Below are 938,689 nucleotides of genomic sequence, written 5' to 3'. Positions count from 1 at the left end.
CACCGATGTCATTCTTTTCTTCAATTCATGGTTATCAAAGCCAGAGTGAAAATATTGTAAAATGCCGAGACGTGGATAATTAAACAATACAGATTTTGAGAAGGAGAACACCTTGATGGAATGAATCATTATGAATCAGCAGATTGAAGTATAGAATTATTTGAACTATTGAATGTAACGATTGAGTTAAAATGGGAGAAATATATTGTAGGAAGTGGTTCTCAAGATGGGGTGCCTGGACCGGAAGCCTATCAGCTGCACCTGGGAACTTGTTAGAAATGCAAATTCTTGGGTGTCACCCCAGACTTGCTGACTCAGACCCTCAGGGGAGCCCAGCCTGCTCTTTTCTAACAAGCCTTCCTGGGGGGCCCATGCCACCCTCTGCTAATATGTGGCTAGAACGGAGTCATTTACCCTTCTATCTCTGCAAGCAGTGCTCCAGAGAATACGACCATGGTAGAAAAACAACAGGACATTGCCCCTTAAGAGAAGCAAACATATAACCTTCAAACGGTTTATTAAAGAGACTGGCAATTTGGAAATCTGCCTTTTGTTCTGAATCCTTAGTCACACAGATGAAGCATGTACTTGAAAGGCTGGCAGAGCAATCTGGCCGCTGATAATTTAATTGGGCTGCTACCTGGTAGAGAGCAGTTTGCTGCATGAGGGTCCCCAGGGTGATGGCTGCCTGGAGGGCGGGCGGGGGGAGGGAACCGGGAATCAGCGGTGATGGTCTCCCAGCCAGAAGCACATGGGAGCAGAGTTGCCTCTATTAGGCTGCTTATCCCCTGACCTCCAGGAAAAGTCATTAGTGGCCCCAGAGGAGCAGACCAGCTTGTTTCCAGAGCCACGTCCTGGGAGCTGCGCCTGCCCAGCAAATATCTGGATGACTAGAGGGGGATAGACAATTCCAGAGAGACGATGAAAAGCGTATTACCCGTTCTCTCCACAGGAAAGAGTGATATCTATCAGTGGGTTCCATGTCCCAGTTTCACAATCTTATTTAGGTTTCAAAAGTGCTTCGCAGACCCAGCTGTGTGGGTTACATAAAACCTGCTGGGCTTCTTACCGGTGACAGGCATAGCACATGTCAAAAAGCATGCACGTGAAATTAAATTATCTCTTTGATAATGACAGGATTGCAAGCAGAGAACGAAACTTGTTTTCTCATTCGGTTATGCCAGAAAGGCTCCATTCCACTGAGCTGTCTCTCCCCCTTTCTCATGTGGAAATCATACGGAATATTTGCATGTGTGTGTGTAGGGAGTGCTTTGAACGGTCATATAACAGCAAGCAAATGGAAGTTACATTGACTTCTCCGAGTGTGAGAGAGAACTGAAGATAGGCAAGAAGCTGCTGGGTCAATTCCAGGTAACTGAAATTCAAAAGTGAATTCTTTCCTTTGACTTAATTATGATACAGGACAAAGTGAGGAGAAGCTTGGAAATCTTGAATATTGACATTCAGTTTAAAAACTAATGAAATTATGTGTTTCACAAATCTATAAACAACATAGATATAGCATCTCTCTTTCTCTGTCTCTCTCTCTCACACACACACCTTACGTCCTTAATTTATATACATACAGATGACCGATACTAGGGCTCTGAGTATGGTATTTATAATGTAATACATGTGATTTTGACTATTCTCGACATTCTTTTTCGGAAAAGGGACATAAATTGGAAATACATTACATTTATACATCCATATACACTCTTCAAATATGCAATCAAAATGAGACTATTTCCTGTGAGACTAAAAATAATAAAACTGTATGTAATTCGAGAGGTGGGGAAGAATCTTAAAATGAACATTAAAACATAATAAAAATACAGATAGAGTCTATCCCAGAACGCCCGCATTGCTCTCCCAGAATACGGTTTCAAAGAACGATGAGAGAAGATGCTTTAGAGAGAGAGTATAATGATTTTAGAAACGAAAGCAATTCCCAGGATAGGTCTTTCAGGGGAAGGAGCTGGAATTGTACCTTAAGCAAAGTTTCACTGTCCTGTTGGTCTCTGGGGCATCCCTGGGGTGGACTAGACCTGCCCTACCTGGTTAGAAGGAGCTCATACAGAATCTGTCTAAGACCTACGTCAACTGATGGAGGAAACGCAAAACATGTACACAGTGGGATCTTTGTACTTTCTCCATAGATTAGGTGTCACTTCTTGTAGTTGATGGCTCTTTCTACCTTTTGAATTCTGGGTGCATTTTTTAAGCACCAAGAGAATGTTTAATCTATTCTTAGAATTCAATGGCCACAACAAAAACCGTATATCAAAACACCACAGCTACCATCATATTCAGCAATGAAAAAGTGAAAGCTTTTCCTCTAAGATGCAGTACAAAGCAAGGAGGCCAACTCTCACCACTTCTCTTCAACAGAGCACTGGAAATCCAAGCCAGAGCCATGATGCAAGGAAAAGAAATAAAGGGCATCCAAATTGGAAAGGAAGAAGTAAAATTATCACTTATTGCAGATGACGTGATCGTATAAGTAGAAAACCCTAAAGACTCAACCAAAAAACTCTAATAAACAAATTCAGTCAATTTGCAGGATACAAAATCAACACACAGAAATCAGAGGCATTTCTATATGCAAATAATAAACTACACAAAAAGAGAATTAAAAATAGCCACAAAAACAATAAAATACTTAGGAACAAATGAACCAAAGAGATGAAAGATGTGTACACTGGAAATTATAAAATAATGATTGAAGGAAATGAAAGAAGATACAGATAAATGGAAAGATATTTACGTTCATGAGTTGGAAGACAGAATATTATTAAAATGTCCATACCACCCATTGTGATCTACTGATTCAACGCCATCTCTATCAAAATCCCAGTGGCATTCTTTGTAGAAATTGAAAAAAAAAACCCAACACTCCTAAAATTCATATGGAACCACAAAGACCCTGAGTGAACAGAGCAATCTTTCTCTAAGGAAACTGTGAAGAGAGAGTATATACAAATTAGGAGGCCAGTGATGAGAAGCCCCCCCCCCCCATCATTCTGGATACACTCTGAAAATTGGTACAACTGACATTCTCCCAGCAAGCCTCTTCATGGAATATGCTTCACGTTCTGATAGCCTGAAATGACCCTTTAAAAGCCAGGATTTCAAACTTGATGTAGCTATGTTATTTTAGGTAACATCTAACAGTAAATATTCATGACCAATAGAAATGATTTCCTTAAAGGAGAAAAGAAACAAATGGAAGATTTCATTGAAAATAGAAATTGGTTCTAATCCCAGAACAAAAGGGATTACTCGTAGGAATATTGAATTATAATAAATTTTGGCTTCCAAGAATACTGATGGTTTGCGGATAGAAATATTTCAGATGCTTAGGTTTTTAGTTTTTGCCTGACATTTTCAAATGAATGGATCTGAATATTTTGTAAAATTTCAATAAAGTATCAACACGAGTCTATTATTTCTTCAGATTCATTTGTAATAATTAATGAGGTTGGCACATAAAGCTCCATTAATTCAAAACAGACTCGATGAGTACAGGGGGGAGGGAGTAACTTTTTTTTTTATTTTCTTTTGCGGTACGCGGGCCTCTCACTGCTGTGGCCTCTCCCGTCGCGGAGCACAGGCTCCGGACGCGCAGGCTCAGCGGCCACGGTTCACGGACCCAGCTGCTCCACGGCACGTGGGATCTTCCCGGACCGGGGCACGAACCCGTGTCCCCTGCATCGGCAGGCGGACTCTCAAGCGCTGCGCCACCAGGGAAGCCGAGGATTAACATTTTGAGACCATTTTTTTTTCTCATCCCACAAATGGGTAATAAATAATGAGGATTCTGGAATTCCATTAGGCAGATTTACATTAATCCCACTTTTTAGTTTGAAAATATGTGTTGAATTAGCACATTGCATTTATCACCAAGGAACTTACATAGAAACCTTTCAATGTCAATTATTTCTCTTTTCATATACATATATATATATGAGAGAAAGAGAGAGATTTTGCTATGTTTCTTGAGCACTTCTGAAGTTGTCGCTAACTAGAAGGATAAGCAAAGAACACAGCAGTGTGACTGCATAAATCATACTATTGCCAAAGAAGAAATCACATAGTCTGGCATCTCCACACCCTATAACCATAAATATTGATATGTGTACATAGATGACATCATACATTCCTCCACAAACTATATATGTATGATGTCATATCTATATATCTACATACCTCTCTATATATGCATAGACAGAAAGATAGGGAGAGAGATAAGATAGATTAGATAGATAGATCTGTCTATATACTTATATATACATATTTATATAATGTAAATATATAGAAATCTAGCTATCTGGGGATAGCTGGATCTCTATATGTCCTATTGTCTCTGTTCCTCTGGAAAACCCAGATTAATACGACAACCTTTGCTTTTTATTCCTGAACTAATTTGAAATGTTTACGTATAGTTTCGTCATCTCTTAGTAGAGATGGGACAAGACTCCAGCATTTCTTTCCTTTTCCCTGTTGCTGACTTTCTATTAATGAGAAGCCCTAAGTAGCTCTGAGCAGGTAATTAATCATGAACCACCAAGTCAAGAGTGGTAAGCTTGTGAGTGGTGACTGCAGACAAAACTACGTTGTGGTTGCCCGTTAGAAATGCCTTTCATTCCAAGGAGACCGAATTTGGCTTTCAGACTGTTCATTTGAGTCAAGTTCAAACCTGTGATTGTAGTAGAAAGCAGACGGGATCCAGGCCCGAGAAGGATTACTGGATATAAGGCAGGAGAGACTTGTCCATGGTGGGCTGTGCTCAGAGAGGAAAGAGCACCTGACCGGCTTCCGTCCACAGCTCTTAACCCCACAGCACACTCTTTGACGACGTGCGCCCTGTTCTGCATCTGCACCAAGTGCGGCCCCTTGGGCTGCAAGTGCCTCTGTTTAACTCTCTTTCTTTCTCTCTCCTCCTTAGAGGAGAAAGGTGAACTTTATCTGGCTTCAACAATGTCCAACAAATAAACCGCACCTACTTGAATCTTTCCATGATAGATGCCGTTTTTCCTTTTGAAATGGTCCCCTTCAGGTACTCTTTAAAAAACAACAACAAGAAAGGAAAACAAAATATAGGGAACGCCAATGATTGTCAGCCTTGGGGTGAGTTTGTCTGTCCCCCCAGGGAGCGCTTGGCAACATCTGGAGGCATTTTTGGGTGTCACAACCAGGGGGAGGTGTAGTACTACTGGCATCTGATGTGTACAGACCAGGGGTGCAGCTTTCCATCCTACAATGCATACGATGGCTCCACAACCAAGAATATATATTAAAAAAATAAAGTTAGCGAGATAGTAGAAAGAATAAAAAAGGACATAGAATTCTGCCAAAAAATTTTTTTTCAGTCCAAGGTTGAGAACCTGTTGGGCTCCAATCTCCCTAAATCTAACTCACAGTGGAAGAAACATCAGAACAGAATTGATAGAGTCACATAACCCTTGACGAACACAGTCACTTGTAATAAACCTAACATGTAGAGGAGATTTTTGCAGTGCCTAGAATGTTTAAAACATTTTTGTACACATTCATTCAGTTGCTTTGTTTTAATGAACCTTTAAAAAACCCCAATCATGTGCCAGGACCTGAGTGCACAAAGGTAAACACAATAAATAAAATAAAATAGAATCTCAGACGATGCTTGAAGCCTGGTACAGGAAGTAACCCTACATACTACAAATCTGTCTGACTTAACAACTGGGTGACCCCAGGCTCTGTGCAGCCAGGAGAAGGAACTAACTACCCTCCAGAAGCTTAAGCATCTTCAGAAAGTTGGTGCCTTGGATGTGGGCCCTGAGGGATTGGAGGTACCAGATGAAAGAGGTTAAAAGAGGGAAGCAAACGCAAACTCAGTGAGTCAAAAAAAAAAAAAAAGGAGCAGCATCTTTTGAGACGTGAGAAGGTAGTGAGGCTGAGATCTAACTCAGCGGGACGGGGAAATGAAACACAGGCTATATTGTCGTGGTTTTAAATGTGATTGGCAGCCTGGGAAGTGCACACACTGACCTCGGACACCACTTTCCGAATGTGTGTCAGGCACAAAAGCAAGGGCCTAAACAAATATTTTTTTTCTCCTATTATTCTGCAATAAAAGAGTTGGTTTCTGTCAATCTTTGGATGTCTGGCAATCTCTTTCATTCACATTTAATTTTCTTTATTTTTTAACTTCAAGAAGCGTAAGATGTAAACAGCTTTCAGGAGATGTTATACAAGCCGGGTGATGCTTTTCGGAAGCTGCATGTGGCCGTGCAGACACCCTGTTGGGTTGCAGGGGCGGTGTACTGTGGAGAGGGGTTAAATTAAGAGACAGATTTCAGCCGAGCAAGCCAGGCAACGTGGTGTATTCTCACGCGGGTATTCAGGCTACCCCCTAAGACTCCAGTCTTGCCTTTGTGTCTGGGTTAAAGATCTCCGGGTTTCCTGGGAGAATGTTTTATTCCTTTCATGAATTTCTACAAGTTACTGCTCCTGGACGAACAGCCCTCCCTTCTGTCTCAGAAAGAGCTTTGCAGCTGAAACCTGTCCATCAGTCTGTCTCCCTACTGCTCTGTCCTACGACCAGAGGATGTTCCTAAAAAACAGCTCTTGGTTACTTTGCAAAGTCCCAGAAGGACAAACAAGTGATAAGGACAAAAATGAGCAAGCAGGTAGGAAAGAGAGAAAGAGAGAGAGAAAGAGAGAGAGAGAGAGAGAGAGAGAAGGAAGGAAGGGAGGGAGGGAGGGAGGAAGGAAGGAAGGAAGCAGGGAGGGAGGGAGGGAAGGAAGGAAGAAAGGAAGGAAGGAAGGAAGGAGGGAGGGAGGGAGGGAGGAAGGAGGGAGGGAAGGATGGAAGGGCGGAAGGAGGGAGGGAGGGAGGGAGGGAAGGATGGAAGGGGGGAAGGAGGGAGAGAGGGAGGGAGGGAGGAAGGGAGGGGGGAGGGAGGGAGGGAGGGAGGAAGAGAAGCCCAGCTCCTCAGCCCTACTCTCCCCTGCAGTCTGGGACCTACCGCCCTCCTCCATCTATAGCTGTGATGCCCTTGCCTGCTTACTCTCTCCAGCTCTGAGAGCCAGGCCACCTACTCCGCCCTCACCAAAGATTTGTCCAGATCCGTTTCTGCACCCTCCAAGTCCAGCCAGGCCTGGATGAGCTGACCGTCTGTCATCTAAACAAACACAGGGAAACGCATGTCCTGATCTCTGCTTGTGACAAGTGACCTAAATCCAGTGGAGCCTGGTCCCATCCTAGCCCCTCCTCGACCGCGTTCTTAGTCTCCCGTTGGCCACTGACTTAGCAGAATCAACAGAGGCCACTGAGCTCTGAGAACCACTCCAAGGGGAACCACTGTCGCCGAAGAGGCCGCCCGCACGTGGACTGCAACGGATGCTCCTGCCCTGAGATGCCGGGCAGCTTAATGCTTTAGCCGCTCATTCAGCAGACAGGCTACGGAGCCACACACATTTAATGCTCTGTCGTCAAGCTCTGTATTCAGAGGAGAGAGTAGGCAGGAAGCAATGTTTCCAAGCGACAGGCTGGTAAAGGTGCGCGAGTGGACGTACCTGGTGGACAAGTTGGGCTGTAGTAACAGTCACGTCATGCCGTGTGTCTCCACATCACTCTTCACAGAACTCAGAGCAGTCAGATGTCATCTCTTTATGGCTTGGAAAATTCCTGCAAACCAGCACAGAATTGTATTATGAGATTTGGGGAACCATTATTACCAAGAATGTGGTTTTAAAAACATTAGGTAGTAGGCTATTAACTATTACACGTCCAAGTATTGCATGGTATAGATTTAGTTAGATATAGATACATAGATACAAGATAGATGATAAGATAGAAAGAAAATGGACAGACGGATGGATAGATAGATATGATTGGTAGATAGATAACGGATGATTTATATAGACAGGTAGATAGATGACAGATGATAGATACATAGAGACATAGAATAGATGGTAGGTAGATAGGTGATGGATTATAGATAGAATATAGACAATAGATAGACAGACAGATAGATAGATGATAGATATATGATAGAACAGATGACGGAGTCGTATCCTTAATGGAATGGTAATGTGATGGGTAAGTGATTGTAAAGCAAAAATGTAATATCAGTGGAACTATAAAAAGCTATAGAATAATATTATGAAGTGATGCTTGCATGAGCATTCTCTCAAAAGACGCTCTTTTTACATGTTCAACCTAGACTTACGTGCGTCTAAGGCACCACAATAATTGACAGCAATGACAGCAAATTCCTAATACATCTCCTGCCTTGTCAAGGAAATATTAAATTATGAATTCACTCTGGACGAAAGCGAGATTAATTGTAGCTTATAGCTGGGTAACTAATCGGTATTTATTTGGGAAAAGATCCCAGGGGCTGTCGGCTTTCATTTGGCTCTAAAAAGAGAACGGTATTGGGTCACACTGTGAGGAAAAGAACATTTCAGGAAGTAAGGTGATGGGGATGGCTCTTATTTCACCTTTCTACCTTCATTTGTTTTTCATTTTAACTTGCTTTTAAACTTAAAATAAAAGTAATGCATACCCATGTTAGAAAAAAATCTCAGAAGAAAAAAGGGATGTGCAAAGAATAGAACATGGTCAAAACCCAGACCAACAATCAGTGTACATTATATACCTACGTATGCATATATATGTATATATATATTATTTTTCCACAAGTGGAAGGTATTATACACATTCTTCTGCACTTCATTTTCTCTTTAAACAGTTTATCTGGGAAAACTTTCCATTTCATCATCCATGTATCATTGCATCAAAGTCATCTTTTTTGCGGAGGTATCATACTTTATTTTACTAATCTTCAATTATGTCCACCTAGGTGGTTTCAAGTCCTTTGTTTTATACATCATGCCAAAATGAGCCTTTTTATCTGTTGAGCTGTGCACATATTTGAATAGATGGGTAGCATAAATATCTAGATTTGGAATTGCTAGATCACATTTCTTTCCAAAGAGATCACGCCATTTTATGTTCCTACCAATAGCTTCCGTTTCCCCACATCTTTGCCAATACTATATGTGTTTTCAAACACTTTGAGCTTTCTCAAAACAACAGGGTAAAAAAATATATCTGTATATCTATATCTAATTGTTTTAATTCTCCTGTTAGTATTATGAACGTGGTTGGACAGTTTTTCTTACGTTTATAAGCAAATAGTATTTATTCTTCCATGAAATATCTGTTCCCGTCCTTGGTCTACTCTTTCTGCTGGGATCTTGGTCTTTCATTAAATTGTAAAAGCTATCAACGGCAGGCAAACGTGGCTTTGTACATAATATTTTGCATGATTTTATACTTTTGATGTTTCTACCTATTTATGCAGGAATTGTTGGGTTTTGTTTTTCAGTTTATATTATATATATATATATAATATATTTATATTTTCAGTTTATATTACCAAATTTATCAATTTCTTTGTTATAGTGTCTGGATTTTTGCTTTCCTTAGAAATGCCTCTGATACTCTAACATTATTTTTTTAATATTAAAATATTTCAATAAAATATTAAAAATATTAAAAATATTAAAAATATTAAAAAAGGGGTACCCCTTTTTATGTTTAAATCTTTGGTTTGTGTACTATTTCCTTTGTTGGAAGGGGTAAACGTACATCCCCCCACCCTCACAAATTTTTAGCTATTTACACAATGTATTGATACATAAGGGGTGGGTGATTGTTTTAGGTGTCCTGGCTTGGTCTGAATTGCCATCTGTATTAAAAATAAAATTTTAGTATGTACTGGGGGCAATGTTAGGATTCTCTATTCTTCTATTGATCTGTCTAATCACACATCTCTACTGAACTTTTATTAATATTGTTTAACACCATGCTTTGATATGGACTATTACGGTCTACAAGTTCATATGTATTAAGTTCCCATGGAAAAACTGTGAGGAATGTAAAACAATTTCTTAAAAAGCAAGAGCATATATTATGTGTTATAGATCATATATACAGTACTGAATAAAATTACTGAATTTATTTCTTGTTTCCAACAGCTTTTTAGATTACATCAATGTTTTCCACATATACACTCCCATCTGCAAATTACTGCATTTCCTCCTTCCTAATTTGCATTCCCGATTTCTCTCTTTTGTCTAACTGAACTGTGCAGTAATTTCACAACGTTAAATCATAACAAATTGGGCATCCTTATCTTACACCAACTTTAATAGGGATCTCTTTAATGTTTCCATATGAATTAAAGTGCTGGTTCACAGCTGAGAATACTATTTGTTCATCATAAAATTATCAGTCCTTTTTCATTACGCATTTTACCCGGAGGAGACACTGAATTTTATCAGATTGGTTTTGGCACATACCGATCCCATGGCTTACGTCCTCTGTGATTTAATATCATGGTGCATGGCATTCACAGATATGGAGCCATTCTTGCATTTTATGGAATGAGTTTTGAGACTCATTATAATTTTGAAATTCAACAGTACTACAAGGCATTTATTCTTCTGCCTAAAGAATATGGGTGTCAGGGCTGCGGGGAGACCCTGATGTGAGGGCCCTGGGATTCAGGATGGAATCGTGTTGAGTGATCTCTACTGTGTTGGGTGAGTTGATTTAACATCCAGCCATTTGCTCACCTGAATGGCGGACACTGGGCACTAGAAAAAGAACAAGACAAAACCCATTTCTCACCTCTCGGAGCCCAGAGATTACCTTTAATCTCACTTTGCTCATTAATAAAGTCATTTGGGCTTGTTCTTCTTCCTGGTTCTCTAAGACTATTTTTATTTTTATTGAGGGCTTTTAAACACATAAAATTAATTATACTTCATCTGAATGAAAAGGGTGGGAAACCCCCAAACATGTTTTGACCAAATTTATTTCAGCACTTTGGAAATGTGGAGACAAAAGCCTAACTTTTATTTATTTTTTTATTTTGTTTTTTTTTGGCGGTACGCGGGCCTCTCCCGTTGCGGAGCACAGGCTCCGGACGCGCAAGCTCAGCGGCCATGGCTCACGGGCCCAGCCGCTCCGCGGCAAGTGGGATCTTCCCGGACCGGGACACGAACCCGTGTCCCCTGCATCGGCAGGCGGACTCTCAACCACTGCGCCACCGGGGAAGCCCAAGAGAGTAGACATTTTATTTGCACATTCCTGCCACTCCCCCTTTCCCTCCCCCCACGATGTTTGATCACATTTTCCTTTAAATGTTTCTGGTGAAGCAGACTCTGAAATAATAAACTGAGCTCCTCCTTCACAAAATGACAAAGAATACTAATTATTCCCAATGATGACCCCATTTAAACACACCATAAGAAAAATGTTGAAAAAATATAAAGAACGAATCAACTATAATTCATTGGAAAAGCACAGTATTTATAATCACTTCTGAGTGACCAGTAGTAGCGCTACCATTGTCCCACATTTTCACTTTTCAACAAGGAACATACTAAATTCAGAATTTTTGCTTTTAGAATTATTTTTAACTTTGAGAATTAAAAAAAAAATAAGCTCTATGGACTTTTCTAATACAAAATATAAATTAATCATAGTGGTCCCACGTTCCACATGCTGTATTACATCCTGGGGATAGAGGAGGAGCGTGCCTGAAACACCCACTGAACTTATACCCCAGTGGAGAGACACCAGTCATTAAAGACACAGCCACACACCAATAAAAAATAATAATGTGGGAAAATATGGTTCAGAAGAATATTTATAGGGATCACTGCAATTCAGACCCAGAGATCATTCTTCCTTAGCAATAGTATGAAGAGTGAAATTTCAATGAATAGTCTTAGGATAGCCTTAGTTTAGTGGACTAGACAACAAGCAACTGAAAATACGTGCAATAAAGCAGATGCGTGTATTCTTCTCCCCAAAACTCTATACTTTTGGCACCATATTCTTATGAAACGTACAGGGTTTATTCATCCTTTCTGCTCATTCGATCATGCGGTAATTTGTCATGCAATCCTTCATCTGTTCACTCACCAGGTGCTTATGGAGTGAGAGGAACATTATCAAATTCCAGGAGTACAGGAATGAGGTCAGCATTTCCTCTGAGTGCCTAGTCCGAGAACTGGGGCGATAGATTAAAATAGTCTAGTTCTACGTAGTGGATGCAGAACGAGGGTGTGTAGAAAAATGCTATGAGAGCAAGAGGGTCCAATAAATGGTGAAGCCAGTGAGGTGTGCAGAAAGTGTCCCAGTGCACCCAGCATGCTCACACGTTGCTGCTTTATTTAACTGCAACATCTCCCCAAGGACTTAGCACCAGTTCACAACTGTGGAGGCGATGTCTGGAGAAGTTGAAGGACTGGGCTCAACGCACACATCCAGCAAGTGGCTATTCTCCCCTATCAGAGCCATCTACCTGTCATTACATGACACCACACCGATTGTGTTCATCTACAATAAGCATTACCTGCGCAAGCCATTAAGGCAAAGTCCACAGTGTCTCCTGCAGGTGCATTTTCTCCTTGATCTATTACGTGATGGAGGTCACCACGGGGCATTCTTTGCTCCAATATTTAATGGTCGGGGTTAAAAAGGATCTGATAACACAGGGCAGTGGCATGGAGTCAAACTCCGGTTGGCACATGGAGTTGTTTCGTGCAAAAACAGAAGTCTAGATGACTGCTTTCATCACCGTCAAGTAACTCCTGACTGTCTTAACGGACCTCCTTCTGAAAACGCAACAGAAAAAAGCAAACGGATGATGGTCCTGAACTGGCAGATACACGTTTCTTTGGATTCCAACTCCGCTTATGGTAACTGATTCCTATATAAGGCAGTGGTGAGAATCGCACAGTGATAACAGGTAGAGGACATGGAAAGCTTGGACTTATAACGTGGATTCTGCGTCCAGCACTGAATAGGTCTGACTATCATGATCTAGCTTCGCCCTTGACACACTAGAGAAAGTCTTCAATTAAAAATTAAAATGCTCTTTACATTCCTGTGGAAACACAGAAATAAGAGTTGGGATACATCCCTAAAGGGTACTATTATGCATTATTCAAGTTTACCAGGCAATCGTTTGCTTTATGTAACTCTGGCTTTAGCTTTTAAAGGTAATTCTGGAAAAGAAACTGTGCTGTATTTTTACCTACAAAAGTTTACTTTCATGAGAGTAAACTAGTTTCTGGCATAAAAATTTCATTTGAAAACAGCTGAAAGAAGATCAAGGAGGAAACGGAAAAACAATGATCCCACGCTCTGTACCAACACTGCTAGATACTTTTTTCCTCTATTATTTGAAAAAATATTTTTGAGACAAGCTATATTTTTTTGGATGGATTCCTCCAAGCTTCTCTCTGTGGTTATGGTTCTTATTTACCACCAAATTGAGTGATAACGTTCTAGGTACAGGAGCAAGATGGGTGGGTCTTTGGAAATGACCCTTCCATTGAACCCCTGAACTTTGGGGTTCTAACCTTGGAAAGTACCACCTGCTGTTTCCTCCAGCAGACCCACAAGAAATGCCCAATCTAGAAATCAAGAGCATCTTCTCAGAAATACAAATCAAAACTACAATAAGGTATCACCTCACACCAGTCAGAATGGCCATCATTAAAGAGTCTACAAATAACAAATGCTGGAGAGGGTGTGGAGAAAAGGGAACCCTCCTACACTGTTGGTAGGCATGTAAATTGGTGCAGCCGCTATGGAGAACAGTATGGGGGTCCCTGAAAAAACTAAAGATAGAACTACCATATGATCCAGCAATCCCACACCTGGGCATGTATCCAGAGAAAACTCTTAGTTCGAAAAGACACATGCACCCCAATATTCATAGCAGCACTCTTTACAATAGCTAGGACATGGAAGCAACCTAAGTGTCCATTGACAGAGGAATGGATAAAGAAGATATAGTACATATATACAATGGAATATTACTCAGCCTTACAAAAGAAGGAAGTAATGCCATTTGCATTTGGGATTAGCAGATGCAAAGTATTACATAGAGAATTCTATATAGAATGGATAAAGAACAAGGTCCTACTGTACAGCACAGAAAACTATATTCAATATCCTGTGATAAACCATAATGGAAAAGAACATGAAAAGAATGTATGCATATGTATAACTGAGGCACTTTGCTGTACAGCAGAAATTAACATGACATTGTAAATCAACTATGCTTCAATAAAATAATTTTTTTTAAAAAGAGCATCTTCTCGGCTGTTACTGGGGTTTTCTTAAAACACGGAACTTTATTAAATCTGCTTGCCTTTGCAACTAGATGGGTACAATTGAAATCTTTCCTCCTGAGATGTATCCAAGCACATTTTAATTGGATTAAGTGACAAATCGAATAAAGAGAAATAATGTTCTGCTAATGAGTATTATTATTACTGGGATTCTTCATAAGCCTCTAGGGGATCAGACCAAACAGATGTTTCTAATGATCACTTTCAACATATACAGAAATACTTCTGTCTGTATTCTGAGGTGTTCTCTGCTTTCAGCGATTCAAAGAACATGGCCAGCTTCCCTGGGGTTATTTATTGTTTCTTTTTACAGTTTCATGTCCCATGGAGTAAGTCCTAACACAGTGATCAAGGCAACATGACTAGTATTATTTATCTAAATAGGGAACTTTTATCCTCAAAATTGGCAAAATCTTTGAAATACAAGTAACTACTCAAAAATGCACTGAAGCAGGTTTTTGACTTCTTACTTTACTCTGTTAACCAGACTTTAATTAAAGAAACCCCAGATATGAGTCCAGCCTGTAGTTAAAGAAACTCATATATGAGTGCAGGTAGCTGGGGATAAGATGTAATATCACCTCGACATCTGTGAGATTGTAATAAGTAAGTAAATACACAAATTATGAGAAATACAGACTCTGCTTCATTCAATCCTCGAGTAACTGATTGGATCATTTTATTGGTAAGGAAAACAAGGTGTGGAGAGTTTGAACAACATGCCCAGAGTCGCACTGTATAATAAGTAAAGCCAAGACAGGACCTTCATTTCCAAAACTGGACTGTATTGCAAGTCACGGCGGTCACATACAATTCTCTCCCCATTCAAAGTCACAGGTTCATGCAGGTCTGTGTGGTGTACTGGCAGGGGGAAAACTCCAAGAGGAAACAGTTTTCTCTGCTAAACCTCTTTTTCAATCTTATTTGTAAAATTATTTTATTTATAAATACTTGGGGTAAAAAGCATGCATGGAATAAGGGGAGAAGAAAAAAGAAGGCATTTATTTGATACCTTGGGATTTTTATGGATTAAAAATCTAAGACAGATACCAGAAAAAAAAAGGAAATGATACCTAAATGGCCAAATACACACACACACACACACACACACACACACACACACACAATATTTTAAATATAAATGTTTATATATTACAAATGTTGATTTATGTTTTTATATATTATATATGATGTCTAAGATACAAATGTTCATATTATATATATATATCTTTTTTTGCTCACTGTGACTTTCATGTTGTATGTTTCTCAAATATATATTTATATACACACACATATATATATATTTTTAAAGGGTACTCAACTTGGTTAGTCTTAGGGAAATTAAAATGAAAACCACTACATAGCAAAATGACTAAATTACTGCAATTTGGAAAGACTGGAAATAACAAATGTGGAGAAAATGTGGATTAGCTGGACATTCACCAATGTTTGCTGACCCCAAACCATGTTTTAAAGAGAAATTCTCAAAATGGAGCGAGTGTTCCCTGCCACCAAGGCCATGAAAGAATCCAGTCCCCTACCTCTTTATGGAACCAACTAAGAGAAGCGTCTAAGCAGATATTACATTTGCTGTTTCACAACAGAAATGACAGAGCTCAGACCCAGAAGTGCGTTCAGATTTAATCATCCCTAGCTAAAACCAATCACTGGCTGCAATTTAAATCAATTTTCTCTGCATTAAAACTTCATGGGAAAGAGAATTTCCCTCCTGATAACCTGCATCAACAGATAGTAAGTGAAGCTCACATAGAAAAAACATACAGGGTTCATGCCATGTAGTTTCTATCACACATACACGGGCTCTATTTTATGATATCTCTCAGCTGAAGAGGAAATAATCCTTCAGTGTATCTTGCAAATGACAGTGTACAAGTTTTAAATAAAAATAAAAAAAAAAACCAAGATGTTAGATCTGATTTCTTTCCTGCTGGCTCTTCAGACTTCTATGCGCCCTTTGCTGTCATTCTGTAATGAGCTGTTGGGAAACATTGTGACACTTTCCATCTCCAAGAGTTACCCATCACCTTAGAGCCAAGAGGGAGGTCTGTTATTTGTCTAGGATTTAACTATCCCCATATTTCCATTGTGTGTTTCTTTTCCTTTCTATATGCGTCAGGTAAGACTTACTTTATTATAAATGACCCATAGTAAATTTAACTTTAGCACTGGATATTGTAAAGCAAATATTTAGCTGACCGATGCATGTACCGTGATATTCTCACCTTTTTCATTTTCGGTTAGTAATGACCTAGAAAAGTTATTGGGGGAGAGACAGTTACCTCTATGGGTCTCTGAAGCAGTAGCACACACCGTATGTCATTGGTCCTTTCTATCTGTACAAAGAGAAACCTATATTCTTAACAAAAATTTACCCCAGGTGGTATTCGCAGCTCCTCTGAAGCTTGTATACTGGGATAGAATCTCCTTTCTCTTTTCTTCTTTTTAGTAAGAGTCTTTGCCTAATGAACAAATGGTTGTGATTTATTTATTTTCAATGTTTTGTTCATTTATTTGTTTTCCTAGATTCTGAAACACCTTTTATATCAGCTAATATTGTATTAGCCTGCCTTCCAGAGGAAAGCCAAACTAAAGTGATTTAACTGGAAAACACTTATTTTTGCCAAATAACAAAAAATAGGTAGGTAGGCAGTCTTAAGGTTCAACATAGATGTTAAGGACCCAGGTTAATTCTATCTTCCTGCCACTCCAACCGTAGAGTTTGGTTTTCTTCTTCATGATCATACAATGGCTGCTTCACCTCCAGGATTGCATCTGCATTCCAGGCAGACATCCTCATGAAGTTTTATCAGATAATTCAGGAAAGAAGCTCTTTCCAGCTGATACATCTTCACATGCCCTGCTACTAGCTCTTCTCAAGAAAACCCTGGGCTTCCCTGCTGGTCTTAGAGAGCCTCCCAGAGAGGAGGGGGTGGGGAGAAATTATTTTGCAAGCATCACATCTTGGACTCAATTCAGAATCCTAGTGTCTCCCTAGACATATCACGTTTGTTTATTCCCCCATGCCCCTCTGCTTTCACATCTGATGGTCGGTTTGCCTAGAGGAGTGATTCTCAAACTTGAATGAGATAGGACCACTTAGAAGACTTCTCCAAACAGATAAATGGATCCGTTCTCTGATGGATGGATCCTGAGAAACTGGATCTCTAATAAGTAGTAGGAGGTGCTGATGCAATGGGTAGAGGTCAACCCTTTGAGTAAAAGCACCCTCCCTCTCAATCAGCTATAGTTCAATAAAACAAAACAAAATAAACAATAAGAGCCACCTTCCTTCTACCTTCCCTTCTCTACCCAGATTCTACTTATCTTTTAAAATAAGGTCAGATTTCCCGCCCTCTATGCTCCTTTCCCCAAAGCTTAGAAGGATGGCCTTGCATTTCCCCCATGCTTGCATCACGGTCCTTAGACTTGATTTTGCTACACTCGTGATTCATTTCCACATCAGACCTCCACCCACAGGGTCTTACATCTTGGTCTGCTCGCTGTGACTTTCCTTCATGTTGTCTGTGTCTCCCAGTGGTCAGGGCATCTCTACGGTTGAGGGTGTTGATGGATCAACGGTGGCTGGACTGTATCCGTCAGGCCAAGAGAAAACCCTTGTAGTGCAGGCAGAAGTCTGAATCCCACTACAAGATCCAGTGACTCTCCCCAAAAAAGTGGGAGCCGGAGGTTGAGAGAACTGTTGGCAGCCTGGCGCACATCCTTTCTGCACTGGATGCACAGAGGGGGTGGATGGCTTCTCTCCATGGAGTGGGGACCAGAAGATGCACTCTGGTCCCAGCACTAAGGGTCTCCCGCAACAACTTCAGATACATCTCCTCCCCCTCCTGTTCTTTCCTCTTCTTCCCTCCTCTCCCTCCTATCTCCCGCCTTTCTTTTTCTTCTTTCTCTTAAAATTCTTGCTTTTCCTCCATCTCTTTCGCCTCCTCTTTCTTCTTCATACGATTGATCTCTGATTTTTTTTTAATTGACTGATCTCTGATTTTAGCTTGTGGGGGGGCGGAAATGCAGGAGCCTAGCCACCTGGGAAATGAGACAAAAAACCCCAGCAGGTGAAGGTACCTGCACAGCAGGTTTACTGGTCAATAGGTTCACCGACAGGGTAGCCTCTCCCCTGTGGGTTTGTGGCAGGCTGGCTGAAAACTCCTGGATAACTGATGCTAGGAATCTGACCCTGGAGAGGGCAGATCTGAAGCCTCCACGCTGCTCCGGTCCACTTCTAACACAGACGGCACCCCGTCTTCATTGATGGATGTGGTCTTAGGGCTTCAGCCTGTGGACTAACGCTGCAGCTGGCTGTTCCAAGAAGCGGAGGAAGAAGGGTTGCAGGGCTGGGCCAGTTTTTCTGTGGACCGTCTTGCTCTATTGTTTGGTTTTTGCTCCGTTCCTTTTCCCTGCAAGCGCTGGCGTGGTCTCCTGTCCGCTCCCTTCTGCCCTGAGCCAATCTGGTGTTCTTTTCTGCTTTCCTTTCCCTCTGGTGCCTGAGTGTCTGCACCTTCCTCAAATTCTTCGGTGCTACCAATTCACTTTTTCCTCTTTTCCATAGTATAATGGACTTATTATCCTCTTCCTATCACTTTTTTTAATTTAGAGACATTTTCCCAGGAAAGTGAGGTAGATATAGATGCCCATTCAATCAGAGTGAAAAATAGGCCTGCTTTTCTTTGAGATAAACCAGTGGGCTTGGAATCGCTGATTCAGTGAGGATGCACATTTTATGAAATGTGGGCACATATTTCCACAATGCCATCCAGGAAGGAGTGTGTTTATAGGACCTTGGGCAGGGACCCAGAGTCTATCAACACTCACTCATCCTTTGGATTAATATTGCCTAAGTCCTATTGTGTTTCAGGAATATACAGTAGAAAAAATATGAATCTCACCTTCCTGATACTGATCTTTTAGTGAGAGAAACTTAAATTTTAAAAACAAATCCATTATGAACTGCCAGTATATACCTCTCCTGGGTATATATCTGAAAAGAAATGAAAACACTAATTAGAAAAGATACATGCACCCCTATGCTCATAGCAGCACTATTTACAACAGCCAAGACATGGAAACAACCTAAATGTCCATCGACAGATGAATGGATACAGAAGATGTGGTACATGTATACAATGGAATATTACTCAGCCCTAAAAAAGAAAGAAATAATGCCATTTGCAGCAACATGGATGGACCTAAAGATGATCATACTGAGTGAAACAAGTCAGGCAGAGAAAGATGAAGACTGTATGATCTCACTTATATGTGGAATCTAAAAAATACAACAATCTAGTGAATATAACAACAACAACAAGAAAAGAAGCAGACTCCCAGATATAGAGAGCAAACTAGTGGACCAGTGGGGAGAGTGCGGGAGGGGTAGTTTGGGGTGAGGGACTGGGTGGTACAAACTATTGGGCATAAGACAGGCTACAAGGATGTATTGTACAACACGGGCAATAGAGCCAATACTTTGTAATCACTGTAAATAGAGTGTAACTTATAAAAACTGTACAGAAAGTTTTTAAACTTAAAAAGACAAACCAACCAACCAAATAAACAAAAAAACCCCACCGAATCTGGTATGTAACTATGTTATTGCAAATTATGATAAAGGTCATGAGATAGAAGTATTGGATATTATATGTCAAAAACGAGACCCACTCACAAATATTGGCCATTATATATTTTAAATGTTTAACAATTTTATAGGCAAAAATTACTTAGAATTATAGTTCTAGTTTATCTACCTTTGACTTCTAATGACATTAAATATTTTGTCTTATTTATTTAATTTCCTTTCTGAACAGGCTGCAAATATTTAATCTTCTTTTTAAAGGCTTTATTTATTTTGAACATTTATTTATTTATTTATTTTGGCTGCGCTGGGTCTTAGCTGTGGCGTGTGGGATCTTTAGTTGCAGCACGCATACTTCTTAGTTGCAGCAGGTGGGATCTAGTTCCCCGACCAGGGATCGAACCCCAGCCCCCTGCATTGGGAGCACGGAGTCTCACCCACTGGACCACCAGGGAAGTCCTTAATCTTTCTTTTATGTGAGCATCTTTGTTTACTGATTTACAGGAGCAATCGATAGATTAAGAATTTTAACCTTTTCTCTCGGATAAATGTTGTGATAATCACATTTCTTTGCTTTTTATCTACTTAGTTTTATACTCAAAATTCTTTCAAGCACACACTAACTTTACCGTTAGTGTAAAAGCTTTCTCTAACACAGATCAAAATAAACCTTCATTTATGTTTTCTTATCATTCTTTTACACCTTCCTAAATAAGATCCGTGTCCTCCCTGGATCCTTTTGGCGTGTGGTGTAAAGTGGGGATCTATCTTTTGCTCCCTTCCTTCCCTCAGCGGTTGGAGATACTGCCTTTCTATTTTCAATATCCACAAACATGGGCACACACCTACACCCCCTGCCCCGACTCCACGGGCTTATTTCTCGGTGTGTTATTTTCATAACTGAAGCTATGCTATGTTCTTGTCAACATTATTCTGATCCTTTTGTCTAGTTTTTCTAACATTTGCCCCCATCTGTAAGCACATTCACAGCAATTCTGATCCACGCCGTTGTCTTCAGCCCTTTTCCACCCCAATTTCCTTTCCTGAGTTCCTTTTTAAGTTAATGTCTTGGTTGTTGGCATTACATGTCTAAGCACATTATTTTCGGGAGAGCACGGTCTTTCCCTGGGCTTGTGCTGCCGCCTCTCTCTGGCTGTGGGGAGCGCTCCAGCTTCTGGGAGACGTCTCCCCTTCGGTCAGAGGTCTGGGGTGCCCAGCACGGCTTACACTCTTCATACGGTGGGAGGTGTTTGCAGGATTTTACTTGGCCCTGGGGGCCATCTGGAGCTTAAGATTCCTTCTTTGGTCAAGTCTTCTTCCTGTGCTTCTGTGGCTTCTGGTTTGCAGGGTGTCCTTAGACCTAGGTAGGAATTCTGAGTCGGCCATCTATCTAGTTTTTACTTATCTTTCTGTCCATTGTTCTCTCCAGTTTTCCGCCTTCTGGGTTTGGTGTTACTTCCTCATAATTGTTTTTTATTTTGACAGTTTGGTTTTCTTTAGTACCTGTCTGCTGCTGTTCACTGTCTCCAACACTTTCTTTTTTTTTTTTTTTGTCTCCCTTCTTTAATCTCTGATTTCGATTTGCTTCTCCATGACTTTCATTTCTAATTTATATAGATACTTCCTCTTGAAGTGTGTGTGTGTGTGTGTGTGTGTGTGTGTGTGTGTGTGTGTGTAAGTTGATGAGAAATTTTCAAATAGTTACTCCTGCTTCTTTCAATCAGTTCTGGTATATAGATAATCCCTTTGAGTGAGGCAAGTTTTTCAATTTTTAGCTATTTATGTAGAGAAAATCCGAGTGGGTTCATGGAGCTGAGATGTCCAAACTCATATTGATACTCTAGCCTGAAATCTCCAAATATATTTTTAACATAACGGGGACCAAATGTATATATTGTTTTATATCCTGCTTTTTTCACATAACATCAAACCATAAGCATTGTTTCCTTCTGTGGCTACACTGCATATATCCAAATACGATTATGTTCTTCAGTCAATTTACATTTTGCTTCCAATTTTTTTGGTATAATAAACAATATGATGATGACCATTCATGCACAGAAATCTCTTAAGTGCACGCTGACAGTTCCTTTAGGAAATATTCCTAAAACTGAAATTACGTGTTCAAAAGTTATGAGCATTGTAAAGACTCAATGTCAGCGCTCAAGCAGCTTTCCAGGAACATTCGAAAATGTTTGCAATCCTACTAAGAGTATATCAGCTGTCAGCTTGTTAGCTAAAACGCTTTTCATGTTTTCCTGCTATAACGCAGGAAGTTGTTTTTCATGCTAACAGCCACCCGCTTTTTTTCCTTCCCTTTTCATTTATAATTTGTGTCACTTGTCCATTGTTTTGTTCTGGTATTAGGTAATTTCTACTTCTAAGTGCTCGTATAGGATGATAAACTCTTACAATATCTATTTTTTATATCTAACCATGGATTTTCATTTTGTGGAAAGGTTTTCCTGATAAATTTGGTTTAAAAAAAATTTCATCATCTGGGATTAGTCAAATCAGCTATGTTTGAACTATCATGACCTGGGACGGTCATATTAGTGTCTGTCTTTATTACTCTTTGTTGTTTTGGAAATAACTGTCTGTGGGGATGCAGATATGATTCTTATAACTGTCACAGCTATATTTTTGACAATAAAAAATTTCCTAAGTTTCTACTTCTATCATTTATTGCAGCTGTTTTTCTAGAGTTAAAAAGAATAAAAAAGAAAAGGACGGAAGGCTGGTTAGCTCAGTATATGACTTCATTACACTTTTTGAGCCACTGAATCTACAATGATGTGAATCTTAGGAGGTCAATCATGGCCCTTTCACTCACTTTGACTGTTTGTTTATAATTAGCAAGGAATGTCTGCTTTGGTATTATTTTCTCAAAGCCTTCAACTTGTTGGGCTTACATTGAGTTAAATTAAGTATACTTTTTATACTTTATACAGAGCATTTTTGCTGTGCTCTGTATTTTGCGTTCTGTGCAGGATTGGTTACAAGAACTTAACCAACAGACACGTGAAAATGGAACCATCAGTAGTGTAAAACAGTGTTTCCCAAGGTACGCTTCTTGGACTAATTTTCTGCAGATGAAATAAGTGTGGGAAACACCCATCTTGGAAGTCCTCACATACAGACAGTCATACTGACCATGAGTATATGCAACAGCCTGGCACCTCTTGGTGAAGACGGCTGTTTTAACTTTTTAACCCAGCACTGCCCAAACGTATTTGTCCACAAAGCTCTCCTTGCCTTGTATATGTTGTGTATGTGAATATATGTGTGTAAAACACCTACCAGTATCGTGAAGGATTATCAGCATACAGGCAGCATTTGGGGAAATGATTCTCTACATTGCAGCCCACCAATAACCTCAAAATTCCCCTCCTACTTTACTGAAATATACCCGCCCCAAGCAAGATACGTTAAAAATATATATTGCAAAAGATTTTTGTTGCAATGGCAAAAGCACATCTCAACCAGTTCACACCAGACTGCTTAGGTATTTTTTTTTAATGCGTGTTGGTTCCCTAACACAGCCTGGCTCCGACGTTGTCATCTTCCCCAGATCCTTCGTGACTTGCAAGAGACCAGCAAAGAAGATTTTTCTAGGAACTCTTGGGTCGTCTTCACTGGGAACCAACAGTCTGAGGAGACACCAGACTAAGCTTTCTATGGGCTTTTTAGGGGTGGGTCAGTTTGGTCCACATCCTAATGCTTCAGGGGAATTTGGAGCATTTCTGGGAATGTACCTGAAGTCAGGGAAGGAGAAATCGGCATTTTGTTCTCCATGTAGAAGTGCATTATCTCCAAACCCGCCTGCAGCCAAGTACTCTGTCGTTACATGATGCTTGCTGGAAGTTTCTTGTACAAAAAGTAATTTTCCCTATTTGACATGGTTTTGTATTCATTAATTTTCCCCCTGTACGCTTTGCTGTGATCGCATTATTTTCCTCTTCCAATGTTCATATGATATTTTAATAGATTACCTAATATTGAACCATCGTCGCATTGCTGGAATAATTGCCGTTTGGAAACAGTGTGTCTTTTCCGACCGGTGCATTAAGATTGCTAATGTTTTATTTTTTATTGTCGCCTTTGTACGCTTGACGGAAGTTTAATTATTCTGTTTTTCGTTTTGCTTCGCATTTAAAAATATCCGTGTTACAGCAGCCTGACATTGTGGAGGAAACATTCTTTAAACTACACTCACAGAGAATTCACAACGTGGGAGTCGGGTGTAACTGGAACTTGAAATTGAACTTGTAACTTGAAATTTTCATAGAACTCGCCCTTCAAATAAATCAGATGTCATGAAATTTGGGGGATATATTTCTTCACTACCTTGTGATTGGCATTGTGAAACCGATGAGTTTTTCTCTCTTTTATTGAGTTAATATTAGTAACATATTTTTTCTAGGAAATAAGCAGCTTATCCTATATAAATAATTTGTGGTAGTAAAGTTTATCAGTATTTCCTTTTGTGATTTATCAGTAGTACCTGATCTAACGCTTAGGTATCTTAACAAGGAATGATTTCATCAAAAACCCTCCAATTCCTGATGGAACAGAATGACTTCAATGAGGAGAATATCTTCTTCCTTCTGTAAGGATGCCATTTCTTTGCACCTGAAAATTAACTAATAATCTAACACTATCATGATTATTTTCAAGGGCTTCCCTGGTGGCGCAGTGGTTGAGAGTCCGTCTGCCGATGCAGGGGACACGGGTTCGTGCCCCGGTCCGGGAAGATCCCACATGCCGCGGAGCGGCTGGGCCCGTGAGCCATGGCCGCTGAGCCTGCGCGTCCAGAGCCTGTGCTCCGCAGCTGGAGAGGCCACAACAGTGAGAGGCCCGCGTGCCGGAAAAAAAAAAAAGGTGGATAGGAAAAATAAGATGGAAGGCTTTTAACTCATCCAGTTGCTATTCATTACTTACTGTTTTCACCTCAAGGCAATTTTCTTAGCAGTTTCATTTCCAGGCTGTCATTAAGGAAACGATCTCATCAGAGACCCCTTTCCATTATGTTCTAGTGACAGATAAGTGCCGGCAGGTGTGTCTGGACAGCAGTGGTGCAGATGAGCCCCGACTATTAAACAGAAACCTACAGGAAGACCCAAGCATTAACAAGAAACTCATTCCATGCTAACAAGGAGAGTTTGACTCTTGACAAATGCATGAAGGAAGATCTTTTATATGTGTTTACGTATAACTGAATCACTTTGCTGTACACTGAAACTAACACAACATTGTAAATCAACTACACTCCAATATAAAATACGATTTTTTTTTTTTTTTAAAAGGAAGATCTTTTAGATGAGGTCGCAGTAGCTCACGCTTTTGGGCAGCCACAACCCTCTGACCCAACGGAGTTGGGAGCAAAACTCAACTACCAACACGACATTGGAAATCAGCTATACTCCAATAAACATTAAAAAAAACAACAACAACTCAACAAGAACAGTGTTCCTCCACTTGAGCAAGCATTGCAAACACCTGCAAAGCCCCACCTGCAGAGGTTTGGATGCTGTAGGTGGAAGGCAGGACCCTAGGAGCTGCATCTCTAACCAGTTCCCAGGTGACGCTGATCTGAGAACCACAGTCCGAGAACCATTGAACTAGGCGACTTCTCAAGGCTCCTTGAAGAGGTAGGACTTTTTCCAGATGTGTTCAATGTCCTTCCCCTCTGAAATCATCAAGTCATGGTTAGAGTGGGGCAGAAACCTTCCATGGACACGCAGAGCTATGGACTGGAACTACCCCGTAGTTCTTTCGCTCATGAATTCTTGATTACTCCCTCTGTGAATAACCCAGCGGCCCTAATCATTGCTCTTACAATGCTGACATTTCATCTTGCAGAAGGGATACTGTATTGTACTTTTAGATACGTCTCTGTGTTCCAATAACCTTCTGGCACTCAGACTTGCTAGGTTACCTTTGCTGTAGAACTACACAAAATGCTCACGAGGGTGTCAGAGAAACCTCTTGTCCACAGATACCTTCCTTCCTAGCACTTTCCGCATGCTACCCTGACCCTAGCCAAATGTCACGCTGTCTCCATTCTGATCGGGGACTCACTGTCATCTTTACCAATTCCATAGTTGTGGGCTGGACGTCCTTCTATGAACCTGTCTCTTTACTCAGGATAGTTACGTTTGGAGATTCCCAGGCAGAGATTCTTACGGATGGTTTACACGTGGGGGCTTTGTTTTTATTTCTTCTCTATCGTGTATCTACACCTTCCAAGAGAGAAGATCTCATGAACAGCATTGAATCTGAGGCAGTTCAGAACCCTCATAACTCAGCTGATTCATTCCCCCTCCAAGAGGCAGTAAAACACAGGCTTCTTCACGACAAGTCCCTACAAACATTCACAGAACAGGGTAAATCCTTTCATTAACACGGAAGTTAATCTTTTTGAAGTGCTCTTAAGTATTCTTACCTTATAACAAGGCCAAGGAGTCTAGACTGGTTCATAATTGACCTTCCTTTTGAATACAAAGCTGATGCAGGACTATTCTTCTCATCTATCAACACTTCATCGCTGTTACGTGGGGCTTTATTATCCCGAGCCTGTTTAGGTCAAATAATTTTGAATCAAAACTAGTGACTGGGCTTCCCTGGTGGCGCAGTGGCTGAGAGTCCACCTGCGGATGCAGGGGACGCGGGTTCGTGCCCCGGCCCGGGAAGATCCCACGTGCCGCGGAGCGGCTGGGCCCGTGAGCCATGGCCGCAGAGCCTGCGCGTCCGGAGCCTGTGCTCCGCAACGGGAGAGGCCACAGCAGTGCGAGGCCCCCGTACCGCAAAAACAAAACAAAACAAAACAAAACAAAAACTAATGACTATTCAACTAGAAGATGTCCAGATAAAGAGATCACTTCGTTCATTTTCTTGAGAAACCCCACATACAACATTACTTCACTATCTTTCCTTGGAATTGCTGGTACTTTTGGTATTTATATCCTGATTTGTCTTTTCTTTCTTTAGCACTCTCAGTTTTGCCTTGTTTTCCTTTAGACTCCAGATTCCATGAAGTCACTCTACGGTGTATATCAGAAAGCCCTGCATATTGGAGAGTGAGTACGCTTATTTAGGGTTCCAATGACCTAGGATAACTTTTAGTAAACTTCCCTGCTCTACACGATGGGGAGGAAACTAGATTGCAGACGATTGTGTGGCACACAGTCCTGAATTCTGATCATGGCCTTGGTGTTTACTGTCCATAGAAACTTGGGACAAATTACCAATCTGACTCATTTCCAGTTTCTTCTGCTACCAAATGGTGACAGTAAGATTATTTTCTCTGTGTGCCTAGCAATTTATTTTTTCTGTAAAAACAAAATAAGACTATAACTCTACAAGAACTCAGTGGATACTAAAATGTCATATTATCACAAGCTGGGTTTTGTAGTTGGCCTGAGGCATATTCTTATCTATCATGGCTAACACCACGTTTCTAACCAGGTCTGAAGAATGACAGAACAATGAGAATACCCACTCATGGAGCTCTTTGATGTGAAAATTTTTCATTTTGGTCTCTGTCAGTACTACGAAATGTTTCTGCTTTTTCCTTATGCCTCCACAAAATTTTTTTTAAAAGCACTGGCTTGTTTTGCCTTGTATGATGAGCTCCAAGAGTTGGGACAAACAAACGTTCATGCAAACATCCAAATGGATTCATTTATTTATTGGGTCAGGGATGCTCAAGGTTATCCTTATATCCAAGAACAACTGTTTGGGGAAAGATCATGAAACACTTTAGTACAATCTCAAAATGCCCTCCTTGTTTTTCTAAGGTCGATGTGTAGACACGGAGTATGCAGCACAAGATGGTCAACAAGTGATGGGACGGGGGTTCGGATCACAGAGAACTTCTGATATGAACCACTGCTAACCTTGCATTTAGCAAGAGACAGTAGGAATGCAAACATCCCAGTGTGCTTACACGTGATAGAGCTTTGAAGCACTCAGGTGTGTAGACTCAATTATTCTGAAGCTTTGTGATTAATTAGAGATTTATAAGGAAGACATGAAAGACCTTATATCTATCTAGGCTGCTTACATGCTGTATGAACATACTCACCTGCTTGGTGCTATTAAGGATTTTTGTGAAAAATCTTATGTTTTCCTCCTAGAGCAATTTCACAATCTTGAATTCTCAGACAGTCAAACACCTCATTCCTCTTGACGGGCTCATTAAGCCCCCCTAACAGACCTTGATAGAACAGGGTATCTCCTTACAGTTTTCTATCATAATGAGTCATTAGGGAAAACTTGAGGAGCTCTACATTTTCAAAGGCAATACTGTATCCACGAACTGTATTTTCAAGAAAACCAGAATGTATGTAGGAAATAAAAGGAATATATAAAACTCTCCAATGCAAATCACTCTCTTAGTGGTGTATGTAAGCTCAATTTTTAATTAGATCAAAATCTGGGATTCAAAGCCATGATTCCGTGAACGATGGCCATGTTAGAAATATGTACGTGTTGCTTTGTTTTTGGTCCCTGTTCACATTCTGATGAGAAGTCCCTATATTTAGATTTGTTTTGTCAGTTCACTTGCACTGTTGATTATTATTATTACTTTAACCCGGCAGTAGAGTGAGTCATGATTAACTGCAGAATGCTGGGAGTAAAAACGTAATCGTCCGTTGATGTAGGTGAGTGGCATACGATGGATCCTGCTGGGAGTAAGTTTTACTCTAATGTAAAAAAATCACTCAAGTAACTTGTGCTTTTCAATTAGACTCCGTAGCACCATAAAAGGAGCAAAATATGGCTGCTGGCATTGCATTAATATTACGAATATACCCTTCAATGAAAATTGCCCATGTAAGCACAACGGGTATGGGAAATCTGAGTGCAGGATGCAATCCTGAAAATTGTACTAGACACTCTGTTACCAAATAGAGACAGATTTCAATGTTGTCATAGTTCGTGCCAGCACGTATTAGGTTTAGAGAAAGAAGTTCGCAGTGGAACCCAAGAATTGAAATAATCTATGTGTTATGGGACGTTTAACCTGGTAAAACTATCTTCTAATAGGGCACAGGTCAGAAACGTAGGAATCAGTCCACAATGGCCCACTTGTGATCACAGCAGAAAACCACATCAGTTTTTCCTTAGATCGTCCATGGAGAGAATGGATTCATACAATGACGTAGTGATAAGTAATACATATGAACTACAGACCTCAACCTGAATAAATTTAGCAACACAACATTATAAATCAACTATACTCCAATTCAAAAAATAAAATAAAATAAAATAAAATAGTAAAAAAAATAAATTGTACATGTAAATTGTTAAAAAAAAATTTACCAGCCATAACACTGAATTAAAAAAAAAAAAAAGCAAGTCTGGGATTTCCCTGGCGGTTCAATAGGTAAGAGTTCGCCTTCTTATGCAGGGGCTGTGGGTTCCATCCCTGGTCGGGGAGCTAAGATCCCACATGCCTCGCGGCCAAAACACCAAAACGTAAAACAGAAGCAAGATTATAACAATTTCAATAAAGTCTTTAAAAAAGGTCCGCATCAAAAAACATATTAAAAAAAAAAGCAAGTCAAAGAAATTGTCCAGTGTGGTCACCTTTATATAAATATCAAAAGCATGAAAAGCCGAATAACGTATTTATCTTACTAGTCTATGTACCTATAAATGCCTATATACCATATGTAAACATATTTGAAGTATCTGATACTTCAAGCATATTTGAAGTTCATACAGATGAACATGTACACGAGGCGATGTGAGAAAACAAGAGAAGCACGCCTCCTTCAGCTTTGGCTGCTCGGTGAAACCTTCCGGCAGAAATGCGAAGCTGGGGCTCTGAGTCTTCAGAGAAAAGTGCCACGTGGAGGAGTAGTCTGGGACGAAGGCGTGGAAATGGGAGGGAGACCACAGAGCCCTGGGAGGTATAAGAAAGTTGATGTGTAGGGCTGGGGCGGGCGGGGAGATGATGAAAGGGGATGGTGAGAGATGAAGGATGGAATGAACACGCGGGTGAGATTTCATTCCACGTTTCCTGAGTATCCAGTGTGTCCCGGGCACCATTTAGGCGCAGGTTGGGGCATGGCGGCTGTTCAGATCCAAGGGCAAAGGGTCCGACCTTACGGACTTGGAAGTTACATCCTTGAATCATTTTGCTTTATCTTATTTCATTTCGGACCCTCCCCATCCTCAGCCAGGCATGCTGGCGACAACCGAGGGAAGATTCAGAGGAAGGCGGAGGCCAACGGCGGGGAGGCTGCGTGCTGTGCAGACGCGATGCACACCTGAAAAGAGCAGGCGCCCAGCTAATAACCAGGTAGCAAGGACTCTGATCCTTGGTTAAGACGAACCCAAGGGAAACAGGTGTGGTGAGAGGAACCCCTGGAAGTGGGAGTGTGCCTCATATTATGGTGAGAAGAATTTCACTGGACACCGAATAGGATATAACGGGGGCGAAACTTCTGATCTAATTTTGGCACTCAGCAGATCTCAGCCAAATTTGCTGTCTTTTTTTTAATGATAAGGAAGCATAAGAAAGAGAACACACCGTGCCTTGGCTAAAAAGATACTGTGGCCTTTTAAGACAATAGCATATCCACGTACACACACCACTGTATTTAAAACAGGTAATCAACAAGGACCTACTGGAGAGCACAGGGAACTGTACTCACTATTCTCTGATAACCTACATGGGAAAAGAATCTGAAAAGGAACAGATACATGTATATGTATGACTGAATCACTTTGCTGCACACCTGAAACTCATACAACATTGTAAATCAACTATACTCGAATATAAAATAAAAACTGAATTAAAGGAAAGACAATAGCATGCAATGAGACACTGACAAAAGAGGAGAGAAAAACACCCCATGCTGAGTTGTTTCCATTTGGTGTCAGGGAAAGGTTTAGCCCGTAAGAAGGACAAGGTCAATTATAGATTTGGTTGAAGATTTGACCCAACTACAAGAAGTGGTCAGGAGAAGGGCAGCCTCAAGTGGGTTCTCTGTTAAAATTGGACTGTGTATTATATTTTAGATGGAAAAGGACATGCCTATTCAAATTACTCTGCAGCATTCCTAATCAGAGGTGTTAGGACCAGAAAGTACCATCCATGTCCAGGGGCCTGGAATGGAAGAGGTGATGTCTACCTGAATGAATTCAAGCCACACGTGTGGCCATGGGGAGGAACGGAAATGTAGCCCAGGGAAAGCGCTGGAGAAAATAAAAAGATTGATTTCTCATAGTGGACACAGATGAGAAGCAAAGGAACATGGTAAGGATGAGGGGGAGGCATAGCAGAAAGAGAACAAGAGGCGAAACAGACTTCCTTCAGAAAGAACAATGGCCCCATTGGATACCATACTACAGAACTCATCCAAGGGAGGGAACACAAGCCTGGGTTATTTTGCTTACATTTCTAAAAGACCGTGGCTCAAAATATGGACGTTCATAACTATGAAGAATGAATTAAAGCATCCCCAGTATGTGACTGTGCTTGAATCATCCATGGTGTGGACATATGCAATTGTGAGAAAAGGAAACAGGACCAACCCTTTCCAATCATTATTGTAAGAAACTAAAGGTATAAAACCACTACGAGAAGAGCACAGCCCGGAAGGTTGCATGTTAGAATGCACACGCCGGTTGAACGTACTTATAAACTACAGTTACAGGAAAAGTAAGTAAGCCTACGGGAGCATCTCTGCCAAAGAATGGAGTCAGGCACGTAACGCTCAGAAAGCTAAACACAGAATTACCCAGTGATCCAGCAATCCCACTCCTAAGGACATGCCCCAGGGAAATGAAAACACCTCCATGCAAAAACGTGTACATGCATGTTCATAGCGGCATTATTCACAAGAGTCAAAAGGTGAAAACACCCCACATCTCTATTAACAGATGAATTGATAAACAAGTCACGGTATATCCATACAATGAAATATTATTCAGTCTTAAAAAGGAATGTGACACTGATACATGCTACAGTATCCATGGTTCTTGAAAACAGGATGCTCAGGGAAAGAAGCCAGTCACAAAAGGACACAGATTGTCTGATCCCATTTACATGAGGAATGTGCAGATTTACATGTTAAATCCACAGAGAGGGAAAGCGGATTAGTGGTTGCCCAGGGCTGGTGGGGAAGAACACAGAAACGAGGCTTGACTGCTGTATGGGTAGAAGGTGTCCTTTTGGGGCGATGAAAATATTTTGGAACCAGACACTGGGGATGGTTGCACAACACTGCGAACCTATTAAATGTCACTGAATTGTACACTTTAAAATGGTTCATTTTATGTTATGTAAAGTTTATCTCTTCTTTCTTTTTTTTTTTTTTTTTTTTGCGGTACGCGGGCCTCTCACTGTTGCGGCCCCTCCCGCCGCGGAGCACAGGCTCCGGACGCGCAGGCTCAGCGGCCATCGGCTCACGGGGCCCAGCCGCTCCGCGGCATGTGGGATCCTCCCAGACCGGGGCACGAACCTGTGTCCCCTGCATCGGCAGGCGGACTCTCAACCACTGCGCCACCAGGGAAGCCCCATCTCATTTTTTTTTTCCAAATGAAGCTCTCCTGTGTGCCACAGAAATAATATGAAATAATATGAAACAAAACCCAATAATCTAGTAGCATCTAAGGAATATAGATAAAAGCTTAGAGAGCATTTTTTTAACAGTTTAAGACAAACAAAGGAAAAAGAATACAAGTCCTACTTTTTTTTTTTTTTTTTTGGTGAGTCCTACTTTTAAAATGCCAGAGAGTGAGTTGCAGGATGTTTTTTCCTGTTAATTTCAGCCTTATTTACTTTGTAACTCTTTATTGTAAGATAATTATAGGCTTCTTGAAAATTGCCAAAGTTTTAGTCAGGAGAGTTCTGTATACCCTCCACACCACTTTTTCCAATGTTAACATTACATCAGCAAAGGACAACGATAATACCAGGAAATTATTGATAGGACACTATTAATTAAATCAGAGATCTTAGTAAGATTTCTCTAGTTTTACTGCTACCGTTCACTTATGGACCGGGATTCCACATTATGTTTAGGGTCTCCTGCAACCTTTGACAGTTCCTCGGTCTTTCTTCGTATTTCATGACCATGGGTGACCCCCTTTGGAAAAACAATAGTCACTTATTTTGTATCCTGCCTATGGGGTGTGTTCACAAGCTATAAAGATCTCCAAAGAAGACCTCAAGTGTTTTAACATCCAGGGACTCATCTGAGAAATGGCTGTCCAGGAAACAGGCAGAAAGAAACAGCAAAAAATCAGATTCAGGGGGCTTCCCTGGTGGCGCAGTGGTTGAGAGTCCGCCTGCCGATGCAGGGGACACAGGTTCATGCCCCGGTCCGGGAAGATCCCACATGCCGCGGAGCGGCTGGGCCCGTGAGCCATGGCCGCTGAGCCTGCGCGTCCGGAGGAATATAAGATTTGACCCAACTACAAGAAGTGGTCAGGAGGAGGGCAGATACTAATGGAGATACTAACGTGTCTATGACTGGTCTGGACAAATTCTGCCAAGAAAAACCATTTCCAAACAGTTCACAGGGATGAGACTCCACTCCGATGCACTTTTCTGTTCCTTCACATCTCCTTCTGTGCTTTGTTCCCACAGTCAAGGGTGGTCGATGATGACACTTGGAGCCCAACAGAAGATGGGCTCAGCCTCGCCAAAGACAGAAGAAATAGTTCTTTAAAAAGCCTTGTGTGGGAACTTCCCTGGCGGTCCAGTGGTTAAGACTCCACGCTTCCATTGCAGGGGGCACAGGTTCGATCCCTGGTCGGGGAACTAAGATCATGCCACATGACACGGCCAGAAAAATAAAACTATAATAAAATAAAATAAAATGAGCTATACTAGGGTCTGGGTTTAAAAAAATAATGTGTATTTAAAAGTAAAGTAAAAAAATAAAAAGCCTTGTGTGTGTGTGTGTGTGTGTCTGTGTGTGTGTATGTTTGTAAGAAACATGGCTCCAAAGATGTAGGGCAAAATTCACTGTGTGTTCATCGTAAGAATGTATGATATGAAGAACTTACTCTTCACTTGAACTTGCTTTATCTTCAGATGTTAATAGTGGGTTGGCCAAAAAATTTGTTCAGGTTTTTCTGTAAGCTATGAAAAACCCAAACGAATTTTTGGGCCAACCCAATACTTGACCCATAAAGAACTTATCAGGCAGAGGCGCAACTCTTTTCCCCTTCTCTCCTATACACACCTGAGATTATGTGGACAATAAGAGAAATTTCAATACATAAAATAAAATCTTTGGGACTTCCCTGGTGGCGCAGTGGTTGAGAGTCCGCCTGCCGATGCAGGGGACACGGGTTCGTGCCCCGGTCCGGGAGGATCCCACATGGCGCGGAGCAGCTGGGCCCGTGAGCTATGGCCGCTGAGCCTGCGCGTCCGGAGCTTGTGCTCCGCAACGGGAGAGGCCCCAACAGTGAGAGGCCCGCGTACCACAAAAAAAAATAATAAAATAAAATAAAATAAAATCTTTCTTCTTCTCCTCCTACTTGGAAAAGAAATTCTTTATATCTTAAGGAAAGCCCTTATGTTCAAATGATTAATAATAGTTTAGTTGCCCAATGCTCATTTTTTCCCATCTAAGATAGCCTTTTAGCCCAGAACATTTAAAACATTCACACCTGAAACACTAATACCTCATCCACTTAAAGGGAAAGAGACAACCTTTGGGAGAATATTATAATCTTCCAAGTGTTTGTATGGAGACGAAAACTCTGTCTGTGAAATTGCCCATCATTTACAGAAATACGATTGAAAATATTGGTCTAGAAATGGAATTCAAGAGCACGCAGTTTTGTGGAGTGGGATGATGGAAAATATAAGAATACTGAGGTAGAAACGAGCTTTGCCACTTCAGCTCTAAGCACTGAAATATCACTTGTACTCTAGTAATACTGGGTTGGCCAAAAAGTTCGTCTGGGTTTTTGTAAGAGGTTACAGAAAACCCGAACGAACTTTTTGGCCAACCCTATGAGATGTATTACAAAAAGCAATTTAGGTGGAAGATAGCTGGCAAATGAAGGAATCAAACATTCCCAGCTTCCTGTGGAATATATGCCAGAGGCGTAACCACTGAGTAGATTCTCAACTGAGTAGAACTCTCAAAGACATATTTCAGTCTACAAACCTGAACCTGCCCAATTTTATAATCTCCGGTGAATATTTTCATATCCCTGAGATCTGTTGAGCTTTGGAAGGGTTGATTATTTTTTCCATCCCATCACAGCTTTGGGGGAAAATACTGTTACTTTAGAGTTGACACCTTATTTATCTGGCACTGAGAAAGAAGTATTTACATGTATTATGATGCTTTGAAATGATTCATTAGAACTGTTACAGAAAAATGGAGTGCCTGGGTTCCAGCCATGAAGCAGACAGATTACCATTGTGCCGTTTAAGTAATACTTTATAAACCCATTTGTCACCCAGAAGAGCTGTCACATGTCATCTGATTCGTTGGAGGTAATGGATTAGGTGAAATGTACTTACATTTTCAGTAACACGAGCGAAATAACTAACTTAACCCATCGGAAAACCGCATTTTTATCTCTTAAATCTTATTACACTCCCCGGGGCCAACAGAAGAATAGGTATTTGTATTTCAACTGACATCAGCAGGGGCTAACGTCACGATTAGCTCCCACAAATTTTAGTCAAACCAGCCCCATTCAGGCAGTTTGCTTGACATAAGAGGACTTGTATGGCCATGTCCACAGTATATAGTTATCCACATAGGCACCTGTGGCCTTGTGTCAAGGAAGTGTTTCCTTACTTGAGGCAGATATTATAACTAGGAAAGCAACTACATCAAAGGCTCTGAAGGTCTGATTAACCAACAGTTCTTAACAATCTTGAATGGGCAAAGCAACATGCAGTGGACAGTTGCCATATTTTGGCCTAAGATCTACCACTTCTGGAGGCCGGGGAGACCAAGATCAGGGAGTTACCATGGTTACGCTCTAGGGTCTGATAAGCCCCTCTTCCTGCTTCATTGAGTGCATCCTCACATGGCAGAGAGAGACAGGGAAAGGAAGCCAGCTGTCTCCTCTGATGTCTCCTGTTGGAAGGCAGCTAATCCCTTCATGACGGCTCCACCCTCATGACCTCATTACCTCCTAAAGGTCCAATCTCCAAAACCTATCACACTGGGGATCAGGGTTTCAACGGATGAATCTGGGGCGGGGGCACACAAACATTCAGTCCATAGCAGCATCTAAATGTCCTTTGTGGGGAACTGTCTTGCTCCCATTGCATGTAAACTGAGTGCAAAGGTAGATCGAGTTGGGACTTCCCTGGTGGTCCAGTGGTAGAGAATCTGCCTTCCAATGCAGGGGACGTGGGTTCGATCCCTGGTCAGGGAACTAAGATCCCACATGCCACGGGGCAACTAAGCCCACATGCCACAGCTACTGAGCCCGCGCACCTCAAAGAGAGAGCCCGTGTGTCACAAACTACAGAGCTCATGCACCCTGGACCCTGCGTGCCACAACTAGAGAGAGATAACCCGCGTGCCACAACTAGAGAGAAACCCAAGCAGACCGCACGTCAGCACAAGAGGATCCCGCATGCCTCAACAAAGATCCCGTGTGCTGCAGCTAAGACCCGACGCAGCCAAAAAAAAAAAAAAAAAAAAGGAAAATAAATAAATAAATATTTGTAAAAGATCTATTTAAAAAAAAACAAAAGGCTGATCAAGTTGACCATCTCCCTTTTAGGAAACCAAATGGGACAGATGTACCCTCTTCCTGAGAGGTGGGCATCTGACCTAAGCCCCTCCAGTCAGGGCATCACCTCTTGAGCACATGGCGAGGATGAGATGGACGGTCGAAGCACAGTCACTGCAGACCAGTCTGCTGGAGGGAAGGCTTCCAGAGACCGCTAGAGACCTCTTGGTTACCCCTGATCCAAGGTGTTGACCTCCAACCTCACATGGATCTCATGAACCTTCTTGATAATCTTTCTACCAAATTGCAGAATGAGCTTCATTCACTTTCAGCCAAAACCCAAAGTGATGCAGACATGTCCAGTTGGAAAAGATAAAAATCTGGAACACTTGCATATAACTCATCTCACGGATATAAATTTCATTCATAAAGCATGACTGGAAAGGCAAACTTTACAAGGAATTAAGTCTCATTTTAAAAAATTGATCACGTTCAACAGAACACTGGATGAAACGCTAACTCGTGTCACTTTTAAAAAGGTAAACTTTTATGTTGATTCCATGTAAATTTCAACGTGAAGATGGCTGTTGCTGATTTGGATTAAAATTCACAATTGTGGCGTTGCCTCTGGCGGGTCAACGTGAATGCCGGTTCTGGCCATCCGATGGAGGGCAGCTTCTTGGTTTTTTTTTTTTTTAATAAGCAGGTTCTTATATTTTTAAAATTTTTTATTTATTTATATTTATTTTTGGCTGTGTTGGGTTTTCATTTCTGTGTGAGGGCTTTCTCTAGTTGCGGCAAGCGGGGGCCCCTCTTCATCGCGGTGTGCGGGCCTCTCACTGTCGCGGCCTGTCTTGTTGCGGAGCACAGGCTCCAGACGCGCAGGTTCAGTAGTTGTGGCTCACGGGCCCAGTCGCTCCGCGGCACGTGGGATCCTCCCAGACCAGGGCTCGAACCCATGTCCCCTGCATCGGCAGGTGGACTCGCAACCACTGCGCCACCAGGGAAGCCCTAGCTTCTTGTTTTGATTGCAACTGAGGATTAAAACCATGTCAGAAGATGGTACTTGTGGAATAGAATCAGAATCTCATGGCTCCCTTTGCCAGGTGACAACAGTATGTGTCAAATAACAACAGGGTTCTCCAGTGAACCTTTACTTGAGGCTGTCATTCCTACTTAGTTTCCTGTATCTCCAATCTTAACCTTTTCCCCTGTGTTCTCCAAAATAAATAAATAAATAAACTAGTCAGAGAAATATTTACAAAGAGAAATCTGATCATGACCATGACTTTGACATCTTCCCATATCTTTTAGGATGAGCTCTGAAGCCCATACCATGACTTTGAGAATATGGTCCCTGCTACCGCCAAGCCTCCCCTCCTGGCGCCTCTCCCTCCCGTGGTCTCTGCCCACTTCACCCCCGCCAGCCACGCGGCATTTATTTCTGTGCCTCTCACATCATGGGGCTCCTGCCACGAGGCTCCTCTAGCCTGAAGTACCCTCAACCTCACCCCCATGCCTCCCAATCTCACTCCCACCTCCAACACCCACATTTGCAAATTTCCACTCATTCTTCCTGCCTCAGCATAGCCTGTCTTTTCCCATTTTCCTTCCACGTCACTGAACACCCTGCCGTTTCAGTTTCCCTACTTCTCTTCTGAACTGTAGAGCTCACTTGGCTGTATCCTGTAGTGGAAAGTAACAGGGGTCTCTCATTCACTGTTATATTCCTAAGACCTAGTGTCACTCCCAGCTCCTAGCAGGTACCAAGAAACGTATTTGTTAATGGCATATGACTCAGCCATAAAGAAGGATGAAATACTGCCGTTTGCAGCAACATGGATGGACCTAGAGATTGTCATACTAAGTGAAGTCAGTCAGGCAGAGAAAGACAAATATCATTTGACATTGCTTATATGTGGAATCTAAAATATGATACAAATGAACGTATCTACGAAACAGAAATAGAGTCACAGATGTAGAAAACAAACTTATAGTTACCGGGGCTGAGGTGGGGAGGGATAAATTGGGAGACTGGAATTGACATATACACACTACTACATATAAAATAGATAACCAATAAGGACCTGCTGTAGAGCACAGGGAACTCTACTCGATACTCTGTAATGACCTGTATGGGAAAAGAATCTGAAAAAGAGTGGATATATGTGTATGCATAACTGATTCACTTTGCTGTACATCTGAAACTCACACAACGTCGTAAATCAACTCTACTCCAATAAAAATTTTAAGAAAGAACTGTTTGCTGTCAGCGTCCTGTGGCAGGAACAGCAAACCCCGATCCCCCGATGAGCTGACAGATGGTGGGACCACCGCTATGGCCTCCGTCCATATCCTCAACCCTAACCGACTTCTGAGAGCACCACCTCTGTCACACTTGGGGACAGAAGTCCGCCTGTTCACCAGGTATTGGAGGGTAGTTACTCAAGCAAGATGGGCTCTTTGTCATCCTCGTAGGAACGTTATCATTACCCTGCCTTAAACTAGTGAGCACTCCCCGTCACCGCACTGTACACACATCCTACCACAGAGCTGTGAAAATGAAAAGGCTACCTCTACGTAAGTCAGCCTAGCACAGGACCCTGAGAACGTACACACACGTAGCTGTAACAGGAGAGAGCCATCGAGGCCCGTGGCACACGAGAGGAGCTCTCTCAGTCACTGAGAGATGGATCAGTGTTCCACAGGGACGCTGCTACCTTGAAATGTTCCGTGATTACATTCTGGGAAGCATGCTCCTTTCTGCACAGTTTTGCTACGAAAACATTTAAAATCTCTGCTTAAAAAATGGGGCCAGACTGACATGTTTTATGTGAAATAATTAGGAGAATTTGAGAAGTGGTAATTTTGGTAATTACCAAATAGTGTGATTCTTTCCCAATAAAGCATATGTCAAATTACATTAAAAAAAAATCACTAGGTTGTTCTCCCTTTAAAAGATTTTACATATGCAGAATACAAGTTTAAATACGCTAATGCTTTCTCCCAGTACTGTATTTAAGTAATTGTTTTTAAAAACAAATGAGGGCTTCCCTGATGGCGCAGTGGTTGAGAGTCCGCCTGCCGATGCAGGGGACACAGGTTCGTGCCCCGGTCCGGGAAGATCCCACATGCTGCGGAGCGGCTGGGCCCGTGAGCCATGGCCGCTAAGCCTGCGCGTCTGGAGCCTGTGCTCCGCAATGGGAGGGGCCACAACAGTGAGAGGCCCGCGTACTGCAAAAAAAACAAAACAAAACAAAACAAAACAAAAAAACACAAATGAGCTTGACTGCTTCTCAGTTTCACTTCTTCCTGTGAAATTTCAAGCTCTGAAAGTTTCTTCTGATCTCTCCCCAGTGATTGTTTCAGACAAAAATCACATTTTTTTTTGCAAAGAAGTAGCATGGGAGAGGGTATGGGAAGTGACGCCGGGGAGTTTTGCTCTCGTATGAAAGAAAAGATTTCTGTGCATCTGATTCCCGTAGGTGACGTTTTCCATTATAGGTCTTCTAGAAAGAGGGCTATTTGTTCTGGTAAGTCATCCTCATTCATCCCTGTGAACTCTGTAAGTATTTATCAGCCTTCTCATGCTTATTCGTATGTTGTTGGTAGCATGCTATTCTTTCAATACAAAAAATACCAATACGGAGCTGATGTCACAAAGCTTACGGTTTCATGTTCTGTTTTGTTTATCCTTCTGAGTGACAGGGATCATTACTGATTTGGGCCAATATAAATAAATGCACTCCACAGCCGTGGACAAATGAAGAGAAACTGGCTGAGGCAGGGTGAGAATTTAGGCTTTCTTCATAAATGATCCCAAGTGTCTACCTGAGCTAACTGGGAATGAGCTTCCCAGGGTAATCGAAACAACGAAAGAGACGATAAAAGTTACTTTCCTGCTATTCCAGAATGGGAATGTCCGCTGGCTCAGAGTCACAGAAACAAGAAAAGGTAGAAATAGTCTCTGTTTGTGTGAAATACAGACCATAGTCTCCACACACCTAGCTCTCAGAGAACAGCAGAGGGCTGAAGACAACATCAGAGGCTGAATAAACACTCCGTGTCAAGGGACTGCAGTAGCCTCGTCAAAGGCTTGCTGTACACAAGTCAACGTTGGGGATCAAAATTATGACACTGATATTAAGACAAAGAAACGCTTATATTTATAAATCACTTGAGTGATAAAGTGGTACTTCCCAGGAGAAGTAGCATGCCTACTGCTAAGGACTGAACTGTGTCTCCCCAAGTCCGTATGTTGAAGTCCTAACCCCCAATGTGATGGTATTTGGAGGTGGAGTCTTTGGGGAGTAATTAGGTTTAGATGAGGTCATGAGGGTGGAGACCCAGGATGGGATGAGTAAAGAAGAAGGAGGAGGGGCAGGAGAAGGGTGAGGAAGCGGGGAGGAGAGAGAAGAGGAGGAGGGGGAGAAGGGGAAGGAGAAGGAGAAGAAGGGGAAGGGGAAGGGGAGGGGGAGGCGAAGGGAAGGGGAAGGGAAGGGGAAAGGGAAGGGAAGGGGAAGAAGAAGGGGAAGAAGAAGGGGAAGGGGAAGGGGAAGGGAAGGGGAAGGGGAAGAAGAAGGGGAAGGGGAAGGGAAGGGGAGGGGAAGGGAAGGGGAAGGGGAAGAAGAAGGGGAAAGGGAAGGGAAGGGGAAGGGGAAGGGGAAGGAGAAGAGGAAGGAGGAGAAGAAGAATTCTTTCTGCACCATGTGAGGACACAGCAAGAAGGTGGTCATGTGTGAGCAGGAAGAAGGTCCTCACCAGAACTCAACCATGCTGGTACCCTGATCTCAGGCTTCCAGCCTCCAGAACTGTGAGCAATAAATGTTTGTTGTGAAGCCGCCCAGTCTGTGGTGTTTTGTTATGGCAGCCCACGCTGACTGAGACAAAACAATCCCACAGTGAATTGAACACACCCACCCTCAGGTGCCCTCAGCTTCATAAATGCAGGGCTATCGGTGTTCCAGGGAGCCAGACCACATCCTGAGTTCAGCGCCCAGGTTAACTGTCTTAATAGATCCATAAACATACTGACGGTAAGGGCTGGGAGTGATCAGGGGTACTAGTCACCTAATTATGCAGAAGAAGAAACTGGAAGCCAGAGTGGTTGAGTGACATGGGTACCATCACACAACTAGTTAATGGCAGAGATTCAAACAGGACCCGCCCTCCTGACTCCCAGCCAGTATGGTTTCAACTATACTACAGCACATTAGTCCTGGGCTTTCCCTCTGTAGATGAGGATGTAGAGAAGGTTTCAATAATTCCACTCCCCCTGTATATGAGCAGCAGCCTATGGGGCCTTCCCAGTACAGACCACTCCATCCCCTGCCTCTTGTTTGTAGAAAAACTTTCGCCTCCTAGGCCTTCCCCAAGTTTCAAAGAACAAATTTAATCATAGAAGTGAGAAATGAAGAAATAAAGGAAAATGGTCAAGCAAAATAAATTAATAATAGTTTAGTCATTAAAGAAAGCCAAGGACTCCATTCCTCCAAGGACTATAGATCATATTCCGAGCCACGTCCTTTGAGCTGTTTTGCAGATACCGAAACCTCCACCAGGGAAGAAGTCAACTGCATGCTGCCCACCAGCACGGAGACCCCAGACCGGCTGGAGCCGGAAGGCTGAGGATGTCAACTCCCGATGACCTCACCACCAACCAATCAGAACAGTGTCCACCAGCTGATCACACAGCCCACAGCCCCACTCCCTCACCCTGTCTTTTAAGCCCTTTCCCTGAAATCCATCGGAGACTTTGGACCTTTTGAGCATGGGCTGCTTGCTCCCCTTGCTTGGCCCCTGCAACCAACACTGCATTTTCCTTCACCACAACGTGCCGTCAGGAGACTGGCTTTGCTGTGCCTGGGGGAGTGGCGCCAAGTTTGGTTCAGTAACAACCTTACAAATAATTCAATATGTACATATGTGTATGCACGCAGGACTCTGTGGATATAAGCACATCCGTAGAAGTATGCACATGTGAAAGGCATGAATAGGCCCGTTTGATAATAAATTGCCAGGAGGTAATGTTAAAAAAAAAGTCAATCCTAAAATAAGAGGAAGGTCACATCTGGATGCCTAGATCCACTGGACTCTTGTCCCTTTCGGTGTTTTCTACCTCTAAATGGATCATCAGAAACAGAGAAACTCGACAGAACGCGTATGACAGATTTCACTCCTTCTGTCGTCAGTCTCCCTTTTGAGTTTTGGGAGACCAGACTCAGCGAACGACCCGAGAGTGCTGAATACATACCCTGTGCCGTGTTCTTTAAAGCTCCCACCGCACCTAAAGCTCACGACAGCCGCACAAAGGAAATACCAACCACGTTCTGTAAAAGTTAGCAGACTAATAGGTCCCTCCCTCGTGGGGGCATAGAGCCCAGTAGTTTGAATTCAACTCCTTTTAATCTTCACAAGACTGACTGCCCCTAAAGCCAGAAAGTGCAGGATTTATCCCTGTGTCTCCCGAAATCACTGGTAAGCTAAACCCTCTATGCCTTGGATTGAGGAGTTAAAGAGTCTCTTTCTATTCTTTGCTGCTTAAAATAATGCTCTCCAAAATCGTTTCCAATATATGGGGGGCAACACGGTATGGCGGGTAAGACTCTGGGCTGTGACCTTGGCGCCATTTGCAGCACCCACCCATCACCCCACCCTGCTAGGTCTCTCCATGCCGGAACCTGCTCACACTGTTTCATGTCTTTGTCGTCTTTGGTCTCAGCTCCTGGGGCAGAGCTGTCCAGGGATCCATCTGCCTGCTCTTGACCTTCTTTGTGAGGAAGGACTTTCTCTCATGTTGAGTCAGCTCTTTAGAAGGTAGGTCCAGGTGCTTCTGTCCTACTCAGAAAGCCCAAGGGGACAGTTTCTCCCCTCCCTCCTCTCCCAAGTCAGGGGACAGGTGTCTAACCTGAGCTACACCCATCCAGACACCCTCCCCAGGAGCCATTTTCTCATCCTGGCCTCATCTTCCCATCCTACCCCGAAACAAGGATTCCTACCCATAAAACACTCATGGGGTATATGTGAGGACACCTCCCGGGAGATATAATCTTACGTATGATCTCAGGGTGGAACGAAACGTTCTTTCTACTGAATTTTCAAAGGCGCTGTCATTCTTTTTCGAAAGGATGAAGGCGTTCAAAGGTCTGAGAGTTCTGGCAATCGTTGGGCATCACCCCTCGGCAGAGGGTTTCATGAACTGGCACCGTGAAGGTACACAGGCCGGCAGGAGAGAACAGAAGAAAGAGACCCGACGCAGGTTTGGCCAGAGGCCGCTTCAAGGGCCCCCTGTCTGAGACACGCTGGCTCTTAATAGCTGGGGAGTAACGTGGTGACCAGGACAGAAATCAAAGTCAAGGTGGTTCCATGGGGGACAGAGGTCAAAATGTCCATTGAGCAAAGAGACCGGGGAAAAAAGGCCAATATTCTGGGGTGGCACCTAGAGCAATAGGCAAATGATACCCAGGAAAAATGGGGGGAGATGGATTATCACGCATTTTGTTTAAAACCCACTCTTAATAAGGCAGGCAGTGAATCCAGTGAAGATTCGAGCATTCATGTCGTGTCAGGAAGGGCGCCCAGCCAACTGGTAAGACTCTGAAGAAGACGCCCTCCATGTTCAAACCCTAACCACTCAGTTCACCAGAGGGGGGACCAGCTGTGGCTTCGTGGAGAGCCTTGCAAAGGTTTCCGAAATCTGGGTACGTGACAGGGAGCACGAGACTCCACGGAGCACCCTCATATAGAGTTTCCTTTTTGAAGATAAAGGATGTGGTTCATCTAGAGAGAGACAAAGCGAGAAACAGAGATCAGTAAACAGGAAGGGAGACATAGAAACAGAAAAAGACAGAGAGAGACAGACAGACAGGCAGAAGCTGCACACATGGGAGGTCCAGAAGACGTTTCAGGCACCAGGCACCATCTCCCATGCTTCATATTTCCACACAGGTCATGTTTTGTCTCAGAATTAAACCGTCAAGCTCTGCGCAAAGCATTTTTTTTCCCCATGAGAATTCACACCATAAGTTTCCAACATGCGTTTCCGCTCCTCCAGCCGTGTCATCAAGCAGCCCATCTAACTGGTTACATCGATTGCAAACCATTGGTGGAAAAGAACGGCCATGGGGGTCTCCAGAGGAGTTCTGGACTGAAGGAGTGTGTCCTAAATCCCATGGCCCTTGTCTAGACCAACAGTCAGAAAACATTTTTAGTTTCTTAAGGAACCTCCATACAGTTTTCCATAGTGGCTGTAACACTGTAAAGCAACTATACTCTAATAAAAATTAAAAAAAAAACAAAACATCAGAAACCACATTGCCAGGTGATCGTGATAGAGCTTTTGTAACCCGGCGGTAAATCAACTCCGTGTGTTCGGGCCGGTACAGACGGGGCTGCCAGCTTCACACGGGAGTCCCTCTGCATAGGACTATCTCTGCCAGAAGGGTAGGGCTGCGCGCTACACCGGGGGCTGGTGTGGTCTGCACACTCAGGGGAGTGGACACCCTAGGCACGACCCTCACTGGCTGAGAACATTCAGTGTAGCTTCTTCTCCCCAGAGCAGGGTGGCTCTCAGGTAGCTACTACCAGTCTCCCAGGGAATCTGCAGTTCCACTGAGACCCAGTGGCCCACTGGGGTAGCCCTCGTGAACGCACTTATTGGTGTGGGAGGTTGAAGTCTAAGATGTACCCCGAGATCCCTTTCTGCTGGTGTAGAGTGGGCTCCTCTTGAGAATGCGTGGGACCTGTGAATATGGTGAATGTCACTCTCTCTCTCTCTTTTTTAAAAATAACCTATTATTATTATTATTAGTTTTAAGTTGTGGTACAAAACACGCATAACATAAGTTGGACCATCTTAACCATTTTTCAGTGTGCGTTTCAGTGGCGTTAAGTATATTCACATCGCTGTGCTATCATCACCACTGTCCCTCTCCAGAAGCTTTCCATTTCCCGAAACTGAAAATCCATACCCATTAAACACTAATACCACGTTCCCCCTGCACACAGCCCTGGCAACCACCACGCCACTTTCTGTGTCTCTGAATGTGATCCTCTGCATACGGCACTGAGGTCGAATCACACCATGTTTGTCTTTGTGTGTCTGGCTTATTTTACTGAGCATGATATCCTCCAGCTTCACCCATGCTGTAGCCTGGGTCAGGATTTCCTTCCCAGGGTTGAATTTTATAAATACTGCATTTTGCTTATCCACTCTTCTGTCAGTGGACACCTGGATTGCTTCCACCGTGTGGCTACTGCGGACAAACATTATTTTTATAATACTGTGGTTTGATTTCTACCCCCATGCAAAGGAATACCGAGGCTGAGGGGGTGGCGTAACCTGTGCACACAAGCTGAGAAGTAGGCTGCAAACCCAGGACTGTCTGCCTGCACCCACTACCCCTTTTCTCTCCATCTTTCTGTACTTTTTATTCCTACAGAAGGGCGTTGTTTTTGTTTTGCTGTTGTTTGTTTGTTTCAGCGTGGGGATCAACAATGTGAATGTCACTCTGTGGGCTAGGTTCCTCGCTGGTTGACTTTTGAGTCCATCAACTACCCTGGGTGGGCCTGACCTAATCAGAAGAAAGGTAGAGTCAAAAAGATAGGATCCTACAGGCCTGAAGAAAGGAAATAGCCATGATGAGAAACGACCAGGGGCTCATATGGCAGGGACTGCAGGAGCTGAGTGTGGTCCCTGGGCCACCCTGAGCAAGTTTTTGTTTTTTGTTTTTAACCTTGGTTTGTACCATTAACATTCACACTTTGCAGAAACTTGTTGCCCTGAATGGTAGGGAACTTCTCAGGCTCCTAGATGTCTCCACTTTATGTCTATATTGTTATGGGCAGTGTGACTCTGAATGTCCCATAGGAGAGGTCGTAATCCCCCTCCCCGCTTTCCTGCCGTGATCACTGACTCACCCCAGAGGAATCTGGCGTGGCAAAGGCTCCTACTTAGAATCACGGTCTCCCTAGTCAGCACACTCTGCACTAAGCTTTAGCGGGTCCCCGGCATGGACAAGTGTCCATAAAAAGAACCTCGATAACCTCAGATCCTAAGAGCATTGATGGACCTTTGTAAAAACCACGGTGCCTGTCCAGGGTGGGCGGCACGGCAGGACCTAGATTTTCTCTTTTCTCAAAGTAATCACATACCTTGAGGTGCAAGGTGTGAAGTAATTAAACTTGGTTTTGTCGCAACATGGTTCTGTGACAAAAAATAAAAAAAAAAAAAAAGCAAGAGGGTGGTGTGAAAAACAAGCCTATTTTCAGCTCTGTGTTGTTAATCATCGGCGCTCACCCCGGGGGCCTGCATGGGATCATCTGATTTCTTTCCCAAGCAAAGAAAACAAATGAGAAGCAGTTCAAGCCTCCTGGTTTGCCAGCCCCTCATTCTATTTCCGCGTCTTTGTGCCAATGGTTGAAGGATTTCAAGGGCCTCTGGCAGCACCCCAGTGATGGGGGGTACGGGCCATATTTGGGATTTTCAAGGAAAATCAAGTTCAACAGAAAGGAAACAGCCTCTGTGGCTCTTGCAATCCTTTAGTTTGGAAGGCAGCCTATCGCCAGGACCCGGGAAAGAAGTGTTGGTGTCATCAGGATGCCAGCATTGGGGTCTGTGTGTGCTTCCCGTGACCACCACCTGGATGTCTGTAAACAAGGGAAGTGCATCCTCTCCCGGCTCTGGAGGCCAGAAGTGCAAAGTCAAGGTGTCCGGAGGCCGGCACTCCCTGTGAGGCTCGAGGGAAGGGTCCTTCCTGGTTTCTGGTGGCTGCTACAATCCTTGGTGCTGACTAGCTTGTGGCCACCTCACTTCAATCTCTGCCTCTGTCTTTGCTTGCTCTTTTCTGTGAATACTTCTGTCCAAACCTCCCTTTCCTTCCTCTTATAAGGACACCAGTCACTGAACTGAGGGCACGAGGATGATTTCCAACCAAGACCCTTAATGAATGACACCTGCAAAGACCCTCTTTCCAACTGAGGTCCCATTCTGAGATTCCCAGGGACGTAAATTTGGGAGAGGACCCTCTGCAATCCACTATGTGACGTCCCTCTCCATCTCTCTGTCACCTTTCTGTGGCTCTCACCTTGTCCTGACCCTCAAGGAGCTGAGAGGTCGTCTCTGGCAGGAGGAATGAAGAACTGTGCTATTCCCAGCACAGCGTGTTATTTATAGAGTGACACTGCCCGGGGATCACACGCCTGCCCCGAGAGTCCTGGGATCACACGTCAGCCTCAGACATCAGGACAAAAGTTAAAACCCGCAGCAATGGGTTGGGGAACTGGCATCACCATGGCCGGGCTGGTCCTTCTCTGATTAATGAGGCCGACGGCGAAATATCAGGTCTTGCGTCCCCGTAACCGGGTATTGTTCTCCCACGAAAACGTATCAGCTCTGTCAGAAGCTTTGCCCCAGTTCCTTCTCTTCTCATTTGTGTTTTTTACCTTCAGGTTGGAAGGATACTTAGCAGTCCCCCTTCCCTGCTGAGTTCCTTTCTGGGAGCTGGGTCCCGGGAATCCGCAGCGCCTGTCCATCAAAGGGACGCAGATACAAAAGGTCTGCTCGGGGGCTGCCAGCCAAACCCAGGGGGGCCGTTCCGGTGCTGAGTGAACATTCAGGCTGGATTATCTCCGCTTTGGGGGACGCTGGTAGACACCAAAGGAATGTGTCTAGGACGTCACGAGCTCTCGCGGCTGGTGGGCAGAAAGCAGCGGTGCTGGCAGCGACGTGCCAGCCACAGCACAAAAGCAAAGAGAGACCCAGTGTATATTTTGGCTGAGGGCGAGAAACCAAGGGTGATCTCTGCGGACCCGCGGGTGACACAATTGCTGGTTTCATCTTCAGCGGGTATTGATTCAAGCCCACTGAATGACACTCAGGCATGCACGGGGGTATCACGGTGATGGAGGAAAGTGTCAGAAACGCGGGGCATTTTCCTGCCTTTCTGGTAACAGATACCTAAGAAAACCTGACAATCATAGTGACTGTGGTAAAGCTGTGTGCCTATGTAGTGATTTTCTTTATAGGACCCTGCCCTTGCCTTAGAGGGAATGCATCCTTTTATTTCTCCTCACTTGGGCCTCCATCTTCAGAAGCCCATCCCTCCAAAGGCCTACCCGTGCTCTTGTCCTCCCAGGCTGCCTGAAGATCAGCGGCCGTCATGAACGACACAGTAACTATCCAGGACCAGGAAGTTCAGGACCGACCGACTACTTCAGCGGAAACAAACGGGCATCAATGTCCTTCACCCTGGGAAGGCAACAGGACCTAAGGCAGAAATTTGGGGGAAAAAAACTAGCCGAAATGCATATACAAGACCACACCAGATGTCATCTTTGTATCTGGATTCACAACCCATTTTGATGGTGGCAAGACAACTGGCTTTGACATGGTTTACGATGCCTTGGATTACCTGGAGAAGAATGAGCCCAAACCCAGGCTGCAAGACACGGCCTGTATGAGAAGAAAAAGACGTCCAGAAAACAGCGAAAGGAACTCAAGAACAGAATGAAGAAAGTCTGGGGGACTGCAAAGGCCAGTGTTGGTGCTGGCAACAAGAGGAGTAAAGATTCTGCCGTGACTGTATCGGTGGAGATGTGAGCAGCCTTTTATGAGAGGATTAATAAACTAAGATCTTTTACATGCCCCCCCCCCCAAAAAAAAAGGTCTACCTGTAATCAAGTTGGACGGCTTTTGTGGCCTTGAAAGTGCTGACTTGACTTAAAGGTGCAAACTCTGATCTCCCCACTCAGATCCGAGCAGATGTGTGGTTAGATCACAGAATCACCATGTTCTATTCCCTCATTCTTCCTGCATCCACCCATTCAGTATTTCCTGAGCACACGCTACTAAGAAGTTGAACATTTATGGAGGGTCAAGCAAGTGTAGGCAATGAGCTAGGAGCTGGGAGGACAGAGTGCAGTAAGATACATGGTTACAAGAGAGAAGGCATCCCGCAAGGTGCAGGCGTTGGGGAAGTAAAGCAGGGTGGCCTGAGAAAGGCTGGGAGGACAGAGGAAAAAACCTAGAGAATGTGACTTTAGACTGAAACGATAACTGAGAGGAGAAGAAGCGAAGGACATTCTGGGTGGAGGCGTCAGCATGCCAACGGCCTTGAGACATGTATTAGTCAGGATAAGCTAGGTTATGCTGCTAGAAAAAAAGAATCCATAAAATATCAGGGGCAAATTGCTACAAAGCTCCATTTCTTTTATATATATATATATATATATATCTTTATTGGAGTATAATTGCTTTGCAATGTTGTGTTAGTTTCTGCTGTACCACAAAGTGCATCAGCTATATGTATACATATACCCCCATATCCACTCCCTCTTGAGCCTCCCTCCCTCCCTCCCTATCCCACCCCTTAGGTCGTCCCAAAGCAGAGCTCCATTTCTTACATCACAGTCTGATGGGAGTCATGCGGTCTCCCTGTGCCCTGGAGCTACGTTATCTGGAACACGTGGCCTCCAGAAACACCTTGCAGGGAAGACAGAGAAGGAGGACGTGTACTGGCTACTTGCCATCTGTACCTGGACATGACATGTGTGGCTCTGCTCACAGCTCAGCAGGCAAAACTAGTCCCCTGGTGCTATCTCCTTACACGGTGGTCTAGGAAATACAGCTGAGCACATATTTGGTGAGCTGACTGTCTAGGCTACATGCTATGAATGACTTGTACCCCACCAAATTCATACGGGACTGTATAGCGCTGTCATGTGACTGTATTTGTTTGTTTTTCACGTTGTTCACAGCTACACTGCAAGTTTGCAATTCATATTTTCAAGCAGCCGTACAAAAGTATTCATGAAGAATGCATCATCTCTGAAAATTGTGAAAACATCCCTGCTACCAATACACTTCCAAATACAAAACTGACTACCATATGGTTACTTCTGTGTAGCAGGAGAAGTTCATGCTCAAAACAGATAAAATTCTTTAGGTGTGAAGAGTATGAATGACAGTCTTCTTTTTTTTTTAAATTTCTTAGTCGTTTGGGATCCTTAAGCATGCAAGCCTCAAAGAGGAGGGTCCACGAAGGAACAAGGGTTGTCTTACGGCAGCCAGTACAAGTATGGAACGCTTCACGAATTTTGCAAATTTGCGAGTCATCCTCGCACAGGGGCCATGCTCATCTTCTCTGTATCGTTGCAATTTTAGTATACGTGCTGCCGAGGTGAGCACACTCATGTGGCTGTATCTGGACACGGGGTTTTGCGGGAGGTAATTAAAGTTAAATGAAGTCACGGTTTGATGGGATCAATGTCTCCCAGAGTCGTCTCCTTCTCTCCCTCCACTGTGTGAGGACACAGCGAGAAGGTGGCCCTCTGCAAGTAGGAAGAGGGTCCTCACCAGGAACCAAGTCATCTGGCACGTTGATCTTGGACTTCCAACCTGCAGAGCGGTGGGAAAATCACCTTCTATTGTTGAAGCCGCTCAACCTATGGTGTTTTGTTATGGTGCCCGAGCTGACCAGTTATCTCTCACACCAGGCAGGAAGAGGCTGGCTACTTTGGGAGCTGAGAGCCAGACTGAAGGCCTGGGGGCCAAGGGGGTGAGGGAGAGTATTCCATCAAATGAAGCTGGAACAGGAGTGGAAGCCCATGTCATGCAGTGTCACAGGGCCATTGTGACAAGTGCTTCAAGCGTAACAGGAAGAGAGCAGAGGGGTGGCTTTTGCGGGTTTCAGAATCTCTCCCATAAGCCAGAGTGGATCTAGGGACCGTCTTCCTGAGGATGAACAAGGTGGTTTAGGTGGGGGTCATGGTCATAGAGGGAGATGGGTGGGTTGAAGAGCTTTCAGGAGATGGAGGAATGGTACCAAGAGATCGACTCTACGCTGCTGTCGAGCAAGAGAGAGTGAAGGAAGTACCCCACCTTCCTAGCCAGAGCACTTGTGGCGGTGCCCTTGACCGACATGGGGACCAGCGGTGCGGGACAAGTCTGCTACTGGACACCAGTCTAAGGTAGGGAGGGTTTCCAGTCAGAGAATCCACAACGCACACCACTGCGGGTCTCTCACTGTCACTCTGCCAACACTTGTTGTTGAACAAATGGATGAAAGCAAACAGGGACGTTAATAAAGCACACGCCTTCCCCATGGGTTGCGTTCCTGGTGAGGGTGAGAAGCAAGGAGAGAAGTGCATTTGTAAATTAATTGATGAGGAAATTCCCGTATGGTGCAGTGCTTAGGACTTGGTGCTTTCACTGCAGGGGCCCAGGGTTCGATCCCTGGTTGGGGAACTAAGATCCCGCAAGCCATGCGGCACGGCCAAAAAAAAAAAAAAAAAATGCAAACCATAAATTAACGATGATTTCAAGGATTTAGTCTTTAGTAGCATGTTGTTTCGTCTTAGTCTCATTTCTTCTTCTGTGGTTGACTTCTAGTTTCATGCCGTTCTGTCACAGATTTAGTCTTTGCACAGACATGTAAGTAACCTCTTACGTGCCAGCCAGGCACTGTGTGAGGCTCCAGGGCTTTCAAAAAAAAAAAAAAAAAGTCAAATAATATGCCCGCCTTCCCCTGAGTAACTTCACAGTCTAGAAGTGGAAAGGGCCAAATAAATAACAAATCATAAGGTGGTATAATGACAACTAGCGTGGTGTGCTCAGGCTGCTGGGAAGAGCTGCAAAGGGGCAGCTAAATAATTAGGGTTCGGTAAGGTTTAGTGAAGACAGACAATATTGAAGGGAGTTTTGTTGAAAGAGGAGGAGTTGGATAAAGAATGCGGGAAGGGTGGTCCAGACAGAAGAAAGGGCAGAAGCAAAGACAGAGAAGTGTGTGGGCTTCCCTGGTGGCGCAGTGGTTGAGAGTCCGCCTGCAGATGCAGGGGACATGGGTTCGTGCCCCAGTCCGGGAAGATCCCACATGCCGCGGAGCGGCTGGGCCCGTGAGCCATGGCCGCTGAGCCTGCGCGTCCGGAGCCTGTGCTCCGCAACAGGAGAGGCCACAGCAGTGACAGGCGCGCGTACCGCAAAAAAAAAAAAAAAAAAAAAAGAGAGAGAGAGAAGTGTGAGCCAGCAAAACTCAGCAGAGACTCATGGGTGTGGCTGCAGGTGGGCTGGAAGCTGCCAACCTTCAGCGTGCAGATGAAGAGTTAGGACGTAGAAGCCAAGGGCATCACTTGGGAGAACTTCCCTCCGCAGAGTGATGCAAGTTAGAGTGATGAGAGTGACTGGAATGTTAGAGAAACACACTGAAAGCCAGATGGAAAGTACACTGGAGAAAGACGACCAGTGAGGAAGCTACAGTGGCAATCCAGGTGGGAGGAGCTGAGACTGTGGATGAAGCCCAGGGCTGTAGACATAAAAGCAGAGAGAAGAGAGCAGACTCGAGGGATATTAGAGATAAGCACAATCTAGGATTAATACCGGGCTTGGGAAGTGTGGCGAGTGAGATAAAAATGTCCAAGTCCTAATTTCTGGAACCTGTGAATATGTCACTTTACATGGTAAAAGGGGCTTTGCAGATGGCATCAGGGCAAAGACCCTGAGATGAGGAGATGGTCCTGGATTATCCAGGTGCCCCGAAGTCATCCCAGGGGTCTTTAGGATTGAAAAAATGAGGCAGGAGCATCAGAATCGGGGAGAGATGCAGATGGTATGGTGCTGGCTTTGCAGGAGGAGAAGGGGGCCATGAGGTGAGGGATGAGGGCATCCCCTAGAAACTGCAAAAGGTAAACTGTTGGATCCTTCCCTTGGCCCTTCCTTAGGGAAGCAGTGCCAGGGACAACGACAAACTGTCTTTGACACACATGGAGTTGGACGGGGACATGCGTGGTGGGCAGCTGGATATTGGTCCAGAGTCCTGAAGCCAGATCTGGGCTGAGGAGAGAGATGGGAGCCGGGCTGAAGCTCAGGCTGTTGGAGCCTGCCTCTGAATGCCTGCACGACTGTCCGCTGGCTGCAGAAAACCAAAACTAGCTGCATCTGTGCGAGGCTACTGATCAACCGTGTGTGGGCGCCCTTCTCACGCTGGCTGACACGGATGCCATGTTGTTGACGGTTCGGAGGAAAACAGAAGTGAGAACGTTTGGGGAAGCATCAGTATGTACGTGCCGACCAGTGGTTGCTTCAAGTATTTGAATCCAACAGTCATTCTTTTTCCACCCAGACAAAATGTTCCTAGCCTCCTATAAACGCGTCGGCAAGTCCTTGGCAGCCTGAACACCAGGAGAAGTCCCTGTACGTTAGGGACGGTGGCCGCAGAGGAAGACAGGCAGAAGCGGAATCAACAGAGCAGTGGGTGCAGAGGGAACAGAGCAGAGCTACGGGAAGGAGGTGGAGAAGGAGAAGAGGCCCACCTCGGCATTGCTCTATGGTCGCAACATCAACGGGTGCGTTGCCTTCTCCAATTTCAGGTTTGTGCTACATGGCTGACTTGAGGTTTGCTGGATACTGGACTCCTGCAGGCACCCTAGCGCGCCCCTGTGTTTATTCATTTCCAGGTAGATCCTAGCGCAGGGGCGGAGGGTGGCACATGCACACACACACTTGTTCACCCCCCATGCCATCTACACGGGCAACACGACTTTGTATATTCTCAGAGTCCTTTCAACTTGGGCAGCCACTCACGCTTGCAGTAGCCGCAGTCACCAGGAAGCCCTACTGTCCAACAGCCAACTCAATCTGATCATTCATGCTCCTTGCCTCAGCCTTCTACACCTATGACTTTACAGGCCCTGAAACAAAAGACAATCTGTAGGTTCTAACATGGTCTATATGTCCTCATCCAAAAAAAAAAAAACAAGATGAGGGCAAAGGGAAGGGAGGGCTGTGCTTCTCTCTAGGGCAGGGCTCCTGAACTCTGGCATGAGTCCGAACGCAGCCTGCCGCTGTTTTTGTAAATAAAGTTGTATTGGCATAAAACCAAGCCCGGTTGTTTCTGTGCTGCCTGTGGCTGCTTCCATCCTGCAATGGTAGATCTGAGAAATTATGAAGAGGCTCTGCAGCCCTCAAAGCCTAAAATATTCACTAACCGGCCCTTTACAGACACTGTCTGCTGATGGCCCCTATAGGGAATCGAGTCTTGGAGAGCAAAGAGGGTAGCCAGTTTCCTCCTCTGTGATATGCTTTCGATACGGCTGTCTAGTATTTGCACGATTGTTACGATATTGATTACATAACCAAAGAATAGAGAACAAACTTCAAGGCATCCACAGGTGCTGAGTGGAAAGAAACAAAAAGGCCAAGCCAAGAGCAATGAAAAGAGGCAGAAAGAATGAGTTCTACCCTAAAGAACAATAAAACACTGAGAAAAAATATTCACTTCCATAAGATAAATCTCTTCCCTACCTATAAAACGTCTGCCTGGACAGCTAGATAGAAGCTTCTGCTTATGTTCAGGTATGCCCAATGTGCTCAGAATCTATGTCAGGAGTCTGACTCCGATTTCCTTCTCCAGCACTTTTCTCTGTGATGTGAAACTAATTAAGTCCGGCGTCTTTGCAGTTCTTGGAAAAGATTATTGTTTTAACCATATCTAATAACACCTTACGGGCCTTTTGCACTGAAAACAAAAATATATCCTCGCCTGAAAACATCGATATATATTCCACTACAGTGTCGGTATTAATTCTCTGCGTATACAGCAGCAATTTAAAAATGATTTCACTTCCCCTAAAATTTGATTATGTATTTGAACCCAGCCCACTCCAGCCTGGCTATGAAAATGGTGTGCTATGGTGCCCACACGTCTTTCCGGGGCATACACAGCATGAGAAAATGTCTGTATTGATGCTGGGTCAGACCTACAAATTTGGGTGATTTAATATGCCTCTAATTAGTTACGATCTAGTGAATACACTTTCGCAGTGGTTTCTAACTGATGTCCACCTTTGAGTGTATGTTATGTCAGTCCTGAGAGGTGGATGGCAGCTCAGAAACTTCGATAATATCTTTTTTTTTTTCTATTCTTTACCTCCTGCTTTGTGCATGACAATACCCTTTAAGAATACAAAACAGTACAGTAGCTCTTCTTCAGTGCCAGACCTTAACAACAATAATCTTCAGCAAGGAATTCAGGGAGAATTACACTTTCAACATTTTACAAGGTCATGGAGTTACCAGTCACGTCCATTTTTCTTCATTTGTCGTGAACGTTCTAACTGTTGTACATTACCAGGCCGTCCCCATTTCCCTATTAAAATGCATATCAGGATATTGAATATTCAAGTATTATGGGGTAAATTTTTTTTTTCTATTTCTGGAAAATGGACCATTGGGATTCGTTATTCAATGCTAATATAAGAAAAAAAATCTCATTTACTCAATGAAAAGAAGAAAGTGGTCATAGACAAACGTGCATGGGGCCTGGGACTGGAGTGAGGAGGTAGAAAGCAAAGCAGAAGTGTCCATGGTACCATAAGGTTAAACAGGGGAGAGGAAGCAGTTAACACAGCTAAGACGGGAGACTAGGTCTTTTTCACCAAGGCTGCCTCAGGCATATAGATGTGTCCAACTGACTCCTCACGTAATATATTTCTCTGTGCTCTACTGTTCTTTTTTTCAAAACTAAATTCTTCATGAAGAAAAATACAAAGTGTACTGGAGGGTGTAGAGAAAGAGGCCAAAATAAATGAAGAAATGCAGTATGTTTCTGGATGAGATTATTCAATAGTGTTTACATGTTATTTTTTTAAATTAATTCTTATTGGAGTATAGTTGCTTTACAATGTTGCGTTAGTTTCTGCTGTACAGCAAAGTGAATCAGCTGTATGTATACATACATCCCCTCTTTTTTGGATGTCCTTCCCATGTAGGTCACCACAGAGCACTGAGTAGAGTTCCCTGTGCTGTACGCTAGGTTCTCATTAGTGATCTATTTTATACCTAGTATCAATAGTGTACACATGTCCATCCCAATCTCCCAGTTCGTCCCACACCCCCTTTCCCCCTTGGCACGTGTTTTTTTTTTTTTTTTCCCCAAAATGAATGTACGTTTGACACAAAGCTAATGAACGTCACCATGGAATTTTTGGGTTTGTTTTTCGGGTCACAAAATTATTCTTCTGATCATCTGGAAGAATAAACGCACAAAAGCATCCTGGCAATTTCGGGAAGAAGGGCAGTGGAGGATGGGAGAGGGAGAACGAATTGTCCCGCGTGTAAATCTGCAATTATTTAAACAGTGTGATATGAGAACAGGCACGGAGAGACTGATTGATAAAAGTAAGAGGCACAAGAAGAAACACACAAAAAGGCACGCGTGTTTTAGACAACCTGGTGCAAAGTAATGACTATCTGGGTTGGCTACTTAGGGAACAATAAAATTCATTTCCCCCTAATTAAACACCAGAATTAAATATAATTGTTAGGATGCCTACTTCCACTTCAGGACAGAACAGCGCTCTCATCCTCATAATCAAACCTATGTTTGAAACATACTTTTCAAAAAAATCATCATTTTTTATTATAAAAAAAGATTCGCGAAAAGCTCAGGGCACAGAGGAACACAAGAAACTAAATTCCAAAAAGTTGCAAACTCCTTCCAGGAAAGACAAGACTCCTGTCGGCTTTGATCTTTGTGGAAGTGGTCAGGGTGGGAGGACCCCGTCGTAGGTGCGGGTAAGGAGCAAAGAGGGGTACAGTTTTAAAGCGTGTGGGCTGACGTGTTCGATGGGAAACATGGGGGAGTCCTAGTCTCAGTACATACTTCGACCACCTGCTAAGTGTTGCCCAAGAATCTCTGCAGAGGAAAGAGATAGTCTGCCCGATGTGGGTGAGGTGGGAAGAGAGAGGGGATAAATACCATGAGTTCTCGCCCAGGTTCAAGGCAGCCTCTTTCAGAAGGTAGGGATCAGGGCAGTGGATCTGATGCAAAGTGTACTCGGGCACGCCTGGGCTTCACAGGGTATTAGACCGCAGCCCTCCAAAGACAAAGGCAGTGTCACAGGGTGGGGGGACTTCTCCAATGTGAGAGACAGAGCAAACAGACACCCCGAATAGCATCCGGGTGGTAAGTGGAGAGACCGATCTCACGGTTAAGAGAACTGGGCACTTCACGGAAAAGCACAGAGATATCTCTGGCGCCCTACCAGTGTCAGATCCCAAGCCTGACTCGAGATGAAGTTCCCACACTGTCCTGAAAACTTCTGAGGTCACCAGTGACGGGAGTCACAGGGAAGCTAGTGTATTGTCCCACAGGCCTCAGAAGGTCTCTTCTCCGCTTCCCCAGTCTCTCTTCTCTTTGCATTTCAGTTTTCAGACTTTCTATCGGAGTTGGGAGTGAAAGAACAAGAATGGCGGCAGAAGGAGGATTCGGAGAGATAATAACTGGGAACTTTCCAGAATCGATGAATGATGTTGACGCATAGATGGATGGTGTTCAGCAAACCACAAACAGGAGAAACACAAAGGAAATGACACCTGACAATTTCCTAGACAACCCTGAACACCAAAGACGCAGAGTGAATCTCGAAAGCAGCTAGGGAACAAAAAGACGCATCATACATGAGCGCGTGACATTCTGAATTACGGCTGACTTTTCGCCAGAAGAAACAAAGAGGCCAGAAGCAATGGAAAGGTATCTTCAAGGCGATGAAAGAATAGTGTCAACTTAGAATGACGGATCCTGTGAAAATATCCTTCAAAACTGAAAGTGGAATAAAGGCATTTTCAGGTACAATGAAAATGTAGACCCACTCCACAAGACAGGCTAAAAAATACAAAAATAAAACGTCTGCAGAAAGAAGGGAAAAATACCAAATAAGAGCCCAGTTATGCAAAAGAGAAGAATAGAAAGCAAAAGTGTAAATGTCTGGATAAATATAAAATAGCTTTCTTTAAAGCATCCATGTTGTTCAAGTGTCTTTTAGGAAGCATTCACTGTTTAAAACAAAAATGACAAGAATGTTTTGTTAGATGTACAGGCTATGTAGAAGTGGATTGCAAAATAATGAGAATGCAACGGGCAGGGAGGTATTCCGTGCGATTATTCTCCGGTAAGGTCCTTATGGAGTTTGTGCATATTTCTGAAAGTAGTATTATTTTTTAAGGTGGACTTTGCTACATTAAAGATAAGCATTGGGGTGTCTAGAGAAGTGCTTTTCCAGAGCTAGAGGGTAACGAGCCCCCCAGAAGCTTCCTTTGTGTCTTTCCAAGTAGGGTATTTTTGTTTGCTTTTTCATATTTTTCAATTTTCCAGATTTTCTACAACAAATGTAAACATTTTCAAATAAATATTTTCAGTAAGTTCATTGTCTTCTTGAAGGGCTTTTTGTACCTTTTTTTCCCAGAATTGTGATCCTTTACCAGCTTGTATATACAATGTGCTCTTCTAAATGATTATTCCAGCATTGGCCACGAAAGCAGTTCAGAATAAAATTAAATATTGTATTAGAGTCCCATAAAGCAATTCTAATTGGGCATGTGCTGGAACAAACAGATTGTGAAAATTATTAACACGTTAGTATTTTTTCTTACCACAGTGCCCCCCCCCCGCCATCCACGCGAATCACCTCTCCGTCCTGCCTGTTAGTCACTTAGTTGCCAACTCAGTTATCAGATCAATGTCGCTGTATCCCAGTGCTTGTGTTCAAGACACCCTTATTTTACTTAATCATGGCTCCAAAGCACAAGACTAGTGATGCTGGCAATTTGAATATTCTCTGATTGTGTCTGATTTATAAACTTAACTTTATTGTAGATAGGTACATATAGGAAAAAAACATAATACGTATAGGGTTTGGTACTACCCGTGGTTTCAGGCATCCACTGGGGGTCTTGGAACGTGTTCCCCGTGGATAAGGGGTGACAATTGTGTATGTAAATATACAATATATATACTGTAGTCAATGCAATATACTGTATTCCTAATATATATACAATATATATACTGTATTCCGTATATCTATATCTACCTATATATCTATATCTATCTATATATCTATATCTATCTATATATCTCTATATCTCTACAGTATTCCCAATTATTTTCTAGATTGACCCAATCCGTCTTGACTTTTGCACTTCTGCAAAGCACACTGATAAGAATGGACTTTTCTGATATTTCATCAAAGGCTTCCATCTTCCAGGGACACACTAGAAAATCTATTATACTCTAAGTTACCCAGGACGATAACTGGTAAAAAAGAAATCTCTCTGTACCCCACACCTTCACTCCATCAAAAACCAAAATAGTGCTATGATTGCTCTTACCTGACCTACTTTAGTGTCGAACCTATAATGACCTAAATTCTTAAAGTCCTAGGCTTGGAAGGAACTTTGGAGGGTTTTCCCAATCCATCCTCATAACTTTACGCAGAATCACACCTCCGCTGTGCTGGATTCATCGAGGCTACGCAAGGATGTCCCACCACTAACTTGGGGTTGTCTATCACATTTGAGGAAGGTGTATGGCTTTTTATTTTCTAGTCTGAAAAGTAATATGACAATTTTATCTAATAACGCTATTTGGTTATGTAGTTATAGAGACAAAGAAGGATAAAGCACAGGCCACTTGGAATTGTCATTTTATCCGTCACACACAATAACTCTGTAGGTACTTTATGGTACCCATTTCTAAGCATCATGATTATACTGAAAGCTATTAAAGAAGTACAAACATCCTTAAAAGGCTACCAGCTGATCTGGTTGCGTGCCAGCCTGGTAGATACCCAGGTCCCCAAGTTTTACTTCCTTTCCTCGGACACGAGATGTTCACGCAATTCTTTCCAGTACTTATAAACCTGACCCCTTCCTTCATCTCAGCCACATCCTGTTCTCAGCCTTCCCTCTCTCCCCAACTCAGACCCGTGATTATCACCTAACTGGCAGGTTCCAACCATTTGCCTTCAACTCAGAATTCAGAGAAGCAGCCCTGACAACCGAACACGTGGCACATGTGTCTCGTAGGCACCGAAAACCCCGTCGTGTTCAGGATGGAAGTGATTGCTCTCCTCGCCAGCGTTCCTCCCCTCCTGCATCACTTCTCATGCAGAATCAGCAGGCTCCTTGGATTCAAATATCCGAATACTGTGTGCGTACATAGGTTTATGTGTGTGTACTTTTTTTCAACTTCGTTCATGTTCTTAATTTCTACTGCAGACCCCCAACTTCAATCCACTGTCTCCTGCCTGTACTGTTGCAGAAAACCCTTATCTTGGTAGGTCTAATCCCCCTTTGCTTGTCCCTAATCCACTGTTTTCAAGAAAGTCTGAGGGACATTTTTAAAACAAAACTTGGATTGTGTCACCATGCTGCTCAAAATCCTTTCAGTATGTCTTTTTTTAACATTAGGATGGAGTCTAAAAATGTTCAGAATGGGCTATAGGCCCCACGGGATCATTCATGCCCCCACCCATGTCCTCCAAGACATCACACCGGAATAATATAATGTTCTTGAAGAGACAACACAGCTTATACATGGAGTCAACTTTAAATATTTTTCAGCATCTAAGCAGAGCTCCTGGTGTCCTTTTTCGTAGCTGATAATTGAACTTCCACGTGGTCTTTGCTGAGACAAGGGTAGGATGGCCTGCTGCCGATTTCCCAAGAGAAGGCAGTCAGATTATGAGTTCAGATCACAAGCGCGCTGCAGAAGACAACTGGAACACCTTGGCACGAATTCTAGAGGCTGAAGATTCGTCATGGAATCAGAAAGACTTCCTCTAACCTGCCCTGCCCTCTCCTCGCACCATTCCACTAACCCTCTGGCCACAACGTGGGACATCACCACTTTTCACCATATAAAATACCCACATACGGGACGGAGAAAAGCAAACAAAAAGAGTCTTATGGAGATCATGCCCCCAAAACAATACTGTACGTGTTTGCTGGGGCTGCCGTAACAAAGCACCACAGACGAGGCAGCTTAAACCCAGCACATGTGTATTCCTCCCAGTCCTGGAGGCTGGAATCTGACATCCGGGTGTGGGCGGGGCTGGTTCCTCCTGAGGCCTCTCTCCTGGGCATGCAGACGCCGTCTCCTCCCTGTGTCCTCACGTGGTCGTCCCTCTGTGTGTATCTGTGTCCTGATCTCCTCTTCTTATAAGGCCACTTTTCCTGTGGGATCAGGACCCACCCTAGTGACCTCATTGTACCTTTAGTTCCCTCTTTAAAGACCCCATCTCCAAATCAGTCACATTCGGAGGTCCTGGGGGCTAGGACTTCAACATACGAATTGCGAGGGGGGCAGGACACAATTTAGCCCCTAAAAACCGCTGTAAATGTTGCTGGAATTCCCTATGCTTTGTCCGACAGCCTGCCACTCAGCATTATGAAAGCGATGAAAGCGTTCTGATAAATGAGTGTGGCCCTGTGTTGATCTTTTGACTCACAGGGCAAGCTTGGAGACGTAACTGATTGACCCGAATTCCTATGAATGTGACGTGATGACTGATCTTGGCTTCTGAGGGTTCCGAGTGAGCGTATTAAGCTGTGTTGGATGCATGTGACTGTGTGTGTGTTGTATAGAATGTCAGTGACCATCGGTGACACCGGCTCACCATCTTATCACCTGGATTCACTTCTTCAGAACGCTGAAGGAGAATGTGTCTCGAAACTCTGGACATGGGAAAATTTGTTTTCCCAAATCCAAGTCTCTGGTCAACACATTAAATAAAACCAAAAAAAAAAAATCTAACCACTTTTCAGAACAAAACTTTTATTAGAAGGAAGAGTCTGAAAACATAGACTCACCGTTTGATATCTGTGCTTTCTATTGCCCGTCTAATACCTGCCGTGGGGGTGCTGGAGGGAAACTTAGCGCAGACTCACGAGACAGAAATGAAAATCAGGGCCATGTTATTTCCAAGCAGATGACTTTGGGGAAGAGGCACTTACCAGTTGACTGTGATTAGAAAATGAGCTAAATATAGATTCAAATAATCTCTAACCTTCAGAGAAGTCTAGAGACCATCCCCTTTTGTAAGCTTACAACAGCCTGACAGAGAAATGCCAGTTTGGGGAAACATAAAGACTCACTGCCACCACTTATTAATTTTTATGAGCAAAATCGTGACAAGTCAAAGTGGCAGCTCTTACCTGTCTCGGTAGGTTAGTGAGTGCCATTCAGGTTAGCCCCCCTCTGTGAGCCCAGTGAGCACCCAGCTTACGGTTGATGAGAACCTTGATGAAATGGGTATTTTCAGAAGGATATCTTTATAGTTTAAAGTAAGTTCTGAAATTTTAAAAAAACCTTTATTTTTGGAAAGTTTATCTCCTCCACCTGTACCACCTGTTTGTTCTCACTTGATCCCCATCATAATTCTCAATTTGTTGAATCAGTTGGTTGCCGTGGAGATGACCGCGATGTCACAAACACGATTATAACTTCAAGTGCGGAATAAACAGCAGGCACACTGAACTCTTAACAAACAAAATCCTGTTATTATGCAAATAACCTTCAAATAATCAAGTGTAACCCAAAATGCATAATTTTCGTTTGTGGGATTTTCTGTCCCCCTTGGTGTCGCAAAACGCATCATCATCTGCTAAATCCAATTCTAAAATGAAAAATGTCATAGGACTTCAAAACTGTATTTGAGAGTGGAAGACCCTACTGTGTGACAACAACAAAACTAAAAATTATCGATAGGTTGCTAAGAACATTTCAGCAAAGATAATGATGTGTCCAAGTTTAACCAGAGAAGCTTTTCAGGATCAGAAGAGTAATTACAATCATGCTGAACAATTGTCTAATTAGACGTATAAAGGTAAAGAACTTGCAGTAGATATTGCTACACCCAACGTGGCTTCTGAGATTTGAATAGCTGCTGCTCACTAACGCTGACCTCCAACAGAGACGGATAGATAGGATGGTTTCTAGGACACCATGAAAGGCTCCCCTGACCAGAAATATCATTCTAGTGAATTTAGAACAACACCTAAATCAGCCATGTGAGTCAACATGTATAATAAACAGAAGAAGAATGGAAGTAATGTTCACCGAGCATCTATCAGCAGGTATGGTGGCAGTAATTGTATGTAAGGTCATTGACGGCTCACAGTCATCTGGACACACACACACACACACACAGCCACTCATTGTCTGCATTTTTATGTGAGTTTAAGGTTTAAAGAGATTAAGGATCACATTGTGTCTGTGGTTAACCAGTTTTGGAGCCAGGATTTAAACCCACACTCAACAACTCCACTGCCTAACTCAAGCTACACCCCAAGGCTCAAAATCTTTGTGAAAAGCCACAATCATCAGTCATTATCACCTGGACTCCACATACTTACGACTGTCTGGTTTTGGCTAAGGAGAACATCAAACTCCTCAAAGTAAGAGAAGGAGGGATCAGTAAGTATTGGGCTGGACCAGGGACACAAACCAAACGGAGTATGGGGCTGGGAGACAAGCTGTCTGTAGGATCTGCAGCCCTGGGCAATTTTGCTGCAAGCTCCCTGAGGTAAAGTGCTATAACTAATTATTTCAGGGTCACAAGTAGTCTTTTCACGCCTCTCTGAATCTCGGAGGCTGACGCAGTGGAACAGAGGCAGGTGGATTTTGCACCGAGGGTAACTCCTCTGCCATCTTGATGCGGTATCCGTGGGCCCATCTTCCCGTACGGAAAGGACTAGTAAAACATAACCTAGAGGACAGGCATTACTTCCTAGTTCGTTTAAAATAGAGCATGAAGTGGCTTCCATTACAGTCTCGTGGAGATTTCCATTGTTGTTCATACTGAGAGATAAACGAGTTTGTAAAGGAAGGAAAGTCGGGGATTCTACTAGTGTTTCAGGAGTGAAGTCTAAAATTTTTTTTGAAAGCACCATTTAGAGTAGTTGAGAAATTGGAACAGTGGCCAAGAATTCATACCTCTACTAAGAAATTCCCATTCTTTGTTTAAAAATACTTATTTATGGTTTATTGAAGTGTAGTTGATTTACAATGTTGTATTAGTTTCAGGTGTACAGCACAGCGATTTAGTTACACATACGCATATGTCAGTATTCTCTTCAGGGTCTTTTCTACTATAGGTTATTACAAAATATTGATTACAGTTCCCTGTGCTATATGGTAGGTCCTTAGTGTTTGTCTATTTTTTATAAATAGTAGTGTGTATCTGTTAATCCCCAAATTCTAATTTATCCCTCCCACACACACCTTTCCCCTCTGGTAACCATGAGTTTGATTTCGAGATCTGTGAGTCTGTTTCTGTTTTGTAAATGAGTTCATTTTTTCCATTTTTTATTAGATTCCACATAGAAGTGATATCATATGGTATTTGTCTTTCTCTGTCTAACTTACTTCACTGAGTATGATCATCTCTAGGTCCATGCATGTTGCTGCAAATGGCATGATTTTGTTCTTTTCATGGCTGAGTAATATTCCATTGTATATATGCACCACATCTTCTTTATCCATTCCTCTGTTGATGGACACTTAGGTTGCTTCCATGTCTTGGCTATTGTAACTAGTGCTGCTATGAACATAGGGGTGCATGTGTGCTTTTGAATTTGAGTTTTCTCCAGATCTAAGCCCAGGAGTGGGATTGCTGGATCACACGGTGGCTCTATTTGAAAAACTCCCCTTCTTGAGCTACAGATGATTGCTCCCGGCACTAATGAGGATTCCACTTTCAGCGCAGGGTCCCAAACTCACCATGGTGGCCTCTACACTTTAGGAGTTTTCCTGAGTGTTCTGCCTCTAGATTGGCACGGCACCCAGCCCTGGATTACGTCCATCATCAAAGGAACGAATGATCAGGACAAGTCTGCACAGCTGGTGGGAGCCCCTCCCCATGTTTCTTCAGACACCTGGTCTGTCCAGGGAACAGATCCCCTGGCCCCCTCGCTGAGAGGACGGCAGGACTCCTGGCAGGCCAGCCGGCAGGGAACACGGCCAGCGTTGGCTTTTCCTGACCACTCTGATGTGTTTGTGTAGAAAAGAATGTTTTCTGTGAAAGGTTTCAGTCTGCACTGCAGGGACCTCTGCCCCTCGGCTGCCATCGTGGGGAAGCAGGGCCTGCCCCCTCTACGCGCCCCGTGGTGCCCAGAGGACAAGGAAGGTCAGCGGATGAGCTGGAAGGGGCTGGTGTACTGGGATGATGTGAACCTGAAGCCGTCCTCGAGGATGTGCGTGAGGATGATGTATAATTTGGAAATCAGCAGATTCGCCTCAGGTAATTGAGACAGGGTGTGCACCTTCAGGTCTCTTGTATTCCTTTTTTGTGCTTTTGTTTTGTTTTGTTTTGTTTTAGGTGCCTGTTGCCCTGGCCCTAAGTAAACTCACGTGGCCTTTCAGCCCCTTGAACATTTCACAACCTGGCCCATACCCATTGCGTTTTCCATCACTGGTCCAGCCCCATATCCTGACCATGCTTCTTCTTCCTTTCCCTCACAGTGGTGGTGCTACAGGCTCTCCTTGCCAGTTAGGAACTACCAAGCCCACATGATAATGACTGATAATTACGGCTTAATCCATACAGAGAGCACCGTGCCTCCTTAACAGCCTTATTGGGCTGATAACCTCCACACGCTTTATTTCGCCAATTTTAAGTGTACATTTACAGCGGCTTTTAGGGTATTTACAGGGTGGTGCAACTATCACCACAATCTGATTTCAGAAGGTTTCCATCACTGCAAAAATATTCCTCATTCCCGCCGCCTCATCCTGCCCTCAGTCCCAGCCAACCACCAGACTACCTTCTGTCTATAGATGTGTCTTTTCTGGGTACTTCATATAAACGGAATCACACTATATATATTTTTTAATTGTGATACAATCCACATAATATAGAATTTACCACGTTGACCATTTTTAAGTGAACAGCTAATTGACATTAGGGACATTTACACTGTTGTGCAACTATCCCCCCACCCGTCTCCAGAACTTTTGCAACTGGCAAAGCTGAAACTCTGTACGTACAGAACAATAACTCCCCTTGTTCCCCTCGTCATATATGTTTTTCAGTGACTGGGATTTTTGTCAGAATTCACCCGTGGTGTAGCGCGTATCAGTACTTCATTCCCTTTTATAGCTGAACGATATTCCATTGTGTGGATAAACCCTATTTGTCTATGCACTCGTAAGTTGGTGGGTATCTGGATTCTTTCCACTTCGATTTGGCCATTGTGAATAATGGCTGCTACGAAAACTTCACAATTCATGTGCAAGCTTTTATGTGGATAAGTGTTTTCATGTCTCCTACTTAGATACCTAAGAGTGGAACCACTGGATCAGAGATTAACTCTAGGTTTAACCTGAAAAACTGCCAGTCTGTTTTATCAAAACAGCTGCACCATCTTACATTCCCAACTGAAACATGAGGGTTTTAATTTCTCCACATCATCATTTGTTATTGTCTTTGGTTTTCATTGTAGCCATCCTGGTGGATGTGATGTGGGATCTCATTATGGTTTTGATTTGCATCTGTGGGAAGGCTGATAAAGTCAAACATTTTTTTTTTTTTTTTTTTTTTTTTTGTGGTACGCGGGCCTCTCACTGTTGTGGCCTCTCCCGCTGCGGAGCACAGGCTCCGGATGCGCAGGCTCAGCGGCCATGGTTCACGGGCCCAGTCGCTCCGCGGCATGTGGGATCTTCCCGGACCGGGGCACGAACCCGTGTCCCCTGCATCGGCAGGCGGACTCTCAACCACTGTGCCACCAGGGAAGCCCCACAAACATTTTTTTTTTTAATGTGCATATTAGCCCTTCAAATATCTTTTTTGGAGGAATACCTGTTAAGTTCCTTTGCACTTTTAACTTGGTTATTTACTCTTTTGTTATGGAGTTATTTATATGCCCTGGATAAAGTCCCTTATTGGATACATGACTTTGCAATATTTTCCTCTGAGTTCTTAAGTTGTCTTTTCACTTTCTTGATGGTGTCTCTTTTTATTTATTTATTTGTTTGTTTGTTTATTTATTTTTGGCTGCACTGAGTCTTCGTTGCTGCGCGCAGGCTTTCTCTAGTTGCGGCAAGCGGGGGCTACTTTTCATTGTGATGCATGGGTTTCTCATTGCGGTGGCTTCTCCTGTTGCAGACCACGGGCTCTAGAGTGCAGGTTCAGTAGTTGTGGCGCACCGGCGTAGCTGCTCCGCGGCATGTGGGATCTTCCCGGACCAGGGTTCGAATCTGTGTCCCCTGCATTGGCAGGCAGATTCTTAACCACTGTGCAACCAGGGAAGCCCCATGATGGTGTCTCTTAAAGAGCAAACGTTTTAAATTTTGATGAATTCCAATTCTTCTCTTTATTCTTTTGTCACTTGTGCTTTTAGTGTCTCATCTAAGACATCATTGCCAAATCCAAAGTCATGAAGAAATAGTCATGCTGTCTTCTGAGAGTTTTATAATTTAGCTCTCCCATTAGGTTTATGACCCATTTTGAGTTAAGGTTGTGTCTGGAACATCCAACATAGGCACCACGTATATTTATACGGGGAATTTACCTGCAGCAGCGAACCCACTGCTAATTAAACAGCACACACAAAATACACATTTTTGGACAAGTGGATATTTTATATATGCAGGTTCCATAACCCTGACTCCCCACGTGAAACTTCATTCTTTACTTGTAATGAAAACGCAAGAGGAAGGTAGAATAAGATAGAGGTAAGAACTAAACGTATATCTCCGTATCTCCTCTTCTCAGCATGCTGTACGAAGTGCAATTCATTTTCCTCTCTTAAACCTCTTCTATCATTTGAGAAGGCGCGTATTCAAACAACAAACTCTCGAGGGTGAAAAAAATACCTACTCAAACACTTGGTTTGAATGGAATCAAAACAAGAGCTAGCCTCTTCAAACAACACTGAACATGTGCGGAATTAATAAGAATGTCTTGTACCATGAGTCCTACCACCGATTCTACCCCAGCCGAGTGTGGAAATGCAGCACGGTTTGGAAAGCAGGAAGAAGCAGCCACGGCGAAGCTGCGCAAACCACTTAGGGAATCGTAAACGATGCGAAATTGATGTCTAGTCCAGAAATTAGGCAATCGTGAGCGGATTGGGCCGACAGGAAAGGCAGGCGTGTGCATCTCACACCATCAGACCCCTCCTTCACACCACTGATCACTGGACTATCCACACGATTTCAAGGGTAAATTGCCAAGAATTCTCACTTAGTTACATTACTTCAAACAGCCTACACCTAGTTTTATGATTACGATCTTGACTTGAAAAACAGAAATAGAACGGGAATGAACGCCCTAGGAAAGTTGTCCTGAAGTGCATGATTATTCCACTTTTCAAACCTGAATGCATCCCTTATTCCAGCCTTCCTACCTGATAAGAATTCCTTTCGTACACCTGATTCAACAACACTGTGGAAAGTCTCCACTGCAAACCCTCAAATGCATAACCGCATAAGGGAAGGTGCTTCTCCCACCAGACACGTCTGAATCTCAATGTTGCTCAACCAGAATCCACTTAGCTACGTGCCACAGATCCCCCCAGATGCAGACATGGCACGTTGACGTGCTAATTGGAACCACTGACATAATTCTTCTAAGAGGGAATCCACCTGGGATTAACATAAACACACTACTATATGTAAAACAGATAACCAACAAGGACCTACTGTCTAGCACAGGGAACTCTACTCAATATGCTTTAATAATCTGTATGGGAAGAGAATCTCAAAAAGAATAGATGCATGTGTATGTGTAACCAAGTCACTTTGCTGTACACCTGAAACCAACACAACATTGTAAATCAACTGTACTCCAATCGAAAATAAAAATTCAATTAAAAAAAGAGGTAATCCACTGGCCAACAATATTCCAAGTTATGTGGCTGCTAATAAAACTGCATCAGCTGGAGGTGAACGGCTTCATTTGGATGGCAAAGGTGTGGTCTGAGAATCAACACGGTTGACATGTTAGGATCAATGTTTCGAATCACCTCCGTTCTCCTGCTTCTCCCTTCTCTCCCATCTTTACAACTTTTTCCTGGACAGGTCTATTTCCCAGGTCTTTCTCTGGATCTTGATTTTTAATCCTGAGTTAGAATTCACGGCACTGCCCTCCACCCTGTCACGTGATGGACGGCAACAGCTCTCCTGGTGAGAATGAAGGACGCGTGTAAAAATTCTACTTCATCTGCTCTCCTGAAGCCACATATTAAAGAGAAGCAAATCACCACCCCCGCTGAATGCAAAACACCAACCCCGCTGAACCCTGGAGGACATTTTCCACACCTGACATTTTTCCGCACTTTTACGATAACGTGCCTTCAGAGTCAGGAATGCTCATTTCCAAGAGATTTTTCTTAGTTCTATTATGACCAGCGACAGAGGGCTTTCGTCAGGGGTGTCCATAACTCACTGTTACTTGCTTCCAAATGAACATTTCAGCTCCATATCTGATCAACTAGCATCTCTTCTTCTCTTACTGAGAGTTATTCAGAAAGAAAGCCATCAACTTCGACAAGTAAAGGTGGAAACATAGTTATTCTGTCATTTTTTTTTTTCTATTTCTTGCCCGAAGATGTTTTGCAGACTGTCTACATTGGGCTTATGTATACCAGCTTTCTGACACTCTCTGGCCCCACTTAGGGTCTTGTATGTAGGAACTGATGTTTCAAATTGAAGAGTTCATAATACTGTGTTAAACAATATTCCTTCCTCTTTAGAGAATTACTTTAGCTTTACACCCACGTCCTCCTTCAAGAAATAATATAGTAGATGTGGTCCAGGTATACAATGGAATATTACTCGGCCATAAAAAGGAATGAAATAAAGCCATTTGCAGCAACATGGATGGACCTAGAGATGACCATACTGAGTGAAGTAGGTCAGACAGAGAAAGACAAATATCATATGATATCGCTTTCATGTAGAATCTAATTTTTTTAATGATATAAATAAGCTTATTTACAAAACAGAAACAGACTCACAGATTTCCAAAACAAACTTATGGTTACCAGAGGGGATACGGGGGTGGGGAGGGATAAATTAGGAGACTGGGATCAACATAGACACACTACTATATATAAAATAGATAACCAACAAGGACCTACTGTACCGCACAGGGAACTCTACTGAATACTCTGTGATGACCTATATGGGAAAAGAATCTGGAAAAGAATGAATATATGTATATGTATAACTGAATCACTAAGCTGTGCACCTGAAACTAACACAACATTGTACATCAACTACACTCCAATAAAATTAAAAAAAACGAATAATATAGTAAAATCTTGAGACAAAGGAGGCAAGGGAGAAAGCAGGATCTTGGAACCTGCTGCTTTTCCAGTCTTTTATAGCCTGGGATTCTCTAGAGCAGTGCTATTGACCTCTGGGGCCAGCTAACTCTGATGAGGGGCATCCCGGCCACTGTATGATCCTGAGCTGCATCCCTGGTCTCCACCCACCAGATGCCAGAAGTACACATCCTCCACTTCTGACAATTAAAAATGTCTTCAGACATTGTCCTACAGAGGGGAAAATCAAGATTGGCTGAGAAACTTGCAGCAGTGCCTACGATGTACGGACCCAGAGGATATGTAACTCCACAGCTATCTCAAAGTTCTCCCTTCCGATATAAAACTCTTTTCCTGTGTAACGCCTTCATAAAAACCCTACTGATACGTACTTCCGAACTGCTTGCCTCAAAAAGGCGTGATCTTGTTCTGTCGACTTCACACTTGGGAGACATTCAGGTGGTATAGTGGCCGAAAATGTTAGAGTCACCTTTTTAACTAGAAGACCCTCATCCTTCCTTTCTAAAGGATAACAGCTGCTTATGTTTTTTAAAGTTCTGCTGGGAATTACTGCGTCTCCGTTCAGGACGCATCCATGGTGAAGGTTCTGGAATCCCTCTGCTGTGTTTTTGGTGGTGGTGTTCCTCTCCACTATTAAGCGTTGGACTGAATTTACAAGATTGCAATTTAAGGAGATTTGTGATTGTGCGGTGTTTCCCGACACGACTTCCGGCATGCAAAACGTGTTGCCTCACCAAACCAATTCTCTGATTCGCTCACACTATCCCTGGGCCCAGCAATTCAGTTCAATTCTGACAGTAACCCTCAGAGCTGGCTTAGAGCCCACACATGAAGGGCTCAGTCTCACAAGCCTACCCCCATCTCAGACACCAGCTGCAAATGGGGTGCCCCAAGGCTACCCAGACTTCTGCCCAGACAGCCATACATGTGGGGAATCCCTACATCCCCCATCTCAGGTTCAATGATTTGCTAGAACAGCTCAAAGAACCCAGGAAAACACTTTATTTACTTTTACCAGTTTATTATACAGGATACAACTCTGGAAGTGGAAGCCAAGTGGAAGAGATGCACAGGGAAAGTTATGGGTCCCTGGGGGCATGCAGCTTCCGTGGTACCCCTCTGCCAGCCCATCAAAGTGTTCAGCACCCTGAAAGCCCCCCAAATCACACCGTTCTAGAGTCTGTAGAGAACCCAACCTCCAGCCTGCCTCTCCTCTCCAGAGGTCACGTGTGGGGCTGCAAGTGCCAACCCTCTAATCATTTGGTCCTTCGGATGACCAGCCCCCATCCCGAAGCCATCCAGGGACTCCACCTTGAGCCCCCTCATTAGCACAGACTCAGGTGTGCTCCAAAGGGGCTTCTTATATATAAATCACAAAAGACGTTCTTATCACTTGGGAAATTGCAAAGGTTTTAGTAGCTCTGTGCCAGCAGGCAAAGAGCAAATTTTTAATTAGTTAATTTATTTCTGTATTTACCACAGTGATAGAAACAATTGCCTGATCCAGGGACAGTATGTGGACCCTGGACCCTGTCGACAGAAAGGACAGAAGCCTCCGCATCTGCTGATTACTGCTCCTACCACTGAGCTGAAAGCAACCAGATACTGGGTCTCTCTTGTCCTAACCCTTCATCATCTAAATTTATCGTCCTGCAGAGAACAGACGGCTGGCTGCCAAGGGGGACAGGGGTTGGGGAGGGAAGGACTGGGAGGTTGGGATTAGCGGATGCAAACTATTACATCGAGTACGGATAAACAACAAGGCCCTACGGTACTACTGTAGAGCACCGGAAACAATATTCAACACCCTGTGATAAATCATAATGGAAAAGAATACAAAAAAAAAAAAAAAACAGTGTCTATATATGTATAACTGAGTCACTTTGCTGTACAGCAGAAATTAACGGAACATTGTAAATCAACTATACTTCAGTCAAAAAAAAATAAATTTATTGTCCAGCTCCTTTTGCGTTAGAATGAATCTTAGCCTTTGGGAAAGAACTACAGTCCTTTGGACAATCATTTCCAGACTTCAAGGCTTTAATGAAGTAACACACTGAGTCATTTGGTTGGTTGTACTTTCTCCAAAGGTTCCTTCCTTATCATAATGGCTGGTTTCAAATGAGTATCACAGACCACCATCTCCTCCTCGGCACACTCTTTTAAACGACGTAACATAGAACCCGACATACCATTTTTCATGTAAAATAACAGAATTACGAACAAACCAAAAAATCCCATTTGGTGAAACAACATTCACATAAAAGATGTATGGAAAGGAAGTCACAGAAGGTGCGGCAAGTCCAGCTTCCAGGTGCTCCATCTACTCAAATAACTGTCATCAACGCCCAGAGCTCTTTGTATTTACCACGCTCTGAGGAAATCAAAGCAGGGGAAGCACTCTTCTCCAGGGATCATGATCTTATCTTCATCCAAATGTATCTGAGTGTCAGCAATTTCATCTGCTGAAGCTAATTTTAACTATTTGTTGCCCATTTCCCTTAAAAAGAAAGAAATCATCCAATCCCACTTCTGGATGTAGATCCTGCCAACTTCCAAGCAGGATCTTGAAGAGCTACCTGTACTCCCATGTTCCCTGTAGCATTATTCACAGTAGCTGAGAGGTGTAAAGAACCCAAATGTCCATTAATGGATGAATGGATAAGCTGGTATATATTGTATGTGGTATATATTGTACGTAAAGCAGAATAGTACTCATCCTTAAAAAGTAAGGAGACCCCACAGGTGCTACAACGTGGATGAACTTTGAGGCTACCATGCTCAGTGCAATCAGTCACTCAGTGAAAGACAAATACTGTATGATTCCACTCATAAGAAGTAGTTGGAATAGCCAAAATCATAAAAAGGGAAAGCAGACTCGTGTCTACAAGGGCTGCGGAGGAGAAGAAAATGGGGGCACGGTCAACAGGCATAGATTTTCAGTTTTATAAGATGAAAACGTTTCAGAGAAGTAATAGGGACTCCCGTTCATCGCTGGTGGGAAGACAAAAATGGTAGAGCCACTCTGGAAGACAGTTTGGTGGTTTCTTATAAAACTAAACATAACTTTCGCCATACGATCCAGCCATCACGTTCCTCGGTATTTATCCAAAGAGTTGAAAACTTATATCCACAGTAAAACCTGCATGTGAATGTTCATAGTAGCTTTGTCCACAACTGCCCAAATTTGGAAGCAACCAAGACGTCCTTCAGTACAGGAATGGATACGTAAACTGTGGTTCATCCCGACAATGGAATATTATTCAGCAATAAAAAGAAATGAGCTAGAAACTTAAATGCATACGACTAAATGAAAGAAGCCAATCTGAAAAGGCTGCATACTATCTGATTCCAATTCTATGACATTCTGGAAAAGGCACAGTGATGGTGACAGTAAACAGATCAGTGGTTGACAGGAGTGCAAGGGAGGCATGAACAGACACAGGATTTTTATGGCAGTGAAAACATTCTGTATGATGTTATAATGATGGATACATGTCATACACTTCTTCACACCCATAGAATGTACACCACCAGGACGGAACCCTAACGTAAACTGGGGGCTTTGGGTGATGATGCTGTGTCAGTGTGGGTTCACCAGTTGTAACAAATGTACCCTGTGCTGGGGATGTTGATAATGGGGCAGGCTGCGTATATGTGCAGACATGGGTACATGAGAAATCTCTGTACATACTCCTCAAATTTTATTGTAAAGCTAAAAGTGCTCTAAAAATGGTCTTAAAAACACATATATATTTAGTAGATTCGCTGTTAAAACGTTCCAGAGTTCCGTTGCACAACAATGTGAATATACAGTACTGAGCTGTACACTTAAAAATGGTTTAGAGAATACATTTTATGTTGTGTGCCCTACTACAATCAAAGATTTTAAAAAATGAACAGGAATACAATGAATTGTACTTTAAATGAGTGAGCTTTATGGGATGTAAACGGTATCGTAAAAACATGGTAAAAACTCACTGGGAAAAAACTGTGAATTCTAGAAGGTTTTCTTATCGACTTACATGACTCTCATGTTTTTCCTGTATATGTATATATATCACGCACATATACATATAGTTTTCAATCACTGTCATTATTCCTTTAAAAAGACATACGGCACTTATTAGTTTTAAAAACACATCAGTATTCTAAGCCTCATTTCCATGCCCTGAATTGGAATTGTGCCTTACGTCAGGGAGGAGAACACTTTTCCTATATCCTCTTAAGCTCTGTTCTAGAGACCTGTGAATTAAGCTGACCATCAACAGACCAGCAAGAGGAAAGACAGGTTTTTACATAAAGGCGTCCAGCAAAACATGGGAGTCAAGGAGACAGTTAGAATTGGGGGCTTATACAGCATCTTAACGGGGTGGGGCGGTGTGCGGAGGGCCAGCTATGGGAAAACCAAGGACTGTTCGAGAAGATAAATGGGCCCTAAGGAGAAGAGATTGGAGGCATGATAGCTAAGCAACAATGTTCTTTCGGATGTGGGGCCCACCTCTAGTCTTTGGAGATAAGAGTCCATCTTCCCTAGTGGTTCCTAGAGAGGGCATTTATGACCATGCAGTTCTTTGGAGTTCTTTGTGGAGGTTTTGATTTTAGACAGATCAAAGAGTTCGGGGGAAAAAAAAACCCAGCTTATTCTCAAATGCCTTCAACTCATCTTTTTCACGTCTCAGCGGTGTTTCTGGACCCTTTCTCCCTAGTGGGGATCAAAGCCCCCTTGCATAGCAATCAAGCCTTTGCATTTACTGGTGGTCACCGTCTAACCTCACCACGGCCACGGCGTGCCAACACTGGGCCCCTTGTATCGACGGCACACAGTGGGGAGTTGGACATGGAAAGACAGGGTCACGGTATCGAACCCGGAGTCATGGGATCGGGGCTTTCGAACAGCATCTAGATGGGAGTCTCAGGGGAAGGGTTTTGAGGCAGAGGGAAGCTTGCACACAGGACGCAGGGCTCACGTCTACAAAGTCGCTGCCAGGTGCAGAGATGATGCTGCATCCGAAGCGACGCATGGGATTTTAAGCTTCCATTCACGGCACTCAGGAGTCCGGGAAGCATCTGAGCGCGGCTGCGGTGACGCGAGTACGCTTGAACGTTCGTGATGGCACGCGGGCGGCACGCTCTCACCGCCCATCCTACGCTAAGATCCCCAGGTGCTGAAACCCCATCTCCCGTCAGCTACGTCTGCCCCCAGCTTTCGCACAGAGGAGAGACTCGGCTGTTGCCTTCTCAGCCTGTGGCCAGCATTAGAACGTCTAGTTCCCTCGGTGAAAGACAAAAAAAAAAAAAAAAAAAAAAAAATGTGCCGGAAAACGAACGAGCTGATTGTAGGTGAGCTATTACAAGACAGGGAACGTTCATTTAAGGAGGGACATCTCAGAGAAAAGGACTGGAGCCTGGGCGTTCGCAAAAGCAAGCAGACAGGGGCATCGTCCTCGGCGTGTGCCAGTGATAGGGGGGAGTGAGGCGACTGTTCCCTGGGGCTATTCAAGGGAGGGGGGCCTTGACCGTAAGCCCCGTGCTGGAATAGAAAGCGTGGGCGGGATGCGTTGACCCGGGCTATTCCGAGAGCTCAGGGCTCAGGCAAAGCTACACCTGGCCACCTTGGTAGCCAGTCTCCAGGGTGCGCACGGAGCGCCACCTTCAAGCTTCCAGAGAGATGGAAGCCCGGCTGCCCCCAGAGGCGATTACCGTAATTGCTGGAGGAGCCTCAGCTGTCCACACGCGATTACCGTAATTGCTGGAGGAGCCTCAGCTGTCCACACGCTACACGAACTCTTCGCGTTTGAGGCTCTCGTTGAATTTAAAAATCACACTTCGAAAAACTTCTTAAAATTCCTAGCTCATGACTGATATTCGTGAGATCTTACTAAGCAGATTTGTAAGGCAGGACCAAACGTGTTAACTTCCATCCAGATTTTCGTATAGATGAGCTGTAAGGGGTGTCTTTATTGTTTTCCGTCCGCCTTTGGTGGGCTTTTGATCTACAAACGTAGGAATTCACCCCGTTCCATTCTCTTAAAAGCCAAAAAGACAACTACTATGAGTTCATACCTTAATACCCTATATGACGTAGTATATCCCTGACTGCATAGAACTACCATTTTCCCCAGGCATTGATGAGAGTTGAATGTTTTCTTACAAGATTACACATCTGTATTTGGGGTGAAAGTCCACAGAATGGCTTCTGTTTCTGTCCACACAAAGGCTTCTTCCTCCCCCGTACCCATCCGCTCGTAGAGCTGGACACTGGGGATATTTTCATACCCCCCCGCAGGACCTGTGGTGTCATCCCTTTTTGTCACAACGCCAGGCGAATTAGGATCCAAGACAGCAGCATATTTCCGAAAGCCAAACCGCTACACCCCAGGAGAGCCAGTCAGATTTAACGTGTGACCACGGACACACACGCATCCAAATGAAATGTATTCCCAACTGCCTTCTCCTTTTCTGGGTCCCCCAAATGCTCTGTCCACCGTGACATCAGCTGGCACTCGGTCTAGTGTGAAGGAGGGACAGCTGGAGTGCAAAGAGACAGCTGTCCTAACCAGGTTTGATAAAATATCTCACTGGGACAGCATTTCTTGCCGGTCACAAGCTTGGATCATCTTGACCCCTTCCCCCAGCTGATAAGCTAAGAGGGGGATGTGTAATTCTTCCCAAGAGGCAGGAGGCACTACACTTATCTCAAAACATCAGCCACAGAGGACCTAAGTTTTAAGGCGGAAACAATTCAGAGGGAAACGTGATCCACGAGAGAAGCAGTTCCAAGGGGAAAGGAAAGTTCACAAGAAACAGAAAGGAAAAAGGAAAATATCAACTCTCCATGCCACCTGCGGAAGATTCCCTTTCGGCCCAAGAAGGGGACCTCATGCTGTATTCTCAACATGTTTCAGAATTCCTGGACGCTGGGCAATTTTGTGTGCATGGGTGCTTACTTGGTTGCTGAAGAGATGACACCTAGGAAAAAAAAGTTCCCTCTGGAGGACAGTGGAGAGTCGGCAGCTCCAAATCCACGTCAGGGCCAATATCAACTATGATCTTAATAAGCACTGATGCTTCGTCCTTTTCCACAACCCAATAACACAACTGCACTTGAAGTGGCTAAGCTCACAGAAGGGTGAAGTCATTACACTCGTAATAAGATATAAAAAAAATGAACACATTTTAACAGTTTTATTTAACTAGACAACTGAGGAATGCAAAAGTCAATGGTATCACTGGTTCCGAGGAAAAGTTTTTTTAAAGGATAAAATTATAGGCTGGGAATGTTGATGTAAAGGTGTATATGGAAAGTCAAGTGGCTTTTCCCCAGGGTGTGGGACACAGCTAATTAAACCTGTTTATGCCCAAAGGGAACAGGAAAGAATTTTTGGGTCTCTAAGAAGTATTTTGCATTGCTATCTGTCACCCACAATTTAGGGAGTTGTAAAATAGTTCAGGTAACTCAGGAAACTGCTGTGCGTAGGCAATACATAGTCTTCTTTGAAGCACTTTTCCCCCCCACCATTCTGTATCCCTAAATTCACATCCCAGGGAACCTCATTCTTTCAGATTTGATTTGTGTTAAATCCCACACCATTTTCCTTCTGAATACCATGTGACTCTCAAGTTAAACTCGTGTATTTTTAGTAAATGACACAGAACGTAAACACACAAGCGTGCACTGTCCCTTCCAAGAAAACAATCAGACTTTGGAACTCTTAAGTGCATTGTGAATACCCAAGATATGTTTTGAAGTCTCTGCTCAGGATTCTCCTTAGAACCCACCACAGGTTACTTCGAACAACCTCATTGGCGGCAAAATTATTTTCCTCATGTTCTGGTTCATTTTCTGGAGCAATCAAAAGCCATTTATGAGTAAGTTTAAAAAAACAGGTGGGATGGATGGACCTAGAAATTATTATACTAAGTGAAGTAAGTCAGACCAAGAAAGACAAATACCATAGGATAACTTTTATACGTGAAATCTAAAAACTGACACAAATGAACGTATTTCCTAAATAGAAATAGACTTGCAAACACAGAAGACAAACTAATGGCTACCAAAGGGGGAGCGGGGAGAGGGATAAATTAGGCGTTTGGGATTAAAATATACACACTGCTGTATATAAAATAGATAAACAACAAGGACCTACTGAATAGCACAGGGGACTATACTCAATATCTTGTATATATCACATCATTTATATGTATGTATGTATAACTGATCACTTTGCCATACACCTGAAACACGGTAAATCAACTATACTATACTTCAGTTCAACTATATCAACTATACTTCAGTTAAAACACACACACACACACACACACACACACACACACACACACACACACACACGAGGACTCCAAGCTGAAGAATAACATTCTGAATTTAAAAGCAAGGAAAACTGTCAGTGTAGCCTAGACTGGGTCGTCCCCTTTTGAACCAGTAGCATTTTCCCCCAATCTGAAGGCTTAGACAGGATTGTCAGTAAAATAAAAAAGTAAACACTATGCGGTCCGACCACTGTAATCTGTAAATAAAGTATGTATAGGGCAACCTTTATGCTTCCACAGGAGACGATGCTCTGTTTAGACCACATTCTTCCTGCTAAATGATTCCGATTCTCTTCATAGCCTTGCCTCGCCTCTGAGTGACTTCACAACTCAGAAGGTTCCAAATGACCGAGAGCACTGCAAAATAATTCTTGTCAACAGACACGAAAATTCTGCCTTTGGAAATTCAATTGACTTCTCTGCCCCACAAAAACGGAAGTCCGTTGGCTTCCATTTGTCCGTTCACGTCCATGTTTTTGACCTAGAGATGGGACTCTTCTTTGGATCGTTCTAGGACGGAGTTTAACAACCTACCACTGGTTCACTCAGCAATAATGCGTTAAATGCCATCTTGAACATCTGTTCATTTTATATCTATCTGAGAGTCGAGGTTTTACCTTTTCTTTGAAAATTATCCTTTCAAAGACCTTTTTTTCATAGAATGGACTTGCCTTTTGGAAAAGAAGCATAGCAAAAACTTCCCAAGGAAGATTTATTGACAAAGTTCCACCTAGAGATGTATTTCAAATTTCCATTGAGAAAACAATCACAAGATAGAACTCTATTTTATGATGCTGAGCTCCTGTCTTGGAAAAGTTTGTCAGTTTCCTGACCTTTTTTGTTTCCTTACAGTGCAAACTCCAAACAGAGCTTGAATGTCAAGCTTGTGATAAATCTTTTTTAAACAATTGATAATGCTTGTCAGCAAAACCGTTTCTGGTTTGCTTTGGGCTGTTAGTCCTGTCTCACTGTTGGGGTTCAGGACGTGCTACCCCAAAACATGACACGTTGGCATATGGAGTATTTTAAACTGAAGGAGTTTGAGAAAAGGACTGAAGCAGGAAGGTCACACTGATGTCTTCCTCCCACCCCACCCCCCAAGCTTACTCTTCTTCCCTAAAACAGGTCATTAAACTCCCATGTGAGAGGCGCCCTCGCTGCACCAGGAGGAGAGAAGACGTTCTCAACACCAGAGATGGGGATTTGGGGGCTGAGAAATCTGTACAGAATAAACCTTGTTAAACTAACCCTCACCTTCCTAGTTACTTCATCATCCTTTACTACCCCAAGCCCAAACCCCTTTGTCTTGTCAATTCTGCACAAATTTATTGTTTGTCTGAAAGGTATACAAGCTTCCTGCCCAGCTCACTTTCTTGGGTTTTCATTCTCTTGTGAAGGCTCCCAGGTAAACATTTAATAAAATGTGTCTGCCTTTCTCCTGATGATCTCTCTGTGTCTGCTTCATTTTCAGACCCAGCTCGAGACCCAAAAAGGGCGGAGGAGAATTCTTCCTCCTTTATACTGTCATAGAAAGATTCTCAGAAGTCAGACCTGTTGCCATCATGTGGTCCTTCTCTTGCTTTTTCCTTCAAGCAGTCGGTAAGAAATCTGGCCACGACTGGCCAGGGGCAACAGGGCACGGGGTTTCTGGGTGGAGACCCAGACCGTTAAAAGGGGACCAGCTGGGAACTGACCTGAAGCTTGCAGAGGACATCTCAGCTGCTAACGCCCGCTTGTGTCCCAGCTCTCAGAAGCCATCGCCTTGGTCTCCTAAAATTTCCTGGAGGAAAAGCTACGGGCTGTGTACTCATCTGGAGAAGCAGATTTTCTTCCGAACTGTCTGGTTGCTGACAGAATTCATTTCTTGGTGGCTGTCGAACTCAGAATCGTTGGCTTCAGAGAGACTCTGCTGTATCACGTGTCTTGCCCCTAAAGCTTCTCTGAAAAGGCTGAGTGAAGTGGTCAGGTCCCTCCAGGGCAATCTGACTACTGATTTACTCAGCATCTATGTTTGGGTTAGGGACCTTAATCAGCTCTAAAATACGGCATCTACTAAAAACCCTTCACCTCTGCTATACACAACCTAATCACTGGACTGACCTCCATCACATGCAAAGACCATGCCCACACTCAAAGGCAGGGACTATACAGGATGTACAGACCAGGGGGTGGAACTCTTGGGAGGGTCTGTATCATTCTGTCCCTTGCAGTTGTCAAAAAATCAGATATTCTCCTAGAGATTCTGTGCAGTGCTCTAACAGGACTGAGGAAATCAGTTTTGTCTATGACTTGAGCAATGTCAATTTGATTTTAAAGGTCATCTTTCTTTTTACCTTCACCCAAAAGACTTAATTAAGCTGCGGATACCTCTAATGAGAGATCTTGCTGGTGGCTGAGAAATGAGCAGCATGGAATAAACGTGCTCCTCTATTTTTAACAAAATTCTTCTGCTAGCTGCTGATTTGCTTTATTCTCAGTAGAGTTAACTCAGGCATTCAGTGCAATAGACTGAATGTTTGTGTCCAACCCCCCCAAAAAATTCATATATGGGATTCTGACCCACATGGGATGGTATTAGCGCTGGGGTCTTTTGGAGGTGATCAGGTCGTGAGTTCCCATGAATGGGATTAGTGCCCTTATAAACGGGACCCCAGACAGTGCCCTCACCCCTCCCACCATGTGAGGACACAGCAAGAAGACGGCCATCTATGAACCAGAAAGTGTGACCTAACAAGACAATAAATTTGCTGATGCCTCGATCTTGAACTTCCCAGCCTCCAGAACTATGAGAAGTAAATGTCTGTTGTTTAAGCCTCCCAGTCTATGGCATTTTATTTTGAATTTTATATTCTTTTAATACAGCAGGTTCTTATCAGTTATCTATTTTGTACATATTAGTGTATATATGTCAATCCCAATGTCCCAATTCATTTTTGTTATAGCAGCCTAAACTAAGATATTCAGATTCAGGAGAGAGCTCGTAACTCTTGGAGGATGAGATAGTGTACTTGTCCAAAATAGCAAAATAAAAGAACATCATGCATTGTTTGTATTTATAGCTGAGTCTCTTTACCATCATTTAAGATTTCTGAGTGAAGCTCTTTGGTACTAGGTATGACTCAGGAACGGAAGCCAAGAGTACAGGTGGTGGGATTTGAGATGGGCAAAGGACTATATACATTTCCACTCAAGTACCTTCATTCAGCGATGAAGCACTCAAGGCCCTGACATGGCCGGGCTTCCCACTGGTCACAGGGGGAGTGGGTTTGGGATGCAACAAGACCCCGATTCTCAGAATTCCAGCCCCCTGAGTACTCCATTCTGCTTCTGTCCTCTGTTGCTGAGGGATGATGACCTCATACACTGGGAGGTCTGCACAGCCAGGAAATGCTAAACGTCTATGCTGGAAAGTAACAGAATCCAATCTCTCTACGAAACTATAGCATATTTGTACTTGGAATTCTCTGAGTGCAGTTCTAGCCTTTGGACCTCAAGAGAGACAGGATAACACCTGAACACCAACCCCAAGTCAACAAAGGCAACAAGGTCATAGGAAGACTCAGTTCAAGCAATCAACATCAAGAGGGTGGAAGCAGCAGGAAGGTGGGCAGGGGTAAAACATACGGATACACGAAAAAGGTGAGGGTCCCTGTGGTCTAGAAGGAGGGAAAATGAAGAGCTGGGACCACACGGTTCCCTCCTATACATTCAGTCTCGCCCGAGCACAGGTTCTAGGTACATCAGGTTCTTCACCTGGATTCAGCTTCAGACCCATCTTCATCCTAATTCTGCCAGACTCGTGTTTCAGTGCCCGTCACAGGACTACTGCCCGGTTTGTGAACCCAGTTCTCTGCTCTGCACCACCTCACACACCTGGGATAACAACGCAAGCCCTGTCTGGCTCCTCACGCCTCAAAACTTTTCTTGCCAACTTGCCTAGTCCCCCAGTTTCTCCAAAATGGGGGCTTTGCTTTCTTCTTGCTAATTTTTTTTTTTTTTTTTTTTTTTTTTCCAGAAAAGTCCTCCTCCTAAGCCGTGATCAAACTGGACTATGTATATGAACCCCATTGGAGTGCTTGTCAATTAAAACACTCACTGCTTTGCAGCAACACGGATGGACTTGGAGGGTATCATGCTAAGTGAAGTAAGTCACACAGAGAAAGACAAATACTGTACATATCACTTACACGTGGAATCTAAAAAAATGCAACAAACTAGTGAATATAACTGAAAAGAAGCAGACTCACAGATACAGAGAACAAACTAGAGATTACCACTGGGGAGAGGGAAGGGGGAGGGGCCAACGTAGGGGTAGGGGGTTAGGAGGCACAAACTGTTAGGTATAAAATAAGCTACAAGGATATACTGTCCAACATGGGGAATATGGCCAGTATTTTATAATAACTACAAATGGAACATAACCTATAAAAATTGTGAGTCAATATAGTGTACACCTGTAACTTATACAATATTGTATGGCAACTATACTTAAAACATTTTTTAATTAAAAGACTAATTAAAACACTCCTTGCTGAATCCACTCCCTCCTCCCCACCTGCCCCATCCCGAGTACCTGACTGACGAGGTGCGGCTTGGGGTGAGAGTCTGCATTTCTAAGGGGCTCCCAGGAGCTGGTGAGGCAGCTGGTCTGGAACCACACCTCGGAGCCACGACGCTACGAGGCAACATGGCGTCACCGATCATGAGTTCCGCTGTCCGGTCTCCCTGGTTTTGTCAGCATCCCCTTTTGTCAGCATCCACCTAGGGAGCTAACGTTCTCCAGGTGATCGTAGCGGGTAACCCTATGCCTTCCCCACCTCCAATCTCCAATGCTGTAAGGCAGGCAGCATTAGCTCCATCCTATCAATGAGGAAATCAGGCGTGGAGCTACTGAAGAACTTTCTCTCTGCACAGAGTTTACAAAAGGCCAAATCAGGATGCCAGCTGAGTCTCTCCCACTGTACTGTCACGCCAAAGGTCAACTCTCTTCTTTTAGAATCCGGCTTCTGACAAATGTCCGTTCCCTTTCCTCTTTCCATCTCTTTCCCACGCTCCTGAAAGCAGTGGCTCACAGGCAGTCCACCAGGAGCCAGAACAGGACCCCAGAGATCAGTCGTTTTGGAAGCCCCAAGTTCAGGTTCAGCCTGTCCTCACCCATCAGAGACCACGTCGCAGTGGCTCTTGGACTACCTTCTAGACGTCAGCCAGCGTCTGTCTGCCCTTGTGAGGTGGAGAGGCACGGTTTGGAGAAGGATCCAGTTTCACAGCTTTCCCTGATTGGCAGGTAGAGCTACCCAAAGGTTAATTACGCCTCGTATCTCCAGGTGGCCACAGTTTAGAAATTAGCAGCGCAGGGTGAGAAACGGGCAGTTTAGCACTGCAGTAGCTGCCCAGGTGTCCTTTATGGAAGTTGTCATAATTGATATTTTCTGGGTGACTCTTCAACTCACGGCCATTGTACATTAAAATGGACCCTAGGGGCTTCCCTGGTGGCGCAGAGGTTGAGAGTCCGCCTGCCGATGCAGGGGACAGGGGTTTGTGCCCCGGTCCGGGAAGATCCCACATGCCGCGGAGCAGCTGGGCCCGTGAGCCATGGCCGCTGGGCCTGGGCGTCCGGAGTTTGTGCTCCTCAACGGGAGAGGCCGCAACAGTGAGAGGCCCGCGTACAGCAAAAAAAAAAAAAAAAAAAAAGATGGACCTTAAGCACTTTTCAACGTTGATAAATGTAATTACTCACAGAAATTCAACAACTGAACCATCTCAAGTTAATTAGGTCAACGGCAGTTTAGAACTTTGGGTCGACAGCAGCGTTCGCTGTTTGCAGGAGCGCAGAGAAACGCCCATCTTGAAAGGAGGATATGGCAGGGAGAAAGGATGCTTCCCGCGTGGAAAAGGCATTCCGTGACTCTGCGAATGAGGGAATGTGCGGGCTGGCGTCTCAACTCCCATCCGAGCCCCCTCTCCACCCAAACAGGACAGACATTCAGACTGGATGGCTCACCGAAAATGACACGAGGAGAAATGACCAAAGAGAGAGAACTGGAGGAGGTTCCTTTTTATCCTAATTTTGTCCCTCTGGAAACTGGACGTAGCCATTAAAGGTCACACAGACTCCCTCTCTCATTCAGCAACATGTAGCACTTTGCCATTTCCCAATGCCCTGCTGTGGGGATTTTCTTCCCCCTGAATGAACTCAATAAGTTGTCAGAGCAAAACGTCCTGTTTAAGTACGGGAGCACATCTGGTTCAATTTCCTACTTTCGATCTATTTTCGTTGTACCCTCATTGTGTTACAAGAGCCCACGGAGCTATCCAAGACAATAAAAATGTTACCCAATGACCTTGTGTTAAAAAAAAAAAAAGAGTCTCTTTTTAAAAAGTTTATAAGTTCTCTCTCTCTGTATGTGTATATATATATATATATATATATATACACACACACACATAGATACACGTTATTTATGTTAATTACATATATATATTATTTCCAATAGATAATGTATTTCTTGAGAGTAGCCTGTATCACAATTTTTTATCCTAAACACCTTAAAGCAAGATTAAACTGCCACAGATAGTTAACACACTTTTTTATTTTTTCTTGCGGTATGTGGGCCTCTCACTGCTGTGGTCTCTCTCGTTGCGGAGCACAGGCTCCGGACACACAGGCTCAGCGGCCATGGCTCACGGGCCCAGCCGCTCCGTGGCATGAGGGATCTTCCCGGACCGGGGCACGAACCCGCGTCCCCTGCATCGGCAGGCGGACTCTCAACCACTGCGCCACCAGGGAAGCCCCAACACACTTTCTGAACAAATGAATAGTTAAAAAAAACTTTTATTGAAGTATAGTTGATTTACAGTGTTGTGTTAATTCCTGCCACATGGCAACGTGATTCAGTTATACATACGTATACATTCTTTTTCATATTTTCCATTATGGTTTATCACAGGATATTGAATTTAGTGCCCTGTGCTCTACAGTAGGACCTTGTTGTCTATCCATCCTATATATACTAGTTTGCATCTGCTAATCCCAAACTCCCAATCCTTCCCTCCCCCCCCCCCTTGGCAACCAGAAGTCTGTTCTCTGTGTCTGTGAGTCTATTTCTGTTTTGTAGATAAATCCATTTGTGTCATACTTTAGATTCCACATACAAGTGATATGGTATTCGACCTTCTCTGTCTGACTTACGTCACTCAGTATGATAATCTCTAGGTTCACCCATGTTGCTGCAAATGGCCTTATTTCATTCCTTTTCATGGCTGAGTAATATTCCATTGTGTATATGTACCACATCTTCTTTATCCATTCATCTGTCAAAGGACACTTAGGTTGCTTCCATGTCCTGATTATTGCAAATAGTGCTGCTATGGGCATAGGGGTGCACGTATCTTTCTGAATTAGAGTTTTCTTTTCTTTTTTGGATACACACCCAGGAGTGGGATTGCAGGGTCATATGGCAACTCTATTTTCACTGAACAAAAGAATATTTTAATTGCTCTGTTGGGTTGTTAATTTCAATGTTTTCCCCCCTCTTCCATGAACTAAGTTATCTTTATTTGGAAATAGGGTGACTATGCATCCTGGTTTGCTGAGGACTTTTGGGGGGCTTAGCATGGAAAGTCCTACGTCCAGAGACCCAGATGGTTGGTGAGGCTATTTGGAAAGATTACGCCTTCAGCTTTTTACATTCCTTTTCCCAGATTCTTGTGAGTTGTTGCCCCTACACAAACTCTTCCAATTCCTGTATCTCCAATTTGTCCTAGCTATAGAAAGGAACCATGCATTTCTCTCACTGAACAAAAGCCCCCACTAGTGGTCTAGGGATCTACATCCTTTGGAGAAAAATGTGTCAGAGGAACCGAAGGAGGAGGAGATAGACTATCCCTGTTATAAACGAGACCTAAAGTTCAAGTATTAAACAGATGCATATTTACTGGGTTTGCTGTTGACAAATAGAGTAGTAGGAGTACACCATCTTCCTCAGGTTCCTTTTTTAAAAAAATTATTTATTTATTTATTTATTTTTGGCTGCGTTGGGTCTTCGTTGCTGTGCACAGGCTTTCTCTAGTTGCGGCGAGCGGGGGCTACTCTTTCTTGTGGTGCGCGGGCTTCTCACTGCGGTGGCTTCTCTTGTTGTGGAGCACGGGCTCTAGGCGCGCGGGATTCAGTAGTCGTGGCTCGCGGGCTCTAGAGCGCAGGCTCAGCAGTTGTGGCGCACGGGCTTAGTTGCTCTGCGGCATGTGGGATCTTCCCGGACCAGGGCTTGAACCCATGTCCCCTGCATTGGCAGGCGGATTCTTAACCACTGAGCCACCAGGGAAGCCCTCTCAGGTTCCATTTTTAAATCTGAGGCTAAATAGTGTCACTGTCAAAAATCCTCTCCAAAGATGTATGTGCCTAGTGACAGAGGCCCTGAGGAAGAGTCTATGTGTGTCCTAACCATGCTGTAACAAATTCCCGCAAATGCAATGGCTTAAGACAACACCAGTGTACTTTTGTACAGTTCTGGAGGTCAGAAGTCAGATGTAGGCTTTGATATATAAGATGGATAAAAAACAAGGTCCTACTGTAGAGCACAGGGAACTGTGTTCAATATCCTGTGATAAACCATCATGGAAAAGAATCTAAAATAAGGAATGTATAACTGAATCACTCTGCTGTCCAGCATAATGAACACAACATTGTAAAGCAACTATAGTTCGATTTTAAAACAAAGTCGGAAATGCATCTCGCTGGGCGGACATCAAGGTGCGGGGAAGGCTGTGCTCTGGAGGCCGCGGGCAGAATTTGCTCCCTTGCCTGTTCCAGCTTCTAGAGGCCGCCTGCATCCTCTGGTTCGTGATCCCTTCACAGGCAACAGCGTAGCGTCTTCCAACGACCCCATGCTTCCCGTGTCACAGCTTCTTCTCTGACTCTGCTGCCTTGTGCCTATAAGGACCCATGTGAGCACATCGGCAACCCCAGATAACCTCCACCTCTCAAGATCCTCCACTTAACCTCATCAGCAAAGTCCCTTTTGCCTTGTAAGGTTGCCCACTGGCTGACTGGGGGTGAGGACCGGCATCTTTGGGGGGCATCATTCGGAGTCGCCTAGGTTTTGCTCAGCGTTTTGCTGACCCCAGAAGGCAAGATTATGTCAGGTCTGAAAGCATCATCTGAACGGGGAAGCGGGACACACTTCCATTTTTATCACAGACCCATGTCCTTTGGGCTCTGCCAAAGCTGACACTCATTCTTTTTCTGAAAACTGAGATAAAACGGACATTTAATATTGTATCTGTTTTAGGTGCATGACATAATAGTTTGATATAGGTATATATTCTGAAATGACTCCCACAGTGAGTTTAGTTAACATATATCACCTCATATACGTACAATTTTTTAAAAGATGTTTTTGATGTGGACCCTTTTTTAAAGTCTGGATTGAATTTGTTACAATACTGCTTCTGTTTTATGTTTTCGTTTTGTGGCCACGAGGCATGTGGGATCTTAGCTCCCCAACCAGGGATCGGACCCACACCCCCTGCGTTGGAAGGCGAAGTCTTAACCACCAGACCGCCAGGGAAGTCCCTCGTTACAATCTGTTTTTTTAAGTTGGAATGAGAGCTTTTAAGATCTACTCTCTTAGCCACTTTCAAATATACTGTGAAATATTGTTAACTATAGCCACCATGCTACATCTCAAGGACTTATCACTGGAATTCTGCGACCTTTGACCCCCTTCACCCATTTCACCCAGGCCCCCCCCACCACCACTGGCAACCACCAATCTGTTCTCTTGTTTCTATGAGTGTTGTTTTTTTTTTTAACATTCCACATGTAAGTGAGGTCATACAGTATTTGTCTTTCTCCGTTTGACTTATTTCATTCAGCTTAATGCTCTCAAGGTCCAGCCATGGTGTTGCACATGGCAGGATTTCCATCTTCCTCATGGCTGAATAATATTCCGTTTTATATATGTACCACATCTCTTTGTCCATTCATCTGTGGATGGACCGAGCCCACCACGTGCCACAACTACTGAAGCCCGCGCACCTAGAGCCTGTGTTCCGTAAAAAGAGAAGCCACCGCAGTGAGAAGCCCGTGCGCCGCAACGAAGAGTAGCTCCCACTCGCCCCAACTAGAGAAAGCCCACGCGCAGCAACGAAGACCCAACGCAGCCGAAAATAAATAAATTAAAAAATAAATGAATAGATTGTGAATAGATATGAGAAAAAAGTTTAGGTTGTTTCCATGTCTTGGCTATTATAAACAGTGCTGCTGTGAACATCGGGGTGCAGGTATCTTTTCAGGATAGTGATTTTATTTCCTTTGGATAAATACCCAGAAGTGGAATTGCTGGATTATCTGGTAATTCTATTTTTAATTTTTTGAGGAACCTCCATCGTGTTTCCACAGTGGCTGCAACAATTTACATTCCCACCAACAGTGCACAAGGGTTCCCCTTTCTCCACACCCTCTCCAGCATTTATTATCTCTTGTCTTTTGGATAAAAGCCATTCTAACAGGTATGACGTCATATCGTACTACGGTTTTGATTTGCATTTCCTGGGCGACTAGTGACGTTGAGCACCTTTTCATGTACCTGTTGGCCATCTGTAAGTCTTCTTTGGAAAAAATGTCTATTCAGATTCTCCTCTGACACTCATTTTTAACTGATTCATTAGCTCCTGAAGCTAAGTCACGAGAAGATGGAACTCATCGCTTTACGGGTCTAAATGCCGCATCTTGATGAACAAACATTAAGAGAAGCATCCACCAGTGACCAAAATTTTATCCCTTCATGAAAAGAGTGCATTCCCAAACTGAATATTTTAGCTTTTCATCCGACCTTCACTTAGCTATTTTCTCAAGGTGAGATGCTACTTATAGATCTGCAACTCATCTTAAACTACTTTTTCTGATGTCGCTAAAGAAAAGAAAAAAGTCCCAAGTATCAGCAGAAGAATGCAAATATTAGCACGCTGCTCATATTCAACCGTTTCTGACCTACAAAAAAATCTCAATTTCATGTAGCTCAACCTGGAAGTAATTCATTAAATGAGAACTTGCCATTTACACCGTCCTTCAGTATGAGAACGTGAATTGAGAGAGATGAATGATGGATATTTTGGTCTCATTGTCTGAAATGGTTTGTACTGAATTCAAGAAGTATTGATTCATTGATTTACTCATTCTTTCAAGGAAGATTTATGAATATTCATTGCGTGTCCATAAATAGGCTGTATTGTGTGGGTACAAAAGAAGGATGAAACACAATCTCTACCGTAAAGAAAAGATTCAGTGTGGCCTGATTCTGGCATGTTCTAGAAAAGGTGGTGATCTCAGGAAAATGAGCACCTTTCTGTACTTCTTTGCCACAGTCTTGGAGTATTTTAAGAGCCCTAGAAGATATTACCCAGCTTCTTTCTAATTTCCAGTTAAAGATACAAAAATTAGTACAGTATGAAGAAGTCGGGCTGGACATAAAAAAGAGCTTCCTAATAATAAAGCAAGTTCTTCTCTGAAAACACACAAGACGTCTGTTTCCAGGAGAGGGTTAATCTCTGTGTGGCTCCTTTTTGAGCACAGACAGGAGATAATAACATCTCAAGGTTCCTTGGCTGTGTTCTGTGATTCTCCAATGCATAACATTTTTACCCCCCATCCCCGTGGGGAAAAATAACGATATAGAATAAAGCACTTTTACAACTTTGATTAACTTTACACAGAAGGACGAGATCATGTACTTGGAAGGTGAACCTGGGATTTGTAAAACGATGAGTAAATTTAGTAGCACCATAAAGAATAATGACCCTGCTTCGGAAAACGGTAAAGGGACGACATAACGTCTGCAGCTCTTCATTTTCTGGGGGAAAGAAGAAGGCTTAATAATGATTATTATAGTTTATAAGGGGATTTAGTGGCTGCCTAACTGTGTTTTGATTTTCCAGGATTAGCGCTCGGTGTCATAATTGTAATCCCTCCTGATTGCAGACTGCACTGCGGTTACCCAGCCACTTGACTCCTTCTGAGTGCCAACCTCTGCATTCTTTTCGGGCTGATTTGACGGTAATGAAACAATCTATATTTAGGTGTTTTGCAGAGGGTTTTTTATTTTTGGCTCAATGTTAACGATACATTTTTCCTGTAGTAAATGCTGCTAACAGCAAAGGAGGAGCATGGATTTTCAGGAGAAAGTATTTGAAACCTGACTTGACTGTAATCAGTTTCATCTCATCTCCAATCCCCAACTCACTTTAGAGGCTGACGAAGGATAAATGGAGAGATAGACTGTATTTGTCAATGTCTAGTCAAAGGCCATCAACTAGTTGATGGAGAGTACAGTAAACACCTTAGGCGATTCCCCCATTTATTCTGCAAGGAAATAGAGATTTCTGTACAAATAGAGGCCACCTTGGGAGCACAAGCAACACAGCGTCTTAAGATGCCAACTGTGGGACCCTCATATGGCAGGTGTAAAGGTTCCTAGGGATGCACACTTGTATAAACTGAATCCCTGCTTCTACTCTAGGTCCCTATATGAGTTCTCTCCTTTTCATTCTCACCTGATTTCTGTTTGGTTTGTTCATCATTCTGTTGGTTTATTTATTTATTTTCTACATATATTCTATGTCTCTTTCTAAGCCACCTTAAAACCTTTGTGGAAAAAGAGAGATAATGAATGGACGTATGGATGGGTGGATAAGTGGGTGGATGGATAGGAGAGGACGGGAGAATGGATAAATAAATGGATGGGTGGATGGAGGAATGGATGGATGGAAGGATAACAGGATGGGGTGGATGAATGGATGGTATATTTATGAATGGATGGATGGATGAGTGGAAAGGTGTATTTGTGGAAGGATGGATGGATGGATGGAAAGATACACAGGTGAATGGGTAAATGGATGGATGGATGGATAGCTGGAAAGATGGATGGGTCAATAGGTAAGTGGATGGATGGGTGAGTAGGTAAATGAATGGATGAGTAGATGGAGAGATGGATGGGTCAACAGGTAAGTGGGTAGACGGGTGAGTAGGTAAATGGATAGATGGGTGTATCTGTGGATGGATGAATAGAAGGATGGGATGGATGGATGAATGGAAGGAAAGGTGGATTTTTGGATGGATGGATGGATGAATGTATGGAAGGATGGATAGACAGGTGGATGGGTGGACAAATGAATAGATAGATGGAAGGAAAAAACTTAGATGGATATATAGATCAATATATGGAAAGACGGATTGATAGTGGGTGGATAAATGGGTAGATGAATGAATGGATGAATGGACAAAAAGAACCCTGAAAGAATACACACTTAGGTCAGCAAACCTCTTGGCTAAACGTCATTTTCTACCACATGACCATTTGTCCCGTCCTTTTCTTCCTCTCCACCATTAACAGTGCCATTGCTTTAGTTTAGTTTTTCATTCATCAGCTCTCAAATCAATTCTCATTCTTCACCTCTCTTTCCTCTGAGAAACTCCTGTTTCTCATGCTCTCCTCGCTTTTACCAGAATTTAGGCACCCTCTTTTTTCTATGCCCAAATCATCTTGAATATAACTTTCTTATAGCGCATACCATACCCTTTGTCTTCCTTCTGTCTCCTCTGGCAAGCAGTGGGGCCTCTTCGAGGCTCTTGTTTTTGTCTTATCTTGGTTTCCCCACTGCTGCACATATGGTTCTGCATGTCGCAATAACAGAAGGCAGCATGTATTAGGTTTCTCCCGTCTACGAAGTGTCATTCCATCCCCACAACAATTGTAAGCGGTAGGTATTGATGTGATTCTTATTTATAATTAAGAAAGTTCGTTAAGGTTCAGAGGGGTTTGGTGACTTGCCTAAGATCACAGAGCTGAGAAGTGGTGCAGTGGAGGCAGAAATCTAGGCTATCTGACTCTAGAACACACATTCTTCATGCACAATAGCGTCCCAAGTGGGTGAAAACTGGTTCCGGGGAGGCGAAAACAATGATACTCATTTTACGTGCAGAGGTCAGAAATACAGAACAGAGAAGCAGCATATCTGTTCAAACTTCATGGGGGGTGGATTGGGAACAAATGTGTGAAAAAGCGCTGTAGTGTGCAATCATGAGAACACACTGAGAACTGTTCACAAGAGCCAAGACATGGAAGCAACCTAAGTGTCCATCAACAGATGAATGGATAAAGAAGATGTGGTACATATATAAGTGGAATATTACTCAGCCGTAAAAGAACAAAATAATGCCATTTGCAGCAAACATGGATGGACAGAGAGATTGTCATACTAAAGGAAGCAAGTCAGACAGAGAAAGACAAACACCATATGACATCACTTATATGTGGAACCTGAAATATGACACAAATAAACATATACACAAAACAGAAACAGACTCACAGACATAGAGAACAGACTTGTGGTTTCCAATGGCGGGGGGAGGGATTGGGAGTTTGGGGTTAGCAGATGCAAACCAGTATATATAGGATGGATAGACAACAAGGTCCTACTGTAGAGCACAGGGAACTATACTCAATATCCTGTGATAAACCATAATGGAAAAGAATATTAAAAAGAACCTATATATATATATATATGTATAACTGAATCACTTTGCTATACAGCAGAATTAACAACATTGTAAATCAAATGTACTTCAATTAAAAAAAAAAAAAGAAAAAAGGCTGAGAAACGCTGAGTTACACCATTCACATCCATCTGTGCTAGCATGTCGCCTCTCGTGAGGGGATGGATGAATGGGCTTGCCAGCGCAAGGAATGTAGCTTCGGAGATTCCTTCCTGGACCTCGGGAGTGTGGTGAGGAGACTCCCAAATGAACCCAGCTCCTGATTTATGCCCCTGTTTAATCCCTTCCTTTGAGTGTGGGCTGCCTGCTGACTTGCTTCTCTCCAACAGAATCCAGCAAAGACAATGGATGCACTTTCATGATTCGGTTGCATACGAGAGTGACTTCTGTCTTTCTAGCAGACTCCTTCTCTCTTGCTGGCTTGTGATGAAGTAAGCGACCACAGGAGAGGTCAAGACAAGACATGGACGGACAGCTCCAGGTAACAGCCAGCAAGGACTCTCTCTCTCTGTCTCCCCAGTCATCTGCAAAGAACTGAATCCTGCCAAGAGCCACATGAGTTTGGAAGCAAACCCTTCTCCAGTCAAGCCTTCGGGTGAAACCCCAGTCCTGGCTGACACCCTGGCTGCATCCTTGTGAGACCCAGCTGAGCCGCACCTGGAGTCCTGACCCTGACGTACAGAACCTACGTGATGATAAAAGTGTGTTGTTTGAAGCCGACGATTTTCTGGTAACGGGTTACACAGCAAGAGAGCACTAAGACAAGGAGTTTAAACTCCTTGGCTTGAAACTTCGAGAAAGCGAGACCCAAGATATCAACATAAATGAAAAGCAGATTCTGTGAGTTTGTTTTCACATCACTTGACAACATCTCCATGGATCTGAAGCAGACTTGAAAGTTATGTTTGCAAGTGGTTATGTTTGACTAAAGGTGTAGGGAGACCAGAGTTTACTTGCTGGGAAGCTGCAGCTGAGTCCTCCAGAATCATCCTCCACAACAGTGCTTGAGATGTTATGTGTGTGCGCAGATCTATATACAACTGAGTGTTAGACTTCTTTATGTAATGGTGGTTACTTAGTCAGCTAGCTAGGATAGTGTTTTATTTGGGAGACCAGCATCCCCTGATAGATGCCAGTCAGCTACCAGCCCAGAGATTGATGGATGGAAGGACACACAGGCACCCATGGGTATGAAATAGTTTGTTACACATGTAGAAAACAGCAAGAGCATTTCCCAAGGAGAAGGGCTGAGGTCTGAGCCAGAGGGAAATGACAGCAAGGCGGGAGGGAAGTTCTGGGTTTCATTGTGTTAGGGGATCCGACCATGGTGAGGGTTTCTGTGTGCACAAGACTTAGGATTTTCCTGTCTTGAATTTCCCCACCACCTTCTAGGCAAGTAGATCCTGATCTTTGTTTATTGGCTTGTCCAGCTGTAGGACAAAAGGGAACGAGGGAAGGGTTTAGTTTGAAAGCTGTCAGTAGTCAAACATCAAAAATGGAGTCTCATATCTTTTCCTGGAAAACTCCTACTCACCCTTCAAAACCCAGCTCATATGTTCCCTTCTCTGATGAATCAGGTGGAACCTGAACTCATGGGAGTCATTCTCTCCCCCACCCCCGAAATCTTCATAAGAGTATTTACCTTGTTCTGTGTTTTAATGGAGTCAGACCCTTGATTACAGTGGCCACCTAGTGACAGGACATATTAAAATAATAAGTGAAACATTATACATGGTATGACTGGTCAGGAATGGGTGAGATTATCAAGTGTTGATCTAGACTCAATAGAGGAAGGTGGGCGTCACCCACATGCAAGCATTCATAGGATCACTGTCGAGACAAGAAAACAAGCACAGGAACAGAACTGAGAGCAGAGTCAGGACGCAGAATCCTTGACGTGAATCTAGAAGGTGCTGTTGTCACACTGTCCGTTTTCAAGTTCTATCCTTATAGATAAGGTGACCACACGCCCTGATTCGCCTGGGGAAGTCTTGACTTACCCCTGTTTCTCCAGCAGGTTTACGGACGAGTGTTGCCTTTCGCTCCCCAAAATGTCCCAGTTTGGTTGAGAGGTTGACTGCGTTTCCTCTCATCTTGCACATGCCTAGAAACCACTGTAATCAACCACAGAATCGTAAGGGATTTGGAAAAAGCTGGTTTCTACCCACCTTGATGGACCTCATCATCGAAAGCAAAGCAGTTCAACGTCCGTTGTGATTAATATCAACGGATGATTTAGGTGCCACGAGCATGAAGAAGTGTTTTATTTGTTAGACTACCTGGACGCGAAATCTCGGGGGTCTTCTAACAATAACAGCTGACAGGTGTACAGAGCTCTGTGGTCCACGAAGGACTTTCACCTATTTGTCTCCACTACTCCGTGGTACATAGAGCACTTGTATTTGTCTCCATTAATCCAGAAAAACTCTGTGTGTGAGGCACAGAGTTTTACGATCCCCACTTTAGAGGTAAGGAAGTTGGGCTTCAGAAAGGTGGGCAGAAGGGCAATTTACCAAATCTGAAGGATGCAGAGTTGATCCTGGGGGGGGGGGGGGGTGTTCCTATCACACGGACTTCCCTGGCTCACGCTTCTCAGATCCACCTGCACTTCTAACGCGTGTCTCTGACCTGTCTTGACAGGAGAAAGATGGATGTTACACACTGGATGCAGGACACGTGTGCCACACTTTGGTGGAGAAATAGCATTTTCATCATTTAGAGGATTCCTGTGAGGATTCATTACAAGAAGTTCTAATAACAGAACATTTGCAAATGTAACTTCCCTCATCCCAGAGATACTCAAGGAAGAAGAAATGCTTTTGTATTTGTTTGACTGTCCTCATTCCGTTGCCCTAAATAGTTGCTCTGCGATGCCCCTATTATTTCCTGAACCTCCACGAGCACAGCAAGGTCTGATGATGGGCCTACGGTGCTTTGAACTTGCTTTTCGAATCTCAAAGCTCAGCCATTAGAAAGGTGGCCACCACTGAACTATCAAAGAAGACGGCCCCCGCCAGGAGCAGATCAGACATTCCTCTTACCCCAGGTGTGTGGCTTTGCACGGAAAGGGCAAGGTGAAGGGAGATAAAAGGGGTAGACCCTTCAGGGGTTACTTGTAACTTGTGGACTTATTTGGTTTACAGGAGATCTCCGAAATGTTCTCTCTCCTGGTTGCACTTCAAAAAGGACGTGGCCTGTTTCCCGCTGCATGCTGGCCCCCCTGGGTCCAACAAAGTCATCTCAGATTTTGCCAGCCAAATCGTCTTTCTAGCCACTTTATTTCTCTGTCATTACTGTGCCACCCAGATCCTGGAGAGGCCCGTGAGCGCTGAAACAGGGAGAGACGCACAGATTTTGGGTCAAATGACTCAGAGCCACTGTGTTGTTGACTCAGAGGGTCATTTACTCTGACCTCGTCTGACATGGACTGTGTATAACATACTTTTTGCACAAATATACTCCCAGTTGTCCCAGGGACGTAAACTCCCAGGAAAACCCAGGAGGCAACAGAAAGGAGAGAAGGAGCTTAGTACATTTATTGGAAGCTAATTGCTTGATTCACTCGAGGGCTGCCCAGCTGCGGAAGTCAGTGGAGCAGTGTCGATAGCATTTGCTGAATTTTCATCTTGACTTAGGGAAACCCCAGGATGCCCTGGGAATTTGGCCTCTGTAAAGACTGTACCATATGGTCCATTTGCATAGACATAAGTTTGAGTTCTGAGCCCTTGGGCAAAACTTTCCTAAATTCCTCTCTTGCTCTTCTTTCCGTTTCCAGCAAACAGAGGTACAGGGGAAAGCCGGTCCCCTTTTCTCCCAGGCCCCTCATGGTAGGATCTGCACAGTATGGTCAAGACCTTTCTCTCTGATGATCCGTTCCCACCAGAAACAGGAAGGAAAGACACACAGTCAAGGGGCTTCGCTCATACAGACGAGGGCATTTTTTTAAAATCTGTAAAGTAAATGAACAACTTCCTTTAGTGCCTTTGGCCCTAGAAGATCAGCCATCTGTTCTAGAAGGTCACAGGCATAAACGTGAGTCAGTGAGCTTCAGGCCGAACCGTGAGCAGATGTGGGCTTTGGCGTGAAAGCGACACGGCCTCAGACGGCCAACTGGAACATCTGGCCCCCAACTGGCCCCTTGCCTCTTCTGTCAAAGCAGAGTAATGAATGAAAATGCCGCTGCCCGTTACAGATGGAAGAGTCCCTCTAGCTCTCTATTAGTGAGCAGTCAAGGCATTTTTGTTATCTCCGTTGACCCCCAAACCCCCAAGAAACAGAGGCTTCCCAGTAGTCACCAAGACAACCCAGAGAAGACGGGTGTCTTGAGCTTGTGGGCTGAAAGCAGGTGGTTTTTTTTTTTGCGGTACACGGGCCTCTCACTGTTGCGGCCTCTCCCGCTGCGGAGCACAGGCTCTGGACGCGCAGGCTCAGCGGCCATGGCTCATGGGCCCAGCCGCTCCGCGGCATGTGGGATCTTCCCGGACCGGGGCACGAACCCGTGTCCCCTGCATCGGCAGGCGGACTCTCAACCACTGCACCACCAGGGAAGCCCTGAAAGCAGGTGTTTTGAACCAAGAGGTGAAGTGCGAGAGAAGGCCATGGAGGGTACGGAAGCCACCCAAGTCAACTGGCAGTGGGAGAGAAGGCAAGCATCCTATACGGCCCAGGATGCGCCCACACTCCATGGCATCTTCTGCAGGGCAGGGCGTCTTGACGCCTGCTGGATTCTAATTTGAGGATGTCACCCCCCAAGATGAGCCACTGATACCATTAAAACACAATAGCTATCCTAGGGTTGATTTCTCTCTTGAAACCAAAAACATCTATGTAGTAATCTCCCCGTGTGTTAGACGCTACAGAAATCACAGCCCACAGGACAGATGTGGTTCCAACCATCAGGGAATGAAAACGCAAACGGGTTGTATACAAAATAAGGAGCCTCACCAAAGGAAAACTAGGGGATTGTAGGGGGACATACAGAAAGGGAATCTTACCGAGACCACAGAAACGGGAATGGCTTTCAGGAGAAACGGGCGTTCGTAGGCCTTGCGCCAGCCCCGCACACATGTGACCCTTTTAACCCAATTTCAGGCAGTTTAGTGCGTTGAACTAACGTGTACACGAAACCTTAGGCCTGAAAGTGATTTTGTCCACCAGGCACAGCTACCAGGAAGACAGCCCTGAAGTTCTGTTTTGTTTTGCTTTGGGGTGGAGTGGGCAGCAGAAGGTAGGAGAAGGACACAGGCACATTTAAGGCAGTGGGGCAGGGAATCGCAGAGCATGACAGAGAGCCCTGGGGGACTCAAAGAAGGGCCGGGGGCAGCACCGCTGACCACAGACTGAACCTTCCTATTCTGCCCGGGCCGGGGGCTTGGCTCCTGAGTGTCTGCAAGCTTGCCTTCTGCAAAAATCCCAGCTGGGAACTTGCACAAGCCCTTCTCCTGGCTTTATCCTCTCCGCGGAATCAGAGCTTCTAGGTTCTAACACAGTAAACAGAACCTTATTAAGACATCTGTCTAATGTCAACAGCTTATCTTTACGGGAACACTACTGCAAATCCACCCAGCGACAAAACGAGTGTGTACAAAGAGCGAGCGGACGGCCCCTTGGAAAGACATTCCAAAAAATATGGGTCACGGAGAATGGCAGTGAGGGACTGGAAATGATTTTTGATCTAGACCTGGAAATGGTGAGATGACCACTGGAGGCTGGTGGATGGGTCGTAGTCTACCAGAGACCTCCGTGTTTATCATGGAAAGACAGCGCCCCGGGGTGGTTCTTAAGCAGCGGCATCTGCACATTTTCTGCATTGTCTTTGTCATTTTTGTGGCCTGGGAGCCTCATTTTCTAGAGCAAGGTTCCTCCCCTCTACTGCAACTCCCTGAGTGCCACACCTGAGTTTTTTTTCTTCTTTTTTTACTTCTGAAATGCTCTGTTTGGGCAACTTCCTTGCTTTATCCCTGCAATGCCAGTCCCAAGCAATAGCCACCTATGCCTCTCACAACCCCCTTGGGAGAATCGCAGATCACACTCAGCCTGGAAGTGCTGTTGGCACAGCTCTTGTCTGCTCCCTTTCCTGTTTGCCCAGACTGTCACGTGGTGTATAGAGAAGTGTTCGCTGCTGGCGATGAGGATGCTGCCTTGTTATGTTGGGTAAGTGACTCAGGCAGTTACATGAGGTGACACACCACCACTGCTGTGGGCAGCCCACCTGTTTGGAGTGAAAGGGGAAAGGTGTGATGATTCTCTCGAAGCAAACCTGCCCTGGCGGATGGCGAAGACCCATCGCCTCCAAGTTACTGGCTGCAGGGGCGTATTGAGAAAATGGTGTTCTCTCTCTCTCTCTCTCTCTCCCCATATGCATTTAGAGTGAAGCATCTCTGAGGGTCCATGGTCACCCGTAGGATGGTCCAGATCGATGATGAGGCCAAGCTGTACCTCCCAGTGGTGCACAGCTACGGACACTCACAAGGGGCTGTAACCGAGTGTAAGCCCAGCTTGGACTCTCCCTTCCAAATCCTCTCTTCTTCCATGGCCTCCGGATTCCAGGGGAGGACAGAGGGGAACACAGACGGATGATCGTAGGACCAGATCTACCGCTTTGACTTCTCCCAAAAAGGAGGTGGGGATTTGCATGTGCAAGATTGAAAGAGGAAATGCTCTTCCAAGAGACATGAATCTAAGGATGGGAGAAACATTACGGGCTGGTGTTTTCCCCTTGCAATTTAAGGACAATCATAGGAAGTCTATGGCTTTAAAACATTCTCCCCTTGTTATCTGTTTCCTTGCACCTCCCCATCGTACGTAACAGCCTACACATTACTGATAAGAACTAATGCCACAGTACCTATGGCAACAACTCAATAAATTCGGTTCATTGTCACCTGACAGGTGGTAGGTAAGTTGCTTACACAGCTGGGCAGCCCTACACACAACCGTAATTCTTGGCACGTACCGGCTCAGGCTTGGCAGTGGAGGGTAGGGGATTAGGGTTAGACGTGTCCTTTCACAGTCTACCTGCTTCTGTTGATCACATGGAAGGACAACATTCTGCCCAGGGCTCGTAGGGACCCGGAGCTTCAGGTGAGGGTCAGCAGCGGGGAAGGTAGTCAGTGATGCATGTAAGAGCGAGAGGTTGCAGGACCAGCCCTGTATTTAGGGGGCAGTGGTGGCGGAGAAGCCAAGACAGCGGTAGGCCTAGAGGACACCCCTGTCTTTCCCTAACCGTTGGAGAAAGGTAAGCCCCTCGAATGATGAGGACGATGTTTTCATTCACGTGTATCAATTAATTTCCATCACGGTCTTATGGATGCAAGTATGGTAACCCTTATTTTAAAGACAAGGAAACTGAGCCCCCAAAGGATATGTGACTTTCTCCAGGATATGCAGTCACCTGTGTTTTTATATGTAACTTAAGTCAGAAGAGGGGTGTTATTTCCTACAGATGATTGAGTTTTGCCGGTTTAAAATGCTGACCCATTTTCTTTCTTATCGGATGATTCTTAGCACTTGTATTTAACAAAAGCTTAACTGAGAAACCAGTGTCCAGAGCTTGTACGAAATACAATCATTCAGCGGCCAGCAAATTGCCAATTTCTCTAGCATCCGTCGCAATGTAGTTTAAGAAAAACCTTCATCGCCCAAACCTTTGCTGGCTACTTCTAATGAAATGGCTCTTTCAGAGGTAATCTCTCACTATCTTTTACAATACTGCTTCTAATACCTTCCCCCCCACCGGAGTGGAAACTATAAATGCTCACTATTGATCTTCTTATTGAAAAATGGCAGGTCGCGTTAGAAGCTTGAATCCATCAGAGAAAAGCACGGACAGAATTTAAATTATAGAAAACTGAAGGTAGCTGATTGGATTTTTAGTCTATTAAAAAAATAATAAACTTATTCATACGGACAGTTTTTCAAAGTCTTTCATCCTGTGTGGTCTCGAATCCATGGTGAAACGTGGGGTTAATTCTAACGTCTGTTGGGGAAGGAATAAAGAGAATGGGGCACGTGGAGGGGGGAGTCTCATGAAAACTATTTCAATAAGAAATAATCTGATAAGTGAGAAGTGTAAATGTCTGGAAGGTGGCCTCACAAAGTCCTGAGTGAGTCCATTTAATGATAAACCAGGACTCTCCAGAGGGAGGTAACTGCATTAGTCACTCTGCAAATAGACATAAAAGACTAGTCTTTCTTGGGTTTTTTGTTTGTTTGTTGTTTCTTTAGCGTTCATACCAAGAAGACAGTTAATGAGTTTCACGGACCCTATTCGTTAAGAGTAAAAAAAAAAAAAAAAAAGTAGCAAATTACAAAGAAACATCTCCATTATGGAAATCAGCCTAGGGAGAACAGTGTGTGTACACACTGCCTCATTCTCATGCACACGTTCGTTCGTTGGAAATCACTCCGCACACCAAGTGTCACACGTTTTTATGGGGACAGGAATGAGCTGAAAATCAGGCAACATGGAAAACTGTACATTGTACCCTTTTCATGCTGGCTAAAGCTAAAAGGGAAGAGAAAACTCCAGTGGGCAAAAAAAAAAAAAAAAAGAAAGAGATGGAAAAAAAATGAAGATAATATAAATCTCACAAAGATTTTGGTTTACCTTTGTCTTGCGATGAAAATGAGTTTCATTCAAATCCAATCCTTCAGTCCAGGATGTGGGTGTCTTGGATCAAGTGGCATCAAAAAGTCAATAAACTTTTGGTTGATGTATGACGTACCGAAGAAAAGTGCACAAATCATACCTGTATGGGAAAATGAATGATGGCACAGTGAACACAGACACGTCACCACCATCCAGGTCAAAAAGTCAAGCATTACCTGCATCTGAGAAGCATCTTCAAGTGACCTCCCAATAATTACCACTCCCCATGCCAAAAAATAACTGTTTCCTAAATTCTAATACCATAGATTCAATTTGCCTGTTTTTAAACTCTATATACATGGAATCCTACAGTATTCATTACTCTGTCTAGCTTCTTTCATGTAACATTACAAGATGTATCTATGTTGTTGCATGGGGCGGTTCATTGAGTTTTTAGTTCTATGCACTATTCTTTTGTATGAATACACCTCAGTTTATTCATTCATCCTACTCTTGATCAACATTTAGGTTCTTTCCTTTTCTTGGCTTTAATGAATAGTGATGCTGTGAAGATCCTTGGACATAACTTTTGGTGCAGGTATGTATACATGTATGTCAAGAATGGAACCAGGCATCTCTATGGTCAGTTTTCACAGATACTGCCAAACAATTTTCCAAAGGGTTGCCCTAATTTATACGTCCTCCCACCAGCATTGTGAGTGAGTTCCAGTTGCTCTATATCTTTGCCAACACTTCCTGATATCAGTCTGTCTATGGTAGCCGTTTTGGTGGTGGGGCAGAGGTCTCTCATTCTGGTTTTAATGTAAATTTTCCTGACATTCAATGAGGTGGAGTATCATTTTCATGGGTGCATCAGGCATTTGGATGCCCAAAGTATGAGGTGCTAGTTCATACCTTTTGCTCACTTTTGAACTGGGCTGTTAGTTGGTTATTTTTTGTTTTTTTTTAACTTATTAATTTGTAGGAACACTTTCTATCTTGAGGATAGGACAATTTTGCTCGTTTAAAATGCTGTTGGGACTTCGCTGGTGGTCCAGTGGTTAAGACTTTGCCTTCCAACATAGTGGATGCGTGTTCAATCCCTGGTTGGGGAGCTAAGACCCCACATGCCTGGTGGCCAAAAGACCAAAACATAAAACAGAAGCAATACTGTAACAAATTCAATAAAGACTTTAAAATTGGTCCACGTCAAAAAAAAAAAAACTTAAAAAAAGTAAATAACTAACTAAATAAAATGCTGTAAATATCATGTCATAAACCGTGGCTTTTCTTTTTACTGTTTTAATGGTGTCTTTTGCGATCAGAACACCTTGCCAGTTTATCGGTCTCTTCCTTTATCAGGAGTGTTTTGTGCCCTGTTAAGATAGCTTTGACAATTGTGACGTGTCTGATGGCAGTCTGATTACTTGATCTCTTTGTTTGTTTGTTTCTCTTTGTGGTCAGCAGGATGGACTGTCTGAGAGAACCAGGCAGATGTTGCTGGAAGTGTAACTTCCAACAAGCAGTATTTTGATTAAACTACAATGGTCCTCAATGCTTTACTTTTTTAATCAAATGAATCTTGCTTTCCCTTTGCCTTTAAACTAACCAAACTGAATTCCTTTCTCTTAAGGCTCTGTCCTGTAATGAAATTAAAATATATTTTACAAATAATTTACTCACTGATAATTTAGTACAGTCGAGTTATGAAATGCATGTCATTTTTCATTGTATTAGGAATATAAAGTCAATGAAACAAAAATTTACTATGTTAAGGTAGAAAATAAGGTATCAAAAGGAGAAGCTGGAGAAAATGAATGACAATTTTAGCCGACTTTAATAATGGGCAAATTGCAAAATCCTGCAACAGATTGCTCGGGGGAAAGGATGAAATGACTCATTCTATAGCAGAGCCTGGATAGTATAAGTAAGAGCTATTAGAATAGTGAACACACTGAACACAGCAACCATCCAATAACTACTGGTCATTGTTAACGCTGGCAGGTGAGTTCTCGCCTTCTGCCTCCTGGTGATTGCTGGGAAACTCTGCCTCTACAGGTGGACAAGTCCCTGATAAAGAGTCTGACACCAGCATACATTGTTCACACAAATAAAATCAGACAGGCATTTTGAAGAATGACGTTATTAACTTTAAAACACTTGGATTTGGAGAATATTTCTTCTTCCTAGGTTTGTATCACTCATATGGAAAGTGAATCATGATTCTACATATATTCTATATATTTAATTTGGGCATCTCTTATACCACTTTTTTTCATAGAGTGATTATTTTCGTGTTTTTTTTTAATTGAAATACAATACGGCTCTTTAATGAAGGAAAGATGAAGAGAAGTATTACATTCTTTATGTAATCAAAATATTTTAAACCAGGCCAAAGAAAACATAAATTATTCAAGGTTATGACTACCTTTCGACAGCAGCCCTGGGTTCCATCCATGAAAGCATTAAATCTTCCAAAATGTGTGTGTGTGTGTGTGTGTGTGTGTGTGTGTGTGTTTTAATTGTACTGCAAAAAATCTTAGGTTTTTGAAATAGTTTTCAGGTCAGATAAAAACTGACCAGTCCTCGCTCTGGCCAATAATAAAATCTGTAGCAAGACTAAAGAAATGATTTGTGGTGAAAGACAAAATAAATGTAGACATTGGATAAGAGGCATTTCTTCCTTCATCTATACTCAAACCTACCATTTATGTGAGAGTTTAATAAGGTTGGTGAGTGTTATGTTCATAGATGTGCTGAACCATATAGGAGTGATACATGCCTCCCATTTAAGGCTTCATTTGCACCTGGAAACTTTACTCTTCAGGACTAAAATGAACTTTATTCTCAACCTCACCGATGTTATTTTTTTTTTTTAAAAAAAAGGAGGCAGGGGATACTGGCAGAGTAGGAATAGCAGAGGTGACAGAGATGAATTCTAGCGTCAGAATGGGTTTTAAATAAACAGAAAAGAGTGATGTGAGAGAGGAATGCAGGAGTGTATCTTCTCTACGGCATCCTACTCTGGAGAAATTCCTTTGGTGTCGATATGTTTAGCTTTCAAAGAATCACACAGACCTAAATGTCAAGGGGTTTGTGTGTATCTACCCAATTCAAAATCTCTTTCAAGGTTGCTGACAGACAGAGGCAATTTTCCAGGCGATCAGCTGGAATTTCCCGCTTTTATCTGAAGGAGAGGATAAAAATTCTTGGAATCTGGGATGTCCTGATCCAGTGGGTGCTCAAGTCTTCTCTCTGGAAACTCTGGTTTTCCAGTTTATTTCTTTTCACTTTGGGAATTTCTAAGCCAATGGATTGGAAATAAATAGAGAAAGAAGCATATGCTTCTTTCAGGAAGTAAAGCCACTGGGAAGAAGTGAATAAAAATCCTTGCACTTTGAGAAAGGGTCATGGCAGTGAGGCAAAGCCCAGTCTATGGGAGGGAACTGGCCCCTGTGGGCGGGAGGGAGCTGGATCCCTGCAGAGCTGGCCGCTGCCTCTCATGAGACACGGCATACGTGATCACCATGGAGACACGTCACCCTGGGCATCAGGCAGGGACAGCCAATAATATGGCTTTATAAGAGCTGGGCTGCTTAATTAGGAAAAGCTATCCAATATCTTCATCTTCAACCAACCAAGTAGTGTCCTTTGGAGGAACAGTGTTTAATCCTCGTTATAAAATAAGAAGATATTAAGCATGACAATGGAAGACCAGGTTAATAAAACAGTGGATCTTGCAAGAGAGAAGCAACAATGGAAACCAGACATACTGCTCACTCAATAAATAGTGACTAAATACCTACTTGAAACAGGTGTCTTGTTTTTTTTTTTTTTTTTTATTATTTTTGTAATTTTTATTTATTTATTTATTCATTCATGACTGCATTGGGTCCCTGTCTCTGCACGAGGGCTTTCTCCAGTTGTGGCGAGCGGGGGCCACTCTTCATCGCGGTGCACGGGCTTCTCACTATCATGGCCTCTCTTGTTGCGGAGCACAGGCTCCAGACACGCAGGCTCAGTAATCGTGGCTCACGGGGCTAAGTTGCTCCGCGGCATGTGGGATCTTCCCAGACCAGGGCTCGAACCCATGTCCCCTGCATTGGCAGGCAGACTCTCAACCACTGCGCCACCAGGGAAGCCCCAGGTGTCTTGTTTGATAGACATAGTGATAAGCGCTTTCACTTACATCCTGGATCTCTAAAACCTAATTGTACTTGAGTCCTGTTTATAAGAGTTTTAAAGAAAATTAATGTTGGGAGCTGAAAAGTGAATATGGCATTTTTCTCCATGCCCCAATACTTTTCTCTTTTTTAAAAAATTTATTCATTTTATTTATTTATTTTTGGCTGCATAGGGTCTTCGTCATTGCATGCAGGCTTTCTCTAGTTGCGGCGAGCGGGGGCTACTCTTTGTTGTGGTGAGTGGGCTTCTCACTGCGGTGGCTTCTCTTGTTGCGAGCACGGGCTCTAGACACACGGGCTTCAGTAGTTGTGGCAGGCGGGCTCTGTAGTTGTGGCGCATGGGCTCAGTTGCTCAGTGGCATATGGGATCTTCCCGGACCAGGGCTCGAACCCGTGTTCCCTGCATTGGCAGGTGGATTCTTAACCACTGTGCCACCAGGGAAGCCCCCCCCCGCAATACTTTTCTAAATAAACAACACCATGTGCATATGTTTTTCAGGCCCTGACACAGTTCCTGGTATCTTACTCTCTCCTGGAAATCTCTTCAGAGTGAAAACAATCTTTTAAAACTCAAAGGATAATTCTGTTTCTAAAACACCTACTTTGTGCCAGGAAATTGGTTATGCACTTCGTCTCGTTTATTGATTATAGTTTCAGCATGATCTTGCATGGTGTGGATTGCTTATTGTGCTTTACAGAAGAGGAATCCAAAGAGGAGATGATTTAAGGTTTCTAAGCTTCCAGGGAAGGACCTGAGAAGCTGAAGTCCGTGGCTTATTCCAAAAGCTCTTTCTTACTTATCTACCTGAAACAGATTCACAAACGGGTGCTCAGTGAGCACAGAGTAACTGCCGCAGGAGTTGCTTCCCTTCCCCTTGTTGACACAAACATAGGATTACGTTTCACGACTGTCACTAAACATCACAGCTCTCAAATGTGAACATGCACCAGAATCAGCTGCGGCCGGGTCCACAAGGTTTCTCTCTAAACAGCCACAGAATAAGTATTTCAGATCCTGCGGTCCATACAGTCTCTCTTGTAACTGTTCAGCTGTTGTAATGTTAAAGCAGCCACACATCGTAAGACGTGACAGGGCGTGACTGTGTCCCCCTAAAAGCATACTCATGGACACAGAATTTCATATGCTTTCCATACGTTGCAAAATATGATTCTTCCATGTGACATTAACATTTGAGATAAACATAAGGTTATTTTTTTCTTACCATTTTTTTAAAAAATAAAGAGATGGGGGCTTCCCTGGTGGCGCAGTGGTTGAGAGTCCGCCTGCCAATGCAGGGGACAAGGGTTCGTGCCCCAGTCTGGGAAGATCCCACATGCCGCGGAGCGGCTGGGCCTGTGAGCCATGGCCGCTGAGACTGCGCGTCCAGAGCCTGTGCTATGCAAACAGGAGAGGCCACACAGTGAGAGGCCCACGTACAGCAAAAATAAATAAATAAATAAAATAAAGAGATGGCTGATATAAATATAAGCTTATGAGTATCAAGTAGATCATAAAAAATTCTGGGAGGGAGCAGAGAACTTAGAACTTTCTCTTATGGAAAACTGTCTTTCACAGTACAATTTATAGTTTTTCCGTTACCAGTTTTGTTGTTGTTTCTTGGCATAATTCAGTACTTCAATGTAATTTTGTTATAATTACCAAAAAAAACATGATTCTTCTTTTGATTTTGTTTGTTTCCCCAACCATTTAAAAACAGAAAGGCCAGTCTTAGTTTATGGCTGGAAAAAGGCAGATGGTGGTTCAGATCTGGACTTCTGGGCTTCGTTTGCAGACCCTGACCTAGAGGGGTTATTAAAACTAAGATGCTGGGCTCCACCCCAGAGGTTCCCGTTCCTTAGGACAGGAGGTGTCCTGAGAACTCCATTTCTAACAACTCTGTGGTGGGTTCCACCCTCAACCGAATGGTGCAGGGAGATTAAGAAATCAAGAATGAGTCGCTTGTAGGTCAACTCTTGTTCAAAGCAGTGATGTTTCTGGATAATTTTCCCATGTGCCTGTGTCCCACACCTGTTTTCTTTCATCAAATCAGCTGCCTACATTTGAAAAGTGGGATATTTACAGAAAAACACGAGCTTCTGACCACTCTTGAAAAATGCAGAAAACATTGTAGTGTTTTCTACATCGACGGCAGTGTTGACCCTCGATTTCTACAAGGCAAACCTTGCGGTCAAGATGGCCCCATGAAACAATGCTTACAGCTCTCCATGGTCTTTACGTAGTCTGTCACCACGTCCTTACCTTTTCTGGCCCTGGGACCATTTGCCTTCACAATCCCTAAACTCCATGGATGGAGAGAGATTACTGTACCTTACATCAGAGGACTTAAATTTAAATAACACCTACTGGGACGAAGTGAGAGAGTGGCATGGACATATATACACTACCAAATGTAAAATAGATAGCTAGTGGGAAGCAGCTGCATAGCACAGGGAGATCAGCTCCGTGCTTTGTGTCCACCTAGAGGGGTGGGATAGGGAGTGTGGGAGGGAGACGCAACAGGAAGGAGATATGGGGATAGATGTATACGTGCAGCTGATTCACTTTGTTATACAGCAGGAACTAACACCCCATTGTAAAGCAATTATACTCCAATAAAGATGTTAAAAAAATAAATAAATAACACCTAATTTGTGCTGGGCACCTAGCCATACATTCTCTCTCTATATATAGTATATTACACACACACACACACACACACAGACCCATGTATGTATACATACACACACATATATATGTATAAGCATATATATGGTTGATGCATATATAATTCTACATATAAAATTATGTACCGGTAATTTCCCTAATATATACACCGACCAGGGAGGTGGGCATGGCTACCTCCATTTTCTAGGTACACAAAGGGAATCACAAAGATCATACAGATTGCCTAAACGTACCCAGAAGGACAACTGAGTACCAAATCTGTCTGCCCCTAAACGGTATGGCCTCTTCTATATATACTAACCCTCCCTCTCCAAGCGCAGAGCAAAAGAAATATTTCCTGCGGCACCTGCTCCCTACACACATGAGGTGTGCCTGCCACCTGTTAATCGTGGTGAAGGAAAAACAGAGCAGCGGATTATTTACCAGAAATAAATGTCAAATTTTAAAAATTTTGTATCATTATAGGCTCGTGGTTTTTTAAAACATAGCAATAACTTGTCTAAAGAATGCTGTGCTTTGCAAATCTACTGTAATATATTTTATTCCCTGACACGTAATTGCACACCAATCAGTTCTGATTCTCTGCTCTTCATCAGGCGGTATTTATTTGAAATATCTCCGAAGTGGTTCTCCAGAGAACAAGCTGTGCGCCGCCTAGGAGGATCAGACGGCTGTTTTGCGGGTGATCGGCCATGCTATTCTGAATCGCCATGGGACACAGGTTCAAAGGTTAGACGTCAAAATCTTTTCAGAGATTCGTTAGTTTCCGCATAGCTAGCAAAAAAGCGGCAGAAAGCAGGCATTTAAAAGAGAGCTATAAACGTAGAGAAAAATGACCATGATGAGCGATTGTTTTCATCCACGGGGATGCCGTAAAACTGTACCTAACATACGCTGCTTTATAGTACACGTATAGCGTACAAACTAGTATGTTAGGTGTACTTTGGGTACGTGTGCACGTACTTTGTATACACACATACAAATTCACATATAACAGTTATACGCATATATGTTATATATACATATATGACAAAGAGTATATTTTAGATGCACTTATTTATAACATGTGGATTAAAAGAGTTGTGATATACGGCTTCCCTGGTGGCGCAGTGGTTGAGAGTCTGCCTGCTAATGCGGGGGACACAGGTTCGAGCCCTGGTCTGGGAGGATCCCACGTGCCGCGGAGCGGCTGGGCCCGTGAGCCACAACTACTGAGCCTGCGCGTCTGGAGCCTGTGCTCCGCAACGGGAGAGGCCGCGACAGTGAGAGGCCTGTGCACCGCGATGAAGAGTGGCCCCCGCTCGCCACAACTAGAGAAAGCCCTCGCACAGAAACGAAGACCCAACACAGCAAAAATAAATTAATTAATTAATAAACTCCTACCGCCAACATCTTAAAAAAAAAAAAAGAGTTGTGATATAGATATTAATGCAAATGTAATATACACCACCTATAACATATATAATATACATCACAATTGTTTTAATCTATATAAGTTATAAAAGTGCATCAAAAATATCCTCTTTGTAATACATATAAAACAGAGTATATGTATTATAAATGTTATGTATTTTTCATATGTATAATGCAGTATAACATATATTCTTATATTCTTATTCATATACAATAGTTAAACGGTTTTATATATATGTTCATGCATATTACAAAGAGGATATTTTAATATTTAATAACATATAGATTAAATAATTACGATGCGTATCATGTTATATATATTGTGTAAATTACATATGCATTGATATATATATTGCAATTGGTTTAATTCTCATGTTATCAAAGTGCATCTGCAATGTACTCTCTGTAATATATGTAAGTATATGTAACAGAGTATAACTGTTATGTCTGAACACACACACAGAGTTCACCTAACATATACTGTTTTGTAATCTGCATATATTACAAAGCAGCATATGTTAGGTGCACTTGGCTGAGCTCTGTAAGCACGCAGTAAATGAACAGTCACGCCGCCCCCAGAAGGTGCTCCTCCAAGTTACGCACTTGCAGTGTGCAGCAAACACACGAAAACTTGCACCAAAGTGTCTTCACCCCCCACTTCCGTCACTTTGATTTGAAATAAAAGGAGAAATTCTTTTATGTAAATATTTGCAATCTTTAACGTGAAGAGATCATCAGCTGGAAGAAAAGCAAAGATGTGAATTGAAACGTAGTAACTTTCCCAGCAGGATCCGTGCGTCTATTTACCATGAACATTTTAATTTGTACAACACTTCTGCTGCCTTTGAGGAGAGAGCTTACTTAGCCCCCATAGTTGGAGCTCAATTTCTTTCTGGACGTCACAGATCAAAAGGCGTGGTAGTTTTTCCCAGGAATCCTGGCATCTTGTACTGTTCACGCCATTCCAGCCTATCATGTTTGTCAGTGAAAGAACAGGAAACTGCTTTGAGGCGATGCGGAAGGAGGTATATGTCACTGACGGTGTTCACACTTAGAATCAAGGGAATGGCCATATTTTAGATTCCACATACAAGTCATATCATGTGGTATTTGTCTTTGCCTTTCTGACTTACCTCACTTAGTATGATCATCTACTTCAATTTAAAAGAAGGACCTCCTGTGTGTATAGCACAGGGAACTCTACTCAATACTCTGTAATAACCTATATGGGAAAAGAAACTGAAAAGGAATGGATATATGTGTATGTATGTATAATGGAATCACTTTACTGTACACCTGAAACTAAGACAACACTGTAAATCAACTTTACTCCAATATAAAATAAAAATTAAAAAAAAAAGAATAAAGGGATGGCAGGAGACAGTGGAGGCTGGGGATGCATCCCGTTTCTCTGCTGCTTCCATTAAGAACATCGTGAAAAGTGCTTCCACGATTTAATGCAGTTTCTTTTATCTACTATTGGAGGAGTTTGTGTTTGTCTATATATGGAAAGTATACATTCTCTTTTTAGTTTTCAAGGTAGTAGAGGTACTTAGGTGCAGCGACAAATGACTGCGAGTGGATTCTTTGAAGGTAAATATTATTAGAGTGATGGCCCAGAAGTGGTGAAAACAAAGATTTTGAAAATTCAAATAGGCTGACGTGGAGAAAACCACACATAATCAAATTCACAATGTCTAAGTAATGTATAATTAGGCTATATTTTCCCAGGACAAAAGCACTGAGTTTTGAAAAGGAAATCTTAAACTTTTGCTTTAAACACATAATAAATACTGAAAATAACTACGTTTTCATCTAAACCGTGGTAAGCTTTTAATGACAGACATTTTTGTGCATTACAAGCCCGAAGGCCTTCGCGGAAAGTGATTTTTTTTTTTCTCTTGGTGCTTTTAAACATGCTTGACAGTTTGCACTTTGCTTGCAGACCTACCCTCCAGAATTCCACCAGCTCACTCCGTCTAAGTGTTGCCGGTTTGGATAAGTATTATGAGAAACTGAGCAAAAGGCTCAATTTAGCATGCAAATCATCGCCTTGGTTACTTGACCCTGAGATGCCAAGAACAGAGCCAGTTGCTCCGCTGAATTTATTACATTTAAACTTATTATACAGTCCTAGCTTTTAATTTTCTTTCACCAAGATGAGCAACTTATTCCCTCTGGCAAAGTCCACAGAGCCTCTATGCTTTCCCATCCCCTGGTCAGGTTTCCTGGTCTGTATTTTAAGGTATAAACAAAGTTCTCTTCATATGAATACGTAAAAGTTTTTTCACATTCATTATTTTATTTACAAGGTCACTGAGCTAACCTTGATTTTACTGCTGACGAAAGGTGAGCTGCAGAGACCAGGGCACCAGGACCTTGTCAGGCAGGTACAGCGTGTCAGGGCTGGACCCCAGGCCTATATCTTTTGACCCCCGATCCTACACCCCACGGCTGGTTCTCCTACACCTCACGCCTCTGACACGATCAAAGGCCACGATGTTCGCATTCCATTGTCCATTGAATGAGTTTATCCCACTCTCTCCTGACATCAAATTCTGTCTCCATTCTGGAGCAGACCTCAGCTCTACTCTTCATGGACCGATTTAGTACATATTCACCCAAAAGAACAACTAGCAGAGACACAGACGTACCATGTTTAGAAAAATCTCTAGTTACGTAACCGCTATGGTTGCAGAGGTGAACGATGCGCATAGATAGCTACAGACGCCCTTGCGTTTCTTCAGGGTCCTTCTAAGACTACATGCCTGGCTCTGATATCCATAAGGGAATGAACAATCTGGAACAACCCCACAGAAACACTGGGGCCCCAAGCAAGGTGAGATGGGTGCATACCATTTGAGATCTGTCCCCCAAAACAGGTGGGGTGACTAGGGAAGATGAGGAAGGGTTAAACACTTGGTGGCTCCTCTGAACACCTGGGGTCCACACATTTCGGTGGGGGGTAGATATTCTCAAGTTCATCACCGTGCGCAGGAATTTGGGGAATTCATTAGGGGGACACGTTACGTTCCATGCTTCTCAAACTTTCCTGTTCCTTGAGTCTCCTGGAGATTTTACCACAAGGAACATTTGGATTCAGTAGGTCTTGGGCAGAGCCTGAGAGCATCTCTGATGATCTCTCTTCTCGACGCCAGGATCCTTGACCTTTGGACCATACTTTCTGTGGAAGACTGTTCTACAGGGTCCTCAACAGTGGTGTCTGGAGGGCAATGCAAATAGACTGACATCCAAAATGGGAAGATGCCCGAGGACTTTCCAATGATCCAGCATCAAGTGTTAATAACATCAGCGAATGTGGTTGTGAATTACGGCAAAATGCTTTCATAGTCAATGCTCGTTTCAAGCTCAAAAGGTCTTTGTGAAATCAATAAGACAAACATTATTTCTTCTTATTATTTTCAAAAAAAAAAAACCAAACGAACACCTAAGGAATAGTTAAGTAGATGGAGAAACATCATACCACAGGTTAGTGTCTCCTGTACTCTTAGCATTAATTTTGGGATTTTTCCTTAGATGGTATTCTGTCCCCATAAGCCTAGTCACAATTTCTCTCCATCTACAGAAGTAAGTGTGATGGACCCTGAAGAAGCAGACTTACTTGTTAACTCAAAACCAAAAATAGGGGTTTAGCTAGAAATTCCCCTCAGGAAAAAAAAAAATAAGTTTTTCCAGCAAAGGGCGACTATTATATTTGTTTCAGGACAACAGCAACTCACGCACACCACAAAAGCAGCATCGAAATCCCCTGTCACTGAGAGAGCAGTTATGTGCTAGAGCTGTAAAGTATGAACTTGTTATTTCGCTTGTGTTACCCAGGACTTCACTGCTGGATGGACAGAGAAAGAAGTAGAAAGTTCCCCTTATTGCATAAGCATGGTCCCCTTCTGAGGACTACCTAGCACTCCTTTCTTCTGCATCAAAGAGGCATAGCTATTTTCAACTTCAGGAGGGAGGAATGGGTCAAGAAAAGGGAAGCTAAGAAGAAAAAGCCGGAATAATGAGCCCCTGTGCCCTTGTGACTTACATAATCTACCAAAGGGAGCTCAGTGCGAACCACAGAAATGGAGTGGAGGCAAAGCTGGCGAAAGTAGGTTTCCAAGAATCAGGAGTTTTAAACACACGGGCACTCGACGGCTCTTCTTTGAGCTCTGTGCTATTTCTAAACGGCATGGCTGAGCGCCTCTGTGCTTTCTTTGGTCCGCAGAGTGGCAGAATATATATAACACGCTGTGCAGTCTTTCTCAGCATCTCTGGGCCCCTCTCTCTTTGGGAGAGGGGAGATGCTGGCCTAGGAGCAAATTAAAGATGAGAAGTTGATACTGAGGCTTTAATGGCGCTGAAGCCTGAGGAAGGAAATCTTTCTTAACTGAAAAAATTCAAAATAGCAGGGAAAACTGGTGTAGTGGAAACACATTGCACTGGAAGTCAGGAAACGAAAGTTATTTTTCAGGTTCTTTTACTTAATCACTATTGGGTAAGGTCTTAGCTTTGCAGACACTCATGATAGAAATAAGTCATCCATTGAGAGTCAGGGCCCAAGCAGTCCCATAATCATTTTACATATATAAGCATGTAAGTATATTGTGGGGAACCCAAGCTTTGGAACTGATAGATAGATGGATAGATGGACAGATAGATATGATAGATAGCTAGGTAGGTAGACATGATAGATGGATGGACGGATGGATGGATTGATAGATAGGTACAAAGACATCAGAATATGCACCCCCAAATATGCCACTTTGGCATAAGAATTATTTTAAGATGAAAGCAACTGAGAAGTAACAGATGCAGGAAGAACTCTCTGCCCTTCCCCTTTCTGCCTAAAAGAAGGGCATAAATTTCCCTTTGAGAAGGTGACATAAATTTCCATCTGTAAAGGTGTCCTCTCCCATACCCGGAAGAGGTGAACGACTCTTCTCTGCATAACAAGCCTTACTAAAGAACCCTTAACTACCTTAACTAGCAAGAGCTACCAAGAACTACCACGCCTGGTCTTCTTCCCACAGTTCCCCACCCCTAGGAGCCCAACCACCTTTTCCTTTGTCTGCTCACTTCTCTGTAATTTATCACCTTCCGTTAAAATGGTACACGAAGCCCACCCCACACCTGTGTAATCACCTCTTTGGGTTTTAATTTCTTTCTGTGCAGCCCCTGTCGACTACAAATTGGCACTTGCCCTCTCCCTCTACAAGGATTAAATCTGGGGCCGCTGCAGCTGGTGGCCTTCAACACCCCCTGAAAGGAGCTCAGGGTGGAGACCAGGAATGAGGCCCGCTGTGCTCTGGGAAAAACTGGCAGAACACGTCCTCAGATAGTTAGATATTTTCAGGAGCTGATTTTATGAGCCCGATTCCTGCATCTCCTCGTGTCTAGAAAAGCACTAAAATCCTTCCTGGTACGTCTGCTCCTCGGGACTAGCAGAAACATTCTCCAAAAAAATATGTGCTTGGGGACTTCCCTGGTGGCGCAGTGGTTAAGAATCTGCCTGCCAAGTCAGGAGACACGGGTTCAAGCCCTGGTCCGGGAAGATCCCACATGCTGCGGAGCAACTAAGCCCGTGCGCCACAACTACTGAGCCTGCGCTCTAGAGCCCGCGAGCCACAACTACTGAGCCCGCGTGCCGCAACTACTGAAGCCCACACGCCTAGAGCCCATGCTCTGCAACGAGAGAAGCGACCGCAGTGAGAAGCCCGCGCACCGCAATGAAGAGTAGCCCCCGCTCACCGCAACTAGAGAAAGCCTGTGCACAGCAACGAAGACCCAGCACAGCCAAAAATAAATAAATTAATTAATTAAAGAAAAATATGTGCTTGATTGCATGTACTCCCCTTCACCAAAATCACATATATACTGACCTTCCCCCCCTCCCCTCGCCTCTTTGGAGCAGTTGCTCAGAGCTAGCTGAGATGCTGTCTCCTGGGCTATAGTTCTCATTTTGCCCCAAATCAAACGTAACTCACAACTCTCACGTTGTGCATTTAAGTCGGCACCCCCATGCACATGAAAACATTAACATCGATAAAGAAATATGTCTTTCTCCTGTTAATCTGTCTTTTGTCAGTTTAATTCAAAAGCCTCAATAAACAGATTGTAAGAGAGCAGAGGAAAAAGTTTTTTCCCTCCCACAGTTGGGGGTCGGGGGAGAGAGAGAGAGAGAGAGAAAGAGAGCGAGAGAAACACGGATGGATGGATGGATGGATGGATGATACTTAGAGAGGCAGACAGATATAGACAGAGGGGTGATAAACAGAAAGAGTCCAAGTTCTGTTTTCTGCAAAGGGTTATTTTAAGGACTAAGGTAATCTATATCCATTATTATCTACCATATAAAATTTATTACTATTTTTAACGGTATTTACATTATTAATCCTGAATAAAAATCTTCACTTATGAAAACGCTTTTTCTTAGGCAAAAACTTTTGAGTAGTGAATACCACGACAAAGCACTGGGAAGTGAAGGCATTGTTCGCTTGTTTTTAATACTCAGCTAGAAATGTAACTATGGAGGAGGAACTGTTAACTGTTAACTGTTAACTGTTAACTGTTATAAATGAAGGCTCCCTTTCGGGACTTCAACCCCAAATTCTGCTTCCTGCGTGGTTTAGATGCCGGTGCCGGTCATCTTTAAGAAGAGTCTCTGTTCAATCAACTTGGCATCTCCAAGACTCCACATTTCAAGCACAAGACCAGGCACTAAGCTTGTCTGTAATGACACTCAACGAGGATGAATCTCTGGACCAGACATTAAAAGTATCTGGCGCTAGTTCTCTCTCAGGGCCACCATGAACCAACAATCACTTTTGGAATATGTCTCTACATTCTTTGTATCTCAGACTTCTCCACACCCAACATGTTGCATTACCACTGCCCCACATTGAGACATTATGAATGTAACAAGATTGTTACTGTATGTTTTCTTCTTCTACAACAAAGAGAGAGCCGAGTCAGCCTGGGGGCATGTACTTGCACCTCTGTTCCAACCCAGACTATCATGCCATCCCAGAGCACCAGTTCTGGTCATTTCATATCCCTTGCTCCAAGGATGATGGGTCCATATTGGGCCAATGAGTCACAGAAAGAGATTTGCTGGATAGGGTTCCTGGGAAACAGAGGCCAGTCACTCTTTCTTCATCAGGATGTAGATGGGGAAACTCTGGTTGCTATTGGCAACTGCCTACTGCCATGATGAAGCTGATGCTCTAAAAGAAGTAATGGAGGGACTTCCCTGGCGGTCCAGTGGCTAAGACTCTGTGCTTCCACAGCAGAAGGCACAGGTTCGAGCCCGGGTTGGGGAACTAAGATCCCGTGTGCCCCTTGGCATGGCCAAACAACAAAACAAATAAATTAAATAAAAAATAAAATAAAAGAAGTAATGGAAGGGCCTGGACCCTGATGACACAGTCGAGCTGTGGAAGCAAACTTTTCTGAGGCCTGCTCTTCCCTGGACTTGTGCCGGACGAGACAGTGGCCCTGGCTGTTTAAAGCAGGTTGAGTAGATGTGTCTGTTCTTTGCAGCTTGTAGCCTCCCCGTGGGTATTTATTATTAAAGTGTCTCCACTTACTGAGTTAAACTTTACTGAGCATCTACTATACGATTGGAACTTTAGGGTAGTAAGATGCACAGTGCACAGCTGCTCCTAAGACCTTACTATGTTATTCATCCCAAGCTCATTTTTGTTGGAACTGCAAATGGTTCATTAGAAAAGTTGCTCCTTTGCAAGTTAAACACCTTCCCAAAGAGGCAAAATATTTTTCTCTGTAATTTAGCTGAAAATGTATCAATGCATGTTATTTTATGCCCAACAGAGTTAATTAGTTAATTTTTAGAGTCCAATAAAGTTATCCAAGGTAGTTTTCTAAGTATCTTTTCTTCAGTGAGTTTTCATGGGTGCCTTTATTTTTTCTTTCATCTCAGGATGGACTCAGAAACAACAGGCGCTAAAAGGATCAATATGTATAAATATCTATGCTGAATTCTTAATGAAATAAGCTATAATAACCACAGGATAATCCCACCTTTTTAATACATGTAACATGGATAGAAAGATAAATTTATGTATGTATACATACACAGCTGTGTGCTTTTGCATTTACTCTTATCTTCGCAGTAACAGATCGTTTGCAGAATAAATCTGTTAATCGAATCTGGGGGCTTTAAACGAACCTTTATTATTTGATTTTTTTTTTTCCACAGAAGCATATTTAACATGTGAAATAGCTTCCCCAAATTCTTAGGTAGTATCCAAAAAATACTTAAAATGTATTCAAAGAATACAATTAATTTTATTGGACAAACAAAACATAATTAACCAGATATCTATGATGCCAAATTAATGGGTCCCAATGAGTTTTCATTTTTGTCTGCTTCTGTAGAGAAGCATCCCTTCCATGCCTCTCCAACATACTGGAAATAAGCTACGGTTACATAATTCTCTCTTGCCCTGTGTATTTATTTTTTTGCCTTGCCAATCTCTCAGTTATCCTTTAAAGTCATCCATGTATCAAGAACCTTCAACAGACAAGTTGAGGACTCACTGTCCTTGCTTAGCTCCGATCATGACGCCTTCCCATCTACAGATTTTCCAAGTTCCATATAGTTGCTATTACAGATTAGAGGAAAGAGGTATGCCATTTTTATCGATAAACGTAATTTTTACCACTAATTTAATTTGAGAACATTTCTGGAGCAAGCATGCCAAATGAAGCAAATTCCATAATTAACTGATTTAGGTCAAGAAGTAGAAACTGTTGTTCCCACTGTTTTTTTTTTCACCTTAAGAAATATGTTATAAAACTGATCCTTTATACATCACTGAGGCAGTCTCTATGAATGCTTAACTATCGGTCATATTTGCTAACAAATTCTTCATTTTGTTTGGATTCACAGGTTTCCCTTTGTTTTTGCTAGCATTCATCTTTCTCTTTGGGGATACTGAGACTACTTAAATAGTTCTTTACCTTTTCTATGACTAGAGTTCAGAACACCTGTGTTTATAGCCTTGCTTTAGCCAGACTCTCAAACTAGGGCACATCAGAGTCACCTGGGAGCTTTTAAAACTATAACCTGGATCATTCACACCATTTTTGAATGTTAACAGTGGTGTTACTGTATGGTGTGTTTGTTCTCCAGTTTATTTCCCCCCTCTCAATAACCTAGATGTTCTCCCCCAAAATTCAAGACATGGGCTGTGTCTGCTTGTTCACTCAGCAAGGATAAACTTCAGTGTTCTTATTCCTAATCATGAAGAGACAGCTCTCTTACTTAACCAGCCACCCGATAATTTCATTTCCTCCTTCATTTTTTGGAAGGATACTTCACGGAGCAATGTGTACTGAGCTACTGGAAAATTGTTGACAAATACCACATGGGGATCTGCAGAAACTCCCCCCCCGGACCTTTCAAAGGGGAAAGGTTTGACCATGTGGAGAGAGGTTTGCTCTAAGCCGCCTCGTGCCCACAGTAGCACATGGGTATGTGAGGATCTTTCAAACCAGAAACATGTGCAACAGGTGAGTTATAATATTCTGAAGGTAAAAATGGATGGGTTTGGCTATTTTTGTAATTCCCTTAAATTCCGTTAAATAAACTTCTGCCCTGGCAAAAGAAACAAATGAAAGTAGAAATCACTAATTACATACTATCCCCAGGGTGACTCTATCTTCATACACATTGGTAAGATAGGATGTGTGCCTTTGTCAACCCATTACTTTGTTGGAGGAACAAAATATTGGCATCGAAAGTTTAAAACCATAAAATGGTTCAAGATTCCTTAAGTAATCAACAAGATGTGGTTTATCCATGCAATGGGATGTTATTCTGCCTTAAAAAGAAATGAAATTCTGACCCATGCCACAGATGAATCTTGAGGACAGTGTAGGGAAGGGAAAATAATTTTCCCTCTATCCCTCTGAGCTCTTGGCTAAGACCCCTGTAATAAAAGACAGATGAACAAGAGACAAACAAGTTTACTAACATGTATGCCTCATGTGTCCATGGGAGAGACCCAGGGAAAATGAATAACTCCAAGAGGTGGCTTAGAACTCTGGCTTATAGAGCATCTTCAACAAAGAATAGCAATTTATCAAGAAAGAGCAGAACAAAGGAAAGCAATTGGAGGTTTCCAAGGACAAACGATCAGAAGTTAACTAATGGTATACAGAGTCCAGTTGGAGAAGTTTATATGGGTTCCTTTGGTGCCACCTCCTGGCTGATAGGGTCTAAAATTATCTCTGGTGATTAACTTTTGTCTTTCCTGGTATCTTTTGCAAATCTATGTACTGCTTTTAGGCAAATCGGGGAGTACAGGGAGCTTTCCTTCTACCTGCTTCTTCTCAACTGCCTTCATCTCAAAGTAACTGAGCTGGCATACTTTTTGGGGTGGCATATTCGGCTACCCTTCAATGTTGTGCTAAGTGAAATAAGACAGACACCAAAGGATAGACATCGCATGAGTCTATTTATATGTGGTAGCTAAAACAGTGAAATCCATATTGACAGAAAGTAGCGTAGTGGTTCCCAGGGACTGGGGGTGGGGAGGGGCTAGGAAGAAGGAGGAATGAGGAGTCATCGTTTAATAAGTTTAGTGTTTCCACAGACATAGAGAACAGACTGTGGTTGCCAAGGGGGAAGGCGATGGGAGAGGGAAGGACTGGGAGTTTGGGATTAGCGGATGCAAACTATTATATATAGAATGGATAGACAACAAGGTCCTACTGCAGAGCACAGGGTGCTATAGTCAACCTCCTGTGATAAACCATCAGGGAACAGAATACGAAAAAGAATGTATGTATGTGTATAACTGAATCACTTTGCTGTACCAGAGAAATTAACACAACGTTGTAAATCAACTATACTTCAATAAAATAAATTTAAAAAAATAAGTATGGAGTTTCAGATTGGGAAGATGAAAGAAGTTCTAGACATGGATAATGGTGATGGTTGCAAAGCCATGTGAATGTACTTAATACCACTGATCTATTAGATCTATTAGACCTATTAGATCTATCTACTGATCTATTACACATTACCTATGTATGCATATGTATACATATCAATACATATATATGTATTACTGAACCACTTTGCTGTACACCTGAAACTAACACAACAGCATAAGCAGCGTAAGTCAACTATACCCCAATATAAAATAAAAACTAAATTTAAAAAATGACACTGATCTATACACTTAAAAAAAAAGATTAAAATGGTAACGTTTATGTTGTGTGTATTTTACCATAACTTTAAGAAGATAACCTCAATAAGCATCAGCAGTCGTGTACAACGGATTCTTCAAGGAGGGCTGGAATCCAATGAGAAAGGGTGAATGAGGAGGCGGAAATGGTTCTAGCGGGTTCCATGCCATGCATGCTCTAGAACCACGATGGGTGGAGTCTTTGTCAACCACAGGACGGACTGTGACGGAGTAACAAGAACCATGGTTATCGATGTCAGCCTGCAGAGTTGGTACCGTATTTTATAACCTTGTAGTGACTCTGGAGAAACACTACCACCATTTTCATAATCTGTATCATCTTCGACATTTGAGTCCAACTTCACCATTCCCCTGCTCATTTTTGGCCGTGTCTACCCTAAAGCAAGAAACTCCCACGGGATTTCCAGCAGTCATGCCTGGATGACCCAGAATATACCGCTCCCCCCCACCCCCGCCACCCCCCAAACAAAAACAAGTTGAATTCCTCAAATAGTTTAGCATCTCAAACAATTGCCAACCATGGAAAGATGCCTTAAGCAAAGAATGGCCTGTTTCCACATTCCTGAATTGAATCATCTTTTTTTTTTTTTTTTTCTTTTGTCAGCCTCACGGAAAGAATTCTTCTGAAATGCCAGCTGCCTACAGTAGCCTTCCGGGAGCCACTGTGCCCCAAGCAGTGTGAGAACGGCTGTGTGGAGAGAATTTCCTAAAATAAGACTTGACTGTCTGCCAGGGTGGAAATAGACTCTGCAGCCTGAGGCAGGACCCTCCCTGTCTCCATCTTGCCTCCCTCATCTGTAAACCGTGGCCCCAAGGCTGTCACGCGGCTCCTGAAAGTGCTGAGGAGATGAACAGGGTCACATGCGGGGGAGTCCTCGGGGCGCTGGGAAAATGTACCGCACAGATAAATGAGGTGCATTCTGATAGCAACCTGTGTCGTACTAGTGTTCATATTAACTAGACAATTTAACCCATGGCAGTAATGATAAGTCCTTCTCAGAATGTTTATCCTTTCATCAAATGATCTTTGCAAATAAACCCATTATCGGTTCTTTAACTGTCATTATTCTGATCACGGTCAGTTCATAGCCATCGCCTCTGTGACCAGGGTCCCCATAGGAGCCTCGGACGGTAAAGAACGGCACGAAGCAGCAGGCTGGGGCCAGGGACCCAGGGGCCGCCTAACCTCTCTAAAGGTATCACCTGATGACGCTGACTTCCTGCCCGACCCCTAAACTGCTCAGGAGGGAGGGGTCAGGGACAATTACTTCCGTTCAAAAGGCAGCAGAGATCCAGAGGCAAAGAGAGCTCCCAGTGCAGCCAGTCCTCTCCTCCGTGCTCTGCACAGGTATCTGTATGGAAAACTCTTGCAGACGTGGCCCTGGACGTGGAGTGCACTCTCCCAAAGCCCCGAAAGATGAGCGTAGCTCCGGGGATCTGGAGATCTGAAGAGGAGCGCATCCTCCGAAGCTTTCTGCCGAGCCTGCTAGGATCGTCCTCTTAAGAGATTAGGATTAGGGGATGTCACGCCCCTCCTCACATCCCCCGAGGGACTCGGCAGAGGCTATGAAACAAAACCCAGTTGCTCAGCACAACACTCGGCATCTTCCAGGCTCTGCCTCTAACACGACGCCCCACCTCGCCTCCCGGCAAAGTGCACCCAAGGGCACCTGCAGTCCGGTCGGGATCCCCCTGAGATATCACACACCGTCAGGCCCTCCAGCACAAGGTGCTACTGCAGATGTCCAATCTCTCCATGCCCCTGTCTCTGCGAGTCCTACGCATCCATCAAGACCAGCATGTGAGCCATCTCCTTTGGAAAGTCTCTTGATGCCCCGGACAAAAGGAATCCTCCGCTGCACTGTGCTTGCGTTACCCAAAGCGTGGCATGACGCTTTCACCCCCGGTCCAGTAGGAGAGCTACTGGCAGCCTTTCAAATCTTAGCGACCTTAGCCAGAGGCATCAGCAACCCCTTCCTGGGCACAGCACAGCGCCTTACTCACGGGCAGCACTCAACAGAAGGTTGCTTGGGCGGAGTGGATAATCACTGACTGGAGTCCTTAAAATGATGGAACCCTGGGCTCGGATCATGGGGCAACACATTCCTGTCAGCTGCTGATCGCTTAACTATTACGGCGGGGACGTGCATACACATCGCTGGAAAATTTCCCTTATTTCCCTCAAACCTGAGGCACAAGCAGAGAAACCGGACATTTTCCAAGGCTGAAGCTGAGACCTGGCCACACACCATATACAAAATCTGGCTAAGCAACCCCAGGCTTAGTGCACACAGGAGGACATAACCATCAATATCACTGGACCCAGTCAGATGAACGCAGCTCCAGCTGGAAGCAAATAAAAGCTGGAAACGAGAGCCATTGGCTTTGACCCACATGTTAAACCACTGTTCACACGTGTGTTGTAAAGGACGTAAAATGAGAGCTGAGTTAACGACCTCTGGTGCCCCTGGGAAAAAGCATGAGTCTTTAAAGCAGGCCTCATCTGCTCATCGTGGAATGCCTTCCCGTTACCTCTGAGGTCTTGCAAACTCTAGATCGGCCCGTGTTCCCCTTGGTCTAGACCCAGGAGGAGCTGTCGGTGTCAAATGTTCAAGGGGAAGGCTCGGCGATGTCATCACTATAAAGTGCAGATCAACCCATCAACCCATCTCTCCATGGCCCTATGGCCCCATGAACCCATCTCTCCATGGCCCCATGAACCCACCAAACCATCTCTCCATGGCCCCATGGCCCCATCAACCCATTGCCCCATCTCTCCATGGCCCCATGGCCCCCCATCAACCCATCGCCCCATCTCTCCATGGCCCCATCAGCCCACCAAACCATCTCTCCATGGCCCCATCAACCCGTTGCCCCATCTCTCCATGGCCCCATGGCCCCATCAACCCATCGCCCCATCTCTCCATGGCCCCATCAACCCATCGCCCCATGACACCATCACCCCATGGCCCCATGACTCCATTGCCCCATGGCCCCATCATCCCATCGCCCCATTGTCCCATCAGAGACCAGGAGCTCATGACTGTGCACAAAAGGTCCTGCTTCTTTGTTTGGCTTACAATTATTTTAGTTATCCCATTTCCTCTGAAGCCAATAAGAGGCAAGGTGTGTGTCCAACCTTTTCCCCATCGCTGAGGGTCGTCGCTGTGTGTTGCTTACACACCCAAGGCCGTATTGCTCCAAAGCCCTTGGAAGCAAGCATAGAGTTTGTCATTTATATGCCAAGTCCAGTTAAGAGGGAACAAGTATGCCATGTGTGGGGTTGCCCAGATGAGAGGAAGAGATTGTCTTGTTTTTTTAATGCTTCTGCTGGATGGAAATATCACTTGCAGGGCTGAGGAAAAGACTCAAGGTTTCTCTATGCATTAAATGCTGGGTCTGTTTGGGATTGCACAAAAATATTTGTCTGTCCAATCTTCTCTTCCCTCCCCCAATCCCTTGATGTTCTCTCCCAAGGCCAGGAAATACCCCTCCAGTGTGTGCCATGCTCATGGGGTCTGGTTGACTCAGGTGTATTCTGCTTTCCCATCTGACTACCTGCTGTCACAGCCCCAGACTTAACCTACAGCGTGTGCAGCCCTGAGTCAGCACTCTGCCCCTCTCGCTCGTCTGTAAGCTGCCCTACAGACTCATAAAATAACTGTGCCCTGCCCACCTCTGCAGGGCTGGGCAGAGGAACTCAGGATGCTATCAAGCTGGTGAGCCAGGACTTCGTGCTGATGACATTAGAAACAGTTCTTTGGGATTCGCAAGTCATTACAGTTTACATTGAGCAACTCTCTCTGCCACAGGCAGGGGGATGGAGCAGCGACATGATTTTCGCTAGAGGAACAGGGCATGATGACTTTCAACTCCACCACGCCATTCAAGGAGTCCAGGGAGATGTTGAGAGTAGCCCCAGAGCTTGGGGGTTGGAGCCCCCAAGCTTCAAGAGAGGCAGATGCCCCAAACTGGAAAGTCTTTATCGGGTCTTTGCGAGAAACACCAAGGAGAGGCTGGTCCTTCTGAGCATGCAAGCTCCTCTAAGCCAGGAATCGTGTCTTTTCAGCTCTATGCCCCTGGCAATTAGCACAATGGTGGCCGTTGAGATTCCAAAGGGAATAAAAGATCATGACTTGTGTAGCTTTGTCTTTTCCACTGGAGCAGAGTATCTGGAAACAGGACACGGTTTCAAAAAGCTTACACTGAAGTATGTCTTCCAGGAGAGACCAAATGAGTCTGACTCTATCGGGATTAGAGCCTTCCCTCTAAGTGGGCACTGCCAGCCCGGGGCTGGTGGGGTGGGGAGATTGCTGGGGTGGGTGCGGCGGGAGGCAGGTTGTGGACTGGTAGCTGGATGGGGGAAGGCCTGTGTGTCGGGCACATTGGGTCCAAGGAAATATGCAGTAAAGGAGCCTTCCAGATGAGAAAGGGAAGGGCAAGTTTCCATAGGGATAAAGTCATCACCTCAAACTGAGATGACAGAGTATCGAACAGCTTATAGTTTAATAGGAACCTTACCGTATGCTTATTACAGGAAATGCAAAAACCTAGATCGTCAGTAATTCAACAGGTCAGCAATAACCATGGAAAAATTTATAGATAGAGAGACAGGTGTACAGTAAACAGATAGATACATAGAGATAGTGACAAAGACACAGACATAGATATTTAGATGGATAGGTAGATTGATAGAGATAGAAAGATAGGTACAGCTATAGATAGGTAGATGGATGATAGCTATAGGTATATATAGATACAACCCATGTAAATATATAAATATAACCTCTATATAATATAGATTGTATATTTATAAGCATGCAAATATATAACTATAGATGTAGGTATATATAGACATATAGATATAACCTATCTAAATATATAAATATAACCTATTTAAATATCACTTATATTTTGCATATATGTTGCTCACCCACGCGTTGCAAACTATATAAAAGTAAAGCTGAGAATCTCCAAGAATAAAATATAAGCACATCTTCAACAGAAACTTCATTCATTCTTCTTTTAACATATCACTGTTACCCCTCAGATCTCATATGTCCTAAATTGGCTATCTGTTCCAGCTACATACATAATATATTCAACAATGGTGTGTGTGTGTGTGTGTGTGTGTGTGTGTGTGTGTGTGTGTGTATCTTAATATAAATATATATGTATTATATTTATGTACATATTATAATATGCATATTATATTATAAATGCATACACACGTTTATTTACTTTCCAAAAAGGAGTTCTTACTGATCATTTTATTCTAATTTAACAATTCTAATTTAACAATCATTTTCCCATCTCAACAAATACTTTTACATCAATTTTATCAACCACACAACATTCCATTGTGTGGCTATTAGAAGAAAAGAAAAGTTCCATCCTTGTAGGTCCTGCGACGGGGCACATTTTATTTAATATCCTGCATGCACACAGGAGCTTTCGTAGGAAAAATGAAGACCCAAAGAAGGGATTCGGCCTGAGAGCTCACATTTTCCTTAACAAAGGAGGATGAATTTGTGGAGAATTGACAAGACGGAGGAAGACAGTGTAAGTGTCTAGGGGCCGTGAATCACGCGGCTACAAAGTATGTGGGGAAACTAATGCAAGATAAGGGCTGTTTCAGGACGTCTGTCTGTGCAGGTCCATTTCGGCACCGCTTTCCAGTCTCTGGTGGAGAATATTCTCTTCCTGATGCAAGGAGGGCACCTTTCTCGTGGGAAATCTTAGGCCCTGAGTTTCAGTGGAAAGGAGGGGGTCAGGGAGCCCTTCGTGCACCTGCTGTGTCTCAGGTACCTTCAGCTCAAAATCATCAATACCCCAAAGCGGCATAATGGGGGTGGCCTGTTCTGAGCCCCTTCGCTATACTTCTATCTACTCAGATATGTATGCTACATATTTCTCGGTTTTGCTAAATGTCCTTAATTTTATTTATTTATTTATTTATTTATTTTTGCGATACTTGGGCCTCTCACTGTTTTGGCCTTTCCCGTTGCGGAGCACAGGCTCCGGATGTGCAGGCTCAGCGGCCATGGCTCACGGGCCCAGCCGCTCCGCGGCGTGTGGGATCCTCCCGGACCGGGGCAGGAACCCGCGTCCCCTGCATCAGCAGGCAGACTCTCAACCACTGCGCCACCAGGGAAGCCCTAAATGTCCTTAATGTAATGAGATTCTGCCACTGGCTCTGCCCCAGAAATCGTTTCAAGGTACACATGAAGATCTTCTCCATTAGAGGGAAGTAGGTATAAACAGATTTGCAACATTCGCCGTTAGACTCTGCTGGTACGTGTTTGAGTTGGGGCTGACTGTAAGTCCCTGTAAACCGCCTTTGCTCGTGGAATGCATCCCATGAGCGGCTCTTGATACGCGAGGTGATGTCACTGCAGACAAGCAGGGTTCTCAGGGCCGGACCCCACAGGGAGGCGGGAAGATGCACGCCGCCGTGAGGGACACAGAGCTCCCGGCATCCCTCTGCCCATGGCTTAGGGAAGATTCCAGAGTAGACTGAGGGGGGCACCAGGCTGCACCACCCACAGCAGAGGACCCAGGGAGAGGCCAGGAGTGCCAGGGTCAGGGAAACGTCTCCTTACGAAACCCCAGGAACGAAGGAGGCTTCGTGTTCACAGTCATCACATTTGTGGCTCTCTGCTCGTCACTTCTCACCCAACGAAATGAAGGCTCACTTGCTCCTCCAAGAGTACCTCTGTACCAGGTAGCGTAAATCATTATGTCCGCGGGTATACACGGCTTAACCAAGTTTCTAGTCTGCCTCAATAGCTGTCTCCCCTACTGCTGAGGAAATCAGGGTTATTTGGGCGGAGAGGTGGAGTCACACACGAGCCCGGGAAATGACTACCTGCTGAACTAACTTATCCAGAACGGCCTCATGTACAAAGACGGGGCGTCAGCAGCATTTAGATCTGGGCCACTTATTTACTTTAATGGGATAAAAGGTAAAATGAGCATACTGAAAGAATGCAGATGGGAGGGAGCAAGCCCGCAGAGGCCAGAACCCACGGTCCCGGTGGAGGGCTTAGCAGGCCCTCCTCGTAACGCCAGGAACGTGCGACCCTCTCTATGTACTTTGGAAAGAAGCATATGTGTGCACAGGAAAACATCTGGGTACTGAGAACCCTAACCGCAAATCCTGTGATGGTACTGCACGAGGTCCTGGCTTCCTCCTTGATAAGTCTCTGAATGTCTGAGTTTGCTTTTCCTTTCAACGTATTTCACTTTATAATCAGAGAAAGGAGACGTCATTTCCAGAAGAGGGAAGACTGGCTGACCCTCACCTTCTGTAGGAGAAGCGTCAGTGACGCACAGCCTTGGGTCACTGGATGAGAAGAGCCATGTTGCCATGTTGTGTGGGGTGAGGGCTGCAGAGAGCACCACGTGGCAAAGAACTGCCGGCGCTTTTAGGAGCTGAGAGCAGCCCCTGACTGGAAGCCAATGAGGAAATGGGGTCTTCTGTCCTCCAACTGCAGGAGGTGGGCTCTGCCAACAACCTGAGGAGTTTGGAAGTGGCTCTTCCCCAGTTAAGGTCCCCGTGAGAACCTGGCCCTGTGAACACCTGGGCTGCAGCCTACGGAGACCCAGAAGCAGGGAACCCAGCTGCCTTACTCAGCTCTGGGCTATCATAGCTAAACACCAGGTGCTGGAGGCTTAAACAACAGACATTTACTTCTCCCAGTCCCGGAGGCTGCAATCTGAGATCCAGGTGTGGGCAGGGCTGGTTCCTCCCGAGGCCTCTCCCCTGGGCGTGTAGACGGCCGTCTCCTCCCTGTGTCCTCACGTGGTTGTCCCTCTGTGTGTGTCTGTGTCCTGATCTCCTCTTCTTGTAAGGACACCAGTCATATGGGATCAGGGCCCACCCTAGTGACCTGATTTACCTTCATCACCTCCCATCTCCAAATACAGCCACACTCTGAGGTCCTGGGGGTTAGGGCTTCAGCATATGTTTTTGTAGGAGTTGGGGGGCACACAATTCAGGCCATAACACCATCTAAATTCTGCCCGGATTACTGACCCACAGAAACTGGGAGATAATAGAGGTGTGTTGCTTTCCCTTGCTGAGTTTGCAGTAATATTTTACACGGGGACAGAAGCCTAATGCAACCTACCTCAAATGGGGTGAAAGTGTTATCATCTGAGAATATGCCCGTCCATCCTTTCTGCCCCAGAAGAGGTTATAAAACAGCCCAGGGTACCTCCCTCCACTCTGGAGCTGGCTTCTGAGCCCACCCCTCCAAAAGGACAGATTTGGTGAGAAAGACAAATGGGCTTAGGAAAATCCCTTACACACGACTGGGTCATGGACTTGGTGCCTGTCAAATCCAAGGGCGAAAATTTACTCCTTGTTTTGAGATGAACGGTGAAGTGAACGTTCCAGAACGTGAGAGCCTTCAGAGAAGTCAGGCTGCGCTTCTACAGCCCTCTATGCTCTCATCTCGCTCTCGGCCTGCTCCTGGGAGCCAGTCGAAGAACCTTTAGCCATTAGAAGAAGAACACGCCAGGGAGAGTGGTCTGAGAATGCACTTGTTAAGCCTCCCCAAATATGGCATGCTGAGTATTTTGAATTAAACTTAAGAAACAGCTGATGCAAGAGGGACACTCTGACCCTCCTCTCTGTCCCCCTGAAGCAGGAAACACATCTCCATGTGGCATGTGCTCTCCCTGTGTCTGGAGGTTGAAGGTCACCCTTATGGCTAGAGGCAGGGAATTTGGGGCCAAGAAACCTATATAAACAAACCTCACGACTTCTTTAACTGACCACCCCAAGCGCAAACTCTGTTTAGATTCCTCACTAACCAAGCACCCAAAGCCTAAGTTTCTTTTTCTTTTTTTTTGTGGTATGCGGGCCTCTCACTGTTGTGGCCTCTCCCATTGCGGAGCACAGGCTCCGGACGCGCAGGCTCAGCAGCCATGGCTCACGGGCCCAGCCGCTCCGCGGCATGTGGGATCCTCCCGGACCGGGGCACGAACCCGTGTCCCCTGCATCGGCAGGCGGACTCTCAACCACTGCGCCACCAGGGAAGCCCTAAGTTTCTTTGTCCTGTCACTTTCTCACAAATTTATTGTCTCTTTGTCTAAAAAGCATAAAAGCTGCCTGCTTTGGCTACATCTTAAGTCCCATTTCTAGGAGACCTCCACGTGCATAGATTAAAATGTGTTTCTTAAGGGAGCCCTCGTACGTTGTTGGTGGGAATGTAAATTGGTACAGGCACTATGGAAAACAGTGTGGAGATTCCTCAGAAAACTAAAAAGAGTTACCATAGGATCCAGTAATCCCACTCCTGGCCATATATCCAGAGAAAACCATAATTTAAAAAGATACCTGCACCCCAATGTTCATAGCAGCACTATTTACAATAGCCAAGACATGGAAGCAACCCAAGTGTCCATCGACAGATGAATGGATAAAGAAGATGTGACACATCTATACAATGGAATACTACTCAGCCATATAAAAGAATGAAATCATGCCATTTGCGGCAACATGAATGGACCTAGAGATGGTCATACTAAGTGACGTTGAGTCGAAGACAAATATGATATCACTTATATGTGGAATCTAAAAAAATGAGACAAATGAACTTATTTACAAAACAGAACTATAGTCACAGACCTAGAAAACTTATGGTTACCAAAGGGGAAAGGGGGGGTGGGGAGGGATAAATTAGGAATTTGGGATTAACAGACACGCACTACTCTATATAAAATAGATAAACAACAAGGATCTACTGTATAGCACAGGGAACTATATTTAATATCTTGTAATAACCTATAATGGAAAAGAATATGAAAAATAATATATATGTACACATACATATATGTATATATAAAACTGAATCACTTTGCTGTACCCCTGAAACTACTACAACACTGTAAATCAACTATACTTCAATTTAAAAAATGTGTTTCTTTTTCTCCTGTTAATCTGTTGTGTGTCAACAGCCGTAAGACCTCAAGAGGGGTAGAGAGGAAAACTCCCCGCTCCCGGACATATATATGTCACGGTGTGATACTTTAACATCAAATTCCTTTATACTGGCTTACCTCCTACATTCTTTCTCTCTTTTTTGAAAAAAAAAAGCCGATGCACATAGCCAATCATGACTTGAATTATGGTTCCCAGCAAGACCTGAGAGACTTTCTTCAGGAAGATCAATTACACATGATTGGAAGAGAAAAGAAAAGCCACAGGCTTGGCAAGCCCCTGTGCAAAGTCCTCCTTTAGAAACCCCGCCGGCTTATTACTGAACGCGACGACCTGGCGGCAAGCATCCTGCCCACGGAAGCCGCCTTAAATGAGGCGAAGATAGGATCTGTGAACGTCCCGCCCATCAGTTCTGCCCCGAAGAGCATCTCCTTTAACTTTTCAGTTGACCTCTGCATCCACCTCTCCCTTTGTTGAGAAAAATGAAAAAGAAAAACGTCTCACAAAAGCGGAAGGTGGAAAACCGTGGTGGTAACATCTGAACATCGCATGACTTGGTTCTGAATCAATAAGAAAGGGCAGGAGAACAAGAAGGACACGGCAGGGGAGGTTCCTGTGTTCAAAAACAGCCAGCTACATATTCATCTTTTTAAAAACAATGAAAGATTCAACCCTGCCTTGGGCAGGCACCCAACACGGCCACACTCGCATTTGTTTATTTACGAAAGAAATGTTCACCGAGCACCGACTGTGTGAATGTGTAGGCACTGCTCTAGGTGTGGTGGGTACATGAATAAGAGGATGGACCCTCCTCTCCGGGAGCTTCAATTCTGGAAGACAAAGCAGCCCATATCACATAAACGATCATTGTCCCAAATCCATCCAGCCTGCCATGTATTCTCCTAAAGGCCCACTTATCTTTGCTAATGTAAAGAAACATTTTTTTAATTTTATCTTGGAGTATAGTTGATTAACAATGTTGTGCTAGTTTCAGGGGTACAGCATAGTGACTCAGTTATACACAGACATGTATCTATTCTTTTTCAGATTCTTTTCCTATATGCGTTATTACAGGACACTGAGTAGAGTTCCTTGTGCTCTACAGTAGGTCCTTGTGGGTTAAGCGTTTTAGATATGGTAGTGTGTCCATGTCAATCCCAATCTCCCAGTTCATCTCTCCCTGCGGGCGTCTTTCCTAAATTTTATTTGCATTTCCACAGGTGCCTTTCTCCTCCTCTCCTTCTCCTACAAAGATGGTATATAAGTGCTAAAGTCTAGCCACTTCCCCAAGCCACTTGCTGCGTGAGTTCCCATGTGTGTATGTACACCAATACATTTTGTCTTTTCTCCTCTTAATCTGTCTTTTGTCAGTTACCTTTGTACTGCCTTAGTTATAGAACCTATATGGGTGGAGGAAAAGTTTTTCCTCCCGGACGTGATTGACCACATAACACTTTAAAGCAGAATTTTTAATACGTGAATGACTTGAACCAAAAGCCACATTCAACACAAGATACCATGTGATACAACTGAAGACACACCATCCACTCAGATTTCTATGGGAAGGGCTAGCCAGGCAATTAGGCAAAAATGTTCAAAGCAATGGGAAGAGTGTAGAGAAGGTGAAAAAATTATCATGATGCACAGACAACATGATCGTCTACAAAGAAAATCCAACAGAATCTTTAGGGAATCTATTAAGAAGAGTGTTCCACAAAGCTGCGGAAGACAAGAGCAATATAAAAAAAAGCAATTTGCATCCCTTTATGCCAGCAACACATAATTAGAAAACAGCACTTAAAGAGCATTATATTAAAAATATAAACAGATTCAATTATAAAATACCTAAAATGCACCTATCGTAAAACATGAGATCCCATTATGGAGAGAAACGAACAACTTTATGAAGAGCATAAAACGAGATGTAACAAATGAAAAGGTAGACTTTGTTCACTAAAGGGAATATGCGAGATCTTTAAAGATGTTTATCATCTGCAAAGTAAGCCATCAATTCAATGCAAAGCGCCTATCATAATCCCAATAGAGTATTTCCTTCCACTGGAAAGGATGGTGATTATTTCACATGGAAGGTAAGTGTACAAGAATTGCCAGCACTATTTGGAAGGATGATAAAGCTAAGGCAATTCTCCCACTAAATAGCATGAAAACAGGATACATTACAGTAGAAGGTTTATAGTAATTAAAACAGTGTGACACTAGATAGTCAGACCGACTAAAGGAACAGAGTAGAGGAACAGGCAATAGGTGAAGGTATAAATAGAAACCCATAACATGGCAAAAATTCAGAGCAAAAGGATGGGGGTGGGGTATGGACAGGCCATTCAGTAAATGGTGCGGGAAAACTTTTGTGTACAGATGGGGCAGAAAGGGATGATAGATCCCTGCACCGCACTGCTAAAAACATCTGCTGAATAAAAAAATCTACTTGAAAAAGAAAATGTCCAAACAATTAGAAGAAAGTATATAAAAATATTTTTAAGACCTTGGACTAAGAAAATTTCCCAAAGACACCAAACATACAAACCCTATTTAAGGGAAATATTGGCATACCAAATCACATTAAAGCCAACGTTTCTGCATGACAGAAGACACAGTAAACCACTTTAAAAGATAAGCCACAGGGCTTCCCTGGTGGCGCAGTGGTTGAGAGTCCGCCTACCGATGCAGGGGACACGGGTTCATGCCCCGGTAGGGGAAGATCCCACATGCCGCGGGGCGGCTGGGCCCGTGAGCCATGGCCGCTGAGCCTGTGCGTCCGGAGCCTATGCTACACAGCGGGAGGGGCCGCGGCGGTGAGAGGCCCGCGTACCAAAAAAAAAAAAAAAAAGATAAGCCACAGACAGAGGGAAAGACTTACAAGGGATAAAACCCCAAATGGATTACTTCCTGTCTCAGCAAAGATGTCCTACATGTCAATAAGAAAGGAGAACACTTGAGGAGAAAATGATCAAATAGTATAGGAAGGTAATTTATAGTGAAAAGGATTGAATAACTAAAAGCGTTAGGAAAATTTGTTCAAACTCTGAAAATTAGGAAAGTATGCCTTTAAACAACAGGGAGCTAGCATGTGATACCAATTAGATTGGTTTAAAAATTACAAGAAAATGGGCTTCCCTGGTGGCGCAGTGGTTAAGAATCTGCCTGCCAATGCAGAGGACACGGGTTCGAGCCTTGGTCCGGGAAAATCCACATGCCGCGGAGCAACTAAGCCCATGTGCCACAACTACTGAGCCCACGTGCCACAGCTACTGAAGCCCGTGTGCTTAGAGCCCGGCTCCGCAACAAGAGAAGCCACCGCAGTGAGAAGCCCGAGCACCGCAATGAAGAGTAGCTCCCCCTAGCCACAACTAGGGAAAAGCCTACGCACAGCAACGAAGACCCAATGCAGCCCAAATAAATAAAAAAAATAAATTTATATATTAAAAAAATTACAAGACAAGGCAACACCAAGCGTTTTCAAGGTTGCAGAAAATGGAATCTTTCATACTCCCCTAAGGCTGAAATATTTCACTTTTTTTAAACGTAATAAGCTAGGATGACTGGATATAACAAAACATGTTGACGACAGATTTCATCCAAAACTGGAAAGAAATCTGTTGCTTTCTCCCCCTCCTCCACCAAGAATAGCCTTTTTTTTTTCTTGGATTTTAATCCTTTTCCCTTAGATTTTTATTTTCATGAAGCCACACGACCTAAAACATAACAGCCTCAAATAAAAGCAGCTTCACATGTAATTTAATGTGCAGTAATGTCAAAAGTCACATCCCAGGGCGAAGACTAGAAAAAGTACCATTTTAGCATTCTCTCCAAAAAGACACTTCCTGAGTTACAATATCTTATAGAACGAAGTGGCTATATTCAAACCTTGCAAGGTCAAGGAATAATAAAACCATCTCATTATGCACTTACTAAAATGAAACAAATGAACACTGCACAAAACTGACGAATATCTGCTGTTTGCAAACGTATGCTCCACAATTTTCTTTCCCTTTTCTATTTTTCATAACATTTTCATGATATTTGAAAAGAAAAAGACACGCGTAAGAAACCATCCAGCCGCCAAAAAATAAGCATAATTAAAATAAAATAACTAAAGTCTTAGACAAGAAAAATCCTGCCAGAAGGCGCTCATTGCAAGGTGAAGTAAACCTGTGATTTCAGGACTTAAATGAACTCAGTTTGATCATTTAGTTGTTATACTTTAATAATTCATCGATTAAATACGGTTCAAAATGCGACAAAGTGTCACTCTTTTATGCAGAACTGCTTGACCGGATGTCGGTTGGTTAAATCTTGGGGAAATATTTGTGATGGTAACGATCCGCTCCCCACGCAGCACCCCGAACACTGCTCACCTACATGGATCCGCGGAACTTCAAAAAGTCTATTTTAACCGACCCAGCTCTGTGATCTGACAAAGTGGAGCATTCTGAACACACACCAGGCGCTCAAAATGGGAAAATACTTATTTTTAAATACATGGACAACGGAAGGAATGGCAGAGCCTGTCCCGTCCCCTGTGAAGATCACTGCTCGCCCATGGTCTGCAGACGTTTCTTCTTGGGGTCAGTGTGGCTGGTCCGCAACGACATGGCCATGGGCTGTGAGGGACCCCACAGCACAGGTGTATCCTCTTACTAAGGGTGCCTTCGGGACAGCTAAGAAAATGGGGATCTTGGGCTTCCCTGGTGGCACAGTGGTTGAGAGTCCGCCTGCCGATGCAGGAGACACGGGTTCATGCCCCGGTCCGGGAAGATCCCACATGCCGCGGAGCGGCTGGGCCCGTGAGCCATGGCCGCTGAGCCTGTGCGTCCGGAGCCTGTGCTCCGCAACGGGAGAGGCCACAACAGTGAGAGGCCTGCGTACCGCAAAAAAAAGAAGAAAAGAAGATGGGGATCTTTCCCTAAATGGGTGGGATGTGCCCTAAGTTCTGATGCCACCCAGGTATTTTCAATCCTCCTCCTAGCTTCTGAACAAAATAAGCAGGGAAGTGTCCCTTTTTCTCATTTTCTCCACTGCAGCTGAGGGTTCCTCCCACCCTGGCTGATTTCTCCATCCTACTTCAGAGAGGTAGGAGGCGTGAACATCATTGGTCCTTCTTCTTGATCATACTTAAGAGGACACATTTTAACAACACTTAGGAATTAAGATATTTATGGCCCCGTGTCACAACATCATCTCTGGTACATATGTTAAAAAAATATATTCTAACGCAAATCCTAACATGATTTACATCCCTTTCTTCTCAAGTGGAGACAGTCGTAAAACACACACACTTCAGGAAATGTCACCCACATACAAAACCAGCTGAAAGAGATTTGTTTTAATGTGTAAAGACACTGAAAATACATCACTCATAAGTCTTCCTGGAAATAAATAAACTTTTGGAGATGTACTCCAATAAAAGGAGACACCAATCAAAAACAGAAGTTAAAACTAACCATTAAAGGCACAATAAGAGAGGCGGCTAACTACAGGGGAGCTAACGATAGAATTAAATCTAAGTAATGGTGATAAATACCACTGCAAACCCAGTGTAAATGTTAAAATTCTTGAAAGAACTTATACTCATGGGATAAATGATGATGAAATAATTTTTTAAAGGTAGGAACATAATCATTTGGAAAGGAGAAGAAACAAAGTGAAAGCATGGATCAAATTTAATGCATTACAAAATGAAACAGTAGTTGAACTGATGGATAAATTCAAAACAGAAATCTGTGACTCCCCCTAAGAAACTTCAGGAAGGAAAAGATAAAGTTAGAGATGGGGTGGTATAATGGATAAGGAGGGAGGGAGGGAGAGAGAGAGAGAGAGAGAGAGAGTTAAAATGTAGAACCTTGGAATTGGGAAATGGGCTACAACCATAGATAAGGAAGAAATTAGTCTTAAAATTACTTAATAGAGGGGCTTCCCTGGTGGCGCAGCGGTTGGGAGTCCGCCTGCCGATGCAGGGGACACGGGTTCGTGCCCCGGTCCGGGAAGGTCCCACATGCCGCAGAGCGGCTGGGCCCGTGAGCCATGGCCGCTGAGCCTGCGCGTCCGGAGCCTGTGCTCCGCAACAGGAGAGGCCACAACAGTGACAGGCCTGCGTGCCGCAAAAAAAAAAAAAAAAAAAAAAAAGTACTTAATAGAACATCATTCTGTGAAGTTTGCAAATCTGTACGAAATCCATGCTTAAAATATACATTCATATATTAAGAAAATTTAGAGAAACCAAAAGGACCAATTATCATAGAAGAAAGTTAACATATATAGTCAAGGAACGGGGCTTCAAAGAAGGCAAGTTTTCCCTTCCACAAATGACCTGTTCATTTCTTTGCACCTTTTCTATGGGATGTGCTTTCTTTTCATGTTGTATCCAGGTGGCTTAGTGGGTCGGTTGATGGTGCTTGAGAAAGATGAAAATAGTCAAGGTGGAGAAGAAATCATTTAAAAGCCAGATGCCTTAGACGTCTGCTCTTTGTTTTAAAACCACTGTGGTTTCAGCATGGGGATTAGCTAAAGAATTACGTGGAGCTACCTATCTCAAAAAGAAGCAGGTACCCCTCAGAGAGGGTGGTCCAAGGATACAGATGACCCAGGATTCAACAGGTAGTTTGCAGCTGAACAAACAGATATAGAATTTGAGCTATTGATGTGGGCATGAAACCCAAAATTTAACACCTGTAGGTAAGTCAGAGTAAGCATATATGGTTTCTCAATGGATCAGATAACGATTTTTAAGTTGTAAAAATAAGCAGAGAATGTTCTACAACTCCTCCAGTTTGGCTTCCTATTTTAATGGTGTGAAAGTGTTTTGGGGATCTTCCAGAAAGTTTCCATGTGTGCACGACAAGCTACCAAAAATTAGAAGATGCCTCCACAGATAATTGCTCCTGCGATCTCAAAGTTGTCAGAAAAAAATATTTATTAGTATTTGAGGATAAAAGTCATTACTTCTGGCAGATGCCATGAAAAATTTAATTGACTCATTTTTGATAACCTGTGGCCACAAGCTAATTCATTTACTTGCTGGGGAATGCAGTCAGCCAATAATTTATTCTGGGAAGTTTACAGAGAAAATTTACTGCTTGGAAATCATGCTACTATAATAGCTTTACAGAGATTTCTCCTAGAGCCAGGTTTGTCACTGATAAACCCTGCCATAAATGTTCCAAATTATCTTGATCGTGCTCTGCGATGAAGAAACTTTGTAGCAAAATCACTTTTTTCCCCCTATAAGCTGGAGGGGGCGTTTTGGGTTTGTTTTCTGGGTCTGTTTGTATGTTTGTTTGTTTTTATAATGATGAAACATCTAGCATTCCTGCAATCTCCATCCCTGAAGATATTGATGTATTCTTTATCTATCCATTTATTCATTAAAAGACATTACTAAACCTTTACTATAAATGAGTTAGCATCTAGTAAAGCTGACATTAAGCTCTTTAATTCCTGATACCAGTACTATCTGTTTTACAGATGAGAAAACTGGGGCACAGAGAGGTTAAGTAACTTGCCCAAGGTCACACAGCTGGTGAGAGGCAGAGCTTGAACTTTTAATTTTAGAGTGCTTTTGCCTTTACAGAAAATTTGAAAAGCTAGTACAAAGCATTCCCATGTACCCCACATCCAGTTTCCTCTAATGTTTACATCTTACACTTCCAAATGGGATAACAGTAGTCACTCACCAAATTGGCAAAGATTAAGACATTAAAAATATCGTTGGAAACATCGTGCCTGGTTGTTCCTGATCAACATTCAAGATGCGTATGTCCTTTGAAATAATAATGCCATTTTCATAGCATAGCTTATGAAATAAGCCACATACACACTCACCCAAATACGCAAATAGGTTTATACAAGGATTTTTTATAGTCATTGTTTCCAGTAGCGAAAAACTGGAAACAACGTAAATGCCCATCAGTAGCATTATATGTTAAAGCCTCAGGTCCTTGATACTCTTTGAGTTTCTGGGTATCTCAGTGTGATGACAATGAAAAATGCCCAAGACAGATTGTTAAGTAAAGGAGAAGTTTCTTAATAACACCGGGAGATCCCATTTGTGTCACAAGAGATTTTGTAAATTTTAAAAAGAGCAAAAGCACAGAATATGTATGGAAAGATACACTACTAATTATTAGAAGATGGTACTTCTAGAAAGGAAGATGTAGCAGGTGAGTTACTTTATAGGAAGGAAGGGAGGGAGGGAGGGAGACAAGATGGGAGGAGGAAGAAAACTTTCTAAATAAGATGACTGGGAATATAACTGAATAAATGAATTAATAAAGTTGTAATTTGAGTACTCTGATAAATTTGTCCCACATTATTTTCATTAATCATATTTTTTTTTATGAAACCAGTCTAGCCGTTGAGCACCATTTTTCTTTCTTGCACTGTAGCTTGACTTCAAAGATGCATTAGTGGTCCACCGCCAGGAAAGGATGCTAATAGCAGCGGCCGGCACTGACCATAAATACACATTTCAAAGAGAGTGATGGCATCGGTCTCTCCGACTGCATCCCAGGAGGTGGTGCAGAGCACAAACTGGGGAGAGATGGCAGGGCAGTGAGAAGTGACAGGGATTGAACTGTCTGTTGAGCGCTGGACCTTGGTGGATTCAAGCCTGTCATCTGACCTTGGAAAAGGGCTCCCCCGATCACGCGTGAGGGCTCATGCACTGCAGGGAAAGGGGACTCGGGATTCTGGGCTCGGGAAGCAGGAACCAGGAGGATCTGGAGGCTATGCAAGCAGAGCAGGAGGAATTGAGACCAGAGAGGCGAGCAGATATGGAAGACACCCAGAGGTGCGGCGCCTCGGACATCGCGGGGACTCGGACCCTGACTCCGGAGATATGGTGGCCATTGCACGGTTCTGAGCAGAAGGTGGTTGAAAGCACCCCCGGCTACTGTGCTGGGAGGTGACACAAGTCAGGAGGTTCCTGACATCATCCTGGGAGATGGGGTCTCTGCAGTTCAGACCAGAGGCTCCGCGGAGAGGCTGCATTCTGGGTCTATGTTTTTTTTTTTTTTTTTTTTTTTGCGGTACGCGGGCCTCTCACTGTTGTGGCCTCTCCTGTTGTGGAGCACAGGCTCCGGACGCGCAGGCTCAGCGGCCATGGCTCACGGACCCAGCCGCTCCGCGGCATGTGGGACCCTCCCGGACCGGGGCACGAACCCGTGTCCCCTGCATCGGCAGGCGGACTCTCAACCACTGCGCCACCAGGGAAGCCCTGGGTCTACTTTGAAGACTGACATTCAGAGAGACACTATGTCCCACCAAATTCATGTAGGGAGGTGGGGGGAATCACAGTGTAAACTGGGATCTGACTTAGAGCAAAGCCTTCAAGTAAGTCAGACAGAGAAAGACAAATATCATATGACACGATTCTATCCACACGGCATTGTTTCAGATGCTTTCAGTGACCAACTGACCCAGACATTGCAAAGTGAAGGGAAGAGGTTTGTTTCAGATTTTTAGAAAATGATGGGAGTGATTTAAAAATTTTAAAGAAGGTGGAAAAAGTAAAACCTCCGTAAAAACAAAATATTTATTTTTGCCCACCTCTTTTCTTTGTATGTTTATTTATTCTACACAGATATCGCATGTAAATAAATTCAGACATAAAAACTGGAAAAAGAAGATGTGGCACATATATACAATGGAATATTACTCAGCCATTAAAATGAATGAAAGAATGCCATTTGCAGCAATATGGATGGACCTGGAGATGATCATACAAAGTGAAGTCGAACAAACACAAGTGTCAATTGATATCACTTATATATGGAATCTTAAAAAAAAAATGACACAAATGGACTTATTTACAAAACAGAAACAGACTTAGAAAGCAAACTTATGGTTACCAAAGGGGAAAGGTGCAGGGGGAGGGAAAGAGTGGGAGTTTGGGATTAGCAGATGCAAACTATTATAAAGAGAATGGATAAACAACAAGGTCTTACTGCATCGCACTGGGGACTTTGCTCAGTATTCTGTAACAACCTAAATGGGAAAAGAATTTGAAAAAGAATAGATACATGTGTATGTATAACTGAGTCACTTTGCTGTACACCTGAAACTAACACACTGTTAATCAACTATACTCCAATATAAAATAAAAATTTTTTAAAAAGCCCACCATGGTTAACATCATCATCTATCTACCTGATGAAGAAAGAAAATACGGCCAATACAGGGGAAGGCTCCTGTGTCTGCGTGTGCAGTCAATCAGTGGCCGCTGTTCTCCATGTAGCAATGAGCCCCTCTCTTGACCTAGCTTTTCAGTCTGCTGCTTATACTGATTTATACATTTACGATAAAGGATGATTCACATTCCACTCACATGTCTCAGGCATACAGCCCGTATGTCCACGCGCCTACAGACTCTCTTCTAGGTTCCCAAATGTTATGCTGTCTGTATTCTATCCTGCGCATTCCAGAATGCTTCTGTCCTTGGTATTTTGGGGAGGCTCCTCCGTGTGAATAGTTCAGCTCTTGTTCATTCACTTTTCACTGCTGTGTTATAATCTGTGCGTGGCTCGACCACAATTTATTTACACGCTTCAGATTGGATATTTAATTTAATTGGCAATAAACGTTCCCCCATAGGTATCCCTGTGCAAACAGGTGAAAAGGAAGACCGCCGAGGAAACTTTACTGGGCGTCCCCCAACTGCTCAACAGCAGTTAAAACTCCTACTTTCTTGTTTGCCTTTTGGAGTGATTGAGATTGCTTTTCTTCAAGTGCTTCCCTTAACTGGTTGGAAATTATTGCTTTTCTTCAAGTGTTTCCCTTAACTGGTTCGATTTCTCTTCTTTTTGCCTTTTTTCTCTTCTTTGCCTTTGGCGTCTCTGCAGCATGAACGCATCCGAGAGATGTAGACTTCTTTGCAGCAATCTATGCGGGAGTTGTGTCTCTGCTCTTTTCTAAATTTACTACAAAATTCTCAGCTGTTCTCTCTTTCTCCTTTTTTGATTTTTTCTTCTGCATCTCCAATGAGTCCTATAGAAGGCATTATTTTATCCTCTATGGGTCTTCATCTCTGTTTCGTATTTGACAAGACTTTTTGTCCTGGTGCTACATTCTGGAAAAATCTCATAGGAAGCATCATCCAATGCTCACTGATATCTAATTCATGGAGGTTTCCTTTTATTAACATCTACTCCATGAAGGTACTTTGAAGCCAATAATAATATATTTCACTTGCAGAGATTTATTTATCCCTTCCTTCAAAAAAAACTTTCAAAAACTTATTTGAGTTTCTATGGTATTCCAGATGGGGAACAAAATGGGATTATTACAATACAATGTGATACAATACACAATGGAATAAGAAATTTTAAGAAAAGACTTTTGCCCCAATGGATTTTAGACCATAGTGGAGGAATTATAATAAACAAACAAATATGAAAAATAAATAGATGGTGTAGTAGGCAGAATAATTCCCATCCCTTCAAGAAATCAGGTCCAACGAATAAGAACCTACTGTGTAGCACAGAGAACTCTACTCAATACTCTGTAATTACCTATATGGGAAAAGAATCTAAAAAACAGTGCATAGTCGTATATGTATGGCTGAGTTGCTTTGCTGTGCACCTGAAACTATCACAACATTGTTAATTGGCTATACTCCAATATAAAATAAAAAGTGAAAAAAAAGAACCCAGTAGATATGTGTGTATGTATACCTGATTCACTTTGCTGTACAGCAGAAACACAACATCGTAAATCAACTGTACTCCTATAAAATTAATTTAAAAAAAAGAAATCAGTTCCTTATCCCCGGAACCTGTAAACTCTATATGCAAACAGGGCCTTTGGAAATGTGATTAAGGGTCTTGACATGGCAAGATTATCCTGGATTCACCAGGTGGGCTCTAAATGTGTCACCTGTATCCTTATAAGAAGGTAGAGAGATTTACACACACAGGGAGCGAGACAGTGTGAAGGCAGAGGGGAGAGAGATTTGAAGATGTTGATTTTGAAGACGGGAGGGACGTGGCCACAAGCCCAGGGACGCCTGGAGCCCCCAGAAGCTGGAAGAGGGAAGAAGGACCTCCCCTGGAGCCTTTGGAGGGAGCACGGCCCTGCCCACACCTGGATCTCAGACTTCTGGTCTCCAGGATTGAGAGAATGAGTGCCTGTTGCTTTAAGTCCCCGGTTTAGGGTGATGTGTTACAGTGGTCCTGGGAAACAAGAAAAACAGGTGGCAAAAAATACTATGAAGAAAACTAGAGGGGAGACAAGGGGTGCTTGGGGTTGCGATTTTTTTTGGGGGGGGGGGTTGCGATTTTATGTAAACTGGTGAGGGAAGCCATCTCTGAGGAGGTAATGTTTGAGCAAAGACCTCAGAGAGGAGGGGGAGAGCCAAGCGAACAGCTGGCAAGAGCCGCCCCGGGAGGGCAAGCAGCAGGTGTCGGGGCCCCGAGTGAGGACCTGCCTGGAGAGCTGGAGAAGCATCTCCGAGTCCAGTGTGGCTGCGGATGAGTGAGTTAGGTGGAGTAGTCGGACATGGGCCACAGGGGTGACGGTGGGGACCCATCGTGCGGGTCCTTGCACGGGACTGGGACGGCCTCAGATTTCACACTGAGACAGGAGTCTACTGTGGGGTTGACACATGGATCCTCTACTGTAAAAGCATGAGTCTGCAGGCCAGGTTTAGAACAGCCTGTGGAGTGCGGTAGTGACGCCAGTGCTGACAATATAATAAGAAGAAGGAGAAAAAGAAGTAATTGTGTAAATATAAACTAGTATAAATAATGTATTAATATAATAATAAATATAATAATGAATAACAATCACTGTTGTTATCCTGAAGGAGATAATGGTGGAAGTTTCTAGAAGGGCAGTGGTGGGCGTCAGGAGAAGAGGTCATATTCTGGGTAAATTCTGAAAGTTTAACAGATGGAACATGAGGTGGAGAGTGGATGAAGGTTCCATCATGACGGCCAGGAAAACCTGGGCAAACTCTAGAAAATGGACGTGCAGAGAGGGGCTGATGCATTCTGATCTGCCAGCCCACATCCTCTGCTTCAGCCCGTGGACAAAAGAGTGTTTAGACACGAGAACCGATATCTGGCCCCAAACTAACAAGGGTTCTGCAGATTATCAAACCATGATGGAAGACTGTCAACCATCCAATGGGATCGCCTGGTGCCCTGTGTACTGATTTCTGAGAAAGTTTGTGAAGTTCCCTTTGAACTCAGGTCATGATTATTTTTTTCTAGATCAGTAGGCTCGCAACCTCGTCTGTGGATTAGAATCACCTGGGAAGCTTTTAAAACTCCTATACTCATGCTGAAACCCATCCAATTACTCCCCAAACTCCAAGGGTGGGGCTCAGGCATATGTATTTTTTACAGTTCCCTTTAGACGCTTTCCCAAACATTTCAGGTCAGTGTCCTTCCTTTTCTGTTAGTCTTTATGCCCTACACCATTGGTCCTCAACTGGGGGGATTCCACTCCCCAGGGACACTTGGCAATGTCAGGAGACATTAAGGGCTGCAATAACCCAATTAGCAACTATATCGTGGAGTCCAGGGACGCTGGTCAATATCCCACAATGCAGAGGACACTCCCCGCAACACAGAACTATCCAACCCCAAACGTCAGCAGTGCCAAGGTGGACAAACCCTGTCCCAAACCCCGGGAATTTTGTTATCGCATGAATGAGTCCATGAGTAATAGCCAGATTCTTAAACATCCTTTTTTTACCACTTTTGATGATAACTGACAATCTGAAGGGAGGGCACCGTGGAAGCAGGGAAGACAGGGATACAGAGTGGAAACACCTGGCTTGAATCATCTCCCGCATGCCTAAGTGGCTCTAGGAAGTAGTCAGGTGGACAGTTAGTGGTTTTTGAGAGCAAGGAGAACAACTCTTGGCATGCTCTTTTCCTTCCTGAATTATGTTTGTGAGAGGTGAGTTAATTATCTGTGAAGTCTTATGGAGACGCCAGGTGTTGAGGTCGAGGGCACTGATGTCTTTGCTCCTTCAGGTTTGGAACACGGCGCATCAGCACCGAAGGGCCTGCTCTTCACTGACATCATGCACTTGGGCAGAGGGTGCACCTCCACGTGCAAAGACGGCCCGGCCTCCTTCTGCAAGTTGCAAATGACTGGGTGGGACTCCAGGACGACGTCCTCATGGGGATTTGCGTTTCTGAGGATGGACCTCCTGACTCTGCTTTTCTGTGTGTGGGCAGTCGACTCTTTGGAGTGGCCCCAGTGGGTTATCAGCTGGAGGCGACTGAGCCCCTTGGAGCGGGGCGGGGTGGGTGGGGGGCGCTTTTTGGTCTTTAAAAACTGGGGGTGGGAGTACTACTGACATCTAGTGGGGGGAGGCCAGGGATGCTGCCCAATGTCCCACAATGCATAGTACGGTCCCCCATGACCAAGAATGATCCTGCCCAGAAACTGGATATTAGATCGTATAATGGAATTATTATATAATTATCTTAGGTATAATAATGGTACTGTGATGATGCAGGAGCGGGTCCTTATTTATAAGAGGTGCATATTAAAGTATTTGATGTCTAAAACTTAATTTCAAATGGCACAGCAAAAAACAAAGAGCACAGATGATAAATACACCAAAGTAAGACAAATATTAACAATTTTGAATTTAAGTGGTGTGTATATGGTGTTCCTTTCCGTATTCTTCCAAGTTTTCTGTATTTTGCTTTTTTTCCATAATAAAAAAGTTGTAAAATATAAAAGAGAAAGAATAATCCAGCCCAAATGTCAATGGTGCTGAGGTTGAGAAGCCCTAGATAAAGAAAAAGATGAACAGCCCTACTAATAACCTCTACGATGCTCCTTATCTGCTGTCCTTAAAATCACGCACTTCCAGTGGGTTCTACAATAAAATGCTGAGTCAACTTGGGATGGAACTGAACACCTAGCCACCCTCTGAGTGGTATTTTAGCTTCCAGTACTTGGTAGCATGGAGTGCCCGATAAATGTTCATCTCATTTCTTAACTGGCCTATTAAGACTGTGAATGGTTGCCATGAAAACAATGGTTGGGCTTGATTTGTGCCAGAATTTCTAGGGCACATTTGGGCATTGAAACCTGTGCCAGGGTAACCCCCACTATTCCCAGTTCCATTGCTGTGGTCACCTCATCCTGCTTGGCCCAGTCCTTTTTCAGTTTTAGGGCTGAAAGTCCCAGGTGGGACTCTCCCAATCCTGGGGTCATCCCGCATTCCTTGCAACCGGTTTTTCAGGTAATGTTTTTTCTGGAGGGGGAGGTGGGGATGTTGCATTTGCAAATCCTCCCAAAGCCTAATCCGGCGATTAGCATGCTCCCACCCCGAAAAGAAATGATTAAATATCTCCTGTCATGTGATAGGCACTTTTTATATACACAGTTGGTCTTTTTACTGGGGAAAGGATCATATCCTGAACAATTACAGATACTTGTTTTAAAAATATTGCAGCCTTCTCATTGTAAGATTACAGTTTATTTTTATACAATTTGATAAAGCTCCAGGACTACCAGAGATGCCCCTAAGGGTAAGACTGTTAACAGTTTAAAGCATCTCTTTTGCATCCCTGTTACTACTGTAATTCACTTTGCATCCTCAAATGGAAGGTCACGCACCACATTTCATTAATAGCCCTGTTAATAGCCGAAATCCACCACAGAAATCCCTGGGAAGTCCTCCAGTGCCCACAGTGGCTCCAAATGAGTTCATCCAGTGAAATGTCATCTCGGCGGTACCAAGAGGGTGGATAATAGTCCAGCCAGAGTGCCCACATCTTACGCTTTAAAAACATCTTCTCAAGGCGTTCTAATACAATGCACTATGCACTTGACAGAGGGGTTGCCATTTTAATTAAAAAACTCAGCGGTGTGCCTTTTCAAACACCCTAGTCAGTGCTACCTCCAGCCAGGTACCTGTTTGCCTCTGCAGCTAAGGCAGCGAAAACCTGATAAATTCCAACGCACCTTTGGAGAATGATCTGTGTGACATCAAATATGTTATGTTAGATACCCAAAATATACTCCTACATCCGTATGTATAGAAATGGTGACGTATGTAACTAAATGTGTGTTATGAATTCAGTAAGAATTCAATATATGTACATGTACACATGTGCCTGTGTGTATATACACAAACATATGTGTGGGATATATATACACACAGGTATGCAGATACGCATAAATAGATGAGATAGATATACATATATAACGGAGATAGATACATACACACATATGTAGACAGATAGGTAGATACATACATATATATATATAAACATTCCATGACATAGTCTGAAGTTTTTAAGTAGAAGTAAATTCCTGATGTCAACTTGCTTTCATGCCCTTTTTTTTTCCTCCTCAAAATAGAATTCTTTATGCTAGTAGAAATACTTCTCCCTTTTATTTTTATTTATTTATTTATCTATTTATTTATTTAGCGGTATGTGGGCCTCTCGCTGTTGCGGCCTCTCCCGTTTGCGGAGCACAGGCTCCAGACGCGCAGGCTCAGCGGCCATGGCTCATGGGCCCAGCCGCTCCGCGGCATGTGGGAGCCTCCCGGACCGGGGCACGAACCCGTGTCCCCCGCATCGGCAGGCGGACTCTCAACCGCTGTGCCACCAGGGAAGCCCTCTCTTTTATTTTTAAGGCGGATGTCTGAGAGATACTGGATAAGTAATAGGGAGATGACATAAGTGGATTTACTGAATTAACTCGCAAGCGTCTCTTGGATTTGGCTATGAGGCAGGTTAGTTTAGGGCAGGGTCAGGGCCCTGCAGTCCCCAGCCCAACCTGGCGCACTGCCTGTTGTTTATCAATAAAGCTTTACTGGTACACGGTCACACCCATGTAGGTGCTGTCTGGGCACAGCTGGGTATCTGTGACACGGACTTTGCGGCTCAAAAAGTTTTATTACCTGGCCCTGTACAGAAAAACTTTGCCTACCCCTAAGTCTGACTAAAGAGAACCAAGTTCTATTATTTTTAACAATAAGTAATAAGGAAACCAAAACACATAGCTTCCACTCAGAAGCAAAGCCACACACCCTCAAACAGGCTGTTTTAGAAAATTAAGAAAAGACAAGACCCTTCTTTAAATCCTGTGGCTTTTTTGCTTGAAAAATGTAAGCTCTGTGGTTTTGATATTACAGCATAGTAATTCAAGGTGTTTCCACTGGGGGACACTGGATGAAGGATATAGAACTTTCCTGTACATCATTTTGCAACTTCCTATGAATCTGTAAATTTTTTTAATAGGAGAAGTTTTAAAAAAGTGAACTCAGTTCCATTTTTCTCTCTTGTTACTGGGATGACCGTCTCCTTCATCACTAACATGGTTCCTACATGACATGGTCAGCTAATGGCAGGCCCATCAAAAAGGCATTATGAACAAAATTCCTCACTTGGATGTTACACAAACCACTATAGCCGCAACACCACAGGCGAACCTTTACACATTATCTCCTGTTTACCAGCGTTGTACCAGGTGCTGTAAAGCTTTCTTCCACAAGTCTTCCTCCCAAGAACTCCGTGAGGACTCACGCATTCCATACCATCCTTGCTTCATCTTCACACCCAGATTTTCACTGCTTTTGTTTTCCACATCTTACTTATTTTGTTCCAGTACGTTAAGTCCATACATGAAGCCAAAGTCAATCCACTTTGCAACAAGAGAGCGTACGTGTTTATAAACAGTTCAACATCCGAATAAGCAACAGTTTGCCGCTACAACAACAAGCACAAGAGTCCAAATTAGCAGGTCTGATTTTCAGCGTCAGCTCCACCGTGCACTAGCCATGTGACTTCAACCATCCAACAGCAACCACAGTTTCCTCAAGTGTGAAAGGAGAGGGGTCCAACTCAGCAGGATGGGCTCTGAGCTCTACAAAGCAAATCCATGGCTTCTGCAAACAGGGGAGGTCATTATGACAGGAAGTAGAACAGCACAGAATCAGGAATCCATCTTTCTTGCCCCATTTTTTTTATTGTTGGTCAGTTGAAATGGGCACGTCTGTGTGGTCATGGGGAGGAACCCCTGTATACTTCAGGAGAATGGTCACCCAGGGCATCGTGGTGAACCTAACCCTCTGACGTCTTTGAGCTACCTCACAGAGGTCAAAGGTTGCTGCCTCCCACCCCCAGCACCTGAAAGGCTTGAGAGAAATGGAATCTAGATATTTGGCTGTAATGCCTCCTGGAAAATTTAATATCCTACAAGATCTAGAGGAGAACAATTCCATCAGTTATATGAACACCCTCGTCCCCTTAAATTTCCTAAAAAATGTTATCTACTCTTTATCATTCCTTAAAAAGCCAATTGGCAAGACTGAACAGGGACCTTAAACATGTTGGATGCTCTACAGGTAATTCTGTTCCTTGGATTTTATGCTCAAGGGAAGAATCTGCCATGTGCAAAATGCTTTACACACAAAGATGTTCATAACTGAACAATATGCAGTAGCATAAAACTGGACGCAATCCAATGTTCAAAAATAGAAAAGAGGGATACTTCCCTGGCGGTCCAGTGGTTAGGACTCAGTGCTTTCACTGCCAGGGCCGGGTTTGATCCCTGGTCAGGGAACTAGATCCCGTAAGCCTTGTGGTGACCAAAAAAAAAAAAAAAAAAATTAGAAAGGGGGTTACATATACAGTGACATACATGCTTGATGGAACCTTTTGCAACTATTAAAAATAGTGCAGAACAACGTGGAAAAATACTTCTTTGCTTCTGACAGTCACCGAGTCTACATTTTAGATCAGGCTGAAAAACATACAGGATGACTGGAATATTGAAGATTGCCTTAGCACTCAGCGCAGAGCATGAGCTGACGAGCCCATAGGTGAAACGCCACTGTGTTTGGGTTCTTCGTGTCTGGGGTCTTGTGTCTGCTGCCTCCATGCAGGAAACCATGAATCCACTGAGCGATAGCCCCATTCCAGCACCTTCTTTGAGGTGAACTGTTTGGGAGCCTTGGTCCCTGTGGCCAGCGTGCTCAGTGCAAGTGAATCAAGGTGCAAAGAGAAAGCTCTGGGTAGACAGCAAAGGTCAGGCCACAGAACTCATTAGTAGGCAATTTTCAGGACAAGTCCTGCACCTCCGTGGAAATCACTTTGATCTCTTTCTGAAAGCAGCCAGTGGGTTTTTTTGAGATGTGTCATCGACAGTTTCCTGGGTGTCATGTGCTGCTTCTTTCATGGGCCCCTAAGACTGGAACAGAATCATGGCATCTTAGCCTTTATCACCGAGACGAGACAAATCAACAGCTGGTCAGGGCGGCAGTTTTGTTTTCATGTAACCATTGTCCAAGCTGTGTGTGTGTGTGTGTGTGTGTGTGTGTGTGTGTGTGTGTGTGAGTGTGTGTGTGTGTGTGTGTGTGTGTGTGTGTGTGTGTGTAACTCCTTCAGCAGCATGAAGAGGTACAGTTCCACACTACACACGACTTAGAAATGTGATTCTTATGGCTTAGCCTTTCTACATCTTGGGGACGTATAGGATTTTTGATGCTAAAATATCATTCAGTGTTAAGAAGAAGCCCAAGTCTTTCAGTTCACCAAGGAGAGGACATGAAGAGCTGTGGGAGTTGGACGGGGTACCTCTGATGCACACAGCCCTCTGGATCCCACTGCGCACCAGCTTGGAACGCACACCTGTAGACATCCTCTAGATGTGAGTGATACACTCTTTTCTTAGGAGGGAGCAAGGAACATCGTAAGAGAAGATGTAAATGGAGTCAGTTTGTTACTGATCAACACGGAGTATCTCCTGGGGACAGATCTTATCACGAGTCACCTCCTTACACCAAATCTTGGACTTCCTCTTGCCAGTCAATGCCCTCTGGCCAAAGACCACCAGGAACAGAGCAGCAGTTGAACAAGTGCTTCCTAAAATGCACACATTTTCTACAATGGACTTACTTCAATGCTGGGACTCTTTCTGTGACTTTCAATCAGTATAGAATAAAACTCAAATTCCTGGTATGGCATGCCAGGTTCCCCATCACCTGGAGCTCACCTTTCTGGCTCACCTCTGCCCACTCCCACGTATGTCTCTGATGCGCTAGCCCAGGAATCAGCAAACTTTTTCTGTCAAGGGACAGAAGGGAGCTATTTTAGGCTTTGGGGGCCATATGGTCACTGTCACTACAACTCAGCTCTGCTGCTGGAGCGTGAAAGTACCCATCGACCTAACAAATGATACTTAACAACCGGTGTGGCTGTCTTCTAATAAAATGTTGATGGACAGTGAAATTTGAATTTTGTATAATTTTCATGTGTCACAAAATGATAGTCTTCTTTTGACCTTTTCACCCACGTATAAAGGGGAGAACCATTCTTAGCTCAATGGTCCATAGTTTGATGAGTCCTTTCTAGCCAAACACAATGATACTAAGTGGCTCCCTCAGGACCCCATGCTTGGCACTCCTGGTCAGTCTGCCAGGGACAAACTTTCCAATCTCATTCATCAGGAGGGCTTCTTACTCATCCTTCAAGAACCTGCTCAGATACTCAGGGCATTGGATCTTAATGGCTCTGAGGTATCTCAAAAGAACAGGATTATACTACAACCCTTTAAACTGTATCATAAATGGAGTGCCTTGACCTCAGACAACAAATTCAATACTTGTGCCCACACTTACTTCTCTGTTTCCTTCCTTAGGATGGGAAGTGGCTTGAGACTAGAATGTTTCATTTCTCATTCCTTAGTACCGCACCTTTGTCAACACAAACTTTTTCGTAATGCATGAATGAATAAATGAATGAAGGATGCCCCATGCTGGGGGTCAGGTTTCCCCCTGGATCCAGGACGGATGGAAGCAGTGTCTATGCCTGAGTTTGTCCGTTTGACCCATGGACTGGACAAGTGCGTTACACATATTTTTTCAACCATATTCTCAAGAAGTAAGGTGCCACATTCTGAGTCATCTTGACCCTTTTGGGTACATACATATGCATGAGACCTTTGTCAATATTTAAATACTCTTTAGATACAAATAGACATTAGCCAGTTGTTGCCCAATTAACTACATGCAACATTTTGGAGGATTTTCCAATTAGTGATGAGTATATTGGTCATTGGCTAATGTTAATGAGACAACCATAATCGTTTTAAAATATATAGGAAAAAATACCCACTTTAGAAAGGTATATTCAAGCATCAGTTTAATCTTTGAGGTACTTAGGAAAGTGCCCTGATGGGAATAATTTAACAGGATCATAATACTCAGTAAAAATCCTAACTATTCTCTGACTCATTATTAAAATTCAAGATTGCAAAGCACCGTATACCAAATGATGTATTTTACATAATGACTTTCTTATTCAATTTTTCTAATCTCTACTTTTCATCCCCTGGGTTTTTTTTTTTTTTTCTCAGTAATTGTCCAGAGCTTTAAATAAAAGAATAGTGGTGATTGAATCTTCAGGCATCTTTATTTTTAGACTCACATCATGAAGTCTGCAGAACGAGAGGCAGAGAACATAAGAGAAAAGTATGTGTGAAGATGGTATATGAAAATCGCCCTAAGTTATTATGTGTCCTTCAGTTCACCAGGCTGAAGAAGAAGGGGAAAACCTTGGAAGGGAAAAAAAAGCTCTCTCCTCTGTTCTGTGAGGCGCTACGTTTAGATATTAGGATTTGTCCCTTTGACACCTGGGGGCCTCATCTCTAACAGGCTGCACACACACATGCATTCAGTCATGTTAATTGCATGACCAGTTCTAGGGTCAAGACCTAGTAGAAACCCTTTGAGTTTGTGATGGATTGGGGGACCCCAATCACCACCCCCTTACCACATTCATATTTAGTCATCTCTAAACACAGAACCCTCAAGCCCTTCTGAATAATTCTCAGGCTTCCCGCAAGCTTCTTTTATGTTCACCCCTAAAGGTTTAGTACAGAGCCTTCTTGCACAACCGTGGCTATATTACTGTTGACAGGGTAATTCCTCAGACCCAACCATACCCCACGCGCCCACTCTTCACAAACAGTGCAGGCAGGACTGTGCTGAACACCACTGGATCGACTCACTGCTCTGCACGTCTCAGAGCCCCGAGGTGCCTCTGCAGGCAGAGCCTGAACAAATGCAAAAGATTCTAGGAGAGCCCGTTGTGTGAACACGTAAGGATCAGCTTAAAAGCGTCAACTCCCTTCCAGAAGAGAAAGACACTTTTATACAGAAAAACAAGTGCCCATTGTGTGACAATGTATGCACTCACACCAGGTAGAAATCTGCCCTCAGAGAGGTCATTATGGTTGTGTCTAGAAGGTCACTGATGACTAACCTTGACAATGGCTGTAACTGAACAGTAACAACAGATGGAAGTGGGCTAAGGGATAAGCAGGAAGTGAAAACACTGTGGCTGTGAGTGTAGACGATTTTGTGCACGCGCTGAAACTGGAACAATACTGATCGACGATATGCGGCGAGCGTGTTGGAAAGCACAGAGAACGCGTTCATTTATAGATGCTCCGTTCTTAAAAAGGTTGGCGATAAGAGAGACGAAGAAGATGAAGGACGGGGACCATCCTGCAACGTGATGGAAATTACAGAGCAGACGGGGAGACTCTTATCTCTGGTCCAGAGTTCTCCAGAGACCAGAAAGAAGAAAGGACATGGGTATAGATTGTTCTGCAGGAGACATGCAAAACCAAGGAAGGTTATTCCTTGATAATGATGATTTTCTCCTTCCATGAGAAGTCTGCCCCAGGACTGGGGAGTGCTGGGATGAAGCCGACCTGATGAAAGAACAAGGGGACGAGAGAGAAGCGGGCGGGGATTAGACCGTGATGGTCTAGACAGGTGAGAATAGCAACTGAAGTTACATCGCAGGGGAGATGGAAAAGGAGTGGTGGGAAAGAACTTAGGACTCATTCCGGGCGAACAATTAATAAATGATGATTGAGGGTCCTGAAGCAGTAAATGAACCTTGATGAGTTTCACATGAATGCTGAGTGTTAGGTGCACGTTCGATATTGTTTCCACGATGTCTTTGCTTATGACGCGGGAAGCGAGACTTTTATGAGATATTTCTGCAACCACACAACTCCTCTGTCTAACAAGCCACTTGAGAATCAGCTTCCTGCATCCTGGAACGTAATGAACGTGTCAAGTCACTAGCATCATCTCTTACGCTGGAACCCTCTCACCACACTGTGAAAATTGCCCTTAAAAACTGGCCACAGGGCTTCCCTGGTGGCGCAGTGGTAGAGAGTCCGCCTGCCGATGCAGGGGACACGGGTTCGTGCCCCAGTCTGGGAAGATCCCACATGCCGCGGAGCGGCTGGGCCCGTGAGCCATGGCCGCTGAGCCTGCGCGTCCGGAGCCTGTGCTCCGCAACGGAAGAGGCCGCAGCAGTGAGAGGCCCACGTAACACACACACACACACACACACACACACACACACACAACTGGCCACAGGCCACAGAGATGTCATGCATTACTTTTCTTCTTCCCTTTTCTTCCAGCTATGATTTTTGCCCTGAGGCATGGGATTCGATTAGGAAACAGCTATTGACTAAAGCATGGGCAGACGGCAGAAGCCTGAGTCCGGTATAAAATGAGTAGTGACGTTAAAAGGGCGTACTTGGCACGGTGAGAATATGTGAAGGTGATGGATGGTGTCCTTCTTGGATGTCTGCAGCCAGCTCGTCCCATCAGGGGCTTGACAAGGTCAAGGCTACATGCAGGGAATTAGTGCAAGTATCCTGTTGGAGCACAGAGCCATTCATGTGCAAAAGGCTCGGTCTGCGTTCACCAAATGTAAAATGTATAAAAGGGAAGCAGCCCTGGAAAGAACGTTTTCATCACGTTGAATGTGTCTGGGTAATTGCATCTCATGGGGGGACTTTGGGTCACATAGACGCTGCTATTCCTGATCAAAGACAGCACACACGTGAGGTCCCTATTCTCTGCTTCCCTGACAGGTTCCCACACCCGAGTGTGACATCTTCCACACGTCAGGTGCCTGATGAGGGTTGCTGACTTAGATCTGAGTTCAAGCAGCTGTATTTCTCTGTTGGAATCCTTGACGGCTGGTTGCCTTGCTGGAAATGGTGGGGTTTTGTGTTTCCGTCAAAGAAACAATTACATTAGAAGTGTCATGGAAATCATGGGAGGTTTCCATCCCAACGATAAGATGCACTGTAGGCACCCCAGGCACAATTGTTTAAATCAGTTGTGGTTTGGTAATTAACCCAGGAACCACTTGAACCGAGAGACTGGAAGGGGACGCAGAGATCGTGTCTGAACAGTTGCCACAGTCAGCGACGCCCTGTGGAGCTTCTAGGTGAGTGACACAATTGCAACGGTGCCAAGATAGCGTAAAGACCTCAAGGAGGCGTGCGGTGTCCTTCACACGCTGAAAGAAAAGGAAGAAATCAGAACCCGTGTCTGGTGTTCTTCATCATTTCTGTTCGTGACTCACTCTGCCAAGCCCTTTGCAAAGTCTCTGGTATCCAATAAAGAAACCATGGTAGCTGTCGATGGAGGAATATTCTGGTCCCTAGTCATGTTTTCATAATTATCTCCTCCAGCTCTCCATTCTATGAATTTATTTAGTAAACAGCCTGTTCATCAATGCTTTAGCAATGAAAACACTGAATACGTCCTTAAAAAAAAAAAAAAAGAAAAGAAAATAGCATGAAGCCAAAATTCTCATTAGCTAAGGAGAATCTTTTGCAGGGCCTATCATTTTTCAAGATAGAAGGGCAACCTTTCATCTCCCTTTAAGAGATGCCAGATGTATAAAGCCCATTATCAGCCATCCTTAGATGGGCATTTCCTCTTGCTTTTATCTCAGAAATCCCCATGTTTGTACAAGTGATATTTTAAGTGTGAAAAACCTATAAATTATGCAAGATATTTTTACGGCAGGAAGAATTTAGCTGAGCACTTAAGCAGAAGTGTGACTGCTGTTTCTGCAGCCTCATGAGAGGTTTAGAAAATGAGAATTATGGTCAAGCATCAACTGTATATCTTATACCCTGTCTAGCTGCTACATTCTTTCTTTTCTGTCCAGAGTCCCAGTAGGGTAATCTATACTTCATCTTCCCATTTCCTAACCTCCCCTTCTTCACAACCTCGCATGCAGGTTTTTCTTTATCCCTCTACTTAAACTACTTCACCAAAGGAGATTCATCCATGAGAGCAGAGGGAAGAAGTTAACGTGGGAACAGTTGCAGGTTGTAGGATAAAGACAAGGACAAGGGATAGCAGCAAACCACAGGGCAAGGTCATCCCAACACATCCTACGTTCTCTCGGAAGTAGGGAGTACATTCTACTCAGAGGAAGGTAGAGGGACGACGAGGGCCTGAGTCCCCGGAGCAAAGAGAGGCGGATTTGGAACCACTACTTGGCAAGACACCGAAAAGGTCATAGATCTGTGAGGATTGCTGATGGCATGGGGGTCCTTATGAGTTAGAGGTAAATAGAGTGGTACGATACCAAGTCCCCAGAACGCTCTGCAGTTAGAGGTAGAGAAGCAAGATGGTGATTTTAGCCAGGGCTGAAGAAATTATGGGGCAGAGGAAACAGACAAATGTGGATTACAGGAACTGACAGGCTTGGGAGCAGAACCTAACAGAAGGGAATACACTTTCCATGGTAAGTGGGAGGGCGGGTTGGGCAGCAAGGCTAACCTGGACCAGTCAGAGAGTAGATATACAAATGAGCCCAAAATTCCTCAGCAAGGGAGATGAACTATTTTTCCTGGAAGAAAACTCGAGGAGAAATGATGAGTGTGATAAGTGCCTGTGCAAGAGATGCAATGGGTTATAGCTCTTTTATTTTATTTTATTTATTTTTATTTTCTTGGTACGCGGGCCTCTCACTGCTGTGGCCTCTCCCGTTGCGGAGCACAGGCTCCAGACGCGCAGGCTCAGTGGCCATGGCTCACGGGCCCAGCCGCTCCGCGGCATGTGGGATCTTCCCGGACCGGGGCACGAACCCGCGTCCCCTGCATCAGCAGACGGACTCTCAACCACTGCGCCACCAGGGTAGTCCAGCTATTTTATTTTGATGTATGAGTTCCAAAGGCTGAACAAGGTTATACAGGAAATGGCAGACCTTCAAAATGAGACACATCCATTTGAATGAACAATGGGGATTCATGTCATTCGGCAGGAAAACAATGTCAGCTGATGCACGTATGCCTATTAATCCCCAAATTATAAATTTTAAATTTCAGTAAGCAGTAAGTTCTGACCTGATGAAAGGCAGGACCTGTTTTTTTGTTTGTTTTTTTACTTTCTTTTTTTTTTTTTTAACATCTTTATTGGAGTATAATTGCTCTACAATGGTGGGTTAGTTTCTGCTGTACAACAAAGTGAATCAGCTATACGTATACATATATCCCCACATCTCCTCCCTCTTGCGTCTCCCTCCCACCCTCCCTATCCCACCCCTCTAGGTGGTCACAAAGCACCAAGCTGACCTCCCTGTGCTATGCGGCTGCTTCCCACGAGCTATCTATTTTACATTTGGTAGCGTATATATGTCCATGACACTCTCTCACTTCGACAGGACCTGTCTGGAACAAGTGAGGTCATATGACTTTCTTTTCTGAGTTCCATGTACCAGCCTTTGACCCAATTTAATCCCTCTCCCATGACATCCAACACTTCCACCATTGAGTTGTCTCAGTTAGATAAGAAGCTGTCAATTCCCAAGATGGATACCTTTTTTACGTTCTAGGAGAGACTCTCTGTGGATAATTAAGAGCTGTTTTCTCTGGTGCTGAGACGGATTTACTGAGAGGCACGTTTTCACAGGAACGGCTTTAGTAAATAATTGTGTCAATTTAAAGATGGCCAAGACCACACACTAAGCTCTCAGAGAAACACCTGTCTTGAAAAAACTCAGTGTCAAGCCACCTCGGTTAGTCATGAGACAACAGCAAACACTGCAAACGAGCTCATCGTTTGCTTGGCTAGCAGCCATGGCGGACATTTCGGAACGCATCCTTCAAACAGTCGAGGTGAAATGACATGATGTGCCGCGGGAGAGTGAGACAAAGACCTGCCATGGATTTTCTACCACGTTGTGAATCAACTCCCACAGAGCGAAGGGAGACTCACGACCAAAATTCTAGAGGCGTGTCCGTCTCCGTGGATGGAAGCTGAGCCTTCAGGAAGCCACTGGCTCTGGGTCAGACCAAGGCTGGATGAGACGGTAGCCAGATGATGACAGCGGCTCTGGGCAAAGTTGCTGGGAAGCTGCACCACGCAGGTACCTGTGGGGCGCGTGGCAGAGGCATGATGAAATGCTGCATCCGGCAGTATGACACGGACGCGAACTGCAGTGAGGAAAGAGCTACGGATGAGTGAAGCCGCAGGGTTGTTGCAATCGTAGCTCAAGCGGCCGGCCTCAAAGGGAAGCGTCACACAGCGATTCCAAGCAGCGGGCTCTGTCCTGAAAAAGGCGTTCGCAACTGCTACTCCGAGGACAGATGACATGGGATGTGAGCCTTGCTCTTGTCTGCGAGTGTCCTACTCAGACAGAAGTTCTGACACACACGTCCTCCCTGACTCTGGAGGGTAATTTTACAGACACACATATCAACTGACTGGAGCCAAAGATCCGCTCGTTCTCTCGTGAGCTGTGTCATTGGGTTGATTCCAGATTTGGGGGTTTCCCATGTCATGAGTCTAACGATATGTTTCAGAAGCCCTATGTACGTACTGGGAGTTAACATCAATGCAATGTTTTCTTTTCTTTTTTCTTTTCTATTTTATATTTAATAAAAAAATATTTTTTATTTATTTTTTATTTTATTTTTTATTATTTATTTCTTTTATTTTTTATTTATTTCCTTACATTTTTTTCCCCCAGCCCAAACTCTTTTGTTTTCACCATCATGCCATGAATTCATAGGGAATAGATTCTAACAGATCAGACTTATTATATAGTTGGTTCTCACAAAATGCTCTCCTCTGCATAGAACATGGGTTTTCAACTTCGGCACTGTTGACGTTTGGGACCAGATAATTCTTTTTTTGTAGGGAGGTGTCCTGTATAAGAGGGCTAGCAACACTTACCCACCGGTAACAGCTGCTAGCACCTCCTCTGCCCTCTCTCCAGGTGTGATGACCAAAAATGACTCCAGATATTGCCAGATGTCCCCTGAGGATACAACTGTGCCCAGCTGAGACCCACCAGCATGGAGTGTGTTGACATTTAAGTCCCTAGGTGATTCTGTCTTTTGCTTTTCTCTTTTTTTTCTGATCAATTCCTTTCATACGCTTCCAGACACTCCCCTCAGCTCCAAGAGAGCTTAATATGCAAAATGCACACACACGACTACCGTTGGCGTACCAAGTGGCCTTCACTGCTTTGTTGACAACGGTGCTGCCCGCAAGTTCCGTGGCGTCGTGGATGATTCCCGTGTTGCCATGGCAACGTGGGGCACTTCTTGCCGAGCGGCCTGCATGCCCTTGGCGTCCACAATAGCACCCTGGTCGTCCATTCAGAAGGAAGTGGCCAGAAACACAGTGTGGTGTTGGCAGAAGCTCCCGTCTCCTTGATCCTTTTGTGTTGCTCCATACTCTTTACTGATATTCATTTACGTGTTTTAGGGGAATTACTGGAGGTTGGTGCATCTAACTGCCAGGCCATGTGACATTCCTACGAAGTGTTTTCAGAGCACCAGCCAGACGGGTTCCATGTCAAGGAACTTTTCTATCTTGGCAGAGAGAACAGTCAAACTTGCTCATCTGTGCTTCCTGCTACCCACTGGAAGTAAGTGTATTCCACTCCCGTCTGTCAGCCAATCCCTGGGTCGAATGTGACGAAGCGACTGTTTCTTCTGAGTCCTGGAGGTTCTCCCCAACATCATCCTCCTGTGGTTTTAATCGTCCTGAAGACCCATAAGCGCTAGGAAGGAAGGTAAGAAAGGTGGTGTCTCGTGGGTTCACGCTGACTTGAAGAGGAACCCTCAGCCCTTGAATAAGGTAGATCTGACATGACCAGTTTGCCAAGACTCCAGCAGACACATCCTTCCTGTTAAACTGTAGACCTTGCTAAATCCTGAGCATGGGAGTCCCAAGAATCTACTTTGGCAGAGACAAAGCCCATCCCACTTGCAGCCTGGGGGAAGTTCTACATTCAGATGACCGTGGGTTCCATGTTGACTCCTGGATCACTCTAAACTTATACCGAGGCAAAGTCAGGAAAGACCCTTTCTGCAAAGCCGTGGGTTGGAAACCAGTCCCTGTTTTCAAAGTCATGTAAGCTTTTCCCTTGCGGCAGGCGCACTTCATGGGCAAAATGATGTTCTTACTCTGCTTTTCTTACAGTTGTTCTCCCTTATTTTTAGCACAGAGATTCTACTACCTGTGGGGCATTCCTTTTTAAAAAGGACATTTCAGCATCGCAAAAAGAGGCATGAGTACAGTTCCCACTGGGCACAGAGTAATGACGGAAGATCATTAACCGATGGGACTTAAATATATCTGAAAGGAGCCATGGGGTTGAGGAAGGGTTTGACGCACACTGTAAAGTCGTGGAGTATCAAGTTCTTATATGGCGTGGATGACAAAAGCCACAGTAGAACTGGGTCCTGGTCCCACTGCCAACCAGCTGTGTGACCGAGGGTAAGTTAGTCTTTCTTTCCAGGACTTGGCGCTTTCATTTCAAGAACGGTGTTCATTTTATGTATCACCTTGACTGGGCTAAGGGATTCCAGAGGGCTGGTGAGACATTGCTTTCGGGCGTGCCTGTGAGGGTGTTTAGAAGAGATTAGACTGATTAAAGCAGATGGCCCTCCCCAACGTGGGTGGGCCTCATCCAATCCACTGAGGACACGAATAGGACAAAAAGGCAGAGGGAGGGCAACTTCCCTCCCTCTGCTTGAGCCCGGACATCCTCTTACTCTTGCCCTCAGGAACTCTCACGTCTGTTTCTCAGGCCTTGGGACTCGGACTGAATGACGACACTGGCTTTCCTGGTGTCTCAGTTAGTTCAGGCTGCTGCAACGGATTGCCACAAACTGGGTGGCTTACGAACAAGAAGAACTTCTCTCTCACAGCTCTGGGAAGTTCAAGATCAAGACCATGCCGGCATGGGTGAGCTGTGGTGAGGGGCCTCTTCCTAGTTTATAGTCTGTGTGTCCTTGCTGTGCCCTGCCTGGTGGAAGGGGTGAGGGAAATCTCTGGGGTCACTTTTATAAGGATGCTAATCCCATTCCTGGGGGATCCACCCTCATTACCTCAGCACTGCCCAAAGGCCGCACCTCCTAATACCATCACACCGGGGATTAGGATTTCAGCATAGGAATTTGGGGAGGACACAAACACTCATGCCATGGCACCTGGTTCTCCAGCTTGCAGAGATTATGGGACTTCTTGGTTACCATAACTGCATGAGCCAATTGCTATAACAAATGTCTCTCTCCCCGAACCGTGATTAATACAGATGGTGTAAAATCAGTGCTGACACCCCATGCTTCTTTCGACAGTTCAGTGAGATAGTTCTTGTAAAGTTCATAGGAAGTCCAAGCATGTGATAGGGGTTGAACTCGTGCATTATTCCTGCAGGGCCCTATCCCTTCCTTCTTCGCGCCCTCTCCCCTACCATGGCGTAAAAGACAAGGGGCTGAGCCCCTCTGTGGGGACCTACAATGCATGGTTTTCTTAACAAGCAACACGCAAACTGTGTAGCCATTATCTGGCTCCACCAAAAGCCTGGACTCCCAGCATCCCTCCTCATTTGCAACCTTCTTGACATGGTTTTCTGGCACCATCATGAACATACCCTATTTCCTTCGTTTATGGCCGCACCTCAACTCTTAATGCTGACAGTGCAATGAAGCCTGAGCTGCTCTTGATTATAGGTCCCTGGAGGTTGTAGCAGAGGGTGTGATTGCACAGGGCAGCTGCCTTGTCCATCTCCCCCATCCCTGCATTTCTTTCTTTCTTTTCTTTTTAATTGAAGATTAAAAAGAAGATAGATAGATTTAGAAGATAGACAGATATAGATTTCATTTGTATCATATTTTAATTGAGGTATAGTTCATTTATGATGTTGTGTTTAATTTCTGTTGTACAGAAAGTGCTTCAGTTATACACATATACATTCTTTTTAAAAATATATTCTTGTCCATGACGGTTTATCACAGGATATTGAGTATACTCCCTGTGCTCTACAGTAGGGCCTTGCTGTTTACCCATCTTATAGATAAAAGCTTACATCTAATTGATACAGCCACTGTGGAGAACAGTATGGAGGTTCCTTAAAAAACTACAAACAGAACTACCATATGACCCAGCAATCCCACTACTGGGCATATACCCTGAGAAAACCAGAATTCAAAAAGAGTCATGTACCACAATGTTCATTGCAGCTCTATTTACAGTAGCCCGGAGATGAAAACAACCTAAGTGCCCATCATCGGATGAATGGATAAAGAAGATGTGGCACATATATACAATGGAATATTACTCAGCCATAAAAAGAAACGAAATTGAGCTATTTGTAATGAGGTGGATGGACCTAGAGTCTGTCATACAGAGTGAAGTAAGTCAGAAAGAGAGAGACAAATACCGTATGCTAACACATATATATAGAATTTAAGAAAAAAAAATGTCATGAAGAACCTAGGGGTAAGACAGGAATAAAGACACAGACCTACTAGATAATGGACTTGAGGATATGGGGAGGGGGAAGGGTAAGCTGTGACAAAGCGAGAGAGAGGCATGGACATATATATACTACCAAACGTAAGGTAGATAGCTAGTGGGAAGCAGCCGCATAGCACAGGGAGATCAGCTCGGTGCTTTGTGACCGCCTGGAGGGGTGGGATAGGGATGGTGGGAGGGAGGGAGATGCAAGAGGGAAGAGATATGGGAATATATGTATATATATAACTGATTCATTTTGTTGTAAAGCAGAAACTAACACACCATTGTAAAGCAATTATACTCCAATAAAGGTGTTAAAAAAAAAAAAAAAGCTTACATTTGCTGACCCCAATCTCCCACTCCATCCCTCTCCCAAGCCCCTCCCCCTTGGCAACCACAAGTCTCTTTTCTATGTCCATGAGTCTGTTTCTGTTTCATAGATAGATTCATTTGTATCATATTTTAAATTCCACATATATGTGACATCACATGGTATTTGTCTTGCTGACTTCCTTCGCTCAGTATGACAATCTCTAGGTCCACCCGTGTTGCTGCAAATGGCATTATTTCATTCTTTTTTATGGCTAAGTAATATTCCATTGTGTATATGTACCACATCTTCTTTATCCATTCATCTGTTGACAGACATTTAGGTTGCATGCATGTCTTGGCTATTGTAAACAGTGCTGCTATGAACACAGGGATGCATGTATCTTTTTGAATTAGAGTTTTGTCCAGATATATGCCCAGGAGTGCATCCCTGCATTTCCAGTCCTTGGAACAGTGTCTGCTGCAAAGCAGGTCCTCAGGAAACATTTGCCATGGAAACAACTAGCTATGCCACTTGACTAGATAACTTCTGAATGTCCCAGGTACACCTGCCTGGACTGTGAGTCTATATTCTTTTCTTTTTTTTTTTGTGGTACGCGGGCCTCTCACTGTCGTGGCCTCTCCCGTTGCAGAGCACAGGCTCCGGATGCGCAGGCTCAGCGGCCATGGGTCACGGGCCCAGCCGCTCCACGGCATGTGGGATCTTCCCAGACCGGGGCACGAACCCGCGTCCCCTGCATCGGCAGGCGGACTCTCAACCACTGCACCGCCAGGGAAGCCCTGTGGGTCTATATTCTGATTGGATGTTAAAAATATTCTAAGAGGACTTCCCCTAGGGGAGCAGGATTGAGATGCAGATGGATTTGGAATAGAGGAAGGCCACACAGCAAAGAAGGGAAGCTACTTAAAGCCATTCTTCCTCCCCCTCGGATAAGGGAATCGTGGCCCAACGAACTTTACAGGGGTCAGTGCACGTTAAGCAGAAATGTATTTTTAACCATATTTGACATGGTTAAATTTTCTGTTGAAAACATCATGGTCACAACATTGAGGAATCTCTTGGTCCCTAAAATGTTAAAATTAAATCAGTGGTGTTGGAAAGCATAGTTCCAATATAATGAATATGTTTAATATTTTTCCCCATTGGGCTCAGAATAGAACTTTGAAAAATGTCATACCTGAGAAAGATTGTTGGGAGAGAGAGGGGAAAACAGGAAAAGAATGAGTAAGGAAATGAATGAAGGATGTCCTCAAAATAGATGACAAACATCCCTGATAGAAGAAAACAAATGATGGAGAAAGGAAATAAATTTCAAAATATGGAAAATGAATCCTTAAAATGCCAGGAGAAAGAACCAGCTTGAGAATAATTTTTAGAAGAACATTTTTCAAAGTAACGTTACTTATTACAAGAATAATGCTCACTCATTGTAAAGCATTTAGCAAAAACAGAAAAGCGTACAAAGGGAATAAAAATCATTCAAAGGCCACCCTACAGAGAAAAGCATTTTAATATTTTTGGGTATTTCTTTCAAGTCCTTTTTATTATTCTAAAAATGGTTTTAGATCCTACCTGTTTTCCAATTGATATTATGTTGTGAGTGTTTTCTCATGTAAAATTGCATTTGAAAACATGATTTTATTTAAGGGGAGAACAAACTGAAACCCAAGGGAATATTGACCAGCATGTTTTTTGTGCAGTTCACAAGCTAAGAGTGGTTTTTACCTTGAAATGAAAGAGCTGAAAAAATAAAAATGATATTTCACAACACATGAAAAGGATATGAAATTCAGATTTCAGTGTCTATAAATGAAATTTTATTGGAACACGGCCTGCCCATCCCTTTCCACCTTGACTATGATGGCTTTTGACCCATAAGGGCAGTTGAGTAACTGTGATGGAGACTGTATGATCCTTAAAGCCTGAAGTATTTACTATTTGGCTTCTTACAGAAAAGGTTCACTGACCCCTGAGCTACATAATTACATAACCTCTGCATATATCGTAATTCATATGTTTTATCATATTTACATCTTTTGTAATGAAATGTTCCTTATTATTGAGCACTGTGGAATTTTTCCTTGCTATTTCAGGGAACACTGTTGTGAATTTTCTTGACTTAAATTATGGTGGACGCCTCTGAATATTTTTCTGGGTAATTAATTATGGATCAAAGGTCATGGATATTTTTATACCTCTTGATGTACTGTCCTCCAGAAAGGCAGAGAGAGTACATCCTGTTTCATGCCAAGGATGCTTACAAGAAACGGCAGCTCTGAACTGGCACCATGGTGTTTCCTTACGTGGAGGTTTATCATCTCCAACCACTGCAGAACTAGGAAATTATTGGCTGGTGTCTTCCTCTCTCTAGAATCCTTTCAACGCTTTCTCCTGTTGCTGGTAGTTGGTAGCTAGAAAATGATCCCCATCCACCTGTTGCACGCACACGGAGTGCAGCAAAACTTTCATCTTTACACACAACAGACACTTTGGCCAGTAAAACAGGCAGTCAAACGACGCAGGCATCAGAAAGTAGGGCAGTAACCACAGAGAGATCCCTGCTACGGCAACGGAACAGACAGACTGATGAGGCGAACTGCTCACGGAGCAGAATGCAAGGCAGATGGTTCCCCATCGTGGGCTGGGCGGCTAGAATTATAAGCAATTATAAAGAATTCAAATTTCAGTGCACAGCAGACATTTCCACTCTATCCACAGAGCGTCTGAAACAAAGGCAAGGCTGGATACCATCATGGTTTGGGTTGTTAATTTCACGGGGGGGAATAGTGTATCAGCCATTGGTCTTATTCCCGTTAGTTGCCCATTTTTCTAACGGGGAGTTCACTGTTTTTGTATGGATTTGAGAGACCTTTCTATATTTTAAGATAATAGATGCTTCTCTTCTAAATTCAATTTATGCAGGATTTCTATGCATTTTCAATGGGTTTTTGATGTGTGTGACTTGTAAATGGAAATCATCGGATTAAGCAGGGTTAAACAAGGCTGTTTAAAGCAAGACTTCTCAAAGCCTTTAATATGATATGGTGAATTGTGAATCAGCAAGTGAGGAATTAAAATGAGGCTTTTGCCAAAATTATTGACTATGGGCAACTGTGTTTATCACCCGTCTTTCAGAATATGCTTTAATCTGTTTTGTGCTGAAAATTTGGAATCTGTGGCAGGAAGCAGGAAATGTACGAGAAATATTCTAAAAGAGACTAAATACTATTGAAAAACAACTAGCATTAATTACAGATTCCATAAAATGGCTAAATACAATATAAATAACAATAAAACAAGTTTTCCTATGTATTAAAAAAAACAAACTAATTTTAAGATATTACCTGAAAAGGCCCCACCCCAACAGCAAAACACACAAACAAAATCTAGAAATAAACTTAATAAGAAATATGTAAAAGCTATCTAGAAAATCATAAAACTTTACTAAGGATGAAATGAGACTTGTAGAAACAGACCAAAGAGCACGTTCCAGGATTTCAAATATAAACATTTTAATTATGCCCATTTTCCCCAAATATATTGCAGATTTATATGACAATAAAAATCCTTAATGGATATTTTTAGGACCTTGTAAGTTTTTTGCCCAAAAGTGATCTGAAATAATTAGTAAGTGATCCAATCTGTGAAAGCTTTAAAGAATTAGTAAGAGAAAACTAAGGTCAGATAGCAAAATATTTTATGTATAAGGAACATAGAAGATTCACACAGATGTAGCCAAGAGATACCAGAATCCCTCTTTGTGCATACTCTGTGAGCTGTATCTCCCAATTAGAGACACCATAATGGACACAGTCCCTGAAGGACAAGAGACAGAGGGTGAGGCTGAAAAAACCTTGAAGAAATAACGGCCGAAAGCTTCTCTAGTTTGACAAGAGATGTAAACCTACAAATTCAAGAAGCTGAATGAATACCAAAGAGGATAACCCCCCCAAAATCCATGCCAAGATACATCTTAATAAACTCCTGAAAGCCAAACACAGAGAAAAATCTTGAAAGCAGCCACAAAAAACAACACCTTACCTACAGGGGGAAAAATTCAAAGACAGCAGATCTCTCATCAGAAGCCACGGAGACCACTTGGAAGTGGCACAATATCTTTTGGATGCTGAAAAATCCTTCAGGAATGAAAGGGAAATTAAGACATTCTCAGATGAAGAATATCTAAGAGAATACATCCACAGCAAACCTACACTAAAGTGCTACAGAAATTTTCTAAATAGAAGGGAAATGATAAAAGAAGAAATACTGGAACATCACGGAGGAAAAACAACAATATGCAAAAATTTGGATGCTTATTTTCCCCTTTTGAGTTTTCTAAATTACACTTGAGGGTTGAAGCAAAAATTAGAACATTGTCTCATGTGGTTCTAAGTGTTTGATGAAAAAATGCACAATATAATTATAATATAAATGGGTGAAGGGAAAGAGAGATAAGACTTCTACAGTTCACTAAAACTGGTAAATGGTGACATCAGTATACTGTGATAGTTATGAATTTGTAATATAATACCTGGAAAAACCACTGAAAAATTATATAGAGAGATACTCTAAAAACGCTACAGATAAACCAAAATGGGATTCCAAATAACATTCAAGCAATCCACGGGAAGGCAGAAAAAATAATATAGAAAAATGAAAAACAGAGGTAACAAAAAGGTAGCATAATTTAGCCCTAACATATAAAAAATTATATTAAATGTAAATGGTCTAAATATTCCCATTAAAAGGCAAAGATTGATATCCATTCATGTTAAATACTCTGAAAAGGCTGAGATTCTTTGGGGGCTGGGTGGCCGGGGCTAAGAGGAGGAACCCGAGCCCTGCGGAGCTCCCGGCGGCCCGGCCCCAAGGCACTGCGGCCGCACCGCGCGGCCCTGCCTGCGCACGCCATGAACACCATCATCTTCAACAAGCTCAGCAGCGCCGTGCTTTTTGAGGACCACGGGGCTCCGGAGCGGGAGTGGGGCGGCAGGCCCTACGGTGGCATTCTGGACAGTACGCATGCTCTCCCCGAGGTGGGCATTACGGACGGCACGCCCCTCAAGGACAACCTGGGCCTGAGACACCGGAGGACCGGGGCCCGCCAGAATGGCGGGAAGGTGAGGCACAAGCGGCAGGCCCTGCAGGACATGGTGCGGCCCCTCAAGCTGTGGCTGCACAAGCACCGCGACAATCCGTACCCCACGAAGACGGAGAAGATTCTCCTGGCGCTCGGCTCGCAGATGACGCTAGTGCAGGTGTCAAATTGGTTTGCTAATGCAAGACGTCAGCTTAAGAATACTGTTCGACAGCCAGATTTAAGCTGGGTCTTAAGAATAAAGTTGTACAATAAGTAGGTTCAAGGAAACGCTGAGCGGCTGAGTGTAAGCAGTGATGACTCATGTTCTGAAGATGGAGAAAATCCTCCACGAAACCCCATGAATGAAGAAGGCTATAATAGTCCAGTCCACCATCCTGTGATTAAAAGTGAGAGCTCAGTCATAAAAGCTGGAGTGAGGCCAGAGTCATGGGCCAATGAGGATTACGTATCGCCCCCAAAATACAAGAGCAGCTTGTTGAATCGTTACCTTAACGACTCTTTGAGACATGTCATGGTCACAAATGCTGCCATGATGGGAAAGACAAGGCAGAGAAACCATTCAGAATCTTTTAGTTCCAATGAATTTGAGGAGGAATTGGTATCACCCTCATCGTCAGAAACCAAAGGCAATTTCGTCTATCGCACAGACAGCTCTCAGAGGACCCAGGTATTAAGGTGGTAAAGTTACTTTTTCAAGCTGCAGCAGCCTTCTTCACCTGGTTTGCTGGCACACCTGTGGCTTTGGAGATGCCTCTGGCTTTGTCACGTGGCTGGGTTTCGGAAGAGAGCTTCGTACTCCCTCATTTTCCTGGATTCCCTTCTCTGACTACATGTTGAATTTGAGGAACCTGCCCTTTCTAGAATGATTGTGGATTTAGTTTTGCATTAAAAGCTAATGAGGCCTTAAAAAAAAAATACTCGGAAAAAAGTAGAAATAGAGGGAAACATTCTCAACTGTATAAAGAGAAGCCATAACTACTTTCCGCTAACAGTATACATAAAGGTGAAAAGCTGACTGTTTTCACCTAAAACAGGGAAGAAGGCAAAGATGCCCAGGTTCACAACTTTTGTTCAACAAAGTGCTGGAAGTTCAAGTCAGCGCAGTAAGAAAATAAAAGACATATAGATCAGAAAGGAAGAAATAAAACTGTTCTAAGACCTGACACCAAAAGCATAATTCATATAATAAATAATTGATCTTCATCAAAATTTAAAACATTGGCTCTGTTAGGAGGATGAAAAAACAAACTATAGAGTGGGAGAAAATACTTGCAAACCATATACCTGACAAAAAACTTGTGTCTAGAATATACAAAGAACCTTCAAAACACAACAGTGAAAAAGCACAGTCCAGTTAGAATATGGACAAAAGACATAAAGAGACATTTCACTGAAGAAGACATACAGGTGGCAAATAAGAATATGAAAAGATGTTCAACGTTATTAGCTATTAGAGAAATTGCAAATTAAAACTACAGTGAGCTATCACTCTACGCCTATCAAAATGGGTAAAATAAAAAAATATTGACTAGAGCAAATGCTGGCAATGATGCAGAGAAAATGAATCCCTCATACATTGCTGGTGTGGATATAAAATTGTAAAGGCACTCTGGAAAACAGTGTGACAGTTTCTTAAATAATTGACCATGGAACTAACATAGAACCTAGCAATTTCACTCCTGGGCACTTATCCCAGAGAAATGAAGACTCATGTTCGCATAAAAATCTATACACAAATGTTTAAAGCAGCTCTATCTGTCATAATCAAAAAGAGAAACAAGTTAGATTTACTTCAGTGGGTGAATGGATACAAATTTGGAATAGTATTCAGAACTAAAAAGACAGCAAATTACTGATACACAGGACAACCTGACGAATATCCAGAGAATTATATGCTGAATGAAAAAAAGCCAATTCCAAAGGTCATGATTCTATCTACATAATATTCCTTAAATGACAGTACTGAAGAAATGGAGACTAAATTAGTGGTTTCCAGGGGTTAAGGAGAGGGTGGGGGCAGGAGGGGAGTAGGTGTGGGTATCAAAGGATAACATGAGGCAGCCCTGTGGTGATGGAAATATCGAACATCTTGATTCTATCAACTGCCCGGTGTACCACAGGTTTGCAAAATTATACTATTGCAGGAAACTGGGTCCATCGTACATGTGATGTCTCTTTCATTTCTTACAATGCTAGGTCTATAACTGTGTCAAAATAAAATGTTTATAATTAAAATAAAAAGAATAAAGCTACTGTCAACTTAGCAACAAAAGAGCCTTTAATGAGATGGAAGAACGTGCAAGTTATGTTCACTTAGATGGTATATATTGCTTTAAAAACGGTAACAATACATCAAACCTTTATCAGGAGTGTGAGACTTTTCCTTCACTGACTTTATTTTCCATAACGAGGTTACATTTAAAACTAGGAAACCGTACTCACACGGCCCAGCATCGCAAGGCTGTGGGGTCGTTATTTAGCGTAGCCAGGCTAATGTCACATAAAGAATCCGGTCAACAGGGACACGTGTGGGTTCATTGTTAACAAGCGCGAATCAGTACCATTACTGTGTGACATGCATCTGCCGGCGAAAGCGCTGCTCCAGAGGCACGCTGACATTTGTCCATATCTTCGCTTTATTATGGAATGAGCTCATTAACGAGGCCCCGCATTGTCCTGAAGGAAGACCTCACAGAAACAGAAAGGGGAACCGCTTTCCGTTTTATTTTCCTCATTAGTCGGTGCTGAATGTGGACTGCACGGCTGGATGGGAATAACGATGCATTTTAATGGGCTCACCTTGGTCCTAATGAGGACTTAGGACAATGCCCCTTCACCCTTAGTCACAGGTGCCCTTTGTCCACATTGGAACACAACCCACGGTCATTTCACGCTCGGCCACGAAGCACAGATGGACTCGGAACCAGCGCCCACAGCCCAACCCAGAGGTGCATCAGGAATGAGAGAGTCACATGTGCTTGAAGATCTCTTTCATGATGGAGTGGACATCGTGGTGGGGAGGGGAAAAGGCGGTTCAAGTTCTGTCGGTTTAAGCCTTTAAGAAACTGCTTTGAGGCCCCATCAAGGTCCACCTTCATGCCTCTCTGTGGACGGTTCTTCTGTACATGTGCTTCGAAACCCCGTGATGTCAAAGTCCATAAACCAGGTGGTTCTCGTTTTAGTCTGGCCAGAATCAGGGTTGCCTTGGAGAGCGCTGCACTCACCGGAGTTTCTGGGTTTGAACAGGTTTCCCACGTGTCCACTTCCCCTTATATGTGACCTGTCCCCGCTCCATCCCACCTGAGAAACTAACCTATCAGGCAAGCTTAGGGCACTGCTGAGAGTATGAGATGGGACCACATGAAATCTGCACTTCTGCACATCAGAAATAACTAAGTGTTGGCCGTTTCATGTGGTTCATCCCAGGGGGTTCTCCGTCCGGGCAATTTTGTCCTCTCTGGGGACACTGGGCAGGGTTTGGACCTGTTTTGTGTTGTCAGAACTGTGAGGGGGTGGTACTGGAATCTGGGGGGTTGAGACCACGGCTGCAGCTAAACATTCTACAGTACACAGAACAGCTGCCCCGCCCACCCACCCAGGCCAACACAAAGACCCACCCGGTCCCAAATTTCAGTAGTGCCAAGGTGAAGAAACCCTGCTTTAGTTCCTGGAATCACAAAACGGCAACCCATGGGCCAAAGATAACCCCTGCAGGCAGTGTTGTTCGCACTCTCTCTTTCTCCGTGCTGCATGGTAACTAGGCAGAACTGACATTCTCGTTACAATGAGCCTGGTCCCTTCTGTATGGGATGTGCCTGGCCCCTGGACGCATCTCGGTTTATAACCCTCTGATTTCAAAGAAGCATATCCTAAATTAGTGGTTCGAAAATGGGCCATGCTGCACTCCTGTTTCCCCCTCCCACTCCAGGAAGATAACTGGCTGTGTCTGGAGACATTGATGGTTGTCACGACTGGGGGGACAAGTGCTCCTGGCGTGTGGGGGGTGGAGACCAGGGATGCTGTTCGACACCACACAGTGCAAAGGACGCCCCACATCAGAGGGTCATCGGGCCCCAAATGTCAGTTGTGCCGAGGTGGAGAAACCTAGGTTCTATGCAACGTGATACGGGGTTTAAGAACAGGGCCTTGAAGCCACTCTGCCTGGTTCCAAAGGTCTCTCCACTTACTGATTGTGTTGTCTTGAGTACCTTCCCAAAAATGGTAGTAACGATGATTTCTGCCTTAAGGCTGCAGGGCAAATTAAGTAAATATAGATAACTTCCTAGTGTTGAGAACATTGATACTGGCTATTATGACCTGTGAGAATTATTTTTGAAATGAAAATGGTTAAGATCCAGAAATCACAGAAAATTCATCACGTATCCAGATTGCTGGAGTTGATCTGAAATCCTGGTTTTTCTTCAGGTTTTTTTTTTTTTTTTCCGTCCCAATAGACAGCATTCCCTTTAACCAACACGCATGCATATTCGAAAAGTAAATAATTTTTCAACAGGAAGTTCACAAGGGCAGATCATTATTATACAAGTTTTATGTACAGAAAACTAGCTCATCACGGGAAAGCAGTGGGTTTTATTTGCAATGTTTATTCTTGCTCCAGATAAATGGCCACCCTGTAGAAATCAGCACAGGCTGCACTGCACTATGAGCAAAACACAGAAGCCTGAAGTACTACGTTTGTGCGTGCAGGGGGAAGGGGCGCGGTTGGCCAGCACAGAGCGTGGGGTGCCGGGTGAATCATGTGCCCCGTCCTCAGGACGGGTCTTGAAGCCGGTGCGTGGAAGCTCACTGGTCTTCCCAACAAGCCTGTCCCTCCTCCAACCCGATTCCGTGTCGTCTGCCCAAGATACGCCATCCTTGAGGGCTTCTGCTTGGTTTCAACATGTAAGGAGGGGGCAGTTTTGCAGAAATTACTAGGATTAGACACACAGAAGACAGCTGGAGAGTAAGTAGGTCAATTTTTCTCATTAAGGTGTGGAAGAAACAGTCGGCCGCATGCTGACGGCCCTCCTCACCTTCGGCAGGGAAGGCAGGACAAGCTTAACAGGTAAGGTCACACCACGTGGCGGTTCTGCAATTCCTGTCTGGCCCCTCATGAATCCACGGGGGTGGGCGGGAGGGAGCCCGTGACTGTTCATCACTGAGACACCCACGGCAACAGGGCAGGGTGTCAGGGGCCTCCATTTCAATTCCGTGATTCAAACAGACAAACAAAAATCAGGATGATTTTCTTCCCCCTTTCTTGCTTGCTTCTTGTTTATGCTGTCAGGAAGGCTTCATCTGATAGCTTGTGTTTTGAGTCTGTCTTTTGCACTGTCTACGTTTTCCCGTATTTGAGGGAACTGCAGAGGTGTGTAATCACTGCAGCATCTTCTCGCTGCTCAGAGAGCTGCTTTATAGAAAAATCACAGGCTCGTTGAGTCTGTCGGACAGGATTCCAGGGAAGCCCGGCAGCTGGGTTCTCAGTCCTTCTTAAATAAATAGCAATTTTGGTGGCAAGAAAACAGTGATGGGAAGCAACAGTCTCCAGTCACTTGCTGGGATCCATGTGCCCCCATGGAGCCCAGGCGATCCAAAAGGAAGACATGTTGGAAGCACAGCCTGTTCTGCAAATGATCTCCAAAGCCTTTCCAAAGTCTGCCTTGGGAATGACAAGCTTAAAGCACAGGTGAATGGGGTGACTGATTCCGATTCCTTCCCATTGTATGGGTTCTCTTTTAATTTTGTATGTTTCCCCCATGCCAAATTTTTACCTTGACCAAAGGGAGCTCTCTCCCATGAGAAATGAAAAGCTCAGGAAAATTCTGAATTTCTCCTTGCCTTCCCATCACAAGATATTCATTCATTTTGTAAATTATATTGAAGTATAGTTGATTAACAATGTTGTGTTAATTTCTGCTGTTCAGCAAAGTGATTCAGTTATACATATATACACATTCTTTTCTTATATTCCTTTCCATTATGGTTTATCACAGGATATTGAATATAGTTCCCTGTGCTATATAGTAGGACCTTGTTGGGTATCCATTCTATATGTAACAGTTTGCATCTGCTCATCCCAAACTCCCAGTACACCCCTCCCCCACCCCCTCCCCCTTGGCAACAAGTCTGTTCTCTATGTCTGTGAGTCTGTTCCTGTTTTGTAGATAAGTTCATCTGCCATCACAAGATGTTAATAAGGGCTGGGAGAGATCTAGTCCAGAGATCTAGTCCAAATCTGGCCACACCTATCCACTGACCTGTGGTCTCCACAAAGGCAGAGCTGAGTTGATGCAGCAGAGACTGTATGGCCCGAAAAGCCAAACACATTTACCATCTGGCCTATTATAGAAAAAGTCTGCTGTCCCCTTGTTTTGGAGTTTAGAAACCAGAGGCCCAGAGTGGTGAGGTGACTTGCCAAGACCACACAGGTAGGTAAGGATGGAGGCAGGTGCGCCACGTTTGTTTTCAGGGCTTCGCGATGGACCCACGTCTTACCTCTCGGTACCTATTGGGATTGATACGTATCACACACTGGCACGGTCCACCACATAAGTTAACTTAAGTCTATAAGAAACGCCTCTGTCCTATGATAGGCAAAGAAGAAAGAAGAAGATGGACAGGTTGCCAACTTTTAGGTGGGGCTGCATCCCTCCAGCGGTATTTCATGCCACCACTGATGCACGCTGTGTCCATCTGCATCAAGAACAGAATGTCGGGCTTCCCTGGTGGCGCAGTGGTTGAGAGTCTGCCTGCCAATGCAGGGGACACGGGTTCGAGCCCTGGTCTGGGAAGATCCCACATGCCGCGGAGCAACTAGGCCCGTGAGCCACAACTACTGAGCCTGCGCGTCTGGAGCCTGTGCTCCACAACAAGAGAGGCCGCAATAGTGAGAGGCCCGTGCACCACGATGAAGAGTGGCCCCTGCTTGCTGCAACTAGAGAAAGCCCTGGCACAGAAACGAAGACCCAACACAGCCATAAATAAAAAATTAAATAAATAAATAAAAAAAAAGAACAGACTGTCAACTCCTAAATCATTCAGAACCTGGTCAAACGACACACAGTGTCAGGCTGCTTGGTGGGTATGAACAGAAGACCTATACCTGAAAGCAAATTTCTCCCATTAGGTGTCACATGATGAGAAAAAGATGGTGACACCCCATTGTCTGATGACAAAAATCGTCAAGGGATGGAAGATTTCCCCAACAGAGTAGTAAGGCTTTGCCTCTTCCAATCCAGCCCACTAACACATGCAAGAGTTAAATCACTCTACATAGTTTGTTCCTTTGCCGTCCGAAATTGTTCCTTTGCCGTCCGAAATTGTTCCACCCAGGAAGTCGCACCTGCCCCCATCCCAGCTCAGTCCCATCTGCCTTATTTCCCACTCCTCTCTTCTGTGTATCCCAGGCTCAGAGCCTTGGGGCACTGAACCGTCACAGAGGACACCTGAGGAGGTCCCCCTTGGAAACGTGCCACTCAGAAGTGGTACACTTTTGCTCTGCTCCAGAAACCCATTTGTCTGGGATACTTCGACACCACCTGCACTGGCCACCTTCAGTCCTGCACCCTGGAATGCCCTTTCCTTTTCACACATTGCATTTCTGAAGACTACCAGAAAGACATCTTCTTGATGAAACTTGTGCAACCCTACTCTGTTATGGGTTTTATACCTTTTTTGATCCATCATCCAAAGTAGACACTTTGTGAATACCTCTCTCAAGGCACGTCTGACCCTCCACTTAAGTTCACAGTCTTTTGCATCTCACCCATTACACCATCTTAAGGGCAAGAGTTGTTTCCTTTGTCTTTCTAATATTCACCCCACCATCCACAGAGTTGGTCCTCAATGAAAGTTTGTAGAACTGGGCAACAAGAGTTAAGAAAACTTAATGGATTCCTGTTTGTATTAGCCAGGGTGCTCCACAGAAAGAAACAAAACCAATGGGAGATATGTATCTATGTGTAGATCTATCTTTCTATCTATTTATCTGAAGACCATTTATATAAGGAATTGGCTGACACAGTTACGGAGGTTGAGACGTCCCAACACCTGCCCTCTGCAAGCCAGAGGCCCAGGAAGGGCCTCAGTCTGAGTGTGAAGGCCTGAGAACCAGGGTAGCAATGGTGTCCATCTCCGCCCAAGGACAGGACACCAGTGTCCCAGCTCAGCAGTCAGCCAGAGAGACTGAGAGGGAATTCAACAATCCTCCATTTTTTGTTCTTTTCAGGTCCGCGGCAGATAGGTTGATGCCCACCCACCCTGAGGAGGACCACCTGCTTTGTCCCGTGTACCGATTCAATGCTGGTCTCATCTGGATGTACCTTCACAGACACATCCAGAAATAATGTTTATCCATCATAGGTGGATATAGGCTTTTGTCTTTTCTTTTTAAGTGTTGATATTTTAACTCTCCCTATCATGAGGTGCATGCAGAAATAACTTCATATGCAGAAGTGTTCTGTTAAGGGCCAGAACTGCACAACTGCTGTGCCGTGTGAAAGCAGCCGTAGACAGTATGGAAATGAACGAGCATGGCCGTGTTCCGAAAGAAGTTTTCAAAATCAGATGGGGCCTGCATTTGGCCCACAGGTTAGAGTTTGCAGCTCCCTGCGAAAGCTCAACAGAGAAATTGTGCATGTGCCTAGGAACACAGAACCAAAGGCATGTTGAACAGAAGATGCCTTCACATATGTCCTCTATCCAGGAAATAAATAAATAAGCAGATGTTAATTTTCTCACTAGAAAGCCTTTTTTTAAAAGACATTTTCCTCAATGCCTGCAGCCTAATAGCAATGAGCATCATTTCACCTCATTTTATTTGCTTCTGCTCACTCGTTGCTTCAAACTGTTTGCGAATCACTTGTTTTATGGAACCGTTAAATCTCTGGAAACTAACTGAGCTCAGAAATGTGGGCCTGGGCTGGATATTCTTCTTCTTCTTTTTTTTTTTTGCGGTACGCGGGCCTCTCACTGTTGTGGCCTCTCCCGTTGCGGAGCACAGGCTCCGGACGCACAGGCTCAGCGGCCATGGCTCACGGGCCCAGCCGCTCCGCGGCATGTGGGATCTTCCCGGACCGGGCACGAACCCGTGTCCCCTGCATCGGCAGGCGGACTCTCAACCACTGCGCCACCAGGGAAGCCCAGGATATTCTTTTGACTATATTAAAATGGAAAAAACACTGTCCTCATTTTTCTACAATGGTTATTGTCATCGATTCATGAAATCTTGAGCAGAAGTGAAAGCTAAGGGGCAGCTTGGGTTTAAAGGGCTACAGATAGAGTCATCATCCCATCTATAAACTAATATTAAAAGATTGACACGCAGCACAGGAAAATCATTTTCCATCACTTCAATATTGGAACCAATCTCATCTTTGCCCTCTGAGGTCCGCATCCACACACCTTCTTGAATGCATTGCATCAGGTTAAAAAGTGCATTGCTCTTTCCAGCCATTGCCAGAAAAACAAATTTGAGTATGATTTATCAGATATTCAGAGAACTACAGAGAGGAAAATGGTCTGTCGATAGGACAAAGGGGGCTGTTGACGTTTTTGTCCACAAGTTCATGAGCTTTCTTTCCTGTCTGGGTAGATTTATTATCTTGTAGAAACTGAGTCATCTCAGCATGGATTTGAAAGACACATATCAAACTTTTCCTTAGGCATTAGTTGGGCCAATTGTAACCTGGGGATATTTGATAGACAAGTCCATGGTGCTGGAGATGAGTGGAAGGCGGAGAATTTTGCAGGCACATGCCCAGTGTGTCTAGACAATCTCACCTTTCCGGTTTAGCTTGACTGTGGGCTGAAATTTCACAGGAGTCTTCCTGGCTTAGGATGAGAAAAGCCATGGTGTAGAGGAATCCTGCCGCTCCCCCCCCCCCCCAACTTCCACATCCCCTCTTGTCTTAAAGCGGCACATTTCGGTGAAGTCTGTGGTCATTTCTATCTACCGCTTCTCGCTCAGTGTCTTTGGATACTGAAAGATAGGGTCCCTCTGGGAGTTCTACAACATTCAAGGTGGTTTCTGAAGTTCTACTGGATGGAGCAGGTCCAAAAGATTCAAAATTGTCCTGAAGCAGCAATTCTGCCATTATCCTTATAGAAAAGGACGAGCATCCGTCAGCGTCGGAAAGTGGTCCTCAAAAGGAGTCCCACTTTCCAAATAGTTTGGGACAGGAATACATACCAAACCGTGCAACGCTCACGGAGAGTAGTCAGATGCGGGAGGTTCTCGAAGACTCAGAGATACCCGAGGATATGAATTTCATCCACTTTCTTACAAGCAGCGTTTCTAAAACCCCTAGGACGATAGAAACCCCGTGTCTCGGGAGAAGGAATCGTAACTCTTGGCATGAAACGCGCCATTGGAGAGGCCGTGCAATCGCTCCCGTGCTCCTGGAGCGTCAGCGGTGGTAAACCATGCGATCTTGCCAGAAGTCAGACCGTGACTCGGGAGGTCTGGGGAGGCGCCGGCGGGTCTACATTTCTGACAAGCTCCCAGGCGGGGGGATACTGCTGGGATACAGACATTGGGTAGCAAAGGGACAGAGTCTACCTGCTGAAGCTGCCCCTTCATCTTCTGAAGCTCCATTCACCCCCTTCCAGGCTACCTGAGTTACTGCTGTTGGAATCCCCACCCGGCCAGTGGTTTTCAGTCAATCCCAGCTGCACCTTGGCATCAACTGGGAAGCTTTCAAAAAAGGCTCATCCCAGAACTGTGAAATCAGAAGCTCTACGCTGCTGCCTGGACATTCTTTTAAAAGTGAGATAAAATTCACATAACATACAATTAACCACGTTCGAACGTACTATCCAGTAGCTTCCAGTACATTCACAAGGCAGTACAATCACCACCACTAAGACGTTTCTGAACATTTTCATCACCCCAGAGAAATCCTGTAAGATTAAGCAGTCCCTCTCCATTCCCCCTGCCCTCAGCCGCTAGCATCCGCTTTCTGTCTCGAAGGACTTGCCTATTCTGAACATTTCCTGTAAGGAGAATGATACACAATATGGTCTTCTGTGTCTAGCTTCTTTCCCTTAGCCTAATATTCTCACGGTTTGTCCACGCTGTAGCCTGTGTCACCCCTTTACAGTGAGTACTGTTCCACTGGACACACAGACCACATTTTCCTGATCTCTTAAACTGTTGATAGACATCGGGCTGTTTTCACCTTTGCTGACTCTGAGTTGCCCTGTTTGTGTACATCTGTTTGAGCACCTGTTTTCAGTTCTTCTGGATACGTGACTAGGGGAGGAACTGTAGGGTCGTGCGCTAATTCCATTTTTCATCGAGGAAACGCCAAACTGTTTTTGACAGTGGCTGGACCACTTCGTGCGCCCACCGGACACTGATATTTTTTAAAAGTTCCCCATGGAGTCCGAACGCCAGCCAGTGTTGACAAGCTCTGCCCCATAAGCAAAGATGTCCTTGTCAGCCCTCTAAACACATAATTGTTTAATTCAGTGGAGCCCCTGGACCAGTGGCAAGAGCATCAGCTTGGAACTTGACAGAAGTGCACATTCTGGGTTCCCACCGCAGACCTACTGAATCAGGAGCTCTGGACGCAGGCTGAGTCACCCCCTCTTCACGCAAGTCCCCAGGGCAACTCTATGGTTTCACAACTGATGCCCTACATACAATTTCATAACTTGCAATATTTTCACCTAACTCTGCATCTTGTCCATTTTCCCACATCATGGATCATTATGTGAAAATATAACTTCCCACTTTTATCTATGATATCCTAACACAAAACAAGCCTATGATTCACTTAACCATTCCTTCTGGGGGGGCCTTTTGGCCTTTCCCAGTTTTTCCCCAATATAAATTGCGCTCAGTGAATATTCTTGACAATAACTCTTTGCCGACCTCTCTGTATATTTCCTTTGGTTCCATTTAGAATTATAATGAGCAGATCGTAGAGTCTGCACATTTTCCTCCTTACCCTGTGCTGAGTACTTCTTCGGGTATGAGCTCTTCCCGTGGATGGAAATCCTACACGTCACGAATGAGGAAGAAGAAATGAATTACTGGTTACGTTGAGTATATAGGAAATATTGGCTTGATTGTCCTACCAAACCAGGGGGGAAATAAATACAGAGGCACATTTATTCTCTAAGACTTTTCCAGTCTCCCTCTGTTTCTTCGGTATGTATGATGCTTGAGCCAGGCATTTAAATTCTCCTCTTATTTCTTTATCCACATTGGAAGCGGGGAAACACACTCTGTCTCCTTCCCGGGAGCTGCTCAGAATCAGCAGAGGAGAGGTGCTCCGTGTGGGGAAAGCACTTTGTAAGCGCAGAGCACAGCGCAACGTGTGAGGTGTTTTTATAAGTACATTCACTGCTTTGAACAGTTCCCTCCCAGAGGTGCCCCAATGGAAATATCCTCATTTGCTTTGAGCTGACACTTTCATAAGCCTGACCTATGTGGTTTTATTTGCTCTGAATTCGTAAGTGGCCGGCTCTTTACATGTGCCTATTTGAACACACTCCTTAAATAGCTGGGTGTCAGTTCACCTCAGTTAGATTTTGTAAATAGCGCATTTCTGGCTTTATTTTCCATTTCTCAAAAAAAAAAAAAAAAATAAAAAGGCCACGGATAAGGACATGCCTCATTTTTCTATGACTGTATTTGGTTTGGAGTCCCCCCGAAAGTGTGTATGTTGCCTGTATTCTCATTTTTATACAATTTTACTCTCTTATTGGTTTATATGATCAACAGGCACAAATAAGAAAAAGGATGGGGAAAAAACAGCCAAGTAATAAGCCCTACAAACCTGGGGAGCCTACTATCGGGATATGTGAACTCTGCAGAGTTGAGTCAATGTGGAAAGCTCTTCTTTTCTTGACGGTGTGACATAAAATGTAGAAATATCTTAAGTGTAAATACCCTTCCCACTTTGTTAAATCAAAAGCCCAAATCAAGCTCTTGGCACAAGGAACATTAAAAAATATCCCAGGTATGAGAAGTAACTCACAGTTCTGCTGCAAACTTCTCTGATAACAAAAATATGAATAATTTCTTCCCCTCCCTCTTTTTGCCCCCTGACCTAGGGCGTTAAGAGGAAAAGCTGACGTTCTTGGTTAAACCTTCGTGTGTTTGGTGTCCGCTCCTGTCTATGCCCTGACACACTGTTTCCACTGTATGCATCTTGATGGACGTTTCCTTTGGGGGGAGAGGTAGCAGAGAAACACACAAAGAAAACAGCACCAAGATACAGTGATGTGCTGGGTAACATACTTGATACTGCAGTTTCCTTTCTAAACCTTCAGAGCAGGTTCCCTACTTAATGGAAACTCTCAGACCAAAGCGAAAATAGGTAACAGTGTCCATTTTCACCCGCGGCTGTAAAAAGCCTCGGCTTTCCTTCTAAACGAGGAACATTTCTAGACCCGGAGAGGGGCAGTAAGCAATAATGGACTGCAGCTCCGGAAGATACCCATCCCCCATGCCACGAATAACACTTCTCCCAGTAAAGAGGCGTTTTGAAAAGACTATTCTGAAGCACAGAAGAGAAGCTTTCAGGGTGCTGTAATGAGCCAAAACGAAAAGGCACGGGGCTGCGAGAAACAGAGCTGCTTATCGGAGCAGGGGGCTCATCTGTCGTTTCGCTCCCTTTTCTCGCTGAAATTCTGGCTCTCCCCAAAGTGTGGAAGCTGCGACTTGCTAAGTGGGCAGCCTTGAAAGGTAAGGCTGAAAACGCCCTTTATCGGCCACAGAACGCCTGCTTCGCGACTAGGATGAAGGTCAGCCACCAGGAGAAAGGGATGCAGATCTACCTGGGACCTTGGTCCAGGACTCAAGGCTCAGCCCGCTGCCTCGATTTCAGTAGGCGAACCCTGTCCGCGTTCCCCTGTGCGTCTCCGGGGGACTCAGGGCTCGCCCGGAGGGACGTGATGTTTGATTCAGCCCCTCGGAAGCGTCTGCTCGCCTAAGTGTCAGGAGCCGGGAGCAGAGAATCATGTGCATCCGTCCTGCTGGAGGCAGCCCTCCCAGAGCGAGCAGCCCTCGGCTCGGGAGGCTTCCGAGGCGGCGAGGGAGTCCCCGCTTGGTTTTAAACTCAGAGGGGTGGGGGGAGAGGACTGAAAAAGAAAATGAAGCCAATTTCCAACAGACCTGACAAAGGCAGGATCAGATGAAAACGGTGGTGTTTGTTTAAAAGCGGGGAGAGAGTGCCGGCTACAGCCTTGATCTCACGTTAGTTACTTGGTACCGCTGCAGCCTGAGAAAGCCGCATCTGTTACGCAGACGGCGGGGGTCGCCAGCGCTGATGGAGGGCGTAGGAGCGCCAGGCAGAAAATGAATTAGGTCTTGGAATGCCAAACTGGAAAACCCACTGGAACCAGAGCGCGGCACGCCGGCTCCGGCAGGATGCAGACACACTAGGCGCCCGTAGAGCGTGCTTCGTGGCCGCCGCTCATTACTCGCTATTTTTAGGCACAGCGCTGAGAAGGCACAGAGCAGGGCCGGGGGAGCGCGGCCGCCCAACAACAGGCTCATTTAGGACCAGCCCCCTTCCCATGCTCTGCAGCGGCCTCTCTGTGGGACTCGGGAATTGATTATCCACCCTCCTTGTGAATGTTGGGAATGTCGGCCATTGCGAGCACACTACACAGGGCGACCTGTGCTCTTCGCGGGCAGAAAAGCAGAGGCTCAACTGTGCTCGGAGAGCAAAGGCCCAGGCGGACTCCGGCGGAGGCAAAGGGCTCTCAGGACGTTCCCGCCCGCCCTGCCCTAGGGGTCGGCCTGGAAAAGACTCAAGGGGCCCCCGGGCATGGAGTGCACTGCTGAGAACGGGGTGCATGCAGGAGGCGCCAGGAGCTAGGAAGGGCTACTGGGGTCCTACACACAGGGATGGCGGGGAGTGGGGGGCACAGGTCTGCATCACATCTTGCAGCCCCCGGCGTCTGCCGGGCAGGTGGCCTCCAGCACCCTCCACTGCGGCTCACTCGCGTCCCCATTCTCACACTGCCCACCAGCACATCGGCTCAGATCCCAAGCATTTCAGCTGCCCCTGGACCAGTCTGGGCGCCACGTGGATGACATTCGCTTCCCCACCCAAGGCAAGGAAGGCGTCATCACAGTGCCGCCCTGACATTAAGGGAAAGAAAACTCGCCACCCTAATATTCTGCGGCACGTTCTCGTATTTGTGGAACTCACTTGATTAATGATGACAAATGAATCCAGCCAAGTGTCTCATCTTAGAAGGATGGGCTAGATGGCTAAATGTGTGGGTGTACACACACACACACACACACACACACACACACACACACACACACGGCACCAAGAACTACAGCAACAAGGAAAACCCAACCAGGAGAGAGGGAACACGTAAAACATGATCCATTGGGAGGAAATATCCATTCATCAAGCTTCAAACACACAAATCCCACGAGCAGGGAAGGAAGCATTATCACAGGACCTACTGGGGAAGGAGCACCGATTCATCGAACTTTCACGGGCCCGCATGGCAACAGGTCCAGATGATACCCATCTGGCTTTGAGACACGCATCTCTACCCAAGAGGCTGATCGCAGGGCCCTGTTTTATGCTCATCCTGACGCGACCTGGTGCCGCGTGGTGGTTTCCTGGGGTGACCCCGAATGCAACATTCCCCACACGCTCTTGTTTCCAATTTGGACAGAGGAAGGTATTGACACATGAGCAAAGAAGGGAAGGTTCCTGCCGTTCCGAGCCTTCTCGAGGTTAAAAGTTAGGTGACTGAGCTGCCTGCCCGATTCCTGAGAAGGCCTCTGTATTTGTTGCAGGAATAGAAACTACATGTCTTCAACTGTCCAGATGTCTTTCTCTAGGGTGTGAGTTTCATAATCCTCTCTATGTCCTTTGCCTCCATTATAAAGTCCCAGGGGAGTTAATTCCTCTAGGGAACTGGTTCTTAAGTGGGGGGTATTTAGTAAGTATGGGGGTATTTGGGGTTTTCAACATGGCTGGAGGTTTGGGGGATTGCTACTGGTACCTAGTGCAGAGGCCAGGGCTGCTGCTAAACATCTTACGGTGCAAAGGACAGCATGTCTGAAGCAAAGAATCACCTGGCCCCAAACGTTACCATGTCAGAGTCTATTCTAGGGTGGTTACAGATGGATACCAGGACAGGTTGAGCCCTACCTGAAATAAAAGTACCTGGACCTGGCAAACCACTAAGCAGCATGTGGGATCTTAGTTCCCTGACTAGGGATCAAACCTGTGCCCCCTGCAGTGGAAGCACGGAGTCCTAACCACTGGACGGCCAGGGAAGTCCCAGGAAAAGTCCTTTCTGCAAGTGGCTTATTTGTTCTTATGTGCCGTACAAGCTTTGTGGAGCCCATAACCACACCAGGTCTGCACCACCTACGAGAAAACTTGGGCTCTACAGAGTGTTACAGATGTGCAAGTAAGTCCTGGGAACACAGGTGTATTAGCTGTTGCCAGGTCCATGCCTTTCCGGTGCCCGACCCCTTCCCCCTTTTCCTCTGTGCAACCCTGCCTGGAATACTGCAACTCCATCCCTGGGCACCAGGCACACTTTTAAACACATGGTAGATTTCTGAGCGTATGTGGTAATGGTCTCTGGCCTAGGACTGGCCTTTCCCTGGTGTCCCGTCTTCTAAAACACAAGAGCTGGTCTAGGAGCCCATGAACAGCAGCCTGGTCATCTTTAAAAGTGTCACTGGAAAGAACCATAATTAATAAATGTTCTCGGTATTATTGTAACTGAGCAGGACCCTATGGGGACTTCCCGAGACAGACTCCCACCCCCCATGTCGTCCACCTGCCTCTTGTCTACAGAAAAACTTTCATCAAACAATAAATTTAATCAGAGAAGCGAGAAAATGCAGAAGCAAAGGAAAACAGTCAAAGAGGACAAAATAATAATAGTTTAGTCATTAAACAAAGTCGAAGACCCTTAGTTCCTCCTCAAGGCCTGTAGATCATATTCTCAGCCACGTCCTGTGAGCTGTTTTGTAGATACTGAAGCCCCCGCCAGGTGGGAGAAGTTAGCTACAGGATGACCAGACTGTAGCCATGACATAGGCTGCCACAACTCTGAGAACTGGTGTCAAGGAAATGGGGACAAACTGATCCTGGAGCTGAAGACTAACTGTATGTAAAACAATCAAGATGACACCGGTCAGACCACCGCAGGACCAATTTCAAGATGATGGTCAGAGCTGACTGTACCACTTCTGCATGGGGCCCCCTGCCTCCCCCTGAGCACCCCTGAAACTCCCCTTTAAAAGCTCTTGCCCACTGATCAGCAGGGGGGAGTTGGCTTTTGGACATGAGTCTGCCTTCTCCCCACGTTGCCGGTCTCCAGAGTGAAGCCGACTTTCCTTGCCCCCCAACACTTGTCTCTCGAGTACGGGCTTTGGAGCAGCAGCAAGCGGCCGGACCTGAGTTTAGTAACGTTTTGTGGAATGAGGTCCTCCAGTGTTTTCAAAATACGAGATCCGGTTGGCTCACCAGGAAATGTGCGCTCACCTTATCCGAATTAGATGACCTCTCATGATGTCTCGCCTGCCATAAAGCATATGTGCATCTCTTCCAAAAAGAGCCGACCCGGGCCCCAGAGAGATCACTAGCCCATCCCCACACTCAGCAGGTCGGGAGAAGAGGGATTCAGTGAGTTCTGGGTTCCCCAAGCCCGGGAATTAGTGCAGGCTTCCGAGCCGCCAGGCAGGCATTTGGCGATGGAGGTGGGTGGTGATAGTTTCCATTAGTGAACACTTAAGTCATGAATGGGATTCTTATTTATGGAACATTAGAGATAACTGCAGTTTTCTTTAGGATTCAGGAGCGGATTGTGTCTACTTTTAGGCAATTCAGGTGCCCTCGGGCAGAGGTTTTGCAAATGCATTCACATAATCACCTTCGAGCAACTAGATCCTGTGTACTTAGGGCCCTTCCAATCACGGCTTTCTATATACTTCTTATCTTCAGGCGAGGGGTGCATATGCCATTTGTGTATTATGCTGCTTCTGCCCAAGGCTGCAAGTATTGGATTATACAAACAGACGTCGGTCCCCAAAGGCAGGGCTGACATCCTGGAATTAGATTCTGTTCCGGGGCCACTCAGGAAAACCATGTACTAGACCTGAGACGATGAAGCTTCTAAGGAAAGGGGACCACTTCCACACCATCAGTACCATTAGCTGTCTGACCCACAGGGGAAGGAACCACCTGTGCTCTTTAGTTGTCCTACAAATTCCGCCTGATCCATCTTTAGTTGGAGTCTGACTGCAGGCCGTTATTTCCTCATCGACAATAATACAGACTTGCCTCCTGGTGGGCTGTCAAAGTCCTACTCGGTGCATTTTCTGTCCCCACACTGTCCCAGTTACCCTGACTTCCGGGAACAACGTGTATGTCAGGTCAGTGCTTCGTGTCTGCAAAGCGCAGAGTGAAAACAAGCTGAGTGTGCCACCTGGGTGCACATGCCTCTCGTGTCTGACAATACCAAGAGTATCAGAGAACATCTCTGTGAGCCCACACCACACAGAGATGCAAGGATGGGTGAGATGCACAGACACAGAGTCAGGGAAAGAACTGAAGGCAAGACTCAGAGGCACAACTGTAACCCAGGGCGATGGTTTCACCGAGTCTTCCGCAGACACTCACCAGGGCCCCAGGTCTCTTAAATGTCATTGTTGGTGGCAATCATGCAAAATAGAATGCACGACATTATATCTTACATGATCGCCACCAGCTACAACATGGAAACCCCTCTCAGAGACGCATGCGATGGCGACGAGCATCCTTTCTTCCACCAATTTGCACGTTTTATCAGAGAGTAATTCATTACTTCTGGTTTGATCTGAGTCAACTGGTGATAACTCAGAAGGGTTTTTCCTCTTACACTCACTATTACCTAATTTTAGAGACAGCCTTTTCCCCATAGGCACCTGCTTAAATTAGTAAATCAAACAATGCTGCGTTACCTGTGGTTTTATTTTGCTTTTCAGATTCCTCCATTCTGCAAATGCTTTACATATGGGTAAGAAAATTCATTAGCTAATTTCCTTCCTACCCAGAGATGCTTTTCCAAGGGATTTTCCATTTCGATATTTGAACCTTCCTCTTCAAATCATAGTTTCTTTTCTAATGTTTTTCATTTTCATAGAAATCGACATGCCTTGCACCTTCATTGCATTATCGCCCAGGATGGTGTTCCCATCTTACACACAGCTCGTAGGTCGGATACGTCTTCCCATGGAACCGTAATCATTAGGTAACTTGATTGTCAAAAAAAGTTCGCTTTCATTCCTTAATGTTGCCAACCTGAGTTTTAAGTTAGTTTTCCCTCAATTTATTAACTTGGAACAAGAAATGATTAATATGTCAAATGCTTGCATCTCAGTATGGTTCCATCACTCCTTCCTGTTCCTGCCCCTACCAGCAAAGAAAAGATCCCAGCAACTTTGTAAGGAAGATGTTTTCTATGTAGCGACAAAACGGCAGCAGCATCTGTGATAAACAGACGCGGGTCTACGGCCAGGTGTCCGTATAGCTCTGCTTTCTTACCCACCGTACACGTCTCTCTTTCAAGTTAATGGGACTCTTTCTCTTTCACTCCCATCACATGGAACCGGACATGCCTGGTTCACTGTCCTCTGGGGATGTCCAGATTCTTTCTCTAGAAATCTCATCCCTCCTTTCAGGTCTCAACCAGATCCAACCACCTCCATGAACACGCACTGCCCTGCCCCCTGCTTTTCTAAAACCCTGTAACATTTATGGCGCAGGCGACTAGTTGAGTCAACTCAAGGCTGTTTCACTTTTCACTGCCTTCTTCAATAACTATTTATTAATCATCTACTATGTGCCCAACAAAACGCTTGGCCCCTGGGACATGACAGTAGAAGAGACGTGCTCAGGGCCTCAGTCTTGGAGTTTTAAGAAACTTGATGCAGAAACAGACATTCAGCAGAGAAACATACAAGGCATTTATTTATTAATAGGGTGATTCCCACGTCGAGAATAGTACATCTGTACAAGACACACTATAAGAAACTGTATGGCTTCTCTGAGTGAAATTCCCAGCAGGTGCTCGAAAGAAAGAAAAGAGAAAGAAACAAGGGAAGAACTAATGAAAGAAACAAAAGGAAAGAAAAGAATAAGACACGGTCTGGGTGAATACTTCCTGTTACTGTGTACAGACTCTGGTTCCTTTTGTCTGAAACAGCACCCACCTTCCTGGGGAGTCCTGCTGTCAGAAGACCTAGCTCTGATTTTAAATATTTCAAACATTCTTTGCCACTTCGAGCACCTGCACCTTATAGCCTTCCAAGCAGGACAGGAGTGTGCAGTCTTCTGGACACCAGGTTAGAGCATCCAATCCACTAAACGCTGGGCATCCCTCACCTGCCCACCTGTGCACCTTTACTGCTGCTTTCTTCTGGAGCCTGCATTCACTCACATCCATCTTACTGCTGGGACTCGTTCCTAAGCATCTTAGAAAACATTCTACCACCACCTCCTACATCTCGTTAAGTCAGCGGAAACCTGTTATATTCCTTTTAAAACCCATGTTTTTCTCAACTTCCTCCTCTGTCCTGTGTCCTGCACTTCCAACAGACTCTCTGTTTCCATCCCATCCCATCTCTCTCTCTCTGTCACAGATTCACACTGGAAGATGACGACAATGGTCCATCGCCATGTCACTGGTTAATTTTTGTACAGCTTACCTGGTTTATATGACTTCCTCTCAGTAGACAGAGCTCAGAAATGATGTGGTGGGCGCTCGACTACCCATGAATCCGCCAACATGTCGTCAGAATCCTGAATAGCCTAAAACAAAATGCAACGTGAATTATGACAAGAGAACGTACAACTCCTTGCTCTGGCCTCAAATGAACATGTGGCCTTTCGACCTTGGGCTGGTGTCTAGATATAAACTGAAGCACCTCCGTGTCTCGTACTAGCTGTGAGCATTGGCACAGATCACCTAGCAAAATGTATTGCGGGGCAAACTGTTTAGTTAGAGAGCTGGGGAAGAAACAAAGTATGTCTCATGGTTGCAGAGAATGTCCCCATTTCGTGATCTGTTACTGTCATATTCGGTTTTGCTTTTTGTGCTGTGGAATGTTATTATTTTCTAAGATGCTGTGGAACTAGCGCTGAATCCAATCCAAATGATGCAACCGAAGGGGAGCAGAACGTGCCACCCCAAGATGTGAGTGTAGGGGTTCAGGATGTGCTGCCCGCAAATGTACCAGCAGGGGTTCAGGACGTACCATCCCAAAATACGCCACTTTGGTATATTGATGATTTTAGGCTACAAGCACTTGGAAAGTAGCAAATGCAGGGAGAAGCTTTCTCTAAACCCCACTTTATCTCCTAAAGACAGATCCTCCCAAAGGAACCCAGGTGTCATCAGTCCCCTATGGGAGTGTCATCAACCTGGCAGACTTGACTCCCAGCACAGGACAGGAGTCTAGAGACATAGTTATGTACGCCTGCAGCATAGAGAGGAGAGATGCAGACACTGAGGTGTGGTCCACACCACACCCAGACACACTTCATCACAAACAGTCCCCCCTCCCATCCATCCTTCCAACGCCCCATCATCTCTCCTAAAACACACTGACTCTCCCCAAAGAGGCTCATGTCCCACCTCGCCTTCCCCAAAAGCTGCCTGGGGGAGCTGCCCATTTGCCCCTGCGTATCCCCCATGTGGACATGAGCCAGGCAGGAAACGAACTTCTGTGTGTTTCTCTCTCATTAAGCTGTCTTTTGTTACAGGGGTCTCAGAAAAGAACTCAGAAGGGTGGAGGGAAAATTATTTGTCCTCTGCTACGCAATCCTTCATGTAACTGTAGGCGATTATTTTTCCCTGAAACTCTTTTACACAATTTTCTCATGTTTATAGCATAATAACCTGAGAGTAAGACTTGGAACATCATTATTTCTTATTTGCCGAGAACGGAACAGTATGGTCATCAATGACTTTCTTCTCACGACTAATTTTCCTTGATACTTGAACTTATTATATACTTACTGGTCAGTTGTTTGCTTTCATTTTAATCATTGGACTCAAGCAGATTTTCTGTAGTTATTGCCAAAAGCTTGGGAAAAGTTACATTTATAAATCTTGAAGCAGACTAATGTTTTCTACACTTTGGCCACTCTGGTTTTGTTCCTAAAGCTTGTGCTTATGAGAGAAAAAGAAACAAACAAAACTAATTTATATGTAGCCTCAAATGTTTACTTATCCTACTTCATAGGCAAAGAATTAAACCTTCATTCTACAAATACTCAGTGAGCACCAACTCTGTGTTCTAAGCGCTGGGGAGGGGGCAGGACAGATAAAGTTGCTCTTAGGAAGCCTAGTCACTATAGCAGGAGCGAGCAACCAACAAACCAACAGGTACATGAACAAAATAATTTACGTTACATGTGTTTAGTGTGAGAGGGAGTGTGAAACATAGAAATGGAATGAGTCATACGGGTGAGGAGACTAAGAATGACGCTAAGTTGGCAGATAGAGAAACACTTCTGGACAAGCGGTCAGGGAAGGTTTGCCTGGAGAGAGGACACCTAAGCTGTCTTCATGAGGAGAGGCACCAGGTGGAAGCAGAGCCTGGGGAAGGCAGTCGTGTTTGTCAACAGAAGAGAAGAAAGGATGGTAAGGTCGGAGGCTACTGAGCCAGGGAGGTAGAAAGGCAGCCGGCTCAAGAGGTGGGCAGGGTAGGGGGGGCCACGCGGAGCCCTGGGGTCTTGAGAACGAGTTTGCCTTGTGTACGGGGTGGAATGAGAGGCTGCTGGAGGGTTCGCCCAGATCACTCAGTCTGCAGTGTGAGCACGTTGTGGCAGGGAAAGCACAGCTGGAAGCGAGACACAGATGAGCCCAGCAAGGCTGAGCGATGAAGGATGTAGTTTTATATCCATGTCACCCTACCTGTTCTTCTCGTCTGCATCGCTGCTGTGAAGGACCACCCCCTAGAGAAAGGGCCACTTGCTGCTTAGATGCCCACTTGGACCGTGGCCAGGCTGGACAGCAGAGATTGTTAGGAGTAATATCAGACTAATTAGCAGAGAATGATGGACTTGGGAAGCCTTAAACCCCAGACACATCAGTACTGGTTAGAAAGAAAGCGAAATTGGCCGGACCTTAAAAATACTGTTGGATACCATGTGACCCCAGAGTGTAGGTAGCTTCTCTCCTTCCCCTGACCTACTTGTATCTACTGCACTCGCTGTTAGCATCCCTACCGTCCACCGCCTCACCAGGAACTTGGGGGCTTGACCAGCACCGAAAGAAAAAAGTATGAAATATGAGGTTATGAGTCCCAGCAGGGAAGAACCTAGCTGCTAGAGGTTCTACAGAAGCTGTGGCTTAAAGGGCATATTTATATTCATATAGGATTCACATCATTGTATTTCTCCCTGTTCTTCAGCTGGAGTCCTTTGTTAAGAATGGTGAAGGACCTCAGATGTTAGTGTGGTTCCATTCCAACTAGCCAGCCTACCAGAGCTTCACAGATGATGGCAGAAGACAAGAGACTCCTGGGTCAGAGGCAAAAGATTGTCTGTTCTCACAGTGACAGCAGGAAGCAGAGTAGCAGCGTTCCTGCTGGTCCCCACAGGAAACATGAAGAGGGCTGGGTGATGCCTGCACATACAGTGGATTGTGTGACGGGAGAGGGACCCTGTGCTTAGGGAATGTGATAATAGGCCAGAACACTGATAATAGGCCGTATACCTGTCTGATTGTAAGAACAGAGGAAGACATTGTCTTTATTAAATGGGGATTGTAATAAGCAATAAATAAAGCAAACCTGACATTTGCTTTAGAGGAAGACCCTGTCTATCTTCCAAAGCTGTTAGCTATACAAACATCTGAGCAGGACCCTGTGGGGCTCCTGGGCACAAAACCCTTTTCCTGTCCCCCATTTCTTATTTTCAGGATAAAGGTTTCAGCCTCCTAGATCTCCCTGAGTTCCAAAGGGCAGGTTCAAACAGTTACTAATCAGGGGAGAGAGGGGATGCAGAAACAAGAGAGGAGCAGTCAAGACACAACAGCACAGCCTTGGGACAGGTCCTGGTTCCTCCTCAAGGAATATACATAACAATATCTTTGAGTTCTTCTGCAAGAACTAAAGCTCCCACCCAGGTGGAGGATGGCAACTTTAGGTTGAGAACAAGATTCCTGGAACACTGCCCTGTTACCTCACCACCAACCAATCAGAGGAAGGTCACATGCCCTGCAGCCCTCACCCCAAATTTTGCAGATAAAAACTTTTCCCCCAAAACCATCATGGAGTTGGGGGTTTTGAGCACGAGCTACCCGTTCTCCTTGCTTGGCCCTGCAATAAACCTTTCTCTGCTCCAAACTGCAACATTTCGGTTTGTTTGGCCTCACTGTGCGTGTGGCACACAAACTTGTGTTTGGTAACACATCCTTGAAAAGACAGCTCAGAATAAAGGCCGTCAGTACCTCTGCTTGCAGTTGATGCAGAAATGCAAGAGAGCCCAAATGAATTGTCTCCCCACACCTTTTTAATGTGACTTATTGAATAAGAAAATTATGTAAAGGTATAATAGAGCCTAGAATATGTCAAAAACTGAGACATAATGACTCTTCAGTCCCCATGAAAAATGGGGTGAGAAACTCCCCATGGGTCGGTCTCCTTCCTCAACATTAGAGCTTTACTATTCCCAACAGCAGGTTTCACTGCTGCTTTAGAGCTTTCCAGTACAGTCCTAAAAGAAAATTGATGTTCAGACATCTTAGGGGCTTTCAACAGTGAGTCGTCTTGACCACCTGAATTATGAAGTTAATTGCTACTATAACCTCTCTGAAAAGAAGTGAAGCTCAGTGGTTCAACATCATTAGCAATCCCAAGTCAATGTCTTATTCATTGTGTGAGTGCCAGCTTTGTAGACCGTAAGAAGCCCTGAATGGGAGGCTATTATTGTCTATCAACTGTGACACTTTTTATATCATTAGAGATGCCTAAGGGATGGAAATTGATGGTAGTTTGCTTTAATTAGGTTCAGAGAGCGTGTGTGCGCGCATGCACGTATGTGTGTTGATGAGCAGTAATTTTCAGCGAGTCCCTTTGTTATGACTGATATTTTGGACTAAAGTTATTACTTAAGAGCGATCAAGTTATGGATGGAAAAGAACGAATAAAAAGAAAGATCCAAAGTTTCCTGGACAAAATGGTAAAACACACTCAAGTGCTTCCTCCACCAAATTGTTTTTAATTTTTCTACCCAGTTAGTTCCCACCAATCTATTAGCTCAACTCTCCTACTTCGGGCATACAGAATTGAGTAAAGAATTCACTTCAAAACACGTTATATTTTGTAGTTTACATCTGGCAGAATCACTGGAGCACCCAAGTCTTTCTAGATTCTGTACTGATATGTGTATGTTTGTAATCAAAGACCAAATAAGACAGAGAGAGAGAGAGAGAGAAATTAAAGAGGACAGGAAGCCATATCACTCAATCATTCCAAAGTTATTCACCTCATCTGAGCTTTCTGGAACAAAGCAGAGATCTTATAAATGGGTGAGATGTGACTAGTGTAAAGGACGTATTCCTCCAGATTGTTGCAAATGTCCACCGTGTAGCTCTGTCAGGTACATAGCAGATGGTATAATCTCTGGTGCTTTTGAGAGAAACAGTTTGAACTCTGTTGGTTTAGGGAAATAATTTTCAACCTAAATGAGGAATTAACTATGGAGGAGGAAAAAAATTAAATTGTTGAAATGTTAAAAGCATTATGCTAAAAATAAAGGAAAAAGAACTTGATAAATTAAGAGACTGCAGTTAGAGTCTCCCTAAAGGTTATCTGAGTGACCACCTTCTTAATGGTGGTCATCATACACAATAAATTCAACATATTGCTGATGAGACCAAATTATAAAAGGAATTCACTAGACTGTATGCAACTGAAAATTTGATTAAAACTCATCTGTCTTTGGCTCCTGAGTGAGAACTCAAAGTGTCAGTTCTTCAAGCGGCTGTTAGCTGCTCTGCACAGCCCGCAATGATCTCTGCCCCTGCTTTTCACACCCTTATATACATCTTCCCTGCACTGTTTCACAGTGGGCTTGTTTGACCAATAGGACACTACTGTTCACACAGTGATGGTGCCTGATTCCCAAGGTCATAAAGTGCATTATGGTTTCTGTCTTGCTCTCTGGCTTGGTTCACTCATGCTGAAGAAAGCCAGCAGCTGCTATGTAAGGACACTCAGGCAGCCCCATGGGGAAGGCAGCATGTCAAGGATCTGAAACCTTCTCCTAGCAGACAGTAAGGAACTGTGACCTCCAGCCAACAGCCATGCAAATCAGTGTATTCCCAGTTGACATCATCAGATACCCTGATCTAGAAACACCGAGCTCAGCCACTCCAAGGTTACTGAGCCACAGAGACTGTGAGAAAATGAACACGTGTGACTGTAAGCCACTCCACTTTGCGTTGCTTTGTGACACTGCGGTAGATAACTAAGTGATATGATCACCAACACCATCCTCTACGTTAGGAACACGATAAAAATATTGAGACTGAAACCAAGCAGGACCCTTTGGGGCCTTCTTGGGGACAGACAACCCCTTGTGTCTCCCAACCCTTGTTTGTAGAAAAGCTTTAGTCTCTGAGGCCTTCTCTGAGTTCCAAAGAGCAAATTTAATCAGAGAAGTGAGAAAATGAAGAAGCAAAGGAAAACAGTCAAGCTAGAGAAAATAATAATAGTTTAGCCACTAAACAAAGTCAAGGACCTTTAGTTCTTCCTCAGGGTTACAGATCATATTCTGAGCCCCGTCCTTTGAGCTGTTTTGCAGATACTGAAAGCCCCACCAGGTGGAAGAAGTTACCTGCGTGCTGCCCACCAGGACACAGATCCCAGACCAGCTGGAACCCAAAGGTTGATGATGCTGACTCCCGATGACCTCACCACCAACCAATCAGAAGAGTGCCCACCAGCTGATCACACAGCCCGCAACCCCCCTCCCTCACCCTGCCTTTAAAAACCTTTTCCTGAAAGCCATCAGGAGAGCTTGGGCCTTTTAAACACCAACTACCTGACTCCTTGGCTGGCGCCTGCAATAAACACGGCACTTGCCTTCACCACGACCTGGTGTCAGGAGATTGGCTTTACTGCACGTGGGCGAGCGGACACAAGTCTGGTTCAGTAACGAGACGATGGCTTAGATGAGAAGTATTCAGTACTTCACACATTAGTTGACGTTGGTGGTCAGTGAAACTGGTGTCAATGACATTGACGGTGAGACTACTGTACTCGTCATGTGTGCACAATTCATCAGTTGGTGTAACGCCACGCTTGCAGATATTAGAGCCAATGTATTACAATGCAGAATCTTTCCAAATGGCAGTAACAGTGGATACTTTATTTTTTCATTATTCTCACATGCCCACATTCACACTTGAGAAAAAGATAATCAAATTTTGTCTGAATTAGACAAGCTGATTCTAAGATTCACAGGAGGGGGGTGGGGAAACATGCGAAAAAGCAAGTAAGATTCAGGAAAAGAAAGTTAATTAAGGGGGAAAATGAAATGGAAGATATGAAAATCATATTTTATGATTTTCCTCGCAGATATGAAATCATATTTTAAAGCAATAGTTATTAAACAGTTTGTTTCTGGTCCATGGGATACAACAAGAATATTTATTGCATGATTATTCATAGCAATACAAGTTTGAAAGTAATTTAAAATGTCCATCAATAGAATAATGGTGAAGAAAATTATGGTATACCCATTCAATAAAATGCCATGCAAGCATTTAAAAAATAAAGCATGTCAGTATGATTATGGAGCAATCTCCAAGTGACCAGTTTATGTGGCTAAAATAAGATGTAAAACAGATGACCCGGAGACGTGCTATGTGGTTAACTGTAAAACTTTACTCTTGTTCCTATAACAGATTTTCAGTTCACCATGATGATTCTTTACTATGACATTTCATTCTTATTTACCTAAGGGACTTAGAGGAAGTGTAGACTCATGAGGTGATAGTTTTAGTGGTTCAAATAGACCTAAGTCTTTTAGAAAAAATTCATAACACACTTGGCTGAACTTGCAAAATAAATAAGGTATTTTAAGATCAATGACCTCTTGATATTCAAGACACCGTTGAAGATTTTTTAAGGTCTTTATTTCTTTATGTTCAAACACATTACTAAACCAAAAGATGAATAATATATTTTGCTATCAAAGAAGCCTTGGAATAAACAGGGTAAGACGCTATGTATTTCATTTCTCAAAATGTCTTGGGAAGACAGAAATAGAAATTGAACATATGTTGATTTTTTTAAAAAATCGTTATTTTTATTCCATCAAAGATTTTTAAGAATTGGGCTTTAAAACTATGATCCACAAATTATTTATAGTCCATTCATTAATATGATTTTAGGAATAACTATTTCTTAATTAGTTTCTCAAGAAAGATGAAATGGATACCTATTTGAAGAGTGCTATACAGAAGACTAGGGGTTTTTTGGGGGGTTTTTTGGGGTTTTTTTTTGGTAAAGTCTCTGAAATCCTAACAGAGGGGAGCTACTTAACTAAAAAGTTGCTCCACTGAAAAACTGGAATTCAGTAAGAGGTAGTATATTCTATACATATTGCAGATGCAAAAACACGTCTGGCATCTGTAACAGCCAGACAGTTGATTAAACTCTCTTCTCCCTGATTCTAGTCTAAGTCAGAACTTCGAAACAATCCTCCCCACTCTGCCTCTCAAAGGGTTAAATGACAAACTTCCATTTATTAGATTTCCTGATGCTAGCAAATCATGGTAAATCTGTATTCCCTACTATCTTTATCTAATGGGAGAAAAGTCTTAATCCTCATTAGAGGAAAAATAAAAGAAAACAGCCACCATAACTAACAGTCCCTAACATTAGCTCTTTCAGGTAAATTTGGTTAATATATGTAAAAACTGGCTCTGAGCCGTAATTAGAAACAGAAAGTATTTGTTTGTCGGCCTCTCCCCTGCAAACTTTAAAAAGTTTCCTTCTTTTCTCCTCTGAAATGTTTCCGCTCTCAATGGGAGTGCTGTTTCCTACCACTTCAACTTGATTTTCCACTATTAGGTGAAGGATGCTCAGACAGCATCACATTAATTTCGGTGGCACTAAATTCTACCTAATTCAGCAAGCAGGCCTCTGCTAATGAGGCCGCACATGACAGTGACGGCAAGCCCGCCTCTAAGTGTGGCTGATCGATGCTCATCGCTCAGGCGGCTCTGGTGGTCAATTACGCGGGCTTCTGAGCAAGGCCCTGGGTTCCTTTCCATTAACGACCCAGACCTGCCTAAAGTCACAAGGCGCGCTTGCCCTGGCATCTCTCCCTCTGTGCCCTGTCGGTCTTTGCCAGGAACCCCCGTGGGGCGTGGCAGGGGAAGCATGCTCCCGGCAGCCACTTCCACATGGCCCCTGCCTTCCGGCTGGGAGCTGACGGAGGGGGAGGTCGAGAGGCAGACAGAGCCAGCGCAGACCTGCTGTTTGACCTCAGGACGCAAGCCTTGTTTGCTGAGGCCCCAGGGAATGAGTACAAGGAGCTGAATTTCACATAATCCCTCTCTGCACTTGCTGAGAAAGGAAAGTGTGTGAGATGCCCACACGATGTCCTTTCCTTCCTGGCCACCGTCCTCCACAAAAAGCCCTACACGTACACACTGCCTTTGGGCCCAGATACCACCTAGGCCAAGGGCTTCAAAAGTCAGCCCTCTGTTACGTGGTCGAAACTGGTGTCTCCCAGAAGACTGTCACGATGTCCCAGCCCACACTCCTCTACGGGAACCAATGCAAAGAAACGTCGTCATTAACCAAAGGAAATATGTTGCTGCCTTCACAGATACAGAAGTAATTACTGCTGGTCGGGACAAGGCGGGGTCTTGGGAAGGACGGGGTGGGGGGGGGAGAAGGAAAAAAAGGACATGCTGATGGGTGGGAAGTGTCATTGTTTATTTAAGTTGTTTATTTACTTTGCCAAGAAAGAAGAGAGATGTGGTGGCCCGTCCAGTGCCTTGCGCATTATGACAGGCGACTTTCTCCATAAGAACTAATTCATTCTCTTCTGGGCATTGGCATCCTGAGTCCCCCCAGAGGGTCTCTTTTCGACAACAGAAGACACCCTGGTCTGAATCACCTCCCGCTGTAGGTTGGCGTGCACCTCTTCGTAAGTAATTTCAAATACGCAGAAGCTCTTTTCTGCGGCCGCAATTAATTACACCCGTTAGTAGCTGGTGCTGTGTGTTTCCTGGTGGTGATCTGATTTCAAAGTGAGGGGAAAGCAGCGATTTGGTGGCCACTGGGGAGAGGGCATGGCATAAGAAGGAAAAAGACATGGGAGCAAGTGGAGCGTGTTAAGGGGGGGTGAGGGCAACACTGGGTGGCACGGATGCACTACTTCCTTGTCCTCAGACTCTGACGACGAACAGATCAGGAATGAGCGGCTCAAGCAGGACTGTCCGCAGGCGTGTTTGCGTATGTTTACTTCCCTGGTAGTACTGCGCTCGACAAGCACAGCCATTGGTCTGTGCTTCACGTCTTCCCTTTACTATACAAAAGCCCTCCGGCCCCCACTGTGATCACAGGACGGAGGCCAACGACGGTACACGCTGTACAGGCAGGAGACTGCACCTCAGAGAGCGCGAGCGGATAGACCACCCTCCTCCAGCCTCCGAGCTGACGTGAGACACTCCAGCCTCACGGCACCTGACTTCCCTCCTGTGTAAAAGGGGCCTCAGAATGCCAGCTGGACAAAGGACTATGCTCCCCACTTCACTCGTGGGGAAACCGAGACTGGAGGAGGGGACAGGCGGCGAGACATCTGTTATGTCCTCTTGCAGGGGGGATCCTTACAGAAACGAAGTGGAAAATGGAGGCAAAGACAAAACAAAGATGAAACGCATTTTTCGGTTTTTAGGCAAAAAGGACAGCACGCCGCCCACCTCATCATCCCTTCACGTCAGCCAAGGGGAGCATGGGAAGAAAGGCAGGTGAGGGACCACAGGAGGACAAAGTGGTGGCCCTCTTTGGAAGACTGCCTTAGGGGAATCCAACCTCATGCCGAATTTCTCTCTTAGCAACAGGATAATTCCTAAAATTCTGATACAAGATTTACATTTGTCCGAGTTTGACGCATGTCTTCACTGGCCAAGGAGACGGTACGATCCTGGTTTACGCTGCTGAGGGATTTACATGCTAGGAGATAAGACAAATAGGCTGGGGCGTCTGAGATCCATAGATGAACAGTCTCCACCGATCAATCGACCAGATAATTGCACAACCCTTCACACCTCCTCGCGGAGCCATGGCTTAGAGGGAGACAAGACTGACTTTCTTTCTTTTGGGCCATCTTAATGATATCTGCGAGAATTAATGCGGGGGAATGCGTTCATTATTTCAATATTGTAATTCGTATTTCTTCATTGATTATTTTGATGTTAGAGAATTGTCTGAAACGACGTGATCCCAAAGGCTCCAGAATTAATGACACCCAGAGGAGTGTCAAGAAAGCTGTGAGCTGCAGGAAATGGTCACATGCACACACCAGGGAGGCTGCACACACGTGTGTATACAGACCACGGCTGGTAATCAGGGCAAATTCAGACAATCTGATGCTTCCTCACAGTATGGGGGCCCTTTTCGCTTGGAGTTTATCCATCTGACTGAAGTTCTCTCCCCGCTGGAAGGCTCCAGGGAAGGGAGTGCAAATCTGGAATCGGCAGACATGGTTGTGTGCTGTGTTTTTCGTTGAGGTCTTAGAAAAGACATTTAACTTCACAGCGGCTGAATTTTCCCACCTTTCAAGACGGGATCATTGTTTCCGTCTGTCTAACCTCATGGTGTCTGTTAAATGGGGAAAAAACGGTGCCCAGATAAGTCTTTAGTATGTGGGGCTGTCCTGGGCATTGTGGGATGTTTGTTTTATTTTATTTTTCATTCTGTTTTACCTGGGTAAACATGCACAGGCATCTTTTTATTTAGTTGGTGTATTGTTGCTGTACAATATTACGTAAGTTACAAGTGTACCATATAGCGATTCACAATTTTTAAAGATTATACTCCATTTATAGTTATTATAGAACATTGGCTACATTCCCCTTGTTGTACAATATGTCCTTGTAGCTCATTTATTTTATACATAATATCCAGTTTGTACCTCTTAATCTCCTACCCCTATGTTGCCCCTCCTCCCCTGCCCACGGGTAACGACTACTTTGTTCTGTGTATCTACGAGTCTGTTTCTTTATGATATTCACTAGTTCGTTGTATTTTTTAGATTCCATAAATGCCCTCTGGGGGATAAAACTGTCCCCAGTTGAGAACCACTGCTTTAATTCAACCAGCGTTTCCTGTGCATTTACCACGCGGAACAGGCAGAGCGGAAGCAAAAGCGGATTTTCTTCCTGCCCTCACTGTGCAACGAGGTGCTGGGGAGAGAGAGGCATGACCCTGAATCATCACCACAGTTTTTGTGGTTCTTTTCTCGAATGTGTGTCTCCCTCCCCAAGCTTCCAGCAGCCACACCCTCTTCCCCGAACTGGGGGCATCTCGAGAGTCACCTAGGCAGGAATTTACGGTAGATTTCAGGTCGGGAGGGGAGCAGCGAGAGAGAGAAACACGTGCTGGCTGAAGGCCAGGTAGCACGAATCCTGGATCTATGAGTGTGTGGTCAGGCTGGAGCAATGGCCAGGGAGAAGGGAGAGGCCCAAGAATCCAGTGCGGGCGGGGGTGGGGGCGGGGTGGGGCGGGGCCGGGGGTGGGGTGGGGCGGGGCCTTCTTCAGGCTGAAATTCCCCTGAGGCATCTCAGTGGATTATGCTGATTAGGCAGGAGAGTGTACAGTCTTGGGAGTTCTCCAGAGAGACGGGCTGGGACACACGGACATAGGATTCTGTTGGGAGGCAAAGGGTATGAGGACGTGCTCCACAAACCAGGAGACACAGCGCCGGGCTCTGAGAACGCCGAGAGTTACTGGCCACGAGGACGACGACCACTAGGCGATGAAGGGTGAGATGGAGCCGCTGGAAAGGTGGCCCATGGCAGGTTTCCGTATTTGTTTTTTTCTTGAACAGCCTAGATCATCTTTGTATAGCTATGCTCAAGTGCTGTTTTCACTCAAGAATCCCTAAAGGACATTGTCATTGTGTGTGTTTGTTTCTGGTTTGCTTTCACGTGTTTTGCTGTCCATCTAATTCCTCAGAGAGGTCATTCCATCAATGGTTAACGGTGTGCGGGCAGAATAACCCTTAGGACCCAGCTCCGTGACCCCTACGTTGGCGCTCTGTGCCTGCTTTCTTAGGTGTGGGGTAATTGCAACGTAATAAGACCATGCATGGATGCCACTGTCTTACTCTTTTCCCTGATAATCAAAGCACCCACCTCAATGACATGGCTCACTGAATTACCTGTAAGTCAAAATTTAGTTTTCAGTGTCTCACCATCGGTGCTGTGTCTGAGTTTCTCACTTGCATTTGCAAGAGAAATTGTGTCCCTGTTTCTGTGGATTTTGAAATTGAAAGAAGAGGATTTGGGGCATAGTGGATTTTTTTTTTTTTTTTTTTTTAATGCTGGGATAAAGCATTTTATTCAGGCTACGTTGAGAGATTCCTCACCTGGCTCTCTGAGAGGTATTTCTTTTTGTGGCTGTGTTCCAATAAAACTTTATTTACAAGACGGGACTACGGTGGATTTGGCACATGGGCAGTAGTTTGCTGGGCCCTGGTCCAGGTGAGTGGTTGTCAGACATTATCACGCATGGGAGTCATTCAGGGGACTTGTGGAAACCCTCCCTGCTGGCCCCCCGCCAGAGGCTCTGATTCAGTAGGCTGGGGGTCGGGTGGAATAACGTGTGTTTCTAACAACCTCCCAGGAGATGCTGATGCTGCTGGACCCAGGACCCCACTTGGGAACGAGCCACATTTACAGAGGCGGATAGTAAGACCAGATAGAAGGAAAAACCGCATATGCAGTCACACAGCTGGTGAAGGGCAACGCTCGGAACCTGGCTGTCCTGGCTCCCGGCATTGCTACATGGGGGTTTTTAGTGTGTGGATACAGGTAGCGAAGGTGTGGTGGGTAAGGGCTTGTTTTGGGGGCAGACATGTGACATCTCCCTCCAGGACGACAAGCACACGGGAGCCCCACCCTGGAGGAATGGCGGCGGCCGGCTCGAAGGTCAGAGGGGACTCCCCGGGGCACGCCATCGCAGGACGGTGCTCAGCATCTGTCCTCATCTCTATGCAAGAGGACAGATTACTCCAAGCGATCTCCCGATGGGATGGAGTTTCCTATCGCCGTATGCAGATAGATGGAAATATATGCGTCTCTATTATAGATGCCGGGAAGCATTTGTTCGCCACGAGAGACAAGTAAAAGTGACTAAACTGGACTATGGAAAAACATGTTCATGGAGCGTATTAGCCAAAAAGATGGTACCCGTTACATTTACAAAAAGGATATCTGGTTAAAAAAAGAAAAAAAAAAGACAAGACAAAAGACGGACATCCCGTAAATGAGGAGCAGAGTCTAGCAGAGGTGTTTTTAGAGGCAGGATAATCTGTCCCTGACATCCCCTCACTTATTAGCACTGGGACCATGGATCTGGGTCCCAGCCCCCTCATGTTGCAAAGATGAAGAGTTCTACCTTAGCAGGCTTTATAAGCATTAAATGGATAATATGTATCAGGGTGTCTAACAGTATATGGCAAGCATGTGATTCATGCCCAGGGGAGTCTAGGCTTTCATCAGAAAATGTTTCAACTATTCATGTTTCTACTCTCACGTCTGAGAATAGTGGGGGATACACCCACGTGCTATAAAATATTGTTCACACCTTGGCAAAACTTTAGGCATCGTCTCTATTAGAGAACCTATAAAAAGTTCATAAACATGAAACTGGAGCCTGCAGGAGTGTATATTTTATTCTGTGCTTTTGATGTGTGCCTGCAGGAAATGACCCTTTATATGCAGAAGGCGGCACCACATTTATGCTCTGATTCTGATGCCTGGATGGGGGAAACAGAGCTACCGTTTGCCTGACGTAATTCCTTCCCCGTTCCCCTTCTCTTTCATCCAAAATTGTCAAAAAAGGGAGCATTATAGTAACTACTGTGGTATCCAAGCAGGTTTATGTTCATTATTTTAGTTAGGCATTGACGATGGTTCTCCTGGCTGATAGAAATTGGTCCAGTTAAAGTCATTGAAAACATGCATGGAAACTTTTGTACCCTTGGGATAAACTTACAATTTAAATAGTGCACTGAGTCTGCAAGCATGTTTGAAGTGCCTTGTAGTTTTCAGTGCTCAAGTCCAAGGTCACGAAGATGAACAAGAAAAATTCCCTATCCCCGAAGAGAATATGGCTGTGGAGCTATACCTGGAAACAAATCACAGCAAAGCAGGGTGAAAAGAACTATCCGCCCCAGAGGCGGCCGCATGAGAACAACTCCTCGGCGGTTGAGTGGACAGTCACCTGCTGGACATGTGTGTTTGGCATTAGGGACGTGAAGAGACTTGAGACTAGAAGCTGTGTGCATGACCCCATGACCTGTGGCCAAGCCGGACGCAACAGTGGCCACTGCGCCTTCCCCATTCCCAGGCTGGACTCCCCTTTGAACCAGGGTGTTGGCCCATTTGCCTGACGCCACTGTGAAACGTCTCTTCCGGCAAAACTATGAACCCCTGTCTCTTACTCTCTCACCAGGTCAAATCATCACGTTTTGATTCTGAAAACTATGAGTTTAGCCTACGTATGGTTGAGATAACGTTTGCGTGGATGCAGCTCTTATTTCTCTCCACATATTTAACATTTGGGGAAGAGCAGCTGACCCACGTAAGCAGAGACGCGTTGGACCTGAAAACAGGGAGCTTCCCCTACCGGAACCATCCTGTGTGTCATTTTCCAGTGTCAACACTTCCGGCTCAGGTACGCGAGGAGGAAGAAGCTGTAAGTCAGAGGGTCCATCCGCACCCTCAGCGTGAACGTGAACGGAGCGCGGCCAGGCGCCCCTGAGCTGCCCTGACTGACTACAGTCAGAAGTGAAACACAGGAAGGGGCTCCAGGAAAAGAGGTCCTGGGGAGAGAGCGTGGGAGGGGGACAGCGGTGACCAACAGAACGTGAGGAAATGACATGGAGATGTTCCCGTGGTGGGCACCGTGCCAGGAGACAGCACCACGGTGGCCCTGTGACTTCCTGGGGCTTATCCGGGAGAAGGATTTGCAGCTCCGGGTGAGCACCACGGCTGTAAATGATGGTGAGAAAGGCGTGCACAGACTTTAATCTCCCATCCTGAGACTCAAAGCACACGGAGGGGGAGGCGGCGCGGAGACACACCATGCAGGGCTGTGGATGATGTCACACGTGTCACTTTGAACAGCTCATCTTGCCAAGCTGACGCCTCGGAGTTTTGACAATTCTGTCAAACCCTTCGAGTCTTAAGTGAAAGTCCCCATAATCCCTTCTTTAAAACAAGGGGAACTGCATTCTTCCACCAGCATGCAAATGACCTTCCCCAAGACATCCATTTGAAAGTTCTGGGGCAGCAGGCTTGGGCACTGGGGGTGGGGGTGAACACAGAGCTTAAGAATGATCCCTTCATTGGGAATATTTAGAGTGATGTCCCTTGAAGGCATGATTTTAATGGAATATTTTATGCCTTTCTGTACATGTGGGAACCACGCAAGGATGAGAGGACTTGCAGTCTGCACGGCAATCAACAACTATAGCCCATACTTTTGTACTTTATCAGGGCACCAAGCGACTTCGGATTTCAAAGAGAGCTCAATCGAGGCACAAATTGCAAACTGTGCAAAACAGGAGGTTAAAGGCGCTGACTCTCCAAGTGGGGAGATGGTTAGTAAAGCGGTTGGAATGGCGAACCCGAGCACCAGGAGAGGAAAAATGAGGAGTTGCCGGGCTGCCACCTGCTAAACAAGAGGATGTGTCACCCATGCCTGCCGCTGGAATTTCTCCCCAGGCAGAGGCTCTTGGTGCTGCAGCCAGGAGTCAGTGCTGTGCCTCTGAGGTGGGAGAGCCAACTTCAGGACACAAGAGACCTCCCAGCTCCACATAATATCAAACGGCGAAAATCTCCCAGAGATCTCCATCTCAACACCAGCACCCAGCTTCACTCAACGACCAGCAAGCTACAGTGCTGGACACCCTATGCCAAACAACTAGCAAGACAGGAACACAACCCCACCCATTAGCAGAGAGGCTGCCTAAAATCATAATAAGTCCACAGACACCCAAAAACAAACCACCAGACGTGGACCTGCCCACCAGAAAGACAAGATCCAGCCTCATCCACCACAACACAGGCACTAGTCCCCTCCACCAGGAAGCCTATACAACCCACTGAACCAACTTTAGCCACTGGGGACAGACACCAAAAACAACGGGAACTACGAACCTGCAGCCTGCAAAAAGGAGACCCCAAACACAGTAAGATAAGCAAAATGAGAAGACAGAAAAACACACAGCAGATGAAGGAGCAAGATAAAAACCCACCAGACCTAACAAATGAAGAGGAAATAGGCAGTCTACCTGAAAAAGAATTCAGAATAATGATAGTAAAGATGATCCAAAATCTTGGAAATAGAATAGACAAAATGCAAGAAACATTTAACAAGGACCTAGAAGAACTAAAGAGGAAACAAGCAACGATGAACAACACAATAAATGAAATTAAAAGTACTCTAGATGGGATCAATAGCAGAATAACTGAGGCAGAAGAACAGATAAGTGATCTGGAAGATAAAATAGTGGAAATAAGTACTGCAGAGCACAATAAAGAAAAAAGAATGAAAAGAACAGTCTCAGAGGACAGTCTCAGAGACTTCTGGGACAACATTAAATGCACCAACATTCAAATTATAGGGGTCCCAGAAGAAGAAGAGAAGAAGAAAGGGACTGAGAAAATATTTGAAGAGATTATAGTTGAAAACTTCCCTAATATGGGAAAGGAAATAGTTAATCAAGTCCAGGAAGCACAAAGAGTCCCATCAGGATAAATCCAAGGAGAAATACGCCAAGACACATGTTAATCAAACTGTCAAAAACGAAATACAAAGAAAACATATTAAAAGCAGCAAGGGAAAAACAACAAATAACACACAAGGGAATCCCCGTAAGGTTAACAGCTGATCTCTCAGCAGAAACCCTACAAGCCAGAAGGGAGTGGCAGGACATATTCAAAGTGATGAAGGAGAAAAACCTGCAGCCAAGACTACTCTACCCAGCAAGGATCTCATTCAGATTTGATGGAAAATTAAAACCTTTACAGACAAGCAAAAGCTGAGAGAGTTCAGCACCACCAAACCAGCTTTACAACAAATGCTAAAGGAACTTCTCTAGGCAAGAAACACAAGAGAAAAAAAAGACCTACAATAATGGACCCAAAACAATTAAGAAAATGGGAATAGGAACATACATATCGATAATTACCTTAAATGTAAATGGACTAAATGCTCCCACCAAAAGACACAGACTGGCTGAATGGATACAAAAACAAGACCCGGGCTTCCCTGGTGGTGCAGTGGTTGAGAGTCTGCCTGCCGACGCAGGGGACACGGGTTCGTGCCCCGGTCTCGGAGGATGCCACATGCCGTGGAGTGGCTGGGCCCGTGGGCCATGGCCGCTGGGCCTGCGCATCCGGAGCCTGTGCTCCGCAGCGGGAGAGGCTGCAGCAGTGAGAGGCCCGCGTACCACAAAAAAAACAAAAAAAAACCAAGACCTATATATATGCTGTCTACGAGAGACCCACTTCAGACATAGAGACACATACAGACTGAAAGTAAGGGGATGGAAAAAGATATTCCATGCAAATGGAAACCAAAAGAAAGCTGGAGTAGCAATTCTCATATCAGACAAATCAGACTTTAAAATAAAGACTATTACAAGAGACAAAGAAGGACACTACATAATGATCAAGAGATCTATCCAAGAAGAAGATATAACAATTGTAAATATTTATGTACCCAACATAGGAGCACCTCAATACACAAGGCAAATACTAACAGCCATAAAAGGGCAAATCGACAGTAACACGTTCATAGTAGGGGACCTTAACACCCCACTTTCACCAATGGACAGAACATCCAAAATGAAAATAAATAAGGAAACACAAGCTTTAAATGATACATTAAACAAGATGGACTTAATTGATATTTATAGGACATTGCATCCAAAAACAACAGAATACACATTTTGCTCAAGTGCTCATGGAACATACTCCAGGATAGATCATATCTTGGGTCACAAATCAAGCCTTGGTAAATTTAAGAAAACTGAAACTGTATCAAGGAGCTTTTCCAACCACAACGCTATGAGACTAGATATCAATTAGAGGAAAAGATCTGTAAAAAATACAAACACATGGAGACTAAACAATACACTACTTAATAACGAAGTGATCACTGAAGAAATCAAAGAGGAAATCAAAAAATACCTAGAAACAAATGACAGTGGAGACACGATGACCCAAAACCTATGGGATGCAGCAAAAGCAGTTCTAAGAGGGAAGTTTATAGCAATACAATCCTACCTTAAGAAACAGGAAACATCTCGAATAAACAACCTATCCTTGCACCTCAAGCAATTAGAGAAAGAAGAACAAAAATACCCCAAAGCTAGCAGAAGGAAAGAAATCATAAAAATCAGATCAGAAATAAATGAAAAAGAAATGAAGGAAACAATAGCAAAGATCAATAAAACTAAAAGCTGATTCTTTGAGAAGATAAACAAAATAGATAAACCACTAGCCAGACTCATCAAGAAAAAAAGGGAGAAGACTCAAATCAATAGAATTAGAAATGAAAAAGGAGAGGTAACAACTGACACTGCAGAAATAAAAAAGATCATGAGAGATTACTACAAGCAACTCTATGCCAATAAAATGGACAATCTGGAAGAAATGGACAAATTCTTAGAAATGCACAACCTGCCAAGAGTGAATCAGGAAGAAATAGAAAATATGAACAGACCAATCACAAGCACTGAAATTGAAACTGCGATTAAAAATCTTCCAACAAACAAAAGCCCAGGACCAGATGGCTTCACAGGCGAATTCTATCAAACATTTAGAGAAGAGCTAACACCTATCCTTCTCAAACTCTTCCAAAATATAGCAGAGGGAGGAACACTCCCAAACTCATTCTATGAGGCCACCATCACCCTGATACCAAAACCAGACAAGGATGTCACAAAGAAAGAAAACTACAGGCCAGTATCACTGATTAGCATAGATGCAAATATCCTCAACAAAATACTAGCAAACAGAATCCAACAGCACATTAAAAGGATCATACACCATGATCAAGTGGGGTTTATTCCAGGAATGCAAGGATTCTTCAATATACGCAAATCAATCAATGTGATAAACCATATTAACAAATTGAAGGAGAAAAACCATATGATCATTTCAATAGATGCAGAGAAAAGTTTCAACAAAATTCAACACCCATTTATGATAAAAACCCCGCAAAAAGTAGGCATAGAGGGAACTTTCCTCAACAAAATAAAGGCCATATATGACAAACCCACAGCCAACATTGTCCTCCATGGTGAAAAACTGAAAGCATTTCCACTAAGATCAGGAACAAGACAAGGTTGCCCACTCTCACCACTCTTATTCAACATAGTTTTGGAAGTTTTAGCCACAGCAGTCAGAGAAGAAAAGGAAATAAAAGGAATCCAAATTGGAAAAGAAGAAGTAAAGCTGTCACTGTTTGCAGATGACATGATACTATACATTGAGAATCCTAATGATGCTACCAGAAAACTACTAGAGCTAATCAATGAATTTGGTAAAGTAGCAGGATACAAAATTAATGCACAGAAATCTCTGGCATGCCTATACATTAATGATGAAAAATATGAAAGAGAAATTAAGGAAACACTCCCATTTACCACTGCAACAAAAAGAATAAAATATCTAGGAATAAACCAACCTAAGGAGACGAAAGACCTGTATGCAGAAAATTATAAGACACTGATGAAAGAAATTAAAGATGATACAAATAGTTGGAGAGATATATACCATGTTCTTGGATTGGAAGACTCAACATTGTGAAAATGACTCTACTACCCAAAGCAATCTACAGAATCAATGCAATCCCTATCGAACTACCACTGGCATTTTTCACAGAACTAGAACAAAAAATTTCACAATTTGTATGGAAACACAAAAGACCGTGAATAGCCAAAGCAATCTTGAGAATGAAAAACGGAGCTGGAGGAATCAGGCTCCCTGACTTCAGACTATACTACAAAGCTACAGTAATCAAGATAGTATGGTACTGGCACAAAAACAGAAAGATAGATCAATGGAACAGGATAGAAAGCCCAGAGATAAACCCACACACATATAGTCACATTATCTTTGATAAAGGAGGCAGGAAAGTACAGTGGAGAAAGGACAGCCTCTTCAATAAGTGGTTCTGGGAAACTGGACAGGTACGTGTAAAAGTATGAGATTAGATCACTCCCTAACACCATACACAAAAATAAGCCCAAAATGGATTAAAGACCTAAATGTAAGGCCTGAAACTATCAAACTCTTAGAGGAAAACATAGGCAGAACACTCTATGACATAAATCACAGCAAGATCCTTTTTGACTCACCTCCTAGAGAAATGGAAATAAAAACAAAAAATAAAGAAATGGGACCTAATGAAACTCCAAAGCTTTTGCATAGCAAAGGAAACAATAAACAAGACCAAAAGACAACCCGCAGAATGGGAGAAAATATTTGCAAATAAAGCAACTGACAAAGGATTAATCTCCAAAATTTATAAGCAGCTCAATAACAAAAAAAAAAAAACAAGTCAATACAAAAATGGGCAGAAGACCTAAATACACATTTCTCCAAAGAAGATATACAGAGTGCCAACAAACACATGAAAGAATGCTCAACATCATTAATCATTAGAGAAATGCAAATCAAAACTACAATGAGATATCATCTCACACCAGTCAGAATGGCCATCATCAAAAAATCTAGAAACAATAAATGCTGGAGAGGGTGTGGAGAAAAGGGAACACTCTTGCACTGCTGGTGGGAATGTGAATTGGTACAGCCACTATGGAGAACAGTATGGAGGTTCCTTAAAAAACTACAAATAGAACTACCATATGACCCAGCAATCGCACTACTGGGCATATACCCTGAGAAAACCAGAATTCAAAAAGTGTCATGTACCAAAATGTTCATTGCAGCTCTATTTACAATAGCCTGGAGATGGAAACAACCTAAGTGTCCATCATCGGATGAATGGATAAAGAAGATGTGGCACATATATACAATGGAATATTACTCAGCCATAAAAAGAAACGAAATTGAGTTATTTGTAGTGAGGTGGATAGACCTAGAGTCTGTCATACAGAGTGAAGTAAGTCAGAAAGAGAAAGACAAATACAGTATGCTCACACATATATATATATATGGAATTTAAGAAAAAAAAATGTCATGAAGAACCTAGGGGTAAGACAGGAATAAAGACACAGACCTACTAGAAAATGGACTTGAGGATATGGGGAGGGGGAAGGGTAATCTGTGACAAAGTGAGAGAGTGGCATGGACATATATACACTACCAAACGTAAAATAGATAGCTAGTTGGAAGCAGCCGCATAGCACAGGGAGATCAACTTGGTGCTTTGTGACCACCTAGAGGGGTGGGATAGGGAGGGTGGGAGGGAGGGAGATGCAAGGGGGAAGAGATATGGGAACATATGTATATGTATAACTGATTCACTTTGTTTTAAAGCAGAAAGTAACACACCAGTGTAAAGCAATTATTCTCCAATAAAGATGTAAAAAAAAAAGAGAGAGCTCAATCGACATCAATGCAGCATCTTGTCTTGGTAAAGAACTGTTCACAGGCTTTAAAAATGAGTAAGGATCGGTCCAAAACAAATGAAGAAATGACTCTTGCATGGAAAGAAAGCAGGAAACAGAGGGATGTTGGCCGGGGGCTGGGGAAGAGGAGAAATGGGCAGTTTTGTTCAGTGGGTGTAGACTTTTGATGATACAAGATGGATACGTTCTAGGGACTTCCGTGGCGATCCGGTGGTTGAGGCTCCACGCTTCCACTGCAGGGGGCGCAGGTTCGATCCCTGGTCAGGGAATTAAGATCCCGCGTGCTGCACGAGGCAGCCAAAAGATAAATTAATTAATTAATTTTTAAAAAACAGACGGATACGTTCTAGAATTATTCAGAAAACTGTTCCAGCAGTTAACACCCCCATTACCACCACCACTAAATAGCATCAGATCTTGAAGTGAGAGACAGTGGGTCTATGGACGTTTGTGGTTTTATTTTGGTGATTGCTTTCAAATCATTTTAATGCTAACAGAGAAGAGCTACCTCTAAACAAACAACAGAATAAACACCTTCCTCTAAATTCCAGAAGGAATAGTAAGAGTGTGGATGGCCTCTGGGGAAGCAGTTGAAAATGGGAGAGGTCATGGAGTAGGACACTTCAGTGTTTTTTGTGTTATAAGCCTTTTTAAACAACAGCTGACCTTTTTATTGAAGTATAGTTGATTTACAATATTATATTAACTGCCGGTACACAGCATAGTGATTCAATTTTTTATACATTATACTGCATTTAAAGTAATTATAAAGTATTGTCCATCTTCCCTGTGCTGTACAATATAACCTTGTAGCTTGTTTATTTCATACCTAACAGTTTGTACCTCTTAACCTCCTCCCCCTAACTTGCCCCTCCCCCTTCCCCACTGGGAACCACTAGTTTGTTCTCTGTATCTGTGAGGCTGCTTCTTTTTTGTTATATTCACTAGTGTGTTGTATTGTTTACACTCCACATGTAAGTGAAATCACACAGGATTTGTCTTTGTCTAACTTAGTTCACTTTGCAGAATGCCCTCCAAGTCCATCCACGTTGTTGTAAATGACAGGATTTCATTCTTTTTTATGGCAGAGTAATATTTTATTGTATATATATTCAAATTATTTGTGTGTAAGTCTTCAAATACAATGAAATGCAACATCCTTTTCTGATGGTTTCCGCACCAAGACCTAACATGATCTTCTGAACTGTGATTATGTCACTCTCTTATTTAAGACTCTTCAGCACAGCTCGAAATGCCCTAAAAGTCTTAAGGCTCTAATGTGGCCTAAGGGATGCTTCCATCTCTCCTCGAGATATCTCCCCTTTTTCCCTCAAGTCTGGGTTTCCTGTTTCATAGCATGTCAGGCTTCTGCTTTCATATCTGAAGTTCTCTGTGCCTTTCTGAAGATGCAGCCTTTCTCTTTTGTTCACAGCTATTTCAGTGCCAACACCACTGCTGAATATTTACAAGGTGAATGGACACACGTGCTTATCTCATCTCCCTGACCGATGAGTTGCAAAAAATTCAGGTTGTCAGAAAAGACACCTCGATGAGGGTTGACTGAAAATGGAAGTAACTCAAGAGTTTCTGTTTGCTGACTTGATAAAAATTACATGCTTCCCAAATATGGGAATGTTACCACATTCTTCTCAGGGAAGAGATTCTCCATCCAACATTTCCCCATGCCCACTTTATCCTAACTGGGGGGAAAGATATACTTGGCAAAAAAAAAAAAAAAAAAAAGTAAGTCTAGGAAAAAAACCTGGAATTAACAGAGCATTCACTACATTGGTTACAGTCATTTAAGTTGGGAACTGAAATCCAAAGTGTGAGCATTTAGAGGTCTTGCCAGTGTGGTAAGTTCCAACATCAGTCCTTGGACGTGCTGTATCAAGGAGAGATGAAGGACTTGTCAAATCTATGCGACTTGCAGTCTCACTGCCAACTTGCTGGATCAGAATCTCTGGTGGAAAGGCTTACAACTGGGCATTTTCTAAAATTTCCCCGTGTAATTCCAACGGGTATCCAGGTTTGAGAATGGGATCTGGTCCAGCCTCGATGCAAGACTTGGAGAGATGGGTCATTTGGTCTTTGCCTGAAATCCTTAGAGGAGAAACTGGTCACTGAAATAAAAACACACAACGTGAGAGCTGTGAGTTTCAGTTTTATTGGGGGACCTTACTGAGGACCGTAGCCTGGGAGACATCTCACACAGCTCTGAGGAACTGTTCCTGAGAGGTACGGGAGGAGCCTGGATATATATGATTTTTTTTTTTTTTGGCTGGGAAATACATGTAGTCAAGCATACATCTTAGTAAAAGATTATTGCTAATCACACACACACACACACACACACACACACACACACACACACAAAAACAAAAACAGAAAAACCCCAGACATTTCAAGTTAATGTGTTTAGTGCTTATCCATATATGGGAAGATGCAAGAACCTGGGGTCACTGAAATCCTTCCTTAGATAGGCATCTTAACTATCTAGGGGTCATGTATCTAAAACACTGAATACTTCATCCTGTTTTCCCCCTGAATTCCTTTCAGGGTTTACTGAAGGTCAGTGACTGCAGTGGCTAATGATTTGATCCTTGTAGAACTGGATGGTGGGCAGCAGTCTTTGTTTTACAAAACTCACTGCTTTACATGGAAGTTTACTCTATTTTCAGAAATCTCAAATGGTTAGAAAGTATTCATGTCATATTACCTATACATACACCCGTATAACTTTTATTCATGGGCACTTATTTGCTCTTGCAGAATCAACAGAACAAATCTAAACCTTTCTCATCATCGGAAGCCCTTGAAATATTTGAAAAGGACTACCATGTTGTATTGATTATCTATTGCTGTGTATCCAAGTATCACATGATCTCAAATTTGTGTATTGAATCATCCAATTAGTGACCTGAAACAACAACATTTATTGCAGTTTCTACAGATCAAGGCTCTCCTTGGTCCTCTACCTTGAGAGGGTCTCTCACAGGCTAAAACTCAAACTTCCAGTCAGGGCTATGGTCTCCTCTCCAGAATCCACCCGGGAAGGATTTACGCCCAAGCTCCCTGATGTTGCTGAAAGGATTCAGCTCCTCATGAATTGATGGACAGAGAGCCTGTCAGTTCCATCTTCTGTTGGCTGAAGGTTGCACTTGGTTCCTTGCCATGTGGGCCTCTCCAGTATGGCAGCTTGCCTCATCAGCACTAAGCATAGATGGCAACAGAGAGAGCTGAGGGTCTCTTAGCAAGAAAGAGTCCTGGTCTTTAATAACTGTTATGGACTGAATGTTTGTGTCCCCTCCCCCTCCCCCCAAATCCATACGTTGAAGCCCTAACTCCTAATGGGATGGTATTAGGAGGTAAAGCCTTTGGGAGGAGATTAGGGTTAGATGGGTAAGGTCATGAAGGTGGGACCCCCATGATGGGATTAGTGCCCTTTAGAAGAGGAAGAGACACCATAGTCCATTTTCCCTTTGCCATGTCAGGACACAGCAAGAAGGCGGCCGCCTGCAAGCCAAAAGGAGAGCCCTCGTCTGCCATTACTTTGGTCTAGGACTTCCCAGACTCCAGAACCGTGAGAAATGTGTCTGTCGATAAGCCACCCGGTGCACTGGTACTTTGTTACGTCAGCCTGAGCTAAGACAACAACCTCGTCTCTGATCACTTTTTCCTGTACTGTGTCCATTGAAAAGCAGCCCCCCAGGAGTCCTGCACACACAGAAGTGGAGGGATTTACACAAGGGTGTGAATAGCAGGAGGCAAGGCTCATTGGGGCCATTTCAGAAGGTCTTCCATCACACATATGGTCCTGAGTTTTCTTTTTATTTATTTATTTATTTATTTATTTTTGTGGTACACAGGCCTCTCACTGTTGTGGCCTCTCCCGCTGCAGAGCACAGGCTCCGGACGCGCAGGATCAGCGGCCATGGCTCACGGGCCCAGCCGCTCTGCGGCACGTGGGATCTTCCCGGACCGGGGCACGAACCCACATCCCCTGCATCGGCAGGCGGACTCTCAACCACTGCGCCACCAGGGAAGCCCCGGTCCTGAGTTTTCTTTTCTGCAGATCCTCATTTCACTTAATCACCTCTCATAAAAGCCATGTTTGCATCTCTTCATTCCCTGCACTGGTCTTTGCTTGCACTGTGATCTTTGGCCGTGGATGTTCTAACATCTCATTCAAAAATGAAAACAAGAGAGGATCTCTCTCTTCTTTCCCCCAGGTCCCAGTTATTTTATTTTAGGAAAGTGTATTTCAATCTGCCCAAAACCATCAAGATATTTTCTGCATAAGTCTAAAAGCAGCTCCTAAGAAGAGATGAGTAGATGTGTGAAAGTGTGTTCTGACACCCACTGTCCCAGGATCCTTCTCGGTCTTCTGCCTTCCGCTTGATGTCTCAAAACCCACCTTATATGTGAAATCTCATCGCTCAAGCTGAGAAAGCTTTGTTCTCCAATAGCCCTGAAGTTTCACATGCACACAGAAGCTCCCTAGTGCCACATAGACACCCTCGGTGGCATCCTTTAGGTTATTCTGAACTCTTCCAAATCCCAGCAGTTTGAAATGCACATGCTGAGTAAACCTCAGCAGAACTGAGAAAGGTCTATAAAGATGATCTTACAGTTAGCATCGGCTAGAGGATTTTATTTTTAGTTTCCTTTGGTCTGTTTCAAGTCACAGACAGACTACCATTGTAAGGACCCAGCAAAACATTAAAGATTCAATAGATCTGTTTATCTGCCAGCCATAGATTCCCAACTGAAAGTGAACAAATTTATAAATATGCTGGGCGCATAGGACAAACAGAAGCAACCCTCTGCTTTTCCAATTTCTTCCCTACAAGAGTTCGTGTATTAAAAATGTACTGAATTCGTCAATGTCCACTCCTTCCCTTCCCCACCCAATAGGAATAGAAACCACTGTCATTAACATACTTATTGTTAAATCTATGCAGGACTTACCTTGCGTGTCTACACTATGAATGTGCCTTGGGAATAAACCCAGAACACAGCTAGCATATATGAGCAGCTAAACGTCTGCTTGCTCTCTTCCCTTGGCGTGCATCACACGCCACAGGTAAAACAGAGCACCCAGGTAGTACGGTGAAAAAAACTCACGTGCTTTTGAGCTCTACAGTTTTGGGTGTGCAGGTGAATTTCATTAAAGCACTGGAGAAGCGTGTGCAAACAATTCATCCTTCCTAACTCTCCTTTGTTTTCATTTAAGAAAATATGAATAATACATTTTATGATGATGGTGGTGACAGTTCAAAAGGTCAATGAAACAAAGAACAAAATGTATGCAAGTGTTGTCTGTTGTCTTTCTCTCTGCTGTTTCTAGAGTTAGCTGTGAAATTCCTTCCAAACAACAAGGAACTAGCGTATAGCCCAGGGAACTATACTCAATATTTTGTACTAACCTATAATGGAAAAGAATCTGAAAAAGTATATGCATAACTGAATCACTTTGCTGTACATTGAAACTAACAAAACATTGTAAATTAACTATACAATTAAAAAAAAAGATATTCCTTCTGGAAAGACATTCCTGTTACTGGAGATATTTGGTACAATGTGCTCAGATCCCCAAAAGTTTAACACTCAAGGGGCATTACTTAAGTATAAACAGAGAATGAAAATCTTAGCAATATACTGAAGAAAGGAAGGATTTTGATAAGACTCTAAGGTAAGTCGAGAACGTGAAGATGGGTCTTCTGTCCAAGAGGAAAATGGGATTCCGAAAATTACTCATTGCTTTCCATGAAAGCCCTGTTCCCACAATTATTATTTATCCCCTCAAGCTGAATCTTACTAACACTTCTCTCTGCACCCACTGCCCCCGCCCCGCACAAGGGTGGTCCATGTAGAGGCTGCCTGGACTCATTTCGGGCACCTCTAGTGCAAAGATGTGTGTTGCTAACTGACATGTGTCATTTCTCTTTGGTGTCTCCATAGAATGAACGAAGCGACGGAAGAGTGGATTCACTTAAAACCATATTTGAAAAAAAGTCTTCTTGGATTCATGCTACTGTTTTCTAAAACCAAGCCTGCAGGGGCAATAGTTTGTCTCACTTCACAGCTACGGGGTCCGGGCAGGGAATTCTGCGGTCTCCTCGCTTTTATAGGAGAATTTGTTTTTCAGCCTATATTCGTGTTTAGCCCCAGACTAGGTGTAGTTGGCCGCGTTTGGTGCCTTTGTCGTCTGCATCATCTTTTGAGAGGGGGAGACAGAACACACAGGAAATAGTTTTTTAAAACAACGAGTATCGGCTGCCATGGGTGAAAACAGCCCTGAAGCAGCAACACAGGGGTCGGTGCCACGTGTTTGTACCATGATGAGGTGTGGGTCGGCATCATCACAGAGTGTGGGGCGATGTGAGCAAAGACGGGAACGGGGCGATACCCAGAGGGCTGGAGGTGGGGTTCAAGACAGAGGTGAACGACCTTCCTAGGATGGAGCAGGGAGGGGGCCAAGGGGGAGTCACCCTCTTTCAAACAGGAAGAAAGAAACGATGGTGCGGAAAGCCTGTGTGCAATTACATCTGTACTCTTTCCAATAAAATTGTGCATGTCGTGGGCATACGCATTACAAAATTAAATTTTAACATGTGAAATTCTTAAAATCTCTAAATAAACATGTTTGGGAAACCAACATTTCTGTAGGTTCAAGGAACATTGCAAGGGTGGCTACTTGAAGGAAAGGGAGTCCTGGGAAGGAGATCTTGGGTGGCGGTCTTGGGGATTCAGAGAGCGACCCGGTTAGAGGATGTGGGAGTGACTAACCACTGCTACTGCACACCATGTCTCAGGACCACATTCGGTGAAAGAAAAAGACCTGTTGGGCGATGTCTTTCACCAGATGCCTCTGCGCTGCTCTTCAGAGCGCCCTAGGAAACTCTCGTCAGGCTTTGCTGATCCCGGAGAAATAAACATCACACCTCACCTTGGGGGACAGTGGTTTCTAAGTGAACGGGGAGAATCAGGGCAGAAAGAGACAGCCGTGAGGGAGTCATTCCCAGCCCACCCGCGTGGTCCCGCCACGTGGATCGCTCAGGCCCTGGGCACCAGCAGGCGGGCAGTGGATTAAGTGCTGAGCAGGAAAGGAAGGGCCTGCAGGTGGTGTGACACCAAAGACCACGTGTTCTTCTCCCTTGAGACACTGTGGATGGGGGTGGATGTACTTCCGGCTCCTGCTGGATCATGACGTGAGGGCCTTAACCCCCACCAAGCCTCCTGTAGGGGAGAGGAGCAGTGGGGGGCAGAGTGCCGGGTCCCCCGCATCATCCACTCAGGAGGAGTCTAGGCGAGGAGCCCCAGCAGCACACCTCGGATGAGGGTGCAGGTGTCCTGGAACCGCCTACCGAGTCCGCCCGTTCTGGCCCCAACTGAGTCCTGCCCCGGCTGCTGGGAATGAGAGAGATCCTCTCATCACCCGAGACCTCCGCATCACACACAGGACGGATTTGTGAGTTGTGTGCTTAAACCTAGGCCTCCTTCAAAGGAGTAGGTGGTAGCTGGGCTGGGCGGTGGGCGGGCCCATGACTAGTATCAGCTTACTGACTTGACCTGACTTATGAAAACAAAGTGCAATTCATACTAAGAATTAAAAAACAAACACACCTTGTAGAGTCAATTCTCATTGTCATGGCGAAAATGTCCCTGATCTAATAGATCTGTCTAGATCTAATCTAATACATTGCTACTGCTTCTACATATTCTCTTGAGCTCATCAGGAACACTATTCAGTATTTTGAAGATTCTCCCATATGTAGACTTGCACCTACTCTTCTTCCTTCCCAAGGGAAGATGATCTTAGCTGGAGCTTTAAGAAATTTCTTATGTACTTTTGAATGGGGAGTCTGTTTTACTTCCTTTTATAACATACCTTAAAAGTATGTCTTTATTGCAAAGTTTGACACTGGAGAAAATACCTATACGCAACTTGATGCACGGCTGTAATGAATGTGCCATCTACAGCAGAGAGTAAGGATGCTAACTTCATTTTTGTCTTTACTCGGGAGCTTAACTGAACCCTTAGAGAGGGATCTGTCTTATTAGAGAAGATGGTTCTTAACTTGGTCATTCTCCACACTCCCTTCTCCGCACCCAGACCACCAGTTAGGGCCAACTGGAATGCAAGGAGGTATAAGAAAGACTCTTACTGAACAGCAGCTGAAAACGCACATGGATATTATGTGCATATATATATGCATAAACTTTATGGATATACAAAGTAGTATAACCTCAAGTGTATATATGCATGGCAGTGTAAACTTATACAGATACACATAGTAGCACAAGCTTACATATGTACGTATGCATGGATATAGAGTAGCAAACAAGAAAAACAATTCAAGAAACCTTGATCTTGATGTCAATTTAGCAACAAACTAGTTACGTGTCCTAGGTTTGAATATCTAGAAATAAATACTCAGTCTTCCCACTAAACCAGAAACACAGGCACAGGGCTGGCTCTTGATCTTTCTGCTGTTTGATCAGATCACCTGTAAGGTTTCCCCTGTCTCCCCAGAATTTTCCATATAAAGGAAAGCCAGAGACGCACCATCATCTCCAGGAGAAACTGGGGTCAAGCTCCCCTCAGTGGTCTGGGGGCTCCAGAACCATTCCCCTCTGGTACCATGAAATGTCCTGGACGTGGTACAGAGGCCAGTACCCAACAGGTGTCTGGGAGAGCAGGGGTGTCCGGGAGCAGGGAAGGATGGGATTCTCCGGGACAGCAAGAACCTGGAGCTGAAAACGTTTCCAGGGACTCCCGCCCAGTGGTTCTGTCTCCTGCCTTCAGACAAGAACATGGCCTGGCTGAGGATGAGCTGGGCTCAGTCATCGAGAGAATCCCGTGTCGCGCAACCTTACCCTCCATAAGCCTCAACGTTAGTGGAAATTTTTTCGCATCGGTGACCTAAGTCCATCACTTTCATGTAAGGGCAAGACTTTCACCTCTTTCTTAATTAGAAAAAAAATGCCCACGTGAGCAGGAATGCCATACACACACGAGCCCCCCTAAGGGAGACAGCGCAGTCAAAAGATTCTCCAAGAGGCACTGTACCCGCCCCCGCTTTCCCAAGCTCACCCCCTTTCCACCAAGCTCCACATCCTCACGAAGTACATTGAACACACAGAACAGGCGGGATATCACCAGTGTGGGGCCCACCTGTAACCTGATTCAAGCTCCCAGGAAGGTGCACTTGCTGAGTGGTGCTGCAGTGTTAGTGCTGGATTTTTCTCAGGGCCAAACACACGGCTCTGATTTTTACTGTGATTCTGCACGCATTTGTGTCCGGTGGCAGCGTGGGGACGCAGACACTGTTTGAAGACGTGGAGAAGAATGCTGCTGCTCTCAGCCCCGTGCTTTAAAAAGTTATCTATTAACGAGATTGTCTATCAATAGACTATACACATGTACTACTTTTCTACTGCTGTGGTAACAAAGTGCCGTTCGGTGGCTTAAAATAATACACATTTATTTTATAGCTTTTTAGGTTACAAGTCTGGCATGGGTCCCGCTGGGTGAAAGTCGAGGTGCCTGCAGGGCTGCATTCCTTCTACAGGGGGACTCTATTTCCTCTCCTTTTCCAGCTTCTAGAAGCCACCCCAATTCCTCGGCTCAGGGCCCCCTTCTCCATCTTAAACACAGCGAAGTTGCGTCTCTGGGTCCATTCTTCCATAATCACAGCTCCTTCTCACTGACTCACTCATCTTCCACTTTTAAGGACCCTTGGAATAACATTGGGCCCACCTGGATAAACCCCGATAATCTCCTTAGCTTAAGGTCAGCAGATGGGGCATCTTAATTCCATATTCAACCTTAATTCCCCTTTGCCAGGTAATGTAACACAGACAGTTCCAGGGATTAGGGTGTGGACATCTTTGGGGAGCTATGATTCTGCGTACCATAATACATCGATTCATGTATATCTGGGATGAGACCATGTTACAACACCTTTCTGTAATCTGTACAGCCTACAACACCTGTTTCATAACACCTAGTTTTACAAGGTATACTGGAGCAAGCAGGCCAGCTAAAAGAAGTGGGATTGGATGCACACACCAGTTCAGGCTGTAAATGGAGCAGAAGACAGAACCCCCCAACAATACACACACACATTATATTCTTGCTTTTTAAGGAAGAATGATGGTCCTTCCTCCTTTTCTCAGCTCCTCTGCCCTCAGAGATGGCAACTCTCAGGAAAAAAAAAAAAAACAGGGGAAAAAGCACAGAAGGCTGTCAGCAGCACAGAGGGTCGCAGGAAGGACGAGTCCAGGATACAGGATGCTGGATGACTGGGGGTAGGCAGTGCTCTGACATCAATGCACTTGGGGAGCTGGGACATGAACCAAATTAATCCAGAATGGAGAATAAAAAATAATCTATCTGTGGGGTAAGAGTAATGTTCGCAGAAAACAGCATCACTTTGTGAGATAATGCCTGTGGGTGGCAGGAAATACAGCTCTGTCGTGTGAACCTGAAATAGTATTCAGCCTCCCCCGGAAGAAGGGATCAGAGAGAAAGCAAAGAAGCAGCCACAAACCCAGTCTGTTGGCACAAATCAGGCCTACATAAATCTCTCTTCATTCAAAGACGTAAGAAGTGAAAATCAACATGGATCTATGAAAAAAAAAAAAAGAGTAGGCACAAGGAAACACAGTATCAACCTGAAGATTAAGAAGGACCTACTGGGGCCAAGACGTAATCTGGAATTTTTCTTTTTCTGAACTATGAGGATAAAGCAGAAATGTTCTTCAAGAATTCAGGCAGAAGAAGAATAAAAAGAGGCTATCTACAAGGAGCCCAAATCATGGGGCGCTCAGATATTTCATACGGAAGCCTGGATTCAAAACATCTTTTTCCTAGTAAAGTAGAAAAATTGGTACCCAAAGAAGTTATATCCAACCAGGAAGTCTGTCACATAGAAAAGCAAAGAAGAAAATACTTTTCAAAATTAAAGAATTTTTTAATAACCCAAGTGCTTTTCTCAAACATAAAATATATGTTAACTCACTAGAGAAGAAACACAAATGTGAACTCAGGAATGGATAAATTACGGAATCCAAAGTGACTGTTAATACCAGATAATCACAGTGTTTTATACCAAAAAAGTGTCAAATACAGTTACCCAAATGAATTAAATGCTACAAGTTGTTGCAAATGGGTATATTTCTTGTAACATAATTAGTAAAAACAATTTGGGTTTAAAATCCCGTATTCTGTTAGAAAAGAATATGAAAGTATGAGTCAATAAAATATAAATTGCCCTCACTGGATACAGTAGGAGTTAAAAGACAACCATTTCATTCATGATCTTGAACAATGTAAGTATTAATAAGAATGAAAATAACTAATATTTCTGAGACATTTGTTAAGTGCCAGGCCTTACTTGCAGCATTTTTCATGTAGATTTGTAATATGGGTTCAATTACTGTCTTAGTCCATTTGGGCTGGTATAACAAAAGGCCATAGACTGGGGGTCTTATAAACAACAGACATCTATTTCTCACAGTTCCAGAGGCTGGCAAGTCCAAGATCAAGGTGCTGGCGGATTCAGTGTCTGGTGAGGACAAGCTTCACGGTTCATACATGGATGTCTCCTTGCTGTGTCCTCACATGGTGAAAGGGGTGAGGGAGCTCTCTGGGATGTCATTTATAAAGGCACTAATCCCATTCATGAGGACTCCACCCTCATGACCCATCACCTCCCAAATGCCCCACTTCCTAATACCATCACATGGCAGGTTAGGATTTCAAAATATGAATTTGGGGGGGCAGACAGCATCAGTCTATAGCAATTATATTGTTGAAAAACTAAAACAGAACCACAAGCATATTTATAAAAGGAAGACCTGCTTTCCAATCTTTGGAAAAGACACAAACAAGTGAGACATAATCATATGACAAAAGACAGAAAACAAAGGCAACAGCAAGACATCCTTACAATCCCTCACTAGCAAGGAGACAGAAGTGAAGCCAATCATACAACTTATTGTGTTGGAATGGAGAGAAGGCTCACTTCTCACCTCAACAGGTAAAGTCTCTCAAATTGGGCTAAAAAAAAAAGGGAAACATTTGGGGGGAAATTAAAGCTTCAGAAGAGATCTCTTAACCCCTCTGCTCCTAGTTTTAACAAAACCCACAGAACCTGACAAGAATTACCAAAGGAAACAGAAGACAGAGAAGAAAAACAGTTGTGATGCTCAAACTAGCAAAGGGCACCAAGGAATGCCACCTACTTCAAGGAAATTCTGCCCTGTTTAGAGCAAACTGGCCCAAATTCAAGAGCCCACCAGGAGCAGCTCAACACTCTTCCTGTTACAAACAGTTATAATTTGGTAATAAATAAATGGGAAATAATCTGGAAAACTGAAACGGCATCACCTATGCTGGACTTACAAAGGGCAGGGTTGTGGCCAGTTCACAAGAGGTGAACAAAGCTCCCCATGACTGGGACGTCAGGCCAACGTGTTAAATAGGGAATGGAAAATCAGTGACGAGTTGTCATTTTCCTCTAAACTGGCTAGTAACAGCAGTCTCAGACTCCCCCAACTGGGGTAAAAAGGAGGATGAAGAGGCTGGGAATCCTGGATCTTGAAGCAAGAGCTCACTGCTCAAGATGAGAACCCATCTATCTGAAGCCACTTCCGGAGCTACAGAATGACAGCAGCAGAGACAACCCAGCAAGAAGCCAGCAAGAAGCTAAGTCCATAGATGAGTGTCTGTCCCAGAAGCCAGGAGCCACCCCAACTTCTTCTCTAGGCTGGAATCCACGGAGCTCCTATGCTGGGGTGCAGTCCCCAACCTTCTGCCCTCAGTGGCTGGACCTGGACCACTCAGGTGCTGCCCGCATTCTGAGTCTGCCGTGAAGGTCAGCACTTTGCAGGTGCCTGATGCCCATTCCTCATTGTTAACTGGCCTGGGTATGAACCAGGGCTGGGCCAAGATCTGCCTTCGAACAGATCTGAGGTTATCTGGGTCCTCCTAAGCTCCCTCTCTCTCACACGCACACGCACACACACGCACAGGTGTCTGTAGATAACAAACTATCAAAAGTGACCATTTACAACCACGTAAAGATGGGATGATGGGAAGGTAGGGTGAAAAGAAATGCAAAACTACATTTTCACAATACCAATGTTGTTTAAGAAGCATATCTGTAATATACACATATAACTATAATGTAGATGGATGGCTAGATAAAGGATAGATACCTACCTACCTACATACATACATACTTGTATAGATACATACATACATTCCTAGATGGCTGGATAGATAGATAGAGATACTGAGATAGAGAGAGAGAGGGAGGGAGAAATAGATGTATATATAGACAGATATTCAGATAACTGTCTATGTCTCTTTGGAGTCACGCATGAACATAATTCTAACAATTACAGCCCAGTGCCCTAGAGAAAATGATCTAACTCTCTGAACTAACGTTTCCTCATCTGTAAAGCAGAAATATTAATTGTATATTCAGCCCATTTCTTGTAAAGATCAGATGCTATCATCTGTCACACACCTGACCCATCTGAGTTTTTCAATAAATAATAGTTTCTGCCTCTTGCAATTTAGAATTATATGTACCCATAAAGACATTTAAAATAAAAACAAGCAGCATTAAATCCTGGACCATTCTGGAGCCCATGAAAATCAAATCCCAAACTGTAAGTATAGCCATCCTATAATTGTGCATTATATTTTAAGAACGTTGTCTGAGATAACCAGAAGTATTACATAACTGTATTTCTTCACGGAAAAGAAAAACTGGAATACACAGAAGATTAGACCATAAACAGATCTACATTATCTTTTTATCTTTATAAGACAGGGCAGGAAGGGAAAGGAGAGAAAACTGGAGGGCTCATTTTTCATCCGTCGCAATGACCCAACACAATAAGGAATAGGTGCTCCCTTCTCAGTGGGGGGGTGCAACCACCCTGCTGCATGAGATGCTTCAAGCACCACCTCATCTAGTGCTGACTTGACAGCTTTCTGCTCGTTCTGCCATCCATCAGACCCTTTTACTAACAGCCCCGAGGACCTGGTTTCTAAAGTAGCCGGCAGGAAAAGGTTTAGGAGGAAGTTGCCCTTGTAACTTCTGGTTTGGCTCACGGGTCCCCATACTGTATTTCATGATATCCATTCATATATAACCTTCATGTGGTCCCCAAGAAGATTCCACGTCTTGACACCCTGGAGTGAGAGCATGTGACTTCACATGGCAAGGGGGACTTTGCAGATAGCATGAACCTTAAGACGGCACTGACCCGAAGACAGGAAGATCACCCTGGATTATCTGGGTGCACTCATGTGGTTAACAGCAGAGGATGAAGCGGTAGGAAGATGCAGTAGATTGGGAGCCAGGGCAACATGAAGCATGAGAGAGAGTCTACCTGTGTTTGCCAACTTTGAAGGCGAGAAAGGGTGACCTGAGGCCAAGAATTCTGGGGTCTCTAGAAACTGGGAACAAGCCCAGCTTGCAGCCCGCATGGACACGGAGACCTCTCTCCCACGGTTACCCAGAACTAAACTCTGACATAACCTGAATGAGTGTGGAAGCTGATTGTCGCCCAGAATCTTTATACGAGAGCCCAGCCTGGGCGCCCAATACCTTGAGTTAGCCTCATGACACTGTGATGAGAGAGCCCAGCCATGTCACTGCTGACCTACAGAACTCGAAATACTAAACTTGCACTGTTTCGAGCTGTGAAGTTGATGGTTATCTGTTAAGGCAGCAATGAAAAATTAATAATGTAACACATTACAGCATGGAATATTTATAAGCAAAGATGTATGAAAAAAATCTAGTTAAAATGTAATAGACAACAATGAAGTGGCTATTTCCTGAGAAATCTGACTCTTGCCTACGAGAAAAAAGTGTGTCGACTATCCCCAGGTGGCAAGAAAGATTCCCTTGTCTTTCCCCAATGTATAGACTAACTTCACCAGTTATGAATTCTAGTACTAACTAGGTTACAATAATATTAAAAATAATTCTAGAGTATATGTAACATAATATATATATCATAAGTTCTACGTTCTAATAATACAATTTTAAATGTTGCTTTTTATGTACATAACATTTTGCATTTGTTTGCATTTATATTGAACATGCATATTTATATATAATATCCAATAACTTGTAAATGTTATGTTACAGATTTCTAACTTGCTGTTTCACCTCTCCCTCAACTCACCGCCCCCTGCCTTTGTTGCCTGTATTAATTTTCTATTGCTGCTGTAACAAATTACCACAAACTTGGTGGCTTAAAAACCCCAAATGTATTATTTTATAGTTCTGTAAGTCAGAATGCTGATGTGGGTCTTGCTGGGCTAAAATTAAGACGTTAGCAGGGCTGCCTTCCTTCTGGGGGCTCTAGGAAAAGATCTGTTCTAGAGGCCGCCCACATTCCTTGGCTCGTCACCCCCTTCCTCCATCGCCAAAGCCAGCAATATTTTATCTCTCGACCATTCTTCCATAATCTCCTCTCCCTCTGCCCACAGCCAGGAAGGGTTCTCCAATCTGAGGACTCACGTGATTAGTTTGGACCCACTTGGATAATCCAGTATAATACCCCCACCTCAATATTCGTAATTTACTCACATCTACAAAGTGCTGTTTTCTAGATAGGGGAGCATGGTCACAAGTTCTGGGCATTAGGTCATGGCCATCTGCACTGTGGTCTACAATGAACAGAAAGTCGGCACCGAGCAATGACTTGCTTATAAATTTATCCACAATTGGTCCTGATCAAAAACTCATACAAGGCAGTGTCCCAAATTCCTATTTTCTGTCCTTGCCACCTGTGACCAGATCGAGGCAAAGGAGGACCCCCAAAGATGGGGTCGGAAGAAGTCCTACACGTTGGCCAAACATCCAAACACAGCTGTTACATGTGTATTTTGGTACCACTAAGCTCACTTAATGTTATAAATGTAGTTTCCATGTCCTTATTTCAACAAGAATGTGGATGGTGAGAGGAGAATTGAGTTAAACAATTAGTCTGTGACACATAGAACGTGAGTGTACACTTTTAAATGTTGCCCAGAGCATAGATTATCAACCTGGAGATCCTCCAGATCTTTGGGTACATCTTTCACCTCTAGTCAAGAACAAATAATAACCCTGTGGATGGCGGGGAAAGACATCTCTGCCACCCCATCAGGCTTGCTTGTGCCCAGTGAGAGGGGAACTGTCAAGGCAGTTGCCTGAGTTTTGACTTAGGGACGCTCTGGTGGAGGGAAGAAGGCAGCCGCCACAGTGGAGACACGTGAGTGTGTATCTATCTTTTATGGCAGCAGAACCACAGCTCCAGGGTGAAGCTTTTCCTCCTCACGTCAGGCTAGCTTTGTCACACTCGAAAAAACTCTACTTTCAGCAAATTGTGCTCTTGTGCACACACACACACACACACACACACACACACACACACACACACACACAATTGGAAAGGGAGTTAGAACTCCTGTATCCCACTCCTGGCTCAACCATCCACCCTCTGGATGCCTCAGTATTTATTTCATCCTTTTTACTTCAAATCCCAAATTTTTAAATGGAAAGTCATGGTGGTTAAGATCCTTGACACTTGCAGCTCTAGAATCTGGAATTCTATAAACGTACGGTATGTTGACCAGCTGGTGAAAGCAATGCTAAACCCATCTGTGGCTCACAATGGAAAACAGTCCTGATCTTTATCACTCTATGTAGCCCATGTAACCTCCCCACTCCGGAGGGAGGATACATGGGCTACCCTCTCCCCAGCAAGGGGACCTGTCATCACAGGAGACTCACTCTGCTTCGTAAGATGACAGATATGGTGTAACATCTATCTATCTATCTATCTATCCATCCATCAATCCATCTATCCATCTATCAGAGATGATGTAGTATCTATGTATCTATCAATCTATCTATGTATCTATGTATCTACGTATCTATGTATCTATGTATCTATGTATGTATGTATGCATCTATCTATCTATCATCTCTATATGTAAGAATGATCTCTCCTAATAGATTTTTCTTTCAAGGTCAAGCACAGAAAGACTGTTTAAATATATCAACCTCTGACCCAGACAGACAGAACAATCTTAGAGGTCTGAATGGGGATGGTTGAAGAACTTTTGGATATTTCTTTGCTAAGACTATATATACATACATACATACATATATATATATATATATGTATATATATAAAATCTCATATATATATATGTGCTACGTTTTATAATTATCTCAACACAATAGAAATTTAAATGTATAATCGAAATTTAAACACATGCATACATGCTCAGGTTCTTATTCAATCATGCTTTTCTATAATAATAAAGACAAAACCATTTCATCCACCACTCTGTCGCCAGAGTTACCTGTGAATCCAGGATGCCAGGACAGAAATGACTTATGAGGATAGTTCTTTACCCCTCGTCAGTGAGGAATCATTCACTAAGATAGTCTTTCCAGACCCTTTTTAATTATTTGGAAAGAAAATAAAATGGAATGTAGTGAAGGAGAAAATCCTCCGAGAATGTTTATCCTCCATCTTTAGAATAAGATTTCAAGATCCAGGCGACTTAACCCATTTGCCTCTGCGATTTCAAGCTTGGCCAAGTGCTCAAAATTAGGCAAGTGGATGGAAGCATCCAGTCCCTGCCATCTGTCTCCCAGAATTAAAACAGTCACACGAATAACTCAGACCAAAAATCTCTGAGAAACTTCAGCGAGAACGAGCTAGAAGGACTTTGTGTTGATGACATCTCTCGTTGCCCATAATGGATGGGCGTAGGTATGATATATATATTTAAATAGTTTCCAAATGCTTCTGACACATTCGACTCCCCCATCTAAACGTCCTGGTTTCTCTTAACCCTCATTGTGGTCCATCTGGTAACTGACTCAGACCATCACAAAATCAGCACAGTACCTCCAACCAGATAAATAACGTGAGCTGGCTGGAGAAGGGTGAAATTTTGTAATAGATAGAGCATGAAAATGGGGATTTCGCTGTTTGGGGATTGTGTGTTGGTTGGTTGTTATTTTGCCAGCAAAATGCCCTTGTCAAATCTTCTACCCTTTCTGGGCCTCAGTGTTTCTCGACTGGTAGGATGAAGAAGCTGAACTGCAAGCCATCCACGCTGCGTCAAGCTGTGCCTCTTGGCAACCTCAATTAGGAGAGTTTCTTCCCAAGGGTCTAGTTCCCTTTCTGTCAGCAATATCCAGGCTACGTGCTTCAAGTCGTCCTGACAGGTGAAGGCCGAGAATGCACATGTGGCTGCCTGAGCCTGTCTGGAGCACCACGGCAGGTCCCATGCACATGTGAAAATGTCCCTCTCATCATGATGAAACCCCAAGCCCGGGCTTCCTTCAACTCTTCAGTGTTCATGGTACATTTTCTTCATTGCCTCTTTCTCAATGGTGCCTGTTCTAGCTTCTGCATACTAAGTAACATGTTCCATTTCCCAAGCTCTCTCCCACCAGAGGACACCCACCAGGGATTCTGCTTCAGTTCCCACAGGCTGTGCTGATGAATTCAACCCCCAGCGCAACACTGGCCATCTTTCTTATTTCCAAGCAACACAGGTTAAGGGCGATGTTGAGAGCTAACACAGCCTCCTGCCCACCATGGACAGGATGGGAAGAGGGAGGAAAACTGTGCCACTGGAGGGAGTAGGAAAAGCTGGGCGTGCTAACCCTGGCCACTGTATCGAAAAGGATTTGAAGTATGCATGTAAATATAAATACATGTATATTCATATATATGTTGAAACATAAAATATCTCAGGGTCAATCTCATTTATCAACCTTTCAAAACCCTCAAGTTCGTATTTTTTCACTGAAGCAAATATCTATTGTAAGTTGACTGCTGACACTCCTGCAGGTGTAAGCTTAACAAAGCCACTTTAGAGTACTGAATTGTGTCTATCCGAATCACTGACTACATGATTCAGAACACAAACAGTGGTGCTGTCTTAGGCGCGTTTAGCTAATAGAATTGCTATAAGTGCACACCACATTAAAACAATAAAAATGTTAAACAGATGAATATTAACAACTGAAACAGTTGCATCGGTGGCACTGTCTCCAAAACACAGAACTTGGGCAGGAAAAAGACATTCAGAACTCGTGTATGGATTATGACCTATGTTGTGAAAATATATCCGTTAAGTAGTATGCACTAACGAAGCTGAAAATGGAGGAAGATTTTCAAACACCACATTTCTTAATAGCTAGTGTTTGGTCTAAGCAACATCAAAGGACTTCAGGATGAGCAGCTCACAGCTTTCATAAGAACCTTTCTTCCAACGGCTTTTAGTGTCGTGTGTTTCGTTCCATCGGTTAAAGGTCACATCACCATTGCTAACTTATTTGAGTAGTCTTACAGTGGGTCTACACACTTAAAAAAAAAATCACTGATTATTAGAGAAATGCAAATCTAAACCACAATTAGGTATTACCTCACACCTGTCAGAATGGCCATCATCGAAAAGTCTACAAACAATAAGTGCTGGAGAGCGTGTGGAGAAAAGGGAACCCTCCTACACTGTTGGTGGGAATGTAAACTGGTGCAGCCAAGATGGAGAACAGCATGGAGGTTCCTCAAAAGCTAAAAACAGAACTACCATACGACCCAGCAATCCCACTCCTGGACATATATCCAGAGAAAACCATAATAAGAAATTATACTTGTAGCACTATTTACAATAGCCAGGACATGGAAGCAACCTAAATATCCATCAACAGATGGATGGATAAAGAAGATGTGGTACATATATATTGTACAATGGAATATTACTCAGCCATAAAAAAGAACGAAATAATGTCATTTGCAGCAACATGGATGGACCTAGAGATTATCATACTAAGTGAAGTAAATCAGACAGGGAAAGACAAATACCATATGATATCACTTATAGGTGGAATCTAAAAAGTGATACAAATTATTTACAAAACAGAAACAGACTCACAGACATAGAAAACAAACTTATGGTTACCAAAGGAGAACGGGAGGGGAAGGGATAAATTTAAGAGATTGGGACTAACATATACACACTACCATACAGAAAACAGATAATCAACAAGGACCTACTGTATAGCACGGGGAACTCTACTCAATATTCTAAATAGAACAACCTATATGGGAAAAGAATCTGAAAAATCATGGAGACATATATACATATAAAATTCACGTTGCTATACACCTGAAACTAACAAAACATTGTAAATCGACTATACTCCAATAAAAAATAAAAAAAAATGTGCTCTACTTTTAGTCACATGTCAAATGACTTAAAAATCTCATGAGAGAGCCCAAATTAGAATCATCCATTTAATTTGCTCCAGAACTTCTGACCCTCTGGAAATCCTAAGGCCAAAAATGCTCTTTTATTTTGCCATTTCAGACTGCTGAGTTTTCAGACGATTTATTATGAAGGGATAGGTAACGAATACAACCATCTTCTTTCACCTGGGGTGTCCGGAAGCTCCCAGAGCCCAGAGGCAGAACATGACATGATTAAGCACGCCCTCCATCAAGGAAGCCTGGACTCGAGCGCAGGACTGTATTGTCCTGGAGCCTCCTGGAGTGTAAGGATACTGGGGGGTGTCCCTCCCTGGGCCCACAACCTTGCAATGGTAACCCTTCCATAAATTCAACACTCCTTTGTGTTCCAAGTAGCCAAGATAACATATAAATTCAGCCTCAGGCCTATTAAGAGACTCTTAAATTGGCTCGGGGCCCCTGGTTGGAGGGTTTTTAAGGAGAAAAACAAGAGATGAACACCCCATAAAAGAGAAAGGGAGTGCCGTGAATGCTATCCTAGGTCCTGCTATCAAATTAATGGAATTAATAATAAGAGAGGGGGCTTCCCTGGTGGCGCAGTGGTTGAGAGTCTGCCTGCCGATGCAGGGGACACGGGTTTGAGCCCTGGTCTGGGAGGATCCCTCATGCCACGGAGCAACTGGGCCCGTGAGCCACAACTACTGAGCCTGCGCACCTGGAGCCTGTGCTCAGCAACAACAGAGGCCGCGATAGTGAGAGGCCCGCGCACCGCGATGAAGAGTGGCCCCCGCTCGCTGCAACTGGAGAAAAGCCGTCGCACAGAAACGAGGACCCAACACAGCCCAAAATTAATTAATTAATTAAATTTTTAAAAATATGTATTAATAATAAGAGAACCTAGTGGACAAAAAACAAGAACAAACAAAGAGTGTTTTGTCTATACCCAAAAAAAGTCACGATAGCTTGAGAAATCAGAGGTTCAGTAACAGAAAGTCAAAGACATGGAAAAAAATAGTCCAAGAAAGATGGGTTTGCCCTCTGACCCGATGCAAACGTCTCCCTCCAGATTCAACACTCTCTTAATTAAGCTCAATCCTGTCCACAAAGGGAATTCTGGACCTAAACTTCACTCACTAGCCATCAAAGCAGTTTTGCTGTTCTCCTGCAGGTGAATTTTGCATTCATCTGTCCAAACAAATATATAATAGCATCAAATATTTATAAAAACTGTCTTCATTTCCTATTGCAGCTGTAATGAATTACAACAAAACAGCATAAATTTTCACCTTACGGTTCTGGAGGCCCTATGTCCACAAAAGACCTCAGTGGAGTATAATCAAGGTTTCGTGGGCCTGTGTTCCTTCCTGGAAGCCCAGGGAAGAACTCACTGACGGCCACGCCCAGGTTCCAGAGGCTTCCTGCCTTCCTACAATCCTGGCTGCCCTCCCACCTTCAATGACAGAAATGGCTGGGTTGGTCTTGTTACCCTGCAGTCTCTCAGGTTCTCTCACCTGTCTTCACTTTCATCATTTATAAGAACCACTGTGGTTCCATTGGGTCCATCGGGATAATCTAAACACTCTCCTATTTTAGGGTCAGTTGATTTGCAACCTTGCTTCCATCTGCAGCCTTTACTCTCCTCTGCCAGGTAACACAATATATTCACAGGTTCTGGAAATCAGGGCATGGACATCTGTGCATGGCTACTGTTCTGACACTACTGACACATTACTTTGCCCAAGGATGATACAACAGGAAATACAACCTAGACTCTGCATCTAGGGCTTCCCAGTAGAAAGGGAAAGGAGATAGGATGTAACAAAATAGTGCAGCTACAGGATCCCACCGGACCACAGAAGAGGAGATGCTGGGGGCTGGAAAAGTCTCCTTGGGTTGGTGACGTTCAAGGTAAGTCTGAAAGAACAAGAGGACTGTTAGCAAACAAACGGAGACGTGATACTGAGTTCCAAGGAAAGGGCAGAGTATGGACCAGTCATGGAGGCAAGATGTGATGAGCTGAGGTGCAAGTGGGTTTTTATGGCATTTTCTTACTGAAAAATAGAGTGAAATTAAGAAACTGAGGATTTGTCATGCTAGAAACTCTGGGGCTTGTCCTGTAAGATTATAAACAAGGGAATCTCTTTACTTTTTCCAAACACAGTCTAATGGGGAAGCTTCGAATAAAATAAAGTACAGTCTATGTTTGGGAAGAGGCATGGAAGGAGGATGGGCGGTGGTTTCTCACACCTACCCCTAAGAAGCGGGAAGTATATGGACAATTCCACACAGAAGGAGTCTTAAATAGAGTTCTCGTTTATAAAAGAGTAGGGATGTTGAGAAGCTGGGGGATGAGATGATCAGACTTGCATGTTGACTAACTACTCTAAGTACAGGATGGAGAATCGACCACAGGAGGAAGGGGCTGGAGGAAGCAGATCAGTTACCCTACTACACTCTGACTGCAGTAAACACGCTCTTATTCTGTCTTCTGATTACAAACAACCTTCCTTTCATTCCCATCCAAAAGCGGGGCCCTTTCTATCCCTAAATGCATGCTTTAATTTGCAAACCAACATTCTAAGGTCCTTCCAGGGCCTGGTAAATAATGTCCTTCAATCCTGGTCTCCTGGTACGTGAAGAAATCATCCTGATTCATCTACTTCGATTTGCGTAGGTTCCCTTTTGGAGCATCCTAGCAGGAAGGATTGTGTTCTGTCATCCACCCACTGGCCCCCGTCTTTTCCAAATCCTTACTGAGATCTTGGAAAGAGAAGCTGAAGCTTTCTAGAAACGGAAGAAACCACCTCGTGAAATTACAAGTGGTCCTTCCCTAGAAATATTCACAACCATGATGATGGTCGTGAGGAATACCGCCCAGGGAAGGACTGCATGGTGAGGAAGGTTCACTCAGCGACCTTTTAGGACAATGCCTCCCAGCGTGTGGTCTGCGGCTGGCTGCCCCCCGCAATGAGTCAAGTACGAAGGAAGAGTAAGCATTCCAAAGCCTGTATAGCCACTGAATACAGTAATTGTCTGGTGACTCTCAATGAAAAGGCGAGCTTATGTTTTGTAGGTCTTTTTATTTCATCTTTCTCATAACTCACATAATTGGTTTGCAAGCCTTGGTCCATGAAACATTGGAAACTATTTCTTTGAAATGTTGCTGTAGCATTGTCTCCACCTCCCCAAGGCTGTGTGTCAGGGAGCCTCGGGTCCACGGCTGTGAGATCCCTCTGCGACCTGCCACTTTTCCTCCCTTTCAGTGAACCCTCCCAATCTTCCATTGCTATTGTAGTCACTCTTTGACCTTAGCCTTGGTATCGTAAATGATGCTCCTAAACCCCAGAACCAAACAAAAGCACGTCCTCAAGGTTCTAATTTGTATTCATAGAAAGTTACTACCTATTGAACGTCTAAGATGTTCCAGGCACTCCGGACCACCTTATATACATTATTCTTTATCCTTTAATAACCACCAGGGAAGTGAGCCACCTTATGGAGGAGGAAATGAAGTCCAAGGAGATTAACTGTCCCAGCTGGTTTGGGGACCAGTGCACAACATTTCCATGCTGCCACCCTTAATTTATACCGAAGTATCGTGTCTGATTTCACCAAATAATTATAATTTAATCTTTTCCTAGTTCAGGGGCATCATCAATCTTAAGTCCAGTCGTGCTGACCTAAAACTATAAAAATGTTCTACAGGAAGTTCAGTGGCCACTTTTCACGAAACCCTTTGAAGATCTGAATTCTAAGTAGCTAATTGCAAAGGCTCTTTGCTAAACAGTAAAATTAATGATTTCAGTGGCATCATTTAAATAGGATATAAGGGGCTTCCCTGGTGGCGCAGTGGTTGAGAGTCCGCCTGTCTATGCAGGGGACACGGGTTCATGCCCCGGTCTGGGAAGATCCCACATGCCACGGAGCGGCTAGTCCCGTAAGCCATGGCCGCTGAGCCTGCGCGTCCGGAGCCTGTGCTCAGCAACGGGAGAGGCCACAACAGTCAGAGGCCCGCGTACCGCAAAAAAAAAAAAAAAAAAAAAAAAAAACAAAAAACCCCACAAACAAACAAACAAAAATAGGATATAAATTTTGATAAAAGCTGACTGAATGTCTTTTGCAGAAATCATGAAAATGTCACTTAAATACCTTCACTTTCTCAAAGGCAGGTTGTCAGGAATTGACATTTGATGATGGAAATCTATTTTTCAAAACCAAGGAATAATAATGGACAGATCTGAAACAGAAACGATTTTCAAGCTGTGCCCTGCCACACCCCAAAAAAAGAAAAAGAAAAAGAAAAAAACCATTTTGCTTAAATCCAAAGTCTTTTAAAAGAATTACCATAGTATCTAAAATTCAGATACAATATGGCCAAGGAGAAGATAAGAATTCTTGTCTCACATTAAAAATCTGTTCTGTTTTCAGACTTGTGGTTGCCAAGGGGGACGGAGAGGTGCTGGGGGGAGAGGGGGAGGGAAGGATTGGGAGTTTGGGGTGAGCAGATGCAAACTATTATATATGGAATGGGTGAACAACAAGGTCCTACTGTAGAGCACAGGGAAATATACGCAATATCCTGTGATAAACCATAATGGAAAAGAAGATGAAAAAGAATGTACATATATGTACAACTTGCTTTGCTGTACAGTTAACACAACACTGTAAATCAACTATACTTCAATAACTTCTTTTAAAATATGTAGAAATCTGTTCTGTTTTCATCAGAATCTCACTTCTGAGTGACACAAAAAGATCTCAGTCTTATACATTATCATCCTTAAATTCATAGTCACCAGTTGGATATCTTGTATGTCCAGATAATTACAAAGATCTTTACATATGTTTATTTCTCACAATATCCATATGCAATAGGTATTGTAACCCCCATTTCACAAATGAAGAAATCACGTGCATCAGTCAGCTACTGCTATGTAACAAACTGCTCCAAAACTCTGTGGCTTTAAATCAACAGCCACTTATTTCTCACGTATCTGTGAGTCAGCTGGGAAGTACTTCTGATCTAGAATGAGATGTCTGATCTTGGGGGGATTCCATCCTGCATTTGTGATCAGGTGGTGGTCTAGCCAGTGGGCTGGCTAGTCTAGGGGTACCTCTCTTGGGATCTTCCCCTAGACTAGCTTGGGCTTGTTCCCTTGGCAGTGATTGAAGTCAAAGAAAGGAAAGAGATGTTCAGAAGTGCTTTCTGAAACCTTGGATTATATCACATTGGCCGAAGCAAGTCAGAAGAGCAACTCCAAGGTCAGAAGCAAGAGGGGACTACAAGGTGAGTTCTGAGCTGGTTTCTGGATCTGGTCTAAACCTACAACATTTTTTTCCATTTTGCCACACTTAATTTATACCAAGGGATCATGTGCATTCCCCTCAGACCATTATCATTAATGCCCATGAATTTCAGAGTCATAAAACAACTAACACCCAGCCCTGGTGACCCAACTGATAAAAACACATTACAGGAAGCAGAGCAGAGCTTTTTACAGAGCACTTTAAAGTTCTGAATTGTAAGTAGCTAATTGCAATGGACACAGATTTAGAGAGACTATTATGCAATCAATCTGCTACATTAAGGCTCAGAAAATTTAACAAGTTGTCCATGGTCAGGCAACTAGTAACATGAAACCAGGTCTGTCGGACTCCAACATCTACATTTGCTTCCAAAAAGCCACATTGTCTCTGGTATCCTGTGGTACTAACAGGATGGACTTCATCATCTGGTTTACTTGCTGAAAACTGTGACTACATTATACATGTGAAGGATGAGAGCACTGCAGCTTTGACTGGGGCACTGGGATGTCATGGATGCTGCGTACCAACCCAAGGTGAGAGACAGGATGCTGAGTTTAGAAAGGAACCGTTCCCCGACTCTGAGCCCCTCTGCAGATCAATGACACACCAGCAGATCCTAACGTGGAAGGAACGTTCCTTTGGGGAAGTGACAGAAAGAGGAAAGAGCACGGGTTTATCGGAAGCTCTCAGAGACTTTGATGTCGTTCCCTGAACGTACGACATACTGAGAACCGCCTCACGGACTGAGTCTCACCTGTGAATAGAAAGTGGATCTGGGCGTGGGAGCCGGTGGCTATGTCAGTGCTGGCCTGCACCCCTGTGTGTCCACGTGTGCTACCTGCAGGCCAGGTGCTGGATGCCCGGGGAAACAGAGCCATCTAGATTTTGCCCAAGAGGATGGCTGAGAAGGCAAGAGCTCTCCAGCAGTAAGAATCTCCACGGAGCAGAATGAGATAAAGTTAGAGAAGGAAGCAGAAAAGCAAGGAGATGCATCGCATGCATCCAAGTTGCTGTAGGAGAGACTCTCAATGCAGGAGGGTCTCCAAGGAGCCTGCTCATGTCATGAGAAAGATTTCCTTAAGCTTCTGCTAAGCCCAGTGTGCCAGGCGAAATCATGCCGCCAGAGATGTCCACATCATAATCCTTGGAACCTGTGACTATGTTACCCTGGGTGGCAAAAGGCACTTTGCAGATGGGATGACGTCAAGAATCTTGAGATGGGGAGATGATCCTGGATTATCCGAGTGGGTAGTTACGGGGTCCTTATAGGAGAGAGGCAGGGAATCAGAGTGGGTAGGAGGCTTTGTGCAGACGGAGCAGGAGATCAGAGTAAAGGGGCTATAGATGAGGAGTGTAGGATTCCTCCCTGGAGCCCCCAGAAGGAATGCAGCCCTGCATTCCTTGGTTTTACCTTGGTTTTACTCCCATGAGACTGATTTTTGCATGTATAACTGTAAGATAGTAACTTTGTGTTGCTTTAAGTTTGTGGTAATTTGTTATAGTAGCAAGAGCGAACTAATCCCCTCAAAGAACATGCTGTGGAGCCTTTCCAATAAGTCAGAACTACTCGAAGTCCTTCACGTTTCCAGCCTCCATACCTGATCCCCGGAGATTCTGAAACATGTAGATAGTAACTGGGGGAAGAGAATTCCACCACGACCTCTTCCCAGAGGGCTGGCGGTCTACTAACTACAGTCCTTAGCTGTGGAGGCACAGAGGATGCCTTAGCTTTGAGTGAAACGGAAATGGTGATTAATATCTTGGACTAGACCTTCTCATAGATGAATCAAGATGTGATACACACACACACACACACACACACACACACACACACACACACACACAATGGAATACTACTCAGCCATAAAAAAGAACGAAATAATGCCATTTGCAGCAACAAGGATGGACCTAGAGATTGTCATACTGAGTGAAGTCAAAGACAAATGTCATATGATGCCACTTATATGTGGAATCTAGAAAAATGATACAAATGAACTTATTTACAAAAGACAGACTCACAGACATAGAAAACAAACTTACAGTTACCAAAGGGGAAAGGGAGGGGGAGGGATAAATTAGGAGTTTGGGATTAACAGATATACACTAGTATACACAAAATAGATAAACAACAAGGACCTACTGTATAGCACAGGGAAGTATACTCAATATCTTGTAATAACCTATAATGGAAAAGAATCTGGAAAAGAATATATATGTATGTGTGTGTGTGTGTGTATATATATATATATATAAATCGCTTTGCTGTACACCTGAAACTAACACAGCATTGTCCATTAACTGGATTTCAATTTTTAAAAAATGGTTAAAATGTCAATAAAAAAGATTGCATTTTTGGACCTAACTTGTCTGTAGCCTACTTGTTACCCTAGAAGTGAGCGTAAAGCATGGTAACTGAGGGCCATGTTTCCCCATTAAATAACAGCTGAAGAGGAACCAGAGATTCCATTAATTTGCATCTTGAATTCCATCATAACTGTTGTGCATTTTCATCTGATTGGGTAAATATGAGAAATGGGAGCCAATAAATGAATCACGTCAGCTCTTTCCATCCCCTCCCGGCACCTTAAAGGCTACCTGCACTGCTCTCTCCTTTTCGAATTGAACCAAGGGGAAGGGAAGCAAGCTTCACAGATGCCTCTTGTGCATTTCACATGGAATGTGTACTGAACCCCCCGGTCCTGTTAGGAGGTGGCCATTATCCCCGTGTGACTGGTGAGGATGCTGAAGCTCAGAGGGGCAGCAATGGTTCAGTTTGTCCCTTTCCAGAGCCAACCTTGACCCCTACCAGCCTCTCTTCACATCTCTATACATGAATGGTACATGGATCTGCTTAAAGCCCACCAACTCTGCAGTTTTCTGTCATCTGGGTTCCCCCCTTTCCTTCCGTTCTGCCCAATTCACTTATTCAATGCCTCACGTTTATAACCACTGATTCACTGAACTCGGGTCTCACATGACCGCCCTCAGTACGGAGGACCATCTACACCTCCACGTGACTCCTCATGTATTTTATCAGAAAACCACACAGGTGGCCCTGAGTATCTTTCTAAGCTAGTGTTGGCCCCTCCATCTCCCTCTGGGCAAGGTTACACCTCTCGGGGTTCCCCAACATTCACTGCCCCACAACGTGCAGCTGCATCTTGGCATGAATACCCTCCAATGAACGGGCACCATTTAATTTCTCTCTTCCCATAGGTTGATGTTTTGGTCCACTTTGGTCCATCTTAGAAGAACCTCAAGTTGTGACAATCCGGCACAAGACAAAGAGTAGGAAGCCCTTCGTGGGAACACAGTGTATTCTTCAGTCTTGAGCTGTGTGACCCTGGGCAAGTCACTCAGCCTTTCCATGTCCTCTTAAGTAACCCAGACAATATTGATCTGGCCAAATTCACAAGTTTTGTTGGAAGCTTAAACATAGTCACGATTGGGCATGTCTCATAAAGAGCAAAAGGGTTACACAAATACACTTAGTCACCCCTTCAATGGAGTCTCGCCATGTGTCTTGCAAAAGTGGCTTATAATTTTTTAGGTCCTAAGTGCTTCGGAAGCAAGCACCGTATCTGGGATGTGATCTGGATAAACTCTGTCATGAATCTACCGTGAAAATGAGTGTGCGGATACATAAACACAATGGGATTTCTGTACGTTGACTACGGGACGGGCTTTAAAATGCTAAGTTGTTGTCTTCGTAGCACAGGGGGGAAAAAAACCAACCCAACGGCCTGGCTTTGTGCCTACATCACGCCATACAGTATTACGTATTCCTGGACCGCTTCTGTTCCAGACATGTGAGATATCATGTGTCTCACAACACAGACCAAAGCAGAGGTTTTAAGTGGCTTTTGATTTGCCTGCGTTAGGACACATGTGAGCTTCTCTAACTCCTGCTTTGAACCAAGACTTGACATTGTGCAGGCACATTGCTGTGGCCCTAGAAGAGGTGAAACATAGGCAAAACAGGTGAAAGTTGGGGCTCTAAACGAACAACAGCTTCAAAGGCCCCAGCTGATTTAAATGTAGTCTACAACGCGTGTTTCAGCACACGCCCTTTCTATATACTCGGTGATCATGATGCTCTGCACAGAGTCTCCGGACAGAAAAGTGAAGCACAAGTCCACTGTTAAGGAACTTAACATCCGGGTGGCCAAGGCCCTTTGCTACGGCTGCATACATTTTAAAAAACGGGATTCATGTGGCAACATAGATGCACCTAGAGATGATTATACTAAGTGAAGTAAGCCAGAGAAAGACAAGTACCATATGATATCACCTGTGTGGGGAATCTAAAATAGGACACAAATGAACTTATCTATGAAACAGAGTCACATGGAGAACAGACTTGTGGTTGCCAAGGGGAGAAGGAGAGGCATGGAGTGGGAGTTCAGGGTCAGCAGATGCAAACGATTATATATATACAGGATGGATCAACAACAAGGTCCTACTGGAGAGCACAGGGAACTCTATTCGATATCCTGTCCATCATGGCAAAGAACATGAAAAAAATGCATATATATCTATAACTGAATCACTTTACTGTACAACAGAAATTAAACACATTGTAAATCAACTATAGTTCAATAACATTTTTAAAAAAGGGGAAAAAAACGGGACTGATAACATACAAGGTTGGAGTCGGTGGTGGTGGTTATTATGGACAATGTCCCAGGGTAAAGGATTACTGTCTTTAAACTGAAAACTGAAATTCAGGCCAACGCCAATTTGTCACAGATCCTAAAGGAAACCACAGAATCGAAGTATTTAATTAATCTAGATGACAAATTACCTGTGATCTCAAACCAGGCAGGCAGCACCCACGAGCAGGAGGCCCATGTGAGAAACAGAAATAAATGAGAATACTGGTTTCGGGAATTCACCTTATAAACAACATTCTTCTAAATTTACAGCCTAATACTTTGGAGTCTCTTAATGTATTTCCTCATGATCCCTGAAGGAGAGAAAAATTAGGAGTATTCTTTAGGGCCTCTCCCAAGATGTATTGCCCTGCATGTTTGCTATTACCAAATACACCCATTAAAATGAAGTAGCTGACACCACAGTCACCCTCTGGAGATGTAGATAAAAAAAATTACTCTGAGGTTAACCCAACAACCCCATACATACATGAATGTATCATACAGAAAACTAAACAACCATGTGATTATTCATCTGACAGAAACCCTGTAGCCTCTTTAGGGAAAAAGATAAAGGGAAAAAAAAAAGGACTATTCTGAAACATTCTTTTAAACATCTTTATTGGAGTATAATTGCTTTACAATGGTGTGTTAGTTTCTGCTCTATAACAAAGTGAATCAGCTATACATATACATATATCCCCATATCCCCTCCCTCTTGCGTGTCCCTCCCTCCCACCCTATCCCACCCCTCTAGGTGGTCACAAAGCACCGAGCTGATCTCCCTGTGCTATGCGGCTGCTTCCCACTAGCTATCTATTTTACGTTTGGTAGTGTATCTATGTCCATGCCACTCTCTCACTTTGTCCCAGCTTACCCTTCCCCCTCCCCGTGTCCTCAAGTCCATTGTCTATGTCTGCGTCTTTGTTCCTGTCCTGCCCCTAGGTTCTTCAGAACCTTTTTTCTTAGATTACATATATATGTGTTAGCATACAGTATTTGTTTTTCTCTTACTGACTTACTTCACTCTGTATGACAGACTCTAGGTCCATCCACCTCACTACAAATAATTTCGTTTCTTTTTAGGGCTGAGTAATATTCCATTGTATATATGTGCCACATCTTCTTTATCCATTCGTCTGATGATGGACACTTAGGTTGCTTCCATGTCCTGGCTATTGTAAACAGAGCTGCAATGAACATTGTGGTACATGACTCTTGTTGAATTATGGTTTTCTCAGGGTATATGCCCAGTAGTGGGATTGCTGGGTCATATGGTAATTCTATTTTCAGTGAAACATTCATTTTTAATAAAATCTTACAGGCATCTAACTTATATGTAGGCTTTGTAATCATACAGACACATATGTGTGTGTGTGTGTGTGTATTTGAAACGTCTTCCCCTGGAAAATCACCATTCTTTAAGGAAAGATACTTCCTAGAATATATTACCCCCTCCCCACCTGCCAAAAAATCATGTTCAAGTGGAAAGATGATCATTTCCTTTCTTGCATTGTGAAGCACCTCTGAAGAGCGTGGAGAATTTGCAAAAACGGGAAAGAGCTGCTCTCAGAAAACCCAATCGCCTTTAAAGCAATGATACAATGCCAGATGTTAAAATTTCTCTGAGCATCTCCAGAGAAGCGAAAGCAATTAGGCGTTATCCTTGATTTTTTTCTGTTCAGAATCTCATTACCAAAGACAGCAGACGTGTTGGTGATGATGTACATAGAGCAGGTGGCATTTTGCCCCTGCGAAAATAAAGTGTGGGCCGAATTTTACTATAAGTTTCCTTGAGGGAGGGAGGGAGGGAGGGAGGGAGGGAGGGAAGGGGAGGGGGGAGAGAGGTAGAGGATGCTAAGTATATAAAGTAAACCTCATTAATTACATTATTTTGAAATGTTATTTCTCAGTCACTAGAACAATGGAGCATTTGTAAGCCTGTTCCAGGTAAAATGATAAACACTGCTGTACTGACCTCCTATGGTGTGGCCACAAGACAGTACAGCAAGAACATCCAATGTCAACTGTCCCCCTGGCACTGGGGAATGTGAAATAGCATGGGCACTGCCCATGACATACATCCTCAAGCCCAAACTTGGACTCAGGGACAGCAGTTCAGCTGCTTCCTAAATAGCAAAAGACCTCGGCCGTGCCGTGAGTTCCTTAGACTTAGACAAGAACTACGCCACTGGTCCTCCTGGGTATCCACCTTGCAGACAACAGATCACGGGGCTTAGCCTCCGTAATCACGTGAGCCAATTATAATAAATCTTTTGTCTATATCTCTTATTGGTTTAGTTTCTCTGCAGAGCCCTTTCTGACACTCCACCCTTTCCCATACAACACCTCCTTAACCATCTCTAACCCCAGACTCCCCCGAAGGGTCTCTGAACATTACTGATGATCCCTGACCACTTCCAGCTCTGAAATCCAGACACTAAGGAAACACACGTGCAAAAGAGTAATGGTCAATGCACAGCACTTCACACAAGCCTGTCCTGTTGACCGATTAGATGCGACTGGTCTTGAATTAATATTGCAACTGACCACCCTCCTTCTCACCTGCCTTTGTAAATGAACTAATGGCAGACACTGGCCATGCCAACCAAGCACATTTGAAATTTCACCCTTAAGTCTGCTCACTTAGAGGGAGGGACCCTCTAAAATAATCCCACTATCGTGTCTAAAGACAGAACATAACATCTCTCTGGAATCGATGGATCATAGACCTCTCTGGAAAATGGTGTAACTCAGAGGAGATGGTTCAGTGGTGTCATGAAACAGAGCAGAGGTAATTTGTATCCACATGGGCCCCATTTTCTTGCTGTAGCTTTGATTTTCTACCTGATTCCTGACACCTTTTGCTTTTCTTTTTTCTTTTTTTTAAATTTTTTGTTCTCACTGAGCGACACGCAGGATCTTCGCTCCCTGACCAGGGATGGAACCCGTGGCCCTTGCGGTGGAAGTGCGGAGTCTGAACTGCTGGACCACCAGGGAAGTCCCCTGACACTTTGATTTAAATAAGCCGAGATATGGGAACATATGTGTATGTAAAACTGATTCACTTTGTTATAAAGAGAAACTAACACACCATTGTAAAGTAATTATACTCCAATAAAGATGTTAAAAAAAAAAAGTCAGATGTTCCGACACCGACACATATTCAAATTAAATTAAAATTTGTTTGCACCTCGTAATAAACAGTTTTAGGAAGGAAACCACGGCTAGTCACTCTGAAATTGAGAAGATGTTCATCTAGCTGCTATTACAGATAAGGACATATGAAACAATAAAGCATGCACGTTCATTCCATACAGATCTGCTTAGAACAAAAGCAAAAGGTTAAACTCTGCGGAAACTCAGCAAACATTGATTCACTTGTTCAAAAAAAAAAAAAAAAATCACCGAGCACTTACTGTGGAACACAGAAAATATTCTTGAGCAGGCAGAGTGAAGAATAAAAATGTCTGCCAAAGAACGGGGGGGACAGAACAAAGAGAAAACAATGTGGTGAACTGGAGAAATCTAACAGAAGCACGTGTTTGGAGGAGCACAGAAAGGGCTGATTAAACTGCTCTCCTGGAATTTCTTCTGAGGAGAGAGAACAGTGGGAACGCAGAAACTTAAAGGCACCTGAACACCTTTCAAATTAAGGAGACTTAAAAATGAGATGCAAAGTGTCACTTGATACCTGTCCCCTTTCTCCTCTAACCTGGTTGCCATATAATCAGCACAGACCCTGTGCCGGCCTTTGCTGTAGATTCTTCACACACACACAGGATATAAATAATTTGTTTGGCCTTTGTCCCAGGTTCCTGACAAAGAAAACCCTTGGAATTTCCCACGTGAGAGGAGTGTCTTTGTCATGCTGATGAATGCCTCTTGCTGGGGCCCCCAGTGGCTTCAGGAAGGAGGCTGCTCACCAGAAAGACCAACTTTGTGATTAGATGCTGGGACTTGAAACCTCTCTAACCGCAGGGACAAAAGGTGGGTGGAGACTGAGTTCAGTCATGTGGCCAATCATTGAATGGTGCCCACCAGATAAAACCTCGGTAAGGGTTCCGGACACTGGTGCTCAGAGGAGCCTCCCGGCTTGTGAACACTTTGCCGTGCTGGGAGGGTGAGGGCTCTGATTCCATGGGGAGAGGCTCAGAAGCTCGGGGCTCCTGCCCAGACCGCAGCCTGTGTGCATTCTTTATAATAAGACTGTAATTGAAGTATGGTACTCTCCTGAGTGCTGTGAGTCATTCTAGTGAATATCAGAACCAGGGAGCCCCTGAATTTATAGCGAATTGGTCCAAAGCGCAGGTGGCCTGGGGACCCACAGAGTGTGGCTGGCGTCTGAAGTAAGGACAGTCTCTTTGGGGGTCTTATATGGGGTCTGCACTGATGCCGGTGGTCACAGCCGGAGTTGAACTGCAGTACACACAGCTGGGACTGGAACACAATAACGCATACTAACACATTACTCTCTTCACCTTGGCAGGTGGACTCTGCTACGAATCCCATTTTGCAGATCAGGAAACTGAGGCACAGGGTTAATTCTTCAGCTCAAGGTCGAGCCTGGAATTGGAACCCAGGCAGTCCATTTCAAGCCCACATTCTTACTGTTCTCCTGGTCTGCCTCCTAATCATATGCTTCTGCTTCAGCCAAGCCCTAGGGACGTATTAGGTTATCCCCGTAACTTCTGATAGAACAATATTATTATTCCAATGGCGTGCGGTCTATTGCCACACTGTTCAACCCTCAAGAGAGAAAGCCAAGGAAACAAAAATACAAAGGACACTAAAGTAAAAGGAATAGGCACAAGCACACGGACATCCGTATTGCTGTAAATCGAAGTTATTTTCTTGGAATCTTATAGAGAGAGAAATATAGCTGATTTGAACCCTGCAGCCGTATTTGCACATGCAGACATTTTCCAATGGGATAAAAGCCCCGACAATCCCATCTCTATTGACTTTAGTAGAGAGACATCGGATGAAAGTTTCATCGTTACGCCCTCCACTTCTCCTGCAGCTGGCGCATAACTGACATCTCTGTGGAGGAGCCCAGTTTTTGATCTGCCCACAGGGGGTTTTAGGGTCCAAGTCTCCCAGGCTGTCCCTGCCCTGGTGACTTAACTAGTCCCTGATATATTCACGTGCCACAAAAAGCAAGGCATGTGCGTAAAATCTGAAATGCTGCAAGAATGGAGAGTTTCTAATTAGTTTATTAAAGTGGGAGTTTTACCTGTGTATGGGGCTCATTTTTCTCACCATTACCATTTTCCCCAAAATGCCTTGTAAAGAAATTCCATGATGTTCCATAGCAACACCTTACATTACACAATCCTGTATGTCACGGAGGTTATCTACTGTTAAAAATCAAAATCATGATATTTGAAATGCTCACCTATGACAATTTCAGGAAACACTCATGGTTTGAAATTCTGCCACTAATGGGTTGAGAGTCTTGCCTTAGAAAGTCATTCCCTGGGGAGGACTTCCCTGGTGTTCCAGCGGCTAAGACTCTGCGGGTTCGATCCCTGGTCAGGGAACTAGACCCCACATGCCGCAACTAAGACCCGGCACAGCCAAATAAATAAATAAATATTTAGAGGAAAACCAAAATATTTAGGGGGGGAGAAAGAAAGAAAGAAAGAAAAAGAAAAGAAACTCGTTCTTTGGGATGTCTTGGTTTGAGTTCCACCCAGGGATCAGACCCCAAGGCAAGAGTGGGGTGCACAGAGTTTATTCACAAGATGATTCCAGGAAGTACACGTGAGGAAGCAGAAAGTGAGGTGGAACAGACGAGCAAAGAGGAGGGATTAATAGGTACTGACTGTGGCCGGCGAGTGGGGCTGAGTCATTCTGGGACAAGTCCACCAGAGGAAAGGTTATGATTTTTGGAAACATCACCCCCACACCAGGAGCGGAGACTGAAGTATTTGCCCTCCGAGTCCGTCCACCCAGCCCCCAGTTGTCAGCCTGCTGAGAACCACCCACTACACCCGCCTCTGAACTCAGGGAGGCCCAGGACACGAGGGCAGGGCATCCGCAGCACCTGCCCGGTGGGCTTCAGGCACCACGCTGGAAGTGATCGCTGGCCCGTCGATTTGGGGTCCCGATTTTCAGACGCTCAGAATGCTAAAGAAAAGTCTGTCCTTCTGAGGGTGCTTCTGCAGCACCGTCCAGATGAGGAGGACCCCAAGTTTATGCTCCTGTCCCTGCCCCCAGCGTTCTCCCTGCTCATCTCTCCTGCTACGATGGGAAGGCCAGGAGGTGGGCACCATGTTGCCTGGCAGGCAACACGCCTCATCCACAGGAAGCACACAGTTGTTATTTTGTAAAACAAATGTGTAAATGAATGAATGAATGGTCTCCTAAGTATCTAACTCAAGGGAACAGTAGAACAGGTGCTGAAATTCCAAAAGATTCTCCGTTTATATGCAAGAGTCTGAAAGGAGAGACGAATGAGTTTTCCAACCACTTTTTTTCCATGTCACTTTAGAATTGGACAGCACGTAAAATGAGTCATTCAAGTGGTTCATGCAAAGAACCACTAAAAGATACTGAGTGTTTCCCATGATTCCTTACTAACTTCTTAATTCCTTTTGAATAATTTGCTGTACATTCTCTCTACAAAAAGGACCACGCATCAAAATTTCTTGAGGGTCAATTTTGAGGGTATATAGGCAAGAAGCACAGCCATCCTATATTTTAGACACATTGGGGTGATTTTCAGAGGGTTTGTCCCCTGATGAGATTTAGAGTTTGGAATTTCAAATATTTATAATCTGTATTGCCAAGTCCACTTGCAAAGGTCAGAAGATGGCATGATGGTCACTTACAATATTAGTTCAAGACTATTGCTGTCCAAGAAAATATAATGAAAGCTACAAATATAAGCCCCATAGTGATAGTACCTTTTCCAGGAGATCCATGTAAAAAAATAGAAAGAAAACAGGTGAAGCTACATTTATTAACACATTTTCTAGGAACCAATATATCCCATATATGATCCTGTCAATATGTAAATATTTTGGAAATTATTGAGATACTTTACATTCTCTTCTTTTGTACTGAGTCATTGAAATCTTCTGTGTGTGTTTGGCGCTTAGAGCACATCTCCATTCGGACTGGACACACTGCAAGTACAATAGCCATGTGTTGTGAGTGCCTCCCGCACTGGATTAGAGTGCAAAGCTAGCTCATCTCGTGGTGGGCCGTGATGGATGGTGGAGTGGACACTGGTCGATAGGGTTCAGGACAGAGAAGGGAATACCTTCCACAGATGGTCCTTAGGTTGTAAATTCCTCTTTGTGTGTGCCACACACCTTGCCCGCTCCCAGTGCCATGTAGGCGTTCTCCATCGGCATTCGTATTTGTGTCACATGGTGAAGAAACTGTGCTCTGGAACATTCTGGAAACCTGAGCTTAGATGAAGTGAAATGACTAAGAGAGGAAGCTTTGGGAACAGAAGATATGGAATCCTTGGAAGAAGAACAAGTTGGTCTGTGTCCAGCCCTGCCTTTGGGGAACCACCTACCCCCAGCACAATATAGCCCCGGCCAAGAAATGTTCCAATTTCCCACGTATGAGATGTTTGTCCTCTGTTCCCCTAATGGAAGAAGGAGGCTGTATTGCCTTCCTATGCCTGCTCTAACAAATGACCACGAATTCAGTAGCATACATTTACTGTCTTCCGGGTCTGGAGGACGGACGTTCAAAATGGGCTGAAATCCAAGTGTCAGCAAGGACTCGTGTTTTCTGGAGGCTCTCGGAGGGGATGCTATTTCCTGGTCTTTTCCAGCTACTTGAGTCTGCCTGCCTTCCCTGGCTTACGGCCCCCTTTCCTCTCCAAAGACAGGAACGCTGGTGGCGTCTTTCTCAAATCAACTGACTCTCACGCTTCTGCCTCCCTCTTCCTCCTTTATAAGAACGCTTGAGATTCCATTGGGCCCACCTGGATAATCCAAGACACTCTCCCTATCTAAGGTCAGCTGACTAGCAACCTTCATTCTGTCTGGGACTTTAATTCGCTCTCTGCCAGGTGAGGTAACATAGCCACAGGTTCTGGGGATTAAGCCACAGGTGTTCGGGGAAGGGGCATTATTTTGCCTTTCTCAGCTTCCTTCTAGCATAATTCTCTTTTGTTGTGAATGTTGCTGTGTTTCAAGACCATAAGTTCTGAAACAAAATGTCCAACTAAAGCAGTAGATGTTTTCTTCCAGAGCACAGGTTACGTTTAATCTATTGCGAACTAATACTATTTATTCTTCATTCTCATCATAGTTTTATAACTATTGTCACAAACTACTATGATCTCTTATAAGTCTATCAAAATTTTTGTTTTCAAATAAGTAGCTGATTTTCTGTTGAGACAACCATCTACATACTATCATCTTCAACCTCCCCATTAAAGTCCTTTCCAGCATATCTTCATAAAACTCATTCAGAGACTGGCAAATGTTGCGTGAGAGCACAGGATGATTTTTCCCACAAGACATGGAAGAAGAGATGACAAGAAACATTGAAACACTTTTATTCACTTGGTAATGTGTCAATTTGGGGAACAGAGCAGTACACGCAACACTTAATGTTCTTACCATTAACAACCTCTTCTCCAAAGCTTCCACTATCAGAAAGGTGCATTATTTTTTAAGACTACATGAATGGGTCATTGAATTTTAACTAAGAGTGTAACTTTTCTTCTAGACAAAAGAATTAATTGCTATTCGATTGGGAATTCCCTCAGATACCTCTATCATGGTAGATATGCAAAGAATGGAGCAAATTTACACATACTTCACAAGTAAAACTAGATATACATCTAAGCAATTAAGTTGATTTAGCAAAAAAAAAAAAAAAAAACCCACAATTTTTTTCCCTTGAGGGGTTAGAGGTAAATTAGTAACTAGAAGTCAAATAGAAAATGAAATCTGCTTTCAAAACAAGTATCCACGGTGATGGGAAGAAAAGTTGATTTTTCTTATTTAACATTTACATTTTTGCTTTTTCAGGCTAGTTACGCTGTACCACAGAATATGAAGTATTACATGATTAATAAATTTTTTAAATTTTTAAGTAGAAAACTAAATTCAAATATTCCTAAAAGTTGTGTGTGTTTTTTTTTTTTTTAATTCAATGTGCTGTAAGGACAGCACACTTGCAAAAGTGTATTTTAAATACTAAAGAAGGAAAATTCATTCCCCACAGATACTTATTTAGCTCCAGGGGTGCTCACAGAGCTGGGGAAGCTATTTCCTACAAAAGAGCTTAAAAGTACAGATTGCAAAGGTGCAGAGGGCAGGGTGGAATGGAACCCACGTTGGCTTGCAGGGTCGCAAGGAAGGGGCACCATCTTGCGATGTGTGTTCCGAGGATGGAGCCCCCTTGTAACTCTCAGCAAGGATGCACGTGTCCAAGGACTGCATGCGCTAGTTGTGCCTCCCCCTGCTAGGCAAGCAGACAGACCGCTACAAAGAAGATGAGGACCAGGGAAGGTGCAGTCCAAGGAGAAGAGCATGTCACAGACTCCTTCAATTCTTTTGGCAAGTATATGTGTGATAGTGTTCTCTACAGTGGGCACCATTCTGAGAACGGGGGACATAGCTGTGAACAGAGTGGACCAGACCCTCAGCGATATGGAACTCACATTAGGGTGAAGAGGAATGAGGTGTCATAGAACGAGAGAGAGAGAGAAAGAGAGAGAGAGAGAGACAGAGAGATAGAGACAGAGACAGAGAGAGAGAGAGACAGAGAGAGAGAGAGACAGAGACAGAGAGAGAGAGAGGGAGAGAGAGGGAGAGAGTGGGAGAGAGAGAGACAGAGAGAGAGACAGAGACAGAGAGAGAGACAGAGAGACAGAGAGAGAGAGAGAGAGGGAGAGAGAGAGAGGGAGAGAGAGAGGGAGAGAGAGAGAGACAGAGAGAGAGAGAGAGAAAGAGAGAGACAGAGAGACAGAGAGACAGAGAGAGAGAGAGAGAGAGGGAGAGAGAGACAGAGAGAGAGAGAGAGAGAGAGAGAGAGAAAGAGAGAGAGACAGAGAGACAGAGAGAGAGAGAGAGAGAGGGAGAGAGAGAGACAGAGAGAGAGAGAAAGAGAGAGAAAGAGAGAGAGAAAGAGAGAGAAAGAGAGAGAGAGAGAAAGAGAGGGAGAGAGACAGAGAGAGAGAGAGAGAGAGAGAGACAGAGAGAGAGAGAGACAGAGAGAGAGAGAGAGAGAGAGAGAGAAGAGAGAGAGGGAGAGGGAGAGAGAGAGAGAGAGAGATCACCAAATTTGCTCTACAAATGAAACTTGACCTGGATGAGGAAAATAAGTCCTTTGGGCCTCAGCAGGTGGGTCTGAGGTCTCGTTAGAGGATGGACATGGATTTCAGTCAGAGGTAGGAGTGTGGGTATCCACAGTCTGGGTGTTTCCAGATTCTTTTCACTGATCTCGGGAGGGCACTGGTAATATTCCAAATTCTTTCCTGTACTGAATATTCCCACCAGGTTTTACCTTTTCTGATTGCTGAGAGACCTAAGAAGTCCTCTGAGGATGAGATCTAGGTCATTGTACCAAACTTCCCTGGAAAACACTCTACCCCTACTCTTCAAAGATGTTAGCAATGCTGCAAGATCCCCACTGTTTTCTTGTTCAACAACAAAAACATATTTCCCCAATGCTTTCTTTAAGCTTGGTAACACTCCAGGCACTGAAAGTTCAGCAGTGATGAAGGAAAACAGTGACCTCAACTTCACAAAGGTTACACTGAAGCCAGAAGGGGAAAGATGGTGTTGGCTGAGGTGGAGGTGTTGGTGGTAGACATGGAGGTGGAGGTGGTGGTGATGGTCATTGTGATGGTTTTGGTGGTAGAGGTGGAGGTGGTGTTGAACGTGGTGGAGATGAAGGTGGAGGTGTTGCTGGTGGGATGGAGGTGTTGGTAGTAGAGCTGGTGGGATGAAGATGGAGGTGCTGGTGGTGGAGGTGGTGGGATGAAGGTGGAGGTGTTGGTAGTGGAGCTGGTGGGATGAAGGTGGAGGTGTTGATGGTGGAATGGAGGTGTTGATAGTGGAGATGGTGGGATGAAGGTGGAGGTGTTGGTAGTGGAGCTGGTGGGATGAAGGTGGAGGTGTTGGTGGTGGGGATGGAGGTGGTGGTGAGAGTCATTGCAGTGGTATTGGTGGTGGAGTTGAAGGTGGGCCAAAAATAAATAAATTAATGTACAAGAAAAGTAACAGAGAGCAGTAAATGCTAAATAGTACGTGGAATATGGACACCTTGATGCAGTGGACCTGGGTAAGTACTCTGGACGGATGGTCAGGAAAGACCTCTTAGAAGCAGTGACCTGTATCAAGGTCTCCAAAGCACAGGGGCCTGACAAAGGGCACCCTATGCCCCATGTTCATGAGTGAGGTTTATTGAACAGGTGTAAAGGCTCAGGTATGTTAGAAATGGAGCAGAGACTTTCAGAGAGAACGTTTATGGTCAGAATACAAACAGGCTGTCTCCCCTATCCTCTTATTCTGACACGCTACAAACATTAGGGATTTATTGTGACAATTTTTCCATCACATCATCTAAACTCCATGGAGGGGAAACGATCCAGATTAGCCTTTAGATTTGTTTTGAAGTTTGCTTGTGTCTCTCTACTCAGAAGTCTTTCCGTAGGCCTCTAGAAAGTGTTTTTGTTCCTATTAACTGGCTCTAAACAGGAAGCCTACTTCTTCTGGCATCTTTATATTCTTAAGAATATCTCTGCAAAAGTCTATGTCATCTAAAAAAATAGCCTTTTTCTAGCAATTTTCTAACTACTGATTTAGCTCTCCTCATATGTGTTTAAATGAGGAACCAGTAACCTAGTCCTGGGGAAAACTGAGAAATGCAAAGAAAACATAGACTTAGCTTCTCACTCACGCTTCCCTTTTTCCCTTTGTCTTACAGTCCTCGCTCACTTTCCCAATCTGTTTTCAACTTCACACTACTATTGCCTGGCAAAATGCTAATTCCTAACCTAGTAAAGATAATTACTAAGGTGTTCCACAGTAGACACTATTGGTGACCCATCCAGGTATACTGTTTGCCACTTCACCCTTTGGGGTCCCCACTCCTCAGCTGAGAAGAAAATTGGATGCTGGCAGCTCAGAGCTACACCAACTGCTCTCCACCAAATGGGATATACCTGGCAGGTTACATGCCTCCCCAGGGTTGGCTCAGAGGAATGAGGGATGTGAGTGAGTTCCAGTTATGTGTTACCACATGGCAAACCACCCAAGAGTCAGAGCCATCATATTAGCCTCATGAATCACAGGCTGGGAATCTGGACTTGGCATAGTGAACATAGCTGTCCTGTTCCTTGATGTCTGGGGTCTCAGCTGGAAGCCTCAAATGCCTGGCAGCGGCCTGAAGAACTGGGGACTGGAATACCGAGAGGGTTCTTCATTCACACGCTGGTGCCTGGGCTGGGAAGACTCCCAAGACTGGGCTCAGGTGGGACTCGATAGGAACACCTGTATGTGGCCTCTTCATTAAGCTGGGGCTTCCTCACAGCATGGTGGCCTCAGGGCAGTTGGACTTCTTAGGCAGTGAATTAAGACTTCAAGAGTGAGGATGCTGGCAAACCAGGAAGGGGTGCTTTGGACTTTTATGATCTAGCCTCAAAAATCACATAGTATCCAATGAGTACACAAAAAGATGTTCAACATCACTGATTCCCTGGGGAAATGCAAATCAAACCCACAGTGAGATGCCATCTCACATCCAGTAGGATGGCTATTAGAAAAAGAAAGAAACGAGACAAACAAAAAACAGAAAATAACAAGTGCTGTTGAGGACATAGAAATATCGGAACCCAAGTGCATTATTGGTGGGAATGTAAAATGGTGCACGTGCTAAGGAAAACAGTAGGGAGGTTCCTCAAAAAATTAAGAAAAGAACTACCATATGATCCAACAACCCCACTTCTTGGTATATACCGAAGAGAAATAAAAGCAGAGTCTTGAAGAGAGATTTGCACATCCATGTTCACAGCAGCCAAAAGGTGGAAGCAACCCAAGTATTCATTGATGGACAAGCAAAATGCAGTCTATCCATGCCATAGCATGCTGACACCTGCCACAACATCATGAGCCTTGAGGACATTGCACGAAGTGAAATAAGCCAGGGACAGAAATTAAAAACACCGTATGACTGCACTTATATAAGGCACTTAGAGCAATTAGATGCATAGAGTCAGAAAGCAGAATGGTGGGGCCAGGGACTTGGGGAGGGGGGTGCTGATTTATTGTTCAATGGGTATAGAGTTTCAGTTTTGCAAGATGAAAAGAAGTCTGTAGGTGGACAGTGGTGATGGCTACAGCAATATGAATGCACTTAATGCCACCAAAGTGCACACTTAAGAATTATTAAGATGGTAAATGTTCTGTTATGTGTATTTGACTACAAATAAATTTTTTTTAAGTCCTATACTGTCACTTTCACTATATTCTGCTGGTTGAAGCAATCACGGTTCTGCAGATATTCAAGGGGAGGAGATGCAGACCCACTTCTTGATGGGAAGGGTGTCACAATAGCACAGCTATGTTTTAAAACCGCCATGACTATACAATGGAATATTACTCAGCCATAAAAAAGAATGAAATAAGGCCATTTGCAGCAACATGGATGGACCCAGAGATTCTCATACTAAGTGAAGTAAGTCAGAAAGAGAAAGACAAGTGATATGATATCGCTTATATGTGGAATCTAAAAAAAAAGGGTGCAAATGAACTTATCTACAGAACAGAAATAGAGTCACAGATGTAGAAAACAAACTTATGGTTACCAGGGGGGAAAGAGAGGGAGGGATAAATTGGGAGACTGGGATTGACATATACACACTACTATATATAAAATAGATAACTAATAAGGACCTGCTGTAGAGCACAGGGAACCCTACTCAATACTCTGTAATGACCTATGCGGGAAAAGAATCTAAAAAAGAGTGGGTATAGGTATATGTATAACTGATTCACTTTGCTGTACACCTGAAACTAACACAACATTGTAAATCAACTATACTCCAATAAAAATTTAAAAATTAAAAAATAAAACCGGCAGGAGGCCCGAGGGGCCGGCCCCATGGAGCAAGGTGGGCGAATCCGTAGAAACACGTATGCTCCAGAGCTCCCCAAGGGATCAAGCTGAGGCGGCTTCAGCTGCTATCAGACCCCCTCCACTTTTTCGCCCTGTCCCTCCCGCTTCCCTCATTTCCTGGGAAGTCTCTCCTTAGAGACGTCCATCAGTAAATGACTTGCCCATGACTCTGTAACTCAGGCTATGCTTCTAGGGAATCTGACCTAAAGCAGACTCCGAGATGGAAACTCTATTAAAAAAATCAAAAGATCAGTGGAACTTTAGAGTTCTGCGGGGCTACTGGGAATATGTTTTGAAATACGAAGTCTTTTCATCACCTCTTTTGAGTAAGCCCTGAAGGATGCCAGCGAGTCACAGGACCTGTGCTAATCAAAAGCCGCATCGGCCACTCTTCCTTTTGACGGGCTGCTCTGAGAACTTAGCAACTCACTCAGGGACACGGCTGGTGAACCCCAGAAGGAAGCACTGTTGGACGTTCAGGTGTCCGCTCAGAGTGACCGACTGTCCTTGTTTGCTCAGGACTAAGAGGTTTCCCCAGATACGAGCTTTGCAACAGGAAATCCCAGGAAATTTCCACACAAACCAGGCCGCCTTAGGTGACCGAGCGCCAGCTTGCACTCAGCCCTCAGGATGTCTAGGATTTTGTAACCCTCACGTTAACATGGCTCTGCATGCGTGGACTCGTTCCCTACGGCTGCCTTAACAAAGAGCCACCAACTGGGTGCCTTAAAACAACCTAAATGTATGGGTCTCCGTTCCGCAGGCTACAAGTGTGGAATCAAAGTATCGGCAGGATTGATTCCTTCTGGGGTCTTCCTCCTCTGTTTCCACACAGTCTTCCTTCTGTGTCCAAGTTTCCCGTTTTTATTTATTTATTTATTTTTAAAGATTTTTTTGATGTGGACCACTTTTTTAAAAGTCTTTACTGAATTTGTTACAATGTCGCTTCTGTTTTATGTTTTTTGGTTTTTTTGGCCACGAGGCATGTGGGATCTTAGCTCCCCAACCAGGGATGGAATCCGCACTCCCTGCATTGGAAGGCAAAGTCTTAACCACTGGACCACCAGGGAAGTCCTTAAGTTTCCCCTTTTTATAAGGACACCAGTCCTATCAGACTAGAACCCACCCTAATGACCTCATTTTTTTTTTTTTTTTTTTTTTTTTTTTTTTTTGTGGTACGCGGGCCCCTCACTGTTGTGGTCTCTCCCGTTGTGGAGCACAGGCTCCAGACGCGCAGACTCAGCGGCCATGGCTCACGGCCCCAGCCGCTCTGCGGCACGTGGGATCTTCCCGGACCGGGGAACGAACCCGTGTCCCCTGCATCGGCAGGTGGACTCTCAACCACTGCCCCACCAGGGAAGCCCTAATGACCTCATTTTAACTTGATTACCTCTGTAAAGACCCTTTCTCCAAATAAGGTCACATTCTGAGGTACTGGGGGGTTAGAACTTCCACATATGAACTTTGGGGGTGGATGAGAGACACAATTCAGCCCTTAAAAATGCATAAAGCCAAAGGCCAACAAGCACAAAATCAATATGCTCACATATCTCCCTCCCACGAGCTTCAATAATCTTCTTGGACAAAACACGCTCAACAGAAAGATAAAGGGTGAGTTCTACTGCACCACTCACACCAGTGACTGGAGTACACCCCATCTGGGACATCAAGAAGGGCAGCCACTTAGCGTGTCAGCTGAATCAGGTTTTGGGAATTCAGAGGGAGACCTGGCAGCCCTCAGTACCTGCTGGAACTCCCCACACCCTGGAACGTATGGCTGCATTAAAAATTAGCTCAGGGCTTCCCTGGTGACGCAGTGGTTGAGAGTCCGCCAGCTGATGCAGGGGACACGGGTTCGTGTCCCGGTCCGGGAAGATCCAACATGCAGCGGAGCAGCTGGGCCCGTGGGCCATGGCCGCTAAGTCTGTGCGTCCGGAGCCTGTGCTCCGCAACAGGAGAGGCCACAGCAGTGAGAGGCCCGCGTACCGCAAAAAAAAAAAAAAAAATTAGCTCAACCCAATCAATAAAGTGCATTACTTCCGGAGTTATCTACACCAAAGCAGGCTCAGTTACATCTGGAAGGAACAAACATCCTAAGCTCACTAGAAAGGCAATAAGTCAAGAGTCCACAAAGTACAAAGGAAAGCACACATGGACTTCCAACAGTGGAACACTGGTTATCAACTTTTTGCATGGAAGTACTTTGAATTACAATTTAGGAGACCTTGGATTCATTCCTGACTTTGATATTTAATATTAAGTAGCTTTTTTAAAACCATTTTTAAAATTGAAGTATAGTTAATTTACAATGCTGTATTAGTTTCAGGCATACAGCAAAATGACTCAGAGATATATACATATGTGTGTGTGTATGTGTATGTGTGTGTGTGTGTGTATTCTTTTTCATACTCTTTTCCATTATGGTTTATTACAGGATATAAAAAATAGTTCCCTGTGCTACGCAGTAGGTCCTTGTTGTTTACCTGTTTTATATATAGTAGTGTGTATGATATTAAATAACATTAATCATGCCATCTTCTTTCTGGTGTCTGAGTTTTCCTCATTTGCAAAATAGACAGCAAGGAATCTATGTTCATCTTTAGTTCTAGGATACTGTGAAAAGAAGGCAAATGTCAATAATATACATTTTTAAGGAAATTAATCCTTTCAGCTTAGTACCTCGCCATTGAGTAAACATTTGCTACAGTAAATGTTGACACGGTGATGGCCTAAAACCATGCATCCATCATCAAAAAACGAGTAGTTCACCCCCAATTCATGAACAGGATTTCATTAAGTCTACATTCAAATGGCTTATGTTTTTTTTTTTTTTTTTTTTTTTTTACAAAGTAAGTCTATTAAATGAATCAGTACTATGACCAAGTAATGAATTGGCAATTACATAATGCCATATCCTATGGACGTTAAAAGTGCGCTCGGAGCAGAAAACTCCAGCATCTATCACACTCACCCTGTGTTAGCCATCCATCAACATCCACGGGCAGCAGGTAATTACGTACTTCTTACTGGCACTACAGAAACTGGTTGTCATTCAGATGGATGGAGTGACCAGTTGGTTCTAGTACCTTGCCATTACATCAAATTCCATTATACCCTGACATAACCTAAGAATATAGAGCCATTTTTCCATTAAGCAAAACACTAATCAGAAAAATCGACGTTTAAACACCTAGAGGAGAATTCAAGCAAATGCCACGGCTAGGCTTTTCCCCCACACGTACGGAGCATTTACTGACTCACAAATGCTGGCTATGTACCACCCGCTTTTGCCCCAATTCTAATTTTTGGCCCCATTCTACGACAGATGTTAAAAATATCTCATGCACTTGATACGGAGGCTGTTGTGTTAACTACCTGATGTGTATCCAGCACAAACAGAAACCAAGAACCTTATCTGATGTTATTAATAGGGGTCACCAATCGTTGGTTGTTAAATTCCCCATAAATTGTTTCAGACCGAGTAGAGAGGAAACGGACCACCAAGAGAAAGGTAAGTATTTTGAGAAGAAAAGTTGTCTAGCCAGACAATTCCATTATCAAGTATAGATGTCAGTCAAATGAACGTACAGGGTAACAGCCAGCTGCCCAGGAAAACGCTCAAAGTAGGAAACTATAGGCCGTGTTTCCACGCAGCCAATGAAGGGTGAAGTTGTACCACCCTGGTGAGGCACGCAGATGCCAATCAGATATTCTAAATGGAAAGAGATGTGCACCCTTTCTTCCTATCAGGTCAATTGCCTTTTACGCGGCTATGTTCCCCACTGCGTTTCCTCACTTGTTTTGCTGGTACCAGTGACTAAATTCCTTCTGGAAGTCTAAAGTAATAATCATGTTTCCCTCCAGAAGACTCTGTAATATCCTTTCTTCTGAGAAACGACACTTGTTTGGGTACTGAAACTAAAATTTCCAAATCTAAGAACTCCCTCTCTTTTCAATGCCTGTTATGACTCAAAGACTTGGAGAAAGATAAGAAATATACATGTTGGTAATTTTTTTTTTTTTTTTACTTCCCAGCAATTACTGTTCGTTTAACTAGTGTTTGAGCACTGCAAATTCAAATTCAAAATAAAAGTGAGGTAAGAAATGATTTTCATCAATTGTACCTCCCACCTCCATCCCACATACACCACATTCATGCAACCTTGATTTTGAATAAGTGTGTCTGCTGGATTCAGTTGCAGATAACAGGCACCACTCTCTCTCTCTCTCTCTCTCTCTCTTCTGCAGCAAACAATTAATATAGAACACGTGCTTACAAATCACTAGTCAGGTCTCTACAAAGGACTCTGAGACCAAAATTACAAAAACAACCCTTCTCTTGGGATCTGATGGCTTGGCCACAGCTGGGGACCAGATGTCTGCCTCTATAACCAGGTGTCTGCCACTGCACCTGCCAGACCACCCCTGGCATGACCGTTTTTCTCCCCACCTGCCTCAGTTCCTAATGCAGGTCTTAAGAGAATGCCTCTGATGGATGGACCTGAGTCATAGCCCAAAACCAAGCTGCAAGGGAGTCTGGGAAATGTAGTTTTTGGCCTTCCAGCCTGTGCTTTACAGGATGACATACTTGAAGGATATATGGAATAGATGCTGAATCCATCAATTATCCTTAGCTTCCCACGTACCTATGTGTGCAGGCTTTCTCTCTACAAAAATGTTTGTTATCTTCTCAACAGCATCGAGTCTAAGGGAGCCATTTGTTCTGGAATTTGGGATAATTTTAATCAGTTTGCCCTTTAAATTGTGTTGTGTTTAACCGGGCAGAGCTGTACAGTGAAGGCCTGACACAATTCTATATTTATTTGAACTCCTGTCCCTTTGGGTACACTTTCAGAGGACATGACTCTAAATGATTCACCCTCACAGAAGAAAGAGTATGAAGCAATTTTTTTTAAAAAGCCTACAGTACCAAAAATGTTCTCTGAACCACATCTTAGGCTTCCGGGATTTCAACATGGGAGGGAAGTCTGCAGTGCTGGGGTAGAGGAGGGTCCACGACCCGAAAAGCCTTCCTTTGGGGCTACTGAGGAAGGATTACATTGCCCTGCAAGCACCGCGTAGCAGGGTCCGAGGCGGGTACGGGGAGGAGGTCTCAGCAGGCAGCTGACGAGGGCCACTGACGTGGCCAGTTCAATAAGCCCTACCCACAGGCATCCATCGGGGAGCTCAGAAAGCCCCTCATAGACAGGCCCAAGGGCTGAAAGGCGGTGCCTGAGCTTGTGAAGGAATTCCTCAGTCCAGCCTTCAGGGTGCGGCCAAACCTCCTGGATAAAAGCCGCTTGTTAGATTAAGGGTTCTCAAGCGCCGCCTCCCCAGATCCTGGGCTGCGGCTGAAGGACCTGCCCCCCTACTGCCAAGTGATGCTGAGGAAGGTGGTCCAAACATCTACGGTAGAGAAATTGGACAACAACATGGGGAAGGATGGAGGAAAGTAATTAAGGTTAATGGAAGGGAAGAACAGAACCTGCTCCAGTTTCAGATTTTTCTCTAAGAGAGAAACTGGAGTTGAGTTGACTGTGGTGCAAAAGGCATTTTTCTGCCACTGGCCTACTAGTGATTGTTTTGCATGGATTCTGCCACTATCCTTTCCTAGGCATCTGTGTTGCATAGTTCAAGTGTAAATAAAAGAGCAGTGTTGTTGTGTAAATGACAGAACCCATTAGGCTTCTCTCTGAATCTGCCCATCTTCCATTACCATAAAGAAGATGAAATCTCCGCCACTGCAGGACCATCTAAGGCATCTGATTCAGAAGGTTTACCCACGTTTCTCGGCTTGTCTGGATGGTGTATGTTACAAACCTTTCAGCAGAAGGCACTGCCCAGGCTTTACTTAAGATTCCGTCAGATATCATTTAAATCAGCAATCACACGCAGGAACGCAGGCCTGCTTCCAACAGTGGTAAGAGCTGGCTGGCTATAGACAACAGTGTCTATTTTCCTTCCAGGGCATCGAGGCTTATGTCTCACAACGAAGATCAAGAGACCCTTTGTGTTAAACCGCTGGAAGCTACGTGCACATGTTCAGAGCTGTTGCTCAAAGTCCTGATTCTTGGTTCAATCACAGCTTTTTCTTTTCTCAGGGCATCTCAAGAATCGGGATCGAAAGTAATGAAGGGTGGGAGGGTCTTGAAAATAATTTTCTACGGTCAGTGTCACAGTGCAAAGTGTGTATTGAATACCTTACTAGGTGGAAAAGGAATATTCTACATGAAAACCTAAGGGCATGTAACATTTATCCTCAATCACTGGAGACGGTCTAAATCCATTCCACACGGCCCGGGATCATGAAACCCCCCCGGGCCCCCGTTCTGCATGTAATAAAGTAAGAAAGCAACGGGCAGAGAGGATGCAGCTCACAGAGAACTCTGGGTTGCAGCATTTTGGGAGAAAGAGCTGTGACCCACCTCATTGTGCCAAGATGAGGTGACGGTCCTATCACAGGACACTATCCTATGTGTTGGTTTGAGAAGATGACACTGAATTTTGCTGTTGAAGTTCCTCTCTCTGCCATTCAGCATGTGTTCTGGAACTAAGTATGAGACAGAAAATGTAACTATACACACACATGTGTATCATGTGTGCTCAGTCCAATGCAAGAGCAACTGTATGGGGTTCAGAAGATGAGTTTCAGTTTAACTCTGCTTCTCACAGTGTCATTTCAGGCCCTGGGTCTCAGTTTTCTCATGGGAAAGAGATGGATTAGAATTTATTTAGAACAACTGGGGAATCTTCAAGGTTTTTTTTTGTTTTGTTTTGTTTTGTTTAATGTCTTCACCATTTAAAATACTGTCCAGCCCAGAATTCAAGATTGCCGGAATGGCTTCCCTTCAAATCTTATTGCCTTAGTTTTGTTTTTTTTTTTCTTTGATGAAACAGTGAAATATATTTCCACGTGACTATTTCTTGTTTGCTTGTCATTTCCCAAGCAGCTTGGCACCATTAACCTACCTTATCCTAAGGCTGTTACAGAGCGTTCTGCAAGTCTACAAACTGTGATAAGAGGTTTCTATATGAACATGAACCTTTAAGAAGTGATGTAAAAACAGAAGCTTATTTTAAATAATAAACATACAGAGAGAATCTGCAGATCACACAGGACTGCAGCTAATGTCAGATGACTAGAATTACAGTTTTGTTTCTGTCACTTACTGTATGTATTAGTCAACTCATTCATTCATTCATGTAGCAGATATAAACTGACTGGTCCTAGGGATTTATACTGTAAGCTTCTTTGCCATAAACATCTTTGCCGCAAAAGCATCTTTGCTGCAAACATCTTCACCACATAACTAATTGGCCGTTAAGGCAATTCTGCCGTAAAAGATAAAATAACTGGTTGACAGTTTGGTTTTGACAATTCGGTTTCATTTCTCCATTGACACAGCACTCCCATGTTTATATCACATAATCTGAAAGACGCCAAGGGGCCTCAAAGGCCCAGAGTTGAACCCACATTTCCCACAGAACGTAGGAACGTCTGTTGAGGGACATGACGATATAACAAGAACACACAGAAGTGCAGACGCGTTCACAGCTCAATACGGACCTCAGGTACAAATCTGTATCCTAGTGTTTGGAAACTGACACCTCTCTTAATGAAGCAAGAGATTTTAGCGCACACACACACACACACACACACACAAGTGTGATGCCCAACGCGGACACAATCAATAGGCAAAAAAACTATAATACTATGAATGCAGGACGTGGAAGACCAGACCTTCACTCCAGGGTCAGTGGGCTCCTTTAGATCTGATCTAACCCAAGTCCACGTCCTGTTACAAACACTCCACAACTCAAGACAGCAAATGCAATTTTCTGTAAGGAGCAGCTTCCAAGCTGAAGTTGGTTAAAGGACGACAAGGCTCATGTCTGCTCACCAGGAATCTGGGAAAAGCATCTCATAAGTAGATGGGAATGTGCTTGGTTCAGTCCTGACGCTTTGCTCCCACAAGACTCTGTTTATGATACTTCTGCCGTCACCTGAATTATAAATAAATATGCTCTGATCCAGGAGCTCTTAAATTGGGTGTTCCCAGCTGAGGGTGTCTGCAAAGCCATCCTTTGGTGAATGGGAAGAGATGTTAGGATTTCCATTTCATATCTAATGAGTAGGCTCAAAGTGGAGGTTAGTGTTGGTTTAAATCCACATTAGTGCACCTGCCGTCATGCAGTTCTGTAGCTGGTCCAGGAGGTCCTATGTCAGGGACAGAGGTGCCACGCTTGTTCTCCTTTATTTTTATTTTCAGCAACTTGCGACCCTTTGCCATTTTACAAGTGCCCGGGTGAGAGAATTTAGTGACGATGCTACCCAGGGTTAATGAGATCAGCCCTCAAGAAATGCATGAGGGCTCCTGCAGAGACACCACGATTACGTAAAAGTCACGCAAGCACAAGCCAACAACGGGAAATGCTGCAGCGAACACGTCTCTTAGCTCTTGTCAGCACACGATCAAAGCAACGGATTTCATCAAGCCTGACAAAATCTTAGCTCTCCGTCCAAATGAAATTCTGAATTTTCAAGGCTACTGAAAAGCATTATTTGCCTCCACTGTTGTGAATGAGGAATCCTGACGCTAAGGTACACCGCACGCAGAGGCTAGAGCATGGTCTGATGTGTATATGATTTATTAAAAACAGATAAGCTCATGGGGACTTTCCTGTTTATCCATGGGGGCATGTGGCCACAAAAGTTTGGAGAACATTGTGCTAACCACTCCCCGTGATCTTTATGAGGAATGTGATGATGAGCTGTCATCTTTGAATTTCACAGCTGTCTTTGATTTTAGGTTGAACCCTAGGAAAGTAACGCTATGCAAGCACTTTTGGTCTGCAAAAACAGCAGTTTCCTGAGTTCAACTTAATAAATACAACACCCGGAGTCAAGGTCGATGAATATTTGAGGGTCTTGTTTATAGAGTCCCTGAGCTTGGTGCTAGGTACACGATGGCTAACAGAACATCTCGTCGCCATCCCCATAAAGCCTTGACTCTCCTCGGGAAGTCACACAATAAATGTTATGACTTTTTACATCACAACCTGTCTTAATGCATAAGGAAGAAGTGGTTCAAAAATGTCTACTCTGGTGGTTCAGAGTTTTACATACAACGAGAAACAGTTTGAGGCAGGTGCACACTTCAGTGTGTTCAGTGCCCACTAGAGCAGAACTAGTTTCAAGGTTATCTGTAAGGGGTTGTTATGAAAACAAATGTAGTCCTTCACCAGCCCTCCTCTCCACCCACCCAACAAACACTGGAGAGGGATTATGCAGACGATCGATGTTTATATCAGCCCAGAGGCCAATTCCAGCCCATCATCTGTTTTTATAAATCAAGTTTTATTAGAATATAGCCATGCCCACTTGATCTGTCGGTGAAGAATAATCTTTCCTCTGCCCTTGTAGGTTCTGTCACTGAGGGCTGTGAATTAAACTGATAAAAGACAGATGAACAGTAGAAAGGGTTTATTTAGGCATAGAGAGGCCTTCACAGAAAAGAAATGAATTCTCAAAGAAGCAGTTAGACTTTGGGACTTATATACCATTTTGACAAAGGGTGATAAATTATGGAAAGTGACTAGGAAATATATGAAGGAAACTAACAGAATATGATGGTTATTTTAGCAAGGTCTGTCTGTGCAGACTTATCTTGGTATCTTGTCTCCAGTGATGAGAGTCACTCTTCTCTTTCTGGAACAAGAAGGCACGTTTCTTGCAAGAACTTTATGCCCGGCTTTCAGGCAGTTAGGAAGTGGGCAGTGGACCCTTCCTATGCCTGCTGTTTCTCAACTGCTTTCAGCTCAAAGGAATCCATGTGCCAAAGGGGCATATTTTGGGGTGACATAATCTGGTCCCCTTCAGTTTACATATTCTCTGTATTGTTTTCATGCTTCACCACAAGTAGTTAAGACAGAGACCAGATAGCCCACAAAACCCAAAATATCAATTCTCTGGTCCTTTCCTGAAAAACGTTTGCTAGCCCCTATTTATATAATGACAGAGTACATTGCAAGAGGAAAGAAAAAAAAAAAAAAGGCAGGTGGATTACAGGTAAGGTGCTAATCCAAAACAGAACAACTGCAGCTCAATAAAACATATGTTTACACTTTTCTTAACGTTTTCTATCATCCTTCTAGGAACGTATGAAATGACTTTTGATAATGTATAAATGATCAGTTAAGATTTTCCAAGATTTGAAGTTCCAAATGTTTTTCTGTTATTTAAAAAAAAAAAAAAAAAAAAAAAAAAAGTGTGTTTTGGCCTTCCCATAAAGCAGAGAAACAGAGAAACAGGCATGCGGTCCATGTTATGTTTTCTATCAGGGCTCTCTGGCCATCAGCATCTAACTGTAAAATAAACAGCTATTCCAAAATACCTATGCAAGTATGAACTCATTCTTCTGATGTAATTTGCATTAAGCTGAATCATTTCCCAGAATAAATTCAAAAGGTATTTCATTTTAAACCCTCATTACTGCAGTTGTTCTAGAAATAGGTCTTTACATAAAAAGGCAGGTCCTTTATTAATTTATACGAAGTTCTTCACGAGGCTGATAATTGAAGTTCTGAAGGCAGTAAGTTCCATTCTTGTGTCGCCTGCCTTGATAACGGATGAACTGTTTACTTTGAAAGGAACAGTAAGAAAATGTTAACTTTGTTCCAAAGAAATTCTCAAAAGCATAATGGAGTACAGATTAACACCATTTTCCTCCGGGCTCTACTAGGTACTCGTGGTCCAAGAAATGCTTATAACTGACGGGCTTTCTCCCTGAGTAAGCTTTATTCCTTACTTTTATTTTTGAATGGATGGGGTCCTAGTTTCTTAACTCATTAAAAAGACTTTTCTCATGCGTGAGCAAGGACTAAATCTAAGACACAAAGAGCTGAACAGGACTAGGGAATCCCTAGGTCTCTTATTAAATGACTGGAGGTTGTGAATTTCAAATCCAATCATTTGGCTATTCTCTGATGAAGCCGCATGTGTTTTATGACATAGCCTTATTCTGCAGAAAATGAAGCTGATGACATTTTGTTGACGTTAGAAATAGACATTTTTCTGCATCAAGGTGGAACCTCCCTCCAAGGAGGATCTTAATTTCTTAAAAGTGGCAAGGGGTTCGCTCCAAATATAAAAACTATTGCTAAGTGCACTTTCCGTTCTTGTTGGTATATGTTTCAGAGACTGCTTGGATTGATGTCTTGAAAGAAATTGTCCTGTTTTGTTCTTTCAATGGCAGAAAAATCTAGATGGCTTCATGGCACAGCAGGAAGGATAAATGAAGACCTTAGGAAAGCAGAAGTCCTTGACGCTGGCCACACATAAGAAACTCCTGAGAAGTTTTTAAAATCCCGTTGCCCTGGCCACAGCCTGAAATCTCTGTGGGTAGGACCCAGGCATCAGTATTTTTACATTCCCCAGGTGATTCCAACGTACAGTCAAGTTCCAGTTCCCCAGGGGAAAGGAAATCACACCATCAAACTTCAAGGTCATGGAAAGAACATGAACAGATACATGAGAAAGGACCTCCTCCTTGTGTGTTTTAGTCACTTGAAAACAGTGGTTTGTCAAAATACATCTTCAAAAACATTGGTCTGAAACACACATCTTTACCCTTACTTGGGGTCTACCATGGCCAAGAGTGCTGAGGGTCTGACCATGAGCCAGACTCGTCAAATTTGGGAACTGCAATGTGGTAGAGCTGGGATGGGCTTGCCTTTGGGGAAAGAGGCTGCAGGATTCTACAGCCACGGGTTCGAAATAGTCAAAAAGATGGAGGTCGGGACTTGAACTCAGTGACATGACAGAATCTTTGCCCAAACTGCAAGAGCCGTACGCGGGCCTCTCACCGCTGTGGCCTCTCCCGCTGCGGAGCGCAGGCTCTGGACGCGCAGGCTCAGCGGCCATGGCCCACGGGCCCAGCCGCTCCCCGGCATATGGGATCTTCCCGGACCGGGGCACGAACCCGCGTCCCCTGCATCGGCAGGCGGACTCTCAACCACTGCGCCACCAGGGAAGCCCCAGACCCGTGTTTCTTACCGGCAGTTCCCCAGGAAATACATCCACGGCAACATTAAACCCAAACTGTTCTTTTTGAGAGACAACACAATTCCAAAATGTTAATTGCTGTTATTTGACAAAAGTTTGAAAATCGAGACAGTGCAGTGAGCTAGCATGAGATGTTAAAATTCATCTCTGAAGGAATAATTTCTCCTCGGAGCAAGCACGCCGCTAATGAGGAACACAGTGTGCAAACCACCGGCCGTGCCTCTCTGGTTCCATGTGGGAAGGAAGATGGCATTAAATTTCGCTTAAATGGCCCCCGAAAAGGCAATGTACCACGTGTGGGTGAGCATTTTATTATCCAGAGGAAATTCATCTCACAGGCACAGACCCCACAACAAGACATATCATGGTCGATAGTATCTGGCGTCCTCATTAACAACTCCAGGAGAGCTGCCAGCGCCTGAGCGTGACAAAGGAGACCGACATCGCAGTCTCTGGCTGAACGCGAAGCGGCAAGGCCCTTCCCAACACCGTTTCAAGATGCCCTGCCTCTTCCCAGCCAGAGCCCTGCCAACGAGAGCCGGCATCACCCGCAGGAGAACGCCACGTAACGCGCTCTGGACAGAAGACGGGTTTGAGAGTTCATACTGATTCCGCTGAGGGGAGAGCCCAATGTGCCCATAGTCTCAGAAAACAGAGTTTTGGAAACACAAGACGAAATTAAGCATGACTCACCGAGCTGATTACCCAGGACACACACTGCTAATCATTACACAAGATGCATTCACAGTACAATGAAAAAGCCTGAGACTTGCCAAATGCAAATGTGACTCCAGCTTCTTATGTTCACATCTCCTGAGTCAGGGAGACTGCGTGCATCCTTTTCTTTTTTATAAATTTATTTATTTACTTATTTATTTTTCCTTTTTTTGTGGTACGCGGGCCTCTCACTGCTGTGGCCTCTCCCGTTGCAGAGCACAGGCTCCGGACGCGCAGGCTCAGCGGCCATGGCTCACGGGCCCAGCCGCTCTGCAGCATGTGGGATCTTCCTGGACCGGAAGATCGGCAGGCGGACTCTCAACCACTCTCAACCACTGCGCCACCAGGGAAGCCCTATAAATTTATTTATTTATTTTTGGCTGTGTTGCGTCTTCGTTGCTGCACGTGAGCTTTCTCTAGTTGTGGTGAGCGGGGGCTACTCTTCATTGCGGTGCGTGGGCTTCTCATCGTGGTGGCTTCTCTTGTTGTGGAGCACAGGCTCTAGGAGCGTGAGCTTCAGTAGTTGTGGCTCATGGGCTCTAGAGCACAGGCTCAGTAGTTGTGGTGCACGGGCTTAGTTCCTCCGCGGCATGTGGGATCTTCCCAGACCAGGGCTCAAACCCATGTCCCCTGCACTGGCAGGTGGATTCTTAACCTCTGTGCCAGAAAGAGGCGCAGAAAGTTTCTCCTTTCTGTATGAATGTGACAGGAGATACAAGTGTGTCCCTAGTTCTTGGACGTCTGTGATGTTCTCTGGCTCTCTTGGTCTCTCCCCCACTTCCTATGACCTTCCTCTTGAGTGTGATAGGACTGATCACTGTGTCTGTGATCTCTCTGGCTTGGCATGAGTCATCTCTTTCCCCTAGACTTTAACTTGGTACCCTGCACACTCAACAAATATTTGTTGGATGGATGCATGAATAAAGCAGTTAAGTATCCTTTTTTCTTCTCAATCTATGTTTCCAATCTGTTTTGCCCTTACTGACTTAATGACCTTTATGTTATTTCTGGACCTTCCTCAAGATTCATGGCTCAGCTCTCTCCCATCTGTGGAGACCTCATCAGTTCTCATGCATGAAGTTATGAGCAGGAGAATGTGTGGGTGCAAAGACTTACTAGAGGCAACAGAGACAGGAGGAGGGAAGGAACCACCTACATGGGGGGATGTGATTATACAGGTGTAATAGGGAAGAGCAAACCTCACTCCATATTAGATCTGTTCCTTTATATTCTAACCTTTGTGCTCTGTTGCCTGTCCTTAGTCACACTGGCTCTGCACCTTCTGTAAAAGAACATTGCCTGTAGCCTGAAATATATAGGAGAGCCCTTTCTCAAGGCTCTGACCTTTAAGAGTATAACACTTTCCCATTCACACAGAGATAAAAATTTGCAGAATAGAGAATACCATGTGTCTTGTTGGAGGTTTATGGGAACAGCGTGACCTGACCTACCTGCACAGATGCAAGAGCAAAGGATTCCAGCACCAAGAAGTTTGCATCACCTATGCACGCTTGCCTTTAAAAGTGCTTTGCTGAAACTCTTAGAGTTCAGGGTTCTTGGGGCACAAGCCACCCGTCTCCTTGCATGGCCCTGCAATAAACCTTTCTCTGCTCCAAGCTACGATGTGTCAGTCTGTTTGCCCTAATTGTGTGTGGAGCACATGAACTTGCTTTCAGTAACACAGGCAGTACTGGGGACGTGTGAGCAGAGAGGACCTGAGACGGATGTCCCTGAGCTGGGAAGTGACTTCCTGGCAGCGCAGGAAGCCTGGATGTGAACTGCAGGTGAGCGCAGCTTGCAGGGAGAAGCAACACCCGTGGAGGCAGCCAGGCAAGGCTGGGGTTTGGCTAACCAAGGCTGGAGACGGAGAAACAGTGTGCCATCTGGTTCACGGCTAGGGTTACCGTGCGCCCGATTCCACAGGCCTTGCTCGGCCCGGTGCTGACTCTGTATCCCACTGGGGCAGACCAGGACTGCGTTGTGCCTAAAGAAACGCACAGGCCAAAGCGTACGCTACGATCTTCCAGCCCGTGACTACACGTACATGTGCAGCCATCACTGCCCTTTGACTAGCCAGGGCTTCTGGAATTTAATCTCCTTCCAGCGCCTCACGTGAGCCGTGTCTACAGCAAAGCCAGCTGGTCCTCACTGTTTGTGGAGTCGGCATTGGCACACTCTCCTATTCGCTGACATTTATATGTAACCCCGACAGCAAGACTGTGTCACTGTCATAGTCACGTACAGACGTGAGCAGAGCAGTGAAAAGTTCGGGTCCCCCAACATACACATTTCTAGCTGAGGTCCAGTGACGCAAGGCTCCACCCTTTTGTTTCAGCTCTCACACTATAAACAACTCTTTTTTTAAAATATCTTTATTGGCGTATAATTGTTTTACAATGGTGTGTTAGTGTCTGCTGTATAACAAAGTGAATCAGCTATACGTATACATATATTCCCATATCCCCTCCCTCTTGCGTCTCCCTCCCACCCTCCCTATCCCACCCCTCCAGGTGGTCACAAAGCACCGAGCTGATCTCCCTGTGCTATGCGGCTGCTTCCCACTAGCTATCTACCTTACGTTTGGTAGAGTATATGTGTCCATGCCTCTCTCTCGCTTTGTCACAGCTCACCCTTCCCCCTCCCTGTGTCCTCAGGTCCATTCTCTACGTCTGTGTCTTTATTCCTGTCCTGCCCCTAGGTTCTTCAGAACCATTTTTTTAAAACAACTGTCTTTTCTGCAGTATATTCAGAGCCATGTTTTGTTGCAATTCTGTGCTTTGTGTTGGTGATTTCACTAAGACGGCCCCCAAGTGTAGTGTTAAGGTGTTGTCTGATGTTTCTAAGCATAAGGTGGTTGTCTTGTGCCTTATGGCAAAAATACGTGAGTTAGAAAAGCATCATTCAGGCACGAGTTAGAGTGCTGTTGCCCGTGATTTCAATGTTAATGAATAGAGTGTATATTAAATAAGGTGCCTTTACACGGAAATACAGATAAAACGAGGTTATGCATTGATTGGGTGATGACGATTTTGGGACCACAGGGTCCAGGGGCCCAGCCCTGCATTTCCCCAGGGAGTATGTTTAGTACTCAATTTATAGAACATCACAACCATGAATAACGGTAATCACCTTCGCTTCATTTTCCCAATTGTTCTTGGGAAACTTCCCCCCCTCAGTCAGGCAAAACCCACATTTCATCATTATGCCTCCTTAGGCATCCCAACAGCTGCCCATTTTCCACAAGTCTCACTTCAAGGGGTCTCTCCCCACCTTCTCTTTCCATTCTCAAAGCTCTCCCCTCGGGACTTCCCTGGTGGTCCAGTGGTTAAGACTTTGCCTTCCAGTGCAGGGGGTACGGGTTCGACCCCTAGTCGAGGAGCTAAGATCCCATATGCCTCACAGCCAAAAAACCAAAACATAAAACAGAAGCAATATTGTAACAAATTCAATAAAGACTTTAAAAATGGTCCACAGCAGAACAACCTTAAAAAAAAAACTCTCCCCTTTTGCGGGCACTTATTTCACAGCTGAATTCTCTCTATCATGTATTAGCTGTTCTCCCCAATCCCTAACTCCCGCTCTCTGTAGCCTGGACAAGCTATGGCCCCTGCCTTCAATGTCCTCACCTTTCCTCCTTCCCAGGGAGGTGTGACCCCATTTGCAAAGTCCAGCTGAAGGGCCACCTCCTCCGTGAAGCCCTCTGTGATGCTTACATTCCATGATGAGCCCTTCTCGCCATAATCCCAGAGCTCCTGCAGCCCCAGGCACTGGTCTGATGAACAGTGGAGCCAACTTCCTTGTTAATTTCCACAGCTCACACGGCCAAACCCTCCTTAAGGGCAAAACAGTAAACTCCTAACGCTTCTTGAGATCATCCGTAGCACTTTGCATGGTTACTGATTAAACTTTTCTCCAGGTCTAATCGCATCAAGACTTCTAACAACTAGGGCTGCCTTCTGAATAAAATACAGAATGCTCCGTTAAATCTCAATTACAGATAAACGACAATTTTTTTAGTATAACTCTGTCCTGAATATTTCATGAGATGTACTAAAAAAAATGACTCCTTGTTTAACTACAACTCAAAGTGGGCATTCTGCACTTTATTTAGGTAACCCACCCACTACAGATTTAATCCCCAATACATTCTTGGAGTGAGCTACTTTCTAAGGAACTACAAAAGTAGCAGACTCTTGCCTTCTAGGTGTGAAGAGGGGGCATAGGGAATAAAGAGACTTAAGCCATAGGGAGGAAGCCATACTCAAAGGCAAATGTATGCAAACAATTCTGTGAAGCTAAGAGCTGAGGAAGCACAAGATATAATTCAACTCAGGCTGCATGTCTGATGTAGGTTTCAAGGCCATGGCCTTAATGCTGACTTTTGAGAAGACATGGATTTTCAGAGAAATGGGGAAGCCAGGTGTATCAGTCACTTGCACCTGCTGTAACAAGTACCACAGGTGGGGCGGCTGAAAGAACAGACATTTATCTTTCCACTCCTGGAAGCTGGAAGTCTGAGATCAAGGTGTCAGAAACACTGCTTCCTCCTGAGGCCTCTCCCCTTGGTGTGCAGACAGCCGTCTCCTCCCTGTGTCCTCACATGGTCGTCCATGCGTATCTGCGTCCTAATCTCCTCTCCATACGAGGACACCAGCCCTATTGGATTAGGGCCCACCCTCCTGACCCCATTTTACCTTAATTACATCCTTAAAGGCCCTACGTCCTCCAAATACAATCACATTCTGAGGTCCTGGGGGTTAGGACTTCAACCCATATGAATGGCGGGTGGGAGTGTAATTTAGTCCATAACACCAGGTGGATGTCCTCAGAGAAGACAATATTGTAAGAATAATCATTCATGTCTCACTTTTCCACTTCAGTGCCATCTATTCATTTATTTTTACCCATTATTCCAAAACTATATTCCCAGGTTGTCAACGACAGAGCCTGACCTAGTCACAAAGAACTATTAAAATGTCCTGCTCCAAGGGCTGGGGGGATTAAAAAGAACCCTACTTCTCAGAGAAAGGTGTGAACAGAATTACTTCATCATGGTTATTTAAGGCAGTATTCATGCAGGTTATGATGACAATTCCTTACAATGGAAACTTCTATCAGTAACACCATTCTACACAATCAGTATAAACTTAGAAAAACAAATGTAAACAATGTTGGAGCCGTAAGACTAACTCTAAATTCCCAGTAAGGGAACGTAGGTACTGTCACATACTTGGAATATTGATGGTTTTTAAAAAACGTTTTGCTAACTTTATTCACAACAAGCACGCCACCGCCCACCCCCGCCCAAGTAGGACATAGAAACTGTTCTTTTTTTTTGGCCGTGCTGTGCGACTTGCAGGACCTTAGTCCCCAACAGGGACTGGAATTGGGCCCCAGCAGTGAAAGCGCAGAGTCCTAACCACTGGCCCGCCAGGGAAGTCCCCATAGAAATTGTTGTAATGCGGTGTTTTATGTGTTTCATGACCAGAGCTTCCAAGCCTTCAATTACTTAAATTAATCTGCCTTGGCCCTCATTAGAGTAAGATTTGTGAAACAATGCTTATTTCCTGAAAACAAACCTAAATGATTTGTGGAAATCCTTCTCTGGAAAGGCTCGCCTTCTCTTGATGGTGCCTGGAGGAACTCATTCTTCTCCAAACCAAATCCTCAGTTACTGCATCAAAGAATGCGTTGGTTTGCTTCTTTGTTTCTAAATCTGTTTACATACAAAGTCTTGAGATAGCATGAAAAAGTGAATGACGTGTTTAGAAGTTCCTTTTCCAAAGGCCGCCTTGGAAAAGAGGATCTGCTTGGTTCGCAGAAGGACACGGATCCTGTAGCACATTTTCCAGATGGGACTTCTTGTTTATGAGATGCCGGCCACAAGAAGAGGGTGTGACGAGAGGGTAGGGATTCCACGATAGGATGTTTGTCTGTCCCAAGGATTTACGCTCTGTTAGTTGTGAAAGTGACTAAAAATATTTCATGTTTGTAAGAGAAGACAAGACAAAAAACGCAGACCATTTAATGCCTTACCACTCCAACCAAATATTGCGTATTACTGCGCATTATATATATAGACACATATGTCATTTATACACGATTTCTCTGGAGAAGTAAAGCCAATTGCCAATGTAAACCTTATTTTTAATTTTAAGGTCCAGAATCCCCGCTGCCTGGCATGGAAACTATAAGGAAACAACACCCATTACTGGTCCCCAAGGAGTGAGTAAAGTCTCCAAATTCCTCAGTGTGGTGAAGGATAGTGCTGGGAGGTGGGCTCTTCGTACCTGCCATCAGAAAGTTTGCCCTAAGAGGGAACTCTTGCCTTTCCTTATCAGGTGTGGTAGATGGAGGCCGCTGTCACAGCAAACACTTGTGTTGAATTCCACGCCTGTTTATATTCTAGATTTTTTTTCTTTAGAAGCAGATTATCAGACAGGTTCTCACGCATGGAGCTGTCACCATTGATTTACACCTCCATCCCCCTCCTCCCTCTAAACTGTCAGTCATCACAGAGAGAAGACACTTCCGGGTGCCTTGACAGTCTGGAGGAGTCTTGTGTCCGGAAACAGAATAGTCGACGTGAACAACGGCTGAAGTAAAACAGTACTGTGGCAAGTTCTGGATTTAACATCGTTCAATTAGAAGAGGAAGTGTTTTCCTTTGTCTGAACGGAGACCTTTTCACCTGTGCATCTTGCGTTAACACACGGCAGAGCGAACAACGTAACGTGTCTATTCGGCAAACCTGCATCTGGCTGATGCCCGAGCTCTAGTGCAGGGGTCCTGGGATTAGAGCCATTTGAGAAGCTGGATGTGTAATTTCACCCTGGGATGGGGTTAATCGGCTTTCTCCTCAAAACATGACATGGCTGCAGGCTCCTTTCCCCATGTAAACCATTTTCACTCCTGCAGTTAAGTTGCAGTTGGTTTTTTATTTTCTGCTTCACAGAAGATGCCTCGAGAGCCCTGGACTTGGAGTTAAATTTTTATTGTGACCCTGGTGTCTGCAGATGTAGAATTTTCTAGCTCTCAGCTTTGCTGGCCTTTGTCTCTACAGAATTCCAGGAATGGCAGACGTGACAGGACAGGGAACATCTAACAAATTAGGTTCTTTTGTGGACTTCTGCAAAGTACAATGACTGAAAGTCCGTTGTTCGCAAAATTCTGCTAAATGTTTTAGGAGCTGTTTTTTTAAAAATATATATTTTATTTTATTTATTACTTTAAAGTTTTTTTGGCTGCACTGGGTCTTTGTTGCTGTATATGGGCTTTCTCCAGTTGTGGCGAGCGGGGGCTACTCTTCGTTGCGGTGTGCGGGCTTCTCATTGCGGTGGCTTCTCTTGTTGCAGAGCATGGGCTCTAGGCATGAGGGCTTCAGTAGTTGTGGCACGCGGGCTCAGTAGTTGTGGCTCACGGGCTCTAGAGCGCAGGCTCAGTAGTTGTGGTGCACGAGCTTAGTTGCTCCGCGGCATGTGGGATCTTCCCAGACCAGGGATGGAACCCGTGTCCCCGGCCCTGGCAGGCAGATTCTTCACCACTGCGCCACCACGGAAGTCCCTTACGAGCTGTTTTTTAAAGCCAGGTTTAAATCCCGTACTTCACCAGGTTTACTAGTTTGCTGATATAAAAGTTTCCATTTTAGATGGGGGTGGTGGTTGTCTACACTCAGAAGGCAGTGAAAATCGAGAAGGATGGGCCCACTTCCTGTCCTAATCCTCAGGTGGTACCTGCACTCCTGGACCATCCTGAGGACACGTGGACAAGCCAGGAGGAAGGGAAATAATACATCTTAGAGAGAGAACGTCACCCAACTGCTAAGTAATTTAAACACCATTTGGATATGAAACCCAACACAGGTTGTGAAGGAGACTTCTGGATTCTGGGTCACATAATTTAGCATCGCTTGATTTCCTGAATGCACGTATGATTCTTAAAATTAAAATACGTGTGTGTGTGTGTGTGTGTGTGTGTGTGTAATCTGACAGACACTGGAGCAGGCTGCAAATACCTCTGTATTATTTAATATGAGAGAGAATGGGGCATGGGGATTAAATGTTCACTTTCCTCTCATGAGAGGTAGCCTGTCTTAGTTCTACAAACAGTGTCTCAGGTCGGATGCTTGAGTTCAAGTCCAATAAGAATGGAGTCCATGATCTTGGGCAGGTCATTTTACCTCCCACTACCTCAGTTTCCTCTCCTGTACAAAAAGGATCCCACAGGGGCTTCCCTGGTGGCGCAGTGGTTGAGAGTCCGCCTGCCGATGCAGGGGACACGGGTTCGTGCCCGGGTCCGGGAAGATCCCACATGCCGCGGAGCGGGTGGGCCTGTGAGCCATGGCCGCTGGGCCTGCGCGTCCGGAGCCTGTGCTCCGCAACGGGAGAGGCCACAACAGTGAGAGGCCCGCGTACCGCAAAAAAAAAAAAAAAAAAAGATCCCACATCTACCTGGGAAACTGTAAGCTTTTCATAAGTATGTTTATATAGAAGATGACATGGATAAATCCCACAAGGGGAAATGAATTCCATCAATAGTAGGTGCACCAAGGCTTCCCTGGGGGCGCAGTGGTTAAGAATCCGCCCACCAAGGCAGGGAACACGGGTTCAAGCCCTGGTCCAGGAAGATCTCACATGCCATGGAGCAACTAAGCCCTTGCGCCACAACTACTGAGCCTGGGCTCTAGAGCCCACTAGCCACAACTACTGAGCCTGCGTGCCACAGCTACTGAGCCCACGAGCCACAGTTACTAAGCCCACACACCTAGAGCCCGTGCTCCGAAACAAGAGAAGTCACTGCAATGAGAAGACCACGCACTGCAATGAAAAGTAGCCCCTGCTCGCCACAACTAGAGAAAACCCACGTGCAGCAATGAAGACCCAACACAGCCAAAAATAAAAACAAATAAATAAATTAAAAAAAAAATAGTAGGTGCTCCTATTTACAATAGACAAGATATGGAAACAACCTAAGTGTCCATTGACAGATGAATGGATAAAGAGGATGTGGTGCATATATACAATGGAATATGACTCAGCCATAAAAAGAATGAAATAATGCCATTTGCAGCAACATGGATGGACCTAGGGATGATCACACTAAGTGAAGTAAGTCAGACAGAGAAAGACAAATACCATATGATATCACTTCTATGTGGAATCTAAAATATGACACAAATGAACCTATCTATGAAACAGAAACAGACTCACAGAAATAGAAAACAAACTGATTGTTACCAAAAAGGAAAAGGGAGAAGAGGAATAAATTAGCAGTTTGGGATTAACAGATACAAAACAGTAAACATAAAACAGATAAGCAACCATGATTTACTGTATAACACAGGGAATAATATTTAATATCTTACAATAACCTATAATGGAAAAGAGTCTCAAAAAATGTATGTACATAACTGAGTCACTGTGCTGTATACCTGAAACTAACACAATACTGTAAATCAACTATACTTCAATTTTTTAAAAAAGAGCTCAAGAAAGGCCAAAAAAAAGTAGGTGTTCACTCTGTTAGTTAATACGCTGAGATTACATATTAAGGGTATTCTTGCAGGAGATTCTGAGACAGCCTTCTGGCATCCTTCCCCTATTATGGCCACCCGTAATGGGGCTGGATCCAGGAGATAAAGAGCCGCTGGGAACCCCTGGACACAGGAGCCCACAGCTGTTCAGGGGCCCTGTGAGCTCTGGGCGTCTTCAGCTACAATCCAGGGGACCACGTCCTTTGGAGGCACCTGCATGAATGCGGAAATAGCACGTGGCTATCTTTCCACTCACCACACCCTTTTTCTTGCCAAAATGCATGTCAATATCGACCAAATTCAGCAGTTTTTTCAAACATCAGAAGTTCTAAAACACATTGAAAAGCCAAACCCGCTCACTGGTTTTCTGGCCTTGCGTTAAACAACCTCTATTACTGCTGAAAAGGCTACATTTGATGGGATAAAGGATAAAGGGTTCATCTTCCCGCTCATCAAATGACACAACCCTGGTTGCCTTTTAAAAGCTAAAGCAGGGTTGGCAACTGTTTTCTGCCAAGGGCCAGACAGGAATTATTTTTGACGTCACGGGTCACATGGTTTCTGTTCCAATTACTCAGCTCTGTGGCTGTAGCGTGGAAACTGCCGTAGGCAGTTTAGGCGATGCCTACACACCTGGGGGTGGCAGGACGCCAGTAAAGCTTTATTTTGTGGACACTGAAATTTTAATTTCATGAACTGTTTATGTGTCATGCAGTATTCTTCTTTTGATTTTTGGAAGGCAGCTATGCTCACCACTATACCACCCATGCACATGGTTCTTCTGATTTTTTTTTTTTCCAATCATTTAAATACAGAGATAACAACCAATCTTAGTTCATGGGAAAGAATGCTGAAAACAGGCGGCTGGCTGGATTGATTGTGGGCCACGACTATCTAAATGACAGAACTCATGTTCCTTAGCATGAGATTCCAGGGCCTCTGAGGTCTCTCTCTCCCACTTTCCCAAGGATGGCAGTCTTCCCTACCCTTTCATCTTCACTCAGTTTAACCCTGTTCTTCCAGGGCTGGCTGAAGACCCACATATTCTGTGAAGCCTGTCCAGCTCCCCCTCTAGCCCCTCTAACCACATTTATAAACATGCGTAAGAGCGTTCAGTGTCACACCCCTTATAAGGACACGGAAAAAGACCAATCATGGTCCATTGCCCTCTCTAAGTCTCTGTTTCCTTGCTTATGAAAGTGACATCATAATGCATATCTGATAAAATTGTTGTCATAGGGATTAAAAACAGACAATACACTTAAAACACCCAATACAGTTTTACTATGGCATAGAAACTCATAAAATGGAGCTGCGATATAGATAAGAATGATGGTGCTGGTGACGGTGATGGTGATGGTGATGATGATGATGAATGGTGATGGTGATGATGGTGATGGTGGTGATGATGATGATGAACGGTGATGGTGATGATGGTGATGGTGGTGATGATGATAGTGTTAATGATGGTGATAGTGGTGATGGTGGTGGTGGTGTTGATGGTGGTGATGGTGGTGATGATGGTGATGATGATGATGATGATAGTGGTGATGATGATGATAGTGATAATGATGGTGATGATGGTGATGGTGGTGGTAGTGGTGATGGTGGTGATGATGATGGTGATGGTGATAGTGGTGATGGTGATGGTGATGATGACGGTGATGGTGATGGTGATGGTGATGATGATGATGAGTTGTAACCTTACACAATGACTGCAGTTGATCATGGAGCTTTGTAAACTTGAACTATTGATACCCTTGCATGCTAAAGCTGACTGTGCTTATATCAGATGTAAAACCCTTTTCAGATTAAAAATGTTCGAAGTCCCAAAACATGTCTCCCTCTCAAACTGCTACTTCAGGCTTATATGGGGGAGAATTAAGATATTAAAATCTATGTTTAAGATACTAAAATCTAGAACTTCCCTGGTGGCACAGTGGTTGAGAATCTGCCTGCCAGTGCAGGGGTCATGGGTTCAAGTCCTGGTCTGGGAGGATCCCACATGCCGCGGAGCAACTAGGCCCGTGAGCCACAACTACTGAGCCTGCGTGTCTGGAGACGCAACAAGAGAGGCCGCGACAGTGAAAGGCCCGCGCACCGCGATGAAGAGTGGCCCCTGCTCGCTGCAACTAGAGAAAGCCCTCGCACAGAAACGAAGACCCAACACAGCCAAAAATAAATAAATAAATAAATTTATTAAAAAAAAAAAGATATTAAAATCTATGTCTCTAGTCATTTAGCAATGACTAGAGACATCTTGGTTGTCACACCTGGAGGAGGGGAGTGCTACTGGCATCTAGTCAGTAGAAGCCAGAGATGCTATGAAACATCCTACAATACACAAGACAGACTCCAACAGTAAAGAATTATCTGACTCCAAATTACAATATTAATGAGGTTGAGAAATCCTGTCCTAGAAGAGCGGGAGAAATGGGGAGAGAGAGAGAGACAGAGAGAGACAGAAAGAAAGAGAGACAGAGAGAGAGATAAACTCCTAAGTGCATACTCTTCTCTTTAAGTAGATTTCTTGGACAATCCAGTCACTTTCTGTTCTTAATTGCTATGGTCTAGAAGGGACCCTTTTTTAAAAAAAGAGGGGACTAAACACTAATGATGCAAGGGTATACCAGATGACCAAGAATTTTAAAATTGTCCCATGAGGGTGGAAATAGGAATTGTGCCAAATCAAAGGATGATGTCTTGGCAGCTGGACAACTTTCTACTAGGGATACAGCAGTCTATCTCTCATGGGAAGAGATGACATAAGATTAGAACAGATGTCAACCCATTCCTAGACATAATTGGGAATAGGAAACCAAGACAAGTTTTCTCTTAACATGACTGTAAAAACATTCAAGGAAACACTCTGTACAAGGGAAAGCCGAATAACTGAGCCCTGGTGCATCTAGGAGCCCAAGAGGAAGAGCAGAGTTCCTTATAAGCACGCCATCCACGGTCGAGCTGACGATTATCGACTCAGTACCACCATAGGTACTCAGTACCTATGCTGCCATCTTGTCTGTGTGGTTATTTAAACCTGTGTCGCTACTTCACTTTCCATATGCCTGTTTTCTCTCTCTCACTGGATGACAGACAAATTGAAGGAAAAACGCAGGCTTTACACTTATTTGTACGCCTCAAGGGGCACAGCGTGACCTGCCTTACCATTGAATCTGCTTAATAACACACTTGGCAATAATGATTCTCCACTCCTCTGGAAAGCAACCAGGACAATTTTCCTGATAGTCACACCATCATTACAACTTCAAAGTCACTGGACGTGAAGCGTCACTCTAAATAACTCTACCTGAACGTAAGAGGCAACCACGTCACCACAAAGACCCTGGGCTGGTCAGGGAAGGGGGTGCAATAGACAAACACTTGATCCAGCATTTTAAACATTGCTGGGAAGGGGAGCTGGTATCTTGGAGAGCGAGAGCTGCACAGATGCTGAGAAATACTCTTTTCTGACCCTGAGGTTTTATACTTGGGAAACTGAAATCTCAAAAGTTAAATTAGATGCTTAAAGCTGCACAGCTCGTATGAGCCAAGTAACACCAGGGGCCAGTGCACAGGTCCCCAGTTCAGCCCTCCTTCCTCAGAGCAGGGTTTGTCAACCCAAGCACTATGGATACACGGACCTGGATCATTCTCCGCGGTGGAACTGTCCTGTGCACTGCAGGGTGCTGAACAGCATCCCTGGTCTCCGCCCACCAGATGCCAGTAACAAACCCCTCCTCCCAGCTGAGGCGACCAAAACTGCCCCCAGACATTGCCAAGTGTACCCTGGGGGGCAGAATTGCCACTGGTTGACAATCACTGTCCTAGACCTATCTTACCTTGACTTTAATAGCTAAAAAATGCTTCTAAACTAAGTGACACATATTTTAACACTGTTACGTTTCTATGATCCAAAGGCTTTAGCAAAAGAGCACAGTCTTCTTACAGGGAAGTCCTGCCATGTTAGCTTCTTTTGAAATCCCTTACGTACCTTTTTCGGTAATACCTATACGTATATAAAGCCTTCGTATCACCCTTTCACTTCCTAAAGAATAACTGGTCTCACTTTCTCTCTCCTCATTGAAGAAAGCAGGGGTCTCAATGGCGTACAGACAATGAGAGAAGGATCGAGAAGGAAAGGGTCTATTTATCCAAGCGTGGGTACAGAGCAGCAGTACGCAACAGGGAGCGCATCTGCCGCCCAGGAACCAGTTGGCCAGTTGGCAATGTCTGGGCACATTTTTGGTTGCCACACTGGGAGAGGGTGGGCAGGGGTGCTGCTGGCATCTGGTGTGGAGAGACTAGGCATGTTGCTAAACATCCTATGATGCACCAGACAACCTTCAACACATGCAGAAAAGCATTATCCACCCTCAAATGTCAGTATTGCGGAGGTGCAGAAACCATGGTCTAGGGTAACTGCAATAACCAACGCCAGTGGCATTCCAGGCGGTTTCACCCTCTGGGCCTAAGTTGGGGTGAGGACTTACACTGGAACGGTAGAGACTCTGTAGGCTCAGCCATCTGGAGAGCAGCAGGGGCGCTTGGTTGAGGGGCTCAGCCAGCATGAGGTGCCCAGGGAGGAAGGCAACCAAGGGGATGATCTCCCTTCCCCCTTCTCCCTGCTGCCCTGTCCGGCTGGGGCTCCCAAACGACCAAACCCCCCAGGAAGCCAGAGCGACAGAAGCCTTGTTGATGGTGTTCATGCAGGTCAGCCTACCAGGGGCAGAGAGCAGGCCAGGGACGAGGGAGAGCTTGCCTGGAGGGAAAGTGCAAGCCCTTTGAGACGCTCAGATTTCTAAAGATCCACTCACCTCCTTGCTGCTGGAGGCCCACTTGTGATCCCTGTATGCCAGCCTTCCCCGTCCATGGCCTTGGGGTCCTCTTGGTCGAGCTCGTCCTTGAGTCCATCCACCCAGAGCCCCCTTCCTCACTCCACCACCTTTGCAGAGATCCTTCTACCCGCTGCTCCCATGTTTCTGAAATCGGTCTTTGATGTGCACGGAGGAGCCAAGTCCAGCAGTCGTGAAAGGGACACCCTGGATATCACACCGTGCAAGGGTCTTTCTTTGAGAAAATACGGGACTTGACGTGAGGGGTCTTGGATGTGAGTTACAGCTCTGACACTCTGCGTCCTGGCTGAGTGACCACAGGCTGCCTAGTTCCGAAGTGTACTCATTGGTGCAGTCAGGATAATACTGCTAGCTGGGCTGAAGGATCACAAAGTGCCTAATTCTCACGGGTGCACTCAGGACGACACCGCTAACTAGCAATGGTAAAGATCAGGCAGTGACATCTGCACAGCAATCAGCCCAGAGACGGAAACAAAGAAAACAGCAAACCGTAATGACTATTTTCATGGTTATGATCAAGAAACGATGTCCAGAAACGTTCTTAAATACAAAAGCACAGTAATGATACTTACTATTTTTAATAGCGTTAGACCCCAAATCTAAGGTATACTGGACTAATTTGAAACTAGTCATCAATACTATTGGTAATTTCCCCTCCAATTATATTGAATTGACAATTTTTCCCTCTGATTATACTGAATTGGGCACTTATTCCCTCTGGTAATATATTTTTAATAAATTTATTTATTTTCTTTTGGCTGCCTTGGGTTTACGTTGCTGCACACAGCCCTTCTCTAGTTGCGGCGAGCGGGGGCTACTCTTCGTTGCGGTACGCGGGCTTCTTATTGTGGTGGCTTCTCTTGTTGCAGAGCACGGGCTCCAGGTGCACGGGCTTCAGTAGTTGCGGCTCGCGGGCTCTAGAGCGCAGGCTCAGTAGTTGTGGCACATGGGCTTAGTGGCCTGTGGGATCTTCCCAGACCAGGGCTCGAACCCATGTCCCCTGCATTGGCAGGTGATTCTCAACCAGTGCGCCCCCAGGGAAGCCCCTCCCTCTAGTCACATTGAACTGTTTTCTTCACTACAACCCTTAGGAAGCCATCTTTGTGTTTTCCCGGTTAGGGCATTTTATCCGTGAAGGCTGCTAATCATATCCTGTCCATTATCTTCCAATGGCCCCACGGTCCAGGACACACTTCAAACAGCTCAATGTGAGATCTTTCACCATCCAAGGGCTTGGGGGTGAGATGCTGCTTCTGTAAAGATAAGCCAGTCTGGAAACGCCTGGTTGACCACCACAGCTGGGCATCCGGCAAGCTGCTGGATGCTGACTCTCCTGCTTCCTCTCGGCTTCCTACCATAGGACATGAGATCACTGACGTCAGCAGACACAACTTCCCAATAACTCAGTGAAAAATTTTAAGCACAGCTCTTGGGGACAGTAGTCCTCTCGGCTTCCTACCATAGGACATGAGATCACTGACGTCAGCAGACACAACTTTCCAATAACTCAGTGAAAAATTTTAAGCACAGCTCTTGGGGACAGTAAAGCCAGAAATTAGATGCAGACAAGAAAAGGAGATAACGACGTGATTATGGATTCCCTCTGGGGCTGCACTGAAAAGTGCGTTGAGCTTAGAGAGATGGTGAGGTTCTACATAGGTGTTCGGGGCAGGAAGCCCCAAGGAAAGGTCATTCTTGTCAGTGCCGCCTCCTGCTAGAGTTACGACATACTGTTGGGTGCACGGGAAGCGGATGCGTGGGGCGTGGTGGAGAAGCTGGAGTGAGCAGAAGTGAAGGCTGAAGAGGACCTGAAACTGCTGGGGAAGAGCCTGAAGCCGCAGACGGGCTGGCAGCGTAAATCAAGGGCAGAGCAGGGTCTGAGTATCCCGTCCAGCTCCAGATGGGAAAAACGAGAGCCTGTGCCCGAAGACTTGGATGAGCCCATGTGAGGACGTGTGGGACCCTCAGATGGAGCACACACACCTCCAGGGGCTTCTACTGTGCGGAAAAGGATGAAACCTTATGCGAAGGCAAGTCTGCAAATGCACCAGCCCCTTCCTGCTCTCTGTGTCCCTGGCTCACCAGGTTTGTCTCCGTCTTTTTTTTTTTTTCTTTCTTGTATTTGGCATAGAATTTCTTTTTTCCCAGCTTTATTAAGATATAAGTGAGATATAACTGACACATAACACTGTGTAAGTTTAAGGTGTACAGTGTGTTGACTGGATACCTTTGTATATCACAAAATGATTCCCAAGATGGATTTGGACCCCTGTCTTAACCACTCACCAAAATGAAGTCAGAATGGAATTAGGATTTAAACATAAGACTTGAAAGCATGAAACTCCCGTCAGAAAACACAGGGGAAAATCCCCTTGACATTGGTCTTGGCAATGATTTCCTGCTTTTGACACCAAAAAGGCATAAGCAACAAAAGAAAAAAATAAAGTGGGACTACATCCACCCAAAGAGCCTCTGCACAGCAAAAGAAGCAGTCAACAAAATGAACACACAACCTACAGAATGGGAAAAAATATTTGCAAATCATACATCTGATAAGGAGTTAATATCTAAGACAGACAAAGAATTCAAACCACTCAATAGCAAAAAAGCCCAAAGCAGCCTGATGAAAAAATGAGCAGAGGACCCAAAAGGACGTTTTTCTAAAGAAGACATGCCAACGGCCAATAGACACATGAGAAGTTGCTCAACGTCACTCATCACCAGGGAAACGCAAATGAAAACTACCAGGAGATGTCACCTCCCACCTGCTGGAATGGCTGTCCTCATCAGGCTTGTCTTTGCATCTCTGTGAATGGGCTAAGCAATCTCTGCTTCCTTGCTCCCTAGACAGGAATCCTCTCCTCTGAGCTGTTCACAAGGCTCATGCCCTGACTTCACTGGTCTCAAACTTCACTTCCTTGTTGGTCCCCTTGCAACTCCCATTCTCACCTCTGTGCATCACTCCCCGTCCTTTACGCTTTGTATCCTTTTCACAGCACTTTGCAGGACCAGCTATGCTATGGATGGATTTTGTGGCAATTTTCATGGAAACTTCACGAAGGCCAGAGTTGTTTTGTTTATGGTTACAACCCCAGAAGAGAGTATTCCCTCAAACCTAGCAAGGACCCCATAAAGAGTCATTAAATGAACAAATCAGACCAGGAGCAAGGTTAAATCCCGGATAATCTCACCAATGGAAAGAGAGACAAACTGGAAACACAGGTCTAGCCATGGCAAAACGGGCTGACATAGGTGAGGCAGGATAATTTCTCTCCAGCTTCACCACAAGACCAGGGATGGATGAGAGGGTGCAGAATGCCAGCTCCTGAAGGGAACAGGGCATAACAGGGAAGACAGGCAGAGAAGTGGGAAGCGAGGGCAGTGTTTGGTGAGCTGTAGGTGCCTGTCCTGTGTCCACATTCCACGGGAGCAGGGGCCCTGCCCCGTTTGTTCGCTGCCCCCTCCCCGGAGGCTGGCTTGGGGTTTACCCCTATCAGATACCGGCCAGTGTGTTGCATGGATGAACGGATGAAAGCGTAGCTGAGGACCCTAGTGGCCTGTGGTCTCCGGCACTATGGCAGGCAACCTCTACATCAGGGCCAGGTGGGATAATTCAGTCACAGATAGGGGCGCATGCCCAGATGGGCCTCTTCTTTTTTTTTTTTTTTTTTTTGCGGTACGCGGGCCTCTCACTGCTGTGGCCTCTCCTATTGCGGAGCACAGGCTCCGGACGCGCAGGCTCTGTGGCCATTGCTCACGGGCCCAGCCGCTCCACGGCATGTGGGATCTTCCCAGACCGGGGCACGAACCCGCGTCCCCTGCATCGGCAGGCGGATTCTCAACCGCTGCACCACCAGGGAAGCCCTGGGCCTCTTCTCTGATTCCAGGGAAGGGAGGTTCTGTGGGGTGTGAAGGAGCTGGTGTCCTGCAAACAGCTGGAGTGGCATTTCAACGGGGCAGAGACTGACAAGACCTGAGTGCTCATAGCACATGCTAGTCTACGTTCTGGTCTCCACAGTTCTGATTACTGAAACAATAGATGCAACCTTTGAGGGTACAGTCCACGAGACCACCCTCTCTTCTGATGCCCACCTCAAGTTCAGAGGGCCTCAAGACCAGCCTTACGGTTAGTAATCTGCCAGGAAGACACACAGAACTTACTGAAAGCTGTCGTACTCGTGTTCTCACAGCTAAAGGACACAGATTAAAATCATCCACAGTCACGAGAGCAGGGGGCAGAGTCCCAGAAAGTTCCACATGAGAACTTCTAGCTGTCCTCCCCCGAGGAGTCTCGGACAGCATCAACTCCTCCCGGAAATGGTGACTGACAACCGGATACGCGTGGAGCGCGGCCAGCCGGGGAAGCACACCCCAGCCTGCGTGCCCATCTTGACTGGGGCTCCATCAGGTAAGCGTGGTCGACTGCCCACGTGGCTGGGCTCAGCCTCCAGCCCCTCCAAGGATCCCGCATGACCCACACGCACAGTCCCCTCTCCCAGAAAAAATTCCTGTCCGCAATTTTATGTAAATCATTCCAAATCATTTTCTCTGCTTATACTTGCAAACATAGTTTACAAGACATGTTTCAAACCCTCCCTTTTCCTCTTCATATCATAAACACCTTCCCTCGTCCAAAAATCATTTCTGTGTCATAACTTATAACATGAATGTATCAGAATTAATTTTGTCAGCCCACTAAGGTTGGGCGTATAAACTGTTCCTTTGTTTCACTTCTATAAGGGTTACTTTGACAAATATCCTGGGGCCTATATGTTTTAGACAAACCATGAAAAATTGCTTAAAGTTGAATTTCTAGAAATGGAATTACTGGGTCAAAGTGATCGATATATTTATGTACTGTTTAGATTATTAGTGACTCACGCCTTTTACCCCTGGATTCACCCCTGGATTTCACCCCTATACACTGATGTGTGTATGATTTGAATTGGAGAAACTAGCATTTATCTGTATGAGGTAACATATATTTAATACCTACTACATTCTGGATCTACAGAGCTTACCAAGTTATGGAAAACTCACTGTGGGGAACCTTAGAAATTGTCATCCAGGAAACATCGCTTAAAGTGTTTTAAATGTCCAAGAGCCTTTTTTGGGGAAACACCTTCCCAGTCCTCGTTTTACCATAGTCTAGGCATGTTAATAATAATCTTTTTACAAATATATCAAGATTATTGAGACAGTCGTATAAAAGTTCTCTTGCATAAAAGATTGATTTTCTAATTTTCAAAAGTGCATTCTTTTCCATCTCACAGACTCCAATCCTCCATCGGAAACTTTCTTGAAAACACATTGCCTAAAAAGTACTGGCTACCTCTGTTCTCCTGGGCTGTACACAGTCTCCGAGCTTGAGACCTTTTCACGGATGGTGAAATTCCAAATATGTGGTATGTCACTCTACATTTAAAGAGAAAATATTTCAAGAAGCAATGACTACGTTTCATTCCAAATTCTCTCACCTGGGAGCCTAAAAGTGTTCCTAAATGGTATTCGTTTTATTCCCTCCCCCAATATCCAAATCATATAAAAGTCACACGAGTGAAGTGTTTTAAAATACACGTCAAGATTCTTCCCCCAGCAGCATAGTTCTAAATAGGGGAAAAATAAGGTGAGATACACACAGGACATAGTAGAGGACCAAGAAGCTAAAACAGTCTAAAAAGAAAGAAGGACAACACATTTTTGTTTACCTGCTTCAGCAATTAACGTCTGTAACCTGCACACAGAACCGTGGACCTAAAACACTGCCAGTGACAAAAGAGATGCGCTCAGGGAAATAGTTCATTTCCTTTTGCGGATGCAGCCACCTGCAGAAATCTGTTTGTTCTTTTTTTTAAAATATATTTATTTATTTATTTTTGGCTGTGTCGGGTCTTTGTTGTTGTGCACGGGCTTTCTCTAGTTGTGGCGAGCGAGGGCTACTCTTCGTTGCAGTGTGTGGACTTCTCGTTGCGGTGGCTTCTCTTGCTGCAGAGCACAGGCTCTAGGTGTGCGGGCTTCAGTAGCTGTGGCACGCGGGCTCAGGAGTTGTGGCTTGTGGGCTCTAGAGCACAGGCTCAGTAGTTGTGGTGCACGGGCTTAGTTGCTCCGTGGCATGTGGGATCTTCCCACGGTTCGAACCCGTGTTCCCTGCATGGGCAGGTGGATTCTTAACCACTGCACCACCAGGGAAGTCCCCCAGAAATCTGTTTTGACACGGACTCTCAACAGCATCTCTTTAGCCTTGTAGAGTGTCATGCACATTTTATTTTTAGTGCACTCAAAAAAAAAAAAAAAAACAGTTTGGGTGCATCGTTGAATATATTTAAGTTGCATGCAATGGCCAGACAGGAACAATGGTCACCATCTGAGACGCACACACTGCACCAGGAGAAAGCTTAGACAAGCTTTTAGGCAAAACTGTTTGCTTACATGTCTCCAACATTGAATATAACATGTATTTAATATGTAGTACATTTTGCATCTATAAAGCTTCCCACGTTATGAAAAAAGCACTACGGAAAAGCCGAGAAAGATACCTCTCCCTTCATTTCCTCGGCACAGTGAGTTTTCACAGACCAAACACGTGCATGTTCTGTGTCCACATTACAAGGACGCTCAAAGAGTTCACACTTGAATTGAAAGAACTCACAGCGATCCGCCTGGATTCTCTACTCTGTGACCTCACCTGGATATGAAAAGAATTGTCTCAAAATGTGTCGACAGTCTTACCAGGGATATTTTTTTTCTCGTCGTAATACAAAAGTAACTCTGTATTTAAAAAAATTGTAAACATACAACTAAAGGCACAGAAGATAAATGCATAAATCTCAATCGTGTTCCATTCCTATATAGAGTAACAAAAGCTCCCAGTGTCACGTGTTTTCAGAAATGTGTCGTTTACATGAAGTCCCCTGAACTGTGTTGAGACTGTTTTCAGCTAAGACAGAGAACTAGCCCTTACATTTCTCCACTGCCATTCCTAAGTAGTTCGTTTTGAAGGGATGCTGTGAATAGTTACTCACTTTCCCATAGGTGTTTTTCTGAAATCTGCCTTTATGTGTCCAAGTCATAAGGGCATCATTTGCTTTCAGTCATTATTTAAAAAATTTAAAAAAAAACAGTAATGATACCGTTTGCTGCTATCTTGCTTCAAAGGTTTCAGCATTTTAAACGAATGGAAGGCAGCTACGCTCACCACTATACCACCAATGCAGACATACTAAACAAACCTATGGTTACCAAAGGGGAAAGGGCGGGGGGAGGGATAAATTAGGAGTTTGGGAGTAACATATACACACTACTATATATAAAATAGATAATCAACAAGCACAGTATTTTGTAATAACCTATAATGGAAAATAATCTGAAAAAGGATGGATATATGTATAACTGATCCACTTTGCTATGCAGCAGAAACTAACCCAATACTGTAAACTGTAAATCAACTATACTTCAATTAAAAAAAATTAAAAATGGAAGAAAAGAGTAAACATGTAGGAGAATACAAAATGTATGAGTTTTTCACAGCAAATATAATCTTTAAAAAAGAAGGAATGGATAGGCATCTCTCCTCAGTGAGATATGTTTCCCTTCATATTTGTAAAACATTTCAGCTGTAAGCCCTTTCAAATGAGTTAATGAATGCACCCTGCCCCCCACTTCTGCACACATACACCAGCTTCAAGGGATGCTTCAGTGACCTCTGGTTGCACTTGTCTACCTTAGAGAAAGGAGAGACGGAGAAATGGCAGGATGGAAGGAGGCAGAGGGGGAGGAAAGAAGAGGAAAGAAATGAAGGATGTGACTATATAAGAAAATATAATTATCTGGACCGCACACTGGAGCCTTGGTAATATTCTGTATCACAGCCTCTTATCCATGTGTATCAGTCTAGTCTCCTGAACATATGTTAAGACCCTTGAAAGCTGAGACCATCTCTTGTCTATTTTGCTAACCCCACCTCACAACAAAAGAGGCGTTCGATTAAGTATCTGATTAAATGAACCTCTTTTAAGTGGAAAACATTCAAAAGTTTCTCATAGGGATAATTCTGACTCTGATACACTGTTCATAATAGCATCTCTCTGTTAAATGATCACTGCCCTGGGTTTTCATCTGTGATTTTACTTAATATTCCTAATCTCTGCAGCAGGATTATTATTGCCATCTTTCAGAAAAGGAAACCGTAGCTCCATTTAAGAGACCTTCGGGAGCTCAGCCAAGGTCATCCAGCAAGAGGCCGCCCGGGCGAGGATTTTCACTCATGTTAACTTGAAACCGAAGCACTGTACTGCTGTATCCCTCACGGACATGCTGTGCTTCTTCAGGTCACTCCTCCCGTGTACACATACAATGGGATCCCTTCGTTGTAGTCGTCACTCCAAACAGAATCAACACGATATGTATATATATGTGTCTGTACATCATTTATATATATATATATCATTTACATATATCCTTTATATATATTTCATATATCCATATACATATCTTTCTATGTATCCTTTCAATATATATATCCTTTATATGCATGTATCCTTCATATTTATGGGTATCATTTTTATATATATATCCTTTCTGTTGTTATATCTTATATATATCTTTATATATATATTCTTTATATATCCTTCTCTATATATCTTTATATATATATCCTTTACATACATATATCCTTCTTATTTATATGTATCCTATATATATCTATATCCTTTATATATATATTCTTTAGTTATCCTTTATGTATACATATACACCCCTTTATATATATCCTTTAAATACATATATCTCCTTTATATATTTATATCCTTCATATTTATGTGTACGCTTTATATATCTATATCCCTTATGTTTATATATCTTATATATATCCTTTATATATATGTGTATATATCCTTTATATTTGTACACATAGCTACATTCTTTATATATACATATAAAGGTGATTTGTTATGAGCAACTATGGAAGCTGAAAAGTCCCACCACCTGCCCTCTGGAAGCTAGAGGCCCAGGACAGCCAGTGGTGTAATTCAGTGTGAGTCTGAAGGCCAGAGACCCAGGACAGGCAGTCGGACAAGTGCGAGTCCGAGTGCAGGTGCAGGCCAATGTCCCAGCTCCGCCAGGCAGACAGAGAAGGGCACATGCCCCCTTCCTCCACCTTTGTGTTCTATGCGGGCCCTCAGCAGACTGCATGAGGCCCACCCACACCGAGGAGGGCCATGTGCTTTACTCTGTCTACTGAGTCAGCGCTAACCTCTTCTGGAAACACCCTCCCAGACACATCCAGAAACAGCGTTCAGCTGAAGATCTGGGTACGCCATGATCCGGTTAAGCTGACAAGCAAAATTAATCATCATACCTATGCCTACGCACTTCTACCCAGTCATCAATCTGGTGTGCACTTCACTGGCTTACACATGTGCATACACACACACGCATGCACACACGCATGCAGACACACACGCAGAATTATCCTGGAAAACTGCACCAACAAGTCTGGGACTCAGGCCTTGCCTGTTGAACTGTGGTTATTATGATGTGTAAGCGGTGCTGAGCCTGACCACGGTAAACTCTATGTCCTGCTTCCCGAAACCATTCACTCCACCTTATTCTGTTCCCTTCTTCTCACACATCCCCAGATTTCTTTGCAGCTAAGAGTAGTCACAAGAACCAATCTACATGATGAGATAAAAAAATAAATAAATAACAATGGGATGATTCTCCATCTTATTAAGTTTAGCAAGAGGCTCAGACTCAGCGCATTTCTCTCAGCTCTTTATACTTTACCCCTTTCTTCCTTCTTGGAATGTGGATGTGATGTCTGGAAGTGCAGCAGCCACCATGTGGTCGATAAGGCCAAGAGCCACATGATAAAGATGGCAGAGCAGGAAAACAGACGAAGCTTGGGCTGCTGATGCCATGGGCGGGGCTGCTGAACTAATCTTGCAAATCCATAACTTTGTTCACTGATGCAGCTAGTGTTCTGATTTGATTTTGACATCTTTTACTCAAAAGCTTGTCTACTTTGAAGAAACTTTAATGTGTGATTTAGTATTAATATTGTCCATTGCTTTCATTCAATGCTGACTGAAAAACATTTATAAAACAAGGTTGCAATTAATAAAATTACTATTTCTATGTCTATGCAGAGTTTCTCCAGGAAAATGAAACAAAAAACATTCAGGATCCACCAAAAAAAAACAAAAAAAAAACCCTTAACATTTTGTTCATTCTATGTTTATGGAAAATATGCATTAAAATATCTTAAAAACATGCAAGAGGCAAACAAAAATGCCAGCTTTTTTCTCCTTACATTTTATTCATAGCACTTTGGTTCTAAATTAAAGACTTTCTACATTGTGCTGACAAGTTAGCAAGTTTGAAAACACCATGTTAGTAAACAAATAGCAAAAATCCAAAAAGAAAAAAAAAAAAGCACACACACATACACACAAAAACAAGAGAAATCATTGAAAAAAATTCTCTAAAAATAAACTAGGGATGGTATAAGAGGCACCAAGCTGTGGATTCAGACTTATAATTTGTGTTCGTTCAAAACGAACACAGTGTTGCTTCAGACTTCAATGTGCAATGCCTCTGTAATGATTTGAGTGGTAAAATGTTAATTACCTCGAAATAGAACTTAATGATCTGGCTCTTAAAGAACTCTTGGGTGAGGTGATCACTGCAACTGTACAAAGTCACCTGAGCCCTCGTTTTGTGACCACTCTAATGAACTGCCAAATCACCCCAAGCAAGGAAAGGCTCATGGGGTGATGGGTAGTTTGGGGACAAGCAGGGAAGACAAACAGAATTCTGTCCCCTGGGTCAGTGCATGCATTCGTACCAAATCACCGCTGAGGAGTAAACCAGAGCCCTTTGGCTAAGATTTGCGCCCTCTCACCTCTAACCTGTGCCAATCCTTAACCTTCCCTCTGTAACATTTTCTGTTTCCTAATAAGCCTGAAAAGGATGTGTTAATTATGGAAGATGCCAGAGATACCGGCCCTTATCAATCTGCTCTTGACTTGGCTTTGATTTTCCACTGCGCCTCACTCAGCTTTTTTGCACCTAAGCAGTTGACAAATGCATACTGAAGGAGGAAATCTCAACATCTAAAATCAGAGTGCTAGAAGTACTGTGATCCCGTAATTTTCAGTAAAAGCGATGAACCTCCCAGTGACACGGGCATTTGTAAGCCAGTCTCAAAAACCAAATCCCGTTCTGTCCAATTGGTGGACATTCGGGTCCTACTGTGTGTCAGCCAAAAGGCAGTGCGGCCCCCCAGTGCAGATCATCGTTTATCTGAAATGCTGAAGCACACGTGACATGCCATCATGACCTGCAGACAATCTCCTTCCTCTTCTCCCTGCTCAACGTAAGCAGAAAATCTTGATGCAAGGGTACAGTTCTCGTTCAAATTCAGAAGTGAAATGACGCTTCTCCTAAGTTCTGCTGCATTGCCACCTGTTTGGTTTATCTTGTTGCCTTCGTGAATTCGGTGATAGAATTAGAAGAGATGAACTTTTAAACCCAAATGAAAATTTAAAAGAGAAGACTCATGAAAACGGAGGCTTCTATCTGCATCCTTTGAATCTTCTCAGACGTCTTTAGCTTACACCGGTCTTCATGCCAACTCTGGGGCTCTGAGTGGGTCCCCAAAGTTCCTTCCCTGCCCCCACTGGTCTTGTCCTACACACACGTCTCAGCCACTCCCTTCTATGGCTGAACGCTTTACTTTGCAATCAGCAACGGTGCCTCTTCTACAAAATATAAATTGCATACATCCCATCCTGGACCACATCCTCCTATTTTCCTACTGTTTCTCTGGAGCCCGAAAGTCTACAATCATTGCACCCAAGGAGAACCTTCCAACCACTGATCCTACCATCTTTCGTTTTTCCTCACAGCCTTCAGCAACTCTTTTTCCTCTTTCTATTCTAACTCAGGGCCAAACGTTACAACGTCCTCTCCGCATACGCTCCACTCTCTTGCCCCGACCTCCTCACTTCCTTGAGTTTATCTGTCACGCCAAGCACTTCAATCCCACCACCCACCTCCTCTGTGTTGGAACGGGAATGTGGTTAGAACAAACAAACCAAGATTGTGCTGCAGGGTTTCACGTCAACTGGGATCCCAGATCCCACAGGAGTCTTTAAGGCAGGCTGGTGGGCGCCTTACCTTGATCTGCACCTTTGGTTGTCCCCATCCCCTCAGGGACTTTCCCACTGGACCCTTACAGTTCCAGCCCCGCCTCCATCCCCATCTGGGTTCACAGTACCGCTTCCTCCTTCCCCGAGAAACACGGAAGGAGGCGGGAGAGGATGCGCACAGGTTCCCAGCACCCCGACACCCCGCTCCCTGCCCCTGCCCCCCAAAGTGCCCCTCTGCCCCGTGCAGTATCACCGTCTCTCCCCCCACTGGACCAGGCCCGTCGGCAGGCAGACGTGCTACCATTTCTCTCATCCTAAACCAAAGAAATAAAGCGCTCCCTGAGCCCTCTTCAACTTCCAGCTACTGGCACGTTCTCCTTCGGTCCTTCATTCCTCAGCACGAAATGCCTGGAACGAATCATCTTCAATCATGTGTCCAGTTTCTTTTTACTCCTTTCTCCTGAATCCTCCCCAGGCCCTTCACCACGACCGTCACGCCCAAAGCCACCACAGATCTCCCCGCCATCGTGAGATCCAACAGCCTTTTCTCACGCCCCAACGGAGCTGACCTCTGAGAGGCATCGGACACCTGGACTGGCCCTCCGCCCTGCACTGTGTTTTTCGTCCTCCCCCTCTGTGTCCCCTGGATGTCTGGGTGGCCCTGCTCTGCCTGCTTTCGCGGTTCCTCCTGTCCCTCCAACCCTGCACCTCTTCTCTGTCTGCACTGATCCCCTGATTCAGCCTCGTGGTTTCAAGACCTCCTGTACACAGATGGCACCCCCATTCGGGTCTCCAGATAGACCCCCGCCCCTGAATTCCAGGCATACACACTCATCCCTGTGAGGTCCTCACTGAGACACCTGACGGCTGAGCTGAGACGTATGCCAAGCTGAGATCCTGCTCTCCCCCCACAAAGCTGCAACTCTCGCTCCTTCTGCGAATGTCCGTGCTGTTCTTTCCTGCCGGCTGCTTGGCCGCACACCTGCCTGTTACCCTGACTGCCCTCTGTGTCCCACGGCCACACCACGTGCGTCAGGACATCCATGCAGACGTATCCAGACTGGACCGCCTTCTCACCAACGCCCTGACGCCCGTGTCTCTCCCACGGCGGGGGGAGCGGCGGGGGGCACCACAAGCATCTCCTGTGTGGTCCCTCTGTGCCCTCCTCCGCCATCGGCTGCGCCGTCTCGTCGCGTCAGCCCACTGAAACACGAGGACTTGCTGTGAGCCGTCTCAGTCACACCTGCCCCACCCGGCTCCGTCTGCTCAGCTTAACTCGGACTCTCAGGGCCCTGCACCGTCTGGTCCGCAGTCACTTCCAGGGATGCTTGTCTTGAGACCCACGCACTCCTCTGATGCTTCGGCCACCCCCCTTTTCTGCTCCGCTGGCCCCAAAGTCACCCCGTCCCCGCAGAGCCTTTCCACCTGCTCCTGCTACGGCCAGAGCGGCTCTCATCCGCAACAAACATGTGACCTGCTTCTGCTCTTCATCCAGGACCCTGAAAATCCTCCACCTCGGGGTTCCTCGCAGACAGCTTGTGTAAACGGTCACCCAGAGCCCCGACACTGTGCCCCCCGCCCCTGCCGATCTGCCCTCCTTGGCACTCAATTCCATCTAACACACTGTAAGGTTCACGGATTTAGCAGGGCTCTGACCTGGCGCCCACATTAGCAGGTAAGCCGCAGGCTGGCAGCACGTCTGCCTGCTTTGTTCACTGCCCCATCCGTCACACCAGTGACTATTGTTGAACGAATGGTGGGTACCTGTGGAAAGAGCTGCAAGAGTGGAGGGCGGTGGCATAGGAGGAATACAACTGGGGAGCCCAGAGATCACAGTCTGCATTACTGGATTTCAGAGCTACTTGCATTTTCCTTTAAAACGTATAATTTAGATATAAACTACAGCCATCAAATGGGCTCGAATAGATTTGTCCTACTCTACCAGCATTTGGGTATTATAACCGTCTGCCCCCATGACGGGATTTGGGTGTGCACTTCTCAGATGCCAGAATGTTCCAGGAAAGAGCAGCTCTGTTGTGTTTGAGATTGAAATATCTTGGCAAATATTATGATCCCCAAGTCGAAATATGATGCAGGACATGTCTTAGAAAAACAAAATGAAGGGGACCTTCAAAGTGTCAGAGGAGTAAGATGTGAAGATCACCTTCCTCCCCACAAATACATCAAAACTACATCTACATGTGGAACAGCTCCTACAGAACACCTACTGAACGCTGGCAGAAGACCTCAGACCTCCCAAAAGGCAAGAAACTCCCCACGTACCTGGGTAGGACAAAAGAAAAAAGAATAAACAGAGGCAAAGGAATAGAGATGGGACCTGCCCCTCTGAGAGGGAGCTGGGAAGGAGGAAGTTTCCACACACTAGAAGCCCCTTCACTGGCGGAGACAGGGGTGGGCAGTGGGGTGAAGCTTTAGAGCCACAGAGGAGAGCGCAGCAACAGGGGTGCAGAGGGCAAAGTGGAGAGATTCCCACGCAGAGGATCGACGCCGACCAGCACTCACCAGCCCGAGAGGCTTGTCTGCTCACCCGCCGGGGTGGGCGGGGCTAGGAGCTGAGGTTCAGGCTTCGGAGGTCGGATCCCAGGGAGAGGACTGGGGTTGGCTGTGTGAACACAGCCTGAAGGGGGCTAGTGTGCCACAGCTAGCAGGGAGGGAATCCGGGAAAATCTCTGGACCTGCCTAAGAGGCAAAAGACCATTGTTTCGGGGTGTGCGAGGAGAGGGAATTCAGAGCACCGCCTAAACGAGCCCCAGAGATGGGCGCGAGCCGCGGCTATCAGCACAGACACCAGAGATGGGCATGAGACGCTAAGGCTGCTGCTGCAGCCACCAAGGAGCCAGTGTGCAAGCACAGGTCACTATCCACACCTCCCCTCCCGGGAGCCTGTGCAGCCCGCCACTGCCAGGGTCCCGTGACCCAGGTCCAAGGTTGCCCACTCTCACCACAATTATTCAACATAGTTTTGGAAGTACTAGCCAGAGCAATCAGAGAAGAAAAAGAAATAAAAGGAATCCAAATCGGAAAAGAAGAAGTAAAACTGTCACTCTTTGCACATGACATGACACTTTACATAGAGAATCCTAAAGATGCTACCAGAAAACTACAAGAGCTAATCAGTGAATTTGGTAAAGTAGCAGGATACAAAATTAATGCACAGAAATCTCTTGCATGCCTATATACTAATGATGAAAAATATGAAAGAGAAATTAAGGAAACACTCCCATTTACCACTGCAACAAAAAGAATAAAATACCTAGGAATAAACCTACCTAAGGAGACAAAAGACCTGTATGCAGAAAACCATAAGACACTGATGAAAGAAATTAAAGATGATACAAACAGATGGAGAGATATACCATGTTCTTGGACTAGAAGAATCAACATTATGAAAATGACTATACTACCCAAAGCAATCTACAGATTCAATGCAATCCCTATCAAACTACCAACAGCATTTTTCACAGAACAGAACAAAAAATTTCACTATTTGTATGGAAACACAAAAAACCCCGAATAGCCAAAGCAATCTTGAGAAAGAAAAACGGGGCTGGAGGAATCAGGCTCCCAGACTTCAGACTATACTACAAAGCTACAGTAATCAAGACAGTGTGGTACCAGCACAAAAACAGAAACAGAGATCACTGGAACAGGATAGAAAGCCCAGAGATAAACCCACGCACATATGGTCACCTTATCGTTGATAAAGGAGGAAAGAATATACAATGGAGAAAAGACAGTCCCTTCAATAAGTGGTGCTGGGGGCTTCCCTGGTGGCGCAGTGGTTGACAGTCCGCCTGCCGATGTGGGGGACACGGGTTTGTGCCCTGGTCCGGGAGGATCCCACGTGCCGCGGAGCGGCGGGGCCCGTGAGCCATGGCCGCTGGGCCTGCGCGTCCAGAGCCTGTGCTCCGCAACGGGAGAGGCCACAGCGGTGAGAGGCCTGTGTACCCCCCCAAAAAAACAAAAAAAAAAGTGGTGCTGGGAAAATTGGACAGCTACATGTAAAAGAATGAAATTAGAACACTCCCTAACACCATACACAAAATAAACTGAAAATGGATTAAAGACCTAAATGGAAGGCCAGCCACTGTAAAACTCTCAGAGGAAAACATAGGCAGAACACTCCATGACATAAATCACAGCAAGATCCTTTTTGACCCACCTCCTAGAGAAATGGAAATAAAAATAAACAAATGGGATCTAATGAAACTTAAAAGCTTTTGCACAGCAAAGGAAACCATAAACAAGACGAAAAGGCAACCCTCACAATGGAAGAAAATATTTGCAAATGAAGCAACTGACAAAGGATTAATCTCCAAAATATACAAGCAGTTCATGCAGCTCAATATCAAAAGAACAAACAACCCAGTCCAAAAATGGGCAGAAGAAGACCTAAATAGACATTTCTCCAAGGAAGATATACAGATGGCCAACAAACACATGAAAGGATGCTCAACATCATTAATCATCAGAGAAATGCAAATCAAAACTACAATGAGGTATCACCTCACACCAGTCAGAATGGCCATCATCAAAAAATCTACAAAGAATAAATGCTGGAGAGGGTGTGGAGAAAAGGGGTGGGAAAAGAGGTGCACTGTTGGTGGCAATGTAAACTGATAAGCCACTGTGGAGAACAGTATGGAGGTTCCTTAAAAAACTAAAAACAGACCTACCATATGGCCCAGCAATCCCACTACTGGGCATATACACTGAGAAAACCATAATTCAAAAAGCGTCATGTACTACAATGTTCACTGCAGCTCTATTTACAACAGCCAAGACATGGAAGCAACCTAAGTGTCCATCGACAGATGAATGGATAAAGAAGATGTGGCACATATATACAATGGAATATTACTCAGCCATAAAAAGAAATGAAATTGAGTTATTTGTAGTGAGGTAGATGGACCTAGAATCTGTCATACAGAGTGAAGTAACTCAGAAAGAGAAAAGCAAATACCGTATGCTAACACATATATATGGAATAAAAAAAAAAAAAGGCTCTGAAGAACCTAGGGGGCAGGATAGGAATAAAGATGCAGACGTAGCGAATGGACTTGAGGACATGGGGAGGGGGAAGGGTAAGCTGGGACGAAGTGAGAGAGTGGCATAGACATAGATACACTACCAAATGTAAAACAGATAGCTAGTGGGAAGCAGCCACATAGCACAGAGAGATCAGCTCAGTGCTTTGTGACCACTCAGAGGTGTGGGATTGGGAGGGTGGGAGGGAGACGCAGGAGGGAGGGGGTATGGGGATATATGCATACATATAGCTGATTCATTTGGTTATATAGCAGACACTAACACAACATTGTAAACCAATTATACTCCAATAAAGGTGTTTTAAAAAAATGAACAAATACTGAGGAAACCTGTTTTACCTTCTATTTCAATGTCCTTTATATTCTGCTTTAAAGTGAGACATTTCTGCCTGTGATTAGATGATTAAACGTTACCCTTTTCATAAGGAGAAATTGAGTCACTCCTCTAGATTCGATATCTAAACAATGCGACCCAAACACTTGGTTGTAAATATGCTGGTACACTAAGTCCCCTGCATATGAACAAATGCTGTTCCTAGAGCGCGTTCATAAGTCCAGTTTGTTCGTAAGTCCAACAAAGTTAGCCTAGGTACCCAACTAACACAGTCGGCTATATAGTACTGTACAGTAATAGGTTTATAACACTTTTCACACAAATAATACATAAAAAACAAACAACACAAAAAATAAAACATTTTTAATCTTACAGTATAGTACCTGGAAAAGTACAGTAGCCAGTACAACAGCTGGCACACAGGGGCTGGCATCGAGGGAACAGGCCAGAAGAGTTACTGACTGGAGGAGGGAGAGGAGGTAGGAGATGGTAGGGCTGAAGGATCGTCAGCAGTACGAGGCGGAGGGCGAGCTGCAATTTCACTCGTGCCTGACGTTGATGGAGCGCACGTCCACATCTTTGAAACTTCTCAACTTGAAGGTTCGTGTATAAGGGAGTTAGCTGTAGCCTGGTGATTAATTTCTCTCATCTTTCCTCCGTTTTTTTTTTTTTTTTTTTCTCTTCATCTCATATGTTGATATGCCAGAAGGCAAGGGTTACATTTCTTAATTTGTGCTTCTCTTCTTCAAACTCTGAGCCTCAGGTAAATTCCAGTGCCCCATGCAGCCCTATGTCTCATAAACAAGTGGCGTGAAAGGGTTTGATCTTTGAGTAAAAGGTCTGAGTGGCGGAATTTGGAAGGGCAAAGCAGCGAGAAGAGTGGATTCTCATGCTTCCTTGGGTAGGTTCCATTGTGGCCGCCATGCTCCTTTCCAAGATGGCGCTACATTTTAAGATGGAGTAAATGCCCCTTCCTTGCCAGACGAATCCTTCAAACCAATTCTGTGCCTGTGTCTGCTCTCAGCCTTCTGGTAACAGAAGCGAGCTACTACGGAGTTAGTGTGTCTAAAAATATAACTGAGTAAACACACAATCTGAAACACAAAGGAAGCGAGAATTACGGGCACATTTAAATGGGAACAGCAAAACTTAAATTACAGGTCTGAAAAGCGTGATTTTTTTCTTTGAAGCCTTTGTTCTCCTTTTCGTCTTTTAAAATGATGCGAATTCCACGAAAACGGAATGCAACACAAAGCCTTTTAAAGGGAAAAAGGAGGAAGCCCAGCACTAATTCAGTTTAATTAATGCCATCCTGTTCTTTACTCTACAAACAGTTATTGAAAGTGCAAGATGGCTATATACGACTTTCCTAACTATTCTCTGTTCTTTTACAAAACCATTTTATCACGCGTCTGTTGCTACCAAGAATGGAATTCTAAATTATGCCAACGGCATTTCTGTGCGTTCTATAGAATGACCTCATTTTTACAACTAGTCTGGAGAAAGTGGGGCGTTCTGTTGTGCCCTTTGGCTTGGCTTGCCCAGGACGAGTCTGATAAACTCTCCACCAACATCTCTAAAATCATGCTTTTATTATTTTTTTTAAAGTAACCGGCACCATTTCTTCCAACAAATGGTTTTAGCCATGGCCACCAATGGATACTAAGAAAATGATTCTTTATAGTGCCTCTAACTCTACAAAGAATTAAAATTACTATGTTCTGGGCAGTAGGATGGCAGGATCACAAAAAGCTCCTTTGTTTTTTTCTATGAGGTGTTTGATAAGTGACTTTGAGAACTCTGGGAAGTAATTGCCTCCGCTTTAAGGAAAAGAAAGTCCCCATGTTCCTCAGCAGATAAAGCTCTCACTGACAGGGTGACTCTTAGAGCTGGGACCCTCAGTTGGTCCTGGTGCTTAGAATCCTCTGATGCCATCAATTTGATTCAAATACACTCTCTCTTCATCTCACTCTGTGGGCAACTCCAGACCGAAACAGTTCTCTTCAACCTTTCCAACTTAGATGCCCTCACTACAGCACAAAGTGATTCTTGGGGTGTGTAGAACAACACGTGACATCTCGTTGAGATCTTACATTTTGACTGAAAAATTCAAGTAACTTTGTCATTCCATCCCATAAGAATATCCCAATATGAAGTGTAATATAAAATTAAAATTGTAAATTACAAAAAAAAAAAAAAATAATTGACACCTCCAAGAGGCAGTGTCAAAAATTACTTCCCACTTATCATGCAATAAAATTGATCCCTCCCCAAAAACATGTGATAAATTTCTTCCCACTTCCCATACTTGACACCTCCAAAAATGGAACCATGATTATCCTATAACTTTGTGTACTCCAAATCGCTCATGCCTCAGGGATACGTGGACCCGATTTGAAAACCCTGGTCGTACAGAAACACTATTGTATTTAAATATTTATTTCTGGCCAGTGGTGTCAATCATGTATTGCACAGACCAGAAACCAGAGGCCAACATCACGTTACACAGGAATTACCCTGTATGAGGGTTGCCATATTTATTTAGCAAATATATAAAATGCAGGAAACTCAAATTGTAAAGTTAGATAAACAACCAATTGTTTCCGTGTAAGTATGTTCCACATTTATGTGAAATTCAAATGTAACTGGGCACAGTGTGTTTTATCTAGCAACCCTGTTTTGTACTGACCTACCCCCAGAATGACACTTCGCCAAACGCACACTCCTTAGGGCTCTTCCGGTCCCAAGCCCTACATAAATCTTCTCTCGTATGACGTGATGATGCATCCTTCCCTAGGACGGGGCTGTGTGTCCCACAGTGCACTGGTTACCGAGCATTTCCTTCTACCGCAGGGGACTGTTAACAACGGAACTTTTTAGTTTCCGAGGGGTGTAGGAAGGAGCAAAGGGACGTGGTGGAAGGGGCACCGGGTGAAGAGTAGAACCTTCCAGTTCTTCCTCAGGGCAACGATGACCACAGCCCACCTGTGACCCTCCAATGAGATCAAGGCAAGGAGGGTGGTCCCCTTGATGAGGTGAAATGGAAACTAGGAGGCTGGGGGCTGTTTTCTCAAGCTTGCACGCGTCAAGGTCCCCGCACTAAATCTCTTGACCTTGCTGTTTCCTTCCTTTTTTCTCCTGGAACCTCAGTGCGAGGCTCAGCTCCAGTGGCATCCCGATACCTGGCGGATGGGCGCCACGGTCTGCACTGGGTGGTAGCTCCCTGAACGCTGGGTGGAGCTCTGCACACATGGCGCCCGGGCCTCTGAGCTGACTCGGCCACGCCCACCGCGGCTGGGTGTCATCGTTCGCTGATCCGAATGACTCTTAGAACGAGCGACTGTCAAGAGTCTTCGGTTTCTGGCTTATACAGCTGGAGGGCTGGTGGTCCCGTTCACAGAGACGGAGCAGGCTGGAAAAGGACCAGCTTAGTTTTAGACTCACTGAGCTTGAAAAGATGTTGAGGAATCTGGGCAAATGGGTCCAGAGCTCAGGAGATGGCACGGCAAGCGTCATGTTGAAGGGCACAGAGAGAATGGGTGACATCCTGACTCTGCCGCATCCTAGGTATGGACCTTGCCAAGTTACTTCATTTTTACTTGCTTCTGTTTCCACATCTGTCGAAGGGGAATCACAGTATCAGGCCCTCCCTTCTCGGGATCCTATGAGGAGCAGGTACGCTGAACGTCTGGAGTAAACACTCTGTTACCTTTCGGGTGGATCACCCACAGCTGCTTTCCCAGTGGAGCTGTGGGACTGGGTAAGATGGCCTGGGCACAGGCCACAGAGCCAGAGGAGGGGAGGGCCCAGGACAAAGACATCTGCAGCACATAAAGGTCTGGCAGGCGGATGAGCCTCCAAGAGGGACAGAGAAGGACCTGTCGGTAAGGAAGGATGGGAGAGGAGAGTGGTGTGCCACCGGGGACGTGGCCAGCTTGCTGAGCAGTCCCATAAGAACCAAGCTCTGAAATACAGGTCTGCGTCAAGGAGCAATTCAGGATTACTGGTTTCCCTTGTTGAGAACTGTTTGGGTGGCGTGGAGGGGCCAGAAACCGGCCCGGGAGCGAATGGGAGTCAGCAAACGCAGAGAGCAAGCGCGGGCCACTATCTTGAGAAGCTTCCTCCCGAAATGAGGAGAGAGAAACACTAAGGACATGAAGGTGTGAGCTCGTGTTATATTTAAAAGCAAAAATATCTAACCGTAAGGGAATAGTTAGGTAGATTTGTTATACACTCTGGGATGAAAGTGTACGGAGCCAGGAAACCCAGGGCTTTTGCCGTTTCTGCTTCTGTTCCTAATTGCTACCGAGAAAGTCATTGTAAATCAGAAGATTTAAGGGAGGCAGCTCTCATGTGCGGGGATCTTGACATGTGGAGAAACTCAGCTGGAGGGGAAGCTCTACTGGACTTTTTTTTTTTTTTTTTCTTTTTGCAGTACGCGGGCCTCTCACTGTTGTGGCCTCTCCCGTTGAGGAGCACAGGCTCCGGACGCGCAGGCTCAGCGGCCATGGCTCACGGGCCCAGCCGCTCCGCAGCATGTGGGATCCTCCCGGACCGGGGCACGAACCCGTGTCCCCTGCATCGGCAGGCGGACTCTCAACCACTGCGCCACCAGGGAAGCCCTCTGCTGGACTTTTGCAGCTGTGGGCAGGACCCAACCTGGGGTGCCCGGAAGACTCGGCCCGAGATAAACAAGATAAATCATTTTGCTCTGCACTTCTTTTCTTCTCAGCTGCGGTAAGGAGATTCAAAATCTCCCTTGCTATTCAAATAACATTTTTACTGATTAAAGTGTGAGCTTAAAGATATTTAACTCTTATGCGGCTTCATGCCCAAAAGCTCTTAAATTAGTAAAAATTAATTCCGTGAACACCTCATGTAAGCTTTAATTAAATACGTGTTCATAAATAACGGTATTTGTGTGTGTGTGTGTTCATGTGTGCACCGTGCAGAAGAACTTCGTAAAGCCAACTTCCAAAGCCCCGCCTGTCTTTTGTCCTCTGTGTGGCAACTTCGTATGAACTCTGCATTGCAGTCAGAGAGCGGGGCCGTCCAGGCAGGCTGATGACTTCATATTGAACAGGAGAAGGCAGCTCACCTGCGCTCCATCACGCGTTACGATAAAGCGCCTGAGCGGTGATGGATGGTTCTTGCCCGGAGGCCCTGTCCCCCACAATTACACACACGAGGCACGAGTTTCTGCAGGTCCTAACCGTGCAGGCTGGTGTGCAAGGATTTTTCTCTTCTGCCACTTTCTTGGAAGAGCACATCTCATACGTCGTACTTGCTAAAGGCCATCCTTTCATCTTTGCAGAGTCGGCGTTTGTTCTGCCAGAAGGATTAGAGGTGGGATCCAACCTCGCCAAGGGGAGGGACCCTTTCAGGTCAAGGGTCACATGAATTATGTCATTTAAGAACGACCTTCATAAAACAACTTTTTTTCTTGCACACCAACCCCGCCAAAGCTAAGAGGTGCAAAGGTGAACACTAAACTTTTATGCAACTGTCATATTTTACTTTCAAATTCCTAAGCGCAATTATCCATTATGTCCCAGAAAATTGGTAATAACTAAAAAAAGCAGATAATGGATAAGTACTCTGGCAGACCAATTATAACGTATGCTTAAAATTATCTTTTTGCAAACTTGTTCTCAACTTTTGGGTTCTTATGAGTTATTCAAACCATGACTTTTTGTCTCTCTAAGTTCTGTCCCTCGTTTTAAGCAATCTGGTGAAATCTTCACAGTTAAGGAAGGGGAAGAAATGCAATTTCTCTTCCACTGAGATGACAGAGATTTTTATCCTTATCAACAGTCTTGCCAAAGTTGGGAGGAAATGTGTTGCCATCTATGACAGGCTACCTTAGAGGTGTCACAAAAGCCTTAGGATTAAAGAATCTTTTATTCTAGCATGAATTTCCTAGTTCTTAAAAGACATATTTATTGTTACAACTTGGAGATGCAATTTCATGAAAAAAACATAAATAAAACTCAAGGGTTCTAGATATCTGTTAAAGAAGGTATCCCACAAAGATCTTTCCAGGGCTTCCCTGGTGGAGCAGTGGTTAAGAATCCGCCCGCCAATGCAGGGGGCATGGGTTCGAGCCCTGGTCCGGGAAGATCCCACATGCCGCGGAGCAACCAAGCCCGTGCGCCACAACTACAGAGACTGCGCTCTAGAGCCCGCGAGCCACAACTACTGAGCCCTGGCACTATAATGACTGAAGCCCACATGCTTAGAGCCCACGCTCTGCAACAAGGGAAGCCACCGCAATGAAAAGCCCCTGCACTGCAACTAAGAGTAGCCCCTGCTCGCCGCAACTAGAGAGAGCCCGCGTGCAGCCACGAAGACCCAGCAAACACAACCAAAAATAAATAATAGTAAATAAAAGAAATATTAAAGAAATCTGAAAAAAGAAAAAAGATCTTTGCAAAACACAAAGATTTGTAAACCATCATTTCTAGTATGGCATCACTGACATTGAATTAGCTCTTCCTGGTACATGGTTGTGTTCACTGAGCTCAAGAAATAAAGGACATTCTGCTGAAGAGGTCTGAAAGCATGGAGATGGAATCTTGGGCCTCTAACATTTAGCCTCTTTTAATTTCAAAAATAAAGGTTTGAAAGCTCTGCTGGGGGCTCAGCTTGATTCATGGTTTGCAGCAGGGGCTGCACACGACAGCCCAGGGGCCAAACGCGGGCCCCCTACCCTGGGTTTTGAATAAAGTTTTACTGGCTCAGGGCCACACGCAATGCCCTGCATACTGTCTGCGGCTGATTTTCTGACTACAGTGGCAGAGTTATTAGACACTGATGGGTGCCGGTGAGAATCAACGAGGTCAGGCCAAAGTGCCACATTTACAAGAACCAAATTACAGGAAATAAGAGATTGTCCATCAGCCACAAGCTGGGGACAGACCGGTGCAACTCTAGCTTCCTGAAACTTTAAAATGACAAACCGTATTTCATACAACCTAAGCCCCATCAGGGAATTACCTTGTGGGTAGCAGGGGAGGGGAAAGTGGTCTGCTTGTCATAAGGGAGCTCACTTGAAGACGTTTATGAGAAACGATCCAACAGTTTGTTAAATATTTTCTTCTCCAGTTTCCGACGTGCAGTGCTTGTCAAATCACAGAAGAACGGTTTCCTCTTTGGTTTTTGTTGGGAGGGTTCTCATAAGAGCGAGTACCCCTCCCTCAGCTTCTCCTTCCACAAGGCTGGTGTGCTCCGGGGTCTGGCTCTTTTCGATTCTTTCTCTCTCCCTGGGCTGCGCTGGTGATCAAAGCCTGCGTGGCACCGTGCCCTAGCCCCACTGCACCATGAGCTGTCTGCACCAGCCCCCAGGGAAGAAGCTCTCAGCCTGACTGTCCTAGACTCTGGGGCCAGTTCTTCTCTGCATGGGAGAAGGTCGTCCTTTTCCATTAGGGGGAACTATCCCAGTCTTAGGTGTGGGCCTGGAGGCAAGGAAACCTGGGCCACTTTCTTTGGTCCCAACTCAAGGTCTCCTCTGGGCTGGGCTACAAGAGTGGCACGCAGAACTTTGGTTGTGGTCCATTAGGGCTCCCTGTTGGGGTTTGGGGCGAATGAGAGTCGAGTACTCACTTCCAGCCACTGTGTTCCCAGCTTCTGTTTGGTGGGGAAAAGCTGAGGAGACAACTTAGCATCCCTGGATAGATACGGGAGGAAAAGATTTCCCTCTACCCTCTTAAGTACAGTATGTGAAGGCTGTAAATTAAACTGATAAAACACAGGTTAACACTAGAAAGGGTTTATTTATGCATATGGAGGCCTTCATAGAGAAGAAGTGAAGACCTTAAAGAAGCAGTTAGACTCAGGAGCTTATACGCCATTTTAAGAAAGGGAAAGAACTTGTAGGTGAGTGACAAGAGAAGGAAAAGGGGTTCGGCCTTTTCGGGGTGGTAAGCTGTGGGAAGGAGATGAATGGAAGACAAGGGTTATTATAGTGAGGGTTGTCCGTGCAGGGTCCACCTCGGTGCTGACCTTCTGGGTCCAGTGATGAGGGCTGTTCTCTTCCTGGTACTGGAGAGGGCAGGAGGGGGAACACCTTCCTGAAGGGTAAGTCACGCCCTGCTTTGGGGCGGGCAGTGCGAGGGCACAGGGCTCTCTCTGCATTTGCTCCTGCTTAACTGCCCTCAGATCAAATCAATCCTTATGCCACAGTGATACATTATTTTGGGGTGGCATACTCTGACCCCCAACTCAGCTACCCTAAGGATGAATCGTGTTTCCTGAAAACTGATGTCCACATGGCATCTCAGAATATGACCTTATTTGGAAGCAAGTTGTCTTCGCAGTTGTAATTAGTGAGGGATCTGGAGATGAATTCATCCTGAACTTCGGGTGGGCCTCAAATCCAGTGACTGGTGTCCTTACCAGAAGAAGAGAGGAGACAGAGAGACACACAGGGAAGACGGCCATGTGAAGATGTGGGCCGAGATTGGAGGGATGCTGCCACGGGCCAAGGAGCCAAGGATGGGGCCATCTGAAGCTGGAAGAGGCAAGGAAGGATTATTTCCTAGAGCCTTCAGAGAGAGCAGGACCCTGCGGACACCTTGGTTGTGCGACTCTCGGCCCCTGAACTGCGAGAATAAATCTCGGTCGCTGAAGCCACCCCACGTGGATCACTTTGTTTTAGCAGCCAGAGGAAAACTAGTACACAAAGGGGCGTCTCATCAAGATGCTGTAGTAAGTGCGTGCCCACATGCCCATCTAGGGGCCCGAAATCCCAACGCAGGGCTTCATAGTGAATTCTTGCACTTTTCACATGTGCTGGGAGTAGGAGGGCTTTTATATAGGACGTACATTTTAAGACTTTCATACATATTCCCAGATTCTGCTGCCACCTACGCATCTGCAGATAGTCAATCACCAGGACTTCTAAAAACTGTGATACAATAATAGAACATTTCCTCCTTTGCCAATTAGCTTGTCAGCAGTTACTTTAATATCTAAAATATTTTAACGGTTTCTTTCATCTCAGCAGAAAGTCTTTTCACCCAGGGGGCTGTGACTCAAACATGTACTTCAGCCCAGAGGCGAAACTATTTCACCTATTATCCCATATTTTTGTGATTTGGGTCTTTGTGACTGTGGATCACAGGCCTGGAACTGAATGAAAATTCTAACCAAACGCTTGAATGTAAAGTGTTGAGGAAGCAGGCAACATTCACCCCAAATGTTAGACATTCAGCCAGAGAGGCGACGAATCAAACCCTGACATTCTGGGAGACCGTGTTTTTATTACGAGCGGAAATATTCAGTGGGTAGTTGTTATCTCTACTCACAATACCTAAAACGCAGGAGTTTGAGGTTGGCATTTCAGCAGTATAGAGCAATCGCCTTTGAGCACAAGTTTTCAGCTCTCGTAAACGGTACCACATTTTCAACACTTCACAAAGCATCCCACACACCAGCCCCTGGAGGCAGACATGGGTATTCAATAGAACGCTTAAACACATCCACTCCCTTCCATTCCAGGCTTTATGACCTAAGGCCATGCCTACGTCATTTAACATGAACATGAACAGAGACGGGGAAAAATAAAGAAGCAAGAAGTCCAGATTCACTTCCTTCGATTTGGTCATTTTTTTGGTACAGGCTTGTCTATTCCAGGCTCCTGCTACTGTCCTGAACGTTTCACAGATCTTCCTCCACTTACAATGGGGCCATGTCCTTATGAAGCATCATAAATTGAAAATACTGTAAGTAGAAAATGCATTGAATACACTTGACCTAGCAAACATCACAGACTAGCCCAGCCGACCCTATCTGTAGTCAGAACACTGGCAATAGCCTAGAGCGGGGCAAAATCGTCTAACACAGAGCCTATTTTATAGGAAAGCGCTGAAGGCCTCATGTGATTTATTGAACAAACACTGTAGTGGAAGTGAGAAGCAGAACGGTTCTGAGTGTTAGGGACGTTCCCCCTGTGATCCCAGGCCGACGGGGAGCGGCCGCTGCCCAGCATCACGACGGAGGATGGGCTGCCTCTCACTAGCCCGGGAAAACACCAACGTTCTCAGTCTGAAGCACGGTTTCTACTGAGTGAGTATCGCTTCCCGCCACCGTAAAGTCCAAACCCTGTACGTCGGGGAGCGTCTGTACTTGTTTCTGTTGACTAAGTTGATCCAACGCTGACACGGAGCCCAACGCGTCTTGGGCCAAGAGCTGCCCCTGGAGAAGTGTGGGCTTCAAGTTCTGTGCCCGGGCATCTTCCTCAGTGTCTCCACCCCCGAGGCTCTTCGGGGACCCACCCGCATCCCGTTTACCATCCCAATCGTCGCCCAGGAGCCCGGCAGGCTGATCCTATTGTCTCTCCTTGTCAGGCAAGTGGAACGATTGGATCTGAAGAGTCTCGGGAGACGAGCGCCCACCCACGAATGGCCACTGCCTTTAACGTGAAAGGAAACGATAAACTCGGTGCTCGGCTCCAACCTCGCAGACCCGGTCTGTTCAAAGAGGAACGCATTTGGTGGTACTTCGGTTCCGGCATTAGGCCAGACAAGCAGCACTAACGCCCAGACACACATCCGCCTGCTTGTATGCAGGTGGACGCATACACTCTGCATGCACGTGAAGCCACTGATGGTGAGGGACACGGACGGTAAGCACTTCCCGAGAGCGGGGAGGATGCGGCCAAGAGAGTGATGCACACAGGTGTGTACTGATATGGGTCCGAGGGCATCAGTGCCCAAGGGCGGTTAAGAAAAGGCCATATTATATCCCCATATACCCTAGTATATTATATTAGAAAGACCTCTAAGCTATATGCACAACAGAATATTTGGGATGACTCCACATTATGAGAAAAATTCACTATATGTTCTGACAGTGTATTGTATGTTCATACTAAAGGGTCTGGAAGAACACAGACCCGATATGGTTATTACTCCAGAAAGGTGAAATTTTTTTTTTTTTTTTTTTTTTTTTTCGGTACGTGGTCCTCTCACTGTTGTGGCCTCTCCCGTTGCGGAGCACAGGCTCCAGATGCACAGGCTCAGTGGCCATGGCTCATGGGCCCAGCCGCTCCGCGGCTTGTGGGATCTTCCCTGACCGGGACACGAACCCGTGTCCTCTGCATCGGCAGGCGGACTCTCAACCACTGCGCCACCAGGGAAGCCTGAAAGGTGAAAATTTGAAAGAAGGACTGGGACGAAGGCTGAGGATGAGGAGACAGTGATTTCCGATGTATATTTGCATTTCTGTATTTTTTGCACTTTTTGTCATTAAAAACAAATATTTAAACACGTGTCTTAAAACCTATTTGTATTTTACCTGTTTTTAAACTATAACTACTAGGAAACACTAATTGAAAAAGTGGGCAAAGAAGATGAAGCAACAATTGATGAAGGAACTGTGGTCGATAACACCCGAAAAATCAAAGAAATGCATATTTAAACGATGAAAATGTAAAAAGTAAAATCTATGAAGATTACAAGAGTGGGTTTTTTTTAGTTTGAATATTTTATTCTATTGAAGTATAGTTGATTTACAATATTTTATTAGTTTCAGGTATACAACATAGTGATTTGATATTTTTGTAGATTATATTCCATATAAAGTTATTATAAAATATTGGCTCTATTCCCTGTGCTGTGCAATATATCCTTGTAGCTTATTTATTTTATACATAGTAGTTTACACCACTTAATCCCCTACCCTTATTTTGTCCCTCCCCCTTCCCTCTAAGCGTGTTTTTGATTGGGGTCCCAAAGGTTGTCAGGGTGTCAGGCATGGCTACAGGGATTTCTATACCTTACTGGGAAAAGCATAAATTGGCAAAACTGAAAGAGAAATACTGCAGCAAAGAAATCATACAGTTATGTACACCCCTGAACTCAGAAACTCAACCTCTAGAAATTTATCGGAATGAGATAAACACAGATATAAAGAATCATGTGACTACAAGGTGATTGTAGCAGAATTGCCAACACCTTAAATGTCCAATGAAGTGAAAGAGGTACGAAAAACTTTGCAATATTCACATGTGGAGGGACGTCTGGCCAATGACAGCGACAGTAGAGGGTATTAGAAGTGTACAGAAAGATGGGAATGATATATAAAAGACTCAAAAAACCCAAAACCCACAAAGCAGTTTTACATAATGATGCCATTTTGTGGGGAAAAGAAAAAAAAATTCTCCAGGTCTTGCTACATTGAAGCGAGTATGGGAAATGTGTACGTCGATCATTCCAGGGGCAGGATCACAGCTCATCTCCACTGTGTTCTTTAGCCTTGCAGTTGTCTTCTAGCTTTAAAAAGAACATGTACTAATCTGATGCTTTGAAACGGAGATGATATTTTAAGAGTTGCATCACACAGACTTGGTCTAAAGTCAGCACACCCAACAGGGCAGAGTTGAGAGCAGGGTGGCCTCGGATGGGAACGGACATACACCACACAGAGTTATCCCACTTTGTCTCTAAGGTGGACCCCAAATCTACTAGTCTAAGCAGTAACCACTTTACTGGGCTTTCAAAAACGTTAGCTCATTCTAATTGAATGTAACCCAGTGAAAATTGTAGACCGTACCATTCTTTTTTTTTCCCTTTTTTTTTTATACAGCAGGTTCTTATTAGTCATCCATTTTATACACATCAGTGTATACATGTCAATCCCAATCCCCCAATTCATCACACCACCACTCCCATCCCCGCTGCCACTTTCCCCCCTTGGTGTCCATATGTTTGTTCTCTACATCTGTGTCTCTATTTCTACCCTGCAAACTGGTTCATCTGTACCATTTTTCTGGGTTCCACATATATGCATTAATATACGATATTTGTTTTTCTCTTTCTGACTTGCTTCACTCTGTATGACAGTCTCTAGGTCCATCCATGTCTCAGCAAATGACCCCATTTCGTCCCTTCTTATGGCTGAGTAATATTCCACTGTATATATGTACTATGTCTTCTTTATCCATTCGTCTGTCAATGGGCATATAGGTTGCTTCCATGACCTGGCTATTGTAAATAATGCTGCAATGAACATTGGGGTGCATGTGTCTTTTCGAATTATGGTTTTCTCTGGGTATAGGCCCAGTAGTGGGATTGCTGGGTCATATGGTAATTCTATTTTTAGTTTTTTAAGGAACCTCCATACTGTTCTCCATAGTGGCTGTATCAATTTACATTCCCACCCACAGTGCAAGAGGGTTCCCTTTTCTTGACACCCTCTCCAGCATTTGTTGTTTGTACATTTTCTGATGAAGCCCATTCTAGCTGGTGTGAGGTGATACCTCATTGTAGTTTTGATTTGCATTTCTCTAATAATTAGTGATGTTGAGCATCTTTTCATGTATTTGTTGGCAATCTGTATATCTGCTTTGGAGAAATGTCTACTTAGGTCTTCTGCCCATTTTTCAATTGGGTTGTTTTCTTTTTTTTGATATTGAGCTGCATGAGCTGCCTGTATATTTTGGAGATTAATCCTTTGTCCGTTGATCCGTTTGCAAATATTTTCTCCCATTCTGAGGGTTGTCTTTTCGTCTTGTTTATGGTTTCCTTTGCTGTGCAAAAGCTTTGAAGTTTCATTAGGTCCCATTTGTTTATTTTTGTTTTTATTTCCATTACTCTAGGAGGTGGATCAAAAAAGATCTTGCTGTGATTTATGTCAAACAGTGCTCTTCCTCTGTTTTCCTCTAAGAGTTTTATAGTGTCCCGTCTTATATTTAGGTCTCTAATCCATTTTGAGTTTATTTTTGTGTACAGTGTTAGGGAGTGTTCTAATTTCATTCTTTTACATGTAGCTGTCCAGTTTTCCCAGCACCACTTATTGAAGAGACTGTCTTTCTCCATTGTATATCCTTGCCTCCTTTGTCATAGATTAGTTGACCATAGGTGCATGGGTTTACCTCTGGGCTTTCTATCTTGTTCCACTGATCTATGTTTCTGTTTTTGTGCCAGTACCATATTGTCTTGATTACTGTAGCTTTGTAGTATATTCTGAAGTCAGGGAGTCTGATTCCTCCAGCTCCATTTTTTTCTCTCAAGACTGCTTTGGCTATTCGGGGTCTTTTGTGTTTCCATACAAATTGTAATATTTTTTGTTCTAGTTCTTTGAAAAATACCAGTGGTAGTTTGATAGGGATTGCATTGAATCTGTAGATTGCTTTGGGTAGTATAGTCATTTTTACAATGTTGATTCTTCCAATCCAAGAACATGGCATATCTATCTGTTTGTATCATCTTTAATTCTTTCATCAATGTCTTGCAGTTTTCTGCATACAGGTCTTTTGTCTCCTTAGGTAGGTTTATTCCTAGGTATCTTATTCTTTTGGTTGCAGTGGTAAATGGGAGTGTTTCCTTAATATCTCTTTCAGATTTTTCATCATTAGTTATAGGAATGGAAGAGATTTCTGTGCATTAATTTTGTATCCTGCAACTTTACCAAATTCATTGATTAGCTCTAGTAGTTTTCTGGTGGCATCTTTAGGATTCTCTATGTATAGTATCATGTCATCTGCAAACAGTGACAGTTTTACTTCTTCTTTTCCAATTTGTATCCCTTTTATTTCTTTCTCTTCTCTGATTGCCGAGGCTAGGACTTCCAAAACTATGTTGAATAATAGTGGCGAGAGTGGACATCCTTGTCTTGTTCCTGATGTTAGAGGAAATGCTTTCAATTTTTCACCATTGAGAATGATGTTTGCTGTGGGTTTGTCGTATATGGCCTTTATTATGTTGAGTAGGTTCCCTCTATGCCCACTTTCTGGAGAGTTTTCATCATAAATGGGTGTTGAATTTTGTCAAAAGCTTTCTCTGCATCTATTGAGATTTTCATATGGTTTTTATTCTTCAGTTTGTTAATATGGTGTATCACATTGATTGATTTGCATATATTGAAGAATCCTTTCATCCCTGGGATAAATTCCACTTGATCGTGGTGTATGATCCTTTTAATGTGTTGCTGGATTCTGTTTGCTAGTATTTTGTTGAGGATTTTTGCATCTATATTCATCAGTGAAATTGTAGACCGTAACATTCTTAATGGGACAGTGGTTAAGGTTACAGAAAAGTGCTAAGATGTGGGCGATCCTATTTGTCCTTCAAATAGAACAAGACCCGAAGCACAATACTCTCCTTTAGACTTTCACATGATGCTGGCTTTCATGGCTGGCCTCTTCGAAGGAAAAGGAGGAAAATTAGAGCATGCATGACTCCCTGCCCTCCACACTTCTGTGACTCCCAGTCGCAGGGAAAACAAAGGAAGGGGTCCCAGATGGAGCAACACCCTTTCTCCCAGCACACAAAAGACTATTTTTACATTGACTCAGGAGAGAACGTGCATAAAAATTTAGCCTTTGGATCTGCTAGCTATCTGCAGGCTTCAGGAAAGGGGAGTAAAGGACTGCATTTCTCCATTAGTGTTTGAATGAGGGTCCTGATGTTATGTCAATATCTTGGTCTTAGAACAAACCTCCTCGGAGGCTCTGAGATGATGAAGAAGCCAGGGGTGGGAAAACTGGTCTTCCCACCCCAGGGTCACACTCCCAAGGACCCACCCTGGTCTGCTTTGCTCCCTCCTCATTTCATGGGTGGAGGTGGCCGACATGCCATCTTTCATATTTCGGAGCGAAGCTTCTCAAACTTTAATGCGCCCACAAACCCACCAGGGGTCTTCTTAAAATGACAGATTCTGCAGGTCTGGGGTGGGACCCGAGACTAGGTTTCCTACCAGCTTCCACGTAAACCAATGCTGCTGGTCCCAGACCACGCCCAAATGGGAAGGTGTACAACAACGTAAGAGGAAAAAGTAATATTTTCTTGCCTATGAGAATTTTCCGTAGTTTCATATGTTCAATTCATGCACTATTTCTGCATGTACTCACTTTTTTCTCCCAGAATGTAGACTGGGTGATTCCAACAGAATGAAATGTCCCTGAAATCAGTAAAACAGTAAAGAAATAGATGTTCCAGGGCGGTGGAAGCCATCAGTCTGGAAGCTGAGGAACCTGTCTAATTTCATGGAAACTGAAACAACTAGGCTGTCATCATGCCCCCTGAGGACACAGGACAAAAATATGATTTAAGACCACAGTTATGATGAGCCAGCTTGGCGTTAGGAATGGGGGCACATAACGTTGGCATTTCCTGGGTCAATCCTTTATCATTGCATAGAAGCAAAACACTGAGACATTAAGTCAACGTATAACACCAAGATATAACAGGAAAGTGTAAAACAAAAGCCATTCTTTCTATATATATGCATACATCAACAGCCCAGCAAAGAGGTCCCTTCATCCGACTCACTCAACGTAATGGGCATTCAGAATTGTCCTGCTCGTCAATTTCCATGAGACCTCCACTCACACAAACTATTTGGTGAATTTTTTTCTGCAGACTTTATTGAAGATACAATAAGGGATGTGGAGGGGGTTACAGTTCACACGTGTCACAGCTTATAATCCTCCAGAACTTTACTGCCTTGTGTGTCTTTTAAAGTTTGCTCTCTCCTGTCCACGCTCCTTTGATGATCTGCACCCTCTCAACGAAGCAAGGCCACCAAACACATATGCCCTAGCAAACTCCATGCTCCGTAAAACCAAAGGGTGCTGCTCCCCTTCATGTGGCTATTTATCAAACACGAACCGTTTTTCTTGTGTGTACGTGTAACGGTTAATGTTACGTGTCAACTTGACCGGGCCAAGGGATGCCCCGAGAGCTGGTGAAACATTATTTCTGAGTGTGTCTGTGAGGCTGTTCTGGAGGAGATGAAGCATTCGAGTGAGAAGACTGGGTAAAGAAGATCCACTATCACCGGCGTGGGTGGGCATCATCTAACCCATTGAGGGCCTGAACAGAACAAAAAGGCCGAGGAAGGGTAAATTCCCTCGCCACCTCTTCCTGTGCTGGCATGTCCATCTTTCCCTGCCCTCAGATTTTGAAGCTCCTGACTCTTGGGCCGTTGGGCTGTGGGACTTACACCAATAGCTTTCCAGATATCAGACCTTTGGCCTCAGGTTGAGAGTTAAACCACTGGCTGTTCTGGTTCTCAGGCCTGAACTACACCACCAGCTTTCCTGGTTCTCCAACTCGCAGACAGCAGCTAGTAGGACTTCTCGGCCGCCTTAACAATGCGAGCCAATTCCTATAACAAATCTCCTCTGACATCTATCTATCCATATACCTTATTGGTTATGTTTCTTTGGAGAACCCTGGCTAATATGGTCGGTAAGGTCTCATCTCCCACCCCAAGTTGCTAATAGCTTGCAGGAGTCTCCCTACAAGAATCCTATAAAGCAAAATTTTCTTTCATGTATTTTTTGTTTACAGAAATTGCTTTCTGTTCCCCTTAGGGTAATGTCAAACTCCATGAATTAGTTGTCTACATACCAATGATCTGCAAACTTTAACAGTCTAACACAGCGCATACTTATTACCTTATATTTTCTCTGGGACAGAGCTCTGGTCGTGGGGTAGCTAGATCTTCTGCTTCAGAATCTTTCATGAGGCTGCAGTCAGGGTGCTGGCCAGGGCTGGGATCTTATCTGAAGGCTCCAGTGGGGAAGGATCCACTTCTAAGCTCACTCACATGCTGTTGGGAGGATTTAGTTCCTCACGGCCTGCTGGCCAGAGTTAGACCTGCCATTTGGAACCTTGCCGTGTCTCAACGCAGACACTTTTTTCCAAGAGAGAGAGTCTGCTGCAGGATGGAGTCCCACTTTTATACCCTAATCACAAAAGTGATTTCGCATCCTTTGCCATATTTATTTGTCAGACATTATTCTGAGTGTTTCTGGGAGGATGTTTTTGGATGAGATTAACAGTTAAACAGGCAGATTGAGTGAAGCTGATTGCCCTCCCTAATGTGGGTGGGCCTCGTCTCATCAGGTGAAGGCCTGAATAGCTCCAAAAGGCTGACTTCCCCCCTGTAAGAAGGGAAGTCATGCCTAACTTCAATCATACCTTCTGTATTAACACTCACTAAAAATGCCAGGACATTCCGGTTGCCCTTGATTTACTAGAGAAGAAAAGGTTTGAAGCACCAGTAACTGGGAAGTATTTGGATTCCCTGTGGGAGAGGATACATCTCAAAACAGAAACCTGAACATACTTTCACTCTTAGTGAGTATGATATACAGGAGGTATGGCTGGAGTCATCCTGGAATAATACTGCTAGATCGGGGTTTTATTCACGCACCCGGCGGCCTCATCTCTTCTTCTGTTGGGTGTGGCCATGGAAATGCCCATTGTTGAGAACTTAGAATCTCAAGGGGAGTAGAGTGGTGTACTCAGCTGTACAGTTATTTGTACAGCCCCCGCTGAATTAGGAACAATTTTGCTTTCCTGAATACTTTTCTCCTTGGCTTGTATTTTTAAGTCAATGTTTTGTTTTGGAATGATTTTAGATTTACGGAAAAGTTGTAAAGATAGCAGGGAGATTTCCCATACATCCTTCACCCGTTTACCCTATGGTTAACATTTCACATAACCATGGCACGCTGGTCAAACCAGGAAACCGACCACAGGACATCACTGTTCACTGTACTTCAGACTTTACGAGGGTTTTCCCAGTTTTTTCCAACAGTGATGTGTTTCTGTTCGAGGACACCACACTGCACTTTGTTATCGTGCCTTAGTCTCCTTTACACTGTGACAGAGTCTCAGAGTTTCCTTGTTCTTCATGATATTGACAGATATTTTTTAGAATGTCCCTCAATCTGAGCGTGTCTGATGCTCTTCTGAATATTAAACAGGGGCTATGGGTTTTGGGGAATAAATCCTCAGAGTTGAGGCACCCCTTCCCATTGCGTCATATCATGATTTCCACATGACTCACCAGGGACGACATAAACCATGATCAGCTGGTAAAGATAATTAGCGTCTGTCGAGTTTCTCCACTGTTAATCACTCCATGTTTAGTGCAATCACGGGATTTTAAAAAAATGCATTCGTTTTCAAAATGCCTAAAGTCATGGCTACTTCTTACTTCTATGGAGTTTCTTTTTTCTATTTTCAATTTATTTCTAATTCAATTGCATCTTTGTTGTTTGCTTTCAGAAAAAAAAAAAGTTCTTAAACACCATATTCCTCATAGAATTCTGCTGAAACCTGGAGGCTATTCTTGGTTGGGATGAAAGGAGATCTGTCTTCTGAGCATCTCTAAGGTATGAGGGAATGCCATAAATATTTTATATACGTTTCCTACTTACATTTCACGAGAGCCCTCTACATTAAATATTAACAGACATTTTTTTTTCAAATGAAGGAACCAATTTTCCCAAGGCCCCAATTAAAGACAGAAAGTAATAAAACGGGTAGGAGAGAACCCAAATGCTTAAGCCAGAAGGTCTACGATCACCCACAAGCTGCTCAAATTTGACTCTTGCCCTTGTACTACATAGACTCCTCGCCCCCCCAAAAAAGAACAGGTCTATGCCCTACAGCATAAGCATTTCCTAAACATGAGTGCCTTGAATATTTTCTCCTGCAGACCCCATGCTCCAAGTGGTCTCCCCAGATACCACTTGTCCTGCAAGCTTAGCTGAAGCCCAGCTCCTCCGCTGAGCTCTCCCTGACTATGACACCCACAACAAAGTTTCCTCCTTGTGCTCAGTGTGCCCCCTCTAGCACTCAGTGGCCCTGGATGACGTCTGCCCTCCCCTGCTGCCAGCTTGTCAAACAGGGTCAGCTAACCCTGCACCATGCCTTGGGCAGGATACGTGTGCCAGCCCTGACGAGCAGTGCCTGTGTGCTAACAACCTCCTGGGAGAGCCCTCCAGCTTCCTGGCTGGAGCCCAGGATTGCACGCTGCTCAGCACACCCCAGCTCCCCTCCTGGGGCCTCCCCTTGCATTTGCCTATGTGCTCATGAAAAAGTTCGCCATCCGCAAAGTTAGAGGGGGCTTTCTTCAAGACTGCCGTCACGTCTGATGCCAACCGCAAGCCCTGGTGGGTGCATGTCCCAACACCACTATCAGTTCAATAGTTCGCAAGAAGGACTCACAGGACTCAAGGAAGCTGTTGTGCTCATGGTTATGGCTGACTACCAGCTAAGTGAGACAGATGGAAGTCAGCCAAGGGGAAAGGCTTATAGGGAGGTGTCCAGGAATGCTGCGAACATGGTCCATCCAGAGTCACAGATGGGTTACATTCCCAGCCAACACGTATGGAGGACTGCCAACCAGGAAAGCCCACCTCAGACTGTGTCCAACTTTTTTTTTTTTTTTTTTTTTTTTTGCGGTACGTGGGCCTCTCACTGTTGTGGCCTCTCCCGTTGCGGAGCACAGGCTCCGGACGCGCAGGCTCAGCGGCCATGGCTCACGGGCCTAGCTGCTCCGCGGCATGTGGGATCTTCCTGGACCGGGGCACGAACCCGCGTCCCCTGCATCGGCAGGCGGACTCTCAACCACTGCGCCACCAGGGAAGCCCTCCAACTTTTAACTGTGGCTCCATCCCATAAGAGTGATTGACGGACCCCATGACTGAGCTCACAGTCCAGCCACTCAGGATGTCAGGCTGATACTTACAACAAAGGCCCCCGCCCTATGTCACATGGTTAGGTGTTCTGGCATGGCTGGTCCCCCCTACCCTAAATCAGTTACACTATCCAGTGACCCAAGCCCCCCAGGCAGGCAAAGACGCCCTGTCAGGCAGGACATTCCAAGGGCTTAGAGCTCACCTCCCAGGAGCTGAGGGGCAAAGGCCAGATCTGTTTCTGACCAAGATTAAATTCTTGACTACACAGTCTTGGAGACCTTCATCCTCCTTTTTGACTTTTAGCTCTGCAAGCGTTTCTCACCATAACCAGAATATGTGGGCACACATACACCCAAATGTTGACAAGGATGTTTCCCCTGGTCCATGCTGGGATCGTAAGCAATTTTTCTAGTTTCTCATTTATACTTTTCTACTACATCCATATTCTCTTCAAGAATGGTTGCTTCTATCATTAGGTTTGGAAAACAAATTTTAATGAGGCTTTTTTCCACATGTTGCTCACCCAATTAGCTCACTATGTGCTCCATGATTTATCCCATCAGTGAGTCATTTATATAAAATAATATTTTCAGGGATGTATGCTTTTTTCCTTCTCTGAATGATGCGGAAAATAACTAAACAAAGATATGTTAAGGATAATTTAAAGTCTCCTCATTAATTAGAACAATGTATCTTTTAAAGTACAATCCCGTATATGGGAAACAGTAGAGGTTTCTCAAAAAACTAAAAATAGAACTATTATATGACCCAGGAATGCCACTCAGGGGTATTTATCTGAAAATAAATACCTAACACGAATGAAAAATGGAATCACTAACTTGAAAAAAAAACCATGTACACCAATGTTCATAGCAGCACTATTTACAGTAACAATGAAGTGGAAGCAACCTAAATGTCCATCACAGATGAATGGATAAAGAAGATGTGTTATACACACACAATGGAATACTACTCAGCCATATAAAGGAACAAAATTCTGCCATTTGCAGCAACATGGATAGATTTGGAACACATTACACTAAGTGAAGTAAGTCAGACAGAGATAGAGAAATACCATATGATATCACTCATATGGGGAATCTAAAAAATACAACAAACTAGTGAATATAACAACAACAACAAAAGCAGACTCACAAATATAGAGAACAAAACTAGTGATTACCAATGGGGACAGGGAAGGGGGGCGCAAAATAGCACTTTCCAAAGTGACACAAAGCAGTCACTTTGGAAAGTTCTTCTTTAGTTAAATGTGTCCCAGAGTGTACATCTAAGTGAGGACAGTCGTTCAAAGATGCAAACTTCTACGCCATGAATTTCTGCCAGTGATAAAGTTTCCTTCAATTTTGCCATGGCCGTTGCAAAGGGCTGTCTTGGTTTTAGTTTTTCCTTTTTCTAGTTCCATACAAGGTTGATATTTAGTGTTTAAAGTTTGCTTTATATGGTTATTGTTGGTCTCATTCTATGTTTTCTGAAAACTCCATCCCTAGTCCAACTCTATGTAAATAGTTTCGTCTCTGACTGACAGGCAATGATGTCTCACCTCTGTCTTAATTCTTCATTCTAAGAATAAATGTTTGCACACCGATTGAGTTAGGAAGCATTTGACGTGCATTAAGCTACCCCCGGCAGGACACTGACAGACCAGAGCTGGTGCTTCCGAGGAGGTTGAGCTGCAGGTACAGGCAGAGCGGACGTGGCCAGCTCAGACGTGGTCAGTGTCACCTGCAATGGAGAGCATGTGCCGCAGGGCAGCGGAGCCTCTGTTCCACACGGTCACTCGGGGATCCAAGTAGTCACACTCCCTGCGGCTTCAAGGCACAGCCCGCAGGGTCCCCAAGGGTGTCAGTGCTGCCGCCGGCTGGGAGGTACAGGAGGGAATTCTCCTGTTGGGTCTGGCACCCTTCACTTCTGTCAGCTCGGCTTCTGCCTGGGAGGACGGGGTCCCACGGGCACACATCCTGCCAAGGAGGCTGGAAATGGGTGTACAGGACCGAACCGAGGCATCATGGAGGACTGACTATCGATGCTGATTGCTGCTGCCTGAATGCCCTTGGATAGATTTAACTGCAATGGATTTAACTAAATGGATCAAACGGACCATTTCCTCACTGCAAACATTTCTTTTCTTTTTTTTTTGGCCACACAGCATGCAGGATCTTAGTTCCCCGACCAGGGATGGAACCCGGCCTGGCAGTGAAAGTGCTGAGTCCTAACCACTGGGCCGCCAGGGAATTCCTGCAAGCATTTCTTGAGAGAGGACAGGGCCGTCGCCGTGTTCAGGCCAATACTCTACCTGCCAGTGTTTGCTTTCCTCCAGCACGATCAGGCTCTTTGTCTCTTGAGAACAGAAGCGATCCCAAAGGGCTGAGCTGTTCAGTGAGAGGCTACGGTATAGGGCACGTGGACAGAATGAGCCACGTCAGGGGTGTACGGAGTTGGGGGAGAGGATGTTCATTTGCTTTTGCACAGGGTTCCCAGCACCAGAATCCTGGCGGCACTGCACCAGCCTAGGGACCCGCGCCTTGCAGTTACTTGTAAGTAGGTACCTACTGGGCCCCACCCAGTAAGAGTGGCGGCCCCTGTAGGTCATGAGAGACATTTAGAAGCGATAACCATCTGTCCACACACACACTCCCACACGAATGTTCACAGCAGCATGATGCACAACAGCCCAAACACAGAAACTAACCAAGTTCCATCAACTCATGAATGAATGAACAGGACGTGCTCCATCCCTGCAAGGCGGGGGCACTATCTGATCACAAAAAGGAATGAAGTTGTGACACCAGCTGCAACGGGGATGAGCCTCAAAAACAGGATGCCGAGTGAAAGAAGTCAGGCACGAAAGGTCACAGACTGTAGGAAATGCCCAGCAGTGGCAAATCCAGAGACACGGAGAGGAGACTGGTTATGCGTCGGGGGTGGGAGTGAGTGCTGACGGGGACCGGGTTGCTCTGGGGGAGAATGAAAACGTCCTAAAATCGACTGTGGTGATGGACGCACAGCTCTGTGAATCTGCTCAAAACTACCGCGTTGTAGAGTTTACGTGTGTGAACTGCGTGCTGTGGGGATTGCATGCCAATGAAGCCGTTATAAAGGCAAGCCACGAGAGGGAAGACATATGGGAACATAAGTTTATGTATGACTGATTCACTTTGTTATAAAGCAGAAACTAACACACCATTGTAAAGCAATTATACCCCAATAAAGATGTTAAAAAAAAAAAAAAAAAAGGCAAGCCACGAAGTGCCTGATGGGGGCGTGCAGTGAGCTTGTCCCGGCGGGGCACTTCCTCCTGGAGACCCCTGGATGCCCTGGGACTCCCACAGCAGCCTCCACCAGCAGAGTGGCCGTCTCCTGACCGTGACACAATGGCATTCCCTGAGACAGGATTACACACAACATTCCCCTGTACATCCTCAGCTGCTTCCTTCACATGCCAAGTGCGCAGATCCAGCACGCCCAAGGGGCAGAGAATTTCTATCGATGTTCCCACCAAGATCCCTACACAGGGTTCACCCAAGACAGTGTTTGTTTTAGAGAGCAAAACCTTTTATTTGTTTGTTTTTGCTTCTGCTGAGGTTTAGTACCTTTTGTTGTTGTTGTTGAAGTATAGTTGATTTACAACCTTGTGTTAGTTTCAGGTGTACAGCACAGTGATTCACTTATACATATCTATATCTGTATAGATATAGATATTCTTTTTCATATTCTTTTCCATTATGGTTTATCTCAAAATACTGAATATAGTTCCCGGTGCTATATAGTAGGACCTTGTTGTTTATCCATTCTCTATATAAGAGTTTGCATCTGTTAACCCCAAACTCTCAATCTATCCCTCCCCTTCCCCCTCCCCCTTGGCAAGCACAAGCCTGTTCTCTACATCTGTGAGTCTGTTTCTGTTTCATAGATAAGTTCACTTGTGTCATATTTTAGATTCCACATATAAGTGACATCATATGGTATTTGTCTTTCTCTTTCTGACTCACTTCACTTAGTATAATAACCTTACTCTAGGTCCATCCATGTTGCTGTAAATGGCATTATTTCATTCCTTTTTTATGGCTGAGTGGTATTCCATTGTGTGTGTGTGTGTGTGTGTGTATATCACATCTTCTTCATCCACTCATCGGTCGATGGACACTCGGGTTGTTTCCATGTACCCAAGACAATGTTGAACTTTACCCAAACCCTGTGCTCCTGGAAAACAGGGAAGGTTAAGGAATTGCCCCATCCTCTGTGTCCTGGAAAACTGCTGACTGCAAAGAACCTTCCTTCCCCACCTGAGTTAGACAGAACTCACAGATATTCCCTTTGGGCACCCAGGACAAGGCCCGACACAGACCCTCCAGATTCCCATCCTCTGTCTCATAAATGATGTCCTGAGTGGTTTGTCCCCACAGATGAACTGGAACGAAATGCTTGTGAACCAAACTTGGGTTCAGCCTCTCCTTTTGCCCCCCAGGACCTTGAACTTTGGCCCACCCTCAGTCTGAGCCAGCAGCCTCCCACCCCAGCACAGGGTGCTCTTAGGAAAATATTCTGTGGTCTACATTGGATCATGCCACCCTTTCACCCCACTTCCCTTTGCCTAGTTCCTTCTAGACTACAGGTCAAGGGGATCAACTTTGCTCCTCCTATAAAAAAAGAGGATCCCCTTCTGCTAACTGTTGCTTGCTGACCTTATAGATAGAATGTTGTCCCAAATGCAATAGCCCTGCTGCCCCTAGTGCCACAGTCTCTTTCCCTCCTTCCAAGAATCCTTTTTGAATAAAAGTCTCTCCTTACTAAGTCCGGATGTGTTTCCTTTTTTTGTTCTGACAAGCACAACCCGTGTGGGACTTTTAGGGTTAAATTCACAAAGGGTTCCTCCCAACGTCATTGCAAGTTCCGACCCTGGCATGCTTTTTCTCAACCCTGATGGAATCGATTTGTCAATATGTCTCCTTGCTTCATCTGCTGGCATCCCCTCAACCTTTCTGCTTTCTTTTAACGAGCTGAATGACCCCCCGATAAACAGATTCTCAAAACATAGTGATGATTGCACAAGCTGTTTAACGTGGAGCTTTTGGAAGAAGGCAAGTGTGCTTTCTGGTAGTGACGGGGCTGACAGTGTGTAATGAGCACTGTGGCCACCTGTAACCACAGTGGATCACAGAGGACACATCCTGGGCTCTCGCATCCCCGCTGAGCAGGGCGTGTAGGGAACCCTGTTCCCTCGGAGTTGGATTCTTCTCTTGGGCCTTTCTTCTCCTTCACCAGCTGATCCGTGCCCAGAACTCCTCCTTGTTGGCTGAGTTACTTTTTATTTGGCACTTCCGTGAAACAGTGAGTGTCTATCAGTGCATTTGTAGCCAGTGGCACCCTGGCCACTGCTGAGAGATGTAGCAGGAATCTGTTTCATCACACGGACCGCTGGAAGGGGAGATGGGGTGGCTGGGAGGTGAGGACGAATTCCTTGGGCAGGGCACAGCCCCTCCCTGCTCAGAGCTGGAGGTGAGGAGTGATTTTCCACCACACAGGGGTGAGGAGGGGCCAGGAGCCCCCGTATGGTGCGTGGAAATGTTCCCTCAGGGAAGTCATCTGGGCTGTTGGTTTTGACCCCTTCACGCTGGACATTTTGTGGGCTGTTCTGAAGAAAGAAACAGGTTCTACAGCCATCACTTCAGTCTCCTGGAAGCTGATTCCATGCATGAGGGAGGAATGGAGTATTTGGTGATGGTTGGCCAGGTTCTTCATCCGTCCTGTTTTCCTCCAAAGAAAACGCAATTGTTCCCACCATGCAGGGATACGTGACTGGCATCAGCACGCCTGCTCTGGTACTTTCCCGAGAACTGTGCTCCAGGACGCGGACGGGGGACCTACATCTATATTACAGGCAATGGACAGCTTTATTGACTAGGCAGGTGCTTTCAGACAAAGTCTTCTGCATAACGTAAAGAGCAAGTTCCTCTTTTCAGATGACCGTAATACTCTTAGTCAAAACCTTTCAATTGAAATGGCATTAGCATACATCTTACTTTCTGGAAAATGTACTGGAAACTGCATGAGAAAGGCACATTCTGTATGTTTTCTGGAGAACTAAGCTATTGGATAAAGAGGAAAACCAACTTGTTATGCAACGACCTGATTCCCCACTTTGGGGGATTCAATGACTCAATTGAAGAAATGGGTCTGGGGTTCCTCTGTGTTTAGAATGAGGCACTCACTGTTCAAGTAGCCGGGGATACAATGTTGAATAAGACATGGTCCCATCCCCCAAGACGTTTCTAACCCGCTTTTACAAATATTCCAGTCAAGAATTCCCAACTGCCATGCAAGTTTTTGTTTTTGTTTTTCCTCATAATACCATGCAATGTTAGGGTCTGGATCTGAAAACACTGACAAGAAACAATGAAGAGAAAACAGTGACGTCTACTTGGACCCAGACAGTAGTCCAAAGAATCATAAGCTAAATAACTTTGTCCTCTGTGTGATGTTTTCTTGATTATTGATAAAACCAGAAGTCGATGCATGTTTTTTGCACTAAATGGTCACAACCCAAGACTCTCTTCTTTGATTTAAGGCTCTTTGGGGTCACTGAAGTGTCATTTGGAAAACTGCTTCCTGACGCATAATGTTATGGTAATGATACCCTAAAGCCCGTGTAAGGGCTCTGCCAGGAGAGCTATTGATTTATCTCCTTCCCAGTATTGTTTTAAAACAAGAGGCAGCTGAGGGTCAAGAGAGAGACTCTGGGTTATAAGAGGCTTAATGCAACCCTAGGAATTTTTTTCTTGTTTTTTACACACTCGAGAGGAGAAAGGTTGTTCATAAATACTCATTTACAGAAACAATTTGAGAGATGCAGAAAAGACACATTTGTCTTCCATCTGAGCATAGGATTATACCCTATGTAACAATGTAGGTGAGGGAAGAGTAGAAAGTGCTGGAATATCGGGGTTATAGCGAGAATCCAAGAGACCTGGATCAAAGCCCAACTGTGCCACTCACTGATTATATCCATTTGGGTTATAAATTGGAATTTTCTGAACTTAGTCACCTCACATAAAGCAAAATTACCTGCCTCAAAGATAGCTGTGAGGATTCAATATAATATTGCACGCAAAGGCCAAGGAACAAAGCCTGGTACGTAGTATAAACTCAGTAAGCTGTACAGATCATTGCTACTGTTATCGTTATATAGGAGTCAGACACAAAGTATTTACACATAAGGTGCTGGGTAAGGTGCTTGCTCTCAGTACTTGAGATGGGTGGTGTGATGTGATCATTAATTTTATGTATCAATTGACGAGGCTACGGGGCCCAGTCATTTAAATGTTAGTCCACATGTGGTTTTTTTAAGATGTGATTACATTGAAATTAGAAGACTCTGAGTAAAGCAGATTACCCTCCCATAATGTGGTTGGGCAGGGGATGGTGGGATGGTGGGTGGGTCGTATCTAATCAGGCGAGGGCCTTAAAAGCAAAGATGAAAAGTTTCCCAAAGAAGAAGCAATTCTCTCTCAAGGCTGCCACATAGAATCTCTGCCTGAATTTCCAGCTTTCCGGCCCACCCTGCAGATACCAGACCTGCCAGCTGCCACCATCACATGAGCCAACTCCTTAAAAATAAACCTCCTGATGGATACATAGATACAAATACATCTATCTATAGCTACAGATGTAACTACAGACAGATAGGTATCTCTGCCCCTACTACCCATCGATAGCTACATCTACACCTATCTATCTACAGAGACAAAGATGCAGATAGATAGATAGATGACTACAATAGATCTTTATCTATACAACAGCTAATTGCAATTCTATTGAATCTGTCCATCTATCAAAATCTGCCTCCATCTCTCTCTATAGCAATAGACAGATTTAGCTATAGCTAGATAGACACAAATTCCCTGATCTCTACATCTGTATCTATAGAGATCCTCTTGGCTCTGTTTCCCTGGAGAACTTGACTAATTCAGGCTGGGAGACTGACAAGTAAATAGACAATGTGAATGCTCTGTGGCAGGTCTCAGCACAGCACAAGGTGCTATGGGAATGCACAGAAGAAGATTGCTCTTTTTGAAGCCCGGATTGAATAAGCTGCCCGAGAAGACAGTTGAAAATGAGAACAACCTTTAGTGGGTGGACACAAGGGTCGGAACCCCCAAGGACACAGATGAGGGACAACTAGAGGATTAAGAAGACAAAACAGCGTGATGTGAAGAGGGCATGGAAGCCCAGGGGGAGAGCTCTCCGAAGGGCAGTTTTCATCCTATGGGAATACCACAGGGAGTGTAAGTTAGAGACTGGGAGGTTTGCATCTGGGATTTCAGGAGGGTCTTGGCGCTGCATAAAACTTAGATGCAAGGCATGGCCATGGAGGTGGCTGGAGGGAAATGATGGAGAAGGTCCTGTGGGTGAGAAGGGCAAGAGCTCAGTGAGTGCCGTTCCCCAGAGATGCTCAGGGCAAAGATAAGCGGCCACCCAGCGGGGAGCAGTGCAGGGTAGCGGCAGCCTCAGGGAAGGGCGGATGGTGGAAGAGACGGCGGGTGAACAGGCTGAGAGAGTGGAGGTCCTCAGTGTAAAGGTAAATGTCCTGGAGGTGGGAGAGCAGCGAGAGGCTGGGTCAGGAGCCAGGGCGGAGGGGCCGGAGCTCAGGAGACACAGGCGGGTGCAATGACCAGATGGGCCCAGCTGTCCGGGGCTTCTCAGGAAGTCCTGGTCCACTGGTCTCAGCCTCAGATGCGTGCTGGAACCACCCGGGGAGCTTTTCAGATATTGCTGCCAGGGCCCCACCCCAAAAATGCTCCTGTTGCTAGCCTGTCTCCCTCCTTGATGATTTATGTGCCAAAGACTATCTTTCATCATCACCACAATTGTGCCCACGCAGCCCCGCACTGGCTGACGCTGTTGGCTCACTCCCAGGGTCTACTGAGACCAGCAGCTCCACGGGTACATTGCCCTGTACACTGACTATGCTTCTTCGACCCCTGGCAGGGCTCCAATAGACAGCCTGGTCCCCAAAGCATCTGTGAAAAACCCCCTCCATGTGGACGTGGAGGGTGTGGACGCCTCCAAAATCACAGAAAGGTGAGATACCCGATTACCAACCAGCCAGCCACCCACAGAAACTCCCCTGAAGGCACTCGCTCCTGAGGTGGGCATGGGCGTTGCACCTCATTTGTCCACAGATGGCCTGGTGTTCCACCTCCCCAAGCCCACAGGGGTCACTGTCTCCTGAGGTGGGCATGGGCGTTGCACCTCATTTGTCCACAGATGGCCTGGTGTTCCACCCCCCCAAGCCCACAGGGGTCACTGTCTCTTGGCAGCTGTATCAAGGGCGACTCTATCACGGTGAGAAACCAAGGGGGTATGAAAGAATGTCCCCACGGGAGGGAGGCCCATTCTAGGAACAAAGGCAGATCTCCCAGCTCTTTGGAACAGATATCTTTGCAAAAGCTAATTAGCCTCTAAACCCTACTCACAACTAAGGCACACAATCTATTGCATCTGATAACATGAAAGGTATAATCATACTTTCCAAGCACAGAGTACTTCCACCTGTTTAAGCAAATCTGAATGGAAAAAAATTATATCGTTTCACAAGTTTTTTACTAAACACCGTAGCTCTAGACAACAGATTTTGACTTAAGTCAGCGATGAGCTCCGTTCATCCAACGTTTAGCCATGTTGTCATATCAGGTTTTGGAAGGTATGCTGCTATTTAAAACTGAAGGTGGATACAGCACTTACTTAGTGTTGTGGAACTCTGCAGAATGCAAGAAGGGACCTGCAAAGGGCCTCTTAAAATAAGTATGTCCTTTTTGGCAGAAAATATCATTGTAGGGTCCCCCATGGGTAGGGGAGTGGGCAGTGTACAGAAGATGGGCTGACACTGCATTTGAGAGTGGAAAGAATACATCCAGCATGCAGAGTAGACTGGGCTTCCCCTACTGGGCCATACGTGCTGGGCCTCTTTGCATTCACCTTCTAAAATGAAACTTCCCCAGCCAATAATTATTCATGTTTTCAAAGAAGAGAATAACCATTGCTCTCCTGGTGTCTCCAAACTCAGAATTCCAGGGTCTAATTCAGACGTACTCACTTAACAAGCCAAGCTTTTATCCATAATATAAGACTAGAGGAAAAGCGAGAATGATTTTTATGATGGGTGGGGTCAATGGATGTCACAGAAACTTTTGGATGCAGCCCCAGTCTTGCACCCCTAGGGTCAAGGCTGCACCACCAACGAGATGGCGGTCCAAGTTCATGGGGCCACTTGGTGGATCCATTTACATAGGTGCTGCTCCTGGAGCTTTACACAGCAGCTCCTATATAATTCTGGACATTAATATGCTCAAGGAGACTTGAGAATAGCCCTTTTGAAGTAAGGTTCAGCATCACTGTCTCAGCTACTTCCTTGGGGAATTCTGAACGTGGGTTCCATTAAAAAAACAATACAGCAGCAAAGGGGCCTCCTACCACTGCTTCTTTGGAGATACCTCCTGGATGAGAATCAAAGCTTTTCGTGTACCTACCATTCTAGGAGGCAAAATACCAAGGTGAAAACCCGCCCATGTGATTGTTTGAGCACAGAATATAAACAAAATAATTAGCAACTCAAAGGGCATTTCAAACACGCGCCAACACGGAACCATGCGAAACAGGGAAGGTTCCTGTTTGTGAATTCCGGCTACGCAGACAGACTTTAAGGATTCATATCCTAGGCAACAGAAACGTGCTCCGTAAAAGAAATCTTCCCAGAGGCTTTTCCATATTTGCCGCAGTTAAGCTTACATTTAAATAAACGCGGAGTTTCTTACCTGTCTACCAAGCGGTCCTTCTGCAAATCAGCTCCCTGCTCTCCACGTCACTTCACGAATGAGCAGAAAGAAGCAGATCTCACTGTGGGGACCACAGGCTGTCCTCCTCGTGGAAGGGCAGTAGAAACTTCAGCATCAAGCCTTCAGAACGTAGATGCCAAAGTGTAAATGCAATTATCTAAGGAGAGAGGGCTTGGTGCAAAACGTCGATGGCCCGCAAAGAGGAAAATGGCATCTTTGATTGAGAGTCAATAGTACACACATTCATGGAGTTTCCTCCCCAGAATAGAGACTGTTTCTATGTTGACACACGTCTTTTGTACCTTAAAGAATGATCGATGAAATACATCTGAGACACTGGAGTGCATTTATGGCAGTCATAGGATAAGTCATTATTTCCATGTGCTGTGGTTTGAGTTTGTGACTTTGGACACATTGATCATTAAGGCAGAGGGGAGATACAAGTATTGACAAACTCTCAGCAGCACCTAAGCTAGGACATCCCAGAGGTGGCTACCCGGGGCCTCTGCTTGGGGCCCCACGTGATGGGGCTCCCAGGTCAGTGATTCGAGGAACCAAAGGCAGGCAGTCTCTCCATCACCTGCGGCTAGAACGCTGAGGCCCTTACCCTACCAGGCCATAAAAAGCCCCACCATGGCAAAGAGAGTCAGCACAATGAAAAAGGCACGGGATCCTTATCGAGAACATGAACCTGGGCTCTGCCATTCTGTGGTGTGGTGGCCACGGACTTGGCAGGAACATGGTGAAGGACCTCCTGGAAATTCTTGGATTCCAGGCCCTCAAGACCTCCTGTCCTGGCAAAACAAACTCTCCACATGGCCCAGCCCCACTAGCCTGGACACCGAAGTTTAGGGCCAGGGTCCTAGGTTGTCGTGAAATGGTCCTTTCCCCTGATGAGCCCTCATGCAACAGGTGGCCATTAAACATTGCTTAAAGGATGTGAGGCATTCGGGAATACCCCATGGCTATGGTTTCCAGAAGATTCCAGTAAGAGAGGAAACTCTGTCTGCCTTCTTTACTTTTCAAGCCCAATTCTGTAGAGTGCACTGCGCCCTCTGTACATCATGAGGTATGACATCCTAGAGGCCCTTTGGCTTTTCAGTGATCTCTGTTTTTGTTTTTGTTTTTTTTGCGGTACGTGAGCCTCTCACTGATGTAACCTCTCCCGTTGCGGAGCACAGGCTCCGGACGCGCAGGCCTAGCAGCGATGGCTCACGGGCCCAGCCGCTCCACGGCATGTGGGATCTTCCTGGACCGGGACACGAACCCATGTCCCCTGCATCGGCAGGTGGACTCTCAACCACTGTGCCACCAGGGAAGCCCTCAGTGATCTCTTTGATGGAGCCCAAGATGGCCTTCATGCTGAATTCCATCTTCAGTGGGCAATATCGTATAAAGTTCTTGCTGAAAGAAAAGGGAAAAGAACCAGAATCAACAATGGAAATGTATCTGTTTTACTCTGTGCTGTTTAAATTACTGGAATAAAGAAAGTAACCTTAAGTTTAATTTTAGTTTTAATTTGCTTTTTTTTTTTTTTTTTTTTTTTTGCTGTACGCGGGCCTCTCACTGTTGTGGCCTCCCTCGTTGTGGAGCACAGGCTCCGGACGCGCAGGCTCAGCGGCCATGGCTCACGGGCCCAGCCGCTCCGCGGCATGTGGGATCTTCCCGGACCGGGGCACGAACCCGCGTCCCCTGCATCGGCAGGCGGACTCTCAACCACTGCGCCACCAGGGAAGCCCTAATTTGCTTTTAATAAACTTGTCCAGATTGAATTTACCACTAAAGCATGAGAAAATAGCAATAATTGACTCCATTTAGGTCAAATGTTGGTAATGATGTTTGATCAAAGGCAGATTATCTAACAAAGGAACAAATGACAGTGATCCTCCCAGATTAAAAACAACAACAAAGGAGACATAACAAAACCAAAGGGGAAAAAAAAAAAACTTTCAAGAATCAATTCTGGGCCATCTGAGCCACGGAATATTTTTACAGGTTGGGATGGTAAGTCATGACAGTACTATGAAGAGACCGAAAGCAAAAAGGTAAGGCTTTTGATACAGCTGAAAATGTGAACCGTATTCCACAAAGTTTGTTTCCTGTCTCTTGATAAAGAGGCCTGCATTCAATCCTTTCCCAAGTCCATCTGCCAGCCTCATGACCCCTGAACTTTAGATGTCCCGAATTGCACCTCAAAGTAATGCTAAACAGGAGTGCTTGCTGAAGCTCTGGACCAGCTCATTGCAGACAGTGCCAGGATCACATATCAAGGAACAGGCAGAGGATAAGTATCGTTAGACATGAAACAAAGACTCAAGACTCACGGCTGAGAGTTGCTTCTAGCTTAATACTAAGTTATTTAATATTTACTGTTATAAAATGTTATAACAATGTTATAATATATAAAATATAATGTAATAATTTAATGTTATATTATATAACACTGTTATCTTCCAAAGTATGTCTTCTTGCAGCTAAATCAGCAGACAATTGGTACAATTTGACCGCACCAATCAACACACTGTGATTAAAATATTTCAAAATAAATACAACGCAGGAGTTTTGGAAAGTACCATTTTTTATTTTGTTTAGTTCTTCAGTCACAGTTGGTCACTGCCCTCCCCCGCCCTGATCTAGATAACACTAACAAAAATATGTTCTCCACGACTCAGCCTGTCCTAGACATATTGATGAAGAGATCAGAGGGAATTGTTACTTACAGAGTTCTAGACTGTAAGTTTGCTCCACAAACTCCTTGCAGATATAAATGAAAGTAATAAATTAGCTGTCACCACTTTGGAGATAAAGACAGTGGCATCTCACTGTCATGGGCATTGCTTTATAGGCATAAATGGCATATTTAAGGAATGAAATACGAAAAGGGGAGATATGCACAAACGAAAAATAAAGTTGCTGAATTCATCATGGGTGAGATATTCCTTGGTGTAAAAAAATTGGTTGTGCAGCTGTGATCCTGCAGCAGTGCCTGCATAGAAATGTTTAAAATGTGTTTTTAAATGCACGTGCTCCTAGAAGCATTTTACTGAAAGATGAAACACAGCATCTGGTCTCCTGCTCTGTCACCCTTCTCAGAGACAGATTCAAGCATCTCCAGGTGAGTAATATCCATGAATTCTGAGGTTAGTGATGGAAATTGATGCTCCATCCCTGCTGAGAACGAGGAGTGACTGCAAGTCCAGGACCAAGTAAAGGTTGGACCCCAACAGTTCAGGCTGGTCCTCAGTAATGGTTCCAGGGTGAAAGGCACATCTTTAACCTTGGTATCACTGTTATAACTCTTCATTTATTTTTATCTTGTTTATTATTTTTCAATATACTTTTAAAATTTCCCCATAAAGTCTTTTCACCAATTTTTTTTCTATTCATTACTAATCCTTTATATTTTGGGGACTTGTGCGAAAGATATTTTCTAAAAGCGTGGTGTGATCTAACAATTGCCGGCATATAGATATACAAGTGATGTGAATATTTATGTTGTATCCAGCAACCTTGATAAACCCTCATCGATTCTAACAATTCATCTAAATATTCTTTGAGATCTGAGGTTTTCAGGGTAGACAATGAATAAGCTCTGGAGGATAACAGCCTCTTTCTTTATAATATTCATACGTCTCATTTTATTTTTTCTTATATCATTGAGCTGGCCTTTAGTACTGCCAACACAAAGCTGAATGGGGGTTGTAATAGAAAGCATTCTTACTCCTGGTCTTAAACAGGAATACTTTTACCTTTTCACTATCAAATATAATACTGAGTTTCAACTCGTTTTTTTTTTTTTGATAGATATTATTTATCAGTGTAGGAAAGTTATTTTCTATCCCTAACTGCTAAGGATCTTTTTTTTTTTAATAAGTCAGGAATAGATATCGACTTGATCAAATGATTTTTCTTCATCAGTTAAGATAATCATACAGGTTTTTCACTGGTAATTAATAGACTGATCTTTCTAATGTTGATCCAGGTTTGTATTACTAGCATAAATCCATTTTTTTCATGATTATTATTCTTTATAGCTTGCTAGATTGTTTTGTTAATATTCTGTTTAAGATGTCTGTCTCTATATTTAATAGGATTTATTCTCCTTGGATAATTTAGTTATTAAAGTTAGGCAGTCTCAAAAAACTGAGTTAAGTTTGTTTTCTTTGTTCTCTGGAAGAGTTGTAATAGTTTGAAATTACTCGTTGATTGTTAGATTTAACATATAAAACCATCAGGGCACAGGCTTTTCTTTGGGGAAAGTTTTCATTTTTTGTTTGTTTTTGTTGTTGTTGTTTTTACAACTAACTCAGTTTTTATAGTTTATTTCTGCTTGAGTCAGTTACATTTTTCTAGAATTTTGAACATTTTTCAACTTTATTGCTATACAGCTGAAAATGCTATCATTTTATTATCGTCTTGACCTCAGAAGCATCTATACTTTAAAAAAATAGTTTATATTTGTTCTCTCCCCCACCACCTTCTCTTTTCCTCTCCTCCCCTCCCCTCGCCCACTCTTCCCTTCTCTTCCCTTTCCTTCCCTGTCCCCTGTCTCTCTTCTCTCCTATTCAGTCTTGCCAGAAGTCTTCCAGTCTTACTAATTTATTCTTTCTGACTTGTGGAAGTTTTAATCTGTTGTTCTTTTCCTAACTCCCTGTGCTAGATGTCCAGCTCATTGATTTCCATCCTATTCCTGTCCTCATATAAACATTTAAGGCTTTAAATTTCCCTCTCAATACTGCTTTATTGCATTCCCCTTTAAAAAGTATATAGTGCTATTGTTGTTTATCTATATTTTCAATTTCCTTTATGACTTCTTTTTTGACCCACACAGTTGTTCTTTTCTTAAGGGTGTGCTTTAAAATTTCTATATGGAGATTTTCTATTTATCTCTTTGTTCCTGATTTCTAACTTAATGCATTATGGGGAGAGAATGTGACATATCCTATGAGCGTGATGAGATTTACCTGATAATCTGCTTAATGAACTGTGTTCAATTGTCAAAATTATTCCTTATATTGTATTGAGATACGTATCTTTCGTTTGCAGGCTGCAATGTCCTTTCGCTAACATGAAACGCATGATTTCTTTTCATTGTATTTTCTGTTTTAAAAATTTCCACAATATAGGGCAGTTATTGAATTGCTGAGCAATGTTAAAAAAAATTCATTCAAGTATGTTGATAGAGTGCTTAGTACATGCTCATTATGTCTGTACACTAGGCATTAAGAATACAGGGATGACAGAGACTAACAGTGTTTGTTCCCATGGACTTAACTTAGCATCTAGATGGGCAGAGAGATAAGTGCTCACATAGTTATTTAGTTATTGTTGTGTTAAATGCCACAGAGGGAAAGTACAGTGTGCTATGATGCAGGTTCTTTCTGAGATCAAGTACAGTGGCTATAGCATGCGAGTCATCACTAGCTGTACTCAGAAGTCTTGGCACAGAAACAACAGAGTCACCCAGGAATATGACTCATCAAGTACAGGTGTATCCCTCTAGCCTGCTGTGTCTCTCCTCCTCTCCCCACTCCTTATCTCCATCAGTTCCTAGTGATTTGTCCTCTTTTCCTTTCCTCCCACTTACCCGTTCATTTTTTGGTTCCTAACCACCATAGTGGTCTTTCTCTGAAAACATGTTACGTACTGGATGCTGGGGACAAACCTCCACAACTCTGCAGGTGTGATCTGTTCAGCAGAGTTTCTGATGTCACTCACACTCCATCAATTGGTTTTTTCCAAACCAAAAGTTACATGGTTTACCAAATTTTGCTCTTAACTGAGGATGTGCATATATAAATATGAAAGAATATTTTAAGTAGTTACCGTGCTCTCTGTTATTATAATGAATGCAATCACAAAATGAGGTCCAAAGTAAGGTCATTTCCATTTCTGTCATGTTCAACGTAAACATTCATTTGTATTGTAATTGTGTGAGATTATGTGATGCTTTTTGTGTGTGTTTTTGTTTGTTTGTTTGGTTTTGGTGTCTGGTTATTTTTGTTTTTACCATCGATCAGACCTGTCCCCACAAGCTGGTACTTGAGTGGCTGGTGTATCTGAGCAGAAAGTGGCACTTTGCTGCTATCGGTCTCCATCTTGTGAGATTCATTCCACTGATCCAGGCCAGCAAGTCTCCTCTGGACCTTGTTCCTTCTTTTCTCTTTTTCATTCCTGTTTCTTTTGGTCTCAGTTGTGTCATTCAATGTATTCGCTAATCACTACTGTGCCCCCTGATCAGCAGGCTATCCCTTGCCTTGTCCAAGTCTCCCCAGCTGAGATGGCCAACAGGAGGGCCAGAGGGAGACTATGAGAAACATACTCCAGCTGCACATCCGTCCCTTAGTCATCAGTTTCAATAATGTTAAGTTGATCTTGGTTGATCGCAGTCCTCAAGGCTAGGACTGAAAACACTGTCAAAACTCTGCTCAGATGGAGATCGTGTCCTTCAAGCCAACTGCATTTCTTGTATTTATTAGTCCAGTGAAATGAGTCTCGGCTGGCAGGACCTGTTAATGATGAGCCCACCCTAACTCACAGTGACCTCCACTTCCGTAGTTAAGGGCTCACCAACCGCCTTTTTAAAGACTCCGTCTCCAGATGACGCTCAGGGAGGACACTAAGCTCATGTTCCCTCAGAGCTTTGGCTTCCACAGCGATCTCAAGCGAGTTCTAACCACCAGTTCCAGCCTCCTCTTCTCAGCTGTCCCCGCTTGACCTCTTACTGGCATTTTATATTGTCAACCACCCCATCTTTCCTGGTCACACATTTGTGCAATTCATCTTCTCCTTGGTCTTTGAAAAATCAGAACATGTGTTCACTTTCAGTCTTGGGGATGGAAATCTCTGCTGTCTTATAATGATTTCTCAACATTGCCAGTGATGATTAGTCCGGACAATGCATAAGTTCTTTTGAGAAGCAGCTTATCCAGGCTAGAAAATCTCTCCTCCATAACTAGGTTTCCCTTATAACCTCCTTGTGGTCTTAGGATTTTAAGGTTCTTCTAAATGTTAATTTCACAATTACCTGTAATTGTCTGACTTCTCAAAGTCAGAGAAGAGGAAGCAAAAATGAAAGTCCAAGAGATACTCCCCCTTGTGAAAAAACTAGGCAATGGTTCTTAGCACTATTTAGGTGATGGTACACCTGGAATTTAAAATACTGTCTGTTTGTACAGCACAAGCTAGCACAGCATTGTGAAGCAATTATACTCCAATAAAGATGTTAAAAAAGTAAAAACTAAAAAATAAATAAAATACTGTCTGTGAAACGCCTCGATATAATGAAAGACCATGATCATTGGTAGCTATTTTCATCTTACAATCAATTTGGCCAGCCAAAGGTATTATATATGACAAGTACTCTAAAGCAGGGGTCCACAACCCCAGGCTGCGGACTGGTAGTGGTCCATGGCCTGTTAGGAACCGGGTCGCACAGCAGGAGGTGAGCAGTGGGCGAGCGAGTGAAGCTTCATCTGCTGCTCCCCATGGCTCCCCATCACTCCCATTACTGCCTGAACCATCTCCCCTCACCCCTGGTCTGTCGAAAAACTGTCTTCTATGAAACCGGGCCCTGGTGCCAAAAAGGTTGGGGACCGTTGCCCTAAAGAACATATAAAAACTACAGCTATGAACAAATACATATACCTTCCCAGCACAAGGTATCAAAGTCATCCCATTCTGGGGTTTTCTGCTAACACAGACATACCTCAGAGATATTACAGGCTCAATTCCAAACCACCATAATAAAATAAATATTGCATTAAGAAACTAAGACAGATTTTTTGTTTCCCAGTGCATGTAAAAGTTATGTTTACACTACACTGTAGTCTATTAAGTGTGCAATAGCATTATGTCTAAAAAAACAACGTATATACGCCAATTTAAAAGTACTTTATTGGGACTTCTCTGGTGGTCCAGTGTTAAAGAATCCACCTTCCAATGCAGGGGATGTGGTTTGATCCCTGGCCGGGGAACTAAGATCCCACATGCCACGGGGAAACTAAGCCCAGGTGCCACAACTACTGAGCCTGCATGCCTCAACTAGAGAGCCCAAGTGCCACTAACTACATAGCCCACGCACTCTGGAGCCCACGCACCACAATTAGAGAAGAGAAAACCCGCACGCCACAGCTAGAGAGAAGCCCACGCACTGCAATGAAAGATCCCACATGCCACGGTGAAGACCCTGCGTGCCACAACTAAGACCCGATGCAGCCAAATAAATAAATAAATATATATTTAAAAATGAAATGAAATGAAATGAAACAAAAATACTTTATTACTAGAAAATGCTAACCATCATTTGAGTCTTTAGCGAGTTGTATTCTTTTTGCTGGTGGAGAGTTTAACATGTTGCAAGAATTACCAAAATGGAACACAGAGAGTCGAAGTGAGCAAATTCTGACGGAAAAATGGTGCCAATAGACTTGCTCAATGCAGCGTTGACACAAACCTTCAAACTTTGTAAAAAGCGCAATATCTGTGAAGTGCAATAACATGAGGTCTGCCTGTAATTGCTTGCTTCCTATTTATTTATTGAACAGAGGAGGTTAGTACTTAAAAATAAGAGAAGGCGGGGACTTCCCTGGTGGTCCAGTGGTTAAGAATCCACCTTCCAAGGCAGGGAATGCAGGTTCGAGCCCTGGTCGGGGAACTAAGATCCCACATGCCATGGGGCAACTAAGCCCACGCGCTGCTACTACTGAGCCCATGCCCCCTGGAGCCCGTGCACCACAACCAGAGAGAAGGCCGCGTGCCACAACTAAAGCTCGACACAGCCAAATAAATATTTTTTTTAAAGAAGAGTGAGAGAAGGCAGAGGATGCCAAACAATTAGGAAAAAGAATTATGAGAGGAAATATTTTAAATTGAGACTATTTTGTTATTCAAGTTAATTCTGGTGAGTTGTGAAAAGACTATGGCCATCACATAATTTTAGAAGCAAGGATCCAAGGCAAACTTGGTGTGCACAGGACACCTACTAAGCTAGGTGGGTCCCCAAAGCTTCCATTACCTACTTGAGATAAGCAGTTACCTGAGTGGAGCTAGTTCTCACCTACTGTTCTACTTTGGGAATTAGGGGCTTTTCTGAGGGAAAAAGTCAGTAAAATCCATTATTTATTTCTCATACCCCTCGATCTCTATTTCATAGAAGGAATAAAGACAACGTCAGATTCACCTAAAGAAAGACAAATGTTTGCAGAAGGCAGACAGATGTGAAGTGCTCCAAAGCAAAGGAGAAGTAGTTAGATGCCATGGGATGGAGAGATTTTTGATTTCTCAAGTTTGTTATCGCCTATATATTTCCCCCTTACAGATTACCATTTAAGCCCTTAAATAACTAATGAGTGTATATTCCTTTTTTCCAGGAGTATCATGGAATTGGCACTCAGGAATGACTGTCAAACCATAGCTTAGTTTTGGGGACAAAAAAGCAAGAGAAACATCAAGAGATGGAAAGGACACCGGCAGCTATAAAGAATAAATAAGAACTCGAATCTCCTGAGCCCTGGGGGGTGCGGGGGGAATGGCTAGAGAGTAACACTCAGCCAGCCCTGAGAAGTACCTGTGAAGGCCTCCCACATTTGGCTAGCAAATCCAGAAGGACACAGGTAAGGTCTTCTCTCTGAGTTCTGGCTATAATATTAACTGAAAGGCCCTTTTGTTACTTTTCATATTTTGAGATGCCTTACCTCATTCTTGGCTTAAGACTTCCTAATACTTCTCTTGAAAATTTCTGCAAAAATGTTATATTCCTTAGTTGCTTATATGCCCCTCCTGTCATATTAAGTCCATGTTCTCCTGATGTCTAAGTTCATTTAGAGGGCTTCTTCCTGATTTCTTTTGAAATGCCAGCCTACTTGTATTCACTACGATTATTTGCCATTGTACTGTCATGTTCTCATTTTTGAGAAATGCCTGTCCATTCTCTGTTCTTGCTCCACACAGAAATAAATGAGTTCTCTTTGATTGTCATCTTTTTTTTTTTTTTTTTTAAAGAAAGCCACACCTGTCTCCGAAACTCAGACTTCCCCATAACATCCCTGTGAGCCCATGAAAAGACTGTGGATTCCTCCCTGGTTAGGTGATCTTCATGTTATTCCTGTCAACTCTTCTTTTGCATTATCTTCATGTTTTCCTGCTGTATCTCCCCTTCTGTTTGTGAGAGGACCAATTATACCTACCTTGCACACTCTGTGCCAGTGTCTGCTGTCTCCTAGCATTTTTTCCTGTCAGCACTTTGCATTGTAATACGTCCCTGCTCACAGTTAGCAGGGGTCTCCCTGCCTCAAGAATCCAGCATTGTTTTTTGGAAGGGTGAAAACAATCACCAAGATCAGCATTGCAGGGTCGTTGCCAGCGGTAAATTCTCCTCCATCATGACGTGTCTGTAGCCTGCACCTCACAAAGGTGCTGCCTCTGAACGTTTCCCTGACTGATCCTGCTTCTTTTCTGCATCCTGCCCTTTGGTCCCCACTTTGCCTTTTCAAGCAAGGTTTTGCCTTTGGGGCTTTACCACCTATGCTGAAGACTATATTGGAGGTGTTCCCTTTCCTTCAGTATGTCCCCTTCACCCTGCCCAAGTTTTACTTTAATTGGCAGCATTTCATCATATACTGTGGTTCAGCATCTGTGTGGTTATTCACCTCATCAAAGATGGGATTTAATTTTAATCTTTTCTTTCTCTTCATTGTTTTCCATTCCTTTAGTCAGGAAAGGAGAAATATCAATAACTAGGCTTATCAATGGAAAACTTATTTTTGTTTGTTTCTAAAATTATGAACGATAAAATGAATATAACATGCTTGTTCTCCCTATTGTAACTGCTGTACAATTTCATTTGGATTTCTTATATGTTTTTAATATTTTATTTTATTTTATGTATTTATTTTGGCTGCATTGGGTCTTCGACACTGCGCATGGGCTTTTCTCTAGTTGTGGCGAGCAGGGGCTACTCTTCGTTCCGGTGCACGGGCTTCTCATTGCACTGTCTTCTTTTGTTGCAGAGCACGGGGCTTCAGGCACCTGGGCTTCAGCAGTTGTGGCATGTGGGCTCTAGAGTGCAGGCTCAGTAGTTGTGACGCACGGGCTTAGTTGCTCCGCGGCATGTGGGATCTTCCCAGATCAGGGATTGAACCTGTGTCCCCTGCACTGGCAGGCAGATTCTTAACCGCTGCACCACCAGGGAAGTTCTATGTTTTTAATATTTTACTGTGTGGTCCATTTCCCCTACTAGACTGCCAACTCCATCAGTATTGGTCCATCTTGCATATGTTGGTTGAGCGAGTTGAATCAGCCCAATTAGAGAAAAGGTCTTGTGATCTGCTGATTTCATACAAGTCCTTGGGGTGGAAGGAGCAATATAAATTTGGTCACATTTACTTTTGTATACAAGACTGACACTATTAGGATGATTGATATCATTCTATATCGCTGTTATTCCCCTCCATTTTCAAAATGAGCTGCTATCATATCTACTTTAAACTGACTCCATCTGAATATGAACAAGTGCATTTGACATAATGAGTGTAGTTTGGTCAGGTTCTAGGAAGGACTTTTAATTTCCTTTGTTTCACTTTCCATGGAAGCCTTTCTTTCATGTCCTCCTGTTTATTTTTACAAACCCAGAGATACCTGCTGGGCCACGAATAGACTCAGCTTGGTTATACCTTGCTTCATATTTTCGGCATTCTTTTCCATCGTCCTGTAGATAAATTAACATCAGAGAATTTGGGAACAGGAAGTAATCCTAGAATCTGTCAACTCCCGCTCCTTTACTTTACAGGCTGAGGAACAGAGGCCAAGATGCTGCGAGACGCATGTAAGTTCTCACAGCTGGTGAGCAGTAGAGCTCATTTTCCTGAGATCCAGTCTCATGTTCTTTCTACTACACCCCCCGCCTCTATTCTGAACTTGAGCATCAGCTGAGTAGAAAAGTACGTCTGATGTAATTGCAATTGTGTCCTTGGAAATATACAGCATCACCCTCACACTCAACAACTTGTTGGCAGGGATCCAAACTTCTGTCTTACCTCCAAGTAAAAGTAAAATATGATGTATGCCATTAGCACAAATATGACATTTAGGTAAATTCAGGGCACGCTGAAGACTTCATGTTTATGGTGATGAACATCTTTTCATTTCTTTCACGTAGATGTCCTTTCTTTATGTTTACCACGGTTTCAAATTCCTTTCTTTGCAGAAGATGATATACTATAGCAGAATATTTTTACTTTGTCACTCACTTTTGTTTTTCTATTTTAAATGATTTCTTAAAAATATATCAAATAAATGGTGAAGATAATGGTTTGAGGAAGGTTATTTAAGCAGCTGACTTTGGCGGTCACAAAAAAGACACTTAACTGCAGGGTAGGCAAGAAAATAAAGACAGACCAAAATTCAAGTGCAAGTGATTTGGGTTTGGGTGGCCAGCTGGATAATAATAGCCAAAATGCAACTCCATCTATGGCAATCGGAGAGGAAAATACTTTCCTTGAGCACAAGCACACCGGCAAGCCGTGTACTGCAGAAGCATGATGTCGAAAGGGTAAGGGACTCATGATACTGTAGGCACTCCCACATGTCGAAAGGGTAAGGGACTCACGATATTGGAGGCACTCCCACATGTCGAAAGGGTAAGGGACTCACGATATTGGAGGCACTCCCACAAACCTAAGCCCGATGGCTTTGGCAGCAGAGAGAAGAGAGAAAAGCCAAGCAGAGGCAAATGGGAACAAAACAAGCGACAGCCATCCACACCACCCTTATAAGCACAGAGAGGCAATAAACCTGTCAGCGGGCTTTCCACGCAGAGTCTCCCCAGGCTAAGATGTAGTAACAATCAAAGGAGGTTTCCAGGCTTACATTCTTTATGCTTGGTGCTAAGTAAGCATCCTGGGACAGCCGCACATCCCACGTCTCCTATCTGATGGTCTCTGCCCATTTTGGGGGCACACCAGTCCTGATGTTCTAACCTGACGTCTTCAGTAGGACAGGCTGTCCCTGCAATTGCCTGCCCCTGTGGCACTGCCATTTCTAGCGACGCGAGGTCTCCCTCTGCTTCCTCCCCACCTCCCCTCGGCTGCTAAGAAGAGACCCAGCTGCTACCCTCTCCCTCTCTGGAGCTTGGAAAACCCTTCCCTTGTTCTGATGGACATGTTGGAAACAGTTAGCAGGGGGTGGGGGTTAAGAGTCAAACCTCACAGAGTGCTTTTGGATAGGAGAGGGAGATTAGGAAACTGGAACTTAGTTTTCTACCGATGCCTCTTTTTAGAATTTTCTACTATTTGGCTAGAGACTGCCAAGGTTGGTTCTAAGGAGTGATTTTTCTCTTAACTAGAGACTGAGCTGGGCACTTCATGCTAAGAAAAGACATGGTGCTTGTTCTTGAAGTGTCCCCAGGCCATTGGGACAGATGGACAATAGACAGTGCTCAGGAATGTTAAGTAACAAATGGTGGAATGCCACCAGAGCCCAGAGGGGAGCAGCCGGTTCAACCTGGGGTTAGGGAGGGGCGCTTGAAGGAGCGACCCCTTGAAGGGGCTCAGGATTTAGACCTCTGTCTAAGCATTTCTCAGGAAGGAGAAAGAACAAAGTTGGGAAATAACACCACGTGCATGTGTGTATATATGTGAACCCTGGTAGGACATTTGGTCCTATCCAGAACATCCATAAGACATTTGGTCCATGCCAAAAGGTCCTTGATATTTGGTCTCTCCAAAACATCCTTCAGCATATTTGGTCCATGCCAAATGGCTCTGGACAGGACCAAATATCAAGGACCTTTGGGCTTGAATCAAACGTCTCCATGGATGTTTCAGACAGAACCAAATATGACGAAACATCAAGGACCTTTTAGTGTGGTGCAAACGTGGATGTTTTGGACGGGACCAAATATGACCAGATATCAAAGACATTTTGGTGTGGAGCAAACGTCTTATGGAGCAAATGTTTTATGGATCCAATGTCTTTTTTAAAAAATATTTATTTATTTACTTTTTTGGCTGCATTGGGTGTTAGTTGCTGCACGCGGGATCTTTCATTGCAGCGTGGGCTCTTCATTGTGGCACACGGGCTTCTCTCTAGCTGTGGCGTGTGGGTTTTCTCTGTCTAGTTGTGGTGTGTGGGCTCCAGGGCGCGTGGGCTCTGCAGTTGTGGTGTGTGGGTTCCAGAGCGCGTGGGCTCTGTAGTTTGCGGCATGCGGGCTCTCTCATTGAGGCGTGCGAGCTCAGCAGTTGTGGCGTGTGGGCTTAGCTGCCCCACGGCACGTGGGATCTTAGTTCCCCAACCAGGGACTGAACCCGTGTCCCCTGCACTGGAAGGCGGATTTTTTACCACTGGACCACCAGGGAAGTCCCTATGGATCCAGTATCTTAAGGACATTGTGAAGAGGACCAAATGTCTGCTAAGTCAGTGAACGTAGGGTGTGAGTTGATAGGAGAGTGCCCTTTTGCTGGGAGTCAGTAGATTCTGCAGTGCAAGTTTGGGTGGGTTTGCAAGGAGGACTAAGACAGCAGAAGTCCTCCTTCGCCTGCTGCCCCACGTCCCAGAGGAAACGGGAGCTCTGCCCCGCTTTCTGCCGCCCTGAGGACAACCACCACGGAGGGCCGGCTGCTTCCCTGGGTCCGTGCTCTACCTTCCACCAACCGGCTGGACTATCTCCATTTTCACCTAGGACTTGGTTTTTCCTCCTCCTGCATCATATCCTTTTTTTTTTTTTTTGCGGTACGTGGGCCTCTCACTGCTGTGGCCTCTCCCGCTGCGGAGCACTGGCTCCGGACGCGCAGGCTCAGCGGTCATGGCTCACGGGCCCAGCCGCTCCGCGGCACGTGGGATCTTCCCGGACCGGGGAACGAACCCGCGTGCCCTGCATCGGCAGGCGGACTCTCAACCACTGCGCCACCAGGGAAGCCCTATGCTTTTTTATTTATGTATTTAATGAAAACAGCTGTGAAGAACGATGTAGAACTGACGCTGAAGTCAGGATTTTGGCTCCCGAATTTCCATTGTGTGACTTTGAGGAAATGACTCAACACCTGGGGGCCTCCGTCTGCCCCAAAATGAAGTGGCGATTACAATACATCTCCTGGGATGAAATGAAGTCATCTATGACCAGACATAACAGGTGACCAGCGAGAAGAAGTTTATTGCTGCTCCCAAGTGAATGGTGATAAACGGAAGCGCTAGACCCGCGGTCAGTGAGATTTTCCCATAAAGGGCCAGAGAGCAAATATAAGGACCTTGGGACTCCATTTCAGCTATTTCTGCAGCTCTCGCACGAACACAACCATGGACAGTAATAACTAAGGAATGCGTAGGATTGTGTTCCCACGAAACTTTATTTACCAACACAGACAGTGGGCCGCAGTTTGCTCACTCCTGTTCGATCGCTAGAACGTTTCCTTGGGGTCATGAGATCCGATTTATGTTACTAGGCAGTTCGTCTTAGTTGCTATCACATATATAACATCAATCCAGCAACCCTGTGGGGTGCGTATTAACTGTCTTTCCTTTTGCAACAAAAGCCTCGTGATGCTAAGTAATGGACTGAAACTCGCATGACCAAGCTGGCTGGAAAATGAAACCCCCTTGTGGTTAATCTCCATGCCCGGGAGCTGGTTCCCTTACGGTGTTTCCTTCCTAACTTGGTGCTCAGTGTTTCTTGATGACGCTGATGTTCTCTGAGGAAGACAGATGTCCATTCTTCCTGTGGCTCTGATATTTCTAACCTAGCCTCTTTCTTCAGGCCACCTCTAGGAGGCTGGATTTTGCATTTTTCTTTGCAGGCTCGTTCAGTGCACACCTTCTGGGCTTTCTCTCCTCTGTTCTCTGTGGATCCATCATGCCCTACCTGCATGGCACTCACAAGTTTTATCCTCTTTGTTGGTGACTTTCAGTTTTTCAAGTTTCCACATTAAGTGGTGACTGCCCCAGAGTAGACTTCTCAGCCCTTAATTTAATTTTGCCTGGAGAGGAGATGTAAGGTGGGGTCTTGGCAGCTGGAGGAGAAGGTGGTATTCAAACTCTCTGATTCGTAGGGGCTCAACGGCCCATCTCTGCCTCGGGTCTGAGGCTGCAAATAGAATTCCGCTTTCGGGACATTCGAAGGCAGAAGAAAATACAATGTGAACCCAATTTGCTGTCTTCTGACGCCTCTAAATCTATAGTTCGTATTTGGTAGCGTCTTCACCACCCTCGAGGGCTGGCAGCGCCCAGGACGCTCGTGTTGCTGGAAAGCCCAAGAGAGAGAGAACTCTAAATTCAGAGCCAGACGTCACCACACAAACAGCAAAAAGCAAAAGTGAAGTTCAGACCACAGCCCTTGGCAACTTCCCAAGTTTTCTACTTCCTGGTGCGGTTACGCCTTTAACATGCTCTCAAGGGCGTCCCTTCTTCAGGGGACAATTTATTATATCTTTATGAAAGTACAAGCCCACTTCTTTCTGTCTTCTCGGGCCCAAGGGGGCGGTCGTAATCCGCCGGAGGTTTTGCTGTGATAAAAGCCTAACTGGGAGAGTGTGTGGGTCCCCTGCGCCGTCTGGGGTTGGAGCCGGCAGGTGCGCTCTGAATGCAAGAGCTGAGTGACAAGGGACACACAAACCCAGGCCAGCTGGTGGGGCAGCTGGGTTGCTGCTGCCGGGGGGCGGGGGGGCTCCCAGCATCTCTACAGGGACGAGGCTGCCTCCAGAGTGGCCAGCCTGGGGACAACTTCCTGAAGGCTTTTGACACACCAAAAGCACTCTTAAAATAGAACTTGGAGAGGTACCAAGCACATTCATTTTAAAAAACACTAGCCCTTTAATAGCCAGAAAGCGATGACATGTAATAAGGATGTAAGGGCCAGAAAGGCACTGATTTCTCCATTCTGTGGATCAGTGGGCCCGTTGCTATTAAACCACCCAACTTTTGTTCCAGTGTTTCTGGGATTATGCTGCCGAAGCAGAGCCCTTGGGTAAGCAAACCGTGGAACTCAGCGAGTCCTTAGAATTCTGGTCCTTGAGGCAGGGTTTTCCATGGATTTACAGGCAGTATTCTCCTGGTCAAACCCTGGGTTTCCTGGAGGACAAAAGAATTTGGCTGTTTTTCAAGCCTGCGGTGAAACAATTCAATGAATGTAGCAGGAGAGGGGTGGGTATCTCCCTGCATGTTACTAGTTGAGTCTGATTCAGGGACACTTTTACTTATTTATAGGAATTTAGAGAATGGTAGGAAAACCCTGAACTAAAATTTAACCCAAGTAAAACTCCTTAACACATCTCCCATTTAATTTTTCTGCATAGCACTTAGAGCACTATATATTTTACTTTTCTTTAAAAAAATACTTAACAGCTTTATTGAGATGTAATTCACATAAAATTCACCCATTTCAAGTATACAAGTCAATGGCTTCTGGGAGATTCACAGAGTTTTGCAACCATCACCACAGCCAGTTTCACATCATTTTCATCACCCCACAAAGAAACCCTGTTCCCTGTAGCCATCACCCCTACCCATCTGTGCCTCCAGTCCTAGATAACCATTCATCTAATTTCTCTCTCTGTGGATTTGCTATTCTGCACACTGCAAACAAACAGACTCACACAATATGTGTTCTTTTTGTGCCTGGCTTCTTTCGCTGAACATGTTTTCTTGGTTCATCCACACTGAAGCATGTCAGAGCTTCATTCTTTTTTATGGCTGAATAATATTCCATTGTATGGACAGATCACATTTTATTTATCCAGTCATCCACTGATAGACATTTGGGTTGTTTCCACCTTTTGGCTCTTGTGAATAATGCCGCAATGAACATTTGTATCCAAGTTTTTTTTTTGTGTGTAGATGTCTTCATTTCTCTTGGGCATATACCTAGGAGTGGAATCGCTGAGTCATGTGGTTATGCAATTTTCCCCACAATAACAAAAATCAGGGAGACTTAATGGTGAGAGGTAGACGGAACAGGGTGGAATTCAGGAGGTGCTGGCAACCTTGCATTTTGAGATGGTGGCTGAAGTGTTGTTATTCCCAATTCATTAACCACCTACTTTGCAAAGATTCAATATTTAAGTAAAACCATACCTAATGGGAAACCATAAAAAACTAGAAGACAACATATGAGCCTATTTTCACAATCCAGAATTTTTTTTTTTTTGTCTGTGTTGGGTCTTCGTTGCTGCACGTGGGCTTTCTCTAGTTGTGGAGAGCAGGGGCTACTCTTTTGCAGTGTTCAGCCTTTTCACTGCAGTGGCTTCTCTTATTGTGGAGCACAGGCTCTAGGACACGCGGGCTTCAGTAGTTGTGGTGCGAATGCTTCAGCAATTGTGGCCGCAAGCTCAGTAGTTGTAGCGCATGGGCTTAGCTGCTCCACGGCATGTGGCATCTTCCGGGATCAGGGCTCGAACCCATTCCCTGGAATTGGCAGGCGGATTCTTAACCACTGCGCCACCAGGGAAGTCCTAACCAAGATACATATATATATATATATATATATATATATATATATATATTTTTTTTTTTTTTTTTTTTTTTTTTTTTTTATTCTCAAGTCGCCTCGTATGATGCCATTGGTGGTCCAGGTCCCTGATGTTTTTTTAGGCTTCTAAAAAGCAAAGGAAGGAATGTTTTCGGTACATGCCATTCTTTTATATTTCTCTACCTAGGCAATGAGCACATACCTGCTGGGTTTTTTGAAAGGGGGATTGGGGTAGATAGGGAAGAGATTTGTGGAGAGATTGAAAACTTCAGCAAGACTTCAAGATAGCAACAATGTTAACAGGGATGATCTACAGATGGTAGAGTTATTGGTGATTTATAGTTTTACATGATGTCCTATTGGTTCCAAGCTTTTTACGATGAGAATGGATGACCTGTGTTACAAACAATAAATGAATAGAAATTATCTTCTTTGCATGCTTCTCCTCTCACGTGGATGGAGATTGTGCAGAGAGCAGGAACTCAGCCTCCCGTTTTGTGTCTCAGCCTGCTGTGCGGGGCATCTGGAGATGCCCTAACATAGCTGTTGATCCAACAGGGTAAGTCAAATTTCAGTCCTCCTCTTCCATCCATCTAAAAGTGTAAACTTGTAATAATGATGCACAGTCCCTCTCCATAGCTCTGCTCTCGCGTATTCTCAGTCAGCAACAATTCTGAGAGCAAAGACGACTAAAAAATATCCTTCCTCACACTTCTCCTGCAGACTTGGATATGCTACTTATTAAGCGTAAGTAATAAGTAGCTTTTCTTTGTTTAGTGAGTGCTTCTGTAGCACACTATATAATTCTCAAGGAAGCCTAAGATATAGGCATTATAAGTGGGACTGTCCCCCTTTACAGATGTGGGTAATATAAATAGATTAAGTAATTTGCCCGTGATGATATACGTGATAAAGTACACTACCAAATTTTCAACTGTTTAAACTCTCTCCCTCTCTCTCTCTCAGAAATATATATATTTCCGAAGTCTCCCTTAAGGCCCAAGTCACTATTATGTATCCACCCTGGAGGAATTATGCCGTAGGGAGGCCGTTGTGTTGACGTAAATTGTTTCTTAATCTCTGTCTGTCCATCCTCCTCACCGAGCTCAGTTAAAGCCTTTACATTTGTGACTTCAGTGGGTGCCGTGGCCTCCTAACTCACTTTGCAGCCTTAATCTCAGCCCTCTCCACTCTGCCTTGGGCAGAGGTCTGTGCTGGGTCGCCCTGGAATTCCTGACTATTCCTGTCTGGCCCATCTCTATGTTGTTCACCAAAGTGCAGATCCTGGGAAGCTTTCATCAACCTGTATTAGTTTCCTCCTGCTGCTGTAACAAATCCCCACAAATGCTGGCTTAAAAAACACACAGCCCTTGGGCTTCCCTGGTGGCGCAGTGGTTAAGAATCCGCCTGCCAGTGCAGGGGACACGGGTTTGAGCCCTGGTCCGGGAAGATCCCACATGCCGCGGAGGAACTAAGCCCGTGAGCCACGACTATTGAGCCTGCACTCTAGAGCCCGTGAGCCATGACTACTGAGCCCGTGAGCCACGACTACTGAGCCCGTGAGCCACAACTACTGAAGCCTGCCCGTCTAGAGCCCGTGCTCCACAACAAGAGAAGCCACCACAATGAAAAGCCCACACACCACAAAGAAGAGTCGTCCCCACTCGCTGCAACTAGAGAAAGCCCGCGCGCAGCAACAAAGACCCAATGCAGCCAAAAATAAAAATAAATAAATCTATTATTAAAAGAACCCAACACAGCCCTCATCGCAGGATACTATAACTGCTGGCTTATCTTTCTCCGTCTCTTGAGTGGGAACTCCTAGCAGACAGGGGTAGGTTGGCATATTTGCAGAGGAATGAATGAATGAATTACTGCGCTTATTTTTGTGTTGACTCGCATTTTTTCCACCAGTTGAAACTGGGTTCAACTAACTTTGTAGGATGTGAAGAGCTCACCAAAATTTTCTTTTCAGGCAGTTTTTGGCATGCATCCCCACAGAGATAAAGTCACTACAACCAAGATTTATAGCTTCTTTTCTCCGTAAAGCTTTATGACTTTTTTAGCTACTTCAGTTAGAGTATCTAGAAATTGGTCTCCGGGCAGCTGAGTTAGGCCATAGCTAAGGAAACTGTCTGGACGGGTTTGCCAGGGAGTCCACTGGTTTATCCTTGCTGTCCTGCTAACTATTACTGAAGCCCCCTTTCACTCCCAATTTTGATGATAAATTACAGTCGGTCTACAAATATTAATATTTTTAACATCAAATACATCAATTTGCTTGGGGGTAAAAAGAAAAGGAGGAGTAAGTCAATGAAGCATCTGCAACAACCCTAACTACACACGTGTCACTTCCTTCAAAGCTTTGAACAATCTCCATGATTAGTGAAAAAGTTAAGGACAAGAAGAAAATTATTACCGATTTTCTTCTAAGAAGTGACAGGTGTTCAAGTCAGCCTCCTATGTCAGCGTTTCCACTGCACATTTTGCGTTGAAGGACTGAGATTATTTCTTATACTCTTGTTGGCTAAAGACTGCCAAGAAGGGAACTCAGTTTCATTGACACGTGGCTGCAGAACTCTCTTACTTCCCAGGAAGTATAGAAAATGTTAGCTTTGGACAGGGTCCAAATGGACGAGCAACACAGGTGCAGGAAGACCGAGGTGAAAGGAAAACCAACTGCATCCTTGAAGGGAGAGACGGGAGGGGAGGAAAGCCAGTCTCAGAACTTAGAAAGAGAACACATCTGCCAACGACCCAATTTAGCAACGCAGATCTCGCGCTGAATCCGGGACCAGACTATGCAACGCTAGAGAATAAAGGAAAGGAAATGGAAAGAACACGTTGAAATATGAGACCGGGTATGGCGGGTCCATGCAGAAAGATGCTCCTTGGGTTCACATGAAAATGAATAAATGCAGCTTAAAATATCTGGAAACTGTGGGAGGGGGTGGTGTAGGAGATCTGGAATAATCCATCGCAAGAACTGGACCAATTTTCTTAAAAAATGACGACAGTGGGGGAAAAAAGTAAGACAGAAAGACATTTTTCAACGATTCTAAAAATCACTTGTTCAAACACCAAAAAAATGGCATGATGAATGTCTATTGTGAGTCAGATCCATCACGTTGGAGCTGGGCAGCATTGCCGAGAAGGCTGCTTGTGCCTTCCGAACAATTAATAAACACAGACTTATAAACAAAGACTGAGATGAAATCGTTCATCCAACCCTAACGTTTAGCCCATTTGTCACACTTGCCTATACAACGTATACAACCTACCACAACGTAAGGATCATAAATAAAGGCTTGTCTTTTGTTTCCTTAAACAAACCATGTATCTATATCTGGTCTCCTGACAGAGCTATGACTCTACATTAAACAGAAGCCTAATAATGTTTGAAAAACACTGAGTTTATATTTTGATGGTACCCAGGTCTTCTGCTACATATGTGGAAAATGGAATTATTGCTAGAAACATTATTTAAGGATTAGGCTATGAAAGAAGTATTAAGGGGTCAGAAAGTTCCTTCTTCAGAAAGGAGCTTATCTCGATTCATTCAAACAGCTTCATGCCAGTTTGAGGTCCTTCCACCAAATTTAAATTGCTAAATGAGAGACCCTATGTGGCCCGACACGGAAAGAAGGCAAAATCTCGTAAGCACGGGAGATAATTCCAATATCTTCCTCAAAGTTCTGGCAAAAAGAAAAAAAGGAAGGGAGCCGTCAAATTATTCAGTCCGAGTGCTTATGATGTGTGTCCCAGTGCTAGATACAAAGTGGAAGAAATCATGACTCTTATCCCCATGGAGATGACAGTCTTGCTGGGGCCAGTAGGGGGCGGTCAGCGTGACCTGCTGGGGCCAGGACTCACTAATAAGACACAGACTTCTGTGTCCAGGGCTATGACTGAAACCTACATGAGCTGACGGCCATTCAGAGAAAGTACTGTTCAATTCAGCTCTTTGCAAAAAGGACTATTTCGGGCTCTCCCCTGGTGGTCCAGTGGTTAAGACTCCGCCCTTCAAATGCAGGGGGTGCGGGTTCGATCCCTGGTCGGGGAGCTAAGAGCCCATGTGCCATGCAGCGCGGCCAAAAAAAAAAAAAAAAAAAAAAAAAAACTGACACACAGTAAACTGCATGTATTTTTTTTTTTAAAAAGGACTACTTCTTGGAGAGGATCACGTTTGAGGGTCACGTTCGAAATAGACCTTTAGGAGTTGGAAAGATTCTACAAGGAAGGACATGGAAAGAAGAAAGGTCATAATGAGCAGAGGCACTGAAGTGAGGAGAGGGGGAACTCTTTAAAAACTTTTAAATTTTGCTAAAGTATACAAATCATAAGATTTACTCTCTTCACCATTTTCTTCCGTTGCGGAGCACAGACTCCGGACGCGCAGGCCCAGCGGCCCTGGCCCACGGGCCCAGCTGCTCTGCAGCATGTGGGATCCTCCCGGACTGGGGCACGAACCCGCGTCCCCTGCATCGGCAGGCAGACTCTCAACTACTGCGCCACCAGGGAAGCCCTCTTCACCATTTTCAAGTGTACACTTCAGAAGTATCAAGAACGCTCACACTGTTGCAAAACCATCCCCAGAATATCTTTCATCTCGTGCAAAATGGAAACTCCGTGCCCGTTACACAACATCACCCCCATTTCCCCCCACCCAGCCCCTGGCACCCACCCTTCTACTTCCCGTGTCTGTGAATTTGAATGACTCCAGGTGCCTCAAACTGTATAGGCGGAATCACGCAGCATTCCTTGGCTTATTTCACGTGGCATCATGTCCTCAACATGTCTGCCCATGTTGTAGCATGTGTCATAATTTCCTTCCTCTCTAAGGCTAAATAATATTCTATTGTGTGTATATATCACAGTTTGCTTATTCGTTCATCCACTGATGGACACTTGGGTTGCTTCCACCTTTTGCATATTGTGAAGAAGGCTGCTATGAACATGAGTGTGCAAATATCTCATGGGGCCCTTGCTTTCATTTCTTTTGGAAAATACTCAGAAGTGGAATTGCTGGATCGTGTGGTTACTCTCTTTTAATTTTTTGAGGAACTGCCAAGTTGTTTTCCACAGCACCTGCACCACTACCCATTCCCACCAACAGCGCACAAGGGTCCCAACTTCTCCACATCCCTGGCGACGCTTACTAGTATTTTTTTTAATAACAGCTAATATCGCAGCGAGTGTGGGATGGTACCGCACTGTGGCTGGGATTTCCATCGCCCTGATGATTAGTGATGTGGAGCACCTTTTCATGTGCTTTCTGGCCATCTGCATATTTTCTTTGGAGAAATGTCTATTCAAGCCCTTTGCCCATTTTTTAATCAGGTTGTTTGTTTTCTGGTTGTTGAGTTGGGGGGGGGGTGTATCTTTCAATACTAGTTCAGTAAGGCTGGGTCCCTGAGTCCACGAGAAGCTGCACCAGACGTTAAATCTGGAAATGTGAGTCTGAGTCAGACCACGGATGGGATGAGTTTGAATGTCTGGCCCAAGACAGACTTTCGATTTCATCGGAAGCCACAGGGAGTCCGAGGGCAGGAGCGTGTCCAGACTGCTCTCTGACTCGGGAATTTTACTCTGACTCTTCATGGAGGAGGCTGGAAGAAGGGAGCTGAAATAGACGACAGTGCCTTAAATTGGGGAAAGGTATTTCGAACATGCCATGGTCACCCTCGAAGAGCTGGCTGGCAGAAGGCAGAGAAGGGCATACCGGCCAAGACAGAGGGCTCCAAAGCCCGAGGGTCAAATCCCAGCTCCGTCATGTAAGGGCATGCCTCAGTCTCCCCACAGGATCACCGTGAGGGTCAGTGACATCATACACAGAGTACACAGCAGTGCAGACACACACCACCTCACCTATCACAACACCAGCCACAGACTGGGGTCAACGCCTGAGGCTGCGAAGGTAAACGCCTGCTTGGCAAACTCCCTCTCGTCACTGAATGGTCTTCCCAACGATGAGGCATCGCAGAAGACACCTGTGCTACCCACCGCACCCTGCTCGTTTCACGAGGTTCAGACATAGGAGCACAGCAAGCAGGGGACTTAGCTTCAACCACTCCCCATTTCCCCCTGCAGGCAAATCATCTGGCAGAGAAGCAGGCACAGAGGTCCAAGACCTGATGCCAGCCTTGGGACTGACTCTGCAGACAGGCTTCAGGGTTAGTTCTTTAATCTCCATTCTGGACTAAGTGAGGGTCGTCTCGGAGCTGCTAGATGTAAAAGCACTGAGGGGATTTTTATCATTAATGAATGATTATCTTTGAAGCCCCAGAAAGACATCTAAAAGCCAAAGTCTGATAGGTACACAAGGGCTACAGACGTACAATGAAATTTTAAATTATGATAAGACTCAATGGGGAAAAAAAGCGATCGCTTTCAAATAGAATCCCAAGGCAGTGAATCACTTCTAAATCGAGACTTCCTATCTTATCTGATGTTGCCTTAATGTTGGCACAGCTTAAATCTAGTTCAAGGAACATTTACACGATCCTGGCAAGACTCGGAAACCCTCAGAAATAGGTTGTCCTCTGTGTCAACACCAGGCGGCTACGCTAACAGCACATCCTCCCTCTACAATCCATTAAAAGCGATTTTCCATCTCTGTTTTTTTCACTGGAGGTAAAAGAAAATGCTTACATAACTGCTTTATTTGTACTGCTGTTTCTTGCAAATCCTGGGCCTAAAGTAACAAAAAGGGAGATGAACATTAAAATGGTGTTCTTTCTTCACCATGACCCAAGATTTAAAATGAAATAAAATAAAACCATGCCTTAAAATGACAATCAAGAAATGAATCAAGCCTAAAGACAAGTCCTGCATTCCAAGGTTATCACCCAAATAACCTGACACTGTGGTCCTGAAACACTGAAATTAACACTTGGGGCAGTGGGTATAAATAATTTAGGAGGGAGAAAACAATTCGTCTTTCACTGAGGAGTTTGCAATGTAGCCTAATACCAGTCAGGTGAAGAAAAAACTCGTTGTTTAACTATTAACATTTTTTAATACGTGGTTCCATGAATTTGTTGAGAGGGAGAAGCAGAAAGAGGCATCCTTGAAAATAATGAAACAGATTTTTTAAATAAAATCACATATGATCCTATTAAGAAAAACAGAATTCCCCTCCATCACATGTGAAATAACTTCAGAAAGGTGCGAAGCAAGGTAAAAAGGCCTTAGAGTGTTCACACAAACTCTGATACAGGCAGAAATAAAAAACATTTACAGCATGTAAATGTTGGGTATTGTGTGTCTCTGAAGTTGGGATTTGGAGAACTTTCCTTAGTGAAAGGGGTTTGGAATAGTCTTCCTGTGATTCAAAAGAATACAGGGTCATGATCCTAAGTTATGAAGGAAACGAGAAAATTTTGATAGTTTGAGGAAAGCTGTGAGGGAGTACCTTCGGGGGTGGGGTAGATACTTAGAATGGTGAAGAATTTTTTTTATTCTCTCTGTAAAAAAGCAAAGCAAAGGCAGTTTGAAGAAAAGACATGCATCACCTACCACTTAAAAGGAAGTACACTAACGACGGTATTTGTTTAGCTGTAAGGGGTAGACCGTTAATTCTGTGGCCATACAGACAGAATGGGAAAAATGCAGGCAACAGACTCTAAAAAATATGAATTACTCCAGCAAGTGGCTGTAGACGGAGAACCAAAGTGAGTGTATAACTAACCTTGTTGCTAGGAATATCCCTGGCTTGGCGACATTACCCACTTTGGAGGGGACTTAGGAGAAGGCTCCATCTTCTTTGACATTTATTTGGACTGGGTGAGAACAATAACCAAATTTTTAAAAAAGAAGAAGACATTCCAGTTGTGTAGAATTCAAGCTGGAAGAGTTTCGTCCCCTGGACGTCCCAAGGTCGAATGTTAACGTGTCTCTGTAGGGAGGCTCAAACGTTTGGGATAATGGAAAAAACCATCATGTTGAATTTCGCCCTTCCCTTCCCCTCCCCTCCCCTGGGTCCACCAAGGCAGTGAGGTAGAGAGCAAACAGCAAGTGAGGATGCAATGTGGGTTGACGCGTTCTGAGGGACCCGGGCAAACTCATGAGCAGGGACCGTGCCCTTCCTCACATCTGCGCACTGAACGTGATTGACAAGGAATTTAAAGTTCGCCCCAGTCGCGTGCTGGCGCTCCCGTTCTCACGGCCGCCATGCTCCCCAGTAGCCTCTCCTCCGGAACAGTCCCCGAGGACATATTTGTTGAGGACCCACTGGCATGCTTAGAGCAATTGGAAAACAACTCAAGATGCTCAAGGTCTAGCGTGAAAGAAGACAAGTCACCTCCCGTTCCATGGGGTACCCCTTCTAGGTCTCAGGACGCCTTCTCACCCAAATCTGCTGTCCCCCAAGCCCCACGTTCTCCACTCCTTCATTCACTCTTCATAGGCCCTGAGGGCCAAGGCTCTGCACCATCTTGATCACACGCCATGCTGTGCCTGCTGCCACCAACCCACCGTGTGGACGCTGCGCCCTGCAGTTGGAACCCAACTGCAACGCGCTACGTCCAACCGCATTACAAGCCTTAAATCTGACCCACTGCTCTGTCAACAAGGTGTAGAGCCTCACACCGTCACACGAGGAACAGCTGTTGTCTCAAGGGATTCCATGGGGATGGCCCTAAGTCTTCAACCAAAGATGCTGCTGACGGAAACAAAGAGCACGGCAGTCTTGCGGGAGTTTCTCAAACCTGCTGGAGAGCTTTAAACGAGACGGATGCTGGATCCCACCTACAGAGATTCTGAGTTGGTGCTGTGCAGTGGGGCCTGGACATCAGGATTGTTTAAAACCTCCCCAGGCCCGTCTGACATTCACCCAAGCCTGAAGCGCACGGCTCCGCCAACGGGTGACCAGCCTCTGCTCCCCGCCCCCTCTCAGGGATGCAGGAGGTCGGGTCGCTAACTCAACGCTCAGTAGAGCTCAAGGGCAATCCAAGAGGGTGGGTGCTGTTGCCATAGAGAACCTGGAATCGGGATCTGATTAAATGTTTTAAACAATGCCAGTGGCGAATTAGCAACGCAACCATCATCAGTGCTTCCGTCCCTGGTTATGAAGACTCCGCACTAAAAACTGCTCACTAGGTGGATAACGGTACAGTGAAAAGAGCCCTTTGGATCCCATTGTTAACACGGTCATTCATTAACCTAACAGTCCAGGCAGTTCAGGACACTTCTCCCCTGTGTTTGGAAGCCCCCTGGAGACCATGCCAAATGCACACAGATGCTGAGGAAGCACTCACGAGAGGGGGGCGGAAATGTCTAGTTTTCTTCCAAGGTCTTTACTTCCCTCCAGTTGTGTTGCCTGTGCAACGACAGAACGTTCTCTTAATGAAATCATGAGTTTGGTTTTGAGATTCTGTTTTTATTTTTTAAAGATTTTTTAAATGTGGACCCTTTTTAAAGTCTTTATTGAATTTGTTACAATACTGCTTCTGTTTTATGTTTCTTGGTTTTTTGGCCACGAGGCATGTGGGATCTTAGCTCCCCGACCAGGGATCGAACCCGCACTCCCTGCACTGGAAGGCGAAGTCTTAACCACTGGACCGCCAAGGAAGTCCTGAGATTTTGTTTTACAAATTCAAACACTGACTGAGGATGGTAAGTGAGAAAGAGCTTTTCAGCTACTGTGTCTGGCAGTGGGAACACCCAACAGCTTATGGATGCTGACAATATTGTTACCATTTTGCTGCCTGTCTCCCTCCTTCCCTCCTTTCCTCTCTCTCTCTCTCTCTCTCTCTCTCTCGTTCTATAGCACCTCATTCCTCTTTTCAATGTTCATTCCTCTTTTCAATCAGGTAATTTGTGTCTTGAGAGTGAATACTACAACATCAAGCATATTCTGCCAGCTGGGGAATAGAAGTGTGTGTGTGTGTGTGTGTGTGTGTGTGTGTGTGTGTGAGAGACAGAGAGATGGATTTATGTGTACAAATATACCTATCAAAGCATTTATTTATTTCACGAAGTTGTCTAATATAACACAGTCTAAATTGAGCAATTCTCTTCTATTTCTGATGCTACTTCTAATTCTTCTCTGTCCCTCTGGGCAAAACCACTTAAACCTTTAATCTCGGTTTCCTTTGTGGGAAAATGGGGATAATAGATACCCCTTGGCCATCTGAGAGCAATGTTTGGATGCCAGCCGTTACTCGATTATATGAAAAGAAAGCTTTGGGCTTCTGGCAGTTAGGTGCTCCATAAATATTATTAGCAAGGTCCGGAGATTTTAGCTTTTGAAACTGACATGTATTTCTCTTCTAAAACTTCCTGTCTTTAGCCCCCTGGACACATGTTCCCGATAGCTCTCTTTCCAGAGATGCACTTCGCTCCGCGAGAGCAGCAAAGGTTCTCCGCTCAGAGAGCTGCTGCTGAGTCTGAGGACAGGCGTTTTGTTCCTTGGAGTCAGGGGCAGACAAGCTGCTGGTCCCGAAGGAAGACCTCCCGCTCACGGCTGCTGGGAAGGGTTAGGAAGTAAGGAGATGGTCCTGCGGAGGTGGCTGTCCACCTGGAGGGACACATGGTGCAGAGAGTACAGAAAGTGTGCAAAGTCGGTGGCGCGCAGGTGATGTATGGAAGGGGGCAGAGGACAGCAATTCAGACCTGCACACTCAGGGGAGCTCTTGTTGATGCCACGGCCCTGTATGTGGAGATTATTCCACAGAAGTAGCCAAGCTCCTAACCTTCTTTACATGTAACAACCTTTTCTACAAATAGCAAACATTGGCGAGGATGTGGAGAAAAGGAGCCCTCCGACACTGTTGATGGGAATGTAAATTGGTGCAGCCCCTATGGAGAACAGGATGGAGGTTCCTTAAAAAACTAAACACAGAGCTACCATATCATCCTGCAATTCCACTCCTGGGCATGTATCAGGAGAAAGCTCTAATTTGAAAACATACATGCACCCCTACGTTCACTGCAGCACTATTTACAATAGCCAAGACATGGAAGCAACCCAAGTGCCCATCAACAGAGAATTGAATTAAGAAGATGTGGTGTGTGTGTGTGTGTGTGTGTGTGTGTGTGTGTGTATAATGGAATAGTACTCAGCCATAAAAAAAGAATGAAATAATGCCATTTGCAGCAACGTGGATACACTTAGTGAATATTAAGTTTGGTGAAATAAGTCAGACAGAAAGAAAAATGCTGTATGATATCACTTACGTGTGGAATCTAAAAAATAATACAAATGAATGTACATGCATAACAGAAACAGACTCACAGATATAGAAAACAAACTAGTGGTTACCAAATTGGGGGGGGCACGGGAATTACGGATATGGGATTAACAGATATAAACTACTATGTATAAAATAGATAAGCAATGAGGATTTACTGTATAGCACAGGGAATTATACCTAGTATCTTGTAATAACCTATAATGGAATACAGTCTGCAAAAAACCAAAACCCTGAATCACTATGTTGTACACCTGAAACTAACACAATCTGTAAATCAACTATATTTCAATTAAAAAATGTAATGACCTCTGTTGATCTCAAAGGCATCTTCTTCTGCTAGAAGTGTTGTGCATTCAACAACATGGAGAAACATCATTTGTGAAGACAGACGTGTGTGTGTGAGAGAGAGAGAGAGAGAGAGAGAGAGAGAGGACAGAGGGAGGGACAGATTTCCTTGCTCTGTGAGTAGCGTTCACTCTTACTTTTCCTCCTCAGTTCTGTAAATGAGGACTGAATTATCAAGGGGGCATAGAATTAAATGGTTGATGCTGTGAAGTGCTCAAAGATTAAAATAAAAGTACAATTCACAAGACTTGTTCTTGATTAGTTTTCAGGATGTGGCTGGGAACCGGGAAGTAAAAAGACGCCAGTAAATTCTTGACCCCGTGATAACAGGGGCTCCCTCTGCATCAACAGAATTGGCGTAGAGAATCCCACAGGTCATGCAGCAGTCCTGCAAAATGATGACGGACACTTGGACTGATTTTCCAAATGACAGAATGAAGTGATTTAAAAAAAAAAATGATATTCCTAGAATATGGAATGCAGTGAATCTGATATAAATGTCAAGGGAATAGGCCAACAGCCAGAAATGAAATTAGAGGAACAAAGTTAGGATAGCAAGTAGGTGCTGGTTTCCTTTGCTGCCTTTAGAGCAAAGACAGTAATTTGGTAATACTGGATTTTGGAATTTTTTTCATGGGAGTAATTTCTGTTTCCTCAGCTTTGTGGTGTATCGCCACCAAGCTAAGCTGATTAAAACAGAGTGCTGGCTGTGGTCTCTTCCAGGATATTTAAGCTCTAATCCATGCCCACAACGAGTCATTTCATGACTGTCTGGTCACAACATGAATCAGGAATTTGTAAAATTGGAAAGCAGGAGTGACTCTATTCAAATCTACTGGAGTGTCTGTTCAAAGCATCTAACTTGGTAATGATGGGTTACATCATAATCTTTGGTGGGGAACAGACTCTGAGAATCTTAAAATTGCAAAGGATCTTTAAGCTAATCAAACACTAGTCTCAACTAGTATGACTGCCCTCCTGCAACCTCACAGGTCCCATTTCCATTCAAGGATTTTTTTTTTTTCAGTAACTCTGATGTACCCCAAAGTTGTGTTGGATGCTAGGAATACAAAGGTGAGTAAGACATGATTAATCTCTGTCCTTAAAAAACTGACAAACTAGTGTGGAAGACAGCCAAAATACAAATATCTAGAACATTCTAGAAACAGGATGGAGTACAAAGGAGAGGCATTTAAAGCAACGCTATGGCATTTTACCCATCTTGGTGTATCCGGAAGGTTATCGTATGTCCAGGGACGGGAAGTCAAGATTTAACAAATTCCGACATTCCAGTGGTAATTAACAGCATTTTTTAAAACCTGTTTTCTAATAATAAATCAAAATCTGCCTTTGTATTACTTTTACCCCCTTGGTCCCATGTCTATCCTCAGGGGTGACACAGAACATGATTAAATCATCACCTCCCTTTTCTTAGTATTCAGAAGGCAAAGATTAGAGAAGGTATTCCAAATTCTTGACTGGAATCGACCTTAAGCTCACTGCTCTGCAGTGACCAATCTCAAGGGAAGTACACGTGGGAAACGTAAAACTTCCCGTCATGAAGATGCTCGCGTAGCTCCCAAGCCACCACTAGTGGGCGCTCCCGCCCACAAGCCGTAAGTCGTATACCTTTGGAGGGTTGGGACAGGAAAAGAGATTGAGTTACAGAGAAAACATACAAACGGCTAACAGGTACATGAAAATCATCAAGGAAATGGAAATCAAAACCACAGCGAGACACGACCTCACACCTGTTCGGATAGCTCTCATCAAAAAGACAAGAAATAACAAGTGTTGGTGAGGGTGTGGAGAAAAAGGAGCCCTTGCACACTGTTGGTAGAGATGTAAATTGGTGCAGCCACTGTGGAGAACAGCATGGGGGTTCCTCAAACTATTAAAACTAGAACTACCATACGGTCCAGCAATTCCACTTCTGGGTATACATTCAAAGGAAATGAAAACAAGGTCTCAAAGAAATATCTGCACTCGTGTTCAATACAGCCTTATTCACAATAGCCAAGATGTGGAAACAACCTAAGGGTCCATCTAGGGATAAAGGGATAAAGGTACGATACACACACACGCACACACACCACACACACACACACACACACAAATATTATTCAGCTATAAAAGAAAAAAAAATGAAATCTTGCCATTCGCAACACCATAGATAGATCTTGAGGGCATTATGCTAAGTGAAATAAGTGAGACAGAGAAAGACAAATACTGTATGATCTCACTCCTATGTGGAATCGAAAAAGAAAATCCTAAGTGATTGAGACAGAATAGAGCGGTGGGTGCCAGGAGCTGGGGGTTATGGGACATGTGGTGATGTTGGTCAATGGGTAGAAACTTCCAGTTATGAGATGAAGACGTTCCAGGGATGTACTGTACAGCACGGGGATGGTCGTTCACAACGCTGTCTCATGGACTGCCAAGTTCCTGAGGAAGCCAGTCTTCTCAGCACAGGAAGAGATGACAAGTATGTGAGGCGACAGAGCTGTTGGCTAGCCGTACTGCGGTGGGCATCTCACAACATACATACATGGGCATCTCACAACATATACACATCAGGCATCTCACAACATACACACATCGGGCATCTCACAACATACATCCATCGGGCATCTCACAACACACATACACGGGCATCTCACAACATACATACATCAGGCATCTCAAAACATACATACATCAGGCATCTCACAACATACATACATGGGCATCTCACAACATACACACATCAGGCATCTCACAACATACATACACGGGCAACTCACAACATACGTACATCGGGCAACTCACAACATACGTACATCAGGCATCTCACAACATACATACATCGGGCATCTCACAACATACATACACGGGCATCTCACAACATACATACACAGGCATCTCACAACATACATACATCAGACATCTCACAACATACATACATCAGGCATCTCACAAAATACATACACGGGCATTAGACCGTAACATCGTATGCCTTCAACTTACACAATGTTACACGTCAATTATATTTCAATACAGCTGCAAAACATACACTGGGAAGCACAACCTATATGAGTCCTCCTCGTCTTCCATCCCCCCGTTTCAATAATCAGATCAACAGGAACTAGATTCCGCCGTGAGACATTTACTGAATTCACAGTCAATACAACACTACAGAGGACGGTCCTGCAGCCTCGCCCCTGTGCTACTCCCACACTTGGCTTGGTAACCCAGAGGCTCCTGGTACAAGGTTTCCATGCCTGCGGATGAGGACGTGACGGCGCATCTGTCCTCTGTCCCAGGAGCATCCTGTCGGGTGCTGGATGGTGGCGATGTCCGCACTGGGGCCATGGGCTGAGTATCCTTTCTATTGGCTGTGTGGGCAGAGGGACGCTGGAGAAAATGTTGGAAACAATTATCACGCATCAAGGACTGGCCAAACCCTGGCCATCGGGACTCCGACCACAGGGCAGTCCAGGATATTGTATCTATGTTCAAGATATATCCAACAGAATCCAATAATGTCCACCCCCTGTAGTGGTGGTGCTCTGGTCCCATCCACCATCCACCATAACCTCTGGCTGTGAGTGCTGCCCAGACCCCCAGCTGACAACCTAGCTTCAGCGCTGACCTCACATGTCCTCTGGATATAAGTCACATGGCTTTGGTCTCCTGCCCCAAACCCTCTGTATCAGGCCCACTTCACCCAGTCAAAGACTGGGACACCAGGCGTTTCCATTTCATATTATTTTAGATGCATTATTATTTTTGAGGATCCAGAAGAGTTTAAACTAACAGAGCACACCAAGTACTTGAGGTCTGTTTGAAGAGCTCTGCTCACGCTACTTCAGGAAGGGCCAGGAATAATTAGTAAGCAAAGGTTCCTGGTTTGAAGGTTGTTAAGACCATCACAAACCACGGCACAGGTCCCCTGAGAGTTATTGTCAAACCTCCCTTCTCAGGCCCCTGCATCCCCTCGCGGAGGGGACCACGGACCCGAGAAGATTGCAAGCCCTCTGTTCTACATCTCAGTTGCTATCATACGTTGAGTTTGCCCTCCACTAAAACAGCTTTTGCCATCAGGGCTGCAGGAAACGAGCACAGATTTCATTTTACCTACTGTGCAATTGCAGAAAAAGCAAGTCTTTACTTTGCCTGGGAGGCTGAGATTTCCTAAGAGTTCTTCCCCAAATTGGATGCTACATAGGACCGATTTTATACACGCCCACCTGTACACACACCAAGGCCTGATGTACGCTCAGGGTACAAACCCACCCATTTCCTTTTCCCCGAAAGAAAAGTAACAGGAGTAAATGTGGAATATTCGTTTTACTTTGTGGTCTTCAGTTTAAACGTAGATAATTATCAATAAGGAAAAGAATATGCAATTGTGCTTATACTCCTAATCTCCAATGTGTCTCGTGACGAGTGCACTTTTGGTGTACTAGGCTAAACATCTTTCAGGTATTACACATCAAAGGTAATTCGAGAAACTGAACACATGCTTTTTTGATATCTCAGCACCCTGGAGAAAACCCAAGCGCTGCCGGGTGACTGAAGAAAACAAAAATGTATCTTTTACAGACCAGACCACATACATACTCATTTCTGCCCTGGTGATGTGGCCAATTAACCCTGGAACACAACAGGCATGTGGTTTTCTTCTACCTTGAGACTGTCTTTACTATAAAAGGACAAAACTGATGCTTAATGCTAAGTTTCAAGAGCCCACATCCTTTCGCTATGAGTTTGCGCCAATAACAGCAAAACTAACAGAAAGCTGCAACTGAAATAAAAGGCAGTGCCTTATTTGTATATTAAAAAAAAGGATGCTTATTTGACCAGAATACCACTTGCAGGTAGAAAAGACTAAAATTCTGGCCGTGGTGGAAGCAATAGAGCCTCAGAGCCTCATCAAGCACCCTCAGGTTCTCGTGGCCTCTCTAGGGAGGCTGGTGGTCAGAAGCGGAGCCAGGAAGCCCCTGCCCTGGCCACTCACCAGACACAGCATGTGGGATGCCCGCGTGGCTTCTCAGAAACCATCAGGCCGCGGCGCAAAACGGCTGCAGGCCGCCGTCCCCTGGCCAGGCCACGCTGGGGGTACAGCACCACGTCCAGTTGCTAACACACACAGAGAGGTGCGTGCGTTCCAGCTCGTGACTGGATGGCAGGCACTGGGTGGCCCACTCACTTTGGTCCACTGGCTGCCACCTGGGGATGGCCATCACCAGCCGAGAAGGCGATGGCCAGCTTTCCCACAGCAGACGGGCCCAGAGGACAGGCACACGCCCCTAACTGCAGTTCACCTTTGTGGAGCATCTTCTTACTATCACTTTGGGTGAGGAACTGTGTCCTGATGGCAAAGAGCAGTTTAATGTGAAAACTGGTGGGGAGATGAACGTGTTGTCTTAAGCCCTCGTAAAGGTAGTACCGTGTGTGTGTGTGTGTGTGTGTGTGTGTGTGTGTGTGTGTGTGTGTGTGTGTGTGTGTGTGTGTGTGTGTGTGTGTGTTATGGTCACGCTGTCACATTTAAATGCGCCTTGCCGATCGCCACCGTGGTGCTGAAACCACAGGAGATGTTCTTCACCTTTTGGTCTCAGTGGTAACGGGGGACGTGGTCAATCAAACTGTCTCACGTGGGAGACCGAGGGAGGAAGGTGGGGCGCTGAGCACAGCGAAGGGCTTACGATGACAAATCACTGCCGTTCTGCAGAGAAAGACCCCAAGGCTTTCATTGAACGCAGACTCAGTGTGTGTCAGCTGACTGGCACATTTATGGAGAACGCTGATGAACTCGTAGGCTAATCTAAGTGAAGATGTGCAGCCTTTATTTCGTATCTCAGCTCAGCATCACATTCAAACAGAAACCAACGCCGACATCCAGAGAAGTCTGAGAAATAATTTAATACTTTTTTTCTCCAGGTCCATCAAAAAGGCCAATATTTTCGTCTTTTCTAGCTGCAGGTGGTATTCTGCTCAAATAAGCATCCTTCTGTTATAAAGGTGGTGCACTACCTTTTATTTCAACAGCAAATGTATGGGAATGTTAATTTTGCTATTATTGGTGTAAACTCATAAAGGAGAAAAGTTAACCCAATGGGCCACCTGGATTGGGATCTAATTCCTTAGCAACCTAGAAATAAGTAGATGGAAGGGCTTGTGCTCCAGATCAAAGACCCTCGGAGACCAAAAACAAATAGAGTCCCCACACAAATGCCTTTAAACCCCCTCTGCCTCTTTCTGTTTGATCAACTTGCCATCCCAGTTACTTAACAGGGCCAGGGAAGATGTGTTCTGCATAACCTGTCATGAACCACTGCTTAACCCTTGATGTTCGGAATGTCTAAGGTAAACAGTTTGGGGTTGCAAATTTGCTTAAAATTATACACAACCCCACAGGTATCTGTTTAATCATGTCTCCATGATTTATTACTGTGGAAAGCAAATTTTATACTCATATTGTCAAAATCACAGCTATAGATGCAGATGTGCAGATTGGCTTTGAGGGCGGAACCAGCAATGGCTGGGTATAATTTTGGAGACCTTTGCTGGAGCATCACATGCGCAAAATGCCTGTAATGCCTCGTTTTTTGCTACTTGCTGAAAACTCATAGAAGCAAGTGAAGGATGGGCTACTGCCTAATTTTCAAGACAATATAATATTGCTGATTTTATGCAAAATTAATTACAGAATTAAAGACTGAAGCATTCTTTGCAGGTGGCTTTATCATTCACCTGCAAAATCATTGTCTCTCCTGTCATTGTCAGCATCCTCAGAAGATGATGTCAGCATCCTCAGTTTATCCTCATCATTCCAAACACTTCAGCCACAGTTAACAAACTGGACTGTAGACATCATCTCATCAACTTTAGTGCATTCTTCTCCCTTCCTTCTGCTGTGATAAAGGAGAAATCTCCCCTGTTACGTCATCCATCTGTGGTTAATCATACTTGCAAGGGCATGGTCCAAAATCTACAAATGTTAGATCCATAACTAGAGGAGTTCTGAGGGCAAAGGTGACACAGGACATGGTTGTTTCAGAGCTTTCCTTAATACTTCTGAGGAGACTGAGATGTCTGTTATTTTGGTGCTTCCTCTTCGCAATGAATATATTCATGGTATACTATTGTATACCATGGGGATCAGACAGGAGTAATGGAAAGACTTCCACTTCTGGCCAAGAAGGAATAACAGGGACTGGATTAACTCTCCCACCTGAAAAAACCATTAAAACAAACAAAATATTGGAAATGGTGATTTTCAGGGTGAACCAGGACATCTGACAATGAAGAACCCTGAGAGACAGGAAACAAGATGAATGCTGTGACTGCCGAAGACTCTGGAGAGTTTCCAGGAGGCAGTGCAGAGATGGGGAACTGAGGCAGAGCCTCTCAGAGTGCAAGAGATCGACTGAAACTCCGGGGAGACCAATGTGACTGGAGTCAGTGGAAGAGAGTACCAGACAGGGGAAATCTGTGCAGAGAGGGAGCGTCCCAGAGACCTTCCCAGGGCCTGCCTGAGGACCAGCACGCGAGGGTGAGGAAACTCCATGAGGCCAAGGAAAGAATCACCTGAAATAATTAGAGGGATCAGTGTGCAGTGCTCACCCAGGGCTGGCAAGAGCGCCTGTTTCCACCAGCCAGACTGTGACGCGTGGGGCACTGAGTATTCAGAAAGGTCTTGCCTTAGTAACGGGGAATAATTAACCCTAGACTGAGCATTGCTCTGAACCTTCCTGTCAAGTCATAAAAGTAAGACCCCAAAGTGGCGAACTGTTTCCAAGTAACCTAACGGAAAACAGTATTACCTCAAGAATATTTACAGGAATGCAAAGATATCTAGTATCTAAACACATAAAAACAGAATGTCTAGCATCCGATCGAAAATTTCCTGGCATGCGAAGAAGCAAGAAAAAATAATGCATGACTGAAAAAAAAAATCAATTGAAGCTGACCCAGAACTGATGCAGAGATTAGATGTGCTTTTAAATCTCAAAGATTTAACTCTCTATTTCCTTCCCAAAGTGTTGTGGTTTTAAGTGTATATATAAGTCTCTGATCCACTTTGACTTAATATCAGCATGTATGCTTATTTGTATGTATTGTTCGTAGGCATGGATCAAAGTTCATTTTTTTAATATGAATATCCAGTTGTTCCAGTATCATTGGTTGAAGAGACTACCGTTTTGTTACTGAACTGTCTTTGTATCTTTGCCAAAGTCAGTTATCCACACATATGTGGGTCTATTCCAATCTACTGATTAACTATCTTAATGCCGATATCACACTCTCTTGATTACTGCAGCTTTGTAACACATCTTGAAATCAGGTAGTGTCGGTCCTCCAACTTTGTTCCTTTTTTCAAAGCAGTTTGGCTATTCTGAGTGTTTTGAATTTCACCGTGAGTTCAGAATCAGCTGGAAAATTTTAAAGAAGAAGGCTTTTAGGATTTGAATGGGATTGTGTTGAATCTATAGATCAACTCGGGGACGGCTGACATGTTAACTATATTGAGTCTTCCAACCTATGAGCAATGCATAGCTCTCCATTGATTTCGTTCTTTTATTTCTCTCAAGAATGTTTTTTAGTTTGTTTGTTGTTTTTTGTGTTTTGTTTTAGTTTTTGGTTTACTGGTTTTGCACATTTTTTCTCAGATTTATCCCTGAATATGTGATACATCTTTTACTGAAGACTAGTTGATTTACAAAGTGTGCCAATCTCTGCTGCACCGCAAAGTGACTCAGTTATACACATATAGACGTTCTTTTTTATATATTCTTTTCCATTATGCTTTATCAGTGGATATTGAATAGAGTTCCCTGTGCTCTACATTAGGACCTTGTCTTTTATCCATTCTAAATGTAATAGTTTGCATCTACCAACCCCAAACTCCCACTCCATCCCTCTCCCTCCCCCTGCCCCTTGGCAACCACAAGTTTGTTCTCTATGTCTCTGAGTCTGTTTCTGTTTTGTAGATAGGTTCATTTGTGCCATATTTTAGATTCCACATATAAGTAATATCATATGGTGTTTGTCTTTCCCTTTCTGACTTACTTCACTTAGTATGATCTTCTCAAGTTGCATCCATGTTGCTGCATATTTTGTTCTTTTTTATGGCTGAATAGTATTCCATTGCGTATATGTACCACATCTTCTTTATCCATTCCTCTGTCAGTGGACATTTAAGCTGTTTCCATGTTTTGGCTATTGTGAACAGTGCTGCTGTGAACACAGGGGTGCATGTATCTTTTCTAATTAGAGTTTTGTCTCGGTATATTCCCAGGAATGGGATTGCTGGTTCATATGGTAGCTCTATTTTTAGTTTTCTGAGGAACCTCCATACTGTTTTCCACAGTGGCTGCACCTACTTATATTCCCACCAACAGTGCAGGAGTGTTCCCTTTTCTCCACAACCTCTCCAGCATTAATTGTTTGTAGATTTTTTGATGATGGCCATTCTGACCAGTGGTACCTCATTGTAGTTTTGATTTGCATTTCTCTAATGATTAGTGATGTTGAGCATCTTTTCATGTGCCTACTGGCCATGTGTATGTCTTGTTTGGAGACATGTCTATTAAGGTCTTCTGCCCACTTTTCGAGTGGGTTCTTGTTTTTTCTTGTTGTTGTTGTTGAGTCGTATGAGCTGTTTGTGTATTTTGGAGATTAAGCCCTTGTCTGTTGTATCATTTGCAAATATTTTCTCCCATTCCATAGGCTGTCTTTTCATGTTTTTTGTTTGTTTGTTTGTTTATAGTTTCCTTTGCTGTGAAAGAGCTTCTAAGTTTGATTAGGTCCCATTTGTTTATTTTGAATATGTCTTTTTTTTTTTTTTTTTTTGTGGTACGTGGGCCTCTCAGTGTTGTGGCCTTTCCGGTTGTGGAGCACAGGCTCCGGACGTGCAGGCTCAGCGGCCATGGTTCACGGGCCTAGCCGCTCCGCGGCATGTGGGATATTCCCAGACCGGGGCATGAACCCGTGTCCCCTGCATCGGCAGGTGGACTCAACCACTGTGCCACCAGGGAAGCCCCGAATATGTCATATTTTTGATGCTACTGTAAATGGTATTGATTTTTATACACATTTTTGATTGTTCATTGCTAATACATAGAGATAGCAGTTAACTTTTTTGGATAATGAACTCTGCTAAACTCAACAAATAGTTCTCGCAGCTATTTTGTATATCGCACTGGAGTTTTGATCATGTGTCTATGCTTAAAGATGGTTTCACTTCTTCCTAATCTGGGTGCCTTTTGTCTTCTTTTCTTATGGCACTGGTTCAAATCTTTAGTACAATGTTGAACGGAAGTGGTGAGAGTAGACATATTCATTTTGTTCCTGAACTTGTTCAGTTTCACCATTAACAATGATGTCAGCTTTAGGTTTTCAGTGCACATCCTTTATTAGATTGAGGTAGTTCCTTTCTACTCCTAGTTAGCTGCAGGGTTTTCATCCACACTGGACGTTGGATTTTTTTTAAAATCACTTTGTACATTTATTGAGATGGTCATTGTGTGTGTATGTAGTCTGACAATATTGTAAATTATGTTGATTGGTTTTCAACTGTTTCTAAACAATCTTACATTGTGGCTTAGTACTGTGACGTAACCTAGCCTGCTCTAGCTGTGTGTGCGTTGTTAAACAATGACAATATTCTGTTCTACTGTGACTCACGTGACTGCATGATAGTTCTTTACTACCAGGGTCACACCTGTGTCTGAGCACTGCCTTCAGAGGTGACTGAATGGAACAGGAGTAAATCTGCTCAGTTATGGAGGGCTCCCCTTCATGGCTGTGTGATTCTGGTTTGTATCCTAGGGTGGTAACCACTGGCATGATTTCTTCATTGCCTCCCTGGGGGAGGAGGGCAATCTTCCCCAGTGCCCAGCTGACTGTTATGGTTGTTTTTCTTTCTGTGTTTGTCTTGGCAGCCACGGTCAGCCCACGAGAGCTCCCCCTCTTCTCTGGGGTGTGTTCAGGGCCCACGTGCTCTCTGCTGTGTGCACCCTGCTAGGTGTTAGCCTTCTCTCAGTCCGCTCTATACATTTCTGCCACTCACTGGAACTTTCATTTTCCAAAATTCCACTTCCATGTGAAGCCGTCTCTAAGCAAGGCTTCTCTCTACATTTTTCACGCAATCTTCCGTGACTGTAAAGATACTCCAAAATGCTGAGCGTGACGTCATAAAATTCAGATGCACAAAAAGCGACCGTGGAAGGTGGCAAAGGGTTACCATCGTGCGGACGTTAATGAAAACTCCCCGCTGGGAAGCCTTGGACACTTCACTTCATCCATCTGGTCCTGACTTTTCTGATCCTTAACTGCTTGGCAAATGGGGTATCTTGCAGTTGGGACGAACCTTGAGCTTTCAGAGGTCTCCCAAGTTTCAAACGCCCTATTTCAAGAGAAACCTGCATCTTTGAACCCCAGGGGAGACAAGCTTGTCATTTCAGCCTTCCCTTTATTTAAAAAGGTAATCTAATCTGTGCTAATTCTCCAGTGCACAGCACTTAAGTCAATGCATCATAGGAAGACCATTAGGTGTAAAGTGATAAATATACTATGTCAACTTTGAAAATTGATTTAGCACTTTTCGCTATAAAAACTTCAGATTTCTCAGGTAAGCAAATAGATGCTTTCGCTTAATTGTTTTACATCATCAGGTATCAGTCCTCACGATGGGGGCCATGCCATCTACTTAAATGTGAAAGGGAAGGGAGATCAGAAACCCCTCTCTGAATGGTGATTTCTGTTGAGGTTCTGAATTAGCGTGTCAGCCTCCCACATAAATCCTCAGGGTCGTAGACAACAGACACCGTCTATTCTTACATTGGATTGGGAGGTCTGTATTATGTAAGCTCTCAAAACTATAAATGTGTATTTGTTCTGTCCACCTAGACCTTCCAACAGCACCACCAGCCTGCCCAGGCCGTCGAAGTCCCTATATCCATCACGGCAGCATATAAAGGGGGAAAAACCCAGCAGGTATAGTGTCCCCTGTTTACAGAAAACGTGGTAAGTCCTGTTGGAAAACAGACTCATCATCTGAGGCCCACAGACTCACAACAACCTTGCTTACTCTCCTGAGGTCCTGATCATTCATTTCTTCCCCCGAATCTTGGTTCCAAACCCTTCTTACACAATGTGTCAGATATCCAGCCCCATAATTACATTTTGGAAATTGGGCACAGCACAAACTCAGTTCACCTTACTTGGACTTGTCCACTGTACTAAGATTCTGCACGGCACCCACTCCTTCAGTCTCCGCCAGTGTTTTTCTAACACAAGTGATGTGCACCCCACCTCCCAGCCCAGGGGACATTTGGCAATGTCTAGAGACACCTTTGGTCGCCACAATTAGGGGTGGGTGCACGTGGCATCTAGTGGGCGGAGGCCAGGGAGGCTGCTCAGTACCCTACAGTGCACAGATGGTCTCCCACAACAAGGGATAATCTGGTCCAGATATCAGTCATGCCGAGCTTGGGAAACTCTAATCTATCTGACTTGGAAACCAGAGAGTCTCCTCCAGGATTGAGCTCTGACCCGTAACTCTATCTACACAACTGGGATGCAGATACCTAAATCTTTCCAGCCTTTCCGCAAGAAACCTGATTACCCTGCCAATGCTCACCAGCTGGAGACTGATTTCATGTTTCTCCTGGTTTTCTGGAAACCCCTTGGTGCCTTCCCTCAGATATCCACGTTGCCCAAAACTATGCGCGAGCGTGACATGCTGTGTTAGGATGCCCAGCTTCTCATGCCAGAACCATTCCCAGCAGACTGGCTTCACCTCATCCTCCCACGCCAGCGCTGCTGCCCTCTCCCCAGTTCCCAGCAGGTCCCCCACCTGAGCTTGCTTCCCTGGGATACAGCAGTGGCCAGGGGCCAATACCTTACAAAGGCAGTTTCAGACGTCCTTTCAAAGGCTGCCTGCCATCAAGTGAATAAGTAAACCTTTGCTGAAGAACCCGTGCATGTAGGTGTCATCTAATATTTTCACTGATTTCTTTGAACCTGTGCTAAGAGAACTTTTTCACACTTCATTTGCAAAGTGAGAGAATGAGTATCTTCCGAAGGAGGAAAATATATAGCTCCCTTCTTATCCAAGGTGAAATCCATAAACATGAATAACTGAGCAAAGACACCTCAACAGAGACAAGAAGATTCAAATGACTGGCAAGGTACCCCACGTAACTGTAACAGAAAGATCTGGCTTTCTTGCCCTTTCATCAAATTATTCTGACTAATCACAAGATCCTACAGACATGTGAGTCCTACAGGCTGGAATGAGGTCTCAACTTTTCTAAGGGGTAAGACAGCCACATCAGGACAGAGGAGGCTGGAGCAGCTGATCTTTGCAAAGAAGGAAGGGGAGAGAGCTGGGTCAGGCCAGGCGGACAGGGAGAGTGGAACTAGAGAAATAAGCTTCACCAGAGGAAGACAGCAACAGGGTGGTTACTGGTCTTAGCTCTACAGTCATAGTCATGCAGCTGCTGTCAGCCACAAAAGGAAATGAGAAAGAAGGGACACTTGAAATTCGCACACCTGCCAGGCTGGGAAGACCCACAAGCATTGTATTAGTTTGCTCTGGCTGCTGTAACAAAGTAGCACAGACTTGGGGGGTTAAATAATAGATATTTACTGTCTCCAGTCCTGGAGGCTGGAAGTCTGAGACCAAGGTATCAGCAGGGCTGGTTTCTCCTGAGGCTTCTAACCTTGGCGTGTAGACGGCTGTCTTCTCCCTGTGTCTCCTCACAGGGTCGTCCCTCTGTGTGTGTCTGCGCCCTAATCTCCTCTTCTTATAAGGACACCAGTCCTGTGGGATTAGGGCCCACTCTGATGACCTCATTTTAGCTTCATCCCTTCTTTAAAGACCCCATCTCCAAACACAGTCATATTCTGAGGTTCTGGGGGTTAAGTCTTCAATGTACAGACTGTGCAGGGAGAGTACAAAGTTCAGTCTGTGTCAACATACTTCTCGTGGTGGTTCCATGGTTTGTTTTGAGGCAAGGGGACACCTGAACAATGACGAATAGACAAGACACGATGTAAGTAGTGGGATCCTCCCAGGCTAGAGGGTGCCCCCCAGGTACACCCTACGAGGGTGGGGAGCTGAATCTGTCAATGCCTCTCACTGAGCACAGGGTGATGCGGGTGGTGGACGCTCACTTCCTAGTGTGGTCGGTGTCAACGTCCCATTCATTTTCTGCACAAAAAATTCAAGGTTCTATTTGGAGGTTTTTTCTCCATGGTAACCCAAAGAGGTCAGAGTCATGCAACTGTTTAGAGGAGAGGTATCCAAAAGAGAAGAGAATGTCATTTCTACCTTTGCTACCTTCTGTACAAACTTCTAGCTTTAAAATAAGTAAGTCATAGGCACGTAATGCACAGGAAAAAGAGAGAGACAGAGAACGTCATCGCCACCTTTGGTACCTTTTGTACTAACTCTTAGTTATACAATAAATAAGTCATGGGGATGTAATGTACAGAAAAGAGAGAGAGAGTCACTTCTAGCCCATAATGTGAAGACATACATCTCTTAGAGATTTGGGGTCTAATTACTGTTGTAGGGTCATGGGGGTACTTCTCATAGATAGTTTCAATTTATGCAAATATACACAGACATACATACATGCGGAATTGTAAAAATTACAGCACTGGCCATGTCCTCACCCCCTTTTTTTAATCTTCAAAATCACATTTCTGGACCCAGGCTGTGAAACACAAAATGAAACAGCTCCTGTCCGATGGGTTGGCACTCTGCTGCTCATGAAAACGTGTAATGTCCAGCTGGGATGTTCATTTTTTACATCAGCAGGGCTAATTCTCTATTACCAGAGACAGGGTTTTACTTTTGTTAGGGAGTAAATTTATCCTTTCTCTGATTAGGAAGCTACTAGATGTTAAAATACGGTGCTCTCTTGATGGATTCAAGTAGGTTATGTTTATGGGGGCAAGTATGTCCAACTGAGAGACAACAGCAATTTCGTGCTTGGCACGTTACTTTGAAAGTCTGAAATAAGGGAGGTGAACTTCCTTAGGACAAGGTGAACTCACAGTTGAAAAACCACTCTGAGAAATGTTATGATTAAATATACTGAGAACAAAAACCTCTTTAAACACGAACGCCCATAAAACGCACAAAGCCTCCCAAGACATCCTAGTTTTTGGATTCTGTTCAGAGTTCACCGGTGTGCAAATTTCTTCACTTCTTTCGATAAAAACTTACACGTATATGAGCAACTGTTTGTAATGACATTTGTAATAAAAACAGTTGTAAGCTCCTGTTTGTAATGACATTTGTAATAAAAATAATTGTAAGCTCCTTTCAAGCAAGGGCTTTATGAATACATTAAGTGTGGAATGAATGCATAAAAATGCAAATAATGCATGTGTGAAACGAGGCTGGCATGAAATGTCAAGTATAACCACATTCGTGCATACCGGTTAAAGAACTAGTGCTTTAATGTTAAATGTTAGAAGAATCAAGTGAGTCCATTTTAAAGTTAGGGAAGACACATAGGATTCCTGAATTGTTCTCGGTTTAAACCTAATATTTATTTTGTTTTAAAAATCCTTAGAACCTTAAAATGCATATGGCTGAGTGAAAGAAGCCGGTGTGGAAAGGCACCACACGGTATGATTCAACTAGATGACCTTCTAGAAAAGCCAAAACTATGGAAAGAGTAAAACAAAAATCAGTGATTGCCAGGGGTTAAATGGGGAGGAGGAGTGAGTAGGCAGAGCACAGAGGACTTTTACGGCAGTGAAGCGATTCTGTCGATACTGTAATGATGGACACATGCCACTGTACGTTTGCCCAAACCCACAGAACATACCACACCAAGAGTGAGCCCTGATGTAAACTGGGGGCTTTAGTGAATTATAAGGTAATGATATTGGTTCACCAATTGTAACAAACACACCACACTAAAGCCAGATGTTAATGACAGGGAAAACTGGGAGGGGGACATCTGGGAACTTTCTGGACTTTCACTCAAGTCTTCTATAAACCTAAAACTCTCCAAAAAAGTCTATTAATTTTTAAAAAATCCTCTCCCATTTTTGGCTTTCGTGCTCAGCAGCCTGTGCCCCTGCATCCTCAGCGGGCTGCACTGAGCTAATGCTTGGAAGTGCCCTATTCCCACTCTCACAAATGACACTGGGCATCCTGCCCCAGACACCCCCGGGTCTGTCCAAGGGCAATTATGTCACTTGACCAGAACTTTAAAATGAGGTTCAAGTGGTCAGATGGAGAATGGTGCCAAAATTATTGGGTGACCAGCATCCTACAAGCAGGTCAATCTTCCTAATAATTGGAACTTATCCACCAGCCGCTGAAAACACATTCCCAGGTTCTTCCTCACCTGGCACGTAAGAGCTGAGCTCTGTGCCATGACGACTGGCCGCAGCCAGCTCGTCCATTCTCACGCTTCCTCAGTGCCCTGTTCTCACAGACGACCGCCCTTACGGGCTCTGACACGGTCCTGTCCCTTCCCACCTGCGTGTTGCCCTTCACCCCGGCTCCGGCAGCACGTGACCTGTCCTCACTGCCTCTCCATGCCCCGTGTCTCCGGAGACCCCGCTCAGATCCTGCTTCTTCAAGGAGCCTTCCACGCCCACCCAAGTTCATCCCTCTGACCCCACCCTGTTCTGCAGAAGGCCCTGCACTTCCTTTGGGGTTTGCACACACCTCGCCATCGCACCCTGCCTCTTCCTTATGGGACTTTGGCTTATATCCTACGGAGCTGCTTAATGCTCCCTGTTCGTGCCTTGGACCAAGAAGAAGGTAGGTTCCTGACTCAGGGACCTTTTCTGAGCTGTTACTGAGAATTCCTGAATGTCCACCCTTCGTACAGGAGTTGCCTAAGTAACACTGGTGATTTTTAGTGTACTGAAATACGGTCTACCGAAACGTTCTACAGGATATATATTTGGTCAAGAATGGATAAAAATTATTCTTATTTTGAAGTAATACACATAGTCTGCAAAAAATTAGGTTGACTGTTGTCATCAGCCGTTTATGCAGTTATTTTATGAGATGAACAAGCATGGGATATCGTTTGAATTACTGGGTTTTCCTTAAAATGAAAGAATGTGAGTCTACTTTTAGTTCTTCTGGTGGTTACCTGCCCCCACTTAAATGTATTTGTCGCTCTTTTACTTGTTATGAATTTAAAAACGGTGTCTATTGAACGCCTGGAATTAAACATGAGAAAAATCAGCATGCTCTTCCTCGCACTTCCACGTTCCACTGCATTTCCTCGGATGATGTTTTTATTAGTTACGTCATCATCTCTACATTGTCATGGTTGATAGCATTTATTTTCTTCTCTGTGACCCTGATTTCCACAGGTTTCACCTTAGTTTTACACTTAAACACATCTTTTAAGTTTACAATGAATCTCTCAGACACGGCTTCTCTTGGTTGGTAAGAATTCAACCTCTTTCTGTTTGTTTTCTTCATGAACCTATATTCCCTGCAGTGGTGTCTGTTTGGACATATCTACTTGTATCTTTTAAAAGGTATGGACAGTTTTGGTTGCATTCTGGGACATACAGTCTTTCCTTCAGGTCCTTTTATATATTGTTCCACGTTCTTCAAGCATTTCCTGTCTGACATGGAGAAATCTTAGCTTCCCAGATTTTATTTTTTTTCTGAATATCTGTAGAATTTTTTCCGTAACTTAAAATTGCAGTAATTTGCTAGACTATTTCTTTGTGAATTAATCTATGTAAACAGTGCCTTCGGTTTCACTGGGCTATTTCTGTCTCCAGGTTCAAATTTCCCTGTATTTCAGAACGTTCACCGTGAATGCACCTTTGACTATTTTGTTCCTGTTCGATCGTTGTTAATGTTGGCCGGGCACCGGTTTAAAGGTGGTCCATCTCTTCTCTCTGCCTCTCCTACTCACTTTTCACTCTCGTTTCTTTCCGAGGCTGCCCGCCTACTTCTCACTCCCATCTAATGTATTATCAGCTCCTCCTTCAACCCTTGTATCTCTTCTTTAAACTCTCATCTCAGAGGAACACTATTTGCCTTAACTGCTGACTTCTCGGATGTCTCTTTGTTCACGGGCTTTGTGGCTGTGGTATGTGCCTCCATCCATCATGTCCTGTTCTTTGTTTTTTCCTTGCAGCATCTCTTCAAAGGCCTCTGGCCAGCCACCAGCTTTTAAAATCGTATTATTTCTCATGTTTGAAGGAGACATCTATGAGGACCAGGAACTAGATTGAGCAAAATCTGAGGGAATGGGCAGAAGGGTGAGCTAGGTAGGGTGATGGGCCGCTTGAGTTTCCGGCTGTGGCTCCAGGGGTTTTCCTAACTGCACCGGGCCAGTGGGGGAGTGCTGACAGCAAGCTGTCTGGGCTCAGCCTGAGGCTGTGCATTGCGCAGAACGTGTCACAGTGCTTATCTCACCTTGACCTTTCTATCTTCACCAGGTAAGGGTGAGGAGTTGCTCGGCTAGGTGACCTCGTGACTTCTCCACTTCGCCAAACCCATGGTCTGCTTCGAGCAAAGGTGGCCTGTTGGCTTTTTTCTTACTAATTCTTTCTCCGCCCCCATCCTATGCCAGGATGGAAGCATGATGTAGGGAGGCTTCCAAAACCGGCCCGCGCACCTTGACCCTACTCTTCTAAGCAAGGGGTCATTGCTTTTCCTCTTAATGTGCGTTGCCCACTTTGGGTAACTCTTGAGTTCTGCCGTTTCTGCCCGAGTCACGCAGAAAAAGACAGCTTGTCTTGGTGTCCCCATCACCTTCATCCAATTCTCATGCATTTGGCCATCTTTCTGCATGTACTGTGATCCCGGAGATGCCTAGTTTCATCAAAGATAACATTTTTTTTGTTTCTTATTCTCTTGGTTGTGTTGGGTTGGTTCCATAGAAGAAATGGGATGGAAATATGTTTGTGCAACCATTTGAAATTGAAAGAGTAATTCCTTCCTTTAGAGCCACCTCTTATTTTTCTCCCCAGTGAATCTGATACCATAAGGGAGGGGGGGACTTGAATGTCTAACATACATATATTCAAACTGTCACATCTCTTCTGCACAGGTCTGCCTGTCTCTGTCTCTCACACACAGAACATTCTATGAGGATACAATGGTACTTTTCAATGCTATATGTGGACAGTCTGTGTAAAAATACTACTTACTAAATGAGGATGAATGGAGAATTTAATTCCTTATGGAGAATTTAAATTCTATCAGAGGAATGGTATGTAGCCATAGTAATTTTTTTCTTTAATTCAAAACAATTAGGTTGCATAGGTAGATACCCACATTCAATTTTCTCTAAACTATTTTGATTGAAATGTACCAAAGGAAAGATAGACAGAAAGATTAGGTAGATGATGGAAACATAGGTAGATGACAGATCGATCGATCGATCGATCGATCTCGGTATGTAGATGTATGTAAAATAGTTATTCCTGTTCCTACGATCATTTCTATTTTCTCCTTTTCCTTCCAATTTCCTCCGCAGAAGGCATCTTCTCTGTCTGAGCTCAACATGCTCTTGCGCAAAAGTCTGTAGGCCCAGATTAGCACAGCAGGTATTTACATGAACAGCAGGGAAGGATCATCTGGGGCGTGTGACTTAAGTTGGCAACAGGAAAAGGTTCCGATTTGTTGTATAAATCATCCTCAGAGCCCCCAAGAGTGCCACACGCAGACCCTTCTTTTCATTTCCAGGGTTTAAGATCACCTTTTAAACACAGTTAAAACGAGGCAAAGTGTGTAGATTTCTGAAAAGAGGTTAAAGAGAGATGGTTTTGATGCCTCTTGCTTGTAGTAGCTGTGACTTATTTCAACAAAATAAAAGGTTTAGAAGGAGAGAGGGTTACTCTCGCTCAGTGGGTAGGGAAAACATTCAACACTGAAAAATACACCAGTATAAATCTCAAAATTCATACCACTATGGTTGGGTGGAAATTAATAGATATCATTTAGTAACTTCATATTATCATGGATTTGTAGTGAACTAAAACAGGGCAACTTTAGGGGAAAAAGTCATACACTTAAGGGAGAAATAAACCCTATGTTTAACTCTGAGCTCCACATACCCCCTAAGGATGGATATTGCTTTCTCCCCTGACTGCCCTTCCTTTCTTAATGCAGAAAGGTTTCTTTTGAATATTTCACAACAGACATTTTTTTTAAGGATGGCATATTTGAGTCAGCCGTCACCACGGCTTATTTGAGAATTAATCTGATACTTCTAAGTTTATTTTGGAACTTTCTTAAAATAGTGTGTAACAATGTTAGTTTGGAAACGACTCTCCAGTGGTGAGTTCAAACAGTTTACGAGTGCTGTTGTGGGTAAGTGTATACATTGGGGGTATAATATTGGCATTCTCCTGGGAAAACTCTGAGTCTGGTAAGTGGAGAAAATGGTGCAGAATGATGTTTGTTTTCTAAAGTTTCTGCAAGCCACCATCCAATTTGGATTATGATTTGGAAGACTAGACATTCCAATCCTGAAAGGTATATGTCAATTTCTTTCTGTGCGCTCACCCACTCCGAACCTCAAGGTAAGGAGAGCGGGTGAGACACAGCAAAGAACATCACACAGACATCTACCATTTTAATATTTTATCCAAAAAAGCCCGAGCACTCAGCACGGAGGAAATCTCAGGACACTGAACTGTCCGCCCTCTGGGTTGCATTCCCACCGAAGACATCAGTCTGGAGACAGAGTCTTTTATGAAGTAGGGCTGCAGAACCAGCCCCATCTCTACTGCCCCAGGAAAAGTGGTCCAGCATGGCGTCATCCTCATCTTCAGACCCCAGACATGAGCATCTGTGCCATCCTGGAGCTTGGAGCATGCCCTAGGAGGTGGCTTAGGGCAGGATGCCCCAGCCCAACCTTCGCCCACCGCTGAGAAGAGCCAGCTGAATGCTGCTACTGTAGGGGTGGACAGAGAAGAACACGCTGCCATGGAGAAGGATCCCCACAAAAGGGTTAAAAAAAAAGATGAGGGTGATGTGCTTCCCTGCACTCTCCTGGAGAGCCCAGGGCACCTCATTTTACAACCTGATCTTGCTGCCTTTGTGCTGCCCACGGTGGCGGCGGCTCGCTTCCAGCACCCGATAACTAAATAAAAGGAGCTGGCACTCGGGGAGGCCATGAATGCCCACGGTCAGCCGCCAACCTCTCCAAGGTCCCACGAAGTCCCCACTCAGACCTCCTTCCTCTGCTGCCGTGCCTCCTATTCAAAAGCCTTCACTGTCATTAACCCGCCTTTTCTTTCCTTGCATCGACAAGTGATTCCCGCTGATGAGCGGTTCTCAGCTAAAAATGAGCAGGAAGTGCTCTGGTTAAAGAGGTTAGGAGCGGAAGTCGCGTTCCCCAGGGCATTTGCGTTTTCACAAGGGGGATTCATGGACATATGTGGCAACATCACCATGGAGTTCTGTGCAGAGAGACAGGGCAGGAATGAGCCGGGTTCAGTGCAGTGAGTGAGATTTGGGGTCAGAAGTATTTGTCGGGGGCTTAAAGCATATACGCACGTGGCTGCTTCCTCGGCTGTAAAAAGACGTCTGTTTGGATGAGCACGATGTGGAGAGCTAGGGAGGACGGAGGTCCGAGAGACCTTTAGCTACTTGGCTGTGCTGGATTCACAGGATTAAATACACTTTCGGGGTAAATGCCAAAACACTTCATGAATTCTTTCCTCTGTGCTTGCCCTCCAGCCGGCCGGACTCAGCCTGTTCTGTCCTTCCCCTTCTCTCTGGGGTCTCAAGTTTTGAAAGAGAAATTTCAACTCTGTCCACCAACCAGGATTCCTCGTTCCCTTTAGGATCAAGATAAAATTACTTCACAGAACTCTACCATCTGGAGTTCTGAAGCATGTCCTTCTCTTTCTAACCATTTTGAATTGTTCAGTCCACAGAAAACTCCAACAAAGACAAGAGACTCCCTCCTGGATCCTTTTTGCCCTGGAGAGACCACCCTGTCTTTGCTCTCCTGATCAGTAAAACTTCTCGGGAATCTTCTCCACTCATGGTGCCAAGCCCTTCACATTCACCTTCTCCAGTCTGTCCTTGGTCCCCAGAACTGATCCTGTCCAACCTCAGGTAACTAGACCTTATGTCCACTTCTCTGCCCCGATCGTCCTTGGTCTCTTGGCAGCATGTGAAGGTGGACTTTCAACTTTTATGATGTTCCAATCACTTCCCTGTGACCTGTTTTCATTGGACACCTTCTTGTGTTAGGACCCAGATTCTCCTAAAGCTATGCATTTTCCTCGAAGCCGAGCTTTGGCTTATCTTGACAAACTATCACCAGAAATAGACTATAAACCATGAAGTGATTTGAACTCCTTCTCTTTTACTTTGCCTCTTCTGTTGATCCTTCTCACCAACATCACTTACTGCTATGCAGGCGAATGCTATCAATATTTTATTTTTAAAGATTTTTTTGATGTGTAACATTGTTAAAGTCTTTATTGAAATTGTTACACTATTGCTTCTGTTTTGTGATCTGATCCCCTGCTTCTTAGGTCCCGTGGTTCTGGGGATTTGTGACTTCTAGTGTACTTGATTCCAGGGGGTCGATCTCCCCGTGGATGATATCAATGTGCCTAGCTTCCAGTCTAACGGAGAAATCTTAATCCTTTATAGGTGCATGTACCCTGCCTCCAAGTCATTCCTGTGGCCCAGCCAGCACTGGCTTCTCGCCTGTCCTGACGACAACGCAAGCTCCCCAGGTCCTGAGCCCTCGCTTCTGGTGGTGCAGCTCCCGCCTGGGTATGACTCACTGATTACAGGGACTGCTAAGCCTTCTCCTTTTTGTTGGATTAGATGGAGAGGACCCAAAGAGGTGAGCCTGGGAATATGGGAAGAGATAATAGCCGAGGAGTTCAGGGAAACATAAAGCACAGACTCAGGGAGAGATACAAAGTCCAAACAAGATCAAAACAAAGGAAGCCATTCCTCAGAAGACCAAAGACCAAGGACAAACCCTTAACAGCAGCTAGAGAAAAGAGACAGATCACCTTCAAGAGTAGGAACAATAGCTGGTTGTTTAGTCAAAGCTATGAAACTCAGGTAACAAGGAAATCATATCTTTAAAGGGTGAAACAAAATTAATCTCAAACCAGAATTCAGGATCCAGTGAAGACATCCTTAAAAAGAGTGGTGAAATAGACATGTTCAGAGAAACAGTTGAGAGAGTTTGACATCATGAGACTCATATGTAAACATTAAATGGCATTAATCATTGACTAGAATTTCTAGGATGATATGAAAGCTTATTGATAGTAGGAATCCTTTTGGTTCCTGACTTTTAAACAGAATGCCGATTTTACCACCAATTAGAGCACTGACTTGGCTTACAGAGAAATAGGTATTCTTTATAATAAATATCTATCCTCATCTGATTAAGACCTTGAATATGGAATGTATGCCAATTCTTTCCTAAAGTGGATTTTGAAAACATAGCATTTTAAGTGACTCTGCACAATATATGAATACCCATCCCTCTGACGAGGTTTTCAATAAGCAAATGTATACTACGGCATGTTTCCCAAGGTCTCATGTTTATTAAAAGAGATGTAAAATGACGTCATTTGCAGCAACACGGATGAACCTAGAGATTATCATACTAAGTAAAGTAAGTCAGACAGAGAAAGACAAATACAGTATGATATCACTTATGTGTGGAATCTAAAAAAATGATATTGTACAAATGAACTTATTTACAAAACAAATATACTCACAGACACAGAAAACAAACTTATGGTTACCAAAGGGGAAAGGCAGTGGGAGGGATAAAATTAGGAGTCTGGAATTAACATATACACACTACCATATATAAAATAGATAACCAACAAGGACCTACTGTCTAGCACAGGGAGCTATACTCAATATTTTGTAACAACCTATAAGGGAAAAGAATCTGCAAAAAGTACCTATATACATATAACTGAATCCCTTTGCTGTACACCTGAAACTAACACATCACTGTAAATCAACTATACTTCAATTTAAAAAAAGAGAGATGAGAAACTATTACGATTCTTAAATACTTCTTTGTACAGTAATTTTCATCCCCTAGAGAAACACATGGTTAACATATTGGTAAAACTTGAAAACATTTTAATGTAAAAATACTCATTTTCATATACAGTGTTGTAGAAAGCCATGTGGAACTTGGGAAGCATTGGCATTTGCAGTCAACAAAAGCAACACTGTAATACCATGCCTTAACACCAAGCGGGCAGCTTCAGAGTCTCTAAGCAGCTCTGTGACAGGCACCCACCACGGTGCGGGGGCCTGTCCTGCCCCTTGTCAAACAGGCTTGATGCTAACCTGGTACTGAAAAAAGATCTGGAAGCAACTCAAATATTTTTATGACTGAAGTGCAACAAGATAAACACCCTGAGATGTGTTCCTATTCAGTTTTCTACGACTATGGAGCCTGGCATATAGTAAGGAAATAACAATCCTGAATTAGTTCAATCCGGATGACAGTTTTTCTGATGAAGCTAGTTACAAGCAAGAGAAATATCCAATGACTAACGAAGGTGACAGAAAGCAAGTACTCCACTGTACAAGATACGATCTGTTAAAGAGAATCACGAGAAACCAGAACATTTTGAGGCATCCTGAAAATCTGCTTTCAGCGTGAGCTGCTCAGACAACAAATACCCTTGGTAAACCAAGTATCTCCAACCAACAAAAACTAGTGGAGAATGCCACATGGACTCTGACATAGGAGTAACTGTAGCTGCCGTTTTATAAATCTTTCATGATGTGCTAAGGATTCTCATCCCATGTGTGACCTCAATCAACTCTTTACACCAACACTGCAAAGTATTCAGTAACCTCATTTCACAGCTAAGGCATCTGAGGTGGAAAGGGGCAAAATAAAGTGACACCACTAGTCAGTAGCAGGGCTTCGATCTGAACTGAAGTTGGCCTAATTTGAAACCCCTTGCTCTTTAATTCTCATTTTCCCTTTACAGAAGATGATGATGGTGATGATAATAATAAGAATAATAGAAATAATTCTAAAGACTGTTGGTGCTAGACTTAGGTCAGAAAGCCTTTCTATAAGGCCAGGGAAGTTTCAGCTTTATCCTGTGGAATAGTAGAGCGTAGGCAGTACACGATGTTAAGCAGAGGAATTAACACCAATAGGCAAAAACTCATTATTCTTTGTTATAGAACTTGCTATCGTGTGCAAATTTGTTTTTAAAATGTGGAAACAGCATTCAAAGCATGCCGAATTCAGCATCAAACTGTCGATGATATTCAAAGGTATGTGCACTGAGGTTTCTAAACACTGACTACCATGGCAGAGCAGAAGTAATTCCTATTTCTTAGTAAGTCAATTGTCTTAAGTGTTATGTGGGTGTCTTCCAGACCTTTTCTCTTTTCTATAAATCACTGAGCTCTAACTGAAGACTTATTAGGTGGAAAAACTCTAATAAGTAGTAAGTAGTACGTTCTTAAAAGTGTTCACATGTTTCATTTAAGTGGGATGAAGAAGAGAATGACCGTGTCATCTCTCGGTGGCTGTCATCAGTACCGAAAATCCTTCTGAAGGACAGGTAACATATGAGCCAACAGGTGCAACTTAGGGCACAAAACGGTGTAACTTCTATTAATCCCTGAGGGTCCTAATGGAACACACTTTAAATGAGCTAAGAAAGTAAGACAACTACTCTTTAAGCTTTCTTGGCAGCAGTCATTCTGGTCTAACTTTTCATTATTATACCTCTATGAAATTGATGGATTATTCCGTGGAAAAACACCACTGAAATGTTGTATTGCTTCAACTGCTTCCATCAGACTCACGTAGAAAAATAAGAAAGAATATGTGGGCTTTGACCACACATCCGTATTCCTCTTTTATACAAAAAAGTACAAAGTGTTTGGCTAAAACCACAAAAACACCACCACCACATTTAAGACCACATTCACCCTAGAGAAAAACTGACCCTGATCTACATCATTAAGAGGCATTAAACCTGTTTGTCTTATTCATGCAAAATGGCTTAATGATTAGAAAACAGCAACACAAATATTTTGGAAGAATGAGATACCAAATCACGTACGTGACCATTTCACTGAGAGCCTTTCTTTGCTGTACGCAAAGACAGCATGGTCCACCTAAAATATGTAAATGCCTACTATATATAAAATAGATAACCAACAAGGACCTACTGTACAGCACAGGGAACTATACTCAATAATCTGTAATGACCTATAATGGAAAAGAATCTGAAAAGGAATATATATATATAATCAAATCACTTTGCTGTACATCTGAAACCAATGCAACATTGTAAATCAACTACATTTCAATAAAATTTTTTTTTAATATGTAAATGCCACTTTACCATGTGAGCACTGTTTGGGTTAAGAGAAAAGAAAGTCAATCATGTATGTTTTGCATTTATGTTTTACATTTGTTAGACGATAATTTTTTTTAAAAAAAAGGTAAAATCATACTCCCATACAAATAAAACATGAACAAGTAAGTGTCAAAACTTTTATTCAATTAAACACACTGGTGAGGGAACAGTAAGATGTTACAACTGATTCCAAGGAGAATTCAAAGAACAGACACGTATACAGCACTCAAGAATGTTGAAATGAATTTGCTGAAATGATGTAAAATTGGTCAACAGCCAGAGACAACCATGCACAGATAATCATTCCCCCTGACAATCACATACATCACTATCACCTTTCTAAGACTCACAGAATTGAAAATTAGCTCAAGGACAATCAATAACAGAGACCAGGGCGGGACAGAGGTGGGGTGTCCACCAGTGGAAACACCCTGTGATTGTATTGTTCCCATTTTCAATGCCTCTCACTATATTCCCATCACAAAAGGCTGAGTAAATCTACTAAAAGCAGTTAATCACCAAAGTGTAATGTCCAATAAATTGTTCCAAAAATGGGCTACGGCTCTCGGTGGTACCAAGGATGCACTCTGAAATCCAATACTATCTGCATCAAAGAATGTATTAAAAAATAAATGTTCTTAAAGGAAATGATTTCTGAGGCAGAAAACATTCTGAAACGTGGATATGCACCTCGATATAAGATGTAGGCTACCATTATATTCACACTGAAAGGGAACAACGGAAGATACGGTTCACAGTCAGTCTCTCAGTAGAGGTCCACAGAGATTTAAGGGCACATAAGGAATGTCAACATTTGCTGATAAAGAGAAATGATTTATGAAAACCTCATCCTTCATGCGGATTTCCCACTCAGATTACAAACCAAACAGAACTACCATTACCACCTCACTTTTATTAGTTGCTAGCGCATGTTAAGATGAAACACTGAGGAGACTGACACAGTACACAATGTATGTAACTAAAATAAATATGTACATACACATATACACATAAAAGCATATACTTATATGTATATATATTTTACATTTTCCAGCCAGGGTTGAGAACAACGAAGAAGAAAAAGAAATGAACCCAAATTATTCAAATACTAAACATGACTATTCAAGCGACAATTTCCATCTGTGTTCTGGGCTGTCTCTCTTTTGCTTTCTGTCTGTCACGTTACAGTTCATTGACCCTTTAGAGAGTGTGGGCCAGACCCTCGTGGGATGAGAAGGCTTCACAGGCTGAAGGACTGTTCACGTGGAGGTCTGGGAGCTGGGCTTTCCTCTGCCCTTCTCCTGGGCAGCGTGGGCCACACGTGTGGGCGCAGGAGCCTCTCACTCATAGGGCGGCAGACCGAACAGCTCGGGCTGGAAGTCCTGCAGGGAATCCAGCACGAGGGTGGCCTTTGTGGTCAGGTCTCGGTTTAAGTTTCCGTCGGGAACCATGACCACCTGCATCCCAGCTGCAAGGGCGGCCTCCACCCCATTGGGAGCATCTTCAAAGACCAGGCACTGTGGGGTGAGGAAGAAAGAGAGGGTTGAGACGGCCTTCTCTGTAACCACACGTCTAGACTGGGCTTTCATTGCCCGCACCACCGTCAGCTGAGTCAGCTCGGTGTTCTGCGTGACACAGAAACGGAGTGGAGGCTGTCCGGTTTATGGTTTGTGGGGAGAAGAGGGCGCTGGCCCTTCTGCAGCCCGAGTGCGTCCCACCACGTCACTTTACAGGGAAGAGGTCCATCTTGGCCCCAAAGTGCTACCGAAATGTGGCACAGCTGAGTGGAAAGACTGGATTCTCGGTTTACAAATTTATTTTAATTGAATCATAAGAATCTGTTCAATTGATAATTGACCATGCTGAGCATGAGAGGAAGTTGTGAAAAGTAAGAAAAAATACGCTTTTTAGGTGTAAAGTGACTTCAGAGCTGGCAATGTTTCAAGTACTGCAGTTTGGAAATTAAACCGTTAGGATGTTTTAGTGAAAAACTTAGCCCCTGGGGGTACCCGTCACGCACCAAAAATCTCCCGAACACAAAGACTGAGTACCAGGTGCGGTACCTGTTTCAGCTTATTCAGACACCACCACTAAACGGGAGTGTCTGTGCCCCCGCTCGCGTCAGGAAGCTCCTCAACGTGCCATCCTGTGACCATCGCTACTGCGAGTTTCACGTCAGGACTCGCTCCAAATGCGAGGCAGAAGTCTACCCAGCGGTGAACGGGTGTGTCACCTTTTTATCACCTTCCTTCCGAGGAGAGCACCCACTGAGAAAGTTTCCCTTGGCTCCTGGAATCCCACACTGAATGTGAAAGCAGCTTTAGTCTTTTCCATTAAGATTCTGTAGGGGCTGGACATGTATAAAGAGGGCTCTTCCCGGCACCTCTGAGATGCTCTCCTGTGCCCCTTCTTCTCCACAAGTGCCCGAGGACGCCCGGGGGTGGCCCATGTTGGACCTGACAGTCTCCCCCTCACGTCCTCCCAGCCCCCGGCCCCCCTGCCACTGATCACAACGACTGCCCCCAACCCCACTTCATAGGTCGCTGCGGTCCCAGCCGCATGTGCTGGTGACCTGGAAACGGCTCCTGGGCACCAGCTGCCAGGTGCAGCCTGACACTAGAAGGTCTGCATCCTCTGATGTCTTTAAGTCAGTGGAAAACGCACAACACACACAAACACATACACATGCTCTCACACTCTTACTGCTGGTCTGCTCTGGAACAGGTTCACTGACTTCTTTTCTTTCCCTCCCTCCTTCCCTTTCTCCTGGAGGCTGAGCCGTTTATGAGCTGACTCCCCCCAGGGCCGAGGTGAGGACCGAGCGAATTACTACTCGTCACGACAACAGCCAGCACTAGGCACCTCAGAGAGCGGGCTGATGCCCGCGACACAGCGCTGAACTGGACGGTCCTGGGCACACGGAACACCCAGTCCCACTGCCTTCCTGTCAGGCTTCCTGTGGCCCCCTGTCTTGTTTCAAGCTCTCTGCCTCTACCGAGAGAAGACGGTTTCCCTCTCAGGGGGGAATGACTCCGCTTAGGCCGCCGAGGTGCCGTTTCTTAGTTATCTCATTCAGAGAGTCCCTGCTGGTGACGTTTCCATCCCTGACTTTTTAAAGTTATGACCTGACCATATTCTAAACGTCCCTGTTGTTTTACCTGGGACCATGGACAAGCACTTAAATGTCACCTGCTGACATGTTGTTCTTTGAATACGTGAGATTTTTAGGCTTTGTGCAGGCCGCCTGTGAGCTTTCAGCGGGGCGGAGGAAGAGATTTTGTTGATTCCTTGGCGTAACGGTGCTTGGCTCCAGTCGTGAAAACAGCTTTTTGTATTTGTGGGAGGCTCCTTCCAAGGAGCATGTGGGCAGGTGTGAGGAAAAGGTGGTGGCTCAGAAACCGTGGCACTGAGCAGAACAGGGGCGCAAGACACCTGTCCTCATCTGAGAACAGTGGTCAGCCCATTCACACCTGACAGCTCACCCGCATGCCCTTTAAGCTCCAGGAAATACAGATGAATGTCCACATGCTCTGTCCACATGCCGTTTAAGCTCCAGGAAATAAAAGGAGGAATGGTGGCATGATCGGGAAAAGCTCCGTAGGTACTTACGGCTAATACAGGCGGCGTAACTGACATACCCTGTTTCTGAAGGTTTCACTCTCTCTGCAGGCGCGCACCGTTTATTGGTTTCTGTTTCCAATTTATCCTTTGTCCCCACCTAATTCTGGAATGAATCACCCCAACGCAGCACGGAGATGTGAAACGCGATGTTTAGGACGCATGCGGCAGAGTGAAGGGTGGCAGGCAGGCATCAGGGAGGCCAGCCTGAAGGACGACAGGGAGGAGGGATGTGTGAGGCTTGTGCAGCAGGAGGGCCGTTGGAAGTGTGTCCAGGCAGATAAGTAAGGCTGGGCGCTCGAAAGGACTCAGGGCAAAGCCCGGCAGACAGGACGGGGAGTTTGCACACAGCCTCTTGATGCTGACTGTTCTGAAAGGTCAAAAGCGATTGTAGTCTGTGTTGTAAATACGGTCGGAAGAATAGCAGAAACCCTGATTGTATACATTGTGTCAGGAGCTCCTAAAGTTCCTCTCCTTTGCCTCCTCTCCTGCGGCCAACAAACGCCTTCCACGAGCGCCAGCTGGACCCTTCCCATGGGTCAATAAGAATCCGAGAAGTGCGGAGAAGTTAAAAGAGAAGTTGACGTTTTTAAAAGCAGACTGTAATAGGGAAGAACAAATACGACTCCATGTTGGATCTGCTTCTTTAACTTTAGCCTTTGTACGCTATTGCTTTAGCTTCCAGTTAAGAATGTTGCCTGTAGCCTGAAATACACAGGAGAGCCCATTCTCAAGGCTCTGACCTTTAAAAGTGTAACACCTTCCCATTCAGGTAGAGATAAAAAGTTGCAGAACAAAGAATACCATTTGTCTTATTGGAGGTCTACATGAACACCGCGACCGGACCTATGTGGACAGTTGCAAGAACAAAGGATTCTGGCACCAAGAAGTTTGCAGCGACTATCCACGCTGCTGCTTCAACTTGCCTCTCAAAATGCTTTGCTGAAACCCTTGGGGGAGTCTGGAGTTTGGGGGGCATGAGCCACCGTCTGCTTGCCAGGCACTGTGGTAAACCTTTCTCTGCTCCAGACTCCAGAGTCTGAGTGCTGTTTGGCCTCAGTGTGCGTCATCGGCACACACGCCGCGTTTGGTATCGGAATCGGCCAGTGCATTGGAGGGTGTATGATACAGGAAACTGGACCCCTCGGTCCCTCTGCCCCGGCCCTGCCCTCCTCACAAAAGCTGAACAGAGCAGCCAAATGCAGGGCAGGAACCACACACACGACGCGGATCCTGCGGAGGACAGCAGCAGCGATGGGTCCAGGTGGCCGACCCCAGCCCTGGCAGCACACGGACAGCACCGGGAATCGTAGGGCTTCCCCTCCTTCTTACAAGGAGCAGAAACACAAAGCAGAACAACTAGATTTTGGAGCACCTGTGAAAATGCCTCAAAAGGTTTTTATGTGCTCCTTATGCTGTGCCCTGATCCCTAAGACCTAAAGGTCTTCTAAGGACCACTCGTAGGGAAAGTTACCCAGAGCCTAGAATCGTGCACACTGTATGAACAGTCATCGCACGGCTTGTCTCTCTACTGAAACCAAAGAATAAACCTTTGAAAGTTACCTGGAAAGACTATGCCTGTTCATAACAGGACTTAACAGTCATAAAACCACTGAATCATAAAACCACTGAAAGACATAAGCTAAAGCAATACAGCTCACACCTTACACAAACAAAAAGGAGGAAGTATGTTTTCCCAGCAAGTACCAAAATATGTCCGGGCAGTTTCTAAGGGCCACATGTGGCTAACAGACGCTGGCCTTTGTCTCTCTTCTTCCTTTTCAACACTTCATTGTTCCCTCAGTGACCAGACCAGCCCTTCCCACCCAGAACTGACTGGTTGCACCTAACCTTAACTCGCTCACACCTACTTGTCAAGTGTGACTGGAGATGTGTACTTTGGTGTCTGCCGAAGAACTGTCCCTGTAAGAAAGGCTCTGCAGGGGCTGCAGCAGGTGCAGAGGCCAGGGGAGTAGGACGCCCGCCCTCCCTCGCCCACCTGCACCTCGGCCCTCGGCCCAAGATTCCGTGGACGGGTGTGGATGCAATCGTTTCACCAGTGCAGTGAGTTTTGGAGCACAGCACACATAGCAGGTACCCCAGGACACACTTCCAGTACTTCAAGGAAGCTGCCGGTCAGGAGTACTCTTCTCACAGCTTGTGCTTGGCTGTAAGCAGGCAGGGCTGCGGGGAAGGCGCCCTCTCATGGTGCCAGGCCAGGAGTGGGTACATGAAGACCGCCTGCTGAATTCGCGGAGGTGGCGGAAGCGCCCTGGTCGGGACTCAAAGCGACACAGGGGCCGCAGAGTGTCACCCTCGAGGGCAGCGGCCAGCCCAGCCCTCTCCTGTCACTGTCATGGCTGAGGGATCTGAGCCTGGGAAGCTCAGAGGTGAGCTGAAGGTCACACCAGCAGGCAGGTGACAGAATTTGGGAACTGTGCCCGGGTCTCCAGAATCCAATGTTCTTTTTCACTTTACCAAGCTGAAAGCTAAAATATATCTGAATTCCATCTCCAGGAGAGCAGATGAGATTAATTAAACTGTAGCTTGAGGGGTTTAATTTAGAAAGAATGACATTTCCAACCACCAGGTAGGTGAAGGGAAGTATATCAGGGGCTTATAGCTCACGGAGGTGCCGAACCCACTTCTCTGAAGGTGCTCAGACTCAGGAGCGCCCTGTAAGGCGGCCCACGTCCGCGACCGTCGCCCACGCTGCTCGTCTGAACCACGGGCTGGGGCGGGGTAGCTAGGAGGTACTTTCAACAGGAGCATCAGGGAACTAAGATGGCTCATGTGGTAACTATGGAATTGCACAGAACTGAACCTTTGTCTGACGGTGGCGGAGAGAACGCAGGGAGGTGGATGGGATTAGGGAGATCCTTCAAAGGTAACAGGGAGTTTGATGGACAATGCCCTGGACGTTGACGCAAAGGAGAGTCCGACCTTTCTGATGCGGAGGGCACTGGGACTGCCATTTTGGTGGAGGGAAAGAGAGCTTGCTTTGTGACAGCCTGGGTTTGAGTCCACTGTGGGAGGGTCTGGCAGAGAGATGAGGGGCCTGCCTATGTCGTGGGTGAGCGGAGTGGGGCTGGGTGTGAGCGGAGTGGGGCTGGGTGTGAGAGGAGGGGGGCTGGGTGTGAGCAGAGGGGGGCTGGGTGTGAGAGGAGGGGGACGGGGTGTGAGAGGAGGGGGGCTGAGTGTGAGCAGAGGGGGGCTGGGTGGGAGCGCACGGGGGGGCTGGGTGTGGAGTTGCAACCAGGAGGAGGGAAAAGGGGAGACAAGGAGGGGCCCGAGACAGCCTCGCATTTCTCTGAGATGAGCAGACGGCCCAGGAGGGATGGAGCTTCAGCGACAGTGGGGGGCAGAAGGGGAACCAGGTGAGGCAGCAGTGGGGCCAGGTGAGCTGCAGCCCCAGAAGCAATGTTAGACCCGTCTGCTAGGTGTGTCATCAGATGGCCTGGGGCCCCCTCCCCTTACTTCCAAGGGATGGTTTATACACTGGGTTCCCACACGTTCGGAGTTACGGCCCTCACCGTGCTTTTCCTCATCAGCTCAGGCCAACAGGGACTCATCTTCAATCCCATGCACCTATTCCCTTCAGGTCCAGACCCACCTGAGATGACACTTGATAACTAATTTTACATTTCAAACAAGTACAAGCGTACATTTTAAGTGGTACACTTTTCTGGAACTAGTGAACTTGTTCCATGTGATTACATCGTCTCTAGGGAAGGAAGCTTTTCCTTTTGCTCAGTAACACACAGACTTTGGCATGAAGTCACTCTGGTTCACTCTGAAGCCTCTCAGGGCCTGGCATTACGTGTATGCAAATTTAAGTACCCCTAAAGCAGCATCCGTGATTTTTCGTTATATATAAAGCCATGGATAATCCAAATCTAAGCACTAAAACAGTTTTCAACTAAACCACTACTTTTAAGTTGAAACTTCCATTATATCACTTCTGGCAGTAGATTTGATTCTATGCATTAATTTTATAGTATCAAGTTCAATTTTCACACTATGAGGCATGAAAACTTTGAGGAGGTCTTAAAGTTTTTTGATTAACTTTTTATTAACAGTGCTCATATCTAAGGTTTAAGTTTTACTGGTCTCCTTGTTCTTTGTCAGTGAATTACCCATAAACAAGTACCACAGTATTGTGATAGCAAATATGTATACACTTCATTACATGTTTACTTAAGTACTGTTGTAAAAATGACTGAAGTTTGCATGTGTTTTGCTGTTAATTACTACTTTTGTTCATATTCTTCATCTTTTTATCTATCCATCCATCCACCCATTCATCCATCTATCCACCATCCATCCATCCATCCACCCACCATCCATCCATCCAAGCATCCACCCATCCATCCATCCCTATCTACCTACCTACCTACACACCCACCCACTCATCCACCTATCTATAGGTAAAGCAGATTTGAACTGTGCTGTGGTCTTCTACGTAAGTGTCTGATGCTGAGGTCAGTATCCCCTGCACACTGCAGAGCTGCTGTCTTACTGAATTAATTTTAGTCTGAAAATAAAAGAATAAAGCCAGTACTGAGATAAACATATGCATAAAAAAATCCTCTAGAGTTACAGGCTAGATACACGAATGAATCACACCACTAAATGGATTCCTTTTCCTTTTGAGGAAAGCCTTTGAAAAATGTAGTATTTAACAACTTGGCGGGCATGGGCGGGAAGCTTCCTAAGGAATTCTGTCATTTTATTCATGAAAGCTACATCGTGAGGCCCTCTCGTTGTCCATCTTAAAGTATGTGCGTGTAAATTAAGTGCTGAGCAAAGGACTTCAAGATAGCTCAAAAACCTTTTTCTCATGTTCTCTTTTAATAATACAGATTCTGTGTTCACCACTTTGTCAGGAACCACTGAAAAGCCCAGCAATGCTCTCAAAGGCTCTGCGTATTTTAAAGATTCATAAAACAAGTGTTATTTGTTTCTAAATGGTCATCAGAATACTTTCTTTCATCTTCCTACCTCTTCTACATATTCAAGTAAATGGGCAAAATCAGTGTTTTCCTCGGCCTTCTGCACGCTACTCGTGAAACACAGGTTTGACTCAAGGTCCCTATTAGTTTCACGTGTTGAGAGCTAAGCTATGACACCAGCCTTGAAGATTATCCCCCTGCATGGCTACCATGTCGAAATACATACTCGGGCCGAATTGTTTTCCACAAGATTCAAACGTTAAACCCTAACACCCAAGGTATTTGGATACAGGGTCCCTAGAATGGTTTTCAGGTGAAATGAGTCCCAAGGGCGCCCTCATCAGAGAGGGTTAGGGTCCTTCCAAGAGGAAGGGGAAGCTGCTCTGTCTGGCCCTCCCCTTGCGCTCACCTGAGGCAGAACCTGCCAGAACCCTCCTGTTGGACGTCTGGCCCCCAGAACCGCGGGGATACGCGTGCTGCTGTTTCAACCCCCCAGCCTGTGATAGTGCGCTCCGGCCGCCCAAGCACACTACTACAATACGTCTAACAGAGAGCTGTGTGTAATCTCCAGGTAGCACTCTCTCGGAGGAAGAACCACTCGGAGGTTTCTTAGATCACAACTGCTTGCAGTTTGGGGAAAGGAAATAAATGTTTCCTGGATGACCTAATTCCACAAATGCCTAGAAGAGCAGAAGCACAGCACGTTTTGTCTGCCTTTGGGCATAGCTACTGAAGAGGCTTAAGCCATAAACAGAATTATCACAGGACAGAGGGCGCCTTTGAAGACCTGCCTAAGTGATTTTTCCACTCCGCCTGCAAACGTCGTGTACAGGGGGGGCTGACAGTTACTTTGGGAAGCGATACACACGCAGGGAAAGCCTATGTAATTACTGGACCTGGAGGGGGTTAAACTCTTCGTTCCCAAGCGAGGGGACGGACAGGCCGCTGTTCTGGGAGTTGACATGTCACTGCTGCCGATGCAGGAGGCCTCTCTTCAGTCCTCTGCATGCGAACAGCTGTTACTTATGGCCCAGCCACCTGTTTACAGGTGATGACAGGCCTATGAAGGCAAGGCCCTCCAGGATTTACTCTCTGGTACTTACTCTCTTTACTCGCCTGAATCCTGAGAACCCACTGAGTGCCCACCAACCAGATGAAGGCTTTCTTTTACACACAACCGTAGCTAATTCAGCACTTCTGGAAGTGAAGATGTGCTTAATTCCAGGGGAGGCTTCTGATCTTTTTCTTCATCTCTCAGTAGTTGTATTAATGTTCATTTCTAAACATCCATCAACAGAGGAATGCATAAAAAAGATGTGGTACATATATACAATGAATATTACTTGGCCATAAAAAAGAACGAAATTGGGTCATTTGCAGAGTTGTGGATGGACCTAGAGACTTTCATACAGAGTGAAGTAAGTCAGAAAGAGAAAAACAAATATCGTATATTGATGCATATATATGGAATCTGGAAAAATGGTACAGATGATCTTACTTGCAAAGCAGAAATAGAGACACAGACTGTAGGGAACAAATGTATTGGATACCAAGGGGGAGAGGGGTGGGGAGGAATTGGGAGATTGGGATTGACATATACACACCACTGATACTATGCATAAAATAGACAACTAATGAGAACCTACTGTAGAGCACAGGGAACTCTACTCAGTGCTCTGTGGTGACCTAAATGGGAAGGACATCCCAAAAAGAGGGGATATACGTATACGTATAGCTGAGTCACTTTGCCGTACAGCGGAAACCAACACAACATTGTAAAGCAACTACACTGCAATGAAAATAAAATAAATAAAATAAAGATAAACTGTCTACTAGGACGTCATTAGGTACGAGGTTTCCAGAATGTTCTTTGATGCAGCAGTCCAGAGAGATCTACTGCAAAAAGGAGATTCTTCACATTGAATGAGGGACTGGAGATTCGTGACATACAAAAATCAGCATAAAAAAAGTTTCCGGAAGGACTGCCCTGGATAAACCCATTGTTTCAAGTTTGATGGAGAAGTTTTGCAAATGTGGAAATGTTTTCAGAGAAAACCAATGAACGTCCCCCATAATTAATGCTCTGAGGAATACATCTGGGAAAAGCTTCAAGAAGATACACCTGACCATGGCAAACTTCACATTAGTGCAAATAAAGTCCTTGGCCTTTTTTCTTGGAATGGTCTGAATCCTCCCTGTACATAATAACTTTAACTTAAAACGCTTATAATGAATAAAATCAGATGATGCAAATGCTCACTTTAAACGTCAACCAGCTCTGGCACTTGGGTGACGCTTTTATTTCACTAGGAACGGAAGTGCGTGAAGACATAAGGAGCTCTGGGCAAAGGGTGCGCAAGAGGTCGCGTGGTCAGGTCACCCCGGAGGGGCAGGGGACGCTGTGGAGACGCATGAGGTCCCTGAAGGTGGGCGCAGAGCAGTCAGGAAGGCATCCTGGGTCCACGTGGGCCAAGAAACGTTCTCAAGAAGTATAAACAGCAAGCCCTGAGTTTGCAAGTCTCTTCTTGGGGTTTGCCAATGCGGGGGTGGGGCATCTACCAGCCAAGGGTCCAAGCTGACCCGAGCCCTCTGCATCGTGTGGATCCCTGTGTGGCCACAGACCACACCCTGGTTTTCTGCTTCTTGGACACTGGCCAGTGGACACTCAGCACGGTGGGGTGAGAGCCACAAAAACTACCCAGGACCGGGGCGCTCTGTGGTCCTCCAGGGACCCCAACACGTGCCCCAGGGACCATGTGTCGTAGGCGCTTTTAGCTGCTGGTAAAAGAAACAGCGCAAGTACTATTTACCTTCAAAACAGACTATAGCAACAACAGCAGTGTTTGCAGGCAGAACAGTCAAGTAAAGGACCAATAAATACAGCATTGTATTAGCTTTCTTCCTCTACCTTGAGAATATATTAGTGGGGTGAGAATGTTTCATATCCCATGCATTTACCTTCTTATAGACTTCAATCATTTCAGCCTCTGACTCAATTTTAGTGTCTAATAGAACAGGGGCAGTGAAGAGCTCCGACTCACAGGCACTGATACGTCATCCCAACTGGGTGAGTCCTGGTCCAGCCTGGAGCCAGGCCTGCCTGCGAGTGTGGCCGCCAGCCTCCTGGTGACCAAGAGCACCCCAGGACCTGCAGACAGGGGGCAGTGGGTCAGCAGCCAGGTGCTGTGCGGAGACTCTGGAAGAATCAGGAATGTGAACCCCTACGGAATATGATGTAGAAGCAGCAAAGAACAACGTAGAGGGAGAAAGTCAGCAGCAGAGGGCCTGGGAGAAGCTTTATTCCTGCAGCAAATGTCATTTCTAACATTTCTAATATTCTTATCTCCGTCCTGTAAGTGGGAAAACTGGAACTGAGAGTAGGCACTGCGGTGGGCAGACTGGTCCCCAAAGATGCCCACCCCTGAAGCCCCAGAACCTATGAATGGGGTCCCTTACACGGTAAAGGGGACTTTGCAGAAGGGCTTCAGGCTATGGAGCTGGAGACAGGGAGGGTGTCCTGGCCGAAAGGCTGGGGGCTCCTCTAGCCAGGTGTGCCCCTGAAAGCGGAGCGCCTTCTCTGGCTGGAGGGGGAGAGATGCTGCAGAAGGAGTGATGTCAAGCATGAGCAGAGTCGGATGCACCAGTGCTGGCTCTGTGATGTAAGACCCACTGTCAGGACCAGAGCGAGACCTCGAGGGGTTGAGGGCGGAGCCCAGGACACCCAGCTAGGAGACGGGGACTCCAGTCCTACCTATAAGGAGCTGGGTTCCACCAGCCACCTGATGAGCCTGGGCATGGTCCTTCCCTAGCGCCTCCTGGGAGGAGCCCAGCCAGCCAACATCTTGGTTTCACGCCTGTGAGACTTGGAGCGGAGGACCCAGCTATGCCAGGCCCGGAATTCCAACCTATGGAACAGTGACATAAAAATCTGCATTGTTCTAAGTCCCCAAGCTTGTGGTCATTTGTTAGGGCAGAGGTGGAAAGGAACATGGGCAACTGGTCCAATGTTAAGCACCAAAATTCACATTTAAAATTCACCTGGCTAACTGTGGAGAGAATAATACAGTATACAACCAGCACACCCTCTGATTGTGCTAAGAGGCCTTCAGCTAATAAAACAAACCATGCTCTAATTTGCTGATGGTCCACAGAAAGGACCCTGGCAAGAAACTCCCAACCCAGTGGCCAGTCTTCTTTACTTGTGCAGAATTCACATCCCAGTTCCTTCTGCATTCACCTGGGGACCGATGCTGCTGTGTTTTAGAAAACAGGGAGGGATTCCATCTTCATCCAGTTTACGCCCAAGACTCTTAGAATTAGGAAAGCTTTGAAGAACTGGTCCAAGACCCCCAGCATCCCTCAAAGAGATTTGGATCCTCTTGCCAGCATTCAGGACAAGCTGTTGCCAAGTCTGGACTTAAACAAGGGGGAACCAGTCATCCCCACTGGCCTGGGATTAGGTGGGTCCCTGGAACACGGAGATTCAGAGCTAGCACTGCACAGGATCTGGCCGATGGCGAGGACGCAGTCACCCTAGTTTAAACAAACAAAGTTCCGGGGATGTAGCCACTGGGGACGCCCTCTAAAAAAAGATCACCCTTGAATCTGTCAGATGCCGTCCATGGAAATTACTGGGGACTATTAACTCAGTATTTGTTTAAGCTAGCATACGAGTAATCCAGTGTTTCTGAGGTATCTTGTTCATTGTCGCTGCCTAAGAAGCCTTTGCAGACAGACTTTTTTTACCCCAATACAGCAACCCCCCTTCCCCGCTGATGACAGGCTAGTAACACAGAAGGGGAAGCTACGACAGAGCCCTGGGGTCACCAGCGAGGGAGGAAGCGGCCGGGCAAAGGGGCGCTGTCAGGAGCCAGGCAGAGCGACACAGAATCAGAGCTAGCGACACGAGCACACACGCGGTTTACAGCTTTACAAAGGCAAAGCTGGGAACGCAGGAAGACGTTCTTCTTAGCCCTGGCAGTTGAGTCACTGCTCCCCGACCCTAGCAGAACTCTGTGTGTCTATGAAGGTTACCTGTGGGCACGACTATTTAATTTTTCACAAATCCAAGATACAACTCATCCTTCTCAGTGTCTGGAGCCCTGTCAAATTTTCATTCTGTGATGGTGGCTTAAAATAGATGGGTTATATGTACATGCTGTTACGAGGGCCTAATGAGAACCATCATTCTTTCGGACTGCCGATATGTGAAGACTGCACAACCACACGTACAAACAAACACACAAAGAGCAGAGAAAACACGTGGTGCAACACAGGGCTCACAGCTCCTGGTGCGGTCTGGGGTGGGGGGCGGGGGAGTCCCTGGGGCTGGCATGGGACCAGCTGGCTCAGGTGGGAGCCAGACCAAGGGCTCCTGGAAAGCAGGACTCCCTGAGGCCCCGTGGGAGATGAAAATCCTTGGGGTGAAGGCAGGACTTGAGGTCATTCAGAAATGCAGAGGCCGGGCAGCTCGGCAAGCAGAGGCCTTACCGCTGGCCAACCAGAGGCTGAATATTCACAGGAAGAAGCAAGAAAGTGACGATGGGGAGTTGGGGAAAAAACAGGGACCGCTCGGTGGTGAAGGGGGCCCAGAACATGCCACGGGAGCCCAAGGATTATTCTGAGCTGAAGACATGGGAGATCAACAGCTGCAGGGCAAGGCTTTTTCTAAATTCTCCTTATCTTCCTAAAAGCAAAGCCTCCCTAAAGAATGCAACTGCCATAAATCCCCTCCCCAGGAGCTTTACAACCCGGGAAGGTTGACTTTTATGGCTGAAGAGAAGTCTGCACAGGTCGGAGCCTGGATAAGAAACTGTGTAAACAGACATCGTCATACAACCACCACGTCTCACATCTGTTCTCCTAAGAGCCCATTCATGTTTCCTAAAAGTCGTCTCTTCTACCGAAGCGCCCCTCTGTCTCTCCCCAACCCCTATTAAGATGGTATATAAGCCCCAGGTGCTCACTGCCTCCTTGAATCATATTTTTCTGGGAACTGCCTCATGCTTACACAAATAGAAATCTGTATTTTCTCTTGTTAATTTCTTCTGTCCGTTTAATTTACAGGCCCCCAACCACCAAACCTAAGAGGGTACAGAAAACGTTCTTTCCCCCCTCGACAATGGAATTTGGGAAAGCAAGCAACCTAGTCCACAGAAAGTCAGTAGGGATACCAAGCAAAGGCAGGCTGGATGAAAGAAAAGATGTGTAATGGGAGGAGTTATGAAAGGAATAGTTGAGATCTTTTTTTTTTTTTTTTTTTAATGAAGTAAGGGAGGGCCTGGTACATCAGGTTGCAAGAGACGTGAAATAATACCAAGACCAGTGACCAGAGGCCTCCGTATTTTCCTCAGTGGTTCTGGGTGACAGGAGAAGACGGGCATGAGGCCTGGGCAGCAGTGGCCAGGGATGTGCAGTCTCCCTGAGGCCCCGAAGGTGGCTGACTACGGCCCAGTGACTCTCCACACCGCCAGGAGAGACTCGAGCACCACTATGCCCCTAATGGGGTGTTCAGAAGTGAGACACTGACTAAAGAGTATGCAATCCCCCAAAGACAGAAGCGCAGCTCATCTCACCTGGCCGCCAAGTTTTAACTTTCTTTTCTTTTTTTTTTTTAATTTTATGTATTTATTTATTTATTTGTTTATTTGGCTGCTTTGGGTCTTCGTTGCTGCGTGCGGGCTTTCTCTAGTTGTGGCGTGTGGCCTTTTCAGTGCAGTGGTTTCTCTTGTTGTGGAGCACAGGCTCTAGGCGCGCGGGCTTCAGTAGCTGTGGCTCAGGGGCTCAGCAGTTGTGGCTCGCGGGCTCTAGCGCGCAGGCTCAGTAGTTGTGGCGCACGGGCTTAGCTGCTCCGCGGCATGTGGGATCTTCCCGGACCAGGGCTCAAATCTGCGTCCCCTGCACTGGCAGGTGGATTCTTAGCCACTGCGCCACCAGGGAAGTCCTGTTAACTTTCAATCTGCCAGAAGCAACGCACCCACTTGATTCCCATTATTCTGGGAGGTGAAGTAGCTCTTCCAGCAGCAACACCTGACAGCCTACACCTGTCTGCAGACTTTGGCCATATAGACAATACACAATAAAAAGAGATACAGAGAATGATTTTTAAATTAACGTGTTTCTTTGTCAAGAGATTATGTAAAATATATTAATGGCCATTTCACATATTGAAAAGTCAAGTCAGGTGATGACTTCTGTAATTGAAGAAATGGTCTGAGTGTTATATGATGAAGACATTGTACAGTTAATCAGAACTCAAGTTAAAATACATTTGCCATTTTTTAACTCTCTAGGTATATAAAGGCTTAATGTGCGAGACTTTCTTCAAAACAAAACAAAAAAGTAATTCAAAAGAAAACTCTGGGGACTTCCCTGGTGGTCCAGTGAGTACAACTCCGTGTTCCCAATGCAGGGGGTTCCGGGTTCGATCCCTGGTCGGGGGAACTAGATCCTGCATGTGTGCCACAACTAAGAGCTCACAAGCTGCAACTAAGAAGTCTGTGTGCCGCAACTGAGAGCCCGCACGCCACACCTTAAAGATCCCACGTGCTGCAACTAAGACCCGGGGCAGCCAAAATAAATAAATAAATAAATTAAATAACTATGATTCTTTAAAAAAAGGAATAATTGTTCATTTAAAAAAAATCCTGAAATTCAGCTGTGAACATTAACAAGAAAAATATGTATCCAAAGTAGTGACTGCCATGCTTTTAAAAACTGCTTTCAGGTTTTACTTGTAACGTAGTAGTAAATATCAACACAGGAAATCCTGTGTAAATGATGGCATTTTTATTTTGCAACAAAGACGTGCATTTTTGCGGCGAGGCACTGAAGTGGCAGAGCACACACACCCAGGGGGGCTGGGGTGACTCCCGGCTTGCTCCCTCAACCTGCCCCGGACTCTGAGCACCGCCGCTCCTGTCTGCAAGCCTCCAGAAGCTCAGGGGCTGTGAAAGCTGGGGCAATGATAACCTCTGCCCTGCGGGGCCCGTGGGATTCAGTGGGGGCTCCCGCATGCCAGGCCCCCCGGCACACAGGCGCTCAGTGGGTGCGCCTGAGCATGGAGATGGGTAAAGTGACTTCTGAAGATGGCACCGTACTTTTGCATATCTTAAGCACAAAAGAACGATACATAAATAACTTAGGACATCTGCAACGCACACTTGCTGAATGCCAGCTCTGTTAGGCATCTTCTCCTAGTAAAACGGTGACTAACGTGACAACATAAACTCCCCCTTTTATGCTACTTGTGCTTTACTACAGTCCTATTAGTGCTACTGCACCAGATTAATTTGGTGACACGCACAGAATCATAAATTCCCAACGGCAACCGTGACTCTCTCTAGGGACTTGATACCTGCATGAAATGCCCTTCAACTCCGAGGCTCGTCACCCCTATATGCTGGCGTCTGCACTGCGTCAAAGAGGAAGCAGCAGGACACAACCTAAGAGCAGTGTCATGCTTCCATGAGCCTCTCTGCAACTGCTTGCTGAATTTGGAAGACAAATGCAAGTACAAAACGGGCGGTGGGCCTCCACAACCAGGAGCCGACCAACACTGTCCTTTCCTCCTACAATAGGCACATCTGAGGAAAACCCAAACACCTTAACTGTGTCTGCCTAGGAAACAGGGCAAGACAGGTTTCATTTCTGCAAGACAAATAGCTGCATCAATAAGTGTGGGTGACTAACAAGGGTAACTGGTGGAGAGCACTTCTAGGAGCGAGACTACTCCTCAGATACGCACGTGCTCATTTTCCTTTGATGTGCCTAGAACACTGTCACCGTGGGCAACAGGGATGTCCGAGCTCTGCCTCGGCGCCTCGGCGCCTCACCAAGGGGAACTCCCGCCCGTATAGACTGGAGCCACACAGCCGTGCCCTCCTCTCCCGCAGCTGCACTGCAACTGGCCTCACGCAAAGCCGGCGTGTGGTCTCCCCATAAACTTGGTTCGCACACACACTTGAAAACCTGGCAACGCCATGTTTCCATGAATAGGGTGCCCGGCAAAGGAAGGACTGCCTGGAGTAGAAAGAAAGGCAGCACCCTCCTCCCTGAACAGCCAAACAAAGGAGGACACGACGGGTCAGCACCTCATCTTCTCAGCTGTGAAGACGGCTGCAAGCAGGCGCTCCTACTCTGAGCTGCTCCAGAACCAGTCTGCTCAGGGAGGCACCTCACTCTACCTGCACCACACAAAGAAGATGGCCCTTCTAGGAGGAGGGTTTTATCACCTGAAGGGATGGGAGATCCTTTAAGAAGTTCTTAGGGAAGGAGAACGCATTTGTATGGAATCTGTCGTAGGATGGCAAACACGTGGACTCAAAGATGTTCTGATATAAGAAGCAGAACCACACTGCAGCCAGGACCCGTCCCACCAGCCCTGAGGCCTCATCTTTGACTCTGTGGCTTAGTGGCTGGGCCATCGCAGGCTCCACCCTGGTCATGCAACTGCTGAGTTGAATCCGTCCGCGTACTTGTATTGCGAGGAACGCACTGCCGCCATCGCTCAATGATATGCAATGATTCTTCTGGCTGTCGCATAATAAAAAATATATATATTTGGCCTTTGCCCCTGGTTTCCAGTACAGAGCTCCTAAAACCCTTGGCATTTCCTGGGCAATCAGAACATTTTTCATTATTCGTAATAATCTCCTTTCAAGCACATGTCAGCTTATGCTAATGAGTGACAGTCCTGGGCCCCAGATGCCTTCGGGATGGGGGCTGGTGGACAGAAAGACCAGGCAGGATTAGAGCGCTGCAGCTTGCACCCCAGCCCAACCTGCAGGCCCGGCGATGCAGTCAACAAAGGCCCATGGTTTAACCAGCAGTGCCAGGCAATGGAGCCTCCGCAGAAAGCCCTAAGGTTCTTGGAGCTTCTGAACACAAGGGGGTGCTGGGAGGGTGGCGTGCCCAGAGAGGGCATGGAAGCCAGCACCCTGGCACCCAGACCTTAGGCTAAGCAGCTCTTCCACCGGGCTGGTCCTGAGCTGTACTCCTACACTAGACCAGTGAACGCAAGTCGCGTCTACCGAAGTTCGGTGAGTCATTCTAGTGAATTATAACAACCGGGAAGGGGGCTGTGTGGGAACCCACGTCTGTGGCCGGATGGGAGAAGCACGAGGGGCCTGGGTACCTCGTCAGAGGCTGGCATCCGCAGCAGGGGCAGTCTCGGGGGCTGAGCCCCCAACCCGGGGATCGGCGCCGACTCCAGGTCCTTAGCGTCAGAAGTGCGCTGAATCGTGGGACGCCCAGCAGGCGTCTGAGAATCAGAGGAAGCCCGAGGGGTTACACAGCTCGACGGCCCTTACAGGTTCAGTATAGTCAGTTAGGCCCCGGGCCCAAAAAGCACATCACTCAACAACGTTCGCCACTGTCAGCTGCATCGGGAGGCAGGCTTTTGAGTAACCTTCCCTGCGCTCGCGGTTAGTGTGGCAAAGGCCGCGTTAGTGACAGGCAGTCGGTGAGAAGATCTCTCACGGAAAGGCTCTTCCCTGCACCCGTGCCCCACGAAGCACCGCACCCTCGGATGCAGGGACCAGGCGGGAGCACCGTCACCCTGAGGGACGCCCCGCCTGCTGTGGACACACGTGGGTCACCAGCAGCAACCGCTCTCGAGAAGCCCCAGGTGTTCTGGAATCTGCCTCTGCAGGTGGCTGAGGCTTCTTCCCCCTCCTCCGTCTCACCAGCCCCCATGAGCCGCGCGGAGACTCAGCAGAAGCGAACAAGCCCCGTCGCGCACTCTAAGCACTCTTCCTGGGCTCAGACACCACCTCCCCAGCTCCAGCACGGACGGCATAAGGAAGCAGCCCACAGAGGCAGGACAGAGCTCCGCCTGCGGCCCCCTGGCAGGGGAGAAACCGAGAAGCATTTGGGGGGAGGGGTGGTGAGCGTTGCTGACTTGCGTCTGAATTGCTGCACTGCAGGGAACGTGTGTGTCCAAGGCTGCTCGTTACAAATAAGGACACCGTCGCCATGCATCACTGAAGGCCCCCCTTCCCTGCAAAGTGCCCGTCAGGCAGTGCCCTGCGAAGCCTAGGCTTTCCTACATTCGGGCACCCCAGACGATTCTGGCCGGGGCTCACTGGCCAGGTGACTTGGGGTGGCTGCACTCCGCCACAAAACGAAGGGATCTCCGCACGCACCTTCCACCCGGCGACCCCACTGCCCTCTCCTTGAGTCCTCGGGAGTGCCGCGCAGCAGCTGTCCACGTGGACACAGAGACCCTGCGCCTGCGCACGGCATCACCTGCACGCCCGCTGCCGCTTACCTGCTCCACGGGAGCGGCGGGAGAAAACCTGCGGGCGCACACCAGGAAGATGTCTGGCTCCGGCTTCCCACTCCTCACTTCGGGGTCATCGCCGAGGACGACGTGATGGAACAAGCTGAAGAAGCCCTCGTGTCTGCTGGTCTTCATCTGGAAGGATGCGGTCCCTGAGCTGGTGGCCACGGCACAGGGCACGCCGTGCTTCCGCAGGTGGTGGATCAGCTTCTCCACACCTGGGGGCGGGGGGGGGGGGGGGCGTCAGTGATGATGGGGAGCAGAGGTACCGGCCGCAGGCCTCCAGGGACACTGCGCCAGCTCTGCCGCCCTGGCTCTGCTGCCTCTGCCCAGACATCGTGTGAGCTCACACTGTCCTGACAGGGGTCGTCAGCACTGGGGCATCCCCACGCAACACAAACGTCAGAGAGCGATTCAGGGCTCAGCGCTAGCACCTCCCAAAGTAACAGAGGTGACGGTACCGGGATGCTGCTGCTGTGTTCGTCAATCCTATCGGAGCCAACCCAGGGAAGGGCCTCTGCACTGAGTACACAGGGCTTCGTTTTGTTTTGTTTTAAAGCAATGAATACACAAGGACTATGCTTTTGGTGTTTTCTGAGGAAACTCTGTATTGTACAGAAAGCAATTCAGCATTCCTCACACTGCTGGACCCTGAACCAGCCCCCATCAGAGGCTGAAGGGAAAGGTCGCTGCTGAAGCAAAGCTGCAGGACCACCTACCAAGGGGTCAGACACTGAAAAGGCTCTGCTTAACGCAGCTGAACAACAATAACAACAACACACCACGTGAAAGACACGCTTCCGCGTTCCTATCAACGGTGGTGGTTAAGTCCAGGAAACACGTAGGTTAATGTATTATCCTTGGAGCCAATTAAGAGACCGCCAGTTATAAGAAATGTGACAAAAATGACAGTACTTTCCACCTTCAACACACCCGATTACAACAACAGTAATGTCTAAATCCACACAAAGGTTTATCTAAAATAGTATCTTAAATAATCAGATAATCACGGCTGTTTCAGTAAGTACATAAGGCGATGTCCCTAGTTTCTCAATTGCTACAGAAAAGATTGACACGTTTTTCGATACCTGAACCCATTCAGAAAGGCAACAGATACTGTGATCCTTCAGAGGAACAGTCCTATGAGGTGCTCAGAGGAAAATGTGGACCTCAACTCCACGCCAAGACAACTAAATCAGCAAAATCTAGCACTTGGATGGATGTAAAAGTCAGTGTCCGACATCCAATCAAAATTACCATGCTTGCAAAGGAGGAAATACAACCCATAACCAGGAGAAAAAGGCAATCAATAGAAATGAACACAAATATGGAAGAGATGATGGATATCAGCAGATACTGACCTCACATAACAGCTTGGTAAATATAATGACGCCCAAGTCAGGGACTGTCAGAATGGAAAAACAAACAAAAATAAAAGTGAGACCCAAATACACGCTGTCTGCAAGAAACTTACTTTAAAGATAAATACTCAGATAGGTTAAAACTAAAAGGATTGAAGGACTTTCCCGGCGGTCCAGTGGTTAAGATTTCACCTTACAGTGCAGGGGGTTCAGGTTGGATCCCCGGTTGGGGAGCTAAGATCCCACATGCCTCGTGGCCAAAAAACCAAAACATAAAACAGAAGCAATACTGTAACAAATTCAATAAAGACTTTAAAAATGGTCCACATTAAAAAAATCTTAACAAAAAAAGGATTGAAAACTACGTATTATGTCACTACCCATCAAGAGTCAGTGTAGCTGTACTAACAAAAGACAAGTGGGCTTTAGAACAACGAATGACAGTTATCAGGGATAACTAGGGATGTTTTGTAATGACAAATAGGTCAATTCATCAAGAAGATATGGCAATTCTAAACGTGTATGCACCAAATAACAGACCTTCAAAATAGGTAAAGCAAAAACTCAAAGCACAGGAAGGAGAAAGATGTTTCAAATTCCTCTCTCAGTAATTGACAAAACAAGTAGACAGAAGATAAGTATGGTACTGCTGACTTCAAAAATACTATCAAGCAACTTAACCAAATGGACATTTATGTAACACTTTACCCAACAACAGCAGAATACATATTATTTTCAAGTGCATATAAAACATTCAACAAGATAGAATACACTATGAGCCAAAGAACAAGTCTCAAAAATTTTTAAGTAACTGAAATCATACAAAGTAATTTCCCTGACCATAGGAGAATTAAAATAGGAATGGTATTTGAAAAATCAAAAACTGGAAGAAAGAAAAGATCTACAATCTAAGATTTTATCTTAAGAAAGTAAAGAGAAAAGAAAAAAATAATAAACTCAAGACAGAAAAGAGAACGTAGAAGACTGATTAAACCAAAACCTAGTCCTTTAAAAAGATCAATTTAATTGGTGGGCTCTTAGCTAGACTGATCAAGGGAAAAAAAAAAAATCCAAGTTTATCGCAGTGAAAGAGAGACAGCACTACAGGTCCTTAAAATCATTAAAAAGGATACACAAAATATGACAAGCAACTTCATGTCAATAAATTTGCTAACTTAGATAAAATGGACACGTTCTTTGAAAGCTAGAAACCTCACTCAAGAAGACGCTAATAACCTAACTAGCCCTAGGTCTATTAAAGAAATTGAATCTGTAGTCAAGAACCTTCCCAAATCTAGGACTGGATGGCCTCACTGCTGAATTTAGCAAGCATCTCAGAAAGAAAGAAGAAATAAAGAAACCACAAGAAATTGGAGGGAACGCTCGCTTCCCAACTCATTTTATGAGGCCAGCACTTTCCTGATACCAAAGCCGGCCAAAAGTCACACAAGAAAACTACAGACCTGTATGACTTCTGAACACATATGCTTAATTTCACACTGAAAGGAATTTCCAAACAGTGTGAAAGTATTCTACGTGAAGGGTTTCTATGGGGTGTGAATCTATCATGTGAAAACATGAAAAAAACACAGCATTCAAGATTGTCTGCAACAAGCACTGATTAACAGCATGGAGAATTACACTTACTGGTTAAATTTCAGTAAAAAAACCCTTTACTTAACGGATGAATTAAGATGGATGAAAGAATGCCTATAAACAAACAGACATCCAATAATCACCTCTGTCTGGATACGGTGATTAAAGTTGAGTATCAACGTGATTTGAATTTAAAACAAAATATTCAAATTGTATCACACAATAGTAAACCAACATATTAAAAAATAATGGAGCATATTTAAACAGATGCTTTCTCTAAAACCTACTGGAAAAAGAAAACTTTGCTGGAAAAGTTCTCTGGTGCTACTGATTTTAAAAATTTAAATATAGTTTATCTCATTTTAGCTTATCCTTCTAACATTTCTAGTTCTGTGAACATTTCATAATGTACCTAATGTAACAGCAGAGTACTATACATAAATAAGTACACACCAATAAGCCTATATTGGAGTGAGTACTCAACATTTTTTTTTTTTTCCCCCGGTACGCGGGCCTCTCAGTGTTGTGGCCTCTCCCGCTGCGGAGCACAGGCTCCGGACGCGCAGGCTCAGCGGCCATGGCTCGCAGGCTCAGCCGCTCCGCGGCATGTGGGATCTTCCCGGACTGGGGCACGAACCCGTGTCCCCTGCATCGGCAAGTGGACTCTCAACCACTGTGTGTGGCTCAGTTTTGTCCACTGTCACACAGCAATGATTAATGTTCCCGGTGGTGGAGTTGTGAAGGAATGCCTGTAAAGGGGCCTGCACGTAAAAGCACACACAGGAAGGTAAGGCCCCAACAGATGTCAGCCATGGTCACCACCATTACATCACACTTCAGGTTACAGTCAGTAATGAATCACTCGAACGTCCTGATACATTATTGCTTGACTCCTTCAGAAATTCTGTATCATTCATTCACTCATTTATTTTTTAAGTGAACAAAAAATTTTTGTTTTTAAATCAGGGAAATAATCTTTTAAAAAATTAGGCCTATTCTGTTTGGGTTTGAAACACACACACACACACACACACCTTAAACACTTTTGTATCCTTTAAATACTGTACACCAACTTTTTCTTATTCAGTCACTCTGAGAAGTAAAAGATTGAAAATGTGAAAGGAGTTCTGTCCTGTGGAGAAGCTGGTTCATTAGGTACATAAATGAAATCCACTCAACAGCTTGTAGCCTTGGTGTGCTTAAGTCGGTTTCAGGGCAGGGCAGGAAGACAGACAGCTCTTGCTACAAAGAAGCCACACTCACAGGATTGACCTACAGGGGAAGAAATAAGAAATGCGGAGCATCAGGGATCCTGATAGAAGAATGTTTCCGTTTGACTTCATCCTAGACACCTAAGATTGGTGAGAAAGGACACAGAGGCTGCCACGAAAATGGATTTGAAAACGGAAAAATGCAGAAAAGATAGCGGACATGAGTTCTTTCAGGCGGTGCCGTGGAATTCAAGCATTGAGTGGGTATATCCATGAAACCTCTAACTAGCTCAGGCATCATTTGTAACACTTCACCCTGAACCCAGCGAGGGTTCAACTCCCGGGGGGAGTGAACAGGACCCAGGGGCAGATGATACCACATAGCAACAGATACACCATGTGTTTCAGGAAACACAGAGCGGCTGCTGAGTCTAGACCTCTGCAGGGATGCATAGGAAGGTGAGGGTCATGTCACGATGTCAGCCCGGGGGCTCAGCTGATGCAAGCGCCCAGTCACGTGGCAGGGGAACAGACACCCACACCGTCCTGGCACGGGTGCACTGTGCAGGGCTCTGCTCAGCCTAGACCTCCACACGTGCATTCCTCAGACAAGGCTCAGCCCCTCCTCACCCCGACTCGCATGTGTAAGGGCGTAGGCAGACCACCTCTCCTAGACGCTGACTGTGCCCCTGCCTGAAAGGTGAGCAGCCCAACACCACAGTGTTACAGGTCACAGGGATGCCACCAAGGGCAGTGGGTCAAACGGTGGCCCCCCCAAAGATATGTCCGAGTCCTAAGCCCTGGTGCTTCTGAACGTGAACTTATTTGGGACAAGGGTCTCTGCAGATGTGATGAAGGACCTCAAGAATGAGATCATCACGGATTTACGGTGAGCCCTAAATCCAATGACTGGTGTCTTAACTCTGTTCCTGTTGTTATAATAAAACACCACAGGCTGGATGCTTTATAAACAACAGAAATTGATTTCTCACAGTTCTGTGGGCTGGAATTTAGATCAAGGTTCTAGCAGATTCAGTGTCTGCTGAGGGGGCCCTCTTCCTGGTTCACAGACGACTGTGTACGCCCTGTGTCCCCACATGGTGCAAAGGGTGAGGGAGCTCTCTGGGGTCTCTTTCATAAGGGCACTAACCCCATTCATTGTGCTCCACCCTCATGACCTAATCACCTCTCAAAGGGGCCACCTCCTGATACAATCACACTGGGGCGGGGTGGGTGGTGGTGGTTAGGGTTTCATATATTATGAACTTGGGGGTGAGGGGGGATGACAAACGTTCAGGTCATGGCAACTGGTGTCCTTATAAGAGGAGAGACACAGACACAGAGGAGAAGCCACGTGAAGATGGAGGCAGAGATGGGAGGGAGGCGCCAAAAGCCCAGGGATGCCTGGAGCCCCCGGAAGCTGGAAGAGGCGGGAAGGATCTTCCCCTGGAGTCTCCGGAAAGAGTGCAGCCTGCCCACACCCTGATCTCAGACTTGTGGCCTCCAGAACTGTGAGAGCATAAACCTCTGTTGTTCTAGGCCACCAAGTTTGCAGTCATTTGTTACGGCAGCCACAGAAACTGTGGCCCCAAGGACCCAAGGTAGCAGCACTGGTGGTGGAAACTAGAAGCTGGGGCCTTGATTCTGAGAAGACGACATAATTCATGACTATAAACATGAACGTGTGCTGGCAATGTTTCAGCAATTGTTAGCAATCAAGGGCAGAGCTCAAGAAAGAAAAAGGAAACACACACACACACACACACACACACACACACACACACACACACACACGAAGAGAAGCCTAGCAGCTGTTCTCGGCATCAGTGGGAAGAGGCTCCAGGAACCTCCAGCTGCCACCTCAGACCCAGAGACCAGGTCACTCCGCTGGGATCAACAGCCAGGAGGTGCGAGGGTGCTGGGAGCTACAGGAGCAGGTTCTCAGAGGGGGGATCTTGACACCTCTCCCTCCTTACGGAGACCTTTAGCAATGCCCAGATTTTAATGTCACTGTGGATTCCTAAGGAGTGCTTTGGAAAGGCATGATCGCAGGGCATGAGTTCACATTCCAGGGCAGATAGGGCCTGCTGACTCACCCTGAGGGTCGCCCTTTCCAGGGTGGATTCTAATTAGGATTCTTACCTAAGTATGGGAGGATGGTGGGGACAACCAGACATTCCACCCTCCTTCCCAGGGCAGGATTTGGAGAACAGGCCCATCAAAGGCAATGACAACTCAAGTGAAGGGTCGCCTTCCAAGACGAGCAAGGCCCAGGAGCCTGAAATTTCCATCCGCCCCATAACACACTAAGAGGGACCTGACACGATGCCTTCCCAGTCTACCACTGTATTTAGGGCAGTGATTCCCCAGCAGAGACAATTTTGACCCCCGCCCCCTGGGGCATCTGGCCAAGTCCAGAGACACTGTTTGGTTGTCACAACTGGGGGAGGGGGGGCTCCTGGCTCTGGTGGGTGGAGACCAGGGATGCCGGTCATCATAGGCAGTGCCGTATGCAATGTTCTCAGTCAGGGCAGTGTAGGAATGGCCTAGAAGTCCAGGGGTCAGATTCCTCACTCTTCAGTTTACTTCTACAAATCTGCATCCTCACCTATAAAATGTGAGTAAGAGCAATCCTGCCTACTTCACAGAACGAGTATAAAAACTGCAGATGATATAAAGATATAGGAAGCATGTTCAGTTTTCAATTCCTACACAAACAGGAGATGATGGAAAGAAAGGTGGGTGCCTTCTAAGCAATTCGCATCAAAAATGGATTGATTTCCTTCACCTGATGCGTCCAATAGAGACAAAAGCAGCAGAGTGCATTACTGTGGCTATCAAACTAATCTGAAAGTGATCAGCCCAATTTTGTGGGGACCAGGACAGTCAACTGAGATAATTTTCCACTGTCAACTATTTTTTCCTTGCTGCCATTCTGCAGAAATTTCAACACTGTGGCCAGAGTTTCTGTGCATGTTGTTTTTTCTGGGCATTATCTCAAATATAAAATTCTTTTTTTTTTAAATTAATTTATTTATTTTGGCTGTGTTGGGTCTTTGTTGCTGTGTGTGGGCTTCCTCTACTTGTGTCGAGCAGGGGGCTACTCTTTGCTGCAGTGCGTGGGCCTCTCATTGTAGTGGCTTCTCTTGTTGCGGACGGAGCATGGGCTCTAGGCGTTCGGGCTTCAGTAGTCGTGGCTCACGGGCTCAGTAGTTGTGGCTTGCAGGCTCTAGAGCGCAGGCTCAGCAGTTGTGGCGCATGGGCTTAGTTGCTTCGCGACATGTGGGATCTTCCTGGACCAGGGCTTAAACCCATGGCCCCTACATCGGCAGGCAGCTTCTTAACCACCGTGCCAACAGGGAAGTCCTCAAATATAAAATTCTCGGTGTTATCGCCTATGTCCTCGGGAATGGTCTGGTAAGGAAACAGAAAGTCTTTCCCTGTGTTCCTGTCTAGGCTGCTGCAGACATGCCGAAAGCACCAGCGCCTGGAAGGCTGCAGCAAGCCCCTAGTGAGGGTCCCCTCCTTTCCATGGGTATCTCTCAGAGGAGGACTCTGTGGTGAGGTGCTGGAGCCCCACTCAACATGCCATGACACTGGGACTAAGGTCCCACTGAGTGTGTGCTCAGGGGGGCACGGAAGCAAGGCCCTTCCCCTAGTGGCTGTGTGACTCGGTTTGGGGGAGAGGAGACAGGCACAGCTGTGACATTTACGGAAAAATTCTTTGTACAGCATGCAATTACCACCATTTTCTACCTCGCCTGTCCAGGAACTTTAACAAAATACAACTTCGTAATCCGTGAACGGCTTCTGGTATTTAAAAACAGAAACAAAATTTTTTTTTCTTTTTTTTTTCCTTTTTTTTTTTTTTTTTTGCGATAGGCGAGCCTCTCACTGTCTTGGCCTCTCCCGTTGCAGAGCACAGGCTCCGGACGCGCAGGCTCAGCGACCATGGCCCACGGGCCCAGCTGCTCCGTGGCATGTGGGATCTTCCCGGACCGGGGCACAAACCCGCGTCCCCTGCATCGGCAGGCGGCCTCTCAACCACTGCGCCACCAGGGAAGCCCGGAATTTTTTTTATTGTGGTAAAATATCATGAAGTTTACCATCTTGTGCATTTTTAAGTGCACAGCCAGTGGCATTCAGGAGCTTCACCTTGTTGTGCAGTGGTCACCACCAGCCATCTGGAGAACTCTTTCGCCTCCCCAGACAGAAACTCTGTCCCCAGTGAACACTGCTTCTCCCCCGCCCCGCCCCGGTAACCTTCACACCACCTTCTGTCTCTGTGACTCTGACCACTGCAGCTGACTCCTGTCAGTGAAATAACACAGTATTTGTCTCTTCTGTCTGGCTTCTTTCCCTGTGAGCACAATGTCCTTAAGGTTAACCCGTGTTGTAGCCTGTGTCAGAATTTCCTCCCTTCTTAAGGCTGAATAATATTCCACTGTAGGAATATAAGACATATTATTTATCCAGTCATCCATCAGTGAATACTTGGGTAGCTTCAAGTTTTTGGCTATTATGAGTAATTGCTTTCCATTCTTTAAAAAATACAATATTTTTTAATTCTTGAAAAGCAAGCCGCAGCTGAAATATTTTGTCCGTTGTGCACCGCATCCCCGAAATAATGCTGGGAGCAGATCTTCCAAGACTGAAAATAAATAGACTAATATACAGCTGACCACTGAACAAGAGGGGTTTGAACTGCGCGGGTCCACGTACAGTGGACGTGTTTCAACAGTAAACACTACAGCGCTACACGGGCCGTGGTGGGTTGACTCGGCAGGTGAGGAGGAAGTGCAGACACGGAGGGCTGACTATAAATTACAGGTGTTGTCCAAGGTTCAAGTGTACCCGTACTGTCTGTGCACACACTGCGTCCCCACTGCTGGGTGGGTCGTCTACGGGGAAGCTGTGGGATGCGGGGCAAGCCAGGCGGCCCCCTGGAACCTGGCCGTGTTCGCTGGGACGACAGGTCACTCCTCACCCCACACAGGTGCCACCCACCCCCTGAGTCGGCACCTGTGCAGTCAGCACCTGCTCCTCAGACACCCAGAGCCTGTCCAAGCGGCTGGAAGCCACTCTCCTCAGCTGCCGACGCCCGTGACTAAACCGTCATGGCCATCTATCTACCCATTTCTCTCCACTGAATTGAGAGGTCTTTCAGTAAGGACTTCTTTTATCCATGATCTCTTCCTCCCAAGTATTTAAAAATCCACAGGGGAACCGCCACACATTTAAAAACAAACTGCAGCTCGTTCATTTGAGAAAAACCTTTACGCCCACAGTTAAGTAATAGCTAGAATCGCAGGAAGACAAGACATATATCTTGTGGCTTAGTCTAGGATGTCTCTGTTATAATTTAGTAACAATTCAGGCACCTGGCAGTCTTTGAATGCCAGAACATTTAAACCAGGAAAAAGGAGTAACGTCCATGTACATCATCAAATAAGTCAGTACTCTACAGCACAAGGGGAATCAGAATTGTAAAGGTCTGTTACTGGCATTACTGACCAGCAAATGATTTTGAAGGAGTGTGGCATCGTGATTGTGGTTTGTTACCACGTCCATACTCAATATTCTCCTTTCACTGCTGTTGTGATTGATTTCATGATGAGAAAAGCTAGGCGTAACCTGAGACTCACACCTTCTCTCTGTATGTGCTGTCTGCTGGATTCTTTTTATGTTTGCAATTCTACAGCTTCGGTGCTTAAGTAATAATGAGTCTTGAAACTTCAGTTCCAGTCCTGGTTTGTCAGGTGAATGTTAATTTTTGCCAGTACCACGTCACACTGTCACCTCACATGGGACTGCGGTCCACTGAGACCTTCTGACTCCACCTTAGGTCAAGCCCTCATAGTCTGGTCCTCCTCCCAGCTAACTCTCCCCTGCTGTCGTCATCATGTGCCATAAACCCAGAGGAATTCCCCCCCACCTCGCATAGGTTTCCCTCTGGCACATCATCTCTTCAAAACTCCCACTGGTTCTAGAAGCAGCAGACAGCTTAGCTCAAGACTAAAGACCTAGTCGAGCCGAAGTCCTTGCCTATTTCTCAAGCACATCAGTAAAAGGTTCAGCTTCGAGCCGCCTCTATCTCACCTGCTCTCCGCAGTTTCCCCAAAGTTCAAGCCCCCATCCCCAGCACAAAGCTGCCACTGCCCTGAGAACATTCTGCTTTATTTTCCTCCACTCCCCTTCCACCACTCTTTTCTGAATTTCTCTTTCTGACGTAAAACTATATGTTACTGTAGATTTCCACTTAAATGGATATGCATGTATCCTAAGCTGATTATACACACCTTTCTTTAATGTGCCCATGAGCAGCCACCCAGCCCCAGATGCCCTTAAGGACTGAGTAAAGGAAGAGGAAAATTACAGGATGACCCTAAGGAAATGAGTGCCTTCTTGCCAGGACGGTGGACCGTGTGTTCAGAGAGTGGGGCGGCAGGAGCCGACAATGTCTGCTAATAGCCATGGGGGACTAAGGGCATAAGACACACAAAGAATAAAGTAGAAGAGAGAAGCAAAAGGAGGGGGGTGCGGGGGTGGAGACACATAATTACCCAGGCCAAAGCAGGCTGGCAAAGAAGAAACGGGCTTGGGTAGAAGTGGGACTGGGGCCCACACCACGGAGAGCGGTGTCCACTTTGCGGCCGGGCTGTGGTCATCAGGGGCGCTCCGGGAGAAGAGCACAGGTACCTGCTGTGCCCCGGCAAGGCCCACCCTCCTGCCCAGGGAGTCCCCACGTGTGCCGCTCTCCAGCTTATGTCGGGGGGCCGCACTCCACGGTGGACACGGCCGAGTTCCTGGTTTCCCGAGGTGACCTGGGCTGCAGAGCACAGGGAGGCTCCGCTGATGGGGGAGCGGGGACCGGCCGTCCCCAAGCCGCAGAGGCCTGGGCACCACAGCCTCGGCTGCCCAGGGGGCCGGGGATCAGCGTGCACTTCCGCTCTTCTGCTGGGTGACCTCCAGAGCAGGAGGGGAGAGAAAAACCCGAGGGAGCGCGGTGTGGCGGGGGGGGGGGGCTGGCACCTCCGAGGGGCCCGTGTGACGGGCAGCGCATGGGCCATCGCTCCTGGGCTCGGCCTTGTCCCCCTCCTGTCCACTGGCCCAGATGCCACGCCCTGGGCTCTTCCTTGAGAAATCCCCCCATCCCAGCCCATGAAAACGAGCAGGAAAAGTAGAGAGCCAGGCCAACAGGAGAACCTTCCGGGGGGTTTCACACCAGAAGAGGCACCGACTTTATGGCCTTCTACACCAGTTACTCTCGCTGAATTATGCCAAAATACATCATTTCATCCATCTCAAAGAATCCATGACTGAAGAAATGTGCTTCAAAACACAACGGAGGTACCAGCATCCTTCATGGGGACCCGGTTAAAAAGGTTTCCTTACGTCCCATGGCAAAAGTTTTTCTTACGTTAGGCCACATACACTTCAATACTTCTTATCAAAAAGTTGTGCCACTGGGGCTTCCCTGGTGGCGCAGTGGTTGAGAGTCCGCCTGCCGATGCAGGGGACACGGGTTCGTGCCCCGGTCTGGGAAGATCCCACATGCCGCGGAGCGGCTGGGCCCGTGAGCCATGGCCGCTGAGCCTGCGCGTCCGGAGCCTGTGCTCCGCAACGGGAGAGGCCACAACAGTGAGAGGCCCGCGTACCGCAAAAAAAAAAAAAAAAAAGTTGTGCCACGATTCAGAAGATGTCTCTTCCCAGAAAATAATTAGACCTTTCTCTGACCTTCACCCTATATGTCATCAGTAAGGCATGTGGTAAATGCCTACAGAACACACTGGTCAGAAGTATCTCCCTCCCAGATCATTCATGACCCACCTCAAGGAGAGGCATCCACAGCATTCCGTCATTAGGCTGCTGATAGGAAGGTAATCAAGTCATTTGTGCCTGGCCTTCAAGCCCCACCGGCCAGCCCTACCCTCCAAGTGGCTGGACCCAGGCAAGGACACACCCGCGTCACTATCAGGGGCTAATTGCCTGGTGCCTGGCCCAAGGAGGGCACACCTACATCATAATCAGGGCCTGCTTCCCCTGGTAACTGGCCCAGGCAGACATGCCTGCATCATAATCAGGGCCTGCTACCCCTGGCAAACTGCCATGCCTTCCTTGCTAAGTACCTGCTGGGGCCACAGCTCTCACCCTGAACTGAGAGTTTCTTTCTCAAAATGAAGGATATTGAATTCATAACAGACCATCCCTACAGAGAGACTTCTTTTCTAATGAGCTCAAGATGCCTTCCACAACCTAAAATGCCCCACCAGAAAATACCTTCAGAAAGAAAAGAAATGAAGGTCAAGGGTTATGCTATCATCCACAGCTGCGTGATGGTAACAAAGCGGTAAGTGAACGAGATGAAAACCTAGACCTAGAAAGAGGGCAGTGGTGACTTTTTCTAGTTATAGTCACCACACCCTGGTCTCCCCAGGAGGTCACCTTTCCGGTGGAATTCAGGTTTGGCTCAGATAAAAGAGGGGATGGGAGGAATGCAGTAGGGGTGTAAACTAGGGGGCAAAGCACGTCTTTTTGGGTAGACAACTTGATCTCTGTCCTTACTGTTTTTGTGACTAACATGTTACAGAACAGAAGCTCTAAGGAAACGTGCTTCCTTAGGTTTCCACACGGCCCTTCCTTCGGCTCCACAGCCCATCCTGCCTTTTTCCTCCTGTTCTTCTTCCCCTTTGGGGGTACGTATAATTACCAAATACTGCTTGTCATCCTAACCCACTCAGAACGTCCAGTGGCACCTTCTGACCTCCGTCCCTGGTCTAACCGAGCACCCCAGCACGATTTTACATGTCTCCTGTCTGGTGCATTCTTGGGCTTTTCTTTATACTCTTGTCATCTTCTCATGCTTAGCTCACCTCCCAGTTACGTGTGTGCGAACGACCTCATGTTTTCAAGGAGACACTTTAGAAGCACTGGTAAGTCCTCACTCTCAGCTGTGAGGCTAGTAAAAGTTTAAGTATACACAAAAATTCTTAGGCTAAAAAGCCAGATTCATGACCTTGATCAATCAGTAAATAAAGAGGTCCTCTACCCCTCTTGTCTAGAAGAGGTGAAGGAGTAGCACAGAAAGAAGAGTCATCACAATGAATGGGGTTAGTGAGTTCTGTAGGACTAAACTGTCTTTGAAGAACCAGTTCCTGCCTCACTTCTACGGTGGAGGTGTCTGGATTCAGTTCTCTTCTGTTGCTACCTACGATTAGCACCCTACTTAACTCATACCTAGTCACTGGGAGAGACAAATGAGGCCACTACAATGACTGGATCACCAAGCAGATTTCATAATATAGACTTGTTGGCAATCCAGCCAAACAACCAGACTAGCTGAATGAGACATAATATTTTCTTGGAATTGTAGTATAACATATCTCAAGTAAATCTGAGAATATAGGACAAAAACTCTAGAAGGAAAACCACCTGAAAGGCTTGGGTGGATGAGGAAGAAAAAGGGTATTTACATTTCTAAAACATCACAGGCGCTTTGTATGTTAAACCATGAAAGAGACTCCAGGTCAAATATGAACTGTCTAGACAAATCCTTAGCTGGGTTAACCAAGAAAAAAAAAAAAAACAGGACTCATAACTACAATCAGAAATGAAAGATGGGACATTAAAACCAATGCCACAAAAATAAAAAGGATTAAAGGAGAATAATACGAAAAATTGTATGCAAACACTGGATAACCTAGAAGAAATAAAGATATACAACCTATCAAAATCAAAGCAAAAAGAAAGAGAAAGTCTCTTCAAACCTCTACTTATTAAGGAGATTAATTCAGTAATGAGAAACCCCCCAACAAAGAAAAGAGGACCAAATGGATTCACTGGAGAATTCTACCAAATTTTAAAGAATTAATACCAATACTCCTCAAACTCTTCTCCACAATTAAAGAAGACGATATACTCCCAAGCTCATTCTATGAGGCCAGCATTACCTTAGTACCAAAGCCAAACAAAGAAACTATAAGAAATTGATACAAATATACTCAGCAAAATACTAGCAAACTTATTTAAATAGCACATTAAAAGGATTATACATGATGACCAAGGGGGAACACAAGGATGGTTCAACATACGGAAATCAATGTGACGTACCATATTAACAAAATGAAGGACAAAAACCACATGGTCATCTCAACTGATGCAGAGAGAGCATTTGACAAAACTCAGCACCCTTTCATGATATAAACACTTAAACTAAGAATAAAAGAAAACTACCTCAACATAATAAAGGCCATATATGAAAAGCTCACAGCAACATCATTACTCGATGTGAAAAGGCTGAAAGCTTTTCCTCTGGGATCAGGAACATGAAAAACATGCTTTCTCTTGTCACTTTTATTCAACACAGCACGGCAAGTCCTAGCCAGAGGAAATCAGGCAAGAAACAAAAGGCATCCACGTTGGAAAGGAAGAAGTGAAGTTATCTGTTCACACATGACATGCTCTTATATGTAGAAAAGATTCCACACACATACAAAACTGTTAGAACTAATAAACAAATTCAGCAACATTGCAGGATACAGAAATCAACATGCAAAAATCAGTTGCATTTCTATACACTAACAATGAACAGCCAGAAAAGAAAATTTAAACGCTTCCATTTACAATAGCATCAAAGGGAAATAAAAGTTAACCAAGAAGGTGAAAGACTTGTACACTGAAACAACAAAACACTGCTGGAAGAAACAAATAAATAAGACACAAATAAAGAAGACACACATAAATGGAAAGACATCCCATGTTCATGGACTGGAAGATTTGATACTGTTATAATGTCCATACTTCCCAAAGCGATCTACAGATTCAGAGCCATCCATATCAAAACTCCAAAAGCAATTTTTGTAGAAATACAGAAATCCATCCTAACATTTATATGGACCCTCAATGGAACCTGAAGCGCCATAACAATCTTGGAAAACAAGAACAAAGTTGGACAATCTCACACTACCTGATTTCACAACACATTACAAAGGTACAGTAATCAAAACAGTGTGGTGCTAGCATAAACACAGACATATAGACCAATGGGATAGAATAGAGAGCCCAGAAAGAACTCCTCACACATATGGCCAAATGAGCTTCAACAAGACTACCAAGACCACTCAAAAATGGGGAAAAGACAGTCTCTTCAACAAACTTGTGTTGGGGAAAGTGGATATCCACGTGCAAGGAACAAAGCTGAACTCTTACTTTATAGCATACACAAAAATTAACTCAAAATGGATAAAAAACCTAAAGGTAAGAGCTAAAACTATAAAATTCCTGAAAGAAAACATGGGGAAAAAGCATTATGACACAGGATTTTTTTTTTTTTTTTCAGTATGCAGGCCTCTCACTGTTGTGGCCTCTCCCGTAGCAGAGCACAGGCTCCGGATGCGCAGGCTCAGCGGCCATGGCTCACGGGCCCAGCCGCTCCGCAGCATGTGGGATCCTCCCGGACCGGGGCACGAACGTGCGTCCCCTGGATCGGGAGGCAGACTCTCAACCACTGCACCACCAGGGAAGCCCTACACAGGATTTTTTTAGTGTCTTCGATATGACACTAAAGGCACAGGCAAGAGCAGAAACAGCCAAATGGGAGTACATCAACCTTAAAAAGTTCTGTGTATCAAAGGACACAGTCAACAGATTGAAAAGGCAACCTATGAAATGGGAGAAAATATTTGCAAATCATGTATCTGATAAGTGGTTTATATCCAGAATTTATGAAGAATTCCTAGAACTCAACAAGAAAAAAACAAATAACTCTATTAAAAAATGGGCAAAGGGGGCTTCCCTGGTGGCGCAGTTGGTTGGGAGTCTGCCTGCCAATGCAGGGGACACGGGTTCGTGCCCCGGTCCGGGAGGATCCCACATGCCGCGGAGCGGCTGGGCCCATGAGCCATGGCCGGCTGAGCCTGCAAGTCCGGAGCCTGTGCTCCACAATGGGGGAGGCCACAACAGTGAGAGTCTCGCGTACCACAAAAAAAAAAAAAAAAAAAAAATGGGCAAAGGACTTGAATAGACATTTCTCCAAAGAAGACATGCAAACGGCTAACAACATATGGAACAATGCTCCGCGTCATTAATCATTAAAGAAAGGCAAAATCAAGAGAGAATCACTACACACACAATAGGACAGCTACTATCAAAAAGACAAAAAATGACAAGTGTTGGTGAAAATGTGGAGAAACTGGAACCCTTGTGGGCCGTTGGAGGAAGAATAAAATGGTACAGCCAGTATAGAAGACAGTTATGGTGGAGCTTCAAAAGACTAAAAACAGAATTACCTTATAATCCAATAATCGCACTTCTGCGACCATACCCAAAAGAAAGGAAAGCAAGGTCTTGAAGAAATATTTGTATATACATGCTCACAGCAGTGGTTTTCACAGCAGCCAAGAGGTGGAAGCAACAGAGTTATCTATAGACAGATGAAGAGATAAACAAAATGTGGTCCGTACAGTGGAATATGATTCAGTCTTCAAAGGGAGAAAATCACATGCTACAACATGGATGAACCTTGAGGACATTATGCTAAATTTAAAAAGCTAGTCACAAAAGGACAAATACTGTATGAGGCACCTAGAGCACTTCAAATTCACAGAGACAGAAAGAAGAAGGGTGGGCGCCGGGGGCCGGAGAGGGGGAGGAATGGGAGTTAGGGTTTAATGGGGACAGAGTTTCAGCTTTGCAATGTAAAAAGTTTGAGAGATGGAGTGGTGATGGTTACACAACAACTTCAACATTCTTAACACTACCGAACTGTACACTAAACATGGATAAGATGGTAAATTTTAAGCTGTTTCTTGTGACATGCGGATGTGTTTCCATCACTAAAGTTTGTCAGGATTACTGGGTGTGCAAACAGCCCAGAGGCAGCTGATGAAGGGAGTGTGAATCGCGGTGCTTGTACCCGTGCGTGAGGAGTGTGTGTGTGTGTAATCCAAGAACAGTCCACATGGTTTCTGTGTGACACAGGCAGCGGTATTAGCAGGGCCCTTTGACAGAAAATTCTCTGGTTCCCGGGAATACTCAATCTACCCCTCTGGATATGTGTACAAATACAGATAACAACACACGTTTCAAAAATGATGATGACTCATATGAATACAATTTTGAATCCAAAATTTCTGCTGTAACTGTAAACTTTTTCTCCCTTAGCACCAGGAATTCTAAAGACTGAGTTTTCACCTTTTCTCCTAGAAAAATCTTAAAATAATACTTCATTTTTAAGCATTTTTTGTCCCTATAATCTAGAACATTCTTGACCTTCTCACTTGTAGTAAGAACCAGCAGGCAATTCCGTTGTGATCAACCTTCAGTTAACATGCTCCAAGGGAGAAAAATCATCTTCCCTTTCAAAGGAAAACAAGTAAAGAGAGCGATAAAGGCCATACAAACAGACATGTCAGAACAGAATTATGCCTTTAACTTAAAAAAAAAAAATTAAACTTCTTTGGGGAGATTTAGGTGCTTGCTTATCATCAACATGTTAAAGTTTGCATAGCTGCTGAAACCTTAGTCGGTGTTACCTGATTGTGAAAAGAAAAAGCCTTCTGTCAGGAATGTAATCTTTACATAATACCCATGCAAACACAATGCAAATGTTTTTGGACCTCAGGAGTCAGTGAAAGGAACGCATATTCTTTTAAGAAGCCTTTAAAAAGACAAGATTGAATCGCAGCACACAACAGCATCCACCAAACTCTCTCTCGAGCCCCTCTGAGCCTCACAAGGAAGAGAATTTTCCAAGAAGTCATCAAGACCAAAGGACAACCCTAGCATGCCCCGCATGAGTCTGTGAGAGTCACTACTAAGGCGAGAGACACGATGGCAGAGGGCGGCACCTGGCATGAGCGCGGCGGTGGGGAACACCTCCTTCAGCTTCGCCTGGCTGGCTTCCACCAGCTCCTCCTTGGACGTCGGGAGCTGCAGGGTGTCTACGATGATCTGGGCCGCCTCCAACGCCGTCTTACCCATAACAAGGGACTTCACATCCCAGCTGTATTTCTTCCCATAGCGACCGCAGACTGCCTCAAACACCACTGAGTACAGCCGTTCGGTATCTGCAGACACAGTGAGACGAAGACACAGAGGCTTTTAGGGTGCACGCGTTGGTAATGCCAAGTCTACATCAGAGAAGCACGTGTGTTCACAGTGCAGGTCAAGTTCAGGGTAGAAAGCTCTCTCGGGGAGACCTATGGACGTGAGCGAGACGTTCTCAGGCCATGGGGACCAGACGATGCCCTGGGCAGCCTGCTCTCTGCTGCTCGGGAACGTTACAGGCTGGCCCAGAAAGAAAGTCTCTAGTACGGTGAAACTGCCTTGTCTACGCGCACGCACGCATCTGGGCCTGAGCACGCGCTTGACGCCCTGAGCTGGTCCTCCCAAGCGTGCACCGTGACGGCAGCACGCAAGGGTCTGTGTGTGTGCCCTCTGCTGTTAGGGATGTGCCCCGAGGAACTACTCCCACCCGGCAGGAGCGCCTGGCCGCGGGCGGAGCAGTGAAGTGCCTACACGAGGACAGAAACTTGTGCGCGGCTCTGAGTAGGAACACACAACTCCTGTGCTTCTCGTTTCCTCTCACGGGACCAGATCCCTCACGGCACTTGTGTCATCAGGCATGGGGGGCGGGGGGCTTCGTCCACCAAGCCTTCTTGCAACAGCGGCAGCGTTTCCTGCAACGTACCTGGATGCTGTCGCTCTGTGGTGAAGGGATCATTCCCAGGAGGCCGCCACCCACCCCGTGGCTGCTTCTCCCGGCAGCTGACCTGCCCTTCCCCTCCCCACCCGCTAAATGTGTCGTGCTAGGGCCTCCCTGTAGGCTGCTTCCCCGGACAAGCCCTGGACCCTCAGCCCCATGGTGGCATGCTTCAGCCTTGACGATGACCAGCAACAGAAAGAGCTTTTCTTTCTCCTCTGCTTTCCAAGGCAAAATCATCTACAGCTGCGTATCAAGTAGGCTCAGCACTTTAACTCTTTGGGTCCTCACCGTTCTACCACGGGCTGGATTCTGGGGGGACGGTATAAGACACACAACAAAAAGATCTCAGATATCCACCCTCAGACATACTCGCCAGACCATGCTTGGGCATGACCCCTGGGCTGGGTAGTACATTCCAGCTTTTGTTTCCTTTTCTTTTTTTGGTACAAAAGAAGGTGGGACTTGAGGAAAAGTCTTCCCGGGATCCTTGGTAGAAGCAGCCAGCGTCTGCATAATAACCTGAGTGGTTCTAGTTTTTCTAGAACCACGCTGCACTTAATCTCCCTGAAGAAGTCCCAGCAAAGAGGGAAGGGCTGGTGCACCCTCCGCCGGACGCTGAGGAGGGCTGCCTGTCGCACACGCTCTTTTACATCCTTCTCGCCTGTGAGCGGACACAGAGGGAGGGCTCTCGGGGTCGGGGCGGGGGGGGGATGGATGCACTGGCAGGGAGGCTATACATGTTACCCTCTACACGTGAGCACTTTTCTTCTAGCGGTTGAGAGAGAGAGAAAGACTGACAAAAAGACATCGCCGGCACCCAGCGAGTGAGAAACCACTGATGGGTTTGCGAAGGCTAGGGAGTGCCAGGAAAAGCAGCAGAGGCCGGGTGGGGACTTAACATGAGGGACTCGTGCGGAAGCAAGTGGACGGGGAAGGAGAAAGGAGCATGAAAAAGGACTAATTCTGAAGACAGAAAACAGCTGTATTCTTTAAAAACGCTTCAAGCAGCGTTTATTTAAAGCTGAAGCTTTTAATCTAAAAGGCACAGAACGGTGGGATTATAAATCTGTAGGAGACTGTGCCGACAGCCACTTTTCTTCACAATTCAGATAAAATCCCCCCAAACCCTCGGCGGAATAAGCGAGGATCTGAATGCATCGCCAAGCTCCTGAGACCCGGCAATGAGGACGCCCGCTGACGACAGCGTACGATCAATGAAAGGGACAGCGTTTTGAAAGGAAAAGGTTCTCCAGAAGCTAAACTAAAATGAAGCCGCATAAAGTAGCTGTGCTCTGCGCCGTGCTTCTGGGTTATTTTTCACAGGAAACTCACGTGGTTTTCCACAGGCTACGTGCACACAAGCTGCTCCCTTACTCAGGTGTGTTAGGAACATACTGCAGGTACACGAGAACCTCAGCCCTGGGCGGTGGGGGGGATAGGATCCAGGCAGCAGTCCCAGCAGGTACAGATGAAGGGATCAGGCAGGCAGTGACACGAGGGCATCGGATTGGGCGGGGGGCAGTGAGGGAGGTGAGCGGACAGACTCAGCCCAGAGGTTGGTATTTTCATCCGAGCTGCGGGCTGGGTCCCCAGGTGGGAAAACAGAAGGCACTGACGTTTAGGGTCACTGAACTGTTACTATAAAAGGCATCACCACACCTGGAAGGCCTCTCTGTTTCGTCTGAGGCTGAGCTTCTGTCGTTGTACTATGCTTAGCAACAGCTTTTATCATCGAGAACGTATTTAAATGCTGGCTGAGTCCACCCCAGACTCTGAGGACGGTATCCGTTTGTGTTTCAGCTTACGAAGACGGAAGGGGTGAGCGTATTTCCCCACTTCTCTCTTGCACGAAGCTGCACCTAATCCAGTTCTAAAGGCATGATCTGCATTATCTAATAGCAAAACCCCTCAATCAACCCGAGAGTAAGAAGCATGCAGGGTAAGAGCTGGCTTGGTTTCTCTGCCCACCCCATCTCCACTTCTGTACCACACGGACACAAAGCAAGGGCGTCCTGATCCGAGAGGAGCAGCGAATCCCCAGCCTGGCCACGCTCTGTCTGGACGTCCCAGGAGGAGCTGCTTCGCCCCGGTGACCTGCGGCTTCTGCCGGGGGCACCGTGGGGAGCAGCGGCCGCCTGCAGGCCCAGGCGTGCCGGAGGACTCTGGGCTGGGAGCCGGCCCCGTGCTCGGAAGCCCGGCTGGCCTGGGTTGGAGGCCCTGCCCCGCAGCTGGCCAGCCGCTGGGAACTCAGGACATGTGCTCAGCACCCCACTGGGCCTTAGCTTACCCGTCTGCACCCTGGGGGGGTCTTCCCACGGGCACACACCTGCTAGGCGCCTGCGTCAGCTGAGCGGGTAACCGGCGCGCAGCTGTGAGCACGGCGCCCGGCCCTGCCTCCCCGCCTCTAGGGCCGTCTGGGGCACACGTGCCCTGCAGCGGCTCCGCGGAAGGCGGTCAGGGAGCATCTGTGAGCTCAGAGGAAACGACGAGCTCTGCTTTCCCTGCCTGCACACCACAGCTCCCAAAACGGCAAGGGCTGCTGCATCTGACAAGTTACAGGGCCTCGTTCCGGGTGTTTACTTTAAAAGGAAGTGGTAACCATTTGGGATTCCCTCCCACAGTGTTACACATTCCCTAGCTTCACAAATACTTGTTAACTGACCGCCCGGCCTAGGACAGGCACACTGACGCCGTGTCCCCAGCCCCATGATCCATAAACTTCCGGAAACGGAAAAGCTCTCATTTAGCAAAAACAGAGTCAGTTTTAAGGTTTAATATTTGGGACACTTAGCGTGAACCTTCTTGCGCTTCCCTGTACAAACACCAACAGGCTTTGGATTACGGATGCTGCCCCAGGCCACCGCCGCCGCCCCCCCACAGAGCATACATATCATGGAATCAATGCATTCCACTTTAAAATAATAATTTAAAAATCGAAATACAACTGGCTCCTCCGGTTTTGGAAACGGACTGTGGACCCACATTGATTACCGCTCTCCAGTCAACTTACACCTTCCATATCCTGTACACCCTGAACAAAGTGAGATAATGCTTCTCAGAACTTAATATATCTTGAGAATAGTCTTACTTTCCAATTACTAAGAAAAAAAAAAGGAGGGCGAAGGTGACCTAAAGACACTGTTTTGTGCTACAGATAGTTCCTTAACGATACAAGATACCTTTCCACGTGGAAAGGCAGAAGGGCCCATCTCGGGCTAAAATCAAACTGTCACAGTCTGGCAAACAGGGAGTTGTAGAAGGGGAAGCAGACTGATGTAGCCGGCTCCATGCTTCCTCTCACCCAGAAATGGAGCAGTCTTCTTCAGTGTGGTGAGAGCTACATAGTTTACACGTGAAACGGCTTTAACGATAAAAAGGCAGCGCACGGGACATTCTGATCAAAGTGGTGGTGCCACTCTTCTAAGCCACCGTGGTAGTTAGTACACAGTAGGTAATCAATCACTGAATACACTCCTTGAAAACATGCACTTCTTTTGTTCACCTACCACTCGTTTCCCTAATCCACTGGTCCTCAAAGTGTGGTCCCTGGGCCAGGAGCGTCAGGAATGCAAATGCTTGGGTCTCAGCCCAGAACTACTGAGGAGAAACTGGGTGAGGCCCAGCGCTGTGACCCCAGATCTGCTGTGTGTTTTATCAACCCCCCCTCCCACCAGCAGGAAACCAGGGTGTGCGTGCCTAACACAGGGGAGAATCACTGACCTGACCTGTTTTTACCAAAGCCCAGTGCTCTGCAGTCAGCGATTTTAAAACCAGATCAAGTTTAACCAAGAAAAGCTTGATTTTAACGATTACACGCATAGATCTATTAGCAGAAATTAAAGAAAAAATAATCTATTTACACTTTCCTCTGTATTGCATCCCATGCATACTTAAACTTTTTTTTTCTTTTGAAGAAACATGTAGCTTGCAGTAAACTACAGACAACTTGATGGAACATACTATACTGAAAGGATTAGTGAACTGGTTCATCTCTCTCCCAAGTGGAAATCGAGAAGAAGAAGGATGTCTAGCCCTGGGACCACAGAACAGGAAGCAACAGCTGTTGCCGGGGCCCTCGGTTTGAGAACAACTACTGAGACCGACACACTTGCTCTCTGCGCTTTCTAGCAGGGGGTCCTTGATTTCCTCCAGTGATGAAGGACCTCACTGGAAAATAAGCGTCCGTTCCCAAAAACGGACTCTTAGGTCACACGGCACAGCCATCCTACGGCCTAGGCTCTAGATGACGAGAGCCTGCAGACGTGGCTGGTTCTTCTCAGGAAGACAGGAGATGAGCCATCCGACCCGGCGGGCTCTGCTGTCAGGGGCTGCCCAGGGCTCTTCTTGACTTCTCAGGGCTCCCCAGCTTGCTTAATAATTTCTAGCACACTCATGGCGAAAAGTGTTTCTGCAACAGCTGTCTGCTGCTGTTCTCCATGCTCCCAGCACACGGCACGAAGCCCAGAGCCTCTATCGGCGCCACGCTTGGCTCCGAGTTGCCTCTGCCGTACCCCTGCCGGGCCAGCTGGCCAGGGCGTCTACCGGCCTCACCGGCCGCTGTGACGAGCAAGGCCAAGGCGGAAGAAGGTACCTGCTAAAAGTGCCGGTCACCCCAGGTGTGGCGGAAGGGCACCGGTGGATCCGGAGGAAGGCAGAAGAAGGTGTGGACGTACCAGGTTCTGAGAGGGGCTGGCAGGGGCACAGCCTGAGGCAGGAGGCCCTACAGGACAAAAGGCCCTTCCGGGAGCCAAGAAGGACCCGCCGGTGGTGAGTGCTAGCGGAGGCGCCTACGCCTAGCTCTCCGCGGGAGGACTCGGCCAGCGCTTGGCTGAGCAGCGGCAGAAAGGCCGGCAGGGTAGTGGACAGCCCTCCCGGGAAGGGGGCCGGCAGGGTAGTGGACAGCCCTCCCGGGAAGGGGGCCGGCAGGGTAGTGGACAGCCCTCCCGGGAAAGGGGCCGGCAGGGTAGTGGGCAGCCCTCCCGGGAAGGGGGCCGGCAGGGTAGTGGACAGCCCTCCCGGGAAAGGGGCCGGCAGGGTAGTGGACAGCCCTCCCGGGAAGGGAGCCGGCTGCAGGGACCGCCTGGTGGAGGCTGCAGGGCGGGGACCCAGGAGGTGGCTACCATAAGCGGGGCATGCGGCATGGCTGGTTTGGGGGCGTATCTATCCGGCTTTCCCTGGCCCATCCCACGTGGGAAGCTGCAGGCACAGAGCACTGATCGCTGCAGGGTCCGTGGTCCGGACGCTCGGGAGGCTGTGAGTCGGTGCACGGCTGGCACGTCCCGTCTCTCGAGCGTAAGGCGTCTGCCAGCTGCTTGCTTTCTCACTCTTGGGAGTCCAAGGTCCAGAGGCCACTGTCCTCCGAGTCAAGACAGCCACCCAGCAGGCTGCGCCGGCCCGAGAAGGACAAGGGTCCCACCCGCAGGGGGCAGACGGCTCCGTCTCCAGGACAGGACGGCACTGTGGAAAGCCACCGGGTGAGCAGAGCAGCTATGGAGACTGTGCGAGATGCCCCAAACATTCCAGTCCCATTAGGGGAGACAGGCACTGAGCCGGTCAAAGACCCTGGGCCACACGCTGGACCCACGGGCCCTGCATGGATGGCCCTATGTCTCCTCCTGGCCACCTGACCCTCCACAAACCCACCCTCAGCATGTTCCAGGCTGGAGGTAGGACCCCACTCCCTCCCTAGCTCCGTTCACCTCTCCCCTGGGTGAAGCATTCCTCTTCACACAGGTGCATCGGGCACATTCTCTGTGAGAGGCACTGAAAAAACGTGGTTAAGTGAGACAGAAGCATCCTTGCCAAGTTAAATACAGAACTCAGTGATTGAGACTGAAAAGCTTATTAAAGTTTGCTTGGGGGAAAAAAAAAAAAAGGAACAGCCAAATACCTGCAAAGGTAAAGGGAAGCTTTGCAGAAAGAGTGGTAGAGAAAAGGCAGTATGTAAATCAGAGTATTTCTCTCAGCTCAGAACTACTGATATGTGGCCCTCTGCTAACCACAAGGACCTGGACGTCCAGGAATGTCCTCTCAGACCTGAAAACGGATGCCAGGCAGAGGCTACGTTAGACACCGAACGCAGAGGCCTGGCATTCTGGGGAGGAGAAAGAAAACAGGACGAGGAGAACACAGATGCCGCCTCCAGCAAACACTGCAAGTCTCCAGGCGCTGAGGGCACTCGGGTGCGCTCTCCAGGGGCCACCAACACTGCGTGTTGTTTATACACACAGGAGAGGCTTTCCTAGTCTGTGTGGCTTAACCTTTACAAATGAGCTTGCATGTAAGAGGGAACAAGGCCTCGTGTTTAGGAATGTACAAGACTGAAACCAGTAATTAACAAGCATGAAATTACCAGTCCTGGTAATATGTGCTTCAAATTAGCAGCCTGCTTGCTCTAGCAGGCTTAGAGGAAAAGTATTTAAGGGTCTGATGTACTGTTTCCTGTAGCTGGAAGCTATCAGTTTTCAACTGTAAAGAAGAAATAATAACTCCTTAAAATGAAGATCGGTAATAATAATTTAACTGGGTGATCACTTGTAAAGTAAAAATCTTGATTAGTATTCAGCATGATTCACTGGTGGGGTCAACTATTCCCTTTAATAGGTATGGGTATTAGTCAAGAATTTTTTTTTTCTGGTAATCCATAATAAAGTTTAAGGAAATCATTTTAAAAATGAACTGGTTCAAAAAATGTTGCTGGATCATATGTTATCTCTATGGAAACATATCTGTACTGGAGGAAAAAAAATGAACACTGACCCTTAGATTCATAAACCTAAATGTAAACCCAAAGCTATAAAACTTCTGGAAGAAAATACAGGAGACCATCTTTGGACCCATGGGTTCTACGAAGGCTTCATACACAGAACACACAGTAAGAACCCTAGAAGAACACATGGATAAAGGGGCTTTCGTCAAAATTAAAGGACCCCAGGAAGAAAAGGCAGGCCACAAAGTGAGAGAAAATACACACACACACACACAACTTACATGCAGAATCTATAAGGAGCCGCACTTTACAGCTCAGTGGTGACACAAACAACCTGCAGTAGAAAGAATAGCAGCCCCGCAAAGATGCACGTGCCCTGATCTCCAGAACCTCTGAGTAGGCTTCATGGCAAAATGGACCTCGCAGGTGTGTTTAAGCAAGAGTCCTGAAGTGGGGAGATGACTCTCCAGGATCACAAGGATCCTTCCGAGAGGCAGGCAGGAGGGTCAGAGTCAGAGGAGATGCTGAGGGCAGAAGCAGAGGTCAGGCAATGCAGGGTCACAAGAATAGGAAGGTGGGTGACCTGCAGAAGCCGGAAAGACAAGAAAACTCTCCTCTAGAGCCTCCAGAAGGAATGCAGCCCTGTCAACACCTAGATTTTAGCCCAGAAGGAATGCAGCCCTGTCAACACCTAGATTCTCCCCTGTCCAAGACTGCTTGTGGATTTCTGGCCTCCAGAGCTAAAAGATACGTCACTTTGTGTTGTTTTAAGCCACAGGGTTTGTGATAATTTTTTACAGCAGCAATAAAAGTAATACACAGCCCAACATAAAAACCACTTTGGATAACAGTCTGGCAGTTTCTTACGAAGTATACAACTATCATACAACCACTAGCAATAAAAAGGAAAAAAAAAAATAACATGCAATCCCATGAATGAGTTCAAAAACATGATGCTCAATGCAAGAAGCCAGATGAAAAAAGGAGTACATTCTGTATGATTCCATATAAAATCCCAGGAAGTGCAAACTCATCTGTAGTTTCAGGAGACTGACAGTTACCATGGCAGGGGCATGAACAGAGAGGGATCGCGGAGGGCCACAAAGATACTCGTGGGAGCTGTATCCTTACATTCCCTACCTTGAGTGTGCACATGGTATCGCGGGAATTACATGCTAAAACTGATCCATCTGTGCAGAGTAAACTACCCCTGAAGTCCAATGTGATCAAAGTGTCCTGACTAGACTTCTCAAGGTCTGCTCAGAACAAGGAGAACCAGTGTTTGCAGCACAAGAAAATGAAGATGTACCTGGAATTCCAGGCGGCCAGACTGTTCCTGAACACAGAGACACTCCTGGGGTCAGCCAATCAGTATGAGGACGTGGGGACAAAGGACAGGGTGCGTGAGACGGCTCTCAGTCAACCAAAAGGAAGGCTGTCTTTTAGAAAGCGTGACGTCTGTGCCCAAGGAGGGAAGACTTAGCAGCGTTGTCCCCTATCTTTGGCCTAGGAAGAGAGCAAGACTTTCTCAGGATTTAAGGTATAAAATGAGCTTTCCCTGAGGAGACACCATCTTGATGGATGCGAACAATGGCCTCTGAAAAATAAAACTGGAAAGACTCCTACCTCACTCCTTACTACTGAAGTAAATGAAAAGGCCAGACATCACAGTCGGAGGTCAGGGCCTGACTCTACCCAAGGGATGCAGGCCGGGAAGACCATCCTAAGAGGGCCGACGAGAGGCTCATCATGCTGCCTGCCGAGGGGCATCGACAGGCAAGGGAGGTAGCTGCTCACACACCGTGTGCGTGTCCCCTGAATTCCTATGTTAAATGCTAATTCCCCCTGTGATGGATGCTGCTAGGAGGTGAGGCCTTTGGGAGGTGGTGAGGTCATGAGGGAGGAGCCCTCCTGAATAGGATTAGGACCCTCTTAAAAGAGACCCAGAGAGAGAGCCCCCCAACCCCTTCTGTTACGTGAGGACACAGAAGGCACTGTGAACAGAGATCCGACTCTCCGCAGCCACCAAATCCGCCTGGCCTTGGTCTTGGACTTCCCCAGCTCCGGAACTGTGAGAAGAACACGCGTGCTGTGTAAGCCGCCCAGTCTGTGTGCTTTTGTTAGGGCAGCCGGAGCAGACTGAGGCAGAGCGACGGCAGGGCTCCTTCACACACGGGAGGACGGGAGGAGGACAGGCAGGGCTCCTTCACACACGGGAGGACGGGAGGAGGGCAGGCGGGACTCCTTCACACACGGGAGGACGGGAGGAGGACGGGCGGGCACTGCCCCACACGACGAGCAGCCAAGAAAAACGTGATCTCTGCAGCAGCTACCAGTTCCAGCGCCCCGGATGCCAAGTACGAACAATGAGGAGTCTTCCAGGCAAATCCCAGATGCCCCTGCACACCTGCCAGGTCAACTCCAGGTGTCCCCAGTTAGTCAAGGGGTGTGGACAAACGGCCTTCCACCTACCCACCCCCATAATCACAGTGAAGCACTTCACGTGGAAAACACAGGAAAAACAATTCCTCTCCTCGTTTTTTGTTCTTGTTTGTATTTCGGCAAAGGCACAACATAGACAAAGAAGGTAAAGAACAACAACTCAAGCTTCTCTGCAATATTTTACTCAGACTGCGGCGAGGTAACAGAAATGCCCAGCTACGCTTCGTTCCCCAAAGTTGTTTTCTTTATCCATTCCACCACTGAAACGGGTGATGTATCCCCTGCATCTAGGCTTTCCCTTGTTCACTGTCTCTGCTTTTCGATCACCCATCCTGTGGCCCTGGTCTTCCTCCCACCCTCAGAGACACTGAAAGTGACAGGAAAGGCGAGGCATTGGCGACGGCCGGCCCTGGAGCCAGAGGCAGTGGTGGGGATACAGAACGGGCCCCAAGAAACAGAAGAGCAGGGCGGGCAAAGTCGGAGGCAGGGGGGCAAGAAGCACAGAGGACGTTTACTGAGCCCTGACAAACTGCAATACTAGGAGACATACCTTCTAAAATGGGGAGAAGTTCAGGGAAGTAAGTGTAGAATTTGGTAGTGATGATTAAGGGCTTTTCAAGTTAAAAATCTCCCAAACTCATCCACGGAAGTCACTTTACAGTTTACCGATTATTTTGTGATATTTAACAGTATGTTACTGATACAGAAATGCTATCAGGACCGCTTAAAAATAAGAGATTCTTTTTAAACTTTTTTTTTTAACTTCTATTTTTAAGCTTTTAAACAAGGCATACTGAGTTTCCATGACTTCTTCCAGGTCAGCGAGCTCACCTAGGGCCCATCCAGGGCTGAAACCACGGTCTGCGTACGAAAATCCCAGGAGCTCTGAACTTTAACTTGGCCTGGCACATGCTCCTACAACTCACGGGTGCCAGGCACTCTGACTTCAGCTGCGGTTCTGCCAGGTGTGGGACCCTGACCAGCGGCACGGGCCTCACGTGGGAGCTGGTGGGAAATGCATTCTCGGACCCGCTCCAGAACCACAGAGCCTGGGGCGCCAGCAATGTGTGTTTGCACAAGCTCTCCACAACAGCCTGATGCCTGCTCGAGGGAGAGAAGCACAGACCGAAGTTTCGTTAGCATTCCTGGCAATGAGATGACACACAGTGTCTCCTATCATCACTACGGCTACTAAAGTAATTAGTAATAGCCAACAATCAATCACTGGGCACCTCCCATGGGATCTGTGTGTCCCTGAGATCCATGACAACCCTCCTGATATGTACAGGATTACGCCATCCCCAATTTCTAGATGGACAGACTGATGCTTGGGGTACATGGTCCATGACCAAACAGGAGGTAGAGAAGGAGTCAGCCTACCCTCTTCGCATGTGCTGACTCATGCTCTCAGTCGCTACGCAAACCCGTGTCTCCTAGGAGGAGCTCGTGTCTGCCAACACCTGGCTCACAAATTTTCATCCCCATAACCCTGTACACCCTCACTTTGCAAACCTAAGCTCCGGGTTTTGGACGTGTCCCTGTTTCCCGCCTTCCTGTTGCAAAAGACGAATCTAGAAGCTTACGGCAGCACCACTTCTGTGGGGCACTGGCTGACCGTGAAGACACCTTATTCAGGTGAGGGGATTCAGTGAAATGGTTACCAGTCCTGCCCTGAGCAAGCTGTCAGCTGAGGGCTTGTCAAAGGTAAGATCTCTCCAAGGTTTCTCTTAAGACTTGGAGCAGAATCGACCAAACGTGGGCACAGAGGGTTCCACGAGGTCACTGATTCCTACAGGGACCTGTGGCTCAGGACACCAGCCTGTTCCTTTCCTGCAGAGAACCTATCACCTTACACCAAAATTTTCTATGAGTGCAACCCTGGGCTCTTCCACCTGGTAGAGTAAACACAGGCAACAGCGTCCGGCAAAATCGAACAGCATCTGTAACTGAAGAAGCAAAAGAAGATGCTGTTTTCACTCGTAGAAGGCAGAGCCGCTTGAGAAACGCAAGACCAAGGCTGAGTCGGAACACCACACACAACACGTCTTTTTGTGCAGGGAAATCCAGGAGGTGGGCGTGTGAGTTCCACGTGCCCGTCGCTTGACCAGGGGAAAGCGGGCTACCCTCAGGCTCGTGACAGTGGGGGTCCCCCATCAGGCTACTGAAAATTCGCCCTGGAATCTGGAGGCTGAGGGAGAGCTTGCCTCAGTTACAGGAGTGGAGGCTGGGCTGAGGGCAGAGTGGAGGGGACTGTGTCCTCCCCGGAGTGAGATGCTGTCTTGCCAAGCACGGCGTCCTGGGGACCCTGGAAGCCTCGGGAAGCTCTCTGCCCACGGAGGAGGTGCCGTGAGTGGGGACAACCAGGATTCGCGTGCTGGCCTTGCTGCTTCCTGAAGGTGTCCCCTTGTCAAAGGGACAAGCGCACTGGAAACTCAGTTTCCCTGTCACCCAAGGCTGTGCAGGGGGGATGAAAGGTGCCATCAGATGTAAACTGTCCAGAGCGGAGTTATGTGCTCCGTCAAGGGTGTTCCCATGAGATGCAGCGGGAGATGGAGAAGGGCAGGTAAGGCGGGGCTTTTCTGGGAGGGTCTGTCTGCAGAGGGTGCATGTGAGAACATCCGGGGAGAGGGGACGGTCCATAACGGAAGCAATAGCAACAGGAGAAGGGGCCCCCGGCTGGGCCTTGTCTTCGGGAGGACATGCCGTGCCTTTCATGTCCCCGGTCCCCTCTGTCCCTGGACGCAGGCCACGGGGAGCAGCAGCATGGGATGGCACAACTTTCTCCAGGGAGTTTCAGGAGTCAGGCCTGCAGGCCACGCTCCTCTGCTACTTCTCATTATGGGGCAGTGGGCTCGAAGGGGCAATTTCAGAGTAGAGCAGGGGTCCTGGCCCCCAGGGGGATGCCCACCCGGTGCATGGACAGGACAGCGAGGCTCCTCGGAGGGAACAGCCCGCAGGGAGGCGGCTGGGGGTGGGGCAGAGGCACGTGGAAGGGGCTGGGGCTGGGGGAGGCCCACGTGGCTGACAGAACGACGGGCCTGCTCCCTCTGAGGGCGCTCTATGTGCCACGCGGTGCGGGGGACCCTCCTGCAGCTGTGCGATGGCAGGGAGGATAAAGAGGCCCTGGTGTGGATTCACAAATTCGGGAGAGCCACAAGGTCTTCCAGCTGAGCTCTCCAAAGAAGACTGAGTCTTAAATCCTGCAGATACTGGGATTAAGATACTGTTTTTACAAACTTATGGTTACCAGGGGTAAGGGGGGGAGGGACAAATTAGGAGCTTCGGATTAACACATACACACTACTTAAAAAATAGATAACCAACAAGGACCTACTGTACCGCACAGGGAACTCTACTCAGTACTCTGTAATGACCTACATGGGAGAAGAATCTAAAAAAGGGTGGATATATGTGTATGTATAACTGATTCACTTTACTGTACAGCAGAAACTAAGAACACTGTAAATCAACTATACCCCAATAAAAATTAAAACAACCAAACAAGATACTGTTTTTACATTCACTGGCGCAGAAAGCTGATATACCTAAAATGAGGAAAGAACCCATATAGACACTGAGTGAATCACTCTACGCTATATATGTGACCACATGTGCAGAAACGGCTTTTCCAGTTAGTTTTTTCTCAGCACAGATGGTGATGACCTCTCCCTCTCCTCTCCTGTATCCTTCCTTCCTTTCTCACGTTTCCTACGTGGATGTTTCCAAGCAGAATCTCAGAAGGTGCAGAGGCTGACTAAAGACTGCCTTCCTGTTTCCTGTAAAGAGTCAGCAAGCACTGCATGGGACAGCACATTTATCAGGCCCTGTTTCTGAATCACGGCTCCATCAGCATGCGTCATCCTGCTACAGATTCTGTGCGGGGACACACCGGCCTGAGCATGGCTGAGCGTGAGGGTGTAGGGCTCCAGGGCTGTGCCTCCCTTACACTTGGGATGCCTGGGAAAGACTGGGCCCCCATGGCAGGCTCAGGTTTGGATTCTGACCACCAACTTACACACTAAAGTATATTCAGAAGGTACAATGTAAGACAGCGTATTCAGAGTACGTAACCGCCCTTGCTGTGGAGCCCACGCAAAATTGCAATAGTGAATCCGGGTATAGGCAATGCTCAATGACTTTCTCCAAAAAGACTTCTCCTAAGGTCAAACTGAAACTATTACTAGAGTCAGGTTATGATTTTGTATCTATTTCCCTTCTCAATCAACTTTATTTTCCATATTTGAATACAACTTACCAAACCTAGAAAAGTTCTAACTTGAAGGTGGCATGCATCCCAGGAACTATAATAACTTTTTACTTTTTGTTTTGCAAAGTATCATCAAGCAAGATTTGGAAACACTTAAAAATGCAGTACGTTTTACACACGAGTGTTTCTTGATTCACTACCCAATGACCGATTCAAGAATTTCCCTGGCAATCTTACTAAATTATGCTAAAATTATGCTAAGTTACTTTAAAATGAGATGAAGGATAGGGATGCTATAACCCTTTTTTTTTCTTTAATTCCTTGAAGTGATGGTTTACAATCAGGGGTGATTCTGCCCTTGGGGGACATAAAAGACAAGATAAATGTGTTTTTTGCTTGTGAATCGTTTTTTCCTATCTGATCTAAAAGATAACTGCATAAAGCAATAATTATAAATCTCTGTTGATGGGTACATAACGTATGAAGATGCAATCTTTACAGCAGTAACAGCACAAAGGAGGATGGGAAAGGAGATCCATAGGACCAATGTTTTTGTATACTATTTAAATTAAGCTGGTATTAACGCAAACCAGATGGGTGTAAATTGTTAACTGTAAATACTCAGAGCAACCACTAAGAAAATAACTAAAAAAAAAAAAGATGAGACAAGAGAATTTAAAATGTACACTAGAAAATCTATCTGGTTAACATAAGAGAAGGAAGGCAGTGATGAAGGAATAGAGGAACAAAAGAAAAAGACATGGATTTGTTCGTTTTATTTTTTTGATTCCACATATAAGTGAAAACCTACATTATTTGTCTTTCTCTGATTTACCCTCTAGGTCTATCCATGTTGTTGCAAATGGCAAAATTTCAAACTAATATAACACAGAAACTTGGGACTTCCCTGGTGGCGCAGTGGTTAAGAATCCACCTGCCAATGTAAGGGAGACGGGTTCAAGCCCTGGTCCAGGAAGATCCCACATGCCGTGGAGCAACGAAGCCCCTGCACCACATCTACTGAGCCTGTGCTCTAGAGCCCACGAGCCACAACTACTGAGCCCGCACGCCACAACTACTGAAGCTCGCATGCCTAGAGCCCATGCCCCACAACAAGAGAAGCCACCGCAATGAGAAGCCCGCGCACTGCAACGAAGAGTAGCCCGCACTCGCAGCAATGAAGACCCAATGCATCCAAATAAATAAAATATGTAAATAAACAAATTAACTGAAACGAAGCAAAACAGAAACAGGCTCACAGTTACAGAGAACTAACAGTACCACAGTGGAGAGAGGTGGGGGCGGGACAAGATAGGTGAAGGGGATTGAGAGGTACCAACTACTAGCTATAAAATAAATGTTACAAGGATGTAAAGTACAGCACAGGGAATACTGTTAATATTTTATAACTTTACACAGAGTGTAATCTATAAAATTATCAAATCATGATGTTGTACGCCTGAAACTAACATAATACTGTAAGTAAACTAATACTGACACTTCAATAAAAAAATAAATGCAGACAGAGGAAAGTCTTCCTTACAGTAGAATGCCTGCTAATAAATGCAGATTGATGGCATCTGACCAAAAAAAAAGACAGAGAGAAAACAAATAACATAACGCCATACATAAATCCTCTCTTATCAATAATGGCACTATATGGAAAAGGTTAAAAGTAAATTAAAAGGTCAAAATTGGCAGAATGTATTAGAAAAAGAAAAACCACATGATCCAACTATATGCTGTCTACAAGACACACTTTACATTGAAAGGTGCAAAAAGGTTGAAAGTAGGAGGATGGAAAAGATATCCAATGCACACGGTAACCAAGAGATCCAGACTGACCACATGAGACAAAGGAGACTTAAGGCAAACATTTCTATTAGAAACAAACAAAAAAATTAATAGAAACATTTTATAAGGATAAAGGGGTCATTCCATCAAGAAGATGCAACAACTATAAACATATATGAACCTAACGACAAAGCCCCAAACACATAAAACAAAAACTGACAAAACTGAGGGGAGAAAGGGATGATTCAACAACAGTAGCTGGAGACTTTGATGCCACACTTTTAATAATGGAGAGAACAATTAGACTGAAAATTAACAAGGAATATAAGATCCGATTTAAAACACTTAACTATGTAAATACCATAAACTGACTGGAGCTTATGATAGTATGGAACACTCCACCCAACCATGACAAAATATTCATTCTTCTCAAGTTCACAAGGAGAATTCTCCAGGAAAGATGATAAGCTACGCCATAAAACAAGTCTCAATAAATTCACAAAGGATCAGAATCATACCAAGTATTCCCCTGATCATTGACAGAGTGAAATGAGAAATCAGTAACAGAAGGAAATTTGCAAAATTCCCAAATATGTGGAAGTTAAACCACACACACCTAAACAGTCAGTGGCGAAAAGGAAAAATTACAAGGGAATTATGGGATGAAGGAAAATGCAAACATAACACACCAAACGGTATGGGATGAAGGAAAATGCAAACATAACACACCAAACGGTATGGGATATAACAAAAGCAGTGCTGGGAGGGAAGCTGATGGCTGTAAATGTCTGTGTTAAAAACGAACAGTCAGAGAGGTGAAGCACTGGTGGGTCTGAACGTGAGAAAGTGGACCATGAACCAAGGAATGCAGGCGGCCTCTACAGCTGAAAAAGGCAAATAACAGATTCTCTCCTGAAGACTCCTGAAGGAACCAGTCCTTGATGTGATTAGCTCCTGAGACTGAGGTGGGGCTTCTGACCTCATAATACACTTGTGTTGTCTTAAGCCACTCGGTTTGTGGTAGCGTTAAGGCAGCAATAGAAAACTAACACAATAAGAAACTTTCCCCGCCATCTATTTTTCTTTTTTTCTCATTGGGTTTGTGTACAATGACTCTCAAAAAGACCAAGCACAAGAAGAGACCTTTCTTAACGTCTCATTCACAGGTGCCTTAACCACGGAAGGTCGAGGACAGCTGCAGAGAGTTTGTAGAACTATCGTGTGTGACAGCTTCCACTGTGTGTGGAGGTCACCCACCAGGTAGTAAGAACACCATGGCCTCGGCCTTTGTGACTGCTACATCATAATCACACACGTATAAATCTTATTAACCACTGGGCTTTTTTAATCCATGTCATACTGACATATGAGGACTTCCTCTTAGTGAATAACTTAAATTCTTTTCAAATTTTAAAAGATAAATAAACATACAATCATAGGGTTCTAGATGGATGTGCCTTTCCCATCTTCTAGAGAGCTAAACCCTCTTGAGGGTTAGTTTCCCCACGCCTCAGGCTTTATGGATTAATGCTAAATCCCTAGTTCTCATGCCTTTTGAATAAATGCAAACCAGAACGTGTCCTCCAAGAATGCATAAAAAGTTTCCATCTAACTTCACCCTAGAGATCTAAGATGGCTGAGAAAGAACACGGAGGCTGCCACGAAAGTGGATTTGGAAAAGCAAAAATGCAGGAAAAGACTGACAGTAGACATGAGTTCTTTCAGGTGTTGCCTTAGAATCCCATGTGTTGGATGGGTATATCCATCAAACCCCTACTAGTTCAGGCATCATTTCTAACACTTCACCTTAAACCCAGAGACATGCAGTTTTAAAGATTCCCTTCCCCACGCAAATCAACAGCTTCCGTTCCTTTCTTCAAGACCTTCCTTCAGTGGCTGCTCCTGCTTCTCCTCTATTTCTACCCTTCCTGTGGGTACAATGGAATCCAGTACTGAATGTATCCCCAGTGGTGCGTGCATTAGTATGAAGGCAGTGCCAAAAACAGTTTTAATTTAGCACAGTGCAAATCATTAAGGAATCTAGGAAATGCACTGAAATGAGAAGAGATAAAGAAGCACACAGTCCTCCTCCTTCAAAGACACACAAGCCATTGTGTCACCAGCATAATTCTTTAGCTGTTATGTGTGTTTCCATTCACTTATTTTTTGGTGTGGGTGGGGTGGAGGAATGTCAGACAACTCAACTGTAAAGAGATGACAGGAGTTAAGACTGGAGAAACTTATGCTATAATCCTGCTGGTACAGCCCTGGGCATCCATGCTCTACCTCCCTGGCCAGTCTGCCTGTGAAGTCTGTAAAATATTGGTCCACATCTGCTTGATCTCTTCACAGTATCAAAAATCCTACATTTCTGGGTGGATTAGTTTGCTCTGGCTGCAATAACAAAGCACCGTGTGTGTGTGTGTGTGTGTGTGTGTGTGTGTGTGTGTGTGTGTGTGTGTGTCCCCTAATCTCCTCTTCTTGTAAGGACACCACCCATACTGGATTAGGACCCACCCTAATGACCTTATTTTACCTAATTACCTCTTTAAGGACCGTGACTCCAAATACAGCCCCATTCTGAGGTCCTGGGGTTCAGGGCTTCAAAATATGCGTTTTGGTGGGATGCAATTTAGCCCACAACACTGAGTTATAGATGTTCATCTACTTAGTGTGTCTTTCTATCGAAGGCAAGGGCAACCAAGTAGAAGTACCCTTCTATTTCTTGTTTTTTCTAGGTTACTAAGAATGTAACCCAGAAATAAGGGTCAAAATTTCTTTTAAAGAACATCTGTTTACAAGGTATAAATTGATTCACATAGCTCAGATGTCATTTAACGCTACCCAGGATTTCTGCAAAGACGAAAAAACAGTAAGGCGTGCTTCCCCCACCCACGCAGAGTGTACCTTTGGTTACGTGGGAGCTTTCCTGAGCAAAGGAGGCAGAGCTCGGTCACCACAGGTAGAGCTCAACTGACCAAGCCTTCCAACTGCAGGGGCTCTGAGAGCTGAGCAGTGACAGTGCCCATCCTGTTCTCAAACAGAACTGGCTTTTAGTCCAGAGCTCCGAGGACCTGGGAAGTGACAGCAGGTGAGAGAGGCTGTCTCTCTGGGAACAGGCAGAGGCTCCTCTGACACAGAATTAAGCCTGGCTCCTATTCATTTCCTGACTCGCGTGGGTATATGGCCTTACACGGTGTTACTCCAAGTCAGAAAAAGTACACGAAAGAAATCCATCAGGCAATCACATATTATTTTCATGGCCCTCTCTGGGACTTGCATGGACCTGGGAAGTATACTGAAAGAATGAAAACTTCTTGTCAGGTTCAAAGATTATTGGATTTAGGTGGAAAGACATTCACATATGCCAAGAAACGCAAAATCTAATCAGCTGGGCGGGAAAAGGCTTTCTCTAATGGACAGGCACCTCTCGATCTCCAGAACATTCACAGAGATGTTTAAGGGAAGGCAGGGTGCTGAGGCAGTGTTTGTGTGTTATCTATTACTTTATTACTTGTATCCTTTAATGGAATTTGGCCTACTGGGGCAAGAATGCTATAAATAAACTTTGAAACACACACTGGAATTACTAATTTTCACTAACAATTTAAGACTACATTATTGCAACTCTCTTGGAACAGTCAAGTGAACTTTACGTTCATCATAAACTTCATTTACTAGGCTTAAAATGATCTCTGGCTATTCAGAAAGGTTCTGCGTGTTAATTCAGACGAGGGAAGTATGGAACAAGGAACTAAAACGTAATAGCTTTATGAATGGAGCTTAACAAGCACAAGGGTGTTTCAGTTGATTAAAAAATGTGTAAACAGAGTCAAACACTGTCATGGCCTCTTAACAGTGAAGACTAACGTCTACCAGATTTGTCAACAGAATAAGCAGAAATTAAGTGTTTAAGGGACAGCTAGGCTTTTTTAAAAACCCGGTGTACAGGAGTCAACTCAGCACACAAGCAGCCGCATCAGTAATATTAAGCACCCGTGATACGTGGCCCCCGTGTGTGTCGGTGACGCGAGAAGAGCGGAGGGTGCGAAAGGGCTGGAATCCCAGGGCACCGCAGGCGGAGAGGCGGGGCCCGGGGTAGAATGATGCTCCTGGGGCTCCCAGAATGGAGATTCCCATAATCAGGAGGAGGTGGGTGAGCACGCTGGGAAATAAGACAGCTCTATAGGTGCGGGATGGGTTTTCTGAACATGGGTCTGGGTATCTAGCTTCCATCTATGAGATCTGTATCTGGGGAAACACGTTCTGGTTATCCGAGTACCGGACGCCTACGTTATTTTAGGCCCTTTTACACGCTAGTGTCCATGCCAATCAATAATGACGTGGACAAAGTTCAGGCAACCGTCAGGTGAAAGAGCAGGGCCCACGGCGATCCCTGCCAGAGTAGCAAGAGTATGTACGTGTCGGATCATTTTCTGATCCGGACAACTGCCACACCCCCCGAGCCAGCTCCCAGCCTGGAAGCCGCAGCCATCCACGCCATCAACAGTGCCTTTGTACGGCACGCCCTGCCTGCGAGGCTGTGCAATGGCTAGGAGGTAAGGCCTACGTTCCTGCATCTGGCTCAAGGCTCACCACGCCCCGTCCCCTTCCTGAGACCTCTGCTCCCACCTTTCACGGGGCAAGGAGCCTCTTCTCCAGGCCCTGCTCTCTCAGACTTACACACAGTGCCCTGCTGGCCTGGGATCCTCGCAGCCCTTCCTGCTGCCCCACCCAGCCGACTGCCCCGAGGCTGGGAACGACCCGGTCTCCCGGGAGGCACCCTGGATCTCAGCCCGCTTCCTCTGCCTGGCTCCCAGGGAACTGGGTCAGCTCAGACGATCGTGAAGAGGCAGCAGGACAGAAAATGTCTGCCCCCTGCAGCCTGCCTCCACGGCACCCCTGCGTGGCCTTGTATCCCTGCCCTGCACCGGTCTCAGTACCCGGCGTCTGGTGGGTGGGCCTGCTACGAAAGCCTGTGGGACTCAGGAGCAACGCAGGGCCCTAAACGCCTCTCTCTCCTTGATGGCCCCGGTGGATCCGTCCTGTAACGCTTTTCTGAAATTCCCTTTGAACATAAAGCTCTATCCCCAGATAAACACTCAACAGCCAGGCGGACGGACCTGGCTACAGGCCGGCAGCGTTAAGCCACATTAACTCCTTGGGTGGCTGGCCCAAATCACCCAGGAGCCAACTCGAAATGCTTTCATGAGGCTCCTCTCAGACTGGTTGAACAAGATGAGTGCCGAGATATGGCTCGAACTTCCAGAAAGGAACGCGTTCGTCGGGCTGCACCTGGCAGACCCAGAAATGATTTACATTGTTTGTGTTATGACCACACAGACGAGCGAGCACACACACACATAACTCAGCACACGGGAGGGGGCATCAGATGCGCGACAGGTAGAGTCGAGGGTTATTTTTATGGGCACAAACGCCTTTCCTCTTGGAACGTATCTAGGGACCAGCTTACACCCAGATTCCTATGACAAGGGAACGTAGGACCATTCTGGGGATAAACTCCTGGTGAGCTGTATCCTCTCGGCAAAGCCTTCTTCGCACACACACAATGGGCATGGAACATGGCTTGCAATCTCGCCAACGTGAGCACCGAAATTCAACCGCCGCCACTGACGTTTCTGGAAGTGACGGAACTGCCCGTGAGCACGCCTGAGTCTGGTGAATCACTGCCTCTTTTTCTCGAGCTGCAAGAGGAGGCGGGGGGGGGGGGGGGGGCAACACCTGTCAGGCACTGCCTCTGAGGTTAAGTCGCTTGACCTCAGTAAGCCTCGCTTCCCTACCTGCAAAACAGGCAAAGCCGAGACGGCCAGCGCGGGGTGCCGTCGGCCTGCTGCCAGGGAAACAGCCGAGGCGGGCAAGGTGCGCACGGCGGCGCAGGGCACGCGGTGAAGGCTCGTGGTAAATATTCACCGTTACCACAGAGGATGGAGACGGAGGGCGTGAAGAAAAGCGGCGGCCGCTGAAGGACACAAACATGGCTCTGAATATTGAGGAATCAGTACTGGCATGTTGGGAGGGGAGGGGGGCAGGAGGACCGGAAGACGGGAAGGTCACTGCCAGTCTCTAATGCGGGCGGCTCACGGGGCGCGCAAGACGGCAGATGTGGCCGAGAGCTCTGGGCTCAGCTTGAAACCCGGGGCTTGGGCGCGACCTCTGGGTGGAATAGCCCGCGCACACTGGGACGGAGGCCCGAGAGCAAGAGCGGTTACTGAAGCCATGCATCCACAGCCCAGTCCAGGGCCCCGCACAGAGGTGGAGAGGAGGACAGACAGACAAGGAGAAGTGAAACCATGGAGACAGATCCCCCAGGACGGAGCGGGGCACTAGCCCATGACGCAGAAAGTTCTGGAAACATAAGAAAAGATGCTGAGTGGTATGGCAACACGGAAGTCACTGCTCCCTTTGTGCAAATTACGTCCACAGGCTGCAGGAGGAAGGCAGTTTGTACGCAGGACGCGGCAATGAGGGAGCAGAGGTTTTGTTTATTTTTTTTAATTTATGGCTGAGTTGGGTCTTCATTGCTGCACGTGGGTTTTCTCTAGTTGCAGCGAGCGGGGGCTACTCTTCGCTGCAGTGCGTGGGCTTCTCATTGCGGTGGCTTCTCTCGTTGCGGAGCACGGGCTTTAGGCGTGTGGCTCAGTAGTTGTGGCTCGTGGGCTCAGTAGTTGTGGCTCACGAGCTCTAGAGAGCAGGTTGTGGCACACGGGCTTAACTGCTCCGCGGCATGTGGGACCTTCCCGGACCAGGGCTCGATCCCGCGTCCCCTACACTGGCAGGCGGATTCTTCACCACTGCGCCCCCAGGGAACCCCGAGAGGTTTTGTTGAAATGACATATGTAGCACACTTTATGCTGAGGTACAGAAGCATCAGAAGAAGAAGAAGAGGAAGGAGAAGGAGCTGCTTACACCCAGAAGAGAAGGAAGCCTTTCCTCCCGGGAGGAAGGGAGGGCCAGGGCCGAGCCCGGGGGGAGGCGCCAGTGATGGGAAGGACAGAAGGATACCTGCAGAGTCCTGCAAACTCTCCCCAAACTAGGGCACCAACGAAGAGGCCAGTGTTAAAGTAGACCCTCAAATTCAGGACCCTGACTCTACTCCCGGCCCAAAAAGCAGAAACAATATTGGAAATGTCAAGACAAATACACTGCCCTTATTATTCAGTATTACAGGTGCGATTATATAAAGATATTAAGTTCACAGAAGGGCCATCTGCTCACTAAGTGAGGATGTTCCTTTACTTGATCTAACAATAAATATTAATGGTATTAAGAAGGGCTGCGTCATATATCTCGATGATTAAATCTCTTTTGCAAAGTCACGTTAAACAGTGCCGTAAGGCCTTGGGTCAGCTAGCACGTGATCTTGGATCTGTTTTTATATCTTAATGAGATGCTGAAGTCCCAGAAGACGTCCTGCACCATCTGTGATGTGCTGAAGGTGGGAGCAGGCAGGACCGGGGAGAACACCGGGGGATGGGGAATCTCACCAAGTCAGCAGGTAAAGCAAGTACTCAGGGGCGAGGTGAACCAGGCTTCATCCAAGCAGCACCTAACGTTTTCAGTCAGCCAAGGGGGTTGTGGGCAGTCTCCTCATCACCCGTCTGAGATAAAACTAAAGCACTAGGCATCAGCTACCTGGCCTTTAAGGAAGGACTCCCACTGGCACCTGTACCAGTGAGGGCTGCCCAGCAACAGAGGCGTCCGGGAGTTCTGACACGACACCAGGGCTGCCCACAGAGATACATGATGAAACGACCAAGTAGACGGGACCGGGCCTGATTTTCACTGGGCTCTCCAGCCAGCTCACCAGGTTGTCGAAACACAGCTCAAATTCGACTACAATTCCACTCTGCAAAGCCAGTCACTTGAACCTACCACTTTAAAAGCTGATGTGTGGTCATCAAGATGTCGGCACCAAGGTCAAAATATACGGCGGCACAAGGCAGTAACTCAGCTGGTTTGAAGTTTGCCTTGATTATATGTAGTCATCACGCAAAACAATAAACGTTGTCAATGCAACCAAAGGAAATGCTTTGTGGTAAGATAAATAAGGGAAATAAGAGATGTAGAGAGAAAACAGGAACGTACTAGGGGACTGACTGAAATTGATGACTATTTTTGGCCAGAACAGAAATACAAGTAACACCTTGCTGGCATAAAACATTTCTTCAGTAACCAACTGACTTTCCTTTTTTTAAAGCAACAGCAGAAAGGTTTCCAAGCCACTGAAATTGAGATGCACAAGGGAAAGAGAACCCCGTCTAGGTACGAACAGGTAGCCCCCAGGGCCCTCACGCCAAGGACTGCACCAGCCCAGGGAACGTGGACAACATGCGGGCATCCCTGTAACACCCAGCTCATTACTTCACTCCAGCTCAAGCTCCAACCTCAGGTTTCCCTGGACCTTGGCAGCTGACAAGGAGTAAGGGATGAGAGCAGCCCAGGCCCGCAGCTGCAGACATCTGCTGAGAGCTGCAGGAGAATCAGTCACGGGGGCCCGGGGTTCAGCTGACAGGCTCCAGAGGGACGTGGCTGTCACCAGGTCTAATCAGCACACCGCGTGAGATACAGGGATCGGTGTGGCTGGCTACTTTGGTAAGTCATTTAGGAAGCTTTTCTTTCTTTCTTTTTTTTTTTTTGAGTGTGATCTCCTGACTAAATATCAGCTGCCATTTTAAGATTCCACCAAAAGAGAATTTGGTGCACGCATGTCTTTACAAATCCTGGGGCCCAGGTCCAAGCGCACTGTGAGAAAAAGACAAGGAAGTGGATAGAGAGGGTGAGAACAGTGAAGGGGCCTCTTCTTTTCCAAGTGTTTTCTGCTGTCACACGACACCAGGGAATGCACTGCCACCTAAATTCTCCAGGGACCGAAGGCTCTGGAACTGTTTATTTTACACTGTTCACGCAAATCTTGTAAAGATGTACGTTTTATATTCTTCTCTCTTTAAATATAATCAACTGATAACTACTTAATAGTTTTGTTTTGTTTTTCAGGGGTTCATGCTTCAGGCTTAATCCTCCCATTCCTTTTTTTTTTTTTTCTTTTTTCAAATACTTAGAAAAGTCGAAAGAAGCACAGAAAAGACCCATATAACCTACATCTGTAAGCAATAAACCTAAAAATTTGCAGATACTCTGCCATTTATTCCTTTATACCTCTGCATGCTTCTCCATCAAATAAAGACACTCTTCTACACAGCCATGACTAGCACCAGAACCGGCCAATCAGCAACGACTGAATGACATCATCTAATTAGCCACTGCACACCGCATTCTCCAACTGCCCCAAAAATGTCTTCTATAAGACCTCCCCCCCAATCTAAGATCTGCTGCATTTGGTACTCAGGTCCCTTTAGCCTCCTGTAAACTAGAGCGCCCCACCCCAGTCATTTCCCGTGACATTTGACACTTTCAACAGTCCACCCAGAGACCTTGCGGAATGCCCTGCATTCTGGATCTGTCCGGACGTTTCCACGTGGTGTCACCTTGCTTGTTCCTCCGTCCCTCCAAACTAGAAAGGACACCTGGAAGTTCGCCTGGACTCAGGTAAACTGCTGTGGCAGCACATGGCAGCCAGCGGCTCCCCCGCTGACACACCTGAGTGGGACGTGTCGCTTAAGCGGTGGCCCCCAGAACTGTCCATCACGAGCATGCGTGTCCGCCTGTGCTGTGTGTCAGTACCCTGTCGGGGTGGCACTCTGGCACTGTCTGAACACCCTCGCCCCCAATGAACCCAACGGTCTTGGTTTCCACCAGTGCCACTTGTCTGAAGCATGTAGAGTGAGGCCTGCAAGATGGTGACCTGACGAATTCTACCATTCTTTCCATATTTATTAACTAGCATTCTCCTGCTGCCCATGCCTCCCCTCTCTTTTCTTTTAAGGATCACGACTCACAGATTTCTTTTTTAAAAACTTAGTCTTAAAATCCATCACAGTCATTATTCCTTTGATTTCCACTCACCCCGCCTTTCGCCAGTGGGACCCCCTGCCCTGGCTCTGGAAGGGTACCCACGCTCATCTTGGGTTTCACGGGCCCCAGTCTGGAACTGGCCTCTTCTCCCCAGACTCCTGGTTCCTTTCCTTGTGTGATATTTAGAAATCCAGAACTTGACCGCTTTTAAGCAGCCATGAATGCTGCTCCGGTGGTGTGGGGAAAACATAGAAACGGCGGGGAACACAGAACCACATTGACAAATATACGGCTCTGCTGGAAAGGTTTACGTGGCAAAGTGGACGCGGTGCAGGCAACTGTATTTGCTTTGATGAATGTATGCTTTCTCATGAGTCTGACGGCAAAAGTGGGGATGCCCTTGGACCCCGTGCCCTAACACCCTGGGAGAGATCAGGGCACGTGGTCCAAGTCAGGCAGAGCTGCAGGGATGCAAGGGGGGGCCCCAACTCACAGAGCCACCCTGGCTTCCTGAGGGTGAGCAGCGTCCAGGCAGCCCTCCACTTCCCCGCAAGCACCCCTGCCCGTCTTTCTGCCTCAGGGTTCAGGCCTTCGGGACACAAAGGCATTACATCACCGCCGATACCGGGTCCCTCAGGCTCCTGGCTTCTCACTGAAACATCCCACGCACTACCACGGAAGACAAGAGCTGTCTTGATACGACAAGACTTTACTAGAAGGAGGGCACTGACCACATGGAACATCTACCCTGAGAGGCCGTGAGTTGGTGCAGTATGTTCTTGGCAGAAACGGCTGAGGGAGGCCAAGTGAGGCACGGGCATGATGTCTGGATCAGAGGGAATACGAGGGATGGAGAACAAGTGAGGTGGCAGCAGGAGGAAACAAGCAGGCCAATCCGGAACGCAGAACATCCTCTGAGAGAACCAGCCTGCGCTCTTCCAAGAGTCCCTCTCACGGCGAAAACACAGGCCATGCAGCTAGGGGATGGGGCGAGGTTTTCTAGTTCAAAACAGGCTAAAGGGACATGACTACCGTCTGGAACCCAGTGTGGAAAACACCAGAGTAATATCCACCAGGCAGAGATCATCCTCACCCCCACATTTCAACACAATCGTTATTAACCAGTCTTTCTTTTTTTTTTTTTAAATACTACTCTCTGTGTGATAAAAACAAGCTCTTCTCTGCTTCAGAAAACGTGTTTACTGCTCAGCCATCTGTTCTCCTCGTCTGGAATATCCACTGTCCTACCTGCCCTTGAGAGCACATCCTCCCAGTGATTTCAGTTCAAATGACTGCCCTGCCCCTTCTCCTGTCCTTCTCATGTTGACCGCCAGCAGTTACTCAGAGATTCACACGTGTTCTGTGTCCCAGCTGGACTCCAAGACCACTACAAAGAAGAGACTTGCTGTGAATCCCCTGCAGCACCCGGCACAGTATATTCTGAACAGATAAGGAAGGAGTGAACTCACTCCTCTAGAGCTGCGTTGTCCACCACGGTACCCACAAGTGGCTACTTCAATTAAGTAAAACTAAAAAATTAAGAGTTCAATTCGTCAGCTGCCCTGGCAGCATTTCATGTGCCTGGGTGCCCCTGCGGCTCCCGTCCAGGGCAGCTCAGATACAGAACATTCCCTCCACGGCGGGCAGTTCTGCCGGGTGGACATGCTGCTCCAGAGAGCACAAGGGTGCCCGGTTCTCGTCAAGGACACGATGATGGCAGCGGAGAGACGGAAGCCTGCTGCTTACTTTGGAATGCGTCTCCAAGGCCCCAAATAGCTCAGGTACGCAAACTATGACCATCTGCTCTCATTTCGCGTACAGACTGGGCAGTGAGCAGACTGGGAGTCGAGCAGACTCTGGTTTGCCTCTGGATCCGTCCCTGATGTCTAGGCCTAGAGAGGAGAGTCAGGGGACATCAACTGGCCAGCCCAGTGCCGGGAGCCATGCTGATGGAACTGCCCTCCAGGCAAGGGCGTGGAGCAGACCATCCTCACCCCAGGTATGCGCCCCTCTCTGCACAGACACTAAGCTACTGACCGCAGGCAGCAGAGCGAAGGATGTGTGGGAGCCGCACCTTGAAGGAAGGTGGGCATGTACCTGCCAAACACTCAAAACGCACGTTGAGAGGTGTTAGGATGGCAGTCCACCTCAGCAAAGCCAAAGGGGGAAGACATTTCTTGAGCAGAAATGCATGTCACAATTATTATGTTTTCAAGAAAATTCTCCTTAGACACCCCAAAGGCAATTTTAAACCACAGACCAGCATTGCCCTCCCCCATTTTAACACAATTAAATGAAGTTTTTAATATATGAAATGCCGGAATTATGAGTCACCAGTATTCACATATACCTGACAGTGAGAGCTTTATCCTCTAACGTAAGCCATTCTGCTATAACACTACTGCACCTTCCAGCTACAGGCTACGTATCCATCACTTTTCAAACATCTCAAACAAAGCTGTGAAAAGTCACCTGGGCACCTGTGTAATGAGTGCTTTTGGTGGACGTTTCTTGGGGGCATCATCTCCCTTGCTCTTTTACATTGCATTAAATCTCCGTCTACCCCTGAAAAATAACACAGTGTAATGGATAAATTATAGTCGCTTAAAAAATGAAAGAAAAAATAAAGGAACAGAATCAGAGAAAGCAGAGAATAATCAGAAAGACAAAAGTGAACAAAGAATCCCCCACACACAGCTTCCCAAGGAGAAGAAAGGAAAAATAGTTCGAGAGAGGAAAAAAAAAAAGTTTGCACAGCTAAGAGTCTAAATAAAAGCACACAATGAGGGGGACGAGGAAGCTAGGAGGAAGCAAGGAACGGGCACTCTACACCTGCACTGACAGAAACCTGCTGAATATCTTAGTGGTGTTACCAGCTGGACCAAACTCCCGTCGACCTGCAGAATTCTGCAATTTTGATCTCACCTTCCTGTTAATCTAGAAACGGGAGCAGCTGTGGTGCATAAGAACCGCTAACCGCAGGAACACGGGAAAGGCTGACGCGGCTCAGGTCTATTAGGAAGCACGGCCAACGGGACCTGAGTTTACCCACCTCGGTCCCCCCTCGAGTGCTTTCTTATTCCTGATGAATTTCCTGACATTCAACATAGTCCATGGGTACCTTCGCCTGCCCCTACCAGCGTCTTACTCCAAACTGAGAAAGTACAAGTCAGGGCCCCTTTCTGCATGGGCTCTGCTCGGCAGCAAGGCCTCAGACTGGCCTCCGAATTTCCGCCACCTCCTGTGCAAATGTAGAAGGGACCTAAATGTCACCTGGTAAGGTGACATCAAACGCAAGCGTGTGCCCTTAGTTCCGGGGGTTGGGGGCACGGCAGAGAGAAGGGGAACGTGCCGTAGCACAGGTCCCCTGACATCCGTGCGGAGACCGCAAGGCACACAACAAGCCAGGGACGGGGTGAGGGTGTCTCTGGGAGCCCCAAGGGCAGACAGTAAGCTCACACCGGCCATCCCGAACGAGCGTTTATTCTGCTCTACCTTCCTGAGACTCTTTGGGAATGTCTGGACTGAGTCACATTACAGGATAGGAACCAATGGACGCCGAAAAACTCATCATCTCCACTTTTAAACCTCATACGTGTTACACAGGGTCAAATACAATGTACGAAAGCTCTTCCGAAAATTCATCTAGGGCGTGTGCTACAGCTGTACAGAGAGATCCTGTGTTTGTCATCAGCTTTGTGGAGGTCCCAGCGTCTACAGAAACCAGCGTAGGTGAGGTGAGCCAGAGGACGACGGGTGACAGCGGATTCCGAGCAGACTGGGCAGGGCTGCGAGCTGCTTCGGTCAACAATGGATCCCTGAGCCCCAGGAGCAGCACAAAGGTCCCGCCTCCACCCAGCGTTCACGCTGTACCCTGGGCCCCGGACGGAGAAACGGGCACTTCCATACGGTCTCAAATGCTATGATTACCATTTGGCAAGCAGGAAGCTGTAGGAGTACAAACAGGTACAGGACAGGGCATCTATTCGTCTACGTGAAGGTGAAGTAGAAGCCAGGTGTCACCCATTAAAATCCTGCCACCTCTGTGTGTTTATGGAGACGTGGTCAATTATAATCGACACTGCAAAGAGTCGTATTTCCCCTCACAGATCTATTGTGTTATTTTTCTGCTTATTTTTTAAACATTTGAAAATAAGCTTTTTATTTTTCCTGGCTGATTCTTTAAGGATTTAATTACTGTAACAGACTCCTAGAAAGCATATTTTATGTATACCACATTTTACATATTCCTAATTCTGAATATTCTTAACATCCACCCTCCATCTGGCCCCGTTATCAACAGCAGACATCAATGAGTTGCTTCCTAAGGCTCTGTACCTGGGTTGTCCCATACGGTAGGCACTGGCCAAACGTGGCAAGTGAACCCATGAAACCTGGCTAGTTTGAGCTGAGATGCCCTGTGAGTGTAAGATACACACAAATTTCAAAGGCTAGGTAACGAAAAGGAATGTAAACTATCTCAACTATTTTTTTTTTTACTGATCATGTGTTGAGTAACAATATTTTGGATGTGTCAGGATAGGAAAAAAGTACCATTCAAGTTAATTTCCTCTGTGTCTTTTTGCTTCTTTAATGTTGCTATAACAAAATCTTACATGGTGCTACTCCTATCAGATAGCAGGACTCTGGACCACCAACTTTCTTGTCTCTTAAAGAGAATGGTCCTACCTCTTGTACTCCTAACTTCAGCTATTTAATGAACTAGATAATCTTCCCTATTCAGGAGCTGGCATAGTATTTCAAACTTGTATCTTCTTCCTTCAACATCTTATCCTTGTGCATAAATAATCTCAGTCCCCTTGGTCTCTGTCTCTAAATGGCATTTGAGGGCCAAAATTACTATCTAGCTCACAGCTAATTGTTACCTCTGTCAACAAAAACAGATTCCAAAGATCAAAAGGAAAACAGCATCAAACATTTCAAAAGCACTAGAAAGTAACCCTGGGTTTCTGGTCAACATTTCTGCAAATATCTCCACTGACTTCCTCATTCTCCTCTGGTTAAACAAGCTTCCCCATGCAACTCCTTGTTTCCAGTTTCACTTCCCTGAGAATACAAGATTGCAGCTACATTAACAAACAGAACTTCCTGGGGAAATGGATTCACAATTCTGAAAAGCAGGCCCACCGAAAAACACCTCATAATAAACTGATGATACGTTGTTATGCAAACAACAGACAACTGAAGTCAGGCGCTTAAGAATTACAACAGGTATAATCAAGTAGATTAAATGAGGTAAAGTAGCACATTCTGGAAAGTGGTGTTTTATACCAGACATTTTGTTAAAAAAAAAAAAAGAAGCAGCAAAGGTGCATTTCTGATAAAGTTCTGCAAGGCCTTACCACCGCCTCCAAGAGTCAGGGTGGAATGAGGTAAAGGGCAGAAAACGAAGGGGGAAAGAGGAGCTAGGTCTTATCCTCCCAAAGGCCACTAATTCTTGTTTCTCTGACCAGTTCAGAGGATTGGGTAACAGTGCCAGACCAATGCTTGATAAACTTTAAACTTGCCTTAACTAGCAAAGAGGAGAACCTGGTTGATAACTACCCCTGCAAGCACCACCACATAAGTCACATTCATGGCTCCAGGGAACAGGTATATGTGTATCTTGAGTGGGGATGAAGCATAAGGCTCACTTAGAAGTCTAATAAATTTAATTTTAATGGGACACCTCAGTTTGTATTAAAATTCATAAGACTCACAAAACATGTTCTCTGGACTTTTCATTAGAGGATAAGGAATTTATTTGACAATTTAACTTGACCATCTAAGCAGGAAAACTCACATCTACAAACTGTACTTACGAATCCCAGATGCTTTTTGAAATTGAGTCATTTCAGATTTAGTAGCTGCATACACTGTTCTACCCAATTAGTTACCTCTATGGGAATTTATTTTACCCTTTAGGAATTCATTCGTTTATATCTCTGGGTCCATAAAAATAAGACTGTTTTTTGTGTACCTTTAAAATAAAAAATCAGTGCCATTACTACTGAACCAGTGAGCCAAATGATCATGGGGGCAAGGTCACACTCCCCTGTAAAATGAGCACAACATCACTTATATTTAGAATCAGATCGATCTGGAATCATTTCTCAGTTCTGTTCCTTATTAGCTGTGTGACCTTGGGCAAGTCACTTTACCTCTCTGAGTGGTGCCGATTTTGTTTTTAATTAGTCAGGGCAAACATCTCCTCCCACCTTGCAGGATTTTATGAGAGGCAGCACTGATGTATGCACACCTCCACCAGGTTAGTAGCCTACGTAAAGCATGCAGACATTTTTAAAGTCCTATGAAGCCCTCCGGAGACAATGAGGTCAGAACGCGTTTCCTAACCCTGTAACACCGGGTAGTGTCATGAAACATACGCCCAAGCTGTAAGGCAGAGCTCAGAGCAGTTCTCTGTTGAGTTATAAACGCAGCGTTTTCTACGAATTCTACTTGAATTCGCCTCGGTGGCTAAGTTCACGCCTACCACCATCGACTACGGGGCTGTTCGGCGCACACAAGATTGTTAACCGCTCAAAGCCACAGCACGGGTGTGCACCTCTAACTCCCCGGCACTTGGGTGAAAATGTAGATTCTGATTGGGCAGCTGTAGGGTGGGGACTTGGGCTCTGCACTGCAAAACTGCTGCTCCCCGGTGATGTCCCTGCTGGGAGTCACTCGGACCAGCCAGACCGCTGAGCAGGACTCCGCCGCCGCCTCCGCGCTACAGATACTTGGGTGTGGAGCAGTCGCGGTGGCGTGGAGCCGTCCTGTGCACTGCGAGAGGTTCCGCCGCATCCCAGCCGCTACCCTCTGGACGCCAGCAAACTCCCACCCTCCAGCTAGGCTGCCCCAAACGCCTCCAGACGCCGGCAGAGGCCCCCAAATCGGTGGGTAGAGGACGCTGCCCTGTAGGATGCTACGAGCAAGGTGCGTGCACCTCTGGGCAAGCCTGCAGTGATCCTAGAAGCCGGGGTGCAGACAGGGAAATGGAGGCCCGGCTGCGCGCCCAGCGCCCGCGGCCCCCGAGGCCCAACGCCAACCTCCCGCCCGCGCGGTGGTCCCCTAGCACCGCGCCCTCACGCGCCGCCCCCCACGCACTCCGTCCCCACGCGCGGCGCGGCCGCCGGAAGTAAGTGCCCCGGGCGCCGTCGACGCCTCAGCCACGAGCGCGGCCGGCCTGACGTGGGCCCCGCACCCCCGCCGCCCGCCAGCCTGGGGACCCCGCACACCGCCCCGCCGCGGCTCACGCCCCTGAGAGCCTGTGCCCCCCGCCCGTGTCCTCCCAGACAGCCCTCGCGGGAGGCGGCCGTAGGCTACTCACCCAGAAGGAGGCCGTCCAGGTCAAAAAGCAGGTGGGTGACGGGACGCAGCGGGGGCAAGGGCGCCGCCATTGTGCCGCCTTGTCGGCCGAGTGGGGGCGGGGAAGAGGCGCGCGCACACGCGCTCCGGGCCTCCCCCGCGCGCCCCGAGCCGTGCTGCGCACGCGCGGCCCCTGGCCTCCTCGCGCCCGCGCCCCCCGGGACGCTCTCGCGCATGCGCGTTCGGGCAAGCCCCGTGAGCCCCGAGCTGCTCTGCGCACGCGCGCCTCAAGCGTCCGAGCGCGGTCCCTCAAAAATCGCGCGCCCTGAGCCTCCGCCGCCCGGCGCTCGCCTGCGGCTGGCCTCCTTCCGAGGCTCCTGGAATACGCGACTGGAGCCGCTCCCGCGCGCTCTGGGCCTCGCCGGCATGTTCTGCGCACGCGCGCCGAGGACGGTCACCCCAGCTGTCGCCGCCGCCGTGGTACGCGCGGGCGCGACAAGTTTGCCCGCATCCTCCACCACCACCACCACCACCACCCCGCCCACGCTCACTTCATACCCGTAAACGGGCTGGGATGCTGAGTGAAAGGGCCGAGCAGAGCCGAGTTCCTAATCTGGGTGCCAATGCCTGGCTCGAATTTGGAAAGGGCATGAGGAAGGAGGGAGGGCGTGGAGGGACGACGGCGCATGGGGTTGATGGAAAGCGTGCATAGATGCTCAGGTTGGCATCCTTGAGAGCCACCAAGTAAATGGGTAGCCAGGTGGCCTTAGTTACGGGGTCCCCGGTGGCTTCGTCCCCGCCCGGAGCGCCCGTCCCTGGATGCCTGGCAGGTTTCCGTTTCAGTTTTGCCCGCCCGGCTCCCTGTGTGCCTCGTAGGGCGCACGCGCAGTGGCGCGCGAGTCCCCATCCTTTGCGCCTGTATCCCCCGAGCATCCCTGGCTGGTCCATTCTCCCAGAGCAACCCCCCGCCGAAGTCTGATAGGAAAGGGCCGAAATAATAAGACGTTTTAAAATGCCTTGCCGTTTTTGCCTTTATGTCTCATCTGTCTTGGATTGCTATGTGTTTTCTTTTTTTCCCCCAAACTTTCTGAAGGCAACCTGCAAAGCATTCTTTTTTTTCGACCACTCTCAGGAATACTTTCCCACACCCCCGTTTCTATTTAGTGTTAGTTGGCATTGCATATGCATGTTTAAGCATAAAGATAGGATCTTTCAAGAAGCAGAAATAAGAACGTTTCAGAGACTTTAAAATCTGAGCGTTGTGTTTCTGGTGAAGTGCGTAAACTGCACTCGGAGGCACCTGAGTTCAGCAAATGTATCAACAATAAGCAGTAAACCTCTGTGCCTTCGTTTCCTCGTGTGTAAAACCGGGGTGTTAAATGACGCAAGGCAGGTCAAGCTGTTGGAACTGGCAAATAGTATATGCTCAATTCATTTATGTCTTTTTAGAGCTGTCGCTGTGAGACACATTCCCTGTTTTTACTCCAATCATGATTTCCCATTGAGGACCCTGGATCTAAGAGAAGGCAGTTCATCATCCAGTTAGTGGAGGGACTGTGACCCAAATGTGCTAGGCTCCTGTATCAAAGCACCACAGACCGGGTAGTCTCAACAACAGGAAGGTATTGCCTCAAGCCAGAAGTCCGAGATCGGGGGTCAGCAGGGTTAACGCCTTTTGAGGAAAGGATTGGTTCCAGGCCTCTCTGCTTGGCTTGTACACAGTGGCCTTATTCCTCTATCTCATCATATTGTGTTTTCTCTATGCATCTATTTCTGTGTCTAAATCTCCCCTTTTTATAAGGACATTAGTCATATAGGATTGCCACCCAGACTCATGACTACATTCTGAGTTCATGACATATGTCAAGACCCTGTCTTCAAGTAAGGTCACACTCTGAGGTACTATGGGTTAGGACTCCTACACTATTTTTTTTATTTTTGAGGGGGACACCATTCAACCTGCAACAGATTTGTTCCACAAACATCGGGCACATACTGTGTGTCCATGCTCACCTACTGGAACCTTTAGAATTCTTCCTCTCAGTTTCTTTCCATTTTTGGAAACAAATGGACACACAAAGGAGAGAGTTCTTTTCCTCTCCCATGGTAACAATGCTGCATCTGTTCATTGCTTAGATAAAAGGAGCATTTTTATTTATTTATTTATTTATTTTGTGCAGGTTTTTTTTCTGACAAATTGATTAAGATATAATTCACATACCACACAAATCAGCCATGTAAGAGTGTACATTTTAATGACTTTTAATACAGTCACAGAGGTGTGCATCCTTCCCCATAATATGTCAATGCTGCTCTCTCACTTCATCCCAGCTTCCCCTTCCACTGCCCCATGCTCTCAAGTCTGCTTTCTACGTCTGCATCTTTATTCCTGCCCTGCCACTTTTTTATTCATCAGTACCGCTTTTTTAAATCGCATATATATGCATTAGGATACAGTATTTGTTCTTCTCTTTCTGACTTACTTCACTCTGTATGACAGACTCTAGATCCATCCATGTCTCTACAAATAACTCAATTTCGTTTCTTTTTATGGCTGAGTAATATTCCATTGTATATATGTACCACATCTTCTTTATCCATTCATCTGTTGGTGGACAATTACGTTGCTTCAGTGTCCTGGCTGTGGTAAATAGTGCTGCCATGAACATTGTGGTATGTGACTCTTTTTGAATTATGGTTTTCTCAGGGTATAGGCCCAGTAGTGGGATTGCTGGGTCATATGGTAGTTCTATTTTTAGTTTTTTAAAGAACCTCCCTACTGTTCTCCACAGTGGCTGTATCAATTTACACTCCCACCAACAGTGCAGGAGGGTTCCCTTTTCTCCACACCCTCTTCAGCATTTATTGTTTGTAGATTTTTTGATGATGGCCATTCTGACCAGTGTGAGATGATACCTCATTGTGGTTTTGATTTGCATTTCTCTAATGATTAGTGATGTTGAGCATCTTTTCATGTATTTGTTGGCCATCTGTATGTCTTCTTTGGAGAAATGTCTATTTATGTCTTCCACCCATTTTTGCATTGCACTGTTTGTTTTTGTGATGTTGAGCTGCATGAGTTGCTTGTATAATTTGGAGATTAATCCTTTGTCAGTTGCTTTATTTGCAAATATTTTCTCCCATTCTGAGGGTTGTCTTTTCGTCTTATGGTTTCCTTTGCTGTGAAAAGCTTTTACGTTTCATTAGGTCCCATTTGTTTATTTTTGTTTTTATTTCCCTTACTCTAGGAGGTGGGTCACAAAGGATCTTGCTGTGATTTATGTCATAGAGTGTTCTGCCTATGTTTTCCTCTAAGAGTTTGATAGTGTCTGGCCTTACATTTAGGTCTTTAATCCATTTGGAGTTTATTTTTGTGTATGGTGTTAGGGAGTGTTCTAGTTTCATTCTTTTACATGTAGCTGTCCTGTTTTCCCAGCACCACTTACTGAAGAGGCTATCTTTTCTCGATTGTATATTCTTGCCTCCTTTATCGAATATAAGGTGACCATATGTGCGTGGGTTTACCTCTGGGCTTTCTATCCTGTTCCGTTGATCTATATGTCTGTGTTTGTGCCAGTACCGTACTGTGTTGATTACTGTAGGTTTGTAGTATAGTCTGGAATCAGGGAGCCTGATTCCTCCAGCTCCGTTTTTCTTTCTCAAGATTGCTTTGGTTATTCGGGGTCTTTTGTGTTTCCATACAAATTGTGAAAATTTTTGTTCTAGTTCTGTGGAAAATGCCATTGGTAATTTGATAGGGATTGCACTGAATCTGTAGATTGCTGTAGTTTGTATAGTCATTTTCACAATAGTGATTCTTCCAATCCAAGAACATGGTATATCTTTCCACCTGTTTGTATCATCTTTGATTTGTTTCATCAGTATCTTATAGTTTTCTGAGTACAGGTCTCTTGCCTCCTTAGGTACGTTTACTCCTAGGTATTTTATTCTTTTTGTTGTGATGGTAAATGGGATTGTTTCCTTAATCTCTCTTTCTGATCTTTCGTTGTTAGTGTATAGGAATGCAACAGATTTCTGTGCATTAATTTTGTATCCTGCAACCTTACCAAATTCATTGATTAGCTCTAGTAGTTTTCTGGTAGCATCTTTAGGATTTTCTATGTATAGTATCATGTCATCTGCAAGCAGTGACAGTTTTACTTCTTCTTTTCCAATCTGTATTCCTTTTATTTCTTTTTCTTCTCTGATTGCTGCAGCTAGGACTTCCAATACTGTGTTGAATAAGAGTGGTGAGAGCGGACATCCTTGTCTTGTTCCTGATCTTAGAAGAACTTCCTTCATTGTTTCACCATTGAGAATGATGTTTGCTGTGAGTTTGTCATATATGGCTTTTATTATGTTGAGGTAGATTCCCTTATGCCCACTTTCTGGAGAGTTTTTATCATAAATGGGTGTTGGATTTTGTCAAAAGCTTTTTCAGCATCTATTGAGATAATCGTATGGATTTTATTCTTCAATTTGTTTATATGGTATATCACATTGATTGTTTTGCGTATACTGAAGAATCCTTGCATCCCTGGGATAAATCCCTCTTGATCATTGTGTATGATCCTTTTAATGTGTTTTTGGATTCTGTTTACTAGTATTTTGTTGAGGATTTGTGCATCTGTGTTCATCAGTGATATTGGTCTATAATTTCCTTTTTTTGTGATGTCTTTGTCTGGTTTTGGTATCAGGGTGATGGTGGCGTCGTAGAACAAGTTTCAGAGTATTCCTCCCTCCACAGTTTTTTAGAAGAGTTTGAGAAGGACAGGTGTTAACTCTTCTGTAAATGTTTGATAGAATTTGCCTGTGAAGCCATCTGGTCCTGGACTTTTGTTTGTTGGAAGATTTTAAATTACAGTTTCCACTTCATTACCTGTAATTGCTCTGCCTATATTTTCTAATTCTTCCTGGTTCAATCTTGGAAGGTTGTACTCTTCTAAGAATTCTTGCATTTCTTCCAGGTTTTCCAATTTATTTGCATATAGTTGCTTGTAGTAGTCTCTTACGATCTTTTGTATTTCTGCGGTGTCAGTTGTAATCTCTCCTTTTTAATTTCTAATTTTACTAATTTGAGTCCTCTCCCTCGTTTTCTTGATGAGTCTGGCTAAAGGTTGATCAATTTTGTTTATCTTCACAGAGAACCAGCTTTTAGTTTTGATTGATCTTTGCTGTTGTTTCCTTCATTTCTTTTTCATTTATTTCTGATCTGATCTTTATGATTTCTTTCCTTCTGTTAACTTTGGGTTTTCTTTGTTCTTCTTTTTCTAGTTGCTTCAGGTGTAAGGTTAGATTGTTTATTTGAGATTTTTCTTGTTTCTTGAGGTGAGCATGAATTTTATGAATTTCTCTCTTAGAAATGCTTTTGCTGCATCCTGTAGGTTTTGGATCATCATGTTTCTGTTGTCACTTTTTTCTAGGTATTTTCTGATTTATTCTTTGATTTCTTCAGTGATCTCTTCATTATTTAGCAGTGCACTGTTTAGCCTTCATGTATTTGTGTGTTTCACTGTTTTTTTTTCCCCCCCAGTAATTAATTTCTAGCCTCAGAGCTTTGTGGTCAGAAAAGTTGCTTGATACGATTTCAGTTTTCTTAAATTTTCCAAGGCTTGATTTGTGACCCAAGATGTGATCTGTCCTGGAGAACGTTCCTTGTGCACTTGAGAAAAAATTGTGTTCTTCCACTTTCAGGTGGAATGTCCTAGAAATATCAATTAAGTCTACCTGGTCTATTGTGTCATTTAAAGCTTGTTTTGCCTTATTTATTTTCTGTCTGGATGATCTGTCCATTGGTGTAAGTGGGGTGTTAAAGTCCCCCAATATTATTGTGTTACTCTCGATTTCTCCTTTTACGGCTGTGAGCATTTGCCTTATGTATTGAGGTGCTCCTATGTTGGGTGTATAAATATTTACAATTGTTATGTTTTCTTGTTGGATTGATCCCATGACCATTATGTAGTGTCCTTGCTTACCTCTTGTAACAGTCTTTATTTTAAAGTCTGTTTTATCTGATATGAGTATTGCTAGGCCAGCTTTCTTGTGATTTCCATTTGCATGGAATATCTTTTTCCATCCCCTCACTTTCAGTCTGTATATGTCCCTAGGTCTGAAGTGGGTGTCTTGTAGACAGCATATGTAAGGGTCTTGTTTTTGTATCCATTCAGCCAGTCTGTGTTTTTTTAAATTTATTATTTATTTTTGGCTGTGTTGGGTCTTTGTTGCTGCATGCGGGCTTTCTCTAGTTGCAGCGAGCGGGGGCTACTCTTCATTGCAGTGTGCGGACTTCTCATTGCGGTGGCTTCTCTTGGTGCGGTGCACAGGCTCTAGGCGCGTGGGCTTCAGTAGCTGTGGCACGCGGGCTCAGTAGTTGTGGCGCACGGGCCCAGTTGCTCTGCAGCATGTGGGATCCTCCTGGATCAGGGCTCGAACCTGTGTCCCCTGCATTGGCAGACAGACTCTTAACCACTGCACCACCAGGGAAGCCCCTAGTCTGTGTTTTTTGATTGGAGCATTTAATCCATTTACATTCAAGGTGATTATCGATATGTATGTTCCTATTACCGTTTTCTTAATTGATTTGGGTTTGTTTTTGTGCGTCTTTTTCTTCTCTTGTGTTTCCCGCTTAGAGAAGTTCTTTTAGTGTTTGTTGTAGAGCTGGTTTGGTGGTGCTGAATTCTTGTAGCTTTTGCTTGTCGGTAAAGCTTTTGATTTCTCCATCGAATCTGAATGAGATCCTTGCTGGGTAGAGTAATCTTTGTTGTAGGTGTTTCCCTTTCATCACTTTAAATATGTCCTGCCACTGCCTTCTGGCTTGCAGAGTTTCTCCTGAAAGATCAGCTGTTTACCTTATGGGGATTCCCTTGTATGTTATTTGTTGCTTTTCCCTTGCTGCTTTTAATATGTTTTCTTTGTATTTAATTTTTGACAGTTTGATTAATATGTCTTGGTGTATTTCTCCTTGGATTTATCCTGATGGGACTCTCTGTGCTTCCTGGACTTCATTAACTATTTCCTCTCCCATATTAGGGAAGTTTTCAACCATAATCTCTTCAAATATTTTCTCAGTCCCTTTCTTTTTTCTCTTCTTCTGGGACCCCTGTATACTTCGAATGTTGGTGCGTTTGATGTTTTCCCAGAGGTCTCTGAGGCTGTCCTCAATTCTGTTCACTCTTTTTTCTTTATTCTGCTCCCTGGCAGTTATTCCCACCATTTTATCTTCCAGCTCACTTATCTGTTCTTCTGCCTCAGTAATTCTGCTATGGATTCCCTCTAGAGTATTTTTAATTTCAGTTTTTGTGTTGTTCATCACTGTTTGTCTGCTCTTTAGTTCTTCTAGATACTTGTTAAAAGTTTCTTGTATTTTCTCCATTCTGTTTCCAAGATTTGGGATCATCTTTACTATCATTATTCCGAATTCTTTTTCAGGTAGGTTGCTTATTTTGTCTTCATTTATTTGGTCTTGTAGGTTTTTACCTTACTCCTTCGCCTGTAACATATTCTTTTGTAGTTTCGTTTTTGGTTTTTGGTTGTTTTTGATGTGTGGGGCTGTATTCCTGTCTTACTGGTTGTTTGGTCTGAGGCGTCCAGCACTGGAGTTTGCAGGCAGTTGCATAGAGCCGGGTCATGGTGCCAAGATGAGGACATCCAGGAGGCCTCACTCTGACTGATATTCCCTGGGGTCTGAGGTTCTTTATTAGTCCAGTGGTTTGGACTTGGAGCTCCCACCACAGGAGCTCAGGCCCAACCTCCATCCTGGGAACCAAGATCCCGCAAGCTGCACAGTGTCACATGCAAAAAAAAGAAGTAAAAAGAGAAAAAGGAGCAGTACAATAACAAAGAACAAAATACAAAATAAAATTAGAAAGATAAAAAATATATTAGGAAAAATAAAAATATAATTGAAACATTTGCAGCAGTATAAAACAAAACCTCAATAGAAAAAAGAAAAAAAAACGGGGGGTGGGGGGGACAAACCAAAAGGAGCAGAACAATAACAAAGTATAAAGAATAAAATTATAAAAATAAAATATTTTGGACTTCCCTGGTGGTGCAGTGGTTAAGCATCCGCCTGCCAATGCAGGGGACAAGGGTTCAAGCCCTGGTCCAGGAAGATCCCACATACCGCAGAGCAACTAAGCCCGTGTGCAACAACTGCTGAGCCTGTACTCTAGAGCCCGCGAGCCACAACTACTGAGCCCACGTGCCAGAACTACTGAAGCCTGCGCACCTAGAACCCATGCTCCGCAACAAGAGAAGGCGCAGCAATGAGAAGCCCGTGCACTGCGACGAAGAGTAGCCCCCACTCACCCCAACTAGAGAAAGCCCGCACACAGCAATGAAGACCCAATGCAGACAAAACAAAATTAATTAATTAATTAATTTAAAAAAAATTTAAAAAGGAAAAGATTTATTAGAAAAAATAAAGATATAAATGAATCAACAACAATGAATCAACAAAGTAAAACAAAACCCCAATCTAAAAGAGTAAAAAAGCAAAAAAAAACCCAAAAGCCTTGGCTATGGGGGCAGAGTTGAGGCAGGGGTGGAACTGAGGCAGGGGTGGAGTTCAGGGTGCGGCGGGGCCTCTGCTCAGGACCTGCGCGGAAGGGGAGAGGCAGCACGTGGAAAGGAGGGCCTCTGGAGCGGGAGTTCGGGAGTTTCAGGGTCCGGCCCTGGGTGGGTGTGTGTAGGTCGGGTTAGGTCCGGCACGTTGGACGGGGTCTCGGAGGGGGGTCTCCGAGTGTAGAGGTGGGGCCTTGGGTGGGGTGCAGGGGCGGGGCTTGGGCTCTGAGTGGCAGGAGGGAGGCTCCCAGGGCAGAGGATTAGGTCCAGTAGCCCAACAGGCTTCCCGGTGCCCAAGTGGACAGGGACAGTGCTGGCTGCATTCCCTTACGTTCCTCCGCGCCCCCCCTCCCCCAGGGTCTCCTCCATCCCCGCTGGACCCCTAAACAAAGAAGGAACTTTGGTTCCTTCTTTGTAGGAACTCCTCCCCTCCCCCAGCCGCCCCTCAGGGGGTGCCGGTCCCTGAGGGCCGGCCTTTACTTTTGCTCCCCCTTCCCCCCCCCCCCCCCTCAGGACCCTCGTGGCTGGAGGGGGCCTAGGTGGGCAGAGGATCAGGCCCAGGATCTCAGCATGTTCCTGGGGGCCCAAGTGGGCAGGGGAAACCTGGCCACACTCCCTTCTGATCCTCTGCCCTCCCAGTGGTTCCCCAATTTCCCCCTTCGGGCAAGGGATCCCTTCACCTCCCCCAGCCACCCCTCAGGGCGCCAGTTCCCTCCCGCCTTCACTTCTCTTCCCCCCTCACTTCTCCTCACCCCCCACGTCCTACTCAGTCGCTGGGGGTTCCTGCCGTCCCCTTAGGTGTCCGCGGCCCCCCGCCGGTGCCTGGTAGGTGCCCTAGTTGCGCGGAGACGCGAACTCTGCGTCCTCCAGGTCCAGTCCGCCATTGTGCCTCCGCCCCCCAAAAGGAGTATTTTTAAAAGGGAAAAAAAAAAAACCCTCCAGCGCCAGGGTGAAGGATTGGAAACAGCAGGGATAATGCAGGAGATCTCCATGTTAGGAAAAGTTGGCTTCTTAGAAGGAGCTTAGGGAGTTGCCTGGGTTTTGAAGCTTCCTAAAGATTTGCTGCAAAAATAAGCAAACATAGATACAGGTGATGAAGGCATCAGATGTCCTGGTACAGACATCCTTGGAGAGCGTCCCCCTTGCCATGGTGCCGTGGCTGCAACACTGGGCATGTCTGGGTGGACAATCCAGTTTGTTCACTTCCAGGAACCAAGGTGCTGGCAGTGGGTTCCCCCTTCACAGCGGCTAAGCTGACAAAATCTCATGGCAGTTGTGGAAGAGATGCATTGGGGAACTTCTCCCACAAGGCGTGAAAACATGGCTCAGATAATTTTTTTTTAAGTATTATTTTCCGCACTCTTCAGAAACATCTCTTGTACACGATGGAAGATGCCTTTCGCTTCGAAACAACAACAACAACAAGAAAAGTGAATAATGCTTCTTTGTCACAAGGTAGATTGAAAAAAAAATGAACATGTGTTCTATTAAAGTCGTTTCTACACAGGTCACGAGGTCCTGTTTAGCTGTTCGTAATTCTCCTAACAGCCAGAGATGGATACACACAGAACTTCTACGAAGAGGGAGGATGGCTTTCTTTCCATGAATTACATTTTATTTTTGCAAAATTGTCTTTTCCCTGTGGCACGATAGCTTACTTTTCCTGACGACTTTAAAATGCAACCCAGACAATCCAGTAAACTGTAACACGATGGTGTCGAAAGCTCATGTCTGATGGCACAAATAAAAAGACGATCCTTTCCCACACAATGTGTCAACTTACACATGCCATATATTGTAAAAGAAAACACATATATACATAGACGTATATATGCCACTCTCTGTACAGTCCTGACTCATTTCAGCTTCCTTATTTTGCTGCCTTGGTTCTTCCGTCTATGTGTTTGCTTTGTGTGCTGCATTTCGAAAGCTGCTTAGAGCCCAAGTTATCTTTGGAAGCAGTCCCAGGCCTGCAGTTTGCGCTCAGCAGCCCTGAGTTCCTTCCCTAGCTCCGTCTACCCTGGTCCTAGGATGCGTGAAATTCACGACTGATGCCTGTCTTGCAGGGTACACTTGCAAAGCCCCACAGCGCTTGACCTGAGTCTCAAAGGGCTGTGTTGATTCAAGACCCGAGGAACATTTGGGGCTGCTGGTGGCAGGACCAGTTGGGCTTTGCGGTGAGCTTGGAGATGCCAGGACGCCTTCTCCAGTTGCAAGGGTTCCATGCTCAACTTTCCTTGAGCTGCAGTACTCACATGGGAGCAGCTTGAAATTGTAAGGTGCAGGGGACGGAGGACAGACATCAAAGTACTGGTGTCTTGAGTGAAACTTTGACACTCTTTATATATCCATACAATGGCATACCTGTTATATATATGATATATATTTTAGATATGTATATTTACTTGTATTCCTTATGTATGGATGGATATAAATATGCATAAAGTATATCCATCCATGCATAAGGTATATGCATATATAAAGTGTAAGTATACATAAACATGTATATTCTTTCTATTTAATAAGATCAAACTCTAAACAGCACACAATAATAAAAACGTAAGCACTCATGACCTCTTAGGTAAGTGCTAAGGGTAGTTGTCTGTCAGTTTCCGAGACTTGTAGAATTCCTTGTTGGTGGTGAGAGACACTTAACTAAGAAATTGTGTTAGGCAGCGTGGGCTGCTCTAACAAGGTATCGACCGGGCTGCTTAAACAACAGACGTTTAGTTCTCACTGTTCTGGAAGCTGGAAGTCTGAGATCAGGGGACCGGCAGACTTCAGTTCCTGAGGAAAGACTGCTTCTTGGATCCTGGATGACTGCCTTCTCTCTGTGTCCTCAGATGGGGTAGGAAGATGGGGGTGGACGTCTGGTGTCTATTCTTTTTTTTTTTTTAAAGAAGATGTTGGGGGTAGGGATTTATTAATTAATTAATTTATTTATTTTTGGCTGTGTTGGGTCTTTGTTTCTGTGCGAGGGCTTTCTCTAGTTGTGGCGAGTGGGGGCCACTCTTCATCGCGGTGCGCGGGACTCTCACTGTCGTGGCCTCTCTTGTTGCGGAGCACAGGCTCCAGACGCGCAGGCTCAGTAGTTGTGGCTCTTGGGCCTAGTCGCTCCGCGGCATGTGGGATCCTCCCGGACCAGGGCTCAAATCCGTGTCCCCTGCATTAGCAGGCAGATTCTCAACCACTGCGCCACCAGGGAAGCCCTGGTGTCTATTCTTATAAGGACATTATTTTTACCATGGGGGCTCCACCGTCATGACCTCATCTAAACCTAATTACTGCCCTGTGAGTTATAAGAAATACATGTTTGGTCTTTGTTCCATTTCAGGCAGCTCCTAAAACCTTTGGAATTTCCTAAGTGAGGAAAGAGATCAAGGTGTCTTTTGTTATGTTAAGGAGGTGACTTTTGCAAAGCCCCTACGTGTGAGGACATATTGCCAGGGGAACCAGTTGTCTGATTAGAGGGTTGGAAGGTTCAGTTTCACCCCCAACTCTGAGGAGGGGAGAGAGGCTGGAGGTTGAATCTATCGTACATGGCCAATGATATAATCAATATGCCCAGGTAATGAAGCCTCCATAAAAACCCCGGGTTTGGAGCTTCTGGGTGGGTGAACCCGTGGAGGTGCTGGTAGGGTTATGCCCTAAAGACGGCATGGAAGCTCCGTGCCCCTTCCCCATACCTGCCCTGTGCATCTCTTCCAACTGGCTGTTCCGGAGTCATGTCCTTCTATAATAAAGCAGTAAACAGGAAAGTAAGGTGTTTCCCTGAGTTCTGTGAGCCACTGCAGCAAATTAATCAAACCTGAGGAGCTGGTTGTAGGAACCTCTTATCTAAAACTGGTTGGTCACATGCACAGGTGACAACCTGGACTTTTGATTGATGTCTTAAGGCTTGTGGGCAGGGGGAGGTGTTCAGTGGAGGGAGGCGACTTTGTGGGATGGAGCCCTTACCCTGTGGGATCTGAAGCTATCTCCGGGTAGATAGGTCAGAGTTGAGCTGAACTGTAGGACACACCACTGGTGTTGGAGAATTGCTTCCTGGGGTCAGAAAACTCTGGAATTGGAATTGATACCAGAAGTAAACTCCCATGGCCCTAATGTATAGCACAGGGAACTATATTCAATATCCTCTGGTAAACCATAATGGCAAAGAATATGAAAAAGAATATATAGATGTATAACTGAGTCACTTTGCTGTACAGCAGAAATTAACACAGCCTTGTAAATCAACTATACTTCAATTAAAAATAAATTTGAAAAAAAAAAAGAAGTAAACTCCCAAAGATCCCACCTGCAAATACCGTCTCATTGGGGGTTGGGGCTTCAAGCCATGAATTTTAGGGGGACACAGACATTTAGTCCATCGTAGAATATTATCTTTTATTTTGTTCTTTAAAACATTGATAACCAGGTCTTTTACTTACTTCTGTCCTGTATCGAGTGACCCGGCTGTCCTGGCATTCCTACAACTTTACCGCTTTCGCGCTGAAAGCCCTGCATCACGGGAGCCTTTCAGCCACAGGCTCATGGGGACCCTTTGCCAGCCTTCCTCAGCTGCCACCCGTGGTAAGGTGCAGTTAGAATATGATCGAGCCCATGGCCTCAGTAAGGTAGAGAAAGGGTGACAGGCGTGAGCCCGCCTCGCCTGGCATTTAAAGCAAGGTGACTTTGTGGTTGGGCTGGTGACTGAAGCAGACGTTCCTGTTAACAGCCACGTGGACGTGCCTGTGAGGACCGGAAATGCAGGTCATCCTGCAGACCTCTGGCCTCAGGGTCCACGTGGGCCGATGTTCTCTCCCAGGCGTGGCACCACAGGTGGCCTTTAGGGCGAAACAGCAGGCTCGCCAAGGAGAGTTTGCAGGTGACCACACAGCCATAGCACATAGGGAGGGATGCAAAGAGATAAGTGTTGAACTGAGGTTTTAGAACCTACGGAAGTCACTCGCCCATGTACCTTTAGTTCAGGGTTTTCCCCCTTGGCATTATATATATTGGGGGCAGGAAGGTCGTTATGGGCTGAATCGTGTCCTCCAAAATTCAGTGCTGAAGCCCGAGCCAGACACCAGGACCTCAGAATGGGACTGTATTTGGAGATCTTTAAAGAGGGGATGAAGGTAAAATGAGGTCATTAGGGTGGGCCCTGATAGGACTGCTGTTCTTATAAGAAGAGGAGGTCAGAACACAGACACACACACAGGGACGACCACGTGAGGACACATGGAGGAGATGGCTGTCTACACGCCCAGGAGAGAGGCCTCAGGAGGAAGCAGTTCTGCAGACACCTAGATCTTGGACTTCCAGCCTCCAGGACAGGGAGGGAATAAATGTCTGTTGCTTAAGCCATCCAGCCTGTGGTACTTTATTATGGAAGACCTACCAAAATAATGCAATAATTTTCATTGGGGGGTGGGGAGAAGGGGTGTTTCTGTGCCTTGTAGTATATTTAGCAACCTCCCTTGCCTCTACCCACAAGATGCCAGTAGCAAGCACCACCTGTCTGTTTGTCTTATCTATCTATCCATTCTTCTGTCTATGCATCCATCTATCCATCCATCCATCTATCCATTCCTCTATCTGTCTGTCCATCTATCTTTATTTCTATTTGTCTGTACATACACACATGCACACATACATAGGGACTCATATGTATATGGAATCCCAGTAGCCTAATGGACCAGGAAAGCAGGGTGATAGCTCAGAGGTTCTGCCCTGTATATGCAGTCGCCTTCCCCATGTCCCTTGACTCCAAGAATTCATGACCCAATTCAAGAGCTCTCTGTCCTGGATTCAAGAAGGATTTAAAAAAATAAAAAACATATTCCTTGTAAAGCTAAAACATTTCACCGATTCATTTTGACAACATCTTCCTGACAACAGCATGCTCATCGCTACTTAGAAAATGTGTCCTTTCTCGCTTTTAAGACACAGTTAAGTGTGCTGCTAATTAACACTTTCCTTATAGACACCAGATAAGTAAGCGACAGTCACTTGCCACGGTCTCTCAGCTCCTCAAGGAGCTAGGGTCTGTCTGTCTGGTGACCAGTCTGCTGTAGCCGCCATCCATAATCTGCCTCTACCCCATCCTCGTTTTCATGTCTGTGAGGTGCGAGTCCCATCCAGCGGAGATTGGGGGTAGGTTGGGCTCGGGCCTGGTGCTGTCTGCAGCCGTCTGTGGACAGGTACCTGCAGTCTGTGCTCTTCTCCAGCCACAGGGGCTCACAAGCCTTGCCCGCACCCTCCAGCCCGAGGAGATAGGCTTCTGCATCACATTCAGGGTCAGGATGGACCCAAGGGGACACCTTTCCTGATGATGCTGGGAAATCAAAAGCTCTGGCTTCCATATGTAGCTGGCAAGGGAGTGGGGACCAGGGGATGTGGTCCCCTCCTCCCACCTGTTTCCCCCAAGCCCCAGGAACTCCAGAAGGGAGGCCTGACGTGGATGGCTGCATCTGCCTCTCGTGGCGTTTTCCTCCAGGATGCTGTTAGTATTTTGCGGGAAGGTCATTAGTCTTGACCTCCTTTGCGGTCAGAGTACCACCTGGAGGACCTGCCTTCAAGAGAGGAGCCCCGTTTAGTGCTCACAGTGGCAGACGGCAAAAGTGGTCCACAGACCCACGGCATCAGCGCCATCTGGGACCTTGCCAAAGATGCGGACCCCCAGGTGCCACCCGGCCCTCCTAAATCAGCATCTGCATTTCACCCAGGTCCCCAAGAGGTCTAGGCCACTGACCCTCCCCTCCTGGGGCATGAAGGACACTTCGTGGTGGTGTGCAGGCATGTGAGAACCTCGACGTGTGAGGATTTTATGTAGAAAACAGGAAATCAGTTAAGCCTTACTAGCATTTATTGTGTGTGTGGATCCTGGCCAGTGATCTCCATGGGGGATGGTCGTGTGTCCCTGTGGGTCCTCCAGCTGTCTAGCGAGGATAGTGTGGAAAGACATCCATGCCCCAGATCGATTTATTTGATTTCAGCATAATGCAATGTGCATATTAGCATGAAGCATATTTACAGCTTTTTAAACATTTTTATTGAAGCATAGTTGACTTACAATATTATATAAGTACAGCTTTTATTATTTAACTTTTAAACCAACCTTCAGGAAATGGACAGAGGTCTTAAAGTCCTACAAAAGGAGTAAAATGCAGGTTCAGGTTCTTAAAATGCAGGTTCAGGTTCTGGCATGAGCTTTGTAGCATTCACTGATGAGGGAAAACATGTTTGCTAACACACACAGCGTTCGCACCTAAGTCGATAGCACTGTGCAAAATCACACGTACGGACCGAGGCTGAATGGTCAACCGTGGGGGCAGTGAGGTGCATGTTTGAACCGTACGCTGTTTCAGAATTACCTCTGGCCCCCAGACCCTATGACCATGGACACCTGAAGGAGGGGCCTGAGGCTCCCCCCTACCTGCCCCTCGGGAGCGCTGCTCACCACTAGGACTCATGATGCCTCTACTGAGTTCTCTTGCCCTCCCTCTTTCCTTCCTCCTGTTGCAGGAAGGGGACCCTTCCAGGGCCTGAGAGTGAGCTCTTGTCTAACATTCAGAAATGAATCGTCCGAGGAGACACACGTGCTGACAAAGCAGGAGACTCTATTGGGAAGGGGCGCCCGGCTGGAGAGCAGGAGGGTGAGGGGACCCAGGAGAACTGCTCTGCCACGTGGCTCGCGGTCTCAGGTTTTATGGTGATGGGGTTAGTTTCCTGGTTGTCTCTGGCCAATCGTTCTGACTCAGGGTCCTTCCTGATGGTGCGCGCATCGGTCAGCCAAGGTGGATTCCCCGAGAAGGATTCCGGGAGGTTGGTAGGACCTGTGGACTCCTCTCTCTTTTTGACCTTTCCCAAATTCTTCCAGTTGGTGGTAACTTGTCAATTCCGTGTTCCTTACCAGGACCTCCTGTTCTAAGAGAACTCATTCCAGTGGCTACTCTCGGGCCCGGCCAGGGCGGGAGGTTTCGGTCCGTGGTTCCCCTGACTCTCCCTTCTCTCCTTGCTCCCTCCCTCTCTCTCTGTCTCCCACTCTTCTCCCCCTCCTGATTTTTGGGTGTGGCTGAATCCTCTGGCCTACCCCTTGCCTCCAGGACCTGTTAGGGGTGGTGGTGTCCACAGCAGACGTGCCCGGGCATCTGGGTCCCTTCCGTCTCCTTCCCAGATTCACAGGAGGGGTGTCCAGGGCCCTGCATGCCGAGTCTCTTGTCCCCGGGGCAGAGTCACTGCGCGGCCTCCCTGGCACAGGGGCTACTTCAGATAATACAGCTGGCTTATCAGAAGGGCCTTGATTCCACGTGACGTCTTAGCAAGCCTGTCTGTTCTCAGAAACACGTACTCAAGGTAGATATGGAGAGCCTCCAGGAAAGAGCGATGAGCAGTTCCGGGTTCAAAGTGGCTTTTTTGTTTCTTAACAACTGCAGTAATTGCCCCCAGCCTTCAGAGGACTGGAACACGCTCACTGCTTTAGAAACATCTCTTATTTCATCCTCTCTATGACAGAGGCAGGTGATGTAATTATCCTTATCCACGGGTCAGACAGCAGAAACAGGGAGGGTGTATCTTGCTGCCTCTCAAGGAACCCACAGGCAGCATTATCTATTTCTATATTCTTCTCTGTGTTTTTAAAGTTTCTTATACTGAGGGTAATCAAAACCACATCCCTAATAGATGACTAATGTGAAAATTAACTACATTCATGATTCTATCCATCCATCCATCCATCCATCTGTCCTGGAGACCACCAACAAAAAACTGTAAGAAAAAAGGAAAAAGAAAGGTCAAAAAAAATAAACCAGAAGAAACATTTTTGTTTTTTATTTCTACCGTTTGAATGGAAACCCATAATGGCAGCAGCAGTCGTGTCCGACTGTGACCTTATTTATCTGAGCGCCTCTTAGCCCAGCCAGGCCCAGAGAAGCAGGTTTTATCCTGTTCAGCCTGACCAAGCGAACCCCAGTTAAACAAAGAGCAGGGGGGAGTGGAAAGTGGGCTTCTGGCCACCTCCTCTCCCTCCCCAAGATGACACAACCGTGGAGGAAACAATGCATCTTGCATCATCCCTCTGAAATCCACAAGCCACATGTCACTCAAAATGCTTCGTACCTGAGGTCAAGGATACTTTTCTCATTTTTTTTTTTAACCTAGCATTTCCCAAGCACATCACACATACTCTTTAACAAGAAAGTAGTACCTGTTAACTTCCCATTAGGTTGGATCTCTGCCCCTCCACCATCATGCTTTTAAAAGTGCCAGACTACTGGTGTGCTTGGGGTCCACTGGGACCCTCCAGCTCTCTCTAAATACCAGCTGTCCTGAAGCAGTCATTGAGTAGAAACTTTGGATCTGGGCAATTCATTGTGATACCCAGAGCATTGAAATACAAGTAAATTTACGTATTAAATTGTACGGAAAGAGAATCTGAAGTACCTGTAAGAGTGAAGATTTAAGAATCATAAGAGGAATGGGACATGCATACACATTTATGTTATATATGTAAATAATCGAGTTGTCTGTGTGATTTTAAACTTGAGGAACCGTCTTTACATAAAATTTAAAGGTATTTAACTTATAAAGACACACATTCTTATATGTTATGTATTAGATGCAAATAATGTGTGTGTGTGTTTAAGAAACTTAAGAGGAAACGTCATTACATATCATTTAAACATACTTAATTTGCATACATCATATATTATAAGTAACTAGACGTGTGTGTTGCTTCAAGAAACTTGGGTGAGGGACTTCCCTGGTGGTGCAGGGGTTAAGAATCTGCCTGCTAATGCAGGGGACACAGGTTCGAGCCCTGGTCCAGGAAGATCCTACATGCCACAGAGCAGCTAAGCCTGTGCACCGCAACTACTGAGCCTGCACTCTAGAGCCCGTGAGCCACAACTACTGAAGCCCACGCACCTAGAGCCCGTGCTCCACAAGAGAAGCCACCGCAGTGAGAAGCCCATGCACCACCATGAAGAGTAGCCCCCGCTCGCCACAACTAGAGAAAGCCTGTGTGCAGCAACAAAGACCCAACGCAGCCAAAAAGAAATAAATAAAAAATTTATTAAAAAAAAAAAACTTGGGTGAAAGTTCTTTCTGTATAATGTATGGTGTATGTGTGTTACATGTAAATGAAATTGCACAGGCTTCAGAGCTGTGTAATAAGTTAAGCAGCAGAGATGGATCCAACAGTTACAGTCAATATATTTCATTCTTTTGTGGGCACTTTTCAATCGGATATGTTTGTTGGCGGCCGTCCTATGCACATATAAAGAAATAACATTCAAAAAGCTTGTTTCAGCCCCATTTCCTGTGGCCGTTTACCCTGAAAGGGCCTCAGGGGCAATCAGTTCCCATGACTCCCCCCTCCTGGTGTAATCAGAGCGTCATTTAAAGGAAGGTGATTTACTGCAGCTCAATTTTGTACTTAACGATAAAGCGATAACTTCAAGCCCCGAAAAACAGGATATCAAGGACAAGGCTGTGATTAGCCCAGCTCATGACGCACGGGCAATGCATGATAATTAAAAACCACAAATGACCAAAAACACCCACCCTGAAATGACTCAGCATTTTACGTCTTCCTCTGTTGATCGGCCACTGTCCCCCTTCTTTGTAGCCCCAGAGGAAGCGTATGTGAGTGGGATCCACACGCGCTTTGCCCCTTTTCTGCCCGAGAACCTTCCTTTTAGTCTCCACGGAGCGTCTCAGGACTAGAGGTAGGAGAGTGCTTGTGATATTCTAGCATTGCTGGGCTTTGTTGTCATTTTTCATTGAAGGATAGTTGAGGTACCATGTTGTGTTAATTTCTGCTGTACAGCAAGGGGATTCAGTTATCCATATGTATCTGTTCTTTTTCATATTCTTTTTCCATCATGGTTTATCCAGGATATGGACTGTAGTTCCTTGTGCTGTACAGTAGGACCTTGTTGTCTATCCATCCTGTACATAACAGTCAGCATTTCTGAGCTTTAGAAGGTGGCACTGGCTTGCTGGAGGACAGCTGAGCCCATCCTGAGCTGCAGAGCTGCAGAGCTGCACCTGTACATCCAGAATGCACGCACTTGATCCCGTGCAGAGACAATAGAAGATGACTGTAGATAGCAATAGGCCAGCTGCACAGTGGATCCTGAGGTCCCAGGCCCCGTCCAGGTAAAGAGATGACCCTCCCACGCACGCCATATTGCTCTGGTCCCAGTTGCCTGATTTGCACTGAGATGCCAGTTCCTCTAGTTAATGCCCTAAGGACCAAGCCTTGGTCTTTCCAGTCCATCTTGGAGAATGAGTCACTGCTTGCCACTCTTTGACTGACTGCATCATGCCCTAGTCCTAGGGCAGAATTTTGCACCAACCCTGTCTCCACTGGGCTCTCCTCTGCAGAGTCCAAAGTGAGGAGATGTGCCCAGTTTTCTCTTGAGGGTTACTTTGGTGGTCACCATGATGAGAAGGATGTCAGACATCACCTAGGTTCCACCTTGAACAGTTTCATTACTGCGCCTCTGCGAGTCTTAATAGAACAAAGCCCCTGCTTCTCCCGACCTCAGAGCACAGTGGTTTACATAGTACTATCAAGTGCAATCTTTTCACTTCCATTCTCTAAAGTTAGCTCAAAAGGAGCCTTTATTTATGTTCTAGCCAGTGTGTCCTGGTCCATTATCTTGTGAATAACCTGGCCTGGAACGCAGCAGAAGAGAGAGCCAATGCTCCAGGCTGGTTATGTACTTTTCCGAGGTTGCACGGCTAGCTTGGGACCTGACTCCAAGGCCTCTTTCCACTTACTAAGATAAATCCTTCTGGGGGATTTTTTTTTTTTTAACATCTTTATTGGAGTATAATTGCTTTACAATGGTGTGTTAGTTTCTGCTGTATAACAAAGTGAATCAGCTATATGTGTACATATATCCCCATATCTCCTCCCTCTTGCGTCTCCCTCCCACCCTCCCTATCCCACCCCTCTAGGTGGTCACAAAGCATCGAGCTGATCTCCCTGTGCTGTGTGGCTGCTTCCTACTAGTTATCTGTTTTACATTTGGTAGTGTATATATGTCCGTGCCACTCTCTCACTTCGTCCCAGCTTACCCTTCCCCCTCCCCGTGTCCTCAAGTCCATTCTCTACAAGGTCTGCGTCTTTATTCCTGTCCTGCCCCTAGGTTCTTCAGAACCTTTTTTTTTTTTTTTGATTCCATATATATGTGTTAGCATACGGGATTTGTTTTTCTCTTTCTGACTTACTTCACTCTGTATGACAGACTCTAGGTCCATCCCCCTCACTACAAATAACTCAGTTTCGTTCCTTTTTACGGCTGAGTAATGTTCCATTGTATATATGTGCCACATCTTCTTTATCCATCCATCCATTGATGGACACTTAGGTTGCTTCCGTGTCCTGGCTATTGTAAATAGAGCTGCAGTGAACATTGTGGTACATGACTCTTATTGAATTATGGTTTTTCTCAGGGTATCTGCCCAGTAGTTGGATTGCTGGGTCGTATGGTAGTTCTATTTTTAGTTTTTTAAGGAACTTCTGTACTGTTCTCCATAGTGGCTGTATCAGTTTACACTCCCACCAACAGTGCAAGAGGGTTCCCTTTTCTCCACACCCTCTTCAGCATTTATTGTTTGTAGATTTTTTGATGATGGCCATTCTGACTGGTGTGAGATGATACCTCATTGTAGTTTTGATTTGCATTTCTCTAATGATTAGTGTTGTTGAACATTCTTTCCTGTGTTTGTTGGCCAACTGTATATCTTCTTTGGAGAAATGTCTATTTAGGTCTTCTGCCCATTTTTGGATTGGGTTGTTTGTTTTTTTGATATTGAGCTGCATGAGCTGCTTGTATAATTTGGAGATGAATCCTTTGTCAGTTGCTTCATTTGCAAATATTTTCTCCCATTCTGAGGGTTGTCTTTTGGTCTTGTTTATGGTTTCCTTTGCTGTGCAAAAGCTTTTACGTTTCATTAGGTCCCATTTGTTTACTTTTGTTTTTATTTCCACTACTCTAGGAGGTGGGTCAAAAAGGATCTTGCTGTCATTTATGTCATAGAGTGTTCTGCCTATGTTTTCCTCTAAGAGTTTGATAGTGTCTGGCCTTTATTTATGTCTTTAATCCATTTTGAGTTTATTTTTGTGTATGGTGTTAGGGAGTGTTTTAATTTCATTCTTTTACATGTAGCTGTCCTGTTTTCCCAGCACCACTTACTGAAGAGGCTGTCTTTTATCCATTGTATATTCTTGACTCCTTTATCAAAAATAAGGTGACCATATGTGTGTGGGTTTATCTCTGGGCTTTCTACCCTGTTCCATTGATCTATATTTCTGTTTTTTGTGGCAGTACCATACTGTCTTGATTACTGTAGCTTTGTAGTATAGTCTGAAGTCAGGGAGTCTGATTCCTCCAGCTCCGTTTTTCTTTCTCAAGATTGCTTTGGCTATTTGGGGTTTTTTGTGTTTCCATAGAAATTGTGAAATTTTTTGTTCTAGTTCTGTGAAAAATACCAGTGGTAGTTTTGATAGGGGTTGCATTGAATCTGTAGATTGCTTTGGGTAGTAGAGTCATTTTCACAGTGTTGATTCTTCCAGTCCAAGAACATGGTATATCTCTCCATCTGTTTGTATCATGTTTAACGTCTTTCATCAGTGTCTTATAGTTTTCTGCATACAGGTCTTTTGCCTCCTTAGGTAGGTTTATTCCTAGGTATTTTATTCTTTTTGTTGCAGTGGTAAATGGGAGTGTTTCCTTAACTTCTGTTTCAGATTTTTCATCATTAGTGTATAGGAATGCAAGAGAGTTCTGTGCATTAATTTTGTATCCTGCTACTTTACCAGATTCATTGATTAGCTTTAGTAGTTTTCTGGTAGCATCTTTAGGATTCTATATATATAGCATGTCGTCTGCAAACAGTGGCAGTTTTACTTCTTTTCCGATTTGGATTTCTTTTTCTTCTCTGATTGCTGTGGCTAAAACTTCCAAAACCATGTTGAATAATAGTGATGAGAGTGGGCAACCTTGTCTTGTTCCTGATCTTAGTGGAAATGGTTTCAGTTTTTCACCATTGAGAATGATATTGGCTGTGGGTTAGTCATATGTGACCTTTATTATGTTGTTAGTTCCCTCTGTGCCTGCTTTCTGGAAAATTTTTAATCATAAATGGGTGTTGAATTTTGTCAAAAGCTTTTTCTGCATCTATTGAGATAATCATACGGTTTTTATCCTTCAGCTTGTTAATATGGTGTATCACATTGATTGATTTGCGTATATTAAAGAATCCTTGCATTCCTGGGATAAACCCCACTTGATCGTGGTGTATGATCCTTTTAATATGCTGTTGGATTCTGTTGCTAGTATTCTGTTGAGGATTTTTACATCTATGTTCATCAGTGATATTGGCCTGTAGTTTTCTTTTTCTGTGACATCTTTGTCTGGTTTTGGTTTCAGGATGATCGTGGCCTCGTAGAATGAGTTTGGGAGTGTTCCTCCCTCTGCTGTATTTTGGAAGAGTCTGAGAAGGATAGGTGTTAGCTCTTCTCTAAATGTTTGATAGAACTCGTCTGTGAAGCCATCTGGTCCTGGGCTTTTGTTTGTTGGAAGATTTTTAATCACAGTTTTAATTTCAGTGCTTGTGATTGGTCTGTTTATATTTTCTGTTTCTTCCTGGTTCAATTTCGGAAGGTTGTGCTGTTCTACGAATTTGTCTATTTCTTCCAGGTTGTCCATTTTATTGGCACATAATTGCTTGTAGTAATCTCTTATGATCCTTTGTATTTCTGCAGTGTCAGTTGTTACTTCTCCTTTTTCATTTGTAATTCTGTTGATTGGAGTCTTCTCCCTTTTTTTCTTGATGAGTCTGGCTAAGGGTTTATCAATTTTGTGTATCTTCTCAAAGAACCAGCTTTTACTTTTATTGATCCTTGCTATTGTTTCCTTCATTTCTTTTTTATTTATTTCTGATCTGATCTTTATGATTTCTTCCTTCTTCTAGCTTTGGGGTTTTTTTGTTCTTCTTTCTCTAATTGCTTTAGGTGTAAGGTTAGGTTGTTTATTTGAGATGTTTCCCAGGGGAATATTTACGGCAGCAGCGTAATGTGTCAGCTGAGGGGCGAATACATGAGGTCCTGGAGGAATCTTCAAAGTAGGCAGCGTGGAACCCCGTGGGCTCTGTGATCCAGCAGCAAGGGCATAAAAAAAGAAGAGGAGGGAGCTTGGGAAGAGGTTTCTTTGGCATTAGGCCTGTGCCCCTCCCTATGGAGGGGTGGGCTTCTTGCATAACCCCAGCCCTGTGAGGCTTCAGAAAGACCCTTTAGAGAGGGTGAGACCTCATTCTGCATCTCTGGTGCCCCAAAGGCCTGACTCCTACCTGAATTTCTAGGGAGGGGGCTGTGCTGGTAGAGGCTGGGCTTCCCAAGGCTCTCAGCGATGCACGGCTAGCTGACCTCGGTGGCCTATGGGGACCAGCAGGGAGGGAGCCTTGCCGCCACTTGGACTTCTGCTCCTGGGGGGTAGGGGGGACTCCAGCTGAGAAGGAGCCGCAGCCATGCCCTCCCCCTACCCCCCACTCCCCCAGTCTCAGGACTTGTCGATGGGGAGGAATCCAGCTGGGACAGGCCCCATGAACTGGTAGGCATGCACTTCAGAGGGAGGGTCAGCCCTTCCCGTGGCCTGAAGCCATCTCTGGACAGTACCAGCGGCAGGGGGATGATCTGCCCCTTTGACCTTATCTTTCCCTCCACATTCCTTGCTGGGAGGGACAGGAGAGCAGCCAGAGGTGCAGTGAGTGATCCATGAAGACACCAGAAGCTCTTTCCTTGTTCTCTCCCTTCCCAGACCACCAAAACCACGCGTTCACTCATGGTGACTTACCCTGGAATTAAACCTGCAGCTTTAGAGTTGCACTAGGCGTTGAGTTTGGGGCTTTAAAGCATTCAGTGACCAGCAGCGTCCCCAGACGTGCTGGAATTTTGGCCCCTGATACTGTGAACCGTCTCTCCAACGAGTAAGTTTTATAGAGACATCCCACCCCCCCCAAGACCACATGTCACCTTTTTTTTTTTTTTTTTTTTGCGATACACGGGCCTCTCACTGCTGTGGCCTCTCCCGTTGCGGAGCACAGGCTCTGGACGCGCAGGCTCAGTGGCCACGGCTCACGGGCGCAGCCGCTCCGCGGCATGTAGGATCTTCCTGGACCGGGGCACGAACCCGTGTCCCCTGCATCGGCAGGTGGACTCCCAACCACTGCACCACCAGGGAAGCCCTAGATGTCACCTTTTGATGATGTCAGTCATGCTTATTCAGGTTAAAATAGTTTTTCAGGTTTCACCGTACTATCGTCCTGGGTTTCCATGAAGAATGGGAAATATGTCAGCAGCCGCTACCTTATGTATTAATTATGTGAGTGCCTGCCAAGAGCCAGAGGGACACAATTAAAACGAAGTAAGGTTTTATTTATAGACATGGAAAACAAAGGTGGAGATTTAGTCTTTCCTTTTTTTTTAAAACTAAACAGAACGAAATAATGATGGATGGGAGGGGACAGGCGAAAAGAGAAACGCTGACGGTTATCTTTCCCGGGGTACACGTGTCCCCCAGACGTGTGGGCTGAGGCATCCGGGCTCACTTCCTCTGTGCTGCTTTCCGCCCACCAGGCTCAGGGCTGCCCGGCCGACTTCCCCACCCTTGGTGTTGGCCGGGAATGCCTTCCTCGGGGCTCTGCGTGCCGCGTGCCGGGGGAGCGAGACACGTGATAGTCAAGGATGCAGGGCTGCTGTGCTGCGGGCCGTGCACAGGGCATCCGGAACGCAACACCGGCTGTGCATGGCCTCACCCGCACCCCGGTGCCTCCCAGTGGGGGAGCATTGTCCCCAGGTGTGACGCCCACCTCCCCACTGCTTTCCAGCCCCCTCAGCTTCTCCGCCCACACGTGTGCACCTGCCACACCTGCCTGCTGTGCACAGTGGCGTGGACACTCCCGTGCACACACGAGGTGCTCTGAGTACATGTCCGCTTTTTTTCCCCCTCCCACTTCAGGGTGCCAGCAGGAAAAGAAAGATCACGGTGCAGTATTCAGAAATGATAGGCGTGTCCGTTTGATGACTGCCAAGGTGTGACCGATCATTTCAGGAAGCCCAGCTCCCCTCTGATTTATAGATGAGGCACTAGGGGCCTGAGGGAGGACCACGTGAAGAAACACAGAGCTCCGGGCTTTGAATACTCATTGGGCAGCCCGGGGAAGTTATATGGATTTATATCACAGGCTGTAAAGTCATCACCGGATAACTGGTGAAGCTCTCATAAAAAAGTTACTTAACACCTGTGTTTCTTCACAGTTCCACTTTTTTTTTTAATCTTTTTTCCATGTCACATCTTTCTTTTCTTTCCTTTTTTTTCATACTTAGGAATTTGTTTTTTTTTTTTTTTTTTTTTTGGCTGCGTTGAGTCTTCGTTGCTGCGTGCGGACTTCCTCTAGTTGCGGCGAGCGGGGATTACTTTTCCTTGCAGTGCGTGGGCTTCTCATTGCGGTGGCTTCTCTTGTTGAGGAACACTGGCTCTACACACGCGGGCCTAAGTAGTTGTGGCACATGGGCTCAGAAGTTGTAGCTCATGGGCTCAGTAGTTGTGGCTCACGGGCTGTAGAGCGCAGGCTCAGTAGTTGTGGAGCATGGGCTTAGTTGCTCCGCGGATGTGGGATCTCCCCGGACCAGGGCTTGAACCCATGTTCCCTGCATTGACAGGTGGATTCTTAACCACTGTGCCACCCGGGAAGTCCCACAGATCTTTATTTTCTGTTCTAAATATACAAGTTCAAAGTCTGGCATGAGCCACTTGAATCTGTGTCCTGAAAAATGACAACCAGATTTCCTACCTACTTGAGAGGCGTGTACGTCGATCACTGAGTGTGTCCTCAGGACCATGGCTTCCACCACTCCTTGTGGCTACACTGGCTATGTTTTCGGATGTGCTGTTTATTATTCCAGTGTTTGGCCACGTAGACCGGGTTTGGCTTCTGTATAAAGGAGCTGGGTTAAACAGGGAATGAGTCTGTGGTTCAGAAATCAGCCTGTCCATTCTGCAAATGTACGTCAATTACAGAGAAACCAGCCTCTGGGACAGTGTGTCCTTTGCAGTGCATGCCATACATAATCTACCTGTTACGAACCAGCCAAATATATTATTTTTTTCCCCCAGAGATAGATGCTAAGAAATGCATGTAACCCCCCGTTCAGCCTCACCCTCCACGTTTCCCTTGTTAATGAATGATCGGAATGAATTAAGATGTCTAGTTCTTGCTTACTTTACTTCTTATCCAGGTATCCGCAGGTTTCCTGTCCACATCCGTTTTGCCCTTTGTGCTCACCCTTGCAGATTGAGTCAGAGGGCTGCTAGAAAGCATTGCCACCCAAGATGATGTTACTAAAAATGGTGAAACTATTTTACTGGAAGATTACTCCGCGGCCTGGTTATTTGCCGTAGGGCACTCTGTGTGTTCAGTAAACCCATGGCAATACCTGACAGATTATTCCTATGAATTGGTGTCTCCAGGGTCATTCATATTTCCCAACTGAGATATTGCCCCATATTCATTTATAATGAGATTTTAATATAACAGCTGATGCCATCAGGATTCAGAACTGTAAAAGCTTTCACTGCGTGGGGAAAAAAAAAAGATATAAAGTCTCCCTCTATTTGTATTTAAAAGCGAAACAGTAAATGTCAGGCATCCCTTAAAAGGCTGGATGAAACAGACATTAAAGGTTTATGGGTAAAAATCCTAAGCCGTGTTCTGCAGACCAGTCGCCACCTCTGTTGTTTTCTTTGCTTCTTGTCTTCTGATTAAAATCCCCACTTTATTTGGATATTAACCTTGTAAAACTCTATCAGTCAGTCAGTGAACTCTTACCTAGGACCCCTGGGATCCAGGTAAAAAAAGGTGTAGCAAGGCTTCCCCGGTGGCGCAGTGGTTGGGAGCCCGCCTGCCGATGCAGGGGACACGGGTTCGTGCCCCGGTCCGGGAAGATCCCACGTGCCGCGGAGCGGCTGGGCCCGTGAGCCATGGCCGCTGAGCCTGCGCGTCCGGAGCCTGTGCGCCGCAAACGGGAGAGGCCACAGCAGCGAGAGGCCTGCGTACCGCAAAAAAAAAAAAAAAAAAAAGGTGTAGCAATGATGAAACACAATGGCAGTCTCACCTCCAAGGCTGTCCAAGATGGAAAACAAAACTCGGGAAATGCTGCAAGTGCCAGTGTCAGGGATCATTAAATGCCTATCAGGAGCATCGAGTGCTGGGCTCAGCTGGGCTCAGCTAGGGCAGCCGGCTTGACCGTCAACTATGGTAGGAAGCCTGCAGGTGAGACTGAATGGGTCCCGGGTCCAGTGTTCCTCTTTAGTGGTTCCAGGATGGGGGAGTTGTCTTGTCTACAGATAGATGGAGAGTTGGGGTGGGCAGGTCTCCTTTACGGTTAATCTGTCTACCCCAGGGTTTCTCAGCTGCAGAACTGGAAGACGCTTTGCTGTAGGGACTGACCTGTGCGTGGAGGATATTTAGGACCCACCTGCTAGATGGCAGTATCAACCCCCCTCCCAAATGTGACAACCAGACTTGTCTCCAGGTGTCGCCCCATGTCCCTTCAGCTCCAGATGACAACCACTGACCTACAGTAAGCATTTAAAACGCACGAGGCACTATTCACAATAGCCAAGACATGGAAGCAACCCAAGTGCCCATCAACAGACGGTTGGATAAAGAAGATGTGGTCCATATATACAATGGAATATTACTCAGCCATAAAAAAGAATAAAATATTGCCATTTGCAGCCACATGGATGGACCTAGAGTGTCTTACGCTTAGTGAAATAAGTCAGACAGAGAAAGACAAATACTCTATGATATCACATGTATGTGGAATCTCAAAAATAATACAAATGAATGCATATGCAAAACAGAAACAGACACAGAAAACAAACTTATGGTTACTAAAGGGGAGAGGGACATTGGAGGGACAAACGGGGGTATGGGATTAACAAATACAGACTACTCTATATAAAATAGGTAAGCAGCAAGGATTTACTGTATAGCACGGGGAATTACAGCCATTCTCTTGTAATAACCTGTAATGGAATATAATCTGCAGAAACCCGGAATCACGATGCTCTGCACCTGAAATTAACACAACATTGTAAATCAACTATACTTCATAAAACAATAGAATAAAATGCATCCGTCAGAGCTTTGCGGTGGAGCAGGGTTCCTCAGCCTGGGCACCACAGTGCTGACTTTGGGGGCCGCATCATTCTTTTTTTTTTTTTTTAAAACCTCTGCAATTATTAGTTTATTAGTATCATCCAGGACTCAGATCTTCAGTATTCCTCCTGAAATTACATAAAACAAATGCAAATGGAAAGAATCCAAGTCAAAATTATATAACAAAACAGCACTCCATCACAAAAGCGTGTAAAATTACAAGAACGCTATTTTAGAACACTGGCACTTTAAGAGAACGATAATCTCAAAAACGACAACATTGCCAAATTGTTCCCTAAACTGTTAAGCAGATAAACATATGACCCTGATGAATGAGCTTGAGTGTTGTAAAGAAAAATCAAATTCAGATAAATCAGATAATTCGTACTGAAATACAAAGTTTGTCTTCTTCCCTCATGTCTGTTTCATTTATAAAGGGGCAAACCATAATACAGGAAAATATACCTGATTTAAAATGTGGTATACGACTTTAAAAGTTGGCCCAATTAATTAAAAATACCTTTAATGGAGGATCTCAAGTTTCCTAAACAATCCATATTTAGATAAATAGGAGAAGACATTTACAGCCAGCACTTTTTCTCCAGAGCCTTTGTTGGGACTAATATCAACAACAACAAAAAACGTAATATGGCAGTCTTGTATTTTAAGCTCACGCTTTTGGGGATACATTCTCAGTCTTAAACGTGGGAACTGCAAATATAACTGCCGTTACGTGGTAATGGGAGTTAAAGGATGTAGAGTCCTCATGTAAAGATTAGAACATACTTTTCTATTAGTCCTTCAAGGACAGACTTTCAAAACGTTTGATTCTAATAATCCCGTGCTGGGAGTAGATTGGTTACTCTTCACTTTGTAAATGAACCTGGGCTACGTGACATCTGATATCCACCGATCCAGATTTGAGTTTCAGTTATGGGTGAAAACTGTCTCAATTGAGCTTTTATCACCGTCATCATGAGTATGCAGGGTGCGTACACGAAAGCTTTTTATCAGCTAACTCTACGAAAGATAAACACTGTGATAATTCGTGTGATCCAAAATGGGCAATAGCAGAAGACTAGCTTCCCCTTAGGAAGAAACTTTTCAGACCTATGAAAAGGACAACAACACTAATAAAAAAAATTGTGTTTACTTAGAAGCATTCAGAATGTCAACAAAACAGCTGCAACTTTTCTTTTTACTGCCATTACAGAGTGGTATTCAGTTAACAGAACAACAATTATTTCGTATAAGCTGCATCAGACAGCTGAAGATGAAAAAACTACCATCCCCATATATAAGTAATTTGTGCTGTGCACCAACAAGAACCTGCTTTAAATTTCCATGCCAATTTACAACCCCCATACTGTACCAGGCAAGGTTAGCAGCTATTGAAAATACCACCAGGACAGGGCTATCTAAAGATACATTCGGTAGTGTGTTAACTATACAAAAAAAGACACTGTACAGTTTAAAAAAAAATCTTACATTTCAGTTTTTTTTCTTTAAAAGGAGTGAGTTGTGTACAGGGGGGTTAAATGCTTTATAGACAAGAAAAAAAAAAAGCTGTGCTGGAACCAGCTTATTCATCATCATCGTCATCTTCCTCCTCTTCCTTCTTTTTCTTGCTTTTTTCAGCCTTGACGACTCCCTCTTTTTGCTGCATCAGGCTTCCCTTTAGCTCCGTTTGCGGCAATCTCCTTTTCGTACTTTTCCTTCAGCTTAGCAGCCGCCTCCTAAGGCTGCTTGTCATCTGCAGCAGTGTTTGTCCACATCTCTCCCAGTTTCTTTGCAACATCGCCCATGGATAGGCCAGGATGCTCTCCTTTGATTTTTGGACGATACTCAGAACAAAACAAGAAAAAGGCCGAAGGAGGCCTCTTGGGTGCATTGGGATCCTTGAACTTCTTTTTTGTTTCCCCTTTAGGAGGGATATAAGTTTTCCTTTCTCTTTCATAACGGGCCTTGTCCGCTTTTGCCATGTCTTCAAACTTTCCTTTCTCTTTAGCAGACGTGGTCTTCCACCTCTCTGAGCACTTCTTAGAAAACTCTGAGAAGCTGACGGAAGCATCTGGGTGCTTCCTCTTGTGCTTCTGCCGGCAAGTTTGCACAAACAATGCGTATGATGACATTTCGCCTCTCGGCTTCTTAGGATCTCCTTTGCCCATGCTTAATTATTTTTCCTCCGCGAGGCACAGAGACGCCCAGTGCCCGTCCGGCTCTCACTTGCCCCGGCACTGTCTCTATGGAGCTCAGTGTACTGCAATCCCGCATCACTCTTTGATGTGGGAGCGTCCTGTGCACCGCAGGGGCTTGAGAACACCTGTGCCCTGGTCCAAACATTGCTGAAGGCTTCCTGGGGAGGCAGAGCATCCTCTGCTTAGCACCTGTGAACTGGAGACAGGAAGGAGCCCCTGGAGGCCTGACGGAAGCGGGAAGAGGGCCCCTGCGTCCTGTCTGCAGCTCTTCCCCCAGGTTTCCAGGCAGCTTTCACTCTTGCTGGAGGACGCCCCAGCTTGTCCGAGCTGAGTCACTGGGCCAGGGTTTCCTGGGTCCCCACGTGCCACCTCTGCCACAGATGAGGAGACTGTGGGCTTATGTGAGTTCACGGCATTGGCCAAGACACTCTTCAGCGTAGGACGGCTTTGCCAGGGCTGACTTCTTCAGTTGCTTTTCTACAGAGCCCTGCCTTCTGATCCACAGCCCTTTGTCTGTGACCAGAAAGAAAAGAAAGAGATTGGAAGCCCAGTGTCTGGCAGCAACACTTGTTCTGAACCAAGGAATGTAAAAATGATGTACCGTTGAATAGTCTTTCTTTAGCGGACAGAATGCAAATATTCATCGTGTTTATCGCTGCGGAACCATTAATATGTGTGGTTGCAGGTTGCTTTCTAAAACTTTGCTCAAGGTATATGGATTACATGATATATTTGAAGATATAGTATGTGTGTGTGTGTGTATATATATATATATATATATGAAGGTAATGGTACATATATACATATATAGATATCTATATATATGAAGGTAATGGTGAACGTATACACGTATAGATGTATTATACCTATATATATGAAGGTAATGGTGAACATATACATGTATAGATGTTTTATACATATATATATGAAGGTAATGGTGAATATATACATATATATTCCAGTTGTATTGAATGACAAATTTATAGATATTCCAGTCTTACTCAGATATCGTTGACGTTAACATCGTATACCTTTCAGATGTACAGCACAGTGATTTGGTATACCATGTGTATTGTCAAATGATGAGCACCATAATTTTAGTGACCATCCATCACCTCACATGGTTACAATTTTTGGTTGTTTCAATTGCCGAATGGTGTGTGTGACAGAATGAATGCTTTCAGTGTAGAAAACGACTGTGTCTGTTACGAGTGCCAAAAGCCGTCCTAAGGCAGCTCAGCGTTGGAGGGGGTCTTTGAATCCTTTTAATAAATTAGTTTTGATTTTTTTTAAAGCCATTACTTTGTAAAATCCAAACAATTCTGAGCTCTGAAATACAGCTAGCCACACTTGTTTGTGTTTTTTTGAGACCGAGGACTTGGGGTTGTAATTGCCAGCAGGCAGGGTTCATTTTTAGCTCGTGGTGACTTTGAACATCAGATGGCGTTTGCACTATGTGGGTGTGTTTTATTTTTTTCCCATTTACTGTATCATCATATGCTCTCTTATACCCTCAGAAGCAGCTTCCAGTGCTTAAAACCTCATGACCTTTCTGCACTGTCCAAGTTTTGCAATAGTGTGAAAACGCTCCGAAACCTAAATGCGGCCAGAAGAGTTGGGCAGAAGGACTGTGCCTTTTGGACCCTGTGCTCAGAGCTTCTGTGCCCCGTGTGCTCAGGGGGCAGCTTCTCCCCAGCCTGTGCACCCGAAAGGCAAAGAACCCCTAACTCAGATGGACCGTGTGGGTTATGAGGGCCCAGCCTGGTGTTCTGTGGCCCTGGACGTACTAAGCTGAAAGGCATGTATTGACTTTGAAAAGGCCAGCTATGTGATTCCGTTAAAAAAAAAAAAGTGCCAAGTCCATTTTTGGTTAATTAAGAAGAAGGGAAAATTGTCGTTTGGTGAGCAAGCATGTATGCCTCTGCGTCAGGATTTCCCAGCCTGGGCACAGCTGATCTGTGGGCCTGGGGAATTCTTTGTCGTGGGATGGGTCTTGTGCATCGTGGGATGTTTAGGCCCATCTTTGGACACCATCCCGGAGATGCCAATAGCACCTGCCCTGTTGTGAGAACCAGAATGACTCCAGACACCACTAACACCTCTGGGGGGTGGGGTTGGGGGCGGGCGTTGGGGACGAGCTGCAGAGTCTCCCCTCGTTGACAACTGCCGGGCTAGAAAAAGCATTTAAGAATTAGTAAGGCAGAGCTTGGACTGAGAGCACGATGCACCACCTTGGCACGAATGATACCTGGGGCCGGATCGTTCTTTTGTTGGCAGTGCATTGTGGGATATTCATGTGCATCCCTGGATTCTACACACGGGATGCCAGTGGGTAGAAGGTCACAGCTTGTGAGCACAGTTGTGTTGCTTGTGGAGCAACGCCCACAAGCTGTGACAACCAAAAATGTGTCCAGACAGTGCCACCTGTCCACCAGAAGACAAAGTAACTGGGGCTTGACAGTCGTTGGTCTAGGCGGATCTTATATTACAGGTGGGAAAAAAATAAATCTGTATTCTATAGGTAGCGTTGGGGCCAAGAGTTTTCCTGCCCCACCACCTTGTCACCCATCCCCTGGGACATCCAAAGGGGTGTCGAAAGCCATTTGCCTTCCTGGGCATGCCGGGTCATGTCACATAATTGACATCTCCTGAGGCAGACTCATCACGGTCGGCAGCACGCAGTCGAGTCCAGGAACTTCTAATTGCAAATGAGTCCAGGTGAGGAGTTCATTAATCAAGGAGGTGATAGTCATAACTGTCTAGAGCTAGAGGGTGCACCCTCAGGTTTTTTTGGTTGGAAGTGACAGAAACTCAATGCCGCCTCACTCACACCCAGAAAGGGATTTTTTCAGTTGCACAGATGGGAGGGAGGCTCACAGCATCAGAGGAAGAGCCCCAGGAACCAGGACCGTTGGCCTTAAGGAGCTGAAAATTCTTTGTAAGTCCAACTGATATGACTTGTCACTGCCATCTGTGGCTGCTGGTGGAGGGGACCACTGTATTTGAGAGTTGCTGGTTTTGCATCCTGGTTAAATGCAGTGGTGTTATTACCATTTTATGTACATTTGGGAGTGGATGTTTTGGTAGTTATCCGTCACTGGATACAAATTACCGCACATTTAAGGGCTTAGAACAACATCCATTGATTATCTCCGTGTCTGTGGGTCAGGTGTCCCCGCATGGCTTACCTGGCTCGTCTGCTCACGACGGTCTTTACAAGCCTGCAAAATATTGGCCACAGTCGTATTATCACCTGAAAGCTTGGAATCCCCTTCTAAGCTCATTCAACAGGTTGGCAGAATCTAGTTCCCTGTGGTTGTAGGACTGGGACCCTCAGCTCCTAGGGGCCACCCCTCCCTAAAGGCATTTCACACCACGACTGTTTGTTCCATCCAGGCCAGGAGGATTGCAAATCCTCTGCTTGGAGTCTGTTTCCAAGGGATCACCTGATTAGGCCAGGCCCACCCACTTCAATATCCTCGTTGAGTTGCACAAAGTCAGTTGATTAGGGACCTCAATCATATTCCTTCACTTTTGCCAAGTCTTACATCTCAGCACCCCCCCACACACACACATCCTCAAGAGGAGAGGATCACACAAAGATGTGGGTACCAGGAGGTGGGAGCCATGGAGGCTATCTTAGATTCCTGCCTACGACAGATGCCTTTTTGTGGCGGGACCTGGGAACCTAAACAGGATTTGGAAAATAGGTCTCTCTGGACAGCCCTTGCCTCCCTACACCCAGTAGACCCTAGTGACATCCTTCTTCTGTGATCCTAGCTACCAGGTCAGCTCTCCCCTCCCCCCAGCCCCGTTCAGTCCACCCAGGCCTTACAGCAGAAAGTGTTCTCTTATTGGTTGGAAGTTATCACTCCACTGCTGTCCGTGTAGACCTTCCTTCTGTCCTTATGCAGAAGGTTCATTGGACCCGGGTCTATGGTCCCTGGGCCACGCTGGTGGGCCCAGATCGTCACCAGCGGTGACCTACAGTCCTGTTTGCATTCACAGTGGGGGGTTGGCATTTGTCCACATCTCAGTTTGAGGCTGGAACATCACACTAGTGAAATCAGAAGACTTGGTGGTGTTTTTTTAAAAAGTAAACGTCAGCTTGATGTGTCTTTTTGAACGCTTTTTTAAAAAAACTTGGGGTAAAATTCAACAAATGGCATGTTAACCGTTCTAAAGAGTGTAACTGAGAGGCATTTCGTGTATCCAGCCACTTTGTTCAACTGGTACCTCTCTCTAGTTCTAGAACTTGTTCATTATTCCCCCCACCAAAACCCCATACCCATTATCAGTCCCCCCCAAACCCAACCTCCTTTCCCTTTAGCCTCTACCACTCATCTCCTTTCTGTGTCTATAGATTTACCTATTCTGGACGTTACCTATAAATGGGCTCACACAATATGTGGCCTTTTGTGTCTGGCTTCGCTCCCTGAGCGTCATGTTTTCAAGACTTGTCCGCGTTGTAGAACTCTGTTCTTTTTTATGGCTGAATCCTGTAGCATTTTATGGCTGGGCTGCATTTCGTTTATCCGTTTACCTGTTGTTGAGCGTGTGGGTTTTCACGTTTCAGCTCTTGTGAGCTGTGAGCCCCGGGTGTGCAGATGTCTTTAACAGTGTGGTTCCGCTTCTTTTGGGTGTACACACAGAAGTGGTCTGGCCAAGTCATGTGGCCAGTTTATGTTTCACTTTCTGAGCACCTGCCGTGCTGTTTTTCACCTCCAGGTTTCATCTCTCTTCATCATTGAGGTCCTCATTTTAGACGGTTGTCTCTGCTGTGGCTGAGCGGCCCTGAGAGGTAAAATTACAGCGTCTCCTGTCAGAATTTGTGTTGAGGAAGATGCAGTTTATCCGTGAGAGAGCACCTGGCAAAGCCTCAGTTTGTACCATGAGAGTTTGTAAGACTTGTTTCTTTCTGCCCAGCAGCCTGTTGGGAAAGGTGGGACAGCCAAGGCTCAGGTGAAATACAAGGAAGGAGGGGCCCAGAAACCAGTCACCTGAAACACAGGGTCACATGGTTCCAAGGTCACGAAAGGAGGCCCGTGGGTCCCGGGAGGCCATCAAACCTGTCCTGGTGGCTGGAGATGGACTTGAAAATCCGTAGGGGCGATTCCTGGTCCTGTTGGGAGTTGCCGTCGGGTGGGGCTGCTGGTGTTCCAGATGGTGGCAGGGACCCCAGAAGTCTCTGAGTTGTTGAGTTGAATCTGCTCCCCAACTTGAAATGGGCCACGGAGCCGGGAGTAAACAGGGTCTTCTGGAACCCTCCCTCCACCTGCCTGTTCTCCATCACACGTCATCTACCTCTCACCTGCGTCCTGGCCTCCCTCTCCTCTCCACCCACAAAGTGTTATTACCCCCATCCAAGCCTGCCTTGGTCTGGGGACAGAACTGGGTGTCCTGAGGTCCAGGGGATGGAACCAATGGCCCATCACCTTATGAAGATTCAAATTCCAGTTAGATCAGGAGCCTTTCTCTCTGTGTTGACTGCACCAATTTCCATCTCTCTTCCAACCCCATTTCCTCACCCTCAACACATACAGTTGTGTCCAGTGGACACATTACGAGATTAGGGATTTTATCAAACACAGCAGTGTGAAAGCGGCTGAGTGACTACTTACAACTTATTTGCAGCAAAAAAAAAAGTGCTCCTGGCCACTGCCCAAGCATTCATTAGGACATGAAGCCTCCTAGGGTACGATGGTGTGTGTGCAGTATACGTGGCACCTAATTATATATTCCATTAGAGCCATTGGAAGAATCAATATGGTGACTCCAGATGGCCTTCTTTAAAGAATTGCATGAATGCCATACATTCCCAGCTACCTTTGAGCATAGCTGCCACTGAAGTTTTCAAATGGAATGTCTGTTCCTGCGATTTTTTCACTTCTGCATCTTTTAAGCTGAATGAACCTTGTGCATAAAGTTATACTTTGAGTATGATTATTTTTTCTTGGCTCCAATAGGGAGCGAAATTACAGAGGCTAGTGTCATTTTGACTTGTGATAACTGCTTAGCAGGGTTATTGGGGATCCTTTCTGTGGCCCTTTTATATTTTCCTACCAATGTAACAGTTGGTTATTTACCAATCTGCTTGGAATGCTTCCCACAGTTAGTCACTTTTATCCATAGACTTTGTTTTTCAGTAAGACTTTTAGGATTTCCTTCTTCACCAGACCTGGAGTCCCCTATTGCATCCATGCTGTCCCAGGAGAATTTTCCCTGCAGCACATAATTAACTACATTCTCAGCTTCATCATCATCTCTTGCAGGAAAAACTTCTGCTTTTCCTGCAAAGATGCTCAGTGCTGCTTCTTCCTGAGATTCTGGAAGAACAAAAATTCATGAAATGAATTTGTCTCCATGTAGTTGAAAACCAAAACGGATATGCCGTTGCTACATTCATAAAAATATGTTTAACAAATTGGGCTCACTGTCTGTTTTCCATGTATTATACGGTAATCATTGAATTTAAGTAAATTTGATTGGAAAGAATTAGCATCCACCCTTGGCAGCCTTTCAATGATAAAAAGATGCCTTGAATTAAAAACTTGGACAATTCCATGGAAATAATCTTGAAGATACTACTGTCTTTGGAGATCTTACTAAAAATCATGACTTTGGATGATCCATGAAGCCTAAGAGTATCGGGTACTCATTGAAAACAGGGGCAATGAAAAGCATCGTGCTTGCCCCCCAGAACCCCGTGTACCTTTGAGCCACCATGCCTGCACCATGTGAAGAGTCTAGAAGCCTCAGGAACCCAGCTGTTGGTAACTCTGGCCCTGAGCCACTGACCTGGGCCATTCCCCACACTCCGTCCTGTTACACAGTTTACTCTGTGGGTCAAACCCTGTTTGCTTTTCTGTCTTGTTTCTACCCACACATTGTTGACCTTTCCTGAGACCTTAGCTTCTCTCCGCCGTGCTGGTTCCGCATCCTGGTGGGCTGCCTCAGACAGACGCTGGGGAAGGTCCTCCCAAGCGGACGTGTCCCTGCCAGGAACATCAGGAGACAAGTCAGTCACACACACACACGTTCACATCTAGCAGAAAGAGAGAAAAAGCATAAAACATGTAAAAGCCCAACCACCTTATTCAATTTACAGTGGCACACAAGGGCACTCTGTTCTCAATTTACATACATACATTTTTAATTCAGTCTGTGTTATTTTTATTTAAGTGATGTAACGCCTGTTTACAAATGTTTTGAGGCTTATTTTACGTATTTTGAAATTCACCCACTTGCACCAGTCAGTGGTTTGCGTTAAATTACCAAGTTGTGCGATCATCACCGTAAATCCGTTTTAGAACGTTTTCATCACTCCAGTGAGATCCTTCACGCCTGATTCTTTTCATCCCCACTCCCACCCTGGGCCTGAAGATGTCTTTAAGAAGTCAGATTTTTCTCAATTTCATCATATTTCTTGGAACCCTGTGATTATTGCTCTCGGGGATGTTGCCAATCATCAGATCATATCATTCTGCTCCATGACCCTATAATCCTTGTCTTACAAGGGCCCAGAACTAATGGCTCAAGCATGAGGAAATAAAACTTATGTGTTCTCTACATTTCCACGCCCCTCACTGCTTGGAATGCTTGTCTTTTGTCTGCCTTTACACTAAACCGTCTGACCTTCTTCTGCCATTTTCACCGTTTTCTCCTAACTACTTGAAATTATGGTCATTTCCAAAGGAAAGGTATATGGACCAATACTTAGGTCCTTAAGACTGATTTCCCTTATAAACAAGTCATTGTCTGTCAATGAGATGATCATTACTTGTCTATCTCAGACTGCTCTCATTTGAACAAATGTACAGTTATTTCAAAAGGCACAGCTAATTGTAGGAGTAAGGGAAATGCACTGAATATGGGCAAATTACACAGCTGTAAATAAAATCAAAACTTGAAATCTGGACATGGAAGCATGCTAGGGTATTATTTGGTAAGGATTTTCAAAAGAGAGAAGATACCAAGTGAGATAATTTGCAATTATACAGTAGACTCCCAGGCCTGGTCCAGGCAGTGAATAATGAGTTCTTACCTATAGATAATGAAACTGGCACAGAAACCTGATCTACTGGTGATCTGGGACTTTCACTCCTGGACATCGGCTGGAAGTACTGCCCAGCTAAAAGCTTAATATCTGATAAACTCTCTTCTTTCTGGAAACTTTATCCCACAGATAAAATATTGCTCTGAAATTGACTGTGATAAACCAGGAAGAATTGTTTGGTGAAGCGAAGTGATAGAAATCCTCAGAAGGAGGTGACCTCTTTTAAAATCTATAATAGTGAATGGCCAACGTGTGCCCTGGGGTTTAGAGTCGTTCAGATAAAAATAGATAATATCTCCTCGCCAGGGACTCTGAAAAAGGAATGACTCAAGCATTAAAATGGACTCAGACATGAATGTCTGCCATTGCAATCACAAATCTGTAAAGGGTCCAGTGGAGGAGGGAGAAAGCAAGAAATCGGCCTAGCAAAATAGGGTTTCCCTCTAATGAACCCAGACTTTGAAAGGGAGTATTCGGGAGGTTGGGGAAGGGCAGAGAATCATGAAATAAATGGCTTCAGATCTCCATCATGTCAGGAAGACCAAAAACCCCAAACAAACTCCTCAAAATACTCACCTGGTGCTCTAGTTCCCAAGTCTACCTGGGCAATTTCCATGCCCTTGGATGGGACAGCATGCCCACTGCATCAGACCTAATCCTTAGAAAGGTAAAAATCCATTTAAACAGCACCTGTATTTTCAAAGTTCTGAAGCCGTACCGGCGGATGTCACAGAGCCCCACCTGGAATCGGCCCTATTCACTTTATGTGTCTGACTCCACATGGTGCTGGTACGTTTCTTGGAGACCATCACGTGGAAATGCTCACCTGATCCACTGCACAATGTTGACTCATATCCTGGGCTGTGCCTTCGGGATTGCTTGCTGTTTGATCTACTCACATGAGCTGAGACCCCTTTTGCATTCCCCGGCATTTTAAATCCAACCCCCTCCTGGGATCCCCCAGGATCACAGCCTCACAGACTCTCACGGGTAGCGGGAAACTTTGCTACCTCTGAAACTCTGAAAAGTATACACAAACAAGCAAACTAACTAAGTGACTGGCCAGCCAATGGCTGTTGACAAATGGGACTCACCTCTCTCCCTTTAATCCTTAGACTTGCCTTAGATTTTAGGCTGCCTCAGTGATCCCTTCTGGCTTCCCAAAGCCACCTTCTGAATCAATCCTCTTTATCCCCTCAGGTCCACGTCACAGACTTTCATCTCTACCTCTATCTAACTGGCTTGGCGTCTCCTGGATCTTCTTTCCCAAGGTCACCTTTGACCGTCTTACTGCCAGTTCCAGGATCTTTTCCTTTCGATGATTCCCACTTCTGGCTCTTTGCATACCTTTCAGCATGCGCTTTCTGAGCTGCGTTCTCTGGTTCCTTTCCCCACCTCTGCCCCTGGAAGTTTCAGTTTACTCACGCTTGTGTCCTATGCCCTTCTTTTCTTCTGTTTCCCCTCGCTGGGCAATCTCACCCACAGCCGTGGCATCAAATGTCACCCTTAGTCCTGTTTCCTAATTCCCTATCCTGTGCTCTGCTTTCTCCCCTCATTCTAGTATCCGGGGAGACAATACTGGTATCGTGAGTGATGGTAGGCACCGTTCCAGATACAAAACCTATATCTCAATCCCACCTTTTCTACATACAAGCTGAGTTGGTAAGAACTTCTGTAAATGTCAGTTTCCCCTTCTGTAAAATGGGAAGGAATAATAGATGATAGATAATTTAGGTTAACACAGATGATACATATTTACAGTATCAGGATCGTAGGTAATATATAGTCACGGTATTAGGAGAATGCCTAGCACATTGGTAACCCTTAGTAATTGACAATGGCGATGATATTTTATTGTCTTTTTCCTGTGACATGAGCTACAAATATTTTCCAAACTAGGCATGTGCAAAATTCAACCTTTAGCTGCTCTTTTCCAAATCGCTGTACCTTCAGTCCATGTGCTGGAAGCATTCATGTCCATCCCCCCATTCCCTTATCCAGTTAGTCATCCACCTGGCTGGCTTAGTTTCTGAAGTACCTCTCTGACCCCATGGCCACCATCTGCCGATGCTCTTCTTAGGAGTTTCACTGCAATGCACTCTTTGGATGCATCCAATAAGGGGGGCGTTTGGGCACTATAGCCCTGTCTGTGGCGAAAGTTCACAATCGTCTTTCCATCTTCCTATCTTGCTTCTCCACTCACCCTCAAATTGTGTACTTACCTGGTTCTTTGTTCTTTTTCTTAGAAACAGTATTCATGTTTATTAAACACATTTTTAAAGTATTATTAGGTGTTGAACTTTCATGAGCTTCAAGGTTTACTTTTCTCCCCAGTTCTGCACAACTGAACTTTCAAATCTGCCAACTCCCACTGAAATGACTCCACTCTGGATTCTTAGGCGCCAGTTTCTTGCAGATTTTCCTTTGCTTCTTCTAACATTTCTCCTGTTTCTTCTTGAGAGTGACTGATGAAGACACAGGGAGACCAATCTGATGAGGTATCACTAAGCAGTCATCGTCTGCAAGCCTGATGTCCTCACAAGCATCTTCGAACTTTTGGAGTTGTTTCTTTCTTCACGTCTATTTCTTCCTTCAGCTCTGTGACTCTACTTATATTCTGTGCACATATTTTTGTTTTTTTAATCTCCTGTTTAATCTCCTCAAAGCCACATTGATGTCTTCTGCACCTGCCCTTTTTATGGTGGCCGCCATCTTGGGTGGTTCTTTATTCTTTAATTCGTCTCCATTCCATCCAGAATGTTCCTGGAAAGTGGATGTTGCATTGGCACTTTAGAACCATTTCCATGTTTCCTGGCAACTCCCTGACCAATCTAGTCACAAAGGACTCACCCTTGGCCCTTTGGCCAATACCCCATTGATACCAAGATTTCACATTGTCCCTGAAGCACTTGAAAGGATTTTATATCCTGGGGTGATCTCCACGGTAAGAGCCAGGATGCCAGCGATGCCTTTTGTACCAAGGGGAAGAAGGGGAGGGTGGAAACCCAGGCAGCACGTTTTTGGAGCAGAGCATAAATGGAAGTTGAAACTCTGTCAGCAGATTCCCTTCCCCACATACCCATGCCCCCGCAAGTCTTTGTGTCTTCCTAGGGGTCGGTGAGCCCCAGTTGGAAGACTCGTGACCTGGCTTACTGGATTCACCTCCTCCCTGGTCTCATTTTCTGCCAAACTTATTCGATCAAAATCTACCCATTTTGCCCCTGTGAGAGTAATTTGCTCACAATGTGTCTCCGTTTTCTTTGAAAACCTACCTAGTCTGACTTTGGAAGAAACTCTTGCTTTTGGCCTTCGGATGCTTCCAAAATCTGTTTCCATTTCACTCAGTCAGCCTCACCTTTCACATCGCCTCTGTAAACATTCCATTGCAGGGAGGCCGGCTAGTTTTCTGTGGGCATATCCATTAGCTCTTTCTGCGTTCAGCTCATTAATAGCCAATTGTGTTGCTTGCTAAAATGAAATTATTACAGAAGTAATAACATTTATGTGTCCCCTAACAAGTAGTGTGAACATTAACTTTTCCTGCCGCCTCATCCCGCATTGATTTTACACAGTAGAAACTGTTTTCCTCAGGTCACTGTACTTGGGTACAGTTCGGGGACATCTGATCAGAGAGAGATGGAGGGTTACGGTGCAGTAAACACATTCCTTCTGTCGACATAGAACACTTATACAGAATCAGAATGTTCATTATCGTGGGGCATTAGCAAAAACATAAAGTTTTGCGCTTTCCATTTTTTTATACCTACGAGAGCTTCAACGCTGAGAGGCAGTAATTCTGTTCAGTGATGTAGCGCTTCTAAGCTGAGCTTAGTTTGGGGAAAGAGCTGTTTTGCTGTGGGCACAAAGAAGGGAATTGCGGCTCCCAGCAGCCTCTCCTACTGTGCATGCTCCCTACGAATGCCGAGTGCCACGGGGGCATCACGTGGTTCCGTGACCCCAGTTCATCGGTTTTCCTCCGGCTGTTGCCTCTGCCCTTATTCTCTTGAGATAAAACTTTCCGCTTTCTTGACCGACTTCTCGAGAAGGTCATAGTTAGCTTTCTCCAGTCCTTGACCTCCGGTTTTCTCTCTGTTCACTAGATCTGTCTGAATGGTGTTGTGACCTCTTTGGTTTCTGAAACCAACTGGGGGGTGGAACACCAGGAACGTCATTGTTCACACTTGTTAAAGTCATTTCCTAGTGAACGCCGGCACCTGATTTGAGTTGCCCTCTGCTGCCACTGTTGGCCACATGTCAACGGGTAGGAATATTCCCCCTGTGGGGAAGGCTGGTGATGCCACGTGGGGAGCCAAAACGGGGTCTGGAAGGAGCCCTGGGAGTCTGCTGCAGTGTCAGCTGCCTTCCTGTGTGACCCTTGGTCAGGCACTCACCTTTCACGGGGCTCCATCGTCTCACCTGTAGATTGAAGCCCTTTGGATGTTAATTCCTGGACTCTATAGAGTCCGGCCCTTTGGTTTGAGCCAAAACACCCATATTCTGCAGAGTTCCCAGGCTACAATTTGAGATCAGATATCCTGAGCTGTAAAACCAAAACCAGGGGTTACTTTAATGAATGTGACTGCACTTTGGGGTAGGGGGGTGGTAATCGAGTACTAGGTCATTCATCAAAGTCTTCCCCTAAGGGAGCTGGCACGTTCCATAAATCCCCCCAGCTACCCTAGATGAATAATTTTACACTGAAAGCAAGTAATCATGAATCTGCCTCTAAATCTCGTCTTTAAATCCACGCTCAAAAGTTGACAGACTGTCCGTCCTCCTGAGTCAGACGCCACTTATCAGCCTGTATATGGTCAGGCCACTCAGTATGGCTGTTCTCTTGTTCCCTGTACGTCCCCTGCTTGACCAGTCCCGGCTTTGCCTACACCCTACTCACAGGACCGTGCTTGGCCCCTGCCCCTTAGGCCAGAGCTGCCCCACCTGTTGGTTTATTAAAGGGAGACATCTGCCCTCGTGATGATCGTTAACCTGAGGGGCTGTGGGCTCCTGGTTTCCCTGGTAACGGATGAGCCCACCTCATGTTTATTCCCTCTATAAAGGGTAGCCTCCTTCTCCCCCGCCGCTTGCGGAGATTCTTGCCATGTCCTGTGTGTTCTGTGCTGTACACAGCGGGGGTGTTGCTCCAGGACCCTTTGCTTCTGACGTCTAAGTTCCCCCATCCAGTAAACCATCGGTGCCGCTGTCGCTCTTTCTTCCGTCTCGCAGCTGGGTAGCGACAGAGCTTGCGGGGTGCAGCCGCACAGCCCGTGACCGGCAAGGAAAGCCCAAAGCTGGTGCTTCTCGCTCATGGCCTGCTTCTCAATGCCCTAACTCAAGCCCATCTCTGTAGAGAAAGGCAGCGGTAGCATCCACTGACGAACGCTTCATGGTTTAGTCGGCAGGGCCAGTATATCTGCCGACCCAAGGGTGTGGGACTCAAGTCCGTGGGCAGACAGCAAAACAGAAGTGGTGTTGGCCATCGATGCTTTGAAAATTCTACACACATCAGTTCAGTAAGTTATCACGGTTAGCATAAAATGTTAAGACTATGAAGACTGGTCTGCCAGCTGCCAGGTCCCAAGGTAAAGTGAAGCCCCATTTCACGATGAAGCGGTCATCGTGAAAATGCCAGTTAATAAGGTGAGGTCATGCCAAGAACGGTTACGGCTGAGGAATATGAGGGATGCTGTTTTAGAGAACCGTGACCTTCCATGAGGTGTTGACATAAACACCCCAAGGACGTGTCCTGAGCAAGGACGGGACGCTGCAAAGCCCACTGAAGTGTAAGGATACAGGTGTGTGACGTGTGGCCATCGGCCGTTGGTGGAGTGCCCGGCCCACCACCTGACATCACCGTCAGACACCTGGCAAAACGCGAGCACACCCCGACATCGTGGCACATTCAGGCTGTTTATTGACTTACCGCTGGCCTTGCAAGTCCAAGGCGGTTTCAGGAACCTCATCGTCATGGCCGAGATGAAGTTTGTTTGTCCCATGAGTTGGTGCTATGTGGATGGCCTTTTTTCTTTTTTTAACATCTTTATTGGGGTATAATTGCTTTACAATGGTGTGTTAGTTTCTGCTTTATAACAAAGTGAATCAGCTATACATATACATATGTTCCCATATCTCTTCCCTCTTGCGTCTTCCTCCCTCCCACACTCCCTATCCCACCCCTCTAGGTGGTCACAAAGCACCAAGCCGATCTCCCTGTGCTATGCGGCTGCTTCCCACTAGCTATCTATTTTACGTTTGGTAGTGTATATATGTCCATGCCTCTCTCTCGCCCTGTCACAGCTCACCCTTCCCTCTCCCCATATCCTCAAGTCCATTCTCCAGTAGGTCTGTGTCTTTATTCCTGTCTTACCCCTAGTTTCTTCATGTGGATGGCCTTTTAAAAAAAGGTTATAGTTTATACTTTGTTTCTGTTTCCTAAGGCTCTACCCAACTTTTTGCTACAAATTTTCCCCCCACTTAAATCTCACGTGAACGAATGATCATGTTTATATCCTTCATCATTGACCATAGATTCAGTAATTGAAGGGCTTACAGATGATCCTAGATTCAATAATTGAAGGGTATACAGTTGATGATAGTCGATAATTGAAGGGTTTACAGACAATCATAGATTCCATAGTTGAAAGGTTTACAGATGATCACAGATTCCACAGTGGAAGGGTTTACGGATAATGATCATAGATTCAATAGTTGATGGGTTTACGGATGATGATGATAGATTCAATAGTTGATGGGTTTACAGATGATGATGATAGATTCAGTAGTTGTCAGCATTTTGCCATATAGGCTTGATCCATCCAAAATCAATGGCCGTCTTATAGTGTCTTTCATGAAGCAGTTCATCCCACAGTGGGTGCCAGAGTCCTTCAGAATCTAGAGGAAGAGAAGCAGCGTGAAGCTAGTGTACAGGTGTGTGCTTTAGGTGTTGGCTCAGTGTTAATAATGTGCCCTAAAGTGCCTGGAGCTGGGCTCCCCCTGAACCCCAGAGGATGGATGTTCCTTATCGTGGAGTGACTATAACTTGCCGCACCAGCAGGTGTCTGTCATAGCTTTTGAACCAATGTATCTGACTAGACTTGGAAATGGAATCTAGCGTTAGCTCAGAACTTTGACCCCCCCGCCCCGCCCAGGTCCTTTTACCTGTAACCAGGGGAAATAGTCTTTTCACAAACACAGCCTATTACAGGTGGGATGGGTAGGAAAGTGCTTTGAACAGCAGTGAATGCCTGTGGAATGTGTAAGCGTCCTGGGGTTGCTTTACGGATGCTGGTTTAAGACAGGGTAGAAATGAGGAAATTTGGGACAACCTGCAGATAGGAGAAAGGTGGGTGAGTTCTTGATCAGCTCTAGCTTTCCTCCATTTCTCCCTCCCTGTATTCTAGGAGGTGGGTACACTGGGGATACCCATCCATTGTTGGAGAAGGCTGCTTGTTCTGGATTGAAGAGTGATACCCTCTCCCCAACCCCTGCTGCCAATCAGTTATTGGCAGAACCTTGGAATGCGACCTTATTTGGAAGTAGGGTCACTGAGGATGTACATAGTAAAGGTGAGGTCCCACAGGAGTCAGGTGGGCCCCTGATCCAGTGCGGCTGTGTCATTATAAAGAGACTCATAGAGCCTTGCGGAGGGATAATGATGGGAAGATACATGGCGAGAACTCCACGTGCTGACGCAGGCAGAACTTACAGTGGCGGGTCTACAAGCCCAGGAACACCAAGGGTTGCTGGCAACCATAGTCAAGCTGTATATCTTACTCAATTTGTTTTCACATTTACAGTTTTTATAGAGGTTGATAATTATAATAGTTTCCCACGGCTCTTTATTTCCAGTTCTTTTTTTTTTCATTTGGCCACGCCTCGAAGCTTGTGGGATCTTAGTGCCCCCGCCAGGGATCGAACCTGCGCCTCGGTAGTGGAAGCTCAGAGTCCTAACCACTGGAACACCAAGGACTCCCTCTTCATTTCCAGTTCTTCGTGAAACTTCTGAATTCCCCAAGACTCTTGCTAGTTCCCCAGGAGAAACCTTCAGAACTTGTCGTACAACTAATTGAAGACATAAATGCAGCAAACATTTAGTGAGATCCCCCTTCTGTCTGCTGCTACACACAGCCTTTTGGACAATGGGAAGTACAAAGAAGATGTGGCTTCCATGGGGAGAATGGCTCAGTTGATTTGAGACTCAGGGGCAAAATCGTTCACCCAAGATCGTCCAGGTTATTAAACAGGACCTCCCTGTGCTTGATTCCATAGTTAAAGGTTTTACTAGGATAGCACACAGAATAGGTTCTGGGAGATGTTAATTGCATCTCCAGTATGCAGTTTTGCAAATGGAGATGTTTTCTTTCTGTAACATATGAGTGAAAACAATTACGTGATCCTGAGAGCCTTCCATTTCTTGAAGTATCAAATGACCAACCGACCCTTTGAAAATTACAATATTCTTAGAATATAATGAAGACAGTAACAACCTCCAGAGCAAACCAGAAAATGGCCTGAGTAAGATGAAGACAACACAAATTGAATTTGTTGGCACATTGGAAACTGTCCCCACCCATGGCAAAAAAAGACAGTTCCGTGGTTGTAATTCTTTCCCCTCGTTGGGTCAACGTTATTCTGTTTAGCTGATTTATGGAATTTGTTTTGTGTCATAAGTTCATACTCGGCCCCATTTCAGGCATAAATGCCACTTGGCAGTTGGACTGAACTATGAAAAATCCTAACATTTTCGACTGTGGGTTTGAAATCAACCCAGCCTCCCAGCAACATAATTGAGTCTCCACCCTGGGAGACAGGGAAATACCACGTGGCTTTTGTTGCTTTTGAAGGGGCTTCTGTGAATTAGGGGTGCAGCTGTCTAATTTGGTCTGATTCCAGATGTCGTTGATATATAGTGACATCTTGGCAGTCACTCTGATTAAATTCCCAGGATTTCCACAGTTGAATATCGATACACAATTTCTTATCTGAAGTCCTTGGAGCCAGGACTCCAAGGACTGGAGCTTGGAATTGAGTTATGCATGCTTTAGAAGGTAACAAGTGCCTTTTCCGTAGCTCATAGGACTCCCTCAGCAGGTGGTGGCAGCACTCTGAAATCAAACGTGTTAATATTCCTGCGGAAAAATGTATGACTATTTCTCCCAGTGGGATACATGAAGACAACTGCTCTGATAGTTACACTGTATTCAAATACTGGTAAATTAAATTGTATGAGGATAGACCATCAACACCTTGGGCACTTCCTTTCTCTAAGGAAAGCATGAGATGTAGGCAAGTCAAAGTAAGAAGTAGCTGTACACGAACCCGTAACACATGTCCATGATCTCTGGATGCTCGAGTACCTTTGCGATGGGGTGCCTTAGAGTCAGCCTAGTACTCTCATCCTGTACTATTTGGCCAAGCGGTGATGGTTAGGGAATAAGGGTCTACAGGGACCAAATGGTCATGTGAAAATCGACCCTCCCAGGGACTTCTTTTATTACAGTCTGTCTTGTCAATCTAGTGTCCTTTCTGAGTGGTCTCTCTTGTGGAGCGAATTTGCCATAATCTCTGGTTCTTGAGGCCAAGAATTAACAGATCACATATCTTAGCCATATCTGGGTCAGGGGTCGGCCAACAGTTTCTGTATAAGACCACATACATGGTAAATATTGTTGGCTTTGCAGATCATATGGTCAGCTGTGCAATGACAGGGCAAAAGCAGACATAGACGGTACATAAATGAACGTGTGCACGGCTGCGTTTCCAATAACACGTTATTTACAAAAACAGGTAGTGGGCTGGTTTGACCCGGGGGTCATAGTTTGCCAACCCCTGTTCTACGTGATTTTTTTTTTCCACTGTAGTTCACAATTCTGTGATCATGACCACCACTGTTAACTTTGCCCTTATCAGTATACAACCAACGTAGAATGGAAGAAAATGTTTATCTGCTCTTCATGGAATACAGAAACCCGTGGTTTGATAGATTTCATATCAAAGAAGAAATAAGTACCTGAAGTGTTCCATTTCACAAGAAGTGTGTGAGAGAGCACACTAGAAACTGTATTATTTTGCAGTTTTGTTCTAGCCTGGCTTGTCTACTCTTGGTATGCTGGTGCTTGGACTACTCGGGGAATATTTCTTAGAAAACCCTTCCTGTGTGGGTGAGGATGAAGAGGTGATTTGAGTTCACATTGCCATCGTCTTGGCTGTTTTTTCACGACCGTCCACCTAAGCTAGAAGACCTCTCTCCCACAGCTTGTGAGGGTTTCTCTGGGATCATAGCTTAGTGGCAAGATAGGGCTGTTTTCATCCGTGTTACATGTATTTTCAGGACTAAAGTTCGTATCAGCTTCTGTCTTTCATGGAGCCCCAGGAAATAGATCCTGGGACCAGATCTGCAAACCTGTGGCAAAACCATCGGTCGAATTTCATCCACTGACCTTTTCATCCTTTTCATCTGTTTACCATCTTTCTAGACCATCTTCTTCAAGTAAGAGTCCTCCGATGCTGACCTTATCTGATAACCATGCTTCCGGGCTATTGCTAATGACAAATACCTTCCTTCTTTCCTCTCACTGTTACTCACGAGGTGTCTTAACTTCCTTTTGCTGCTTTCCCAGTGCACTTGAGCCTAGTGTTTCATGACAGTGCAGCATGATACTAGCAAACAGCTGAGGCACGAGGGCTGAGACAAGACGGATGCCTCATCGGTTCAGGTTGGGTTTCGCTGCCAAATAAAAAACAAAATGTACAAAAATCTTTCGGTTTCCAGGGCTTTTGGTGTCTCGCAATCAAGGACAAGGAACGGTGGGTTCTAACTCTGCCCTTACACCACTGTTGTGATTTTCAGTGTTGTACAACTAAAACCTCATTTGGAGAGGGGATGAGAATGATGAAAAAAATGACCAAGTAAATGACAGTTGCGACGATCAGATAAGCAGTGGGAAGGGTCACGGAGCATGCTTACTGTTAACTCACGAACTAAAACAAAATATAGGTTCCTAATAATAAAGCAGACCTAACCCCCTGATCTTCAATTTTCTTGTTCTGTGGCTATAACTTGGGTTATAAATTTCGTCTCCAGAGACTTTTATTTTCACACAACTTATCACAGTCATAGTGGAACTACCACTCATAATTGGCTGTGCGTGACTGTTGGAACACACTGGTGTGACACGCCCCCTCCAGCCCCATCCACGTTTTTGCCAATCTCTGGCATCACACCGGGTTTAATGATGACCAGACCGATTATCTAACGCAATTTCTCAACCTTGACGCTAGCGATGTTTGAGACCAGCTCGTTCTTTGCGGTGCGGGACTGGGTTGGATGCGTGTTTGTGGTTGGCAGTGGGAGAGGCTGTTCTGTGCATCATAAGGTAATTAGCAGCATCCCTGGCCTCTCCTCACTGGATACCAATAGTATCCACACATTTGCGAGAACGAGAAATGTCTCTAGACATCGTCCAGTGGCCCCTGTGGGGCAAAATCGCCCCGGGTGAGAACACGCCAGCATTACTTTGAAAAGTGTGCTCTGCGCATGGGCCATTAGACTTTCCTATGTGTGTGTTCCTCCTGCAGGTATAGTCCCTGGTGGCAATACCACTGTGAGAGGCATTGTGACTTAATCCCTTTAGACGTGTTTGTTCCTCTCCATAAAGTATCAAATGCGGGTCAAAGGGCTTCCATGCTGATCTCTTAAAATCTGTTTCCTGTCAATAAAAGGTGTGCGCACAAGAAAGGAAAAATGATGATGTGGGTCTTCCCTGCCCTGCAAGGGGAGTCACCCACGTGTTCAAATCTACGTCCTTACGATCTTAATCTTGCCAATTAATATCCTGGAGAGAGGGCAGAAGAGGTGACCATGCCCAGAGATTCCTTCATTCCTGAAGACAGAGGCGAAGGGTCAACACTGATAGCACACCATTCCTTTTCTAAAATTTTTTTCTAACTTTTATTAATTTTTATTGGAGTATAGTTGATTTTAAATGTTGTGTTAGTTTCAGGTGTACAGCAAAGTGAATCAGTTATACATATATATCCACTCTTTTTCAGTTTCTTTTCCCATATAGGTCATTGCAGAGTATTGAGTAGAGTTCCCTGTGCTGTACAGTAAGTCCTTCTTAGTTATCTATTTTGTACATAGTAGTGTGTGTATGTCAATCCCAAACTCCTAATTTATCAGTTCCCCCCCGTGTTTCCCCTTTGGTAACCATAGACTTGATTTTGAGATCTGCACATCTGTTTCTGTTTTGTAAAAAAGTTCATTCACTTATATGTGGAATCTAATTTTAAAAATGGAACAAATGAACTTTTTTTACACCATTTGTTTTCAATAGAACCTAAGATGGAAAGCCATGCCAGAAGACTGATGACAGTTTCAAGTGCCATCTCTGGGGGGAAAGTATTTCTGGGGTACTGACTGAACCCAAGAAATTGTTGCTGGGAGCTGAACTTCAATAAAGCAAGACTTAGATTGACAAAAATCTATGGAATAGTAATTTTTCTCTAACGTGGCATTCTCTTGTGAATATTATTATTATTTTTTTTTTTGCGGTACGCGGGCCTCTCACTGTTGTGGCCTCTCCAGTTGCAGAGCACAGGCTCCGGATGCGCAGGCTCAGCAGCCATGGCTCACGGGCCCAGCTGCTCCGTGGCATGTGGGATCCTCCCGGACCAGGGCACGAACCTGGGTCCCCTGCATCGGCAGGTGGACTCTCAACCACTGCGCCACCAGGGAAGCCCCTTGTGAATATTATTTACCAAGTGAGATTATGCTTCCTATTTTAAAAGGATAAACAATAGATTTACACAAGAAATTGCTCCATGGGACATGCTAGTTTTTGTCTAAATGTCAACAATTTGAAAAAATATGTATATATATTCTTCAGGTTGAAGGGCATTCAGGTGGCTGTTTTTGAACTCATTTTCAATTCGTGGGTGGGGCTCTATACCAGAGATCGAAAAACTTTTTCTGTAAAGGGCCAGATAGTAAAACATTTTCAGCTTTTCAAGCCAAACAATCTTTGTCGCAACTACTCCACTCGAACTTTGTAATATAGGGGCAAACAGGTAATAAGTAAATGAATGGGTGTTCCAGTATTTTTGGACTTTGCTTATGGACCCTGAAATATGAATTTCATGGACTTTTCACGTGTCACAAAAATGTCCTTTTTTTCAACCGTTTAAAAATGTGAAAACATTCTTACTTGGCTCCAAAAACAGATGGGGGCACAGTCCCCTGCTCCATAGTCTGTGACCCCAGCTCTGCTGGGAAAATATTTAGAGAGAGCTTGCTATGACAAAGAATTAGCCCTGACCTGTTGACTCTTAGAGCCTGTGGGAAGGACAGATACCAAATAAAATGAAACCAAATAAATAGACTATTGCAAATAGTGACAACTGCTATCGAGGGGGGAAGAAAAAACAGTGCTAGGATTTGCCAACCGTGGGGCAAATGCTTGATAAAGATTGTATAAATCACAGGGGGCTTCTCTGAGGTGGTGGCCACTCAGCTGACACCTGTGGATGAGTAGGAGTTGGGCAGAGCATGGAAAGAAGAAAACACGCAGGAGGAGGAGTCCCCTAGGCCAGAAAGCGCTCGTTTCATTGAAGTGTTTCAGAATGTGGTGGTTCGGTGTCCGATTTTTCTTCTTGGATGAATTCACAGGATGAGCCTGGTGCACCCTGTTTCTGTCTGCTGAGAGGCACCCACCATCCCCGTTGCTGCTCACGGCGGTCTCGGTAACATAAGGTCTGGAGGACCGTCGCCCAAGGCCATCTGAAATTGTTGTCACTGTAAGTACAAGAAGCGCGTGGACGGGTACTTTGGCTCTGGAAATATCATGGCCTATTCACAAGACTCTCTCGTCGCCCTGACCGTGTGCATTGTCTGCGTCCAGTGGGTATTTGGTGCCCTTTATAACGGTGTTTTGGGACATTACCATATTGCAGGGGTGACATCAATTTGGAGCCGCCCCAGCTCTCCTTTTCCTTCAGACACGACTTCCCAACAAAAGGTCACTTTGTTAAAGGGGAGAAGGAATGGGGACAAACATGTTTTCCTGGAGAAGAGCTGTCCTGGGCCCATGAGGGCGTGTACACTAGTCAGCAGTAATAATCAGCGTGTCTCAGAGAATTTAGGGGTGGAGTTTTCACATTGTGTGTCTGCCTCATCACCCAAGGCACAGCACAAGCTTTCTTCCTGCAGGCTGCCCCTGGTTCAGGTGAGTGTGTGTGTGTGTGTGTGTGATATTGCTGGGGACAGGATGAAGGAAGCAGCTTTCAAAGACCTTGCAGGTGACATTCCCTGCTAGACACCCTCCTCTCAGACAGAGGCTGCATCTTGATGATGCTCTGCCATTATGATGTCGGGGGGCACTGCGGGGCATTCAGTGTCCCCACCACCACCAGCAGCAGGCTCGGAGGAATGCGCACGGAAATGCTGTCAGACAAGATATGGTTCGCGTTGGTACGCAAAGGCTCCCAGAGGTGGAACCGTGTGGAGTCGGGGAGACCCAGGCTTTGGATCCCATCTCCCCACCTGCTGGTCTCGTTCTCAGGAAGAGGATTAACCTTCCTGCGCCCGGGTTTCCTCTGTACAATGGAGATGCACAGGACAGGTTCCCAGGGCGGTTATGAAAAGTAAAGGATGCCCTTTGTTTGGGAGAAGTAGGTTAAGTACCTGATGATCCTGCCAGCCAAGGTGATGGGGTGCAGACAGATGTAACCATCTTCACAATGCAGCTTGGGACTCTGGGGTTACCGACAACAGCCCTTCTCCCGCCGCAGGGCGGCTTTGCCCTCCGGAGGAGGTTGGCAAATTCTGGAGGCATTTTGGGTCTCATAACTTTGGAGGAGCTTGGCTCCTGGCATCCAGGTGGTGGAAGCCAGGGATAGTGTTCACCCATCCCGCAATACACAGACAGCACAGAACCGAGCGTTACCCTAGCCTCCAACGTCACGGGTGCCACGTGGAGAAACCCTGACCCGTACAACAAGAGATTTAACTTAATCCTCTCTTTCTTCTTAGAATATTCAGTGGTCTTTTACTTTGAGGGATTAGAGTTGGAATACAAATTAAAGAGAGGAAAAAGACAATCACCTTTTAGGATTTTTTTTTTTTTTTTTCTGTTAAATTTAAACAGAGCAGCACAGGGATCTCATCCTGGAGCAAACATCCACAGAGGCTTAGAGCCGTGCCTTGCGTTCACTCTTAATGCTGAGCAGCTTAAGAGGTTCATTTTCTATTGTGATTTCTGTAATTTCTGTTCTTCAAAAGGATCGTGTGTTCCTTTTCTCTTTCAGAAACAAACTTTTGGGGGTTTTAAGGAATCTTTTCTAAAGTTCTTGTTAATGCAGGAGCTGGCTTTGATTTGTGACCCAGCTTTCAAAACCTGAAGCACCTGCTAAGTACAGTCTTATTATAATTCCGCTGCAAGACCACTGTATGTTGCAGGGAAATGCTTCGAGTAATATGTTTTTGGGGTTGTTTTAGTCTAGAGGGGGATTGACACTCTTTGGACCCAGCTAGAAGAGCTCAGGAGAAAATGGACAGAGTCAGTAGCTAATTCAAAGGAGGCAGCTGCAAAAGAGTCATGATTCATTCATGATAAATTAATACAGCATGCATTAGCCTTTTGTAACCGTCGATGCAAAGGGAGAGTCTTTCAGTGGGGGCTGAAATATCTGTTCCTAAATGCCTGATAACAATATCCGTCGGATCTTACCAGCATAAAGGCGTCCTCACAGGGTATTTTAATGTACTTCACCATCTGGAGTTTGGGGTTCTTATATCTAAAACTTTCCCTTTCCTTAAGTGGATGAAGACTTTAAAGATAATCAAGGAAATACTTGGATCTTGCCTCTGGTATTTCTAATTTGTTCCCATCCAGGAAAAAAAAAGGTTTAGGGATGTTGAAGCTGTCTTATGAACTAAAAAGGAAAACAGGAGGAAATCTGCTTTTTATGAGATGTCGTTTTCTTTGACGGGACCTGCTAGCAGTCTGTTGCTCACTCTGCTATTTTGTGTGTCTCAGAGAAACTGACGGAGAGAAAGTTCGTTAAGAAGTAAATTGGGACATAAAATAGCGCAATCTGTGGCTGTACTCTTAACCAAGACCCCCAAGAGTGGGGCACCTTGCTGTCACGTACCTCCTCATAGGAGGTAACAAGAAGGGCACCAAAAAACCAGTGTAATATCCCTGACAGAAAGGTTCAACCTGCATCTGTACACGAGGAAATAGACAAATCCAGACATACTACATTGTCTATAAGACAATTGAACCTGGATTCTAACCCCCAAAAGTCAGTGTCATGCAAAACCAAGAAAGGTCAGGGGTGAGGGCATGGTTCTAGATTTCAAAAGACCAAGAAACATAAGGGTATCTGAATCTCGAATGGATCCTGGATTGGAAAAAAGGCCCAGGTGGTACAATTATTTGGGGACTGTGTAGGAGGTTTGTTGATTGAATCAGTGTTACTCTTCCTCGTTTTCATGGTAGCGAGGTCGGGGGAAAACTATCCTTACTCTAGGAGACCCGGGCCAAACTACTTAGGGGGTGAAGCGTCATCCTGTATGCAGCTCCCTCTGAAATGTCATGATACACAAATACGAGTACATGCCTTATTCTTTTAAAATCTTCTGATGTAGAAAAAATGTATGATGTATGCCTAGGTCCCTGTGTGTGTGTACACACATGTGTACATGTAGAGACAGAAAGCAAGCAAGCAAGTGTGGCAACATGTCAACAGTTAGCCGTCCTAAGTGAAGGAGTACACCTGGGTTTGTTTTTATTCTTTCGACTATTTTGTAAGGTTGAATAGTTTCCAAAAAACGATTTTTGGGAGAGATACGTATGACGTTTTATTTTGCTTCTCCTGTTGGAAGAGGTGGTTTAGTGCCATTGATTTTTGTCTTTAAAATTTTGTACAGGGCCAGTCATTAGAGGTATATGTTGTGTGTCCCTGCCTCCAGGGAGCTTCTGCGGACCATGGGGCCCTGCATATTCTGGTTCCCTTTTGGTGGATCACCCTACGGTGTGGTTGTAGGTTGTGTGCGGAGCAGCGTCATCCCCGTGGCTCTAAGATGATGAATCCATCTCTTTGTACGTGCTAGTTACAAAGTAACTGTGGAGGCTGTCACCTTGCCTTTCCGTGTAGCTTCTTTACTTACCGTTGAGCACACAGTAGGTTCTTGCCAAGAGGTGCATTCAGAGTGTGTCCGTGACAGTTCCCATGCCCCCCTCCAAACCTTCCCAGCTCCTGCTGTGTCTGACCTGAGGACAGGGTTCACGTGACAGTGGTCTCCGCCCTGAATACAGGTGAGGGAGTCGTGTCGGGATTTATGGGGAGAGGGTTCTGGTACCTTGCCTTCTGTGTTTGTCTCTGCGTGATTTCCGCAGCGCGATTAACTCAGGCGCTGTGGGTCTGTGGATCCTCGCGTGAGTGCCAGACTCTCAAAGCCCGTTGACGTCCTCCCTGGCAAGCGCTGCCTGCCTTCAGAATCGAGAGCAGTGCTTTTGTTCAGCGTTTTGAAAGAGGGAATGTGAAGAAAGAGACAAATATCTCTTCTTTGTGGCATCTAAAGAAACGATACAGACAGACTTGTTTACAAAACAGAAATGGACTCGCAGGCATAGAGAACACACGTATGGTTACCAGAGGGGAAGGGGTTGTGGGGAGGGATAAATTAGGAGGTTGGGATGAACAGATAGACACTACTACATATAAAATAGGTAAACAACAAGGACCTGCTGTAGAGCACAGGGAACTGTATTCAATATCTTGCACTAACCTGTAATGGAAAAGAATCTGAAAAAGAATATATATACTGTATTACTGAATCACTTTTGCCATACACTTGAAAGTCACACAGCATTGTAAGTCAACTATGCCTCAATATAAAAAAGAAAAAAGAAAGGTAGCGTGTGAAAAGACTTAAGGAACAAGGCGTTGCATTTATAAGAAGACATTACAGACACAATCCAGCCCAATGCTTAGTTTGCTACTTGACGTCCATTCCAGGGAAGACATTTAGAACGTTCAACCCGATATTCAGTGCTTGGCAAACTGTGCCTGTTGGAACCCCGAGGGCTCCGCTGGCTGCTCCTGGGAAGCTCCTTGGGCCCTGGGATGTGGGGAGTGGTCTCCGTCGGTTCCATCCACTTGCAGCAGACCCACGCTGATACTCATCTCTAGTGCACCTTCTTACGGACAGAGGATTTGTAAGTAAAAACAGTGGCCCCTGATTTCCCCACCTGCCCTGTCTTCTAAGCGAGGACAGCAGTGAGGCTGGAGCCTGTTCAGTTACTTACATACAGACGAGCGAGGTCTGTCCGTGGCCTCCCCTGTGTCGTACCCACGATTTCCTTAGCGGCGCTGCTGTCGAACCACAGGGATTCACAACAACAAAAAGCCTCATGGATTGTCTTGGAGGAGATGGCGTTGATACGCGAAGCTGTCGAATGTCAAAAGCCCCAAAGGCCCCTTGCGTCGGCTTCTTTGCTGTCTCTTGTTTCTCCAGCTGGATGTGGCACACCTTGGGCTAAGCCGGCTTCATCTCGCACGTGTGCAACACACTGGCCTCCTGTGATCCGTCTGCATCCATCAAGGCCTCTCCTACCACCGGGAGCCAGAGGCACCTTCTCAACACCCAGGCCTGATCCTGCCTCTGGCCCTACTAGAGCTCTCCAACGGCTTTCCATCGGAAGGAAGGTGGAATTCCAGAACCACGGCTGGACAGGCCTCTATCATAGGGCTCCTCGCACCCTCCGTGTCCCTCAGGCCCTTCTTGCGCCTGCCGCACCCTTGCTTTGTTTTCATCTTCCTCTGGGCCTCCACACAAGCCAGCCTCTCCTTGCACTGGGCCTCCAGCTAGTGAGGCCCACACCATGCTCCACGCGCCCTGGTCCCGTTGACAGTTTCATACCATTGTGGATGTATTCTTTGTCAAGTGTTGATCTGGATCCTGTCTGTTTTTGCAGATGCTTTGTAAGCTCTTTGAGTACAGGAAACATACGCCTCTCCCTATGGTAGTCCAGCAATTCAGGGTGCCTTGTAGATGTTTAGTAAATAATTGTTGAATACATGAATGAAAAAAGTGGTTCCTCTGCTATACTAATACTGATATTAAGTGATATTCTTTGGATTTCAGTCAACCAAGAAAGTTACGTGAAAAAAAAAAAAAAAGGCCTTTCTGATGTGATTTGGCTTCTAACTTACACAATGTAAAAAGTGATCTTTATGTCTTCTGTGGGATTTCTCAGTCTTCCTCTTGGCCAAAAGTGAAGAAACCTCATACCTGTTAAAGATTGTCTCCTACACGTCAGCCTGGGATTCCAGAGAGGAGCAAAAGTATCTGATTCCTGGCACAAGCAAGTACCTTTTTTCTGTATATAGTGAAACAGAATTTTAAACTAAGGTACGGGAATTTCCTGCCATATTCCACTGCATGTATTTTACTCATCTTACTGACAGTCATTGAAGTGTAGCAGTTCCAGTATTTATCCTGCACGTCAGGTGTTCTGTTTATTTTGATTCTTTTTCCTATATGAAGCTCATGTTAAACTTTCCATTTTAGGGGTGAGCTGTATGGAAAGATAGTCTACTGTATTGTTTCAAGTATAAAATACGATCTTGTTTGAAGTCAATCAGGAAATAATCTATACAACAGCTTATAATTCTTTGTGTTTCTGTATAAAGTGTTGGAAGGCAGTCATCAAATGTCTGTAATTCGATTTTTATAATTTTAGGAGTACAGTCTTTGAATTTTAAAATTATAATCAATTGCTGATGAGTGGTTCGTATACCACTACTTTAACCTACACCATTGTACTACGTTGTATCTCTGTCCTGCCTTAAGGGTATCTCTGTATTGGTTTAACCTATACTACTGTATTTCTCTCTTTGTATTAAAATCAACTCTGGATTTGAAGACCTAATGGAAATTTATCCATTTACATTATGTCTTCCTAATCCCCTGCTTTCATGACTTGAAACCTAGGTTCTTTCCTTGAATTTGAAAGTTTTATTAACTGTACATTAGTCTCTAGTTGTTTGGTTTTTTGCAGTTTGTTTCCAGAGCCTGAGGGGGTTTGCTGAGTTGCTTTGAATTGTGTAACATTTCATACCAGATGAACGCGGAGCTCGTTGTTTCTAGTTATGTTTCAAGTGTATTTATTGCCACAGTCTAATATTCAGGGAGGGGTTGGTCAAATGCATAGCTAATGTACATTTACAGTAATGAGCAGATGTCATTTCCTCACTTAGTTACGTGCGGGTTTCGCTTTTTAAAGTAAGCCTCGGCCAAAAAACATCGACTCCAGAATAAATTTCTCTTTCAAGGACAATTCTATTCGCTAGAAATAGGAAATTGCCTAATAACGTCCTCACTTTCGGAGACATTATCGTACAAATCCAGAAGATAAGTTTGTGAAGCACATTTAATGATACTGAACATCATACTGATAACTAAAAGTAATTTTGGTTTCCTATTCAGAAACCACACATTTGAAGTGTTAGAGAACTTTGTAACGTTCCATGATTTAAGAAAAACTACTAGTCTTTAGTTTATTTCAGATATTATTGTAAGTCATCTTCATTAGGAATGTGAAGAATTGGTTTAGTCCCCATTCTCTAGTTTCCATCTCAATAATTTGAAAATATCACTTAAGTACTATTTTTTTGCTGTAACTCTTTCATAATATTGGAAAGCATGCAGTAGCTAAGATGTAATTCCCTTCAGAAATTTTTGTATCGGGCTTGTAGGAAACTTTGAAATTATACACAGTAACCTTAGGCTCTGAAATCTCGAATCACCTTACAATGTCTGTGATGTAAAAAAAAGAAGGCTGCAGCTTTCCCAACCTTATTAGGGTAATTACTCTCGTGACAGTTCTATTTCGAGAGGCAGAAGGAGTGGGATGGGACCAGACTGCATCCTAAAAGCAATGAAGTGAGTTTCCAGCTTCCTCTGTGGTCTTTGGGCATTTGTTGGGTCAAGTCGGAAAGGATGGGTGAGGGACAGAGGTAGGAGACATGATGCATTTGGGGTGTTTCTTTAGTGATGGGAATGAGCCTCCTACAACAAAGTGGATGCCTAGTGCCGTGGTTCCCACCTTTCCCCAGCTCTGAGTCTGGTAGTGGGAACTTCCCTGGGTTCACACCCCCCAAGAACTCAAGTCCCAGTAATCATGCTGCCCATCACACACACTCGTCCACAGCACAGCCCCTCTTGGACTCTCATTTTCCAACCATTTTGCCCCTTTTCCCCTCATCCCCCCCTAAGCCACCCCATGGTGGAAGCTGCCATTCGACATGTAGTTTGCTTTGCCGCCTACAGTTTGAATGAAGCCGTACATAAAAACCGTATAGTGGTCTCAGACACACACACACAGACCTGTGTTTATACATAGTCGTTTCTGCTTCAGCACCCTTGTGGATTCCGTGTTGAGAATGTTCTCCAAGAGGCATGTTTGCGGTGAAATGATGAGTCAACAGCGAAGATACTCCTTTAAGAATGTTCTCAACATGAAAACCCAAACACACTTCGTGTTTTTTCTTAGCCTCTCTCTTTCTCTCTCTCTCACGCACACCCAGACTTTTTTTCTTTTCTTTTTTTTTTTTTCTTTTGCAGAGTTAGAGTTAAATGTGTCACTGTGATCACTACAAAGGAAAGCCATCAGGTTCTTTCCCTGTAGGAACAATTTCCCTTGACATCCTATCTCCTTTCTGGCTGTCCTCTGGGAAGGATGGATGTCCTCTTATCATATCCATACTCCTGTTGCCACTGCGTGCTTCTCAATCATGATCTACCCATGACTGGCTGGTTCTTTGTGTGTATCTGGGGGGTCCCCCGAGTGGCTGGCTCTTTGTGGTTTGTGTGTATTTGGGGGATCCCCCCGAGTGGCTGCCTCTTTGTGGTTTGTGTGTATTTGGGGGGGTTCCCCCGAATGGCTGGCTCTTTGTGGTTTGTGTGTATTTAGGGGGGTTCCCCCGAATGGCTGGCTCTTTGTGGCTTGTGTGTATTGGGGGGATCCCATGAGTAGTATTTTATTGTTTGTGTGTATTTTGGGGGGTGCTCCCATACTGCTTTGGGGCACCGCCCTGGAGGTTTGGTGCATTTGTCTTGGAACACTGATTTAGATGCTTTCCATCCCATTGTGGGTTTCATGGACATTGATCCGCTGATGCTATAATGTAAGAACAGACAAGACCTTTGAGATGGGGAATCGGAGCCCTCCTCAGGCTGTGGGCTGGCCGTGTCCCTGGCCAGGATGGACCCCTGAAGTCATGCCCACCGCCATCATGGTGCTTATTTCCTCCTTGCAAATCCACAGGGCTCTCAATTTGAAATAATCACTCTACCTTTTATGTCTCTCTTTTCAGCAGATACCGTAGGGGTCATTTTCCTTTTTCCAGCTAAACCTACCGAAAAAGAGGCTGGGATAAAGAAATGGAGCTTTCCCATTGATGAGGGTTCTGAAGGTACGGCAAACCCAAGGTTTTAGACCTAGGGTATGTTTGCTGTTGTGTCTTCAAATTCTGCACTATAATAATCAGAGCTTTCTTTCACGAGGGGAAAACTGTAGAGATTAGAAATCTGCGTTAATTCAATTCTCTGCAACAAGTATTTATTACCCATTTATTAGGTGCTTGTGCTAAAGGAATAAGGGCTTAAAAAGGGAATCTTTTTTTTTTTTTTTTTTGATTCTATGACAAGGGCCAGACGCACAGTATTTGGCAGAACATCATTCTTTAACAAATTGAAGTTTTCTCAATTAGGGTCTTTCAGGCCAACTGGGAGCCCAGGGTCATTTTCTTTTTTATTCCCATTTGTACAAATTATCATATTTGAGGAGTTTGGGGCATTTACTATGACAATGTCTCCAGCGTCAGAAAGACAGTATGATAAAATTGTACTTTGCAGGCTCTTTTTCTTTCCTGATTGCAAAGATAAGTAGAACATTCGATACATATATACAAGAAGGTATAAAGCATCGTGTAAATACCGTCAGTCCTCCTCCCCTAGAACTAATGACAAAGTTCTGTCATCTTTCTTTTCAGTTCTGTGTATGCACGTCTATACACACAGACACAGAAAACATACATATCCATATATAAATATGACCTTCTTTTATTTGCGATCTTGCTGCCTTTAGTTCCTGTCAGATTTTGCCTTTTCCACACTAAACTTATACCCTGAAGTTTTTCTTCATGACAAAATAACAGTCTTCGAAAAAAATCAAGAATTTTAAGGGCATCATAATGTCCTATTACATAATTTATTGAACCTTTCCCCAACTCTCCTGGCTTCACAAATTTCTAACTAAGGTTGGTAGGAATATATTGATAAAGGACACGTGTGTTGTGTGTGTTTCACAGAAAACGAAATTGCTAGAAATGCAAACACCAATTCAGAGAATGTAAAACTGTTGAGACTATATTCATCCTCACATACGCTCGCAAGCGTCCAGGGAGCATATGTGCAGTAACATAACCCACAAGCACGAGTCCCCGTTTTCCAAGTTTCAACCTCATCCTGTCGTTGTGTTTGCCGCATTGATAGATTACAAACAGCATTTTCCCTCTGTTTTCCTTTTAATTCTTGATCCCTAAGGAGGCTGGACATTTTTCACGTGGATATGAATTTATCATGGTTTCCTCGTTCATCGTTTGACGTTTTTTAATTAGGATGTTGACGGCGCCCTCCGCCTTGCCATCCCTCTCCTTCTTAGCCGGTTGCTTAGATACCCTTCTCCGTTCTCAGATCATGGTTCATAATCACATAGTTCCTTTGAATTACTTTGTGGCCCCCGCCTGTTTTCCACTCTGGATTCTTCCCCAGCGCAGCCTTTGTTGCATGTTGCTGCAGGTAACGCTGCTGGGCTTGGACATGTCTGGTGCCCAGATTGCATGGATAATCGGAGAAGAAATACCAGATTTTGGACCATTTTTCCCATAACATAGAGTCTTGGGAACTCTGTGGTCCTCCAGGTGAACACAGTAACGAGGGGTGGGTGTCAGGATTTCAGAGGTAGCGTTGTAGCTTTCATCCAGGTGCATTGTGTTGCAAGTCGAGCGTGATTTTGACTGCTCAGCTACCACTATCCTCTTTTGACGGTGAGAAAGAGGAGGACCAGGGATTGAATTGTTGCAGGTATTGATAATCGTGCTTCGCTGTTCCCCCAAGCTCAACAGGGTGTCTGCGTCCTGTTCGTTGTTCTTCTCTGGGGATCTTGTTCATGAGAGAGCGACAACCAGAAATGTGGTCGTCTGGGCATGAAGGCTTTCTCCCCATCTCCCCACCCTGGGTCGCAGGTCCCGTGGAAGCAGAGACCGTCCGCCTGAACTGCAAATAATTGGCCCGCGATGGGCTCTGTTCCTGGGCCAGTGCAGCTCTGGCCCCCGTGGTTTGGCTGGTTTAAAACTCTAGTTTGGAAATGATTTTCCCTCTGGTTCCTGCAGCCATTGCTTTGCTGTGGCTATTCAAAGACCAAAGCCATCCTGGGTCTTATTTTTTTTTTTTAGGTGAAACCCATTTATCCTCCCCCAGCCACCCATCACGTGCTTGGGATGTTTTGTTTGTCCTCAGTGTCCAAAGGTTCCATGAAACGGTCTGTTTTCACTTACATTTGGACATCTGTTCAATGTGGAGATGCATGTCCTTTGCTTCTGGATCGATGTCTCGTTTGCATCCTGGGTAATTTATCCCCTACATGCTTTGTCTTTCTCCCCTCGTCTGGAATATCCACTGGCTGAATACTGGACCCCTGCTTGTTGATATCCCCATTTTCATATCTTTTCTCCCCCGTGGTCAATCACTTGGCCTCTTTGCTCCATCTTCCTTTGACCTGTCCTCAACCCCATCTTCCCAGCATTCTGCTGAGTCGTCTAACATACGATGCAGTTCCAAAAGTTCTCATTTGTTTTCTAAATGCACTTTTTGCGAAGCATCCTTGGTTGATTGGTTAGTTGGTCGATGGTTGGGTTTTTTTGTGTGTTTTTTTTTTGGTCCTTTAGTCCTAGTCCTTTCTGTTAGAGATTCCTTTCAGACGTGTCGTGGTTCTTAGCTTCTGTTCATAGTCAAAAGGGAGGCTGTGCCACACTGAGCCCGTTCCACTGCTTACTGGTAGGTGCAGCTTGTTGGATGGCTGGCCGTCGTATCCATGCCCTCCAGGTGTCAATATCTGTGGTCTGAGGCCATCCACGTCCCGCAGAGAGGAATCCTGTCTTGCAGAGAATTGGGACCCACACGTGGGGAGGCCCATGGCTCTGTGGGGGGGGCAGGGTGGCTCACCCCATCTCACATCCCATCTTCCTTGACACACGCTCAGGTTGCCACCTCTTTTGGATGCCTCTTCCAACATGGAGTTGCCACTGTCCAAAATCCTGTGGGATTTCCTCATTCTGCTCTTGTCTGCTCTCTGTCTGTCTTTGTCCAAGTGGGTTAATAGATTGTAAAGCTTTCCTCGGTGGAAGTGGTGTTTAGAGATCATTGCCATACCGTGTGAGATGCATCCACCATTTTGCCCTTGCACCCCTCGTTGGCTCTCAGCCTCTCTGTAGAACGCAGTATTCTTAGCCCTCCTGTTTGACGAGAAAATTGACACTGAGGATTTTGGAAATTTCCCCAGAATCGCACAGGTCATGTGTTATAGCTGAGGCTGGACCCTCTGTAGTCCTTCTCTTAACTTCATGGTTGCTAATTTAGGCTGTGACACCCATTAGAGATGTGGGGCATTGCCGATGGTCCATCTTTTTTATTTTATTTTTTTTTAAAGAAGATGTTGGGGGTAGGAGTTTATTAATTAATTAATTAATTTTTGCTGTGTTGGGTCTTCGTTTCTGCGCGAGGGCTTTCTCTAGTTGCGGCGAGCGGGGGCCACTCTTCATCGCGGTGCGCGGGCCTCTCACTGTCGCGGCCTCTCTTGCTGCAGAGCACAGGCTCCAGACGCGCAGGCTCAGTAGCTGTGGCTCACGGGCCCAGTCGCTCCGCGGCATGTAGGATCCTCCCAGACCAGGGCTCGAACCCCGTGTCCCCTGCATTAGCAGGCAGATTCTCAACCACTGCGCCACCAGGGAAGCCCCATCATTTTTGATCTATAAGAACGGCTATTTCAAATGTGTCATCCTAACTCTGTGATAACAAGGTCTTGTCCCATTTCTCAATCATTAAAGCCTTTCTTTTCCATTGCAAACAAACATTGAACTCTAAGGATCCAAAAAGCATTAAAAAAAAGGCAGGGGTGTCCCTCCGTTGGATAAAATATAAACCCTAAGCTGAAGAGCTAACCACAGTTAGGCTGAGACACCTTTGCTGTGGATTTGCTTGTTATTTGATCTGTCGGCAGATGCAGTGGTTATCAGAGGAGATGATCCATTTGCGTGCGTTGGGCAAGCAAATTCATCTTCTTTTCCTGTAATCCATTTTCATGTAAAGGAAACACATTTTTCAGAGCTGCCGCTTGACTTTTCTGCATTCCTCGGGAGTTGCATTTTTATTCGGAAAAAGAAGCACACTGCTGTCAAATCACTTCTGCATGCATATATGACCTCTGTTGGCAGGGTCCTCAGGTAGTTCCCTGACAGGGGCAAACTTGAAGGATTCAGGCAGAACGGAGAAGTGGAGGTTCAGACAATATTGCTTCTGTTCTGACAATTCAGTCAAGAGAGTCTCTCTTATGAGCACTTTCAGGCAGGGGAAGGACTGAATTTACAGGTTTCCCTGTTGGTTGAATTCATAAATGTTCACTTTAAACACTGTAATGTTTCTAAATGAGATCAGAAAAAAAAGGTCTTGTACGTAATGATAAAATAACCAAACCTCAACATTAAAGGTTTACCACAGCATGCAGGAATATTGGTAGGTGGAGGAAAATTTAGAGTTCAAAGTATTTTAACGTTATATTCCAAATTGGAGCTTGGATAGAAAAAGCGTCATTATGTACAAAGGAACTTGCATGTACGCTTTCTGGTAGTTTCATCAAGTCATTCCTCAGTATAAACTGGTCAGGAACGTAGCACAGAACTGAAGAATTACTCTGTAACTTAACAGAAAGAATCATTTACGTGATAACTTACGGCTCGTCCAAGGTTACACCTATCTGTTAAGAATCATGACCTGTCCACAAATCAACGTGTGCAAATATTTTCTCAGTTCCCCACTGTCCTAGGAGTTGAGTTGGTTGTGGAGGGCATGAGACGAATGGTCTCCTGGCCCCCTGAAGTTCTAGAGCAACAGGAAAACCAGCCCTTAAATTGGATGCTAACTTTTTCCTTTCTTTTCTCATTTCCTCCCCGAAGTCCCCCTTCCCTAGGTTCTTCCCTTCCTTTCTATATTCACTTTCTGTGACTGCTGTAATAATTGCCACACACTTTGTAATAAACCACCACAACATAGATTTATTAGGGTTCTGGAAGTGAGAAGTCCAAAGTGGGTTTCCCTGGGCTAAAACCAAGATGGCGGCAGGGCCAGTTCCTTCTGGAGACTGTAGGGCAGAATGGTTTCCTTGCCATTTGCAACTTCTAGAGGTGCCTGCATTCCTTGACCTCCTGGCTGCTTTCCTCTGTCTTCCAAGCCAGCAGAACTAGCTTCGTCCAATTTCTCCCCGTCTTCACGTTGGGCTCACATTGGGCCCACCTGGCTAATCCAGGACCATCTTCCCACGTCAGGGGCCTTAACTTAATCACACCTGCAAAGTGCCTTTTGCCGCTTAAGTTTTGCCACTTAGGGTAAGATAGTCACAAGTTCTGAGGATTAGGACGTGGGCATCTTTGGGGGGTCGGGACTCAGCCCACCACGATGCCCATTGTTCTATCTACTCTGAGGTTGCTCCGTCCAGACAGTGTATCCTGGGCCTTTATGAGATGCCATGGGCAGTGCTGAGCCTCATACCATGTAACATACAGATGCAGCTGAATACCTATTTGTAGGTGGTATGAAAAAAAGAAAAGAATTTGATATAGTGATGAATACCACAGATTTTTTTCCACATGTGGGATATGGAAATACATTTGCAAACGAAATCTCCTAGCCTGAGATCTCTCTAGCTTTGGATAGGAAAGCATTTGGTTTAAGATTTATAACCACTGTACTCATTTTCTGTTGTTTCACAACAAACAGTGGCTTTAAGGAAGCTCTGTAAGTTATCTCCCAGCCTCTGTGGGTCAGGAGTCCAGGCCAGGGATAGATGCTCCCTCTACCTAGCCTGTCACCAGGCTGACATCTCTTCTGAAGCTCAGGATCCCTTTCCAACCTCAGTGGGTGCTGGAAGAATTCAGTTTCTTGCAGTTGGGGTCTGAGTTCCCTGTCTCCTTGCTGGCTGTCAGTCCCGGGCCACCTTCATCTCCTAGAGGCCACCCACCGCTCCTGGGTACATGGCCCCTGCAGGCGGTTCTCATCATAGCTATTTGCTTCCCCTTTGATACCAGCTGGGCACACCTCTCGTGACTTCGGAGAGACTTCTGGGCTCCGTACCTTTTAAGGGCCCACCTGATTAGGTCAGGCCCACCCAAGGTAATCTCTCTGTTGAATGAGCTCTGAGTCAACCGATCAGTGCCCTGATTACAGGAATGACACCCATCCTATACACAGGTCCCGCCCCCGCCCCCCTCAAGGAGAGGGGATTATACAAGGTGTGTATAACAGGGGGGCAAGAATATTGCTGGTGTTCTTAAAATTCTGCCTGTCATACCCACATTTCTCTGGCCTGGGTTTGTGGACCTCGTCTCCTTGGACACAGTTGTACTCTGTGCAAACGACTTTCTTTGTCTTTGCAACCACTGTTTCTTGAATCCCATAGTGTGAGTATGTCTGTGGCATGCTCTTGGGGTCCCCATCATCATTTGCTGAGATTCCCAGTGGCCATCAATCAAGATCTCTCCTGGTGGGGTTCAGGGAGGCTGGATGGCTCCTGGACCCACGTGGCACTCCCTCTCTTTTTTTTTTTTTTTTTTTTTCCGATCTCAGGGCTGGAGCATCCCTGCCCTGCTCCAGATGGGGAGAAGGCACCTCTCCCAAGTCTGAAATCCAGGCTGGGATTGAATCCAAACATCTGGATGTCCTTTTCCTGCACCATCTTCCAGGGCCTCCCCCATGCAAATCCATCCCATACGTCGTTGTCTGTGGGTTCTTGACTCTTGGTCCCCATCCTTGAACAGTCAGCAGACATCAGTGCATTTAATAAATTACTTACAGGGCAAAAGTTAAGAAATGCAGGGTAGGCTGTGATCATAATAGGGGTACGCACATAAAACTGTGGCTTCAGAGGAAGATTTGAATTGAGTCGGGGACGTGGTTATAAATACTTGGGAAAGAACTGTCTCAAGATAGGCTAGCATGTCTTTGACTTTATCCACTGAGAGTTTGCCATGTATAGAGGGGGTTTTATATAATGCTGACGTTTGATTTCGGCGGTCTTCTTGACATTGGAGTTAGTTTTTTTTTTTTTTTAAAGATTTTTTTTGACGTGGACCATTTTTAAAGTCTTTACTGAATTTGTTACAATATTGCTTCTGTTTTACATTTTGGTTTTTTGGCCTCAAGGCATGTGGGATCTTAGCTCCCCGACCAGGGATGGAACCCACACCGCCTGCATTGGAAGGTGAAGCCTTAACCATCGGACCGCCAGGGAAGTCCCTGGAGTTAGTTGTTTTAAGTAGATAACTCATGCACCTGGAGATAATCCCTCTGCGATCACCCAAATGTTTACGTATTTACATACACGGGAGCCATGCTTCTTCCCTTTCGATTATGTGATGAGGCATTGTACCGAACCTAACGATTTTCTTGCTGACAATTACTGTGTTGCAATGAGTTTGCACGATATACTTGTAATCAGCATTAAATGCAAGGCTTGCTATTTCAGTGTCTATGTATCTCCGTCGTTATTGGAAGTGGTACCATTTAAAGTGGTTTCTAAGTGCACAACCTTGTTACTGTTTCTTTTCTATGTGTAGGAATGATATCCATCTCTGCCCTCAGGAGGGAACTAGACACCACCGCTCTCCCAGGCCAACTCCTTACCATTTTGGTGCCTCACTTGGCTTTTTTCTTCCTACTCCTGCCCCTCCACCCCCACAACCCCCATCATGTTAGCTCTAAGGATTGTCATGTAGATTGTTGGTTGACTTCAGCTCTTTTGGACCTTATGGTGTAGAGGACCTCTCTATAATCCTGCATCACCAAAGATAGGATGCTTGTGGACTGTGGATGAGTACCAAGAGGGCCACACACAGAATGGGTGTAGGAAGTTCAGGGCTTGGGGTCCAGTTCCTTTGTGTCATGTGCGGAGACAGGATCCCAATCACGGAAACTCAGAAGTGAGCCCAGGAGGCTGTTCAGGTGTTGGCCTTAGAGGCCGGCAGTCAGGCGTGGGGATGGCGTGTTAGCAGTGGGGTTCTATGTGACTGACCTATAGATGGTGCTTCCGCTTTCTGACAGCATGTTGTTTCTCCAACTCTGCAATCTGTTTTCTTCCATTTGTTCACTGAAACACCAGTCTTCGGACTCAGCAACCTCCTAATTAACAATTCCAGAGCTGTTTTCTCGTGGACTTTATACAATTTGATAATTTTGACTAGATCTTAATGCTTCAAAGCATAGTTTGTATTTAAGAAATAAATGGGTACACAAAACAGAAGTTAAAGTCATCCATTATATCATTGGTTTGAGTTTGTAATATGGAAGTAGGTGGAAGTCTTCTCATCTTCCAAAATACCCATCCAGAAATAATCTTTTATTAACATTTTGATGTTATTTCCAGTAACTCCAGTAATTCCAACTTTTCTAATAATTGTTTATTCCAGTTTTTTTTTAAATATTAAAAAATTTTATTCGTGGGGCTTCCCTGGTGGCACAGTGGTTGAGAGTCCACCTGCCGATGCAGGGGACACAGGTTCGTGCCCCGTTCCGGGAAGATCCCACATGCCGCGGAGCGGCTGGGCCCCTGAGCCATGGCCGCTGAGCCTGCGCGTCCGGAGCCTGTGCTCCACAACGGGAGAAGCCACAACAGTGAGAAGCCCGTGTACCGCAAAAAAAAAAAAAAAAAAATTTATTCGTATCTTTGTCTGTCATGTTGTACAAATACAATGTATATGACCATATTTTTAAAACATACAAAATATTTTTCTTTGTAAATCTCTTTACTGATTGCATTTCCAAGCTTATCTTTTGTTTCTTTACATATAAACGATGCTTATTTTAGGGTCTTTGATAATTACACTCTCTGTAATTTATGAGGGTCTGTTTCACTTGCTCTTTGTTTTGGTTGGTTTTTATTCACGGTACTTGTTTGCTTGTGTGTCTTGTGAATTTTCCAAACTATTGAGTTTCTCATTTTTCTTGAAAATATATCGATTTGGATACTTCGAGGCTAGATTTTTAGTTTGATTTCTACAGAAAATATTTTTATTTTTTTCAGAATCTTGGCAGAACTTCAATCAAAGGTCATTTTATTTCAATTTTTTGTATCTCATTAAAAAAAAATCTTTACGGAAATATCAGCTCTTTATAGATGCCCATTAGGCATCTTCCATATTGGTCTTTTAGGGCCCAAGGAACCTCCTATGACACAGACCTCCATACGTAGGGTAAATCCAAGGAGATACCTGTAGAGACCACCTGGCAGATACAGGTGACTTGAGCCAGCATTGTGGACCCACCTGTGATTCCACAAGGTCATTGGGAAATGGAAGATGAATCCTGGAAAACTCCATGTCGTGTAGCAGACAGTTGTTTCTGTGTATTTCCTGTGGGTCGGTATTTTATTTTCATCATGGGAGTTTCCTAAAAAGACAGTAATTTTATTTTATTAAAAAAGTCCTTTCAACATTCAGCCTCCCTGAAGAGCCCATAAATGAATGTCATAGGCAGCTTCGCATAGGAATTTGAGTGGTCGTTTTCTGCATTGTCTCTGTGCGATTTTGCTGTAAGTCCTCCTCTGCAGTTACCGGTGAGGGGCCTCGTGCTGTAACTTCACCCACATGCAGTGCCTTCTGCAGATGTGTTCTATCGCTGCTGGATCCTTTTGAAGACAAGCTCACAAGACTATGAGGAGTGCTCGCCGGGTTGGACCCAGGCTGCCTCATATCATGTCTTCACTTTGCCATCACAGCCGTACATTGTCTGCTCTTATTCTCTGGAGGGGAAGGGGATGGGCAGCTGTTGGGGATGAAGAAATATTTCTCTACCCTTGTAGGTTCTTCAGGCTGGTCTAAGAACTGAATGGACATGAGACAGCTGAACAGGAGAAAATCTCACAGAAGTTGAATAACACGTATCCATGGGAGAGACCCAGGAAAACTGAGTCACTAAAATGGCCCAAACCCTCACCTCAAATACCACCTTTACTTAAAGACAAAAGAAGTTGTTGAGGGCAGTGCTTTGGGACTTCACAGGGGAGGAAGGCAATTCATACAGAGACAGAAACACAAAAGTTTGGTAAATAAATGTTTGCCGGGCCAGGCAGAGATAATGGGACACAGGGAGGACTCTGATCTCCAGGGTCTGCCAAGTTTCTCCCAGCCCGCCTGGTCCACAGTCTTTGCTGACATGTGTGGCGATGCCCTGTTCCTGGAACAGGCCCTCTATGTAAGTTTTTTTAGGCAGTTAGGGAGAAGATCAAAGTTTCTTCCCGGGTCTTTTGGTCTGGGATTGTTTTCAGCTGGAGATATGGTCTGCCTGCCAGAGAGATATTTGGGGGTGACAAGTTTTGCTCCCCGACACAGGGCCTCCGTAGACCCGCAAGGCCATGCTCAGTAGCCCTGAATAGGAGGCGGAGTTGCTAGTGTGGAGCTGACGTGTAGAGCGGAAATATTAGACTGTATTGTTCCTTCGAGCCCATGAGAGCTCTCTGCCAGAGTAACTGAGTCATAGCTGATCTGACCTACAACCTGACAGGTATGTCACCAGCATCTCGCGAGGCGGGGCAGGCACACACCTGCACTGATTTTCATCAAAATGACGATAAGTGGCATCTGGCTTTCTGTAGATGCTAAACAGCCAGGATGCTACGCCAAGGGCTGTGATTCTGTCGTCTGTATGATATGTCACGGGAAAGGGAGGTTGATTTTGTGTAAAATTCAAACTCGACAAGGGCTCCAACTCTGCTGGTCCAAGTGTCTGCCCCAGCCAGCCTGGTCGGCATGGTATCCGATAGAAAAACAGATGCAGTCTCAGTAATGAGCGACTTTTACTCGACAGGTTTATTGCAAAGGGCGAGACAGATTATTGCAAGATGGAAAACACACTGACCATACGGTCTGCAAGAGTTTCAAAGGTTAAGCAAAATATATATATATATATATATATATATATATATATATATATATATATATATATATATATATTTTTAACAGAGAGAAGTGAGCCAGGCTGGAAAGAACCAGGTGTGGTGAAGTGGATGAAAGGGTGGCCTGATTGGACAGTAGATCAGAGAATGGTTTACCTGGAGGCCAGCCTTTCCTCAGGAGGGGCTGCCTGCAGGCTCAGGCTGAGGGTGGGACTTGGAGGAAGGAGAGAAGCTGAACCCAAGTTTGGTTCCCAAACATCGTGTTCCAGTTGATCAGTGGGGACACACCGTTCAGTGAATCAGCCATGAGACAAAGGATGGGAATTCTGAGGTTCTGTGTCTGGCCTGACTGTAGGCAGGCATGGGAGGCGTCCATGAAGCCTTACAGGGAAAGGAGGTCATTGTAGTCAGCCCTTTTCCAAAACACAGATGGTGTGGGTATTCCTTAGCTGTCTCTTGTTTCCCAAGATCACAGGGCTTGGGTGACATTCAGTGTTGTCAGCGGTATGACGTCCGCCTACCAAGTTCTTCTTACATTCTTCTTGTTGAGATGCAAGGGAGAAACCATTCAGTGGTCACCCCAAGAGAATGTACATGTAGGCATATCTTCATCACGTCACCTGCACAGGCAGTGCTGTTGGCCAAGCCTTGGCAGCAGAGCGAAACTGGACGGTTAAGAGACACTTGAGAAGGGATGCCAAGACTTGGTTGGGAGCTCCTGTTTCCAGTGAGAAGCTCCTTCTGGGAATATGGGAACTAAATTCCCGCTGGTGCAGAAGCCATGAATGTGTTAGCAAATTCAAGGTCCTACTGCTCGCCACACAACAGACCAGTGAATCGAGAGGCAAGTTGTTGGGACAGGGAATAGCCACTTTACTCATAAAGCCAGCAGACTGAGAAGATGGTGGATTCGTGTCCCAAAGAACCATCTCACTCAGGTTTGGGTGCTGGTTTCTTTTATAGAACAAAGAGGGGGCAGTGAGGAGGTAGAGTAAAAAAGGGTATAAGTTGTTGCATATATCTCCTGGTTCTGGCCAGACTGCAAAGGGGATGTGTTCATTTCTTCCTTCCTGCAGCCATAGACAGGTGGGCCTGGTCGGGATGTTTCCTGTGAGCTAAGCAAAGGTATTTTAGCTTCATGCTCATTACCTGGAAGGCAGGGGGGCCCAGAGATGGGCCATTAGGTATAATTTAAGGTATGGGCAACATCCTTTTAGTGATGAACTTGTAGCAAAAGCAGTAGAGTTACAGAGATTAAAGTAGAAGAAACAGATCCAACATGGAGTTAGATTTGTGCTTCCCTCTTACAGATGGAAGGTAAATGAATGGAGTTTCCATCTCCTGGACCCTCTGCTCACATCCCTGACCCGGAGATGGTGCCTTGAAGATCGTGAGAACCCCTGTTGCTTTAACCTTGAAACAAACCGAGTTGGGAAGTTCATGGGAGCTACCCGCTTCTGTTGGATATTCTCTCAATACACATTTCCATGTACTTGTTTTTAAAAACTGTTGTTGCTGGGTAATTTCCATTGATTATAATGATTTTCCGTGAAGCTTTGCAAGAGAAGGTTTAGCAAGGGTTATAAATGGGACTAATTAGTGAGATGCAAACTGCTTTTACGGCTGTTTCAAAACTTTCAGATGACCCATAATTAAATTATGTTGCCAAATTATTTGTTAATTATCATCTTCCTATCAAGTTTATTTCATCAACAGACCCCATCCACCATCTAGTAGGCGTCCTGTGAATAGGTGCCTTGGAGAGCACTGGTCTGGTTGGGTTTCTTTCCTATAGCGTATGCTTTTATTTTTGTCTTTCTGCTTCAGTATATCTTTAGATGTTGAGTTTGCTTATGGACTGATGGAGTCTCCTGGCTGGGAAGGATTATACTAGTCACTTTGTTCAAATTCCCTGCTTCTCGCTGACGTAATCCCTCTGCAGTATCCCCAACAGATGGGGTTTTGTGCATCTCCGATAGATGCGACCTGACAGGCTGATCATTTTGTGGTCTGGCAGCTGTTAAAAGGTCGTGGTCCTTATTTTGGACAAAGTCCTAGCTCTGGCCTCTGAGACAGCCACTAAATTCTTTCTCTCTTTTGCAGACAAGCCACTCAAACAAATCGAAAGGCACGTGCCTCTCGCGCCCTGGGTGAAGTGTTCCTGATTCTGGAGAGATCGCATACACAACATGATCTTTGCACCCCTGGGCATCCTGTTTGCTCTCACCTCATAGCCAGGTTGTCCCCCGTACTTACTAGCAGCCATGTGAACTGAAAAATATTATTCCCACTGTGGTCTAATGTGTGAAGTGTCCAGTGTAAATTCTCTTCCTGCTCACCAAAACATCTCCATATTAACGGGTACCAAGCAGTATGAACTTTAGCCTTCATGACTTTAAGTCACTCCATGGCTCACCTGCCTAATGCTTAACTTCTCGTCCATTAAAATCTCCCTCGCAGGAGCGGCAATCACGCCACATCTTAATGTCAGCGTCCTGGTGCCAGTGATTATGGTTCTTAAATAAGTGGGTTATGGGTCTTGCCATTAAGTTTAATTTTGCCGATCTTCCTCTTGTGTTCCATTTACCAAGGTCTTTCTGAGACTTTACCCTCTTCCAAAGCACAAACTCTCCCCCACGTGCTGGATAAATATTCTTGTAGTTCATCCTTACACGTCATTGGTATAAATTATTGAATAGAGCCAAGTTGTAGAGCATATACTCAAAAGCCTTTCGCATTTTCTACAACTCTTTGGCAAATCAGCACTCCTTTGGACCATCTGTTTATCCAGCTACAAGTCATAGGTACTGTCACGTGACCCTGGGCTAGAATTACGGTTCATTCTGTGCCTGATATTATCAGGAGTTGGAGGTCTGGTGGTTTGATCGTAAAGGATGGGGCGGTGTGCTTTGTTCCTAGTGAGTTCACGATGGTGCCAGGGATTACCACGTGCCTTCCACAGTGCACACAAACCATCTATAGAAATACTCTTTCAAGAATCTCGCAGCAGATACGCCTTGAGGTAACCAGCCTCAAGTGTATCATACCTTCCTTTTTTAAATTGGAGGATCGTTGATTTACAGCGTTGTGTTATTTTCAGGTGTATAGCAAAGTGACTCAGTTATACGTATATGTATCTGTTCTTTTTCAGATTCTTTTCCCTTCTAGGTTATTACAAAATATTGAGTATAGCTCCCTGTGCTATACAGTAGGACCTTGTTGTTTAGCTATTTTACATATACTAGTGTGTATATGTTCATCCCAAACTCCTAATTTATCCCTCCCCCCCTTTCCCCTTTGGTAACCATGAGTTTGTTTTCTATGTCTGTGAGTCTGTTGCGGTTTTGAAAATAAGTTCATGTGCATCATTGTTTTGATTCTACATATAAGAGATGTTATATGATGTTTGTCTTTCTCTGACTTAACTTCACTTAGTATGATCATCTCCAGGTCCATCCGTGATGCTGCAAATGGCATTATTTTATTCTTTTTTATGGCTGAGCAGTATTCCATTGTGTGTGTGTGTATATATATATATATATATATGTATTATATCTTCTTTATCCATTCCGCTGTCGATGGACATTTAGGTTGCTTCCATGTATTGGCTACTGTGAATAGTGCTGTGGTGAACACTGGGCTGCATGTATCTTTTCAGATTACAGTTTTTCTCTGGGTATATGCCCAGGAGTGGTATTGCTAAATCATCATATCTTCATTTTTTTACTTCAAAAATTCTCTGGTTGTTTATGAATGAGATCATCACCCTGCATGCCCCTCTAGTTAGTATGTGCACATCTCTGGGTATTCACCTAATGCATACAGCTCCTCTATGATGATAGTACCGTTGTAATAAATAAGGAGCTGCAGTTATTAGCTATTTAATTATGTAGAATTACATTCTGTTAAGTATCATCATGTTGCCGCTTGACCATGGATCTTCTGGGTTTATTCTTGCTGCCACTATCGGTCAGCAAGTGAGAACGAGCTTGAAACTCATGCAGATTCCGCGTCTGAGGATCGTTGCCGATAGTGTCTGCTCTGTACGAGATGCTTTTCAGTGAGAACACCCCAGTGGCATGGAGCACAAAGAACAAAGCTGTATGTGGGGAAAGATGCCTTCAGCTGTGATACCCAGAGTTATTTTCAAACTAACCTTTAACCCAGAGACCGTTATTATCAGGAAGCGTCCTGCATTATCTAGATTTTCACTGTTTCCTCTCAGGACAAAGAATGCTCCCCTAAACAGTGGACCCGAAGATACCCGTTTCCTGCAGGCACATCTTCCGTTCAGCCCGGGGGGCTCTTTGTGAACTTTGTATCCCCAAGACTGGATCTACTTATAGATTTATGTCCAAACTGCATTTCAGCTGAAGGCAGTTTGAATCACTGCCTAGTAATCCTGTTAATTGATTGACAAAGCCTGTAGATACCATTTATCCAGAAGGCACTACATGTGGAAGACAACGAACGTGCTTAAGTTCTTTTATGGATCCTTGGACATATTTATTATTATTATGGATATTTTAGGGGCTATGCCTGATCATTTTTTTTCAGTTCCATGATGGTTTATTACAGGATGTGGAATAGAGTTCCCTGTGCCCTACAGTAGGACCTTGTTGTTTATCCATTCTATACATACTAGTTTGCATCTGCAAACCCCAAACTCCAACTCCATCCCCCATCTCCCCTCCCCCTTGGCAACCCCAAGTCTGTTCTCTGTATCTGTGAGCCCGTTTCTGACAGGCTCATTTGTGTTATATTTCAGATTTCACATATAAGTGCTATCATATGGTGTTTGTCTTTCTGTACGTCTGATCATTTTAGCACCTGCACATCATACGCTACTTGACATCTAATGTACGTATAGCTATGTGTACACATAGTTTATATATACATATCTACATATAGATGTGTGTTTATACATATATATCTTTAATGATGGACATTGAGTGTTAAAGAATAGCCCACACTGCATTGCATAATATTTACCCCTGGAAAACATCACACCCCCTTGTTTACCCGGCCTCTGGCGCGAGCCACTCTGTCCGTATAGATGTTACTTGCCGTAGCTTTAATTAGGTTCAGTTCCCTCTGGCTTCGCGGGCTTTGCTGTGGGGTCCACACTTCCTCTTTCACAGAGCTTGGGATGTGAGCCCTGGTGAGGGTCACAGGATTTCGCTCTGCTTTGCAGCCTGGCTGCTGGCTTGTTGGGTCTTTGAGGAAAGCTTCTTGTTCTCTCTCCTGCCCTGGATTTGCTGGACCCGTGTTCCCATCCTGGTCGGGGGGCAGGGACAGGTGTGACTGCCCGTGGCCAAAGCTCAGAGTGCCTGGTCGGGGGGTGCCTGTCCTTTTCCTGCCCCACCCTAGCCATGGCGTAAGACCACTCAGTGGGCCAGTGAAGACTTGTAGGGATGCGTCGAAGGGTCGAGTGCAGACTGCTGTCTGCCCGTACCGTCTCGGGTTCCTGATCTTCTGTGCCCACCGGCCCCCATGAAGCCGTTAAATGCAGCTTTCCGTTTCAGCTGGTTCCCCCCACTTTTTCCCATTCTCTCCATCGGGGATGAAAGCACCCAAGGGTCTCATCTTGGGAGGAGGCGTCACCACAGCCTGGACTCGGGTTCGTGTCAGTTTCCTTGCATCCTCAGCTTTCTGATGGGTTTTAAAAATGATGGTTTTAATGGAGAGTGTCCTGTTGCTGGTGAGAAGGTAAAACGCTGCAGCCGCTGTGGAAAATAGTCTGGTACTTCCTCAGTTAGTTAAGCATAGAATTTCCATATCCACTCCACTCCTGGGTGTCTGCCCAGAAGAACTGGAAGCAGGTGTTCAAACAAAAACCTCTGTATCCGTGTTCACTGCAGCACTTAGTTAAAATATCCCTAAAGTGGAAGCAACACAAATGTCCGTTGACAGATGGATAAAGAAACGCGGCATGGCCCTGTGCAGTAGAATAGTACTCAGCCGTGAAAAGGGATGAACCACAGACACAGGCCACAGCGTGGATGAGCCTTGAAAACTGATGCTCAGCGAAAAGAGCCCGACACAAAAGGCCACATACTGTATGATTCCATCTATGGAAAATATCCAGAATCTTCAGATCCGTAGAGAAAGCAAGTTGGTGGCTGCCAAGGGCAGGTGGGACGAGAAAATGGCGCGTGAGTAGTAGATGGGTGCAGGGTTTTATTTTAGGTGATGAAAGCATTCTGGAACTAGACACGGGTGATGGTTGCATTCCATTGTGAAGGTACCGAATGCCTGAGCCGTACACTTTTCACTGGTCTGTGTGGTGAATTTGATGGTATGTGAATTTCTCCACGATTAAGAAAGTCCTTATGACTTTGAGGCTTTGTGCTTTATCTTGTCAACGTGAGCATTTGGGGGGTCGCTGTGGCTTTCTACCTCTTAACTGGCAGTGAGCGCAGTGCTTTTCTCACATCCTATAACTTCTGTTTCTTTAAACATTTTCAACTATGTACCTGTCTCCTGAGTGGACAGAGGCTCAGTGTCAGCATTTGCGTTCTGGGGTGTCGTCGAAGGGTATTTGGGATCCGATGGCAAAGAGCCAGACAGTGTAGATCCGGGGAACCCAATTCAGACCCAGAGTCCAGAGGTCTGGAGCTGGGGAAACTGGCGTGAATGGGAAGGTCATGGGGAGGTGAACAGAGGGGTGCGTGGGGTGATCCCTGAACACCAAGCACCATCTGCAGGCTGCATGAGCACCGTGGGAGGGATGGTGCTCTGTTCCTGTACTACCAACTCTTGTATTTTTATTTATTTATTTATTGGCTGTGCCACACGTCATGCAGGATCTTGGTTCCCCGACCAGGGATTGAACCTGCGCCCCCTGCAGTGGAAGCTTGAAGTCTTAACCACTGGACTGCTAGGGAAGTCCCTAGATTTTATACATGCATTCTGCTTAACCAAAGACATTTATTGGACTTCTTTCCATTTGTTTCTTTTAACCATCTTGAGACACGGAGGATGGTTTCAGAGAAAGCAAAGCGACCCATGCTTAGCTCTGTTGGAGTTTGCATCTTCCTCTGCCTTGGTTTGTTTCTGAACTCTTGCTTCCAAGAGGAAGAGGCTGGGAAGCTTCCCATTCCAATTTGCTTTCACTTTTGCCTGGACCAATGAGGTGGATACAACAGGGGAGCAGGATGCCACTCTAATGGGGAATGAGGGGGCTGTGCCTGCTTCCCCAGACCCCGGCCCTGGGAAGGCTGACTCCTTGGGGGGAAAGATGGAGGGCAGGGTCTGGCGCTGGTCAGGGGACCAGGCTGTAAGCCCTGCCGACACCCAAGCGCACAGGGCTGTGTGCTGGGGAGTCCCATTGTCTCATTGTACATGTAAGGCCAGCTCACAGTTCCCTGAGACCTTGGGGCGAGTTCGCTGCAGACTCACAGCCCAGGACATGGTCACTCCCTCACTTTGGACCAATTTAACCCTGCATCTTCCTCTGGCTGGATTTCATACCTGGGAGAATGTTCTGATGGTGATGAGGCCATGCGTTTCAGCTGCGCACCATCTTAACGACCAAAGCAATTTTTTAGAAAAATGCCTTTGCCTTCTGCTTATAGTAAGTGCCCTATGCACTTATTTATAATCTCTAAAAGAACATCAGTGACTCTGTGAGTGCTGGGGAGGGAGTACCCTATCCTCCCTGGAAAGATGGCCAGGCTGATCATCATTTCTATGAAATTCCTTCAATGCAGAGGGTCATCTAGCTTGCTGAAGTGTGAGCCTCGGAGTAACAGCTGACCATCCCGTCAGTGGGGATGTCCTACTTGTTTTGAGCCATCTTTTTCTTGTGCCCTAATCTGGTTGTTAAATCGGTCAAGCTTGGCCCAGATCCTAGCAGCTAAAATAATGTTCTTCTTTCTCGTCTCAAGTCATGGCCCTCCTGAGCGGTCCTCACCCCCGTCACGAAAGCTTTAGTATCGCAGGGGGAACAACCCCAGAGGCGTTCTGATGTTTACAGCACAGGTGACAATATCAGGATGTAAAGAAGCAGTTCATGTCTTTTCCAAAGCCCTCACTTTCTCTTCTGCTCCACACTTTCTACTTTGTATTCTGTCTTTCTCCTCATGCATTTTCATTCTGTCCGATTGACTATAATGTAGGCCCATTCCTTCATACTGCATGTTAGAAATTTGGGTGAATAAGTTCATTTATATCTTTTTTTAAAATTAGATTCCACATATAAGTGATATCATGCGATATTTGTCTTTCACTGTCTGACTTACTTCACCTAGTATGATCATCTCTAGGTCCATCCATGTTGCTGCTGATGTGGGGAGGGATAGATCAGGAGCTTGGGATGAACACACACACACACTACTATAGATAAGATATATAACCAGCAGTATATCCCTGTGTGTGTCCAGCACAGGGAACTCTACTCAGTACTCTGCGATAACCTACGTGAGAAAAGAATATAAAGAAGAATGAATATACGTATGTGTATCACTGAATCACTTTGCCGTACACCTGAAACTCACACAACTTTGTAAATCAGCTACACTTCCACTAAAATTAAAATTTGAAAAAAGAGAAATTCACGTGAGATTGGGGCACTGTGTTTTGGCCAGGCGATGCAGGAATATCCCAAATCTGTCTTGACGCAGGCTCTGCTCCTCCCCGTGAGGGCCCTGAGAAAACTCTGTGCAGACAGGACCTCTGTAGACACAGCAACACTGTCGGCTCCAGCCCTGAACCCCAAAGAACTCTAGCCGGAGGGACTGGACTCTGCATAAGCCAGACGGCCTGCCGTCACTTCCTCACCTGGAGGAAGGGGTGAGGGAGCTCTCTGGAGCCTCTAGCGTAAGGACACTAATCCCATTCATGAGGGCTCCACCCTCATCATGACCTCATCACCTCCCAAAGGCTCCACCTCCAAATAGCATCACATTGGGAGTTAGTATTTCCACATATGATTTGGGGAACATGCAGACCTCCTGATCATAGCCATTTCTATATATGTTTTTCTTACAGAATCCTTCTCTAAATCACTCTTAGCATTAGAGAGGTCATCCAAACCTGGCTTTCTCACCCTTCCTTCCATATCCCAGTGTCATGGTCTATCTGCTCACTATTCTCTGGGACCAAGAACTCTCCAGCTAGGGTGACTCTCCCCAGAATTTTGAGGACCACTCCGGTTACACAGTTTTCTTTGTAGAATTCAGCCAGTTGTAAATGAATGAAAACTTGAGGTGAGCCGTGATGCGTGGTGGATAATGGCACAGCCCTTAGGACTGGAGGTTGAGCAGATTATTAGGCAGAGCAAGAGAGAGATGGCTTCGTCCCACACAGTTGTCTTAACGATAAGTGCCCTGTGCACAGACGTGCCACAGATCCTGGGCCTTCGGGATCTCGCTGGAGTAGTTAGAACGGGAGCAGCAAGGGGCGAATCCCGTTGACGAAGTCACTCAGATGCATTCCAAGTGGAAGTCTACAGGAGGGGCGTGCATGGTCATAACAAACGCTGTTACAATTAATTCCAGCTGGCTTTATCTATGGGCGGCCTCTCTCTCCCTCTCTCTCTTTTTTTTTTTCAGTGTACCTATTTGATTTTTGTTTTTGGTGGGGGTGGGGGGGGCTTGCATGTGGGATCTTAGTTCCCCAGCCAGGGATTGAACCCTGGGCCCACGGCAGTGGAAGTGCAGAGTCCTAACCACTGGAGACCACCAGGGAAGTCCCAGGAGGCATCTCTTAATTACAGAACTTTGAAACCGCATAAAGAACACTGTTTTAAAAACGCTTAGCCTTCCAAAGTGTAAGAAAGTGCAAGGGAATTAAGCTCTAGCAGGGATTCTCTGCGTTGTTTGTTCACATTTGTGAACGTGCTAGATTTAGCACAGCTCCATCTCAAAAGGCATCTTTCCTTTGCTTTGGAAAAAAAGCAGTTGAGGGTTAAGACAACCTCTTATCTTAAAAGGCAATCCACTCATTGCAGAATGACATTTTACTGTGCTGTATACCTGAAACTAACACAACATGGTAAATCAACTATACTCCAATAAAATTTTTTTAAAATGACATTTTATCAAAGCTCCATGATGTAATATATCTTCCGGGTAGCACGAGAACACGATTCCATATTTGCTCACGATAATTACGAATTATTACGTGCAGAGTATGTGAACTGCTAATCTTCCTTTGTCTTAGAAGTGAACCTTTAGTTGTAGACATCTGGCCACGAGATATTCAGCTACTTAGACTGAAAATAATGCAGCAGCAGCAACAAAAATTTCTTTTGTAAATTTGGGAAAACACTAAATTGTTAACTTTTATCAAACATTGATAGTCATAGACATTTCAACGTATGAATACAAGGTGATGTGTATGTGTATGTGTGTAACCTATTTATGAACTGAGATATATATTTTGGCATACTGCCGGTCACTATATATATGTATGTAGTATGTATTTGTCATCCTATATAGGTATGTATACATAGCAAAGATAGCACTATACAGCTCAGAGTGATCAAACATGTTATGAACAGGTGTATTATATAATTTCAAAATCTCTAGGTGTTCGCAAATTTTAACCCTTCAAACAGCCAAAAAAGAGAACTTTCTAACAGTGGTCAGAAGACCAGGGCGAGAGTTAATAGTGGTTAACGATTTGGTGTCTCATTTTCTATATTTGGTCTTTTAAAACTAATTACCATCAACAGACAAATGAATAAACAAAATGTGCTCTATCCATGCAACAGAATACGATTCAGCCTTAAAAAGCAAGGACATCGTGACACTGCGACACAGATGAACCTTGACATTGTGGTCAGTGATATAAGTCAGATGCAGAAGGACAAATACTGTGTGATGCCACTGGTGAGAGGCACCCACAGTCATCAGATTCCTAGAGACAGAAAGGAGGATGCTGGGTGCCAGGGGCTGGGGGAGAAGAAAATGAGGGGTTGTTTAACAGGGACAGAATTTCCGTTTTGCAAGATGAAGAGTTCTGGAGATGGGGGGGGGGGATCGTTTTCAACAAGATGAATGTACTTAATGCCCCTGAAATGTACGCTTAAAAATGGTTAAGATGGTAAATTTCGTTATGTGGATTTTATCACAGTCAAAAATAATTTTCAACCTACCCAGTGCGTCATGAGTATTCAAATAACGCCACCGTATATAAAATGAAATAGGATCCTCCCTGCCTGCATACGTGGCCCCAGCCCCCTTTCTAGGCGATCCCTACAGCCCGCTCTTAGCTGGACAGTTCTCCTCACGTTTGTCTCGGAATGGAGTTGGCGTCCCACAGAGCTGGGCTGTGACCCCCGCCCCATCATTCACTGGCTACATGTCCTCCAGCAGATAACGTCACCTCTCAGCCTCACTTTGCTCATCTGTAAAATGGGCACAGTAACAGCCTGCGCCGTTGGTTGTGAGAAGTAGGTAGCAATCTGTATAAAACGGGCGCCTCCAGGCTAACAGTTTGATGCCATGCGAGGGGTGAGAGTTGTTTTTGCTGCTTTTTGCCGTTGCTGTCTCATTCTGAAGCCTTCTGCTCTTACTCTTCCAACTGGGGTTGAATTTGTATTTGTCTGCTGCTCTGAGCTCCAGCAGCAGGCTCCCTTTCAGCTGCCTTGCCTGGTTGGGTCTTTAAGCCATGGCAGGACCGTTAGTACCTTTGCGTGAGAAATTCCCCAGTTTCTGGACTGGGCCGGCAGGGATCTCATCTCATGCCAAACACAGTCACATCTGTGCCGTTAAATCAGCTGGAGCCCAGCCAGGGCACCTGCCTTTTCTGTTTCTCTATCTCAAGGTGAACACTCCGCCTTTGCTGAGGTACCCAGTGCAGGCTGACGCAGCCAGAGATTGACCCTGACAGTCAGCGGCGGGGGAAATGCTTTTCAGGCACTCAAACAGGATGGGCTGTCACATGCTTTTCAGACTCTGGTTTTTACAGTTTTCAGGGACTATTTTGCTCTGTGATGATGCTCTCAGAGTCGGTCCCTCTGGTGTCTCATTGGAAAACAATGCAGAGGCATTTCCAGGCAGACGTAGAGAACCATCAGGTGTGGGCACAGAAACAGGGTGGGCTTTTAGACATGCCGGGGGCCCTCTTATTGTGTGGGAACGGAGACCTACACAGACAGGGCGACAGCATGGGCATGGCGGGGGCGGGGTCCCATCTGGGTTCCTTGCTTTGCTGCCCTCCCTCCTGTGTCTTGCTGCATCAGCTGGACTCAGGAGCAAGGGAAGAAGTGAGTGAGAGCCATGAGAGTCTTCAAACATCCAGAACTGACTGTCTCCCCAACCGTTCGGAAGATTTCAAATGTCAACAGAGAGGTTGGGCGAGACTTACTTTTTTAAAGTTAACCTTTCTTTATTAATACTCAGCACAGCTCCTTTAACTGTACTGGGTGTACTTGAGTATCCTGAAAGTCACAGACCAGAGTTCCAGCCAGGGTTGCACAGTCACTAAAAACCGGGGTTCGCTAAATAAATACGACGTGAATATTTATATTAGAAAAAACACAGCAATCTGAATAGGTATTTAAATCTATAGAAACAGCTGTTTAAACACATATTCATTTGGGGTTTTTGCTGCCCTGATGTCAGACTATTTTTCTTCACGGATTTAAAATAGGACATTTATTAGGTAACACTTTGTTAAGCAAATTTCATTGATGATACATAGCTTGGGTTGAACAAAGATGGCATTTCTTCTAAACAAAGTGTGGTTTGCAATGTAGGTTTTTCTCTGTTTCCAATAAGCCTTTTCCGCATCAAGCAACTAGATCGGGGACATTTTGGTTTTGCTGTGGTAAAGTTTCTGTCACGTACGTGCAGTGTTAATATTCTTTTAATGGACAAATTTAATGTAATTACATCTCTAGTTATGAAAATGTTCTTTTCTCTCTCCGCTTCACAATAATTCTGTTTTAGGAATAGCTGCATTCTCAAAAAAGTTTTTTTTTTTTCTTGCTTTTTTGCCAAATTAAGGTTGTTCAGAAAAATAATTTAGTTTTTGCAGGGGAGACATTACGCTGTTTTTCAGAAGTGAATGTGCTATACTCTTAATATCTTGGAGCACTTTTATTTAACTTTTAAGTACTTTTATCAACTAACTCTTTTAACAGTTTGAAACGTCTTTAGAAGCACTTTGTACTAATCCATGTTTGTGGGGAAAAAATAAATTCTGGTCACTTCAGACAATAATAATTCAAATGCAGTGGGATTGTAAGTGGCTGTTGAGAAACATAAAATTTGAAACATTCTTTATTGGACTAGGTGGTATTTCTCACATTAGCCTTAGTAATATCTACCCCAGACACATTTTGGACCTATAACTAATGATACACGGTCCCAGTGAGCGAACCAAAACCATTTGGCAATTCGGAAATTAATATAGATATTAATAATTATTAGCGGACTTTTGCCCTATTGGATTTCAATTAAAAGACTTTACACATAGGGACTTCCCTGGTGGCGCAGTGGTTGAGAATCCGCCTGCCGTTGCAGGGAACATGGGTTCGTGCCCCGGTCCGGGAAGATCCCACATGCCGCGGAGCGGCTGGGCCCGTGAGCCATGACCGCTGAGCCTGCGCGTCCAGAGCCTGTGCTCCACAACGGGAGAGGCCACAACAGTGAGAGGCCCGCGTACCGAAAAAAACAAAAAAAAGAAAAAAGTTTTACACGTAAACTAACCCTCTCACTGAACAGCACAGAAAATTGGAATGCCTTTTTTTTTCCCAAAGAGCACCCATGTGTACAATGGGTCCTTACTACAGCAACATCCTAACATGGAGAGGATTCAAAATCTTAAACCCCAAATGTTTTCTCCTTTATTGTGCTCTTTGACAGCTAACGGCCCCTGTCTGTTTCCACAGAGCAAAGTTGAAGTACCATTCACGGCCCTCTCTTCCTGACACTTCCTGTCCCGTTAGTTACCGAGGTCTACTGATTGCATCTCAATGCAGTTCCGTTCTCCTCTGCTGCCTGTCCCCACCTACTCTGGGTACCGACATCTTTGTAGGGTCGTGGCCTTTATCTTCATGTCCACTCCAGCCTGTGCCAATCCATCCGCCACAGAGTAGCAGAATGACCATCTCAGTGGAAATCAAACCTGCCTGTCCCCTGCCTCCTTAAAATCTTTACTGTCTCTCCATCACTTCTGGATAAAAATGAACGTCCTTCGTGTGCTGACAGTGTCTTCCATGTCTGACCCCTGCTCTTTCTTAGACTTTTCTCCGCCCTATAGTGAGAGATCTGCTTGGAAAAACGAAAACAGCGTCCAGGGCACAGAGTCATAGGAGTGCCGTGCATTCAGCTGTTGACACAAGCATAGGAAAAAGAAAAACCTGGAGAGAAACACAGGACCTGAGTGGTTCTCTGAATGGTTGGTTTGTGTGTTTTTTCTTGTGTACACTTAGAATATAAGTAAATACAGAATGAAGAAAAATTTATTTGAAAAGAAATCATATTTGATTTTTCTGTACAGTACAAGCGTAGTAGCCCGAAGTAGGTCTCTGAGTAGCTGGATTTGGGGCTGAGACTTACTTAAGATTCACACAGAGTCTCAGTTTCACACCATTTAATCTCTTTCACACGTGTCTGCCACAAGAACATTTATTCCTCTTCTGGTATCTTCAACTTTCAATTGTAAAACAAAAATTCATTTTTCACATGGTGGGTGAGCTGAGCCATGTGTCTTTACTTTTTATTTCATTGATTTTTGCTTCGGGAGTGAGCTTGGTCTTTTTATCATTAACTTTCATTGGAGTATAGTTGCTTTACAGAGTTGTCTTAGTTTCTGCTGTACAGAAAAGTGAGTCAGTCATACATACACCTATAGCCCCCCTTTTTTTAGATTCTTTTCCCATAGAGCCCATGACAGAGTATTGAGTGGAGTTCCCTGTGCTATACAGTAGGTCCTTATTAGTTATCTCTTTTATATATAGTAGTGTATATATGTCAATCCCAATCTCCCAATTCATCCCACCCCACCCCCTTTCCCCCTTGGTATCCATGCATTTGTTTTCTACATCTGTGATCTATTTCTGCTTTGCAAATAAGTTCATCAGTACCATTTTTCTAGACTCCACCTATAAGCAATATTATACAGTATTTGTCTTTATCTTTTTGACTTACTTCACTCTGTATGACAGTCTCTAGGTCCATCCATGTCACTGCAAATGGCATTATTTCATTCCTTTTTATGGCTGAGTAATATTCCATTCTATATATGTACCACATCTTCTTTATCCATTCCTCTGTCAGCAGACATTTAGGCTGCTTCCATGTCCTGGCTATTGTAGATAGTGCTGCAATAAACATTAGGGTGCATGCATCCTTTTGAATTATGGTTTTCTCAAGATATATGCCCGAGAGTGGGATTGCTGGGTCATATGGTAGCTCTATTTTTTTTTTTTTTTTTTTTGCGGTACGCGGTCATCTCACCGTTGTGGCCTCTCCCATTGTGGAGCACAGGCTCAGGACGCGCAGGCTTAGCAGCCATGGCTCACGGGCCCAGCCGCTCCGCAGCATGTGGGATCTTCCCAGACCAGGGCACGAACCCGTGTCCCCTGCATCGGCAGGCGGACTCTCAACCACTGCACCACCAGGGAAGCCCTATTTTTAGTTTTTGAAGGAACCTCCATACTGTTCTCCATAGTGGCTGTACCAGTTTACATTGCCACCAACAGTGTAGGAAGGTTCCCTTTTCTCCACACCGTCTCCAGCATTTATTGTTTGTAGATTTTTCGATGATGGCCATTCTGACTCTTGTGAGGTGATACCTCATTATAGTTTTGATTTGCATTTCTCTAATAATTAGTGATGTTGAGCAGCTTTTCATGTGCCTCTTGACCATCCATCTGTCTTCTTTGGAGAAATGTCTGTTTAGGTCTTCCGCCCATTGTTTGATTGGGTTGTTTGGTTTTTTTTTTTTTGATATTGAGCTGCATGAGCTGTTTGTGTATTTTGGAGATTGATCCCTTGTCAGTTGCTTTGTTTGCAAATATTTTCTCCCATTCTGAGGGTTGTCTTTTTGTTTTATTTATGGTCTCCTTTGCTGTGCAAAAGCTTTTAAGTTTCATTAGGTCCCATGTGTTTATTTTTGTTTTTATTTTCATTACTCTAGGAGATGGATCAAAAAGGATCTTGCTGTGATTTATGTCAGAGAGTGTTCTGCCTGTGTTTTCCTCTAAGAGTTTATCTGGCCTTACATTTAAATCTTTGATCCATTTTGAGTTTATTTTTGTATATGGTGTTAGGGCGTGTTCTAATTTCATTCTTTTACATGTAGCTGTCCCGTTTTCCCAGCACCACTTACTGAAGAGACTGTCTTTTCTCCATGGTATATTCTTGCCTCCTTTGTCTTAGATTAGGTAACCATAAGTGCGTGGGTTTATCTCTGGGCTTACTATCCTGTTCCATTGATGTATACTTCTGATTTTGTGCCAGTACCATACTGTCTTGATGACTGTGTAGCTTTGTAGTATAGTTTGAAGTCAGGGAGCCTGATTCCTCCAGCTCTGTTCTTCTTTCTCAAGATTGCTTTGGCTATTCAGGGTCTTTTGTGTTTCCATACAAATTGTAAAATTTTTTGTTCTAGTTCTGTAAAAAATGCCATTGGTATTTGGATAGGGATTGCATTGAATCTGTAGATTGCTTTGGGTAGTATAGTCATTTTCACAATGTTGATTCTTCCAATCCAGGAACATGGTATATCTCTCCATCTGTTTGTGTCATCTTTGATTTCTTTCATCAGTATCTTATAGTTTTCTGAGTACAGGTCTTTTGCCTCCTTAGGTAGGTTTATTCCTAGGTATTTTATTCTTTTTGATGCAATGGTGAATGGGATTGTTTCCTTAATCTCTCTTTCTGATCTTTCATTGTTAGTGTATAGGAATGCAAGAGATTTCTGTGTATTAATTTTGCATCCTGCAATTTTACCAAATTCTTTGATGAGCTCTAGTAGTTTTCTGGCGGCATCTTTAGGATTTTCTATGTAGAACATCATGTCATCTGCACACAGTGACAGTTGTACATCTTCTGTTCCAATTTCGATTCCCTTTATTCCTTTTTCTTCTCTGATTGCAATGGCTAGGACTTCCAAAACTATGTTAAATAAAAGTTGAGCCATGTATCTTTAAATTACTTATATAAATTCCTCCTACTCATTAATAATGAAACATCTTCTTAAAATACATTCAGCATGACCTTCTGAGCCACCAGCATGGAAAGCTTTTTTCAGGTCCTCATCAGCACAGCTGAACTTCCCATCTTAAGCTACTGCACTTTGTATTAGTTACCTACTGCTGTGTAACAAACAGCCCCCAAGCTTGGCAGCTCAAAGTGACACACATTTGTTATCTCACCGTCTCAATGGGTCAGGAACCCAGGCACAGCTTAGCTGGCTCCTCTCCTTGGATCAAGGTACCAGCCTGGATGGTGGTCTCATCCACTGGCTCAACACTGGTTCAACAGAGGCAAGCTCTGTTTCCAGGCTCAGTAAGATCCTTGTAGGCAGGGTTCAGTTCCTTGTAGGCTGGTGGCGTGAGAGTCTCATGTCCTTGCTGGCTCTTGGCTGGAGGCCTTCCTCCGTTCCTCGTCATGGGGGTCTCTCCAATGTGGAAACTCAGCTAATCAAAATCCAGCAAGAAGTAGAGTCTGCTGGAAAGACAGAGGTCATATTCGTTTGCAGCCTCATCACAGAAGTGATGTCACATCACTGTTTTCATCTTCTGTTAGTCAGAACCAAGTTTCAAAGTCCAGCCACATTCATAGGGAGGGGATTATGCAAGATGTGAGTACCAGGAGGGGTGTCATCGGGCCATCTTTTAGTTGGCCTCCCACATCTTCATTTAAAGCTGTGTGACTGTACTTATTAGAGTCTACACAAAATTATAGTAATGCTGCTGATAACTGCAGCTAACAAGTACTGGCACCTACAAGTCCCTTACTGAGTCATAGTGCTAAGTATATCATGTTATCCTCACAATAATCCCCATTTTACAGAAGAAAATGATGACAAAGAGGCTAAGTAAATGTCCTGCGGTTTCACCACTGTGAAGCAGGGGTACCAGGATTGGAACTCATCTGCAGAAGCCACATCTGTCACTTAGTTTAGTGGGTTCATAGAAGATCTCGTTTGGCCTCTTGGAGCCTTGCAGGGATGATTCAGTGTCTCATTCAACCATGAAACCATCACAAGACCATCATGGTGTCGTTTAGCCAATTTTTACCTCATAGGCATTTGTGGAAATGGATTTGGTTGAATTGTCAGTGAATGGCTTTTAGCTGCAAAGGTATTGAAAGACAAAAATACTCCTAACAAGTTACATTTGTCTAGTACTTTATCATTTTGGAAACCCTTTATTTCTTTTTCTTTTTCTTAGCAGGAGGGAAGGGGATATTCTTTTTTTTTCCAGCTCAGTTGAGGTATAATTGACAAATAAAATTGCGTATATTTAAATATGGTGATTTGATATACATATACGTCATGAAGTGGTTCCCACTGTCAAGTTAGTTAACACATTGGTCACCTCACACAGTTAAGACTTTTTTTTATGGATAGAGTGCTTAAGATCTACTGTTTAAGCAGATTTCAAGTATACAATACAGTGTTATTAATTATAGTTACCTTGCTGCACATTACTTCCCAGAACTTATTCATCTTATAACTGGAAGCTTATACCCTTTGAGCAATATCTCCCCATTTCTTCTGTGCCACCGCCCCCCGTCTGCCCGGGGCAACCGCAGTTATACTCTCTGTTTCTATGAGTTGAACTTCCTCTTTTTAGATTCTGCATATGAGTGAGATCATGCGGTATGTGTGCTTCTGTTATTGGCTTATTTCCTTTAGGATAACATCCTCCAGGTTCATCCATATTGTCACAAGTGGCAGCATTTCTTTCTTTTCAAGGCTGAGTAACTTTCCATTGTATCACATTGTCTTTATCCCTTCATCCGTGCGTGGACACCAAGGTTGTCTCTGTGTGTTGACTATTGTGAATAATGCTGTGACGAACATGGGGGTGCGGGGATCTTGGTTTCATGGAGACCCTTTCTTTCCATCTTTTTATGGGAGGTGGGCTCTGTGTCATCAGCTGAAAGTTCTCTGCACTGAAAAAAAAAAAGAAAGAAACAGGCGTTTAGTTGACTGCCCGACCGCAGAGATGGCATCTTGGTGAAATGTGGATGAGTCGCCCACGCGAGGAGGTGGCCCAGGCCTCCTAGTGGCTGGCCTGAGCTGATACGAGACCCTTGACTCTTCATTCTGCCCTCATGCCTCTACTCCCCGACAAAGACAGGCCACCAAAGAGAGCACGCGGGAGACAGGAATGAGAGAGTGAGCTCTAGAAGAGCGCGTTGAATGGTCACATTTCCCTGGTCCGTTATCTTTAGACAAAGGGCGCCGAGTTTGCCTTTGTGAAAAGATCCTTGAGAGACAGAGAGGGGAGACTGAAAGTAGGTCAAGAGAGAAAGGTATGGCTCCAGTTATCCACGCACTGGGGGTGAGGGTCCTTTGATCTGGACTCAGAAAGGCAACTGGCAAGATGACTGTTCGGAGAGCAGAACATCTGATGAAAAGGTGTGGTGGGGAGAGATGGTCCACGTGGACCAGAGACAGATAAGTCACAGGTGAGGCAAGACGAAAAGGAATGCTCGGAGCCTAAGGTCCTCTTCGAAGAGCCTCTTTGAGCTTGTTGCCCACATGCCCAGGAATGCAAGGGCTTCTGTGACCGACGGGGACACGGGATGGCCGAGGAACGTGACCTGTTAGCATTGAAGATGTACTAGTGGGTGCAAAGGAGAAAGTCAGTTGCTCAGATGGGCTGGAGCTTCCAAGTCCCTCCACAGAAGCCAAGCTGCCCGCCTATGACAGCAAAGGGAGTGAGGCGTCACCATGTACATACAGGAGCGAAGGTTTCGCCGATGATTTTACAGATGATGAAGAGGGTGATGGGCCGGCGGTGACTCGGTGGTTCTGCACTGGGGGTGACTTCATGCCCCAGGGGACATGAGGCAGCGTCGGGAGACTTTCTGGTGGCGCAAGTCAGGGTGGGAGGGTGCGCTGCAGACCTCGAGTGAGTGGGTCCAGGGGTCCCGGCACAGCACAGCTCCCATGACAGAGAACCGTCCCGTTCCAAGTGGGCTCCAGGGATGAGGGCCTGCACATCTTTGGGGGCTGGGCTGTCTTTCCACATCCCACTCTAGGTGAGGATCCGTGTGACGGAGAGCAAGGGGGTGCAGTAAAAGAAGAGGACCACGTGAGGGTGGCTGGGTTGGCGTCTGGGTGTCCTCTGGAAGCAGCACCCGTGTTGTTTGCTCCGACGAAACTCTCACGGGATTTCTGCGGCATGTGGCCATCATGCCTCCTGTGGAACCCCACAGCTCCCGTGGGGTTTGCACGTCCCAGGCCCCTTCCCGCCCCCGATGAGTTCCTGATGCCGCAGGTTCTGCTAAGGTTTCCTCTCGTTTCCCTAAGTCCTGAGTTCTCTCGAGGTGAGCGATAGCTCAGGTGTGTGCATCCCTCGGTCTGGCCCCTTGTTCTGGCCCCGAGGACGTTGAACCCCACCCAAGGGGATAGGCCTGAGGATGCTTCTGCCCCCGGCTGCTCAGACGCGGGCAGGTTCTGTCCCTCTCCTGAGTGTTCACTTGGTAGTTCCTACGGGCGACAGAGCAGGAGTTTCAGGTGTGCATCCACCCCCAAAGTCCTCCGGCCCGTCGTTCTTGAAGGGGGTGAAATGCCGGGGCAGGGGGGTGAGTGTGCGTTGGGATGACAGCCATAGAAGGTGGATGGATTTTCCCTCCCCTCCACTGCGTTTGCTGCCACTTACTAACACCCAGAGCCGCCCCAGGCTGTGAACCATGTCTTCCTTGAGCTTGGAAAGGTTTGCATCACGCCCAACTCTACGTGTTTCCCTTTGAAAAGCCGCTACGCCGAAACTCGTGGCTAGTTTTAGAAAGGATTTGACATTGACAATTGGATTGTCCTGAAATGCCCGGTTTTTTTTTCAGTGTAGAGAACTTTCAGCTGATGACACAGAGCCTGCCTTCCATAAAGAGATGATTGTGTCTTCATTTTTCTAGACAGAGCCTATGTTTTGGTTTGGGGTAGAAAGGAGAGGTCACTGCTATCCAGGGAGAAAGAAGTGTTTGTTTTGGAAACAGACACACAGGACAGAGAGGATACAGTTCTTCGCTACGTGATATCTTAGATGCTTTGCAGCCCATGTCGTCAGGGGTGGCCAGGTCGACAGAACGTCCTCTACTGGGAGGGGGGGGAGGGTCGCAGAGAAGGAGGGTGGGCCGCCTCAGGCCAGCATCCTTCATGTCTCTCTTCCCCTTGCCCTTTGCAGGAAGATGAGGACGCTTTTGCTTCTGCTGCTGTTCATCTATGAGGCCCGGAGCCATGCGGTGTCAACGCCCAACTTCGTCCTGCTGATGGCCGACGACCTTGGCATTGGGGATCCTGGCTGCTATGGAAACAAGACCCTCAGGTTGGGTGACGTGTAAACACAGGGCTCCCTTCACGGGCCGCCGTCCTGGGATGGGCAGCGCATGTTCACAGAGCACAGGCCATGGGGAAACGTTCAGAGCCCCCCAACGGCGCACTTTCCTGTACGACTTTACGTAGACACACACAGGCGTTAGTAGGCAGGTGTGATGACTTATCTATTCGAATCACTGTTGGATGAACTCAGACGGCTCACTGGGAAGGTATTCATCATAATTCTTTCTTCCTCGCCCCCAGTCTGTGGCTTTTTTCCCATCATCATGTTTCCCTCCCTTTGGTTCGCCTCTTCTGTTTTGTCTTCTGTTTTCGGCCTCTGGCTCCGTTCCCATTGGGACCCAATCCATCCCCCCTTGTCAACCCCTCGCTGTCACCTCTGTACCTTCCTTCACCTCTGGGCCAGGCTGTGCTGGATTCTCATGCAGACACACCGGCCGGGGACAGATGTCCTGGGGACACGTGTCACGTTTGATGGTGTCAGAACTTTTCAAGGGCTAGGGGTGACTACAATGGTAGGGAAAACACAGTGGGAACCAGACTCGGACAGAGGAGGGTGTTTTGTTCCCCAGCCCCCCGGTGTAGGGCTCTTGGGTTTAGAGTTAGTCGGTCAGGGTGCAGTGGAATATTGGTCTTAGGGGTGCACTTTCTCTATGTGATCATGGGGAAATGTTGACATAACTGTGGTTCTGTGGAGAGCTTCACCTCACACGTGATGAGCGCAAACAAAATGAAAGGAGAGGGTGGGATTCACCAGAATTTTCTCGGAAGAGCTACAGATAATTAGCTGAAGCTCACAGGGACATGCTGCTGAGTGCCACGGGGTCCGATGTGTGTTCACACCACTCGCTGTAGGTCCTCCTCTTCTGTACAACATGACCGTGCGTCTCAGGACGTCTGTTTCATCGTTATGTGGCACAGCAAACAAAAATGAAGTAAATTACACTTTTTGAGAAGGACCCGGCCTGCAAGAGGCAGCCGAATGTGATGTCACTTCCAACCTGATTCTGTGTGTCAGATGTCACGTGTTATTTTTAAAATGTATGCTGACCTATGATGTTTGTTAGATTTTGTTTAAAGCACGTGCAAGGATAAGATCTGCACTCAGTGTTCTCTTAAAATTTTAATTGACCACGTATGTTTCCTTCCTCACCTTCTGCTTCATTTTGTGAAAAGTTTAGATCTCACTGTTAGGCATTTCAGACATGAACCTTGTGAGTAATTTTTCTTATCGAGGTCACAATTTATTTTTTTTTCATTTTAAGTATCATTTTAAAATACCATATGATATGAGTATTAGATATAATATTAGATATGATATCCCTAAACTTTAGTGAGATAATAGATAACTGTTCCTACTAAGGTGTCTTAATTAAAAAATCACAGTCAAGCCTTTAAGGTTCAGTGTCTGCCAATTATCCAAAAGAAAAAAAGGGTTATAAAATCCTAAGTAAGAATTCATATCAAGAATACCCTAGGGCTTCCCTGGTGGCGCAGTGGTTGGGAGTCCGCCTGCCGATGCAGGGGACATGGGTTCGTGCCCTGGTCCGGGAGGATCCCACATGCCGCGGAGCGGCTGGGCCCCTGAGCCATGGCCGCTGAGCCTGCGCGTCCGGAGCCTGTTGCTCCGCAACGGGAGAGGCCACAACAGTGAGAGGCCCGCGTACCGCAAAAAAAAAAAAAAAAAAAAAGAATACCCTAAATCTGCCTTGTCCTCCATCTTAGCATCCAGTTCTTTTATTTATTTTTTTTAATTGAAGTATAGTTGATTACCATGTTGTGTTAGTTTCAGGTGTACGGCACAGTGATTCAGTTTTCTATCAATATATATGTATATATTTATATATATATACTATGTATATATTTAGACATACATTTATATATGTAGATATTCTTTTTTTCCGACTCTTTTCCATTTTCCACTATAGTTTATTACAAGATAAAGAATACAGTTCCCTGTGTCCTACACTAAATCCTTGTTGTTTATCTATTTTATATGTACTAGTCTGTATCTGCTAATCCCAAATTCCAATTTATCACTTCCTCCCCAGTTCTTTCTGAAGGACATTTTCCATTTTACGTTTTATAATATCACACCTCAAAAGAGTCAGATTTTTCAGTGGCCAGTCTAGGCACTAGGGGGATTAAGTCAAATATACAGACAGCCTCAGTGTTCTCAGAATCTTGTAATTTAAGGCCAAAGCAAAGTGGAAATGTTGAGAATTAAAGGCATAAGTTAAACTAATAGATGAGCGAGCAGCTTGACATTACAGTGCAATGCCGTGATCTTCCCCTTCGAGCTATGCATTGTTACAGGACTAGCCTGTGGGCGCTGAACCAGGGAAGCAGTGGCGTCACAACGGAACAAGATACGTGCCCCACGCCACAGGCAGAAGTCTTGGAGGGGAGTGCCGTTAGCCACTCCGTCCCTTTACAGGGAGGAAGCTGCCGTGATGGGGGATAGGGACTGACATCCTACAGATGGAACAGGCCTCTCCCGCAGGACAAGGAGGCCATGGCAGGGTGGGGGGAGTCCCATCTATGCTCAGAACTGAAGTATAGAAGATGAGCAGCCTGGCAGAGAGGCAGGCGCTGGGGCTCCCACTGGAGGATAAGGGATCGTCACTCAGCGTGAACCCAGCCCTGAAGGAACTTCCCCTCTGAATGCATAGGAAGTCTGGCATGATTTCCTAAGGTGATGGACCACACCAGTCCTGGATAAGAGGTGGCAGGATGGCTTGTCCTGCATAAGGCGTCATCCTAGAAGTCAGCCCATAAATGAGTGTTTCTTTAGCGGAAAAAAAAAAAGACACCCAGAGGGTGTGCGTGTCTCACGGCATGTCGTGTTTCCATGTTGCTGTGTCCCTTTTCCCTGGAGTCTGTGACCCCTTTGTTACCGATCCCTGGTAAGTGCACCTGGAGCCCATCGTCCCTTTCCCCGGACGGTGCCGTCACCCTGTTCTCCCTGGGGCCATGTGGAAAGTCGGCAGAGCCTGGTGAGAACTGGTTAGGAGCTTCTCTTTGGCTGTAGTTGGCAAGAGAAGAGTCAGGCTGCTCCCAGAGCTTTCTCGTTTGGGACACGGAGGTAGCTGGTGGGGGGCATAGGTGACGGAGGACAGAGACCTTGACCCTTGCCCCTCCCGCTTCTCAGAGCAGCCCCTTGGAAGGACTTGGCTTCTCTCCTAAATCAGCAGCTCAGAGCCCCCAGGGGGGCATGGGTGGGCCCCTGGAGAGGGCAGACCTGGATGACTTCATCCTCAGTGTGGTTCTGTTGTCACTCTGAGTCTCAGTGCTGTGTCCCCTTCCTTCCCCCGTCCCATCGCAGTTTCCCTGGATAAGTGACAAGCAACTCACTGTACAAAGCCAGAGAGAAAGCTTTCTTTTCAGGGTCACGAGGAATGACCTGAGTCTTTGTTCCAGGACTCCCAATATCGACCGCTTGTCCAGAGGGGGAGTGAAGCTCACGCAGCACCTGGCAGCATCACCCCTGTGCACACCCAGCAGGGCGGCCTTCATGACGGGCCGGTATCCCATCCGCTCAGGTACCCAACGTCCTGGTTCCGTCGCTGCGGCCCTGGTCCACCTCCCAGTCCTAGGGCTTCCCCTGTCCTAATGGTGGGTTTCTCCTGGCTTAGGAATGGCATCTCGGTCCCAAGTGGGAGTTTTCGTCTTCTCCGCCTCTTCGGGAGGACTTCCCCACAGTGAGATTACATTCGCCAAGCTCCTGAAGAATCAAGGCTATTCCACAGCTCTGATAGGTATGGGCAGCTGGTGGGGGGGGGGGGGGCGGCGGTGCGAGGACCTGGGTGAGTGGGAAATTGGGGAGGGCATGAGAGCAGCCTTCTTGAAGATGAACTGACTGATAGCGTTTGCACAACTGTAAGTAGGGGAGAAATTATTGCAATGCTAAGTTCAAACACCATGCGTCTATATGTGCTATTGGAATGTGTAGATGTGTGTCCTTATATATGTACGTGTGTGTATGTGTGTGGATGGATGATGGATGGTGAAATGGATAACTAATCATGCACACACACAGCATGCAAAACTACACACACACACACACACACACACAAACACACACACCATACTATTGATAAAGGTTTACATTTTACGTTTCAGTACTAAAATTGCGTCTGAATTTTTCTCAGTTGACATTCCCACTGATTTTATCCCCTGGGTAGGAACGAATCCTTCTCCCCTTTCACTTGATAAACTTGGGTCTATGCAGGTCATCAGAGGAACCCTAGAACATCTCATGGGAGCAAAATAACCGGTCTCTTTCCTCCCACATTTTGTCAAACCACCATCACTTTTTCTCTGTATTTAGTGATACAGTCACATTTCAATTTTTTAAATTTATTTATTTTTTTTTTTTGCGGTACGTGGGCCTCTCACTGTTGTGGCCTCTCCCGTTGTGGAGCACAGGCTCCGGACGCGCAGGCTCAGCAGCCAGGGCTCACAGGCCCAGCCGCTCCGCGGCATGTAGGATCTGCCCGGACCGGGGCACGAACCCGCGTCCCCCGCATCGGCAGGCGGACTCTCAACCACTGCGCCACCAGGGAAGCCCTCATTTTTATTCTGTTTTTTTATTTGGCCACACTGCGTGGCATGCGGGATCTTAGTTCCCCGACCAGGGCTCGACCCCGTGTCACCTGCAAGTGGGAGCCCGGAGCCTTAACCACTGGACCTCCAGGAAAGTCCCGGACAGTTCACATTTTATAAGAAGTGTTTATAGGTGTTTACAATAATTACTGAGTTATGAGTATGATTTCCTCATGCCTCAGGGGTAGTTTTTACATATGGATTCATTTCCACTTCTGACATTTCAGGGACAAAATCAAGTTGGTTTTAAGACTTTCCTTTTAAGGAAATGTCTTTAGAAAAAAACACATGTCCCCCAAAAACATTGGTGTTCATCTATGTAGTTTTGTCTCCTGCCTATGAAGTATGTGAGGTGTGTGTCTTTCATTTTATTTGTATTTTTTCCAGTCACTGAATCCCCTCTTGTTTTCTGGTGGAGAGAGTGGTTCCTACCCTACCGTTTTTGGAAACGGAGGTGGAAACGGTAGAATGGTTTTGGCTGATGAATATGCAGAAAGAGGCCGCCTTCCAGCATGCGCAACTCAGAAGCTGACCTTCGTGTCGGGGTGCTCATGGGGACTAAACATGCCACCTGTTTGTTTGTCTGCTCAGGGAAGTGGCACCTTGGCACCAGCTGTCACAACAGAACGGACCTCTGCCACCACCCCTTGAGCCATGGCTTCGACTATTTCCACGGGCTGCCCGTGACCAACCTGCGGGACTGCAAGCCGGGAGAAGGCAGCGTGTTCACCAGGGCCTTAAGGCTGCTGGTCTTCCTCCCCCTGCAGGTCATCGCCATCACGCTGCTGACCCTGGCCGTGCTCAGGTGCCTGGGGCTCATCCAGGTTCCCCCCTGCATCTTCTTCTGCCTCTTCTTCCTGGCCGCCCTGGTCCTCGGCGGCCTGCTGTGCTTCCTGCATTACTTCCGGCCCCTGAACTGCTTCCTCATGAGGAACCGTGACATCACCCAGCAGCCCATGTCCTATGACAACCTCACGCAGAGGCTCACAGCGGACGCGGCCCAGTTCATACAACGGTAGGTATCGCCTCCCAGCCTGATGCTGCCTGGGACACATGTCATATGCTATTTCAGGTGTTTCCATGGAGGTGGAGGAACCGGGGTGGCCTTTTGAGCCATGTTTCCCCTTCTGTGGTTGGGAGATTTCTCCAGCTGGGCGTGTATTGGGCGGTGGGGGGAGTGGGTCGGGAATTGCCATGACCTGGGCTCCCCCCAGAGATGTTTTGCCAGTTTCCCGCACGTCCTCTGCTTATGAGGCCATGCCCCAAAAATGTCTGGGTGACAACAGGGACCTTAAGGCATCACCACGGTCTTTACTCTTCAGGTGTGTGATTAAGAGAGGAAAGGTCATGTGTATTGTTTACTGTAGATGTTATACGACATAAACAACGTGAGGAGATCCGCAATATTCTGGGCACGTTTCCGAGCAGAGCAACTCTGAGAGTCAGCTGGGTGAAGCAGATGATCTCTTGGGAGTCTGTTGGGGCCTCTTGAGTTTGTAGATTTGGTGTTTGCGGTCAGCGAAGGGGGTAGCCATCCACGGAGGGCTTCACAGCAGTCTGTCTCAGGAACACTTGCTGTTAAAAACGAACAAAATTGTTTTGTTGCCTTTAAAAGTTTAGAGGATAGTCCTATAGAGAAAGGTGGGAACGCAGTGTGAAAATCAGATGTTTGGCCTTGGTGGTTGCTTGCCCTGCCCACGAGAGCAGGTCTGTTCAGGCACCAGAGAGTGGAGGAAGCTGGCAACATGGCGTGATGAAGGACATATTGATAATTCGATTCTTAAGAGAAAGGGGAAGATGTTCAGCTGGCCAGCACGCTGGTGAACATCTGTGTCCGTCCGTGATTTTGAACCTGGAGACACTGTGGAGCTATCAGTGCTCACGGTCAGCCTACCCCTCGGCCCGCACGGCCAGAGGCGGCCATAACTTGAACGGACACCCGCCTCGTGGGCGTGGCGCTTGGCGCAGATCTGTCCCTTGTGGGATTGCCTTTGATAGCTCAGTACGTGGTGGCGTAGAAAATTGGATCGTTGGAACTTCCCACAGGTAGACCAAGAAGGGAAGAGGGGAAAAGCTCTTGACTGTAGGTGGAGAACTGTGAGTCCTCAGACTTTGTGTAGGGAGGTGCTGGGGTCCTGGCTGAATCTGAACATTGCCAGTCTTACATTGAGAAATTCCTACGGAGAGTAGTTCTAAGGTAAGGCTTTGCCTCTCCCTGTTAACAAGCTCCCCTAGAGTTCTAAACTCCTGTAGAACACTCTGAGAAATACTAGAGCATCTGTGGGTTTTTGCTGTTAGAGAACGGCACCATCGCTAAGCTGCCTAGATTTTTCTAGAAGGCGGTGCTAACATGATCTACTGCAGAAGCTTCTGAACTTCGTAAGACATACATTTTACACCATCATCCAATGAGATGTCATACACAGATGTTTAACCGAAGCAAAAGTTTCCAGAAAGGATTGATTTCTTCATAGAGTGATCACTTCTGATACTTCCTGATTCCCTTCTGTTTTATTATTTCTTTTTAATTATCTGGTTGTGACACGAAATGAATGTCATGACTCAACAGTGGGTCCCAGTCTGCATGGCAGACAAAGCTTTTACCTCATGGGTGGGCCTTACAGTGTTTTACGAGTAAGAGAACGGCCCTTCCCAGGTACAGTGGCGCTCTGTGGATGGCAGCCCTACCCGTTTAAGCCACAATACAACCGTCTGCTGTTTGGCAAACTTGCGGAAGCAGCGGAACCCTCTCCTGTCCCTGTCCATTGACTAGCAGTCCCTCAGAAACCTGTGGGGAGGGGGTGAATAATAACGCTCCTGATAAAATCACAGGCTTCAGGAGTGATCCTCAACGTCCAGGGTGAGGCACATCTTGACAGCATGTGGTGTTTGGACACAGATGATCGAATCTCTAGGCTATATGAATATTCATATGATTAGGAGGAATTTTAATGGGTTCCTTGGCGTATGACTTTGGGACGGGATCGAAACAAATTTGATTAGCCTAAGGGTATTGAACCTCAACCAGTTCATCTTTGTTTAACTTTAATTTCATTTATTTTTTATTGACGTGTAGTTTATTTACAATGTTGTGTTCCTTTCAGGTGTACAGCAAAGTGATTCTGTTACATATACTATAGATATACTATGTACATATATAAATTCTTTCCCAGATTCTTTTCCATTATAAGTTATCACAAAATATTGAGTAGAGTTCCCTGTGCTCTACAGTAGGTCCTTGTTGTTTATTTGTTTTATGTATAGTAGTGTGTATCTGTTAATTGCAAACTCCTAATTTATCCCTCCTCCTGCCCTTTCCCCTTTGGTAACCGTAAGTCTTTTATGTCTGTGAGTCTGTTTCTGTTTTGCAAATAAGTGCATTTGTATCACTTTTTTAGGTTCCACGTAGAAGTGATGTCATATGGTATTTGTCTTACTCTGTCTGGCTCACTTCACTTAGTATGATAATCTCTAGGTCCATCCATGGTGCTGCAAATAGCATTCTTTCATTCTTTTTTATGGCTGAGTAATATTCCGTTGTATACTTGTACCACATCTTCTTTATCCATTCATCTATTGATGGATACTTAGGTTGCTTCCATGTCTTGGCTGTTGTAAATAGTGCTGCAGTGAACATTGGGGTGCATGTTTCTTTTCAAATTAGCGGTTTCATTTTTTCTGGATATATGCCCAGGAGTGTGATTGCTGGGTCATATGGTAACTCTATTTTTAGCTTTTTAAGGAACCTCCATACTGTTTTCCATAGTGGCTGCATCAACTCGCACTACTGCCAGCAGTGCAGGAGGGCTCCCGGGCTCCCTTTTCTCCACACCCTCTCCAGCACTTTTTTTTTTTTTTTTTTTTTTTTTTTTTGCGGTACTTGGGCCTCTCAGTGTTGTGGCCTCTCCCGTTGCCGAGCACAAGCTCCAGCCGCGCAGGCTCAGCGGTCATGGCTCCTGACGCGCAGGCTCAGCGGTCATGGTTCCTGACGCGCAGGCTCAGCGGCCATGGCTCACGGGCCCAGCTGCTCCGCGGCATGTGGGATCTTCCCGGACCGCGAACCCGTGTCCCCTGCATCGGCAGGCGGACTCTCAACCACTACGCCACCAGGGAAGCCCTCTCCAGCATTTATTGTTTGTAGACTTTTGGTGATGGCCATTCTGACCGGTGTGAGGTGATACCTCATTGTAGTTTTGATTTGCATTTCTCCAATACTTAGCGGTCCAACCAGTTTATCTGGATTGTAATGGGGTTTCTGCAGTTTTCTTCCAGAACTAGATATTTAGGATGCTCTAGCAACACCATAGTGGGAGGTTATGCTTATTGAATTATTTGAAAAGGGTTTAGTCTTTAAATAGGTGATTCTAATGTAAACGACTATTGCCCACATTGGAGCAATGCATAAATTGGTCAGTATTAGGGACAGTACTACCATGTGTGTACCATGATGTCATTCACACCACAACCTTCTCATATACATTATCTGAAGATTCAAAGATTTTAAACATCTAGGTAAAATCATCCTTGGGTAACATCGTCTTCCTGTGTTACAGGAGATATCTGATTTGCTGAATTGTTATTTTCAGGAATCTAGAGAGAATTGCCTTAATATGGTACCAAAGAATCATAACAGACTGTGACACTATCATATTTATAAAAATTTTTTTCAGGGATCTGAAGACATTTAAATGTGTGTCTCTTTGACCAGAGTGTCCTGAGAAATTTAGGCAGGCCTGACGAGCTCTGTGAGACATGGATTCAGGGCTACTCAGAAGCAGAAGAAGGAAAACCTCATCCAAGCAATAACGGTGTTTGTGAAGTTTATTCAAATGCTCTTGAATCAAAATTTTCCGATTGAAACCAGTGCTTTATTTCAGTGTATTGATCTAAAAACCAGTTTTGGGGTACACAGCTCTCCCTGGGTTCATTTGTCAAAGGTGATGAGGAAAATGATTCAAGCTCTCATTTCTAACATTTATATTCTCTCTCTGAGCCTTGTGGATGAAATGATTTATACTCAGACGTTTGTTCTCGAGATACTAACTTGCGATGTGAAGATACAGATGACAAGGGCATGAGGGGATGATGCTTTATTGGTTTGTGACTGTCTCAGATGACGTCTGCTGAACCAAATTTAGGTACGTGCCCCAGGATTACAAGCAGGTGTTTCCAAGTTGAGGAGAGTGACGGTGTGGAATATATAACTGTGCACTCCACGATCCCTCACCCTAATTTACTCTTTTAGGGATAGAACTTATCTCGGGAAGATGCTTCTACTATTAGAGACCTAGATAATTAGCTCAACACTTGTTCTAAGCTGTACAGTAATTCGAGACAGGTCATCCTAAACACACTTTAATTAGCAAGAAATCCTTGTTGCTCTGACAGGAAAGGAATGACCTGTAGATTTCTTAGAGATACTTAATCCTCCTTATATGCCCTGAATGAAGGGCCCTTCAGTCTTTCCAGCTTTCTCCCTGGTCATGACTCTCATCCATGCTTTGTAAAACAGATCCAGCTTGGGTGCCCAGCTAGGGATGTGTTCAAGTTTTAGCAGATACTGGTTAGATATACGCCAGGCACTGTGGCTATACACGTATTCTTGGTCACGTTTCATACCCGTCACGTCTTACGTGCTACAAAAGGACCCTGGAAGATGGGTGAAGAGATGTCTTCTTGTGGAGGAATTTGAGGCTCAGAACTTTGGAGTGAGAGCAAAAGCCCCACAGGGCATAGTAGATAGCGGGTTAGAACCCATATCTAACTCTCTGTGAGGGCTCTCCTGAGCGGACCATAACAAGCTTGCTGCCTTCCTTGCTGCCACATATACTCTGCAGACTTACCAGTAAGGTTCGAGTGTGGATTATTTGGAAGGAGACTAGGAAATTCAATACCCCTTCTCCAGATGGAAACGTCCGGGTCCCATGCCCCCAAAGGAGAACACACCTGGGAATTCTTAGATAAACTCATGTTCGTAGTACAATCCTTAACCGTGGCAAGCATTCCGAAAAGATAAAGGCTACGTGGTGACGGGTGAATTTAGCAAGTTAATTTTGTTCCCAAGGTAGTTTTTTAGTTCAGGTTGAACTGCATTGAAAAAGGTGCGATGTCAGCGGGTGGAAAGAGATTCACGTTTCCCATCATCCTTCATAGAGAGAGGCGAACCCGGGTCATTTCTGCCATGGCAAGAGCCATATTTGTTGGCCCCTTCCCTCCCTAAAGTCACTGAAACCGGCGTTCCGTTGCTAGAAAAAGCATTTCAGTTGAAAGGAACCACTGTGTGTTTCTCTGCCAGTAAAGACACCCTCACTCTGAAGAAATACTCCAAAGTGGTGACTTTATACAAACCCACGTAATTTGTATAGTTTAGGGTATCCAGTTACTGGATTCATAAATGCATATGAAATCTACCAGGAGTGTTCTGTTCTCCAGGTCCTGGTTTATGGGAGTTGCATTGACATTACACACAGACACACAGACACAGACACACACACACACGTGTGTGTGTCTGTGTGTGTGTGTGTGTGTTTGTAGCTTTAAAGCCTATAATCAAAAGTGAAATCAATGCTAACCATTTTCAGGTAAGCTCATTTTCAGATATTTCTTGTGCTTCATGGAAGTGTCCTTTAGGGTCTACCAGAAAACAAGTCCAAAAGCTGGAGATGACATAGAGTTCTACTTTTCATTGGATTCCCCAGAGTTGTAAGATCCCCTTTTTCTAACTTTACCAAACCCTGATCCCTGACCTCTCCCCACAGGGAAGCCACGTGACATCAGAATTATGGGGAGTATGAGTGACTGCGGGCAGTAACATCCACAGGGAAATGTCCTGCCCTTGGTGGGGAGTCACGGGGAAGAGCCCCCCACCCCAGACCTTTGCTGTAGTCCGCAGTTTTATAGTAAATAAATACGCCTTTGTACAAGCATCGCTTGTGTCCTGGTAACGCCCTCAGACCTGTGACAGCTGATAAACGTATCATCGGATATCTGACCTTTTATCCTGTCCTAGTGCTGTCAGCGTTCTGCACACTCAGGGTCCCGAGATGCACTTACAGGGCACCTCCAGCCTAGCCTTTCACCTTGCCAGCGGGGCTGTGGTCTCAGTGGCAGTGATGAATAGCTGTGATGGGACACAAAGCTTCTTTGAAGCAAAGGAATCATTTCATTAGTTTAAGCCAGAAAAGAATAGGGGCGCCATTGACTTTAGTTCTTGGTGAGAAAAGTACATCAGATGAAAGATGAAGGGCAACACACAGGGAGACACGCGCGTACAGACACGTTCAAAAGTGAAAAGGTTAAATAATCAAAGAATTGTCTTGTTCAGTAAGGGTAGATGCTACTTGATTGGTTTCCTTTTTTTTTTTTTAATATTTATTTATTTATTAGGCTGCGCCAGGTCTTAGTTGCAGCAGGTGGGCTCTTAGTTGAGGCATGTATGTGGGATCTAGTGCCGTGACCAGGGATCAAACCTGGGCTCCCTGCATTGGGAACACGGAGTTTTAACCCCTGGACGACCAGGGAAGTCCCTTGGTTTGTCTTCTGCCTTTCATCGGGCAGCAGGACGTGAATTTAGGAACGGGGAGTGGTTCTTTGGGCGCGCCCCTCCTTCCAGGCTGAGCAAAGCCGCAGGCGGAATGCGGTCCTGGAGGATGCTCGTCTGTAGTCATCCTGGGTCCAGGCCCACGGCATTCCTACCTGAACGGGGTCTGGATAAAGCGCGCTCGGACCTTCCCTTTTTCATCAAACCGCCAGATCTCTTTGGTGCCCCAGGATTATGACCCAAACGGGAATCAGGAGGTGTGAGCTTTGGTACGTCAGGCGTTAAGGCGCAACTACGCCGAGGCCCCGGCTGGCAACGAAATGCGCGCTGGGCGGGATGAGGCTTGGGGCCCGAGAGAACTGGATTTGGTGCAGCCCGTTCGGATGGCTGACTCCTGAGAGCTCCCGCGAGCTGCTGTCCCGAAGGAGTGCGGGTGGTACTCCCAGCATCCCAACGTTCCAGAGAAATCAGAACTACCGATCTGCGTGTGTGCGGGGGACTATTTCGGGAGATTTTTTTAAGTTGGACATTTCTCGATTTTTAAAAATATTGGCCTAGTTTTTAGCATTCGGTCCTGATGTTGAGTGAATTGCTGTGTGCTCCACGTCTTAGAAGGGATCCCCATTATACTCACGTCCCTGGTTCCCTCTGGCGAAGCGTGAGGGTGGTCTGCTCACATCCTGCATGTGCTTCTTTCGTGGATCCAGGCTGGGAGGGAACCTGTAGAATAGATGACCTATCTTTATATCGGGCATCCACCTACTGACAGAGGTATCCCAGACAGGGCAGATTTCCTGGGATGGGGTAACACAGGCAGTCTTGTTTGTTTCCCTTGGAGGGTCCATTCAAGGGGGCACACCCCCATGCTGTTGTACCCCCATCCTTTTAGGGCACTCCTGAGCACCTGGCATGATTACTCAGCCATACTTCCTCTACCTGCTTCCAGGACAAGTCACGATGACCCCTTCGGCGAGGCAGTCCCCACTCATCGCCCACCTGCATTGTCCCCAGAGATAGTCTATGAGGATCCTTGTGTCCACTTAACTGGGCGGGGGGCCTTCTCCCGAGAGGAAGGGGCTCCGTCTAGAAAGCTGAGAGTGGACAGGGCCTCTCGTCAGTTTGTCGTGAGCCTGTCATCTTTGCCAGGGACCAAGCATAGACTTGAAGGAGGGGGACACGAGGAGGAAGAAGACAAGAAACAGAAGCAGGAGGAGAAGAAGCAGCAGAAACAGAAGTGGAAGCAAAAACAGAAGAAGCAGCAAAAACTGAAGAAGCAGCAGAAGCAGAAACAGAAGTAGTTTGGAAATCCGTCTTCTTCCCTAGTGTCAAATCTCCTATTACAACGATTTTCATAGCTTCTTCTTTCCTACTCCCTGAAGCATAAAGAAATTTGACTTTTTTTCCTACAGATGTTCAATACCTCCGGATTAGGATACTTAACGAACGAACGCCAGGTAATTTAAAGCCGGAAGCATCAAAGAATCTTCCCACCACCTGTTCTGGAATGGGGCGTGTGGCTGACCTCAAGCCCTTTGATTGAAGTCCAGCTGTGCGTGGAGGGTTGAGCCCGATGATGGATGGTGTCTCCAGTCGGGCGTCCTCACTGTACCCCACTGTGGGTACAAAGCCATATAATCTATAGGAGTCGCACAGAGTCACAGGCAAGGCTGTCTGTGAAGGATCGTCTCACAGAGAGAGCCCGTCCTGAAGCCTCACAGATGAGGCCATCGTGGGGAAGCTAGGGTGCTTGTGGGGAAGCAGGGGTGCTTGTCAGAGCTGGGGGGATGCCAGCATGACTAAAGTCAGGGCAGCATCACAAATCTCGTTACACAAACCGACTTCCACACCCGGGTATCTATTTCTTTTCCCTCTGTGTTTGTGGGGGGAAAGGCGGCTTTCATGGTTTTCCTGTCTTCGTTTTTATATTGAAGATAGATCTTCGTTTTTCTGTGGTTTTGAAAGTAGCATGTGCTACTTTAAAAAATCAAAGCAGTATAAAAATATAAAGAAGTAGAAAGTTAAAAGTGTTCCCAGGTTTTCCCCCGTCCCAACTAATCGTCATCCTATTAGTGGTATCTTTCAGTTAGCGGTAAAAATCCATACAGTGGGGTTTTTGTTTTAAAAAATGTATTCTGAAGTGTTCAGTGACTCGTTTGGGACCACATGCCGTAGAAAGTGTGCTTTTGAAAGCTCACCAGGTAAGGACACAGGTTACGTCTCTGCCGTCGTCCACTGCTGTATCTGAATAGCACCCAGGGGACAGTGGCTCAGACACCGACGCATTTATGGAAAGCGCACGGCAGGAACTTCTGGAATCTCTGTCTCTCTCTCCAGGAGTGAGTCCTGACCCCTACCAGGTTGAGATTCACTCTCCTTCTCTGTATCCATCCTCTGATGTGCTCCATCGTGGAACTTAAAGCAGCTGAGACCAATTATTGATGGTCTTGTCTGAACTGTGGGCTGCTGATGGCAGGAGCCGGTCCAGCTTAGCTTTATATTTTTAGTGCGTGGAGTCACGTGGGCAGAATAGATGTGAAAGGCCTGGATGGATGAAGGGAACAGCCAGGCGTGTCCATCTCTGTGCGTACAGAGTGGTGGTCACACGGACTCCGGCTGGGTGACTGTTGACAGCGCTACCTGGTTTATGCCTTCGTCTAATCACCAGCATCTGAGGGGTCTCGGGAGGAATGCACAGACGTCCCTAGTTGCATTCCTGTCATTCCCGACGCTGACTCAACTGGGGACACTCGGTGAATAATCAAGGTCAGACTTTGAGAAGAGGAACACGGTATGCAAGACCGTGGCAGACAGAAAAAGTAATAATAATAATGTCATAGCCGTCTTCTTGCCTAGGTTTCACTCACGCGTGGACGGGATGTAAATCTTTTTGACTCTGAGATTGGAGTGATTGCAGGTTGCCGGGAAGGTGCAGAGCTGCCTTCTGTATTGGTAACAAATAGAGGGAAGGCATGTAGCAGCTGAAAGTTCTATCTTTTCACACAGCGTGCGAGACAGTGGCAATAAATTTTCAAGAGAGTTGTTTACTGAAGCAGCTAATAAAAAAGGAGCTAAGCAGTTATGGAGAGATCTCCCTCCCGCCAACTTGCTCCAGCGTCATTTAGTTTTCAAGGTCGTAGAGAGAAGAGAGACCTGGGCCTTCTGAACGAGGGACGATGGCCTTTCCTGCGCTCTTGAAGGATAAGGCTGAGCAAGGGTTCCTCCCCCCACACCAGCGATCAAGCTGTCAGTCACATCTCAGGGTGTGTGCAGGGCAGTAATGGTGGATGTCTGTCCAGCCCACATGCCCGTGCTACACTGATCACACCTCTGTTCCCGGAGGGTAAATCTTCGTGGTTCGGAGTTTGTGCAGCTGGGTACGCTTCCCTAAATGTTCCAGGGTTGGGTTTTGTGTATAAAACCTCAGCAGTCTTCTTGGACACCTGGCACCTTGGCTGGTATCTGTCACGGGCAGTCTACTGGATGCCAAAGAGATTATAGAAAAATAAATCTGTACATAGGGGCGTATTTATAATCAATGCATGAATGGCCCTCTCCCCTTCCACCCAGGGTCCCCCTACATCACAAGACAGAAATCACATCCCGTGGTCATTGATTAAGCCCCAAAGGGGTACCTCTTGGACTCAGCTCACCTGTTCTTCCTGCCCTCTTTATGAAGGATGTTTGTCTTGGGCTCCCTTGTTTGCTTGTTGCCCCCACTTTATCCTTTGTTTTTTCATCCTCACCTCACGTTTTCAAATGCCTTCGTCTCATGATCCCTGTGATTATAAAATGCCGATAATGTTGGTGGCTGCCTCTTTCCTCAGTTTTCTTATTTTTTTTCCAAGCTGTTGGGCGTGCAGTAGCTCATCCTTCTCTGCCAATCACATCCTGCATTTTTTTTTTTTTGTTTTGCGGTACGCGGGCCTCTCACTGCTGTGGCCTCTCCCGTTGCGGAGCACAGGCTCCGGACACGCAGGCTCAGCGGCCATGGCTCACAGGCCCCGCCACTCCGTGGCATGTGGGATCTTCCTGGACCGGGGCATGAACCCGTGTCCCCTGCATCGGCAGGCGGACTCTCAACTGCGCCACCAGGGAAGCCCACATCCTGCATTTTAAGTTATGACCATGTACATGCTTGGGAAATGGAGTTTTTAAGCTTCCTTGTCTATTTTCCTTAATGGTCTAAAGATAAATGGGAGAGCAGAGGAGCCTCAGGTGGCAGTGAAATTGTACCCATTCGTAATGTAACGAATGGGTACATTCGTTATTTTGGGACGAGTATGAAGAGTGAGATTTTATGTTCCTTTTGGGAAATCCAAGCCAGTTTTTAGCGCCCTAATCTGCTTCTTGAGAAGGAGGTACAGTGTATCCAGTTGTGAGGAAACGTGCGCCCAGAATGACTAGGGTGGAAATTGAACAGGCCTCCTGTGTGGCCAAAGTCCATGGTGTCCCATGGCTTAGTCTCACTTCTTTCAGGGTCTTCAAGGGTATGTACCCTTTGAGGTAGCCAAGGGATGCCTTGGGTACACACGCTCATGCAAATATCATCAGATCGGATGACAGCCCCTGTGCATCTGTCTGCACGTGAATATCTCTTCTTTTCTTTCTGAGAGGCAACAGTGAGATTTATACAACAGAGGTGGTGGGTTCTAATTCTCCTGCCTTCAAACTCTAGTTACTGAGAGAAGTGGGGCAAGACACTTATAACCTTTTTTTTTTTTTTTTTTTTTTTTTGCTATCCTAGTTGTGAAATAATAGCAGTATTTCTTCATTTTATACTCTTGTAAAAGAAAAAAAAAATGTGACAGAATTCATCTCCCAGCGCTGGAAATATAAAACACTATTCAAGTAATCAACAACAAGTTGCTGAATTTGCTGTTTTCAGAGAACAGGAAGTGCCCGACTCACTCATAGTGTGTTCTTTTGTGTTTATTTTCTGTTCCCAAAAGCGAGCGACCTTGAAAGTGTGATACTCAGTAGATGTGAGCAGTTGACCCACAAGTGCGGTAGGAGCTGAAGGAACCCAAGTTGTATTCACATTAGGAAATTGAAAATGAATTTAGAGGCGTGTCATCCATTTATTTATTAAAGGTAAAGTTACGGCATTTGTGAGACCCAGTTGTAAATTTGAAGTGGTTTTGGTTATCATGAGGGGTTAGGTTAGTAAGTAAACACATACAAGCAACGTTGCTTGAATTAAATAGATTCTTCCTTTAGAACCTTTGCTCGTTGTTTGAATTAAATAGATTCTTCCTTTAGAACTTTTGCTCAATGGCCAAGATGTCGAACACAGCGTGTGATTCCTCCAAAACAGCCAGAGACTTTTGACTTAGGTTAGAAGTTTGGAGATATAGATCTACATATATAGGTAGACACACACACAGACACATATGTGTGTGTGTGTGTGTGTATAAAATATTTATACATATATGTGTATATATATTATTTTGTATATATAAAATATATATACACGTATATATATATATATTTTTTTTTTTACATGAACCACGTTGCATTCATGAGTCCCAAGTAGTTCACTAAAGGTCTGGGTGGTACTTTTGAAGCTGAAAGAGCTAATGCAATATTTCATTGAATAACAGAGGTTTACGGAAGTGATGCTACCTGCCAGGTGTTGTGCTGGTGCCGGAAATCCACAGATGTAGATGACATGCCCCAGCCTGTGGTCTAGTGGGAGAAGGAGAGCATATAAGTGATCCTTGGGGAGACCAGCAGATGCTTTATCAGAAATTACATTCATTCACCCATTAGTGCATTCATTCCCTTCTTCATTTATGCCCTGATAGCCTTCAAAAGGGCACTCACTCAGTATTCCCTTTTAGCCAGAAAGGAATTGCTGATGGTCGCCTGGAATAAGGTATAGGAGAAGGCTATTGCATGAAACTGAAACACAGCAACTGAGTGCATTTCTCAGAGGTCCACTAGATGTCAAGCGGAAGTGATGTGACTAATTGATCCCTTTGAGCAGACTCAGGTGTGAACCCCCAGACCTCCCTACAGTAACCATGCTGCCAGGCAGTTGTCCCAAGGACCACATGTGCACAGTGACTTTTAACGCTCCAGGGACTTATAATGCTCCAGCATCTGTGCTTTCTCAACAGTTCCACCAGACTAGGTTTAGGTGTACTCTGAACTACGAAAAGCTTTTGCAATACCATCCGTCTCTCTCAACTAAAGTATAGATTGAGGCCAGTTCAGAGGATGTTCCATTCAACGTCCAAAATTCAGTATTGACAGTGGAGTGTTCCTGCCAGGAGACTTGTTCTCTAGTAGGAGGTGTGCAACATGACAGCACACGAAGTTGAACTGGCTTTGAACTGTGGATCTAAGTAGTTGACAACTCAAGATAGTGTCCTTACTAGGTAGGAGCGTGTGCGCACGCGCGTGTGTGTTTTCCAGAAAGAATACGGTTTTGTAGGTGCTTCAATTCATATAAATTTCAGAGAGAGAGGGAAGAATAGAATTCAAGAAAAAAGTAGGTCATTCTCCAATACATTTTTTTTTTTCTGAGTTGTCTCTTTGGAGAATATCTCAAGGACGTAGCACATCAGTCTGCTGAACTGTAGAGGGTACAATGATTACCTATGGAGAGAGACTTGCCATCCCCCAAATAAGAGATTCAGTATTCGGCATCATTCAGTGGTGTTTTCTAAATTTTCAAACTGTATCGTGTAATCATAGGTTGATCCTAATCAGAATGGTGGCCATATCTTCTTTATCCATTCATTCGTTGATGGACACTTAGGTTGCTTCCATGTCTTGGCTATTGTGAATAGTGCTGCTATGAACATACGGGAATGGATGAGGAAGCTGTGGTACGTGTATACAATGGAATATTACTCAGCCACTAAAAAGAATGAAATAATGCCATTTGCAGCAACATGGATGGACCTGGAGATTATCATACTAAGTGAAGTAAGTCAGAAAAAGACAAATATTATATGATACTGCTTATACATGAAATCTTAAAAAACTGATACAAATGAACTTATTTACAAAACAGAAGCAGACTCACAGACTTAGAGAACAAACTTATGGTCACCAGTGGGAAAGGGTAGCAGGGAGAGACAGATTGGGAGTTTGGGATTGACACGTACACACTGCCATATTTAAAAGAGATAACCAACAAGGACCTTCTGTATAGCACAGGGAACTCTACTCAGTATCCTGTAATAACCTAAATGGGAAAAGAATTTGAAAAACGACAGATACAGGTATATGGATAACCGAATCACTTTGCTGTATGCCCGAAACTAACACAACGTTGTTAATCAACTATATTCTGATACAAAATAAAAATTTTTGTAAAGTTCACTGCCATTAAGTCGGAGCTGATTTAATTTTCCTCAGTTCGTATGCTGAATCTGATATTATCGTTTGAGACTGAAAATTATACATGCCATCTTTTTTAACCAAGGGAATAAACATTTTCACTTTCAGAATAAAAAACAAGCAAGCGGCAACGGTGGCCAACATGTTTATTTTGCTCTTGGATGTTGGTTTTTTTTTCAGGAACGCTAAGACCCCTTTCCTGCTTGTCCTGGCTTTCCTGCACATGCATACGGCTCTCTTCTCTTCGAAGGACTTTGCCGGCAAAAGTAAACACGGCGCTTATGGAGATGCTGCCGAGGAAATGGATTGGAGTGTCGGTATGTGTCCCTTTATCTTCCAGTCTGTCCTTCAGATGTGACTGAGGCTTTTCCTGCTTCTATCTTACTTCCTCTGAGTTTCCACCTATGTCCCCGATGCCTTTAGAGACAGCACGTGCTTTTTGTTTTTGTGTTTCAAAAACACTAACTGTGAAAGGTAAGCAGAATACAAAACGCATCTCAGCCCCGAGTCCATGCTTGTGTTTACCAATGGATACAGCAGCAAGAGGAGTCTGCGTCTGTGGGCTGGTGATCAAAGAGATGAACGAAGAAAAGGAATCAAAGCATGAATCCTCATCACCACTTATGCTTTTAGCGATTCAATGTGCACAACCCCTTGTCTGTAGCGAAGTTAAGCACAAGGCAGATTCGGGAGGCAGAGGCCTCGCCATGGGCTACGGCCTTGGTGAGTCTCCGTGCAGTAGCCCTGGAGTCTTCCATGGATGCCGCGAGCCCCGCTGTGTTTCCTTCTTCTGCAGCTTGTGTTCTTCTTGCTGCATCTGTGAGGACGGCAGGAATTGCCTTGCTCTCTGTGTCCCTTCTCCCTAAGCAGGTTACCCTGTTTCTGAGAAACGTAGCATGTTTTTCAGAGGTACTGGGAAGCCTTCCTTCTGAGGTTTCCTTTTTAAACGGTGTCTTGCACATCGACGCGAGATCACGGTGACCGTGCTTTCTTCTGCACAGCTAAGCCGTCTCGGGTCTATTGCACAGAGTGTGGAGGAAGCCAGAGTATGTGGGTTAAGCAAAGGGATGGAAAATCAGTGGGTTCTGAACTTTGCATTCAATTCCTATCTATCCCAGAGATGTCTCTTATGGTGACATTGCTCGCTCCATCTGGACAAAATTGGACAGAATTGAGCAAATGGCACCCGTGAACAGGTTGCTTAAGATTTTTGCATATTTCCTTTCTTTTCCTTTCCTCCCCCCACCCCTCGCCCCTCTTGTTCTTCCTTCCTTTTCTCTTTATGCCCTGGATTGATAGTTTTTTCATCGAGATGTTTTGGAGGTGTTTGAACATGGCCGCAGAGTTTCTTGGTTGGTTTGTATTAAAAGCAAACTGAGCGTGATTCGGTCACCAACGTTGGGAATGACAAGAACAAGTTTTGTTTCATTTAAATCTTCTAAGGAGCACCATCTTTTAGACAAGATGACTGTACCCTTATTCTAGCTTCTAGCTCTTTCTGTTACTATCTCCGGGAACTTCAGAGATGTCTTAAACCTGTGGGCCTGATGAATTCAGACGAGGTAACTTCCAAGTTTCTTTCTTTTCTAACCTTGTCTGTGATGCTGTCAGATAACAGAAGTGAGCACAGATGCTGAATACGTACTAGGAAAAACAAAACCAGAATAACCTGCCTAATGAGATTCGTAAGAAGAATTCATTATACTTAGGGCTTTGACATACACCCATACAAGCCTGCCTTCTTTCATTTTTCATTCTTAAAACGGTACATGTAAATTAGTATCCATTTTCCACACCGTAGTAGTGTAAATCACTAGAGTACTTCGTAGTGTGAGTCAGTAGAATATTTTATCTCTTTAATGAGCATTATATGTTAGCCTAACAGGTTTCGTGTACACCTCTCTGACGTTTGTTGGCTGGCAAGCAAACTCATGCTGGTGTCATCACACCTACTGATTAATTTTTATTAGAGCAGTACATATGCCTACCCTGACTCATTAAAAAAGTCTCTAAGTTCCAATGTTTTCCTGCTACTGGTCCCTCTTGAATAAAAGAGAATGTTTTTTAATCTTCGAGATCTGCATTAGACCCTGATATCATATTAATAGATGATTGTGTTCTTTTTTTGGCCAAAAAATAAAAGTCCTTCCCTTAAGCCATTACATTCATTTCTCAGGATGTTTCTGTTGTTTTACAAATACCTCTGAGCATTTGGAGGAATAGTCCTTCTTTCCAAAATGAGCCTTTTATTGTCACACAGAAGGGGACTGTAGCACTCTGGATAATTATGTAATAAAATAACATGAGAGTATTGGCTTAAAAAGAAACGCTGCTAGTACCATGGGCCGCTGAGCTACAAGATGTTACCCAGAGAGGGCACGTCTCTGTCCTTTAGCGCATTTTCTTTCTAAATGTTTGGAGGCGACATCGTTATATGCGGCATAACTTTCCACACTGTGGGTTTCTCTGTACCTATAAAGGCAAACTCATAAAAAGAACCTTTCTTACTTAATTGTCCGCCACGGCCAATCTCACCCCATATCATGGTGCTGGATGGCCTTGTTCTTACCTGTGTGATCGCTGTAGCTTGTCTTGTTATCATGACGCAGGAAGGACTGACTGCACAGATGTGGTGTAAGGTCTACGCCGTGGAGCTCGCGGTAAAAGCTGGCAGGGGTCGCTGAAATCCTGGAACTCGAATACTGCCACGCAGTTCGAGGGGTGGGCAGTGTTCTAATACTCACAGCCACCGCCTACGAAGTGTGTGCCCTGCACCTGGTCTGGGGCTTCACAGGTGTCCCCTCCCTTCGTGCTGTCAACAATCAGGGCAGCATTCCTGCTGCGTCAGAGTGGTTTACAGTCGACGGTAAGTCACAGGGAAAGAGCCGGTTCCTTCATTCATCACCTCTAGTAGATGCCATTTGTGTGCCTAACATTGTTGTGTTTTTTTTGAGGGAGAATGCAATGATGATGAGACCTTGGCTTAAGAGAATTTAGGGGCTCCTAAGGGATTTAAGATTCTTCCAGTTGACCTTGTAATAACCCAGACCAGAAAGGAATGAATGAATGTCCCGAGGGAGGTGCAGGTAACACTCGAGTGGTTTCGAAGGGGAAGGGTCTCCGTATGTGACCAGTGGCCGGCCTCACCATTTCAGCAGGGCACACTTACGGGTGAAGCCTCTGGGCAGTCGGGGCTCTATTGCCGAGTCTGATTTTCAGCTTCTCAAGCAGCAGAGCTTTGGGGGAGGAACAAATGGGCAAAATCACAGTGTTTTCCAATGCACTCCAAGTATTTTTTCTTTGGGGGGAGGGGGGCGGGTGCGTGTCATTCTATCTGTTGTAATGACATCTACCAGAGACCTGTGAATGGGTGGGGGGCAGAGGGAGCGGGTGCAGGGATGGAAGTGGTTCCCGCCAGTGGTTTGTCATCTGTGACGTGTCCCCGTTACAGCGCTCACAGGGGCTCGGGTGGAATTTGCCTGCAATGGGCTTTAATTTTGCTGAGGATGAGACTAGCAAATTCTGTAACCTACAAAGAGAATGCAAGTTGAATGCAAGTTGAGAACAATGAGGTGAACCTAAAAATAAATCTCTGACTTCAAATCAAACCTTTCAATTAAAAAAAAATCCCTGCCACTTCTAAGGGTTGAGACCCCGTGGCTTACGTGAGATTCTTTCTTTCAAACAAAAACGCTAAGTCTTTTTCTTACGTGGAAGGAACACCAGCCTTCTTAGTGGGACCCCGGAAGTCTTCAGGTGTTTGGTTGTCAATTGCTTTGGGTCTGTGATCGGGCATCCCTACGGGCCGTGTCTGATAAGGCAACCTCAGTTTCTCCAGCTAGTGATTTTCCCGTTGGGGCTCTGGGCAGCGCCACTGTCTGTGGGTACAGGAATGGAACAGTGAACCCAGCGGAAGGAAAAATAATGGATGAATTCATGAAAGGCGAGCTGGGGGGATGGTACAGAATGAATCCTTTTCCATACCTGCCGTGTAGTAAGCCATGTGCCACACAGCTTTCTTGGCCACACGTCAAATCTGTCTTGACAAATGGAGAATACATTGGAAAGCCTCATTTAGCAGGAGATCAGGATGGTCCCAAGAACCTCGAGAAACCCAAGGAAACTCTGAAAATAAGAAGGCTTAGGGATTGGTCCAAGTCCCTCAAACATACAGCAGAATTCTAACCAGCGTTTGGCTTATGGGACATAGGTCTAAGGAATGATCCATTTAAAAACGGACTGTTTCTAAAACTCTTGGATTAAAATAGTTGTTGGAGTCTGAAATGCAGTGTACGGTGAATAACCCCTCAGGGACAGGTGCATTTACTCAGGCAAAAGTGCTCTGGTTGCGTTTCTGTAGAAGACATCTTCTTTAGAATGCTATAGACCAGGCCCATAGCAGGTACCCAGTAAGTAATTTTTCAAGGTCAACTCCCGGGGAGCAGGTGCCTGTAAGTTGTAAGGCCCTGACTGTGGTGCTGGAATTGCTAGGAAAGCATGGCTTTTTCTTACACATGGGGATACTGGTCCAAAACGTGTGGCAGTGGATTCGATGACTTTGCAAGAATATTCAAAGCAGTCGAGCACCTCGTGACTCAAGTTGTATCTCCATCTTAATCCAGGATAAAAGGTTCAAAATCCACCTCCCTGTTTCTAGTTCTCGAGAACTAACATTGCAATGTCGATATTCTTCGTCCTTCTTCTGTTCCATAGAGAGTGTCATCTGAGCTGTAAGCTTGTGTGTTTCGCTTGGGATTCAATACATCACTTTTCCATCTTGAATTTTTAAAATGCTCTCAGTCTTGATAAATGAGACCTTCTTTAAAACGTGAAAATCTGTACTCAGCCGTAAAAAGGAACAGAATTGGGTCGTTTGTAGAGACGTGGATGGACCTAGAGACGGTCATACAGAATGAAGTAAGTCAGAAAGAGAAAAACAAATATCATATATTAATGCATATCTGTGGAGTCTAGAAAAATGGTACAGATGAACCTATTTGCAGGGCAAGAATAGGGACGCAGACATAGAGAACAAATGTGTGGACACCAAGGGGGGAAGGGTGGGGTGGGATGACTTGGGAGATTGGGATTGACATATATACACTACTATGTATAAAATACATCACTAATGAGAACCTACTGTATAGCACAGGGAACTCTACTCAGTGCTCTGAGGTGACCTAAATGAGAAGGAAATCCAAAAAAGAGGTGACATTTGTAAACGTAGAGCTGATTCACTTTGCTGTACAGTAGAAACGAACACAACATTGTAAAGCAGCTCTACTCCAATGTAAAAAAAAGTGAAAATCATGTGTTTGTTTCTGAGGCATCCTGAAAATGGAAGGGTAGGTAGGCATTCAAAGGAAGGGCACAACAGGAGGAACCCCCAAAAGAACAACGAAAGAACAGCCAGAGGATGAGAATAACGACGAGGAGAAGTAGGGTCATGGCACTCAGGGGTGAGGAGCATCTCAAGGAAGGAGGATTAGCGCCAGCCAGGACTTCTGAGACATCACGTAAGGAAGAGGTGAAAAGGCAGCAGTGCATTCAGTGACCGTGAACTTCAGGATTGCATCAGATTGCAAAGCGAGGGATCTTTGAGGAGCTGGCGGTCAATGAGCTTGGATATTCCTTTTCTTTTAACTGAAGTGTAGTTGAGTTACAGTGTTGTGTTCGTTTCATGGATATTCCTTTTGAAGAAGCACAGAGGAACTCGAACACAGGGATGACTTATCAGACTGTGTCTAGCTCAGCTGTTTGGAGACTGTGATTTGAGTGTTGGCATCCCTATGTGGGGACTGAGTGATTTCCAGTCCGATGCAGGGGCAGAGAGAAGGGTCAAGGAGTTGACGGATGACTGAGATTTTGCCGGGGTATACCACAAAACACGGCTGGACGTGAGAGTTGGGTGGTCGTCAGGAGAGCGACTGGGCTGGCAGAGTAGGGGAGGGGAAGGGAGAAGGAAGGGGACTGGTGGCTTGGGAGGTGACAGGTTGGAGGTCCAAATCGGATGGTAGGAAAGGTGTCGGCAGGCTAGGACAAGGTGAAAGTGTTTACATTTCAGGAGTAGGACAATTCCAGCTGTTCCCAGATCCATGGCATGTATTTAGGTTTTTTTTGGCCACGCAGCATGGCATTCGGGATCTTAGTTCCCCGACCGGGGATGGAACCCGTGCCCCCTGCAGTGGAAACGCGGAGTCTTGACCACTGGACCACCAGGGAGGTCCCTGCGGCATGTATTTAGGATGATGAGTGACAGACTGGGATGCAGTCGTCTCACGTCAAGAGATGAAGTAACTGGGAAGCCAGGGTGTTCAGCGGGCACCTTTGGGGTGACAGGGATACACCATAGATGGGGACCTTGGCAGTTTAGGGCTGGGTGGGGGGCTGGAGGGCTAACGGTGGACTTTACAGGGAGAAATGCCGAGTCATTAGGGACCACGTGTTCAGGAGCTGAACTTCCAGTTTCATGAGTTAGACAGTCACAATGGAGGCTTGGAAATTATTTCAGGGCTGGGTCACCCGTGGAAGGTCCCAGTGTTTAAGAGGTTTCGGGGAGGAGCAGGGGTGGTCCACGTGCTCCAAAAGCTCCCAGCCCTGTGCAGCAAAGCCGCATCTGTCAACTCAGGGACGTAGAGGCGGTACTGAGAGCTGGGTGCTCGAAACACCTGGATCGTTGTCACTTTGTAGCCTTCGGGCCCAAGGTCGTGAGCAGTGCTGGGGGTGCACTTTGAGGTCATAGGAACCAGAACGTGCAGCGTTCCGTCATAAAACGCTTAAGCTTCTGAAGGAAAGCACGTGTACTTTCCAGTCTTCTGCAGCGGAGGTTGGAGGTGGTGGGAATTCTTAAATGTGTTTTTTTTTTTTTAATTTGCATTTTTGTTTTAAAATATGCTCTGCATGAAGGGATGCTCAATGTAGCTAATTATTAGAGAAATTCAAATAACCACAATGAGTCAGAATGGCCATCTGGCCATCATCAGAAAGTCTATAAATGGTGGAGAGGGTGTGCAGAAAAGGGAACCCTCCTATACTGTTGGTGGGAATGGAAATTAGTGCAGCCACTGTGGAGAACAGTGTGGAGGCTCCTTAAAACACTAAAACTAGTTTTTGCCATATGATCCAGCCATCCCACTCCTGAGTATATGTCCAGAGAAAATCATAATTCGAAAAGGCACATGTACCCCTGTGTTCATTGCAGCACTATTTACAGTAGCCAGGCTGTGGAAACAACCTAAATGTCCATCGACAGATGAATGGATAAGGAACATGTGGTACATGTATACAATGGACTAGTACCCAGCCATAAAAAAGAATGAAATAGTGCCATTTGCAGGAACATGGATGGACCTAGAGATGATCACACTAAGTGAAGTAAGTCATGCAGAGAAAGATAAGTATTATATTACACCACTTATATGTGGAATCTAAAAACTAAATGAATCTATGTACAAAAGAGAAACAGACTCACAGACGTAGAAGACAAACTATGGTTATCAAAGGGGAAAGGGTCGGGGGGAAGGATAAACTAGGATAAACTTAAAGGAAAAGATTGCTAGATTTAATGACAAAATCTATTATTTCCTGATGTCAAAAGAAGAAGCTAGCCAGACCAAAATCGATTAAAAAGCCTTTGCGACATCTATGTAAAATGAAAAGAAAATCTATGTGATACAGAAAGAGCTCATACAAAGAAATTGATAAAAAAGATAAGTATCAGAAGAAATGAGTTGTACCCATTTGTAGTATCAGCTCACCACAAATTGCTAGCATTACAATTTCCAAAAAATAAAACCACCCCCCAAAAAAACACTTTGTTAATGCGTGAAAGAGGGCATCTTATTATATTTTTTTATTTTTTAAATTTTTGTATTGAAGTACAGTTGAATTAAAATATTATGTTACAGGTGTACAGTATAGTGATTCACCATTTTTAATGTTATACTCCACTTACAGTTATTATAAAATATTGGCTATATTCCCTGTGTTGTTCATTCTTATAGCTTATTTTATACCTAATAGTTTGTACCAAAAGAGGGCAACTTTTTTGAAAGTTACATATGCCGTCCCGTATTGATTCCTAAAGAGGTCAGTTTTCTTTCTTTTTTTAATCAAACAACAAAAATACTGTTGTCGTTTATCAAGTGGGGTCAGTACATTTCACAAGCCCCATCCTCCAAGGATGACATGGTAAGGAGCTCCAGCAGCTGAATTTTTCACGAAGTCGCCTCTGCTAACCATACTTCTGAGTTTAGCTTACAAAGTGTATTTTAAGTATTCAGCCAACACTTCTTCTGAATCCCAAGCCATCAGTGACACAATTATTAAAACTCAACTCAAGCAACAAACTGGATCTTATTTTCTCACTGGTGCTTTCCTTCATTGAAAATTCCCTTTAGGAATTTTGAAAAAATTTTAAGTCGCCTGGGAGACAGAGCGAGTGTGTGTGTGTATGTGTGTGTTTACACTTGTCCTTTTGCATTTTCTCTTCAACTGCATCCTTAATAACACACCTTAAAAAATGCATGAGTTTGTAAAATTTGCTTAATTCAATAACTTCCGTGAGATGCTAATTCCCCAAAGTGGAAATTGAATTTTTTAAAAGGGAAATGCACCAGTTTATTCCAGACTATCAAATCTTAGCTATATGCTTGGGACGGCAGTTTAGCTCTGAATCAGATGAATTATGACCTCCAGTGCTATCACCGTAATCCCTGGTTACCGAGATAATCAGGAAACAGAGCCTGCAGACAGCGTCATCCCTGGGACTTTTGACAGGGTCTGGTATTACAAAAACCTCTGCCTAATGAACAGATTTTTCATTCAAGCAGATCTAGACAGGAGAGAAATGAAATCCTTTCCATTGCAGAGCACTGTTTACCTGAATGCAAGATACATAAGGAAGTTTTGAAACTTGAAGAAAACATTGAACAGGAAATGATGACAACCTGTATGTGTAAAGGAGTGACTAACACAGACCCACCTACACATCCTTCTCTTTCCACGATTATCAAATCTATTTAATAAAAAGACAGGATTAAAAAAAAAAACTACTATGCTCAATTAACAAAGATAGACAATAAGTTTCAGGACATGTACCAAAAAATTAAGAAGATGTGCTCTTAGGCTGTTTGGGAGAGCTTACTGTGAACTTTCAAAATGCAGGGCTTCTGCAAATAGTATATGGGGTATTGTTACTGGAATATACATTTATTTTTTAAATTTTATTGAAGTAGAGTTGATTTACAATGCTGTGTTAATTTCTGCTGTACAGCAAAGTGACTCAGTTATGCATATATATATTCTTTTTCATATTCTTTTCCGTGATGGTTTATCATAGGATATTGAACATAGTTCCCTGTTCTGTGCTCTACAGTAGGACCTTGTTATCTATCCTATATATATATATATATATATATATATATATAATAGTTTGCACCTGCTAATCCCAACCTCCCAAGCCATCCCTCCCCCACCCCACTCCCCCTTGGCAACCACAAGTCTGTGTGTCTGTGAGTCTGTTTCTGTTTTGTAGATAAGTTCATTTGTGTCATATTTTAGATTCCACATATAAGTGACATCATATGGTGTTTGTCTTTCTCTGTCTGACTTACTTCACTTCGTATGATAATCTCTAGGTCCATCCATGTTGCTGCAAATGGCATTATTTCATTCTCTTTGATGGCTGAGTAATATGGAATATATGTTTATTGAGGTTCATACTCCTTGCAGCTTTGAAGGAAATGAATTTATGATACATGAAAATCAAATCTCTTATGCCAAGATTTCCCATTGTTGACAATTTCTGAAGTGTATGTTTCAGGAGTTCTTTGTGAATGACAGCATGGGTTGGCGGACACAGTGGGTGTGAAAGATCGCTGACCAGCCCGGAATCATGCTTTCTTCTGTGCCGCTACTTTGGGGCAGTTTTCTATTCCTGCAGTGGCTGTCGTGTATCGGGATGAGGTCACCCTTTTTGTTCTGGGCTCCACAGAATTCAAGAGCAGAGTTCTGAGGGCCCCGTCTACCTGCATCTCATATACCCTTTTGTAAGAGAAAAAAAGTTTTTAAATTGTTGTCAGTGTCATCTGTATTTTTTTTTAAGTTGAATGTTCTCCTCACTAGATGTAACGCTTTTTCTGATGTCCAACGTCATCCATGTTATGCAAAACCAAGTAATGCAGACACAAGCAAGAGAAAGGGATTGCCCCATGTGACCCCACCCCTATTAGGTAACCTCGTTCATGGATCACTCCATAGCTTTCCTGTCTTATATGTTGCCAGTGCTATATAAGACTAAGATGCAATCCTTATTATTGAGAGTGTCTTATACAAACCCTATACACTGTTTTGCAACTTTCATTTTCCACTTACCTATATATACTTAGGCATTTTTCAATATCAGCATTTCAATCTTGATGTCCTCGCTCTTAGACTATGGTTTACTTAATCAGTCCCCTGGGAGGGACATCTGAGTTCCCACCAAATTTTTGTTTTTCTGTTTCAAGCAATGCTGTCATGATTATTCTTCTCTGTATCTCTAGATGAACTTGTTGGAGCATTTTTTTAAAGAAAAAATTCCCAAAATTAAAATGCTGGATCAAAGCATCTTTAAAAATTGAGTGTTAGTAGCGACTGAGTAAAATGTCTTACCCTTGTTTTTCCTGCAACAGTGGGACACCCACTGAGGATCTATGAGAATGCTAATTTCCTCATAATCTTACCAACTCTAGAATTATGATTCTAACAGTGTGATTCTGAAGGTATTGGGTTGGCCAGAAAGTTCGCTGGGGTTTTCCCATAACAGCTTATGGAAACCCGAACGAACTTTCTGGCCAACCCAATATTTTTACTTGTAAATTTGTCAGGTGGAAAATACTCTTTCACTACTTAAATTTCCCTTTCTGCTTCATGTGAAGTTGAGACTACATTTTAGTCCAGGGTTGTATTTTTTTCTCCTAAGAATCCCCTGTTCATATTTTTTGGCCACTTTTCTGTTGGATTGTGGGTCTTCTTCTTGTTGATTTGTATGGGCTCTTTACATATTAAGGACATGAATATTTTACTTGTATGTTGCAAATATTTTTCCTGCTTTTTTGTTTGTAGTTTCATTTTATTTATAGAGTCTTTTGTGATGAACTCCCATGGTCAGATTTGACTGCCTTTCTTTCATGACTTTGGGGATTGATAACTGGCTAAAAAGGGCTTTCTCTACCCACCAAATTATATAGCATTTGTCTTATATTTCCTTCCATTATGTTTATGGTCTCATGCTTAACGGTTAGGTGTTTAATCTATGGAGAGGAATGTGTGAGTGTGAGTGTGAGTCTGAGTGTGTGTGTGTGTGTGTGTGTATCCCCATGAAATGTCATTTGTCCATTATTATAGGTATTGTTCTTGGTTGGGTAGCCCGCCTGGCTGGTGTGGGACTTGCAGAACTTGAGTAAGATGAGTGTTTGTGGCCCGATGCTGTACCTTGCCTCTGGGCAGCAGGCAACAGGTCAGGCCCTTTCTTCAGGTCTCTGTGCATTTCACAACAGTGGAGTCCTTACAGCCACTGTATATCAGGTGTCTGTAGTTAGGGGATCTCCTCCCATGGGGACCAGCACGGGACAATTGACAAGGAAGGTCTACCCTGTGAGTGGACATGGGGATCGGCTCACACCTGTCCTGACACCCCCGGGGGTTGGTGTCAAGCATCTTAGGGCAGACAGGGATGGCAGCCACACCCCTTCCACTACCTGTTTCTCGTTGGTGTTACTGTCCCACCTGGCCGGGGTCACAAAGCCTTCAGATCGTGCAGGGGAGAGGTTATCCCCAAATATCCCCAAAGGGAGGTCCCTGCTCTGCTCCTACATGTCTTTGCGGGCAGTGAGGAGGGAGCAGTTTGGCAGGTGCCATGTTTCCACTTGCCCTCACCTGTGCAGATCCCACCTGCATCCAAAGCTCAAGGTGCACGCCTGGGGTCCTGCTCTGCCTTCCCCCGATGGTCCTGAATTGGTCATGTTCCTTCTAGATGAGTCACCTTTGCAAAGAGAGTTAGGACGCACATTCATCCTGTTTCTAGAATCCTCAAAAAACAGAGTGAAAGCTGTATCGATTTTTACTTTTAGAAGATGGAAAAAAATACGGGATTGTTGGAAGACATTTATAACCATGTTTCTGAGTGTGCGGTTTCAACAAAGGCAGGCAATTCATGAGCTGAGCCCTTTCTTCCAGGTAAGACAGTTCTCAAAAGGCTGTTAGGATATACCCAGAGAAAACCATAATTCAAAAAGACATGTGCACCCCAATGTTCATTACAGCACTGTTTACAATAGCCAGAACATGGAAGCAACCTAAAGGTCCATCGACAGATGAATGGATAAAGAAGATGTGGCACATATATACAATGGAATATTACGCAGCCATAAAAAGGAAGGAAACTGGGTCATTTGTAGAGACGTGGATGGACCTAGAGACTGTCCTACAGAGTGAAGTAAGTCAGAAAGAGAAAAACAAATATCGTACATTAACGCATATTTGTGGCATCTGGAAAAACGGTACAGATGAACCAGTTCGCAAGGCAGAAATAGAGACACAGACGTAGAGAACAAACATGTAGACACCAAAGCGGGGGAAAGCAGGGGTGGGATGAATTGGGAGATTGGGATGGACATATATACACTACTATGTATAAAATAGATAACTAATGAGAACCTGCTGTGTAACCCAGGGAACTCCACTGTACAGTAAAAACTAACACAACGTTGTAAAACCACTATACCCCAATTTTAAAACATTAAGTTAATTTTTTTAAAAAAAGGCTGTTAGGGATGGAGTTGCTCTTGGCTGTGTTCAGTGAGACGTTTGGTGTTGCGTTCCTGCCTCTAGTCCTGGCCCTTGTGGTTTTCACTGCGTCTTCAGACTTCGTCCTGTTGTCACACCGCCACCACCTGGCTCCCTAGCAGTACTGATTCTCCCAGCAGTAAGCGTGTGCATCTTCTCTCGCCTGCCACTTACTCTCTCCAGGTGCCGTGCCTCCGTAGCAATTCCCACGTAGTCCTGTGAGGTGGGGGCTGCATTACCCCATTTTACAGATGTGCAAACCAAGGCACACAGGTGGAACCGGCTTGTCCCAGCAAGCTCTCGCAGCTGGCGAGTGGCAGAGGCAGAATTTTGACGCAGGTCCATGCTGTGACACCCCACATAGTGTTATTGTGACAGATGTCGTCGTGAGACGTGGCTTCTGCATCTTGACGGCAGTGGGCCTGTCAGGGAAGGGCATAGACTTTGGGACCAGAGGCCCAAGGTTCCACCCCACCTGCTCCAAACCTGGGTAAACCGGGGCAGGTTACCTCTCTGGTTGGACCTCTATTTCCTCATTTGTGAAATGGGATGCTAACATTGCCTGTCCAGTTGCAAACTGGTATATGTATGTGTACATCTGGAAAGCTTAACATAAACCGTAATGGAAAAGAATATGAATATGTATAACTGAGTTACTTTGCTGTACACCAGTAATCAACACAACGTTGTAATTCAACTATACTTCAATAAAAAAAAATTTAAAAAGAAAAACTTTGCAAAAAAAAAAAAACACTGCCTCTCTTGCTGGGCCATCTTGGAAACTGCCCAGGATGTGTTAAGAACGCTATAGATGTCCGTTAGGATTATGACAGCTACACACACAACTTTCACTGTGTGTCTGCACTTCACCACCTCTCCTCGAACTATACTTTCTTAGTCTTTTTTGGTGGGAAAGGGGAGCAAATGGCCTTTGATGTCGCGGGTGCCAGTTTCACGTGTCTCGTGACATCCTGTTGGTTTGATGTGTAGCCATGAGAAAATGGAGTAAATGTGACCGAGTTCAACCTCATACTGCTCGCCGCACAGCACGCCGATAAATAGAGAGACGAGTTACTGGGGCAAGGGGTAGCGACTTTATTCAGAAAGCCAGCAGACCAAGAAGGTGGTGGCCTAGTGTCCCAAAGACCCATCTTCCCCAAGTTAGAATTCAGGCTTCTTTTACACTAAAAGGGGAGGGAGTAAAGTCAAACATTTTCTGGTGCTGGTCAGCCTCTGGAGGGGATGTGTTCATTTCTTCCTTCTTGCAGTCGTTCACAGGGGGACCTGGTCAGGATGTTTCCTGTGAGCTAAGCAAAGGTATTTTAGCTTCATGCTCATGACCTGGAACACCGGGTCCCCAGAGATGGGCCATTAGGTATATAGGCACCATCCCTTCAGTGATGAACTTGTAATAGAATACAGAGGTTCTTCCCTATTACGTCAATAGCATCTTTCTGTAGTCTTTGCCATCTGAGATCACTGGAACATGACTCTGCATACAGGCTGAAGGAGCGGCATCTCCAAGAAACCCTGTGGATCGGGAATTCAGGGCCACTGACTGAGTCTGCGGGGAGATAACTGTGTGTGTTTGCAGGTGGTTTCTGGGCTGACCCACTTGGCTGCATCTCTCAATATGGCGGCCGTAGCCCTGGGTTGGGGGCAGTTATGACTTTCTGCTTTTCAGTTACCTTAGGATGGAAGCATTTGGGAAGGAAAGTCTCTTTACGGAGGACTCTATAAGTCATTTGATTTGCTCCCAACCAGTAGAGAAAAAGCGAAGCCAGGTCATCAAGTAGCATACATCCCTAAACAAACTCTTTCTCCAACCAAAATGGATCCTTGTCCGTTGGGTACCCCAGATACCACTGATGCAAAAAGACTAAAACAGAGCAAAGCTCTGTCGTTTCTGGAGTTTGCTGGGTGCTTGCGGCCCTGAAAAGAAAATTTCATTTATTAAGGTCACTGACAGCAGATGCACCCATCGGCTCTAATTTACAGAAAAATGTGCATGTTTCTCAGTTACTTAACTTTTAAAACCAACACTCAGTGACATTCAGCTCCATGATCTCCTGGCAAAATGTGACTTTGGCAACGCGATCACATTCCCAGTTCATAGAAAATCGTTAGAGAAGGAGCAGTGTTGTCACAGTATCTTTTCATTCTAAAGTAAGACAATAGCCAGAAGAGAGCAAAAATGACAAGCTTACAGCATTTTCACTTTTAACTTCGATCATTTGAAGGCAGAATTGCCCGTCAGATAACTCTGTCGACACCCCCGTCGCCTGCCTGCGAGATTTCATCGGTAACAGCCACCTTATAAATGCATTTATACATCTGATTTGTAGCAAGTAAACAAGCCACGCATTAGGATGACGGAAACCTACAAGAAATAAGTGTCTTGGACAATCTTGGCAGCTTTGACTTGGAGAAAAGTCACTTTGCTTTGTCTCTGCAACTTGGCATTTGGGTTTTGCTTGGTGCTGCTTTGCAGTTAAGCTAAGGGGAAGAAGAGGAAGGAAAGGGCATTGCTGTTTATTTTGAAACAGAAGGAATGACCATAGATGCCGGTAGCGTAGCTGCTTCCATTCTTGGACACCTCATCCCCATTCGGGGATGCTTCTGTACGAAACAGCTGTTCCGCACCGGAGCGAGGCTGGCTCAGACATCATTGGCTGAGGAGGAAGCAGTCCGTTCAACTGGGGCGAAAGAAAGGGAACCTGTCCGCTCTGAAAAACAGTGTGGTATCTTTTTAAAGAATTCTAAACATATATCAACCATTAACCCAGCAATTGCACTCCTGAGCCATTATCCCAGAGAAACAAAAATATATCTTTAGACAAAAGTCTTTACATAAATGCCTATAGCATTTTTGCCTATAACAGCCCTGAACTGGAAACAACCTATAAACAAACAATGGTACATCCATACCAGCATGAAAAAAGGAATGAACTTGTGATACCCACAACCTGGATGAATCTCAAGGGGATTATGCTGAACGAAAAAAAAAAAAAACAGTCTAAAAAGGTTACCTACTGCGTGATTACATTTATGTAACATTCTTGAAATGACAAAATTATAAAAATGGACGGGATGCCAAGGATTAAGGAAAGGGTAGTGGCCAGAGGGAAGTGAATGTAGCTATGAAAGCGCAACCATAGATCCTTACGCTGATGGAAACCTTGTCCGTTGACATTGACTGTATCAATGTCAGTATCCTAATTGTGATATTCTACTAGAGTTTTGTAAGATGCCACCATTGGGGGAAACTAAATACTTTACCGTGGATCTCTTTGTATCATTTCTTACAATCGCCTATGAATTTATAATTATCTCAAAAGAAAAAGTTCACTTAAAGATTAAATAAATTTTAAAAGTTGTTTTAAAAAGAAAGGGAACCTGTGACCAGGGCAGTATAAACAGACTTAGGACAAGCACAGGTTTTGTGAGAGCTGACGGCTCCCAGGGTCGAACACACACCCACCTGCATGTGTGTGTGTGTGCGTGGGTGTGATGCACGGAACTACAAATCGTGTGCTACACGTGTCCTTCCCCTCCTCACCCCACACAAGCCAGGAAGTCCCTTAGCTCATTGTGGCTACGCAGGGGGCCTCCACTTGCTGTCATCCGGAGCTCTGTTGTGCGTGACCTTGTTTTGCGTGTCATGCCACGTGCCGGGATGCCCATCCTCAGAATGGCCATCTCCTGGGGTAGGGTCTTTATTCTCACGGGAGAAAGATGCTCAACCCCTCTGTTCACAGTCTCCCTAGAGTTCCATGTGGAGCATTTCCTAATCCAGAGCGCGATATACATTTGTCTTTCTCTCTTCTTCATTTGCTGCTTGGCAGGTCTACGTGGTGCCAGAGGTGAGGTCACTGGTCAGGGTCTGATCTTCCCGTGCACACTGTCTAAAGGGTCACCCATCGCTGGAGGTGAGGTCACTGGTCAGGGTCTGATCTTCCCGTGCACACTGCCTAAAGGGTCACCCATCGCCGGAGGTGAGGTCACTGGCCCGTGCACACTGCCTAAAGGGTCACCCATCTGCTCATTGGCATCAGTTCTGCTCTTAAAGCAGAACTCATTCTGCTCTTAAACTCATTCTGCTCTTAAAGCAGCCTAGGGAGAGGCTGGAGGGCTTGCCCTTGTTTTAGGAGGGAGAAGAATGATCTCCAGGTCGACGGCTGCTTAACCACTGCAGATCAACCCTGCAAACCCTATTAAGTCTCCGACGCTGTCTACACGGCAGAATCAGACATCTACACACTTGGGCTGCCTCCTGAAGTCTGATACTTGAACCCTGTGCCCACTGACCATGAACCCCTCCACCATGTTTATTGGGCTTCTTTACATGGATCTTTTTAAAGAGGAGAGAAATGGAATCCTAACCTAGAGGCAATGTAAGAAAGTGTGGTTAAGACAAAGGCACGTTATGGCCACAGGGGACATAGAGAGTAGAGCCATTTAATTGGCCCCCTTCACCGCGCTTGTATAGGTGGCGGTGTTGAAGTTCTTTTCTGCTCTATTCCTCTGTGACCCCTGCCCCATCCATTTGTCCACCAAGGTGACACATCCCTTACTTGCTGTAGTGAGTCCTGGGCTCTGCTCTCAACGGCATCCATTTTATGTATTTACTTATTTATTTATCTTTTATTGAAGTATAGTTGATTTACAATGTTGTGTTAATTTCTGCTGTACTGCAAAGTGATTCATATATATATATATATATTTATATATTTATATATATATATATTCTTTTTTGTTTTCTTTTCCATTATAGTTTATCACAGGAGATTGAATACAGTTCCCTGTGCTCTACAGTAGGTCCTTGTTTATCCATTCTATGTATACAAGTTTGCATCTGCTAATCCCAAACTCCCAATCCATCCCTCCCACACCCCCTTCCCCTTTGGCAACCACAAGTCTGTTCTCTATGTGACTCTGTTTCTGTTTTGTGGATATATTCATTTGCGTCATTTTTGTAGATTCCACATATAAGTGATATACATTTGTCTTTCTCTTTCTGACTTACTTCACTTGCTATGACAATCTCTAGGTCCATGCATGTTGCTGCGAATGGCATTACTTCCTTCTTTTTTATGGCTAATATTCCATTGCATATACGTGCCACATCTCCTTTATCCATTCCTCTGTCAATGGATGCTTAGGTTGCTTCCACGTCTTGGCTATTTTAAATAGTGCTGCAATGAACACTGGCGTGCATGTATCTTTTTGAATTATAGTTTTGTCTGGAAATCTGCCCAGGAGAGGGATTTCAGGATCATATGGCAACTCTGTTTTTAAGGAAACTCCATACTGTTCTCCATAGTGGCTGTATCAATTTACATGCCCGCCAACAGTGCAAGAGGGTTCTCTTCTCTCCGCACCCTCTCCAGCATTTGTTATTTGTAGACTTTTTAATGATGACCATCCTGGCCAGTGTGAGGTGATACCTCATTGTAGTTTCGATTTGCATTTCTCTAATAATTAGCAATGTTGAGCATCTTTTCATCTGCCTGTTCACCCTCTGTATCAACTGCATTAATTTTCAATGCTTTGCTCTTGCAGATGACTCTTTATCTTCCAAAGTGCAATTGTTTTCTCCATTAACCTATTCTTGATTTTATATGTGTGCATCAGGTCCACACATCTGGAGAGCTTAATGTAAATCGGGGTATCAGAAAATCCAATGATAGGGCAGCAAGAATAAAGGAAATGTATATAATATATGTTTTCTATATATAGAACGGGAAGTTTCTATATAAGGGAAGTTCTCTTCCCTTCCTGTGTGAGTTTCCAGTGAATCTGTATTTGTGACAAAATAGTAAATTTTCTGCAGAAAGAAGTTTTTGCAACCTCAGCTTAGAGGTGCAAGCATGAAGGGGAGGGCAGTTAGGGTGGGGAGAGAACGCTGGAACAGGACCAGTGCAGGTCTGCTGATCCAGACTTTTTGCTGTAAGATTTAGTTGGAAATTCATTGTGTAGAACATTGATTTTCATTCTCTAAATTAATTTATCTTATATATCACTAACCTCTGGATTTCATAAACTCTATAACCACGTTACCATTTTTGCAAACCCCAAAGCTTAATTTCACGTTCTCGGGCCTGGGATGTATATTATTTTACCTTGAATTTACCTCTCAAATTAAAGCGAGTAGTTTTTAACACTCTTTCGTAAATCATTTCCCTAAAGAAGATAGTACCCTAAGTTATTGAGGAATGAAGTTGCACAATCAATTCAAACAGGATTAATAAAATTTCTGGTTACAAAACAACAACAGTAAACATTTATTGACTCACAATAGCTAAACTCTAAAAGCCTTTGGTATATCCTAGTCACTTATTTAACATCTGCCACGGGTTGTTTAGTTCACTCCCCACAGCTGTGCTATGCGAGATTTTCGTCACCGTTGCAGGTGAGAAAGTGATGTCTGAGAAAGGTGACTTGTGTAAGATTTGCACAGCCACCACTAGGCTACACTGCTTCTCAGGAGCCTTGAAGGATTTCTGGTTTGTTGGATTAATTGAGACAGTAGGTTTGTCTCTTCTCCAGCTGCAGCTCAATATCAAAAAACAACCCAATTAAAAAATGGGTGGAAGACCTAAATAGACATTTCTCCAAAGAAGACAAACAGATGTCCAAGAGGCACATGAAAAATCCTCAACATCACTAATCATTAGAGAAATGCAAATCAAAACTACAATGAGGTATCACCTCACGCCAGTCAGAATGGCCATCATCAAAAAAATGTACAAGGACTTCCCCTGGTGGCGCAGTGGTTAAGAATCCACCTGCCAGTGCAGGGGACACGGGTTTGAGCCCTGGTCCGGGAAGATCCCGCATGCCGCAGAGCAACTAAGCCTGTGCACCACAGCTACTGAGCCTGCGCTCTAGAGCCCGCGAGCCACAACTACTGAAGACTGCGTGCCACAACTACTGAACCCCGCGTGCCCAGAGCCAGTGCTCCACAAGTAGAGAAGCCACCAATGAGAAGCCTACACACGGCAACAAAGAGTAGCCCCCACTCGCCGCCACTGGAGAAAGCCTGCGCACAGCAACGAAGTCCCAACGCAGCCCCAAATAAATAAGTAAATAAATAATAATTTTAAAAGAAAAAAGGAAAAGAAAGACAAGCCTGTTTAGACCAATGGCCTCCAGTGGTTTTCATGCAGCTTCTGTATCCTAGGAGTCCCTCCGTTCCTGTGTTCTTGAGTTTGCCTTGTACACTTTAGACACGTCTGCCTTGGAAATTAAACAGCAGGTGCACAGAACAGGAGGATGTAGATGTGGGTATCACAGGGGTGTTTCGGATAATACTTCCTCCACCTTCAACCTCTTCCAATTAGCACATTTAATTTGCTAGTTAGATATTTCTAGGCAGAGTGAGAAAAGGTAAATTAGGATTGGGGAGATGGGGTTAAAGCAACGTTCAAATGATATTCCACTGAGGACCAGTATATATATATTTGAAAGGTGAGGTCAAAACGTGGCGTCAGAAGTAGTTTGAATACCTGTTGCTTTTGAGCCCTGACCCAGGGAGGACTCGTCAGAATGTCAAATGCAGCAATCCCCCTGAGGAGATGGATGGCACCTGCTGGAATTAGTTGACTTAACCCATCAGATGAAATGACGTCATGTATTTACAGTAGTCAGCATGGCGTCTGGCATGCAAGAAGTGCTCAATAAATGCTAGCTGCTATTCTTATTATCACTGTTACTGTTACTCTCACTCTCCCTTTCACAGATGGTTAAAGCGTCTTTGCTTAAAATGTGTGTAAGAGGCCATTACACTGAATAGAAAAATCATAGAGGAGAAAAAAAGTCTACGATGGAAAAGGAGACATCTATTTGGACCATCTTGTGGGTTTTTATATCATCAGTAGTATTTCACCTTCTATTTGAAATGTTCCCTTTGGACACTTCACACTTCCGAAAGAACCCTTCTGTCCGTAGCTTTGGTGTTTAGGATCTTGCGGGCAGGCCTAAACTGCTTCTAAGAGCTTGAGCTCTCCCCATAAAGTCAACGCATCACCCCAGAGCTAGACGGACGTTTCAGGGGAGCCGCAGGCTGGCGGACTGGAGGCCCCTTGGATTCGGAACCAAACGTAAGAGAGGAGCTTGGTAGGGTGTTAGTCAGTGTGTTCGGGTTTGAATCTGTGATTAATGCACAAGGTTTCTGCAAAGGAAAGCATAATTTTCCATTTTGTATCTTCAGCTTCATAGACGATCAAATCCAATGCAAAAAACAAAACAAAAAAATCTAGTCCCGAAACTGAAAATGGGTATGGATGGTGTAGGAGAGCGTCATAAAATAAGAGCGCTCTGAAGGGCTCGGTTTCCGGGATCATTCACCGTCCGTCGTCTCTGGACATTCTGTGTTCACAGCCCAGCTCAGGCGGGAAGTGTGAGGTGATCCCTCTTATTGCTGGAGAAGTTCTGGCCCATCTCTTTCTAGAGCTTTTCACTGGCTTCCATCACAGAAATGGCCCCATGGGCATGCAGGCAGCGTCGTTCTCCATCACAAAGCCCGGATAACCTCCCAGGACAAGTTCAACCTGTGGTCATTCCAGAGAGCAAAGGAGCTGCAAGCTTTTTCTGCGAGACAGTGAAGTCCAGCAAATAGAGTGGCACAGCTGCATCAAGAGTGGGGAGACCTGTGTTCACTCCTAGCACTGTCCTGTCAAACGATTCCCTGCTGGTCTGGTTATCCGCTGCCCAGGTCAGCCAGCCCGTTGTGATGCTTGTCACCCCGGGGAAGCGCTGACCACACACACCGACCACGGAGCCTTCCTCTGATTCACAGGCACACCGACTCTGGTTTTCCCCCAGACGCATGTGTGCAATGCCACTGCACGGAACGGGGACACTTGTGTATGTGCAGGAAAGCGCTGGTGTGCTTGGTGACAATGAGGGCTATTTAGAGTTATTCAGATTCTCTCCAGCAAATGCAACACCCTGGAAGAAAAACACTTATAATTTAGTGTTAATTGGAGAAGATCAGCTGAGCAGAGCCACAAAAGCATCCCAGATGGTTGAGAGCAGATGCCAGAGCAGGAGGTACCATCACACATTACAGCTGTGATGCGATGAGGTCAAAGATGGGCTTTAGGCAGGAAACCACAGCATTACCATAACAACCAGGTACAACACCAAATAAGGATGCGTTTCCTGGAAACAGTATGAACTCGCACAGGAAACCCAAGAAGGAAGTGAAGCCAAGTCAGGGAAGGGTCATCCATACATAGGCAGCATTTCTGTCTTACAGTTTCCTGTTTCTTAGTTACCCTAATAATCCTAATTCTCTAGTTACTGTGTTTAGTTACCATGTATAAAAGTTATGTGTTCAGTGGTCTGCAACTCAAATCTCATTCCTGGTGTAATTCTTGAAATCTGTAAAAGGCCAACCCTCTCCTTTTATTATATGTCAGCAGGTATTAAACGTGTCGTCACTGGGAAACTCTCTTCTAAAAGTATGCTCCTCAGATAGGCATCATTTAGGAGCTTTTAAGAAACTCAGGTTCTCAGACCTCACCCCAAACTTACTGAATCAGAATCTTCATTTTAGGTGGGGCAGGGGAGATAAATTAGGAGTTTGGGATTAACATATACACACTACTAAATATAAAATAAACAAGGACCTACTGTAGAGACAAGGGAGCTCTACTCAATATCTTGTAATAACCTAGAATGGAAAATAATTTAAAAATATATGTATATATAACTCAGTCACTTGCTGTACACTTGAAACTAACACAATGTTGTAAATTAAGTATACTTTAAAAAAATAAAGCAGTAAACAAATGTTGATCAAATCATTAAAAAAATATATATTTTAGCATGGTTCCCAAGGTGACAAATAAGCTTGTCAAAATTTGAAGGACACTGATATATAAGAAGAACATGCTACGGAACCTCTATTCTACATACAAGGTCTTGATTATTATTTTGGTCATCCAGAAGAATGAAAAAATGCATAAAGTAGCCTAATCAGTTCCTTACTATCACATTTGCTTACTTTTCTGTCACTATTTGGAAAATGATTAGGGACAGCTTCTAAACGTGTTTCTAATGAAGTTCTTCTGCATGCACTTAGGAGATGGGAAAGTGAGTGACGTGGTAAGAGGATGATCCCAAAATCAATGGACGTGGGTGAATCTGGTTGAATAGGAAACACACAGGATGTGGCGATGGGTGTGTTGATGTCTGTTTCACCGTGGCTGCCAGGGAAGGATTTAGCCTTTTATCGAGGGCCTTCGGACAGGAAGGTTCCAGGACTCCTGCATCACAAGCTTGCGGCAGGTGTGCCTGTGTTCAGCAGAAAGGGCTCCTGACATGGTCGGAGCCTCTCCTCTCCTGCACGTTGTTGTTGTTGTTGTTTTTAATATTTATTTATTTATTTGGTTGCACTGGGTCTTAGTTGCAGCAGGCATGCCCCTTAGTTCTGCCTCACCGACTCCTTAGTTGTGGCAGGTGGGTTCCTTATTTGCGGCATGCGGGCTCCTTAGTTATGGCATATGAACTCTTGCAGCATGCATGTTGCAGCATGCATGTGGGATCTAGTTCCCTGACCAGAGATTGAACCCGGGCCCCCTGCATTGGGAGCGCAGAGTCTTAACCACTGCGCCACCAGGGAGGTCCCTCTTGCTCAGATTTTAGCGGATGTGGAGGCCACCCTGGTCTCATCACTCAGGATGTGGAAATGCAGTGCGTGTAGTAGCCTCTTGCTCCCAACTCCTAGGTCCTAAAACCATCCTGCAAGAGTTTCATTTTCAATGCTTCCTCGGACCTCCTGTCTGGGCGGCATCTGAGTGAGTCTCAGACTATATTTTGTGCAACCTTTGCATTAGATCCAAGTATAGTAGGGCAAAACACCTCATCTTCTGTTTATTTATTACAATATTTCACTTGCTACTGTCTGAAAATACCCTCGAATCAAATAACAAATGCAAAGCTTCTGAACAAACAACACAAGCTCTCCCCCACGTATCCCCCACAAGCCAGCACATCATTTTTGTATCTTATGCATTGCAAATAAATAATCCAATCTTTTTTGGTCATATATTATTTTTCCCTTTGATGTGTAGGTTTTGTTTTTGTTTTTGTTTTTTGTTTTTTGTGGTACGTGGGCCTCTCACCGCTGTGGCCTCTCCCATTGCGGAGCACAGGCTCCGGACGCACAGACTCAGCGGCCATGGCTCACGGGCCCAGCCACTCCACAGCATGTGGGATCTTCCCGGACCGGGGCACGAACCCGTGTCCCCTGCATCGGCAGGCGGACTCTCAACCACTGCGCCACCAGAGAAGCCCTGATGTGTAAGCTTTTGAACTTGATTTTATACTGTAGGTAACCCATATGCTTTCAAATGTCCCATCTGTGGGATCCCTTGAGCTCCATGTGATGGAGAGGACCACGACCGGTGTTTTGGAAATCTCGACCATTAATTTTGGGAAGAAGCACAAGATCGAGTTTACCTACATTCCATGGACATTGCTTCCAGCTGGAGACATTAATCTATGTGCTTGTTGACAGATATGTCCTGATGTTTGGCGTGTTGATTACGCTTCTAATCCCACGTAAGCTAAACAAAGAATTGCCTTTCCAGGGTTAATCAATGATGGCAGAATTTCTCTATCCCACTCAATAACTGATTCAGGAGAGCCTCGGAACATAGGGTAAAGCTCGCTTTCTGGAGCAACGCCTAGCATTTCCCATGCCCCAGGGAGAGTCATAGCCACCACCAGCTGCTGCAATTAGAAACTCATTTATCTTAAAATCCTAGCCTCCATGGGAATATTTGACTTCCACCATTCACCTGTTGATCACAGGAAGGACTTAGCTAAAGTAGTTTTAAGGGAACTTTTTAGGGTTTCCTGCGTTTCCTGGAATTACATTGAGTAGGTGGATGGTCTTCCTTAATTATTCATGGTGGGTGGCTGCCTCAGGAGATATTTTCTTTCCTTAATGAGCTCGATGTTTCCAAAAGGGTGAATAGGGACATCAAAGCATTTTGCTTCCACGTTTTGCCTGAGTCGACCTACCTTGTAGAAGAAAAAAGACAGATCTGCTGAAATAGCAAGGCTTCCATCAGGCAAGCTGATTTTTTAAAATTTTTTATTGAAGTATAGTTGATTTACAATGTGCGTGTGTGTGTGTGTGTGTGTGTGTGTATATACATATACACACACATATATATACATGTTTTCAGATTCTTTTCCATTACAGGTTATTCCAAGATATTGAATACAGCTCCCTGTGCTATACAGTAGGTCCTTGTTCCTTATCTATTTTTTTTTTTTTTTTTTTTTTTTTTTTTTTTTTTTTTTTTGCATTACGCGGGCCTCTCACTGCTGTGGCCTCTCCCGTTGAGGAGCACAGGCTCCGGACGCGCAGGCTCAGCGGCCATGGCTCACGGGTCCAGCCGCTCCGCGGCATGTGGGATCCTCCCAGACCGGGGCACGAACCTGTGTCCCCTGCATCGGCAGGCGGACTCTCAACCACTGCGCCACCAGGGAAGCCCTATTTTATATATAGTAGTGTGTATCTTTTAATCTTAAATTCCTAATTTATCCCTCCCCACCTCTTCCCCTTTGGTAACCATTAGTTTGTTTTCTATGTCTGTGAGTCTGTTTCTGTTTTGTAAATAAGTTCATTTGTATTATTTTTTTAGATTCCACATGTAAGCAATATCGTATGATATTTGTCTTTCTCTTTCTGAATTCACGTAGCATGATCAACTCTAGGTCCATCCATGTTGCTGCAAATGGCATTATTTCATTCTTTTTTATGGCTGAGTAATATTCCATTGTGTGTGTATAGATATAGATATATAGATATATATATCACATCATCTTTATCCATCCACCTGTTGATGGACATTTGGTTGTTTCCATGTCTTGCCTGTTGTAAATAGTGCTGCTGTGAACATAGGGGTGCGTGTATCTTTTCAAATTAGAGCTTTCTCCAGCTATACCCCCAGAAGTGGGATTGCTGGATCATATGGTAGCTCTATTTTTAGTTTTTGAAGGAACCTCCATACTGTTCTCCATAGATGCTGCACCAATTTACATTCCCACCAACGGTGCAGGAGGGTTCCCTTTTCTCCACACCCTCTCCCGCATTTGTTATTTGTAGACTTTTTGATGATGGCTGTTCTGACAAGTATGAGATGATACCTCATTGTAGTTTGGATTTTAGGCAAACTGATTGCTTAACTCAGATTTTTAACTCCATTGTAAGAGCTGAGCTGCATTGAGCACTCCTAGTGCTGGGCTAAGAGTTTGGGATGCAATTCTCTTTCATCCCTTACGGCAACCTCTTCTACTATTACATGTTATCGCCTCTGACTTAGAGGCAAAGAACCCCAGTGAGCAAACCAGGGAGCCAGGGCTCAAACCAGGTTGGCTTCTGTCAGGACCCAGAAGCCAGAGCTTGAGCAGTTAATTCTGCATTATAGCACTTCCCTTTCACGACAGAGCTAGGATTCTGCCCAAGCCCGAAACCCTTCTCTCCTGTGTGGCGCGTCACAGTCCTGACTCCAAAGAGTGGCTTGGCACCCGCTCGTGGTGTGAATCAATGGAATGAACAAACTCTCCAGGACCCAGGCTTCACACCTGAAGGAGGAAGGACCCTGATTTTCACAGCACCAAGTTTTCTCCTTTAGAATGACAAGTTCTCATCTTTTCCAGTGTGCTAGCTCTTGTTGTCTCTGGTTAAATAACAAAGTGCTCTTCTCGAAATGGCTTGTTTCCTGTATTTGTTTCGTTCCAGGAAGAATGTGAGAAAGCTTTGGAAATAAAGCGTTTCATTTATAAGCTATCCTGCAGCCCACCATCGGTAATTCAAAACTATCATCCTACGTAAATTGGTATCATTATACCTGGAGAACCTTCTGAAAGATAATATTTGTGGACCTCTGACTTCCAATGTATGGGTCTGAAAGCAAGAATAATCCAGCAGTATTTGTTCCCACAGGAGATTTCTGGGCACAATTTTTAGAAGAGAAATATGTTAGAACTTGATAGGATCAATATCATGAAAAATTTAATGGTTAATGGGCCCCGGGCTTTCTGAATGAGATGCTGGCATAAGACCCAAATAGTTATTAGGTACAAGGGTGCCTCTTGCAGGAGAAAAAAGAACTAAAAGGAAATCAGAAATCTGATGGTTTTCTGTGTGTAAATGCATGGTGGCCTCAGCTAGATTCTCTCGTATTAATCCCAGCCCAGTGGTGTGCAGTGATTTTGATGAAAGGGATAAAGTTATCACTCTAGGCAATGAATCAGAAAAATTGATGGGGACAAAGAAAATATCATGTATCATGCAGCAAGTATCATGGTCATTGGAAGTCTTGGAATTTGGAGGAAATATCTAGGGAGGAGTGTGAAAATGGGGAAGGATGCAAGATATATTTTCGTAGAAGGAGTCTGTGTCGTAAATGCAGCTGCAGCTTCGTCTGAATATGAAAATAGCCTAGAGGGGAATCTGTACCTAGGAGATGTAGCTGGCTTGAGCAAAGGCAAGGGTCACCACGAGGCTTTGGGAACAAACGCTGTCCATGACCCTCTGCGTGCCCCGGTCTCTAGCCTGTGTTTACTAGGCTTTTGTGAACACGTGTTGAATGCATGGATGAGGAAGTCTAGGAGGCAACAGTGCATTTGAAAGGCATCTTTTAAAAATTACTGGACTATTTTTTAATATGTATTTATTTTAATAATGCTTCTTTTTTTTTAAAACTAAAAAAAAAATTTTTTTTTAAATTTTTTGGCCGTGTCGTGTGGCTTGCAGTATCTTAGTTCCCCGACCAGGGACCGAACCCGGGCCCTCAGCAGTGAAAGTGCAGTCTCCTAACCACTGGACCGCCAGGAAATTCCCAGTAGACTTTTTTTTTTTTAGCAGTTTTAGGTTTATAGAAAAACAGAGTAGAAAGTACAGAGAGCTTTCCTATATTCATTTCTTCTGCACACAATTTGCCATGTTATCTCTTGTATTAGCGGGGTACATGTGTTGCATTTGATGAGCCAATATTGATACCTTATTATCAATTAAATTACATGGTTTACATTAGAGTTCACCATTGGAATTGCGCCTCCTGTGGGTCGGGACAAATGCGTAATGATTACAGCATCGTACATAATACTTTCCCTGCCCTAAAAATCCTCTGTGCTCTGCCTCTTCTTCCCTCCCTCCCCTCCAACCTCTGACAAGCGCTGATCTGTTTACTGTCTGCCTAGTTTTGCCTTTTCCAGCATGTCATAGAGTTGAATCATGCAGTATGTAGCCCCTTCAGATGGGCTTCTTTCACTTAGCCCTATGCATTTCAGGTTCTTCCATGTCTCTTCATGGTTTGGTAGCTCATTTCTTTGTATCACTGAATAACTTCGCACCGTCTGGATGGACCACAGTTAGTTTATTCGTTCACCTGCTGAAGGACACCTTGCTTGCTTCCAAGGTTTTGGCAATGGTAAATAAACGTGCTCTAAATATTTACATTGTGTCCATAGAAGTTATCACGGAAGCCATATTTTTTAAAAAGGCATTTCTTCACGGCATTTTCTTCATGCTAAGATACTTCTATGTAATATATGAAAGGTGAATTTCATTTGAAATGGAGGTGCGTGGTTGTATGCCCTTTTGCAAAATAGCAATTAAAACACAAGGAAGTAAAACCCTGAATGCTCTGCTCTCTGCCTAATCTGTGTTATTTTATTTAGAAATTACTATATGCACCAAAAGGGGCATTTTTCTTTCAAAGCGTTAAGTGGGGGGGCGGACTTCCCTGGTGGTGCAGTGGTTGAGAGTCCACTCTCAACCGATGCAGGGGACACGGGTTCATGCCCCGGTCCGGGAAGATCCCACATGCCGCGGAGTGGCTGGGCCCGTGAGCCATGGCCGCTGAGCCTGCGCGTCCGGAGCCTGTGCTCCGCAACGGGAGAGGCCACAGCAGTGAGAGGCCCGCGTACCGCAAAAAGAAAAAAAGTGTTAAGTGGGGGTTACATCGCCTTTTTGCTTCTTCCTCTGTGAACTCATTAAACTAATTACCATTTTCAAAGTGATAAGCCTTAAATTAGTGTCAGAGTCAAACTCCCCCAAGCCCGAGTGCACACGTGGTTTGCTTAGCTGAACCAAATCACAGCACGATAAATGTCCGGCTGACGATGATTTATCATGGGTGACAAATCACTAAAATGTCCCCGTGCATATTATTTTTGGTCCTGAGGATGACATATAGGTATATGGTGTGGCTTCTAGGAATGTTTATTATATGAGTTAAAACACTGAAAAAAGATTAAATGTACTCTAGCCTGTGGCACTGCAATCAAATAACAAGAATGTGTCTGGTAACAGATGACTGGGGTCTTGCTTTCACATCAGAAATCATCTCTGCCACCTCCGTGGAGGGTTGTCTCTGTGGCCTTCTACCCCTTTTCTGGACCAAGTTGGAGAAGGTGCAACCCTGGAGTGCAGGGCCTGTCTCCACGGAGGGCGTGACCTACCTGATGGATAGGATTACCCATATCCAGTTATTATTTCTGCTGCAAAGGATGCCTGGTGTCCTTTTAGAATTCCAGTTGTGTGGTTACCTACAGTGAAGAGATGGTCCCCTGTCGAGACAAGTGATGCTATAGCCACCCCAAGAGGATGTGGAAAAGGTTGTATCTCACATATAATGAGGCTTTCTGAGGAACGCAGGACAGCGCCTAGGCTGGTCTGAAGATGGCTTGAGGGAGATGGGAAGGAGACAGATCCAGCTTTCATGGTGGGTAGGAGCTGGGGCTTGGATGTGGGTTCCCACATGGAGGTAGGAGCTGGCATAGTTTGAACCTTCCATGGGCACTGGGGGAGGGAGCCCCCAGGCTTTCTTATTAGCTTGTTGGGCACAAGTGGAAGAGGCAGAGGTGAGACTTAAAAGCTCTTAGCTGTCAGACATCAAAAAACTGAGTCAGACCCTTTAATACCTCAAACAGTAACTGCATGCATGGACTAAATTAAATTGGCATCATGTGAATGTAGCAATCTCTGTGAAAATTGTAAATTTTATACCTCTGGTCTGACCATCATTTTCTTCTGATCTGAGAGCAGGTGGTAGCTTCCTAATCAGAGAGTCCGTGTTTCAGCCCATTTCTCAGTCTTCAGCTGGCTTCTGTTTTGTTTTGTTTTGTTTTGTTTATTCTTATGGAAAATTTGAGGTATCCATAGAAGCAGAGAGAAAAGTGCAGTGAACTGCCATATGCCCTGGATCCACATATAACAATTAATGAAGTCACGCCTGATTTTATTAATCCACGCTCTGTACTCACTTCCCTTCTTCCTGGATTAATTTGAAGACAGCAGCCATCATTATCATGTCATCCATGGGTGTTTCAGGATGTAACTCTAACTTTTTTTCCTTCATGTCTTTTTTTTTTTTTTTTTTACTCCTCTGTGATTTTCACTGAGTTCATCCACTTAACTCTGCAGGGTTTGAGAGTTTGGGTTTTGCAGTCAGACTTAACTCTTCCTTTCTGGGTCTCTCACTTCCTAACGGTGTGACTTTGAACAGGTCATGTATCTTTTTGGAGCACTGTTGCCCTCAGCTGTGCAATGGAGCCAATGCTCTTTACTCGTAGGGTTCGGTATGATGTAATCAAGAGAACATGGAATAAAGTCCTCTGCAGGCAGAGTGTTCAACAAATGGTACCCATTACTCTCATTGTTGACCATGGTATCATTATTATTTTGAAGGGTTGCTATATGGGGGTTAGTATACAATGGGAAGTATGGGGAAAGAAGGTGAGGAAAAGAAAAAGGAAAGTGTGAGGAATATTTATCTTCATGATGGACAGTTTTAGACCTGGGTATCTATGGTAAGTATGAAAAAGGTCATTCATCATAAAATAGTTTTAGAAATGTTTGTTTGTATAAGAGGAACAGTGATGATTTAGTTTTTTCCAGTCAATAAGGAAAACCAGTAGACTTCTTTATAGCCTCAGGCCAGCTGGTGATTGCAGCAATTTGGCTTCTCTCTTCCGGCATCTTCCTCCAAGGGGCTCATGATCTGTGAGCCTGATTCCTCTAGAATCCTTTATCAGGTCTCCCTACAGGGTCACCCCGTGATGCCTAGACGTTCAAATGATGCTTGTAGATGATACTTAATTCACTGACTGCATCTTCTCATTGTCTCTGCCAAGAGCCCGGCCACTGTGCTCCTTCTGATTCTGCTGCATCCCCTGTTGGGATCAGCACAGGAGAGCTCAGTGTGTAAGACCATCTCCTTCTCACCATGAGAAATTAACAGACAGGTCGATGAGGGCGAATCACCTCCCTTTCTTTTGTAAAGATTGCACTATTTTAACACTGAGTGTTTTCTCCCCTTCAGGACAGATCTTGGATGTTCTAGATGAGTTGAAACTGGCTAATAACACCCTGGTCTACTTCTCCTCGGACCAAGGAGCACATGTAGAGGAGGTGACTGTCAAAGGGGAAGGTCACGGAGGCAGTAACGGAATCTATAAAGGTGAGCAATCTGTGCAGGTGGGAAATGGCACGGTGTCAGCTCTGTGCTCTGCCTGCCCCCCGCCGCTTACCCCCTCATCACCTTCTCCTGGACCTTGGAGCTGTGGTGCTATTCTTCTGCCACTTGAAACATACAGGGCTTTATGGGGTCACAGGCATTGAAAACTCAGATGGCCAAAGTGACCATTTCCGCTATGGTCCCCCCAGAACTTAAAAGCACGCATTCTGTGTCCAGACATTAAAATGAGGGTGTTTTCCCCCTAAATCTAAATTCAGCCCCATAGTAGTTGGTTCATAGTGTAGTTGGCCCCATAGTGTAGTTGGTTCAAACAAGACCCCTTACACCCTCCCCCCATGACCTCTACAACTACAATTGCTTTAAGCCTGGAAGTTTGTGTTGATTTGTTACAGCAACAATAAAAAGCTATTAACTTGTATTTGGGCATCAGAAGTTTGAAATGGGTCTCACTGGTCTAAAATCAAGATGGTAGCAGGACTGCATCTTTCTGGAGGCTCCAGGGGAGAATCCATTTCCTTGCCTTCTCCAGCTTCTGGAGGTGGTCACTCTCCTTGGCTCGTGGACCCTTTCTTCCACCTTTAAAGCCACCAATGCAGTGTCTTCAAACCTTCCTCTCTCTCTCTCTCTCTGACCTCTGCTTCCATAATTCCATCTCTTTCACTTACTCTGACTTTCTTGCCTGCAATTTTAAGGACCCTTGTGATTATGTCAGTCTTGCCCACGTAATCCAGAGTAATTTTTCCTATTTCTAGACCCTTAATCACATCTGCAGAGTCCCTCTTGTCATGGAAGGTAACCTAGTCACAGTGTCCGGGGATGAGGATGCGGACATCTTTGGGAGGTCATTATTCTGCCTATCTCCATATGCTACAGCATTGTGGGCTGATGCTTTCTTCCTGACAGAGCATTAGCTAAGCCACCACCAAGATGGATCAGGCTGCCTGTCATTGGGGATATTAGATAAGACCCATCTGCTGACCCCAAGTTGCTTATACAACATACACTCTGCGAATATGAGACATAGATACCTGGGTATAATAACATGTGGCCCATTTCACAAAGACTTAGGTGAGATACCTCAAAGGGCATATCCGTGCTAAGGGTTAGGACACCACCCGAATCTGCAGTGAGTGTGGGTTGGATGTAACATGGGGGAGGATGATTAGAAGTGACCATGCAAAAGGCAAAGCAAGGCGTCCCAGACAGTAGAGGCTGCTGAATAAAGCAAGATGCGTGACACATAGGGAAGCGCATTGAATTTTGCTCCCTAAAGCCATGAGGTGCTTTATTGCCCTTTCATTATTCTCTCACATGGTTGTTTCACAGATTCCCAGGGACTCAGGAAATCAGAGTTTACCTACAAAGATATGAAATGCTAATCTATGGAGTGCTTTCATCCATTAGTTTACAAAACCCTGATTGAACTGTGTATCTGGCACTGGGTTAGAGGCAACAATACGGTCCCTGCCCTAAAGGAGCCCATGGTCAACGGGTTGGGTAGGTGGGTGGCTGGTTGGTTGGGTGGCTGGTTGGATGGTTGGTTGGGTAGATGGTTGGTTGGGTGGGTGGTTGGTTGAGTGGGTGGATGGTTGGGTGGTTGATTGGGTGGTTGGTTGGTTGGGTGAGTAGGTGGGTAGCTGGTTGGTTGGGTGGATGCTTGGTTGGGTAAATGGCTGGTTGGGTGGATGGGTGGTTGGGTGGGTGGGTGGTTGGTTGGGTGGTTGATTGGGTGGTTGGTCGGTTGGGTGGGTAGGTGGGTGGCTGGTTGGTTGGGTGGATGGTTGGTTGGGTAAATGGCTGGTTGGTTGGGTGGGTGGTTGGTTGAGTGGGTGGATGGTTGGGTGGTTGGCTGGGTAAATGGCTGGTTGGTTGGGTGGGTGGTTGGTTGGGTGGGTGGTTGGGTGGGTGGGTAGGTGGGTGGATGGTTTTTTGGGTGGGTGGTCGGTTGGGTGGTTGATTGGGTGGGTGGTCAGTTGGGTGGGTAGGTGGGTGGATGGTTGGTTGGGTGGGGTTGGTTGGGTAAATGGCTGGTTGGTTGGGTGGGTGGGTGGATGGTTGGGTGGTTGATTGGGTGGGTGGTCAGTTGAGTGGGTAGGTGGGTGGCTGGTTGGTTGGGTGGATGGTTGGTTGGGTAAATGGCTGGTTGGTTGGGTGGGTGGGTGGATGGTTGGGTGGTTGATTGGGTGGGTGGTCAGTTGGGTGGGTAGGTGAGTGGATGGTTGTTTGGGTGGGTGGGTGGATGGTTGGGTGGGTGGTTGGTTGGGTAGATGGTTGGATGGTTGGTTGGGTCAGTGGCTGGTTGGTTGGGTGGTTGGTTGTTTGCATGGGTGGTTGGGTTGGGGGTGGTGGGAGGAAGCCTAAGGAGGCCCATGCGATTTAACAAGGGTGTCGACATTCTTGGCACAAGATGCCTGTGGTGCATACGGCAAGGAGAGCCTCACTCGGCCAACAGGGCCCAAGAAATGTTCCCAAAGGAGACCAGGCTGGGAAGGAGGTAGCCAGGGTGTGCTTGAGCTCTTATCCTTCTACCTCGAGCTCTTTCCACTCTCCCAACCACATACCCTCCTCAGTATAGCTGGGATGAGGAGAGAAGCACATGGCTTACTCTGCAAACTGGCAGGAATTGGGTAACACCAGATCACACCAGTCCTGAACCAAACAGACAGCGAAAAGGCAGTCTGTCACCCATCCCACTGGCAGCACGTAGCCTGTGAAACCTTATACTTCTATTTACGTCCTCGACATGCACATCTGAGTCCTTTCAAATTCTGAGCACTGGGCCCCCCCCCCCCCCCCGGGACCTTTGTTTACACCTTCGGTTACCTGGAACCCAGGAGGGAAGGATTCCTGTTCAGTGCGGGTCTGGACAACCTCGCTGGATGTTCATACCACTTCCTTTGCTTGTCATCGTTCCCTCCCCAGTGCAGGACACACGACTGATACTCAACACGGGTGAAATGACCGAGCAGGTGTCTCTACTCGGAACAGGATTAACCCACTCTTTCAGCCAGCCCTCCTCTATTCAGTCTTATTTTCGAGGAGCGAGAAGTGAAAGTATGTATTCCTGTAGAGTAAGATGAGGTGCTTTCGTCGTATTTCCTTTAGTCATGGACTGTGTGCGGAGAGTTGTTTTTATGTTATTTTATACATGATAGCGTCTCTCGAGATGGAGTCCCAGACTGCATTTCATGCACTGGCTCCCCCGTCCATTCATTCCCCCGGTGAAGGTCTGTTAGGTTCCAAAGTTGCTTAGTGGCTGCTGCCGAGACGTGTACATCAGTCACAGTAATAGATGTGGTCAGCAAGTAATACGTTATTTAAGAAAGTCACATATATGGTGTGACGGAGCTTTGGTTCGGGGACAGATGACCAGATGACCACCAGCGATGAATCTGAGGGAGCCTGGTGTTGAAAAGAAGGAGATGTACTGTCATTTTGTGTCGATGGCTGACTCTTCAGAGACCTAAGTGGATGGTGAGGATGAGTCACAAAGAGAGTGTCCAGGGTCTGAAGGATGCCTTGGAATTGGGCTTCTCGTACAATCTGAAGAGCAGGCTCACAGCTGCTCCCTGGTTTTTTTTGTTTTTTTAAGAAACATATTGAATGTGTTAGACATACTTTGTTTGAATGCTAGAACTACCATCGGTGTCTGACACTGTATTAATATCTCAGCCACCACTCTATCGCAAAGCATTATCCCTTTGTCAAGTTTAGTTGAAATCAAGTTCACAGTGAAACATTGTTAACGGTATGATGCTCAAAAAAAAAAAAAAAAAAAAAAGATGCGGTTTCCTTCTAGCTATGGGGAATGACCAAAGACTTCTCAGTGTCAAGACGCCTTGTTTTCTAAAGCTGTGAGCTTGCATGCACTCCTATGATTTATGCAAACACAGAGAAATCACACCGTTTGAGCTCACTGATCAAAAGGGCATCCTTTCAGAACAATCCTGACTTGCAGTCTTCCTCAGAACTGCTCCAAAAGATCTATCCTTCCTCACATGGCCTTCTCTTCTCTAGTCACATCCCATCCTGCCTCACTCTACTAAGGGCACTCCTACTGTCCCTTAGGGCCCCCCGAGATAATCCACGATAATCTCCCCATCACACCATCAGTCATGTAATCATATCTACAAAGTCCCTTTTTCAGAAAACAAGGTACAATGCAAAGGTTCCAAGGATTCCAACATGGACATCTTTAGGGGTCATTATTCAGCCTTCCCCTAAAAAAAAAAACTATTACTATTTGAGCTCAGTGATCCCTCCGTATTCCTCAGTCTGTTTCACTAATGAAATCTACGGACCACCTTGGTAGAATGGCTGTGATTAAATCACGACACAGAGTTCAACAGCTAATCCCTTTTAATCAGAGGAACATTAGATTCTGCTGTAGTCTGCATTTCAAAAAATTAATTTAATTTTGTGTGGTTGAGGGGATAGTGACACTACTAGTTTTTTCTCTCTCTCTTTTTTTTCTAATTGAAAGATAGTTGACTTACAATGTTGTGTTTGTTTCAGATGTACAGCAAAGTGATTCATTTATACACACACATATATCTATTTTTTTCAGATTCTTTTCCCTTACAGGTTATTACAAAATATTGAGTATAGTTCCCTGTGCTATACAGTAGGACCTTGTTGATTATCTATTTAACTTTTAAAAAAAATTGATTTATTTTATTTATTTATTTTTGGCTGCATTGGGTCTTCATTGCTGCGCGCGGGCTTTCTCTAGTTGCGGTGAGCAGGGGCTACTCTTCATTGCGGTGCGCGGGCTTCTCATTGCGGTGGCTCCTCTTGTTGCAGAGCACGGGCTCCAGCAGTTGTGGCATGTGGGCTCAGAAGTTGTGGCTCATGGGCTCTAGAGCGCAGGCTCAGTAGTTGTGGTAGACAGGCCCAGTTGCTCCGCGGCATTTGGGATCTTCCCAGATCAGGGCTCGAACCCATGTCCCCTGCATTGGCAGGCAGATTCTTAACCAGTGCGCCACCAGGGAAGCCCTGTTTATCTATTTTATGTAAAGTAGTGTGTGTCTGTTAATCCCAAACTCCTAATTTATCCCTCCCCCACTTTCCCCTTTGGTAACCATAAGTTTGTTTTCTATATCTGTGAGTCTGTTTCTGTTTCACGGATAAGTTCATTTGTGTCATGTTTTAAATTCCATATATAAGTGATATCATATGGTATTTGTCTTCCTCTGTCTGGTTTCACTTAGTATGATAATCTTTAGGTCCACGCATGTTGCTGCAAATGGCATTATTTTATTCTTTTTTATGGCTGAGTACTATTTCATTATACATATATATCACATTTTCTTTTATCATTCACCTGTCGATGGACATTAGGTTATATTCCATGTCTTGGCTATTGTAAATAGTACTGCTATGAACATTGGGGTGCATGTATCTTTTTGAATTACAGTTTTGTCTGGATATAGGCCCAGGAGTGGGATTGCTGGATCATATGGTAGCTGTATTTTTAGTTTTCTAAGGAACCTCCAGACTGTTCTCCATAGTGGCTGCACCAAAGTACATTCTCACCAACAGTGTAGGAGGGTTCCCTTTTCTCCACACCCTCCCTAGCATGTAATATTTGTAAACTTATTTTCACCTTTTCCCTAACATATCCTCCCTTAGCTGGGACCAGAATAACTTCCCTAAGATTTTCTTAGCGTTTAGAGTTTCCTTCCTCTTCCTCACAGCTGAAAATTCCCCGAAGTCTCGGATGAGAACATCATACTCCTAGCTCTGGCTTCCTTTTCATTCCTCTCCCAAGTCAAGGTCACCCAGCAGGAGGCTCCCCCCTCAACCCCCTGCCTCCCTTTTACTCTGCGTAAAGGCAAGTAATAAGTGTCAATGGAGTGGATAAATTAACCCTATAGATGGCTTCTGCAGAAGCATTGGTTGGGTGTGAGGGCTGAAAATCGTATTTCCCTGAGTGTTCATGAACGTAGACTTTCTCCACGGGCAGAGAAATGCTCTCCGAATTCCCTGATGCCTGCAAGAAAGGCACCGCAGTTTTCCTTGCAGTGCAGGTTCCAAAAGCCAGTGATTGGCTGGAGTCCATGTGGCTTAGGAGTTCCTTCTTACAGTCACTGAGTTTGGCGGCTCTTTGCCTCAGGCAGTCCCACGGCTCTCAGAGCAACGGGTGCTTTTGTTGGAGAAAAAAAAAAAAAAAAAAACAGCAAGAGGCTCTGCTAGTTTATTAGGGGGTGGTTACGTTCAGGTTCATTCTTCAGATTTTAGCAAACATTTTCATCAGCTCCCCAAGAGAGGGCAAAGCTGGCTGGTCTTGCTGGTATCAGGACTTGTGTGCCAGGACGCATCCCCCAGGCTTCCCCAGGCTTTTCCTCTTTGAAAGAAGCTCACGTGTTATCCTCACCTAGCAGTTCATTCCTTCAGTTAAATTCCACTGAGAAGCACGCATATACTGAGCCCCCATAGGATGCCAGGCTCGGGGCTGGCTTCTAGGACATGATGACAGCGAATACAGGGTCCCCAGCCTCTAGTAGCTCATATTCTTTGGTTGAGATGGACATCTAAGGAGATGGTTTCAGAATAACAAAGTAGAAAGGAAGCTCTGAGAAGGGACGATTAGACGTTGTTCCCCAACCTGGGAATTCAGAGAACTTCCCAGGAGACATGGACCTTTTGCAGGCTGATGCTTGGGAGTGTTGGCTGGGAGAGGAGAGGTGGAGAGTTCATTGCAGGCAGGAGTGAGATGCTTTACAGGGAACAAAAAAGCAGCTCAAGGTTGCTATAAGAGATGAAGGTGTCAACCAGGGATACTGGGCGATGTAGCTGATGAAAGGTACCCTACATCCACATTAGTATGTCTGATAGAATGAAGTAGATAGATAGACAGACAGATAGGGATGGATAGATAGATAGATAGATAGGGATAGATAGATATGATGCATGGATGGATGGATGGATAGACATAGGTAGGTAGATAGATAGATAGATAGCTACCTAGATAGATAGATAGATAGATAGAGATAGATGAACAGACATAGGTAGATAGATAGAAATGTGTGTATATATATTGTGTGTTTATATATATTTGTATATATGTGTGTGTGTGTGTGTGTGTGTGTGTGTGTGTGTGTGTGTGTGTGTGTAAATATATAGTTATTGCCATTTGGGTAGTAGTTAAAATTGGAGGTCAAGAATATCACCCAAATCCACTCTAAGGAAAGGGTAAAGAAGTGAGAATAAGGATGAGTTGAGGGGTAACATAAGATGTCTCATGTTTTTGGCTGGTGTGGTTGGGTAGATAGAAGTACTTTGAGGCATTAGGACTCCCAGGCAGCGACTTGGTTCCCTTGTCTTTAGAATTTGAATAATAGGATTGTTATTATAGGAACATCGTAGAAGACTGTTGAGATGACTAAGAAGTCAGTACATGCAAAGTGTGTCCTCAGTGCCCTTAGCGAGGGCGAGGAATACTGTCGCCTGCCAGAGTGCAAGAACTACGATCCAGACGTATTCTACTCACATCTGTATGCTTAGAAGCTAGAATAGGGTCTGACATATTGTAAGAAATTAGTTTTGAGTGAATATGTAAATGAAAAACCACTTGAGCTTAGGTTTGAAGGATCAGTGGTTTAACTCAATGAAGCGGGCAGTGAATCAACGTGCTTGTGTCGGTAAACCCATTGGTATTGGTGATTGATTAGATATTGGGTTTGAGGGAGGGGAGGACGTCAAAGCTGTCTCTTCCGTGTTTGGCTGGTGCGATTCGCTAGACAGAGGTTCCCTTTAGGAATTAGGACTCCTGGGCAGATACCTGTATTGGGTTGGTGTATGGGATCCTTTAGTGTAAGAAGAGAAGAGGGTCAGGGACCAAGCTGAACATAAAAGGTGATACGGGAGCTGATGATCCAACAAAGGAGATACGGAGAGAGTGACAGGGAAATAAGAAGAGAACTGGGGGGGGAAGGGAAGGTCCAGGGAAGAATATGGTTCGTAGAAGTGGACGCTGAGAAACAGTCAAGTAGGATGTAGACCCCAGGGATCCATTGTGTATATTATACACGTGATGTTCCCATGAGTATTTTCAGTGGAGAGCGGGGGGCAGAGGCTGGCTGGATAGAAGGGGGCCGGAAGGTGAGCCGTTTCTCAGATTCTTTTCAGAAATGTGTCTGTGCAGGGAGACGGGCTGTGAAAGGGGTTCTTTGTCATGGGGAAGGTTGGAGTGTATTTCATTCTCTCAAGTCAGCTTCAGTAGACGGATCGTGAAGGTACAGGGGACACCTGAGAGTGTCAGATTTCTGAGAAGACGGTGGGAAATGAGACCCAACAGGTAGGAGGATTGATCTTTGCCAGGAGGAGGGACCTTGTCTAGTCTGGCAGGGAATGTGGAGAGCAGATGCTGGTGCAATGAGAAGGGATAGTGGCTGGAATTTGAAGGTGTTCCCAAATGAAGCCTTCTGTTTCCTCTCTGCAGAAGGAAACAGAGTTACCTACTGAAGGCGGGGTAGGGCAGGGCATGGGGGTGACAAGTAGTATTCTGGGGGAGGGTTGACATGCCAGCTGCAGGTGGGGAACCCTGGATTCCAGGAACAGGAAGGGACCCCATTTGGTCACTTTAACCAGATGTTGAGAAGATCTCGATTTACAGAGAACAGGTAGATATTTTCATTGAGGGCTGGTATCGTACTGGGAAGGCATGAACATGTGTCAGAGGTTCTCTGGGATCCAGTCTTTTGGCAAGAATGTGATGGAAATGGTATATTGCATGATCTGAGCTGGTCATCGGGACCACATAGGATAAAGTTAGCAAACGTCCCAAAAATTGAAGTGTCATTTGGAACAATTGGGACTGTCCACTTAGTAGAAAACTGAACTACTGAATGATCGCAGTCCTCGATGAGATGACTGCATTGGGTTTTGTTTGACAAAACGTGTGACCGTGGTACGACAGGGTTCAATATTGCAGAGTTTGGGCCCAAGGTTGAGAAAGCTGTATTGGAAGGCAGAGGTTTGTGGTTAGATAATAGAGTGTTTGGATCACTCACTTTCGAGACGGCGCAGGTGGGAGTGATGTGGTCTGTGGGTGACGGAGGCCAAGGTTGCCTGGAGGGGCACATGGTTGGGGATGTGACATCAGTGGATAAACTGAGGTCTGGGAGGGCAGGGCATTGATGTATTTCGTGCTAATCGAGCTCATTTTCCTGGATGGAATGCACAGTGAGACTAAGAAGATGAGCTTGTTGGGTAAGACTCTGGAGGAGAGAACTTTTGGAATGCAACAGGTTAGGGAAATGAAAAAGCCTAGCAAAGTTAAGGGACCAAAAGAGGTTGGAAACAGGAGTTTATAACCACTCCCATCTGTAAGGTTCTCTTTTTTTTCCCCCAGGAATACTCTGCATCAATTCATCCATTCTTTCGTTCATTCACTGCATATATTGGACCTTCTCTATTTGGAAGGTATTACGCTGTGGACCGCAGTTGATTCAACAGTCGATTAGAGTTTCTTCTCAAGTACTCTTGGTCCCACTGGGACGATGAGATGGGATCACATTGATTGTCACACATCCCATAAACGAGAACCTTGAAAAATGCCCAGGAAATGGAGAGTAGGAAGACATTACATGTGGTAGTGGTTGTAGAAGCCTTGATTAAATAGGAAGAGCGTCTTATGCAGGCTTTCGAGGGTTTACAGAAATGATTGGGGGTTGGGGGAAAATCCTGGCAGAGAAAACAGCAACAGAACTTTGCAGAAGGTGGGATAGAATGAGTTGTTTGCTGGGGCACTTAGGTGAGACTCAGCTCAACTAAGGACTGGTATTGGCAGGGTGGGCCAGAGCCAGGCTGAAGGAGAGATTCTTTAGTTTTTCGTTCTTGCAGAAGATATGAAGGAGTCCAATTAAGTGAAAAAATAAATCATCAGTGGAAGTTGCGGCGACATTTCCCCCCTAATAACACTGAAGGAGTTCATATTACGGAGTAGGGTCAGGGCTGATGCACGCACCCTACTCCCCAAATCTAAATTCGGTAACTTTAAGAGCAGGGCTCCATATGTGGAATCTATCAATCAAAAAATTTTAAAAAGGGCTACAAATGAACTTATCTACATAACAGAAATAGAGTCACAGATGTAGGAAAGAAACTTACGGTTCCCAGGGGGTAAGGGCAGGGGGTAAATTGGGAGATTGGGATTGACACATACACACTACTACATATAAAATAGATAACTAATAAGGACCTGCTGTAGAGCACAGGGAACTCTACTCAATACTCTGTAATGACCTATGGGGGAAAAGAATGTAAAAAAAGAGTGGATATATGTATATGTATAACAGATTCACTTTGCTGTACAGCAGAAACTAACACAGCATTGTAAATCAACTATACTCCAATAAAAAAAAAAAAAAGAAGAAAAAGAAAAAGAGCAGGGCTCAGTAAACTATGGCATTTGGGCCAGATCCAGCCTGATGCCTGATCTTGTAGATCAAGTTTCCCTGAAACACGGCCATGTTGATTCGTTGGTGTCTGGCCCTCCTGCTTCTGAGGAGTTGGGCAAGCCACCCAAACCACCTAAAATCGTTACTCGCTGGCTTTTCAAAGGAAACACGTGCCACCCCCTGGCTCAGATGATTTAGCCGTTTGATGTCTTGCTTAAATAGTCACCTTTAGCTTCTGAAACCGGGTCCGTTAACTTAAGGGTGTTCTTCAGTTCTTTACCTTCAAGCAGTGACATGAGCAGACGGCTGCTGTTTTATTCTTGCCCCGATAACAGGTGGATGATCGTGTGATAGGACCTGGGCGGTTTTGTCACATCTCCCATCTATAATTGGTGGGGTTTTAGTCCCTGGACTGAATACATCAAGGAGGGTGTAAACTATAGCATCTTGGATGAGAAAGACTTTAGTGTGAATTTGATTCGCCATGTGCTTCCTTGCGATTCCCATCAATCCAGGGAACCGGTGTTATCAGGCGGGGAGATGCCCAAGAGGACAAAAAACTGACAAATAGAGTATTGCAGAAAACTCTGTGCCCACGTCAAGCAAAAGAACGGCAAGCATATGCTCTTGCCATTCAAAGGCATTTGACCTGCCGGGTGGCAGCACGTGCAAAGACAAAAATATAGAAGCGTGGTTTAGAGACAGCTGTTCCTAACAAGAGTCTCGGAGTGAATGGTAGAAGAATTTTCTCTGCACCGTCCTGGAGAGCTTAACTCAGCCATCGTCTGTCTGTGGCTTCCTGTCACGGCCGAGTGCCACCAGGATGTTAAATGCGTGCACTTGACAATTACTCGAGCAGATTTTAAATTTAGACCATGCTCTTTTCTCTGTTCAGACGTTTTCAGAAAGAATCCACTCCCCTTCACCTGTTTTTCCTGTATCTCCCTCGCAATCCCCTGTCCTTCTCTGCTAACCCTATTTCTCCTTCGCAAACCAACTCAAAGTCTGTTGCCTCAGGGCCCGTGTTCCCAGGGAAGAGGCATCCTCTGTGCTTTTTGTTGGGCTGCAATCAGAGTTATGCACAGCTTGTTACAAAGTCATGGGGAACTACTCCTGGGGAAGCAGCGTGTCTGTTTCTCCATCCATCCGCGGGCTCCCTGCTGGAGGGATCCAGCATTTCTGGCCTCTTTGAGCCCAAGGCCACCGTGCTGCTGTCTCCCTTCCCCAAGGACCGTAAGTGAGAGACCCTGGGGAGCATCTTCTGTTGACATTGTGACCCACTCCCAGCTCACCCCTCCAGCCCCTCCTGATACCACTTTCATGCTCTATTTAGTTATTTTCGAATTGCCTCATACGTGCAAAGCTCGTTTTCCCAACTAAACAGTAAGAGCTAGGCCAGTAATAAAATAATAACAATGATGAAAACAGCTATGGTCAGTGGTCTGTCTCTCAGGCTGGGGATCATAATCCCGTGAAATACTCACATCTTACACGTCTGGAACGTGTGGCACAGCGGTGGATCCATGTCCCAAGGGCACAGAGCTGCTGTTTTCGTTGCCTAGGGCTGCTGCACGAATTCCCCACCAGTTTGGTGGCTCAACACGACACAAATGGATGATCTTACAGTTCTGCAGGTCCGATGTCCAAAATGGGTCCCCGTGGGCTAAAATCAAGGTGTCAGCAGAGCTGTGTTCCTTTATGAAGGCTCTCGGGGAGCGAGGCCACCTGCATGCCTTGGCTTGGGGCACCTTTCTCTCTGTTCAGAGCCAGTGACGTAGCATCTTCCAGTCTCTCTGACTACAGCCTCAGCTGCTCTGATGCCAGTTTTCCTGCTTCCCTCTTTCCCTTATAAAGAGCCTCGTGATTGTATTCGACCCACTCACATGATCCAGAATAATCTCTCCTTCTGTCGGATAAGGTACCATATCCCCAGATTCCAGGGGTTGCAGGTGGACATTTGGGGGTACGATTATTTTGCCTCCTACCAGCGGTAAAAAGTAGAAGTGGAATTTGAACCCCATGACTCCAGAAACATTGTTAGAAGTCTTTGTTGCTGCGAGATTTGAGTCTCCCTGATGAGAGTCAGCACTTGTGTCCACCAGGCAATGCTGGCCGTGTGTCATGCATGTAGAGACCATGACATATATATATATCGGGTTGGCCAAGCAGTTTGTTTGGGTTCTTCCGTAACATTTTATGGAAAAACCCGAACGAAATTCTTGGCCAACCCGATATATATTCTTCACCACAAGAGATACAGTATTGCTTGTGAAATTCTCATTGAATCCATGTCATTAAATCACTAGGTTCTTCCAAATCGGCCACCCCACATTAAGCATTGAAGAGTGCATTGAGGTACGTGTTGGAAAGACGTATAAATCTCCTTGATGCCTCTCCTTCGGCATTTTAGGGGGAAAAGCCAACAACTGGGAAGGAGGCATCCGGGTTCCAGGCATCCTCCGATGGCCAGGGGTGATCCAGGCTGGGCTGGAGATCGATGAGCCAACAAGCAATATGGACATCTTCCCGACGGTGGCCAAACTTGCGGGGTCCCCTCTGCCGGAAGACAGGTACTGTGACTCCCAGGTGCTCGGGGCAGTCGCCTTCGGATTTTGTGGGCAAGGGTGTTCCGATTCGCCTGCACGGTGGCATATGCTACTTCCAGCTGGACCCTTTATCCACGCCCAGTTATGGGACTTACTGGTGGGTCCAGCAATGTAAACACCGCTCTGTCCATCCTGTTATCCCAGTGGGAAATAAAGTCCAAAGCCCGAAGGGGATGGACAGTCTTTTTGTTTTTTTAATATTTGTTTATTTATTCATTTATTTGGTTGCACCAGGTCTTAGTTGCAGCAGACGGGCTCCTTAGTTGGGGCTCGCTGGCTCCTAAGTTGTAGCACGTGGGCTCCTTAGTTGTGGCAGACGGGCTCCTTAGTTGTGGCATGTGAACTCTTAGTTGCAGCATGTGGGATCTAGTTCCCTGAGCGGGATTGAACCCGGGTCCCCTGCATTGAGAGCATGGAGTCTTATCCACTGTGCCACCAGGGGAATCCTATGGGATGGACGGTCTTTAACTGAGCCTCCCTCTTTTGGCATTCCGTGGAACCTCTCCCCCTCCCTCTCTCTCCTCTCTCTCTCTCTCTCTCTCTCTCTCTCTCTCTCTCTGTCTCTCTGTCTCTCTGTCTCTCTGTCTCTCTCTCTCTCTCATCTGTGCCCATCATCGGCTTGCAGAAGGGCAGCTGGGCAGATGCCCTCTAACCTCCCTTGTTTCATCCCACACTTCTCCTGGCCCTGTTCACCAGCTCTTTGCTGCAGCAGCGAGAAAGGCAGTTGGGTGCCTAGTCAGGCCCCTTTTTTCCCAGCACGTCTTCATTTAGCGAGTTCTAAATGAAATGTCTTTCTCTTACATTTAAATACATCTTCCGACGGCATCGCCAGTGGTTTCTCCTTAAGTGTTATTACCAATCTGAAGAGTTCTAAGTGAGGCACACTGATTCATTGCTTTCGTTAGTTGGGTGGCAATCCAGGGTGACGGCAGGCACACGGGCTGCAAATCTTGTTCAAATTCAGCTGCCGACAGAACCAAGAGGAAACTGGAAACCAGAGACGAAAACAACAGCTCAGCCAGAGCTGAGTCCACGGAGAGGTTTGCTCACCTCCCATTGTGCGCAACCTTGGTTCACTCTTCTTTTATTTCAAATTTCTGCATTAGGTATACGTTCCTCTCAAAGTGCATGCACACACACACACACACACACACAGATGGGAAAGGCAGAATTGTAGACTTCAGCCCTTCTCAAACTTTGTGGCCTCGAGATTCATGTACACTCTTCCCAGATCCAGGAGCCCAAAGATGTTGTGTTTCTGTGGGCGGTTTCTATCAGCGTTTGTCATATGAGCAATTAAACCTGGAAATAAAAGTTTTTAAACGCAAGAGGGCCCAAGCACACACTGCATCGGCTGACAGAGTGATGATGGAGCCCCTGGGGAAACCCACCGTCAGCTCATGAAAGAGTGGGGCTGACAGAGTTATAATGGAGCCCCTGGGGAAACCCACCATGAGCTCATGAAAGAGTGGGGGTACAAAAGGCAAATAGCATTTTGAATTACTGCAAAGACAGTTTGAGCTCATAGACCTCCTCGTAGGTCTCAGGCATCCCTGTGGGTCTCTGGACCACACCGTCTCAGGGTAGCTGGTGCTTCAGAGAAGAGCAGAGATTCCCGGAGCTATGCTGCTGTGGCTTCACTGCTGCTGAAGCATTGAAGTTCCTGGGCCTTGATTTCTTCTCCTGCAAATGGGTTCACACTTGCACAGGATGGCAAGCACTAGAGCATGTCAAGTGCAGAGTAGGGATGCATGCATACTTGCCATTTTTGTTTCACCCGCCATATTGAGAGGTAACAGGTAGGGAAGTAGAGTTGTTTCCACTTACACGTTTCACGTCCATCTGGGCTCAGAGAATCATCACTGTGAGGGCTGAAGGGGCTTCTAAGAGCTGCTATTCCAATCAAATGATTCTTCTTCCCCTCTAATGACAGAAAACTTGGCAGGAATAACTCATCAAAAGTCTTTTCTTACAGAAAACTAAAGCTCTCACTCCTTATTTTACTTGCTCTTTGGCCCTGGTTCTTTCCCTTGGAATAAATCTGAATAGTTCCATGACCCGTGCACACTGAGTGTTCAGATAGTTTCATTAAGTACATTTTTCTCTCATGGTTCATGATATTAAATTCGTCGGTACTCTCTGCTTTCACAGTATCTTTATATTTTTATTATTTTTAAAACATTTATTTATTTGGCTGTGCCAGGTCTTTAGTCACGGTATGCAGACTTCTTAGTTGTGACATGCGAACTCTCAGTTGTGGCATGCATGTGGGATCTAGTTCCCTGACCAGGGATCGCACCCGGGCCCCCTGCATTGGGAGCACAGAGTGTTAACCACTGGACCACCAGGGAAGTCCCTGCTTTCACACCACCTTTAACTGGTTTTTCACCTCACTGGGAAGAGCCAAGGGAAGGGAAAATTTCAGAGGCAAAGAGGAAGATCCCTAAAGGGAGATCTTGCTGCCGGCACCTTGCACCCACCCCAATCTGAATCTAATGGGGGTCATCCTGTTTTTCTCCCACGTGCCCATTGAGGAAGGAAGCAGCCTCCCTCCTAAGCTGACCCAAACATTTTGTGCACGAGCCAGTGTCCTCAGTGGAACCCATTCTGAGTATTGAAGGTTCTTTCAATGGATGTCACCTGTTGATGGTCCCACTCAACCCAATGATACCATGTCTGGGTTTTGGTCCAAGGCTCTATAAGATGTCATTGTTCTCCAAGCGACAGCACAGATAAGAAAACGGCAATCTGCTTCCAGGTTGCTCATGGGAATAAAACGATCTCACAATATACTATTTAGATCATGTTAGCAGCTGGGTCTAGAAGACGTCCTTGTGTGTCTGCCCTGGAGACGTTGACCATCTAAAGGGATGGTTCTCAGCTGGGGTGACTGTCCCTCCCAGGGGCCGTTTATCAGTGTCTAGAGACATTTTTGATTGTTTTGACTCAGGACGTTGCTGGCATCTAGTGGATAGAGGCCCGGGTTGCTGCTAAACATCCTACAATGCACAAGATGCCACCCCCCAGCAAGGAGTGATCCAGCCCAATATGTTGGGAGCGCTGAGGTTGAGAATTGTGCTCAAAAGCTTATTATTGCTCTTTTACGGGAAATGTCGTTATCTATATAATGAAAACCTCATCAAAACTTTTCAATAAGAGCATCCGGATAATATCCTCATATATATCCATAGCCATCTGTAAATCTGACACACAGGTGTCTACCCTTTAGAAAACAGCCTAACTCTCTCCCACTAAGATTGGTGGAAATCAGCTTCCCTGGTTTCTTGCTTAAGCAATATTAAATTTACGTTTCTCAGGTGAGTAAACACATTCAGAGAGCTGGACCCAGGCTATATGACAATCACTTAATGAGGTTCCCTCACATTTTGCCACATTTTTCATTGAACGAGAGGAGTTTCGTTCAGAAGACCCCTGTCCTTCAAGTACAGCCTTGTAATTCTCAAGAAGCAAGTGCTGTTCTTTTTTTTTTTTTTTTTTTTTGCGTTATGCGGGCCTCTCACTGCTGTGGCCTCTCCCGTTGCGGAGTACAGGCTCCGGACGCGCAGGCTCAGCTGCCATGGCTCACGGGCCCAGCCGCTCCGCGGCATGTGGGATCTTCCCGGACCGGGGCACGAACCCATGTCCCCTGCATCAGCAGGCGGACTCTCAACCACTGCGCCACCAGGGAAGCCCGCAAGTGCTGTTCTTGACAATCCTAGCTTGGTGAGAAATAAAAAGCCCTTCGATGCAGCGTTTCTGCTTAGGTAAAAAGAGCAGCAGTCCGAGGGTTACACATAGAGATTTTCACTTTGCAGCGTCTCCGTGCTGCCGTGAGAATTCTCTAACTCAACCCCGTGGTGTGCCTGTATGAGATTCCTCTTGGCGTGCATCTTCCCTTCATACCGACCGTGGCCATCGCCCCAGCATATGCAGAAAAATCATTCCCCCTGCGTCTCCAAATAAGCTGATTCTGGACATACATGGAGGGCAGTCTTTCTTTGTGATATAAAACATAGGCAACAAAAATATAATACCTCAGGCTTCCCTGGTGGCGCAGTGGTTGAGAGTCCGCCTGCCGATGCAGGGGACACGGGTTCATGCCCCGGTCCGGGAAGATCCCACATGCCGCGGAGCGGCTGGGCCCGTGCGCCATGGCCGCTGAGCCTGTGAGTCCGGAGCCTGTGCTCCGCAATGGGAGAGGCCACAACAGTGAGAGGCCCACATACCGCAAAAAAAAAAAAAAATATATATATATATATATAATACCTCAATACATTAATTCATTAAAGTGAAAACCTGTCAGCCTCATCTTTGCAAGCAGACAGAGTATTACCATAGTGAGTCTATGACCATGCTCCCTCTTAATGAAGATTGGCATGCCCAATTCTCCTATTCCATAATGAAAATTCGATTTCATTTCTTTTTTCCAAGTTTGGAAAAGAAATCCAAATGCTTGGTATCACTTAGGTCTGGTGAACGCAAGGGGAGTGGCTTGGTTCTCCCACTCAATTTTGCTGACATCTAGCTGGGTGACCACAAAAGACTTCTTCCATAGAGCACTACAGATACAACAGCAAGCTGTACCCAGCTCAGCTCCATTTTGCAGAATAAAAGTCGAAACTCTTCACGTACGTGTGACTACGTGTAATTGATCTTGCTTTCTATTCACATATGGCAGAATGTTTGATGTTTACGGGTGGAAACACTTTTAATTATGAAAGAGACTTTCTGGGTACTTGAGATTCCCTTTAATTTATCAAAGATCTATGTGCTTTCTTCTAAAACTGTTTCCTGTCCTACTCTACAGTGAAAAAAATCACCTTATTTTTTTGTTTGTTTGTTTTACATCTTTTCTGGAGTATAATTGCTTCACAAGGGTGTCTTAGTTTCTGCTGTATAACAAAGTGAATCAGCTATACATATACATATGTCCCCATATCCCCTCCCTCTTGCGTCTCCCTCCCACCCTCCCTATCCCACCCCTCTAGGTGGTCATAAAGCATGGAGCTGATCTCCCTGTGCTATGTGGCTGCTTCCCACTAGCTATCTGGTTTACATTTGGTAGTGTATATATGTCCGTGCTACTCTCTCACTTCATCCCAGCTTACCCTTCACCCTGACCCCGTGTCCTCAAGTCCATTCTCCACGTCTGCATCTTTACTCCTGTCCTGCCTCTAGGTTCATTAGAAGCATTTTTTTTTTAGATTCCATACATATGTGTTAGCATACGGTATTTGTTTTTCTCTTTCCGACCCAGTTCACTCTGCACGACAGACTCTAGGTCCATCCACCTCACTACAAATAACTCAATTTCATTCCTTTTTATGGCTGAGTAATATTCCATTGTATATATGTGCCACATCTTCTTTATCCATTCTTGTGTCGATGGACACTTAGGTTGCTTCCATGAATCACCTTATTTTGAATATGGCAGCAAGTGGCTCACCTTGTGCCCCAAGTTAACCTCTTTTTCAGTCCCCCAAGCCTTTCCCTTCTGCTATGATCCCCAAATCCTCCCCAGAGTGGACCCAGCACAGGTGGGTCGGAGGGACGTCCCGAAGTACATGGCTCACTGACTCAGCTGAGAGAGATACAGCACATTCGTGGGGGGATGAAGTCACTGTCCCCCCAAAAAGTTCCCCAAACATGTTCTTTTCAGTTACGTGAGAGTCATCCGCATGCTATTGAAATTCAGACATGACTCTCCTTGACACTGAATTGTTACTATCCCCATGGTTGCCATGATTCAGGAGCCCAAAGAGAATCATCTCACTTTCCAAGTTAAAGGCAATCTCAAATGAGCACGTTTTTCACAGAATCAGGCAGACACCAGGGGAAAAAAGCATCCGATTTTGTAGCCGTGGCTGTCCTGCAAGCGTGCTATGAAAAGTTGAATTTGTTTACAGAAAAGGCCAATCAGACGATTCCCATAGGGAAGCGGCGATGCTTTGCATCACTTTGAAAGTGTAGGGGCCTTTCTGCCACGAATCGTGATGTTGTACAAACATTTCCATCCCAGCCATCCCAAGTATTTTGATAACTCAGACACCGTTTAAAAGTTTAGCTCAATAGAGTCACTTTCCATTTTTCATGGCACAAATGAGCCTCTTTTTGACAAGCCGTATTTCTCCAGCGCTGTTCAACAGTGGTTTCCATCGCAGCGTGATTTATTGCCGGCTTCCGGGAAAGAGTGCGTTAGGTATAGGATGTAAAACAAAGATGAGATCAGTCTCTGCATCGCAAGAAAAAAGAAGTTTGCAGAACAGACTTTGCTTCCCTCCTTAAAAAAAAAGAGACAAATCTGCTTGGAAATCAGAAAAAAAGTCTATGAGATTTACAGTGTTCTTTTTGTCATTAAATCCCCCTTTGTGGGATCAGGCCCAGTTCGGTTATGAAATACCAATCTTAAGAAAACAGTTCTGTCTCCTGGGTTCTTAAGTGCTGAGTTTTGTGGGTTTATGATGAAAAACAGCTTCGAGAAATGAGCCAGACATTGAGTCAGAGAAACAGAGATTCACTCTCACCCTCGAGCCATCGTGGAAAGGCCTTCTCTCCACGTGGAGCTAAAGGTGGTGGAGAGGTGTCGGGCGCATCTGTCCCATCTCTCACCTTCAGGGTTTTCACCCCTGGGGGCTTTTTATGCGCAGGTCCTCCTCTCTGCCCCTCTCCCCTCATCCCTTGCTTCCTTTCCACCTACTTAGGCTCTCCTAATCTCAAGGACTGAGTTTTTCTTGAAATTCACAATACCGGCCATTTCAGGATAGAACTAGTGTCCGGAGAACACACTGCTTCTGGATCGAATCATCTCTCTACCTTGTTCCTCTCATGGAAGATGAGAATCAGTCTTGGAAAGTGAGCCAATTCTGTCTTTTGTTCTTATTTTTAACTTACAATAATAGAATATTTTCAGTTCCGTGGACTTGTGCGGAGTGCATGATTAATAACTAAGGTGGGGACCAGAGAAGCAGTCAGCAGTAATTACATGATGGGATTTTTAGCGACACCAAAATAAACCACAAAGAAAAAAGAAAAAAACAAAAAAAAACTCAAGGGATGTAGGACCTCTCAAGAGTGCTTACCCACATTATATAACCAAGTTAAAGTTCCAGTTTCTCAGTTCCTCATAGTAGGAGGGGCCAGGGATGGAGTGTTTTGGGTTTTTAAAAAATTTTTTGTTGGAGTGTAGTTGATGTAAAATGTTGTTAGTTCCAGGTGTACAGCAAAGTGATTCAGTTATACATATACACATATCCACTCTTTTTAAGATACTTTCCCCCATAGTCCATTACAGTATTGAGTAGAGTTCCCTGTGCTATACAGCAGGTCCTTATTAGTTATCTGTTTTATGTATAGTAGTATGTATATTCAGTCCCCATCTCCCAATTTATCCCTCTGCCCACGCCTTTACCCCTGGTGACCATACGTTTGTTTTCTGCATCTGTGACTCTATTTCTATTTTGTAGATAAGTTCATGTGTACCCTTTTTTTAGATTCCACATATAAGCGATATCATATGATATTTGTCTTGGAATGTTTTTAATCAGAGAAGGAAAACCCTCAAGTTCAACAATCTACCTCCTTCCAAGTAGCCTTCTGCCCCAGGTTTCGGTGTGGCCTAATGGTAATCAACGACTTCAATTTCTCTACTGCCTGTTAATGTATGTTTCACTCAAAACAAAATTATAGGCTTTTTTCCTTTATGTAACATCCAAATAGTCTTAATTTTGCTCCTTAGCAGTTGTATACAGTTATTGCCTACCATCTGGAAAGTTCCCCTTCTCGGCCTAGTTATAGAAGAGATATATTTACCTTTGAGAACACAAACATATGTGTAATGTGTATATGTGATATGTACATGCATGTGAGTACGTTTACATCTTTGGGGTATTTAATATCATCATTATTATTTACAAATCACGTCCCTGGGACTTAGAACTTCATTTGCATTGAAGTCCATCCAATCTAAATTGCCCCATGCTGTATATTACCTTTTTTTAAAAACTCAGATTGTCAGAAATTCTTATTTTCTATAGATCCATAGTTCGTGAATACACTGTTTGCCAAGGCAATAGGCAGAAGACTCGGTATAGGAGCAGCAGCAGGGGAAAGCAGTGGAAAGCACGGACGCCCAGTCAGCTGGGTTTCAATCCCATTGGCTCTTACGACACACGTGGAGTTGGGTGAATCACTCCATTTCTTCATCCCATCATCCTGGAGTGATACTGGTCACAGCTCACAGTGCTGCTTGGAGGATGAAATGAGTTCATGCACGAGCAGAGCTGGCCTCCCTACATTGCATATGGCGCCCAGTGTGGGTCAGTTAGTGTCCTGGGTTGGTTACTTCATTACCATGTTGTAGCTCTGTCATGCCCCCATTTGCTGGAAGGACAGCGCCGACATCGGGAGGTTTTAGCCCAAGGCTGATGTGGCCCCCTGATGCCCACCTGCTTTATCCCCCAGGATCATCGATGGACGTGACCTGATGCCCCTGCTTCAAGGGAGAAGCCATCGTTCGGATCACGAGTTTCTCTTCCACTACTGCAACTTCTACCTGAACGCCGTGCGCTGGCACCCACAGAACAGTGAGCAGACGCATCTTTCTTTCCCTGCTTGTAGGGCTACGTGCAGTCACTGGCATGGGAATAGAAGAAATTGCCAGAGGGCGTTGCTCTCATGAGATGCCCGAAAGATGCTCAGTTTTGCTTTCTCTGTCCTCCTCCGTGTTCCTTCTTCTCTTACGCCTCCCGGTGCCGTGGTGGTCCAGGCAGGGCGTCACACATTGCCGTGACATGTGCTTGCAGCTCCCTCAACGTGGGAGGACTTCCTTTCTTTTCCCTTCCTGGTTAATGCTTATCCATCCGCCCCACCCCCCTGAAAGCCGTCTTCTCTGCCTGCTGTCCTGTAGGTTTTGCACTGGCACCGAATGCCCTTGAGATGTTTACCCGACCTTCTCTCCCGAGCCTCAAAGGTAGGGGTCGTGACTCATCGATCTGTGTTTGGTCACGGATCGTGTGTATTTGCTAGATGTGGATATTTAAGACAGAGTTCAAACGCTTTGATGTTATCATGGGTCCCAAACCCAGGGGTGTTGTAAATCGTGCACTGTATCAGTGACGGGACCTTCTTTGGGTTTTCCAACAGCGGATACAGGGGTGCATTTCTAAAAAGCATAAAGGACCAAGTGGAACCAAGTGAGAATCGTCGGTGTAGTGATAGGGTCACATCTGGTTTTCACGTATTTAAACTTAGAATTACAGTAAGGCTCACATCGCTAAGATGCCTAGGAGTCTATGGGAATCCAGCAACTATTACAGCCCTGCTGTATATCCCAGAGGTAGAGGCTGCTATTGGACTTTGAGGTTCCTCTTCAGTGGGAAATTGAAACTCCCCACTTCTCTAGTGTGTTTTGGGATTCTGCTCCCAGAGGCGAGATTCTCAGAGCAGCTTGTGTATCCCCTGCAGCTGATGACTTGGTAAAAACTCAGGTGACTCTGATACTGGATTTCAATGTACCCCTCACCCCATTCTGCTCACCCAGTCGATTTACCAAAGACATCATTTAAAGAGCAGGTGCTCCATTATTCTTAGAGTGGAAAATGATAACCCTTCCGTTACCCAAAGAGATCACACCAGGTTTACCCTTCAGCGTTTATACTTTCAATCTGGACGGCTTCCTTGAGATAGCTTCCGGAAGACCAATATGGCAAAACCATGGGCGCACGATTCCAGGCCCAGAGGGATCCTATTTACGTATCTCATCAATGTGTCCATCATTCCTAACACCCATAGGAATGCTGTCTCTTCTTAGCATTATTGGCAGCATTTAGATCTGAGCCATCTCATCATAAATGAGAGATGTGGTCCTCGCCACTTCCTTTTGTACAGAGCCTGCGAGAAGCGTAAAGAAAGTCTCGGGGACTCTTGTTTGTCTAAAGAAGGATGATGTCACGTCCTGAGCCTTGCAGAATTGCATTTAAATAAAGCCAACCCCGTCGAGTGAGAGGAGCCGGAAGAAACCTATTGGATCAGGGGCAGGGGAAGCACATTATGTGGAGGAGTAAACAGAAAAGGGACAGGAAGAGGCAGAAAATAGGAGTAAGTGAGAAAAACAAGACCCAGATTCTGATAGGCAGCTGGCCTGGGGATAAAGCTTGCTTCTAAGACAACACACAAGTGACATTTTCTCTTATGCAGTTCCTTACTATCTGCTGTCCTGAAGCAGCAGCACATGAGGAAAAACGATGGTGTTTCCACACCGGAATCATGCATGTAGCTAAAGGGACTCAGGAAACCGTGGGCTTTATGAATCGTCTCATCTACTTTTCCGATTGTGCCTGAAACTCAGTAACAATGGTTGCTGCCTTGGCTGTCACACGTGGCTCCATGGCTGTTTGCTCAGTATTTCATCTGTTCGTTTGTTGTACACGTATTTATTGAGCACCTACTAAGTGGCACCTTCTGGGCTAGGCTGCGCACCTGTCAGTGAGCAAAATAGACCAAATTCTCTGCCAGGGAGTTGCTGACCTCTTAGCTCAGGACAGGCTGAAGGCTGTGCAAACAGCTGGGAATGCACAGGTGTGTAAGGAAGTGTCACCCGTGTGTGTGGAGTTACCTGTCAACTAGAGAATACAGAAAGTAAACTAGTACTAGTTAGAGGAGATGACTGACATCATCTCGGATCTGTGCTGGTAGGAGTTTATGGTAATCACTACACAGGAGACACTTCCCATAATTGTCAGTGGTAAGAGGGCTGCCTCCTGGCATCCAGATACTTTGCTAGAAAAGAAGAGAGACATTTAGGATCAGGGTTTAGAAATGTAGCGTCAGGGCAGCAGTGAGCTGGAGCCACCTCCGGATGGCTCAGGCATCTTGCCAGCTTGTTGGGAAAGCACTGCTACCTGGAAGTCAGCCAGGCGGCGAGCGCTGACACCCCGGCAACTGGCAGACCTGGCAAACGCACGCCCTGTTCCTCGCTCGGAAAGCACAAGCTTACCAGCAGTAAGTAAGCTGGTACCCGTAAACTAGAGCTGAGTGGTGGTGTGGTTAAGATCCAGTTGCCGTTTGTCTTGGTCAGTTGGACGCCTACATGTTACAATTCCCAACTTGTTACTCATTTTCCCAAAAACTTAGAGCTGGAATGCTGTTTCCACCCTTTTAAAACATGAACCCCTTTCAGCTTTCATATACAGTGTCTTCTCTATAATTGAATCATTCTCTAATGATAATGTTTCTGTAATTTCGTTGTCTCAGCAAATTGAATGGCCTAACTTAATCATCTCATATCCTTACGCCCACTGCATTTTAGAAGAACTCACGAAAGTGTTATTAGGACACCGGTAACTTTTCTTGCTTTACAACGGGAATTGTGAGTTTAAATTTACTGTTCCGCATGTATTCAAAAAGTTTGGCTTTAAGTTTTGACCTACGAAGCAGGTCAAGTAAAAATTCAATGTAAGGACAACTTGATTTTATGGTAAAATTTATCTTAAAGACTGGTAGTTAGCTCTGAGATTCTGCTGCAGATTTTTGAGCAGATGAATGTAAGGCTATAAACTAAATGCTCGCATTAGTGTGAGACTTTCCAGGCTAGCTGGTCGTACAGAAATCCATGGGATGTGGTTATGCTGATGTGGAATCCAAGGAGTCCCATAAATCCTGCTAGCTTTTCAATTCAAGTTTGTTGGAAACTTCTCTCCTGTGACTTTCTTTTAAAGCATCATTTGAAAAACCTCAGTAGTACCCCTGAAGCGTACATTGTGTATAGAAAAATGATAAACAATTTTGACTTTTAAGACTTCAAAATAATTTTTTAAAATCTTAAATCACAACAAAAAGCAGTAGGAAATTAGAATTCATTCCAAAGAAATTTGTTTGTATCTAGCTCTTTTAAAGGTGCCTTTTTTTGAAAATAGGAGATAAGTGAGGTTTAAAATTGCAATAGTATTTGAGGAAAAATGCTTGCTTTGTTCACTAAGATTTTCACCCAGTTAAAAAATTAATTTTGCCTCTAAAATGCACCTAAGAAAAGAGAGAAGATTCTAATTACAGCTGCCTATGTCTCAGGAGTTGATTGGTGTAAGAAAGGCTATGCTTAGTTTTTGTCTTTATTAATGACTTCAGTTTGTGTCAGTGGTCTGATTCTCCTTTGTCTGATTACCGGAAGTTAAACCTGAAGGGTCAGAAACAACAAATCGAGGGCAGAAGCTGAACTCACGGGAGCTGTGGCATTTTCACATGAAAGCTGCAAAGAACGTTCCTGTACTCCAGCTTACCTTAAGACGGAGAAGCCCTTGCCCAACCAGAACTTTTGTTGCAATTAAGAAAGAACGCACATACGTAAATCACTTCAAGGATATATTTCAAGTCTTAGGATTTCCTTTTCCTTTTGGTTGAAAATCTCGACCAAAGGCTGCATTCCCAACAGCTCTTGACCTTTGCGATATTCACCCACTAATTCCTTCACCTGCCTTCTCAGCCCGGTATCGTGGGACGTGTGTGTGTGTAATTGTAGGAACGCAGGGTGATGTGTCCCAGGATGGACGGAATCTGCTTTGCCCACAACCTAAGAGAAGGTGTGATGGTGATATAGGAGGATGGAAAAGGTTTCCCGGAAATTGTGTTCAATGTTTATTCAATTTGTTTTATCTCATTATCACTCAGATAGTTCAGTAACGGGCTTATCGTCCCAACCATTCACTTCCTTTAATGGAAAAACACCGTCATAAAAGGATATTTTGTTTTCTCCCACTTGGTCTATCAAACATGTATTTTTATATGGTACTTCCTATTACCTTTTAAATAATATTAGACCATTGTTGAAACATACGTCTACTTTTTTTTTTATTGGCGTATAGTTGATTTACAGTGTTGTGTTAATTTCAGCTGTACCGCAAAGTGACTCAGTTATACATCTATACATTCTTTTTCATATTCTTTTCCATGATGGTTTATCACAGGATATTGAATATAGTTCCCTGTGCTCTACAGTAGGACCTTGTTGTTTAACCCTTCTTTATATAACAGTTTGTATCTGCTAATCCCAAACTCCCAATCCATCCCTCCCCCAAATCCCTCCCCCTTGGCAACGCACAAGTCTGTTCTCTACAGACATCTAATACTTTTCGACTAAAGTTTTCGCTTGTATGACCTAAGATTACATTAATTCTTGGACGAAAAACGTGTCAGCCATGACTTCTGTTCATTTGTCACAATGCAACCTTGCTTCCTTACAGAGACAAAATACATCAAAATGGGAGTTTCTTTCTCGAATGCCCAAAGCACAGTGTTTCTGAACGAGTCCTCCAGTGTTAGCTCAGCACCCAGCTTATTCGCAGCTACCATAGGCCACTTCTTCTGCCCTTTCCCCCCTGACGTACTCGCTCCTACTGATTTTCTGCAATATTTTGCACATCTCTCTTCCTCGATGTCAGCATGGGGCATATGTCAGTTCTCACAGTATTCCTGCTTGTTTCTAGCTCCGTCCTGATTTGCTTCCATCTGCTAGCAGAGTGGGCATTTTCTATGGGAACATTTTAGTTCTAACCAAGGCATGTTGTAGTGAATATTTGTGTTAAGTATTTATATTAGGTATTCATATTTATATTAAATATTTGTGTCTTCCTCACCTTCAGATCTTCTATCCACAAATGTTTTGTAGGTGGTTTTAGGCTTTTCCCTCTGTTACTCTCTTATTCTTTTTTTTTTTTTTAACATCTTTATTGGGGTATAATTGCTTTACAACGGTGTGTTAGTTTCTGCTTTATAACAAAGTGAATCAGTTATACATATACATATGTTCCCATATGTCTTCCCTCTTGCGTCTCCCTCCCTCCCACCCTCCCTATCCCACCCCTCCAGGCGGTCACAGAGCACCGAGCCGATATCCATGTGCTATGCGGCTGCTTCCCACTAGCTATCTACCTTACGTTTGTTAGTGTGTATATGTCCATGACTCTCTCTCGCCCTGTCACAGCTCACTCTTCCCCCTCCCCATATCCTCAAGTCCGTTCTCCAGTAGGTCTGTGTCTTTATTCCTGTCTTACCCCTAGGTTCTTCATGACATTTTTTAATCTTCTTAAATTCCATATATATGTGTTAGCATACGGTATTTGTCTGTTTCTTTCTGACTTACTTCACTCTGTATGACAGACTCTAGGTCTGTCCACCTCATTACAAATAGCTCAATTTCATTTCTTTTTATGGCTGAGTAATATTCCATTGTGTATGTGTGCCACATCTTCTTTATCCATTCATCCGATGATGGGCACTTAGGTTGTTTCCATCTCCGGGCTATTGTAAATAGAGCTGCAATGAACATTTTGGTACATGACTCTTTTTGAATTATGGTTTTCTCAGGGTATATGCCCAGTAGTGGGATTGCTGGGTCATATGGTAGTTCTATTTGTAGTTTTTTAAGGAACCTCCATACTGTTCTCCATAGTGGCTGAACCAATTCACATTCCCACCAGCAGTGCAAGAGGGTTCCCTTTTCTCCACACCCTCTCCAGCATTTATTGTTTCTAGATTTTTTGTTGATGGCCATTCTGACTGGTGTGAGATGATATCTCATTGTAGTTTTGATTTGCATTTCTCTAATGATTAATGATGTTGAGCATTCTTTCATGTGTTTATTGGCAGTCTGTATATCTTCTTTGGAAAAATGTCTATTTACGTCTTCTGCCTATTTTTGGATTGGGTTGTTTGTTTTTTTGTTATTGAGCTGCATGAGCTGCTGGTAAATTTTGGAGAAGAATCCTTTGTCAGTTGCTTCATTTGCAAATATTTTCTCCCATTCTGAGAGTTGTCTTTTGGTCTTGTTTATGGTTTCCTTTGCTGTGCAAAAGCTTTGAAGTTTCATTAGGTCCCATTTGTTTATTTTTGTTTTTTTTTTTTTGCATTATGCGGGCCTCTCACTGTTGTGGCCTCTCCCGTTGCGGAGCACAGGCTCCAGACGCGCAGGCTCAGCGGCCATGGCTCACGGTCCCAGCCGGTCCGCGGCATGTGGGATCTTCCCGGACCGGGGCACGAACCCGTGTCCCCTGCATCGGCAGGCGGACTCTCAACCACTGCGCCACCAGGGAAGCCCTATTTTTGTTTTTATTTCCATTACTCTAGGAGGTGGGTCAGAAAGGATCTTGCTGTGATTTATATCATAGAGTGTTCTGCCTATGTTCTCCTCTAAGAGTTTGATAGTTTCTGGCCTTACATTTAGGTCTTCAATCCATTTTGAGCTTATTTTTGTGTATGGTGTTAGGGAGTGATCTAGTCTCATACTTTTACATGTATCTGTCCAGTTTTCCCAGCACCACTTATTGAAGAGGCTGTCCTTTCTCCACTGTACATTCCTGCCACCTTTATCAAAGATAAGGTGTCCATATGTGCGTGGGTTTATCTCTGGGCTTTCTATCCTGTTCCATTGATCTATCTTTCTGTTTTTGTGCCAGTACCACACTGTCTTGATTACTGTAGCTTTGTAGTATAGTCTGAAGTCAACTCTCTTATTCTTGAAATGCGTCATCTTTTTTATGTGACCACTGCATGTCTTTTGAAGACACACTTGATAACAATACACTGCACCCTTACGTTTATTCTATATCTCCTGTCTAGCAGATGCTCTGCTACGCTCTTTGCATATGATGCCTCTTTTAATCCTCCTTATTAAATGTGAGTTTGATTATATTCGTATTAGATTTGGCCGTAACAGAAACAAAAAGTCACGGTAGCTTATATCAGAGGGAGGTTTCTGTCTTCATCTCGTGAGTGAAGTCTAGCGGTAGGTGGTCCACAGAGTTTCAGGGATGCAGACTCCAAGCTCCGTCCCACCACCTGGAGGATGCAGCAGCTTCTTCTGCGTGGAGAAGGGTGACAGTGTCCACCTACAGGCAGCAGGAGGGAGCAATGGATGGAAAGAATGATGTTCCCCAGGCCAGAAGTTGGTCACCTGTGCACACCTGGTATCAGAGGAGGCTGGGCAGTATAGCCTTCATTATGGGTGTCTGTGTGCCCTGGTGACACCCCACAACTTTGGCAGCCTGAGGATAGTTTCAGTCTCTACCAAAGTTATTTACAGATGAGGACGAAGAGGTGTCAGAGGTCACAGAACGGGCGTGCAGTAACAAGAGTTGACGCCAAGTTGGTGCTAATCCAACACTGGCTACTTTGAGAGTCTGCCCTGTGGTAAATTGGAACTTCTTCCCCCAAGACAATAAGTTCTTTTATTCACACTCGCAAAGATGATTCTTCTTCCTCACTGTTGTCTCTCTGGCCATCTCCACAGCCCCATGGACTGTTTCTGGAATTCATTTGTGTCCTCTCATTCCCTAAGTCCACCCATCCTTGGGGACCTCAGCTCTGGTCTCCCCTGGATGAACTCTGACCCTGATCCACACCCTCCCACTGCCGCCATGTCCACCCTGCACATGCCTCTGTGCACACGCTTTCTTGAAGGCAAAGGTGACGTGGAGACCCCCCGTGGAGAAATCTCTGACTTCCTGGCTCATTTATCTGCCGTGACCAAATGTCACCAAGCAGCCTGAATCTCTGGCTGGCTGGAGGCTGTGTTGGCGCTGAGTGATTTTGGGCAGGACGCCCCCAGTGGCTCTGGAGGAGAGACGCACAGAACGTACCGGGCTTCCTGTCTGCGCCCATGCCGGCTTCCGTGGTGGCAGCTGGCTTCTTCCCTCTTTTTCGGTGTCTTCCTGATCATCCCGTCGGCCCGTTCATCATTAATTTACCAGCACATTTTTATTGAGCATCTGTTCTACGTAAGGCCCTGGGCGCTGGTAATTCACAGATACATTCACTCTTCTATGTAAGGCTCTAGGTACTGGGCATTTTGCACCCGTGGGAGATAACAGTTCTTGTGTTCAGAGAGCGAGTAACCTAGAAAGAAATGGAGTCCACAGACAGTGGTAGCCCTTCAGGGCTGAACGCACGGTAGAAACTGCTGAGAGGCGCCAGGAAACAGGGGTAGCTTCTGGCTGGAGACCTGGACAGGCTCACGGAGGACGAGTTGTCGGACCTTGAACAATGGATAGGATTTCAACACACAGAGACAGTGAAGGGGAGTGGGAGACTTTAGCATGCCTTGTGTACCCACTCAGTACAGGATTCATATTTCCGTCCCCCCAAATGCAAAAACAAACGCTTAGTCAAAGGGAGTGTTTTGCTTTCGGGCGCTCAGGCATCGCTCGTGGAGCTAGGGTTCCTCTAAATCTGAATTTAAAAGCAGGTGCTCTGGGTCACAGCCCTTACCTGCTTCCTCTTCTTTCTCAGTGTTTTTGTATCTTGAGTCTCAGTGCAACCAGCGCAGGAAGCTGGCAGAACCGGGTCTATAATCCATGAGCCCAGTACTGGGTCATTGAGGGTCTCGGCTACAGAGAATGGGTGGGCACGAGTCTCAGGGGTCAAGAACAAGAGCCCTTGGGTCCGCACTTCTCTGGGAGCATGTGTGAAGACACTGGTGCCCTAGGTTGCTCCACGTGGGCCCCCATCCTAGGATCTTTGGGTCTAAGACAAGAATGTGGCATTGATGTCAGGTGGCTGGCTCAGGACAGGGGAACACGGTTGGGGGGCATCATGGAAGCAAGGAGGTCGCCATGAGCGTGGGGACCTTGGGGTGGATTTTCAGACGTCTGTCCAGGAGATGAGATCAACATTACTAAGGGGGCAAGCTGAGGGTCCCAGTGCGGTGGTATGGGCCGCTCACAGTGGGAAAACACAAAAGTCTTTGAAATACTTCTAGAAGGACTCCAAGATGGCGCTATGTAGTGGGAAACACTGCTAAGACCGAAAACCCCAAATGACTCTGGGTGGCTTCTGTATGTATGCAGAATCCTCCAAACACCCAAAATAAATCTTGCCAAGAGTAGCTGTTCAACAACATTCATCAAAGGATGTCTCAATCTGAGTGATAAATTAAGAGCCAGTGTGCTGAAGCCATTTAAATTTTGTTGTCCATATTCTTTAAGAATCCTTAGGAGGAGGGGGAAGGTGTCTTAAGACTTGTATTACGGTGGCAACAGGTTTAAGAGCATAAAGAAACAAGTGTTTTTGTCTTAGATTGACGGAAGCTTTATATTCAAAGCTAACACACAGGTGGTTATTACTATGCACCTGGCATTGTTCTGAGAGCTTTACAGGTGGGCATGGATTGTTAACCCCCAAAGCAAAGCCCCGAGACCAGTACTATTCTTATGCTCACTTATCAGAAAAGGAGCTGCGGCCCTGAGAGGTTAACAGCCACGCCCAGCATCCCACAGCTAGGAAATCGCAAAGCTGGGATTGGAACCCACACCGTCAGAGCCATCAGAAAGGGGAGGAGAGTTCAAGCAGATCGTAGTCCACTAGCCACCAAGACAGGAAACCCTTCTGAGCTCAGAGACAAAGGATGTCTCCCCTTGATGCTGGTCGTGGCTCCAGGCTGACAAGACTCCTCGCATGAAGGGAAAAACACTTTGCCAAGTGGACTGGTATCTGTTAGGCAGAACTTAGCATCTAATGTCTGCAGAGGCTGGTTCCAGTGCCGCATGGACAGAAAAAAACGGGCTCTGCATTCTCTCTGTTTCTGTTCTTGGGGACCCTGTGTGCTCAGGCTTGGGGTTTCTCTGTCAACGGACCTCTGAACCTTTTCTGGTGGCTGAGTCCCTGGGAGTGATCAAAATCACAACAGCTGTTCCTGTCCTGGGCTCTCACGCCCCTCAGATCCCCAAGAAATCCCAGGAACCCACTGCTTATTTTAATTTGGATGAAATAGCTGTTTCACGATTACACTTGGAAGGTGCTGAGTTCAGGGTCTAGCTTAGGAGTCAAGTTTTTCTCACTTCAACTCTATTTGCCTTTTTGTCAAAGGACTGTAAACTTTCTTTTCTCATGAATCCTCTCAGTTTTTTTCCAGTGGTGATTATGCATAAAAATGGGTTTCATAGGTAGGTAGTGATCTCCACAGCGTTGTTTTTTTTTTTTTTTTTTTTTTTTGGTTCGTGTGCCTCTCACTGTTGTGGCCTCTCCCGTTGCGGAGCACAGGTTCCGGACGCGCAGGCTCAGCGGCCATGGCTTACGGGCACAGCCACTCCGCGGCATGTGGGATCTTCCCGGACCGGGGCGCGAACCCGTGTCCCCTGCATCGGCAGGCGGACTGCGCCACCAGGGAAGCCCTCCACAGCATTTTCTATGGCCTTGACAAAGCAGCCCTCTAACTGTATGTCATCTTTGTCCTCTAATAGTCACAATTATTTCTCTTAAATTTTGGAGCGTATTTTAAACCTAAGTCGAATCATTGTTCCCATCAATACTTAGACTTTTTTTTTGAAAAAAATGTTCCATTTAATTTTCCTGCATTCTCCCTAGAAAATGTAATAATTGCTTCCTCTGGTCAGTGGGTGTCAATTGTAAGAAAGATTCAGATCCCGTGGTGGTCAAAATATTTATCTGTGACAGAGGTGAGACAGAAGCAACCTTTGTTCAGAGTGCACTGGAATTTTAACAATAGAGAAAAAAACTTTTTTAACTCAACATTTTTTTAGTAGTATATGGAGAAATCCAGGATGAAATACATTATTAAAATAATTTTGGTAAACAGGGATAAATGTACCTATTAGAAATATAAGGTGACACCAGGTACCTCCTGTCTTATCACATGATCTGCTGATTTACTTTTTTTCTGTTGAAATGACACCTTTGACAATGTCGATTCCTGGGTTTTTGGTGAGCAACGGAACAGCAAGGCTTCGTATCTTATACACCTACATGCTATAAAATGCAGCCCAGTTTCTCTCATTTGAGCAACTCCAAAGTGGTCTAAAGAAATAATACAGAGAATACTCAATGTATCGTTTTATAAAAAGTTTCAAAAGTCCAAATTGCGCTATAAAAAGGCAAACACCCCTATAGCTTACCCAACAAATCTTCAGAAAAATTAATTCTTCATTCTGCACTTGTCCGACCTGCACTGCCATACCGCCGCTGCTCCCTGTGAGGACACTTGAGGTTTATTTACTGACTGGTCCTTAAAACTGCCCGCCCGTCTGTTCACACCTGGGCAGGACAGAGCACAGGTGGCTAGTGACGGAATCTACGTGCACGGCTTTCAAAAGCAAGCGGGTAGGGCAGACCCTTAAATGAATTTGTTCCGGGAGCCTGTACTCTCTTGGGGTTTTACGCACACCAAGACTTGACTCGAATGCCAAGTTCAAAACAGCCACCAGATGTGCAGCTTTGGGGCCGGAGCAGAAGAGACTTGCTTCCCCAGGCCTCTGTCTGTAAGAGCCTCGGCCCCGCTGACCCTGATGGAGGACAGATTCTAAAGGGCTGCAGCTTCTCGCTGCCGAAAGGCTTCTGAAGGAGATCTAGGGGTCAAGGGGAAGGAGAGGGGGGGACGGGAAGAATTTGAAGGTAACCTGCTTCCTCTTGACCTTCCGCTGGAGAGGAAAGCAGGCCCTGGAATTCTTCCTGCAGCCTCGCAGCCTGAATTCATCTTTAGAAGGCAGGTGCTGACCTGTAAGTTGTGTGAAGCGACACAGCCTGTAAGTGCCATCTCTCCCAGCATCAACTACGCGACGGACGGGAGGTTCCCCGTTACGGATCCCTTCAGTGTATGTATCTAGGCCGTACGCACATTGCTTGTCTGTGCTGACTGGTTCTTCCCCAAACCAGAGGGGTTTAGTCACCTTTGAAGATGCTTGTCTGAGGTCAGGGGCTGTTTGGGGAGCACGTGGGACCCGTGGCAATTGTTTTCTGTTAATTCCATTCATTTCTTTTGCATTTGGATCCATGGGCCACTCGATACCTATAACTACACAATCACCATCTCCATGCCGACAAATGATCGAAGTGAATCAAATAGCTGTGTGATGCTTTCTAGTGGGACAGTCTCTATGGTTTTATATAAAAAAGCGGAAAGGATAAAGCGAAGAAGGACATTTTCGGTCTGCACCTAATTCTGCTTGGTTCGTATGTGTTGACTCTGTTTTGATCCGCCACCTTTTTCCACCCAGGAAACACTTTTTAGACCTCTGTCAGAGCATGTGTGATGAGCAGTCAGCTTTCAGAAAGCCATAACGTTGTAGGAGAAACAGGAAACCAAACATTTCACAATTATTTGTTGGTAAATTATTTTTTTCTAAAAATGGCAATATTGGGTGTTTAATGGAACACAGAAGTTACATTTTAAAAACTACGTAACCGGGCTTCGCTGGTGGCGCAGTGGTTGAGAGTCCGCCTGCCGATGCAGGGGACACGGGCTCGTGCCCCGGTCCGGGGGGATCCCACATGCCGCGGAGTGGCTGGGCCCGTGGGCCACGGCCACTGGGCCTGTGCGTCCGGAGCCTGTGCTCCACAATGGGAGAGGCCGCAACAGTGAGAGGCCCACGTACCGCAAAAAAAAAAAAAAAAAAACTACGTAACCATCCTACTCTGGGGTCACATTGGAATTTTTAGCACCTTTATTAAGGTATCACATATAGAGCATAGAATTCCAATTCAGCCATTTTTAGTAACTGTATAGAGTTCTACGACTATAGTCAAATCTAATATCAGAACATTCTCTTCACCCCCAAAAGATCATTTCTGAAGCCCAGCTGCAATTTCTCCCCATCCTCACACCCGGCCTCACTAAATTCTGGATGGGATGCGTCTGGGCTTTCTTAAGAGGGAGGAAATCACATGTTAGCTGAGGTCCTAGCGTGTTTCACATGGTTCCTGATGGCTGTATGTATGTGTACACGTGTGTATATGTGTATGTGTGTGTGTCGCGTTTTACCATATCACGTACATATTAGCACTGAGCCTCCCTCTTGCCTCCGCTTTGTTTTAAACAGAAACACAGGCTGCGAAGCTTAGCATCTTGAAGTTGGAGAACAAAAAGGGTCAGAGCTCGGAGCTTAGAATCTGTTAGTCAGTGTGTATTTGCTGAGTGCCTGTCCCAAGTTTATGAGACTGAACTGTGGCAGTCCTCTTAGAGTTCTCTGCTCAAACTATTAGTAAGGCTTTTTCCTTTCTCACTAGCTTCTCCCAAGCAATTAGGGGTTGGGAAAAAGTTGGAAGAGGAAGAGAGAGGAAGAGGGGAGGGGCAAGAGAGAGAGAGAGAGAGGGAGAGAGGGAGAGATGGATCAAGGAGGAAATGCCACAGTTCTAATATGGTTAAGTTTGCATCCTAACAGCTATTGCATAATCAGCTTCATCTCTTGTTCTGTCACAGTTAACCAGCAATGCATGGGGTTTTTCTTTTTAAGCTATGTCTCTTACCCTTTTGAGCCTTAAGCATGAGAAATCCATTCCACGCGTAATCGAGCGGTAGGTCTCTGCCTTCTTGCAGCACACGGCAGGGTGATTTCTGTGCATGTTCTCTTGGGGGTGACTCTGATGACGCTGTCCCCACGAGACCCACTTCTGTCCTTGTCAACCGCAGGCACGTCCATCTGGAAAGCCTTTTTCTTCACACCCAAGTTCTTCCCCGAGGGTGCCAACGGCTGCTTTGCCACCCACGTGTGTTTCTGTCACGGGCAATACGTCACCTACCACGACCCGCCTCTGCTCTTTGACATCTCCCAAGACCCCAGGGAGAGAAACCCGTTAACTCCGACGTCACAGCCCCGGTTTCGGGAGATCCTGGAGACCATGCAGGAAGCGGCAGCTCGCCACGCTGAGACCCTGCGGGACGTCCCCAATCAGCTGTCGCTGGGGAACCTTATCTGGAAGCCGTGGCTTCAGATGTGTTGCTCATCTTCAGGCCTGTTTTGCCAGTGCGACTGGGAGAAGCAGGTTGGGAGAGGAAGCCATTAGCCACGTGCGTCTGGGGGCGCCCGGGGCCACCCCACCTGCTGCATCATAGACGAGCTCGGGGAGTGGCACTGAGCGAAGCCAGCCCTGGCAGCTTCCCCCCCGGGACTCAGATCCCTTTTCTCTGTCTTCTCACCTGGAGACGCCATCAAAACCCCACATGTACACCCTGGGGAAAAAATCAGGGTTTGCAGTAAACAGAGGCACAGACATTAGTCACATCTTCCGAGGCCAATGTTATATGCATGCGGTAAGCGGGACTTCAGTGAGTCTGGCCAACACCAGTGCGGACGGAGAGCAGGAAGTTGCACAGGTAACTTGTTCATCTCTCAGCCAATGCATGTGATCCCCGACATAAGGCATCACTTACTCCACAAGCTGATGTGACGCTGTGGCCACTGTGATTCCCCTTATAGCGCATCACAAAAAAGAGAATAAAATTTGAAGAGTGTTTACTACATCTAACACATGCAACGTTATAATGAGTAAAAGACCATCTTGACCCATCATGGATGATGGTAAGTTCCAGTTTGGTTATTGGAAGGCAATTACTGTCAGTATTATTTGCAATAATATGAAATACTATTCGTGATATATATGTTTATATATATACAGTTTCTTCGAGAAGTTTACAGTATTTAGAATCTTATCACTATTTAAGTAAAAGCAATAGAGGCTCACAGCTCTGTCTGCGCTGCAGCCTTTTGGTGAAATCCCTCAGGAACAATAATGCCAAGACAAATCTCTCCTGTACGGATTTGCATCCCATAATTGGCAGCATTCTACTTGGGTTCTGCTGTTTCTTTGGTGAACGGAGGTTCTGAACTCAAAGGCCGCTTCAGTGATGCTGCAGTCCCTGGAATCCCTTCTAACAGGATTCAGAATTTTTGGCATGTAAAATGTGCGATATTTCATGGGGGGAGAAAGACACAAGCAATCCATCCACGACCCACACCCATGAACGTGACATCTTGAGTTCTTGCAGAATTTAATGAAGAGAGAAGGTGGTTCGTGTCCGTACATACCCGTACACATGTCCGTGTTTTCTGTGGTCTGATCCTGTGGCTAAGAAACATCGATGCCTCCACCATGAGATGTGCAGTTTTGTTTGAATTCCATTTCCTGCAACCTCAGTAACGCAGGATGAGGCATAACCAGGTCACGTCGGAGACTGGGGGTTGGGGCACAGCTGGCAAGAGTTCCAATGTCTGAGCCACCAGCCCCTCCTGAGGAAAGGATTCACTTGTGCGGAGAGCACTTAGGTCACCTTCAGGCGCTGAACATCCTCCAACAGTATCATGCAGATTCCTTTCCTGATCCGTCCACAGGAGCTGTGGTCCCTCTGCCTCCCGTTCATCTCTTTCGGGAACATGTCTGAACATCTGCTCTTGGCTCAGGGTTTTCTCCATCCCACAAGAGTGCAGGTCAATGGAATACCCCACCCCACTGGTACCCTGGCCCCTCCGGGCACTTTGGAGAGGATGTGTACAGTGTGGCTCAGGCTTTCTGACAGTGGACTCTCATTTCCTCTGTTTGTCTCCACTGAAGAATTTCTAAGATCCAGCAGCATGTCCCCAGCTCCTCTTTAAGGTCTACTATTTCAGATTTTAATCCTTCTTTTTCTTAAAAAAGAGAAAAGATTCCCGCCCCCCCCCCCCGCCCGCCCACTCCCTAGGAATGGTTTAAAGTTGGAAAACAAACAGGATTCTTTCTTTTAATGCGGATTTCTCATTGCAGAAATTGCCCGAAATCTGTCACATTGTTCTAGGAAATAGTCTCATGAAAGAATGCACCAGCATGTTACTAATGTGTTAGGGTTATTGCTATTATCATACAGAAACTATATAAAGCCACTTACGAACTTACGTTTGAAGATGATCATGTTTACTCAGAATTGAACATACTCAATGCAGATGGACTTTTACAAAACATTTTATGATGTAAGAACATGAGTTTGAGGGTGAAATAACTTGAAGGAGTTTTATAGATGATGTGAATACATAGCTTTGTATAGAATTAATCGTTTAATCTATACAATGGTAACAGCCAATGAAGAATCCATATACCTCTGGAGGTACAATGAGCTTTAAAGTATTTGCCTCAGAATAACTTGGATCACCCTTATGTTTCACGGTATTTGAAAATCAGGTTTATTTGTCATAATCATAATTACCATAGAGTTCAGACCACTTACCATCTGAAAGTTTTGCTTGGAATGTACAGCAGGAAATTGGAATTCCCATCGGTGTGGCCTCGAGTTGTATGCGCAAACCTTAGTGAGTTTTGAAGCTTTAAACAAATTCTTTTTAAAAAAAACCTGTGTATTTCTAGCATTTCGTAGATGTTAAAGGCTAAGCAAACACTAATCTATAGACAGGACACTATTTGACAATGTCAGTATCACTGCATGAAAAGCAAAATCACAACCTACGTATCGAGGTAATTAAGGATTAAAGAAAGGAAACAGATTTCAGGTAGCCCTGAAGGACATCCAGTGAAGGGTAAAGAAACAGGAAAAGTACTTGGCATCTGTCTGAACAATGCGATCTGTGAAGTGATTGCCTCTGTGCAGGTTTCCCAGAACCTTGTCCTGATGTTAATGCAAAATGAAAATAAAATTTTCCTTGGCAATTAAACATTCTGTGCTGTCGCGCCGTGCTTTCCCACAGGACTCAATTCAGCAAGCGTGCGGAGTGTTTCCTATGTTTGGGGCACGATGTTAATGGATGGGGAATATGGGTTTTAGTTCAGCAAATATTTATGGACTGTCTGAGGCTCCGGGGAGGGGTAGGAAGTATAGAGATGGCTAAGAAATAAATAGCCCATGACTTTCATGATTAGACGGCAGGGCAAGGGCCAAGTTATCCATCTCGCACACGGCCTCTTTTCAGGGGCTCACAAAAAAATGTCTAATGTCTTTTTAATGTCAGAAACAAAAACTGAACATTTGGGGTTGAAGATCATAGGCGCACAGGTACCAACGCAGTCGTAAACTAGAATTCTTTTGTGTTTTAACATGGTTTATGTTTTTATGTAACCTGTCTTTATCTTGAATCTTATGCATACGTTTCCCCCTGGGCCTTGGAAGTCTTAACCGGTCCTGGACCCAGATGAAGCAGCTTCTTTGCTCAACAGATGTTTGGGGCAGAGAAGAGTCTAAATTTTGATACGACAAACCTTGCCCTCTCTTCTCTACCTTTCGACTGGGTTCCCTAGGAAGGCAGAAGTGGAGTCAGACTAAACCGCTGAAGCCATGAGAATCAGGAAGGATGCGGTGATGCTGGGGCTCAGGTGGGCTCTCACTGACCCAGCCATTCTGGATAAACGCTAAACCATGCCCGTCGGGCGGCGGGCTGACCCATGGGTCCTAGTAGGGGGAGGTGTGCGTGGATGAAAGATGTTGCTTTGCACAGACTCCTGTGCAATACACGCCAAGCTTCGTCACCTCCTCTTTGGTCCTGAGAGGATGTGAGGTGTGATGTCAGTGACCAAGTGCCTCGTAACCTATAGCTGCCTGACTCCCCTCACCTCCCATCCATCTGGGCTGCCCTGGCCTCAGACAGGACAGTGTGGGTGCCCCAGCCATCCTTGGTGTTCCGATGCCACGAACCGGGTCTGTGTCGCTACACCTGCTTCTAGCTGACATCACTTCCTACCATCTCTTTGTGTGATGGGCTCTGAGTTAAGTGATCGTGATTTACCAGTATTTAAGAGTGTCAAATATTATGTTAGAGGAGCTGTTTCAATTAAGGAAACGTCCACTTACCTAATTAGAACACAAGCAACTTGAAAACGACCCATGTGTTCATGCAAAGGAAATACTGTCATGAAGCAATTTCTCAGTTTTCTGAGAACTCAATGGATCCTACATCTAGGAGAGCCTCAAATGTTTGCCCTAAAGGCGGTTCTCGTCATGAAGTTCAGAGCCTCTAAATGACCTCTCAGGGTACTGCTGTTTATCTTACCCATCTTCAAAGAAGCTGATTGTCAAATGAATGTATAATATATTCAAAACAGAAATAGGGCTTCCCTGGTGGCGCAGTGGTTGAGAGTCTGCCTGCCGATGCAGGGGACACGGGTTCGTGCCCCGGTCCGGGAGGATCCCACATGCCGCGGAGCAGCTGGGCCCGTGAGCCATGGCCGCTGAGCCTGCACGTCCGGAGCCTGTGCTCCGCAACGGGAGAGGCCACAGCAGTGAGAGGCCCGCGTACCGCAAAAAAGCAACAAAAAAAAGAAATAGACTCACAGACGTAGAAAACAAATTTATGGTTACCAAAGGGGCAAGAGAAGGGAGGATTCAACTAGGGGTTTAGGATTAACAGATACACACCGCTATATACAAAATAGATTAAAAAACAAGCATTTACTATATACCACAGGGAACGATATTCAATATATTGTGATAACCTATAATGGAAAATCTGAATATATATATATATGAGTTACTTTGTTGTACACCTGAAATACACAATATTGTAAATCAGCTACACTGCAATTAAAAAAAAAAAGGCAGATTGTATGGTTTACCCAATGAGCAAACATAATGACTTTCATATGGTGGTCTGGGATATAAAATTGGCCTCCCTGGTTATATGAGGATCTCAGGTTTCAAACTGTATTACCTGTGCTGAGGGATGGTGGTGTTTTTCTGAAGGCCCAATTTCCGATGAATATATTATTATAAATATGAACTGTGAATTGCCTGTCAAAATTTATGTTGTCTGAATTTAACACAGGGTGCAAAACTAAGTCACACACAAAGATATGACATATTACCTAGTGGGCAGGGCCCCTCAGTAACTGCAGGTGAAGCAGAAACTGTCTCATAGCTCTTACATACGGTTTCATTGCAATGGGTATCGGGCAAGAAGACATATCCCACTTCTTTTATCTTTGGGACCATAGAGACACTCAGGCCTGGCCGGAAGTTCCCCGCACCATCCTCTGTTTGTAGCTGCAGAATGCAGAATATCCAGGTGAGGACTCTGAGATGGTCCTAAGGAATGGTGATGCCGTGACGGTAATGAAATAGCCTGGATCCCTGAGTCACCACCTGGGGCAGCTCCAGAGAAACCCCCCTCCCCTCATCCACAGGTGGCTGTGACCTGAACAGGATCTCACCTTTTTTTTAAGCCGCCGAGATTTGGAGGCTGTTAGTGCAACAGCAGCTGGGGTTACTTACCTTGACTAATAACTCTAAGCTTGGCCACATTATGTAAGCTTGACGTTCTGTGATCATTTTTTGCATTGCAAAAAGATTTTTCCGATCTACAGGTGTTGCTTTGAATAGAAGCCTATGCACTAATTTTTAATTTTGATTTTAAGGTGGGAAGAACCCTTAACATGAGATCTGCCCCCTTAACAGATTCTTCAGTGTACAATAGAATTTTTTTTTTGTGTGTGTGTGTGTGTGTGTGTTACGCGGGCCTCTCACCGCTGTGGCCTCTCCCGTTGTGGAGCACAGGCTCCAGACGTGCAGGCTCAGCGGCCATGGCTCACGAGCCCAGCCGCTCCGCGGCATGTGGGATCTTCCCAGACCGGGGCACGAACCCGTGTCCCCTGCATCGGCAGGCGGACTCTCAACCACTGCGCCACCAGGGAAGCCCTACAATAGAATATTTTTAACTACAGGCACAGGATTGTACAACAGATCTCTAGAATGTATTCATCTTGCATAACTGAAACTTTATACTCGTTGATAGGAACGCCCCATTTTCCTCACCCCGCCCCCCCCCCCCACCCAGCCCCTGGCAACCACCGTTCTGCTCTCTGCCTCTATGCGTTTCCTCATATAAGTGGAATCATGCAGTATTTGTCCTTCTGTGACTGACTTCTTTCACTTAGCATCTTGTACCTAAGATTCATCCATGCTGTTTACTGAAAGATTGCCCTCATTTTTAAAGTTCAAGGGTGTCTATTATTAAAAATCAAAACAAGGGCTTCCCTGGTGGCGCAGTGGTTGAGAGCCCACCTGCCGATGCAGGGGACACGGATCCGTGCCCCGGTCCGGGAGGATCCCACATGCCGCGGAGCGGCTGGGCCCGTGAGCCATGGCCGCTGAGCCTGCACGTCCGGAGCCTGTGCTCCGCAACGGGAGAGGCCACAGCAGTGAGAGGCCCGCGTACCGCAAAAAGAAAGAAAGAAAGAAAGAAAGCCGTAACATGAGTTGGTGAGGGTGTGGAGAAATTGGAACCCTCTACATCGTTGGCGGGAATGCAAAATGGTGTAGCAGCTCTGAAAAACAGTATGGAGATTCCTCAAGAAATTAAATATAGAACTACCATAGGATCCAGCCATCTCACTTCTGGGTATTTATCCAAAACATTGAAATCTGGATCTCAAAGAGATATCTGCACGACCATGATCATTGCAACATTATTCATAATAGCCGGTATGTGGACAGAATCCTAAATGTCACTAACTGATGAATGGACAAGGAAATGTGGTATATGCCTTAATTCTTTAAAGACTGTCAACCGTATGAAGGTGGCAAACAGAGAAACTTAAAGATAGAAGTATACTGGACACTACCAGCACCTGCCCACAGCCCAGAATTGTGGAGAGGTGATTCCAACTACAGTGTGAGTGAGTGAGAAACAGAGTTGCTTGCTTTATACAACCAGCAATTTGATCGTTACTTAAATCTTGAGATTCTTTCTCAAAGTGGAAGATTACATTTTGCATCATGGATTATAGGAAAATAGCAGATTTCAAAATATATATGCCTAGGCATGATGGTATTTCTAAGAGCAAAATCTTCTAATGACTACCTTTTTATAAAATATTCTGGCTAGCAGATATTTGGTCCTGTCCAAAACGCCCAAGGACACATCTCGGTCCGCACCAAAAGGTCCTTGATATTTGGTCCTGTTCAAAATTGTGTGGCATGGACCAAATAGCTCATGGACCTTTTAGACAGGACCAAATTTCAAGGACCTTTTGGCATGGACCAAAGGTCTGACGCACCGAATGTCTTACAAAAGTTTTGGACAGGACCAAATATCCTGCAAGGAATGTTTTTTAAATTCCCTGCAAACTTTATCACTTTGGAAATACTTTCAAAAATATTTCCTGTGAATATGTAAAAGACTCCTGTGAATGCGATATTTTCGTTTTGTTGATCAGATTTTAGTCTTAGAAAAAGATCAAAAGGTGATGTAATGTTTTTATGCCAACTTCTTTCAGCAACCTTTGAAATAATGCCGTGTAACTAATGTTTAATATTTCCAATTAATCCATGAATGCTTATTTCCTGTGCTTTTCTTTAAAAGTCAGCATTGAAAACATTCAGTTAACGCAGAGTATCAGTTTCGTGTTAAAATCTGAGGGGCATTTCTGCAGCAAGGTTTGAGAGCAGCGTTGTCTAGTGCCTCTCAGCGAAGGTGACAAGTGCCGTATGAAAAGGTTGGGAGAAGTTAAGAGTTTCAGATAATTCAGAAAAGGGCACTCGTGGCATTTTATCAGGCGAGGCAAATGTATCAGGTCAGTAACTGCCACGAGAGAGGGGTATGAGACAGCCCATCCATTAGAGCTTGTATCAGGGAGACGTATTCCCAGCTGTAGCATCAGAAGCAGAGATAAAGTGAGTTTCTGCAACACGTTTCATCGTCCTGAAGGTGAGGTGGGAAACGGTCCCAGGGCCCATGCGTTGCTGTGATAGGCTGGCATATGCGATGATGTTTGGTTAGACTCATGCGTCCCAGGCTTGATTCCAAGTGCATCTGTGCATTCATTAACTTAATCTTCATTCCATCTGTCAGGTAGATGTTATGATTGTCTTGTTACAGATGAGGAAACAGATATAGAAAACAGGAGGTAAACAGACTGCTTCATGCTCAGATTTATGCCGTGATGTTTTGGTTAAAAACGAGTAAACGCATAGATTTTCATGGTCTCCATGTATGACTGTGCATGCTGTCTACTGCACGACTCCAGGGGTGACATGAACACACCACCATAGCAAGAGTGCTTTCTAAATTTGTCCAGTGTGCAACGTGGGCCACCATATGTAGCAGGCTTGGTTAGATGGTGACATTGTACAAAGAGCTGGATATGTAAGTCATTGATAGAACTTATTATTTCCATTGGCCTGCCAAGGAACACAGGAGGGTGCTGCGTGAAGTCAACCCACACATTGAATCTATGAGCTGGCCTATAGACTTGAGACATTTCCAGACGAAAGAAGCAATCTGAGGATACTGACCGTTAAAATGGAGTTCAGATTAGTGGAGTTGGTTTACTGCATTTAAAGAAACAGGCATGTGGCTTTGTGTTTGTTCATTTACTATTTACAGCCCTCCCTGTGGTGTTTGCTAAAGGTCTGTGGCTTGTTCCACGGTCCAGGCACATTTAAAATTGTGTTTTGGAGGAAATGTCTCCTGTCACTTCAGAGCTGCAGCATCCGTTGTCAGTATAAAAATTTCCCAGCACTCTTTCCACATCTCAGATAGAGGCTGGTCCCCCAGACTGGTCTCAGGGTGAGGATGACACCAAACAGAGCCCCAGATGACCCACGATGACCATACAGGGTGAGCAAGGAATAATCCTTTGTTCTTAAGTGACCAAGGGCTTAGATGTCGTCACTGCACCTTTAAGTACCTTCTTCTTGACGAACTCATGTCACCACTCTGTTTCTGCAAAGGAATAATGATTAAATCTTGCCAGATACTGCATCACTCATTTTTCTCCCTTACAGATCAATCTGCTAAGGAATCCTGGGGCATTTTGAACCCTGGAATGGTTGAGGCTTAAGCAGGCTTAGAAAGATATTTTAGGTAGTTGGAAGAGAGGAAAAATGAGGATGGCTTTGGGCCAGGATGAAAAACAAACAAACAAAACACAAAAATTAACATTTACGTTGACTGAAGCTTCAGAAATGTACACATCTCCTAACCTTTCCTGAGTGGGCTTTAGGGAGGTAAGTAATCACTTCACTGGGTGACATCTTCCAGGGCATGGAAATTTATCAACGACTGTACAAGTTAAATGTCTCTGCTTCAACAATAACAACAAAGCCTACATTTAGTGCCACGTTAAATATGTTGAAAATGTTTCATCTTGTTTAATTGTATGTTTCAAATTTTTGACACTATATTTAAAGTAAAAAGAATATATAGTAGGAACAGTGATATATTTTAAATGCCAGTAAACCATCTTCTGACCTTTCATCCTTTGAATTGTTTGCCCTTTTTATTTTCACCCCAATAATGTTTAGTGAATTCTGGTGCCCCAAAAAAAAAAAAATTATACAGTGTTCTTGTTTTCCCATGACAGTGTTTTAAAGGGCGACTTGTGTTAGGGAAATATTTAAAGCCATGTTGCATCATTTCCATCACAGCAAGGCAGTGTTAAAGATTTTCCAGGGCTATAAATGATTCTGCTCGTGTATAGTTGTTTAAATTCAACAGTGATGACAATTAGAAGAGAAAGACCAAGCAGAAATGAGACAGTGACTTATATGCATTATAGTGGGGGCAGGGGTTGGAGGCGAGAGGAAGATTAGTGTTCAGTATAGAAGCAAGCCGTAATCATCCCCACTTCTGTTTATGGTGCATTTCTCTTAAAAGATGAAAAAGTAGAGGTCGGAGGACTGAAGTTGCCGTGGGTCGCAGTGTGGCAATTATCCCGCAATAGACCATCTTCAGTGATTCTAGATAATGCATGAGAAAGCACTTGATGAATGCTTCTGTCCAAACAACTATTTAGCTCCGGGGCAGACAGAAGAGGCAGAATTTCAGACCTTCACCTCTCACTGTCTTGTATGCCTAAGACGTGCAGGAATCCAGTGTCAGCTCATCACTTACCATGCTTTAAAAATACATATTTCTCCGCAAAAGATGCCCTCTGTGCTTCTCTGCTCCAAGGAAGTTTTCTAGAAGTACAAGAAATCCCTTCCGAAGATGTGGAGATTTATTCTAGGAAATGACAATGCTCTTGAGTTATCTTTCGATGAGATCTGGCCACGAGCAGGGTCCCTAACAGCTAGATGGCATGCTGCCCTTTCTAGAAATTAATGGCCGTGACAAAACTGATTCTGCAGCAGCCCCGGCGAATATGTTAACTCAGGGAATGGCCTACCTACTGAGCGTCGCCCATCCAATTTGAAACATTCAGCTGTAGCACGGAGCCAGCCCTGTCCTCCACTCTCCTTCTGGTGTTCATCTAGACCAACCGCTTTGGCTCAGCTTGTCATTTCTCCTCTTTGGAACATAACCACAGAAATTTGCACGCTCTGGACGGAAAAGAATTTGACCGAGTGAATGAATGGGACTCTAAATCACTAATTTTGAGGACTGAATTTCAACATAAAAGAATTCAATCTCTGTAATGTAAGTCACACCAGTGCCTGAGAAGGGAGGATGGTGACAAAGGCAGCTGAATTGTAAGGCACCGTTATGATTAAACACGATTATTGAATAGAACACATTTAATTCTCCTACCAAGAGAGGGTTACCCAATTAGAAAGTGTTTTCGTCAGTACCATATTAAGACCCATTCTGATGTATCTTTCCTACTGTTTTAATTGTAGTGTGTAAGGACAAAAATGCAAACTGCAGTAGTACCCTAAACCATTTCCTAGTTGGTCGATAAATATTCCTGAACCATAAAATACGGGTTTGCCAATGTAGGGAGTTAATCACATTGCCCTAGAGTTTCTTCTATCTTGGCAGGTAAGTACAGAGTTCTTTCCAGCGTGGAACTCAGCTCTCTGATTACTGTGTAGTCCATTGTAGGTGCCAATTACTTAGGTGTTAGAAAAGCAAGGCATTTTCATCATGGACTTGGACACAGAGCAGACTATGCCTTTTGATTTTTTACATTAAATGTGATATTAGTAGAGATCATTTATTTGTAATTCGCATGGGGTTGCATTGTGGTTGTGCTGACAGGAAGATGCTTTCACTCTGCCCTCGGAAGCCTCAGCACTTTGAAATGAAAGCTTGGAAGGAAATAATGTAATGTGTTTCCTGAGAGAGGCACAGATGAAAATTGACATTTTAAAATTCATTCTCATCAGTGTTATTCCAAATGGAAAGACAGGATGGAAAGACTGCATGACAGTTGCTAGCCATAATTGGTTTAAAGCGCTGTATTGTGGAAAACGGCAAACAAACACAAAAGTAGAAAGACTGCAGTATTGAACCCTCCGTGACCTCATCCCCAAACTTCAAACACCGTCACCGTCGTGCTCATCTTCAAACACAGTTGCACTCACAATATCCCCTGGTGGTCCAGTAGCTGAGACTCCACACTCCCAATGCAGGGGGCCCGGGTTCGATCCCTGGTCAGGGAACTAGGTCCCACCTGCCGCAACTAGGACTTCACATGCCGCAACTAAAGATCCCACGTGCCGCAACTAAGACCCGCGTGCAGCCAAAGATAAATAAATATTTTTAAAATAAATAAATAAACAAAAGTTTGCCTAGTCATCCCTGATCAGAACATAACCATTTTAAGGTTGCAAGGTAGACTACGTAAATGGCTACATTTTTCTCCAGAGTATCTGTATTTTCATAGGAGTAAAGAGTAAAGATGATGAACAGACAGATGGTATCAGGGTTCTCTGTGTGTCACACCATCTCAAAACTTAGTGGCTTCATACAATACCCACTTACTTAGCTCCTGATTTTGTAGGTTGACATTTAGGTGGGGCTCAGTGGGGTGAGGATTATCTCCGTGGATCTTGGCTCCAGCATCTGTAATTGGTGGATGAACAGCTGGGCTGACTGGTTTATTATGGCTTCATCCGTGAAGGTTGGCAACATCCAGGGCCCCTCTCCATGTGGCTCCCTCATTCTCCAGTAGGCTGGTCCAGGCTTGTCCTCAAGGCTGCCGTGCCGGTGGTTTCAACATCAGAAGGCAAGGGCAAGCCCAAGTGCAGAGAGTTTGCAAGCATCTGCTGTTGTGTGCTTGCCACTTTCCATTGCAGACAGGCTCCGCGGCCAAACCCAGATGCAAAACGTTGATAAGCAGACCTCCGTACTTACAGGGCATAATTGCAAGTTCACATTGCAACAGGACGTGCGCACAAGGGAGGGGAAATCTGTGGCTAGCGTTACAATCTACTTCATACAGTTTTATCAATGAAAGCAAAAGGAAATGATATGGACAGCAGTGAAAACGGCAGAGTAAGGACCTCCAAAATTTCCCTTCTCCATAAAATCAGTGAGACAGCTAGAAAAAGTTGTCAGAGATAACTTTTACAGGAATCTGGAAATTAAGCAAAGGCTTGCAGCAATTCTTCGAGGACAATGGTTGAATCTCAGTAAAAAACAGTAAGCTTGGTGGTATTTTAACTTGCCGAGTGCGTTCCATCATTCTCCAGCCTTGGAAAACAACATCCCCCGGCGTCCCTAGCAGGCAGCAGAGGGAAGGAACAGCCTGGGCTCTAGCAAATCCTCATTCCTGAGGGATGGTTTATTTGTCTGTTTCTTGCCCTGACTTGGAGCTTGCCTAGTGCAAAGAGCCTTTACCTGGAGAGAATAAAGTGCTGAAACATGCAGCCTTGAGGATGAACATTGAAAACATTGTGGTAAGAGAAAAAAATCACAGCCAGGAAACCACATGTTCTATGATCCTGTTAAGACATTTCAAGAATATGCAAATCCATAGTGACAGAAAGTAGATTAGAGGTTGCCAGGGTTCAACAGACTGAATATTTATGACTCCCCAAACTTCTTCTGTTGAAATTCTAACCCCCAGTCGGATGGCATTGGGAGATGGGGCTTTTGGGAGGTGATCAGGTCCTAAGGGTGGGAGCCCTTATGAACGGAAGTAGTGCCCTTCTAAAAGAGACCCTGAAGACTTCTGTCTCCCTCCTGCTACTATGTGAGGACACAGCAAGAAGACACTGTCTGTGAACCAGGAAGAGGGCCCTCACCAGACACCGGATTCTGCCGGCACCTTGATCTTGGACTTCCCAGCGTCCAAAATGGTGAAAAGTAAATTTTTATTGAAGCTACTCAGTCTATGGTATTTTTCTTATAACAGCTCAAAAGGGTTAAGACAGAGGCTGAGAGTGGCTGGGAAGTGGCCTCTAATGGATGCAGGGTTTCTCTGTGTCGTGATGGAAATGTTCTGAAATTAGATAGTGGTGATAGTCACACAACTTTGTGACTATCCTAAAAGCCACCAAATTGTCCATGTTAAAATGCTAACTGGGACTTCCCCGGCAGTCCATTGGTTAAGACTCCGTGCTTCCAGTACAGGGGGCACAGGTTTGATCCCTGGTTGGGGAACTAAGATCCCACAGGCCGCATGGTGCGGCAAAAAAAAAAAAAGTTAAAAAAAAAATAAAATGCTAACTATTATGAGATGCAAATTGTATTGTAATAAAAAAAAAATGAGGTCCATTATTTCAATAACTTAAGAAACAAGAAAGTAAAGTAGCTCTCTTTTAGCCTTCAGTGATTCAAAGTTGACTCTCTCCATGTACCTTATGGCAAAATTGTTTAACTTTTACACCGTCTTTAGGATGGAGTCCTGGGCTTTTGATGGTGCTGTTTGTTTGTTTTTTGTTTGCCTTGATGAGCAAACCCCAGCTGTGTTCCAGCTACTCTTCCTGCCTTGAATGCCCCCTTCTCTACCCACTGACTCGTCTCCCCAAAATGGAGGAGCCACGATTTATCTTAGAATTCTTGGTTCAGTTATCTCCTCTCTAGGAAACATACTGTTTCCCCATGTTAACGCATAACCACTGCTATTGTGTCTTCTGTAAGATGTGGATTCAATGAGATGGGTTTTAGACTTGTAGCCCCTTGAGGGAGGAGCCGATTTTTATTCATCTTTACATCTCCTATGAAGAGAATGATGCCTGAAACCTTCACAGGAATGTTTCATCTTCTCTGGACACTGGGAAGGTTATACCTGCCACCATCTCTGGAGCATCGATCCCGAGGCCAGTCCCCCCTGTCCATTCTCCCACCTCGCTGCACACGTTGCCCAACCAGCTTAAAAGCAGAGTGGTCCCAGAGGAGTGGGAAACTTCCATCCACACAAAAGCCTGAACAGGGATGCTTACAGCAGCTGTATTCGTAATTGCCAAAACGTGGATGCAAGCAAGGTGTCCTTCGGTAGGTGAATGGATACGTAGACTGTGGTCCGTCCAAACAATGGGATATCATTCAGTGCTGAAAAGAAATGAGCTATCAAGGCATGGAAAGACACGGAGGGACCTTAAATGCTTATTATTAAGTGGAAGGAGCAAATCTGAGAACACTACCTACGGTATGGTTGTAACGCTGTGACATTCTGGAAAACATAAAACCATGGAGAGAGTAAAAAGATCAGTGGGCACCAGGGGATGGAAGGGAGGGGTGAATAAGTAGAGCACAGAGGATTTTTTAGGGTGGTGAAACTGTGCTCATACAGGATAGATACTAGAATGGAAACTGTGCTCATACAGAACAGATACTAGAATGGAAACTCTACTCATACAGAATAGATACTAGAATGGTGGATCCTGTGTCATTATACATTTGTCCAAACCCACAGAAGGTACAAGACCAGGAGTGAACCCTAGTGTAAACTACGGACTTGGGGTGATGGTGATGTGTCCACATAGGTTTATCAGTTGTAACAAATGTACCATCTAGTGGGGGGGTGTAGATAATAGAGGAGGCCGTGCAGGTGTGAAGGCAGGTGGTGTGTAGGCAATCTCTATACCTTCTGTTCAATTTTGCTTTGAACCTAAAACGTCTCTAAAAACTAAAGTCTTCAACGCACACATGCACACAGCGTAGCGATCACTGGGCTGCAACGTGACCCCTTCAGCTCCTCCTGGATCCCGAGGGACGGAGTGAAGTCTCCTGTCCAGAGTGTGTTTTCTGTTCCTGACTTGAATCTAGAACCCAGGGAAAGTTCAGAATCTGCTATTATAGGATATTCAACCCCAAGGAAGAGCCATTCCCACTCCAGGGAGTATATCTCACTTTGCCTCTGTGAACAAGACTCCCCTTTGGAGCCCAGCAGAGAGTCCAGTGTGAGCAGTGCCCCCAGGAGGTGTGCACTGTGGCCATACTCAGCTCCAATCCATTCCCCTTCTCCAGATCTCTGGGCATCTTTGTCCTACTGTCCAGCTTCTCAGGGGCTCCACCTGACAGCTTCAGGTGCACAGATTCTGGCCAGTCTCCTTGATCTGCTTCTGAATATTTAACCCGGCTCTCAACTTTCACCCTCAGCTTTCCTTCAGTCTTCCAGTTTGGCTCATGGGTCTCAACTCTGCTGTGGGATTTCCCCCACTGCACATAATTATTCCCTTTGAATGACAATTTGTGGCCCCTCCCCAAGTCATGCTCACTAGCTGCTATGATTCTCTCTTTGCCATCCCCCCATCCCTACATGAGTCTTTATCAGAACCTCTTTATGCCTCCTTTATACGATCCAATGATTTCTGCAATCTGAAAAAATTCTTAGTAAGTCAAGGTGAAAATATGATCTTTCAAAGAAGGACACATTTTTGGACACTCTCCTCTTGAGAGACCTCTAGCAGCTCAGCTACCATTCACAGTGGTCCAAACTACCCATGTAAAAATGGCTCTCTTAGAAAGAACTGTTCCATAGAAACACGCTGATCTAAAGTTATGTATGCAAAGTATGTATTTAATTTCTCATTAACCTAAAAATCTCAATGAAATAACTGTGTCGTGTACATTTGTATCCACTTCTTCCTTTAGTGGACAGTATCTAATTTTTCTTTGTGCTACTTTGAAATAAATATCTCATGGAATATCCAATAATAGCAGTTTCTGAACTTTCCCTGGGTTCTAGATCCCAAATGATATATTGGTGTATTTGGAAAATTAGATTTTTAGCAATAGAAAATCAAAATGCAAACTTAACTCGCTCTCGGAATAAAAATAGTGGAGCAACAAAGCAAAAAGTACTTTTTTTTGCAGATAACACAGGCTTAAAATAGCTAAACTCATGTTGGGTTGGAAGATAATAATAGGAACAAGGCCTTGGCCTAATTAAAATCATTCCAAAAGCTACATAACATATATTCAACTTTCAGGTATCTCAGAGATCACAGAATTGGGGGTTTGTGAATGATAATTAAACTTTAGCCGTAGAATTAAAGCCTTAAAAACTGGCCAAAAAAAAATTTGTATGCGTTTGTTCTACCCCTTCAATCAAATTGATTGTTTACTTCTTCCTGTATTGTGTGAGCTGTTTTTGCATTTAAGGGATAAAAGATATGATGAAACAATTTTTCTAAGGCTTGTTGTTTTGAAGAAGGTGTAGGTTTTCTAAGTAGAACCGGTCTGAGCTATAATGTCCTCACTCTGGCATCCAGAATTGAGCGCCTGGCTTTTAATCACTTACTGAACTGCTAGAAATATCACAGAAGGACTCAATTTTATATAGATTGCTAATTAATGAGCTTCAGAAATTTGGTGACTTAGAAAAGTAACATTTCTTAGGCATTTATGATGTGGTTACTTTCTGTAAATACCGACATACCTTGAGCATGTGGCATTCAGATTCAGTGGTTCTGGTTCAGGACAGACCTTTACTTGAATGGCTTTATTTTCATACTCTTGTCAGTTTCCTGGTTTTGAGGCCATTTGTTGGCAGTCTTTGGTCTTCTGCTCTTTGATGCAAGTGCCTTGTTCTGTTTAATTCCATGTGTCAGAAAACCACAGGATTAGACCTTCAGATAAATACATCAACTCTGGCCCAAGACCTGCAGACTTTGGCTTGGCAATGGCAATGTATTAGTCAGTTATTTCCGTAATAATGCTGCATAACCACCAGCTCTACTCAGTGGCATAAAAATACACATTTGTTCTCCTGCTCATTGGTTTGTGGGTCATCCAGTGTGGCTCTGCTCCATGTGTTGCACTCAGGATCCAGGCTCAAGGGGCAGAGGACAGAAGCACCCAGAGGGGCAAGAAGAAACACATGCCGCTCTTCAGATCTGTCCCTGTAACAGTCATTTCTGTTCACATTTCATTGGCTGAAGCAGGTGGCAAGAAAGTCTACTTCTCCCATAGGTAATTTTCCGTGGCTATGCAGTGGATCACCACCAACTTAGCAGCCAAAACCGATACCCATGCACCGATTCACAGTTCTGTAACCTAAAGTCCAGCACAGTTCAGCTGGGTTTTCTGCCGTACATCTCACAGCGTGGAATCCGTGTATCATCTGGGACTGACTATAGTTCTCACCTGTGGCTTGAGATCGTCTTCCAAGCTCGGTGGTTATTTGCAGAATTAATTTCCTTCTCATACTTTCCACGTGGGTTCCTCCATTTTTTTAAAATAAATTATTAATTTATTTATTTTTGCCTGTGTTGGGTCTTTGTTGCTGCGCACTGGCTTTTCTCTAGTTTCGGCGAGTGGGGGCTACTCTTCATTGCGGTGCGCGGGCTTCTCATTGCGGTGGCTTCTCGATGTGAAGCATGGGCTCTAGGCGTGCAGGCTTCAGTAGTTGTGGCTTGCGGGCTTAGTTGCTCCGTGGCATGTGGGATCTTTCCAGCCAAGGGATTGAACCCGTGTCCACTGCGTTGGCAGGTGGATTCTTAACCACTGCACCACCAGGGAAGTCCCAGTTCCTCCATTTTTAAACCAGCAATTGCAGGTCAAGTCCTTCTCTGCTTTTTGTTCTATTCAGTCCCTCAACTGATTGGATGAAGCCCATCACAGTGGGAGAGCAATCTGCTTCACTCAGAGTACTGATTCAAATGTGAATCTCATCCAGAAACACCTCACAGACACACCCTGAAAATAACGTGTAGCTAATTAGCCCAGCCAAGTTGATACATAAAATTAACCATCACAGAGCATGTCAAGTTCATGAGCATAGTTGAAACAAGTAGGGGCAAGTGGGGCTGGAGACAGAGGATAGGCAAGGACCACAGTGTGGGGAGTCTCACTGAAGGGCTTGTCCTGTCGTCTAAAGTCATTGGGAAACCATTAGAGGATTGTAATAAGGGCAGAAGTCTGATCCCATTTGAAAGACCATTCTCAGTGCAGTGCAGAGGAGAACAGAGTCTTTGGTGTAGCACTGGAGAATGTGAAAAGTAGACAGATTGAAAACTTCTTTAGGAGATGAAGTGGATAGGACTTGGTGGTTGACCAGATGTAGAAGATGAGGGAAAAGCAAGGATGCTTCATACTGTGGGACCCAGGACAGTTGTAAAGATTTAGCATGTACCCTGGGGCACTGCTTCTCAGTTGTAATCTACAGACTGTCAGGGTGCCTGTGAGTTCTCTATAGAATTTTTTATATTGCATTCTCAGTTTTTTAAATGAGGTTGCTAACAGCTCTATGCTTTTATTCATTTATTTAAAAGAATTATCTTTGGCTGTGACACACAGCTTGCAGGATGTTAGTTCCCTGACCAGGGATCAAACCTGCACCGTCGGCAGTGAAAGTGTGGAGTCCTAACTACTGGACCAGCAAGGAATTCCCACATTCTCATTTTATTGATAGTACAGGGGAAATATTTTTTTAGAAATGACCTGAACGTTCTGGGTGATCTGGCCAACGACCCCATGACTGAGTTCTGTCATCTTATTTCAGAGGCCCCATTTGAATTTGCGTGAACAATTACATTAGTGTCCTCTGGGGACCATGCCACGTCCCAGTGAGCTGTTGGCAGAAAGGTTTGATAGTACATAATTCAATAGAAAAAGTTTTGAGAGGAAGGAGTCACCACCAGCTCCGCGGTGATCGCAAATTCAGAAAATCTGTATTTCAGAAATCGATGTCATGAGCAAGGAGGATTCTTAGGTTGCAACAATACGTACAGAGTCTATATTAAAAGACATTATTTCTCGAAACGTCGCAGAAGGCCACAGGATATGGCTTAGAGGCTCGCCACTGATTGACCTCCACTTCTTGATGTCTAGGGACTAGGGACTGAGCCCTGGAACCAATTCCCTCTGCTCTTCCCAGCATACACACACTCCTTGTAGGTTGAGGTGCATAAGCGCTTCCAGAGCCCCCTCCGAGTGTGTGTGGTTGGTGGAAGCAGGTCATGGTGCGGTCTCTTCAGGTTTCTATTCCAGTGTCACCTGCCCTGACTCCACCGGTTTTCCTCCTCACCCTGAGTTCTTCTTCTTCATAGCACTTAGCACCACCCAGTTGATGGTGGTGCTTCGTGGACCCTCCTGCACCCGGCTGGAATGTAAGTTCCACACAAGTCAAGACATCACAGCTGTGTCCCCAGTGCCAAGTGCAGAGACTGGCACCTAGAAGGCAGTCAGTGAGGCTGTGGAAGAAATATGTTACTAGTTAACATAAAATCAATCCATGAATTAATAAAACAGAAGAAAGAGACCTGGAGTAGGAGTGTGCACGGTGTGTGGCTGGGACCACCACGACCCTCTCCAGGGTCTAAAGGACAGATTCTGTGAGAGAGAGGGGTGTGGGGGGATTGCCTCAGACTAGAACTGAGGTCACAGACACAGACACCAACTCTGCTTCTCCATCCCACCCAGGGATCAGAACAGTCCCTGATGGGGTCTCTCTCCCCAGAGATTAGCCCAGAGGAGGTGGCTAGCAATGAAGAGAGTGATTGCAGGGGTGCAGATAGAACTCCAGGGAAGGTGACGGTTGAGGACTTCCTGGGCGGAGAGGGAGATAAGGAAGAGACGTCAAGAAACACCCAGGGAAGAGGACAAGCTCTCTCTTAGGTTGGGTGATCTTTTGAAGGGCTCAAGGCCTCTGACCCAAATGAAATGTGACTTACACAATGTTGAATGTGGCTGGTTTAGGACTGGCTTTCTGTTAAGACTTTCTCAGGGGTTCAGAGAAACCCTCCCATCCTGTTTTTTGTCATCCTTCAGATGCCGTTTTCCAAGACGATTCACGAGCATGTTTTGGAATTTGGACCATGCTTCACTTTCATTTCTTTTTCTTAAAAAGATTTTTTTGATGTGGACTATTTTTAAAGTCTGTATTGAATTTGTTACAATGCTGCTTCTGTTTTATGTTTTGGTTTTTTGGTCGAGAGGCATATAGAATCTTAGTTCAAACCTGCACCCCCTACATGGGGAGGCAAAGGCTTAACCACTGGACCGCCAGGGAGGTCCCTTCACTTTCATTTCCCACTGGCTAGAATGCAGTCACATGACCAAACTAAGCCACAATGTAGTCTGGGAAATGTAGTCTTTATCACGGCAGCTCTGTGCTCAGATAATAATTCTATAATCATGAAAGGGGTGCGGAATAGATATTGGCGCCACTGGCAGCCTCTGCTACCCTCCCTAATGACCTACATTCCAGCCTGTCATCAGCCTCGTTTCCATTGTCATTTTAGTTTCATACATGAGGGAGTAATTATTGTCTCTATTTACAGGTGAGAAAAAAAGGTACTTCACTTGAGGGAGGTAGTTTTCAGCAGGTGGATAAAGCAGTGATGGAACTGTGGGCAGAAGGTTGGAGAGGAGCGTAGCAATTGCAAGCCCTTTAATGTTCTCATGCCTACATGCTGATGTATGTGTGTACCCCTGCGTGTGTGTCTGAATTCATGCACGTGTGTGTGTGTGTGTCTGTATGTGTTTAAGGATGCTTTTGTGTGTGTTGTTTATGAAGGCTGAAAATTGGAGTGTAAGGAGGCAGGCCTTGAGAGGTTTTAAGAAAGGGGCTAAAATGCTTCTCAGAAATTAAACTATAGCAACAGCAAACTCTGTGCAGCACCCCGTTGGCGCCTTCAGAGCCTACGTGGTTCAGTTGAGTGAAAGGATGACGGGCAGAAAAGTACAAGGTTTTGTCCTTAAAGTAAGTCAGTCAGTATGTCACCATATACACAAATGATGCTCAAACCTATTTTCTTGGAAGGGATAAAATACCCCCTTCTATGCACTGTTCTGTAAGATGCAGAAATGCTTCTCATGTTTCAGAGAATTATACTTTTTTTGTGCTTCAGAGAAGAAAAGTAAAGCATGTACTCGGAATCTCCCTTGCAGGATTGAGAGCCTCGTTTTTACAAAAGGCTCATTTTTCTCCTGGGAGGTAGGAGGAAATGACCCTTCTCCAAAGGTGGCCGGCTCCCGTGTCTTCCCTGCCCCTCTCCCACTCCCCTCTGCGCTCAGCATCTCTACAAGAGGCTGCAGTATCATGTCACAAGGCAAATTTCAATCACATTAGGATTGTAAATGAATTCAAGCCACAGCAGATGCAACAAATGGGTTTCTGTCTTGAGATATGACATCTGTGCCAGCCATATATCTTGGAGGAAAGATGGCTGTTCCTTCCTTCTCCTTATTGCTGCTGAGGCATCATATATAACGCTCCACGATCAAATAAAGGATGGCACGATGCGGAGTGGCAGTGATTATAAATCCCATGTGTGACAGCACGTACTAGATGGATTTCAAGGGAACTGCTCTACCTAGAACTCTTTCCTAGAGCAACCCGTGCCCAGAGCCCCTGTTCAGAGGCCACACCCATGGCTGCCGTTGGTAACCACCTTCTTACTTCAGCTCCACGCCCCCTAACTATACAGACAAGCAGCTAGGAATAGGAATAGATGAAGGATGCGTCTACAGGCTGATGAGAAATGGACCATCTGTCGGGCTGGGTATGAAGGCAGCGGCTGAGCCAGTCCAGTTTCTCGCCAGGAATGTGAACCTCACAGAACCCAAGATTCTGAGGCATGTGGCTGGAAGAGTTCCAGCTGGGACAACGTGGAGAGTCTTGTCTTGGGCTGACATTGGCAGCCACCCGGTGCTGACGTTAGCAGAGAGAGAAGCCGGGTAGATGGAGGGAGACAGTGGGGAGAGAGGATGGAGGGGAACAGATGAGAGAGAAGTGGAGAAGCAGAAAAGCTGAACAGGAGGCGGAGAGAATGAGAGAGGAAAAGATATCTCTTCTGCAAATACACGGCTCCATTTCTAGAACCCCCAGGGCTGGCTTTCCTTGGTTTCCTTTCTTTGCCTTGCATGAAATTTCCATGAAATCTCACAATAATGTGACCTGACTACCCAACCGGAGTTGTCTCAAGAGGATATCTGATAGTTACCAAAAAACACGAGCCCCACTTTTTTTCAATCAGAATTAGCTGACGCTTATTGCCTGTTTACTGGGTACCAGGCAGCATTCTAAAAGCGTTACGTATATTGACTCCATTATTTCTCAAAAAGCATGACCAGGCATTTCATCCCATTTCCCAGATGTGGAAATTGAGGGTTGGAAAGGACAGTCCCTTGCCCCAAGCCTCCACGTACATAAGGGTTAGAGCTGCAGTCTGCACGTGGCAGTGTCACTCAGATGTCACACCCTTAGCCTCTGTATTAGCTGCCGTTCAGAGAGACCCATTAGGGTGTATGTCAAGGTGAAGGAAATAGGAGTTTGATACATGGTGTCTTTTTTGTGTTAATTGGTCCATTTATGATGTAAGATTCTCAACAGCCCCAGAATAGCTATTGGACTTACATTAAGACATGCACTGATACCAAGCCAGGGGTTTGCATCGATTCAGTTGCTGACCACCTTTGGATATTGCTGGAGAGGGGGCAGCTCTACAGGAGAAAGAAATGAAGCTGTACCTATGGGGGAACAGCTACAGCAGAATCAGGAGAAGGAATACGTGTCCAATCAAGGAAAGTTGTTCTCTGGACTGTCCCTTGGCCAAGGCGTGGTTTTGACTGAGTTGGGTGAAGCCAGCAGTCCCCTCTGGACAAAATCCTCACTCATTTTCTTACCCCATACTTCTGTAGTCGTCATCCTTCCCTGGGCAATCTCTCTCTCTCTTCCCCTTTCTCCCTCGTTGCCTCAGACTGTTGCAGAAACAGGGGCTTGCTGGGTACCACACCTGCTTTTAAAAGTCCATGGCTACTAGTTGTGTGCCCCTGTCCCCGGCTGCCCTCCTGCAAGGTGGACGTACATAGGGCTGCCACCTTGGAGGGTTGCACAGTGATGTGATGAAGACACACACACACACACACACACACACACGGGTGTAGCAAAGCGATTGCAGCATCTGGAACGTAAGCCCCACGCTCTTTGGCGTCCACAAATACCCCGCATCCTTGGCCCGCCCTCTGGGAGACCCTGCATCCCTACTGCAGGGTCTATCCCATCCGCCACGGCAGCTGTTTACACCGCGGCCACAGTTTTCACTTCTCCAGGCCTTGGTCCCTTTCCCCTCTCTAACGCTTACCGAACTGAGAACACGGAGCTCTGTTGGATGACTCTCCTTCAGCTTTTGCACGCTTCCCCTCGAATCTTCTCTGTGCCCTTGCGTCTTCCTTCTGTCTTGGCAGACTCCTTCGAGACGCTCCGCTGTCCTGCTGGGCTCTTCCGCGTTGGAATGCACTCACCGCCCTCTCTCTAGGATCTTGACGCACCCGGATGTTTCCTTTGGAAGTCCAGCCTCTTCCTTCGCACAGATTTCCCTGTCCTCAAGCTTCCCCCTAGTCCTCCCTGCCTGGTCCACGAACGCTCCATCCCATTCCTGGTTGCCTCGTGAAACCTCGCTACGTCATCGTGCAGAAGTGCACCTGCGTTGGTTTCACCCTCCGTGGACCACCCTCCAGCGTTGAAACACAGCACCTTCCGCGCTCTGCGCTTGGAGCGCCCCTTTCAAAGGGGCCTGACGCACTCTGGGTTGCTAACAGGAATGGCCGCCTCGCGTGTTCTTCCGCGTGGAGTTCTCTAGGCCACGTGCCGCTGCGAAGCAGCTCTTCCTTTTTAAAACCCTCGTTGTGGGTCTGGGAAACCATCCTTCTGAGTTCCCCTCTAAGTTCATCGCATCCCTCATTTTCCTCTGAGGAGCTCTCTGTTTTCCCACCATTTCTCCCTTATCCTACCTACTGCTGCCTTTCTGTTGAGTGTAGGGATTTTCCCCTTGAGGTTTCTCATGTCTTATCTTATATTCACTTCCCGGCTATAACTACTTCCTCTTAGAAATGACTCCCAACCCTCCCACCACTCCCCCGCCCCACCAGCTCTTACTTTTACCCCAAGTTGCAGTCAGTGTTACAAATTACTCCCTACACACGTTAAACCCGACCCATTCCGAACAGAATGAATTAACCTCCCCTTTCCCTGAAGGAAAGAAAACAAAAAAAAACAAGCAGCCCTCCTCTTCCTTGTGGCTAATGGCATGACCGTCTGCTGATTCCTTTCGCCTCAAAATTTGGGAGTCGTCTTTTCTCTCTCGCAAGAGTGCATTGAATTTTTATCGAGTCGTGTCAATTCCACTTTAGAAATGTCTCTTGAACTGGTACACTTTTATTGATTGCAAACGCCGCTCTCTTAGTTTAGGGTTATCGTGTCGTGTCTTATCTAGATTATTTCTGATGGATCACCCTTCCTACAGATTCTCGCCCACTCTCATCTATTCTTCAGACAAATGGTGGGACTTTCTTTCTCGATACTCATTCCCGAGCCTTATCTTCCTGTCTCTGTTTCCTCTTCTCTCCATATTTCTTATGTTCTGACCGCATCAGATAACTTGTCGTTTCCTCTCCTTGGCCGCGGCCATATATCTTGCCTCATGCTAACAGATCCCCACTGTTTGGAATGTCTTTTCTCCTTCCCCCAACCACCGAAGTCGGTATCGTTTTTTCTAATCCTGCCATAAAAAAATTATCACAAACTTAGCAGCTTCAACCATCACACGTTTATTATCTCCCAGATATAAGGGTCAGAAGTTTACAGGGTGGCGTCATTTCGTTTCTGTGCGGTGGGTTTCCTAAGGCTAAACTCAAGGTGATGGATGGCCCAAGATCTTATCTGGACTCAGAGGGAGGATCGGCTTTCAAAGCCATTCCGGTGGTTGGCAGAATTCACCTCCTTCTGGCTGTAGGACTGAGTTCCCCATTTCCTTGCTGGCTGTCAGCCAGTAGCAATGGCATTCTGAGCTCATTATGGACCCCTGCATTCCTTGCCATGTTGCCCCCTCTGTCTTCAAACTGACAACAGGACACTGGGTCCTTGCCATGCTTCCCATCTCTCTGGCTTCTGCCATGTCTCTCCCACTTCAGCTACAAAAAGTTCTCGGCTTTTTAGGGTTCATGTCATTGGATTGGGTCAACCTGTGTAATTCAGGATTATCTCCATATCTTAAGTCTGTAACCTTAATTACATCTGCAGATGTAATTGTCCTGTAACTTGACATGTTCATGAGTACAAGGGATTAGGGTGTGGACATCTGTAGGGGGGCATTTGACTTACCACAAAAAGCCAAAGATTTTTCAAAATGCAAACTCTGTCTCTGGAAAGCAATGTTTGCTTTGTTGCTTCCCTCAAGGTATTATTGTGACATTGTGTTTATTAATGTCCTCTTCATGCAGTATCTCACTTTGTGCGATATTTAATTATAGACGCTTATTTGCAAGTCTGCTCCTACCACTAATGCTAAATCACACCAGCTCAGAAAGCACCCTGATCACCTTGATATTCATATGCAGAATCTAACACAGAGCCTTACGTGCATTTGTGAAATAAATTGAGTCTGTTTTACAGTAGTTTGATGAAGCGTTCTTAAACACTTGCTATATCTGAGGCACTTTGACCTCCAGGTCATGAGCAATTAAAGATATCAGTTAATGCAAACCATGATAGGTAATTCTTCCTAAGTGTTACTCACATCAATACCTACTCTGACTTACATGGAAGGAGAAACCCCACACACTCATTGTAATAGTTGTGTATGGCTGCATGACAAGAAACCACAAACTAAATGGCTTGAAGTGACACACGTTTATTGCCTCACAGTCAGTGTGGATCACGGACCCAGGCATTGGGTCCTTTACTGCATGATGTCTCACTAGGCTGCAATCCATGTGTCAATCAGGGCTGGGATCTTATCTGGAGGTTTGACTGGGGAAAGAGTCACCTGACATAGTTGTTGGAAAATTAAGTTCCTCCCCAGCTGTTTGTTTGTTCCTTTCCAATCAGGGAACTCCAGCATGGAAGTTTTCTTCTTCCCAATGTGTGACCTGAGAAGGCAAAAGAAATTTTAAAAACTTGAAAGCAACCAGTCAGAATGGCCATCATCAGAAAATCTACAAACAGTAAATGCTGGGGAGGGTGTGGGGAAAAGGGAACCCTCTTGCACTGTTGGTGGGAATGTAAATTGGTGCAGCTACTGTGGAGAGCAGTATGGAGGTTCCTTCAAAAACTAAAAACAGAGCTACCGTGTGACCCAGCAATCCCACTACTGGGCATATATCTGGAGAAAACTCTAATTCAAAAAGACACATGCACCCCAATGCAGCACTATTTACAATAGCCAGGACATGGAAGCAACCTAATTGTCCATCAGTAGATGAATGGTTAAAGAAGATGTGGTATAAGTATACAATGGAATACTACTCAGCCATAGAAAAGAATGAAATAATACCATTTGCAGAGAAATGGATCGACCTAGAAATTGTCAGAGTGAAGTAAGTCAGAAAGAGAAAAACAAATATCGTATATCATTTATATGTGAAATCTAGAAAAATGGTACAGATGAACTCATTTGCAAAGCAGAAATAGAGTCACAGATGTAGAGAACAAACGTATGGTTACCAAGGGGGAAAGGGGGGTGGTGGTGGGATAAACTGGGAGATTGGGATTGACATGTAAACAATACTATGTATAAAATACATAGCTAATGAGAACCTACTGTATAGCACAGGGAGCTCTACTCAGTGCTCTGTGGTGACCTAAATGGGAAGGAAGTCCAAAAAAGAGTAGATATATGAATATGTATAGCTGATCACTTTGCTGTGCAACAGAAACTAACACAACATTGTAAAGCAACTACACTCCAATAAAAATTTTAAAAAAAAACATGAAAGCAAGATGAAGTTATAATTGTTCACACATCATGATGGAAGTACCATCCTATCACCTTTGCATGTTCTTCTGGTTAGAAGCACATTACCAAGGCAGCCTACGTGCAGTGGAAGGCAATGGTGCAAGGGAATGGGTTACCAGGAAGCGGAGTCACTGAGGGTGTCTGAGGGTCTGCCGGCCCCATCCATCCTTACAGAGACAGGGGTCCTTAACCACGTGAAGTCATTCAGGTGATTGTAGAGTTCAGAGGGACAGTTTTGAAAAAGTTAGATGGAGGGGCTGATATTTTGAGGAAAGTGATTTGGTCAGTGAAAAGAAGATGGAGGGGGTCCTTAATTTGTAAAGGCTTTTAATAAGATTATGTAATTGTAGCTTATAAAAAGTGTAAATTATATGACTATAAATGAATGTATTTATAAGTCCTTTATTTATAAAGTTAATAATCTTCACATCAACGATCATGGTATAGCATAGCAGTTAACTACCTTCCCTGCCCACTGCTAGGCATAGGACCCCACAGAGATTTTATACACGTGAATTATATATATTTATATTTACCACATTAGAAGTCATAGTGGAGACACCTAAAAATATTTATACATTCGTATAAAACTAACCGTAATAGTAAACCTATTTCACAGGGACATAAAAACATGTTTATAAAAAATAGCTATAGTTTCCAAAATAAAATTGTTAAATGCAGCATTACTTTTCGTTAAACATTTTTGCAAATTTTTTTAATCTCTGTTTTTAATAATAGCTGGATACTCATAGCTGCTGATGTATTCAATCTGTGATGATATATTGTTTTGGTTGGTACGTATGAAGAACATCTGGTCTCCCACAGGCAGGCTGTTGGAAAAGATAGGATAATTAAATACGTGAATATATTTAAATAATTAAATATATTTAAATAATTATATAATTGTGGATATTTTTTCTTTAGTACTATACCAAAACTCGTCATGGATAGATTCTTACAGGTTAATTAAAAATGTGATCTGAACCTGTATCAAGAAACTTTTTTTCCTTTGTGACATCAAAATTCATTTTTAAAAATTGAAGTATAGCTGCTTTACAATGTTGTGTTAGGTCCAGGTGTACAGCAAAGTGATTTATATATATATATATTTCCCTGTACTATACAGTAGGTCCTCATTGGTTGTCTATTTTATAGATAGTGGTAGGTATCTGTTAAGCCCAGCCTCCTAATTTATCCCTCCCTCCCCCTTCCCCTTTGGTAACCCTGTTTGTTATCTATGTCTGTGGGTCTGTTTCTGTTTTATGTATAAGTTCATTTGTATCATTTCTTTTAGATTCCACATGTAAGAGATATCATATGATATTTGTCTTTCTTTTTCTGGTTACTTCACTTAGTATGATCATCTCTAGGTCCATCCATGTTGCTGCAAATGGCATTATTTCACTCTTTTTATGGCTGAGTAATATTCCATTGTAAATATATACTGCATCTCCTTTATCCATCCATCGATGAACATTTAGGTTGTTTCCATGTCTTGACTGTTGTAAATAGTGAGGCTGTGAACACTGGGATGCACGTATCTTTTCAAATTATGGTTTTCTCAGGGTACATGCCCAGGAGTGGGATTGCAGGATCATGTGATAGCTCTATTTTTAGTTTTAGAAGGAACCTCCGTACTGTTCTCCATAGTGACTGTACCAATGAAATCCATTTTCTTCATCTAGTACTTTGCACGCATCTTTTACCCACACATGACCTGTAACATTATGCATTAGTCATTTAAAACATATCCGTTCACTAAGTTATGCAGGACTTTCAAATACTCACACATTTCATTATATAAGATCAAAAACTCACATTTATTAACGTCACCACTGATTTTATTGGGAACAAATTTAAGTTTGGGGAGCCCATCAAGTTCATGGTGGCAGATGCAAGGTTTCTAAAATTCTGATTTTTTCCTGAAATCTTGAATTTCTCACTGGCAACAAATACTGTCAGTTGTTTTCCATGAGGTGGCATGCTCACTTTTGTTCATTTTTGAGAAAACGTCTGCCAGACCCCCAAGTCTGAATGGCCACAGATTGTCTGTCATTCTATCAAGTAAAAATGGGAGCTACTAGTTTACCGCACTTCTCAAACAACAGCACGCTTTTTGGTTTTTTCCTGGAGACAAGCATCAAACTTCATCGTGCAGGAGAAGAGCTTTATGTATACCTCCCATTTCTTCATGCAGAATGTTGAAAAGACACGTACTCAAGATATTTAAGAAAGGCAGCAATGTTTACAGCTTCATCAGCAACATTCTGAAATGAAACTGGCATTCTTTTATTCCAGAGCATGGTAGTGATGAATATTAGTACAGTTTGGGATCAGTGCCTTGGTCAGTGCTAAGGTGCCAACAGTTCTCCCTACTTTTGCACCATCAGTACAATTGTGAACAAGGTGAAAATGGTAAATGACATTTCCATATTATTATGAAGGTGGACGTGTTCTCAGGGACCCTGTGAAACATCTCCCAGACTACTGAGGTCCAAGGTCCACACTTTGAAAGCCACTGTTCTGGAATATAGCAAGCAGCATCCTTGAGTGATGCTTGACGAGATCACAAAAGTTAACATGTACTTGACTCAGGACTCCTGTGCTCTCTCCCATCAACACTGAAGCTAAAACTCAACTCATCATTGCCTTTCTCGCCAATCACTTCTGTGGACACCAAAACAAAGCAAAACTTCTCAACTTACTGGCTACTTCCAAATTAGCCAAACCCAGGTCTTCAGAGCCTTCTGAGTTTTGGGTGCAGTTGTTATTGCCATTGTTTTTAATTTACTTGTAGTTTGTTCATTTGCTTTTAGCTTTTATTCATTTACTTATAATAATATTTATGTGTCAGCAGTGTATGCATTTACTTGTTTTGCAAATATCTGTCTGTTCAACTAGATTCAATACCTCTTTGAGGAGTCTGTGCCTTTCCTAGTATATTACACTAAACTTTGAAATACCAAACACTGTGAAGATCTTTGTTTTTTTTAACATCTTTATTGGAGTATAATTGCTTTACAATGGTGTGTTAGTTTCTGCTGTATAACAAAGTGAATCAGCTATACGTATACATATATCCCCATATCTCTTCCCTCTTGCGTCTCCCTCCCACCCTCCCTATCCCACCCCTCTAGGTGGTCACAAAGCACTGAGCTGATCGCCCTGTGCAATGCGGCTGCTTCCCACTAGCTATCTATTTTACATTTGGTAGTGTATATATGTCCATATCACTCTCTCACTTCATCCCAGCTTACCCTTCCCCCTCCCCGAGTCCTCAAGTCCACTATCTACGTCTGTGTCTTTATTCCTGTCCATTCTCTATGTCTACGTCTTTATTCCTGTCTTGCCCCTAGGTTCTTCAGAACCATTTTTTTTTAGATTCCATATATATGTGTTAAATAAAGATCAGGAAATGTGTACCATCTAATGAAACTGTAAAGAAAGTAAAGATACAGTTAAGCATATAAACCCCATGGAGGATGCAGCTGTCCTTGTGTTTGTAATAACAAAAGAGTGAATTGGAAAGAGAAACAAATGGAAACAATCTTTTAATTCTGTTCTCCTAAAACACACCTTGAAAAGCTCATAAAGATACATATACTACAGGCAACACTGGCAATTATAAATAAAAGCAGTACTAGAGAGAGAGAAATAGATCTTAAAATGAAAATTGACTGAATAACAACATACGTCTAAAAGCATGTGCTTTATAATTGCCCTTTTATCAATCCAGTTTGCATCAGAGAGCGCTCTTAAAACATAGTTGTGTTTCTAAATGTTCACGGCCCAGCTGTATTCCCATTTTATTTTATTTTTATTTTTTAAAAATAAAGTTATTTATTTATTTATTTTTGGCTGTGTTGGGTCTTTGTTGCTGTGTGCAGGCTTCCTCTAGTTGCGGCGAGCGGGGGCTACTCTTTGTTGCAGTGCACGGGCTTCTTATTGTGGCGGCTTCTCTTGTTGTGGAGCATGGACTCTAGGTGTTTGGGCTTTAGTAGTTGTGGCACACGGGCTCAGTAGTTGTGGCGCACAGGCTCAGTTGCTCCGCGGCATGTGGAATCTTCCCGGACCAGGGCTTGAACCTGTGTCCCCTGCAATGGCAAGTGGATTCTTAACCATTGCACCACCAGGGAAGCCCTGCATTCTCATTTTAAAGCTTGTTTTGCATAATGGGGTTTGGAGATTTGTATAAATTCCTGATTATGGACTGTTTTCTATCCTGGGTGTTATCACTCCACGTCTGCCCAAGATCTAATTTGCTGTGTGGTCCCTAGGGTGCTTTTCTGTGATGAAGCACCGACCTGACACCCTGGCAGAGATGGGAGACCTCTGGAGTTCTAGTAACCAGGATGTGGTGGTGATAATGGGGGTGATAACCCCTGACATCTCTCAGAGCCTCAGTTCCCTCTTCTGCGAAATGGGAATAAAAACGTTTACTGCTGGATGATATGGTAGTTCTCGTTTTAGTTTTTTAAGGAACCTGCATTATGTTCTCCATAGTGGCTGCACCAATTTACATTCCCACCAACAGCATAGGAGGATTCCTTTTTCTCCAGCATTTATCGTTTGCAGGTTTTTTGATGATGGCCATTCTGACTCGTGTGAGGCGATACCTCATTGTAGTTTTGATTTGCATTTCTCTGATAATTAGTGATGTTGAGCATCTTTTCATGTGCTTTTTGGCCATCTGTATGTCTTCTTTGGAGAAATGTCTATTTAGGTCTTCTGCCCATTTTTTGATTGGATTGTTTGTTTTTTTGGACATACAGCTGCATGAGGTGTTGTGTAATCTGATTTTTAAAATGATGTAAATGAACTTATTTACGAAACAGAAACAGACTCACAGAATTCAAAAACAAACTTATGGTTACCAAAGGGGAAACTTGGTGGGGAGGGATAAATTAGGAGTTTGGGATTAACATACACACACTGCTATACATAAAATAGATAACCAACAAGGACCTGCTTGTATAACACAGGGAACTCTACTCAATATTCCCTGAATGAAGAAAGGATCTGAAAAAGAATGAATATATGTAAAAAAAAATTACTGTTCAGGAGTGTTGCAAATGTTAGAAAAAATTCATGTATGACATTCCACACATACTGAGTTCTCAGTAACTGTACCTGTTGTGTGTATGAGGCCCATGCTATATTCTCGCATAACTGTTTTCCCCTTTCATTGCTCTCTGAGAAATATTTTTTCTTAAAAATTCAGTTCGCCCCATAACTTACCTCCTTCCTGCAACATAACATTCTCAGAGAAATTGCATCAATCACTAGCGGCACTCAATGACTTCTCACCTCTCCCGCCACACAACTTGACCCTAACCTCATCCTCTCATCCTGGCCTGTGCTTCCGTCCGGGCCTGGGACGGTCGTGATGACCATTTCTTCTTAATAAACTCTTCCTGGGAGAAGACCCTACAGGTCAGGTTTCCTTTTGGATAACTCCCCACGGCATGCAGGTCTGGAACCCTCAGAAAAAGGGTTGTAATTCCTTCATTGGCACCACTCATGGGAGATCTCAAGTTCCAGGATAAATGTGCCACAGTCGGGCACTTCTGCTGGGAGTCTGCCGTGAATATTCATGACTAAGGTCTACTGCAGAAGTCTAGGCCCCTCCCTGGCCTTCCTTTGTGCGGCATTCCAAAAGGGGGTGAAAGTGCTCTCAAGGAGACTGCTTTAGTTGGCTTCTGTAATTCTTATGCATTATTAATTTTCTTAACCAAAAAAAGAAAAAAGAAAACCCATGTGCACGTCAAGATTGATTAGAATCCTTAATGGAGATTTAATTTAAGGGTTGTTGCACCATAACTTCTACCCAATAGCACTGACTGTTGGAAGGAATGATTCACTGTCTACTAGTTACACTAATAGTTACACATGAATATCGTGTCTAATGATCTCAGACAAGCTGCCTGGTAACTGTGCTTCTCCACATCCACTTACACTTGCTTTTCCTAATTGAAATTAATTGGAATAAATATGTCAGATGGTTAGATTCAGTAACCTAATTTTAACGGAATGATGCCGCTCTATTTCATATGCACAAGCCTGGCTGTTTTTTCCTTCTTATACGTTGGTCCTTTGGCCTGGCCTTTTAATGATAATGTGTTTTTTCACATTCCCGGGTTCTCAGATCTCTCAGAAGTAGGGTAAGATTCAGGATCTGTCTGCAAGTGGGGAAAGAGCATGTCCGTTTGATCATGTCGCAAAAGTAGCAGAGGCAAAGAGGAATCAAATCCTTCACTCAGACGGGCAGCTGCTCCGTGCAGTAATTATTCCATAGACGCTGAATAAATCTCTCTGAAATAAATACAAGTGGTAGATGAGACTCTTTTAACCTTGGCATTCTGCACTCCTGTGAACACAGCCATAGAAAACTGACAGGCAGGCTCTGGGTGTTCTGAGAACTTACTGCTCATAAAAGACTTATGCGTAGGCATGTGTTACTGTATCAGAACAAAACCCAGAACAGGCAATGACCTTGAAAAGAGCGCACATGATTCCTGTATACAAGGTGCTTAGTGTAGTGCCCTGCATTTTCTAAGTACTACACGTTACTCTTATCGTGTGGGATACCCTCCGTGGTCATGCAGACATTGTCCCTACGGAATTTAGGGTGCGTTACGTGTGACAGGAGCAGATTCCTGTTCTGTACTATTGTATTCTCATATAAACCAAACCACTCTATTTTGCGCGAGGTTCCCACTGTTGATGGCCAAGGATATTGAGGGAAAAGCTATGCACCGAGAAAACCGTCCTGAAAGCAACAGTCTTGCACATCAAGCACTCATGTTGACTGAGTCCAGACATGTCATCTACGTGTGGATAATCGTATCTGCATACCATGTATTATTGTTATCTATGTGCTTATTAACATGTTTCTTGTATCCTATTGTTGGATGCATGGTTGATACACAGGAAGGGCATAGCTTTTGCAGACACTCGTGGTGACTACGGACACACTAGCGTACACTGTCGCTGCCAGCTCTGAAAACACAGCCTGATCTCTTGGGAAAGCTGGACTCTCACTGGATACTTCAAGTTTCTTTGTGCCTGGATGTCAGCGGTATACCCATCTTCTTGCAGCTTATGAAGTCATCAAACATATATCTGACTAGACTTGAGGAATTTAGGGCTATGCATTTGTGTAAGGTTGGCAGATGAATTTGCATCCAAATTGGCTTGTGGGAAATTCAGAAAAAGAATCCCAGCAAAGGAGAGAATCGAGCCCGCCTTGTCAGTTACCTGGGTTGTCTGTCTCTGGCCTGGGTTGTCTGTCTCTGTCTCTGTCTCAGCCTGTTGGATAAATCACAGAACAAGCCCCGAAAGTTAAAGGAAAGCTTCTTGAAATCGCTGCAGACTGCTGGGCCAAAAACAAAACGTATGTCAAAATACTTCACACTACCTTTCAGGTGTGTGCGGGGGGAAAAAAGTACCTTTCGTTATTTTCTGTGTGGCCTCATCTTATTGTCAAATCTCCCATGTCCAGTGGTGCTGGGGGAAGGGGAAGAATCTCAAACTTCAGCTTGCCTTTCGGGATCACAAATGCTTCTGGTTTTATACTTTGGGTAAATATCCCGTCAACTCAGGATTGAAACACCCCGCCGCGTTGGAATCCTCCTTCACCCCGACCGAAAGGCTGTTTCCCATCCTCAAAACGGTGTCGGGGTTTGGGGGCAGGCTCTGTAGCTTCTTGGGGGTGGGAAAGAGACCTGGGAAGTGAGGCATCTCTTCTCTCTTCTCGTGCCGCTTCCGGCCATGCCCATGTACTTGCAGTTGGCGTAGCCTGGGGTGAGCTCTCTGGAGGAGAGCGATGCTTCTTGGTCCCTCCCCCGGTCCCGCCATGGAGCTGCTCATGGAAGCTCCACCTTGGCCGCTCTCCTGCTCCCTAGACTGTGCCTGTTTCCACTTGTTCCTTGTTTTGGGCGTTCTCTTCTGCAGGCCTCCAGTGTGGAGTAATTTTCTCTCCCCATCCAAAAGACAAGCTAATCAGCCACCATTCAGCTCTCTTCCCGGTAGGAATGATCGAATCTCACCGGAGCACAGGATGAGCACCGAGAGGCTTGGGAGGTTCCTCTGGACCTATTTCTCAGGAGCTGTTTCTTTGTGTGGACAAACCAGGCCACCCTCGCCCTCCACTGTGATTTCCTCTGCCTTGGACATCTATCCCAGCTTTCAGGGGGCTCTCCCCTTCTCCTCAAGGTCTTAGAGGGCTCAGCACGCCCACATCTCAACTCTCTGTCTCTCTCCTTTCCTCCTTGGGTCTTCCTCCTGACACCGACAAGCCTATATTTCACATTCCTGTCTGGTGGTCTGGTTCGGACTTTCCATACATGTTAACTTTTGGGTCTCCTCTTTGAGATTGTTTATAACAAAATGATGGGCCGAGACTCCCAAGTTTTGCTCTTGGTTTATCAAGAAAACGTTTTGAAGTTAGGAAACCTTCTTCTTTCTTGTCAATGCCTGGCATGCAAAACTAGAGTATCTCTGAAGATTGAAACACATCCACTTTGCCACCCAAATCGAGCTCTGAATTCTTTGTCCTGGGGCCGTGTGTCTTCTGAAGTAGTGAGATCCGCTGGGTTACTGGCTGCAGTGGGCAGGCCCTCATGAACTATAGGGAAGAGAAAAATACTTTGCTGTAATATTTCCAATAGACTATTAGCTTTATATACAAATAGATGTGTATCTCCTATCCAATCACTGAATCCCCATCTACAGCTAGTTATTAAAATAAGCCAGTTTTACATAGTTATAGTTAGGATAAGTGGCAACTTTGAAGTCTAATCTTCCAGTGGGGAGAATGATTTGAGAGGGTGAGTAAAACATAAAGACCTGAAGTTGTCGGTCTCTTCCTCGGAGACAGTGGGCAGAGTGTCTTTATTTATTTATTTTGGGCAGCATACAACTTACATAATTCCTGAGATGGCAAAGTCGTATGCAAAGAAGTTACGGAAATAACCAGGGCAGTAATGTGTTCATGAGATAACACAGTGAGGGAATTTCAAGACATTACGGTCAATTAGGAGATTTTGTCCTCTAAAATAACTCTCTGAAAATATTTAGTATACGGGCAGAGTGTCTTGATAGCTTGTCGTGGGCTCAATCCTCGCCCCAGATTCAGAGCTTTCCTCCATGCGCTTCCAGTTCTTTGCTCTTGGGGTCAGGTTATCTGGCCATCCAGGTTTGTCAGCCTTGAAGGGGTATGAGGCCCACCTCCACCCCGATTCCTCGTGGAGGGAGGGGCAGCCTGGGCCCTCAGGCTCGGGGGACCCTAGCTTTCCCTTCTGCTCTGACCCTGGTGTTGCTGAGATCCCCACTTTTCGTCCCCATCCCTGCCTTTCTGCTTGGCTGGAATATTGCCACGTTGCCTCTCTGCCTTCCTGAGAGGATAGGAGCTACGAAGCAGGTGATGTGGAGTTTTCGGGGGGGTGGGGCCAGGAGGGGAGGGGCGAAGGTAGGCAGTGTCACACCACGGGGTCTTCCCTCTCTCACTCCCAGCCCCCCTCCCCAGCGCGGCCGTGGGATCTAAGACATGTGTGCATTGCGTCCCTTACACCCGCCCCCCAAATGTTGCACGAATGAGACTGAACTCCATTCACAGCCTTTGGTTCACATTCCTGGTTGGTTGAATCGCCCATTCAGTGTATTTGAAAGATGCTCATTGTATGTCAATAAGAAATGATGTGTTGGGCTTCCCTGGTGGCGCAGTGGTTGAGGGTCCGCCTGCCGATGCAGGGGACACAGGTTCGTGCCCCAGTCCGGGAGGATCCCACATGCCGCGGAGCGGCTGGGCCCGTGAGCCATGGCCGCTGAGCCTGCGCGTCCGGAGCCTGTGCTCCGCGACGGGAGAGGCCACAACAGTGAGAGGCCCGTGTACCGCAAAAAAAAAAAAAAAAAAGTATTCCATTTGATAGGCTTCATCACTCCACCTCCTACAGCAGCCGCGGTGGTACAGGTCAGACGAGCCGTGTGAGGGCATTTGCTAACACCCTGCGTTTTTCTTCACTTGAATCGTCACTCCTCTTAGCCAGGGAGATTTCTACCAAGGCACGGACACTCTAGTTGAAGATGCTGCCCGTTCCTTCTTAGACACGAACCAGTCCAAGCGTGCCTGGGATCTTTGTGGATGCTTCACATACCCCCAGCCTTTGAGGTCCTCACCAATGGAGCCAGGACGTGGCTTCAGCAGGAAACTGGGCTGCAGTCTTGGGAATCCACACGGAATCCCGTGGATGCCCCGAACCGGGCTGTATGACCTCCCTCACGTGGTATTCCATTCTTCAGGCTGAGTCGGGTCACTGTGAAGATGCAGAGGGGCCTGAAGCAGCTCAGAGACCAACGACTAACACTCTGAAACCGTTTCTCCGGATGAGCCTCGCTGGTTCTCTAACTCGCAGCTCTTTAACTTCTTTCAGTTCTTAACTGGTTCTTTAACGTCCGCTCTGTGAGGCTAGGGCTGGGCCTCAGGAAATATATCTGTTTGGGCCCAAGTGAAACTGATGATCCAATATGGGCAAGTTCACATGGTCCGAGACAGGACACGATCTCCTTGACCTCCTGGCTTCCAGCAGGGGGGCTGCTAGAGAGACATGGCAAGGCAAGAAGAGAGAGCAGAGATTTCTGCCTCCTACTCCAGCCACAGCTCTTGGTTGAACTTGGCTGTTGGCTACCGTCCCATCTTTTTGAACCTCCCGGACCAGCATCCTTGTGCCCTCAGAGGTCCTGGCACCGACCAGGCAGAGTCCTCCCTTGGAGGTCCGAGGCCAGTTCCTGAGGTCCCCTCTTCCCGTGCTTCTGGGTCTCATTAACACCATCTCTCCGTGCCGAGCCTAAGGAAGACACCTGTTCCAGCAGCCTTCACCTCTGCCCCTCCTCTGTCATCCCTTTGTGCTTTTCAAGTACTCCACCACCTTTGAGACTGACTTGCAATATTAAATTCTCTGCGTTGGACTGACGAAAGCAGTTTGTCCTCTCCTAGCCAGATCTGACACACGCGTTGGCAGCTACGGTTGGAGAAAGCTCCTTCCGAGCCCTGCTGCGTGACAGAGAACAGATTTACAGTGTTCGAAGCCCCCGTATTCCGCCCGCCCTGTGCCCACATCCTTTCCCATGTCACCTTAGAGTGGACCCGCCTGTGTGTCCACGGGACGTGCTGCAGGCAGAGGCTTAAGGAAGCATCTGTGTGCCCCCGTTCCCTCTATCTCCCTGCCAGTGCCGTGGCGCGGCTGAGCCCACGCTCTGAGGGGTCCCAGGAAGACGATGGAGCAGAAGTAAGGTGCCGAGTCACCCCAGTTAAGGTCATGTGGCTCCTCCAACTTCCAGCCGAGCCTGCACCCCAGATGCATGCACAGCACCTGCTCACCTTTGAATGGATGGGGGATTACCCAGCCTTCTTGTGGATAGCAGAGCATCCCACAGCCCGGCTCATTCGCCTGCACGAGGGCACAGAACAGGTGCCCCTGAGTTAGCTCTCTGGACCCTCTGCAGACCTGTCCTGTCCTCACTTAATACTCACGTGCTTTATGCTGAAGGGAGACCCACAGCTCCTTCCTAGATTTCCGCACGGCCTTCTTGTGTCAAGCCTTTTGTGTCCAGCCTTTTGTGTTTTCGTGCCCTCTCGTGCACCCTCAAGAGAGTTATCTGAACGTCTCTTCACCTGTAGGGGAGGTGAGTGTCCTCCACAGGTCTCCTCTGCAAACTCCCCGCCTTTCTTCACATTTCCGTAGGACGCTCATGGCCGCTCACCTACCTGGCTCAGAGCCGTTGGCCAGTAAGCCCTTCCGATAATCACCCCGATGTTTCCTAGCTGCCTCTCCTGCCATGCAGGCCTCTGATATATCGCCTTGAATGCACCAAGTGTGACATTAAACTTGTATTAACTTGTCCCCTAAGGGGAGGGGTATTCTCCACTCACTTCCAGACTTGCACACTGAGCCTCGGTCAAGCCTACAGAGGTCATTCTGCTGAGGCATAGATGTGATCATACCTGCGTTCACTCAACAGACACTTTTCAGGCATTTATATCTATGTGCCAACAGGTGTCTATTGAGGCACCGTCTGTGCTGAAGTGTAGCGTGGCAGGAAAGGTAGGGACCATAGATGCATGCAGATGGAAATGGGCGTGTCAGAGTTGCTGGATGGAAAGTGGGTGGCTTCTGCCAGGCAAGGAGCACAGGAGGCATCAGGGGAGTCTTTCTTGCAACCTGGGTAATGCCTTGAAGGGGGCATATGAGTCAGCCAGATCAAGATGTGGAGAGGGTAGTCCAGGCAGGGGCCTGAGCAAGGGGCAAAGGCACGAGGTGTCTCTAGGCATCAGTAGACAAGAGGAGGCTGGAGACCCACCACGAGGACAGGGACATTCCAAGGAGTTGTTTCTCATTGTGAAAGAGATGTGTAGTAGGAAGTTCCTATTCGCGTTTCAAAGAAATCACATCGGGAGCATTGACAGAATATATCAGCTTCAGAATCTCTAAGACTCGTTCTAATCAGGGTGATTCTTCTGCCTACGGGGTATTTCCAACATGTGGAGACACAGGGCCGTGTGTGAACCAAGAAGAGGGCCCTCACCAGACACACCAGACCCGCCGGTGACTTGGTCTGGGACTTCCAGCCTGCAGAACAGTGAGAAATCGATTTCTGCTGTTAATAAGCTGCTCGGTATGTGGTATTTGTTACAGCAGCAGAACAGACTAAGTCACATTCACCGAGCCACTTTTTTCTTAGACTCAAGTTTCTCATGAGGATGCTTGGTAAGAGAGAGACGAGGTTGACCAGCCATCCAATCGTGCCGGGCTGCATGGGAGGTAGACTTCTCATTTCCGATATACATGTTGATGTTCTGTTGTACACACTGGTCCTTTACACGAGGATCCCCCCCTGAGCTACTCCCTGGCTTGGAGGGAGGTCACCAGTGTGCTGGGGGACAGTGATTCTAGCCTGAGTACCCACAAGAAGCTGGCCTGCTCTCCTTGCTTTGCTCTAACTACAGAAGCCCCTCTGATCCCTCCAGCCCCCTGTCCCAAGACTAAGTTTCTCCTAAAGGAACATGACACCCTGCTTACTGTTTCGTACCATGGGGTAATATTCAGGTAATATCAGACCCTTCCAACGAAGTGTCTGATGTCCAGTTCATCTGGGACATTCTGGTTCCTATAAACAGGTTTCTTTACTGTGGGACTTCTTAGACCTTTTTATTTTTGAAAATGCGTTGTGAAGATCCCAGAAGGAGATGTGTTACAAACTGTTCCTCAATGTACTTCAGTAAAGAACATGGTTTTCACGTTCTCTATTAATTGCGTGTTCCTGTGTCTTTTTCCTGCCATCCCCTCTTACTTGTGCCTGGTTTCTTTCTATTCTCAAACAACGGCCAACTTGGGTGAACATTTCAGTGTCTTCTCTGACCCCTACTTAAGAAAAATTACTCACACCTGTCCTTGTAAAATCTCTGTTACAGACCGACCCAAGCATGTTGTATCAGTGTCATTTGTCCGTATCTCTGTCTCTTTGACTAGAGATATTTTCTCTTTCACTTTTTGTGTCAGGGAGGACCTTGTTCTCATTCAGCTTTTCATCTTACCTCCCCTCACCTAATTGGGTGCCTGTATCTGGCTCACAGAGTGTTTGGTTTTTTATTGAAGTATAGTTGATTTACAATATTATATTAGTTTCAGGTGTGCAACATAGTGAATCACAATTTTTGAAGGGTATATTCCATTTAGTTACTCTAAAATGTTGGCTGTATTCCCTGTGTTGTATAATATATCCTTGTGGCTTATTTATTTTAGACATACTCGTACCTCTTAATCTCTTACCCTCCCCCCTTCCCTCACCCCACTGGTAACCACTAGTTTGTTCTCTATATTTGTGAGTCTGTTTCTGTTTTGTTATATTTATTCATTTGTTGTATTTTTTACATTCCACATATGTGATAACATAGAGCATTTGTCTTTCTCTGTCTGAATTATTTCTCTTAACATAATGCCCTCTAAGTCCATCCACATTGTTGCAAATGGCAAAATTTCATTCTTTTTCATGGCTGCATAATATTCCATTGTATATATGTACCACATCTTCTTTATCTATTCATCTGTTGATGGGCACTTGGCTTGTTTCCATGTCTTGGCTGCTGTAAATAGTGCTGCTATGAAAATTGAGGAGCAGGTATCTTTTCAAATAAGTGCTTTTATTTTCTTCGGTTATATACCCAGGAGTGGAATTCCAGTGAGTATTTTTAAAGTCAGACTCAGAATAAAATAGCACTGATTCCTCGGACATGATGAGTCAGGGCTGCTATGAGAGTGAGAGGTGGTGGAAGTGTGGCGTCATTCCCATCACATCTTTCTGACTTGTTATTCCTGGGCAGTCAAGCCATAGTCAAGCCCAGTTACTTGGGATTTATCCAACACGTACGTCCTTGTCAAAGTTCAGCTTTCACTCTTCTTTCCGAGCAAGGGCGAGTTCAGATGGCTTCCAGTGACCCTCTGTCTTCTTTCTCTAAGACTGTGCCATCAGACTCCAGCCCTCTCCTGGTACAGCTCCTGGCCCACTGAGCTCTTAGACTCGGGTTCCCAGGAAGGGAGGGGGAGGGAGGGAGGGAGGGAAGGAGGAAGGGAGGAAGGGAGGGAGGGAGGGAGGAAGGGAGGAAGGAAGGAAGGGAGGGAGGGAGGGAGGGAGGGAGGGAGGAAGGAAGGAAGGAAGGAAGGAAGAAGGAAGGAAGGAAGAAGGAAGGAAGGAAGAAGGGAGGGAGGAAGGAAGAAGGGAGGGAGGGACGAAGGAAGGAATGGAGGAAGGAAGGAAGAAGGAAGAAGGGAGGAAGGAAGGAAGAAGGGAGGGAGGGAGGGAGGGACGAAGGAAGGAAGGGAGGAAGGAAGGAAGGAAGGAAATGAAAAGCATCTGGCCAATTTTAGGGTCACTTTAACTTAACTGCAGGGTTTTGCTATCTGCTCTGCCTTGTTGTTAGCAGTTTTAATCCCTGTTCTCATGCTGAAAATTGTGGAGCATTATTTTTATTGTTCGGTGTAACCTGACAGGGATTTGGACACTGGCCTAAGAGCCATAGTTGATTTTAAACGTAAAATAAGGTCGAAGAAAAAAGCCGTCTTATGCTGAGCTAGATTTTTCTTGAATGTGACTCCTCAATGAGACATAGGAAGCTACTTGGGGTCTTTGAGCATCTTCTTCTCTCTGTGGATAGTAATTCAGAGATGGAGGAGGATAGTTCTGTTGTGCAGCAAAGAACTCCATCTTTCGGGGGCTTCATCCCCCTTTTCCTACCCTTCTTCGCATTCTGTCTAATTTTGGGTAATCCTAAACCTGATCATTGATTTTTAAAGAAAGACATTCATTAAAAAGAAGAAATTTTGACTTCTTTTCACTCCCTTTTTAAGTCATGCAAATAGGAATCTACATTTTCTAGCTTCTTCTGAGACACTGAATTGTTAGAGGAGTGGAACGAAAAAGTGCATTTGGGAGGGGTGTTAGTCAATTTCAAGCATTTGCCCCTTTGTGTTGGGCATCCAGCAGCCTTTCTGAAATGAAATAAGAAGCATTATACTGAGAAAATTCCTTCAGCATCAGTGAGAGACTGTTGACTACGTGTAGGAAGAGAGAAATTACTTGTTATGAATAGGGGTTCTGTCTTTCATTAAGAAGAAATCAGGAGGTAAGAAGAAAAGAAGAGGGAAAGGAAAGGAATGAAATGGTAGTTGGAAGAATAGATCAAGGAATTCACTATTGTATACTTTATGTATTTCTCATGTATGATTTATTTGCATTTAATGCTTCTATTATTTGGGGCATGCACAGCGCCAGTGAAATCTCTTAGAGATACATATTAAAGGTCTGTGCTGTAATCGATGCAAAATTCATTTTCTCAGTTTAAAATAGAGAGGCAATTCTTTTCCAGGCCCTCTTGTGAGACTCTGGAACAAATCAACACCCTTTACAAATATAATAAACGTGCTGCAAGCCGGCCGGCGATTTGTTTGCTCACATCTTCCCAAAGGTTTTGGACAGGCAATGCACAGATCAGTACAGTTCTCAATGGAACGTCAATTGACTAAAAGCTTGACAAATGAAATAAATCCAAATGCTAATAAAAGAAAAGGAAATGTTTGTTATAACGGAGAAGATATATAGATACAGACATAGACACACACATTTCGCCCACAATTTTTGTTAAGGAGGTATGTTAGCATTGCTTTGCCATTTTCCCAAAGTATTACAGAAAGAAATGGATTCTCTCCACATCACGTGCTACCAGGTAGCTTACACCTTGCTGGTGAGACAAACAGGCATTGCTCTTGCAAATCTCGTCCTCTGACACAACTCTTATGAAAGTAATAATAAGTGATATCTAATGTCTCTGGAATATTTGTTATGAGCTATGTACAAAGCAATTTAATAGACTATGTAATCTCTTCCTAATGGTAGAAAATATTGCTTTCCTTATTTTTCAGATTATGCTATCCATAGAACTAATTTCTTTCAAATAATAAATGCTTCTAGTGAGAGGATTCCAAATTAAGCCAAGAACATTTTATGCTGGCAATCAATTTATATTAGTGTATAAAAAAATCAATTTATATTAGCCTATAAAGCAATTAATGCATTCATTCACTTGTTGACTCATCAACTTTTTGGAGTACCTAGAATTGTGCCTGGTAGGCAGTATGTGCTCAATAAGTATTTGTTGAGTGAGTGAATGTGTGAATGAGTGAGTTAGTCACAGGGCTCGGGGGGGAAAAGTTGACCCCAATAGGGATGTTGTCCTCAAGTCTGATATTGGGAATCTACCTTGCACCTAAACGGCAGCAATAGAAGATACAAATGGCATATAAAAGGGGAGTTCTTTGAGAAAAATATAGCTTGCAGGTGGGTTACCAGGAAGGACTAGTGGAAGAGAGCATATTTTCATATGACCAGAATGGGGGTCAGGAAGCCAAGATTTGTAAAAGAAAAAGAGAATGCATTTCCATGTGGATTACAAATGGCTGGAAATTCACGAAGGGAAGACCTTGTGAAGATGAGGCCATGGTAAGAATTCATTCTATTAGCCAGGTAAGGAAGCATCCCCTCAAAATCCATTTGAGGAAATCTTTGAACATTCCTGTTAGAATGAGTACGACAGGCAGAAAAATCACCTCTCCCTGCACCCCGGAGATGTCGATGTCCTAATCCTCAGAACTTGTGAATGTGTTACCTTGTATAGTGAACAGGACTTTGCAGGTGTGATTGTGTTAAGGAACTTGTGCTGTAGAGGTTATCCTGGATTACACCCACGAGGGTCCTTGTAAGGCAGAGGCAGGAGGGTCAGAGGAAGAGAAGATGTGAGGACAGAAGCAGAGATCAAAATGATGTGACCAGGAGTCAAGGAACATGGGAGGCCTCTAGAAGCAGGAAAAGCCAATGAAATGGATTTCAGACCACGGCCTCCAGGGGAGCAAGATACTGCATGTGTGTTAAGTTAAGTTAGCCACAAAACGTGTGGCCATTTGCTACAGCAGCCATGGGGATCGAGTACAATGAGCTAAGCTCTTAGACAGGCATGCTTTTTCTCTTCTCATGTCCTTTTCTCCCCGCCATGTCCCCCGTTCAGCACGATAAAGCAACCTTGGTAGCTCCAGAGTGTTAAATGCAGTGCCCTGATTCATATGGACATCCAGGAAGAGCCGTGTTTAAGCTTGAGTTGTTTTAAGATATGGCACGGCAGCCCAACCCTCTGAATTGCATCCTCTTTTGATCATTGGCCTGCTGTTGCTATGGCGCCCAGATAAAATGCTTCAGATGCTTTTCTTTTTCCTGAGGGCAAAACACCATCAGCTCACATATTCCAAGAAAGATGTGCCACTTGTCATCTTTATTCCAGGAATACAGATGTGCACATTATTATTATTATTGTTATATATATATTTTTTTTACAGAAGTGTGTATGTCAGAAAATCATTTCGATGAGCCTTCAAAATATTTGGAAGGAGATGCAGTCGAAAATACGCAGTTCTTTACATTGACTCTTTTAACCTTTGGCTTGCTAACCTTTACTTTCCTATTTTCCCGTGGAAACTCATCAGTTGTTTCTGCAAAAATATAAAAGACATTAGCAAATTGGACGGCATCTATGTTCTTATCTTTCTTCCATGTCCAGGATGAAAAATGAGTCTTTTAGATCATCATCAATAATGATGACATTTTCTGAGTTGGACAGAAACCCACCATCAAACTCATAACCTTCAAGGATTCACCAGAAGACATGGATGATGTGCTGCAGTTTTGTTTTTTTAAATGACATATACACGGTTAGGGTCTTTGGTTGAGTGTGGAAAACATCACAGATTCTTTAGACTTCTGTGAAACTAGAGAGATCCAACTGTGTCCCAAATTTAATGAAAAGTTGTCAGGATTTTTTTCAACCCTGTGTGAAGCAGCACAGACCCAAAGATGTATTGGAGTTGGTTCTTGATTTGGAACTAGGACTTGTGGTAGAACAGAAATCATAGACACACAATCACTGCAATGCAACCTTCTTGATCCTGAGGCATAAATCAAACCCCCAAATCCAGACAGTCTTATCTTTAACTCACTTTAAAGCTCAACAGAGATGAGTGAGCTTTGATCTAACGAAATTCCTGTTCTCCAGGACCACAGAGAAATTTTGTGCACGTGCTTGTGTGACTATGAATAAAGGCGATCATGTCTGGGATCCCGCTTTTTGTAATTGTCCACAAAGACAGATTAGGGCGAGAAACAAGTGCCTAGTTAGAAAACATCACAGGGTATCCACATGATGAACCTGGTTCACCTGGGTTTCATTTGTTCAAATGTTCTAAGGTGTAGATTTGAAGATTTAAAGACACAAAACCTGAACTACTGTAGGAACTTTCCAAAATACTGGTCCTAAAAATGTCCTGTATTCTTTGATTATATAATGTCTTGGTTTGTTCAGGCTGCTATAACAGAATATCATAGACTGGGGACTTAAATAACAGACATTTCTTTCTCGTGATTTTGGAGGCTGGAAGTCCAAGGTCAAGGCCCTGGCTGATTTGGTTCCTGGTGATGCCTGTCTTCGTGGTTCATAGATGGTCACCTTCTCAATGTGTCCTCACATGGTGGAAGGGGTGAAGGAGTTCTCTGGGATCTCTTTCATAACGACACTAATCTCATTCATGGGGGCTCCACCTTCATGACCTCATCACCTCCCAAAGGGCCCACCTCCTGATACCATTACTTTGGGGGTTAGGGCTTCAACATTTGGATCTCGGAGGGGCTGATTTGGTTCCTGGTGACGCCTGTTTTCCTGGTTCATAGATGGTCACCTTCTCAGTGTGTCCTCACATGGTGGAAGGGGTGAGGGAGCTCTCTGGGATCTCTTTCATAAGGACACTAATCCCATTCATGGGTGCTCCACCCTCATGACCTCATCACCTCCCAAAGGGCCCACCTCCTGATACCATTACTTTGGGGATTAGGGCTTCAACATTTGGATCTCGGAGGGACACGGACATTCCGCCTATAACAATAATGACAAGAGAAGGACAAAGTAGGACAAAGTAGAAGAGTATCAAGTGCACGTCAGACATCCAACCTGAAAGGAAAGGTGTTAGGAAGGTACGCTCCTTCGCGCTGTGTTCAGTACCTTCCTAGATGGTTGATAGGTGTCGTGCACGTTGCAGTGGTGCAGTCAGGATGGGTTAAGGTTGTTTGTGCTGGATAAGATCTTAGTGTGGGTGCCAAGAACTTCTGGGCAAGAGAATGCCCATAAAGGCCACATGATGAAATATTCATTTCTGGGAAAACCCAAAGAAAAATTAAGGCTGAGGGTGACATATTCCACAATAACAGTGTGAAGATTGAACTCGTCTGTCAATAAGAGAAAAGCAAGGAGAACCTAAAGCTATTTTGGGTAAAGCAGCCCAGAGGGCAGGATTCAGTATCTTTCTGCTAATCACAATGACGTTTTGTGAAGAGGGAGGCAAACTGTGGGATATGGTTTTTTATCCGGTATCCAACCGTTTTTGAATAGATGATGTGATTCATCCTGATTTTCATTTTCAATACCTGGTCTTTCTGTAAATGTTGTAGTTTGGGAATTTAAGCAGGGAGTGTCTCCATGGGGGACAAGACACATCAGTATCTATGTGCTGATGTCCAGAGGGTTCTGGGTTGGCAACACAGAACCAGGGGACCGGGGCAGGAAAGCCAGGGTGAAAGTGGAGAATCAACGCATATGCGGGGCTGGAGGAAGCAGCGTGTCTCCGGGACATTCGAGAGGGTGCTCCACCTATGCCCCAGGCTGCATCTTGGCTGGAGAGGTGTGTCTCCTGCCAGAGAGAAAACGTAACCCCACTGTGCTTTCTCCACTTCTCTCATCGTAAACAGGGAGGCCCAGCTGGGAGCCATGTACTGTGTGGCCTCTTACCCTCACCAGCCCACCCTCAAAGTCCAGCAACGGCTGCGATCATGAGCTAGAAAAGAGCGTAGGTACAACTTCTTCATGTGGCGGTCTATCTGTGGTTCTCCTGCTGGTCTGGCACTGAGACCGGCTGGCACCTGGGACCCTTTGCTGCAGTGCTGTGATGCTTGCACCTGGACACACCTCTCCTCCAGCAACAAAATACAAAGGAACTATGTGGGACTAAAAATAACTGCGTGCGTGCACAGGTAGGGCAAATTCTGGACAAAAGATATAAAGAGACCAAAACACCCAACTGCCACTTTTGAAGAGCCCGGAGCAAAAGCAGGGTACTACGCATGCCCCCTGCACTCAACACCACCAAAGGGGTGGGCAGACCACCTAAGCCTCCCCTCCAGCCCGACCCCTGGACACACCCCTACCCTCACCCCATAGAAGGAACCAGCTTGCACCCCCTTGGGGAGCAAGCGAGCAAGGAAACCTGTTGTTTGTTCTTGTGCCCCTCCCCGCCCCCTTCCACCACCACCCCACCCCCACCACCCCCACCCCCGCTGCAGCAGGGGCCCTGATAAAGCCTTGCCTGGATTTCTTGTCTGGTCTCTGATCAATTTCTCTTGACTAAGGAAGGCCAAGGACCATGGTTGGAAACAGCGCTGTGCATCCCAGAAAACCTCCGACTCCCTGTGGTGCTGACGCCCACCTACTCTCGGGAGTGGCCTGTGGTCTCTGGGCTCACACTGCCCACACTTGCATCCCGATTCTTCTCTTTATCACCCCTGCAGTCGGGAAAGGTTTGTGGACTCTTTCCTAGGGTTCACGGCTCTCATCCACAAAACGTGGCCGATGCAACAGGACCTCTCAGATGGCATTGTTGGGAGGATGGAAAGGGGGAGGTTCCCAGGTGGTGCACAGGGCCTGCTGTTAGCAGGAGGTGCTCAGCCAGCGCTCACCATAATGCTCATGCTTACGGTACAGCTGATACTTCTGAATCTCACGCTCCGTGGGTGGTGAGGAATCATCTCATAGTGTAGGCTATCACGTGACTGCTGTCCAGCGTGGACGGGGATGGGGGGAGTCGCCTCACTTTGCTGGATCATCCACTTAACTTCCCCAGATCTTCTCCATTTTCTTCTTGCTCTGTGCCCTGGGAGGCTGACCAGTGTGGACAGTATCTGTGGTTGCTGTGTTTCTGGCTCTAGGATGGTCTGACCAAATCGGAGGGAGGGAGGAAAATGAGAACGAGGGTGCCCCTCACCCTGGCTTTCGCTCTCTCTGTGAGGACGTCTGGGGCTGGAATGGCCCTCAGCAGAAGCTGGCTGTCTTCTCAGGTGGCTGCCGCAGACGCATCTATGTCTCCCTAGAGGTTGGGAACTCTGCCCTCGCCAGGGTGTGGAGAAAGCTCCACTGCTGTTCGTTCTGAGCTCCTTGCACGGTTTGCGGTTTCGCTGCACACATTTCTAATTAGACCATTAGTTAAAACAACGAGAAGAGGAATACAGTCCTTCCACGGATAATCCCAATTTGAAGACGCTCTCGGTTTGTCTTCAGAGCATTCTCATTCTCTTATGCTGTCTAGTCAGACACACCTTGGAGGTGACGGATTACTCACAGAACGTGGGTTTGCGGATGCCAGCCTCGCAGGATCAAATGTACTCGTCTAAAAGGCTGTGGCATATAAAGCCACTGGTAAACGTTAAGGTCTGGCCATAAAATCATTTCCCTGAGCTGTGTGTTGCAAGGTGATGCGTGGAAGCACTGTCTGTGGGTGTGGGTTTTGGGATTCAAGCCTTGTCAGCAACCACTTGGATTAAATGAACCCGCACTAGATGCCTGATCACAGGCATGATGCCACATGGGTATCCATGAGTATTTTGAACATACAGCATTTTTATTTTCCTAGATTGCTCACACTGAAATGTTACCCTTCATTGCAACTTGTGATGGTCATTTGTACACCCAGCCACGTAGATAGAGCAGATACACTACTTCTGTTGTTTAGATGTGTTATTTAGGTTCAGAAACGTCTGGAAATTGTACTTTGAAAATTTTACACGAATGAAATAAGGGAAGAGATTCTTGGATTTCTCCCAGCAACTGTAGGGAATCCTAGTACATTCTTTCCCTGGTTTTCTTTTTCTTTTTATTTTTTTGAATTTTTATTTTATTAATTTTTTATACAGCAGATTCTTATTGGTTATCCATTTTATACATATTAGTGTATATATGTCAATACCAGTCTCCCAATTCAGCACACCACCCTGGTTTTCAAAGCCCCTTTCAACCACTGTATTTCTGTCCATCATATAGGACTCTCATTGCTTCTAGCCCTTCTGCTTAAGATAGAAATCCTACAATTTTCTTCTTATCATTTCCTAATAGCCCACGATGCTGGATTTCTGGCTGAGTGCTGGAATGATTGGCCAGTTGTTTTAGGGTGGGGGAAGGGATAGTAGAGGGACTGCTCTCTGTATCTGAATTGAAAAGCAATCCAGGTATCTCCTCTGAAATGCCTCAGAATTGCTCTCTTGGCCCAGAAAGAACCTGATAAAACCAGACTTTTAAGGGAACTCCAACATTTAGCCCTAACTCTTTGACACGGGACTATGTCTGAGGCAGTGTGTTTCCCAGGGCATGTGTAGAGGACAATAGTTTATTCCGAATTTACCCCTACCTAAACCCTTTACCAATTTCTGGCAATAAATGTGTTTCCTTAACACCAGGTGCATTCAAAACCCAGTGGGAGCACTATAGGGAAAATGTATTTGACTTTAGAGAATGAATTGACAGGTAGAAACAGGAATCAGTAAAACTGCCCCTACACCCCAAGCTTGATGCATTTGAGAACAGGATATGTAATTGTTTGAGTTGTCAATATTTTCTGAGGTTACACAGGGGGTGAAAAATGCTTTCTAGAAAGCAGTTCTGATACTCTTCCATTGTATTTACACATAACATGTATATTAAGATAAAGGATAGATTCCATATTACAGATTCACCTTAGCTTTTATAAGAGATTTATCAGAAAATGTTATATGCAGAAGGCATTGGAGGCATGGAGTCTGTATGCATAATGAGCGGCCTTGTTACCTCTTCATGTTGTGTGTGAATAAATTCCACCTAAATTCATGTTATGGGTGGTTCTTTTCCTATTTCACCAACAGATAATCGGAGCAAAGTCTCGATAATCAAGGTCCTCAGAACTGCAAACTCTCCTTGGTTCCTGGTTGAGGGCCATAGTAAATGCTCTCTAAAATATTTAGAAGGGGTGGGATGCGCACACTTTCTATCATCATTAACATAGCATAGAAGTTTTCACGCTTTATGAATACACTTTTCATCCCAGTGCAAATTTTAGCCTTTAGGCTTGGCTATAAGTCAGTGCCTCTTACTAAGACTAATTCAGCTAGAGTTGAGTTTGGGGAGTCTGATTCCTAAGGAAAGAGTGTTTGTGAAGGAGTGGGAATGGATAATGTATTCGTTATCTACTGCTGCATGACACATAACCACAAACCTAGCCATTTAAGTGAACACCCATCTGTCATCTCAGAATTTCTGTGGGTCGGGAATCTGGGAACAACTAAGTCTTCCGCTTGGGGTCTCTCAAGGTTGTAATCAAGGTGTTTTCTGAGCTGTGTTTTCATCTGGAGGCTCAACTCGGGGAGAATCGGGTTCCAAGTCCCCTTAGCAGAAATCATTTCATTGTGATGGTACCCTTGGCAACGTGTCTTGTGAAGCCAGCCACTGAGAAAGGGGGTGGATGGTTTTGCTGCTTGGATGTTCTGGGTAGTTCTGGGCTCGCTTTGAAGGATCTCACCGGATTAGGTCAGGCCCACCCAAGATAATGACCCTTCTGATTAATTCAAGGTCAACTGATGAGGGAGAGTTCAATTATATCTACACACTCACTTTATTTTTGCCACAAAACCTAGCATGGGAGTGATACTGCATCCCCTTTGCCGTGGTTAGAAGATCTAAGGCTCTGCTCCTATTCCAGAAGAGAAAATTCTACAAGGGCGTGGAAACCTTGGACAACATCTGAAGGGGTATCTACCAAAGATAGATACCCAAGCTGCCACTCCTCTCCACCTTGAGCTGACCATGGGGCACCCTAACAAAGGACCACTGAACCAGAGCTTCCTGGTCTTTCTTTTTGTTTTTTATTGGAGCGTAGTTGATTTACGATGTTTTGTTAGTTTCAGGTGTACAGCAAAGTGAATCAATTATACATATACATATATCCACTCTGTTTTAGATTCTTTTCCCATATAAGTCATTATAGAGTAGTGAGTAGTGTTCCCTGTTCTATACAGTAGGTCATTATTAGTTATGTATTGATTTTTTTTTTTTTTTTTTTTTTTTTTTGGGTACGCGGGCCTCTCACTGTTGTGGCCTCTCCCATTGCGGAGCACAGGCTCCGGACGTGCAGGCTCAGCGGCCATGGCCCATGGGCCCAGCCGCTCCGCGGCATGTGGGATCCTCCCGGACCGGGGCACAAACCCATGTCCCCTGCATCGGCAGGCGGACTCTCAACCACTGTGCCACCAGGGAAGCCCTGATATTTTATATATAGTAGTGTGTATATGTCAATCCCAGTCTCCCAATCGACCCCTCTTCCCCCTTACCCCCTGGTAACCATAAGTTTGTTTTCTGCATGTGTGACTCTATTTCTGTTTTGTAGATAAGTTCATTTGTACCCTTTTTTTTTAGATTCCACATATGAGCAATAACCCATGATATTTGTCTTTCTCTGACTTCCTTCACTTAGTATGATAATCTCCACGTCCATCCATGTTGCTGCAAATGGCATTATTTTGTTCTTTTTTATGGCTGAATAATACTCCATTGTATGTATGTACCGCATTTTCTTTATCCATTCCTCTGTTGACGAACAATTAGGTTGCTTCCATGTCCTGGCTATTGTAAGTAGTGCTGCTGTGGACATTGGGGTGCAAGTATGTTTTTGAATTATGGTTTTTCCAGATATATGCCCAGGAAGTGGGTTTGCTGGATCATATAGTACTGAGCTTCGAGGTCTTTAAACGAGGTGTATGGACTGGCTTCATAAAATCCAGGAGGCTCTGGAGGGGTGTACAACATTCTATACACATGCCTACTTCTGGGGTTTTCCTGGTGGGGTGTAGGTCCATGGTTTATATTTGGTTTTCCCATGAATACTGTCTTAAGACCTCTCTCCAGATACACACGGAGGGAGAATTCTCCAAAAAGCTCTCCTGTCTGGGAAGGAGATGGAGGAAATGGTGGTAGCATCTTCCATTAATGTTGTGTTAAGTGTGTCCTGACTAAAGAAGAATCCTGTCTAGATACTGGTTCTTGCAATGAGCTTCTCACCACCCTTCTTCCCTCCCAAAGTCAACAAAATAAGAGATTCTGTTCTAGACAATTCAGGTGTCTTTCGACTGTATGTTAGCCTTTGCCACATTCACCGTCCATGCGATGCCCAGATTATAGCCACTTCACTTTTCTAGGAGTTCATGACATAGTGACCAGCAGATTTCAGATGGAATAATAAGGAAGGAAACAAAAAAAGGTCTGGTTTCCAACCCATGAGTTAGTGACTTTCTATCAGAAGGTACTCAGTCATTGCCCCTTCCTCTGCTTCAGCCCATAATCTATAGTTATGGCATGGGTACTGGCTTTTCCTCTCTCCGTATTCTGAGATATGGGCCTGGCTGGTCCTGAATCAGCAGGTGTGCTCAAGTGTCCTGCAGCTGTCAACTGAGCACTGAGATTCTCCTGTTTACGGAACAGCTTTCATGGACAGTAGGTTATCTCAACGTCACAGTGATCCTCAGAATTCATCCGTTCGTATTCTCATTTGACCGATGCCTCAAAGTCGTTCAGCTGATCAAGACAGCTGATGAGGTGTTTTAAACCCCGAGAGGCTTGACCTAAACGTTCATGACCTCTCATGAACCAGAGCTGTCAAACTGGGGTTTGGGGACTTCTGGAAGCCTTTTCATTAAGTCTGAAAAATACTCTATGTGATAACAAATTCTTCCCTCTGAATTTTTTCTTTTTTTAGAAATTTATTTATTTATTTATGGCTTCGTCGTGGTGTGCGGGCTTCTCGTTACAGTGGCTTTTCCTGTTGCGGAGCACGGGCTCTAGGTGCGCGGGCTTCAGTAGTTGTGACACGTGGGCTCAGTAGTTGCGGCTCATGGTCTTTAGAGCGCGGGCTCAGTAGTTGTGGCGCACGGGCTTCGTTGCTCCATGGCATGTGGGATCTTCCCGTACGAAGGATAGAACCCATGTCCCCTGTATTGGCAGGCGGGTTCTTAACCACTGTGCCACCAGGGAAGTCCCTCCCTCTGATTTTATACTCCATCAGTGGTTCTCAGCCAGTGGTGATCTTCCCACCTCCCTTCCCCCGCGCATCCCAGGTGACACGCGGCAATGTTGGGAGACATTTTTGATTGTCACACTTCACGGGCAGGGCTGCTACTGTTCTGGAATGCGTAGAGACCAGAAACTATGTGAAACATCCCCCAATGCACAGGACAGCCCCCTACAGCCCAGAATTATCTGGCCTCAAATGTCAGAGAAACCCTGCCCTACATTTTGACTTAATGAACTCTGTTTCTCAGACACTGCTTTTAGAAAAAAACTGCCCCTTTGCTATTTTGCAGTTGTTCCCAGGACATTAATATTCACCACTGACAGCCATAGCATTCAATCTACTTCATTTCTGAGATTCTTGCCTCTTAGTTCTTTTTTTTTTTTTTTTTTTTTTGCGGTACGCGGGCCTCTCACTGTTGTGGCCTCTCCTGTGGCGGAGCACAGGCTCTGGACGCGCAGGCCCAGCCGCTCCGTGGCATGTGGGATCTTCCCGGACCAGGGCACGAACCCGCGTCCCCCGCATCGGCAGGCGGACTCTCAACCACTGTGCCACCAGGGAAGCCCCGCCTCTTAGTTCTTTTCAACTCTTTGTTTATGATTTTTCCTGTGGGTGTGTGTTTTGCTGCTACAAATTTTTGTTGTCGTTCGTTATTTCTCTGTGTTTTGCTGTTTATCCCACAACTCTGGGATCCTTCTAAGGAGTGCTATGTAAAATAACAATAGTGACGATGTTTGCAGAGCTCTTATCCTCAGCAGTTTCAGGAGCATCATGAAAGAAGACACAGGGAAGCAAGTGACAAAGGAGTTTGTTTGCATCTTCCTGTTCTGTCTATAGGTAAGCACAGGCCAGCTTTCCTCCTTAGTGAAGTGTTCATAGATTAGTTTTTCCGCATGAGTATATGCGTTTAGCACTTGAATGTATTTCACCCTTGGATGAATTCAATTCGTCTTCATTTTACAGTTTATTCTGTTAATTAGAAAAAGGTTATAAGATTAATAACTAGTCATTGCTAATGCATTTGGTGGACTACACTATCAGCTTGACGAGGGGTTACCCCTCCACACAAAAGGGACATAAATGATCGGTTCATATGCATCGTATCAAGTGTTTGATGAAGTGAACTGCAGAGAAATGCTCAAGACTACAGTGGTCTCTTAATGATTTTCAAAATCATCCAAACATCAAAAATGCAATTATATTCCATGTGCATAATAAATGGACTGTCTTGGGAAGGGCAAGCTGTTATTAATTGAGATAATGCAAATCATGAGAATGGATTCTAGTGATGGATTCTAATAATAACAGCAATAGTATTAATACCCATACCAGCAAAACTTTATACTTGTATAGGGTTTTACCATTGCCAAGGGATTTTCACATGGATACACACACACACACACACACACACAGACTTTCATAGCTAGGTTATGCACTTTTTTTTCCCCAAAGCAGTTGAAAAACTGATTTAAGATCATGTATTAGGTAGAGGAACTTTCCTGGTAGTCCACTGGGTAAGACTCCACGCTCCCAATGCAGGGGGGCTGGGTTCGATCCCTGGTCGGGGAACTAGATCCCACATGCATGCTGCAGCTAAGAGTTCGCATGCTGCAACTAAGAAGCCTGCACGCTACAGCTAAATAAATCAAATAAATAAATTAAATAAATAAAAAGACCATGCCGACTTCCCTGGTGTCGCCACAGTGGTTAAGAATCCGCCTGCCAGTGCAAGTGACACGGGTTTGAGCCCTGGTCCGGGAAGATCCCACATGCCATGGAGCAGCTAAGCCCATGTGCCACAACTACTGAGCCTGTGCTCTAGAGTCTTGTGAGCCACAACTACTGTGCCCACATGCCACAACTACTGACGCCCGTGCGCCTAGAGCCTGTGCTTCGCAACAAAGACAAGCCACCGCAATGAGAAGCCTGTGCACTGCAACGAAGAGTAGCCCCCGCTCGCAGCAACTAGAGAAAGCCCACGCGCAGCAATGAAGACCCAACGCAGCCAAAAAAAGAAAAAGAAAAGGAAACCTTGGGTCCCCTGCTTTAAAAAAATGACCATGTATTAGGTGGAAAACTGGAGTTAAACCCTTTCCTACTGACTTTGAGTGCATTTCTCTTTATATTATAAACCACACCAGTTTCTGGGGGCAGAAAACAATATTTGCAAAATTATAGAGTTTGGATGTAGCATATTAAATCAATGAGTAAAGAAAAACTTAATAGTGTATTCAGAGTTGACGAAAAGAGCTCTGATGAAATAATGACACCCTTCCCCATTCAGCTGAGCTCTGGCACTGCCTGCAAATGCTTGAGAGGAAATGAAACACAGAGGAAGTGAGTCATCGTTAATTGATGTCTGGCAGCTTTGCCATAACTAAAAAGAGGGCGGGGAGCCTCTCCCTGACTTGTGATGGCCTTCTCGCTGTATCTTTGCATGGTGGAGAGAGAGAGAAACTGGGAGAGAGCAAGGTGTCTATTGTCTCTTCTTATAAGGACACTAATCTCATCATGGGGCCCCACCCTCATGACCTCATGTAACCCTAATTACCTCCCAAAGTCCTCCATCTTTAAATACCGGCACATTGGGGCTTTCAGCTTTACCGTATGAATTTTGGAGGGATACAGTTCAGTCTATGGTAATGTCTCTGCTTATCAATTTGGAGGCAACCACCATATAGTAGGTAATTTCAGAAAATAGATCTGATCAAGGATTATTTCATGTTATATTTAGAGGGGTCTGATTTGCCTTTCAGGGTATCTGCATTCATGGATTCCCCAACCATATTATATTATATATCTCATCCCATAATCATCTCATACCTACTGAGTAATTAAAACATTTTTAAGCACCACACGTTTCAATTGAAAAGACATAACATTTTGAAAGGTGGAAAAGTGGCTGCCGCTAATTTTCTGCTCATTAGTATAATAAAAGATACTAATGATAATAACTAATGATAACTAATGATAATAAAAGAATCATTTTTACAGGGGAAACTGCACAAGGATGTTGGAAATAGTATTTAACATTCTGATATTTTAAAAAATGTTTAAAAGTTTCCACTTAATAGCTAATAGTACTACCTTAATTGAATGTTACTTTTTTTCTGACAATTTCAGACATTATATATCAAGGCAAGATTTAGAAAACAGGAATTGCCATATCTTTTCTGTCTCATAATTGATAAACAGTTGGCTTAGTAAAACAGAAGGAAAAACAGTAATAGTTTCCCATGGTCTATATATTGTGGAAAGGAATTCAGCTAGACTTAGTGGTGAGGTCTCCTTGGATGATCAGAAAATACTGCTTAGCTGTTGGCGCTAACATTGGGAAAGACAGATTTTAGTTGAAAAAAATGGCAGAATAATATAAAGCACAGGACTCTGTCATGAAAACATGCCATGCAGAGGAGTTATAAGTAATATTTCTGAATTTGAGTTGAGAATGTTTGAATAGAGACCTCCATTTCTGACCACTCCCCCCAGTCACGTGACTTTGGGAACTTCTCATAATAACTTTCATCATTGTTTACACATTAGTGATAATACACACCAACTACCATAAAGTGTTGATAGAGTATCAGATGAAAAAACAAAAACCAAAACACATCTTTGACTAGAAAAAACAATGCAAATGAACAAAAATAAGCAGCGAACAGTTATAAAGTTACCATCAAGCAAATTTCAGTTTTATAATGTATTTTCTTATCTGGAAGGAAAGATGACTGCAAATTGCTTTGTTAGGTTTTCACTGACTATTTGGTAATGACTTGGCGTATTATAATATTAACCTTGTGAAATATCACCGTCGGATGATATATGAAGGACTCACACATTTGCAAATCTTGCAGCCTGAAGACAATTTCATTATTTGCTATGAAGGAAAAAGAAAATTAATTTTTCCCCATCCTTAAGGCATATCTGTAAGTTTTGAAGTAGAAGGACTTCATCAAAATTATGTTGCAGTTCCAATCTGTGTATTACCCGTACTAAATCCTGAACTAAATCCATCTGTTATCCAGGATGTTGGTGCAATAGGTAATGTGATCTTTTTTATTTTTAATTTTATTTATTTTTAACATCTTTATTGGAATATAATTGCTTTACAATGGTGTGTTAGTCTCTGCCGTATAAAAAAGTGAAGCAGCTATACATATACATATATCCCCATATCTCCTCCCTCTTGCGTCTCCCTCCCACCCTCCCTATCCCACCCCTCTAGGTGGTCACAAAGCACCGAGCTGATCTCCCTGTGCTATGCAGCTGCTCCCCACGAGCTATCTATTTTACAGGGTAATGTGATCTTGACTTTGATATATAGGTCCTTTTCTGAGACCATGATCTTATTTCTTCTTTCATCTCCAGGAGTTTAAAGATCTGTTGGGATTGCAGGGAAAGGAGACCTTGTAGTTTGCTATAAATACACTGGGTTTGGCAGTCTAGATTTTCAGGATTGAAAACCTTAGTGGCTTAAAACGGCACACATTTTTTAAAAATTGAAGTGTAGGTGATTTACAGTGTTGTGTTAATTTCTGCCGTACGAAACGGTACACATTTGTAACCTGACCGTGTCTGTGGGTCAGGAGTCCCGGCGTGGCTTCGCTGGGCCCTGAAGCTCAGCGTCTCTCGCAGAGCTGCAAGCGTGTTGGTTAGGGCTGTGCTGTCAACTCAGGGTTTGACTGGGGAAGGATCTGCTATCAAGCGCTGCAGTGGGTACTGGTGAGATTCCGTTTCTCAAGAGCTGTTGGGCAGAGGGGTTGCTCACTGTTAGCTGGAGGCCACCCACAGCTCCTCGCTCGGCGACAGCCAGCATGGAGTTGAGGGTCTCCAACATGGCTCTCTGTGCCAGCAAAGCCAGAAAGAGAGTCTCCTGGCAAGATGGAAGCCGCAGTCTTCCGTAACCTAATCATGGAGGCAACACCCATTGCCTTCGCAATATTCTGTTTGACGGAAGTGAGTCTCTAGGTCCCAGTCCGGACCCCAGGAAAGGGGGTCACACAGGGACTTGAATTGCAGGAGGCAGGCGTCACTGGGGAGCCTTCTCAGAAGTCTGCCTTCCACAGATGTCCACTCTCACGCATGCATTCCCAAAGTGAAGATAGTGAAGACCAGTGACATGAGTGAATGGGCCAAGTTTCACCGCAGGTTAGCAAGACGGCATGGACTGAAACGTTTCTCCTTAGTGGTCTGTCCAAGATGTACCTACGTTCTCCTGCCTTTGGGTGTCCGTGTGTCCCACCAACATAATGATGCTAACGGCTGAGCAGAAATTCAGACTTGGACTCGCCTCCTTCTGGCTTCCAACGTAATGGTGACAACACGTAGAAGAAATCAAGCAGGTTGCCCGCCCGTCCGTCCCAGGATTCCATCTCGTTTGCTGTGGGTGCGGAGACCCCACCTGCATTCATGACCTTCAAAGCACTGTGGCAGCCAAGAGATGAGAATTTCTTTTAAAACTGTGCTTCTGTGTCAGTTCTACAAACAGACTGTCACTGCCTGGAGTGATAACCTTGAAATTGGAACCACAGATCTGCAAACCTATTCAGTTGCATGGTTTCTGGGGAGTCTGAAATTACAGTGCTTTTAGCTTGTTTCTTTTTTTTCCTCCTAACACTAGAAAACTCTTTTATGATTGCTTTCAAGTCAAATAGTTACACTGCCCTGTGTTCTGAGGATGTGCCTCGCTTGTTTTCTTTTAGAGTAACGTCATCCCCCTGCTCGGAAGATGATTGTTTTGGGGAAAATGACAAGGCCCCAGACGCCGCAGAGATTAAACTTGGAGGTGGCCATGTCCATCGTCCTGCCTGAGGGTCGATTGAAAATTTCTATTTTCTTAGGTAAGAATTTCTGAACAAGGAGGATTTAGCTCCGTTTTGTGGGAAACTAGCCAGTTAAGCTTTGTGTCAACTGGTTATGGGTGCTTTAGTCTCTGAACACAATGGTGGAAAATGCCAAGTAGAAGGACAGCTTTGGTTCGTTTGGGAATTATCCCTAGTTTCACTTTCTACCGTATTTGTCTTGAAGGGCGAGATACAAAATGATGGCTGTATGGAATTTCTTAACTCAGTTCACTGTGTTTGCTGTTTTTCTTCCCAGCTTGACTCTCCACTTCTTCCCTGTCCCCCTTAGCACATTCTGGTGAATAGACACATCATTGTGTATATGATTGATGTATACTAAGTACCGTGTCTGGGCCAAAGTCTGGGGACACTGAGCCGAATTAGACCTGCCTTTTCCCTCAAAGAGCTTAGAGCTTTGAGCTAGTCTGATAAGGAAACTGACAAACTACAAAGTGAGAAGTGGTAGGAAATATGAGCTCGTTGCTCTGCGGGGTAACTTGCGGTTGACCAGGCAAAGAAATGTGAACATTTCTTCACGGCAAAGCAAACAGTGCTGTGAACTGCTATGAAGCGTTTCAAGAATTCATGTTATTTCTATATGATTGGCAAAAACAATGCACGATTCATTAAAGAGTAGGAGAGGGGACTTCCCTGGTGGTGCAGTGGCTGAGAATCCGCCTGCCAATGCAGGGGACACAGGTTCGAGCCCTGGTCTGGGAGGATCACACATGCTGTGGAGCAACGAAGCCTGTGCGCCACAACTACTGAGCCCGCATGCTGCAACCACTGAAGCCCGCACGCCTAGAGCCCGTGCTCCGCAACAAGAGAAGCTACTGCAGTGAGAAGCCTGCACACCACAACGAAGAGTAGCCCCCACTCGCCGCGACTAGAGAAAGCCCGCGCACAGCAACGAAGACCCAATGCAGCCAAAAATAAAAAAATTTATTAAAAAAAAAAAAAAAGAGTAGGAGAGGGCCAGGTCGTGCCAGGTCCTGTATGCTAAGCTAAGGTGATTGAATTTTATCCTGAATGTGATAGGAGCCATTGAGGGACAGAGAATCTCAGGATTGACTACCTAGAAAACAGATATTTAAGCGGCAACTGACGGAACATCCATAAAGAAGGTGAAGCCTGGGTGGACAGAGAAGTTGGAGGTCACCTCTTAAGGCGTAATCACGCCAAGACTGACCGATGGAAGACTTAAGAAGGAAGAAGAGGTGATAGGGCAGGCTGCTGTATCTGGCGCAGCCATCTCAGTGGGCACAGGTGAAATAACCACAAAGAAGTCTCCTCAATGGGACTAAATAGGTGACAAAACACTAAGAGGTTATCTGCTCAAATCTCAGTGTTTTGGGAAACACCAAGAAGCAGTCAGAATGCTGAAGACACTTCCTATAAAGACATTCACGGAGGGACTTCCCTGGCAGTCCAGTGGTCAAGACTCTGTGCTTCCAACGCAGGGGGCTTGGGTTCAATCCCTGATCTGAGAACTAAGATCCCACCAAAAGAAAGAAAAAAGACATTCATGGAACCATGACAACTTGAACTTTGATGAGGTTGGAGTGCAGGAGCAGAGGTGAAAGCCCAGGGTTCCTAGAGTCTGATAGAACACCTGGCTTGACAACGTTGAGATCACTCAAGGTGAGAAGGTACCGGGAAAAAAAGGAATAAATCTCCCCCACCTTCAACGTTAAGAAGAGTGCCCATTGTTTTGGTGCTGTGCAGAGAGAGGTTGAACTGCCTTTCACATTTCCCCCAAATCTGTGTGATGCACTATGGGTCAACTCAATACAGGTAATCCCAATACACAACTGATAAGATAAGAACACCCCATCAGGAATGTTATCAGAGAAAGACATGGGCCTTAACAGTGTTGCTTATTGGAAAATGTAACATGGAACCTATACTTCTCCATGTTTTTCTTTTAGAATTCTTGTTTAAGGATAGTATGAGTAGGATGCAACAACTAACCAGAATTCATTCACCCATGACCTACTTTCAGCCTTATTTTCCAAGCAGTCAGATCCTACCTAACAAACTGTGTCTTTTATTTCACATATTTTTGATTCAAGGAGTCCAATAAAGATATTAATTTCATGTTGAAATGCAAATAAATAGAATACAAACTGAGTCAGTAAGGAAAGGTTTTCAGAATGACACTAGTAAGTTAAACCAGCGCTTTGAATTCCTGGGATAAAACCACTTGGTTATGATGAGATATCATTTTTCAATACACTGGTAGATGTATTTTTCTAAAATTTTCTTTAAGTTTTTATTTTGTTTGTTTTGTTTTGTTTTTGATCCATTGAGGGAGATTGGCCCATAAGTTTTCTTTCCCATGCTGCCTTGTCAGGTATTGGAATGAGATTATGTTAGCATCATAAAATGATTTATTGAGTGTCCCCTTCTCTGTTCTCCGTAAGAGTTTGAATAAAATTTCAATTACTTGTTCCTTGCATGCCTTATAACACTTGTTGAGGAACCCATGTGGGACTAGCATTTTCTTTCTGGAAATATTTGCCTGGGAATTCAGTTTTCTTAATGAATGTATAACTCTGCGTATTCATTTTAGTCTCTCAGTTTTTGTTTTTTGTTTTTCAGTACGCGGGCCTCTCACTGTTGTGGCCTCTCCCGTTGCGGAGCACAGGCTCCGGACGCACAGGCTCAGCGGCCATAGCTCACGGGCCCAGCCGCTCTGTGGCATGTGGGATCTTCCCGGACCGGGGCACGAACCCGTGTCCCCTGAATCGGCAGGTGGACTCTCAACCACTGCGCCACCAGGGAAGCCCCTAGTCTCTCAGTTTTTAAGTTACCTCTTTCTAGAGGCTTATTATCTTAACGTTTTTCCTGTTATCTCATTAATGCTGCAGGATCTTATGGTATTCCCTTTTTCATTTCTGATATTGGTTATTTCTACCTTCCCTCTCTCCCTGACTATTGATCAGACTTGCTCATCTGCTTATTCATTGGACCTTTTGAAGAACCAACTTCTGGTTTTGTCAGTGAACTTGTTATATATTTGTTTTCTACTTAAGTAAATCATGGTCTTGGTCTTATCTCTATATGTCCTTCCTTTTGCTTCCTTCCTAATTACTTAGTAATTTTTAACTTTTTAAGATGGTGATGAGTTTATGAGTTTTCAGTCCGTCTTCTTTACTAATACACACTATTTCGCTTAGCACTGCTCTAGTTGCATCTAAAATATTTGCTATGTATTCTTCAGATCATACATTTTAAAATGTCTTCTAGGGCTTCCCTGGTGGCGCAGTGGTTGAGAGTCCGCCTGCCAATACAGGGGACACAGGTTCGTGCCCCGGTCCGGGAAGATCCCACATGCCGCGGAGCGGCTGGGCCCGTGAGCCATGGCCGCTGAGCCTGCGCGTCTGGAGCTTGTGCTCCGCAACGGGAGAGGCCACAACAGTGAGAGGCCCTCGTACCGCAAAAAAAAAAAGAAAAAAATGTCTTCTAGGGACTTCCCTGGGGTCACAGTGGTTGAGTGTCCGCCTGCCAGTGCAGGAGATGTGGGTTCGAGCCCTGGTCCAGGAAGATCCCACATGCCGTGGAGCAACTAAGCCCGTGTGCCACAACTACTGAGCCTGCACTCTAGGGCCCATGAGCCACAACTACTGAGCCCTCTCACCTAGAGCCCGTGCTCTGCAACAAGAGGAGCCACTGCGATGAGAAGCCCATGCACCGTAATGAAGAGTAGCCCCCGCTCACCGCAACTAGCGAAAGCCCGCACGCAGCAACAAAGACCCAACACGGACAAAATAAATAAATAAATAAATGAACTTAAAACAAAGTTTTAAAATTTCCATTTTACTTTCCCCATTTAGTTATGGATAATGCAGACTTTTAAAACATTTCCGAATATATGGAGTTTTCAAAGTTAATTTCATAGTGGTCAGAGATCTGTACTGTGTGTTTCCAGTCTTCTGACATATACTGACTTGGGTTTGGTGCATCGATTTATGTGAAAGTCTTCTGTATGCTTGCAGAGAGTGTGTAATTTTGATTTTTAGTGCAATAATCTATGTATGTCTGTTAAGTCAAATTCACTCATTGAGTCATTCTGATCTCCTCTATTCTTACTAAAATTTTTATCTGCTGGCTCTTATCAATTACTGAAAAATATATATTAAATTTTTCCATGATAATTACAGATTTATCTATAACTCCTTTCAGTTCTTTCAATTTTTACTTTATGTATGTTAAGCCTTTGCTATGTTTTTCTCACCATATAATTTGTTTATCTAGCAACGAGTCGTATGGGATGCATATCTTTCAGTGACTTGGGTTCTTTATTTTCCTTACTGTAACACAGGTTGGAGGTGTTGGAAATAAAAACATTTCTCTTGTATAACCAGAATACACAGATCAATATGAACTAATCCCTCTGGAGAACATTTTGGCCATTTCTTATAAAGTCAAGTGTACAACTAGCCATCCTAATCCTGAATATTTATCCAAGAGAAATGAAAGCACAGTATATATCCACACAGACTTGTACCTTACGGTTCATAACAACTTGATTTGTTTTGGAAAATGCAGAATATCATATATCCGCCATTGCAGGATACAAATATCTGTTTGTATTTTTTTTTAATTTTATTTAATTTATTTTTTTATACAGCAGGTTCTTATTAGTCATCCATTTTATACACATCAGTGTATCCATGTCGGTCCCAATCGCCCAGTTCATCACACCACCACCACCACCACCCTGACGCTTTCCCCCTTTGGTGTCCATACATTTGTTCTCTACATCTGTGTCTCTATTTCTGCCCTGCAAACCGGTTCATCTGTACCATTTTTCTAGGTTCCACATATATGCGTTAATATACGATATTTGTTTTTCTCTTTCTGACTTACTTCATTCTGTACGACCGTCTCTAGGTCCATCCACGTCTCTACAAATGACCCAATTTCATTCCTTTTTATGGCTGAGTAATATTCCATTGTGTATATGTACCACATCTTCTTTATCCATTCGTCTGTCAATGGACATTTAGGTTGCTTCCATGACCTAGCTATTATAAATAGAGCTGCAGTGAACATTGTGGTACATGACTTTTTTTGAATTATGGTTTTCTCAGGGTATATGCCCAGTAGTGGGATTGCTGGGTCTTATGGTAGTTCTATTTTTAGTTTTTTGAGGAACCTCCATACTGTTCTCCATAGTGCCTGTATCAATTTACATTCCCACCAAAATTGCAAGAGGGTTCCCTTTTCTCCATACCCTCTCCAGCATTTGTTGTTTGTAGATTTTCTGATGATGCCCATTCTAACTCGTGTGAGGTGATACCTCACTGTAGTTTTGATTTGCATTTCTCTAATATTTAGTGATGTTGAGCAGCTTCTCATGTGCTTCTTGGCCATCTGTATGTCTTCTTTGGAGAAATGTCTGTTTAGGTCTTCTGCCCATTTTTGCATTGGGTTGTTTGTTTTTTTAATATCGAGCTGCGTGACCTGTTTATATATTCTGGAGATTAATCCTTAGTCCGTTGATTCGTTTGCAAATATTTTCTCCCATTCTGAGGGTTGTCTTTTCGTCTTGTTTATGGTTTCCTTTGCTGTGCAAAAGCTTTTAAGTTTCATTAGGTCCCATGTGTTTACTTTTGTTTTTATTTCCATTACTCTAGGAGGTGGATCAAAAAAGATCTTGCTGTGATTTATGTCAAAGAGTGTTCTTCCTATGTTTTCCTACAAGAGTGTTATAGTGTCCGGTCTTACATTTAGGTCTCTAATCCATTTTGAGTTTATTTTAGTGTATGGTGTTAGGGAGTGTTCTAATTTCATTCTTTTACATGTAGCTATCCAGTTTTCCCAGCACCACTTATTGAAGAGGCTGTCTTTTCTCCATTGTATGTCCTTGCCTCCCTTGTCATAGATTAGTTGACCATAGGTGCGTGGGTTTATCTCTGGGCTTTCTATCCTGTTCCATTGATCACAGTATATATCCACACAGACTTGTACATTAATGTTCATAACAACTTGATTTGTTTTGGAAAATGCAGAGTATCATATATCCTCCATTGCACAGTATAAATATCTGTTAACAAAGGAGACTTGAGAGAAGCGGACTCTAAATTAAGGCAAGTCCGGGAATTAGACTCTACAGGAAATACACCTGGATAGAAAATCCCATGATCACAAAATCCTACTTTTGTTTTCAGTGATTATGTCAGATTCAAAGAGAAAGATGTCCTTTTTCCAAACACAGCAACAGTTTAGATAGAAAATACGTTTATCTTTAAGAAAGTTACAGGAGGTAGAGGAATTTATGATCTAGGGCCAAGGCTGACAATGTTTGTGAAACTGATTTCATGGTAGACTAGGATTAGATTTCTCATGCCTTTAATTTTAGGGGAGTAAGCTCCATTAACTTTGAAGTTTATCCTATTCCAATTCTCAACCGATGGCGTGATCATTGAGAACTGGAAGAAATGTGAAGACTTTTTATTTCTGCAGTCGACAAGAAGAAAGAGTGCTTTGTGTTTAATCTGCATCTTCTTTTTCACCTTATTTTAGGAGGGTATATTACCAATAATTTCACCACTTGTTCTATATGTTTTCTCCAAATACTCATATATCTTCTAACATTTAATGTTATCTGAAAAATGTAATATGGTCTGAAGTTTTACATTTTAATATATTACAGTCTTACACAATTCAAATTTTCCTTTATGTCTGAAAATTATTTTCTTAATTCCTGAATGTTTTTTTCCTTTTATGAGTGATATGTGTGTGTGTGTGTACTTATATTCATATTCATATTTATAATGGTGGTTCTCAGTCAACTCTGTCCTCCATCAGAGGAACATCTGGCAATTTCTGGAGGCATGTTTCATTGTCATGACTGGGAGGGGGTTGTTACTGGGAGGGGGTCTTTACTGATGTTTACTGGGTAGAGACTGGGGTGCTTCTCAGCATCCCATAATGCCAGGACAGCACCACAACAAAGAATCGTGTATCTCCCATAGGTCAATAGTGCTGTTGTTGAGAAACCCTGCTTTAGAAATTGCTCTTTCTAAATCTTCCATTGGCCCATTTGACTGGTTGGGAAGTCAGCAGATGCTTAAGAGGTCAGGAAGTCTATAATGACAGCTCTCTCACCTACAATTCTGAGAAGATTGATTAAGGTATGAAAGAGAGAGAATAGGATTTAGTCCTTAAGAACCAAATGATACACCAAGACAACATGTAACAACATAAAAGAAGGAGAAGCCAGTGTGGGCAGCAGGAAATTTAGCAGAACATTTCACTGGGTAAAGAATGTGTGTTCTGGGGCTTCCCTGGTGGCACAGTGGTTGAGAATCCGCCTGCTAATGCAGGGGACACGGGTTCAAGCCCTGGTCCGGGAAGATCCCACATGCCGTGGAGCAACTAGGCCCGTGCACCACAACTACTGAGCCTGCGCGTCTGGAGCCTGTGCTCCGCAACAAGAGAGGCCGCGATAGTGAGAGGCCCGCACACCGCGATGAAGAGTGGCCCCCGCTTGCCACAACTAGAGAAAGCCCTTGCACAGAAATGAAGACGCAACATAGCAAAAATAAATTAATTAATTAATAAACTCCTACCCACAACATCTTCTTAAAAAAATAAAAATAAAAATAAATTAATAAAAAAAAAAGAATGTGTGTTCTGGGACTTCCCTGGTGGCACAGTGCTTAAGAATCCATCTGCCAATACAGGGGACAGGGGTTCGAGCCCTGGTCTGGGAAGATCCCACATGCCGCGGAGCAACTAAGCCTGTGCACCACAACTACTGAGCCTGCGCTCTAGAGCCCATGAGCCACAACTACTGAAGCCTGCGTGCCTAGAGCCCATGCTCTGCAACAAGAGAAGCCACCACAATGAGAAGCGCAAGCATTGCAACGAAGAGTAGCCCCCGCTCGCGCAACTAGAGAAAGCCCGTGCACAGCAACAAAGACCCAACGCAGCCAAAAATAAATTTTAAAAGTTAAAAATAAATAAATTTTTAAAATATATTAAAAAAAAAAAAAAAGAATGTGTGTTCTAGAGAATTCCCTGGCGGTCCAGTGGTTAGGACTTGGTGCTTTCACTGCCCTGGCCTTGGGTTCAATCCCTGGTCCGGGAACTAAGATCCCACAAGCCGTGTGTTGCAGCCAAAAAAAAAAAAAAAAAAAAAGTTCTAGAAAATTAAAGAAATGAAGGATTATTATTTGAAAAAATAGACTAAGTCATGTTACAATTCTGTTTAAAACCCAGAAAGGGCTCTAATTTCAATAACATATCATTTTCCAGAGTCCTTTTTTCATGCCCAAATCTCCACAAGCTCTCCTTCACCATTCTCGTAGAACATCTTGACTTTTCTTCACCGTGCTCACAATTTGAAATTCTGCTTTTATTTTTAAGTCTTGGATGCCCCCCTCCTCCAGGAATCTTCCTGAGGACACAGGTGGTTTTTTTGTTGATTTTTCTTGGCGGGGCCACGTTGGGTCGTCATTGCTGGGCGAGGGCTTTCTCTAGTTGCGGCGAGCAGGGGCTGCTCTTCCTTGCGGTGCGTGGACTTCTCATTAAGGTGGCTTCTCTTGTTGAGGAGCATGGGCTCTAGGTGTGTGGGCTTCAGTAGTTGTGGCACGTGGGCTCAGTAGTTGTGGCTCACGGGCTCTAGAGCGCAGGCTCAGTAGTTGTGGCGCACAGGCTTAGTTGCTCCGTAGCACGTGGGATCTTCCCAGACCAGGGATCGAACCCATGTCCCCTGAATTGGCAGGCGGATTCTTAACCACTGTGCCACCAGGGAAGCTCCGATTGTATCAGTGTTGATATCCTAGTTGTGATAGTGTGCTATCATTTTCCTGGATGTTCCCATTGGGAGATATGGGGTGCAGGATACAAAGGAAGCCCCTGGATTATTTCTTACAACTACATGTGAATCTATAATTATCTCTAAATAAAAAGTTTAATTTAGAAAGTGGATGGCAGGGACTTCCCTGGTGGTCCAGTGGTTCAGGCTCCATGCTTCCAATGCAGGGGACATGGGTTCGATCCCTGGTCGGGGATCTAAGATCCCACATGCTGCAACCCAAAAAAAAAAAAAAAAGAATGAAGTTCAATCCCTAGCAGTTTCCTCCTGGCTTAGTTTGCATTTGTTTTCTTTGAATTGCAATGTCTTTTGGTTTTGAAGAGTCTCTCACTAAAACCTTGACAGTCCCAGCATCATAATTATTAGTAGTTTTCTGGATACCTTTACTAGAACATGACTGCCTCATGTTACTCCATCATATTTCCAATATTTTAGCTACATTCTATTTGGGGAAAAAATTGTACCCCCCCCTTTTTTTTTTTTTTTTTTTTTTGCGGTACATGGGCCTCTCACTGTTGTGGCCTCTCCCGTTGCGGAGCACAGGCTCCAGACACGCAGGCTCAGTGGCCATGGCTCACGGGCCCAGCCGCTCCGCGGCATGTGGGATCTTCCTGGACCGGGGCACGAACCCATGTCCCCTGCATCGGCAGGCAGACTCTCAACCACTGCGCCACCAGGGAAGTCCCCCCTCCCTTTTTTTTTTTCTGAAGTTTTGAATGAAGATCCTATATTTCTCTCTTTTTCTGGAAAACAGTGTTGAAAATATAATGAGGTGGGAGGTGGTATGTGTCAAGACAAGTTTTGTCCTAGATTTTGGTTACACTTTCACCCTCTCTTGTCATGGCTAGGCACATCCTCTATGATGTTCAGAACCTAAAGTGGGAGATGTGTTTCCTATTAAAGGTTCACCAATGCTATGCTCTTCCTAATTCTTTGAATTTGCTTTTGATTCCTGAGTCTTGCTTCTTCATATTTCGTTAGAAATTCTTACTATCTACCTTTCTTTCTCATCAAATGAATTTCTAGAGCCCTCTTACCTTTTGGTAGTATTCTCATCTTAAAATATGATTGTTTTCTCTTTATTTTCCAATTTAGACATCCTTCACAGATGTTTCACAGCCTTCATAGCCTTCTTTCATTTTCCACATCAACCTCTGCTATTGCAAGAGAACTGTCCCTCGGGACTACTTACTTTTTATATCTCTGTGATTCTGTTGTAGTCCCATCAAGGGGGTCCAGTGATGGACTGCAGCCCGTGGGACATGCTTCAAGCTCATTTCTCTCTGAGGGTCCAGGACTGGATTCATTGGGGTGTGACCTGAGCTCAGAAGGACCCCTCTGTACAAGGACCCTGTGCTTGGTTTAATGTTCTTCTGCCACTGTCTTGAAAATTCTTAATAATTTTGGACAAGGGGTCCCACATTTTCATTTTTCATGAGGCTCCTCATTCAGTTTTCTGATTGCACACCCATTTCACCAACAGTCCAAACTATGTAAAGCACATTGAGTTGCATACTTGTGTGTGACTTTTACACTCTTCCCTCTCTCCTTTTTTTTTTTTTTAATATTTATTTATTTATTTGCCTGTGCCTTGTCTTAGCTGCAGCGTGTGGGATCTTAGTTGCTGCATGTGGGATCTAGTTCCCTAACCAGGGATCGAACCCAGGCCCCCTGCATTGGGAGCACGGAGTCTCACCCACTGGACCACCAGGGAAGTCCCTTCCCTCTCTGTTTGTTTGTTTTTTTTTTTGTGGTACGCGGGCCTCTCACTGCTGTGGCCTCTCCCGCTGCGGAGCACAGGCTCCGGACGCGCAGGCCCAGCGGCCATGGCTCATGGGCCCAGCCGCTCCACAGCACGTGGGATCCTCCCGGACCGGGGCACGAACCCGTGTCCCCTGCATCGGCAGGCAGACTCTCAACCACTGCACCACCAGGGAAGCCCCCTTCCCTCTCTTTTAATATGTCTTGAAACCATTCTCTAAATTTCCTTCCTATTCTACCGTTAAATATTCTTCCCCCAATTATTGTTAATCATTTGAACTGTGCAATTTATAGATGGTTAAATAAGCTACAGCTAATTCACAATATAAATAAGAAAGAGTATTTTTTAAAATGGATTAGGGTGTGGTATACTTATGAATAGTTAATGACTTTTGTTATATATTTCTTTAATGTCCTGAATATTTTATGTGGTATTACAATGTGGCTTTAATAGACTAATCTTCTATTTCCTTAAAATTTCTTCCATGGACTCATTACTTATTTTATGCTTAGATACTTTTTCTTTCGGCTACCCCGTGCAGCATGTGGGGTCTTAGTTCCGCAACCAGGGATCGAACCCGTGCCCCCTGCAGCAGAAGCGAGGATTTTAACCACTGGACCCCCAGGGAAGTCCCCTCGGTTCTCATTTCCTGTTTTGATGAAGAACATCACTTCCCCCCATCACAGCCCCAGGTTGCCTAAGTCAGGACCCCAGAATCATCTCAGCTAATCCCTGTCTTTATTTCTCAGCCCAGGCAGACACCACAATTGATAGCATCCATGATCAACATCTCTTGAATCTCCCCCTTTTCTCCGTCATCGTCGCTACCGTCTTAGTGGAAGTATGTTCGTTACAGCAAGAGTTTTCTCTCTTCACTTTCTGTGTGTCTGTCTCTCTGTGCTGGAGCCAGAAGGATCTTTGGAAACCATCAACCTTGTCATTCCTCTACTTGAAATCCAGGAGTCATTCCTAATTTCCTTTGAGATAAAGCTGCAAACTCCTAAACATGGGATTCAAGCCCCAGGTGAACCTTCCTCCTGTCAATGGATTGCTATACAATTTCTATACGATTATCCACCTCTGACCGTGTTCACTTAGACATTTCCCCTGCCTTTTTCTTCCTGTGCTAATCCTTCCTCATCCTGAAAGCCTCGCCCTAGCCTTTCGGGGAGGCTTCACTCTTAATGTCTCCTGAGCTGGTTACTTGTCTCCTCACGTGTCCCCATGCCATCCTGGGCTTACCATTCCCCTATATGCTTGATCTTATACTGTAGCTCTGTTCGTGGGGCAGCTGTATCTATGAGGCCACGTGATTCAGTCGAGCAGAAATGATCTCTTGTTGAACTCTTGAGTCTTTTCTGCTCAGCACGGTAGCTGAGAGGGGTGGAGAGTGAGTACACGCTTATGGGAAAGCTCTCTTGGACTCTCTTTGTAGCTTGCTACTATAATCACGCTGAATTCATTTCATTCAGACCCCAACTCTTTCTACTTGAAAACCAATAAAAGCAATCCTCTTTGTCTAGATAAACACTGACAGGAAGTATAACAATTAAGAACCTGCCTCCCGGACTTCTCTGGTGACACAGTGGTTAAGAATCCGCCTGCCAGTGCAGGGGACACGGGTTCGCGTCCTGGTCCAGGAAGATCCCACATGCCGCGAAGCAACTAAGCCCGTGCGCCACAACTACTGAGCCTGCGCTCTAGAGCCCGTGAGCCACAACTAGTGAAGCCCACACGCCTAAAGCCTGCACACAGCAACAAAGACCCAACGCAGCCAAAAAAAAAGAACCTACCTCCCACCAAACAATGCAAGAAAATCATCTACTCGACTTCTAAAATACCAATCAAGATTCCCCCTACTCTCAAAGGTCCTTTACAAAATACTATTCTTTACCCATTTATATATTAATAATAATATCTTCCCCAGACTGAAGAGAATCTAAAGCTGTTACGTTCATAATAAGTAATATGTTTTCATTATTTACATACAAATCCTTGAGTTTTGAATTAACAACACTTGAAAGAGAGCTGTTCACACAAATGAAATTTGAATTGTAGATCAAGTGACACTTTGGAAGGGCTAGGTCTAGGTCACGTTGTAGCTTTTCAACACCACCGAGATTTAATCTATGTAGTGTCATCGCAAAGAGAGAACTCTAATGGCTTTTTGATTATTCTCAACTTCCAAGAATAAATGAGAGGGAGACCAGTTCCCAGGCAAAGAAAGAAAACGTTGGAAGCTGAGTAGAGATAATTATGCAGCAATGCCCTAGTGAAAGTATCTTATAGGACATAGGAATGTGCAGTACTTTTCTGCCCATCAAACCTAGGCAGGAGAACACAGCCATCGTCCTTCTTCCCTTCCCAGCCATCATGCCTCATCCTCAAAGTTTGGTGATCACGGGAAGTCATGGAGAATCTGGAAAGCTATCGTTACGTTTTTAGGGAAGCTTGTTGGGCTGTGGCTGACAAAGAAATAGTAGAAGCAATTTGTCATGTCTGTTCACAGAGGTCAGAGATAGAGTACCTTTGACACAGTGGCTTCAGAAAAATCCATGAAAAAAAAACATGGTCCAGAATAAAATGTTGTAAACATTGAGTGACAATAGGCCGATCTTTTTTTAAATTTATTTTTTCATTGAAGCAGAGTTGATTTACAATTTTGTGTTCATTTCTGCTGTACAGCAAAGTGACTCAGTTATACATATATAGACATTCTTTTTTATATTCTTTTCCATTATGGTTTAGCCCAGGATATTGAATATAGTTCCCTGTGCTCTACAGTAGGACCTTGTTGTTTATACATTCTCTATATACAATAGTTTGCGTCTGCTAACCCCAGACTCCCAATCCATCCCTCCCCCACCCCCCTCCCCCTTGGTAACCACAAGTCTGTTCTCTGTGTCTGTGAGTCTGTTTCTGTTTCAGAGATAAGTTCACTGTCTCATATTTTAGAGTCCACATAGAAGTGATATCATACTGTATTTGTCTTTCTCTGTCTGACTTACTTCACTTAGTGTGATCATCTCTAGGTCCATCCATGTTGCAGCAAATGGCATTATTTCATTCTTTCTTCTGGCTGAGTAGAACAATATTTTAAGCTTATGTCTCTTCGGGCCTGTTTTGGGGACAGAATGCTGGCTATACTTCGCTCTGTAAGCACTGCCTGCCCTGTACCTTTGCCCTTCAACCCTAAAAGTGGATGTTGAGTAAAATATGAATTTCAAAGGTAGCTGTACTTCAGACGTGATTCTCCTTAGTTATAGAGTATAAAGCTTGTCTGAATGCTCATTTCCTTGGAAAACATGTAACTTGTACGTTCACAAAGCAAATGCATACTACTTGTTAATAAAAAGTTACTATTTATTGAATTTTTGTAGTAGTCTAGGGACTAGAGATTTGCCATGAAAAGGGCTAGTCTGAGGGGCCTTAGAGGTAGGGAGAGATCCAGTTTTGTTCCAGTGAAAGTAAGGATGAAGAACAGATGGTAGACCAAAGAGATACGTTCTAGAAGCAAAGAAGAACTACTCAAAACCAAAATGTTGCTGTTATTCTGACGAATCCAGCACATGGAGAAAATAATTAGCCTTTCTTGCAACCATACTCACTTCCCAGTAAAAACTTTATAAGGAGAACCATGGGAAGATTCAGGCCTGTGCATGTTTTTGTTAAGTAACATGGTTTAAGCGAAGACATAAAGTGTTAGACTAACAGGAGAGAAAGCTAGAGCAGCCAGGCACAGTGTAATGAAGTTACTGTTTTGGGAAACCCTTGCTCTTAAATCCTGTGTTTCTACCCAAGTGTAAAAGTTTTCTTCAGCACCAGCTTGGAATGAAGTTACATGCACGTTTGCAGGACCTTCTTATGAGATGTCTGAAAGTACCAGTTTTCTGACTGAAAGTCTTAAGATTTTTATTCCCTGCAAATGTCCATTTAATATCAACGATGCAGGGAAAGGCTTACAGTTATGCACTTTTCAAACCCTTGAGTTACAGGCCCAAGGAAACAGTCGTGCCGCAAGTGAAAATAACTATTCCTAGGGAAAGGAGAAGAGTGTAACACATTTAGTTAGGTGGAAGGTCCTTCCAGTACCTAATACTTATTTTATTTAACCCACTTCTAATACTTAAGAGGTGCATGTGTGTGTGTTCATACTTTCTGTCCCAGACTGTGAGCAAAAATTTCTTCTAGTTCAGTCTCTTGTCAAAAGCTTAATGTCCCATTTTTTTAAGCCATCGGGCAAGGCTCCTTGGCTTCAAATATGGTGAATAAAACTGCTGGGACTGGAAAATGTTCACATAAATGTGGTCTCAGAAATCGTCTTGAGGAGAGTTCCCTGGTGATCCAGTGGTTAGGGCTCCACTCTTTCACTGCCGAGGGCGCACGGGTTCAATCCCCGGTCAGGGAACTAAGATCCCACAAGCCACGCGTTGTGCGCCCCCACCAAAAAAAAGAAGTGGTCTTGAAAACTACAGTTTTGAAATGCTGTGGACAGAATGCTGGTTTTGTTCTCTGTTCAGTGCTTCCTAAAACATTCCGTTACTTGGAATGATGAGAGTATGTACGTGATATATATAGGATGATGTTGAAAATATTTATTTGTTCTACAGTGTGTGTTCCTTCCATTGCCTTTGATCTATTTCTACCTAGACACCTTTGATATCTCCTCTTCTGTGGTCAGAGCTGTCACTTCTGTCACCATCTCTCTCACCTCCTTTCCAAGCAATACACTTTTGTGCAAGAGGCTGTGAGAAGGCAGCAAGTGATGCAGAATTAGGAAAGACGTCAGTAAGGTGACCCTGTGCTGAAAAATGGCAGAAATGTACAAAGATGGACAACCCAACCATCGCTCTGCGGATGTCAAGAAAGGCCATAGAAAAAAGGCTAAAAGGCAAGAAACATTAGCAACTCTGACTGTTAAAATGTCTCAGGAGGCCATGAGATGAATCGCCTCTAAGCCCAATGGGAAGAAAGTAAGACTGTTGCATACCTCAAGTCCGCACAATCAAATCCCTTCCCATTCCTCTCTAGAGCACATGGCATCCTAGCCACTGCAGGATTCGAAAACAGACCCGTGGCATCAGTTTCTGCAGGGATATAAAAAGGAAGAGAGAGAAAACGTGATACATTTACACACTGGTGTTAATTGTGGATTTCCCAGGATCTAAGAGAATGTTTCATTCTTACGGCAACGCTTAAAAACAGAGAGTTCACATCTTTTGCTTGCGACCCAAATTCTGCTATTACTAAATATTCAGAATACGAATTTTCCATGGTGTTTTTTAATCGGAATTCCAAGAAACTAAATAATGCAGGAAAGGGGGAAAATTCCATGGGAATTAATGAATATCTTTTCATTAAACTTTATAATGTTCCAGTTTTATGTCAGCAGATTATATATTATGCAGGGTTTATTTGCCATTGATTTATAGGCATTTTATAGTTTAACGGCAAAATTTTTTATCTTTTTTTAAAATTATTTTTTTAAATTTTTATTTTTTTGGGTGCGTTGGGTCTTCGTTGCTGTGTGCAGGCTTTCTCTAGTTGTGGCGAGCAGGGGCTACACTTCGTTGCGGTGCGCAGGTTTCTCATTGCGGTGGCTTCTCTTGTTGCGGAACACGGGCTCCAGGCGCGAGGGCTTCAGTAGTTGTGGCACACGGGCTCAGTAGTTGCAGCATGCGGGCCCTAAAGCGCGTGGGCTTCAGTAGTTGTGGCGCATCGGCTCAGTATTTGTGGCTCGCAGGCTCTAGAGCACAGGCTCAGTAGTTGTGGCTCACGGGCTTAGTTGCTCCGCGGCATGTGGGATCTTCCCAGACCAGGGCTCGAACCCGTGTCCCCTGCATTGGCAGGCGGATTCTTAACCACTGCGCCACCAGGGAAGTCCTTCCATGTCTTAATTATTAATTTTTTAATTCTCCTAGTACCCAATAAAATGTTAATGTTGACTGAATTATAATAGTATCCAACCAAGGGAAGCATACTTGCTTGGGAGGCTTAGAATAAAAATGAAATCTGAATAAATGAATACATTTATTAAGAAAAAAGTTAATGCATGTATTTATTCTTTTTTTTTTTTCCTTTTATAGTTGCTTCTATATTTGCAAATGATAACGTGATTGTACATTTTAGCAATGGAATTACAGTACACATTTCCTTTTTTTTAAATAAATTTATTTATTTTTGGCTGCGTGGCATCTTTGTTGCTGCGCATAGGCTCTCTCTAGCTGTGGCAAGCAGGGGCTACTCTTCGTTGCGGTGCACGGGCTTCTCATTGTGGTGGCTTCTCTTTGTTGCGGAGCGCGGGCTCTAGGCACACAGGCTTCAGTAGTTGTGGCTCGTGGGCTCTAGAGCACAGGCTCAGTAGTTGTGGCGCATGGGCTTAGTTGCTCCGCGGCATGTGGGATCTTCCCGGACCAGGGCTCGAACCCGTGTCCCCTGCACTGGCAGGCGGATTCTTAACCACTGCGCCACCAGGGAAGTCCACAGTACACATTTCTTACCTGGAAAAATGTCATTTCATTAACGGTTGTAAGGTGTACTACTCATGGAGTTTAAGACTTGAAATAATGTTAATAATGCTAATTGCTGAGACTAGAAAAAACATTAATATTAAAATTAAATATTAATCACTGAAGGACATCAATAGAAAACAATCTGTGTCACAATTCCAGGCATTTGCAATTAAATCCTATTTTTTTAAATACACAAGAAAAATGGAATACAGAGGATGGTAACTGTTCAGTGTTAGACTGTTCATCACCATAAACTACTTAATTCTAAGATTCATGTTCCTATACAGATGTAACTCACTGATTAAAATTCAGTCCTTCCTTTGCCTCCCCAAAATGAAGAAGAAATCAAAGTCAATTGCACCTTGGGCATTTAACAACAAATAGCAATAACAAATATTTATGTTAAGCAGGCAGTCCTTCATCTGGGATAATGAGTATGAACACTGATAAAGAACAATATGAATTATGGAAACAAAAGAATACGAGACCCCATAGAAATGTATCATTTAGCATGATTTATGTGTACTTGCTGTTCCTATAAGGTAGACAGCTATTCAGACCTAACAAAGCAACTCTAGGGAAAGAGCGTGTATGAGAAATTCACCAAACATCTGCGATTATCCAGCAAGATTAAGCTCACTGTCAGTTGCGTTCAAAGAACCTTCAGGAAGAATCAACCTTTAGATCGTGTTTGTGATGGACACAAAATCAGTGAGTGAGAATTCGGTAGTGGATTGATGGCGAAGGTCAGGAATGGCCACACCGCATACTCATATGTGAAGGAGGTAAAGAGATAGCATGTCAGAATCCACAAAAGAGAGATCAGGAATTTGCGTGGGTAGCTACAGTTTCGGCATGAACGCTTCCTTGCAACACACTGAAGGTGAGGAAGGAGCTTCCCAGACCTCAGGCATGAGGCCTCTTTCTACAGCTCTGTCTTAACATCAGCAGGGGATTATGTTAGGTTTGGATTCAGAAGATCAGGGATGGGCCTGAGACTCTGCGTTTCTAATAAGCTCCAAGGTGGTGCTGATGCTGGTCGTCTGTGAATCATCAGAACATTGTCCTAAGGAGAGAGGTGATACTGAGATGTTGACCCACTCTACCAAGGGGGTGGTAGGGTGGGGCTGGAGCCCTGGGCCACTTCCGGCCAGGAGGAGCCCTGCTTATCGACACCAGTGCGGCACAAAGATGTGATCATTTTCTCAATGAGCTGGACAAGAAAATGATGGACAGGCGCACCATCATACCATGTTATGGCTCTGATGCTGAGAAATTTACAAGTTGAGGGAGAGGAAAAGTGATGAATAATGGTGCCCTCACAAATATTTTTTAAAAAGGAAGGACAGAGAATTTTGAAAGAGAAGGCATTTGGGGACATGTTGAATTTGAGGACCAACTTAGGTGCACAGGTGGAGGTGGTCTGTGTGTGTGCTAGGCAGAATGGTGACCCCCATGACCTTCAAGTTTTGGTATTATGCCCCTGGTTATATTATGTTATGTGGCAAAAAGGGGCGCTGTGGATGTAATTAAGGTTACTCATCAGCCGGCCTTAAGTAGGGTGATTATCCTCCTGGTTTAGCAGAGTGGGTCCCGTGGAATCACAGGAGCCCTTAGAAGCAGAGAATTTGGAAGAGAAAGAGATATGGCAGAACGGGAAGCCTCAGGGAGTTGAAACGTGCAAAGGGGACATGGTGCTGTTGCTGGTGTGACGATGGAGCAGACAATGTGATGAAGGTGCAGGCAGCCTCTAAAAACTTAGAGCAGCCCCAGAGGACAGCCAGCGAGGAAACTGGGACCTCAGTCCTAGAAGCCCAAGGAGGTGGATTCTGCCAACCACCTCGGCGAACCTGGAAGCCATTCTTGCTTAGAGCCTCTGGATAAAAGCCCAGGTCAGCCAATACCTTTCTATCGGCCTTGACCTTGGCCATCTGAACCTACCCAGACTTCTGGACTACACAACCACGAGCTAAGAAATGCTCTCAGGTCCTAACTTCAGGCCTATCTGTTACAACAGCAATAGAAAACGAATGCGGCAGGCCCCACAAGGTACAGGCATCATGCTGAAGTGAGGGTTCTCTCCACGGGCAAATACAATATTGAATAAGGAGAAGGAAATACATGATTTCAGTGGAGCAAGTAGAAGATGAAAAGAAAGAAAAAGATCCTTCAGAGGGAAGAAGCAAGCCAGGACTCCAGAGGTGCTGAGCCTGGATCCGTGGGGGGAAAAACGAATACAGAAGAGGCACAGGTGAAAGAAGAAAGGGAGAGCGTTGGGAAGGCCAGCTGGGTGTACGAGTGGGCAGGTCAAGGGTGAGTTTTGAGATATATTTTGTCAGAGCTCTAGAGAGAAGGCTCAAGGGTTAGGGGTTAAGCAGGGAGTGGGTGGTGACCATAGTCAGGCACTGAGAGTGTATATACTCTTCCTCTCATTGGAATGGTATAAGAAGCCAGATAAAGGGGGGGAGCACATCTGAGGGAGCACAGTAAAGAGATGTTCTTTTTTAAGCGATAGAGAAGCTCCCATCTGAATGTAGACTGCAGGGATTGATGGGGAGAGGCAAGGGGGGTGTACAGGTGGAATCAGGAATTGATGGGGAGAGGCAAGTGAGGGGGTACAGGTGGAGTCAGGGCACTTTGCTGTCATTCAGTCTGGTCTCATGTGTTCTGTTTCACTCCACCATCCACCCACTTTTTAGGGCTGGTTTCAAGTCCATCCGCTTAGTCTTGAACAACCGTCCTTATGCAATCGGGTACCATGTTTCCTTTGCGTTCTGAGCCTCCAGAGCAAGCCACAGACCTCCTCTTTAAGATTTCCCTTCTAGACTGCCAGCATCCTGACTTCTGTGTGTGTTCTGCCCAAAGGACCCCGCTGTCCCTTTTCCTCACCCGTACACCTCCAGGTATGCCAGTGGCACCGTTTCCTTTGTGCGGATGGAGAGACATGTTCTTTCTGTGATTCAGGGCTTCTCTCAACACTCCCCTTCCTGCAGAGACTTTCATCCAGTGTATAAAACGGCAATATATGTTGGAAATTTATACAAAATGGCCATCCTACATCCCAGCTCAGCTCTCCTCACACCCCTTCTCATCAGATCTATATCCATGTCGGTATCTGTGTCCTTGTCTCTTTCCTGACCAGAATATTAAATATATGAATACATGAGGGCAGGACTTTGTTTGATATTCCCAGTAGCTAGAACGGTCCCTAGCACACAGTAGGCACTCAGAAATATTGACCGTACGTTAGCTGAGCTATGTTGGTTTGTAGAATGGAGTCCCGGTGGTATCGTAAATTCGGATAGAAAATAACCTAAACTTTTCACCCTCCCTGCTCCAAGACTCCATCACAAGACATATATACTTGCCTGCTTTCAAATACTTTCTACACCTTTTCCCTGATGGCAAGATTGAGTTCATCCATTCGTGGAAATCATGCAATATTGTGTACCAATCTTGTGGGGAGTTCCATTCTTACTAACCTGTTTTTCATCATTATGCTTTTTAACATCTTTATTGGAGTGTAATTGTTTTACAGTGGTGTGTTAGTTTCTGCTGTGTAACAAAGTGAATCAGTTATACGTATACCTATATCCCCATACCCCCTCCCTCTTGCATCTCCCTCCCACCCTCCCTATCCCACCCCTCTAGGTGGTCACAAAGCACCGAGCTGATCTCCCTGTGCTATGTGGCTGCTTCCCACTAGCTATCTCTTTTACATTTGGTAGTGTAGATATCGTGATTATTTTTTGAACCCAAAAAACCCATCTCACCTGAGTGCTGATAATTATTAGTTGTTAGTTAATATACGTCTTTAATATTGGGCATATACATGTTACAGGAATACTAGATATTTTCTGTATTTGTTTTCCATCAAGAAAGAGGAGGGAAGTTAGGAAAACTGATTTTTACCCACACCACTGAGTATATTGAGTCATTTCAAGAAATGGGTTTACTTCTTGAAAGCTACTACATTGCAAATAGAGGCAGGAACCTATCCTATGGCCATAGCCCTTGAAAAGCTGTGAGAGGAAATTAAAAACTTCTTAAATTGGGCAATAAAATTGAGAAGAACTAAGAAAAGCTAATTGAGTCACTTTAGATTTGCATAGTCTATCAGGAAGATCATTTTTAATCTTATAAAATAATATTTTATGGTAAGGTCAATCACTGACCGTATATACTCAGAAATACATATAAAGAGAATTTTTTGCAAGAAGGTCAATCAGCGAACATAGACACTCAGAAATGCATACAGTCGGGCTCCGCTGGTGGCACAGTGGTTGAGAATCTGCCTGCCAGTGCAGGGGACACGGGTTCGAGCCCTGGTCTGGGAAGATCCCACATGCCGCGGAGCAACTAGCCCCGTGAGCCACAATTACTCAGCCTGTGCGTCTGTAGCCCGTGCTCCACAACAACAGAGGCCGCGGTAATGAGAGGCCCGCGCACCGCGAAGAGGAGTGGCCCCCACTTGCCGCAACTAGAGAAAGCCCGCGCACAGAAACGAAGACCCAACACAGCCATAAATAAATAAATAAATAAATAGATAAATAAATAAATAAATAAATAAAAATTTAAAAAAATGCATGCAGTTAAGAAAAAAAATGACTGAAAGACATAAACATATTGACTGAAAAGAGACTGGGAGTTGGAGAACTATTTCAAAAGTTGCTGTCTTTGAAACAATAATATTTCAAGCAGGTTGCAGTGACAAGTATTTGTGATAACTATTACTCTCCTTGTCTGAGCACGTGCATTCATGACTTCAGCTTCTGCGAAACAAGAGATGCCAGAAACCCTAAGACAGGAATGCACGTGATTATAGAAAAGTCCACTAGACTGAGTCATCAGGGGACATTGGGCTGGTCATGCAAATGCGATATGGACTCAGTCATTCATGAGAGCTTCATTATGTGAAAGGCATTGGAACACATGCCAGATTTGTGAGCGCCTGTCATTAACCCTTTCAAGTTCGCTATGTCCTTTATGTTTCCAGCTAGGAATGACATCCAAGGAGTTTGGACTCCTCTTATGATTTCTTGAGTAAAATGAAGCTCTGTATTAATAAAGGAGAAGTAAACATTTGAATCCACCCCTGTGCCAAGTATGAACTTTAGCCTACAAGCTCAGCAAGGCCCATTTCTATCTGCCATTCCTGAACATGGGCAACTAAAGTGAAGATAGCACCCTTTTTCCTCCTTCCACATGTTTTATTTTTGTTTCTTGTTAATATCTCCGGAAGCATCCACTTGGTAACCTCAGCCATATGCCCTTACATATGTGAAAAACCTGCATAACAAGCCCTTGGATGGATGCTTCTTTGGGGACCTGTGCTGCAAACTGTCAACTTGCAATAGATCAACCCTGTACACCACCCTGGACCCTCAGCATCAATAACCGCACCAGAAGATGCTGGCCTTTGGGACCAAAGGATTATACATACCTGCAAGATTAACTGGACGATCTAATTTGCATCATCTGGTCACAATGTCATGATCCATGCAAAGTGACTGTGTTTTAAATGTGAACATTTGCATCTCAAAATACTAACATTTAGAGTACCGTAAAAGCAAACCTCGCCTAACATCTTTTGCTACTTTTTTCTTTTGAGATACATATTTGGTTTCAGTAACAATGTTGAGATATGGCGGTGTAAAAAAAAATAACACAATTGCTATTATAATTTGAAAAACTTTGGAAACGTTTCGTGCTGTGATACTTTTGAAAGAGGATTATATGGCATTGAACGAAACGGTCAACACACCGTTTATCCTTTGGAAACAGATCCTGTAATCTGTGTCCAACTGAGCTCCATTTTCCCCTGGAGACATCTTGTCCACGTCTGTATCCTGAAAGCATAATTGGTTCAGTCACCACAATAGCCAGTCTCCACATAACTGGGCAGGAAAAACATCCTGTTGGAATGGAACTTCCACGTGAAACAAAGCAGTCTGTATCCGCTCTCCAAGAGGTGAAGTGAGGTAGAGGGAAAGGAGAAGAAACCAAAACTAAAGATGGGAAATTGTAAGAGAATTAGATCGCAACATGCATCTAGATTTTGTTCCTCTCTCCTCTCACTTTCCTGGGGTTGGTCACAAAATGTGACTTCCTTAAAGCAAATACGAATAAGTGTCCGGTTTCTTGAGAAGGGGTTGGAAAATGGGGATGATTATTCTCAACTTTCTCCCAGTGTCTCCCTTGTAAAGTTGCCATTGTCACACTAGTGCTTTCCCAAAATGCAGGATCAGAATCACTTAAATAATGAAGTCGACTTTAGACCTGTTTCCGCCATTCCCTAAATATTATTCTGCTGAACCGTACGGCATTGCCGAGATTCAGCCATGGCAATTTTGTACGGTTCAGCATCTCTCTCTACAAGTGAGTTGAATTAATTCAGAGAAATACATGAGTTGTCTTTAAAAAAAATGAACTAGGGGACTTCAAGACACTCGTGTTTTGCTTACCATCATGGTACAGGCATGCTCGGTGTTCCTTGCCCCGGGTGGTAAGCATTATAAATATTCCAGTATCTCCTTCTCCTCTATTTCTGGGAACATGGAGGGAAAAGGCCATGCCTTTGAAGGTAGACTTGCTCACGTGACTACTTCAGACTTTTCATGATGAAACACAAGCGGAAGGGATGGATGGACATCGCTTCTGGGCTGAAGGCATCACCTTTGCTTGCCTCTTTAGTTATCTGCTAGTACAAAGCCTCATGCTGAGATGATCGAGGACATCACAAGATTGCAAAGCCTTCATCAGTCTGGCCTCTGAGTCACAAGGATGAGCAGACTCTCTCTGCCAACCACACTGGGGAGGGTGTGAAGAAGAAATAAACCTGTGTTTTACACCAAGGAGATTTCAGAGTGGTTAGATACTGTCATAAGACCTAGCTTATGGTGCCTAAAGGATCTTTGGGGGACATTATTAGGAAGGCAGCACTCCATCATGCTTTCTATGGATGACAACTTTAGACTCAGCATTTATCTATCCATAATTTGCAGGGCATCAATGGGCATTCCAAAAATCTCTGGCTGGTCTCAGAGATTAGCATCCACTAGAAACCCTATTTGGAAACATCTTTTCCTGGGAGGTTATCAAAACTCCTGACATTATGAGTTCTGAAGTAATTGAACCCTTTCTTGCTTAATAGATGGCTACAATGGGTTTCGTCCACTCAGAAACCCTTAGATGGTAGGATGGAGGTCTTTGGAGTGACACACAGTTCCTGGTTATGTCTGAACAATAAGGAACTACAGTTAAAACGTCTTGAGCATTTATAAACACTCCCAGTGTCATAGGGAGGAGATATGGGAACATATGTGTGTGTATGGCTGATTCACTTTGCTATGGGGCAGAGGCTAACACACCATTGTGGAGCAATTGTACCCCAGTGGAGATGTTAAAAAAAATAAAAAATAAAAAAATAAATGGCACTCAGAACTGACTCTCCAAAGTCCATACACAGAAAAGTCATCTTTTTGGAGTGAAGCTCTTTTGACATGTTAAATTCCAGTATTAAACACAGCTGTCATTTCAGTACACAAGGCTGAGGACTCAGGTGAAATTAGGATCATGACCAAAAGGGGAAAATGAAGACAGGCTTATGGAAAGAGGGCAGAATTGATCTCAGTAGAAAATAGAAGAAAATATGAATTTATGCAGAGAGTATCCTCCAACTGATGTCTTTTATCCCCAGATGGAGATCAAAACACTTTCAACTACTCTATTTTTATGTGCAATTATAAATATAGTATAATCCTCTTTTCAATTTTAAGAAATCCAGTAGACAAAACTCTGACAACAAACACAATAGAAATAAGCCCAAACTGCATAGTTTGGGTCAGATAAAACACTTCCACAAAACCTCCAGGACCAAACAACAGAAGCTTTGAACTATTTTTTGCTACTATCTTTAAGCAAGCTGTAGATCTCATAATCACCTTTTTAAAAAATTCCTGTTTTGTGATAATAACGTCTCTTGACAGCATTTGTTTTACAGCATAATTTACCCATCTCATTTTAAATTAAAATAATAGTCATTTTTAAAGGATAAAGGGGAAAAAAAGAGCATAAAATGAGTTAGAATTGTTTAATCTGGACAATGGACCTGGCTTTCTTTTTGGAGAAATCTGATTTTGCATAGAGAGAACTATTTCTTTGGGCAGAATTACTGCTTGGAAACACTTGAATTATTTGTGTCAACTTTAGAAAACAAGTTTAGCTTATTCAAAACTTTTATTCATGAAAATTAAATGATTGCATCACCTTGGAGAGAGAGACAATTTGAGGATCCCTTAAAGAATGTCAAGACTGAGACTTCCCTGGTGGTCCAGTGGTAAAGAATCCGCCTTCCGATGCAGGGGATGCAGGTTCGATCCCTGGTCCGGGAACTAAGATCCCACATGCTGCGGAGCAACTAAGCCCATGCACCACAACTACTGAGCCAGCGCGCCTCAACTAGAGCCCACGCGCCCTGGAACCCGTGCACCACAACTAGAGAGAAGCCCGCACACTGCAATGAAAGATCCCGCACGCCTCAACGAAGATCCCACGTGCTGCAACGAAGACCAGACACAGCCATAAATAAATAAATAAATAAATAATAAGTCTTTAGGAAAAAAGAATGGCAAGATTATGACACAGGTAGAATTTGTCTTTTCTGTCATTCCCCTTCATTTCTTGAGCCAGGGTCTGTGCCTTGAGTACTGTCCATAAACAGTCTGGGCCCCCAAAAGCCATGTTTTCCCATCGTGGAATCTTTTTCTCTGGTCTCTATCCTTTCCTATGTTCCCTCAGGGTCCTGTTTCAACTAGGCTGATGACAAGGTGAGATTAGAAACTGCTAGTCTAATGAATGCTCTGCTTCCCCCTGATGGAATTGGCCAGTTTTCAGAGCTCTGAGGTTTTAACAGGGGCACTGGCTTGTGACAAGGGACCTGGTCCCACCTTCACCTCTGGAGAGCGATGCTCTATTTCCCTGTTGCCAAAAGTGCATCTTGGCGGCGGAGGAAGTAGTGAAATGATCAAAAGAGGTCTTTTCCTTGATTTTACTTAAAGGAACTTCTCTGGTGGCTTAGACACTGCTCTGTGTAACCCCAAAGGCAGAGAGGTGAACAAGCTGATGAGGAAATAAAGGAGGAAAAGACGTAGGATGTGTAGACAGGGGCCATGACGAAGAATGAAAGGCATATTCATTAGAGTGTTGCTTTGGCATTCCCAGGGAATGTGGGTGGGTACAAGCTGCATGGGTACAGGCAAAAAGGAAGAGTGGATGCCTTGCAAACAGGTATGCAGAATACCTGGAAATACGTACCTTCAGTGCCCGGAAGCTGTCTTGTGTCTCTTCCATGTAAGATTGCCTGGGCTTCGAAGTTATTACAAAGGGCTTGATGGAACCGGTATGGACACAGCATATAAGATTAGGGCTTCAGTGGCTGAGAGTCTGCCTGCCGATGCAGGGGACACGGGTTCGTGCCCCGGTCCGGGAAGATCCCACGTGTCGCGCGGAGCGGCTGGGCCCGTGAGCCGTGGCCGCTGAGCCTGCGCGTCCGGAGCCTGTGCTCCGCGGCGGGAGAGGCCACAGCAGTGAGAGGCCCACGTACCGCAAAGAAAAAAAAAAAAGACTAAGTCATTTCAACACCAAGTGGATTCCAATCGCCTACCTCCTCCAACTTGTTTTACTCAAAATAACACTGTCTTTCACAGGAACCTTTTTCTTCGTCTGTTTGCTGAGACAATCTCTCTTTTCAAAGTCCCGACAGCATGCTAAGCATCGCATTTTTCACCCCTCCTTGGTTTCTACGAAGGAGAATGCTGCTGCATTATAGAATCGACTTCACTGAGCATCTGATAAAGGTCTAACGTTATTCTGCGCAAAATCACACAGTGACAAAAATCTTAAGACCTGGTTAGTTTTTTTTTTTTTTTCCAGATTTACGTAAATCGTATTAAACAGTCTTCATTTACCCTTAGTGAAGATTAAGGAATAAAATCAATATGATAGACTTGAAAGGCAAGTGGATTTTGAATGTGTCCAAAAGCATGAATGTGATGGGTGTCTGAACTGACTTAAGTGGCTGAAGTTCCCAAAGTATGGGTCTACGTGGAATTATGCCAGTTTGATCCCACTGTGGGAGCAATGGCTCATAGCCCTTGCCTTGTCCGTGGGGAGTCAGCGGCCGCATTCCTAGGAAGGACAGAACTCGACCACCCGTCTGACACAGGAACCTAAGATTCCCATCTGCAATTATGCAAATCTATCTGTTGTTGACACAAACACCGGCTATCAATTGTTGCCCTTGGACTTTGCATTTGAATACTCGAGACTGCCTTCCCGTCTCTTGGTATCTACCTTTGTTTCTGTGCTTTCTCCTAACCCTTTTCAAGCTAATTGCTTTGCTTGTACTGTAATCAGACATCAGAGAATAACTCAAGTATAAACTGCCCCGCTTCTCAAGAAACGTGCACGACTATATAATTGAAACCGTTTCAGGTCTTTCGCCAAGCTCTTACGAAGCACTCGGGTCTAGTCTAGTTTTATTTATTGCTTGGACTGGCACATCTGTTTAAGAGCTTCCCGTGTCCCCAACAGAAAGAGGGTCCTTTTGCAAGAACAAAGAGGGGAGATACCTGCGGTGTGAGTGAGGAAGGAAATGGGAGCTCAGCTTTCAAGACAGTTTCACGGGTGCCTGGAATTGGTCAAAAGCTGTCAGAAGTGAGTGATGGGAGCTGGACCAATGAGTACGCCCTTCCTCTATGCTGCGGGCTGAATTATGTCTCCCCCAAATTCCAGTGTTGGAATCCTAACCCCCAGGACCTGAGAATAATGTGGTTGTATTTGGAGAAGGGGTCTTTAAAGAGGTAATCAAGTTAAAATGGAGTCATTAGAGTGGGGTCCTAATGCAATCTGGTGGATGTCCTTAAGACACTCAGATATTGAGATTGCACAGAAGTGATAAAAAAAATGTCTGTGAGAAAATCAGTGTCTGTGGTTGAAGCCCTTCAGTTGCTGGTATTGTATCAGAGCAAACTAACACGCGGATGTGTGTGTGTATGTGTGTGTGCTCTGAATGGGCTCTGTTTAATCACTTAATCTCTTTCAAGTCAGAGAGGAAAGCAGAAGAGTCTGTGGGAGAGATGAGCTAATAAATGGGTATTGTTTTAATACAGCCGCTAAATCTTCGGTAATTTGTTACAGCAGCGATAGAAAATTAATACAGATGTGTCTCTGTAATTTTGGGTCTGTGCCTGCTAACCCCAGATTTTTAATCTTCCTCCCCAAGATATAGTCTGTGGGCCAGCAGCATAAACATCCCCTGGGAGTTTGTTAGGAATGCAGAACCTTGGGCCACATCCGAATCAGAATCTGCATTTGGACAAGATGCCCCAGAAATCTGAGGTACATGCAAACCCATTCAGAGATCCGACCACCATGAGGAACTGAGTTCTTATCGTCCGCTCTGAGCTATTTAACGACATCCTGAGAGGCTTCCAACACTATCTGGATAAACTAAATCTCTTAGCTACACCACGGAGGAAAGAGTAGGTTCTGTAATATTTCTCCATATTCACCTATTTGAAGCCCTCTTTAAACGTGTCATCTTCGTTGTCACTTTCACTGATGGCGAATCTTCTGTTCATGCCATAGCGACAGGAACGTTCCCGGGATCCAGGCTGACTTCAGCCTGAATCTTTGCATTTTCAGTTTCAAACCTTTTTCTCAGCGAAGGCCAGTCCAGGCAGAGCTGGCCAGTAGCTGTTCTCCAGGAGTTAGGCCAAGAACAGAAGTTGCAGAGTATTAGCCATTTATAAAACCACCTTAATCTTCTGCGTTTCAACGTGTAAGCCTCTCCTCGTCCTGAAGTCTCTGTCTCTCTCTCTCCCTCCTGTCAGTTGCGGAAGTTTATCATCCTCGGACTCCAGCCAGCCCTTCTTTTCTCCCTGTTTGCCAACTCCTTGAACCCTGAGTGATCACCCCTCTTGGACAGCTGCTCTGGTGAATTGGGGGACCTGGTAAATCACCAGCAGTTCTTTTCTCTCCTCCGTGTTACCTCGTCTGTATAGGACTCTCAGAGATGCTTTCCCACCCGGATCCTCGATGTTACCAGCAGCAGTAGGGAGGCTCAGTCCCTATTTCTGTCCTACATGAGATCACATCAGATTAGATTTCCCCACCCTTCATTTTTGTTTTCTCTGTTCACTACCGCACCAGCTGGGTAGTTTCCCTGTTAAGTAGGCTCTCAGGCATCCTGACTGTGAAAGGTTCAGCTAAAAGGCTGCCTTGATCTAGCGTTTCAAGAGGTCCCATGTTCCTAATTATACTTTCCTATGGGCAAACCCATATAGATGTGTGAATAAAAGCAAATTGACTGCAGCTCAACAAGTAAATCTGATGAGTAATCCAAGTAAATTTGGGATTCATCTATTGTACAAAAACTACCTCTGATGCATGGAGAGGATATTCATTAGATATGAAATTATCCTCTGATTTCAAAAATTGTCAACTGCCTGCTGGTTTTTTTACAGTAAATAACTAGTGTTACTTAAGTGTTCACCTTTATTAAACATAGAAACCAGGAGTTATTAAGCTCCTACCATGATGAAGAAGACAGTCCTTTTGGGGTGGAGAGCATGTTCTAGGCGTGATGATTTAAGCAAATACACAAGGCTCAGCTTGTTGGAAACGCTAGTGGATGCATTCGTTAAAGACCGTGGCTGAAATGAGTGCTTTTGGGTATTCGCGGATGGGGAGTGGAGCCGTCAGGGATGCTGAAATTATACCACAATCAACAATAAAAATATTTACAACTTCTGTTCATCAAAAGACAACCTTAAAGGAGTGACAAGTGTGTGTGTGTGTGTGTGTATATATATATATATATATATATATATATATATATATATATACTGAATATATAAAGTATATATAAGTCAATATCAAAAATGTAGAAAACTCAGTTGAAAGATGGGGTTGAATAGGCACTTTTTTTTTTTTTTTTTTGGCGGTACACGGGCCTCTCACTGCTGTGGCCTCTCCCGTTGTGGAGCACAGTCTCCAGACGCGCAGGCTCAGCGGCCATGGCTCACGGGCCCAGCCGCTCCGCGGCACGTGGGATCTTCCCAGACCAGGGCACGAACCCGTGTCCCCTGCATCGACAGGCGGACTCTCAACCACTGCGCCACCAGGGAAGCCCTGAATAGGCACTTTAAAAAGAGGCTGTCTAGGGAATTCCCTGGTGGTCCAGTGGTTAGGACTCAGTGCTTTCCCTGCCACAGGTCCAGGTTAAATCCCTGGTCGGGGACCTAAGACCCCACAAGCTGCATGACTTGGCCAATAATATTTAATAATAATAATAATAGATGGTCTAAATAGTCAATAAACCTATTAAAAACTTCCCAAGTTTATTAGTCATCAGGAGAAGGCAAATTGAAACCACTGTGTGATAACCACTATACAACCTGCAGAATCTGCTAAAATGAAAAAGACAGACACCATCAAGTGTTGGTGAAGACGTGGAGCCCCGGGAACTCTCTCAGGGGGTATAAACTGGTCAGGTGGGAAGACTGATTGGAGGTACCCACTGAAGTAGAATATCTACCCTAAAGGCTCAGCAATCGCATGCTTAGAAATCCACACATTTCATCCACATCCACACGGAAAAGAACGTTTGTTTTTTTCAGCAGCACTGTTTATGATCCCCTCAAACAAGAAACCACCCAAATCCTCATCCACAGTAAATGGAATAAGCAAACATTCAGGAGGTCTTGACAAAGGAAGCGTCTTCTGGATCTAGGTAGTGATGCGTTGAATTTCATCCCTGGAGTGGTCTGAGTTGACCACTGCTCCTGTTAGCACCATGCCTGTTCCTTTAGTGTCACACGCCTTGTATCACCCTAGGCTTGCTTGTTTATCTTTCTGGTTAATCATCAGTCTATTTCCCGTGCCAGACCCCGTGCCCAGCACAGAATGGACGTCTGTAGGACGGCCTGAGTGCGTGTCTACTGGCAGGAAAGTAGAACAACTTCTCAGACAGTGGAAGCATGGCCTGCTGTGTTTCCCTTTGAGCTTTATTCAAAGGGTCCTTTAAACACTTTGAAAGGAGGTTGCATTACAAGAGAGAACATCTGCCAGTGAAGTCTCTAACACTTATGTTGGCTAATTGGATCTGGTGCCTGACAGAAATAAATGGGTTTTGGAGAATGAGAACTGAAGGTCTCTTGTCCCCATGTTAAGAGGCATTGTTAGCTGGTGGTAGGACACATCTTAGATACTGGAGTCCTTGACCTCTATTTACTTCTTCTGAGAGACAGACTCTTCAGTGAAGGACCCTCATCTCTGAAAATGCCTCATAGTCTGGAAAGAAAGCCAGCCCTCTTTAAGAGGAGGAGGTGATAATGATCACTGTTTATTAAATAATAATAGTGTAATAATGAAGAGCTTTGAGCTGTCTCCTCTGGAGATATGGAATTCACAGCCCTGATACACAAAAGCCACTTATAAAGGAATCCGTATAGAGCATTCTTGTGCTTAATTTGAGCCATAAAACTGCCTTTTTAAAAAAAATGGTATTTTTAATTTTTTGGCCTCACCATGCTGCATGAGGGATCTTAGTTCCATGACCAGGGATCAAACCCATGCCCCCTGCATTGGAAGTGTGGAGTCTTAACCACTGGACTGCCAGGGAAGGCCCCTAAAAACGCCTTTTAAAAAAAAACAGAAATCCTGGGACCTCCCTGATGGTCCAGTGGTTAGGCTTCTGTGCTCCCACTGCAGGGAGCACAGGTTGGATCCCTGGTTGGGGAACAAAAGATCCCGCATGCTGCAAGGTGTGGCCAAAAAATAAAGTAAATAAATAAATAGATAAATCAAAGGATATCATTTTTTAAAATATTTTAAAAAATAGAAATAAAAAAAAGAAATCATCGCCTAGAATCCTTGTGTTTAATCTGAGGTATAACCTCAAAAGCTGGAAATGATGATATATATCTCGTAATAGGCTGAATCCTTATTCTCAGATTTCCAATCTCTCCGTCTTCTCTGTTGTGGTCAGGGTTGTATGATTTCTCTTCAATGATCTCCCACCCCGATGCATTTCAAGATCTCCCATGCAGGGGAAGACCCTTTGTTGTTCTCATGATCTGCTCTGAACAGAAAGCTGGCCCCAACGTAAGCTGGGGCCCGGGTAGCAAAGTCTCATGCTGGCTTGTTCCTGGAGATCTTGGTTTGACTTAGGACCCCAGGCAAGTAGGTGAATCTTTGTGACCCAGTTACTTGACTTGTATGAAGAAGGCGCTCTGCTAAAGAGCTCACTCCATTGTCGACATTGGGCTGCTGGCCACTTTCAAGCCCACCTCTCCCCTGTCCCCTTCTGTCCACACCTGGGCAGGCTGATGAGGGTGCTCAGGTGTACCCTCCTTGCCCAGGGTGGGAGGTTTAAACTATGCAAACAGTAGTACCGTGTTTAGGAACCCTCACCCCAGGATCACAACCTAACCTTATAAACGCTTTCACTGCTCTCTCAAGCCTTTTTGTACCCTCTCAGGAGCCTGCCCTGTCCTCCCTAGAAAGCCTCATGATGTGAGGAGTAAACCTTTTCATACATTCTTCATGCACGTGGCGTCCTCTGTCTTCTTTTCTTTTTTTTCAATTTATTTTTTTGGCCATGCGGCATGGAGGATCTCAGTTCCCTGACCAGGGGTCGAACCCGAGCCTCCTGCATTGGAAGCACGGAGTCTTAACCACTGGACCACCAGGGAAGTCCTCCGCGTCATCTGTCTTGACCACTAAACCAACTTGTGGGCAGAAGGGGGTCCAACCACCCCTGTGGAATGACTCTAACAGATGGTCAATCCCAGCCCCGAGGAATACCACGGACGAGCCCAATATCATTTTGCAAAAGAAGCAGAACGTTACTCCTTTGAGCCAAATAACGCACTCACCCATCGATTTTTGAATAACTTGCTTTTTATGGACTTTCCAATAGTGATTTCTTTTATTTACTGACCTTTCCTTAGATGTCCTCTCTGGGGAATTTTCAGCCTGAAGTGATCCTCTCTCATATGAGCTGCCGTAGTTTCTTATTCGTCACTCTCTTAAACAGTTGATTGCAGTTAAGGTAATACATCTCCGCGTTTTGGGCGTGGTGGTTATCTACCCATCACGCGGCAATGCCGCCACGATCCATGCTCACTGAGTGTGCAAACGGTTCCATTTTGAGCCCACATAACAACGATGTGATAGGGGCACGTGCTGTTCATTTCACACCAAGCATTTCTTGTTAATTAAAAAAAAATTTTTTTGCACCAAGCATTTTTGCGGACACATTTAAGAAGGCGCCTTACCCTTATGCCCCGTGTACAGGAACACATGCTTTCTTGTTCGCTAATACTGGATAAAAGAGAGAATGGGCCTTGAATACGGCATAGCCAAGTGTGTTATGGAAATAGTGGCAACGCTAACCTCTTATTTATAGAACTGTTAATGTGTCCTGGCCATTTGGCCAAGCTCATTGCAAGTAGTAATTCAAATGACCGTCACAGCAACATTATAAAGTATATACCATTTTTACATATTTTTTATTTGGACTATAGTTGATTTACAATGTTGTGTTAGTTTCAGATGTACAGCAAAGGTACTCAGTTATGCATACATATATGTATTTTTCTCTGGTTCTTTTCCCTTATAGGTTATTACAAAATATTGAGTAGGGTTCCCTGTGTTATACAGTAGGTCCTTGTTGGTTATCTATTTTGTGTACGGTCGTGTGTATCTGTTAATCCCAAACTCCTACTTATCCCCCCCGCAACCGTTTCCCCTTTGGAAACCATAAGTTTGTTTTCTATATGTGTGGGAAGTATATACCATTTTAAGTCCCATTGTGCAGATCTGTAAACTGAGGATCCATGACAGTAAGGAAAGGTCAAGGTTAGTACGTTGGTAAGCTGGGTTACCAGACATAAGAACCCTGGAGTTCTGACTCTAGACTCCATGCCCGCTCGTTTTTTTGTTTTGTTTTTTTTTTTCAATTTTTATTAGAGTGTAGTTGATTTACAATGCTGTGTTAGTTTCAGGTGTACAGCAAAGTGATTCAGTTATATGTATACATATATCCAGTCTCTTTTTTGTGTGTGTGTGTGTGTTTCTTTGCAGTACACGGGCCTCTCACTGATGTGGCCTCTCCCGCTGCGGAGCACAGGCTCCAGACGCGCAGGCTCAGTGGCCATGGCTCACGGGCCCAGCCGCTCCACGGCATGTGGGATCCTCCCGGACCGGGGCACGAACCCGTGTCGCCTGCATCGGCAGGCGGGCTCCCAACCACTGCGCCACCAGGGAAGCCCTCCAGTCTCTTAGATTCTTTTCCCATATAGGTCATTACAGAGTATTGAGTAGAGCTCCCTGTGCTGTACAGTAGGTCCTTATTAGTTATCTATTTTATATAAGTAGTGTGTATGTGTCAATCTCAATCTCCCAATTTATCACTCCCCCCCACCCCCTGGTAACCATAAGTTTGTTTTCTGCGTCCGTGACTCTATTTCTGTTGTGTAGGTAAGTTCATTTGTACCCTTTTTTTAGATTCCACATATAAGTGATATCATATGATATTTGTCTTTTTCTGTCTGACTTACTTCACTCAGTATGACCATCTCTGGGTCCATCCATGTTGCTGAAAATGGCATTATTTCATTCTTTTTTATGGCTGAGTAATACTCCAGTGTGTATATGTGCCACATCTCTATGCCCTCTCTCAGTGTCTGCACTGGTCCGCTGTTTATTAGACTCCAGGCTGACTCCTAAAGCCCCACTCCTGGAATCTACACCCTTCTCGCGTGTGTAGACAGGCCCTGTGACTCGCTCCGCACCACCAGAATACAGCAGGGGCCGTGTGCTGCCTCTTCTGTGATTATGTTAGATAAGATTGTAAATTCCCTATTGCTCAGAGCCTCTCTCCTTTGCTGGCTCTGGATGAGTATGCTGCCATGTGTCAGGAGCCCCACATGGCAAGGAACTGAGAGCTGTTCAGCCAGCAGCCAGCAAGAAACCAAGGCCCTCAGTCTTCCACTTCACAAGGAACTGGACTCCCTGAGTTCCAGCAACCACGTGAGCTTAGAAGTCGGTCCTTCCCCACTTGACCCTCAGATGAGAGCACAGCCTTGACTGCCACATTGGACTGAAGACCCAGCCGAGCTGTGCCCGGATTCCTGACCCACAGGAACCGTGACATAATAAACGTGTGCTGGGGTAAGCCACTCAGCTTATGGTAATTTGCTGCACAGATATATATAATTAATGCAGTAGGGCTGGCAGTTTAGAGAACAGCGTGATTCTGAAAGCGTCTTCTATCACTGGCAGCTTCATGGCTGATCCCTTTTCTCTTGTTCTCTTCCCTCTCAATTCATCTTAAAGCATTGCTTCTTCAGTGTTCTTGATCCTAAGAAAAAACTGAGGGTGCTTGTGACGTGTGTAGATTTCTAACTTTTTGGGACTCAATGAATTTGGTTAGGAGTCTGGAATTTCAGGAACATGCTTGCGGTTTTCTTTTGTACAGGCAAGTCTGCAAAGCACTGTCATATATTTCAGCAGTTGGTCTTGACCTTGGTTGTAGTTTGAATTCCTATAGCATTTGTTTTGTTTTGTTTTCTTTTCTTTTCTTTTCTTTTTTTAAATTTGTATTGGGGTAGAGTTGATTTACAATGTTGTGTTAGTTTCAGGTATACAGCAAAGTGAATCGCTTATACATATACATAGATCCACTCTTTTTTAGATTCTTTCCTCATGTAGGTCATTACAGTGTAGTAAGTAGAGTTCCCTGTGCTGTACAGCAGGTCCTTATTAGTCATCTATTTTATATATAGTAGTGTGTATGTGTCAATCCCAATCTTCCAATTTATCCCTCCTCTCCCCCTCCTTGGTAACCATAAGTTTGTTTTCTACATCTGTGACTCTCTGTTTTGTAAATACGTTCATTTGTACACTTTTTTTAGATTCCACAGATAAGTGATATCATATGATATTTGTCTTTCACTGTCTAACTTACTTCACTCAGTATGACAATCTCTAGGTCCATCCATGTTGCTGCAAATGGCATAACTTCATTCTTTTTTATGGCTGAGTAATATTCCATTGTATATGTGGACCACATCTTCTTTACCCATTCATCTGTTGATGGACACTTAGGTTGTTTCTATGTCCTGGCTATTGTAAACAGTACTCCTATGAACATAGGGGTGTATGTATCTTTTCGAATTTTGTTTTTTTCTGGAAAGGGTATCATTTTTGGATGTGGTAATGGATTTTAAAGCCATCGGTATTCTCCAGGTTTGCCTGGACAACATTTTTCTGTTCCCAAGTGTCTTAGTAGTTTTCCAGGCTTAGCACGAGGAAGAATCTACTCACCCCATCCCCATCAAAGTTCAAATTGTCATGGTTCCATGAATATCTTTTTTTTTTTTTGGCCGTGCCACTTAGCATGTGGGATCTTATTTCCCTGACCAGGGATTGAACCCACCCTCCCTTCATTGGGAGCGGAGTCTTAACCACTAGACCTCCAGGGAAGTCCCTGATGTGTCTCTTTTGGATCCTCTTGAAAGCCTGGAGAAGGGGCAGACACCCAAACACTGCTCATCTAATTTACACCCGCCGAGGCCCCTTCCATCTCACCGGGAGTGACCACTTACAGAGCCAGAGAGTGGGCTGGTTTCTTTTAAAACGACATCCCATTAGGTGGATGGAATTAAAATACTTTTACTCCCTTCTCCAGTTAGGTTTTTAAAGGCAGTCTCAGCACTTAGCACAACTGACTTGATTTTGGAAAACGTGAGGGCATTTTGAACAACCACAGAAGAACGCCACAGGAGGAGGTGTCAAGCACCCAGGTGGACCCGCCAGGCACTAGAAGGGCAGATACCAATGAAAAGTAAAGGACTTAATTCTCCCTTTTAAAAATAAGGGCTGAGATGGACGTCCCTGGCGGTCCAGTGGTTAAGACTCCGCACTTCCACTGCAGGGGTCACGGGTTCGACCCCTGGTCAGGGAAGTAAGATCCCGCATGCCACATGGCCAAAAAATAATAATAGTAATTAAAAATAAACAAACATAAGGGATGAGATGTCCTCCTTCCCTTTTCTTAGAATATTTACTTTATTTTACTTTAATGGTGAGTTCTTTCTTCTCTCTTTGAAATACATGAGTGCCAACCAGCAGCAATGGTAGCTGACTACCTCACTAGAGGAGAATTTGTCCAAGGGCTAAGCAGACTCAGTTTGCCCATAAGCGTTTCATCTGAAATAACTGTTGCATTTCTGTCAGGCGTGGGCTGTTCATCCCTCAACTTTCCTGCATCTGACAGCAAATCTGTTCGAAGGGTTCACCACGGGGCTGTAAGAAGCAAGCAAGGTTCTTTGCCCTGGTCATGGTCTTGAGGGACAGAGGTGATATTCACTCAGAGACTGGGCTAACTAAGCATGTGCGAACGCGTGTCTGCGTGTCTTTCTGCACGTGTGCATTTAGGTCTTTAGAAGATCCAACTGTTTCAGCCGCAAAAGCCAGAGGACAGTGTCACTGAATTGGTCGTATGGACCCCCCCCTTGGACGCTAGACCGGCCGAGACCTCCTGCCTTGGCGGGGAAGGTTCTTTTCCCTTTCGTATTCGCACAGCCAAGGACGAAACCATGCTGAGACTGAAACAGGACACGCTTTATTCAATGGCCAGAGAATGGAGGAGTGGGAACTTGGTTCACAGGTCAGCTTCTCTTGCAAGAAGGTGAATAAGGCAAGATTTTAAAACCAAACGTAGCAAGGAGGAGGCATATGCATTGGTTTTCTGGCAAAAGGCAGGGTTCCTCCAGGAACTGGGGTGCCACCTCTTTTCTGCCCTTGTAGGGTCCTTTGGCATCTGGGTCAGAAGCAGGTCGAGCCATCATGGCACAGTCGGGCAGAGATCTTATTATTTCAACAAGATGCCAACGAGTTGCAGGGCAACTTTCGTCCCACTATTGGAGCCAACCCAGCTTGCACAGGTTTTCATGTGGTTGGACTCTCTCTTTCCTGCGATTTAAACACAGCTAGAGGATACGGTTGATTTCTGTTTTCTCCACGTTCACCCAGAAGGAGGGGCAGGGGTGTGCTTTTGGGGTCACAGCACACAGTAACAATACCTGGAAAAATGACTGTGTCTGGCCCTGGATAAACGATCAATCACCTTCTCTTTCTTTCTCACCTTCAGAGCCCTGGCCATCCTGAGACTTTTTTTTTTAATGCATCACCACCTGAAACAATGTACCCATTTGGGGTCCTGCCCGTGATCTTGGCCCATGCATCCAATGTAACGGACGGTGCACCGTTTCTTCTGAGAGGCTCTGCAGATGCATTTGTGGTCAGCCACAGGTGTCCTTCCCGTAGGAGGCTTTGAGGCAACCTTGGCGGGGAACAGGCCACGGTAATTGCAGGCCCCTGATCTAAAAAAGTGGCACACTCCTATGACACCATTCGTAAGCTGAAGTGGTGTAAAGTGAAGAAGCAATTACCTTAGGGCGCGTCTTGCTAACAGAGGCACAAAATAAGTCGAGATACAGCAGAGATGCTCACAGGCACAGTTCACAGCTCTGGTGGCTAGGTGCTGGGACGCTGAGTGCGGTTCCCAGGAGGGCAGCTTGGCAGGGTTGTGCACTGTCGCTGGAATGGCTATTGCCAAACAAGCAAAGGATAATCACTTCCTGCCTTTTCCGATAAAATCGAAAATCTTGTGCGGATTTCTTTCGGGTGTCGGAAACAAGTACTGGCAGAGGTCTTTCGTTAAAAGCAAGGTGATGTAAAGTGAACTTCAGAAAAGCCAGGAGGGAGGGGGGTATATGGGCATCTAATTAATGCTCATCATTTTATTCAAATACTTTGAACCTTTTAAATACTGACTTTAAGCTATTAAGACCTTATCCTCTCTCTAGCATCCAGTGCTTATGTAAATTTGCATAAGAGTAAACTCAGTTTGAGCTATTCTTTGAAAGAACATTTGACAGTCTTGCAAGCTCCATTCACAGATGTAACCGTCTTTCATTGCCTTGTCTTTAAAAACCCAGCCCATTGTATCCCATTAGCAAGTGCTTTTGTTATTTTGCCCTCCTAATAATTAGATTTAGTTCATTAACATGGATGTCTTAGACCTTTTTGTTTTTTAACCGTGAATTTTGCATTTACTGATGCCCAGAAAAGAAAATGCAAACCTGAAACTACTCTCAAGCAGGGCCCTAGATTTAATTTCCTTTCCCGAGTTCATTTTCGGGAAAGAAAAACTTTTCTGCTCCCCTCTTAGTGTCGGTACCTGGGAGTGTGTGAAATAAACTAACAAAAGAAAGAGGAACAGAAGAAAAGGCACACAGTTTTTATTTACATTTGTGCGCACAGAAAAGTAGTGAAATGCAAAGAAATAGTTAAACTTGGGGGCTTATATACCCTTTAACAAAGGAAAGATTGTTTGGGCTTGAAGGGATGATACGTTGTGGGGACTTGGAAATGGGTGGGCAAGGAATGCAGGATACAGGCTGTTTTAGTAAAAGGTCTGCTTATGCAAACTCACCTTGTGATCCAACCCCCCTTGAGTGAGGAGAGATGCTCCTCTCTTCCTGGGGGGAGGAACTGGTGAATTTTCTCGGAGGGAAATGTATGCCTGCTTCTAGGCCGGTAAGGAGAGGGCAGATAACTCTCTGCATCTGTTGGTTCCAAGTTGCCTGGAGCTCAAAATGATCCTCAGGCCAAAATGGCATATTTGGTGGGTACCATTTTCTGATCCCCTTCACTTTTTTTCTCTGTATTCAGTTGGTAATTGTACACTCTGTTTTTAGTGTTTCAACCTACATATTTAGCTATTAAAGTCTAATATGAATCAAAGGTCCCCCCAGCCCGCCATGGGAATCTTCAACTGTTCAGCTCCATTTATTGAAAAGACTGCCTTTCCCCCACCTGAACTGCAGTGACACCTTTGCCCTAAATCAAGTGTGGGTCTCTTTCTGGACTCATCCATCTGTTCTATTTGTCTGTTCTTGAGCTATGACCATTCCCTCTTCATTCCTGGAACTTTATACTGAGAGGCTGACTATCAAATGGACAGTGCCCAGCTCACACACGAAAATAGAACTTGAGTCAACCCCGAAGCCAAATCACAACCTCTGCAGAAATTGGCCCACAATTGTCATTACCTGGTCAGTATCTGCCCATTTCCCTAAATGTCAACCTTCTTCCAACTTAGAACCAACCAGAGAAAGTCACATATGTCCCCCCAGGCTGTCACCTAAAATGTCCTGCTTCTACTCAGCCTGCCCTTAGATTCTTCATACCAACAATCTCCCATCAGAGCTCACATTCGCTGTAAAGCTTTCCCACTTCCCTGGCTGCCTTTGGGTCCCAGTCAAATGCAGATATTCCTGGGGCCATGATAAAGAAATTGTGACTTGGCCACACCGGTAGTGTAAATTCTGATAACAACTTAATCCCCAGGGTGTGATTGTTAGGGAATCTTGGCTTTATGCAAGGATTCCAAACAGCACTTGCATTTTTCAAACCAAATCCTTGGACTTCTGCCCTCAGCACAGAGACCCCTTCAATATTTGACTGGCTCGTGGCAGCCAGGGATTGGAAGACATTTATCAGGGCAAGCGGCCCTCCCCATGCTAACTCACCTCAGTGACTTGCGGTCTTTCGTAGTATCGAATTCTTAGTCACCAGCTCAGATTCGCTTTAAAAAAAAAAAAGTTTACATTTCATCTGCCATTTTATCGTTTCTACACTGGGAGGGGTTGTTGCAGCCTCCGGTTGCCCATGGGAATGGTGGCTCTGTACCCGTAAAAATGTTTTTTTAATGAATGTTCCTAAGTTTCACAAAAAGTTAGGTAACACTGCACCATGTAGTTACTGGATTTCTCCCTATAATTTCTTCTTTTTTAAATAGTGGAGCTTTAATGAAACAACCTGACCGTACCCCCAAGCTAAAAAAGGATATTTATAAAACTGAAGAAAAATTATTGCCAGAATTTTCTTCTCGGAAGACGTTTGCTTGGATTTATATTTACTCGTGTATATATTACAAAAATAAAATATTTTTTCTTACCTGTGTGAGTAACGGTAATCGGAAAAGGTTTTACAAAGTTATTTTTGTGAAAAGCCATGTACATCCAAATCAGGATGGATAGAGCCTTCTGACTTTAAAATTACATGGCAAATACATAGAGATACACACACATTATTGTTAATTTCATGTTTTATAAAAATTTAGCAGCATTATCTTTTTTTATGGACAAAGTTTTTTTGTTTGTTTGGTTTGGGTTTTTTTTTGTCCATGTCATACGTCGTGTGGAATCTTAGTTCCCCCGACCTGGGATTGAACCCAGGCCCTCGGCAGCGAAAGCAGAGTTGAGTAACTACTGGACCACCAGGGACTTCCTTTTTTTTTTGGGACAAAGATATTTTTATAGCCCACTGATTCTCTCTCTGTGTTCCAATAATAGTGCTGATTAATCCAGTAGCTCAGAACATTACCTCTTCAATGAGTAATATCAGTGTTATAAATCATATTTTTATATTTTTATTTCCCATTCACTAACTTTTCAAATATTTCTGGCTTAGAATATGTTTTTTCCCCCTGTATTTCTTTTGGCTTCTCCGTGAAACGTTCACCGCGGTTTGTAAAACCTGAAAAACGGTGGAGAAGTTGGTCTTGCCTGTGATGGCATCACTGGCAGTGTGGGCATAGAAGCCGTTTGGTTATTCTGTTTCCTTCCTCCCCTTCCTCCCTTCTCTCTTTCTTTCTCCTCCCTCCTTCCTCCCTCTCTGCCTTCCCTCCATCATCAGACCATGAGGCCCATACACTGGGTACCTCTAAGTACGTTGTGGTTTGGGTACCATATTAAGTAGCCTAAGGCCCCCAGCCGGTGCATTCTGCTCTGTTCCGTGGTTAAAGCTTCCACCTAAGTCTTGATTACCTACCACACTCTCTGTTTCATTGGCCGTAAACTGCTCTTGCTGTGCGAGTACACAGTGGGCACAAATGCATCCTTCGTACGCCCTGTGCCATTCGGACCCACATCCTCTGATGGGTAAGAACGCAGAAGCGCACACTCTCTGCAGTTAATGTGCACAGCACAGAGTAGGTACTCAAATATTTGTGTAACGGAGAGATGTGATGTTGGAGAGCCCAGGATTTCAGGTCTTCACATAAATACCGCTTTTCTTCCTAAGTGGAGAGAAGAAGGGACACTTCTCCATGGCTGGTGTGTCCTTCCAATGGTTGGTGGACAACCTGCAACTTCTCGTGCCTCTCACGTACTGCCAGCCCCCCTCCCACCCCCACTGAGTGACTTGCCTGCGTCTTCTCCATCTTTTTCCCTTTCTCCTGGAAGCCAGCAGCCAAGGGGAAGGAGACGTTCTTCTCTGTTTTTAAATATCGTGGCTCTCAAGGGGGCAGTCGTGGAGGGAATCCTAGCTCAGACCAACGTTGGCTGGAACCAAGTGTCTGAGTCTTTCCTAAGGGGTCAGTGCTAAATTGCGCCCAAACAAAACCCAGGTGATCTGCCATAGCAATGTCAATAAAGGTGGCATTTTGGTCTCCATATACCTCATTAATTTTCTTAATGACTTCAGAACTTGGGTGGGGAAGTGGGGTGCTATTGACTGGTCCCCTTTGACACTCAAAGACAGAGTCTGGTGTCATGTGATTTTTCTTCTAGTAGGTACCTTGTAAGTATAACAAAGTATACTTTTCATCCACAAAACAATACATGTGTCTATTACACCACGAAGTTATATGTTAGTGTGTGTGCACACACAGAGGACTGGCTATATGTGTATTTCATTCCTACTCTTCTAATGCTCATATTATAAAGTGTGTCCACCAAATAGTTATCCATACTGGTGCCAGACATGAAACTCTCACCTGTGTCTTATTTTTTTTTTTTTTTTTTTTTTCTGTGGTACGCGAGCCTCTCACTGTTGTGGCCTCTCCCTCTGTGGAGCACAGGCTCCGGACGTGCAGGCTCAGCGGCCATGGCTCACGGGCCCAGCCGCTCCGTGGCATGTGGGATCTTCCCAGACCGGGGCACGAACTCTTGTCCCCTGCATCGGCAGGCGGACTCTCAACCACTGCGCCACCAGGGAAGCCCTCACTTGTGTTTTATTTAGAATGGCAGTTCTCTGTTTCTTTTTCCTTCAGTGTAAGATAGTCAACCAAACCATAACTTGCGGTGGCTTTTTTTCTTTTCACTTTGTTATATTTATTATGCATGAGTTACATCTTTAAGATTCAGGAAGCCTCAGAGTTAAAAGTAAATTACATAAACTTTCATGAGTGACAAAAAGCATTGTGTATGCTGGTCAAAATGTCAGCTACCTAAATAAAACATGACACTCAAGTTATGTTTACATAGAGGGCCATAGGCCAGTAGCTCAGGATGGAAACACAGTTTTGTTTAATAGAACCAACTGTGATTATCAATAAATTTTATAATCGGCAGCGCCTTGATGTTTTGTTTGAAGTAACTTTTTGAAAATGTTTAAAATTAGGCAAGTATGCGTTCAAAATTTTCAAAACGTTGTAACTCTGGAATATTTACACTAGATTAATAATTCTGTGACTGTTGATGAGATTGCTAGAAGTTAAGGATTATAGGATTTGATTTCTCTTAATACCTGAGAGTTATTAAAATTCCAGAAAATAATTTGCACCTATTTTCTTACAGGGCAGAAAGTTAATTGCTTCCTCTCTTTTGAAAATCTCTCTTGTACATACTTCTCTCTACAAATATCCTTCAAGTTTGTATTTCCTTTAATAGAGACACTATAGGGACTTCCTTGGTGGTCCAGAGGTTAAGACTCCATGCTTCCACTGCAGGGGACGCGGGTTCCATCCCTGGTCAGGGAACTAAGATCCCCCATGCCTCACAGCGTGGCCAAAAAATTAAAAAAAAAAAAATAGAGACACTATAGAACTTAAGTTGTTTGAAATGGATCTTGTAAAACAAAAGAGAAAACAAAATACTGGTAAAGCTTGCAATGATAATCTACATGCCCCAAATCATATGCATGAAAATAAATTCCGGAAGCTGAATTCTAAGTAAATCAACTCTCTCAAATCTTCGCTAATGAAGAGATAAAATGCTAACAAGGATTCAGAAGAAAAGGGTGGCCTTGGTTTCACTGGAATTTTATTTTTAACTTTGGTATTAAAATGAAGTTCCCAGTTATAGTCAGCCTAAAGTGACATAAAATTAATTTTTTCCTACCAAGAATACATTTAATTGGGCAGAAGTGGAACAAAATCAAGGGGCTGGTGGGCAGTTCACTGGCACTAATCCAGGGCCTGGGTAGTCTTCTATATACATCATTTACCTTGAGAAAATGAAGTGGCTTCATTATTTTCACTAAATATTGTCTGGCACACAGTTAGTTATACATAGTGACTATCTGACAAATTGTGAATAGCTCTTCTCAGAGAATTATAAGTAAACTAATATCAATTATTTATCTGTTAACCTTAATATGTAACCTTAATATATAACCTTAATAGGTAACCTTAATATATAGCCTTATATCTGTTAATCTATATATGTATCTCTCTCTCTCCTTCTATCTATCCATCCATCCATCCATCTCTCCATCTATCATCCATCCATCCATCCATATATCTATGAGTATCTAGCATCTTAAATAACAGAAAGTTACAGACACAGTTGCCATGTTCTTTGTACTATTTCCCCATTCATTCCCATCCTGCCTTCCCCCTCCAAAAAAATATGGATCCTCAATTTGGTATTTATTTTTTGCCTATTTGTCTTTAAAATGGTGCTGTGAATTAGGTATCCAGAAAAAAACACATAGACTTGTTTTACATGATTTAAAACTTTACATAAATGCTATTATACTGTGCGTATACTTCTGGTACTTACCAGCCCCGCCTCAATTTTGTTAGAGACTTTTGTACGTTAATCTATCTGTAGTCGACTCATTTGATCTCCTACACAAATCTTCCATTGCATGAATAAACAACATGTGATTTTGTTTTTCTACTGATGGAAAATTGAGTTGTTTCCAGTTTTCTGCTGTTATAGGAAATGTCTCAAGGAACCTTCCTGAACATGTCATTTTGAACACAGATATGAGTTCTTCTTTAACCTATATAATTGGGAATGAAATTGCCAGGACAGCTCAGAGGGCAGTTATATCCCTGTAGTGCTCTCCAATGTAGAGTTTGCACAAACTCCTGACAATTGAGATTGGCACGCTTTTTAATGTTTGCCAATCTTATGGTTATGAAATAATACTTTATTGTTGTTGTTGTTTTAATTTATTTGTTTATGGTTGCGTTGGGTATTCATTGCTGAGCGCGGGCTTTCTCTAGTTGCGGCGAACAGGGGCTACTCCTCATTGCAGTGCGCGAGCTTATTGCAGTGGCTTCTCTTGTTGCACAGCACAGGCTCTAGGCGCGCAGGCTTCAGTAGTTGTGGCTCGCGGGCTCTAGAGCACAGGCTCAGTAGTTCTGGCGCCCGGGCTTAGTTGCTCCGTGGCATGTGGGATCTTCCCAGACCAGGGCTCGAACCCGTGTCCCCTGCATTGGCAGGTGGATTCTTAACCACTGAGCCACCAGGGAAGCCGTATTTTATTGTTGTTTTAATTTACGTTCCTCTGACTACTGGTGCAGTCAAATATCTTTTCATGTGTTTGTTAACCATTTAACTTTCCTTTTCTGAGAATTTACTGTTCATATTCTTTGCCCATTTTTCTTCTTTGGTTTTTGTTTTTATCAAACGTTGCACACACATACACACAGGTATATACATACTATTGATACAAAATATTTTATATAATACATATTTATACAATATGTGCCCCATAATATATATTTGTATAGTATGTGTCCTAATTATATGTTACTGTTACAAAACTTTGATCAGTTTTATACACAAAAATCCAGTGTCGACTGTGGTTTATATTTGTGTGTTTTGATTATTGTTGGTGGTTAAAGTTATGACTAAAGAGTTTTGTTGTAGTTTTGAGGTTATCAAGATAGTAATCATTTTCTTCTTGATGTGCATTTTTCGTCCTGGTGAAGAAAACTTTCACTACACAAAGCCGTAACATTTTAATATGTGTGCTTCTAGAAGGTTTAAAGTGTTGTTTTTCACATCGGGGTCCAATGGATTACATTTTCTTTCAAAAGAACACTCCTTCAAAACCATCTGGCTTCTGAAGTCCTTAAGAGTCCTCCAATCAGATAATTAAGATGCAAGAAGCATTCTCAGAGTACAGGAATGGAAAATAAAATGTACGTACCATGCTCAGGCTTCATCGCTCATAAAAGTAAAGATAATCACTATAAAGTATCGTTAACAACCTGAACGGGAGCAAACAGAGAGGTGGGGCAGAGTTGCCTACGGGGAAAGAATTTTGATATCAGCAACCTGCCATTACGCAAGCACTTAGCACTGCACAGCAGCGAGCTTGGTGGGCGGGATGTTTCCAGCTAATTCCACATGCAAATCCCTCCTGTTTAAGGATCTAGGACCTTTACGCTGAAGCCTAGCTGGAACCTTTGTTAAATCACTTTCCTCTCATTCCAACAGAAGAGCACCATCTGATAATATATCTCACTTCCCAGGCCCGTCATAACTTGCACAGGTGGGCTGAGCTGAACACAGGCCCCCGTAACTAAACTCGGTTTCTTTCTCTTGGCTATTGTGTACTCTGACATTTTGTTTCATATATTATTCTGTGTCATCATTCTAAACCAATTTACCAGGGTCTGATCGATGCTGGGTAAATAAGATAAAAATTGTATTTTTGAGCCAGTTCAGACAGTATTGATCCAAGAGCAGAGGTAATCGTATTAATCAATGGAGGTGCTACCCTTCTGGCCATCTCAGTCACTGGTCAGAAGCAGCTGGAAGGATCTTTGTGATTAAGAATGATCAGGGCCACCATACACAAAAATACACTCAAAATGGATTTAAGACCTAGATGTAAGGCCAGACACTGTGAAACTCTTAGAGGAAAACATAGGCAGAACACTCTCTGGCATCAGTCACAGCAAGATCCTTTTTGACCCACCTCCTAGAGAAATGGAAATAAAAACAAAAGTAAACAAACGGGACCTAATGAAACTTAAAAGCTTTTGCACAGCAAAGGAAACCTTAAACAAGACGAAAAGACAACCCTTAGAATGGGAGAAAATATTTGCAAACGGATCAACGGCCAAAGGATTAATCTCCAAAGTATATAAACAGCTCATGCAGCTCGATATTAAAAAAACAAACAACCCAATCCAAAAATGGGCAGCAGACCTAAATAGACATTTCTCCAAAGAAGATATACAGACTGCCAACAAACACATGAAAGAATGCTCAACATCACTAATCATTAGAGAAATGCAAATCAAAACTACAATGAGGTATCACCTCACACTAGTTAGAATGGGCATCATCAGAAAATCTACACACAACAAATGCTGGAGAGGATGTGGAGAAAAGGGGACCCTCTTGCACTGTTGGTGGGAATGTAAATTGATACAGCCACTATGGAGCACAGTATGGAGGTTCCTTAGAAAACTGAAAATAGAATTACCATACCACCCAGCAATCCCACTACTGGGCATATACCCTGGGAAAACCATAATTCAAAAAGAGTCATGTACCACAATGTTCACTGCAGCTCTATTCACAATAGCCAGGACATGGAAGCAACCTAAGTGTCCATTGGCAGATGAATGGATAAAGAAGATGTGGCACATATATACAGTGGAATATTAGCCATAAAAAGAAACTAAATTGAGTTATTTGTAGTGAGGTGGATGGACCTAGAGTCTGTCATACAGAGGGAAGTAAGTCAGAAAGAGAAAAACAAATACCATATGCTAACACATATATATGGAATCTAAAAAAAAATGGTTCTGAAGAACCTAGGGGCAAGACAGGAATAAAGACATAGACACAGATCGTGGACTTGAGGACTCGGGGAGGGGGAAGGGTAAGCTGGGACGAAGTGAGAGAGTGACATGGACATATATACACTACCAAATGTAAAACAGATAGCCAGTGGGAAGCAGCCACAGAGCACAGGGAGATCAGCTCGGTGCTTTGTGACCACCTAGAGGGGTGGGATAGGGAGGGTGGGAGGGAGATGCAAGAGGGAGGGGATATCGGGATATATGTATATATATAGCTGATTCACTTTGTTATACAGCAGCAACTAACACACCATTGTAAAGCAATTATACTCCAGTAAAGATGTTAAAAAAAAAAAAAAAGAATGATCAGTGCCAGATAATTCTTATAATGCCTTGTAAAGAAACCCACTTTACCCTACCCATGAGTTGGCCTGTAGCCAGTCTGGAAAATCCGAGAAAGTGCAAACGATTACAGTTGTCGTTGTTCCACACCTAGCCTTTGGTTCTCTTCCTGCAGCTGTGTGGTGCCTTGCATCGAGATGTTTGTGTAAGGTTACGGGGTCCAGCTAGGTCAGCATGGGCCCGTGGTATTAGGAGGTGAAGCAAAGGTCCTGAGAACTGGCCCAGTGCCTACTACAGCACAGGGACTTCGCTCACATTCCCCGCAGGCAAATCCTAGATGGGGAATCCTAGGATCCCAGGAAGGGGAGGCCAGCAGGGGAATGAGGCAGGACAGGAAGAGAGAGAGAGACAAAGGAGGGTGCTTTCTGTAGAGTCCCAGCCTCGGCCTGATCTCTGCAGAGTGCTGGGACATAAACAGCATCTCTGAGGACTTTTTTGTTTGCCTGAAGGCCAGGGAGCTGGGTATTTATATTTACCCCCCTTCAATCGTCAGCTGCAATGTGGGGCTTGTGCGGGGATGATGGGGTGGAGATGCCAAGTGGGAAGGACATTTGGTCTCCTAGCACATCTCTGGGTTCCAGTAGCCCAAAGACAAGAGGCCGCCTGATGAAAGAGGAAAACAGCCAAACAGTCTGAGAGGTGGGCACACAGAACTGGCCAAAGGGATCCGCTGGGAACATGGTAGAGCAGCAAGAACATTGGCTAGAATGTCACTCAGTGTTTGTTGAACTGAAAATGCATTTACCTCTAGGCTCTGCAAAGATGCAGTCTGTGGCTATTTGAAGACTTCAAACACGAAGGAAGGAAGGGAGGAAGGGAGGGAAAGAGAGAGAGAAAGAAAAAGATGGAAGGAAGGGAGGGAGGGAGGGAAAGAGAAAGAAAAAGATGGAAGGAAGGGAGGGAGGGAGGGAGGGAGGGAGAAAGAAAAAGATGGAAGGGAGGGAGGAAGGGAGGGAAAGAGAGAGAGAAAGAAAAAGATGGAAGGAAGGAAGGGAGGGAGGGAAAGAGAAAGAAAAAGATGGGAGGGAGGGAGGGAGGGAGGGAAGGAGAGAGAGAAAGAAAAGGAAGGAAGGAAGGAAGAGATAAGAGAAAGAAAGGGAGAGAGAGAGAGAGAAGGAGGGAAAGAGGAAGCAGGGAAGGAAGGAAGGAAAACAGAAAGAACAAAAGAAAAGAAAGAAGCAAAGGAATGCACCAGAAATCCATTTTCATCTCAAATATCTTTTGCAAGGAAAATAATTCCTTGTTGATGGTTTTCTCAGCAATCATCCTTGAAAAAAATTGCCTAAATCACAGAATGTCCTTTTAAAAATAGGTTCCATCAGCTATGTGTGGCTGATTCAATCTGGAGTTTGTAGGAGGGAAATGGGTTGATCAGAAAACACAGAGGGGAATTAATTTGGTGGGAATTATTGACGCGATTTATGTAGTGGCAGAAATGATTATAACTTGGAAAACAGGCAGAAAAAAGCTGAATCAGAGGGATTATAATGTAATTAATACTCCAGTGAACAGGTTGCCCCAGAAGCAAACAATATTCTATGAAGCATATGGTCCAAAAGCAATGACAGCGTTTCTATTTGAAAAGAATTCAGAAGCACGATATTTTCCCTGATAAAAAGTTTTAACAGTTGATTATTGTCACCCCCTTGGATGGAATTTTAGCTTGATGCTCTTTTATTATTCATTATGATTATTATTGCAGAACAGAAACTGTTCTAGCAATTAGACAGAAGTGCTATTTCATTTCTGCAGTTCTGTTGCTTGCTCATTCTTTATCAGCATTTGGCACTGCAGGGCAGGAAGTGGAAAATTACAGCTCGTGGGCCAAATCCTATCCACTGCCTGCTTTTGTAAATAAAGTTTTATTGGAACACAGCAGTGCCTGTTTTCTTGCATCATCTGGGCTGGCTTCTGTGCACCAGAGCAGAGGTGTGTAGTTGTGACAAAGACCTTATATGACCAAGTAAGACTAAATCATTGACTATCTGGCCCTTTATAGATAAAGTTTGCTGACCCCTGCATTACAGTATGGGGGAGTTCCAAGACCTGCAGCACCGCCTTCCTTCCTCAACTGCTTTTTTCAATATCCTGGGCAAGTATAAAAGGTCAGAATTGATTTCGAGAAAGACAACAGGTTCTACTGTCTAATCTTTTCTTTAGGAGTCTCCAAATTTCATAGTGAAAAAAGACTGAAAAGAAACACATCCAACTCTATAAAGCCGTTTATGTCTGGGTAGTAAAGTGACAGATGAATTTTATTTTATTCTTGGTGCATGTATACATTTTCTGCATTTTAACGATAAACTTGCAAGAATACCTTCTATAATAAGAAATATATGTTTTTAAAACCTACAAACTTGTAAAAATCTCAGAGGAGAATTCAGTCTCCCCAAACCGTAGGTGGGAGGGAGGCTTGGACATAAATCAAAGCTTAATGAGCATCTTCATTGTTAAAGAAAAATTTACGTGTTATCCCACAAGCATGTTTTGATATTGTGATTTATAATATGAACTATAGATCCGGTCTTTGCTGCGATTTCTGGCACAGAGCTCCCAAAACCCTTGGAATTTCCTGAGTGACAAGAGCTATCAAGGTGTTTTCATGCTTCTGGAGTGACTTTTGAAATGCACCTAAGGATGGGGCTGGTTGCCATGGTAACCAACCACGAATAACAGAGGATCAGAACTTTCAGTCCCACCCCCTGACCTCCGGGGAGGGGCGACGGAGCAGAGGATGAATTAGTCCCCAATGGTCAATGATTTCATCAATCATGTGTACATAATGAAGCCTCCAGAAAAACCCAAAAAAGGAAGAGGTTCGGTGAATTTCCGGGTTGGCGAACACGCGGAGGTTTGGGAAGTACGGCAGCCTGGAAAGGGCATGGGAGCTCCGAGCCCTCTCCCCATACCTTGCCCTCTGGATCTCTGCCACCTGGCTGTTCCTGAGTTTTATCTTTCGTAATGAGCCGGTGATTCTAGTAAGTAAAGGTACCTCTGAGTTCTCTGAGGTGCTCTAGCAAAGTAATCAAACCCAGGGAAGGGGTTGTTGGAACCTCTGATATATAGCTGCTAGGTCGGAATGACACTCTGGACTTGTGATTGGCTTCTAAAGTTTGGGGGGCTGGCGAGGGGACAGTCTAGTAAGACTGAGCCCTTCATCTGTGGATCTGACCCTATCTCCAGCTAGATACTATCAGAATGGAGTTGCAGGGTAAGACACGTCCCAGCTTGTGTCTGAGAATTGCTTGGTAGAGTGGGCAAACCCCACACCCATTGGAATTGGTGACCAGAATCTTACAATAATTATCTGGGTTAAACATTACCATTCTTACTTCAGAAGGCTTGTATAATTTTCCAAAACAGCTGTGTTTGCGAGGGACATATTATGGGTTGGATGCAAAACTAGCTTTAAAGCTCATGAACTTTTCAATATTTCACCTGTAAAAATGATCAAGTCCTAAGTGAATTTGATAAATAATGGAATAAATAATACATCGCCAACACAGCAAGAGCACAACATTGCGCTCCTGTTGGGGCACTATAAATTACCAGGAAAAAAATATTTCCAAATAAATATACTGGCAAATACCAAGTCATAGGGTAATTGAAGTAATTTTAGAGTGATAATCTCCATTGCAAATGTTTCTATTAGGTGGCCATTCATATTCATAAGTAAATAATTGAAGGTGTTTAAATAGACATTTGATGATGGAGTATATTTTCACAAGTGCCTCAATTGGGTCAGGTGCTTGCCTCATGTACTTAAAATAGGGTTGATAATAAGATTTTCTAGAACGGCGGTTCTCTAACTTTCTTCCGTTCAAGGTTAGCTTTGATACATTGGAAAATGCAGTCGATCTGACTTATTTTCGTATCACAGGACTTTTCGGAGCCTCTATCGGGTTATTGTTCTTTGTGAATGTTCAGGAGACGTGTTGATTCAGTTTTTCTAGGGTCGCTATTTGGCAAAGTCTGAAGACATGTTTGCTTGTTACCGTTTGGAGGGAGGTGGTTGTATTGTCGTTCAGTGGGTAGAGGGCAGGGGTGCTGCTAAAATCCTACAGTGCCCAGGACAACACGCCACCCTGAAGAATTATCCAGCCGCAAGTATCAAGGGGCTGCAAAGCGCCATGGTTGCGAAATCCTGGATTGGGAAGGGAGGGATTTGAAGAAGCTATCGCTTTTTCTTACCCTCATAGCTTACTTATTACATGGCCTTGAGGCATTTCACTGAACTCGAGGGCTCTCAAAAGTGCTGCCTGAGGAATTAAACCAATGGGGTGGGACTGTGAACCTGGGAGGCTGAGGAGTATCAGTGTCTGTCGGATGAATCCGTGATTTGGTGAAGCAAGTATGCGTGAGAGTTGAAGATATCCCTGTGAAATACCATCTGATCACTGCCTGGAAGCATGCATTTCTGGGGACATCTGGTCAACCAGGGCAGAGGGGTCCAACGGTAATCTATTGGGTTGGGCTAAAAGGCTCTAGGCTAACAACACACCCTAAGTAGAGAAGGTGCCTGGAAAAAGCACTCATCCTATTAATGTTGATTGTAGGACAGAGTGATTGAGATCCAGGAGTTGTCTCCAGCCCAGTTCCAGGACAGGAGTGTCAAACTTAGAAGGAGGCAGTATCTGGACGACATTGTCTGGCCCAAGGGAAGATAATAATGGTTGTGAAGTTTAAATAAAGGGATGTTTAAGTTCACTGGGCATTTTGCCTCGTGCTCACTGACTGTGAAATGTAAAAGGAGCACTTCACTAAAATAGGAAATGCACTGGGGCACCAGCAAAGCAGGGTTGAGATCCTATGACCATGTTTTATACAAAGATAGCAAGTGTCTTCTTCCATCTTCCTGCTCCTTCGGACTGCGGTCCACTGCACAGGGTAGGTTTCAGGTGTGCTCTGGACCCATTCGGTGGCTCCTGGCAGTCAGTAGGAGACATCGGGGGTGGCCATGAAGCAGAAGTGTCACTTGCTGTGTCTGGCATACTTAGGGCAGACCTGCAGCATTGGGCTGGCGGGAGTGATTTGTTGTTGTTTAATTTTTGTTTTTATGGGAGTATAGTTGACTTACAATGTTGTGTTAGTTTCTGCTGCACAGCAAAGTGAATCAGTTATACATAGATCCATTCTTTTTTAGATTCTGTTCCCATATAGGTCATTACAGAGTATTGAGTAGAGTTCCCTGTGCTGTACAGTAGGTTCTTACTAGTTATCTATTTAGTAGTGTGTATATGTCAAACCCAATCTCCCAATTCCCCCCCCCCGCTTTCTCCCCTGGTGGGAGTGATTTGTTTTTGAGTTCTCTTGAGATGAACATCTGGAACTCCTAGAAAAAACAGGTTGAATAACTCAGATGGAGAGAGCAGACCAGTAAAACCTAGGTCATGGCTAATTAAAAAAAAAAATTTTTTTAGTTGAAGTATAGTTGATTTACAGTGTTGTGTTAATTTCTGCTGTGCAGAAAAGTGATTCAGTTATACATACATTTTTCTTTTCCATTATGGTTTATCATAGGATATTGAATATTGTTCTCTGTGCTATACAGTATGCCCTTGTCGTGTAGGTCATTGCTGTTTGAGTGGAATCTCATCTTGACTCTTAGGAACATGAAACCAAGGTAATTCAGTTTAGGTTTTGATTAAGTATGGACAAACAGAAGAATAAACTGCAGAGAAACAAAAGCTGGAAAAGTTGTAGAGCTTCAGGAAATGTCTGAATTACTAAGTGGGAGTAACTTCTTACCTGGCAGGATATGCTCAGATAAAACAAATGTCGTTATAATAATTGTATTGATACATGGATTGTTAGTGAGAGAATATGCATACCACATCCATCCTGTCCCACCCATCTTTCTTCATCTATGTGCATGAATTGAGCACCTACTGTGTTCTGAGTACAGTAAGTCCGCTACATACGAACGAGTTCTGTTCCGAGAGCGCGTTTGTAAATCCGATTTGTTTGTAAGTCCAGCAAAGTTAGCCTGTATCCAGCTAACACAATCGGCTATGTAGTGCTGTACTGAAATAGGTTTATAATACTTTTCACACAAAGAATACATAAAAAACAAACACAAAACATAAAGAAAACATTTATAATCTTGAAAAGTACAGTAGTCCAGTACAGGGGCTGGCATCAAATGAACAGGCAAGAAGAGTTACTGACTGCAGGAGAAAGAGGAGGTGGGAGATGTAGGGCTGAAGGATCGTCAGCAATAGGAGACGGAGGGCGAGCTGCAGTTTCACTCACTCCTGACGTTGCTGGCACAGGTTCTGGTCCCTTGATGGAACCAGATGCACGTTCGCATCTTTGAAAGTTCGCAACTTGAAGGTTCCTATGTAGGGGACTTACCATACTGTGCTCCAACTTGGGAGCATAAAAATGAAGTACATTCTGTACCCCCTGAAGGTCGCAATACATACTGAAGGACAGACGTGTACAGTGGCAGGCAACATGATGTTGGCCATTTTGTCAGACTGGACACGTGTGCTTTAGTGGACAGTGGCGCGATGGTTTCTGATTATATCGAGGGAGGGAATTGTGACCCAGTTGGGCTTTATTGGACAGTGGAGGTTGATAGAAGTATTCTATTCAAAGAGAATAGAGAAGGCCGACCACAGAGTTATAAAGGTCCACTGCATATTTCCATTACCTGCCCGACATGTAGTGGGGCCAGTGTGGTTGAGAAGGAGTGGCCCGAGGGACCTGGTAGGTGGGGCTGGAAGTGCAAGATGGGGCCATTTTAACAAAGGTCTCCAAAGCTATGCGCGGGAGGGTGTGTCTTCAAGATACACGGGTGACACTTTGTCTTTACATCCCATTTTAAGTTCATTTTGGTCAACATAAATTATATTTTTATAAATATATTTATAAAATATTTAAAAAATATATAAGAACATAATTTTTGGTCAACATAGATTATATTTATATATATCTATTAAATATTTAATAGATATTATATAATTTTGTTTTATAATTCTATAAAATATCATTTTGTTTTCAATTCAGGTGAAAAAAAACATTTCTTCTTTCTTTGCCGATTTCTTCTTTACATTCCTGTTAATGAACAGATGAGCCCCTTCCCAGGCGAAATAAAGCTAAACAGACACAAACACGCAGAAGTCTGTCCTCTGCATTGTAATTTCCGACGGGGAATAAGGCAGTCTTTCAGAAGCAGCTGAATTGCTGGCAGCAGCCATAACCTTGGACCAGTGTGCCCCCTACTCAGAATGCAAATGCACTTTCTTCCAAAGAATCCCACACACAAAGTGATAGGTTTCCTGACCTCTTGGCAGTCACACAACATGCAGACGTTCACATTGCTTGGGTGAGTTATTTCCACCTGTGAGTGGGATGTGCTCACGTATTCATTACCCCCCAGTGCAAAGATGAAGAAATAGACAAGCTGAAATGGCTTCTCAAGGTCAGTCAGTCCACACCATCTGCAGGTAAAGAGCGTAACTAAGTCTCAAGATTTCAGGCTTCTGTCTGGAATTCCTGAGGTGTGTCATCACACCTTGCCACACGCAGCCCGGCAATTTGCAAATTATTGATTTCATGCTAAATAGAAAAAGGAGAAGCTGTATTGAATATAAACACAACAGTTTCAGAAAATCCTTAATCTGTTGTGTTGCACTGATAGTAAAGGGATTAAATGTCTCTACCCAGTGTGCTAAGGGGAATGGGATTTATTGATGGGTCTAAGTTTAGGTCAATGTAGATGGGGGAGAAAAAGGCTGAGTTTCTGTGTCTTTTCTGTACCCTCAACGCACTAGACCAAGGAGGTGCCAGGAATACTGTTCTGGATAGGTTGGGGAGAATCATCCATCCGGAATGGTGCCTATAATCTGGAAAAAGGAGCTTGTGTTCATCAAATTAATCCACTGAATAGTTTGGTGAATAACATCACCGTCAGATTGACTCATTAGAAATAATATGACAACCAAAGACACTTCTCAATGTACTTATCAATACTTCCAAGTTCAAGGATACATGGAGGCTGACTGAAATATTTCTTGAGACATCTGATATCCAATGTATTGAACTTTCTTTCATGAATGCAAATTCTTTGAATTAAAAAAAAATTAAATATTATTTTAGGAGAAAGTTGTTTAAAACTTCTTGGTTCAAAGCTAAGCATTATACGTATTTTCCCAATATTTGGTGGCATTTATAGTTCATTACATACAAATAATCTTATTTACTTAATAATGTTTTTTTTAAATTGAAGTATAGTTGATTTACAATGTTGTGTTAGTTTCAGGTGTACAGCAAAGTGATTCAGTTATACATATATATCTATTCTTTTTCAGATTCTTTTCCCTTATAGATTATTACAGAATATTAAGTAGAGTTCCCTGTGCTGTACAGTACGTCCTTGTTGGTTATCTCTTTTATATATAGTAGTGTGTGTATGTTAATCCCAAACCCTTAATTTATCCCTCCCGCCCCTTTCCCCTTTGGTAACCATAAGTTTGTTTTCTATGTCTGTCGGTCTATTTCTGGTTTTTGTTTGTTTGTTTGTTTGGCTGTGCTGAGTCTTTGTTGCAGTGCACGGGCTTAGTTGCCCCAAGGCATGTGGGATCTTAGTTCGCAGACCAGGGATCGAACCTGTGTCCCCTGCATTGGAAGGCGGATTCTTAACCACTGGACCACCAGGGAAGTCCCTATTTCTGTTTTGTATATAAGTTCATTCGTATCATTGTTTTTAAGATCCCACGTGTAAGTGATATCATATGATACTTGTCTCTTTCTGACTGACGTCAGTTAGTATGATCATCTCCAGGTCCATCCATGTTGCCGCCTTAATTGTGTTTTCTACTCTCCTAATACACTCTGGGTTGGACCGTCGAGTAGGGCCATAGTAATGGTAATGTCTGACCCTCTCCATTGAGGGGTAGACATTTCTGTGCTGTTCTTCCACATTTCTTCCCCTCCACCTGCCCTATTTTTTCCCCATTTTTATCTTTATTTATTTGTTTATTTTTTGGCTGCACCGTGTGGCACGTGGAACTTCCCCGACCAGGGATTGAACCCGTGTCCCCTGCAGTGGGAGTGCAGAGTCTTCACCACTGGACTACTAGGGAAGTCCTCCACCTGCCCTATTTAATAACAGCTCTCCCATGGGAGAGCTGCTCGCCTCTGGGGAAGGGTTGCTTGGTTTTAGGATTTGGGAACCAGTGCCATCTTGTTTGTGTCCTCTCCTTGTGAGCACACAGGCGGGATATTCTCATGCACCATGGTTTGGTAGGAGAGCCTGGCCATCTTCAAGTCAGGAGAGGCTAGTCAGAGCCCCACTGGTCTAATTTAACCTTTACTAGAAAGCGAGGATTTTTGTTAGAGTTACTGGACCGGCAAGAGTATGTAAACAAAGCTAAAATATTTCTTACAGCATTTTTTGAAGGATTCTGGCGAGCTTGCTCGTTTCTTAAAGAGATCAAGACTTATAATCATTCAGTTAATGAATAGTCAGTTAAAATGCGGGATCATATAAAAAAATGTAAGCATACTTCAAACAGTGCATTTAACTTTATAGAGATATAATATATTGATTTCGTGCTAAAAAGGAAGAGAAGTAGTACTTAATATAAACACATTTCCAGAAAATCCATAATTGCTTGTGTTGCATCTATAGGGAAGTGATTAAATTTCTCTTTCCAGTGTGCTGAGGGGAATGGGATTTATCAGTAGGTTAGGTCAATGTGGACAAGGGAAAAAAAGAATGACTTTCTGTCACTTTTCTTTACCCTTAAGGCACTAGACCAAGGAGGTACTCGGAATATCGTTCTTGGATAGATTGGGGAGAATAATCCATCCTGGAATGGTGTCTATAATCTGGAAAAGGGAGCTTGGGTTCATCAAACTAACTATATATATTATAATTAATTATACACTAATTATATATTTATATATAATATATAAAACAATATATAAATATAAAATGAATATATAAATAATAAATATATGTACATATAATCATATATACTATATATATATATATATAATATATATATTTACATAGCGTAGAGGCTAGCCTGTTTGCTACCACAAGAATTTAGCATGTTAGCAAATTAGCCAGAATATTTTACAGAAGGAATGGACTCTGTTGATTAGTCTGACAAGATGATTAAATTGAGGTCATTTAAGAGAATTTTTATTGTGATATTAGAACTAATAATTTCTGATTTGGGTATTTTTGTTGCTTCTACTTCCTCTAAATTAAGAATCCTGGAAGAGAGCAGAGGATTTTAAGGATGAGACAACCTCCACCTTTAAAAATATATTTTTTTATTTGATCCTGGGCAGTTATTATTTAGTTCATAATAAGTTGGCTGTAGGTGTGAATTGCAGAATGAGAGAGGCCCAGTTTTGTTCTGTTGTCATATAACTGGTTTGACTCCAAAATTGTCTGATAAGTTTCCCAGGCAGCAAGTTTCACAAATGTTGAACAAACACAATTTGACATTATAGGAGAAAATTCATGTTTCTATTCATCTGTTCACTGAAAGAAAAGAGAGGGAAAAAAATCCCTCTAAAGAGAATTTTGAGTAAGATATTTCCAATACGCCGTGCAGGCAGATGACCCATGTTTGTAACTTCTACGTCTTGTGTAGCATCCCATGACTCCCAGTCCTGATAAAATACAAATACAGAGCGACATTCACAAATACGTGTTACAGGAGCTGACAGTGATTTCCCTGGCGGTGTTCTCCTTAGGCTTGTTGCTTGGGTTAGATTGAATACGAATGCACTGAGCTGGATCCAAGCCAGGCGTGGAGAGAAAAGGGGATGATGCCCCTTGATGCACCTTCTCGTACACCAACCTCAGATCTACCTGTTAATTAAATGGAGACCCTGTCATCATCAGATGATGAATCAGATGCAGATGATTCCAAGGACCAATAGGAATCTTGCCTCCCCTGAGTTTCTCAGGAATGATAGATACTTTGTAGCTCTGAATCCTGATGACAATTATTAGTGTAGAAATCAGCTGATCCTGGTGTTAACAATGCAACTTGTGGTTTTTGCCGTGATCACAGGCAGCTCGAATAAATATAAAACTTGAATTTGCTTTTCCTCTCCTACAAGAAGAGATCAAGGATGATTAGATCACTGACAATTCCTCCTTCCTCCCTCCCTCCCTTCCTTTTTTCTTTTTATCTTTCCATCCGTCTATCCATCCTGTCTCTTACCATTTTAAGTAGATCACTAGTATCTCATTGAATAAAATGTACTATAATTTATTTAGCCAAACCTATTGATGAATATTTAGAGTGTTTCTAAACTTTCTTTTCCGTTTTAAACAAAAATGTGATGAGGATGTTTGCACATCTGTTTGAACCTTTGTCTGATTGTTTTCCTGGGATACATTTTAAGGTGGATCTGTTGAATAGATGGGCATGCACATTCAAGATTGTTTATACATATTTCCAACATTCTACTATACATCTATTGACATTATATACTGATATTAGGTAGTGTCAATTTTTTTCATCTTTGTCAATCTAGTTGTGGACACAAAGACATTTTTTTGATCCATATTCATGAGGAAACACTTTTTAAAAAGTCAACTCTTTCCTTGCAAGAAAAATTTTTAAAGACTTTTTCTCTTTGTCATAGATGAACTTTTTTCTTCTCCTTAGTATTCTAATGATTCCTGGTGAGCTTGGAGTTTGTCTTGATCATACCGAAACTAAGATTTTGTTAAATTTTATTTGAAAAATAGGGCTCATAACTAGGGAAAAGTAAGTTTCCAGGGCGATACTATTCTTTATTAGTCAAGAAGCTTCCAGCTCTGAGTCTAGAAAACTGAGCAAATTTTTTAATGTAGCTCAAAAGTGGAGACCTTTGTGTTCAACATTCTTTATTGAGTTCCTTATTATTTTGGAAATATATAAAAAAATTAGGGTGGGGCTTCCCTGGTGGCACAGTGGTTGAGAGTCCGCCTGCCCATGCAGGAGACACGGGTTCATTCCCCGGTCCGGGAAGATCCCACATGCCGCAGAGCGGCTGGGCCCGTGAGCCATGGCCACTGAGCCTGCGTGTCCGGAGCCCGTGCTCCGCAACGGGAGAGGCCACCGTGGTGAGAGGACCGCGTACCGCAAAAAAAAAAAAAAAAAAATTAGGGTGACTTAAGCATTTATAATTTTCTTAACAAGAGACCATTTCATCTATTTTAGTCATTCATTTTCATCTAGCCTGCGTATGAGAAAAGAATAAAGGTAGCTAAATCATTCTTTGAAAGCATATGAATTATTAGTAAGAAATAAGAAATTAGGAGCAGTATAAAGCAAAATGAAATTAACAGATGTTTAAAATTTGAAAAAATGTTAAAAAGTAGTGTTCTCACTAGGGTGAGGAATGACATTTTACCTGGGACTTTTGTAGAAGTCTATTTCCATGGTGTGGTCAAAATGTTTGTGTTTTTTTGTTGTTGTTGTTGTTTTTTATATAACACCGATGGGTTTGATAGGAAGATTGAGTCTGAATGACAGTTTCTGAACTATAACCTCAGGGGAGTTTGTTGGGGCCCATACATCCGCAAAGCAAGGTAATATCTGAGGAACTGTGACAAAGTTCCTGTGTAGACTCAGAGTGGCTCCAGGTGAAATAAAGACAATAGAATGTCAACTGTAGCCTGAAGGGGGATAGCAGATATCCTAGGGCAGCCCAGGCTGTAGGAGGTAAGCATGGAGGGAGCGAGGGTCTTCCTGCAGGCCAGACCCTGGGGCTGGGGTCAAGGCAGGGTTGGACACTGATGTCTTTGGGGGCCAGGTAGAGAATCCTCAAGGATGGGATTGTCTGGGTGGGAACTCCAGGTGGTGTGGGACAGGTGTGCACTCGGCGTCAATCTACGGTTGCTGAGTAGAAATGCTGGCCGTGTGTTTCTAGACCTTCTGCTGTTCAAGAAAAGATTCCTTTGTAATGATGATGATATGACCCTGACCACTTGTTCCAAGTACGGTCATCTAAGACCATTGCCTTCTTTCCATTATTTATTTTATTGCATGTTTTTCTGGACCACACACCAGCATCAAGGTACTCGGGAACTATATGGACCTATGTGACTGTCTATCCAGGGTGCCCTAGATCTTTAACCAAAACAGTTTGGGGAAAGGAAGGAGATCAAAGGTTCAGAGTCTCATCATTTACCTCTTTTTGCCCCTGATGACATGAATGTTATCAAAGGCGCTCTTGTTTGCAGACAATAGAAATCCTGTTACACATGCTCAACAAAATGAACAGAATTTATTACAGGAATGCACAGCATCCTTCAGAAACTGGTAGGGGGATGTAGAGCAGGGCCTCTTGAGGAATGAGACGATGCACAGCAAAGATATTAGGAAACAGGCCTTAGCTCTCCCTCCCTCTTCTCACATGATCTTGGAGAGAAAAAAAAAAATGCACTTTAATGAAAAACTATGCATCAGCTCTCCTGCACTCCTCCAGGATGCTGGCTGTCATCCTGTTCACTGTCTCTGAGCTATTGTGCACCTGTTTGTAAATTGGAAGTAACTGATAGATTTACAAACTGTCCTGCTCAGCAGAGTTTTAAGTGACCACCTCCCCGCCAAAAGGAGTTGCCTCCATTTACAGTTCAATTTCCTTGCTGCATACAATTCATTTTTGCCACTCTCACTGCCCACGTTGAACCAGTTATAACATCTATCTGGGTGTCTCGTTGATAGAGTGAAATAAAATCCTCAACGTGGGTTTATTTTTTATCTGTGGTGAGAGTCATGCCTTTTACATTTTTCTGAAAATCATCTTTCCCTACCCTGCTTTTACCGATTCTGCGTGCTCACGGAATGAGGCTGTTTCATCCCTCTAGTATGCTGACTTTGCTGGACCTGGGTTCAAAGGAACAGTGCCTCCAAATCTCCAACATCAGGAAGTTCCAGCTTCCTGATGGAGAAGAATATGTTTGTATGTGTCCCCTGGCATCACTCCTCTCTGGGTATAATTAGGATTGCCCAGAGGGTGAGACCTCCCAGTGCCAGCATGTTTAATGGACTCACCTTAGTATGTTGGGATACTGAGGGAGAACTTCTCAAGAGAACGTGTGTGTGTTTGTGTGTGTGGTGTGCACCTGTGTGTGCCCCTGGTTCTGGGAATAGTTCTTGCCCAGAGCAGATATGCCAACAAGCGTCGACTGCCGCAGATTTGAAGCCTGTAAAAATAACTCGTACATGCCTTACAGAATTGGGATATCCATTGGAGGGAGAGAGGACTTCCAACAGGAATGAGCAATGTTCATTCATTCATCTCACAAAACTTCATTAAACTGTGTCTATTCTGCTTGAGACTCTGGTATAGACCAAAGGAATGCCAATGCAGACACGTGAGTCACTGTAATTCAAATTAGAGCGTGGTAAGTACTGCAGAGAGTTACAGGTGTGTGTCTGGGAGTGTGGAAGAGGTGAAAAGGGCCTCCTGGTCGAGGGAATGAAATAAGGCTTTATGGTATAAATAGCATTCGGTGTGGACCCTGAATCAGAGATCAGATTAAAACTTGTGGCATCAGGGGAGTCGGGGAGGAAGACATTTCCCTCGACTGTTCCAGGTTCTTCTGGCAGGTGTAAGAATTACATGGACAGGAGACTGGTGAACAGGAGAAAAATCACATAAAATTTTAATACCATGTATACATGAGAGAGACTCAGGAAAACGGAGTCCGTTTCCAAAATGACTGAACCCCGCACCTTAAACGCCATCCACAGCTAAAGACAAAAGAGGATGTTAGGGGAGTGATTTGGGATTCAAAGAGGAGGAACGCAATTCACATGGGATGGAAAAGGAAATTCTATAAACTAGTGTTTGCAGGACCAGTGCAGACAGTGAGACACGGAGTGGACTCATCTCCAGGCCCTGCTGAGTTTCCCCACCCCACCTGGCCCATATTCTTGGCACACGTGTCTGGTGGTATGCCATTCCAGGCACAAGCCCTCTATCTAAATTCTTCAGGCAGCTGAGGGGAGGTAAAAAGAAAGACTTCCTGAGTCTTCTGTTTCTTAAAATTAATCAGCCTAAATGAATCCTCATTCCAAAGAAACGCATCGGAGGGGGATGAGGGAGGGCAAATTTTGCTCCGCTACAGAGGTGGAGGGGTGTGTGTTTTGAGGGTAGAAGGGTACCAGATGTACTTCCATAGAAATCTCTGCATTTCCTGTAGCACACCCTTCTGGGCTGTCTGACTTCTAGTGCTTGTTTCATCGTCGTTTAGATATTTTGTACCTCTTTTGAAATTGTAGCTAGCTGACTGTGGAGTTAGACTTTCCTCCTCCCAGTGAAAGAAAAACACTTGCTTCCTTTGAAATTCAGTTCCTTTACTCCATATGCATTGTTGATTTTTCCTTGCCACAGATGGTAACATCTTCCTGCCTCTTTCCTATAGGAGTGAAATGAAATCTTTAATGCCTATTCATTTTATATCTGCATGAGAGTCACAATTTAGGAAACCATTTCGTATTGGATGGGATACTTTTAGATCCAAAGTCCTGTCCCCAGAAGGAGGACTCTGATTGGCCCCCGTGTGAGGGAGGATGTTTTAAGACAAAGGTGGTCATCTGTTTGTGTTTGCTCTTAGAGCTGGGAGTTGTGTTCTTACATTGGAGTCACTTCAGCCTAGTAAGCTCTCGATTAATCACTGTGTGTCTGGAAATTCTGATTTTTGGTGGTCTGATTTATTGCTTTGATGTAGATGGTCCCCTATGTAATATAAACACAAGATAAAGGCAAGATAAGACTCAAGTTACAAAAATCTAGGAATCCTTTTAATTTATGATATCATATTTTTTTTTCCCCAAGGAAGCTTTGAACCTGTGAATCTAATAAGCTTCCAACCTGTGAATCTAATAAGCTTCCAACCTGTGAATCTATGGTATCTAATAAGATACCGTAAAGTAGACTGAAGTAAATTTTAGGAGAGACATATTTGGGACTTGCTGCGTCTCCAGAGCCACATTCTTTAAACTGCAGGAGTTCTTCTGCTTCGAGTTTGGTATGATAAGAATTATTTCCCATTTCTGCTGGCTGTTTTATCCTCTTGGCACTAAAAAACCATTTATTGTTTATTTATTCCTTTGCAATTCTTGAATTGAGGTAGCAGTGTGAGAACCTTTTCCATCCAACCTGGGAGACAATTTGATTGCTCTGTTCCTACGGAAGCACCTTCACATTAAATCTGGATCCTGAGGTCATGGAAGATTGAAAGGCGCCCTGACCGAGGAAAATCTTCTAGCAACATTTCAGTTATTCATGGGAAAGTCAGGACACAGCAAATGTAACGCTCAGGTAAATGCAGCATCATCACTAAAGTTTCACAAGATAAACTAGCAAAAGCACAAAAGACAGTGGATTTGAATTTAAATAATTCTCTAATCCACAGGCACAGGGTGTAGGGGTAAGTGATGGATAAGATGGCTTAGGAGGAAGAACGAGACGAGACAAGAGAATGTTTTTATTTCAAGTGCTATCAGTGGTTGTAAAACACGATGTGGTCTCCAAATCTCTTTTCATTGGATGCTATGAGTAGGGAAACTGGAAGCGTTTGTGAAAACTGAGAAACCATAATTCAGATGTTTGGATTTCACAAAATCAGTGCTGGAGTCCATCCTTTCGTTCCCTTTATGTAAGCACATGTCCACATCCAATACATATTTTTTGAAGTGGAAGGAAATCTTTAAGGGTCAATGTCCGTCTAAAAGAAGGAAACGGTGAAGCAAGGAAATCAAAGAAGAAGTTTGGGGTTTTGTTCTTTTCATTTGGAAGGTGACGCCATCAAGCAGATCGCGCCAGCGTCTTAAACAAACGTAGACATACTACAAATGCATTTTCTATGTTGAATTCATTGAAAATACATTGGGTGCTGAATCTCATAAAACTGGCAACTGGAGATTAAAATAAATGCAATGGAAATAGATTCATGTTTATTGCAAATCTTGTAACCTCATGTTTATTGGTTTGCATAATCTATTTAATATTTATGTATGCATCATTTCTTTTTTTTTTTTTTTTTTTTTTTTTGCCGTACGCGGGCTACTCACTGCTGTGGCCTCTCCCGTTGCGGAGCACAGGCTCTGGACGCGCAGGCTCAGCGGCCACGGCTCACGGGCCCAGCCGCTCCGCGGCATGAGGGATCTTCCCGAACCGGGGCACGAACCCGTGTCCCCTGCATCGGCAGGCGGACTCTCAACCACTGCGCCACCAGGGAAGCCCCTGTATTCATCATTTGATTCATGGCTCATATCTTCCTTCAAAGATGACAATTGAACTCTTCACATATTCAGGGTGTATGCTCATTACCGGATTTTATATCCTGTCACTCAGGAGTCACCCTTTTACAAGCTGGAACAAGCTTATACGTACAAACATTTATTATTTCGGAAAATTTTTATTCTAACATTATTTTAAACACAGAAAAGTTGCAAAAATAGTGCACAGAACTGTATACATTTTATATAGATCCACCAATTGTTTACATTTGGCTTCATTTACATTCTCTCTCTCTCTGTCTCTCGTCTCCAGATCATTTGAGAGTAATTTCATGCTCTTTTATCCCTAAATATTTCAGTGTGTTTTTTAAGAAGAACAGAGACGTCCTTCTAGATAACTAGTATACGTGGTCAAAATCAAGAGATTTGACCATGTACAATATTGTATTACCTAATCCACATTCTGTATTCAAATTTGGTCAGTTTCACCAATATTATATATATATTTCCCAGCCCCAGATCTAATCCAGTATTACACATTGCATTTAGGTCGACTTTAACCTGGAAATTCCTTAGCCAGTTATTTTTAGACTAGCACCCTATGGCATTTGGTGACCAACACTTAACTGAGATGTTCAGTTGATTCCTTACTGAGCTAGAGGCATGGGTGATGTGCAATATCTCGTTACAGGTCCACCTTGAAGAAAACAAATAAAAATTCAATAGTCTGGGTCCTCAGAGGGGGCCTTGAGATTGGAATTATATTGATAAGAGTTACCCTGTTCCCCACGGCTCTTTCACCAGGAGCTCAGAAACTAGATTTTGTTACTGCACCCAGAGCTCACATATTTAACAGACAAAAAGAGTAAAATCAACCCCTGGGGAACTAGGTAAGTGGAGGCTAGTTAAGGAGCTTCTAGTTTGCCCACAACTTACCTTGTTCTAATGATTTACAGATTACAAATGAGCATCTGAGCCTTTATTTAATTTGATTAGGTTACCTCCATGATAGGTACTATGATAAATAGTGCCTAAATACTAAATATTATGAAAATGCAAGAAAGGAACATACTTCAGAGGCAGAAACAATTCTTGTTTAGGTTTCGTGAGGTATTAAACTGTGATGCCAGTTTAATTGACAGTAATTTGCATCATCATCATCCAGGTACCACCCCACCTTAGCGCAAGACAAGAAACTCATGTGATGAAGGTCTCTGGATTAAGAGCAGGGCTGAAACCAAGTCCCGGGAATACCTGTGTTAAGACCAAACCCTGGTTAGAAGGGATTGATAGTTTTCTTGAGGTATGCCTGTATATTTGCTAGTAAAGCTGCAATGCAAAACTAGTGCCTACTGTCTATTTCATGGGTTCACCTCTTCTCCATGTATCTTTTTTCTTTCTTTTTCAAAAACCCCCTCGTTAAGATTTTTTAAATTAAATCGATTAATTTTATTTTATTTCTTATTGAAGTATAGTTGATTTGCAATGTTACGTTCGTTCCTGGTGTACAGCAGAGTGATTCAGTTATGCATGGTTATTCTTTTTCATTGTCTCCCGTTATGGTTTATTACAAGCTATTGAGTACATTTCCCGGTGTTGTACAGTAGGACCTTGTTGTTTATCTATTTTCTATATAGTGGTGTGTGTCTTTAAGATTCTGTAAGTAAACTGAGATAAGCCAATAGCCTTACGAACACTCCTCTAGTGCCCAAATATCATATGCCAGGTGACAAGGGCTCATAGAACTGGTGGCCCAAATAGTAGCGATTCCCTTCTTGACCAAGTTATGAAAGTAAAAGAATGTCTTAAGACCAGGAGGGCTCCTGGGAGGGGTGAGGAATTCCAATGTAGCCCCTCCTAGGGAAGCCAGTCAATCCAACGAACAGTTATTGGGTGCTGCTGTAGTTGTTTGGTTAGCAGGAAAGGCAGTCCTCTTTCCAGAATGCAGTGGGTGAAGGGAACGTGGCCGGAATGATGTAGATAATAATCAATGATGTAGCGGGTACCAGTTTATGAGGGTCCATGGGGGTAGTGGTAGGAGCTTGAACTTTTTCTAAGACAGGTGAGAAGCCACTGTAGAAATCAGACACATACATTTATCCATAGCTCTACTGCTCCTCTGTATTTATCTAAAATATTTCTACTGTGTTCACAAATGTGTTGAAGAAAGAGGAGGACAGAATGAATAAAGAGAGAGATCTTCAGGCAAGGAAGTTACTAGGCTGTGATTCATCTGGAAGACCAGCATAAAAATTCATAGCAGAATCTATCAATTTTGGTCATACCAAGGGCAGAGGCGAAGGAGTCAGGGTGATGGAGTGTGAGGTGTTCCTCTTAACCTTGATGAAGGGAAGCAAGATAGCAACTGAAGTCAGCAATTTCCATGACTTCTTCCCTCTGCAAACATGTTACCCGAGGGGTTGGGCTTAGGACAGAAAGTTGGAGAATGGAGGTGCTTGGTAGCGAGGCCTGGGATTTCTCAGGGAAGATTAAGAGATAAGAGCTGGGTACCAAGAGCCCGGTGAGTTGAACGTTTGTCTCGGTATCAAGGTGTGGGTCAGAGAAGCATCACTGTTGAGAGCAACCATTCTGCTTCTGCTTTGCTTACATTCTGTGTTCCATTTCTACTGCTGCCTCACCATAGCAGGTTACCACCCACTCAGCAGCTTCAGACCACATCAGTTTATGATCTCAGAGTTCTAAAGGTCAGGAGTCCTGGTGGGCGTGGCTGGATTCTCTGCTCAGAGTCTCACACACCTGAGGCCAAGGTGTTAGCTGGGCTGGGCTCTGACCTGCAGGCTCTGGGGGAGATTCAGCTGCTCATCTCACGCAGGTGATTGACAGAATTCAATTGCATGTGAGAGCAGGACTGAGGTCCCTGGTTCCTTGCTGGCTTTCTCCCAGGGGTCATTGTCAGCTTCTGGAGACTACCTACATGCCTCCGTTCATGCCCCCTTCATCTGCAAAGCCAGCAATGCCATACCAGATCCTTCTGGTACTTTGGATTTCTCTCATGTCCTCTTCTGTCTCTGCTTTGAAGGACTTCGGTGATTGCATGAACCTACCTGGATACTACCTTGATAATCTCCCTATTTTAGTTAGGGTCAACTCATTAGTAATCATAATTATACCTTTTAAAAAAATATTTATTTATTTATTTGGCTGCCCCAGGTCTTCGTTGCCGCGTGCGGGACCTTTTTTAGTTGTGGCATGTGGACTCTTAGTTGCGGAATGCACGTGGGATCTAGTTACCCGACCAGGGTTTGAACCCGGGCCCCCTGCATTGGGAGCACGGAGTCTTAGCCACTGGACCCACCAGGGAAGTCCCCATAATTATATCTTTAAAGACCGTTTTGCCTTTTTCACAGGCTCAGGGATTAAGGCATGGAAACTTCTTGGTAATTTCAGTTCTCTGGAGCACAGATTTCAACCCTAGTGTTTCCCTTGCCTAGATGCATGCTTTGGGGCAGGTCTGCATTCCTGCTCCTTAGAGTCCTCAGATGTGAAATGAGGGAATGGTGGTACCTCCACCCTGGGATGTTTGAAGGATGAAACAAGTTAATATTTGTTAGAATCATGCTTGACCTGTGGTCCGTGCCCACCGAGTATTTCGTTATTTTAAAGAGAATGCAGACAGAGTCAGAATCTAGAGATGCCTTTGCTAATCAGAAAAGAATGGGAATCAAAAGTTGAGGTCACTCGTTGGACAGAGGGTCAGACTAGGTAATGGAAACAGAAACAAATTCCTCCTGCAGGGGAGTTGAGTTGAGATGATATGTGAGCAAACAAGCAAACAGGGTGATTTCGGGTAAAGTTGAGTGTCGATGAAAAAACTACGACAGGGGTGATCCAGGGAGAATCCCCTACTTAAATGGCTGCTACTCTTATGATTTCCTCCTTGGAAAAAGCTAGGGGCTGATTGGGGGCGGGGATGGGGGTGATGGAGACACAGTTGCTTCCTCATCTTATTGAGGGACCATATTTAGGATGCAGACTTTACCTGGAGTGAATTGTGAGTGTGAGAAAACCATCTGACAGCCACATCTTGGCTCTGGACTTTCCACGGAAACATATTCTCTAGGTATTTCTCAATTTACAAAGGACCACCCATAAATCCCACCAATGAAGAGTTTCAGAGATCGACTGTGAACCTAGAAGGGTAGGAGGAAGAAGATTTTTCCTCCCCTACTTGCTAAAGAGACCTTAGAAATTTGTGCATTAATCCAGACTGTTCATTCACTCTGCCTGAATTTTAACAGATATTTACATAATTTTATGATTTTGGTGGTTTGTGTTTCTTCTCTCCTCTCTTAAAAAATATCTGCTTCATTTTGTCATGGGAAGGTCTGCCTCAAGGATATATGAATTTTTCAAAGTTATCTAGAGATTCATTGAATGTCCTTAGAACAAGGAGGGTGAATAAATTGTCTGGGGTTTTTTTTTGGTGTCAAGTATCAACTCTGTTTGTTCAGGACCCAAAAGGCAGACACGGTGGGGAAATGAGGTCAGTGGAGGCCGAACCTTTCTTAAGCTTCAGGGAGGATTTAAAGTTCTCTACACGATAGAACTTCTAAAAATAAAATAAAAAGAAGACATTTTTATTAGATTTTTCTCTTCCTTTCTGTGACTTCCATTAGCTAAAGTGCTGAGAAAAAGATATTGGTTCTATGTTCAGAGAAAAATGGAGGGTAATTCAGCTACATGTGAAAATTGTCAAACTTAAGAACCTCTTGGGGAAGGTACTGAGAAATAGACATAGATATTAAAATATAATAAATTGAAATAGAGAGTATATAATTATATATTATGCTATAATATGTTGACATGTTACAGTATATGAAATATTAATATAATGTTTTATATAGTATAGATTTATAATGTTATAAATTATTATGATGCTAGCGATACTATATATTCTTATTATATAGCACTGCATATATCACATTGCAGTGCTTTTGAATGTAATGTGATGTTATATACGGTATGCAGTGCTTTATATGCTACATGTGCATATATGTAGATATGACTTAGGTATGTATAGTATGATGAACAGCAATGTCTTTTCCAATTTTTGTCAACTCTTCGAGATAATCCGGGGTCTATAAATGGATCATCTTTAGAACCATTTCTATGCCATTTATGTAAATGTTGTAAGTAACTTTCCAAGAAATGGGCCATTGAATAAATTAATTTTTCTTTGTTTTGGGACCCTATCTTTAAATTCTGAGTTGACAGCAAAGATAAGAGTTACTGGAATCTTCCCTGAAGATAAGCTAAGCATTAGACCTCGTATGTCTCCATGCAGTATCTTTGTACGTTTTCCACACAGAATGCACACGTACCTAGAAAAGAGCCTGAAAATGGCCACCAGCTTCTTTCCCTCTCCGAACTGCATCCTTGCAATCATTTTCCGATTAGTTGTTTTCAGGCCCAGCTCCCAGGCAAAGAGCCTAGAGTTGCAGTGGGCAGCCTGGGGTGCTCAGGCAGAGGAGGAGGGCGTTGCCTGGCGTCCTGGCTCTCAGCGTCCCGTGGAGAGTTGTGCGTGGGCTGACAGCAGGTGCACTGTGATCTGTGCTCTGGGCCAGGGGCACGGGGTACCCCAGGGAGGGTGTGAGGTCGCAGTATTATTTGTGGTGACTCTATTTGTGGAGAACAACCCCCTGCAGAGCCCTGGAGGTACCAGCCTCCAGAGGAAGCTGAGTGTCAGTGCCGGTCACTGCAAGGCTCCTTGTCTTGTGGGTGGGAAGTTACACGCACGCCAGGCCCTCTTGGGCAGAAAGAGGGAGACACTGTCCCCCCCCCGAGGTCACTGCCAAGGAAAGAGGACACCTCTGGCTCCGTCGTCCCATAGACAGTCCATCTGTTTCTCCACTTTAACTTTCGTAATATAAGGACATAAGGTGAGTATTTGCTATTAGTTCCTTTAAAAATATTCCTCATTCACAGCAGTAATTATCCCCCAAGTTAACTGCAAAAGAGATTAACGCCTACTCTGGCTTTCCCACGTATGCGAACACGGTAATTCCTAGTAAGATGCCCTGACCTGAAAGAGTTCTATTCATTTATGTTGAAATTCAATATATCTGTGATCCTGAAGAGGATAATCTTGATGCAAGAAATATACACTTTGTGCATCTGATTATAAATAGTAAATTCACCTTCTAATGCAGATTTGAATGCGGGCTTGTGTGGGAGAGAATCCGAGGGAAAGAGAGAGAGGAACAGTCGTTCTTTATTTCATCTGAATGTTCTCTTCAGGCTTCATGGGATATGATGCCTTGTTTTCCCCTAATATGCAAAACAATTTCTCTTTCTTTCTTCACATCATTTTGAGCTGACATGAAAACTCTGCCAACTAAAAAAAAAAAAAGCGCAATGCGAGAGTTGTGAGTTAAGTTTTATTTGGGGCAAATTGAGGACTGTAGCCTGGGAGACAGCATCGCAGATGTCAGATAGCTCTGAGAAACTGCTCCCAAGAGGTAGGTCAGTATAGATGTGCTTTTGGTGAAGGGGGAGTACACGCAGTCAAGCACATATTTTTTGCAGAGGTTTCTGCTGCTCTTCTGCAGGTTACTGCTAGTCCCGAGGAGCAGACGTGAAGGATTTTAGTGCTTTTCTAGATAGGAGGAGATGCAAGAATTGGGCTCATAAAATAGGGTCCTGAAAATACCTGACTATCTGAAGACCCATTCTGCCAGCTTTTCCCAGAGCACAGAGTGTGTCATTTCTGCTCTCCTCCCTGAGCTCCTTTCAGGGGGTGTTGGAAGTCAGCAGCTGCAGCAGGTTATGATTTAATCCTTGTAGAGGTAGCTGGCAAGTGCCAATTTGTAGCTGACAGCTCTGTCATCTCTTGTTTCCTTTTGCGGCTCCTCTCAGCCAAGGAAGTCAGAACTTGCTGCACCTGAAGTCTCATTTCTTGTCCCTGCTGCCTCCCCATCTCCCTCCCCCTCCCCTCCCCTCCCCTCCCCTCCCCTCCTCCCCTCCCCTCCTCCTTCCCTTCCCTCCCCTCCTCCCCCCTCCTCCCCTTCCCCTCCCCTCCCCCTCCCTTCCCCCTCCCCTCCCCCTCCCCTCCCCCTACCCCCTCCTCCTTCTTCTTCTCCTTCCTCTTCTTCCTCTCCTTCTCCTTTTCTTGCTAGGGTTTACTTTTCACTCTTTTCTTCCCCAATCTAAATCCATCCTCCCTGAAAACACTAGTCAAATACAATGTATTTGGTAGGGTGACTGTCTGTCCTTGCATGCTGGGTGCTGCCACCTCGTACTGGTCTTGTAAGGTTTCATCAAGGTGACTTCATGGAGGTGAGGGAGGAAATTTATCTCCTTATGTAGATAAGTGTCTCTTGGGTGGTAAGAACTGCCTCTGGAAGTAGCTCTCTTCCTGGCATATGGACATCTTTGCAAATGGGACATTCCTTTATACACATTTCCTTTACAAAAGGGGAAATTTATGTACTCTGTGTTTAGGCAATTTGGGAAACGTAAAGAGCTCTTCCTGAGTCTGCTGTTTCTCAATTCCCTTTAGCTCAAAAGAACTTGTATGGCAAAGGGGCATAATTCTAGAACCCTTGAACTCAAACTACTGGGGCTTGTAGGATAATTTAGGAGTTGCCTGACGGGAAATGCAGAATCTGTTGAGAATCAGATTTGCTTCATTTCATCAACATATACTTATTGAGCACCTACTATGTGAATATACCTCTCTAGGTGGGAGGGACCATACAGCATTGCAGAGAGAGACACAACTTCCGGCCCTGCCAGAGCTGATGTCACTGTATGTGTATTGGTGAGGGAAAGGGGGATGATCTTATTCACAGACGTATAGATTTTAATCACAACTGGCAATTTTAATGTGTGTAGCTACTTGCAGCTGTGCCCCGGCATGAGGTGTGTAAGGTCGCTTGTACAACAAAGCGGCTTTCATGTTCTCATTTATTTTCTTGGGAGCGTTGCTGCTGCTTGAAAATCTATTTAGAATCTTCATTATCCACTCAGCTTGCTTTTTCCTCTAAGGTTTTCATGGTTCCAAATGTCTGTATCTCCCTGGGATTAGTAAATACCTTAAAATAGATTGCGTGTAAAAAAGAAACGCAACTTCGTTGTTTGAAAATGGGATCAAAAAGCATCTCCTCAAAACTACCTCAGATGTACCTATCAAGGTGCACAGCAGTATGATTTATTCTGTTTCTATTAAAGGAGCCTTTGGTGGCAAGGGGTAGATACCTAGCATAAGCCAGGTTAATCAGAAAAGGAAATATAATTTTCCCTCCACCCTTCTGAGTTCTTGGCTAAGCCTCATTGCCATAAAAGACCGATCCACAAGAGAACCACAAACAGTTTATTAATATGTCTGCCTCATATCGATGTGGGACATATCCAGCGAAAATGATTAACTCTGTGATAGAGGTTAAGCCCCCAGCTTACACACCATCTTCAGCCAAAGACAGAAGTAAGAGAGAGAGAGAGAGAGAGAGAGAGAGAGTGTGTGTGTGGGGGGGGGGGGGCACGGGGCAGTCATGGTGGGGTTACCATGGAAATGACAGTAAACAAGGGTAAGGCTTGTTATGCAGATTTAACTTGCTGCCTTTTTCACGGATAAGATTCTGTCGTGAAGTAGCGTCATCCTCTTCTGGTACAAAGTGGGTGGCACCCTTGCCCATGAAGATCTCCTTTATAAACGTAAACTTCCCTTTCAAAAGAGTCACTTCTCCTCTGTTTCCAGAGCTCCTCTCCTGTCTGCTGCTTCTCAAAATAATCAGCTCGAAAAAATCCTTATGCCAAAGAAGCATGTTTGGGGCGGTCTGTTCTGCTACTATACACAAAGCTTCTCTGAAGGACACTTATTAGACCTGCTGCGATGACGTCCCACCTCTGGGGCAGGTGAACGTATCAGAGGAATGAGTCACTGTGATTAGCCAGGTCCAGCTGTCAGGAGCATCCTTTTGAGTGGGAGGTGGATGGACACCTGTACTTGAGAGTGCTAACAGGGCTCATGGATGTTGATGAAATACAGGTGGGCGCCTACACCTGGTGGTCCCACCACAGCCATTTAGGTTAGAGGGAGGGCCATTCCTCAATGGGAAGATGGGGACCTGTACACATGCCACACGCCTCTCACTCAGAGTCGGTGCATCATTACAGTTCATAGCCGTCAGCTCCAGAGGCAGAATGCCCATGTCTGTCTAAGTAATCCCACCCCATCAGCCACAGTTTGCCCATATTAAGATGTGCATACAATATGCCCTATCTCACTGTGCCTCCATGAGGGGTAAGACGGACAAGAGTTGTAGAGTGACTGACACAGGGTCCGCTCAGCTAGAGTAACTCATCAATCAGTGCACCGTTGATTATATGACATTCCTGATGCTATTATGATCGCTCCTATGAGCTGTCTACTCCCCAGATACTCACTCCAAGTTCTGAGGGGTTTCTAACGACTTGTGAGAGGACGGAGGTCAGGGCAGTTACCTCTCCTAGGGTCCAATGGGCTCACCGCCAGTTCCCCTCTCTTGTTTAGCAGTCGTGGTCCAGTGTCTCCTTCCATGCTGCTGAGTGGTCTGAAGAAAAGATTTGGTACCTTCAATCCAAAAAGCTCATCCCTTTGTTTTTCCTGAACATGCATATTTCAGATTTCAAGGAGATTTTTCCATGGCCCTAATAGGCCAGGGTGATGTCCAGACGACTTTACCATCTTATGCTGTTAACTAAACCATTGGGTTGTTTCCTGCTAGCCTTCGCTATCCCAAAGTGGACTTGAAACCTATAGACAGGGGATGAGAAAACCCTGACATGGGTTTGCCATCTCCTTCATGCCGGGATGGTTCATTTTCTCACTGCAAAGCATACACCATGAACTCTGACAAGTGCGTGGAGATTTTATGGAACCTAAGAGGCAGTCATTGTCTTCTTTTTTTAATTGAAGTAGAGTTGATTTACAATGTTGTGTTAATTTCTACTGTAGAGCAAGGTGATTCAGTTATACATATATTTTTATATACATTCTTTTTCATATTCTTTTCCATGATGGTTTATCACAGGCTATTGAATATAGCTCCCTGTGCTCCACAGTAGGACCTTGTTGTTTATCCATTCTAGGTATAATAGTTTCCCTCTGTTAATCCCCGCCTCCCAGCCCGTCCCTTCCCTAACCACCCGCCTTGGCAGTCATTTTCCTTCTATGTGAGGAGACTTCTTCTTGTAGCAGAACACATAGGACAGTGCACAGTAAGTGTCCAGCTTGATGAGTTTTCACAAAATGAACAGATTTCGGTCCCCACCACCAAGATAAGAAGGTAGAAAATGACTCTTCCAGAAAGCTCCACTCATGGCCACTCTGAACCATGGCACACTGTCACTCCCACCCCGAGGTAACACTATGCTGACTGGTGTCACAACACGTTAGTTCTGCCTGTTGCGTAACTTGATATCAGTGGCCTCTTAGAGTAGGAACTCTTCGTGTGTCCCTGTGTGTGTACGTGCCTCCCTGCTTTCACTCAACATGGTGTTTGTAAGAGTCATCCACGGTGTGTCCAGCTACCAATCGTCCATTTATACCGCTATAAAATAGTACTTCACTGAATATCCATTGTATTGTTCTTTGAATGTTTTATCTCTCCCTGTACTTCAGGTTTTTTGCTAGAACATATACCAAAGGATTTGTTTTTATGAGAAGAAGTGTATGTGCGCTAAACGTTATGAGCCCTTGATTGTTGGGGAAAGTTCTGATACTGTGTAATAGTTAGGCTGTAAAACTCTGGTGTGGACACAGTTTCCTTCTGAACTTTGAAGCCATAGCTTTCTGTTTTCGAGCCCCCGGGGAAGTGATGAGATGTGTTTTTAAGAAATATCATCTTCTCCTTCTCTCCGTCAAAGCTTTTAGCCTTTAATCTTCATCCTTGTGGTGCTGGGTATTCATTCATCAGAATGTGTTGTGGTGTGGCTGTTTATTCATTTAGGTGCCTTCTTCTCGTTCACTCCAAAGTCACAATCATTTCTTCGACAAATGATCAAATTATTCTATGATTTGATGTATTGCCTCTCTCTAGTTTCTTGATTCCCTCCTGTGGAAAACTCTCCTCAAATAGAAGTAAGGAAAATGACTGCTAAGGGTTGGGGGGGGGAGGGTTAGGAAAGGGATGGGCTGGGAGGTGGGGCTTAGCAGAGGCAAACTATTATACCTAGAATGGATAAACAACAAGTTGCTACTGTATAGCGCAGGGAGCTATATTCAGTAGCCTGTGATGTGTTACTTTCTTGATCTTTCCTATGCCTCCAATTTACTTTCTATTTCTTTGTCATTTTTGCTCTATGTTCTGGAATTCTTTTTAATTTATTTTATTGAAGTAGAGTTGATTTACAGTGTTGTGTTAATTTCTACTGTACAGCAAAGGGATTCAATTATACATATATATACATTCTTTTTCATGTCCTGGAATATTTACTCCGTTTTATCCTATGGGATCATAGATCTGTCCTTTAGCTGTCTTCATTCTGTTATGAGACTTTGGGTGAACTATCTAGTAACTATCATTCACTGTTCCATTTTTTTTTTTTTCCCATTTTTTTAAAATAGCATTATGTCACTTTTCTATGGAACATCCTTACGAGTGTCCCTGAAGATACTAATTAGGTTTTTAGAGGATTTTCCTTATTTCTTCTGTTATACTTGACTTGCATGTTTTTAGTTGTTCTTTGGCATCTTTTTTTTAAAAAAAAATTTATTTATTTATTTACTTTATTATTTATTTTTGGCTGTACTGGGTCTTAGCTGTGGCATGCAGGATCTTTAGTTGTGGCGTGCTTGCGGGATCTAGTTCCCTGACCAGGGACTGAACCTGGGCCCCCTGCATTGGGAGCTTGGAGTCTTACCCACTGGACCACCAGGGAAGTCCCTGTTCTTTGGCATCTTGAGAATGACTTGGGTGTATTTTTATTCTGCTTGTTTGTTTTCCTACTAGCTGGTCTTTGTTTGACTACTTCTATTACTGAATAAGAGCCTGGGTTCATATAGTTGGCCATAGTGACTGCATTCCCACTGTGTGGTTCTGTTTCTTACGGACTTCCGTCAAAAATGTGGGGATGACAGGTCCTGTCCACAGGCAGATTTTTCTGAGGGGGACCATGGAGGTCACACAGGCTCTCTCAGGATCCCAACGAAAGCAAAGGGAAGGATGAGTTCACAGAGGTGAGGACCCTGTGTATTTCACCCCCGTGGTAAACCTTCCTTCAATTAATTTGTTTCCTGTGTCCATAGAGTGATCTCAGATCACCTTGGTTTTTGCCTTTCCTCTCTTCTTGCGTCCTCAGCTGCATTAAGAGCTCCTCTGTGAAAATCTCACAATATTTAGAAGGCAGGTCTGGGGGCTTTGGCTCAGGACAGGTGCTGCAGCTGCTCCGTAATCATAATGGGGTGAGTGGCTATCTGGTAGACCTCCATGTACCCACCCCCCCCATGATTCTAGCTACATAGTATATCTGGGTCCCCCACACATCACTTTCTAAGGTTCATTTATCATTTATCTACCCATAGAGTCTCATTTCCATTTAGAAATGTTCTGGGAAGATGGTAGTACCCTTTCATCTTTTGACCCTTCCGTGGTGTTGGCATTTATTTTATCTTCTATAGCATAACCATTACATCAGTAGGGTACCAGGAGGGAGGGAGGCAAATGTGTGGCTGCACTCACCACATTGAACCAGAAATTCCATCTACAAGTTGCAATGAGACTTCCAGACTGGCCAAATAGATGGCCTATAGCTTCCTAAAATTCCCCTTACAAAATATGTATCCTCAACTAGATGATCAGAACTTATTTTATATCCCAGATTGACAGTGATTGTTTTGTGATTTTAAAATATTTAGTCAAAAATATTGGTATTTCTTGGTCCCAAAACAAAATTGACCACATTGGAAAATGGCCTTTCTCAAGGCTGCCTCTAGGTCTTTAGAAGTTGGACCGACATCCTATTTTATTTTGACTTATATTTTAGAATCAATTCTTTGACCTGTTGACCCTGAGATTATATATCCAAGTATTTCACTAATCTTTCTTTCATTGGCTTATTCCGTTTTTTGTGGGTTTTTTTGCTTTTCTATTTCACCAGCCCAACTGTGCATACAGGGTATGAGCAATGATTATTTAGCAGCAGAAGATTGACCTCGTCTTTATCAGGAAGCTTAAGTGTTATGTGCAGGCAGATTCTGTTCCCACTAATGAGGATACAGTAAACATCACTTCATTTGCAAGTTCTTACCTTTCCTCACACTTAACGAATAACATGACTTTGTCATATTGAGCTATTTCTCCCTGTTGGATTCCATAGTTTTGTTAGGAAACTTTGACATAGACAAAAGGGCAAAAAATTTCAGTAGAAGGTCGTTTTCCTGTTGCACTTTTGAAGTTGTGTAATCCCTGAAGCAAATTAATCTTTATAAAAATGCTTTAAAACCACATTCCATTTTATATAATATGGCCCCTTAGTAAGAGCATTTCACCAAAAATAGCAAACTTGAGACTCCATTGAAACAATGGTAGTTTCTTACAAGTGGGACTCTTTCAGTAAGAGAAGCCCTCTTAACTATTCCATCATTGGTGAATATTCTAAATCAATTTGACCTAGGATCTCAATCCTTGAAGATTTACTCACCAATGGTTTTTCAACGTTTAAAAGTAGCTTTTGCCAACTAATAGTGCTGGCAGAAAAAGCAGTTCACTCAGATTATGACTTCCTTGAATTACCTCAATATATCTCATCTAGCAGAGAAGAGAACTAATCTATTTGGAACTGAAAAGAGAGTGTAATTTGGATCAGAGACTAATGGGTTAGGAGCCTGCCTGATTCTAAATTTATCTGTGAGGACAGTAGAGTTGGTGGTCAAACCCACTGAACAGTAATGAAATGTTTTATGCTATAGGGCAGGGGGCAAAGAAACCCATCCAAGCTCAGGGTAGAAGAAGGTTCCAAACTTGATTCTCATGTCTGGTGGGATTATGATGGCATCCTCTTCCCTCCTAAGAGCTCATTAAAAGATACACAAGTCATAAGTGCACCTAGATTCTCATATAACTTGGATTCTCCTCTAAAGCGCTTCCTTCCTCAGAACCTCATTCAAGACAATTTCCTGATCCTGTTTCTTTATCTTGGCCTTCTAAATTCCAAGTGATGTTTTTACCCCCCTAAAAACTCTGAACTGAGGAAAATTTGACTAATATAAACATGTTTCTATGGCGAGACGCTAGCCCCAGTAGACGCCCCTGTCACATTGAGGACCTGCTTGAGAGTGAACCTGATGGCACATATAAGGAATTGCTGTCCCTGTTTTATGCAGTGCTATAAATCATTCGTTAAAAATCATGCTTTATCCTTTTTGGAATCAATAATTTCATATTGTTCCAGTATACATAGGCCAGTTCTTGATCAATGGTATTATCGAACCTTTGAAATTTTACATGGAATAACTTTTTTAAACCTTAGCGTTTAAAGGAGATTTCGGAAAGCCTACTGTTGTCAATCAAGTTCCTGGGTGACCTGGAACTTCTTGCTCATTCTTCAACTGATATTTCGTGTCTTAGTACATCCTTCCATGGAACATGGACACAAATGTTGAGACTAGTAAAGGGCATTACACTTTTCAGAAACCACAGTTGCATGGAAAAAAAAATTAAACACAGCCCCCAGATTTTTCTGTTAATAAACGTGCAAGTTGTCCATATAACAATGCAACCAATAGTCCAGTGTATTAAATGAGGAAAATATATGTTTCTTATATTAGAAAACTGGTTCACGCACATTCTCAGGAGTAATTCAAAGTGTTTTCGCTTTACATTTGGATAAGGGAAAAAACACAAAGACTTCAAAGAAAAGTGCACTTTAAATAAACCGTGCACTTATTCAAGCAAAGAAGATGTAACATATTCTTAGAGGACATGTCAAGATTCATAAAATCACCTGGGCCGGTTGGGGGGGAATTTATTCAGGTGGGTTTAACGGTGATAGCCATTTTTAGTCGGCAAACCTGCTGCGTTTTAAGGGACTTGATTGAAATTGTCCTTCACCCTTATGGCCACCCTGCAGGGGGATCTTACTGTGCACATTTTAGAAATGAGAAAATGGATGTTCATGATATAAAAGTTATTTGCTGGAGGTCTGGTATGTGGCAGCTTCTCATACAAGACTCTCCCGTCAGTGTCATCCATGGGGTTTGTATTAAGTACCCTTTGTCAGGAAAATATGATTAGGGGAATGGAAGTTGTGAATATGTACCACACAGGCCCCTGAAAGGTCATGGAAGGATTCTTAAACTTTGCTAAAATGTGCCAACACTTACCCCTTCCCTCTTACCCCAAAGGATTCTGGAAAGGAGCTCATTCAACTGCCTTTATTCATCTTTTTTTTTTTTTTTCCTTCAGTTTTCATTGTAGCCATTCATTAAGGCATGCATTCTTTCATTCACTCAACACATGTAATGAAGTGTCTGCCGGGAGTTAAGAGTCCTACCCTTCTACTTTCGACATTGCAGCTGAAACAAGGATTTGCTTTAAAATGGTAGGCTTTTTAAAAAAAATGGCAACCAACCCAGCCCATTCCCTGCTACGGTGGTGTTACTTTACCACATTTAGTTAATACCGGTGTCTGAGTTCTTAAATCACATGCCACATTGTTTAGGCTATTATATTGGGTCAGTTTGTTCCTCTCAAGTGTGAAATACACCTTTTTGTCTTTTCTATACCTCAGAAAGCAATACGCTGCCACTCCCATCTTATCTTGTAATTATTTTGAAATTATTTCCTTGAAACACTGTCTTGAGTGTCCTGAGAATTCTGATTTCAGACAGCAAGTATGAATTTGGAAAGCTAACACGTGTGACGGTGGTTTGGAACACGTCTAAGTGGGGAGAGTTAGAAATCAAATGAGGGTACGTGAGGTTTTTCTCACCACATCACAGACCCTATTTGTGAGTTTTATGCCCTTTTGGGTCTTGTAGCCGTCGAGAGATCCTGGCTTGCGATTTCATCAAGGGAAGAGTTTACGGAGATTTATTTAAAGGGAGGTGCGGTCACTGGTAATTTGGGCTGTATGAAGTGGCATAGTTCCAGAGGAGAGGACCCGGGATGAGAGGCAGTACAGTCTCTGGTCTGGAAGCCGTAGCTCCGAATCATTGTAATTGTAGATGAAATAATAACTATTTGAGATCGTTTGCTAATCAGCGAAACCTTGGAAGTGGCCGCCAGCGAGGTATTAAGGTGAAGGGCTGAATTTGCATATGCATTTACACTTCGATCATTGTTTGCAAGATCCCCTCTCTAGAAATAGACTTCTCTTCTTTCAATATGCACAGGAAATCAAAGGAGGGGAATGAGTAACGGCAGCGCAACAATAACGCTTAAAACAAAAAACACACAATCTCCCTCACACAGACAATTATCTAATGATGCTCTTGTCTTTAATTACATGACAGGCTCACCTTATGTTTTTAGGTTATTAACCGTAACTAATTAAGAGCTGCTTTTTGCCCTCTTCGATAAATATTGAAGTTGGGAACTTTGCAAACACATTCGATATGCCTGTCAAGGTGTGGTGTTGTCCATCATCTAATAAGTCAGAGTCTGTGTACGTTTGTTGAATGGCTTGTTCTAACACGCAGAATTGGACATTACCCTTTTACAGTAGGAGTCAAATAGTTTACCTTTCTTTTTGTTTGTTTTTTGTCTGCGCCATGCAGCTCATGGGATCTTAGTTCCCCGACCAGGGATTGAACCTGTGCCCTTGAATGTGAAAGCACGGAGTCCTACCCACTGGACTGCCAGGGAATTCCCAAATAGTTTATATTAGGTGAACAGAATGCCAAGTACAAGTTTTACGTATGGCTACAACTCTAGTTCTACCTAACTTAACATGTGGATTTCAGATTTCAAGTAAAGCTTCACTGAGGAGGGGACCCCCGGAGAATACTCCCCATGATAATATTTTAGAGAGAGCATCTTGATTTGTACACTGAGCATGAAACGCCTCACGCAGACCATGCCTTTTATCAGTTGTATGTCCCTGGGCAAATCAATTTGCCATTCTGTTCTTCATTTTAGAAGTGAGGACATTCTGTTCCTCATTATATAGAAAATTAAAGAATCAGCCCCAAATACCACCAAGATCTCTTCCAATGTTTACAGCCTCTAGGAATTACGGTAGTAACTTACATTTATGAGCATTCTCAAAGGCTATTGGTTTGGCTAACAGATGATCTGCAGTTTATCATTTCTCTAAAATCTATTTTGTTCTTGTACATACATACATTACTAGCCTTAACTCGTCATCGTTTTTAAGTGGTGTGGCTTTGGAAATGAACTTGAGAGACTTGAAAACTCAAACATACAATGGACAGAACTCAGACCTGTCACAGACTCAAGCAAGCAGCTCTACACAGCTTCTCCAACAGAATGGGTCTCTAATGTTTTGACCTCTCTGCCAATCCAGGACCCACCAGAGAAGGGGAAGGATGCTCCCCAAACTGACACGTGAGGTACCCCCTTTCTAGTTATCTGCCTCCAGGCCCTCAAGCTAATAGCCTCCAATCAGTGCACATCTGAATCCACCCCTTTTCTCTGTATACTGTTTTCTACTCTGCCTGCTTTAGAGAATATTACAGATTTAGGTGACGGTGGCTGACTCTCTTTCTGTAGCAGGCTCTGAAAACCAGGCTCTGTTTGCTTTCATGGGGCAGGGGGAGTGTCTTTGTGTATTTCCCCAAACTTGAGATGGTTCCTAATACAGACGGATGCAAGTAGGGCCGACTGCACGCGTTCCCAGGATTGTAGTGAGCACGAGTTAATTTCCATTTTGCACTATAGTTGTTTCTATCTGAGGGAAACGGGGAATAAGCCACATGAACTTCCTCTCAAAGAGTAAAACAGTAATGTTTTTTTTTTTGTTTGTTTTATTAATAATTGAGAATCAGTTTCTCAGGAAGCCCAGCGTTGTTATTTTCGTTCTTTTTTTTTTTTTTTTTTCATTGCAGTATGCAGGCCTCTCACTGCTGTGGCCTCTCCCGTTGCGGAGCACAGGCTCCGGATGCGCAGGCTCAGTGGCCATGGCCCACGGGCCCAGCCGCTCCGCGGCACGTGGGACCCTCCCGGACCGGGGCACGAACCCGTGTCCCCTACATCGGCAGGCGGACTCCCAACCACTGCGCCACCAGGGAAGCCCTTCGTTCTTTTTTTATGGCCCCCTCTGGTATATCTGAAAAGCCGAGCAGAAACGTCAGTCAGCGAGGCAGAGACACGGGTGCAGGTTCCGGGGGTTGGGAAAGCAGAGGTCCATGGCCAGCCCATTTCAGAGTTGACTCTGTATAGAAACAAGCTCTGAGGGTGATCTCTAATACCATCCCAGAGGAGATTTCAGCAATCGGAAGGCAGTTTATCAGATGGTTTTGGAGAAGGGACAAGATTCAGGGCAAGTCTGTACAGCTGAATAGCTTTGCCCTGTAATTTGTTCCATCTAAGCGGAGGCAAGTGAACATCAGCGTAGTTAGCGCCAGGGGCTCTTTGTGTGGGGTTATTCTGTCTGGGTTTTTATCCTGCTGCCCCAGGTGATCCTAGGCACAGTTGATCCTCTGAAGGCTCTCTCCCTTGTAATACGGTTTTCTTACCTATGGGCATCTGTAGGGAAAGGAATAGAAGATGAAGCAGTCTGGTTAGACACGTGTGATGTTGCTTTGTCATCCACGTTTCTCGGAGAAACTGTGAAGGTCCTTTTGTGTCGTCTCTTCTGAAGGACACCCCTTGGTCTCTCCAGGAATTTCACTGGAGTGGGAGGTGGATGCTTTGAAGAAGTAAGGCATTGCAGAGTTTAATTCTAAGGCCATTTAAGCAAAGAAAGACTCGAGCACAAGTTGGGAATTTGATCCCTCAGAAAGGAAAAGACAGACAATGTTTCTGAAAATAAACGCTTTTGAACATAAAACAGAGAAATGGCACGAAAGCAGTCTTCTGTGTTTGAAGGCCATTTCCGTTTCTGTCTCAACCGCTTCTTCAGATAAAACTACAGTGGAGCTGGTTTTTCTTTTTAACTGTTTCTGGATAGTCACCCCACATCTTCGGCTATTGACTTTTGAAACATTGCTTACAGAAAAGATACTTCTAAAACATACTTCTCTTGTATTTCTTGATAAAAAGAAAGGCCAGTAGGACATTAATTTTGTATCCGTCTAGCCAACCATACTACCAGTTAATATTAAAAGTGGATCAGAGAGAGAGGTCATAGTTGAACCTCTTACAAAAGGCCATTGAGACATTTTTGGTAAAATCTTTCGGTAAGCAAGGATATGAACATGGGGGCAACTTATCCGCTGATTCCCACACCCTCTTAGTTTGAGGGTGGTCCCCAGGGTGTTGAGTTGTGGTCTTAAAATAGGGGTGGGGGAAACCTTGGAGCTGGCTAGAGATTATCCAAGGTGGGTCATGGAGCGCTGCGCTACCACAGTGCCAAAATCAGAGGGGAGGACAGGAATTCAGTGTTCGGTGCACGTGGGTGACAAGGCTCACTTGGTTACATTCTGTTGATGAGATAGACATATCCTGTGTTTGAGAAAGTCTTAAAGGAGGCCATTAAGGCACAGTACACGCATAAGGGAATTCGGTATCTGGTTTGTCAGTTGGGATGCATGAAAGTCAAAACAGAGACCTACGGTTGGAAAAGTGAGCCTGTCATGGGCCTGGATTTCACAGTTATGAAGTCTGGACTTTGTAGGTGAGGGAGGTTTAAAGTCAGGGAATTCTGTGTTGTGAGAGAATAAGCTTCATATTCTAACCGCTAAAATTGGGAAGTAGGTTCACCTGAGCCGCTCCGGTGGCATTCCAAGCAAGAGAAAGAGTAGAGACAGACAGCGGCCGGAGAAAGGTGTATTCTAGCTTGGTGGTGGTTCATATTAGGGCAGAATCCGATTAAGGAGAGTCAGAACAGCCTTAATGAGAAATTTGAAATTAATCACTCTTAAAGGTCGCAGGTGAAGTGAATTTGTTTTGGCCCAGTTAGATGATTTCGTAAGTGACTCTGAAAAGGAAGTGCGGGTTTTTAGTTATTCACCAATAAAAAAATGTATGAAGCCTGCTCCTTCCCTGGATCAAAAGCATCTTCTACTAAGTCAGCCCATTCTTTTCCAGAGCGACGGTCTAGACAACCACCTGCCAGCACACTTGTCCAGCTCTTTCTGTACCACGAGCGTTTTGATGTTCCGGTGACTGAAGTGCCTGTGCCATTGAAATTGCCATTAACAGGTGTATAGGACGAGACATACAAGTTAGCTATACGCTAGGTACAAAATCATTTGTCATTGCCTATCCAGTGAGATGAGACACTGACCAAGGTATATAACCCTGAACGCACCTCCACCCCAAACGGGAGCAACACGTTGAAACCCACACCATTCGAATAGCTCAGAAGGAAAACCAGCTTTTGAGATGACGGTCACTGCCCTGGAATACAACGCTCACATCCTCTCTCAGTGTAGTGCGTTGAAAGATTCGGCTGTCAGTTTCCTTTCGCTTCATTTGCCTTTTAAATGAAATCACCGTGTTACTTATTTTGTCAATACGGTAGGTTCTATCTTTGTGGCTTTCTGCACTCGTTTTGTTAATATTTCTCCAATGTCTTTTTATTGTTTACTGACATATCCTGCTCCCGAAGTTGAACAAAGCATTCAGTAAGGAAGTCCACCTCCGTTTCCCTGGAACATGCCACACGTTAATTGGTCGTACTTCTCTGAGGGTCAGTGAAGTCTTATATCCCAGTCAACTGTCGATAGTGTCTTGTGTATTGATTTCCACTTGATGTGCTGCTATCTGCAGTGCAGGAAGGCATCTTGGCTCGTCAGCTGAGCTCCTTTCTCATCCACTTCTCATTTACCGGGTGTCAAGAGGGTGCTTCAACGGAGCTTATCCCAGCTCCTTCAGTGTTTTCAAGACTCCTCTCTTGCAGTGTAATGACATGGTGTTATGGTAACGCGTGTCTGCAGCTCTCTGCCGCCTAGCCTGGGAACTCTGTGGGAGGATAAACCATATGGTATTTATTCTTGCATTTTTCTCCTCCCATCCATCTTTCCCTGAGCCCCCATACACAAGTCCACGTGCATACCATATGCTGCATTTCTGGACCAGCAGAAGATATTCAGTAAACACTTGTCCAGTGAATTGAATAATGGTACCAGATACAAAGTATACCTGTTTCTCGGGCTGTTTATAATCTGATATAAGCATAGTGGACAATGGCAGGTCCAGTTAGGTACGTAAATAAGCTCTTCCTCTTGGTTAGTGTGCACAGGCTATGGAAAAGATGTCAGAGAAAAGGGACTGTCTGTGAGAGAATTCCTTAGCTGGAAGATGCATTCATTGCCATTCTGTTTACAGGATATATCTTCTTGTGTTTTTCTTTTCTTTTTTTTAAGACATATCTTTATTTTATTTTATTTTATTTTCGGCTGCGTTGGGTCTTTGTTGCTGCACGCGGGCTTTCTCTAGTTGTGGTGAGCGGGGGCTACTCTTCGTTGCGGTGCGCAGGCTCCTCATTGTGGTGGCTTCTCTTGTTGTGGAGCATGGGCTCTAGGCGCGCGGGCTTCAATAGTTGCAGCAGGCAGGCTCAGTAGTTGCGGCATGTGGGCACTAGAATGCACGGACTTCAGTAGTTGCGGCATGTAGGCTCAGTAGTTGCAGCACAAGGGCTCTAGGGTGCATGGGCTTCCGTAGTTGTGGCACGTGGGCTCAGTAGTTGTGGCTCGCGGGCTCTAGAGCACAGGCTCAGTAGTTGTGGTGCACGGGCTCAATTTCTCTGTGGCATGTGGGATCTTCCTGGACCAGGGATTGAACTCGTGTCCCCTGCATTGGTAGGCAGACGCTTCACCACCACGCCACCAGCGAAGTCCCTCTTCTTGTGTTTTTCGTGTTGAGTTTCCTGCAACCCTCATCAGAATACTTCTTGCTTAGGAAAAAAAAAAATCTCAAACATCTTTGATCCATCAAGCTAATACTCTGTAGACCCCAGATCGTGTGTCCATGGAGACTTCAAGGAATGGGACCCAACTTCCCCTAGAAGAACCAGACCTAGAAATTAGGCAGTAACCTCACTCTGCCTTGAGCCATTTAGCTTAGACCCAGTTTCTGCAAGGGAGTGATGCACCTTACTTAAGTCCCCTGTCCCCGAACCCTGTAGCACCTCTGACTGATATTCTGCAATTCAGCACTTGATTACATCTAGTCTTTTCCTTTTCACTCATCCCTCCTACTATGAGTCTTTTTTTTCACACACACACACTATTTTATTTTTACAAGAGATGAATAAACTGACACCAAGCATCGTAAGTGGATAACCATAACAAAAGCAGCAATGACTGCAATTACCAAACACAAAACACACTCACATACTATGAATCTTGAATCTTCATTCTTACTGTGTTTCTTGATAAGGTGTGCCTTACCGTGGCTTGGGAGGGCCTGGCAGAGCCCTGCCTACATGGCAGTGTTTCAATAAACAGTTGTCGACTGATATCATGTAGGGCATGAATTAGGAGGTCTAGCAAATGGCGAGGTTTCATTTGCATCATTATAAGCTGAAGACTGACACGAGAAATGAGGTGCAGAGCTAGTTCAGGACTGCTTTGCCTGCTACCTTTTGTGCTTAAAGTACCATCCATGGGAACTACATTTAAGTGTCCCCACATTGACATTTTCAGAAAATAACTCGTAAGTATTGTGTCAGGAGTTAATAATAACATCCTCACACTCACGTGGGACTGGGATCTCCCAACACGTTCAATTAAAGGTGGTAGGAGAGTGTTCCAACTTTGGGATAAACATCTGCCTGGTACCTCAATCTAGGGGTTCTTAACTCGGCATCGTGCATAAACTTTAGAGGGTCTAAGAATCACCTGATAGTGGATAAAATTGTGTGTGTGCACGTGTGCACTTAAAGGAGCCACATACTTCCTCAAATTCTCAAAAGTGTTTCTTTTAAGCATATGCCGAAGAAAGCACCCACGGTGGTTCCCAAGAGAGCTGTTTCTTCTCCGGTCTGATTCTAGAGGTAAAGAGAATGTCACGGTTTGATCAGGATAAAGGACCACCTAGAGCAGATCTGATCTCCAGGGTTGTTGGAAATCCAGCTTCTCTCTTCAATGGTTCACCTAAGCTTTAACGTGTGTTACGACGCTCAAGGTTGGGAGGGTTCCTTGGTGTCTATGCTCTAAGGTCAAGAGAGGGGGAAAGTGAAGGGTATAGGAAACGGTCTTGGCAGCATTCACTGCTACTAGCAAATATCTCCGTGTTATCCGAGTTGTCAGTTGGCCGTGCTGGTCAACACGCAAAAGGGAGATCACAGAAGCCATTAGAGCTTTGCCTTTTCTCTTTTCTGAACCACTTCTGCCTTTCCCCTGGAATCCGTCCTTAGAACTCAGTTCTAAGAGTTCTCCTGGAACCACTAGCCTCTTTGAAGATGTCTAGTGATGGATTTTGGCATGAACACTTCCTGTACATTCTGCTCTTTCCTGAGCCAACTTCATTCAGTTTCTCCAGGCAAGCAATCCTTCTACCTAGCACTGCCTCCAAGTCCATCACTGTGCAATAAATGTTGAGTATATCTATTCCTATATAGTTACTAGGAGTGTAATCCTGTTCATCCTGGAGATTGGACGATGATGATGCATGACAGCGATTTTGCATTCACTGGGCTGCTCTCCCCAGATGCTTTCCTGACCCGAAGAGATTGTAGCTGACTTTGCAGATGCAAATGCTTCGTGTGTAGTAGGAGACCAGGCATGCATCAAGACAATTTTCTTAACATCAGACATGGGCCTTTAAAAATCTGTGCAATGAGGGCTTCTCTGGTGGCACAGTGGTTGACAGTCCACCTGCCGATGCAGGGGACGCGGGTTCATGCCCCAGTCCCGGAAGATCCCACATGCCGCGGAGCGGCTGGGCCCGTGAGCCATGGCTGCTGAGCCTGCGCGTCCGGAGCCTGTGCTCCTCAACGGGAGAGGCCACAACAGTGAGAGGCCCGCATACTGGGAAAAAAAAAAAAAAAATCTGTGCAATACAAGAGCAATTAGGAGGTAATAATTTCCAAGGGAAGAAAAAAATACACCTTATATAGTGAAAAATATTTGTGGGAACTGGGCTCTCCCAAGGTATTAAGTTGGGGGTTCTTATTAACTGTCACTCATGGACCCCTGGGAGTCTTCAAACTTCCTTAGGGGTTAAGTCAAAACTGTTTTGCTAATAATGCTAAAGTAATATTTGCCTTTTTTCACTGGGTTGTTTTTGTACTGATAGTGCAAAACTGCAGGTACCTTAGCACAAATTAATTCAGTGATACTAAAACTGTGTATTGTTTTACTCTTTCTGCTTCTTTTTAAAAAAAAAAAAGTTATTTGTTTATTTATTTGGCAGTGCCGGGTCTTAGTTGCAGCACGTGGGATCTTCATTGCGGCACGGGGTATCTTTAGTTGCAGCATGCATGTGGGATCTAGTTCCCTGACCAGGGATCAGGGCCCAATGCTCCCTGCATTGGGAGCACGGAGTCTTTGCCACTGGACCTCCAGGGAACCCCTCTTTCTGCTTATGCAGGTAGCTGGCAACAAGTCTGTTTCACTTCAGAATGTCCTCAATGGAGTACGAAAGAATCTTCATCCTCAGTTCCGGGGTGTCTGCCTTCTCAAGTCTATATGACAGAAGGGGAGGTGTGTATCAAGTCCTGATATAAGAATATCATGGTTTTGGTGAGAGGGGGCACTCGTGCCATTATTTGAGTTGTGTGGTGAACTAGACACCTTTTTTCCATGGAATATCATTTTCCCTTGACTGCTAGAGAAACTTCAGACTTGAGGATTTGGGAGACATGTTTTTGGAAGTGAACAGAAATGAGCTGGTCACCCCAAGGGTAACAACTGACAGCAGTTATTCCCAATGATAACGTCCAACAGCTTCCCAATACTCACAGACTATTCTGAGGAGATTCGTGGTGATTTTAACAAATGAGATGTTTAATGCTACGTGGTACCGTGTGTGACTATTTAAAAGATCTGCATAATGTTCGGAAGCCGTATTTTGAAAGTGAATCACGCATGCTGTTATAACATCATGCCTGGCTCAAAGAGCCACTGAAAATGCAGGACAGACCTATGCTTTTTAAGAAAACAGGATAGGAAAAGGTCCTTTTCAAGTAATCTTTAAGACACGACTCATTTTCAGAGTTTGGATGAAGTATCAAAGAAGAATGTCCACAGCACTCTGAAAAAAGGCGTTTCCAACTACATGTCTGTACAAGAGTGGATTTCATTCATAGCCCTCCAACCATGACAACAGACTGAGTGCAGGGACGCACGTTAGAATCCGGGCATCTGCTAGGAAGCCAGGTATTAAAGAGACTGCCAAGAGCACAAAACAGTAACTCTTCTCGTGTCATTTTGTTCTGCAAAATCTGTTTATTTTCCACCAATACATTATTTATGTCTTGACAATAGCATTGCTAAGTAAATATTATAGGAACGTCTCAGTTTTCATTTCCACTGGGCTAAACCACTCAAGATATAATCTCCCAAGCTGCCTCTAAGGATGTCACAGGATCCCGAGATGATAGAGTTTGAGAACTTGTGATGAAATAGTGTTCTGCAACAGAGATGATCCTGAACCTTAGCTGGGGAGCTTTACATGGATGGAATCCTTGGCTACCTCTGAAAATTCTAATTCTGGGGCATGGTTTGGGCCAAATGCCCTCAACCCCAGCTTTAGTCAGTGGAGTCATGAGAGGCGTGACTTTGCAAATAAAATTGAGATTACAGACTGTACCATGCATTTTTTTTAAATCTCAAAGCAAATGCCAGTATATGGTTTCTACACCTCCTGGTTTTTAGATGTATTAATGTAAGTGGGCATGGTCGTTATTTTGGAAAGTTGTGAGTGACCTTTCATTGTTCTTTCATGGGTCTTGGTTGCTAAGTTATCTTTTCAAGTGGGGAAATTGATCTCTTGTGGTAAGGCCATGTGTTCTGTGGGCTTGGAAGCATGTTGGTTGGATCTAATGCTCTGAATATAAAATACTTTTTTTAAAATCTCCACTTAGTTTATTCAGTCAGGCGTAAAACTCAACTGTTCTTATTTACCAAACTAGTTATGAGTAAACAAGAACAGCTTGTTAAAAACTATCATTTCAATTAAAGAAAACACAGAGTACTGTTTAAAAGACATCGTTTCTTTGCGATTCCTATGCTGTGCAATTTTTTATGTGAAACTGTAGAAACAGAAATGGACATACCCGATTTCTTTCATCATCTAGAAAAAGAGTAAAGTTACAGTGAACGGTGGTAGGGAGAGGGCTTGATAATGTGATTCAGGGAGAATTTCCAGAGGTAAAGATTTATAGTGAGGATATTGGAGAAACAGAAATACATCCTGAAAAAACAAAAAAACCCACCAAGATTCAGTATGATTCAAAACACGCTGACACCTACAGTGTGTCCCACCCCACGACTATGACAGAGAGATGCATTGAATAGAGTTGTTTTTTTGTTTTGTTTTGTTTTGTTTTTGCGGTACGCGGGCCTCTCACTGTTGTGGCCTCTCCCGTCGCGGAGCACAGGATCCGGACGCGCAGGCTCAGCGCCCATGGCTCACGGGCCCAGCCGCTCCGCGGCACGTGGGATCTTCCCGGACCGGGGCACGAACCCGTGTCCCCTGCATCGGCAGGCGGACTCTCGACCACTGCGCCACCAGGGAAGCCCGCTTTCTTTTTTTTAAGAATGTTATGGCTAAAGCAAGAATTGGACTTCCCTGGCAGCCCAGTGGTTGGGACTCCCCGCTCTCGCTGCCGAGGGTCCCGGTTTGATCTCTAGTCGGGGAACTAGGATCCCACAGGCCACACAGTGCAGCCAAAAAGAAAAAGAAAAAAAAAGCAAGGATTGGAAAGCCACAGAGAGTCACACATAATTTGAAATATCCTAGAAGAAGTTTTTCCAAAAGTTGACCATAAAGTGTCATTGTACCGTGGAAATAAGGATAAAGGATGCTACACAGGAAACACTTACCAACAGCAACAAAGTAAGGGGTAAAAATATAGGAGTCGTAAAAGCACTATAGGGCAAATTTGATAAGAAAAGAAAACTGAGAGGGAAGAGTAAGACCATCTCAGCAGATTTAGAGGATTTTAGTTTTGAAAGAAAGAGGGAAAGTGGGTGGAGTTGGCATTGGATTTTTAGGAGAGACCACAATTAGCATTGAACCAAAAAAGTCATCTTTGAGATATTGCTGTGGAAACAGAAACAGAAGCAGAGATACTTGGGTCTTGGAGTAGATTTTGAAAGAATACTACTGTTCTTTAAAGCTGCGAGGCAGGAATTCTCAAACATTTCCAGAACCCACCTTTGTATTTCATGCAATTCGGTTCCGTCTCCAATTATAAGCAAACAAAGCAATTCCTGGCTGGTGCATTTCACAAACTGAGCAGGAAATGCAATTCCAGGTGATAACCCGGCAGAGGTGAAGAGTCATGAATGACTCCCAAAGTCTTTTTTTTTTTTTTTTTTTTTTTTAAGTTTTTGGCCATGTGGCATGGCATGCTGGATCTTAGTTCCCCGACCAGGGATTGAACCTGCACCCACTGCAGGGCAAGTGTGGAGTCTTAACCACTGGACGGCCAGGGAAGTCTCCCAAAGTCTGTATTTTTATGGTGAGCCCTTGAAGTTCCTCCAAGTGACCTTGTGGCCTTGTATTACAGAGAAGTACTTCACTGAACACCCACAGAGTGTGAAATGTTGATAAGATTCACAAAAACACTTTGCACCCACCTTTAACCTGGAAGAATTTAATGGGATACTGTGAATTACGATGAGTCCAGAAAATTCATCCATTGTTGGACCAGGCTAACTGGTCCATTTCAGAATCAGAGCAAGCGTTTCTGAGCACCATAATTTTAGAGGAACATCATAGTAAATGCTCTTCAGGTTTTTAGGGAAGTGGTTTCTGCCAATGGAGATGATTTCATGGCTCATGACGCTGAGGATTTCATAGTGTCCTATCATTGTATCTAGACATGGGATTGCACACTGGACCCTAGGACTAGATAACTTAAGGCATTGTTTTCTGGCTTACGGTATGCTGGGTTTTGCAAATCTACTTTTATGTAGCTTGTCATGCTTGGCACAGAAAACATGCTTTGTGATAATAATTGATCACCTTTCACTAATTAACTGTGAGGAACTGTCAACTCTTAGATTTGGGATATATCCAAGTAATAATTCTATAATAATAAATGATTTAATTATTTGGGAAATATAGCCTTTGTCATTGAAAAATGCAAAACAAAACAAAATACGCACCCCTTCAATTCTGAACTGTATAGAGTATCACAGACCTCCCAAACCATTTAGAAATGCAGGCTAATGTAAAGAACGCCTTAATTTAAGAAAATGTTTAAAGTTTAATGGAAGAATAATAAAGAAAATATTAAGTTCAACTTACTTGATTATGCAGGGGAAATAGATGAATTTCTAGGAAAGCATAACCTTCCAAAATTGACCTTCACAAGGTATAATAGAAACCTTTCATAACCTCTAAAAAAAATCTGTTATTAAAAATTGTGGTAGCTGGTTTTATGGCCAACTGATATCTGTCCTTATTTAACTGATAATTCTGATGTAATTTACACCAGTGTTTCTGAAAGTGGTGGTGTGCCAGCATCATAGCATCACCTGGAAACTTGTTAGAAAAGAAGATCCTTGTGGATCACATCAGTATCACTGAAAGGAAACTTAGGACAGTGCTGCAGGAGTGAGGAAGGAATAAACCTATAATCTAACAGGCTTTCCAGGTGATCCTTATGCATGCTAACATTTGAGAGGTCTGCTTTATTTTATTTTATTTTTCCACTTAAATATTGACTTTTATTTTGTGGTTTGGTTTTGTTTTGTTTTGTTTTTGCAGTACGCGGGCCTCTCACTGTTGTGGCCTCTCCCGTTGCGGAGCACAGGCTCCGGACGCGCAGGCTCAGCGGCCATGGCTCACGGGCCCAGCCGCTCCGCGGCACGTGGGATCCTCCCAGACCGGGGCACGAACCCGCGTCCCCTGCATCGGCAGGCGGACTCCCAACCATTGCACCACCAGGGAAGCCCTATTTTGTGGGTTTTTTAAAATAAATTTTTATGGGAGTATAGTTGATTTCCAGTATTGTGTTAGTTTCAGGTGTACAGCAAAGTGATTCAGTTATACATATACATATATCCGCTCTTTTTTTAGGTCCTTTCCCATATAGGTCATTACAGAGTGTTGAGTAGAGTTCCCTATGCTCTACAGTAGGTCCTTGTTAGTTATCTATCTTACATAAGTAGTATATATATGTCAATCCTAATCTCCCAATTTGTCCCTCCCCCCTTACCCTGTTGGTAACAATAAGTTTGTTTTCTACAGCTGTGACTGTATTTCTGTTTTGTAAATAAGTTCATTTGTACCCTTTTTTTAGCTTCTGCATATAAGTGATATCATATGATATTTGTCTTTCTCTGTCTGATTTACTTCACTTAGTATGATCATCTTGAGGTCCATCCATGTTGCAGCAAGTGGCATTATTTCATTCTTTTTCATGGCTGCATAGTATTCCATTTTAGGTATGTACCACATCTTCTTTATCCATCCCTCTGTGGATGTGCATTTAGGTTCCTTCCATGTTTTGGATATTGAGAGCTCTGCTTTAAAATATTCTAGACAATAGTGTAAGGGAGGAGAAATAATTTTCCCTTCTGAGTTCTTGGCTGGGAACCCTGTAATAAAAGACAGATTAACAAAACGACAACATGAGTTTCTTAACATGTCTACCTCTTGCACACAAGGAAGATGCCCAGGGGAAATGTGTAACTCCTCCAAGTGGCTTAGAAGTCCAGCTTGTAGAGCATCTTCAGAAAAGAACAATGAATTTGTGGAGAAATGGCAGGAAGAAGGAAAGCAGTGTTAGGCCTCCAAGGGTGGAGGTCAAGGCTAGTGAGTAGAATTTGTTATATAGATTCTTCTGGTGCCTTCTCTGGACTGATGGAGTCTATAGTTGCCTCTGGGATTAATTTTATCCTCCCTCATAAAGCTGGAAATCTATGTCTTGCTTTCAAACAAATAGTGGAGGACAGAGAGTTTTTCTTGTATCTGCTTCTTCTCAGTTGCCTTCAGCTCAAATCAATCCTTATGCCAAAGTGGCATGATTTGGGGTGACATAATCTGCTCCCTTTCAGTAGAAAATATGCAGCTTTTCCAAATTCATTTTATTCATGTTTGGCAATAATTTAAAAACTGGGTGGTATAATTTAAAACTACAAAATAGAATAATGTCCTTTATGAACACAGATTAAAAATTCTAAAGAAAATGGTGGCAGACATCACATAGGTTTAGCCCCAAAGAATAATACAATCAAGTAAAATTTATTTCATGAATGAAAAAATTTCAACTTCAGAAATTATATGAATACAATTAATGATAATAAAAATTGAAAAAGGGGCTTCTCTGGTGGCGCAGTGGTTGAGAGTCCGCCTGCTGATGCAAGGGACATGGGTTCGTGCCCCGGTCCAGGAAGATCCCACATGCCGCGGAGCAGCTGGGCCCGTGAGCCATGGCCGCTGAGCCTGCGCGTCCGGAGCCTGTGCTCCGCAACGGGAGAGGCCACAACAGTGAGAGGCTCGCATGCTGCAAAAAAAAAAAAAAAAATGAAAGAGGAAAATCCAAGTAACTACATAAATACTTGATAAATAAAATAGTCCTTACCAAAAAAAGGAAAAGAATCTGGACTTCCCTGGTGGCGCAGTGGTTAAGAATCCGCCTGCCAATGCAGGGGACATGGGTTCGATCCCTGGTCCGGGAAGATCCCACACGCCGTGGAGAAACTGAGCCCGTGCGCCAGAACTACTGAGCCTGAACTCTAGAGCCTGCAAGCCACAACTACTGAGCCCATGTGTCACAACTTCTGAAGCCCACATGCCTAGAGCCTGTGCTCTGCAATAAGGGAAGCCACCACATGCATCTCCCATATAGCTGACTCACTTTGTTATAAAGCAGTAACTAACACACCACTGTAAAGCAATTATACAATAAAGATGTTAAAAAAAATAAAATAATTAAATTAAATTAAATTTTAAAAAATGAGAGAGAGAGAAGCCACCACAATGAGAAGCCTGCGCACCGCAACGAAGAGTAGCCCCCGCTCTCCGAAACTAGAGAAAGCCCCCGTGCATCAATGAAGACCCAACACAGCCAAAAATAAATAAATAAATCTAAGTGAAACATATATGGGAAACAAACTGCTTAAATATGATGAATTTTATTTACTTCAGATAAGAATCATCAATCAAATAGTGAGATTTTGGAAAATATCTATTCCAGTGAGGTGCAGAACTGTGACATCAGTTTTCATTACTATTGTTAAACTCGCTTTGTTTAGTTTCAATAATAAAACACAGAAGACAACAATAAAACTTATTTTAATATTAGATCAAGAGGCAAAATTATTTATATTTGCAGACCATTTGGAGACTAGTAAAAACAAACTAGAATTAAGCCAATCCTATCAGGGTAAATTAACATCAATACAAGTTAAATACACAAATCAATAGATTTTTTTTTTTTCTGCAGTTGTTAATAGTCTCTTAGGAAAATGATGAAAAAATTACCAACTCATAATAATGCTGAAAATGGCTTGCTCACAGAGCTAAATTTAATAATAGGGCTTTAGAATTTATATGTATTTTGTTAAGTACAGAAGAAATCCTGAATATATGTAGACATAGTCCATTGTCCTGGATTTGAATATCTAATTTTATAAAAACACAAATATGTAAATTGAATGCATACCAGTAAAATCCCAATGCATGGGGAGGAGAGGAGGAAAAGCATTAAATATTCTTCACGTTCCAGTAATAGCCAAGGATATTGTGAAAACAGAATAGTGTTTGTGCAGTGATGGCTGTGTGTTTGGGTGCTGATGTATTTTATCAGAAATTAAAATTTACCATAAAGTCCCTGTTAATTAAAATAGCTAATATTAGTGAAGAAATGGATAAATGCATTAATTAAATGTAAGTGATTACTCTGTATGAATATACACATACATACAGACATTCAGTACATAACAATTAATGCAGATTAAGTGCATATGTAATCAAGGCAACAGTTTAATTCAGTAGCAACAAACTAATTTTTTTGCTAAATGACTCTGTCATCATTGGCTATCTAAATGGAATAAAAACAAACAAACAAAAACTACATTCCTACATCCAGCCACGTTTATAAGCAAATTCCAGATGAGTTTTATAATGAAAAATATGTACTATTAGAAGAAAATTGAACAGACTAACTTATTGATTCTGGAGTCCCCTTATTACCAGCTTTTTGTTATGCAGCAAATACCTTTTTCCTATTTTTAAGTCATTTTGTTTTGGGTCTTCCAGTGTTAATTGAAAGCATCTTTAGTGCTACATTGGAGGAGAAGAAGCATCTTCTGAGCCTAAGTTTGTAGCCAACAAGCTATAAATTATATTTTAAGAAACTATAAATACAAGTTATTCACAGATCACTGAATTCATATTCAGTTAAGGACAAAAAGGAGAGACAATACTTCAAGTTATTTGATACTCAAAAACCTCAGTAAAAAGACAAATTTTCCTGTCCTCTTAAGAGGTCTTGGCCATGTGATTCGTGCCATTAGCATGAAATAGTACAAAATAGAGAAGTGATAGGTGAAGGATGCTAATAAAAGGATTTGTGAGTCAGTACAAAGAGGGAAAAAAAAAACAGGAAATGACAATTTACAGCTTTACATAATGCAGAAAAGAGTTTTGAGTAACCAAACAAAATGCAGCAGACCACAGATTTATTGGCAGGGGAAGGGAATGTGGGTAAAATGACTTTTTGTTTGTTTGTTTTTTAACCAAGCTGGATTAGTGACAAGTAAATTAATGGCCTTGAAATTGCTCTCAGTAGTTCAACAGTATTTCCTGAATATCCAGAGAGTGCCGGGCTGTGAGTTGAACTCTGCAATGACACAGAAGACAAGTGAACAGTCACCAGTTACATAGATGCGTGTTTATTGCATACTGGGGAAGATGGATGTCCCATTCTTGAAGACGATCATATCCTAATGGTCGTCTTAATTTGAAACTAGTAGGTTTTAGCACAGATGATTCACATTTGTACCAGAAAGAGAAACGTAATGAAGGAATTATGGAAACTTCTGCTTCTGCTTATGAAGGATTAAGTGCTAAGGAAATTGCCTTCTCACTGTAATCAATTCGAGAGCTGGAAAGATACAAACAATGGTGTTCAGACTTTGGACAGCGGGCAACAGGAGTTTGATCCTTGAGATAAGGGACCTAACGAAGTAAGCAGTCAGTTGGCCCCAGCTTCCTGTCCAAGCCCGTTTCTAGACCTTGGTTCAAGGGAGGAGGAAGCTAAACATGTATTCGTGCTGAATTGAGGTCACAGAGACCTGGGTTCTCTCATCAAGTGTGAGGAGGCTGAGATTGCCAGGATTTACAAGGCGCAGTCATGGGGAGGAGGGACCAGCACACAGAGGGAGCTCCGAGAGCTGCAGTGAGGTCTCTGGGTCAAGACTCTGCTTCTGTGTCTACACTGAGAGTAGAGACCCAGCAGAACTCACCCAAGGATGGGAGTCATTCACATCTACACCAGCCAGAGAGGAGAGACCTCAGAGTACACAGGGCTCATCAGCAGTGTCAAGGACAAAGCCAACAGGCAAGACAGAGACTGGGAGAAAACATTCCTAAAACAAGTATCTGACAAAGGACTGAAATTCACAGTCTACGAAGAAGACTTACACCTTGATGATAAAGACACACAGTACGGTGTTTTAAAAGACAAAAGATTTGGGACTTCCCTGGTGATGCAGTGGCTGAGCACCCACCTGCCAAGGCAGGGGACACGGGTTCGAGCCCTGGTCCAGGAAGATTCCACACGCCGTGGAGCAACTAAGCCAGTGGGCCACAACTACTGAGCCTGCGCTCTAGAACCCGCGAGCCACAACTACTGAAGCCTGCGTGCCTAGAGCCCGTGCTCCGCAACAAGAGAAGCCACCACAATGAGAAGCCTGCACACCACAACGAAGAGTAGCCCTTGCTCACCACAACTAGAGAAAGCCCATGTGCAGCAATGAAGACCCAACACAGAAGAAAGACAGAAAGAAAGGAAGGAAGGAAGCAAGGAAGGAAGGGAGGAAGGAAGGAAGGAAAAGAAAAGAAAATTCTATGGAAAATGTGGGGTGGAATGAAAGGAACTTGGCCAAAATGACTATCCACTGTAGGGTTCCATCCTTGTGAGGTTCTGGAAAAGGCAGGACAAATGTTTGTTGGAGAAAGTGTGAGCTCAGCATGGGCTTGGTTGTGGTGGGCATAGAGCTGGACTGAAACCTGACAGGAGGGGACAGTCTGGGAGGCCTGTGCTCTAGATCCGGATGGGGTTTGGTCCATACAACTGTGTGCTCTTTTGTCCTCATCAATGGCATCCTTCATACTGACCTATCTCGGTGGTACCTGGTTTCCCTGGACTGAGGCAATCACTACCTGCCATCCAGTCAACAATTTTCTCTGCAGTGACTCAGCCATCAACTGTATTTCCTGGGGTGAGGAGTCACACTGTCACGTGGTCATGATTGTGTCCCCTGCACCAACACCATCTTGACTATGGTCCCTCAGCTGATTCAGTCATTGATTATTTATCCCTGGGCTGACTCAGTTATCAACTCTTTTTCCTTGCCTGAGCGGGTCATGGACTATGTTTCCTGCAGTGATTCCTTTGTCAGTTGTCTTCTCTGGACTGAGAGATATATTGTCATTTTGTCAACTGTTTTCTATCCTTTTTTAGTTTGTTTTTTTGAAATGATACTATCATTTATTGTTATACTGTTTAGGGGGAATTTTTATTTTGTCGTCAAGTGTCGTCCCTGGGTTGAGTTGGTCATTGACTGTTTTCCCTGGATTGATTTAGTCATCAGCTGTTTCTCCCTGAGTTAACTTGGTCATCAACTGTTCACTCCTGGACTGACTTGGTCATTGTTTTTTTTCCCTGGACTTACTCGGTCATCAACTATTTCTCCCTGGGCTGACTGGGTCATAGACACTTTTAAACTGGACTGACTCGGTCTTTGACTACTTACCCCTGTACTGACTTGGTTATCGACTTTTTTCCCTGAACTGACTCGGTCATTGACTATTTTTCCCTGGACAGATGCAGTCATTGACTACTTACTCCTGGACTGACTCGGTTATTGACTCTTTTCCCTGGACTGACTCAGTCATCGACTATTTTCCCCTGGACTGACTCGGTCATTGACTACTCACCCTTGGACTGACTAAGTTAACAAGTGTTTCTCCTGGACTGACTCTTCATCTACTCTTTTGCCTGGAATGACTCAGTCATCGACTATTTTTCCCTGGGCTGACTCGTTCATCAACTATGTACCCTTGGACGGACTCGGTTAACGACTCTTTTCCCTGGAATGGTGTCATTAACTGTTTCCCTTGGAGTGACTGGGTCATCATCTGTCTTCCACAGACTCAGGGGAGCCCTCGTTTCCTGCCTTCTCGTTATCACCTATTTACCTTGCAGTGATTTGTTCATAGGCTGTTTTCCCTCCTCTGAGGCTATTTCAGTCCGTCTCCATCATCAGCTGTTTGCCGGGGACTGACTCGGTCATCCACTGTGTGCCCTGGATTGACTCTGCTACCAGCTGCTTTTCTTGGATTGAGGACTGATGACGCTTCACCATCTTGGTTCCAGTTCTTAAAAGTAGGAGTTCCTGAGAATTAAATATATATATATATATTCTTATATTCACATTTATGAAAGCACACATACACACACACATATACCCGATTTTCCCCCCAGAAGAGTTGTCTCAGTTTGCGTCCCAACGAAGACTATACAGGGGTCTCTCAAAGCCTGTGTGTTCCCAAACTTTAAGTTTTTTCCCCCAATGGGATAGGTGAGGAATGGTGTCTAAGTATATTTCATGTTTTGCTCATTTGTACAATCAGTTTATTTGGACTTGTTCTCCATGAGTTGTTTTTAACGTTGCTTTCCATTGATTTTCACAGGTAAGTATTAAGAATATTTGCCCCGTATCTATTATGTTGCAAATATTTATCCTCAGTTTGCCTGATCTCTTATGACTTAATGGCATTTTGTGTGTGTGTGTCTGTCCTGCAAATATATTTCTAAAATTATATAGTCAAATGTATCAACCTTTGGTTGTATTTGGATTTTGAGTGATGTTTAGAAAACGTTACCCCACACCAAGTTTATGGGAGAATTAGTTCACTTTTCCTCCAGAACTTGTGTGTTTGCATGGATGTAGGTGTGAATGCACTTAGGCACGTGTAGAGATGCACGTATGCTTAGATACCTGATCCATTTGAAGTTTAGCCATGTGTAGGAAGGAGATGGATCCAAATGTTCCGTTTTCCAAATGGTTACCCAGTTGTCCCATCACCTTTTATTAAAAATAGTTCACCTTTGCCCAGTGGTTTGTGATGCCCCTTTTATCAGGCACTGAACTTCCTTACGTTTGTGTGTCTAGTTACAGATGTTTAGTTCTGTTGCTCTAGTCCTGTTGTCTGTTCATGTGCCTATGACACATTTCACTATAGATCCTTTATCACATTTTTTACACCTCACCAAGGGTTTTTCTGGATGTCCTCACATGCTGGTTATTCCACATAAATTTCCTTGTCAGCTAATCTAACTCCCTAAGACAGTTTATGAGTTTTTTTTACCGTGATAACGTTAATTTTATAAATTAACTAGAATTGACATCTGTCGTCCTATTCAAGGATTTTCCCCATGTGTTCAAACCACTTTTTTTTTTCTTTCAGGAGGTTTTTGCAATTTTCTATTATAGATTTCTTTTGGTACATTCCTTTTTAAGTTGATTCTTAGGCATATTAACTTCTTAGGTGTTTTTGTACATAGAGTTTTCTGTAATATTAACTACTTTGGGCATGTAAGAATGACTTTTTATGTTAATTTTTATAGCTAATTTATTCAATTATTTTATTGTTTGGATTAGTTATATCATTGATTTTCTAAAATTTCCAGGTATCATCTGCAAAACAATTGGGATTTATTTGTTTTTCTAATCCTTATGCCTCTAGTTTTTTTATTTTGTTTCTTTGCATTAGCAAACATCTCCAGCATAATTTTGAATAGCCGTGGAAATATTTTGGGTCCTTGCTTGCATTCTTTGAATGAATCCCACTTGGTCGTGGCATCTTTTCAATGTTGTGTTAGACTCTTTTTCATAATATTTTGTTTAGTATTTAAGCATCAATATTGACAGCTGACATTAGTCTGAAATATTATTTCATTCTTCAGCATGATACTTTTTTTGTGTGTGTGTGGTACGCGGGCCTCTCACTGTTGTGGCCTCTCCCGTTGCGGAGCACAGGCTCCGGACGCGCAGGCCCAGCGGCCATGGCTCACGGGCCCAGCCGCTCCGCGGCATGTGGGATCTTCCCGGACCGGGGCACGAACCCGTGTCCCCTGCGTCGGCAGGCGGACTCTCAACCACTGCGCCACCAGGGAAGCCCCAGCATGATACTTTTTAATTAGAATTTAAAGTCCTTCATTATGAATTTAAATATTTGAAAATAATATAGTTTTCAGTTGTGTATACATCTGACACATTAAAACTCTTACATTGCTCTTATAAATGTATCCAATTTTATCTTTGTACCATGGTGATTTGACAACTACAGTTGACCCTTGAACAACATGGATTTGAACTGGCAGCGTTCACTTATACATGGATTACTTTCAATAAATACATGCTACAGTTTTACAGAATCCATTGTAGGTTGAATCCATGGATGTGAAACCACAGATTTGGACTGTTATATATAAGATATATATACATATGGATTTTTATACAGATTTTCAACCGTTTGGGGGTGGGCCCCCCTAACCCTCATATTGTTGAAGAATCAACTGTATTTTCCACTTAAAAGTATATGAAAAAACTCTCCTATAACAGTAGGGTGTTCTACATTATTATTCTTTCCTGCTTAAATTATTATTTATATTTCATCCTTGCCAAAGAATTTTAACCTCAACGTGATAGATATTTTTGAAAAGGTATTAGTTATATCAATCCTCTTCTATCTTCACATATGTATCTAAACTGAAAATTACCTTTTCCTAATTCCTAAAACAATACTGACTCACATGTTAACACTTCTGATTGAGCTTTCATGGCATTTTTATTAATGATAATTTATCAAAACATAAATACATAACATTTTTAGGACATAAGTCTTTATGGAGAATATTTGGGGATGGTAAGATAACAGGAAATTATGCATAGGTTCTAATATTCTCCTGGCCCGAATCATACCAAACTGAACTTATCACATAAGCACCAATCAATTCCGTCATTCCTGGAATCAATTACTGACCCAGCCAATCACTAGACCCAGAACTTCCACCACTGTTATTTAATCTGGAGTGATTACCACTACCCGGTGAGGGAAAACCACAGTCAGCAGTGAGATAGTTATTGACCCTTTTCTGAAGCCTGGATTACAGGCTACTCACACTTGCCTGAAACATATTTAAGCCCTGAGTAACATGTTCATCCCACACCCAGTTCATTTAATTAAAAAAAAAAAAAAAAGTAACTCTATGAAAGTGGAGTTTTATTGATTATTGTGACTATATTAATAAATAAGCCGCCCTATCTAATACAAAAGTATAGATGATTCTAATGGAATTTAAAATGTACATACATGCTTTGTGTGTGTGTGCATGAGATATATATCTGAAAGATTAGACTATAAAGCTGAAATGATGGAAAATGATATTTTAGATGATCATTGTCACTCTCAGAAAAGAGATTTTGTGGGGAGGGAGAGGGATGGATTGGGAGTTAGGGATTAGCAGATGCAAACTATTAGATATGGAATGGATAAACAGTAAGGTCCTACTGTAGAGCACAGGGTGCTATATCTAGTCTCTTGGGATAAACCATAATGTAAAAGACTATAAAAAAGAATGTATATGTATGTATAACTGAATCAGTTTGCCATACAGCAGAAGTTAGCACAACATTGTAAATCAACTATACTTCAGTTAAAAAAAATTGAAAGAGATTTTAGGGCAAATTTTTTTTTTTTAACATCTTTATTGGGGTATAATTGCTTTACAATGGTGTGTTAGTTTCTGCTTTATAACAAAGTGAATCAGTCATACATAAACATATGTTCCCATATGTCTTCCCTGTTGCGTTTCCCTCCCTCCCACCCTCCCTATCCCACCCCTCCAGGCTGTCACAAAGCACCGAGCCGATATCCCTGTGCCATGCGGCTGCTTCCCACTAGCTATCTACCTTACTACGTTTGTTAGTGTGTATATGCCCATGACTCTCTCTCGCCCTGTCACAGCTCACCCTTCCCCCTCCCCATAACCTCAAGTCCGTTCTCTAGGAGGTCTGCGTCTTTATTCCTGCTTTACCCCTAGGTTCTTCATGACATTTTTTTTTCTTAAATTCCATATATATGTGTTAGCATACGGTATTTGTCTTTCTCTTTCTGACTTACTTCACTCTGTATGACAGACTCTAGGTCTATCCACCTCATTACAAATAGCTCAATCTCGTTTCTTTTTATGGCTGAGTAATATTCCATTGTATATATGTGCCAAAAATATGGAATGCTTCACGAATTTGCGTGTCATCCTTGCGCAGCGGCCATGCTAATCTTCTCTGTATCGTTCCAATTTTAGTATATGTGCTGCCGGAGCGAGCACTAGGGCAAATATTAATAGAGACAAAGAAGAATAATGCATAACACACACACACACAAAAGACAGTTTATCCACCAGGAAAAGATGGAAGATTCTGAACTTGTATGCAACTAACAATATTGCTCAAAACAAGAAAATAAAAACCACAAGGAGATATTGGGAAAAAATAAGGAAATACAAAAAGAAACAAGGACAATGGGATTGGAATCTTTACTGTGTTCTCTATGGGAATGTGTTTTCTATTGTTTGTCCTTGTAGGAACTTATGGGGACAGAAGACAGGGGCCCTAGGCCCTAAGGACAAAGTGTGTGTCTTTCATCTGTGCACTGATCCCTCCCTGGCTGAGTCCAAAACAGATTGGAAAACAGAAAAGGTAGGAAGCTTCTGTTTTTCTCCCAAATTGTCCTTATTTCCCACCCGAGACTATACGTCCCTAGAAGCTCAGTCCAGGCAGTAGGGCACTTGCTGGGAGGGACAGCATTAGCTTGGAAATAGCTGAGGACACCCAGATACCAAGGGGCCATTCTCAGTGACCCACGAGACTCAGTGAGTCCTTGTAAAGGTATATATGTTTAGCTAATGTCATCACTGGGGAAGCTGTAGCCTGGAGTACCCCCATGCAGTGTGTTCTGCTGATAAACCTGCCCCGTGCCGTGGGCTGTTAGCAGTTACCCTCGCGTGGCATGTGTGTTAAGCCCTAAAGACTGTAAACATTGTAAGATTTAGAGAAGGAGTTAATATGAACTGTAGGCATGACCACGTGAATAAGAAGTGGTGATGTGTAGTAATGTCAGAAGTCACGGGACGGGATTGAACAAGATTGATTATCGCCAACCACCATACTCCTGGCCCAGAGAAACTTTCAAATGGGCGCAAAACCATTAAAAAGGTTTTTAATTTATCATTCTGTGTTTCTCAATTTAAAAATACATAGCAACGTTTAAAGACCGTATACTAAGATTACAGTAAACACTTCTGTTAAAGCCGGGAGAAGTTGGCTATATAAGCACCTAAACCTTCTCATGGTCATTATTTGCAGTGTGGTTTGTCATGGATCCAGAGATGTGTAAATAAATGCATGCAGGGTAGGTCCTAGTGCGCAAAGAGCTGACCACAGGACAGAGAGTTATACACTAGAATAAAGCAGAACAGAGGCTTAGCAAGGAGAAAGCCTGACCGACCAACGCCCACTGAGAAGCACATCAGATAACTTCTCTGGTGCTATGAACAATGCAAGCATGAATGTGTATTTCTACATATGCACAGAATATCTGTCATTGCAAGGAAGTGTAGGGCGCATCCAAACAGGACTCTACGGCCCAGACGGAAACTCTAGCCTGGAGCTGCTCTTCCGAGTCAGCTCAGAATATTCGTCCTAGTTAACCAAATAAAACATGGGGAGATCCCTTATTAAAACACATACCAGTTATGGGATATTCCACATAAAGGGTTTACTGCGCTAGGAGAGGAAAAGAGGTGAATGAACATCAAATGCACAACGTTCGCTTACTATATGTTTTCCAGAGATGAAGCGATACTTTAGCATTTGAATATTACAGATGACTCATGAGATTTGGCTTTTTTTTTTTTTTTCCTTCTTATCTACAATATGTGACTCTGTTTTTTCTCATCCTGAGAATCATGGCCAGAAAGTCAATCTGTTGTTTTATATTCCTTTCAACTACCAAGAAGAAAAAAAATTCACTTTTACCTTCTGTTAAAAATCTGTGAAATTCTCACACAGAGTGGATTTTAAAAATCCAGTTCAATTCCTAAGAGAATGATTTGTGCGTTAACCAGGCTGAGAGAGAACAGAAATATTGTAATTCATGGTTTTTAATTCTGCATTCTGGTTTCTCAATTTAAAAATACACAGCAACATTTAAAGATCATATACTAATATTACAGTAAACACTTAAAACACTTAATTTTATTTTTTAAATTTTTTTGTGGTGCGCGGGTCTCTTACTGTTGCGGCCTCTCCCGTTGCGGAGCACAGGCTCCGGACGCGCAGGCCCAGCGGCCATGGCTCACGGGCCCAGCCGTTCCGCAGCATGTGGGATCTTCCTGGACCGGGGCACGAACCCGCGTCCCCTGCATCGGCAGGCGGACTCTCAACCACTGCGCCACCAGAGAAGCCCAAACACTTTATTTTAAAACAGGGACAACTTGGCTGTATAAGCACTTAATCCTTTTAATTCACAAAGTGCTTGAAAACTGGAGCATCAGAGCACACCCATATGAAACAGTAATTATGCCCTAAAGAGGATAAACATTGTAAGATTTAGAGAAGGAGTTAATAGAGCTGTAGGCATGATCATGTTAATAAGAGGAGCTGGTTTTTAGTGACAGCAGGAGAGATCCATCTATACGTATATGGAAGCAAAGAAAACACGAAATCAAGGGCACATTAGAAGCTGTTCAGCAGTGTTCGTCTTGGTCAGCTTTAGGTTAGACAGTTTGCAAAATCTCAACACTTTCAATGTTAACAAAAACCGGTGCAACCTGAGATTCCTGGTAAACTTTGGTTGCCCTAAATTTGAAGATTATCAAGCATTGAAATAGGTAACCAGAAGACAGAATTCTGCTTCTTCACGTGAGAAATTCTCAGTTGAGAATTTCTCGCATCTGGGTGTCTAAACCACTTCCTCAGCACACCTCGGGCATAAAGCCTGCTTTTCTGAGTTCTACTGTAATTGGTTATTCAAAGCGGATCCTTGTAAAAATACTTATTCAGACTTATTTTTTGGTAGGATTATAACCTTTTTTTTTAACATCTTTATGGAGTATGATTGCTTTACAATGGTGTGTTAGGTTCTGCTGTATAACAAAGTTAATCAGCTATATGTATACATATATCCACATATCCCCTCCCTCTTGCACAGATTTTAATTTAGTTAATTTTGATTTAAACTCCAAAATTCTTTGGGGGAAAAATACATCATTGACATACACTGTGATATATGTTTCATGTTTACAGTATTTTCTTTAAAAACAAAAGAAGAGTATTTTCTTGGCGTGTTGAATTTCTTTCTAAATGTGCTGGAAAATGTTGGAGGGATTGCTAGAGCTTGTGACCGGCTATTTATTGGGTGGGTTGGGAACAGGGCTGGGTTAGGGTGAAGTAAAGGATGTAAGTGCTTATTTACAGAGCATTTGTGTCTCATGCAAAAAAAAATTTTTAATAGGTCTTTATTGGAGTATAATTGCTTCACAGTACCGTGTTAGTTTCGTTGCACAACAAAGCGAATCAGCCACATGCATACACGTGTCCCCATATCCCCTCCCTCTTGCGTCTCCCTCCCACCCTCCCTATCCCATCCCTTTAGCTCATTGCAAAGCACTGAGCTGATCTCCCTGTGCTATGCAGCTGCTTCCCACTAGCTATCGGTTTTACATTTGGTAGTGTATCTATGTCCATGCTACTCTCTCACTTCGTCCCAGCTTACCCTTCCCCCTCCCCGTGTCCTCAAGTCCATTCTCTACGCCTGCGTCTTTATTCCTGTCCTGCCCCTAGGTTCATCAGAACCTTTGTTTTTGTTTTTTTTAGATTCCATATATATGTGTTAGCAAATGGTTTTTGTTTTTCTCTTTCTGACTTACTTCCCTCTGTATGACAGACTCTAGGTCCATCCACCTCACTACAAATAACTCAATTTTGTTTCTTTTTATGGCTGAGTAATATTCCGTTGTATGTATGTGCCACATCTTCTTCATCCATTCATCTGTTGATGGACACTTAGGTTGCTTCCATGCCCCGGCTATTGTAAATAGTGAAGTGAACATTGGGGTGCATGTCTCCTTTTGAATTATGGTTTTCTCAGGGTATATGCCCAGTAGTGGGATTGCTGGGTGGTATATGGTAATTCTATTTTTAGTTTTTTAAGGAACCTCCATACTGTTCTCCACAGTGACTGTATCAATTTACATTCCCACCAACAGTGCAGGACGGTTCCCTTTTCTCCACACCCCCTGCAGCATTTATTGTTTCTTGGCTTTTTTGATAATGACCTTTCTGACTGGCATGAGGTGATACCTCATTGTAGTTTTGATTTGCATTTCTCTAAAATCAGTGATGTTGAGTAGCTTTTCATGTGTCTCTTGGCCATCTGTATGTCTTCTTTGGTGAAATATCTGTTTAGGTCTTCTGCCCATTTTTGGGTTGCATTGTTGTTTTTTTGATATTGAGTTGCATGAGCTGCTTGTACATTTTGGAGATTAATCCTTTGTCTGTCGCTTCATTTGCAAATACTTTTTTCCCATTCTGAGGGTTGTCTTTTCATCTTGTTTATGGTTTCCTTTGCTGTGCAAAAGGTTTTACGTTTACTTAAGTCCCATTTGTTTATTTTTGTTTTTATTTCCATTACTCTAGGACGTCGGTCAAAAAAGATCTTTCTGTGATTTCTGTCCTAGAGTGTTCTGCCTGTGTTTTCCTCTAAGAGTTTTGTAGTGTCTGGCCTTACATTTAGGTCTTTAATCCATTTGGAGTTTATTTTTGTGTATGGTGTTAGGGAGTGTTCTAATTTCATTCTTTTACATGTAGCTGTCCAGTTTTCCCAGCACCACTTATTGAAGAGGCTGTCTTTTCTCCGTTGTATGTTCTTGCCTCCTTTATCAAAGATAAGGTGACCATACGTGTGTGGGTTTATCTCTGGGCTCTCTATCCTGTTCTGTTGATCTATGTGTCTGTTTTTGTGCCAGTACCATACTGTTTTGATGACTGTAACTTTGTAGTATACTCTGAAGTCAGGGAGTCTGATTCCTCCGCCTCCGTTTTTCTTTCTCAAGATTGCTTTGGCTATTCGGGATCTTTTGTGTTTCCGTACAAATTGTAAGATATTTTGTTCTAATTCTGTGAAGAATGCCATTGGTAGTTTGATAGGGATTGCACTGAATCTGTAGATTGTTTTGGGTAGTATAGTCATTTTCACAATATGGATTCTTCCAGTCCAAGGACATGGTATATTTCTTCATCTATTTATGTCATCTTTGATTTCTTTTATCAGTGTGTTATAGTTTTCTGAGTACAAGTCTTTCACCTCCTTAGGCAGGTTACTCCTAGGTATTTTATTCTTTTTGTTGCAGTGGTAAATGGGAGTGTTTCCTTAATTTCTCTTTCTGATTTTTCACTGTTGGTGTGTAGGAATGCCAGAGATTTCTGTGCATTAATTTTGTATCCTGCAACCTTACCAAATTCATTGATTAGCTTTAGTAGTTTTCTGGTGGCATCTTTAGGGTTTTCTATGTATAGTATCATGTCATCGGCAAATAGTGACAGTTTTACTTCTTCTTTTCCAATTTGTATTGATCTCCCCGGCCTCCCTCCTATGCCCCCAGGACCAATGCAACAGTAGGGAGAGGGGGTCCTGGGAGGACAGGGGACTGGCCTGGGAGCTCAGCCGGCTCCCAGTGCCCGAGTGGTTGAGGCAAACGCCCTCTGCTCCTCTCCTGCTCCTTCTGGAGGGCCCTTCCCGCCTGCCTCTCCTGATCTCCCCAGACTCCCTCCTATGCCCCCAGGAACCAGGCGGCCTGGATGGGGCCTTGGATGGGGAGAAGCGGCTTGGGAGCTCAGCAGCCTCCCCGGTCCGAGTGGGCCAGCGGATCACCCTCCACTCCTCTCCTGCTCTTCCTGGAGAGTCCCTCCCACCTGCCTTTCCTGATCTCCCTAGCCTCGGGGGTGCCGATCCTGTATGGCCTCCGCTTCTCCTCCCCTCTCAGTCCCCCTACGTCCTACCGGTTCACTTTAGGGTTCCTCCCGTCTCCTTGGGGGTCAGAGTCCCCCACCAGCGGCTGCCAGTTGTGGGGAGAGGGTAACTCTGTGTCTTCCCACACCACCGTCTTGATTCCGCCCCTCTCATGCAAAATTTAACTTACTAATCGAGACAAATATTTAATGCATTTTAAAAATGAAAATTCATGTAAAACATCCATAAAGAATCAAACATCAAAACTCTAAATAACAGGTTGGGTCACGTGCAGTGCGTAGCCATGGAGCTTAAGTCAAGAGGAAAATCAGTAATACTGATATTGTCTTTATTTGAGGTTTCAGTATTCTATTCAGGATGGATGTTTTGCGTTAATTCTTATTTTTAAAAAATATTGAATTAAAATATTTATCTCAATGACTGTGTTTTATGTGCTCCTTAAATGTTATGCCCAAGGCATGGGTGTGCCTCACTGTCCTCACCCTCTTCCCGGCCCTTGTTCAGGGGGTGGTGGCATCCCCTCTTTTTGTCCCTGTTGGATGCTACTTCTGTACTGCATGTGACACACAGGGTGATAAGCATGATTGCTGCCACACCCGGGTGACGCATTTTGGCAAGGAAATCTTTCACGTTGCTTACATGTCTACTAGAAGATTTGGAATTGCAGTTCTGAAATATTCAGTTTGCCCTTGCAAGATGTCTTACGATTAGTAGGACCAAAGGGGGCAAAAGATAACAGGGCCTACTTGACTGTGGAATGACAGATGAGAGAGGCCATTCGGGGTCTTAGAGGACCCCCGATCAAACTCATCCAATAACAATCTTCCAAGCATTTACTCTGATAATAAAAATAATTGTATTAGTCGCAGCTACTCTTTATTCGTTCCGCATACGTATATCAAACACTATGTGCCAGACACTGTTCTTGGTGATAAACATAATAGGAAAAGTGTATATACTCTGAGTCGCCAACAGTACGTGTGTGCGTGCTTGAGCAGGTACACGTTTGCACGCACCTGTGTACATGTATGTGCATGTACCATGGCCAAGATTACAAAGGTGAGAAAAGAACAGAGTGCTTCCTTCCCTCTGGAACCTTTTAGTCTATTTGGGAGAGGATGGCTGGACAGTCCTTCCAGGCAGAGGGAGCTTCATGTGCAAAGACCCTGGGGCAGCACCTGAGGGGGGATGGGGACAGAAGTGTTACAGATTCCTATCTTTATCCTAGAGGAAATGAGAAGTTACTAAAAGCTCTTCAGTGGGAGAGGGACACAACTATATCAGTGTTTTTAATTGTGGGCAAGACAGGGGTGGATTTGGGGAGAGGGGTCAAAGAACAGAGAACTTGGTCCATAAAGCAAGGTGGTGTAGACCATGGCTGTGAACTCAGCTCCTCTGGGATGCCAGCCGGAATTCTTTAATGCACTCAGTGAGGTCTTTTCTGGTCAGGGAAACTTGATTTTGGTTGGGATTGAACCACCAAAAAGCAAGGGCAACCATGGACATGGTTGTGCATTGAACTGCGGCTCTTAAGAGGCTCTTTCTGGACCACTATTCAGATTGCTTGTACTGTTCTTATGCCCCTTTTTGAAGATAACTGGTCCTTTCTGTGCCTCCAAACTAGCCCAAGTGCTCCCCTACCCACGATAACAGAGTACCTCCAACTCGCTCAGTACTGGAGAGATACAGAAAGAAATATGAAGCGCAGGCAGTGCCCACCAGCTGCTGTAACTCTCTGGAGCCAGAACGCATACTCATGCCTAATAAACAGGAGCAACAGTTACGGGCTGAGTTGTATGGTGCCGGCAACTTCAGACTGATGAGCATAAATAAAACCAGAACTTTCGTGCACGTTTTCAGAACTCTGAAATCTGCACATTTACACACAAAGAACAGCTGTCTGAAAGCATAAACTTTAAAATTTTTTTTTCAAGAATTACGTTAATTAGGGAAATCATTACATTCCACCTCTGAGAGACATTTTCTTGGACGTTGCAAGGTGAGTGGATGGGGGGCTGATAGAAATCAGGACCCCGATCTGCAAGCGGAATTTGATTCTTTTCACAAGTATTTTATGGGGTGTGCCCTGTATTTTTAGTGTGGGGTTCTGGGTTTTTGCTTGTTTAAGGACTTAAAGGTTTTCTGAAATATTGTCTATATTTTATTTTTTATTGCACTCTGTTGGCTGACAATATATGGACAGACATAAATGATGTGGAGTGCGTAGGTTGACGTGTTAAATTTTCATTATTGTCACTCGTTTGTGGCCGAATACCTGGTTAACTCCAGGACCTAACACAGCAGGCCAGTGCCTAAGTAGCAGAACCATAAACTGCTGTGCATGTTCTGATTTAATACTTTACGGAAGGAGTGAATGTAGACACACAGGCCTGTGTCAGGCCCTGTTCTGTCACTCACAAGCTGAGTGATTTATTTCACATCTTTGTCAGTTCAGCTTTGTCATCTGTAAACTGGTGAGAATAATAATACCTACACTAGAGAATTATTCTCAGGATGAGATAACTGACCAATGTAAAGAACCTAGCGCATCATAAATATGCCCTAAATGTTAGAAATTATCATTGACTTCTATGCAACTATAGGCATGGCATGAATAGCAATAATTATCTTATCATATGAACATAGTCTTCCAATATGATGCCTTTTAAAAAAGCATTCATATGGTTACCCAAAGTTACAACCTCAAATTGATTGGAGATACTCATTTTTTTTTAACATTTATTTATTTGGCTGGGCCGGGTCTTAGTTACAGCATGGGATCTTCGTTGCCACATACAGGATCTTTAGTTGCAGCATGTGGGCTCTAGTTCCCTGTTGAAGGATTGGACCCGGGCCCCCTGCATTGGGAGCACAGAGTCTTAACCGATGGACCACCAGGGAAGTCCCTGTAGATACTATTTTTGAGTGATCTGACCTTAAGATAGTTTTCACCAACTTCTTAAATACTGAGACAAAGAGATACCTTGGATCTCTGTTTTACAGCAGAGTGGATCCACTGAAGATACTGGATTCAAGAGAAGAACTGACCCTGCTTCTCAATGCAGGAACTCTATCTAGTGGTATTCCAAACGCCTAGCACAGCATCTGGCTTATAGGGGGCATCTATAAATGCTACCTCATTTACCCTTGCCCTTCCCTTCTCTTCTTCCACCACCTCCAATTGCAACATTTACCCCAAAGGTTAGGCAGAGTGTCTACAAAGACCCTGGCTTACCTTGGGCGTTTCCATCTACTAATGGCAATTTTCATCCAAGACCAAGGCATTCTCTTAAGAAACCACGTTGATAAAGCATGACCACTGACGTCTGAAAAGAAACACACCAGTAGATAAACACAAGCCACCTACTGATATAAAGGTGCGGAAAGAATGAAAATGACAAAACCCCTTCTTGAGACTGAAGTAAGTCAACAGGAATAGCCTATAAGCCACTCTTTAAAAAATGATTTCAAAGGACAGACACTTGGCTTCCAGACAGCTTGCAAATGGTCTCCTAATACAGGAAAGAAATTAATTACTTGTACATGGAATCCCCAGGGTGTTGTATATTGTGTGGAGTAATTCTTTTAGTAGAGCTATGAATGACATCTTCAGAAAAGAAAACAGAAGGTTCCCTGATAAATTCTGCACAGTCCCCCTTGCCCTCCAAACGCCACGCACACACAAAATGTTGTATTATTTTCAAAAGTGGTTTGCTCATGCCCACCTGAATCTGGTTTTTTCCCTACAATCTTCAGTTCCAGCCAGGAAAGGAAAACATACCTGCACAAGATCAAAGGCACCTAGCATTGGCATGACTGTTGATTTTATTTAAAATGTAAATGCACTAGTGATTTGTGGTTCATAACACACAGTGCGGCGTGATGCTCTTACTAACTGTGTGCTTATTAAAGATATGTGTAATTTGGTTCCCTGACGAGAAATCTGGCACAGCCATTTGAAAAAAAAAAATAGTATGTAATCTTGTATTGTGACTGTGTCTGCTGACTTTTTTAAGAGTTCAACCTTTCTAAAAAAATCATAAAACTGAAATGAGTCATTTACTGAATGTGGGAGAAATTTGTCACAGAAGGAAATTGTGTGAATTAGATGCAAGCAGATGGTCATGTTCTACGGCTGCTTGCCTGCTCTGCGGCTGTGAGCTAATCCGTGGCCCTGTGAACAGACCAGTGAAAACAGGAATGGCCTCAGTCTCCTTCAGCCAGAGAAGCCAATTGATTAATCTGATTCTTTCTTCAGAGATGAGATGAACAATACAATAACTGAAATGAAAACTACACTAGAAGGAATCAATAGCAGAATAACTGGGGCAGAAACCAAGATTACTCTACCCGGCAAGGATCTCATTCAAATTCGATGGAGAAATCAAAAGCTTTATAGACAAGCAAAAGCTAAGAGAATTCAGCACCACCAAACCAGCTCTACAACAAATAATAAACAAACATCTCTAAGTGGGAAACAGAAGAGAAGAAAAGGACCTGCAAAAACAAACTGAAAACAATTCAGAAAATGGACATAGGAACATACATGTCTATAATTACCCAAAAGTGAATGGATTAAATTCTCCAACCAAAAGACACAGGCTTGCTGAATGGATACAAAAACAAGACCCATCTATATGCTGTCTACAAGAGACCCACTTCAGACCTAGGGACGCATACAGACTGAAGGTGAGGGGATGGAAAAAGATACTCCATGCAAATGGAAATCAACAGAAACCTGGAGTAGCAATACTCATATCAGATAAAATAGACTTTAAGATAAAGAATGTTACAAGAGACAAGGAAGGACACTACATAATGATCAAGGGATCAATCCAGGAAGAAGATATAACAATTGTAAATATTTATGCACCCTATATAGGAGCACCTCAATACATAAGGCAAATGCTAACAGCCATAAAAGGGGAAATCGACAGTAACACAGTAATAGTGGAGGACTTTAACACCTCACTTACATGAATGGACAGGTCATCCAAAATGAAAATAAATAAGGAAACAGAAGCTTTAAACAACACAATAGACCAGATAGATTTAACTGATATTTATAGGACATTCCATCCAAAAACATCAGATTACACTTTCTTCTCAAGTGCGCACGGAACATTCTCCAGGATAGATCACATCTTGGGTTACAAATCAAGCCTCAGTAAATTTAAGAAAATTGAAATCATATCAAGCATCTTTTCTGCCACAACACTATGAGATTAGAAATGACAGGGAAAAAAACGTAAAAAACACAAACACATGGAGGCTAAACGGTACGTTACTAAATAACCAGGAGTTCATTGAAGAAATCAAAGAGGATATCAAAAAATACCTAGAGACAAATTACAAAGAAAACATTACGATCCAAAACCTATGGGATGCAGCAAAAGCAGTTTTAAGAAGGAAGTTTATAGCTATACAAGCCTACCTCAAGAAACAAGAAAAATCTCAAATAAACAATCTAACCTTACACCTAAAGGAACTAGAGAAAGGAGAACAAACAACACCCAAAGTTAGCAGAAGGAAAGAAATGATAAAGATCAGAGCAGAAATAAATGAAATAGAAACAAAGAAAACAATAGCAAAGATCAATAAAACTAAAAGCTGGTTCTTTGAGAAGATAAATAAAATTGATAAACCATTAGCCAGACTCATCAAGAAAAAGAGGGATAGGACTCATCAATAAAAGTAGAAATGAAAAAGGAGAAGTTACAAAAGACACTGCAGAAATACAAAGCATCCTAAGAGACTACTACAAGCAACTCTATGCCAATAAAATGGACAACCTAGAAGAAATGGACAAATTCTCAGAAAGGTATAACCTTTCAAGACTGAACCAGGAAGAAATAGAATATATGAACAGACCAATCACAAGTAATGAAATTGAAACTGTGATTTAAAATCTTCCAACAGGGCTTCCCTGGTGGTGAAGTGGTTGAGAGTCCGCCTGCCAATGCAGGGGACACGGGTTTGTGCCCCGGTCCGGGAAGGTCCCACATACCATGGAGGGGCTGGGCCCGTGAGCCATGGCTGCTGAGCCTGCGCGTCTGGAGCCTGTGCTCCGCAACGGCAGGGGCCACAGCAGTGAGAGGCCTGCGTACCACACACACACACACACAAATCTTCCAACAAACAAATATCCAGGACCAGATGGCTTCACAGGTGAATTCTATCCAACCTTTAGAGAAGAGCTAACACCCATCCTTTTCAAACTCTTCCAAAAATTGCAGAGGAAGGAACACTCCCAAACTCATTCAATGAGGCCACCATCACCCTGATACCAAAGCCAGACAAAGATACTACAAAAAAAGAATATTACAGACCAATATCACTGATGAATATAGATGCAAAAATCCTCAACAAAATACTAGCAAACAGAATCCAACAACACATTATAAGGATCATACATCATGATCAAGTGGGGTTTATTCCAGGCATGCAAGGATTCTTCAATATATGGAAATCAATCAATGTGATACAGCATATTAACAAACTGAAGAAGAAAAACCATATGATCATCTCAATAGATGCAGAAAAAGCTTTGGAAAAAATTCAACACCCATTTATGATAAAAACTCTCCAGAAAGTGGGCATAGAGGGAACCTACCTCAACATAATAAAGGCCATATATGACAAACCCACAGCAAACATCGTTCTCAGTGGTGAAAAAGTGAAAGCATTTCTTCTAAGATCAGGAACAAGACAAGGATGTCCACTCTCACCACTCTTATTCAATATAGTTTTGGAAGTTTTAGCCACAGCAATCAGAGAAGAAAAAGAAATAAAAGGAATACAAATTGGAGAAGAAGAAGTAAAACTGTCACTGTTTGAAGATGACATGATACTATACATAGAGAATCCTAAAGGTGCCACCAGAAAACTAATAGAGGTAATCAATGAATTTGGTAAAGTTGCAGGATATGAAATTAATGCGCAGAAATCTCTTGCATTCCTATACCCTAATGATGAAAAATCTGAAAGAGAAATTAAGGAAACACTCCCATTTACCACTGCAACAAAAAGAATAAAAAGCCTAGGAATAAACCTACCTAGGGAGACAAAAGACCTGTATGCAGAAAACTATAAGACACTGATGAAAGAAATTAAAGATGAAACCAACAGATGGAGAGATATACCATGTTTTTGGATGGGAAGAATCAATATTGTGAAAATGACTATACTACCAAAAGCAATCTACAGATTCAATGCAATCCCTATCAAATTACCAATGGTATTTTTTACGGAACTAGACAAAAAAATCTTAAAATTTGTATGGAGACACAAAAGACCCTGAATAGCCAAAGCAGTCTTGAGGGAAAAAAACGGAGCTGGAGGAATCAGACTCCCTGACTTGAGGCTATACTACAGAGCTACAGTAATCAAGACAATATGGTACTGGCACAAGAACAGAAACATAGATCAATGGAACAAGATAGAAAGCCCAGAGATAAACCCAGGCACCTATGGTCACCTAATCTATGACAAAGGAGGCAAAAATATACAATGGAGAAAAGACAGTCTCTTCAATAAGTGGTGCTGGGAAAACTAGACAGCTACATGTAAAAGAATGAAATTAGAACACTCCCTAACACCATACACAAAAGTAAAGTCAAAATGGATTAGAGACCTAAATGTAAGACTGGATGCTATAAAACTCATATAGGAAGACACAGGAAGAACACTCTTTGACATAAATCACAGCAAGATCTTTTTTGATCCACCTCCTAGAGTAATGGAAAACAAAACAAAAATAAACAAATGGGACCTAATGAAACTTCAAAGCTTTTACAGCAAAGGAAACCATAAACAAGACGGAAAGACAACCCTCAGGATGGGAGAAAATATTTGCAAGCGAATCAACGGACAAAGGATTAATCTTCAAAATATATAAACAGCTCATGCAGCTCAATATTTAAAAATCAAACTACCCCGTCCAAAAATGGGCAGAAGACCTAAATAGACATCTCTCCAGAGAAGACATACAGATGGCCAAGAAGCACATGAAAAGCTGCTCAACATCACTATCATTAGAGAAATGCAAATCAAAACTACAGTGAGATATCACCTCACACCAGTTAGAACGGGCATCATCAGAAAATCTACAAACAACAAATGCTGGAGAGGGTGTGGAGAAAAGGGAACCCTCTTGCACTGTTGGTGGGAATGTAAATTGATACAGGCACTATGGAGAACATTATGGAGGTTCCTTAAAAAATTAAAAATAGTATTACCATATGATCTAGTGATCCCACTACTGGGCATATACCCAGAGAAAACCATAATTCAAAAAGACACACGCACCCCAATGTTCACTGCAGCACTATTTACAATAGCCAGGTCGTGGAAGCAACCTAAATGCCCATCGAGAGACGAATGGATAAAGAAGATGTGGTACCTGTATACACTGGAATATTACTCAGCCATAAAAAGGAACGAAATTGGGTCATTTTTAGAGACGCGGATGGACCTAGAAACTGTCATACAGAGTGAAGTAAGTCAGAAAGAGAAAAACAAATATCGTATATTAACGCATATATGTGGAACCTAGAAAAATGGTAGAGGTGGACCGGTTTGCAGGGCAGAAATTGAGACAGAGATGTAGAGAACAAACGTATGGACACCAAAGGGGGAAAGCAGCCGGCGGGTGGGGATGGTGGTGTGATCAGTTGGGCTATTGGGATTGACATGGATACACTGATGTGTATAAAATGGATGACTATTAAGAACCTGCTGTGTAAAAAGTAAATTAAGTAAAATTCAAAAATTAAAATAAAAAATCAATATTAACTGTTTTCTTTTAAACAGTCACCTCTATATTTTCCCTAAATACAGAAACCGCTTCTTCCCCTTCCTCCACTTCCTCCTTCTTTTTCTTCTCATCTCTTGTCTGTCTTTGCAATAGGAGAGCTTTAGTCACCCCTATTAAGTTTATTTATGCTCATAATGCAAACAGTTTAAATTCTTAAATTCCATCTTAGAAAGGCCTTTAAGTTTCAGGGGATAGGTTAATTGCCTGAGCAGCAATTAAGATTTTTGCTATCAATCTAGAGGTTTTCTCTCAACGGCAAATACCAAAAGCCAAGTCCAAAAACTTCCCTGGGATATGTAATTTTTCCAAGAAACATGTAAATAAGAATCATTGTTCATGACCATGCCAATCATTTCTCTTTGAAAGTTCCCAAAGGTAAAATAGACCCATTGTTCATCTTTCAGTCTACAACCTTCAAATTAATGGCCACGAGTGATGAATTGTTAGCAATATTAATACCTATGTGTCTTAAAATCTTTGAAGCCTCATCTCTTCATTTTATATATCCTCTCGTAAATTCTGACTTTGCACCACAGCTTATAACAAGCAACCAATACAAGGAAAACCCATGTCTAGCCTCTCCTGTGGTTCAGGTGCAAACGTGGTTTTCTGCTGACTACAGTGGCAGCATGGTTCATGAGGATGGCTTTTGGCAGTCGCTTACTGATGGAACCATATAGCTGCTCCTTTATCAAGCCAGTTCTTCACTGTGGTTCTAGGAGATTCTCTTGGAAATATATCTTTGGGTCTACTTTTGCATCCCTTCCAAAGACTATGAGCTATCTGTATGCCCCCATAGATCCTTCTCTGCTTAAATTCTGTACAACAGATAGTGTTATCTGCAACCAATTTTCTAGAACAGCTAAAGCTACCATGACATGAACAGTAGCAATGATAGCAAAACTAAGGTCTGTTGAATGCTTTATCGAGAAGTGAATACCCAAGTCTTCCCTCTTATGTACCTTAAACTTGCTATTTGGGCATATATAAAGTCCATTATATGAATCAAAAATGTCTTGATAGGAGATGTCTTGCAGGTTTGACACTGATGGTGTGAAATTCCCAATGCAACACAAGCTCCATCACCTCCTGGTGCCTTGACTCTTGCCCTCAGAACACTCACTTATACCCCGTGTCTGAATACTGTAGGCAGGCTTAAGAATTTGCCACTCTCAAATATTCTGGTGCAGGACCTCTTTTTATTTTCAGATGAGGAAGAAAATCCCAAAGGGGGCAAACATGTTGCTTAAAGCCTCACAGTTTGCAAGTGGCACAGGTGAATACACTTCCCACTGCATCATTCTTTCCATTATCTACTGGCAGAATGCACAGTCTAAAGATAGTTATGTGTCGTGTGTGTATGTGTAGCAAAGACACATTTTTTTTTTTTTACCCCAGATGTATTCATAATGGAGCAGTTTACTGAAGCAGTTGAGTATGACATGTTTTCTTTTTAAACATTGCACATTGGGGTGTGAGGGGAGGGACGGACTGGGCGTTTGGGATTAGCAGATGCGAACTATTATATATAAAATGGATAAAAAACAAGGTTTTACTGTATAGTACAGGCAACGGTATTCAGTATCCTGTGATAAACCATAATGGACAAGAATGTGAAAAAATATATATATATGTATACATATATATGTATACATTATATATATACATATATTATGTATACATATATATACATATATTATGTATACATATATATATATATAAAACTTAATCACTTTGCTGTACAGCAGAAATTAACACAACATTGTAAATCAACTATAATTCAATAAAATTAAGAAAAAAACTGACAAATTAATGTCCAGATTTCTAGGAAGATATTTTCCAAAATCTGCATATCTAAAGGAACATTTATTTTTGACATTGTCTATATGTTTTATTATCCCCTCCTTTCTGTATTTGCCTCGCTGACCCACACAGTAAGAGTTTGGTCAATATGTCTTTCCCGGGCCCACATGCCACTTGTTGACATTTTATGGAAGCACCAACCAAGTGCCAGGATTTGGTTTTCCTAAGATGCAGAGGAAGTAAGATTCCCAAAAGCCAAGCGGATTGTCTGTTGCAAAGGTGTTAAGGAGGAAAATGAGGGAATAAGGCTTAGGAGCTCTATTCTTATTTCCTTTAGAGGAATAAGAGTAAGCCAAAAGGCCAATGAGGGACAAGGTGCTGAGGTTTACAAGTCACGTTTGCATCAGTCTCAGGTATATTTGAAGCCTATTCAGCTATGTACTGCTTCCCCGCACTGACGGCTTCTCTCAATTTGGAAAGATTTTCGGTTTTTGTTTTATCTTAATGAGGATATGAAATTGGCTTCTGGGAGCAATGTTCCCATTTGGTAAATTCCTCAGAGCTTCGGCACTTTTTTCCCCCTCCTCTGCTCACAGGACAAGCCCAGGTGTGCTCTTTACAAGCCCAGGTATCCTCTCTTTGTCTTTCAGTGGGACTTCTTTTCCTGAGCAGGTGTCCCAGTGCAGAGGAAGTCGTTTGCCCTGGACCGCACAGGGAAGGATGGAGGAGCGTTAACGTTCAGAAATGATTTGCACCTTAGAAATTTACACCTGAGTATATAGAGCGTCTGTTTATATGCTCTTATTCTGTCCATGAGAGTCACACTTTTTTTTTTTTTTTTTTTTTTTGCCTAGTATCTTTACATATTCTGCATGGACAGTTTAGTAGTAGGGGTGTTTCAAGAGCGCTTAAGCTAGTTAATAATATGAGAACAGGAATGAACCAGCAAGCAAGAAACTGGAGTATGTGATTCCTTACTATTGACATAAGCTCCTATGCTGTATTCCCTCATTTTCCTGCTTAACACCTTTGCAACAGACAATCTGCTTGGCTTTTTGGAATCTAGTGTCAAATTTCATGTACCTTTCACCAATGTTTTTCAACTTTGGCCCGATCCAATGGAGGAAGGATGGAATAGTCCCCCTGAGAGATTGCAGTAAGATTGTTTTCTAAGATGTTAAACTTTATCAACCCAACACAGAGGTAGAAACTGACATCCTTCTGGTATACTGGATTCATGGAAGACAGAAAGGAATCAAACCTTTCAGAGTTTTGTTGAAAATTAAAGTATGGTTGACTTACACTATCCTGTTAGTTTCAGGTGTATAGCACAATGATTCAGTTATACATACATTTTCCCTATAAGTTATTATGAAATATTGAGTATAGTTCCCTGTGCTATACAGTAGGTCCTTGCTGTTTATCTATTTTATATATAGTAGTGTGTATTTGTTAATCCCATCCTCCTAATTTACCTCTCCCTCTCCCTTTCCCCTTTGGCAACCATAATTTTGTTTTCTATGTCCTTGAGTCTATTTCTGTTTTGTAAATAAGTTCATCTGTATCATGTTTTTAGATTCCACATATAAGTGATATCATATGGTATTTGTCTTTCTCTGTCTGACTTACTTCATTTAGTATGATAATCGATCCATCCATGTTGCTGCAAATGGCATGATTTCATCCTTTTTATGGCTGAGTAATATTCCAGTAGATAATACCACATCTTCTTTATCCATTCATCTGGCGATGGACACTTAGTTTGCTTCCACCTTTCAGACATTTTAAAGCCAGTGAAACATTGCAGAAATTGTAAGTGAAGAGTGCATCTCCTGTGTTTTAGGTTGCATGGGATGGTACATGAGATCCAATATGTTTTTAAACCACTTTGTCCAAGAGCATGAACCCTCACATTGCTTTTCCTCCTCTCTCTTAGGCATTCACAGTAAAACCAAAGTTTTTATAGGGAGAGAACTCAGGTTGCAAAATCTTTTCCTTAGATCTTCTAATTAACAACTAGGATGCACATATAAATAGCGGAAATTAGTGTGGGAGGGAAGAAGATGATAAAGATTTCCACTTACAGGTTCTCTTTCACTGAAATGTCCCCCCAATCCAGTAAAAGTGGAAGGATCACTTCCCTTTTGGAGTCTCCATATTAATACCTCTTTATATTGGTTAGATGAGACTGGCTTCTTTTCTGGAATCTTACAGTGACCTGCAAATTCCGTTATCCTTCTTGTAGTCCTAACTTCAAATACATCTCTACGTAATCAGTGGAAAGCACTTTCTAAGTCACACATCTGACCTCTGACGATGGTTCTCTTGTTTAAGAACCTTCCGTATTTCCCGTTTTCTAAAGGAGAGCGTTTGTATTCCTATCAAAGATACAAGGGCCTTCACGATGAGCCTCAGTCTCCCTGGAGAGCCTTACCAATTAAGCTCCGTTTTCCATAATGGTCTGTGCCCACCCTTTCAGAGACACGTATGTCTGTGACTTTCCTTCTACCTGGATTAGTTCTTGCCTCCTGGTCTACCTGGGGGCATCCTGTTTTATAACCTAGCTCAAACATCACACTTGCTAACCCCAGAAGAATTGTCCTCTACTTTCCTAAACGTTTTGCAGTATCTCCCTTACAGCACCTATTACATTATATTAAACATTATGTATGTAAGACAGTGGTTCTCAATTGGAGGTGAGTCTGGTCCCCAAGGGACAGGTGGCAGTGTCTGGACTTTCTTGGCTGTCGTGACTCGGAGGCTCTGGTATCCATTGGGTGGAGGCCAGGGGTGCTGCTAAACATCCTACAATGCATAGGACAGCACCCCGACTCCAAAGAATCACCATACACACAACGTCAATGGGACCGAGACTGGGAAACCCTGTTTTATTTACAGCAAGAGCCACATCCTAGTCACTTTGGAAGTTTTTCCCTCCCCTTTCCCTCCTCCCGTTAAAGAGCTTGGCACCAAATGGGTCTTCAGGAACTGTAGAACGAAATGAAAATGGGGTTTTCTTTTCAACATTCAAATATAAAATAGCTGCGTCCAACATTCATCTTATGATTAGCCCAGTCTGTTAGGGCATCAGAAGATTCATTAAGGGAGGCAAGTTAAGATGACAAACCCAGAGCATATTTTAACTGTACAACAAAGTAGCAACATACTGAATATACAATAAGCGACAGGGATGTTTGTTAAGAGTGTGATTTGAATGGTCCAAACTAGAAAATAGCCTAAACGCCTTACTGTAAAGGAATGGTTGAAAATCATACGATGGGATATGATGATTTTTTTTTAACTTTTTTATGATTATCTTTAAAAGGCAGCAGGCAGAAGAATATAAACGACATGACAAAACATTCGCATTTATTATCAAGGGGAAAAGTGGTTCAGAATACTACGTGCATATACACATATACACACGCTCCCATACACAAAAGTACATACCAGCGCCCACAGACACAGCTAGGAGGAGCTAAATATGAGCTTATCTCACTCATAGGCATTTCTACATTTATCTTATTTTATTTTGTTTTATTTTAAAATTTTTGACTGCGCTGGGGCTTCGTTCCTGTGCACGGGCTTTCTCTAGTTGCGGCGAGTGGGGGGCTACTCTTCGTTGCGGTGTGCAGGCTTCTCATTGCGGTGGCTTCTCTTGTTGCGGGCTCTAGGCACGTGGGCTTCAGTAGTTGTGGCATGCGGGCTCAGTAGTTGTGGCTCGTGGGCTCTAGAGCGCAGGCTCAGTAGTTGTGGCGCATGGGCTCAGTTGCTCCGCGGCGTGCGGGGTCTTCCTGTACCAGGGCTCAAACCCGTGTCCCCTGCATTGGCAGACGGATTCTTAACCACTGCACCATCAGGGAAGCCCCCTACATTTATCTTTTTAAATTTGTCTCCCTACTGACGCTTGAAATACCTACAGTAAAGTGCAAACATTTTAGTTGTAGTGTTCAATGAATTTTGTTTTATGAAAACCCTGTGTAACATCCACTCAGATGAAGAAATGGAGGATTTCCAGCACCCTGGGGGTCTTGCCTGTCTTCCCTTCTTGCCAAACTCTCCAGGTAGCCCCGACTCCAACTTCTCTCCCGTAGTTGAAGTTCGAGGTGTACCTTCTTCTACTTTCCATATTGTTGTCACTGTTGCCTTTTAATATTTTCAGAGGTTCTGGATTTCATAGCTACCTTATAGGAATTCTATAATTGCAGTGCTATTAGAATGAGAAAAGGAAAGGAGCGAGGGAGGGAAGGAGGAAGGAGGGAGGAAGGAAGGGATTTATAAATCAACCACTGCATTGAAATCTCTGTCTTAGCCATCACCTTTGAAAGATCTTTGGGAGGATAAACTATTTTGATTTCCTTTAAAGTATTACTTGGTATAAATTTAAGATGTGGCATCATGTTTTAAAAGAGAATTCTTGGGCTTCCCTGGTGGTGCAGTGGTTAAGAATCCACCTGCCAATGCAGGGGACACGGGTTCGAGCCCTGGTCCGGCAAGATCCCACATGCCGTGGAGCAACTAAGCCCGTGTGCCACAACTACTGAGCCTGAGCTCTAGAGCCCGCGAGCCACAGCTACTGAGCACTTGTGCCACAACTACTGAAGCCCGCGTGCCTGGAGCCTGTGCTCCGCAACGAGAAGCCACCGCAATGAGAAGCCTACGCACTGCAATGAAGAGTAGACCCCGCTCGCCGCAACTAGAGAAAGCCCATGTGGAGCAACGAAGACCCAATGCAGCCAAAACTAAATAACTAAATAAATAGAAAAAAAGAAGAATTCTTGTACACCTATTTCCGCCCCCTAAAACCAGGTCCTGGCCGTGCCTGATATAACATCTATTTCTGGGCTCTGCCCACAGCAGGGAAGAACATTACATGTTTTTCTCCTTTGTTGGGTTATTTTCTGAGAACATCTTTGCTGCTGGCTCCCTGCTGTATCCGTTTAAATTCTTCAGGAGCACCCAAACACTGATAAATATAAACAGTTTGTGATCACATGAGTGCACACGTGGTGGTCTTGCCGTCATATGCCTGGAAGGAGCTTCTGAGATGGAAGCAGTTTGGGGAAGAGAATATCTTTTCTGTTACTTTGAAGTGTAAACTTACTGTTGTGACATAGCTACTAAAAGAAAAAGGGTGGGGTCCAGTGGTTAAGACCTCGCTTTCCAATGCAGGGGGTGTGGGTTCGATCCCTGGTCGGGAAGCTAAGATCCCACATGCCTCATGGCCAAAAAATCAAAGCATAAAACAAGCAATATTGTAACGAATTCAATAAAGACTTTAAAAATGGTCCACATCAAAAAATCCTTTTTTAGAAAAAGGGTGTGATGCTGAAGCGTAAGTATTTGCCTGGTGTATTGGCATGAGTTTGAATTGCCTGCATTTAAGTGGGTGTCCCAAGTTCAAACGTTCCCATTAAATTAAAATGTGGTCCTGGTAAATTAACTAATTATGCATGGTCTTATACACATACCCGGTTGGGCTCCTTCACTCAGTCCTGCAGATAACCCTCTCTGTCTGGAGGATTTGCATGGATTTGCATTTCCCAAGACTTACCTTGTTCAGCATTGTCTTACTGCCATGCTAAGCCCTCTCTTGGATATTGGTCTCCTGTGCAAGGATTCCGGCTTTGCATTTAGCTTCCCGAGTCTGGTTTAACGGGCACAGTGAGCAGAGGAAGGCATGGGTCTAGAGCTTCAAGTGCCAGTTATCTCCAGTGCTGAAACTTTGCTTTTTAGATTCCTGGAAATAAAAACCAAATGGTCACCTGACCCCGGCGCCCTTTTGGTCAGGTTCTCATCTTTCTGATTAAGGAGCAGAGCTGTGCCAGAGAAGACTAATACCATCATTTTCTTTAGATAGTCCTTTCTATGGCGTTTCCTGTTTTCTGCCCCAAAGGGCTTCCGTAGGACTTTATTATATAATCGGTTTGTTTGTAAATGCTGTCAGTGAACTTCACACACGCTCTTAGATTCCACTTTACTTACCGAGTCTCAGGCTGCTGCTTTGCCTGCGTGGTGGGGCAGGAATTCCCTGGGAATCTCTGCACCTTCAGGGGCAGCCTTTATCTAGTGACTGACAGTGTGCAAATAGAAATATCTCAGCTCCCCTAACCCTGGTGATGTCACCTCCTGTTTTCAAAGTTCTTCTGTAGGAGTGAGTCCACACACAAAAAAAATCACTTTTTCATCTCGAGGACTTCTTCTGGGGAACCCAGTCTACAACAGCATCCCAGTTGACCTTTTATCTATTTCGTTAGAAGAAATGGAGGATTTTCACTGGAAACTGACTGCCAGTTATCTCCGAGGAGAGACTAAACATGTTGACATTTTCTTAAAACAATCAGTTTTGCATAAGTAGAGAATTTTTCTGAACCGGATACTTCTTAGAACTGTGTCTTTTGTTCATCCTCCCTTGATATGACATAGTTCAAGTCAGTGGACTAAGGATAGCACTTGTCTATTTTAAGGGTCCTTTTGGTGGGGACCTGATAATACAGAGTCAGGGAACTAGCCTTAAAGTCCTACTTACTGTTGAAATGGATCTGAATTGATGTTTGTGGAGAAGAGACAAGAGGAGACTCATGTTGCTTAATGGCATGGGGTCCAGTGGGGACATTTCTTTTCAGATTAGGAAGGACTGGGGTCTGGAAGATTTTCATCATCTCAGAATGTTCTACGGGGCAGAGTTCATATAGTTTTTCAACAGTTGAAATTCTAGGAGTACTTCTGTGTTCCAAATGGCTTCCAGGCTGAGGATCCAGAAATTCAATTTGCTTCTCTGCTCTCTTTTTAAATGTTTTAATTTAATATTTAAAAAAAATGTAAAATAGTTTGAAATGCAGAAAGATCCTTTAAAGCTGCAAAATCTTCTTCTATCCCTTAGGGTCCCCCTATAGCCTGGCCCCCAGCAGAATGCAGAGAGGATTTGCCTCAAACACACTTTTTCTACATAAAGTGCTCTGTTTTAAAGGTTTTCCTATTTGAGACTAAAGGGCAAAAAAATGGAAGGGTAATTAAAAAAAATAACAAACGTAAATAAATTAGAGAAGTTTGCTTAAGTCTTAACTACGTCCATCTTGAGTGTAGAACCTGCCTCTTCTCCCTGCTGTGTTTTCCTCCATAGCATGTATCACGTTCTAGTACACTATGCAATCTACTCATTTATGATGTTTATTAAGAGTCTTCCCTGACCAGAAGCCAGCTCCACGAGCGTGAGGATTTGGGCTTTTTTGTTCATTGCTGTACAAAGACTAGGAGAGTCCCTGGTACATAGAGGGACTCAATGAATACTTGCTGAATGAAGGCCTGGAATCCCACTGGTGTGTCCTGCTGCTGTTTGGCTTATATATTTTGATTTGCTTGGACGCTCTCCTTTTAACCTCTACCATTCTGCCCTCCTTTTACTTCTAAGGGCGGAGCTCATTATGTGCTCTTAGGTCTTGGGCACAGCTAGTCAATGTGGAGAGGGAGGGAATTCCCTGGCGGTCCAGTGGCTAGTGGTGCTTCCATTGTAAGGGGCACGGGTTCGATCCCTGGCTGGGGAAGCAAGATTCCACAAGCCACGCAGCATCGTCAAAAAAATATATGTACACGAAGAGGGAGAAGAGGGGTGTGTGTGTGCGTGTGTGTGTGTGTGTGTGTGTGTGTGTGTATGTACAGCGGGGTGGAGAGATGGAGAAACCATTGAATGCAGGGTATGTAGGATGAGGGTGGGGTCCTATGGATATATGTAGTTTTAAGAAGCATATTCAATAAAGTGATAGATATTTAGTCTGAAAGATGCTTATTTTTCCATAATGCAAACCACTAGAAGCAAGAAGTAAAGCTGGCCAAAGTCTAACCTGAGTGAAATTCATAGAAGATGGGGCATTGCTCCTAAAGAAGGAGCTTCTAAGTATCTTATTATTGATTGATATGCCTGGTAAGAGCTTTCCATGAGGGTCAAAGGGAGGAAAAAAAGGTATTAACGTTGGGGACACCGCACATGCGTCCTGATTGTGGTTTGTAACTTTTTTCAGCTGATGAAGAGGTTGAAATTCACAGTGTTTTTGCAGGACTTATGGGATGTTGATATTTTAATCCCATGAAAGTAGTTAAGAGAAATTCTACCATCTGAAAATCTGCCCTTGTTCTCTGTGCAGTGTCAGATTTCAGCAATGGGCACACGTACCTATAATAGCTGGGTCTGAATTTTTCCTGAGGCTATTTATCTGCTTCTGTTAGAGTCATTTGTCTTTTATGAGCAGACTTCCAGTAGCAGAGTCCTGTGACTTGAGAAAAGGTTTTGGGAGAAACTCTTAGAATGCACATTAAAAAAAAAAATTAACATAGTTGATTTACAATATGTATCAGGTGTATAGCAGAGTGATTCAGTTATATATATATATATATACACACACACACACACACACACACACACACACACACACACACATATATATATCTCCAGATTATTTCCATTATAAGTTATTACAACATATTGAATATAGCTCCCCGTGCTGTACAGTAATCCCTGTTGCTCATCTGTTTTATGTATGGTAGTGTGTATCTGTTAATCCCATACCCCTAATTTATCCTTTACCTCCTTCCCCTGTGGTAACTAGAAGTTGGTTTTCTATGTCTGTGAGTCTGTTTTTGTTTTGTATATAGATTCATTTGTATTATTTTTTAGATTCCACATATAAAGGATATCATATAACATTTGTCTTTCTCTGTCTGACTTCACTTAGTATGATCATCTCAAGGTCCATCCTCTTTGCTGCAAATGGTATTATTTCCTTCTTTTTTATGGCCAAGTAATATTCCATTAAGTATAGGTACCACATCTTCTTAAGCCAATCGTCTGTTGTTGGACACTTGGGTTGTTTTACAATGGACAAATTTAACCCTAGATGAATGCTTCCCTTCCTCCTGTGAACCAGAGAAGGACATCATTTTCCATGGTAGCTGCACATCCTGTGACTTCAGTTTACAGACTAGGTTCTGGACGTGCATTTAGAACAGAATGCCAGACTTCCCTGGTGGTGCAGTGGTTAAGAATCCGCCTGCCATCGCAAGGGGACACGGTTTTGAACCCTGATCCGGGAAGATCCCACATGCCAGGGAGCAGCTAAGCCCGTGTGCCACAACTACTGAGCCTGCACTCTAGAGCCCGCGAGCCACAACTACTGAGCCCGCATGCCACAACTACTGAAGCCCATGCACCTAGAGCCTGTGCTCTGCAACAAAGAGAAGCCACCGCAATGAGAGGCCCGCACACCGCAAGGAAGAGCAGCCCCTGCTCGCCACAACTAGAGAAAAGCCCACGCACAGTAACGAAGACCCAACGCAGCCAAAAATAAATAAGTAAAAATTTTAAAAAAGGACAGAATGCCAACTGTTAAACAGCGTCTATCTTTGTGTCTAATGGTGCCACGGGGATATTTTTGAATTCATTCCCGATTACTAAGTACCTATGTTTTTGAACTTCCTTGATGTGTAAGCACTGTGCTCATACTAGGGATACAAGAAAGAGAAGGCCCAGCACAGTCAGAGTCTAATTGGAAAGAATAATTAATGAGAGCATAAATGAAGTAGATACGTAGATACATACATACATACATACATAAACAAACAGTGAAAGAATAAATTGGATAAACAAACAAATAGCGAAAGAATAAATTGGAGTGTCTTAGGAAAGAATAAATAGTGAGCAAAAAGCAAAGAAATCAAACACGTGGCGGGCCCCCTGCCTGCTCCAGGCATGGTCTCCTTGGAGACGGTCTCAGTTAAAAATGGAGGAGTGGCGTTTGAGTCTCAGGGCATCTAGCGCAAATGACTAAGTCTCCCCAGTCTCCAGCGATGCTTGAATATCGTGCTGAACATTCTCCACTTCAGATGCCCTCACAACCGTCTCCTGCCCTCCTCTGGGCTCCAGATGGCTGGCCCATAGTGGGCTGCATGAACAGATCCCTTTGTCCTTTGCTTTGCATCCGTTGGACTGTTGGGGAACTGCTGGATTATCCACAGGGCGTCCAAAGGAGTTTCAGGAGGGAGGTCAGGCTGTGATCCTCCCTGCTCTTTCCCTGTGAGACCACACTAGCTGATGTAGGGGGCTCCCCGTTTCTGGATTCTGGTGCCTGGTCCCTCAGACCCAGGATAGGAATGGCTCCGTCTGTACCTAAACTCACAGGACTTCCACACCCCACCCTGTGTACTCCCTTACCCCTCCTGAGCCAGTTTCTCACAAAATTGTGAGTAATTCTTCACTAAATCTTAATGACTTGTATTCGAGGATGCCGTCTTTTGCTGGATGTAATCTTGACTTTATAAATACCGTGCACACACACACACAAAATATACCATGCACAGAGTGGAAAATTCTAACAGGATACCCTGTGCAGTGTCCCCCTCTCCTTGCATATATGTCCTTCCTCTCTCTTTTCTTCTTTCCTTCATTCCTTCCTTTGCTCTGCGTCTTTAGAATAAAGTAGCCAAAAGGTGACAGTGTATAGTATTTCAGTTCCTTCAGTACACAAGTGGCACATCCACATGCAAAGGATTTATCAGAGACAGTGTTCTCTTAGTAAACCATTTTTATCTCAGCCTCCCTGAGTACATGATAATCAAATTGTTGCAGTCATTGGCGCATTGAAAAAAAAATAAGATATAGTAGGTTTAATCCATCTAGACTGAAAAATGTTTTCCTTTATTTCAACTCAAATACTTAGTGGGGAGAATAAGGAAGCCTGCAGTCCAATGATTAAATAAATGGAAAAACAGTAGGAATGCAACTTCTCCCCGACTGCTCTGTGAAGTAGTGTATTTTAAGTCTTGTTTCCCACCGACTTGTGAAGTGTGTATTAGTCCCATGCTTAAACTCACTACATCAAGCTTAAATTAAAAATAGTTCCAATTCTCCAGCTCTTGATGGAGTTTGAACTTACAACTTGACTTCTCCTTCCTTTTACTAACAAAACCTTTAGTGCCTCTGTCGTAATTTTATTTCATAGGGTTGTTAGTCCAGCAAATGCTGTTTGTGACGTCTTAGGATTGTGTGAATACGGGCTTTCATACCAGGCAGGTTCAGCCAGCCTAATCCAGGCATAAGAGCCATGGAACCAAGAAGAGGGCTGACAGTGGAGGGATTTATGTCTGTGGACCAACACGAGGGGAGAGGCTCTCTTTCACTGAACGGTGTATATTAAAGGACGCTTCTCGTGTACCCCTGCCTGATTGCATTTTCCTTCTCTCCTCCCCTAGATACGTGCACCGTCTTGAACTGTTGTTTCCCATCCTTATTCACATCTTCATACTTTTGTAACAGGGTCGTGCATTCCAAAATGGTGTTTGTTTTACATAGTTTAAGTGTTTATAAACATAGAGTGATACCATATATCTTTCTGCAACTCGGGCTTGGAATTTTATCCTTAAGGAAATGGGGACTCCCTATAGAGATTTCAGCTGGAAAAGGGATTTTGAGGCTGAGTTTCCTAAGAACTCTGTGAAATATTTTAGCCTAATATAAAGACAAGATGATGGAGATTAAGAGAGCTTGGGGGGGGGCTGCTTCCCTGGTGGCACAGTAGTTAAGAACCTGCCTGCCAATGCAGGGGACACGGGTTCGAGCCCTGGTCTGGGAAGATCCCACATGCCACGGAGCAACTAAGCCTGTGCGCCACAACTACTGAGCCTGCGCTGTAGAGCCCACGAGCCACAACTACTGAGCCCGCGTGTCACAACTACTGAAGCCCACGTGCCTAGAGCCTGTGCTCCACAACTAGAGAAGCCACTGCAATGAGAAGCCCGCGCACCGCAACGAAGAGTAGCCCCCGCTCGCCGCATCTAGACAAAGCCCACGCGTAGCAACGAGGATCCAGTGCAGCCAAAAATAAATAAATAAATAAATTTATTAAGAAAAACAAAAAAGAGAGAGCGAGAGCTTGAGGAATTTCCTCGAAGCCATGCTTTCGCAGAATGAGGACTGGACATGAACCAAGCTCCAAAGCTCTTGCAGGGTCTTAGGGGAAGGGCAGGCTTGAGAAGTAAAGCAAATGGGAAGAGATGTGTGAGACTCCGTGACCTGGAGGTCTTCAAGTGCACTGCTGGCTTGGTTCTGGGTTAGAGTGAAGGAGTTCCATTCCTCTGTGTGTGTCTGAGTTACCTTGTGAGATCTGTCCCGGTTGACGGGGTGGTGGACAGGACGTTCTCCATCCCTGAAGCCACGTACTTCAGTAACAGGTCCTGGAAGTTGGAGGTTTTGCCCTTTTCTGTCTAGAACCTTCTGCTATTGGAGCCGGTCTGTACCGGAGCAGGTACATCTACTGGATGTAGTACATCTATTACATCTACTACATCTGCTAGATGGGCTGGGGTCATCCGTGAGGCATCCCTGTTTCCTGTAGAGTTCAGCAGAGCCACCCTCTCGCTGTCTGTGGATTTCATCTCTGGCTTTGGTCGGTCCGCTGTGAAGGAGCTGGTGAGGTGGAGGCTTCCTGTTTCAGAGTTCAAGATTGCCAACACCCAACAAGGTCAACCTGACTGTACTTCTCACTTCAGAACTTCCTTGGTTATGATCCCCTGCTCGGAAATTCTAAAAGGAACTTGATGGTGTTGCAATTCTGACACCGCCATCAAAAAAGATCACTCTGACAAATATAAGGATGGAAGAATCTTTAAAAATGCATGTAGTTATATAAGGCTGAGTACCTCCTGACAGTGGAATACGGTGTGGTTGCAAAAAGGATGACAAAGTGCTTTATTCACCGCTATATAAAATCTCCAGAAAGCTGTTAAGTAAATAAAAGTGAGGAACAGGAGAGTTTATGTAATATGCTACTTTTTGTTTAAGAAAGGGGAGTGATAAAATAATTCATCCGTGAATACAGAAACATTAGAAGGATACAGGAGGAGTGGCCAGAAATGGAGGAGAGGGCTAAGTAGGTAGAAGACTGTGATACATGCCCTTCAATATAATTGTTGTTTTGAAGCATATACGTTTTTACTTATTAAAATACATTTCAACAAGTAAGATGTAATTCAGTTGCTATTTAATTGACATTAATTTCCTATAGTTGATCATTTTGCTATGCTTATGTAAAATGATAACATTAGAGGCTATGAGGTCAGGGCAAAAAGGAAACGATTATTTTTTCAGCTTTTCAGTAAGTTTAACATTCAACTAAATAGTTCAAAATAAAAAAAAATTTTTTTTTAAAGATGATACACAAACAGCTGTTAAGCACATGAAAAGGCGTTCAGCATCATTGGCTATGTGAGAAACGCAAATTAAAAGCACAGTGAGACACTATTTATATAGCAAATAGAATGGCTAAAATTTTTTAAAAATGACAACAAACATCTTATGGGAGAAACTGGCTCTCTTATGGCCAACCACACTGGAATAAGGTTGGACAACTTCTTACAAAATTAAATATGCATCTGTCTTTTGACCCAGAAATTCTACTTTTAGGTGTTTACCCATGAAAACTGATTATGCAAGAACGGTAATAACAGCTTTAGTTACAATTGTCCCAAAGTGGCAACAACCCAAATGTGCAAGAGGAGAAGGGGTGAACTGTTTCTCATAGTCACACGATGCATGTGTTTATTGTATATTGTTCAAAGGAACAAACTGCTGATACATCCAACAACATGGATAAAGCACAGACATAACAATGAATAAAAGAAACCTGATGCTGAAGAATTCATACCGCACTTGTATGAGGTGCTAGAGCAGGCGAAACTAACCCAAGGGGAAAGAAATACAGCTGTGGGTGCCCTTGTTGGAGGAGTGACTGGGAAGAGACAAGAAAGCTTTCTTTTTTAAAAAAATGTATTATTTTTTAATTAAATTAATTTTATTTTTGGCTGCGCTGGGTCTTTGTTGCTGCGCACAGGCTTTCTCTAGTTGTGGCGAGCCGGGGCTACTCTTGGTTGCGGTGCACGGGCTTCTCATTGCAGAGGCTTCTCTTGTTGCAGAGTACGGGCTCTAGGCGCGCGGGCTCAGTAGTTGTGGCTCACAGGCTCTAGAGCACAGGCTCAGTAGTTGTGGCGCACGGGCTTAGTTGCTCCGCGGCATGTGGGGTCTTCCCAGACCAGGGCTCGAACACGTGTCCCCTGCATTAGCAGGCAGGTTCTTAACCACTGTGCCCCCAAGGAAGTCCTACATTTTTTTTTTAATAAATTTATTTATTTATTTTTATTTATTTAATTTTGGCTGCATTGGGTCTTTGTTGCTGTGCGCGGGCTTTCTCTAGTTGTGGCAAACGGGGGCTGCTCTTTGCTGGGGAGGTGCCTGGGCTGCTCATTGCGGTGGCTTCTGTTGTTGCGGAGCACGGGCTCTAGGCACGCGGGCTTCAGTAGCTGTGGTGTGTGGGCTCAGTAGTTGTGGCTCGCGGGCTCTAGAGCACAGGCTCAGTAGTTGTGGCACACAGGCTTAGTTTCTCCGCGGCATGTGGGATCTTCCCGGACCAGGGCTCGAACCCGTGTCCCCTGCTTTGGCAGGCGGATTCTTAACCAGTGCGCCAACGGGGAAGCCCAGGAGAGCTTTCTGAAGAGATGGAAACATTCTGTATGGCACTAGAGTTCTGGATTATGGAGCTATATCCATTTGTCAAAACTGTGCAGTTAATTTTTGTGTATTTCAAGTGTAATACTTGTGTATGCATATTTTATTTCAGAAAAAGGACTGCAAAAATGATAACTCTATGGGAGGTGGGAGTAGACAGAGATATAGATGACAGATTAGCAAAATATTGGTAATTGTTGAAGTGGAGAGAGAGATTCTTGGGATTTCATTACATAATTTTCTTTACTTTTTAGATAGTTGGTATTTTCCATAGTGAAGGTTCAAAATAATTTTAAAAAGCAAAGGAAATACCAGTTTTTTTTTTAAAGAGAAGCAGTTGCTTTTTTTTTTTTTTCCCTATTAAGATGGGAGTTTTATGGTGTGTTTTACGCTGACAGGAGTAATAGGGTCCTGGGGGTTGAGGAGAGCATTTGGCAACACAAGATGACAACACAAGTTGCCAGATGACATTGACAATTAAAAGAACATCTTAAAATGTGCAGTGATAAGATTGTAATAAAAGAACGTTAGAAAAAAAAAAAAAGAAGAACGTCAGGATCATTGAATCCCAGGCCTATGGAAAATGCTCAGGAAACGTAAACAGTATTTTTGAATTAGCTTTTGGCTAAGAAGACCAAGTGGACCCAAGCCCATTACTGAGAGCAGATGGTAAGTTAACAGACGTAAAGGGAGACCAGGACTACTTCAAAGCCAGGTTTTCCTTTGCCTTTTCTACACAAGAAAATGGTATTCACATTTTAAAGGTTAAAGCAAATAGAGTTGGGAGGGATTTAAGCCTTCGATAAGTGAGGAAACAATGAGAGGACACGACTTGATAAAATAAATTCAAACTCAGGGACAAAGGCTGTTAGCTAGTTCAGCCCACTGAGTAATCATGGTTCACAAGAGAGTATGGACGGTAAGAGATGACTAATGTTGACCCAGTTTTTTCTTTTTCATTTTCTTTTGCTTTTTTTTTTTAAGGCAAGGATAACATTCTGGAAATTACAGACAGGTCAGTTAGATAGATGATAATCCTTAACATTCTAGAAGAGATCCTCTAACAGATATCTTGAGGGCCCCTAATAAATGAAATAGTGATTTCTAGAAGCTCCGTTGGTTTGTTTGCTAAGAGCCATTCCCTGCTCTCCTAGCTTTATGAGAATCCGTGGGTATAACTTGCCTGGTCATCAGCATGTGGTTTGACAGTTTTCCTCTTACTCTCCTGGAGAAGAAGACGCATGTATAAATGAATGTGGGTAAAGCCAGAGATTTCTGCAACTGTTTATTTACAGGCGGTTGAACAAGGCTGGTGATAATTTTGCCACCCACTGCGAGGCTGCGTGTTTGGATCTCACGCGTGGAAAGGGTCCTGAAGCTAGTGCATGCAAATGACGTATTTCTGTCTGCAACTATGCCTACGTTTACCTATTCATCCATATCTCTGAGGCTCCATCTACCTAACTACACATCATAAAATTAAACCACCTTCCTCCTTATTTACACATTAAAAATTAGCCACTTGCTCTGCTCAGGGAATGGAGTGGCCCTATTGTTTGAATGTTCTGTTTAAGGTTATGGAAACACTTTCTTTCTTCTCTTGTTCTTGTAAATAATCCAAGATTGTATCAGCAACGTCTTCCAGTATTTCTTTTCTTTTTTGACCACACCATATGGCATGGTATGCGGGATCTTAATTCCCCAACCAGGGATCGAACCCTTGCCCCCTGCAGTGGAAGCATGAAGTCTTAACCACTGGACCGCCAGGCAAGTCCCCTTCCAGTCTTATTAAATAGAGCACACAGAACAAAAGTTATCACATGCTTGGTGATTCCTCATCTTGCAAATCATCAAGGGTGTTTGAACTTAGGTTATTTTGGAGGAGAGGCAGAGGAGGAAGAGAGAGCTGGGCAAGGGGCAGAATAAATAGTGACAACTTGGGGTCGTTACTAGAATTAGATTTTAATTACTCTCTTGTACTTTTCATTCTTTTCTGTCCTAAAAGTGAAATTCTAAAGTCATTATTAGAGGCGTCTGGATATTTGTCTTAAGGGCCACCTGTCTTTTACGAAAAGTATTTGTGATGGTTTTTTAAAAAATCAGTTAGTGAAGGTGCTATTCTAAAGCACTACCTTACGATGTGGAGAAAAAATGCTATACACTGTTCACGTACTGTCATACATCAAATTTCTATTGCTACGTGCACGTAGCCCCTTAGCTAATAATCACCGATGAATTAGAAAAGCAGGCATTTACGGTGGCACATCCAACTCCCAGCAGTGTTAATGAGCGTTCCCGATGATTCTGCAAAGATGAGGTTGAAGCAAATTGCTGAGAGAATACTGACATACAGCCTTCTCATAGTTTTTTTTCATTAACATTGTGCTACAATTTTAAGAACCATCTCTCTTTAGTTATCAGCCATTTAGTGAGGAAAATCAATTCTGGTTTTAAGACACCGTCTCACTTCCTGCCCCACTACCTTCTGACTTGCACTGATTATTTTTGGGTGTGTGATACTGTTGGCAGCCTTCAAAAAGATGATAACTTAGCACATAATTATGTGATGTTTAGAGCAGTTATCTGATGTATTCCTCAGTTGTCCAAACTGTAATTTGTTGGAGAAAAGGAACGGTATTTTGAACTTGTTTGATAATCTCAGTCTGAAATATAATTATGATTGAAGTAACTCTAATAGATACTTTATAATAACAATCTCAATCGTGGATATGATGATTGAGAGGATGTGAGATTCAGGGTCAGAAGATCTGGGCATTTACCAGCTCTGTGACATTGGGCAAGTCACCGCCTTCTTCTAGCTTCAGGTTTTTTCCTCTACAAAGGTCGGAGAATGGTAATCACTTTGCAGGATTGGTGCAAGAGTTGTCCAAGACAAGGCATGGGACAGCTGTATGGAGTACATACATATGAACGTCTTAGCTTCTCTTCATGTTTCATCACTTGCTTTTCCTCCCATTTCCTTCCTTTCCTTTATGTTTTAAGTACCTTGAAGGACATTTGGTGCTGTCCAAAACATCCATAAGATGTTTGGTCCATAAGACATTTGGACCACACCAAAAGTTCCTTGATATTAGGTCACATTTGGTCCTGTCCAAAACATCCATGGCGTCATTTGGTCCACGCCGAAAGGTCCTTGATATGTGGTCATATTTGGTCCTGTCTAAAACGTCCATGGAGACAATTGGTCCACACCAAAAGGTCCATGATATTTAGTGCCGTCCAGAACCATTTGGCATGGACCAAATATGCTCTTGGATGTTTTGGACAAGACCAAATATCAAAGATCGTTTGGCAAGAAACAAATGTCTTATGGATGTTTTGGACAGGACCAGATATCAAGGATCTTCTGGCCTGGACCAGATGTCTTATGGATGTAGTGGACAGTACCAAATACCTGCTTACCAAAATAAGCTTCTCTTCTCTTGCTGCTCTGAGAACAAAAATTTCCTTAGTTTGTTTTGTGGGCAGTCTTTCAGAATTCACATCTTGACTGCAGAATTCATAAACCCTATGGTCCTTTTGACTTACCGTGTATAATTCGGTGTTCAAAAGTATCAGAAAATCAAGTTAAAGCCAGATACTTCAAAGACATGGAACTTATGAGTTTGATTTTGATTTGCTGAGTCCAGTGTAGGTGGAAAGTCTCAGGAAGCAGAAATATTGAGGAGAGTTAGAATAGTCAAAAAATAATAACAAAGAATTAATATCAAAATGTAAATATAGGAATGTTAGCAAAGAAAACACATAAAAATGTCAAAATTATGTTAGAAGTAACAATGCCACAGACTCTTTGCTTAAGATCTCTGGGCATCCTGCAATCAATATCTTCTAAAATTTCACTTTCACACCTTTATTAGCCGATTTATGATGTGAATAAAATGTAGATTGAAATTTTTCTTAACCTTAGGCAGAGGATGAAATACTTTCAAAAAGTGGGATAGGCTTATTTGTTTTGTGGGTTTAACCAGTAACAGAAATAATGATTTCTGGGCCGTGGTGTTTATTTCTAACACACTCTAGCAGGCTTGAGACCATGAGCAACTTTATATGTCTTAAGGCAAGACACTGCTACGGCTTCTAGTCAAGCCTATTGGAGTTGCTGATTAGAAATGCGGAATGTCTAAATTTAGAAATACTCTGTTGCACAACTTTTGTACCCTTGGATACTGAAAGTATGAATCATTAGTCAGTCAGTGTTCCTGTGAAGGTTAATATTATGTGTCAACTGGAACGGACCATTAGGTGACTAGATATTTGGTCAAACATTATTCTGGGTGTTTCCCTGAGGGTGTCCCAGATGAGATGAACATTTAAATCAATAGACTGACTAAAGCAGATTGCCCTCCATATTGTGGTGGGCCTCACCTAATCAGTTGAAGGCCTGAGTAACACAAAGGGCCGACCTTCCCTGGAATAAGAGAGAATTTTGTGTTTGGTGGTGTTCAAACTGGGACGTCGGCTCTTCCTGGTTCTACAGTAGCTCCTGGCCTTTGCATTTGAACTAGGAGATCAGCTGTGCAGATTTTGGATTTGCCTGTCTCCTTAATAATGTCAGCCAATTCCCAATAACAGTATATATATTATAGATGTTCTGTTTCTCTAGAGAACCCTGTTTCCTTTCTTTGGAACTACCCTCTCAACTTATATAGACATCATAAAAATGGGTTAAAGTCTTTTCCCAAAACCCCCAGGTCATAGGTCAGTACAACAGCATTCCATCAGTATGAGTGATTCTTCAGGACCTCATTTGGAATGCAATGGCAGAATTCAGACTTTCTGCTTAGGAACAAAGATCATTTCATTGATTATCTTCATTTTGTGCTCATGTACCCTCATTTAAATCAACAAACCTACGCTCAAACCCAACATGCATGAGAGACAGATTATTATCAGATAAGGTTCTTGCATAATTGCACTGACTTGTGTGAAGAACTCTTTGGGGGACTCGGGGAGAGGGTCTGACCTGGAAATATACAGGGGTCAAGGTCAGACACATATCATCTTTTGAGAAGCTGCTGAGAACTGAAGTCACCCTTTCATCATGAGAAGAAACAGAGCCTTTCTGTTCATTTTTCTCCTTGCAGCCACAGAGCCGCATCAGTGCCATGAGAGACACAGCTGGACAGAGCCCAGGAGAGACACAAGAGCTTCTTGTTAGGGGTCAGAGAACTTTTCTGTAAACGGACAGATAGTCAACATTTTAGGCTTTGCTGGCCAGTGTTGGTCACAAAGAACTCAACTCTACCATTTTAGTGCAAAACTCACCGTGGCCGTTTCATACACAATGAACATGGCTGTGATTCGACAAATCTATATTTATGGACCCTAAAATTTGAATTTCATATACTTTTCACATGCTATATCATTGTCTTTTGATTTGGGGAGAAAACTATTTAAAAAAATAAGAACCATTCTTAGTGTACAGTCTGCACAGCATCAGGCAGCAATCTGGATCTGACCCATCGGGTGCAGGTTGCAAGCCCTGTTCTATAGAATCAGCTTCACTGGAGCTTTCGATGTGCAAGTATTCACCAAGGAAAGGAATAGTCCCTTTCCCCTCCCCGGACGGAATATTACAGAAAGCGCTGAATTTAATGAACACCCCTACTAATATTTTGTCCACATCTATATTTATCTAATTAATATGGCATAACAATAATAAAAAGAATGGTGGAAGGAACCTTATTACCTATATGTATACATTATATATATGTATACGTTATATATATGTATATGTTGTATATGTATATACTATATATATGTATATATATTCGTTTATGGTATCAGTATTTCATTCTTACTCCTCTCTGAAAGGTACCAATCAAAGCCAGTTATAAAACACTGAAGTTTTAGCCAGATCTCATTATGAGAAACATTATAAAGATGATCGTGGATTTTTTTTCTTTTTGAGGGGGTCGTCCACCTGGTCTAGGGTGGGTCCCTGAATTGATGTGGGTCTCAGGCTTTTCATCACTAGAAGAGGAGATCGGTCTGGTTCAAGTGTAGGCAAACTTCTTCCTGCAAGGCCAGACAGTAGATATTTTCAGGGGCCATCCCACTTCTGTTGGAACTATACAAGTCTGCTGTTAGAATGCTCAAAAGAAGTTATCACAATAGGGACAGCGTGTAATCAAAAGGCAGAGGCTGGGTTCCGTTATAAAACGTTATTTACAAACGTAGGCAGGAATCCAGGTTTGGGTCCTAGTTTCATGACCTCTAGTTAAGATGTTCTTAAAATACCATCACGGACCTGGAAATCAGATGAATGTCGCTTCACCAAAGTGGACCACCAGAGGAGGCCTGGCAAAGCTTTCTCCCTTTAGCTTTCCCAGAAGTCATTTTCACCTGCATTTTATAAATAGAAAAACTGGTGCAAAAGGAGTGCTAGTTGCATGTAGTAATTATGTCTTTCCTTAACTCATTTCTTCCATAAGACAAATCAGGAGCTCAAAGAAACTGGTATGTTTTCAAAAAAGAGCAGTGCTTCATGTGGAGGTGACTTACAGAGAAGCATTCACTACAGTTATTTCATCTCTTATTTGCTGGATATGGGGACTTGTGCATTTTAAATGTTGTTAGCAACAAACTTCATTTGCAGCATTTTCTGTCTCCTTTTGTTTACAAGGTAAGCAACGGGTGAAATTTCAATTCCCACTGGGTCATTTGTAGAGACGTGGATGGACCTTCAGAAAGAGAAAAACAAATATTGTGTGTTAACACATATATGTGGAATGTAGAAAAATGCTACAGATGGGGATTCCCTGCGGGCGCAGTGGTTGGGAGTCCGTCTGACGATGCAGGGGACACGGGTTCGTGCCCCGGTCCGGGAGGATCCCTCGTGCCGCGGAGCGGCTGAACCCGTGAGCCATGGCCGCTGAGCCTGCGCGTCCGGAGCCTGTGCTCCGCAACGGGAGAGGCCCGCGTACCGCAAAAAAAAAAAAAAAAAAAAAAGCTACAGATGAACCGGTTTGCAAGGCAGAAATAGAGACACAGATGTAGAGAACAAACGTATGGATACCAAGGAGGGCAGGAGGGTGGGATGAACTGGGAGATTGGGATTGACATATATACACTAACATGTGTAAAATAGATTATGAGAATCTGCTGTATAGCACAGGGAACTCCACTTCGCTGTACAGTAGAACCTAACACAACGTTGTAAAACAACTCTACCCCAATAAAAAAGTTTTTATTTTAAATTTCAATTAGCATCCTAACAAACTAGAGTCGTCCTCATGTGGAACTCTAGTTTCTTATTTCATTATTTCTCACATGTACTATTCTAGGGAAAACAGCGTAGAGGTCTATAACTTCAGGCTACAGGAAGCCAAGTGTCTAGTCATGAAGATGCCAGGAAATGTATTTGAAGTCTCCCCAGAAGTGGCTTGCATTCCTTGAAAGTGCTAAGGGCCATGCCTGAGCCCATCCACCTTTAGTGAGGGATTCTGACAACCATCTCCCATACTACAAGACAGTCTCCATGGGAAGGCTTGGAGCGTCTGTGAACACAGGTGTGAGTGTTGTGTAAATGGTTTGCTGGATGGAGTGGTATGTGTGTGACTTCCATGGGTCGTGGCTTCCAAGGAAATACACTGTGAGGGGTGAGATGCTCTTGTAAGGAACACACACACACAGCACAGTGGCTCCTGGAAGCTGCTGAATTAACAAAAATTAAACCAACGAAGAAGAAAACCTTGTACGTGAATAGGCCGTGGTGATGGCAATGCTCCATCAGCTTAGCACAGTGCGATGCAGAAAATTGCATGGATGCATTTTCTTTATGAAAGAGCTCAGTGAGAATATCTGCAGGTGTTTTAGGCAGATGGAATTGGGAAATCTTTTCTCAAGTTGCCTCTTCAAGAACGTGGAGCTTGGGACTTCCCTGGGGGTCCAGTGGTTAACACTCGGCACTTCCACTGCAGGGGGCATGGGTTTGATCCCTGGTTGGGAAACTATGATTCCCCATGCAGCATGGCATGGCCAAAAATTAAGAGAAAAAAAAGAAAGAAAGAAAGTGGAGCTTGTAAGAGTTGCAGCAAACCAATCTGGATATTAAGTTGACTGTTAGTGTCGATTTTTCTTCCAGATGTGTCACATTTTGGTTGATAGGAGACTAAATGCTGATCTTTGAAATTCCTGATTTGGGATGAATTTTTCTAATGATCCATTGAAATGTTTCATGTAAAATCTTAAAATCAATGTGTGGTTTGAGTTATGCTTTAATGATCTCAGATTTTTGGTGTATCAGCAAGTGGCCTGAAGGTGTAATTAACTGATGGTTGTTAAATATTTATTTGGTGACTTGATTTAATTTCAGTTTCCTCCACTAGATCAACATTAATTGAAGACTGAGACTTTGTTACCTCAGCATATAGTAGTAGGTACTCAATGAATATTTGTGAAATGAATTAAAAAATGAATGAATGTTATATTTGAATATGACATTAAGTTTTCCCTTATGTGTGTAAGATAATCCGTAAATATTTATTTTAGGGATTTAAATAGAAACTCCTTGAGTTCCTATTCTTTTATTTCTAAAGTGCTACTCAGAGGAATTACCTGAAAAGAGTCTAAGATCCTTTTAGCTACACTAACATTTGCGTATATAAGTCAAATTTACATCAGCTCCGTGTTTCCTGTTTGGGTCAGGGTCTATAACCATGCCAGAGGAATTTAAAACACCTGGGTTCTTTTGTGTGCTACTTCATGAGACCTCAGGTTTGTTTAGAGAGTTCTTTGTCTCCTGGTGATTTTTCTTTTCTTTTCTTTTCTTTTTTTTTTAACACCAGCATAATGGGTGAGGTCCTTCAGGGAGAGCATGTAGAACAAAAAACGAAAGGAACCAAGTGCAGAAAGTGTATGTATACGTTAAAATTTTAAACATGCAAATAATTAAATATTTGTCAAGTTCCCAAAGGTCTGGGAATAAAATGAGATAAAAATGAGGCAGGCTTAGTAAGGCTAAAGAGTGGTCATGGTGTGGAGCACTGGATAGAAATTGCAGCGAGGACCTAATCGTACTAAAGCCAATGAAAGCAGCATAAACCTTGAACATTCTATTCTTTGTCATTTTAAAATGTTAATATAAGAGATAGTCTCTCTTATCTGTAATGTCAAGCGCAGAGAGTTAATTCATATTTTACAATATTTCTTCAATTTGAAAATATGGAAATCAGTCAATATTGTAACACACCTTAAACACATAGGCATCAAACGTATGACATTTTAACCTATCAGATTAAAGTTAAAAAGAAAGAAAGTGTCAAGTGCTGGTGAAAATAGGAGCAACTTTCATACGTACTTAGTAAATTATTACAAAAAATCATTGGGTGGTGTCAATTTAAGTTGAAAATACACCTACTCGATGAGACAGGAATTCTACTCCTAGATATGTATCCCTGAGAAATGAGTGCATATTCCCATCAAAAGATACAGATAATACTGTTTCCAGGAACTGTGTTCATCATAGCCCCAAACTGTATAGACCCCAGACGTCCATCATTAAGATGATGGAATTGTTCTCTATTCGTAATATAGAATATTATATATTAGTAAGGGAATGACTGATTCACGTAACAGTGTGAGTTGAATATCACACATATAATATTGAGCAAACTAAGCAACACAGAGAAGAGTTCTTGTATGTTTCCACGGCTAGGAATTTCCAAAACATACACAATGTATGATGGGAACAAAAACAGTGGTTAACTCTGGGGAGATGTTGATTGAAAAGGGAGCCTTTAGGTGGTGAGGGAAAAGTTTTATGTATTAATCTTGGACTTGTTTGCAGGGACATATTTGTGTAGAAAAAATTACCAAGCTCTGCTCATGTGCCTTTTAATATAAGCTATAGTATAAGTAATATGCACTGTATTTTAGAATCCATTATTTAAAGTTGAGTGTCTTCATAAAAATATACTCTTTCCTTCTTAATTTCCAAATTGGGAATTTCACCATCCCAACTTTATGCATTTCAGCCATATCTCATGAGGAAGAGCTAGAATTAAAATATGTAGATTTTATCAGAAAGAAAAAAAAAATCTCCCAGGTATCCCACTGCCCCCTTCGGTTTGCCTTGACAGGAAGTCATTATTTCTGTATGATTGAAAGTAGGGCCGTGTGTTGGCCAAGCCCCAGTTATGTTTCCTGCAAGCCTGTTCAAGAGCTGAGGAGTAATGCAATTACTTCTCAGGGTTTGTGAAGGGCCCTTCATATCCATTACTGCTGGACTCTGAAGTCCTTCCTTGTATAGGTTTTTGCCAGTGGAAAGCTAACATAATCATGCAGGATCAGGGGCAGTTATAGGATTTCCTTGGAGTTTCCTTTTCCTAATGAATATGCTCCTTCATTGTCATGGATTGACCTTTGAACTCTAATATAAATCTTATGACTGATTGTTTTATTAATTGCTAGAACCTTGCTCGCTGGGGTTTGTTAAGTCACCCTAAGCAAGGGCCACCTGCAATGAATCTTTTTCTAATTCTTGACACAATGGTTTACAATTATTGATTTCTTTGTTTAAAACCGATTAGATATTTTAGTCTTTTACAAACTGACACAAAACTGCGGGTCACCGAAGTGACTGGAGTGTCAACAGAAAAGAGCCCTTAGCCAGCCATCGAAGTTTGGTCTCTAAAGCTAAAATTCATTTACATGCAAAAGTAGCTTTAAGCTGAGAGCATCCTTTGCAAGGATCCACAGATTCCACTCACAGAGCTCTGTTTGATCTGTCCCATGTCTTCGGTTGGTGACTGACAAGGACAATTCAGACCTGCCTTGTACCTTATAAATCAGAGCCACCAGGTACAGATTTAGCCCTGAGTATCTCTGTCACTGAGTGTTCAGGACCAGCAACAAGAGAGAAAGTACCCAGGCATCTTTATACGATAGCTGTTTATATTCTGAACCTTTCTCGGAAACAAAATGGTAGGCGTTCACGGTCCAAGCCAATGGAAACATGATCATGTGTCTCGTGATTGCGGGATGCATCCATTTCATGTTTTCCTTTTCTCAATTCACTTTGTTCCTGGGAAATGGACCCTTAAAAAAAAAACAAAAACAAAACTAACCTCAAGTAGGGCAGGAAATGACAATCCTGCCCGAGAGGAACACAGGGACATCACCTTCGTGTTTTCATGATACATACTGTACTGTCTCTTGAACTCTCAGCCTCTTGTGCTCTCTCTGCTTAGTTTCTGCTGACCCTTTAATTCATCTCTCGGACCTCCTGTTGCTCCTGACTGATTTACTGCTCTAGCTCTCTCCCCTGCGGCTTGGTATCCTGCTGCATTTCTTGCCTTCTTTTGCCTGCATTGGCACTTCTGGGTACATCCAACTTTTTGTCACTAAAGTCTTCTGCTAGGCTGCCAAAGCCCCACCCACTGAAATATCCTAATAGGACGATCTATCAGTTCTTTCCTCATATGGGTCCTGCTGGGAAAATACTTGCTCCACAGTGCTGGCAGATAAATATTTTGCTTTTGAATATGTCTTTTCTGTTACCTGGAGATTTAGGGGGGATATATCCTGTAGGAAAATACCTTTAGCCTTACAACTTTTTTCTCTAAGATTAAAAATATGTTCCAGTTAGCTTAATATGCCAGTTAATATTTCTTTATCTGTACTAGAACACATGGCATCCACATATACTTGACCTTTGAACAACACACGGGGTGGAGGTGCTCACCCCCGGCAGAATCAAAAATCAGTGTATAACTTTTTTTTTTTTTTTGGCTGCGTTGGGTCTTTGTTGCTGCGCATGGGCTTTCTCTAGTTGCAGTGAGCGGGGTCTACTCTTCCTTGCGGTGCACGGACTTCTCATTGCGGTGGCTTCTCTTGAACAGAGCATGGGTAGGCACGTGGGCTTCAGTAGTTGCAGCATGCGAGCTCAGTAGTTGCAGCACGAGAGCCCTGGAGCACGCAGGCTTCAGTAGTTATGGCACATGGGCTCAGTAGTTTTGGCTTGTGGACTCTAGAGCGCAGGCTAGTAGTTGTGGCGCGGGGGATTAGTTGCTCCGCCGCATGTGGAATCCTCCCAGACCAGGTCTCGAACCCATGTCCCCTGCTTTGGCGGGCGGACTCTTAACCACTGCGCCACCAGGGACGTCCCAAAAATCATTGTATAACTTTTGACTCCCTAAAAATGTAACTGCTAATAGCCAACTGTGGACCAGAAGCCTTACTGATAACATAAAGTTGATTAACGCTTATTTTGTATGGTATATGTCTATCTACATATATTTTCTGCATTCATGATATACCTAAATTTTTCTTAATTAAAAAAAAAAAGTATTTCTAAGCTGTGTGGTTCATCTGAGACTTTTTTCAAATTGCTGCAAATCTCCAAAAAATTTTTCCAATATTTTTATTGAAGAAAATCTGTGTATAGGTGGACCTGCCCAGTTCAAACCCTAGCTGTCCAAGGGTCAACTGTAATTAAAATATAAAGCATCTGCGTTTCTATGATTCATTTACTTATTTTTAAAATTTATTTTATTGAAGTATAGTTGATTTACAATGTTGTGTTAATTTCTGCTATACAGCAAAGTGATTCACTTATACATATATATTCTTTTTTATATTCTTGTCCATGATGGTTTATCACAGGAGATTGAATATAGTTCCCTGTGCTCCACAGCAGGACCTTGCTGTTCATCTATCCTATATACATAATAGTTTGCAATTGCTAATACCAACTCCCAATCCACCCCTCCCCCGCCACTCCCCGCCTTGGCAACCACAAGTCTGTTCTCTATGTCTGTGAGTTTCTTTCTGTTTCGTAGATAAGTTCATTTGTGTCATATTTTAAATTCCACATATAAGTGATATATATAATTTATTTTCAAATGCATGTTTACTCTTGTAATGCATTCTACAATGCTAGAACTTTTGCCACTATCAACAAAAGTTGCCTTGTCAAGATTGCCAATGATCTTTCTATTAAATCTAGTGGACAGTCCTTATGCCTCATTTTATCTGATCTATTAACTCTATTTGACACAATTGAATACTCCCTCCTACTTGATAAAATCCTTCTTTACTCAGATTCCAAGAAAACATACTTTGCTGATGTTCCTCTGTCTGCTCTGGTCAATTGCTATCAATCTCCTTAACTGTTTCCTCCTTTCTCCCAACTCTGAAAGTTGGAGTGTGCCCCCGTGTTCCTGCCTTGGACAGTTTCTTTTCCGTCTGCATTCACTGCCTTGATGATCGAGCCTAATATCAAGTGTAACTGTTAACTCCGTGGTGTTGACTCCCACTTTATGCCCCTGACCTGAAATCCAGACTCGCAAATCCAACTTTCATCTCAACGTTTCCACTGGAATGTCTTACAGGTGTCGCTCGTGTTCTGTGTTAAACTCTCGACCCCTCTCTTGAAACCTGCTAGTGGTCTTCACCAGAGGAAATGATGATTCTTTCCTGCCAGTTACTCAGACCATTGGTTTTGAGCGACTCTCCTCCAATTTCGTGTGCTTCTGTCCAAACAGTCCCACTGGCAATCTTCTTTTGAAGAATGGTCTTCCTAGGACCGTAGTCAGGCTACTGGAAGCACATTGCCCACAGTTTTCTAGTCCTAGGAGACGTGCTCTTATTTTCAAGGTGGTTTGGAGGGTCTAAGTCATCTGCATTTTCATATAAATTTTTGAATCTGCTTGATAATTCTTACAAAGAAGCTCCTTGTGGTTTATATTTGGATAACATTTTGAACCCAAGGGTCATTTTGGGGGGAATTGACATCTCTAAAGGAGTCTTAGCAATCCATAAAAGTGGTACATATCCCCATGAATTTATGACTTTGTTAATTTCTCTCAGCAGTGTTTTGTCATTTTCAGTGTAAAGATCTTAGACAACTCGTATTAAATTTACACCTAAGTATTTTTTGTTGAGATGACAGTGTACATGATGATAGTTTTTAAACTGTCCTTTTCGAGTTGCTTGCTATTAACATGTAGAAATACAAATGATTTTTGTATATTGACTTTATGTCCAACGATCTTGGTAAATGACGTTTGTTTGATAGATTATTTAGTATATTTCATCGAAAAATACATCATCTTTAAATGCAGTTTGACTTCTTTCTTTCTACTCTTATGCATTTTATTTCTTTTTCTTGCCTTAGAACTTCTGATACAATGTTGATTAGTAGTGGTTAGCGTGTAGACAGTCTTCTTTTGTTCCCAACCTTCGAGATAAATTATAATATTTAACAGTTAAGTACAATTTTAGCCATAGACTTTCATAGATGTTCTTTATCTGACTGAGAAGTTCTCTTTTCTGGCTACTTTGCTCATCAATCACTTTCATGTGTATCTGGTCCTTAGGGGCCATTTCTGGAGACCTGGCTTAAGACAGGTGGGTGTTAGGAAATTGTAAGTCTGATGTGTCCGACATGGTTATGTAAAAATAATAAGAACACTTTTTAGAACAGAGATTTGTTCTTTTATCTGCCATGCTCTTGAGACACGTACAATACATGTAGCTGCTTTAATCTCATAAGGCCAAAATGCTGAAGCACTTTTGACTGTCCTACTTCTGTGTGCCTTTTCAGACTAAACTGTTTATTATTTAATAAATGACCAACAATAACAAGCAATCATTCAGAATACATTTTCTGTTATTAGAGAGACAGGGGAAAACGTCCGATCCATGCCATAAGTGGTTTGCAGTCCATAAGTCAGGGAAACTAGAAAATAGGCTTTTTCTCACCCGTGAAGGCAAGATGAGTAGGTTACAGACTGGGGAGAAATGTGGTCCTTCAAGGATTCTTGCTGTTTCATCTTGCTTAGGTGTCTACAAATAGTCTCCACTCAGAGTGCGATGAGCTTGAAGAGAACTTCTCTCTTGTTCTGCTAATTCATTTGGATTATGAGTCATTTTCTATCCTTCCTGACCAACAGGCAATCTAAAACACTCCAGCTAAAGAAAAAAAAAAAACAAAACCAACTTATTCCAAGGGAAATGTGAGCAATTATAAAGCTACTAATCCTGTGAGATAAATTCTCATTGTTTCACGTTCCCAGGGAAATGGCACTGTTTCATGGTGAAATGAAGGTGATACACATAACAGGAAGGACAGCTTGTTTTTAGTGCACACGCTGCTCTGTTATTTATGCCAATCGTGAACAACAGGAATAACGGTAAATGAAATCTCCAGGTAATCATAAACGTAATTTTATTCAATAGTCAAACCCTTCCATCTCAATACTTGCGTAAACATTGTTACCAAGTAACTAAATTCACTAGGTTCAATGTTGGCTGCTTGAATTTCCATTTCTCTCTGGCCAGTAGCATTATTCACAGTTAATGAAATGGCTCTGAAGGGGGCAGATATAAAGATGATAGCTTAGATTATATACTAACAGGTGACAAAAATGGAAGGTACATGGATTTTCAACGTGGCTAAGATACAAGTAGGAGCAAGCTGTGACCTAAGGAACAGGTATGTCAGGCTTGAATGAGAAGCTGAAGGAATTTGGAAACACTAGGTAATTATTTCTCACTTGTGTCACCTGAGTGAGAGAGCTTAACTGAGATAGTCCCTTAGCATACAAATTGTAACCGTTTTCTGATAGGGTTGCCAAATTCCCAGTAGTTTCCAGTGTTTCCGAGTCCATCCCCTATTTTTCCATCTTTCGGCACGAAGCCACAGTCCGAGGGTTCATCCTTTTACACCTGGATATTTGCATAGTCAAGACAGGGCTCCGTTCAGTCAGAATAATCTGGATCACACAGCAGATACTTTTTGCCACTTCAGAAACCTTCGGTGTCTCCATCCGGGTAAAAATCGAAGCCCCCGTGACAAATGAACTACTGGAATTTCAAACAGGGCTTCTCCCGTGTTATATGCAAGTTCTCTTATTGTTCCCGGCTTATAACACACCCACACACCCCATTGTCACGCCCTTTCTTGTGTTATCTCCTCTTGTGAAATACATTTTGCCACGTCAGGACAGTTGCTCATCCAGGTCTCCTGCAGCTGGTTCCACTGTCACGTCTCACCCTCCGTGAGAAGGCAATTTTGTCTGTCTGCCCCCAGCACTCACAAACCACATTTGGTGTTCCCGTAAAGCTTCATTTATGGTTCCCATCCCTGCCATAATTGGAAATTCATTCTCGGGTTCAAACATTTTGAGTCTTCAGTGATAGTGGAACGTGTTATGAGTATTCGCATTAAGTGAGAAGTTTGGAACTGGAGTGCAGTGGAGTAGTTAGGGAGGAAGAGACTTAAACTCATACAGTTTGATGGCCTCTCTGCTTCAGTTTACAGTGTCTGATCATCAATTTCTTCTGTAAACTACCCTATTGCAGTGCTGGACAAACATAATGAAAATAACAAGTACTCAATAAACCATGATTTAAAAATGTTGAGGTATATGTATATCAACTAAAAAGGTAGCAAAAATGTTCATTCCTAAGCCTTAGCAGGACTTGGGTAGTGTCAGGGAATCTGATTTTATAAAATAACCTCAGGTAATTATGATATAGGTTGTTAAAATACACACTTCCAGAATCACTGAAATAAAAATAGGCTAATTTGAAATTGGCCCAACAATAGGGGGATGATTATGTAAATAATGGTATCTATTAAATGCAGTGTTGTACAGTCGTAAATGTATGTAATTATTAAAAATACAGCAACTGTTAATATGCTTCAGAAATAGAAACACAACATGATTTGTTTACTTTCCATATCACCAAGTGTTAATACAAACATACTTGAAGAGACAAGTGGTGGTTTAATTGTCACTTTATATTTAAGCACATTTTTACTCTTGAGCCAGAGTGTCCAAGAGTAGCTCTAATAGTGATCTGGGAACCTTGGACAGCTCCCCACCAGTCGCCTGTGCAAAGGAAAGAGGGCGTCCGGAGTTGGGATCAAGGGTGTGGTCTTTGCATTAAAAAGCGGTGAATGGGTCACACTCATTTATATCTTCTCCCTCCACTCAATGACAGTAAGGGAATCGAAATGACCAAGAGAATAGTAGAGTATATATTTGAATAACAATCAAGAATTCTGAACATAGCCAACATGTGAAGGAGGAATGGTAGCTGGTGTGGAAGGTAGGAGAACCTCTTTTCTTAGATGTCTGTTGAGGGTTCTTAGGGCAAAGAGTTAATGGTTCAACGCTGAGAGGCTTGTGAATCGAAACAAGGCGCACGATGGTTATAAGTGAGACATGGGGTGAAAAATTATATGCATGTTAAATAATTGAACCACCTCCCCATTCCCTGCTCTACTGCAGAAAATGCTAAGTCAGTGCTTGGGACAGAAATGCAGAGATTTCTTCCCTAAAGAAAGTAAATGTGACTGCCGCAAAATTGCAGCCAGCTGCATTCAAAGGGCATTAAATGCATCAATTAACACCACACACACACACACACACACACACACACACTCACACACTCACACACACACTCACACACACACTCACACTCACACACACACTCACACACACACTCACACGCACACACACACACTCACACACACACACTCACACACTCACACACACTCACACACACACACTCACTCACACACACACTCACACACACTCTCACACACACTCACACACACACACTCACACACTCACACACACACACTCTCACACACACACACACTCACACACACACTCACACACACACACACACACTATATTTATATATATAACTGCAACAGATACAAGTGAGTAAAGATTTGTATCAAAAATCTATAAAGAATTGCTACAAGTTAATGTAAAAGACAAGGAACCCAATCTAAAAGTGGTGAGAGGGTGCAGATAGATGTGTGGAAGAGAAGGAGCTCTCCTAGGTTCTCCAAGCGTTACCAAACACGAGTTCTTGTGTCCAATGCACAGTGAGGCCAAACAAACGGAAACATTGGAGTTTGGAGCAGAGAAAGTTTTACTGCAGGGCCTTGCAAGGAGAACGGGAGGCTCATGCCCCCAAATCTCCGAACTCCCAGAAACACTTTCAAAGGCAAGATGAGGGGAGGGGGTGTGGTTGGTTGGTGCAGACTTCTTGGTGTCTGGAATCCTTTGCTCTTGCAGGTGGCAACGTGGTCGATCAATGTTGCTGTAAACCTCCAAAAGACAAATGTTATTCTCTGTTCTGCAACTTTTTATCACTATATGAATGGACTCTTAAAGGGCAGAGCCTTGAGAGAGGGCGATCCTGTATATTTCAGGCTATAGATAACATTCTTTTACAAAAGGTGCAGGGCCAGCATGACTAAGCACAGGCAACAGAGCACAAAGGTTAAAATGAAAGGAACAGATCTAATATGGAGTCAGATTTGTCCTTCCCTACTATATAGGAAGAAACTAGAGGTAGTTAATAGAAGAAGGAAAAGAAGGACTTCCCTGGCAGTCCAGTGGTTAAGACTCCATGCGTCTGCTGCAGGGGGCAGGGGTTTGATCGGCCAGTTAGGGAATTAAGATCCCACAGGCTACGCAGCACAGCCAAAAATAAAAAATAATTTTAAAAAAAGAAGAAGGAAAAGAGACCAAAGTGGGTGCCAGTGCCAGCTGTATCTTTAGCATTAAGAAATAAAGGGAGAGGAGGGAGAAATAGGAGGAGAAGGAAGTCAAAGGAGACAGTAAAGAAATCAGGAAGAACTTCTCGGATAATTATAAAGATGCTCTTACAGTATACTGCTTTGTACTTTGTCTTCTGCCTCTTCTGACATAAAAAAAAAAACACTTTGCAGAATAAAGCCATATGTTTATTAACGTTATTTCCTATAGAACGTGCCAGTCGGTATGTTTAACAGATACCCTATGATTGAACCTACCTTTAAAGGATAATTTTCTGTAAACATAGAGACAGCCATGGAAATGCCTGTCTTCAAGCCTAGTTGAATATTTCCATAAAAGCTAACATTACCTGTGTATTGACAGAAAAATTCTGTGGTTTCCCAGGGGGTTTTCCTTCGCTCCCGAAGCTCTGTAACACAGCAGTGCAAATCTCATCACGCAAAAATGTTTTAAAGCGAGCCAGGAAACATTCCATCACAGAAGTGGCCACAGTTCTTCTCGGAAGTGGGGTGTTTGGACAAACTGTTTCATCTTCCTTGGGCAAGGAAAAACTTCCAATGATCTGAAGTGTGTTTATCCACAATATATTTAGAGAGGTACCTGCCTCGCCTTGATTCTTTCTGGTGTCCAGTCTAATAATCTGTGTACCAAAAAGTACTGCAAAGCTCACAGCAATGATCTCGAAGCCCAGTGAGGAATTCGGAGTGTCTGGGCATCATGATTCCTATGGAAATGGGAGAAAATACAGGCAGGCACGATGTAAAAAATGGCCTCAGTGAACAACTTTGAAAGTAGCTACCTTTGTTAATAGAAACATACTTGAGGAGATGAAAACCCAAAGATTATGCCCCAAGTTAAAGATTCTGATTTTAAACGTCCAAGTATACCGTGGCATCTCTTTTGTAGGCACTGTTTTTAATTATTATCCACTTGGGGAACCAAAACCAATTTTCCTAAATGAGAAAAGAAATAGTATTGTTTTAAGAAAAGCTGTTTCATCTCTCTTGGTAGGAAGCGTAGATGAAGGAAATGACCTTGCCTCCCCCCCAATTACTTCATGTTTTATTAGGCTTCCCAGGGGCGTCCTGCACGTATGGTCTGTTACGCTCTACAATAAAGCTCTCATTCTAGAGCACTGCCCTGCTGTCTGACCACGTTTTGGTGACTGCTATGTTTATCTATGAGTCTTGCTTGGAAAAAGATTTGTGAAGTCTGGCTGGGAGTCCTCAGATGTATATTGACTCTTCTTCCGGGTTGGATGTAACCAGGAGTGGCCAGAGTATAGCGAGCCTCCAGAACGAATTTACGGCAGGATGTGCCGTTGATAACCCGGCAGAATGCTCCCTCAATATTTAATATTCAATGGCAGTGATGGGAAGAGGGGCACCGGGAAGTTTCCAGTTCTGCTGAATCCACTGCACTCAAGCAACCTTGAGAAGCAAGTCTTGGCACACTCCTTGCAAAGTAGGAGTAATGATGGGGGAGGAAAGCAGTGTTACCTCTCCCCTGGAGAGGGAATGATGACACAAGGCAATGCTATTATTTTCTCTGCCGCTGAGGTTTCTGCTTCCTGAACCTTGTTTTCTTGCTCAGGTAAAGAACTGTATCAATTAGGGTTCTTCAAAACAATAGGATATAGATATATAGAGAGAGAGAAATACACACACACATATATTACTTTAAATATACATATATAGGGCTTCCCTGGTGCAGGGGTTAAGAATCCGCCTGCCAATGCAGGGGACACGGGTTCGAGCCCTGGTCCAGGAAGATCCCGCATGCTGTGGAGCAACTAAGCCCGTGCGCCACAACTACTGAGCCTGCGCTCTAGAACCCGCGAGCCACAACTACTGAGCCTGCGTGCCTAGAGCCCGTGCTCCGCAACAAGAGAAGCCACTGCAATGAGAAGCCCGCGCATAGCAACGAAGAGTAGACCCCGCTCGCTGCAACTAGAGAAAGCCTGCGTGCAGCAGCGAAGACCCAGCGTGGCCAAAAATTAATTAATTAATTAATTAAAAAATATACATATATACGCAGATATATATACACACAAAGATATACCATATATGTATGTGTGTGTGTGTGTGTGTGTGTGTGTGTGTGTGTGTGTGTGTGTATATATATATATATATATATATATATATATATATATATGATTTAGTTTGAGGAATTGGTTTATTCAATTGTAGGGCCTGGCAGGTCCAAATTCCGTAGGGTAGGATATGCAGGCTGGAAACTGGCAAGAGTTGACATTGTAATCTTGAGTCTCCTTGAGTCTGAATTGTGCACTTTTAGGGCAGGCTTTCAGGCTGGAAACTCAGACAGGGAATTGACACTGTGGTCTTGAGTCTGAAATCTGTAGGGCAGGCTGGCAGGCTGGAAACTGAGGCAGGAGTTCTATGTTACCATCTTGAGGCAGAATTTCTTCTTCTCCAGGAAACCTCAGTGTTTGAGCAGGTAGAGCCCTCAACTAATTAGATAAGATTCACCCATATTAAAGAGGATAATCTCTCTTGCTGAAAGTCGGCAGATGGTAGGTGTTGACACATCTACAGAGTACCTTCTTAGCAACATCTAGACTAATGTTGGACCGAACCACTAGGCACCATAGTCTAGCCAAGCTGGCACAAACTCTAACCATCACGAGAATCCATGCCATCTTAGAAACAAGCATCACCCCCCCCCCCCGCCAACACACACACAACAAACAAAAATCAAGCATTTCCAAAAAGGCAGTTCTTGAACAGAAGCCAAATCATTTCTCCTTGAACAGTGCATGGCACACCCAGTGGCTGGTCAGCTGGAATGTCTGCTTTTGTAGCTGCCTTGCCTGCCTGACTCTGAACACAAGCCATCTTTAGCGTCCATAGCTGACAACGCTTGTCAAATGCAGGTGATCAAACACCTCTAGATAAATAGTGGAGTCTCATAGGAGTGATACTCTGCCCCTGATATTTTAAATAAGCTACTTTAAAGGTTGTAACAGATGAAGAAAACAAATTTATGGTCACCAAAGGGGAAGGAGGGGGGATAAATTGGGAGATTGGGATTGACATATACACACTACTGAATATACAATAGATAACTAATAAGGAACTACTGTATAGCCCAGGGAACTGTGTTCAATACTCTGTAATGACCTATATAGGAATAGAATCTAAAAAGAGTGGATATATGTGTATGTATAACTGATTCACTTTGCTGCACAGCAGAAAGTAATGCAACATTGTAAGTCAACTATACTCCAATTAAAAAAATTAGAAGAGTTAAGGCTGTAAAAAAAGGGAATTAGCTATTGGATCTCCTATTAATTAGAGGACAGGCATCTAGAACAGAACGGGGTACCTGAGAGTTACTAGCACTCTGTTGAATCACTCAGTGAATGACAGCACTTGAACAAATGCAAGAAGGCCCATCAGGAGAGGAGAACCATTTAGGATTCTTCTTCTAGATGCTGAGGTCTGGGAGGTCTTACTGGGCTGAGTAATGATGGCAAGGGATGGAGATTCATCCGCCAAATGGTGAAAAAAAATCAGTTCAGTCCCAGCTGTCCGTGGTTCCTCGATTCATTCTCCATCTGCTCCATTTTCTTTTTTTTTTTTTTTTTTTTTCTTTTCCTGGGCCTCTCGATGTTGCGGCCTCTCCGGTTGCGGAGCACAGGCTCCGATGCGCAGGCTCAGCGACCATGGCTCACGGGCCCAGCCGCTCCGAGGCATGTGGGATCTTCCCCGACCGGGGCATGAACCCGTGTCCCCTGCATCGGCAGGCGGACTCTCAACCACTGCGCCACCAGGGAAGCCCATCTGCTCCATTCTGCTCTCAGTTCAGACAGCTCTCACAAGCCTGCTTTCATGGTTGGTCACTTTAACCTGGTGTCACCTGAATACACTTGTCAGGAGAGACACCCCACGGGACCCAGTGTAGCCTAACCGTGGAGCAGGACCCTGCTTTGCTGCTTCTCAATGTGGATGTTTATCCGCTCAATTTCAGTAATCAACCCAAGGTAGACACTTCTGTCTTCAGTCAGCAAGCAATTATTAAGTCCCTCCGGGGGTGTGGAGCTTATCATGCCCATTCAGGAAGGAATCTAAAGGGATTCAAGAAGGTTTCTGGGCTGGTGTTTAAGCATCTATGTCTTAGTTCCAAATCCATCATCTTTATTCTCCATTGGGATGCTGGAGCTGCTGCTTCTTTATCAGCTGGCTCCCTATTTAGTGGTACCCATGGGGGACACCAGAAGCTCTTGGAAGGCAGGAAGAGGAGAGGGAGGATTTACTCTTTCCTGTTGGCTTGCTGGTTTTGTCTCCATCACCGCAGCAATGGTTCTTGACCTGGTGCGGTCTAGTTTCCATGTTTTTCACCTTCACATTGAGCGACCAGTTTTCCAGCCCCAGACTCCTTGCTCTACCCCATAATGGGGGCCCCATGACCACTCCTGCAGGCTCTTCCTGAGCCCATATCCTAGAAAAGGTAAACTAGGTTAGGTAGGATTGTTTGTATTTCGTGCTGTGACATTTATGCATCATGACATAACCACCTAGAATTTTTCATTATTTCCTGGGAGTCATCTTGTATCTGCTTGGAGACAATGAACAGGACATGTTTTAGCTACCCAGCATCCCTAAAAGTGCTGGATCAGTATTTGCTGAGAACGTGAAATAATCTGTTATTTTAGGAAGTCTGTTTGTAAATGTTAGCTTTCAGAAACTGAAATATGCATTCAGACCTCCGATGGATAGAAACCCCTCCTTCAACACCTCTCCCCGTCCATTTCGATCATCAATTGAAACAGCTTAGGAAACATACAAGTTTAACGCTGGTTTTAATGGAAAGCTTGTTGGCTTATCACCACAGTTTACAATCAGTACATTGGTGTTCAAAAGCAGGACTGATAAAGGGGGCTTCAGACGTGTCACATCGACTCCCAACATTTCTTTCTGGTTCGGAAACATTTTATAAAAATAGAGTGGCTTCTTGAACGATCCAATTATCTTGTTTGAAGAAAATTGTCCAATTTACATTTTTAGGTAGACACACAAGACATTCTACCTGCAATTTAGGAGTTTTTGATTGAAAGCAAACAAAAATGTACAAAGCTCTTGATGTTAAGAAACCATTCTTGAAATAACATTTTTTAAAATTATGATAAAACATTAAATTTGCCATCTTAACCACTTTAAAATCTACAGTTCAGTAGCATTAAGAATATTCACACAGTTGTGCAACCAATCTCCAGAACTTTTTTTCATTTTGCAAAACTGAAATTCTGAATAAAAACTCTCCACATGCCTCTCCCCAGAGCCCCTGGCGACCACCATTCTACTTTCTGTCTCAATGAATTTGACCACTCTAAATGGCTCATATAAGTGGAATTATACAGTATTTTTTTATGACTGGCTTATTTCACTTAGTATAATGTCCTCAGGGTTCATGCATGTTGTAGCATGTGTCAGAATTTTCTTCCTTTTTAAGGCTTATAATATTCCATTGTATGATGGACCACATTTTGTGTATCCATTCATCTGCTGATATACACTTGGGTTGCTTCCACCTCTTGGCTACTGTGAAAACTGTGGCTGTGAACACGTATATACAAATACCTCTTCAAGACCCTGCTTTCATTTCTCTTAGGTATATACCCAGAAGTGGAATTGCTGGATCACATGGTAGTGCTACTTTTTAATTTTTTTGTGGAATCCCCATAATGTTTTTTCATAGTGCCTGCACTGTTTTACATTATCCTACCAACAGTGCACAAGGGTTCCAATTTCTCCACCTCATTGCCAACACTTGTTTTCTGTTTTTTGATAGTAGCTATCCTAATAGGTATGAGGTGGTAACTCATTGTGGTTTTAATTTGCATTTTCTGAATGATTAGTGTTGCTGAGAATCCTTTAATATGCTTGTTGGCCAGCTGTATATCATTGGAGAAAATTGTATTCAAATCCTTTGTTCATATTTTAATTGGATTATTTGGGTTTTTTTCATTGATGAGTTGTAGGAGTTCTTTATGTATGTTGGATATTAACCCCTTATCAGATATATGATTTGCCATTATTTTCTCCCATTTCGTAGGTTGCCTTTCACCCTGTTGATTATGCCCAAAGTTGCTCAGAAATCTTTAATTTTGTTGTAATCCACTATATCTATGTTTAATTGTATTGCCTGTGAGAAACTGTTTTTAGGAAATCAGAAAATACTTCACAATGTAGTCATCAGTCTAAGTCGAATAATAATAAGTCAAATCACTGATCTGAGTGCATGGCCCATTATAGCCTCCCTCCTATTGGGTGGGCATTGTAACCACTGATGGTACAATGTTTTCAAACTAGATTCAGAAGATAACCAATAAATTCAGCTCTCCTATTCTCTCATCTCAAGCAAACACTACATTTTTGTGGCTGGTTCAGCTCGGGCAAAGTTACACAGTCAAATTTGGTTTAACACCTGTGTATGTGTGTAGAAAACAAAACCGTAAGCCTCTGTGCTTTAAACTTTTGCTCTGTGATCCACAGTTTCCGTTTAAAAATAAAACTCATTTTACCCTGAGTAAAGTTCTTACGATAAGCAAGAAAACGCAATCAGCCATCCCTCACACTAAATCAAAGTAGCGGAGATGATTAACGTAATGACTTTTAAAGTGAATATCACTCTGTCATAGTGTATAACCATGCCAGAAGATCCATTTGGAAGTGGCCCCGATGAAATATGCAATGAAGACAGAAATTATAATTCAAAAGATCTAAATGAAAACCCTCAAGTGTCATTTAGGGAAGTGGCTTTGGATGCACAGTTAGAATGCAAATGTCTGTTGGTACCACTCAGCCTTAAGCCTAGGTTTTGTCTCTAATGGCTCTGGTGTCACCTCTGGAAAAGTCTGTTGGTACATAAGCTCCCATTGGGTCCTTTGGGCTTGCTTATAAAAGGATGCTGGATGATGTGTTTATTCTCCTCTCTGGGTGCCAGGAATAATGAGCTGTCAGTATGATAAGATCCTAGACTCCACTTAAATTTCCTCAGCTGCCCCACCACATCTCCCTCCACGGGAGGCCTCTGAATTACATGCTGTCATGGCAAGAGCCTATGAACTCGGCAGGGCTGCCTTAGCTTCTCACACCTAGCCTGCACTTCTTGAATCTAATGCTTGTTGGTTGCTTGCGCTTTTCTTTCTCCATGCAGTTCAGAAGCATGCATGGTGAGTGGCTGATTTTCAAGGTGACCCGACACCAAGTGCTGAATGTCCTATAAATGGGGGTACTGTATTTTGAATTGCTCTTTCTATCTGGAATCTATGTAACTTAATTAAAAAACTAGTTTTTAGCTACTGGATAAAATTATTTCTAGACTGTCTATTCTGAACTAATTCCCCAGCGCTTTCTAATTTTTCTTATGGAATAAGAAGTCAATTACCCCATTCTTTCAGTGAGAAGGACCATGAACTTCGTGTAGTAGTCTCTTCATGTGTTTTTAGCTCAGGATACTTCCTCTTTCTTCTGTCAGTTTTTTGGGATCTATGTCTGTTCTGTCCCTTGTGGTCCTGGTTAGACACTCAGTCCAATTGATAATTTGTGTGATTGTGCTTCAATAATGCTTTATTTACTAAAGCAGGTGGTGACAGGATTTGTCCTCTGGGTCATAGCACATGCATTCCTCGTCTAAAATTATCAGTGCGTTGCTCTATTTCTATTGATAGTGAAACATTTTAAAAGAATTAAAATTCAAGTTTTATGAACTATCTCTGATGAGGAGAGTCAATGAGTACTACTTCAGAGATGCATCTATGTCCCATTTCTCTAGTGGAATTTTAAGCTGCCTAAGGGTACAAATGACATTTTCATGTTCTTTGTACCCTTTTCAGTGACAGCACAATTCAGTAGAGAAGGTTAGGGTGGTGAAGCTGTGCCATCCCCCCAGAGACCCCATCAGGATCAAGGCATCTCATCTCCCATCTTCTGTGTGTTGTATTCACAGATCTTGGTTGAATCTGTCTTCCAGGATAGACCTCATTTGAAGAGAGTTGCCTCACCCAAGGTAGAGTTCCCACTTCACAGGCAGCCTGCACTTAATACCTGGTCCTAGCAAGGGTATAAAGGCTGATCCTCACCGTCACTTCAAGAGTGGATCACACTGAGGGGGCTATCCCAGTCCTAGAGATCTCCATCAAATCAGCTGAGGCCATTGATGAAGACCTTTCCCGTCAACTTCTTTCTCTGCCTAGTCCTATATCCTTCATCTCAAGGATGCTCCTTAACTGGGAGACTTGAGTATGAATTTTGGTGAGACAGGTAGTTGATGGGAGGGGACAGGAAATGACATAAAGGAGAGGGGTCAGGAAGTATCATAGAAGGAGAGGGCGGTGCCACCAATTGACATACGAGTGGGGGAACAGGATGTGACATAGAAGTAGGGAGAGGGGACAGTAAGTGACATAGGAGTAGCAAGAGGGGACAGGAAGTGACATAGAAGCAGGGGACGGGTTGAGGAAGTGGCATAGGAGTAGGGAGAAGGCATAGGAAGTGATATAGGAGTAGGGGGATGGGACAGGAAGTGAAATACAAGTGGGGGGACAGGAAGTGACATAGAAGTAGGGGGAGGAGACAGGAAGTGACAGAAGGAGAGAGGGGGCCATGGAGGGAGGGGTGGGATTAAGGAGGGAAGTTAGGGTTAGATTTAGGGATAAACAAATGACAGTGGTTCTGAAATGTTACTGTTCAAATGATTATAAAACATTTTACTGGAAAGGTCTGTATTTATACCTCCAGAGTTTAAAAAAAAAAAAAGTTTGGCCATGAGAGTTAATGTCCCTTGATCATAATTATTAAAAGATACAAGTGAATCCAGCAAGGATTTGGCAAAATTTTAACAGTAAATCATGAGCAGTACTTAATTACATCCTTGTATTAAAAAAATGTGCATTGCTGTGAGAAGGTAGCCATTTTCTGCCATAGCACCATACTCACTCATGATATCTGTGCCGTGAATTTGGAATACCACATAGAAATGCATCAGAAACTAAGTTCCCAGCTGGGCAGCATTGGCCTTCCTTTTTAAAAATTCTGCATGAAAAGTAAACAAATGAGACCTAATCAAACTTATGGGCTTTTCCACAAAAGAGGAAACCATAAACAAAACGGAATGGGAGAAAATATTTGCAAACGATGCGACCAACAAGGGCTTAATTTCCAGAACATACAAGCAGCTCATGCAGCTCAATATCAAAAAGATAAAGAACCCAATCCAAAAATGGGCAGAAGACTTAAATGGACGTTTCTCCAAAGAAGACGTACGGATGGCCAACAGGCACCTGGAAAGATACTCAACACTGCTAATCATTAGATAAATGCAAATCAAAACTACAGGATATCCAGTCAGAACAGCCATCATCAAAAAGTCTACAAATAATAAATGCTGCAGAGTGTGGAGAAAAGGGAACCCTCTTGTGCTGTTGGCGGGAATGTAAATTGGTACAGCCACTATGGAGAACAGTATGAAGGTTCCTTAATAAAGTAAACACAGAGCTACCATATGATCCAGCAATCCCACTCTTGGGCATGTATCCAGGGAAAACTAATTCGAAAAGATACATGCACCCCAGTGTTCATAGCAGCAGTATTTACAATAGCCAAGACATGGAAGCACCCAAAATGTCCATTGACAGATAATGGATAAAGAAGATGTGGTACATATGTACAAGGGAATACTACTCAGCCATGAAAAAGAATGAAATAATGCCATTTGCAGCAACATGAGTGGACCTAGATATTACCATACTGAGTGAAGTAAGTCAGACAGAGAAAGACAAATATTATATGCTATCTCTTCTATGTGGAATCTAAAAAATGATATAAATGTACTTATTTACAAAACAAAAACAGACTCACAGACACAGAAAACAAACTTTCAGTTACCAAAGGGGAAAGGTGAGGGAGAGGGATAAATTGGGAGATTGGGATTCACGTATATACATATTTAAAATCAATAACTAATAAGGACCTACTGTATAGCACAGGGAACTATATTCAATATCTTGTAATAACCTATAATGGAAAAGAATCTGAAAAAGGATATATATGTGTGTGTGTATAACTGAATTACTTTGCTGTACCCCAGAAACTATCACAACATTGTAAATCAACTATACTTCAATTAAAAAAAAAAAATTGAGAGTGTTCGTTGGTCTTATAATAACCAGAAGCCATGTTACTTGCTTTAGACGGCAATCATGTAGACAGCAACAATTTTGTGGAACCTGATTTTTAAAAGTGACTATATTTAATCTGCAAGCATCCAGGTATTGAATCAATGACTCTTCTGATTTATATTCCTGCTCTGGTAGCAGAATGTCCCCTTATCTCTCAAACTGCCCACACTACATATTATACTAGTGGGTGTGTTTCATGCCTGGAGGACACTTGAAAAGTGAGGTCATTTAAGAATTTCAGTGTAAGGCTCAATCTTATCTAAATTTAGTAGTTTACCAGAACTTCTTCAGGTCACTCAGAATCCCTAACGGGCTTCTCTCCATGGGCAATTCCATAAAAACAGCACTTTGGCTGATACAAAATAAATCTAACGACAAAAATATTTTGCAACTAACCAGTAGAGGCAATATTGGCAGGGGCAGTTTGCAAAGCAGCACAGCTAGCTGGTGAGGATGTGTGTGCAATGCCATCGTTACAAAGATTCAAAATCTAGAGATATTTCTAATTGTAAGCCATTCACTTTTGGTCAGTTTTAAGCCTCTTTAATTTTTTAGGCATCATTTTAGCTCCTTTAATAGAACTGTGATGTGTGAATTTTTCTAGTATTTATTTGAAGTTTTTTATATTTGCAGTCAGCCTCTGGTCTTCTAGGTTATAATTTCTGCACATCAGCCCCTTGCTACCTGCTCGGTTTTGTTAACTTATCCTTTCTCTGTTTATCCTAATTTCCTTCTTTCTAGATGTGAGGGAAAGGGTGTCGATATGGTAAACTGGGATTGGGTGGACAAGTCTGTGTTCATCCCAGTTCTGCCTTTTATGAGTTTATAGACTTCCGTCATATCCCCTGGCAGCTCTGGTCTTTCCAGGTGGAATCCCACTAATCCTTAAAGGTTCTCTGAAGGGAGCAGCAGCTCTGGACCTTTAATCATTCTGTCTTCCCTTCTCTGGACCTTTTCCTGCTCTGTTATGACTTTATTGAAAAGCTGAGATCTAAGCAGGTACAATATTCTTACTACAGTCTGTTTTTTTTTTTTTTTTTTACACTTTAAAAAAAATTGATGATGTCCAAGGTTTTCCTGGGCGAGGGGTGGGAACATCTCCATCCCAGGCAGCAGAAAGGGAGAAAAAGATGAAGGAAATTCATGGAGGACTTTTATGAGCCAGGCTTAGAGTGTTACACATCACTTCTGCTTATAAATGACTGGCTAGAACGTTGTCAGACATCACCACCTACACACTGAGTTATGTTTCCCATAAAGTCTGTGGGGAACTTTCCCAGAATATTTAATATCTCACCAGTGTTTTACTAAGTTCCAATATGTGTGAATACTCGAGAGGTGGGAGGGATGACTCCTTCAAACACAATTCGTGTCCTAACATGAATTTATATGGAACAGGGAGTGGCGGGGGACGGCGGGGGGAAATCTGAGGCTTTATACGAGCGTAGACATAGCCTTCGCGAGCAGTGGATTTGAAATTCCACCCGTGTGGTTTTGGAGTCAGCTGGAGTGATACAAAATACATTCAGCAGAAGAGAGGAAAGCTTGTGTATGTGGATGGCTCTCCCAGGTAGCAGATATTTCTGGATTCTTCCCATTGGGCCAGGACCATTCTGATAGCTAGAATTGCTGAATGTTTGAGTATGCTGAACAAATTACTGGGGTTTTTTGTTGTTTGGTGGTTGTTTTGAGAACACTTAACGTGAGATCTATCCTCTTAACCAACTATTAAGTGCACGACCTGTATTGTTAACCACAGACACTATGTTGTACAGCAGATCTCCAGAGTTTGTACATCTTGCATAACTGAAATTTATGCCCATTGAACTACACCTCCCCATTTCCGCCCCCCCCCCCCCCCCCAGTTCCTGGTAACAGTCACTCCCTTCTCTGATTCTGTGAGTTTCACTATTTTCGAGATTGCGTGTAAGTGGAATCATGCAGTATTAGTCCTTCAGAGTCTGGCTCACTTCATTTAGTATAATGTCCTCCAGGTTCATCCATGGGGTTCCAAATGGAAGGATTTCCTTTTTTAAAAAAGAGCGAGGGACTTCCCTGGTGGCACAGTGGTTAGGAACCCGCCTGCCAATGCAGGGGACGCGGATTCGAGCCCGTGTCCGGGAAGATCCCACGTGCCGTGGAGCAACTAAGCCCGTGCGCCACAACTACTGAGCCTGTGCTCTAGAGCCCGTGAGCCACAACTACTGAAGCCTGCGTACCTAGAGCTCATGCCCCGCGACAAGAGAAGCCACCGCATAGAGGAGCCCCCGCACCACAGTGAAGAGTAGCCCCTGCCTCCAGCAGCTAGAAAAAGCCGGCACGCAGCAACGAAGACCCAACGCAGCCAAAAATAAATAAATAAATGTTATAAAATAAGATAAAAAAGAGCGAGTAATATTCCACTGTATGCATATACTATGTAACCCCTGATTTGAAACTAACAGTTGCATTAGCCCGTGTTATCACTGAGGCGCTTTGAGTCTCTCAGGCAGGTTTGTCTGGGGAAAATGTTCAAGAACCACAGGTCTAAAGTATTTGTACAAGTAACTTAAGTTTACACTAAGTAAACATAAGTAAAATTCCATTAGTACGTGATATTTGGTTCTCTGCCATTTAAAAAATTCTGAGTTTTTATTCTTGTTATTTTCTCAGTTATTTCCTGCCTTTTACTTAATTGCTCAAATTTTCTTTCTCTTTTTTCCCCTGGGTATTTGAAAATTCTACCAAAGAGAAAATATTTAGATATTTAGTTCTAAAATAACATCACCTGCCCCCTGCCCCTTAGTAATGGTTTAGCACCGTTTTTAACGCCAGTTAACTTCCTTCTGCATAGATTTTGGTTAAAATGAATTGTTTTTTTAGATGAAGATTATTGCAACTATATTAGTTACAATATAGTATGTTATATACATTAATGTTATATATTGTAACACGTAGTATATATGTTACATTATTTTTCTTTTCTTTTAAGATTTAGTTCTGACTGTTGAATTAAGCTTAATCACCATGATAACTGTTTATAAATTAGCCAGGAGTTTCAGTGTTTCATTGCCTATTGACATTTTGATTATACATAGCGCTTTCCTTTGTCTGTGTATTAATTTGATTCATTTATCAGCTTATTAATGTTCTTGAAGAGTTTTGTTTTTGTCTTTTTTCCCCCTTTTTTTAAGAAGTGCATGCATTTGATATACTTTTGAAGTCCTTGCATGACTAAATATTTTTCCTTGGCTGGTTTTAGAATTTGTGTGTTGTAATCTTTTTGTTGTTGTTTTGGTTTTGTGTGTGTGTGTTTTTGTTATTTTTTTCTGTTACCTTTTTGTGTTTTTTGTTTTGTTCTATTTGTGTTTTGCTGTTGTTGTTTTGTGGGGGTTTTTTTGTTGTTGTTGTTGTTATAGTCTTAGAAGCCCAAATGTCCATTTTAATTAATTCTGAGTACCCTCTGACACGAAGGTGAACTTTTTTAACCATATGGCATTGTAGGTTAGCTGAGTTAATTGATATATCCAGCTTCCTTCCTCTTTACCTCTGTACCAAAAGCTATGAAAGCAATTTGATTTGCCAAACTTCTCTGCAGCTAACAGTGTCCATGTGACGTGAGGGTGGCCAGTGGAACTTGGTATCATCTATCGCCGGCACTTTTTTTTCTTTCCCTTTCCATTCTACTTGGAGATTTGACATGTCTGTAGTTTCAGCTGCCGTTTGCTGACCAGGCACAGAAAGGCCACATCACACCAAAGGTAGAAGGATCCTGGGCCATGGGTGCATTTCTTGAGTTGTTCCTACAATCCCTGCAGTATTTCCAGAGATAAATCCGATCTTACCTATGTAAGTTATCCTAGCAGAGTCTTCACAGCCAGAGGAAATCCCGACACACAATCTGTTGTCCATCCATGTTTGGATCAGGATAAAATGCTAGTTTTCATCTACTGTTACATTTAGGAACGCAGTTATGGTGGAATTCAGCTCTTCCCATTTAAAGACACAGTTCAAAGGTCCTGATATTTGAAAAGTATCAATTGTACTTTTTAAGAACCCATCCATAAAGATATTTTGTAACACATCTGATAAACCCTAGGCCATTCACCTTTTAGAGTTTTGTATTTATGATGATGAAAACTTTTTCAGAGACATAGATTGCTTCACTTTATAAAAGCATTAATGGGTTTTTAGGGGGATGCATTGGTACTTTGTTTTTCCTCTATGTAAAGACGCATGCGAATGTGTGCAATTACTAGCATGGCCTCCATTCCAGGTCATTCAGGAAGAAAATGCAAGTTCCTGAGGAGGTGCAATTCAGTACAAAAATACATTATAGAGAGCATATTTAAATGGTTTGGTATTGGCCTAATAATTGAGAGATGCATGCAGTTAACTTAGTAGAAGGTCAGAAAAATGCCCTGTCAGACATAGGAATTCAGTCTATGATAATGTGATACTTCAGGAAAGTGGATATTTTTTTTTTTTTTTTTAACGTGGTAGTGGGACAACTTGAAAAGCCATATGGTGAAATAGCAGAGCTGGATTCCTTCCTTACGATTTGCACAAAAATAAGTTATATATAATTTAAACATTTAACTATTTAAAAAACATGAAAATATGAAGCAGAAAGTTGGAAATGCTCAGTGTTGATGAAGGGGCAGGTAAAGATTGGATTGGGCCAGGACATCTGCCTTTTTCTTTCTGGCCAGGTGGCACGTGGGATCTTATTTCCCCCAGCAGGGCTCGCACCTGCGCTCTCTGCAGTGGAGCGAGCAGTCTTAACCACTGGACCACCAGGGAATTCCCTGTCTCTGCTTTCTGAGCCTGCCCTGGAGACCGTCCTCTGCTCATGCTTCAGGTGATGCAGGGCCTTAGGCAAGATCTGACTGCCTGAGAAACCTTGTAATCCATTAAGAAGTGAAGCACGAGTAGCTGTTTTTGCTCATTATCAACAAAGCTGCTTACGGTCTAACACAATGCATGCTTACATGATCATTATTAAAACGGAGGAATGGAAACTGTTTTTCAAGTTGTTGAAAATAATAGCCGCTAGCAAGGTGTTCAAATGAGTGTAGGGCACAACAGCTGTTCAACTCATTTTTAAAAATGACTTTTGTATACAAAGTACCTCCTTTTAGCAATAAAGAAAATCCTGTCGAAGGGAAGCGTTTAAAAACTGGGTGACAGATGGCCGCTACTCATTTCCTGAAGCGTTTGGTAATGGAAATTTCGCTGAGAAAACACTAATAATAATGCTGTTAATATAGTGCCTTTTTCCCTAGGAGCTTCAAACACTTGACAAACATTACATAATTAATGCTTAAATATTATACAGACATCCACAGGAAGTGGGAAAGCAGAGAGGCTTGTCAGCCTCCTTGTTGGTTGCAAAACGCATGCACATGTGCATACAGGTTCACGCAGAAAAGAAGGGAACTGGTAAGGAAGTGGTTTCCCCTGGTTCCCGAGCATCAGCACCGTGTCGGGGCAAGGAGGGGGGAGATTAGGCAGCAGCGAGATAAGGAAGAGGAAGAAAGTACAGGAAGAATCGGGAGGAAGAGAAAGTAGGAGTGGAGATGGGCAGGAGAGACTGGATGGAGAAGCAAGAACGCAGGCAGAAAGACAGGTAGAGCGAACGGCGTTGGCGTCTCCCCCCGCTAATACCCTGCACGCCTTGGTTCATTCCAGTTAGGTTGGGGGATGCGAGTCTTCTTCGTAACCACCTCCCAGGTAACTCTAATGTGCAGGATTTGTCAATCCTTACTCTTCAGTGCTCCACCATAACCTGTAAAGCCAATGCCAGAACCGAAAACCCACCTGTGGCATTCTCTTTTAAACATCTCAGCTAGCACGCGTGGCCCTTTTTCAGACAGGGAACGGTTTGGGGTGCAAGATTTCCAAACCGTGAAATCAGGAGCTGTAATGACCTTCAGGTGGGACAAGCCTTACCCGTTTTGTGTTTTCTACTGATGGTTGCAGCTAAAGCATTGCCTTTGAGGACTAATTACCTCCTTGGTCGAAGGCAGGATCCTGGAATGCATAGCATCGGAAAAAATCTGGGTTGTACAGGAAATGTGGTTCCCCACAGTGGGTACCTTTCATTGAGAACTCTGAAGTGAGCCTTCAGAACATTGACTGATGGTTTTATGAGCGTCTCTGTGTGTAAGGATTAAGAGATAAATAAGAAGTTTATTAAATGGAAAAGTACTTTTTGTCTGATAAGCCATAAATAGCTCTCGTGAGTGTTGGAATCTGGAATGAAGCTCCAGGAAGCTGAAATGTCTCCAATAAATCACTATCTAATGATGCTGCCATGACTGCAGGAGATTAATGAACGCAACGGCTTGGAGCAGGTTTACTTCCAAGTCTTCAGTGTGAAGCACTATCGAGCCACTTCATTCAATCAGCAATCAGGCCCACGAAATGTAGCCTGAACACCAAAACATCCATAGCGGAGCAGTTTCTAAACAAGAGTCCCTAAGAAGAGCTCAATTAGTATGTCACAGCAGAAGGAAACTTGGAAATGAAGCTCCTTGGTCGGTTTCATGTTTGTAGCAGCAATTTTAAAAATCTGACATTTATTTCATCCTGGGGACACTTTTCTGAAGGTTAGTTTGAATGGCTCCATTTCCAGTATATTATTTTGCACTAGAAACAGTGATGAATATTTTTTAATTGAAGTATAGATGATTTACAATGTTGTGTTAATTACTGCTGTATAGCAAAGTGACTCATATAACAGCAAAGTTATATATATGTACACAGTCTTTTTCATGTTCTTTTCCAGTATGGTTTATCACAGGATATTGAATACAGTTCCTTGTTCTCTACAGTAGGACCTTGTTGTTTATCCATTCTGCATATACTAGTTTGCATCTACCAACCCCAAACTCCCAATCCATCCCTCTCCCACTTGGCAACCACCAGTCTATTCTCGGTGTCTGTGATTCTGTTTCTGTCTCATAGACAGGTTCATTTGTATCATATTTTAAATTTATTTATTTTAGTTATTTATTTTTGGCTGCATTGGGTCTTCGTTGCTGCACGCGGGCTTTCTCTAGTTGTGGGGTGAGTGGGGGGCTACTCTTCGTTGCGGTGCGTGGGCTTCTCCTTGCGGTGGCTTCTCTGGTTGTGAAGCACAGGCTCTAGGGGCATGGGCTCAGTAGTTGTGGCTCGCGGGCTCTAGAGCGCAGGCTCAGTAGTTGTGGCGCACGGGCCTAGTTGCTCCACGGCATGTGGGATCTTTCCGGGCCAGGGCTCGAACCCGTGTCCCCTGCATCGGCAGGCGGAATCTTAACCACTGCGCCACCAGGGAAGCCCCATTTGTGTCGTATTTTAAAAGGATCACAGTATCTGCAATTCAAGTTCAAGGGTGAACTCCCCATCCTGCGATAGTCTTGTACTTTGGTAGCCTACTTACTGTACAAAAGTTAGTCTTTTCCTTCAAGAGGAGTTGAAATGATGCTCCTGTTTGCCGATTTGGGAGTTTGTCTGTAGAATTCCAGTAATTCTCGGTATCAAGTAATACTAAGAAAATACATAATCCAGATCATTACTGGTTTAGTGAAACTCTTATGGTTATTATTTAGCGGCACCTGAAGTTCGTTGTGGCCGCACCATAAACCAGGTGTTCCCAATCTGGGCATGATTGACATTGGGGCTGGATATCTTTTGGTTGTGCTGGGCTGCCTTGTGCTTTTTTTGTGAGATGATTAAAAGAGTCCCTGGCCTTCGCCCACGGGTTGCTAGTAGCACCCTTCTCCCCCAGTAGTGAAAACAAAAAATGTCTTCATACGTTGCCAGCTGTCCCCACAAGGTGTGTGTGTGTGTGTGTGTGTGTGTGCAAAGTTACCCCATTTGAGAATGATAAAAATAACACATTTACTGTGATGCTTTCAGTTGAAACGTATTTGCTATGCCGCTACTGATATCCTTGAGATTAAATATAGTCTTATGAGTTCTTCTCAGAAAGATGGCCCCCTTGTCACTCTCCTCTGCTAATTTTCTGTAAAACACACTCTAGCGGGCTTTCCTGGTGGCGCAGTGGTTGAGAGCCCGCCTACCGATGCAGGGGACACGGGTTCGTGCCCCGGTCGGGGAAGATCCCACATGCCGCGGAGCGGCTAGGCCCGTGAGCCATGGCCGCTGAGCCTGTGCTCCGCAACGGGAGAGGCCACAACAGTGAGAGGCCTGCATAGCGCAAAAAAAAAAAAAGCGCGTTACTTGGTTTTCATCCTACACATCCCAGTCTCCTTATCTGGGTTCTTTCTATCCTCTGTTAAGACCACCATGCTGTTGATTCTGCTGGCTTGTCTCATATGCCCTTGAGCAATGGAAAGGTCCTTTTTAGATAAAGGTTTACCTGGAAGTTTGAAAAAAAAAACAATATATGACAACTGAAATGTGTTTGGCACTAATTTATTGGTGTGATAAAAATGAAATTGAAGATACGTTGTATTTAAAGACCATTTAGCGTTTACATTTCTTCAGGAGTTCTGCATGGCTTAGTTACAATCTGATTGGAGACCCAGCTGTTGCAAACATACTCGTTTCGCTTGGTTCAGCCACTGAGGGCTCTGTGGTTTCACACTGTAGCTAGTACCTTTAAGCTCAATGAGGAAACGGAATAGTCACTTAGATTGAGTGGTGCAAAACAGATCAGGGGCCAGACCATCTGAGTAGTCAGAATTAATTACCGTGAGAGTTCCTGGAACTGAAGAGGCTGGGTTCATAATTTGACCCTGCCATTAATTGTCTGCTTGACCTTGGACCAGGTTATGTCACCTCTCTAAGCATCGGTTTCTGCATCTTAGAAGTGAGATGATGAGGTGTCTTCTCCAGGGATTTATAAGAAATAATAAAAGACCTGAGCAAAGTGGCTGTGTTTGGAACATATCAGAGGCTTGATAGATGCTACATTTTTGGAGGGGTGGGGTGGGTATACAGCAATGTGCAGGCTCTCTGACTTGTTCTGGGACAGGGACTGGACAGAACAGGACTTGTGCCCTGTACTTGGCTGCAACCACAGGCATTTAGAGCTCAGGTGGCTGCGGAAGAGGCCACAGGTGATTGGTACCTAGATTCTGAAGGGCAGCTTGATTTCAACGGAAAAAGTTGGGTCTAGAAGCCGTGCAAAGGATCCGCAGTTTCCTAGTACCGGAGAGTGAGGTGATAAAAAAATACATATTATGAGAGAACAGTGTGGAGTCCCCTGGTTCCCGACGCAGAGCTCCTAAATCCCTTGGAACTTCCTTAGTGATAGGAGAGTCTTTTCCTCAAATGAGGCAGTGCTTGGTGGGCTTCTGGTTGGGGGCTGGTCATCAGAAAGACCCAGCCGTGATGAGAAGCTTGGAACTTAAGCTTCTCCACTGAAGAAGCCCCACCCTCCATTCTCGGGGAAGGGTTGAGGGGCTGGAAAAGCAGTTCATGAGCGATCACACCTTCGTGAGGCAGCCTCCCTAAGAATCCCAATAGTGTGGGGCTGGGGAGCTTGCAGGCTGGTGAACTTGAACACTCGTAGGACGCTCGGCAGCTCCATGTCCCTTCCCACATCTGAAGGGGGGACAGTCTCGTGGGACAGAGCCCTTCCCTGGTGGGATCTGATGCCATCTCCAGGGAGGTGGTGTCAGAATTGAGTTAAACGATAGGACACCCAGCTGGTGTCCCAGAATCGCGTGGTGTTGGCAACCCCCCACTATCTGGTATCAGAAGTGCTGTGAGTCAGGTGGCCGAGGGCAAGGAAAGCAGAAACACAGAAATGTACTTCTGAACGGGGAAGATGAGAAACGTTAAACTCTGTGGACCGTGCGTCTGTCGCCCTTCAAGATGAGGAGGTATTTCACTGTTCCTGGGCTGGGGCCATTTTTAACTCCTGCTACCTTCAGTGAGGTGTAATTGATATACCACAGAACTCATGTGTTTGATGATTTTTCATCATTTGTAGAGTTGTGGCGACCATCACCACCACAGTCCAGCTGGAGAATGTTTCCATCGTCCCAAAAAGGATCACCTGTGCCTGAGTGTAGTCAATCCCCGCCCAACCCCCATCGCCCAGCAACCACTTATCTACTGTCTGTGTCTCTAGACTTGCCTGTTCTGCACTCTCAGTGTACTGGAATCGTACACTATCTAGTGGTTCTTGTCTGGCTTTTTAAAAATCAGCATAATATTTTGGAAGTTAATCCACCTTGTGTCTTTTTTATCCATGTGGTAATATTGGGTGGGTTATTTGAGACACCTGATTTGTCATGTATATAGAGGAGGTATTGATGGGACCAATCTCAGGTCATTTTGATGATGATGATGATGATGATGTTAAAAAAATAACACACGCAAAGGGTCATGGTGGGAGGACTTCCTGGGAGGTCCAGTGGCTAAGACTCCACACTCCCAATGCAGGGGATCCAGGTTCGATCCCTGAACAGGGAACTAGATCCCACATGCCGCAACTAAGAGTTTGCATGCCGCAACTAAAAGATCCCGGGGCATGCCGCAACGAAGATCCCACGTGCCACAACGAAGACCCAGCCCAGCCAAATAAATAAATAGTAAAAAAAAAAAAAAAAGTCTTGTTGTGGCATGCAGCTCAAATGAAGAGCTTACCGTGCATTAGTTTTGTTGTGATTATTATAGTTATAATTATCTTTTTAAAATGCTGTTGGGCTTCCCTGGTGACGCAGTGGCTGAGAGTCCGCCTGCCGATGCAGGGGACACGGGTTCGTGCCCCGGTCCGGGAAGATCCTACATGCCGCAGAGCGGCTGGGCCCGTGAGCCATGGCCGCTGAGCCTGCGCGTCCGGAGCCTGTGCTCCGCGACGGGAGAGGCCACAACAGTGAGAGGCCCGCGTGCCGCCAAAAAAAAAAAAACAAACCAAAAAAACTGTTACCAACATAGTCTTTATCCATTTAATGCAAACAGCAGGAGAGCAATCCCTTGCTAGTTGTTCTTCATAGGAACTTTTATCAAATCTGTTAGAGCGATTTTTATAAAATGTGTTGTATTCACTGCCTAAAATTCAGAGCCTAAAATTGGTTCCTAATAAACACTTGTTGAGTAAAGGAAGAGAAGTGTGGTTGGTGGACACCCAGCACCTAGCATGGGACCTCATGCATGGTGGTACCCAGGAAATATATGTTGAATGAATTCCTATAGAGTTCATAATATTACCTACCTATACCTAGGGGTTGAATGACTGAAAGGCATATGATCCTTTTATTTTTGATGCTGTGACCCGACAATGTACGTTTCCAATTGACTGTTGTCTAACTAGGGGCCTCGTATTTGAAGCAAAGTTCAGAAATTGTTGGAAGTAGTTGTTAAGTAATGAGAAGTAGAAGCAATTCAGATGTGAAATCGCGTATCTTTCCCTTGGCAAGGATAGATGCTGAATCTTGGTACTGTTACCGACCTGGATCCTTGAACTGTTTAATCAATAGTGAGGGGAGGAAAAAGGTTCTCGAAACTCAACATTTCAACAATTAACTTTGCGTCGTTCTAGTAAAGATGTCTGTGATTTGGTGGGCCCTCAGGTGTGGGTTTCATTTTGTTTGCGCGTGATGTATGATTGAAGAAAGGTGTTATTCCTGAAAAGCCATCGAAATATAATTAAAAAGTTGGCAGAGGTGACGTCTCATCGCTGGCTTTATTTATTTTTTTAATTCAAAAGGAAACCCCAGTTGTGCCCTGCTTGGTGTGCAATGACCAGAAACCAAGACAGAGAACTCACATACTTGGAAAAATCACACACTGGGCTTTCCTTGGAAAAGGAGTTGGGTTTCACTGTGAACAAGGCACATAGAAAGAAATCCCAATCTGCATGTGTTTATTCTCCCAAAGAGTCCATCTCATTTGATCCTGATCACCTGAAATTGATGGTTAAAAGGACAATGGAAAGTATGCAATGGCTTAGAGGCAACCATGAGCTCTCCTTTGTGGATGGGTCTTCGTGCAAACGGTTCCTCCTCTCGTAATTTACCCGCCCTTGTTTGCATCAATACCAGATGCTGACTCGCTTCAAAATCCTACTTAGTATCATCTCCGTGAAGGCTTCCCTCCCAGACCCCCACTGCAAGTCATTCTCCCCTCCCTCTGTATTTCAGATCTGTGCATGCGGTTAAGGCTTATGTGTTGGTTCTCCTATTCGACTGTAAGATCCTTGAATATAAGATCCACGTGTTATTCATCCTTGCACCCTTGATTCCTGGTAAACAGCCTAAACTAAGAGATGTCAAGTCAATGCCCATTGAACTGAGTTGTCCTTAAATCACGTTGATGACTATAGGACTTTTTGGAGATATATTTATTTATGCATTTAAATTCCTATCATGTGAAATGGCTGTAGACTTTATATTTCAAACTCTTTGCTCAAACGTTAGTACTATGCAGTTGCTATACGTGGCAGCTTTGCTTGAAGCAGTTATGTTATTATTAAAGGAGGCATCATGGCTTCTTTCTTTGGAGAAAATTGAAACATAAGTTTTGGTTAGAATTGAACATGCTTGAAGTTATCAAGGTTTAAATCTGGGAGGTAGGTTTAGGAGAGAGTTTTGCGATTTTCATTATAGATTTGCATGTTTTCTGTATCACCTGCAATGAAGAATCATTTTGTAAGTATGAAAAATTTAGCATCTGTAATATAATGCATACATCTCAACATCGAGGAGCTCAAAGCACTCTCAGATTTCCTTCGGTGGTATCAACTCCTAAGCAAGTCATAGTTAGAATCTCCTCAAAGGATGACAGGGCTTGTGAAAAGGGAATGTTAATATTCCAGCGGATGCTAGGTTGTTTAAGTTTTTATATAAGTATGCAGTGGTTGGAGGTTTCAAGAAGATCCTCATTCCCTTGGTGAATTGAAACCTGCCTAGACAGTTCTGTGAAAAGCTCCTTGGTGAACAATCTTACTGTCTCCTAAAATGTTTGCTTCTGCTGAATCTGGGGAGTTTGGTCAGGAAAGAACCATTAGGGTGTAAAGGGAGCAGGACCCTGTGGGGCCTTCCCGGGACAGACCCTTCCCATCCATGCCGTCTACCTACCTTAGAAGAAACATTCTGGCATGCCCCAGACCACTGCATCCCGAAAACCTTACCAGTAGAGCAAGCCAGGAAGTCTTTGTTGAGTTAATCTACCACCTTCTGGCTTGCCTATGTCTTACTAGGGCACAAAAGGAACTTGTCATCTCCTTCTCATAATGAGATGTCATAAATACAGTGGATAGGATGTCATAGATACAGTGGATGTGATGTCATAGATACAGTGGATGCGATGTCATAGATACAGTGGATGAGATGTCATAGATACAGTGGACAAGTGTGTTGCTGTACAGAATGCCAAGATGACCAAGATGACAGAGAGAGCTGGAGGGTCAACATGGGAAGGTGAAATGTTTTTGATCATCCTTGATGATGGAATAATTCTCAAAATGTGACACAGCCAACACCACTTTGACCTGCTCCATTGTATATATCATTTCTAGAGTAGCGGCCCCCATTGGGGCTATTGTCTGGTTAAGTTCATGGTTATTCCCAGTTATTTTCTATAACACGTGGTTTTTGAGTAGACTAGACATGTGATTTGAACAAGGCTATAAGGGCACCCACTGCTCCAGCATCCTTCAAGTTTTCAAATCATGGACCAACCTTTGCAGTTTCTCCTGAGTGTGTTATCGTTATGGATCTACGATCTTGGCCAATTTAGGGGATTCCACATGGCTTTTCCTATTATGATGACCTTTACACTGCAGATCGGAGAACCCGTATGAGGGCTGTGCCAGCCGTAAGTAGATACATCCCACCTATATACTTGTGAGCTAGGCAGAATAACTTAGGAAGGTCTATGGAACCATCAGACACACCATGAGAAGAACTGGGTCAAAAGTCCTTATCTAGGAGTCCTAAAAATTTCTGGGTATTGTATTCTCTCCACAGTTCTGGCAACTATCTGTGCATGCAATTGTGGAAAAGTAACAGAAATGTTGACTGTACTTTTTTGCATCATACTACAGGTTTTTCCTCCATTCAGTGGGCTGTTTCGTCTGTGAGCTGCCCTAACTCTGGAAACTGAGTGAGGGATTGTGATTATTCTAAAGAAGCAGCTGATGGCAGCTTTCCACTTGACTAGAAGTTCTAGTTTCTTTTTAGTAAAGAAACTGAGAAACACCCCTAAGCCTCACCGTGATCTGTGAGCTACAGATTCCCCGGGCATCAGGCACGATGACTGTTACTCTGGGGTCATGCCAATTACGGTCATGAGGTTCACCTTGCTTCTGAAGGCTACGTGCTGGCCTCTTCCCTCTGCTGTTCCAGAATCCAATCAATAGCGTCACTATTTGGGAGTTTAGTTGTGTGGATACACCGTCCACCCTGGCCTGCAGGTAACAGCCGCTGAGTAGCTTCTGAATTATGCTGACACCCTCTCCGCTGTGTATCCCTTAGTGCTGTCGTGAAGGGGGTCCTCTGAATTCTCCCAGGGAGAAAAGTGGAGGATATCCGGTTTTCCAGGAGCAATTCATCCTGGCACCCCAGCTTCTCTTATCCTTCTCAGCCCACTCTCAGTTCTACACCGACATCTGGCAACGCCACTTTATTTACTGAAGGCCGTTTCTGTGTCCACTATTCCAGGTGCCGTCACATCATACTCTGAGGATCAGCTCTGAATATCCTTCAGAAACTGGAATCCCAAGGCATGAGGGAATGCCGCTGTGCCAGTGCATCCTCTGATCTAGTATCTAGGGTATCTTCTACTCTGTTCCTCCCGTCCCAGTCCTGTCTTAAGATCCATCTCCCCTCACGTGCCCACACCTGGTCTGGGCAAGCAGCTCCTCTGGGACACAGGCTGCCCGCTTCCGCAGAGAAGGCCTGGTGCAACCCAGCTCATCTGGGGTGGAGCCTGGGGATAGGCCCAAAGTGGTGGTTCCTGCAAGTGTGGCCCCTCAACCAGCAGAAGCGACATCGCCTGGGGAAGCTGGAGAAGCACGCGTTCTCGGGACCCGCCCCAGCCTGGCTGAGTCAGAAGCTGGGAGCGTGGGGTGCAGCCATCTGTGCTTTAAACTCGCCTTCTAAGCGCTGCTCTGTGTGCTGAAGTTTGCAAACCACAGTTCTAAGGAACTCAGAGAAAGAAGGGGGTGCGTCTTGAGGAGGATAAGCTTTGTTTTCAGAGGTACCTACTCCAGGTGAGGCCATTGCAAAGGAAGGATTGGGGGCCGCCGTGTCACCTAGCGGTGGTCCAGGGGATGTGGGTGTGTTGGGATCCGCAGGCTAGTCCCCGGACACAGGTGCTACTCTTTCCCCATCACGGCAGGCTCGTCAGCATCCAGTCGTCTTTGCCGCTCTGTTCCTGATTACCCGCCCTGGTCATGATTTCCGGCAAAAACTGCCTGACAGCTGCAGACGATGAATCTTCCTTAGAGCGTTGCACGCCGGCTCCTGGCTTTCAGGCCCTGCTGTAGATTGCCGATTAGCCACCCTGAGCGCATTTTCTTTCTGCAAGGCGCCTGACGTCGTTGAAAGCAGCCGCCCTGCCGACCGATCCTTAACAACGATGATTGGTCCGCGTTCCAGGGAAGGGCAGCAGCGGTGCGATCTCCCAAAGCCGTGTCTTCTCCCCACCCCACAAGCCATTGCAGTTTCCCACAGGTGAGAGCACTTGTCACTGGGAGGCCCCTGCTTGGGCAGTGCAGTCTCCACCCGCCGGCCGTACGGTCGCTACTCCTGCAGAGAGGTGGGCCGCCTCCATCCTGAATCTTCTCTGGCCCAAGAATCCGCCTCCCGTCTGTGCTTGGATTCCCCAGGAAGCAGAGCCTGAGGCAGAGCTTGTGGGAGGATAAGCTCTAGGAAACTGAGTAAAAGTCACAGCAAGAGTAGAAAACCCAGCTGGCTGCTCAGGTAGACGGGGTATGATTGAAAAGGAAGAATGAGCTCATCCAGAGAAGCCCACGGCGGGAGAAATGCGAGAACGTTTTCTGCGCCGCACGAGAGCTCGCCTACAGGGTGTCCCCAGCCTTGAGCCAACAACTGCTGTGGCGGTAAGTCCCTTTCACTACACTGCGTATTTTCTTTTCGTGACATTGGGTCCTCGGTGCTATTGGAAATATACCAGAAGGCTTATCACAAGTGCTGCCTTATGGAAGCTGCTTCTGTAATGGGCCAGGGTGGGTGTAGCGTCGCTCAGTGGGCCGTGCAGTGTGCCGGGCTGATGGGATTACAGTTCTTGTGGGAGACTGTGTGATGACTCGGGGAGAAGTCTCCCCTAACAGGGTTGCCCGTGTTCTCAGACCTGAGCTCCCTCTTCCCTCCTTCTCGTGGGGAACGGGCACAGGTGGAGAATCCGAGAGGTTTTATTGCCTTCCTGCTGGGACCCGGAGACGTAAAGCTGCTCTTTCAGCAGCTAGAGTTGGATTTTGTCAGATATGCCAAAGGGCAGATTTCAGCTAAGGGGAGACGATTGTTGTCCTTGTCTGGGTGGGGTTGTGTTCCAGGACCCTGGGAAACAGCAAAACCATGGGCAGTAGGGTCCAGTGTCTCTGCAGCGAGGACTTTATAACAGTGGCGGTCAGCTTCATAACTTGTCAAGGAAGAGATCATTCCCACCTGATCTGAGCCTTTTTTTTTTGTTTTGACTTAACGTAAAAGGTGTTCGGTTGTCTCAAACTGGCCTACTTGTGTCCTCCATGAAATCATGGAGGACATGATTTCTTTAAAAAAAGAAAAATAGCAATTATGTAGACAGGAAGACTACAGGCTGTTCACTCAGAAAATGCCACGGACCTTTACTTTATAAATTATAATCATATAAGTCTTGGGAGTTAAGAGGTAGACTGTCCTTCTGCCACTGCTTGGTTGATCTGATTTGATCATTATGTTTTCTGAGGCTTCACTGTAATATTACCTAGCTACGGAAATGTGTGTGAATCATTTTGAATTTGTTCCTTCATGTTGTGTGTGTGTCAGACACAGTTCTGGGTGTGAGGGATACAGGAGTGAACCCGAAAGAGAAAAGACTTCTTTCTTGGATTTTATTTATCTTCGTTTTGACTTCAGTTTCCTTTCGAACAATTCATCTGAGAATCTAACAGTATTATAATTTCTTTGTAACCTAAATAAATTTTCCTTCAGTTGTCTCCCCATATCCAGACCCGACGTAACGGGTTATTTCTCAGATTCTCCCGAAATACTGGTCTTGAAAGCCATCTCTAAGTGAGGACTTGGGTTCTAAAGGAGACTGCTTTGGATTACCCGTCACTGCTTTTCCATTGATCTTCTGTTCTCTGCTCTCTACTTATATTAATTATTTCGCTTTGATTACAGAATCAAATGAAAACTTCTTTGATGTCTTTAAAATAAAACGGCAGTTAAGAACCACGGGTCCTCCCCCCCAGCCCCTGATAAAGAATATTTTCTGTTGTAGTTTAAGAACATTTTTACAAAGTAATTCACTGAGTTGCCCAACTACAGAGGCATCCCTGAATTAATTTCACCTTTGCTGGTCTGGACTCTACCACTGGATTTATTTCCCAACCTGTTCTCCAGACGTGACACTCTCTTGGTAAAGAGGTGTTGAAATAAGCTTCCCAGCAATCATCTTGTGGTCTTCTTTATTTCATTTCCTAAGATTCTTTGCCATTTTCATCCTCTTGTTCTGGCCAAGGACCAAAAATAAAATATTGTTTCAGTTTTATTTTGGGTCTCATTAGAAAAAAAGTCAGTTTAAAGCGTTTACCAATATAACCGGTCATAGGCAAAAGTCTATTCCCAGGGAGTTTCTGATGAAATTATGCAAGATACCTAATTTTGTACATAAATTGGAAATATTAGGAAGAGAATGCTGGCCGAATTCATGCCCCTTTCTAAAATTCTCTTCATGGTATTCTCCACTTACAGTCAAAATATCATCCTCTTTCAAATAATTTTTTGCACCTAAATTAAAGGTATTTTTAATGATATGCATATCGGTGTGCGTAAACCACCCAGTCTCCCCACCACCCTTGATCCATATAGAGAGTTATACAAAGACATTAGTTACGGGCACGTACATTTGGAAACATATAGCTATGAAAAAATGAACGTTTAGAGTAACCTGGCTTTTAAACCCTTCCAAGGTAGAGATTTTTAATAAACTTTAAAGATAATGGCATGAACATTTTCCATGAGACGACGCACTCTGACCATCTTGTTGGCATTTTCTGCTAATGAAGCTCGTGTTTTAAAAACAACTTTTAGACGCTACACGGCTTACCCAATCCTTAAGGAAATATTTCATTCTTGAATGTAAATTTGAATACTTGTTTCACTTAAAGGTTGCTTTGTAATTAAAATTTCAGTATATATATATATATATATATATATATATATACACACACACATATATAAAATGTATATATAGTCTATATATAATAACCAATGTATATCAGTATACAATATGTATTATAACTAATTATATCTATACATTATATGGGCTGCATATATTATACATAATGGTGTATATGATAGCTAATATATATCAGTAGATAATACATATTATAATTAATGTTATCCGGATAACTACATATATATCTATATAAAATCTTCCAATCTTACCTTTTCTACAAAATCTTAAGGTGAATTGCCAGTGATGAGTAGAGCAGCTGTGAATCAGAAGTCAGCTGAAATAGCTATTCTTCAACAACCTAGGACAAAACTAGTCTCCAGTTCTCATATACAGAAAAATTTGCATAATCAAAGAAAGCAGGAAACCCTTGGACAGAGCCAGACATCGGTTAAACTTTCAGCACTTGATAGATTATAAAAGGAAACTTATCCTGGCTCCTAGAGTTATTAGAAGATCTAAGAGATCATGCTGGCAAAATTTCAGCAGTACTCTTAAGAGAAGAGACAGGGCATATAATTAAAAGGATCATTCCCAAAGAGGTCCAGGCTTCTGAAGCACCTAGTTTAATTAAAAGGTGAAACTACTGTTGATTCAGACGTACAAAAGTTAACACGTTGGGTAGAAGCCCTGTTCTTGTTAACGGTGGAGAATATGACAGGGTTATTCTTTTGAAAATCTTGGCAAGGAAGGAGATTTTTAAATTTTGAGAAATCAAGTGAAATTTGTAGTGATGGATGTTGACTTACTGTGGTGACCCTTTCCTAATTTATACCAGTAGCGAATCATTATGTTGTGCACCTGAAACTAACATGATGTTTTATGTCAATTAGATCTCAAGTTTAAAAAAATCAAGTGAAATTTCATTTTTAGAGTCGTTGATAAAAGAATGTTGACAAAAGAATCCATTTTCAAATGCATTTCTGGAGAATTAGTCAATGAAATACAGTGAATTTTAGAACACTGTTGAGTAAAATATTCTTGCAAACACGTGACCTTTAGTTTTCTCTGATTATCATTTAAATACGTTTGATAATTTTTAAAGTATTGCTTGTGAATTCCTTGTCTGGTGCTAGGGAAGAATGCTATCTTTTATATTACTGTATGGGAACTGGGAGTTTTGTCATCTCTCCCTAGCTTTTTCCTTCCTCCCTTCTTTCCTTCCTTTTCTCCAATAATATTTATTTAATAAACTACCGGGTATCATAATATATTCTAAAGTTTGAAAGGAGAAACTTGTTTAAGCCACAGAATACATCTTTATGAAATATTTTTCTTTCCCCCTCCCACTCTAGGACAGAGCTTTACTTAATTTTATTTAGCCAATTCTTTTAAGCAAAGCTGGATTTCTAGTTTAAGAGCAAACTTGGGGTCAGGTAAAACAGATGGGGAAGGGAACACACAGGGCTTTCAACATAAAATGTGGGGAAGGCTGTTCTTAAACATACCTGGGGTATGAAAAGTAGTTGAAATTAGCGTTTTGTGCACTCTGTTGAAAGGGTCAGAACTTACATTTTCAGAATGGTTCTTCATGACTGTGGTTGAACACCTTTTCCCTAGAGAGGGCAGATGGAGCTATGCGATGCTCACCTCTACCCACTGATTTGTTGAACCGGGATGGGGATGGGTGGCAGCTTTTGCTCCTTTGACTTTCTTCCTGGGAGATGTGGCCTGATAAGTGTTTTATGAACCTTCCCCCGTGGCAGGATTTGGGGTGCTAAGCATGGAAAGACCGTGGAGGTCCGCACTCTGTTTTCTGACTCAGGCCAACTCCTCCAGAGTAAGGTAGAGGCACATTCCTCGCCATCCTGCCAGCCCATTGGATGCTGAAGCCTTAGCTGGTGGTCCCCTTCCCCAGCGGCGTCCCTCCAGCTGTGTGGTCAGTCCCGTCCTTTCCATTCTTCTGTCTGGTCTCAGCTGGGTACCTCGAAGTTAGGTTCTTGGTGTTCACAGTTCTTTTTATTTTATTTATTTATTTTTGGCTGCACTGGGGCTCCGTTGCAGCGAGCGGGGGCTACTCTTCATTGCGGTGCGCAAGCATCTCATTGCCGTGGCCTCTCCTGCTGCAGAGCACGGGCTCTAGGCACGTGGGCCTCGGTAGTGGTGGCTCGTGGGCTCCAGGCACGCGGGCTTCAGTAGTTGTGGCACACGGGCCTAGTTGCTCCGCGGCACGTGGGATCTTCCCGGACCAGGGCTCGAACCCGTGTCCCCTGCATGGGCAGGCGGATTCTTAACCACTGTGCCACCAGGGAAGCCCTCTTTTTATTTTTTAATTGAAGTATAGTTGATTAATTATTAGTTTAATAATAATTAACCATATTAGTTTCAGGTGTGCAGCATAGTGATTCAGTATTTCTATAGATTATACTCCATTAAAAATTATTACAAAATAATGGCTATAATTCCTTGTGCTGTACAATGTATCTTTGTTGCTTATCTATTTTATACATAGTAGTTTGTATTTCTTAATCCCCAACCCTATTTTGCCCTTTCCCTGTTTCCCTCTCCCCACTGGTAAATACTAGGTTGTTTTCTATATCTGTGAGTGTGCTTCTGTTTCATTATATACATTTGTTTTATTTTTTGGATTCCATATATGTGATATAGTCTTTTTCTGACTTATTTCACTAAGCATAATATTGTCTAGGTCCATCCATGTTATTGCAGATTTTGTTTTTTTTTTAAAAAAAATTTTTTTGGAGTATAGTTGATTTCAGAATTTTGTTCTTTTTTATGGCTGAGTAATATTCCATTATATATATGTGTGTGTGTGTGTGTGTGTGTGTGTGTGTGTGTGTGTGTGTGTGTGTATGTGTGTATGTATATACATACATAAACCACATCATCTTTATCCATTCGTCTGTTGATGGATACTTGAGTTGCTTCCGTATACTGGCTGTCATAAGCAGTGCTGCTGTGAATGTTGCTATGAACATTGGGACGCATGTATATTTTCCAACTAGTGTTTTTATTTTTTTTCTGGATACATACTCGGGAATGGAATTGCTGGATCATATATGGTAGTTCTATTGGTGATGTAGCTTGGAATTAAATTCAGTTTTACTTAAGTGACATGGAGACATGACCCACTCCCTAAAAGCAAGCCTCTCATGGATATGTTTCCCTTTGTTCAGAAGACAGCAACTCTGTTAAAACTGTTTTTATCATGTAACTCCTGGCATCAGAAAGTTCTCCCAAGTAGAAAGAAAGCTGTTCTTGGCAGGACCAGGGAGAATTAACCCCAGCTTTGTTTCTGCTTCTCCCTGAATTTTAAAGTTGAATAGATGACGTCATCGTCTTCACACCCTCATAGCAGACGTGATGTAGCACTTACTGTATGACTAGCACTGTTGTAGTCAAACCCTCAGTGTGACCCCGTGAAATGCAGAAAACTCGTGACCTAGAGGGACGATGTACATTTCTCAAGCTCTCACAGTTATCAAGGGGCAAAGCCACAATCAGACTTAAGATCCTTTGATTCCACTCTCCATGGTCCTAACTGCTAAACTAATTTTATTTTCATAATCTCTCACTAGGGAGTCGTTAAATGCGTTTGTCATTAAAGAAATAAATGTTGAGAACACAGCATCAGTGAAATTGTAGATAGCAGAGCTGTAGCCACCAGAGAATTTTAGGAAAGGAAGCGCTGCATTGAATTTAGACCAGACATGATCACTCATTAGTGAGATAATAGGCACAAATGCAGAGAAAAATGTCTCACTGAAGTGGAAACAAAAGCCTTTCAGTAAGGAAGCCAGGAGCAGTTTAAATGGATGCATGACTCCATCACCAATGCATGACTCATACAACGCTTGAGGCAGTCATCCTTATGACGCATTTTCCAAGAAAAAGGTGCAGTTCACGCAGGTATCTGGGGAAGTTGGAGGGGAGGTTGATGTTTTATTTTAGAATATTAAAACAAAATAGATATTATATTATGACTGCCACAGTCATTTAATTCAAGGAGGAGAATCATCCTTCAGTGATTTGATGAGGGGTGTTCATGGCAGAGGGCTAAGGGGTGTGGACAAAAGACCCTGCATTTTTCCAACCACCTTGAACATGGAAACAAGGATCCCGTTCCCAGCCACGCTCTGTTCCCCGTGTGTTTTGGGGCAGTGGGGAAGGGTGGGGAATACATGAAAAGATTTGTAGAGATATTTTGTAATCAACGACATTTTTAGATTTGAACTAATAAAACAAAACTACGGGAAGCTATTTTGGTTCAGAAAGAACAGACTGTAACCCAGTTCTTTAACCCAGGCGAGGAAACCCAAGCGTCCTGGAGTCCAAACTTGCCCAAGGGCGCGCTTTCTCCCTACTGATGCCAAAAGCTCGACCTCTGTGCGCCGGTGTCTAATCGAATCTCAGAGACAGGGTTTTGGTAAAGTAGAAAACAATAGCTTTATTGCCTTGCCAGGCAAAGGGGGACACAGTGGGTTCCTGCCCTGGGAAACGATGTGTCCCAACCCAGGGGAGTTTGGTGAGGAGTTTGGCAAGGGTTCAAGGGTGGGGTGTGTGTAGGGCCTTTAGTCCTCTAATCTGGTAATCTTCTTGATGACCTTCTCTGGTTCCTTTAATGTAGCCTCAGGTGGTCTTTCTCTGGTATGAAGAATGCTGACCTCTTAAAAGAGTTTCAAGACATTGTTATGTGTATCCCTTGAGGGGGAGCCAGGACCCTGCCCCAAGGCTGCACTATTGTTTGTTGACTGCTCCTCTCTGCACCCCCTCCCTTCCTGGACTAACATCTGTTTGAACCTGCCCTTTGAAACTCAGGGAAGGTCACAGAGTCTGGAGTCAAGAAACGCGGCAGGGCAGAAAGGCTACCACGCCCGGGAGCCCCACGGGGTCCTTCTCGGTTTCACTAGTGTTACCCGAAAACTGGGTTCACGTCTTGGTGAGTGGAGCCACAAGAAACAACCAGGACAAATTGCAGGAGAAGGAAGGATTTATGACTTGCCGCAAGTAAGGAGAGCGCTGGGGACCTTTCCCAAAGCATGTCTCCCGAGACAGCCAAGCTGGAGAGGTATTAAGCTAAACGTACATGCCTGTTCATGAAGGGGCTTGAGCAGAGGAGAATTCAGCCTGCAACTGGGACAAAGGTTGACTGTCCACGCTTTAGTTGATTGAAGTCACCTGGGTCAGAAAAGGTCAACACCATCATCACTTAGGTTCTGAGCAGTCTGGGGTCTCAGTGTGAAGTTACCATCCTCCACCTGGGTGGGGACCTTCGTTCCTGCAGAACTCAAAGATGGATATTGGATTGTGAGGTGTATCCCTCGAGGAGGAACTACGACAGTTTTATCACTGAACTGTTGTTTGCTTTTCCTTTGTTTCTGCATTCTTTTGTCCTCTTAAGCTCATTGATTACTGAGACCTATTCAAGGAAAAGCATTGTGGCCAGGCTTAGATCACAAAACGGCTTAGGCCAAATATGGCTTCTCTTATGTCAAGAAAGCCATGCCTGGTTCTCTTTCTCCAAGGACCCCCTGCCTCATCTGCTTACACTACCACCAAAGCCCAAAGTAGACATTCAGAATCGATCGCCTGAATGTCTGCTGCAAGTATGGGATCTTTCCTCATAGTGAGAATGTAGGTGAATGTTCTCAGATGCCATATTCTGTGTAGTGTATTAGTCTTACTAGAAAGAGCCCAAGTTGTACCCTGAGAAGTTCGCCTTGTGGAATTCAGTTCTTCCATTCTTTGCTCCTGTATTTCTCCAACACCAGCAGGATCTAAGGAATATCCTAGTCTGTTGCTGCCATTTATTTTTAGGAAACAGATAGAACATCTAGAAGGGAGAGGGTGATAAGTTGTGTCAACTGAAAAAGAAAACTGCACAGCCTAAAAAGTTGAGAGTTATATTTTATTTGGGGACCTTAATGACGGTGTTTCTCAGATAGCTCTGAGAAACTGTTCCAAAGAGGTAAGGGAAGAGCCAGGATATATAGGAGTGTTTGCTGGAAACAAACAAACAAATTAAAACAACAACAAAAAAAACGCATGTAATTGAACATCAAAAGATTACTGCTAATTGCAAAAAAACAGACCTCTCAAGTTAATGATTCTTTTCCATGTATGGGAAGAGTCTAGGCTCCTTGAAATCATTCCTTTGATATGCATGTTATCTAGGGTCAGTAGTATCCTGTTTTTCTCCCACCTGGATTCCCCTCAGGGTACAGTAGCTGATGACCTGGTGGCCACAACGTCCTTTGTTTACTGAAATGGCAGACCACGTTTTTTGTCCACAATTGAATAAGCTGAAACTGGATTCAGCCCTGCATTCTGATGATCTGAGAGGTTTTCCAATCTTACACATTACCCATCTCCTCCTTGGGTGGAAATCCTGCTTACCTCTCTTGCACTTGGCTCTCTCATAGCAGGTGACATTTCTCTGTCATTAAAACACACAGAAGAAAGACAAAAGCATGTTACGTGGACTTCACGGTTTTTTTTTCCTGGAATCTGTCCAGATTTTCAGCAAACGCCATGGGGAAGGAGCCCTGAGCTTATGCTTACAACCAGCAAATTTCACCAGCAAAACAACCGCAGTGCTTCCTTCCCTGTATCCTTGACTTTCTGACTGCTTTTGATTTTGATTCTGTTTTTATGTAGACTTACCTTTTAGAAAAATTAAGCAGAAAGTACAGAGCGTTCCCATTATAACCCCCTAGGTTTGATTTTAATGATGATGGAATCTTTTATTTTCCTGTAGAGAAAAATAGAAAAGAAAGACTAATCCTGTTTTCCACCAGGGTGGAAGAGGCAGCTGGCATAGCTGTCAGACGATGGCTGGTGCCTGGCGGCCTGGAGTGGACTTTTATCCCCTCAAGTAGGAACTTTGTCCCCCAGGAGGTCTTTTCCTTGTCCCAATTGACCGCTAGGTTGGACATTTTTATTATTAGGTTTCCCGAGAGTGTCTTCTCCTCCCTCTTAGCCACCATTGTATCAGGTTCTATGTCTACAGACCTTTTATGACCCGATGGCAATTTCGCAGTAATTGACGGAACCACCTGTAATATCAAGTTATTGTCATTAAAAACAGTCTGTTTCCATGGCAGGAGTTATTACATTTTGCAGAGAGGTGCTTCCCAGACACATAAGTCATTGAAGGCCAAACAAAAGAGCAAATAAACCACTTGGCTTGGGGTTTGGGGGGCAGTGGGTGGAGGGTAGGGAGAAGACAGAGACGCAGCATTAGACGGGAACCTTTTCAAACTCAGGCCACAAGCTTCATACTCCAGGCCGGGGAGTGTCATTATGCCCTGACCGATCCCAGCCTGCTCTTAGAATTCAGTTGTATTTCCTACTGTTCGGAGCCTGCAAGTCCATTTCAGTGAGGAGTCCATCAATTGCACCTCATCTTTAAGCACGCTCTTTTTTTTTTTTTTTTTGCGGTACGCGGGCCTCTCACTGCTGTGGCCTCTCCCGTTGCGGAGCACAAGCTCCGGACGCGCAGGCGCGGAGGCCATGGCTCACGGGCCCAGCCGCCCCATGGCATGTGGGATCCTCCCGGACCGGGGCACGAACCCGTGTCCCCTGCATGGGCAGGCGGACTCTCAACCACTGCGCCACCAGGGAAGCCCTAAGCACGCTCTTTTGAGTGGCTATATTGGTTTTGAAGACTTGCCAAGCCTGGGATGATTAGCAAGACATGACTGTCCCGTTCTAAAGGGAGCTGCAGACCCAGAATGACAGTGGTGCCGATTGCAGCTTTGAGGCAGCATGGGGAACGTTCTCCTTTAAAACCAGGCCTGTGAGCTCAGGGTTATCAGCCACACAATGAGAAAAATATGGACCCTGGTCTCCACTTGGGAAATAAAAACTACAGCACCTGCAAAAGTAGTTTACCACGGACATCGCCATCTTCCAGGGTCAGGAGTATCAAAGATGCTTTCACCTGTGGCTTGCATCCTAAACTGCTTTGTCAATCCCTGTCCGTACCTTTAACTCCGTGCATTTGAGTTTTTCCTAAAGCCAGGGACGAGCCATGCTGGAAGAAGCAATTTTATGACAGAGACCTTGTCCTAGCAGAAACCCCGATCCCTGGGAATTCTACCAGAGTGGTTATGAAGTGAAAGCTCCGTGGTGAAATGAAATCAAATCATGGAGACTTATAATTACGTAGCCAGTGAAACAGGAGACGATTCTAGGGAAAATGAACATGTTCCCGTTTCGGTCTTTTTTTTTCCTTTTAAAAATGGCATTATTGACTCAGCTGGGGAATGTATGGTGAAGCCAGTGCTGTTTCCTCACTTATGTCATTTGTAATTACATTTTTTTGTGGTTATTTCAGCCCGTGACTCATAAATCATCATTTACAATTAACCAGTTCTTCATCACAGGGCACTTCCAGTGGACAGAGACATTGTGTTTGTTGTCATACATAAAGCACTGTCCTCTGTCAATATACACATATGAAGAAAACCTTGAACTTAGTATAAAAATGTTGCCTCCAGGCCTCATCGAGATTCAAGTCCAAACTTCTTCTGTAAAGGACCAGATTGTAAATTTTTTAGGGTTTGCTAGTCCAGGAGCCTCATGCTATGTGTCTGTAGGTGAGAGCAGCCCAGACAGTGCAGAAATGAATGAGGTGTGGCTGCATTCCGGGGAGCTCAGAAAAGGTGCCGGCCGGGTGTGGCCCCCCCGGCTGCAGTTTGCCAATCCAACCCCTGTTGTAGCCCCAGGATAGAAAGTAAATGTCCCTTCGGGGGCCACCTCTGAACTTCTGCAATGACTGGCTTAGAAAAACTCTGGGAAGTTGAGCTCTTTGGGGTCATGTACTGGGATGGAATGTCAGCAAGTCTAGCTAATGGTTACTAATTACTTCATAAGCAGTAGACTGGGTCATGAGACTTAGGTCTTCCCCCAGAAATACAGAGCAGGTCTTAAAATTATTGATCCTATTGTACAGACTGAGAAGCTGAGGCAAAGCGACACTGAGTAGTTCTTTCAAAATCACACAGGTGAGAGGTGGCTGTCTGTGTATGGAGATAGGAGAGCGTGAGGGGCGGGGGGAGTAGGATTTCAACCACAACATTCGATGCCCAGCGAACACGAAGGACAGAGAGATCACAAGCTAAGGGTTAGTTCCTCCACACTAGCCTGCCCTTTGGAATTGTTTTTCTAGCTAAGTTGGTAATGTTTATCATTATGATCATATTTGTGCATATATACACGTATGTATGCATATATGTACATGCACATACATATCTGTATATGTCTCTTTTTAAAACTTATTTATTTTTGGCTGCGTTGGGTCTTTGTTGCTGCACGCAGGCTTTCTCTAGTGGCAGCGAGCAGGGGCTACTCTTTGTTGCGGTGCACGGGCTTCTCATTGCGGTGGCTTGTTTCAGAGCATGGGCTCTAGGTGCGTGGGCTTCAGTAGTTGTGACATGAGGGTTCAGTAGTTGTGGCTCGCGGGCTCTAGAGCACAGGCTCAGTAGTTGTGGTGCACGGGCTTAGTTGCTCTGTGGCATGTGGGAACTTCCGGGACCAGGGGTCGAACCCGTGTCCCCTGCATTGGCAGGCGGATTCTTAACCACTGCACCACCAGGGAAGCCCCTATATGTCTCTTTGTGTGTGTGTATGTATGTGGGTGTATATATATTGTATTTACAAGAAGTATTCTATAGTTATTCCCATGTGGCCTAATTGCTAAATTATTTATCGAGCATCATTGTGACTAAAAGAGCCTTGAGTGTTATACAGCGTGTAACATAGCTACATAAGTAGATATGTGCATATGCACATATATGTGTATATATGTCTCTACGTGTGTATATGTGTGTGCATGTGTGTATATGACATCTATTTACAAGTACTATTCTATTTATTGTCATTCCCATGGGGCCTGAATTTTATTTACTCATCGTTGAGACTACAGTAGCCTTGAATATTTAAACAGCATGTGAGTCTGGAAGTGGGAAAAAAGGTATCAAGTATTTGACATTAATATTCCCTGCGTATTATTAGTCTGAACAATTTGAGAAAATCCTGGTGGGCAGGGACACATGCCCAGATACGCATATACAGCCACCTAAATTTCCTACTGGGGGGAAAGTCGTGAATTGTAACTCAAGTGATCAAGATGAATTGATGCTTCCAGGTTCTGTGAACTCTTTAGTAAAATGATTCTTTAGGAAAATTCCTCCATACGTCACTAAATAGCTCTGATTCTGGTATCTCTCCTACAGCTTTTCCTTTTTTCTGTTTTCTTTTCTTTTATTATGTTTATGCCTCTGAGTATGTATTTATCCATGTCTTTTAATCATGTATCTGTCCATTGTCTAATTATAATAAAATGGTATAAACATAAGGCATACATTCATAGTATACTGTTTTCCTTCTGAATATTTCATCACAAATATTGTCCCATGTGACTGAAAATTCCTCATTAATCATGATTTTTTGGGGGTGTGGGGAGGCGCACCAGGTGACACGTGGGATCTCAGTTCCCTGACCAGGGATGGAACCCCTGCCCCCTGCGGTAGAAGTGCGGAGTCTGAACCACTGGACCACCAGGGAAGTCCCCCTAAATCATGATTTTCAGTTTTCACAGTTTTGTCCGTAACTTGTTGGCCACAAATTATTTGGTCATTTAGAAAAATTATGTGATATTAAGGGTAACTTATTTTTGCTATCATCGTCAAAGCCATAATTGTTTATTTAATGTCAGGCTCAAGAAACACCGATTATTGTACTGTTTGCGTTATGTTGAAGGAGAAAGAAACAGATGGTGGAATTTAAAAACGATAGTGTAGGTTAAGGCAATTTCTCCACGTTTCTAACTCAGAACGTTTTGCTTTCGCGTTGTGTTTTAAAAGGTCATACCAGTGTTTATTTGCTGTTACCTCTCCAGCTGCGTTTCGCCATCTTTGGGATCATCCTCTGTTTGTGCACTGCGATTGAAATTGAAGTGTGTTTGTTCAGAACACAATGACATTCGTTTGTCAGTTGCTGAGGGCTCATGGCTTGAAAAGGGAATGAAGTAAATAGAACAGGAAAACAGGTCTGTGTTCCAGGAGTAGATTAGCACATTATGGCCTTGGAGCGTAGTGTGTATTCAACAGATTTAAAAATTCCCAATCAGTGAAGATAAAGATTTTTTTTCAGTTGTGGGTGGCGTATCCACATCACTCAGTCTGACATGGCCCCAGTGCTAATTTGAGTGCTAATATAAAACCAAGTTAAAACACACCCGGTCAAGAGAGTCCCTGAGGGTTTGAGTTCAGAGAAAGTGCACATGGAAGTTAGTACATTTATTTCTGTTACGCACTCATTACATATGTGTAGACACATATGCATGGCAATATATTATCTGTATATTATCCCTATATCTGTGTATATAAAATGCATGACAAGCACCTTTGATGGTGTGTGCTGCGGTTCTGCGCCCAAGGTCATCTCAGCTGTTTACGATGATCTTAATGAAATTGCACCACCAGAAACATGGCCTTGCAGTTGTTGGTTGTTCTGGCTGGTCTCAGAATTAAACGGACGTGAGACAGATTAACAGGAGAAAATGAAGCAGAAGTTGAATAACACGTATACATAGGTGAGACCCGGGGAAACCCCAGTGGCCCTTACCCTCCCTTTAAGTGCCACCTTCAGCTAAAGACAAAAGAGCATATTGGGGATAGTGATTTGGGACCTCAGAGGGGAGGAGGGCGTTCCCATGGAGACGGAGAAGCCAACGTTTGTAAACAAGTGTTTGCTGGGCCTGCAGAGACAGTGGGACACGGAGTGGACTCATCTCCAGGCCCTGCTGAGTTTCCCTCACCACACCTGGTCCATAGTCTTTGCAGACATATTTGGTGATGCTCTATTCCAGAAAGAGCCCCTGTATCTAAATTATTTTAGGCAGCTAAGGGGGTGGTCAAAGTTTCTTCCTTAGTCTTTTGGGCCTCGATTGTATTCAGCTCAAAATAATCCACATGCCGAAGAGACATAGTGAGGGATGGCAAGTTTTGCTCTCCCCACACAGTCTTGGCACTTGTTCCCTTCTATAGTAAATGGATATAAAGTGTCTGGGGACTTCCCTGGTGGTCCAGTGGTTAAGACTTTGCCTTCCAGTGCAGAGGGTGCAGGTTCGATCCTTGGTCGGGGAGTAAGATCCCAGATGCCTCGTGGCCAAAAAAACCAAAACATAAAACAGAAGCAGTATTGTAACAAATTCAATAAAGACTTAAAAAATGGTCTACATAAAAAAAAAAAAAAGTCAGAAAATTGTGGCCAGAAATCTGGGGGAAGTAATGCCTTTTTCAAAAACTATGTGAAACAGGGAAATAAATCTTTCATATCAGACCCCAATTTTTATTATTTTTCCTATTCCACAATCAGTTGGGCTCTCATACCATCTCAAGCCCCCCCCCCCCCATACGCAGCTGTCAGGACACTGAGCTGGAAATAAAAAAGGGAGATCACCCTGAGGCTTTGATTTTCCTGCAGGAAAAGGTTTTAAACTCTGAGAAAGGGAGTAGAACGCAAAATATATGTGACATTTACGTATGAAACGGAAGACTTGGAAGAATTGTGGATAGTTCATCGTTTCAGCACATTTTCTCCTCCGCCCCACCTCTCAATTGAGTCCCCTTGGGGTGACAGCCCACTGCTTAAGCCTGAATCCTGCCTGCTTGGGTAATACTGTTTCCTCAACTCTCAAATGCCGATGGTGCCAGACCTCATTGCACTTTGTCAGTTGTTGGGAGGATTCAATAAATTAACACAGACCGCATGCCTGGAAGGCTGTGTGCACAAGGACGTGGTGAGCATTGGACAGTTGTCATCCATCACTATGATACGTAACCCACAGACATGCATCTTGGGTCACGGAGCCTGCAAGTGCTGGATGTTCGTCTTCAATCTCCCAGCACATACGGTCTGGAGGAAAAGACAGCCTCTGAGCAAATGAGCGCGAGTACAGCTACCTGAAATCTGAAACGGTTACGAATTTTCTGGGTGATGGCTGTGTACATGATGGGGGAAGCTACGCTGACCTCTGGTGCCTGAAACTTTCCAGAGCTGGAGGTCGTTAGTCACACCCACAAAATGCCAAACGAAGATATCTTGGGCTGAACAGGAGTGTGTTTCTTACCAGAGAATAGTAAGAAAAAAAGAGTTCATCATATTTAGCTTCTGACGTTGCAGACGAAGGGGATCAGAATATGCCCCCCCCCAAACATGCCACATCGGCATAAGGATCGTTTGGAGCTGAAGGCAGTGAAGAACAGTAGACACAGGATGTCCCTGGCAGTCCTGTGGTCCTTGGTCAGGGAACTAAGATCCCACATGCCGCGCTCCAGGCCAAAAAAAAAAAAAAAAAAAGAACAGTGGACACAGGAGGAACTCTCCCCTCTTCCTTTCTGCCCAAAAGCAGGCCGTACATTATCTTTATAAGGGTAATACATTTTCCTTTGTAAAACTCTTCTTCCAGATGAAGAGAACAACTCTTAATCTTGGGAGACGACTCACTACTGCAGAGGGTACCAGCTTGATTCTGTATAACAAACCTTACTAAACAACCCTTAAGTTTCCCTCAGATAATTACCTTCTCATGTATTACCACCCCCAGAAGTTAAAACTCTTCTTTCAATATCTAGTCACTTATCCACAGTTTATCGCCCTTGGTTAAAATTATAGATAGATAGATAGATAGATAGAGACTTCCCTGGTGGTCTAGTGGTTAGGACTCCATGCTTCCAATGCAGGGGGCACAGGTTCGATCCCTGGTTGGGGAGCTAAGATCCCGCTTGCCACACAGTGTGGCCAAAACAAACAAACAAGATACATATATTATATATATATAAAAGCTCCTGGGTCTAACTCACTCTTTGGGGTTTTCATTTCTTTTCTGTGAAGCTCCGCATACAGGTAAAATTATGAACATCAATAAAATCTGTATACATTTTCTTTTGTTAATTTGGGTTTTGTTGGTTTAATTTGCACGTGCCAGCTACTGAACCTAAAAGGGTAGTGGAAATGTTTTCTTCCTCTCTGACAGGAGGAAGAGAGCTGGACTAATTGTCTTTGGGCTGTCGTGGGTGTCCCTGTGGTGAGGGCTATGATCACTCCCACCCCCAACACACTTGCAAAGACTGGGCTAGCCTTCCTGGCGAAGGCACCAGAGGGAGGACAGGGTCCGTAGTACCAGGAAGGGTAAATTCAGGCCAAGCCTGCTGGAGAGGACGACCAGACCCTGACTGGGGCTGGAGTGACCAGCTCTCCACGTTTCCATGGAGAATGCCAGCAGGGCAGTAGTGACCTGGCAGATAACTCAGATTGTACTGCCTGGGAGACCATGGGAGCCAGAAGAGGCTGTTTCCAGGCACCTTGACTATTCCTGTCCATCCTGAGACAGGATAAATCAATCTCTTTCTCTCTGTCTCTGTCTCTGTCTCTCTCTCTCTCTCACACACACACACACACACACACACACACACACACACACACACACTCCTAGATACTCATACAGTGGTGTTGTTCAGAGAATAGACCATTAGGAGGTAGGGAGGAGACCCTCCTAACACATTCCAAACCAGATTGGATTAAAGGATAGTTTTCCTCTGCAACCACATGGGTGCGTGTGCATATATACATTATGATAGAATATAGCATAATATAATACAATATGAGAGAGTAAAAAGGATATACTTTTTTTGCTGAGTCTCCTAGTCCGTTGGAGAGTGCAAGAACTTTTGAGGAAAACCTCACTGATTTTCGGGTTTTTTTCCTAGTCTAGTAGAGGCCGTCCTTGAACCAGAAGGACTGTGAACTCTTCCTCTTAGTGTCTCATGTGCCTGGGACAGGGTTGTCCACAGACCAGAAATGTCTGCATCACCCAGGAGGCTGTCAGAAGTGCAGAATCTCATGCCCTGCCCCAGACCTCCTGAGTCAGACCTGCTTTCTAATGAGATCCTTGGGTGATTTGTATGCTCATCAGAGTCTGAGAAGCGCGGCTCTACCTGGGGATCAATAATCGTTTGCAGAAAGAGTGAATAAATGTATACATGAATAAATAATTGAATAATTGGAGCAGTTAAGAACTAGCGAGTTGTATGTCTTTTTTTAATATAAATTTATTTATTTTTATTTATTTATTTTTGGCTGTGTTGGGTCTTCGTTGGTGCGCGCGGGCTTTCTCTAGTTGCAGCGAGCAGGGGCTACTTCTTCGTTGCAGTGTGCGGGCTTCTCATTGCAGTGGCTTCTCTCATTGTGGAGCACGGGCTCTAGGCACATGGGCTTCAGTAGTTGCGGCATGTGGGCTGAGTAGTTGTGGCTTGCGGGCTCTAGAGCGCAGGCTCAGTAGTTGTGGTGCTCGGGCTTAGTGGCTCCGTGGCATGTGGGATCTTCCCGGACCAGGGATCGAACCCGTGTCCCCTGCGTTGGCAGGCGGATTCTCAACCACCGCGCCACCTGGGCAGCCCAATACTTACCTTTTCTGTATTACTTGAAGTGCTTTTTCCTTGTATCTTCCCAGACAAGGGAGATTGTTCTCTGTAGTAGAAATGGGGCCTTCTTTGGTCAGTACTTCTGAACCTCGTCCATGCTTACTTTTCTACAGGACCAAGCAGTGAAGCTATACATTATTATTAGTAGTAGTAGTAGTAGTAGCAGAAAGCGAACTTCAAACAGAACAAAACATAAAATGGCACAATAAGAAAAATGTCACTCAGCTCTGTGGCAGTGGATGCAAATACCTTCACAATGATGTATAGCTGCATTTTAAAATTATTTTTAAATCTTTTTAAAAAAATTATTAATTTTGGCTGTGTTGGGTCTTCGTTGCTGCACACGAGCTTTCTCTAGTTGCGGCGAGCGGGGGCTACTCTTTGTTGCGGTGCGCGGGCTTCTCATTGCAGTGGCTTCTCTTCTTGCCGAGCACGGGCTCTAGGCGAGCAGGCTTCAGTAGTTGCAGCACGAGGGCTCAGTAGTTGTGGCTTGCAGGCTCTAGAGCACAGGCTCAGTAGTTCTGGCACGCCGGCTCAGTAGTGGCTTGCGGGCTCTAGAGCGCAGGTTCGGTAAAATGCCTGCAGATTGCAAGCAGCTGAGTGTGGGTCCAGGGGCAGAGTGTGTGTTCTGAGTGGTCTCTGGTGTGTGTCGAAGCTGCCCCAAACTCGCTCCTTTAGCTTTCTTGTTGCTGGACACCTACTTCCTTTTAAATGTTTGTTTTTCCCACTGAGGAAAGAAATTTGGTGTTGAGATATAATGGCTAGGAGAGTAGTCAAATGAGTCAGCTAAATAGAGCTGATCGGAGACAGAGGCTGGGAAATCATTCAAGAGATTTGGAAGAGAACAGTCCTGTCCATGGGGAGTGGGAAGATAAATGTCTGAGGACCACCCCTCCATCGTTTTGAAGTCTTAAAGGAACAGGCCCTTGACTTTTTTAAGTATAGCTAACCCATCAATCAACCGAACAAACCAACATACAGACTCCAAACTGACACTGTTGTGTCTTATATCAGGAGGAGACCATTAAGAATGTTTACATTCACCCCCTAAACATCTTTTGTTTCCTCTAGAGCTATATAAACGCACATTCCTGGGTATTAATTATAGAATATTCACCCTGGAAGGCGTTTTAGAAAACTTGTTACTCGGGCCTGTCAGTTAACAGAAAGTTAAATGTAATTAAGGGTTAGAATGAATGTAACGCATAGAGATACACTGGCTGTGTCAGAAGATATGAATATTTCTTAAGGTGTGTGGTAGGTGAGGCCACTCTCCTCTCTAGGAGATGATACCCATATTTCCATAAGCCATCATAGAATGTTGCCATCTGGCATTTCTATAGGGGTTTTCTCTGATTCATTGTCTTGGGGTCAGTGGTCTATAAATAGAATAATGACGTTTAATTAGGTCCCATTTATTTGTTTTTGTTTTTATTTTCATTAGTCTAGGAAGTGGGTCAAAAAAGATCTTCTGTGGTTTATGTCAAAGAGTGTTTTCCTATGTTTTCCTCTAGGAGTTTTATAGGGTCTGGTCTTACATTTAGGTCTTATGGAGTTTATCTTTGTGTATGGTGTTAGGGAGTGTTCTAATTTCATTCTTTTACATGTAGCTGTCTAGTTTTCCCAGCACCACTTACTGAAGGGGCTGTCTTTTCTCCATTGTATATCCTTGCCTCCTTTATCAAAGATAAGGTGACCGTAGGTGCGTGGGTTTCTCTCTGGGCTTTCTATCCTGTACCATTGATCTACGTTTCTGTTTTTGTGCCAGTACCATACTGTCTTCATTACTGTAGCTTTGTAGTATAGTTTGACATCTAACACAGTATTGTGAAGCAATTATACTCCAATAAAGATCTATTAAAAAAAATAGAGCATTGAAGTCATAGGAGTTAGGAAGTAACAGAATGGATTTCATTCCACTGTGAAATATCTGATGTGTGCTAGTAAAATGGATAGCTGAGGTTTCAGGGATACGGTGATTGCTTCTTTCTCAAGCACTGGTGTCCTGCTACCTGTGCCCAGTTGATATTGGTGAGTTTTCCATACATAGACGTAGGGCATGGTTTTTTTTACCTGTGGCACTGCCGACATTTGGGGCTGGATCATTCTTGGTTGTTGAGGGACTGTTCTGTGCTCTGTGGGGTGTTTCATAGCAACCCTGGTCTCTACTTACTAGATGCCAGTACTACCCTTTCTCATCAAGTTTTGTGTCAGGAATTCCCAGATGTCCCAGGGGGAAGGGGGCACAATCATCCCCAGTTAAGGACCACCGGTTTCAAGCCCCGCCACCAGCCCTCATTTATCTTGTTGGAGAACTGACATATGAAAGCAAAGAAACAGCAATGAAACCTTGTGAAAGTTTGGCGATCTTTTCCTAACCTAAATTGCGCACCATGTTTGCTCTGCAGGGTGTAGACTCTGCCTGTACTCTGTGTATGTGTGTTGGGGGATGGTGGGTGGAATAGTCTCTTTTCTTAGGTAACATGTGGAGGAATCAGAGCTATAATGTGTGAATTATTCCAGCAATTTAAGTCCGCCAAGGAGCGCTTGACAGGAAGTGTTGGATGAAACTGGACAGACATGACCAGGGTGCCCCAAGCTAGGACTAGCTAGGTCAGTACCAGGGTGTGGGGTCACTCCTCTGGCAGGCATGGCCAGCAGCATCAGATGGGCTGACTTGAGAGGGCGAAGTAGATATTCCTGACCCCAGCCTCACATTCCAGAAAAACCAGTTCTACCACCAGGAAGGATTATAGTGGGGGCTTACGTGTTTGCCATCTTTTCTTTCTGCATTCAGCTTCCGTCAAATTAGCACCTGTTTTTTCTTTCAGGGGAAGAATAATAATTGGATAATCTCATCAGCAGTGAGCTCTTGTGATAAAGCATTTCTTCTTCCGGGACAGAGTTTGGAAACAGTAGTTCAAGGAGATACTTAACAAAGGTTAGGTGAACTGAAGAAAATATTTATCAAGTCCTGTCAGGGAGGAAGCACATTTTACCCTTCCATGTTTTTCTGACCTAAGAATTAAATGGACATGAGACACATGGACAGGGGAAAGTCAAATTTAATTGTGTATGTACTCCCACTCACATGAGATTCAGAGATCCCACATTCCGGAGAGGCTCAGAGACAGAAGGGTCAAAGGAGGTCTGTGCACCGCCCTGGGTGAACGAACGGGATGGGGCCTACGGTTCCAAGGACAGGAGGGTCATTCTCAGGATGAGAAGAAGAGTGGATGTTGGGTAATTAGATGTTTGCCCTGCCAGGTAGATGGGGTTGCTTAGCTAACATTTATCTCTGGGAATAACTCTTTGGGGGAAAAAATAAACCACTTAAATTATTCTCAGTAGTTAGGGAGTGGTAGTAGTTTCCCTTGAACCTGCAGGGCTTGATTGCCTCTGGCACAAAATAATCCCCACTCAAAAGTGGCACATTTCAGGGAGGCTGAGCACCTGTAGTCTCTTCCCATGTACCTGAAAGACAAAGATAACTAAAGTGTGGGAATCTGAACAGCAGTGGCATACAGTGGGGGTGGGGTGGATTGCGTAGGAGCTGGAAGCATCTTAGGTTAGCGCTGGGTCCACCTACACCTGAGGATGAACGTAAAAGAGAAAGGTGGGGAAGCGGGGTGGGGAGGGAATCTGAACCAGGTGATCTCAGTGAAGAGTCAGTGTTTTAAGCTCTAAACTAATCTCCTCTGCAGTTGCCCACTAAGACCTACAGCCAGGATGTGGCTACTGTTTCTGTTCAGATTACTTTGTAAAAAACTGTTGTGTATCTTGTGCCAATTCCTTGTACGTTGGCCCCCCTTCTGCTGCCGTATAACAAGAGGTGTTTCCCAGTTGAAAAGGCTTAGGTCTAATTTGGATGTGAGTTCCATTCCCTAACTGTGTAACGGAGAGGTATCTGCCTGTTGTTTTCAGAAAGGGAAGCAGACAGGGCAAAAGCATGGTCAGTTGGGTGTCAGGTGTTTCTGTATAGAAGTCGTTCACTAACCCACTGACGCCTAAGTCCGTTCTCATGGTGTAAGAACACATTTTATGCTTGGACGTGTTCGTGATGGATTTTGTCCAGCAGTGTCTCTCCTGCTGAGGAGGTGAGAGGGAAGGTGGGAACTACACAGTTAATACAGAAGTGCTGACTCAGCCAACGGGACCAAAATAGGCCCACGGAGCAGGTGGTTCCTTCCCAATAAAGACATTTGCCATCACAGACAGGATCTAAGCACAGAGCAGGAGAGCTTCTGAGTAATACAGGGAGCCTGGGGACAACAATGAAGCATGCACGCGCGCACACACGCGCACACACGTGTGCACACACATCCACGTGCATATACACGTACACGTACAGTCCTTTTTCTCTCTCTTCTTAAAGGATGCTTTCTTTGAACTTGTAGGGGAGGACAGATCTTTTTTCCTTCTACTCTAGTTTCAATGGCTGTGAATCAAACTGGTAAAGACAGATTAACAAGATGGAAAAAAACCCAGTTTTAATGCACTGGTGTTTCACAAAGAGAAACACGGGTTGAGGAAGAGGCAAGATGATTGAGGACTTTACACCATTTTACGCTAAACTAAGAAAAAGGGGTTTGATCTTCTGGTAGGCAGGCTCTGGGCAGGGCAGGGGAGGGGAGGGGAGGACACGTATGATAAACAAGGTCGGGTCTCCTGTGGAGACTGGAGCCTCTCAGGGGCAAGAAACGTCTCCAGGAGCACCTCTCTTCCTGGTCAGAAACGTCTTTACAAGTGGGAATTTTCTTTATCAACGTAAACCTCCTATCCAAAGGGGGGAGCTTATATACTCTATTTGGAGTCGCTTAGAGGGATGGAAAGAGCTATTCCCGTGTCAGCTGGTTCTCGGTTGCCTGTAGCTCACAATAATCGCTATGCCAGAGGCTAGCTCTGGTGTGGTGAGTCCTGGCAACCTTCACACAGCACAAGGGAAAAGGCACTTCCATGCATACCAGGACCTTCACAGGATAGATATCCCAGGGCAGAAGGCACACGCAGCGTATGATGCAGCTTCATGCCTTGAGCAAAGGGCAGACGTGGGCACTGTAGACCCTGCTGCATAGCGGGGGTAGGGTGAGGGGCTGCACCCCTGGTGAGGGGTCCACGTTGTCTCTTGATCCAGGACGCTTTGCATCAGAGGAGACACTTTCTCTAATTAGCTCAGAGTCCCTGCACAGGCTAGCACTGAACTCGGATGCACAAGGAAGCCTCCTGGCTATCCATCAAATGGGAAATTCCCAAGACTACATGAAACTGGTCTTCTCCATAAAGATTCTCCCAGGTCATTTTGGTATTGGTAGCTCATACTCTGCGCCCATAAAAAGTCTCACTGTGGCTCAGAGGAGCACTAGGGGGAATGTCTTAGGTGAAGTGGTAGGTTCTTTCTCGTCCTTCTGTCCATGGTGACTTCCACCTACTCGGCAAAAACCTTCCTTTCTCTGAGATCGTGTAGCTGGAGGTTAAACTGTCAGCAGCTCAAGCAAAATGTTTTGATTTGATGGAGCTCAGGCTTTAAGTTGTATCAGGAGGAGGCTCAGAAGTTCCGCCATCGTTCCATTCCCTAGTTCATGGCTCTGTAGAGATGTTCTCACCCTGACCCTGGTCCAGGGATAACATCGCACCTTGGAAAACGAAACCCACTGAGTCATCGGGGCGGGGAAGACCACGTGTCTACCGTCTTCCGTCCGAGGGACACGCTTCACACAAGAAAAGGGTGGGTCCCCCGCACGTACCTTCCAGTTGGCCCTCCTTGTCACAAAGCAGTTCCTCAAACAAGGGACTCGGGGACTCAAAGCAAGACGGTAAATCACACAGAGACATGAGCGGATACTCTCCCCTCTGGCTGTAGGAGGTTGGGGGACAGGCACACCACACAGTGGTCACTTAAAGTGACCGGTGAGGGCTTTTCTGGGGCCCCTGTGTGTTCCTGTCCTGACTCACTGTCACACTCTGGGGGACAGCCACTCTCTAGTCAGTGGAGACTTTGTTTTCTTTTTGTAGCATGAGGTATAAGGACTCTTGATCAAGTGCAGCTATGGTTTTGAGTCTGACCAGTGACCATACTCCTACCCTGTTTTATTAGCGTGCCTCTCTTGATGGTCAAGCGCTAGACAAACATTTAAAAGTTCAGGGGAAAAGGCCAGGTACAGCATTACTGATCCACAGTTCTACTAGAATCTTTGCCCACGCACGGATTTTTTTTTTTTTTTTTTTCTGGGAAAAATCTTTTACTTGCGAAGGGTGACTCGCCAGATTGTGTTGCTATAGTGATAGAAATACTGCAACGGAAAGTGAAATAAAACATACAGAAAGGGTTTAACACTCTGCTGATTCTCCTTTTTTTTTTTTTAAAAGAAGATGTTGGGGGTAGGAGTTTAGTAATTTATTTATTTATTTTTGCTGTGTTGGGTCTTCGTTTCTGTGCGAGGGCTTTCTCTAGTCGTGGCAAGCGGGGGCCACTCTTCATCGCAGTACGCGGGCCTCTCACTGTCGCGGCCTCTCTTGTTGCGGAGCACAGGCTCCAGACACGCAGGCTCAGTAGTTGTGGCTCACGGGCCTAGTTGCTCCTCGGCATATGGGATCCTCCCAGACCAGGGCTCGAACCCGTGTCCCCTGCATTAGCAGGCAGATTCTCAACCACTGTGCCACCAGGGAAGCCCTGATTCTCCTTTTTGAAGTATTCATTACCGTGAAATCGTTCACAGTCATATTACCTGAATATTTTTCCTGATACGATAAATTTTAAAAACAGGTAGTTTTAAGGGCATCAACATCATGAACCCTCTGGTTCCAACCAGTCTGGGGTCTGCGTGCTTGTGGGCAGCACGCAGTTAACTTCTTCCGCCTGGTGGAGGTTTCAGTATCTGCAAAACAGCTCAAAGGACGTGGCTCAGGAGATGATCTATAGCCCTCGAGGAACCCCTTGACTTTGTTGAATGGCTAAACTGGTATTATTTTCTCTTTCTGACTTTTCCTTTGCTTCTGCATTTTCTCACTTCTCTGATTAAATTTATTCTTTGGAACTCGGGGAAGGTCTAGGAGGTAAAGTTTTTCTACACACTAGAGGCATGCGGAGGGCACGTTTTGTGTGTGTGTGTGTGTGTTTCCGGGGGGGTGTCTGTCCTCTGAAGACCGCATAGCGTCCTGCTCCGTTAGAGAAGGTCCATCCTGAAGGTACTGCAGTGATTTTCCTCCATATATTTTCATTTCAAGAAACTGGATTCAGCGGCCCAAGGTCATTCCATACTTGGTATGAGATCCCCTGGAAGCTGAAGACCCAGAATTATCTCCTTGCCTCTGTTCTGTTGTGTGTTAAGTGTTGAAAGATAATGAAGAAGTACTTGGCGTGAGAACGAGCATTCCTACTTTTTCTCTCTCTCATGGAGAAACAAAAACCAGAACCCGCTGGTACTTACTTAACATTCTCTGATATATAGCACTCCATACTTTCTCTGGTAAAAAGGAAAAAAACAAAGATTATTAGGACACAGTTTGTGAGCTTTTGACAAACAACCTCATATACCACATACTTTGCCAGGTCTGTCAAAGTGAAATACTTTTGGAAATAGAAGTGGCCGTATTTTATGTGTGCTTAGTTTAAAACTGGAGTGAGTTTCCTTGAAATATGATTTCCAAGATTTGAAGTCATATGCGTGAAGGCACGCCATCCTAAGGCAAGAGGCCTTCTGAGGGAGAGACTGTTGGCCCAAAGATTGGGGACACTCGTGTGTCCATCCTGTTTTGTCCATATTTACTAAGCGCCAAAGAGATCTCTTTTTGTCAATATAAATGTCCTTTTTTAAGATTACTCTTTACAGAATTGTTTCTCTTCATAATACCCTTTTCCTCTGTGAAGTGGTTTTAAGAAACCATTATTCACCTCTGTTTTAAAAAAAATTTTTTTAATTATAAGATTTCTGGCATTAAATATTAAAATTTCATTTTTTTCACTTTGACCAGTTTCTTTTTTTAAAATAATTTTTTTAAATTAATTAATTTATTTATTTATTCTTGGCTGTGTTGGGTCTTCGTTGCTGCGCATGGGCTTTCTTTTCTCTAGTTGCGGTGAGCGGGGGCTACTCTTACTTGCGGTGCGCAGGCCTCTCATTGCGGTGGCTTCTCTTTGTTGCGGAGCACGGGCTATAGGCGCACGGGCTTCATTAGTTGTGGCACGTGGGCTCAGTAGTTGTGGCTCATGGGCTCTAGAACGCAGGCTCAGTAGTTGTGGTGCATGGGCTTAGTTGCTCTGCGGCACGTGGGATCTTCCCGGACCAGGGCTCGAACCCGTGTCCCCTGCATTGGCAGGCGGATTCCTAACCACTGCGCCACCAGGGAAGCCCCTGACCAGTTTCTTAAGGTATTACAATGATTACAAGGTAAACTATGGAGTTAGACTGCCTGGTTAGTAATGTTAGTTCTGCCATTACTGAATGTATGATCTCAGGCAGGTGACTTACGTTCTAGGTTATTTTCTTTTGCTGTAAAATGGGGATACGACAAGGAACTATTTTATGGCTGCAGTGAGAATTTCAGGAATATATATGACGTGCATCAAACATCACATGGGGTGCTGTGAGCGCTGCAGAAAGAGTTTGCTATTATTGTTATTTCATAATGCACCTTTCTGACCTTTGCTTTGCAAATGTAGGAAATCTTGACAAAGATTCTCTTCTTGGCCAAACTCTAGTCAGACTCCTCTGAGTCAGGCTGGGCTCCATCCTTGGGCAGGTCCTCCAGGAGCACAGTTTTAGCAAAAATTCTGTCAAGTTGGTTTTGCTAGAATCTCCCACCCTTGATATCTGGTCACTCCCCTCAACTCCCAACTCCCGCCAACCCGCAGGTGCTATCTGATCACCCTTGCCTGCCTTCAGCTTGAAACCCATTAGGTCTGTTTACAAAGGATTCCCCTACCCTCTTGGTGATTTTCCGTCCACCCCTGACCCCACCCCTGCCACCCCCAAACAAACACTCCGCTTCGCTTCTCGCCTTTCCTTGTTGTGTTTGGAGTTGATTCTCTCCCCTGCCACAAGACCCCATTGCAGTGGTCCCTATATATTCAAGACAGTCCTTAAAGTCTGCCTTGCCATTTTAACAAATGTCACGAGTAATTGTTTTGCTTTAACCATCTTTATCTTAATCCTTCCTTCCTTCCATTTTCTTAACCTATGAAAAATATGGAATAGAATTACCATATGATCCAGCAATCCCACTTCTGGGTCTGTATCTAAAGGAAAGATATCATCTCTCTAAGAGACACCTGCACCCCCACGTTCATTGCAGTATTATTCACAATAGCCATGGTATGGAAGCAAACTACATGTCCATCAACAGATGAAAGGATCAAAAAATATGCAATATATATATATATATACACCGTAGTCCATGGAATATTATCCAGCCTTTAAATAACAGGAAATCCTGTCATTTGCGACAACATGGTTGGACTTGGAGGATATTATGCTAAGTGAAATAAGCCAGAAAGAGAAAGACATATACTGTAGGGTCTCACTTCTATGTGGAATCTAAAAACCAGAAAAGTTAAACTCACAGAAACAGAGAGTAGAATGGTGGTTGCCCAGGGCCAGGGGGTGTGGGAAGTAGGGGAGGGTTGGTTAAAGGGTACAAACTTTTCAGCTGTAAGATGAATAAGGCTTGTGGATTCAACGTATAACATTGGTGACTATAGTTGACACCACTGTACTGTATAACTGAAATTTGACAGAAGAGTAGAACTTGAATGTTGTCACCAAAATAATTAAAAAGGTAAATATTTTTGGTGATGGACGTGGGGAAATCCTTTCTCAAGGTATACGGGTGTCAAATCTTCACATTGTGCTCTTTCATAAATATTTTACAATTTTATTTGTCAATGATACCTTGGTAACGCTGAGAAAAATAGAATAAATAAGTACATTTGGGGTAGTGTTGACCAGTGCACTTCTTCAGCGTTTGATTTGTGTTTCTTCCTCACTCTAAGCGGTGATTTTGTTTGTTTGAGTCAACATAGAGGAGTGACTTAAATTCAGCATCAATTTTTTCAACTTGAAAAAGAGCAAAATTACAGCCTTACTTTGGGGAAAATCAAAGATAAAGGCAGGCAAAGCACTTGCCGATGACACACACTCTCTTTACCGACCCGTTTATTTCAAAAGTGCTGGTGTAGCAGAGGCTGCCTCTGAGGGCTGGGGGTGCGGAGCCTTTTTTTAAATGCATTTTCTTCCCCGTTTCCTTGAGCACAGCACAGGGTGTGATTCATCTCTGTAGACTCAGTTTCCGGCACTTAATAACAATAAGTGTTCGTATTTTAACTCAACACTTTAAGAGCTGTTCTCATCAGCGTCTTCTGGCTGAAGTACTGCGAGGAGTTCAACATCTACTGACTGGGTTGGGAGGCCCTTGAAATCAAGCGTTAAGGAGTGAGACACCCAAGGGACTCTGTGCATGTTATGCCAACGAATAAGAGGCTGGTTGGAAAGAGTTAAGATCAGAGACAGGGAGAGAAGAGCTGGAAGTTAGCACAGGGACCCCGGAGAGAAGGATGGGATCTGAACCCAGGCAGCAGAATACATGCAGAGAGGAGGGAGCAGGTTCCAGGGCTCATCCAAAGAGTAGAAAGTAGAATCAGTCCTGGCTGTTCATTTGTCAGAAAGTGTGGAGGGAGGTGGAGGGGAAGATGTCAGAGGACAAGGTCTGAGTTTCTCCTGCATTCAGGGTGAAATTGGGATGGTTTCTGCCAATCCAGAGGACACTGCAGGGAGGGGAAGTTTCCAGAACACAGGACAGGTATTGGTGAGACGTCCAAAGATAACATCATAGGTGAGCCAGTAGGTCAGGTGACACGTCTGGGGAGATGGGTAAGTCATCAGCCTGTAGGCTGAAGAAACCAGTGAACAGGAGCGTGGGGCCAGAAAAGAGTCAGAACAGAATGCAGCAGAACTGTGTCATTTCGGAGGGTTTGGACAGCTTGATGGGAGGGGGTATATGGAAGAGAGACATCTATGAGAGACCAGAATGGAGCCATGAGGGCAGAAGGGAGAAAATGAGGACGCACAGACCACAGAGAAAGGAAAACCAGTGTCGTAGGCAGCCATCGCTTCAAATACACTGACCGAGGAACAAAATATACCTGTGTTATTCATTTATTTAATTATGCTATAATTTGCATACAGGAAAAGCCCATCGAAGTGTTTGGTTTTGTGATATTGACACATACGTACCATTGTACGACAGCGCTCCATCCTCCCCCAGACGACACAGGGCCACCGTTGACCTGTTCACTGCCCGTACAGTTTTGTCTGGGCAAGACTGTCACGTAAATGCAGTTACAGAGGATTTAGTCTTTGAATGTGGCTTCTCCCACTCAGCATCGTGCATATGAGATGGGTCCGCACTGTCCCATACGTCACTTTCTCCTTCTGCTTTATTTCTGCCACAGTGTGAATGCGCCACAGTCTATGTATCCATCCCCCCAGTCCAGGGGCATGTGGACTGCGTCTGGTTTTCTGTCTGTTAAATTTAATTACGAAAACCTTACTGGTAACCAGCGCAGAAGATGTTTTAGTGCAGTGGAGGACGTGAAAGCCAGCCGTGGGAGTTGTGAGGACACGATGGCAATTAGAGATGAATATTTCATGAGATTTGGCTGTGAAGTGAGGGATAGCCAGAGATCTGTAGTTCCAGTGAGAAACAGGGTGAAATGAAGATTTTTGTTAGTTTTATTACAGGAAGATAAGGAGTATTTGAGCTGGTGGATGATCTAAGGGTGAATACAAGGTTTTTTGTTTTTGAGTTTTGTTTTTGTTTTGCTATTACATGATACAGACACACCTGAGAAATAGATTTAGTAATCAGCCAAACTGTCATTTAAAAATAACGGGGCTTGGGGAAAAGAGTTGGGAGCATGTTTCTCAAAACCTTTTGAACTTTGCAACCTGAATAATGACAAATAAATACAATTATATCAAACCCACCAGCAAATGAAAAAGACATTTACAGTGTTCATTTTAAAAGGATGCTGGGATGAGTGTAGCATATTATCTTAAAGAATGGTAGCTTGCTAGGGCACGGGGGGATGCATAGAAGGTTTTGGAAGACAAAGAAAAATGTACGGAAGTCGGGGAGAAACAGGTAATCATGTCCCAGGTGAGTGAATGGCTGGCTCCATGGGCCAGAGAGAGAATGCAGAGTGAATGGAGCTTCCGTACATTTCCCTTTTTTCCTGTGGTTGATGATTTCAAGTATGTTCGTGTACTTTCCATTCCAGGCTGTGACTCGCTGGTATGAGATATTAATCTCTGAAATAAAATTTATATGAACCAACGCACCTTCCGCATTCTACTGACATCATTGTTCTGGTGGTCAATGGCATATGAGCTAATTCACGATACAGAAATAGGTGTGTGTCAGTAGAAAGAATGATCTAAAAGTTGCAGAAGAGAAAAGTTTGATGCAGTGAGGTCCCAAATAATGTAGCATCAGATAGAGCCCATACCGGTAGTTGTGATTAATTCCTTACGCCTGAACTCTTCTTCTTAGGAGGCATCGAGGTCTACTCCACAATTTTACAAAAGGACCATATTCAGTAACTTACACGTTCTCAACTTCAGTTCCTATGGTTACTTGGCAACACTTTCAATTTTTGAAATCATTATCAACCATTTTCCTACATTTTCAGTCCATAGCTCACAAAGCCATGGATGCACTGTAGGTACGGGGAAATCATAATGGGATGAGTATAAAAACTGTTGGTAGATGATTTCATGATGATCCCTTCTAAGTGAGATTTTCCATCTGTTCTATTGTTTGTGACATACCTTGTTCAAGAATAAATTTAATTATCATCTCCAGCTTGTCAGGCAGAATCAGGTACCTTCCTTCAAAGAACAGTTACCCCAGTTGCAAAAAGATGGCCCCATATTGCAATGACCACAGAATGAGGGGTTGGGGCTGGGTTTGGGACTTATCACAGATGAGATGGTATGATGTCAGTTTCAGTCTGTGACCCAATAATTTCTCTGTTCATCTTCAGGGATACATCTAGGATGCTGATTCATGGTGATCTGTCTATGCATTGATATCCCCCATTAAACATGAACTTCAAGAGAAAAGGATTATGTTTCCTTCACTTTGAATTCAAGCTCTAGTCCCCTCCCTGTGTGGCAGCTAGAAGGTGATGTCATAAGAGCTCATGAGATGAATATATGAAAAGGGAAAGAGTGATGGAGTTACTTTCCAACTGGTGCCCATTCGTTTAGACTGACCACACTCATTCTGTGTTTCCCCAGACCTGCCGCACCGTGCGTAAGCAGGAAAGTAGAGGTGAAATACGAGAGCCCAAGGCCATCCAAAGAAGAGCATGGCTGACTGCATGGCACAGACATGCGTGGAAAGCTGGCGTGATGAGAGAGGAAGCCTGCAGCCTGGGTGAGAAGCAGACTCGGCTCCCAATTCTGACTCTGCCATTTTCTAGCTGCGGGAGTTGGGTCAGTTTCAGCAAAGTGTAGTTTCTGTGGACCAGCAGGCTTCGCATCACCTGGGAGAGAGCTTGTCAGAAATGCAGACTGTCAGGCTCCACCCCAGACCTCCTGAAACAGAATCTAAATTGCACCTATACACCCGAGTGATGCGTGTGCACATTGTATTTGGAGAGACACTGGCCTAGGCTCTCTGAACTTTAGCTTCCTTAGACGTCAAAAAAAAAAAAAAACAAAAACGGAAAAATGGTCTACCTGTAGAGATAGGAGGGCTACAAAAAGGCATGTGAAATGCTTAGCACATAGTGGAGATGCAAAAATGGAAGCTATTAATAATAAAAATCAAAAGATAATGCAGCAGTAAGTGCATTAGATGTTGGAGAGGACTAACTGGAGGAAGGAACGGTCTCTCTGGCTCGCTCGCTCGCTCGCTCTTTCTCTCTGTCTCTTTGCCAAGCTGTGGCAGTGGAGTTTCTAGATTGTGTTTAACTCCAATTCCGGCAGTGTTCGTCAACAGAGGGCTTTTCACCCAGGGGACATGTTTCAATGTCTGGAGACATTGTTGGCTGCCATGACCATGACCTCTGGGAGAGGAATGTCACTGGCATCTAGTGGATGGAGGCCAGGGATGCTGCTACAATGCACAGGATATTTCCCTACAACAAAGCGTTATGAGCCCCAAATATTAATAGTACCAGAGCTGAGAAATCCTGAATTACGGTAATCTAGAGACATCTCTTTCTAGAAAGGACATATTTTGCAAGTGCAAGTCTTCCAGTAGGAACACACATGAATAATCTGTAGATATGCTCAAAACATAGACTCTGAATTAGGATCATGCATATTACTCAGCTAAAGGAATCAGGAATGAATCAGAAACTTTCTTAAATAATTTTGTCCCCATCTCTAAGTAGCTGTTGTATTAGTTGTCTTAATAATAAGTTGGTACAGTTCTTGTCTGCAAGGGGATTATAGGAAAAATTGGTGTTTGAGTATTTAGGCATTTGATGAAGCAGATGCAATACACAGATGCAATGATGGAACCTGCAAGAGATAGTAAATCAAACACTGAATTAATACTTCAGACAAGGGCTTATCATCTTTAGGCACAGAATCCTGTTAGCGATGTTAATACTCAACTTTATTTCATGCACACTGGTTGAATATCAACTGGAGAAGTATCTCATTCACAACGAAAGGTCAGGGTTCTGGGTCATAAAACACAGTCTGGGTCATAAAAACACGTCAAAGGATAAATGTGGCTTTTTTTATTACCTCAATTTTGTGCCCAAATTTCCCTTGCTATTGTTCTTTTTATGAATTTTATGTTTTTAATGGTGTATTTATAAGCAGAATGCTGTCCCCAAATGGAAGAACCTGTTTACTAGTAAATCAGTAAACTGTAAACACTGCTATAAAATAAAGAATGCAGTTGTGATAAATCAAACATGAAGAATTCTAGGTATCCCAAAAGAGCATTTTTGGTAGTTGACATCAGCTCACGCAAATCCTGCACCCATGAATCAGTACTGTTTGCCTGTTTATGAGCCTTGCAAAACACAAATATCCTTTTTCCTGCTCAGCACATCTCTCTAGTAGTAAACAGGTAATTGGTTTTGTCCTGTTATCCTCTTTTTATATCACTCTTTGCAATAATCACATATAAATCCATAGGCTTATGGTTTCCTTTATTATAAATTTTTCATTAGTTTAACTCCTGTTTCCTTTCTTTTTCATAGAGCATAGCCAAAATATTCACAACAAACTTAGCAAAGATATTTTTGCTTCTTGTATATAGTATAAGTCCTTTGTTATATTTACTACCATTAATTATTTCTTTAATCCTATAAGTGTACTTACCATTTACGATTCATCATTTTATAAATACTGGACAGGGTATGGAGAAAAAGGAACCCTCCTATACTGTTGGGAGGAATGTAAATTGGTGCAGTCACTATGGAGAACAGTATGCAGGTTCCTCAGAAAACTAAAAATAGAGTTACCATGTGATCCTACAATCCCACTCCTGGGCATATATCCAGAGAAAACTCTAACTGAAAAAAATACGTGCACCCCAATGTTCATTGCAGTGATATTTACAATAGCCAGGATATGGAAGCAACCTAAGTGTCCATCAACAGATGATCAGATAGAGAAGATGTGGTACAGGGACTTCCCTGGGGGTCCAGTGGTTAAGACTCTGTGCTTCCATTGCAGGGGGTACGAGTTCGATTCCTGGTTGGGGAACTAAGATCCCACATGCCCCATGGCATGGCCAAAAAAAAAAAGATGTGGTACATATACACAATGGAATACTACTCAGCCATAAAAAGAATGAAATAATGCCATTTGCAGTAACATGGATGGACCTAGAGATTCTCATATTAAGTAAGCCAGACAAATGCAAATATCATATGATACCACTTATATGTGGAATCTAAAAAAATGGTACAAACGAACTTACTTACAAAGCAGAAATAGACTCACAGACATAGAAAATAAACTTATGGTTACCAAAGGGGAAAGGGGGGGAATAATTAGGGGTTTGGGATTAACATATACACACTATATATAAAGAAGGTAAACAACAAGGACCTACTGTATAGCAGAGGGAAATATATTCAATATCTTATAATAACCTATAATGGAAAAGAATCTGAAAAAGAACACAGACGCGCGCGCACACACACACACACACACACACACACACACACACACACACATATAACTGAATCATTTTGCTGTACACCAGAAACTAAGACAACATTTATAGTAATTTCACTATACTTCAATTTAAAAAATGGTTAATAAAATAAAAAATAAAGATACATTATTTTTCCTTCCACAGAGGACTCTAGGAAATTCCCAATACAGAGGAACAACTCCACTTCAAAGTGTCACGTGAAAAACTGCATCACTGTAATAGGAGAATCTTCCTTAAAAAAGGTGAGAAAGCGTCTTGGAGAAAGAATGCACAGAATTTTTGTACAAAGAAAAGTGAAGTTTCTACCATACAGTACACACAACACTCAATAAAATGTAAAATGAAATGAACTATACGTTAAAATTAAGGTGAGAAGGAATTGCAAAATTTTAGGTAAGAACGCGTAACATTTTGCAAATGCTCAAAATATTTCTAACCAGATATTTTCCCCACCTTGATAATCATCAAACTAGTGTATGCTTTTCTTTATCAGCCTCTTTCTCTCTCTCTCATTTGCACTCTTTTTCTCTCTGCTCATGAGACTCTCTAAAGACCCATTCAGAAAATATCTGTTTTTCCTCCAGTTGGCTCTGAGCTTGTGTGAAGCAGACATTGAACTCCGGACGCGGTGATGAACTGCCTCTCCAACTAGACACACTTTTAGCAGACATCGTGAAGATAAGGTTTCCATGTCTGCCTATTGGGTTGGGGCTATTGTGTCTCTGTTTTGGGTGTTGGGAGTGTTGTACGGGGTCTCTGTCTTGTACGCTTACGGCGACATGTGATTCTTGTATAGGGGACAGGGAGAAGCCCAGTGGGATCCCTGGAATGGCAGCCTGGTCTGGATGAATGACGACAGCCTCCCCCTGCCTGGGTAGCACTGCAGGGCTCGGGTGTCTTCCGGTGGCCTCCTTCCACCAAGTAATGAGCCCTATTGAATAGGAAAGCTGCCTACCATCAAGAGGGACTTGAATAGGTAGGAAAAGATGCAGGCGAAAGATACCATGTGGGCCTGTAGGTTCCATTCCTATTTCCTGTCTTGCTCTGTCTTATACAGTTGCCTGTTTTAATTAAATACATGCTCTGTCTTATACAGTTGCGTGTTTTAATTAAATACATTAAATACAGTTGCATGTTTTAATTAAATACATTAAATACAGTTGCATGTTTTAATTAAATACATTAAATGGTAGGGTATGTTGACAGTGGTGGTTACTGTCTCACTTACCACCTATGTAGTTGAACATCACCGTGGGATCTAGATAAAGCCGGAGAGCACAGCGACATCTCAGGACACTGGGCCAGGTGGCAAGGCTGTGATGTCTCTTTTCCGGAGCAGTTCTTATTGTACATGACTACTACATGTTAGGCGGTGGACAATTTTGAAAGTGTGTCTCTGAAGACATGGGTTTTCTGGATGGTAGAGAGGCAAGGAATTTTATGGGAGTTTTTGTTTTGATCACCTTTCATCCATTCACTTGTTGTTCTCTCAGTGATAGCATCCTGGCTTCTTTTTTGCGGGGATGAGCTAAGACAACGCCCTTAACCTTCATGGGATCATGAGAGGGTGAACAAGTTACTTAAATTAGGGTGGCTGGAGTCTCTCTTTAGGGACTTTGGCTATTAAACAGAGCACAGAAAGGGCCGCAGTGGATTCATCCCAGGAGCTGTACCCAGAGGAAGCAGTCAGCCAGTCCCTGCTGTCGGCATGTTTGAGATGCCTTCAGTCCTTGTTGGACATTGGCTCTAATTCTCTCTGACCGTACTTTATTTTATTTTATTTTACTTACTTACTTTATTTTTTTAATTTTTATTGGAGTAGAGTTGATTTACAATGTTGTGTTAGTTTCAGGTGTACAGCAAAGTGAATCAGTTATACATATAGCCACTCTTTATAAGAGTCTTTTCCCATATAGGTCATTACACAGTATTGAGTAGACTTCCCTGTGCTGTACAGTAGGTCCTTATTAGTTATCTGTTTTATATATAGTAGCGTGTATGTGTCAATCTTAATCTCTCAATTTATCCCTCCCTCCCCTTTACCCCCTGGTAACCGTAAGTTTGTTTTCTACATCTGTGACTCTACTTCTGTTTTGTAAATAAGTTCATTTGTACCTTTTTTTTAGATTCCACATATAAGTAATATCATATGTTTTTTGTCTTTCTCTTTCTGACTTACTTCTCTCAGGATGATGATCTCTAGGTCCATCCATGTTGCTTCAAATGGCATTATTTTGTTCTTTTCTATGGTTCAGTAATATTCCATTATGTGTGTGTGTGTGTGTGTGTGTACACACACACACACACACACACACACACACACACCCCACGTCTTCTTTATCCGTTCCTCTGTCGATGGACGTTTAGGTTGCTTCCATGTCCTGGCTATTGTAAATAGTGCTGTAATGAACACTGGGGTGCGTGTGTCTTTGCGAATTATGGTTTTCTCCAGGTATATGTCCAGGAGTGGGATTGCTGGGTCATTTGGATCATTAGTTTTCTTTTCTATCCTTTTAAGTTAGCTAGCATTGGTTTCCATTGCTGGGACTAGTCCATAAATCTGAATTTACTGATTCCTCATCACTGATTTCAACCTATTACGGTTAGTTAGGTGAATATGAATTAAGTCACATCGATTTTCAGTCTGGTTGAAAACATTGGATTGTCCATTTCCTTCTGGTATTTTTTTCCATCGAGGGGGAGCCAATGTAGAGTATGGTTATTCTTATAAAACTTTTATTTATTATAGGAATTGCATTAATAACTGTAAAGGTTTAAAATGGAAATCAGAACACTTAGTAATACATGTTTTTCCAACAAATGACTCAGTAGAAGCCATGGGGATTTATTTAACACTGTAGGGGAAACAGCTGTGGTGATGGACAGCATTAGTATTCTTGTCTCCAAGTCACCCCCATGGAGTGAGGTAGGGCTCGGCATTAAGTCAGAGGCAGAACGACAGTCATTCTGGTAACAGGAGGGGTAGGAATGATTGCAGGGCAAACTCACTGCGATGTATCATGGATGAGGCCATAGTGATCTAGACCCAAACTGATGGGGCCATCACCACTGGTAAAAATTGAATCAGAAAACCCCTGTGTGGGCATACATCACCACATTGTCATGAATTAAGGGAAGATATGGATGACTGATGAAGTTTGTCAATAGTGCGTGACACCTGATTTCTATGCAAATCAATTTAATGACTGTTACGTGAGTGGACTTGATGGGTTAAGTATGACTGTTTTATCTTGGGAGATTTCACAGGATGTCATTATTTTTTTGGTGTTATTTTAAAATTTTTATTGGAGTATAGTTGATTTACCATGTTGTGTTACTTTCTACTGTACAGCAAAGTGAATCAGTTGTACATGTATCCACTCTTTTTTGAGATTCTTACTATGTTTTACAAACATTTTTCCTCCCCAGTATTTTGAAGGTTTGGCCTTTTGGAGTTGCTCACCTAATGTAGAAACAGAAAACATAGGTATTGGGGAATAATAAGCCTGGTGATAATTTTTGGAGGTCATCCCTTATAATCTGGGCTAAATACCAACCTTGTTTAGGGAATGTGCTAACAGTTACAGCAGAAACAGTTACACTTCTCATCTTGTCAGCTCTTCCTCTGGATTAATGACCAGAGGAGAAATTCCTGGGTCACCATCAGAAGAAACAGGGGTTTAAATCTAAGAAAAACAGAATGTTAAACGTTTGCATTGCACTCCTCGTGAATCTTTGGGTCATCTGTAAGAAACCATTGTGCAGCGGTAATGAAATGACCAGCTGGAGTGTCAAAGGGAACAGCCTAACAGACTGCTTATTGGGATAAGTGGATGTTGACTGATAGGTCGTATTGATCCGTGGCCCATGGAAGTGCTTTTTGTTGAGGTCACAACCTTAGAGCATACATTCTCCTGTAAATTCTGCCGTCACACCGATGAAGTTGCTTATATGGCCCTGTTGGTTAATTATTCACATCTTTACCACAAGCAGCAGTTTAGGTCAATTGAAAAAAAAGAGAAACAAAATAACTCCCAACTGTGATTAAGCTAGTATCCACTTTAGAAAACTCATCTAGGCTTATATTTATTCTCTTTCCATTTTTATTTATTTATTTTTTTGTGGTACGCGGGTCTCTCACTGCTGTGGCCTCTCCCGTTGTGGAGCACAGGCTCCGGACGCGCAGGCTCAGCGGCCATGGCTCACGGGCCCAGCTGCTCCACAACATGTGGGATCCTCCCGGACCGGGGCACGAACCCGTGTCCCCTGCATCGGCAGGCGGACTCTCAACCACTGTGCCACGAGGGAAGCCCTCTCTTTCCATTTTGTATTGGACAATATAAGTTGTTCAGGATTAAATCTAAAATTTTCTCAGATTTTTTGCCCCATGAAGACTAACGTCTCATCATTTACTATTTATTTTTTAACTAAAATACCTATGACTCCTATGAGTTATGAATCCATTTGTTTGCATTGCCTCAAATGGACATCCCTTTCTTGATGAATGTGTAGGATATCCATTCTCTTTAGGGTGGACTTGTCAAATTTTAATGTTGGCGTGAGTTCACTTGAGGATCTCTTTAAATCACAGATTCTAAATCAGTTCTGGGGCCTGGCCTGAGATTCAGTGTTTCACACAAGTTCCCAGGTGATGTTGCTTCAGTTCCTTGGAGTAGCAAGGCTTAGGTCTTTGTCTGCAAAGCATCAGATATCAAACAGTTCAGGCTTTATGGTCCAAAAGCAGACAGAGACAAGGCAGAAACAAATATGGCTGTATTTCAGTCTGCTTTTATTTACGGACACTAAAATTTGAATTTCACAGAATTTTCACATGTCACAAAATGTTATTCTTTTTGATTTTCCCCAAACATTTGAAAATGCAAAAAAAAAAAAAATCCTCAGCTCATGCACTGTATAGAAGCAGGCAGCGTGCCAGATTTGGCCTGGAGCTATAGTCCGATGATGTCTGTTTTGTCAGTATTGGGTGTTAGGTTGAGTTGTCAGCAAGAACTGCAGCAGGCCCGGGTAAGGAGCATTGCTTTCTGTGCCATCTCCAGATGGGATTTGCTTCGAGGAGTTCTCTGAAGGAGTAAAAGATTTCTTGTACATTAAAAAAAAAAAAGTTATCCTGGTTATCTGTCCTGGGAGAGTAGAGAATAAGGCCACATTTGTATTTCCACATATTTATCTTAACTCCTAAAAATTATGTTTAGAGCAGATATTAACCATCGGTTGGAGTGTTGTGTATTTAATATTATGGTACGATCAGTAAAACATATAAAATACTCATAGCAAGATTTATAGAAATGAGTCATTGTCTAATTACAGTGTGTGATTGGAGCTTTATGTGATGGCCGTGATTTCTCCTTACTCAGTATTTCCATGTGTCCACACTGCTACTGCTAGGACAAAATTATACCTTTCTGTAAATCATTATATTAAAATTTTGAGTCTCAGAGTATACTTAGCTTGGGGAAATCAGAAGGTCCTATTGTCCTGTGATGTGCTGACAGCCTCCCACCCTGAGGATGTAGCAGTGGGACCAGACCAAGCCAGATTTCATTCCTTTGACCTTGACTGTGTAGCATCCTAGCTTTCTGGGGTAACGTAGCTTGGAGGACGCAGAGACGCGTGGCTTAATCCTGTAGGAACAGAGACTATGGCCATTACAGTCTTGGAATCCAGCAGACAGCATGCCACTTCATCAAATCTAAGACCACAGATTGAGAGTTGTAGCTTTATTTAAAATACCGCTAAGAAAAAATTTTAAATATCACTTTGACTATGCCCATCACTGGTAAAGACACATACTAATTTCATATATGGTGCTTAGAATCAATGAACTACAGTATTTAAACCTCAGGTGCACACTTAGGTGCGATGAAGGTTATGATGATATTCTGGCTTAAGAAACATCTTTTTTTCCTTGCTTTATTTCCTCCTAATAAAGTTATTTTCCGATGAGTAAACAGAATCTCCGACACGTGGGATATCCTATCTGAGGGTACTCAGATACTGCATTAGTTAGGGAATTCTAGCTACTAAAGCACATGCAAACACGTGTAATGACTCCAATGTGTGACGGAACTTCGTTTCTCTTTCCTGTAAAGACCACAGCGGGTGTGCGTGATGGGCAGGCAGCTCCTCCCCAAGCAGGCATTTGGGACCCACAGACCTTGCATCTTAGGAGACCACTGGTCGTCCATGTGTAGCTTCCAGGTTCTCAGTGCTGTGGCTTCAAGTGGGTGTAGTGCAAAGGGTATGGGGCAGGGAGGGTGGGGGGTGGTCATCTGGAAGTTTTTCTTGGTGTCGCCCTGCAAGTCTGCTTACACTCAGCTGGAACTCAGTCATGTGGCCCCCACCTGGAGGAGGAGTCCGGTAGTGGGTCTTGCCTGTTACCAACAAGAGAAAGGTTACTTACTACTCAAGCTAGCATCCTTTAGGTTTCCTTTCTCTCCTCCTTGACTGGACCCTTTCTAATCTTTTTAATGTCTACACTCAACAAGTTCTACCCCAAAGGAAAAGATCACCAGGATCAAGGATTTAGGTGATAATACTCTTTTTCTGCCTTTCTACCCTCCTTTATCCCTCTGCAGCTTCTTTTAATTTCAGTGCCAGGAGATGGGCAATTCTGAATTTCATTTCCTGCCAGTTTATGAGAGCGCTCTTTAAATTATTCAGGGTAATATTTCTTCCCACGCTGGGAATATGATCTTTGTTTTAATCTCCCAGCCAATTTTGTATCAGCTAGTGGAACTTGTAATATTTTAGCCCCTCGGGAATTTTAGTGTCACGGGTTCCGACGCCAGTTTAAATTTGCCTGAGGGGAGGAGCTGCTTTCGGAAGATCTACAGGCAAGTTCAGGCATTCCATCCGTGCCGCAGGTTAAAAGCCCATGACTGCAAGAAAAAAAGCCTAGCTGTACGTAGCCAGCACTAGAAGAAAATTGGCTCATTTGAACAAGTGACTTGGAGAATAGATGAGTCTGCCAAAGATGCTAGAGTGTTTTTGCCTTCCCTTTTCCCCGTGGCGCTCTCTGAATACATTTTCTGTTTCTGATCCTGGGATGGGAATAAAAGCCCATCATTGCCAGCTGGTGGGGAATCAGGCAGGCAGGCAGAAGCCCTTCTCCCAGCTCTGGATCGTTATACAAAGGTCTCACTGAAGGGCTCTGAAGCCTCAGCCATCCAACCCTTTGGGTTTGTGCTAATCTCATTCAGCCTGTTGCTGTGATTTTTTTAAAGTAATAATCAATTATGCAGGTGGCTTTGTAGGGCTGTGTACTACAGAAACAGCGTCTCTTCAGGGACCGCAAGGACAAGTGTGGTAACACAAAGATGCAGGATAAAAAGTGCAAATGTTGCTCTTATACATAGAAAACCTTCAAGGTTCGTCACAGAAACTATGAGCACAAATACGTGAATTCAGCCAAGTTGCAGGATATAACATCAACGTGGAAAAATCAGATGCTTTCTATATGTTAACAATGAACACTCTGAAAAGGAAATTAAGAAAGCAACCTCATTTAAAATCACATCCAAAAGAGTAAAATACTTTAAGAATAAACTTAAGGAAGTGGAAAACTTTGTGTACTGAAAAGTACAAAGCATTGGTGAAAGAAGTTAAAGAAGACAGACAAAAATGGAAAGATCTCCCATGCTCAAGAATTGGAAGACTTAATATTGTTAAAATGTTCATACAACACAAAGCAGTCTACGGTCTACAGATTCAGTGCAACTCCTGTCAGAATTGCAATTGTGTTTTTTTGTAGAAGTAGGAAAAAAAAATTCTAAAATTCACATCATATGGGATCACAAGGGACCTTGAGTAGCAACAACAGTCTTGAAAAAGAACAAATCTTGAAAAAAGATTTCAACCTTGAGAAAGAAGAACAAATTTTGAGGTCTCATGCTTCCTGATTTCAAAACATATTACAAAGGTACAGTCATCAAAACAGTGTGGTACTTATATAAATACACATGATATGGGGAAAGGACAGTCTCTTCAACAAATTCTTCTGTGAAAACTGGATATCCCCTTGCAGAAGGAAGAACTTGACCCCTTATCTTATCATATGTAAAAACTCCAGCTGGATTAAAAATCAAAACCTAACACTTAAAGCTATAAAATTCCTAGAGGAAGATATAAAGGAAAAGCTTTGTGACACTGGAGATGGCAATGAATTTTTAGCTATGACAAAAAGATAAATAATACAAATAGCTCCTCTGGGCATCGAATTAAAGACTGCAGGGCAATTTTAGACACTTTACTCTTGTTCTTTCTGGAGAACTGGCTTGATTTTTTTCTATCTTAAAATTCACAGTTCTGAGGACTATACTGCTTATGTCTCTTTAAAGGTTACCAACAATGCAAACCTGTTGCAATTTTATTAGAAATACAAAAAAATAGAAGTTTTTGAAAGTTTCTCCTTTTTTTTCTTTTCCATTATAGTTTTTTGCAAGATACTGAATATAGTTCCCTGTGCTATACATATACAGTAGGACCTTGTCGTTTGTCTCTTTTATATATAGTAGTTTGAATCTGCTACTGCCAAACTCCCAATTTATCCGCCCCCTCTTTGGTAACCGTAAGTTTGTTTTCTATGTCTGTGAGTCTGTTTCTGTTTTGTAAATAAGTTCATTTGTATCATTTTTTTAGATTCCCCATATAAGTGATATCATGTGATATTTGTATTTCTCTTTCTGACTTACCTCACTCAGTATGACAGTCTCTAGATCTATCCATGTTGCTGCAAATGGCAAAATTTCATTCTTTTTATGGCTGAGTAATATTCCATTGTATATATGTACCACATCTTCTTTATCCATTTATCTGTCGATGGACATTTAGGTTCCTTCCATGTCTCGGCTCTTTTAAATAGTTCTGCTGTGACCATTGGGCACATGTATCTTTTCCAATTAGAGTTCCCATCTCTTCTGGATATATGCCCAGGAGTGGGATTGCAGGATCATATGGTAGAGAGTTTCTACTTTAGACTGTTTTTTTTTTGTTTGTTTTGTTTTTTTCAGGATCGATTGGGTCATAAATGAGGCTCACATATACCTTTCATACTGTTTAGTCTTTTATTTGGTATAAAGCAACACAATTTCTCTAAATTTCTTTGTAGGATGATAGTACAAAATGCTAAATAGTAAGACTGAGGCTGTGACACTTCCTATGTTGTAAAACAACTATTGAGTCTAACCTGTGCATCTTGGCTGGCCTTTTTTGGTGGCAGTTTGATGTCATTTCTGAAATGGTATGCAGGACACTCTTTTTTGGATGTGTTCTAGTTTTTCCTCATCCATCTGCAACTGAGAGACCAACACAACCAAAAGAACATGATAAGCAGAATAAGAAGATCTGACTCTACAACCTGCTAAATTTGCTCCGTTGGGAAAGAAACTCCATGTTGTGACTCTCAGAAGTGTGAGATAAAAACAGTAAAAACCTAGCATGTGTGGATATTGTTAGGGTAAACAATAATTAGGTATTTGAAGGTACAGGCCGTATATGTCAAAGAGCCTCAGGCCCAGACTTTGAGGCCAAATGCTGCAGATACAATCCTATGATTTCAAAGTAGACCCTCTCATCTTTTCATCCATGCTTTGTACCTGCCGTGAAGACAAAGAAAAATAAACAGACAGACACACAAGTGTCTTAGCCCTGGTTCTCTAAAAAGAAACCTTAGGCACAGTGCTGGCTGAAGCTTTGTTGGAAGCGGCAATCACGGCCCCTGAGGGAGGAGCTATAGGGAACGGATGCAGCAGAGAACAGGAAGCAGAGGTAGCTGGGTTTCCGCACCACTGCTTCTCTACCCGCCCAAGAGATGAAGCTGCGGGACAACAATGGCGCAGGGTGGACAGTGTGGCCGGTGTGTGCTTTGGAACAGAAGGAGAGAGAACTTTGTGTGCTGTCTTCCATCTCCCACTGGTCCAAGGTGCCCTGTAGGGTGTTGACATCCGCATCTCTATGTTGCTCCCCTGGCCTCTTTTAGGAGCTGCTGGGGCCTGATGGTTCTACCAGGTCTTCAAATGCTGGGAGAGGCCTGAGATTGGGCGTGCGGTTGTCAGTCTCAGGTGGTGGGATCATGCGGGTCCACCACGTGAGCAGAAAGTTATGGGAGATTGGGAAGGGTGGGAGAGTCTGTGAGAGCTCCTGGCATTGACCTGTGTATCCAGTGACTGTTAATTTCTGCCTTAGTCATTGTACTGTAGCTTGCAACTTATCTGTCAGAGGTTACTGAGGGTCTTCTGGCTTGGCTTTAAAGTGCCGTGTGGACCAGCCCTCTGTTAGGTTTTCCTTGCAGTAATATATGTCTAGTTGGCATGTAAACACAATTAATACATGGGGTTATGTACAGGATTATGAGAAGAAGCATGCCAATTATGTAAAACAATGAAAAGTACCATTTGCTTTAATTTTTAGTGTAAAGAATATGTAAAACACCAAAGAGATCTTTCAGAACACAACATAAAATTATTATTGCGTATAATACTGTTTTAAGTTAAATATTTTCATTGTAACCTATTAATTTTTACTCATTCAAGTATTGTAGTAAAGTTGAAACTTGCACCCCTTCTCAAGCATTACAGGTTTTTTTTTTTTGTTTTTTTTGAATGTTCTAAAAGTACTCTCAACTTGCTTGGGAATTTGTCCTCCTGAAGGCGATGTTAAGGGCTTAAACGTTCCAATCAAAGCTTTTGTGCTGATTAAAACGGTTTTTTCAGGTTAATTCAAGTCTGTCAGAATATATCGCCACTCTCCCTCTTTTCCTAGATAAGAAAATATCTAAAATTAGAGGGAACTTAAAATGATCTCACACTAGGACTATTTTATTAAATGGTACTCGACATCGGTCACTTGTCTTGATCTCAGTTGTTTGTTTGTTTGTTTGTTTTTACCATAATCAATAATTCTTCCTTGAATATCTTCATTTAGTCATTATGTATGGAGGCATTACATTGCTTCCTTCTAATGAATCATCTGTGTTAGGGAAGTTATCTAACATGTGGGTTTGCTTGTTAAATTATATTTTCCTGATGAACACATAGCGTTTTTATTTTAAGACATTAAATGGATGATCAAGGATGGTGTTGTCTGGCATATCTTACTGCTATAGGTGGAGGCACTAGGGGTCACCATTAACACACTGGGAGCATCTTCCTGTCAGTCAGTTAGAAGAGTGGTATTGCTGACCAATCAGAAGAGCTTTGTCATCGAATTTGTCCGTGATCACCTCCTAGGTCGTAGGTGAGGAGTTCTGCACCTTCCATGTATGCATCTAAACACATACATAAATCAGGGTTGTAGCAGAAAGCCAACTATGTCCATTTATTTTGCCCAGTTTCCGTTACCGTTCAAATAGGTATTTGGGAAACTGTTCACAACATACTTTCTGGCGTCCAGGGAAATCAAGAGACTGTAAATTCACCTAACCACATTTGCCGTATTCATACTGTCCCGCGGGACTGCTGTCCTGTCCCAAGTGCCCCTTCCAGCGGGCCCAGAGCCAATTATGGTCTACTTCACAGAATCAGCAGAGCTCGTGGCTGTGTGTCTGAACAGCAATAACTCTGACACCCATAATACTTTACAGTTTACCGAGGGCTTTTGCCATGCGTGTAAGCGTGTATTTCCAATTCTCTCTAAAAATCCTGTGTTCAAAAAAAAAAAAAAAAAAATCCTGTGTTCAGATATCTAGCCCACGGTCAGATTCTGTGATAGAGTGTGTCACCTGTTTGGGGTGAGAGAAGGTTTCGCACCAGTGAATCCTCACACAGACCCTAGGGGATTGTGTCTGAGATAGGGAAGCTCTTCACTGAATCCTAAAGGAACCCCGTGAGTAGGAATCTTTGATGAGGACTCTAAGTTCCACAGAAAATAAGTAACTTGTCCACGTCCCGCTTGTTTACACATGCTTACCCTGGGAGTTAAACTTGGCTCTCTTTCCCACCCCCTGCCCCCCCGATTTGGCCATTTCTACTCTACAAATCCACACCAGGGAAATATGGTTTCAAAAAAGCATCCTACCCATTAGAATTGAATTTTATCACCAAACCAGAACACCTCTCTGATGATGCGTTAAGAGGGAAGTGCGTTATTATTTTTTTGAACTCGAATACTCTTGTTTGTTTTATTGAGGTATAGTTGATTTACAATATTATGTAAGTTTCAGGTATATAAGATAGTGATTCACAATTTTAAAGGTTATACTCCATTTATAGTTATTATAAAATATTAGCTATATTCCTCTTCTTGCACCGTATATCCTTATAGCTTATTTATTTCATTCTTAGTAGTTTGTTCCTCTTACTCCCCTCCTCCTGCATCTGGGACGCCTGAAAGTAAGCCCGACTGGCCTTTAAAGTCCAACCGTCTGGTAGCTCCTCTTCCCAGTGCAGGACCCCCAGGCTGTGGAGCCCTACGTGGGGCTCGGACCTCTCACTCCTTTGGGAGAACCTGTACGATTGCAATTATTCTCCTTTATCTGGGTCACCCACCCAGAGGTATCGGACTTGACAATGTTGCAACTCCACCCCTCTTACCCATCTGGTTGTAGTTCCTTCTTTATATCTTTAGCCGTAGGAGATCTTTTCTGGTAGGTTCCAGCCTTTTCCATGGATGGCTGTTCTGCAGATAGTTGTGATTTTGGTGTACCTGTGAGCGGAAGAGAGCTCAGGGTCCTTGTACTCCACCATCTTGACTGATGCCTGAATAGTCTCCGGAAGATGGATGCTGAATGCAGAATATTCTCTGAACGGATGATAGAGAAGGGGTGACTAGCTGATACGAGGCTGTCCATAGGATGGAAGTATTCATTTCTGAACCTGCTGTCAACGTAGCATCTATCCAGTCCAGAGGACAGTTCAACGCAACTTTGAATTTAACGTAAAGAGATGTAAGGGTGAAGTGAAAATGCTTCCTTGGAGGCACCATGAAATGTGCATCTGGTGTTCATACTGCTGCTTGAAGGCTAGATGCTGGGTGCTAACAGTTCTCAGGAACCGACACGTCCCAACTGTGTGAGCAAGTCCGTGCATTGAGACAATCCAGAGACAGGCTGATTTCTCGGTATCTAACAGCATGGCAAGGCTGTGCTACTGCTGGGCACCATATCAGCATAATATGACAATCAGATGGCGAGTGTAGGTGGATCTGATGTCTGGGAGTCATGGTCCAAAGAGGAGCTAGACCTTCTTGGAAAGGGCTGTAACCATGAATCACAAGGCTATATACCCTCACACATGTCTGCTAGAATAAGCCATCTCTTGCCACGCTTGGAGCTTTTCAGCAGCTCTCATACACAGGGATAGCAACCGACAGCAGGGGCGGTATGCCACGTTCATCATTTCACCTGAAACGTACTTCTAGTCACATGAGGTATTCTCATTTGACCGCCGGAGGCAATGCAAATATAGTCTCAAAAGGCTAATAATTGTAAACTTGACTCACCTAGAAATTCACTTCATGGAGTGCCCAAGTCAGATATGGGACGCAGGAAGTAGCACTTGGAGATCTCTCCCTTAATTTCATTCTCAACACCGAGAGACCTCCCATTTTGCAGAAATGGCAAGATTTATGGAAAGGGTCGAATGGAGATGAAATAATTGTGTTGTCCAGCTGTGCAGCAGGAGCATCAGAAAGAGAAGCAAGAATTTATTGCGGGAATAGAGTGATCTAGCGAAATGACAAGGAGAGTTTGACCTCCGTGTTTGAAGGCAGGGATGTTAAGATGATGGTTTTTAAGGGGCTTTCCTGGCCCTTTGGTCTGTGATTAAGGAAGATGACAAAGCAGAAGGTCGTGAAAAGCAGAGTTTTGGGAGAAAATCATACAGCATGATTTTCATCCTTTAATGTACATGCACGTCACCTAAGGATCTTGTTAAAATGCAGATGCTGATTCATTTGGTCAGGAGTGGACCCTGAGATTCTGTAGTTCGCCTAGAGTTGAAAGCATGTCTCCATCCTGGTTTAGATGAGGCAGTTCTTGGGAGCAGGGGCATATGCTGCTGGGCCGTGAGTATTTGCACCTTCCGAGTTCTTGGCGGTGCCAAATTATTGTCCAGAGTGGTTGTACACTCTCCCCAGTGGTTGGCGTGTTTCTACCAGCAGGCTTGGGAGTCTTAATTCCCTCATATCCTTGACACTAGTGTTCTCCTTGGTGTTATGAGGATAACCGTACATCACAGGGTGGTTGCTGACAGATGGAAAGGCAAAAATAGATATGAAAGTACTTGGTGGAATGTGGGATTTATAGCTGCCATTCAGGAGTGTCGGCCCCTCTCTTAGTCTTTCATAGCACACGGAACTCCTCTTTGCTAGAACACTTGTTTTGATCTATTGAGATTCCTTTATTTACAAATGAAATTATGGATTTCTGGATACCAAAGGCTCGTTTACTGTTTGTTATATGCCTAGAACTCAGCACATGGTATTTAATGGCTATCCTTTGAAATAAAAGATTAATGGTATGAAGTTATATGACTACACTTGAATATCTTAGGATATTAAGGCATGTAAAAGTTGTCTGGTAATAAATGCTTCTTCATAAGATAAGTTACTTTAATTTAAAACAAACATTATCATGAGCTGTTACATATATATAACACATATATGGAATATACGGTTAGGGCCAGGGCTAGGGGTTAGGGTTAGGGTTAGGGTTAGGGTTAGGGTTAGGGCCAGGGCTAGGGGTTAGGGTTAGGGTTAGGGTTAGGGTTAGGGTTAGGGCCAGGGCTAGGGGTTAGGGTTAGGGTTAGGGTTAGGGTCTCCTTAGATGGATTGCCACTTTTCTCAGCAGGCTCCCTGGGTTTCAAGTGTGATTTCTGAAGTACCTGCTGTGGTGGATTCAGGCAATGGTGGAAAATGAGGGTCATTTTCGGCAACGTTCGTAGGCTGGACAATTTCCCCACAGGTGAAAGTCTGCTGTCTGTGGGGTGGATTAGAGTATGATTTTCTTTTTAATTATTTTTTAATCAATTTTTAATTGAAGTATAGTTGATGTACAGTGTTGTGTCGATTTCTGCTGTACAGCAAAGTGATGCAGTTATATATATATATGCATTCTTTTTTTATATATTCTTTTCCATTACGGTTTATTATAGGATATTGAATATAATTCTCTGTGTTGGACTATTGAAAATAGTCCTACTGTGATATACAGTAGGACCTTGTTGTTTATCCATTCTGTTTATAAAAGCTTAAATCATACAGCATGATTTTCATCCTTTAATGTACATGCACGTCACCTAAGGATCGTGTTAAAATGCGGATTCTGATTCACTTGGTCACCAGTGGACCCTGAGATTCTGTATTTCTAGCAAGCTCCCAGTGATTCTGATGCTCCTGGACCAGGAACCACATTTTGCATAGCACGGGGTTAGGAGATAAGGATGCAGTGTGAAGGAGGAGGGCTCTGAGGGAAAGGTAGCATTCCAAGCTAACGGGATGGGGATCAGAACCGATCTCCATCTGTCAGCAGGATAAGCAGTGTAACACACTGACACGGGTAAAGACTTTGAGGTCATCCAAGCCTGGACTGAGTAGATATTACAACTATATCCCAAGAGACGTTCTTCCTTTATTCCCTGTGAAAGAAGTAAAGGCCCCACCCTTATGATCTTCAGGTTTTGCAGAGCCCTGTGACTTGTTTTGGCCAATATAATGTTGACCAGATGTCTGTCTTTCCATATATAATCATTTTCTTGCCAGGGTATCACTCACTGCTTGGAATGTGGTCACCAGACCCCAACGTCACCAGGGAGTGATGGGTATTCAGATCTGAGACCCCTCCCCCCAAAAAAACTCTTGTGTCTGAAGCTTCACTTGAATAAGCTCCCGGGTAATTTGTATACGTGCTCAAGTTTGAGAAGTTCTTCTCTAGACCCTTCTTATTGTAGGGAAAATGGGAGAAGATGTTGGTGCAGAAGTGACCTAAGTCCCAAGCAGACTGGAGTGGACAGCTACTCAGAGGGCGACTGACCTGGAGCATTGCCTGGACTTTCCTTAAGGAAGAAATAGATGTTTGTTGGTTTGCATTGCTGAGATTTGGGGATTGCTTATTACTGACATGGTCCAACCCATCCTGACTAAAACGGCCCAAACTGCAAAATCCAAATCTTCATTTGGAAGGTTTGGAGATATTGCCCACATCAGTTAACTAAGCTTAGTTCTTGTTTTGTAAAACGGAGATAACGATCTTATTGGGCTGTTACGGAGATGAATACATTTGCACAAGATGCATAGATATATAGTAGATAGATATACAATAAGATTTAAAAGCTAGCAATTATTTTTGTTATTATTGTTGTTGGAGTGGTCAGAACTCAATGTATTAGTGAGGAAGGGAGAATTCTAGGCCATAGGTCAGTAAACTACAACCCCTGGGCCACCTCTGGCCCCTTGCCTGTTTATGTAAATAAGGTTTTAATGAAATATAGCCTGATTCATTCCTTTATCTATCTTTATGGCTGTTTTCACAGAGATTCTGTGGCCCACCAAGCCCCAAATACTTACCTCCTACCCTTTTACGGAATATCTTGGGTGACTCCTGTTCTGCGTCCTAGTCTAATATGGGGTGAAAAAGGGAATATCCGTGACTTTACTTGCCACGTGGGCATATGGACTCCTTTATGGTTGCAGGGATGGGGAACATGTGACATTTGTCAAAACGATAATCAGATGCAAAACTGAGAGTCCAGGACACCAGAGTTTAATAACCCCCAGGTCACACGTAGGGTCAGATCAGATATGAGATTCATGTAAAATGGGATCTATACACAGTGTCCTCATATATGTGAAATATGATACATGGATTTATTACAGGAGGAAAAAAATATTCCTCTTTAGTTAGATGGTCCTTCCCGTAGAAACGAAAATCAAGAAATGACAACCATATTCCCCCAGATGGCAGATTTCTTTATAGCAGTTACGATAAAATCTGCTGCTCTATTGTTTTCATCCTCTAAAAGGCACTGGCTCTTTGAAAGAGCCACTCGCAGGCTGTAACAGCAAAAAGAACAGCAACGATTCCTCGAAAGAGCTGTAACTAAAATACGGCATCATTTCAGCATTGTGGAAGCAAAGAGCAATAATCGAAAACTAGAAAACTGATGGCAGGGGACATGCCTCTGAGCATCTCTCCCGCCTGGACCACCTGCTGACTCAGCTGAGTCCTTGCTGCTCTCGTAGCCTGTGGCCAAAGAAGTAATGGTATGTAACGCCCAACCTAATGGAGGATAAAATACAGAGGCAAGAGGAGAAATGGCACAGGGGGTAAATCCTTCCCAGCTTCAGAGACGGGGATCTGTGTCCACAGTGGGAATCATGGTGGTCAGCCAGCTGATGGCACGAGGCAAGCCAGCTTAGAGAGACACGATGTTCTTTTCTTTCCTTTTTTGCCACCAACTCTCCATTTCTCTTCCTTAGTGAAGCATCACTGTAACTTTCTTTTGGAGAATCACACCTGCTAGACTGTGTGCGGTTCTGGTGGGGCTGTGAATACAAATGACCTTTCTGACCCTTGTCAAGGAATGAGCATCGACCACGACTAGACCAGTTGAATGTTCCCCTGGGACACCAAATCCCGTCTAGACTAAAGGAAGAGAGTTGATTCTCCTTTGTCCCAGCAGTGGTCTGGATGTGTGAGGGAAATTATTATCTCCTGCTACATAGAGTCCCTGGAGCTGCCCTATGCCTTTTCATTTCTGCCCTGAATTTTTGGTGATTCCTTGAATTTCATGCACTACACCCATTCCTGTTCAATCATTTTCCTTTTTCTCTCAAGTTTGGAATAGTTCTGTTGCGTACAACCAATGATCCTTAACTGACACACATAAATACCGAAGTGTTCTCTTTTGCTCTTTTTTTTTAATATAAATTTATTTAGTTCATTTTGGTTGCGTTGTGTCTTCGTTGCTGCATGCGGGCTTTCTCTAGTTGTGGCGAGCAAGGGCTACTCTTGATTGCAGTGCTCGGGCTTCTCATTGCAGTGGCTTCTCTTGTTGTGGAGCACGGGCTCTGGGCATGTGGGCTTCAGTAGTTGTGGCATGCAGCCTCAGTAGTTGTGGCTTGCAGGCTCTAGAGCACAGGCTCAGTAGTTGTGAGCCTGTATCTTGTATCTTGTATAGATAACAACTTGGATAAATAGTTGTACTTACTCAGCCTGGTGGGTCTTCTGCAGGCAGAACAGAGACGCTATTGGAAAGTTACACTGTAAATTTTGTTTTGGTTTTTTTTTTGGCCGTGCTGTGTGGCTTGTGCGATCGATCGTAGTTCCCTGACCAGGGATGGAACCCGGGCCCTCGGCAGTGAAAGCACAGAGTCCTAACCACTGGACCACCCAGGAATTCCCTGGAAGATTGGAAGGAATTCATCTGTTGAGTCCCCTTCTGTCTTCTTTCTCCCACTGGTGGAAATTTACTCCACAGAATGGAATTCTCTTTATCGTTTAGCCAGGAGGAGGCACAGAATCCAGGAGACATCTCCTTGGTCCCATTCGCACATAGAATTGTTCGACCATTGCAGTGGCTGAACTAGAACAAGAAGTGGATGGTCCAGGAGGTCACAGGAACCTGGAGAAACACACAAGTTCTGAGAGCTGAAGAGTAGAATTCCAGGTTTCACCCATCACTTCTATTTGAGTTGGGAATGGGTTTATTTAAAGGATTATGCAGTAAAATTTTAGGAGCCAGGCTTAGAAATGCTGCCCATCACTTCTGACTACGTTCCATTGTCCAGAACTACGCCAGGACTATATTTCATTGTCCATTGGCCCCATGTAATTATAGGAGTCAGGTGGTAGCTTTGTGTCTGGATGCAAAGGCCACCAGGGTTTGGAGGACATACAGTTATACTTCTGCAAGGCCAAAGTCACACTAATAATAGCAGTGCTTTGAACCTCTGCTCTCTACTGTATATAATGCAAGTTGTGGAATAAAGCCTTTACAATTATTGGGTGAAAATGCGGTTGCATCCCTGGGTAATATTCTTTCCTGTTGAGAGAGTTCTTTCCAGTGTTTGTGACCTTATATAAAAGAACATTAATGACATTAGAGAGGGCTTAGGGAAGACTATTAAAGAAGATTAAAGGGATAAACTACATGCAGGCGGATTAAAGGAACTAGAGTTGATTAGCCCAGACTAAATAATGACTGAACAGGAGAGATTTTCAGCTCAAGATAACCTGACCACCTCAATTTAACTTCCTCATTTCCAAATGAAAATGACCAAAGCATATGTAACTGAAGAATAATCTACTTCTGGAGAGTGGCAACTGGTGCGTCTCGTATGGAAAACATAGATGAGGAAGGACAGTGCCATCCAAGGGCAGTTGACAGGTGAAGGAATGCTTCACCCTAGACACACCCTTTATAATACAGGAGAAGAGGGCTGGGATCCAGATGCGGCTTTGGCCACAAAGAAAAGTGAAGTTGCAGAAAATCTGACTTGTCTTTTTTTCCCTGTTTCTTATGAAAACTGGATTAAAGTTGGGAGCCAACTAAGGTGTGTCAGTGCCCAACTCCCCAGACAGAGGAAAGAGAAAATGAAACATAAACCACCTTCCATAGTGATAAGCAATGAAAATAGTGACTGTGCAGACATTGAAATATCCGTAAGAAACCTTCTCAAGGGCATTACAGGGTTTGAGGGATTATGGAACAGGAGTAGTCATGGGAAGAGAGCAACCAGAGGTCGAGAATGGGGGAGAGTAAATGGAAACGGGGTCTGACTATTTAAAATTACAATTAGAGCAGGGAGGTGTATGTGGGGTACTTAAAAAGGCGAATTGGAAACTGAAATCTAGAAATAATCCTATAATTCACATTTTTTAAAATTAAGAGATGATGGGCTTCCCTGGTGGCGCAGTGTTGAGAGTCCGCCTGCCGACGCAGGGGACACGGGTTCGTGCCCCGGTCCGGGAAGATCCCACATGCCGCGGAGCGGCTGGGCCCGTGAGCCATGGCCGCTGAGCCTGCGCGTCCGGAGCCTGTGCTCCGCCACGGGAGAGGCCACAGCAGTGAGAGGCCCGCGTACCGCAAAAAAAAAAGAAACCCTGTGCCCGTTAACCGTCACCCCCATTTCTCCCCCTCCCCCCCCGCCCATTCTCAATTAAAGTAGGTTTATCCCTGTATAGTCCACAACTGTGTTGCCCCTTTAAAACATAACCCCATTGGGGCTTTCCTGGTGGCGCAGTGGTTGGGAGTTCGCCTGCCGACACAACAGTGAGAGGCCCGCGTACTGCCAAAAAAAAAAAATTAAGAGATGAAATTGGTGAGGGGAGAGATGTGTTATAAAGCTAGTCCAGAAACTCAATATGATGATAACAGGAAAAAGGAAAGTAACCTTAGGAATAATAGAGCCAAAAGCCCCTGAGAAAGGAACTTTCAGGTTTTATAGGAGCCCGACAAAGTAGAAGACATCCGTGCATTCTGGTGATTGTCTTTCTTCCTACCAACCTTAAAGAAAAAAGATCCTGTAAGCTTTCTGACAGGGTAAAAACATTAATGGAAGATAGTACACAGAGGAAAAATAACCAGACTTCTCCCTTTGACAGTCAATTCCAGAACACAGTATGGCAAGAGATAGGATTAGGAGAATAAATGATTATGACACGAGATTTCCATATTCATTTAAGATATTCATTTACAAGGCTAATAAAAACATGTTCAGGGGCTTCCCTGGTGGCGCAGTGGTTGAGAGTCTGCCTGCAGATGCAGGGGACACGGGTTCGTGCCCCGGTCTGGGAGGATCCCACATGCCGCGGAGCGGCTGGGCCCGTGAGCCATGGCCGCTGAGCCTGTGCGTCCGGAGCCTGTGCTCCGCAACGGGAGAGGCCACAACAGTGAGAGGCCCACGTACCGCAGGAAAAAAAATGTTCATAAAGAGGATGGTACTTATAAAGTTTAAGAGCCATGTATTTTGTCCTGAAAGCTACTTCAAGAAATTCTGTAACTGCTGGATATTCATGATAGATCAAACTGCTCACTTATCAAGGTACTCCAGTACTAAGATTAGAGAGATAAAGAAGATATATATCCATAGGGGTTAAAACAGAAAAATAATGACTAGCCGATGAAGAGTTAAATCCTTTTGGAGCTTAAAGCAAGTGGACAAATCATAACTCATGAAATAGACCAAAGGTGAAGCTCTTATCCTAAAGCAGGCAAGCTGATCTTGCACAAGATAACCCCCCAAAGGCTCAAAATTTAGACACAATGCTACCTCCACAGGCAAGGCTAGAGGTGGACTAGAAGTAGGATTGGTCAAACGTTTGTACATGAAATAGGTTTCAGAATCACCTGGTTCCCATGACTCCCCTCTGTGATTCTGGTATAAATCTATTTCTCTCTGGAGGGTCTGAACCAGAGATATTCTGGATTTGAAACAGTAATACAGTGAGGCTTAATTCAAAGTCTATGTAAGCAATGGTGAGTCCAGTTGTGCACATATTAGACTCCTCACAGAGGCTCTTTTTCTCTTTTTCAGTATTTTTTTTCTCTTTGTGTTTCATTTTTTGTAGCTTTTTTTATTGCTATACCATCAAGGTTGTTCATCTTTTCTTTTTCTGCAGTGTCTAATCTTCTGTTAACCTGATCTCCTGTATTCTCATCTCAGATGTTGTCGTTTTCACCTCCATAAATATGATTTGAGTCATTTGTATATCTTCAGTGTCACTACCTCACTTGTCAAACACACAGAATACAGTTACCATAACTGTTTCAATGTCTTACTCTATTGTTAGTCATGGGTTAGTTTCTGTTGATCGATTTCCCTGTCATTTTGTTTCTCTGCTTCTTTCTGGAAGTTTTCTTCTGACCTATGTGATACATAAATATGGACGAGAGATAAAACTGATTTTACAGCTATCATCATCATCATCAGTGGAATTTTGTTTCATTCATCAATATTGAAATAATTATCTCCATACTATAGGTAATAGCTAGAAAACATGTAATACTGAAACATACGTTTGATCTGTTCGGAGATGCCGATCCCTGTGCCCACCCATACAGCACCCCACAAGGCATTTCAAATTTAATTATTGGGGGAAGGGCAACTTCTGCACCTTTTTCCAATCCCCGCATGCTTCACGCTCACTGCACCTCAGACCACTGTGCTTTTTTATTCTTTATTCCAAAAATACCTTGAGCCCCTTGTCTTCAGGGAGGCAAACCTGAGATTCTCCTGTCTCTTGGCTGCCTTGTGAATAAGCCCTCTGTTTGCTGCAAACCTTGGCATCTCAGCATTTGGTTGCTGTCCGTCAGGCAAAACCAAGCTGGTTTGGTACCACTAGGATCTCAGGAGTTCACAAATGCCGTGTGGCTGACAGGGTCTTGGTGCTCTGGCCGGGTGTCAGGCCTGAGCCTCGGAGGTGGGAGAGCCGTCTTCAGGCCATTGGACCACCAGAGACCTGCCAGCCCCACGTAATATCAATCAGCGAGAGCTCTCCCAGAGACCTCTGTCTCAACGTTAAGACCCAGATCCACTCAACAACCAGCAAGGTCCAGGGCTGGACACCCCATGCCAAACAACTAGCAAGACAGGAACACAACCCCACCCATTAGCAGACAGGCTGCCTAAAATCATAATAAGTCCACAGACACCCCAAAACACACCACCGGACACGGTCCTGCCCACCAGAAAGACAAGATCCAGTCTCATCCACCAGAACACAGGCACATTCCCCTCCACCAGGAAGCCTACACAATCCACTGAACCAACCTTACCCATTGGGGGCAGACACTAAAAACAACGGGAACTATGAACCTGCAGCCTGTGAAAAGGAGACCCCAAACACAGTAAGTTAAGCAAACTGAAAAAACAGAGAAATACTTGGCAGATGAAGGAGCAAGGTTAAAACCCACCAAACGAAACAAAGGAACTACGCAGTCTACCTGAAAAAGAATTCAAAGTAAGGACAGTAAAGATGATCCAAAATCCTGGAAATAGATTGGAGAAAATACAAAAAAAAACGTTTAACAAGGACCTAGAAGAACTAAAGACCAAACAAACAATGATGAAAAACACAATAAATGAAATTTTAAAATCTCTAGAAGGAATCATTAGCAGAATAACTGAAGCAGAAGAACAGATAAGTGACCTGGAAGGTAAAATAGTGGAAATAACTACTGCAGAGCAGAATAAAGAACGAAAAGAACTGAGGACAGTCTCAGAGACCTCTGGGACAACATTAAACACACCAACATTCGAATTATAGGGGTCCTAGAAGAAGAAGAGAAAAAGAAAGGGTCTGAGAAAATATTTCAAAAGATTATAGTGGAAAACTTCCCTAACATGGGAAAGGAAGTAGTCAATCAAGTTTCCAGGAAGCACAGAGAGTCCCATACAGGATAAATCCAAGGAGAAACACACCAAGACACATATAAATCAAGCTATCAAAAATAAAATACAAAGAGAAAATATTAAAAGCAGCAAGGGAAAGGCAACAAATAGCATACAAGGGAATCCCCAAGGTTAACAGCTGATCTTTCAGCAGAAACTCTGCAAGCCAGAAGGGAGTGGCAGGCCATATTTAAAGTGATGAAAGGGAAAAATCTACATCCAAGATTACTCTACCCAGCAAGGATCTCATTCAGATTCAACAGAGAAATGAAACCTTTACAGACAACCAAAGCTAAGAGAATTCAGCACCAGCAAACCAGCTTTACAACAAATGCGAAAGGAACTTCTGTAGGCAGGATACACAAGAGAAGGAAAAGACCTACAATAACAAACCCAAAACAACTAAGAAAATGGTAATAGGAACATACGTATCAATAATTACCTTAAATGTAAATAGATTAAATGCTCCAACCCAAAGACAGAGACTGGCTGAATGGATATAAAAACAACACCCATATATATGCTGTCTACAAGAGACCCACTTCAGACCTAGGGACACATACACACTGCAAGTTAGGTGATGGAGAAAGATATTCCATGCAAACGGGGATCAAAAGGAAGCTGAAGTAGCAATTCTCATATCAGACAAAATAAACTTTAAAATAAAGATTATTACAAGGCACAAAGAAGGACGCTACATAATGATCAAGGGATCAATCCAAGAAGAAGATATAACAATTGTAAATATTTATGTACCCAGCATAGGAGCACCTCAATACATAAGGCAAATGCTAACAGCCATAAAAGGGTAAATTGACTCTTATAAATATTACATATCTTTTATATTCTCTAAAGAGAAAAGTGCATTTAAAAACTCTGCCTCTCTCCATCCCTACCTCCTTCCCTCTCCCTCCCTCTCCCTCTCCCCCTCCCCCTCCCTGTCTCTCTCTCTGTCTCCCTCCCTGTCTCTCTCTCTCTCTCTCTCCCTGTCTCTGTCTGTCTGTGTCTCCCCTCCCCTCTCTCCCCCTCCCTGTCTCTCTCCCCCCCTCCCACGCCTCTCCTTGGCAATGACCAATTCAGTTTATTTGGATAAACTCAAGGAACGTGTTCTCCCTAAATAATGTTTGTACACAGGAAAGACATTATTCTACTGTCATTTTATTCATTCTTGTGTCTCATCTGAGTTGTACAGTGTT

At 44.3% G+C, this 938,689-nt stretch overlaps 3 protein-coding genes, 2 non-coding genes and 3 pseudogenes across 10 annotated transcripts; 3 read left to right on the top strand and 5 right to left on the bottom strand.

Moving 5' to 3' along the window:
• Positions 1 to 7,560: 7,560 nt before the first annotated feature.
• Positions 7,561 to 459,672, bottom strand: LOC117307483 (pseudouridine-5'-phosphatase-like). Of its 2 annotated transcripts, XR_012329446.1 has the most exons (7): positions 459,319 to 459,672; positions 426,047 to 426,265; positions 408,020 to 408,249; positions 331,802 to 333,226; positions 189,282 to 189,384; positions 102,107 to 102,248; positions 7,561 to 7,672 (listed from the first exon to the last, which is right to left on the bottom strand). XR_012329446.1 is itself a non-coding variant. In XM_033850254.2 (4 exons), exons 1-4 carry the CDS (start codon positions 459,530 to 459,532, stop codon positions 389,521 to 389,523), a joined length of 840 nt encoding a protein of 279 aa, XP_033706145.1. In that variant the 5' UTR covers positions 459,533 to 459,659; the 3' UTR covers positions 388,304 to 389,520. The 2 variants fall into 2 exon arrangements, 1 of the variants encoding a protein (XP_033706145.1); XM_033850254.2 differs by lacking the exons at positions 7,561 to 7,672; positions 102,107 to 102,248; positions 189,282 to 189,384; positions 331,802 to 333,226 and adding an exon at positions 388,304 to 389,697 and having other exon boundaries at positions 459,319 to 459,659.
• On the top strand, positions 48,658 to 49,097 carry LOC117310575 (small ribosomal subunit protein eS24 pseudogene; annotated as a pseudogene).
• LOC117310584 (U6 spliceosomal RNA) lies at positions 50,578 to 50,684 on the bottom strand. The gene has a single exon (XR_004524730.1). It is a non-coding gene; the product is annotated as a U6 spliceosomal RNA (small nuclear RNA).
• Positions 168,396 to 169,268, top strand: LOC117310574 (homeobox protein Mohawk pseudogene; annotated as a pseudogene).
• Positions 458,517 to 642,349, top strand: LOC101339978 (steroid sulfatase). 5 transcript variants are annotated; one of them, XM_033850253.2, is made up of 12 exons: positions 458,522 to 458,884; positions 512,002 to 512,129; positions 552,945 to 553,085; positions 556,517 to 556,638; positions 556,732 to 556,854; positions 558,293 to 558,716; positions 572,772 to 572,908; positions 603,773 to 603,910; positions 616,742 to 616,901; positions 625,398 to 625,519; positions 625,843 to 625,905; positions 639,343 to 642,349. In XM_033850253.2, the coding sequence occupies exons 3-12, from the start codon at positions 552,949 to 552,951 to the stop codon at positions 639,714 to 639,716; spliced, it is 1,800 nt and encodes a 599-aa protein (XP_033706144.1). In that variant the 5' UTR covers positions 458,522 to 458,884; positions 512,002 to 512,129; positions 552,945 to 552,948; the 3' UTR covers positions 639,717 to 642,349. The 5 variants fall into 5 exon arrangements, with proteins under 5 accessions (XP_073655834.1, XP_073655835.1, XP_033706144.1 ...); XM_033850252.2 differs by having other exon boundaries at positions 458,522 to 458,924; XM_073799733.1 differs by lacking the exon at positions 512,002 to 512,129 and having other exon boundaries at positions 458,517 to 458,924.
• On the bottom strand, positions 489,667 to 490,333 carry LOC117310564 (high mobility group protein B1-like). The gene is given in 2 exon segments (XM_073799712.1): positions 489,667 to 489,738; positions 489,740 to 490,333. Coding segments are annotated over 2 exon segments (585 nt in total). The 5' UTR covers positions 490,253 to 490,333.
• Positions 500,544 to 501,050, bottom strand: LOC117310573 (prefoldin subunit 4 pseudogene; annotated as a pseudogene).
• Positions 642,350 to 804,441: 162,092 nt separating the features above from the next.
• LOC117310581 (U6 spliceosomal RNA) lies at positions 804,442 to 804,548 on the bottom strand. Its single transcript, XR_004524727.1, has one exon. It is a non-coding gene; the product is annotated as a U6 spliceosomal RNA (small nuclear RNA).
• Between the last annotated feature and the right edge of the window lie 134,141 nt (positions 804,549 to 938,689).

This window comes from Tursiops truncatus, chromosome Y (assembly GCF_011762595.2).
Source record: "Tursiops truncatus isolate mTurTru1 chromosome Y, mTurTru1.mat.Y, whole genome shotgun sequence".
Classification (NCBI taxonomy): domain Eukaryota; kingdom Metazoa; phylum Chordata; class Mammalia; order Artiodactyla; family Delphinidae; genus Tursiops; species Tursiops truncatus.
The sequence above is the reverse complement of the archived record's forward strand: the minus strand, read 5'-3'. Positions and strand labels throughout refer to the sequence as shown.

Coding starts and splice junctions, on each gene's coding strand:
- LOC117307483 (XM_033850254.2), bottom strand. CDS start 459,532: ATGCGCGAGAGCGTCCCGGGGGGCGCGGGCGCGAGGAGGCCAGGGGCC. Junction 426,266..459,318: donor CCTGGACGGCCTCCTTCTGG/GTGAGTAGCCTA, acceptor CTGTGTCTGCAG/ATACCGAACGGCTGTACTCA. Junction 408,250..426,046: donor CACCGCCGCGCTCATGCCAG/GTGCCGCCCTCT, acceptor CCCCGCCCCCAG/GTGTGGAGAAGCTGATCCAC.
- LOC101339978 (XM_073799733.1), top strand. Junction 558,717..572,771: donor GCGGCCCAGTTCATACAACG/GTAGGTATCGCC, acceptor TTTTTTTTTCAG/GAACGCTAAGACCCCTTTCC. Junction 616,902..625,397: donor TCCCCTCTGCCGGAAGACAG/GTACTGTGACTC, acceptor TTTATCCCCCAG/GATCATCGATGGACGTGACC.